Source organism: Anabrus simplex, chromosome 6 (assembly GCF_040414725.1).
Source record: "Anabrus simplex isolate iqAnaSimp1 chromosome 6, ASM4041472v1, whole genome shotgun sequence".
Lineage (NCBI taxonomy): Eukaryota > Metazoa > Arthropoda > Insecta > Orthoptera > Tettigoniidae > Anabrus > Anabrus simplex.
This window is the reverse complement of record NC_090270.1, coordinates 195016108-196169540: the sequence shown is the minus strand read 5'-3', so window position 1 is coordinate 196169540 and position 1153433 is coordinate 195016108. Positions and strand designations below refer to the sequence as shown.

At 40.5% G+C, this 1153433-nt stretch overlaps 1 protein-coding gene across 1 annotated transcript; it reads left to right on the top strand.

Annotated features, from left to right (window-relative positions):
* The first annotated feature begins 494505 nt into the window (after window positions 1-494505).
* On the top strand, window positions 494506-1119259 carry LOC136875930 (QRFP-like peptide receptor). Its single transcript, XM_068228260.1, has 7 exons — window positions 494506-494850; window positions 977335-977456; window positions 1067387-1067510; window positions 1109611-1109816; window positions 1113116-1113236; window positions 1118652-1118812; window positions 1119115-1119259. Exons 1-7 carry the CDS (start codon window positions 494506-494508, stop codon window positions 1119257-1119259), a joined length of 1224 nt encoding a protein of 407 aa, XP_068084361.1.
* Window positions 1119260-1153433: the final 34174 nt, after the last annotated feature.

Sequence of the window (1153433 nt, the reverse complement as noted above, 5' to 3'; positions counted from 1 at the left end):
CGTGTTTCAAATCCCGGTCACTCCATGTGAGATTTGTGCAGGACAAAGGGGAGTCAGGATAGGTTTTTCTCCGGGTACTCGGGTTTTCCCTGTCATCTTTCATTCCAGCGATACTCTCCATTAACATTTCATTTCATCTGTCAGTCATTTATCATTGCCCCGGAGGAGTGCGGCAGGCTTCGGTAGCCGGAACATTCCATTTCTGACCCACTCGAATGACTGGAAACAGGCAGCGGATTTTCATTTTTCATATCCTCCTACGGTTAGTAAGAAGTATACATTGGTCAGTTACATTTCTTTATCACAGGTACACAGGGTTCTACATCTTCACGCCAGTGTGATCTATCACGGTTTCTTACAACACACAAACATGGCCAGATTACAAGTAAGGGATTCAGGATCTTTCATGTTATATCGTGATATTACAGTGTTTAAAAAACATTATCAGCAACTCTGCCATTTGAACCGTCGGATGATATACCAAGCAAGAAACATTTATAGGAAGTTGAAAGCCTATTGATATTACAGTAATTTGCAAATTAAATTTTGTTGCTGTCCTTGATATTTATTACATTGAAACAATACATGATTTATAGTGCCAATGTAATCACCACAATTACACAAGTTGAATGTATACAGATATCCGCCAAGCTTCCATATCAAAGAGATGTTCATGTTGCGATTGAAGCTGGGCCTCCAAAGTCTTCAGTATATCAGGATATAGTATATCTGAGCAAACATGTGTGTAGTAGCCATAAAGAAAAAGAAACTATAACAGGATTTGAAGTAAGAGCATGCCGTGGGGTGTTTACCTTCTTGGTGAGCGCGACAGTTGTTGACGTGTGTCGGTGATCAGCGGTGGTATTTCAATCGTACAAGACTATGATGGAATATTTTGTCCGACTCGTTAGCTGAACGGTCAGCGTACTGGCCTTCGGTTCAGAGGGTCCCGGGTTCGATTCCCGGCCGGGTCGGGGATTTTAACCTTAATTGGTTGATTCCAATGGCCCGGGGGCTGGGAGTATGTGTTGTCTTCATCATCATTTCATCCTCATTACGACGCGCAGGTCGCCTACAGGAGTCAAATAGATAGACCTGCATCTGGCGAGCCGAACCCGTCTTGGGATATCCCGGCACTAAAAGCCATACGACATTTCATTTCATGGAATATTTTAGGAAGTTTGTTACCTTATTTTAGGTAATTTCCCAAATGATGACCAATGTTATCTTTCAGTTCCTTTTTGGTGAGACTTTGATTATGCCTACTCGGTTTCATACACTGAACACTTTCCGTAGCCTGAAATTAATTACAGAGAACAGGGATTCTCGTACGATCTGCGAAGTTTACAACCGGGAATATTCCTTGAAATCGTGTTTGAACTTGAAGGGTTGACTGATTAACGTATATGAATCTATATATATAAAATAAGAGTTTTGTATGTACATTGCTCAGAATTTGAAAAGAATGGTATTTCTGCATCGGGCATGTCCATAGTAACCAGGAAATGCACTTTTTACTTTTCCGTAATTTCTGTCTGTCTGTCTGTCTGTCTGTCTGTCTGTCTGTCTGTCTGTCTGTCTGTCTGTCTGTCTGTCTGTCTGTCTGTCTGTCTGTCTGTCTGTATGTACACGCATCACTAGAAAACGGCCAAATAGAATTTAATGAAAATCGTTATGCAAAGTCGGGGAATAAGTCGCTACAATCAAGGCTATAAATAATTTTATTCACGCTGATAAAAATGGTAGTTTAGGGGAAGGCCTAAAATTTAATTTTTAAATACTTACGTTATTAGTGGTCCTATTTCATTGAAAATTGGTATGCAAAGTCAGAGAATGAGCCACTAAAATTTGAGCTATAAGTAATTTTATTTACGCTGAGTGAAATGGTAGTTTAGGGGAAGGCCTAAATTTAATTCTCAAATATTTATATTATTGTCGTATCGATAAATACTACATAACCAAAGTTATAGAGAATTAAATTTCTGACCATTTACGTCTTATACATTTTTACCGTACCGCTATAATAACACAGATATTCATGAATTTGTATTTTTGTTCTTAAGTCCATATTAATGCCGAGCCACGATAAAATTGGTTAACAGAATTTAATGAAAATCGGTATATAGAGTAGGGGAATAAGAAACTACAGTCTAAGCTATAAACAATTTTATTCATCCTGGATGAAATTGTAGTTTAGGGGAAGGCGCCTAAAATGTAATTAAATGCCAATGTTATTGGTCCTATCAAAAAGTACTATATAAAAAAGTTATAGAGAATACAATTTCCGATCATTTATCTTTTATTCAGTTTTACTGTACCGACTATGATAAGAGTGGTATTTCAGAGTGGGAATAAAACGAAAAGTGAAGGCCTATAATATCGAAAGTGCATAACATTGATCAACAATAACATTACATTGACCATTGTTTATTGTGATGTTCTTTGTCCCTTATGCTGCCTCTCAACTTCGATAGATGGGATTACTGCTGCGTACCGAGTATAACAGCCTGACTGAATATTGGCGGGAAATAGCCGGGGAGTTAGAAAACTTTCTTCTTTAGCATGCCAATCCTCTGGTTCATACATTTTCTGATACAGCTGGTACGTAACACACTGGATAATCATAGTATTTCAGCTATTCGATCCCTACTCTGACGCGCTGTTTGGAATGAGCAGTGTGCATACTTAAGGCAGAGCCTCACTTAGTGGTAGTAGTAGTAGTAGTATGGCCTGGTCTAGAATAACAATTTAGGCCTTTTCCAAATTATAGCACCACAATATTCACTAAACTCAAAATTCAACTCTGAAAAGAGACGTTTCTTTCTCTTCACTTTTAGATATTCTACATTCAATTTATTTCAAACTAGCAGTGAAGAGAGGGTGTCTCTTCTGGCTTGGAGGAAAAATTTGCCTTCAAGTCAGATAGATTTTTCCGCCGCCAGTGTAGTGAATTGATATTTTCCGACTCATCGGGTACTCCTAGGAAACAGAATAGTAACTGGGCATAGTTTTTGCCCTGGGAGTCTCCACTATTCAACCCTCTCCCCGCCGAAGAAAGCCGAAGAGTGTTCCCGGATCACGGCTGTCTGCGGTTTGGTCATTCCAAGTTTGGAACTTTGGACTGTTAGATAGGAAGCATAGTCCTGTTCGTTAAAAGTGAGAAAATGTGTGGTGTTTCATTTGAACGAGTATTTTGTTATACGAAAGCATTGCTTTTAATCACGCCATTCTTATTGACGTCATTGTATGTTCATTTCAGTTGGGAAAACCACTAAGACAGTCTTTCTGAGGATGTAAAAAGGCATTATAATGAAAACATCCCAACCTGATTGTGACTGATGGTATGAAATTGGGTCTACCATTACAGTGAAAATTCCAGTCTTCATATGAGAAAAGATGTTCGGTGACCTCCAGTTGCGTTTCTAGGGTAACGTTAAGAGCTATACAATTTAAGACAATATTGCTCACAACGTGTACACTACCTAACCTAGAATTCTGTATAAAATGTAGCATTCCGTAGCGAAGCACGGGTACATCAGCTAGTCATAAATAAACGTACGTTGTATTTGACACACAAACCAGAACGGTACACAGTTCACAAGCGCCTCTTTCGATAAACACTCACGCACAGCCTTGTCTTGTATCCACGGCCTCTCGAATTCCAAATTTATCTTCATATTGCGATCTTTCATACTTTCAAAACCATCTCTACCGGGAGAATTGGCCGTGCGGTTAGGGGCGCGCGGCTGTGAGCTTGCATCCGGGAGATAGTGGGTTCGAATCCCACTGTCGGCATCCATGAAGATGGTTTTCCGTGGTTTCCCATTTTCAAACCAGGCAAATGCTGGGGAGGTACCTTAATTACGGCCAAAGCTGCTTCTTTCCAACTCCTAGGCCTTTTCTATCCCATCGTCGCCATAAGACCTATCTGTGTCGGTGCGACGTATAGCCACCAGAAAAAAACACACACCTCTCAAATATATTTGCCTACTAATGTCATTCCACGCTATCTCTCCACTGACAACTCGGAACATACCACTAAGTCAAGCAACTCGTCTCCTTTCTCCCTAGTCTTCCCAGCCCAAACTTAGCAAAATTTTCGGAAATCACCCAGAACAAATCGAGCTGCTCTTCTGTGGATTTTGTATAGATCTCGAATCAAGTAAACCTGTTGAGGGACCTACACACTTGAACCATACTCTACTTGGGGACTTACCAGAGACATATATGCCCTCTCCTTTAGATCCTTACTACTCCGAAAACTCTGAAACACTCCTCTTACCTCAATCACAAGAAAACAAAGCAGACTTTCACTGTATATCAGTTGTAACTGTGTTTTGAAGATAACCTACCAACACGAACAATCTGCTTCATCCTCTTAGAGTTTTTTATTTCTTTATTAGCCGAGGCACCTGAACTAAAACTCACTGTGGTGCAGTTCATTCTCATATTACCATGGCTACAGAGTATTTATAGAGTAAATTAATAAACTCCAGTAAAATAAGTTTGTCATATCAAATTAGTTAATAATAATTTTGGCACATGAATAGATCTAAGTACTACATATCACGCATGTTACGTTAGTATCATAAAATATTAATATATCCTATAAATATAATCATATGTATATGTTTTGTTTTATAATTGAATTGTTTCATAATGATACACTGTAAGAGTAAACAAGCAGACAAACAAACTGCTAAAGGTACAAGAAGGAAAATGTAACAGCCAGTTTCGAAATTTATTAAATCTACATTTTTTCCACTTAAGATAATTTTTTAACCTTTTTGAACATGTGTATTGAAGAGGCGTTCTTTATATCTACCGGCAGTTTGTTGTAGAGACGAACAGAATAATGCAATATGGAATTACTTCCATACTTGTTTGAATGGATAACAGTGCAGTGGATATTATTAGCATTTCTTGTATTATAATTGTGAATCACTGAATTTGTTTTACATGATATATTTGAGTGCGCCAAATTACGAATAATTTTATATATCATACCCAATGAAGATTTCTGTCGTAGGCTATCAAGTGAGAGAACATTGTTCAGTAGGAAAAAATGAAATGGCGTGTGGCTTTTAGTGCCGGGAGTGTCCGAGGACATGTTCGGCTCGCCAGGTGCAGGTCTTTCGATTTGACTTCCGTAGGCGACCTTCGCGTCGTGATGAGGATGAAATGATGATGAAGACAACACATACACCCAGCGCCCGTGCCAGCGAAATTAACCAATGATGGTTAAAATTCCTGACCCTCCCGGGAATCGAACCAGGGACCCCTGTGACCAAAGGCCAGCACGCTAACCATTTAGCCATGGAGTTCTGTAGGAGTTAGCAGAGGCAATTTAAAAAGTATTTTAGTGCTCTTTTATGCAGTAGAACAACTCCAGGGAATAATTCGTTAGTACAACATGCCCATATATGGATCATACAAGTAATATGGCTCTCAATTAGCGCTTGGAAAACACTTTGCAATAAATCATGAGAAACTTTGTATTTCAGTCTATTTAGAATACCAGTAGCTGGGATCAGTTTGTCACAGGTAGATGAATATTCTGAATATTAAATAATAATAATAATAATAATAATAATAATAATAATAATAATAATAATAATAATTGTACCGGGCGGTACACCTCCACGCCGCTAGTTCAAATATTGCGCCAGTTGCAACTCCTCTACAGGAGAAAGTCTGAACTTTAAAAAACTGTATTAACTCAACAGTTTCTCCGAAGATGGCTCGGTGGGAATTTTGATGTGTTTTTGTTTGTAATTGATCAAGAAGTGTGGACGTTCTCTACCAGATGTCTCTACTAAAAACTATGATTACACACTCTAGTGCGAAGGAATGAACTTTCTTGAAGAAATTTTGTATTCTTAAGTTTTGTCTTTACTACATTTTGTTCTTTTATTTTTTGGGTTGGCAATATTAATCTTTCTGTCCGCCAGTTTTGAATTCAGCCAATCCCGAATTTATTTAATTAATTTTTGACCAATAGTGTATGTCTTCTTCGATATGGATATGTAGCTCTAAGCTATCCAATAAAGTTGAGGGGGTGTGTCTATTCATTCTTGAAAGGTCTCGAATTTTCCACGAGGGTATAAAAACTGCTGATTTTCTTGTCTCGGGGCCACTTCAGTAACATCTAACTTAGTGTGTGGATATGTAGCAGGGGGCGGTAAGCGCCTCTTTCTTCAAGCAGCAGCTCTTCAACAAGGTAATGGCCTGTTAACATCTTTATTTGTCGCTAGCTCAGCAGTTTAACTCTCGGGGAGGGTTCCAAACCTTTTAATATGTAACCTACCACTTTAAAATGTAAATTCCTCTTCTGTCTAGGTAAACTCTACAAATATCTTTTACTGTAAAGCAAGGATAGAGAGTGCTTTACCCTCTCGAACTCCCCTTCATTTTGAAATTGAGGTGACCACGTTTTTATAACCGTTTCTTCTCTTCCTTAATGTAATAAAGTTTTCTCATACGGGTCACCTCCCTAGCTTGGGACTAGCCCCTGTGTATCGGCCTAGAGCCACTTAGGTTTTTAAAGGTGTATTTTGGAGTGCAAGTTTACGCCTCCAGTTCCTTCTGTACTTTGGGCCAGTAACTCATCCTGATGTTTTGTTTCCTTCATGCAAAGGCCCTGTAGGTTGGGTATTAGATACCCCTGTTTCACTGTATGTCTGCCTTGAGGGAATTTAGGAGTAAGGGTTGTTGTGGCCTTTGATAAGGCTTGTAATATTGAGAGCAGGTCCGCTCTTTTTGGTATTTTGGAAGGCTTAACATTGTAGTTAGGAGCAAGTGCTCCTTGGCATGATGGGGTTTTCTGTCCCTTTGTTTAATTCTGTACCTTGGTAAAGTTGGGCTAATAGCTCAAGGATTGTCATTGTGGGGCTCGAAGCCCAGATTTTGTAATTATCCCCTAACACTTGTAATTTATTTGTACCTGATTTTGGCTTGTTGTTGACTTGTTAAGTTTTCAAATTATATGTCACCACTGTTAAGTTTTGAAAATATAACCTTTGTTGAAATTTTAATTCATTTTTCGAACTTGTAGTTAGACCCATTCCAGCCCGCACCTTATTTCACCTCTGCTGATCCACCAAAACTCCGTAATAATAATAATAATAATAATAATAATAATAATAATAATAATAATAATAATAATAATAATAATAATAATAATAATAATAATAATAATAATAATAATAATAATTTATAAACTAATAATACTAAGTAACCTTCCGTGTTTAATAAAAGCATATTCTCGGTCGTATCAATGTTAAAACAGGTAGCCTGTACTTCGCTGAAATTGCATAAAGAGTGATCTTACCCTGTGCGGAGCATATACGTTTGAATCAGCTGACGGGACATTTGGCAAAAACATGGCGGAGCCAATCAAAATGAAGCACTCGTTGGCCACGCTGTACAGATACAGTCCCTGTACGCATGACGTGCGCAAGACACTGCAAACGAGCCTCTAGTACTATCTGCGCACCTTTTCTGGATAGATTTACACCCTAGTGCTGAATTGGTCGACCTCGGTAATCTTCGAGATTGGTACTGGCAACCTTTGAAAAACAAACTATGAATCGCTTATATATCGCTGTGCGACATGTGGCGTACACTTTACGTACTAGTACTGTTGTTATTTACACAGCAAAACCAAACTATAGAATTCACTCTAGGAATAAGATTCGCATCGAGAAATGTTATACAATGTGTGTGTGACACAGTTGTTGGCTGAAGACAACAAAGGTTTAGCAAAATTCATATCGATCGATCATATTATCGATTCAATTCAGATTTCATTTCCATTCAGTTGGCAGTACTACTGGAATCGGAATTGCTCCCTCCTTACTCCTCAAACCCGTACACAAATCTATCGATAAAAAGTGCGCAGATAGTACTCTAAGAGCATTTGAACTTCATAAGAACGTGCGCCGTCTTGTTTCTCCTATCGCTGATAGGACAGCCGTCTGCTGAGTTGAATCCACGAGAGCTGCACGGCTTCCTTAGCATAGCCCTGGCATTGCTTCCACTTACTTAAAGCAGACGACTCCTCACTTATCGACCTCTCTTGGTCAACTCTTGTTCTTTTCCAACCCCGACGGTATTAAAGCATTTGAAGTCTAGGGAGATATTAATTTTCACGCCCTTCATGGCCCTTCCTCTTACATGGAAAAAACACTTATTTTTCGAAGTGTCGGATCTCTTACATATTTCCCTCTGATTAGTGTTAAGTAGAGGATGGTTGCCCAGTTGCCTTTTCTCTTTAAACAATAATCACCACCAATACAACTGCTGAAACATATAGCCTATTTTAAAAATAACCATATGAGGCGTATACGGATGTATTGCTGACCTCTGCCCACCACGATAACTCCGTAACAATTATTATTATTATTATTATTATTATTATTATTATTATTATTATGATTATTATTATTATTATTATTTTCATTTGTATATTTAGTCTTAAGGTTTCTTATTTTGGTATTTGTTTTACGTCGCACGCACCCAGATATGTCATATGTCGATGAAGGGATAGGGAGAGCCTAGGAGTGGGAAGGAATCGGCCGTGGCCTTAATTAAGGTACAGCACCAGCATTTGCCTTCTGTGAAAATGGGAAAACACGGAAAACCATTTTCAGGGCTGCCGACAGTTGGGTTTGAACCCACTATCTCCCGGATGAAAGCTCACAGCCGCGCGCCCCTAACTTTTAATATTCTAAGTTGGAAGGTCTCCATATGTTATATGAGAAATTTGTTTTGTACAAGCGGATTGGTAAACAGTGCTATTTGCAACTTGGAACATTTCTGTGAGTCATGTGGAACAGCCCAGAGTCGATGACTTGGCCTTGTTGTTGTCTTGGGACCCGGAAGAGGTTCGGGGCATGGTATGGCAAGAGGATCTTCCACTCGTGACTGGGTGGTCAGGACCAATCTAGACGTATCATGTGAGAGTAGGGGGGAGCTGACGTCTATTTAGGCATATGAGAAAACGACGGAGCAGACTCGACTGAAAACAGCGGAGGACTTGATTTTAAAATCTTTGGTGGAACATGAGGGAAGATGTAACTTTTGTGAAACATGCTTGTCTTAAAATCTTTGGTGAAACCTAGAGGGGATGTAATTTTGGTGGAATGGAAATTGACTTCGAATTTTGTGAAACAAGGTTTGCCTTAAAACGTGTGAGGAATGTGGTTGACGTGAAATTTTTGGGAATGTGATGTGCGGTAATGGCCTACAAACTGTGGAGTGCTTAGGCACTTGGTATTTAATCACTTGTGGCGGCTTGGTGTCTTATAAGTTGGTGAGAGCTATGGGGTACTGTATTTCAGACTTTCCATATTTTATGTTCTGGAACAACAAGCGTGTTTTGCTCCAGTAAATATATCTATAAACCAAGTGTTAGAGCCAGTGGACACAGTATTATAAAGCTACAGTATCTGTGCAATATAACATGTGCCAATTATGAGAATATGCCAGTTGTGTTCATACACAGAGATAGTGAAGGGCATTTATTTACATACATACAGCATGTTCGTAAAAAAAGAACACATTGAAAGATTAGAGATAGGAAGTTCGTGTTCACAGGACATGTTCATTAGTATGTTCTGCAGAAACGACTAGAATTTAAATCACCTAGGTTCAGCATGTGTCCTGTTGCCTAGTAGGAACTGGGTCCTCCATGGGCACTGATAACTTGTTCCATGTGTGATGTCATCGACGCGTATAAGGCGCGGATGGCGTTCTGGAATATAGTCATTCATGCTGCATTCACCTGGTTTCACAGTTCGTCTTCGGTGGTTGACATTTGGTCACAGCGCCGCATCCGTCGTTTAACTATATCCCACATATTTTCGATTGGCGACAAGTCCGGGATCAGGCGGGTCAGGGCAACAGTCTGACATCTTGTGACAACAAGAAGACACATGTTCCTGCAGCAACATATGGCCGTGCATTGACATGCTGAAATATGGCGTCTGGGGTGTCGTGCAGAAAGGGTATGGCTACGGGTCGCAGGATGTCATTCACGTAGGACAACCTAGTCACAGTGTCCCGGACACGCACCAACTGTGATTTAAGGTTGTACCCAATAGCACCCCACACCATAAGGCCTTGGGTTGGCGCTGTGTTTCGTGTGTGGATGCAGTCATTGTGATGCCTCTCCCCTGTCTGCGTCAAACCAAAATTCGGCCATAATTTTCAAAGAAACATGACTTGGATTCGTCCGAAAACAAATCTGCTGCCATTCCTGTCTCCAGTGACGTCGTTCCATACGCCATTGCAGACTAGCATGTTTATGCACATTAGCCAAAGATAGGCGGAGAAGTGGACGACGCGCTGTAAACCTAGAAAGTAATAAACGGCGACGGACTGTCACTCCTGATAGTGTACGATGTGTTACACTGTTCAAATGTTGTGCGCGAACCGAGGAGGACGCTGATCGGTTCTGCAATGCCATTTGGATGAGGTGTCGATTTGCTCGCGGTTGTCTGTCGGATGAGACCAGACCCATCTCGTCGCGTTCACCGGCCTTCTGTGAACCATTCTGTACACACCCGTTGCACTGCCGACACACTTCGTCCCACACCAGCGGAAATTTCCCGGATGGATGCATCACGTTCTCTCATGCTAATAATGCGCCCACTTTCAAACTCACTCATTTGACGGTACGGTCCTCACATACATCTGCAAGGCATCCTGCAGGTTTGCTCAAGTCACACTGATACATTACCTTCGGTTTAGAGAGACAACGAGAGCCGCAGGCACATTTTACCAGTCGGTGGTGGTGCGCAGATATAGCAATCTGGGCTTTAAACCTAAGGACCGACATGTTTCAAATGCTAATCATTTCTTGAGAACATATTAACGCACATGTCCTGTGAATATGAACTTCCTATCTAGTCTTTCAAGGTGTTCTGGTTTTAATGACAAAAACAGTGGGAAACAAAAAGCGAGGACCAAGCTGCCATTTGCTGCCAGTCCGTTGAACAAAGCATGGTAGCATGGTCCTCGCTTTTTGTTTCCCACTGTTGTTGTTGTTGTTGTATACATGGAGTCATCCGGCAGTACTTTGTGAGTGTATTTTGTGTGTATTTTATACACATTCACTCGAGCAACACACGCTATTGTTCCAGAATATACATTATGGAATATCTGAAATACAGTACCCCAGAGCTCTCACCAACATATAAGACACCAATGGATTAAATAAGAAGTGCCTAAGCACTCCACAGTTTGTAGGTCAGTACCACATATCACATTAAAAAAAATCACGTCAACCATGTTCCACACAAGTTTTAAGGTGCTCATGCAGAATTTTATTTTACAATCAGTGGAGTTATTTATGAACCTACGTGCAGTTCCTACCTATTTAGTCGTTTTCAAAAATTTAGGTAAGGCCTGAAACAGATGTTCAAGTACGCAGCTCTATATACACGACCTGGGATAGAGAGTTATCATGCTTTATTAAAATTTGAATGATTCATTCTGGTGAACTCTGGCGTCCATACTACGGATATTTCGATTAATTATTTTTATTAGTTTACTTTATTCCAATTATTTTATAACATTATTATTGTTATCTGCATATATTACAAGTTTACAAGTCGTTTAATGATCTTTATGGTGTTTCTTCATTTTTATTTCGATTCATTAGTTAGCGGATGCCAGCAGGAGAAGGTCCGTCAGTTAATCTGAATTTAACGGTGGTTGGATACGTCAAGATGACCACACGCATGAATGAGAGTCATCTGCTGGAAGGACATGAACAGTGGAGGCTGTGGTGACATTTGTTTCCTTTTTCTTTGGTTCAGGTTACAGCTCACTACTAATCAAAGAGAGGAGAGAACGGCAGACTTACAGGGAAGGAAAAAAGACTGAACGCTTCAGACATGAAGTTACAGTGAATCATTGTAGGTGATTAATCATCCACAAGAAGTCGCTGTTCCGCCAAACTGACTTTAATTAACGCTTGAAATACTGAACGCTGCATGCTATAACCGTTGTGAAAAAACATGTCAATACTGAAAGAATTCTAGACTAGAAAAACTAACACGTAATAATTCAACGTTCTGTTTCTTCTGAATGAACTTGTTAATTCCCTTCCCTATTGCAGCATTTAGTTTCGTTATCCTGGTGTAATATGAATCCCTGCTTCTTTCGGCTGTATTCAAGGCAACTATTTCAGACATACTTCTTCGTAATTTTTAAATAAAATATTACCATATATTTTCATGATTTGAACACTCAGTATTGCATTACGTCGAGTGGAATTCCTCAACACTGTCTTAATCTTTGCGGTACCGAGCTAGCTGGCCATGCGGTTAGGGACGCGCAGCTGTGAGCTTACGTTCTGGAGATAATGGGTTCGAACCCCACTGTAGGCAGCCCTGCAGATGATTTTCCGTGGTTTCCCATTTTCACACCAGGTAACTGCTAGGGCCAACTGAAAATTAAGTAAATAAATAAATAAATAAATAAATAAATAAATAAATAAATAAATAAATAAATAAATAAATAAATAAATAAATAAATAAATAAATAAATAAATAAATAAATAAATCTAACGAATGCGACCTGTGCATCGTGATGAGGATGAAATTATGATGAAGACGACACATACAGCCAGCCCCCGTGCTAGCTGAGTTAACGAATGATGGTTAACATTCCGGACCCTGCCAGAAATCGATCCCGGGACCCCTGTGACTAAAGGCCTGCCGTGGTACAGTTCACACGTATCATAGAGTTTAAAAGAGAGCGCTCCCTTGGCCATTCACGCGGCGATTTAGTTGGCCAGCGACGACCGTGTGATCGATAGATGATCGATCAGATTGCCGGTCGAAAGGGCTTTCCTTGTCCCAGCAGTCAAGCAGGTAGTCTCTGGAGCAATCTTCCTCAATTATGAATTGCTAATTTTTGTGACAATATGACTGACGGAGAGGGGGTAGCTGTCACCGTTACAAATGCAATTTAGTGAAGTTAAAAGAAGAAAGAAGAGTCTCAAAAAATTTTGGCAGTAAAGATGGTTCGAAAATAGGAATCAGTCCAGTCAAGTTGCTGTTTTCGAGGACCCTAAGGATTTTATAACTCATCGGAGAATATCCGACATCAATTTTCGCCACCTTATCAGTTTTGTGGAGCCCCTCATAAACAAACAAGACACTAATTGTATGAGGCCATCAATCAATGCTGCGTTTTGCTCACTCATGATAGACGACTATAACCAAAGCTTTTACCGACACTGCAATACACAACGAGCACAAACACCACCTGTACCGCAACACACTCGTATAACAATGGTGTCTGCTGCGGAGTACACGTGACTAGGGCTGCGGTGCGCATGTGCAGACACCTAATTATATTAGGGACACTGGCGGCGCCACCGGAAACTGATGTCCCGCTTGGACGAGCCCGACAACCGCTCGGGACGCCAACAGCGTCTCGGGACACCCGCCGGGCATTGCTTCAAATGTTGCGTATGATACTAGGACACCGGTGACGCCACCTGGTTGTGACCCATTCACCCTCCCTACCCGCTTTTTCCACAAACAGTTCCACTCAAGCTGGATGAAAGGATTTGCTCATTTAATAGGTAAGCAAGTGAATACAGATGACTTAACAGCCCACGTTGAAAAATACCCGGTAATCTGGAACAATGCGACCGACGAGTACAGTGATATAACTGCCAAAATAAATGTGTGGAACGAAATTATGGTGTATTTCCTACCAGATTTTGAGGACAAGTATGTTGCTAACAAGAACATTTTAGGAATATTTAATTTCGCAAACAGCATTCAGACTTGAGCGCAGCGAATTTCAATTCTGAATTTTATTTTTTTGAATGGCGTTTCATTCAGCAATCAGAAAAATCACGTTATAAGCGCAATTAGCAAAAATAGGTCCTCACTTGTTGACGACCTCTTTTAAAACGATTTCTGGTGGCGACACCAGTTTCTAGTGAACTTCTGCGTTGGCAATACCTTCAGGGAACTAGTGTCGCCATTGGTGTCACCACCGGTGTCCTAGTGTAATAGGGGCTTAAAATAGGTCGCACGATAACATTGCTTGATAGGTACCACACACACCATATTTCTGGGAATCCCGTCGCCCAGCGATCCCCAGATCGATCGGCAATGCGGTGGATCGACTGAAAATTTCCGTTAGTCAAACCATCGCCGGGTGATCGCGAGATTACGGGCAATGTGATCGAAACGGTTATGTACACGAGACGGAATTCGTACACTATAAACATATTAAGGAACTTTCCGTGCCGTACGACACATAAAAAGTACTGCGATTAGCCTATATTGCACCCATAAGCGAATTGTACAAGGATCGCTGTCATTTAAAATGTTAACATCAGGCACTTGGCCTAATCTTTTGGATTATTTTTTAAGCAGTCCAGTCTATCACAGATATGCAAGTGAAGTTTAAAAATTAGATGAGTGGTTGTAACACTCAGATTGATGTTTCAATAATTTATTTGTTTAATCATGAGGTGTTTGAATAAGACAATGGTTATGTAGGAAATGAAGGGTGATGTTCATGGCTGTTTTGTTTTCTTCGAATTATTTCCTTATGTGATACACTTGGTTAGTGCAGTCCATGATTATTTTAAAGTTGGGTATTTTTACCAAATGAGCCACATGTGATAAATATTTGATAACCCCTATGAGTCAGTGGATTGATGACGTAACTAATTATTTTATTATGATTCAACTATTTTAATTTAGTTTGAGAGATATTTCTCTACGTAATACCATTCGGTATTTCAAGAAGGTGGTCTTTCTGACCAGAGTTTTAAACTGAGTCATGTTATCAACTTGAAGACAGTGTCGACATAGTCTGCAATATTTTAATCAATGTGTTTGACCTTCAGTCAGTTTATTAGGCAGATTATGGTGTTTTGTAAGGCAGATCTTCAATCTTTAATTTTCTCAGTCTCATTTATTTCATTTGTTTACATTTATTTTTTTTCACCAGTCTAGTTCACTTACATTCCTTTTGGCACTTTGCATTTTATTCAATAAATCAGTCTTTTATTTAAATTTTAATTCAGTCTTTGGGTACCGTCATTTTAGTTAGTTTACCCCCATCTTTTCATTTCCTCACTCCTTGATCGTCGGGTGGCCTCTCTTCGGGGATAGCGGACGGTCACGACTGAGGAAGAAGAGTCTACATGCAGCGGTGAGTATGATTTACATGTCATTTATTACAGGAGCAGCCGGCGCACAGAAGAAGGAAGAGTTCACCGCAGTTGTTGCCTTGAAAAGGGCACAATATGTAACTTATAGCTGAAAGTTTCAAAGCATTACAGAATGTCGAGCTATTTCGTGCTTAAATGGGAAAATAAGAGCGAGGATATACGTATATTTACAACAAACTTACCGACATGGCTTGTCGTTGTATAGCTCTGAATATATGGATAAATCGCTGTGCTCCAAGGTGGCCAAAGCTAGCAAGATGTTCATCACTGTAGTACAGTTTAGTTAGTCTGTTGACAAATGCCATAGAGTTCATACAGTGACAGGGAACAAAATCAGTAGATAATCTTTACTCAGCTATTTCATTCGAAACGCTAACCAGACATTTCCAGGCTTGGACCTATGGAGGGACAACGAATTAAGTGCTTACATAACAAAAGAGCTGTGTTCCTGATTATGTTCACAATTTATTTCTTTACTCCAGTTTATAGGGGACGATATTGAAATATCAGACAATGGGAACTCTGTGACGACAAGATGTTATTGAGCTCTATAGGGACGCAATACATTTCTCCCTGTGCCGAGATGAAGGGCTCATACCAGGCAGACGTGCATATCGACAAACTTACAGCGTGTCATATCGACTATAGAGCATCAACTCGAAAGATCTGCGCCAACTTTCTATGGAGGCCACACGCCATTAATTAAATGTTGTTATTATTACTATTATTATTACAGTTGAAAATGTTTTAACCAAATTTGTAATTCTATCGATTGTAATAGACAGCCTAGTGGTGTATGGATAATTATCTGCCTCTTTCCTGAAAGTGCCAGGTTCGATTCCGGGCTCATCATGGATATTAATCCTCACCTAACTGTCGGGATGTCGTTCATTCAGTCTCCTGCGATCAAATGTGGAGCACTTCGATATAGGAAACAGTAACACTGGCCAAGCAAGCCCAGTGTAATGCAGTCAGCACGTGGACCACATGAAGCTCCAATACTTGGAGGTCTCCTTACTGTGCTTTATATGTTGTTGTAATCAATCAATCAATCAATCAATCAATCAATCAATCAATCAATCAATCAATCAATCAATCAATCAATCAATCAACCAATCAATCAATCAATCAATCAATCAATCAATCAATCAATCAATCAATCAATCAATCAATCAATCAATCAATCAATCAATCAATCTACATTGACATACATTGAAGATATTGCCAATATGGTGCATTTCCTACCAAGTATTTACCAGTCTTTTCTTCAATGACTTCAAAGAACTTGGAAATTTATCGAACAGTCCGCTTGATAAATTATACCAGCCCCTAATTCTTCTTCCAATAAATGTATATTTGCATCAATTTATCCTCTTGAATTCCAACTTTATCTTCATAGTATATTGGAACGTAGCTCACTTAATCTCCTGAGATCAAATTAAGATTAGGAGCATTTCAACATGAAAAGCTATGAAATAAGTCAAGAAAGGACATTGCAGTGTAGCGCCGGCTATATGAAGCTCCGATACTTCGAGGGCTTCTTACAGGGCTGTTCTCCTTGCCGTAAGCGTATGATAGGTGTTTGGTCCACATGTTGTAATACTATTTCTTTTCTATATAGAATTTTTAAATGAAGTAGATTCACAGTAGGCTATGCTCCATTTCACGCTTCCAAACATACAATCAATTAGCCAGCCGGCAACTATCACAACACTAACCACGACCACTACTACTAGTTCGCCTAGTGGCCACGGTCACTGAGGTATCAAGTCTCTATGGTAGGTCACCGTGGTTGGACAATTCGAATCCCGTTGGTGGAAAAAATCACCATCAGAATATTGGTGGGCAAGGTAGAAGAGGTTGTGATATACAGCTGCGAACCACGAGATGGCCAGCCAAAAGCCTGGTTTCAATTCAAAACCTCTCCGCAGTGTTCACATGTATTGACGGAATATGACGCTGTTGATGGTGATTCGCGCGTCGGATGGGGATCTTAAACCTGAGTGATCCCTTCGTGTTATTTGACAGGGGTGGGCTATGTGCCGACAAAGAGTGTCACCCTCTCGCTATGGAAGGTGCGCAATAGATCTAATTGGTTGCAGTGCAAGTTCACCCAGAGATCTCCCCATCGAAACCTAACCTAAACTAACCTAACTACTACTCGTCTTCTCTCTTCTCTTTTCTTTCTTGATAACGTGTGGTGAAATGTCAAGACCAGTAGAAGATTTTTCGACATACTTAGGCCTATTAATCCTTGGCCATCTGCGACGCCTCATTTAAACAAATTCCAACAACAGACCTTACCAGATGAACCTCTTCTACCGAACTGAGTGGCTCAGACGGTTGAGACGCTGGCCTTCTCACCCCAACTTGGCAGGTTCGATCCTGGTTCACTCCGGTGGTATTTGAAGGTGCTCAAATATGTTAGCCTCGTGGCGGTAGATTTACCGGCACGTAAAAGAACTCCTGCGGGATTAAATTCCGGAATCTCGGCGTCTCCGAAAACCGTAAACTTAGTTAGTGGGACGAAAAGCTAATAACATAATCATTGAACCCCTTCTGGCAAATTTCTTTCTGCCACCATCTTCTTTATGATTTCTTTCTTTCTTGAAATATGGACAAAGTTCTGATGAAAATTCGGGTCACCTATTTTTATTATGATGATGATGACGGTGATGATGATGATGATAATAATACAGCATAAACGCCGGTGAACATGGAGCCACTAGCTACCGCCACTGGTGGTTGCCGCAAATTGTGGTCTGTATTTTTGTGAGGTAGTAGTGAATTCCGCGTAGACACGGCGTTCGAAGTGGCTCGACCGGACCTCTCGCTGCGGGAGTGACCTTGTTTCGCTGTTTATTGCTGAATTCGACCACTGGCAATCCCACGGAAACGCAGCCACTGGCATCAGCCACAGCCCTACCCGCTATATCACCTAAATACTTAAAATTATATTACGAAATTCACATCAGCGTTGTAAGTTATCACGTATCAGTCTTTACTCACGTCAATGTAATAGCAAGAGTAATACCGAGCAAGTGGCCACGCGGCTTGGGTTACGTAGCTATCATCTTGCATTCGGGAGTTAGTGGGTTCGAACCCCACTGTCGGCAGCCCTGAAGATTTCCCATTTTCACACCAGTCAAATGCTGGGGCCGCAACTTAAAATTAAGGCCACAGTCGCTTCCTTCTCACTCCTAGCCCTTTCCTATCCCATCGTTGGTGCGATGTGAAGCAAAGTGTAAAAAAATAAAGGCAAGTATTTCTGCAGGAAATGTTGGTAGCTTGCTGTTCAATCTAGTAACTACGATATTAATTTATTGTCCCATTCGTTAGTTGCACTGTGTATGGTTTAGAGGCCTGAGTCTATATTCCTAAACCTCAGCTTTCAAAATGAACAAGACACTAAGAATGATGACCAAAGCACTTAGACTGAAATCTAATGGAAAGCTACGAACCCAACTTCGTATTCCGGCTATTAGATCTCAGATCAACAAAATGACTACATCTAAAATTTTCCTTACCCACTCAACCGACCCTGGCATCCTACTCCTAAAACGGGACGTAAGGACACGAAGCCGAACATACGTTCCAAACATCGCGGCCCTTAACTAACGACCTGTTTTAAATAGGAAATCAGAAATTCTTTTCGGCATTTTCCAAATGTTAAACCTTTGTCTCTCTAACCAAACTCAAAATTAAATCTCTGAAAGGGACCGTTTGTTAAGTAGCGAGATTAACCCCGTCTCCTCCTCAAAACATTCTGACCTCAAAAATGATACAACTTACAATAAGCGAAGAGGGGGGTTTCTTTTCTGACAAGAGGCAAAATACTTCCCCGCAGCCAGATCGACTTGTCCCCCGCCAATGCAGTAAACAGATATATTTTCGACTCATAAGGTATTCTCTGAAACAGATGAGTAGAATGGCATAGGTTTCGCCCTATGACTCTCATTTACTTGCCCTTAACATCACAAAAAACCTGTTGCACCATGGGGTTTGATTTATGTTACTGGCATTGCTACCAATACTTCCCTATCGGAGTCCATTTTGCTATTTAGGCAAGTCTGGAGAAAATGTCTGTCGTAATTTGCCGCAGGAGGTCACCTTTGGTGGCGGCGGTTTGTGGCTCCCAGTGGTCATGTTGTGATCCATAGTGTTACCGTGGTTGGTGGATCAGCAGAGGTGAAAGAAGGTGCCGGGATGAATGGGTCTAACTACGGAGTCAAAGTTAATTTAAAATTTTAACAAAGGTTATATATTTTTTCCTTTTGTAAAAATTACAACAAGTAACAAAATCACAGGTACTAGTAGCAAATGACAAGTCTGGTTAAGACAAGATTGTTGGTACAAACAGAACTTGTGTTTTAAGTCCTCATTTAACAATTCCTGAGCTTCGCACTAATTTTTTACAAGATCATCATATTATGTAAGGGCAGAATATCCCTCAATACGTGGAGCACTAGCTCCGTAATTTACAATGTCAAGCCTCCTAGAGACACTTTTATAATACTTGAAAAGAGCAGACCCGCTCTCAGTTTTTCAAGCCTAGTAATGGCAACACCAAAAATATCTTACACTTTCTGGCCTTCCATGGCGCAGCTTACAAATTGAAACAGGGGTATCTTGTACCCAACCTACAGGGCCTTCGAGTAATAAAAATAACCGCTAAATAAATGGCCCAAACAAAAAGGAAGGAGGCGGATACTTGCACTCCTCTATGTAGCTTCCTAAAACCTAAAAGGCACCAGGGCGATGAAACAGGGGCTATTCCCAAACCATGGGGGTGACTTGTATAAGCATTATTTAAGACATTAAGGAAGAGAAGAAAATCAGTAACCAAAACGTAGTCACCTCAAACCAAAATGAAGGTGAGCTCGAGAGGGTAAATCACTCTCTATCCCCGAATTACAGTTACAGATTTAATTAAGTTTTTACATTAGCCGGCAGAAAATTACATGTTTAGAAGAGTAGGTTACATTGTAAGGGTTTCAGACCTTTCCCGCGGGTTAAACTGCTGAGCTAGCAAGAAATAAAGATGTTAAAAGGCCATTACCTTGCTGAATACCTGCTGCCTGATGAAAGAGGCGCCACCTGCCTCCTGCTTTACATTCACACACTTAGTTAGATGTTGATCAAGTGGCCAAGAGACGTGAAAATCAGCAGTTTATAAACCCTCGGGGAAAGTTCGAGACCTTTCATGAATGATCAAGACACACCCACGGTGTTTATTGGTTAACTTCAAAAGTTACACTCAAAATCGAAGAAGAAATACATGATTGGTCGGAAATTAATTACAGAAATTATGGATTGGCTAATTCAAAACTGGCGGAAGGAAAAGATCAATATTGCCAACCCACAAGTGAACGAACATAATTTAGTAAGGAAAAACTTATGAATACAAAATTTCTTCAAAAACGTTCCTTCACTTCGCACCAGGGTGCACGATCATAGTTTTTTAGCAGAGACATCTATGAGAGAATGTCCACACTTCTTGAAGAACGGAAAACAAAACACGTTGAAATTCACACAGTACTGGCAACTTCATAATCACAAAATTAAGGTAGTGACATATTCTGAGCAAAAGTTTAAGGAGGTTAAGTTTTAAGTTTAGTGTTTCTCATGTAGAGGAGGTTTTCTTGGCGCAAAATTTAAAATTGCGGCGTAGGGGTGTGCCGCCCGGTACACATAGTATCAACGACTCGGTAGCTAGTACGCCTGGCTTAAATGTGATATTGCCAAGATATAAAAAATATGTTTCGGTCACCGATATACTACAGTTCAGTTCAGAACTGGATAATCTAATCCAAGTACCTATGTAGTGGCATTACAAGCAGAAATCACATTCTGATTTCAAGTTTCTGGAACAACAAAGTTCATACGAAATCAATGGCTTCCTACTGCATGTCCCATTGATTCACTACTTTTTCGTAAGCATAATACCCTATTTAGGGAACTATAAGCTTCGCTTTAATCAAGTTCTTCCAAACCATCTTGACGTCGCTGGGACGAGACATCCCAGTGCAGACAGCTGAGAATATCGACGTCGTTCAACAATGGTTGCAAAACAGGAAGCTCTTCGTTCCTCCAGCATTTCCTGAAATGCCACCAACGGTTTCGATCTTCCCCGTGTGATATGGTCAAGATTAATCCGTAACAGGAACATTTCCAGATTATATGCTGACTCCCTGTTCAAATAGAACAAAATACTCTCCCTACAGTCGGTGAAGCAGATCACACAGGAACGTGTTCCACCAGAGCCCATAGGAGACAATTTTGGCTTTATTTTCCTGACTTCAGTATTAGCGGAGTATACAGAGTGTCTCAAATCCTTAGGGTCAAATTCGAACTGGTAATAGTGGGTCCACAACCGATTATATTGAGTTAGGCAACTAATGGTCGGAAATTGTTGGTATTGTTGGAAACTGTGTTATGGATTTACACCGCATAACAACTACGTAGCTCATAGTAATTATTCAAAGTGACGACCGCAGTTTCAATGCACATATTGCAACGGCGTAAGCAGTTCTGTCGCACTCTCGGAAATATCCCTCGTGTCTGTTGTACAGACGTGCACATTAATGGTGTCCCGACATAAACAATCAACACTGTCCCACTCCAGTACTGAAAAGAAGGGGAGAGAGTGAAGGGGTAGTGTTGGAGGCCAATCCAGTACAAAACATGGGGGAAGGGAGTGAAGGGGGTAGTGTCGAAGGGACAATGACTCACCTTCTCGCTTAACGCATTGCTACATGTACTGCATGCAGACAGCCAGCTACAAGACTTCGTTGTCATCGAAATGGACACAGTGGCGGATGTATTGAAATACAGCATTAGGTTACCTACTCGTCCGGCCCCGCGGTGTAAGGGGCAACGCGTCCGGCCGCCTCGGGTTCGATTCCCGGCCGGGTCAGGGGGTTTTAATTGTAAATGATTATATCCCTGGCCTGGGGACTGCGTGTTTGTGTCGTCCTTAACGTTTTTCACATTCAACACTCAACACTTCCGCAATTCTAATTACATGTAGGTTCATCTATTGTGCAAGTAGGGGCAAAAGAACTCTATAGAGCGACGCCCCGAACAAATAGCATTTTAACATAAAAAATTAAAAAGTAACCTACTCTGATAATTACAGTATTAAGAGGTAAAGGAGGTTTTTAACCGAAAAGTATTTTATACTAGTTAGGAATATTTTGTAGCTGCGTTATATCGGGTCTACCAATCCTTCTTCACCTCGTTCTTGCCATAATTCTATCCATCTCCAAACTGTCTTAAAACTGCATGTTACTGCTTGTGCTATTGCTTGCGGGACCATGTGAGCCTCCCACGTGCCAATAATACGTCCTCGATTCACCTGTGTTAAGATAGGAGCCATCTTATTACAATGTTACAGTATAACGCCGGAATACACACACTGTGTATTCAGCACTACCTGTTCACTCTCTTCCCCTCCTTTTCAGTACTGGAATGGCCTTCAACACTATCCCTTTACTCTGTCCCCTCATTTTCAGTACTGGAGTGGGGCAGTGTTGCTTGTTTATGTCGGGACACCATTAATGTGCGTGCGTGTACACTGTAACAGGCAGCGGATGATAAACAGCGTACGCCCTCTGACCGCCAAACAGACGTTGTGACGTTGGTGACGAGTATTAGCTCACCCCAACCATATTTCGAAAACTGCATTTGTGTTTTTTTTTTTAAATTGTGTCATTCTGAATTATTTCTGTCTTGTATTTTACAAGTACCTTCTATGTGGCCTTGCCCAATTTATTTGGTACCATCTCGGTCGTTGTCACCATGATATTATTTTACCTTAACATTTCCTCTCTGTATCCTTATTATCTTGGTCTGGTACGATTCCGCGCCGTATGTTGTAGTTTCTTATTGAGAGCGAGTCTCTGAATTTCTCTCTCTCCGTGCGGTGGGCCATGCTCATTATCGGTGTGGTCCGCCATGAGTAATCCTTGGAGTACGATGGAGGCAAGACGTGTTTCGTTCCCTCTCCTGGGTCGTTTTCCGATCCACCACATAGATAAAGGATAACAGTGTTTCTACATGAGGACTTGTCCTTACTGCTGATCTATCAACTTTGGGAACGTCTTCCTTTTATTATGAATTTATAACTTCAAGTATATCTCAGTTATGTGAGTAACGGATAGTAGTACACTTCTCCAACTCCAACAAAGCAAGTAAGTCTTTTCTTCATTTCTGTCTTGGATCTGCTTCCTGCTGCGTGAAGAATTATGAGTGAAATTCTTTCATCTTGAGTATCGTCGTCGGTCTTGGATTTATTATGTCGTCCAGTTTTTTTAGGTTACCTTAGGTCTTTATGAATTGGGTTTCCAAATTGTATCTAGTTTCATATAGGATCCGTTTGGTGAAAAGGAAGTGTAATTAATTAAAAACCAATTTATTTGATTATACTAATGAGTAATTATGAAAAATCTCTGTGTATAATCTTTAAACTACGCGAGATTTCACTTGGGTACCAGTCTCCTTATTCGTTTTAATTTCTTGTTTACCCCTGTTTCTGCTCATTTAATTTTGTCCATGCTTTGGTATTTTTCCCTTTCCCTTCGTATTTTGGTTGGACCTGTGTGTTATTTGGGTTCTTCTTTTCGGGCTTGGCAAGGACTCTTGGCGTGTTTGTTACCATGGCAACTGGTCACGGTTGTGATTGTGTTTGTTGTTGTTTGGTGGCGTTCGGCTTCTCTTAATTATGCATGTGAATTTTCTTGGGGATTTTTCATTTGTTTTCCATACTTTATGTCATTTTATGTTTTCCCCTTTTATTGATCCTTATATTTTTCTGGCTTTCTGCCGGTTTATGTCTGCTATTTTCTCATCCGCGTTGCATGTACTGGGGGCCGTGTGAAATCTCCGTGGTGTTTAGCCTAGTGTTTTCGGAGTAATGAAAATATTTATAAGTTAAAGGAATGTTGTGAAAAGAAATACTTATTGAAGACGCAATGCATAAAACATGTTAATATTTCACACGTAGTTGGATTGGTTTGAAGTTATACAAAATGTATCAGGTAATTTTATTTTTCCGTCCGGACGGTACGTTAAGTTTTTCCTTCCTAAATTTATTTGTAATCCAGTTTGGGTGGTTTTAATTTTGGACGCTTCCCTGATAGTGATGGCTTTATTCTTTTTTTCTTTAAAATAAATAAATATGTAAGTTATGTTCATTATGAAAAACTTGTCCTCTTTATTGTAGATTAGAAATTTTACTACCGTACCAACATTTATTTTGGTTCATGGTCTCTGGGTAACGGATTGTTCAACTAAGGTTGTGGTAGGCTTTGATGGTAAAGAATTATTTTGCTACTGTCTTTAATTTTTTTGTCCCTGTTTGACTTCTACTGCTGACAGTCGGTAAGGCGGTAGAGTTAATTGGTAGCAGCTCTGTGGTTATTTTATTTGGGTGTTGTGGGATTAATGTAGGTTTGTTGCATCCTCACTTTTGTAATCTGGTCTGTTACCCCCAACAGACCCAACTGTCTGTGCTGATAGTTTATTATTTTGTGTGCCGACTGCTCTTATCTACTGTAGGTTGATTGCACCCTTCCTTAGTTTTATTTTAATGGTACGGTATTATGTTGCTGAAAGACTATCTGAGGCAAAAACAAAACAAATAATGTGATATAAAATTGTAAAAAAGAGTGCAGTGATCTTGTCTAATATCTTATTTGTTTGTTTCATGTATCTGCCATTTGGAGTCCCCTGTTTCATTTCATCTGTATTTTTACTGAGCTGTATGATTATCCAATGTGCTGATTATGATTTTGGAACCCTTCTGGTAACTGTGTGGTGCTCGCAGCCTCTCTGCTTGGATGTTTTCAGGTGACCTGTAAATTTTCTTCCTTATTTTCGGCGGATTTGGTGAGTGATTGCATTTAATTATTTATCCTGGGTTGGTGGAAGTTGTAATTATTGAACAACTTGTAGTTGAGTATGACTTGGTTGACTCAGGGTTACATGTGTACTACCGTTGGCTACATGTGCTGTATTATGTGTACTGGCTGTCAACCTTGTATTTTTACTGCCTTCCTGCGTACTGTGGTTGCGATTTCGGTGTGGATTAATTTGGTTTTATGTGGAAGAGCTTTTCTGATCTTTACTTTTAAGGGGAGTTTGCTTGGTTGCTTGTTGGTGAGTGATAGTGTATCACCTGGGAGCATTTTATTGTGTTATTGGTTCTGGCCTTGCTTTTGGCTCCCAGACTTAATGTTGTTATTTATCATTACTATCATATTTCTGGTATTATGCTTCGGTGGTGTACATGCTAATTGTTAATTTATCTTCTTCTAAATTATATTTTCAACTGCGTTAGCTCTGGTGTGTGATACCGATAAGTTAACCTAACCTCTAAGCATGTCCAATTATGGCTAATTATATGTGTAAACGGTTATGTGCTGAAGTATACGGTGATGTGTTATGCCCTATCATTGTTGTGAACTAAGACCTGGTATTTTGGCGTTGATGGTTGTATGTGCCTTCCATTTAATTGGTGCTGTGTGGATATATTTATTTGCCCTTACTAACTTATGGCTAACCTCTGTTGTTTTCATGCCAGTAAGCGTTCTTGGTTGTTAGTATCTGATAATCTGGTGAGCAACATCATGGTATTTTGAAACTTATCAAGCCTGTAATGCTTCTGTGCACCTTGTTTACTTTGGAAATTGCTTAACCTTACTTGTCTATTATTATTTCTTTAAATTTGGTTTGAGTTACTGTTATCTGAAGCGTAGTTGGCTTTTAGTGTGCCGTTAAATATGCACCCTTGTGAGATCATGTCTGGTTTATTTGACCTGTTACTAGAGACGTGTTTCCATCCTTGTGTGGAATTTGGTATATTGAAACTACCTTTATGATGTGCCTCTATCATTACCGAGCTTCTGTGTGGTTGTGCTTTGGCTGAGTGCTGTGTGTTGTCAGTATGAGTGTCTTTTCATTTCATCATCCCATCCGTGAATGTGTATGTATGCCTGGTCTCGGTTTGTGGTTGGAGTTATCTTTTCTGTCAACTGTTTGTGAGGCAGTTATCAGTTATGGTTGGGCCATGTTGGCCGGTATTAGGTTGGAATAACTAGATGGCCGTGTGCCTGAGCTGTTATAGTTTTAACTGGTTTTTCCCTTCCTGATTATTGGTCGGACGTGTTTAACTATTTCTGGTGTGTCGTGAACCATTTTCCTCGTGTAACCCATCAACTAGCTGAAGTATATTTATCTGGTGTCTGGGCCACTTCAAGTTTTCCTACTCGTGACTTGTCTTGCTGTGTATTAATTAAACTAATTGACCTTTTCTGAACTACTGCTTGGGTTTTCATCCTGCTGTAAACATTACTTGGTAATTTGGTGTTTCTTATGCCTGATTTTTCTCTCCATTTTGGTATCGTCTCACTGCTGTGGTAATTATGTACCTGGAATATGTGTTGTCAAAATTTTGTTAACCTATTGGTATTTTTCTAATTCCTTTGAGTTGTGGCTTCAAGTATTCCCTACCATATCTGCTTGTTGGGTCTTGTGTTGTGTTGTTGATGATCCTCTGCCTGAGGGGTGGTATATGCCCTTTTGAACCTTGATTGGGATGGCTTTGGACATATGTAAGGTGGTTGTGTTGTAACGGTACCGTGGATTGTTTTTGGGGAATTATTCTGGGGTGGCATGGTGACTTCACGGCATGTTGTTGAGGATGGTTTGTGTTCCTTTAATCCCTTTGTGGGGCTGACGCATGTCCGGTGTGGTTTATCATGGTTGGGTTATTTGTTGTGTTGTATTATTTGGTGATGTTGGCACCTTGGTATGGGCAGGGTTCGTGTCTGTCTTTGATTTACCTCCGTGTTCGGTGGATATGGTCATTTCTTCATACATGAAACTACTACTCTCGGAATTAGCTTGTTGTTATAAGAAAGGTGTCTGTTTAGTATGTCCGGGTTCCTTCTTTCCTGTCTTCATGCATTTCCTAATTGATCCGATGTCGCCTAGTGTTTAATATTTTCTCCTGTAAAGCTCATTTTAATTTTATCTGCCACTCTTTGGTATTTTTTTTCTCAGTGGATCTTCTTGTGTCTGTTGACATTGGTGTTTGTCATCTTACCGTGCTATGGGTTTGCTACTCTGGTATGGGACGGATTAGGATTCTCTTAGTCGGTACTGGATTCTTCCTGCTAATAGATTATGGGGTCTATTAGTTGAGAACTGCCTTCTTCATGCTTCTGTGAGCATTTTCCATGGACTTGCCTCGTATTCCGCCACTTATGTTTTATTTGCCTGCTCCCCTGGGAGATAGGGGGAGGCACCTGTTGGCTGTAGAGCGACAGTGTGATCGGAAAGTCACGTATTTATAGACCAGGTAATGCTGAGACCCTATTGGGTAACCGGTAGTGTACGCTGTGTTGGTCAGTGCTCGTTATTTTCCTTTTGGGGTCTTCTGATCTGAGGTTTTAAATTTCCTTTTAATTTGATTGGGTGTCCCTTTGTGGAATGAATTGTGATTGTTTCCATGCAGTAGGTTAGTTACCTGATTCCAGATTGTGTTCCCTCCTGTGATTCTTCTCTCCCTATTTCTGTCCTGTTAATTCCATGTTGCTTATTAGTGTCTAATGAAGTGTCTGTTCGCTTGGTGTTAGTTGGTTGATCTGTTGTTGATGACTAACCTGATTGCGCCCCCTACACCTAATAGTACTAGTGGTCTCCAACCGATCGTGCCTACTTTTCCCTTGCTATGAATTTGTTTATCTTTTAAGCCTTGGATTTTTCATATTTAATACCCTATCTCTGGTACCTTGAAGTATAATTTATTAATGGCCTATTGGTAGCTTGTCCTTATTCTTATACAACTAGGTGATGTATTCTGATGTGGGAAGTTGAACCTGTGTTCGTGAAAAATTTACTTGACGCTCTTGCCTGTGTATTTTGGAAATTGTTAACGATTGTTTCCTCTCTGTGTCGTAATCCGGTATCTGCTAAGTTCTAAGCTTTAAATTTGACCCTGCTTCCTTGGATTTTATCTGTGTAATAACTTCTTCTCCGGGAAATATTTCCCTTGATCTATGTCATATTAACTTACGTTTATCCGGTTGTTGTAAGATGCTGTACTGTTTTAAAGGTGCCTGTAAACTTGGTCGTTCCACTCTGAGTATCTGGTTAGGCCTACCTTGGGATGTTGTCATTTTGGTACTGTGTTTGTGGTATCTTAAGTTGTGATTGATGCTCTTGATTACGAGTTATTGTTTAGTGGTGATCCTAAACCTGGGTATTGGGTTGCTACCGACCCGAGTGATGAATTAATGAGTCCCGTTTGACTTGATGATATGTAACGTTCCTTGTTCCATTGCTGTATTATGGGTACTCCTTGTGCTACTTGTACTTACTCTATTGATTTCCCCCTGAAGTGTGGGCTTCTGGTGTTCTCTGTGTTTTGAGTGGTACGCTTGGGCCCTGACTCAATCAAGTGTAATAATCCGTGTTGATCTAAATTTTGAATTTGGTTATTCTGTAGTTCATTCACCAATTGCGTCTCCTTTGCCCTCCCTTGCGCCTTTGCGTTTCCTTTATCTTTTTAAAACCTAATTGTTCTGCCATGAAACAAGATATTGCGCTCTTTTACCATGGAAACCCGATAGATAGGATTAATATTATGATGATAATCTTGAAGCCTAAAGATGGACGCATGTTGATAGGAACTTTATAATAAAGGAATGAAGATATAAACTATTGGTAATGATCTTCAAGGTATGTGCAGGAACCGTGTGATGATAAATTAAGAAGGGGTGATCCTTCTAACAATATGTGAGAACTTTTGAATGCCTAGCTGGTGATTATACTCTTTTGGTTGTCTATGGTTAACAATTTAGTGTAACTAAGTAATTCAAATCTACTGAACTTTAAAAATGAAAATTAACCTTCATTTGGTATAACAAAAAATCTGGAACTACAAGGATGTGTATTGTAGAACCTTCTTAAAGGATCTCTATTCAAAAGAAAAAAAGATATAGATGTGCGAAAAGTAAAAAAAAGAGGGCTAATGTAAAATATGAACTTATATTTTGGCTACGAGTATGCTGAACATTTGACCTTATTTTACATTGTAAACTGTCTAAGTAATATGAGAATGGTGGTATATTATGCATCTTGCAAGTGTGGTAAAAAAAAAAAAAAATTGGTTCAGTGATCTTTCTCTGGTGTGATTGGTACTACAAAAATTTTCTTGTTCGTTTGATCACTGTATGGTAAGAGCATTATGTGTGGTTTTTGGGGGGAGGCTGTGACGTTGGTGACGAGTATTAGCTCACCCCAACCATATTTCGAAAACTGCATTTGTGTTTTTTTTTAAATTGTGTCATTCTGAATTATTTCTGTCTTGTATTTTACAAGTACCTTCTATGTGGCCTTGCCCAATTTATTTGGTACCATCTCGGTCGTTGTCACCATGATATTATTTTACCTTAACATTTCCTCTCTGTATCCTTATTATCTTGGTCTGGTACGATTCCGCGCCGTATGTTGTAGTTTCTTATTGAGAGCGAGTCTCTGAATTTCTCTCTCTCCGTGCGGTGGGCCATGCTCATTATCGGTGTGGTCCGCCATGAGTAATCCTTGGAGTACGATGGAGGCAAGACGTGTTTCGTTTCCTCTCCTGGGTCGTTTTCCGATCCACCACATAGATAAAGGATAACAGTGTTTCTACATGAGGACTTGTCCTTACTGCTGATCTATCAACTTTGGGAACGTCTTCCTTTTATTATGAATTTATAACTTCAAGTATATCTCAGTTATGTGAGTAACGGATAGTAGTACACTTCTCCAACTCCAACAAAGCAAGTAAGTCTTTTCTTCATTTCTGTCTTGGATCTGCTTCCTGCTGCGTGAAGAATTATGAGTGAAATTCTTTCATCTTGAGTATCGTCGTCGGTCTTGGATTTATTATGTCGTCCAGTTTTTTTAGGTTACCTTAGGTCTTTATGAATTGGGTTTCCAAATTGTATCTAGTTTCATATAGGATCCGTTTGGTGAAAAGGAAGTGTAATTAATTAAAAACCAATTTATTTGATTATACTAATGAGTAATTATGAAAAATCTCTGTGTATAATCTTTAAACTATGCGAGATTTCACTTGGGTACCAGTCTCCTTATTCGTTTTAACTTCTTGTTTACCCCTGTTTCTGCTCATTTAATTTTGTCTATGCTTTGGTATTTTTCCCTTTCCCTTCGTATTTTGGTTGGACCTGTGTGTTATTTGGGTTCTTCTTTTCGGGCTTGGCAAGGACTCTTGGCGTGTTTGTTACCATGGCAACTGGTCACGGTTGTGATTGTGTTTGTTGTTGTTTGGTGGCGTTCGGCTTCTCTTAATTATGCATGTGAATTTTCTTGGGGATTTTTCATTTGTTTTCCATACTTTATGTCATTTTATGTTTTCCCCTTTTATTGAACCTTATATTTTTCTGGCTTTCTGCCGGTTTATGTCTGCTATTTTCTCATCCGCGTTGCATGTACTGGGGGCCGTGTGAAATCTCCGTGGTGTTTAGCCTAGTGTTTTCGGTGTAATGAAAATATTTATAAGTTAAAGGAATGTTGTGAAAAGAAATACTTATTGAAGACGCAATGCATAAAACATGTTAATATTTCACACGTAGTTGGATTGGTTTGAAGTTATACAAAATGTATCAGGTAATTTTATTTTTCCGTCCGGACGGTACGTTAAGTTTTTCCTTCCTAAATTTATTTGTAATCCAGTTTGGGTGGTTTTAATTTTGGACGCTTCCCTGATAGTGATGGCTTTATTCTTTTTTTCTTAAAAATAAATAAATATGTAAGTTATGTTCATTATGAAAAACTTGTCCTCTTTATTGTAGATTAGAAATTTTACTACCGTACCAACATTTATTTTGGTTCATGGTCTCTGGGTAACGGATTGTTCAACTAAGGTTGTGGTAGGCTTTGATGGTAAAGAATTATTTTGCTACTGTCTTTAATTTTCTTGTCCCTGTTTGACTTCTACTGCTGACAGTCGGTAAGGCGGTAGAACGTACTGCACACAACTTAGTTCACAGCACGTGAATCTTGTGCGACGGCACGCATTAACCTGTGCCGCATGCACACCACACACCACTATCCCCGGTGTTAGTTGTCCATTGCATCAGACAGCTTGTGATGTTTCCATGGTGAGGTGTGTTACTTGTGTTACTGCGTAGAGTGCATGACGCGAAATAAGAAACAGAACGTTACTTGTCAGGAGAGTTGGCAGACGTGTATTAAAAGTTCGGTGCGGCAGGATGTAGTGCCCGTAAAGCAGCACGAATATACAGAGAACGCTTTCTCAAGTTTATATCCGTGGATACCAACTTACGAGGGATGTGAGCGTTCACGCCACAGACAGGCGGCCAGGGTTCCCGCCAAAGACATGCCGAAACATCAGACTTTGTGGAGATGGTGTTGGATCATACGTCCGACCATCCTGCAATAAGAACCCGTCAACTGACCAGCGAAACGCACACTTTGATGGATACATTGTGGAGAGTACTGTATGAAAATGTATTACACCCCCATCATAAAAGAAGTGTGCAGGCATTGGGACTAGCGCATTTTGAGCCCGTGTTCACTACTGTCAATGGATTATCCACCGCCGTCCTGTAGTGCCGAACTTAGTACAGTTTGTATTGTTCACGGATGAGGCCTCATTCACTCGTGATGGTGTTCTCAAGAACCGCAACAGCCGTGTCTGGAGTGAGGATAATCCCCACGCCACCCACACCAGTGGCCATCAGCAACGATACTCTGTCAACGTATAGGCGGGTATTGTCCAAGATCACCTAATAGGATCTTATTCCATGCCTCCGCGTTTGACTTGTCTACGTTACCTGGTGTTCCAGCCAGATGTCCTACCACAGTTGCCCGCGAAAGGGTGTGGTTTCAAGACGACGGTGCGCCAGTCCACTCTGATGTTAATGTCCGCGAGCACCTGAACACCATGTAGCCTACCATCTTCGTTGGATTGGAAGGCGCAGTCCTGTTCCATGACCAGCGCGATCGCAGGATCTCACACTTCTGTACATTTCCTCCGGGGCTACGTCAAATCGTTAGTGTACGAAACCCCCATAGAAACGGATGAAGACCTGCTTGCTCGAGTCGAAGCTGCCTGCCTCCTGGTACAAATAACACCATCGATCTTTGAGAGAGTGCAGCAGAACTTCATACGCCATTGCCATGCGTGCATTGAGACTGGCGGTCGTCACTTTGAACAGTTACTATGAGCTACGTTGTTGTTATGCGGTAAAAAATGAAATGGCGTATGGCTTTTAGGGCCGGGAGATCCCAGGACGGGTTCGGCTCGCCAGGTGCAGGTCTTTTGAGTTGACACCCGTAGGCGACCTGCGCGTCGCGATGAGGATGAAATGATGATGACAACACATACACCCTGCCCCCGTGCCAGGGAAATTAACCAATGATGGTTAAAATTCCCGACCCTGCCGGGAATCGAACCCGGGACTCCTGTGACCAAAGGCCAGCACGCTAACCATTTATACATGGAGCCGGACTGTTATGCGGTGAACGCTCTGTATGTCTATAACACAATAAATAAACATTTCTGATCATTGGTTCCCTATCTCAATATAATCAGTTCTGGAAATATTATCACCTGTTTCAATTTGACCCAAAAGTTTTGAGACACCCTGCATATCAAATTTTTTCCTTAACATAGTTTTTCTTTTTTGTGCTGTTTTTTGTTCTTTGAAGTGCGATTGCGTATCATATATTTAAATAATAATAATAATAATAATAATAATAATAATAATAATAATAATAATAGTAATTTCGTGTGGCTATTTCTAACCGAGTGTAGCCCTTGTAAGGCAGATTCTCCGATGAGCGTGGGTGGCATCTGCCATGTGTAGGTAACTGCGTGTTATTGTGGTGGAGGATAGTGTTATGTGTGGTGTGAGAGTTGTAGGGATGTTGGGGACAGCACAGACACCCAGCCTCAGAGCCATTGGAATTAACCAATGACGGTTTAATATCCCCGACCTGGCCGGGAATCGAACCCGGGACCCGGAACCCGAAGCCAGTACGCCGACCATTAAGCTGACGAGTCCGACGTAATAATAATATTAATCATCATCATCATCATCAAGGAACTTTCTTGTCCGACTCCTTGGTTGAAATGTCACCATTGGGGCCTTAAGTTCAGAGGGTCCGGAATTCGATTCCCGACCAGATAGGGGATTTTAATCGTGTCTGATTAATTCTTCTGGCTCTGAGACAGGGTGTGTATGTCCCAACACTCTCCTTTTTATGTTCACACAACACACCGCACAACCAAGGCCTAACTACCACAGAAACACCCCATAGTGTATAAATCCATCCACATAGGGCTGACGTCATGAAGGGCATCCGGCCTTAAAACAGGGCCAAATCCATATATGTGTGACACAGTCTACAACTGCGACCCAACATGTGTGGGAAAAGGCGTTGGAAGAAGAAGACATATACTTTCTTCAGCTTATCTCAGATATTTCTGGGATCGCTGGAGTCAACCAGGTTAATTTCAGTTTGGTTGGGTTTGAAGGGCGGATGTCCTTCCTGGTGATAACCCTCTAGGTATCTATAGGTATTTGGCGTTGTTCGTAAATGAAGAGGCGTGTGTTAAGAAGAATACGAACACCCAGTTCCAAAGCGAGATCAATTAAACAGATGCCGCTATAATACCCGGTTCAGATGGGAATCAAACTAGTGTCCCATAGAACTGAAGGCCGTTACGCTGACCATTTTTATTCTCCAATGATATGTGAATAAATCTTTAACAGCTGTATACTTTGAATTATTTAAAGTACTGAGTGGTATATTCGATCAGTTTTAGGTTAATCACCGAGGGCTGGACGCACAGTTAAGAACTGTATTACATTCTGTTCTGATGTTGCGAACTGTAGAAAGCTTTGATCTCCCACTCCTACAAAAGCTTCATGATCCGAGAAGGAAATAGCTTTACATTTTTAGTAGCGGCTTTCTCAAATAGGACGTTAGTAATGGTTACAGTGTAGAAACTACTAGAACAGACTAGCAAGGCACAGAGGAATCAATTTAGGAACTCCTGAAATCTCTTAACCTCAACCGCTGCATAATTCTTGCCGTGTAATCGCATACACTAAGGTTAAAACCTCCCTCTTTCTCCCCTCTTAATACTGAAGGTAGTGATTTATAGTCATATTTTAACTGTTGGGTTCGATTCAGTGTTGCTAACCATGCAGTTTAGCGACCCTACTTGCCGATGCGATGTCTTACAGTGACTGTTAATCTTGCAGGTTGGAATTATGTAGTCACAATTTTTTCGTGACTTGCAAGATTTAACGTACTGACATTGCCGTATTGTGAAAATCACTACTGTTACATTTGAGAGAATAAGTAGGCTTTTCTTTTTCTGTAGGATTGTAAATCTGTTTTGGTAATACTAGGTAAGTAGAATTGTGGCATTTTCGAAGAATGCATTTAGTAACGTAGTTGGTACTAAATGACGAACGCAGCAGTTTATTAATACGGTTTTATTTCGTCCAATTCGCATGTATAACATTCAGTTAAGATGAATAAGAAGCAAGACAAATCTCCATGAACTCCTCCGAAAAGGAAAGCAACGTTACTTCTATGAAGATCAATACAGTTGAAATGAAAGGAAATTTAGTTATCAACCTAACCTAACCTAACCTAACCTAACCTAACCTTGTCTTGCTACGACTTTAGTACGGTTTGCAAACTTAGCCTTTGTGTATTCTTATTGACTTACGGATTATGTACATGTAATATATTTGCTTGTGTGTATTATTACAGCGTGGTTTCGCTTCAGTCTGTAAAGTAATAACAGATTTCAAGAAGGAAGCTGAATTGTTTACATCAGGCAAACACCGAAGAATACGTGTATAGTAATACGTATATCAAAATAAAGGTAGAAATATATAACTTTGAATTGAGTGAGGATGAGAGTGTGTTTATTTACTTAATTTCTCATTTAGCTTCAAAACCGACTTAATTATGAATAACTTGATTTCTCATTTACTTGGGAGCCTTCATTATTGATGCTTATTCATGATAGTTCATTATGGTTATGTCAGGTGATTTCAATATGTAACTAGTTAAGTTGGCCGGAGTGACGGGCCATAAATAAAAACGAGAATAGGAAAGAGATATTTGCTACGTATAGCTGTAGACTGAATTCTCGCCGTGCGGTGAGGAGCGAGCAGCTGTGAGCTCGCATCCGGGAGATAGTGAGTTCGAACCCCACTGTCGGCAGCCCTGAAAATGGTTTTCCGTGGTTTCCCGTTTTCACACCAGGCAAATGCTGGGGCTGTAACTTAATTAAGGCCACGGCCGCTTCCTTCCCATTCCTAGGCCTTTCCTGTCCCATCGTCGCCATAAGACATATCTGTGTCGATGCGACGTAAAGCAAATAGCAAAAATAAAGGACTGAATTCTCCACATTTTAGCGCTGTCCATGTCTTCTTGTCTTACTGCAGGCTACCACCACGGGTGTGATGGTGGTGGAGGAGGAGGAGGTGATTGTTATTTTAAGAGCAAGTACATCTTGGCAATCATCTTCTCTCTCTCCACAAGTCTTTGTTATGGTCATAACTGTAGTATACTTACACATTTCCGATGGAAGTAATGTAGCGGAGTTGATGGGATGATCATGATGATTGTATAAAGAGGATATGTTATGACAAAATCATCCTCTCTTAATGTTAATCAAAATGAAAAATAAAGAGTTTCGAAAGGTGAAAATGTCGGCAAAAGACATCTCATTTGTAATATCGCCAGGGTCAGAAGAGTTGACCAAGAGAAGTCAGTCTTCGACACCTGAAAGACGAGAACCCTTGGTAGGGATAGCGATACTCTAACCACATGCCTTCAGACAATTTGGCTGGGTAGCAATCGTCTTGACAGACTAAAACTCTTAAAGAGCCTATTTTATGTGGCACAGTGTCGGACAAATGACAATTAAATTCAACTCCGTGTTGCGGATCTAGTGGTTTTGGAGGGGATCACTAATAGTCAGTCAGCTGTTCAACCATATTTCCGCTCTTGTTGGTGGTGCCGGACGCCGAGTGAGCCCTGCTCCCTACGTTCACTCTATTTCATTGCGCTGCACTTGCGTAAGCCAGTTTCAGAATTTTTTCTTTTAAATTGACAAACTACAGATTTCGAAAAACCGGGGCTGTTATAGCTTCACTATTTACATCTCGTGGCAGATGATATGTAATGGCAACTTCTGGCTCCTTAAGGAAGGCAACGGGAAAATAACTCTCTCCTCATTTCCCTAGTAAGCCTCTTCAGTGACGCCTAGAACATCTATGACAGCTGATGGTGGAGTAGCTGAGGATCAAACCAGCCTTCGGGCTGAGGAAAAGCAATCTCCACACAGGCCATGAAGGCTCTTGCATATGTGGAAGGTAAAGGTCTCCACTACCAGTAATCTCGGCATTTGATGGCGCTCTACGCCCGGCCGCCTTTGTCCCCAGGAATTAATCTGGCACTCATTTTTGTTGTAGGCTAAGGGAACCTCAGGACCATATTATGCACCTCCGGAAGTGGAAATCTCGTTTCTTAAATATTCCGTCTTCCTGACGGAGAACTACGGTCTGAATACTAAACATATGCAATGTGCTGTAGTGTTATAACCATTTGCTTGATAACAGTAGGATAGACTTCAGAATTTTTTCTTTTAAATTGACAAACTACAGATTGCTGTATGATTATGACGTAGAATGAACATGGGCATGTGCTGCAGAATTATATCGATGATGCTATTTTAATGTTACATAAAGCATTTACATTTTATATTGAGATAATGAGTATAGAATTTAACGCTCTGCAAACCTATTTCCTGATATGTACACTATATGAATATATTAGGGTTGTAATACTTCGGTGTAATTTATAATGGAAGTTAAAGTGCTATGATGACCTGTTATAAACGAAAATGCTATTAATTGCTATCACTGCATTCGTTAAACCACGGTTAATTTAAAATTGCACCAAATAATTACTATTTTTAAAGTAGTTGAATATTATTTTGCGGCAGAAAGATTATTACGGTTGAGTTTACGAAATCCTCGTTGAACTAATGAACAATTTCTGTTACTGTTTTTAAGCCCCACTAACTACATTTTTACGGTTTTCGGAGACGATGATTTGCCCGAATTTTGTTCCGGAGTTCTTTTACCTACCAGTAAGTCTACCGACACGAGGCTGACGTATTTGAGCATCTTCAGATACCACTGGACTGAGCCATGATCGAACCTGACAAGTTGGGATCAGAAGGCCAGCACCTCAACCGTCTGAGCCACTCAGCTCGGCCCTCGTCGATCTTTCTCTGCCAAGTTCCATGACAATCAGTCCGGTCCAACCCAGATAGTTCCCACCTGAGTCAATGTTCTTGCTACCAATATTTTATTGTTAAGTCGCAGCTGACACTGACAATGTCGGTTAAAAGGTTTCCTGCGAGTAAATTGCTGCATTACTGATTTACAGTATATATATGAAAGATGTGAATGTTTTATTAATAGCTTCTTTCCTTGTGCGACTTTGATGCACCTCCAGCCACGTTTAACCCGTGAACTAGTAGCATTCATATACAAAGGCAGCCATTCTATACCCCATTCACCATCTGCGTTTGAAATATTGAAATTGCAAAGTGCAATAACTTCAGTCCAAGCTGTGCAATCAATTTGAACTAAGAGTAACGAATCTAATATTACGTGCCAGTTCCATGCGTTACTCTTTCAGAAATAGACACAGCATATAATATAAGTTATAACAAAACATACACAATCATATACACCTAGGTATAACAGAGTCCTGCAATCCATTCTCAACATACACGTCGGTATATACGTATCCTTGAATCTGAAACTCCTGTCTCGGCATATTTACTGATTCATTCACGTACACTCATGTTCATAAAAACCAGAACACCTTGAAAGACTAGAGATAGGATGTTCATATTCACAGGACATGTGCACCAGTATGTTCTGAATAAATGATTAGCATTTCAACGATGTCAGCCTTCAGGTTCAAGGTCCACATTGATATCTCGGCGCACCACCACCGACTGGTAAAATGTGTCTGCGGCTCCCGTTGTCGTTATAAACCGAAGGTAAAGGATCACTGTGACTTAAGCAGCCGTGCAGGATGCCTCGCAGACATATGTAAGAACCGTACCATCAAATGAGTGAGTTTGAAAGAGGGTGCATTATTGGCATGAGAGAACGTGATGCCTCCATCGTGAAATTTCTGCTTGTGTGGGACAAAGTGTGTCGGCAGTGCAATGGGTGTGAACAGAATGGTTCACAGAAGGAACAGGTTAGTGGAAAGGTAGCTTGGACTGACATAAATAGACGAATAATCCATGGAGGATGAATGGGCCATGCCCTAGGGTGACATCTTTTGGGGGACAGTAATTTCTTTCAAATCATGACTTTCTATTTATCAATAAATGACTAAGACATTTATAAATTCAGTTTTCGTGCTCATGTTACAAGTAAATTAGGGTCTTTTTTAGAAGAACGGTCGATCAATTAAGCAAGAAACATCATAATATGAAGATAAAGCTGGAATTCAAGAGAACAGATTGGGGAAAATACGCGTTTAGAGAAAGAGGAATTAGATGTTTGATTAATTTCAAACTACTTCGATGCCGTGTTTGCTTTACTTCGCAACGACACAGATAGGTCTTATGGTGACCATGGGATAGCAAGGGCCTAGGAGTGGGAAGGAATCGGCCATGGCCTAAATTAAGGTACAGGCATTTGTTTGGTGTGAAAATGGGAAAACACGGAAAACTATCTTCAGGGCTGCTGACAGTGGGGTTCGAACACATTATCTCCCGGATGCAAGCTCACAGCTGTGCAACTGCTTTGATATCATTTAAGAAAAGACCAGGTAAACAAACGATAGAGAGTCTGTCACGTGAGAGATAGCCCTAAATGTAGATCAGTGGTGATTGATTGATTGATTGATTGATTGCTTGCTTGCTTGCTTGCTTGCTTGCTTGCTTGATTGATTGATTGATTGATTGATTGATTGATTGATTGATTGATTGATTGATTGATTGATTGATTGATTGATTGATTGATTGATTGATTGATTGATTGATTGATTGATTGATTGAAAAAGTACTCATGGTCCAATATGGGCCATGGCTTAGAGTACGAACTTTTGGGGGCAACACTTTTTTCAAATCATTATTTCTTTATCATACGTTAAGTAAGTAGTTTATAAATTCAACATTCGCGCTTGCGTAACAAGTAAATTAGAGTATTTTTTCCAAAGAATGGACACTTAATTAAACAACATGTTAAATTCAAATATGCACTACTGTTTGACGACAGACCAGACTGTATTGTAGCGTCACGTACATCGCAGACTTTACACTTGTAACTGCCTCATTGTTACCGAGCAGATTCAAGAACTTGCTTTACGTCGCACCGACACAGATAGGTCTTATGGCGGCGATGGGATAGAAAAGGGCTATGAGTGGGCAGAAATCGGCCGTGGCCTTAATTAAGGTACAGCCCCAACATTTGCCTGGTGTGAAAACGGGAAACCACGGAAAACCATGTTCAGGGCTGCTGACAGTAGGGCTCGAACCCACTATCCCCGGATGCAAGCTCAGAGCTACACGCTCCTAACCGCACGGCCAACTCGCCCGGTACCGAGCAGATCATAATACTTCAAAGGCAAGTAACAACTGGTTTACGTACGGTATTCTGATCCGAGAAAATTGTATACCAACATGTGTACGTATGTTTGCTTTTGTAACTGTGCACTCCTGCATCCCACAGTTCAGCCGAATGACCATTTTCGTCGTAACAACCAGTCAAAATATATCCTCGTTCTACACTTCCTAGGAGGTGGTGGTAATAATTGTTTTAAGATGAAGTACAACTAGGTAACCAACCTGCGTGTAATACTAATCAGAAGGAAAAACAAAATGGAATGGATCCGGCAATTCGAAACACGAAGATATTGGCCAAAGAAAGACTAGGGCCACGAAGGGCCTGAAAATGAAAGACTCCCTAGGCCTCGGAAACCTAATACCGTCCGGGTCGGGAAAGAACAAGAATTGACCAAGGGAGGTCAGAGAGGATAGATGAAAGTGAGGAGCCTGGCACAAGTAAGTGAAAGCAAAGTCAGGACTCGGCTAAGGGCCCGTTTGTCACCAACCCACGCTCCTAATTTGGGAACCCCTGGGACCCCTTCTAGTCGCCTATTACGACAGGCGAGGGGATACCGTGCGTGTTATTCTACCGCTCCAACCGACAAGGGGTTACTCTTTCTGGACACAATGTTTCTCATCGTCTGTACATTGAGAATGAACTCTTAATTGAAATCCATAGACTGACGATGTGTTCTAAGCCTTTCATCAGTGTCCTCATGTCGGCAAGTGAAACCAACCACAGCGTTATTGACTTTTAATGTGTTATGTAGTGTACTCCCAATTATTCGTGCGCGGCTTATCCGGTTTGTGGGTTATTCGTGCAACCTTGAAAAGAAGAGAATTTTGTGAACTAGGCTAGCCTTCCGGCAATATGAGTTGTTTTCGAAATAAACTGTTCCATGCTGTGTTTAGAAGTCCATTGTAAAGACATTCAACAGGCGATAAATTTACTCGCTATAGCGGATTATTCTTATATCCAACTTTCAGTAAAAGTTGGAAAAGAAACATTCAAAAACATTAAAATCGGTATGAAACAGAAATTAGTTTGATTTAAAATTTTCGCGGATGTTTTCCGTACAGTGGCTTACTCGTTAGTTTTGGTATTTTCTAATTCCGATACTCTATGAACACGCATGTCCAGTTTCATTCTTAAAAACAGTAATAACATCACTCCAGAGGCTACTCTGGCAAATATTTCATTTGTTTAACTTCAAACAGCGTCACCTAATCTAACGTTACCATGCATGAATTTTGAAAACATATTTCAAGCCTTCTGTAGAGTAACGATAACCTTTTCACTATACAAATTTATGTTGGAAGAACCCTTCCAAAACTTAACCCGGTGTGAGAGCATGACTGAACCTCTGAAACCAATGATGCACACTGCCGCATCTTGAGAAGTATCAAATTCCTTCTAGCCTATTTTTAGTACTAGTATTAACGTTATTTGGCCAAGTCATTATACGACGTTTAATCCCACCTTGGAGTTTCAGCGAGAGTTCACTCGTGCACATAGCGAGAATCGATGCGGAGGGTGATTGATTGTATTCAGTGTTTGGAGTGTATAAATATCGATTTGTAAAAAATAACAAGCCTGAAATGTGCTCGTAATAACGAATGAAACAGTGAAAGGGTTCTCGTTGTATCCAAATGATATTACACTTATCAATATAGGAATTTCCGAGGGACATAAAAAACTGTCAACAGCTGACTTCTTCTGATGCCAAAACATTTTTCATGAAATTGGATTATCGGGGTTTTTCAATTTTTCATACTCGTTCTCCCCTTCATTAGCCCGAATAATCGGAAGTACTCTATGTATCTATTGTTATTAATCTCTTTAACGTATTTAATTGGTATATTGATCATTCATTTCATTCTCTCGATTATTTTCATATACCGGCAATTTCGTGGGGAGGAGTGAGGATGCCATTTTGTTAATGGACCGGGACGGCACAAATGTCATAAACGGCCCTGGGTGGAAACCGAACCCATAACCTTCTGACACTGAGCCCGGTGCTCTCCCATTTGAGCTACGGTGGTTTCGGTCATTTATGGTCTTTTCGCAGTTTCCAACTGGTGATCATTTGGCAATGTTTGTTCTGTGCTTAGCTTCTCTTTGGCATGCACCATGCGACATCAGAAAGTTAATTTCAACGGTACAATCCTAGGACGGGGTCCCCAGAAAGTAGAGATGGTGGCTCTGTGAAAGGTGATGCTCTGTTGTTGTTTCTTCACGATCTATTGTTATGCTCGAAGCTTCACGAGAGTGCCGATGAAGGGTGATGCTCTTTTGTTGTTAGATCACGAGAGTGCCGATAGGAGCGTCGTTAGGTGCTACCAACTGTTGAAGGAAATGCATGTTTGCAATAGGAAGGGGGCGACACCAATTGGTTTGTGCACGTCCTGGCTAGTGACAAAAAACCACTGGTCGAACATGTCAGGGGTGTTTAGCATAAAACTTCTCGAAGGAATACGTTTAATGCCTTTATTCGTGAGTGCTATGACAGATAGGAATACATTTTTTTACAATACCTAGATTTTGACGATTTTCTACAGATATTTTAATATTTTCGTTATTGTTAGAAACATCGCGTTCATGTGCTTGTGCTTTATGACCGATTTGACGTGGAATGTAGCGGTGGTGATGGTGATTATTGTTTTAAGATAAAGTACAACTAAACAACCATCCTCTATATAACACTAATCAGAGAGAAAAATGTGGAAGGGATCCGACACTTCGAAATATGAAGGTATCGGCTAAAGAAGGACAAGGATCACGAAGGGTGTGAAAAAGAAGGACCCCCTAGGCCTGGAGTGCTCTAATGCATCGGGGTCGGAAATGAACAAGAGTTGACCAAAGGAGGCCGGATTGGATAGATGAAAGTGAGGAGCCTAGAAAAAGTAAGAGGAAGCAATGCCAGGGCTCACCTGAGGGCTTCGTAGTCACCAACCCACGCTCCCAATTTAAGGACCTCCGGGGCCTGTTTTAGTCGCCTCTTACGAGGGACAGCGCATACCGTGGGTGTTATTCTACGGTCCCCATCCACAGGGGGATGGAATGTCTCGAATGCAAGTTAATAGCTACCTGAACTCATTTGTTTTATTCTTCTTCTTGCCGGACTGAGTGGCTCAGACGGTTGAGGCGCTGGCCTTCTGAACCCAGCTTGGCAGGTTCGATCCTGGCTTAGTCCGATGGTATTTGGAGGTGCTGAAATACGTCAAGCTCGTGTCGGTAGATTTACTGGCACGTAAAAAGAACTCCTGCGGGAATAAATTCCGACACCCCGGCGTCTCCGAAAACCGTAAAAGCTGTTAATGGGACATAACGCCAATATTATTATTATCATTATTATTATTATTATTATTATTATTATTATTATTATTATTATTATTATTATTGAAAACCTACAACCTGTTTTCCAGTCTTTGACCGGGTCAGTGATGTAATGAATGAACCATATAGGCTATTATTACAATGGGGTCGCCACTCCCAAGGTGATATTAATGAGTGATAAATGCTATGAAATGATAATGGAAAGTGTTGCTGGAATGAAAAATGACGGGGAAAACCGGAGTACCCGGAGAAAAACCTGTCCCGCCTCCGCTTTGTCCAGCACAAATCTCACATGGAGTGACCGGGATTTGAACCACAGTATCCAGCGGTGAGAGGCCGACGCGCTGCCGTCTGAGCCACGGAGGCTCCCCTATTATTATTATTATTATTATTATTATTATTATTATTATTATTATTATTATTATTATTATTATTATTATTATTCAGACGCATGTATACATGACAAGGTATAATAGAATTTTCCGCTTTGAAATGCTCTCCCACTCGGACGAGAATCCGACTCACGGTGCTGGCGGACAATCTGCTTTTGCACTTAGATAAATTTCTCACGTGCTCAACGATTCAACACTGAAGTTTCAGCGAAGTGGCCGGGCAAAATTATTCTAATCAGTGGTTTTGCAAAGAGAGAATATCCTGTTGTGCCCTCCTAAGGATGCGTCTTAGTTATATATATTTCATCGCTCTTATTGGATTAAAACTACAATTGACAGAATATAGAATTCGAATGTTGGTATGGCAGGACGATTTAAAACTGTCAGTCGTAGTGAGAGGGAACATAAGGCCCATAGCCGATGTGAGCCGTTTAGACAGATATCGTATAATCGAATGATGCAAGAATGGACATGGAAAGAAAAACGAGTGCGAGATTCACCTCGCTCCATGCAGTCTGCCTTAAATACACACTCAACAGCGAGCACATATTCGCAATATTCGCATCTCCTCTTCAAACACAATATGCAGCGAGCACGTGAGAAATTTATCCAACTGCAAAAGCAGAATTTCTCGGGAGTTTCGTGTGTCAGATTCTAGTCTAAGTGGAAGGGTATTAAATAGCGGAAATTTACATAACACATTCAGGCACAGAGGCGTCTATATATTTATTAATTCATTAATTAATTAATTTATTTATATACCTTATTTAGCTCGGTGTAGTTAAGCTACGAGGATTTCTCTTACAGTAAACAAAGATTAGATGATAACTGTTTCTTAAAGGGGCCTAATATCTTGATAATAGGCCCCAAATCCAAAATTAACAAATACATTTATAGTAAGTTGGAAATAATTAAAAAAATTACCCTATAAAATAATTACAACTGTATTAGTAATACAATATTAATAATAACAGCAATAATAATAATAATAATAATAATAATAATAATAATAATAATAATAATAATAATAAGTATAAGTATACAGTTCCTGAATTCTGCAAGAAATGCGTTAAAATGCTCTAAAATTATATAGCACAAAGGTATTTATTATGCATCCATGTTATGAAGACTGAAATTGGAGTAAAATAAAGTAATATGATGACAAAGACAGAGATTATGCAACACTTGCATATTGATATAGAAAAATCCATTGTAAAATTTCATGGTACACCATAAAAATCCATTGTAAGATGTCATAGTACACCACAAAAATCCATTGTAAGTTTTCATGGTACGTACACCACAAAAATCCATTGTAAAATTTCATGGTACACCACAAAAATCCATTGTAAGATTTCATGGTACACCACATTTTTCGTTCGAATGGAACCGTCTGCGGGAGGGGGGTGGTGGTTATTGTTTGGAGAGGAAGTACAACTAGGCAAGTATCCTCTAAATAACACTAATCAGAAAGAAAGAGGGAAGGGATCCGTCGCTTCGAAAATTGAAGATATCGGCAAAGAGTGACAAGGGCCACGATGGGCGTGAAAATTAAAGACTCCATAGGCCTCGAATACTTTAATAGCGTCACAAAAGAAGAAGAGTTGAGTAAGGGAGGTCGGACAGGATAGATGAAGGTGAGAAGCCTGGCACATGTAAGTGGAAGTAGTGCGAGGACCCCGCTAAGAGACCCATGGTCATCAACACACGTTCCTAAGTTCAGAACAATGCTGGTGGTGATTATCGTTTTAAGAGGATGTACAACTAGACAACAATTCTCTATATAACACTAATCATAGATAAAAAATGGAAGGGAACTGACACTTCTAAAGATGAAGGTATCCGTCAAAGAAAGACAAGGGCCACGAAGGGCGTGAAAACAACCTAAGATCGTCGGGGTCAGAAAAGGACAAGTGTTGACCAAGGGATGTCGGACAGGATAGATGAAAGTGAGGAGCCTGACACAAGTGGAAGCAATGCCAATACTTAGCTCAGGAACCACGCTCCCAAGTTGAGAGCCCCCTGGGGCTTATTTTAGTCGCCTTTTACGACAAGCAGGATACACCGTGGGTGTAATTCTACCGCTCCCACCTACAGGGGAACTTCTGCGGGACTCTCCAGTCTTTTCTTTTCTTTTAGCGATAAAATGTCGTGTACCTTCGGAAAAAGCGGGCGCTGCTCATGGCATCATTGAGCTAGCGGTGCGTAAATACTGGCTTTGAGAAAAAAATGTCAGGCCGAGAGAGAGACAGGTCCTGTGAGCAATTCATGGTCATCGTGAAAGTCAGAAGGAGACGAAAGTGTAAGCGCTCAAGTTGCCTTTGATCGCTGTTACTTTGACTCGTGGAATTAGAACCACCTTGTCTTTAGAGTGGCCCGTATAATATAATAATTTCGTGTGGCTATTTCTAGCCGAGTGCAGCCCTTGTAAGGCAGACCCTCCGATGAGGGTGGGCGGCATCTCCCATGTGTAGGTAACTGCGTGTTATTGTGGTGGAGGAATGTGTTATGTGTGGTGTGTGAGTTGCAGGAATGTTGGGGACAGCACAAACACCCAGCCCCCGGGTCATTGGAATTAACCAATGAAGGTTAAAATCCCCGACTCGGCCGGGAATCGAACCCGGGACCCTCTGAACCGAAGGCCAGGACGCTGACCATTCAGCCAACGAGTCAGACAGAGTGGCATGTACAGATCACACACTTGACGCAATTTGAGCAGAGGGCAATTGCCTTCATGCGGGTCCGGTCAATGAGTTCAGTTCTAAGTTCCACATCAGAATGATGATAGTGTTTGCCTTCAGATGGAGACGATGAAGTAGTGGACCCGATGCCTTGATAGAGTTGAGGTACTTGGTCGGGTACTGAAGCTCGACGCAACTCTCATCAGTGCTGTTCTTGTCAACCAAGATATGCTTGCGAGACACAGTGACCAAGAGTAAAATGACTTGGTGGTTTATTTCAGCACAGCCTAAATTCACCGTCTCGCCAAAGAAGGAAATCTTCCTAACTCCGGTCGTCATCTCCGCACACCACATCCAACAGTGGCTGACCCATCTGAGGTTGATCCGTATTGCCATTTGAGATGTAGCCTCTGACAGAGTCATCAGCGGAGACTGAAGAGTTGATTTTACATTCGTCCAATGTCTCAGATGATAATATATGTTTGAGGTGATCGACAGCTGTGACTTGTGATAAGGAATGCGATCGACGCATACGTATTTGCTGATGTTTCCTAATACGATACGTTTCCCCATGATTGCCTAGGGACCCACTACGTCCATGACCGTATGGCTGAACCATACTGAGAATCCAAAAGTGATATTTGGCTGATAACAGGAGACCAAAACTATAGCATCACGATGACGTCATCAATAGTTGCTCCCTCATTACCAAACTTTCCTCCTACCGAGCTCGATACCTGAAGTCGCTTAAGTGCGGCCAGTATCCAGTATTCGGGAGATAGTGGGTTCGAACCCCACTGTCGGCAGCCCTGAAGGTGGGTTTCCGTGGTTTCCCATTTTCATACCAGGCAAATTCTGGGGCTGTACCTTAATGAAGGCCACGGCTCCTTCCTTCCCAGTCCTAGACCTTTCCTGTCCCATCGTCGCCATAAGACATATCTGTGTCGGCGCGACGTAAAGCCAATAGGAAAATAAAAATTCCTCCCTCGCTACAAAACTTTCTCCACGTGGAACGACTGACCTGTATTTACTTCTCGCGGAGAACCCAGTCGGGCGGTGTACAAGGCTGCCAACCTGTTCACTTAGGAACCAAGCCCAAGATTAGAGCCGCGAAGCGTGGACAAGACCATTGGTCTGGACTAGTTGGTGTAGGACCTGGACAAGACCACTGGTCTGAATGGGTTATGGTAGGACATGGAAAATATCAATGATATGGGGATAAGCAAAGGAGGTCTTGGGCAGTAAGCTCCCAGGTTAGAGCCGCAAAACGACCTTAGGACTCTATTTTCTGTGGAAACACCAAGTACAAACTTGTATATGCGATGACATGAATATCTGCAATTTGTATGTATTTCAAATTCTCTGTTATCTTTTAATTCTGCTACTTGTTTATAAGATATGTGTTGCACTTATATGAGCCGTGGCTCAGGTGCATTTACGAAAATAAATAAAATAATTCCGAGTTTAATTTTATTGTTTTGTACCTGTTCACAACAATGTGCATGGCATGCTCAAAATGTACTGTACATTCTTGTCACTTGATATGTCGATAACAGATAACAGAGCTAGTTTCATATATTATTTGTCTGGCATTCTGAGAAGCCATGAATGTGTAATGAAATTCTGATTACATCGAGCACACGGATAGAGACGACTACCAAATGTAATTTTGCCTTCAAATGTGTTAAACATCTATTCCGAACGACAAAGAACGAGGACATAATATAACCCGAATCACTGATCCATTTGGACACGCCTACTCTAACACATCAATAAAAGACATCGTAACGAAAAAGGGAAGCACAAAATGTGAGTGATAAGAGATACGAAACGAATAAATCCAGAAGTATGCTATTAACTGTACCACTAGCAATAATTCAGAGTTATGAAGAGGGTGGAATGGAGGAGCCAAGTTTTAAATTCGCGATTCCTGCGTGGCAGAGGAGCTTCGTTGTAGAGTAGGCTAAGGCTAATGCTAAGGCTAATGTTGAAAACAATTCTTAGCACGCAATGTAGAGGCCCCATACTAAAAAAAAACAACTTAAAATTAAGCAATTTCTAACCCTATTTCGTTCCAGCCTGAACCTCCTCCTTAGTCTCTTGACTTCCCTGTTATAATATAGTGGATCCTTACCATTCCTTACCACCTTTAAATGTACAAACTTATTTTCACATTCCTCAACAATTGCTTTAAACCCATCCCAGAGTCTGTTTACATTATTATTTACCATTTTCCAGCGATCATAGTTACTTTTTAAAAACTCCCTCATGCCTGTTTTATCAGCCATATGGTACTGCCTAATAGTCCTAATTTTAATACCTTCCTTTCTTTCACATTCATTTTTAACTACGACAAAAACAGCTTCATGATCATCTATTACTTCGGTTTCTCTATAGAGCTCATCTGGTTTTATCAGCACCACATCCAAAATATTCTTCCCTCTAGTTGGTTCCATCACTTTCTGAATCAGGTGCCCTTCCCATATTAACTCAGTTGCCATTTTTTGTTCATGCTTCCTGTCGTTCGCATTACCTTCCCAATTGACGTTTGGTAAATTGAGATCACCCACTACAATCACGTTCCTTTCCTTATCGTTTCCCACATAGCTGATTAATCAAATAATTCTGAATCAGCGTCAGCGCTACCCTTTCCCGGTCTGTACACTCCAAAGACATCAAGTTGCCTATTACCTTTAGAGATGAGCCTTACACACAGAATTTCATGTTTTTCATCCTTAACTTTTTCGTAGCTTACAAATTCTTCTTTCACGAGAATGAATACTCCCCCTCCTACCATTCCTATCCTATCTCTACGATACACACTCCAGTTCCGTGAGAGTATTTCTCCATCCATTATATCATTTCTCAGCCATGATTCAACTCCTATCACAATATCTGGTAAGTATATATCTATTAAATTACTTAATTGGATTCCTTTGTTTACAATACATCTACAGTTGAGCACTAACATTTTTATGTCATCCTAGTTGATTTCCAGTTCCCGGTTCGCTTAACACCGCTCCCTAGGCCACCCCGTTTCCCTGAATTCTCATACTTTATTACATTTTATTTACCTAAAATTCGTAGCTCATATTCCTGGGATGTTTTCAACATTGAGTCGCTTGCCTGAAGGGACAGGACAGTGGATTTTTCTATGAGCGTCCGTTTCCAATAAATTTACATGCAAATTCGTTTCCATTTTAAGCCATTCATTTAACTAATTAATTAATTAATTAATTTAATGAATATTTAGGATGGTGTCATCTTAATGAGTATTACAACGGGATGAAAATGGTGCGACATGTTATAAATAAATAAATTATCTTCAATGTAGATTAATTTTGTTCAATCATACTTCCTCGCTGACATCTGAACCACACACGTTATTTTGTTCAGTTCTGAAAAACGGAAAATTCGCTGCTCATTGTTGTAATGGACTTGCAGCTGTCTGATGTCCTTGCTGTTCATTTCACAAAGCACATACGTACTGAACAAGGAACAACATAATTTGAGCTAAATGGCGTCATCACTTCCCACTCGGAAAACTAGCACAATCAACCATCTGGCAACGAACGAGAGTAAACCGCTTACAACAGTAAAGTATTCTTAAATTCAAACCGTCATTGTTAGAGAAATGTCCCTCGTGAACAGACGAGATTTTTTCTGAAGACGCGGAGCGAAATTCTCTTAGAAACGTAAAGAATTTCACCTCGTTTTCTTGACACGGTAGGAGCCCAAGAAACAATATTATCATGTCTTTTGACACAGAAATGTTTGTTAGAAGGATGTCTCTTGAAGAATTTGCATGAAGTGTGGCATTGTATACAAGTGAAAAATGGTCAATGACTGGTTCAAAAGAAAAGGGAGTATATGCTTTTGAAATGTGGCATTAGATAATTATGCTGAATGTAAGGTGGGAATATCGGATCACAAATGAAGAGATTCTGAGTTGGTTTGATGAAAGTAAATTAATTTTGCAAAATTTTAAGAAATGATTGAGATAATAATAATTTCGTGTGGCTATTTCTAGCCGAGTGCAGCCCTTGTACGGCAGACCCTCCGATGAGGGTGGGCGGCATCTGCCGTGTATGGGTAACTGCGTGTTATTGTGGTGGAGGATAGTGTTATGTGTGGTGTGTGAGTTGCAGGGACGTTGGGGACAGCACAAACACCCAGCCCCCGGGCCATTGGAATTAACCAATGAAGGTTAAAATCCCCGACCCGGCCGAGAATCGAACCCGGGAACCTCTGAACCGAAGGCCAGTACGCTGACCATTCAGCCAACGAGTCGGAAAAGATTGAGATGCAGGATACAGGACACTTCTTGAAAGATGTAAGATTTATTTTGAGGTAAATGTAGAGAATAAGAATTGTAGAGGTAGAACAACGTGAAATGTTTGCAAAAAATTCAAAATAAATGTAGAATGCAGTAATTGCGTAAAAAATGAAAAGGCCAGGATGGGGTAACGTGAGATAGGCTATACATCGAACTAGCTTATGGACAGATGACGAAAAGCATAAAAAGCTTTTGTTACGAAATAATGAAACGTTGGAATTTCATCCCCCCGGATTTCTTTAACGTATCGGAAACATATTTACCGCATTTAAGCACCCCCCCAAAACAACACTGACTTCAGCCGGGATGGAAGACGCTATCTTGGAAAATGATCTCGAATAACTCCAACTACGCCAGTAACACCACCTCCGTACTTTAATAGGTTACAACTTATTTCTTCCTCGAGCCTAGTACCAATTCGTTACAAATGCATGCACCAGTTGATACAGCACGGTCACTCAGGCTCTCAGGAAATTTAAACGACACTGTTAACTGCGATAGGCCTATTCAAGAAACTTTCGTGAATTAACAAAGGATACGAAGACGAACGAGCTGACGATTTGGCCAGCCGGACTCCAACCTGAATCATCAGCAGATGGCAATTTAAGAGAAGTTACTATCTAGAAGCGAACGGCGTAGCCATGTTCAAGCGCCGGAAGTACATCGGAATGTTGACCGGCAAGGTAGGAGAGGTGGTGGTACACAATTTATATTGAATAGATTTGCGTGATAAAAGCCTGACTTCAACTGAAAACCTGCTCGAAGAATGTATACGGAGTGAGGGCATATAACGCTGTTGATGGTGATTCGTCCTTCAGATTGAGACGTTAAGCCTTGAACAGACCCGCCGGTGTTATTCGACAGGAGTAGGCCATGTGCCGACACCGGTATTCACCTTTTCCCTATATCGTTGTTATCATCCCCACATCTATAAGCACAGGTCGCCCATAGGCGCCAAATAGAAAGATCTGCACCAGACGAGCCGAACATGTTCTTGGACACTCCCGGCACTAATCCATTAAATAAATAAATAAATGAATAAATAAATAAATAAATAAATAAATAAATAAATAAATAAATAAATAAATAAATAAATAAATAAATAAATAAATCAAACTAAACCCAAGGGCGCAGAAAACCCGAAGGGCCATGGCCTATCAAGTGACCACTGTTCCACCCGAAGGCCTGCAGATTACGAGGTGTCGTGTGGTCAACACAACGAATCCCCTTGGCCATTATTCTTGGCTTTCTAGACCTCGGCCGCAATCTCAGTCAGATAGCCCCTCCTCTTCCTCAATTGGAATCACGTACGCTTAGTGGATCTCGAACCAGCTCAAACCCAGGTAAGTATCCCTGACCTGGTCGGGAATCTAACCCGGGGCCTCCGGATAAGAAGCAGACATGTTAACCCTATACCGCGGGACTGGAAAATAAATAAATAAATACATTAATTAATAATTGTTGGCTAGAAGCAGAAAGAGCAGAAAGGAAGTGCCCACCTTATCATAAGTAAACTCCGATGCAGAATGTCTCTTAAGTAACCTCTGATTTGACTGAGGGCAATAGCTCTCCAGGTTTGGATAAAGCTGTTAGTTATTATATTATTATCCCTTAAAGTTATAGAGTGCAAAGAAGAGGCTCTAAAAGCATGCTGGATACATTCGGAAGGACGTGGGTTCAATTTTTCATCAACATTATTGGAAAATTTACCTTTAATCGAGGCGTCTCCGAAAACCGTAAAAGTACTTAGTGGGAGATAAAATCAATAACATTATTTGAGATTTTTAGCACAGAAGAGGCGCATGGCCCTGAGGTTGAACCAGTCTGACAACAAAACTGAGAATCGCGTTTAATTCCCGAGGGCGAAAGTGGCCAGAGAGCTAATCACTCTATTCTATTTAATGCTGAGGTTGCGGGTAGTGAAAGCCTTCACATTATATCCCACCGGGGGTCTTGATGGCCTATGCGGAGATAAATTTGCTTTGCTTAAGAGGTTGTTCTAACAATAAGTGATAAAAGTATAAGTTTTTTTCTTAAATGTAAAGTCCTTCAAAAATTGAATTAGCACATGATACTGTATAAGGTTCTCGCAGCCTTCCCTCAGAAGAAGTTCTTTTTGGTGTATGTCCGCTGGGTTTACATCTACATGAGACATGGTTTATATCGTCGCTGTTCGGGCAAACGGTCATATCTCACAACACTCTTCGTACCGATTATTTTCCTCAAGACTGGTCACGTCTTACAGCCACATATGGATATGCAGTCCATCAAACCAATTTTCGTTGCGTTCTTTTTCCTATGCTTACGTGTAAAGGAAAATTAATAATAACTATTTTTGAAGGTTTTCGGACATGCCGAGGTGCCGAAAATTTTGTCCCGCTGGAGTTCTTTTACGTGCCAGTAAATCTACCGACACGAGGCTGTCGTATTTGAGCACCTTCTAATACCACCGGACTAAGCCAGGTTCGAAACTGCTAAGTTGGGGTCAGAAGGCCAGCGCCTCAACCGTCTGAGCCACTCAGCTCGGCTAAAGGAAAAATGAACCTACCGTACCGCACTCTAGAAATGTATGTTTGCACGACTTATTTACGCACTCCTACAGTGAAATGAAATGGCGTATGGCTTTTAGTGCCGGGACTGACCGAGGACAAGTTTGGCTCGCCGTGTTCAGGTCTCTTGATTTGACTCCCGTAGGTGACCTGCGCGTCGTGATGAGGATGAAATGATGATGAAGATGACACATACACCCAGCCCCCGTGCCAGCGAAATTAACCAATGATATTTAAAATTCCCGACCCTGCCGGGAATCGAACCCGGAACTCCTGCGACCAAAGGCCAGCACGCTGACCACTTAGCCATGAAGCCGGCCTACTCTTACAGTATAATGTACTTACGGTTCATTTTGCTTTATACATTAGCATAAGAAAATTAACACACTGAAATTTTTTCTGATGGATGGCATATCCATATGTGGCCGGGAGACGTGACCAGTCTTACGGCAAATAATGGATAGGAAGAGCATTGTGAGATATAACCTTTTGCTCGAACAGCGACGATATTTTGATATCTGAAATTAATTCTTAAAAAGAATGTGAGGAACATACTATAATACTATGCGCTCATTCTTTAAAGGGGCTGTACCATTCTCCAGCCACTTCAGCCGAGAGTGAAGAATGAGCAAACAAGAACTCGGGGCTTCCGAGTCACCAGTTTGGAACACTAACCGCAAGATATGGACAAACATACATCTGAAAACCGAGATCATATGTATCCAGACCGTCTGCAACTTTGTTCTCTAAGCGCCACAGGCTAAAGCAGAAGTGACTACCATTTCAATACTACATCACATCCGCAAGCCGCGCCATTGTTGACCAAAACTCTGGGTTAGTTCTCTTAGAGGCCTGGTGCAGATCTTTCGAGTTGACACCGTGTAGGCGACCTGGGTGTCTGTCAGGATGGGGCCCTACCTATGCTGAATTCTAATGCTGACGACGGCACACGTATCCAGCCCCCGAGCCATTGAAATTAACCATTGAAAGGTTAAAGTCCCCGCCCCAGCCGGGAATCGAACCCGGGACCCCTGGGCCAAAGGCCAGCACACTAATCATTCAGCCATGGAGCTGGACCGCCTCGTACTGAATCTTCCACGAGGATCTACATTTTTTACTTTAAAATTTAAATATTTTCTTCCGACTCTGAAAAATGTTTTTATGTTCACGAACATTTAATCCAAACCCCATGGCACAACAGCTCCGAAGGGCCTTGGTCTACCAAGTGACCGCTGCTCAGCCTGGAAGCCTGCAGATTGCGAGGTGTCGTGTAGTCAGCACGGCGAATCCTCTCGGTCGTTATTCTTACCTTTCTAGACTGGGGCCGCTATCTCACAGTCAGATAGCTCCTCAGTTGTTATCACGTGACCTGAGTGGACCTCGAACTAGTTCTTAGAATCCTGACCTCACCGGTAATCGAACCGGAAGCCTCCGGGTAAGAGGTAGACACGCTACCCCTACACCTCGGGGCCAGCTCACGAACATATAAAGCAAAGTAAATTAAAACAAACAGAAATGGGCAACACTGCGGAGGCCAAGTCGTAAAACTGCTACAACTGAAGCAGTCAGCTGTTGCTTCGCTGTGCTTTTATCCATGTTTTTCCGTCCATTAAGTGCTCTAAGTTCTAATTTTACGGCGGGTGAACTTCAGTGTGGGAGTGGCCAATCGAAAGCAGAGAGACACATCACGTCACAAAAAGAGACATATAATGCAATCACAGGGTTGCCATTTACGCACCTAAATACATTCATTATTTTATTCAACTCACTGTGATATCTATACCAAATCTCTTATCATAGAGATACAAAATTATCTTGAAACTAGAATTACTCAAGGTGCATGGCGTATAACATTTTCCGTAGCGACTAAGGGCTTTAAAACAACAGTGTAAAGGTAAATTATTTACTTCAAATTATTTACTTCAACAATATATCATATTCAGTAGATTTTTGTATGTTCAGAATTAAGAGATAAATACGTATATGCCGCGAAAAAACATGCAATGGGGCTTGAAATTTCATTCTCTTCAAACCGAAACATAAAAAATTTCTTCTGCGGCGAGATACGTATTTAGCTTAATGAATCGATGTTTACGCTTATCAGCGCGTGCTGAGCTGCCAGGGCTTAGGGTGTTATGTATAGGTGAAGTATTTTTCCTTCACAACTGAAATGAAGTTTCCCCCTCGATTTTGACTATATCGTATTCAAACTGACCAGTGTGAAAAACAGTCATGGACATGGGGAAGGTGATTTGAATCCAACTACCTGCTCTCCTTGAAATGGTTATCCACCTTATTACTTAATAACTCTGGGCAGAGCTCGAAATGGAAATATTCACGAAATAGGACGTCCTATGGACCTCCGTGAATAAGCTGGTGCCAGTGAAGATCAAAGCGATATTAATGATGACTGAAATATTAAAATAAATAAATAAATAAATAAATAAATAAATAAATAAATAAATAAATAAATAAATAAATAAATAAATAAATAAATAAATAAATAAATAAATGCGAATGCAAACTCGTGGCCTCATTCCGAGGTGGTGTGCAGCTCTTTCCAGACACACCCCCATTGGAGATGAGCTTCATGTACCATTTCCAACACATAGCAGCCTTCTTACCACTCTTAAATTTCTGACAGTAGGCCTACCGGGAATCGAAGCCGGGCCCCTGAGAACGGCAGCTAATAACACTGTTACCCTCCGGAGGCGGATATTAAATAAATAAATAATACCGAAATATTTACTTACGATCCAAGAAACAAAAAAGTTCCAACAACTACATGAATAGTAACTACTGTCAGCAACTCTGAATGGAAATGTAATGAAATATCATAGGAATATCGAATTAAAACGAATTGAGCGATGTGTAACCATTTCATACGGAACGGAATGGACAGGTTCCAGAAATTCCCGAACCGGAACAGTGTTCTGGTTCATTTGAAGCCCTAACTCTGGATTCATTTTGGGATGATGTCTCCTCGAGGCAAAAGCTGCTTCTCTCCCACTTCTAGCCCCATTTCTTGAAGTATTTCTTTAGGCCACACTAAAATCTAAAACTTTCGGCGACGATGGAGAAGAGGAGTGCGAGGATTGCGAAGAGAGTGTCCTGTCTCTTTTTTATTTCTACTAGTCTAACGTCACACTAGCACATCGAAGGTATTCGGTGACGCATGGATGTGAAAGGACTAGGATTGAGAAGATAGCGTAAGTGGCCTTAATTAAGGTACAGCCTCCAGCGTTTTTCTGGTGAGAAAATGGGAAACCACGAAAAACCATCTTCAGGACTGCCGATGGTGGAATACGAACACATCATCTCCCGCATGAAAGCCCACAGCTGCGCTACCCCAATACGACCAACTCACTTGGTCCTTTGCCTTACATACAGAGTGCGCAAAACGTCCAATACCCTACACATTATTGTATTTATTTCTATTTTCAAGTACCCATTGTTATCGACTTCGATTGTTGACAGCAGTTGGTGTCAACATATTGAAAGAATGGCTGATAGCCTACTAGTGATTACTCATTTGAGGAAAGTTTGCTGACCGCTGTTTGGTTTCATGAGCGTAAGATTAGTGTCAAATTAATAAAAAGTATGAGGGACGATTCCGTTACGCGGTTTGTGAAAGCAGCACCGACAAAGAAGACCTTGTTAGAGTGGGAAAGGAAAGCCTATTTAACGGGCAATGTTCACGACGCGCCGAGAAGTGGAAGACCGTCCACCAGACTTGAATTTTGTGCTGACGTGGAAAAATCTATCGAACCATCTCCGGTCATATCCATATGGAAACCTGCGTCAGAGTAGGGGATATCGGTATCAACTATGAGGAAGCACATCAAAGTGGATCTAAAAAACAGGTGTTGGCGTCCATTGAGTGTCTATGAGTTATCAGATGATGATTTAGAGAGATGAGTTGATACTTGTGGTCGAATGCTGCAACATTTCCAAACAATAGCTCAGAAGGTAGAAGTCATGCTTTCACTGGCGAACGTGCGCTCTTATTGTGGCAATGTTTACTTTTGGGAAAAAGAAAATGCACATTCTTTTCAAAAATCGAGTTAAACCTACCTCACGTCATGATCTGGGCCGGAATGACACAAACTCATCTGTTTTGCCCATACTTTTGACCGTTCTGTTAATCAGAACATTTCCCTCCAGATGATTATCCCTCAGATGCAAAATGCAGGAATCCTAGAAGTTGTTTGGTTTCAACACGATGGGGCGCCGGCTCACTTCGCAGTGGCTGTTCGACAACGTCTGAACGCAGTCTTTGGGAGTCGCTGGATCGGTTGAGGGTCGGACAATGATCCAGTTTCTCTTCCATGGCCACCAAGGAGCCCTGATCTAACAACACCCGATAACGTACTTGCTTAATACGAGCATCAGAACATGGTGGCGTGTTCAGCTATGCAGAGACGATGGAGGGACACATAGGGACGTTTTAGATTCCTAAGATGTAAGATGTAAGTAGAAATAAATAATGAGTATATGTACAAGAGAGAGAGAGAGAGAGAGAGAGAGAGAGAGAGAGAGAACGAATCCGCAAGGGACAAGGGGTACTGTACGGTAACAGCATCAAACAGATAATAATTTTCGCACTATTTATCTTAGGATAAAATGGTCTTGTACCTTGTATATATGTGTGTGTGTGTGCGTTGTGTTTTTGAATTTTGAATTTCCCCTGTTGTAGGCCTACATCTAACCCCGATCCGTACAAATGATGATTTACCATTGCTTTTAGATACGAAACAGGAATACCAAAACGAAGGAAGAAATTCGCTGAAAATTTTATGACAGATCCTCGCGCACCGAAGAGTAACCTAATCACTTCCCAGCAACTGGCGGATATGTGATAATTTAATTAATTTCAGAGCTGCTGGCGTGATTCGAGCACGCCATCTCTGAATGCAAGCTTACGACGACAAGGCACAGACCATGCGACCACTTGCTCGGTTCCCAATTATTCAGCGATACTCAGTAACAGGTAATAATGGCGTGTGGCATCCGGAGAGGCCTGGTGTAGGTCTTTCTATTTGAGGCCCGTTAGCGACCTGCGCGTCGTGATGAGAAGGAAATGATGATGAAGACGGCACATACACCTAGTCCCCGAGCCAGGGTAATCAACCAATTATGGTTAAAATTCCCGACCCCGCCGGGAATCGAACCCGGGATTCCTGTGACCAAAGGCCAGCACGCTAACGATTTAGCCATGGGTCCGGAAACAGTAACAGTTTATGAGGCATAATTTGAACATCGTCCTCTGACTTGTAAAATGTCGCATGTCGAAGTCTTGTTTCATCAAGGGAGTGGATATCATCCTGACTCGAGCTCTGTAGAATATGCTAATGTAATATACCACATAATAGGCCAGAAAGCTATTGTTTTTGAAACGTTGAGGAAACTACTTCGTGAACGAGACTTTACTCCAGCTGAACTACCCACGGGAACTCCATGTCCTCAGCATCTGTCACCAGAAATTTCCTCGTCATTTGACAAATCGTTCTCGCTGTCATCCTGTAGATTTATGATGATCGGATCAATGACTGTGTCCAGCACCACATCCCTTTCGTAAACTTCCTCTTAAAGCTTCTCAGCATGTGAAACAAAGCCACCCAGTCCTCTATTGTCGCTTTATCCATTTCATCCTCCATTCCATTTAGAATGTCAGACTGTTTGAAAGTTTTGTTTCTCTCCCTCACAGCACTTTTAACGTTATCCCAAATCAATTCCATAGGATTATGGGCCTACTGAGAGTGGAAGTGTGGTAGGCATGTCAGTTTTATACACATAGACGTCTTTACCATTGCTACTGATTTCACAAGACAAAGGAGTTCAGCTTTCGTAAGACTGCTATCATGAATATTCTTAGCTGATAACCACAATACAACTGCATCCTCTATTGTTTTCATTGTAGGAATTTATAGTTGTACTATGTATTGCGTTCCATAATCAAGTATCTCAAAACGTATCTTTAAAATCCGTAGTATATATTCCTATCCATATGATAATTGTCGCTAGCTGAGTTCGTCTTTGGCTTCAAAACTAATTTGTATTATTGAAGAAAACCAGTGTGACTGGAACCAACGTGGCAAACAAGAATCCATCCACCTTTTCCCAATGAGACTTTTGATGATGCTTAATGCTTTTTGTTTAAAGGGGCCTAACATCTAAGGTCATCAGCCCATTGGGACTTTTAAAACCCCCTTGTAACCTCCGTATTTTCCCATATTTTCGCCCGTGGATGACGTAGATCAAATAAAATACGTGTGACGAACTTAGCACCTTATTAGTAGATTATGTCTTATCAAAAACGGTACTCTAGCTGAATATCTCCCCTTTTATATTAAAAAGTACCTCCCGTCGTCGCCCTTGTTATACTTGGAATCCATATATTTGAGTATCCACCCACAACATATTCACCATGTAAAATGTATATATTTCTGTGCATCGGCCTGTAACTTTTCAGTGTCATACAGGGTGTCCAAGAAAAATACCGACAACGCCTAGTATGTTGCGCGGGAAGGGAAACTCATCGGTTTTCAAGAGGGAACCCATATCCAGAAACGCAATGCTTCGATGCTGTAGCGCTTCGAAGTGTGAGATGGGTGTGCGTTCCACAGGTATTCAATAAACCCAACATGAGTAGCACATCGGACTCATTAAAAAACGAGGTTCGAACTGTGTACCTCCTACGTTATTGCAGAGCCTACATGCGCGGTTCTGAGCCTCACGCCCATGACTCAATACGTTGTCTCTGAAGGATTTCAATCGCTCCGTGGACTCCAGCAGTAAGGTCCTCCACTGACGTTACAGGAGTGTCATACACCATTCCCTTTATACTACCTACGTGGAACTGTTCGGGTTCTCTTAGCCGTCTCTCGATGGGCACGATCGGGGAATGATGTGGGGTACGTCCGTTTGGAAAAAGTTCCGCATACAATCTTGCGGCAGCTCTACCATTGCAGTCGGCTTTGCCGTATGCAAGCACCATGTCGCTCATTTTCTCAACTGTGTACTGGTACATGTCGCACTGCTGTTAACAATGTTACTGCACTGGCAGACTCCAGTACAATGCGCATCAAGGACTATACGGAGGAATGCAGCGCATGCGTAAGAATGTTAATAGGCTGAAGTTGTCCATACGCAGTACACAAATGGCTAAAGGTTTGCATACCTTCCGTATTAAGACACCAAATCGGAACGAACTGCCACAACCGGTCTCACATGTCGACGCTCTCCAGCGCCCAATCCGTGAATTTCCGGACAGAGGCTCCTTCTTGAAACCGATCAGTCCACCATCCCACACAACATACTAAACCTTGTCGGTGATTTTGGGGGACACGCTGTATTATATTCTCTTTTTTACATCACCTTCAAGAACAACTATACTTATAACGTCCTTATAGAAGCCGTCAGCTGCATTTATTACTGTACTTCTTTTTTTTTGCTAGTTGTTTTACGTCGCACCGACACAGAGAGGTCTTACGGCGAGGATGGGACAGGAAAAGCCTAGGAATGGGAAGAAATCGGCCGTGGCCTTAATTAAGGTACAGCCCCAGTATTTTCCTGGTGTGAAAATAGGACACCACGGAATACCATTCTCAGGGCTGCCGACACTAGGGTTCGAACCCACTATCTCCCGGATGCGAGCTCACAGTATTTCTTTTGATTCGCTTACGTGGTGGTTCAAATGATAGGTGTCCGACAACATTACATTTCCTAACGATGCGCTGTACAGTTCGTATGTTAACGTTATAAGTTTCCGACACACACTATCACACTTCAGACACACCTTACCAAGGGGGCTTATTTTCTGCTTCTTTTAGAAAATATCCTTGAATGTTATTATTTTCTGACCTTGACTACGTTTTACCTCCTGTCTGTTTGCCATTCTGAGAGTTTAGGCAGCAAAAAAGTAAACCAGAAAGTGGCGAGAAAGGAACAGAAGTATAAATTGAAGTCACATATAGTTATACGGTGCAAGAAAAGCACTATACATGAGGCAATCGTATTAATAAGCCAGCCTCACAAAACCTATTGGAAAACATAAACAGAGGTAGAAACATGCTAACAACAGTAGAAAGATACTGTCCGACTCCTTGGTGGAATTGTTAGCGTAAACGCCTTCGCTTCAGATGACCCCGTGTTCGATTCCCGACCATACCGGAGATTTAAACCTTAATTGATTAATTCGCCTGGCTCGAGCGCTGGGGAGTTTTTAACGTCCCAAACATTCCTACAAGTCGCACCCACACACAATTCTATACAAACAAACCAAACCCCATGGCACTACAACCCTTGAAGGGCCTTGACCTACTAAGCGACCACTGCACAGCCCGAACACCTGCAGATCACGAGGTGACGCGTGGTCAGCACGACGAATACTATCGGCCGTCATTCTTGGCTCTCGAGATGGGGCCGCTATCTCACCGTCAGATAGCTCCTCAATTGTAGTAACGTAGACTGAGTGGACCTCGAACCAGACCTCAGATCTAGGTAAAAGTCCCTGGCCTGGCCGGGAATCGAACTCGGGGCCTCTGGGTAAGAGGAGCGCAAGCTACCCCTACACCACAGGGCCGGCACAATTCTATCCTCCACTAAAATAACAGGCAGTTTTCCATACACGGTATAAGATGTTCACCCTCGTGGGAGGCTCTGCCTTACAACGGCCGTGCCAAACTAGAGATAGCCACACGAAATTATTTATATTTGGCAACACTAAATGTATCAGATGGAAGAGAACGCTGCTGTCTCAAGAAACGACAGCAAGGTAAGTAGAGTATATAAACATTCTAGCGTAGTGAAGTTAATGGTTTCGCCTTATGGGTGCAATATACAACCTGTGATAATACAGTTCTGTGAATGAAGTCAGAAGGTCGAACGGGCAGCACTGGCGACACACAACTCTGCACCTGCGTTGCAGCAGGTTTTGACCACCTGCTCCCAGCGTTGTTCAGTTTAGCATCGTGTGTGTGCCGTGTAATACCTGTTTGACAGAGTGCGTGTTTAGTTCTTTGGTTCTGAACTGCGAACAGGAACATGAACGACCAAAATATCAATGTACAGATTTGATTTAAGCTTGACAAGACACCGAAAGAAATGCATACGATGCTGGTACGTGTTTATGAAGATCAATCACTGTCCTTGAAGTGTGTGTACGAGTGGTTCGGCCGTTTTCGAGGAGGCCGGGAAAGTGTTTCTGACAAACCCCGTAGCGGAAGACCGGCGACCACCGTCAGTGAAGAAAACACTGAGAAGAGGACGTTAATCACGAACGATTGGCGATTAACTGTGCGCATGATAGCGGATGAACTGCAATTAACCGTGAATCAGTGCGACATATCGTTAACCAGAATTTAGGGAAGAGGTAGACGTGTTCTCGTCTTGTGCCACATCACTTCACTGACGATCAGAAGCACGCACGTTTAGAGGCTTCACAGGATTTTGTCGAAACGGCGGATGCGACATCAAATTTCCTGAACTGTATCGTCACTGAGGATGAAACCTGATGTCTCAGGTACGAACCTGAAATGAAACGGCAAAGCATGGAATGGCGTTCTCCAGGATCCCCTCGTCGGAAAAAGGTCAGAGCCTAAAAGTCATGCATCAAACTCGCTTTGAAAGGAAAGAGATTTGACGATATTCCTGGCATACAACGAAACGTGACGAGACTTTTGAACACCATCCCAAAGGAAGCCTTCTTGCAAAGTTTCAAGGACATGTATCGCCGATCTCAGCAGTGCATATTAATGGGAAGGGACTATTTTGAAGGACAGTAAGGTCACTGCCGTGCATTGTTTACCTATGTTGATAGTACAGGACTATTCACCGAACTTTATTGTCAGAGGTTGTATACAACAGAACAAAGTAAAAAGATTCAAAAAGTAACTCGCAGTGCCACCGCTATTCCCGCATGTTGTTGACTGGTTTAAGCGATCAGATAGGGGACGACAGAAGGAAGCTGATCGGAGGGCAGCCGCCATAAGATTAGAAAACTCCTAGAGCTGTAGTAAACAAAATAGTAAAAATGACCAAATCTAGAATCCTCCTTAGTCAGTCTACCGACCCAAGCATCCTACTCTACAACGGGTCGTAAGAACCAAGAAGCCGAACACTCGTTTCAAACACCGCAGCCCTTGGCTAAATCATGACCTGTTTTAACTGGTACCTCCCATTCTCTCGGCCTATTCTAAATTTTAAATACACTTTTATTAATCAACTCATAATTCCTTTCAAAGGCCCACTTCTTATGAAGATGAGTTTTCCCCCTTCCATAATTTTAGTTTCAAAATCAACTGATACTGCTTGAATTTCAAAATTCTGGCGATCAGGGACGGGGGTCTCTTCTCTGACATGGGGGGAAAATACCACTTCAGTGACAGATCCCTTTCTTACTCGCCAGTGTAGTACAAAGGGAGATTTTCCGACTCATCGGTATTTCTCGGACACTTATGAATAAAAGGGCATAGTTTTCTCTCTCGGAATCTCATCTACTCGCTGTCAAAAGAAAACGTCGCTGAGGTGTCAGGGTTGCCAGATACCTGATATCAAAATATGGGACAGATGTGCGGTGAGAATATCAGCTAGGCTCGTATTCCGTAAGGTGTAAATTTCGTTTGAGAATTACAAACATATATACACTAGCAAATGTACCCGTGTTTCGCTACGGTATTCTACATTGTATCCGAATGTCGAAGTAAATACTGTACATGCAGTAAATATGATTGATTTAAAACTGCATTTCTCTTAGCGTTGTCCGAGAAAGAGCATGGTCAGGTCCCCATACGTTTTTTTCCAATGTAAAGTGTTTGTTATGGATTTGTGATCATAACGGCAAGCTCACTTGCCTACTGCGCGGTCACAATCGATTTGGGGAGATTTCGTTACAATGGCAGGCCCTACCCTAGTCCCAGACTGATTACAGTTGAGATTTTATTATAAAGGCGGGAACTTCCCAACTACCAGTCGAAATTGAGTTGTGCCGTTATCATTATTATGTCAGGCCTCTTTTCGTACTGCCAGCCAGCTTATTGCCAGTCACACCAATTTGGTGAGTTTGCATCAAAATAGCAGGCCACTGTGCCTAATGCCAGTCACATTTTAGATTGGTACATTTGTTTATAATGGCGAGCACCCTTGCGTACAGCAAAACACAATCGGATAGCTCCCTTGCCTTCTGCACGTCAAAGCGAGAAGTGAATCATTCATTACAATGGTAGGCCTTCCTTACGAATGCCAGTTACACAGGAGATGGAGAAGGACCCCATTCCTACTGCCAGTCAAAGTTGGTGTGAGGAGTACTGATTACAATAGCAGACACACCCTTTCTCGGTCGCTACAAATCGATGTCAGTGAATATATATAGATCGACATACGAAAGTATATGTTTGTTTACAATATCTCAGCCCTTCATTTACAGATTAACTGCTGCTAACGTTACGTCATATCGACAAAGGAGTGTACCATAAGACGCCGGATTTAGCCGCCTAAATGGCTGGTCCTATGATATCTCATCTATTCATGGGTCAGATTGAGTTAGAAATGTTGAATAGGGTAACATTTGTGTAAGATTATCTCACATTGCATTACGTTTCGGATAATTATGTGACAGCTACATACATAGCACTTGCCTCACATATGGCTACTGGGTGGGCCAATTTTCATGTAGAGTTTGATGATTGTAACTTTCCTATAAGTGATTGAAAGTATGAATTATGCATTGTAAAGCCCAAATTTACTTAATATAGAGAAATAGAGAAAAATCAAACGTAAAGGGGATACAGGTACGACAAAAAGTCATAATACCAGGGTTGTAGATCACTCCAAATTGAACAGAGATTGTACCATTCGTTATGTGATAAAACTTCCCGAAGGTCTGCACCATCATTAAAATTGCCTCCATATTTCGAAAGTCTTCGGGGATAAAAAGTGAAAAATTCAAAGATCTTGGAAGTTTTTCGTCCGTTACAGAAAAAACGTATAGTTTTGCAAAATGTCAATTTTCTTGTTCGTCTGGGAGATTATGCCGCAATCTGGATTTTGGGCGAGGAGCGTAAAAATTAGGACTTTCAGGAAACTAAACCAAAAAATATGCAGATGTCATTATTATCCCTTAATCGGGCAGCTGTACGAAAAGTTCGCCAAAATAGTCAATGTACAGGCACACAGTCGTTACGATTTTATTTATATAGATAGATAAGGAATCTACTCCAGGTACAACACTTTTGGGCTATGTCGGCTGGACTTAACATGCAAAACCGACCGTCCATGATATCTCCCTTTTTAATCATCCTCCATCGAAATTATTTACATGAGAAAAAAAGGTTTAGAAATTAATTTCCATTAAGGCAAGTAGATTTCCATTAGGTTTGGTTGTTTATATTTTGTGGGAGTGCAAAATCACGGTTTTGGTTTCGTATAAACCCCCAGCCTGTTCAGGGATTTAGAAACAATACTTGCCCCAAAACTTACCCAAGGACAGGTGGATTCTAAATATCAAGTTTGGTGGAATTATATCAAGTAGTTTCCAATTTATAGACTAACAGACAAACAAACAGACAGACAGACAAGACAGACACCAAAGCTAAAAATATGCAGATGGTCATTATTACACCTGAAACGGATAACTGTACGGAAATTTTGCCTAAACAGTCAATGTACAGATACACTCTAGAAGTGCTGACCTTTATTTCGAGAGTTACTGCTTTGAAACTGTACGACATATCCACAAACGGACTTCACCATCAGACTCCTCTTTCAGTGTTATACATGGTTAGACCTATGCCATCTTCTGGTATCTCTTATGTTTATGGGTTAGATTGAGTTACACTCATTGAATGGAGTGAAATTTTGTACAGTTTTTACATACTACTTTTTATTTTTGATACTCATGTGACTGCTAGAATCATGCAATTTGTCTCTAACATCCCCACTGTCTATGTCAATGTGCGTGCCGAATGTCATGATTCTATCTTTCCTGTAAGTATGCCAAATGGTAACATATAAGCTACGTGTAAAAGTACAAAATTAACTTGAAATCGAGAAAAATGGCTCTATTGAACGTATAAGGGATATAAATACGACAAAAAGTCATAGGACCAAAGTTGTAGATCTCTCCAAAACGAAAGGAGATTGTGATTTCTGATTTGTGATACGACTTACCGATTAGCCACTAATTATCCCGAAACGAAAGTCTGCACCGTCGTTAAAATTTCATCCATGTTTCGATCTTTTCCGTGGCCAAAACTTAAACATTTGCATAGCATAGAATAATTCCTTAAAGGAAAGAGTGTCAGGCTTTCAAGATTAGCACTCGCATACATACGGAGTAATTAAGGAAGAAAATCGTGCAGTTAAGAAACTTGAAATTAATAGAGAATGGATTATAACTGAGGACAGCCGGATGACGACAAATATGTAAATACCAAGTGAATGTACTGGAAAAATCAAATTCCCCTCAATAAATTATGCTGGTGTGAGTTATGAATATAAGAAAGTGGTAACAGAGGAGAAATTTAGGCGCAGGGATTCTTAGATAAACAGATAAATAGATGAATAATGGTGTTATTACTTAAGCTATTACTTAAGCTATTCGAGGACGGTTATAACCTCCTACGATATTCTTTCAATAGCCCACAGAATGGCCGATTGACGCCTCTTTTCTTTCTACCTAAGGAACAACCAGGAATGATGAGGAAAATGGCAATACGTTAATTCCCTGCTGGCAAACGGTCAGAGACGTTGCCATGGTAACCTGTAGGTTCGTTGTCGGTCTGTCGGTCATTCAATGCAGAGCATGATACCCGCAGAAAATGGTAAATTTCTCCGTCATGTGAAGAGTAAGGTAAATTATGAACATAATGGTAGTGGTTTATAATGAAGAGACGTTTCACATACGGTACACGTAGTTTACAGAAAATCAATAGTATAAGCCTTAATGTAGGAAACCGTTCTGGTTTTCCTATAAACTACCGCCTATTCAAAGATTTAAAAATGATATGCATATCGAAACCTACCTCGGGATGAGTATACTCTAAATAAGATTGGTTGAGATCTATTCAGATATTTCGCCGTGATCTTGGAACAAACGGACAAACAAACAAACATACACGAAAAATAGAAAACACAGATTCGATCTTGAGTTGACCTAAAGCGGATAAATATCTTAAAAATTGGCAAAACAAACGAAATTACAGACAGCAGACCCCCTACAACTTTATTTATATAGATATATCTGAACTAACATTTTGTACCAAATCATTCAGTTTTAATATTCTATTCCTATGAACAGCTGCTACGTGCTTCTGTTATTCTTAGCAATTTTACAAAAATCTTAGCACGACACTGAAGACAAATTTACAGAAATGAGCAACTCACAGGCCAATAAAACATCAGTGTCTCACGTCTGATTTCATATTCATGTGAGAGACCACCCTCTCGAAAAAGAAGATGTAGCAGATATGCTCAAACAAAATGAAACGATTTTCACAAATTTTGATATTTTATGTTTCCCAGCGAACTCTCTTAACAGAGAAGAAAGTAAAAAAGTGAATAAATCTGGCCCCATTGGAAGAAATGAAACCGTTGATATTCATCAGGGTTCAAAATATGATGAAATTAGGGACAATTGCCGTCCTGGAGTGGAACTGTCCGGGACGAGGGACATTTAGCATTAAGGTGGAACTTTAGGCAACCCCTGAATTAACAACTTAATAATCACTGCGATAGGTGAAGAAGTTAACTGGTTACCATTCTTGTTGTCCCTGTGGATGGGGGCGGTATAATAGGTCCACGGTATACTTGTTTGCCGTAAGGGGTAACTAAAATGGGTAACATTTATGGCTTTCAGAATAGGAGCGTGATTGGCGACCACGGGTACCTAAGCTTAGCGCAGCGTTGTTTCCGCTCATTTGCCCCAAGCTTATCACTGTAGTCTTTCCTATCTGATTTCTACTGGTCAACTTTTGTTCCCTTCTAATCGTGACTGTATTGTTTCCCTTTATTTTAACGATACCCTCATCTTGAAAGGATTGAAATTTTTTCAGTTTTTCCCCTGGTTAGAATTATGAGGGGACTGGGTTGCCTAATTTTACGTACTTCCCTTTAAAATAATAAACACCAATATGAGCAGGTGACCATGCGATATTGTATCTTATAACAATCAACACAATAACCACCACCGTCGTCAATTAATTTAACATGACCACTAAGCAATATTTCCACGTCAGCGATGCTCCAAATAATATAAATGGTCTAGGACTAGGTCATGTTTGTTCGGTTGAAAATGCTCTGAACTACAGGTCTGGCACCACGGGTGACTTGTGTGCACTGTACGGTTGTGCTAGCAATAGTGCCACCACAGTTCAATGATAAGAACATGCGGTGGGAAATTGGAAGGTTGTAGGTATGGATCAAACTGGGGTCCGGTTCACCATTTTTGTTCTGTACTTTACATGTCGTGTCCGCCTCTGTAGTGTAGTGGTTAGTGTGATTAGCTGCCACCTCCGGAGGCCCAGTTCGATTCTCGGCTCTGCCACGAAATTTGAAAAGTGGTAAGAGGGCTGGAACGGGGTCCATTCAGCCTCGGAAGATCAACTGAGTAGAGGTGGGTTCGATTCCCACCTCAGCTATCCTGGAAGTGGTTTTCCGTGGTTTCCCACTTCTTCTCCAGGCGAATGCCGGGATGGTACCTAACTTAAGACCACGGCCGCTTCCTTGCCTATCCTTTCCAATCTTCCCATCACCCCCGTTGTATCCCGCGACTCATAGTCTGAAGCTCCAGGACACTGCCCTTGAGGCAGTAGAGGTGGGATCCCTCGTTGAGTCCGAGGGAAAAACCGACCCTGGAGGGTAAAGAGTAAGAAGAAGACTTTACACGTCCTCGATATGTGCACTGAACACGACCTAATATTTCGAGTACGACGTGGTCGTCAAAACTAAATGTTCATTGGTTGGTTAGTTAGTTAGCCTAGTTTGTTCGTTCGTTGGTTTGTTTGTTTTGTTTGTTGGTGAAGGCTAATCTCGGGAACAAAACAACAAACGATCTCAGTAATTCTTTACCGAGTAGAAAGCGTATTTCCACTCAATTGTTATAACCTACATTCTGTTAGCTTATCAGAGAAGCATGTACTTAATAGTTGAGAAAGTCGGAATAATTGTGCATCCACAATGCTTAAAATATGCCAAGTTAGAACGCCTCACACCATGATGGAGCTACTATCAGCCTGCATGGTGCCTTGTTGACAACTGGGACCAATAGCTACATGGGAATTGCGCTATATCCGAATCCTATTATAAGCTCGAAACAAATGGAACAGAGATTTATCGGACCAAGCTATGCCGCGCCCAATTCCAGCTAGCCGCCGTGAATCACGATCGTTTACTCTGTATGACAATGTCTTCCAGGAGGTATTCCCGATACACACGTGACTCCGTCGATTGTCCGGTTCCATAGCTAGCGTGCTGGCTTTTGGTCACAGGGGTCCCGGGTTCGATTCCCGGCAGGGTCGGGAATTCTAACCATCATTGATTAATTTCCCTGGCAGAGGGGCTGGGTTTATGTGTTGTCTTCAACATCATTTCATCCTCATCACGACGCGCAGGTCGCCTACGGGTGTCAAATCAAAAGACCTGCACCTGGCGAGCCGAACCCGTCCTGGGATCTCCCGCCATTTCATTTCACCGTCGATCAAGGAATGTTAAATTCCACACTTAAATTCGCCTGGCCCGCACACTATCATGTCCCGTTCGAAAGACGATAATTCACGTCGCTTTGCCAGAACCAACACGTAGTGTGTTTACGCTCACTCTCCAGATGTCAGTTCACACCGCATATAGGTCTGAGCACTTCCAAGATGTCACGATATGGCGGCGCCACCGACCACGAAATTAATACCGCTACCCATCACATTTTGCATAGCCCGCCCGGTGGCCACGAACCGGAAGATGTCAAATCTAAATGGTCTGACACCGGTTTGAGTCCCGCTGGCCGAAAAAAGTGTCATTATCAGATTGTTGGCCGGCAGGGTAGGAGAGGTGGTGGTATACAATTATTTCTCATCATTAGATTGCGTGCCAAAAGCCTGGATTCAATTCCAAACTCGACTGCAGTGCTCGTATGGAGTGAAGGTACAAGAAGTTGCTGACAGTGATTCGTCCGTGAAATGTAATCATTACTGATCTGCATTTAGTGCAGTCGGCCAGGTGGTAGATTCCCTATCTGTTGTTTTCCTAGCCTTTCCTTAAATGATGCAAAGAACTTCGAAATTAATCGAACATCTCCTTTGGTAACTGATTCCAATCCCTAACTTCCCTTCCCTACAAATGAACCAAACCAAACCAAACCAAACCAAACCAAACCCCATGGCACTACAGCCCTTGAAGGGCCTTGGCCTACCAAGCGACCGCTGCTCAGCCCGAAGGCCTGCAGATTACGAGGTATCGTGTGGTCAGCACGACGAATCCTCTCGCCCGTTATTCCTGGATTTCTAGACCGGGGCCGCCATCTCACCGTCAGATAGCTCCTCAATTCTAATCACGTAGGCTGAATGGACCTCGAACCAGCCCTCAGGTTCAGGTAAAAATCCCTGACCTGGCCGGGAATCGAACCCGGGGCCTCCGGGTAAGAGGCAGGCACGCTACCCCTACACCACGGGGCCGGCCTACAAATGAACATTTGCCCCAATTTGTCTTCTTGAATTCCAACTTTATCTTCATATTTTGATCCTTCCTACCTTTCAAAACATCACTCACACTTTTTCGTCTACTAATGTCATTCCACACCATCTCTGCCCTGACTGCTCGGAACATACCACTTAGTCGAGCAGCTCGTCTCCTTTCTCCCAAGTCTTCCCAGCCCAAGTTCGCCACATTTTTGAAACGCTACTCTTTTACCGGAAATCACCTGGAACAAATCGAACTGCTTTTCTTTGGATTTTTCCAGTTCATGAATCGGTAATCCTGTTGAGTGCCCCATACTCTGGAACCATACTCTAGTTGGGGTCTCACCACAGATTTATATGCCCCTTCCTTTACATCTTTACTACAACCCCTTCCCTCATAACCATAACCATGTGCAGAGAAATGCACCCTTTATTTACACTCATATTTATGTGATTTCCCCAATGAAAATCTTTCCTTACATTAACACCTAGGTGTTCGGCTCCATGGCTAAATGATTAGCGTGCTGGCCTTTGGTCCCAGGGGTCTCGGGTTCGATTCCTGGTAGGGTCGGGAATTTTAACCACCATTGGTTAAATTTTCTGGCACGGGGACTGGGTGTATGTGTCGTCTTCATTATCATTTCATCCTCATCATGACGCGCAGGTCGCCTACGGGTGTCAAATCGAAAGACCTGCACCTCGCGAGCCGAACATATCCTCGGCACTCCCGGCACTAAAAGCCATACGCCATTCTTTTTAACCTAGGTACTTACAATGATCCCCAAAAGGAGCTTTCACCCTATCAACGAAGTAATTATAACTGAGAGGACCTTTCCTATTTGTGAAACTCACAACCTGACTTTTAACCACGTTTATCATCATACCATTGCCTTCTGTCCATCTCACAATATTATCGAGGTCATTTTTCAGTTTCTCATAATCTTGTAACTTACAATAATTATACAGAATAACATCATCTGCATCGTTTATGTATATAAGAAAATATAGAGGTCCAATAATACTGCCTTAGGAAGTCCCCATCTTAATTATTACAGGGTATGAGGGATGGGGACGTCAAACAATGAGCAGATTCCTTGGCGCTATTCGACAAGAGTGAGCTGTGTGGCGGCAACGGGCTTTACTCTTTCTTTCATTACTATTTTCTTTTTACAATTTGTATTACGTCACACCGACACAAATATGTGTTATGGCGATGACAGGATAGGAAAGGGCTAGGAGTGGGAAGGAAGCGGCCGTGGCCTTAATTAACATACAGCTCCAGCATTTGCCTGGTTTGAAAATGGGAAACCACAGACAGTGGACTGCCGACAGTGGGGTTCGAACCCACTATCTCCCGAATACTGCATACTGGCCGCACTTAAGCGACTGCAGCTCCCGAGCTCGGTATTTTCCTACCTTTTATATCACGTAGTTCATTTCATATTAACTTCCTTGAATATGTTGTCGTCAGGAAGGGTATCCATTCGTAAAAATTTGCTAGGAAGATTCAACTCACTTCATACCCGACCCCAGAGGAACAGGATGACTTTTGGCATGTCGGTGTATATCTTACACGATAGATCGCATTTAAGCTTCACTTCTGCTTCATTCTCAGATTTCAGTAAACCAAATGTATTCCTCATCTTCTGTTCATTCTATATATTCATTTGTTCCTTCCTTCATACATAATTTATTGTCTGTATCCCACAGATAATCTGGATTGGTTATCCGCTTGACTCTCGGGATAGACAAAAGGTATATTTGTAAGGAAGGGATGAATGGGTAAATTAAATTAAAGTTTCTCCCCTTTGCTTGTATTCTATCCTGATCTTGTGAGGGGATGTTGATATTGAGCCAGAAAGTGGGAAGCCGCAGCTCGCTGAAGATTGACTTTGAAAATGGAGGTAGACTCTCCGTAGCTATAGGACAACAAAGGAAACTGCTAACCACAACAGGCTCAAGCTTGTGGTGTATGTAGCTCGCGTTCTATCTGTAAGCAATGTTGGGATAATAATAATAATAATAATAATAATAATAATAATACTAATAATAATAATAGGGTCTAATAATAATATCACAGATATTTTCATGTATTTAAGAAATTGTGTTACGAGAAACTTCTATTACGCTCTCTCACAAGACGCTTACAGACACTTGAAGTGCACCTGCGCTGTGAGTCGAGTGTATTGTTTCTACATTGGTTGTTCCCCCTCCTGACCCTTCTCCTTCCCTTCTAAAACGTAGTCTTGGTGGCTGGTTGTATCCAGCGTTAGATTCTCACTAATTATTTGTCGCTCTCTTGAGCAACTACTGGGAGGTTCCTTTCGAACCCAAGGCTTCTGGGCTGCGAACATCGGAGCGTAAGTCGTGAGTGAATGTTGTATGTGTGTGTATTGAGGGAGAGGATAATGCTTGTGGCCGTGAATGGATGTGTAAGTGGATTTGAGTTGTGCTTCTGTGTGTGCTGTGCTGTTTGGATGGGCCGAGTTCGTAGTCCAGGGGCCTATGCCCAGTTGAAGGCCGTTTCTTTTTCTTTAATGTTAACGTTTAATATTACTTTCTAGTACTACTTGTTTCCATTATATTTTCTGGGGAAAATGGATCTTCTGTTCTCTCTTGTATGTAAGAGGCCAATAGGAGTTTATTGGTTTACTTTTGAAAGAGTGCTTCAGTTATAATGTTGTACATACGTTGTTATCAGTGAATAAAAGACGGATGGATTTACAGATGGAAAGCTCCCTAACCTCGGTCCACCTGGCTTCCTCTCTGAGCATGTTCCTATTTTCCTAGGCCCTAATGCTAGCACCTTCTCAATAATAATAATAATAATAATAATAATAATAATAATAATAATAATAATAATAATAATAATAATAATAATAATAATAATAATAATAATCGTAATAGCGTGACATCTAAGGCAACTAGCATAGAAGTTCACAAGAAATACATTGAAACATTTGTATGGGAGTGTTGGACTGCATGGGTCAGAAAGCTGGACTCTCATGGAGAGGGATAAAAACAAAATCCAGGCCTTCGAAATGTGGTGCTGGCGCTACATGCTAAAAGTACCCTGGACCAGTAGGGTAAACAATGAAGTAGTGCTGAAAAGTTTGAATGAAAAATACCAGCTGCTAAAAAAGGTTAGAAAGTAGAAGGAATAGATTCGTAGGTCTCCTGTTTGGACATTCAACCCGGTGCACCAATCTGATGAAGGGTAGGATGGAGGCTAAAAAGGAGAAGAGGAAGGTGAAGAAAATAATTTATGACGGACGTCAAGGACGACCGTACAAAACTGTAATTAAGTTAGCACTGGAGAGAAAACCTCTATTGTGAGGATGACAATGCTGCCCACCAACCATGAAAGGTTGAGGAGATAAGAAGAAGACGCGTGAATAGGAAAATATCGCGCTGTGCTTATTTTTAGAAGATATGCAATAGACGAACTACAGAGTACCGAGGAAAGTGGTATTGACCATATTGATGGATAAAGGGATCAAGGGTAGGATATTACAGTCAGTCAGAGGTATTTATGCTGAGAATCAGGCCACTGTCAGAACTGGTTGTAGAATGAATTCTTGTTTCGAAGTAGTTACAGAGAAAATGCTGTAATCTTGAAACCTTATTGGTATTTTACTTGGGTCATTTACTAAAAGGTATGTTACAATGGCACGGAGGGATTCTGTTGTGTGGAAATCTAGTAAGTAGTTGGAGCTACCCAGATGATTCGGTCATAATGACAGACTATGTTGAAAACTAGCAACCTTATACCTTAAAGCTGGATTTATGTTTTTATTTTGTTTACAATTAGCTTTACGTCGCACCGCATAGACGTCATGTTTTATGGGGCAGGAAAGGGCTAGGAGAGTGAAGGAAGCAACCGGGACGTTAATTAAGGTACAGTCCCGGCATTTGCCTTGTGTGAAAATGGGAAAACACGGAAACCATCTTCAGGGCTGCCAACAGTGGGGCTCGAACCCACTTTCTCCCGAATGCAAGCTCACAGCTGCGTGCCCCTAAACGCACGGCCAATTCCCTCGGTGGAGCTGGAAAAGGGGTGTAGTTGAGTATATATATTAACATTCCCAAGAACAACGTGATGTCAATAGGGAGGAAATCTCAGAGTACTGAATGTCAAAAACTGAATCAGGTAGATCATTTCAAATACTCAGTATCTGGTTCCTCACCAGGTGGTAGAATAGTAAGCGAAATTGAATAACTGAGCATACTAGTTGCAATCAAAAGTAGGTATTCTCTAGGTTCTCAGGCGAAATTATTTTCTAAAGGAATTATGCTAGGTAGACTTCAGATTATCTTATTCATAAATTGAAAGTAAAAGAGATGAAGGTAGTGATAATGATTGCTGGTACAAACAGATGGAAACTGTTGTAGAAAGAAGATGAAGGGCTATCGCTTCGATGGTGGGGATCACGTGAGGCAAATGGAGGCGAATAGTTTATCTAAAACGATAATGGGATAGACCATTGAAGGTAAGAGAAGCAAAGTTAGACGAAGGTGACGATCATTAGACTGGGTTTCTTAAGATTTAAAGACAGGAGGTGTGGAACTAAATGAGACCACGGAGTTAAAAGTAAATAGAGGATTGCGGAGACGGACAGTTAGTTCACAGAGGCTTACAGACTGCAGAACGGCGGACAAAACATTCTATAACAAAGTAGTGTGTAAATAATAATAATAATAATAATAATAATAATAATAATAATAATAATAATAATAATAATAATAATAATAATAATAATAATAATAATAATAATAATAATAAAATAATAATAATAATAATAATAATAATAATAATAATAATAATAATAATAATAATAATTCCGACTCCGTGGCAAAATGATTCAGCGTTGAGGCCTTCGGTTCAGAGGGTCCCGGGTTCAATTTCAGTCGGGGATTTTAATCCTTACACGTCACTAAAGACTCGTCTACACTGAAGCATTGCACCTTCCACCACTAATACACAGCCCTTACTATCATCCAGGCACCCTTGCCATTCGAACCGATTTGGTCACAAAGAAGTGAGTAGTATAGTTCCAAAACGTGCCTTCTCCATTTTCACAAATTTTTCAGGAGAGAGGAAAAGCTGTTTCAATATGATGCTGACATATTAATGATACATGTCTTATACCACCGATACCGATATGAATTGTAGAACCAGGAAATGTTAAATCTATTTACTTTAGAGAAACCTGTTATTAAATATGTAAAGTTTAAATATGGATAAGGCACCTTTTGGAATTGTACATGGTGGATGACTGTTTTTGGAACAAACATGGTTGGATAAGGCAGTTTATGGAACAAAAACGTCAAATATGCAGAAAGCATGTTTTGGAACTAACAAGGAAAAATGGCATTTCCTGGAATAAACTTTGGTGGTGTAGACTGGTTTTGGAAACTACATAGTGAAGGTTACATTGAGTTAAAAGATTAAATTTTCAAGGTTAATTTATAATGTTAAAAAGATTAAATTGCCAAGGTTAATTTACTAGGTACATGTTAAACGTATTACCCTTTATTACATAAAAACTTGAAAGTTAACGTAAATTACAAATATAAAGCAGTATCAAGAGGTACTGAGAATAGAGTACAGATTGGATAAACCTAGACTCTCAGTTCATTGTTCTCAAAACAGTCTTCTTGATGTTCGCACTGTTGGTCAGCTTCAACATCATCTGCAAGGGAGTTATTCAAAACTTCTACATACAAAGACAGTTCATTCAAGTTCTTCCAATCTTCACCGTAATGACTTTTCAACAAATTGTCAACATCTCTAAGTTTGGCCGGTTTTAGAGCATTTCCTTTATGTATTAGAAGTGGATGGATGTCATTAATTGCTTTGTTCTTCTGAGTTACGGATTGTGGTTTGTTAAGGTCACTCCGATAAAAAAACTTCTCCTCTTACCAAAGTATTTGTTCTCCTTTTGTTTCTACTAATGATGAACCTTTTTGAAGCATTAAACTGAAAATGCCATTTTACCGGTGACTTAAGGACCTCTTCGACAGCTTCTTTCCAATTAAAGTTTGGGCACTCAGATCCAAGTTTAAACACGGTACAGTAATTAGAGTAAATGTCCCTATACTCCTGAGGTGAAATAATTGTGTCCTTCTTGCGGATTTCTTTTTCAAAAAATGCGAACACTCTATCAGAGGGCATAAAGGAGTGGCCAGGAACAGGAAAGATAAGCTTAACTTGACCGACATTTGCTGGTGCATTATCAAGTAACCACTTTGATACCATTCCGATGATAATGCTGTTTTTATTCTGGCCCCCACAGCCATCTGTAAAGAGGCGCACTGTCTTACTACTAGGACTTATAGCTTATTAAGGGAATGGAAAACAGCACTCGCAATTTCGTTGGAGCATTTTGGGTATTCATGTTCACACCAGGTGTATGAAAAGACGTTGTCCTTACCAAGCCTTTCTTGTAACGAACCTTCGACAACTGTAAAATTGTACATATAAAGTTGTCGGGACTAGTATGCTCTCTGATCAGGTACTTTAGGTAGTACCTGATACTTTTGGCAATCATACGAGAGGACTAAAGTGTCTTCAGTTGTCTTTTTCCCAAGCATTTGTAAAAATGCTTTAGCTTGAAGGCTATGAACACGTTTTTGAGTCATAAGGTTTTGTTTTTCAATTGCACTTGTTGCACGTTGCAATTGTTCCTTAAATCTTAAGCAGCGTGAGCATGCATCCACTGCTGGAGCTCCGAACCCAATATTTTAATTCATATTAATATGATTCCTGAAAAAGGATTTTGTGACTTTTAAGGTTACATCTCCATCATTTTCACATTTGGAGTTGTAAAGTCTCCACAACTTATTTATATTTAAGTCGCTAACCAAGTATTGTCTTTGTGACTTACCCCTCCAATAGTGCTTTTCTATTACTTGAATTTGGCCCATAAATTTCCCAATTGCCTCTCTTTTACTGGTATACTTTTTAGTGATCTCTATATAAACTCTCAGAGCTCAATTACTGCCAAACTATACGTTGAAAATGTAAAATCAGTAAAGTGGATAAGGCACCATTTGGAACAAACTATCAATAATGGTATAATGGAAAGCAATGGGAGTAGACTACTTTTGGAATGAAATGGAGAAGGCATCTTTTGGAAGTAACTTTTGGTGGAGAAGATTGCTTCTGGAACAAACTTTCATTTCCTTATTAGTTTTTGAATAGGAGAAGATTTTTTTGGAACCCATTCCTGGTTTTAAACGACGCACTTTAGAATGTACAACAAAATGGCGTCATTAACTAAATTTCCGATTTTTGTGGAGAAGGCAGATTTTGAAACTATACTACTCAAGTATTGACCATGTACTGAGCCACATGTTGTTCTAGTTGTGCTTCGGCAGCTAAGATGTGTTCCTCCTCATCGTTTGATAGAGATTTTATATGATATAATTCCAATTTAAGTACGTGGTAGTTTGCTCGTAAAGAGAATGTATTATTTAGAATTCATCCACTCAACCAAATATGTAGAGAAATTTCATCTTGTCTATAATGGTTTAAGACTACAATCAGACGAGCCTTTTGGTTAAATAACATTTACATTCGATTGTATCAAAGACGAGATGAATTTATCTTCATTCATTATCATTCAACATTTGAACAAAACTGTCGCAAACTCTCATCAGAATGAGGTGCTAGGTATTAGGCTAAGCAAATGGAATATCAATTTGCATGCGCAGCGCTAGAACTGGACCAGAGGTTGGTGCCAACGTCAATGTGAAGTGCTGTGCTGTGCTGTGCTGTGCTGTGCTGTGCTCTGTTATAACCACTTCGTTTCGACAATGTGTCTCATTTTAGAGTTCAGTTCAGGACTAAGGACCGTACTAAGGGCAGTGCATGATGTGAATGAGGACCAAAGCCCATTCGAGCTGGTAAAAACTAAACACACCGGGCGAGTTGGCCGTGCGCGTAGAGGCGCGTGGCTGTGAGCTTGCATCCGGGAGATAGTAGATTCGAATCCCACTATCGGCAGCCCTGAAGATGGTTTTCCGTGGTTTCCCATTTTCACACCGGGCAAATATTGGAGCTGTACCTTAATTAAGGCCACGCCCGCTTCCTTCCAACTCCTAGGCTTCCCTATCCCATCGTCGCCATAAGACCTATCTATGTCGGTGCGACGTAAAGCCCCTAGCAAAAAAAACTAAACACTCGTGGCACAAGTGCCCCTTTCAGCCCTTAGCCCAGAATTAAAATTCCTGGATTGCCCGCCTGGTTACCATGATCGTTAAAGTGTCCAAGTCTCTATGGTCCAACCAAACCGTGTTTGGCCGGTTCGAGTCCCGTTTGTGGAACAATTTTCACCATCAGAATGTTGGCCGGCAGGGTGGAAGATGTAGTGGTATGACATTTTTAAATTTCTCATCACTAGATAGAATGCCACTGATTCAATTCCAAACCTCCCCACAGTGTTCAGTAGACTAAGGGCATATGACGCTGATAAAGGTGATTCTTCCGCAGGATGGAGGCGTTAAGCGTTGGTGTTATTCGATAAGAGTAGGCTAAGTGCCGACACTGGGCTTCTCCTCCTCCCTAGATCATTATCACCACCACCCCACAACCAGACATGCAGGTCGCCCGTGGGCATCAAATAGAAAGACGTGCACCAGGTGAACTGAGCATTCCTCGGACACTCCCAGCACTAAATGCCATACGCTAAATAAATAAATAAATAAATAAATAAATAAATCACTGGACTAGTCTGGAATCGAACCAAAATCTTAATGGTACAAGGCACTATGAGAGAGGCAGTGGAAGACGAAAGCTTCTACCGTCCAACCTCAGTATTCAGAGATAGATTGAGTGGATAGCTCTATGCTCGACTGAGTTCGCCCCCAGCCTCTTCCCGAAATTAACATGGTACTCTTTTCTGGTGTCGGTTGGGGAACCCAAGAACCACGTCGCTCTTCATAAGAGAAGTCTCTTAGTTTCCTGTTGTCTTCCTCACAGTGATCGAAAATGTTATTACGTCTCAATCTCGTCAACCCCACTGCAGTGCGGACACAAATAAAACTTACCGGTGATACTTTCACACCATTCAACACTGTGATCGGCTGAATACAGAATGAGATAGGCCTGCTAGCATCAGTTATGCATCTACAATAATAATAATAATAATAATAATAATAATAATAATAATAATAATAATAATAATAATAATAATAATAATAATAATAATAATTCTTTTCCTGCCGCTTTTCCCACACCTGTGGGGTCGCGTGTGCGAACTGCGTCGCACATGAGGATTTGGCCCTGTTTTACGGCCGGATGCCCTTCCTGACGCCAACCCTCTATGGAGGGATGTAAGCACTATTGCGTGTTTCTGTGGTGGTTGGTAGTGTAGTGTGTTGTCTGAATATGATGAGGAGAGTGTTGGGACGGACATATACACCCAGTCCCCGAGCCAGAAGAATTAATCAGAAGCGATTAAAATCCCCGACCCGGCCGGGAATCGAACCCGGGACCCTCAGAACCGAAGGCCAGTACGCTGACCATTCAGCCAACGAGTCGGACAATAATAATAATAATAATAATAATAATAATAATAATAATAATAATAATAATAATAATAATAATAATTTCGTGTGGCTATTTCTAGCCGAGTGCAGCCCTTGTAAGGCAGACCCTCCGATGAGGGAAACTCGTGTCCTCATCCCGAGGTGGTGCAGCTCTTTTCAGGCACACCCCCATTGGAGGTGAGCTGCATGTACCATTTCAACCACATACCAGCCCTCCTGCCATTCTTAAATTTCTGGCAGTGCCGGGAATCGAACCCGGGCCCCCGAGGACGGCAGCTAATAACACTAACCGTTACGCTACGGGGGCGGACATAATAATAATAATAATAATAATAATAATAATAATAATAATAATAATAATAATAATAATAATAATAATAATAATAATGGATTAACGGAATAAATGATATTCGAGAAAGAGTGATTTTTTTCCTATTCATCTCTCGTCTCACCGCCATAGACAGATCCTTCAGTGTCAAAGGGATAGGCAAGCGCTAGGATTGGGATGGAAGCGACCGTGGCATTAAACCAGATATAACCCCAAAATTTTTGGTGTGAAAATGGGAAACCACGGAAAGTGTTCAGAGCTGCTAACAGTGCCGTTTTTACCTACTCTCTCCCGAATGTAAATCGACAGCTACATGACAATAATTTGCTTTACGTCGCACCGACACAGACGATAGCAACGATGGGATAGGAAAGACCTAGGAGTGGGAAGGAAGCGGCCGTGGCCTTAAGTAAGGTACAGCCCCAGCATGTGCCTGGTGTGAAAATGGGAAACCACGGAAAACCACCCTCAGGGCTGCCGACAGTTGGATTCGAACCCACTACCTCCCTGATGCAAGCTCACAGCTTGGAGGCCCTTACCGCATGGACAACTCGCCCGGCGACAGTTGCACGACGCAAACAGCGTATTGAACTCACTCGGTGAAAAGAGTGAGAACTGACGCAATGTGGGCCGAAGAGCGAAGAACTGCATTCTCTATCATGATGAAGAAGGAGTGTTGGAGACTGACATGTCCTAAGCGGCCAAAACTAAATGTTAACAAATTTACGGTATTTGGATATAGCGAGGTGCCAGAATTTTGTCCCGAATGAGTTCTTTAATGCACCAGTGTATCTACCAGCCGTAGGCTGTCGAAAATTAGCAGCTTAAAATATCACCTGAGTCCGCGTTAGCATTATTAGCGTTATTAGCTGCTACACCCGGAGGCCCGGGTTCGAATCCCGGCTCTGCCACGAAATTAAAAAAGTCGTACGAAGGCTGGAACAGCGTCCACTCAGCCTAGGGATGTCAACTGAGTAGAGGAGGATTCGATTCCCACCTCAGTCACCCTCGAAGTGGTTTTCCGTACTTTCCCATTTCTCCTCCAGGCAAATGCCGGGATGGTACCTAGCATAAGGTCACAGTCGGTCCTTCCCTCTTCCTTGCCTATCCTTTCGCTCTTCCTATCCCTCGACAAGGCACCTGTTCAGCATAGCAGGTGAGGCCGCCTGAGTGAGGTACTGGTTCTTCTCACCAGTTGTATCCCCCGACCCAAAGCCTCGCTTTCCAGGACACTGCTCTTGAGGCGGTAGAGGTGGGATCCCTCCTTGAGTCCGAAGGAAAAACCGACTCTGGTGGGTAAACCGACTCTGGTGGGTAAACCGACTCTGGAGGGTACACAGATTAAGAAAGAAGAAAGAAAAACATCACCTGAGCGAGCAGACCGAACCCACTAAATTTGGCTCAGAAAGTTAGCATTAATAATAATAATAATAATAATAATAATAATAATCCAGTTTGATGTTGTCTACGACCACAATCGATTATAAGGCACTCCGGAATTCTGTAGTAGTTCCGTATTGACTTACAAACTCTTCGTTTCATTTCTTACGAATTTTAATTTTTCGGGTCCACCTTTCAATACTTAATAGACTAACACTCGCAATGTGAGATATAACTTCATTCATGTTATGTTTGGTGCATGTTTTCACCTATTGTGTTCATCATTAGGCGGATGCATTTAACAAAATATTGGAAAATATCTTGAAATCAAATGAATGAATGAATGAATTAATTAACTAATAGCTCACCGGGTGAGTTGGCCGTGCGGTTAGGAGCGCGCAGCTGTGAGCTTGCATCTGGGAGATAGTGGGTTCGTGCCCCACTGTCGGCAGCCTTGAAGATGGTTTCCCGTGGTTTCCCATTTTCACACCAGGCGAATGCTGGGGCTGTTCCTTAATTAAAGCCACAGCCGATCTTTCCCACTCCTAGGCTTTTCCTATCCCATCGTCGCCGTAAGACCTATCTGTTTCGGTGCGACGTAATGCAAATTCTAAAATAAAAAAACAATCGGTCGAAACATGTACCAAACATAACATGACTAAACTTATATCTTAAATTGTGATTGTAGGAGTTTCCTCAGAAAGGCATCATATACTTTCCAGTTAATCTAGTAACACGGTTCTCTTCTGGAGCGTCGGCCTACAGGATATTTTCCTCCATAACACGCTGATGCCAGCCTTACGCTGGTCATAGTTTGTTAAAACTTAACAGAAATACTCACTGTCAATTTTGCCAACAGACAACATTGTCAACAAACGTTGGTGCTTTCCAGTTTTACTATTATCATCATTATTACCAATCCAGGGGAAGTTCAATGTTCGAAATACACAACTTCACGGCAGTCAAACCAGCAGACCTATTTGAGCGCACTCAGTTTTTTCCATCAGTTCCAGTAAATAACTATTTAGAAATCCAAAATATTTTGCTGCTGATGATGATGCTTGTTGTTTTAAGGGGCCTAACATCGAAGGTCATCGGCCCCCAAAATATTTTATGATAAGGAAGATAGAAATTCATTTATAAACGAAATAATTATACATCAGTAAGGAAGTATAAAATTCTACTGGCTGTAGTACCCAGCCGTGCCCGATTGGTTTTTGAATGTTTACTTTTAAGATTAGTATTAATAGTTATGTGAGAAGTGAATTTTTATAGAATTCCTTTTAGGGATATTGATTTTTAACATCTATTATGAAGCTTTAGAGTTATTTAGATGTGTTTGATTTCAAGTTTTCTATTATTTAATCATCAACAAAACTTTATCCTTGTGGAAGCTCGAATTAACTGGGAAGTATTTGATCCTTTCAAAAATTGAATAAGGGGTAACTACTTGTATGTATTAGTCGCGCTATAGATATGAGCCACACGATCTCAACTCTCTTTAAGACTGTCACCAATCAGCCTTGTGACTCCAAAAGTAGTGGTTTAAACACTAATCTCGGTCATTTTAGACTATTTACTATCAAACCCCATTCTTGCTCTCGTCTCAATGGAGGCTGAACGTGAAACAGTATTTAGAGCGTCAAAATTCATCTCAGTGACACATAAACATTGGATTAGACTTTAATCGGTTATTTTCTATTATTTTCAAATGCCATCTCCTCCCATTCCCCACCTCCAGCGGGGGTTGGTATGTTTTATCTCCATAGTATTATTCTTCCAGATGGTAAGTCATATGTGTACCAAGATTCGTTGAGAGCTGTTCTGGAACATACCGAGCTCGATAGCTGCAGTCGCTTAAGTGCGGACAGTATCCAGTATTCGGGAGATAGTAGGTTCGAACCCCACTGTCGGCAGCCCTGAAAATTGTTTTCCGTGGTTTCCCATTTTCACACCAGGCAAATGCTGGGGCTGTACCTTAATTAAGGCCTTGGTCGCTTCCTTCCCACTCCTATCCCTTCCTTGTCCCATCGTCGCCATAAGACCTATCTGTGTCGGTGCGACGTAAAGCAACTAGCAAAAAAAAGAAAAGTTCTGGAACATACCCACATACAACCGTATGTAAGACTTAACCATCCAGATTATCACAGTTCAACTCGGCGACCTTGTAAACGATGGTATTCGACATTAATATCAGTCATTTTCGTTTATTTTCGTATTTCACCACCTCCGCTAGGAGTGCTAGGGGTGTTTTACACAACAGTATTTTTTAGATAGTAAGAAACATGTGCATCAATCTTGTATGAGGGCTGTGTTGGAAGAAACACTTATACATCTGTAATTTCTGTCGTTTTGGTCAATTTCCTTTCCATTCCTTCTCATCTCCATGCCGATGGAGCTGAAGATGGACTTCAGCGACGTCCGGAGTGTCACTATTCTTCTTAGCGTCCACGAAAACTATGGATTCGACTCTATTTTCGATTATTTTTAAATCTCAGCCCCTCCCACCCCACCCCTAGGAGTGCTAGGGTTACCATACCACCTTGCAGTTTGTCTCCTGGAAGTAAGTCGTAAGTGTGCCATGTTTGTTTGAAATCTCTCCCGTACTTCAGAGGTCGTTTTTAATTATAATTACATTTCGCCCCCTTCTTTAGGGCTTCTAGGCGTGCCTTGTCCCCCACAGTATTTTTTCCAGATAGCCGATAATATGTTTACCAAGTTTAGTTGATACATATGCTGGAACAACATATAAACATCCATAATATATGGCCGTTTGAATATTTTTATTCCTTCGTCCCTTCTCTCGCCCCTGTCGACTGGAGCTTTACTTGGACTTACGACATCCGCTGTGTTACTATTCATCTCTGCGACACCGAAAACTATGGATTCGACACTATTTTCGATTATTTTATGTGTCACTCCCCTCTCGCTCCCCACCCCAGAGGGTGCTGAATATGGACTTCAGAAAACCCGGTGTGTAACTATTCATCTCAGTGACCCCGAAAACTGTGGATTCAAAACTATTTTCGACTATTGTACTGTATACCTCTCCCTTTCATCGACCGGTACCTGTAAGGGATAAAAAGTTCGGAGTGTCGCTATTCATTTCAATGGCCCCGAGAACAATGTATTCGACACTATTTTCAATTATTTTTATATCTCACTCCCCCTCGTCCCCAGCCCAAAGGGGGCTGAAATTGGACTTTAAAAAATACACAGTGTCACTATTCATCTCAGTGATCCCGAAAACTATGGATTCAAAACTTTTTACAATTATTTGTATATCTCACTCCCCCTCGCCCCAACCCTAAACGGGGCTGAAATCGGACTTTAACAAATCCGAAGTGTCGCTATTCATCTCAGCGACCCAGAGAACTGTGGATTCTGCACTATTTTTTATTATATTTACCTCACTCCCACCCTAGCCCCCACTTCAAATGGGGCTGAACTTGGATTTTAAAAAATCCGGAATTACACTATTCATCTCAGCGACCCCGAGAACAATGGATTCTATACTATTTTCGATTATTTTTATATCTCACTCCTCTCGTCCCCAGCCTAAAGAGGGATGAAATAGGACTTTCAAATATCCGGAGTGTCACTATTCATCGCAGTGACCCCGAATATGGATTCGATGCTACTATCGATTATTTTTATAAATCAGCCACTCGGCCCCCTCCCTACTCGTATTTAAGGGTGCTTGTGGTGTCTTTGCCCCACGAAGTTTGTCTTCTGATACTAAGTCACAAGTGTACCAAGTTTGATTGAAATCGCTCCAGTGGTTTAGGAGATGTAATACATAAATATCCACATACAATGACATTGGTGTATATAGATCTATAGATAGATTACATAGACTCGCCTTTGCTCGTTGGGAACCTCCAGTTGCTCTTCGTTAAGAGTGGGTAATAACTCGTGTCATTCCACTCTTGATATTCTGTATGTTTCACAGTTTCTTAAATATTTTACACATCTAATAGAGAGGTACACTCTTCAAACTGGGCAGACCTATCAAAGTTGGTCCTATATATTGAAAGTACGTCTCGATCACGGCATGTTGGATTGCTATTTTCAAATAACAGCCACGGTCATTCATGAAGCTCCTAGCAAGGGATGGTACTTTATAAACCATGGTGACGTGTTGCCATCCTCCTATATACAGCACTAGCTGTTACCCGCAGCTTTGCTCGCGTGGATTTCGTATTTTGATAAAAGTAATCATTCCTCGCTACTGCACTAAGAGATTTTCTGAAACTTCCTAAGGCACAAAGACTTATCGGAAAAGTGAGGTTCATTTACCCCAGTAACGTTTTGAAAACCGCATGTGGCATTGGATCTTGTGACATGGAACTGTCCATGTGAGAACCAGCCCACTCTCAAGTCAAAAAATAATACATTCTGTTAGGAAATTCCAAATAACAATTTCCATGTCTGTAACATCAGTTTTATAACTTTCCCCATAAAAATAATTCAACCCAGTCTTCATTTTCTTCACACCCCTCCTCCCATTCCTTAAGTGTATCTTCCGAAAAAAGAATATGCGTGTGTATTTTCAAAGAAGATTCCAGTACCAATTTTCACGCCTATAACCTTCATTTTTTGAGATATACGTATCCTCATAAAAATAATTCAACTTCTTTTTCAGTTCTTTTCACGCACCCCTTTAAGTGGATTTTCCTAAAACAAAAGAATATATCTTTCGTTTTCTAACGGAGATTCCAACTACCAATCAACCCTGCGACCTTCAGTTTTGAGATAGGCTACAGTTACCCTCAATTTTTCACATCTAATACGCAGCTATATTCTTCAAACTGGGCAGACCTTTCAAAGTTGGTCTTATGACATGAAAGTACAGTACATCTCCATCGCCGCATATTGGGATGCTATTTCCAAAGTACAGGCACGGTTATGATCCTCCTAGCAAGAAATGTACTTTATAAAGCTTGGTGGCGTGTTCCCATCCTCCTATGTACAGCATTTCTCACCGGACTATCATGATATAGCGTAAACTGTCCGGCTCCATGGCTTAAATGATTAGCCATTTGATCACAGGGGTCCCGTGTTCGATACCCGACAGGGTCGAGAATTCTAACCATCATTGGTTAATTTCGCTGGCACTGGAGCTGGGTGTATGTGTTGTCGTCATCATCATTGCATCCTCATCACGACGCGCAGGTCGCCTACGGGAGCAAAATCATAAGACCTGCACCTGGCGAGCCAAATGTGTCTTCGGACACTCCCGGCACTAAAAGCCATACGCCATTTCATTTCATTTAGCGTAAACTGCTGTCGCCTAGCGACAGTCTGTCGATCAAGTCGATCCGATCTTGGTGCGGGTTTGTAATTAAATTAATTACATAAAATTACTCATTATAAAAATACTACCCCTCGGATTTCGTTCAAATGAATTCCTAAACCCTCCCACGAGTAATAAGAAAACATTGTGACATTTCGGTCTAGTAGGTTTTGAGTCCATTTGTGACATACAAACAAACATTCATTTATATGTATATACTAGAACATATAACTCCGTTGAAGAGTAGAGCAGTTAGGTACGTAGATTATAGATATAGCATATAATAATTTTATCGTAATAGTTCTATTAATCTGCACGATTTTTTGTTTTTCTTTCGAGAGTCAATATTAATATTCATTTCAGGAGTTGGACATATGGAGGGACTGAGGATAACTGCCGTGCTGACCTCTTTGGGGCGGGTGCCAATGTTTCCTCGATAGCATGTCCGAGAAGTTCAATTTCTTGCAATAATATTTATAACACACTTTTCAGGCCATTCTTTTTTCTGTTCAACTTCTCAATTAGGCCTACTCACAAATAATTGTATTAAATTTTTATTCATCATATTTCCGGACAGGTTATTCTTTGTTTGTGCTTTTAGTGCACGTTTTTTCAATTATACTATAATCAATTTTGTAAACTGCATGTATCGAAAATTAAGATTAAAATAATCAATACCATCTCCCGGCTCTATGATTTCCTAAATTATGGGAGGTGTGTATTACCTTATCTTAAATCTCCCGTTAACACTATGGTTGTGAGCTTTTCAATAACCCATCAGTGTAAATACATTTAGCCTTCTTTATTTGATTGAATAGTAAAAAATTCTGCAGTTAAAAACAGTGATAATGAATTTTATTTAGCGAATATCATAGGGATATACAAAATTATCCATACATAGATTTTATTATCATCCATTGATACCAACAATTTACAATTGAAACTCTTCACATCAACTGAACATGCGTCATTTTGTCGACTCACCGCACGTTTCTTCTTTCTTGTCAGATAGTGCGTAGAACTTCTCCACCATGCCTCCTTGACCTAACGCAGGAAGCTTTCGCAGAGGTGATGGCTCCTCCCCGCCATCACCCGTGGCGACCATCCAGTAAGTCGATGCGCTTTGTCGCCCCCGGAATCCTTTCGGACGCGCACCTCATCCCGCGTATTTGTTAATATCTCCGAAGTTTCAGTCGTTTCCGACACTCGGGACTGAATCCCCAAACAGAGAAAACCCCTGTTCTGAGGAGCAGTACCTCATGTCGAGTTCGACTGTCACCCCCACGATATTAACAAGTACAGTGGGGTAGTACCAACTGCGATCGCAGCAGGCTTCCCCGTAGTGATGGCCCCTCCCCGCCATCACCCGTGGCAACCATCCAGAGAGTCAGCACGCTTGATTGCCCCCGGAATCCTTACGGACGCGTGCTGGGTGAACGGGGAATAGCGACAACTTTTCTTATCCTTCTTATGTGAACTGAATGCGGACTGCACAGTAAGCGACCTGTTCAACAATAGTATGTTTCTGTCGTGTCTTATTGTTGACTGTGCACCGAATGTGTTGCGATTATGGAGCAGAATGAAGGCTTCTCCCTATTCCATTATTACCTACCAGAACTTAAAATTATCGGTATATTACACTAAGGAATAGGGTCGTAAGAAAATAGAAATCAGTTTCTCTCGTATATTATATTGTTTCCTTCCGGAGGATTGTTGAATTGGGCTGTGAAACTTCTGCCCTCGCATTCTGTTCTGGACACTTTTTCCTTTAAGGATATCAAATACTGTAGTAATGTTTCTACCTCAGTCCTGGAGATGGTGCATCACGCTCAATGATCAGTGACTACTATGTGTCGCATGTATGAGAAGCTGCCACTTTCTCATATATTAATACGTTTTTGTGACAATAATGAGATTATACGTTTCCTTAGAAACAAATCCGACATGTCAAGCTTCCAAAAACTGAACCGTAATATCATTTCCAGTTATTCAGAGAACTTCCTTCGTGATATACAGGCCGTATCGAGGCTTTCATCCACTCGAGAGTCCACATGCATGTCCCATAAATTGTAAATACTACCTTACATTGCAATATAAAATCTTCCCCCACAAGCTACATCTCACATTAATATAACAGTTAACCTCTTTTAACTCTCCATCACATACTTTCACAATTTCTGTGAAGCTTTTACAAGAACATGAAAGCCCCAGGACTCTTAACTTAGAGCGTGGGTTGGCGACCAGGGGGCCGTTTGATATATTACACAACTCTAAATCACAAAATAAATATAAATCTGGAGTATACAAATTCAAATGTAACAACTGCAGCTCCTCGTGCATCAGTCAAACTGGACGCAACTTTAATATCAGATACTCCGAACATATCAACGCCATTAAATACAACAGATTCTCTGTTATAGGACAACACATACGAGACTCCAAACATAATTTCACCAATATTGAAAAAGACATAAAAATACTTAAAATCATTAACAAACGTCCCCTTCTAAACACTACTGAAAATCGTTTTATTCACCTTGATCAATACTTCAACCCTAATTTCAATTTAAACGACATATATGAAAAACCCAATATTCTTTTCGACTTCCTAATCCTTCTTCTCAAAAATGCTAAATTTCTAAACACGAATTATAATTTCCCATGCCTTACACAGTTCCTACCCACGTTTTCTACCTCCAATAATCCATCTTCCTAACCCACTCCAAACTACCCCTCCTTTATTTCCCTATCCTATATTTTCCCATTTTCTTTTAACGTCCAGTTCTGTTAATCTTCTCTTATCTACTAATCCTCCTCTTTATTACCTTATCCTGTCTTTTCCTTTCACCTCTCCTCTCGAAAAAATATATTTTCCGAATTGAACTCTATACTATACTAGCTGACTACCCGGCGTAGCCCGGTTGGTTTAGGATGTTTACTTTTAAGATTAGTATCACCAGTTAGTTAAGTTAAAGTGAATTTTTATAGAATTCCTTTCTGGGATATGGATTTTTACCATCTATTATATAGTTTTAGAGCTATTTAGATGTGTTTGATTTCAAGTTTTAAATGATTTCATTTTTGGATAAAATTTTATCCTTGTGGAAGCTCAAATTGATTGGGAAGTATTTGATCCTTTTAAAAAGATAATAGGTGATAACTTCATGTGTTTATCAGTCACGGTATAGATATGATCTACACGATTTCAACTGTCATTGAGACTCTCACCAATCAGCCTTGAGACCCCAAACGCAGTGGATTCAACACTAATCTCGGTCATTTTATACTATACACTACAAAACTCCTTTCAGTGCACCGTCCCAATGGAGGCTGAACGTCGACTTAAACGATATTCAGGGAGTCACAACAATGAATTCGACATTAATATCGGTTATTTTATATTATTTTTTAAATTTTTGACGGTTATTTTTACATTCATTTTCACCTCTTCACAACCTCCATACCAATTGCGGTGAAGTATGACTTATCCATCCAGAGTGTCACAGTTCAACTCAATGAACTCGTAAACATTAATATCAGTCATTTTCGTGTATCTTTATATTTTGCCACCTCCACGAGGAGTGCTACTGGTGTTTTACCCAATAGTATTTTTTTTCAGATAGTAAGTCATATGTGTACCAATTTTGTATGAGGGTTATGCTGGAACGACGCCCGGAGTATCAATATTCGTCTCACTACTCCACACTATTTTCGATTATTTTTACATCTCAGCCCTTCCCACCCCACCCCTAGCGTGCTAGGTCTACCATACCTCCTCGCAGTTTGTCTCACGACAGTAAGTCATAAATGTACCAAGTTTGGCTGAAATCTCTCCCGTAGTCCAGAAAACTATGGATTCAACACTAATATCGGTCGTTTTTAGTTATAATTATATTTCGCCCCCATCCCTAGGGCTTCTAGGGGTGTCTTTCCCCTGCAATATTTTTTACAGATAGTGTGATTTATTAAATAAATTTAGTATTGAACCAAGTTTAGTTGACACCTATGCTGGAACATGCATACAAACACCCAAAATCTCGGTCATTTGCATTCTTTTCTTCACCCCTTCTCACAACCTTGCTTACTGGGGCTCAACTTGGACTTAAACGACATCCGGAGTGTCACTATTCATTTCAGCCATCCAGAAAAGTATGGATTCGTCACTATTTTCGATTAATTTTATGTCTCACTCAATCCCCCCCCCCCCCAGGTCGCTGAACTCACTTCAATAGGGAACACTACAAAATTCTTATCTCTTAATGCTGAACATGGACTTTTAAAAATCCGGAGTATCACTATACATCTCAGCGACGCCGAGCACTATAGATTCGTCACTATTTCCGATTAATTTTATATCTCATTATCCCTCGCCCCCACCCCAAAGGGTGATGAACTTTGAATTTAAAAAATTCCGGAGTGCCACTATTCATCTCAGCGACCCCGGAAACTATGGATTCGACTTATATTTTCTATTACTATAATTATTATATCTCACTCCCGCCTCGTCCCCCCACTTAGGGAGCTGAATATGAACTTTGAAAAATCCGGAGTGTCACTATTCATCTCAGCGACCCCGAAAAGTATGGATTCGATACTATTTCCGATTATTTTTTTTATCTCACTCTCCCCTCGTCCCCAACCTCAAAGGGTGATGAACTTGGACTTTAAAAAATTCGGAGCGTCACTATACATTTCAGCGACCCCGAAAATTGTGGATTGAGCACTATTACCGATTATTTTTATATCTCATTACCCATCGCCCCCCCTCCAAAAGGGTAATGAACTTGGACTTACAAAAATTCCGGAGTGTCACTATTCATCTCAGTGACCCCGAAACTATGGATTCGACTTGTATTTTCTATTGTTAATATGTGTATATCTCCCTCCCCCTCACCCCCTCCGCTAAGGGTGCTGAATTTGGACTTAAAAAATCCCGAGTATCACTATTCATCTCAGCGACCCCTTAAACTATGGATTCGGCACTATTTCCGATTATTTTTATATATCATTCCCCCCTCGTTCCTACCAGCCCAGAGGGTGATGAACTTGGACTTCAACAAATTCCGGTGTATCACTATTCATCTCAGCCACCCTGAAAATGATGAATTCGGCTCTATTTTCTATTCTTCTTATTATTAATATTATTATCATTATTTCTCACCCCCCCTCTCGCTCCCGCCCCGAAGGGGACTGAAATTGGACTTTAAAATCCGGAGTGTCACTATTTATCTCAGCGACCCCGAAAGCTATGATTTCAACACTATTTTCGATTATTTTTTAACTCGTCCCCCAAGGCGCCCCACTTAAAGGGTGCTTGTGGTGTCTTTCCCCCAAGAGGTTTTTCCCCTGATACTAAGTCATAAGTGTACCAAGTTTGGTTGAAATCGCTCGAGTGGTATAGGAGGAGATGAAATAAATACATACATACCTATATACCCACCTATAGACCTATAGATTACAATGTAGACTCGCCTTTGCTCGTTGGGAACCCCTAGTTGCTCTTCGTTAGGAGGGGGGGGGGTGATAAATCTTGTCATTCCATTGTTGATATTCCATATTTTTAAAAATTTCTTAAATATTACACACGTCTAAAACACAGCTACATTCTTCAAAATGGGCAGACCTATCAATGTTGGTACTATGACATGAAAGTACATATCGATCACGGCATGTTGGATTGCTATTTCAAAATAATAGGCATAAGAATGCACCTCCTATCAAGAAATGTACTTTGTAAGTCAATGCGGCGTGTTTTCATCTTCCTATATACTGCAAATATTATCCTCATCACGACGTGCAGGTCGCCTACGGGAGTGAAATCACAAGACCTGCACGTGGCGAGCCGAACATGTCCTCGGGCACTCCCGGCACTAAAAACCATACGCCATTTCATTTAGCGGACTATCATGGTATAACGTAAGCTGCTGTCGCCTAGCGACAATCTGTCCATCAAGTCGATCCAATCTTGGTGCGGCTTTGCAATTTAATAAAATTACATAAAATTACTCAAAATTACTCATAATAGTCCGACTCGTTGTCTGAATGGTCAGCGTACTGGCCTTCGGTTCAGAGGGTCCCGGGTTCGATTCCCGGCCGGGTCGGGGATTTTAACCTTAATTGGTTAATTCCAATGGCTCGGGGGCTGGGTGTTTGTGCTGTCCCCAACATCCCTGCAACTCACACACCACACATAACACTATCCTCCACCACAATAACACGCAGTTACGTACACATGGCAGATGCCGCCCACCCTCGTCGGAGGGTCTGCCTTACAAGGGCTGCACCCGGCTAGAAATAGCCACACGAAATTATTATTACTCATAATAATAAAACTACCTGTCCTATTTCGTTCAAACCACTTCATAATCCCTCTCAGATGTAATAAGAACAAACTGTGAAAATTTCAGCGAAATCGGTCCAGTAGTTTTTGAGTCTATTAATTACAAATATACCAACATCCAATTTTATATATATAGATTTGATGAACAATTTTAAATCATCTAATTGTCTTATGCAGCATCTTCAAGTTATGTCCAGATGTTATTTATTTCTCTTTATTAAGTTATTACTCAGTTTTAAAGAAAAGAGTGACTTCTATAATATGTTTTTCATAAAGAAAAATGTGGTTTAATTTAATTTTAATACAATAAATTTTGTGGTGCATCTGTAATTCTGTATATCGATATTTATACAAATTAGGAATGGAAATGTTGACTTTTTTCTAGAACAGTTCCGGTTGTTTCTATTTAGGTAAAGTATTAGGCTATGTTCCAAATAACAGTTCCAAAAATCAGTCCAGGGTTTAGGAGGTGGGGCAATTACAAAATATCAACAAGCCTAGTGTTTGTGTACGCTAATTCGAAAATGGTTTCCTCACCGCACTTTTCATACTTATTGCTGGTTTTAATTGGATGCGCTTTTGGAATAGTTTAACCTAAACAAAATAAACTGGTACATATTTGTATCCAGAGGGAACTAGCAGCAATATGAGTATTATAGCAGAAAGTGGGAGGAAATAGCTGATGACGTGATGACTTAAAGAGACTTGCTAGGCGAAGCTGAATCTGTGGACCAAGAAATATGTATTGAATTACATAAGACTTTTGTATAATTACTTTTACACATCTAACTGTATTTATATTTTTTAAAAATAATTGTTACGTCCAGTACAGCACAGAGCCATAAACCGCGGTAAAGAAATACTAGTGCGATTCAAGTGGTTAAACGCAGTGAGAATTAAAACGATTAAATAACAGTCAGTTTCATGCATACTTACCGCGTATTCGATGCCTGTCGAATTGTGGATTGAGACGCGCGCCTCTTATGCAGTCAATTCATAATTCGCGGGTTCCCTTCCCTGGTCCCTTCGTGCCGTTACTATTCATTGCACCCAATTCGAATCGAACTAGCACTCATGTTCTCCCGCAGTCGGAACAATCAGCCAACCAGTGGAATGTGTGAGGACCTAGGACAATCCTGCTGGAGTGCAGGCGATTTTGTTATTTCGGAAAGTCGGTTGCGTCGTACTGTTCATTTAAAGAACAGTTCCAAAATAACTGTTGTGTTATTTATTGCCAATCTTTGATATGAATAGCGTTATAATTTTGTCTTCATATTTCGTATTTATCTCTGATTAGTTATACAAAAGTGGAACAAAGTATATGTTTAGTTCAATTTTTCTGTCTGTTGTGGGTATTTATCTGAAAATCACGGGAAAAACGCTCGTTATAATTTCTCGAAACTCGGTGTTACAGTTCAAGAATATTTGAAGAGTGTCCTGATCTATATATTATGTGATTAGTGTACTGTGCAGCACTTACGGAAACCTTAACAAGAAATGTCAAATTTATTCCGTAACATTAGCTGTATCGAAACAAATCTACATTAAAACTTCCTATATTTTATGTTTTATGAAATTTTACCTGGCGAATGATAATAATAAAAATAATATATATTTTATTTGCTTTACGTCACACCGACACAGATAAGTCTTATGGCGACGATGTGACAGGAAAGGCCTAGGAATGGGAAGGAAGCGGCCGTGGTCTTTATTAAGGTACAGCCCCAGCATTGGCTGATGTGAAAATGGCAAACCACGGGAAACCATCTTCAGGGCTGCCGACAGTGGGGTTCGAACACACTATCTCCGCATGCGAGCTCACAGCTGCGCGCTCCTAACCGCACGGCCAACTCGCTCGATGATGATAATAATAATAATAATAATAATAATAATAATAATAATAATAATAATAATAATAACAATAATAAGGATATTCGCAGTTAATACATTTCTCATAAACTTTTAAATATCTCTGGAAATTTTAGTTCTATCTAACAAGTGTACACAATGTCCGGCTCCATGGCTAAATGGTAAACGTGCTGGCCTTTGGTCACAGGGGACCTGGGTTCGATTCCCGGCAGGGTCGGGAATTTTAACCATAATTGGTTTATTCCGCTGGCACGGAGGTTGGGTGTAAAAGTCGTCTTCAACCTCATCGCGACGCGCAGGTCGCCTACGGGAGTCAAATCAAAAGTCTTGTACGTGGCGAGCCGAATTTGTCCTCGTACACTCCCGGCACTAACAGCCATACGCAATTTCATTTCAGTGTACACAACAACATTTATAGAACATTTATTTTGCTGGGGCTGTACCTTAATTAAGGCCACGGCCGCTTCCTTCCAACTCCTCCTTTCCTATCCCATCGTCGCCATAAGACCTATCTGTGTCGGTGCGACGTAAAACTCCTAGCAAAAAAAAATTAGAACATTTATTTTGAAATCTTGTATGACTGATACATGTTTCCGTATAAGCTATAATAATGGCAATTATTTTTTCTACGTCCATTGACGGAGAGCTCTTAGGTACGTTGAAATATTGTTCACCCGTAACAATAACAAACTACCTGGGAATCGTGGGGGTGGTTGTGATTACTTTTATAAGCTGGAAACTCCGGTTGCTCATCATCCCTTAAAAGCAGAAAGATAAAGAGGAGTACTATGGACATAATGAGAAAAGCAAGTGGAACGATCACTTGAAGAACGAGGGGAAAAAACGAATCATAAAGGAGAGGATTGGAAGCCCAGGCCTCCAGTGCTTTAATATCACTGAGCCGTAAGAAAATAAAACATGACGTAAATTTATCGACAACTAGATGATGTGCCTGTGCTTCGCTGCGGAATTTGACGTTGTATACAGAATTGTAGGAGAAGTAGTATACATGTTATGGGTAAGATTTTATTAAATTGTATGGGTCTTCGCGTTACCCGGGAAACACGACGGGGAGGTCGTCATATGTCGTTTCTCATGTGAAGTCTAGACTGGGGAGTTTTCATGGTAATGACAGGCCCCTTGCCTACTGCCGGTCACAATCGAGCTGGAGAGTTTTCATTATAATGCCAGACACTTATTCTCTCCCTGCCTTCTTACATCCTCAAAGAGAATGTACATGTGGTTATTCCAAAGTTTAAAAGGGTTTTCAGGTTGTCAGAACACCAACATAACACCCATATTAACGCAATATAGCAGTCCTTCAGATATGCGTCTGCGTAAGTACAAATTCAAAGGGAAAAACTATTTGTGATTAATATTAATGTTTTATTATTGCAATAGATATGGGTTACTTAAAATTCTTTATACATTACATGCATTTACTTTAATTCTTCTGAATAAACTACATTTTAGGCCCATTTCCAGATGGTATTAAAATGAAATTTTTTGCACTTCCTGATCTACACAACCCAACACACAACTGATCGTAAGAGAAACAATCCTCTCTCAAATCCACCCCAACATATTTTCCTACGATTTGCTTCACATTTTATTGACTTTTACGGCCCCTTTAAAATGCAGCGACCGGGCGAGTTGATCGTGCGCGTAGAGGCGCGCGGCTGTGAGCTTGCATCCGGGAGATAGTAGGTTCGAATCCCACTATCGGCAGCCCTGAAAATGTTTTCCGTGGTTTCCCATTTTCACACCAGGCAAATGCTGGGGCTGTACCTTAATTAAGGCCACGGCCGCTTCCTTCCAACTCCTAGGCCTTTCCTATCCCATCGTCGCCATAAAACCTATCTGTGTTGGCCCCTAGCAAAAAAAATATATATATGCAGTGTGATAGTAAATAGCTTATATTTTAACCAATGATTCCAGCGTTATGCGTGCCAAATTTCAGCAAGGTCCGTCAAGTACAGTAGTTTTTACGTGAAAGAAACCAAGAGTAAAGCATTCGCCTTAACACAGACAATCTTGTTCTCGAAAATATGTCCGCCTCTGCGGTGCAGTCGTTAGTGTGATTAGCTGCCACCCCCGGAGGCCCGGACTCAATTCCCGGAGTCCACTCAGCCTCGGGAGGTCAAATTAGTATCGGGGTGTTCGATTTCCACCTCGGCCATTCTCGATGTGGTTTCCCGTGGTTTCCCACTTCTCCTCCAAGGAAATGCAGAGATGGTACCTAACTTAAGGCTACGGCCGCTTCCTTCCATCTTCCTTGTCTATCACTTCCAATCTTCCCATTCCCCCACAAGGCCCCTGTTCAGCATAGCAAGTGAGGCCGCCTGGGCGAGGTACTCTTCCCCGACCCAAAGTCTACCGCTCCAGGAAAATGGATGGTTGGCTTTTACCTCAGACTCAGCGAGAGATCGATTTCTACCGCCTAAACATTACTGCCTACTGGCCATGGGTACGTATTGCAAGGCGCAAGTATACTTGCACGACCGTAGGTCGGTAATGTCTTTGAGTTTGAGTCAGAGGTACTCCTGAAGACTGTGGTAATGTGATGGGGAGGGCCCACGTAAAATAAACGGTGGTTGGTTCGCGTGGATGTTGACGGGGTGGAAGGAGTACCTTTGGCTGTAGGGCTGTTTTGTCTTATGTTATGTAAAAGAAAACAAGGCATCACTGGGATATGTGTTTAATTGACTGTACAGTTGAAGGTGTGCCATAAAACTACCTCTGTCTATAATATTTATCCATTTACACAGGTGAAAAGTAATTTGTTGCCTAATGGCAACAGTATGCAGTAGAGGGTTAAGGGTCCCAGACGTACGTCTTGCTCAGACTTTCTAAACATTTCCTTCCGCTACATAGCCCACTTAAAAGATAGCGTGATATATAAATTCGCTTTACGTCGCACCAACTTTGATAGGTCTTTTTTTTTTTTTTTTGCTAGGGGCTTTACGTCGCACCGACACAGATAGGTCTTATGGCGACGACAGGCTAGGAAAAGGTTAGGAGTGGGAAGGAAGCGGTCGTGGCCTTGATTAGGGTACAGCCGCAGCATATGATACAGTAGGTGTGAAAATGGGAAACCACGGAAAACCATCTTCTGGGCTGCCGACAGTGTGATTCAAACCCACTATCTCCGAATGCAGGCTGACAGCTACATGCCCCAAACCACGCAGCCACTCGCTCGGTGCGTGACAGTAAGTAGTTTATACAGGATGGTCTGAAAAAAACGTGAGCCGGGTACATGAGCGTTACAGCGTTGGTCATACTGATAGGTAATTTGAAAAAAAAAAACATGCCATCTCGCACCGTTGTAATTTTATCAGCTGCTGAAGTTAGCCAATCAGATCGCTTCGCGGGTGACTATAAATGGGGTTTGCAAGGGGTGTTGCAAAATCTGCACGTGGCTTATGACCCACGGTGTGTTAGTGTTTGATGCTCATTTCTCGCATGACTCTCGAGCCCAACCAAGCCACGTGCAGATTTAGCAAACCGCCTTGTAATCCCCATTTGAATTCACCCGCGAAGCGAACTGATTGCCTAACTTCAACAGATGATAGAATGACCTATATCTGTATTACCAACGCTGTAACGCTCATATATCCGGCTCACGTTGTTTCCGACCACCTGGTAGGTTAACCGAAGGTATCAGCATTAAGCTTGCTAAATTTGAGTTCCACCAATCAAGTAGTTTTTACGTGAAAAAAGAAAAGGTGCTGGCAACCAGACACACATTCACATTTATTCCTTCCGCCATTTATTATTCAATCAGAGTTCTCATGGGAACCCTTTGATATTCGGGTACGATACATAGCCTCTGCTAACCAGAATGATATTATACGTAGGTCGAGTCATAAGTCATGACAACTATTTTTTTTCTCGCGAACAGGAGACAACACGGAAAATCTAAGATATGCATTTGGACACGAATGGTATGTACTTGCGTATGATGCCATTAGATGGTGTATGTAAACAATAGTGTTGGTCTAAGCATGCCCCCAAGTTCAGTGTGAGAGTGAGAGCGTCACAAAATGGAAGTCAACAAGAAGGAGCAACGATCGTATATTAAAACAACAGTTCTCCGCGCCAGAAATGCACGCCAATACCATGCAAAGCTGCGGGAAGCATTACGTGTGCATGCCATGCCCTATAGAACAGTTATTATTATGCAAGTTGCTTTACGTCGCGCCGACGGGACGGGAAATGGCTAGGAGTGGGAAGGAAGCGGCCGTGGCCTTAATTAAGGTACAGCCCCGGCGTTTGCCTGGTGTGAAAATGGGAAACCACGGAAAACTATCTTCAGGGTGCCGACAGTGGGGTTCGAACCAACTATCTCCCGAATACTGGATACTAGCCGCACTTAAGCGACTGCAGCTATCGAGTTCGGTCTATAGAACAGTGGCGAGGTGGGTGGAGACGTTTAAACGGGGTAGAGTATCAACTGCCGATTTGCCTCGCCCAGGCCGTCCAGTGTCCATGGACAAAGTGGTCACCTTGGGTGATTATTTCGAAGGTCTGTAACCAGTGGAGACCTGTCCTTTGAACGTAGTCTTCTGTATTTGCTGTCTATACCATAATAAAAGAATGCTTACCAATGGCCTGTGTTCTGTCACTTTCCTACGAGAATCTCCTGAAGTCAGAATTTGTCTTCAGGCACTATGCGTAAGTACATTCCCTATATTTCCGAATGCATATCTTAGGTTTTTCCGTGTTGTCTCCTCTTCGCGAGAAATAAAAAATAGTTGCCATGACTTATGACTCGACCCTCGTATTTCGAATGGTGAAAGAAATTTCAAAATTGGTCCTTACATACAAACTCGCAGCCTCTTTCTCTCTCTCTTTAAATACACGTATTGGTACAGATAACATTACACTGGCTGACTACTGTGCATTGTCACTTGCGTTGCCACTCATCTCCGCTAGACGGCATTAATGCCACAATTATACAGAAACTATCCCGTCAACGACAAACGCGTCAGCTAGTCTAGACATAATATTGATGGGTAAAATCAAATACGATGCATTTGATAACTTTTAAAAATCGGAACTTGTATTCAAAACCATGCTGTCAAATGGTCCACAGTGTCAAAACAAAATTGTGAAGTTCTAGGAGAGGAACTGAGTTGTCATATTTCCACATCAGTCTCTTAGCACAGGGCAGCGCAAATTGTAGCTTCCACGGAAGTCCCAGTCTTATCCACGGCTGTGACAATATGAACGCTGCTGTGGTATGGGTAGTGCTGAGTAATGTCATTTGGAACGCGACCAGTGCGTCTGAATGTTATGAAATAAATAAATAAATAAATAAATAAATAAATAAATAAATAAATAAATAAATAAATAAATAAATAAATAAATAAATAATGATGGTTCTACGTCCCACTAATTTTGACGATTTTTGGAGAAGCCGAGGTGCCGGAATTTTGACCCTCAGGAGTTCTTGTATGTGCTAGTATATCTACCGACATGAGGCTGACTTATTTGAACACCTTCAAATACCACCGGACTGAGCCAAGATTGAACCTGCCAAGTTCGGGTCAGAAGGCAGGCATCTCAACCGACTGAGCCACTCAGCCCGGCAATTGTTGTGAAAGTTGTTGCTCATAGGGTCAGTTATGCTACAGTAACACTGTATGACCCAGTGATTAAGGCAATGGCAAACTACCTCACTTCTCATCTTGCCTAGTACGCCTCATTTCGGCGCTGCCACTGATTTTTGCGGTTTCCCTATAATCGCATAACTTTTGGAAGTGTTATTTGTGGATTCAACCAGCGTCTGGACTGATGATCTTAAAATCATTTGCTTCCTATAATTGCCATACAAGTTGAATTAAAGCATAAGTTGACGTTTAATAAGGAATAGAGGCCGATGATCTAGATGTTAGGACCCTTTTAACAACAAGCATCATCATCATTAATAAGGGATATAATTATTCCGTATACATGACTAGTCGTGGGACCCTCGTTGAGGTAAAAATGTGGCAGTATGTGTATTCATTTCACTTCATTATTTTCCGGCTCCACGGCTAAGTGGTTAGCGTGCTGGCCTTTGGTCACAGGGGTCCCGGGATCGATTCCCGGCAGGGTCTGGAATCTTTACCATAACTGGTTAATTCCCCTGGCACGGGACTTGGATGTATGTGCCGTCTTGATCATCATTCCACCCTCATCACGACGCGCAAGTCGCCTACGGGAGTCAAATTAAAAGATCTGCACCAGGTTTCCCCGGAGGCCACACGGCATTTAATTTCATTACCTCAATATTCATTTAACTTCAACGGTTACTTTTACCCCCACGCACTCAATGAGGGATCCCACCTGAGGCAGTGTCGTCGTGTGAGAATTTGAGTAGGGGAATACAAGTGGGGAGGAGGGCCAGCACATCGCCCAGGCGGCCTCATTTGCTATGCTGAACAGGGGCCTTGTGGGGGGATGGGAAGATTGGAGATACCATCCCGGCATTTGCCTGGAGAAGTGGGAAACCATGGAACAACACTTCTAGGATGGCTGGGGTGGGAATCGAACACCCTCTATTCAGTTGACCTTCCGAGGCTGAGTTGACCCCGTTCCAGTCATCGTAGCACTTTTCAATTTCGTGGCAAAGCAGGGAATCGAACCCGGGCCTTCGGGGGTGGCAGATAGTTACACTAACCACTACACTACAGATGCGGACTCTATCTATATATGATGAAATAATCAAGCATACTCCAGCAGTTACTCCAAGGCGAAATATTAAATTTATTTGTCGTACTTCCAAGTAGATGGAGTACATTGGAAACTACCTATCGAATGTAATATAATTTATTCGTAACAACACTAAAATGAAATGGCGTATGGCTTTTAGTGCCGGGAGTGTCCGAAGACTGAAACAACACTTAAAGGATCTTATCTAATGTAACCAAGTTTTAATACACATTTAAAGAGATTTCACCATCGTACTGCGTGCTTTCCTTTCAGATGTTTTTTTTTTTTTTTTAATAAAGGCCAGTCAGCATTGCTCCGTATGCAGTGCAGCCTATAGGCTTATTGCCTTATTGCACTACCCTGTTTGGAGTTAACACCAGCCCATTATTCACATATTCTTAAAGCATACATTCCCACTAGTGAGTCTCTGCTTATTTCCTTAGGTTCAATGGTTGTCTTCCTAAATATGTTGTATCTCAGCAAATAGAAAAGGCTAAAGGTACATAATAACAGAATAATGGTTAATATGACATGTCAGGACAATAATGCAGTCGTAGCCGTCAGCTTGTATTCGGAAGATGGTGGTTGCGAACCCCACTTTCGGCAGCTCTGAAGATGGTTTTCCGTGGTTTCCATCTTCACACCAAATAAATGTTGGGGCTGTACCTTAATTAAAGCCAAGGTCGCTTCCTTCTCACTCCTAGCCCTTTCCTATCCCATCGTCGCCATAAGACCTATCTCTGTTGGCGCGAAGTAAAGAAAATCGTAAAAAAATCAAATAATGAAATTCCTTAAATGCCGTCGCATATTCGTGTTTCCTGTACTTGTTACCTACGGCAATATTAAAGGTTTTTAAACATGTAGTGTTATAGTGTATTTACACGAACATTAAAGAGAATACATAGTTGTCAGAATAAGCTGAAGAATGATGGTATGTCAAAATGTTCAGGATTCATACGTAGCGCGTGCCTTGGCCACCTGGTTAGTGGTTCATTCGAATAGTGCGGCTTGAATATGGCAAATGAAACATGTTTGAAGACTTTCCATTTTCTTTAGAACTAGGCTACTTGTCGGAGTTTTAAAATAATTACAGCCCTGAAATGAGATGTCTACGACTAACTAGGAGTAGAAAACAATGCAGTTTTATTAAAAGAGACAATGTTAGTACCGTCATCTCCTGCGGGACAATATTCCGGCACCTCGGCGACTCCGAAAACCGTGAAATTAGTTACTGGGTTGCAAAGCCAATAACTTTATTATTTTGAAAGGTTTCCCTTCCCTTGTTTAATTTATGATAAAACGCTTAACACAAAATAATCATGCAAAATTTCCGGTTGTTTTCCTGTGGCCATAGTATGGCTGAAATTTTTCAAATGGTGGCAATACATAAATGGCATAGCCTATCTTTGAAGTTGTGCTATGCAAGAAATGAGAATAATTTTTAAAATGTTATACCTTCGTAATGAGCAAGGAACAACATTTGTTACGGAGGTTTTAGCTTTGAACAGTCGTATATTTTAAAATGCCAGGCATTTTGGAATATTTTGAGTGTCTGAAGACAAGATTTAAACAGAAGATGTCCGTCAAACGTTAGACATTTATTCAATCTGTGTGTGCACCATTAGCAGTAAACTGGGCACAATGCACGGTTACTTTTGCCGTTTTGAAACAAGATTCCTTCAAGATGTCTTCAACAAAAATAGAATTATTTAACTATCCAGTGTCTGAAATGGCAGTATAACTAGTCAAATTCTCAGGTTATAAAAAATAAAGGAAACATATTCACGTGAATAATAAGCCGAAAGTTTATTTCGAGAGCAACGATCACGTTCGAATGGATCTAGAACCTCTTAACTACGGTATCATAAAAGACGTCAGTGGTTTATGATAAAAGTTCATTGATTCAGAGCATAACACCTATTTATTCATGCAGACACACATTAAATGGCACTATCTTATGGATGTTGAATAAGGAGTCCTACCTTTACTGGGATGCAGATGAGTATGAGTAGCAGGTCTGCGGAGGCGAGGCTGGATAGGAACACGTTGGTGGTGCTCTTCATGCGACGATACCGGCAAATAGTGAAGATGATGAGAGAATTGCCCACAATACCCAGCACCATTGTGAGGCCATACACAACGAGTGTTGGGAGAAGTTCAGCCCAATTGAACTCGTACAAAGAATCGTCATAGTCGTATATTGGGATGTACTCATCGGAGGAGATATTGTACTGAATTTCACCACTACCACTGTCATCTTCCTCCCCCACTTCCTCTGCTTTGACGTACAACAATAGAACACACGTCACTAACACGCTCGATGCCATCCTTACGTTGGCCATTGTTTATCAAATTTCACTGTGCGGAAATACTGAAAATTTTACTGGCACCGTTGTATTTCAAGTTATCAGAACACGAGTACAGCACAGGTCGATCCTTTCCCTATTATTACTTGCCGTTCGATGATCTGAACACCACTAATTTATCCTCACGCACAAATAATATGACGAAATTGCAAATTTAATCATAACATTGATACTACTGAAGTATCAGTGCGGGTGGGTTACCAAGAGTTCCAATTGAATATTAGTTTGTCATAAATATTGTGAGAGTAGAAAAGCTGTTCATAAGATGATTTTATATTTTCTGCTGATCTACTGGTCATTGGATATGAACAGGATATGCGTACATTCACGCAATGTATTTCATTATGGCAAGGCAAAAAAATGGTCTCTCTAGTGTAACACTGTAATTGTAATTTGTTAACTAAGTTACTACAGAGTATAACTTGATACAAAGTTATTAACTGGGGCTGCACTATTCACAATATTACACTAAACTGCATGTAAGAAAATATCTACTCGTAAATTTCATCTTCTATTAATCCCACATATCCTTTACTTTTTTTTTCACGATGAATTGTTTCTATAAATGGTTTTGGCACTGACAGTCAGATTATTACAGTATTATAAAAGCAGAATAAACCTGACATCTCTACGGAAATAATTATCTTTGTATAATAAATTATCACCCTATATTTGTTCAAATAAAAGAACGGTCAAATGGTCTTTATGCGAAGAGTGGGTAAATCTATTCCTGTACAGAGAAATGAAACTCTTCTAACAATAAGAGCGAATGCAAACGTGTTCCACACGCAGGAAGGAAACCTGTTTGAACGAAAGGGAGAGAGATCGCAGCGCTCGTGAACTGACCAGCGTATTAGAAAACCAGAGCGTGCGGCCCGCTTGGCTGTAGCGACCCAACTGACGAACGCAGTTGAGGTGGGCGGGATGCGCGCGTAGCAGCAAGTAGAGGGGCGAGAAGACAAGCTCACAACTAACAGCTGAGTCTCCGGACCACTATATCACTATACTGATAACATCGGAAACCGCACGCTAACTTTCATCAGTTGAATTACAAATCATTTCACCCATTGAACAAGGAGGGTATTATTCATGTCACAAGTAAGACACGTATGATATATCTTACAACTCAAGACTCAAGAAATTTGATCAGGGCCCAGGAAATCGCTCTGATCAAGATGACTTTATTCTATTTGCTTTACGTCACACCGCCACAGATGGGCCTTATGGCGACGATGGGATAGTTCAGTTTAGTAATGTTTTATTTTACCTGGCAAGATTAAGTCCTTCAACCCTTCTGTCCCATCTAATCAGTCACTGAAATATACATATTTACTTTACTTTACAATAATTATATTAAATACAATTTAAATTAATAATAAAAGAATGATGAGTGATGAGATTAAATAAAGATGAAATAAATTAGATATAATTAAAAGAAAAATCTTAAAACTAATATCCTACAGGTAAAAAAGAAGTACATGACATTTAATAACATTTAAAAAAAAACCGGTTATGAATTTTAAACTAATCCTCAACAAGCGCAACCATTACAATAGAATACTTGTGTTAACACCGATATTTACAATAAGATAGAAAAGGTGAAAAACTAGAAAAGCAGCTACAATTGATACGATCTCTGGGGATATACTAAAGATAATGGGTTGGGATATAGTACCATACCTGAAGTACTTATTTGATTATTGTTTGTATGAAGGAGCTATACCAAATGAATGGAGAGTTGCTATAGTAGCCCCTATGTATAAAGGAAAGGTTGATAGACATAAAGATGAAAATTACAGGCCAGTCAGTTTGATACGCATTGCATGTAAGCTTTGGGAAAGCATTTTTTCCGACTATATTAGACATGTTTGCGAAATCAATAATTAGTTCAGGTTTAGGAAAGTTTATTCCACTAAAGCTCAACTTGTAGGATTCCAGAAAGATATAGCAGATTCCTTGGATTCAGGAGGTGAAATGGACTGTATCGCGATTGACCTGTCTAAAGCATTTGATAGGGTGGATCAAGGGAGACTACTGGCAAAAATGGACTAGACAAAAGAGTGACTGAATGGGTTGCTATATTTCTAGAAAATAGATCTCAGAGATTTAGAGTAGGCGACGTTTTATCTGACCCTGTAATAATTAAGAGGGGAATTTTTCAAGGCAGCATAATTGGACCTTTACAGTATAGCTGAATCAAACTACTCTATGATATGAGTAAAGAAGTGGAATCAGGGATAAAGCTTTTTGTGGATGATGTTATTCTGTATAGTGTAATAAATAAGTTACAAGATTGTGAGCAACTGCAAAATGAACTCGATAATGTTGTGAGATGGACAGTAGGCAATGGTATGATGATAAACGGGTTTGAAAGTAATGTTGTGAGATTCACAAATAGGAAATGTACTCTTAATTTTAATTACTGCGTTGATGGGGTGAAAGTTCCTTTTGGGGATCATTGTAAGTACCTACAGTGAGGATCATTAATATCCATACAGGTGGATTTATATGAAAGAAAATATTTTATCAGAATTAATTATACAAGAGAAAGTAATTAATTAATGAACACTTGTTTATTAACATCTCAACTTAAACAAAATCCGACTCGTTGGTTGAATGGTCAGCGTACTGCCCTTCGGTTCAGAGGGTCCAGGGTTCGATTTCCGGCCGGGTCGGGGATTTTCATCTTCATTGGTGAATTCCAATGGCTCGGGGGCTGGGTATTTGTGCTGTCCCCAACATCCATGCAACTCACACACCGCACATAACACTATCCTCCACCACAATAACACGCAGTTACCTACACGTGGCAGATGCCGCCTACCCTCATCGGAGGGTCTGCCTTACAAGGGCTGCACTCGGTTAGAAATAGCCACACGAAATTATTATAACTTAAACAAGTACATAGAGAAAATCAACACAAAATGACTTCTTATAAAATAAAAAAATACAACTCATTGGAATATCATGCTTATATAGGAAATAAGTATTCATGCAAGAACAAACGTATGTTGTTTCTGTAAGTAACACCTCCACCAAATCTTTTCTTGATACTTGGAATGCATTCCTTTGTTATGGATGACTTGCTTGAGCCGTTTTGGCATGGAATGTACCAATTTCCTTGTTATTTCGGAACCAATTGTGCCCCATTCCTGTAGAAAAAGTTCCTTTAACCTTTGTTTGATGGTAATGTCATGCTTCCGTACTCTTGTCCCCAGAACGTTCCACAAATGCTCGATTGATTGGAGGTCTGGGGACTGAGCTGGGAGTTTCAGGGTGTGTGGTACATGATAGGGCAGACAGAGACGGTCAATTTCCGCTGTATATTTGGGATCATTATCTTGCTGGAAATAGAAATTGTCCCCAATTCCCAATTTGTCGGCACTCTTCTGCAAATTTTCCTTCAGTGGAAATGTGGTATTACAGAAAAATGCTGAAGGTGAGATGGATGGATCGAATCACGAATGAAGATTTACTGAATTGAATTGATGACAGGAGATCGATTTGGCTAAATTTGAAGAGAAGAAGAGATAATAAAAATGGCGTAGGCTATGGCTTTTACTGCCGGGATGTGTCCGAGATCTTCGGCTTGCCAGGTGCAGGTCTTTTGATCTGACTCCCGTAGGGGACCTGCGCGTCGTGATGAAGACGACATATACACCCCGTGCCGGGGAAATTAATCAATTACGGTTAAAATTCACGACTCCATGGGAAATCGAACGCGGGACCCCTGTGACAAAATGCCAGCACGCTAACATTTAGTCATGGAGCCGGACAGAAGAAGAGATAGAATGATAGGACACATCTTAAGACACCCAGGACTTGTTCATTTGGTATTTTGAAGGAAGTGTAGACAGTAAGAACGATAGGGGTATACCAAGGTATGAATATGATAAGCAGATTAGAGCAGATGTAGGATGCAATAGTTACGTAAAAGTGAAAAGGTTAGCACAGGATAGGGTGGCATGGAGAACTGAATCAAACTACTCTACGACCTGATGACTCAAACAACAACATGTTCAGGTAACCAAATCTGTCCATAATTCCAGAATTTTCCGACACCTGCAGCTACCATGGAGCCCTATACCATTGTTCCACCTCTTTCATGCTTCGCGGTAGCCTGGATATTCTTGATGTCGAGATCAGTATTAGGCTTTCTCGAGATCAATACTCGCCCATCATTGTGATATATATTAAATCTGTCCATAATTCCAGAATTTTCCGACACCTGCAGCTACCATGGAGCCCCATACCATTGTTCCACCTCTTTCATGCTTCACGGTAGCCTGGATATTCTTGATGTCGAGATCAGTATTAGGCTTTCTCGAGATCAATACTCGCCCATCATTGTGAAATATATTAAATCTGTCCATAATTCCAGAATTTTCCGACACCTGCAGCTACCATGGAGCCCCATACCATTGTTCCACCTCTTTCATGCTTCACGGTAGCCTGGATATTCTTGACGTCGAGATCAGTATTAGGCTTTCTCGAGATCAATACTCGCCCATCATTGTGAAATATATTAAATTTACTTCCGTCACTAAAAACTCCGTCCCAAAAATCATTATCTTTTACTACATACTCATTGGTAAACTGCAATCTGGCTACTTGAATTTTCTTTCTAATGTAGGTTTTTTCCTGGCAACACTAGCTTTATACTACGCGCGATGAAGGATTCTCCTGATGGTTCTATTTTTGAGTTGTGGGATTGTCATGCGTCCACGACCTTGCCCAATCATCCTTGTGAACTAGTCAGTCTCATTGTAGCGATTCCACAAGCGATGAATAACTGTCGGAGAGACATTGAGATCCACAGCAATACGAAGAAAAATCCAACCTTCCTGGATCAAAGTGACGGCCCTTGCGACTTGAACCTCGCTAAGATGTCTCATGGAATGTGCTGGTTTACGTACAACGTGCTCAAATGACCGCAGCAGTCTTTATACCTCACAACGACACACGGACGCACCACTATTCACTTTGTTTGGAGGGGTCACCTGACATTTTAATGCATGGTTACGCCTACAGATAGAGTATAACTCCGATTTGACATACCCTGAGTAGCTAAGGTCTCAAGGTGTGCTGTACGACCATTGGATCCTCATCTACCAAATTAACGTTCACATACCAGACGTTACAAAACATGTTCCCCTAATTTTTTTGGAACTGTGTATTTTGTATTCAGTTGTTGACACATTTGTCATCACTGTCATCAGTTCATGCAGGTCATCTATACTTTACTAAAAATGAGATGGTATCTGATTTGTTTGTTCCGGAAAGGCTCGAAAACTACTCGACCGACTGACCTGAAATTTGGTAAGGATATAACTAGAAATTCTGAATCGCGAAAGGAATTTTGATATATTTCGCACAATCAGATATTTATCGTTGCTGCATATTAATATTCATACATTCTACACACGATTGATGATAAATTAATCCTTTCTTACTCAAGTTCTTTTGTACGAACAAGAAATGTAATTCTTTCCGAAGAAAGGGATTCAAACCCCCAATATTGAGGAGTGAAGGAGCACCACCTTGCGTGCCGCGCTATACAGCTGTCTTAGCCGCCCAAAGCATGACAACGTAAAATAATATTACCGTATTCATCATGTTGCGTCAAACGTACAGTTGTTACAAGATACACAAGTACTGCCTTGGGAGAAAATAGTTTTGTTGTTATCATTTTGAGGTTACCTGATTGAAAATTTGAGTAAAGGAGGTTCGACTGTATATGATCTCATCACTTAGTATGTTCATGTTTATACTTTTCGACCCCTTATGCTGTTTCCGAGATCATGTAAGTGCAGGTGTATTTTCCAGTGTTGGTTATTTTTTCTGGTAGGTTTCTTGTCGAATATAGCTCCTGGTTCCACGAATTTAACTTTATTATCTGGAATATCAAAAGAACCGCGCTAGACTTCAAAATAGATCGTAAAAATGAAGACTGTGTAACGGAACTGAAGAGGAATGTATATTTTTCATGTTTTATGGCCAAGAATGTTGCAATCTCGCTGTTTCTTTTGTAGCAAGCAGATCGCTGACTCACCTTACCCTTCAGCCCTGTATAGAAACACGTGTCCGATCACTCACACGCTTTGATACAATCTGCGGACGTGATAACCTTCACTGCTACACCTGAAGCAGGTAAAGGCTTTACCTTTTGTTCGGATTTAAATGTCTCTTTGCCTTTCATTTTACCTTGCATCTTTCTTTCTTTCTTCCCTACGTTACTTCTTTTTGTCTTTATATAGACACCTAATTTATTATTGCTTTGATTTCCATTCAAAACTATGTTGTGAAATAAATCATTAAGTGAAATACCAAGAAATAAAACCAAGAGTCATTTTTAGTATATATATAAGACGTTTCTGAAGAGTTCTGGAGCGTGGAAGTGAAACAAGGACGATAACTAGCTCAGAAATAAAGAGCTTAGAAGCTTTTGAAACGTGGGGTTACAGAAGAACACTGAAGGTGAGATGGATAGATGGAATCATGAATGACGAGATACTAAATCGAATTGGTGATAGGAGATCGTTGTGCTAAATTTGACGAGAAGAAAAGATTAGAATGATAGGACACATCTTAAGACACCCAGAACTTATTCAGTTTAAATAAATTAATGAAAGAATTGCGCACAAGTGTGCATAAAGAACTACAGAAGTGAAGAAGCTATGCTAGATAGATAGGCAGTCACCAGCGGGATACAGGAGAGCGTATCTACACGACGCCACAGAAGATGATTACCGCAGCAGTAGTCGAAACGTCTGGGAGAAGCGAGAGGAGTGGACCACGGCATAATAGCCCGGAAGATTTTTATTATATTGACACCGGCCGTGAAAGCCTTCATTCTTTAATATGGAGGGAGTTTTACACCACAAATGCAATTGTTGAACATTGTTTAGTTTAATAGTAAACATCTGGGGACTGATACTATTATAATAGTTACGTTACTTAGCTTATAAATGATTTTTTTTTCTTTTTTTAAATTTTGCTTTACACTACATATACATATATAGGTCTTATGCGACGATGGGACAGGAAAGGTCTAGGAGTGAAAAGGAAGCGTAAGGTATAGCATCAGCATTTGCCTGATATAAAAATGGGAAACCACGGGAAACCATCTTCAGGGCTGCCGAGAGTGGGGTTCGAAGCCGCTATCTCCCGGATGCAACTTCACAGCTGCGCGACCCTAACCGCACTGCCAACTCGCTCGATATGTAGATGAATTAACGGGTAGCACATGCCATTAGGACTAACATAATCGACACCTCATCCGGCCCGGATAAAATACTAGTGTGTGGTGTCAAGAAAAAGTAAAGTTGCTCAGAATAGTCACAGTGATTTCCCTCAACGATCGAAGTCCCGACGTCCTTATGGCGGCAATAACAATGATAATAAAAGCTGAGATGAAAATTATCGTTCTTACTTTAGGTCCATTATCATATATTGAATGATTAGAACATATACTTGTTGAGAGTTTACGGCGTTATATATACTTGGCGATTTGTTTTACGTCGCTCCGACACAGTTAGGTCGTACGGCAGCGATGGGAGAAAGGAAAGGGCTAAGGCAGGGAAGGTCGAAACCGTGTCCTTAATTTTAGATACAGGCTCAGCATAGTCCCGGTGTGAAAATCAGTGACCACGAAGGCAAGTTGACATCTACGTGACCAAAAACGTGTAGCCACCTCGATTTTATTGACGTTCGCGATCATAAATCGAGTAATCGACCTACCATAGCATCTAGTGAGTGGATAGTTATTTCAATTATTATTTTCTGTTTCTAACGTTTTGAAATTTAAGGATTTGTAGGAAACTACGTGTCCGCCTCTGTGGTGTAGAAGTGAGTGTGATTAGCTGTCACCTCTAGATGCCCAGGTTCGATTTTCGGCTCTTCCAAGAAATTTGAAAAGAGGTACGAAGGCTGGAACGGAAGCCACTCAGCCTCGTGAGGTCAACGAGTAGAGGGATGTTCGATTCCCACCTCAGCCATCCTCGAAGTGGCTTTCCGTGGTTTTCCACTTCTCCTCCAGGCAAATGCCGGGATAGTACCTATCTGAAAGACATGGCCACTTCCTTACCTCTTCCTTGTCTATCCCTTCCAATCTTCCCAAGCCCCGCAAAGCCCCTCTTCAGTTTAAGAGATGAGGCCGCCTGGGCGAGCTACTGGTCTTCCTTCTCAGTTATACCCCCGACCCAAAGTCTCACGCTCCAGGTCACTGTCCTTTAGGCGGTAGAGGTAGGATCCCTTGCTGTGTTCGAGGGAGAAAACAACCCTGCAGGGTAAACGGATTGAGGAAGAAAGAAAGAAAGAAAGAATGAAGGAAAGAAAGAAAGAAAACTACGAAAACCCAGACTTTTTAATCTGAAAACGAAACCCGACCGTACGCACGTCTTTTGCCAACGAAAAATAAAAAGGAAGGATGGCAGCCCTGCTTATATCTGATTGAGAGACAGGCAACACAAATAATAATTGGCTGTTAGTGGCGGGAGGGTTCAAGGACTTGTTCGGCTCGCCAGCTGCAGGTCTTTAGATTTGACTCCCGTAGGCGACCTGCGCGTCATGATGAGGATAAAATGATGATGAAGATGACCCATACACCTAGCCCCCGAGCCAGAGAAATTAACCAATGATGGTTAAAATTCCAGACCCTGCCGGGAATCGAACCCGGGACCCCTGTGACCAAAGGCCAGCATGCTAACCATTTAGCCATCGAGCCGGACATGCAACACAAGTATAACAATTACAAATTAAAAGCAAACTTAATTAAATATAACGAATATAGAACTGCTCTACGACCTGCATTGTATGACCTATCTACAGACTTTATAATAGACGAACGTCCATATGATGGAGTTAAAAAGGAGTTGAAAGGCTTCCTAAACCTATGTTTCACTGGTAACACCGTAATCGTTGCCAAGAGCAGACATGTTGCCATAACTCTCATAAATACCGCATTCGGCACTTTAATCAGATTGGATTAACCCTCAATATATCAAAATCAGTAGCCATACTGTAAATGTGGAACGTTTATAGAACATCGTTTTCGTCCTGCATTACGCAGGAAAGAGCCCCTTTTAAAAACGGATCCGAACGTTGTCCTGCACGACAATGACCGCTGTCGGAGTGCTGCTCCAATGAAGGAATATTTGGCATGATGGAGGTCCTGGAGCATCCTGCCTATTTACTGGACATGATTCGCTGTGACTTTGATCTGTTCCGCAAACCAAAGTACTCATCCCGAGAAAAGCGTTTCCATACACGAGACGCCATACTTAGATTATCTCAAATGTAAAAGGTTAGAGGATTTAAAATATAATGAAGCGGTAGGGAGCCCCGACGCAGAGGTCCACGGCGGCACTACTACTTGTCCCTGCACTTTCCACTCATCTGTCAACAGATGCGAAATGTTGCTGGGGATTACAGTGAAGACTTGCAGGGGCATGGTGGTTCTGCAGTGAAGCATTCCGTACATACACATATGTTGCCACTACTTCCTTTCCATCCCTCGTACACGCATGCATACTCAGAAAGCGTGATAGCCAAGTTGCATAACCACTAGCTTTCCACTGAGGTGGCTGCGGCTCGAATCCGGGATAAGGTATGTGAAATTTTTGGAATATAAAGTCACGTCCCTGTGCTTTAGATTCCGTGAAAATCTATAGGTCCCATGGCTATGATCAAGATATCAGTAGACAAGTAAAACTTGAAACTTGCTAGCTTGCTTGCTTATACTCGAGAAACAACCACACTCCGCATTTCCTTGTGGTGCCCCTCTAGTGGTAACGAGGTGTTCTTTGATAGATGATGGTAAAACTATTGAGGATTCGATGAACTTTAAACAGGGGACTCAACACATATACTGTACATAAAATATGCATTGGAACCTTACGAGTAGTTAGGTTTTCATGTGGGAGGTTTCCAACCTCCTATACCTACAACCGCCAGTCTGGAATACTTGGGACTCTGCTGTCAAGATTACCATTCCTTACCTGAATTTTTTTAAAGAATTTAGGTGAAGTTATTCTACCTCACCCATCCCCTAAGAATAGAATTTTCTGGCAGCACTGATCGGTCAGCTAAAGCATTTTTCTTTTAGCGGCTAACCCTCAAATCTAGATTACCAGCCATTAGGTGACCCATACACTCACATTATTTCCTATATAAAATCGACGCGTATTTAAATGGTACAGTCAGCACCCACGAATGAACGGCGCGTGGAAAAAACTGTCTTCTCCCATATACAGTAAATAACTCACCAGTGAATTTAGCATATGATAACGCGGCGCGTTCCGTTTCCGAGGGGAAGACCGTGTGTGTATGGACGAAAACTGTCATTTGGCATGTCATTTAGACTGGTACATTGCCATGTACAAATTTTCACCGTGACTAAGTCGTTCCTCTTCTGACTAGTATTTTGTGCATCTAGAGTCGAAATAAGCGTACTAACGACATGGACGAGAGGAGAAAAGTGTATATCGTTGTTTGTGGCGTAATTGGAACTTTGAGGGACTTTTCATCAGACTGACAATAGAGTCTGAAAGAGTTTCATGCTCTCGAGTAAACAATAGATCGAAATACCACAAGCTTGGTACTGGTACACACTGGTCTTCACTAGAAGAAAAACTTTTCTTAAACTTCTCGCAATTTTTTAAGATCCTCCCTGAAAGAGCCCATCATCGATTTAATTTCCTTGGAAACAAAGTCACGATCAACGTTTGGGTCAACTTACGGTAAAAGTCAATCAGAACGTCATATGCCATATTCTTTAAGACGTATGTTCATATATTCCTTCGATTTCACCTTCCACAAAGCCGGATGAAACCCATAAATCTAAAAAAATTCAGTCAATGGTACCCTGTTAACATGACGAATCCCGGCCATTCATCAACTTCATAGCACAAGTTAACATAAACACGTGGTGTGGCGTGGCATGTGGCTACTTGGCGTCTGCTCTCGCAGCACGCGCCATTAAAGGGCATTGTGTGTTAAAATATCCCTCCGCGTTCTGTCTTGGCGCGAGATGATGGCCACTAATAGGCACAACTTTCAGCGTGAATCGAAACAAGCCGAGAATTGAGCAAATAATTTGTCTCTGTTGACATTGATATTTTGCTCTCTAAATTGTATTCCCTCCATTTCTCGGACAGTGCCCTCCTTTGGTTTCATTCCTACATTCATGGCCATCGGCAGTGTGTTACAGATAGGATAAACAAATCAACTTGGCGGTCGGTGCATTGTGGTGTGCCCCAAGGGTCGGTGTGAGGACCCCTTTTTCTTCTATTTACATTAATGATGTCTCCCATAACCTATCGCACAGCAAATACCGTATTTACGCTGATAATTTACAAATGTAACTCCATACATCTCGAGATTTAATATTTTTGCCCATAGACAAAATAAATCAGTACCTAACATATTTTTCTTCGTGGTCATTGAGATGTAGTCTTACGTTAAACTCAGAAAATACGGAAGCCATCATCCTTGGGTTCCTACAATTACTCGCGAAAATCAATCGACCAGAAATTTCATATATAACATGCCATTCATGTCACCAGTAAAAGTCCTAGGCGTTACTTTCGATGATGACATGTCATGGAAAACGCATATTACGAACACCATTCGGAAAACATTATCTGAATTGCATATGATGCGCATCTATAAATAATTCTTCCCTGAATAACTAAAAAATGCAAGTAGAAGCTCTAGTTTTTCCTCATTTTGACTATTGTGACGCGATTTATAGAGATGCTGGGTACAAGCTATTGAGCAGATTACAGCGTGGTCAAAATAAATATGTTGGATACGTCTGTAACCTATGGTAATTCGACCATGTAACTCCTATCTTGGCCTCGACTAGAAATCCGTCGTATTGTGCATGCCCTATGCATTTCCATAAAATCCTTCATTCTTCACAACCATGTTATCTTTCTTCATATTTCAACTATCTCTCATATTATCGCAGTCTTAATACTGGACCTACTAATAATTCCATCCTTACTTTACCTACCCATAGGACTACCATCTACGATAATTCTTTCACAGTAATAGGGAACATGCATGATCCGGGGTTTTAATTAAAAATATGCTAATCTGATACAAAATTGCATGCAGAATTCAAAAATGTGATCAGAATGTACAAATAATAACTCCAAACATGATAAAAATCTACGAAAATGTCACGTCACGCAAGTACGCGATCTCATTGGCCTGACGTCATCGTACAGGTTGACTGAATTAGCAGACGAAATAACACGCAGTGTGCTGTGAGAAGCAGGATACACTTCGCGTATTTCTACTTTACGTTGGTGTCTAGTATGGTTAAATTCGAGGTCTATACATTGGATAATAATCTGAGTGGTATATTTTAGACTTAAAATGAATCCTGTGCAGACAGTGAGACAGAAAACTTATAAATGGTGTAGAGTTCCGATGTGCAATAGCACATCGCATACCATCCCAAACAAATTGTTTATAAACGTTCCAAAGACGCTAAAACTAGGGAGAAATGGATTTTGGCGAGCTGGAGAAATGCTGGTGATATATCGGAAAAGTCTACAGTTTATTTTTTTGAAAATTTTAACGTAAGATGAATTTGTTTGAATTTTCAAATCACTTTTCCATGTCAGCTGTTCTAGTGGTAAAACCTTAAATTTTAATGTATGATGCTTTATTTAAATGCTTCAATTACATCTTGGAATATGAAAGTAATAAACGGTGCATTAAATAATGCTGATTATTAAAGTATTCTCCAAACCTAACCTATGTTTTGGGTGATCCATGTCAAGATAATAAATCAAAGGGGTTATGAACCATTTTGACAGCTCTAATTCTACCAATATATCTTGGCATGGGAGAGTTATGTATGTCTTTATTGAAGAGCTTAATTGGTAAAGAAATTCAGGCTATATCTAAATACCCTATAATGTAGCAAAGAATAGGCGTGTACATCATGAAAGGAAACGACGTGAATTTAACAAATGTATAACTCTACACAAAACCAATGCTTGTCTGTTGGAGTCTTATAAGTTAACAATGCTCAATTATAATAATTATCATAATATTAATGAAATAAATAACATAATTGCACACAGGTGAAAATAGTGATGTAGGTGTTTAAAATATAATCCAACTTAGCCTAAGTTTTAGGTTATACAAGCCAAGTCAAAAAACCGAAGGGTAAAAATACCGCGCGAGTTGGCCGTGCGGTTAGGAGCGCGCAGCTGTGAGCTCGCATCCGGGAGATAGTGGGTTTTGAACCCCACTGCCGGCAGCCCTGAAGATGGTTTTCCGTGGTTTCCCATTTTCACACCAGGCAAATGTTGAGGCTGTACCTAAGGCCACGGCCGCTTTGTTCCCATTCCTAGGCCTTTCCTGTCCCATCGTCGCCATTATGTGACGGTGTGACGTAAAGCAAACAGAAAAAAAAATTAAAGTCACAGCACCCAAAGACATTCCTGTATTGAACGACTAAAATGTCACCAGGACACTTTTCTTTCCTGATATGCTCAGCTTGTTAAAAGCCAAATGTAATTAATGTTATTGGCTTCACGCCCCGCTAGCTACTTCTACGATTTTCGGAGACGCCGATGTGCAGGAATTTAGTCCTGCAGGAGTTATTTTACGTGCCATTAAATCTACCGACACGAGGCTGACGTATTTGAGCACCTTCAACTACCACCGGACTGAACCAGGATCGAACCTGCCAAGTTGGGGTCAGAAGGCCAGCACCTCAACAGTCTGAACCACTCAGCCCGACTTGTGAAAACTAGATGAAGTCATATTTACCTTTATCATGTTTAACTTTTTCCCTCCACAAAGATATTTAATTCTCTTTCATGGGCCCCGGAAGTGGGTAGGCCAGTTGTCCCAACCATAAATATATATTTTTTGGGGAATGATAGATTATAGCCCTATAGTACTATGATCTTTCTTTCTTTCCTTCTTTCTTTCTTTCTTAATCAGTTTATCCTTCAGGGTTGGTTTTCTCTCGGACTCAGCGAGGGATTTCACCTCTACCACTTCAAGGGCAGTGTCCTGGAACGTGAGACTTTGAGTATGGTGATGCAGCTGGTGAGGAGGGCCATTACCTCGCCCAGGAGGCCTCACCTGTTATGCTCAACAGGGGCCTTGTTGGAGGATGGGAGGATCGGAAGGGATAGACAAGGAAGAGGGAAGGAAACGGCCGTGGCCTTAGGTGCCTGGAGGAGAAGTAGGAAAATACGAAAAACTACTTCGAGGATGGCTGAGGTGGGATTCGAAACCCTTCTACTCAGTTGACCTCCCGAGGCTGAGTAGACCCCGTTCCAGCCCTCGTACTATTTGTTTTCAACTTTCATGGCAGAGCCGGGAATCGAAACCGGGCCTCCGGGAATGGCACACATTAACCACTACACCACAGAAGCGGACTAGTACTATAATGCTACCTATATGTTTATGTTAGTGCTGAAATCCGATTTCTTACTTTACTAATGCTGAAAGCCCGAAAATGTAATGTTATTCTTTAATAGGGGAATCAGTCTAGAAGGAAATGTTGAAAGTGATGTGATATCTATCCAGATTCAGTTGTTATCCTAATACTATGGGCTACAGTACATTGCACGTATATAAAAGATGCCACTTACAAACTTGCTTTTTATCCGCGAAATTCTGCGGCCACAAAAGTCACTATTTTTCAAGAATGATGACATCTACACATGATAGATTGTCTGATTGTGCTGTTTTGAACCTTTCTTCTGTCATTCTGAAGTTATTCGCGATCATGAATAATAAACAGTCGGCTTTAGCAACGGCTGATGCACAACGGCTGGTAGAGCTCCATGCGATACGGGATCGTGACGTCACAGCGCGCCGCTTACGTCAGAGGCCGTTTCACTCGCCTTGCGGAAAGGCACTATTAAATATTTTTTTAATGGTAGAAAACAAGGCAACATACCACAATGTAATACGTTTACGTACTATTTCATTGGTGTACTTTTCAAAAAAAATATTTTTGAAAATGATGCATGTTCCCAATTGTCTGCCGTGAGTGTGACCTCCTTCCCGAAAGTATCAGAGGGTTAAGCGCTATTCGCACTTTCATTGAAGCACTTTGGAGACATTTATGCACCAGTAACGATCATCTGTAAAGTTGATGCTGCTACTCACTTTTATCAATCAATCAATCAATCAATCAATCAATCAATCAATCAATCAATCAATCAATCAATCAATCAATCAATCAATCACTACTGATCTGCATTTATTGTAGTCGCCCGGGTGGCAGATTCCCTATCTGTTGTTTTCCTAGGCTTTTCTTGAATAATTGCAAAGAAATTGGGAATTTGTTGAACATCTCTCTTGGTAAGTTACTCCAGTATTGCGGCGTCGTTCAGCAACTGCCAGAGAACTGCAACAAGACCTCAGGAGGATCACTGTAGTCACGGTGTCTGACCAGACAGTAAGGAACAGGTTAAGCGAAGTGTCCTTACGACCCAGACTTCCTGTTCGAGTGCAGCAACATCGCGCAACTCGCCTTCTGTTTTCCGTAACCAAGTCAACTGGCAACTTCGCCAATGGAGACCTGCGTTGTTCACAGACGAGTCCAAATTTCCTCTGACACAGCGTGATGGACGTCAAGGTGTATGGAGACGCCGTGGTGAGCAGTACATGCCAAATGTTGTCCAGGAAAGCAACCGATTCGGACAAGGTTCTGTGACACTGAGGGTTGGCATCAGTATTGATGGCAGTACGGATCTTGTCGTCGTCCGTGGTAATCTTACCGCTGCGGGGTACATCGAGAATGTACTGCTACAACATGTGTTGGTTGCTGCGTACGGTGTTGGCCATGAATTCGTACTCATGCACGGCAATGCCAGGGCTCATGTAGCGCGCATCACCAGAGTTGTGTTGCGAGAACTGGACATTAAAGAGATGAAAAGGCCAGCAGTGAGTCCTTAATTCCATCGGGCATGTGTGGGATAGGCTTGACAGAAATGTTCGTGGGCGTCCTGTTCCACTACAGACTCTACAAGACCTCGAACAGGCTCTTATTGAAGAATGGGACCTGATACCGCTACGTGACCTTCGCCGACTTACACGGAACATGCCACGTAAGTGCCAAGCTGTGATAAATGCTCGTGGGGAACTTACACCATACTGAAGCTCTCCGACTGTGATAAAAATCCACCCTGGAGGACTGTTATCACTTCTTTTTGCCCCTCTTTGGACAATTCTATTTGTGTTCTGAAAATGAACGCGAATACACCGATGTTCTTTTGTATACTTCAACGGTAAGGAATAAAGGTGTATTCTTTTGTGGAGCATGACATACGTTCAAAAACATGTTCCCCTATTTTTTTGAACTGTGTATTTTATATGTTTAGTCTTAAAACCATTCAAATATGTAACTATTTCGACACCTGTCATATTAAGACAATATAGTTCGTTTTTCTTTTTATACGGCCCAAGTAACACATATTAGCAGTTTTTTTTTTTGCATGTGGCTTTACGTTGCACCGACACTGATAGATCTAATGGCGACGAAGGGATAGGAAAGGGATAGGAGTGGAAAAGAAGCGGTCGTGGACTTAATTAATGTAGAGCCCCAGCATTTGCCTGGTATGAAAATGGGAAACCAGGGAAAAGCATCTTCAGGTCTGCCGACAGTGGGGTTCGAACCCACTGTCTCCCGAGGTGTCATCGCGATTGCGAACAGTCTCGATTGCGGAAATAGAATATTTGGGAAGAGTGCCAGCTCGTTCCAAGGTTTTCCACTTTTAGATGGGTCTTCATTGCGGACAGTCTCGATTGCGGACACCCCATTAATAGTCTCGATGTGGTCCGATTGTAGACTCTATTTCTTACAGATAAGCCTTTGTGAAATAAAGCTTCTCTATTGTACTTTGTTACTGGTGCAACTGCGTAAAGGTTCATTGTTAGCACCAACCGGGACTGCGTGGCCTTTTTTTTCTTTCTTTTAGAACACCTCGTTTATTTTCAATGTAAGCTTGTCGTGTGGCTCCTCACATGAAGTTAATAGGAAGGGTCGGAAGACACATGGACGCCATGAACCCGCACGGTTAATCGTACTCGGTCTTTAAAGTCATGAAGCCTTAGTCCCATAATTAGCTTTATTTGGCTTTGTCAGAATAACTGTTTACACTTTTTAAGAAGCTTTTTATGTTTACCATTCATTATTTACGTATTGATTTTGGCTTATAATTATTCATTTATAAAATTCGTCATAATTTCAAATACATACTGTTAAGAGTACACTTTTATTACAACATACTTTTTTTTAATGAAGACGGGCGGAAGAGGGATGGAAAGGAAAATATCTTGAAATGAGCTGATACCCTTCCCAAATGTTGTGTGTCCGCAATCGTGAATATTAATGAGGTGTCCGCAATCAACATACAACCTCTCCCGAATGCAAGCTCACAGCTACGCGCCCCTAACCGCACTGCCAGCTCGCTCGGTATTTTTTTTTTGTAGACAATTGGTTTATTCTGAGAAGGAATTTATAACGAATCATCGCACAAACACATTCTTTGACTGTCTCCAAAATACAGATATGGGTCGAAGTGATATTTTGTACGAAAGACACGGAAGTAACAACAAACGGTACTGTCCAGCATAATACTCTTCTCAATTTCTCTAGGTGTTAGTAGAAACAAGCTGCTAGGTTGTGGCGCGCACAAAAGTTCGAGCAAAGCTCGGACTAGTTCGAATTCTGACGACATCTGTTCGAGCTTTCTGGCCGGGCTCAAGCCCATCACTAGGGGATAGTCAAGGAAATGACACTCGCTCGGAACATCCAGCCTTCAGCTGACCTTGGGGATACCCCACCAGCCTCGAGCGAACATTTGGAAACACGGACAAAACCTGACAAGCAAGATGTGAACAAATCGGATATGAAACTAAACATGAATACCCCCTCCTTTCCCCTTACTTCTAAGGGACAATTTCCGGATTTATTAAATTTGCCCTGAATATAGTTTTCGATGGTTTCAAATTTTCACAACAGGCTAGGGCTGTATCTTAATTAAGCCCACCCTGGATTCCTTCCCACTCCTAGCCCTTTCCTATCCCGTCGTCCACATAAGACCTATCTGTATCGATGCGACGTAATGCAAGTTATAAAAATGGAAAACTTATGTTACCTCAGATTGCTTGTAGAGGAGAAACACAGAAGGTACGCTTCGGCTTAATAAAGGCTAGTTTCAGTAGCCTGGCAGTTCTGCATTCGGGAGGCAAAGGGCCTGTTTCCCACCGCCGGTTGGTCCTAAGAATGGTTTTCCGTAGTTTTCCATTCTCCTGCACTTAGTCGAATGCCGGAAAGATCCTTATATAGGCCACGATCGCTTTCCCCTCACCTTTCTCAACACGTCAAAACACCGCAAAAAATTCCCTGGCTTGAGAGAGGGCTACGCTCTAATAAATCAGCCGTACCCCACCAGAGAACAGAATGAAAACTCTTAGTATAGTAGTAGTACTAGTAGTAGTAGTAGTAGAGGAGAGATGTTCAAGATTTTTAATGATTTGAGTGTGAAAGTGTGCCTTAATGGTTGCAGGATACATTTTAAAAAATTGGCTGGATTCTAGGAGAGTTTGCAACGTACGAAATGTTCAGCATCTGAGTTTTTACTATGCCATTTCAAGGCTTTTAATAGCCTGCTACATCACAATTGGCAAGTGCTCAACTTAGATTATTGTATTGGTGAGTTACTAGACTCTGATAGTGTTTGCGCACTGCCACTCATTCAAGAACTGTAGTCCTTAAAACACGGGTGTCGAAGCTTGCCCGCCGTAAGCGCAGTGCCCGTGCTAGAAATAAGTACCTGTGCACGCAGGCGCAAGTGGTGTCGTCCCATTTGCGATCACTCAGGTAGAATACAAAACTAGTTTATTTTTGACGGGTGAAGCATTGTCCCATTTGCGATCACTCTTATCAGTGACATACAGTCAGGTTGCTGTGAGGGAATTCCCTGCTGTAGGACTGCTACAGGAAGACATCCCTCAAATAACTAGCGAAACTACATACTAGGATTCTTACGAATCGTATGTTGAAAGTCATTAAATTGCTTAGGTTTACCGTTTGCGACTGATGTGTTAAAACCGGGACTGGCAGAGAATAAAAAGGACTCAAATGAACCTTTTATTTAGAGTTACCAGATGGTTGTGGGTGTAAAGGAGGTTAAATGAATTTTAAGAAGTAGGTCAAAAGATAGGCGTATTAAAACCGTTGAATTTTACACTTTCCAATTTCAAAACAAAGGCTTTTGCTGTAACACTTTGCTTCTTCGACAGTGCTACCTTTTTTTTTAAATCAATTATATCTCATTTCAAACTTAGCAGTTAACTTACACTTTCTTATACAGTAGGGCACACTAGTAAATTACTGCTTAAATACTGCTCAAAATATTTGACTACTTTCATCTATCTGTATGTATGCCTACCCCTTAGTCTCTTTTCTTGATACCGGGTCGGGGATGAGATGAGATTAATTTATACGGCATGTTTCTATGACAGGATGCCCTTCCTGACGCCAACCTCAGTTGAGGAGCTAATGAAGATGAAATGTGTTATGGTGAATGAAATTGGGTAAGGGGTGGGGGGATTCAGCTCTGGCCTGTGGTTAGGAACTGTACCGGCACTTGCCTGGAAGTGAAAATATTAAACCACACAAAACCATTCTGAGAACAGCCGACGATGGGGTTCGAACCCACGCCTTTTCCGAATGCAGAGCGTCATAGCGCGTTAAAACGCGCAGCCACTCAGCCTACTTTCACCTATATAAGTAAAATGATAATTTTTGTCTTTACGTTCGGATTAGATGCACAGGATTCCAGAACTTAATATTAAGAAAATGTTTCGATTAAATTAAGTTGAAGAAATTATAATTCTATAATGATAGCGCGAAAAGATGTACATTCGGGAAATAGTGGGTTCGAACCACATTGTCGGCACCCCTGAAGATGGTTTTCCGTGGTTTCCTATTTTCACAACAATCAAGTGTACCTTAATTAAGGCTACGGCCGCTTCCTTCCCACTCCTAGCCCTTTCTTATCCCATTGTCATCATAAGACCTATCTGTGTCGGTGCGACGTAAAGCCAGCGATAAAAAGAAAAACACCCGTGTCACCATACATCCCTGACTTTTCCGTAAATTTCTGTAAGGGTATCCATAATATAAAGCACAAGGCTTGCCTTTCTTCGTCTCAATGACCTACATATCGTAAGTAAGCACGCAGATAACAACAAAAGCTACATCAACGATGGATGTCTACAGCTGGAATAATTACAGTATGTTAAAAACTATAGACTAATATTACCTCAAAAAACCTTCAAGAGAGAGGGGACGGGTTGGGAGAATCCTTATCACACGGTTGCATGGAGTGCGCCCCAATTAGCAGTCCCCCTGCTGCATGGACGTTGGAAAACCCTGATAGGTTGCTGATAATTTTACAGTGATCGTAAATGGGACACGAACTGGTCTTTCTTGACATTCTTTTTTTTCCACTGTAATAGGAGTGATCTCAAATGGGACAAGTTTTGCTGTGAACGCAAATGGGACTGATCGCAAATGGGACACAACCGCGCAAGTCACTTCCCCTCAGTCGGCTTGCACTTCCCCACGTTACTGACTCAGGGCTGTGCACGTCTACTCGTGATACGCTTCAGTTACCTGGTTTGGTCTACAAGTAATGGTTGAAACATTCATTTGCATACGCTGTGGCATGAGGATTGACAGTAATTTGTTAAGGTGTGTTTGTGAGTTCTGTATCAACATGGCTGCTACTTTTATAATAGCCTATTTTATTTTGTTTAAGTGTATGTAACACAACGTTTTGTTACAGAAGCGATGTAGTAGTGGCATAGTATTCGGCATTGTTCTGCTTTTTAATTGTTCATACGAGAGTTGAGGCACCTAAAAATAAGTGTCTTTTATTCTGTACTTCATTGCCTAATATAACCTTCAAAGGAATTATTAATTAATTAATTTTTAATTAAGGCATTAAGGTGATTACAAAGCGTGGTGTTTCACGCATTGTGTACAAACGCCATGTTGAACATGTTTAATTTATGTACGTACTTATATGAAATAATATATACATGTACTGTGCGGTGTAACATAGTTACGAAAGTTTACTGCACACCTCCCCTCCAGGCTTACGCTATCTGATAACGTCCTGGGCTAGCGCTCGTAGCAGCTGTTTCTGCTGCTCGAAAAGTTGTCAGTCTGATCGTGAGCTCGATATGCCTGCTTTAAAATGAACAGCTTACGCCCAGTACGTGCTCAAAAGCATAGTCGCACCAAGTTGGTAAGTTATCATCTGTAAAAATCCTTACCTCTGATTCCACTTGTTTACTCATGTCATTTATATATATAAGAAAACATAAAGGTCCAATAATACTGCCTTGAGGAATTCCCCTCTTAATTATGGGCGACTTCAATCATACATTCAATGGAGAAATTCAGTTATTTTGACACTATCTCGCTTTATCGGTAATTAATTTTTACTGCTTACTGATTTACATACGTTATTTAGGGACGTTGATATACAATATTAAACGTACTTTTTCGGGATCGGAAATTATGATGTTTTTTCTAAAAATATATTAAAATGAAAAATTTAATTTTTAAGAAATTGATATATTTGTTACAGAAGAGAGAGAGAGAGAGAGAGAGAGAGAGAGAGAGAGAGAGAGAGAGAGAGAGAGAGTGTGTGTGGAGTTAATGGGTGTTGTTTCTAAGATCTGTAATAGTTTGGAAAATTAAAAAAAACCTACCTGTTTTCCAGTCATTGACCGGGCCAGGGAGGATAGGAATTGTGCCGGCTGCCGAAGCCTGTCGCACTCCTTTGGGGCAATGATTAATGACTGAGAGATGAAATTAAATGAAATCGGATAGTGTTGCTGGAATGGAAGATGACAGGGAAACCGTAGTACACGGAGAAAAACCTGCCCCGCTTCCGCTTTATCCAGCACAAATCTCACATGGAGTGACTGGGATTTGAATGAATCAGTCAATACTGATCTGCATTTAGGGCAGTCACCCAAGTGACAGATTCCCTGTCTGTTGTTTTCCTAGACTATTCTTAAATGATTTCAAAGATATTGGAAATTTATTGAACATCTCCCTTGGTAAGTTATTCCAATCCCTAAATCTCCCTTCCTATAAATGAATATTAGACCCAGTTTGTCTTCTTGAATTCCAACTTTATCTTTATATTGTGATCTTTTCTACTTTTAAATACGCCACTCAAACTTATTCGTCTACTAATGTCATTCCACGCCATCTCTCCGCTGACAGCTCGGAACATACCACTTAGTCGAGCAGCTCATCTACTTTCTCCCAGTTCTTCCCAGCCCAAACTTTGCAACATATTTGTAACGCTACTCTTTTGTCAGAAATCATCCAGAACAAATCGAGCTGATTTTCTTTAAATTTTTTCTAGTTCTTGAATCAGGTAATCCTGGTGAGGGTCCCATACACTGGAATCATACTCTAGTTGGAGTCTTACCAGAGATTTATATGTCCTCTCCTTTACATCCTTACAACAACCCCGAAATACCCCATGACCATGTGCAGAGATCTGTACCCTTTATTTACAATCCCATTTATGTGATTACCACAATGAAAATCTTTCCTTATATTAACACCTAGATACTTACAATGATCCCCGAAAGGAACTTTCACCCCATCAACGCAGTAATTAAAACTGAGAGGTCTTTTCCTATTTATGAAGCTCACAACCTGACTTTTAACCCCGTTTATCAACAATCCATTGCATGCTCTCCATTTCACAACATTATCGAGGTCACGTTGCAGTTCCTCACAATATTGTAAGTTATTTATTACTCTATACAGAATAACATCATCTGTAAAAATCCTTACCTCTGATTCCACTTGTTTACTCATGTCATTTATATATATAAGAAAACATAAAGGTCCAATAATACTGCCTTGAGGAATTCCCCTCTTAATTATTACAGGGTCAGACAAAAGCTTCGCCTACTCTAATTCTCTGAGATCTATTTTATAGAAATACAGCAACCCAATTCAGTCACTCTTTTGTCTAGTCCAATTGCACTCAATTCTGCCAGTAGTCTCCCATGATCCACTATATCAAATGCTTTAGGCGGGTCAATCGCGATACAGTCTATTTGACCTCCGGAATCCAAGATATCTGCTATACCTTGCTGGAATCCTACAAGTTGAGCTTCAGTGGAATAACATTTCCTAAAACCGAACTGCCTTCTATCGAACCAGTTATTACTTTCGCAAACATGCCTAATATAATCAGAAAGACTGCCTTCCCAAAGCTTACATACAACGCATGTCAAACTTGCTGGCCTGTAATTTTCAGCTTTATGTCTATCATCCTTTCCTTTATACACAGGGGCTACTATAGCAACTCTCCATTCATTTGGTACAGCTCCTTCAACCAAACAATAATTAAATAAGTACTATATCCCAACCCATTGTCTTTAGTATATCCTCAGGAATCTTATCAATTCCAGCCGCTATTCTAGTTTTCAACTTTTGTATCTTATTGGAAAATTCATTGTTATCATATGTAAATTTTAATACTTCTTTATCGTTAGTGTCCTCCTCTATCTGGACATTATCCTTGTAACCAACAATCTTTACATACTGCTGACTGAATACTTCTGCCTTTTGAAGATCCTCACATACACACTCCCCTTGTTCATTCATTATTCCTGGAATGTCCTTCTTGGAACCTGTTTTTGCCTTAAAATACCTATGCATACCCTCCCATTTTTCACTAAAATTTGTATGACTGCCAATTATGCTTGCCATTATGTTATCCTTAGCTGCCTTCTTTGCTAGATTCAATTTCCTATTAAGTTCCTTCAATTTCTCCTTACTTCCACAGCCATTTCTAACTCTATTTCTTTCCAGGCTGCACCTCCTTCTTACTCTTTATTTCTCTATTATAATAAGGCGGGTCTTTACCATTCCTTACCTCCCTTAAAGGTACAAACCTGTTTTCGCATTCCTCAACATTTTTTAAAACCCATCCCAGAGTCTGTTTACATTTTTGTTTACCTTTTTACACCGATCATAGTTACTTTTCAGAAATTGCCTCATGCCTGCTTTATCAGCCATTTGATACTGCCTAATAGTCATACTTTCAAGACCTTCCTTTCTATCACATTTATTTTTAACTACGACAAAAACAGCTTCATGATCACTACGTCTTTTTCGTAGCTTACAAATTCTTCTTTGACCAGAATGAATACTCCCCCTCCCACCATTCCTATCCTATCTCTACGATACACACTCCAGTTCCGTGAGAAAATTTCTCCATTCATTATATCATTTCTCAGCTATGATTGAACTCCTATTACAATATCTGGTAAATATATGTCTATTAAATTAATTCTATTCCTTGCTTTACAATACTTCTACATTTCAACACTAAACGGAACCCAGCGGTGAGAGGCCAACGCGCTGCCACCTGAGCCTCGGAATGAACAACGACTATAGGGGCTAGAACAGGCGTAAAATAACGGCAATTATGATACAGCAATTTGCATAGTTATCATATAATCTAGATGCTTAGCCCTAATTCTAATATTTTATAAAGTGCATACATTATTTGTGTGTAAGTCATTTTGAGTGTTTGGAATTTTGTGTGTCTATAATTCTATCATTGCATCCCTTTGCCAAATTATGGTATAAATTAATAGTATATCAGTAGTATAGGAATTACAGGTGTCTAGTGATGGCTGTAGTAGTGGACATAGTAGCACCCTTGTGACGTCACAGCTCTTGGTGGCAGGTTTTTATATCAAGTTAGCTGTGCATGAGACCATTTGACAATGCACCAGCTCACTCTACTATCCATGTCATCCTGTCAACTTCAAAGAGCTATTTCGTACAAACCTCGAGATATTCTTTACCTCGTTGATTTACAATGCATCACACTGTAGGCTATAATACAGCAAGGATATTAAAAAGAATTCCTTTGTTTCCTCAATAACATTTCTCGAACAGAGATGCTCCAAACTGAGACGATGTTATGTCACGGATAATGAAGAGACCTTTAAAGAGGCACTGTTCAAGATTTCGAGGAAGAGATGAATCTGTCAGAAACAGTATTTCTACCATTCTATTTCCATTATATCTCGCTTACTTTTAAAACGAGTCAGAATGACTTGAGATGTTGCTTCTCTTGTAACTTAAAGTAAAGAAATGCAAAATGAAACTGTCGTGGAAGAATACGTCACAGCTTTTGTGTATTATTAGTTATGTTCATTAAACAAAGAGAGAAATTTTCAAAAATACTAGTACTGTATATCTCTTGCCACTTATAACTGGCATTGTTTCAAAACAGAACAATAGAATAGAATAGAATAGAATAGAATAGAATAGAATAGAATAGATTTATTTATTATCAACAGGTTATTTCCCCAATTAAAGATGATTCAATAAAATATAATATACAGCAAATACACCTTAAGTAAATAACACTAATTTCCTAAAATAAAAACCAAATTCAAACTAAATCTAGAGACCATTTTATATGCATATTTACAAAACCTTAAATAAATAAATAAATAAATAAATAAATAAATAAATAAATAAATAAATAAATAAATAAATAAATAAATAAATAAAACTCAATCTTCTTAAATAATTGACATTATTAAACTACATCTAGTAACATTTACATATTTATATATCTTACATATAGGGCCTTACATTCGTGAGGTCATTAGGGCATATCTCATTTTAGACGGGGGTGAGTGAAAAAGGTCCACTGATTCACCCACCTCATTCAGTGATGTTAGTGCCCTCACAAGCCATGATTTAGCCCGAGCCACAGTTCTCACTTTAGGCAGATGAAAAATATACCTTTGCCTAGTATTGCGACGAGGAACATGTAATGGAATCAGCTCCAGTAATGTTGAGCAATCCACTCTGTTCGTCAGACACTTCACGGAACCCTTTCTCAGTTAAACTCAGCTATATTAATTCCTAGGAACTCGAATCTAAAATAGAGTTACAGGTATTTTATAACTTCTCTTAACATTGAGACGATGATTTCTGTATTAAAATTGCAATAAGTCATAACTTTAGAAATATGTCTGGCTCATTGGCTGGCCTTCAGTTTAGAGGACTACGAGTTCGATTCCAGGCTAAGCTGAGGTTTATAACCGTAAGTGGTTAATTTCTCTAAATCGGAGGTTGGGTGTTAGTATTCATCTTTGTATGCATTTACATACAGCACATCACACTACAAATCACTACAGAAACACACAATGTTAAATACATCCCTCCATACAGGGTTGGCATTAGGAAAGGCAACCGGCCATCAATTGGGCTAAATCCATATAATTTGTTGACTCTAGGCAATTGGAAATAAATTCGGAATAAGAAGAATATTAACTATGGAAACCAAATGGAAGATTTGACGGAGTAAACGAGGGCATTTTATTTCATACAGAGCATTATCATCTCATTTACGTAGCGTTTTCATATTTCCTTCTTTTTGGTATTTCTATGTTATTTGTTGAAACAATTTGTAAAAGCCACCTATAATTGGAGCGTGTCTCTGTTGGTGGCACATTTATTAAATAAATAAATAAATAAATAAATAAATAAATAAATAAATAAATAAATATCGTGATCATATCAACGTGACCTGCAGTTTTACACATTAATGTGACTTTTCATTCCAATGTACAATATGCACGGGCTGAGATGCGAACCGTGGCCACCTCTGTTGAGAAGCCGGTGACAAACACCCTCGGAAATCATGCCCAAAGTTTTAGGCCCTTAAGAAGGATTCTTACAATACGTTTTACATCGCACCGACACAGATAGGTCTTATGCCGACGATGGAATAGGAAAGGGCAAGGAGTGGGAAGGAAGTAACCTTGACCTTAATTAAGGTGCATCCCCAGCATTCGCCTAGTGTGAAAACGGGAAACCACGTAAAACTATCTTCAGTGCAGCCGACAGTGGAATTCAAACCCACTATCTCCCGAATGCAAGCTCACAGCGGCCAACTCGCTCGGTAAAATAGGTATTTACTAACAATCTTTCTCATATTTATTTTATTACTGCCTCTCAGCAGGGCTTCTAGATTTTTTTTACAAGTCGCTTTACGTTGCACCGGCACAGGTAGGTCTTATGGCGACGATGGGACAGGAAGAGGTTAGGAGCGGGAAGGAAAAGGCCGTGGCCTTAATTAAGGTACAGCCCGAGCATTTGCCTGGTGTGAAAATGGAAAACCACGGAAAACCATCTTCAGGGCTGTCGACAGTGGGGTTCGAACCTACTATCTCCGGAATACTGGATACTGACCGCACTCAAGCGACTGCAGCTATCGAGCTCGGTAGAATATTTTTATAATAATTATTAGTGCATTATCCAAATATAAGGGGTGTTACGTTTATGTAGGCCAGAAACATGTTACTTGTGAGTTAGAACTCAGAATGTGAAATGAAACCTGACGGGATCTTTAGTTATGAGTTTGGGAATAGCAGGAATAGTACCACGGCACCAGTAAGGAGACCATCTTAGGTCGGGCCCTATCCTCACAGACGCTCTCCATCGATGTCAACTCAAAATACTACACCAAGTCTCTCTGGAGGCCCTACGCCATTAGAATATTTCTCAACGGAGTGACTATCAGGGATCTAACTTTATGATGACGTGATCCTGGTCACACTATCCTATATAGATAGATAGATAGAAAGATGATTTATTTTACCTGGAAACGTCAAGAACACTTGTTTCTGTCTTACACTTAGCCAGTAAATAGGCCTAATAGTAGTGTAACATCTGAAATTAATTCATACCCAACTTCAATATCTACTATTCACAAAAATATATAGTATACATTATAGATGCATTACATATTATGTATTGTACAAAATAAATGAACATTTTGAAGTGATACCTGTGTAGAAATTAATATAAATAATAATAAGAAAAATAATACGCGGAACTTTTATAAGATATTTAAGGAATAATTATTGAACTATTAGGCACCGAATCTTTATTTCAAACTACGATGGAACCGTTGAAATAAGTATTAGCATAAAGACAATTGCAAACTTCTCGCAAATTATTATAAAGATCTGCTACAATGTGAGCCATCGCCTTTCTTTTGGAAAACTCCAACCTAATACGGATTCAGTACCACTCAGGTTAGAAGTCAAACAACTAATCAGTGAGCTGTATGTATGTATGTTCAGTCTTCAGCCCTAAGGCTGGTTGGATCCTCAACAGCTCTGCCATCAGCTGTCATAGATTGCCTAGGCATCACTGAAGAGGAGTACTAGGGAATTGAGGAGTGAGGTAGTTTCCCGTTGCTTTCCTCATCGAGCCAGAAGTTGCTATTACATATCAGTCTGCCAAGCCCACTGAAATGCATGCACCAACCGACCCTATGAGCCACATTTTCACACAATTCATAGCAGGGACTGGCTGCAGAAGGAATGGCATTACTAGCATCGCTCATACCTCAGTCACTTTCATATGGTCAAAGCCAAGGATAAGACAGAGACAGATCAATGAAAGTAACAAAACTGCTCTAGCCCATACCAGAAGACATAGCGCACTGTTAACACTAGGTACTGCCAGCAAGGAGCGAAGAAATAATAAAGCACCACAAGAAGATGGTATAACAGCTGAAATGTGGAAAATAGGTGGTGATAGCCTAGCTCAGCAAATTGACACCATTATTGAGGATTACAGAAATAGTTCCTCATGATTGGAAGAGTGTCTTAATACACCGCTAGGATAAGGAAAGGGATAAATCTGATGTTAATAACTACAAAGGGATATCACTGTTACTAGTTGCTTACAACATTCTCGCCAAAGCACTGCTCACAAGACTTGAGAAGCAAACAAACCACTTAATAGGCAAATATCGGGCAGGTCTCAGAAAAGGAATTTAACGTGTAGAACATAATTTTAATCTCAAAACCATCTTACGAATACGTAAAACCAGACAAACTGACACAGTTTTCTTAGATTTCAAGAATGAATGTTATTCTTTAGATAGACAAACACTTTTTGATATGCTGGAAGAGTTTAGAGTAGATAAGAAAACAATTTTATCAGACACTGTCTGATACCATCTCGAAAGTTATGTTCTTAGGTGAAATTTCTGAACCTTGATATTATTTTCAATCTTGTGTTAGAGAAAGGGAAACAAAATGTATTAATACCGGCGAGCTAATTAAAGATAAAATTCATATAAAATGTTTGGCTTTCGCAGATGATTTGGTAATTATATCCAACAATAGGCAAGAAGCAATTCAGTCCCTGGAAAAACTTCATGTAATTGCATGTAAAACTGGATTCTAAATTTCATATGAGAAAACCCCATACATGGAAGGATCTCCTCGATACATAGACAAACAATATCTGGTAACTCAGTTTGGCAAAATCCCTGAAGTAAAATATAATATTTTGGTTTAAAGCTTAGAAAACCGAGATAACAGTCAAATTTGTATTCACCAACATTGTCTCGATTAATGGGTATTATCTCAGTTCAAACTTTTTCCGCGGAAAGGTTGCCCGGTAACATTGGAAGTACGATAATAGTCTTTCAGGATGGCAGCGCCTAGATGACTGGAATATTTAACTGAAAGATAAAATCACAGCGGCGAGGAATATGACCAAGATTATGCAATAAAACGTCCTAGGCGGATAAAAAGAACGGGCTACATACGGTACTTTGAAGACTACGATGACTCTAATTTTGAAACACATGGGGGATCTAAGATGAATTCCTGATTACGGCTTGTGTCTTGAACGGTACATGATTGGGTATGATATTTTAAAAATGAAGAACTAAGGAATATTGCCTCACTTTTTGAGTGAAATATACAATAGGGCCTATGTAGCCGGGTTGAGTGGCTCTGACGACTGAGACACTGGTATTCTGACACCAACTTGGCAGGTTCGATCCTGGCTCGGCCCGGTTGTATTTGAAGCTGCTCAAATACGTCAGCCTCACGTTGGTGGATTACTGCCACGTAAAAGAACTCCCTCGGGTCTAAATTCCGGTACCTGGGCGTCTCCGAAAACCGTAACAGTAATTAGTGGGACCTAAAACCAATATTATTATTATTAAAATATATAAGTCCGCCTCTGTGGTGTAGTGGTTAGCGTGATTAGCTGCCACCCCCGGAGGCCCGGGTTCGATTCCCGGCTCTGCCACGAAATTTGAAAAGTGGTATGAGGGCTGGAACGGGGTCCACTCAGCCTCGGGAGGTCAACTGAGTAGAGGTGGGTTGGATTCCCACCTCAGCCATCCTGGAAGTGGTTTTCCGTGGTTTCCCACTTCTCCTCCAGGCGAATGCCGGGATGGTACCTAACATAAGGCCACGGCCGCTTCCTTCCCTCTTCCTAGCCTATCCCTTCCAATCTTTCCGTCCCTCCACAAGGCCCCTGTTCAGCATAGCAGGTGAGGCCGCCTGGGCGAGGTACTGGTCATTCTCCCCAGTTGTATCCCCGACCAAGAGTCTGAAGCTCCAGGACACTGCCCTTGAGGCGGTAGAGGTGGGATCCTTCGCTGTGTCCGCGGGAAAAGCCGACCCTGGAGGGTAAACAGATGATGATGATGATGAAAATACATAAGCTATATTCTCTCTTATTATCTATGACTTAATGCTTTTTGCCACCAAATTCAATAACGATTAATTCTCTTGGAACGTCATATTAGACTTCTTTCTTCGCTTCTGTACAATAGCGGGCATAATTTATGATAAATTATTTGCGAACACAGAATTTAATTAAAAAGTTGTGTACATTTCGATAATTGCGGCTGCGCGTAGTCATTTGTTTCCCATGCATCAGTATTAAAAAAATAAGGTTCAAATTCAGATTGAAACGAAAACTTAGTTTTGGTAAACCGTTGTAGGAAATTCTGTGGGGAATACAGAAGTTAGCATTATCTGAGTTATGGATTTTTTTTTTTTTTTTTTTTTTTTGCTAGTTGCTTTACGTCGCACCGATATAACAGCAAAAGTAACTGACGTTGGTGAATACAGTTCTTAGGGTAAATCATCCAATCAACTGGATTAAATTGCGAAGCAAACTGAGAGAGAATTTTGACATAACAAAAAGCCTATAGATTCACATGGAATAGGCGCAATAAAACATAACTATCTCGGAAGGCTAAATTAAAACGCTATAATACTGTAGTCAAGCCTAAAGCATTATCGGAATCAGAAATGTTGATCATTGGAGACAAATCACTAACTAAAAATGTAGGAAAACAAGAAAGGAAAATTCTTACGAAAATCTTTGGCCCAGTATGCGTAGAAGGAGTGTGAGTGAAAAGGACGTCTCCTGAATTATACCAGCATTTAGAGAAAATACGAGATACTAATGCGAAAAGACGACTGCAGTTTTATGTCCATGTTCAAGGAATGGACAATGAAAGACTTACTAAGCAGATATTTCAAGAATCAAGAATAATTGGATGATCTAAATTGAGAAAGACCTTAAAAATCAGCATAACAGGTGAAATTATGTGGGACAGACCTAGCTTTAGAACGTTGCTGAAGAAACAGCATTTTGTTGAAAATCCCAAGATGAGAACCACGGAAGGAAGAACTGAAGAAAAAGCAGCGAGAGGATGAAGAGAAGGAAGCAAATTCATCTGCTAAATAAGTTCAATCGCACTCGTTAGTTGGGTACAACATTGTAAAAAAATAAATTAATAATTTGATCTGATCTACACCCCCAATTATAAAAAAGGCAATATACGAGAGAATAAGAATTGAAGATATCTGAGAAGAATTTTACACGACGGAGGCAATGATAAACCAGACCTGCACACAAAACCAGGAGCTCCGTCACTTTGTAACGTCGCTGCCATTCCATGTAGAAATGTAAACATCACTTTTCCATGGACCGGACGGACAACTGTGCGTGTAGTTTATGTGAAAGTATCTGTGAAAGATACCATATCTTAACTTGTACAAATCGGAAGATATAAGCGATAAACTTCTGCACAAAGTAACAATCAATATTCGTAGTTTAGATTGTGTACAATTTATGTACATTTTATGGCCACTTTGGCTGCAATAAATTCTTCTTCTTCTTCTTCTTCTTAATAATAATAATAATAATAATAATAATAATAATAACGACGAGCTGCTGCCATACTTCGACCTCATCCCATGGAGATATTTGCGGGTGCTCGTTTACATTTCTGTGTTTTCTATATATTTCTTATCTCTTGCGGGAGAAGATTCCATTCACGGCTGGCCACAACAGCGAAGGAGTTGCTGTAGATGATGATTGGCAATAGCGAGTAGTGTCGTGTTCAGAGCTCTGGTATTCTCCTCATTATGTTCCGAAATTCTGTGAAATAAGTCATACAGGTAGGTAGATAGGGTATATAAGTTAATGGCTCGGTGCATTTTAGCCAGAAGACATAACGTGCGCCTGTATTCAAGGCGTAGTCATCCGAAGTCTAAGTAAGATTGGGCAAAGTATTCAAAGAATTTCAAATTACACGTAGAACGTGTTCAAGTGTTTCACACTCGAGGAAAATACATCAGTAAAATCAAAGCTATCTCAGTACTCTCCATGAAGGCCCTCGGAGGAGTAAAAGATAAAGGCTTTTAAGACAAACATAAAAACATTTAGAATTTGTTTTACGTCGCGCCAATGGGATAAGAAAGGCCAGGAAGTGGGAAGGAATCGACCATGGCCTTAATCAAGGTACAGCCCCAGCATTTGTCTGGTATGAAAATGGGAAATCACGGAAAACCATCTTCAGGTGTGCTGACAGTGGAGTTCGAACCCACTATTTCCCGTATGCAAGCTGATAGTTACGTGACCCAATTCATGCGACCACTTGCTCGGGAACGAATAATTTTTTGGCATTATATGGGATAGATTGGTTAGAAAGGTCCGGCCGCCTTTGCCCACAAGTACTCATTTTTGCAGTACGCTGGATGGATCTCAGGGCCATGTGCTACTCCAGAAGCGGAGATGTCACGTCTTAAATTTTTCGACTTCCTAACGGGGAATAGATCCCACGTCGTTCTAGGTGAAACGAGTACGCCGTTATTGTCTCAAGTAGGCATCCTCTAAAACATATACCAGGTGGCTCACGGACGCCGTACTTTCTACTTATAAATGTCCCGCATGCATAAGTGGAATGTCTACACGTGTATAAATAAATAAGTTATTAGATTTCTTTACTGCATCTTTTTTTTTGCTAGGGGCTTTACGTCGCACCGACACAGATAGGTCTTATGGCGACGATGGGATAGGAAAGGCATAGGAGGTGGAAGGAAGCGGCCGTGGCCTTAATTAAGGTACAGCCCCAGCATTTGCCTGGTGTGAAAATGGGAAACCACGAAAAACCATCCTCAGGGCTGCCGATAGTGGGATTCGAACCTACTATCTCCCGGATGCAAGCTCACAGCCGCGCGCCTCTACGCGCATGGCCAACTCGCCCGGTACTACTGCATCTTTGGCGTGTCTACAAACAGTAGCGGCGGTTAGGGGGTGGGGTGAGGAGGGACAGTCACTCCCACCCGCACTTTGTAGAGTAAATATGACATTAATTCCATTTTAGCTAGCTGGAACTAGGAATTATAAAAAAAAAAAGCTATTTGTACAAGCCTTGTTGTCTACGGCAAGTAGTGGAGACGTTGCATGTGCTGTGAGGAAGGGTAGTAGGGGTACAAATTTTTGCTGAGGTCGTGGCCACGGACTAATAATTCACCCGCTTGCCGCGCGCATTCGTCAGTCTGGCAGTCTCTTTAGTGTCTGTTAGTTTCTTAGTGTGTATTCAAATACTAAATGATTATTAACTGCATAATCATGCCGTACATCTATGTAATTGTACAAGGCGATCTGGCCGTGGGGTTACGGGCGCGCAGTTGTGAGCTTTTACTCGGGAGATAATGGTTTCGAATCCCACTGTCGACACCACTGAAGATGGCTTTGCGTGGTATCCCATTTTCATACCAGGCACACGCTGAGGCTGTACCTTAATTAAGACCACGGTTGCTTCCTTCCCATAAGTTCTATCTGTGTCGGTGCGACATAAAGTCAATTGTAAAAACAGATATATTTAATTGTAATTGTAATTTCAACGCGAGAAAATACCAACTTTACATTTCATCATCATCATCATCATCATCTGTTTACCCTCCAGGGTCGGCTTTCCCCTCGGATACAGCGAGGGATCCCACCCCTACCGCCTCAAGGGCAGTGTCCTGGAGCTTCAGACTCTTGGTCTGGAATACAGCTGGAGAGAATGACCAGTACCTTGCCCAGGCGGCCTCACCTGCTATGCTGAACAGGGGCCTTGTGGAGGGATGGGTAGATTGGAAGGGATAGGCAAGGAAGAGGGAAGGAAGCGGCCGTGGCCTTATGTTAGGTACCATCCCGGCATTCGCCTGGAGGAGAAGTGGGAAACCACGGAAAACCACTTCCAGGATGGCTGAGGTGGGAATCGAACCCACCTCTACTCAGTTGACTTCCCGAGGCTGAGTGGACCCCGTTCCACCCCTCATACCACTTTTCAAATTTCGTGGCAGAGCCGGGAATCGAACCCGGGCCTCCGGAGGTGGCAGCTAATCACGCTAACCACTACACCACAGAGGCGGACACAACTTTACATTTACCGGACTAAATTATTTCGTTTGTATTATGCTTTTTTTATAAGTAAATGTAATTAATCAGCCCCGTGGATTAGGCTTATTCGTAATAATAGTTTTCTTGAGATTTTGATTCAATGCTGTATAATAAAATTTTCACCAGGTCTCACAAATATACTACGGGCCATTTACTTAATAAATAACACAAAGAAATAACATAGGAACGTTGGTATTACCTCCTGTTGCAATACGATTACAACTGAATATATATATATTTACAATTGGCTTTACATCGCACCGACATAGATAGGATTTATGGCGACGATGAGGCAGAAAAGGGCTGCGCGTTGAAAGGAAGCGACCGTGGCCTTAAAAAAGGTACTGCCCCAGCACTTGCCTGGTGTGAAAATGGGAAACCACGGACAACCATCTTCAGGGCTGCTGACAGTGGGATTCGAAACTACAATCTTCCGAGTGCAAACTCAGAGCTGCATTCCCGTAACCCCACCGCCACCTCGCCCGGTATAATTACATAGAAGTACGGCATGATTATGCAATTAAAATAATTTAGTATTTGAATACTCACTAAGAAACTAACATACACTAAAGAGACTGCCAGACTGAAGAATGCGCGCGACAAGTGGGTGAATTATAACTCAGTGGCCACGACCTCGGCAAAAATTTGTACCCCTACTATCCTTCCTCACAGCACATGCAACGTCTCCACTACTTGCCGTAGCGCTATACAGTAAAGGAAAGATTTAGCATATAAGACAACAAAGCTTGTATAAATAGCTTGTTTTAAAATAATTCCTAGTTCCAGCTGGCTAAAATGGAATAAATTGCATATTTACTCTACAAAGTGCGGGTGGGAGCGACTGTCCCTCCTCACCCCACCCCCTAACCGCCGCTACTGTTTGTAGACACGCCAAAGATGCAATAGTACCGGGCGAGTTGGCCATGCGCGTAGAGGCGCGCGGCTGTGAGCTTGCATCCGGGAGATAGTAGGTTCGAATCCCACTATCGGCAGCCCTGAAGATGGTTTTCCGTGGTTTCCCATTTTCACACCAGGCAAATGTTGGGGCTGTACCTTAATTAAGGCCACGGCCGCTTCCTTCCACCTCCTATGCCTTTCCTATCCCATCGTCGCCATAAGACCTATCTGTGTCGGTGCGACGTAAAGCCCCTAGCAAAAAAAATGCAGTAAATGAAATCTAATAACTTATTTATTTATACACGTGTAGACATTCCACTCGATGGAAGAGTTGCATGTATGAAACAAAAACTAATACTGTTCGGTGAAGTACGTATGTAGAAGGCATACGTCTGTTTGGAGCTTCTGTAGCATTCCGACCAGATTGTTCAGATTAAAATAATGTCTGTGTATTCACCGCTGCTGATCACACTAGCTACTGCCGACATGCAGACAGCAAATATAGTGCGGCTGTAGCATACACCAGCCTAGAACTAAGCGGTCGAAAACGATGTTTACTAATGCAAGGGGTGCATTCGACCGACAACGCTGAGTAACATGCTGCGAGTGTGACTCTGTTTGTTATCTCTTCATATTCTGACGTAACCTGCCCGCTGGCAGTAGTTCCCCTGTTAAAATCAGTTGGTAGACACCCGATACATCACTTGTGCATGCGGGACATTTATAAGTAGAAAGTACGGCGTCCGTGAGCCACCTGGTACATACCGAGTATTAATTGTTATGCATCGAGCGGCTATGCGTGAAAAAGGTTTTCAAATTAAAGTTGCGACCATATAGTTCGAAGTTCCTAAATGAGATTTTATCAACGGTCGCTCGGAGTGTTTTCCCATCAGTGAGTGGTCAGTGTCTGCCTCTGTTGTATAGTGGTTAGCGTGATTAGCTGTCACTCCCGGAGGCCGGGTTCGATTTCCGGCTCTGCCACGAAATTTGAAAAGTGGTGCGGGGGCTGGAACGGGATACACTCAACCTCGGGAAGTCAACTGAGTAGAGGAGGGTTCGATTTCCACATCAGCCATCCTCGAAGTGGTTTTCCGTGGTTTCTCACTTCTCCTCCAGGCAAATGCCGGAATGGTACCTAACTTACGGCCACAGCCGTTTCCTTCCCTCTTCCTTGTCTATCCCTTCCAATCTTCCCATATTCCCACAAGGCTTCTATTCAGGATAGCAGACGAGGCCGCCTGAGCGAGGTACTGGTCCTCCTTCCCTGTTGTATGCCCTGAACAAAAGTTCACGCTCCAGGACACTGCCCTCGAGGTGGTAAAGGTGGGATCCCTCACTGTGTCCGAGGGAAAAACCAACCCTGGAGGGTAAACCGATTAAGAAAGATAGGAGAAAGAAGAGAGTTCAGTAAATAAAGTACTAAACTTTTAAAACAGTGTACAAGACAAAGAACGATGGATGGTACAACACATTTCATATTTAAAACCATCTTAGAAGAGATGATTTAGTCAATATAAATCAATATTTGGTACAGTTACGTAATATGGTGCGGGTGTGCGTAATCAGATTATTCAGAAGTAGAATCATTCAGTGCAATATTTTCCTTGTTTTCTTCAAAATTAACTTACCGTATTTGTAGTTTGCGGATCGAAGATACGCATCAAGCGGCTTACACAAAACTGTAGCGGTTAACTGGTTGATGCTCAGAGCTACGAAACATGTAATTATGCAACAAGTTAAGCTCCACTGTGTGAGATTTTGTTGTTTTCAACAAAAAACCACCAAAAAATTTTAGGTTTTCAGTACCTATTACTATTTTATTAAATAAAAATTTCACAGAAACGTGCAGACAAATAAGTATCGAACTCATAAATCAAATAGTGGAAAAGGAGGGAAGTGGAAGTATCATTCTTACCTGACGAGGAATCGAACCGATATCCTTCCATGTATACCTTTACCACCTGTGCTAGCACACCTACTTTAAGGTCTTAGTGGATGACTTATAATTAATTATTTACTTAATGAAAGCTTATGACCCTGCTGTAAACTGCGTGGTAAAATTAAGTTAATTAAATCCAAACAGGCAACTGTATACATACAGTATGATAAAGTAAAAAACAAACGTGCACTTATGATAACGCACTGCAAGCTCTATAGCAATACCTCGTTCTACATACCTGTGATATATGGGACATGTCTACTTTCTATCTCCTCCAGCTGTTCCATGGACAATAACGCAAGTATTTTTTGCCTTCTGGTTGTCATCATGCGAGATTAAGAGTTCCGAGTACACCACACCAGAAACAGTGTATCCAACATAGGTTACTAATCAGCTTGTCAGCTAATATTCGAGGACATTAAAACGGTATGCGTTGTCGCTTAATCGGATGTTACAGAACGCCGCTTACACTTTGCGAATTAATTCCTTGAATGAGGCGGATAGACGGTAATGCATAACTTGTAACCCCGCAATATGATAGTGGCGCTTAAGTTTTTCTTTGTTATATCTGTTTAAATTCAAACAGAGCACCGTGAATATTCGAACAATTAAACCGACTCTTTAGTATTCAGTTTTTTGAAAATTGTCGCTTAGCCGGTTCATGCATAACACCGTCCAATTACAAGATTAAGACATCAGCCCAAGCTTCACTGCAACAGAGAGGTTTCACACACCAGCAGTAAGTACTTTTTGAGTTACGACCATAGAGCTCGAAGATGCTAAATGCAATTACATCAACGATTGCTCAGAGTGTTTTTCCTTCAATGAGAGTTCAGTTCCAGAAAATATATATACGTCCACTCCACTTTAATATGTACTAGAACTGTGTGCAAGACAGAGAATCATGGATGATACAACAAATTTCATCTTGGAACGACTTGCTCATCGCAGACTAGAATAAAACATAAACATAAATGAGAAAATAATGGTAATAAAAAATGGTACAAAGATCTTTCCAAGATAGTAACTTATCCGTACCGAGTTTGGTTGAGAGCTCGTAAGAGGCGGGTTTCAGTAATTAAAAACTATTGTCTACCATGAGAGGACTCAAGTTAAAAGAAATTGATGTTTTGTTTCTAATGTTAAAATAATATATTCTCATTCGATGAGCAATTCAAATTGTTCTTAGTATTTCGAAGGGTAAACTACCATGAGCAAGTAGTCATTGAAAGGTGCAGAATATATGGCGGTTGGGGGTGGGGCTTAGGATACCGGGCAAGTGGCTGAGCGGTTTGGTTCATGTAGCTGTCATTTTGCATTCGAAAGTTAGTGGGTTCGAACCCCACTGACGGCAGGTCTGCAGATGGTTTTCCGTGGTTTCCCATTTTCACACCAGGCGAATGCTGGAGTTGTAGCTTAATTAGGGCCAAGGTCGCTTCCTTCCCACTCCTAGCTCTTTCCTACCCCAATGTCGCCGTAAGACCTATCGGTGTCGGTGCGACGTAAAGCAAATTGTAAAATACAAACCAAAAATATACTTGGGATACATAAGCAACATCACTTTCCTGCTCTTTGGCTAAATGGCCAGTATACTAGCTTTCGTTTCAGAGGGCCCGGGGTTCGATTCCCGCCCGGACAGAACATTTTCACTGCGTACCTGAAGTTGATTCCTCTATTGATTGTCATATTTGCTCACTCTATCCGTGAGTGGAGTATAGAATTCTCAAAACAATTTACCTGCGCATTTGATGATACTTGTTGTTTAAAGGGACCTAACACCTAAGGGCATCGGCCCACCCTGCGCATTTAACACAGGCTCTAGAACTGTCTATGTCTTTTAAAGCGACAGCGTGTTTAAATGTTGCGTAGAAACTCCTTGTCAAGGTATTATACAATTAAAAATATAACATATCCGCCTATTTGGTGCAGTGGTTATTGTGATTAGATGCCTCTTCCGGAGGCCCGGGTTCGATTCCTGTAGGGTCGGGAATTTTAACCATAATTGTTTAATTCGGCTGGCAAGGAGGCTGGGTTTATGTGTCATCTTCAACATCATTTCATCCTCATCACGAACGCAAGGGTCGCCTACGGGTGTTAAATCAAAAGACCTGCATCTGACCAGTCTATCATGTACTTGGGTATCCCCGGCGCTCAAGAAATAAATATTAATAAGCAATTATCGTTGTATCGTTCATATTTAATCATTTCTATCAGGCTGACACTCATTTTATCCTGAATTGATTGCCAAGAGAGGTAAATGTCTACATGGAACATAGGCACGATTTGGAATATCCCGTTAACACAGAGATGAGTTGGAATTATCCACTTGGCAGACTTGGACAGAACGAAGTTGTTATCACAGCTATCCATTTGAACGCCTCGCGTGTGTGGAAATTTCGCTGTACGCCTCAACCACCGTTAGCCGGTTCGTGCTCGTGGGATGAAAAGAAAAATCATCACCTGGATGCTGGTCGGTAGGGAGAGGTGGTCGTTTACAATATTCCTGTTCACTAGATTGCGTGCCAAAAGCCTGAATCTCCATAGTGATCATATGGAATGAGGGCACATGACACTGTTGAAGGTGATTTGTCCGTCAGTTGGGAACTTTAAGACTTGAGCAGACCCTTTGATGCTATTCGGCAGGACCAGGCTATGTCTCGAAACCACGTTTCACCCTCTTTCTACCTCATCATCATCATCATCATCATCATCATCATCATCATCATCATCATCGTCACATCCGGAAATGCAGTTAATCCATGGGACTCAGATAGAAAGACCTACACTATACTGCTAATAATAAGAGTTGGTGTCTGACATTTCTTAGAGGGAGGTCCGTTTACTGCCTGCCGAGGCAGGATAAAGGGAGTGGCTGTGTGGTTGCCATGAAAACGAGGGTGGGGCGACTGCGGTTGCCATGGAGATAACACTTCAGGGCAGCTCGTCTTGCTGGGAGTTGCCAAACCTGTCACTGTCACTGATAAGAACCTGATTGTTTGTATAAGAGTGATCGCAAATGGGACGACACCGCCTGGCCAGGTAGTCTACAACAGATCACAGCGGCCAGAATGAAGGAGGGAACAAGTGAGCCGGAAGCGAGGGGTAAGAGCATGTAGAAAGGAATGCAGGAATGTGGCAACATCGTGAAATGGCACGTGCAGTGCTCCTCCCTCCAACCTTACCTGTCAGACGCCAATTCTTATTATTAGCAGTATAGACCTATTCAAAGACCACCCAATATCAATACCATCCACAAGAAAGCACCAGAGAAATAATAGTGTTGGTGTTAAGAAAGTCATCCAGCCGTAAAACCGGGCCGGATCCATACAAAATGTCGACCGCAGATAACTGGAAATGGACAGGAAAAAGAAGATGTTTACGTAGTTAAAATACGATAAAATATATTTGGCGTCTGACTCTCAGAGAGGCCTTGTACACGCCTTTCGAACACCTGGAATCGAGGAACATTTTCTGGCGTACGCGGAGCCACGAAATAACTCCTTCCCTTTCCCTGTGTGTCCGGTATCGATATCCATTTCACCAAAATAGTATGGTGTACCCTCCTGGTGGACATGAATGTTGTTGTCAACTCTCTTTGGTCTGATACCGTTGCTGGCTGGTTAGAGTCCCATTGGTGCAAATATTGTTCACCTTCGGAATGTTGGCCGGCATTTTTTGAAAAATGACCACACCGGATGTGGTTATAAGGGCTTAGGTGAAACTCTGCATTGAATCACATTAGCGCTCGTAGTGGTAGAAAAAGGCAAGCTACTAATCTAATCGACCGGATAACGATGATTAAGAAAAGAATTTTAATTTTGAGGAATAAATAAAGAATATATTCTCATACTTCATTACATTTCAATCAATCAGTCACTACTGATCTGCATTTAGGGCAGTCGCTCAGGTGGCAGACTCCCTATCTGTTGTTTTCCTAGCCTTTTCTTAAATGATCGCAAATAAATTGGAAATTTATTGAACATTTCCCTTGGTAAGTTATTCCAATTCCTAACTCCCCTTCCTATAAACGAGTATTTGCCCCAATTTGTCCTCTTAAATTCCAGCTTTATCTTCATACTGTATTCTGATCTTTCCTACTTTCAAAGACACCACTCAAACTTATTCGTCTACTGATGTCATTCCACACCATCTCTCAACTGACAGCTCGAAACATTTCACTTAATCGAGCAGCTCGTCTCCTTTCTCCGAGTTCTTCCCAGCCCAAACATTGCATCATTTTTGTAACGCTACTCTTCTGTCGGAAATCACCCAGAACAAATCGAGCTGCTTTTTTTTTTTTTTTTGGATTTCTTCCAGTTCTTGAATCAAGTAATCCTGGTGAGGGTCCCATACACTGGAGTCATACTCTAGTTGGGGTCTTACCAGAGACTTATAAGCCCTCTCCTTTACATCCTTACTACAGCCCCTAAATACCCTCATAACCATGTGCAGAGATCTGTACCCTTCATTAACAGTCATATTTATGTGATTACCCCAATGAAGATCTTTCCTTATTATAACACCTAGGTACATACAATGATCCCCAAAAGGAACTTTCACCCCATAAACGCAGTAATTAAAACTGAGAGAACTTTTCCTATTTCATTCACAGAAAATTCGTAGCTCATATCCCTAGGATATTTTCAACATTGAGTTAATTGCCTAAATGGATTTGGCCTTAACTTTCATTTTTGAATTTCCAATACATATTTAGGTAATTCATTGTTGGGTTGTGCCAAGTATTGTATCCCTCTGAAGTAAATATCCCTAAGCTTGCTGGGTCCTAAACAACACCATCAACGGTTGTACGATAAGAGGGAAACGGCAATAACCAATGGTGGCGCCATAGTAAAGCGTGCAAGGCATGATGAGGAGTGAGAGAGTTCACCATTGATTTCTTCATGGCAGGTTATTGATAATAATATTAAACTCATGTATATGTTAAATCGTCGGCCCGAATGCAGTTTGGATCTTCAACTGATTCACCGTCGGCTGCCACTTGGGAGTTATACCATGGAAATGTTCATAATGTTATTTGTTTTACGTCACACTAACTACTTTTACGGTTTTCGGAGACGCCGAGGTGCCGAAATTTACTCCAACGGGAGTTATTTTACGTGCCATTAAATCTACCGACACGAGTCTGACATATTTGAGCACTTTAACATACCACCCGACTGAGCCAGAATCGAACCTACAAGCTGGGGTCAGAAGGCAAGCGCCTTAACCGTCTGAGCCACTCAGCCCGGCAATGAGAAGTGACGTATTTTCCCGTTGTTTTCTTCACTGAGCCAAAAGGTGCTAAACATATCAGATTGGCGGGCCCACTGAAATGCATATCCCAACCGACCCAATGCGCAATAATCTCATACCATTTATCACAGGGACTGGCTCTGTTGCGAACTGTGTACCCAGCATTGCTCATGCCTCAGTCTTTTGCATATTGTCAAGGCAACGGATGAGGCAGAAATATGAGGGTAATAAACAACGTGCTCAAGCCCAGACCATAAGATACATTGTATTTGGTACACTGTTTCACTGAGGTGTATATGAACATGTTCAGTTGATTTGGTGTATTCTCTTGCAGTTCGTTGTACTGTAATTATAAGAATAGGCATTATTGGTTGATTTAAAATTGATGTGGGTTCTACCTGCGTATGTATATGTTTACATCACAAAGCAAGATTTCCCATGTCTTAAGATCTAACAACATTCAGTTACACATAAAACATCGTCATTATACAACCTTCTTTTAACACATACACTGAAAAATTCTCAATAATCGCTGATGAAGGGAGTGGTGGCTCCCGAAACTTGTACGAGTTGAAATAATTGTACAAAATTAGGAACTTGATAATATATTGACAGGATGGACCAAAATATTATCCGTAGTATATTTATATGAACTTAATCAATAAGGCCAACGACCGTAGCCGTGTTGAAACACCGGATCTCGTGAGATCTCCGAAGTTCAGCAACATTGGGCGTGGTCAGGAGTTGGATGGGTTGCCACGCGCTGTTGGTGGGGGTAAGGGAATGGAGGAGAGGAAAGGAACTGGCCACCCTACCGCACGTAAACTCCGGCTCAGGAACACCTCTGCGGAGGTTCGGACCTGCCTTCGGGCAGAACAACCCTTACCTTACCTAGTCAATAAGGACCAACTAAGAACCGAAAATGATCAAATTAGTCGAATATGAATTTTGAGGACGTTAAAATATTATTCGTTCTGTATCGTAATCCATAAAAATTTCTAACGAGGGAATACATACATGTGTTACACTCGGATTCGGTTTAAATTTGGTAGGAATATTCGAGGGAGGCAGTAGAATGCTAAGGTGAAAACTGCATGTGCCCAGCGCAAGTTTAAACGCCAAAATTGAACAAATAAATAGTCGTAAAATTAGAAGTGCCGTGGGAGTATCGGGGTGTGGCGGAGAGGTAGGGAGGAGCGAAGCAGCGGACGTGAACCAACGGGGCTGCATCGAGCTGCGCCAGCAGCCAGGCAGCTATAGTTTGCGCGTTCCCCTTAACTTCCCGATCAGATCTGCAAAACGTAAATATGAAAACAGTATGGTGTACCCTCCTGGTGGACATGAATGTTGTTGTCAACTCTCTTTGGTCTGATACCGTTGCTAGCTGATTAGAGTCCCATTGGTGCAAATATTGTTCACCTTCAGAATGTTTGAAAAATTCTAATGAGTAACAAGAACTCGGGCGTGAATTTTTCAAACCTTATTGGCATCGTTGTTGAAACGTCGTCCTTTGTATACTTGTTTCATGTGCTGTTTTAATATTTACGTTTTGCACATCTGAACGGGAAGTTAAGGGGAATGCGCTAACTATACGCTGTCTGGCTGCTGGCGCAGCTCGACGCAGCCCGGTTGGTTCACGTCCGCTGCTTCGCTCCTCCCTACCTCTCCGCCACACCCCGATACTCCCGCAGCACTTCTAATTTTACGACTATTTATTTGTTCAATTTTGGCGTTTAAACTTGCGCTGGGCACATGTAGGCTTCACCTTAGCATTCTACGGCTTCCCACGAATATTCCTACCAAATTTCAATCGAATCTGAGTGTAACACATGTATGTGTTCCCTCGTAAGTATTCTGTTTTGTAGAACTTAAAGTTATGGTAAGTATTTTATGCACCAAACCCAAATGACACATGTGTATTGAAAATTAACTACCCAAGAAATATCTCTGATAATTTGTTACTTCCTTTCGTTCGTGATGGTACTCAAGGACTTAGAAATTTTCAGTAAGTCACGTTTTGTATCGGGAACATGTACTTGAACAGTACAGAGTTATATTAGGCATTGCCTATCACTGAAACAGCCAGCAGAAGAAGATCAGATTTCCCATTCGGACATTCTTTAATTTTTACCTCTTTGTCAGAGTTAGAAGGGAAGACGAAGCAAAGTTAAAAATGACTCTGTACAGCCCTAGGATTTGTCCGATGCGGAAATGGAAAACCAAGGAAAACTATCTTCAGGGCTGCTGAGAGTAGGGTTCGAACCCACTACCTCTTTCCTGTTCCAATCTCATAGAAAACGTACAACAGTACTTCGACGACCACCAAGACAGGGGGAAAATGAATCGAGGGTTATCAAATCTATATAATCCAACATTAGAACCTAACGGGTTGGAATTGAAGTCTTTCTCTGTCCCACTAATGTAAGCTGTACCTTAATTAAGGACACGGCCGCTTCCTTCCTAATCCTAGTACTCTCCTGTCCCATCATCACTATAAGACCTGTCTGTATCGGTGTGAAGTAGAACAAACTGTGAAGTCTACGGAGCTCACCAAGCGTACTAAGAACTCAGTTTTCTATAACAACGTTCGTATGGACTTTGTTTTCCAAACCACCAATTTTAGAGGAAATAACTTCTTTCTGTGTTGTGGTGCGTGCTTTATCCGAAAACGAAACCAAAGGGTAATCTATTAGTCGCATAATCTTACAAAGAGAAGTTCTTGTATTACTTGTAGTACTTATATTACTTCAAATTAAATCTCTTATAAAATACCCATGTGCATTTTCTCCATAGTTCAAACATTTTGGGAGAAAATAATGCTTTTGCCGTGTTAAATAAGCGCCGGCCCCGCGGTATAGAGGTAGCGTACCTGCCTCTTTCCCGGAGGTCTCGGGTTGGATTCCCGGTCAAATCACGGATTTTTACTTGGATATGAGGGGTGTTTTGAGGTCCACTCAGCCTCAATTGAGGAGCTGTCTGACTGTGAGAGAGCGGCCCCGGTCTAGAAAGCCAAGAAAAACGTCCGAGAGGATTCGTCATGCTGACCACATGATACCTCATAATCTGCAGGCCTTCGTGATGAACAGCGGTCGCTTCGTAGACCATAGCACTTCAGGGCTGTTGCGGCATGTGGTTAGGGTTATGGTGTTAAAGAAGCATTTGGAGTGTGTGGCCCAGGACGCTCACACATTGTGCACGGTGCATCTGGGAGGTGAAAGGATTTGGCGGAAGCCAAAGGCAGTGAAAAGAAATGTTGAGCATATCAAAGGAAATGCATGTGTGGGAACCTAATCTGTTATAAGAAAAGGTGGCATTTTCTGGCTACGGTGTTGGAGACGTTAATTGATGCAGGAACCTAGTGAAATTTGACGGAGAGCGTGATAAGGGATAAGCTACAATTGGACTGTCCATGTTGACGACAGTGCACAGATCTAATTAAGTCTGAATTCTACATGGACGGAGTCACGTGAACTGGTAGTCTAATGTAAATAGAGGAGAGAATCCAATGATACAAAACTCCAACTGGTGTTCTCAAAATGAAGAGAAAGTGTTCATTGAAATTGTGCAGCCAGTCTCGTGATTTAGGGAATACCTAGGTTGGATTTTCTGCCCGCAAAGGGATTTCATTCTGGGCTGAGGTGGGATTCACTCAACTTCGTGAGACCTCGTGAGGAGCTGTTAGATATGAGAGGCAGCGGACTCGGTCACGAAAGCCAAGCTACATGGCTGAAGACGTGGTCATGCTTATCACGTGACACACCAGTGCCTGCAGGCCATCTGGATGAGGGGGCAAGTCGGGGACCTAGTGAAATATTGTAGTAAGTATTTATTTTATTCGTTACCAGTTATAAAAATTGCCTCGTCTCGCGGTTGTGCTCTTTCCTTTTCCAATCTCGTAGAAAACGAGCTCAGCGTACAACAGAACTTTGACGACCACCAAGACAAAGAGGAAATAGATCGCGGGATATTAAGCCCATACAATTCTACATTAGAACCTAACGGATTGGAATTAAATGTGTACACAAGTAGAATATCTCTGTCTCGTAAAGGAGGTCCATTGCGGCCTGGTAACAGGGACGGCTTGTACTTACACTGTCAAAACCTCGATTTTTAGGCAAAGTACGAATTAAGGGTAAGCGACATTCTCCCTCTTATATACCGTTCCTATTCCTGCAGACTCATTATTGCCTAAAGTGGAGCTCGATTACTCTGATGGCATAAACTTGCTCGGAACTGAGGGAGTTAAGGGTGTGGAAGGAATAGCTTCTGTGCTCCTCCAGTAAAGTAGAACCGGGCCTCTCCTTCGCTACTCATCAAACTGAAAACACAAGACACGAAGCAGAGCGGCAATTTGTTTGTTTGTTTTTAGTTTATTTACGACTTTCAGCCTGGTGATAACCATACAACCAGCATAGCTGAAACACAATAAAATACACCGAAAATTAACAAAGCAGATGCATATATGAACTCTTGTTTTTGATGAGGTACGATGACAAATTTTCATCGGGTGTGTTATAAACAGAGGCCTGTGTTCCTCAGAAATGTCTGGATAGCGCAGTACGTTGAGGCACGTTTTGTAGCGAGCAAGGTTGATAGACTGGTTGGTAGTGGCTCATGTAATTCGACTATTGCCTTTAGAAGTGTTTGTTGCTGAGAAGTAAATCGGTTGCACTGAAAAAATATACAGTATGTTCTGCATTCTCCTATGACTCTGTTACATGTACAATACGGAATGTCGGCAACATGCATACGATATAGTAGACTGCGGAAGCTACCACGGTTGAATTTGATTCTGATGATGGATGTAATGTATCGCCTGTTAGAATTCCAGTTAGAAAACCAGGGCTTCGACAGTTTGTTGTAGATAGTGTTCCTGTAATTTAGAAAAGCATCACGGTACGGATTTTATTTTATGAAGTGAAGACTTTCTATCTGCATCTTAAAAATCTATTAGAACATTCTCTATATACCAGATGGGTAAAATAAAGCCGGTCCGGAAAATATTTACAATAGAACTGACGCGGGAATGACCCTTATTAATGAATATCACAGAAGATGCTAGAAATGGCCTCGTCTGAAGAAATGAAAACCCGAGGTTCCAAAAGTCTTGACTCCACTTCACTAAAAAACCAGCGGCAGAAATCAACACGCGAAGGTCTGTCTGGAAGCTTTACGCAAGCACAACAGAAAATTTGTAAGGATACAGATGCAGAACATCTTTGATATTGTTTTGACACGACGACCTGTACCAATAATAGGCGTTGGGATTACGTCGGACGTCGTTCCAGGTTTTCCTTCACTCTAGTAATGTTTTCTGGTGTTCGAAGTGTTTACGGATAGATACGGTTTTTATTCGCTAAAGAGCCCGTTTCATTCCCTTCTGCCACTAAGTTTTGCATTGCAGACTTTGCTGGAGGTTTTGCCAAAACATTCCTCTTGCTCAAACAGTTCCGCACAGGTTTCCCATGAATCGTGCTTCGTATAATACTCGACAATGAACATGCGCAGTTTTATCGTGAGCATCACTTTGTGTTGCATTCAACTGGTCACTAAACACGTCAGCTCCTCTCAATCACATAGAGCGACGTACTCGGAGATGCGCAGGCGCAGACATGTGACAGCAACCGATTGGAGCATCGAAATCACGGTTTCCAGCATTTACTGTGATGGAAAGTTCTACTGTTCATTAACAATGGTCATTTCCACGTCAGTCTTACAAATATTTTCCTGACCAGTTTTATTTTGCCCACCCTGAGACGGCCATTTCACTGGAGAACACCATTCCACGACGAAATTCCAATGTCTATCCATCGCAAACCCTAGGGTGGTTTAACATGCCATATTATTATTATTGACAGGATAATCCACAGCCTGTTTCCAGTCATTCGACCGGGTCAGGAATGAAATGAATCAAGCCCCATCTAGCGGTGAGGATAGCAACTGTGCCGGCTTCCGAAACCTGTCGCACTCCTCTGGGGCAATGATTAATGAATGACAGATGAAATGAAATGATATTGGAGAGTGTTTCTGGAATGAATTATGACAGGGAAAACCGGAGTATCCGGAGTAAAACCTGTCCTGCCTCCGCTTTGTCCAGCACAAATCTCACATGGAGTAACCTGGATTTGAACCACGGAACCCAACGGTGAGAGGCCGGTGCGCTGCCACCTGAGTCACGGACGCTCTCATTGGCATAGGCAAATTGGATAAAAGCTCCTTTTCCTATTGGTGGTGAGGATTCATTTCGTAAGATCGCCGAAGTTTCAAGCTGCACATCTGCTGAATAAGAACAGGAGAACCCCAGCGCAGCGCACATATTTACCAGATGTTTGGATCCATATTTTCGGTAAAATTAGGTACCAATTCCAATCAGAAGGGAGGAAACAAAGGATCGAGGTCGTACAGCAGCTATCAGAGCATGAGGAAATGACACACACTTCTTCTTCCATGCTTCAAGGAGGTCACGCTTGTGTTTGAGAACAACGGTCTCAAAAAATAGCTGTACTGACTCCAGGATGACAGAATCAATATTGTTGAAGAAATCATCCGAGGGGGATACTCACTGGTGTCATACACTTGTGTGCGGATATCTTCCACGATGATTTCTGCTGCTGCCCTCGCAACTCTTAACCGCTCTTGCTGCGCATCGCCTTTTTGTTCCTTGTACCAATGAGCATACAAAATTTTATGGTCGGTGTTTTTGAAGCAGACGAGTGTCCCTCTGTTGGAGTCCATCTCCACCAACACAATGACATCGCCAAAACGTTCTTGGAGGTGAGGTTTCACTGTTCTGACATCAGGGATACAATCACCCTTAATTTGCTGCAGAAGGTGTGATAAATAAAACTGGCATTCAACACTGTTTTCCACTAGATAATCGTACACACACTCCCTCGCTTCTTCAGTATTACTGGATAGACGATACTCTCTCTTATTCCCAGTAGCAGGTGGTAATCTAAACTGGCTCCCATAGCACAATCTGTGGTACGTCCCGTCTGCAGCAACCAGGACGTCAATGGCGAGGAGGCGCTCCTCAGTATCCCTTCCCCAATCGTCACCTCGGCGTTTAGCTTCATCTAAAACAGTTTGCCTCATGCCCAACTTCTGAACTGTATGGACCGCATTCCTTCTTGCCAGGGATAGTTTGCTTTGTTGCTGGAGAAATTCTTCAGTGATAGCATCACCAAAAAATAAACGCAAATCCCTCTCAAGGTAGCAGCCAGTTTACTTGATAATCTCATCGATGAAGTCTTCGTTTGGGAAGGAGAATCCCCTCCTCTATGAACTGAGGCTTCAACGTTACACACAGCTGTATATCTCTTCCTGCACGCATCATGAACGCTGACTTGGCTGCAATTTTGTAGGTAATTTTTATTTTCTGTGAGACCACGTTTTTGACTCAGTTCAATTAGTGTTCGAATTCCTTGTTCTTTGATGATCACAACAGGATCTGTGTCGAGGTCCTCATGACACACGAAACACACGCCCGGACGGATAGACATTTTGCAACACACTGACGGTTGCCCTGGAAGGGCCGGGTGCGGGTAAGGAGGTCAAGGGAGGGGACGATGAAAACACTTGGGGAATTTTCTTTGAGGCGGGAGCATCTGCGAGGTGCTATGTCCTCTCTCTGTCGCCTGTCTGTCTTTCTCACACCAGTACGAACGATTAGAACTGGTTCTACTACGCGTCCTAAAATAGCCTTCCTTGCAAGATTAGCAGATCTTCACGATCCAAAAGGAATGTTATTGCCACGGGGTCCTTCATTTGTCTGCAACTGTTCCCAATTGTTTCCGTAACAAAAAAGAATGTAAAATTATGAAGTCATTAGTTACATGGATTGTACAGTCTACCTGTCATGTTTCAAATGAAGTTTTAACAATAACTGTTTGATAAATAGAACCATAAAAAGACATGAGAATAGTTTTTTTGCATTTCCCCCCAAAACCCACTTATGACTGTTTTTAGTTATCTGCCGTTTTTTGAGAGAACCGCTGGGCCTACAGGTCTGGTCTCAAATGAGAGATAATTAAATTTCCTACAACTTCATTTAATACAATATTTGACGTAGGATGCGTACATTGGAAGATATTTCACAAAATAAGTGACCATTTCGAAAGAAAATAACTTTTTGGAATAAATGGCCCATTTTCGAAGAACTGTATCTTGGGAACCATTGGCTGTATAGAGCTCGCCATGGTCTGAAATTATACTAAATTTAGTCTACTTTAAAAGTATGTCGAGTGATTATACTGATCAGAACCTTCCTTCACTGAGATATTGAGCAAAACCTGAAAAATTTCCGAAAATTTCATGGTTTCTTTGGGCACACCGCCGCTCACACAACACCTTGGAAATAGCAAATCTGGGCTTTTAATATTAGTTTAGGTCCTAACAACATATAAAAAATTCAGAACGATCGGACCGTTTGCTAGAACGACCCCCATTTCATGTTTAACTTGACTGGACTATAATGCGCTATGTGCTTGTGTGCCCACTGGACGAAAAGACCAGCGTGGGCACCACTGAGATATGCTATCGTTCTGTAGAACGAGACAGTTTACTGAGCATGTAGCCTCCCCTTTAATAGCAAGACTGTCGGCTGGCTGAGACTGAAACCGTTTCCATCTAACCAACATGGACTTCGTGTCTTAAGTACATGTCGCTAGTAAGTAGATGGCGACCAAGTTAAGTCCAGGCAACGTTCATCTAACAGTTGCTCCCTTGGTGGCCAGCATGTCGTCTTCCGATGTGAGCATCATTTCTCTCCGTTGCAAACTGTGGTCTGGGGGATAAAGTGAGCTAGGGACTGTGGTGCAATAGTACTTTGAAATGACTGCTAACGCTGATTACATCGTAACTCAGCAGAAAGTTAAAATTGTATTACTCGCTGAGTCAGACATTGTTTAAGACTGAGTAGTTAATTTGGAATGCAATATAAGTTCATGTCTAATTTCACGTACAGTCTGATACAAAGAAATTCCTAGACCAGTGTGGTTTACTGCAGCCTTTTTTCTCCAGTATCCCTTTTGAGATTCTACAATATACCACAATGTTCAGTAAGCTAAACCTAATGAAGAGCGAAGTATGAGATGCAGTAATTAACTTTCTTTGTGCAGTGAAGGTGGCGCGTAATTAGCTCGGTGGTTTAACTACTCGCCTACAATTCGGACAGTGTTAGTTCGAATCCCGGTGACCACGGGTGTTCGGGGTTCGATCCAAAAACAAAATTACTTGCTGTCAGAAACATCAATTTTTTGGCCATAAAGCCATGCTCAAAATTATAATTGCCGGATCGCGCGGCTTAAATGGTACAGCACTGGCTATCTGAGCCGAAATTAATGGGTTCGAACCCAGTTCAATCGGTGGTAGTTGGATGTGCTAAAATACATCAGACTTGTGGTGGATTTCTCGCCTCGTGTAAGATCGCCTGCGGGACAAAATGTCGGCATCTGTGTGTCCAAAAGCCATTAAAGTATTTAGCGAGATCTAAAACCAATGGCATTATTATTATTATTATTATTGTACCGGGAGGTACACCTCTACTCTGTTTATTTAAAAGTTGCGCCAGTTGAAACACCTCTTCTGGAGGAAGGTTGAACTTTATCTATTCTATTAATTCTCTACTTTCTCAGAAGATGTCACCACGTGGAAAATTTTGAGTTTTTGAACTGTGTCACTTTTGATGTGTTTTTGTTTCGCTTGAAGTAAGAAGTGGGAACTTTCTCTTCTAGAGGACACTACTGAAGAATTACAATAGTGCAACCTTGTGCGAAATCAAAGAACTATTTTGTTGGAGAAATTTTTATTTCAAAAGTTTGTTTCTTGTTAAATTTCTTTCTGTTATTGTTTAAGTTGGCTGTATACCCCTCTTTTTCCCCTTAGTTTGGATCTAGCCAATCCCGAATTTCTTTAATTAATTTTCCACCAATAATGTGTTTCTTTTTCCTCTATGTAGGGGTTTCTTTTCCCGAACCAATAAAGATTTTGTGGGAGGGTGTTTTATTTCCCCTAACGCCTAGAATCTTCCGCGAGAGGATATAAACTGCTGATTTTGGGGTCTCCGGGCCACTTCTGTTCCATCTTTCAGTGTATTAAGTACATAGCAGGAGGCGGGAAGCGCCTCTTTCCTCGGCAGCGATCTACTACCAGGTAATGGCCTATTAATATCTTCTTTTCTTGCTAGGTCGGCAGTTTAACTCTCGCGGCGGGTTCGAAGCGTTTTCCATCATGTAACCTTTTCCTAAAATGTAACTACTCTTTTCTTCTTTTTCTTGTAAAGTTACATATTGGGATAGAGAGTGCTAACCCTCTCGAGCTCCCACTCACATTTGTTTTGAGGTGAACTTATTTTCTCAAACTTTTCTTCGTTTATGTAATGTAAAGTGTTCTTCTCTAAGTCACCTCTGTAGTATGGGATTAGCCCTTGCGTTAGTGGCCCAGAGCCAGATTAGGTTTTAAAAGCAAAGTGTATTAGGAGTGCAAGTTCGCCTCCTCTCAAGTTGTATTTTAGAGGTCATGTATTAATCTTTTCTCACCTAATAGACCTCAGTAGGTTGGGTATTTTACCCCTGTGTATATGTCCTTTGAGGACAACTTGAAAGTTGAGTTTGGTGTGGCCTGGGAGAGGCTTAACTTTAAGAGCGAGTGGCTCTTTTCTAAAACTGAGAGTTGTATGCCTCGAGGAGGCTTTGCTGTGTAATTTGGAGCTAGGGCTCCAGGGTTTGAGTGGGGTCTTCTGCCCCTTTTGTTAAAATTGGTATATCGTAAGGTTGAGCTAGTTGCTCAAGAATTGTGTTTTCAGGGCTCGAAGCCCAAATTCTTTAATCCCTGTAATTGTACATTTCAAGTTGTATTTCGGCTACTAAGTACCTGTTCTATTTGTTGTTACCTAATTTTGAAAAGAAAATATAACCTTGTTAAATTTTAAAATTTAATTTCTCTTTAGTAGCTTGAGACCTATTCACCACCCAGCACCTTCTTTCATGCTTAACTACCACAAAAACTCGGTAACAAGTGGTAGCAGAGCGTGGTTGAATGGGTCTCAATTTAGCCCCTTTTGACGGCTAAACATTGCTTTGATTCGAACTCTAACAATTTTCTCAGTTGCTGGAATTTTTTGAGTTTTTCAAAATTGTTCTGTCATCATGCCCGGCCCTCGCGATGTTCTCCTCCTTAACTACTTGCGCAAAGAGGAGTTGATATATGAGTTAACTATCAGAAACGTTCAATCTGGAGGCACGGTTGCAATAGACACTAACAAGCTTAGAGAGTCCCTTGATTTGCCCATTTCCATCCCCAATTTGGGAGAGAAAGAAATTGACGACTCTCTTTCCACGATTGTCGAGAATATTACTGGGCTAGCATCGGTAGTCAGCTTTTTTGATGAAAACGATCCATCTCCTAATCAAATTAAGCGTGTGCAAGGCAGGCTGTATCACTTTGCAAATAGAGTTAATGATCTATTGTCTCTAAAGGTGAATGACGTTCAGAGGAAGCAAGCTAATACGCTCCTTGAAACTATTTCTGAATTGTCTAATAAGGTCACTCAATTGCTAACCGGCGAAGCTCCTCCCAAAACTGATCAACCCGCCACGGTGAATGTAGGTAACGAGGAAGAGCCTCCTCAGGGAGAAGTCAATAGGATAACCGTTGCTGCTCAAACTATCTCTGCCCCATCGAACAACGAATCTGAACGCCGTGCGTCATTGAGTAACATCCGCTCTGAATTAACTTCCTTGCCCTTGAAACCTTTAACGACTATGACACCTGGGTTCAGCAGCTTGCCTCATCCATTGGCAATGTTGCTTAGAGGTATCTCTAAGTTTTCCGTCAACACCACCAGTGACGTAATTTCATTTTTAAGATTTCTAGTGGAATTTCAGGATCATGCCCTTGTGTTTTCTCTTTCCCCATGTCAAATTTTGCAAATTATCTATCCTTATGCTATTGGTGTTCTATCTGACAAAATAGTTAGAGCCATTGCCGAGCAATCTTCTATTGAGGATTTCCACGCCCATTTGCTAGCTAACTTCATCCCGGCTAGGGCCAGGTCCTCCCTTATTCAGAAATACTATTATCGGGTACAGCGCTTGGATGAAAACCTGGCAGACTTCATCCAAGATATTAAGTTTTATACTAGGGTGTTTGCTCTCCACTTCCCTGAGGATCAGATCGTGCAAGCTATTGTTGAAGGGATTTCACCACCCTACAGGTCATATTTGTGTTTCGCGGCGTGCCCGCAAACCTTCTCTGAACTGGAAGCATTAGCCGTCTCTGCGGAAGGAGTTAGGTATGCCGATTCCTTGCGTGTGGCGAAAGAACCCCCGCCTTCCTTTAGTAACACTCGGCCTCCACCTCGCCGACCAGTCAATCCCCGTAAATGTTATGCTTGTGGGTCGCCTGACCATCTGCGGAATAAGTGTCCTCTGATCAAGTCAAGTGGGACAAGGAATGGAGTAGGGTCATCACAAGGCTGTTTTAAGTGTGGGGCCTTCTCACATATCGCCAAGAATTGCCCAAACTCAAATAGCACCCCCTCCTGCTCAACTTCTGGTGCAAATTCCAGCTATTCCAATAATAAAAAGTGACTAGTGGCGTCGGCTGAGCCGACTAATCAATCTTCCCGAGACTTAGCCCCTAGTAAACAGGTTGTAAATGCAGAGAACGACCAGCCTTCAAATTCATCTTTTGAATGCCCTAAAGAGTGTCTTAGGATTGCGGCGGATACCCCCGCACCTGTTCCTTTTCTTAAGATTGAGTTAAATAACGAGCCTATAACAGCTCTCTTAGATTCAGGCAGTGTTTGTTCCATTATTTCGGCTGATTGGTATTCTAAATTGAAATCTGTTTGTAAACTCCCTGACTATGTCTCTTCTCCTGTTCAATATGTTTCGGCTAATTCATCTCCATTAGAAATTCTAGGTTCCATACATGTCAAAATTCGGGTTTTTAAGTTCACATGGAAGATCAAATTGTTTGTGGCCAAGCGTTTGTCTTGCCCCATCATATTGGGAGCGGACTTCATTTCTCACACTGGTCTTGTGCTCGATCTCCAGAGTAGGTCGTGCATATTCAAATTTGCGTCCAATTGTAGAATTCCCTTGTTAAAGTGTAATTCTGTATCATGTTCATCTATTTCGCCTACCCAGGATGAGATGTTGTTAGACCTTAGACATCTACCTGAGGAGCAGGCTGATAGTATTCGGAAACTGTGTCAGTCGTTTCCCGAGGTGTTCTCTGATACTCTTGGTGTTACTGACCTTATTGAATACAAAATTGACGTCACGGATTCAATTCCTGTCCGTTTTCCACCGTATAGGCTATCTCCACCTAAAATGAAGGCTCTGAAAGAAATCATCGATCAGATGTTGAAGGATGGGATTATTAGGCCCTCTAAGTCAGCGTATTCTTCGCCTATTTTTCTAGTCCCGAAACCCCAAGGAGGCTTCAGGCCTGTCATTGATTACAGGGCTCTCAATCGGAAGGTGGTGTTGCAATCTGTGCCCCTTCCCGACCTTCATTCTTGCTTTTCATGGTTTCGTAAGGCCAAGTTCTTCACCATCTTGGACTTGAATCAGGCCTATAATCAAATTCCCCTTGCCGAAGAGTCTAAACATCTTACAGCGTTTGCCACGGACTGGAATTTATATGAATACAACCGCGTGCCTTTCGGGCTCCCCACGGGGGCAGCTGTGCTCACTAGGCTACTAGATAGGGTCTTTTCCGACATCAAATTTGAGTACTTATATCACTACTTGGATGATGTCGTCGTATTTTCCGAAACCTTTGAAGAACATCTAGATCATTTGCGAGAAGTTCTCAATCGCCTTCGTAAGGCTGGGTTAACTGTTAAGTTGTCCAAGGTTGCCTTTGCTAAGCCCTCTATGTCATTCCTAGGGCATATTGTGTCACCTGATGGTGTAGCAGTCGATCATTCTAGAACACAGGCCATCCGTGATTTTAAACCTCCTAAGGACATCAAAGGTATCGCTAGATTCATTGGTATGGTGAATTTCTTCAGGAAGTTTATTCCTAACTTCGCTAATAGAGCGGCGCCCTTAAACCTTCTTCGTAGGAAAGGCATCAAATTCGAGTGGGGACCTTCTCAACAAGCCGCTTTCGAAGATCTTAAATTAGCTCTCTGTAATGCCCCTGTACTTGCTATGCCTGATTTCTCGAAGAAATTCATCGTCCAAACGGACGCGTCGTCGTCAGCTGTAGCTGCAGTCCTTCTTCAAGAGACTGAACTAGGGAGGCGTCCCATCGCCTATGCATCTAGGACTCTATCGGTTCAAGAAGCCAAGTATTCCATCTATGAGCTCGAAGGGTTGGCAGTCTTATTCGCCTTAGAAAAGTTCCGTCTCTATCTGGAACATGTCAAATTCGACCTGGAGACAGATAATCAAGCCTTAAGCTGGGTCTTAGGTAGGCCGCCTCGTACTGGTCGTATAGCCCGTTGGGCCATCCGTATTTCTGCCTTCCAATTTGATGTACGACATATCAGAGGTACCGAAAATGTTGTTGCTGATGGACTCAGCCGTATGTTTCATAACGACGTCGAGACCCACGAACCGGTCGATAGTTCATCACCTTCCGAGTCCATACTATCTGGTGTTAATGCCATCTTAACAGGTGCTCCCATGCTTTTTAGGGATATTGAGAAATACCAACGTGAAGATCCGACGCTGGCTCCTATAATGGAAACCCTTTCTTCTGGGGAACATGTTGTCCCTTATGTTCTGAGGAATGGTGTTCTATGTTGCCCTTCGAGGCATGATAAGTTGATGAAAGTTGTTGTTCCAGCGGTTCTTGTACCTATGATCTTCAAATACTATCATGAGACCCCATTGGGGGGGCATCTTGGAATCTTTAAAACTCGTGAAAAGATTCGTGAAATGTTCATATGGAAAGGTATGGACGGTGAAATTCGAGAACTTGTAAAAGCTTGTAAATCTTGTTTGATCAGTAAACCCACCATGTCCACTAAAGTAGGCCTTTTGTCTTCTCATCAAGCGTCGCGCCCCATGGAACGCCTGTATATCGATTATGTGGGACCCTTCCCCCAGTCAAAGGGTAATGCCAACAAGTTCATCTTTGTGTGTGTAGATGGTTTTACAAGATTTTCCTGGTTATTTCCGACTAAGCTGGCTACCGCTCAGTCCACCATTACTTGCCTAAATTCTATTTTTGCTTCTTTTGGTCCGTGCCAATACATTGTATCTGATAATGCTAAAGCTTTTACATCAAATCTGTTTCGTAAATTCTGTTTTGACTTGTCCATCTCTCATGTAACTACATCTGCTTATTACCCTCAACCATCTCTGGCTGAACGGGTTAACCGCAATCTCAGGTCCGCACTTATTGCCTATCATCATGAAGATCATTCTAGGTGGGACACGTCCCTGCACTGGTTAGCTTTTGCTTTGAATTCGGCGGTTCATGAATCTCACAAATTTACTCCAGCTTCTTTGATGTTTAAGTTCGTTCCCAACACGCCGCTCTCTAACCTCTGGTCTCTGAATGACATTCTGCCCGAGACAATAGATCCGGACAACATTAAAGATCTTTGGAAGAAGGCTAAAGCTAATCTTAAAGTGTCTCATGAAAAGGTTAGGGAAAGGTATGATCGTGGACGGAGACCCACCACTTTGAAGGTAGGTGACCAGGTTATGGTCAAAAATTTTGTTCCCGCGGGCAAGCTTGCCCCCAGATTTCATGGGCCTTGTATCATTCTCGATTTTCTTACGCCGGTTACCTTATTGCTAAGTAATCCAACCACCGAGAGGATATTTAGAGTTCACCTGTCCCAGGTGAAACCGGTGTAATTTCTGTGTTAACTTGCTCCATATTATTTTGAAAGGATATGAAGGTTATATTTTTTTTTGAGTTTCACTTTTAAGGCATTCTGCCCCTTCTGTAATATTTTGGTTTTAGATGTAAGCCTTATGTAAAACCTGCCCCGACCCGTTAAACTGCCATCCTGTTCTTGCCATGGCCATTACCACGCTCCCGTCTCCTGCTCCACTCTACACAGTGGCTTAATGAATACCATGAATATCTGCTCGCCGCTGGCCCCTCACTCTCTCTACAAGCCTGTACCCTCAAAGAAAATAATGGTCCAACACAATTCTGCCGCCTAGCTTTAATGTTTCAGCGCCCCCGCAGCCGCGCAGCGCCGTGCAGCGACTGGGGAGGGGGATGGGCCCCCTCCTCTCCAGCGAGGACGACATGTGCACGGCGAGCCGGAGCTCACCTCCCGGCCAAGGCTGATGTGCGGCGCACGACCTGCTACATGCCCGCAGCCTGTATCTGTTCACCGCGGGCGCGGCGTACTTCAACACCTCTGCTCCCCTCATAGTGCGGGCGAGCGGTATCTCAGGGTACTTGAGGGGTCCGAGCGGCCTCCGTTGGACGCAAGCTGCAACGGCCGGTCTGGCCATCCGACTCAATCTACATCAACTACATGGACAGTCACCATAAGCAATAATTACATTTGGGAATTTAACAACAATATTTGGTGGACATTGCAAAATTTTTCTTCACCTTTAAGTATTAAAAGTTTATCTTCAGAAATACAAATTCTACAAACATAAAAACTTTACTGCACCGGCAACAACAAAATTTTGAAATTGCAACCAACCAAATTACTAAAATCTTATAAATGCTTCCGCAATTAATCTTAATATCAACATCAAAACTTGGACCTTATTTTGGAAACAAAGCTTATGTTCTTCTGTGTTACCCCTTGGAGGAACTTTTGGGGGGGGAGGTCTGTACCGGGAGGTACACCTCTACTCTGTTTATTTAAAAGTTGCGCCAGTTGAAACACCTCTTCTGGAGGAAGGTTGAACTTTATCTATTCTATTAATTCTCTACTTTCTCAGAAGATGTCACCACGTGGAAAATTTTGAGTTTTTGAACTGTGTCACTTTTGATGTGTTTTTGTTTCGCTTGAAGTAAGAAGTGGGAACTTTCTCTTCTAGAGGACACTACTGAAGAATTACAATAGTGCAACCTTGTGCGAAATCAAAGAACTATTTTGTTGGAGAAATTTTTATTTCAAAAGTTTGTTTCTTGTTAAATTTCTTTCTGTTATTGTTTAAGTTGGCTGTATACCCCTCTTTTTCCCCTTAGTTTGGATCTAGCCAATCCCGAATTTCTTTAATTAATTTTCCACCAATAATGTGTTTCTTTTTCCTCTATGTAGGGGTTTCTTTTCCCGAACCAATAAAGATTTTGTGGGAGGGTGTTTTATTTCCCCTAACGCCTAGAATCTTCCGCGAGAGGATATAAACTGCTGATTTTGGGGTCTCCGGGCCACTTCTGTTCCATCTTTCAGTGTATTAAGTACATAGCAGGAGGCGGGAAGCGCCTCTTTCCTCGGCAGCGATCTACTACCAGGTAATGGCCTATTAATATCTTCTTTTCTTGCTAGGTCGGCAGTTTAACTCTCGCGGCGGGTTCGAAGCGTTTTCCATCATGTAACCTTTTCCTAAAATGTAACTACTCTTTTCTTCTTTTTCTTGTAAAGTTACATATTGGGATAGAGAGTGCTAACCCTCTCGAGCTCCCACTCACATTTGTTTTGAGGTGAACTTATTTTCTCAAACTTTTCTTCGTTTATGTAATGTAAAGTGTTCTTCTCTAAGTCACCTCTGTAGTATGGGATTAGCCCTTGCGTTAGTGGCCCAGAGCCAGATTAGGTTTTAAAAGCAAAGTGTATTAGGAGTGCAAGTTCGCCTCCTCTCAAGTTGTATTTTAGAGGTCATGTATTAATCTTTTCTCACCTAATAGACCTCAGTAGGTTGGGTATTTTACCCCTGTGTATATGTCCTTTGAGGACAACTTGAAAGTTGAGTTTGGTGTGGCCTGGGAGAGGCTTAACTTTAAGAGCGAGTGGCTCTTTTCTAAAACTGAGAGTTGTATGCCTCGAGGAGGCTTTGCTGTGTAATTTGGAGCTAGGGCTCCAGGGTTTGAGTGGGGTCTTCTGCCCCTTTTGTTAAAATTGGTATATCGTAAGGTTGAGCTAGTTGCTCAAGAATTGTGTTTTCAGGGCTCGAAGCCCAAATTCTTTAATCCCTGTAATTGTACATTTCAAGTTGTATTTCGGCTACTAAGTACCTGTTCTATTTGTTGTTACCTAATTTTGAAAAGAAAATATAACCTTGTTAAATTTTAAAATTTAATTTCTCTTTAGTAGCTTGAGACCTATTCACCACCCAGCACCTTCTTTCATGCTTAACTACCACAAAAACTCGGTAACAATTATTATTATTATTATTATTATTATTATTATTATTATTATTATATATAATTCGCTGGGGCCAACAAGGACCACGTTAAGTCTTGTTGCAATTGACACAACTTGGCCTTCTTTAGAGCCCAAATTTCCCTCATTCTTTGTGAGTGGGCCTGCTTGCGCTCCTCTGTCCAAGGGGCACCGTGTCTTCTCTTCGGTTGCTCGTCTCGGTTTAGCCCGTTCGTCAATATTTTCTTGCGGAAGAGATCTCTGTTAAGGGCGTCTTCAGCTGAGATATGTAGTAATTGCAGGTCTTCTTTGGTATTTCTAAACCAGGGAATTGTGGTTTTGGGGTTTGAATCAAAAAAGTGAAAGATTTCTTTAGTTAACTTTCTTCCGTCCATTCTTTTCAGATGACCGTAAAATCGTGCCCGTCTTTTTCTGATTGTGTCAGTAATTTTCTCTATTTTGCTGTAGACTTCCTTGTTGGATCTCTTTTGATGGATTCCATTTCTGTACTTTGATCCTAAGATTCCTCTCACAATTTTGCGTTCTCTTTTCTCCAGTTCTTCAAGGAGTCCTTTGTTGGCATTTAGAGATAGGGTTTCGGCTGCATATAGAACTACTGGCTTCAGAACTGTTTCATAGTGACGTATCTTGGTGTTTTGGGAACGGCATTTTTTGTTGTAGATTGTGCGGGATGTTCGGTAGGCTATTTCCAGTTTCCGTACTCGCTCCTGAAGTGCTTCTTTGTCCAGTCCATTTTTCATCATGATCTCACCCAGGTATTTGAATTTGTCTACTCGGGTGATGTCCCCGTACTTTGTATGGAGTTTTGGTGGAGCCTCTTTGATGTTAGTCATTACTTCTGTTTTCTCAAACGATATCTGCAAACCAGTTTGTTCGGCAATTTCCTTTAAAATTTCAACTTGAGCTCTAGCGGTTTCTATGTCGTTTGAGAGAACAGCAATATCATCGGCAAATGCTAAGCAGTCTGTTACGATCCCCTTGGATTTGGTTCCTATTCTCAATGGACTGTAGTTGGCTTCCTGTAATCTCACCCGCCAGGTTCTGATGATCTTTTCAAGAACACAGTTGAAGAGTATCGGGGATAGCCCATCACCTTGTCGGACTCCTGTTTTGATGTCAAAGGAATGTGAGAGACATCCGTGGAACTTCACGTTGGATTTTGTATCGGTCAGGGTGGCTCTAATTAATGCCAGCAGTTTCAAATCGACTCCAAATTCATTTAAGATGTTTAGCAGGACTTCCCGGTCAATGGAGTCGTACGCTTTCTTAAAGTCCACAAAGACAGACACATACTGCTTGGACCTTAGTGTACAATATCTGATGATCGTTTTGAGATTTTGGATCTGTTCAGCTGTTGAGCGACCTTTTCTGAACCCTCCTTGGTATTCACCTATTTTATGTTCGACTTGTGCTTCCAAACGCTCCAGAATGGCAAGTGATAGAATTTTGTAAGTCACGGGTAGCAAAGATATTCCTCTGTAGTTGTTAATGTTCTTCATGCTGCCTTTTTTTGTGTAATGGATGGATCAAAGCTATTTTCCAATCTTCGGGTAGGGTCCCCTTGTTCCAAATTTCTTCTATTTGCTTTTGCAAGATATCAAGTGATTCCTCTGGGGCATATTTCCATAGTTCTGCTACTAATGAGTCTTCCCCCGGCGCTTTGTTAGTTTTGAGACGGGCAATGTGGCGCTTGATTTCATCTCTGTCGGGTGGTCTGGAATCTGGGTACCTGAGTAAGGGTTCCTTGGTCTCAATGGCGCTTTGCGGTTTAGAACAATTAAGTAAATTCTTGAAGTAATCTGCCAGAATGCTGCAATTTTCTTCATTTGACGTCGCCAGTGTGCCGTCGTTTCGCTCAAAGCATAGAGATGGTGGTTTATAGCCAGTGAGTTTGCGTTTGAAGGCTCTGTAGTATTCCCTGCTTTCATTCTTCCTAAAGTTTTGTTCTATCTTTTCAATGAGAGATTTTTCGTATTTACGTTTCTCAGTTCTGAACACCCTAGCTGCTTGGGCACGTCGGGTTTTGTAGGTTTCCCAATCATTTTCTGATTTTGTATAGTAGTACTGTTTCCACGCATCGAGTCTTTCTTGGATAACTGATTCGCAGGTACTATTCCACCAGGCATGCTTTTTGCTTCTCTTGATTTCTGCAACGTCTTTGGCGGCCTCAACAAGGAAACGTTTGGCGTTGTTAAAGTCACAGTCATTTGGTCTAGCCTTCTCCTGGAACTCCTCGACCATTTGCCGAAGTTTATCATTGTCGAAGCGTGTGATCTGTTTGGTTGTCTTCCTTGTGTTTGCGGGAATTGGTTTGAATTTGATAAGAGACATATAATGATCTGAGGCCACATTGATGCCTTTCTTTACCTTGACATTCATAATCTCAGGGCTGTTTCTCCTGGAGACTGCAACATGATCAATTTGGAACTCTCCGAGAGCTTGGACGGGAGAACGCCAAGTCATTTGCTTTCTGGGTAGATGGCGAAAAAGGGTCGACATGACCTGCAGGTTGTTTTTTTCGCAAATGGACACCAGTCTTTTGCCGTTGGGATTGGTTCTTTTGTGAGCAGGGTAATTTCCTATAACTTTCTTGTACTTCTGTTCACGACCTAGTTGGGCATTGAAGTCACCCAAAAGAAGCTTGACATGGTGTTTGGGGATTTTGTTTAATTTTTCATCCAGTAGGTCCCAGAAATTATCAACTTCGTCTGGATCAGACTTGTTCTTATCGTTTGTAGGAGCATGTGCGTTAACTAGGGCATAGGTTTTGTTCGCACATTTAATTGTAAGTAAAGACAACTATCATTCACAGGTTCGAAATTTGCAACCGATTTAAGGATCTTGGTTCTAACAGCAAACGCAGTTCCAAGCATCACAGCTCCATTGAGGATTCCTCTTTGCGCTTTGCTCTTGAAAAATCGGTAGCCTTCGGATTCAAAAATCTCTTCATCTGGGTACCTTGTTCCCTGTAGGGCCATTATGGATATCTGATTTTCGTGAAGAGCTTTGGTGAGGGTTTACAGCTTGCCAGTTTGTGTAAGTGAATTTATGTTGAAAGTTGCTAGAAAGGTTTTAGATTTTGGCCTGAGGTTTTGACTCTTCGGGGTACACCGAGACGCTCCGACTCGTCTCTTGAATGATGTCGAGTCTCCCCCAGAATCCGAACGAGACTCGTGCGCCGTGGCATTCACGACGAGGGATTTATCCGAAAGATTTACTCCCTGCGGTATATTTTAATGTTGTGCCATCATGCTTTTTGACTTGACTTTGCTTTGGACGGGTACCCATCCTTTTACAACTAGGGTTGTTAGCCCTAGAGGTTGCCTCAAGATGTTTTCTGGCTTCTGGTCATTTACCAGTCTTCGCCGTAACCCTGGCAAGGGACCAGTTTTTTTTCACGGTGGTATTTTATTTCCCTACTACCCTCTGACTCTGCTGGCGGCAGAGCCAGCGAGCTTCCCCAATTCCAATGGGACGCGCCCGATGGAGGTAACCAGTAAATCCCCACACGGGTATTATTATTATTATTATTATTATTATTATTATTATTATTATTATTATTATTAACCCGTTTGGTTGCCACGACGGGAAAGGGAAAACAGAAATTAGAATGGATGGCTTCAGTGACCCCAAGAATACGTAAGATAAGCAGTCCAGAGGAGAATTCAAACACTCATCGTAATTCAATGGAAATAATGAACTTTTATGAACTGAATCGTAAGGCAAGATGATTGAAATTTTATTATAATCGAAGCAATTGTAATGATCGTGGGCTGTAACATGTAGGTCCTCTACTCGATTTATTGTGTTTCATGGTGTGGGTTAATGTAGCTACGCCGTTGTTCGTGAACCATGGACAATGGTGGAGTGGATTAGTTAGAATAGGAGTGCGCATCTTGGAAATATTCCGAATCATTGCTCTCTTTGTGCTCCGGTGTGTAGGACTACACAATTCAACGGTGGTCCCTAACTCGTTAGAAGAGAGATTCTCACTGGGGATATGATGTGTTCATATAGTAGGGTTACTTCACAAACAAATTAACGAGCACGCTCGCAATGTGTTAACCAAGCCTATCGGAATAATAGGGTCGCACTTCCATTTAATAGGCTAGGAATTCCTTGGAAAAATTTTGGCAAACGTAGTGGAACTCGATGGGGAGCCATAAACATTAATGTGGCTTATGGAAGAAAGGAAGTAAAACCAGCTGAGTGAGCGTCAATGATGTGTTAAGATTCATTGGTATTCGGTGAACGATTGATGTGACGAAAATCGTTTCAGGATATTCACCATGAGAGGGTGCAGGTGAGGATAAAGTAGACAAATGTTATGAAACTCTAAGCGACATCGTAGTCAGGTTCAACATCAATGAGCGATTTCAGTGGGAGAATTGTAAATAGAACTGAAGGATGTAAGAAGGTTATGAGTAAATTTAGGGAATATACGAAAGCTAATAGGAATGAGAACTATTTATTGGACTTATCTGCTTCATTAACCAAACTATTATTCTCCGCTACACATGGGAAGGTAGGGGCACCTGATCCATAATGGACTCCAACAAAACCGACTTTGAATTCAAGAAATCTGTTAGGAATATGCGGATATTACGAGGATTTTTCGATGATGCAGACCACTGTTTAACCTGCTGTGAACTAAGTATTACTAGGCCTACGACAGAGAAGGTGAAATCTGTTTGCAGACGAATAAAGTTTGAGGATCTACAGGGTAAGGAAGCTAGAGAGAAATGCATGAATATAATAGGTAAAAAGTTCCAAAGAATAGAAATTAAATAGGTTGAGGACATAGATAAGGTTAGATGGTAGAGATGGAATACGTTCGAACGACTGTGTGTAAAGACTGGAAAAAGCGAACATCTTGGCGGGATGATGATACCAGGGCAGGCGTACTAAGAAGGGCTCTAAACAAGAACTGATGCGGATATTTCATGAAATCGTTGCGTATAGCCATTCATACCATTTTACCCAAAGCAGTGTTTAACCCATGAATACATAAGGAGGTATAATTTTAAATCTAGAGAAATAACTTACGTGTGATCTCAAGGTTGGTATTACTGATATACTTTCATCGCTTTATTTCCAAGATGGTTCACATAACAGGGCAAAACTACATCGTTAACCCACTGATTACTCAGAGAAATGAGATGATTCTGGTCTAGACCATTCTAAGGTAAAATACATACTATTGGTAATACGACTTACTACTACGTAAACAAATTTCGTAAAAAATTCAAGAATGATACATTGGAATTCATCTTTGTTCTTGTAGAGTCTTCTCATGGAGATGTACTTGGTGCTTTACATACTTTCTCCGCTGAATGTTGCGTTGTAACAACTGGCAGGTATATTCGTATGGAAGGGAATACTGTATGAGTCATTTTTTGTTTTCGTTTCGTACAACAAATGTTCAAAATATCCCCCTCCCGGTCCGTAACCAGTGTTAGCAAGTCAGTGGTTTTGTAGCCAAAAAATCTTCCTAGATGGCAGCCTTCTTCGATCGTAGGTCTCGAAGCAGATGTATATAGGGTGTTGTTGCTGGAAGTAACAACTGTAGCCTTAGCTCTTCCACATAAAATCCCTCTCTGCATAGCTCTTACACGAGTCGGGAAGGAGAATATTTGGAGAGGCACAGAGCCCGTTTCAAGTAGTTTGCCTTCATTTTCTCGATTTTATCTAACTGTTTCATACTCAAATGTTTCCAAGTGTTTCCCAAGCCATATGTTGCTATAGGGCTGATTTTTAGATGTATGAGTTTTATGGCTGTTTCTAAGGACAAGTTTCTCAGATGCTTAATGTCAGATATTGCTTTCATAGATGCATTATGAACAAGGGATCTTCTTGGAATTACCTAATGAGGAGCACGAAGTGATTGACAATACTCATGAGAAAGGCATCCTGGAGTGCATACGTAGCTAATGAACTGGTATTTCTGTTTCCTAGAAAATAGAATACTCTCTGGCTTGTTGTTTTGAGACCACTTCTGCAGCGTATTTTCAACATGCCTAAACCGAAGTGTTCAGAGAGTGTGAAATTAAGGCAGTTTGTTACGGAATTTGGAGAGCAGACTTTTAGTAGTGATGGCGTTATTTTATATTTTATACTATATTTTATGTTATATTATAAAATGTGTGAAGTGTAGGTATGTGGTCAGAAACGTTTTAATGTGCAACAACACTGCGCTACAACTAAACATCAGAAGTGTTTAATAAAGTCTTCCTCGGCAGACAATAGGCAGCGTTTACTTTTTGAAAGGGCCTCATATGTATGCAGCTACTGCTCCGTCCGACGACAGATCGGAATTCTGTAAGGATCCCTGCAGGATTATGGTCACTTCAAATATTCCCTTGAAAAGTATGAACAGTACCAGCTTCAGGTCCTTCATAGAAAAGTATATCAGTGAACGTATTCCCAATGAATCAACTTCGAGAAAATTTTATATCTCCAGTCTGTATGAAGATGTTTTAAAGAAGACACGATCTGAAGTCCTCAACCACAAAATAATGGTTTTCAAAGGACGAAACAACTGATGTAAATGGGAGGTAAGTAGCTAACGTAATAATTTGCATTCTGATAGATGACAAGCCCGGTAATGTGTTTCTCCTGACGTGTGTGGTTTTAGCGAAAGTAGATCATTCCTCCATTGTAGTGCTGTTTGATGATGCTATGAAGTTACTGTGGCCAGATTTGGTAAAAGTAAACAACATACTTACTACTTCTTGTAACTGATGCCACCCCGTACATGAAGAAGGCAACCAAATGACTAAATCTAATTTATCCGAAAATAGCTCACATAACGTAACTTGCTCCTGCTTTGCATAGAGTGGCCAAAAAGTTTCGGATCAACTACACTGCAGTGGATAAGTTAATAGCAAATGGCAAGAAAATATTCCTGAAGGCTCCCCTTCGAGTTCAAAAGGTGAAAGAAACTGCTCCTACTCTGCCTCTTCCACCTCAGCCTGTCCTTTCTCGTTGGGGAACTTAGTCGACGCTGTTCAATATTACTACAGCAATTATAATTCCTTCAAGTCGGTTGTTCAGGAATTTGATTCTTGCGATTCATCATCGGTCAGAATTGTGCAAACTTTGTTTACTTCTACCAGCTTGGTTGGAAATTTGGCGTGCATATAATCGAATTTCGGTGTGATACCATGAGCATTTACTCTTCTTGAAAGTGTGGGGCTTCCACTAAGTGACAAGTCGGATATTGTGAAAAACATTGAGCGTGATTTAAAGAATGGAAGGATGAAATCGCTGAATAAAAATCCGGAAAACTGCAAAATGAAGGTTATTCTATGCTTTGTAAGATAATTGGCATTCTATGTGAACACCATAAACATTTGTGGATTTTCAGGAGCAGTTTTCTCCGGAGGACATACTCTTGTTCTGTGTATGTATGTATGTATGTATGTATGTATGTATGTATGTACGCGCATCACGAGAAAACGGATGAAGAGAATTAAATGAAAATCAGTATGTAAAGTATCTGTATGTCACTACAATCTAGGCCATAATTAATTTTATTCACGCTAAGTTAAATGGTAATTTAGAGGAAGATCTCGAATGTTATTCTCAAATATTTATGTTATTAGTGGTCCCATCAATAAATAATACATAACTAAAGTTATACAAAATTAAATTTCCGATCATTTATGTCTTATATATTCTTACTCTACATAAATATTCATGAATTTTGATTTTTGTTGTTAGGTCCATATCAACGCCGAGCCACGATAAAATGGGTGAACAGGATTTACGGAAATCGGTATGTAAAGTCGGGGAGTGAGGAACTACAACCTACGCTATAAATAATTTTATTCACCCTGGTTGAAATGGTAGTTCAGGGGAAGACGCCTAAAATGTAATTTATTATTACCTATGTTATTGGTCCTGTCGAAAAGTACTACATAACAAAAGTTATAAAGTATACAATTTCCGATCATTTGTGTCTTATTCAGTTTTACCTTACCGACTATGATTAGAGTGGTGGTGGTGGTGGTAGTAGTGGTGATGATTGTGGTGGTAATTCTTTTAAGAGGAAATGCAACTCGGTAACCATCCTCTATATAACACTAATCACAGAAAAAAATGGAAAGGGTCCGACGCTTCGAAATATGAAGGTATCGGCCTGAGAAAGGCCACGAAGGTTGTGAAAATGAAAGACTCCCTAGGCCTCCATACGTAATACTGGCAGAGTCAGAAAAAGACAAAAGTTAACGAAGGGAGGTCGGATAGGATAGACGAAAGTGAGGAGCCTGGTACAATGCCAAGACTCAGCTAATGGTCCCGTGGTTGTTAACCCACCCAAGTTCAGAGCTCCGGGAGCCACATGTAGTCGCGTCCTACGACAGGCAGTGGATACTATGGGTGTTATTCTACCGCCCCCACCCACTGGCGGATGACTATAATAATATAATTCATGAATTTAGATTAATTTACACTCTTGTTGCTTCGTCCATGTCAACGCCGAGTATTACTGACATGAAAATTGTGTTCACTCGTGTTAACTGGCGATGGATTTGTCATAGTTGTCTTAAGGTGTAAACACGCATGGCCATCGGTCCAGGAAAATCGTGATTATAAAAATGAGAAAGTAATTGTAAAGGAACGATCTCTTGAATAATAAGAAAAGAGAACTCACTTTACATTAGATGCCCTAATATCACAAAGTCTGAAGAAAATAAATGTGAAAGCCTACAATACAGAAAGTTTCTAAAATTGATCAACAATAACACTACATCGACCATTGTTTGTTATGATGTGCGCTGTGTCTTCTGCTGCCACTCATCTCCGATTGATGGGACTACTGTTGCGTACAGAGTATATGAGCCTTCATGAATATTGGTGGGTAGTAGCTGGAGAGTTAAATAACTCTCTTCTTTAGCATGCCATTTCTCTCGTTCATAAATTTTCTGATAGTACTGGCATGAAACTGGTTCATTATAGTAATCAAGCTATTCGATCCCTACTATGAGGCACTGACTGGAATGATCAGTGTGCACACTTAACGGAATAATGGCAGAGGAGTGTTCACGGGCTGTCTGCGGCCTGGTCATCCCAGCAGGTCGGCAGCGTACTACAGTTCGTTAAAGGTGAGTATGTGCGATTTTTCATTTGATCAGTATTTCATGTGATAGCATTGCTTTTAATCGCAACATTCCTACTGACGTCATTGTAATGCCCTATGTTGACTTCATTTCGGAAAACCACAAATACAGTCCTTCTGAGGATGTAAAGAAGCAGGTGGGGAGCGAGTGTCTGCCATTATATTGAAAACTGCCCAACTCGATACTGACCGGCAGTAGGCAAGTGGGCATACCATCATAATGAAAACTCCCCGAATTGATTGTGATTGAGAGTCGGCAAGAGGGCCTTCCATTACACTGAAAAATTCCCTAACTCGGTTTCTCACATGAGAAAAGACGTATTGTGACTTCACCGCCGCCTTTCTAGGGTAACGTTAAGAGCTATGCAATTTAATACAATATTGCTGACAATGTGTTCACTACTTAACCTATTGTCGCGGTCACCAAATTAGGCGGGTGAGGAAATTGCGCTGTCGTCAAATATGGGAACGGCGAAGCTACAGATGGTCGAGAGTCGCTTACCCCTGGGCACGAATTGGCAACGCTGATCGTGCAGTGCTGTCAAACTGAAGCCCATCCGCTCCAGGCCAACTTAGCCGAGTCATTCCCTATCAAGCAGCTGTTGAGCTCGCATCGTAAGTGCAGTTAAAGATGGATAGTGAATGTGAATTGATTTGGGCTCAAGTCAGGAGAGACGTGGCAGAGAGGAACAAGACATTCAAAATAAAGGGCGTAGAAAAACTCACGTCAGAAGCTATCGACCGTGTGACTGCTGCAGATTTGGAAAAGTGCTTCAATCGCGCGGAAGATGTTCAAACAGACGATTGGGCCAAGGAAATAGTAAGGGACGAAAGAAAGGAGCCATTCATCATCAGTGTAAAAGACGACTCGACAGATAGTGAGATGAGTGATGACAGTGACTAAGATTGCCTAGAAGCCAGAAACCGATTCTTACTTCATTGTAAATTAATGTAAACCTATTCTTTAAAGTAGTTCTTTTCCTATATTACTCGGTACAATATGCAGCATTCAAATATGTATAATGTAATAAAACTGATACGGATTAGTATTTACGGGGTCCTGCAGTCTATGCTGGTGCGCGTGCCCCGAACTGCCTCAGCTAGCGACATTTACATGATCGCTTTCCGGGCGATTTTCCAGGAAAATTACAAGACTCACGGAAATATGATTCAAATAACAAATATAAGTCAAGCGATTTTTTACATTTTTCCCGCAGACAAAATTTTATTGGCTGGAGAAATAAAAACTTGGCCGCTTACTGAAATTTTCAGTACATGATTCTACGGATTTAAACTTACTCGTTCAAGATTTTATTTTTCATAATTATTTAAAGTGGTTTATATGGAAAATAGTTATACCACTGGAATCATCAGTCTTTCCTGAAGCTTGTAGTATAATTTGTCTCGAAACATTGTATGAAGTAACATCAGAAGCTTGAGAGAGAACAACTTGCCTCGCGCTCCGAAATGATGTGTTCAGTTAGACATTTCTTCGCCAGTTGCTACATAACCTTGGCAACAGCGTAATTTCTCTGATCCGCCTGATTTCGTGGCCGTGACAATAGAATTCTGTATCCAGTGTAGAATTCCGTACCGAAGTACGGGTACATTTAGCTAGTCTATCTATCTATTTACTGGTATATATATATATAAAATAAGAGGTTTTTCTGTACATTCCTCAGAATTTAAAAAGAAATATATTTCTGTGTTGGTCGTGTCCACAGTGACAAGGAAATGCATTTTTTAATTTTCCCTCACTTCTGTCTATCTGTCTGTCTGTCCGTTTGTTTGTATGTATGTATGTATGTACGTATGTATGTATGTATGTATGTATGTATGTATGTATGTATGTATGTATGTATGTATGTATGCATGTATGTATGTATGTATGTACGTATGTATGTACAGGCATTACGAGAACATGACTGAAGAGAATTTAATGAAGTCGGCATGTAAATTCGGGGAATGATGCGCTACAGTCTAGCCAATAAATAATTGTATTCACGGTGAGTGAAATGGTAGTTTAAGTGAAGAGCTAAAATTTAATTCTCAATTATTTATGTTAATAATAGTCCTGTTGATAAATAATACAAAACTAAAGTTATACAGAATTAAATTTCCGATCGTTTATATCTTCTACATTTTTAGCAGACAGGCTATGATAGAGATATTCGTTAATTTCGATTTTTGTTGCTAAGTCCATAACAACGACGAACCACGGGAAAATGGGTGAACAGATTTGAATGAAAATCGCTATGTAAATTCTGGGAACAGGATGCTGCAGTCTAGGTTATACATTTTTATTCATGGTGGATATGAAATGGCGTATGGCTTTTAGTGCCGGGAGTGTCCGAAGACATGTTCGGCTCGCCAGGTGCAGATCTTTCGAGTTGACTCCCGTAGGCGACCTGCGCGTCGTGATGGGGATGAAATGATGATGAAGACAACACATACACCCAGCTCCCGTGACATTGGAATTAACCAATTAAGGTTAAAATCCCCGACCCGGCCGGGAATCGAACCCGGGACCCTCTGAACCGAAGGCCAGTACGCTGACCGTTCAGCCAACGAGTCGGACATTCATGGTGGATGAAATGGTAGTTTAGGTGAAGGTGCCTATCGAAAAGTATTACACATCGTAACAAAAGTTGTAGAGAATGCAACTTATAGAGAATACAAGTTCCAGTCATTTATGTCCTATAGAGTTTTACCGGACCGACTATGATAAGAGAATAATGAATTTAGACCTTTGTTGCTTAGTCAACGCCAAGCATTGTTAGCATGGAATTACTGTTTAATCGTGTTAACTAGCGACGGTTTTTGTCATGATTGTCCTAAGGTGTAAAACCGTGTGGTCATCGTTCCGTAATCGACAAGGAAAAATGTGAAGATGATTATAAAAATGTTAAAAAATGTAAAGGAACGATTACTTGAAGAACAAGACAAGAGGGAGTCATGAAAGAAGGAAGGACTGCCTTTACATTAGATGATCAGATATCCCAGACTGAAAAAAACTACGAAATGTGAAGGCCTGCAGTATCTAAAGTTCATGAAACTGATCAACAATAAGATTACATTGACCACTGTTGTGATGTCGTTTGTCTTTTCTGCTACCACTCATCTCCGATAAGTGGGATTACTAAGTAAAACAGCATGTCTGAATATTGTTGGAAAGTAGCTGAGGAGTTAGATAACTTTGCACATTCTATATGATTTCCCCATCCGGGTACTGCAGCTGGTTCAATAATAAGAAAAATCCGCAAAGTGTTCCTGATGTGAAAAAACGCCGTATGTGAAAGAGGAAGTGTACCTTCATCATAATCACCAGTCAATCACCTCTAATCTGCATTTAGGGCATTCGCCAAGGTGGTAGACCTTTACTGGCGTTAAATGGGGCAATCTGGAGGGTGAAGAGACCAACACATTAACCAGGATTTGTAGCTCGCATTGTGGCCATGATTGTTAGTCTCTATTGTCAGACACCGTGGTTAGACGGCTCGAGACTCCGTTGGTGGAATAATGTTTCACCATCAAAATGTTGGCCAGACAGGTAGGGGAGGTGGTGATACACAATTTATAATCACTAGAATGAGTGTCAAAAGCCTAGATTTAATTCCAACCTCTCCGCAGGTTTCATATGGAGTGAGGGCGTAAATGGCGATATTGATGGTGATTCGTCCATTGGATGGGGACGTTAAACCCCCTCACCAAAATTTATCTGACGCATGAAAAGCAGTTCTTGAAAATTGCATTCGGAGAGATAAAAAATGGAACGGTGATTGGGGATTATGAAAGAGTTATTTACAAACTCACAAAAACATGAAAGCTATTTATTCCATTTGGAATCATATGCCCCGAGAGGTTTGTCCTTGAGCACGCCCTGTGTTGTTATGTGAGAGGAGTAGGCTACGTGCCGATACCAGGTTTAAACCTGTTCCAACCTCATTGTTTTTTTGCTACTTGCTTTACGTCACACCGACACAGATAGGTCTTATGGCGACGATGGGACAGGAAAGGGCTAGGAGTGGGAAGGAAGCGGCCGTGGCCTTAATTAAGGTACAGCCCCAGCATTTGCCTGGTGTGAAAATGGGAAACCACGGAAAACCATTTTCAGGGCTGCCGACAGTGGGGTTCGAACAACTTCATTGTTATCATCACCATCTCACACCTGGATGTGCAAGTCACTCATGGGTACCAAATGAGCCGAACATGTCCTCGGACATTCCCGGTACTAAAAGCCAATCGCAAAATAAATAAATAAATAAATAAATAAATAAATAAATAAATAAATAAATAAATAAATAAATAAATAAATAAATAAATAAATAAATAAATAAATAAATAAATAACCCTGATTTGTATCATTTAGATTCATACCGATGGTCAAATTTCCCTTTGTTGACACTCCGCCGTGTTGAAACCACGTCGTGAATCGTTCCTCAAGTAGAAAGTGGGTTTGGAATAGAACTGCACAAAGAATATACACCAGTAAATCCTTGGGTCAGAAATCACATCGGTCTGTCTATTAACGAGTGGCGAGAGGGCATATAAATGACGACAAACTTTTCTGCAGTGCGCTCTGTGCTCGGCAGATCCCTGGGCAACAAACTCTGCAGGCGCTGCTGCGGAGAGAAAGGAACTCTTGCTTATGTCCTAGCATCCTGCGAACACGGAAAACTTCTGCGAAGCACTCGACGCCATCAAAATAAATCGTTCATAGCCAAAGAACCAAAGAAGAAGGCCTTTAACGTCCACGAACAAGTTGACGGATTGGCCAAGAATGACAGTTCTCGTCGTATCAACGTGATATCCTTCAGAGAACTCAGCCCCAAAGGCTTTACCCTACTGTACGGTCCAAACACCACAAAGACTAACCAGAAGAGGTAAACCTAGAGAAACAAGAGATCTATGAAGCCACAATCCCTATTCCCAATCAAAATGCAGTCTTCAAGAGATTGAAGTAATGGGACTAATGTTAGGAGCACGCGGCACCACACCTCGACACTTCGCCGACACATGGAAGCGTTTACAGCTACCCAAGGAAGACATCACGAAATAGCACTTCGAGGTTCCATTAGGCTTGTGAGGCACCACATATTCAGTACATAATGTCGTTACTGATAAGAACTTCGCAAATTGTGTAATTTATTTTAATTCTTTGTAGTCTCCATCATATGTGATCCATATGACCTTGTCATTCATGGCAGCCTGTAATACAGGCTTTTTTAGTTTTAAAATAATAAACAATTCAAAAAATATAAAATGCTAAATATTTGATATAATGTTTCGTACGAGTTAGAGCAGGTAATTCATCGGTCCTGTAATGTCCTGTAGCTCTTCCAGTAAATAAAAAAAAAAAACCACTTTCGATGAATATAGGCTATATAAATATATGTATACAAGAAGAAGTGGGAGTTCGTTGCATAGAATATGTAGATAGCGTGCTGCTGATGGATGGTCCTGTAATGCGGTCACCCAAGATTCCACATCATGTATTCGCTCCCCACTAAACAACAATATTTCCTGAGGAATAAAACATACAATCAATTTTCTTCTTTAAACAGTATGTCAGTAAATGTATATCGTGTGTTACGTGTTTTCAACTTTTCAAAATGAAAAACCGAAAGACGTATAAAGTGTTTTAAATTTACTGGAGGAACTAGAGGACATTACAGGGCCGAGAAATTACCTGCTCTAACTCGTACGAAACATTATATCAAGTATTTGAGTATTTTGTATCTTTTTTGTACTGTTTATTTAGCACAATTCTGTCAGAAATATGAAAGATCTAGAGAAAAGGGTGAGCCCCTATGTACATGTAAAATTTTACCTAGACTTAGTACTAATTAAATAAGAAGTAATAATTAGAGGCATTACTAGATTGAATCCCTTACCGCAGAAAATATGTGTATTGCAAGGTGTTCCTCTAACCCCATTGTTGTTCATATTTGCAACTACAGGCATCACTCCATCACTCCGGCTGCTCCATGGCTAAATGGTTAGCGTGCTGGCCTTTGGTCACAGGGGTCCCGGGTTCGATTCCCGGCAGGGTCGGGAGTTTTAACCATAATTGGTTAAATTCGCTGGCACGGGGGCTGGGTGTATGTGTCGTCTTCATCATCATTTCATCCCCATCACGACGCGCAGGTCGCCTACGGGGGTCAAATCAAAAGACCTGCATCTGGCGAGCCGAACTTGTCCTAGGGCACTCCCGGCACTAAAAGCCATACACCATTCATTCATTCATTCATTCACTGATGCCAAAGAATGTGGGATATTCCACGTTAGAGAAACAATGCTAAAATCAGTGATTAATATTAGATTTGATGTCGAAAGTCACAATTCAGACATCAGGTAATGCGTTTTCGCTCCATGTGAACGTTGCTAGGAAAGCTATAAGTGACATTATGCACCACCTCACGACATCCGTCCAGCTCATTCGCCTGAATCATTATATAGCCTCGAAAATATTTGGGTACATCTAAATGGTGATGATTAGAATAGAGAAATTAAAGGCTATCTTCTTGAAAAGACATGTATACAAACTCGTAAGAGTGGAAGAACATTGAATAACTTACACCTGTGCCTGCCGACCACACTAACATACAGTATGTGGCACTTCCGCAATAACTGCGGCTGAAGAATAGCATTTCGGAGGTGTGCTAGACTAGTGACCGCATGAACAATAGTGAATGGACCCTAGGTGGGTGCAGAATAAGGCGTGTAATGAAAGGGATTTCTATGCAGCTGGTAATTTGATAGGCTTAAGGCAATGGGGTGTTTGCGAATATGTTTACCTCTTTATCGTACAAGGATTTTAAAGTTGCTGATCTGGAAACTCCAATTAAATGTTTATTACATAACTAATTAACAGCGGCGTCTTCTGGCATCAAGACGTGGGCTACCACCAGACTTAGGTTACCTATCTCCGATTATTGGTTTAGTGAACGCCAAGCCGTAAGCGTTTTGAACTGCAGCCAATAGCCAAAGGAGAAGTCTGCTGTGTAGTCAAGGCTGCTTTACAAGCTGCCGTACTGTGCTGGCCTCTGCTAGTGCCAATAATCAACACCTGATCAGTGGAGATAGTAGCCTAAGGTTTAGCAAATTAAAGTCCGGGTTTGTGGTGAAATAGATAGAATGCTTGCCTTTGGTCCGATGCGCCCTGTTCAATACACAGAATCAATCCCCTCGTACTCAATTACCCTGGCTTGGGGACTGGATGTTTATCACATACACAGATGACATGCACCATTATTGTTATTATTATTAAATTAAAATCTTGAATTTTACAGGATTGCCAGCAGTCGTATCCATTGTTCACTGATTTACTAACTTCCTCGGGAGAATAGTGGTGGTGTCCGACCCATGATCACAGGCCCCATTCCAACCAACCACAGAGAAAAGTAAACATGAAAGGTTGCATTTCATTTTAGCAGATCTACCTATAAAAATAAAAATAAATTACTCTTATAAGAGAAGCCTGGCAGTGTCTTTCTACAAGGATGTAGAAGCAAAAAGGGAGTGAAATACCAGCACTGTGTTATCTATATAAAGTCAGGAGTATAAGGTGATGAAGTACACGCACATTCATAAAAAACAGAAAACCTTCAAAGACTAGAGATAGGACGTTCATATTTACAGGACATGTTAATTAGTATGTTCTTTAGAAACGATTAGCATTTCAGTCACCTAGATTCACCATGTGTCCTGTTGCTTAGTTGGCACTGGGTCCTCCATGGGCACTGATAACTTGTTCCATGTGTGATGGCATCGACGCGTATAAGGCACGAATTGCGTCCTCGGGTATAGCCATCCGCGTTGCATTCACGTGGTTCCACAGTTCATCTTTGGAGGTTGGCATTGGGTCACAGCACTGCACCGTCGTTTCACCATATCCAACACATTTTCGATTGGCGACAAGTCCGGTGATCTGGTGGGCCAGGGCAATAGTCTGACAACTTGTGACAACAAGAAGGCACGTATTCGTGCAGCAATATGTGGTCGCGCATTGTCCTGCTGAAATATGGCATCTCCGGTGTCGTGCAGAAAGGGTATGGGTACGGGTCGCAGGATGTCATTCACGAAGGGCAAACTGTTCACAGTGCCCTGGACACGCTCCAACTGTGATTTGAGGTTACACCCAATAGCCTCCACACCATAAGGCCTTGAGTTGGCGCTGTATGTCTTGTGTGAATGCAGTCAGTGTGATGCCTCTTTCCCTGTCTGACCGAGCTCGATACCTGCAGTCGTTTAAGTGCGGCCAGTATCCAGTATTCGGGAGATAGTAGGTTCGATCCCCACTGTCGGCAGCCCTGAAGATGGTTTTCCGTGGTTTCCCATTTTCACACCAGGCAAATGCTGGGGCTGTACCTTAAATAAGGCCACGGCCGCTTCCTTCCCGGTCCTAGCCCTTTCCTGTCCCATCGTCGCCATAAGACATATCTGTGTCGGTGCGACGTAAAGCCAATAGCAAAAAAAAAAAAATTCCCTGTCTGCGGCGAACCAAAACGCGGCCTTCATTTACAAACAAACAGAACATGGAATCGTCCGAAAACACTACCTGCTGCCATTCCTATCCCAAGCAAAGTCGTTCCATACACCATTGCAGTCTAGCATGTTTATGCGCATTAGGCAAAGGTAGGCGGAAGTGCACGACGCGCCGGTAACCCAGACCGTAATGAACGGCGACGAACTGTCACTCCTGATAGTGTACGGTGTGTTACATTGTTCCAGCGTGGCGCCAGAGCCAAGGAGGACGGAGATCTGTCCTGCATGGCATTCGGATGAGCTGTCGATCTTCTTGGAGGGTAGTCTGGGTGTTGCGGCCAGACCCATCTCGTCGTGTTCTACGCCCTTCTGTGAACCATTCTTACACACCCGTTGCACAGCCGACACACTTCGTCCCACACGAGCAGCAATTTCCAGGATGGAAGCATCACGTTCTTCTTCTTCCTCTTCTTCTTTTCTACCGCTTTTCCCACACCTGTGTGGTCGCGGGTGCGAACTGTGTCGCACATATGGATTCGGTCCTGTTTTACGACCGGATGCTCTTCCTGACGCCAACCCTTTATGGAGGGATGTAATCAGAATCACTATTGCCTGTTTCTGTGGTGGTTGGTAGCGTAGTGTGTTGTGTGAATATGAAGAGGAAAGTGTTGGGACAAACACAAATACCCAGTCCCCGAGTCAGAAGAATTAATCGGAGGCGATTAAAACCACCGACCCGGCCTGGAATCGAATCCGGGACCCTCTGAACCGAAGGCCTCAACGCTAATCATTCAGCCAATGAGTCGGACGGAAGCATCACGTTCTCTCATGTCAATAATGTGCCCTCTTTCAAACTCACTCATTTGACGGTACGGTTCTCGCATACGTCTGCGAGGCATCCTGCAGATAAACGCAACGGCATCGATTGATAATGTTTAGAAAGCAACATTAATAAGTTCAGCAGAATTCTGTCAGAGTGGTAGTGTTTTATCACGTATCAGGTAGCAACGGATCGTTACTGACACCTGCCAAAGTGAGATGTAATCATGATAAATTGCTCACATTTGTGCAGATTTATAGCTCCATAATATATTCTGTGTGAATCCCTCATATTACATAGGAGTATAATGTTGAAACAAATGCCTCGAAGCTGAAGGGTGAATGGTATTTGTGAAGGATAATATTTACAACAGATAAACCGGACAGTCTACAACATCACTAAATAATCTCTATATGTAAACAAATATTTCTTTGTCTGTCTCATTGAACTCAAAAACTACTGGACCGATTTAGCTGAAAATTTCACAAATTGTTCTTGTTACTCCTGAGAGGGTTTAAGAAGATGTTTGAACGAAATCCGATAGGTACCTTTTTATGATGAGTAATTTTATGTATTTAACTTATTTGCTAAGTGCGCCAAGATTTGGATCGACTTTAATGGACAGATTGTCACTAGGCGAAAGCGACTTACTTTGTAACACGATAGTTTGGTAAGAAATGCTGTACATATGAGGATTGGAACACGCCTCCTTATTTTATGAAGTACCTCTCCATGTCTCCTGAACCACTGGAGAAATTTCAACCAATCTTGGTACACTTATGACTTATTATCTGGAGACAAACCCTGTGGGGATAAGCCACCCTAGTACTCCTAGGGGTTGGAATAGGGAGGGGGTGGCATATAAAACATTGAAAATAGTGTAGAATCCATGGCTCTTCGTGGTTGTTGAGATGAATTGTGACACTCTGAATGCCGCTTAAGTCCAAGTTCAACCTCTATCAGCATAGAAGTTGAGAATGGGTGAACAAGAATATGTCCAAAAAAAACCGATATTTGTGTTGATTCTACTGTTTTCTGGGCCCCTAGCCTGACTGGTGACAATCCCAGTGACAGTTGGAATCGTGCATATCAAATCCATTGCACGAGGCGTAAATACGTACAATTAAAACTTACTTTTGTTATTTGTTTGAAAGGATCAACTACTTTCCTGCCAATCTGGGCTGTCCCAAGGAATATTTTAATGCGAAATTATAAACTCAAATTAAAACTTAAAATTAAACACATAATAATAACTCTAAATTTAGAAAATATTTAATAAATTATCACTTAACATCACTGTAAATAAATCTACAAAAAATTAGTAAGAACAGTTAATGCAAATCCTAAAATTGAACATTCAAAGAAAGTGCCCGAACAGTACTGGGTACTAAAGCTAGTTATTAACACAATAATTAAGAAACGAGCCCGTGAAGAGAATATGATGATAGTTTCAGGTACGAGTCTTTACCTACCAGTAGAATAACTAACACTGGTACAAGCAAGGATTTTTTTCGTAATATCAGAAGCCATTTCTTATCAGCTGAGACTTAGTTAATTTATAACAGTTAGGTTCTTCAATCTTCAATAAATTTACAAAATATTTGAAAAATAAACGTATGGTAACAGTATTATAGGCCCTACTTAGAAAAGAAGCAACTTAATTAAATTCTTTTTCAAGTATAAAATAACAGTCATAAATAAAAAATGTAAGGATGACGTAAAATACAGACTACCGAGTGAGTTGGACGTGCGGTTAGGGTCACGCTGCTGTGAGATTGCATTCGGAAGATTGTGGGTTTGAATCGCCCTGTCGGCAGCACTGAATATTGTTTTCCGAGGTTTCCCATTTTTACACCAGGCGAATTCTCGGGCTGTACCTTAATTGAAGATACGGCCAATACCTTCCCAGTCCTAGTCCTTTCCCATCCGTACGTCGCCGAAACACTTTGATGTGTTAGTGCGACGTTAAACCAGTAGCAACAAATAAAATGCAGCCTAGTACAACTAAGGAAAGCTTTCCTTAAGGAAAGAAATTTGCTCACTTTAATGATATAGTAGATAAGACCTTTTTGTAGAATGTGGCAAGATGGAAGTATCATATGGAAAATAACCAGCACAGACAAAACAGAAAAGAAGCTTCAGAAATGTAGTGTTGTAGAAGAAGGTTGAAAATGAGATGATGATGATGATGATGATGATGATAATAATAATAATAATAATAATAATAATAATAATAATAATAATGGTGTTAAAACCCGCTAACTACCTTTACGGTTTCGGGAGACGTCGAAGTGACGGAATGTTGTCCCATTATAATACGTTCACATGCCATAAATGTACCGAAACGAGGTTGGGGAAATTGAGCAGCTTTAAATTCCATCCAACCTAGCCGGGATCGAACCCGTTTACTCAGCCACTAAACCCAATACACATAGACTGGACTACAAATGAATTCATATTGAATTAAGAGTGTGAAAGGAGAACGCTTTGGTTAAATTTGACCAGAAGAAGATTTAGATTGGTGTAACATATCTGACGGCAAGCAGGATATATTCGGCTAGTTTTAGTGGGGAGAGTAAGATTAACTAGGCCAAAGCATGGATATGATAAAGATATTAGTGTAGATATGGGATAAAGTGGTTACGTAGAAAAGAAAAGATTTGCACAGAATAGGGTGGAATGTCCAGCTGCATCAAATCCATTCATGCACTGGTGACGCAACTAGCAACAACAAACCGACAACAAGACTATGAAAAGGTCTGGGTATCGACAGGTAAATTCAAATTAATTTATTATTTACTGTCAGATGATCCTTTGAAGAGCCTTGTCAACGTTAAAAAGCCGAATACTCTCGTGCGTCCACCATCGTAATAAAAACAGTTCACGGCTAAGGATTGAGGGGGTGGGTCTGTCCGTTGTCTTTCTTCATTCATACCAGGGGCGTGTTCCACGAACGAACTTTGCAACTTTTTAACTTTGCACTTTTCAATTCTTTCAAAGTGCAAAGTCTTTTTGTTTCACCATGATCTAGGTTGTACTTTTGAATTTATTTGCAAAGTGAAAAGTCTGTGCGAATGAGTGATCCGATCAAGTTTATTCCATGAGCTAACTGTATAGGCCTAATACTCTATGATTTTTATACTTTATTTTTTGCAGCGAACTTGACGGTATGATTGCGGTACCGTTAGTTTTAAAGTTTTTATCATGCGAAAGAAAGGTTATTACAAGAAGCTGCCAGTGATGGAAGTTATCAAGGAGAAACGGGACATCTTTATTGGCAGTTTTAAAAATAACTTCTCAAATTATGACACGCATCAATATTAACGAGAGCACCGCCAACACATCGACACACAGAGGAAAATTCACCCTTCATTAGAAATCCCGTCGCTATATTAAACGTTTCATCAGGCCAACGTACTGTGTTAGGAAATATTACATTTACTATAACATCTACGACTATGGTAACCGTTCTGCAAATAATTGATTTTGATGCCCCATGCATTGCTGCTACACCGTGTAGCTGGGCACCATTTACTAACCAATGTAAGCATGTAAGAATTTGTTCTTTTTCGCAAAGGAATTGACTTCCTTTTGTTGCATGTTTCAATAAATGACTGATCATTTCAAGAATATAGTCAGCCTGTGTTGGGGTAATACGAAATCACTCGCGAAGTGAGGTTATGAAAATTAATCCTGTCTTTGCACGTTCTCTTGTTGGATTTTTCATCAATGTCCTCTCTTGATGCTAACAAAAGCTCTCGTTGTAACGTGTTTGTATCACTAAAGCAAATTCTACGCCGAGAAACTCGTGTACATAACAGATGAAAAGAGAATCATCTCTGTGCAAGATTTGCACTTTGCATTTCTGTGCCAATGGAGGAACATAACAGGCTTGAAAAGTGAAAAGATTCCTAACTTTTCACTTTTCAATTTTCACTTTGCAAACTAAATCTGAAAAGTGATGGTGGAACAAAATCTGAACTGAAAAGTGCAAAGTGCAGAGCGCAAAGTGAAAAGTTGCGAAGTTCGTTCGTGGAAAAGGCCCCAGGTGTATGCATAAGTTTTACTGGGTTTTGTGGTAAAGAAACACGTAATTTTCAAGGGAAATTCATTTTTTGTTTATTAAAAATATTGGCCATCAGGTTCTACACGCTTCGCCCATCTTTCAGACAAATTATGAATATCACGCCACCAGAAAAAGTACTTGTCGTTTGCGGCAAACCATTCGTCGAGCCATTTTCCAACTTCCTCGCAATTGCTGAAGTGCTGCTCTGCGAGCGTGTGCCCCATTGATGCGAAGAAGTAGTAGTGACACAGCGCCAGGTCCGGGGAAGGATGCGTGTGGAAGGATGCCCCATCCATGCGATTTCAAGGTATCTGGTTTTGCTGTGCGAGACGACAAATTGTCGTGTAACAAAATCACTTTGCCATATCTTCCGTCCCATGCCGGTCGTCTTTTGATCAATGCGTGATTCAAATTAATCTTTTGCTGGCGACGGCGTTGTGCATTAACGGTTTCGCCGGGCTTCAATAGTTAACTATACACAATACCGCTCTGATCCCACCAGACACAAAGCATGGTCTTCCTGCCGAAGCGATTTAGATTTGGTGTTGAAAGGTCGGCTTCGCCAGGTGACAGCCACGATTTTCTCCGCTTCGTATTTTCAAAATAAATCCATTTTTCCTCACCCGTCACAATTCGGTAGATAAATTATTTTCTTTCATGGCGTTGAAGCAGCATTTTATAACTGACTTTGGTATTTTCCATCTGCCGTTCATTCAAATCGTGTGGGACCCATTCACCGAGTTTACTGATCTCCATTGATCGTAAACGTCTGCTTTGTTTCTTGTGACATATTTAATACTTGTGCCAGTAACTGCTGAGTTTGAGGTGGGTCACCATCCAGTAACTCCTGCAATTGCTCGTCTTCGCACTTTTGTGGTCTACCAGAGCGCACACTGCCTTTCACATTGAAATCACCAGGTTTAAATTATCGAAACCATGTCTTATATGTTCTAATCAATGGAGCGTGTTCACCCTATGTTTCTACCAGCAAACGATGATTTTCCACAGCCGTTCTCTTTTGATTAAATAAGAAAAGCAATGCCTGGCGCAAATGTTCTTTTTCAGGCACAAACGTTGACATGATCACTGAACGATACAACACAGACCCTAGTGTTTGGCGGACTCAACTTGTGTGTGTTGGTAGGGTAATATCAGACAAAAACAAAATGACGTATGTGTCAAATTCATACCCTGGGTACTGTTCGCCTTCGCCATCTCTTAGTGTGGTAGTGATTACTGTTATAAAAGGAAGTACAACTAGGCAACCATTATCTATATAACACTAATCAGAGAGAAAGATTGAAGGGATTCGACACTTCGATAAATGAAGGTATCGGCCAAAGAAAGACAAGGACAATGAAGGGCGTGAATAGCCTTCAGAAAACTAATAGCGTCGGGGTCGGAAAAGAATACGAGTTGAACAAGGGAGGTCGGATAGGACGCCTGAAAGTGAGGAACCTGGCATTAGTAAGTGGAAGCAATGCCAGGACTCATCTAAGGACTCCGTGGTCGTGAACACACGCTCTAATGTTCAGAGCCCCTGAAGCCCCTATTAGTCGCCTCTTACGACAGGAAGGGATACAGTGGGTGTTTTTCTACCGCCCCCATCCACAGAGGGTTGCCATCTCTTAGTGAAGGCGGAAAAGACTTATGCATACACCTGGTATGTAGTAGGAATATGTTTGGTATTTTATAAAGCTAACAATACTAGTTGCATGTGATTGCGATGTGTGGGTGTTCTCTCCCACACTAGATGGTCGTCTTTGATTGTTTGGAGTGGGTCTGGGGGAGGGGTACTCTGTTCATTGCCTTCGTCCATTCATATGTAGTATGAATATTCAAGAGGAGGTATCCTGAACTGTATAACGTGGTTAAGGTCTAGGAAATGCATCAGGAGGCTAAAGTTGTATAATATTTACTGAGTATGTAGCATTTACGGTATTTCAAACATTATTGTAAAATTTTACTAATTGGAAAATTTTTGATATTTTGTAGATGACTTTGCTGGTGAGACCTGGTGTTTACAGAGCACTATGTCTACTGGTATGGGCTAGAACAATTTCTTTCACTTTAATTGTCGTGTCTCAATTTCATCCTTGGCTTTGCCAATAGGAAAGTGAGTGAGGTATGCCATTCCTTATGCAGCCAGCCCTGCTGTGAATGGTGTGAAAATGTTGCTCATAGTGTCGATTGGTGCACACATTTCAGTGGGCTTGTCAGACTGATATGTAACAGCAACTTCTGGCTGAGTGAGGAAAGCAAAGGGAAACTACTTCACTCCTCATTTCCCTAGAACGCCACTCAGTGACGCCTAGGCCATCTATGACAGCTGATGCGGAGCTGTTGAGGATCAAACCAGCCTTCGGGATGAATACTCAACGCACATAAAATATGCATCAAATATAACTTCATGTAATAATAATAATAATCGTATGGCCTCAGCTACCGTGTGCAGACATTTCGATTTGACGCCATCTGGCTGTCTGCTCGTCAATTTGGACGTTCCGTTTTACTCTAGGTCCGCTAGATAGCAGACAGAGTAAACCGGATCTCTCTTGGGCGTCTATGGCTTAGATTTAATTAATTTTGTCGGGTAAATACCAAATGTATCACCAGAGATCTTTTACATGCCGACATCGTACGACATGGAGTGTCGAATGGACTTTTTTCCGCCCTTCAAAAATCCGACTACCTCTGCCGGGTTTGAACCCGCTATCTGGGGATTCGGAGGCCGACACTCTACCACGGATCATTTAGATTACAGTAAACGAATACTGTCTCTTCAGTTGTTGGTCATGCGCGACTGGATGGAAAGAGTACTAATTCATTCATTCATTCATAAAAACAGTTAACTCACTCGTCTCAAGTGTGGTGAAATCGGGTTGGACTGCGGAGGATTGTCACATTGTCAGCTCTATCGAGTCAGATCAATAAATTTTGCATAATAGTTATTTATAGCAACTTGGTGCGTAAAGTGGACTTTTTTTTTGCGTGAGTGGAAATGAGTATGTCACCGTAACATTATCACTGTAGGACGCTCTATGGATCATAGGTAGTACTGGATTCTAGGATCGTGATTTCGAACCTGCAAGGGCGAATTCGAATGGGTTTTGTGAGGCAGTGTTGCAAAATCTGCACTTGGCTTAAAACTGGCTTGTGGGCACCAATCGAAGAAAAAAATTCGCCCGAGGAGTGATTTGAACACGGACCTCCGAGCCAGCACGATCGCGCCAAGCAAGTGTGCTACGGTGACACAGAACGAAACCAACAGTGTGTTTGTGTTTGATGCTAATTTATCGGCATAGTTCTCAAGCCGGTCTTAAGTCACGCGCATATTTAGCAACTTCGCCTCGTAAAGCCCGTTAGAATTCGTCCGCAAGCTGAGAAAATGACAATGGCGCAAGTTTTGAATTATTTTTCAGTATCATTCATCCGGCCGCCTCTGTGGTGTAGTGGTTAGCGTGATTAGCTGCCACCCCCGGAGGCCCGGGTTCGATTCCCGGCTCTGCCACGAAATTTGAAAAGTGGTACGAGGGCTGGAACGGGGTCGACTCAGCCTCGGGAGGTCAACTGAGTAGAGGTGGGTTCGATTCCCACCTCAGCCATCCTCGAAGTGGTTTTCCGTGGTTTCCCACTTCTCCTCCAGGCGAATGCCGGGATGGTACCTAACTTAAGGCCACGGCCGCTTCCTTCCCTCTTCCTTGCCTATCCCTTCCAATCTTCCCATCCCTCCACAAGGCCCCTGTTCAGCATAGCAGGTGAGGCCGCCTGGGCGAGGTACTGGTCATACTCCCCAGTTGTATCCCCCGACCAAGAGTCTGAAGCTCCAGGACACTGCCCTTGAGGCGGTAGAGGTGGGATCCCTCGCTAAGTCCGAGGGAAAAACCGAACCTGGAGGGTAAACAGATGATGATGATGATGATCATTCATCCGATTAACGTTGCTTTCCTATATAATTGTTTAGATTTTTGTGCATCTAATTTCATCATTCATTACTGTGAAAATACTGTTAATTTACAGTGGAAAACTTTCAGAAATTACTTCAAATTTTTGAAGTTACGAATACCTGTAGGAACTGTAAAAACACGATACATAACTGCAGAAAGGAAAATAAGTTAGGGTACTTTATGCATATTGCGAAAATGTGACGAATTCTTGCAAAACCGCTAAAAATGTACTCGCGACAACTTGCAATTGAGAGATAAATCGTAGATGTATTTGTGTGACCAACTTTTGACCCACAGGTATGGAACGTTATAGAGTCAAAGTCAGTAATAAGTAAGGGCGACAATAATTATAATTTTAGTTTCATGTTCCGTTTTTATACTTGTTCGGTTTTGTTAATGTTTTTACGTATTGTAGGTTTTCTCATTAGTAGAATTTCAGTTCATTGATATGTACTCCGTTCGGTTTTGTTAATGTTTTTACGTATTGTAGGTTTTCTCATTAGTAGAATTTCAGTTCATTGATATGTACTCCTTTGAATTAGGTTGTTTGTTCGTTTGTTTGTCTGCCTGTTTGTTGGCTTACTTTTGTCTGAAATAGGTACATCCCTAATTGCCTATATACTGCATATATTAATTGCATGTGGGTTGAATGAGAACGTTCATTCATCCATTCATGAAACTCTATCCCAATTTGGTGGTAATCCGTGGCTGGGAGAGGATTCTTCTTAGTTATTTTTATTAATTAATCCATTCATTCATTCAAGTCATTCAAATGGATGTCGTAATTGTAGGATTACATTAAAATATGTGTAACAATACATGCAATAAATTCTATTCTTAAAGTATGTGTATTTGTGTGACAATACGGATTGAAAATCTCTGCCAAATCGTAACTGTGACATTTATATCATGGCGAGTTCCCTGGATTCCCTTTTTACCTTGCCCCAAATAGCTACATCAACACACACCAGTGCAGGCAGCATATTCAAAGAGATGATATATTACATATACTTCGTATGAGACAATGACCACGTGGATGTTTATGTCACTATCCCAAGCTCCATACATAAAACAACAATCTCAACAAGGGCAATAACCTCGAAAATTCTCCAGTCATGAAGCCATATTTGACTTGGTTACGAAAGTATCGATTCCACTTTCCTTTAGATTTAGTGCGTATTTATGGAAGATGAGATAGTGAGTGTAAGTCATTCAATTTAATGTCGAAAATACGATAAAATGAGAGTAATAGCAACTCCAAACATGGCCATATCTGTCATAAATCTCTACATTTTTGAAATAATGTTAACTATCACTTTAAATAAATTTGAAGCTGATGAGATGGAATGTTCTATCTAACGTTCCAATACTGATGCCCCAGTCGGGCTCATATTCAGAGTGGTGGGTGTAGATTTGTTGCCCTCCTCTCTATTACACGCATGAATGTCTCGTGTGATGAGATATGTGCTATGTAATGTGGTCAGTATGGCACGGCTTGAAAGAGTGTATAACTGGGAGTGTATTAAACGTAGCAGCTAGGTACATGCGTAAATGATGAGAAAAGTGTGGCAACATGAGGACTGATGCTGAAGGGTGGATTTGTTGATGTGACACCGCCATCAGCAAGAAGAAAAATCACAATAAAGTTAGACAGGAAGCTATATAAAATCGGAACAGGAGAGGAGCTAAGTTTCAAATGCTTCACAAAACAGTAGAAACTCGTTAATACGGATTAGCTGGGGCGATAAGTTGACCGGATTAAGGGAAATCCGGATTAATTGAAATGATCCACAAGATCAGTAGAAACAGCTTTAAAACTCCGTTTAGAGCAGCAAAACACTTCTATTATGGTACATTTAAAGTGCATAGACCTAGACCTGTTATGGCGTCTTGGGAATCTGAGAGGCCAATCTCATTTTGCTGAAAATGTTGCGTAACTTTACCAGTATTTCCGTAGCAGCTTGAATGTCAGTTCCTCTGAATGCCAATGCATTAAAATGAACTCGTATAAATCAGTTGTACAAGAGAATCATATTGGTGTTTGCTGTGTAAACTTACTCATTCATTTCACATTTTTATTTTAAGCAAATATCAACGGTGCACTTTCGTTCTTAATATCAGAGACAGTCTGGTTTGTAATTTTGTACTCAGGACATTAGGCATGGACCTTTTTCAAATTCATCTAATTACTGCTAATTATTCGTGAATAGAAAGACACTTGTGTTTCTGGTTCTGCTGAGGAGAGTGCTTATTGAATGACAATGATAGCCTAACACGTTAAAATTGCGTTTAAGGCAACAGCTTAATAACTGATTGCAGTGTGTAGCCTATCCACAACAATGGGCAAACAACCTTAACCACCACGGAGCTATGTGATGTATGCGATTGTTGACTTCTAACTACTTTCAAAATGTTATATTCTCCGTTTTCTAAGGAATTCCATTTTCTTGTTTTTTCTGCGAATCCGACTTATCAGGGTACTGATAAACGAGGTTTTACTGTACTAGTGTTAATACACTGCCTGACAAAACAAATTAGAAGCACCCAGAAGAAATGGTCGGATATCAATGTAACTTAGTACACGTACACACCATCGCTGGGTATATAAATGATCAGAATTGCAATTGTCTGTGGTGGGTAGCCACCAGAGTGCATTAGTGTTGTTCGTTTTTAGTGTTATTACCAGGCCTGGTAAGGCATTGTAACTTACCCGTGTGGGAGGGTGAGCGTGTTCAGCGTCAGATGTTGAGTGATCACAGTAAGAGGTCCGGCTCTATTGCTAAACGGTTAGCGTGCTGGCCTTTGGTCATAGGGGTCCCGGGTTCGATTCCCGGCTGGGTCGGGAATTTTAACCATCATTGGTTAATTTCGCTGGCACGGGGGCTGGATGTATGTGTCGTCTCCATCATCATTTCATCGTCATCCCGACACGCAGGTCGTCTAGAGAGTCAAATAAAAAGACCAGCACCTGGCGAGCTGAACATGTCTTCGGACACTCTCGGCAATAAAAGCCATACGCCATTTCATTTCACACTGTGGATATAACATTACACAAACTGCAAAATTATAACACTGCAGAGCGATATTCTTGACCTATAACCCCACATGAATAAACGCTCACACTAAGTTTTCTGCACTAACTGAGGACTTTTCACTTAAAAATGCAGTCAATAACGACTCAGTCTGATATATATATATCTGAGTAAACATGCGGCCAACGTTAAATATTTCAGGAATTCGCATGTAACTTAACCAACTCACCGTGGAAAACCTCCCCCTAACGATCAGCTGATTACTTTCCCGCGCTTGCTACAGTACGGCCTGTACTTCACGAAGGCAGTGGCAGAATGCAATACTTTCCACAAACGATTACTATGCATCCGAAAACATTCAGAAATCGAAACTTGCATTCGAAACCAAGTTCTCGAATCTTACATAACTCGAGTAACTGTAATGTAAGTAAACTATGGACTTCAGGAACAATTCTGTGTCCAGTAAGCTCTTTAATAAAGGCTAGTCTTGTACGGTGTATGTATTATTTGACGAACATAAAAGGAACTTTAAACTGCAGCTGTTTTATATACACTGACTGACAGAGCAAATGCAACACCAAGGAGGAGTGTTTCGAAAGGGATGAAAGTTGGGGAAAAAACAGAGTCGGCACGGAAGAATAATTGATGTTTATTTCAAACCGATATGCAGGTTACACAATGCGCACGGCATCGACTCAGTAGGATGTAGGACCACCGCGAGCGGCGATGCACGCAGAAACACGTCGAGGTACAGAGTCAATAAGAGTGCGGATGGTGTCCTGAGGGATGGTTCTCCATTCTCTGTCAACCATTTGCCACAGTTGGTCGTCCGTACGAGCCTGGGGCAGAGTTTGCAAACGTCGTCCAATGAGATCCCACACGTGTTCGATTGGTGAGAGATCCGGAGAGTACGCTGGCCACGGAAGCATCTGTACACCTCGTAGAGCCTGTTGGGAGATGCGAGCAGTGTGTGGGCGGGCATTATCCTGCTGAAACAGAGCATTGGGCAGCCCCTGAAGGTACGGGAGTGCCACCGGCCGCAGCACATGCTGCACGTAGCGGTGGGCATTTAACGTGCCTTGAATACGCACTAGAGGTGACGTGGAATCATATGCAATAGTGCCCCAAACCATGATGCCGCGTTGTCTAGCGGTAGGGCGCTCCACAGTTACTGCCGGATTTGACCTTTCTCCACGCGGACGCCACACGCGTCTGCGGTGACTATCACTGACAGAACAGAAGCGTGACTCATCGGAGAACACGACGTTCCGCCATTCCCTCATCCAAGTCGCTCTAGCCCGGCACCATGCCAGGCCTGCACGTCTATGCTGTGGAGTCAATGGTAGTCTTCTGAGCGGACGCCGGGAGTGCAGGCCTCCTTCAACCAATCGACGGGAAATTGTTCTGGTCGATATTGGAACAGCCAGGGTGTCTTGCACATGCTGAAGAATGGCGGTTGACGTGGCGTGCGGGGCTGCCACCGCTTGGCGGCGGATGCGCCGATCCTCGCGTGCTGACGTCACTCGGGCTGCGCCTGGACCCCTCGCACGTGCCACATGTTCCTGTGCCAACCATCTTCGCCACAGGCGCTGCACCGTGGACACATCCCTATGGGTATCGGCTGCGATTTGACTAAGCGACCAACCTGCCCTTCTCAGCCCGATCACCATACCCCTCGTAAAGTCGTCTGTCTGCTGGAAATGCCTCCGTTGACGGCGGCCTGGGATTATTAGCTATACACGTGTCCTGTGGCACACGACAACACGTTCTACAATGACTGTCTGCTGAGAAATCACGGTACGAAGTGGGCCATTCGCCAACGCCGTGTCCCATTTATCGTTCGCTACGTGCGCAGCACAGCGGCGCATTTCACATCATGAGCATACCTCAGTGACGTCCGTCTACCCTGCAATTGGCATAAAGTTCTGACCACTCCTTCTTGGTGTTGCATTTGCTCTGTCAGTCAGTGTAAATTTGATACCATGGTATTGGTTGTTGTCAAGATGTCCGACTCTACGGTGTATTTTCATTCATGGGTTAATTAACATTTTTTTCACCGAGAGAGTGGCGGCGTGGGTCGGGGCACAGAGCTGTCAGTTTGCATTCGGGAGAGAGTGGGTTCGAAACCTACTGTCGGCAGCCCTGAAGATGGTTTTCCGTGGTTTCCCATTCTCACACAAGAAAAATGTTGCGGCTGAACTTCTATTAAGGCCACAGCCACTTCCTTCCCGCTCCTGACCGTTTCCTATCCCATCGTCGCAATAAAACTTATGTGTGTCGGTGTTATTTCTCCTTATAGGAAATATAAAGAAAGCAAACAATTGATTGTGAGTGATTTTCTTTCAGGTAGTCACCCATAACCATCATTACAACTTGATATTGGCATATAACCTCAATATACAGTATTCGAGAACTTCTCGTTGTTCCGTCTAAGAGAAGCTTTCATACATCTTAGATATATACTACCGGACGAGTTGGCCGTGGGGTTAAGGGCGCGCAGCTGTGAGCTTGCATCCGGGGTATAATGGGTTAAAGCCCCACTCTCGGCAGCTCTGAAGATGTTTTTCCGTCGTTTTCCATTTTCACACCAGGCAAATGCTGGGGCTGTACCTGTACGGTCACTTCCTTACCATGCCTAGGCCTCTCCCATCCCATCGTCGCCATAAGATTTATCTGCGTCGGTGCGACGTTAAGCCACTCATAAAATAAAAAATGATATATACTTGTATGATATGAATTACTCTCCTTACCCCCTCAAACCCAGTCAATATTACAGAGGTAGTTCTGAGTTACGTCCGGAGATGGCGCTACTATCCTCGCTGTTCTCGGATATTGCATAAAGAGAGACCAATGTGGTCTTCTTTTGGGATTATCATTAGTGAATACCTGGAGCGAAATTATTCAAATACTATTATCAGGATTCGAGATACCTTGAGAACTTTTAAGTATCGAATTCTTCGACATTTTGGTCTCAAATACTCCCATCACTACACGTGGATCTCGTAGCACTTTGATACATTCGGATCATTTAACTACGTAGTCGTCGTGTAGGTATTTGAGGTCGGTAGATGCAGAATGGGTCTCAGCCCATAACAGGCCATGGCTGGTCCGTGGCCCAACAGCTTTGCACTCTGACCGGCCAACCGAGCAGAGGAGGGGTGGCCACGGCTCTACCGTGGCTCTATGCCGCTGCATTCGGGAGAAGGGACAGGGCTGAACCTCACGGCTGGCCCCAACCGTCGGCTGTTCTGAGAATGGTTTTCCGTGGTTTTACATTCTCCAGCACTAAGGTGAATGCCTGGACAGTTCCTAGAATAGGCCACGGCCGCCAAACCCCTCACCTTCCCCGAGCATCTCCTTCACCGCAATAAATCTCTCGGCCTGAGAGACGACGTCGCCATCTAAGAGGGCCGCCTTCCCCTTCAGGGGAGGAATGAAAACATTTAAGTATTAGTAGGTATTTGACTTGCTGTAAAATTCACGAACTAAGTTACGTTCAGAATTATTATAGGTGTCACGAAAGTATATTTAATTACAATTGCGTTTCCATATACCATATAATGTACTAAACAAATTCACGTGGAATTTTTGGCTCAAATTTTCTATTTTTCGTTATCTCTTTCCTTTCAATTGACATGTAAGGTACTGGGAGGACACTCTCTACTCTATCATGACATCTTTCTATAAACGAATCTAGATCTTGTACTGGATGTCATATATTTAAGCTACCAGCTATGTGAGAACTCAAATCACCCAATTTTTCCAAGTTTATTGACGCAGTTAATCCCCATCACACGAACTTCAGCCCCCAGTGATGAGTACAGCAGCTAGTCCATGTTTAAAAAACTACATAAATGATGGTGATAGGAGATGATCGATATGCTACAGTGTCAAGTTCAAGCGGTACATCACAAATGACATGTTACGGCTAATCGAGGGCAGCTCACCGCATAAACTTGGTAGTCCACACGCAGACCATCCCAGACATCAGCCAGACACCGGTCACGCCCTCCCCAGGTGCATTATAATATCGGTATAAAGTGATGAGAAATCGGAGACAACGGCTCCGTATCCAGTCAAATATTTAGAAACTTATTTCAGTGGAGGGTATCTGCAATCATTTATCGATGTGTTGATTTTTTTGTCTAAACTGCGCCTATTCAGAATACACATCTTTAAAGCACCCATACTTACGGGGTGAGAGTTGGAACATATAAATCATTATTGAGTGTTACATATAACAAGATTTAACAGCTTCATTTTTGAACAAAAACTCACATTCACTATAAAATCAAGTATAGAATATTTGAGAATAGCTTAAATATTGTATTTAAGTGGTCTACCTATTCAATACATATATAATTATTGATGTTATGCTATACAGAGTAATACATGAGACACGGGGTTGTTATCAACACCAAAAAGTCCTCGAAGAACTTGTGGGATGGAGGGAGGAGAACGGTGTACTGATTAACGGGGTGAAAAGTCAGGGTGTAAGTTTCACCAAGAATGAAAGTACACTCGGTTTTAATCACTGTGCTAGTGGTTGAGGTAATGTGTTGGAAATAAGGATTACATATTGCACCATCCCGCGTCCAGGTTGACTACACGAGTTTCCAGACTAGCTCTTGATAATACTTTCATCTGCCGAATATTCTTGGGTTGTGAGTTCCGCGTGAGAAAGAAACACCGACGGCCTACGGTAAATACCAACCTACGTAATGAACGTCTTCAACACGCTATTAGTCGGTTACCGTATATTTTTGATACCAAAATTTATCGCAAAAATCAGATTATCGTGGCTTGCCAAGAACACCGTACATGATGTCATCATGATCGCAATGAAAATTAATCATTCCAAGCTTATATCTAGTACTTACTCTAAGCAGACATTGAAAGAATCCAATATTACTCTACTCAACTTTTATTCATAAATTGATTTATGGATGAATTGGAATAAACGTTGATTACCTTGAAAATCATTTATACAGTATAGCAGGTTTCCTATTCAATCAGTTTCTCAATAAATATATTGATGTTGTCTTGAAGAAATAGGTTTGGGAAAACCTCTGATAAATAAATAAAATAATGAACTTAGGCCTTATTCATCTGAATCATAATCTTAGCCTCTCGAAAAATTGTATTATAACTAAGTAGTTTCCAAGGAATTCAAATGAAAGGAAAAATAATTAAATTACATAATAAGTAAAATTACTCAACATAATTGAAAAAGTTGGATAATTGCAATAATTATAATTATTATAATGTTTGTAATGAATGAATTATCTGGATGCATCCGAAAGTTCTAAGTAAAATAAACTATATTCCTACTATATACAATTCAAATTAAAGTTCAATTGGAAAATGAGGAAAACGCAAAGAAAATGGCCAATAATTAATGACTCAATTAATTAATTAATTAATTAAGATCTGGAATCTCTGAAAATTAAGTTAAGTTGCTTCTCGAAACCATCAAGATTCAATTGCCTGAATTAAATTCGCATACAATTACAGAAATGTATATCACTCGGTTGAAAACAGTTCATCTCAATGTCCACGCACAGTAGAAAAATCGTGTGAAAAGATTACTGTCTGATTCTTAGGTATCTACTCTATTCGAAGTTTCAATTTGTTCAATGGTTCATATTTTGTACCAATTAGCCTCCATATAAGCAAAACTAAGTCCACTTTAAGTCGTAAGCATTTTCAAATTATTTCCATCGTAAGGATTACATTGCTAAATTATTCAATTATTCCTTTAATTCATGGTTAAATTTCAGCTAAAGTGCGTATATGACTTACCATAATATTTCCAAGTATATCACGATTAATAATCCAACGAAATACCATGTATGGAAAAACTGACACATAGGAAGACTCTATCCTCATCTAAAATCCACATATGAAAGTCTAAGTTACCAGTGATGACTAGTATTGCTCCAAGAGAAAATAAATAAATCGTAAGCTGACTTGCCGTAAGTGAGAATATATGAAAACAGTCGTAGTTATGTCAGTGAAGGTCTAAATGTTTATGTAAGTGATCTCTCGGCTCTTCGAAGATCCTACTTATTCAATTAATTCTTTAGTGATGGCATTAAGATCGTATTCTAAACTGTATCATATATATATTAGGGAATAAAATAGCAATCAGAAACAGTACGTTTCACCTCCGACACCTTAGCATGTGCAACCCACACATACTACCATTTCTCGAAGAAATACTATGACCGACACCTTAAATAACAGTAACTATCACCATCAAAATACACTAGCAATTCATATGCTAACTATATTCATTATTTAACACTTCCATTATCGCGTAGCATTTATAATTGAAGCACTCATTCCATCAAAACACAACATATGTACTATCACCTGTACATATATATATTCATTACCATTACTGTCATAGTATCAAATAAATAGTACACTGTAACCTTAAAATTGTGCCATCAAATTTCCTTGTAATACTCCCTAAATACGATCTTTACGCTTGCTATTAGTCAAAACCATCATGCATATAAATATTAGGTTCCTCATAATACTCTAATATTTCACTGACAACAAATTATGAAAAAAAATATCAATCACTTCTCCACTCTCATATTGACAGATTTACGAACGGCATTTCACTGGTACTTTAACGCCTATGTTTGGAATTTACGGTAACTTTGGATGAATACCTATTTCCTTGTGAACACACACACGTATATTAATTACGCACACAAAATGTTACTACATATATTATACATTAACCCAAAGAATAAGGTTTTCTACTTACGATACGACTTAAATGGGGACTTATCTTTGCTTATTGGATCTGGCTTCCATCTCGCTGTTGATCGTCATGGGATGGTAGGTCTTGCTCCCTGGTTCGGCTTAAGTAACAAGGAATCATCTCGTCATCACAGCTGACTACTATCCTCCTGGATCATCCATCTCGTCAAGCGTTACCATAGCCAGAGTAGTCCTCGCCTCAGCTTCTTAGAACATCATGACGGCCTCCATTGCATCAAGGACAGAATAATACAAGGCATTAGTGGATTTATACATGGTAATCTGCTTAGTAATGCTAATGTGGTCAGTATATTTGTTTTCTGTTCCGCTTAATTTGCCTATAAGACTCTAAATATCGTCTTGTTTCAAACTGCCTTGCTCGCCGAAACGTTATGAATTTTATGTGCGTTAAGGATTGCACTCTGTTCCGTCTACTTCAGTTCTCTTGATGTTATGCAGTATCGGGCAAATAAAATGTTCCGAGCCCAACCGTGACGTAGTGAAGCTCCAACTTGACGTTTCTTATCAGCTGGTCTTTTATCTCACGTATATGTCAAATACAGCTGGTGTTCGGCGGGTTATCGTTGACTTGATCTTATCTCTAACAGTAGACTAAACTCTCCAATTATTACTGGGTTTCTTTACGCGATTCCGTCTTTCTTGGTGTAGTGCTCAATTAAGAATCCTTTCTCTAATGGAAGATTTTTTTTCAATAATGGATTTAAATAATCCGCTCTCGTCATTCTTTCGCACTGCCTTCTAAAAAAAAAAATTCCTTCTGTGATTGCCGGTTGAATTTATCATCTCTTCAGTTCATACAGCTGTTAATTGTTTTTATTCTGACCCGCTAATAGCCGAAGCGCCATTTTTGTTCCAAATATAGTAACTATAGAACGGTGAAATGGCACAATATGTCTTCATGTAAAGTTATGAGTGCATTTAGGGGTTGTAGTATAGACGTAAAGGAGAGGACGTATAAGTCAATATTAACCATTGTCTAGTCGCGCGAACATTATTACGTTACTAGTCGCGTACGGAGGTAACCTCCGGGTAAAAAATGCGCGTCATTTTTGTCCTTTGAGATGTTGTTTTCGCATGCCCGTTTGCAGTATTCTTCGGTATAATTAAAAGAAAGCCTTTTAAGTACTTATAGGTTATTTTTACACAGTTTGTTTGATCTAAAAGCAGAAGACCGTAGACCTTAACATTGTCGAATGATCTTATGATATTAAATTCGTGAGACTTGCCATTACCTACGACGATCACATCATATGATATATGAAATAATATTTTTAAAATATCTTTAGAAGAACAAAATAACAAGGTCATCGCCCTCCAAAATAAAAAATGCACTAAAATATAAGGTAATTCACTTAAACGCACACGGAGAAAACGTCCAGGCGATGTCACTCGTCAAAACAATGATCCCACATTCGCACACAGGATGCACGCAGGCGCCGAAATGCTGACAGGACGAGTCCAAATGAACAAGGAGAAATTTATGGGGATGGGGAGACCCACAATTCAACTGGGAAGTTCTGTACCGTGCAAAATGTAATCGGCCCGGAGGAAATCTCCGTGAGCGACTAATTAAGGGTTAAGATCCCAGTTACAATGTAGTACCAGTGTAACAGCACGATTTGTTCTGGGCAATTGAGGGAGGTTTCAGAAAACATAACATCTTCAAAATTATCAATTTTTAGATATTGATGTATCCTTATGTTTTATCACCAGGTTGATTCATGGGCGTAGTCGAAATTTAGCTTAACTTAACATCTGGTGACGTAAAAGGTGGGTGAATTTATGGAGTTGTCACAAAACTTAACATCTACTGGCAACGGGTTTTTACAAAAGTAAACATCTTCATTGCACCTACTGAAACTTGATATCTCTACATGGTGTCTCAAACCTTTTGGATCAAATTGAAACATGTGATATTGGGTCCACAACTGATTATGTTTAGATAAGGGACCAATGGTCGGAAATGCATATTTATTGTGTTATGGACATACACTGCGTACACCACATAACAACAACGTAGATCATAGTAATTGTTGAAAGTAACGATCGCCAGTCTCAATGCATGTATTGCAATGGCGCAAGCAGTTCTGCCGCACTCTCGCAAAGATCTTTGGTATCTGTTGTACACTGGAAGAGGCAGCGGGTGGTAAACACACCTCACCACTAAACAGACATACTATACACAAGTTAGCTCATAGCACGTGTGTCATGTGACGATCGCATGCATCGCACCGGCGCATTAACCTGTACCGCACGCACATCATTATCCCTGATGGTGTCAGTTATACATTGCGTCAGACAGCGTGTGATATGCCCATGGTGAGGTGTGTTAATGTGTACAGTGCATGACGCGTAGTCAAAGATGGAACGTTACTCGTCACGAGAGTTGGCAGACATACGTTTAATGTACGGTGCGGCAGGATGTAGTGTCGTTAGGGAGCATGATTGTACGCAGAACGCTTTGCCAACAGACGTCATCCTAATTGGAAGAAGTTTGTCTCCGTGGACACCAACTTACGAGAGACGGCAGAGTTCCCGCCAAAGACATGTCCGAACACCAGACCTTGAGAAGATGGTGTTGGATCGTGTGGCCGAAGACCCAGCAATAAGCAGGCGTCGACTTACCTGTGAAAGGTACTCTTCGAAGGAGACACTGTGGAGAGTACTGACGGAACGAGTATTACAACCCTATTACGGTATATAGAACGTGTTCAAGCATTGAGACCAACGGATTTTCAGCCCCGCGTTCAATTCTGTCGATGGATTATCCACCACAGTGGTGTAGTGCCGAACTTTGTACAGTTTGTGTTGTTCACGGATGAGGCCTCATTCTCCCATGGTGGCATTTTCAACAGCCGCAACAGCCATGTCTAGAGTGAGGATAACCTCCACGCCACCCACATCGGTGGCCACCAGCAACGACTCTCTCTCACCGTATGGCCGGGTTCAAGATCACCCAAAAGGACCTTATTTGATGCATCCACATTTGATTGGTCTACGTTACCTGGTGTTCCTGCCAGATGTGCTGCCACAGTTTTTGGAGATTCTACCCCTTGTTGTCAGCAATAGGATGTGTTTTCAACACGACGGTGCACCAGCCAACTTCGATGTTAATGTCCCCGAGCACATGGAAGCGGAGGTCATGTCCCATGGCCAGCGCGATCGCCGGATCTCACACTTCTGGACATTTTCCTCTGGGATTACTGAAGTCATTGGTGTATGAAACCTTCGTAGAAACAGATGAAAACCTACTTGCAAGGGTCCAAACTGCCTGTCTTCTGGTACTACAAACACCAGGAATTTTTTAGAGAGTGCGGGGAACTTCACACGCCATTGCCATGCATGCATTGAGACTGGCGGTCGTCACTTTGAACAATTACTATGAGCTACGTTGTTGTTACGCGGTGTACGCTATGTATGTCCACAACGCAATAAATATGAATTCCCGACCTCTGGATCCCTATCTCAATATAATCGGTTGTGGTTCTACTAGCATCCGTTTCAGTTTCACACAAAAGGTTTGAGACAGCCTGCCTGTATATTTAAAAGGAAATCGCATTTGCATTGACCTGAACTAGAAGGCAATTGGAAGAAGGAAAAGAGCCTAGTCCTACCCCTTCTGTTTTCAAGAAGATTCTCCATTTCTTTCCATCCGAGGCCTCCAGACCATACCTTTGGAAATATTGAGAAAGAGTATCGAAGAGTAGACACGATCACTTTAGCATCAGAATATCATGCGATATTAGAAAAACATGGGAAGTGCCTAATTCTTGGTAGAGACTGGCAAATATTTGATTTTAAATCTAAATTCAGCTAATTTTGAAGATGAATCTTCCATTCAAATTTACTGGCATCATTGAAAACAACATACACAGGGTCCAGTATTGAATTTGAAGATCTTAAACCGAGATTAAGTAATGCAAAGGCCAGTGATACAGCTGTAAAACTTTCATTTATAAATCACGTTAGTGAAAAAGGGAGTGCTGACGTAAAGAAGTTACTCAAGTACTTCGTTGTGTCTTCACAAGGAGCATTAACATTTGATGAAGACGTGTGCCCGGATTGTCAGAAGAACGGTGAGGATAAAACAGCGTAACTTTTGTGAAACTTCTTGTGAGTTGATAATGTGTTTACCAGTGAAGTGCTCTGTTGTCTTTAGGACTTTATTATTAACAATATTTTTGGACAATTAATCAATAATACAACTGAACAAAGGCATATAAATGCCTGATATTTATTATTCTTCTTTTCACTCCACAATATTTTTTAAATGTCTAACGATAGGATATTTTTTCTTTGAAACACCCCGAGCACCTGATAGCGGAGGTCCTGTCTCATGGCCAGCGTGATCGCCGGATCTCACACTTCTGGACATTTTCCTCTGGAGTTACTCAAGAAGTATAAGAAGCTGATAATAGAAGTGTGCAGATGTTGACTTTTGTAAACATTTGTTATTTTCAGGGTTAATTGAGTGACAGTATACCGAACATCTGGTGACATGTGAGGGGGAGCTCCGTCGTGTTGATACCACATGGTTACACGCTCACCCAGGGGAACATCCTCTAGCAGCAATGGTAGTTGGTCTTCTTGAAGAAACTGTAGGTACCGAACTCCTGTCAAATGATCCTCAAAGGAATATGGTCCAATTAGGTGACCACCCAGCATACCACGTCAGACATTTACTCCCCATCGTGCCTGAAATGCTGCCTGCCTTACCCAATGGGGGTTTTCAACACTCCATTTTCAACACTGCATAATATTATGACGATTTACAGAGCCATTATTATGAAATCGTTCTCCTTCCGAAAAAATCATGTGAGATACAAACGCTGGATCATTTGCCACTTGCGTCAGTACCCACGCACAGAAATCAACACGAGTTTCGAAATCTCGTCCCTGGAGTAAAGCTGGGAGCGGAGCGAGTAATACCGATGAGTAATCCGGTTGTAGTCCATCTCTGTGGTGGAGTGGTTAGTGTGATTGGCTGCCATCCCCGGAAGCCCGGGTTTGATTCCCGGCTCTGCCACGAAATTTGAAAAGTGGCACGAGGGCTGGAACGGGGTCCACTCAGCCTAGGGAGGTCAACTGAGTAGATAGGGGTTCGATTCCCTCCTCAGCCATCCTCGAAGTGGTTTTCAGTAGTTTCCCATTTATTTCTCCTCCGGGCAAATGCCGGGATGTAGGCCCCTACCTAATGTAAGGCCACGGCCGCTTCCTTCCCTCTTCCTTGCCTGTCGCTTCCTATCTTCCCACCTCTCCACAAGGCCCCTGTTCAGCATAGCAGGTGAGGCCGCCTGGGCGAGGTACTGGCCATCCTTCCCAGTTGTATCCCAGACCCAAACCCTCGTGCTCCAGGACACTGCCCTTGAGGCGGTAGAGGTGGGATTCCTCGCTGAGTCCGAGGGAAAAACCGACCCTGTAGGGTAAACAGATTAAGAAAGGAAGGAGGATATTTTTTTCTAATGATAAACATTAGTAAATTAGCCAAATAACATTGGAAATCCAATAAACGTTCACGCAAATATACCTTTTTTCATTATATTACCTTTGAATTGAAACTAAAAGGGCATGTTTCGGGCTGTCAGTGAGGAGATGGCAAGGAATGAGTTTAATTGATAAATAAGTTCGGGTGGGCTTTTTAAGAAGTTGGAAAGATCAAAGTGAAGATAAAATTGGATTTCGAAGGTCAATAATTGAGCCAAGTACTCGTTCATTCGATTCATTATCAAGAAATACATGAGAACGCACTATAACTGCCCTTTATAAAAGTATTACGCTACTCTCGGCAGTAATTTCCCCAAAATGAAGTTTTGGCCTCACTGTGGATGTGCTGTGAGGATGTGAAAATGGAGCTCAGAAGCAAAACTCTATGCGTATGTGTAAGAGATTTTTTCTCCAGTGTAAACTTTCTTTCCTTTTATAATTTTTTCAATTTTCTTTACGTCGCACCAACGCAGATAGGTTTTATGGCGACGATGGCATAGGAAAGGCCTAGGAGTGGGAAGGAAGTGGCAGTGGCTTTAATTAAGGTAAAGCACTAGCATTCGCGTGGTGTGAAAATGGGAAACCATGGAAAACCATCTTCAGGGCTGCCGACAGTGGTGCTCGATCCCACTATCTCCCAGATGCAAGGTCATAGTTGCGCGCCCCTAACCGCGAGGCAAATTCGCCCGGTAGACCTTGTATTTAGGAGCCAAGTACGTGTCTTGACACTAGGTAACATCAATTTATACGAAATAGTAAAGTACACGCATATTATCTTACTGAATAAATTCTGGCCCTTTGAAGATCATTATGCACCTGGTTCACTTGTCTTCTGATATTATTATGTAACAGAGTCCTTCACATTGCTTATAACCGGGCGACTTGGTCGTGCTGTAAGGGGCGCGTGGCTTTAAGCTTGCATCCGGGAGATAGTGGGTTCAAATCCCACTGTCGGCAGCGCTGAAGATGGTTTACCATGGTTTCCCATATTCACACCAGGCAAATGCTGTACTTTAATTAAGGCCACGCCCCTTCCTTCCAACTCCTAGGCCTTTCCTATCCCGTCGTCGCTATAAGACCTACTGTATATGTGTCGGTGCAACGTAAAGACACTAGCAAAAAATATATATATATATATATTGCTTATATACGTATGTCGTTCAAACCTTTCCTGAAAACTTGCAAATTGTACGTAAAGCAAACCGCACGTCTACCATCAGTATTATATAAACCAAAAAGTGTCTCACTCGGCCTCCGAGACAAAGTGTTACTAATAAATAAATTAATTAATTAATTAATCCATGCATTTCATTTTTACTCGGACTGTGATATTTAACATCTTTCTACCTAGAAGATTATATAAAGGACTGAGAACACATAAACTTGTGTTTCTACATCAGAAAGCCAGATAATTCTTCATAAAATTGTTTTAATTTCTGCTACTTTTGAATTTATGTAGCTCAAACATATCATTAATGGGTGTTTTAATAAAACTCCTAGTTGATATCTGTACAAGCACAATTCTAATTAAATATTGAATTAATATTTTATTCATTTTGTTGGTTTATGTTTTAATCAGTGCCTTCTTAGCATCCGTGCCATGTGCGCTACCAATAAACTGAATGTCAATTACCTTTCTCCCTTCACTCACTCTTCTACTCGCAAGCCGCACACACATTCATACCCGCATGCGACTGGATACACGTCAAGTCTATAATTCTTCACTTTCCAACTTCAATTCTGTTTTCTTATCAAATGCTTTTTATCAAATGTGTTTAAGCGTTGACGACAATGTATGGTGCCCGGAAGTGTCTCTGCGCATTTAAATATTCGCATCAGCTATTCTGAGCATACTCTCTTCCGGAGAACGGGTGGCTTATCTCCCAGGCACAGCCTCCAGCATTCTTTGCACAAAATATTTCACTCAGGGGAGAAGTGACAGTTCGTGTCATCTTAAAGGAAGTAATACAATTAGACATATTGCTGCTAAGTAGAAACTAAATCCTAACATTATTAAGCAAGACTGTAAGTCTGGTTAACCGCTAACAGCACTGTTGAATCGATAATATTCAAGCAGGCACCAACTATGATCTGTTGATGAGGCAGCCATTATCTGACGCAATGATGTACTTGCCTCCCACCAAATCACAAAGAAAATTCAGATCACTTCAAATATCACTGTTTAAAATCGCGGTAATATAATGTATGTTCTATTCAATACTACCGATAACACAGTATTAAGCATTTTTCCAATAACATGTGGAGATTCGGTGTAATAACCTGAATTGTGTAACAGGCAGCACTGGCAAAATACAGAAAATTTCCGCTTATTTGGACTAACGAAAGGGAGAACTTGCACGAAAAATGTTAATAACACGGATATTACAATTCAATGAAAAAAAATATTGTCAACGAAGCGGGGTGTAATAACTAGGAAGAGTTAACGTGAAAAAATTCTTACTAAACGTTTTACATTTTTAAGGTCTGTCACTACTATAATTTTATTATCATTAAAATCACACGTATACCATCAGCGTAGTGAATACTTTAAATTATATGTTAAATGCTTATCACCACATTAATCCCGAGCACGTTTCGAGAGCATCAATTCTTTCTTCTTCAGTGGTTATACGAATTGCACAAATGTCTTGGATCTATTACGTATAACATTTTAATATACACCGTTATATGCTTACAAATATATTTATAACTTGTAAGGGAACGCATTCTAACATCTCCTAGTTCAACTACAATCTGTGTTACTAATCAAACAATAAATTTTCTTCTACTTACAATCCAGCCTTGTCAAAATACCAACATATACTCATTGTGCTCAAATAGGTGTAAATTTCACCTAAACCTATTAAAACCTTCCACTCAGAGTTTGCGTCTTCTACCAAATACAGCTTCCTCCTATGTTATCATTTGTCCTTGAGCCAACACCAACTAGATATATCTCTATCCTCTCACTATTAAAATGTCAGCCAGCTGTAAGTAGAAGAAAGTGTTTTGTTTGATTAGTAACACAGATTGTAGTTTAACTAAGAGATGTTAGAATGAGTTGCTTTACAGGTTATAAGTAAATTTGTAACCACATGACCGTGTATATTACAATGCTACAGATAATAGGTGTAAGATTTTTGGGCAATTTGTATAACCGCTGAAGAAGAGAGAGGCCTTAATCTTGCCAGGTAAAATAAAACATTACTAAACTAAACTAAACTAAACTAAACTAATTGATGCTCTCGAAACATGTACGGAATGTAATGTGGTAATGAACATTTAACATAAGTATTGACTAGGCTGATGGTATATGTATGTGTTATTTGAATGATAATAAACTTGTAGTCCATGCGGATCAATTATAAATATTTAACCAATAGGTTTAACATAATTTATAAACTACTGTAATTGTTAAGCAAAATATCCTAAAGTTTGTTTTATTCTCAAAATTGTGGGCAGTTTTCTGATAATCCATAATCAGACAACAGCTTAACAGGCGACTCTTCTTACTCCATTTCTCCTAAAACTTCCAGTTTTTACTTACATTAGTTAAGTAGTTTTATTACGTTATTATTCCATGACGAGAAAACAATGAAGACAGTGCAGACTGATAAATAATGGAAAATGGAACTTGAATTCAATTTTCATAGAGACATTAGACTGGTAACAATGGATACTAGTATATATTCTATTGTCAAATGATGCAGCATTTATTACTCTTATAAACGTCACATTCCTTAACAGTTTAACTTACAGCAAGCCTAGTTACAGTTTAGGTTGAATGAATGACACAAATCCGACAATCCGAATACGTCAAGAATTTGCTGTAGATACATTGAGACGTACAAGTGGTGGTACTCTGTGAGGTTACGTAGCAAGGCTTCCACCATTCATCACTTATTTGATTAAGGCTAATTTGCTTGGCCAAGTAGCATTTTATTTAGTTCTTCTTCCGGATTGAACCGTATTGTTGTTTTCTGTACATTCCGTGCAGTTTGCTGACGTTTTGAATACACTGCAGTATTCTTTGTCAAAGTGACAGCAATACCCCTACTCGATCCGAAGTAATGTCTCCCAGACAGCAATCACCCACTGATTACCTGGGATCGAGTAAGGCTATTTCACTCGCTTTGACAAAGAATACTGCAGTGTATTCGAAACGTAAGCAAACTGCATGGAATGCACAGAAAACAACACGGTTCAGCCCGGAAGAAGATCTAAATAACTCTACACACAGTGGAAGCTTCACCTCGAAATAGCATTTTAGCTATCCTCACAATGTGGAATAATCAAAATATACTTTTCTTTATGGTATAATATTAAAAGTGTTTTCTACGATACATTCCTTTGAGAGACCCCTTGTCCTTTGGAAAACTGTAGATATAGGAGAGGATACGGTACTAATTACCGTGACGCTATTACGCCTGCAACGAAGTTGAGGATACTTCGCGGTTCTTTGTAATATGAACATAATCGTCAATGTTGCTTGGTTTATGATAGTGTACTCTGTAAATAAAAACGAAGTGGCGTCCGTTTGTCTATCTGTCTGCATTCCAAAACATCATCACATTTAAAACGCCCATGTCATCTTTCAAAATACTGAACTAAAAATGTAGTATTTGCGAAAAATCGCGTAATAGCGTTTAGAAAGGTCGCCACTTCTACCGTGGTTCGGCACAAAATCCTCTAGTTATGATTTATTTCTCTGAAAATTACGGACAATTTTCTGATGTTCCTTAATCATAATGATGGATTGTCTGTGTTGTACGATATTTTATGCATTTTCTCCCCTTCATTAGATGGTGTATATTTCTTTCTCTTTCGATCACGCCTAAATTACTGGACTATTTGAGCTGAAATTTGGTTTGGATATTGCTCAGATATTCAGTTCAAATACCAGCCTATTCTTATTTTGCAATAATTCACTTTTTCTAAATAGAGGTCATTCATTTCTAGGTATTTACTGAACTTACTCATGTTTCTGCGCCAGAAATAACCGTCAAATAATTAATCCTATCAGAAAATAAAGCCCAGCATGTGTAGTTGAAATTTAATTTCTAAACAAAGAATTAGATGTATTGTTCTTTTTCGAATAAATTACTACATTTACGTATTATATTACTTCTCCTGGAGCCTCTAGACTAATAGTAATAAATAGCATTACATTGTCCGTTATTAGTTTAAGTGCAGCATATTGTCTACATTGCTTCAACTCATCTCCAGGAGATAGCATTACTAATGAATAAAACTAACCTGTTAATAACAGCTAGTATAGCATAAGAGATAGGCCTACATTAATTACATCCACTAACATTAAGCTTTCGATATTCCTGTTCTAATTCAATACGCATTACGTATTGGAGGATTTGTTCCTGCTGTATGCTGAAGCAGTGTTCCTCGACCTGAGAATCGCAGCCCCTGGATAGCCTCAGTATAGTGAAGATGGGGTGGTGAAAATTCTTATACAAGAATTCCAGAATAAATCTATACATACGATATTATCTTACAACCGTTTGATTTTGTAGTAGAATGTGTATATTTAGTTTTACCTAGACCAACATACTGTATTTCCCTTACTTATATCAACATCGTAAAGTAAAGTATGGTATATAACGTCACTTTTATCATTTTTAAATACATTTAACTTGTAGTGTTAGCTCAGTTTTAATTTTGATAAAGCACAGCTGAATACTTCAGGGGGATGCATGAATATCGTGTAACAGAAAGAGTGTCGCTCCATTAAAAATGGTTGTGAAACAATGTGCTAAAGAATGTTACGGCATTTAGCTCTCAATGAAAACTTTTCTGAATCAGGATTCCTTATCTAAGTTTGATATTCTCTAATTGTCAAACCTGAATGTGTTTAACCCAATAATTTAAGAAGCTATTCATGGAGTAATCATCTTTATTCAGAAGTCTGTCTCTTGAGCCTTCATGAATTTGAAGCATTTCTTACGTCTTACTGAGGTGCAGTTGTACTAAAAAGTTTAATTTCAAATATTCATTAATTTGATCAGTAGTTAAAAATATCTGTAGTAAGAGAACATACACTTCTGCACTTGCTTTCATTACATGCAAGAATGTGAATTTAATTGTAAGTTAATTAAGGCATTGCGTGAACTTTCTCTTGAAGGGCATGGATTAGCCCTGCCTAAGTCGTTAATTACGTGTAGGCACGTATATCGTCATACCGTTCAGTGGAATGCGATTAGTAAGTGAAACAATTGCAGATTTTTTGTATCAGCTCATAATAACAGTTTTTTTAGAGAAGTAAGAGAGAAAGAGAGAGACAGAAATAATATAAACTCTCCAATTAGGGGCTCCCAAAAGATCAATGTAAAACACCTCATTCAATTATTTTGAAAAATAATTGTATATAAATAATAAAGTAGAACGTGTTAATTGAAAGGAATATGATTTAAACCCATTTAATATTGAGATGTGGCTATGAATCGTATCATTAATTAATTGGGTGTTAAAGTTACTGTTCAAAGTGGGGAATATAAATTACGTCTGATTATTGAGAAGGATAATTTTAAAATAATAGGGGATGATAGAACATTGATTCACGTATTTTACATTTTCTCACGAATTCAGAAGTTTTCTTGTCCTCCTATCCCGACAGAAAATCATCATTCGCCATCAATTACAATACGTCACGCTTTTACTGACATCGCTAAAAATCGGAGGCAGCGATGTTGAGGCATTAATTACAGAAAACTTTACAATTTGCTTTGCGTCACACCAACGCAGATTGTTCTTATGGCAACGATGGGATAGGAAATGGTAGGTGCGAGACGGAATCGTTCATGATCTAGCCCCAGCATTTGCCTGGTGTGCAAATTGTAAACCATCTTCAGGGATGCTGACGGTGGGGTTTGAACCCACTATCTCTTGAATGCAACTTCACAGCTACGCGACTCTAACCGCAAGGCCAACTGTAGTTAGCTATCAGACAATTTTATATCATGGATCATATGTTTGCCCTATGAATGGTGTCTATAAATGCTTCCAGTAGATGCTTGTATGACGTCCTAATGAAGCTGTCAAACAGGACACAAACAACCCATAAGATATATCCTTCCCTGTTTAACGTCAAACAATCCTCTGATTAGATGATCTCTCGAGGTCATCCAGAAGAAATCCACACCGTAAGGACATCTTCATGCGTCTATTGTTGGCAAAAGCAATCTTTCTGAGGAATCGAAATGTGCTGAATGACAGTGAGTATGACACAATGTCCACCCTGTCTCTCGCAGACCGAAAATATGGCCCTTCTCAAATTTCTTTAATTGTTCGTAATGATTATTCTAGCGTCTTTTAGGCATGCATGCTGCAAATGTTTGAAGCGTGACAAGTATCGACCATGGTACATTATTAGCATGCCTATGAGGATTGTTCATATAAGTGGTACGAAGAGCTCATTTAGGACATTATTTCACGTGCCGATGGCGAAGCGTTAGTCGTTTTCATGCCATCCAATCATGTAGTGATTACCAAGTTTTCGGGTGAACAAATCTTTGTGTTAATCAATGAACTATTGGTAGAGACAGATGTATAAACCTCTTTAATAAACGCCCGACACGCAATGATTCATTGTGAGTTACATCCCCACGAAAGAGACGACAGTAAATATATACTAATTATAGATATCGAAACAGGCTTTTTGTATCTTTGGAAAATAAGAACTAGTTTGTGCGTTGTAGAAATAACATATTAGCTACCAGACGTTGAGAAACCCTTTGAAATATATCAAAGCAGCTTACATAGTGATCTTAGAAACAATTAGCAATAAAATCATTCTCACAGTGAAAGGGAGTAAATCATTGTACTCGTCAACAATATTTCCTTCCTGTTCGGAATTAGAATCTTTCGGATGTGAGGTAGGCCTATGTTACAAAACTGAATGCGATATTTCACCACTGTGTTTCAACTCATTCTTTCAAACTTGCCGGGGATGGTTGGTAATCACGCTTCAAAACAAAAATATAAAATATTTGAAAGATTTCCAATGAAGCAAATGAAATGTGTTCATATCTTCCGTAATGTTCGACCTCTTTGAAGTGGAATGCCTAGTACAAAGCATCATTGATTTTCCGACATGCGATTTAATTTCACGCAAATAATTCGCACATCCTATCAGACAACACGTCAGATCAGAAAGCACGTTCATACTTCAATCAATGGATACGTAATACATCCATTACAGATCAGTATTCAATGGCAGAATTATCTTTCATCAGACCTACACACGTCCAAGGCTAATCGGTCAAGACATATTCATCTCCGGAATATTGCATGGGCATAACGCCCAGTCACTTCGATTATTCATCCGCAAATCCCGATATTAGAAGCAGATTACTTGCTTATGTACTTTTAATAATATTCCTATGTGTATGCGTTATTGATTTCCAGTAAATTTAACCTTGTCACTGTAAGGTGGAAGCTGAAAAGTCTTTTAAACCCTATTTTGGGCTTTTGTCAAACCTTTTCGGTAAATGATTTTAGTGTGCGTTTGTGATTTATTTTAATTTTAAACGTTTTTATTTGAACTTGTAATTTTTAAATGTTCTAAACAGTCCTTTCTTAGTTAAAATGAGGACTTTCAGGAAACTAAACCAAAAAATTATGCAAATGGTTGTTATGATTACCCCTTAAACGCGTAGCTGTGCGAACATTTCGCCAAAATAGTCAATGTACAGGCACACAGTCGTTAGAATTTTACTTATATAGGTTGATAAGGAATCTTCTCCACGAACAACACCTTTTGGTCTATGTCTGCTGGACTAACCCTACAAAACCGACCATTCATGATATCTCCCTTATTAATCCTTCTGTCGAAAAAATACACACGGAAGAAAGTTTTAGAAATGGATTTCCAACAAATTTGGTCGATTTCCAGTCAGGTTGGTCATGTACTGTATACAGGATGAAGCGGAATTCGCGCCCTCGGGCGTCGCAGCGCGACTCCTCACATGCCAGCAATAAGAAAATTTATCTTACAAAATGTCATCTTGCGAGTATATCCGGCAGAAAAACGACGTTGAAGATTAGCAATCTGGCAACACTGTAACCATACGTAGGGTAACTACCTCTGTCAGCAGCAGTTAGTCGTATTGTACAGTTGGTGCAATGGATAGAGTTTTGGGTTAGCATGCGAAGGTCGAGTGGTCGATCCTGGTTGAGGCGTATTTTTTTATTTCGTAAATGTAGTCCAGGTGGCATCTTAATCGTCAACAGCGATTGCAGCGGGTCCTCTAGAAACCATTTGCACTTACATACTACGATCCTAGAAATAGACGAATAATCGTTTTCATTGGTCAGCTTTGAAAGGCGCCCTTTCCACGTCGTGGGCGTGAATTTATTCGCACCACTTCATCTACTAGATGTGAAACCTGTTTTCATTGTACCCTCCTCCAATGGTCCCATAGATTAGTCATCATCATCATCATCATCATCATCTGTTTACCCTCCAGGGTCGGCTTTTCCCTCGGACACAGCGAGGGATCCCACCTCTACCGCCTCAAGGGCAGTGTCCTGGAGCTTCAGACTCTTGGTCGGGGATACAACTGGGGAGAATGGCCAGTACCTCGCCCAGGCGGCCTCACCTGCTATGCTGAACAGGGGCCTTGTGGAGGGATGGGAAGATTGGAAGAGATAGGCAAGGAAGAGGGAAGGAAGCGGCCTTGGCCTTATGTTAGGTACCATCCCGGCATTTGCCTGGAGGAGAAGTGGGAAACCACGGAAAACCACTTCCAGGATGGCTGAGGTGGGAATCGAACCCACCTCTACTCAGTTGACCTCCCGAGGCTGAGTGGACCCCGTTCCAGCCCTCATACCACTTTTCAATCGAACCCGGGCCTCCGGGGGTGGCAGCTAATCACGCTAACCACTACACCACAGAGGCGGACCCCATAGATTAGTACCAACTATTATTCTTGCCTCGATTAGGTCCATTACATTTCGTTAGGGCCTTACGTTACCAGTAGGCCTAGCAACGTGCTCAGCGAGTTATGTCCAAACTCGGTTACAATTTGTAAGTGTTATCACCATGGTCCCAATAATTCTGCCTTTCAACATTGCGTGTTGCGTCTGGTAACCGCATGCTGTTTTTTTTTTATTTTATTTTTTTGCTATGGGCTTTACGTCGCACCGACACAGAGAGGTCTTATGACGACGATGGGATGGGAAGGGCCTAGGAGTTGGAAGGAAGCGGCCGTGGCCTTAATTAAGGTACAGCCCCAGCATTTGCCTGGTGTGAAAATGGGAAACCACGGAAAACCATCTTCAGGGCTGGCGATAGTGGGATTCGAACCTACTATCTCCCGGATGCAAGTTCACAGCCGCGCGCCTCTACACGCACGGCCAACTCGCCCGGTGCATGCTGTTTAGTACGTATCTCAATGTATTATCATCATCATCATCATCATCATCGGTTTACCCTCCAGGTCCGGCTTTTCCCTCGGACTCAGCGAGGGATCCCACCTCTACCGTCTCAAGGGCAGTGTCCTGGAGCTTCAGACTCTCGGTCGGGGGATACAACTGGGGAGTATGACCAGTACCTCGCCCAGGCGGCCTCACCTGCTATGGTGAACAGGGGCCTGGGGATGGGAAGATTGGAAGGGATAGGCAAGGATGAGGGAAGGAAGCGGCCGTGGCCTTAAGTTAGGAACCATCCCGGCATTCGCCTGGAGGTGAAGTGGGAAACCACGGAAAACCACTTCGAGGATGGCTGAGGTGGGAATCGAACCCACCTCTACTTAGTTGACCTCCCGAGGCTGAGTGGACCCCGTTACAGCCCTCGTACCACTTTTCAAATTTCGTGGCAGAGCCGGGAATCGAACCCGGACCTCCGGGGGTGGCAGCTAATCACGCTAACCACTACACCACAGAGGCGGCTTCAATGTATTATTATTATTATTATTATTATTATTATTATTATTATTATTATGTTGTAAATGTAGGATACATGTGACCTCAGAAACGATGTCTTACTGTATTACAGTAGGTAATTTCAGATGGAAATCATCAAATAAAAAATGCGCCTCAACCCAGGATCCAACCATCGACCTCCTGCATGCCAACCAAAAACTCTACCCACTGCACCAACTGTACAACACGACGACAACGTGCTGACAGTGGTAGTTATCCTACATATGGTTACAGTGTTGCCAGATTGCTACTCTTTAACGTCCGTTTTCTACCGGATATACTCGCAAGATGAAATTTTGTAAGAGACATTTTTTTATTGCTGGCATGTGAGGAGTCGCGCTGCGACGCCCGAGTGCGCGAATTACGCTTCACCTGTATATTGTGGAAGAGTAAATTCACCATTTCGGTTCCCTACAAACCGCCAGTCCATTCCATGAACAGGGAATTTTATTGACCTTTAAAATCTACCTTTGGAAAGGTGGATGCTAAATATAAAGTTTGGTTCAAATATCTTCAATTGTTTTCAAGTTGTAAGAAATGCGCTCAACACCTGCCCGTTCTTAAATTAAGTCCGGTTAATGATATCCCCCTTATAAAGCATCTTACCGAAATGATGCACATGAGAAAAAAGGTTTAAAAATTAATTTCTATTATGGCAGGTAGATTTCTATTAAGTTTGGTTGTGTATATTTTGTGGGAGTGCAAAATCACGGTTTCGGTTTCGTATAAACCCCCCAGTCATTTCATGGATTTAGAAACAATATTTGCCCTGAAACCTACCCAAGGACAGGTGGATTCTAAATATGAATTTTGGTGGAAATATATCCAGTAGTTTCCAAGTTGTCCGCCTCTGTGGTGTAGTGGTTAGCGTGATTAGCTGCCACCCCCGGAGGCCCGGGTTCGATTCCCGGCTCTGCAACGAAATTTGAAAAGTGGTACGAGGGCTGGAACGGGGTCCACTCAGCCTCGGGAGGTCAACTGAGTAGAGGTGGGTTCGATTCCCACCTCAGCCATCCTGGAAGTGGTTTTCCGTGGTTTCCCACTTCTCCTCCAGGCGAATGCCGGGATGGTACCTAACTTAAGGCCACGGCCGCTTCCTTCCCTCTTCCTTGCCTATCCCTTCCAATCTTCCCGTCCCTCCACAAGGCCCCTGTTCAGCATAGCAGGTGAGGCCGCCTGGGCGAGGTACTGGTCATTCTCCCCAGTTGTATCCCCGACCAAGAGTCTGAAGCTCCAGGACACTGCCCTTGAGGCGTTAGAGGTGGGATCCCTCGCTAAGTCCGAGGGAAAAACCGAACCTGGAGGGTAAACAGATGATGATGATGATGATGATGATGATGATGATGAGTTTCCAAGTTATAGACAAACAGACAAACAGAAATACAGTCACCAAAGCTAAAAATATGCAGATGCTCATTATTACACCTGAAACGGATAACTGTACAGAAATGTCGCCAAAATAGTCAATGTACAGACACACTCTAGAAGTGCAAATCTTTATTTCGAGAGTTACTGCTTTGAAACTCTGCGACATATCTGCAAACGGACCTCACCATCAGACGCCTCTTTCAGTGTTCTACATGGTTGGTCCCATGACATCTTCTCGTATCTCCTATATTTATGGGTTAGGTTGAGTTAGAATCATTGGGTGTGAAATTTTGTACAGTTTTCGCATACTACTTTATATTTGTGATACTCATGTGACAGAATCATAAAAGTTGGCTATCACATTGCCACTGGTCTTGCCAATATGCGTGCCGAATTTCATGATTCTATCTTTCCTATAAGTGTTCCAAATTAATGTTAACATATACGTGTGAAAGTACAAAATTAACTTGAAATCGAGAAATACAGCTCTATTTAACGTATAAGGAATAGAAATACGATAAAAAGTCGTAGGACCAAAGTTGTAGATCTCTCCAAAATGAAAAGCGATTGTGCTTTCTGATTTGTGATAAGACTCACAGATTAGCCACCAATTATCCCGAAACGAAGGTGTGCACCGTCGTTAAAATTGCATCCATATTTCGATATTTTCCGGGGCCGAAAGTTATACATTTGCATAGCTTAGAATATTTCCTCAAAGGAAAGAGTTTCAAGCTTTCGGGATTAGCCCTCGCACACATACGGTGTAATTAAGGAAGAAAATTATTCAGTAAAGAAAGTTGAAATTAATAGAAAATCGATTAAAACTGAGGACAGCCGGATGACGACAAATATGTAATACCAAGTGAATGTATTGGAAAATCAAATGCCCCTCAATAAATTATGCTGGTGTGAGTAATGGATATAAGAAAGAGGTAACAGAGGAGAAATTTAGGCGCAGACATTCTTAGGTCAACAGATAAGTTGACTAATGGTGTTATTACTTAAGCTATTCGAGGACGGTTATAAACTCCAACGATATTCCGCCAATATCCCGAAGAATGGCCGATTGACGCCCTCTATTGCCTTCTACCCAAGGAACAACCATGAATTTAAAGGTATGATGAGGAAAATGGCAATACGTTACTTCCCTGCTGGCAAGCAGTCAAAGACGTTGCCATGGTAACCTGTATGTTCGTTGTCGGTCTGTCGGTCAACGCAGACCATGATACCCGCAAAAAATAATAAATTTCTCCGTCATTTGAATAGTAAGTTGGGTTTTCCTATAAACGCCCGTCTAATCTAAGAGATTAAAGTGAAATGAATATAGAAACCTTCCTCGCGGTGAGTATACTCCAAATATGAAGTTTGGTTGAAATCTATCCAGCCGTTTTGCCGTGATGGTGGAACATACAAACAAGCAGACACGGAAAGTAAAAAAAAAACCGATTCGGTCTTGAGTTCACCTAAAACGGATAAATAGCTGAAAAATTGGCAAAACAAACGAAATTACAGACAGCGGACCCCCTACAACTATATTTATAAGATACAGGTTGTTGGTTGTGCAGTTTGTGAAATTTATCTGGCGAATGGAGTGGTTGAAGTTGGGTTAATATTTATGCCAGTGTCTTATTTATGAGTTCAGGATTGTTTCTTGTACGATATTAATCGATATCGGATGTGGTTAGATGCAAATCTATAGTTGCAACATGAACAGTTCTATAATGAAAAGTAGTATCAAAATGCATCATTAAGAACTGTTACATCTGATTAGAATATTATAATATAGTCAAACAAAATCTTTATTTCACAGTATCCAGGACATGCTTACTTTTTTACTTTTCAAGCGAAAAACTGCTCAGTAAACGGCTAGTTGATAAAATACGTAATCAGATGGATTGTAGCCACATTATCTGATGTAGTATGTATTTTAGTGAGTAAATCGCCTTTAGTTCTAGAAAATTGTTCAAGTAACGCAAGGAAGTGATGGAGGCGTCCGAGATGGCTGTTGTTTTGTTTAGCTGGCACAGGCGATGAATAGTCAAGACACGCTCAGAGTCGTACTCGGATCTCTCTGGAGGGTCTTCCTGTGACTTAGGCAAGCTGTCTGGGGCTCACGCTACCAAAGTCAATTCAAGTCTACGACTCCCAAGTGACATTCTCGGCTAACACAGCTCCATCGTCGTTTCTATGTTCCTTATACTTTCGTATTCCTTTCTTAAGAGGGAGATGGAATGATTTTACCACGCATGTAATTACGAAATGGGGAAGATATCTTGAGGAACATATTGTACACTTTATACTGTTCAGGGAAACATCCTCTTCTTAGAAATTTTCAACATGGATTCAGGGAAGATTTGTGAACTCTTACTGCTCTAGCTGTTAGCTGCTCTCGAATGAATTCAAAAGCTGAGTATTTAAAATTTTGTTCTTATTACTCCTGAGAGGGTTTAGGAACTCGTTTAAACGAAATCTATTGGTAGATTGTATGATGAATAATCTTATGTATTTAATTCAATTACAAATCTGCACGAAGATTTGGATTGACCTTAATGGACAGCGACTCACTTTGTATCATGATAGTCCGGCACTAAATGCTTTATGGAATGCGTCGCCGTGTTTTATGAAGTACCTCTCTTGGTCGGAAGTTCATAACCGTGGCTGAAAAAAGAGGAAGGGAGCACGCAAGTATGTTTTGTGAAGTACCTTTTCACATCTCCTCCTAAACCACAGGAGCAATTTCAGCCAAACTTGGTATACTTACGACTTACTATCTGGAGACAAACAACTTGGGGGTAAACCACCCCTAGCACCCCTAGGGGTAGGAGTGAGTAGGGGTGGTGTATAAAAACAATGGAAAATAGTGTTAGAATTCATAGTTTCCGGGGTCGCTGAGAGGCTCCGGGTTCGATTCCCGTCAGGGTTTTTTACCTCCATCTGAGGGCTGGTTCGAGGTCCACTCAGCCTACGTGATTACAACTGAGGAGCTATCTGACGGTGAGATATCGACCCCGGTCTATAAATAACGACCAAGAGGATCCATCGTGCTGACCACGCGACACCTCGTAATCTCTAGGCCTCTGGGCTGAGCAGCGGTCGCTTGGTAGGCTGTTTCCTTTCGGGTCTCTTGCACCATGGGGTTTCTTTGTATATAGTTGTCATTTTTAGTGCCTTATCTCATAACTGCAAACAGTATAAGCATTGTCGTAATTCTGGGGTGGCAAGGGGTGGCAGCTTCCACCCCAATATTTTGATGGAAATCAACTTTTCGTAATATTAAAAATATAGAAATACATAATTTACAAGAAGACCTTAACTTTTTCGTTATATTTAATTTAGCTCAATGAAACAAACGTATCGTTACAAAATTGCATAGGCTACCCATATGATATTGATAGAAATGTACTTTATAATTGTTCTATTTTACTTTCTCCTCCCAGTTATAATTACAATGTCACTAATAAGTTCCGAAAAAGTGCTGACAGGTAGGTGCCGAACGCGTCAAACTGCAGGCTGTGGCTCTACACGACTGTCTCGATGATCAGATGTTCAGATTACCTACTTACTGTACGTGTATATTCCGAGCGGTGGAGACACTGGTTACAGTATAGTGTTTGTCTCCTACATCTCATGTGGTTTTATTTAACTGCTGTTGTGATTTGCTCGATTCTCTAATATATTAATAGCTAGATAGTAAGGAAACTCTCTAATGTATTTCTTTTCTTAGGTTTAAATTGTGTCAGTTTGCTTAATGTGTAATGCAATATTAAGACAATTCTTTTTTTATGTAGAAACATTTTTCATATTTGACTAACACTATTAATTTTATTTCTAAATGAATACGTATAGGCCTATAATATTTCTTAGAAAACTTTGAAGCCACTGTGTCGGCTCTACAAGAAATGTCACTGACTGACTCTCCCAGTGGTAGACAAGTCAACGCTCTGTTAAAAAAATCATGCAGGATATGAAATTTTTATATGATTTGCTTTTATTCAGAATAGTTCTAAAGCAATGTAACACATTATCGAAGATCCTACAGTCCAGAAGTGCAACCTCTGAAGTTGTAAAATAAGTGAACAACAGGACAGTTGATGTTTTAGAATTGAAGAATATTTTACTCAATATTGTTCATCACTGCACAGAGGTAGCAGAGAAATATCGATTTAGAGCAGTAGAGTTGCCAAGGAAAGGCAACAATCCAGCGAAAATTGGCGGTGGAAATATAGTTCCTTTTGAGATAGTGCAACAGTACTACTCAGTTGCAATGCTGCTTTCTGTTACTGACGTACTAAGAGATAGAGATCAGGCTTCAAGAAAATAACTTGAATGTCTCAACCGTTTAAGTCAATGTCTGAATGAAGCGAAGTAGACGTGGCTAGAGTAAAATATGTTTGTAAATTTTACAGTTTGGACATGAAACTCCTTATGTCCGAATTCCAGTGTTTTGTTTTACAAAATGGAAGAATTAATAAAACAAATATATCCAAGAAGGAGCTTCTGTTTTTAGTGGAGAAGTGTTTGAAAAGAGTCTTCAGTCTCATTTATGAACTTTCCCATTTTTAATACAATGAGTTCAGCAACCTGTGAGAGGTATTTCTTTTGCTTGCGGAGTTTAAAAACATACTGCAGGAACACGATTACACAGGAAAGGTTATCGTCTTTGGGCTTTTGGCTATCAAAAGTAATACTGATCAGTACTGATGTTTCCTTTTCAAAAGTAATTAATGGTTTTGAATTAAATAGAAAGAGAAGACTTGTCTTTTTTGTAAAAATATGTTGTGATCAGGTTATGTAAAATTAAATAAACTTTGTCAGCTCGATTCTTACTTTCACAGGTAAAACTTGGCCACGTAAAAAGTAAATTTGAACTATGTCTAATTTTTAAATGCTTGTGAATTTTCTTTACAGACGTTTTATTATTAAACTAGCAATTACACGTGGTTTCGGTCGCGTGGATTTCGTAATATGTTAAAAGTAATCATCCTTCGCTACTGAACTAAGATATTATCTGAAAATTCCTAACGTACAAAAACTCAGCAAAAATTGAGTTCCATATAGGCCTACCGCAGAAACTCTTTGTAAACCACGAATGTGGTATTGCATTTTGGGGCTAAGATGACCATGCGACATTAAACTGTACATATGATAAACAGTCTTCTCTCAAGTCGAAAAAATAAACTAACATATTTCTTTATTTTTAAAAGAGATTAAAAATATCAATTTCCACGTCTGTAATATCTTCAGTTTTTGATACATAAGTATTCCCATAAAAATAATTCAACCCCATTATCTGTTCCTCTCGTACCCCCATCCCCATCTAAATGGATTTTCCTTAAACAAAGAAATACATGTTAACTTATTTTTTGAGGAGATTCCAAACACCAGTTTCCACGTCTGTAATATCTTCAATTTCAGGGATATATGTATCCTTAGAAACAGAATTCAACTCCTTTACTATTTTCATCCCCCGCCTTAAGTCGATTTTCCGCAAACAAGGAAATAGGTGTTTCTTCATTTTTAAAGGAGATTCCAAATACCAATATTCACGTATGTAACATCTTCAGATTTTTAAATATAAGTACCCTCATATAAAGAATTGAACCAATTGTTCAACTCATTCACCCCATATTAAGTGGATTTTCTGAAAACAAAAGAATACGTGTCTCTTTACTTTGAAAGAAGATTCTAAAAACACATGTCATGTCAGTAACATGTTTGATTTTTGAGATATAAGTATCCTCATAAAAAGATTTCAACTCCTTTTTACCCCCCCCCCAAATAAGTTGATTCACCCCCAAAATGTGTGTTTGTTTATTTGAAAGTAGATCCCAAATATCAGTTTTCACGTCTGTAACCTTCAGTTATTGTGATATAAGTATTCCCATAAAAAGGGTTCAAATACTTTCGCTACCTTTCACCCTCCCCCTTAAGAAAATTTTCCGAAAACAAAAAATGAGTGTTTCTTTTCTATGAAGAAGCTTCCAAATACCAATTAACACGACCGTAACATCTTTAGATTTTGAGATATAGACTATGTATTGCACAAATAAGACGAATGTTTTATCATTTCCCATTATTCTCTCATTTTTATCAACGCAGCATCGCTCTATTACACATGTGCTAAATGATCTCACAAATTCATCCTGTCGTTCTCATAAGCACAATTCAACATTCACTGGATGTGCATGACATGGTCCTCAAGACTCTATTCTTTCACCCCATAATTGTTACTATCAGGGATGTTATTTCATACTTGTTTTCATATATCCATATTCCATAACTCACCGTACATTTCAACATTTAAAACCCAAGCTGGTCAGCAACGATTCCTCACTTAAACCTGAACTTAACACCATGATTGCCTGCCAATATTTTACTATCCAATTCTAACTATGCTCCAAAAGAAATCGCGTATTCAAATCGTTCATCAGCACAACAAGAAATCCATAAACTCATCGTGTGACTGACATTACACTTTAGACCTAAATATTCATATAATTCATTACAACAACAACGATACATAAATAGCTTGCTGAATTATACCACCTCAGGAGTCAAAAGGGGTGAATGTTCAAAATAAGTATACCAGGAGTATATCTAAGATATGTAACATTCTACAGATGTGAAAATTAGTATTTGGTATATCCTGTAAAATTTTAGAAACACTCACAATTTGTTTTCGAAAAATTCACTTAAGGGAACTGAAAAGGGGTGCATTTTTAAAAATGAGCATATCTACAGTTTATATCAAAACTTTAACATGTTTCTGACGTAAAAATTGGTATTATTAATTTTTAAAAATAAGTAAACACGCACTTTTTGTTTCCGGAAAAACCACTTAATATTTTTATTAGGATACTGATATCTCAAAAGCTGAAGATGTTACAGACGTGAAAATTTGCATTTGGAATCTTAGTTAAAAATAAATAAGCACGTATTTTTCCGAAAAATTTACTCAAGGTTGCGTTGAAAAGAAGTGAAATAGGGATTAAAGTACTTTTATTATGATACTGTAACGGACTCTTCACTTCACCGGCAACTACTGTTATGTACCTCGCCACGCACATAACCTTTCTCTACTATTAATAAGGACTTACCCTCATCATGATATAAACCGCATTTTCTCTTCAACTGGAACTTGCATACTTATGTGAATTTGCGCACATCATACCTTGCACGAACTCTGCTCTATCCACCTTTACGATCTACGATAAACTAACTTAATTTTGGCCGCCTGACGTCATGTGACATCGCCTGCTCTGTCACGCATGATCCACTAACCTCTGGAATCTTCCATACATATTTCTCATTATTCCACACTATAAATACCCGGCCTTCCTCTGAATGTGTTGAGATGGACTTTGGCCTGTGTGGAGGGAGGAACTTTTAACGTCATTTCCGTCCTTAGCGACATGTGCCCTGGACTCTCCATTTTCGGGCAGAACTACTTGGTTCAAGATGAGGTATGACAAACTGATAATGTCCTTATTGTAAATACTTCTATGTTGCATTTGGAGCTATTTTCTTTGCACATTCTAACTGGGAGCAGTGCATTTTCAGGCCGAGATTTCACTTGTATTTTCAATATCTAAGCCTCTATTGACTAACTAGTGAGAATTTTCTTTCCAAGTGTGCGTGTGGTATATCGGCAACTCTGCGACTCCTATACACACTTGTGCTTAATCAGTGCTTCGCCATTTATGTTTTTGTATACTTTGAAACTGTTTAATTATAGTATACAGTGACTTACGCCGGTATGACAACGTTCATTTGTGCCTATTCGGGTGATAATTGGAAGAGGTGGCAATTTTCATATTACATTTAGACTTTTGCTTGGAAGACTTCATGCTGGTATACTCCAATCTTGTAACTGTGTACATCCTTTTCTTATTCTCATTGTTCAACATTTCTCTTTATACCGTATTCATCCCTTTCTTGTCTATCCCTTTCCTCTCCTGGCCTATTCTCTTATTTGCTTTCATTCTCTTGGATATTTTATTCTTGGTGTAACAAATTTGTATTACATGTGGTTGGGAAAATTCCGTATTTGTACAGACTTCTATTCATCTAATATTGTAAGAGCTTGATTTAATTCTTCTAATATATCTATTTCCAAATTTTATCTTGGTTTCTCATCTATTTTCACCCGTCATGTCCCTTATTTCTCCTGCCATTTTCTTTTAATTTTTTTAATATTATCTAGCATAATTTCCACTGCGCCATCTGTGGTTATTCTGGAATGCTTATTGGAGAACTTTTTTTTTTACCACGGCCTCCATTCTCAATTTGGCGTTTTACTCGCTGCGTAATATTACTGCCTACCTTTTGCAAGTACTCGGTGTCACCGATACTTTGGATTTCCCTCGGCAGGATTTATAAATAAATATATATATATATATGCATATACCCCCATAAAAGGGTTACAATACTTACCTATATAAATGAAATCGTAACGACCGTGTGTCTGCACATTGACTATTTCGCAAAGTTTTCGTACATATATCCATTTCAGGTGTAATAATGATCATATGCATATATTTCAACTTTAGTTTCCTGAAAGTCCTAATTTTTACCCCTCTCCCCAAAATCAAGATGGCCGCACAATCTTCCAGACGAGGTAGAAAATTAAAATTTGGAAGTCTGTAACCGACGGAGAAAGTCCAAGATGTTTAAATTTTTCACTTTTCCCCCGGAGGATATCGAAATATGGAGGCAATTTTAATGACGGTGCAGACCTTCGTTTCGATGCATTTCGTGGATAAACGGTAAGTCGTATCACAAAAGGATGACATAATCGAACTCAGCATGGAGAGATCTACAACATTTGACCTGAGGCATTTTGTCGTATCTTCATCTCTTACACATTATAAAGAGCAGCATTTCTCGATTTTACGTATTTTTACACGTATTTTTTATACTTAGGCAAACTTACAGGATATTCACACAATGCATGGCCATGTGCGGGATAAATTTCATTATTCTAGCTTACACATAAGTATGCAAAAAATAATTTAAAATGTAAAAAAATGCACCCAAATTTTGCAAGGATTCTAACAAAATCTAATCAATCTAACCCATAAATATGGGAGATACGAAAAAATGCTATAGGACCAGCCATATAGAACGATAAAATGGACGTCTGATGGTGCACTCCGTTTGTCGATATGATGTACCGTTTAGGAGCAGTAAATCTCTAAATGAAGTCTGCACTGAAAGCGTGCCCATGCTTACCTGTCATCTATATATGTATATCGATCGTACCAAACCGACTTCAATTTATTAATGTATATTATATTTCACCCCCTTCCCGAGGGTCATAAGGGGCGTCTTTCCCCCACAGTATTTTTTCAGAAAGTAGGTAATATATGTACACGACACCTAAAAGTATGGATTTGACACTATTTTCTATTATTTGTATAAATCAGTACCCCCTCACCTCCACTCCAAAGGAGGTTCAATTTGGACTTTAAGAAAATCCGGAGTATCACTATTTATCTCAGCGACCCCAAAAAGTGTGGATTCGACACTATTTTCGATTATTTTGATATATCACACCCCTTGTCCCCCAGCCCAAAGGGGGCTGATCTTGGACTTTAAAAAGTTCCGGAGTGTCACAAATCATCTCAGTGACCCCGAAAAGTATGGATTCGACGCTATTTTCTAATATTTTTATACGTCACCCCCCTTTGCCGCCCGCCCCTAAGGGTATTTGGAGTGTCTTACCCCCCTCCTCCCACGCGGTTTGTCTCCTGATACTAAGTCATAAGTGTACCAAGTTTGGTGTAAATCGCCCTAGTGATTTAGGAGGAGATGTAATACATACACACATACATACAATAACATTTATATATACACTGACTGACAGAGCAAATGCAACACCAAGAAGGAGTGGTCAGAACTTTATGCCAATTGCAGGGTAGACTGACGTCACTGAGGTATGCTCATGATGTGAAATGCGCCGCTGTGCTGCGCACGTAGCGAACGATAAATGGGACACGGCGTTGGCGAATGGCCCACTTCGTACCGTGATTTCTCAGCCGACAGTCATTGTAGAACGTGTTGTCATGTGCCACAGGACACGTGTATAGCTAAGAATGCCAGGCCGCCGTCAACGGAGGCATTTCCAGCAGACAGACGACTTTACGAGGGGTATGGTGATCGGGCTGAGAAGGGCAGGTTGGTCGCTTCGTCAAATCGCAGCCGATACCCATAGGGATGTATCCACGGTGCAGCGCCTGTGGCGAAGATGGTTGGCGCAGGGACATGTGGCACGTGCGAGGGGTCCAGGCGCAGCCCGAGTGACGTCAGCACGCGAGGATCGGCGCATCCGCCGTCAAGCGGTGGCAGCCCCGCATGCCACGTTAACCGCCATTCTTCAGCATGTGCAAGACACCCTGGCTGTTCCAATATCGACCAGAACAATTTCCCGTCGATTGGTTGAAGGAGGCCTGCACTCCCGGCGTCCGCTCAGAAGACTACCATTGACTCCACAGCATAGACGTGCACGCCTGGCATGGTGCCGGGCTAGAGCGACTTGGATGAGGGAATGGTGGAACGTCGTGTTCTCCGATGAGTCACGCTTCTGTTCTGTCAGTGATAGTCACCGCAGACGAGTGTAGCGTCGGCGTGGAGAAAGGTCAAATCCGGCAGTAACTGTGGAGCGCCCTACCGCTAGACAACGCTGCATCATGGTTTGGGGCGCTATTGCGTATGATTCCACGTCACCTCTAGTGCGTATTCAAGGCACGTTAAATGCCCACCGCTACGTGCAGCATGTGCTGCGGCCGGTGGCACTCCCGTACCTTCAGGGGCTGCCCAATGCTCTGTTTCAGCAGGATAATGCCCGCCCACACACTGCTCGCATCTCCCAACAGGTTCTACGAGGTGTGCAGATGCTTCCGTGGCCAGCGTACTTTCCGGATCTCTCACCAATCGAACACGTGTGGGATCTCATTGGACGCCGTTTGCAAACTCTGCCCCAGCCTCGTACGGACGACCAACTGTGGCAAATGGTTGACAATGAATGCAGAACCATCCCTCAGGACACCATCCGCACTCTTATTGACTCTGTACCTCGACGTGTTTCTGCGTGCATCGCCGCTCGCGGTGGTCCTACATCCTACTGAGTCGATGCCGTGCGCATTGTGTAACCTGTATATCGGTTTGAAATAAACATTCGTCCGTGCCGTCTCTGTTTTCTCCCCAACTTTCATCCCTTTCGAACCACTCCTTCTTGGTGTTGCATTTGCTCTGTCAGTCAGTGTATATAGGCCTATATATATATAGATTGTATCACTTCCAATTTATACATTATTTAAACCGTAAGTTTTAACAATAACACATTGTGGTAATAGATGAACTCATTTGTACACTTGCTTACGCGACTTGTTCAAGTAGTGTATACTACGAAATAAACCCTAAAAATTATTTTCTCTCTCCTGAAAAATTACTGATTTGCTGGTTACATCCTTACTCCGAGGAGGTCTTCAATTATGTTAAAACATACAGCGTATTTAGTATTTCGCTATATCTATACGGATACACTACTCTCTCATCTCTTTCTTGGTACAGGCCTGAGCAAAATGTAGCTTCCACCGAAGTCTCAGTCTCAGTTATTGCTGTGACAGCATGAAAGATTCTGAGGTATGGATGGTGCTCAGTGATGTCATTCGGAGTACGACTAGTTCGTCTGGATGTTAAGGAAGGTGATGCTCATATGTGCTATTGTGTAGCAGTACCACTTTACGGCCCTGTGACGAAAGGAAAGGCAAACTACCTTAGTCCTCATCATGCCTTGTTCACCTCAACACGGTGCCTCCATTGATTTTTACAGTTTCCCCATACCCACCTAACATTTGATGGTGCCTTTGATGATCCTTAAGGGCTAACCCTGAAGGACTTGATAAGCAACCCTCATTGTGAACATACACCACGTAGTTCGGAGCGTACCGGTAGCTGGTGGCACCGAAGAACCACGAGTGCAATGGTAATTCCAGGCTTTCACAAAACTGATCAAGGTATGAATGCACATTAGACTCCAATGATCAATAAAAATATTCTAACCGAGCTCGATAGCTGCAGTCGCTTAAGTGCGGCCAGTATCCAGTATTCGGCAAATGCTGGGGCTGTACCTTAATTAAGGCCACGGCCGCTTCCTTCCCACTCCCAGCCCTTCCCGGTCCCATCGTCGCCATAAGACCTATCTGTGTCGGTGCGACGTAAAGCAACTAGCAAAAAAAAAAATATATATATTCTATTCTAAATTAATTACACTTTCTTCACATTTGCAGTTACTTGATTATAACATAATATTTCTATGCGGCTATTGCAGCCAGGCGCAGCCTTTTAAGGCAGACCCTTCGATTAGAATGGGTTGTGCCGGCCGTTTATGGGAAGCTACCTGTTATTCTGGTGAAGAATTGCATTATATATGCAGTGTGAGTTAAGGGAATTTTGGAAAGAAACACAAACAACCAGACCCGAGACAAGGGAATTAATCGACAAGATTAAAATTCCACAACCGAGCCGAGTATCGAACTTGGGACCCTGAAGCCCTCACTCATGCGTGGATCTGGACTATAACTTCACTGATATCTATGATTATTTCGGTAAAATCTGTCCACCTCATACTGTATTGTTATTCAGGTTTACGATACGAAGCCGTAATGGACGAATGAACACTGACTTCCAGGTGCTCTATGTCCGCTGCCTACATAAAGGTCAAGAACTAATAATAAATATTGTTTGCCTTGCGTCTCACTATTTTTTACAGTTTTCGGAGACGCTGAGGTGCCGGAATTTAGTCCCGCAGGAGGTATTTTATGTGCCAGTGAATCTACCGACACGAGTCTCACGTATTTGAGCACCTTCAAACACCACCGGACTGATCTAGGATCGAACCTGCCAAGTTGGCGTCAGAAGCTCAGCGCCTCAACCATCTGAGCCACTCAGCCCGGCCAAGGTCAAGAACCACTTTTATATTTTGAACCAGTAATTGCCCATGAACGTGTTAGATGTGCACCAGAATACACAATATATTGTACAACGTTCATTTTTCTTAAAAAAAGTTAGTCGTTACTCTCTTACCTCAATCATTTTGCTCATGTCAGGCATTGCATTTGGTAAATCATATTTTATTAGTGTGATTACCTACCATCCCTGGAGGCCCGGGTTCGATTTCCGGCACTGCCACGAAATTTGCTTTTTTGCTAGTGGCTTTACGTCGCACCGACACGGATAGGTTTTATGGCGACGATGGGATAGGAAAGGCCTAGGAGTTGGAAGAAAGCGGCCGTGGCCATAATTAAGTACAGCCCTGGTGTGAAAATGGGAAACCACGGAAAGCCATATTCATGGCTGCCGACAGTGGGATTCCAGCCCGCTATCTCCCCAATGCAAGCTCACAGCCACGCGCTACTAACCTCACGGCCAACTCACCCAGTCACCAAATTTGAAAAGTGGTACGAGGGCTGGAATGGGGTCCACTCAGCCTCGGGAGGTCAACTTAGTAGAGGGCGTTACGATTCCCACGCCAGCCATTCTCGCAGTGGTTTTCCGTCGTTTACCACTTCTCGTCCACTTCCCTCTTCTTCCCATCCCCGCATAAGGCATCTGTTCAGCATAGCAGGTGAGGCCGCCTGGGCGAGGTGTGGTCCTCCTGCCCAATTATATCCCCCCAACCAAACGTCCCACGCTCCAGGACACTGCCCTTGAGGCGGTAGAGGTGGGATCTCTCGTTGAGTCCGAGAGAGAAACCAACCATGGAGGGTAAAGGGTTTAAGAAAGAAAGAAAATCACATTTTAAATACAATGATGTGATGCACACAAATGACGCGAGAATGACTGTTGTACAAAGAGGTTAAAGAATGGCAGGAGGGTACTCAGAACGAGGAGACAAAGGAATGGGCTTTAAATATGAAGCATACGTATTATTATTATTATTATTATTATTATTATTATTATTATTATTATTATTATTATTATTATTTGCAAGCGAATGGACCACTAAGGATCACACTGCAACTTCATTTCTTTCTCTTCGTGCGGAGTTTTCTCTGTGTCCAATACTCCTTCATGCGTTCGCTGGCCTGCTTCCGTTGTTCATCCGCCCAGGCTCTTTCGGTCTTCCTAGTTCTTCCTGCAGCTTGAACACCTTACAAATTCTTCAGTGTGTTCCTAAACGTATTCCTTTCTAACAGCTGGTCTTCCAAGATGCTTAACCTTTCCATATCCTTCTTCGTTTCCTTAATCCATGCTGTAGTGGTCTTTTTTCTCCAGAAGTAATCAGATATCTGTTTGGTAAGTCTGTTTGCGTTCATTCTGTATAGATGTCCAAGAAACGCCAGCTTCCTTTTCTTCATGGTCTCTGAGATTCTTTCCACCTTCTGGTAAACTTCTTTGTTACTCCGAAGTTTCCATCCGCTTTCAGTTTGGACAGCTCCCATAATTTTTCTGAGGATTCTTAGTTCCAAAACCTCTAGCTTCTCCAGCTTGTAGTTCATGGACAGTCATTCTGTTTTGACCACGGTGTTGTAATGTTTTAATTTGGAATTCCAAGATAAGCACTTCTTATTGTTATGCTCTCTCCATTTTTGAGATCTGATCTTCCACTGAAGCTTTTTCTAGTCCATTCTCCTGTATCGTCTCACCAAGGTACTTGAAGTTCTTGACCCTTTCTATCCGTCCTATCTCTGTTTCCAGGAATTTTGGTCCATCATTGATGTTCGTCATGAATTTGGTCTTTTCTGCTGAGATCCTCAGTCCTGTTTGGCTGGCGATTCTTTCCAAGAGGTTAATCTGGATGGTTGCGATCTCTGGACTTTCTGATAGTATAGCAAAGTCATCAGCAAAAGCCGTGTTTCCGTGCTTACAGAGGAATGGGCAGTGCCTGGGTTTAATGGGCAAACAAGCAATATTGAAAGTGTTAGTTTAACTAACAAAATTCAAGAAATTTTATATCTTTCTTCTCTAATAGACTTCGATTTCATCACAAGTTAACAATACTTAGACGAACTAGGTTGCTCGAAAAACCTTACCACTTTGATAAAATACTGGAGCTCATCAGCTCGAGAGAACAAAATAAGAGCTAAAAAGCTCTGACACTGGTACAACATGAGCCTATTAGCTCCAGGTACAATTATCAAAGGATTGATCTCCCATGTACATGAACATGACCATGATAAGGTCGAGTTGATTCGTTCTCAATTCAAATAGAGGCGAGCCTTAAAATTTGAGAAAGAGACCACGTCTCCATTATTACACTTCCGAACATGGGTCAAAACCCATTTTACAATGCTTTGACAAGTACATCGTTTATTGATACAGTCTTTAAAATTATATTATTGCTAACAAATTCACCTATTAGGTTGAAGAACACGGGTCTAGTTTACTTACTAAGGTTATCCTTCAAGAAACGTATATACAGAGGCAAAGGGCCTACACTACTTGGCCTCAGCAAAACCAATTTAGAAACAAATTTAGAAAAGGAAATATTTACAATAGGCCAATAACTAATCAAAAAATAGGCAGACATCGTGCACTCCAGAATGAAAGAGTCGTAACCTAAGTGGGCTTATGGCCCGATGAAGCAAAGGCTACCCGCATACTACTGGGTGACCAAGTGAAAGAAACATTTAAAGTCGAAAAACGTAAGTTCAAGTTTAGAGTTAAAAGAACTTTGTCACCAAACTAAATTTGAATGGGAGAATTACGAGGTTACGCATTCGTGCTCACTTACATTATACCAATTTCTCATAAGGGAAATAATTATTTCAGTCCGGAAACCAGACGTTTTACTACAATGAGAAAAGAAAGTCCTAACGGTTACATTTAAATGAACGCTGCGAAAATATTCCCTACACTTCACGTGCAGTTAAGTACACTTACATAAGTTTATTCCACCATACCTTATTAGCTGAGACTTCCTTTACGCCGAAACTCCCAACTCCACCGATTGCTGAGGGTAACCCTCTCTCAATCAATCAATACTGATCTGCATTTAGGGCAGTCGCCCAGGTGGAAAATTTCCTATCTGTTGCTTTCCCAGCCTTTTCTTAAATGATTTCAAAGAAACTGGAAATTTATTGAACGTCTCCCTTGGTAAGTTATTCCAATTCCTAACTCCCCTTCCTATAAATGAATATTTGCCCCAGTTTGTCCTCTTGAATTCCAACTTTATCTTCATATTGTGATCATTCCTACTTTTAAAGACGCCACTCAAACTTATTCGTCTACTAATGTAATTCCACGCCATCTCTCCGCTGACAGCTCGGAACATACCACTTAGTCGAGCAGCTCTTCTTCTTTCTCTCAGTTCTTCCCAACCCAAACTTTGCAACATTTTTGTAACGCTACTCTTTTGTCGGAAATCACCCAGAACAAATCGAGCTGCTCTTCTTTGGATTTTTTCCAGTTCTTGAATCAGGTAATCCTGGTGAGGGTCCCATACACTGGAACCATACTCTAGTTGGGGTCTTACCAGATACTTATATGCCCTCTCCTTTACATCCTTACTACAACCCGAAAACACCCTCATAACCATGTGCAGAGATCTGTACCCTTTATTTACAATCCCATTTATGTGATTACCCCAATGAAGATCTTTCCTTATATGAACACCTAGATACTTACAATGATCCCCTAAAGGAACTTTCACCCTATCAACGCAGTAATTAAAACTGAGAGGACTTTTCCTATTTGTGAAACTCATAACCTGACTTTTAAGCCCATTTATCAACATACCATTGCCTGCTGTCCATCTCACAACATTATCGAGGTCACGTTGCAGGACTCACAATCTCGTAACTTATTTATCACTCTATAGAGAATAACATCATCCGCAAAAAGCCTTACCTCCGATTCCACTCCTTTACTCATATCATTTATATATATAATAAAATATAAAGGTCCGATAATACTACCTTGAGGAATTCCTCTCTTAATTATTACAGGGTCAGATAAAGCTTCACCTACTCTAATTCTCTGAGATCTATTTTCTAGAAATATAGCAACCCATTCAATCACTCTTTTGTCTAGTCCAATTGCACTCATTTTTGCCAGTAGTCTTCCATGATCCACCCAATCAAATGCTTTAGACAGGTCAATCGCGATACAGTCCATTTGACCTCCAGAATCCAAAATATCTGCTATATCTTGCTGGAATCCTACAAGTTGAGCTTGAGTGGAATAACCTTTCCTAAAATCGAACTGCCTTCTATCGAACCAGTTCTTAATTTCACAAACATGTCTAATATAGTCAGAAAGAATGCCTTCCCAAAGCTTACATACAACGCATGTCAAACTTACTGGCCTGTAATTTTCAGCTTTATGTCTATCACCCTTTCCTTTATACACAGGGGCTACAATAGCAACTCTCCATTCATCTGTTATAGCTCCTCCGACCAAACAATAATCAAATAAGTACTTCAGATATGGTACTATATCCCAACCCATTGCCTTTAGTATATCCCCAGAAATCTGATCAATTCCAGCCGCTTTTCTAGTTTTCAACTTTGGTATCTTACTGTAAATGTCACTGTTATCATATGTAAATTTTATTACTTCTTTGGCCTTAGTCTCCCCCTCTATCTCGACATTATCCTTGTAACCAACAATCTTTACATACTGCTGACTGAATACTTCTGCCTTTTGAAGATCCTCACATACACACTCCCCTTGTTCATTCATTATTCCTGGAATGTCCTTCTTGGAACCCGTTTCTGCCTTAAAATACCTAAACATACCCTTCCATTTTTCACTAAAATTTGTATGACTGCCAATTATGCTTGCCATCATGTTATCCTCAGCTGCCTTCTTTGCTAGATTCAATTTTCTAGTTCCTTCAGTTTCTCCTTACTTCCACAGTCATTTCTAACTCTATTTCTTTCCAGTCTGCACCTCCTTCTTAATCTCTTTATTTCTCTATTATAATAAGGTGGATCTTTACCATTCCTTACCAACCTTAAAGGTACAAACCTGTTTTCGCATTCCTCAACAATTTCTGTAAACCCGTCCCAGAGTGTGTTTACCGTTTTCCACCGATCATAGTTACTTTTTAGGAACTGCCTCATGCCTGCTTTATCAGTCCTAATAGTCCTACTTTTAAGACCTTCCTTTCTATCACATTTATTTTTAACGACCACAAAAACAGCTTCATGATCACTAATACCATCTATTACTTCAGTTTCCCTATAGAGCTCATCTGGTTTTATCAGCATCACATCCAGGATATTTTTCCCTCTGGTTGGTTCCATCACTTTCTGAATCAGCTGTCCTTCCCATATTAACTTATTTGCCATTTGTTGGTCATGCTTTCTGTCGTTCGCATTTCCTTCCCAATTGACATTTGGCAAATTCAGATCTCCCGCTACAATCACATTTCTTTCCATGTCGTTTCCCACATAGGTGACTATCCTATCAAATAATTCCGAATTCGCGTCAGTGCTACCCTTTCCCGATCTGTACACTCCATATATATCAAGTTGCCTATTATCTTTGGAAATGAGCCTTGCACCTAGAATTTAATGTGTCTCATCTTTAACTTTTTCGTAGCTTACAAATACTTCTTTCACCAGAATGAACACTCCCCCTCCCACCCTTCCTATCCTATCTCTACGATACACACTCCAGTGCCATGAGAAAATTTCTGCATCCATTATATCATTTCTCAGCCATGATTCAACTCCAATTACAATATCTGGTAAATATATATCTGTTAAATTACTTAATTCTATTCCTTTCTTTACAATACTTCTACAGTTCAACACTAACAATTTTATGTCATCCGTACTTGATTTCCAGTTCCCTGTTCCCTTATCACCGCTCCCTAGGCCATCCCGTTTCCCTGAATGTACCTCCCTATTACCCTTCCAAACAAATTTCCTAGCTTATACGTACCACTGCGGTTTAAATGAAGGCCATCTGAGCGCAGATCCCTATCTCCTACCCACCCATTAGGATCTAGAAATTTCACTCCCAGTTTCCCACATACCCACTCCATAGTCTCATTTAAATCCCCAATCACCCTCCAGTCAGTATCCCTTCTACATAGTATTCCACTAATAACAATCTCCGCTTTCTTAAACTTCACCCGTGCTGCATTTACAAGATCCCACACATCTCCAACTATGTTGGTACTTATATCAGCTTGCCTTACATTGTTGGTACCAACGTGAAACACTACCACCTTCTCCTTCCCCCCTCCCTCTCTTCTACTTTCCTCAACATCTGCCTCAACCTAATTCCTGGATAACACTCTACCGTGGTACCCTTTCCTCCACACACTTTCCCCACGTGTCTAACGATGGAATCCCCCATGACCAGAGCCTCAACCCTACCCACCTCCTTTGATCCCCTCCCCTCCTGGTCAGTCTATCTTTTCTGACAGCTGCAGAAGCTACTTCCTTCTCCCTTTTCTCCTTCCCATGAGCCTGTTCCACCTGTCTTTTCCTATCCTCTACTCTACATTTCCCATTCCTACCTTTTCCCTTCCTCCTACTTCCACACATCTCACCAACAGTTCCCTGTCCCTCATCTCCCTCTGTTGTTCTACCTGGAGTGACTCGTACCGATTTCGCACAGACACCTGTCCTGAATTCTGATCCTGAATGGTGCCCTTAGCCTGCAATCTCCTTCCCCTTAGAACATTAGACCACCTGTCTTCTACAGTTCCCCCCTTTCCTTCCCCTCCCTCTTGTACACCTACTGTAACCAGTACATTGTTTGAGGGAGTCCTATCTTCCTTCCTGTCTTCTGTGAGAATCCTAATTATCTCCCTCAAACTTTCCAACTCCTCCCTCATACCCCTCAATGCCTCGCCACACCCACAGTTCGTACACTCGCGCTCCTTAGCCATTCTTTACGGGGAAAAAAGAAGAAAACTTATTTGCAAAAAATATATAAATGAACGGAGGGATATATTGTCTAGGATAGTACTCAAAGATCACACGACTGTAAGGTAATTTATATACGACTACACTACAATACTACTTAGTCGTAGTAACTGCTGTTAATTACTGAATACACAAGAACTACACAATTCCAAACTGCAATTAAGCCTATCCTAATTACAAAAACAGTATTTTAGTAAGAGTTTCTACGGATACCTCTACTACATCAGTACTACACAAATATTTTACAATAATAAAATAAGCACACTAAATTCTAATTGGATATTACTCGTATACTACTGTACAGTACAGTACACTACAGTAATTTTTAAACTACTTTCAGACGTATCCTAATTACGATACCGGTACCGTATGTCACTACTAAGCACAAACAGAAATGAAATTTGCAAGAACTACTGTACTTAAAAATTACCAACGAAGCTAAATGCTTAGACAAATTATTATTAGTATTACGGTCTAATAGATACACACGAAAGATAAAGCGAATATAGCAGGCAAGATACGGCACTATCTAAATGTACCGGTACTGTATCTATACTACAATGTATCTACACTACACTACACTGCGTTTGGTTAAATGCTTAAGTATCGAAAGGATTGCCGTACACGAAGAAAAACACGAATATAACTGGCAAGATTCTATCTAATATATTACACCTTATCTTCACTACAATTCTACTGAAATGTGGTTATGTGATTATTACAGCTGGTGGATTACTATTATTTTCCCTACTCCACGGGACGGAGAATAAAAATGTCCTGAATTAGGCCTACTGAAAAATACGAGGTTGTCTACAATAATTTCTCAAATATTTCTATCAAAACTACTCCTACTACTCCAGGGACTTGAATTGGTTTGAAATTTTAAGCTGAATAAAATAAATTATTTCATGCCAAAAGCAATACCTTATACAATTTGGTTTCATTTTATATGAAAATAAGGCATTGCGAATTACACCCATTTATTATTAAATTCATAAATATTTTCTTCATCCTTTTTTAAATCCTAGTCAGTGGGTAAATTTTAAGTGTTAAATTTATTTAATTTCTTCTCGTGCCATTAGGGACCAACAACCTAGGAGTTAGGCCCTTAAAATAAAAAACATCATCACCATCATCATCAATAAGTCATTGTACCATTCTATCTACTGTAAATCGCAGTTAAGGTACAGGAAATATTTAAGTTATCTGTGAATTTTCCTTGCCTTGTGGCTATTATTGCCCTACTTTATCCTTAAGTGAAAATTATGTACATTTCGGGTGAATTTCTAAGTGGCTGCGTTGTAATTACTGTATGCTAGCGATATATAAGGGAAAATTTTAAGCTTTCCGGATATTTCACATTAATTCCTATGTCACTGCTATTAATAACTATGCTACGTTACTCCTATGTTTTTTAATTGTCAATTATTTATTTCTTGTTTCAATGTACCCGCCATTTTTATTACTCTTATGTTATCGTGAGTTTTGCTTTATGAAAGTTCTTGTTTCGACATAACTCCTAGTAATAATCGATTTCCACGTATTTTTTGTTTTATTTTTGTTGTGTTTTTGTTGTAATGTAATTTTTGTTTTAATTTCTTTACTATTTTAAGTAATCCTTGCCCCCAGGATATCTCACAGTTGCTAAGTATTTAATAATAATAAAAGTAATAATAGCAATAATTGTACGGGGGGTACAGTGTCTTTCTTTGAGTATTCCATGAGCTGTTCTCTACTATGTCCATCTCTGCTAAATACTCTGAACTTGGAGGTAATGCAATCGTTTTTATTCATCAATGTTTAGATGACTCCTGTTGAGGGAGAAACCCTAATGAATCCTGAAAGGTTGTATATTTATGTTAGTAAACTTCATGGCATGCTGTTATTATTTTTGTTATGAAGTTGCACATACTTTTTCTACCACATCCCCCTATTCTAATAGCCTACCTTGAGCTAGAATTCAATATTTTAGACCAACCTGAGTCTCCCTTGGCTAATGGAAGCCGCCCAATCTGATCCCTGGATTATAACATCCAGATATTTCGGCCTCTCTCTCTCTCTCTCTCTCTCGCAGTAGCCGTTGCTACGCACAAAATTCTCAAACTGAAGACCCCACCCTACCTATATAATGCATTTAAATCTATGGAATCAGTACATAACAGAGATAATAGGTTTACAAAAACTACCCTACAAATTCCCCTTCATCGTACCACTAAATTTAACAAATCTTTTGTTTGCACTGCATCCCGTATCTTCAATGTCTTTAATCTTCACCGTTTCGCAAATGACAGGAACTGCACCCAACTAAAGCAGTCCTTAACATCTATCTTCCTGGAGGAGTACGCAAGGTATTCTTGTGTCTAATAATAAGAAATATGTATATTTCTAAGAAAATTGTTTCTGTTTTTGTATTCCTGAGATTCTTGTAGCCTAAAATATTAAAATCGAATGATATGCTTTATTACTTCTTATATGATTTATGTTTTAATTTTATTGGAATTGGTATCTGTATTTTAATTTTTAAGTTTAATGTTTAATTTAATATTTTAATATTATAAAATGTAGTTAGTATATTCATAAACTTGTATTGTGTTATAAGTAGACGCTACATAAAGGGGCTTTTCAGCCTCAGTGGCATGTATATCATCATTATCAATAAATTCAAATTCAAATTCTCTATATATATAAGCTGTGGTATTTTCACCCTCAGTGGCTTACATTGTTGTTGTGACTGTGTGCGCGTCGTGACTTAGTGCTATTTATTTAGTGATGTTTAGTGCTTGTTGGTAGCAATTGGGAGTAGTGATATTTATTTAAATTTTCTAACAACTAATTGAATATAAAAAACCAAAACACATATTCAAAAGAATAAAAGCGTACTTAATAATAAAATAAACACTTATAAAATTAGTGATAAGAAATTAATGTTTAAAGAAGACAAAAATGCCACTATCTCCCATAAAATGAGCAACGAGGTGTACTCGTCATCTACAAAGTAGAATGAGGGAGCTGGTACTCGGAAGTTTTAGGCTATTGCGAAGATCGGCCAGGTCCGCGCGCTTTATAAGAATGTGTAATACGGTCAGATGACAGCCGCAAGTACACTTGGGGGGAGGGGATTTTTGTCCTCCCTTTGGTAAGTAGGAGTGCGAAGACGACATAATACCACTGCTTCTCTCCAAGAAACTCGAAGGGAAGTCTTCCATACTTCCGTAGCTCCTTTTATGAAGTAGAAGAGTGGCCACACTAACTCTCCATTGGACATTGCCAAATGTCTCAGCTGACATCGATCCTTGTAAGGCAACAGGGGAGTGTGACCGCCTTCTTGGCAGCCCTATAAGCTAGCTCGTTTCGCGCTACAAGAACCACACAAACATGGTGCTAGTGCTAACCTTTCTACACCCTGCTAGCAGGTCCTGGATCCGCTGCACCAGAGGTTGCCGCGAGAAATATTAAAATGAAACCAGCGGTAAGTGCCGACTCACTGCTGAAACGCATTTATATTTAAAATCAGACCGCAGAGAGATTTGTTGGTAGAATCACATATTGCTTCAAAGTAGTTACACGGGTTATACAAGACTGCAGTCTTTTACCTTAGTTTTTCACTGAATACGCGGATCATTCACTGAAAGGTACAGAGTGGCCGAGAAGGATTTGGCTGGATGGAAATTCAGTAAGCAGTCTGCTCTACGTCCATTGAGGTCACGCAAAAGTACTGGGAAGGTGTGAATATAGTGAGAGAATGTGGTTGTCACAGAACCTCATGAAAGTACTAGAGCTGTGGCACACACGTTCAAGTGCATAGCATTATTGAACTTAATTTGCATTAAGACCCATTCAGACAGCATATGCACAGTGCCTGTAACTAGATGACATGTCCGTGAACATAAGCACGAATTACGCTGTTTCATCAATGTATTATATATTGTCCCATATTGGTTTTGCTGAGCAGGTTACACTATTTGAGCGATCAAATTTAATGTAACATTCGCTGCATACAGCGCAGACCATTGTGCGTACATCTCGTGCAGCAACAGCAATTATCTCTCCAGAAGTATGAACAACAGTGAAAGAGGGCATAACAAGAGAACTATAACTGTGTGAGGACAAAGAGGAAGGTTATTGAGCACAGTTTTCTGATGAATCGCGCGAAAATATTCATACATATTATGATCTTCCTTTCACTCCCGAGAACCAGGTGGCTCGATGGAGTTGGAGACATCTACGGGAAGTGAGTTACAGGAATTAGAAAGTACTGGTATGAGGTAGGAATAACTGGCGGAAAATAACGGAAGAGGTCACGGTTCACAAACGTCTGTAGAGTCGCAAAATGAGAGGACAATTTTAGAAAGTGACAATATATTCTTCATCTTGTACAAATACTTGTAAGTTTGCTGGAGAGATAGTGAGATATGATGTCGTAGTTTAGGAATTAAAGTTGTTAAATCAAGAATTACGACCGTCTAGGTTGTGAAAGAAATATTGATGTGACTTGCTACAAATCCCACCAGACCGCTTTGTCACTTCGCGTCTGACATTTTGCTCTCAGGTCTCTTCCACAGCAGGAAAGGAGAAAAATTTATGTCCCTGAGGTATTTGTGGAGAATCTCTAGAGTTGCGAGAAGGTTTGCAACGAGACAGGTGGATCCAATAACTTCTCACACTTCTAGTTTATGACTGTAGCAATGATGTTTGTGACCTACGCAACCTGCAGCACAGTAATGTACGTTAAGTAGCCTACCAGAATAGGACAGTAACCTTCCTCGCACCACCTAATGTACTAAATTAAGCTTTCGTATTCAGGTTAAACTTACTCCGCGAGTTCATAAATATACAATCGGTTTGTCATTACAGTGAAATATGAATTTAATGCTTTTCATTCAACCTATCAATAAAGAACTATCGGGCATAACATGTTCCTCGGGTGCTTTAACAGGAAACCACGTCCGGCTCCGTGGCTAAATGGTTAGCGTGTCGACCTTTGGTCACAGGGGTCCCGGGTTCGATTCTCGACAGGGTCGGGAATTTTAACCATCATTGGTTAATTTCTCTGGCACGGGGGCTGGGTGTATGTGTTGTCTTCATCACCATTTCATCCTCATCACGACCTGCAGGTCGCCTACGTGCATCAAATCAAAAGACCTGCACCTGGCGAGCCGAACATGTCCTCGGACACTCCCGGCACTAAAAGTCATACGCCATTTCATTTACAGGGAACATTATGCCTTGGGACTGGCGATGTAGGTTTGATTATGTACAATAACGTCGTATGGAAATTATAATAAGGAAAGGATACCCAATTACAGAAAAACAACGAATCATACGAAAATTCGTATATTACTGTTGTGGTAGTAATATAATGGAATATTATATCACGTAGAGGAATGGAAAACTATGGCATATACGATTGGAGCAAGTGAACTAATCCATTCTACGACTAATACGAAGTCTGTATAAATTAGAATAAATATAATTAAGGAAATACGTCTGAAAGCAATTACTCGATATTCGTTCCAGAAAATAAATTGCTATGTTCTAACACAGCGCAAAATTCGCCACCTGTAAGGAATCATTTTATACTGATTTATGGGAATGAGGTTAATTTTCCAGAGAATAAAGCTTAGATTGTATCACAGATATTCCTTGATAGTTGAAGTTCCATAATATTCGTTTGTCCAGTCTATCCGTTAAGAGTTTTGGTATCCAAAATGGCGTCAACACATAAAACCTTATACCCATATATGACATAATTGTAACCAGTTTTATGAAATTTTGACCTCTACGATCCGTCCGATTCATGGGATTGAGGTTCATTTTTCAGAGAATAAGTCACTATATTGCATCATAGAGCAAAATTTAGGGGAGTACCGACGAAGAGTTTACTCCTGTACCTCTGTATGAGGTTTGACTATACTTCTTGCTTTTCTAAGTTCCACGATTGTCGCGTGTCCATTATAATCCTTTACAGATTTGGAGTACATAATGTCGTCATCACACACACAAAAAAAAAAATCTACCCGCATATAACATATTATGATCTATACGACCCATTCGAGTGCCTCGTGAGCCTTGGTGCTCATTTTGGGAAATAATAATTTCGTGTGGCTATTTCTAGCCGAGTGCAGCCCTTGTAAGGCAGACCCTTCGATGAGGGTGGGCGACATCTGCCATGTGTAGGTAACTGCGTGTAATTGTAGTTGAGGATAGTGTTATATGTGGTGTGTGAGTTACAGGGATTTTGGGGACAGCACAAACACCCAGCCCGCGGGGCAATTGAATTAACCAATTAAGGTTAAAATCCCCGACTCGGCCGGGAGTCGAACCCGGGACCCTCTGAACCGAAGGCCAGTACGCTGAACATTCAGCCAATGAGTCGGACAGTTTGGGACTGATCAGTGGAGACCTGCAGATTTGGATAACGAACGAACACACTTATTGTTGACTAGCTGTGATACACGCCGTTGACGGAACAATCATATAGCATGTGCTACTTCCCGCTAATGCTCAGACAGGCTTATTTACTCGGGACGCAGCAGTAAACCCATCTATCGGAGATGAGTGGCAGTAGAAGAGACGAAGCACGTCATGACAAACAATGGCCAATGTAATGTTACTGTTGGTCAGTCTTATGAGCTTTCGATATTGTAGGCCTCTCTGACATTAGGGCATCTAATGTAAAGTGAGTATTTCCTTCTTTAATGACTTCCTCTTGCCTTATCATTCAGGAAATTGTCCCTTCACGGGTTTTGTAATTTTTATAATCATATTAACAATTTTCCTTGTCGATTAGGGCCGATGACGTCGCGATTTTATACCTTCAGACAATTATGGCAAAAACAATAGTCAGGTAACACGATTGAGCAATATTTCCATGTCATCATTGCTCGGCGTTGATATGGACTATGCAACAACAGTCTAAATTCATGAAATCTATCATCCTAATCGTTATCGTAAAGCTTCGTAAGAAAGAAATGACTGGAACTTCTATTCTCTATAACTTTTGTTTGGGACAAATGGCATAGGTACTTAAAAGGTAAATTTTAAGCACATTTAGAGTGAATAAAAATTATATATAGCCTAGACTGTAGTACCTTATACCCAGAATTTACATACTGATTTTCATTCAATTCTGTTCATCCATTTTCTCGTGGTTCGGCGTTGATGTGGACTTATCAAAAATCGAAATTCATGAATATCACTCTTATCATAGCCGGTACGGTAAAAATGTGTAATGATTGTAAATTTAATTCTATATAACATGAGTTATGTTGTATTTATCAATAAGGCCAATAATAACATAAACATTCGAGAATTACGTTTTAGGCCTTCCCCTAAACTACCATTTCACTGAGTGCGAATAAAATTATTTATAACTTACATTGTAGTGCCTCATTCCTTGACTGTACATACCGATTTTCATCAAATTCTTTTCAACCATTTTCTCGTGATGCCCGTACATACACACTACATACATACCGAAAGACAGAGATGACGGATAATTAAAAAGTGCATGTCCTTGCTACTGTGCATACGTCCCATGCAGAAATACAATTATTTTTAAATTCTGAGGAATGTACAGACAAAACTTTTTTTAATATATAGATATTTAGATATATGAAAAACCTACAACCTGTTTTCCAGTCATTGACCGGGTCCGGGATGGAATGAATGAAGCCCCCATCTTGCGGCGAGGATGGGAATTGTGCTGGCTGCCGAGACCTGTCGCACTCCTCTGGGGCAATGATTAATGACTGGCAGATGAAATGAAGTAATAAAGGAGAGTGTTGCTGGAATGAAAGATGACAGGGAAAACCGGAGTACTCGGAGATAAACCTGTTCTGTTTCCCCTTTGTCCAGCACAAATCTCACATGGAGTGACCGGCATTTGAACCACGGAACCCAGCGGTGAGAGACCGACGCGCTTCCGCCTGGGCCACGGAGGCTTCTTTATAGATATTTATCGATTTAAAATATTTTGACACGAACAGACGACAATTTCATGTGTGTCATCTAGTACGACACTTTACACAAAATCATTCAAAAGTAAAGGTCAAAATTAACCAGCGGGAAGGGTGTTGTGTTATGTAAAGAAATAATGAAATCTTACAGGATATGGTCACCTGGAGATTGTCACAGAAGTTTGACCAGCGTGTCTTACAACAACCACCGGATATTTTCCGGACAGAGTTGCTCAGATCGAAGAGAACTGACTTTCTAAAAAGTAGGTAGAGTGTTCGATACTGGCTTTTTCCGGTTGTATTTGATGGTGCTGACGGATCACCTCTTCATAGTAATTTAATTTCCATTTTCCTAGCGCATCTTGGAACATAATTCCATTAGTCTTATGCCTCACTAACTACTTTCACCGTTTTCGAAGATGGCGAGTTACAAGTGTTCCACTACATTCTGATAAATAATCTGACACGAAGCTGACGTATTATGGCAAGTATGTAAAGAGGACGGATGTATCTCAGTGACGTGATGATAATACGTTCAGGTGTTTCCGTGCTTGCATATGGATACAGGCTGCACCTCGAGTTCGTTCACGGGTTCTGGGTAGCTGAGGGAATTTATGCACGTGTCTAACCATCATATCCAAGAAACGTTCAATAGAACTTAGGTCCAGGAACCTGATGGGCCACGGTGAAAATGTTATAGTAGTTCGAATTTCTGCTGCTGTAGCTTGTGTGCCTTCATAGAGTCACTGCTGTCATGTTCGTTGTGCCAGATATATCTCGGCCAACATGTGTCTACTCGTACGCAGATAAAATTATCCAGGCCCTCTCGACCGGTGACAATTGTTGATATCCTGCTCGTAACCATTGAAAAAGCATGTTTTGCAAGTGAACACTTCAGGACACTGCACCTCATAGACTAAACGTCAACTAAACTCTACTGGGCTTCGCGCACAGGAGGTGAATTGTGAATTATCTTGACCAATTAAGTGGCGAGGGCTGTATGAACAAACGACTGGTCTGAAATCGGTAACATGTACGTACTTATCAGGCTCCATTCAATATCTCTAGTATCAATACGAATGACCCATTCTTTTGTGGTGTTACGGTTTCCATTTTCTCTAGTACATTTCACTTATTTTGGTTTTTCCAGATTTTATTCAGTAGAATACTATCTGCCGATTTAACATTAATGGAACGCATTTGTTCAGCACTAATCTTCTCCAGGTTAGCAAATTCTACCCGAATAGAATTACCAACATCCTAAAGAGGTTATCAAAATTCGGGCGGTAAATTAATATACTTGGTTGATATAACTGGTTTTAAACGCGTACGATCTGTTTCCTTTCCATTTAAAAACTGCACACAATTTCCGAGGATTTCAATCAATACACACTGTTTTAACTGAATTTATATTCAAAATTTCAATTTTTACATTAGATGTCTTTACCGTCCACTCCTTCAAAGACCTTCTGTACCGAGATGGCTCTGTTTTGGAGGAGAAAAGGGTTGAAAAATTCCGTGAAGAGAAGAAAAACTTCTAAGAAAATGATGATGTTAGGCTACCACTTTTGGTTGAGTATGATGGACTTCGACGGATTAGGATTCTTTAGGAGATCATAAAGGCCTAAACTCAACGGAAAGGTCTTTCTCAATATTAGCACTTGTTGTCTGAAATCTTCATTTGTTTTTCGAAAATTATTCATCCTGAAACTTACAGTATATATCCTTATGTAGAATATCAATTGCAAATTTATGGCTTCATCACTGGTACTATTGTTAGCATCAGTGTTGATACACCATTTCTTCATTTTGGATTTGCGAACGTTTACGTTTTTATTCCCGCTCTTGCAAGCGCATTTGACGTTCCTTCAACTGAAATCATATCACTTGTTTCAGTAGACGAAATGCCGGTATACTATAAAACTGTCCGAAGCATGAGAATCGGTATCTGTTGTAATGCACACCCCTTTAGTATTTCTTCCCAAAGTTTCTCTGAAAATTGCCCCTTTTGAAATATCTTCTACATATTCATGGAATTCTTCTGTTCTATGCTTGGCAACACAATGCATCTGTTGGAACCTACCAGAATTATAACATCTTTCAGACATGACTGAATTTATACTGGGTGAATCAATCGCTATCTTTCCTATTTTATAAACAAATAAATGCCATTTAGTATTACACAATTTTGGAAATAGTACACTTTTCGTGCTAAAAAGGCAGTCATCACAACTCTCAATGCAATCTCAAGGCGAGGTTAGTCTAAATCCACAGTGCTTCCAATTCCGCAGTAACTGAAATATAACTTTGCTGTTGCTTAGCCCCGGTTTCAGAAGGTCTGCTCGGCTTATTAAACCTTGTCTTCTGATGGTAAAACTAAAAAATTGTGTAGTGGAGACCTTTGGTGGTAGAATCAAGAAACATCAGTAGGTATTTATTCCTGTCCATCAGGCGACCTTGATCGTAAAGGCGTCAAGTCCTTATGGTCTGGCCCCCAGGTTAGCCTGTTCTATGTTTTCCACCATCAGAACGTTGACTTGCAGGGTAGGTGATGTGGTGTACAATATATGATGACTACATTTCGTGCCAATACGCTACATTGAAGCCCATACCTCTTCCCAGTGTTCAGATAACACTATTCATGGTGATTCGTCCGTCGGATGGCGAAGATAAGCCTTGAACACACTCCTTGCTTTTATTCGACAGGAATGAGCTCTGTGCTGAGACTGAGTTTAACCCTCTCTCAACCACTTTGTCATCAATTTCATCATCATCATACCAAGACGTGACGCGCAGATGAAGTGAAATAATAATGGAGAGTGTTGCTAGAATGAAAGATGACAGGGAAAACCGGAGAAGAACCTGTCCCGCCTCCGCTTTGTCCAGCACAATTCTCACATGGAGTGACCGGGATTTGAACCACGGAACCCAGCGGTGAGAAGCCGACGCGCTGCCGCCTGAGCCACGGAGGATTATTTATAGATACACATCGATTTAAAATATTTTGACATGAACAGACGATAATTTCGTTGTCATTTTAGAAAGATTTGCATCAGGCGAGCTGAACACGTCCTTGGACACTCCCGCACTCAAAGTCGTACGGTAAATAAAACAAATGAGCACTTATCCTGCTAACTGTGTTTGATGATGGCGGTCGTGGTGATTGTTGTTTTCAGACGAAGTATAACTGGGCAACCGCCCTCTATTTACACTAATCAGAGGGAAAAATGGAAGTGTTCCTTCAAAAAATGAAAGACAAGGGCCACGAAGGGAGTGAAAATGAGACTACCTAGGTTTCGCAAACCTAATACCCTCGGCGTCGGTAAAGAACAAGAGTTGACCAAGGCAGGTGGGATAGAAAAGATGAAAGTGAGGAGCCTAACGTGAGTAAGTGGAGTAATGCCAGGACTCAACTAAGTGTCCCGTGGTCGCCAACCCACACTCCATAGTTACGAGCCCCTGGGGCCCCGTTTAGTCGCCTCTTACGATAGGCAGGGGATACCGTGGGTGTAGTTCTACCACTCCCACCCCCCAGGGGGATTAGTGCATTTGGAATACAGTCTTCCTCAGGGTGAGTTCTTCTACAATAATTGCTACTTATTTCGTGAAGTATTATTTGCAGTGTTATTGACAAGGGAATCATGGACTACTGCGGAATTTGTCACACCTCACTTCGAATTTAACCGAAGTATTGCTACAATTACGTGAATTACTTTAAAAATAGTACTTAATAAATTTGGTACTAAATAGATTCTGTACAACACAATTAAAATAATGTATAAGCATTATTTTGATGCGGTCTAGGAAGCCAAGTATAACGGCCGAGTAAACTCGTCGTGCTGACCACGTACGACCTCGTAATCTGAATGTATTCGGGCTGAGCAGCGGTCACTTGATAAGCCGAGGTCCTTCGGGGCTGTTGTACCAAGGGGTTTGTTTGATTATTATTTTGATATTCATTCTCAAACTACGCCAGATCTCCAATTTCGCCTTAATATTGGAGGGAAGATGACTCGAATCACTGACGTGATGGAGCGAGTGGCAAGTGTACGCGGGCAGGACGTGATGAAGTTGACACCATGGAAGTCAGGAATGGATGTTGGCAGACCATCTGCTAGATGGAGTGATGATACCCAACACCGCGCAGGAAGGTAGTGGGTTCTCACTACCCAGAAAATCGAAATGGAACGGAAAGATGTCTATGTTCAAGAGTTGATCGAAACGGTTCGACAAGAAGAAATGTGGATTTAGACAATGTCCCCAATATTGACAAATGTTCCTAAGTCTCTTGCTCACTTTGTGACCATTAGATACACCTCATTTAGTGAGAAAATTTGTTTCTTGCGGTATAAATTACTGTAGCCTTGAAGGTTTTGTGCGAGTTGTTTCAACATTGTTAATATTGACTTCCTCTAAACACAACGATATTTATACGGCAGTCTTCACAGTTCACTTCAAGGATCCTACTTACATAACCCTGATGATATTTCTACAGGTTCAGTAGGCACCTTAAGTCGACAATTACATGGTAGAGAAAGTGTTCATTGTTCTACGAACCCTTACCCCCCCCCCACAAATTATTTTCCTCTCTCCCGAAAAATTAGATCCTTATTCCGGGGATGTCTTCAGATGAGTCCAGCTTAATGTACTGTTTTCAGGATTGCAACATTGTAACTAGGAAACCTCCCGGGAATAAGAATGTAAAATGTTGAAAAGTTAGATCTCAGTGGAAATAGAATGTACCATCATGTTTCTATGCTGTGGTGTAAGGAAGGAACATGAGTCAAGATGGTGGACAGTGCTTCTGTTCGTTCCTCACCAGGTGTAAAAAGCTACAAACGAAATCACACCTTTAAAAAGATATTTTCTTGAAATTTGTATTGTTGATGTTGTTATTTTTCATTGCTTGCTATTAATTGTGTTCCAAGTGTATGTACAGTACTTACCTTCTGTTATATACAAGCCTAAGACATACTTTCAGATTATTTTCCATTGTACCATTTCCAATGCATACATTAAAAACCTTAAGTTATAAAAATACCATATTGTTGTTAATAGATTAACTCATTTGTACATTTGCACAAGCAATTGATTCAAGTAGTGTATACCATGAAATAAATCCCAACCATTAATTTCCCCTCTCCCACAAAATTATATCCTTCTTCCGGGGAGGTCTTCATATGAGTCCAGTTGAAGGTACTGTTTTGAAGATTGCTCATATTAAAATTGACTTAATCAACAGCACTTTTCAAATTGAATTCTTCTTTATAGGATACATTTTACTATGTAATCTGTGGAAAAAATAATTATCTCCACTGCTTCAAAGAAATATGTTCGAAAATATCCATGTATAACACTTGCTGAATCCCATTTTGTGGTCTGTTGATTTATTATAATTATTTTATTTTGTAACTGCCATGATTAAGTAGGGTTCCAACTAACTCGAAGTGTACTCCATTATACAGTACTACTACAACTAAAATGTTTTTAATCTTCCCCTGAAGGGGGAGGCGGGCCTCTTAGACGGTGACGCTGTCTCTCAAGCCGGAAGATTTGTTACGGTGAAGGAGATGTGCAGAGAAGGTGAGAGGGTTGGAGGCCTCGGACTATACTAGGAATACTATCACTACTTAGAAACTATGAAATCACTATCTAATAAAATGATACAAGAGCTTATCACATTATGGGAATATGAAACAAAATCTTAGACGTAGAACAGAAAATGAGTGTAGGGGAAAGTTAATGACAGTAAGTATGCATACAAAATTTTACTGCCCGTACAAATAAAACAAAAACCGTAGCCTGTTTCCAGCGATTCGACCATGTCAGGATTGAAATGAATGAAGCTCCCATCTGGCGGCGAGGATAGGAATTGTGACGGCTGCCGAAGCTGTCGCACTTCTCTGGGGCAATGATTAATGCCTGACAGATGAAACGAAATGATATTGGAGAGGTTTGCTGGAATGAACCATGACAGGGAAAACCGCGGTACCCGGGAAAAGACCTGTACCATCTCCGCTTTGTCCAGCACAAGTCTCACATGGAGTGAGGTGGATTTCAACCACGGAACCCAGTGGTGAGAGGTCGGCGCACTGCCGCCTGAACTACAGAAACTTTCTGACCGTACAAATGATTCCTCAAAATTAACACAGTGTTGTGCGGCCTATTATCATTATAAACGGTGGTGGAAACTACTGATATATTTCTCTGTATTCTGTTTTCTAGGCCTAATGAAGTCCAAAACTGGGACAAGAATTTCGGTATTGTTCACTGAGCTCCAGCCGATACGCTGTGACAGTTGTATTCTACAAACCTTTGATCTTCTTTCCAGAAATTTGATCTTTACACATTGTTTTCTTTGTAATTAAAATTTTGTTGAAGAAATTCGCATTTAAATTTTGCTGGGTAATTTACATATTTCATTTATATAAACAACATTATGTAGACTTCAGGGTTTTTCCTTCGACAAAAGTAAGTTACATTTTTAAAATACGTAGCATGATCAACAATGACTGAGACTAACGTTTTTCACAGGTGTTTATTACTCCATTTCAATGTTTACATGATATTTTTCAGAATAATCCCCTCCTACTTCAATGCACTTTTTATAGCTTCTCTGCCAGTCCTTGAACACATGCTTCAGACCATTCTTTCTCAGGTCCTAGAGAATTGCCTCTCTTTTCTTGATCACTGCCACATGCAGTTTTCCGCTCTCACTACTGTTACAGCAGCATACTAAACGTTAGTATTGGCTACACTGAGGAAGTACATTACAAAGAAACGACCAGAGCTTTCTGGGACTGGGTGGCGACTTCATCATGACATTGCACGGCCTCACACCGCAAATCAAGTCATGCAGTTTCTGGCTCGATTCAACATTGCCTGTATACCGCATCCACCTTATAGCCCTGATCTTGCACCCTGTGATTTTTTTAATTCCCATTACTAAAGGCAAAGCTTATTGGCATTCGATTTGAGAACTCTGAACTAGTGTTCAAGAAAATTGAGGCGATTCTCAAGGACCTGACAAAGAATGGCCTGCAGCATGTGTTAAAGGACTGCCAGAGACGCTTTAAAACGTGTATTGAAGTGGGTGGGGACTACATTGATAAAGATCATGTAAACATTGAAATGGAGTAATAAACATCTGTGAAAAAATCAGTTTCGGTCTTTGTTGATCAGCCCTCGTATATATTAGTACTGAAAAATGTTTATGTGAAAAGAAACGAATAATATTTTCTGAAATACTATGGAGTTACTAGATCATGTTCTTTATATCTTTAAATCATCATGTACTTAGTAGTTCAGCTATAGTAGTTTGAGTGTAAACCGCATTTAACAACAACAATTAATATGAAGACTTGATAAAATAACACAGGCAACTACTAGGCTTTCTTAACAATTCGAACTTCACTTGATCAATAGCAATACATTTTCGTTAAGTTCGTAAACATTTGCTAAGAAGTAATGGCGTGCGGCCTCCAGACAGATCTGGTGCAGGTCATCCAAGTTGACGCCTTATAGGCGACCTGCGCGTCTATAAGAATGGGGCACTACCTATTATGGATTCTAATGAGGACAGCATACACACATACCCAGCCCCCGAACTATCAAAAATAACCAATGAGGGCTGAAATCGCCGATCCGGTCTGGAATCGAACTCGAGGCCCCATGGACCAAAGGCCAGCACGCTAACTATTTAGCCATGGAGCCGGACAAAGTTTTGCTTAAGTAGAATTCACAGTTCTTGGGATCTGAAAATATGTATTTTGCTACGTTTAATGTAACGAAATGTGTATTTTCACATCTAATCGAATTAAAAACGTTCTGTAGGTTCTCTTCAGAGTCAGCCCAAAAGAAAGTTTACGTCTGAATATTATAGTTTGATAACAGAAATAGATATTGCGAATATCCTCGTAAACCCAATGTGGAACCACTCACGTAATAAGGTGAACGTGAACGTGCAGAGAATTATTCAAGTCCTCACTGTAAGCCGACGACAATCTGATTATGACTGCCAAGTCAAGTGACCTGCAGTAACAACAAAGAGGAAGAGGTGCTTCTGTGTTAAAGGGGAAGTAAAATTAAATATTAACTTATCTTTTTTATAAGCGTACGTAAGGAAAGAATATAACATAATTTTAAGGAATGAGAAGTAGTAATAAAAAAGGGAAGGGATATAAAAGGTGTTATAATGAAGGACTCCTTTACAACTAGAAGATATAATAACCTCAAAATTGAGAAATATGTAAAAGTTGATCGAGAGAAATTAAATTTATATAATGTAGTCTCGTGTGAGGACTCCGAAATAAATATGTGGAGGCAATGTGGGACATGAATCGCGGGATTTCTTAGATAACATACATGGAAATTTGAAAGTGATAGCCGCAGGATGATGTAGGACTGGGAGATGTGAACAAAAGATGTTTCGGGAAAGCATGTGGGAGGTTCGTGAAAGTCATGATACTGAAATACACTGCGTGGCCAAAATTCACGAGAAGGAGTGTTCCTTTAGGTAATGTGCCGTGTATGACCCCTGAGCGTTGCGGCTTGCTGCGCGGTAGCTGAGCAGTTTGTCGCAGACACCAGTGTCGTGAAGATGGCAACACGTCGCGAGTTAACCGTCTTCGAACGTGGGATGATCGTCGGCGCATGGCGCATGGATCATAGCATTGCGGAAATTACACGCGAATTCGGGTTTCCGAGGTCAACAGTGTCGAGGGTGGATCTTTAACATCGCAGAGAGAATGTTATTACCCGCGTAAACCGCCGCGCGGTAAGGCCACAGGTGTATAACGAATGGACATCACGTCACCTCCGCAAAACCGTACTTGGCACTCGACGGACTACTGTGATTCAGATCACCGCCAAGTTGAATTTTTGGGAGTGAGGAATCCATTTCTGCCAGGATTGTAAGAAGGCTACTGCACCGCAAAGGCTTCACCAGCCGACGACCAACTCGTGCTCATTTGCTGACACCTCGACACAGAGCTCAACGACGTGCGAGAGCCCGCGAACATCGGCAATGGACCATGGAACAGTGGTGACGTGTGGTATGGCCCGATGAATCCCAGTTCCAGTTGTATCGAGGTGATGGGCGCGTGAGAGTGTGGCGTATGTCCCATGAAGCTATAGATCCTGCGTGTCAACAAGATTGTTTCCAGGAGGGAGGTGGCTCATTTCTGGTCTGGGCGGCGTTCTCATGGTCGCAACTAAGCCACATTGTCCGGCTGCAGGGAGCGCTGACAGGTGTAAGTTTTGTGGACATTCTTGCAGAGCATCTGCATCCCTTTCTGGCACCAGAGTACCCTGATTGAAATGCCACGTTTCGACAGTACTAAACGCCATGTCAGCGTTCTGTGGTGGCATGCAGGTGGTTGGATGAGCACTCCAGTAAAGTTACGACCATGGCTTGGCCCTCCAGATCCCCTGATCTTAATCCAGTCGAGCATTTGTGGGTTGCTGTCGATGCTGGTGTACGCTCCATGAACTATGCACCAACTACACAAGACCAATTGTGGGTAGCAGTGAAAGATCCATGGGTCCAGATCTTTCCAGAATAATTCCAACACCTTGTAGAGTTGATGTTTCGCCGCACATCTGCCGTTTTGAGGGCTCGCGTAGGAGCAACTGGTCATTAACATCACATTCAGTGTCTTCCTATGACTTTTCGCCACTCAGTGTATAATGCACTCCTCGCATATAATATTAGAAGAGACATGGTGGGATGGTCTGTGTTTACAATAGCAAAGATGAACCTCGCTATCACACTGAAGAGGATATATCACGAACAGAGGATTGGTAATATGATAACATACTACTACAACCCGCTTGGTGGCCATGATCGTTGAAGCATGATGGTCTGAAACTGTCGATAGCTGGTTCGCATCCAGTTTACCATCATGATGGTGCCTGGTAGGGTAGGGCAGGTAGGATATAGAATTTTGAATCCCTAAATGGCGTGACAAAGCCTGGATTCAATTCCAGCCTCTCCACTGTTTTCATGTGGAATGAAGGCATATGACCCTCTTGATGGTGAGTCGTCAATCGGACGGGGTGTTAAGTCTTCAGCAGACCCCTTAGTGTTATTCGTCGAGAGTAGGCTATGTTCCGACACCGTATTCCACCCTCTCCACACTGTATCACTATCTCACATCCAGACATGCAGGAAGCCCATGGGCGTCAAATAGAAAACCTGTACCAGGCGAGTCCAACATGTCCTCGTACACTCCCGGCTCTAAAAGCCATACGCTAAATAAATAAATAAATAAATAAATAAATAAATAAATAAATAAATAAATAAATAAATAAATAAATAAATAAATAAATAAATAAATAAATAAATAAATAAGTGAATAAATAAATAAATAAATAAATATTGAATTTTCATGACCGCATTGTAATCGAAAGAGACTTCAAATTATAATCGTTCACTTTATAATACTATTTTGCATAATTCAATTCAATTCGGCTCAATTCCTTCCTAAATTTGGCTCACAAAAGTAAACCTTTAAGCGCTGTCTGTGATATCATTAGGTATGATTTTCCGAGCTCGATAGCTGCAGTCGCTTAAGTTCAGCCAGTATCTAGTATTCGGGAGATAGTAGGTTCGAATCCCACTGTCGGCAGCCCTGAAAATGGTTTTCCGTGGTTTCCCATTTTCACACCAGGCAAATGCCGGGGCTGTGCCTTAATTAAGGCCACGGCCGCTTCCTTCCCACTCTTAACCCTTTCCTGTCCCATCGTCACCGTAAGAATTATCTGTGTCGGTGCGACGTAAGGCAACTAGCTAGGTATTATTTTCTGGTCTGCGTATGTATGCTGTTGAGCATCCGAGATTGCAGAGTAATTAAATTAGCTATTTTACTCTTTGTTGACGAGAAAATCACTACGCATATGTATGATTACACTTTTGTCAACCATACGTTCAACACAGAGTGTGAACATCTACTGTAGATATTGCTTTAATATCTCGACTTCGATATTTCATTTGTGTTGGTTCTACGTGCAGCAAAAAGACTCGTATACAGACAGCGATGGACTTTTATGAATAACGTGACCAGTAACACAATACTTTCAGTGCAAATCCTTCAATAGATACGCTCTACAAAATAATTATAGCCACAGGCAACGCAGAACTAGTGAAAAATTTGGGCTAATGAGCAATTATTGATAATATACAAATCACAGCGTGATAAAGCAATAGTTATCAATAGTCACAGAATTTTAGTTGCAACACTGAAGATAAATCCATGGCAGAAGTTGATTGTTTGATCACCCACAATATATGCTACCTTTACGATTAACAACTAAATTGTGAACACATGATGACAATATTCCAGCTCTATTCAACAAAATAGTAGTATTAACTAACGGTAACAGTCCAGTAAAAACCTCGGGACAATTCAGTAAACAATAACAGCCAGTAACGCAAAAGGTAAAAACTTCCGCTGGCTGGATCGGTACAAACGTGACGAACTCAAAAATAATTTACTCAAACTGGAATTCAGCTGCATGAAAGCCATCACTCCTCTCTCCGTTTCCCAGTATGTCCTACCCAGCGCAAAAACACAGGATTTAGTTATTTAAAATAAAACGATCAGGAGATAGACGATAAGAAGTAATATTTACTATAGACTTAACAATACACAGGGGCTGCCCGGATGAGGCTTGGTTCAAATCCTCTTCGGGAAGTCAAAAAATTGAAGAAACGAGATTTCCACTTTAGGAGTTGCACATTTCCCTGAGTTTCACTCAGCCTACACCAAAAATGAGTACCAGGTTCATTCCTGGGGACAAAGGCGGCCGGGCGTAGAGCTAACCATTCTACCCCATGAAGTGCCGAGGTTACGGATAATGGAAGCCTTTATCTTCCACCCCTCCAAGGGCCTTCATGGCCTGTACGAAGATGACTTTGCTTAATAATACAGGTACAGAGTAAGTCAATTGGAAACATTACGCCAGATATTAATATTTTTGTATTCAGTGCATCTTAAAGTTTCATGAAATTCCACACCATCGTTCTCGCATGATTCCGTAAAAAACGAACGAACCAACATCATTGTGAAACTGACATTCGTCATCACTTGTTTGACGTATAAACCAAGTATCAAGTAAATATTCGAAAAATACAGACAGAAATACTATTTAGGTAATGTTCTTTGAGAAGTGTTACGTGTCACTCACAGAATATTTGTTGATGGTTGCCCATTTGTATTTCCTCTTAAAATAAATGTCTCCACCACCACTCAGAGAACATTTTTGGATTAAATTATAGAGATCCTTAATCTCTTGTTTCCAGTTTGTAAGTGGAGCCTAATCTGAAGAGAAAGAGCTTTAAAATGCCTCTATGCATTAATTCGCGATTTCCGTATCTGTTAGAACTCCGAAGGAGAATAATTGCTTCTGAAATTCTGTTTAGAGACTCTCAATATATCAGGCTCCTTTAGTACTTCATGGCCTAGCTCTTGCATACATTATCATACAAACAGCTGACGCTCCTGTAAAGAAGGTGGGGAAGGTTTACCAGCATTAGCATGCAAATAGTAGGTCTAGCCGACGCCATACCTTAGCTAGAGGGCGTGTCGAACAGACAATATCACAACATCGCAGAGAAAGGTTGATTAAAGTAGTCAGCTACCGCTAGTCAGTGCGTTCCCCCGAGGTTAACGACTACATAAGATATTAACTAGCAGCTTACCCCCTTTTCATTTTATCACCTTCTATTTCCTCATAACATGTTTTCATTTTCCTGTATCTTATGAAACATAATTATCAGTACTTTGTCTTACGACACTTGTCAGTTAGTCACCACTGATCTGCACTTAGGGCCCAGGTGGAAGATTATCTATCGGTTATTTAACTATACCTTTCTTAAATTGCTTCAAAATATATCGAAAATTTCCATTGGAAAATTATTCTAATCCTTATGTCCTAATCATGTAAACTAATATTTGCCCCAATTTATCTTCTTGAATTCCAGCTTTATCTTCATATCAAGATATTTCTTACTTTAAAAAAAAGATCCACTCAAAATTTTTCGAATGCTGATGTCAGTCCACGTCATCTCTTCGCTGACAGCTCATAACAGGCGCTTAGCCAATCTGCTCGTCTCCTAATTCTCACGTCTTTCAGGCCCAAAGTTTGCAAAATTTTCACAACGCTACTAGCTTTCGGAAATGCCCAGAGCTAAGCGTGCTGATTTCCTTAGGACTTTTTTTCATATCTCGAATCAACCAATCATGGTGAGGGTCCCGTACACTGGGAGCATACTCTAAGTGGGATCTTACTGGTGAATTGTACGTCCTCTCTTTTACATCCTTTACAACAGACCCTAAATTTACTCATAAGCATAAAATAGTGTAGCAAATATTTAGTTGCTTACCTGCACACTTGATTGTATGTACTTGAAAGAACCAATTATTTTACTACTAAGTGATCGACTTTGTCAAGGACAATAAAATATTCGCTTGTATCATATATTCACTTGCTCTCGTCAATGGCCGTGTCAAACTCCTTGAAGTCATTATATACCGAGCTCGATAGCTGCAGTCGCTTAAGTGCGGTCAGTATCCAGTATTCGGGAGATAGTAGGTTCGAACCCCACTGTCGACAGCTCTGAAAATTGTTTTCCGTGGTTTCCCATTTTCACACCAGGCAAATGCTGGGGCTGTACCTTAATTAAGGCCACGGCCGCTCCCTTCCCGCTCCTAGCCCTTTCCCGTACCATCGTCGCCATAAGACCTATCTGTGTCGGTGCAACGTAAAGCAACTAGCAAAAAAAAAGGTCATTTTAGATCAATGACCTTATACTGGGGCCTTCTGGTGATGTTTTTTATTTAAAGGGCCCTAACAGCTACTTCATCGCCCCCTGGAGCCTTCTTTTGCTATATATGTTTGCTCGAATTCTGTAACAGAAAACACCCGTTCTCTTATTCAATTCTTTGCTAAATTTAATCGTGAAATCTGCTTTATTTCACTTAATAAGTACTTGAAATTCACTACATTTGAATATCTTTGCCTCCATTTTATTGTTCATCTCTTTTTATCCCTCTCCTCTTTATATCAAATTAACTTTCAGTAATGTGCATTGTTTGTAACTCTCCAATCTTTCAAGTTTTCATTTACTTACTATATCAGTGTGTTCTAGGACTCCTGTCTATTTTTTTCTCAAATCCTAATTACACCAGCAAGCTGTATTGAGTCAAGACTTGTACCTTGAGTTACTAATGCTCCTCCAAATTAGCATCCATCAAAATTATAAAGAGTAAAGGTGACCATAGATATGATAGCCCTAACTCAATATAATAATTAACAGATCAAAGCCTTCAGTATTCATTTTATTAATTAATTAATTAATTAATTAATTAATTAATTAATTAATTTATTTATTTATTTATTTATTTATTTATTTATTTATATGGCGTATGGCTTTCAGTGCTAGGAGTGTCCGAGGACATGTTCGGCTCAACTCATGCAGGTCTTTCTATTTGGCGCTCGTGGGCTACCTGGACGACTGCGTGAGAGATGATGATGATGATGATGATGATGATGATGATGATGATGATGATAATCAGTGTTAGGAAATAGACTACACCTGCCGGATAACGACAAGAGGTCTGTTCAGCCCCTAACGTCTCCATCCGTCGGACAAATCAACGTCATATTCCCTTACTCTATATGAACGCTGAGGAGAGGTTCGGGATTGAATCCGGGCTTTGGCTCGCAATCTAGTGACTACAAATTGTGTACCGCCACCCATCCTACTCTGCGGGCCAATATTCTGAGAGTAAAAACTTTTTCTACCGATGGGACTGGAAGTGGGTAGCCAAGGTGTCGGATAATATAGACTTGACGTCATGACTAACATGGCCACCAGTGGGTGCTTTCAGTATTGATATGGAGTAAGAAATGAATTTAATTATATGCCCATGGCAGATTCAATTATTTTCCTATGTGATCGACTTTCTCAATCACTATACTACTGTGTGTGGTTTAACGATATCAGCATTATTCTATCCTGTACTACTTATTCTACTCTATTCCGTAAATTGAAGTCATGTAACCTGAGGCCTATTTTTTTCGTGCTATTGTAAACATTATACAGAAATTAGACTTTGGCGAGGAAGCTATATCAACATTGTGTCGAGTATGTGTATTCATTTTTTATCAGTTTTGTCGGAGGGGATGTGGTTTAGGTATAGGATCCTTACAGTACATGAATACAAGCAATCAGGACTAGACCACCACGGGCTGCAATTGCAAACTTTGTCTGCAAATTTCAACTTTGAAAAAACGAGCTCATTGTTATTAGGATGAATAATTATTTAGTGGCCGTCGGAAGACTGTAAGTTCTTTCCCTGGCTGTAAGAAACAGTTCGCATGATTCTAATCATTATTGCGGATGTCCATTGTAAGCCCATGCTCCTGTGCCTCATCATTGTGAAGCAATTCACTGATCGGCACGGTATCGTGAGGAGCACCCCAAGCAGGGCACGGAGAAAACTCCTTAACGGTGACATTATATGCCACGTCTTGCCTGGTCGTTTGAGGCAGGAATACACACAAAACCAGCTCTCACTGTAAGCTGCGAGTCATTTGGACCGAGCCCTTTTATCTGCAAAACTGTCTGGCTTAGTATTGCCAAGCCACTATAACAACACAATGGGCTGCGAAATTCCGCGGTGTTTGTAACTTGCCAAAACTTTCTACTGTGTACGACCATGTAGTAGTTGAGACAGTGAGTGAGGGAGTGGGCTATGCCATAATTAGATGGAACTGAGATATTTTCAGTTTTGCGTTTGCCCTAATACCGAGAAAATTGTCTCTGCCAACATCTATGTTATTGTTTACCATCTCCAGTATACATTTCAAACTCTTTAGGGAAAATATTTATAGGGTGTATTTCAATCTTTTAACCATCTACGTAGGCCCTTTTCACCTGTAAACCAACAAAGTAATCTTGTATTACAATAGATTCATCTGCTCTGTAATTTTAGCTGCTTTTCTTCCCCATTTTTGTCACAAAATTGTATTTACTCCAACTAATTACGATATCACATGGAAAAAAGCATCATTCCATCTTTCCGTCCGTCTATCCACTTTCCTGTCAGTCTAATTCAGTACTTACTAAAAACTTACCTTCTTTACCCGATTACAATAAATCTCTTGATCTTCACGAAATGTATTTAGATATTCAATCAAATCAAATATTGAACTAATGCTATAGTAAACAAAATATTTCAATACATTCAGAGATCGGGGTCTTCCTCGACATGTTCACCTGTACTTGAGTCGTTCGGCTGGAGTGCGTGGGATATAGGACGGTGATTCTGCGGTATATATGGTAGAAGAGACATACATCCTTATTTAGCTGAAAATTTTTATTCCTATAGGACGGGAATTTTTCGCAAAATATGTGAAAGATAAAAGCCTTCTTCTTGAAATGTCATTCATTCTTTTCTTTGAGTGTATGCTACTGCATTCTTGTCGACTGAACAGTTCAATTGCACACTTTGTGCATTATAATCTCCAGTTGTATGGAGCACACAGAATATATATCATCCTTTTTAGTTTATACGAGTATAAGTTTGTGGTACATACACCACCTCACATTAGCTGCCACTGATTTGCATGCTGTACTTACATCCAACACTTTACTACTTTGCAGGATCTACCTTGTTCTTTTCATCACTGATATAACATAATCCTAAATTTCTACACACTTAAGCCTTTTCTATTCCACTTATCGTCATTTCTAATTCTTTCTTCACAGCTACTCACTGTTGTTTCTCCTTCACCGTCCGTTTTGCTGCTCACAACTAACACGTTCTTGATAACAGACGCAGCTATTGGTCAGCTTGCACAGCCATCAGGCAGCCTGCATGATGAATTCTTCTGTCTGCTTGGCTTAGGTCACTGTCTCGCCGTATAAACGTGAGATAAGCAATTCGCTTAAAAGTAAGTTTTGAAAAAAAACGGAGGGAAGAACCCTACGGAATTACTTGATATTAGCTCTATGCACACTGGTAGACCAATATATGCCCTACACGAGGATACCAACAACGCAAATTTACCAATTTCTCGGAATAATCTCTCACTCACTGCCTCAATTGTAGATAAATTTCAGTGTTCTAGTTACAAAAAACTAAAGCCTATTGCTCACGGTAAAATGTTTCGTAAAATTTGTTGTACAATTACTTTTATAACAATTTGGTGAAAACAAGTTGTGTTGTTCACGGTAAAATTATTTTATAAAATCCGTGGAAGCATCAGGATGGCCCTCTATGAACTCGCTTCTGAACTAAGATGTGCATGTGCTGCCATCTATCGATAAACTTTTAAACAAAGAATCAGCTGTTCAACTTGAAGTGTGTTTGTTTGAGAGGATGGCTCCAACAAACAAAGCGAAACTTGCTGCTTAAGCTGCAGTTATATGTTGTACAGTGGTAAAAAGAAAGAAAGGAAATGCCAGGAAATGCTGAACTCTGCATTGGATCAAAAGAAGAGAAGAAGGTAGAGGATTGCTGTCCTTGGTCGAAAATTAGTTGAGGTTAGAAGACCAGCTTTCATATAGGAATTCGGTGATGTGTTTTCTGCCTCTCTTCTTTCATTTCTATTGTGGTAAAGTGGCTTCTTACTTCTTACAAACAAGAATATTTCTGGCATTCATCCAGTAAAACACTAATAGCTACATTAGTCTACCCGGATCCTGCCATTTTAGAAAGAAGTGTTTGTTTACAATCGAGCTTCACAATCTTCTCACGATGTAGCGCCAGAATCATCGTGATGTCAGCTTCGGTGATTGGTTCGTTTCGTAAAATTAATTTTACGGAATAGAACATTTCCTATTTTATGAAAAGTTTTATCAAAGGATTTACAAAACTTGAATTTGACCGTGAGCAAAAGAAATTTTTTAAAATTAAATTATTGTACAATAAATTTGACAGAAAATTTTACCGTGAGCAACAGGCATAAGTATGACAAATACATAACTATCGTCTGCAGGACGTGTAAAGAGAGTTTGGCAGGTAACGACTTACTGCAAGTGAACTTACAGTTATCGCTCTAGAAACATAAACAAAAATAATGACAGAATTAATTATCGCATTTTCTCCTAAATCAGTAGAATGACGGTCCAGAAAAATCTGTGTTAAAATGTTAACGTTTATTTTTCATTTTTCCTCTCGCTAATATTGCAATATTTTTCACGAACCAAAGACGTTAAATTTCGTACCCGAAAAATATCGTTCTTACTGTGGTGTAGGTTTTGTGGTTTATTTATAGGAAACACACATTCACGTACGGAGGTTACAGCAGGAAACAAGAAGCAGAGTGAGTAGTGTGTGATGAAGGGGCACTGGAAAGGTACGAGTGAGGTGAACAGTCGGGACATTTCTTCGGAATGGCAGCTAAGATCCTCGACAAACACTCGTTCTCCAGAGCCTCGGTTTTTTAAATTTCTGATTTAGGGTATCTATAACTATCGTAAATACCACTAACTATTCCAAAGTATTGTAGAACCTTTTTACTGCCATTTAGGGGAAAAATTCCTCCCAATAGAAGACTTACATTGTGGCCCTCTTCATGCTACGCATAACGCCCAAATAGAGTGGCTATTGTTGCTCTACAGTCATAAAGCGTAGTAAGTAAACTGATTTTCGATTGACTAACATATCCGGAAATGAACTAGACTTATTATCCTCACTGAATAATGGGGCAAACGGTATTGACTATCGCATTCGACGGACCGGTGATGGCACAGGATGGTTGTATGCCTGTACCATTTCAAGAAGGCATTTGTACAGCGTTGACAGGACTGAGATGAATCTTCATTAACGATAATTTACTATATAAACAAATATTTCTCAGTAGTGGAATAACGTGGGAGGGTCGAATGCCTGGCTAAGAAACTGTTCAAACACCGCAGTAAGCTTCATTTGAAGTTCGGTACCATGCAGTACCTTTACACTGGAGGAGAAAAATATGTACCATCCAAAAACAATCTCATAGCGCTAGAGCCCTGATGGGCCTTGGTCTGCCAACCAATCGCTGTACAGCCCATAGACATGCAGATTACTAGGGAATGGGTGGTCAGCGCAGTGAATATCTTCTACCGTTATTCTTTCTTCCTATGCTGGGGCCGCTAACTCACTGTCAACTAGTACGTCATTTGTTTTCGCGGATACTGAGTGGAACTCGAGCCAAGCCTCAGATCCAGGAAAAATCCTGACCTGGACTGTACTCGAACTCAGAGCCTCGGGATGAGAGAAAGGCTCGTCACCTCTGGACCACGGGGACGGCGGTAGGTACCTCAACTTGCTATAAATGTACTAATTAGCCTTACGGTCAAGGAACGCAATATTTGCGTCCTACTAGTAAGTTCTTACGGTCTGGAAACCCTGGCTCTGAGAAAATGGATACTTACAAAGTACAATGCAAGCCTGCATGCTATACAGAGACAGATCCAAACCAAACCAAACCAAACCAAACCAAACCAAACCAAACCAAACCAAACATCATGGCCATGGCCTATCAAGCAACCGCTGCTCAGCTCGAAGGGCTGCAGATTACCAGGTGTCGTGTAGTCAGCACGAGGAATCCTCTGGGCCGTTATTCCTGGCTTGCTAAACCGGGGCAAGGGGCTGCCTGGTCGATGCGGTAAAGGCGTGCTCAGTTCACCCGGAAGGACGCGGGTTCGATTACTCGTCAGGAAAAGCATACATTTCAGAAACGAGGTTTCCATTTCCGTGGGTGCACATGGACGCAAGGTCCACTCAACATACATAAATATGAGTACCAAGTTAATTCCTCTGGTTTAAGACAGCCGGGCGAAGAGCTAACCAGTCTACTCCAACAAGTGCCGATGTTATGCATAGTGGAAGCCTTTGCCTTCGATCCCTCCAAGGCCCTTCATTTCCTGTACGAAGATGACTTTTCTTTGCTTCACTAGACCGGGAACACTATCTCACCGTCGGGTAGCTCCTCAATTCTAATCACGTAGTCTGAGTGGACCTCGAACCAGCCCTCAGATCCAGGTAAAAGTCCCTTACCTGGCCGCGAATCGACCGCCGGGACTCCATGTAAGAGGCAACTATGATACCCGTACATCGCGGAGCCGGCGTGGAGAGACAGGTGCTTGGCATCCGTTTCTTTTTTCTTTTTTTTTTTTGCTAGTTGCTTTACGTCGCACCGACACAGACAGGTCTTATGGCGACGATGGGACAAGGAAGGGCTAGGAGTGGGAAGTAATTGGCCGTGGCCTTAATTAAGGTACAGCCCCAGCATTTGCTTGGTGTGAAAATGGGAAACCACGCATCAGTTTCTGATACGGGAATTATTCATTAGATACGCGAAAACGAACTCGGGTCATTTTTATTGAACATACAGTGTACTTTCCTTCACAGTTAAAGTGTGTATTATCGAAAATGAGCAACGCAATGTCCGTCTCTCTGGTGTAGTGGTTAGTGTGATTAGCTGCCACCCCCGGAAGCTCGGGTTCGATTTCCGGCTTTACCACGAAATTTTAAAAGTGGTGCGAAGACTGGAACGGGGTCCACTCAGCCTCAGGAGATCAACTGAGTAGAAGGGGGTTCGATTCCCACCTCAGGCATCCTCGAAGTGGTTTTCCTCCTCCAAGCAAATTTCGGGGTGATACCTAACTTTAGGTCATGGCCGCTTCCTTCCCTCTTTCTTGTCCATCTCTTACGATCTTCTCATCCCTTCCCACAACAAGGTCAATATTCAGCGTAGCAGGTGAGGTGGGGTGGGCTAGGTTTAGGTCCTCCCCCTGTTATGTCCTCGACTACATGCCAGGAGACTGCCCTTGAGATGGTAGAGGTGAGATCTCTCGCTGAGTCCGAGGAAAAACCAACCCTGTCGAGTGAACGTATTAAGAAAGGAAGATAAGCCTTTAGATCCATAATATCTCTTTATATTATTTTCCAAATTACAAAACTAATAATTCCTCTCGCTACGAAAATGATGTGTAATTAATTCTCTGACACAGTCGTGCATATGAAGAGCTGTCAACGCCGATATGAGGTGTCTGACACCGCTGCTGTTGTCGACAGGAAAAGAAAACAATGGATATGAAATACGTTGCATGGTGTTCTCTTACATTCCTCCGCCCTACTATTAAAACAAGTATGTCGTCGTTGCGCCTGCGAAAACAGCTACGTGATAATATTTTGGAAGAAATACTAACCCGAAACACATATGCTATGAAAAGCGAGAATTTCTTGATAGCATTCGCACTGTCTTGATCCTTAGAATACAGAACCTTGCCGGACAAAGTTGTAAGCTGAAATTTTTAACATAAGTTAATGTAATATATTACAATAATCAATAATTACCTTTATTAGTCCATTTATCGTCCAGGTTTGGATTTTCTCTCATACTCAGCGGGAGATCCCTCCTCTACCGCCTCAAGGGCAGTGTCCTGGAGTGTGATAATTTGGGTCGGAGGTACAACTGGTATGCATAACAGGGGGCCTTGTGGGGGTTGGGGAGATTGGAAGGGATAGTTAAGAAGGAAGGAAGGAAGGAAGGAAGGAAGGAAGGAAGGGGCCGTGACCCTAAGTTAGGTACCATCCCGGCATTTTTCTGGAGAAGAAGTAGGAAACCACCGAAAACCACTTCGAGGATGGGTGAGGTGGTGATCGAACCCCGCTCTACTCAGCTGACATCCCGACGCTGAGTGGACCCCGCTCCAGCCCTCGTTCCACTTTTCAAATTTCGGGGCAAAGTCGGGAATCGAACCTGGCCTCCGGGGGTGACAGCTAACCACACTAACCATTACACCGCAGAGGCAGACCTCTAGCGCTAAGTACTGCTTATGAGTACTCAAGAAGGTTACACATATCGACGAGATTCCATTTGCTATCAACGAAAAGTGAATTAATAGACATTCGACGATGAAATAAAAAACTGAACTAAACTAAAAAGTCGAGAAGAAGTGAGCGCGCAGTTGTGATCAAGGTTATTCTGTAAAAGAAGGTTGAGTTCTCTGATTATTGTACATATAATATGTATATGGCGAGATGTTAACTGAGAAAAGCCACTTGATATAAGAATACAATAAATGCCTTTACACGAATGAAGTATTGGGCATTAACTTCGGCGCTTTAGAAAGGAAAGTTTTGAAGGAATTCTTGTACTTAATCAAGTTTCCAGAAGAACCGCTGTAGTGGATTATACTCGCATATTTTGTGAATTTCCTTTGAGCACGGTAGAAGCAGCCTGGCACTTGAGAAGAAGTCGGCTCCTCACTGTATTAGAGTTACGCCTTGATTGCTTGTGAAGTTCGGTAACCACACTTGTAAACACGAGCTCCGATAAAAATAACAATTCACTCCAGCACATCAAAGGATCCTTTCTTCTTCTGACAGTCAGTTAAGAAAGACGAGTAAAAGAAGAGCTCTGATAATATTAAAGAATGTCATGTACACTCAACTGCACCAAACTTGGCCGCTAGCTAAAATCTAAGAATCCGCCACAATATAGATCCATCTATCAGGGTAAACCTGTACAGTAATGGCCATGAAACAAGGGACGTAACTTTAGAGCCTGCACGGCCTGCAATGCAGGCAGGCCCGGGCCTTTAAGGGACCCCGAAAATTCTTTGAAAGAAAAGGAAGCTTAACACACTCGCTACCAAGCGCGTAGATCAGGGCCTCTCAAACGCCCAAAATCTCACGCGTGCAGAGCGCAAGACCTCCGTGCACTGTGCATCGGTGCCGCTCGGTATAGCTCGGATCAACGCTTCGTCTCTGGGCTACTCGGCTAAGCTCGGGTCTACTCGGCTATACTCGGCAATACTCGGCTCAACTCAGCCCGGATCTGGAGCGCTACGGCGCAAGTGGGGCAGAGGGAGACAGGCGGAGCGAGAGAGGCGTGAGGAAAGAGAGAGTAAGCGCTATTGCTCAAAATCGAGGAGTGGGGGATCTGCACTCTGGTCAACCAAGCCAAGTCGTCTTTTGCACCGTGCACAGTGCATGCACCACGCGCATGCACCCTGAGAGGCCCTGGCGTAGATATTACGTGCCACCTTCCTCTCGAAAATCGCCGCGCTCATTCTTTTAAAATAATCTTATTTTGCTAATCGGTGTTCCTACGGATCTGGACAGGGCGGTTTTGAAAAATCAGTCAAGGGAGTTTCATTTATACAGTTTGTACGTTAAAGAATTACCACTTGGTTGCGTCTAGCAGCGGTTTATTGTGTTTGAGTGTAACACCAATGCCTGCCTTTACCAGTCAATCAATCACTACTGATCTGCATTTAGGGCAGTCGCCCAGATGGCAGATTCCCTATCTGTTGTTTTCCTAGCCTTTTCTTAAATGATCACAAAGAAATTTGAAAATTATTTCCCTTGGTAAGTTATTCCAATCCCTAACTCCCCTTCCTATAAACGAATATTTGCCCCAATTTGTCCTCTTGAATTCCAACTTTATCTTCATATTGTGTTCTTTCCTACTTTTAAAGACACCACTCAAACTTATTGGTCTACTGATGTCCTACCACGCCATCTCTCCTCTGACAGCTCGGAACATACCATTTAATCGAGCAGCTCGTCTCCTTTCTCCCAAATCTTCCCAGCCCAAACTTTGCAACATATTTGTAACGCTACTCTTTTGTTGGAAATCACCCTGAACAAATCGAGCTGCTTTTCTTAGGATTTTTTTCCAGTTCTTGAATCAAGTAATCCTGATGAGGGTCCCGTACACTGGAACCATACTCTAGTTGGGGTCTTACCAGAGACTTATATGCCCTCTCCTTTACATCCTTACTTAACCCCTAAATACCCTCATAACCATGTGCAGAGATCTGTACCCTTTATTAACAATCATATTTATGTGATTACCCCATCTTTCGCAACATCGCGATACGTTCCTTACAAAAAATCCTGCACCGAATTATGTTCAAATAATTATAGCAATTGATTCAGCTAGAAAATAATACTTTCTTGATGTGTAGCGCACATTATTATTGCTCATTTTGTTGAATATTCAACTTTTGTCACACATTTATTCGACAACAGTGTATAACACCAATAAGAAGTTGGTGTACTATCGGTCAACTCAGTTTCAAAAGAACGCTCTGCCCGAAGTTATTATTAGACTAGACTTATCAGTTGTGTGGTTGGAAAGTTTTCGTACTTTATATGAACTTTTTCATCCCTTTCTCAATTTGTTTACCCTCCAGGGTTGTTTATTTTCCCTCGGACTCAGCGAGAGATCCCACTTTTATCAACTCTAGGTCAGTGTACTGAAGCGCGAGACTTTCGGTCAGGGGATACAACTGGTGAGGAAGACCAGTATCTCGCCCAGGTGGCATCAATTGCTATGCTGAACAGCGGCCTTGTGGTGGGATGGGAAGTTCGGAAGGGATAGACAAAGACGTGGGAAGGAAGCGGCCGTGGCATTAAGTTAGGTACCATTCCAGCATTTGCCTGGAGGAGAAGTGGGAAACCACGGAAAACCACTTCGAGGATGGCTGAGGAGGGAATCGTACTCTCCTCCACTCAGTCGACCTCCCGAAGCTGAGTGAACCCGGGTTCTAGCCCTCGTACCAAATTTCAAATTTCATGGCACGGCCGGGAATCGAATCTCGAGCCTCTCAGGGTGGCAGCTAATCACGCTAACCACTACACCACAGAGGCCTGGGTTCAATTTCCGGCTCTCCTACGAAATTTGAAACGTGGTACGAGGGCTGGAACGGGGTCCACTCTGCCTCCGGACGTCAACTGAGTAGAAGGGGATTCGATTCCCATCTCAGCCATCCTCGAAGTGGTTTTCGGTCTATTTCCACTTCTCCTCCAGGCAAATGCCGGATGGTACCGTACCTAGGGTCACGGCCGCTTCCTTCCTTGTCTATCCCTTCCAATCATCTCATCCCCGCATAAGGCCTCTGTTCAGCATAGCAGGTGAGGCCGCCTTGGCGAGGTTCTGGTTTTCCTCCCCAGTTGTATTGCCGATCCAATGTCTCACGCTCCAGGGCACTGTACTTGAGGTGGTAGAGGTGGGATACCTGGCTATGTCCGAGCGAAAAACCAACCCTGGAGGGTAAATAGAATAAGAAATGTTACTGAAAAGAAAATAATTAGTAAAGTACAAAGATCTAAGTGGTACATGGTTGGCAGTTCTGTAGCTTAGCAGTTAAGCCACGGAAGAAGTCAAATAAAACCTTCTTATTCTTCTTATTCTTCTTAATCTGAATATCCCACCGTAGTGGGTTAACAACTGCTGACGATATTTTTACTGCGGCCGGATGACATATTTTTACACGGAATGCGAACCACCCTGTGAGCTTGTCTAGTGACTCGTATTAAGTCCTTGGGCTTCAATAATTATTGCATGTAGTCTGTGAGGAACGGAAGCCGTGAGACGAGCAATATACTGCTCGCTCTTGTCAACCTCCTCCCAAGCATCAAAGGATACTGTCATCTTGGGTTCTTGGAATGGGGTGAGGCCAGTTCTTTCTCATGAAGCGCTTTGTCTCAGGCCACATGTTTTCGATTGGGCTGAGATTCGGGACGCAAGGGGGCCAGTTAATTTCACCCTGTTCGGCAAACCATCTTTGTACCATCGCTGATGTATATATTGCAACCGTACAGCTACAGTCGGAGAACACCGAGACACCTCAGGTGTGCTCAGTTCATAAATTAGACGCCCATATAACAAATCGAAGGATGTGGCATGCATAGGAAATATGACTGAATTGTGGCATATAACAAATAAAATACAGAAGAAAATTAATATATGGCATGGTTTATTAATCACAAAATACTCTCAAATTGTCATCCTCCTAACTTGTGATGATGTGAATGATCGTTAACGAATTAAAAATGTATCTCTTGAAGTACAAAAGAAATAATCAAATGGGGTGGTACATGATTTCATACCCTATCTTGTCCTAGCAAATCGTAATTACATATTCATTTAATATTTTGATCAGATAGACAGCTTCCGTTTGATTTATTGAAAGTTCTGGATTCAGACGATCAGCTCTGAAATATTAAAAGAAAAAAAATTGAATTAACTTTTGCTCAAAACCCCATTAAGCTTCCACTTATCGATTCAAAATTTACGATTCTTTACAATTACATAATTTGATGCTTCAATTTCAGTTTAAAACTGAGTCGGCTCAATGAAATAATAATCTGTTCCATTACCAGTCGCTTACTGGATTAACAAAATTAAATAGATAAATTACTGAAGTCTGAAAATGCAATACGCATTTAAAATGGTCTGCCTAACTCAAACTCAATTTCTTCAATGCCATATCACAACTACTAAATGCAAATAACGAAGACATTAACATCATCCGCATCGTGTAACAATATCTGAGACAAAAACAAATCAACTCCAAAACACCATAACCATACAATAATACAAAAATACACTACTATTTACACCCTATTTTACATTATCTACACATGTGGCTACATAAAGACGATCATATTGTCGGAGTATTACTAAATAATTTGATCATATAGTCGGAGTGTCATTGTATAAGTTTATCATAGCTGAAGGTATCGTGAAATTTCTAAAGTTTAATCCGATGACCTGGATGAAAATCCTCGAATATTCTGGAAATCTCGAGTTCAGGCAAAGTCTCGAATGGTGTTCTAGAACCCTTGTAAATTATCGTGAACATTAAAGTCGTGAATTATAGAAAACTCGGAATAAATCTAATTAAGATTACCTCTTCGAAAACTTACACAAATTCAAACATATGTAGGCTCCATATCCTAAATCACGCAAATATCTATCATAATCCACTATCAACTTATCACTTGCCTCAATAACTATATGGCGTGATTCTACTCTCGAAGAATTACTTCGCTTATTCATTACAAAATCACTTCTCTCGAAGACTAAATTATGACATTAACCGTAGCAAAATCTCCAATAACGATTCCTACTATACAATTATACATTTGTGATCCACCCCGGGATATCACAAACTCACTCTAACATCACATAACAAGTTCTACGCGTGTATAATTCTCGAAGATTCAATCCACCTACCGGTTCTCATATCTGGATTCAACTATCTTTGTTCCGCAGGATTATCTACACGGGTTCTGATCTAAAATAACGGAATCATTTCTCTTTTAAGACTTTAAGTTCCAATATTTTACGATTATACACCCTATAAATACCATGCACGGTTATATCTCATCTCTGTACGATGACTGTACATCCAGAAACATCTAATCTACATAAACGAATGCTCTAACATTATTCCCACCAATCGTGGCTATAATGAAGCTGAAAGATACACTCCTAGAATTGTCACTACCTGACACACTTACTATACCACATAAGCCGTATACGCCGTTCCAATATCACGTTATTATCTGACAAGAATAAATATGAAGATCTTCTACTGTCATTATAATATGGTAAAGTACTACAACAACATAACTAAAATATACCGCCAGACCATTTACTAATTACTACTTCGTAACTACACTTCTACCAAACAGATTATCTTAGACAATTGTGTCGACTTAGCTTTAAGGCGTCTTCACGATGTCGAATAACTGGTCGTCATCTGGAATAATATAGTCATAGGTGCCTTCCTCTCATCCTGTTGCCTGTCAGCTGGTCACATGGTTTTAAGCTTCCATTTCAGCACCAACACATATAGTAGTATGTGACAAAACCATGATGATATACATCACTATTCTCTTGAATTTCAGGCTGAAACTATTACAAGAAAGATTAGTAAATTTGCCACACAACACTTCCTGTAAATATCGTTTAAATATTACACACGGTAAGCAGCTCAACTTAACTTGACGTCCGCTATGTTACGTACGTTGACAAGAATAATATTCTGGGTAGTATATTTGAATGGTCCAACTACGTTAATACAATCCAACTTCCACAATTCAATCTTTAATTATCGCCGTCCGCTCTCGAACCAAGGACTTAGCCCAACAGCGTGTCAAACTCCACTGAAGTCCGGCGACTGGCATACACACTAACCCAATAACCTACTTCTCCTCACAGCTGACCGGCTGGACTCCTTGATACTCCACGCACGCGCGTTCGAGCCGGAACTCTAGTCAAATTAGCAATAATAATAATTTACCACACTGGTTTCATTTGTAAACTAATGTTCAGGAGCGTTGTTATCATTATTATTATAATCGTTATTTTTGACATACACATTAATTTTCTATCATGCTATTCTGATAGTATCACAAATCGTTCATATGGTTTGTTATGACCGGTGTGAAACTCAGTTTCTCGAATGCTAGCGATGCGCGCTCTGTTTTTCTTTCATTATTTTCTTCTCTTTTCTTTCTTCTTTTCTTTCTTGGGCGGTTACTCCTAGTCGTCGACATTCAAATACAGTTTTATAGCTTCAACCATTAATTCGAAAATTATTATGCTCACAGGTGAATTCATTGAGACTCCAAAGAGTACTAGTTCGAAGATATGCCACTCCATCCACATATTCAAGCCATCCAGCCTATTGAAACTACGTCGACAAAATTTTATTCTATGAATAAAATTTTCCAAATAGATAACACGTGGCAGTTTCCAATCATGTCTTACTGTTAGAATAATTGAGGGAGCTCACACCTATAGTGTTTATCAGGCTAAGGTCTCTAAATATGATTTGTCTTATTCTTTGCACCTCTATCCTCTACTGAGGTATTTCTAGTGTATGTGTCTGGTGGTTTGCCTTCCATGACAGCTTTCCGATGTTTCTGATATTCCAATCCCTCTGCGCCTTCGACTCTGTCAGGATTTACATCTTGGTTGGTAATTGCTTGCTTCCATTTCTCCTTTTGTTCCTTTTCCTTTCGCAATTCATCCAAGTATTTCCTACTTTCTTGATAACGGTCTTCCATCTCTTCTCTGAAATTCCGCGATCCTTGTCGAAAATATCTAGGTCGATCGTAAGGCCTATTTCTTCGATTTTCCCATTGCTGACTAGGTATTCTGGTATTATTCCTATACCTAGTGTTTCTGCTATCATCTCTTCCTCTATCTCGAAATCTTCTGCGATCATTTCTCCTATCTTGAAATTGTCTCTGACGATCGCGAATTTCCTGGGGTTGATAATCTCTTTTTTTTCTCGTATCCTGTAAGTCAACATGTTGTTCACCAGCAGCGTCCATAACATTAATTTGAGGATTATTGGTTTTAGGTAGTCTGGATACTATTTGACTATTAGTCGTATAATCCAGCTGTCTGAGAATGGCCTCTGCTTGAACTGCAGTGTTAACGTTCGCGGCAATTAGAATACGTTGAACATCGGGAGGAAATTGTTTTGCAAGTGCTTGCAGCAACGCAGTTTCTTCCAATGGCTGATCTAACTCCTTCATGCGTCGTAATTGCAAGGAAAAATAATCTGCGTATCTAGTGGGTCCAGAACTTGTATATTTCCTCGAATATAGATCAAGCTGTAGGTGTTGTTGAAGTTCAACTCCCCAGTACCGTTGTAAAAATAAGCGTTTGAAGCTATCAAAGTCGTCAAATAAGTACCGGAACGCGTAAAACCAATTAAGAACGTCACCCTCTAAGAATTTCTCTACTGTTCTCATGTGTCTTTCGGGCGAAATTTTATTATCCTTCATGTATTCCTCTAAGTTATGAATAAAAATTTTAGGAGAAATTTCTTGGCGGCCATCAAATTTTCTGGGCTTATCCTCACTCATTCGGATAATATTTATAACCTGCTGATTTGCCGGTGTTGACTTATCGGATGGGTTTAACGTCTGACCTGTAGTATTGCCTAAATTAGGTTGCTCCTGCTGACATTCATTCATAACTACTTCCGAATCGACCATCCCTTCCTGGATAACATCTTCTACGTGATTCTGCCTATCTTGTAAGGATTGTACTAAAGCTCGAGTACTGCGATCCTGAAGTTTGATCATGCTGACTTCCTTCTCTGACTTCTTTATGACGTCTGTATTTTCCTCAACTTTCAGATTGCTAAGTTTAATGTCTTCACCTAAATTAATAATCTGTTCTAAAATATCGGTTTTATCGTTTTCTCCCCTTGTCTTAACATCCACGATTAACTGTGTTAACTCCGCGATGTCAGCTTGATTTCCACGCACATCTTTTCGAATGCCACTAATGTCTGCCTCTATTTGTGTTTGAACTACTTTAAGGTCCTCTGTCAACTCTTGTTTAACTCCCTGAGTTTTCTCGTCAATGTCCTTTTTCATAGAATCCATTTCATTCCTCACAGATTCCATAGTAGTTTTAATTATCGCCACGTCACTGTGCAAAGCTGTTACTTTTCCTGTAATTATCTTATTTTTTCCTGCAACTGCGTGGTCAAGTTTCCAACCTTTTCGAGAGTTTTCTTTTGGTTTTCTCGACATTCCAAAACAATGTTGTCAATCCTACATTGTGTTTCCACAATTTTAGCCGTTAATTCATCTCGTCCTTTCTTGGATTCTTCCCGAAGTACTGTCCCTACTATATTTATTCGTTGCTCTAACTGCTCCAGATTTTTCTTACTTTCTTCTCTTATTTGTTCCAAATTTCGCTCCGCAGTTTTCTTACTTTCTTCCCTTATTTGTTCTAAATGCACCGCAGTTTTCTTACTTTCTTCATTAATTCTTTGCCCTAACAGTTCCAAGTTTCTCGTCTGCTCTTCCAATGCTTTCTTAGTATCTTTACTTTCTTCATTAATTCTTTGCCCTAACAGTTCTAAGTTTCTCGTCTGCTCTTCCAATGCTTTCTTATTATCTTCCAATGCCGAAATAAAATCATTTCGTCCTCTCCTAGACTCTTCTCGCATGTCCTCTAACATAGCTCGCCATGCCTCAAAATCCATGATAATCCTATCACTTGTCAACTGACCTACGCTAACAGACGTCAAGATTTCGAGTCCGCCACCTATGACTATATTATTGAAATTATAGCATCAATTATGTACTTTAACCAGATCTTTCATTACTGTAAGCCTCAAAATCGGTTAAATATAAAGCTAATTGCCAAATACGCAATATTTGCTAGGACCCTACCTATCCAGGATGACACAGTCACTAATAAGTATAAATTCATGCCAAAGTATGCCACATAATGCCACAGTTAAATGAAATAAAATTAGACCATCCGAAATTCGGATAAATTAGGCTTATCTCACGTCCTATGCATGGGAAAGCTATGATCGAGCCCCACACTGGGCGCCATTAATGCAACCGTACAGCTACAGTCGGAGAACACCGAGACACCTCAGGTGTGCTCAGTTCATAAATTAGACGCCCATATAACAAATCGAAGGATGCGGCATGCATAGGAAATATGACTGAATTGTGGCATATAACAAATAAAATACAGAAGAAAATTAATATATGGCATGGTTTATTAATCACAAAATACTCTCAAATTGTCATCCTCCTAACTTGTGATGATGTGAATGATCGTTAACGAATTAAAAATGTATCTCTTGAAGTACAAAAGAAATAATCAAATGGGGTGGTACATGATTTCATACCCTATCTTGTCCTAGCAAATCGTAATTACATATTCATTTAATATTTTGATCAGATAGACAGCTTCCGTTTGATTTATTGAAAGTTCTGGATTCAGACGATCAGCTCTGAAATATTAAAAGAAAAAAAATTGAATTAACTTTTGCTCAAAACCCCATTAAGCTTCCACTTATCGATTCAAAATTTACGATTCTTTACAATTACATAATTTGATGCTTCAATTTCAGTTTAAAACTGAGTCGGCTCAATGAAATAATAATCTGTTCCATTACCAGTCGCTTACTGGATTAACAAAATTAAATAGATAAGTTACTGAAGTCTGAAAATGCAATACGCATTTAAAATGGTCTGCCTAACTCAAATTCAATTTCTTCAATGCCATATCACAACTACTAAATGCAAATAACGAAGACATTAACATCATCCGCATCGTGTAACAATATCTGAGACAAAAACAAATCAACTCCAAAACACCATAACCATACAATAATACAAAAATACACTACTATTTACACCCTATTTTACATTATCTACACATGTGGCTACATAAAGACGATCATATTGTCGGAGTATTACTAAATAATTTGATCATATAGTCGGAGTGTCATTGTATAAGTTTATCATAGCTGAAGGTATCGTGAAATTTCTAAAGTTTAATCCGATGACCTGGATGAAAATCCTCGAATATTCTGGAAATCTCGAGTTCAGGCAAAGTCTCGAATGGTGTTCTAGAACCCTTGTAAATTATCGTGAACATTAAAGTCGTGAATTATAGAAAACTCGGAATAAATCTAATTAAGATTACCTCTTCGAAAACTTACACAAATTCAAACATATGTAGGCTCCATATCCTAAATCACGCAAATATCTATCATAATCCACTATCAACTTATCACTTGCCTCAATAACTATATGGCGTGATTCTACTCTCGAAGAATTACTTCGCTTATTCATTACAAAATCACTTCTCTCGAAGACTAAATTATGACATTAACCGTAGCAAAATCTCCAATAACGATTCCTACTATACAATTATACATTTGTGATCCACCCCGGGATATCACAAACTCAATCTAACATCACATAACAAGTTCTACGCGTGTATAATTCTCGAAGATTCAATCCACCTACCGGTTCTCATATCTGGATTCAACTATCTTTGTTCCGCAGGATTATCTACACGGGTTCTGATCCAAAATAACGGAATCATTTCTCTTTTAAGACTTTAAGTTCCAATATTTTACGATTATACACCCTATAAATACCATGCACGGTTATATCTCATCTCTGTACGATGACTGTACATCCAGAAACATCTATTCTACATAAACGAATGCTCTAACATTATTCCCACCAATCGTGGCTATAATGAAGCTGAAAGATACATTCCGAGAATTGTCACTACCTGACACACTTACTATACCACATAAGCCGTATACGCCGTTCCAATATCACGTTATTATCTGACAAGAATAAATATGAAGATCTTCTACTGTCATTATAATATGGTAAAGTACTACAACAACATAACTAAAATATACCGCCAGACCATTTACTAATTACTACTACGTAACTACACTTCTACCAAACAGATTATCTTAGACAATTGTGTCGACTTAGCTTTAAGGCGTCTTCACGATGTCGAATAACTGGTCGTCATCTGGAATAATATAGTCATAGGTGCCTTCCTCTCATCCTGTTGCCTGTCAGCTGGTCACATGGTTTTAAGCTTCCATTTCAGCACCAACACATATAGTAGTATGTGACAAAACCATGATGATATACATTACTATTCTCTTGAATTTCAGGCTGAAACTATTACAAGAAAGATTAGTAAATTTGCCACACAACACTTCCTGTAAATATCGTTTAAATATTACACACGGTAAGCAGCTCAACTTAACTTGACGTCCGCTATGTTACGTACGTTGACAAGAATAATATTCTGAGTAGTATATTTGAATGGTCCAACTACGTTAATACAATCCAACTTCCACAATTCAATCTTTAATTATCGCCGTCCGCTCTCGAACCAAGGACTTATCCCAACAGCGTGTCAAACTCCACTGAAGTCCGGCGACTGGCATACACACTAACCCAATAACCTACTTCTCTTCACAGCTGACCGGATGGACTCCTTGATACTCCACGCACGCGCGTTCGAGCCGGAACTCTAGTCAAATTAGCAATAATAATAATTTACCACACTGGTTTCATTTGTAAACTAATGTTCAGGAGCGTTGTTATCATTATTATTATAATCGTTATTTTTGACATACACATTAATTTTCTATCATGCTATTCTGATAGTATCACAAATCGTTCATATGGTTTGTTATGACCGGTGTGAAACTCAGTTTCTCGAATGCTAGCGATGCGCGCTCTGTTTTTCTTTCATTTCTTTTCTTTTCTTTTCTTTCTTCTTTCTTTCTTGGGCGGTTACTCCTAGTCGTTGACATCCAAATACAGTTTTATAGCTTCAACCATTAATTCGAAAATTATTATGCTCACAGGTGAATTCATTGAGACTCCAAAGAGTACTAGTTCGAAGATATGCCACTCCATCCACATATTCAAGCCATCCAGCCTATTGAAACTGTCACAATATGTATAAGAGATTGGTCCATTTGAAACTCTGTCAGGATACAGTTGCCGCACTGACTGGTCCATAATACCACTCATGATATGAATGTATTGGGCTGCAGCTAGCCGACCTTGTATTCTGTGAATCATTCCAAGCCCTCCAGATCCACCCCCATACTGCTAATGACACACGACCACTACGGGCAGGCTCGTATCGTGTACGTGTTTGGCCATCTGTGCACTGCTACGAACATAAGGCTCTTATTCTCCTCCCAGAACCTCTTCGTTCCTTCACTCCTCATCCCTATCTGATACCTACATTTAGCTGGTTTCTGTTCAAACGTCTTTATGTTGACAATTCGGTTTCTGAAATCCTTTCTGTTGTCAGTCACTTCTGCTGTAAGTGTAATTTCCTCTGCATCCCTCCTCACCCTTTCCACTCACTCCATTGCAGCCTTCAATCCTACGATGTACTTAAGATCTTCGTCAATTGGTTCTCATCATTTCTCGTCCGGCTCCATGGCTAAATGGTTAGGATGCAGGCCTTTGGTCACAGGGGTCCAGGGTTCGATTCCCGGTAGGGCCGGGAATTTTAATCATTATTAATCATTATCGCTGGCATGGGGATTGGGGTTATGTGTCGTCTTCGTCATAATTTCATCCTCATCACGACGTGCAGGTCGCCTACGAGCGTCAAATAAAAAGACCTGCACCTGGCGAACCGAACATGTCCTCAGACACTCCCGTCACTAAACGTCATACACCATTTCATTTCATTTAATTTTGTCATTCTCAATAATACCAATCATTGTTTTATCACTGATACAATGATTTTTCCAGTGTGACAATGCATGTCCTTGTTATTTTCTTTTACCATGTCCCATCAGCATCTCAGCGGACCTAGAATTTTTCTTAAGATTTTCCTTTCTTTTTTCCGAGTTCCTGCAATTCCCTTCTCTTATTGTTTCAGACACTCCGAGCCACACAGACTCTCTGGTTTTTGTACCTACTGTGCTCTATTGTCTGAGTTTACCTTGTATTATTATTTTGTTTATACAATTTGAATGTTTTGATTGAATTTTTCAATTGAATTGTAGAATTTCGGACGTCGCCCTCATATACCAGCTTCATTATTTTGAACGTCCGACTCGTTGGCTGAATGGTCAGCGTACTGGCCTTCGGTTCAGAGGGTCCGGGGTTCGATTCCCGGCCCGGTCGAGGATTTAACCTTAATTGGTTAATTCCATTGGCCCGGGGGCTGGGTGTTTGTGCTGTCCCCAACATCCCTGCAACTCACACACCTCACATAACACTATCCTCCACCACAATAACACGCAGTTACCTACACATGGCAGGTGCCACCCACCCTCATCGGAGGGTCTGCCTTACAAGGGCTGCACTCGACTAGAAATAGCCACACGAAATTATTATTATTATTTTGAACAAATTATAATTGAGACTAGCTGTTATATCTGTTGTTGACGGGTTGGTGTTTGTATTATTGAAGAATCAAAATCTTTTCGGCAGTAAAGCCATCTAGCGAAGTTTAATGAAATAATAAGAGACAGAGCACACCTTGACAAAGATAGTTAATAATTATGAAGTTGTTTGAATCAGCTGTCCATAGACTGGTTTAATGCAGCACTCCATGCCATCCTATCCTGTGCTAAACTTTTCATTTCTACGTAACTAATACATCCTACATCTGCTCTAATCTTTTTGTCATATTGATACCTTGGTGTATCCCAACCGTTCTTACCCGCCTACACATCCCTAAAAAACTAATTAATCAAATCTAGGGTATTTTAAGATGTGCCCTATTGTTATTTTCTTCTTCTCGTCAAATTTAGCCAAGTAGGTCTCCTCTCACCAGTTCGATTCAGTATCTCTTCATTCGGGATTCGATCTACCCAACTCACCTTCAGCATTCTTGTATAACACTACACTTCAATAGCTTCAATTCTACTTTTTTCTGAGCTAGTTACCGTCCATTTTTCACTTCCATTCAATGCCACTCTTCAGGCGAAAGTCTTCAAAAACATTTTTCTAATTCCTATACCAATGTTCGAATTGAACCAATTTCTCATCTTAAGAAAGGTCTTCCTTGCTTGTGTTAGTCTGCATTTTATGACCTCCTTACTACCGCCATAGTAATTTTATACCAATATAACAATACTCATCTACTTCCTTTATGACTTCATTTTCTAATCTAATGTTTCCTACACCACCTGACTTTATTCAAACACACTCCATTAGTTTTGTTTTGAAATTATTTACTTTCATCTTGTACTCCTTACTGAAGTTTCCGTCCATACCATACAGCAATGTATCCATATCTTGTTCAGACTCAGATCAAATAACAATATCATCGACAAATCTCAGGGTTTTATTTCCTCTCCTTCAATTGTGATTCCCTTTCCAAATTCCTCTTTGTTTTTCTTTACCGCCTCTTATATAATTATAAACATTGATATCTTATTGATTAGTTTTAGGGGCTTCAAACAATGTATATAGATAAAATCGTGGAAATCTCCATTTTTATTCCTCGTACGGTAAAACGCATGATAATATGTGAAAGTATATTTTGCATTACTGTTTTTATAAAAGTCGTCTTTTGATACAGCTAAATAATATGAATGGAGAACTGAATACTTCCTGTTTGCCTCCCTTATTATTGATACACTACAATATTTTCATCAGATAAGAGATATCCAGATTGTGAAATTCGATTAAATCAGTTTCCCGTGACGCAACAACCAATATATGAAGCTTGTTTTGAATGAAGTAGATAGTTTTTGAGATTTCTTTGACCGAAATAAGGTGGATCCTGTCAATACTCTCACTATCTACAAGTGGCAAAATTTGCCGAAACAGTACAAATACACACTCTCCCTGGCTCATATTATTCACGAACTTGTTGAAAGCTAGGAGCACATTCCATCTGCCTTCGGGATAGTGAACGAAATATCTAAATGTAGCGGATATAATCCTTCAGAGAGGAGATGATTCTGAAGTTCACTAGCCTATTTCAGTAGATCCAAAGGAAGCAGGCGACCGAGTCGGAAGATAGCAAGCGGGGCTGGTTGCGTAGCAACACTAACATGGGGAAATTGAACGACGATAAGCTGGTGTAGCTAATTCCGATTAGTGACAATATCCGAGCCATCTCGTGTCATTACGCTTCTCATTAGTAGAATTAACAAGGAGTGGCATGCATGCGTTTAGACAGGCGAGTTACATTCAGTTTGTAAGGTGTTTTGGTGTCGGCTCGCGAACGGAGTATCACCTGCAATGAAAAGTGCAGTGATATTCAAGACATTATAATCTCCATGTAGCTCACGTTATTTCCCCTCCCCTGATCACTACCTTAAGAAATTATTTTCTTAAAGACAGAAGCATGCAGTAACTTACCAACTAGTAAAACTATACATTACATTTAATGCTATTGAAACATGAAAGCAGTTTCTTAAGATTTGTCACTATCTCTATAGGATCATGTGTTCGATTATAAATAGTTACCTCCATGTATTTTAGGCCAATATTTTAAACTCATAATTCATCTTGTGTCTACTTATTTACAATAAGAGTCATGGTTTAAAATGTATACAAAATTTAACGTCCGTCTGGATGTATGTATTGGTGTCCGTTTATAATTGAAAAACCACTGAAGGAAGTTTTGTGCGTTTTTCGCTGTTACCTAGAAGATTTTTCAAGGGTGGTTTCATGTATTAAACATAGAAATGAAATGGCGTATGGCTTTTAGTGCCGGGAAATTTTAGGACGGGTTCGGCTCGCCAGGTGCAGGTCTTTTGATTTGACTCCCGTAGGTGACCTGCGCGTCGTGATGAGGATGAAATGATGATGAAGTCAACACACACACCCGACCCCCGTGCCAGGGAAATAAACCAATCGTTGTTAAAAGTCCCGAACCTGCCTGGAATCGAAGCCATGACCCCTGTGACCAAAGGCCAGCACGCTAACCATTTAGCCATGGAGCCGGACTATTAAACATAGGAGAATATTGAAGGGAAGACGATCAGTACCTGCTTATATGAAAGAACTCGAAGAAAATGATGATGACACGCGAGCATTATATCGGTTTACGCTGCCTAAACCATTAAAGGTAACAACAAACTGCATGGGTAAGAATTGGAGAGAATACAATGTTTTACAAAAAAAATTGGGACCACGTATCTATCTATAATTGTTCGACCACAATTAATGTTTTTATATCTGTTAACAATAGAAATCCCGCGCCTGGTACGGAAATAGCATTGTTTAATTCGATAACCTCTAGAGATATATTTTTTACGGACTTTCATAGTTGCCTTGAAGATCTCCCGAGAAAAGATTCCGCGCTTAAAACATTGAACTGCAATAAAAGCAAGTCGAGCAGTAACGATTTCTGGGAGACATCTCGAAGAGTATGACGCCAGGCAAAAACATTCATCGACTTACGCTGGATACACCATTAAATATATCCATAAACAGTACAGATAAGGACTGTGGAGAATAAAACTTTCTACAAAAAAAGTCCAGAATATCACATGCCTGTCTTTAAAGATTCTATCACAGTTTTGATATTTTAAACGATTAATCGTATTTTAGGTACGGGAAGAAAATTCAATTACTCTAGAACCACTAGGGAGATTTTTATTCCGACGGGGAAGATTTCCGTGTATTAAATATTGAACTGTCATAAAATAAAACTGAGCATTAATGATGTCTAAGCAAATGACGGCAGGCGAAAAATACCTCAGCTTAGGCTGTCTAAACAGTTCAAGATATACATCAGCTACATGAATAAGAATTGTAGTGCATAAGAAGTTCTACACAAAAGTCCCGAGGGCCACATACCCATCTCCACAAGCTCGCTCACAATAACAGCTTTTACATTTGTTAATAGTAGATTTTTTTTTACACTCTGCTTTATGTCACAGAGACACAGATGGGTCTAATAGCGACGATGGGATTGGAAAAGCATTTGCTTGACGTTAAAATGAGAAACCGCGGAAAAACATCTTCAGGGCTGCCGACAGTGGGGCTGGAACCCACTAGCTCCCTTAATGCAAGCTCACAGCTGCGCGCTCCTCACCACACAGGCACTTGCTAGGTGTTTAGAGCAGAAACCCTGGGCTACGTATGGGAAGAGAGTTCCTACAACTCAGGGCCTGCCTGGCCGAGGCGGTAAAGGCGTGCTCGGTTCGCCCGGAAGGACGTGGGTTCGAATGCCAGTCAGGAAGTCGTAAAATTTAAGAAACGATATTTGCACTTCCGGAGGTGCACATGGCCCTGAGGTTCACTCAGCCTATACCAAAAATGAGTACCAGGTTAATTCCTGGGGGCAAAGGCGGTCGGGCGTAGAATTAACCACTCTACCCCATCACGTGCCGAGGTTGCGGATAGTGGAAGCCTTTCCTTTCCACCCCTCCAAGGACCTTCATGGCCTGTACGGAGATGACCTTGCTTTGTTCCTAAAAATCAGTTTAACCTACTTAAACCTTGTATATAAGAGTTATATATATATATATATAATACTAGTTTTGTCTGTACATTGCTCAGAATTTGAAACGTATGGTATTTCTGTATCGGTCATGTCTACAGAAGCAAGGAAATGCACTTATTACTTTTCCGTAATTTCTGTCTGTCTGTATGTTGATACACGCATCACGAAAAAACGGCTGAAGAGTATTTAATAAAAATCGTTATATAAAGTCGGGGGATGAGCCACTAGAATCTAAGTTATAATATCATTTTATTCACGCTGAGTAAAATGGTACTTTAGGGTAACGCCTAAATTTTAATTCTCAAAAATTTATATTATTTGTGGTCCTATCAATTAATACTACATCACTGAAGTTATATAGAATTTAATTTCCGATCATTTATGTCTTATACATTTTTTTACCGTACCGGCTATGATAACACAGATATTCGTGAATTTGAATTTTTGTTGCTAAGTCTATATCAACGCCAAGCCACGACAAAATGTGTTAACAGAATTTAATGAAAATCGATATATCGAGTCGGGGATTAAGAAAATACAGTCTAAGCTACACACAATTGTATTCACCCTAGATGAAAGTGTAGTGTAGGGGAAGGCGCCTAAAATTTAATTTTTAAATACGTATGTCATCGGTCCTATCTGTAACGGTTCAAATCTCGTTACAAGATGATATGTGTATTTTTATTATTGTATGACTGTATCTGTATTTTATTATTATTATTATTATTATTATTATTATTATTATTATTATTATTATTATATCAGTATTATTATTATTTTATCTGTGATATTGTACTATTATTGTAATTATCCGTTTTATTCAATTTTGCAATTGCCTGTTGCTTGCAAGATTGCACTTAGATGTATACATATATACGTATGTGTAGTATAACACTCAATACCTGTACAGTGAGAATTGTTGTATATATCAGAGATCGGATGTGACGTTGGTGCATTGTGCAATATTGTTGGCGATTCTGCCAAGTCATCGCCACTCCATGGCTATGTCATCGTATTTATTTAGAATATGCGCGCACGGTGTCATCGCCGCGGGGCTATTTCACCACTGTGCGTAATATCTGTCGCGTAGGTGGGAGTATGTCATTGTTATTTCTGGAGATTACGTAGTTGTGTCAACCAGCGTCTATATAAGGTAGCTCCATATTGTAGCGTCAGTCATTAGTTATACGGATGCAGTACAGTGAACAAGTCTACTAGATCAAGAGGCCTTAGTTGGCCAGTGAACGAGAGATGGTGAAGACTCAGTGAGCCATTATTGGTCATTGAGAGAGTGAGACCAAATGGTTGGTCCGTCACTTAGTGGAAGACGTGGACGCAAGGCTTACCAAGGAGTCAGAGAGGGCAACCCTGGACCTGCCAAGAGGTCATACCATATTGACTTACAAAGAAGTCAGATGATATGGAGAAGAAGCAGTCGCAAGGATGTATCACCACGTTAGGCGTGACACATCTACAGTAAACACCAGAGCAATGGATTACGTCGTAATTACACTCAAAGTGTTGAAGGTACAGTCAAGTGAATCAGTGAGGGAAATATTTCGTATAAATTGTTAAATGTCCGGTCAAGAAGAATTCAAATTCATGCCTAGTTTCTTTCAGTTGCAATGTCATAATTTCATATTCTCATCTGTTTTATCGCAACAAGACTCACTATTTTTTTGATATATTATTTAAAGAATATATATTGTTCTATCAAACGAATTCATAGTTTCATTTCATTGACAGTAAAATATCTTAACCTCAAAATTAATGGGGAAACCGAACGCCAATCTCCTTTTCCCAGAACTTACATGGTATGTTGTCAAAAGTAAGCTTATTACCCCACACCCTAGAGATGGTCAAGAGTCTCATTCTATTATTGCTGTACTGAGTGACAGCTGGCGCCCTTCAAATAACGCATGTGTAAGTAAGCAGGTAACAAGTAAGTGTGAGTACAAGGTTCGACGAGTGTGTATTTTATTTAATGAATGTTAATTTTCAGATTTTTCAATATAAATTCAGATTAATATGTTTGTAAATTAGTCAGACAGTTAGAACATAGTCTCAATGTGTCGACGCAACGTGGGACTCGAATAAATTCAGAATCTGTTCTGAATGACAGCATATCATAGGTTCATTTTGGGAGGAGTGTGCGCATTTAAGCCAACGGAAATTATTACCGGTAAATGTCAAGAGTGTAATTTTGTGATATATATTTGTATTTTGGGGATATGTCAAGGGATTTGAAGAGGGAAATTAATTTGAGATCGCGTACTATCACTAGTGAACCAAAGATGGACAAGGAAGACAATAACAAGTCATGTGACGACGAGGTCATTGCTTCTGCGGACATCCAAGGTGAAATTCAGAGTAGGGAGCAGGTGAATACGATGGAAGGTTCTGGGATAATTCAGGAAAGTGCAGAAATTGAGAAGCACACTGAAACTCAAAAAGAAATCGCGGGGGGAATGAACCAAGATATTCTAAATTTGTTGATGGCCAGATTTACCGAGCTCAGTAATGAAAATAAGCAGCTCAGTGAAAAGAATAGTGAAAATAGTAAGGTAGAGATGAAAGAGATGAAAGAATTTTTTAGTACTAATAATGAAAATTGTAATAAACAGATTAACTCTCTAAATAGTAAAATGGAACAAATAATTAGTAGTAACGAAAATAGTAAAAAAGAGATAAGTAGTAAAATTGAAGAATTGATTAATGGTAACAGTGCGATTAATGATAAAATAGATGGGCTAAGTGAATCACTTAATTCTAAAATAGATACTAAGATAGTAGAGGTAACTAGTCAAATATCTAAGTTAGAAGATAAGGTAAATAAAGAGTGTGTTGACCTTAGAGGTGAAATGGAGTTGAATCGGAGCGATCTTCATACTCAAATTGAACATGTCAAAGGAACTTGTACAGAGAATATCAAAGAGTTAAGTAATAAGATTTCTAGTAATCAGGAAGAAATTCACGAGATCATAGATAAAAGACTAGACAAGATCCATAATGCAGTGGGCCAAGATATGAGGGAATGTGTCAGTAAGGTAGAAACGTTTGAAAAAGAGCTTGGGCAGGTCAGAGAACTAAAGAATAAACAAGAAACTTTGTCGCAGAAGGTTACAGAGAAAGAGGAAAAATTACAGGAAGAATTAAGAATAATGAAAGAGAATGCGGAGAGAGTGGCGGAAGAAAAAGTTTTGAATTGCCAGAAGGTACTACGGCAAGAAATGAGAGAAGGTCAGATTACCAGAGAAATAATCGTAACGAGTGGTTTGTACAATAGGGACCAAGATTTGCCTAAGTTTACTGGAAAACAATTTAATCCTATGGAATTTGTAACATTAGTTGAGAAAAGGTTTGCAAATAAGTTGAGGGATAATATTATCGAATGGGAAGACGTGTTAGAGATCTTGTCTAAGTCCTTCATCGGTGAAAGTAAAACCTGGTTTCAAGTGTACCGTAATAACATGTCTAATTTGGAAGAATTTAAAGAGAAGTTCATTAATAAGTTTTGGGATGAGAATGTCCAGGGTCGCGAGAGAGAACGGATTATGTTTGGTAAATATAGACACCAGGAGGGTGTGTCTATGACAGAATACTTTCTGGCACACGTGCTTATCTGGAAAAATCTTAATAGTATTGGTTCAGAAGTTGATATCGTAAGGATTATGTTAAAACATTATTCTGATAGGATTAGGGAAGCTGCGTGTATGCAGAAAGTCAGTACTATCAAAGAAATGGAGGTATTGCTAGATAGTTTTGAGGCTCTGAATAGTAGCATAGGTGGCAATCGACCACAAAGTAGAAATGTAGAGGGAGCGGGAAACAGGTCAGATAATTATCAGAGGAGAGTAAACAATTATGATCAGACGAGGGCTAATAGGAATTTTAATAGTGATAGAGGTCAGCAGAGTTACCCGAGACAATCCGACAATGGGAGGCGTGGGGATTTGAGTCATAGAGATGAAAATAGGCCTAACACGAGTGTTATTCAGGATCCATCATTGAGCCAGCGCAATTTAAACTCTCAGCGGACTGCATAAACAGGTCACGTGAACAGTCCGAAGGTAAAAGTTGTCAAAAACAGGTAGGTAGTGTAGATAATTGTGTAGTAAAAGTAGATTTAAGAGAACAACGTGATTGTGACCTAAGTAGTGATAAGTCAAATGTTTTAAGTGATGACGTAGTCATAGGTAATAAAGTAAGAAATAGTAGTATTAATTTAGATATAAGGAGTGATTTGTTAAGCGATGTAAGTAGTTATAATACTGAGGATATAAGTAGTGAGGTAGTGACTCCGACGATAGAAATTATTATATGGAGAAGAAAAGTGAAGGTATTATTAGACTCTGGTAGTGAAAGGTCATGTATTAGCTCCAAGCTTTACGAGGAAATTCTGAAAGAAAGTCAGAATATAACAGAGATTCCTGTGAGGCAAACCTTCATTATAACAGCGGTGGGTAGCAAGTCACAGAGAGTAAATAAAATGATAGCGGTACCTATTACGATTGAAAATGAATGTAACTTTCAACCATGCCTGGTTGTGCCAAATCTGGTGTATTCAGTTATTTTAGGAGCTGACTGGCTTACAAATCATGGAGCTAGATTAGACTTTGATTCGGGTAGTGTGTGTTTGTCCTGGGGGAAAACTAGCAAACAAGTATGTGTGAATTATGAAGGGTCTGAGGTAAGTGTTGATAACGTGTGTTCTGGTAAAGGTATTAGGGAGGTGAGTGAAGGTGTTCCTAGTGAGAGGAGATGTTTTGACGTGTGTCACTTGTCTATACGACAGGATCCAAGGGATAGTCTGTATGAGACAGTGGCGAGAAGTAATTTGAGTGAATTACAGGAGGAGCAGTTGTGTTCGATGTTAGGTGAGCATCGAGATGTATTTAGTGATAAGCCAGGAAGAACACATGTATATGAACACAAGTTTGTTGTACATGATCATTCATCATTCGTAGGACCCAAGTACCCCATTCCACTTAAATATGCTAGTGCTGTCGAAGAACAGATAAACATTATGCTGGATTACGGAATAATTGAACCATCTTGTAGCCATAGTATTAATCCTTTAATTATCGTTGCCAAGAAGGATGGGTCAGTCAGGCTGTGTATTGACGCCAGGCTTATGAATCAGAGGATTGAGGCAGACCAACAGAGGCCTGAAACAGTGGAAGAGCTCATTCAGCGTTTTGAAGGGAAAACATGGTTTTCTATCATGGATTTGTCTTCTTCATTTTGGCAAATTCCCCTCAGAAGAGAGGATAGACCTCTCACAGCTTTCGCATATAAGAACTGTTTGTATCAATTTGCAAGAGTCCCGTTTGGTACAAAAACGTCTTCGGCAGCGTTGATTCGTGCTATGTCTAGAGTTTTAGGTCGGGATACAGGGGATTTTGTTACCATGTACATTGATGACGTAGTAATAGCATCTCACACTTTTGAAGAACACATGGAACATTTGAACATAGTCTTACAGAAAGTTAGAGAGGGAGGCTTCACATTAAAACTGGAAAAGTCAACATTTTGCACACAACAGATTACATTTTTGGGGCACACTGTATCTGCACAGGGGGTAAAACCAGAACAAACGAGATTAGAGAAGATTAACAACACGAGCACTCCACGTAATAGTAAACAGTTAAAATCATTTTTAGGGGTTTGTAATTATTTTAGACGTTTTGTCATCCAATATGCAGCGTTGTTAGAGCCATTCAGAGGCTTATTGAAAGGTGGAGCTAAATGGAAGTGGACAGTTGAACATGATGAGGCATTTCTTAGGCTGAAGGAAGGTTTTAATGATGCCGTTATGTTAAAATACCCTATGCCTAATCGCGAGTTTGTACTCATGACCGATGCGTCAGAAAAGGGCATTTCCGGATGTTTGTGTCAGAGGGATGACGAAGGAAATTTGGGTATTGTTTCTTTGGCGAGTCGGGGACTCAGCTTGACTGAAAAAAGGTATACCATCACGGAAATTGAGTTCTTGGCTATTATCTATTCATTAAGCAAATTTAGGATGTATGTATTAGGGAATAAGTTTGAGATATGGACAGATCATCAGGCATTAGTATTTATTAAAACATGTAAGTTAACAAGTAATAGAATGACAAGGTGGATTTTAGCTATCAGTGAATATGACTTCACTATTAGACATATTAAAGGTAAAGATAATGTCTTAGCCGATTTCCTCAGTAGGAATTTATCAGGCAATACTGAGTCAAGGTATGTAGATATACGAGAAGGCATACTGGTATGTGTGGGTAATGTGACGGACAACATGACAGAACGAGATCGATTACGTCATCTCATGGTGGAACAGGAGAGGGACGATGAGATGAATGTTATCCTGACCTGGTTAAGAGATAAGGAGGCAGATGCTCTTGTGAAGAAAGGTAAACATGAATACAAACTAAGTAGTGGTTTCCTGTCAAGGAAGTGTCATTCTGGGGAATTTAAAGTTTGTGTACCAAAGGCATTACAGGAAGACATGATTTGGTTTTATCACAAAGAACTCGGTCATTTTGGGGCAAACAAGGTTCTTTATGCTATTCAAGGGAATTTTGTGTGGAAGAATATGGGAAGGAGTATTAGGAAATTACTTGCGACCTGTGATCTATGTCAACGTAGTAAGCATCCTAACAGGACGTTAGAGGGTCCACGGCAAGCAGTCATTGTAGACAAGCCAGGCCAACTTATATGCGTAGATCTGTTCGGGCAACTAGTAAAATCTCGGTATGGATACCGGTATGTGTTCGTTTTGATTGATGCCTTCAGCAAATATGTCAAAATGTATCCCCTGAGAAAAGCTACGGGAAGGGGTTGCCTAAAGCAGGTTATTGACAGATATATTCCTGAGTTTGGATGTCCACTCAGAATATTATCAGATCACGGCAGTCAGTTCAGTTCAAAGATATGGACTACCAAGTTGAATGAACTGGGTGTTAAGGCCATATATTCGTCTATTCGATACCCACAAGGTAATATGGTCGAGCGGGTCATGAGAGAGATCGGGAGAATATTCAGAGCATACGTACATGATAAGCACAGTTCGTGGTTTTCACGACTGGGTGATGTAGAACGATGGTGTAACACTACGTTACACGAGTCTACGGGATGTACGCCGTATGAAATTCATTTTGGTAGGAAGCCAACCGATCATATTGCAAGTATGCTAGGCTTAAACTTGGGAGAGGGAAAATCTAAGGATTACTATATCCAGCTGGCTAGGGAAAATTTAATCAAAGCAGGCAATAAACGCATTCGCCAGCAGAAAAGGGCAAAATTGGACGAATTCAGTTTGGGTGACAAGGTGCTACTTAGAGTTCCATTCCCATCATCTGCAGAGGCGGGAAATATGTCTAAATTCTTTCTTTTGTATCAGGGGTATTTCACTATTGTGAGCCGTATCGGGAAGTGTGCATATTCCTTAAAAGATCAGGAAGGGAAGATTGTCGGTACTTATAACATTAAGAACTTAAAGAAGTATTTCACGTGAGATTTGTTGAGATAAGATTAAGATGATTAATTTTTGTAAGAAACTGGCAATATAAAACTAACATCTGCGATATGCGTGTGAACCAAGTGTCGTATTGGTGTATTGGAAGAATAAGTGCTACATTGTCATGTACTGTGTGACAATAAAACGGAGAACAGGACATTGGACAGTTATCTGAGATAACAATATGCGAGAAAAGTTCTCATATAAGTGAATTTTCACAAAACGTTTTGATATGTTTAAAAAAAAGAAGAAGAATGTAGTGTAATCATTTAAAATTATTTGTGTGTGTTAAATTAAGGGCTATGCTCTTGTGAATTGTATGAGAATGGGACACTGAACAGTTATCTACGATGGCAATGTGCGAGAAAAATTCTCATATATGTGATGTATCATAAAATGTATGGATGCTGAAAAAGAAAATTATTGTTGTATACTCATTCAAAGTGTTTATATGTGTCAGTGTTATATATATATATATTATGTTGTTCATAAATCAATCGATTCTTTGTTCTTCGATTTATTTATGAGGGAGGCGAATTGTAACGGTTCAAATCTCGTTACAAGATGATATGTGTATTTTTATTATTGTATGACTGTATCTGTATTTTATTATTATTATTATTATTATTATTATTATTATTATGTCAGTATTATTATTATTTTATCTGTGATATTGTACTATTATTGTAATTATCCGTTTTATTCAATTTTGCAATTGCCTGTTGCTTGCAAGATTGCACTTAGATGTATACATATATACGTATGTGTAGTATAACACTCAATACCTGTACAGTGAGAATTGTTGTATATATCAGAGATCGGATGTGACGTTGGTGCATTGTGCAATATTGTTGGCGATTCTGCCAAGTCATCGCCACTCCATGGCTATGTCATCGTATTTATTTAGAATATGCGCGCACGGTGTCATCGCCGCGGGGCTATTTCACCACTGTGCGTAATATCTGTCGCGTAGGTGGGAGTATGTCATTGTTATTTCTGGAGATTACGTAGTTGTGTCAACCAGCGTCTATATAAGGTAGCTCCATATTGTAGCGTCAGTCATTAGTTATACGGATGCAGTACAGTGAACAAGTCTACTAGATCAAGAGGCCTTAGTTGGCCAGTGAACGAGAGATGGTGAAGACTCAGTGAGCCATTATTGGTCATTGAGAGAGTGAGACCAAATGGTTGGTCCGTCACTTAGTGGAAGACGTGGACGCAAGGCTTACCAAGGAGTCAGAGAGGGCAACCCTGGACCTGCCAAGAGGTCATACCATATTGACTTACAAAGAAGTCAGATGATATGGAGAAGAAGCAGTCGCAAGGATGTATCACCACGTTAGGCGTGACACATCTACAGTAAACACCAGAGCAATGGATTACGTCGTAATTACACTCAAAGTGTTGAAGGTACAGTCAAGTGAATCAGTGAGGGAAATATTTCGTATAAATTGTTAAATGTCCGGTCAAGAAGAATTCAAATTCATGCCTAGTTTCTTTCAGTTGCAATGTCATAATTTCATGTTCTCATCTGTTTTATCGCAACAAGACTCACTATTTTTTTGATATATTATTTAAAGAATATATATTGTTCTATCAAACGAATTCATAGTTTCATTTCATTGACAGTAAAATATCTTAACCTCAAAATTAATGGGGAAACCGAACGCCAATCTCCTTTTCCCAGAACTTACATGGTATGTTGTCAAAAGTAAGCTTATTACCCCACACCCTAGAGATGGTCAAGAGTCTCATTCTATTATTGCTGTACTGAGTGACAGCTGGCGCCCTTCAAATAACGCATGTGTAAGTAAGCAGGTAACAAGTAAGTGTGAGTACAAGGTTCGACGAGTGTGTATTTTATTTAATGAATGTTAATTTTCAGATTTTTCAATATAAATTCAGATTAATATGTTTGTAAATTAGTCAGACAGTTAGAACATAGTCTCATATCGAAAAGCACTACGTAACAAAAGTTATGGAGAATACAATTCCCGATCATTTATGTTTTATTCAGTTTTACCGTACCGACTATGATAAGAGTGGTATTTCAGAGTCGGAAGAAAACTAAATGTGAAGGCCTACAATATCGAAAGCGTATAACATTGATCAACAATAACATTGCATTGACAATTTTTCGTTGTGATGTTCTTCGTCTCTTATGCTGCCGCTCAACTCCGATAGATAGGATTACTGCTGCGTACCGAGTATAACAGCCTGCCTAAATATCGGTTGGAAATAGCTGGGGAGTTCGAAAACTTTCTTCTTTAGCATGCCATTCCTCTGGTTCATACATTTTCTGTTACGTAACACACTGGTTCATCAAAGTATTCCAGCTATTCGATCCCTACTCTGCTGACGCGCTGTTTTGAATGAGCAGTGTGCACACTTACGGCAGAACCTCACTTAGAGTAGTAGTAGTAGTAGTAATAGTAGTAGTAGTAGTAGTAGTAGGAGTAGTAGTAGTAGTAGTAGTAGTAGTATGACCTGGCCTAGAATTACAATTTAGGCCTATTCCAAATTATAGCACTGCATTTCACTAAATAACTCAAAATTCAACCCTGAAAAGAGTAGTTTCTTAAGAAAAGCTTCTTCCTATTCACTTTTATTATGTTCTAAATTCATTTTATTCCAAATTAGCAGTGAATATGGGGTTTCCCCTCTGGCTTGGAAGAAACATTTGCCTGCAAGTCAGATATATTTTAATGCCACCAGTGTAGAGAATTGAGAATTTGGAACTCATCGGGTACTCCTAGGAAACAGATTAGTAAAAGGGCATAACCCTGGGACTCTCCATTATTAGACCCCTCTCGCCGCCGAAAAAAGACGAAGTGTTCACGGATCGGCTGTTAGATCGGCAGAGTAGTACTGTCCGTTAAAAGTGAGAAAATGTGTGATTTTTCGTTTGATCGAGTATTCCTTGTGAAAGCATTGCCTTTAATCACGCCGTTCCTACTGACGTCATTGGAATGACCAATGTTCTTTTCAGTTGGAAAAAACATTAAGACAGTCTTTCTGAAGATGTAAAACGGCTGGTGAAGAGTGAGTGGCTGCCGTTATAATAAAAACTCGCCAACCTGATTGTGACTGAAGGTAGGCAAGTGGGCCTACCATTACAATGAAAACTCCCTAAGCCAGTCTTCATATGAGAAAAGATGTTTGGTGACTTCCCCGTCGCGTTCTAGGGTAACGTTAAGAGCTGTGCAGTTTAATACAATCTTGCTCACAACGTGTACACTACCTAACCTAGAATTCTGCATACAATGCACAATTCCGTAGTGAAGCACGGCTACGTCAGCTAGTTTAGTATAAAAATGTTCTATGAAGGATTCCACTAGGCCACACGTGTATTCAGAAGCTCGAAGCCATGTGAACCAAATTTGTTTGCATATATCCGTTTCAAAACAATGATGGGGACAGAATAATTGCTTCCATGCAAGTTAAGTGAGGGCATAAGGTATTGTTAATAAGCTGCCAGTAATATCATTCGAACTTTTCATATTTTAGGAAATATAATAGTTCATCTCTGAGTGAAAAGTAAACGCAAACAAAAACAGCTATGCATATTTAACAAAAGAGAACATTGTTTAGTATATCTCCCAGAAGGTGTCATCTCACCTCTGACGGCCAAGGTTTACCCAAGTTTTATTCAAATCCATTTCACTGCAATAGCTGAAACTGGTACTATTTTTGTTCCCCTTAGCGATGCGTTCACATAACTCAAGGGACACTGATCCTTCAATTCGCAGAACCTGGTCGACAGGGGGAGGAGCCACGAATAAAATCTAGTGTATGTTATACATAATATACATGGTGGTATATCTCGAATAAAGATGATCAGAAAAATCTTAGGACCAAAATGCAAAATGAAATTAGGATGAAAATATCACATAAAATCTATAAAGTTAGAGAAAAAGTCACAAATTCCAACAGAAAACGGCGATTAAAATGTTATGGCCACTTATATGGAGTTCATATAACAGCATGACAGAAAATTTTCAACTTCGCCTTATCAATGTAAAGTCACAATAATTGGCTAAAAGAATTCCGTGAAACTCTAAATAAAATTGCTATTCATTAGGAAACCATTCAAGATAAAATACAATTCAGAACTTTAATTCACAAAAAATCTGTAAAGTCCACCCGACTAAATACAGGATGGACTGAAAAACGTAGAAAAGGAACACAGCGAGAGGGTCGAGAAATATTGGGACTAGAAGAAAAAACACAAACAAGTGTTAATATGTTCATACGCGCTCGTTAGTTGGGCATAACAAATAAAAATATTTTTAGAGATACAAGAAGTATATACTTCTAACAGTAAGTGCCATTGGGTAATTTTGATGAATGAAATTTATCTAGGATCTAGAAAAGCGCATGCCAAGTTATAAAGCATCAACATACCGGTTGTCAAGATCAATGAAACACCTATAGCACTGAAAGACTCCGTTAAGAACCTTGGAATAATTTTTAATAAGTATTTAAGTTGGTCAGAGCACGTAACAAAAATTTGTCAACGTGTATTCGGTTCATTACACTCACTATACAAACTGAGAGATTTTCTACCTGTCAAAACCAGGAAACTGCTCATTCAAGGACTAATACTAGCAATATTTGATTATGGTGATGTAGTCTATAATAACATAAGTTGTTCACTTGGTTCTAAACTTCAACGGGCGCATAATGCCTGCATTCGATTCATTCTAAATGTTCCGCTCCATTCCCACATCAGCCCATTCCTCCATCAGCTGTCCTGGTTAAGATTATGTGATAGACGTAAGTACCATGCTGTTTCTCTTCTTCACAAAATACTGCGAACAGGTAAACCACATTATCTGAGAATAGATTTCAACTAACTCTCTCCCTCAGGCAGAACACCCTCAAGGTCATCAGTACAAACCCTGCTGTCCATCCCCACTCATCACAGTAGTACGTATAACAAGTCATTTGTACCGGGGACCATACGTTCCTGGAATTCTCTCCCGGCTGAAATTAGAGACATAAGCAACCTAAAGCTATTCAGAAGAATGTGCTGGAAATTTTACCTACACTCAGATTGATTTACTCTTAGAAGTACCCTTAAATAAAATGTCAATGTAAGGTTAGAAACATTATAGTTTATATTTTTCGAGATATAGCTTTAATAATAGTAAATGTTATAAATTAATTTTAAAATGTTAAAATTATTTTTATGATGCTTTACATTTCATACAAATTACATTTCACATTAACTTTAAATTATAATTAACTTATTTTTTAAGTAGTTATAATGTTCAGTATATTATGTTTATGCAGGTGCATAATTATATGGTTTGGCATAATAGCAGGCTTCATAGCCTGAGCCCCTCCATGTACAGAAAGACATAAATAAATAAATAAATAAATAAATAAATAAATAAATAAATAAATAAATAAATAAATAAATAAATAAATAAATAAATAAATAAATATTTCTCATAACGTGTAGTGTCCTTGGAAAATAAATATTTAATGCATCCGTACCCTCATAAATGGCGTCCTTACCTCAACCTAATGGTGTTAGTTTGCTAGTTAAATAATAAAGAGAGCTTTGTTGGTGGTTAAGTGTCAGACAGGGACAGCTGCCCCTAACCTTGCCAGTATAAATTACCATCTATATATCTTCCTGTCTGTCTGTATGTCTATCTACTGTATCTATCTACTTATGCTACTGACAGAGCCTACCAAGCCGGACAGACGTGTTTTTTACTGCATCTACAATGATTTCCAGAGAACCATTCTGATACTTCTCAAGTTGTTCAATGCTTGATTTGGATGTCGCGGCTACAGTACGACATCACTTCCATAACAGATGGGAGATTCATGTTGCTGGGCCAACTGAGGGTGTCCTGGGTGTTCCCACTAGTAAACCCTGCCTGCATTATCTCGGGTACAAAAGAAGTACATCCAAAGATGATGACTCAGACTCCAGGCTGGGTGTTGGGCATGCGGTCAACAAGTAAACAATGTAAAATAGTAAAATTATATGGAGATATTAAAATACGAGCGCGCGCATTTGACGACGAATTGGAGAGGAAAACAGTCGATAAGTTACGGAACGTGAACTCAAGACGTATCAATGGAAAGGAAGTTGAACTTGTCGGAATACTCATAGATGAGGTGGTTTTGGCACGTGCATCCAGCACAGGAAGATGGGATTCCTAAGAGAATATGACAGGCAGGACAAGAAAGGAAGGGACAGCTAGGAAGATCGAAATGAGCATGGGAGGTTTCTGTGAGAGGAGAGGGCTTGATATGAGTAGGGAAAGTAATCTGGTGAGAGATCGTCTGAAGTAGAAACGTGCCGTAAAACCTTTGCATGAAGGATGAAGATCAATTATGTAATATAAAGCGTGTTTTTATAAGAAGCCTTTATACTTATACTTTAATTTGGCCATTCCCTGTTCAGCACTATTTTAAATAAATAAATAAATAAATAAATAAATAAATAAATAAATAAATAAATAAATACATTCAATGATAAGAAATGAATAAATAAATATAATATTCAATGGGTAGAAGAAACAAGAAAGGACACGAAGGAAATTGGCATCAATCCAAAAAGAAATCTTGAATAGAGATAAGTTTTGAGCAAAAATAGATAAATTCAAGAGGTTCCAAGAAAAGTAAAATGAAAAGGCTAAGTATGTGTGGTCAGAGAAAAGGAAGAGGAACCACAGCTTAATGATGAAGAAGTTCTTGGAGAAGTAAAAAGGCCTAACCAACAAGTCAATTGATTACCGTGGTCCAAAGAAGGCCAAAATCGAAGAAATGAAAAGAAATATAATGCTAAAGAGACAGAGTGGTCTAACTGCAATCTGCTTGATATATCCCCAATAACAGAAGATATAATAAAACTTAAATCAATAATCCTACGTTAATCGACTACATTACTCAAACTTACTACAAAACAAAGCCTTAGATAGAACACACGTATAAACTAGAAAGGACAAATGTTCTCATAATTCAATTTAGATAAATAAATTATTCACATCATGTGTGAGAAAACCCTGGATCACTTGATAAGCGAGCACCTAACACCGCGTAATTTAGAAGGTGGCACAAAAGTACAGTAGGTGCTATGATGGTTGCTTTTCATCTTAACATTTATCCCGCTTAATTGCAGGTTCTGAACAATTTCTTTCCACTTGATGTGCTCTTGTGCATGTCCAGGAGAGACTTTCACCACATCATGTCCTCCCGCAGAGTGTCGAGCCAGCGCTCCTTTGGTTGCCCTCGTGGTCTGCGGCCCTCGGAACTTGAGTTTATTGCCCTTCTCGCAACTGAAGAACCATTTCTGCGTAGCACGTGGCCATGCGATCGCAGACGATTCTCTCTCATTTGCTCAGGGACTGGGGCCATCCGAACATTTCTGACGTGGTCCAGTCTAATGTGCCCCATTGGACAGCGAAGCATATTCATCTCCATGACATACCGCTGTTGTTGGTGTCTCCTTGTGACTGACCATCACTTGGTGCTACGGTTCAAATGATGGTTCTATAGATTTTGGATTTCAGATACATTGGCACCCTCGATCAAATAGGACTCCTGTGACTTAGCGCCACTTCATCCAGGCAGCGTTAATTCTGCTTCGAACGTCTGGGAACATGTCCCCATCCGATTGGATAAGTGAACCTAGATATTTAAATTAAGTGCTATAACGATTATTATTTAAATACTGATAACAATTTATACAATACGTACATTACACTGCAGTATATACATAATGCATTAAAATATTTGTCTTTTAATTACATTTCATTCGTCTTTGCTTTCCTGTTACTTGTTTTAAGATGCACCGACTCAAATAGTTCTCTCGGTGGTAACGGGATGGGACACAGTCAAGACTGAGAAGGAAGTGACCGTGGCATTCATTAAGGCACAGCTCCAGTACTTGCCTAGTGTGAAAATGGTAAACCACGTAAAAACCATCTTCAGGGTGCCCGATATATTTGAGGTTTGACCCACCAACTCCCGAATGTTCTATGTGGTAATGGTAAGACATTTTATATTTGAACATTTGTTTTATTGAATACGTTAATCGGAATCCTGAGTTCCAACCAGGTGGTGATGTCTCACATCATGGCTTAATCTTTGAATATCATCATTGTACACTAAAGGCTAAGCCTTGTCGCTGCCACCATTCTCCTCTCAGTCCTGCTGTTCTCTTCACGCCCTTTTAGTCTTCACATCCCATCAAATTTCTCACATTCTCGAAGTATCTCTTCCTTGGTCTACCTTGGTTTCCTTCAGAGGCGTTTACTAGGAAGTCATTATGTCTCAAAATTTGACCTACAAGTTTCATCTTCCTTATTTCCATATCCATTACCAGTCTCCATTCCGCATTGATTTCCTTTAGAACTTCTCGATTGATCTTTTTCTTTCAGTCCAGCATGTCCTCGTTGTTTTCCTCCAAATAGACGTTTCAGTTACTTCCAATGAATCTCTTTGCTTTTCTCTAATAGTCCAGCTCTCACAACAGTAAAGTAGTTCACTTCAGAAAAGAGGATTTTACAGAAGTATTTCTTGTTTCTAAATGTATATGGGTATTTGTTACGACTTCTTTTATTATGAAAGTCCTGTCTAGCAAGAGCTATTCTTCTTTTGATGTCCTTGGTGCATGTATTGTCTTAAGTTATAATGCTTCCTATGTAACAGAAATGTTGCACTTGTTTGTAATTTCCTGTTCTTATGTTTGTATTAACTTACCTGCCATTCTTGCTCACAACTAACATTTTGGTTTTTCTCACTATTGATTTTAAGTTTATAATGTTTTAATTTATTCTATTTAATTCCTGATCAGAGTCTGCTACTGTGGAAATATCATCAGGAAATCTAATACTGTGGAGTATTTTCCCATTTATCTTTATTCCTTTCATTTGAAACGCATATTGCTTCTTCAATAAACAAATTGTATGGTGAGAGTGGTCTCCCCTGTTTCACCCCCTTTCCCAATTTTTGCCATTCTTGTACATCCATTCACCATAATATTTGTAAACTGATTCTTGTAAATTTTCCAGATGACCCTCCTATCTTTCCAGTCAATTCCTACTTTCTTCGTACATTAACAATAGTTCCAAATTTATCATGTCACAAGCTTTTTCCAAAACGATGAATGCTATGAACACTTTTCTGTTCATTTCTAACCTTCTTTCCATCATCATTCATAATGAAAGGATTGATTCTCTCCTTACTTTGCCTTGTCTAAAACCAAACTGATCATCATTTTTGAACATACAATGTCACATTTTCTAATGGCAGTACGTGTTTGGGCTATTGATCTTATTCTCAGGACGCCGTCTCCCTACGAACGTTGACGTGAAACAGCAGTTCGAAAGATTATAATGGAAGTTAGTGCATACCAGCGGCGCAGATCTTTAAGCTAGGAATTTCTCCGTCTTCCCACAGATTGTTTTCCTTCAGATTTCCCCTCGATGATGAGTTGAAGAAGTCCATATCGTTCACTTCTCTCATGATGTGTCCGATGTACCTCAGCTTTCGATCCTTGATAGTTGTTAGAAGATCTTTTTTCTGATTTAACAAGTTCACGACTTTCTCATTGGCCCTCCTTTCTACCCATGATATTCTGTACATTTCGAAATCTACAATCCGCCTCTCCAGCAGAGGGCTAAGCGTCCAGCCTTCAAAACCATACAGAAGGGCGGGGAAACCTTAGCATCGCAACATTTGAACTCCAAGCTGGAAGTTGAGATCTGTACTGCTGAATAGGGCCCTAACACTGTTGAAGAAATTTTTGGCTTGCCTAGTCCTGGATAAGATTTCATTCATGGGATCGCAATGCTCATTCACTATAGTATTATTGATATAGCTAATATATCTCATTAAAAATGATCAGTGCGCCATATCATTAATGTCTGTCATATTATTGCAATGTTAGCACGTTACGCAGTTGGATGGCGAATATAAATTATATTTCGATTTTAAAACTTGAAAACACAATGGATTCTTTTGTAGTGATTTAAGGTCACAGTAATTGAGATGTGTTTTCAGCGACGATATGGTACGGAAGGACTAAATCTGGGAGGGAAACAGCAGTGACCTTAACTGAGATACTGCCATAGAACGTATGTGGAATAAATACGGAACAGCACGGAAGAACATTTTCAGAGATGCCGACAGGAGGTTTCGAACCTACCATCTCCTGAATCCAAGCCAACAGCTACTCAGTCCTTATAATGGAGACATCTCGCTCGGTAAAAGCTACAAAATAACTTTTGGTAAGTAAATGTCACACTTTTAACAACATACAAGAAAATTAATATGACACACACAAAATACAAGACATATATTTAATAAAGTACATATCCCAACACAAAGTGGTGATTTGACTGAAAATTTCTAAGGTCCCCACGTAGGCTGATCGAGAAGAAAGAGCATATGAATTTTTTTTTTTTTTTCGCTATTTGCTTTACGTCGCACCGACACAGATAGGTCTTATGGCGACGAGGGGATAGGAAAGGTCTAGGAATGGGAAGGAAGCGGCCGTGGCCTTAATTAAGGTACAGCCCCAGCATTTTCCTGGTGTGAAAATGGGAAAGCACGGTAACCATCTTCAGGGCTGCCCGTGGGGTTCGAACCCACTATCTCCCGGACGCGAGCTCACAGCTGCACACCCCTAACCGCACGGCCAACTCGCCCGGTAAAGATCATATGATCATATATATATTTCCTAATTAGATTATTAGAAACATCTGTACCAAATTGCAGCTCTCTAGCTTCGTGGTAAGTGGAATTAGGGATGAATTAGTAAGAGAGACCGGGCATTTGAGGCGACTTTCATAAATAACTATTCAAGTTGATAGATTTGGTGCAGTTTGCTTCGGGGTGCCATATTTGTTCCTCAGATCCTAATTTTAGAAGATTGTAACTAACTATACATACATACATACTGAATCATTTAAGGTCCATATTTCATGGGTTCAATACATACATACATGCATACATACATAATTACTCGTCCTTCTGCCTTTCTAATTTACCTTTGAGGTAAGCCTACATCCAAATACTTGTTGAGGATTACTTAACTCACATTAATTAGTAGATTACAGTCAGAGCCTAACATGCCACCTATAGTCCAATAAACTTTACTTGTTCAAGTTGTGATCGTATCAAAGAGAAGCTCTTATCGAATTCCCGTCTGTCCAGCATGCGAGGAGATAATTTGGCGGAGAATAGGTAAACCTTCGACTTCACCAATGAAAAGATGCAATTCACCCAGTATACGTACTGTTCCGTGTGTTGTAAAATCGATACTTCTACACGTATAACAGCAGTGCAAGGAAATTGAGCGCTATTCAAAGTCAAATTTATTCATTAGCTCATGTCAAGTAACTCATAAATAGGTAGGATGGGCTGATTGAAGGTATTTTTCTTTAGCAGGCGGGATGGATTGTGCGCATGTGGCTGAGTTATTGTATGCCAAGTGACAAAGAACAGACGTAAATGTCAGTAAATCAATTAATATAAGGTATACCTTTATGCATTTGAAATGTAAAATTGAGGAGGGTGACGCACTGGCCTACGAAGAAGGACCGTCATTATTGAAGTTACGTGAAAACGAAAAATAGGTACGATGAGTGTCGAAGTTGTCACAATTCATGACAAAATTGGAAAAACATCCTCTTTGATTCTTGTTCAGGGGACTTACCAAGACACAGGAACATAAATTTGGTAAATATAACAGTTGTGCAAAAAGGCATTTCAGCTCCCTTCACAATTCTTGTTATGACATTGACAGAACTGCAGTATTGTTCTAGAATGTGATCTATGGATTGACTGAATTAACTAAATCAGCACGATGTACTATTAAGTTTGTGTCAGAAATCCTACGTAATGAAGGTAAAAAAACAAGAGCTAGATAAAGACCAAATTGATCCTCCTCTCGGATATATCTCCCTCATTACGGTAAGCAAACTGCGGGTTAGAGAATGAAAGGGGAGTGTTATTCGTGAAGGGTGAAGCTGCCAGAAATCCAGTCAATAGCAATTTGAGAACGGATTCTTCCTGGGTCGCAGTCGATCATTAATTAGAGCGCGTGTGTTCAGAGTCGGCTGAATAGGTTGCCGCCTAAGGGCTGCTACCGCTATTCTTAACGTTCACCATCTCACCTCAGTCTTCTGATAACAGGATATAGGCCAGTGATGCTCCAGAATGCACTTTTCAAATACGGAGGATGCATATTTTCATACTTGTACTGTAAGTACAAGCTGTTGTAAAGTATTTCTGTAAATATAAATATCAATGAATTTCGATAAAGAAACTGAAGAGTGAGAAAAGCTGTAACAGAAATGTTAATGACAAATTAAGGCGTATGAATAATCATGTGTGGAAGAACACCATAATGAAAGGAGAATCACAAGTGCTCGTATTGGAGATGAAATGAGAATAGATAGTATTTTGAAGAGTATGACGCAATGATTAGATAATTAATATAATTAATAATAATGTATTAATTACAATTGATATATATTTAATTAAACTAGTAATCTAATATACCCTGTCCGACTCATTCAATGAATGGTCAGCGTTGAGGTCTTCCGTTCAAAGGGTCCCGGGTTCGATTCCCGGCTGGGTCGGGGATTTTAATCCTTTCTTATTAATTTTTCTCGCCCGGGGATTGGGTGTTTGTGTTTGTCCCAACAATCTGCTCTTCATATTCAGACAACACATTACACTACCAACCACTACAGAAAAAACGCAATAGTGATTGCATGCCTCCATATGGGGGGGTTGGTGTCAGGAAGGGCATCCGGTCGTAAAACAGGACCAGATCCACATGTGCGACACAGTTCGCACCCACGACCCCACATGTGTGGGGAAAGCGGTAGAAAAAGAAGAAGAATAAGCAATCTAATATAACCCGAATATCATCAAATACAAAGTCTTGCTTTAAAGAAGAAAAAGGTCATCCAGCTCTCTACCAGGTGGTAGTGTCCCGAGAATGGATGTGACATTACCACGCAGTAGAGCTATTCTGATGCGCTGAATAACATAAGCAGTTAATCGCGTATCGCCGGAAATCCGAGCAATCCGTTGGCCAACCATTTTGTTAAAATTGAGGCCCTCATTACCACAGATACCACTCGATTCAATGGCTACTAGCACGAAGAAGAATGTGTCTAACAAATCGCTGTATTTTCTTCTTTTAGCATTCTCCCTATTCGCGGCTGCACCTCCAGCACTCAGTGACGAAAGGGAAAGATTGGACTGGGCGAATGTGTCCGCACAGATAAAATCCTACAAGAGAGATTTACCTCTTTTCCATAAACAGGTGCCATTTCGTCTGGCCTTTTATCGTCTGAAAGGCAGCATTCAGTGGTCTCTGGTATAGAAGCAAATCAGAGCCCGCAAGATGACATCGTTTATAATGGAGTGGCGTATGTGTTTGCCTTTACTTTCTGAACAGGAAAGGCCAAGGAGGCCACGTCGACCAGCATAGGCACCACAAACTACAGTAAATATCGACGAGGCGCACATATGGATGCTCCCAAATGTAACCCCACAGCGATACGGAAACTCCCACTGGAAAGATGAAGACCAAGAGAAGGCGAAGGAGCCATGCACCAGATTAAGGAGAAGAAGCAGCGAGGGGACGGGCTTTGCCTTAAAGACTACTAAACGAGTGGAGATTACTGATACGAGGAGAATCCCAGGCAGCTTGAGTACTTCTTTTGCCAACATCAATGGGAACTACGCCGAATAAGCTCAACCACCGAGATGTGCTCTCTTGTACGGCATCTTCAGGGTCCTGGCATTTACCAGGTATAAGGACAAGATGCCTGCCTGCTGTCATTTCTTGATGGATACAGTACTTTTGCATCCATCTCTTGGCACAGGCCAGAGTAAAGTGTAGCTTCCACCGCAGTCCTAGTCAACATCCATGGCTGTGACAATATGGAAGTTGTTGGGGTATGGGTAGTGCTGAGTAATGACATTCAGAGCATGACTGGTGCATCTGAGTGTTATGAAAGGTGCTGCTCATAGGGTCAGTCGTGCTGCAATAGTACTTTCTGACCCAGTGAGGAAAGCAATGGCAAACTACCTCACTCCTCATCTTGCCTAGTATGCCTCATTTTGGTGCTGCCATTGGTTTTTGGAGTTTTCCTTATAACTGCATAACCTTTGGTGATGCTATTTGAGGATCCAACCAGCCTCTGGGCTGATGACCTAACAGACAGAAGGACAAGATGAAGGGAACCCTGGAAAGACGCTAAAAATGACAGAATCGCCAAATCCACAGTGAACCACGAATTGTATCTCCCCCTCCTCAAAGAACTTGATATATGTGTGGCGCTCCTATTGAGCTCATTGAAATTTACTGTAATTAATTGTGGGTGTTTCCTGTCTATCTCGGCCATTGATATGTTATAATAAATGTGTTCTTTCCATGTTCGTCACTTATGGCTCCAGGGCAAGGAATTCTTTCCCTCCTGGGGCGTCCCTCCGTTCTTGCCTCTTTTCGTATCTCGATCTTCTGTCATGCCCCGCTCGCGTGCGCTTACCCCCTCCCGGCAAGACGGTGCGCCGCGCCGGGCGATGGACATTCTCACTCAGCTGCTGCACTTGGAGCAGAGCACTTCTCTTACATCGAACCAAGGACCGTGAGGGGGGCATGGGAGGTAAGATCTACAGGTTTTCTAAATGTTGGTAGGATGATGGGAGGAACTAAGAATCGGATATGTAAAGTCATGTATCTGGCGGTTTTAGTTTGTGAACTGCTAACAGAAGGCTTGGTCTAAAGATATTATTGAGTAATGAACTTGAACCTAAGTGTTCTAGCCCTTAAATTCTATGTTTCTTGTATCATAAGCTATTGGTGGCCACTGAGCCTACGTTATCGATGTTTTCGTTTGTAATCAAAGTAGGAGCTAAAGAATGAGCTCACGGAAATGTTATGTAAGGTGCCAGAATGTTCTGGACGTTTAGTTCGAGAAGCGATGTCTTATGTTTGCAATAGTACCCTAATGGGACGTTAACTTTATGTTCACTTTTAGATGATGTTTCTTACACGAGGTAGCTGGTGAACTGTAATGATATGTTCGAATCTGGTACCAAGTCGAATAGTTTATGTTCATGTTAGACCTCTTGTAGGAGGAGAGGATTACTTTTCTGTTTTACATAGGGCTTTACGGTTAGTATATTATTCAATAACAGGTGAATTTAATTCTACATCATTTCACCCTTTAAATGATGAGGGGTGAATTATGTGAAAGAGAATATTAGTGTTGGTTATGATAGTGATTTTAGGGGGGTGTATATTAAGTTGGGTTATATTTCCATCACCTTCTACTTACAGATGAATGATGGAAACGGGTCAAAACCCTCCATTTAACAATGTTAGTACTCAAGCGCTTCCGAATATGTTTGTTCTTAATTATGTGTAAAATAAATGTTCTAGTCAAGCTGTTTAAAACTTTGTCTTGACATTGTACCTCTGGGTTGGTCCTTACGTTCATCAATCCAGATCCCTGGCCCGCTCTGCTTTGAGTCGCCCTGCCGGTAGTGTCACGGTACACACAGCACGACGAATGCCGAGGCCACCAGAATCAACAAGAAGGGAAGCCACCATGCATTGCCACTCAGGGAGTAATTGAGGATGGTATCGCGAGGCCAGTTTTTAACACAAATTCAAATTCCTCCAATAGAGGGGTCTCACGTCAAGACGAAGAGCGGCGCAGGAAGTACATCAATCGCGGGATCGTAAACAAAGCGCGGAGCAAGGAGAAGGCTGAATGTGGCGAAATCATGGAAAGACGTGAAATAAACAACTTGAGTTTCGTCGTCTTTTCAGTCAACATCCTTCACAGAGTCTTAATAATATTATTGTTTTACGTCACACTAACTACTTTTTCGCTTTTCAGAGACACCAAGGTGCCGGAATTTTGTCCCACGGGAATTCTTCTACGTGCCAGTAAATCTACCGACACGAGGTTGACTTATTTGAGCACCTTCAAATACCACCGGACTGAGCCAGAATCGAACCTGCCATGTTGGGGTCAGAATGTCAGCGCCTCAACCGTCTGAGCCACTCAGCACGGCCATACAGAGGTTTTAGGGGATAGCGCTGCACCAAGCAGACAAGTATAGGATGTTAAAAGACGAATTCTAGGGGCAGAAGCATTAACATTCTCGTACAGTATCTCAACTTGTTCCCGATGACCGCCAAGAAAACCCACTTCGCAATTAGAATTTTTTTTTTTTGCTAGGGGCTTTACGTCGCACAGACACAGATAGGTCTTATGGCGACGATGGGATAGGAAAGGCCTAGGAGTTGGAAGGAAGCGGCCGTGGCCTTAATTAAGGTACAGCCCCAGCATTTGCCTGGTGTGAAAATGGGAAACCACGGAAAACCATCTTCAGGGCTGCCGATAGTGGGATTCGAACCTACTATCTCCCGGATGCAAGCTCACAGCCGCGCGCCTCTACGCGCACGGCCAACTCGCCCGGTAATTAGAAAATTAAGATGTAGACCAAAGTTTGAAGCTTGTATGTGAATGTTACTGAGAGATGAAAAGACGAAATCAAGTTCATCAGCAATGGTATCATAATCCAAATACCAAATATCTAACTCGGTATTAATGGAGTTGACAATCGACTGAAGAGTAACTGCAGAAAGAGCAGGACCGTGTGGATCACCTTGTTGAACTCCACATTTCTTCACCAAGGAAAAGGTCACTATGCTGAGAGTAGCACTGACAGACATACGGATAGATGGAAAGAAACTCATTTTTCACTGCCAACAACATAACATCTCGATGCAACTCGTTGAAAGCATTGAAAAAAGTCTAACGACAGCTTTCGAACACTAATCAGGAAGCGAGTAATAGATACGTGCGGCATGGACAGCAGCTTCAGCTCCATTAGGAACACACACTCCAAGTTGGTGGGGAGATAAGAAGACAATAGCTGGTGTTTGGATTCTCCAGCATAAGATTTTCGCAGGCGGTACCAAACGGTAGCAATAGGGCGAATGCCACCATATTTCTTCTTCAAAAAAGTGAGTGATACACTTAAAAATAGTGGGCGAACCTCAAAAGCGACTCTGCTAGAAATTATGAGGTCAAGTAAACCACGAAAAGATCTTATGAGTTGTTCCTTAGAATCATGCTCTTGAGATTGAAGAAGGTCTTTCAGGTCCTAAGGATGAAGGCCATCCAGTCCACCAGCAGATCCAGAAGGAAATGAAGAGATGGCTGTAAAAGTTCTGTGGTCGTCACTCCAGGAACAAAAGTTGATGAATTCGGAGGATTCGGAAGAACGACTGGACCTAAGTGGGCAGGATATATCTCACGAAGTGCTTCCAATACAGGTGCATCAGGCGTGGTGACAGGGTCATCAGAAATAAGCGACCGAACTGCTCCACGAACGTCACCATCGGCAAGTTTGTTATCCACGGTCTGGACATTGACTGAGCTGGGAGAAAAATAGGCCATCGGGAAGCGTCTATCTTGAACACAAAATGAAACATTTATAAAACGATATGAAAGAGAAAGTAAATACTTAAACATACTAAAATTTTACAAGAACATATTATAATTAATCAAAGATGGGAAATCTGAGTACGAACACAGGAAAATATATTCTGAGCTTTCCAACTGGTTGTAAACCACACATCAGTCGGTTAATCTCAATTATTATGAAGATCAAAATGAACTCGTTGATTCATTGAGTTAATATGGTTGCAGCAAATAAGTAGACCTATATTGATGATAGATAGGGAGAAGTTGTTTGGTATTCTGAACTACTATAAAATAAGAATTTTTTCTTCAATAAATTTCACATTTTTTTCTTTTAATTGCTGTTTTCTAGAATTCACTGTACTGTAGCGAAGAGAGAACACGGAATAGTTATTTTTATACTAGAACAAACTGAATGAGTAAATGATATGGGGTAGATCGCGACAAAATTTAGGAAGTATCCAAGAGGTACTGTTAGAAGATTAACAAAACAAACTAGAGCAAACTCTGACAGAAAAACTGTAGGAGAAGTTTCTAATTTGCAACACCATGAAGAAATGGGTCATTCGTGTAGATATTAGTAACATGTAATAGTGCAAGCTAAGTATGTAGACGATACCGGTGTCAGGCCCATTGCGTTGTTCATAGGGCCTTACCCTCTGGATAGGTTATGAACTAACTACCTCCTGTATGTGAAGTCAAGTAGAGCTTAATTTACATGTAACTTGTGAGATGCTGCGACGTAAAGTATTCGCTTGTGAAATAGGCTTCGTCGACGGGTACGAGGATATCAACTATTGACACTGGTTGAAGGGTTCCGGATAACTGGCCTGGAGTGGGTAAACTATGCTGCCTGTAGCTGCAGATGCTGGCCGGCATGCATCTACTGTACATCACATATGGTATCAGAGATGAAATTAAGGGACACGGTAGATAGTGGCTTTGAGTCCCACTGTCGGCAGCGCTTAAGATGGTTTTCCGTGGTTTCCCATTTTTACACCAGGCAAATGCTGGGGCTGAACAGTAATTAACCGTTAATTAGTCGCTCACGGAGATTCCCTCCGGGCCAATTACATTTTGCACGGTACTGAACCTCCCAGTTGAACTGTGGGTCTCCCCATCTCTATACCTTTCTCCTTGTTCATTTGGACTCATCCTGTCAGCTTTTGTGTGCGAGTGTGAGATCATTGTTTTGACGAGTGACATCGCCTGGACGTTTCCTCCGTGTGCGATTAAGTAAAATACCTTAAATGTTAGTGCATACTTTTTGTTTTGGAGGTCGGTGACCTTGTTGTCTTGTTTTTCTAAACTTATTTTAGAAAAATATTATTTCATACTTCATATGGTGTGATCGTCGTAGGTAATGGCGAGTCTCGCGAATTTAATATCATACGATATTCTGCTATTCGAATATTCTGCTTTTAGATCAAACAAACTGTGTAAAAAGTACTTAAAATAGTTCTTTTTAATTATACCGAAGAATATTGCAAACGAACATACCAAAACAACATCTCATAGGACGAAAATGACGCGCATTTTTAACCCCGGAGGTTACCTCCGTGCGCGACTAGTAACGTAATAATTTTCGCGCGACTAGACAAGGGTTAAGACCACAGCCGCTTCCTCGCCATTCCTAGGCCTTTCCTATCCCATCGTCGCTATAAGACGTATCTGTGTCGGTGCGACGTAAAGCTTTTTCCAAAAGGAAAGGGACACGTTCTCGGAGACTTCGGATAGGACGAACTGGACTGACAAGAGTGCGAGAGGATTGCCACGTTATTCGCATCTCCCGGACAGATCCACGAATAAGAGCAGTGGAAAATGGAACTACTGCGGTACCGCGCGTTACGCAACAAACAATTTGGCAGTCGTTTGCGTGCAACTGACTTACAATCGCGTGTTCCTGAAGCAAGTGTTCCACTGAATGCAAAACGTCAACGTGACAAGCTTTCCTGGTGTCGGGAACGGTTCCGTTAGGCCGACAAATGGCATTGTGTCGTCTTCATTGATGAATCGTGCTCTTGTCTTTGCCACAATGGCTGTCACTATTGCGCCCGATGTGTCCGACGGCTTACCGCACTGTGGGGGCATAACTATGTTATTGCCGAGAGGCACACCGGGCCATCCCTAGGTATTATAGTCTGGAGAGCTACTGGTTGTCGTGTAAAATCGCCATTAGTGATTGTTCAGTGGTTGTCCCTCAGATGGCGACCGTTGCAAATAGAATTTTTTAGTAGGACAGTACCTGCCTTCATATTGTAGGTTTCTACAGGGAAGCTCTCCAAGGCATTACATATTTAGTGACCCATCAGGTCCCTGAACCTATGGAACTCGTGTGGGACATGATGGGTAGACTCCTGGCAAACTCCCCTCGATCACCTGGAGCTAGGGATGCATTCATCCTTGTGGTGCAACAAACTTGGAAAACAAGTCTACAGGACATGATTCAGGGCCTTATTGACTAGAAAGCGCGACAGATTCAGCAATATATTACAGCTCGATATACTGACCTGAGTCCATATGAACGCACAGATTCACCTGTACGTATTATTATCTCTTCACTGTCTCACACGTGCTTACCGTGCATATGGTGTTGCATGGTGTTGTATTTTCCATTTACTCTTGCGTAGAAGGATGTTAAGAATTCAGATCTATATTATAGAAGAACAAGATTTTTGGTCAGACGACTACCGAATTATCAACACAAAATCAAACAGAGGAAATGCAGGAGTTGGTTTAATAATGAATAAGAAAATAGGGCAGCGGGTAAGCTTCTACGACCAGCATAGTGAAAGAATTATTGTCGTCAAGATAGACACCAAACCAATGCCCACCACAATAGTGCAGGTCTATATGCCTACTAGTTCAGCGGAAGATGAAGAAATCGAAAGAATATATGAGGAGATAGAAGATGTAATACAATATGTAAAAGGTGACGAGAATCTAATTGTGGTGGGAGACTGGAATGCAGTGGTAGGCCAAGGAAGAGAAGGTAGTACAGTAGGAGAATTTGGATTGGGACGAAGGAACGAAAGAGGAAGTCGTCTGGTTGAATTCTGCACTGATCATAATTTTGTCCTTGCCAATACTTGGTTCAAACACCACAAACGACGGCTGTATACGTGGACGAGACCTGGAGACACTGGAAGGTATCAAATAGACTTCATTATGATTAGGCAGAGATTCAGAAACCAGGTGTTGGATTGCAAAACTTTCCCAGGAGCAGACGTGGACTCTGACCACAACTTGTTGGTCATGAAATGCCATCTGAAGTTGAAGAAACTGAAGAAAGGAAAGAATGCAAAAAGATGGGATTTAGACAAGTTGAAAGAAAAGAATGTGAGGGATTGTTTCAAGGAACATGTTGCACAAGGACTAAATGAAAAGGCTGAAGGAAACACTATAGAGGAAGAGTGGAGAGTCATGAAAAATGAAGTCAGTAGGGCTGCTGAAGAAATGTTAGGAAGGAAGAAAAGATCAACTAAGAATCAGTGGATAACTCAGGAGATACTAGACCTGATTGATGAACGACAAAAATACAAGAATGCTAGAAATGAAGAGGGCAGAAAAGAATACAGGCTATTAAAGAATGAAGTGGATAGAAAGTGCAAGGCAGCTAAGGAAGAATGGATGAAGGAGAAATGCAAGGATGTCGAAGGCTGTATGGTCCTGGGAAAGGTAGATGCTGCATGCAGGAAAATCAAGGAAACCTTTGGAGAAAGGAAATCTAGGTGTATGAATATTAAGAACTCAGATGGAAAACCACTTCTAGGGAAAGAAGACAAAGAAGAAAGATGGCAGGAGCATATCCAACAGTTGTATCAAGGTAAAGATGTAGATAATTTGGTTCTGGAACATGAAGAGGCTGTTGATGCTGATGAAAAGGGAGACCCAATTTTGAGGTCTGAGTTTGACAGAGCTGTGAGTGACCTCAATAGAAACAAGGCACCTGGAATTGATGACATTCCCTCTGAATTACTGACTGCCTTAGGAGAAACCAGCATGGCAAGGTTATTTCATTTAGTGTGCAAAATGTATGAGACAGGAGAAGTCCCATCCGATTTTCAGCAGAATGTTGTTATACCTATTCCCAAGAAAGCCGGTGCTGACAGGTGTGAAAACTACCGCACCATTAGTTTAGTATCTCATGCCTGCAAAATTTTAACACGTATTATTTACAGAAGAATGGAAAAACAAGTTGAAGCTGAGTTGGGAGAAGATCAATTTGGCTTCAGAAGAAATGTAGGAACACGTGAAGCTATCCTGACTTTACGTCTGATCTTAGAGGATCGAATCAAGAAGGACAAGCCCACGTACATGGCATTCGTAGATCTAGAAAAGGCATTCGATAATGTTGATTGGACCAAGCTATTTATGATTCTGAAGATGATAGGGATCAGATACCGAGAACGAAGAATTATCTACAATCTGTATAAAAATCAGTCTGCAGTGATAAGAATCGAGGGCTTTGAAAAAGAAGCAGCAATCCAGAAAGGAGTGAGGCAAGGCTGCAGTTTGTCCCCTCTCCTTTTCAATGTTTACATAGAACAGGCAGTAAAGGAAATCAAAGAGGAATTTGGAAAGGGAATCTCAGTCCAAGGAGAGGAAATCAAAACCTTGAGATTTGCCGATGATATTGTTATTTTATCTGAGACTGCAGAAGATCTCGAGAAGTTGCTGAATGGTATGGATGAAGTCTTGGGTAAGGAGTACAAGATGAAAATAATTAAGTCCAAAACGAAAGTAATGGAGTGCAGTCGAACGAAGGCAGGTGATGCAGGAAATATTAGATTAGGAAATGAAGTCTTAAAGGAAGTAGATGAATATTGTTACTTGGGTAGTAAAATAACTAACGATGGCAGAAGTAAGGAGGACATAAAATGCAGACTAGCACAAGCAAGGAAGAGCTTTCTTAAGAAAAGAAATTTTCTCACTTCAAACATTGATATCGGAATTAGAAAGATGTTTTTGAAGACTTTCGTGTGGAGCGTGGCATTGTATGGAAGTGAAGCATGGACGATAACTGGCTCAGAAAGAAAGAGAATAGAAGCTTTTGAAATGTGGTGTTACAGAAGAATGCTGAAGGTGAGATGGATAGATCGAATCACGAATGAAGAGATGCTGAATCAAATTGGTGAGAGGAGATCGATTTGGCTAAATTTGACGAGAAGAAGAGATAGAATGATAGGACACATCTTAAGACACCCAGGACTTGTTCAGTTGGTTTTTGAAGGAAGTGTAGGGGGTAAGAACGGTATTGGTAGACCAAGATATGAATATGACAAGCAGATTAGAGCAGATATAGGATGCAATAGTTACGTAGAAATGAAAAGGTTAGCACAGGATAGGGTGGCATGGAGCGCTGCATCAAACCAGTCTATGGACTGATGACTCAAACAACATTATAGTCTATCAATCTGGGATTCATTTAGCTTTCAACAAGATTTCCTGGCCGAATACAAGTAACTATCCTGTTCAATGTAGTGTTCAGGTTGTGAAATTTTAAACCTTCCCTTCAACTCTTCCACACCTGTGTAGAGATTATTCTGCTCTTTCTATTAGAAAGACGAGTCAGAAGACACCGTTAGAAACATGAAAAGGAATTTTAAAATAAATGAGAAGTACAGAAAATAGTTGGTTGCAAAATGGAAAGTAAATGTTTACAAGATTTCAGAATATAAGTTAACAGGTCTGAATTACATTCGTTTAAAGTGCTACTAATTGTATCATTGGTAACGTACTAAATATTATGCATTTATGAAAGTTGCTTCTATTATATAAGGGAGTCACAAAGAAGAAAGAGTAAGAAGAGTAAAGAATAAAGGACAGACAATGTTACAAAAAATTAAGGAACCTAGGAGAGGGATATTCCTCAAGGCAGTATTATTGGACCTTTATGTTTTCTTATATATATATCAATGATATGTGTAAAGAAGTGGAATCAGAGATAAGGCTTTTCGCAGATGATGTTGTTCTGTACAGAGTAATAAATAAGTTACGAGATTGTGAGCAACTGGAAACTGACCTCAATAATGTTGTGAGATGGACAGTAGGCAATGGTATGATGATAAACGGGAATAAAAGTCAGGTTGTGAGTTTCACAAATAGGAAAAGTCCTCTCAGTTTTAATTACTGCGTTGATGGGGTGAAAGTTCCCTTTGGGGAACATTGTAAATACCTAGGTATTAATATAAGGAAAGACCTTCGTTGGGGTAATCACATAAAAATGATTGTAAATAAAGCGTACAGATCTCTGCACATGGTTATGAGATTATTTAGGGGTTGTAGTGATGATATAAAGGAGAGAGCATTTTTGTCTCTGGTGAGACACCAACTAGAGTATGGTTCCAGTGTATGGGACCCTCACCAAGATTACTTGATTCAGGAACTTGGAAAAATCCAAAGAAAAGCAGCTCGATTTGTTCTGGGCCATTTCCGACAAAAGAGTAGCGTTACAAAAAATGATGCAAAGTTTCGGGCTGGGAAGACTTGGGAGAAAGGAGACGAGCTGCTCGACTAAATGGTATGTTCTGAGATGTCAGTGGAGAGATGGCGTGGGACGACATCAGTAGACGAATAAGTTTGGATGGTGTCTTTAAAAGTAGGAAAGATCACGATATGAAGATAAAGTTGGAAATCAAGAGGAGAAATTGGCGCAAATATTTCTTTATAGAAAGGGGAGTTAGGTATTGGAATAACTTACCAAGGGAGATGTTCAATAAATTTCCAATTTCCTTGCAATCATTTAAGGAAAGGCTAGGAAAACAACAGATAGGGAATCTGCCACCTGGGCGACTGCCCTAAATGCAGATCAGTAGTGATTGATTGATTGATTGATTGATTGATTGATTGATTGATTGATTGATTGATTGATTGATTGATTGATTGATTGATTGATTGATTGATTGATTGATTGATTGATTGATTGATTGATTGATTGATTGATTGATTGATTGATTGATTGATTGATTGATTGATTGTCGTAATCAGAAGAAGGATAGGAAAAGGAAAGATATAGTCATAATTATAGCAAGAGCGAAACGTACATAAATTATTCAAGAGGGAAGTTGCACAGAGTAATTTTAATGAGAGTCAATGAGTAATAATGTATTCCTCTTCCCAACAATAGGCACCTCCAAAATACTCATATTGTTTGTAAGTGGAAATTTTAGAATGTAGTCTGTTCTATTATCTTATATTCAGAACTTGAACTTGATATTAAATTTTCGTTGAAACATTCTATCCGTAATCATTCATTTCGTCTAAGAACATTGTTACTTAGTATATCTGCCTCTTAGAGTGAGAAGAGGGATTAGAAAAAGTGAACAAGATACTTAGAAGGTAATGTTCAAGCCGGGAGCCACACCCATCAGCTGTTTTATCTCATCTCGTGCCAGACGACTTCTCTTAAAATAGAGTGAGATCGTATACAGGAACGCAAGCAGCTTTTTCCACACGAGAGGAATCAGTTGGAAAATAATTCTGTGTACAGCTGTCAGGAAATCTAACAGTTTCATTCAACATTTGGTACTTTAATTATATTCCATTATACCGGTAAACAAGCATGATACAGAAATGTACATTGGTATTATGCCTGACCTTTAGGAGTTCGAATCTGAGATCACACTAGTGGAAGCTCAATTAATTACGAATGGGGCTGGAAGAAATGGAATACGGATTTCATATCGCAATAATCGTGAGCTATATACATGTAAGCCCATTTGGCGACTAATGAATAACTACTACTAAAATGTGTTCATTCCTTCCCTGAAGGGGGAGGCGGGCCTCCTAGAAGTAACGCCATCTTTCAGGCCAAGATATTTATATTGGAGAAGGAGCTGTGCGGAGAAGGTGAGAGAGTTGGCGGCCGTGGCCTATACTAGGACCTGTCCCGATATTCGCCTTAGTGCAGGAGAATGGACAACCACGGAAATCCATTCTAGGACAGTCGACGATGGGGAACAGCCGCTGACCGTCTCCAGAATGCAGAAGGGTAGAGCCACGACCACTCTGTGCTCGGTTGGCCGGTCGGAGCACAGACCTGTCGGACCACGGATCAGCCGTAGCCACTCTGCACCCGCTACATTATGATATACATTCGTGAAAAACTAAGAAACATTTGTGATCGTAGCTGTAAAGTCGATAATAATAATAATAATAATAATAATAATAATAATAATAATAATAATAATAATAATAATAATAATAATAATAATAATATGACATCAACTACGTAGTTACAGACCTCCTGAGTGCTGGCATCTAGACAGCCTGCCGAGCAATTTTGATATTCTCATTGTGCTGCTATCTATCAACAAAAGCGGAAATCTACTGGACTTTTCCGATAGCTGAGTTAATCTAATTTTGCTGGAAGACATTGAGTGTGCCACCGGAGATATATTTAAAGAACAACTGTGATATGAAGTGTCAAGTTTTGACAATAATGATGATCAAAGGGAAACCCAAATTTAAATTTTCGGTAAAGTGGAAATTAATTTGGATCTGATTGTCAGTAGGGTACGCAGTATTCTCAATCGCTCATTTCATTGAAGTATGAGTTTAAAGTGGCTAATTTTGAGTTACTTTCAAACAAGTAATTGGCATGTTTAACCTCGAGTTCGGGGGAAGTCTTGAAAATGTTTAAATTTAATTGATATCTTTTTACGAAAATACCACATATTTTCCCTCTAGTGTAATTAAACTCTCCGGCAGATCATCATTATTATCACCATCATCATTTAAAGCACTAGGTTTCTCCTGGATGACAAATAAATTATCTGCGTATGATTAGCCTTCGATATTTTTGGAAATTAAATCATGAACAATAACTTGCATCTAGACGCTCATTCAGTGAATTACGGTGTATTTTACATATTCAGAAGGTTCCTAATTTAAAAAAAATAACCAGCGAAAATTAGAATTTTGGATTTTGAAAATATTCGTACGATGAAATATGTAAGGTATTATGACAATGCTCCTTTCACGATGCAGTTCCTAAATGGAGTTGGGTACTGAGTAACGTAAACCAGGTAAAATAAACTAGTGATCGCCCAGTATTGTTCTCAAGGTTAGAAGAAAAATACTTGACAGACAGTAACGGAGGAAAGTAAGAAGGTTGTCCCAGAAGAGAATTGTATAATGATTGAAGCACAGAAAAAGAGTTGTATTGGAGAATAAATACTCTAAGACTGTTCTGAAGAAGCTACGAATTAATTCTCAGATGTACTTTAGATGAGGAGAACATTCCGTACAACTTCCTTAGTTTGACGTTTATTCAGAATAGTATGTAGCAAAAGGCCGCTGAATATGGTTTTACCAGTGCAGGGTGTAAATTCAGAAGGTATGGGAGGAAGAAAATAATAATTATTGTTTTAAATTTCGTGTGAAGAACACCATTGTATTGAAGAACAAAACGTCATATCAGATTCTATTATTCGTTCATCATGCAACTTGTTAGTTTTGAAATGAGATATAAAAATGCACACTCAACTCTCTACAGACCACGAAGGCCCTCGGAAGCTCGCAACCCCGGAACTGTTTAACAACTTGCTTTAGGTCGCGCCGATACAGATAGGTCTTGTGGCGATGGCCTTGATTAAGGTACAGCTCCAGTATTTGCCTGGTATGAAACCTCGGTCCTAAGTGGAATGGAGACGTTAGCTGTATGCTCAGCCAATTCTTGACTTCAAGAAGTAATCTGCACCTCCTTTCAGGAGGCGGCTGAGTGAAAATCAGACACATGAGCCTTTCCAGAACTAGAAGTCTCTTTCTATATTTGTAAATTCCTAACGGCATATCAAACTCATGTTCTCTCCATTGAACCGAGTACGCGTTTGCTATCTAGAATAGGCAGCTTTTGAATTTGTATATCTACTCTTCTCTGTTTCTTCCTTGTTTGTTTGTTTGTAGACTATTTGCTATCATCTCCACTTCCTCAGATATATTTCCATTGATATCCTTCTTATTCGCCATCAGTTCACCTTTACACAAGTAGACTGCGAAACTAGATCTGTAGTCGCGAGAACTTGGATGACGTTATACTAATATACACTACTTTTGTGTATAAAACAAGAATCACAGAATTTAACCACGAGCACATGGCATCGTCTTTTTCTCCTTCTTTATATGTTTACCCTCCAGGGTCGGTTTTCCCTCGGACTCAGCGAGGGATCCCAGCTCCTACCGCCTCAAGGGCAGTGTCCTGGAGTTTCAGACTCAGGGTAGGGAAATCCAACTGGGGAGGATGACCAGTACCTCGCCAAGGGGGCCTCACCTGCTATGCTGAACAGGGGCCTTGCGGGGGGAAGGGAAGATTGTAAGGGATAGACAAGGAAGAGGAAAGGAAGCGACCGTGGCCTTAAGTTAGATACCATCCCGGTATTTGCTTGAAGGAGAAGTGGGAAACCACGGAAAACCACTTCCAGGATGGCTGAGGTGGAATCGAACCCACCTCTACTCAGCTGTCCTACCGAGGCTGAGTGGACCCAGTTCCAGCCCTCGTACCACTTTTTGAATTTCGTGGCAGAGCCGGGAATCGAACCCGGGCCTCCGGAGGTGGCAGCTAATCACACTACCACTACACCACAGAGGCGGACGCACATGGTATCCTGATTTGAATTATTTCACTCACTCAATACTGTACAGACTTTAGAAAACTCACGCTGCTTCTCTTAAAAATATTATCCGTCCCATGTAAACAGGTCACAGATTTTCAGTCCGACTCGTTGGCTAAACGGTCAACGTACTGGCCTTCGGTTCAGAGGGTCCCGGGTTCGATTCCCGGCCGGGTCGGGGATTTTAACCTTAATTGGTTAATTCCATTGGCACGGGGGCTGGGTGTATGTGTTGTCTTCATCATCATTTCATCCTCATCACGACGCGCAGGTCGCCTACGGGAGTCAACTAGAAAGACCTGCACCTGGCGAGCCGAACCCGTCCTGGGATATCCCGGCACTAAAAGCCATACGACATTTCATTTCACAGATTTTCAAATGCACATGTCCTTGAATACGTTGTACAGGCCGTCAAGAGATAACATACTGTCTCTCCATGGAAGAATGATGTAGAATGATCTTCAATAATGCATATTATCTCATAAAACAAGATGTATCAGACTCGACCAGACTACCAAGATTACCAAAATCAGCAGCAACGAAAGACTACCTAGATATCAAGGGCTACGACAAAAGGAGCAACGACAAGATTCACAGACTATCGTTACCAGATAGGAGGATAAGTCGATAGATGCCTATCCTTTTCCTGCATCATCTTATATTGCCTCATTCTAGTTGCTACGGAACCATATGTTCCGGTATTTCATAACACGAATGCAAGGTTCGTTCATTCCCATGAGAAAACTTAAATGAAATGGCGTATGGCTTTTAGTGCCGGGAGTGTCCGAGGACAAGTTCGGCTCGCCATATGCAAGTCTTTTGGTTTGACACCCCTAGGCGACCTGCACGTCGTGATGAGGATGAAATGATGATGAAGGCGACACATAAACCCAGCCCCCGTGCCAGCAAAATGAACCAATTATGGTTAAATTTCCCGACCCTGCCGGGAATCGAACCCGGGACCCCTGTGACCAAAGGCCAGAACGACCAACATTTATCCATGGAACCGGACATGAGATAACTAATGATTAATTATTAAGAGTAATGGTTAAAAAACGACTCCGACAGGGCAGTATTATTGGACCTTCATAGTTTCTTATACAGTAGGCCTATATACAGTATAAATTATATGAGTAAAGATATGGTAACACAGATAAGGATATTTTCGGATGATGTTATACTTTATAGAGTTTTAAAGGAGTTGCAGGATTGTGAGCGACTGTGAGGAGGACAACAGACACTGGCATGAATGTAAATGGAATGAAAAGTCAAGTTATAAGTTTCATCAAGAGGAAAATTCCTCTCAGTTTTAATTATTGTGTTGATGGGGTGATGGTATCTCATGGAGAATAATGTACGTACTTAGGTGTTAATGTAAGAAATGATCTTCATTGGGGTAATCATATTACCGAGGTAGTTAAGAAAGGTTACAGTTCACTTCACACAGTTATAAGAGTATTTAGAGGCAATAATAATATTAAAAATAATAATAATAATAATAATAATAATAATAATAATAATAATAATAATAATAATAATAATAATTTCGTGTGGCTATTTCTAGCCGAGTGCAGCCCTTGTAAGGCAGACCCTCTGATGTGGGTGGGCGGCATCTGCCATGTACTGGTAACTGCGTGTTATTGTGGTGGAGGATAGTGTTATGTGTGGTCTGTGAGTTGTAAGGATGTGGGGAACAGCACGAACACCCAGCCCACGGGCCATTGGAATTAACCAATGAAGGTTAAAATCCCCGACCCGGCCGGGAGTCGAAACCGGGACCCTCTGAACCGACGGCCATTACGCTTTCCATTCAGCCAACGAGTCGGACTATTTAGAGATTATAGTAAGGGAGTAAAGGAGAGGGTGCAGTTAGAGTATGGCTCCAGCGTATGAGACTATTTGATATGAGAACTGGAAAAAATTCAAAGGAAAACAGCATGTAGTGTTACTACAGTGTTGCAAACTTTAGGCTGGCAAGACTTGAGAGTAAGGAGACGAAATGCTCGACTATGTGGTATGCTTCGAGCTGTCGATGGTGAGTTGGTGTGGAATGACATCGGTAGAAGAATTAAGTTTGATTGGAGCTTTCAAAAATAGGAAATATCATGAAGATAAAGTTGGAATTCAAGAGGACAGATTGGGGCAAATATTTATTATAGGATGAGCAGTGGGGGACTGGAATAAATTATCAAGGGAAATGTTCGATAAATATCCAAGTTGGTTGAATATATTTAAGAAAAAGCTAGGTAAACTATTGTAAGTAAATGTAAATTCATAGGGACTCTGCCACCTGGGCAAACGCCCTAAATGCAGATCATGGATGACTGATGATTGATGATGACTCTTATGAGTGAGCTTGAGACTTTACTTTCTCAAGTACAGTGCAATATACAGTATAAGATACAATATCTAATATGGAGACCTTACAGGATAATGTACAGTACACATTAATATACGAATAATTAATTATTCAATAAGTGTATAAATATATGTAATATCACTGTAGATAACGCTCATTTGATGTACAATTCCCTGTGCCTCTATATCTACCGTATTCAAATTAATATAATTTTACGGAAGGGGAATGAATCTTTGTGCGTGACTTAAATTGATTTCTTTTCTTTCATATTTGAATGTTTGGGGTCTTATTTCACATTTTAGTTTCCTTTAACTTTCTTGGTAGGGAAGAAAAATGCCCACATATTCAATGAGTAACATAAACAGTTCGCAGTTTCTTTCTCTTGAAAGTATACCATAAAAACGAGTAAGATAAAGGCATGTATTAGATCATGTCGGTGCTATTCAACTTTTCTTCTATTCAAGAAGCTCTTGTGCAGACAATATATGTTAACAAAAAACGTGAATTATTATTCACTGGTGTCTGAAGCGCTGAAATTAAGTTATACAATAACAAAGCAGGGGAGATAAAGAAATGAATTACATACAGATAGTGGTTCACAGCTGTGGAAAAGTAAAATATGAAAATTAGCTAAATACTAAATAGGAATGAAGGAAATGACCGACATTACACCTAAGATTCTGTGGAACGAAGAGGTGTAGGAACGTGCGGGCATGAATGGGTGGAGAGAGAAAAGATTGAATTTTAATGTAAAACTCTAAAATGTGAAATGTTATACCTTTCCCTTATTTCTCTTTTCAGAATTTATTGTTCAACAATAACACATAATCAGGTACAATAAGGAGGTGAGCTAGATGGCTCAAACGTTACATTATTACCAAGAGAACTACAGCTTCAATCAATTACAAGTAAGGAGACGGGGCTCCAAAATTTACAACATTAGAAAGAGCGTATTTGTTCCACACAATCACCCAGGAGACCCCTCTCCAAAATTTATAAGATTAATATTTACATTAGGTAAAATTACAACCAGATTCGACAGTGTATATTGCATTTAAATAGCAAATTAAATAAAAATAGTTAACAGAGGGAATAAGTGCCCATTCTACCTGGCGAACACTTGCTCCTTGAAATACACTTGAAGATTCATAAAAACCAATGTGGGCTTATGGCCCAATGTTACAGAGGCCAAGCCAAATACTACGGAGGTGACTAGATGGAGAGAAAATTTTAAATTACAAAAGGAAGAAATAGATTTTAAATTTTACGAAATCATAATCACCACAATACCAAGTAGAAGGGGAATAAAAGAGGATTCACACTCTGTATTCCCTTAGTTGAACTACGGTCTTTAGACTTGTTTGAAAATTTACATAGAGAGATTTCTGCGGCTATTACAAGATTAAAAGATGTCTGCCACTACCTTGATCTGGAGGGCCTTCCGGAGATGTGCAAGGCTAGCCCCCTGCCTCCTCTATGAACACACTCTATTTGGCTGGAGTGATCGAAAGTCAACCTGGCCCAAAAGGTCCCAGTTTTTATAGCGGAAAGGAAGGTTCCAGAATTCTCTGGGCCGAAGCCCTGCAAACACCCACAATTTTAATTGGTTACAAAATTAAGTACCGAAATTCCTTATTGGTCGAAAATTTTGAAGAAGAAGGAGGAAGGGATAGCAGTGCTAGTAACCTAAGAGCACAAGAAATTTACAACATTTCAATTCTGAAAACCTCGAAATTACAAATTTCTTTGAAAATTAATTGTTCATCTTCCCACCAGAGGGGGCACATAAGTAGACAGTAGAGACACCTAACGAGAAACGTTCGAAATTCTTGTGGTAGACAACTCACTGTGAGTACAGCAGGTGGCCTTCTGAAAGGCGCTCACTTTAAATGAAGTGGAATTATTATTATTATTATTATTATTATTATTATTATTATTATTATTATTATTATTATTATTATTATTATTATTATTATTATTATTATTATTATTATTATTATTATTATTATTATTGCTTGTGCGTTTTGAAACTCAGTATCCATTTATATTTTAGAAATGAGGGTTAGTTTCCGAAGAGGCAGCGGTTGATCGTAGAAATAGGAAAGAAATTAAGTTATATGTATCTTCGTAACAGACTCTGCAAATGTTTACTCTTATTTATTTATTTATTTATTTATTTATTTATTTATTTATTTGTTTATTTATTTATTTATTTATTTATTTATTTATTTATTTATTTATTTATTTATTTATTTATTTCAAAGCAAATCCTATCGTTCATTAGGTTTCAGCGAAACAGCTTGGTTTAAATTAGAACTTGTTCGGATGTTTAAGGCCAGACATCCTTCTTGTCCAACGTATTGGTTCTAGTGAAAATTTCATCCTACGTCACCGAATTTCGAACCTAGAATACTGGAGTTGGGAGTCTAGTGATCAGATTACTGCGTCAGCACACTTCCGTGCGTGCTACCAGTGATGTAAGAAAGGCACTGGCACCGTGCTTTGACACCGGTGCCAGAGACGGAACGATAGGCACGGTGCCACGATTTAAATTGAACCGGTGCCAGTGGCACTGCCATATAAATAAATCTGTGAAAGTTTTACAAGAATAAAGAGGTTTGTGACGTGAATATTGATCTTATTTATACCGTTAGCAAGGACAAGACCCATCAATCAAGTCTGCTTTTACATGAGTACATCGAACAGTATGGCGGGCACTGGCGGCTGGCACTATTGCTGAACGAAGCACTATTGTGTGTGGCAACGTGACTGTCTCGTGCCAACGGCACGGAACATACAGGCCAGTGCCTCTCAGATCCGTGCCGGTGTCAGTGGCAGTGCCAGGACAGATCGCTTATACAGTACCTACTGTCACCCCGTCCTACCAAGTGCTGCCGGACCGTGCCACGCTATGCTTTATTCTCTTTCGTTATATTATCGATTGTCTTGAATTCCATGTCAATGGCAGATAGACGAAAATCTAGCCGTTTGTGGAGCTATATCACTCCAGATGATAAAAACCAGTACATAGCAGTGTGAGATATTTGTAAATCTTGTATATCGTTCAAATCGACGATAACATGTTTAAAATGGCATATGCTTCATCGTACCTGAAAGACCCCTTAATAGCTAGGCATGCAGATCAGTTAAAATGGTGGTTGGGAAGAAAGCTTCAGTATCCCAACATTTACAATTTACTGTTCGGAAGTTGTGTGTTGCAGCAACATTCGCGCCTGCCGAAGGTGTGTTTTCGAAAGCTGGTCAAATTTTCACTAACAGACTATCAGCGAATAAAGTGAAAAAAAAATACTTTTCTTGGATGTGAATGGAAACATTTGAGAGTTATTTTGTAGTATTTTGCATGTAAGTATTAATATAAATTACCATATGTCTATATGTAGTTCTTTTTTTAAATACATGAAACATAAACGTTTTTATACGAGTCCAATGAATAAGTAGTCATCGTGGCACTAACAGTGCCGCGGTACCGGTGTTTTGGCACGGTGACGCGCTTGGCACTGGCACTGTGCACACCAGTGTCAGCAGAGGCACTGGAATTTGCATCACTAATCGTAGAAATAGGAAAGAAATTAAGTTATATGTATCTTCGTAACAGACTCTGCAAATTTTTACTCTTATTTATTTATTTATTTATTTATTTATTTATTTATTTATTTATTTATTTATTTATTTATTTCAAAGCAAATCCTATCGTTCATAAGGTTTCAGCGAAACAGCTTGGTTTAAATTAGAACTTGTTCGGATGTTTAAGGGCAGACATCCTTCTTGTCCAACGTATTGGTTGTAGTGAAAATTTCATCCTACGTCACCGAATTTCGAACCTAGAATACTGGAGTTGGGAGTCTAGTGATCAGATTACTGCGTCAGCACATTTCCATGCGTGCTACAGACGGGACTGAAAATATAAGAAAAATAAAGTATCATGGAATGATGTAGCGAAATATTTTAATAATTTATATTGGGGTTAATACCCCACTGTCGACAGCCCTGAAGATGGCTTTCCGTCGTGTCACATGTTATATCAGGCAAATGCGGGGACTGTACATTATTATAAGGTCATGGTCGCCCTTTCCTATCGTCCCTATAAGACCTATCTGTTTTGTGCGACGTAAAATAATTCTACATTGGGGTCGTCGATGAATTTAATTTGCAGATTTATATTTCCAATGCGGGTCATTCAGGATTTCATTATTATTAAAGTCCATTCATGTCTCGATGACTTTTATCTTCTTTTACAGCAATCGGTGTGAGCATTAATAGGAAGTTCATCGATGCCTATACGTTCAAAACTTATTTCATACCAGCATGTATAATAGTAACACATTCTTGAAACACAGCTATTAGATACGACGCAGAGGAAATCGCATCAGCTGCATAATTAATCAGACGAAATCAGTATGCCAGGATATATAATGGAAAATGCATTGCTAACGATAATATATTGCACGTAAATTTGAGGATATTTGCAAATTAAGGGTGTATTACTCATAGAACTTGGATAAATTATTTGACATTTCTCAGTTCTATTCAACACTTCTCTTTCCTATTCAAATCTGGCTACTTTTGAAAAGTAGTTAGTAACATTTTTACAAATTATATTAGAACTTAGGAAAACTTCAACCTCGCAGTAAAATAACATTCGAAATTGATATACACTTGCCTTGTTTATAAGTGTTACATAGATGTGAGTTCTAGAACTTAATTCGCACTGTTAACTTTTAACTGAAGTGGGGCCATTAAGCTTATCAGGTGTTTACAAAGAACTAATATCATGATAAAAATTCTGCAATTTTCATATTCGCCTAACGGTATCAGGTACAGCCTTAGATGAGGGACTGAGGGTGGTGAAAGTACGGTAGTATTGATTGTGTGCAAGGTAGTTGGCCGCTGTAAAATGAGGAACATGGGTCGTGCCGGAGCAAGTTACACTTCGAAATGTAAATTACAAGTGGTGTGTTACGCTAAAGAATATGGCAATAGGGAAGCGGAAAGGTAGTTTGATATTGGTGCGGCGTTGGATTTTAATTAAAGATGCACTTTAAAAAGTCACAGAATCGGCAGGCATTTCCCAGGGAAAAAGCTCAATAACCACAAGTGGAGAACGATCTTATGGAGTAAGTACGTAAAACACAAGCAGATGGATTTTCTATTTCAGTTGAAATGCTACAGTTTGAAGGACGAAAAATTGCAATGCTCGATGGTCCCTGTTGGTAATTTAATGAGGTCTACCTGGTTTCGGTTTAGCTGCGGTTGTTCCTTCACGTTTCCACTTCACAATCACATCACCAACAGTCGACCTCGGCCGTTTTAAAAGGGCTGAAATGTTCCTGATGTATTTGTTACTCAGGTGACATCCAATGACTAGTCCACGTTCGAAGTCACTGAGCTCTCCTGACCGACTCATTACGGTCTTACTGCTTTTCTACTGACTACACAAAACTCCTTGCCTCCTTTTATATTGGTAGATCTACCTCTCATGACATATAGGGTTCAATTCCGCATTAGATAGGGGTGTCCGGATACCTTCAATCAAGTAGTGTATATACACAATTTGAGTGAATAACCACACATCATTAGGGTGGGAGTTCCATTTGAACGATTTTAGTAGTTACCGCACTTGGTATAGGTCCTACATGAATTTGGGGTTGATCACTAAATAAAATTTTCCTTCCAATTTTTACAGACTTGGAGTTGCATGCTTGTATTACGAGTTGTAGATATCGTGTGTAGTATATGCAAGTATGGTGAAACATTTTTATTCTATGATAGGAAGACGGTATACGCATGAAATAGACTTAGTGTCGATATAATAGTAAAAATGTTCAGTTTTTCTGGTAGTAATATCCCGTTTAGTTGATATATTCTATACTGAGCAATTCAGCAGCACCATTTCGAAATTTAATTTCTTCTATTCTTTTCCTGAGTTTGCAGTTTCACTTTCATTTATTTATCGAGTTGTTTGTTAGAAATATAACCAGTTGAATAAAGTGTATGTTAAGATGTGCAAAATAAAAACTGTTTTATAGGATTCGACCGAATTATTGATCAATCAAAAAATTAGCTGAAAAATTCTGGCAATAATTTCCACGCCAGGTTTAATTAATTAAGAGTGAACAAAGAAATAGAAACATACAACTTCACGTTGTTTACCGTTAATTTCTCTCTATACCTGAGACCTTGGATCTCCTGGGGAGTTGTCTCCTATGCTTCTCCTTATTGACGTAACTGAAGTGCAACATGACTCCACATCTGCCGTAATTAATGCTGTAGACATCTCGCAAATACTCGCCACGTTACACATCACAGTTGATAAACAGCTCCTTGAGACGGAAAGAAGAATAATTGATAACGGGAATTCATCACACTGAGGGGAGCATCTGCACCCTGACGAGTAACAGTGAAAAATACCAAGCAGTCAAGTCCTCTAACCCACTCCTGTACTAACTGATTACTAGCGAAGAGTGAACAAATCTCTAGGAATCACTAAGGGAATCTAGCCGTTAAAACGGAGGATCCATCTTGGAATTTATAATCTTCATTTGCGTCTTCATGCACGTGTAGCTCACTCTTAATGACACGTCTCAAAAGCCACGCAGTTCCTCTGTAAGAAAAAAACAAAGACATTCGTCTATTAATAAAGATTCACAAGAATGTTCTCGAATATGTAACTACGTTAGGCATGAAACGTTTTTGGCTATTTGCTTTACGTCGCAAATGGGATGGGGAAGGCCTGGGAGTGGGGAGGAAGCGGCCGTGTCATTAATTGATGTACAGCCCCAGCATGTATCTGGTGTGAAAATGGGAAACCACGGAAAACCATCTTCAGGGCTGCCGACAGTGGGATTCGAACCCACTATCTCCCGCATGATAATTAGGGTCCGTATTTTATATAATATGGAAGTACGAAATATGTAGTAGTACTAATGCACTAAATTTAGAATAATTATCATATATTCCCATTAGTAGTGGGATTTATTAAAAAAATAAATCATCCGTTCTTCGATGAGCTTGACAATAAAGGTCCGGAATACATAACTTACAGTATATGTAACAAGCATTAGCAGCTTCATGTTAGATATTAATCCCGTATTGACTATAAAATCAAGTAGCGAATATTTATGATTAACTTAAATATTATATTTAAGTGGTCCGTGTATGCAATACATATATAATTTATTACATCTAGTACACGTTTCGCCTCCTAAGGGACATCATCAGCTGGAATAAATACAATACAATAACTACAATCAATACAATATCTACAATGGTACGGAATGGCGTATGGCTTTTGGTTCCGGGAGTGTCCGAGGACAAGTTCGACTCGCCAAATGCAGGTCTTTTGATTTGACACCGTTAGGCGACCTGCGCGTCATGATGAGCATGAAATGATGATGAAGACGACACATACAACCAGTCCCCGTGCCAGGAAAATTAACAAGTTATGGTTAAAATTACCGACCCTGTCGGGAATCAAACCCGGGACCCTTGAGACCAAAGGCCAGCACGCTAAACATTTAGCCATGGCGCCGGACAATATCTACAACAAAATATCAGAATATAAAAATTACATTATTTAATAATGACACATCTCAAAAGCCACGCAGTTCCTCTGTAAGAAAAAAACAAAGAAATTCGTCTAATAATAAGGTCCGGAATACATAAATTACAGTATATTCTCGCATGAGAGGCTTGATAATATAAGTTTTGTATTCTGATATATTATTGTAGTTTATTCTACCTGATGACGTCACTTAGGGGACGACACATGTACTAGATGTAATAATCTATATAAATAAAATCGTAACGACCGTGTGTCTGTACATTGATTATTTTGGCAAAATTTCCGTACAGTTATCCGTTTCAGGTGTAATAATGACCATCTGCATCATTTTTAGCTTTGGTGTCTGTTTGTCTGTTTGTCTGTCCTTCTATAACTTGAAAACTACTGGATATATTTCCACCAAACTTCATATTTAGAATCCACCTGTCCTTGGGTAGGTTTTAGCGCAAATATCGTTTCTAAATCCCTGAGCTAATTGGGGGTTTATACGAAACCGAAACTGTGATTTTGCACTCCCTCAAAGTATACACAACCGAACTTAATGGAAATCTACCTGCCTTAATGAAAATTAATTTCTAAAACTTTTTTTCTCATGTGCATCATTTCGATAACAGGATTTAATAACGGAGATATCATTAACAGACCGTTTTCCGGTACAAATCCCAGCGGACTTAACGCAAGAGCGGGTGCGTGTAAAGCGTATTTCTTACAACTTGAAAACTACTGAAGATATTTGAACCAAACTTTATATATAGCATCCATCTGTCCAACGGTAGGTTTCCTTGGTGTCTGTTTGTTTGTTTGTTTATTTGTTTGTTTGTTTGTTTGTTTGTTCGTTTTTCTGTTTGTCTTTCTGTAACTTGAAAGCTACTGGATATATTTCCACCAAACTTCATATTTAGAATCTACCTGTCCTTGGGTAGGTTTTAGGGCAAATATTGTTTCTAAATCCCTGAACTAATTGGGGGTTTATACGAAACCGAAACTGTGATTTTGCACTCCATCAAAATATACACAACCAAACTTAATGGAAATCTACCTGCCTTAATGGAAATTAATTTCTAAACTTTTTCTTCTCATATGCAGCATTCGATACCAGGATTAATAACGGAGATATCATTAACGGACCGTTTCTCTGTACAAGTCCCACCGGACTTAACGCAAGAGCGGGTGCGCGTAAAGCGTATTTCTTACAACTTGAAAACTACTGAGTTATTTGAAGCAAATTTTATATTTAGCATCCTCCCTTCCAAGGGTACGTTTTAAGGTTTATACCATTTCAAATTCCCTGAATGGACTGGGGTTTTATAGGGGACCGAAATGGTGATTTTTACTCTCCCACAATATATAAAGTACAAGACCAACCTGACTGGAAATCGATCAAACTGTTTGGAAATCCACTTCTAATTTCTTTATCTCATGTGCATTTTTCAACGGGAGGAATAATAAGGGAGATAACATGAAAGGTCGGATTTCAGGCTAATTCTAGCGGACATAGCCCAAAAGGTGTTATACGATGAGCAGATTCATTATCTATCTAGATAAATCATATCGTAACGACCGTGTGTCTGTGAATTGACTATTTTGGAGAATTTTTCGTACAGCTTTCCGTTTAAGGGGTAATAATGACCACCTGCATATTTTTTAGCTATAGTTTCCCGGAAGTCCTATATCCCCCCCCCCCTTAGCCCAAAATCAAGATTTCCTCACAATCTGCCACACGAGCTGAAAAATTGAAATTAAACAAATTTATACGTTTTAGCCAGTAACCTACGAAAAATTTCCAAGATCTTTAAATATTTCACTTTTTATGCCGAATAATATCGAAATATAGGCAATTTAATGACGGTGAAGGCCTTCGTTTTGAGGTATTTCGCAGCTAAACGGTAAGTCCTATCACAAAACGGATGGCACGATCTCCGTTCAATTTCGAGTGATCTACAACTTTGTTTCTGTGATATTTTGTCGTATATCTCTCTCTCTCTCCCTTACAGGGTAGATTTGGCTGTATATTTCGATGGTTCGTAAATTTTGTGCTTTTTACATGTGTATTACTTAGTTTGACACACTTACAGGAAAGGTAGGGTCATCGAATTTGGCACGCACATTGACACAACCAATGGCTATATGCGAACCCAATTTCATGATTCTAGCTTACACATAAGTATGTGAAAAAGAATGTAAAATGATGAAAATGTACCCAAATTTCACCCCATTCAAGTGTCGTAACTCAGTCGAACCCATAAATATGTGAGATACGATAAAATGTTTTAACACCAAACATGTAGAGCGATAAAAGGGACGTCTGAGGGTGCAAACCGTTTGTTGGTATGATGTACCGTTTACGAGCAGTAACTCTCGAAATGAAGGTTTGCAATTTCAAACGTGCCCATGCTTATCTGTCATCTATAGAGTAAGTCGGGGAGAGATGGCGCACATTTTGTAATGATCGTGCAGCAAGTCTTCGCCAACATTTCGATTAGCTTATTTTTATGCTAGACGTCATTCCTTATATCTCTCCTCACTGCCTTTTGAATGAAATTATCTGAATGTAAGTAGATTACAGAAAGAGATCGTTTATTAGAAAGTGTGTCACCTGCGCCATCTCCCCCGTAGTGTCCGGGTGAGATGGTGTTATGTAATTTATTTGCTAAGGAGAGTAGAAATTAAGAAGTAAACTATGATTATACGTTTAATACATTTATTTACCTAATTTACATTCACTTGTCTATTATTTCTTGGTCATTAATAAATCAATTAATTATTTAAACTTCAAGATGTATCCCTCAGTCCTTTTAGGGTACGTTTTTGCTTACTCTCTCTCGTCCACAATCATTACACAAGTTCTCATACACTGAACACAATTCATGCAGCCACTTGTTGCAGACGGAGCACTTTATCCAATCTTCCTTCTTTTTTTTTTGTCAAATAATAGTTCTCCCAGCACTCCATACACTTGTTGTAATCATCGGATATTACATTATTTTGCCCATCTTGAATCATTCTGGCTGCTTCATTGGAATGAGGTTTTTCTCCTTTCCTACTCTTTCCCGTTGTGGCAGTGGTTGCAATTTTCCTTTGCACATTGTTCTTTTCGTTCACTGAGATTTCTCTTTTGTTGGAGATGTTACGCTTTAAAGTTTCATTAAAGGCATTCGATTAGGCTGTAGCTGCTTCCTCTTCTCCATAATTAGTATAACTTTACACGATTTTAAAAAAATGCATATAGGCTATATAATATATTTTATATTTTATTAACAAACTGATCGGAGGAAGGAAACACATTTTATACCTAAATGGAAGTTCAAAGAATACCGCGCCATCTCTCCCGGAAATGTAGCGCGCCATCTCACCCGAAATTTGGGGAGAGATGGCGCACCCCTGCTCCAGGAACTGCGTTGGCCCAACATGGCGTATATCACAGCAGCATAGTCGTTGACTAACCTAGTCACCCGCCTGTGCCAATGCAAAGTTAATTTAGCTTGAACAACCTAGTCAGTGGGCTTTTATATCATGCCGTAGCAAAACTTTGAAGGTAGAGAAGACGTACTTGCCAGAAACATCCATGATTTCAGGCGAAATCACTCGCACCATGTGACATCCAACAGATAGCTTTTGTTCTCATGTACACACTGTACACACGAGAAGCAGTGGTCGAGCGATCTAGCGGGCGATTGCCGCACTAGCCTACCTTGCGCCATCTCACCCGCTGCGCCATCTCTCCCGGAATGACTATATAAATATAATCGCAACGACCGTCCGTCTATACATTGGCTATCTTGGTGGAATTTCCGTACAGTTATCCGTTTCAGTTGTAATAATGACCATCTGCATATTTCTTAACTTTGGTATCTGTCGGTTTGATTGTATGAGTTTTTAGAACTTGAAAACTACTGAATATATTTCTACCAAACTTGATATTTAGAATCCGCCTGTCCTTGTGTAGGTTTTAGGGCCAATATTATTTCTGAATACCTAAATTTACTGGGGGTTTATCCGAAACCGGAACCATGATGTTGCACTTCCTCAAAATATGCACATCCGAAATTAATCGAAATCTACAATCCTTAATGGAAATCCATTTCTAAAACTTTTGTTCTCATGTGAATTTTTCGACAGGAGGATTAATAAGTGAGATATCATGAACGATTGGTTTTGCAGGTTAAGTCCAGCGGACGTAGCCAATTTGTGTCGTACGTAGAGCAGATCCCTTATCTATCTCTATAAATAAAATCGTAGCGACTGTGTCTGTGCCTGTACATTGACTATTTTGGTGAAATTTTCGTACAGATACCCTTTTGAGGGGTAATAATGATCGTCTGCATATTTTTTGGTTTAATTTTCTGAAAGTCATAATTTTTACCCCCTCACCCAAAATCCAGATTGCAGCATAATCTGCCAGACAAGCAAGAAAATTGAAATTTGGCAAAATTATACGCTTCAGCCTGTAACGAACGAAAAACTTCACAGATCTTTAATTTTTTTCATTTTTTATCCCCGAAGAATATCGAAATATGGAAGCAATTTTAATGATGATGCAGACCTTCGTTTCGATGTATTTCGTGGGATAACGAGAAGTCCTATCACATAACGAATGGCACAATCTTCGTTGAATTAGGAGTGATCTTCAACCTCGGTCTTATGACTTTTTGTCGTATCTGTATCGCTTATACGTTAGATTCGTCTCTATTTCTCGATTTTAAGTAAATTTGGACTCTTTACCTATATAATTCATACTTTCAATCACTTACAGGAAAGATAGTATGATCAAACTCTATACGAACATTGACCCACCCAGTACCCATATGTGAGCCAAATGGTATGTCACATAATTATCCGAAAAGTAATGCAATGTAAGATAATCTTACACAAATTTCAACTTATTCAACGTTTCTGACTCAATCTGACCCATGAATAGATGAGTTGCGAGAAAATATCATAGGACCAGCCATTTTGATAGCTAAATACTACGCCTTACGGTACAATCCTTTGTAAATATGACGTACCGTTTAGCAGCAGTTAATCTGTAAATGAACGTCTGCAATATTGTAAACATGCATATACATTCGTTTGTCCATCTATATATATTCATTGATGTCGATTTGTAGCGATCGAGAAAGGGTGTGTCTGCTATTGTAATCAGTACTCCCTACACCGACTTTGACTGCTGGCAGTAGGAATGGGGTCCTTCTCCAACTCCTGTGTAACTGGCATTAGTAAGGAGGGCCTACCATTTTAATTAATAATTCACTTCTCGATTTGTCTTGCAGAAGGCAAAGGATCATGCAGTTTTGTTCGAAAGTTCCCTACCCTATTGTGTTTGGCTCTAGGCCAGTGTGCCCGCCGTTATAAACAAATGTTCCAATCTAAAATTTGACTAGCATTAGGCATAGTAGCCTGCTATTTTCATGGAAACGCACTAATTCTGTGTGACTGGCAGTAAGCTGGCTGGCGGCAGTAAAAAGGGCCTGTCATTATATTGATAACTGCACAACTCAATTTTGACTGGTGGTAGGAAAGTTGCCTGCTATTATAATAAAAACTCCTCAACTGTAATCTGTCTGAAAGTAGGAAATGGGTCTGCCATTGTAACTAAAACACCCCAAATCGATTGTGACCGCGCAGTAGGCAATGGGGCCTGCAATTATAATGTAAACTTGCCAATTCGATTGTGACTGGCAATAGGCAAGTGAGCCTGCCGTTATCATCACAACTCCGCAACCCTCACTTTACATTGGAAACAACGTATGGGGACCTTCCCATGCTATTTCTCGGATAAGGCTAAGAGACATGCAATTTTAAAACAATCTCATTTACTGCACGCACAGTCTTTCCGTCGATATCCGTATACAATGTAGAATACCGCAGCGAAGCACGGGTACATTTGCTAGTAAATTATATATGTATTGAAGAGGCGGACCATTTAAATATAATATTTAAGTTAAACTTAAATATTCGCAACTTGATTAACTTCTGTCTGTCTGTTAGGTCATCAGCCCAGAGGCTGGTTGGATCCTCAAATAGCACCACCAAAGGTTATGCGGTTATAAGGAAACAGCAAAAACCAATGGCAGCACCAAAATGAGGCGTACTAGGCAAGACGAGGAGTGAGGTAGTTTGCCATTGCTTTCCTCACTGGGTCAGAAAGTGCTATTGCAGCACGACTGACCCTATGAGCAACACCTTTCATAACACTCAGATGCACTAGTCGTGCTCTGAATGCCATTACTCAGCACCACCCATACCCCAGCAGCTTCCATATTGTCACAGCCATGGATGAGACTGGGACTTCGGTGAAAGCTACACTTTACTCTGGCCTGTGCCAAGAGATTGATTAACTTATAGTATGTTTATTATATTAATGAAATTATACCTTTCCTCGAAAATTCGTCGTAAGGAGGTAACAATTTCAAGCATAAATGAAACTGTGTATTTTGAAGGATAGAGGCTGATTTGCACAAAATAGCACGACTGAATACAATGATACGTAGAGCTATTTCCATACCAATGAACACAACGGATTTAAATAAAGAGATGCAAATCATTAAAGAAATCGCGAAAGAAAACAACCATCCACCAGGCACAGTAGAAAAACTATTAAATAAACATAAGAAAAGTCACCGGGAAAGCACCACACATGACAAAGGAAACTACGTGGTTTTCAACTATGTTAACAGTAACACATACAAAGTAGCTAACATTTTCAAGAAACTAGGTTTAAAAGTAGCCTTTTGAACGAATAACACACTACAGAGACACATCAGCAGGTGCAACCTAAACAAAAGGGACCCTTTCTCAAAGTCAGGAGTATATGAATTCAAGTGCCAAGAACCTAACTGCAACGCCACATATATAGGTCAAACAAAACGCAATTTCCATACAAGATACAAAGAACACAAAAACGCGATCAGATTTAATCGGCATTCAGCCTTCGGGGAGCACATATACGACTGTTCACACCATTTCACAGACATCAACACTGATCTAAAAATTTTACACTTCGAAAATAAAAGTAAATCTTTGAATATTACAGAAGCAATAGAAATTTACGTCGCAAAAAATGCTGATGCAAATAACCTGAATGGGCATACACATTTAAATATTTCCCCCCTATTCGCTCTACTCACATAATATCTGACAACACCTACTCATTAAATTGCTTTTGTAATAATAATAATAATAATAATAATAACGTTCCTTACGTTATTCACCTAAATTATTAATTTGCGTTCATCCATATTACATAAAAGTACTTTTAACATGAATTAGGTCAATAACCTCTCTCCCCTCTCCAATGTTGATGGAAGGTTCCACAGCGCTCCAGCCGCTCCGCCCTACTTCTCCCTCCCCTCTCTACTGTGCAGTAAACTCGATTTAATCATCCAATAGGAGAGATCCACATCGCTCTACAAGGCCCCTCCCATTCTTGCCCTCCCCTCTCCACGCGCAGCATGCCTCACCAAAAATTTTCCATGACCACAGTCCTGAAATAGTGTTTGGTGACAACGGACTTAACATCGGCAGTCTAGATAAGTACGTAAGTTTTCATTATATTTATACTTGTATATATTTTATTTTGTCATTACTGTTTCATGTTATCACTAAACTCTCTTTCATTGAGAAGTTTACGCTACGTAAACAACACTGTACATCTATAAGCTTGTTTTTAAGTGATTTAATAGAATCTGAGGATGTTCTTGTAGAACGAAACATGTCATTCTTTGTACGTTAGTGTGTATTTTACAAGTATGTTTATAGTGTTATAATTTACATTGTATTTTCTGTGTGTTTGACAGACTGAAAAGCCTTTGTTACATTTAAACCACGTGGTCATCAGCTGCAGTTGACCAAGAAGATAATGAAGCTGATTATCGACATGAGAAGAAAAACGTGAAGGAGCGGTGACTCGAATTAAAAGAGGAAAATAATAATAAATATGAATATTTTAAGATTTTTAGTGAACTAATTTGGCCAAAAGAGATAAATGAAAATCCACGTTTGTTTCCAGTCATTCGACCGGGTCAGGAATGGAATGAATAATGCCCCATTTTACCGGCGAGAATAGGAATTGTGCCGGCTGCCGAAGCCTGTCGCGCTCCCCTGGGGAAATTATTAACAACTAAAACATGAAATGATATTGGAGAGTGTTGCTGAAATGAAAGGTGACAGTGAAAACCTGAGTACCCGGAGAAAAACCTGTCCCACCTCTGCTTTGTCCAGCACAAATATCACAATGGAGTAATCGGGATTAGAACCACGGAAACTAGCGTTGATAGGCCGGCGTGCTGGCACTGAGTTGCGGAGGCATTTTGTCCAAAACAGAAAGAAAACCAAATGTGACGATGTGCATTTGTTTTACGTCGCGCTGACCCACGTAGGTCTTATGGCGACGATGGGATAGGGAAGACCTAGGAATGGGAAGGAAGCGGCCGTGGCCTTAATTAAAGTACAGCCCCAACATTTGCCTCGTGTGAAAATGGAAAACCACGGAAAACCATCCGACTGTGGGATTCGAACCCACTATCTCCCGGATGCGAGCTCACAGCTGCACGCCCCTATCCGAACGGTCAACTCGCCCGGTGTGACGATGTGCTAGGACACTTAAAAAGAATAACAGTACCTGACTGATTACTGCTGTTAGTTGAAGAGTGTCTGTTCTGCTGCCTCCTATCTCCTGTGCAATTGCACGAAATCTAACCAATAAATAATTTATACAATATAGGGGCCAGTTTCTAGCTGCTTGAATTCCAGATAATATACCCGTTTATTAAAACAGAAAGTGATCGTTTACGTTACGAGTGAGATGTTTAACGGAATGTCGAAACGAGTAACGTACTTTTTTTATTACAAATCGTCTCTGATTGCTTGAATTTCGCTTCACAGTAACGTAGACACGGATAGTCAGGGAGATCATGAATCAAGGAACACCGAACTTGATTTACTTGACTTATATCCTGTGACCCCTTTCGGAACAAAGTGCTGCAACAAAAGTCCTCCATTGGTTCCGTCTCCTGGCAATCAGCTGTAAGTCTGCCCAGGATTTGCTTTCCTCCCTCATCTCTTCCTCCACATTTCTCCTCCAGGCCATCCTTAGTCTTCCTCTTTTTCTTGCTCCTTCTCACTTAATCCCAAGATAGCAAGTTGGTAGTTCATCCTCTCTGCCCAGATCTGTTTTAGTCTTCCTGTTTGCCGCAATGTTCGTACATTCCAAAATCCAACTTTCGTGACCTTTTTCATGCCAAAAATCGTCATCTGTTTTTCCGTCGGGTTTCTCTTTGTTGCAGTTTCAGTAATAATGTTTTCTCGGAGATGCGGGTTATTGGCCTACAGTCCCCAAAGCACAAGTGGGAGGTTGACCCCTTAGCGTCTGTGCCCGCCCTCTGATTACTTCACGATTTGGTGTTCGTCGCTACTCCCTGCTCATATTGCTGTCAATCTAGATTTCAACAGGGTGTAACAAGAGTCCCTCCTCCTTTCTCAACCGGGCTTGGGACCGACTATGGCAGAGTTCACCGAATTTGAACTTGTTGAGTTGTTTCTCTACCTGATGGCAGCACCGTTATTCCATAATCATCTACACACAAAATGGCGTTAATCCATTTCTAAAATATATATATATTACATATACCACAGTACATTATTTATCACACTTCGTATTATCTCCTGTAGTCCAGGTTCAGAGTACCATGTCTACGACTCCGTAGTTTAGTGGATTGTCCGCTGCTTTCAAATAAGACTAATGTTTAGGTTTTACTAGCTGGCGTACCCGTGATTCGCTACGTAATCTACAATGGATACGTAATTCTAGATGAAGTCGTGTACACGTTGTGAATAAGATTTTATTATAATACATAATAACATAGGTGTTTCAAATTACCTTTTTGGCGCTTTGCCCTAAAACACCATTTCATCTAGCGTGAATAAAGTTATTTAAAGCCTCGACTGTAGAGATTTATTCAGGGACTTTACATGCCGATTTTCATTAAATTCCTTCACCCATTTTCTCGTGGCTCGGCATTAATATGGACTTAGCAAAAACAAAAAAAAAATCATGAATATCTCTGTTATCATAGCCGGCACGGTAAAATGTGTAAGACATAAATTATCGGAAATTGAATTCTATATAACTTTAGTTATGTAGTATTTATCTATAGGACCAATAGCACAGAGTTTTGAGTATTGAATTTAACACCTTTCTACTAAATGATCATTTCACTCAGCGTGAACAAAATTATGGATAGCCTGGATTGTAGTGCCTTGTTGTTCGACATTGCATACCGATTTTCATTATATTGTCTTCGGCTATTTACCCTGATGCCCGTGCAGACAGACAGACAGACAGACAGACAGACAGACAGACAGACAGACAGACAGACAGACAGACAGACAGACGGGGAATGAAAATTACAAAGTTCATTTCCTTGTTACTGTGAACACATTCGATACAAAAATACCTTTTTTTTTATTCTGAGAAATGTACAGACAAAACTGTTATTTTATACACCGGTGTATATTGAACCCATGACCTTTGTGCCCTAAGAACATTATGCATTAGTCGACAATCAATTAAAAGTTGGATTCTTGATAGCATGGATTTGACACGTGACGAGGGGGTGATTACCTTCGGTCCCACGCTCTGGGGTACGTGACGTCAGCCACACGTGTCAACGGCGGAAGAATCTCAAGTCATTTTATGAACTATTTCAAAGCGCGTGTACATGGCGTGACCCAAGCCAAGTCAAAAAAATATAGTGCCTATCAAGGGAGGTCAATCATTTCGCAAATCGAACCCGTAAAAATTTTAAATGTCCATGAACACTACCGCCAGAAATGTAGCAAGCATGTAGTCACTTTCAAAACTCTTGAAATTACAGTTTAGGTAAGCCAGAAAATTTATAGAAATTTTCTTGGCGGCAAAGGGAGATATCCGAAGAGAGGGGGTAACTGCTATAAATATGAAGGGACGCCATGACGAAGTCTCCTTCTACGGCATTTTTGATACAAAGCGGACGAAAAATTGTTGAGCTGCTCTGCGAAATCAAACCAACGAAAGTAGACGGAGTTCAACTGCAGATTTCAGCCAGTGTGGCTAGGTCTTGTCTCCATGAGGAGATAGTTTTCTTGAGTGAAATAATTGTACCAGATAGGACGGTCAAAGTACTGAATAAATTCTAATGTGATTAAGTAATTCGTGTGCGGAAATAATTATAGTCTATCGTGTGCGCTCAGCAAACAAGTGAAGGGTATTTTCTTTTTTTATGCTTTATTCCAGGAAACCTGAAGATATATAAAAATGGTTTGTAAAGCCATGAATGTAAAAATGGCTAAATAAAATGCCAGGGTCGCAGGTGAGCCCTATGACGAACACTGGCGTGACGACATGAGGTAGGTGACTTTCCATCTTACTACCTCTTATATCTTGTCTCATGGTCTCTAAAAGTGTATTTGAATGGGGATATACGACGCAGTGGTCACCCCTACTAAGTTTGTAAATGTGAGAATACGACTAAAAGAGTCATTTGTTTTATTTCCCACTTGGATAAATTTTTGAAGTCTTGCGAGTGCCGTATTATGTCGTAAAAGTTATTGAATAGGGTTTCGAAGTGATATCACGTCCAATGTAGATCGTCATCCGTGTGAGTGTACTGCCTATATTTTGTGATGCCAAATTAAGATGTTCATTCGACGTAAATTTTTCCTGTCTGCAATTTGACGTTAATAATAATAATCCATGGTTACTCATTTTCAATCGAGTGGAAGCGCGCTGTCGGGTGAGAACCTAGGGTGATGAATTTGGTCACGGAGAGAAACGTTTTTCTATGCCCATTTTAAACTGTGTCTGACTGACAATAAAAGATCTAGTAGAATGTTTCAGTCATTTTTTTTGTAAAAATCAAATTATTAAATACGATCTCATTTATGCGGTTATTCGTGAGTAATGCATTGTGCCATATTAGACGTCGAGATTTCTAGTGAGGATTTTATTCCAGTTCTTGGTCGATGATAATTGTGGAGCTGGGAAACAGAGGTTAGTTTGGTTGATATGAGATTTGTGAATCAGGTTGGACCTGTCATTGAAGCCGGGACATGGAGGCCCGAGGAATGTTTTATATGAGTTGAGATGAGATGTGCGAATCAGGTTAGAGTCCTGTCATTGAAGCCGGGACATGATAGCCCGAGGAATATTTTATAATGTTGAGAATGGAAAGAAATTCATAGAAATCCATAGCGGTATTAATTGGCGACGCGTATAATTAGTGTGGGCATCTTGAAGCATAATCTGTGCATTTTGTTGGTTAGAATATCGTATTTGTTTAATTATGTCGGCAGAGTTTAAAGGGAGCATTTTGAGAAGTCAGTCAGGTAGAACGAACCGGGTGTTTCATGTAACTGCCAAGCGAACTTGGGGGGTGAGAGGCCTCAACTGTGATAACGGGACAGGCGTGGAATTGAGATTGTACTATATTCTCGGCCAGGGAAAATGTTAAAATGCCGGATTTAGTTGAAATTCATAGCCGGTAATGATCTGAGTATTGTGAGATACTGTAATTGGGGACGTAATGAACATTTGAAATCACGAACTTCGAGTATAAGGAACAGAGTAACCAAATTCAGGGTTGTCCAAAATATAGAGCGATGGTGGTGATGATCGGTTTGTCTGTGTGGGGTGTGCAAAATTCATAAATGGTATGACAAGATATGACATCGTAATTATATGGCGAGTTGTTTGGTTTGTACGTAGATTATGAGGATATCCAAGTGTTAATAACGGTTAGGACTAGATTAGATTTTAAAAGTGTGAGATCAGGAGACAAGATATATAACTGGATATGAATTATGTAACAATTCTTTTCCAGCCAGACAAACATCGCAATACTGAATTTACATCACAGCTGCGTAGGAATTTGTGAAGAAACCAGAGTCCGCGGAGATAAAATTTACTGATCTTTAACATTTCGTTAAATCATTTAAATTTATTTAATTATTAAATTCAGTGAAACCGCATTTTGAAATAGCTTTAATCAAGCGAATAACTTGGAGATGCATTCTGGAAATTTTAGTTTGTTTTTCTGGGGGAATATTAAAATATAAAGTAACGATTAAAGGGACATATCCGAAGGAAATGGATTTTACTGCCACAAAGTTTGTGAGCATTGCTATTGTTGTAATTATTGAACTTTGATTGATTGAGCAGTGAATGTGCTGGGGATAGTAAAGTGGAAACTTTGGGCATCAACCGACGTAACTTAATTGTGTTTAGCCTTCAGCCTATAAACTTGGATGGTCAGGGGGTCATCAACCTCAGTGACTTAGATTAGGGCCATATGCCATTGTAGCATCATTCCCTTGCGGTCATCATCCACAATGACTTTAAAGTAACTTAGAAGATTAGATGTCGGTCCATGGCATAGACGCAGGTCACATCGATTCAATTAAGGGTCCATGCCGTAGAACCACTGTGTGGCACACACCGATTAGACGGCCTTAATTATACCCAGAATCCAGAGTTCGTGTTACGAGGGCTGGACCATAACGAATCACTATGATGGTACATGTGGTCTCACATGGAAGCCGAATTTAAGGATTTCCAGACTTTCCTTTCTTAAATGATTAATAATTGAGACAATGGTTTCTAGTATGAATGCCCGTCAGGAAGTTACTTTAAAGTCTCACACCAGTGTTCTGACGTTTATGTAAAAATGATTGTGGTGTCCAGTGGATACAATTGACTTCTATGATACCATTGATATATCAGAATGCTTCAGAATTTTTCTGAATAAATAGGAATCTTTTAAACAGACCTTTCATTCCAGTAGATAGATTAGAATTACTGAACCCTACCTTTACCTCAGCAAGTGACGAAGAACCCGATACGACCCAAGAGACAGATCTCATGAACTTTGCTGATAGGTAAGAAAGGTAGGTATCCCTCAATATGGACCTAAAGGGTTCAATATATTACAACATAACCCCACGTATACACCTATTATATTTTTCATAGCAAGACACGAACAAAAAGACAAGAAAACGTTAATGCATCAATCGAATATGGATGATCAGCGCGACGACGTGGTTACCGTAATACAGGTTAGGCCCTATGACAAAGATAGAATTACTACATAAACATTTTTATACTATTTATATATATTTATATATGCTATGTTACTCACAATAATTTCTTTTCCAGACGGATTAAGAGTCTGACTCGTTGATGTCGTTTTACGTTGCGGCTTTAGCACAATTGGCAACTCCTTCAGCGAAGCAGAAGCAGTAGTGCGAAACTTAGGCGAACAGATGTCATCAAGTGGTTTAAGGAGATCTTTTCGATTGATGCTATATATTCCTCATTTTCCATCGTGTCTGGGTGCAAGGTAAGCAAAACAATGGCATTTATGAAAGTATATCAATATTATAATCCTGGAGGTTGTGTGTAGTTTCCCGAATGCGAAAGAAGTAGAGAATGTGATGGCAAGTAAGGTGACTATATAAAACACATTTTTTAATTATTAGGCCTATGTTATTTCTTTAAGCTCGTGCAAACAGGCACGAGCTCCAGCATGACAAATCCTCTCGCCATTATTCTTGGCTTCCTAGCCTCTTCAGTGGCACGCCCGAGAATTTCTCGGGTATTGCACGCCTGCCCATAACGTCACCGCCCGAGAAATTCTCGTTTAGCTGCAGTGTTCATTTCGCGATCGCCCAATAATTTCTCGGGTACTGTATTCTCTTTGGAAAATGTTTTCCAGCATTCTCAACAGATGGCGGAAAGATTTCCAGCTGTATTCATGAAACTTCTGGCCTAAAATATGTCTTATCTTCTCTATTTTACATATACAATCTCTGGCCAGCTGACGAGGTAAACAGAAATGGCGAGCGCGAAACGGTAGAGAAGTTTGTCTGAAGACAAAATAAGGAACTACATCAAAGATAAATCTCTAATTAACATTAGTATTTCTGATAGTAGTGATACTAATGCTATTGATTCTTCAGATGATGACCTTCTTAGTAATTCTAGGGAAAGTGGAGAAGATATTACGTCAGAAGCTAAGGTGATGGTAGATGTTGAATATACATTTGTGTGGAAAAAGTGTAAACCTGGAGATAGTGTGCGACCTAATATAATTCCATTTACGGGAAATCCTGGTGTGAGGGTTGGATTATTACAGAGGTGAGTGCGATTGACTGTTTTGAAAGTGGTTATAATATATAACGGATGAAGTTGTAAATTTGACAGTGAACGAAAAAGTTCATTGGCCTTATGCTAAAAGTGCATTGAAAAACGTGTAAATAAATCTCCGCATGCAAGGGCAGAGTTTTGAAGAAAACTCTTACATAATTTTGAAATGTATTGCGTTAGTATTGTTGATGGGAATAATACAAAAGCCTGTAATAAAAAATGTATTGCTCACAGGACAGTATTCTCAGAACACCAATATTTTATGAAACCATATCACAGGCCTACTGTAAAAAGTGTAAATAGAGTGTAAAGTAAAATGTTATTAACCTTGAATGATATATGAATGTGTTCCCTTAATAATTGTTACTCATTCCTTGCTTCATAAAAATAAATCATTTCTTCCAAGAAACCTCACTTTTCTGGTACATGAGGATTGCCAAAATCCGCCACTGAAGGGGCTAGACCGGAGATATACACTTAAGAAAATGGAAATTGCAACACCATGAAGGCATTGGTCGTTTGTGTTGATTTTCAAGTTATGGAACGATGCCATGTAAGTATGTAAACGATCAACGTTTCAGATCCATTGGATTGTTGCTACAGGCCTCCCCACGTGATTGGTCGTGGAGGAAACAACTTCTGTATACGGACTCTGGAGTAGCGTAGTTGACTTTCAGTCTGTGCAGTGAAGTGTTCCCTGTCAAACATGCCTCGACGACAGAGAAGAGCACGGTATCAACAACTGTCGCAGTTTGAGAGGGCTCGGATAATTGGGCTGTGTGAGGCTGGATTATCGCTAAGGACTGTCGCTGCGCGTGTTGACCGACAGGCATCTACAGTACAACGTGTATGACAGCAGTGGTCAAATGAAGGTACCCACACTCGTAGACCTGGCACAGGCCCAGCGCGACGGACAACTGTGAAAGAGGATCGCCGCATCATTCGGATGGCCCGGATGGAACCCCATGCAACAGCAGCGCAAATTCGCGCAGCTGTGGCACCCCACGTTACACAACAGACAGTTGGTAATCGCCTGCGTGCAGCTGGCTTACGAAGTCGTGTCCCTGCAGAAGGTGTTCCATTGACCCCACAACAGCGACGTGTAAGGCTGGCCTGGTGTAGAGAACGACGTGGGTCGACGAATGGCATAGGGTCGTCTCTAGTGATGAACCGCGCTTCTGTCTTGCCCGCAGTGATCGCCGGAATTGTGTGCGCCGACGTACCGGCGAGAGGGACCGCCCAGATCTTATTGTTGAGAGGCACACAGGGCCAACGCCAAGCATTATGATCTGGGGAGCTATCGGCTTTAATGTGAAATCACAATTAGTGCTTGCTGAGGGCACTATGACTGCTCGACAGTACGTTGATAGGATACTCAATCCAGTGGTTGTCCCTATGATGGCGAACATTGCTAATGGGATGTTTCAGCAGGACAATGCCCGGGTTCACACTGCACGCATCTCCAGAGAAGCTCTCCACGACATCACAACCTTAGAATTGCCCGCCAGATCCCCGGACCTCAGTCCTATTGAGCATGTTTGGGACATGATGGGTCGACAACCGGCCAACCGTCCTCAGCCACCCAAAATTCTGGAACAACTGACCCGTGCAGTGCAGCAAGCATGGGCCACAATTCCTTGGGAAGCGATCCAGGGCCTTATTGACTCCATGCCTCGACGAATTCATCAATGTATTGCAGCTCGTGGTGAGCACATCCTGTATTGATTGTTGTCCAAACGTGCGGACATAGGGACCTGAAAGTCTAATCATCGAATCACAACTAAACACTCGTCCTGCATGTTCAATTGCAGCAATGTGGCACCACTTCATTTGGGTGTTGCAATTTCCATTTTCTTCAGTGTATATGTCACGGGGAGAATTTGTACCAATTCTAGGCAGGGTTTGTAGACTGGATATCCTGTTATTTCCTCGTAAAATCATGGGACATTCTGCATGTTCACGGGGAAAAAACTGAGGGCTACTTCAGTTCTGTATTGTCATTTATCGTTGGTGGACATGACTAGGAATTTTAATGAAACCTTGCTGTTTGTACTAAAACAAGAGTTGCTGCTGTTTGTGTTAAACCTTCGGTTCAGAGATAATGGTGACTTTAGCCCAAAAGTAGAAAGAAATTCTCATTATTCTGAAAATAGGAATGAGATCAAATGTGTCCTCATTCCAATTTACATTGTTCGAAGAGGGCTTACGGCACACCTGTTGCAGGTATATGTATACGAAATAGTAAAAGGTAAATATCCTACTAACAAAACATTATACGGGATGGTCCACACCATGGGTACGGTCACGGTACGGTATCGCTACAGTCACGGTCCACTAAGATTTCATTGAACTGTTTTCATGGGAACTGTACATACCAGTACGAGCATGTGCAAGCAAAAATTTTTTCAAAGGATATATATGACTGGAGTGTGATCGTACTGTTCCATGACTGAACCGGCGTTGTGAATACACCAGGTGCAAGGATCGAGCAGAGCGCGCTTAGTGTCCGAGCTTTTCAGCCTCCACCCCAGATTCCAGTCTACAGTGCGGTATACATTGAAGTTCAGTACTTTTCTAAATTTCTAGATTTTTAAAGAACACGTTGCATATTCGAATTCGTTTTGTGTGTTGTATGGAAAAGTGACACCCTTCCCCAATATTAAACAGCTGTAGGGCCTGCAGTTCACTGGGAATTTTGAGTTTGTACAAAATAAAAATTGAATATAGACATACATACATACATACATACATACATACATACATACATACATACATACATACACACACACATACATTATCATTATAGACTGTTATGCCTTTCAGCGTTCAGTCTGCAAGCCTCTGAGAATTTACTAAACGTCGCCACAATCCTCGATTTGCAACTAGTGTTGTGGCCTCATTTAGTTCTACACCTATTATCTGTAAATAATTAGAAACAGAGTCTAACCATCGTCGTCTTGGTCTCCCTCTACTTCTCTTACCCTCCATAACAGAGTCCATTATTCTCCTAGGTAACCTATCCTCCTCCATTCGCCTCACATGACCCCACCACCGAAGCCGGTTTATGCGTACAGCTTCATCCATCGAGTTCGTTCCTAAATTAGCCTTTATCTCCTCATTCCGAGTTCCCTCCTGCCATTGTTCCCACCTGTTTGTACCAGCAATCATTCTTGCTACTTTCATGTCTGTTACTTCTAACTTATGAATAAGATATCCTGAGTCCACCCAGCTTTCACTCTCGTAAAGCAAAGTTGGTCTGAAAACAGACCGATGTAAAGATAGTTTCGTCTGGGAGCTGACTTCCTTCTTACAGAATACTGCTGATCGCAACTGCGAGCTCACTGCATTAGCTTTACTACACCTTGATTCAACCTCTCTTACTATATTACCATCCTGGGAAAACACACAACCTAAATACTTGAAATTATCGACCTGTTCTAGCTTTGTATCACCAATCTGACATTCAATTCTGTTGAATTTCTTACCTACTGACATCAATTTAGTCTTTGAGAGGCTAATTTTCATACCATACTCATTGCACCGATTTTCAAGTTCCAAGATGTTAGACTGCAGACTTTTGGCACAGTCTGCCATTAAGACCAAGTCATCAGCATAGGCCAAACTGCTTACTACATTTCCACCTAACTGAATCCCTCCTTGCCATTCTATACCTTTCAGCATATGATCCATGTAAACTACAAACAGCAAAGGTGAAAGATTACAGCCTTGTCTAACTCCTGTAAGTACCCTGAACCAAGAACTCATTCTACCATCAATTCTCACTGAAGCCCAATTGTCAACATAAATGCCTTTGATTGATTTTAATAATCTACCTTTAAGTCCATAGTCCCCCAGCATAGCGAACATCTTTCCCATCGGTACCCTGTCAAATGCTTTCTCTAGATCTACGAAACATAAACACAACTGCCTATTCCTCTCGTAGCATTTTTCAATTACCTGGCGCATACTGAAAATCTGATCCTGACAGCCTCTCTGTGGTCTGAAACCACATTGGTTTTCATCCAAATTTCTCTCAACGACTGATCGCACCCTCCTTTCCAAGATGCCAGTGAATACTTTGCCTGGTATACTAATCAATGAGATACCTCGATAGTTATTGCAATCCTTCCTGTTCCCTTGCTTATAGATACGTGCAATTACTGCTTTTGTCCAATCTGAAGGCACCTTACCAACACTCCACGCTAATTTTACTACCCTATGAAGCCATTTCATCCCTGCCTTCCCACTATACTTCACCATTTCAGGTCTAATTTCATCTATTCCTGCTGCCTTATGACAATGGAGTTTATTTACTATCCATTCCACTTCCTCAAGCATAATTTCACCAACATCATTTTCCTCTTCCCCATGAGCTTGGCTGTTTGCAACACCACCATGATGATTTCCTTTTACATTGAGAAGATGTTCAAAATATTCCCTCCACCTCTCCAGTGATTCCCTGGGATCTATTATGAGTTCACCTGAATTACTCAAAACACTGTTCATTTCCTTTTTCCCTCCCTTCCTAAGATTATTTATTACTGTCCAGAAAGGTTTCCCTGCTGCTTGACCTAGCCTTTCCAGGTTATTACCAAAATCTTCCCATCACTTCTTTTTGGATTCAACAACTATTTGTTTCGCTCTGTTTCTTTCATCTACGTACCAATCCCTGTCTGCCTCGGCCCTTGTTTGGAGCCATTTCTGATAAGCCTTCTTTTTACGTTTACAAGCTGCTCTCACTTCATCATTCCACCAAGATGTTCGCCTTTTCCCATCTTTACACACAGTTGTTCCTAGGCATTCCCTTTCTGTTTCTACTACAGCATCCCTGTATGCCACCCATTCACTTTCTATATCCTGAACCTGCTTACTGTCTACTGTTCGAAGCTTCTCACTAATCATATCCATGTACTTCTGTCTAATTTCCTCGTCCTGGAGATTTTCTACCCTTATTCGTTTGAGGACAGATTTCACTTTCTCTACCCTAGGCCTAGAGATACTTAGTTCACTACAGATCAGATAGTGGTCTGTATCATCGAAAAATCCCCGAAAAACTCGTACATTCCTAAAAGATTTCCTGAATTCAAAGTCTGTTAAGATATAGTCTATTATGGATCTGGTACTCCTAGCCTCCCATGTGTAGCGGTGAATAGCCTTATGCTTGAAGAATGTATTCGTAACAGCTAAACCCATACTAGCACAGAAGTCCAGCAAACGCTTCCCATTCCCATTAGCTTCCATATCTTCCCCACATTTACCAATCACCCTTTCGTATCCTTCAGTCCTATTCCCAACTCTCGCATTGAAATCGCCCATTAGCACTATTCTATCCTTGCTGTTGACCCTGACCACGATGTCACTCAATGCTTCATAAAACTTGTCAACTTCATCCTCATCTGCACCCTCACATGGCGAATACACGGACACAATTCTTGTCCTAATTCCTCCCACTGACAAATCTACCCACATCATTCGCTCATTTACGTGCCTAACCGAAACTATGTTGCGTGCAATGGTATTCCTGATAAAGAGCCCTACCCCAGACTCTTCCCTTCCCTTTCTAACACCCGTCAAGTACACTTTATAATCTCCTATCTCTTCCTCGTTATCTCCCCTTACCCGAATATCACTTACTCCTAGCAGATCCAGATGCATCCTCTTTGCTGACTCAACCAGTTCTACCTTCTTTCTTCCATAAGCCCCATTAATGTTGATAGCTCCCCATCGAATTCCATTTAGTTCATCAAGTTGTTTCCAAGGAGTCCCTCGCCTGTCAAATGGGAGTGGGACTCCATTACTCCCATAGGTCCGAGGCTTGCTTAAAGTGTTCTGAGCTCGGTAAATTCATGAAGCAGGATGCTGCCCTACTTGCACATAGTCCAAGTGAGGATCTCTCCTCTAACGGGTTATGGACCACCGGTGACTTGTATAGTCCTAGCCGCCTGAGCACAAGGAGGGCCACGACTCAGAATATGTCCGAGATGCCCACTCCGATTCCATAGCAACTGGTATCCCGACTCTCAGGACCACTTACTAGGCCACTCAGCCGTTGCCCATGGTTCACGAACTAGGACGTGACTACAGTAACCCACAAACATGAACCATGAATATAGTCAATATAAATAAAATAATGGCTCATTTAAGATTAATGCACGTGTGAAATATTCTGTTACACCGAACACGCAATCAGCTTCTGCTCGATGGCTCGATAAATTTGTACAAATAGTTTAAAACATACATGGATATTGGTATAATATTCCCCAAAGCAACATGAAGTGTTTTCAATAAACAATAATACATTCAACACTTTTCGGCTTCTTGACGACCTTGAATTTGAATGAATTCCTTACAGCTAACAATAGATTCTCACAGTTCACTCGTCCTCTTCATTTTCTTTTAGGCCATACGTGGACTGAATTTGAGAGTCTTTGCTGTACGTTTCCTCGTACCTTTTCTTCGTTACTATCCCCTTGCCTGTTCTTGGAAACGTCTGAACTCCGTGATTTGTTATCTAAATCTAATTCTGTCCATTATATTTTCTTCATTCTGCTCAATTTGGTCAAATTCATTTTCTCTTCCTAATATCATGTTTACTTTCAAAAGCACAAAAATTCGATTCGTCAGACGATTTCTGTCCTTCCAGGTTAGGTACACATAGAAGTATACTCCTCTCTTCCACATAAGTTTAACCGTTCTTCTATATTCTGGTACAATTCCGTTTTAGGACTCAGTATCCTCTCTAATTTTCATCTTTTAACCCGGAAATTTCCAGGGCATCATTAATTGTTCCCTTTGTAAAAATATCTCCCATCCTGCCTTTCAGTTAATCGTTAATTCAAATAATAATTTTCTTGCAGGTTCATAGGGGCATATTTGCAGAACTTATTTCGACAGTTGATCAAGGAACTGATCCTCTACCGAGAAAATAACAGAGTATTTAGAAATGATTATTTGGAGATGTTAATGCACGTAAAATATATGGGAAGAACTGAGAAAAGTAGAAACATCATTCTAGTGGCCGGTTTTGACATTGGTAAGTAGAGCCGACAACATTTTTGATATTATACTATAGACAGTTTTCTCTGGTTTGTATGAAAATGAAAACGTCAGAGTTCAACCTTCCATATTCTGCGAAACTGATACAGTAGCAGTCAAAATCACATTCGAATGAAACGAAATGTCACCTGGAACCCAAACGTCTGCCCTAAAAGCTCAGTGACTTTGCTTCCATAAACACTTGCATCATATTATATACCAGGAGAATCACCTACACCCTTTCTTTCTCGAACGTAGGCAGCAGAATGGGAATTAAATGTCAGTTAGTCCTATCATGAGTAAAATTTTACAGTAATTTTATGTATATGTAGCCTGATACAGGATTCCTTGCACGATATATGCACGCTGTACCCTTTTGTGTAGAACACCCGCTAATCATATTTATGAAATACTACTGTACTGTAAAAAAACCTACATCTTCCCTGCAGTTGTCTTAGGTTTGCAAGGGTTTGGATTCGATTGCCGGCCGGGACGAAGAGTTTAACTGCATTATGGTTAATTCCTTTGTTTCGGGAACCAGGATATTCCTGATCGTCTTAATACACTTCTATTTGTATGCACACAACATAACACAATATTAACCACCACAAAACAGGCTATTGTGGATACATCCCTCCACAAGAAGGGCATCCGGCCGTAAACTGAACAAAATCCATCCCAATTGCGGACGCCAATAAATTGAGATTAAGGTAAGGAAGATGAATTTTTATTTATTTACTAATTATATATATATAGAACGAATCAGCGACTTCACTCAATTACGGGTTGCCACAATGGACAAAGTAAAGCTTATCAGGATACAGAATGTTTTTATCACACAAAAAATATAGCGATGATACGGATTTTTTAGGTTATGGATGTCCGAACAGGAGAGATTTTAGGATGTGTATAGATCCACGTATGGTGGTGGTAACTATTGTTTCGATGCTGTTCATAGGCAGGCCAAACGTCTTCCAGAATTCTACGAACAAGGCAGGTATTTTGCCACGAGCACCACTCATTAGGCCGATAATCTCTACTTCATTCAGCTGGTATTTATTTTTGTAGAACGGAATGGTGGGCGCGTAAACTTTCTGCTTTTCAAGATGAACTTCAGTAAACTGGCCGCTATGGTGCTCGAATCGGATGGTCGGATCGATAATGAAGCCTTTCTTGTCGTTATCTTTAAAGGCAAGTATGTCAATTCGTCTTGTACTCCCTGTCGTAGACAAACCGTGGACTTCTACATATACGCGGAAGTTTTTGCTACGGAGTTCCTCTGCAATCAGAGATCTTATCTTGTGGTGACGTGAGTTTCTCAGTACCTCGCCGTAGGGGCAAGAACTCAGAGCGTGAGCCAGTGTTTCTTTCTCTCTGACGCATCTGCGACAGAGGTTTCCGTCCTGAGTTCAGCCCGGAATAGTTCGTACTGCAGAAACATTTGATATCATCTTGATTGCCTCTCGCCATTCGCCACAAGAAAGACCCTGGTGATGTCTAATCCAATTATTGGCCGGAGTGTATTCTTTATACAACTCTACACCGATCCCCTTCTGAGGCAAAGAGTACCAAGTTGCCATTTCACGACTTCTTACTTCTTGGCGGATTTTTCTTGGATTTGAAAGGTCACTGCCTTTATTGGAGATTCGGTTAATATCAGTGATGTTGAGGGCCTGTAGACAATGCGTCGTTTCGGATGTCACATCACGCATCTTAAAACGTAGCTAATGCTGGCTCGGCGAAGAGCGTTGCACGCGCTTATTTATTGCAGATGTACTTCCCAGCTTACTTTGAAAAGTCCCAGGCCTTTGAATCTTAAATCAGAATACAGAGCACTATCGGATGTATCCGTGGGTAATTGCAAAATTTCCTTTAGGGAGCTCTTTACCATCTTGTCGGCGTTTTTCAGGAAGCTAAGCGGTACTTATCTAATTTATTTATTTATGTATTTATTAATTTATATAATTTTTTGGGGCGGTTTCAAGTACTGTGTAAGTAGAATTTCGGCCATTTTCCATGGTGGTGTTAAACTTGTGACCAGTACTGTATTACATTCTCCGTCGAGCTTGGAACGTCCTGTTGTTATATGCACAGGATGCTGACGTTTCGATTTCACAGCGATCACTGTGAAATACGTGTTAGTTGACCCCAAATATATTCTGCTGTTTTACCGTTTTAAACAACATTTCCATTCGACCTGACAGTCGCTAAATGAATATTTTTGTAATTACGTGAGTCCATTGAGGTTTTATTCTGAGGATTTTAAAACGACTATGCTTCCAAGAGTTCAACAGAATGAAATCCTATTGTGAACTTTGTGAGTTATAATGAGTTCGTTGTACCAGATTCGTCCTTCATAAGCCACTGAGATCAGAAGGTAACATCTGTGTATTACCTGCTCTTGCCACAGCATCAAAGCACCAAATAGAAATTAAATTCAACAGATATACTTCTCATTTAATTTGCTTTCCCTAGCACGGTAATATTTTGATAATATCTCGCTCTTACATGGATAAATCTCAGCTGAGTGTACCCTTAATGGAAGTGAATAGAGGATTTAAACAGCTAATAACTTCTCCATGCGAGGCATTTATTCCTTTAATACACAGTAGGTACTTCACTGTCCGGAGCATCCTGCTTGCTAAGTCATTGCATTTTATCCTTGATGCTGCCGTTGTTACTGCTAATTCGTTGTTGCTACGTTTTTGACATCACACTAACACACAGGTCTTCTCCTAATCAAGCATAGAAACGTATCAGTCAAGGACTAAATATAGTACCAGCATTTGCCTGGTATGAAAATGGGAAACCACGGAAAACCAGGTTTGCACAGGGTGAAATTTGAAGCCACTATTTCCCGAATATACGGTTACGGCTACGCCTTCCAAACACAGGCTTTTGGCACGCAATCCAGTGGTTAGTAATTGTATATAACCATCCCCCCAACCCTGATAGCCAATATTTTGATGGTGAATTTTTTCCACCAATGGGATTCGTACCGACTAATGACAGTTTCAGACTTTAAAATCTCTATACTTTAACGATCATTGCCATAAGATGTGCCTTAATTCTAAGTGTTAGTTTTATAAATTGAGATAGAACTGTAGTATGTTGGTTGTTCTTTACTAGAGGTGTTTTACAAGTATTTTACGTGAAGCTGACAATAATCTTCTTCCAGAATTCACCGATGAAGACATTGCAACACATTCCCTTCTGCTGTTCTTCAGCGGCTCAGGGAAAACGTCTTCTGCTCTCACGTTTGCTCTATATGAGCTGGCATTGAACCTAGACATTCAAGTCCGACTTAGAACCGAAATTGACTCGGTCCTGAAAAAACACAATGGTGGATTTACTTATGAAGCCGTGCAGGAGATGCCATTCCTAGATATGATGTTGAATGGTAAGTTAAATTCAGGAGCAGACTTACATTTCAAATTTTCAGAACACCTTAAACGATAAAATGAATATTCTAAACCTCTAATATGCTGCTAGAAAATACTATAATATACTGGCGTAGATTTTCAAGGCTAGGCAACAATCACTCAACCCTAGTACCATTGTTTGTCGGTAGATCGATAGGTGAGTGGCTACCTCATCCACCGCTGTCGACATAACGTCAGGTCTCCATTACAAGCAATAAGTGATAGAAAAATGTTCCGGATATTTCCTTTACTTCGGTGTAGGTTCTCGTGCCCACGTTAGAAATCTCTTAAATCTAGGACCGTTGTTTGTTGGTAGATCTACAGAAGCGGGGCTGTGTCATCCACCGCTCTCGATATAACGTCAGGTCTCCGTTACAAGCAATAAGTGCTAGAAAAGTGTTGCGAATATTTCCATTAAATGGCAGCATAATTTTGGATATACTCTCATCTCGAATCGTTTAGCGTTATGGTAGTAAATGTGCCTATTTACTGTGCTTTTTTTTGCGTAAAATGGAGGCCGTAATTCGCACTTTATTCGAAGCAGGATAGTCATTTTTCAGGAGTTTGATGGGGGATGTAAATTCAATCGGAAATTTTGCCAGAAAATTACGGTATATTTAGTGTACTAATATACCTTACAGGTAGAAATGAAAGTTGTATAAAATTTGAAGCTTCACTTGTTCATTGCAGGGGCTTAACTGACTGATCACATGGCAGTAAGTTACAGCTGCAGTGTTCGTGAATGCGTACCAGGATGATTATGAGGCCAAAAGAGTGGCCAGTCGTGACTACAGCAAAGATTTTTTGCCTTCAACTATGGGAATGTGGAGAAAACGACTGCTGACAACGGGAAACATCCAGGAAGGGAAAGCTCCTGCAAGGTATCGCAGTAGCATCGACCGAGTGACTTTCGCTCTCCTGATATTACAACCAATGACTGTTGATTGTTAGGTATATGAAGGAAAAAGTTTACTCTCCGAAACCGCAAGGCATCGACAGGCCAAAAATAATTCGGAAGAACTTCATGTTATTTCATAAGTTATAGCTAGGTAAAGAGTTATCCACCAGCCCCATTAGATACCGTATGCAACCCATCTAACACTGCCAGTCTTAAAGATCAATAGGCGTAAATTGCTCTGCAGCTTTCTACGTGTCAGCAACGTACGAAGTAAAACGAGCCGAACTCGTATAGGAAAACGAACAGAAGCAATTAATTGAAATAAAAATCGTATGGCTTTTAGTGCCGGGATATCCCAGGACGGGTTCGGCTAGCGAGGTGCAGGTCTTTCTATTTGACGTCTGTAGGCGACCTGCGCATCGTGATGAGGATGAAATGGTGATGAAGACAACGCATATACCCAGCCCCCGTGCTATTGAAATTAACCAATTAAGGTTAAAATCCGCGACCCAGCCGGGAATCGAACCCGGGACCCTCTGAACCGAAGGCCAGTACGCTGACCGTTCAGCCAACGAGTCGGACAGCAATTAATTAACGAGCCAATATGAAAGGACAATTCCACCAACATGCTGCTTACTGCAAGTTGTTGTATACAAGTGCCGCTAATGAATTTTTTTTACAGTTTGTTTTACGTCACACCTACACAAATAGGTCTTACGATGACGATGAGATGGGAAAGGCCTAGGAGTGGGACAGCTCCAGCATTTATCTGGTGTAAAAATGGGAAACCACGGAAAACTATCGTCAGGGCTGCCGACAGTGGGATTCGAACCCACTATCTCCCGGATGTGAGCTCACAGCTGTGGCGCCTCTAACCGCACGGCCAACTCGCCCGGTCTAATAAAATCAAGAAGTAGGTTATGGAAAGCTATCTGTTGTGGTGGAACCGAAATGAACGCTACAAAAGATAAATAAGAGGTGTAACATGATAATTAAATATTAGTCCGCTTCCTGCCAATAAGGCGTGTGCCGCCATCTCACTAATACTTGAAAATGGACCCACGGCTCGAATGCTGCTCTATGCAGATATTTCTGAAGGTATTGACTCTTCACTGTAGATGTGTACTTCACTGTATCTACTTTGAGACCAAGTTGAAGGGGAATACAAGAGGGTCACCACTCTTTATCCCCTAAGTTAGATTAAGGTCTGACACCAGATTAAAAATTCAGACATTAAGAAAGAATTTTCAAACCTTCCCCTCGAGTTACCTCTCTGAGACTATTTCCTGAAAAGTTACTTCTCAAGGTTTAAATATTGAATCGTGTACTGGAAGCGAGCGTTATTGTTTTTGCTAATATGCTCTAGTGACGTACTTCAGCGTTCAATACGTCGATTTATTGAACATCTATGGAGACACATGGCAGGAGATTTTAAAATCGCAACGTCTAATTCTGATAGAAGAAAACTGATAGCCAATTCATTCCGGATCATTCAACTATATCTGTGTCTAACTCGACAACCCGGTAAGAAACTTCCCATAACTTCTGGTCATAATAATGATGTTCTTTTAGAAGCTATTCGGTATGCCCCTCATATCGGAACACAGATCCTTGCATAATATATCTACATCAGCCGATCATATTTTAGGTGAATATTTGCTAACGATAAATTTCATGCGCTCCGTCTACAATATTAAATCACAAATTTCACGATCCGATGTCGATGCTTGGGGAATATTTTACCAATGTATCACGGAATGGGCTGTAAGTAGGGTAAATCTGTAAGACGTGCTATTGTACAATTTTGTTAGTTGTTAATAAAGAAAGTATTAGCAGTATTAACTCCAATTATTCATGAATATTTTTCCTACGGGGATACTGTGGATTACAGAGGTATAAGAGGGTGCGGACATGAATGGGTGGATAGAGAAAAGATCAAATTTTAATTTAAAACTCTAAAATTTGATATTTTATTTCTTTCCTTGTTTTTTCTTTTCAGATTCTAAACTTTGTTATACAATAACAAATAATCAGGTACAAAAGAGGTGAATTGGACAGCTCAAACTCTTACATAATTACCAAGAGCACTAATGCTCCAATCAATTACAAGTAAGGAGACCTGGCTCCAAAATTTACATTATTAGAAAGAGCATCTTTGCTCCACATAATTACTCTCTGGGAGATTACTCTCCAAACTTTACAAAAGCCTCTCAAGTGCACAATTTAACTTTCACATTAGGTAAACAATCACCAGTTTCCACTGCCTTACTCGCTCGACCGTCTATATTGCATTAAATTGGAAATAGAATAAGAATAGTTAACAGGGGCAATAAGTGCCCATTCTACGTGGCCTTAGTAAAAAGAAAAGGTTAAAGTTATTGGCCGGAAATCAAAACGTTAGGAGGCGAACTCTTGCAGTCCTTGAAATACACTTGGCAATACTTAAGGCCCTTTCTGGGCTTATGGTCCGATGTTACAGAGGCTAAGCCTATACAAAGGAGGTGACTATAGGTAGAGAAAGTATTACGTTACAAATAAGAGATAAAATTTGTTTACGAAATCATAGTCACCTCAAGACCAAGTTGAAGGGGAATAAACGAGGGTCACCACTCTTTATTCCCTAGGTTAGATTAAGGTCTTGCACCAGATTGAAAATTTACATAAAAACCAAACCCCATGGCACTACAGCCCTTGAAGGGCCTTGGCCTACCAAGCGACCGCTGCTCAGCCCGAAGACCTGCAGATTACGAGGTGTCGTGTGGTCAGCATGACGAATCCTCTCGGCCGTTATTCTTGGCTTTCTAGACCGGGGCCGCTATCTCACCGGCAGATAGCTCCTCAATTCTAATCACGTAGGCTGAGTGGACCTCGAACCAGCCTTCAGGTCTAGATAAAAATCCCTGACCTGGCCGGGAATCGAACCCGGGGCCTCCGGGTGAGAGGCAGGCACCCTACCCCTATTCCACGGGCCCGGGTGAAAATTTACATATTAAAAATAATTTTGAAACCTTCCCCGCGAGTTACCTCTCTGAGACTATTAAATGATTAAAAGATGGCTGCCATTACCTTGAGCTGGGGGCCATCCTGAGATGTGCAAGGCGTATCCCATGCCTCCTCTATGAACACACTCTACTGCTGGACTGGAGAGATCTAAAGACAACATGGCCTAAAAGGTCCCAGCTTTTATAGCGGAGAGGAAGGTTCCAGAATTCTCTGGACCGAAGCCCTGAACACACCCCCATATCTCATTAGATAATCAAATACTGTATCAAAAATTCCTGATTGGTAGAACATTTAAAAGAAGGAGAAAGTGATGGCAGTGCTAATAACCTAGGAACACAAAAAAATTACAACACTCCAGTACTGAAAACCTCAAAATTACAATTTTTTTAGAAAATTAATTGTTCATCTTCCCACCAGAGGGAGCACCTACATCGATAGTAGATATATCTCACGCTAAACGCTCAAACTTCCTACACTAGGTGTTTTAATGTTCAAATTATAGATGGCTTTCTAAAAGGCGCTAGTTTCAACTCCAATTATTCATGAATATTTTAAAAATTAATTCCTTTATAAAACTCATGTTTTGAAAATTTCAAAAGGGCAGTTAACTATTTTTCATTTGAGGTGAAACACAATATAATGTTGAAAAATAAGTATCGTATTTTTGAAGGAGCGGAGTTATAAAATTGGACTATTTGGGAAAATACAAATCATTTATCAAACAATCTTTTCCGTCTGCAATTTTGGTGTGATACACGATCCCACGACTAACATAGGCCTATATATATGAGCGGCATGCACGTCGCATGAGGTATTGCAAATTTGTAATGCGCACCGACTGAAATTAACTACCTGCACCAGGATTAATCATACATTAAAGCTGTTAGATTGTGTGGAACTTTAAATATGTATTGTATGTATTGACATTTTGTGAAAAAATGTGGTACGTAGCTTCATAGAGAGTGATTCAGTCAGTCTAAATGAATATTGGATGGCTGTAGCATCCGATTTATGTCCTTAAAAGGGAAACCTCTAGAAAAGTCACGTATTGTCACGTTGCCTGAATATGTAGAAACTGCTAAATTTAAAGGAACCATAAGATTATACATGAGTTAGAGTTTTGTGACTAAGGTTTATAGAAACTGCAACAGTCCTAGTTAGGTTTCTCCAACATTCCGCAAAGGAAATATAGCATGATAGCAATTATTTGTGTTCAGTCATACTGTATCAATAATAATATTACTGGTTTGACGTCCCTCTAACTACTTTTACGGTTTTCGGAGACGCCGAGGTATCCGAATTTGGTCCCGAAAAAGTTCCTTTACGTGTCAGTAAATCTACCGGCACGAGGTTGACGTATCTGAGCATTTTCAAATACCACCGGTCTAAGCCAGGATTGAACCTGCCAAGTTGGTGTCAGAAGGCCAGCGTCTCAACCGTCTGAGTCACTCAGCCCGGCTAAAACTGTAACAATATCATTGAAAAGTAGGATGGGTCAGAGGAATAATCGAGAGCAGACTGCATAGAACTACACCAACACTGTTGTGATTCCGATTTATGCCGAAGTACACCTTAACCCAAATAGCGTTGTAGGCTAAGACAAAAGGTTTTAGATACAGAGGAACATAAACACATGCATTAGTTCTTCCGAAATTTCCAGAAAACTCTGAACATTTACTACTTCATCATTATCTTATTATTATTATTCTTATTCCTTGTTTTCCCACATCCTGGTGGAGTTGTCGTGATCCTAAGGATTGGGCAGGCTGAGGAAGGGGGTTCGGTTCGGGAGCTATAACTAAACAATGCCAAGTCCAACTTTCCAACGCACACAACTCCCCTTCATCTGTACTATCTTAAAATTTAGCACACTGTACAAATACACTACAAAGGAAACTTGCTTTCCTACTAACTTATATACAGCTCTTAGTTTAAGGTAGACTCCTTCAAGTCCTTGTCTACCCAATTTCTCCACAGTCTTTACTTCAGTAATGCTAAGCTTTTGAATACTTGGTGAGAACTTAGCTTGTGTTCGAGGGCTTCTTCTTCCGCCTGCTTCCGTCTTCCCTCTTGATTTCTTCTCTCTTCGCAACGCCGTAGTCGCCTTGCACGCCGTGACGATCGGTTGAAGGGAGGTGCAAATCCAAACCCGGCACCTCCAAACTACATCGTTATTCAGTCTAGCCAAATTCCCTTCGCTGCTGACTGCTAATTTGCGTCTACAGTAGTCTCTCTCTGCTTTGCGCATCCCTCACAATGTCTGATTGATTTGCCCGGCCACATACAACTTATTTTGCGGCTAACTGCACTGTTTCTCCCTGCTATGGCTCACAGCCACACACACACTACTTGCACGGTACTTGGATAGATTCTCTCCAGTCTCTCGAAGGACTTTTGCCTATATTCCCAGTTCGAGGCTTCTAGAACATTTACCCCTCTATTCTTTCAGAGATCTGTTGTGTTCAAGTCTGATTGGCTCACGTGTTCCTCCCACTAGATGATGGTGGAGTGTCATAGATTCTACTCGAAACAAGTGGCTTTCTACTGTGTCAAAATCTACGCGATATTTCCTTTACACTGTCGCCGTGTTGTCGGCTATTTCACAATGTTACACATGCACTGACTTCGCGTTGCACCAACTTGCTTCATGTTAAACTGATATGAAATCTTATGCTTTGAATACTTCGAATTTTTCACTTAATAAAATTATGACTCAAACATTCGAAGCACTATAATTTCTTGCCACTGCAATATGTTCATATAAACTCTAGACCGATACTCCCAATGCCTAGTCTCGGAGGTCGCGAATTCGATGCTCGCTCGAGTCCGTTCACTCGTCATTGAGACATGAAATGGACACGTCGTGACACGCGGTCCTGAGAGGGTTACGGGTATCAGCCGTGTCGTATATATGGACTTGATCGTGCTTTGTGGGATATTTAACTAATAACATCAAAACCGAGAAAGTTGGCCGTGTGGTTAGGGTCGCGCAGCTGTGGGCTTTCATTCGCGGTATAGTGGGATAAAAACCCAACTGTTAGCAGCCCTGAAGATGGTTTTCGGTGGTTTCCAATTTTGACATCAGGCAAATGCTGGGGCTGTACTATTTGATAATTCGTTTCCAAGTGTTAATTTTATATCAGGCTCAAGTGACCTATACAGACTGAGCTCATCAAGTTCCGAATCATTTTTTGAGCAAGATAACTTTGTCAATTAAAATCTTTAATTAGAAGGTACATGCCGGTAGGTTTATTCACATATTTACATCAGTTACTTTAAATTTAAATCGGTTGAATTCGATCAATTAAATGACTTAACAGATAGACGATATGTATATTTGATTTCGTTGAAACATGTGGCGATTTACAATTACTTGAATCCAATAATACGAAACTAATACTAGAAATATTTGGGTCAAGAAAGTGGAGTATAAATGCAAATACTGTATGAGTGCTTGCAAACTGCCCGTTGTGAAGAAAAGTAACCTTATCTTCTCGAAAGTAAACATTTTCTCCGCCAACCCGAGTGCTCCATCGTGACTTTTTGTCATTATACGTATGCTACACTCTGTATACAGGCTATATACATTGTTATGTAAATACAGTATGTACATAGTTCCTTAAGTCGAGATACATAGTGCTACGTATTTACAATATTATTAATTAATATTATTATATTATTACGTATTTACGAGTTACATTGTGGGAAATAACAGAGTGTAATTGGTTTTCTATTCTAAATGAGAGTCGAATGTCGACTAAATGGAACGCGGAGCCCAGCAGGCAGTGAATCAGTTCACTGTCAGGAGGCTACTAAACACATTCCTGAAACCAACACTTCAGGATACCCTGCTTCGTATTGGGATCCGAAGCAAGGGAATGGAGAATGGTCACTAAATGAACGCTAACAAAGATGCACTAGCGGAAAACTTCTATTTTCATAGTAGTATTGGAGTCAGACCTCCACTGAATAGCGGAAATTTGACTTCTCCGATGAGTTCTGCTTCATCGATTATTGTAGAGGGACGATGGTTTATCAGGTAAGAAATAGCGCAGAACAACCACCATACAATCATTTATGGATGGGTGAATTCTGGAGGCCACAATATTATAGTCTTAGGAAATTTTACGTAGCTTTATTTGAGCCTCTTCATTCATATGGAAGGGATCATTCATCGATTTGGTTATGAATATGTCCTAGCTGATCAGGGCTGAAATTGCCGGACGGTTATAAGTTACAAGTTTTACAGAGGCAGACTAATTTCCTGGGCTGGAACCCAACTGTGCACGTTTGTGACTACAGCGATCGTCGTGTTCACTGTATGGATTTTCCGTCATGCACCCTCTAGCAGCTGTGGGATCCATCTTACTGAGTCGCTTCCAGCCCGTGCAATTGCTGCACGTGCTGACCGCTGTGGTTGAAATAGATACTGTTAACCGGTGGAAAAAATAATGTAACTCGACTGTGTATAACAAGTGGTCAGTTCCATCTGACACTCTGGACAAGGTCCTGCTGCATGGTAGGAGGAACGTCAACACCTGTCAAAATGTGGCCACTTGATAGACTACACCTTTGTATTAATGTCAGATTAACAAATGTCGGACTTCTCGATCTGGATCGCAACGCTCCCCTTAACAATATTGCTTCCAAGACTGGTTCTATTATTAAATTGGAGCCTACTTACCGATTTGGCGAGGATCGAATGTTTGAATCTTGTATTCGAAGGACGCTGGTAATCAACATGAATAGCTTGTAGAGGTGTAATCGATGTTAAGTAATAATAATAATAATAATAATAATAATAATAATAATAATAATAATAATAATAATAATAATAATAATAAACGATATACATAAAATCCTTAAAGACCGTGTGTCTGCATTTTGACTATTTTAGCGAAATTTTCGTACAGTTATCCGTCTCAGATGTAATAATGACCATATGCATATTTTTTTTTGGATTTGGTGTCTGTTTGTGTGTCTGTTTGTATGTTTGTTTATCTGCTTGTTTGTCTATAACTTGAAAACTACTGCAGAAATTTCTACCAAACTTTATATATAGAATCCAACTGTCATTGGGTAGGTTTTAGGGGCAATATTATTTCTAAATACCTGAAATGACTAGGGCTTTATGCGAAACCGAAATCGTGATTTGGCTATTTCGCTAAATACAGTATACACAACCAAACTTACTGGAAATCTACAGTACTTGCCTTAACTGACAACAATTTCTCAAACTTTCTTCTCATGTGCATTATTTCGATAGGAGGATTAATAAGTGAGATATCATGTACGGTCCGTTTTGCAGGCTACGTCCAGCGGATATAGCCCAAAAGGTGTTGTATGTAGAGCAGATTCCTTGTCTGTACAAATAAAATCGTAAAGACCGTGTGTCTGTACATTGACTATTTCGGAGAAATTTTCGAACACTTATCCGTTTCAAGTGTAATAATGACTTTCTGCATACTTTTTAGCTTTAGTTTCCTGAAAGTCTTCATTTTAATCCCATCTGCCCCTAAGCAAGATTGAGGCACAATCTGCCAGACGAGCTAGAAAACTGAAATTTGGGAAAATTTTATGTCTTAACCTGTAATCGACGGAAAGCCTCCAAGATCTTTAAATATTTCATTTCTTACCCCCCAAAGTTTCGGAATATTGAGGCAAACTTAATGTCGGTGCAAACCTTTGTTTTGAGGTGTTTCGCGGCTATACGTTAAGTCGTATCACAAAACGGATGGCAAAATCTCGGTTCAATTTGGTGTGATCTACAACTTTTTTCCTATGGCATTTTGTCGTGTGTCTATTCTTTACATGTTAGATTTGTCTCTATTTCTCGTTTATACCTACATTTTGCTCTTTGTACGCGTATAATTCGTAGTTGGAATCACTTATACGAAAAGTAGAATCATCTATTTCTACACGAACATTGACCCAGCAAGTATCCATACGTGAGCCATATTCTATGTTTGTAGCTGTCACATCAGTACCAAGAAGTAATGCACTGTGAGAAAACCTTACCCAAATTCCACCCTATTCAACGATTCTAACTCAATTCTTCAGTAAATAGATGAGACGGGAGAAAATATCTGGTACGATCCGCTGGTCGATAATTATGCTATTTGTTTTCCGTCGCACCTAAATAGATAGGTCATGTGGCGAAGATGGGACAGGAAAGGCCTAGGAGTGGGAAGGAAGCGGCCGTGGCCTTGACTAAGGCACAGCCCCAGCATTTGCCTGGTTGAGTGTTATTTTTCGTCGATACTTCAAGTACTTTTTCACCAAGTGGTGATAGTTCTATTTTAATTCCGTGCGTTTGCTTTGCCAGATGAAGTTCTTCGCTTCCAATTCCCGTCTGCGTCCTTCCTTTCCTTTTATTCTACGGGGTCTTTTCTTTTTCAGATGATTAGACTTGTTCAGTTTTGGTAAATTATGTTTTTGATGTTTAATTCTGGTTTGTTGTTTAACTTCTTGTGGCTCTTTATGGTAAGTGTCCTTTCACCTTCTATGGCATTAGAAACAGCGTGTTGTTATTCACTCTTTACAACTTGTCCGTCCTCCTTTTTTATTTGTGTTTTACTGGTTTAAAATACGCTTGTTATCAATCTTCGTTTAAGATTCTTATTTTTGTGTACCTCCCTCGGAACACCTGAGTATCCACACTCTTCTTTGATCTGCTTGTATGATATCTCCATATGACTCTTCTCATTACCTTCGTATTATCAAGCATTAAAATGTGAACGCAATCAACACTGATGCGTCGTTAGCAGTGCTCACCTATTCTTTGGAATACTGAAGTGGAGTCATACCGCACTTGGCGAAATTAATCACAAAGCTCGCGTTGTAGATACAGGGTACCGGATCCAGCACCCAAAGAGTTTATGTGAAAGCACCTAATAAAGGAAAGTAGTAGGAGAGGTGACTCACGTTTCCAACTTCCACCATAGGTAAATTACTCTACTGAGGTGGAATCTCCATTACGAAGTGGGCTACATAAAGCACAATGTAAAGTCAACGTGACCGTGACCGAGAACTTTTGTCAGGCAGACAGGTCGGAGAAGAAAATGCAAAGCCGCGAAAGTGGAAATGCCGACAGTTCCCTGAAGGATGTTCAGCCTCCATGGAACAGCCAGATATTAACTTTTATGAATCATGTAAGTCGTTCCAGTGAAACTTCCAGTGAAATAAATGGATTAATGATGACCATGCAATACAAAGTGTTAGCGACAAAGAACTGCCAAAAATACATCACAAAAACCAAAACCTATAAAACGATCTCTGCAGATTTTGTAACGTGGGCAGAGAATATATAGAGCGCATCAGTAGTGATAGCTCTACACAATCCACTGCTGAGTACACCCAGCGAAATGGCATGTACGCATGTATTAGGTTAATATTGAAATTCATTCTACATGATCCATTACAGCAGTAATATTACATGTAAATACATTTTCTTAATCTATGTTCTATAAGTATTGTCCCGATGTTTCTTTATATAACTGTAAGATGGGTTATGTAGAAATAATACTAAGCTATTATCAACTTACATAAAATTTCGTCCCTTACACCAGTTATTAATTTTAAACATTTGTATTTGTATTTACTCCTTTTGAATTTCTGTTCAGTTTCCTTCCTTCAGTAATACTCCGATTAACATGTCTCTTTCTTAATTTATTATTGTACATTCCAAAATTATATGGTTTATAGTTTGCTCACCTGTAGACAAGGACAGATTGGATTGTGCATAATTGTGATTCTGTATAAATACCACTTGATATGACCATGTCCTGTTAGCATTGTTAAATATGCATCATTTTAAATCTAACTGTAGTTTCAGTTTGTCATATATGTTGGGAAAAAACTGCCTTTAATGGTTTGATTCCATTGATTTTGCCACTTCACTATACTGAAATCCCTTAGATCACTGTACACTATTGCTTTCGGTGCATGCTTTAGCACTCCACGATGTTTTCGCTAATCGCGGCCTCTTTCGCTAGTTGGTCAGCAAATTCATTTCCCTGGTGCCCTGTGTGTGACTTTATCCAGTTCAATTTAAATATCCACTTATGCATCTCAAGAATTTTAAAGCTTTTCTTAAGTTCTTCTTTTGAATATGGGTATTCCTTCATATTCTTGAGCAGTTCTAACGTTATTCGGCTATTGGTGTATATGGTAATTGCTCTTTCATCAATATTCACGGATGATATTTGTTCTAGGGCTCTTAGTACTGCAAGTTGTTCTGCCTGATTGTTAGTTTTTTTATTTAACTTATATTTCAAGGTGTTAAACAATGTGTTATCTTTAATTATTGCTATACCGGAACCTGTTCCTTGCTCACTTTTACTCCCCTCAGTGTATGTATTTATTTGTGTTTGTATTGCACCCATGTATATAAAGGGTGCATATGTATGTATGTAAGAAATTTTCATGCATGAAATCATCTATGCGTATCTAGATGATAATTCTCCACGCTATTTATTATTTTCAGTACTTGGCTTTTAACATCATGTCCCCATACATTGCAGTACGGATGGCAATGTAATGTACACACAGTACGTCATAGAATGTACAATTCCTCATTATTATTGTTTGAGGCCGTCAGTTTTCACAAGCAGAAATAAAGGCCGGGCTGGTGGCTATTGTGTCGCATGTCGATATCCAGACAACAGTGAAGACGCCCAAAGAAATCGTAAAGCGACATTTTGGATTCTCAGTGTCAGTGAAAGTAGGAGTGTGGTTGGACATCGTCAGGAGAAACTGATGATATTCGACAAATGTTCAAACTTTGTGATTGTACTTCGTCGCTAGAAACAGATAATTTGTTACAGTTGTCTTTGCGTACGGACTTAATCGGGAAAAGATGATGGCCCATCATAATATTCTGCCTGCATGGTTGGACTTCGTCAGGAGAAACTGATAGATTGTAACACTAGACCTAACATTGTGTTTGGACTTCATCAGCAGAAACTGGTGATTTAAAACAAAAGTCCTTAGTTAGTTGTTAGACTTCGTCAGGAAAAGCGGCTGATTTACCAACAATAGTTCTAACTTCGTGGTTGGATTTTATCTGAAGGAACGGTTGATTCACAACAATAGATATAAATTTATGGTTGAACTTAGAAGGAACTGACGATTCACAAAAATAGCTCCATCTTTATGGCCTGACTGAGTCAGGAGAATCTGATGACTCACAAACATAGTTGTAACGTACCGGTACAGGTTTGATTTCGATAAGAGAAGCTGATGGTACACAAGGTAAGTCCTAATATGGTGGCTGGACTTTGTATAGAGAAGTTGATGATTAGGTCCAATTATTAGGTCTAATAGCTGTAACTCAGTAGATGTAATGTCCGGCTCCATGGCTAAATGATTAGCATGCTGGCCTTTAGTCACAAGGGGTCCCAGGTTCGATTCCAGGCAGAGACGGGAATTTAACCATCATTGCTTAATTTCTCTGGCACGGGGGCTGGGTGTATGTGTTGTCTTCATCATCATTTCATCCTCATCACGACGCGCAGGTCGCGTACGGGAGTCAAATCGAAAGACCTGCACCTGGCGAGCCGAACATGTCTTCGTACACTCCCGGCACTAAAATCCATACGCCAGGAAGCATTTTCTAATCTGAACTCCCGAGTGAATATAAAATGAGAAAAGTCCTTGTACATAATATAATTATTTAACTTTTATTGAAATTTGTGGTATGTCTGTATGTAAATTGTAATTGGAGTTATATCTTTACTAATCTTATGACGTTATTGCGTGGAAGAGATTTATACATACCGAGCGAGTTGGTCGTGCCGTTAGGGTCGCGCAGCTGTGAGTTTGCATTCGGAAGATAGTGGGTTCAAGCCATACTTCCGGCAGCCTTGCAGGTGGTTTTCCGTGGTTTCCCATTTTACACCAGACAAATGCTGGAGCTTCACCTTAATTAAGGCCACGGTCGCTTCCTTCCCAGTTCTAGCCCTTTCCTCTCCAATCATCACCATAAGACTTTTCTGTGTCGGTGCGATGTAAAGCAGATAGTTAAAAAGTATTTACTCCATGTATTCTTGCACACATTTTACCGGACTAGGAACATAACTAGAAATGGACGATTTGCAAGGATTCGAACTCGTAGCATCACTAGATTCCGGGGAGTCACATTCTATCGAACTCAGACCCGGAACTTCGCTTGCGATGGGCGAAAGGTTCTGGTAAACGGAATCACTTGCGTCGCTTTCAGTCACTACGATTAGTTTTCTATCAAATCAAACAGATATATTCCCATTTCCTTTTCTCTTTCGAGCCAATTTCTGCGTACAAGGAAAACCCCTTCTCGCGGAAATACCACATTACAAACTCCGCTAATTTTATAGGGTTTAAAACGTCATCCTCCGAAGAACTCATTTTCAATGTATCCTTTTAAAGCACCCTGAAAACATTTATGTTATTGCTGGATGCGGTGAAATATCCCACATCTGACCAGCGCGTGTGGCTCTGCTTATCACCAGCCTTGAGTATATCGGGCTTGAGGGCTGTCCACTCCAACCAACATATACATGTACGATACTCGCGATACATCCCATTGATCTATATGAGAGATTCACCACATGATTTCAGAGACTTGCAAGTACATCTGGAGGCTGTTTTTCCGCCCTTATAGTCATCTTATAGTGCAATGATTCTGTCAACATGGTTTCAAGATGGGTTTCAACCTGTCTTACCTGTTACTTCCCTTGTTAGTAGCAAATTAAAAAAATTCCTCTAACTTATAAAAATTGTAAAATTTGCAGCCCAATTTCCTAGTTTCTGGAATTATTCCCTCCAGTTAAGTATTAGCATCCAAACTAAATAATCTGATCATTCCACATCTCCTCAAAGATAAACACAAATTATTAGTCGAAAATTATATATGTACTCACGGAAAGATACAATTGAAGTGGACACTTAAATCACCACAAAACAGGTCACTTATGTAACGAACACGTTGTTTATAATACATTTCGAAAGTGAAGATAGAGCTCGAATAACGGCGTTTATCTTTTATTAGTATTGGTGCAAACGTTGAAAGGATAGCAACTATATATGTAATACAATTTTAATGTTCAAAGCGTTAGAGTGGCTCAGATAATAGAGCGTTGGTTTTCTGAAAATAATTTGGGAGGTGCGACCCCGACCCAATAAGGTTAATTTTAAGTGTTCAAATAGTCAGTAGATTTATTATAATATGATAGTTCTTCTGTGGAGGAAATTTCCAACACCTTGATTTCTAGGGAGACGTACAGCCAATAAAATTATTATATTCAAAATAATGTATGTAAACCGCCTTCTTGGCTGAATATTTAGCGTGGCCTTCGGTTCAGAGAATCCCGGGTTCTATTCCCAGATAGGTCGAGGCGTTTAATAGCTTCGGGTGCGGGGACTGGGTGTGTATATTTGCCTCAGTATGCATCTCTTCATATACCCACAACACACCCCAATACCAATCATTACAGAATCACACAGTTCTGAAGCACATCCCTTCAAATTGTTTTACCGGGCGAGTTGGTCGTGCGGTTAGGGGCGCGCAGCTGTGAGCTTGAATCCGGGGGATAGTGGGCTCAAACCCGACTGTCGGCAGCCCTGAAGATGGTTTTCCGTCGTTTCCCATTTTCACACCAGGTGAATGCTGGGGCTGACCATTAATTAAGGCCACGGCCGCTTCCTTCCCAGTCCTAGCCCTTTCCTATCCCATCGTCGCCATAAGACCTATCTGTGTCCGTGCGACGTATAGCAAGAAAAATGGCGTAAGAAGAGAAATGCATATAGTACAGATAAAAGACTGTTCCTATATCAAGATTCTTAGGTTGGTCAAGTAGGAATGTAAATCGCTTCTCCGTATATCATCCAAGTGAGCAACGTGAAAGTATGTTATAAGAGCGTAAATGCCGAAGTAGTTTTCTATATCTAATAATATTGTTATATGTCCTAAAAAACTACTTTTTTTCCGAAGTGATAGGAAAGTGACATTGTGTGGGTGAAGAGCACAAGAGTGGAAATATTGCCTTACGCAAACAGTAATGTAAAATATTACATGGTGGGAATTTTGAGTCAATTTTCTAGAAAATGGAATGTAAACAAGGATGATATGGAAAGCAGAGGCATATAAGGTACCAATTTGCATAGGACATCGCACCAATATCATTCCTACCAGAATGAAATAAAAAGAAGATGGCTAAACTTTCACTCTCATAATCACGAAGTGGCAACTCCTCAATCTACTTTGACTTATACTAATTAAAGAAAGAAAAACATGTGTGCAAAATTCTCTATAATTTATTGACGAGAGAGGGTGATAATGATAATAACGTTATTATTTTTACGCCCCTCTGACTAATTTTACGATTTTCAGTGATACTGAGGTGCCGGAATTTTGTCCTCCAGGAGATAATTTATGTGCTAATAAACCTATCGACATAAGGCTGTTGTATTTGAGAACCTTCAAATACTACCGGACTGAAGAAGATCGAACACGCCAACTTCAACTCAGAACGCCACACTACTGCTTGAGCCCCTCAGCCATGCTAAAGGAAGTGGAACAGTCAAAATGCCTGTTTGATAATGTCTGTGTCATCTAAATTGTAACTATTGATAATTTAGTTTCTGCTAATAAAGTACAAATTGGTATGCCAGTATATTTAAAATTCATATCGAATTATGATATATCCTAATCACAAACTACATAATTCTACTAGGCAGGGATTCCAATAGTGGTGACCAGTTATAAACATGTATGGATGTACATATAGAAATAGATGTTTAATTCCTTAATGTTCTTCTTTCAAGTAGTTTTTGTGGTTCCCTAGGGTTAGAACTTCGTGTAGATTTGATCCAGTTTTTCCGGCCATAAGTCCTTCCTCATAGACAAAGATGGTTAAGGAAATCAGAAGTTGATACTTTTCATTTAGGGCATTCGGCCACAGTAATTACATAGGTCTGTCTCTACACAATCCTGTACGTCTGTATGATACTATGCTCTATTGCAATCATCCATTTGTTCACTGTGTACATTTTCTTCATATCAAAATTCTCTTCGTGATAGAGAAACGTGTCACCTACGAGGAGAATGTTCATCACGCCGGGAAATCACATGAAGGCCTAATACTCGTAAAACGTAAAAACTCAGACTATTTCAGTCACATAATCTGAAGTGAAGAATGGCACCAGATATAATCTATCAGAGCCAAGAAGGAAGGAGGAAACCGTGATAATGGGCGGAGAAGATAATCCTTGGAGCGGAATCTCCGAGAGTGGCTTGATATTCACTGTGCAGCAACCCCGATAAGAGAAGGGCAAAATAGAAATAACTGCTGCATTCACTGAAATTCTGTGAAAAAGCATAATAAGAAGGAGAGGAGGAAGTAGAGGAGTAACAATTTAAGAATAGGTTTTTGGGTACGTAATACGTAGGCAAGTCAATAATTATCAGCAATTTTGCTCTAATTGTCTTTACGTTGGCTCTGTGGCGTTGTATACTCACCAGCCGCTAGATGGCACTATTTTCAACGTCTGTGAAAGTGTACACAGTTATTAGATCAGTACATCTTGCGCTGTTGCGACGTTAAGTTGGCCACTCCATCTCTGTTTGCACCAAGGAAGAACAACGTTCCGTAATCCGTTGTTGTGGTCAGAAAGTGTACCAGGAGGGGAAATTCACAGAAGGCTTTCAGCACAATACAGGGACAATGTTTTGCCACAGCAAAGTATCCACCAACGGATTGGACAGTTCATACGGGGTCGCACGAGCGTGAAGGATGAGGACAGATCCGGCCGTTCATCTGCAGTCGTAACTGATGCCAATATTGAACAATTACGTGATATGATCCTGAATAACAGACAAATGACTGTTGATGACGTGGCAAACCATATGCAGATTAGCCACGGTTCTTCATATGAAATCATCCATAACAGGCTTAACTTCTACAAAATCTGTTCGAGATGGGTTCAAAAACAATTCAATGAAGAGCAGAAACACAATCGTGTGAGAATCCGTCAGCACCTACTGGACGATCATGCTAACGAAGGTGAAACGGATCATCAGTGGAGATGAAACATGGGTTCCCTACTTCGAATCTCTTTAGATGATCCTTTTCGAGGTGTTGGAGTATCCTGCGTACAGTCCTGATCTCGCTCTGTCGGATTACCATCTGTTTGGTCCATTTAAAATTGCTCTAAGAGGCCGTCGATTCAGCTCTGATCAACAGGTGAAGGAAGCGGTGTTTACGTGGCTTGGTGTACAATCAAAAACCTTTTTATCAGAAGGTTTCAGAAATCTTGTGAAACGGTGGACCATGTGCATTGAAAACCAGGGCGACTATATTAAAATTTATGTCAATAAAAAGTGTGTACTTTTTGTATTAAATTAAAAAAATGATTCCAGACACTTATTGACATGCCCTCGTACTTATAAACCATACCATGAATTCAGGGTTTACGAGAAGATCTTCATAGATATTTCAGTTTTTTCAATCAGTAAGGGGATCACTCGAAACTTCCTGTTTCCCATTACATAACATCTCTTCGCCTGATTTGTGGATACCTCTTCAATATTGTTCATGACCACTTGTTTTGAAATCTACCTTGGAAACATGTTTATTCTTCTATGTTTTTTTTTGATGATGCAAATTATTCACCTCATATATTCCTTGTGAGACGACGACAGAGCATGTTATCAGTATCTGTTGCTATTCTTCATTGTTTTCCTAACATTATTTGCGAGTGGGACACTGTTCAAAAATGTACACTGACTGACAGAGCAAATGCAACACCAAGAAGGAGTGGTCAGAACTTTATGCCAATTGCAGGGTAGACTGACATCACTGAGGTATGCTCATGATGTGAAATGCGCCGCTGTGCTGCGCACGTAGCGAACGATAAATGGGACACGGCGTTGGCGAATGGCCCACTTCGTACCGTGATTTCTCAGCCGACAGTCATTGTAGAACGTGTTGTCGTGTGCCACAGGACACGTGTATAGCTAAGAATGCCAGGCCGCCGTCAACGGAGGCATTTCCAGCAGACAGACGACTTTACGAGGGGTATGGTGATCGGGCTTAGAAGGGCAGGTTGGTCGCTTCGTCAAATCGCAGCCGATACCCATAGGGATGTGTCCACGGTGCAGCGCCTGTGGCGAAGATGGTTAGCGCAGGGACATGTGGCACGTGCGAGGGGTCCAGGCGCAGCCCGAGTGACGTCAGCACGCGAGGATCGCCATCCGCCGCCAAGCGGTGGCAGCCCCGCACGCCACGTCAACCGCCATTCTTCAGCATGTGCAAGACACCCTGGCTGTTCCAATATCGACCAGAACAACTTCCCGTCGATTGGTTGAAGGAGGCCTGCACTCCCGGCGTCCGCTCAGAAGACTACCATTGACTCCACAGCATAGACGTGCACGCCTGGCATGGTGCCGGGCTAGAGCGACTTGGATGAGGAAATGGCGGAACGTCGTGTTCTCCGATGAGGCACGCTTCTGTTCTGTCAGTGATAGTCACCGCAGACGAGTGAGGCGTCGGCGTGGAGAAAGGTCAAATCCGGCAGTAACTGTGGAGCGCCCTACCGCTAGACAACGCGGCATCATGGTTTGGGGCTCTATTGCGTATGATTCCACGTCACCTCTAGTGCGTATTCAAGGCACGTTAAATGCCCACCGCTACGTGCAGCATGTGCTGCGGCCGGTGGCACTCCGTACCTCCAGGGGCTGCCCAATGCTCTGTTTCAGCAGGATAATGCCCGCCCACACACTGCTTGCATCTCCCAACAGGCTCTACGAGGTGTACAGATGCTTCCGTGGCCAGCGTACTCTCCGGATCTCTCACCAATCGAACACGTGTGGGATCTCATTGGACGCCGTTTGCAAACTCTGCCCCAGCCTCGTACGGACGACCAACTGTGGCAAATGGTTGACAGAGAATGGAGAACCATCCCTCAGGACACCATCCGCACTCTTATTGACTCTGTACCTCGACGTGTTTCTGCGTGCATCGCCGCTCGCAGTGGTCCTACTGAGACGATATTAAATAATGTGAGCCTCCCCCTTATAAACATTTTGAACTGGCCTGTGAGCCCTAGAATATCTGTGTCAATTGAATGCTCGACTTCCCGTTTTAAGCTAATGTATGCCGCGCGCCGTTCTCCTAGCTCTGTTTGGCCGCGCATGCGCAGGCCTACTACCAGGCAAAACTGGCCTCCTCCTCGCTTGCTTGCCGACGCGAGAGGCAGTTCGCTTCAGTCCGCCATGTCGAACTGGTGTGGTTTTGTGTCCGGCGTCATGGAGTCGTGGTGTACCTGGAATCCTCCGTAATCTTCACGTTAACGGGGATTTTCCCCGTATGAACTAGTTGAAGACCTCCTGCCTTTTCTTTTGAGCGTTTTTTTTGGGGATTTATTTTTCGTCTGGATACTTCACAACGAGGTCTGGATGCCAGCGGTGTGACTGTATTTTCTTCGTCAACAATGTCAGGTTAAAATTCCTCTCATTTCTTCATCACCAAAGGTATGTACCAGTGTTTGAAATCATTCTAAACGTCGACCAGAAGAGAATTTTGATACTTTCGGAGATTTCTGGAAAAGTAAAAATAATAATAATAATAAATATTTGGACTTCGTCGTTAAATTAATATCAATTCGTGTGTGTGGTATCGGAAATCTGAAAAACAGTTTCGGCAACTAATCACAGTAATGTGGAAGGTTCACCATGAACTAAATTGGAATTATTAATTTAAAATTTTACTGATCTACTTTTGGCACTTAAATTGTAACCTTTTGTAAACCAAGGTACAGTCCCCAAGGTACCGAGCTTTACCTTTCTTCGGATTTCTGTTTGCTTTCCTGTGTTTTGTTTTCTAATTTGTTTGGTATGTTTTCTCCCCCCCCCCCTTCTGGGGTTTTTGGGGTGAATTATTTTTCTCTAGCCTGGTTTCCTCCGTGTTTTAGGAGGCGTTGCTTTGTTTAGTGGTTACCTTGGCAACGGTTCGTGTGGGTATTGTTGTCGGGTTAAGAGTTGTCTGGCGTGTTGAGCCTGTGTGGATCTTGAATTAAGAATTATATATATTTCGGGGTTGAGTGTATCGTTTACTGTTTAAATTAATTTATTTATTTTCTCCTCCTTTTATGTTGTGTTACCATTTCCTTGCCCCGCGTGAGGAGGTATTTTAACGTAAAATTCTGTTTGTCTTGGAAACTGTCCTTGGTGGAAACTGAACGATTTCAAATTTGGTAATTATGAGAAGCGACCGCGTTGAAGATCCATTTTATGGAATAATTGTTAACTTAATACTTTTTTAAATTTATTTAACTATCCGTGATCGATCACATTTAATTTAAAGGTAACATTTATGTAAGAAAGTCTATTGGTTTTCCGTTGTTTTCTGATCACATTTAATTAGGTACGGAGGTCACCCTTTCTTTCTTGTTGTTTTCATCAAGTTCTCTATTTATTATCTGTTAAAGAGTATTTATTTTTCATTAATTGTTATTTAGTAATGAATTAATTTTCTTTTAAACCCCACCTGGGTATATTCTAATTTATTTTACTTATTGTTAATTTCCTTTTCCATTTTTCAACCTTACGTTGATTTTATTTACATTTTGGCATTACGTTTTAAAAATAAACTTAGGCTTTATCATCTTAATGACTTGGTTTGTTACCTACCTTTTGCCCTTCCATTAATTTTTTTTTTCAACTTAATTGAAGTGTCGGTTTTCATTCGCCACGTTCGGTGGAGCACTGCCACCGTTTTTCTTGTGCATTTATTTCCACGGCCTTTAAGTCGTCTTCCTACGCTGTTTCCGGTAAGTTTTTCCATGGTTTCTTGTTTTTTTAATATTGTGACGGTACTTTGTTGTTGCTCTTCTTGTGCCCATCTTCTCCCTCGTGTTCGCTATTTCTCCCTTTTTGGGGCGGACACGCTAACAACCTTCTCACCAGGGTCTCTCTCTCTCTCTCTTCTCTCTCTCTCTCTCTCTCTCTCTCTCTCTCTTCTCCTCTCTTCTTCTCTCACCCTGGTGGGTAAGGTTATTCACCTCATCACCCCTAGGTGGTACCGGGGTCCTAGAGGGTGGTGATCGGTGAGAGTGGTAGCAGAGCGGTGGTTGTTTGTTGTTCCACTGTTGTTGCTCTGCTGCCTAATCTCTGTTGTTTCTGCCTTGCGCAACCTAACTTTCCTCCCCTCCTACCCTTGCTTGGTGCAGTGCTGTGGCGAATGTTGGTGGATGGAAACCAAAAATTGAAAAACTAAAAGTGTTATTGTCAATAACTATTGTAAAAGGGAGTGCAAGGATCTTGTGTAATTTTTTGATTATTTTGTTCCATGTTTGCTACCATGGCGCGTGCCGTTACGAACCCCTCCTTCCTGCGTCGTGCCGAATTGGAGTACGAGTTATCCATTCGTGGCCTTGAACCTGCCCGTACTGTTGCTGAGTGCGCTGCCTTGCTATCAGCCAACTCCCAGGTCCCCATTAATGTATTTTCTATTGACAGGAGTCGAGTGGGTGAGTACCTTAACCTGATCTGTGACAATCTTAACGAAATTAATATTATTCGCGAAGAGTTTATTGAATTGCCTCCGTCCAAAGCCCAAGTAAACCGGCTGAGGGCCAGAGCTGACCACTACTCGGGTCGAATTCTGGATTTATTATCTATTAAGCCTGATTCTGTTTTTGTGTCAGAATGTGCTAGATTGTTAACGGTGGTTTCTGGCATCACCTCTGATCTAGATTTGCTGTTGATTAACAGAGATATGGAGAATTGTTCTATTTCTACTGGACTTAACCCTACTGTACCCACCCCGAGTGTCCCTTCCCACCAAATTGCGTCCTCGACCCATGCCCAAGGTCAGTGCTGTGTGACTGCTCCTTTACTGGAAACCTTAGTCTCTAAGCTAAATTCGGCGTCATCGCCTAACTGTTTAAAGGAAGTCTTTCGGGGAGTGAAGTCCTTTTCTGTAAATTCTATCGATGAGTGTATTCGATTCCTTCGGTTTCTGGTGGAGTTAACCGAGACTGGTAATGTGTACTCAGTCGATGATTTGGGGATTTTCCGCGCCCTCTTCCCTCATTGTGAAGGGATTCTAAAGAGAGAAATTTCTGAAGCTATCTCTAAGAATTTATCGATTAGTACCTTTCATGAACTTGTCCTTTCCAAATTTATTCCCTCTCTTGCTCTCCAAAGTCTTGTGCCCCAACACTGTTTCCGGACTCAGTTCCTGCATGAGAACTTGCTAACTTATGTGCTGGATCTGCGATTCTTTTGCAAGGTTTTTAGAATTTCTGTGCCAGAATGTGAAATGGTCTCTAGAATTTTAAAAGGAATATCTCCTGCGTACCGCTCCTATCTTTCCTTAACCCGTTGCCCTACTACCTTTCAAGAATTGGAAGAGGCCTGTTCCTTTGCTGAAGATGTCAAACATGGGGATGCCTCCAGACCTGTGAATTTCCCTCCCCCTACTACTACCAATTGTCCCGTCCTTCCGTCAACACCTAAGGTAGTGAATGCCCGTAAATGTTACAACTGTGGGTCCCGAAATCATCTAAGAAATTCCTGCCCTGACGTTAGACGTGGTCCAGGCGCTTGCTATTCCTGTGGCTCTAGACAGCATGTTAAAAGAAATTGCCCCTTGGTAGACAGAAATGGTACTCAATGACTAGAAAGGGAAAGGGCAAAGTCTGCCAATTCTAAGTTTGTAAACCCTGAATCTCGTAAGAAACCGGTGTGTCCCCCTAGGTGCAATAGTATTTCTGCTCATGCCCCCTCCTCTGGCACGTGCACATTTGTCGAAGTCAACAATGAACCCGTAGATGCCCTTCTTGATACTGGAAGCGCAGTATGCTTGATGAATTATGCCTGGTATTGTCAAAAGAAATCCTCGTGTAAACTTCCGGAAATAAAACCCACTAACTTAAGATGCGTTTCGGCTATTTGTCAGTTCTTAAATATTTTGGGGACTGTGAAGGTCAAGTTGAGGATTGAGAATTTCACTTGGAAGATCAAGTGTTTGGTGACATCCAATTTATCATGTAACATTATTCTGGGTACCAATTTTCTATCTTGGGCTGGTGTCGTTTTGGATCCTCAGTGTCGAAATTTCTTTTTTAAATTTTCTCCTGACCTGAAATTTGAATTGATTAACGTTCCCTTGAAAATGCCTAAAGTTTTGTGTGTGGGTTACCCTGAGTCAGATGAGTCTAGTGACATCGATCGGCTTGACCTGAATCATTTAGGAGATGCCGAAGCACAGCAAAGTCGTGATCTTTGCAGGGAATTTCCCGATGTGTTCACTAGCAAGTTAGGCTTGACCAACGTACTCGAGTATGACATTGAGTTGTCGGACCTGCAGCCTGTTCGATCCCCTCCTTATCGCCTTTCCCCACCTCGTATGTTGGAATTAAAGAAAATCATTGAGCAAATGGAAAGAGACGGAGTGATCAGACCTTCGACTTCCCCGTATGCGTCCCCTGTGTTCTTGGTACCCAAACCTTCTGGTGGTTATCGTGCTGTGATTGACTATAGGTCTCTAAATAGTAAGATTGTACTCCAATCTATTCCCCTACCCGACCTTCATACTTGTTTTGGATGGTTCTCAGGTGCGAAATTTTTCACTGTCCTGGATTTGAACCAGGCTTATTACCAAGTGCCTTTATCGAAGAGATCAATTCCCCTCACTGCCTTCATCACCGACTGGAACTTGTATGAGTTCCTCAGACTTCCGTTCGGGCTAAGCTGTGGAGCAGCTGTGTTGTCAAGGTTGTTAAATTCCATTCTCTCTGACATTAAGTTCAGCTATGTCTTTAATTACCTGGACGATTTATTAATTTATTCGAATACCTTCGAGGAACATATGGTGCACGTTAGGGAAGTATTGCTACGGTTAAGGAAAGCCGGCCTTACAGTGAAGTTATCAAAGGTAGCTTTCGCCAGACCCAACATGTCTTTCTTGGGACATGTAGTTTCTTCTGAAGGCGTTTCCATAGATCATTCCAGAACTCAAGCCATTAGGGATTTTCCACCTCCCAAAGATGTCAAGGGCGTTGCTCGATTCATTGGTATGGTCAATTTCTTTAGGAAATTCATCCCTAACTTTGCTGAAGTGGCTGCCCCGTTGAACGACCTTAGGAAAAAGAATGTAAAATTTACTTGGGGTAAAGCCCAGGAGGAAGCTTTTAATTCATTGAAGGTCGCACTGATTAATGCACCCTTTGTTAGCTATTCCCGATTTCGAGAAACGTTTCATTGTCCAAACTGATGCCTCTGGGCGTGCTATTGCTGGCGTTCTGTTACAAGAACATGAAGATGGGCGTAGGCCCGTGGCCTACGTATCTAGGGTCCTCAATGATCTGGAGTCTAAGTACTCCATTTATGAACTAGAGTGTCTAGCTGTGCTGTTTGCTCTGGAAAAATTTCGATCATTCATTGAACACGTCAACTTTGATCTGGAAACCGACAATCAGGCTCTTTCTTGGGTGTTGAACCGACCCAAAAGGACCGGTAGGATAACTAGATGGGCATTACGGATCTCATCCTTTAATTTCAATGTTCGCCACATTCGTGGGTCTGAGAACGTCATCGCCGATGGCTTGAGCAGGATGTTTGAAGGTCATCCTTGTGCGGAAGCCAACCCATGTGTCGATGAGCTTGCTGTCAATACCGTTGGAGTTAGTGCCATCCTCACCGACTCCCCATTGCTATATCAAGAAATTGGAGATCATCAAAAAACTGATCCGGATCTGAAAAGGATCATTGATACAATCAGTAGCGGGATCGAAGTGAAACCTTACTCCTTATCTAAGGGTGTTCTCTGTTGTAAGGGTCGCAAGGACCATAATTCCAAAATTGTCGTTCCTAAGGTTCTGGTACCGGTCATTTTCAAGTATTACCACTGTTCACCCCTTGGCGGTCATCTAGGAAATTTCAAAACTCGTTTGAAAATCAGGCAATTCTTTGTTTGGAAGAAAATGGATAGTGATATCAGGAACATGGTCAAATCTTGTAAATCTTGCGCCATCAGCAAACCTAATTTGAATAACCGGGTGGGATTAATGTCTTCATCACAAGCTTCGCGCCCCATGGAACGACTGTTCATAGATTTCGTAGGACCCCTCCCCCGATCTTCCTTGGGAAACACCCACATTTTTGTCTGTATTGATGCCTTCTCCCGGTTCTGTTGGATCTTTCCCACCAGGTCCACTAATTCACGTACCTCTATCTCCTGTCTAAATTCCATCTTTGCATCCTTTGGCCCACCTAAGTTCTTAGTATCTGACAACGCTAGTTCTTTCACCAGTAACTCCTTCAAAAGGTATCTGTTTGAGTTGGGCATTTCACATGTCACCACTATTCCATACTATCCAAATCCTTCTTATGCAGAGAGGTTGAATCGGAACTTAAAATCTGCGTTGATAGCGTATCATCATGACAACCAGTCCAAATGGGACTCCTGTCTGCATTTGTTGGCACATGCTTTCAATTCCGCTACTCATGAGTCCCATGGTAAGACGCCTATGTCTTTAATGTTTGGCTATACTCCGTACTCCCCTATGTCTGACCTGCTATGTATTGAGGATCTTCTCCCAGACCTATCTAGGCCTAATGATGTTCAAAAGATCTGGAACGAAGCAAAAAGGAATCTAGCTGTGTCATACGAAAAGGTCAAAAGGCAGTACAATAAAGGTAGGAAACCGTCAAAATTCAATGTTGGTGATCTCGTGTATGTTAAGTGCTACCCAATGAGTAAAGCTGTGAATAAGTTTTTGGCAAAACTTGCCCCTAGGTACCAAGGCCCGTGCACGGTATTGGAGTTCTTGTCTCCCGTTTCAATTTTGGTAAGTGACCCTGTAGCAAAACGTATTAGGCGCGTTCATGTTTCTCAAATTAAACCAGGTTGATCTGGCAAATCGTACCGCATCTTCCGCTGGATGGACGCACCTTTGGTAACTGACCTGTATCGTTAGTGAATTTAGCACGCATACTGTGGGATGGCGAGCGAGTCAATCTGGTCCTTTCTGTGCCTCGTGTTGGTGACTCTAATTTAGTACTTCTCGTATATTACTGTTTCTAGGTGTGGATTCTTGTAGTTAGAAATTGTCTTTCCTTAATTGTCTTGTGATGGTGGTATTAATTAATACCATTGGAATTGATATACTCGTTATCTAACCTTATGCTTATGTGGTGCGCTAACGAAGTTCCTTTGGGGAAATCTGATGACATCTAACTTAAATTGTGCTTTGTTGTCCCTCTGTTTTCTCTAGGCTTATGTAATTTCAAAGATCTGATTCTTCTGTGGCTCCGCATCAGATTCCTTCCGCTGAACCCTTCGATCATCTTGTGACTTAATCATTGCTGAGCTATGGTGTGCCTGGGATGGAATGTAAGGGAGTGTGTCTGGTGCCTGAGTGTTTACCATTTTGTCATCCTTTCATAGTGTGCGTGTGTCTGAAGATGTGTGGTGCTTAGTCATGATTGGGTTGCTATTTGTGCCTTTTTAGTATTGTACGATTTCTGATTGTGGTGTGTTTCGATCTATTGGTGTCGGAAAAGTTCCCTGCTTGCCTTCTGCATGGACTCCGTGTCTTAAAGGTGTTTCTGTTCCGGATACTGATGTTTGTATTCATCCACACTCCTACTTTTGGGCACTCTTCGCGGCTGTTCTAAAGGTGGTTTTCTATGCGTGAACCCTCTATATTATTTTTCCTGTAATGGGTTTTTGGGCTGAATTTATCTTCCTAACCTTTTGGTTTTGGGGTTATGTAGAAAATCTGTCTCCGATTTTTCCTGTGGGCGTTCGGTTGGTGCACTCCTGCCAGCATTATGGTTGTATCTCCTGTGTTGTAACTTGGTAATGTTGTTGTGAGTTGTTTGGATCCTTTTGAAATGTGGACCGTTAGGAACGTTGTGTAATTTTCCTTATCTACCGGTTGGCGTGTGGAGTTTTCGGTGGTACTGTCGGACTTCCTTCCTGAGGATATTTCTCCTTTTGTGCTTCTGTGGGATGGACCTAGTCCTTAATCTGTACCTGGTTTGCTGTTGTAATTTCTGCTTTGTATTGTGCTGTTAGGTTGTGGTCTGTGAGCACGCGTTGAGGATAGTTATCCTTTACCTCTCTATTGATAACCCGTGCTGCTAGCTTGCCATTATTTAGGTAATCGTGTTTTGGATTACGTTGTTTGGCTGTCAAGACACCTTGGTTGGGATGTGATTTGTCCTTTAATTTACCTCTGTGTCACGGTACATTTGGTTGTTGGTTTGGTATCCACTACTCCGAAGAAGCACACCTTAGGGTGGGCCATTCTTAGTTATCTCTTGGCTCTGGGATTTTCGACTTGTTCTTCCTCACGCAGAATTAGGTTCGTGGTTACTATTCTGTACCACGTTGCCCGGTGCATTTATTTTGGGTAGTTGTACCTTGATGTGGCCGTTGTGGATGACTGACTGATCGCGATTTTTCCATCTGGTAACCTATAGGAGTCTCCCGATTGCCCATCGATGCTACTCTTGCCTGTCTTACCTCTCGGTAACTCGAGTGGTTTCTGCGTCCCTTCTCTCTGATGGTTTTCCGTTGGTCTGTTCAAAAATTAGTTTTCTATGCTTGAGTCCTTACCTGTGTTTTGTTGGTGATCCTGGATAAGTTGCCGATCCCAGTGTGGTTTGTATTTTGCTCAACCCCTCGTTCTTGACCCTTGGACTGATTGATGAGTTCGCCACTCTGTGGTTGTGTGTGTGTCACTCCAATATCTAAAAGTGTAATTTGATAGGTCATTCATGTGTCCTCTTAGTTTAACATCTGGTATTCTAAACCATATGTTCCAAGGACGTCTATTCTTTGGAGTGGTCCTGTACCTTTACTTATATATTTTTCTTGTGGGTGATTTGTGCTTGAGTAATATTACTGATTTCCCTTCCGTTATGTTCTTGATCCTTAGGGATATCTGTCTTTGTCCTAGTTGGTATTATGTGCTGGATTGTACCCTATATTTCTATGTGTTCTTGTTCATTGTTTCTCTACGTGTCATGGCTAAGTGTCCTTCGTGGCAGTGTAACATGGTATATTTTATGTAGTTTCCCTTTGATTTCTTAATTGTCGTTGTATGGACCCTTCGTTTCCTTTGGTACTATATTGGACCAAGTGGAGAGCTCTGGGCTTCAGCTAGTTTGTTGGTAACTAGCCTATGTAAAGTTAATTGGCGGATCTATGGATCCTGTAACTGAATACTCACCTACTTTAATTTCCTGATTTGTTTTTTGTTCCTCCCTCTTCTTGTGGTTTTGCCCCCATTCGGGTTTTCCGGTGCGTTTCATTTCCCCTGTAGTCTCCCTTTGCAACACAAGATCATGCGTTTCCTTAATATCAAAGGAGACTTGTAAAGGTATTCGTGCATTAAAATTAATTTACCACCGTGCTTGAGAAAATAACCTGGATGCGTGGACTTATAATCATGTGGTTTTGTTTAATTTTGGTCAGTATATCTGTGATTAGTGTGAGAGTTGCCAAACCTCTAGGTGAACTGCGTCATGTGTCATAAACTGTATCATTGTGTGATGCATAGAAAACATGTGTATTAGGTGAACCTGAAACTTTGGTGAACTCTGGTCATTGTGCTCTCTATTTGATGACAAACATTACTCTGGTGATTTTCCGAGTGCTCGGTTAACATTTCTGGACACTGATGTTGATCGCACCCCGCCAATTATTTCTAAAAACTATGTGATATGGAACTGTGTCTTGGACTATTAATCTGGTCATGTGAACTCCTAACTAAAATTAGTTAATCTTGGTGGTCGTTTTCTGTTGGACTACTCCGCCAAATTTAGTGTATGTGTGACCACCTCATCATTGATGGCATGTGCATGAGGTTTTGTCGTCGATTCGGGGCGGGAGGGCTGAGACGATATTAAATAATGTGAGCCTCCCCCTTATAAACATTTTGAACTGGCCTGTGAGCCCTAGAATATCTGTGTCAATTGAATGCTCGACTTCCCGTTTTAAGCTAATGTATGCCGCGCGCCGTTCTCCTAGCTCTGTTTGGCCGCGCATGCGCAGGCCTACTACCAGGCAAAACTGGCCTCCTCCTCGCTTGCTTGCCGACGCGAGAGGCAGTTCGCTTCAGTCCGCCATGTCGAACTGGTGTGGTTTTGTGTCCGGCGTCATGGAGTCGTGGTGTACCTGGAATCCTCCGTAATCTTCACGTTAACGGGGATTTTCCCCGTATGAACTAGTTGAAGACCTCCTGCCTTTTCTTTTGAGCGTTTTTTTTTTGGGATTTATTTTTCGTCTGGATACTTCACAACGAGGTCTGGATGCCAGCGGTGTGACTGTATTTTCTTCGTCAACAATGTCAGGTTAAAATTCCTCTCATTTCTTCATCACCAAAGGTATGTACCAGTGTTTGAAATCATTCTAAACGTCGACCAGAAGAGAATTTTGATACTTTCGGAGATTTCTGGAAAAGTAAAAATAATAATAATAATAAATATTTGGACTTCGTCGTTAAATTAATATCAATTCGTGTGTGTGGTATCGGAAATCTGAAAAACAGTTTCGGCAACTAATCACAGTAATGTGGAAGGTTCACCATGAACTAAATTGGAATTATTAATTTAAAATTTTACTGATCTACTTTTGGCACTTAAATTGTAACCTTTTTGTAAACCAAGGTACAGTCCCCAAGGTACCGAGCTTTACCTTTCTTCGGATTTCTGTTTGCTTTCCTGTGTTTTGTTTTCTAATTTGTTTGGTATGTTTTCTCCCCCCCCCCTTCTGGGGTTTTTGGGGTGAATTATTTTTCTCTAGCCTGGTTTCCTCCGTGTTTTAGGAGGCGTTGCTTTGTTTAGTGGTTACCTTGGCAACGGTTCGTGTGGGTATTGTTGTCGGGTTAAGAGTTGTCTGGCGTGTTGAGCCTGTGTGGATCTTGAATTAAGAATTATATATATTTCGGGGTTGAGTGTATCGTTTACTGTTTAAATTAATTTATTTATTTTCTCCTCCTTTTATGTTGTGTTACCATTTCCTTGCCCCACGTGAGGAGGTATTTTAACGTAAAATTCTGTTTGTCTTGGAAACTGTCCTTGGTGGAAACTGAACGATTTCAAATTTGGTAATTATGAGAAGCGACCGCGTTGAAGATCCATTTTATGGAATAATTGTTAACTTAATACTTTTTTAAATTTATTTAACTATCCGTGATCGATCACATTTAATTTAAAGGTAACATTTATGTAAGAAAGTCTATTGGTTTTCCGTTGTTTTCTGATCACATTTAATTAGGTACGGAGGTCACCCTTTCTTTCTTGTTGTTTTCATCAAGTTCTCTATTTATTATCTGTTAAAGAGTATTTATTTTTCATTAATTGTTATTTAGTAATGAATTAATTTTCTTTTAAACCCCACCTGGGTATATTCTAATTTATTTTACTTATTGTTAATTTCCTTTTCCATTTTTCAACCTTACGTTGATTTTATTTACATTTTGGCATTACGTTTTAAAAATAAACTTAGGCTTTATCATCTTAATGACTTGGTTTGTTACCTACCTTTTGCCCTTCCATTAATTTTTTTTTTCAACTTAATTGAAGTGTCGGTTTTCATTCGCCACGTTCGGTGGAGCACTGCCACCGTTTTTCTTGTGCATTTATTTCCACGGCCTTTAAGTCGTCTTCCTACGCTGTTTCCGGTAAGTTTTTCCATGGTTTCTTGTTTTTTTAATATTGTGACGGTACTTTGTTGTTGCTCTTCTTGTGCCCATCTTCTCCCTCGTGTTCGCTATTTCTCCCTTTTTGGGGCGGACACGCTAACAACCTTCTCACCAGGGTCTCTCTCTCTCTCTCTTCTCTCTCTCTCTCTCTCTCTCTTCTCCTCTCTTCTTCTCTCACCCTGGTGGGTAAGGTTATTCACCTCATCACCCCTAGGTGGTACCGGGGTCCTAGAGGGTGGTGATCGGTGAGACTACATCCTACTGAGTCGATGGCGTGCGCATTGTGTAACCTGCATATCGGTTTGAAATAAACATCAATTATTCGTCCGTGCCGTCTCTGTTTTTTCCCCAACTTTCATCCCTTTCGAACCACTCCTTCTTGGTGTTGCATTTGCTCTGTCAGTCAGTGTATATTCTTCTCCATGCGTTTCAAATGTACTTTCAGAGTATTAAAACAATTTCTTGTTTCCTAATATACACAAGCTATTCATTTGATTTCTGGATGCTTCTTTCTTATTTGATTTTTAATATTTATAGTCTCACTAAACAGTGATTTTATGTTTATATTTGGAAACTAATATTTCTTAAGCTTTATGGAGCAAAATATAATGCTAATGGTTTCCTGTCGAAAATATTTAACCTTAATCATCAATCACCGAGTGTCAAGGCAACCGATTGTTTGCAATACATTGTATTCACTTTTAGACTGAATTTCTCGTGTTAAATTCTACCGTAGCAACCGAGCAACCGATGTTCATTATCTATCTATACAAAGTCTTCGTAATCTTCACGTCATTTCCGTGTGCCAGTGTATTACTGTCTGCTACAGTATCGATTGAATTATTCTTGTATATTTCTGATTCTAATTCTTATTTTAATTTTCTGATTCTTGGTCTAATTCAAAGGGTTTCCATAATTTGAAAATAACATGTAGCATCCACCAGGATTGAACACCAGAAGAACGCATGGCTAGGTTCGAATTGGACTGGAAAGTGTATATGCTGGGCTCTTATTTCTGAGCGTATTGGATGCCGAGTGGCATTAGAAGGCGAGCGAGCTTCTTCCTCGCAGAATACATCACAGCGCGTTGCCAATACTGCAGAGTCTCCTAAGATTCATAACCTATTGAAGGGCATGAAAACAGAAAGGCTTTTGGTTACAATGCTGTAGATTATGTCAGCTGTGTAGTTATGAAACTTAGGGGACTCATCTTTTTATAAAGCACCCAAAAATTATAGACTGAATACGAAGTGAGATGTTCTTGTTATTTTCCAATTTCTTCAGAAATTAGTTAATATTTTGGAAGGTAAATTGAGTGAAAAAAAGGGCCCTGTTCATTACTTTAACACAGATGTAAAAACTGCCCTCAATGATCATTGTATATCAATATTTGAACCAGTTGAGATTTTCATGGTATAATCTTGTATATCATCTAAGGAATAATTTGACACCAGATGGTTACTTTATAATCAAACAAATAGGGAGAGAAATTTTTGTCTCAAATTTGGCTTCCTTGTAAAAACTTTGTACATCAACAAACATGGCCTATATCAGTAATGTGAGTGTGTCATCTTGATCGATGTTAACTCTGAATGAAAGCAGGAAGAGAAGGATTAATCAACTGAACTGTAAGGACAACATACACACACGATTGAGGAATAGTGGAAAGAAGCTATACATCAACATCAGGGCGTATAGTAGAAGACAAGCAACGTCCAACGCAAGTAAGGGAAGAAAGTTGTATATCACGTACCCAGTTTTTTAAGTAACATTCGCGTAACGTGCTTTTCATAACAATATGTCAGATAATACATTTACTTTTTAACGAACTAGTTTATTATTGAAACGTTTATTTCCTTTTAGGCCCGGATGTTTTAAGGAAACGTGAATAAAATCAATTTTATATGGATTCGCCATTTATAAAACGTTGAGAGTAATGTTTGCAGGTATTATGGTAGGTGTTTGAATTTTATAATGTGTTATAGTTAGAACATAGGAAGCATACGTGTTGTGCAAACAAAATAAAAAATTATTTTAATTTGCATATTGTACAAATGACTTCTGTTTTTGCAGAATTTATTAGATTGTTAAAATATCTCATGGCTTCCTCACTGTGATAAAATATGTATTATTTTTGTGTTTCAAGGCCATTTGAATTAAAACAGTACACACGTTCCTTTCCTGATGCAGTAATTTTTGCAAAACAATGTACATTTCGAGTTGTCATATATTTAAAACACAAAAGTATTACAAAACTCATAATGTTATATACATCGCTCTATCTGGTTACATACAAGTTTCTTCCATGGAGTACAGTATGCTATTTTTCTCACTGTGATCCTTCTATGATACCATTTGCAGGCAAGTATATTATTTAACTAAGAAGGAGAAAGTGTAAGTTCTATTTACAGAAAGAATGTAAACCAAGACCTCCGTTATATAAAGAACTACTTGTTTTTCTCATTACTGCAACGTTTCCAAATCTGATATACAACTTTCTTTGAGGGCAAGATTCATATGCTTTTAGGCTTGGGTTTGACCAGAAATTAACTTCATCAGTTTAGCGTAGACAATTTTGCGTGGACAGAAAATAGACACCGTAGTAACCGGGCAACCAGTGTTCGTCATCTATCTGTACTAAGTCTTCGTCGTCTTCACGTCATTTCCGTGTGCCAGAACTCAGACTTGTTACAAATCTCAAGATATTCTATACAAATTATACAGTTTCAATCATATCTGCGATCTTAGACTCTGGGTAACGATGAATTTTCCAGGAAAATTTATTAAATACCATTTCAGCACTATAATAACATAGGCTACTAATTATCTTTTACTATGTGTATTCAGGAATTTTCTGGTTACCCTCAGTGGAGGACGGACGATTTCTTTCTAATAAATGTTACCAACCAGTAGGTGCAAATTGCGCCGTGTTTCGAAGGAGTTTTCACTATCTTTGGCTGGTAGTCGTCTAGGTCACAGCAAAGCTCCTTACACACGGTAACGTTACCAATGGCAGCAGAATTTCTCTCATTATACGTATATTAAGGATATTTATGTTCTTGAAATTATGCGCTAAATCAGCAGCCATTTCGTAGGACGTAGGTCTTGATACGTGGGACTTTCTTGTGACATAGCATGGGAATATTGTCTGCTGGATCAGCTGCGATATTGTTGGACATAGATCTTGATGAGTAGGGCTTTATTGTGACACAGCATGGGAATATTGTGTGCTGGATCAGCTACCACATGGATGGACATAGATCTTGATGAGTGCGGTTTTATTGTGACACAGCATGGGAATATTGTGTGCTGGATCAGCTACCACATTGTTGGACATAGATCTTGATGAGTGCGGCTTTATTGTGACACAGCATAGGAATATTGTCTGCTGGATCAGCTACCACATTGTTGGACATAGATCTTAATGAGTGCGGCTTTATTGTGACACAGCATGGGAATATTGTGTGCTGGATCAGCTACCACATTGTTGGACATAGACCTTGATGAGTGCGGCTTTATTGTGACACAGCATGGGAATATTGTGTGCTGGATCAGCTACCACATTGTTGGACATAGACCTTGATGCTACAGATTTCTTTCTATTTTTCAGAATTCTTTTATCTTCCCTGTGGGTGGAATGAAAGGATGCATGCCGTGAGAGGCTACTAAGAGGGGAACAAACAAAGAATCCGTTCTCGCTCTCTCGTCTTCTGAGCCCTAGAAACATATCCGTGATTTTTTATTTGCTTCTAAAACTGACCTCATTTGACGAGCAGTACCTTAAACCGTGTCGTCTCAAAACTCACGAGTCTCAAAACTCACGAGTCCCAAAACTCACGAATTCCAGGAAGAGGATTAGTAAGAACAGGTTTCTCTACCTGGGCCAGTCTCAAAACTCACGAGCAGGGCTAGTTCTTCTTTGAATGGATAAATGTCCACCCTATTAGGGATGGGATAATGGAATACGCTTAATAATGGAAATACTTCCATCCCATTATTTAAATTATCGAATGAGTTTCAAATATCATTAAGTTATATCGCACAGAATAATCGGACGCGTCATGAATAATTTTTTTTCGGTGTAGTTGTATCGGGTAGACAATCTATTGAAATAAGCGAATAGATGAACTCTTACGAAAAATAGGAGTGGGCCATTTTTCCAAATGAATCTCCAAGCGTTGAAACTAAATGAGTGGATTAACTTTCTTGGTCTTTAATATCTCTAAATAAAATTCCTTATTCAAGTAAATGCCGCCTTCTGGGCGCATAAAGGAACTAAGTCACAGTATTACCAACAGACAGTTTCTTTTAACTAGCAGCGGGCAATATACCTACTTTAATTTTATGTTGTCCGACTGCATGGATAAATTGATAGCATGCTGGCCTTTGCTCCAAGGGGTGTAGGTTGTCTCTCGGGTTCGATTTCTGGTCGAGTCGGAGATTTTAACTTTCATTAGTTAATTCTTATGGCTCGGGGACTGGGTGTTCGTGCCGTCTTCAGCATTAGACTTCATCTTCCGTAGGGCCTCATCTTCACAGACGTGCAGGTCGCCCATACGGCGTCAACTCTAAAAACCTGCACCAGACCTCCCCGGAGGCCACACGTCATTATTATAAATTTATGTGAGAGGTAAACAGCGCATTACTGTATATTAGCTTTAAGACAACAGCAAAATATAATAATAATAATAATAATAATAATAATAATAATAATAATAATAATAATAATAATAATAATAATAATAATAATAATAATAATAATAATACACCTCGGTCTCGATCATTCATCAGCCATTATTTTTCCCCTGGGTGTTGGGGTGGCAGAATAACATCTACAGTATCCCCTGCCTATCGTAAGGGAAGCGTGGGTCACGGCGCACCTCATCCCTCCTGCGGTCATCCCAAGCACCTGCTGTCCGGAGTCGTGAATTTTGAGACTCATTAGAATGTTTACTTTAGCTATCAGTTTGTAGTCGTGAGTTCTGATACTATTTGTAACTAATTTTAGCCCTGAGTTTTGGAACTCGTGAGTTTTGAGACGTAACCCCTTAAACAGCGGAGAGAATCCTCATCCTTATCTTTATCTTCACCGTAGTCATCGTCGACGTTACCGTCATTATTGCTACCAATGTTTATAATGTATACTAGTGGACCCGTGCGCTGCATAGCATTCCTTATCAACAGGTCAGATAACTCATCTTGATATGCCTGTTGTAGACATATTGTTTTACCTGCCCATTTCAAAACTGTATGGACATTTTATACCGATAATATAGTTTATGGATTTTCCAAAAAAAAATGTTTATTTTTAAAGAAGATTCCAAATACCAATTTTAACGTCTGTAACATCATCAGTTGAACGATCCCGCCCGTATATGTGTCTTACCCTACAGTTTTCTTTCCCAAACAGTAAGTCATAATATGTGTACCATACCGATTGGGAACGAACTTTGACTTAAACGGCATTCAGAGTGTCACAGTTCCTCTCAGCTACCCCCAAAGACTACGAATTTGTCACTAATATCGTCATTTTCGGACTTTTAAGTTTCACCCCCTTCCTTTAGGGGTGCTAGGGGTTTCTTTTCCCTACAGTAATTTTTCCAGATAATAGCAGAAATAAGTTTTAAGGAACACATCATAATCTTCACATACTGTTAGGTAGGCAACCCGCTGATCGGACTTGTCATACGGTTTGCTTGTCTTCCCCTATTTTATTTTTCACCCCTTTGTGCCGAACTATCAATCAGATTTCGTTCAAACCACTTCATAATACCACTCAGATATAATAAGAACAAACTGTGAACATTTCAGCGAAATTGTTCCAGTAGTTTCTGAGTCTATTAGCTTCAAACATACCAAAATCCAATTCTATATATAATATAGATTCAAAGAATTTACTAAAATAGATTTGGAAAATCCATCCATCCGTTCTACTGGACCGATTTGCTTCATTTCTATTTTATTCTCTCCGGAATTACCTGCCGGTGAATCATGAGACATTGATAGGTCTCTAAGTTCAGCCAACTTTGAGTAATTAGAAAATCAAATCATTAAATGACCTCTCGAATAATTGCAGGCGAAAGCTTACCCTAACCCGCAATACATTCTGAACCTAGTGCCTTGCTAAGCGACTCACATTTTCATTAATATTCTGATATATGTGATTTTCATTCTTCGTAATGGCATTGCAAGCAGCCATGTTTGATTACTACCTGTGAAACCAGAGAGTAATTATACACTTCCTTTGATGATGGAAGATTACTATTCTCTGCTAGAATATGATATTCTTTGATTCTCTGACCTTATCTATCTTCTGAATATACTCAACAGATGGTAGAACATTCCTAATAACCTACACGCTGCTAAGAGAAAACAGTCTACCTACGTGCAGAGGGGAAGGTATCAAGTAGACTAGCCTTTTATATGACTATCAATGCAGCGCAGGGAAAAACAATTGAAAAAGTGGGTGTCTACTTACATGAACCTGTATTCGGCCACGGCCAATTTTATGTTACATTATTTCGGCCTAGATCATTTGAAAAATTCGGATACGGCTGAATGGTCGAAGCACAGAGAATATTTTATGGTAATAAGTGTTATTAACTATATTACCGGTTTAAATGTTTATAAGACTATTGAAATGGGCAGGCAGAACAATATGAATACTATAGGCATATCAAGACGAGTCCATTTTTAATCATTTAAGTTATTATTATCATCACTAACTGCATTATTATCCTGAGTAATATCTGTTTGTTCACTTACCATGTCAGTTGTCTCAGAATTTGTGGTTATGTTTGTGTTCACATGTCCACCGCACTGCTTCCTCACTCGTTTCAAGTTTGAAGGATTTGCGCTACTATGTTGAACAGACTGCTAAAGTGTGATGATCCTCTTCTGTAGAAATGTAGGGCAGCGCTTCCAATATCCCTCTCTCCTATCCATGAATTACCATAATAGAATAGTAAGTCCAGATCTTCCCAAATTCTGTCAAAGTACGAATTAATTGCATTAATGTAGCCTATCTGTAATCTTCATCACGTCTGTGTATCATTTCACATAAGCACCTACAAATTCATCCTTCACCGAAGTAGCCGGATAATAATAATGATAACAATAATAATAATAATAATAATAATAATAATAATAATAATAATAATAATAATAATAATAATAATAATAATAATTGTTACGGGGATACCGGTGGAGCAGAAGGAGGTTAAAGAAGATGTGGGCATGAGTCGGTGTAACTACAATATCAAAACTTGAGTTAAAATAGAAGGTTATAATTCTTTTCCGAAAACGAACTTAACAATTTTTAATAACAATATTACAGGTACAAACAGCAAGCCTTAAGCAAGATTTGGAACAATCCAAGATTCTGGACCATAACATTTTGAGTTTTAAGCCCCGAGTTTTACAAGTTTACAAATGGAAGAAGAATTATTTATTTAAGGGCAGAAATCCCCTAATTCAAAGAGCGCTCGCTCCCAAAATTACAACATCTAGCCTTCAAGAGGCATTCGTTACAACATTTTAAAAAAGAGCTAACAGGCTGTCACTTTCTCAAGCCTATTCAAGGTAACAGTACGTCAATCTCTGGTCTTTCAAATCACCATTTACAAATGGGACTTATTATTCCAGGGGTATTAAATACCCAACCTACCGTGTCTTCGTGGGATAAGAATAACAGGTTAAATTAATGGCCCGGACACAAAATGAATGGAGGCGTATACTTGCACTCCTAGATATGAACGCTTAAAACGTAAAGGGCACTAGGCCGATGAAACAGGGGCTATTCCCAAACTACTGAGGTGACTCGTATAGAAATTACTTTAACACATTGTAGAAGGAAAAGCCGTTACAAAACGTAGTCACCTCGATAGGGTACATCACTCTCTATCCCCGATTTACAGTTAAAGACTTTATGAAACTTTTACATTAGCCGGAAGAAATTTACACTTTATAAACTTAGGTTACATGGTTAAAGATTCGGACCTTCCCCTTGGAATAATCTGCGGAGCTAGCTACAACAAAAAAGATGTAATTATGTGGCAATGCCTAGTAGCAGTTCTAGCTGCCGACGAAAAGGCCGCCCACCTCCTGTTTAACACACACACACTCAGATAGATGACGATCAATTGGCCAAGAAACGTGAAAAGCTGCAGTTTATAAACCCTCAGGGAAGGTTCGAGATCATTCAAGAAGAATCAGGACACACCCTCTTAATTTTATTGGTGAAATTCAAAAGTAACACTCAAAATCGAACAAGAAGCCTGTGATAGGTGGAAAATTAATTACAGAAATTAGGGATTGGCTAGATTCAAAACTGGTGGAAATCAATAGGAAATATTGCCAACCTAAAAATAAATGAACATCATTCAGTTACAAAAACCTAGAAATACAAAACTTCTTTAAATTATAACTTCTTACACCTCGCACCAGGGTGCATGATCATAGTTTTTTTGGTAGTGTCATATATGGAAGAATGTCCAATCTTCTTGAATAGCAAACAAAACTAGTAGAAATTCAATCAGTTCAGGAAACTTCACATTAACAAAATTACATCATATTTTTGAGGTGACATCTTCTGAGTAAATTTCTAAGTTAGTGTAGTTTCAGTTTCACTGTTTTACCAATAGAGCAGTTCATTTAGGCGCAGAATTTGAATGCGCGGGGTTGGGATGTACCGCCCGGTACAATAATAATAATAATAATAATAATAATAATAATAATAATAATAATAATAATAATAATAATAATAATCTGCAAAGAATCCGAGCCATAGGAATGTAAAATTTCACTACGAAATTCCCCCATGAATTGACCGTGATAGTTCCAAGAATCCACAAACTTTATCTGACGACTTAGTCGTCTAGTGGAACATAACTTGGGAAAATTCGGTTCTCGACACGTACATCTCAAGGATAATGTGATAAATTTGAAATTAAATTACCTACTTGTTACTATCAGTCCGCCGAATGATCAGGGTAGTGGCTTTCGGTTCTGTGGGCCCCAGGTTCTATTTCCGGCCTAGCCTGTCCGGTTAATTCCTTAGACTCGGGAACAGAGTGTTTCTGATGATGTTGATTTACACGGAACCCACCATACTACCAACCGCCGCAGATACACGCACTATTCGAATACATTCATCCACACAGCTTTGCGCCAGAAAGGGTATCCTGTCACAATCAATCAATCAATCAGTCAATCAATCAATCAATCAATCAATCAATCAATCAATCAATCAATCAATCAATCAATCAATCAATCAATCAATCAATCAATCAATCAATCAATCAATCAATCAATCAATCAATCAATCAACTGCATTCAGGGGTGGCGCCCAGGTAGCAGATTACCTATCGGTTGTTTACCTAGTATTTTCTTAAGGGGAGTCGTGACAAGTGATTTTTTTCCAAAGGATCGAATTGTCAATTTTAACCTTAACCCCCCCCCCCCAATTCTTCATTTTTCAAATCCCGTTTTCAGTGTTTCCCTAACGTCATTTTAATGATCTAAATTCCGGATTTAAAGGTTGCGTTTTGGTGTATATAGAGCAAGCCCACAGCCATTTTTCTCACGCTGTCGGACAAAGTTAGCTTCAAAGGTCTTGCGGACTACCATTTCAATAATAGCGCAGGGATATATTTAGCTTGTAGTAGGCCTACATTGTACGTAAGAGGAGGAAGACATCTCAGGAAGTAATTTACAGTCCAGGACAGTTTTAAACAGGTATGTTTCTTAAAACATTCAATTGATTTTTGTCTACCTTAACACTTTTTCAGCTCTTTGCGAAAATGCTCCTTGCAACATAGTTCTTTTCGTATTCACCTGAAATTTTCAGAGAAAGTTTGAGTATGTACATTAATTAAAAGTAGTTCTGCATTTTATTAGGAGTTCAATTTTACCACCCGACCCGGTGGTGTATGGGTAACTGTCTGCCTGTTATCCGGAGGCCCCGGGTTCGATTCCCCGCCAGGTCAGCGATTTTTATCTGGACCTGAGGGCTGATTCCAGGTCCACTCAGCCTACATGATTAGAATTGAGAAGCTATCTGACGGAGAGATAGCGGCCCTGATCTAGGAATCCGGGAATAACGGCCGAGGGGATTCGTCGTGCTGACGACACGACACCTCGTAATCTGCAGACCTTCGGGCTGAGCAGTGGTCACTTGGTAGACCAATACCCTTCGAGGGCTGTAGTGCCATGGGGTTGAAGTGAAGACTGTCGATTTCACCGCTCTAAAGCATGTTCTCAAACGGTGATCAGGGTTCGTGGATTAAAATCGGGGTTGACCGTGGCAAAAATGTCATCGAGGATTACGTGAAGCCTGTGGCCGTACAGGACGGTTACAATATGGGTCAAGGTGTTCCATGCGGGTCTGAATAAGATCTTGGAATACCCTCCGTACTCACCAGACATGAGTCCCTGTGACTTCGACCTGTTTCGGAGGTTGAAGGAACCTCTCCGAGGCCGCTGATTTCCTGACGTGGCATCTGTACTCCACGAAGGAGGACGCTCCGTCGCTGTCATCAACAGAGGACGCCTTGCCAACGGTCTCAACGGCTTCCCGACATTTAGCAAAAGATAATAGACTTTGCGCATGACTACATTGAAGGAGTGTAATGCAATTGTACTTATTAGTTCTTTGAATATACCGAGCTCGATAGCTGCAGTCGCTTAAGTGCGGCCAGTATCCAGTATTCGAACCCCACTGTCGGCAGCCCTGAAAATGGTTTTCCGTGGTTTCCCATTTTCACACCAGGCAAATGCTGGGGCTGTACCTTAATTAAGGCCACGGCCGCTTCCTTCCCACTCCTAGCCCTTTCCTGTCCCATCGTCGCCGTAAGACCTATCTGTGTCGGTGCGACGTAAAAAAACAACTAGTACTTTGAATATTGCGTTCTATCAACATTGCCTCTACTTATTTTACAGGCCTCGTAACTTAACTTTAGCTTTCTACATCCCGCAAAGTGTGGTTCTTTATAAATAGGGATAGTGAGGGCGATACCTAGTTATGAAATGCTCACAAAGTCATTTAAGTGACAGCGGTAACAGAATACCTCGCAAAAATTCAGCCTGAATATGGCTTCTTGCCATCTGATTAATTGTAACATTTGCCCTTGTACACGAAAGAAAGTGGTTCACGTTCATTGCCTTGTAAATATTACGAAATGCATTTTATCATTCCTTACTGTTGGAAGACCGCCTGTCTGTTTATAAAGAGAATAGAGCCGACCGCGTGGGTCGGGATGCCTGAGCACTTTCTGAATGTTTTCAATAGGAGCAGGAAAACACTGAATACACTCGCTTCTCAACTAGTTGTTGTAGCTGCTTCGTGCGTCTCCTACTCCGCCTCCACTGCTCTTCCACTTATCAGTCTCGGAAATATGATGACGATATGTACGGGATCTCGTCCATATATTTCAGATTCAATACATGTTGCTCCCGGGGCACTCCCTGTACGACCGTGCATTAAAGAGATATACTGCCGGGCTGAGTCACTCACACGGTTAAGGCACTGCCCTTCTAACCCCAACTTGGCAGGTTCGATCCTGGCTCAGTCCGGTGGTATTTGAAGGTGCTCAAATACGACAGCCTCGTGTCGGTAGATTTGCTGGCACGTAAAAGAACTCCTGCGGGACTAAATTCCGGCACCTCGGCGTCTCCGAAGACCGTAAAAGTAGTTAGTGGGACGTAAAGCAAATAACATTAATTATTAAAGAGATATACTCCCTTCGTAAGAGCTCTATACTCAAGAATATGTCTAGGTAAAGTATGCATTGTTATTCATGTTTTCTTGACTCTATTGTCAGTTTAAAACATACTTTACCCTTGCTGAAGCTGGTCACGAGGTGTAGGAGTAGCATGCCTGCCTCTTTCCCGGAGGTTCCCACTTAGCCTACGTGAGGAGCTATCTGACGGTGAGATGGCGGACCCGGTCAAGAAGTGAAGATTTACCAGCCGAAAGGATTCGTCGTGCTGCGTCGGGCATGCGCAGATATGATATGGGAGTGGTCAGCTGGCGCTGTTGCCGATGTATAGTGTGCTTTTGACGGGCACGACGATCTGTGCACGTTAAATGGCGTAGAAGTGCAGAGGACCAAGGTTATTGTAATGAAGGAGGCGGAGCTACTCAGATGACTGTTGCGCCAAGGAATATGTGTGTACGTATGTATGTTTTTATAATGAAATTCATTCTACATGCTCCATTACAGCAGTAATATTAGATGTAAGTATATTTTCTTATTCTATGTTCTATAAATATTGTACCTATCTTTCTTGTCATAGTTATAAGATGGGATATGCACAAATAATGCTAAGCTATTATTTAGATATAGTTTTGTCTCTTACACTAATTATGAATATTCTAAAAATTACTTGTATTTATATAATATATATAACAAAAATGCTACTTGTTCGGGGCGTCGACCAATGTCGATCTTTTGCCCCTACTGGCACCATATTGTATGAAAATGCGTGTAATTGGAATGGCGGTAGTGTGGAATGTTGTGTGTGAGGAAAGGAAGATTAAGGCCATCACAAACACCCAGTCCCCAGGCCAGGGATATTAATCATTACAATTAAGAATCCCTGACCCGACCGGGGATCGAACCAGGGGCCACCGGGTGACAGGCAGACGCACTGCCCCTAAACCGCGGGGCCGGACTTTCTTTGTATTTACTTATAAGTTTATTTTGTTTCACTGGCCTGGTTTCTTCGTTCATTATTGCTCCGATTAACCTGTTTCTTTCTTGCTATCCATTGTTATTAACAATCTCTCACCTTAAACAAATTCTCATATTTCTTCTAGTTTAACAAAGCTATCTTCTATAGAGTCTTCAATATCCCAGTACAAACTTACAGTGCAGAATTCCTTTTTCTCACTCATTATTGCAACGGGAACTCTATCTTCTTTTGAAAGCTTCTTAGTGAGTAACGCGTCAATGTTGTGTCTCGTAATTGTAATGGCTGCTCTATTTTTCTGCTTCTATTCCGAAAGGTCTATTTTAGTATACGTATGGTTCTTGGATGAATACTATGTCAATAGCTTCTTTTTTCAATCATTTTCATGAAATTATTTGTTGCAGTTCTGGAATGCTGGAGGTTAATTTGTAAGCAACGAATTATTCATAAATATTTTATTATTTTTGACTGGTAGACTGAATATCAATAAATAATCTGTTTCTTCTATAGTTTCCTAACACTGCTTGGAGACTTAGACGTTCCTTACTTAATGAAGAGTGTTTTTCATTTCTCTTTTCCTTCTTCTTGTATTTATTAAAAATGATATAATTGATGCACTTATATAATTGTGTATATTCATTTATACGTGTGAATTATGTAAACAAGAAAGCAAGCAAATTCACTTGTTGGTGGCATAGAATGGAAATGTTTAATATAACTCTACGTTGTGCTTTGAAAAGCAAGTGAGTTGAAATAATATTTTATGTATTCCTGTGTTGATATCCAGGTACCTCCTTTTGGTTTACTATTCGCAGTTCGGGTGGTCCGGTTGAAATCTGTCATGTTCCACCCAGGTAGCAGTTCGCCTCAGTTCATCTCTTGCGCATGGACCAATTCTGTTTCCAATCTCAGATCACGTAGGCAGCAGCCATCCATTAAGTACCGCCAGTCGCTTCAGCGCTGACAGCTGTCCCGGGCGACGTGAATGCAAACGTCCTCAAAACATATGAAATAAGCAAATTCATTCTAAATAAAAATTTACTTCGGTACTGGTGGTGACATGAATGTACATAAAGTTGTTCGTTCTGTTATTAACGCGATATGCTAATACATATCAGTCTGTGTTACTATGAGTCTTCATTTTTAGTGTACTTCCCCGGCATACATTGTACAAATACAAGCAGTACAATGCATTGATTTTATGTTCCGTAATCACCATCACCAATTACGGGCTATAAGACAGTATTTATATGTAACATATGTTAAGTGTGCAGTGAAATACTGTATGTTAAAAAATTAATTTATACAGAAACACACAGCAATATACACATCTCTATTTGCTACGAGAATCCAAAAGTGAAATACATGTCAACTCCCACAAGCGTCTCAATGTTAAAATATCACCTAATGTATATAAGAATTCGTATGTTACGTTTTTGTTTGTTTAATTTTTACTTCTAAATAGGGTTTTTATGTAGATATATGGAGTGGGGTAATGAAATAATGCACTCGTATATTGAAATTTTAAAGAATAATACGCCACGAAGCCTAGCTCAGGCGGCAGTGCGCCGGCCTCTCACCGCTGGGTTCCGTAGTTCAAATCCCGGTCACTCGATGCGAAATTTGTGCTAGACAAAGCGGAGGCGGGATAGATCATTCCATTCCTGACCCAGTGGAATGACTGGAAACAGGCTGTGGATTTTCATTTATTTTCAGTACACCACATTAAGGCCTTGTAACACGTACCGAGCTCCGTATGTCTTTCAAACTGACTGATTGTTTCAGATTTCGTATCGTTGGCAGGGAATCATAAAAGTTCCTGCTACAGGGTATTTCTTTTACGTATGAACTGCATTAAAATGTTAAATTCTCTTTTGTGACTTGCGAACAACGATGCAAAATGCCCATTGTAGGCCCCTATAGAATCACGCTGCGCGATTGGAAGAGCTTGAAAGTATTATTATTATTATTATTATTATTATTATTATTATTATTATTATTATTATTATTATTATTATGTTTAAGTAAAATTTGTTCGCCTTTTAGTGTTCCATCACCTCCACTTTGTCCGAAGCGGATCCTGGGTCGTGATATTTGAAGTCAATCTTTTTCGAAAACGAAAGCGTAGTGACCTAAACCCTTCTACACGAGTTACTGTAGAGTGTCCCCCAGGTACATCGAAGCTTATTGAAATAGGTTGGACGTACGATCTGGCCTCTCCATGTAAGTCTTCGAAAATTCGAAATATGATGTTTAAGAAAAAATGCGATAGATTCCATAGGCAGCATTTCTGATGAAAGGACCGGAAGAAACTACCGTGTACACCATCTGTATCCGCAAGATACTTGAATACTGAGGCCACACTGCCAAAGTAAAACGATGACAACTTAGAAATGATTACTGTGGCAGGGACGCGACAATTGGACAAGGCCAAGAAGACGCTGTCCATTGTGATGATCCAATCGGATCAATGTCACTTAACCCCGAAATCTACGCTCTCCTCCACGACACCGAACGGAGAGTAAAATACATCGTAGGAGAGGAGTAATCACAATTTTCAGGAATGAGGAAAACTACGATAAGATGATGACCGGTCACCATCACGTAGTTGGAATAATTAGTATAGTAATAAAACATTTGCTATCCTATGCGAACTGCGAGCTGAAGAGATGACTGGCTGATAAGTATATTCCTTCATCAGACGTCAATATTCTGGAAGTACCGCTGCACAATATCGTGACCTAAGCTGGTACAGCATCTATATATAAATATATATAAGAAGAGTTTTGTCTGTACGTTGCTCAGAATTTAAAAAGGATGATATTTAAGATATGTATCAGTCATGTCCACAGTAACAAGGAAATGCACTTTTTAATTTTCCGTAATTTCTGTCTGTCTGTCTGTCTGTCTGTCTGTCTGTCTGTCTGTCTGTCTGTCTGTCTGTCTGTCTGTCTGTCTGTCTGTCTGTCTGTCTGTCTGTCTGTCTGTCTGTCTGTCTGTCTGTCTGTATGTACACGCATCACGAGAAAACGGCTGACGAGAATTTAATGAAAATCGGTATGCAAAGTCGGGGAGTAAGCCGTTACAATTTAGGCTATAAATAATAGTATTCACGCTTAGTGAAATGGTAGTTTAGGGGAAGGCCTAAAATTGAATTCTCAAATATTTATGTTATTAGTGGTCGTATTTTAATGAAAATCGGCATGTAAAGTCGGGGAATAAGTTTCTACAATCTAGGCTATACAAATTGTATTCACGCTGAGAAAAATGCTAGTTTAGGGGAAGGCCTAAAATTTCATTCTCAAATATTTATGTTATTGTTGGTCCTATCTTAATGAAAATCGGTATGCAAAGTCAAGGAGTAAGTCGCTATAATCTAGGTCATAAATAATTGTATTCCCGCTGAGTCAAACGGTAGTTTAGGGGAAGGCTTAAAATTTAATTCTCAAATATTTCTTATTGGAGGTGTGATCGATAAATACTGCATAACTAAGGTTGTATAGTATTAAATTTCCTATCATTCATGTCTTATACATTGTTAGCGTACCGGCTATGATCACAAAGATATTCATGAATTTTTATTTTTGTTACTAAGTCCATATCAGCGCCGGGTCACGAGAAAATGGGTAAACAGAATTTAATGAAAATTGGTATGTAAAGTCGGAGAATAAGGACAGTCTACGATATAAAATATTTTACAAATCACAGAGTCGAAAGAAAACTAAATGTGAAGGTTTACAATATAGACAGCTCATAACATTGATCAACAATAACATTACATTGTCCATTGTTTGTTGTGATGTGATTTGTGTTTGCCACTCATATCCGATAGATAGAATTACTGCTGCGTACCGAGTAATTTTTATTTGCTTTACGTCGCATCGACACAGACAGTTCTTATGGCGACGATGGGATAGGAAAGGGCTAGGAGCGTGAAGGAAGCATCCTTGGCCTTAATTAAGGTACAGCCCCAGCATTTGACTGGTGTGAAAGTGGGAAACCACGGAATACCATCTTCAGCACTGCCAACAGTAGGGTTGGAATCTACTATCTCCCGGATGCAAGCCCACAGCCGCACACCCCTAACCACACGGTCAACTCGCCCAGTCGTACAGAGTGTGATAGCCTGTCTTTTTTTGATGGGTAGTAGCTGGGGAGTTAGATAACTTTCTTCCTTAGCATACTATTTACCTGGTTCATAAATTTTGTGATACTAGTACTGGGACGTAACACACTGGTTCATCATAGCATTCGAGCTATTCAATCCTTACACTGAGGCACTGATTGGAATGAGCAGTGTGCATATTTAACGGAATAATGGCAGAAGAGTGTTCACGGCAGTCTGCGGCCTGGTCATTCCAGCTCTGGAACTTTGGACTGTTAGATTGGCACCATAGTACTCTTCGTTAAAAGTGATAACATATGTGGATTTTCAATTGATCGAGTATTTTATATAACAGCATTGCTTTTAATCGCTACATTCCTACTGACGTTTTTGTAATGACCTATGTTGACTTCAGTTGAGAAAACTACAAAGTCAGTCTTTCTGAGAATCCCGTAGCGAAGCACGGGTACATCAGCTAGTTTAATAATAAAACAATAATGATATTTCATCAGGGTACGATGACCTTGAGATGATCGGCCCTTGAATGCAATAACCATTATCATCCATTCTATAAACTTTGATTTGATTTAATTTACTTTGAGTGACAGGTAGAGAATACAAAACGGAATGAAGTGTATTTTTCCATCTATTTAAAATGTGTACTTTCTCTAGACCATAGTATAGTAAGTAAAGTCAAATCAAGGTATAGTAAAGCTAATAAAGCGAGCTCCCATCTGAGTGAACGGTATTTTGTAAGGAAGAAGTAAGCTCTCCAATAAAACTGGCTCCACATCGCTCTGGTTTCAGACCGAGACTGAAAGCTGAGTGGATTCGTGTTATCTCATTCGTAAGTTGGATGCAACAGTAGTGAAAGTAACGAGTATGATTCTTGGTACAAACAGGTGAGAGCAGTAGTGAGAGAGTACTCACCGTGAGGAGATAGACTAATTGAAATATGAGAATGAACTTTGGAGGTAGTTTTTCTTGTTTTAAAAAGTACAAATGGGCAACCATCCTCTCTAACACTAATCAGAGGGAAATACAGAAGCCTGACGCTTCGAAAAATGAAGGCATCGGGAAACGAATGGGAAGGGCCGCGTATTGCATGAAACGAATGACTCCCTAGGCCTTGAAAAACACAGTACCTCCAGGTTCGGAAAGGAACAAGAGTTAACCATGGGAGGTCGGATAGGAATGATGAAAGTGTGGAGCCTGACGCAAGAAACAATGTCAGACTCAGCTAGAGGAACTGTATTCACTAAGTCACTCTCTCATGTTGAGAGCCCCTGAGTCCCGTTCCAGCAACTTCTTACAGCGAACAGGGGATGTATTCTATCACCCCTTTCCACACAGGGTATAAGAATGAAGATGAAGATATGCATATGGACTGACGTAAGTTCGTAGTTGGGTCAAATAAGACGAATGGAGGAGGATAGGTTACCTAGGAGTATAATGGACTGGGACACAGAGGGCAAGGAAGAGGAAAACCGTGACGATGATGGTTTGATTCATTAGTTAAATATATGAAGGTAAGAAATATAGAGTTAAAGGAGGTCACAGAAGTAACTGAAAATGAAACGTTGTGGAGGCAGAGTGAAGGCTGGAAGACGTAGCAATCGATAGTGAAATTATATGTGAAGAATTGATTGATTGATTGATTGATTGATTGATTGATTGATTGATTGATTGATTGATTGATTGATTGATTGATTGATTGATTGATTGATTGATTGATTGATTGATTGATTGATTGATTGATTGATTGATTGATTGATTGATTGATTGATTGATTGATTGATTGATTGATTGATTGATTGATTGATTGATTGATTGATTGATTGATTGATTGATTGATTGATTGATTGATTCATTCATTCATTCATACACCCAGCTGAGTTGTTCAGTAGCACTGATATTCTGAGCCCAGGTTGACGAGGTCTATTTCAACTCAGTCCGGTGATACTTGAAATTGCTCAAATACTTCAGTCTCCTGTCTATAGATCTACTGGCACGTAAAATAACTCATTTGGGACAAAACCCCGGTATTGTGGTGTCTCTGAAAACCGTAAAAGCAGTCAGTGAGACGCAAAATATCTAACACCATTAAATTTAATCATACTCAATTTTCGTCATTGCTTGAGGAAGTTTGCTTGATTATATTTCCCCTTAAAGCAAACGTTACCACCAAGATCACTTGTACGGCTTTTTGTGTCTAATACTTCTTTTGCTCCTATTCCAATGATCTTATTTCAGGCATAAGTGGAGTGTATGTGGAATGTAATTCAGCATTTAATTACTAAATGGGGAAAGTGCGCCAAGTAGTGGGTATGGCAATTAATTTCGAAGATTTATGAAATAAAGATATCGTTTTTTATCATAGATGACGTGAAATTGAATCACTCCAGGGTTTAAATGGCCATTGGATTAGGTTATATTCGAAATTCATGTCTTTTTATAAAGAAGGAGTCAGTTTAGAGACTTAATTTCCTAGTGAAGTCGATTTGGCTGCACAGAAGCAAGAACTGGGCAGAACTGTAATAATTTATTCAGAAGCTTGAAGAAAGCGACATGAAATTAACGAGAACAATTACTAGTACAATCAGTCGAGAACAATGGCACAGATGTAGTTATAAAGAACAATAACATTGGAGTGAACAATTAAGTTGAAGTTGAGTATAACCATGGGCTTCAATATTCAGTTAACGCGAGAGTACAGAAAAGAGTAGGTTCTTTATATTACACGATGATTGTATGACAGGAAAAAAACGAGGGAGTCCTAGAAAGTCGCGTCCAGTAACATTTTATCCCAGTTAAGAAACGCATCGTTGACGTTGGACTAATGTTACTGATTTTCACGTCCCACCAATTTCTGCGGGTTAAATTTAAGGAGAGACGACGCCTGAATTTTGAAATTGCCGTGTCTTTTTCCACATACATTCACAATAGATTGTTCACTGTGTGAGATGCTATTCTGCATTTTTATTGAAACCGTAACCGTCTAGCCAGTTTTTATTATTCTTCCTTATTACACCAGGGAGAGCCTCCGCGGCTAGGACGGCAGCGCGCCGGCCTCTCACTGCTGAGTTACGTGGTTCATATCCCGGACACTCCATGTGAAATTTGTGCTGGACAAAGCGGGAACTCCGGTTTTCCCTGCCACCTTTCATTCCAGAAACACTCTCTAATATCATTTCATTTCAACTGTCAGTCATTAACCATTGCCCCAGAGGAGTACGACATGCTTCGGCGGTCGGCACAATTCGTATACTCGCCGCTAGATGGCGGCTTCATTCATTTCATTCCTGACCTGGTTGAATGACTGGAAACAAGCTGTGGATTTTCATTACTGCACAGAAGTACATTGACAAACACTCAGACAGCTATCGCTTAGAAGAAATGTACATTAGTTTTATGACGACAGAACCTTCATTGCCTGGAATAGGTTATTTCTATTTTAAATATATTAATATTTAAACTTGTTCAATTTTCTCCAAGAATGCCACTTAGTGAGATTTTAGTTAGAACATAATACGCATATCAAAGAAAGCTTCCAGGGAAAGTTACACGACGTAACGCGGTAAGTGGGTGCTACGTTTCATTAGAATCCTGGGAATAGTTCTCGAAAACATGTAGAATAGAATGGAATACTCCCATCTCCTAGTTCCTAGTTCCGGATCGCCCGAAACCGGGGAGAGAGAATTCGTTCATTGCAATTCATTAAATTCGATAAAACCACTCTGCTTCTTAAAATTATTTGACTATTACTACTAATTCTTCTTCTTCTTCTTCTTTATCTGTTACCCTCCAGGGGCGGTTTTTCTCTCGGACTCACCGAGGGATCCCACCTCTACCGCCTCAAGGGCAATGTCCTGGAGCTTCAAACTCTGGGTCGGGGGATACAACTGGGGAGGATGACCAGTACCTCGCTCAGGCGGCCTTATCTGCTATGCTGAAGAGGGGCCTTGCGGGGGGACGGGAAGATTGGAAGGGATAGACAAGGAATAGGGAAGGAAGCGGCCTTGGCCTTAAGTTAGGTACAATCCCGGCATTTGCCTGGAGGGGAAGTGGGAAACCATAGAAAACCACTTACAGGATGGCTGAGGTGGGAATCGAACCCACCTCTACTCATTTGACCTCCCGAGGTTGAGTGAACTCCGTTCCAGGCCTCGTACCACTTTTCAAATTTCGTGGCAGAGCCGGGAATTGAACCGGGGCCTTCGGGGGTGGCAGCTAAACACACTAACCACTACACCACAGAGGCGGACGACTATTAATACACTAAATATAATTTATTTTGTGGTAGACGTTAACAATGTTATACAGTCTAGGGCAACATGTATCTTCCCCTTCCTTAGCTTATTTAGTGCTTACTTTTATGACACAAGTCTTATGGAGTTATCCTACAAGTACAGTATATAATGACTGAAGCGAATGAGCGGATGACTGCATGAATTGGTAAATGGATGGTTTCATGGTTGAATTGTGGTCGTGCGTGAATGATAGAATAACACCGTTCTCACCTGGTCATGGATAGGAAAACATGTACCCAGGCTATGAAAATTGTAGAGCTTAGTAGCACAAGGAAAAAGAAGTGGACCAACAGCAGAGGTACAGATGATCATGAAGAAGAACAAGAAATCAGTTATGGACGACTCCCAAACTTCCCTCCCAGCAAACTACCAAGCTGAACTCTCTCCTTCACTCAGTTACGACAAGTCCGGTTCCATGGCTAAGTGGTTAGCGTGCTGGTCTTTGGTCACAGGGGTTACGGGTTAGATTCCCGATAGAGTCGGGAATTTTAACTATAATTGGTTAATTCCACAGGCACGGCGATTGGGTGTATGTGCCGTCTTAATCAACATTTCATCCCCATTACGACGCGCAGGGCGCCTGATGGTGTCAAATAGAAAGACTTGCATCAGGCCTCTCCGGAGGCCACACGCCATTATAGTTACAACAAATCTATTAATCTGAACTATGTGGTTTTATTTTACCTTATTGAACACTCTACCAAACCTTGCCATCATAAACTACCCTATTTACAATTTAATCTTATTGAAATGAAAATGATGTTACTATATTCATAAGAGACGATTATCAAACATCCGAAAAGAAACTGAACAATGGATGCAAACAAGCAGCCACTGCCTTCTATTATACGAATCTAAGCACACCTAGCGAATAAATAAATATTACAGCCATTTTGAACCTGCAACATAGCAGATCAACGGCAAAAATCCTTCTGAATGCTGATCATTGGAAATTACATTTTGGCAGATTCGATCCTGGGTCACTACGGTTACGTCAGCTTCGTGCCGGTTGATTTATTTAGTGGGACGTAAAAAGCAATAAAGTTATCATGAAATTAAATTTGATGAACAGGGAGTGGAGCTCCTGTATTACCTAGAATTTTACTCTAAATAACTCATTAAAAATTTTATTTCAGGAAACAACAACTGAAATTATATTCTCCAGGGAGAGATTTCTCTTACACGGACATTTGAAAGTAACGCATGTTTTTCTAAATTGTCTGCCGTCAACTCTTACATTAAGATTAGTTTGCTTGTGCCCTTCTCCTTGTGTTAGTGCCCGACCTCCCTTGGCCAACTCCTGTTCTTTTCCGACCCCGACGGTATTAGGTTTCTCAGGGCTAGGGTGTCTTTCATTTTCACGCCCTTCGTGGCCCGTTGTCTTTCTTTGGACTATACCTTCATTTTTCGAAGTGTCGGATCCCTTCCATTTTTTCTCTCTGGTTAGTGTTATATAGAGGATGGTTGCCTATTTGTACTTCCTCTTAAAGCAATAACCACCACCCATAGTGTGTTTAAATAACCAAATTCGGCAATATTTAAAACAGTGTATTGTGCTTGACGTGATCCTTATCACGTGATGAATTCTAGGTAAGACTTGTAGAGTCAAGAAATGATTTTCTGCAGTCAGTTGATCGAGATAAGTGGAGTACACGGTTTTGCACCACCTAGAGTGACTTGCGGTAGATTGTGTTTAAACTAAGTTTACGTCGCTTGGCAATAATAATGTGTGCTTTGCTGTCGACTGAACCGGTCATAAATTCAAGACTTCTAAGTGTTTTAAACAGACATGAAGCTAGTTCATTACTGCCTCGGCCACTAATACCCTCGTGCCACAATTATATCAGTCCCTTGCTGTTATCACCAACATGGACACACAGACTGTAGCATGAAAGCTGAGGGGAATAAAACATCTGACATTGGGTTAGAGAAGGCAGTGAGAGAACTTGTTCAAAATCAGTCGAACACACAGATCCGTCACTAGTAGGAAGCTGAGATGATATAGTATCTTGTTTCATTACTTCTCTTGTTTTCTCAGCTTGTCTGCGGTGTAGTTCTAAAGTGGTTGTTGCTGTTCTGTCATCAGATTTCGCTAAAATCTCTGTTGATAATAAGTCACATTTGGAGCAAGTAACAGTGCGTGGTCGATGGAATGAAATTTGTGGATTTTTTTGTATAAAGGTTTGGTAGTAATACAGTACTTATAAGTAATCTTCGATTCTGGACATAATTCTTTAAAGGCACTGTACAGCCTGCTGATATTCAGATCTTGCCTCAATTACTCCTCGTTACTTTTTCTTCTCCCATAATGACCCTCATCCCTTGGAAGCGTTAACATGCTCAATAACAAGATCCACATCTGGTGGTGTGAACTTACTTTTTGGGCCTCATTACCTCACTTTTCTGTGGATATTACTTCACCTTTAATTTTTGGCTGACACTAGTATTTCGATTCTACGTTTATTTATTGCAAAAACACGCAAAAAGCTCTTCCTGCACACTTGTAGAACGTCACCCTTTTCATCTGCAAATAAAAAACAAATATACACTGACTGACAGAGCAAATGCAACACCAAGGAGGAGTGGTTCGAAAGGGATGAAAGTTGGGGAAAAAACAGAGACGGCACGGACGAATAACTGATGTTTATTTCAAACCGATATGCAGGTTACACAATGCGCACGGCATCGACTTAGTAGGATGTAGGACCACCGTGAGCGGCGATACACGCAGAAACTCGTCGAGGTACAGAGTCAATAAGAGTGCGGATGGTGTCCTGAGGGATGGTTCTCCATTCTCTGTGAACCATTTGCCACAGTTGGTCGTCCGTACGAGGCTGGGGCAGAGTTTGCAAACGGCGTCCAATGAGATCCCACACGTGTTCGATTGGTGAGAGATCCGGAGAGTACGCTGGCCATGGAAGCATCTGTACACCTCGTAGAGCCTGTTGGGAGATGCGAGCAGTGTGTGGGCGGGCATTATCCTGCTGAAACAGAGCATTGGGCAGCCCCTGAAGGTACGGCAGTGCCACCGGCCGCAGCACATGCTGCACGTAGCGGTGGCCATTTAACGTGCCTTGAATACGCACTAGAGGTGACGTGGAATCATACGCAATAGCGCCCCAAACCATGATGCCGCGTTGTCTAGCGGTAGGGCGCTCCACAGTTACTGCCGGATTTGACCTTTCTCCACGCCGACGCCACACTCGTCTGCGGTGACTATCACTGACAGAACAGAAGCGTGACTCATCGGAGAACACGACGTTCCGCCATTCCCTCATCCAAGTCGCTCTAGCCCGGCACCATGCCAGGCGTGCACGTCTATGCTGTGGAGTCAATGGTAGTCTTCTGAGCGGACGCCGGGAGTGCAGGCCTCCTTCAACCAATCGACGGGAAATTGTTCTGGTCGATATTGGAACAGCCAGGGTGTCTTGCACATGCTGAAGAATGGCGGTTGACGTGGCGTGCGGGGCTGCCACCGCTTGGCGGCGGATGCGCCGATCCTCGCGTGCTGACGTCACTCGGGCTGCGCCTGGACCTCTCGCACGTGCCACATGTCCCTGCGCCAACCATCTTCGCCACAGGCGCTGCACCGTGGACACATCCCTATGGGTATCGGCTGCGATTTGACGAAGCGACCAACCTGCCCTTCTCAGCCCGATCACCATACCCCTCGTAAAGTCGTCTGTCTGCTGGAAATGCCTCCGTTGACGGCGGCCTGGCATTCTTAGCTATACACGTGTCCTGTGGCACACGACAACACGTTCTACAATGACTGTCGGCTGAGAAATCACGGTACGAAGTGGGCCATTCGCCAACGCCGTGTCCCATTTATCGTTCGCTACGTGCGCAGCACAGCGGCGCATTTCACATCATGAGCATACCTCAGTGACGTCAGTCTACCCTGCAATTGGCATAAAGTTCTGACCACTCCTTCTCGGTGTTGCATTTGCTCTGTCAGTCAGTGTATTTTTTAGTTAGCGTTACAGACTTAGGCCCAATTTCAATGTCCAAGCTTTCAAAGAACAATTACAGATAATAGGCCCACTATTAAATATTAGAAATAAATACTTCGTACATACCTCTTCATTAGGTTCAGTTTTTCCTTCCACCAACATGTTTTTACTATTCACTTATGCTTTTCCTTCACTTCTACGGTGTTTTCTTTCATCCCGAAGTGATCCCCCCTATTTTCACCTTTTCGTTTGTTTGTGTCACTGTTTAATTCCATCGTTCTTACAATGTACTATCACAAATTAAAACTCACGACAAACACAAGGCACAGTCGCAACAGGCTTTACTCAAAAGAATTAGGTTATAATTCACAGTGATGTTGTTGTCATGACTCTAAGAATCAACAGTAAAAGCTTGGTGGCACACAGCCCGTAATAGCTTCACCAGCGGCCCGGCACATAGGCCTACCCCTTATGTTATCTCTCGGGCCTTGTATCCACTCCAATCATGGTCATAGCAGTTAGCCCGATTTCTAGATTGTTGGCAATTGCACATAGCTCGATTTTTCGGGTCTAAACAATTTTTCCTTGTTGGCACTTAGCCCGTTATTGATGGCCAGTCTTCAATTACACTACATGACGATGTCATACAGATAGAAGGTAATCAATATCATGGAGGAAATGAAAGGAGCATTATGCGACAAAAGGCCTACAGAAAATACCCAGTGAAATTATTTCTGAAGTATTTGGAAATAATGCATGAGAAATTGCTACATTTCCCGTACAAGAAACTACAACGTGAAGGAGTTAATAACGTACGTCGAAAATGTCTTTCAGACGTTCCAGTGTCCAAGACAGAAGATTACCTCCAGTTAAGAACCTTGAAAAGTGAACTGTGTCTTATTATTAATGACATTTGAGGTAATATTATAGTGTTCTCTACCTCTTGAGAAAAAATCTGAAACACATTTAGAAAAATGAATCGGTGTACCTGGATGGGACTACTGACTTCTCTTTTAGACATTTCACATAGTTATATGCATTCACTTTCCTGCAAAATTAAATTCCGGTCATATTCAGCACATTCTTCTTCTCTTTAATCTGCTTACCCTCCAGGGTCGGTTTTTTCCGCGGACTCAGCGAGGGATCCCACGTCTACCGCCTCAAGGGCAGTGTCCTGGATCTTCAGACTCTGGGTCGGGGGATACAACTGGAGAGGATGCCCAGTACCTCGCCCAGGCGGCCTCAGCTGCTATGCTGAACAGGGGCCTTGCGGGGGGACGGGAGGATGGGAAGGGATAGATAAGGAAGAGGGAAGGAAGCGACCGTGGCCTTATGTTAGGTATCATCCCGGCATTTGCCTGGAGGAGAAGAGGGAAACCATGGAAAACCACTTCCAGGATGGCTGAAGTGGGAATCGAACCCACCTGCACTCAGTTGACCTCCCGAGGCTGAGTGGACCCCGTTCCAGCCCTCGAACCACATTTCAATTTAGTGGCAGAGCCGGGAATTGAACCCGGGCCTCCGGGGGTGGCAGCTAATCACACTAACCACTACACCGCAGAGGCGGACCATATTCAGCACATTATCAACCGAAAAGGAATACACAGGGTGGACCACGTAATTGGAGACCGTGAAATATCTCAAAAACCAAGCGTTGTATAAAAAACTGTCTGGAAAATTATTAAGGGGGAAATAACATGCTATTTGTCTTGTTTTATTTAGAGAACGTTTGGATGGTCATTTGATGGTCCCGTGACGTTTTTTTATGGAAACCAACTTTTCTTATTTTGTTTCCGCCTTCCTCTTAGGCATGTTATTTTCAGGAATATCTCTGGAGTATAAAAATATGGGTTGCTAATTATGAGGTGGCAGTTGATAATGATATTACAGCAGTATGGGTAAAACAGTGGTAATAATGGGAATTCAGATTCCACCTTGCACAAGTTTTGTGTCGAAGTTAAAAAAAAATGGTACTGAGACATCAAATACAGACAAGGACATATCACGGGAAGAATGTTTACGCATATTTAGAAGCTTGTATACCTCGTCTCTAAGGACGTGAGTGACTGTTTTGCATTTGAACTATAAGAAGTTAAACAGAGTTGAAACAAAGCTGTAGTTTGTGATTATAACATGGTAGATACTTCGTATCCGAGGAAGCTCGTTTCTCTCCCGTAATCTGGGCTAAAAGGTCAGCAGCTACCGCAAACTCAACCATTGCCCGTGAATCGTTTCATAGAATGTGCAAATGCCATAATTTAATGTGCACATATTGAAGTATTAAAACTGGCTAATGTAATGAATTCCCTTCTTACTGGTCATCGGCGAACAACAATCGTCCTAAAGAATAACGGATACTTGCGAGTTTGAAGTCTAGGTTCGACTTCTTTGAGGAAGGACACCTGTTTTTAAAGATAACTCGCAGCGACTATGTAAGTATAACTTATATATGCGTAAACCCATTCAATTTATAGTTAATTGGAGCTTACTGATCGTAAAATGGGACATAAAACATGCACAGAACTAGTACCAACAAAGAAAAATGAATTTACTGATCCTTACACGTGGCAATATTATTTCACCAATCAAATAAATAAATAAATGCAGGGGAAACTCTAACGCTTCATAGAAAAGGCAACCTGGAAAATATCCTAAAAGGAGAGCGAAAAATCATGAGGAAAATTTTAGGACCAAGACACACGGGAGAAGGGTACCGCCTCCAAACCCGGAAATCCACAGAAAAATGATCTAATATTGCGGCAGACCTCAGGAAAAGAAGGCTGAAATTTTATGGACATTTTACAAGGCTTCCAGAAAATAGACTAACCCACCAAGTTCCTGAAAGAGTTGATAAACTGAAGAATTTCCCTTGGATACAACAAACAAAAGTGGACATGAAGAACGCACAAATTCAACCTGAAGACATTTTGAATCGAAATATATATAGAAAGAAAATTGACAAGTGGGAAGTTACTCCAGTGAATGAAGTACCAAAAAGAGCAGGTACCAAGTGGACGGAAGAACGGAAAAGGATCTTTAGTCAACAGATGAAAGCATCCTGGATCCTCCGCAAACGAAATCATAAATAAAGCTTCGTGTGTTCCAAAAGGGACCATTCACGTATAATAATATTATTAATAATAATAATAATAATAATAATAATAATAATAATAATAATAGCCGTGTAAATCTCGTAAGGGCTCTGGCCTCCTCCAATGCAGGGGCAGTGCTCAGTTTAACTCGTCAAGAGAGCAGGTCCTGTGGAGCATTAACATTGGTTATTTCCTAGCTTGTTTCGTGTAAACGTATTATTACATTCTTGACACTTACACAGTTTTTCCCCAGGGAGGGTTGAGATTCGTTCTTTGTGAAAGCGTATGCCTGCACATTTCGTTCTTGCATGACTCCGCCACATACTGTGTTACAAAGTGGGTTATCGGTTGTAGGTTAGCAGACGATGACAGATAACTGAAGTCAAAATACGGTCTCGTATTCAGGATCAGAATGAAATTCGACATAACACAATGCAGACCCTGACATCCTGTTAAATGTAACGTGTGAGGTCAGAGATGGCTGGAGAAACATTGGGTATATGCTACACCTGAGTTCTGACACGACAAGGTGTTCAAAATGGGGCTGCATACGTTCGAATTTTAGCATAATGAAATTATGTACTCACATTCGGACTTACAGCTGCTATCACAATCAGCTAAGATAGTGCAACGGTAACAATATCACCATATATTCAAGAAATTGGTTTTATGTGGTTCATATAAAGATAGGAAGTAATTTAATTTCTATGAATCATATATTTCGTTCGTTCGTTCGTTCGTTATCTGTTTAACCTCCAGGGTCGGCTTTTCCCTCAGACTCAGCGAGGGATCCCACCTCTACCGCCTCAAGGGCAGTGTCCTAGAGCCTCAGACTCTAGGTCGGGGGATACAACTGGGGAGGATAACCAGTACCTCGCCCAGGTGGCCTCACCTGCTATGCTAAACATGGGCCTTGCGGGGGGATGGGATGATAGGGATAGACAAGGAAGAGGTAAGGAAGCGGCCGTGGCCTTAAGTTAGGTACCATTCCGCCATTTGTCTGGAGGAGAAGTGGGAAACCACGGAAAACCACTTCCAGGATGGCTGAGGTGGGATTCGAACCTACCTCTACTCATTTGACCTCCCGAGGCTGAGTGGACCCCGTTCCAGCCTCCGTACCACATTTCAAATTTCGTGGCAGAGCCGGGAATCGAACCCGGATCTTCGGGGGTGGCAGCTAATCACACTAACCACTACACCACAGAAGCGGACATATTTCGTTAATTATCATATTGTATTAATAGATACCAAATGCACTTGATTAAAAGTGAAATTCAATTGTTGTGTTGACATGAAATTAAATTTGACTGTTTTAACTTGAATATCTTAATCGCTGTAGCGACATTGTAACGAAAACCCAAGGGGACAGTCCTGTATAGATGATAATGATGCTTGTTGCTTGAAGGGGAATAACATCTAGGTCATCGGCCCACAGTTTTGTGTAGTTTGAACAGGCGGCGTGATAAATTAGTGAAATCTTCACTGGTCTGGAATAAACTTAAATTGGAACAGAACAGCGCTGTGGAAGAAGAGGACTCCTCATCTCTGCAGATGGTCGCCAGCAGCTGAGCAGTTATCACCTGGACATAATGAAAGCTGGCTGATGTGGAAATCCCTAAACAGACTACGATCAAGAGTGGGAAGATCCAGGGATAACTTGAATAAATGGGGGGTTCAGCACAAGTGATACAAGATATGAATTTGGACAAGATCAAATAAATAAATAAATAAATAAATAAATAAATAAATAAATAAATAAATAAATAAATAAATAAATAAATAAATTAATTAAATAAATAAATAATAAATAGATAAATAAATGCAAGTCAATCTCCTAGAAAAGACAGCCAACATGACAGGCTTGAGAATCTCTGCCGAGAAAACAAAATTTTTGACGAATATAAAAAGTGCCCCAAAGATTTTAGTAACGGATATTCGTCAAATAGAAAAGGTAAAGAAATTCAAATATTTGGGTGAGACAATTCAAGAAAATGGTTTAGAAAAATCTACTATAGAGGAGAGGATACAAAAGATGGAAAGAGCGTACGGTAAAACTAAGAATAATTATAACAAAAAGTGCTTATCAACAACAGCACTACAACTACAACACAGCAGTGAAACCAGAATGCCTTTATGCCAGCGAATGTCTAGCACTGAACTACACGCTCGATAAATTAGAAATAGAAAGAAGAATTATAAGGAAAATATTAGGTCCTCTAAGAATTGCAGAGTTTGGGAAATTAAGAAGTAACAATAAAATTTACCAGAACATAGAAAACATATCAGAAACAATAAGAAAAAGGAGATTGATATTTCTTGGACACATTTACAGAATGGATGACAATAGACTAACTAAACGAATCTTCAAGTACCTTTGGGAAAAGAAATCAACTACCACCTGGATTCAAGAAGTCAAGAAAGTCCTGGAAAGGAACAACATACGAGAAGAAGAATTATTGGAAAGAAAGATTTTTAGGAAGAAAATCTTACAAATGGAAGGATTCCAAGGGAGGAAGGAAAAGAAAACAGGCACAAAGTGGACTGAAGACAGGAACAAGAAGCATAGTGAAGCAATGAAAGAATACTGGAAGAAAAGGAAAGAACTAAGGAGGAAGAATTGAAATTGTAACGTGGTCCTTAGAAGGCCGCAACGCAAGAAGAAGAAATAAATAAATGTAAATAAATAAATAAATAAATAAATAAATAAATAAATAAATAAATAAATAAATAAATAAATAAATCTCGCACAGAGAATGTTTTCTTACATCCGAGTGCATTGAACATTGCGAAATTCTGGGCATGTGTGATATGATTTCACATGTAATGTTTTGTGTACATAACTGACGTGTTCATTACTGTAAATTTGTATGTTTTCGACTCGAGTATAATAATAACTGGTCTAATCGAAACAGACTTTCAACGTATTATTTCGTGTTACGTACATGTAGTACGTGTTGAAGAGATGTTAAGTACAGAACAAAAATGGCCAGCCGAACACCAGTGGGATCCGAACCCACAACCTCCCGATTTCGCGTCGGTTGCTCTACCAATTGAGCTATGGTGGCCTAGGCCATCTTTGCTCTGTTTGAAAGGATCTGAGCTACAGGTTTGGCACTGCTGCTAGCACACTGTAGAGTGCGTTTAAGTCGCCCGTTGTGGGGCATGTCAATGAATATTGAATTTTCACGACGGCAATAACTAGTCTCTCACCGAGGTGACCGCACTTTCAATCCTGGTCGATGCATTTCGGTGTTTGAAATGAAAATTAACCTCCATGTGGTTCGAATTACACGTAAAACCGGAGGTTCTGTCACAGCAACGGATAAATACAAGTTTGCTCGCATTGCGTTTAGAACAAAATTAGACGTATCCCCATCACCAATATTATCATGGCCAGAAAAGAAAAAGTAATCAATCTGATTGTCTTAAAGTACAGAGTTAGTTAGAATTCGAACTCCAGCCTTCTGTATTATGACAGAAGAATCTAGTGCTAAACAGGAAGTAATTCTCTATATACACAACACAATGTTGGGAGTCTGATGGACGAAAGCTTGCCTATAATATTTCCATCAATATTTGTTCTCATTGTTATTCACTCTATATAATGTATGCACGATCAGTAACCAGTAAATTACTCTCCTAATTTTGATTAATCGTTGTATCGCTAATATCCTCCCTGGTGTAGTTATATAGGCCTTGTTCAGTTGTGTAGTGACCAAACGAATATTGTTAGCAAGAGTTACAACAGCCTGAGGGCAGTAAGTGAAATCATATTGTAGAGCAAGCAGGAGAAACTAACTCAAGTCATCATGCAGGGCAACCATGCACGTAATAATACGGATCTGAGCGTATCCATCATATCTTGATATGAATTGCAGAAACCACTGATACGGAGATTAATTAGCCCGGCAGGAGAAACTATGTAATGAAGCATGCTATCACTATCAGCTAAGACAGTGCAACGACAAAATTCTCACCATTCAAGTAACGGGTTTTATGTGGTTCATGGGGACAGGAAGCATTTTAATTTGTATGAATTATAGCATAGTGTTAACACAGACTGTCAAATGTCATCATCATCATCATCATCATCATCATCATCTATTTACCTCCCAGGTTCGGTTTTTCCGTCGGACTTAGCGAGGGATCCCACCTCTAACGCCTCAAGGGCACTGTCCTGGAGCTTCAGACTCTTGATCAGGGGATACAACTGGGGAGTATGACCAGTACCTCGCCCAGGCGGCCTCATCTGCTATGCTGAACAGGGGCCTTGTGGAGGGATGGGAAGATTGGAAGGGATAGGCAAAGTGGAGGAGAAGTGGGAAACCACGGAAAACCACTTCCAGGATGGCTGAGGTGGGAATCGAACCCACCTCTACTCAGTTGACCTGCCGAGGCTGAGTGGACCCCGTTCTAGCCCTCGTACCACTTTTCAAATTTCGTGGCAGAGCCGGGAATCGAACCCGGGCCTCCGGGGGTGGCAGCTAATCACGCTAACCACTACACCACAGAGGCGGACACTGTCAAATGTGCTTCATTTAATATGTATGCATTATTTATTTATTTATTTATTTATTTATTTATTTATTTATTTATTTATTTATTTATTTATTTATTTATTTATTTATTTATTTATTTATTTATTTCGACTTTTCCCAATCGGAGATTCCCCAGAGGACAAAGTATACGAAAAGCCAAGATGAATGTTAAAAGTAATTATGAGTTGGTTAGCACATTTGACATACTGCACGTTGTTACATTAAAAGGTTTGGGAGTTATGCTCTTCAAGATTTGGATGGAATATTTCAAGGCAATCACTGCAATATCTCTTACTAATGCATGATTGAGATTAAATGACGAAATAAGAGAGGAATGGGCCCACTAGTGCCAACCATTGATTCTATGACTTCGATATCATCCACCTGGTATTCTATTTGATAGAATGGGATGGTTGGTGCATTTCTTTTGTTTTCTTTTCCTCATGTACCTCATTGGATTGTGCTTTGGATGTCTAAAATCTGATCGTCGGATCTGTTATAAATCCCTTTCGGTGGTCATCAAAGGCTATCATGTCAATTCGACGGGTGCTGCCTGCAATAGAAAGACCGTGAACGTTCTCGAAGACTGTAAAGATGTTACTTAACGCTTGAACAATGGCAGATCGTATTTTAACTTGAATAACTTAGTCGGCGCGGGGTAATCGAAAGTATCCATTCCGAAAATTTCGGTGCACTGTAGAAATAAAGGTAATTACAGTTCATTATATTTATTTCGTAATTTTTACTACTCATTTGCATATACATTATTTTTTGTTTTGTTATTTAATTTGAGAAAAGTCACATAAGCCACGCCAGTTCATAGCTAAGTGGGGAAGGAAGTAAAGTAGGTGCCTGTCAAAAAATAATTGCATTAAAAATGTGAGCCATTGATGTTTGAGTACATGTCATGGCAGTGCGTCATAAACCTTCATATAATAGTTCCACAGAAAGAGAGTGACAAAAGGAAGGATACCCAGGAGGATGCACGAAATAGAGATAACAGGAAAACCAAGTGACAGGTGGATAAGAGAAGTAAAAGAGTGTGTACAGAGAAGAGAAGAAAAGAGGAATGGGCAAGGGTGAATAGGGAGAAGTGGTGGGAAGGTAAGAGGGGATGGAGAGGCAGACCTGGCCAACACCTGGAAACTGCATGTGATGATGATGACTCTGATGATTAAATTAAGAGCGAGCTTTTAGTTGCTGAAATGAAATTGTTAAACTGTCAGGTAAATTTCATAACGGTGGATATTGAGTCCTCTGCCCCCTTCACTTTCGAGAAAGTGTTTCTTTTTTTCTTTTTTTCTTTTTTGTAACGTATTCTTTCTAACTCGCAACGCACTATTCATATCTACATCTCTCATGCTCTAACTACGTTGCTATAATTTTCTGCCGTAGCATACCTAAGTTCAAATTCGTGCAACAAAATTGCCCGTAACTTACGCAGTCCCAACAAATTGCATACAACACTGTGACGTGTCTTACGACAACTGAAGCTACACGTTTTGTGACGTAAAGATGGCCTGTTGTGGTGATCTTCAACGGGTACTACTTACGATTCTTTCATATACAACCATTATCCTCGTTAATGACTGGCAGACATTTGGTGACTAAGTGATAATGTTAGCGGAGTCTGTTTCTCCTCAGTGAACCCAGTACGATGCGTCCATTTCTCTCATTCTCTTATAGTGGTGATGCAGCAGCATACTGACGTTTGTATGTCTACGCAAGATGGAGTCAGCTCAGCTTTGCAACATTTGAGTGTCATTGAGGAGTGGTATTTGCAACAAATGCTGCTTGTAATCTGCTGCGTTTTAGTACTGTGTAGATTTGGATCATTAAATTCAAATTGGACAAATAATATTTAACAATCAATTATCTCACATTTAGATTTCTGGTCAACAGCATGATCACACGATCGTATAAGAAAAATGGCAATAACACATTCTTCGGAAATCAGTAGATGGCGCGGACCTGCATCGTTCGATGTACTGCTCGTTAATGAGGATAGTGCACAATTAACAATAGGAGGCAGACTGGAAGAGAGAACATTACACATTCTCATCATTCATTTCCCAACGCCATGATAACATCATTGACCTCTGTTAATCGAACCTCATTCTGTAACGCCAGTGATCGGGGATGAACGCAACGCTCAATTTAATTTTCGATGACGCGAGGTTGTGAAAGGGCTAGGATTAGGAGGGTAGCTGCCGTGGCCTTAATTTAATTGTACATTTCACAGAAAGACAGGTTTTGACTGCAAATCAAATCCACACTTAACCATGCCACAACTTTACTCCAGTCCTGAAATCCCAACAAGTAGCTGCCTCAAGACTCAACAGTTTAGTTTATGAAACGTTATTTTCATGCATTCGAACCTCACTGTCGGCAGCCCTGAAGATGGTTTTCCATTTTCACACCAGGTAAAAATTGTAAATTTCATTTTCATAATACAAATGAAACTGAACGCGATGCATACCAGTGGAAGGCTCAATGCATTGAACTTGGGGATGGCGTGGCATGGCATTCTATACGGTCAAGTTCTCCACGACTGATGGCTATTCCACATACAGGCGATCGCATTGGATTCTTTGCATTGTTATGACCGCTTGCAACATTATTGCAGCTCTTATTTTATTATCTTGCTGTTTGTTTTACGTCGCACCGACACAGATAGGTCTTATGGCGACGATGGGAGAGGAAGAGCCTAGGAGTGGGAAGGAAGCGGCCGTGGCCTTAATTAAGGTACAGCCCCAGCATTTTCCAGGTGTGAAAATGCGAAACCACGGAAAATCATCTTGAGGGCTGCCGACAGTGGGATTCGAACCCACTATCTACCGGATGCAAGCTCATAGCTACGCGCGCCTAACCGCACGGCCAACTCGCCCGGTGCAGCTCTTATTAATGCCTACGGTGTTAATATTCAGGAAGCTACAGAGCTTTCTGATATAGAGGAAATCATGAACATACAAATTAGGACAACTTTTGATGTAATTTAGGAGGGAAAATGCGAAATTATTCAGGAAGAGGAAGCCGTTTTCGTTGATTCAGGAGACGAAGATGGTGTTGAGGAGGGGACAACATCACCGACAAAACGCAAACACGGTGATGAGTTTAACGAAGATAACATATCTTGTGATAGCCGAGGAATACTCTGTAAGTCAGTGGAAGATTATGATTCCGAAACATTGTTGGACACGTATCAGAAAATAAAGGAACTAGGATCTATGTACGCTGTTCGGAAGTATAAAAAGACTCGGAAACAAATTTATGAATCGTGAACCACGTTGAACACAATGGAGAAATTAGGAAATGTGCAATGGTTTGAGCTTATGTGAAAGAAGAGTTTACCAAGGCAACGATGCGTTATTTACACGTCACAAAATCGGACATTAAGCGTTGGATTGGTGAGGGTAGAGAGTTTTATTGCCCCAAAAACTCTATCCGGAGCAACTCCTGCTTGACAAACCTTATAAGGCGTTTGAAAATTCGGTTCCGAAAAGTAACCAAAGTAGTAAAACGTTTAAAACTGGCGAAAAAGTACGACATGAAGTAACTAAAAAGTTTTTAACATTCATTAATGAATTTCGAAAAGAGGAAGGGATCCCGAATGGCAATATCTGAAATTCGGACCAGTCCCAATTCGGCTACGAAATGGCAACACAGAGAAGTTGTGATTTTCGTGTTGTGAAAGACGTTCTTTCTACGCTCGTCTGCCGAAATAGTTTTACGCATTCCCACGCAGTGCAATTTCCAAAACCGGAGAAACAGGACATTTGTTCTTGATCGTTTTCCAAGAAATTAATGCAAAGTTTGGACCAAGGTGCAAGAAAGTAAGTTATCAAAGCCTAAATGGATGCCTTTAAATATTTCGTCATTGATTGTTCTTCTTCCGGAAAAATGGGGAAAGGGCATGTACGTGACTGGTTCGAAAATGTTTTCCATCCGCAACTGCAGAAAGATGGAAGAAATCTTCTCGTAGATCCATTCAGTGGCCAGGGCAAAAATGCACAACTTGAATCTCTGACGAACAATTATGTACACATTTAATATATACCGAAAGGAACTACGTATCTTTGCCAGCCCTGTGATTTTGGATACTTCCGACAACTAAAATGTTTAGTCCGTCGAATGGAAAACATTTGCCGAGTAAAGAATTTACACGGACAGTCAAAATTAAAACCCTAAAACAGACTTTTCATTACAACTAGTATAATGTTAGCGCATAACCAATTACAAGCTGATTGTTTTGAACTAATACTGAAATATGCTTCGAAAATGGGTGGCTATTCCATTATTGACAATATATCACAATTTTATACTGTCTCGCAAACTAATTTTCGTGGTTTGAACATTTTTTAAATTCTTCGTTCATAAGGTGCACGCATTGTTTTCTTGTGTTTTGTTATTCACATTTTGTGTTAGATTTTCACTATGATGCCATGAACAATGAACCAACGCCAAACTGTGTTAGGATAAAATTATTTCTTGAACAGTTCGAATGTCATGTTGATGCAGATGATATTTTATTTATGTACTATTTGTATGTTAAGTAGTGATTTGTAAACCATTTATATTTTCATTAATTCCATAATTAATCATACTGTAAATAAACTATCCCAACTAACGTCAGTCTATACCCGCCACCCCGTGTACACAATGGTAGGTAGCCATGTATAGTGGGGGAGAGTGGAGAACCGAACGAGTGGAGAGCGAAGGCGAGGCTGTGAGCGCTGACGTGTGCCGGCATGTACTGTACAATTCAGAGCCCGCACCGCCAACTTGGAGGTCCCAAATGCCGTCCGACTTCGTACTGTTCCCTCGTTAGTCCGTTTCATGTCCATGGTTGGTTTTTCCCTCGGACTCAGCCTCTACCACCTTTAGGGCAGTGTCCTGGAACGTGAGACATTTGGTCGGGGATGCAAGGGGGAAGGAGGACCAGATGGCCTCATCTGCTATGCTCAACAGGGGCCTTATGGATAATGGGAAGATTGGAAGGGATAGGCAAGGAAGAGGGAAGGAAGCGATCGTGGCCTTAAGTTTTGCCTGGAGAAAAAGTAGGAAACCACGGAAAATCACATCAAGGATGGCTGAGGTGGGAGTCGAAATCCCCTCTACTCAGTTGACCTCCCGTGACTAAGTGAGCCCGTCCAGTCCTCGTACCTCTTTTTAAAATTGCTTGGCATAGCCGGGAATCGAACTCTGGCCTCCCGGGGTGGCAACTAATCAACACTAACCACTACACCACTAAGGAGGTCCTAGGTGGAACTAATTGCTGAACCAAATTTTGGCAATGATTTGTTTCTGTACCTGCATTAGAAACATTTCAAAATATTTGTTGCTCACACAACAACTATACCTTTGCTGGCGAGATGTACAGTAGTGTTTTAAGTGCATTATGTTTTCTGGTATGGGCTAGAATAAATTTGTTACTTCCATTGATCTGCCCCAGTTTCATCCTTGGCTTTGACAATATGAAAGTGACTGAGGTATGAGCGATACTAGTAAATGGCCTATCCTTTTCTTATGCAGCCAATCCCTGTTATGAATGGTGTGAAAATATCGCTAATAGTGTCGTTTGGTGCATGCATTTTAGTGCGCTTGGCAGACTGATATGTAATAATAACTTCTGGCTCGGTGAGGAATGCAACGGGAAACTACCTCACTCCTCATTTCCCTAGTGTGCCTCTTCAGTGACATCTAGGCTATCTATGATAGCTGTTGGTGGAGCTGCGGAGGATCAAACCACTCTTCGGGGTGAATACCCAACATACATACATACATACATACATACATACATACATACATACATACATACATACATACATACATACATACATACACATTTGTTGCTTTCCAAACTTGTCGTAATTGAAAAGGAACTTCGATTGTAATGATGTCATGTGGCATTTAAAGTCCGAAAGGTCACATAATCCTGGTTCCGTGAATCATTTCTAAATACTTTGTTTTACTATAGCTGAGAACATTTCAGAAATACGAGGGCGAAAATTTGTCAATTTCTACAAATATATAATAACGCAATCCAGATCTCCTAAATGATCTATATAGACTAAAGTATCAAATTACTGTATATTAGTCCATACCGAAGTGAATTAACTCGAAATACGAATATAGGCCTACATATATAACATTTTGTGTGAACCTAGAATCTGTTCTATGAACGCATATAAATCCAGGCACTCCTTCACTCCATATGAGTTAACTTACATTACTTTTTATTCAATGTATGGCTGAAATATAACGTTTTAGGAAGCCTTAACGTTTTATTTTCATTAGCTACGATTAGAGTAGCTTATCAAATTCATTCGTTGCCTCAAGCGTTCGCTCCATACAACCTCACTTAAGATAAGCTGCAGAACTTTTGCTTAACATTTATAATCATGAACTTTTATAGCCGTCGGTTAGAGCACAAAAGAAATATATTTTATTCTAGCACTTAACTTACAACTGTTTGCTTTTATTCCATTCACACAACTAAAATTTCTTTACTCAACTGTAGTTTTGAGAACACTTTCTGTGCAGTAGTTTAAGGAATACATTGTACAAAAGAGATGAAAGTTAGAAAATTGTTTTCAAGACACTGATAACGTAAATCTTCCTACTCTTGTTCATTTAGAAGCAAAAGAATGACCTTTGTTGCTTTGTTACGTAAACAAGCCAGTATGATGTTTTAATAATAATGTTATTGTTTCTACGTCCCGCTAATAACATTTTGACGGTTTTCGGAGACGCCAAGGTGCCGGAGTTTTGTCCCGCACGAGTTCTTTTACGTGCCAGTAAGTACACCGACACGAGGCTGATGTATTATAGCACCTTCAGCTACCACCAGATTGAACCGGGATCGAACCCTCCAAGTAGGGTTCAGTTGGCCAGAGCCTCAAATATCTAAGCCTCTCAGCCCGGCAGTATGATGTTTTACTTCACGATGTATAATGTTGTCGTAGTAGTCATAGTTCCACTTTTCAGTGGAATCCAAATCACATGGGTGTGACTATAATTTCAAATTTTAAATCCTTTGGCTGTGATGTGAACCGTGGACGCACGTGTTGGTGGTACATAGTTAACACACTATACGTTTACGCGCAAGGACACCCTGCTCAGTAGCTTTGTAACTTACATATACTGAAATTAATGTATTTGATGATAAATAAAAAAATATATTAGGTGAGACGTAATGATGGATGGAAAAGAATATCGCTATTTCGATTGCAGAATAATCAGTAATGATAGAACCAAAAAGGACGTGAAATGTAGTTCAGCTTAAATAAGGGACGTTAATGAGACAAACTTACCCTAAACATAAATATGCACGTCAGAGAGAGATTCCTGGGCTGAATGGTTACCGCCCAGATCTTTGGTCCAGTAGGTTACTGGTTTAATTTCCGGCCGGGTTAATTCCTCTTGGAGTTTGTATCTGTACAAACACACTCGTTTTATATACCACAACACAATAAATAAAAAGAAACGCCACATAAACACGCAATGATGGATACATCCTTCCATATAGGTTTGGAGCGGGAAGATCACCTGGACGTAATAACAGTCCACATGTTCACACGTGAAACTTTGGCATCAGGAAGGGCACCCGGACGTAAAAACAGTCAACGTGTCCACACGTGCAACTTTGGCATCAGGAAGGGCACCTGAACGTAAATCAGTCCACGTGTCCACACGTGCAACTTTGGCATCAAGAATGACTCCCGGACGTAATAACAGTCCACATGACCCCACTGCAACTTTGGCATCAGGAAGGACACCCGGACGTAAAAACAGTCCACGTGTCCACATGAGCAACTTTGGCATAAAGAACGACACCTGGACGTAATAACAGTCCACATGGCCAAACGTGCAACTTTGGCATCAAGAATGACACCTGGACGTAATAACCGTCCACGAGTCCACATGTGCAACTTAGGCATCGGGAAGGGCACCTACGTGTCCACACGTGCAACTTCGACATCAGGAAGGACACCCGGACGTAAAAACTGTCCACGAATGTACACATGTGACATGGTGTAAAAAAAACGGCAGGGTATGTAGATATGGCATATCTATGAACACATGCGTGTAACACTGCACGGAAGTGAAATGTGAGCAATAGCTAGTTTAGTAATAAGTAGAAATTGAATGAAGTGTTACAGAAACATACGGTATTCAAGGCGAGACGGGTAGAATGAATGACCAACGTACAGATATTGAACCAACTTGGTCGAACTTCAATAATGAACACTAACATGTGTCGGAATGCATGAATAATGTCTACCAGGAGCAATTCTGTCTTTGACGAGCTGAAATTCAACGGAGTGGATATTTCGCATTTAATCCTCCGGTGGGCGCGCCTTTTGATGTCTCGTGAGTGGGCGCGGTGCAGCTTTTAAACCGCAACCGTAAATACCATTTTATTTCTATAATTTTGTGGAATAGACTGTCAAATGAAATAAAAGCAACTTCCAATGACGTTCTTGACTCATTGGATGAATGAAGAAGACTAGAAAATATTGTGAATAAACAGTTACAGAACTTCCGAATAAATTTACAAGAAATTGGAACGAACTTGTCATGGTGTTCTTAAAATATTCAAGGAATAAATTCCAAACATACCAAATTTAGTCTTAAGTAAAGGTCTATTCTTGTTAAGCAGAATCAAATTTCATTTCTTGGCTTTTAATATATCGTTCTCTATATGCGATTTTCTATTTTACGCAATAAAAATATCACACGAGAACACTTTTACGTATTTCTAAAACCATTTTATTATCACTACGAAACTTATCCTGTCAGAAGAAGGAAAAAAAACATTCAGTGCCTCTCTGAGAATACAAAACGATCGCTCTCAAAACCATCTACATAGAATTTATACATGTTTCACATCAGAGATCTAATGGTGCTGTTCCTTGACGCCATATTGGAAGTCTGTGTGTCCGTACGTCCGTTGCTATGTTAACCAGGATAAGCATATGCACGTTACACGTCCATGGACACGAAACATAAATATAATAACGTAATACTTTCGGCTCAATGTAAACCTTCAAAACACGAGTATTGAAGGTTTTATCATAATTAGGATACCTGTCCTACGACAAATATTACACACGACGCATGTTGGTTGTTGTCGAGAATAATTCTTACACATAATGTTTCCCAACGTCTTTTCTGATGTTCGTATGCTGCCCATGAATATGACATATTCCAGGTTTTGGTGCTTCCAGATCTTGCGATCTCATGTTCTATATTTCAAAATGTAATTTAATATCTTTTCGAAGGTGGGCCACACCCTGTCCACAACTATAACCAAATGAAGCTCTATTAACGATAATAATATAACGAATGTTAAATACGTACAGATATCGAATACTTTCTTTCTTACAGTCTTCTTTACGTCGCACTGACACAGGTAGGTATTAAGGCGACGATGGGATAGAGAATGGCTAGGAGTGGGGAAGGAAGCCACTATGATCTCAATTAAGGTACAGCCCGAGCATTTACCTGGTAAGGTAAAGTGAGGGTGTATTCTGCCCGCAGGCAGGTCCGAACCTCCGCAGAGATGTGCCTGGCCGGAGTTTACGTACGGTAGGGTGGCCAGTACCTTTCCGCTCCTCCACTTCCTTACCCCCACCAACAGCGCGTGGTAACCTATCCAAATCTTGACCACACTCCATGTTGCTTAACTTCGGAGATCTCACGGGATTCGGTGTTTCAACACAGCTACGGCCTGGTGTGAATATGGGAAACCACGGAATTCCATCTTCAGGGCTACCAACAGTGCGGTTCGAACCCACTATCTCCCGAATAAAAGCTAACAGCTACGTGACTCAAACCACGTAGCCACTTACTCGGTATATCGAAACTGTATGTGACTGTTTGTGTGGCAACAGTTAAACAGCAGACGCGTCAACTCTAGTAAACAGCTCTGCTAAGACTAAACAGATTGTGACAAAAGTTTCCTCGAACCCACTATCCCCCGAATACTGGATACTGGCCGCACTTAAGCGACTGCAGCTATCGAGCTCACTCCCATTCTGATTTCGAAGGAATCTGATAGTTCACCCATGAATTTAATTTTCGAAAACGTATTTTTGATATTAAGTTTATTTAGTAATGTTTATTTCTTTTTTGTTTTCAGGGCATAAAGCAAAAGAAAATTAGCTACAACGGTATTTTTTTTTTTGCTGGTGGCTTCACGTCGCACCAACACAGATAGGTCTTATGGCGACGATGGGATAGGAAAGGCCTAGAAGTTGGAAAGAAGAGCCCGTGGCCTTAATTAAGGTAGGCCCTACAGCCCTAGCATTTGCCTGGTGTGAATATGGGAAACCACGGAATTCCATCTTCAGGGCTGCCGACAGTGGGATTCGAACCCACTGTCTCCAGGATGCAAGCTCACAGCCGCGCGCCCTTAACCGCACGGCCAACTCGCCCGGTCAACGCTAAATTAGGCCTATGTAAAACATTCCGCGATTTACGCCCGATGGCCATGATCGCTAAGGCATCAAAAGTATATATGGTCTGACACCGTGGTTAGCCGGTTCGAACCCCGTTGTTCAAAAGATGTTTCACCATCAGAATGTTGGGCAGCAGGGGAGGCGGTGGTATAGCCTACAATTTCTAATCACTAGATTGCGTGCCAAATCTGGATTCAGTTCCAAACCTCACCGCAGTGCTCATGTGGTGTGAGGGCATAAGACGCTGTTGATGGTGATTCATCCGTGGGATGGGGATGTCAAGTCTTGAGCAAATTCCTTGGTGATATTCGAGAGAAGTAGGCTATGTTTCGGCACCGGGTTTCTCCCACTCCCATTCTACTATCATACAAACACCAAGCATTTCATCTCACTTTTTTTTTGCTAGTTGCTTTACGTCGCACCGACACAGATAGGTCTTATAGCGACGATGGGACAGGGAAGGGCTAGGAGTGGGAACGAAGCGGCCGTGGCCTTAATTAAGGTACATCCTCAGCATTTGCCTGGTGTGAAAATGGGAAACCGCGGACAAACATTTTCAGGGCTGCCGACAGTGGAATTCGAACCTACTATCTCCCGAATACTGGATACCGGCCGCACTTAAACGACTGCAGCTATCGAGCTCGGTTTTCATCTCACTAACTCCTCTGATGAGATTGATGTGTCGTCGCCATAAGACCTATCTGTGTCGGTGCGACGTAAATAAAAAAATTAAGATTGATATCAGGAAGGATATACGGTAGTAAATCTTGCTACGAAAATTCATCCCACTTCATACACGAGCTGGTGATTAATCGGGACAAGGGTTGGACATACATTCCGCAATTTACAGTGCATAGCATTATTTTTATATATGGTGTCCGAATTATTTTGATTATACCCTAAATTTGTTTATGTAATAAGTAACTATACTTACTGTCAAAATTAAAAAAAAAAAATATTTAAAGCAACACCGGTAAGTTTGTCCTAAAATATGGAGGTATAAAACAACTTTATTGTCTCTTTCCATAAATAACCGTTAGTCATATTAAAAGGAATACACACGTTTTTAAAAATATGTTAATATTAATACATGTTTTATGAACATTACATATTTCTCTGATATGTACTATATCTTCTTCTTTATCTGTTTACCTTCCAGGATCGGTTTTTCCCTCGGACTCAGCGAGGGATCCCACCTCTACCGCCTCAAAGGCTGTGTCCTGGAGCTTCAGACACTGGGTCGGGGGATACAACTGGAGAGGATGTCCAATACTTCCTCTGATGAAATTGATATGTCGTCACCATAAGACCTATCTGTGTCGGTGCGACGTAAAGCAAACAGCAAAAAGAATATTGATGTCAGGAAGGACATACGGTAGTAAAACTCGCTACGAAAAATCATATCGCTTCATACCGAACCCGGTGAAGAATCAGGACAAGGGTACCAGTACCTCGCCCAGGCGGCCTCACCTGTTATGCTGAACAGGGGCCTTGTAGAGGGATGGGAATATTGGAAGGGACAGGGAAGGAAGAGGGAAGGAAACGGCCGTGACCTTAAGTTAGGTACCATGCCGCATTTGCCTGGAGAAGTGGGAAACCACGGAAAACCAGTTCTAGGATGGCTGAGGTGGGAATCGAACCCACCACTACTGAGGTCTTACGGCGACGATGGGATAGGAAAGGCCTAGGAGTTGGAAGGAAGCGGCCGTGGCCTTAATTAAGGTACAGCCCCAGCATTTGCCTGGTGTGAAAATGGGAAACCTTGGAAAACCATCTTCAGGGCTGCCGACAGTGGGATTCGAACCCACGATCTTCCAGATGCAAGCTCACAGCCACGCGCCTCTACGCGCACGGCCAACTCGCCCGGTCTCACCATTTTGAATGGGAACGTAGTGATTATGAGAAGTAGCGGAAGGCAAACTCATAAGTATGAAATATAGATTAGAAATGAAATGGCGTACGGCTTTTAGTGCCGGGAGTGTCCGAGGACATGTTCGGCTCGCCAAGTGCAGGTATTTTGATTTGACGTCTGTAGACGACCTGCGCGTCGTGATGGAGATGAAATGATGATGAAGGCAATATATGCACACAGTCCCTGTTTCAGTGGAATTAACCAATGATGGTTAAACTTTCCAAACCTGCCGGGAAATGAACCGGGAACCTCTATGACTGAAGGCCTGCACGTTAACCATTTAGCCATGAACCCTATAGGTTAGAGTGGATGATGGATGCAATGGGATTGAGTATGACATCACAGGTTAAAATATCACGGTCCGCTGTAAGAATCCACTGTATGTTATGACGACGGAAACAAGGACAACATTTTTACTGATGTGGCTGTAACCTGACATTACAGTTTATCAACATTCATTTTCGACTTTGTATTCCAAGTGTGAATATTTCAGCAAAATAAAGGTAAGGCCCACCAAACGCGTAAAAATCAAAGACACCGAGCTCGATAGCTGCAGTCGCTTAAGTGCGGCCAGTATCCAGTATTCGGGAGATAGTAGGTTCGAGCCCCACTGTCGGCAGCCCTGAAAATTGTTTTCCGTGGTTTCCCATTTTCACACCAGGCAAATGCTGGGGCTGTACCTTAATTTTTGTTTGCTAGTTGCTTTACGTCGCACCGACACAGATAGGTCTTATGGCGACGATGGAATAGGAAAGGCCTAGGAGTTGGAAGGAAGCAGCCGTGGCCTTAATTAAGGTACAGCCCCAGCATTTGCCTGGTGTGAAAATGGGAAACCACGGAAAACCATATTCAGGGCTGCCGATAGTGGGATTCGAACCTACTATCTCCCGGATGCAAGCTCACAGCCGCGCGCCTCTACGCGCACGGCCAACTCGCCCGGTGAGAGAAAATTTCGGCACCTTGGCGTCTCTGAAAACCGTCAAAGTGAGGTCGACTTCAATCAGCCAGCAGATGTAGACGCGGAGAAGCGAGCCATCTATGAACCAAGCATCAGCTACTTCAAAGAATAATACAACATCTACAGGTTAAGGGTTGTAGGACTTTTCTTCGCAGTAAGAGGAACCATAAATATCAAAATTCTTCGTTGAGTTTATCAAATGTGTGGGCATTCCCAAGAATCTATGTTATGATTTAGCCGTCTTGGCCATTAAAGGCTCCGTCCAAATTGTTAGATATCCCGTTTAGAGTACTGCATACGAGAATGATTAACTCCAGAAAACTCTCCATTTTTAAACATGCATTCAATATTTAAGTGTAATGGTATACTTTTTCAGATTTAGGTAGCCTATCATTGTAGGAAGTACAAATAAATAGAAATATTAACAGGTACGATGCCCTCTCTCAGACCAATAGACGTGTTGTGGTGTTTCGAGGCGCGGAGAAGGGCAGAGGGAGGCAACCGTGGCCTGTAAAAGGAATTGTCCCGGTATTTATTTGCCTTAGTGAGGAGAATGGAAAAACACGGAAAATCATTCTCAGTACAGCCGTCGGTGGGGACCAGTCCTTCCGCCTCACGAATGTAAGGCTGTTGAGCCATAATTGTTAAGCCGTAGAAACTCTGCCTGGTGTATATTTTCATTTTTGTATCTACCTTTACACATCGCCACACGTCGTATTTTTTTAAATATCTTTATTTAAAAAGTTTTGTTTTTTAATTGACTTTACGTCGCACTGACACAGATAGGTCTTATCGTTACGATGGGTTTGGAAAAGGCTGGGAGTAAGAAGGAAGGGGCCGTAACCTTAGGCCTAATTAAAGTACAGTCCCAGCATTTGCCTGCTGTAAAAATACTAAACCACGGAAATCTATCTTCAGGGCTTCCAATCCACTATCTCCGGAATGTAAGCCCGCAACTGCGTGACCCTAACCTCATGGCCAACTCGCTCGGTACTTTGTCTTCTGTGTATGAGTATGTAGGTACTGTATATTTATTTCACGTCCAGCTCCTTTGCTGAACTGCCGTCTTCAAGGTAATATGTTCAAGGGGCCGTGGGTTCGACTGCGGGCCACCTCCACATAGGGCTGGGTTCAGGTAGGGCACCCGATCGTAAAACATGTGACATAATTTGCATTCAAATCCCACCAGGATATGGGAAATGTGGAGGGGGGGGGGGTGAAAAGAAAACGAAGAATAGGTATGAGAAGAGGTGTCCGCCTCTGAGGTGTAGTGGTTAGTGTGATAAACTGCAACCTCCGGAGGCCCGGGTTCGATTCCCGGCTCTGCCACGATTTTTTAGCAATTTTCTTAACGTCGCACCGACACAGATATATCTTATGGTGACGATGAGTTGGGAAAGGCCTAGGATTGGGAAGGAAGTAGCCGTGGCCTTAATTAAGATACAGCCTGGTGTGAAAATGGGAAACCACAGAAAACCATCTTTAGGATTACCGACAGTGGGATTCGAACCCACTATCTCCCGGATGCAAGCTCACAGCTGCCCGACTCTAACCGTACGGTCAACTCGCCCGGTGCCACGAAATTTAAAAAGCGATGCGAAGACTTGAATGGGATCCACTCATTCTCTGGAAATCATCTGAGTAGAGGGGGTTCGATTCCCATCTCAGTCATCCTCGAAGTGGTTTTCCGTGGTTTCCCACTTCTCCTACATGTAAATGGCGAGATGGTACCTAACTTAAGGCCACGGCCGCTTCCTTCCCTCTTCCTTGTCTATCCCTTCCAATCTTCCCATCACACCCCACAAGGCCCCTGTTCGTTATAACAGGCGAAGCCGCCTGGGTGAGGTACTTGCCCTCCTCCCCACTTGTATCCCCGACCCAAAGTTTCGCGCTCTAGGACATTGCGCTTGAGGCTGTACAGGTGGGGTCCCTCGCTGAGTCCGAGGGGAAAACCAACCTTGGAGGGTAAATGGATTAAGAGAGAAAGAAAGAAAGAAAGAAAGAAAGAAAGAAATGAAATGGCGTATGACTTTTAGTGCCGGGAGTGTTCGAGGACAAGTTCGGCTCGCCAGATGCAGGTCTTCTTATTTGACACCCGTAGGCGACCTGCGTGTCGTGATGAGGATGAAATGATGATGAACACGACACATACACCCAGCCCTAGTACCAGCGAATTTAACCAATTAGGCCTAAGGTTAAAATTCCCGACCCTGCCGGGAATCGAACCCGGGACCCCTGTGACCAATGGCCAGCACACTAACCATTTAGCCATGGAGCCGGACATAAAGAAAGAAAGAGAGAGAATAAGAAGACTTTTTTCATTAGTTCTTGCATTTTTGTTTCCACTAGTCCTGAATCTCATGCCGTGTGAAACCAACTCCTTCTGGATCTGACAGGCGATAATTTCGATGTGCAACCACAGAAAATGTACGACAATGTGTCTTTCTCTGCTGTGATCACCGTTGTAGCGTGCAATCAGGCTACTACTACTACTATTCTTGCTCACCATGCTTGAGATTGTCATGTCTCTTCTTCGTCTGAACTTTGCAGCCAGTACGTGCAGGGTAGGAGCGAGTCTATGAGTCCGGCTTGCCGTGCGTCAAATACTTTTTCGAGTGAGTGGAACATAGCTGTCAAATGGTTATGAGTTATTAGTGTTCGCTGTGTTTTGTGTGTGTTAGTGAAATTCTGTATTCTCGTTGAGGTCTTATCAAGTCATGTTCTGATGAAATTAACGTAGTGAAAGAAGCATGGTTTCAGATTACTCGATTTAATTGCAGAAGTGAACAGCGTTGTTTGGTTGTCACTTGGCTAATCATCAAAGGTAAGGTATGTATCGATACGTACAGTGTTATATCGCTTCCTCGCCTCCATTTTAATTTAATTTTGTTCCCTTAACTGCAGCGAGTATAATGCTACTAACGTCCACACAAAGTCAAGCGCGGTATGCTGCTAATAAACCATCCGTATAATTCCTAACATAAGATTCATTCGTACGTTACCAACAGTGGAGGTAGTTGAGTATTATCTATTGTCAAGGCAGCGTATATTCTAACTGTGCTGTTGTACCTTCATCTTTAACATACCGCTTTATTATGATCGAGTAATAAATATTCTGTATGGCTGTTGCTAGCCTGATGCAGCCCTAGTAAAGCAGACCTTCCGACAAAGGTGTGCCGTTCTTTAATCTTTGGCAGTAATGGGAACCGAATCCGGCGGCTAATAGCGCCGACCGTTACGGCACGGAGGCAGACTGTGTATGAGTGTGAATATCGCATTACAGTCGAGCAAGACCACAATCGCTTCGCTCTTTAATATTACCATTAAACCATTTAAGATATGCCACGCAATTGTACCTGTATGAATATAAGGTGTGCTTCGTTCTAGTTTGCAATTTCTTCTCGATTGTTCTTTTTTTTGTATCTATCAATGTGTTTTATTAATATCATCGCGCGTGTAAGTAAGAGGGTGCTTTGATGTTTCTCAGAACAAGTTCATTCTTCATATCACCGAGATATACATGATTTCTCTCCCTGTGGCTGGGGGCGTAGAACAATTCCACGATATCTCCTGCCTGTCAAAATGAGGTGGCTAAAAGGGAGAAACCTAGAGGATATCCGTTTGGGAGCGTTGGTTTGTGACCATGGGTCCCAAGATAAATCTGACATTGCTTTCGCTTTTCGTTTTTATCCTTCCTCTTGGATCTTTCTTGAGTTACTTGCTGTTCTCTTTCGACTCCAATTGTATTAGGTTTCTGAGTTCTGGAATGCACTTTAATTTTATTGCGAACATTCTTCATAGAGTCGAAAATCGTTCATTTTCCCCTCTGGTTAACGTTAATAATATATATGGTTGTCTTGTTGACTCTACCTGGCACTCTCGTCGTGACACTCATGAGTGAGTATCGTGACCCAAGGGCTCTGTTGCTTTTCCTGTAAGCTGATGCCATTCTGTGCGATCTTGTGCGAACAATTGCCTTATTTTATTTCCCCATAAAACAATAATCACCACCACCACTACCATATTCTGTTTCTATGCAGATCTGCACAAGTCGTACATTATTATTATTATTATTATTATTATTATTATTATTATTATTATTATTATTATTATTATTACTTAAATTAAACCCCCTTCGTCCATTTCATTAATCTTGAAGTGTACTATTGAGCAAGTGCCTGCCCAGTTTGAGTCACATAGGTATCGGCTTGTATTCGAGAGGTAGGGGGATGGAACCCCACTGTCAGCAGTCCCGAAGATGGTTTTCCGTGGTTTCCCATTTTCACACCAGGTAAATGCCGTGGCTGTACCCTAATTAAGGCCACGGCCGCTTCCTTCCAACTCCTAGGCCTTTCCCGTCCCATCGTCGCCACAAGACCTATCTGTGTCGGTGCGACGTAAAGCAAATAGTAATTCCATTCACTTACTTTCGGCTTGAGACGCTTCAAAAATTCTGTATTGCATATACTTTAACTCCTGTACATTCTGCACCGGATAAATGCATGTATTTATTCTCGTACATATAGTACTGTACATTGCATACCGTAGTTCCACAAACTATCCGTAACACGAGGTGATGATGATGGTGGTGGTGATTATTGTTTTAAGAGGAAGTACAACTAGGCAACCATTCTCTTTACAACACGAAACAGAGAGAAAAAATGGAAAGGATCAGACACTTCAAAAAAGTAATGCATCGGCCAAAGAAAGACAACGACCACACACAATGTGAAAATGAGACCCCTAGTCCTCGAAATCTCTAACAGCACCGGTGTCGGAAAAGAACAAGAGTTGACCAAGGGAGGTTGGACAGGATAGATGAAATTGAGGAGCCTGGTGCAAGTGGAAGCAATGCCAGGATTCACCTAAGGGCACAGAGGTCGCTAACCCACACTCCCAAGCTGAGAGCCCCTGGGGACCCCAGCACGGCATTTCTAACTGGTCTTGAACTTTACATAATTTCGTCAAAGTCTTGTGGGACTTTCGGAAGCTGAAACGAAAGCTGGTTTAAGTGTTTTATTAATTTTAAAAATTCACTGTCTGGTAGAATTTGTTTTCCTTTCCAATAACCTCAAAAGCAAAGCAAATATTAGGGGCATTTTTAAGTTCACAACATGTAGCAATTGATGAAGATGATTTTCCACAGAATGCATATTGTTTAAGGCATCAACTTCCAAGGCTGCTTTCATCACGGAGGTGATTCTCTTCCTGTTACGAAATGACACTCTGTGTGTGAATTCACGAGAGTATAAGTTTGATTCCAGACCTCAAATATTGTTTACAGAAAATCATAACGATAATTTATTGAATCTTTATCCTAATAGGTGGAATTCTCCCTTCCTATCAGCTACTTCTTGATGCAAGCGTTGATGCGAGCCTTATTAGCTTCGTTATTCGAGTTCGCTGATCTCTTGTCTGCATCGACATATGTAATTCTTTTATACACTGGTTTCTTTTTTCGTACGCCTTAGTTATTCAAACATTACTTTTGTATCAAAATAATATCCCTCTTTGTCGTGTCGTTCCTCATTACTGTGTGACGTGACATGTTATTTTCTGTTTCATTATATTCTTCCAATTTTAACGATCCTGGGTAGCATTGAAATATTACAGCACGGGCTCAACTCCATTCCGCCAAAAGTAGTCAAGCATCCTCTGTTTTCTGATATTCGGTGCAGCCTGTGACCTATAGGTTCCCCAAAGAACGAATCTTTTTTTAAGCCCAGCATAACCACAAACCTGATACTGTACTCTATACTCGCAATTTATACTGTAGTTCGAGCTTCAGACTTTTGTCTGACTTCATTCTTGCCTCCCATATATAAGTTGTGGTATCAAATCCCAGAAGTTTGGATCAGTAGTTAAAGAAGCTAAGTTGATAAAAAATCTTGAATGTAGTATATTCACGTTTACGAACCAATTATGTGTAAAATTTCAATCTTCATTTAATAAGAATCGTTCAAGTTAAAAAGTTAATATTCACATACTATTAACATAAGAATGAATGAATGGGTTCGAACCACACTGTCCGCAGCCCTGAAGATGGTCTTCCGTGGTTTCCCATTTTCATACCAGGAAAATTCTGGAGATGAACCTTAATTAAGTCCACGGCTGCTTCCTTCCCACTCCCAGCCCTTTTCTGTCCCTTCGTCGTTATAAAACCTATCTGTGTTTTGGTGCGACGTAAAGCAACTTCTTGTAAAAAAAAAAAAAAAAAAAAAAAGAAAGAAAAGGAGATGTCGTCCCCCCTCTGGTAAACTAACGAATCTGCAAATTGTCAAAAAATTAGGAGAGTTAAAAGAAGTTTTGATTACTCTATCATTCTATCTCCTCTTCCGGTCATATTTCGCGAAATCTTTCTCCTCTCACCAATTAGATTCAGTATATTTTTATTCGTGAATCGACCTACACATCTCATCTTCAGCATTCTTCTGTAGGACCGATGACATGGATGGTAGGTCCCTTTAATCAGCAGGAATAATAATAATAATTGTTCTGCGACACCACATTTCAAAAGCTTCTATTCTCTCTTTATTCTGAGCCTATCATTGTCCATGTGTCACTTCCTTACGCCCCGGATGAAAATCCTCAAAATCATCATTCTAATTCCTGTATCGAAATATGCAAGTCTTTTCTTAGGAAAGGCCTTCTTTTTTTGTGCTAGTCAGCAAGATTTATGGATAATGAGTATATCTATTGCTTTCCAGGATTTTAGGCGTGGATGGATATCGACGTTCCACTCACTGTAACCTACCATGAGAGTGATTCTGTAACATTTTTTACTCCACTTACTGCATATCCTCATTTAGATACAACACACGACACTATAAACCTTCATAGAAATACAGTACATCCCTCCATGTAGGATGTTAAGAATATGAAAGATTATATTCGACTGTTAGTCGTCGATACTTCCCAATAAGCGATCACGGTCTAATAGCCTAGAATAAAACCTAAATGTAAAAGCCATTAAAACCTTCATCATGACAATATTATCTTTATTTGTTATCGAACTGAGCATCCGGCAAGTGACTCGTATTACAGCGGTACATAAAATCGTCTTTGTGTCTGTACACACCTAATCTTAATCTAACAATTGGCTTTTGTGTTGGGCAAGGCACGCAATGGCCTATGTCGGTCTCGTGTGTCTGTTACAGTATCACGAGAAAATGTCTGAGTTAAATTCCATGAAACCTGGTATTTAAGAATAGGAGCGATTAGAACCTTCGCTATTCATTTTGCGGGGAGGGTTAAATGGAAAGGGACAGAAAGGAAGGCATATATAAAATAAATTCAGTGACATGGACGTGGACTTTCTGGCATGGTAACGTCAAACACCGCATCCATCGGTTATAGCATCCGTAACATTCACATCCATTGTCGATTTGGGTCGATCGAGCGTAACACAGGTAGTCGGTAAATCGGTGCTGTGCTCACATCTCTGTACTCCCTTTGCCTTTCAACATTAGTGAACGACACATATTTTTCATTCCCCTTGACATCAACTGTGTTAATTACACCACTTCGACATACACTACATTGCCATTAATGACCAGATTTTCCCTGAAAGGGAAGTAGACTGACTCCATGCGTCACTCAGGCTTGTCGTGGGCCTATGTAAGGTAGTTAGCGCTCAATAGAACTGCTTACTTCTTGCAGCGATCGAAACGAACGTACGACAAGAGTTCAGCAAGGCTCATAGTGGCATGGTTACTAACTAGTGCCCACTAATTCAATCATTCCATGAGGTATTTGTCAAGTTCCAGATACCACGTTCAACAGTGAGTAATTTAGTGGTGAAATGCAGGCCATGGAGTAATAAAAAATCACCTCGACCAGAAAAGCCAAAAACTTAACACATAGGAATCATAGATATTTTTGATGTGTGTTGAAGACAACCCGATAAGCTTTGTTAGAAACCGTGGCCACAGACTTTCGACTGACATTTGGAAGTGATGCGAGTTCTCGCAACATTCTACGGAAGGGTGTTTGCACTTGGATTCCATGGGTGAATTGCGGCATGTAAAAGAAAGATAATTTAACTGAACGCTTACCTCCGATTGCAGAGGTAAAAAAACACGTCTCCTTTGTTTCTAGAACAGTGGAAGACCATCATGTGGAGTGAAAAATCACGCTAAAGGTTAAGACAGTCCGGTGGACGTGTATGGACTGGTGAACATTACTTACCCGAGTGCATTGCTCTCACTGTAAAATTAGGTGGTAAGAGGGATTATGGCGTGGGCCTGTCTTTCTTGGTTTGTTCTTGGTCCACTGCTTTTAAATGTATTTCCTCGAACCGAAGCCAGTCAGACAATATTGGACAATCCTATGGTACCCATTAATAATTTTGACCAGATTTTTTTAAATTTTCAGCTTAAAGCGAAAGCTATTACCAAGAAATTTGTCGAAATGGGAGTGGTCCAAAGTCTTTAATCTGTATCCAATTGATCATTTCTGGTCCATTCATCTCTCTCAGCATACATTTCCTTGATTTCTTGATTCACTCGTATCGGTCTGAGTACGTTTCTTCAATTTATATCTGGATGAATCGGCCACTCTAATGCGGTATTATGCTAATTATCCATTAAAACTTGTTTGCATGATCACAACATTCACACCAAAACTTATAGTTAAATATCACGGCTCTTCAAAGAAAATGGGTCTATTAAGTACACTAACGCCGTCTGTTGAACTGAATTAGGTAACAGCATGTAATCACGGCACCTTTGGAAACTTGACCATGCACCAGAAATTTTACTGCAATTATCTGCTGTACATAGACTGCGCAGCTAACCCCCTTCTTGTAGTGAGTAATGTGCCCAATATATTCACATCTAGATGAATGAAATCCATTAGTAACTTCCTATCGTTGGCTACGCTACTTCCGGTCAGCTCGACTTCCTGCCGGAGTCATTTAAATTTTTGATTTCGTTGTGTACAGTAACATCAGACTTAGCAAACCTGGTGACGCTTTCAGTTTTGCTTTTCTAGTCGTTATTGCTGATAGAATTGATAAGACGTAACCCTACTGTTAGTTTAGCATTCTTTTAATTACCTTTATTCCATAATTGTGTGTCGAATTTCATATGTATACGTTCTTCAAAACAGTAACACGGGAATTAATACTCAACGATGTTGTAGTTACTAACCTCACTCAAATTATTCTTATTCTTCTTTATCTGTTCACCCTCCAGGGTTGGTTTTTCCCTCGGACTCTGCGAGGGATCCCACCTCTACCGCCTCAAGGGCAGTGTCCTGGAGCTTCAGACTCTGGGTCGGGGATACAACTGGGGAGGATGCCAAGTATCTCTCTCAGGCGGCCTCACCTGCTGTCCTGAGCATGGGCCTTGTGGGGGAATGGGCAAATTGCAAGGGATAGACAAGGAAAAGGGAAGCAGGCGGCCGTGGCCTTAAGTTAGGCACCATCCCGGCATTTGCCTGAAGGAGAAGTGGGAAACCATGGAAAACCACTTCGAGGACGGCTGAGGTGGGAATCGAACTCCACTCTACTCAGTAGACCTCCCGAGGCTGAGTGGACCCCGTTCCAACCCTCGTACTACTTTTCAAATTTCGTGGCAGAGCCGGGAATCGAACCCGGACCTCCAGGGGTGGCAGCTAATCACACTAACCACTATACCACAGAGGCGGACTCACTCAACTTGTAAAATAAAAATAAAAACGTACCATTAGGAACTTTTTTCTGTGCATGTAAAACGTCTAGTAGGCCTACATAAGCCTGTCTTACATATTCGACATTACTATCTATAAAGTAATTGGAAATTCCACATGGACTATTAATATATTTTATGAATAAAAGTCACATTTTCCAGGTTTTATACGGCATTCGAGAGGAATCAAAACAGGTATGTTAGTATTTCCTTAAAGACCATATTGAGTGCAGTTGTAGCTCGGAGTTGCACTTTGACGTCTATGGATCTGCATACTCTTCAGAAAGCTACATACAATTGTCCAGAACGAATCGCTATCAACAGTCATGTGCCCTCATCCTATATGAGCACTGCGGAGAGATTTGGAATTTAATCCAGGTTTTCGGCACGCATTCTAGTGATTATAAATTGTATGACACCCCACCTCCTCTACCCTGCAGGCCAACATTCTGATGGTGAAAATATTTTTCAATGACCAGGACTCGAACCGGCTAATCACAGTGTCAGACCAAATAGAATTGACGTGTTAACGACCATGGCTGCTTTATTTCGTGGTTATCGATAGAGATAAACCCCAGAACAAGAAAAGAAATCATTCATTTCACTGAAGGATAGTATTTTTCACCGAACAGATCAGATATGATGGTCAACATTGCATTCTTATTGTAACCCATAACGTGTATCAGTTTTAGGGCCGGTATTAGAATGAGGGTTTAAACCGAAGATTGAGTTAAACTGTAACTTGAGTTTAAGCCGATGTTGAGCCTTATAAGGGCCGGCCTAAGTTATTCTGAGGTGAGGAAGAAAATATACGATCTTGGTGGCAGTGACTTGCAAGAAAAGATGACTATCGATAATGTTTTGCAGTGACTTGCAAGAAAAGATGACTATCTATAACGTTTTGTTTACTTCTTGTAGGTAAAATGGCGGATTAAAGCAAGACACGTTGTCCTAATTTTAGCTGTAAGGAAATAGAATTGCTTGTGCAATTAGTGCATAAATATTTATGTAGTCTATGAAACAGTGGCTTTATGAATTCCTCAGAAATCTCCCATTTTAATAAACATACTACGGGAGGCATAAAACCGCAATGCTATTAGTTGCTGACTGAGGGGTTCTACAGCATGATTTCTGAAATAGAATGAAGTCACTTTATTTTCAAAAATTTACTCATTTGACATTCAAACAGTTCACAAAGTCATTTTTACATTCTTACCTTTTCGTTGCATGTTTTATTCGAACACCAATTTGCTGAAATAGGGTTATGACAGTCTGTTTTGTAAGCCTAAACCTATTTAAAAAGATTTTTAATTCCATATATGAGAGTGACGCCCCCTTGCTCGGAAAACTCGTAGTGCCCGTGATCGTTCAATAATTTGAACCACTTCTTCGTCATCGCTTAGTATTTCTTCAAACAACTCAAAAATATCTTCGAAATCCATTCATTCTGCCATGTTGTAAGGTTATGTATTCTTAAAGTTCAGTTTAAATGGTAGATGAGTGGCAGTAAAATTAATCTCTAGTTAAGCTTAAGATTAAGTTGTATAATACACGACTAACAGATAAAGCGAAGTTTAAACTGAACCAACAGTTTAAACCTCTATTATAATACCGGCCCTAAGTCTCTCAAATATATCTGTGGAAGGCAACAGAAACCAGGATGCACGCAGTTCGATATCATGCAAATAGATAGACCTGTGTAACTACGGCATCCTGGCGAATATGCGACAACGACTTCTCTGATAGACCAGTTAAAACATTCTCGTTTTCTCAATATTGCTGTGAATGACGGACATAATTAGGGATTTCATATAAAGAGAGATTACCAGATGGTTTAGTCCGATTCGTTGGCTGAATGGTCAGCGTAATGGCCTTCGGTTAAGAGGGTCCTGGGTTCGATTCCCAGCGGGGTCGTGGATTTTAACCTTCATTCGTTAATTACAATGACCCGGGGGCGTGATGTTTGTGCTGTCCCCAACATCCCTGCAACTTACACACAACACATAACACTATCCTCCACCACAATAACACGCAGTTACCTACACGTGGCAGATGCCGCCCACCCTCGTCGGAGGGTCTGCCTTACAAGGGCTGCACTCGGCTAGAAAGACCCACACGAAATTATATTAAAAAACTAGATGGTTACACTGCGCCATTTGGTCGAGTCAATATGTCTATAAACTGGTTTTTAAATTATATACAGAATGGTCGGAAAGAACATGAGCCGGGTTCATAAGCGTCATAAGGTTGGTCATGCTGATAAATAATTAGAAGGAAATAACTCGATGTCTCGTGCCGTCGCAATTTTATCAGCTACTGAAATTAGCCAATCAGATTGCTCCGCGGGCGAATTCAAATGGGCTCTACAAAGTGGTGTTGCTAAATCTGCACCTGACTTAAGATAGACTTGAGAGCCATGCTGAGGAATCAGCATCAGACACAAACACACCGTGGGTTTAAGCCGCTGGCACCGTAGCTGTAGCGCAATCCTGTCAGTTCGGAGGTCCGTATTCAAATTACTCCTCTGGCAAAGTTTTTTTCCTGCGATTCGTGCTCATAAATCGGTATTAAGCCTTCTGCAGATTTAGCAACACCGCCTCGCAAAGCTCATATGTTTTCGCCCGCGAAGCGATTTGATTGGCTGAGTTCATCAGCTGATAAAATGACGACGGTGCGAGATATCGAATGATTTGTTTCAAATTATTTATGAGCAAAACCCTGACGCTGTTTCCGACCACCCTGTAGACTCTTTGATGGATGACGTGAACTGTTTAAAATAGATTCTCTCAGGGATGACGTCGACTGTTTGAATCGTGGACCCTGAACTGATTATAAAGTATTGATCGTGATATTATTTAAAGAAAAATACAAAAGTCAACATAGTGTAAAATAAAACATTGTACGCTACTTGGACGAAAGTGTTTCACGTATTTGTTTCAAAATTCAGGTCTTGGCTGATGGTTCGGCCGTAAGCAACTGAACTCATAACATAAAACATTACCGATACGTTCGGCCATTGCAACGTAGATAACTACTAGACTGACCCCGTCGAAATTACACTGATCGGTTTTTGAAAAGCAAACAAGTTTGTAGCGTTAGAAATAATTTATAATTTATTATTTCTAAATAATAAATAACGGATCTCATGTTCATTTCATTTAGGTCTATTTATAAAGCATGTATTTATTGATAATAGTATGACTTTGATCACTCTTTTCAGATTCAAATGATTGAAGGGACGCACTCGAAAAATTGCAACGTAGCCCTACAAGTGGCCATGAATAAATACTGGCTTTAGTACAGATACCAACACAGCCCGCCTGGTGGCCATGATCGTTAAGGCGCTTAAGTCTAAACGGTCCAACACCGAGGTTAGCCGGTTCGAGTCCCGTTGGTCGAAAAAATTTTCACCATCAGAATGTTGGCCGGCAGGGTAGGGGAGGTGGTGGTACACAATTTCTAATCACTAGATTGCGTGCCAAAAGCCTGGATTAAATTCCAAACCTCTCCGCAGTGCTCATATGGAGTGAGGGCATATGACACTGTTGATGGTGATTCGTCCGTCGGATGGAGACGTTAAGCCTTGAGCAGACCCCTTGGTGCTATTCGACAGGAGTAGGCTATGTGCCGGCACCGGGTTTCACCCTCTCCCTACTATCATATATCACGTCATTCATTTCATCTCTCATTAACTCCTCTGATGAGGTTGACGTCAGGAAGGGCATCCGGTCATAAAAAAACCGCCACGACAAATTCATCTCACCTCATACCCGACCCCGTAGGGAAACGGGACAAGGGTTGGACAAACAAGTACAGATACCAACACGATCTATAACCTTGTGCGTTATTCGCCATATACATAACAAGCGTCACGAATAGTAATTTTGTAACACAGCTGAACGTCTCCTCGGACCCCTCCAGGGTTAAAAGCCATTATTCTAAATAAATTTAAAAAAATAACCCCGAAACGTTAGGATTACTTGAGGTAACAGTATCAAGGGATTGTGTGACGTCGGGGTCACTAGATCGAAGTTACAAGTTTAAAAATAAATTTTTAGCTTTCATTCATTACCCTGATGGGGTAGGGCTGGCCTCCTTGGGAGTAACGCCCTCTCTCAGGTGTGATAGTAAATATATCACTCCCTCGCATTATATGTAGAAGTGAGAGATATTATTGTCAGTATTCGATTTATTATTATTATTATTATTATTATTATTATTATTATTACCTGCATTTCAATTGTATATTTTTTCATTAATATTTGTAAGCTGGGAGGTCTCCATATATGGTAGGTATGAGTAATTTTTGTACAACGGCTGGGAAAACATTGCTATGTTGAAGTTGGAAACTTTGCATGAGTCATGTATATATCCCTGTCTGATGAGATGAGCTTGTTGTTGTACTCGGAAAGTTCTATGACTCATGTGAAACACCCTAGAGTTTGTTTTTGTCTTGGGACCAGGAGGAAGTTCACGGTGTGATCTTGACCAGAGGATCTACCATGATTGGCTGACCAGGATCAATCTTGGCGTATCATGGGAGAGGAAGGGGAATGCTGATGTCTATTTAGCATGTGATCAAACAGCGGGAACCACACACACTGTACGGGAATGAAGTACTGCGGACACACGATATGGGAGTGAAACTGGATATACGGTACTGGAGTGACACTGCTGCACTATACTGGACTGGAGCGTTGTCTGTGCTTACTCACTGATTATTGTATCGCTTTGTGGCGGCCTGGTATTATATGTTGCTGAATGCTGGGAGGTGCTATATCTCAGACTTTCCATGATTTATGTTCAGGAACGACAAGCGTGTGTTTCTCAAATGTATACATCTTTAAAACAAGTGTTAAAGTCTGTGAACACAGTATTACAAGGTACAGTATCTGTGTGATGTTATAAGTGCCGATTATGAGAATCGGCAAGTCATGTTGATACAGAGACAGTGAAGGGTTCTTATCTGCATATATGTACATTGTTCAACGAACTCATCACTCGCGCATTCGCTGTATATAACACTCGTATCGCACATACATGAAGCAGAATGCAGGCAAGAAATAGCAGTTTGATCACCCACTGTGTTGTTGAACAGTTCCGTGGACTGGTATACGGAGACTCGGGCTTAGGTTGATACACACACCTCACTGTTCAAATATCGTCAGATTTGACTAAATCTGGTTCGAGTCTATCCAGACTCGTTAATTTATGAATCCCTCTCTGTTCGTTCTACAATCATTCTCGTTCTCAGACCAAACGAACGGAGTAGAAGTGGAGATGTATAATCGACGGAATTAACTCACGAGGGAACACATACATGTGTTACACTCGGATTCGGTTGAAATTTAGTATGAATATTCGTGGGAGGCAGTAGAATGCTAAAGTGAAAACTGCATGTGCCCAGCGTAAGTTTAAACGCCAAAAATGAACAAATAAATACTCGTAAATTAGAAGTGCCCCGGGAGTATAGGGGTGTGGTGGAGAGGTAGAGAGGAGCGAAGCAGCGGACGTGAACCAACCGGGCTGCGTCGAGCTGCGCCAGCAGCCAGGCAGCGTATAGTTAGCGCGTTCCCCTTAACTTCCCGATCAGATGTGCAAAACGTAAATATGAAAAAGCACATGAAACAAGTGTACATAGGACGATGTTTGAACAACGATGCCAATAATGTTTGAAAAATTGACGCCTGAGTTCTTGTTACTCGTTGTAATTTAATTATGATTAAATCTCTCTCTCGTCGTCGGGCTGAGTGGCTTAGACGATTTAGGCGCTGGCCTTCTGACCCCAACTTGGCAGGTTCGATCCTGGCTCAGTCCGGTGGTATTTAAAGGTGCTCAAACACGTCAGTCTCATGTCGTTATATTTACCGGCACGTAAAAGAACGTCTGCGGGACTACCTCGGCGTCTTCAAAAAAAACCCGTAAAAGTAGTTAGTGGGACGTAGCACCAATATCATTATTATCTCTTCTCCTCAAATTGCACTAAATCATTCTCCTTTCACCAACTTGATACTTAAGTATCTCTAACTGTTGTAATAATATTTGTAAGAAAACCATTTGAACAGCTGTTTCCGATCGAATTGTCCAATGTAGGAATCCTCCTACTTGTCCTAAATTTAAGACTGATTTTCTGGTCTGTAATAAAATATCACACAACATAATCACAGTCTGCCGAGCAGTGAGGCTCACTGAGATGGTAAAATGCTGGCTTTCTGAACCAGAGTTGACAGGTTCAGTCCCGACTCATTCCGGTGATATTTAAAGGTGCTCAAATACACAATCACAGAACACTTGCGGGACAATATTCCGGTGTCTCGCCGCCTTGGAAAATGGTAAGAGTAGTAATAAATACCTTCTTCTTCTGCTACCTCTTTTCCCACACTCTGGTAGGGTCGCGGCTACAAACTGTCGCACAAATAGATTTGACCCTGTTTTACGTCCGGATTCACTTCCTGACGTCAACCCTATGTGAAGGGATATATTCACTATTGCGTGTTTCCATGATGGTTGATAGTGTGGTGTGTTGTATTTGTATGAAGAGAGTATCGGGGCAAACACAAATACCCAGTCCCCGCATCAGAGCAATTAACCATATGCGATTAAAATCTCCGGCCCTGTCGGAATCGAACCTGAAACCGTCTTCTGAACCGAAGGTCACTATGTTAATCATTCAGTCAAGGGGTCCAATTTAGACGTACAACTTATTATTATTATTATTATTATTATTATTATTATTATTATTATCATCCCATTTAGCTGTCACTAAAATGTTTTAATGTGGTTAAGAATTTTTCCAAGTGAACACAGGATTGATACGTATGTCATTTTTCATTCACTTTATTTTCGGTTCGTGTCAAATGCTGACACTAATACATAGACTACAAGAATGTCAATTATTATCTCTCTCTTAACATGTTATTGATCATCTTTTGTATCTCCAAACTTAGCGAACTGGCTGCGCCATTCGGGTCACGTAGTTCCGAGCTTGCATTGGGAAAATGGTGGGTTCGAACCAGACTGTCAGCAGCCCTGAAGATTTTTTTCTTTTTCTTTTCGTGTTTACACGTTTCCAAGCCAGGCAATACCTTATACCTTAATTAAGACAACGGTCGCTTCCTTCCGGGTCCTAGTTCTGTCCTACCCCATCTTCGCCATAGGACCTGTCTTGTGTCGATGCGATATAAAACCAGGGACGCGCAGCTGTGTGCTCGCATCCGGGAGATAGTGGGTTCGAACTCTACTGTCGGCAGCCCTGAAAATGGTTTTCCATGGTTTCCCATTTTCATACCAGGCAAATGCTGTGGCTGTACCTTAATTAAGGCCACGGCCGCTTCCTTCCCATTCCTAGCCCTTTCCTGTCCCATCGTCGCCATAAGACCAATCTGTGTCGGTGCGACGTTAAGCAAATAGCAAAAAAAGAAATGAATGTACACCCATGGCTCTGTGTTTAATGGCAATATGAAAAATGCATGTGTTTACCCCGACAAACAGCTACTGTGAAAGAAAAAGTTCAAAAATGAATTATTTGTAAGTAAAGGATTAAATACTTACATGAGCATCTTTATATTCAAGGTTGTGTAATGATACAACGAACTTAGTCTTATTTTACAAGATTAAGAGGAAATTGTGTTGTCATTATTTAATATTTAAATTGATTCAATTTGGGGAAGTAAAAGCTGCTTGACTTCAAGATAAATATGTATTATTTTTAAGCTGCTGGTATGAACTTCTGCTAAGCTGTGTGTGCGAAGATGTAATCGGCTGTGTTGCAAATGGAAGGAAGGGCCTGTTGTCTAGTGCATGCTATTCTGTAGACCACAGATTAGGGCAGGGACAAATTAAGTTTAGTCGGCTAGACGACGAGGTAGTCACCAGGGAAACGTCAGTAGGTGGCGTCTGCTTGACTGGAAGTACATGGGCGAGAGGACTAGCGTTGCCTTGAACTTACTATTAGTTGTCTCATGTGAGATTCAGATTACGAATTTTGCCGGGCTGAGTGGCTCAGACGGTTAAGGCGCTGGCCTTCTGCCCGTTCGCACGTCCACGACAGATTACAAAATGGCGCCGACCGAAGGTATGGGCCATGTAATCTATTGCAATCAAGGAATAGTCACCTGTTGTGATGTTATAGAGGGCCATATACGTCATGGAATGGTCAAGTATTCGAGTAAAACGGACAGTGGACGGTCTACAGTATTGTTTTCAAAAAAATAGAAAAAACTTGATTATTAAAAAACTTCATCTTGAATTTTCACGACAACGAGAGCGGACGCAATCATCGTCAGCGGAATAATTCTTGAGCAGAAGCAAAGGATCGCGCATAAGAAAAGAAATATCTCAACGATTGAATAAGAATAAAGAATAAGTTTTCGTCAAGATTCAAAAGCAGTTCAGACGAAAATAGACGTACTGAAGTCGTTACATACGAAATTGCGGATACGTCGAAGAGCTACGAAGAAAAATATAAAAATAAATAAAATTAAGGATTAAAGACGTCAGAGAAGAATAGCATAAATGGCTGTATACTGCAATATAATCTTCAACTTTGAGACTGACAAGAAGATGATCAAGATGATGTGCTAAATTAACATGATGGACCGACCTGGGAACAATTCATCTTACCATACGACCAGGCAATGACGAGGAAGGCGACGGGTAACCATCCGACCGAGCCATGACGAAGGAAGGCAACGGGAATCCGGATAGTACTTCCAGAACGAAGGAGCGGATGACGTTCCAGATGTCTAACCCGTGACCGAACCGAAGACCCTACTACATCCATTTGGGAACGGAACAGCTGGACCAGGGACAACCATGAGCGAGCTAAGTCATTCATAATATTTTGTCGCATAATTTTTGGTTTGCCTACACATGTACCTTAGGTATGTGCCGATGGGCTAATTGTAGACCGATAAATATGGCAATGCAAGTGAGGATTACCAACGATGTGTGAGATAATTAAGTTCGTAGTTACGATTTAGTAAATTAGCAATAGTTCATGCTATATCGACCAGAATACTTGTAGGAAGCGTGAGGTTTGAAGAGAAATGTGAAACAGCTGATTGAAATGACATACTGGGAGATTATAGAGATTTCATTGAAGTAATGCTTAAAGTTGACGTCACGAATGGTTGTGCGCGGTGTAGAAAGAAACAAATGGAATTACGCATTGTTTGGTTCATAGAAAGGGCATTGAACTCGTCCGTAGGTTATGAGAAGCTCTTACTTGTAAATATTATTAAGAAACTGTGTGGTATTTTAACGTAATCGTGAAGTTGGGAACGCGATATATTATTATGGAGGCTACGGTGTTAATATTAAATGGATGTTGTAATAAGAATATGATTATGGTAATTGGATGAAAGTTTCGAGTTATATATATATAGTGATATGAGATGGTTTTACGCGATGCAGGACCATCGTGTACCTGCAAGATAAGTCATGCCACACTACAAGTTTATTTTATGATTTATTTGCGTAAGAGTGCCCACACCGCTGGAGCTACACAAGCCAAGGTACGAAATGGATTTACTAGTATAGATGTATGCTCGTGACGTAATCGTATGTCAGTGTAGATGATTTATAATGAACATCAGAATACTACGATACTTTGAATAGTTGTAGTTAACCAGATGCATTTCGACACACCAATGTATATGAGATAATGTTTTCTAAACCTCGCGGCATAGCGCTTCATAGTAACTGCATAAGAGAAAAGTAGCTTGCATTGTAGTTGAATGTTATTGGAATATAACTAAAGAAAGGGACATTGAACCTAAAAGGACATGTGTAAGACAGCCAAAGATTATGTTGAAATTAGATAGATAGCTAGATCGATTAATATCCTCCGTTAGAACGTATATTTCTGTAACGAACTTCAGCTAGGGAAAGGCTAGAGTAGGAGCCGCATTTACCAGGCACTAGGAAAGAATGCCTTAGTTCGTAAGTAGTTATCCACGCACAACGAGATCGTTGCAACAAAATCATGACTTCGGATTTCACTCAAAAAATATCTTGATTCCTTAGAACTATTTTCGATTTCCTTTGATTTATTCAGGCTTAATTTACATGTATGTTAATTTAGTCAGACTTAACTTATTAGTGTATTCGAGATGCATTTCGGTTGGATATTGTATCCAAGTGAGACTGGTATAATCAGACTAAAGAAAGTGAACTATCGGAACTAGTTAATTGTGTCGATGTTATACTTACATTCCAATTCCGAGGTGGACCTCAGATGTGTCCAGTGATCTATTGTAAATGTGTAAATATTTAGCTTCTACTTCACAAAGGAACTGATCATTTTAATATTTTAAAGTACTGAATATTATTTTTCATTTTATTTTGCGAGCCAGCGCTGACTCATTCTCCATACGTATTTTCAGTCAATTTTAAGTAATGCGTTGCATAATATGAAAATTTAATAACTTAATATTTTATTAATAAATATCTTGTTATTTTCTATAATTGCTGGTGTCATGAATTCTTTAATTACTGACTAGTTTGTAAGTTAATTAATAGCTAAGAAGGTACCGTGTAATTAAGTGTTCATTTAGCCATGGTAAGTTCTCTCGAGGTTAATACTCGGAAAAGGTTGTCGACGATGATTATTATTATGTCGTGAGTATCGATAGGTGTCACCCGTGAGTTGGGATTCTCTTGAACTCACGTTAAGCGAATTCTACAGTAAGATTACATGTCTTACTTGCCATAAGAAAACCCTGAGATATCCGCTGAGCGACTCCATTTCGTCAAAGTAGGCTGCCCAACGACGAGTAAAAAAATGGAGGTATCGGGTAAAGAATATTATCCGTCTGCGGTTACAACATGTATGTTGGGTATTCAGCCTGAAGGCTGGTTTTATCCTCCACAGCTCCACCAATAACTACCATAGATATCCTGGGTGTCTATGAAGAGGCATACTAGGGAAATGAGGAGTGAGCTAGTTTCCCGTTGCGTTCCTCACCGGACCAGAAGTTGCTATTACACATCAGTCAATAGGTATTAAATGACTAAACTTTCAGTCCGTTCGGAACTGTCCATCATAATCATCATCATCATTATCATCATCATCATCATCATCATCATCATCATCATAATCAGTATGAGGTATGATCCCCACGGGCACGAATACACTCTTGTATTCGGTGTGGCATGGAAGCAAACACTCTCCGAATGCCATCTTGAGGGATTTCTTGCCATGGCTTAAACACATGCTGTGTCAGTTCATGAAGACTGCTGCCTGGAAGATGATATGACCCTATACGTCTTCCGATCACATTCCAGACATGGGTGACAAATCAGGGGACCGGGCAGGCAAGTTAAGGACTCCTCAAGTTGTTTCTGGTGTGAACTTCAGTGTGGGCTCTTGCATTATCCTGCTGGATATGCCATTTGGTACCCTAACGTAGCCACACATATGCATACGAGATGCTGTCAGTTGGTAAAATTATTTTTTATTTACATATATTCACAAATTAACACACACACAACCCTAATAACAGTATCACAACAAAACAATTCACTTCAAGAATATCAACAAAGCCAACTGCCAACACTTAAATATGGAGATTACAACTTTGAAACACAGTTGTAAACAGATGACTGCATATTTCAATGTGGAGACTGCAAATATTTCATGTCAGCCTGGGATATATACTTGCTCTACTAAACAACAACTAAGAGTAACTAACTTCACCGTCAAGATCGTCTCTTTATATAGGTGCTTGGCCAGGCTTCTAGAAAGTTACATTGTAAAATATATCTTCGTGAAAATTCTAGAGTGCTTTGACGGTTTTCAGGAAGGGTTTTGATACTAAATTAGAAGGGGAACCGATTGAAATTTATGTACATTTTCATTTAAACTTCATCAACAACATTCTAACCAATTGATTATAAATAAATATCGATACCACACCTCTAAATACTCTTCTGTAATCTGTGAGGAAATACCAAATCAAAAACCAAATCCATGGCGCCACAGCCCCTAAGGGCCTTGGCTAACTGAGCGACCGCTGCACAGCCCGAAGACCTACAGACTACGAGGTGTCCTGTGATCAGCACAACGGATCCTCTCGGCCGTTATTCTTGGCTTTCTAGACCGGGGCCGTTATCTCGCCGTCAGATAGCTCCTCAATTTTAATCACGCGGGCTGAGTGGACCTCGGACCAGCCATCAGTGGCACAGTGACCTGGCCGGGAATCGAGCCCAGGGCCTCCGGGTAACAGCCAGGCCCACTAACCCTACACCGTGGGGCTGGCAGTCAGGACATATGGATAACTTATTTACATCACGGGAAAGATTCACCGAGTTTGTAATAGAGAGTTCATAGGAAAATTGTCAAAATGCAGAAACTTATAAATTATGAAACTCTGGAAATACGGCGTCGAAATTTTAAATAATGAGAACAACCTAGATGTTAGGCTTTATGAAGTGCTCGTGAGATAGCGAAGCGGTAGGGTATTTGTCCTTTCACTGCCTTATCAGCAAGCTCCAAACCGACGGAATATGCCCAAGAGAATTGGGTTACGGGGTAAAGAACACACATTGTAGAGTTTCTTTAAGTTGTGTTTGTCTGTGACAAGAGGTCTGGAGTGGTTTCCGTAGTTCCTTTCTCGTAATGGAGAAGTGTGTAAACTCTCCGAACAGTTCTTGTTAAGGATGGTAACAGTATATAACAAAAGAGAAAAAACTCCATTGACCTTAAACAGAGCAAATAATAGAATATTACATGATCATTGTGAGGCTGACTTTTAATGACTGCATTTCTATTTCTTTTGTACGAGATGAGCCCTGAAAAAGCATTGTTTTTCATTCGAGAAAGCGGCGTTTTCTAGAAGCAGAGAAAATAGCTGTTGACATGAATGTTCTTTAAGGGAAACTTCTAGTTCAGTACCAACACAGACAGGACTTTTTAATACTATTCTGTTAATTTTTTTCATTGGTTGTCGAAAAAAATTGAAATTATTCTTTGACAAATTTGATTAAATTTAACGAACAACTGTTATTAGGCCTATTATTATTTCTTTTCTTACAACTTGCTTTGCGTCGCACCGTCATGGATAGGTATTACGGCGACTATAGGAAAGGCCTGAGAGTGGGAAAGAATCGGCCGTGGCTTTAAGGTACAACTCCTGAATTTGCCTGGTGTGAAAATGAGAAACCACGTGAAACCGGCCAACTCTCCCGATATTATTATTATTATTATTATTATTATTATTATTATTATTATTATTATTATTAATCCAACTAAGGAGCGCGTTTTGAACTCATTTAGCGCAATGTTTCTTCTTTCCTTCCTCTTCATTCGTTCACTGTGTTCGTTTTTGCGTTCTTCTGCCATCCTGTATGTTTCCTTTTACTTTTCTCTGGAAATGTATGTTTGCTTACTAAGCTTCTGAATTTTGTTGTACCTTGATTTTTTTTCGTTAATGCCAATTTCTTGTAGATCTTCGTTTAATTCTACTAACCAATTCAAGGATAGTGTTAAGTTTAGAAGTTCTTTGTCAGCCTGTGAGGTAGAATTCTAATCGCCTTTTTCTAACTGTGTCTGTGATTTTTTTTCTATAGTTTTGTTAAATTTCCTGTGGTTGCCTTTTCATCCAAAAGCTGTTTTCATATTTTGGACCTAGGATCTTTCTGAGAATATTCTGTTCTTGTTTACCCATGCCCTTTATTTGTGACCTGTAGCCGTTATCAGGGTTTCGGATGCATAAAGTACCTTAATAACTTCAGAGATTATTTCCTGCATGATGTGCTGTATCGTTCCCTTGTTTAGCCTCGAAATTATAATTTTAATGATTGTGAACGTAATCGAATCTTTGAAGTTACGGAAGAAGATCCTGTGTATACGCGATGAGCGATGACGGTCAAACGTAATCATGGAAAGATGTATAGTTCCAGCTTTATACCTTTGAAAATTATTAAGTAGCAAGCCTATCTCTAGGCCATCCATCAAACAGTATTACTCGTGCAGTATCCTCATTAACAAATAATACATCAAGCGATCCAGGTCCGCATCATCTACTCAGTTCTAAAGATTGTCTTGTCAGCTTTTGCCTAGAAGCTCATGTGATCATTCGGTTGTTAACCAAAAATCAAAATTGACACGGTGGACTACACGTAGCAGTTGTTTCAAATATATCTCTATAAGCTCCTCAGTGACACTAAGTTATTACAACTCTCACTCCACATGCGGTAAACATGCAGACGTCAGAATGCTGCTGCATCACTCTTATTTGAGAATGAGACAACTAAAGTGCTGTAAAGAAACAAGTTTCTCTACAACACTAAAATTTTTGCTCGCTGTTACCAGGGTCCTGGCGATTGTTAACATGGAGTGGTGGTGGTGATGATTGTTTTAAGTGGAAGTACAACTAGGCAACCGTCCTGTGTATAACCTAATCAGAGATAAAGTATGTAAGAGAAGGTAGGAAGACAAGGGCCACAAAGGGCGTGAAAATGAAAGACTCCCTAGGCCTCGAGTGCTTTAATACCGTCGGGGTCGGAAAAGAACAAGAGCTGACCAAGTGAGGTCGGATAGGATGGGTGAAATTGAGAAACCTGACACAACTAACTGGAAGCAATGCCAGGATATAGTTAAGGGTCCCGTGGTCGCCAATACACGCTCCAAAGTTCAGAGACCATGGGGGCCCTATTAGTCGCCTCTTAAGACAGGCAGGGGACACCGTGGGTGTTATTCTACTACCTCGACCTACAGGGGGATGTTAACAAGGATATTGCGCCTATAATACAGGATATATAGATTTTGATGAGATGAAGAAAGTATATGCTATTGCAAGGCAATTCATAAGGCGAATGAGGAAGGTTTTCGGTCCTTTAGGCGTCAATAGAATACTTACCTACCGGGCGAGTTGGCCGTGCGCGTAGAGGCGCGCGGCTGTGAGCTTGCATCCGGGAGATAGTAGGTTCGAATCCCACTATCGGCAGCCCTGAAAATGGTTTTCCGTGGTTTCCCATTTTCACACCAGGCAAATGCTGGGGCTGTACCTTAATTAAGGCCGCGGCCGCTTCCTTCCAACTCCTAGGCCTTTCCTATCCCATCGTCGCCATAAGACCTATCTGAGTCGGTGCGACGTAAAGCCCCTAGCAAAAAAAAAAATACTGCGTGGAGACTCTCTTCTAAGGAGCGATCAGTTCGTCAACTTCTTTCAGGGGTACATGGGTAACAACTCCACACTCTAATTAATCGAAATAAGGTTGGCCAGACTGGTAAAAAATAATTATTGAATAAAAAAGTGAAATAATACAAAATTGAAGCAAAGCAAAATAATTAAATAAGTGAATAAAAGCCAAAATCGAGTTGGGTTCCAATAATTCCCTAACACAAATTCACACAACTACAACGCACAATTCTCAAATGATTCCTATACCAACTTTGAATTCATTTATCAATAATTGTGATAAGTAAATAATTAAAATCTTTATAAGTAATAATTGAATTAATCTTAACTCTGCGTTGTTAAGTGAGCTGAATAATCGATGTGTTTAACACTGAGCAGTTCATTACTTTATCTTCAAAGTTACTTATTAATAGTTGAAAATAAAAAATGAAAGAATCAAAAAATTAAAACTGCTCCCAAACAAAACACACAAATCATTCGAACACACGCTGGATAGGGAGTGACTGCTCCTTCTTATTATGTATGACATTAGTATTTTATCTGGCCTCAAACAGCCTTATCAGTTATCCTCGACCATTTGGTCCACAGGAAAGGTTACACAAGCTTACAATTGCAGTTTAAGTTTCAAATACTTGAATATGAGCACACTAATATACACGGATCATTATAGGTCAATTACCTCTACTACTCTTTCTTTCGACCGCCTGCACAGACCTTCCTGACATCTTATAGGCTAATATTGAACATGTTTCGCTGTAATATTCCATGTCAATCCTATGAATCTGTGATTATTCTGATTTCCCTCTGAATTACCTCAAACAACCGATAAATTATATATTTATGACCTAACATTGCTATTTAAATTCTACACATGTCTGTTCAGCGATTGTTTTGTTGCATTTTCTTTACTTAAATAATGTAAGCGAAATGTTATTTTTAAGAGCAAACCAAGTTGTCTTCCTCGGCTTTTATTAGTGACACTGTGGGTACTTCCACCTTGATTAAAGACGGTTCATTACAACTGAAGCAACAGCTAAGCCCTATTTGTCCTATTTCCTACAATATAAATAAACACGCCTGAAGGAAATGACATCCTAAGTTATACTTGCAATATTCACTATTCCTTCTATTGGCTTAATCTAGTCACTTCAAATATCAAATTTCCACGCTTATTGACAAGAATATTGGTAATACAAAGTCCTATGAAAATATTATTATTATTATTATTATTATTATTATTATTATTATTATTATTATTATTATTATTATTATTATTATTATTATTATTATTATTATTATTATTAAAATTCCCTTATAAAACATGTAAAACAAATGAGCCCGAAATTAACATTACTTCGCAACAGAGGTTATTACACTGGGATTACATAAATAAGTTAATATTATCTTGTGACCTGCCACTGTGATTTACGTGCGGGTGCGGTGAATATCTGGTCATTTCGTCATTCGTTTGAGCATGTTACCTGTGGACCTTAATTTTTCTCTAATCACTAGCATCGTATTCTTATGGTCCCTTCATTCCATTATCATATTCGTTGTGTCTGTCTGTTAGGTCATCAGGCCAGAGGCGGGTTGGATCCTCAAATAGCACCACCAAAGGTTATGCAGCTACAGGAAAACTACAAAAATCAATGGCAGTACCAAAATGAGGCGTACTAGGCAAGATGAGGAGTGAGGTAGTTTGCCGTTGCTTTCCTCAGTGGGCAGGACAGTGCTATTTAAGCACAACTAACCCTATGAGCAACACCTTTCATAACAATCAGACGCTCTAGTCGTGCTCAGCACCACCCGTACCCCAGCAGGTCCCATATTGCCACAGTCATGGATGAAACTGGGACCTACCGAGCTCGATAGCTGCAGTCGCTTAAGTGCGGCCAGTATCCAGTATTCGGGAGATAGTAGGTTCGAACCCCACTGTCGGCAGCCCTGAAAATGGTTTTCCGTGGTTTCCCATTTTCACACCAGGCAAATGCTGGGGTTGTACCTTAATTAAGGCCACGGCCGCTTCGTTCCCACTCCTAGCCCTTCCCTGTCCCATCGTCGCCATAAGACCTATCTGTGTCGGTGCGACGTAAAGCAACAAAAAAAAAAAAAAGAACAAACTGGGACCTAGGTGGAAAAGTACTGCATCCATCTAGAAATGACAACAGGCACCATAGTCGTCGTATATTCTTGTTGTCCCTTGTTTTCATCTCCCATCATGTGGATTCTCTTTCATTTCTTTCCCATAATTACTGGACGACGTAAGCTCTCATTTCCGAAGCATATGCCATTCTTCATTATGTTCTACATTATATGACTCAGTATTTCTCGCCGGTACAGCGACATGAACTTTCTTGCTTTGTTTAGGGGATATCATTTTATTATTTCTGGATGGATTTGCAAGTTCCTCATTTATCACATTTCTTCTTCTGACCATCTAACATTATCTATACCCCGGTCAGCATCTCGACGGTCGAGTCTCCGTCTTACATAAATGGCCCACAAGATTTACTGCAACCATTATAAGAAAAACTCCCGATTATTGTATTACAATTAAGATTCAGTAATAGATCCCTTAGCTGAATTAATATTATTATAACCAACATATTTTGACTTTTAATCACGAGATTCGTGCATATTGAAATATTCTGGTCATTAATAATCACTTCGATAGAATAATGTTATTATTATTATTATTATTATTATTATTATTATTATTATTATTATTATTATTATATAGAATTTCCAGAATTAATTATTTATTCCTTTAGTAATTGACAAAGTTTATCCCAAAAAGAATATTAAAGATTTTCTATTTATAAAGATTTAATGTCTGCCCACCACTTCAAATCAAGCATTTTCTTGAAACTACCGTACGTGAAATACATTTAAGAGGCCACCTGGGCGAGGTACTGGTCTTCCTCCCCAGATGTATCAACCCGAGCTAATGTCTTACGTTCCAGGGCACTGCCCATGAGGTTGTAGAGATGGGATCTCTCACTTAGTACGAGGGAAAAACCAACCCTGGAGGGTAAGCGGATTAAGAAAGAAATACATTTAATGTTAGGGTAATCTTGGCTCTTCTACAAAAATGCTTAAGATTTAACACATTCACCATCATCGGATGACAACTTGACAAAGAACCTACTTAATATTTACAATATATACAAAAGAAAAAAAGGTTTCCGTAGCTCAGGCGACAGCGCATCGGCCTTTCACCGTTAGGTTCCGTGGTTCGAATCCCGGTCACTCCATGTGAGATTTGTGCTGGACAAAGTGGAGGTGGGACAGGTTTTTCTCCGGTTACTCCGGTTTCCCCTGTCATCTTTCATTCCTGCAACACTCTCCAATATAATTTCGTTTCATTTCTGTCAATAATCATTGCCCCAGAGTAGTGCGACGTCACTGAGGATGAAACCTGGTGTCTCAGGTACGCCCCTGAAACGAAACGGCAAAGCATGGAATGGCGTTCTCCGAGATACCCTCGTCGGAAAAAGGTCAGAGCCGAAAAGTCACGCATCAAAATTATGATTGTCACCTCTTTCGATAGTCGAGGCATTACCCACAAGGAATTTCTACCTGAGGGAACGACGTTGAATGCTGCACGGTACATGAAACGTCTACGCAGGGTACGACCTCAGTACGCACAACAAGGTTCATGTTATTTGTCCATGATAACGCCCGCCCACACACAGCCAATATCGTCAAACAGTTCATGGCAAAAAAGGCGGTGGCGCGACTTGAACATCCCCCATACTCGCCAGATCTCAATCTTTTAGACTTCTTCCTATTCCCACTACTCAAACTCTCTTTGAAGGGAAAGTGATTGTACGATATTCCCGAAATCCATCGAAACGTGACGAGGCTTTTTAACACCAACCCAGAGGAAGCCTCGTTGCAAAGTTTCCAAGATATGTATCGCCGATCTCAGAAGTCCATAGTTATGGGAGGGGTACTATTTCGAAAGACAGTAAGATCACTGTCGTGCATTGTTCATCTATGTTGATAGTACAGGACTATTCACCGAACATTTTTGTCACGGGTTGTAGTATGCAAGTGTCCTCTTACATCTTGCTGTGTTGATCTGCATTCTGGCACCTGTCAATAACGCGTCACATTAACAAAGGCATGCGGAGATAAAATAAATCTGCGCGCAATTGATCAGACTGAACGAAGTGCACGTAACGCGGAGTAACTAAGTCGAGTGTGTGCGGCTTTATTGCTTTGTTTTTTGGATCTACTTTTAAAAACTGGGGTAATCTTCCCCAATGGGGGTAGATGGTGTGGGGGTGCTGTGGAGAGCTGCCGTTTCTATAACTGGTGTCCTTAGTTTATGAAATTAGTGCGGTAATGTTATCATATCCTACCACACACTTGATTAATAATCTCTCGGCTTGTTGAGAACTAATTGTATATGCGCCGGCACTGTCCTAGGTGGTGCTTTGCCCAACATCTGTTTATAGTCCCAACAGTTAATTTATCCTACGCGCAGATTACCTTTTGAACAATCTAGGTCACTATTCCTTGAATAAAGTTCACTAAAATCAAGATATAAATGCTTACTGTTCGTAGGACTCGAATTTACCTGTAAGTATCTTCAAAGTTTAGGAATGAACTAAATATTTTGGCGGGGGATTTTGGTGATTAAAATGGAAAATTATAATTGGCTGTGCCATTTTTATCTAGATGAAACTATTCTCACTTGAAGGAGGTTGGGTTGACGCTAATTTTTCTATCGTTTTCCGATTCATGTTCTGTCTTTACTACTTCGCGGGTTTTCGAAATTTCTGGAAATCTACCGATTCCAGTGAGTGAAGAGAAAGCTTCCCACTCCGGGTTTATTGTTTCCGGTGAGTTCACACATTAGAATATAATTATTTAATGGTCGAAATAGAACGTGCTCTTCTAGAATTTCCTGTGTGGACTGTCAAATTCTGCTCAGATGAATCAGCAGGGAAATTACTTTGCACTGTTCAATCCTTATATCAAATATATTGGATTATCAATTAATATATTGGATTATCAATTTATATATTGGATTATCAATTGTGCTAGGTCTTTCACGGGATATGGGTGCAAAATTTAGCAATTCAAAACGTCATTTTCGACCTCAAAAATATTATTTCTCCTCTTATAATTCCTTTCAAGGAACAAGAATAATATGTAAGTAGGATACTTGATGAGATTGTAGGGGAACGGGATTTTTCCTTCAAGGAAGTATCCAATACACATATCAAATTTAAGTTCAAATAATGTTAAATTAAAAGAATCGTATATTTGCATAACTGCGACAAGTACCTTGAAATTTTACTCGAATGCCTTGATTTACTCTTTCCGCACACATAGCAGATGACGGTACATTTATCCTTAATTATTCTATGCTGATAAAATTAGAATCGTGAGGGGCAATATATAGGCATTGTGTACTGAATTCAAATGGCGTGGAATATGCGCGTGACATTCTTGGATTTATCACATTGTGACGTACCCGCTCTTGCACCACGGATTGGCGACAATATGTGACGTGCCTGGTCACCTAAATTTTAATATAAATAAATACTTGCTCATTTCCCTCTCCATAAACAATATCCCTTGGGCGCCAGCCATTGAACTTATGGCTTGAAGACAATAATTAAGAGTTAATAATAAGAAGAAGAAGTAATGAGACCTTAACTACTCTGAGGTGGGGTGACAGGACATTAACCATTAAGTACACACTAACTAGGAAACTAAGGATCATTAATAAGAATTTATGAAAGTACCAATTAAAATAACTATTTATTAGGATGATAAACGTGATGGCGTATTTGCGAAAAATGAACGGAAACAAAAGAGAAACTGAATAAAATAAAATGTAATAAAATGAACTGTTACGCGGAGACTTCCAGTAATTGATGCCATTAGATCACCATTTGTAGATTCTGGTATCTGGACACGTTCGATATAGGAGCTCCTAGATGATCCTCTCGTACTGCCGTTGTCATCTCTCGTAAGTACCAGTCCTATTTCCGGTTCGTGCCTTGCCCACTAATTGGACAACGACTTTCCTCACCTTAACACTTCCTATAATACTTATTACATTATGTGGTAATAACCCCTAATTTCAATATCAAAACCACTTTTGGTTATGTTCATGGAGAGAATACGTTTGTATTCTGCCGTATTATAGAAATGTAGCGTAAAAACATTTCCTGTCCTAGACAAATCAAAACCGATCTCCCATTAACTTTCTCTCTCGTCATTGAGTTAACCAGTTCTCAATGAGAGTAACTTCGAGTAGTGCTCTAATCAGATGCAAAGTGAACTTGTAAACTAAACGGAGAACCTCCTCTTGTTATCTGCCCTGTCTTCTCTCGTATAATAAGAACGATGAGAAAGACCTCCTTCCTATATAATCGTGACCATCAGACGCTAAGTCGTACAGCCGCTAAGATGTTAGAATGTTCTCGTACTAAGACCTTCTGACGTAAAGACACTCTCGATGTTAAGATGTTGAAAAAATGAAATGGCGTATGGCTTTTAGTGCCGGTAGTTTCCGAGGACATCTTCGGATCGCCAGGTGCAGGTCTTCCTATTTGATTCCCGTAGGCGACCTGCGCGTCGTGATGAAGATGAAATGATGATGAAGACAACACATAAATACACCCAGCCCCAAGCCAGCGAAATTAACCAATGATGGTTAAAATTCCAGACCCTACGGGGAATCAAACCCGGCATCCCTGTGACCAAAGGCCAGCACGCTAACCATTTAGCCATGGAGGCGGATATAAAGATGTTCAGCTTAAGACGCTCTCAAGCTCTTGTCGTTGATGTCTATAGGCTCCAAAATCCCCCTCCATCTACCATATCCAGTAAGATATGATTTTCTATCCATCTCAGTATATCCATCATCTTAATTCGTAACGTTAATTCACATAGATTGAAAATTCGTGGGCTTTCAAAGCGTCATTTAACAAAGTTCGAAAAGTAGGAGTTAACAAGTTCTAACTGTCTCTTCAGAATATGGAAGGGACTAAGCAATTTCGCAACCTCGATGATGTCCATTTTCTGGTGAAGGCCTAATATTAGCGTGGCGTGTCCTATCACCTGACCTCGGGCTACTGGAAATTTACTGCAAACTAATAATACAGCTGATGTTGTAAAACCTTACTCAAGACTCAGCTCGTTCAGAATTCGTTATTGTCGTGATACAAAAAATGAGATGACAATGTGAAATACTAAAAACCCTGTATACACAGTTCAAAAGCAATAGGGGAAGATGTTTTGAAACGTCTGGTAGGTGAACGTTAATTTGATAGATGGGATTCCAGTGGTCATACAGCATACCTTGAGACCTTAGCTACTCAGTGTATGTCAAATCGAAGTTATACTCCATCTGTAGGCGTAGTCATACACTAAACTGTCAGGTGACCCCTAAAAACAAAGTGAATAGCGGTGCGTGCGTGTTTCGCTGTGAGGTACACAGACTACTGCGGTCATCTGAGCACGTTGTACGTCAACCAGCACATCCCATGAGACATCTGAACGAGGTTCAAGTCGCAAGAGTCGTCACTTTGATCCCGAAAGGATGGGCTTTTCGTCGTGTTACTGTGGATCATTAAGTCTCTCCGTCAGTTATTCACCGTTTGTGGAATCACTGCAGTGAGGAAGGCCAGTACACAAGAAGGGTTGGACAAGGTCGTGGACGCATGACAACCGCAGAAGATGACCGAAATCTGACCATCTGTGCGTTGCGGCTTCGTTCAGCAACTGCCAGAGAACTGCAACAAGACCTCAGGAGGGTCACTTCAGTCACGGTGCCTGACTAGACAGTAAGGAACAGGTTAAAAGAAGTGTCCTTACGACCCAGACGTCCTGTTTGCGAGGCCCGCTTAACGCAGCAACATCGCGCAGCTCACCTTCTGTTTGCCCGTAGCCACGTCAAGTGGCAACTTCACCAGTGGAGACTTGTGTTGTTCACAGATGAATCCAGCGTGATGGACGTCAACGTGTATGGAGACGCCGTGGGGAGCAATACCTGGCAAATGTTGTCCAAGAAGGCGACTGATTCGGACAAGGTTCTGCGATGGTGTGGTGTGGCATTAGTATTGATGGCCGTACGGATCTTGTCATCGCCCGTGGTAATCTTACCACTGCGGGGTACATCGAGCAGATACTGCTACAGCATGTGTTGGTTGCTGCATCCGGTATTGGCCCTGACTTCGTACTCATGCATGACAATGCCAGGGCTCATGTAGCACGCATTACGAGAGCTGTCTTGCGAGAACTGGAAACGGCGCTCAGTAATGTTGGTAACCGCTCGCCCTTACTCGGGCGTGAGAATGTAGTGTCGTACGCTTCTCGTACGGTCCTGCCGGCCTCGGCAGCGGACGAAGTAGAGATGTGACGATGGATGGTGATGGGAACCCGATCCCTTGTGAAGGCACGCCCGGCCGGGTGAGAGCCCGTGCTCGGCGGCCTATGAAATTTTAGTTGGCGGCCACTCGGCCGGCCAACGGAGCAAAGCAAGTCTGTGTCCCGCAGGCCGAACTCGTCGGCGGCGGGCTACGACGCTCGGTTTCGGCTCTCGAGCCAGCCAGCTCCCTGGTTGATCCTACCAGTAGTCATATGCTTGTCTCACAGATTAAGCCATGCATGTCTCAGTGCAAGCCAAATTAAGGTGAAACCGCGAATGGCTCATTAAATCAGTTATGGTTCCTTATATCGTACCACTTTACTTGGATAACTGTGGTAATTCTAGAGCTAATACATGCAAACAGAGTCCCTACCCGAAGTGGAAGGGACGCTTTTATTAGATCAAAATCAATTGGTCGGCTCTTCTGGTCCTCGTACCGGCGACGCATCATTCAAATGTCTGCCTTATCAACTGTCGATGGTAGGTTCTGCGCCTACCATGGTTGTAACGGGTAGCGGGAAATCAGGGTTCGGTTCCGGAGAGGAAGCCTGAGAAACGGCTACCACATCCAAGGAAGGCAGCAGGCGCGCAAATTACCCACTCCCGGCACGGGGAGGTAGTGACGAAAAATAACGATACGGGACTCATCCGAGGCCCCGTAATCTGAATGAGTACACTTTAAATCCTTTAACGAGTATCCATTGGAGGGCAAGTCTGGTGACAGCAGCCGCGGAAATTCCAGCTCCAATAGCGTATATTAAAGTTGTTGCGGTTGAAAAGCTCGTAGTTGGACTTGTGTCCCACGCTGTCGGTTCATCGCTCGTCGGTGTCTAACTGGCATGGTTCGTGGGACGTCCTGCCGGTGGTGGCGAGTCGAAAGCGCGCGGCCGCCGTGGTTATCCGCGTGCGGTTCCTGCACGCCGTAGGCGGACCCCGATGAAATCCTATTCATTGAGTGTCGAGGTGGTCCGGCACGTTTACTTTGAACAAATTAGAGTGCTTAAAGCAGGCCGGCTGCGCCTGAATACTGTGTGCAAGGAATAATGGAATAGGACCTCGGTTCTATTTTTCTATTAATAGGGACAGGCGGGGGCATTCGTATTGCGACGTTAGAGGTGAAATTCTTGGATCGTCGCAAGACGGACCGAAGCGAAAGCATTCGCCAAGTATGTTTTCATTAATCAAGAACGAAAGTTACAGGTTCGAAGGCGATCAGATACCGCCCTAATCCTAAGCATAAACGATGCCAGCTAGCGATCCGCCAAAGTTCCTGCGATGACTCGGCGGGCAGCTCCTGGGAAACCAAAGCTTTTGTGTTCCGGGGGAAGTATGGTTGCAAAATTGAAACTTAAAGGAATTGACGGAAGGGCACCACAATAGATGGAATGGCCAGGAGTGAGTCTCGACCTTAATCCCATCGAGCATGTGTGGGATAGGCTCTACAGAAGTGTTCGTAGGCGTCCTGTTCCAACACAGACTCTCCAAGACCTCGAACAGGCTCTCAATGAAGATTGGGACCTGATACCGCAACGTGACCTCCGTCCACTTATACGGAGCATGACACGTAGTTGCCAAGTGTGATAAATGCTCTAGGAGGAGATACACCATACTTGAGCTCTCCAACTGTGATAAAAATCCACCCTGGAGGACTGTCATCACTTAGTTTCCGCCCCTATTTTGACCTTTCCGTTTGTGTTCTGAAAATGAACGTGAATCCATCGATGTTCCTTTGTATACTTCAACGGTAAGGAATAAAGGATTAGTTGGTAATATACCTAGGAGTGAGGTAGGCCTATTGTTTTGTGGAGCATGGCATAAGTTCAAAAACCTGTCCTCCTAATTTTTTAAACTCTGTATAAGCATAGTAATTTAGAATGACCTACCAGAATTAAATATATACATCTTTCGAATTAATTCCACAGTTTGATAACTTTACAGTATGTACATGCTGTGATGTTCAAAACTTCACATCTTATTCATTTAAGGTTGTGAATGTCATTCTGCGGCTGGAAATCTATGTTCTCCAATGTACGTTCTACTAGAACAATTCAATGACGAATTTATACAAAATACTATATACTCGAAACATCTCCAAGAAAAAATATTTTTAAATAAGAAATTAATGAGTGGCCTGCTGAAAATGGCAAAATAATGAAGGAAAGTTGAAAAGAACGGTCTAATAATGAAACGGTAACAAATAATGGCCAGAAAAAATACTTACCAAGTACACATTTCCGTAATCCAATGACCATGATCAGGGTCTCTATAATAGTAAACATATTCGTGATGTACCTACCAGTTAAAAAATAAGTGTTTTAAGTCCCGGCTTCCCTTTACCGTGATGCTTGGTGACGGACGTGAGTGAGTGAGGCTTCACAGTAATCAAGAGATTTGAAGGTGTTATACAGCAGTGAAAGTGACAAAATTTTGCGGAAGTGTTACATTTGTATATACCAATCAATATACACACACGTTTTGTTGGCATTGATCTTCTTTTTCTTCCAAATTTTCATTGTAAAGGAAATGGGTCGCCGAAACAACGGAGTTGGAAGCCCAGCCATTACCAGTGCTGCCAACGTAGACCGCCTCGTAAAGTGTGCGCTCGACGACTTCATTAAATCGGACAGCTTCCTTGAAAAAATTGTGCAGGCCATTTCGACCCGCATAACAGAAGTGGTCATAAAAGAACTTGAAAAAAGTTTAAAATTGAATATCAAAGCGTTGTCAGAGTTAACTGAAAAACTTGATAAGAAGGAGGCGGAAATCCGAAAACTGAAGGAGGATATGGACGCTAAGTGTGATTCATTGGAGCAATATAGCAGGAGAAATAATGTAAGAATTTTCGCCATTCCTGAAAGTTCGAACGAAAACTGCGATGAACTAGTGATCAACGTGTGCAAAGCAGTAGTCCAGGAAAAACACGACCTATCCTAGTGAAATTTGTGTCTTATCGCTCACGGCGGGACGTCTTCACGAAGAAAAGGAAACTGAAAGGATCATCTACAATAATCCGTGAAGATCTTACGGCTATCAGAATGTCCATTTTGAAGACAGCAATCCAGCATTTTGGACTTACAAACACTTGGACTGATTCAGGAGACACCATAATCAAGAAGGCGGACGGGATGAAATTAAGAGTTTGCCAGTTAAAGGAACTGCCTATGGCATAAGTTTTCTGTTGCAGTGCTGCTTTATCACTTGACAATATGAGCCTACCCCCATCCTTTACCGTAATTCACAGCCGAGAAGCTATCTTTCTATTTAGTTTAAGAAACTCTATCTATCTATCTATCTATCTATCTATCTATCTATCTATCTATCTATCTATCTATCTATCTATCTATATATCTATCCATTTACCGTATTAATTGATCTAAATATCTATCAATATCAACACTACGTAGAATAAGCTCCTACTCGAGTTATTCTGTACGCCTAATCTGCTGCTGCACGTTATTATTATTATTATTATTATTATTATTATTATTATTATTATTATTATTATTATTATTATTATAGACAATTTAGCTATCTAAAATGCGTAAATTGCTGATTATTCATTGGATTTATTCGCATGCTGTGTTCTACTTCTAGTTAGTTTTCATTTTAGCAATTAGCAATGCATACCACTAACAGCAGAAATCCCTCTGACCATAGCAATACTTTTCCTTGTCACACTTCCCCTTCCCCACCCATCCCTTCAACCTGTCTACCTGCTAGTCCATTGACCCAAACCCCACCACTTGAAGCTACAACACATATTCTCCAGTCAGCCCTAAATAGACATAAAAGCGCACTTCACATATGTCACCTCAATGCCCAGAGTTTACTTTCTCAAACTCGTATAGATGAAGTAAAAGCGATTTTCATTTCACTGTCCTTTGATATCATCTTATGAAGTGAAAGTTGGTTGAAAGTCAAACATCAGGCTAAGAATCTGGAATTACCTGGCTACTGCCTTCTGAGGAATGACAGACTTGGCAAAGGGGGAGGTGGGGTCTGTGCTTTTGTCTCTTCGCGCTTGAAACCTCAAATTATCTGTCAGTCGCCTCAACAGTACGAGCGTAAACCTGAGTACATGTTCATAGAGATACAGGTCGCTAATGTGAAATGCTTGGTAGGTGTCGTACACAAACCGCCTAAAGCTCGCCGTCTGAATGACTTAGAGACGGATATTAACAGACTGTTAGCTATGTACGAACATTTTATAATGATGGGAGATTTCAATACAAACCTTCTAGATCCAGATTCCTCCGAAGCCACCCATCTATTGAATACGTTTCAGGCATGCAGCATGGCGGTCCTCCCACTTTCTCCCACTCACCACACTAAAACTTCACACACATTACTGGACCTAATAGTAACGAACAACCCTGACAGAGTATTACGTCACGGCCAGACATCTGCTCCAGGACTGTCAGCCCATAACATCATATTTATGTCTTACGCACTTCAATGCCCCAAACATAAACCTAAGTACGTGACTTACCGAGACTATAGCCGTATTAACAACGAAGAATTATTGGAAGACGCTTTTTCGATGCCTTGGCGGGAGATAACTCATAACACTAATATTGACGACATGGTCACCACTTTCAATAACACGATACTATATATGACAAACATGCCCATATACGAGCAGCACGCGTCTATAAAAGACTCTCCCCGTGGCTAAATGATGATATTAGAGCAATGATGGCTAAGCGCAGGGCCTCTCAAATGCCCAAAAACTCACGCGAGCAAATCGAGGCGCAAGAGCTCCGTGCACTGTGCATCGATCCCGCTCGGCTTGGCTCGGACCAACGCTTCGTCTCTGGGCTACTCGGCTAAGCTCGGCTAAGCGCGGCTCTACTCGGCGCAACTCAACTCGGATTTGGAGCGCTACGAAGTGTGGAAGAGGGAGACAGGGGGAGCGAGCGATACAGGCGCGAGGAAAGAGAGAGACAGCGCTATTGCTCCAAGTAGAGGAGTGGGGTCTGTACTCTGATCAACCAAGCGAAGTCGTCTTTTGAACCGTGCACAGTGCATGCACCAAGCGCATGCACCCTGAAAGGCCCTGGCTAAGCGGGATTCAGCTCATAGGAAATATAAACATTACCCGATAGAGGAAAACTTTATCTATTACAAACGACTACGTAATAAAACGACTCAGACAGTAAGAAACGCTCGACTACGGTACGCCCATGACCTTATAAAACCTGACGTAGGACCCGCTACTTTATGGAAGTCAATCCGCCATTTTGGACTAAATAAACCGGACAAGGTAGACGTTTTGGAAGTTTCTCTTGATGAATTGAATAATCACTTCGTATCCTCCCATGTACAATTAAACGAAGAAGCAAAAGAAAATCTTTTGTGTGCAAATTACAACACACCACCCGTAGGCAGAGACAAATTTTATTTTAGTTATGCCTCACCCTTTCAAGTGAAAGCGGCTATCATGCAAATTAAAACTAAATCCACAGGGGTGGACAATATATGTATTATAATGCTAAAGAAAATTATCGACGCTATTATTCCAGTATTGACATTCATATAAAATTTCTCCCTTCAAAATCGTGTATTTCCAACTGTCTGAAAAATGGTCCTGGTGCATCCTTTACCGAAGACAAAATCTCCTAGACTAAACAGTGACTACAGACGTATAAATATACTCTCAGTAGTAGCCAAGGGATTCGAACACATTGTGCGTAATCAAATCACCAACTGTCTCAACGACCACGACATATTAGACCCACACCAGTCAGTTTTCCGACGCAATCACAGTACATGTACTGCCTTACTAAGCATGCCTGACGATATAAGACAGGCTATTGAGGAGCAAAAACTGACTATCCTAGTATATTGGACTTCAGGAAAGCATTTGACTCTGTAGACCATGAGTTCATCCTATGCAAACTTTATCACCTAGGGTTCTCCTACAGTACTCTGAGATGGTTGGGAGCTTATTTACACGAACGTCAACAACGTGTCATCAATCAAGGTACATTTTCTTCGTGGCAATATGTGAAAAGAGGTGTCCCACAAGGGTCAACCCTTGCTCCTTTGCTATTTTCTGTTTATATCAACGACCTAGCTAAACAGCTGACACATTGTAAACGTCACATCTATGCTGACGACGTACAATTGTACATCCATGCAAAACCAACAGACGTTTCGACAGCAATCGAGCAAATTAACATGGATCTAGAGGCCATAAGTAAATTGTCTTCCCAGCATGGACTTATATTGAACACAGAAAAGTCCTAAACTATAGTAAATGCCCACCCAAGACTTATTTCCAGTAATTACCGCATGTCCATCCCTGACGTACAATTTCAAATGAAGCTTTGCCCTTTTGCAAGAGCGTAAACAATCTCGGAGTAATCACTGATCAGCACCTCTCGTGGACGGATCAGATAATATCTGTGAGTAGACAAGTTTTTGCTACGTTGCACACATTAAACAATTTCAAATTTACTTTTCCGTTCAGTTTAACGAAGAAACTAGTTGAAACCCTCGTTCTTCCAATATTCGATTATTGTGACGTAGTTTACAAAGATGTGAAAACCGAGCTTCGAGATAAACTACAACGTGCACAGAATGCCTGTGTAAGATTTATATGTAATCTGAAATTTTCAGATCATGTTACCCAGTCTTACGTCAACCTCGGATGGCTACGAATTGAAGACAGACGCAAGCTGCAAACCCTGACTTCATTGCACCGAATCCTTACCTTACAATCGCCATCTTACCTGTATGAACTATTTCATAACCTTTCTGAACACCATGATAAAAACACCAGAGCACTGAGCTCGACATTGCTCGCTATTCCTAAGCATAAATCCTCAACCTACAACAATTCCTTCACTGTGGTGGCTAGCCGTGAATGGAACTTCCTTCCGCAGGAGGTCAGAGGGATATCAAACCATGGAAGATTTAAAAGTACGTGTTCAAAATATCTCTGTGAAACGAGCTCGTAGTGCGACAGTCTTCTTCTTCTTCTTCTTCTTCTTCTTCTTCTTCTTCTTCTTCTTCTTCTTCTTCTTCTTCGTTTTCTGATCCTCACGGTTCTTCTTCTTATTATTATTAGACTATTATTATTATTATTATTATTATTATTATTATTATTATTATTATTGAAACTGTAATTCGTTGTATGTTTTATGTTAATTTCTTCGTAGGAAGCAAAATGTTTATTTATATTGTGTATTATAATAGTTATTTTTATGTACAGCAGGATAGCATAGTACCATAGTAATTTGTTTGTCTCTTTTTTCATTTATTCAGTATTTTATATATTTGATTGTTATTTATGTATTTCACTGGTTAAGTGTAAGGCAGGGACACGTGACCCTAACTTTGCCAGTTAAAATAAACCATATCTATCTATGTTATTTACCAGTACAATGGAGACTATTGTTCACTGCGCACTTATTTACTGGTAATTAGATATACACTTCACACGAATGTATTCTGGCAGAATAATAACCTCGGACAAGAACTGTAGGTAGAAGTTTGTGAAATATAGTTAAATGTATCGTGTCCGTGTACATAATGTTAAGAATTCATGTTACAATATCGTTCTGTAAAATGCCTCACAATTTTCACTTTCACGAGTTCGAATATTAATGCTTTTACTATTTCGAAAGTATAAATAAGCAATGAGAGCGTGTACTCGCAACATATAAAGGTTAAAGTTCCAGTACTGACATTTCAACAGTCAAGTCAACAGTATCGTAGGTGTAATGCATTTCTATGCAGATTTAGTAGCTTGCTGCCAACACCCAAGTGAATTCTCTGATTTGAATAAAATTAGATTGCACTCAACTTCATTACACGTATTTGCACCTTACAAAGTTTTAAAGCGAAAAACTGGATATAATTTTTAACCTTCTCTGTATTTTCCATATTCTAAATGAAAAAGCCAGTATAATGTATAGTGATCCATCATAGCATTGATAACCACAATGAGAGAATTTTAAATTAATGGATTTCTGGGCGGTGGTGATATAGATCTTGAATGTGAAAATGCAGGAATTAAGGAAATGTTAAGAATTTGACACATGAAAATAAATCTGGGAGGAAATATGTTGATCTACTTGATAAAATTGTGAATGGTGGACCACAGCATATAAATATTTACACATGAAATAAGTCACCTAAGGTTATCACCACAAACTTCGGAGATGCTACACAATTTTCTCACGAGTTCGAACATTAATGCTTTTACTAAAAGTGAAAAGAAATCGAAATGCAGAGAAAAGTTCTGGTAAAAGCATCGTCAATTCATGTTACAAAGGAAAGATCTTATATACGACTGTGGATAAAGTAGAAAATGATTTGACAAGAGTTGGGGTGAATGAATCTAAATGATCCGATATAGATTGTGCGGAATTAGCATCTCTTACAATTTAAACAATGAACTCTATGGTTAATATGAAGACGAAGGAAAACAAAAAAAAAATTCATGGACATAGTCCAGAAAGCACATGAAAAATCATACAACATTTCTAAACCTACTGATAAGGGATGTATGTTTGGTAATTTTGTATAGAAACGGAATACTTATGTAGTGACGTAGCGGCTCAACTAGCCCCATAGTTTTATGACGTAAGTGACGATTCGGTGTCACTAAATACCTCATATAATAGTTGCATTACTGAAGTAATTAGAATTGGGTGCCAGCCTTCAATCTTACGGCCTAAAGACAAAAAGAATACCCGCTGTGGGTGGAGGACGCAGACGAAGAATAAACCCAAGGTATCCCCTGCCTGTCGTAATAGGGTACTGATAGGAGTGACCAAGGAATGATTGAATTCGAACCATGAAACTACTTGTGATTAGTACCATCACGTTGGTAAAACCATGGGTCGTCTTTACTTGTGAGTTGTACCACTATGTTACGAACACAATAGGTTTGTGATTAGTAGCAGCAGAGAGCCGTTCACTGTGGGTTTCCAGTACCTGTGATTAGTACCACTAAATGCGCAACATCACGAACTTACGTGCTTGTATTTGTACCATTATGTGAGAAACAACACTGATCTGCGCGTTGCCTGTAATTAGTACCACTATATGAGCGACAACATTGGTCTGCGTTGCCTGTAATTAGTACCACTATATGAGCGACAACATTGGTCTGCGTTGCCTGTAATTAGTACCACTATATGAGCGACAACATTGGTCTGCGTTGCCTGTAATTAGTACCACTATATGAGCGACAACATTGGTCTGCGTTGCCTGTAATTAGTACCACTATATGAGCGACAACATTGGTCTGCGTTGCCTGTAATTGGTACCACTATATGAGCGGCAACATTGGTCTGCGTTGCCTGTAATTAGTACCACTATATGAGCGGCAACATTGGTCTGCGTTGCCTGTAATTAGTACCACTATATGAGCGACAACATTGGTCTGCGTTGCCTGTAATTAGTACCACTATATGAGCGACAACATTGGTCTGGGCGTTGCCTGTAATTAGTACCACTATATGAGCGACAACATTGGTCTGGGCGTTGCCTGTAATTAGTACCACTATATGAGCGACAACATTGGTCTGCGTTGCCTGTAATTAGTACCACTATATGAGAGACAACATTGGTCTGCGTTGCCTGTAATTAGTACCACTATATGAGCGACAACATTGGTCTGCGTTGCCTGTAATTAGTACCACTATATGAGAGACAACATTGGTCTGCGTTGCCTGTAATTAGTACCACTATATGAGCGACAACATTGGTCTGCGTTGCCGGTGATTTGTACCCACTGTGTGAGGAACACCACGGGATAGTACGAAACCCTGTTGTTAGTACAGCTATATGAGGAACACAATGGTTCGCGTTGCCTACGAATGGCGCCATTATGTGAGATAAACCATAGGTCTGCGTTACCTGTGCAACGTACAATACTTGTGAGTAGTACCATACTGTTTGGAACACCGTGAGTTTACGCTAATTTCGATTAGTACTGCAACTTGAGTCCGCCTCTGTGGTGTAGTGGTTAGCGTGATTAGCTGCCACCCCCGGAGGCCTGGGTTCGATTCCCGGCTCTGCCACGAAATTTGAAAAGTGGTATGAGGGCTGGAACGGGGTCCACTCGGCCTCGGGAGGTCAACTGAGTAGAGGTGGGTTCGATTCCTATCTCAGCCATCCTCGAAGTGGTTTTCCGTGGTTTCCCACTTCTCCTCTAGGCGAATGCCGGGATGGTACCTAATATAAGGCCACGGCCGCTTCCTTCCCTCTTCCTTGCCTATCCCTTCCAATCTTCCCATCCCTCCACCAGGCCCCTGTTCAGCATAGCAGGCGATGCCGCCTGGGCGAGGTACTGGTCATTCTCCCCAGTTGTATCCCCGACCAAGAGTCTGAAGCTCCAGGACACTGCCCTTGAGGCGGTAGAGGTGGGATCCCTCGCTGTGTCCGAGGGAAAAGCCGACCCTGGAGGGTAAACAGATGATGATGATGATGATGATGATGACTGCAACTTGAAAAATACCGTGGTTCTACTTCACTAGCGATAAGTACCGTTGCGAGGGTCCGTTGACCTGGATTTTGAACCCCTTTAGACAACAAGCATCATCGACTCAGGACTGTGCTTTGGAAGTAGTCCCTTGGTCGGTAATACTATTATTATGATATAGTTTCTGGGAAGGTGAGACCTTATGAGTCGGATCCACTGATTGTTTGAAATTCATATTCATCCATTCATTCTTCATCAACACGTTTCGAATTCTGGTGAGTGGATGAATTTTGTATTTTAAAATTGTCATTCATTTCGTCTCATTTCGTACAGTTCGGGGGCGATGACCTAGATGTTAGGCCCCTTTAAACAACAAACATCATCATCATCGTAATCATCACAATTTTAAATAAAATATATAGGCTCTTGAATGTCCCAGGGAGGAGGTAGCAAGACACTAATCATTAATTAGACTCTCCAGAGAAACAATGAAATTTAATGGGAATCAATTAAATTTGGAATTAAATTAACGGTTTATTGTAATTCAATTGATGGCAACGTTTTCAGGAGAACTGAGCTTGTAGATTAAATTGTAGATACATTAAAATTAATTATTTATTCCTCGCAGACTTGCAGAAATTTGACTCATTTGCTCACCATTTGAAGATTTGTGCACGTTAGCTCGTTCCTTGGTCCAGCGATCTCGGTCATCTCTCGTCGTAGATTTGCCTCATCTGCCGCATGGTACCAATCCTACCTAAGCCACATGCATCACCCACTAATTGGGTGATGGCTTCCAATCTAATCACTCCCTATCATGCTCAGTCTCATAAATGGGAGATGAGCCCTGATGAATGAAGAAAGACCACCATGGGTTAAAATTACGGACAGAATACCTAATGGTAATTCTTCCAATTTACGGAAATGTATTCATATAAGTTATATACTGTATATAACTCAAGCCCATCTAGCTTTAAGACTGGGGACACTACCGTCTTACTAATAAACGGTGTATAACTTTTATACAAGGTTTATACACCGTTTATGTGAAATTCGTTACTAATAAAACGTGTATAAGCCTCCTGTGTATACATCTTTTATAGTTATTCACTGAATTGTTTATACAGACCAGGACCCTTGTATAAGCGCTGTATAGCAGCGAGTAGCGGAAAAAGAAACGAGTGAGCAGTTTATTTTCGTGGTATTTATTGTCTACAGTAATATAATTGTGGTGAAATATTCGACTTAGGGCCGGTTCTACCACCTACTGGTAAAGTAGCGCGTAATTTGCCCTCCGCGTAAAAGGATGTTTCCGTCCGACCACTCCCAGGTAGCGCTATCGGCAGCATAAATCGTCGTTACCCGGCGCGTAATTTCTCGACCACTTCGAGAGCCCGATAAGACTTTACCTGCCGGGCAAGTTCTGAGAGTTGAACATTATTAGCTGTATTTCTGGTGATATGCAACTCAAATTAGCTTAGTATACTGAAGAAAGCAGTATACTGTAACAGTGATCATATTGTATTGCAGGATTTTGAACATTAATGCTTCCCTTTAGTTGCAACGGTCACACCAGCCTCTCGCATCGGTAGCGCAGGGAACACATTTTATACGTCAAGCTTTCGTAAAGAAACTCTAAACGGATGTAAAATCAAAATCTATTTGGAAATAATTTCAAATGGGCTTTAATTTTCTACTTTTTCAGTTTTCGGACACGAGATATATATTAATGTATGTATCCTACCTAACCCAAGCGTTTCCGTAGCGTAGTGGTTAACACGTACGTTTCGTAATACGAAGTGTGGAGGTTCGAGTCTTTATTATGACGAATCTTTTTAATTTCCATTATTAGCGTTGTGTTAATCTGTATGCCTCTTTTCATACGTTCTTATCACAATATTATGTCTACTAGGAAAATTGCTTTATATGTATGCTACCTATAGCAAGTGATGTTACGATTAATAGCATATAGGACTGTCGCCCAGGTAGCAGATTTCCTATTAGTTCTTTACATAGGCTTGTAAATTATTTCGAAGAAATTGGAAACTATTCCATTCCCGAATTCCTCTTCCTATGAATGGATATTTATCCCGATTAGTTCCTTACATTTACAGTACCTTCCAACTTTATCTTCATAAAGTTAAAAATTAAAATGAAATGCTTTATCAATAAATGGAAGCATATGGAACTAAACGAGGTCACAGAACTGGTTGCAAATAGAGCATCGCGGAGATACTTAATCAATTCACAGAAGCCTGCAGATAGAATGCTCAAAGGCAATAAGTCCGTAAAGAAGATGTGTGTATATACGTATATGGAAGCGCGTAAATGAGAGTTAAGAACAACGGCAGAGAACGAAAATACACTTTAAAATGTAAATTATAAATACGATGAAAACCTGCGTACCTTCTATTACGGAGCGAGCGACTTGACCAGTCTACTACGAGAATACCTTTCAAAAACTCTGCCTTGCATGGCAGGTTGTAACTGGCGTAAGAAAATGCAATCTCGAGATTTTAATCCCAATTAGGTATTGATATTGAAGATCATAGATTAAAATCACGAAAGCTTGACATGAATCGTTGTCCATAACTCTTAAGACTCCCCTTATTAGGCTTTTTGGTGATAATCAGCAGACGCAAGCACAGGGAAATAAGACAATCGAAATGGGTTTCATGCATCTGACGATAGATAGCACCACACTCGAAAGCGAGAAATCGCTGAAAATCAGTCTAGCCAACTTCGTATATCGGTGTCTAGCTCCGTGTAGCTACCTAGCGCTTGCGCGGAGGTGGTTGGACGCAAGCCAAAGTACCAGCCGATTTACACCTCCAGGTAGTTTACCTCCCGGGCAGCTGCCAGCCACTTTACCAGCAGATGGTAGAACCGGCCCTTATCCATTTAACATTGATAACACATTGAAAGAATGGATGATAACGTTGATGATCTTCACGATATTTTAAACAAAGAAGACATACACCATTCAGAGTTTCTGGAGGCTAGACATCTTCGTAAAGTAAAACATTTTAAAGAGACGGAATGACAATGAATAACTATAAAAGAAATGATGGTTGGGCGTATTTTTGTGTAATAATGTGTTACTGCTTAATGTACTTTTGATATTGCGGGTTTATTATACACTATCTGCCCCTACAAAGATTTTTCTCAAATTTGAGTACCTATAAAAGGGGGCATATTCCTCGAGATAAAAATTGGCATAACTTGAAAACCATACGTAATATGATTTCCATACTTTGTAGTTGAATACGCAGAAATGTTATGTACAAATGCCTAATAGAAACGTTTTGATCAAAACTTTATTTTAAGCTACAAAACAGTTTTTCCTTTCTCCTGAAAAAAAAAGGATTTTGGAACGTGTACTCCTTTCAACTCGCCGATTCAATTACAATTGCTTACGTTTTCCGTACTACCCCAGTTAGGAGCTTTTTATCTTTTCTTAAGCTTTTCCATTTCTCTTTTTGGCGTTCATTACACAAGCAAGCTGAAGAAATGTTGATATAAGTATAAGTCAAGTTCCAGCTGTCTCACGGAATGACAATGAATAACTATAAAAGAAATGATGGTTGGGCGTATGTTTGTGTAATAACGTGTTACTGCTTAATATATTGAAATTGCGAGTTTATTATACATTATCTGCCTCTACAAAGATCTTAGATCTTTCTCAAATTTGAGTATAAAAAGGGACATATTCCTTGACATAAAAATGGTGTAACTTGAAAACCGTACGTAATATGATTTCCATACTTTGTAGTTGAATACGCAGAAATATGATGTGTAAATGCCTAATAGAAACTTTTTTGATCAAACCTTTCTTTTACCTACAAAACAGGTTTTCCTTTCTCCTGAAAAGTAAGGATTTTGGAACGTGTACCCTTTTCAACTCGCCTATTCAATTACAATTGCTTACGTTTTCCGTACTATCTCGGTTAGGAGCTACTTATCTTTTCTTTAGCTTTTCCATTTCTTTTTTTGGCGTTCATTACACAAGCAAGCTGAAGACATGTTGATATCAGTATAAGCCAATTTCCAGCTGTCTCACTTAGTGTTGCCACTGCCTTTTCGATATGCCGTGCTACTGTGCGACTTTCCGGAAAGTTTTGCTCGTAGATAACCAGCAGAAGCGATCACAAAGGTGGCGAACGTGCGAAATACGTCAGTGAACTGCAGGAAGAGATTCCTACGCCTTGGAACGAGTGTATACGTGCTGTATAGTAATACAATGCGTATACGTCGTTTATTAGTAAGAAAAATGTAAAACGCTTATACAGGGTTTATTCACTGTATTACTATACAAGAGTTAAACAACTGTGTAAGGAATTTTTATTAGTAAGACGGCTAGAGTTTATTGTCACAATACTAACGTACTTCCTGGTCTCAGTGTAAACACCCGAAATCAATGAGAAAACACGTTTTGTATATGAGAACTCGTACAAATAAGTGTGGAGTCTCATTAGAATCAGGATTAAAGACACTATCAGAATATACGTCATCTAGATTTGTAGATTCTAATTACTCTCTCTTGAGGTCGTGTCATATGATCCAATCAGATATTATGTCTGTCCCCTCGTCTTTCTTCAGCTCCTCCTGGCGACTATGGTTATAGATTGAGTCATCCTATTGGGTTATATTTCCCGCTCTTGGTAGCACCATAACGCCAATTTAATGAGAAAAGCGGTATCCAATTCAAAATGACAAGTCCTAACAAAGTGGTAACAGTTGACATCGTTGAACGGATGACGTCTTTTCCAATGAATGTGGACTAAAATAGAATGGACTGCGTCCTGTAGATGGTGCAAACGGGCGGAAAATTTTTACAAGGTATATTCGTACATGATGTCGCAAGACATCAGACTATACTGAAATTCAAGTTAAGAGCTTAGGAAAAGTATCCTTCCGCATGTGAGCACGTCCCCTGTTCCCCCTTCCCGTCTCGTCCGCGTTCTCCATCTCCGCCACAACCAGCTTATCATTAACGCCGTGCGTCCATCTGACAAGTACAGTACTTCATTCTGAAATAGTGAGGCATCAAACGAAATCACTGCCTTTCACATAGCTGTACTTTGATTACGTACCATACCTATTTATTGCTCCATTGACCATATAAAACCTACAGGTTACTGACGAATTCCGAGGCAAGAGAAGCAAGAATTATTTTTGTTTCATAATGCGATTTGTGTGAGGCACATGGAGACTTACAACATACGTATACGATTCCGCTCTCTTGCAACGACTGTCAGTGGCAGTTTCTCATAGCTAAAAAAGCTGAAAAACCCACCGGTGAGTGGGATTGCAAAATACAATGCTTCCAGGAATGTTGTAAATATTGTAGTCTCGTCATTCGGAAGGTAAAAACGAACTCATGATCCTCTCATGACAACATTTCTGTAGGTAGAGTGCGGTTGCGAATATAAAGTAAAGTGCACATTATTATTATTATTATTATTATTATTATTATTATTATTATTATTATTATTATCATCGAATACGCCAAAGATCCTATTCCCACACCGTGTTAAGGCCCTTCCTGTTTTATTTACGGCGAGTGCTGAGCTGACACATCTTTCTTTCCCTGGAGACTTGGATTTTCCATTCCAAGCGAGCGGCGTAAACGCCGATCAGCTGCGCGGACTTTTTCACGTCTTCCACAGTCCACAGTGGATTCTAATCTCGTAGGCTACTGTAAACGTTTAAAACAATTTGGTTTAGATTTTCTACTTTATTTTCCTCTACTTTTGTTAGCTTTAAAGTATTTCACAGGGAACTCAAGCGTCACAGCATCACACACGTCTTGTTCACAGCTGGCAGCCATTATGAATACTGAACAGTGAACACGCTGTTGCAGCCAGTATTGCCAACAGTTTTCTTGGATCCATCTTCAACGTCCCACCTATTATGCGAACTTATCAACAGTGGAATGAACTCGAACAAACTTACTAAGTACACAGTGCAATAAGATACCAATATCATATTGAATTATTATTATTTTGCTACATACACCACTGAGAACAATAACTATTCACAGCCATCTACGTATGAAATATAAGAGTTGGTAACGAATCCGAATAACATACAACCTGTGATACATTTTCCATATTTATACAGGGCAAAAATTTTAATTCATCAAGTCAGTTCACCAGAATATCTAACCAAACTGAAGGAAGCTCCTGACTTCAGGAACAAGTAACAAACCTAGGGAACTATTTGGCGCTGCGGAAGCCTTTTCACCGACCAGAAGTCTGACTAACATCAAAGGGACCGCTAAGGTCTTAAGTTGACTCTCAGTATAGCAAGGACTTGTTCAGCTCTAGTTTCTAGCGCCGTAATGCAGTCTGATGGGATGATTGTGAAAAATAAACAAAAATAAATTATATAAATATAAAATGACCTAGCGCAATAATGTATTCACATATACCAAATTAATCGCACATTATAACGAATTCATGAGCTGTCTGTGACGACCAATATGTCACAATGTTATTTATACTTCCGATAATCGCTGTTGGCAGAGCTTTTGAGGATTAAACCAGCCTTCAGGATGAATACTCAACATGCATACAATCGTGGGTTGCACATCAAATCCGTACCTGCACGTTTGTTACAAAAGATTAAGGGACAATTCTGAACAATTCAGTACGTGCGTAGGATACAATATAAATACAAGTGAAAATTGATTCAAAATTGAGTTCACTTTTTTGCAATTGCCTTTGCGTTGCATCGACAAAGGTAGGTCTTATGGCGACGATAGGATAGGAAAAGCCTCGGAGTGGGAAGGAAGCAGCCGTGACCTTAATTAAGATACAGCCCCAGCATTTTCCTGGTGTGAAAATGGGAAACCACGGAAAACCATCTTCAGGGCTGCCGACAGTGGGGTTCGAACCCACCATCTCCCGGATGCAAGCTCACAATTGCACGCCCATAACCATACAGCCAACTCGCCCAGTAAAATTGAATTCAAAAAGTGGCGTTCATCTAAGGGGAGAATATCTAACAACTGTCGTGAAATTGTTCTTAAGTATTTGGATTGATACCTTACTGATAACGCGCAATTTTCAATGGATGGTTTAGTACATTCAGAGCTAATAACTTGCAACTTCGAAATGTTGACTCCAAAACATGTAAACAGGTTAACTCTAAATTTTGGCAACAGTCCTCTTGCTCGTAAAAATAATCCAATAATATCTCAGTTCGATATGCCATCTTTTTCTCGCATGTGTTTATACGCAAGGCTCGTAATTCCACTTGGATTCTGCAGATGGGTAAAATCGTAATAATAATGTTATTTATTTTATTTCCCACTAACTATTTCTACGGCTTTTGAAGACGCCGAGATACCGGAATTTTGTCCCTATTTGTCTATTTCAATGATGAGGAAGCTCATCAAAGTAGCCAGTAAGGCTTCTAACGAATTCGGTCCGGCTGAGGGGTGGTAATAAAGAAAAGATCTATGAAGTGTGAATTCTCCCCAGTGACGAAAATTTTTGTCTGTTTTAGGGTACAAGATCTCAATCATGCTTGAAATGTTGAAAAATTATGCAAAAGGCTTTGTCCGGGCTATGAATAATTCCAAGGTGTTTCATGCTAAGATGTACATATTGTTCTATTCCTCCCACTCACACTTATGGCGAGTGACTGAATTTTTAGGGAACATCCAATGCGGTGTATTCAATCTTGCTGGTGCGAATGTGAAAATAAAGCCGGAACACCGATGAAAAAGAGACAATTAATTTGAAATAAAACTATGAAGCAGAAAGGTCGTATTATAACTATGTAATTTCATTAGAAGCGTAGCTTCTAAACACTTTTCCCAAATAATAATAATAATAATAATAATAATAATAATAATAATAATAATAATAATAATAATAATAATAATAATAATAATAATAATAACAGTGTAAAAACGATGTGACAGAGATTGGATAACAGAAGATATAATACAAGACAGAGCGTCTTTCATAAGATTGATACAAAATTTCAAGGGTTTCCAGAAGAAGGAAAAGAGGAAAGGTAATAATAACACCTGGACACAAGAGATGAGGAAATACCAAAGTGAAAGGATAAAGAACTATTGGAAGTGGAGAAAAGAAGGAATAAAAGGAATGCACAGGATTACTTTCCGTGGTCCTTAGATTGCCAAAACTGAAGAAATAATAATGATAATAATAATAATGTTATGTCCCACTAACCGTATATGTATGGTTTTGGGATACGCCGAGGTTGTGGAGTTTTGTCCCACAGGTGTCCTTTAAACGTGCGAGTAACCTAGCGACCTAAGTCAGACGTATTTGAGCACTTTCAAACACCACTGCACTGAGCCAGGATTGAACCAGCCAAGTTGGATCCAGAAGGCCAGCACTCTACTCAGCTCCTCAAATCTATTAGTTGCGTTGAGTATGTATTCCCTGTTTCCGTTGTGATTAATAAGCCCGGTGTATGCACTTCTCAGCGATCCAGTGTCCGATATTCCTGAGACCTTCAAAGATGTTTTTCAGAGAACCTGCAGTGACTGATCTAATCTTGTGATGTCAGCTGTTGTGGATGTGATCATCCTCATGACAAAAGTCACTCATTAGGGAGGGTTTTACACCAGTTCCATTCACGAAAACTGAATACTGGACTCCCATCAGGGACACATCTCACCGCAACCATTCCAACTCATTTCAATTATGTTCGTTCACTGCAATGACGAACAACCACATTTATTCGACTTACAATTATTATATTTGTGCAATTAATCAAAGAGAACTATGGCTTTACATTTATGTGAGGACTGTTTCCACATTTCGAACTCTCCAAGATGTAGTTCTGTCCTCGGTTTAACCTCAAGCCGTTAAGAATCACAGTTCAAACTTGGTTTTCGTAAATAAATGTTAATCTCAAGAATTAAGTTCCTAGTGCCTTATAGATCAGGATTGGGGATTGATTGTAATTGTGCGCGTATATTAATATGCTGTAAATAAGCCTTCCAATCAGTTTTATTAATCCAAGACCACGTACTTTCCTCAACGAATAACACATAGGAAAATCAATGATTCCTTTCACAGGATCTTACCAACATATGCCAAGAATGACTTTTCAATCTTGGAAAGAGGAGCTCTTTCCAAAGAGTAAATTAGACTGGCTCAAGGCGTTTAATTTCCCATTATACAAATTATACAACAGTTTCTTTTTAGAATCACCAGTAAAACTATGAAAAACATAATTATTGCAATACTTTCAACGGTCCAATTTACACACTCTCGGGCAGTTCAAATTACATGGCGTACAACGATTTAACAAAAACGTAAAAGTAATATGCATATGATTTAAAATTTATGAATGAAGCTATGTTAAAATATTACTAGATATTTCATCAGTACTTGTAAAAGCTCAAATCTCCGTGGCTCAGTGTGCAGCGCAGCATCCTCTTACCGCTCGGTTCCGTGGTTCAAATCCCGGGCACTCCATGTGAGATTTGTGCTGGACAAAGCGGAGGCGGGACAGGTTTTTTACGGGTAGTCCGGTTTTTCCTATCATCTTTCATTCCAGCTCTCCAATATCATTTCATCCGTCATTCATTAATCAGTGCCCCAGAGGAGTGCGACAGGCTTCGGCAGCCGGCACAATTCGTATCCCCACCGCTGGATGGGGGCTTCATTAATTACATTGCTGACCCGTTCGAATGACTGGAAACAGGCTGTGGATGTTCATCTCATACTTGTAAAAGCTAAACACACTCTTGGGTGAAATAATTACTTCACAGTACACTTACTTGTCATTGCATAAGGTTAAGAGGAATATGAGTATTAAGATTGTTTTCATATTTCCCCTTCAACCTTAAGTCCATTAGCAAAATAACCTTCAGGAAGAAAATTGTCTTGCGGACCTCCCGCTGTAACAGATGCGGTGGTCCCCATCGCCACTCTGTATGCACGGTACCCAGGGATCATGCGAAGTGCGCGAACTGCGAATATAGTCACGCAGCCTCCTTTCCTGGTTGTCCCTTTTTGAAAAAAGGCAATACGAGCACATTACAGACGTTCACGTCACCTACACCCTCACACACCACACCCCTCTATTAAGTCACCATGTCCCCCCCCCCCCAAGAAACCTGGACCCTCTAATCATGAACACCATGCCCCGTCAAGTCAAGATAATCCCTCAATACTCAACTCACTCCTTATCAAGTTACTCGCGTCCCTCAACCCGCCCTCCATGCCCACCAGACAGCTAACAGTTAACTAATCCCACCAAGCACCTCAGCAACCCCCACCCAGAATTACTCCTCTCCCAGTCAACTGCAACAAGTTCACTCCAAAAGTACCCCCCCCCCCAATGTCCGAAGCACTAAACATTAACGTACGCTACCCTGAAGTGCAGCAACATTGACCATGGTCAACGTTTGGATGGGTGACCGCAAGTTGAAATTCTAGCCCTGAACATGCCTTGCCTACTCATCACACCTTCCCTAACATACATCATCCTCTCCTTCTTCGTCCTGCACTGCATTTATTTATTTATTTTCACTTCATGACAGTTAAGTAACATTGGGCGTGGTCACCACTTGGATGCTAAAGGAAACAGTCCTTGCAGTGAGGTGTGTGGCCACTTCCCCGATCCCTGCTCCACTCCATTCTTCTGATTTTCTTGGACTCACTTGCCTGGTTTCCAAGGACTCCTTCCTAAATCCGCCCCCAGGGCGTAGGGCACATTCTGTCTAGTTATGAATGAAAAGGAAGCCGGCCGACACAACAACCAGTCAAGCACCGGAAAGAAGATCTACATTGTTCAGCTTAGCACTCAAAGTCAAAAACGAGGCTGATAGGCTAGAAAACTCACGGTACAGGCCCCGCCTGTACTAATGAGACGGGACGGTCCTGCTGCTGCTGCTGACCTTACCTCAGACGGGGCTGACCAAACTTCCAAATACCAAAATTATTATCGGTCCAAATTACACGGACTTCTCCTACCTCTTCATGACATGAAAGTGGTTGTTTGGTGTGCAGTTAATGGACGAAGAATAGTTGGACCCACGTTTTTTATGAAACACTGGCGTACGGAACGATACCTGGACACTATTTTCCATCCCTTCTTTAATATATTGACTGAACGAAGAGAGACTCTTCGCCTGTATTCATAAGGACGCTGCTATGGCCTGAGGGATTGGAAAACGAAATTAGGAGAGTGATAAGTAAAATAACAGAAGATAAATTACGACACGTGCCAAACGGAATTAAAGTACATGATAAGTTAGATGGCCCGGAAGGACGTGAGTTCGAATCCCCGTCAGGATGTCGTAACATTTAAGAAACGAGATTTCCATTTTCGGCGGTGCATATGGCTCTGAGGTTCACTTAGCCTACACCAAAAATGAGTACCAGGTTAATTCCTGGGGGCAAAGGCGGCCGGGCGTAGAGCTAACCACTCTACCCCATCACGTGCCGAGGTTAACAATGGTGGAAGTCTTTACCTTCCACTCCTCCAAGGGCCTTCATGGCCTGTACGGAGGTGACTTTGCTTTGCTTTTTGATAAGTTAGATGTCAAGTTCTTCAGGAAATAAAATATTATTTCCATGAGATTTCTGATATAAACTCCTATACATTTAATTCCCTTTAAATTATTTAAATATTTTATTCCTTTTAACTGCACTCAATTGAATAATGAAAATATATTGTTATTGTGTTCGTGTAGTCTAACTGAATCACTGATGAGTTTACCCAATCGATGTAAAAGTATGTAAAATTATTTCTAATATCTTGTCATCCAGTGCAAACTGTGTCATGCAAAGGTACGCCATTCAGCACAAAATATAACATGCAAGCCTGAGGCCACATATAAACTAGTAGCTCGCTTTCGTTGCAGTTCAATGGCCAACGCACCGCATTTTCTATTAATTGGATCTACAGTCATGTGGATGTACATAGACTGAGTTTAGAATACCATTACGTGATTGGATAATTCATTTCAATTTGCAAAACCTTAATCTATGTTTTCACTTTTAACATTGATGCTAATTGTACCAAGTGGTAGAGCTGCCCCTATTTTTTCTGATAATATGCAACCAGTTAGGAGTCGTAGGCCTCTTAGTCCTATCTTACGCAATAAACTACAGCAATTTAATGTATAGTTAGCACGATATAGACTTCCTCGCACAATGCAAAAACGGTGCAAGGGGCAGTGAGGCCCATCTTAAAACCACTGTACCATTTTATGTAGAGGAGAGTCCAATACTTTGGTCATTTTTACGAAATGTTACTGTACTATACAAACCATAGCCACTCCTATAGCTATCGGTAGAGAATTGCGCAGCTGATTGGTCAAGAGGCCATTTTTTAATAGAAAAGGGCGGTCGCGGTATCATAGAAAACGTGATAGGTTAGGTTCAATTACAGACATGCTAATTAACCGCCATTGTGTATACTCTCATCACATAGAAATTGATAGAAACGTGTTTTTCACAGTATTTTATCTAAGGCACGCAAATGCTCTACAGAAGATGTGATAGATTACGCCATGTAATTACTGCCGTTGTAGGTTAGTCATTATCCTTGAACTCTATAGATAGGCGGTTCGATCCCGGCTGCGGTCGGTGGTATTTAAGGTATTTAAGAGTCAAGTAAATATTATTCATTTGCAGCGCAACAAAGATCTCCTGCTAGCCACATTTCTACAGTCGGACATCTCTGGAAATATATAACAACTGAAGGGAATTTAAGCAATTCTTCTTCTCCTTCGTATTATTTTTTGATACGTTATGCCCAACTAAGGAGGGCGTGTGAACTTATTTAGCACAACGTCTCTTCTTGTCATCCCAAAATCTCTTCATCCTTTCGCTGTGCTCCTTTCTGCGTTCTTCCGTCCATCCTGTAGCTAGTATTTTAGGTTGATCAGCAAATTTGTGTTTGTTTATGAGATTTCTGAATTTTTTTCTATCTTGCATGATTTCTTCATTTATACACATTTCCTGAAGATCCTTGTTTATTTTTGGTAAGCTATTTGTTGTGATTTTTTAGAGATACAGCTAGATTTAGTATTTTCTTTGTTAGCCAATTGTTATCCATCATGATCAGGTTAACATAAAATTTTAATCTTCTTTTTCTAATGGTGTCTGTAATTATTTCCTGTCACTTAATAGATTTCCTGTGATTTACTTTTCGTCCAAATGCCATTTTCGCATTTAGGTCCTAGAATTTTCCTGAACATTTTCCTCTCTTGTTTTTCGATATTTTTTATTTGTGATCTGCCACCAATTATCAGAGTTTCTGATGCATAAAGGGCTTCTGGTTTGACAACTGTGTTAGAGTGTCGTAATTTTGCGTTTTGAAATATAGATATTTTGTTGTATCTGTTCCAGACAATTTTGTATGATTTTTGTAATTTTGTAATTCATTCTTTGTTTGCTTGCTGTTTGGTTGTATAATTTCGCCTAGGGTTGGCTTAAAGCATAGAATAATAGCCAAGAAACATCTTGAGGCAACCTCTAATGCTCCATAACTTAGTTGTATCCCTGAGACCGACTTCAATCTATCTCCACACTTTTTTCAACTTATTAGCATGAAGGAAATGTCAGTTGACAATACAATTACCCCAGTCCCTAGTACAAGTACTAGTTCATCCCGGTCGTCAAGTTCTGGGGGACCGAGAACATCACGCGGGAATGAATCGGGGCTTCCGAAATCTCTTCCACCGTATTATTATTATTATTATTATTATTATTATTATTATTATGCTATAATGAAATGTAGGCCTACTCTATGCCCGATACATGAATGCAACAGAGGAAAATCTTAACATGAATTAACGTAGCGCCTTAAGTCAATTAATTATTTAACAGCATTTAAAGCTGTTAATGCAAGTACGCAGTAAGAGATCTGTCGATCCTGAGACTTGGTTGTTGGCGAATGCTTGATCTCTCTCTCTCTCTCTCTCTCTCTCTCTCTCTCTCTCTTGCGCCCCTCTACTGGCTGTTACTCGCGCATCCCGCCCACCTCAACTCCGGTCGACAGTTCGGTTGCTACAGCCAAGCTGTCTGCACGCCCTGTGTTAGTTACGGTGGTAAGTTCGCAGCCAACGCGATCTTCCTCGTATAAATAAGTTTCCTTTTGCGAATGTGAAATATTTTAATATGATATCATAAATCTCTTTATCTATATTATTTGAAGCTACAAAAGCCGTGTTGAAAATAATTTCCAATATCTTACTGTACTGTAAATCTCCGCAAGATTTATACAATTAAAAAAAAAACGCGGGTACTTGAGACATATATAAAAATCTTACAACCAGCTTAGTATTGGGGATTTAATGCTATAATTTATGTAACGGTATGTCATTAGAAGGGTAAGGCAAATTTCTCATACAAGAATTGTACCCTGTCGATTAAATTTAACAAACTAGTGGGTGAGATGGCGATCACATTATGGCAACACAAATGTACGATTTTGTAGATTGAATACATCCCTGAGTAAGAGAAACTTTTATATAAAGCAGCAGTTTCCATATTGACAGACGCGGACAACGTGTAGTTGCTTAGTATCAATAATTTATCAGACTACATGAAAAACGCTAATAAAAGGACCTTAGGAATGGAATTTGTGCTTAGTGCAATTAACTACCGCGCTGACCATTCGTACTACAAAACAAATGAGATTGCAGGATAGAAAGAAGTAATTTTGTAGAAAAATGAACAATAATGAGAAATATTAATGCGTTTAAATTGTCCGATATATTCCGACCTATAAATTAAATATATGATTGTTAAGATACAAATATCAGAATTTTTTAAAAATGTTTTATCACTAACCATGACAGAGTATCTCAATGTAGTGTCAGTTTCTGTAAAATAGTCGACCAATTCAGGATGGCATCGAGCGTGTTAATGACGTTTGCCCTGTTGCTTTACGTCCACGCAGAGGAGGTGGTAGAGGAAAATTATGGTGGTAGCGGTGAAACTCAGTACAATATCTCCTCTGATGAGTACATCCCAATATACGACTATGACGATTCCTTGAATGTGTTTAACTGGGCTGAACTTCTTCCAACACTGCTCGTGTATGGCCTCACCATGGTGCTAGGTATTGTGGGGAATTCTCTCATCATCTTCACTATCTGCCGGTATCGTCGCATGAAGAGCACCACCAACGTGTTCCTATCCAGCCTCGCCTCAGCGGACCTGCTGCTCATACTCATCTGCATCCCAGTAAAGGTAGGAATTAAAAGAAATTAACTAGGCTCTGTACCAGGTATGTCGTCAGTGTGACTGTTCTTTTATGAACTTTCACTTTCCTTTTCAATTATTAAACAGACTAGCTGTTTCAAAAATTAAGTTCCCAGAAGGAGGCTATAATCTAATTTTATCGACTGCAAAGGTTAAAAATATTTAAGCTTTAATATGTCACCGAACTCCGCGGTTCAATCAGTTAGTTGCAGTCCTGTTTCCAGGATAGCAGGTTCAATCCTGGATGAAATAATGAGATTTTATGTAATGCCGTCCTACTGCAGCACAGGTATTTGAATGTGATCTAGGCAGCACACTGTGATCTGACGAACAGCAGTAAAATATTTATAAGGAAGAAAGGTAGGTGACAGATAAAGCTAGCGTTCTATAGGATTTTGCAATTGCCATTTGCTCTTGCTCTGGCAGGTTAAAGAACTTCGGTCGGATAACATTCTGCGATATCTGTCAAAATTAATAGCAAATGAAGGGATTTCGACATAATAATAATAATAATAATAATAATAATAATAATAATAATAATAATAATAATAATAATAATAGGCGCGACTTCTTGGCTGAATGGTCAGCATTGTATGTAGGCTTTGGTTCAGAGGGTCCCGGGTTCGATTCCCGGCCGGTTCGGGGATTTTTATCGCGTCTGATTAATTCTTATAGCTCAGGGACTGGGTGTTTATGTTTGTCCCAACAATCATCTCTTCATATTCAGACAACCCACCACACTACCAACCACCGCAGAAACACGCAATAGTGATTATATCCCTCCGTGTAGCCTACGGTTGGCGCGTCAGGAGGGGTATCCGACCATAAAACACGGCCAGAACTAAAAGTGTAACACAGTTTGCACCCACGATCCCACTGATGTGGGGAAAAGCGGTAGAAGAAGAAGAACAAGAATATCATGATGATTATGATAATCATAATCATAATCATTGACAAGGTGTCTAAAACTGTAAAAAGTAATTAAAAATTTAAAAAATCGGGTTTATAAATGAGCTGTTTGATCCAGTTAAATCACTGTCAGGTTATACTTATAATAAATCTAAAGCTAGCGTCTACAGGAGTTTGCAATTGACTTTAAGAACACAGAGAGAGAGAGAGAGAGAGAGAGAGATTTATATTAGTTATACACCGAGACCAAACGTATCAAGTTTTATGATCTATGGAACCTCAGTGTGCACTGATAATTATCATCAGTTTGTAGTTTTAAGAGACTATGGATATCGTGATCTTAGCCACGAAACTTTCAGTTTTACATAGGACCCAAGCCATAGGGACGTGACATTTTATTTTTAAATTCTCACTTACATAAGCCAGGATTGGTGATAAGCCACTGATAAAGCCACTCAACTATTTAGGCCTCGTAATTATTATTCCAGTCATTAGTATTACTATTATTTTCTTGGAACTTGATAGTTTCTAATTTAAGATGGCACAACGACAGGATTGGGATGATAGCAGACGTGGCCTTAATTAAGGTACAGACCCAGCATTTGCCTGGTGGGAAACCACAGAAAACCATTTTAAATATTGCTGACGGTAGGATTCGAACCCACCATCTCCCGAATGCAAGCATATAGCTACGCTATCCACACCGCATGGCCAACGCGCTCGGGTCGTGAATATTTTAACGCAAGGAATACAATTTATTACCTCTAATATGTTTGTCTGTTAGACCAGAGGCTTGTTGGATCTTGAAATAAGTGACCGTCAACAAAGGTTAAGCGGCTATAGGGAAGCCGCCAACACCGATGGCAGCTACAAACCAAAGGTACTAGGTAAGATAAGAAGCGAGGTAGCTTACCATTGGCTTCCACTATATACGACCGAAGAAATCTGCAATTAATATTAAATCGGACTGAGTGGCTCAGACGGTAGAGTGCTGGCCTTCTGATCCCAAGTTACCGGGTTCCATCCCAGCATAGCCCCGCTTATCTGATGATGCCCAGACGCATCATCTGTGTGTCGGAAGATTTACTGGTACGTAAAAGAATTGTGGAACAGAATTCCGACACCTAGATGTCTTCGAAGAAGTTAAATGTCGTTACTTGGATGTAAAACAAATGCTTTTATTATAATACAATTAATATTTAGATATAATAACTCATAATTAACGAGGTGAAACAGATCATTATAAGTTATACTCGTATTTTTTATTTATTAATGTTTATGTCTCTGCTGACAAGATATAGTGTTTACAGTACACTATGTCTTCTGGTATGAGCTAGAATATATTTGTTACTTTCATTGACCTGTCTCAGTCTTATCCTTGGTTTTGCCAATATGAAAGAGGTTGGGGTATGAGTGATGGTAGTAATGCTATTCCTTATGCAGCCAGTCCCTGCTATGAATTGTGTGAAAATGTCGCTTATAGGGTCGGTTGGTGCACGTATATCAGTGGGCTTGGCAGACTGATATGCAGTAGCAACTTCTGGTTCAGTAAGGAAAGCAGCGGGAACCTACCTAACTCCTTATTTCCCTAAAACGCCTCTTCAGTGACACCTATGCCATCTATGACAGCTTATGTTGGAGCTGTTGAGGATCCTACCAACCTTTGGGCACATAGCCTAAGTACACACTAATTTTTAGAGTTTTATACATCTTGTCAATGAATACAGTAACATAGGAAGTAGCAGTACTTCCATTTTTACCTCATGGCCTGATATGCATCTTACGAACTGATTCGCATTATGATCCTTTTCTGCAGGATGGAAAGTTAGGGACACATTCAGACAAGGGACAGCAATAAATTGTCGAGTAAGATGTTATAATTAAATCGAGAACTCAAAAAACTCGCCTAACACGCATTTTGTGAAATAATAACATAGTACAGTACAGTACAGTGGAATCAAATAATAATAATAGTTTTACATTCACTAACTATTTTTACAGTTTTCGGCGACATGAAAGTTCCAGAATATTGTTCGTCAGGAATTCTTTAACATGCCGGTAAATATATCAACACGATGCTCATGTATTTGAGCACCTTCAAAAATCACTGGACTGAGCCGTGATTGAACTCACCAAATTGGGTTCAGAAGGTCTGCTATCTACTGCCTGGGCCACTCAGCCCTGTGCAGCATGTAATCCAATTAATGATGCATGAAATACAGGATGTCAGGAAGAATTTTGTGAATTTGTAAACAAACGGTATGATAATGTTATTGTAATAGACCTGTGTGTGTGTGTGTGAGAGAGAGAGAGAGAGAGAGAGTGAATAAATCCTGATTATCGTGAGGTCAGCACGTTTGTATGTGACCCAGTTTTATGACCAGATGCCCTTCCTGATACAATCCCTATATGGTGGGCTGTAATTACTATTGTGTGTTTATGTGGTAGTTAGTAGCGTGGTGTCGTCTGTGTACATGAAGAGAAGTGTATTGAGACGAACACAAACGCTCAGTCCCCCAACGGGAGGAATTAGCCATATGCAGTTAAAATCCACGATCTGGTCGGGGAATAGAACCCGCGGCCCTCCAAACCGAAGAATAGTACGACGACTTGTACCACCAGCTGTTATGAGATGATAATTAATAATAAGCAATGCTGTTTAGATAATGACAATTCTGAAATTGAACACGGATTCATGGAGAGGAGTACTGAAATTTAGATTCCGGTTCTTGAGAAAGGCGTTGTTGTATTCATTGCAGTCTTGTTATATGAAACCGTTTTTACTCCAGCGTTCTTAAATGTTGTAGTTGACCTTTATGTAATGTGGATAACATTGAGAAGCGATAAGAAGACCGAGTTATCACTTACCGAATTTAAAATTTTGTATAAAAATTCATATCATCTTTCTGAGTAGTAATTCCTAATAAGGTATCATGAAGAGTTACGTGCCTGTTGTTTCCAGGTGTACGAATCTGTGAAAGATTTTTCGAACATGTTCTTTGCTTTCAATTTGAGTTTTCTATTTTCTTTTTTTGCTAGTGGCTTTACGTCGCACCGACACAGATAGGTCTTATGGCGACGATGGGATAGGAAAGTCCTAGGAGTTGGAAGGAAGCGGCCGTGGCCTTAACTAATGTACAGCCCCAGCATTTGCCTGGTGTGAAAATGGAAAACCACGGAAAACCATCTTCAGGTCTGCCGACAGTGGGATTCGAATCCACTATCTCCCGGATGCAAGCTCACAGCCGCGCGCCTCTACGCGCACGGCCTACTCGCCCGGTATTTGAGTTTTCTAGCTTCGATTCCAAATTTGGCTCGCTTATTCAAATTCTGGCCGTACAATTGCATTGTATAAATGAATACAGGTACTCATTTTAGTGAAAGACTTATTCTCATCAGAAATTCTAAACTTCAGTAACTCCCGCAAATTATTTGTTAAATTGGTGCACGTTGGAACAATTTCTTCTTCTTCTTCTTCTTATTCTTCTTCTTCTTCTTCTTCTTCTTCTTAAGACGCCGTCTCCGAGCGGAGGTTGGCGATCCACGTAACTAGCTCTGATCTTGACAGCGCAGAATGGAATGCCATTTCTGAAGTACATCAGTGCCATCTTCGAAGGTCTTTCAGCCATGAATTTCTTTTTCTCCCAACAGATCTCTTCCCCTGTATCTTCCCTTCGATAATAAGCTGTAATAACTGATACCTCTCACTTCTCATGGTATGTCCTAGGTATTGCGTTTTCCTCTGTTTGATGGTGATCAGTAATTCTTTTTGCTTTTTCATCCGACGAAGGACCTCGGCATTTGAAATTTTCATTACCCAGGATATCCGCAAGAGACGGCGAAACAGTAACATTTCGAAGGCATCAATACATTTTTCTATGATTGGATCCAGAGTCCAGCTTTCACATCCATATAGGAGAACAGAAAATATATAGCAGCGGATCATACGAATTCGTAGTTGGAGACTGAGAGCTGACCTCACAAAGAATTTCTTCATGGTAATGAATTGTTTCCTGGTCTGCACAATTCTAGCTATTATCTCCCGTTTGGAGTTACTCGTACATTGGTCATCCAAGATTGTATCCAGATATTTGAGAGAAGACACTTGCTCAACTATTTTTTCTTTTATTGTGAGATTTGTCAGAATTGTCTTCTTAGAGAACACCATCAGTTTCGTTTTTGAGGGGTTAACATATAATCCAAACCCTTCATTGTGCTGAACTAAGGGCAGGCATGTCATCAGCTATGACAACAGTATCATCTTCATATCTGATGTTGTTGATGATTTTTCCGTTTATTTTGATCCCATCATAGTCTTCCAATGTTTCTTTAAAGATTGCCTCTGAGTAAATGTTAAACAACAGAGGTGACAGTACACAACCCTGGCGGACGCCCTTCCTGATCGAAATAGTTTCTGAAGTTCCTTGATCAGTTTTGACATTTGCAAACTGATTCCAGTACAGGTTACTGATTATACGTAAGTCACCGGAGTCAATACCTGTTGATCTCAAGAATATTATAGAGTGGTATGCCAGCAGTCGTGGGATGGCAGTTTTTAACGGCAATAGTCAGTGGCGCCACCGTACTGTGACGTCTCCGAAGTGCCCAGGCAAGATGCAGGTGTGATCTGACATTTCGAGATTGATTGCGAACACCGTCTCTGCTGGTCGTGGCAAGGCGACGTGTATTAATTATCGTCTTACGAACGGGGCATGATAGTGGGGGCCAGACTGATGGAATATTACGTTGTGGAAGTGGTGTGTACAATTAACATTCCTCGATCGGCGGTGTCACGTGTGTATCGGGAATAACTCATGAAGGGCATTACCACCCACCGTAAACAGCGCAGTGTCTGACCACGAATGCTTAACGATCGCGATTAGAGATGTCTGGCTAGAAATTTTAGTGGTAAGAGATAAGCCACACGGTCACAAATGACATCCACGTTCAATACAGGCGATGCAAGAGGCATATCCAGCAGTTAAGTGTAGGGTCCTTTAACGTCAGTGGGACATGGGAACAGAAGACCTACTAGAGTGTCATGTTAATACCACAACACCGGGCACAACGCCTCACATGGGCGCGTGATGTTGCTAATTGGATTGTGGAAGACTGGCGATATGTAGTTTGGTCCAACGAGTCACTGTTCCAGTCGTTTCGAGCTGATTGTAGGGTTCGGACATGGCACAGGTCCCATGAACTGGGGCCGATTTGTCAACGAAGCTCTATAAAGGTGCAATATGGCTTCACGTTGCATGGGCTTGATCCGCTGATCTACCTGAACAGGCCGTTGACCAGTCACGGCTTCGTTTAACTTCTTGGTGACCACTTGCAGCCTTCACAGACTTTGCGTAACCCTACAACGATGACATATTCCAGCAGGATAATGCATCGTGTCATCGGACCCAAGTTATCCAGTGCTGGTTCAAGGAGCGATCTGGAGAGTTTCAACGACTGCTGTAGCTATGTCGTTCACCTGATATGAATCCTTCGAGCATTTACGGGACGTGGTGGTCAGGTCCATTCGTACCCGAGACCCTGCGCCTAAAATTAGAAGGAAGCTGTGGGTAGTTATCCAAACAGCATGGGTCAGAATCTCTCCGCAAGTGAGACAATAATGTTGCACTTGGCAGACCAAGATGAAGGACTACACAATTCTAGACCCCAATTCCTTGACTTTTGGCATGTGAGTGTATCTAGGACAATGTGGTGATGTAGCGTACCTTTTGTATATGGGACTAATTCTTTTAATATAGCCGCCTGTAATGTATATTGAGGAAATAAAGTTATACTGTTATTGCTGTGACTGTATGGTATTAATACATTTCTAAGCTTCCATGTTCTCGTATGGAAGCTCATTAATGGATATTTAAAATGATACTTCAAGAACACACTTTTCCTAGGTTTCCAAAACGAAGATTTATGGCCAGATTAGTAGACGTTATTGTCTACTTTATCATCTCGAGAGGGACTTTTCAAGTTGCATAAACTACGACGTGTCTTATCAGTTGGGTTAATCGCACCCTATTTGATTGTTCGAATTACTACGGGGTACTGTAGAACGATGTTTCATTTCTTCAATTTAAAAAGTTGCTTCAAAAATGAAGTAGGTTCGAATCCCACTATCGGCAGCCTTGAAGATGGTTTTCCGTGGTTTCCGATTTTCACACCAGGCAAATGCTGGGGCTGTACCTTAATTAAGGCCACGGCCGCTTCCTTCCAACTCCTAGGCCTTTCCTATCCCATCGTCGCCATAAGACCTATCTGTGTCGGTGCGACGAAAAGCCCCTAGCAAAAAAAAATGAAGTATGAACAACTCGCTGAGTGAGTCGCGTTGTTGAATACAAATCTAAGTCATGATCAGTTCTCATCTTGCACATACTCTAAATAGCTCTTAAAGAGCTATTTGCAGTAGAATAAGCTATTACGGACAGATGCAATGGGCTTACGCATGGCCATTCGATTAATGAAGTGATTGACGTTCAAAATGATCACCTCCTTCGTTAACGCAAATCTCAGCACGGCAGAGGTGAGCCATTCTTGCTTGCTGCAACGTATGTGGTGGAACATGCCTGCACTTTACTCCAAAAATTACTATGTGCTGTTTAACGTTCCCTACGTATGAAGTCCAATCGTTCTTCGGAGTCGAACGTGTGTAGTTACTTGGTTGAATGGGTGTGTCGTAATTCTGACAATAAGTGCAGTGCGCTTCATTCGTTGTAGCCGTTTGTCATATTAAAGTTTTACGTTGTTATTCCTTTTTGATGAATGCTTTCTTTTAAAAGCGAAAAGTGTCTTTTGGACTTAAGGAAGTTAAACCATAATAAGTTAAACCTTAATTACGAATGCCTTTAGGAGAATAGAAATGAAAAGCTTGTAGCTAGATTTGAACTCCGAATCTGTCGATAAAATCGCATGCTGACTGCGGTTAATACTATGTCGCCACTCCAGGCGACGAAGAACAGCTATCCTACCTCTGTACTAATGAAATAATCCACGCTATCGTTTTGAAACTGATCTTGTATGTTACAAGTTCTGAACTCGAATGTGCAGACAAGTTTACTTTGCTGCAAACACAACATTATGGTAAATAATCATGTATCTCTTAAGCCCAGATAACTGCAATCATTCTGTACGCGTAGAGTATGTACGTATTACTTAGATAAATGAGACCAGCATAATATTTTTGGTGGTATTCACAATGAACTTGTCCGTAGTCAGTGTTTACGTGGCTGTTATTATTATGTCTGTTTATTATAACTTCCTTAGAAGATTATCTGAGACCTCAGAAAAGTCAAGTCTTCGTGAAAGTGCCTAGAGGAGTACGACATGAAAATTTAAAAAAGGCATTGACTCAGTAAGGTTTCGAACCCTCACTGCTCAATGTAGCTTATCCATGTACACCTAACATGCCTATTTCCGCGCAGCTTCTTCCTGTGCGAACATCCAGCTCTTACAACTCTATATTCACGAGGAAAGCGAAAGTTCTCGCTTCGTGAAGTTACTGATGTGTTATAGCCTTAGGGTCCAGATTTATGACTTTATTGAATGCTGTGATGATAGTAATTACATGGCGTAAGCTATCACTGTACAGCTTCTTCTTGTCATTGATTATAAAATACTGTGAAAAACACGTTTCTATGAATTTCGATATGATGAGACTGTACAAAATGGCGATGAATTGACATGTCTGTAATTGGTCCTGACCTATCGTGTTTTGTTTACAGGGTGTTAGGGATATACGTGCAGATATTTCTTGTAGCAATAGAGAACGGTGTGACTAACTACTATATATCAAACTTTTAGTAATCCTCGGAAGTTAATTTCGTGAGCAAAGGGATACGATGTTTTTAGAATAGGCAATAAGCCTCCTTCTTGTGAATGAATAGCTTTCCTTCGATAACAGGCAAGTTACGCGCCATACCTGCTACTGTTTTCTGTTAAGTTTAAAGGCAAATGTACTACAACAACAGCTGAATACAACCGATAGAATTCTACGAGATGTTACGTAACATTCTTGCCTAACTGGTTTTATCTTTAAGAGCAGCTGAACTACGATAACAGCTGAAGAGTGCCCCTAGGGTATGCCATGATACGTAACATTCTCGCCAGACTGGGTTTGTGCTTGTTAGTATTTTGTTTTCGTCTTAGGGGCTTCATACATCCCTGGTCCTCGGTTTCCGGCCCTGAAGATGTACCGAATTGTCGGCGTAAATGCTGGTTCTTTTACTGTAGCGTTCTTCAAGAGATTGGGACATCTGCAGTCATCAGCCCCCTGCCCTAGTGACTATAGAAATGACCTGAAAACCTGTGTCGTTGCAGGGTCTGTACGAGCGTGTGAAATAATTATTCGATTGTAGGGTTGGTGTACGATCTCCGTTTTGAATTGTATAGAGAACAAGGAATAATGCAAAATCGTGTTGAGGTGTACGTAATCAAATTTCCTTACGTTAACGAAATAATGCATGGGACAGGATGTCCAAATTACTAGTATCGGAACTGAATACAGTCCATCTCGGTAGTGTAGTGGTTAGTGTGATTAGCTGCCACCCCTGGAGGCCCGGTTTCTATTCCTGGCTCTGCCGCGAAATTTGACAAGTGGTACGAGGGCTGGAATGGGGTTCAATCAGGGCCAGGAGGTCAACTGAATACAGGTAGGTTCGATTCTCACCTCAGCCATCCTGAAAGTGGTTTTCCGTGGTTTTCCGCTTCTCCTCCAGGCAAATGCCGGGATGTACCTAACTTAAGGCTAGGGCCGCTTCTTTCCCTCTTCTTTGTCTATCCCCTCCAATATTCCCATCCCCCGCAAGGCCCCTGTTCAGAATAGCAGGTGAGGCCCCCTGGGCAAGGTACTGGTCATCCTTCTCAGTTGTATCCTCGACCCAGAGTCTAAAGCTCCAGAACACTGTCCTTGAGGCGGTAGAGGTGGGATTCCTCGCTGAGTCCGAGGGAAAAACCGACACTGGAGTGTAAACAGATAAAGAAGAAGAGGGAATTGAATTATCGTATCGCATTGAACGTTTTGTTTTAAACTAATAGTGAGCATGCTACAAAATTAAGTAAATTAAACGTACCCACCTTTCGTGCTTCCCGCCGGGCTGAGTGGCTCAGACGGCTGAGGCTATTTGTCTCCTACTTCACAGGTTCTATTCTGGCCCAGTCCGGTGGTATTTGAAGGTGGTCAAATACGTCAGCCTCGTGTCGATAGATTTACTGGCACGTAAAGAGAACTCCTGCGGGACTAAATTCCGGCACCTCGTTGTCTCCGAAAACCGTAAAAGTAGTCAGTGGGACGTGAAGCAAATAACATTGTCATTGTTATTATTATTATCAAGTTATTAAAAGCTGAAAGACAGGGAAGAAAATAGTAAAATGTGCGTGGTTTAGGAGGAAACAAGATGAAATATACGTCACACGTGGCAACATCGGTCGCAGTAGTTAACTGCAGAATAATATGCGTAAGACGAGAACTAGGTAAAGCTTTTGGGGATGAGTCAGCTATAACCTCGTATTGTGGTAAGCGCGAGATCATGAAGTGTGACGAACAGGTTTTGTGTACAAACATCAACCATGCGTATCAACAAGTACGAGAAACGTAAACAAGGTTACACGTTACAGACATGTAGCTATTAACCTGACAACAGGCCGACGGCCGCTTTCATGAGTATCGATACTAGACGAGTTATCGCATTATAGTCCGGGTCCATGGCTAAATGGTTAGCGTGCTGGCCTTTGGTCACAGGGGTCCCGGGATCGATTCCCGGCGGGGTCGGGAATTTTAACCATGATTGGTTAATTTCGCTGGCACGGGGGCTAGGTGTATGTAACGTCTTCAACATTATTTTTCATCCTCATCACGACGCGCAGGTCGCCTAAGGGTGTCAAATCAAAAGACCTGCAGTTGGCGAGCCGAACTTGTCTTCGGACGCTCCCGGCACTAAAAGCCATACGCCATTTCATTTCATCACATTATAGACAATTCACAGATGTCGAACTTATATAAGAGGATTCCGCCACGAGTACATCCTATGCTAATAACAAATCACAGCAGATTACGCTATCGCCTTTTAAGACGATGTCAGCAGAATACAGTTGGGAAAAGACTTAAGGCCTTAGTAGTAGTAGTAGTAGTAGTAGTAGTAGTAGTAGTAGTAGTAGTAGTAGTAGTAGTAGAAAAAGAAGACGGTAACGGGAGCCACATAGTCAAGCAGGTCATAGCCAAACAAGACTTACGTTAGTGACACAAACATAAGAGTGGCATGGTCGTAAGAACTACAGTCATAATAGTAACACGCTGTTTTAGAAAAGAATGAACTAACATACAGAAGGGGTGCGGTAATTCCAGGTGGAGGTAACAAGAGTATCTCGAATAGAAAAACACGGATTTACGGAAGTACACGAAAAAGCCTGTGTGCACGAAAAATTAACTTATGCTAAATATTACAGCACAGTAGTTTATAAAACAAAACATATAGACTGATTTACACTAAACGAAATTTTAAGCTGTCTTTTGTAAATTAAGAAAACGCACTGGAGAATCTACTTAAGTTAAAAGTTATAGTTCCTGAATATAAAAAAATGCATTTATTGAATTTTTAAAATGTGATGATGATGATGATGATGATGATGATGATGATGATGATGATGATGATTGCTGTTTTAACATCATCGACCCTTAAAAATGTAAAGTGTATTCTGTTTTAACTCATAGTGAATTAGAAAGCAAAGTATATACTGCGCGAACACACGTAATGAACCAAAACCACGTGCGGGGTAAGATTGAAGAACTGGCGAACTGGGTACATGGTCAGTGTCTAGCGTTTTAACAAGGACGTCTTCCGTGTGTTGTGTTCACCTTTCACTACGTACAAGGCACTCGCGTACTGAAACTTTCGATTTATAAATTTGGTTACTGGTACTTCAACTTTTATGCTCGGAATTTCTACCGGACATAGTCCTGGAGCTTGACAATTTTGAAACTAACTAATTGTTTATGAATTACGTTAAAAGCTCAGTTCCATTTCAACCAACGAATATGTCCATACAAGTCCGAATAACACAGTCGTTACATTTATAAGAAAAGCTTTTTTTCTTGCTAATGGCTTTATGTCGCACCGTTACAGATAGGTCTTTTTGTGACGATGGGGAAGGAAAAGCGTGGGAGTAGGAAGGGAGTAGCCGTGGCCTTAATTAAGGTACAGCCCCAGCATTTGCCTCGTATGAAAATGGGAAACCACGGAAAACCATCTTCAGGGCTGCCGACAGGGGGATTCGAACCCACTATCCCCCGGATGTAAGCTCACAGCCGCGCGTCCCTAACTGCTCGGCCAACTCGTCAGGTAGGAAAAGGTTTCTTCGAGTACAAAATAACACTCGGCGGCGACATGAGAAGGTACAACAGTGGATACGTCGGTAAGGATTACGTGTACTTCTCACGGAGTACCCTAGCACGGTTTTCGAGTACAGGAAGTGGTCTGGCATGTGCTTTAACCACCCCTGCTTGCCTGGCGGCTAGGGGAAGGCATAGCGACATGTGTTGGCCTTCGATAACAAACAGCTTCAACAATCCCCGTTCTCTGATACTGTACTGTACTGTAGTACACGAGGGCAGTATGACATAACCGGCGTTTCCTACTACAGCCGTTCAAAACAGATTAGGTCCTGAAAGATTTGGCTCATTTATGGGGAAACTAACAGGCAAGGTAAAAATTACATAGCATATATTCTGAGATGTACTTTTTTTTACTCTGTATACCGTGATCATTTTCTATCAAAAGAAAATGGATTCTTGAACCAATCAGGTGCGGATTTCTCTACCGACAGATAAAGTATTGGCTATGGTTTCTGCAGTACAGTAACATTTCGTAAAAGTGACTGGAGTATTGAACTCCGCTCTAAATAGAATTTTACAGTGTTTTTGAGATCAGCCTCACTTACAGCATCTTACACAGTTGTTGCATTGTGCGGGAAAATCTATATCGGGCTAACTGCACATAAAATAGCTGTAAGATGTTGCTCGTAGCATATGTTCGGGAAAAATAGGGGCAGCTGTGCCACCCGGTATGTTTACAGCAAAAATAAACGATTAAGGTGAGCATATTGCAGGGTAATAATTGGCATTACTTTCGGAACGTAGTGCAACTAATTTCTCTGATGGCAAATGTAGTTCAATTCAGTTGTCGTTGAACGTTAACACATGCATAAAAGTACTTGCACACGAAATCAGGCGAAAACCGTAAGTTTGAAATAATATTTAATCTGGGCAATAAAATGACACTCAGTAGGAACATATTATAGATGCACCGCTAACAAATCTGAGATGTTCGAATGTACAGTTTATGAATACGTAAATAACCCATTTAAGTATTGCACGATCAGTAGCCTTCTCACCATTCTAATGTGAGTAATAATTTGAAAGAAAAAGCAAACAGATTTATCTCAGTCTCCTACCTTAATTATAAGCCGTCGAAAGCCTCCCGTTAACTGTATTGTGCGTAGATTCTTGGTTCAGTTGTGACGTCTTGCTTGGAGGTAGCGTGAACTGACTTGTGCTGCTGCGGTCGAACTGGGGTTGGCTCGACGGATCAACATCGCCAGAGCAGGTAAGAGAAATGGTAAACACGGAACGAAAGTTGCTGTCTGGCTCACGGGTAATATTCTGCACCACGTGGGATTGTCGGTTTCATGGACGCTCGTTCCCAGTTGTAAACAGGGGACATCGGCAGTAAATTACTTCACGCGACACTCTAGTGTACGTATGTACATTAACACAAGATGTAAGAATCCACCCCAAAGAAAATTATTGCAAAAATGGCTTCTCATTCATCAGTGGCGGCTGATGATAGTATCTGGAGCTGGGTGTTGTACCAAAATTTTCAATGTCAGAAGGCCAGCGTCTCCCAGCCCGACACGGATTAGATTCATCGAAGAGATGTCATACTAATCAGTTACATAAAGACAATATGATGAACTTTTCGGGCCATACATCGAGGTCATCAATCCATGCTAAATATTACGATTTTTTTATATTTTCAATGCATAATTCCGGTTAAAATTCTAGCTTGAAGCGTTCATTATGAAGGTCATTTCACGTTGACTGTTCCTTATCCACACTTTCTCAAGTAGCTAGTAAACAGGAGAGATCACGAGTGATAAAATCAGGCACGTTATCGATCGTCTAGCTATAATTTGTATGGAAAGTAGAGCCAATAGAAGACAATATCTGGCGTTGTAAGGTGGGTGTCCTTCTGATTCCAAGAAAGCGGGTTCAATCACAACAACTCCTTGTCTCTACCTTCAAACATGTTAAAGTTCTTCTACAGGATGAAATTTAAATTCACTGCAATTGAAGGCGTTCACAGTTAAATGTTAAACATAGTGTCTTTCTTCTTGCTTGTCCAAAAAAACGGATCCCAGTATATTGCGCTGCATGGTTTGTTTATGATTCACAACAATCACAGTTTTCCAGTAGAATTATTGTACTAACTTTGACTACTACATTTTCTCCTGGTGCCGTCTGCGCAGAAAATGTTGATAACCACTTCCTATACCAGGTCTGCCCATGTCCAAGTTTCCCTTCTATCTTGCCCGGTATCATCAGCTGTATCATCAGATGTGCCCGTAACAAGCTGCTTTCCTCAATTACACGCGGGCATGATATTTACACTCAATATAGCCACAACTTTGTCGATAGGAGCTCATGACGTGGAAAAACATAATGTACTGGGCAACAGGAAGGCTTAATTTACCATCTAAACCAGGGCCTCTCAAACGCCCAAAATCCCACCCGTGCAAATCGAGGCGCAAGAGCTCCGTGCACAGTGCATCGGTCCCGCTCGGCTCGGCTCGGACTAACGCTTCGTCTCTGAGCTATTCGGCTAAGCTCGACTCAACTCGGCTCGGATTTGGAGCACTACGGACCAAATGAGGAAGAGAGAGACAGCGCTATTGCTCCAAATCGAGGAGTGGGGTTCTGCACTCTGATCAACCAAGCGAAGTCGTCTTTTGCACCGTGCACCTTGAGAGGCCCTGATCTAAACGCTAGGCTACCCCAAGAAACTTGAGCATCCACAACAGAATACATACAGAAACGGACATTTGGAATAGTAAAGTGTTATTATCCCTTATTAGCCTATTCTAGTAAAAATATTTTTGTGTTTTTCTGACATGAACTGCAGGGGAATGCTTGTTTAGTGTCTAATAAATTAGAGAGTGCGTAATTATGAGCATACAAATAAAAAAACTTAAGCACTATAGCCTATACTGTATTATTATAAATATTTCCTAGGGAACCGTAATAGCCGAATTGCATCACCACTGGTTCCTCATCTAGGTGACGGTAGTTCGAATCCCAAATAATGCATCACGTAAAACTACAAGCTAGCCTGTTTCTACTACATGTTCTAAACCAGTCGTATCATGTGACGAAAAAGTTCAAAGACTGAACGTCTAGTTCCATGTAGTGGTATCTCTTTTTACTTTTTGCTTAATATCACACTAAGTATGCCTTTGCTGGCAGGACCTAGTGTTTACAGTGCACTATGTCTTCTGGTATAGGCTAGAGCAATTTTGTTACATTCATAGATCTGTCTCTGTCTTATCCTTGGCTTTGACAATATGAAAGTGACTGAGGTATGAGTGATGCTAGTAACGCCATTCCTTATGCAGCCAGTCCCTGCTATGAATGGTGTGAAAATGTTGCTCATAGGGTCGGTTGGTGTATGCATTTCAGTGGGCATGGCAGACTGATATGTAATAGCAACTCTGGCTCGGTGAGGAAAGCAACGGGAAACTACCTCACTCCTCATTTCCCTAGTACGCCTCTTCAGTGATGCCTAGGCCATCTATGACAGCTGACGGCAGAACTGTTGAGGATCCCACCAGCGGCATCGCTGACGGACTGAACATACAACACACTAAGTAATGCAAATATGTGCCAACGTTAGTTTATGACTGAGCTGTGACTGCGAAGGAAGCGGCCGTACTATTAAGGTTCAGTACCGATTACTGCCTTGAAAGCCACCTACAGGTCTGCCGACTATGGGATTCCAACCCAACACCTTTTGAATGCAAGGTAACAGCTCCACAAACCGTATCACCTAGTCAACTCACCCAGTTGCGATAGTTATTTTCTTCTTTGGCGTTTTCTTTGCCATGTTTAACTAAACTTCGCAGTGTAATCTGATTTAAGGTGACTTTCCCTTTAACTAATTTGTCGCTGCGTCATCCACCTAAATTCTGTAGAATATTGGATTTCTCAGTTTAGAAGGGAGCATTAGATCACGATGACATCCACCCTCGGTTTGTTGGATGACTCCTAATTTTCAAAGCACGTATAATGTACAAGAGGCAAATCGTCTCACATTATGCTATTAACTGTTGGCGGAAATAACTGAACGTGTTGCACGGTATCCATCTCTCTTCTTTACTGCGTAGTCTGTCTCAATGGCAAATGAGTATTTGGAGTACCCTACATTATTACTAGTAGTGAATATTCGAAATTAATAAATTACAGAGAACAATTAAATTATTAGTTAGAGGAGCTCAGAATATTGTATTATCCGCTATCAGCCAAATTCGCTATTAGTAAGCTACGAGGGTTGAGTCATAAGTCATGGCAACTATTTATTTCTCGCGATCAGGAGACAACACCGAAAATCTAAGATATGCATAGTGCCTGAAGACAAATTCTGACTTCAGGAGATTCTCGTAGGAAAGTGACAGAACACAGGCCATTGGTAAACATTGTTTTATTATGGTATGGACAGCAAATACACAAGACTTCGTACAAAGGATTGGTTACTTTCTTTTTTTTGCTATTTTTTTTGCTTTACGTCGCAGCGACACAGATATGTCTTATGGCGACGATGGGATAGGAATGGCCTAGGAATTGGAAGGAAGCGGCCGTCACCTTAATTAAGGTACAGCCCCGGCATTTGCCTGGTGTGAAAATGGGAAACCATGGAAAACCATCTTCAGGGCTGCCGACAGTGGGGCTCGAACCCACTACCTCCCGATTACTGGATACTGGCCGCACTTAAGCGACTGCAGCTATCGAGCTCGGTAGGACTGGTTACAGAACTTTGAAATAATCACCCAAGGTGTCAACTTTGTCCATGGACACTGGACTGTCTGGGCGAAGCAAATCGGCAGTTGATACTCTAGCCGGTTTGAACGTCTCCACCCACCTCACCACTTTTCTATATGGCATGGCATGCACACCTAATGCTTCCCGCAGCTCTGCATGGCATTGACGTGTATTTCTACCGCGGAGAACTCCTATTTTAATATACGATCGTTGCTCCTGCTTGTTGACTTCCATTTTGTGACGCTCTCACTCACGCACTGAACTTGAAGGCATGCTTAATCCCACATTGTTGTTTACGTACACCATCTAGTGGCATCGTACGCAAGTACGTTTCCAAATTCATATCTTAGATTTTCCGTGTTGTCTCCTGTTCACGAGAGATAAAATTGTTGCCATGACTTATGACTCGGCCTACATATTAGGAGAATGGATTATTGACCTGGTCTCATGATTTCGCTCCCAGCCGTCCAGGTAGATACATATTCCTTCCCATTCCAAACAGACTGTCAGCACTGATACGGCTGGAATGGTTAAAAGTGATGGGTATCATGACGTTTCGAGTGCTCTGATGATTTTCAAGAGGAACAAAAAGGAATTAATAAAACGTACTTTATCCAGTGGGAACATTTGAAAGGTACATTTAAAGTAATTCATATGAGGAGGAATGCATAGAAAATAGCACATAAAGGAGTATCTATAATAGGAATGCTTTAAGGAATATATATACCAAATACTACACTAGCATCAGTTCATCTTCATTTCGGGAGAGGCGGGCTGAGCGGCTCACATGGTTGAAGCGCTGGCTTTCTGAGCCCAACCTGGCAGGTTCGATCCTTGCTCAGTTCGGTGGTATTTTGAAGTGCTCAATTACGTTAGCCTCATGTAGGTAGAGTTACTGGCACGTAAAAACTCCTGCGGGACAAAATTTCGGATACACCGTGGGTGTACAATGCCTATGATTAGTAGGCCTACCACTATGTGGGACCGGGCAATTTGGCCGTGCGGTTAGCGGTGCGCAGCTGTGAGCTCGCATCCGGAAGATAGTGGGTTCGAACCCACTGTCGGCAGCCTTGAAGATGGTTTTCCGTGGTTTCCCATTTTCACACCAGGTAAATGCTGGTGCTGTACCTTAATTAAGGCCACGGCCGCTTCCTTCCCACTCCTAGGCCTTTCATATCCCATCGTCGCCGTAAGACCTATCTGTGTCGGTGCGACGTAAAGCAACTAGTAAAAACCTACTAGCTTAGCCTTGATCATCTCATTCAGACTACCCTCCAGATATGGTTCCCACCTCTTTCTATCAGCGACCATTCTCGCTACATTCGTGTCTGTTACTTCTAACTTATGAATTCTCACCCCCGTACACTGAAGTTGGTTTGAAAATAGACCGGTGTATAGACTTTCGTCCTGGAGCCGGCTTCTTTCTCCCCTAATACTGTTGATCTCAAGTGCGAGCTGTCTGCATACGCTTTGCTGCATGAATTCAATTTCGCTCACTACACCGCCATCCTGGGAGAATGCACACCCTAAACACTTCTTCCAGTTTTGTATTCCGAACCTAAACTACAGTTTTCTTAAGTTTATTCTCTACTGATATCAGTTTAGTCTTGGGAAAGCTTATTTTCATATCATACTCACTGCAACTATTTCCAGGTTCTCAGATATTGCACCCTTTCAGGACGGTCTGCATAATGACCACGTCGTAGCCTGAGGCCAAACTTCTCACAACATTTCCACCTAACTGAAACTCACCCTGTCACTTTATACTTTTCAGTAAATAATCCACTTGAACTATGAACAACAAAGGTGAAAAGATTACAGCCTTACCTAACCACCAGTAGCGGCGATTAGGGGGCGATAGTCCCCGCCCCCACACTTTTTGGAGAAAAATATATTTTAGCTACGTGACTTTTTTACGTTTCTACAGACTGAAGAACCTAATCATCTGAAATTAGAAGTTATAAAAAATACAATTTGTATAGTCCCTATTGATTTTTTCGAGCTAATTCCTTCATTTAATTTCTTTAATTATTAAGAAAAATACTAAGTGGAAATACGCACAAAATGTTATTCGGCGCGGTTAACTGATTAATACAGCCCAGCAGCGCGTAGTATATGCTGTAAGGAAGGGTAGCAGGGATATGTTGTTGCCGCGGTTGTGGGCACAGAGGTATAATTTACCTGCTTGCTGCACGCATTCGTTAGTCTAGCAGTCTCACTCTGTGTCAATGTCTCCGTTCAGTTCTGTCTAGTGTCTGTTCCTTTGTGAGTGTGTAGTCAAGTACTAAATGACTTTTTAATTGTACAGTGTAATCACGCCGAAATTCTATTTAGTAATACATGTGTAATTATTGTTCTTTTGGTGAACGTTTCATTGTATGTTACTATTATTACCGCACTAAATTTTGTAGACTCAACCTTTACGTCTCTATCGAAATTCGCCCAGACAGCATTTAAAAACTTACTATTTTGTAGCTTTGTCCCCCGCCCCCCGCTCTCAGCTATACCCCTTAAACCCGGGTACTTTTTGCTGTCTATAAATTCTTGTGCCCCACCCCCCGTCTCCAACACTTCCAACTCCCAATCGATGCTACTGCTAACCACTGTAAATACCTTGAACAAGAACTCATTCAACCATGAATTCTCACTGTATCCAAATTGTCATTGCTTTTAATAAGGCTACCTACCCTTAATCCAACAATTCCTCAGTACGGCTAAAACCTTATCCTCTGGTACTCTGCTATACGTTTTTTCAACGAAACTTAACAGTCTATTCTTCTCCTAGTATTTTTCAATTACCTGATGCATACAAAATTTCTGATCCACTTCGTGGTTCTGAAACGTCACTGAGTTTTATCCAACTTTCTCTCAACCATTCATCACATCTTCCCTTCCAAAATGCCAGCGAACACCTTACCTGGTATACTGATCAATGAAATACTTTGATAGTGTTTGCAATCCTTCCTGTTCCTTGCTTATGGATATGTGCAATTATAGCTTTCATGCAATCAGAACGTGCCTTACTAGCATTTAATATTATTCTATGAAGCCATTTCATCCCTGCTTTCCCACTACATTGCACCTTGTCAAGTGTAATTTCACCTATTCCTGCTGCTTATGACAGTGGAGTTTATTTACAATCCTTCCCACATCCCTAAGAGTAATCTTCCTTCTCCGCTTGATGTCGGTTGTTTGCGGCGTCAACATAAAGATTTATTTTACCATTGAAAATTTTTTCAAATATTCCTTCCACCTGTCCAGTGATTCCCTTTCCACTCCGTTTTTAAGATACTTTATTGTTGTTCAGAAGGATTTTTCTACCGCTTGACCTAACCCTTCCAGATATTACCAAAATCTTCCAATTGCTTCTTGGATTCAAACATTATTTTTGTTTCGCTCTGTTTCTTTCATTTACGAATAATTCTGTCTGCATCAGTCCTTGTTTAGAGCCATTTCTGATACGCCTTCGTTTGTACGTTTACAAGCTGCCTTCACTTCCCACCTTTACACAAAGTAGTGATGTAGTAGCTGTATAGTATTTGGTATTATTCTGCTTCATAATTGAATGGATGAAAACCATAAAGGTATAAGTGACTTTTTTAAAATAATGAGTTGAGTGTAGGATGTAACTCCGGGAGGATGTATCATTTCACCAACAAAGAGATACAAGTGATAGCGGTAATATTCTGCGCTCTGGTGATGGGTGGTATAACTACAAATAGCATGCATTATATGAGTGGTGACGAAGTTTAAATGCCTTTTTCTCTGAATGATCAAAATGCTACTTATACCGTTATAGTTTTCATCCATTCAATTATTAAACATGTTAAGCCCCTAAGAAGTAAATGGCTATTGCTTTGTACTCCATTGCTTATGGCAACCTTTAAAGTAATTATTTATTTTTCTGGTACACAGTGTTTAGATTGCTGGACGCATTTTATACAATCACCGTATTGAACACATGTAATTATGTATGTCCTTCTGTGAATAAATATTTACATGTATTGTACGGAGTACCATAGTTACGAACGTGTAATGTACACCCTTCCAAGCCTGCGCTATCTGATAACGTCCTGAGCTAGCGCTCGTGACAGTTGTTTCTCGTGTACGCATAGCTGTCAGTCAGCTCGTGAGCTTGACATGCCTGGTCTACGTGCCTGCCATCCCTGAACAGCGGAGAACATGAGTAAACTGCAGAGACTGCAGCGCCGCGTGAAGAAGCTAGTTAACTCTCACTTCCCCTCCCATCGAATAATGTTACATTTCTATTGAGATAATAATCAAAGAAACATGATCTGTCTCCGGAAATCCACCTTTGCCTCTATAGACGTTGATACTTCCTAACTTCTATCACTTGTTTACGTTCAGCTTGAAGAGGAGGAATTGCTCTCTTACCGCCTATCATCCGGACCTCTGCCTTCTAGAATTTTTGGCGCTCCAAAAATCTGTGAAACTCGCTGTTAGAAGAGATCGAGAACAAATTTCAGTTGTACATAAGGAAAAATGTAATTTAAAACAACTACTCTATATATCTGTGAGTGTGTTGAGGAATGAGTGAACGACAGACAGGTATAGTGAAAGGAAGTATATAAGCTCATGAATGCTAGTTGTTTTACGTCGCACCGACACAGATAGGTCTTACGGCGACGATGGGACAGGAAAGGGCTAGGAGTGGAAAGGAAGCGGCCGTGGCCTTAATGAAGGTACAGCCCCAGCATTTGCCTGGTGCGAAAATGGGAAACCACGGAAAACCATTTTCAGGGCTGCCGAAGCTCATGAATGAGAGAACGCGTGGGTAATGAGCTGACTGTCCAAAGAGAGAACGAATGAACAGTGAAAAATTACGTATGCGTGTATATTTTACACATCATTTTGTAAAACATGTAAATATTACGAATAATGTCCAGTTTTTGCATTGTCTAGGGAACATTTCATATGAAAGTTACACAGAACTCACCCTTTTTCACTATACCTTCCGTATTTCAGTTCAGTATTATAATATGATAATACTTTACGTAACAGAATGCCAAGAGAAATCTCGTCTAAGAGGAAATTGCCTTTGCCATTTTTTCCCAAACGATATAGACAGAAATAATTAATCAATTTTAACTCAGTGAGCATTCAAATATTTCTATTATCAAGGAATACTGTTCTGGTAATCTCATTACTCATGGGAATTTTATATTTATTGGATATTTATTTATTCCTGCATATCATTCTTCACAGAACTTACTTTCGAGTCAATATTCCAAACACCAGCTTGTTAATTTTACAAAAATTAAAATTATTCACCGGTATATTTGTGTACACTTAATTAAGTATAATAGATATGCATTTTATTATGCATTTCCAATGTAACATTTACTCCAGACATATCAAATCTCGCTCTATTGGCTGAACAGAGGTAAAATAATTCATCACAAATGATTTATTTCCATCCGCTACTTCGTAATTTACATTAACATCTCTTGAAATTCTGTTACTGTTATTTTTGTTGTTAATTTGTCTAGAACATTCTGGATCATCAGCCTCGGTCGAGCCTATCAGTTAGATTATGGCATGAAACCATTCGCACGTACATCTCATTAAGATGCTATGACGACTACGTCCAAGGAAGATGGGCAGCAAATATCGGACTTCTGCGTGGCCAGCGTGACAGCATTCCTAACCATATCGATTGACTTTCTTGACCGGTCTTGCTGCCTTTCACATCACACAGACGCTCACCACGCCTCACGAGGCTGAGTTAAAAAAAATTCAGCCTTCAATGTAGAAGTGACATATTTGAGTAAGCCGGAAATCAAACCAGCGAATACTTGCTACCTCACCGAGCTCGATAGCTGCAGTCGCTTAAGTGCGGCCAGTATCCAGTATTCGGGAGATGGTAGGTTCGAATCCCACTGTCGGCAGCCCTGAAAATGGTTTTTCGTGGTTTCCCATTTTCACACCAGGCAAATGCCGGGGCTGTACCTTAATTAAGGCCACGGCCGCTTCCTTCCCACTCCTAGCCCTTCCCTGTACCATCGTCGCCGTAAGACCTATCTGTGTCGGTGCGACGTAAAGCAACTAGCACAAAAAAAAAAAAAAAACTTGCTACCTCGCTACAACATGGGGCTGGCTTGACTATGTTGGGTTAAAAATTGAAGGGTTACAGTAATAAATATATTTAAATACTTTTTGTACCAATCCAAATGTATTGTCACCTTTGGCTCATTGGCTGAATCGTCAATGTCTTGGTCCTCAGTTCAAAGGGCCCCCAGTTCCATTCTTGGCCGGGCCGAATATTTTACATTTCACTTCATCTATATGCAATACACGACACTACCAACCACCATATTAAAGCGCAACAGTGAATGCATCACTCCACTTAAGTTTGGTGTCTGGATGTTGAAGATGATGATGATGATGATGATGATGATGATAATTATATATGCCAATAACCCATTAAGAATACGCAAAGTACTAACAGGCGTGCATCTTCTTTCCTCTGTGCCCATATTTCTTTCATTATTTTACTGCGGGCTTCCTTTCTGTCTTAAGGCGAGATTGTTCCATTCTTCTTCTTCTTCGGTTAACTTGCCATTTGTGAATTTTGGATCTGAAGATTGCCCTGTTTTGGACATCTGCTGGTGTAATTCCTGTCTGTTTCGAATCGATTTTTGATTTCGCTCATCCATTTCATTGCGTCTGTTTTATTATTACTCCTGTTTTCACAGAAATCGGCTATTTGTTTGGTAAGTCTGTCTGGATGCATTCATTTATTATGTCCATATGATTATAGCCTGCGTTTTCTAATGTCACTGTGAATATTTGTGTAGTGTTTGATTTCCAGTCTGCCTCGTATAGTCTGTTGGTGAGTTTTGGGCCTAGAATATTTCTAATGATTTTGCGTTCCTTTTTCTAATTGATTTCAGTGTCTGCTTTCCTGTTCAAAATTAGCGTCTCTGATCCATGAAGACATTCTGGTTTAATGAAATTGTAATGTCTTAGTTTTGTGTGCATGGAGATGCATTTTCTTGGTTATAGTTATTTTGGGTTAGTCGATGTGCGGTTTCCATCTTTTGGCAACTAATTTCATTGGCTTTTGTTTCGAGTCCATTTTCCTGAATTTTTTCACCAAGATACTTAAATTGTGATGCTCGTTTAATTTTTCCACATTCTGTCTCCATGAATTCTGGTGCATGTTTCTTGCAGGTCATGCATTCTGTCTTTTCAATATATATATATATTATTATTATTATTATTATTATTATTATTATTATTATTATTATTATTATTATTATTATTACATCTCAGTTTCATTTAGTCGCTTATTTCTAATATTAGGGTGCCCATTGTCACCGGTTTTTCACTAAGGCGACCATGCCTCGAGCTCGGCCAATGCGTGCCATGACACATCCCTGTGGTTCAGATTCTACGTACTGTAAAATTGAAAGTCGGTGGCTATGATCACAATATCAACAGTCGCGTAGGACAACACCTTTGGTTGCTTCCACCCCGATTTCACGGGGTCAGCCTCGGCCGGGGTAGCCTGTTTTGAGGGAAATCGAATGTCCTGGTACTCTGTGCAGTTGTAAGATTTTTTAAAACCTTTTCGGTGAATTCGTGTACAGAACGTACTTCAAGCTATCAGATGTATCCCACCAACAGGTGAGTCGCCGAGCGGTTAGTGAAATCACCTGATGGCTAACAAGAGTAGGCCCTACTAAAAACGAAAGGGATTGAAGATGGTAATTTATAGGCGTTAGGTAAGTTAGTTGTTAAGAGTTGAAACTCATATGGTTTCCTACATATGTGCGTATATTAAAGTGATGATGTACAAAGAATATACACATAAAATTGAAGTCTGTCACGTAATGTGACGTGCTGTTACTGGCCTTCTTCAGAACGGCTACGCCAAATAAATGCAAGTGGACTCTAAAACATTATAGTATCACTGAAATGCTAAAGCGATGTAAAAACAGAGTATCGTGGAGTCTCACGGAGGTTCCTCAAGCTTCAAGTTTCCAACTACGATAAACCCAGAAGAACTAGGGCTTACGTCGAGAATCGAAGTATGAATGATGAATAACAAGTGTTAGCAACACCCTCCAAACTTGATCTACTAAGAAATATTCTAAGTAGCGACACCACTTCTGGAATCGATCGCGATTTACTGTCGTGATCGGAATGCAAGTCTGTTCAAGATAATGACTAATGCAATAAGGCGCTTGTTCCTTCGTTTATATTCACATTTATAGAAACTAGCAATTATTATGAGAATATCCCCTACTCATAGCAAAGGATTTTCTGGCTCTCAATTGGCTCTATCACCTCGCCCATGTATCGTAACTCCCACTCTTGCGCACGTAGAAATTCTCATTTTCATAAACATGACTACTCGTCTCTTAATGTTTATCTTCACAACCTAACTACTGCCTTTCTAATACTCATCATAAACATGACTCTCCGCCTCGTAATACTTGATTTGGGTTGCATATTAAAGTTATAGGACACTTCAAACTACCGTTTAACTTGCTTTTTCAAACATTGGAACGTGACTATTTAGAGTGCCTGCATGACTTACTCTTAAGACAGTCTGTCCTCACAGGACTCTGCTTTTACTTTATTTCTTTGTGCTGATCAGAGAAGCAATGGTACCCTTCGTTCTTCGAATAAGGCTTGCACATCCCTGTCCACATGTGGCCGGGCATTGTCCTGCTGAAATGTGGTATGTGGAGTTGGCTGAAGGAAGGAGGAGTATTTGGTGCTCTAGAACCTCCGCCATGAACCGATTACTGTTCAGATTTCCCTTAATACATAGGAGGCGAGATCGGTTGTTGTACTCAATGGCGTCCCAAACAATTACGCTTGGTATTTGTCCGCTATGCCGCTCAACAAGGCAGAAAGCCAGATTGTGCCATTTTAGATTGTATGGAGCCTACCAAAAAGGCCGGGAGATGGCCGAAAGAGAAGGACACACTTCTTTGCAAATGGCGTGACACTGAGTTGAAAATTAATCCACCTAAGTTAGTTAAAACAGATTTATTTTCACTCCAGGTGTAAGAATTTTCAACCTGAAAATTAAGCTCTTGTGTTGATTGATACTAATTAATGACATTAGAACAGACAAACTATAGCATAGAGGTATTAAAAATTGTTATAAAAATATTTTGTTCAAATCTGAAATAAGTGGTGGTTATTAAAATATTTGCTGTATGTTTTTCAGTGTTTGTAAATGGCGTTGTTATAAAACCTAAGTCCTACTTGGACCCAATGCAACTTATAATGGTTTGATAATGAGAAAACATGACATGGGTACAAGTAGCCCACACATGAGTGTTATTTGGACCAAATTTTTAAAACGTAACCGTGTACCTTGTGTTCAATACATACAATTAAAACTAACTCTCAAGCTTTAAAATAGCATCTGCAGTTATATAAAATAAAAGTTGTGAGGCCCATTTTTAATTTTCAATTGACTAATAAAGCAAAAAAGTGGAAAGAAACTTGAAAATTGGGTCCATGTAACCCGTGTTGACTGTACTTAAAAATTAAATTGTAGGCATCTTCCCCTAAAGTACCATTTCATCAAGCGTGAATAAAGCTAGTTATCGCCTAGACTGGAGTGCTTTTTCCCCTACTTTACATAACGATTTTCATAAAATTCTGTTCGTTCATTTTATCGTGGCTCGGCCCTGATATGGACTTGGCAATCGAAATGGATATTCATGAATCTCTCTGTCATTATAGCCGGTACGGTAAAAATGTATAAGGCATAAATGATCGGAAATTTAATTCTATATAAGTTTAGTAGTTGAATTATCGATTGAGGCACTAAGAACATCGATTTTAGAGAACTTAATTTTAGGCCTTCCCCTAAACTATCGTTTTATCCGGCGCGAGTAAAATTAATTTATAGCCTAGATTGTATTGCCTTATTCCCAGACTTCAAATATCGGTTTTCATTAAATTATCTTCAGCCACTTTTTCTTGATGCGCGGACGTACAGACAGAGAGACATGACAAAAGATTGTAAAGTGCATTTCCTTGTTACTGTGGACACGACTGATACAGAAATGCGATTTTTTTTAAATTCTGAGGAATATACAGACAAAATGCTTATTTTATATAGGCCTAGAGATGGATCAGAGTATTCCAACTACCCTTAAACAGGCCTAGAGATCCTTAATTTAATTTCATCGTACATGGTGTTTTATATGAAATAAAGAACATTAATGTATTTATGTCAATTACTGGTGAATAACTTCATTACATTGGCGCCGGCAGTTATTTTACTGATTCACATCTGTTACTGTGTACCTTGACCATTGCACATTTGGAAAAATATTAGAAATTATATATTAACTAGTTTCCATTGAATGAGTAAATTGCTCATTACCATGTTATAAACACACAATTACCTATATAAATATTTGCGATTGACTTTATGAATACACGGCAAACATTTCACAGTTGTGTTCGGAATTAACAGTACTATTTAAAACTCTTCTGTAGAGAGATATTCTCACTTAGAGGAGTATGTGTATTCCTCCTCCTATTCGCTGGTGCCAGAAGAAAGAATATTAAAGTCAGGCAGTCCCGGCCTCTTCCAAATTACCTGGAGACGGCATTTACTGTGTATCTGGCCCAGTTTTACGACGGGATGCTTTTGCTGGCTCCAACCCTCTATAGAGTGACATATTCAGTATTGCGTATTTGTGAGTAGGTTTGTAGTGTAATGCGTTGTATGTAAATGAAGTTGTGTATTAAGATTACCATAAGCACCCATCCCCAAGATAGAGTAATCGACCAGACGCAGTTAAAATCGCTGGCCTGGCCGAGAACAGAACCCGGGGGCCTCTGAATCAGAGGCCATTACGATGACCATTAAACTAAGGAGCCAGACTTCTCAGGGAGACAAGAATGAAGACCGGAAATTGAACTGAGTCCAAGTCCTCTCTCATTACTCTGTCTGATGCTGCTTCCAGGTCATCCTCTGTGATTGCATTCGTTTGTTTCATCTAGAAAAGCATCTAGCTTCTAGGCTGAATGGTCAGCGTAGTGGCCGTCGATTTAGATAGTCACGGGTTGGATTCCTGGCCGGGTCAGGAATTTTAATCTTTACCCTTATCGCTCTAATTTGTTTAGCTGGTCACATACCCCTACTCGTATTTATTTTTCTGGAAATGTATGTATAAACTGTTATCTGTTCTTAAGGCTAAAACAACTTTGAAATCGCTCAATAATTTTCTGTTCGGAAACTGTCTGGCTCCATGGATAAATAGATAGCGTGCTGGCCTTTGGTCACAGGAGTCCCAAATTCGAATACCGGCAGGGTCGAGAATTTTAACGAGCATTGGTTAATTCCGCCGGCACGGGGAATGTCTGTATATGCCGTATTCATCATCATTTCATACTCATCACGACGCGCAGGTCGCTTACAGGCGCCAAATCAAAAGAGCAGTACTTGGCAAGCCGGACATGTCCTCGGACACTCCCGTCACTAAAAGCCATACACCATTTCATTTCATTGTCCAGAAGTTTGTAAAAAGACAAGTGCTTGTGGAATGCACAGTAAATTTTGTGGATGTAAAAGAATATGCCTATCAGTGTCATGCATATCTTGTATGCGACTAAAATTATTATAAGGTTACTGTTGTCACAGTGAAACTCATACTCTTGATCTTTACTTATTATAAAGTTTTACCTCAACTTTACTTTCTCCACCTGGCTGCAGTACACATATTCGTGAATCATTTGCCTGTGTTTTAATAGCTCACTTTCTTAAAAAAATGTTTGAAACTGATAAGGACATAGGCGAAACTTTGTTCTTATGGGTATCCCACAAATCATCTTCCAACTGCTGATGCATTAATTGCACACACTGTACGCTGTAATACTCGTCTTAATCTTATGTGTAGATCGTTCTGCTAGAAAGGCTTCACATTCAGAATATAGGAAGTTTACCCATCCACCAATTTTTTTCGAAACTCGTTAATAACATCAGTAATTAGTGACAATTATTGTGAAATTAGAAACAATTATTGTGACTTAACTATCCGTTTGCTTTAGCTGAATGACCACGGTAGTGGCCTTCATTCAGGGACACCCCAGGTTAGATCCACGAAAAAACTCATGTCGGTCAAGCAGGTTTTCCTGCGGATTAAATTGTTTGGTACTTTGTTTAGATGTGAGATCCCACGCATGCTTTTCTCCACGGCCCGTTGCGTCACATGCAGTCTGTTGGCATTATGTTGAAATAGCACGAGTGTTTCCGGACTTTAAGGAGTGACTGAGAGGATACAGTCATTGAATGCCTCCCTTTTCAGCTTGATTTGGTGTACCTTCACTTTTCAGGAGGAAACCAAGCTTCTCAAAATCAGTTTCATTTAAATTCACTATACTCGTTACTTCTGCTCCGTATCGGGCGAGTTGGCCGTGCGGTTAGGGGCGCGCGGCTGTGAGCTTGAATCCGGGAGATAGTGGGCTCGAATCCCACTGTTGGCAGCCCTGAAGATGGTTTTCCGTGATTTCCCCATTTTACATCAGGCAAATGCTGTGGCTGTACATTAATTAAGGCCATAGCCGCTTACTTCCAACTCCTAATCCTTTCCTATCCCATCGTCGCCATAAGACCTATCTGCGTCGGTGCGACGTGCGACATAAAGCCACTAGCAAAAAAAACTTCTGCTCCGTGATCTTCTCTTCTTCCCAAGATTGATCTTGTTTCCGAAATACGCATATTCTTCTCGTAATCACTGTAATTTAGACTATTTGTGAGATACTCAACCTTGACAAAATTGGCAGTACTGCACTGCATAATTTGAAAAACTGCAGGAGAGTTAGCGTGAATAATTAAAGGCGCTTAATGAGTTACTGTTTCCCCTTCTACTACCGCCTACAAGATACAGTATTATTTATCGGCATAAATAGGCTATCTGATCAAACGTGTCTGCACAGTTTCACACATATCTCCGGGTTTCATGTACATTTTTGTCCTTTGTGCGTAAGGAAGTGCTATGATATCTCACCACCACCACCACCACAACCTATCTGAAATTAGCGGTACAAAATGTGTAATGCGACGTTACTAGCAACCGTGCAGGCTATGTTTTATAGCTGGGGGTTCATTTGAAATTAGGATTACAGTATGTGTGATTCGATGTTGACCCCGTTGATGGATGACCAGGACTGAGAGACATATGACATATTTATGATCATTGTCTTTTCCTAAAACGCAATTTGACACCATTTCGTTTTCTACCTGTCTCATCTTTTCTGTGGCAATATAAACGTGATTGAGGTATGAGTATTAACAGCAACACCATTCTCTATACCAAGCGATTCCAACTGAGGTGCTCCCACGGCCCCGGCCGGCCCCGGCAGCAGCCCCGGTGCTGTGCTATAGCACTGTTCAGGTGGTGGGGGAAGGAGGGGAAGTGACAGAGGCAAAACCACAAGTCGTCAAGTCAGCGCGCAGCTTTTGAAAACGATATTATTTATGACAGTTCCGTGAGCACATAAACACACAATTTATTCTGTACATACTTTGCGTTTGCCTTAATGTACATTTAGCGTTTAAGTCGATCGCTGACATCGTTTTGCGGCAACTAATTTACCAATAATGGGTACAATCGATTTGGCAGTAGAAATTCTAAGTACAGCCTCTAAGTCCGCATCAGACATAGAAGTCCTAGTTCTCCATTTATTTAAATTCAGAATTGAAAACATCTGTTTTTGTTTTTCTTTTCGGCAATTTTCAGACCAACAATAGCCCATAACGTGCTCGAACTGCGCCTTCTAAAGTATTGGGTTCAAGTATCTGTGGGACAGGGAGATAAAATAATTAAAATAGTTATCTTTGTGGGTTCCTTTTTGCAATAGGTCTTATGGCGATGATGGGATAGGAAAAGGCCCTGAATGGGAAGGAAGCGGCCGTGGCCTTAATTAAGGAACAGCCCCAGCATTTTCTTGGTCTGAAAATGGGAAACCACGGAAATCCATCTTCAGCGCTGCCGACAGTGGGGTTCGAACCCACTATCTTCCGGATGCAAGTTCACAGCTGAGCGCCCCTAACCACGCCGCCAACACGCCCGGTGTTTTTTTCTTAGCAGCACATCTAAGTCTAATTCTAAACAGTTCTTAATAATACAAAACCAAAAACGAAAACAAATCTCCTAAACTGCATGTAAAACAATTCCTAATGAGTAAGTTATTACGTATCTCTGAAGAACTTAGCAATTCCAATTTTAACTTAGCAATTTGTTCGGTTCTTGCTGCGCCAACAATGTCATCATAGGTGGAAACATGTTTATTCTGGTAGTGTCGTCGCACGGTTGAAGACTGTACACTTAAAATGACATGACAAATTAAACACTGAGCTTTCCCTTCGGTATTGAGAACAAAATGTGAATCCACCCATGAAGGATTAAACGACATTTTTAACGAAGGTGAAACCAACTGCTCCACTGTCTGTTCTATCGAATAGATTCCACTGAGAATGACACACACATAGAGGGAATGTGAATGAATGTACTGTCTCTTACGCACACGTGCACCGACCACTGCGCGGTGTTCGTGGGGAAGGAGGGGAACGGTGCTGCTGAGTGCAGCGCTGGTGCGCCCCAGCGCTAAGTGCTGCAGTTGGAAAGGCCTGCTCTATACCATCAGTTCTAGTAATGAATGGCTTGCAGGTTTGCTCGTAGGGTCTGTTGGTGTATGAGGTTCACTGGCCTTGGCAGATTGATGTGAAACGAATCCTTTTGGTTCAGTGATGATAGTAACGGGAAACCTCTCACTCGCTATTTCCCGAATACACCTCTACAGTAACACCTAGGCTATACAAGTCAGTTCAGGGTGGATCTCTTGAGGATATAACCAGCCTCCGAGCTTAGGATTCCAACATACAGAATATTGCATGCATCAAGTTCTGACACAGGATCTTTAGCAGACGAGATATTCTATGCAAGGCGTTAGTTACTAAATACTGCTTCGTCTGTAATGGTTAGGAATCCACGCTTGTTAACGACGAAGCGCACATTAATTTCACTTCTGCCAGGCAAGTTGCTGGCAACTAACTGCTTCTATTATAAGCAATCCTACTCTCGGAAATTGCAAGCCTCTGTGAGTGTAAATCGTTTTCTATTAAGACATGAATATTTTGTAAACCTGCTGGATATTGACGGTTACGTTATGAACTTAATCCTTCTTGCATTGGGCTCCTACTGTATTGCTCTCATTTTCATCCACAACTCTGAAAGTTGTGAATCTATTTAATGTATATAGATGCGGGTAGTGTTAGATATATATTTATTGAAATGAATTAATAAAGTAGTCCAATTAAAATCATATATCCAATTCTAAACATACACACTAATCCAGGGCCATCCAGCTGTTGCGCTCCGAGAGCGCGCCCGCGCTCGGGGAGCACTGGGCAGTCAGACTAGGGCTCCTTCCCCTACCACCACTACAGTGTGGCAGCGAGGAGACCTCAGACAGACGGACGATGTTCGGACCGCGCTGACTAGATACGTACGTACAGTCGTGCGTCCCACGGCTTTTGTGGGTTTGTTGACATCATATTGATAGGCCTGTTTTACCATAACAAATATACCGCATGTACAAATCGAAAGGTACTCCGATGTATGGAATATGCAGGAAACAAAATCAAGTGTTAAGTAAAAAATACAGTAATGTGATTTATTCAAAACTGAAATTTGAACATATCTGAGAGGAAAATTCAACAAAATTGTACCAATATGAACAGAGAGTACAGACCATGAGTGACTTTTGCTCCGTCGTTTTTACGAGCTTTTTACTTTTGGAGCAAACAATCTTCTCCAAATTGAGTATAACTACAATATTTCTGCACACAGCTATTCTTAAACAATTATGCAAGTTTCTATCGCTCATCGTTGCACGATGTTTACTTTTCGTAAGCTTAAGAACCAAAAAGAAACGCTCACAAATGTACGTTGGGCCGGACATTGACAGAACTTGACATGCATGTTTATACAAAAGGGGGTATTCTTCTTGCGGAAAGCCGCTGTAAAATTCTTCTAAACTTCGTGACATTAGAAAGCGGTCTTCAAGATGAACATTGCACTGCAGTTCAAGCAACTCTAATTGAAATATCTGGGGAGCACTGTCTGCACTAAGAGAAAATGGTCGAACAAATACATCTAACATCGCTTGGAGTTCATTTAATTCTTAAAATTTCTTTTCAAACTCTTCTTGTAATTGGCGAAATACCTGCAAGTACTCATCAAAGTCGACACCTTATTCTACTGTTTCAAGCAATGGAAAATATTCTGTGTTCCTTCCACGCAACTGGTTTTCCCACAAAATCAATTTTCTTTTGAACACTTAAATTTTTTCCACCAAATCTCAGATATTGTGCTTTTTGCCCTGAAGCGAAGTGTTTAAAGTATTCAGGTGGGCAGTAAAGTCACTTAAAAAGGCCAAGTCCGCCACCCACTTAGGATCACGCAGAGGAACTTCGGGCCGCCCTTTCATGTCACAAAAGGTATCTACTGCATTCCGCAAGCAAAAAACTCGATGAAGCACCTTCACCTTGCTCAGCCATCTTACTTTTGCATGGTACGGGGTATCCGGATACTCCATTTCGATGTCATCCAAGAACTCATGATTTTTTTTTTTTTTTTTTTTTTTTGCTATTTGCTTTGCATCGCACTGACACAGATAGGTCTTACGGCGATGATGGGACAAGAAAGATCCAGGAATGGGAAGCAAACGGCCGCGGCCTTAATTAAGTTATTAAGGTACAGCCCCAGCATTTGCCTGGTATGAAAATGGGAAACAACGGAAACCATCTTCAGGGCTGCCGACAGTGGGGTTCGAACCCACTATCTCCCGATTGCGAGCTCACAGCTGCGAGCCCCTAACCGCACAGCCAACTCGCCCGGTACTCTTTGAATTGACGGTGCGTGAGTCCATGAGAACGAGGAAAGTTTACCATTCGCACAACTGTTCCCATTACGCCTTTAAGCTTGGCGACATTTGCACAGATTGCCTCCGTGTATCAAGCACTGGATAGCCGCCATTAGGGTACTACCACCCTCAGCCATTTTTAATTTTACATAGCTGAGGAACCCCGTGCGTAGACCATGTAAATCAGGAGCTCCATCCGTCGTTACACTCGTCAACCGCTCCCATTTTAATCCCGTTGACTCACAAACACCCTCCACTGCTTGGAAAATATCGAAACCGGTAGTGGTGTCTTTGAGAGCTACCAAATCTAGGAAATCCTCGGTGACCCGAAGATCGTCATCCACCCCTCGAATGAAAATAACGAGCTGAGCTGTGTCCGCATTGTCGGTTGATTCGTCGAGGGCGATGAAAACGGATAAAAAATTTGCTGCCTTCTCCATTAATTGCTGTTCCATATCAACGACCATATCGTCTATTCTGCGAGCCACAATTTGAGGAGAAAGAGAGATTTTGTCAAATTTCTCAACTAGCTCCATAGGACAAAGAGATGCCGCCGCGTCTATTAGACACTCCTTGATTAAATTCCCTTCCGTGAAGGGTTTCGCAGCTTCGGCAATTCGCGGCGAACATTTGTGGCTTGCTCGTAAATTGGGTCCACCAACCTCACTCCCCTCACTCTCTTGTCAACAAAAATACTGCAAGTCACAATGTTAGTGTTCTTCTGATATTAATTCAATCATTTCTTCATTCCCGTTTGTAAACAAGCATTTTAAAATTAAAACAATAATACTTACAGAATAGAGCTTCTTGAAATTTTCTTTCAATTCTTCCAACTTCGATTGGCGATTGGCGTCTGTCAAATCACCGTAAGCATCCATGTGGTTGGCGCTGTAGAGCCGTTTCAAATTGTGTTTTTTTAAACACATTAAATCTCGGTGCCACACTATAAATTTGGCGTGCCCTTTATAACCTGTACAAAAAAATGAAATATCTCATTCTGCTTTAAAGGCTGCTGCTTCACCACTCCTTTTTTATATGTTCCGTCATCATGACAACTGCGAATCTGCTTTAGTTACACGCTGTCAGCAAAGCGCTTCGGCGCGGCTCGCTCAGCCAGCCAAGCTCCTCCCACCACCACCGAAACTACCTTTCCCCAGAGCGCTCGAAGCACTGCCTTAGAGCGCGGCCAGAGCGCTAGCGCTCGGGGAGCGCTGTTTGGATGGCCCTGCACTAATCTGATCCCTTAACGCTTTCCATATTCCTTTTTTACTGTCGTAAAATCTCTCCGTGGTGGTAGGCTTACTAGAGTAAATAAAATAAGGGTAATTTAAGTCAGGAATATTTAATCAGGTTATAATTTCTTGAAGTGGAATATCTTAATCTTGTTTATGATTACAAGCGCCAAAGTAGTCATGTCAAAACTTCTCCGTGTGCTTCCCGAACCCGATGGTATTGGGCCTGTGATGCATAGAGAGATTTCAATTTCTTCATTTCTTCTTTTTCAGTGAGATATTATCGTAGCTCCAGTACGAAACATGCCGAGGAAACAGTTCGGTGTAAGCGTGCTTGTGGTGAGATTGAAACACTTCATGTCCTTCGCCGCTGCTCTATATTAATCAGCAAAACGTTATCTTTAAAGTGCAGTCAAAATAGATTGTCCCAGTCCTCTTTTGTACAATATCCATAAGTTACTGTGAACGTTCCTTCCCATAAAATTATTTCTTTCCATTCTTCTTTACGTCGCACCGACACAGGTCTCTGGCGACGATGGGATAGGAAAAAGACTGACAATGGAATGGAAGCGACTGTGGCCTTAAAGTATGGCCAGGTGTGAAAATGGAAAATCGCAGAAAACCATCTTCTGGGCTACCAGCAGTGGGCTTCGAATCCACTATCTCCCGAATGGAAGCTCACAAATTCCTTATTTTTATTCTGGTGAATTTTACTCTGATATCTCCAATTATCTTATTTCATCATGACGTTATCAATATCTAGCTTTGTTATCCTTCTTTGACGGGACTGAATGAATATCCACTCATTACATGAGGTATATACATTTAGAGCATTCCATGCAGGTGTTCAAGCAGGAAGAATAGCATTCTGTGTTCTGCTTTGTAGTGCACAATAAAAAGTGTATTGTGCCAAATTGCAAGTTCAATCACTGTCGCCTTCAACTCAACGAATAATCAAGGGTTTACACGAATGTCAACGAGCAGACTCAGCACCGAGCTGCAAGAAGACCAATCACTCGCGACAAAACACAAACCCCGCAGGAAACATTAATTTGTCCAGTTATTCGAAGGGTAAACGAAAAAGTGTACTGGATAAAGATCTTTTAAATTAAGTAGCTGTATACAGAAAAGCAATAGTATATTAAGTAGCTAATTTGCTTATCAAGTAAAACCTGTCCAGTGAGCGATTTTGATATGACGTGTATATTCAAATCTGCACCTTGTTGAATGGTCTCTCCATGTAACTATTTTTTCGAAATATATTCAGCCGTTTCCGCATGCCAGTGGAACAGACAGACAGATATGAAAACTGAAACCACAGATACGGTTTTGATTTGACATGTAATGGATAAAAATACTCCCCCACTCCAACCCGAATTAAAAACAAACGAGTGCACAGGCCAGCGGACCCCTTTAGTTATATCTACAATGTAGCAGCTGGAGATAGGCTATGTGTTATAGGTCTATATGCAGACTAAAACCCCATGGTGCAACAGCTCCAAAGGGCCATGGCCTACCAAGCGACCGCTGCTCAACCCGAAGGCCTACAGATTACGAGAGTCGTGTCGTGAGCGCGACGAGTCCAGACCGGGGCCACTATCTCGCTATGGCAAAGATAAACTGGTACAAAGAAATCACCACTTATGATAAGTCTGAAAGGAATGGAACACTTACTCCGATTAGTGCAGCCGTACGCTGAGCACTCTCTTGAAGGCGAGAATCTCAATTTTCACTATTTTATTATATAGAGTGGTGATGGTGCTGGTGATTATTGTTTTAAGAGGAAGTACAGCTAGGCAGCTATCCTCTATATAACACTAATCAGAAAGAAAAATGGAAGGGATGCAGCACTTCGAAAAATAAAGGTATCGGTCAAAGAACGACAAGGGCTACTAACGGCGTGAAAATGAGACTCCCTAGACTCTTAATACCGCCGAGGTCGGCAAAGAACAAGAGTTGACCAAGGGAGGTCCGATAGGATAGATGAAAGTAAGGAGCCTGGCACAAGTAATTGGAAGCAATGCCAGGACTCAGCTAAGGGTCACGTCTTCGCCAACCCACGCTCCAAAGTCCAGAGCCCCTGGGGTCTCTTTCAGTCGCCTCTTACGACAGGCAGTGGTTGCCTTCGGTGTTATTCTGCCGCCCCTATCCACAGGGGACTTAAAATAATACTAACATATTACTAAAATCTAACGACATAATTTCTAACCCCATTTGGAGTGATTTATTCACTTTTGCGTATTTCTGTGGTGGTTAGTGCTGTGAAGGGTTGTGTGTATATAATAATACTAATACAAGCCTTCGCGTTTCCAAGACAGTAAATTAGGTGGACATTGCTTGTGACAGAAAAGTGAGAAAGAAAAGACCAGTATAGGAAGACCAAAATGTGAATGGGCAAGATGTGGAGGAACAGAAACTCGACTCTGACAGAATGAAATGGCGAGCGCTTCTACACCACACCCGCAAAACTGGAGCTGGAAAATAATAATAATGTATGTATGTTTAGTCCTCAGCCCGAAGGCTGGTTGGATCCTCAACAGCTCCGCCATCAGCTGTCATAGATGGCCTAGGCATCACTGAAGAGGCGTACTAGGGAAATGAGGAGCGAGGTATTATCCCGTTGCTTTCCTCACCGAGCCAGAAGTTGCTATTACATATCAGTCTGTCAAGCCCACTGAAATACCTGCACCAACCAACTCTATGAGCAACATTTTCACACCATTCATAACAGGGACTGGCTGCATAAGGAATGACATTACTAGCATCGCTCATACCTCAGTCACTTTCATTTTGTCAAAGCCAAGGATAAGACTGAGACAGATCAATGAAAGTAACAAAATTGCTCCAGCCCGTACCAGAAGACATACTGCACTGTAAACACTAGGTCCTACCAGCAAAGGCACATAATAATAATAATAATAATAATAATAATAATAATAATAATAAATGTATAGTAAACGTGAAAAACGTGAAATACTCGCGACAAACCGCGAGTCCACGACGGACAACTAAGGTATGTAGATCACAGCGAGGAGACGTCATACCAGACGGCGCATGCGCGTCGCACACATGAGCGGCAGAGGAGCAGCGGGTGGCCCTGAAAGAACTGGCGAGCGCTTTGGTCAATCAGAATGCTACATTTTTCTTTAATAATTTACCAATATAGGGCAAGGTATGTTTATGCTTTTGGAGACATTCTGCATACCTACAGGCCAAAAGATTTCGTCAGAATACTTTACGATCTCAATCGATTCAGCCGTTCTCTCAAATTTGCTGTCACAAAATCAGCATAGTGTTTAAAATATATCGAAGATTCCTTGTCTCACGCCATGCTGAGTTGTTGGGACGGTACTGTGCAAAATCGTAATTGAACGAATGGGCAATGCATTACAAACACCCCAAACCCCATGGCACTACAGCCCTTGAAGAGCCTTAGCCTACCAAGCGACCGCTGCTCAGCCCGAAGACCTGCAGATTACGAGGTGTCGTGTGGTCAGCACGACGAATACCCTCGGCCGTTATTCTTGGCTTTCAAGACCGGGGCCGCTATCTCACCGTGAGATAGCTCCTCAATTCTAATCACGTAGGCTGTGTGGACCTCGAACCAGCCCTCAGGACCAGGTAAAAATCCCTGACCTTGCCGGGAATCGAACCCGGGGCCTCCAGGTAAGAGGCAGACACCTACCCCTACACCACGGGGCCGGCGCAGTGCATTTCAATTAGAGCTAATTTGAGCTAGAACTTGCAGTTACCATTACATTGTAATGGTGAACTGGTAGTTAAAATTAAAATACAGTTGTAATGGCATGTATTAGCTATTTTAACTGTAATTGTTAATGCTAATCGTAATTAACCAACAATTCATTGTGAACAACAAAACTAATAAATCAGCACCCTGAAACGCCGTCATTTTTAGGAACTCTGCCATGTCTAAACGCAAAGAAAGCCGTTATATAGGACGAGTTTTGTGCAACGGATGCAATCATCAACCATGAATGGATACGAGGAGGATACGACCTGCGGCACCAACGAGACGTTTCGTGCATGGTTTTCACTTCAAGCTCTGTGATGTGAAACAGTATCATGAGCCGGGCGAAGGCTGCGTGTACAGATGATGTACTGGACCATGTGAGAGATACCAAGCTCTGACATGCAAAATGCAAACTGAATTCCTAAAAAAAAAAAAAAAAAAAAAAGTGTTAAATATTGATTTATACATTGCACATTGTGCATAATTATAATTTCATTCATAAATCAGAAAAACATTACCAGTAAATTCTTACAATGTGTTCAGGTTATTTAAAATTGTTAGCCTCCGACCTCCAAAACTTTAAGTGTTCGTCGGTAATTATTGCATACGGTAAATACTTTTAACACCCCTTTCACAATACTTGTACGACATGAGTAGCAAGCTACGAGATATTTGTTTACCGCTCGAATAACAAGGCAAATTAATGTTTTATTTGGGGTTTGTATTTTGTTACGAGTAATAATTGGTTTACTCGCGGCTCGTTGCTGATTCTGCTGCTAATGAGATTTTAACGAATAATTCATGAGGCAAATACGTGCTGGAAGTTTACCTCCATTAGCAAATATTTAAAAGAATAACATTAATTCGGTTTTATTCTTAACAAATAACATTCCATTGAAGCAGAAACGAAAGAAAACAGTAAATAAGTGACAAATCGTTGATTAAACCTCTAATGAAACCACTTCTAATAATGGTCACCACTGGGTACGGATTGCTACTATCGGTCACGGAAATACTAAAGTTCTCCGTCTCCAAGATCTTATCTTCGATCATTACAATATATAATGTTCCCACAGTCCAAAATTTTCTCGAAATTGTAGTCAAAATCGTATTAACATCACCCCAATCATAGCTTAGCAACTTAACGTGCACAGAACTACTACATAACTAATAATGTTAGTTTTGCTTTACGTCCCATTGACTTCTTTTATGGTTTTCGGAGACACCGAGGTGCCGATATTTCGTCCCACAGGAGTCCTCCTTCGTCCCAGTAAATCTACCGACACGAGACGTATTTGAGCACCACTGGCCTGAGCCACGATCGGATCTGCCATGTTGGGGTCAGCGCCTCAACTGTCTGAGCCACTCAACCTGGCAATTACATGGCTATGAGTACTATTTGCTTACGTACTTCCCAAGTGTTACCTTTCATTGCTTTTACAATAAAAACTCTGTTCTGGCTCATTCATATACCTTAAATAAGAACATTGCTTTCTGGAACATTCGCGAATTATACAAAGGCTTCCAACTTCAAGGATTATAGGTTATTCTCGAAGGGCTATTTGATATACTGAAATACGGGAATATTGATCTTAATTCGGAACATTCTAGAAAATTCTGGGATATGGTAGTTAAAATTAAAATGGTTTTCCGTGGTTTCCCATTTTCACACCAGGTAAATGCTGGGGCTGTACCTTCATTAAGGCCACGGCCGCTTCCTTCCCACTCTTAGCCCTTTCCTGTCCCGTCGTCGCCATAAGACCTATCTGTGTCGGTGCGACGTAAAGCAACTAGCAAAAAAAAGTTATTACGCAGCTTCTAGCATTATTTTCTATAATAATACAACGAAATCTCCAAAATATATCTAGGGAGAATATGGAGATCAAGATGTATTTATTCTTTTTTTTCTTTACAATTTCCCTTACGTCACTTCGACACTGATAGGTCCCATGGCAACGATGGGAGAGGAAAGGGCTAGGAGTGGGAAGGTAGTGGCCGTGGCATTAATTAAGGTACAGCCCTAGCACTTGCCTGGTGTGAAAATGGGAAATCACAAAATCATCTTCAGGGTTGCCGACAGTAGGATTCGAACCCATTATCTTCCGAGGGCAAGCTCACAGTTGCGCGCCTCTAACCCCACGGCCAACTTTCTCGGTATATTTGGACTGTTTAGCGAATAACTAGACAAATAACTGAGTAATAATAATTAATGATAATCTGTGCGTCGAAATCGAATATTCATAACGAATACTGTACAGAGAAGGAGTGGAGATATGCTGTTTTATGTCCACATTTTAACCCTAAGGGTCACTGTTTTCTGATGTGTGCGCTGCGCTGTTGGCTTCATAATAACAACATTTTTATTTTTTGAGACAACTGAAGCATGGTATTAGATATAAACATGTTTGAACGCGTTGCTGTTGTGCATTGGTATAAAAGATACGTGATCCTTGTTGGGACAAAACATACTGCAGCGATAGGACGCTGTCGATTTGTTGAAGTTCCTGACATTCTTATACCGGATTGGTCAGTGAAACCACCAGATAAAATATTAGTCAATATAATCCTCATCTTGCCCAGTACGCGATATTGTGAAGACACCATCGGATTTTAAGGTTTCTCTCATTTCTTTGATAACTTCTTGGGTAACCTTGAGTTGTTCTGTGTCTCCTTTGTCTGTATAATACATGCATTGGCCAATTTTGTTTGCAAATGTTAGTTGGAAAGTCGAGCCTGTTGAACTTGATTCTTTGAAGGTGTCAATAGAAAGCAGCATTATTCTTTTTCTAGCTCCAGCAGTGACTTTTCTCAATAAATGTTCTGTGGTTCTGAGTGCGGCCATTGCGGCCAGCTGCACCGGCCGCTTTATTGCTATCAGAGTATTTTAGGGGCACTTAAAAGGGCCATTGGACCTCCCAGGCAAGCCTGGTCATACAGGAAAGGATGGGAATCAGGAAAGGGTTAAACTCTAAAGTATAATGTTGCATTACCAAACGACTTTAATTTTAATGAACTCTCTTCTGACTTAATATTTATTACAACAGCCAGTAAGTGCCCCCACCATAATTTAGCCTTCCTTTTAGAACACCAACATAATTTGTTAGCAGCAGTCATTGCGTCCTGTGTTGCATAAGCAGTAAGAAAATTAGAACCAACAATTTGGTCATAAATATCGGTTAAATTGTCAATTTTAGGAATTTCATCCCGAAATACACGCATATAAATGTTCAAACATGCTTCACCTTTGTCACGTAAGTTGTAAACACACATGTTCAACCTCCAACCTTGTAGTACACCTGATTCGTCAGGCTTATACAACAAGAATGCATGATAGCCAACGCCATTAGCATAACTATCAATATTAATTACACTTTTCTTAACGATAGGTCGAGGAGACCTATACATACCAGCTTCATTGTTATACTGCCTTCTGCACTCTTCTCCATCTTTAGTTGGATAGTGTATTTTCCTAAGTATTCCTATTTCATTCAGGCTGCATTGAGAAATGTAATAGAAAAGACAAGACTCCTAGTACACTTGGATCACTTACAAGAAAAGTATTTGGGCTCGAACAAACATATCTGTATGAAATTTTGATTACAGGACCATTACGAACCGCTCAATGTGCTGGCGAGTGTCTTCTTTCTGCAAGACTTTGCAAAGGTTTTGTATATGTCACTGCAGATATCATTATAATAGCCAAACCAAATGCCGATATCTTAACTATAAATGCAAGTGAGGACTTTCAATAAAATGCTCAAAGCTATATGAATGACTAAAACATCCACAATGAACAAAAGCAAGTTGATCACAGGTCATAAATGCAAATTCCATGGGCACGTCAATAACACTTTTGAAGTTGTTGACAGGTTCACCAGGCATAATGAAGCATTGGTCTATATACGTCCGCAAATATTTGATTGTAAATGGCAGAATACAACTTTGTGATAAAGAATCTGTCGTGCAAGTTAGGCTGCATGTTACTAGAACGTAGTGTAAGAAAGTCTGTTATTCTCTTGACGTGTATTATATATTGCCTGAAGGACGCCCAGAGGCTGTGCATGTTTTGAATTTTTAGGTGGAATGTTTCTTAAATGTCCATCTTTTCCTCGAGAGGCTTCCAGTAGTACTTGTTCATCCTTATGTCCAGATCAGGAGTCACAAAGTAGTACGGTAGTGATTTTGTGGATTCAAAACTGACAGAAAAAGAGTCTTCACATGCTTCGTCATCTTCTCGCTCACACTTGCATATAGGAAGACATTTGGAGGGCACCGTTTTTCTGTTTCCCGTGACACATGCGGTCCAAAATTTCCGTTTGGTTATTCAAAGCATAAACAGAGTGTGTCTGCCAATCGTCCGTCCATTGATATAGCAACATCGATCGCGCAGCTGTGTGTTGCACTGTTCACCGATTACAACGTCGAGACAGTGCTTTTTTCACCCTTTCATGGGAAGCGTTCTTTCGATAGAAAGCGCATAAGTGAACTGACTCTGATCGCAGTTTCCTACAGAACCCATTTGGATGTTTTCTGTCGTGATATGCGCATTGACTTCCGCAACAAATGTTTGAGCCCTTTGAATCGCCTCTTCTTCGTCGTGCTCGATAATTCCCAGTGACGGTGTAAAGTTTGTACACCCGATATTTTGGTCTGCTTCCAATGCCCAATGTTGTAAATGCCAATAATGAACGGAAGAACAACATTCTCGCGCTTCGTCAAACTTCGCCATTACACGCTGCTTGTGGCATTGAACTGTACGGTAAGATTTCCTTTCAAAACTGTATTGCCTCCTCTTTTCTATCTCCGGTAGTCCAGTACGTGTTTAATATTGTTCTTAGCCTTCAGTTTAAGGCAACGTTTCAGGAGTTTGTTGTATGTGTTGAAACCTCTGACGTGATAATCATTGTATAAGTTCTCTAGTGTGTTGTAGGCAAACACCGAGATGACCCTTCTGACTTTCTGCTTCTTATCAGGAGAAGGTTGGAATTCACTTTCACTGCTTCCATCAGATCTTCTTGAACGTGCCTTATCACTGCCGCTTTCAGGGAGGTGTTCGTCATTATCACCACTAACATCATAATTATGTTTTAGTAGTACAGTTCGCCGTAACTTCATTTCAACCAATCGTAATACATTAACAGGGTTGATAACATATCGCCGACCCATCTCACGCTTCACTACACAAATAAGGTCACAAACTGCAACCTCACATACACACTGCACCGTCTCTTCTGATCTTGACTGGCGTAGCGGCCGCAAAGTTCGAACGTGGCATGTCATACAGAGGTCTCTAGTTCACAACTGCAGAGGTTTGCAGAAAAACGAATATCACCAGCGCACGAAAGGGCCTTGAATTGATCCCTCATGGGATTGTGAGGTAAATGCGTCTTTTCGAGCCCAAATACTTTCCTTGTTAGTGAAATGCATAAAACAGCAGTGGGCGGAGTCATTTCGGTGAAAATGTTATAAATAATTTGGCCTATGACGAAAGCTTGGTCTTAACGGCAGTCTGTGCTGAAATCCTAAAATGTATTATCTCAGAGCATGAAAAGTGTAGCGAATATGATATGAAAAACTAGCTATGTCCAAGACAAAAGTAACGTTAGCGGGGAATAAATCTAAAGGGACCGAATATCATTTCGGGAGCACAGAACTGGAACAGATGGATCATTTCAAGTATTTATGATGTTTATATTGAGGAGCTACGTGACGGAGAGATAGCGGCCCCGGTCTGAAAAGCAAAGGCCGGGGGGGATTCTTCGTGCTAATGATACGACACCTACATAATCTACAGGCTTTCGGGTTGAGCAGCGGTCGCTTGGTAGGCCAAGGCCCGTTAGGGCTGGAGTACCATGGGTTAGAGGTTATGATGTCTATACATTCCTTAATGAAGATCTATGTATGTTCTTGTTTCTGTGATTTGAATGGAGGATTGCCGCTGTATTATTTTTCGGAGTCCGACATTGCACTGCATTGAATGCGTCTATGTAAAGTACTGTCGAATAATGCCTATGAATAGCCTTAAGGAATGGTTATTTTTTTTGAGTATAAGTAGTGGAGCAACAGGGGTTCTAAAACAATGGGTGCTGAATCAGCGCTGCGTCACCATTTTCCCACGAGGTCACTGACACCTGGCAAAGCTTCTAGCATACATACATACATACATACATACATACATACATACTATCCCAGCGGATTTTGCATAAGAGAGCAAACCTAACCTCACAGTCCCCAACTTGGAGGGGCCTAACCTCACTTTTACGGTTAGATGCCCTTTCAGACGCTATTTTGAGTAGCAGGGCAATGGGGATTCACGCGACGCCATCTTGAGCAGTAGGGCAATGGGGATTCGCGTAAGAGAGCAAGCCTCTCATGGAGGGGCCTAACCTCACTTTTACGGCCAGATGTCCTTCCCGACGCCATCTTGAGTGGTAGGACAATGGGAATTCGCGTATTTTCCCGACGGCATCTTGAGTAGTAGGGCAATGAGGATTCGCATAAGAGAGAACTCCTAACCTCATGTAGGGGCCTAACGTAGAGCCTCGATTTTCCGGTCAGGTGCCTTACCGGGCGCCATTTAGGAGGGCCTAACTACACCATCGTCATCTGTGGTCTAGTTTTAGGTCAAATACCATTCCCAGCGCCATTTTGATCCTCCCACCAGAGGGGGCACATATGGCCTAACCAATTTTTTCCCAGATGCCCTTCCCGACGCCATCTTGGAGGGGCCTTACTGCACATGGCCCAGTTTTACGGTCATATTCCCTTCCCGTCGCCATTTTGGAGGGGCCTAACTACATAGTCGCTATCTTGGGCCCAGTTTTTTTGCTAGTTGCTTTACGTCGCACCGACACAGATAGGTCTTATGGCGACGATGGGACAGGAAAGGCCTAGGAGTTGGAAGGAAGCATCCGTGGCCTTAATTAAGGTACAGGCCCACCATTTGCCTGGTTTGAAAATGGAAAACCACGAAAAACCATCATCAGGGCTGCCGACAGTGGGGTTCGAACTCACTATCTCCCGGATGCGAGCTCACAGCTGTGCGCTCCTAACCGCACGGGCAACTAACCCGGTGGGCCAAGTTTTACAGTAGTTGGCCTCCCCATCTCCATTTTGGAGGGGCCTAACTGCACTGTCGCTTCTCGGCGAAGTTTTATGGTGAGATGCCCTTCTCGTCGCCATTTTGGATAGGCCTAACTACACATGGTTCAGTTTTATGGACAGATGCCCTTCCCTTCGCCATTTTGGAGGGACGTAACTACACAGCCGCCATATTGGACTCAGTTTTCCGGTCAGATGGCCTTTCCCCCTCATAGACGACCTTTTGGAGGGGCCTAACTACACTGCCGCCATCTTCGGATCAGTTTTACGGGTAGATGCCCTTTCTGTCACAATTTTTGGAGAGGCCTAACTGCACAGTCGCCATCTTCAGTCCAGTTTCACGGACAGATTCCTTTTTCTCCCCACAGAGGCCATTTTGTAGGGGCCTAACTACACAGTCGCCAGCTTTGGCCCAGGTTTACTGTCAGATGTCCTTTCCTCCTCCTCGTTATCTGGCCTTGTCCCCCCTTGGAGTAGTGACAGAACTGTGTTGTATTAAATAAGAGAGCCAGCGAGTGTACTTTTGTGAGTGGCAATAGCCAAGGGGAGCTGCCTTAACAATAAAGAGTGCCGAACTCGGACTTCACATAAGAAGCGACATACGGCGAACTCCCCTCCGAGTATCTCGGGTAACGTTAAGAGCTATGTTATTTAATAAAATCTTACTCGCAACGTGTACGCTAAATCACCTAGAATTCTGTATAAAATGTAGCATTCCTTAGCAAACCATGGGTGTTTAAATAAATGTATTGGTAGCCAGGCTGACTGGCTCAGTCGGTTGAGGCACTGGCCTTCTCACCTCAATTTGGCAGATTCGATCCTAGCTCAGTCCGGTGGTATTTGGAGGCGCTCAAATAAGTCTGTAAATTTATTGGCACTTAAGAGAACTCCTGCGGGACTAAATTCCAGCACCTTGGCGTTTCCAAAAACCGTGAAAAAGTAGTTTGTGGGACGTAAAGCCAATAACGTTATTTATTATGCTTTCATTCATTCACCACCTTAGGACCACATGAAACTGTTTTCTTCTTGTTGTTTTCCCAAAACGTCTTCGTCCCTTCTCGGTGTTGTTTTCTTCCATCCATTTACTGCCTATTTTATTCTTGGCTTTCTCTGGTATTTTACTAAAATATTGTTTTCCTAAATTCTTTTCTATTTTCAACTTCTTTTTTTATGTTGAAGAGTTCCAAATAATTTTCCGCTTCTTTTAAAAATGCTGGCTTGGTTTATTTATTCTCATAGTGTTCAAAAATTTATTTTGTCAATAATCTGCCTTCGTCCATTCTGAACAGGTGACCAAAGAATCTTAGTCCGTCTTTTTCTGATAACTTGTATAAATCTTGTTACGGTCTCAATTGTTATATGCCATTCTGCAAACTAGGTCCCATATTTTTCTTTAGGATTCTCTCTTCTTCTTATACTTCTTCTTCTATCTGAAAAGCAATTCAAACACTCTCGTGCATATAAATTTGCTAGAAGGATTACAGTTTTGTAGTGTCGCAATTTAGCATTCCTGTGTCCTGACTTTTTGTAGTATATATTCATCGTTGCATGATAAGCTTTTCTATTTTGTGAAATCGATTATTGTTATTATTGGATTTTACTTGCTTTTCATTACTTAAAAGTGGTTGCCATTGAACTGTTACATTACAGAGTGACGCCTGTCTTATTTTATAGCTTTTTGCAATTTGTGCTAGGTTCCGAATACGAGGTTTACTTGGAAGTGTGCCAAGTATGGATGAAATGCTATATGTAGTACTTGTAAAGCGCAGAATAGTCTCAGATAAATGCACTGAATATTTTACCACTTCGGGTCATCGAGTGATCATTCTCTGCTCTCCTGGCGGTTGTTTTAATCTACTCACTAAGGGAAGGTGAATGCACGAGAATGAAAGGGAGACATCGTTTTGATACTGAAATGACAGTCTTGGAGACATCTGGTGGACAAATATTCAATTAGTATGAAACAAGTTATGCCTTTGCTGCCAAGATGTAGTGTTTACAGTGCGCTATGTCTTCTGGTATGGGCTAGAATAAAATTGTTACTTTCATTGACCTGTCTCAGTCTCTTCCTTGGCTTTGACAATATGAAAGTGGCTGAGGTATGAGTGACGCTAGTAATGCCATTCCTTATGCAGCCAGTCCCTGCTCTGAATGGTTTGAAAATGTTGCTCATAACGTCGGTTGGTGCAGGCAATTCAGTGGGCTTGGCAGATTGATGTGCAATCGCAACTTCTGGCTCAGTGAGGAAAGCAACGGGAAACTACCTCACTCCTCATTTCCCTAGTACGCCTCTTCAGTGACACCTAGGCCATCTACAGCTAATGGTTAACCTGTTGAGGATCCAACCAGCCTTCGAGCTGAATACCCAACATACATGAAACAAGTTGAAGGTTTTTCTAGCGCTCTATCCTCGTGAACCGATTTTACATGAAGGGATTCGCATCTACGTCACCTGCCGATTTCCAAAGAATGTGTTTGCTACTTTTCCTTATACGCTCATGTGATCATATTGTTGTAAACTAGAAATCTAAATGGACTACAAGCAGCAGAGCTCTTCTGTGGCCCTGAGATATTGCAACCCTCACTCAACGTGCAGTAAACATACACTGACTGACAGAGCAAATGCAACACCAAGAAGGAGTGGTTCGAAAGGGATGAAAGTTGGGGAAAAAACAGAGACGGCACGGACGAATAATTGATGTTTATTTCAAACCGATATGCAGGTTACACAATGCGCACGGCATCGACTCAATAGGATGTAGGACCACCGCGAGCGGTGATGCACGCAGAAACACGTCGAGGTACAGAGTCAATAAGAGTGCGGATGGTGTCCTGAGGGATGGTTCTCCATTCTCTGTCAACCATTTGCCACAGTTGGTCGTCCGTACGAGGCTGGGGCAGAGTTTGCAAACGGCGTCCAATGAGATCCCACACGTGTTCGATTGGTGAGAGATCCGGAGAGTACGCTGGCCACGGAAGCATCTGTACACCTCGTAGAGCCTGTTGGGAGATGCGAGAAGTGTGTGGACGGGCATTATCCTGCTGAAACAGAGCATTGGGCAGCCCCTGAAGGTACGGGAGTGCCACCGGCCGCAGCACATGCTGCACGTAGCGGTGGGCATTTAACGTGCCTTGAATACGCACTAGAGCTGACGTGGAATCATACGCAATAGCGCCCCAAACCATGATGCCGCGTTGTCTAACGGTAGGGCGCTCCACAGTTACTGCCGGATTTGACCTTTCTCCACGCCGACGCCACACTCGTCTGCGGTGACTATCACTGACAGAACAGAAGCGTGACTCATCGGAGAACACGACGTTCGGCCATTCCCTCATCCAAGTCGCTCTAGCCCGGCACCATGCCAGGCGTGCACGTCTATGCTGTGGTGTCAATGGTAGTCTTCTGAGCGGACGCCGGGAGTGCAGGCCTCCTTCAACCAATCGACGGGAAATTGTTCTGGTCGATATTGGAACAGCCAGGGTGTCTTGCACATGCTGAAGAATGGCGGTTGACGTGGCGTGCGGGGCTGCCACCGCTTGGCGGCGGATGCGCCGATCCTCGCGTGCTGACGTCACTCGGGCTGCGCCTGGACCCCTCGCACGTGCCACATGTCCCTGCGCCAACCATCTTCGCCACAGGCGCTGCACCGTGGACACATCCCTATGGGTATCGGCTGCGATTTGACGAAGCGACCAACCTGCCCTTCTCAGCCCAATCACCATACCCCTCGTAAAGTCGTCTGTCTGCTGGAAATGCCGCCGTTGACGGCGGCCTGGCATTCTTAGCTATACACGTGTCCTGTGGCACACGACAACACGTTCTACAATGACTGTCGGCTGAGAAATCACGGTACGAAGTGGTCCATTCGCCAACGCTGTGTCCCATTTATCGTTCGGTACGTGCGCAGCACAGCGGCGCATTTCACATCATGAGCATACCTCAGTGACGTCAGTCTACCCTGCAATTGGCATAAAGTTCTGACCACTCCTTCTTGGTGTTGCATTTGCTCTGTCAGTCAGTGTACTTCAGACCCCTGTGGGTGGGGGACGCAGACGAAGAATACACCCACGGTATCCCCTGCCTGTCGTAAGAGGCGACTAAAAGGGGCAAAAGGGGCTCTCAACTTGGGAGCATGGGTTGGCGACCACGGTGCCCTTAGCTGAGATCTGGCATTGCTTCCACTTACTTGTGCCAGGCTCCTCACTTTCATCTATTCTATCCGACCTCCCTTGGTCAACTCTTGTTCTTTTCCGACCCCGATGGTGTTAGACCATTCGAGGCCTAGGAGTCTTTCATTTTCACGCCCTTTGTGGGCCTTGCCTTTCTTCGTCTGTTACTTCATTTTCGACGTGACTGATCCCTTCTTATTTCTTCCTTTATCTCTGTCTACCCCCTGTGGGTGGGGATGCATACGAAGAATACACCCACGGTATTCCCTGCCTGTTGTGAGAGGCGACTAAAAGGGGCGACCAAGGGATGATTGTATTAGAAACATGAAACTACTTTTGATTAGTACCATTATGCGGGGAACACCATGGGTTGCCTCTATTTGCGAGTAGTACCACTATATTAGGTACGAAATAGGTTTGTGATTAGTAGCAGCAGGGAGTGGAGTCACTGTGGGTTTCCAGTATCCGTGAGTCGTGTGAGCAACACCAGGGGTCTGGACGTTGCCTGTGATTAGTACCACTATGTGAGCGGCACCGTGGGTCTGCTTTCCCTGCGCTTAGTACCCACTATGTGAGGAACACCATCGGTTTGCGTTGCCTATGTGTGGCGCCATTATGTGAGAAACACCATAGGTCTGCGTTACCTGTACGACGTTCAATACTTGTGAGTAGTACCATCATGTGTGGAACACCGTGAGTCTACGCTACTTTTGATTAATACCCCAATAAGATAAATACCATGGTTCTCCTTTACTAGCGATAAGTACGATTATGTGGCGCGGCTGACCTGTATTTTAGACCCCTTTATGCAACAAGCATCCTCGATTCAGGATTGTGCTTTAGAAGTGGTCTCTTGCTTAGTAATACTATTTTTATGGTAGTTTTTGGGTAGGATACACTGATTGTTTAAAATTCATATCCATGCATTCATCATTCTTCATGCCATTTTTTATTTTGGTCAGTGGATGATTTAAAACTTTTAATTTGTCATTTCATTTCGTACCATCAGGGGCCGATGACCTAGATGTTAGTCCCCTTAAAACAACAAACATCATCATCATCATCATCATCATCATCATCATCATCATCATCATTTACTTCAGAATGTTTAGCCTATCTAACAACCGTATGGCTGCATGACTTGGCCTTCAGTCATCGGAGCTCCAGGTTCGGTTCCCGGGTGGCCAGTTATATTAATCTTAAGAGGGGGATGATTGTGAAAATGCAGTAGTATGTTATTTAATTAAAAACCAATGCTTAATATTAACATATTTAAATGTGACCTAGCACAGCTATTTGAAGAAAGTCAATCTACAGTTTTTGACAGAAAAATAAGTTATGCAATGAATGTTAACAATATCAATTGTTAATAACTATACAGTAACATTAAACAATTAAGGAACACACAATTTCTCAACCAATAGGCACACTGTCATGAAACTTAGCTAAATCAATCTTAGAGGTTCAGTTTACAACTTGGACTAATATTAATATTACTGTTCCTCTGATTAAAGTTTTATGATTTTTTTGGTACGGACTGTTTTTAATGTAAATTTTTTCAAGTATTTTACCACATATCACTTGTAATACACCCCTCATTTTCCTTTAGTCCATTTCAAGCAGGTTGGCTATTTGAAAGTTGTATCTTAAATTATCATGGAGTTATTTGTTCCTAAAAAAAAAAAAAAAAAAAAAAAAAAAAAAAAAAAAAAAAAAAAAATCTATTAGAAACAGGTTTAAAGTTTACTTTGATAGACTTTGCAACTTTTCACACAAAAATAAAAATTGTATGGATTTTTAAAACCTTCCTGTGCCATCATCAGGGTCTTCCTCATCTTCTTTTCCTCTCTTTTGTGATCTTGTAAACTGCCTGTGAACTTTGGATGCTTTTGTCAATGCTGCATCAGCCCGATAAACCTACTCCTTGTCCAATACTCTCGAAGTTTTAAAAGTGTTCATCCCTGCATTGACCCATAAAAGCTCTAAAACCTTCACTTTTCCTTCATTGCCATTATTATAATATAGAACTTTTGGGGCATCGCAGCCAAATTTTTGTTCAAATTTTCATTGCAGTTCTGCGTACCTCCATGCAAGCATTTTTCTAAAAACGTTGGATGTGCAGTATCTCTGTACACAGGCTTTATTTAATTTAAAACTACAGAAAGTAAGCAATGCTTGTGGTCATATGTCTCACAAGCCACCTTAGCTTTCAAATATCCACACCATATGACACTGCCTCTGGGGCACAACATATGTTGTGGATGCTCATTGGTGGATAGCTTATGGAAATATGAGGCCCAAACTGCTCTTTTCATAGAATTTTCTCTGATTGCTTTTCGATAATAAACTTCCAGAGTGTCTATTCCCTTGCCTGAAAGCCTACCTTTTCCACCCAACGTTTTTCCATCCTCTAGTTCTTGCCACTTCCTTCTTTTTATCATTTCCCTCAATATACTGCCTAAACACACACTACATTTTAATAAAGAGTTAATTCTTGAGCACAAAATGCTCATATTTATCAGTCTAAACCCAGAAGTATCTTGTTCACAAGAGTTATCAGATTGGGACAGCAAGTTTGAAAATTTCTTCTTCCTAGAAGCAATCTCAACAAGAGAACTTCCAGATGTATTCTGGGTTGTCTTTCCTTTAGTAAATCGCTTCCCGGCAAACTTGTGCTTCTTCCTTGGTAAACGGGGCATAATTGTGGATAATATAGGCACAATTCGCTGAAAACTGTCGCATTCACCCTGTATAAATAGTAATAATGTTTTCACACGAAGTACTACTTCCAAAAAGGACAAACTAACCTCCAAGACATGTTTACATTGTTTATTCATAAAATAAGTGCCAGTATCGCCATCTGTGGATGACTCCTATAACTTCAACAAAGACATTGGAATACTGGAGCATATGCATGTTAGAGATACAGCAATACTGAAGTATGTAAGTTTTGGATTGAAAGGAAGTTGGACGGTAAGCAAGTTGAGGAGTTATTCAACTCTGCAGGCGCTGATGTATTATTTTATTGCGGCAAAAATAATTGTCACAGAGTCATAAAAACTTTGTAACATATTGCCAATAGGTGGTAAATTGATATAGTCATATTAATTAAAAAACTTTTTTTTTGCATAAATTCACCATCATCCCCCCCGTTGTGGTTAATTACCTCGGCTAGGGAACTGAATACTTGTGGTGCCCTGACCATTCCTGAATTCACATGCCACACACAACACTATCCTCCCCCACACTAGGAGTTTACTATGTATGGCAGATGCCGTCCACCCTCGTTGAAATGTCTATCTTAGAAGGAATTCACCAAGAGAGCAATAGACTTATTAAATTATTATTATTATTATTATTATTATTATTATCATTATTATTATTATTATTATTATTATTATCATCTAATAAGAAAAAGTATCATTATATTTTTCGCAGCAGTGATAAGAAGAAGTATAGAAACAGTTTTCAACAGACGATCCTTTTTTCTTTTTCTTTTTTTGTGAAGTAGGTATATAACAAGGTAAATGATTTATTTTCCTACTTCTGAGCAAGAAAGTTTGGTAGCTTGTGCAATTTCTGTCTTGTGGCACTCACTTTGTTCCAGTGTGTGCAAGTGACAGCAGTCTCCTTGAAAAGAATGGCTCGCTTCGGAATAAGAATGAAAGTTTGGGAGCGCGTAGCAGGCTAACATGGATTAAATGCGATCTCTTGTTAACAGTGCACTTCACTCAATATAACCAGAACCGGCAGCAAGACAGGCTCTTCAAAGAGGAACAAAGACTCTTCCGGCGTTTCCCTCTCAGTTCATAGTATGAAGATTGTTTGAGTTTTGTGAGAAATGTTTAAGTACGGCAAACTAGAGTATATCGGTATCCAGTTTGCGAATTTTCTACGATTCTTAAATTTCTTAACCCTTAAATGCGCAATTTATTATTTATTTTTAATATTATAGCTTTTCATTCCAAACGTAAAACATTATTATCAGGAAAATACTTTTTAAAATGAAAGAAAATGAAAATGAAAACCTACAGCCTGTTTTCCAGTCATTGACCGGGTCAGGGATGAAATGAATGAAGCAGATATAGGCTATTAGTACGATGGGGTCGCCACTCCCAAAGTGATTTATTAATGACTGATAGATGCTATGAAATGAGAATGGAGAGTGTTGCTGGAATGAAAGATGACAGGGAAAACCGGAGTACCCGGAGATAAACCTGTCTCGCCTCCGCTTTTTCCAGCACAAATCTCACATGGAGTGACCGGAATTTGAACCACGGTATCCAGCGGTGAGAGGCCGACGCGCTGCCGTCTGAGCCGCGGAGGCTCTACTTTTTAAAATATTTGCCAAATATTTATTTATTTATTTATTTATTTATTTATTTATTTATTTATTTATTTATTTATTTATTTATTTATTTAATCATTTTGATCAGTCAAAATTTTAAGTTTTGAATGTTTTACACTCCGGTAAATACAAAACTGCACGATTACTGTAGCTACTGCCACACTTCAGTCTCAGGGGTGTCCTTTTTCACTATTTATCTGAGGTAAACAACATTATAGGGGCCGATGACCTAGATGTGTTAGGCCCCTTTTAACAAGCATAATCATCATCATCATCATCATCATCATCATCATCATCAACATTTTCTTTGTTTTACCTTAATTGTTTAAAGTTTACACTTCACTCCAGCTGATTAACAAGAAACACTATAAAATAAAAGATCGTTCATTCTTTAATACACTAGTGACTCCTACCGAGTTCGTCTGCAAGGTAGAAATAAATGCATACTTCTTATAAAATCGTAAATCAAATGCAACAAATAAGTAAATTCCCCTTTACACACATGTAATGCTGTCCATTTAAGAGTTAAAACATTTGTTAACGTTTCAAGTTATCAACCGTGAGATGTAAATGTCACTATTGTGGCTTTTTATTGCGTGACTTCCTTCACGATGTACTGTTTGTACGAGAGCTGCGTCATTGCCGACTGCTGCAATCATCTATCGAGAATTTGAAGAAACACACATTTTGCAGTCTTTCTCCTAGGGAAAGAACTATAATTTCATGAGAAATCCTGTACCACCCAGTCAAGCGATGTATGTCAAGCAATGTGAGATTGGTGAGAAATATCTGGATAAACTATGAAATGATAACATTTTAAATCCTATTTCTAGATCGAGCCAGTCAGTTGTTCAGTGATAATCCAACAGTGAGTGACCTGTTGCTACAGCTATTGGCAAGAAACAGAAGGATGGAATTTACGTCAATGGCTGCGAAACGAAATGATTTTCATCTTGGAATTCATTGCATTGATCGTAACAGACCTTTTTATATTAACCAAGAAGTGCTGATGTTCTTTCTTATTAACTTGTTTTTTCAGATGTGATGAATTATGAAATACATAAATGAGCAATAAATCCTAGCACTGGCATGTAATAATACCTGTTATGGCTCAGCACTCAAAAGTTGCTAGTGGGTTTACGTCGCACCGACGCAGATAGGCCTTATGGCGACGATGGGATAGGAAAGATCTAGGAGTTGGAAGGAAGCGGCCGTGGCCTTAATTAAGGCCGAGCATTTGCCTGGGTGTGAAAATGGGAAACCACAGAAAACCAACTTCAGGGTTGCCGACAGTGGGATTCGAACCCACTGTGTCCCGGATGCAAGCTCACAGCCACGTGCCGCTGACCGAGCACTCAAAGGGCTAAATATAATTTGAATATAAGAAAACTATCTTGGCTTCAGAACACAGCTCCTCTTGAAATTGGTTATGCAGGCTTTCAATAATGGTGAAAATAATAATTGCGGCACAGTCATGAACCTTACAGACCTGTGAGAATACATTTCTAGTTTCGAAATCATACGAATATAATTAAAGTTGTCACATGTAACTGGTTGTTATATTTTTAAAAATATTTCTTGAAAGAGGATATGATTTGAATTGATAGAAATTGCTGTTACGGGCTCGCAGCTGTGAGATGTATCCGTGAGATAGTGGGTTCGAACCCCACTCTTGGCAGCCCTGAAGGTGGTTTCCCGTTTTCACACCAGGAAAATGCTGGGGCTGTACTTTAATTAAGGCCACGGCCACTTTCTTCCCACTCCTAGGCCTTTCGTATTCCGTCGTCACCATAAAACCTTTCTGTGTCAGTGCAACGTAAAACAAATTGTAGAAAATAACTGATAGAAAAGCTTACTCGGTGTCAGAGCACTGTGTTCCTTGAAAATTGCCTTATAAGCCTCAATAATGATGTCAATAATAATATTTGCGAGAATTACAGATATTTAAGACATTTTAAAATTCATTTCAATTGATCGATGATTTATTTATCCTCGCAAGATTAAGCCCAGGTAAACTTCTTTAACAACGACCAGGTTGACAAACTACTTACAGCAAGTTGTTTACAATAACAATGCCTAGTTGACGGTGTATATTAGCTTTCATCTGCGGTTCCGTCCGCGCCGACCAAGTTTTCCGAACCTAAGCGATTGTGTCCCTTCAGTAAAGTAAAATTTCCTCAAGTGGAAGGAAAAAGTTTACTAGTTTCAGCTATTTAAGTGAAATTGATTTGAACAAATCTTGGATAAACCTTGACTCCCAGCGGTTTGCTGAAATCTTCCTGAGAGAGAGAAACAATACTAATAATACTGTTCGTTTTACGTCCCACTAACTACAATTTTTAGGATTTTGGAGACTCCGTGGGACCGTAAATAAGGAGATAAATTACTTCATGATGATTTGTGAGAGAGAGGCACTAAGGGAGCACTTTGAAGGACCATGTCGACAATATACTGCCAAGCTCACCCCTACAAATCATTGAAGTGAGTTATCGTTACTTAAGTTCTTTAATACGTGAAATATATCTTATTTATCCATTTATTGCCTGATATGTTTGTTTTATTTCCAATTAGTTATCAAACGAGCTCATTAGATGGTTTAGAGAGAACGGCAGGGCTGCGATTAATTTATTGTTGTTCTGCGTCTGGGATAATGAACGTGTTCCCCCTACGCAGATGACTAATCAGCTTAAAATTTGAGAACTTTTAAGTAGGAATAATTCACATTAAGTATTGAGCTCGGTTTTCCCTTAGAATACATCAAATGGACTTCTACGTAAAGTTCGTCTCATTAGTAGTTCTAAAATTATTGCGTAATAGGCCCATGGAATAAACGAATATATTGTCCTTCCTTTAGCAACTGATATGTACGGCAGTGTAGAATTTTTAAGTTGGACTCTGGAATTATTTTTAACTTTTGAGTTTCGGACGGAGTATTAAATTTTCAGGTTTAAAATCATTTAAGAAAGTACTAGACAAACTGATATGGAATCTGTTACCTGAGTGACAGACCTACATGTAGAATAGTGGTCATTGATTGATTGATTGATTGATTGATTGATTGATTGATTGATTGATTGATTGATTGATTGATTGATTGATTGATTGATTGATTGATTGATTGACAGTAATAAACCTACATCTCGCTGCTTTCATGCCATGCACTTCTAATTTATGAAAACGAAACTTTCCTGGGTCCACCCAGGGTTAACTCCCGTACATTTCTGTAAACAAACTGGAGTAAAGACAATTTCTTCCGGGAGGTAACGTCTTGCAGGATACCGTTGATCTCACCTGCGAGTTCATTCCATTTGCTTTGCTGCAGGTTGATTCAGTCACACTTGCGATATTACCATCTTGGGATAACAGTTTCAAAGTTTTCACCTTCGTCATGAGCGTCCATTTTTTTTAATTTTTAAATATTCATCTGTGACTTGTCAGTTATAATGTCGTATTTTCCTCGTCATAGAAGCATTGCCATTCGCTGATTTGTTTTCTTTAATTCAATGACTAATAGAACATAGATAAATATTGCAGTGGCAGCTGGTGCAGAAAATCAGTTGTGTGCTGTAACCCATCCCCACTCCGAATAATAAAAATGTTTAGAAACATAGCGGTATGCGGTTTCAAGTGGCTCTCCACTGAGTTTTCCACACTGAACAAATACGCAAACAACCCCAATATATATACACATTCCTCATAAAAATCTATATAATTAAACAAACAATAACACCTGCAATGGCAAAATATTCACGAACTCAAACCCTTGGTGTGAGAGCGCAAAAACAGATCTTCCCAATGTTACCAAAATCATTGAAATAAAACCAGCAACGTCGTAATGAAAAATTACATGTTATGGTTTTATAGTGACATTTATAAACTAGACATTTTAAATTAAATCCCAATATCATGTCCATGTTTTGACAACATAAAGATTACAATTTTTTTAGTTCATCGATTTACAAATGTGGCTATGGAATAGGCAAGTTGGGAGAATTCTATCCTCTTTGCTATTAAAAGACCTGGCAGGAACAGTTCTACAGTATTTTGTTTTCCCGTTCGCTTTGACCGATCCCCTCTTAAATACTACCGCTGAGTCAAGAGGGTGCCACTGCCATGTTCTCATTTCGATCGTAATGCAAGTGTGACTAGTTCTGCATCTCCGTGGTCGAACGTACAATCGCTGTGAAGTGATGTCTTGGCGGTCTTGGCTGTTGTTTCCACAGGCTATCGGAAGAGTTGGGCACACACGCGCAAAAGGCAGAGTTCCTGCTTTCTGGCAAAAAGCTTACAAATTCTCGCTGAGCTGTGTTTTTTTTTTTTTTTTTTTTTTTTTTTTTTTTTTTTTTTTTTTTTTTTTTTTTAAATAATCTTTTATTTTTCACAAATAACAAGATACAGTATCAACATACAAAAGTAACACATCAAGCAAAGCACTGAATCTCTTATTACAGTATAATGTGCACTAGTCACAAGTCCTTCTGTCCGGATTGTTCTAGAGAGTAGTCATTTCAACTGAGAAAAAAAAAAAACCATCGGCACAAAACACATTGCGTGAAAAACACTGCACTATCCACTACACGACCATTCGACTGTTATAATGAAACACTCTCGAGTTCCTTAACTTGATGTTTCTCTCTCGATGGCACACGTTTCAGTAATGTTCGTTTGGCATCTTTTAGAAGATGAATGAACGTGTTAAGGGAGCACTGTTCGTTTGTCTGGACAAAATAAAGATACCCCATGACAAGCCAGGTTTGCGCAAATTTCAAGTGCTGCGTACCGAAATCGAGCTCTAAGGCTGCTCTGTAAGCTGCATTAGGATTTGTCGATCCTGTCATCTGTCTTATCACAGAACAAAACCATTTCCAGATAACTTTGACATTTCCACAGGTAGTAAGTTTATGCCTCTGTGTGTCCACCTCCAGACATTTGTTACAAAGTGGGGATTGGGTGATGTTGTGACGGAATTTTTTATCTTCTGTGGGAATAATTTCGTTTATAGCTTTATATGCGGCTACTTTCCAGTCAGTTGGTATAAGAGGATCTTTGAAATTTCTCCAGATTTCATTCCATTTCCGATTTGGGTACTTCTCCGTGATCTGGGGTTGTGTGTCGTTCTTCTGTAATAGATGATTGTATATTACTCGTGTAGGAGGAACGTTGTTTCCTGTCACTCGTACCGTATCTATCGCTTGCAGCGCTCTTCTAAAACATCGAGTCGGCATTAAATACTTCGGGTTTTGCTGATGTATATTCCAAAAGTAAGTATTATGAGCAGCTTCTACTCCCGTCTTCGCAATCATTATCTCTCGCATTAAAAGCGCTTGGCATTTTTCGCCGACTGCTATGAGACCCAGTCCTCCTTGCGCTACGGATTTTCTCACTTGTGACCTTGCTACACGAAACATATATCCGCGCCACAAATAATAACTAATACAGAGTTCAATTCGCTGGCTTATTTTTACCGGCATGGGTAGAATTTGTGCCACATACCACAATTTAGACAAGGCATACAAGTTTATATGCCATACCTTTTGGATGATGTTCAGGTTTCGACTCAAACTGATTGACAATGTGGCGCGTACCCTCGAAACTATGGTTGACCAGTTTATATCAATATTTTGGGACATATTAGGGGTAAACACTAATCCCAAAATCTTAATTCTATCTTTAATTGGTATGGACGCAATTGTCATCTCTTGTGACCAGCTACCAAGCGGTAGTATCTCGGATTTTTGATAACTGACTTGGGCATTAGAGGCTTTCTCGTAAGTTGTTATTATACTCTTCAACTGTGGGGCAACGGTTGGTGTCTGCAGTAATATTGTGACGTCGTCAGCATAGGCTGCAACCGTGAACAGGCTCTGGGGGTTGGGAATCGTGCACAGTACAAAGTGGACTGCCCGAATAAAGGGCTCAATACTTAAAGCAAAAAGAGTCATTGAGAGGGGACATCCTTGTCGTACCGATGTCTTAATTGGAATTGGTCTGGAAAAGAGTCCATTAAGAAGGATTCGAGAATGCGCCGAACTATACAGGTTTCGAATAAGATTGCATATTGCGGTTGGGAGACCCAAGCGTTGCAGCACTGCTAACAAGTACCCATGATGCACTCTGTCGAAAGCTTTTCGGAAGTCCAGGTTTAGAATCGCGCCCATTTCAGTTGGTTCTGCTTCAAAGTGTAACACTGCATTCCTTACTGCCTGTAGGATGTGGGTAATTTTCCTTTCGGGTATAGCACATGTTTGCCCTTCTTTGATGATGTTATTAAGGTAGGGACGTATTCTTTTCGCCAGTATTTTCATGAAGATTTTGTAATCGGTGTTGAGGAGTGTTATCGGGCGGAAATCCGATACAGTTCGTGGTGCGGCGACTTTGGGTATAAGGATTATAATGCCTTCATTAATGCCTGTGCAATCGTGTAGATTGGCGAACAATAGTTGCATTAGTGTTAAAAGGGGTGTTTTCAGGATGTTCCAGTACTTTTTGTAGAAAAGGTAAGTCAGACCATCAGGGCCGGGAGCTGATCTCTTACTGGCCGATCGTAGGGCCTCGAATAGTTCACTTTCTTCAATTGGACGGAGGAGCTGTTGCCTATCATTATCATTGAGTTGTTGATCGACGAAAGACAGAATGTTCGTTTGATCTAGCGGGGAATTCTCACAGTCCCGGAACGTTTCGCGGAAGTATTTCTCAGTTTCATTTAGACAGTCTTTAGTAGATAAGAGCCGTCTGTTGTCGTCTGTATGAAGAGTAGATATTACTTTGCTCTTCCCGTTCCTTTTTTCATGGGCTACATGATAAAGCTGAGCTTTTTCTTCTGCTAAGGGTGAATTAGAACACGAACGAACTAAGGAACCCTGTAGGATGTTCTCCTGAATAGCTGTTATTCTTCGTTTAACTGCGGCTATGTAACTGTTTACGTTGTAACCTGCCTGTTGACGCTCCAGAAGGTCAGTTAGTATAGTGTAGTAAGAGTGCAGAGTTTTCCGTCTGTTACGTGCTTTTTCTGCTCCATGTTTCTTAAAGAAGGATTGAATCGCCGGTTTAACCTTATGCAACCACTTGTGTACAGTTAAAGGTCCCTGTTGGGTGAGACGACTGAGCATATTTGACCACATCTGTTGAAAGCTCTCGTTCACTTGCTCGTCATCAAGCAACGCATTATTGAGTTTCCAATATCCCTTCCCGATAACAGGTATTCTCCTAGTGGTACGAATCTTCAGTAGGACAGCGTGATGATCACTGAAGGGTAATATTTTAACACTGATGTCATGTATATGCGGTGCTAGGTCTCTGTTAACGTAAAATCTATCAATTCTAGAAGCCGCTGTTCCTCGGAAAAATGTAAATTGTACGAAATTGCCATGTTTACTTTCCCATCCATCACGAAGCTCTAAGGCCTGACATATCCTTTCAAGTGCAGGAGAAGGGTTGAATTCTCCTCTCTGGTCTTTGGCGTGTAAAACACAATTAAAATCCCCACCGAAAATTAAGTCCTTGTAGTTATGTCGTAAATAGAATGGTAAGTGTGTGGTCAGAAATTCCTCTCGCTCGTGACGACGATGTGTTCCAGAGTGCAGGTAGATGTTTATGTACAGTGTGTTATCTTCTGTTAATATCGACGTGATCCTCCCACTAGGGTGTGTTTCACAAAGTTTAATGTGTAATCCAGATCGGTATATAATTGCAGTACCTCTCGAGTCTTCCCCAGGATTGGCAATATACTGGTAATTATTCCCCAGGTAAGGCAAAGTAAAGACGTTAACTTCTTGTAGAAAGAGGATATCGATGTCATAATCTCTAATAAATTCTTGTAAGAGGACCTGTTTGCTGCGACTTCTCAGGCAATTTACATTAAGTGATGCTACGGTATGAAGAAGTAGAATGCTAAAGGAAAAGAACACAGCGCCAATCATAATGATGTGTTTGAAGATGGAGACGAGTGCTTAAGTTATTTATTCGGAACATGTTTGAGAATTTTAGTGACTTTCTTTTTGCCAGTGTCATCTACCGGCCGCTTTAACCTAGGATCCCGTTGGCTAACTGGAGGTAGTTTTGTTTCCGTAATTTCCATTTCTTCCACCGACGGGGGTCCCTCATGTTCGAAGGTCGGTGATATATTATGCTCTTCCCTACTTTGCATATTACTGTCTTTGACGGATGTTGGCGGTGGCAATACATCTCCGCCCTCTGGTTCCATATCCGGAGTTATTGGAGGGGGTAACTGGTTATGATTTGTTTCTTGGGGTAGCTGTGCTGGTCGTACGGCATCTGACTCGAGCGTAGTTAGCCTTTCCGGTTGCGGTATTTGATGACTATTATCAGAATTGTCGTTCTCAGTTATCTGATCCCCCACCTGTTGACCTAATAACTCTGTCTCCCTGTGCGTCACAGAAGTGGCCGGCATAGTGTTCTGGTGATCATGTTGTGTTTCCTGTGTAGCTTCATGTAAGTCACTAGGTGATGAACTGTGTAAGTTGTCTTCAGGAGTCAACTGCGTAGCTTGCAGCGGACTGCGCTGTGTCGGCAGTTTCCCACTGGCCAAGGTCGCCCAGGTGGGACTAGCAGGCTGTTCGCTTAGCTGGACAGGTTGTTTACGTCGTGGGCATTGACCCCGTAAGTGTCCCACTGCATTACAAGACGAGCACGTAGTAGGCTGATTTTCGTAACTGATCAGGGCTTTATGCCCACCAATATCTAAGTAAGACGGTATATGTTGCTTTAACATTAGTCGAATTGCTCGTACACCATTATGAACCTTGTACCGGAAACCTGAGCTCCACGTTTCATCCTGAATCGAAAAAATTGTCCCATATTTACTAATTTGTTCTACAATTATTCTATGAGGTACCTCCATCGGAAGATTAAAGATTCTCACCAACTTTGTACCAAGACCCGCAGAATCAATAGTCACTTTGCTACGGAACCCATTACTGTGTAAGAAGGAGTGCTCACCTGCATAATCCTGTAGCAGTTTTTCAGTTGTTTCCTGCTTCTTGCATTTTATGTACACTTGCCGCGATATACCATTAAGCTGGATCATCTCGATGTCACTTTCTTCTAGGTGCAAGGTGTCAAAAATCCAGTCATGCACTTCGTATGGGGCTGGTCGGGGCGTGTCTCTGTCGGTGAAGTTGATCACAATCGTATTCTGCCTTTCCACTATCATGATGATCTTTTAACTATGAACACATAGATATCTTGAACAACCCTATCTGTCACCACTGTCAAGAGTTTATCAGATAGTCACTTATACACAAGTAAAAACAGACTCGTTAGACCGTACACTCAGTTCGAGAGCTCACTAGCTGCCCTGACTTGCACGCACGCTGGTCCAAGCAGAACTGTGTTCGCACAGCCCAGCACAGCCACCCGGCGTGGAGCGCACTACTAGTTACCTGGTTGTGAGGGGAGTTGAATAATTTCCTATTCTTTGACTGACGTCTTCTTCAATACACTGTATTTGATTGCAGATAATTGCAGTAATTTATTTTTCAAATAGGCAATGTGCTGCAGCACTTCAGCACACACCGGGCGAGTTGGCTGTGCGCGTAGAGGCGCGCGGCTGTGAGCTTGCATCCGAGAGATAGTAGGTTCGAATCCCACTATCGGCAGCCCTGAAAATGGTTTTCCGTGGTTTCCCACTTTCACACCAGGCAAATGCTGGGGCTGTACCTTAATTAAGGCCGCGGCCGCTTCCTTCCAACTCCTAGGCCTTTCCTATCCCATCGTCGCCATAAGACCTATCTGTGTCGGTGCGACGTAAAGCCCCTAGCAAAAACAAAAAACAAAACTTCAGCACATAAAGTACGGCCGCCCCTGAAATATTGATACGAGTAATATTGAAAAGTCTATAGCGTAATATTCTATCCAGCAAATGGTAAATGATAACTAATTATAGAGAACAGATTACTGAGGAGAACAATGGACTCTACTATGGATGGCAATAGTGGTAGAGGGAGACCAAAGTGAAGGTGGGCAGACTTTGTTTTCAATGGTTTAATAATGAAATGAAATGAAATGGTGTATGTCTTTTATTGCCAGGAGTGTCTGAGGACATGTTCGGCTCGCCAGGAAAAGATCTTTTGATTCGACGTCCGTAGGCGACCTGCGCTTCATAATGAGGATGAAATGATGATGAAGACGGCACATACACCCATCCTCTGTATCAGCGAAATTAACCAATGATGATTAAAATTCCCGACCCTGTCTGAATCGAACCCGGGAACCCTGCGATCAGAGGCCAACATGCTAACCATTTAGCCATGGAACCGGACGGTTTAATAGTAAGAGGTACGAAATGAAATGACACCACATACATAGCTATATATATAGAGCGTTCCAACCTTAAATTGCAGTACAGCAGTAATGGGATAATTCCGTCTCTTTCCTTCTCCATGTTTTGCGGGTAGCGCTGTCCTACTCTAATGCAGCGGGTTTGCCAAATATCCGTGAATCAGAATGTTATCGGTTAAAATGGGTGAATATTGTGTTATGTACAGAATTTCAAGGCGCATTTGATGCCGTTAACAAAAAAAAATGTAAAAAAAATGATTTAGTGTGAAAATGGTAATATAACGGAAAGTTTCGCCAAATGCAAAATCTTCATTGCATAGAACTTATCATGCCATAACTCCTAGTTTATATTCATTATTTTCCTAATTTTTTCACTGCTGGTAAAGAAACATTTCAGCTCGATGTAGATAAGTTTATTTTTAAATTTAAGTAATAACAAAATGCATTATATGCGTTTATTTTCAGTCATGTTCAGGGAATTTTATGTGTAGGCACGAAAAAGTCAGTCGCTGGCCAGCGTCGTTCCTATTGAATTTGCATGGGGGGGTCAAAGCGAGGCAAATGGTCTTCAGATATGAAAGTTATTTTTAAAACAATCCCGAAGTTCCTATCTTGCTTAGTTATTAATTTCTGAAAGGAAGAATATCTCCTTGAATTTTGGTTTCACGCGTGACTCGGCTGGCTGTCTGTCTGGCTGGCTGAAGTACCGATAGTGATCTCCCAAATATGCGCTTTTAACATTTCCAGACAGCCGCATGCAGTGCAGTGCTCATTTCGTCAGTAGTATGTATAATAGTGATTAAATACATATCAGTGACATATGTACAATTCTTGAGGGAAAGTGTATTTCGTTTGTGTGGTTCGTGAGTTCGTACTCGTGCGTGGGATCTAATTTCGAAGAAAATGTGCAGAAGGATCATGGCGTGGTTAAGGTATGTATTCACGTTTGAAACTGCGATTTAGGTCAAAATAATCAATATTTGGCTTTTGATGTCAAATGAAAGCCTGGAATTTCTAGTTTCCAAATATGTAAGTATCATTGACCTGAGACATACAGAAAGGCCGTAAATTGCATTTAAATGGACCATTGCGTTCATGATTTCTCTGCTCCGAGGGCGTGGTCAGGTGCTAACATTCACTAGCTTTCCATACTCAAGCAGATTTTTCTACATAATTGCATTTCAATACATTGCACTGGTGTTTCCCCATGTAGTACCTTTGTGAACCAAAAGATAGCATTGGTTGTCATATGATATATCTCTGGAGAAGGAATGTTGAATCTTCCATAAATGATGTGCAATCCAACTATGAATGCCATGTGCTGTGTCATTTGTGTTTATATCGAGTAACTAACTTCTGCTAAGTGAATAATGGGTAGTAATAGACATAGTGGCTATAAAAGAAAGCGCCGTTGCTATGGAAATAAGTATACAATGAATAAACGTAATATTACTGAGACAGTAGTCCAAAATGAGAACAATAAAAATAAACTTCCCAATGTCAGTAGTGCTTCTGAGTCTAAAACTTTCTACTTCGCATTATGACAGTAATTTTGGTGATTCTCAAGGTAGTTTTAACGTTATATTTAGTGTGGAATGTGTAGAAAAAATGTTATCTTTGCTGGTATGTCCCGTCTGTATGAAATGTGGATCAATATCGCTGAAAAACTTCTGTAAACAAATTGGCCTTTTTTTGTTAGTTTGGTGTGTAGTAGTAGTAGTGATTTTCAATCTGAACCTCAGTGTACATCAAGGAGAATTGGTCACATTCCTGAAACTAATAGAAGAATTGTGTATTGGATGCGCTTCAATGGTTGTGGGCAAAGTGAAGCAAGAAAATTTTCATATATTTTGAATTTACCTTCACCGCCCGCACCTGCAGTATATACTGAACATGTCAAGGTTCTGGCTGAAGTTACCACTGAAAGTATCTGAGGAAGAAAACGATTCAAAGAGGACAAAATACTACAATAAGAGGGACCTGCTTATGCATCAAACCAAACCAAACTCACTGGCACTACAGCCCTTGAATGGCGTTGGCCTACCAAGCGACCGCTGTTCAGCCGGAAGGCCTGCGGATTTCGAGGTGTCGTGTGGTTAGCATGAAGCATCATCTCTGCCGTTATTCTTGGCTTTCTAGACCGGGACCGCTATCTCACCGTCAGATAGCTCCTCAATTCTAATCACGTAGGCTGAGTGGATCTCGAATCAGCCCTCAGGTCCAGGTAAAATTCCCTGATCTGGCCGGGAATCGAACTCGGGGCCTCCGGGTAAGAGGTAGCCACACTACCCCCACACGACTGGGCCGGACCTTATGCGTCAGGAGGGTTTTAATTAGCCAAAGTAAGTAATTTCAATCCCGAAATAAACTTCCAAGATTCAAGTTCAATTTTCCACACAGTGAATTTCTCCAGAGTTTTCATATTTCAAAAAATCATAACGTCATCAAATTTTAAGTTATAGAATACATTGATATGTCAAATTCAAGCTTATTAAAAGTAGAATGTTTTGAACTAAACATAATAATAAATAATACTATAATAAAAAGGTACCAAATAAAAAAACAAATCTAAATATTCTAAAATTTTGACCGCCATGAAAAATATATTATAAAAAATATGATATCAATAAATTCTTAAATTCTGTTTAGTTCATCACATTATATGCATTATTAGGATGAATTATGCGCAAAAATAATTGGAATTGAACTATTTTCCAGAAAGCTATGATTTTTGGAAATTTATGCAAAATTTTGGAGTTTTTGTCAATTATTTAGGAAACGGTACCTTAAGTGTGAAATTTTTATAGTGTAAATATCTTCCGTAAATGCAAGTATTTCATTGTAAAAATTTCAAAAACATTGATAAAGTAGTACAGATTTTGGTCCGAAACGTGAATACATACCTTAAAGCAAAGCAAACGCTCTTCGAATATGGAAGTTATTTTTAAATCATGCCTCAAGTCCCTATCTCGTTATCTCTTAATTTATGACAGGGAGAACGTCTCGTTTGTTTACGTTTCAGGAGTGACTCGGCTGGCTGAGCTTTTAAATATACTGGCAGCCGTGTGCAGTGGTGTTCATTTAATCAGTATTATAACATTGATTAAATAAAGATCAGTGATATATACATAATATTTAACGGCGTGTGGCCTCCGAAGAGGCCGAGTGCAGGTCTTTCCAGTGTTGACGCCGCATAGGCGACCTGCGCGTCTATAAGAATGGGGCCCCTACCTGTGATGAATTCTAATGCTGAAGACGGCACACACACACCCAGCCCCCGAGCCATTGGAATTAACCAATGAAGGTTAAAATCCCCTACCCGGCCGGGAATCGAACCCGGGGCCCTTTGGACCAAAGGCCAGCACGCTAACCATTTAGCCATGGATCCGGACAAGATCAATGATAAATGTATAGTTCTTGAGGACAAGTGGTTTGTGTTTGTGTAGTTGTCAGTTCGTGCTCGTATGTATAGTTCTTAGTTCGAAGTAAAAGCGCAGAAGGATGTATAATGGATCGTCAAATTAAAAAGAAACGTTCCGCAGGTAAACTCAGGGGAAAAGAACGCAATATTATAATGAGTGTCCTGGATTATTTTTTAAAGACTATGAATATGAGCACCGCAATCAGTGAAACAGCTAAAGCTACAGGTTGTTCCGAAAGAACAATCTGCGCTATAAGGAAGGAACACACACATGGTCCTTTGCGAACTCTCGGGGGGAAAAAAAAGAGAAGGACGACAGAAAAATTAAATGTGATGAAATTGTTAGAAGTGGATGCGTCGGGCGGTTCACTCTCTTTTATTTGCTAACATACCACCGACAATGACCGCGATTTTGAGTCGCGTAAATGGAGAAGATTCTTTGCCACGATTTTCCAAAACTACGTTGTATCGTTTCTTACATGATATAGGCTTCCGTTATTTATGACGGGGTAATAAAGCAGCTTTCACTGAAACCGATTAAATTATTAATTGGAGGCACGGATATCTCAGGGAGATAAAACGTTTGAGGGCACAAAATAAGCCTATAATTTACACAGATGAATCGTGGGTAAATATTGGGCAGACAGTGACAAAAGAATGGAAGGATACGACAGTGAAAAGTGCACGGCAGGCCGCTTCTGAAGGGGTGAGTTCGGGACTTACGCCACCGAAGAGCCGAGGACCGTGATTTGCCTTAGTCCACACGGGTAATGAACATGGTTTTGTTCCAAATGCTGAACTAAAATTTTTATGCCATAAAAACATAAGACAATTGGGCAAATTACGTGAACGAAGTAAAGAAAAATGAAAGAGTTTTGTGGAAAGCAAACGAATTACAGGACGATGTCGAATATGAAAAGTTTTTAATACGACTCTCTTCATCGTCCGGATCATCCTCAAGTTCATCTCCCGAACCCGTTTCATCCAAAGCGGGAACATCAGGCCTTGCAGAAATGATAGAAGGTGTACATCCAATGTCTGAGAGCAACGCCAGTGATTAAGGTTTGTTGTATTTATTTTACCAACCTACAAATATTAATTTATGAACGAATGAACTTAAAATTACAAAATTACAAACGAAAAGTGTGGAACTGTGACGCCCTGTTTGAGTCACACTCGAGCGTGATCTTCACGAGTCGATTTCGCAACAGCGCGCTCCATCTACGCTGTACTGCAATTTAAGGTTGGAACGCTCTATAGACACTTTTGGTGGCTTAGTGTACATTCACAGAGGCTTGCAGACTGAAAGCTGGAGACTAAACATATTATATGAACATTGGTCCGGAAACGCTTCATTTCCATTTAGCACTCATTTTCTATCATTCTACATTAATCATGGGAAACACGTAGAATGTACCTGAATACTACATAAAACTCTTTCTCACATGAAATGTTCAAAATGCACTCCGTTAACGTGGATACTTGTACATGCATCAACCCGCCATCGTAATGAATCGCGGATGCGCTGATGTGATGCACCCAACTTATCTTAGGCTACGTTATTAAAATTATTACTGCGTGCCTTGTTATTTTCAACGTGACACATGTCTCATTTCCACATTTTGACGTATTCTCTGCTTCACGACCAATTACCAAATGTGTAGCATGGACGTATTATGAATCCTCTTTCAATCTGTTCTTTTCTCGCCGACTGCTCATTTCACCAGCTATCTATGAAACTGCCTGCACCAAAGGCTTGTTTCCTATCCTTTTCATAGATTCCGCATTTGGACTTTTTGAGGAAAGAGTTTAACGATAATTCCACCCTTATTGTTTGCTAGAGTTTATGACAAGTAGTGCACTTCTACTGGCCCCTTATACTGTACTTTGATGACATCTATCAATTATCTAATGAATCCGCTCGGGGAAACTTCGTAAATGCTTGTCCGTATTAGACATCGCATCCAGCATCGGCCTCTACTTTTCCGAATAGGTGGTGACATAGACGCATTTATGGGATTCCCTGTGTGTCATAACAGACGACCAGAAACGATTCCCCAGGGCTGCATACTTCAAAACGAGGTGCCAACCACGCAGACCCTAGCTGGCATGGCATTCCTTCCACCCATTTGTCCCAGGACTGTCACTTCGTCTTCTCTACATGACCTCCCTCGGTCAATATTTCTTCTCCTCCATCCCAGAGAGTTCTAGGTTTGCGAAGCCCAGGGGGTCTTTCATTTCGACGCCTGTCGTGGCTTTCTCCTTTCCTTTCCTTCGCTCCTCGTAAAGTCCGACCTCTTCATTATTCTATTTGATTAAAGCCAAGGTGAGGGGGGTATTTACCTACTTGTACTTCTCCTTAAAATAATATCGGGCGAGTTGGCCGTGCGGTTAGAGGCGCGCGGCTATGAGCTTGTATCCGGGAGATAGTGGGTTTCAATCCCACTGTCAGCAGCCCTGAAAATGGTTTTCCGTGGTTTTCCACTTTTATACCACGGCCGCTTCCTTCCCACTCCTAGGCCTTTCCCATCCCATCGTCACCTTAATATCTATCTGTATCGGTGCGACGTAAAGCCACTAATAATAATAATAATAATAATAATAATAATAATACGGACGACGATGGGGGGAAGTGAACTGATCTCTTATGGACATAGTGAAACGACGAATCAAACGAGATTGTCCTGCAGAACACTCCTTCTACAACAAAAAATTAGAGAACACAGCCTGGGTGGCTTACACAGGTGCACAAGGACCTAGCAGAAGTACGTGTCAAGGAGGAAGAGATACAGGACAGAACAACATTTAGAAAAAAATAGGCCGGGCTGAGTGGCTCAGACGGTTGAGATGCTGGCCTTCTAACTCCAACTTCTAAGGTTCTTCTGGCTCAGTTCAGTGGTATTTGAAGATGCTCAAATACGTCAGCCTCGCGTCGTTAGATTGACTGGCATGTAAGGGAGCTCTTGCGGGACCAAATTCCGGCACCTCGGCATCTCCGAAAACCGTAAATGTAGTTACTTAGACGTAAAGCTATTATTATTATTATTATTATTATTATTATTATTATTATTGTTGTAGAAAAAAGATTGCAGAAGTGCGGGATGCACCCGAAAATCCACTGGCCAAGCCAAGGAATATATCGGTCGAAGAGCGAGAAAGGAGAAGCCAAAGACTTAAAGATATTTGGTGAGAGTGCAAAGAATAGGAGCAAAAGTCTGCGTCACAGAAGGGTAGGTAGATTGTGTAAACGTGGCCCACAGATGACTATGTCGATGAATGATTGAATGAATGATAATATATTTATTGTTATTACCTCAATCTCTCTAATTCGGATTATAGCATCTTTAATCTGTAAGCTTCTGTGCTTCTCTGAAGTTAAAGACTAAGGATATTAAAAAGTAATATTTGTCATTTCATTCTGACAGAATAGCCAACGTTATTAGATTTAAATTCTGGTTTCTCCTCTCGAGAGGTACAGTTCTTCTGCGACTTTTATTACTAACCAAGTTACAAATTCTTTCGTGAAGTCATTTTATTGTTATTTGCAGTGTTCCCTATTATGCCGATGTGAGTCATTTCGGAACTTTGAAGCTCTACAAACAGTTAAAATGGAGTTAATATAATTTTATGTCTCTTATGGGCAATGCTTCCAGTTATTCTGAAGTTCCCTGCTAGAGGAATCTCTCTCCGGCAATTATATCAAGATCAGAACGAGTTTTAAGAACAAAGTTAAACGATAACTGCATATTAAGAATGGAAGGGACACTGTTCTTCAAATTACGGGACTGAAATAAATTCAGCAAGATATTTACATTTATTAATTCTTTCTTATGGACGTGTATATCATTTTTACCACGGTACTTAAAATTTCAACACACGTGATGTGTTCCTAACCACATTCATACCAATGTGTATGCATAAGTTTTTGTTGGTTTTGTGGGAAAGAAAACGTGTAATTTCCAAGAGAAGTTCAATTCTTTATTTATTTATTTAAAATACTGGTCATCGGTTTCTACACACTTAGTTCATCTTTTAGGTAAATCATTCGTACCATGCAAGAAAATCAGCTGTCTTTTGGGGCAAACAATTCGTCGAGCCATTTTTCAAATTCCTCGAAATATCTGAAGTGCTGCTCTGCGAGCGCCCCCGTTGATGCGCAGAGGTAAGAATAATTTCGTGTAGCTATTTCTAGCCGAGTGTAGCACTTGTAAGGCAGACCCTCCGATGAGGGAGGACGGCATCTACCATGTGTAGGTAACTACATCTTATTATGGTGAAGGATAGTGTTATGTGTGGTGTGTGAGTTGCAGGGATGTTGGGAACAGCACAGACACCCAGCCTCCGAGTCACTGGATTTAACCAATGAAGGTTAAAATTCCAGACCCTGTTGGGAATAAAACCCGAGACCCTCTGGACCAAACTCAAGCACGCTAACCATTGAGCCATGGATAGGGACATGCGAAGAGTTGCTAGTCAGATGGCGCCAGGTCGGGGCAGTACGGTGGGTGAAAAGCTGTCGGATCCAAGTGATTTCAAAGTGTCTTCCACTGGTTTTTCTGTGTGAGGCGGCGCAGTGTCGTGTAAAAAAATATTTTGCCATGTCTTGTGACCCATTCCGGTCGTCTTTTGATTAATATGTAATTTAAATTAATCATTTGTTGGCGATAGTGATGTGCATTAAAGGTTTCACAGGGCTTCAAGTCAAGAGTCATCACACCTTCGTGGTCTACCAGAGCGCGCACTGACTTTCACATTGAAATCACCATGTTTAAGTTGTCAAAACCATGCCTCACATGTTCTAGTCGATGGAGCGTGTTCACCGCATGTTTCTACCAGCATTCAATGACTTTCCACGGCCTGTTTCTTTTGATTAAATAAGAAAAGCAATGCGTGCCGCAAATGTTGTTTTTCAGGCACAAACGTCGACATGTTCACAACACAGGCGCTAGTGTTTGGCGGACTCAGCCTGTGTGTGTTGGTAGGTTAATGTCAGACGGACAAATTGACGTATGTGTCAAATTAATACGCTGCATACTGTTCGCTGGCGCCATCTCTTAGTGAAATCGGAAAAGACTTATGCATACACCTGGTATACAGGGTCGGTTTTTCCCTCGGAATGAACGAGGGATCCCGCATCTACCGCCTCAAGGGCAGTGTCCTGGAGCTTCAGACTCTGGGTCAGGGAATACAAATGGGGAGGATGACCAGTACCTCGCCCAGGCGGCCTCACCTGCTATGCTGAACAGAAGCCTTGTGGAGGGGGTGGGAAGATTGGAAGGTATAGACAAGGAAGAGAGAAGGAAGCGGCTGTAACATTAATTTAGGGACCATCCCGGCATTTGCCTGGAGGGGAAGTGGGAAACCACGGAAAACCACTTCGAGGATGGCTGAGGTGGGTGTCGAACCCACCTCTACTCAGTTGACCTCCCGAGGCTGAATGGACCCCGTTCCAGCCCTCGTGCCACTTTTCAAATTTCGTGGCAGAGCCGGGAATCGAACCCGGGCCTCCGGGGGTGGCAGCTAATACACTAACCACTACACCACAGAGGCGGACCACCTGGTTTAATGTACCTATATTACTTCGACATTTATTTCCGGCTCCATAGCTATATGTTTAGCATACTAGCCTTTGGTACAGAGATCCGGGTTCGTTTCCTGGCCGGGTCGGGTATTTTAACATTCATTGGTTAATTCCGATAGCTTGAGGGCTGGGTGTGTGTGACGCCTTCATCATTAGAATTAATCGAAAGTAGGGCCTCACCTTCATAGACAGGCAGGTTGCCTATACGGCGTCAACTTGAAAGACCTGCACCAGGCCACTTTGGAGGCCACACGCCATTAAATTACTTTAATTAATGCTAACATTTTTTCATCCAAACAATAATGACCACCAATTAATACATCAACTCGACAGTTCATTCTTTCAGATAAAATTGTTAGGGCAGTCAAATATATCACATTCAACTGGAAATGCAGGTTTCTTCCTGGTGTGTCTCCCTACCAACGTTGAAACAAAACGCTATATTCTTATTTAACTGTAAACTGTATTTGTAGCAGGGACCATCGTCTAATGCCAACCAACTGAATCACTCAAATGGAGATTCCTTTACTGATATATTGTTTGTCCATACATCCTTAATTCGTAAGAAAAAAGTCACCTCTTTCTTCGAAAATAATGTTACAATTTAATTTGGACTTTTCAAAAAACCCTTAAGCCAGTGGAAGACATGCAGTAGCTAACCGCTTTTGAAGGAGAGCATACCACTGGATAAGAAATACAGACTTGACCGTTCACGTTATGTCGGACCAAAAATCTGCGAACAATATTGAGACTTTTAAACATTAAGAAAATGATCATATAAAGAGGCTTTAAGATCAAGATTATGTAAATACTTTCCTAAGTAATGACACTCACAGAAAAAAAGTCGTTACATTTATAGTATAATTTTAGTGAACTGTCAGACTCTCTGGTTACATGGTCAGAGTTGCGTCTTTCGTTTCGGGAGAGTCCGGGTTCGATTTCCGGCCGGGTCGGGGATATGAACCACACGTGGTTAATTCCTCTGACTGGTGGCTGGATGATCGTATTTTTTTCAACACCATCCTCTTCACACACAACACACCACACTACCACCCACCAAAGTTGTGCAAAGTAATGAATACATCCTTCCACGTACAGTTGGCGTCACGAAGGCTATCTGGCCGTAAATAAGGCTAGGTCCGCAAGTGTGCCAAAGTTCACTCCTTTGGGCCCCCAAGCTGTGAGAAAAGCGTTAGTAGTTGAAGATGAAGAAGGAGAAGGAGAAGAATATTATTTTGCGTCAATTTCGAGGCCCATAATTCACTTATGCTTAGAGATAGAAACATGAATGTGATTTTATTTTCACACTTAAATTATAGGTTTGTAAAAGATATGTAAGTCATCTGATTTATTCGCTGCAATAGTCATTAGATATTGTTTTTATTTTTTTCCACAACTTAACAGAATATCTGAATACATCGATGCTTTTAGTTTCGGCAGTTGAATTAATTTGCGTTGTCAACTTCGTGGAGCCTAAAAATTATACACGAATAAAAAGTAATAAAGAATTACTATGGAGGGTTTGAGTTCCCGTAAGCAATTCACAGCCACAGAACAAGTGGGTAGGAATGCAAAGCATGTTCAACTGAAGCGCGCAGATCGTAAAGAGTTGTGTAAGTTCAGGCAACGGTTTCGCAAACTCTGGAAATTAATTCACTTGCGCACAATTACAGGAAGACCTCCAAAACTTTTGTGAACGCTGTATGCATCCTGCTTAGAACAGGAAGTAGTAGTGACTTTCAGAACATTTCCTAACGCGAGAGAATGAGTCAAATTTTATAAATATGCCTTCAGATCACTATACTACATATGTAAACTCCTAAGGCATGCATCGTTCTATTCCATGAAAAGAAATTAAGATCTTCTCAATAGTATTTCTGTAAACAGTTGAGTGTCGGGGAAAAATACGAAATTGAACATTTAATACAATGAAGACTGTTGAGCAGAAATTAATAGCCTATTTCTAAGCTTAGACTGCAAATGGTCTTTCTTCTTGTTATGTCCCTCTCTCAATGTTGTTCACTCCTCGAAGAAAATATTTTGCAATACCATGAGACAACATTTCGGCCTGGTGGAACTTTGCTGTCTCAATTGTTATATGCAGACTACAGGCTTATTCTTTTTGTCAAAGAAAATGTCCGCTGAACTCTTTTGTGAGCAAGTTATGATCGATTACACTGTTATAGACATCCAAATCCGTAATACTGACGTCAAATTTCAAGTGCTTATCTATTAATCAGTTCAGTGCTTCAGTATTCAATAAAACGAGTTCCTCGCTTTTCAGCTATTAGATCATGTATATGATATTGAATATATCCCGCCGGGCTAAGTGGTTCAGATGGTACAAGCGCTGGCTTTCTGAGTTGTCTGGTTGTCTGATTCGATCTGGGAAGTCCGGTAATATTTGAAGGTGCTCAGTAACACAGCCTCGTGTTGTCATGTGAACTAAGTGTGAGCCAAATTCTTGCAGCATGACGCCTCCGAGAACAGTAAAAGTAGTTGGTGGGACGTGAAGGTGTTCTTCTTACTGCTATTATTATTATTATTATTATTATTATTATTATTATTATTATTCCTGTACCGGGAGGTACACCCGCCCCGTTCATTTAAATCAAGGGCCTGAAAAATGCTATCTGCCATCCTAAAGTTACAACTACTAATACAGGAAGTTTCGACTTTACAGATGTCTCTACCATAAAACTTATGGTATGCTCTCTGGTGTGAAGAGGGAATATTAAGATTACAAAGTAATTTGTTATTTTAAGGTTTACTAAACTGAATTGTTTATTCCTTGTTTTTAGTATGTTAAAGTTTACAACACTTCTATCTCTGTCCACCAACTTCAAATATTGACCAATAGGAAATTTTGTATATGTATTTTTCCACCAATAGCTTATATGTTGTATCTATTTAATCACCCAATAAAAATCTGGGTTGTGTCGAGCCTTAGCCCAGAGCTTTATAGAGCTTTCTTCTCGGGTATAGAGCTGGCACATTTGTCGACCAGGTTGTCTTATTCATCTCTCCAGTCTAGTGTGTGGGTTTATTACGGAGGCGAGGAGGCACGTCCGTCGCCGAGTACTTCATCAGCTCAAGGTAATGGCAGTCCGGATTTTATTGAGTAATAGTCTTTGAAAGCCAGCTCGAGGGGAATGTTTCCGATCTTTCACTATGTAACTTTATTTTTTTTAAATGTAAATTCCAAGTTCAAATGTAAATTTCTAACTAGTTTAAGGAACTTAAACGTAATCAGCGAATAGAGAGTGATCCACCCTCTCGTGTTCCCTACCAAATTGATTTGGAGGTGACTATGATTTTGTTACCTTTTTCAGTTGTAGTACTTGTAATTTAAATATTCTCTCCATCTAGTCACCACAGTAGTATAGGCTTAGCCTCTGTAACTTCGGGCCATAAGCCCAAATAGGGTTTTAAACTCTTATTTCGATGTTCGAGGAACGCAAATGTCCGCCTCCTCTCCATTTTGATTTTTGGGCCAGTAACTTAACCTGTTGTTTTACGCAAAGGCTTGATAGAATGGGTACTCGATACCCCTGTGTCATGTCTTTTATGTAAAAAGGTAGACTGTTGAGCATACAACACAGTGCATACTGTTGGAATTTGTAAAATGTAGGCTGAGCCTTTGATAGGCTTGGGAATTTCTGGAAATATAATCCTTTGGAAGGCTGTAGCGTTGTAATGTTTGGGGAGTAGTCTCCTAGAAATTTTTTGGAGCAAAAGATGCTCTTGAAACATTGGTTTTTTTTGAAAACTGTGTCTTCTTGCGAAGTAAAAGAATTTTTGAAAGAATACGCAGCACACATGGAGAGTGTGTAGTTAGGATCTTCAAGCTCAAGGTTGTTAATCAATTGTTTAATTAATTGTTATTCAATATTCCAAAATTTTTACTCTATATTATGAACTTTTGTACCTGAATTATAAAGTTATTTTTGAAAAGAAACCAAAGATAATCGAGAAAAGAAATATACTCTAATGATAAAGTTTTGACTTAGACAGACGCATTCATGCCCGCACCTTCTTTCACCTCTGTCCACCGCGATATTCCTGTAATAATAATTATTATTAATATTTAAACATATCCCATACAGGTGTACACTATGGGGTTAGTCAAAAACTGTATATTTTTATTTCAGTTGTGTTATTATTTGCTCGTTAGGATACAGCTGTAAAAAGTGAATTCATAAAATAATTCCTTATTTAGGAATTTAAAACGCCCGTTCGTAATATATTGTAACCACGATCTCCTGATCTTCAAATGTTGAGCTTTACTTTACATAAAATAGTGAAGATTGTTTCCTCATCTGGTGATTTTTATTAGAACAGTGGATACCACTTTCGAATTCTACAGTACTTTTCGTCTTCTTAAATTATTTTGGCATGACGTCTATACATTCCAAATTTAGTGTAATGAAATAATATGCTCAAATTTGGGCTTATAGGTTACGAGCTAAAGATTCGATGCGAATAGGTTTCAGATGTCGATGTGGGGTTTCATGTAAAACTGGATGTCCCGTAGCTGTGATTACAACAATATTAGTCACGTAAAACAAAAAGCTTGCTTCAAATGTTAGATCATTTTTTTTTTTTTTAGCTGTTAAACTAGTCGTTGATGGGTTAGTAATTGTACAGTTATAAATATATATATTGTAACTCCATGATCCCTTCGGCTGTAATAAGCCTAGAGGAGAGGAGAAGCTGCAGAAGTTGCACAATAATACTATTGTTAAATAGTTTTAGGGGCTAACTGTAGAGCATTGTAGTCCATATACTTGAGTGAGTCAAACGTGACCCGGATGACCGTGATTCCCCTTGACCCGTGGCACATAAGTCCATTTTCTGCCTTGGTGTGCCAAGGCGACTGCTAACCACCTAGAAGGTGATCAGTTGTTGGAATAATACGAGGTCACCACAACGGCAAATACAGTCGATCTGTTTGGCTTTTGTCACCGGTTCCCCTCTCTCATGTGGTATTGCTCATCAGTTTTCCCCTCGAAGCTGACTGAACCCAATGCCATGCTATAGTCCAGAATTGATCTCTTGGACTTTGGGGTAAGAGATAGGCACACAATCTATACATCGTAGGGTTAAGCCTTTCCCTGTAACTAAGCTACTAATCACTTAACTTAAATTCCAAGTTTTATGGAATTCCACCCCACCGTCTTTCCGCGATACTATAATACACAAACAAGCAAAAACTAAAGGGATCTAAGCGTTAGTAACTTCTTTCCCTGTCCCAGGCCAATATTCAAAAAGACAGATGGATGATATATTTAATATATATGCTATTATTATTCAAATTAAGCTCTGGTAATTGAATCTATTTTACGTTCAACCTCGTATTTTCGTATCCGCTGGTATGAGAAAATAATTATTTATCCAAATAAAGTCAACTCAAGCTATAATGAGCCACTACGAACCTAAATATTTGGTTAACTGTAGCCAGAAATCTTCTCCCAGGAAGAATTAAGTAGACATGCGACACAAAAATTGATTATATTGAAAATTCTGTAGAAACAATATTTACTGTAGAAACAGTTGTGTTAATGAAATATACTGTATATAGTTCAATAAGGAAAAATAATTTTCATGCACTGTACTTACGGTTATTGAGCCTTAAAGAAGTCTGTTATATGCAGCTGCTTACTGTACACTGTTTTAATTAAAACCTTCTTCGAAGACAAAGGAAGGGGATACAGGCAGAAGGATACAGCTCTATTTCTTCCCTTTCCGGTGGCCCAGATATGTCTTTTATTGTCAATACACTGACAAGGGCAGAATTTATGAGACGGATGACAGAGAAGGTTTGTCTTTTCCCAACGAAAAGTTGTCTTGTTCGGAGATTAGGTTTTTTTGCTATTTGATTTACGTCGCACCGACACAGATAGGTCTTATGGCGACGATGGGACAGGAAGTGCCTAGGAGTGGGAAGGAAGCGGACGTAGCCTTAATTAAGGTACAGCCCCAGCATATGCCTGCTATGAAAATGGGAAAGCAGCGAAAACCATCTTCAGGGTGCCGACAGTGGGGTTCGAAACCACTATCCCCGGATGCAAGCTCACAGCTGCGTGAACCTAACCACACGGCCAACTCGCCCGGTCGGAGATTAGTAGGGCGGGTCTCTCGCCTCGTCTTGTGGAGCTTAATCTGTTTTTAAATTTAGCAAATGTAGGAAGACGAAAATGTTCTATAAATAAAATGTGTGTAGACAGGAGAACAACATTTTATAGTGCAATTATCAGTATAACATCCATTTCTTTATTTGTAATGTTTGTGTTCACTACAACCGAATTGGTAGTTCACTATAAGTTAAACTTTTAGTATTATACTATAATGTATGTGAATCGGAATCAAACGTTCAGGTCAGCTGTAGTCGAATGTTTATTATAACAAAGTTTACTATATAGGGAGTTGACTGTACATTCATTAGTAGAAGATTCATATCCTATTCTTCTATATCTTCCTCCCCTTTTTTGTCCTTCAATTATGGTGCCTGTTGATTCTTCTAACGGTATTGTCTGCACTAAATAACCAAGTAACCGGCAAGTAAATACATAAATAAATATCAAGATACAATCATATAATTGATGCCTTTGTCACGGTTATCACCATTGAGACAAAACTGTGGTTCCAATTAATAAAAATGTAGTCATAACTATGAATATGCCAACCATATGGTTATAGGAGGATACTTCGCACATCAGCTACACGCAACTCTTGGCCAGTATGTCCCAAACCCCTACAATGAAGTTTCGAGAAGCCTGACACTTTGGTAAAATGGAAGGTCTGTTTTGTGCCATTGTGTTGCTCATTTGTCTTTGCCAGTGTATTGTGTTTCTGTACCTATACGACAATGAACATTGATAACTGATGGTAGAACACTAGCTATTCTCTCTTCCTCCATTTATTGCAGTCGTCAAGCAATGAGGCACTTAGAGCAGAAAACGGAACTAAACCAGGTCATTAGTTGCCAAGAGTACAAGAACAATGGAACACTACCGTCATAGACAACCAAAATAAATCAGGCAAGTTACCAATCAAAATATCGTTTAGAGGACTCTTGAATTAAAAGATACCAATAACCTCGGGTAATTATTTGAAATGACATTCTGTGCGCCGTTATTTCTTCTGGACTAAACAATGGCACCTTCCTCCTGATGAACGAAAAGAACCTGGCCGTGATAAAAGTAAAATTTATGTTTACAACGTGTAATCAAGAAGGAAATGAAGGATATTATATAAAATCGTTGGAATGAATGTGATATAATTATTTAATGTAACTTATTTCAAGTTACTGGGTTGCTATTAAAGTATATGATTATATGATTAAATGGATCATACTTCTATTAATAGTAATGTAATAATAATAATCATTATATTCTTAATCATAATGGCTAACATGTCACTTGACAGGTGAAGATTTAAAAGTCGTTTAAAGGCTATACGTATGCATAGCACATTGCCCTTGAGACAGATGGCATCCGAAGTAATTCGTGTTAACCGCCAAAGATGTCACTGTCATATGTGGCTAAATTGATGTCAACATAAATTTGAGAAATATATTTACTGTAAATATATCCACATTATACATCACAGGATCAATTTTTACTTTTCATAAGATCGAAAGTATTCCATTCCATAATTTTCATTATGTAGCATTTGTGTGTAGGGTCTGTATTAATGGAGTATTATTATTATTATTATTATTATTATTATTATTATTATTATTATTATTATTATTATCATCGGAAGATATTGGGTTCGAACCCCGCTCTCGGCAGTCCTGAAGATGGTTTTCCGTGGTTTCCCATTTTCACACCAGGAAAATGCTGGGGCTGTACTTTAATTAAGGCCACGACCCTTCCTTCCCATTCCTGGGCCTTTCCTATCCCATTGTCGTTGTAAGACCTACCTGTGTCGGTGCGACGTAAAGCAAATAAAAATTATTATTATTATTATTATTATTATTATTATTATTATTATTATTATTATTATTATTATTATTATTATTATCATCGGAAGATATTGGGTTCGAACCCCGCTCTCGGCAGTCCTGAAGATGGTTTTCCGTGGTTTCCCATTTTCACACCAGGAAAATGCTGGGGCTGTACTTTAATTAAGGCCACGACCCTTCCTTCCCATTCCTGGGCCTTTCCTATCCCATTGTCGTCGTAAGACCTACCTGTGTCGGTGCGACGTAAAGCAAATAAAAATTATTATTATTATTATTATTATTATTATTATTATTATTATTATTATTATTATTATTATTATTATTATTATTATTATTTCTTTCCTGGCCATTGTTCGTATTACATAGGGTCAGTATTTACGTGGAATTGGATTAAATTCATCTTTATGGTCGTGCGCCCTTTCTAACGCCAACCTTATATTGCATGATGTATTCTCTGTGGTTGTTATTAATGTGATATACTATATGCAAATGAAGACGTGTATTAAATCTATCACAAACTCCCACGAACTATTACGATTATAATAACGAGTTTCCGTATTTTCCTTGAACACTGGCTAATTCTGTTTCACTGACCGGCCTTTTGACTTAATGATAGTTTTTCATCTGCATGGAGAATGGCGAGAATATTCTTCTCAGTTGTAAAAATATACTAATAAATACATTGAAATGAGGCCACTGCATTTCCCAAACAACACTACTCTCTCGGATGACCAGATATTTTCACCAGAGTGACTTAAACAGTACAGCAGCAACATCTCCATTAATACTGGTCCTATCCACAAATTCTACAAAATGAAAGTTATGGCATATAATATTTTCTATCTTATGCATAGTAAAAATTGATCCTGTGATGAACAATGCGGAAATATTTACAGTAAACATATTTTTCAAGTTATATTTATATCAATTCAGTCACATACGACAGCGACGTCTTTAGCGATATATGCGACTTACTTTGCAATGTCATCTGCCTCAAGGGTAGTGTACCGAGCTCGATAGCTGCAGTCGCTTAAGTGCGGCCAGTATCCAGTATTCGGGAGATAGTAGGTTCAAACCCCACTGTCGGCAGCCCTGAAAATGGATTTCCGTGGTTTCCCATTTTCACACCAGGCAAATGCTGGGGCTGTATCTTAATTAAGTCCACAGCCGCTTCCTTCCCACTCCTAGGCCTTTCCCGTCCCATCGTCGCCATAAGACCTATCTGTGTCGGTGCGACGTAAAGCAAGTAGCAAAAAAAAAAAAAAAAAAAAAAAAAAGAAAAGGTAGTGTACTGTGATTCCGTATCTGTACTGGATATATATAAAAATGAATGTTTCCTTGTGTGTCCTTTATAGACTCAAAAACTACCGAACTCATTTCGTTGGAAATTCCACAATTCATTCTTATTACTCATGAGAAGGTTTAGGAAATAGTTTGAACGAAATCCGATTTGTAGTTCGGCGTATGGGTTGAGAAGGGGTGAAAAAGAAAATAAAGGAAGGCAAGCAAACCGCAAGACAAGCCTGATCAGCGGGTTGCCTAACCAACAGTATGTGGAGAATATGACGTGTTTCTTAAAGTTTTCTTCCTCTTCTTGTTCTCCTTTTCTTCTATATATAATGGCATAAGGGGTGAAAAAAGAGCTGAATGTGTGTACGTTCCAGTATAGCTCTCAACCAAACTCAACCAAATTACTGTAGCGGCAATAAACCCCTAGCATCCTTAAGGGAAGGGGATCAAATATACAAATCTGAAAATGACCGATATTAGTGACGAATCCATAGTCTTTGGGGTAGCTGAACTGAACTGTGACACTCTCGATGGCTTTTAAGTCGAAGTTCATTTCTAATCGCTATGAGGGTTAGAAGAAATGAATAAGAATGTCCAAAATGACCGATATTATGGATGTACGTGTGTGTGATCCAGCAAGGCTCTCAACAAAATATGGTACGCATTAGACCTACTGTTTGGGAATGAAAACTTTCGGTTAAGACACACTTATGGGCTGGGGAGGAAAGGAGTGAAAACATCGAATGTTAAATTTGAGAACGATGTATGTTAATAAATACAGTTTTATTCCACTTTTAAGTAAACTGTTTAGAAAAATCGAACGCGGTTGAATTAATAAACGGAGGCGAAGTAGCGTGCACCTGCTAGTAGCCTGTATATACGACTTCTAAATCTGTACCTGTCAAGTGACATATTAGCCAAGCGGTAAAGCTAAGATACTATGGACTTCGAGATTGGTGGTTCAAATCGACCCCATCGCCAGGAATTTATAAGAGGTAAGTTAAAATTCGTGTAAAATGCAAATATATATGATGTAAATAAATGAAGGATAAGAGGAAACATGTGGTGTGAAGGCGGCAGGAGGAGACTGGAGGGAATCTACTCGAATACGAGCCACATCTTTATTGTTCATGAGCGTGTTTACTTTCGTGTATTTTCTTTCTTCATCCGCAGATCGTTCCATGATATCACATTTCCATGACCTGTTCATTTACTGTAACCAAACCAGCTCATTCGCAAAACCACGCATTCCGAGCTAGGGGATTCGTAACGCTGTATCTCATCAATGTTCAAATAGCTGATTAATAAACCCTTATTCTCAGTAGTCACTAAATGTAGAAAGATGATTTTTTAAATATGATATCTCGTGTATTTTGCATACACTGATCTAGAATAGCTTTAAAATGAGTGCTAGGAAAAGTTATGATTATTTTCAAATATTCCTAATTTTATTTTTCTGCTGATATTTTATTGTAAAAAATAAATCATTCAAGTAATGTCAACCTAAGTATATCCGTACTACCACAACAACATTACAAAAATTTGGTAAACATTTCATGGAAATGCACCCAGTAGTTTATGAGAAAAGGGAGCATTTGTTTCGGAAAGGATGATTTTGAGTAAGTTGCACATAAACGTTTAAGTTTCGGTAAAGCTCACCTACTGCAGAATAGAAGTTTTAAAATCTTCCTGGCTGGTATTTTCCATCCTTTTATATACCCTGCTCCTCCAATGCCAACCTCTTTCTACGTGCCCTTGCTTCCTTGGCCACTTTTGCAACGGCTGTCTCAGCCTTCACAACACGTAACTTGTCCAAGTCTCTCACACTTCTCGTGGTATTTATTCCGATGTGAGTTCCCATGTCCTTCAAAAACTTTAATCTTGCGTAATAACCATCGTTAAATGTCATAAAACCGTCAAGCATAACAAATTCTAAGGTTGAGAAATCAACGAACACATTTAAGTACCTTGGACCAGAGTCCTGCAGAGAGGCCCAGCCCATGAGCTGCATCAGCAGTAGACTGCAATGGGCTTTGAAAAGCTCGAACATGCGAAGCCCGTGACGTCATCTCACGGGCCGGTCTGGGCCAGCGCTATGTCATTCGTACGCGGTGAGCCAAGGACAGCGCTGTGGTAATGGCCTGACTGCTTCAATGTGTACAGTGTACTGAGTGTCAGCGGAGTGCGTTGCATTACGGTCGAGTGGAGCCAATCAAATTCGCTGTGGTTTTCAGTTTGACTTCTCCGTCTATCCTGTTATCGGAAACGAATGTGGACTGTAGTTCCAAAAGAAAAGAAACCGTGGCAAAAATCGTGAATTAAAAAAGAAGCAACAAACGAACTAAAAACCGCACTATACAAGACTTCTGAACCGGATCCTAAACTTAAAAGTCGTATTTGGTTGGTATTCAAGCCTGCAGTTGACGGTGATGGGAAAGACGTTAATTTTGTGTACTGTACGATCTGCGGTGAACTTTATGTACACATTAGCAGTTACCCGCGGCTTCTCGCGTGGATTTCGTAATTTGATAAAAGTAATCGTTCCTCGGTACTGTACTAAGACATTATCTGAAAATCCCTGAAGTATAAAACCTCACTGAAAAACTGAGTTTCATTTACCCCAGAAACTCTTTGTAAACAAAGTTTGTGGTATTGCCTTTTGGGGCTGAGATGACCTTGCGACATAGAACTGTACACGTGAGAACGTCTTCTCTGAAGTAAGAAAAAGTTCTTTATTTTTAAAGGAGATTACAAATACATATTTCCACATCCGTAACATCTTCAGGTTTTGAAATATAAGTATCCGCATAAAAATAATTCAAGCCCTTTATCAGCCCTTCCTCCACCCTCACCTACGTGGATTTTCCGAAAAAAAAGAGAGACATTTCTCTTTATTTTTAAAAGAGATTATAAATACCACTTCACGTCTGTAACATGTTACGTTTTTTAGGTATATTGTAGATATGCTCTGGGATCATGTGTACAAATTTTGGTTGGCAGCTATGCCCAAACGTACACGTATGATCGTTCTGCTGTAGAATCCTGGAGCTGGCGTTGCCATGGTTACGGCAGTTCATTTCCTTATCCGATTCCTAGAGCAGGGGTGGTGTGGTGCCAATATCTTCATAACGGTCGGTTTTAGGGCCTTAAAACATGGTTTTCTGGCCCGTAGGGCTTACCGAGATTTGTTCTTTGGGTCAAAGGGCTTAAAATGAGCTTAGTCTAGTCCTTGCACGACAAATTCGATATTTCGCCTATATTAGCCTATTATTTTTATATCTCCCCCGTTGCCCCCAACCTCGAATTGTTTTGAAAATAAAATACAGCCCATGCCCCTCAGGGATAATGCATATTTACATTAGTAAAAGGATTTTTAGAATAGGTCCAGTAGTTTCTGATTTACCCTCCAGATATACACAAAGTAACAAAATTCGCGCTCTCTCTTTATTACATTAGTGTATATTAAAGGAGTCGGACTGATTTTGTTTTTTTATGATTAGATAAAAACATTAAGATAAACGACGTGTGCTTGAAAGACGAGCATTCTAATATTTCCGTGTTATCAGACTCCACCTGCCAAAGTACTGAAGTGTTCTTCGTGGACTGACGTTCCTGATGCTCCTAATCCAACAGATGAGCTAGAAAGATATTTAAAGCAAAATTGTGGAATGGAAGAAGAGAGATATAGCGTCCTATTGGAGAACAAATGGACAAAACTATCTAAAATTTCACCAGATCACGCGCTGGCCTTTGGTCACAGTGGTCCCGGGTTCGATTCCCTGCAGGGTCGGAACTTTTAACCATCATTGGTTAATTTCTCTGGCACGGGGGCTGGGTATATGTGTCGTCTTCATCATCATTTCATCCTCATCACGACGCGCAGGTTGCCTACGGGTGTCAAATCGAAAGACCTGCACCTGGCGAGCCGAACATATCCTCGGACACTCCCGGCACTATGTTGATGCTCTTCTTTTCATTCACAGTAATTCCATTCCACCACATTAACAATGACCAATAAACTACGCACACTAAGTAAAAGCAATGTTCAGGTTTGTTTTTGTTGTTGGCATATTGAACGTCATTTCTGTTTATATTTTATTTTGAGGTAAAAGCGAATGAAGTCCTATGAATATGCTTCGTGTTATTTAGATTCATTTTCAGTTAACTTGATGTCAATTGCAAACGAATATTAGTTTGTAATAAAGTTTCTGTTTGTTTTCAATTATTATTATTATTATTATTATTATTATTATTATTATTATTATTATTATTATTATTATTATTATTATTATTACGGTGCAGGAAAAATCTCTACCGTTTAATTTCAAAATACGATTAGCCTACTTTAAAATAGGTTATTAGCGTACGGTTATTCGTAGAGTGAATGATCCGAATAGTAGTATGACGTGAACATTTCGTTGTGCACGGCGAACGTGTTATTGTGGAGAAGTACTCAAGGTTATTCTACTGAGCCCGCCCAGTGCGGTGGACTGCGGTGGGCTGTAGGAGACCACTGCTGTGGGTCAGTACGCTGCCGCGTCAGAAGAGAACGGCACTGCACGGGCTGGGCTGCTGGAGCCCGTGGGTTTGAAGTGCTGCGCGGTGGGCCAGGCTGCAGGACTCTGCCTTGGACGACACAATATTGTTGAACGAATTGTTTCAACTTTGTATTTTGCCTTTGATACTCCTTTTCAGCAAGTCTGGGTGGGAAAGATCTTGATATAATTGTTTTATTGCACTCATAACGGCATTTGGTGTGGTATTCTTATGTGTTAAACAATCGAGTGTGCCCTCGTCTTTTACTTTATAATACCTACACCATTTATTTGAACAGAAAAAATGACAGGGTTCTGCATCGGCTGAAATTTCATGAAGCTAAATGGCTCTGACTGCTTTCCTCATGCCCTATAAATCTATGGTACTTTGAATAACCGTGCCATAGTACTGTGTTACCTGATCTATAAGCTTGGTCGTCAGTTGACGCTATATTGTCAAACCATCCGATGATTTGGTGCTACCTACTCTCGCGCTTATTCACCTAAGTCACATGCCCATTCTCTTTTGTGCATGGTTTACGCATTCCAGCTTATTTATCCGTACCTCACCATAAGGTTTCTACTATTTTGTAGATCTTTGAGTCACCATCATCAAATCAATTCACCAAGATCTCCTATAGACGTTCGAAAATTTACATATTAATTAATTCACCACTGAAACAGTGCTGCATCTTCCGATTGCAGATCAGACAGTGTGACCAACAAATTAAACATATATGTATCTTCAAAACACGCCAAACCATGGTCTTCTAGAGTGAATAGCCCCTGAGGTATGCGTAAATTTGTGGTACATTGGACAAAACGTGTCTTGAAATAGAAGTGCACCGTGTGTAGAATGTGGAAGGCGCGCGATCAACCTGAGTTTGACCGAGGGGCCCGGAGGCTCGGCACAAGCATTTCGGAAACTACGCGACTTGTCGGGTGTTCGAGGAGCGCTGTGGTGAGTGTATTCAACAAGTGGGAGAAACCAAGGTGAAACCACGTCCAAACGTCGAGGGGTTGGGCGTCCACCCCTCATTAGAGATGTTGGACGTCGCAGGCTGGGCAGACTGGTAAAACGGGGCAGGCGGCGAACTGTGGCGGACATCAGACATTAATGCTGGATAGAGTATCAGTGTGTCTGAACACACAGTGCACCGAACACTCCTATGGATGAACCTCCGCAGCGGACGACCCATGCATGCGCAAATGTTAACACCACAACATCGGTGACTACGAATGAAATGCGCACGTTACCATCGTCACTGGACGTTGGCTCAGAGCGTTGCATGTTCCGATGAATCCCGATACTTTCTTCATCATGCCGATGGGAGGGTGCTAATCCATCGTCTTCCAGGGGAACAGCTCATTGACATCTGTGCTGTGGGACGGAGACAAGATGGCGGTAGCTCAATAATGCTCTGGGGAGCATTCACGTGGGTATCCATGGGTCCAATGGAGCTCGTGTAAGGCACCATGGCGGCCGAGAAGTATCCCACACCCCCTCATGACTATTATGTGTTCCAACCGCAGTGGTATTTTTTAAAAAGATAATGCGCCATATCACAAGGCCAGGAATGTAGTGGTGTTGCTCGAGGAACACAGTGGCGAGTCGTAATTGATGTGCAGGCCCCAAACTAGCCAGATATTAACCCTATCGAACACATCTGTGATGTGATTGAACGTGGCGTCGGAGCTCATCGCCACCCTCCCCGGAATTTACGGTAATTAGGTGACTTGTGTGTGCAGATGTGGAGCCAACTCCCTCCAGTGAATTACGAAGGCCTCATTGCTTCCATTCGAAGTCGCATTCCCGCTGTTATCCGTGCCAAAGGTGGACATATCGGCTGTTAAGTACGTGGTCATAATGTTCTGGCTGATCAGTGTATATTTCATAACTTTAGTTTTGTAGAATTTGTGGATATGACCAGTATTAATGGAGCTGTTAAGAATTTCTAGACCATCTCCCACTTTTGTACTACACTAGTGTCCAAAGGTTAAGCATAATTACAAAACGAGGCCATACAGCCTGATAGGAATGTCAGACGGTTTGATGAACAAACGGAATCTGACTCTCACACCATATGTCACACAACTTGTCCAAAAAACAGTGTCAGAAAGGTTCTGATAGCTAAGTTACACCTTTGACAACAACTAACAACACTTGGCAATACCTTCCACAGCAAAATATGCCATTAATAGAGTGTATGGCTACCCCTAACGGCCACACATGCTTCGCAGCGACGTGGCATGGTCCAAGAGCTCTTGTGGCAGTCAATCTTATTCCTCCGAAAGGGCAATGCGAAGGTCTTGGAGGGTCCTTGGTGGAGGCTGACGGAATGCAATTCACCTCCCCAATGCATCCCAGACATGTTTTATAGGATTCAGATCCGCAGACCTCGCTAGCTAGTCCATGCGATGAATGTCTTCCCCAGCCAGAAATTCATCCACCAGAGCAGCGCGGTGCGGTCGGGCGTTATCGTCCATTAAGAGGAAGTATGAACCAACCGCACCTCTGAAGAGTCGAACACGAGGTCTCAGTACTTCATCCCTGTATCTCGGAGCGTTAACAGTGTTCCTCGGACAACCCATGAAGATGTGCAGGTCCGTACGGCCATTCCACATGATGCCGTCCTACACCATGACGCCATCATCACCATACTGGTCCCATTCCACGATATTCCTGTGGTTGTATTGGCTACCCGGTTATCTCCAGATTAATTTGCGACGGGAATTCGTTCTGAAAACTGAAGCGGGATTCATCTGTGACAATCATATGCCTCCATTAATTAATGGTCCAGTTTCGATGTTGGCGACTCCACAGTAAATGGGTCCGTCTCTGTGCTGGAGTGAGCGGAACGCACACCGCTGGCCGTCGGGCAAACAGTCCTGGTATTCTGAACCTCCGATACACAGTTTTCCGGGAAACGGCAACCCCTGAGACGGCTGCAAACTCCGCAGACAATTGTCTTACAGGTGCACTCCGATTTCGTCGGGTGGTTACCTTTGGTCGACCTGGTACTGGCCTACGACTAACATCTCATGTGTCTCAAAATCGTCTCCAAAGCCTGGAAATGACACTTTGTGGCACATTCAAGGATACGGCGACTTGGGTCTGTGTCTAGCCTGCTTTCAGGCGACCGAGTATTCTACCCTGCGAAACGGGCTCCAAACGGTGTCGCTGTGCCATTATGTCGTAACGTTCACCACGAGGCTACACTACACTCTGCACACTATAACAGCGCAAATACGACTGAGGGAATATGGAGCGCAGGCTCTAGCTGTGTTAACCTTGCGGTTAAGCCGCTAGTGAAAGCAGGGAACACTCCTTTCCTATACAGAACGAACACGTAAGGTTGGTAGGTGCATATGTCGTGCGATTTGCGGTCTATTTCCTGTTGCCCTGCTTACTCGTAACTTATTCTTAACTTTTTGACACTAGGGTATTTCTGTTGCTCTGATGAAAATATCTGTGCAGGCTGGAGAGTAGTCGTGTTCGGGAAGCTAGTAAAGCTGGATATAATTTCAGTGAAAGGAGGGCGCAACTAATTTTCTGCAAGTTTCCTCCGGATGTAAGTACTCAATGCCTTTACTTGTGTACTCTTACAACTGACAAGAATATCCTCGCCAATCTCCAAGCATATGAGGCTGAGCTTTTCAGTCATAATAAAAGAAGAAACTAGCAGTGAAAGAGAATTAGTCAGTGTTTAAATAAAATAAGAAAAATCATTGTTATAATCGTATGACTTCAGCTACAGGATGCAAATATTTTAATTTGACGCCATCTGGCTGTCTGCTTGTCAATTTAGACGTTACGTTTTCACCCTAGACCTACTAGATGGCAGAGTACACTAAATCTATCTTGAGCGCCTATGGCTAATTTTTTATTAATTTAGTCGGGTAAACCGCAAACCCCATATGTGTCACCAGAAATCTTTTAAATGCCGACATCATATGGCACAAAGTGTTACTCGGACGCTTTTCCGCCCTTCAAAAAATCAACTACCTCTACCGGTTTTGAATCTGATATCTTGCAATCTGCAGGCCGATAATCTACCACTGCTCTACGGAGGCAGCTGAAAGAAAACTGAAGAATGAGTATAATTACCGAAAGAAAAAGATATGGCAGCTAGTAAAGCTGGATATAATTTCTGTGAAAGGAGGGCGCAACTAATTTTATGCAAGTTTCCTCCGGATGTCAGTATTCAATTACATAAACACTTCTCTCTAGCTATGTAAGTAACCCCACACTGTACCAAACGTCATAAGACTTCCAAAGTCTAATTATTTCACTAATGGGGCCGATTATCTAGAAGTTAGGTCTATTTAAATAAGAACATTAATCATATTTCACTAAAGTCGATTAATCTGCACGTCTGTTAAACCATACTGAAAGAGAGAACTGGATATTCTTGTTTGTGTAACTTAAGAAAAACGAACAGGGTACACGAGTTATTTCCGTAATTATCATTCGGCCATGTTTCTGTCACCACAACAGAAATCCTGGCCCCTAAGAAAGCTTGACTTAGCTATGCGGTTTGGGTCACATAACATTCGGGAAATAGTGTTCGGACACCACTCTTGGCAATCCTGAAGATGCTTGTCCGAGGTTTCCTACTTTAACACGAGCCAAATGCTGGAGCTGTACCTTACGTAAGATCATGGACGCTTCCTGTCCTGTCCTAGACCTACCCCATAATCACCTTGAGACCTGTTTGAGTCAGTGCGACCTAAAAACGATAACTACCTAAGCACGAGCGGTCCCTGTGCGAGCGTTCAGCGGGCAGGTATCAGCAGGCGTAATAGATCAGATCAAGCCAGAAGAGTGTTCAAACACAAATTCATCCTTGCTGATACAACCAATGATGATGTAGAAGCATTTCGCTATTATTCCCTGTCCACTTCCGTAGCGTAACGGTTAATGTTATTAGCTGCCGTCCTCGGAGGTCCGGGTTCGTTTCCTGGTACTGTTGGAAATGGAAGAATGACAGAAGGGCTGGCATGTGGTTAACAATGGTACATGTTGCTCACCTTCATTGTAGGTGTCCCTGAAAAACACTACCTCGGGACGAGGACACGAATTTACTTACTTATCTACTTACTATTATTTCCTTGCCGAGTCATTCAGTTTCACAAAAGTACGGAGTACACTGGGTACACATCTGGCTAACATGGATTAAATGCGATCTCTTGTTAACAGTGCACTTCACTCAATATAACCAGAACCGGCAGCTAGACAGGCTCTTACAAAACAAATAAAGACTCTTCCTACGTCTTCCTTTCAGTTCATAGTATGAAGATTGTTTGAGTTTTGTGAGAAATGTTTAAGTACGACAAACTACGATACTGTACAGTATATCGCCATCTAATTTTCGACTTTTCTATGATTCTTAAATATCTTAAACTTTAAATGCACAATTTATTATTTCTTTTTAGTACTATAGTTTTTAATACCAAACAAAATACATTATCAGAAAAGTATTTTTTTAAAATATTTATTTATTTATTTATTTATTTATTTATTTATTTGTTTATTTATTTATTTTGATCCGTCAAAATTATAAGTTTTGAATGTTTTACGTACCCGTAAATTTAAAACTGATTATATAGCTATGAAAATGAATTACCAATATTATATAATGATGAAAAGGAAATTAAATCTGAATATTTTACTCCTTCTTGTACGACTTAGAACACGTGACGCATACAGTATTTATAAGATTAAAAATGGTAATTGTGCACTCCTTGCAATAGACAAGACAAGAAATATACTTTAAAGTTATGAAAACTATTTCATCAGGCCTACCTGTTGATAATAATAAATTGTGTTTGGTACCTGTAATAATGACATGTAGATGAGATATTGTCAACAGAATATCAATTGACATTTGTCGTAGAGAGAAGTGAGTTTCATGTTATAATACTGATGACATAGTTGACATGCAAATACAGGTCCAGATCCACATGTCAGTTTTCAAGCCGCAGTACCATGCCCGACCATGCTATGTGCATATTTAGCAACACTGCTTCGTAAAGCCCATTTGAATTTCCCCGCGAAGCGATCTGATTGGCTAACATCAACAGCTGATAAATAACAACGGCGTGAGATATCGAGGTATTTTTTTCAAACGCTCTAACGCTCATAGACTCTGTTCACGTTGTTTCCTACCACTGTGTATATATAATCTACAGGGTGATCACAAAGTCCCATTACCCCCTATGTATTACATAGATGGTAATGAATTGCTGTGTCTTATTGTTGTGGGATCATGGCAGAGGACAACTTGAGGTTGTGTGACTATTCGTTATTATTTATTCCAGGGTGTCTGTATGTACACCATCGTTTTCATAACAGAGAATGATTCTCCTCCATGTACGATGTGAAATTCTCCTCAACATTGCTGACGTTATGGTAGTAAATGCACGTTGAACAGCATCCTTAGGTTCGTAAACTGTCTCGTCACGTGTGGCAGGAACCTCCTGTTTAATGAATCCCCATAATGCATTATCGCAGGATGAGAGATTGGGACTTCGGGGTGGCTATACCAAAGGCGCAAGCAAATGGACAGAACCACGTCCAATCCATTTATCAGGCAATACCTCATTGATATAATTTGTAACGGCAATAGCATACAGTGAAATCATGCTGAATATCTCTCGTTGACTTTCCTGTATGCGGTCGTTCGTGAGCCCACGTGCTTATTACTATCCGTTCCTCCATGGTGTAAGTGGACTCATCCGCCATGATTTAGATGTATATAAACATCTGCAACAATAAGGAACAACAATTCATTAACATCAGTGTAATACATAGGAAACACGATCTCTGTAATACACAGGAGGTAATGGGACTTTGTGATCACCCTGTATTTCACGTCGCACCAACACTTACAGGTCTTATGGCGACGATGGGATAGGAAAGGGTCGGGAGAGGCATGGAAGTGACCGTGGCCTTAATTAAGGTACAGCTCCAGCATTTGCCTGGTGTAAAAATGGGAAACCACGAAAAATGATCTTCAGAGCTGCCGATAGTGAGGTTCAAACCCACTATCTCCCGAATGCAAGCTGATAGCTACGTGACCCAAACCGCGCAGCCACGTACTCGGTTTCGGCTTATATCTCCATTTGCATGTGGAATCTCTGTATGGAAAGTGACAAGAGTCATAAAACTCTGGGATAAGAGCATTTGAACAGCAGGTAACGGGGACAGAACTGGTAGCCAGTAAGTGCGAGTTGGCCTGATAGTGTCAGAGATGACTCGCATGGTGGTGTTAAGCTACAGATAGACTTTCTTGATATGTCAAAGCCATACTGAATTGCAGTACTATGGCTATCGAGTGGACAAGACCAGGGGCAGAACGTTGCAGTGTGTCTTCTTCTCAGACACCTCATGAAGTACCAAATAGCATAAACACTAAAATAATATAAAATTGATGTTGTGTGTTGAACTTACTTTATGAGATACCAAGATTCTAATGTCATCACCCAGAAGTTCTTCAACGTAACGGAAGTCTATTAGCCGGGATCGTTGCTTTAAAACACCACCACTGACCACAGCCGGAACTGAAACTTCTGTCTTGGAAACAAGGCAATGACCGCGCAGTTACGACCGCCTATGCAATAAGGGTGTAAGACTTTCAGTAACTGTGATTTAGCCTCACTCCTGCGTGTTTCATGATGACATATCAGTTCAGTGAAGTGTGAAACAACTAAACTGATCCATTATTAACTAACACTGCAGCGTAATGACCCATGGTCATTTTCATGTTTAATGTTGCGTACATTATCACAGCACCAAACTGTTTTACATTCTATATTTCATGGTATTCGAGGACTAAGCCTTCGCTTGAGTGGTCATCGTAGCAGTCTTCGGTTCAGAGGATTCCGTGTTTGATTCCCACCAGGGCCGGGGATAACAACCGCCTGTGGTTGATTCGTCTGCCTACGGTATTCGGTGTTTGTCTGAATACACACCTCTTGATGTAGAAACACTTATAATTACCAAAGAAACACGCGATAGTTAATTAATACATCTCTACACACAGAAAGGGCTTCCGGTCGTCAAACAGGGTCAAGTCCATATGTATAACACACAGTTCTACGAAGGTGTGGGAAACGCTGTGGAAGAGCGACTCTATTTGGCTAAAGTGGCACTCCTGAGATTGTGTTGTAAATTTGGTATGTTAGTCCTTCGGTAGAAAATGATGTCGTGTGGCCTCTGGGTTGGCGTAGTGCGGGTCATTTGACTTGACCTCCATGGGTGACTTTCGGGTCTATGATAATGAAGTCGACCTAGTCTAATGTTGAAGACGATTCAAACATCCAGAGTTATTAACTATTGAAGATTAAAATCTCAAACCTTGCCGGGAATCGAGTTCAGGACTCCTTGGATCAGTTAGCCATGGCGCCTAACAGTCCTTCGGTGATCCATGATTTCTTAGTGAGCACAGGAGATAAATATCATTCTTGTCGTGGAAGTGGTTGTATTTTAGAAACGTTCCTTAATTTCTTCATGGTATTTCCTCCTTTGAAACGCATAGCCATTCCTATACAGGTCATTAAGGCCCTTCGAGAAATGTAAGGTCAAAGATTCCACTATCCGCAGCTTCGGTACTGACTAGGAAAGAGTGGTTAGGAAGCCGTAAAACAAGTTCCGAGCTAGAACTTGCCACAAAGGTAAGATGTACTTATTTTTATAATGCTGTGGTGTACTGAAAGATTTTTTGTACACACGAAAATAGAACCATATAATTGTTCTAAGTTTATCGCAGGAACTTCACGGCATAATTATTGAAGGTGATGATTGCTTTTTTTTTCCACTATCGACTCTTTAGCATAATTAAGCTATCGTTTTACAAGCTCGATGTTGCGGAATCGAATAGTAGCACAGTTGGTTAGCGTTTTTTTAAATAGAGATACCTGTGTTGGTAAAATAAACCGAAACATTTACAGAAACCTTCTCTGGGCACTTAATTCTTAAATAGAACTTTTGATTCTAATGTCTGAGACCGAGCGCGTATCAGACAGTGTTCACACTCTGGTTCTTGACCTCTTGAGATCCCAGCCACACAAATGGTACTGTGCAGTAAAATCACGTTTCGTAAATGTGTGATATATCCAACGGTGAGATAATAGTTAAGAACAAGGTAATGGGAGTGATCCAAAAAGCAAATATGGTGAGAAACGTTCAAAATTACTTATCAGTGAGGGAGAATATTTTCATTCCAAGAACTGAAAGAAGGTTTCTAATGATTTTAGTAGTAATCTAGAGCTAATAGTGCTTGTTCTGAATAGAGGATACTGAAATCTGTTACACATTCTGATTTTTGTAATTAATTTCATTAATTTAATTAATTAACTCAGGTGTATAAATAAATGATTTTCTGCATTCCGTACTTGAGCTGTTTTATTTGACACTTTTGTTAGTGGTACTCAAAATGCAAATAGTTCGCAATGGTAATGAATTTATTCTTTTTTTTTACTAGTGGCTTTACGTCGCATAGACACAGATACGTCTTATGGCGACCATGGGATAGGAGAGGCCTAGGAGTTGGAAGGAAGCGGCCGTGGCATTAATTCAGGTACAGCCCCAGCATTTGCCTGGTGTGAAAGAGGGAAACCACGAAAAACCATCTTCAAGGTTGCCGACAGTGGGATTCGAACCACTATCCCCCGTATGCAAGCTCACAGTTGCGCGCCCCTAACCACACGGCGAACTCGCCCGGTGGATTTATTCTATTTTTCTGATTTGCTTTACGTCGCACCTTTACAGAGAGGTCTTATGGCGATGGTGGAACAGGAAAGGGCTAGGAGTCGGAAGGAAGCGGCCGTGGCCTTAATTATGGCACAGCCCCAGTATTTACCTGGTGTGAAAATGGAAAACCACGGAAAACCATCGTCAGGGCTGTCGGCAGTGGTGTTCGAACGCACTACGGTATCTCTCGGATGGAAGCTCACAGCTGCACGCCCCTAACCGCACGGTCAACTCGCCCGGTAATGGTTTATGTAAGGTGAACTAAAGATGGGGAAGGGAGGTTCATGTGTTTGAAAAAATAAAATAATAATATTGGTTACAAAGAAACGTAACTCTAGCTTAATTATCTGTATTTTTACATGTGAAATGAAAGATGAATATAACACATGAAATCAGAACGTCTCATTTCAGAAAATCAAATTAATAATGTCTGAGTTAGATTTTACTGGCATCGAACGAGTTGACCATTCGGATAGGGTAGCGTAGCAGTGAATTTGCATTTTCGGGAGAGGTTGGTTCGAATGCCACAGCCGACAACACTGAAGATGATTGTCCATGGTTTCCCATTTTCACACATGGCATATGCTGGGGGGTCTGCGTTAATTATGGGCAAGGCTACTATCTTTCCAAACATACTACTTTTTCATCCTTTCGTCACGGAAAACTTTTGTGTAAGTGCGACGTTAAACAACTAGCTAAAATAATAATAATAATTGTACCGGGCGGTACACCTCTACACCGTTTATTTAAAAGTTGCGCCAGTTGAAACTCCTCTTCTGGAGGAAGGTTGAACTTTATCTATTCTATTAATTCTTTACTTTCTCAGAAGATGTCACCACGTGGAAAATTTTGAGTTTTTGAACTGTGTCACTTTTGATGTGTTTTTGTTTCGCTTGAAGTAAGAAGTGTGAACTTTCTCTTCTAGAGGACACTACTGAAGATCAACAATAGTGCGACCTAGTGCGGAGTTAAAGAACTATTTTGTTGGAGAAATTTTTATTTCAAGAGTTTGTTCTTTGTTAAATTTCCTTCTGTCATTGTTTAAGTTGGCTGTATACCCCTCTTTTTCCCCTTAGTTTGGATCTAGCCAATCCCGAATTTCTTTAATTAATTTTCCACCAATAAGGTGTTTCTTTTTCCTCTATGTAGGGGTTTCTTTTCCCGAACCAATAAAGATTTTGTGGGAGGGTGTTTTCTTTCCCCTAACGCCTAGAATCTTCCACGAGAGGATATAAACTGCTGATTTTGGGGTCTCCGGGCCACTTCTGTTCCATCTTTCAGTGTATTAAGTACATAGCAGGAGGCGGGAAGCGCCCCTTTCTTCTTCAGCCGTTCAACACCAGGTAATGGCCTATTAATAACTTCTTTTGTTGCTAGGTCGGCAGTTTAACACTCGCGGCGGGTTCGAAGCATTTCCATCATGTAACCTTTTCCTAAAATGTAATTACTCTTTTCATCTTTTTCTTGTAAAGCTACATATTGGGATAGAGAGTGCTAACCCTCTCGAGCTCCCACTCACATTTGTTTTGAGGTGAACTTATTTTCTCAAACTATTCTTCGTTTATGTAATGTAAAGTGTTCTTCTCTAAGTCACCTCTGTAGTATGGGATTAGCCCTTGCGTTAGCGGCCCAGAGCCAGATTAGGTTTAAAAAAAACAAAGTGTATTAGGAGTGCAAGATCGCCTCCTCTCAAATTGTTATTTTAGAGGTCATGTAATCAACCTTCTTTTCATGTAATAGACCTCTGTAGGTTGGGTATTTTACCCCTGTGAATACGTCCTTAGAGGACAGCTTAAAGGTAGAGTTTGGTGTGGCCTTTGAGAGGCTTAAATTTTAAGAGCGGATCGCTCTTTTGAATATGGAGTGTCATATGCCTCGTGGAGGCTTTTCTGTGTAATTCGGAGCCAGGGGCTCCTAGGGATGAATGGGGTTTTCTGCCCCTCTGTTAAAACTTGTGTTTGTGGTAAAACTGAGCTGATCGCAGAAGTCAGGGCGTGAAGCCCAAAACCTGTAAATATTGTATCTCCCCTTGTTTTGCTACATTGTACCTGCCATATCTGTTATTGCTTTGTTTTGAAAAGAAAATATAACCTTGTTAAATTTTAAAATTTAATTTCTCTTTAGTAGCTTGAGACCTATTCACCACCCAGCACCTTCTTTCATGCTTAACTACCACAAAAACACGGTAACAAGTGGTAGCAGAGCGTGGTTGAATGGGTCTCAATTTAGCCCCTTTTGACGGCTAAACATTGCTTTGATTCGCACTCTAACAATTTTCTCAGTTGCTGGAATTTTTTGAGTTTTTCAAAATTGTTCTGTCATCATGCCCGGCCCTCGCGATGTTCTCCTCCTTAACTACTTGCGCAAAGAGGAGTTGATATATGAGTTAACTATCAGAAACGTTCAATCTGGAGGCACGGTTGCGATAGACACTAACAAGCTTAGAGAGTCCCTTGATTTGCCCATTTCCATCCCCAATTTGGGAGAGAAAGAAATTGATGACTCTCTTTCCACGATTGTCGAGAATATTACTGGGCTAGCATCGGTAGTCAGTTTTTTTGATGAAAACGATCCATCTCCTAATCAAATTAAGCGTGTGCAAGGCAGGCTGTATCACTTTGCAAATAGAGTTAATGATCTGTTGTCTCTAAAGGTGAATGACGTTCAGAGGAAGCAAGCTAATACGCTCCTTGAAACTATTTCTGAATTGTCTAATAAGGTCACTCAATTGCTAACCGGCGAAGCTCCTCCCAAAACTGATCAACCCGCCACGGTGAATGTAGGTAACGAGGAAGAGCCTCCTCAGGGAGAAGTCAATAGGATAACCGTTGCTGCTCAAACTATCTCTGCCCCATCGAACAACGAATCTGAACGCCGTGCGTCATTGAGTAACATCCGCTCTGAATTAACTTCTTTGCCATTGAAACCTTTAACGACTATGTCACCTGGGTTCAGCAGCTTGCCTCATCCATTGGCAATGTTGCTTAGAGGTATCTCTAAGTTTTCCGTCAACACCACCAGTGACGTAATTTCATTTTTAAGATTTCTAGTGGAATTTCAGGATCATGCCCTTGTGTTTTCTCTTTCCCCATGTCAAATTTTGCAAATTATCTATCCTTATGCTATTGGTGTTCTATCTGACAAAATAGTTAGAGCCATCGCTGAGCAATCTTCTATTGAGGATTTCCATGCCCATTTGGTAGCTAACTTCATCCCGGCTAGGGCCAGGTCCTCCCTTATTCAGAAATACTATTATCGGGTACAGCGCTTGGATGAAAACCTGGCAGACTTCATCCAAGATATTAAGTTTTATACTAGGGTGTTTGCTCTCCACTTCCCTGAGGATCAGATCGTGCAAGCTATTGTCGAAGGGATTTCACCACCCTACAGGTCATATTTGTGTTTCGCGGCGTGCCCGCAAACCTTCTCTGAACTGGAAGCATTAGCCGTCTCTGCGGAAGGAGTTAGGTATGCCGATTCCTTGCGTATGGCGAAAGAACCCCCGCCTTCCTTTAGTAACACTCGGCCTCCACCTCGCCGACCAGTCAATCCCCGTAAATGTTATGCTTGTGGGTCGCCTGACCATCTGCGGAATAAGTGTCCTCTGATCAAGTCAAGTGGGACAAGGAATGGAGCAGAGTCATCACAAGGCTGTTTTAAGTGTGGGGCCTTCTCACATATCGCCAAGAATTGCCCAAACTCAAATAGCACCCCCTCCTGCTCAACTTCTGGTGCAAATTCCAGCTATGCCAATAATAAAAAGTGACTAGTGGCGTCGGCTGAGCCGACTAATCCATCTTCCCGAGACTCAGCCCCTAGTAAACAGGTTGTAAATGCAGAGAACGACCAGCCTTCAAATTCATCTTTTGAATGCCCTAAAGAGTGTCTTAGGATTGCGGCGGATACCCCCGCACCTGTTCCTTTTCTTAAGATTGAGTTAAATAACGAGCCTATAACAGCTCTCTTAGATTCAGGCAGTGTTTGTTCCATTATTTCGGCTGATTGGTATTCTAAATTGAAATCTGTTTGTAAACTCCCTGACTATGTCTCTTCTCCTGTTCAATACGTTTCGGCTAATTCATCTCCATTAGAAATTCTAGGTTCCTTACTGGTCAAAATTCGTGTTTTTAAGTTTACATGGAAAGTTAAATTGTTTGTGGCCAAGCAATTGTCTTGCCCTATTATATTGGGAGCTGACTTTATTTCTCACACTGGTCTTGTGCTCGATCTCCAGAGTAGGTCGTGCACATTCAAATTTGCGTCCAATTGTAGAATTCCCTTGTTAAAGTGTAATTCTGTATCCTGTTCATCTATTTCGCCTACCCAGGATGAGATGTTGTTAGACCTTAGACATCTACCTGAGGAGCAGGCTGATAGTATTCGCAAACTGTGTCAGTCGTTTCCCGAGGTGTTCTCTGATACTCTTGGTGTTACTGACCTTATTGAATACAAAATTGAGGTTACGGATTCGATTCCTGTCCGTTTTCCACCGTATAGGCTATCTCCACCTAAAATGAAGGCTCTGAAAGAAATCATCGATCAGATGTTGAAGGATGGTATTATTAGGCCCTCTAAGTCAGCGTATTCTTCGCCTATTTTTCTAGTCCCGAAACCCCAAGGAGGCTTCAGGCCTGTCATTGATTACAGGGCTCTCAATCGGAAGGTGGTGTTGCAATCTGTGCCCCTTCCCGACCTTCATTCTTGCTTTTCATGGTTTCGTAAGGCCAAGTTCTTCACCATCTTGGACTTGAATCAGGCCTATAATCAAATTCCCCTTGCCGAAGAGTCTAAACATCTTACAGCGTTTGCTACGGACTGGAATTTATACGAATACAACCGCGTGCCTTTCGGGCTCCCCACCGGAGCAGCTGTGCTCACTAGGCTACTAGATAGGGTCTTCTCCGACATCAAATTTGAGTACTTATATCACTACTTGGATGATGTCGTCGTATTTTCCGAGACTTTTGAAGAGCATCTAGATCATCTGCGAGAAGTTCTGAATCGCCTTCGTAAGGCTGGGTTAACTGTTAAGTTGTCCAAGGTTGCCTTTGCTAAGCCCTCAATGTCATTCCTGGGGCATATTGTGTCACCCGATGGGGTAACTGTCGATCATTCTAGAACACAGGCCATCCGTGATTTTAAACCTCCCAAGGACATTAAAGGTATCGCCAGGTACATTGGCATGGTGAATTTCTTCAGGAAGTTCATTCCTAATTTTGCTAATAGAGCGGCGCCCTTAAACCTTCTTCGTAGGAAAGGCATCAAATTCGAGTGGGGACCTTCTCAACAAGCCGCTTTTGAAGATCTGAAATTAGCTCTCTGTAATGCCCCTGTACTTGCTATGCCTGACTTCTCGAAGAAATTCATCGTCCAAACCGACGCATCGTCGTCAGCAGTAGCTGCAGTTCTTCTTCAAGAGACTGAACTAGGGAGGCGACCCATCGCCTATGCGTCTAGGACATTGTCAGCTCAAGAAGCAAAATACTCCATATATGAGCTTGAAGGCTTGGCAGTCTTATTCGCCTTAGAAAAGTTCCGTCTCTATCTGGAACACGTCAAATTCGATCTGGAGACAGATAATCAAGCCTTAAGCTGGGTCTTAGGTAGGCCGCGTCGTACTGGTCGTATAGCCCGTTGGGCCATCCGTATTTCTGCCTTCCAATTCGATGTACGGCATATCAGAGGTACTGAAAATGTTGTTGCCGATGGACTCAGCCGTATGTTTCATAACGACGTCGAGACCCACGAACCGGTCGATAGTTCATCACCTTCCGAGTCCATACTATCTGGTGTTAATGCCATCTTAACAGATGCTCCCATGCTTTTTAGGGATATTGAGAAATACCAACGTGAAGATCCGACGCTGGCTCCGATAATGGAAACCCTTTCTTCTGGGGAACATGCTGTCCCTTATGTTCTGAGGAATGGTGTTCTATGTTGCCCTTCGAGGCATGATAAGTTGATGAAAGTTGTTGTTCCAGCGGTTCTTGTACCTATGATCTTCAAGTATTATCATGAGACCCCAAGAGGAGGGCATCTTGGAATCTTTAAAACCCGTGAAAAGATTCGTGAAATGTTCATCTGGAAAGGTATGGACGGTGAAATCCGTGAACTTGTAAAAGCTTGTAAATCTTGTTTGCTCAGTAAACCAACCATGTCCACCAAGGTAGGCCTCTTGTCTTCGCATCAAGCATCGCGCCCCATGGAACGCCTATATATTGATTATGTAGGACCCTTCCCCCAGTCAAAGGGAAATGCCAACAAATTCATCTTTGTATGTGTAGATGGTTTTACAAGATTTTCGTGGTTATTTCCGACTAAGCTGGCTACCGCTCAGTCTACAATTACTTGCTTAAATTCTATTTTTGCTTCTTTTGGTCCGTGCCAATATATTGTATCTGATAATGCTAAGGCTTTTACATCTAATTTATTTCGTAAATTCTGTTTTGACTTATCTATCTCTCATGTAACTACTTCTGCTTATTACCCTCAACCATCTCTGGCTGAACGGCTTAACCGTAATCTCAGGTCCGCACTTATTGCCTATCATCATGAAGATCATTCCAGGTGGGACACGTCCCTGCATTGGTTAGCTTTTGCTTTGAATTCGGCGGTTCATGAATCTCACAAGTTTACTCCAGCTTCTTTGATGTTCATGTTTGTTCCCAACTCGCCGCTCTCTAACCTCTGGTCTCTGAATGACATTCTGCCCGAGACAATAGATCCGGACAACATTAAAGATCTTTGGAAGAAGGCTAAAGCTAATCTTAAAGTGTCTCATGAAAAGGTTATGGAAAGGTATGATCGTGGACGGAGACCCACCCCTTTAAAGGTAGGTGACCAAGTAATGGTCAAAAATTTTGTTCCCGCGGGCAAGCTTGCCCCCAGATTTCATGGGCCTTGTATAATTCTCGATTTCCTCACCCCGGTTACGTTGTTATTAAGCAATCCAGCCACCGAGAGGATATTTAGGGTTCACCTGTCACAGGTGAAACCAGTGTAAATTTTGTGTCAACTTGCTTCATATAATTTGAAAGGAATATGAAGGTTATATTTTTTTTTGAGTTCAACTTTTAAGGCATTCTGCTCCTTCTATTTTATTTTATATGTAAGCATTTCTTGTAAACCTCCCCGATTGTTAAACTGCCATCCTGTCCTTGCCACGGCCATTACCACGCTCCCGTCTCCTGCTCCAACACACACAGTGGCTTAACTTAGGCCATGGATATTTGCACGCCGCTGGCCCCTCAACCTCTCCACAAGCCTGTACCCTCAAAGAAGATGATGGTCCAACACAATTCTGCCGCCGAGTTTTTATGTTTCAGTGCCCCCGCAGCCGCGCAGCGCCGTGCAGCAACTGGGGAGGGGGATGGGCCCCCTCCTCTCCAGCGAGGACGACATGTGCACGGCGAGCCGGAGCTCTCCTCCCGGCCAAGGCTGATGTGCGGCGCACAACCTGCTACTTGCCCGCAGCCTGTATATGTTCACCGCGGGCGCGGCGTACTTCAACACCTCTGCTCCCCTCATAGTGCGGGCGAGCGGTATCTCAGGGTACTTGAGGGGTCCGAGCGGCCTCCGTTGGACGCAAGCTGCAACGGCCGGTCTGGCCATCCGACTCAATCTACATCAACTACATGGACAGTCACCTTAAGCAATAATTACATTTGGGAATTTAACAACAATATTTGGTGGACATTGCAAATTTTTCCTTCACTTTTAAGTATTAAAAGCTTATCTTCAGAAATTCAACTTCTATAAACATAAAGACTTTACTTCACCTGCAACAACAAAATTTTGGAACCGACTTAAGAAATTTCTCAAATACTTCTGCAAGTTATCTTAATCTCAACATCAAACCTTGGAACCTATTTCAAACAAAAGTTTATGTTCTTCTGTGTTACCCCTTGGAGGAACTTTTGGGGGGGGAGGTCTGTACCGGGCGGTACACCTCTACACCGTTTATTTAAAAGTTGCGCCAGTTGAAACTCCTCTTCTGGAGGAAGGTTGAACTTTATCTATTCTATTAATTCTTTACTTTCTCAGAAGATGTCACCACGTGGAAAATTTTGAGTTTTTGAACTGTGTCACTTTTGATGTGTTTTTGTTTCGCTTGAAGTAAGAAGTGTGAACTTTCTCTTCTAGAGGACACTACTGAAGATCAACAATAGTGCGACCTAGTGCGGAGTTAAAGAACTATTTTGTTGGAGAAATTTTTATTTCAAGAGTTTGTTCTTTGTTAAATTTCCTTCTGTCATTGTTTAAGTTGGCTGTATACCCCTCTTTTTCCCCTTAGTTTGGATCTAGCCAATCCCGAATTTCTTTAATTAATTTTCCACCAATAAGGTGTTTCTTTTTCCTCTATGTAGGGGTTTCTTTTCCCGAACCAATAAAGATTTTGTGGGAGGGTGTTTTCTTTCCCCTAACGCCTAGAATCTTCCACGAGAGGATATAAACTGCTGATTTTGGGGTCTCCGGGCCACTTCTGTTCCATCTTTCAGTGTATTAAGTACATAGCAGGAGGCGGGAAGCGCCCCTTTCTTCTTCAGCCGTTCAACACCAGGTAATGGCCTATTAATAACTTCTTTTGTTGCTAGGTCGGCAGTTTAACACTCGCGGCGGGTTCGAAGCATTTCCATCATGTAACCTTTTCCTAAAATGTAATTACTCTTTTCATCTTTTTCTTGTAAAGCTACATATTGGGATAGAGAGTGCTAACCCTCTCGAGCTCCCACTCACATTTGTTTTGAGGTGAACTTATTTTCTCAAACTATTCTTCGTTTATGTAATGTAAAGTGTTCTTCTCTAAGTCACCTCTGTAGTATGGGATTAGCCCTTGCGTTAGCGGCCCAGAGCCAGATTAGGTTTAAAAAAAACAAAGTGTATTAGGAGTGCAAGATCGCCTCCTCTCAAATTGTTATTTTAGAGGTCATGTAATCAACCTTCTTTTCATGTAATAGACCTCTGTAGGTTGGGTATTTTACCCCTGTGAATACGTCCTTAGAGGACAGCTTAAAGGTAGAGTTTGGTGTGGCCTTTGAGAGGCTTAAATTTTAAGAGCGGATCGCTCTTTTGAATATGGAGTGTCATATGCCTCGTGGAGGCTTTTCTGTGTAATTCGGAGCCAGGGGCTCCTAGGGATGAATGGGGTTTTCTGCCCCTCTGTTAAAACTTGTGTTTGTGGTAAAACTGAGCTGATCGCAGAAGTCAGGGCGTGAAGCCCAAAACCTGTAAATATTGTATCTCCCCTTGTTTTGCTACATTGTACCTGCCATATCTGTTATTGCTTTGTTTTGAAAAGAAAATATAACCTTGTTAAATTTTAAAATTTAATTTCTCTTTAGTAGCTTGAGACCTATTCACCACCCAGCACCTTCTTTCATGCTTAACTACCACAAAAACACGGTAACAATAATAATAATAATAATAATAATAATAATAATAATAATAATAATAATAATAATAATAATAAGTAGTGGTACAAACCAAGTGGACTGGCCAAGGGAAGATAATACTGTATCGTCTGTTTAATTGTTATTACACCGAGCTCGATAGCTGCAGTCGCTTAAGTGCGGCCAGTGTCCAGTATTCGGGAGATAGTAGGTTCGAACCCCACTGTCGGCAGCCCTGAAAATGGTTTTCCGTGGTTTCCCATTTTCACACCAGGCAAATGTTGGGGCTGTACCTTAATTAAGGCCACGGCCGCTTCCTTCCCACTCCTAGCCCTTCCCTGTCCCATCGTCGCCATAAGACCTATCTGTGTCGGTGCGACGTAAAACAACTAGCAAAAAAAAAAAAAATTGTTATTACATTCAGAGACGTTAAAAAACAACGTGTTGTTTTCCTTCAATACCATACTCGACGATATATAACAGTATTCGTCCAACTTAGGATTTTCTCATGTTCATAAACTTTCTTAACGCAATAAAAAAAGCTTAGGTTATTTTTTTCAGTTTCTAAAAAAAATTGTATAGTTATTGGATTAATGTCCTACTAACTACTTTTACGGTTTTCTAAGACACCGAGGTGCCGGAATTTAATCCCGCAGGAGTTCTTTTACGTCTACCGATACGAGGCTGACATATTAGAACACTTTCACACACCACTGCGCTGAGCCAAGATCAAACCTGCCAAGTTCAGTTCCGAAGGCTAGAAGGCTAGCGCCTCAACAGTCTGAGCCACGTCGCTCGGCTGTTTCTTCTAAGTTCACAAGTTTTTTATTCTCAAAACAGAAGTAATAAAGATTCAATTACTTTGCTTTGTCATCGACACTCTTATTTCTTTTATAAATATATACACCCCTCTCCCATCTACGCTTTGTTTTTCAAAGGAAGTTGTTAACCAAAGGGATAAATCATATTGTATTTACGAAACATGACTCCACTCAACAGGACCATCTGCGTGGCTGGGATCGCAACAAGGAAGGAGTTACGGTGTGTACACGTTTTTGCGCCAATGAACTCTACCTAGCGCAGCAACCCCAGAGCCGCTCTCAGCCATTACAACTGAAATGAAATGAAATGTATTATGGATTTTAGTGCCGGGATATCCCAGGATGGGTTCGGCTCGCCAGGTGAAGGTCTTTCTATTTGACACCCGTAGGCGACCTGCGCGTCGTGATGAGGATGAAATGATGATGAAGACAACACATGCACCCAGCCCCCGTGTCATTGGAATTAACCAATTAAGGTTAAAATCCCCGACCCAGCTGGGAATCGAACCCGGGACCCTCTGAACCGAAGGCCAGTACGCTGACCGTTCAGCCAACGAGTCGGACGTTACAACTGAAAGATGAAGTAGAAATGCTGTTTCAAAAGATTGATTGTGTAACGTATGAATTAATGATATATCTGAATTGTTAACAGTTCAAATCTTCCTTCTAGGTGCAGAAATTTCCACAGTGTTTCATTATCAAAACTGGTGTCGATATCTCCGATATTCATTCCACGAGAAAAAGTAGCACAATGTTTGTGAGCCCCGTAATACCATTTAAGAATGTGAAATAAGAAAACCGATACCTTCAATGCATTAGACGTTATTTCATTGAAATATCCTAGATGAATAACCCTGAGTACTGCCATCCAGCAAGAAGACGCATGCTAATAACCTGAAATGATCCACCTGTTCCAGTTTTGTATTTTCTGCCAGACATTATAACCTGTTAAATTTTTCCTTATTTATAACACGTTTTTATTCAAAATGATGTACGCATCTTCAAGCTCCAAGGAGAAGAATAAACGTGACAACATCGCTGCTAGTTTGGAACAGCGACTTGGTGGGAACAGGTTGTTTACGGGGTCACATACAATACAAAGCTAGTCGGTGATTAATGCTTCAAACATATGAACTATACGCCAAAATATATCGTCTAGCGCCCAAAGAATTGATTGAGACCTATTAAAAGGACAACAATTTAAAGCGAAAATCAAACGGAACCATAAATATTGATACAAGTTACATTGGATATCATAGCATGGTTGATCATGGGTTAACTTTATATATTTATCCACTTTCTAACCATGACATCAATCACCAGAAGAGGAAACGTGTTTCTATTTAACACATTCATGAAATTTTATCTCGTTCTAAATACATGAATTATACTGCTCCTTTTAATCTTGTTGGTTTCATTGCCAATCCTTCCCGAGTCTCCAGCCTGCCGGCGTCCCATACATACATACAAATCTTCTTCATTTTGTAGAGTATTGATTCCAGTTCCATCTCGCGGATTTATCCAGTCCACTGACACTAATAAGAATTTTTCCATTAGAAGATTCTGCTCTCCTTTGAACATTTTGTGGTTTCATAATAATGATTATTTTTCAGGTACAATGTTCTCAGTCTTCGCTATGTATAAGGCAGATGGTAGACAGTTATATTGGATTAATTCCACCGATTACACGTTCTACCTACCTGTTTTCAGAATGCTACTTTCTGCTCTAGAAACAGTGACCATGTAGGTGAATATATAAGAGAACTACCTTAAGCCTTCTTTCATCGTATGGTAGTAGCCTACTATTTACGATGTAACAGACTTGCATCTCAATTGTTGCCGTGCTTGGTTTCGATGAAACGATCGACAGCGTAACTAACTCAATTAATTCGCGATGGACTTGTACTATACTTCGTGGTCGTCCAGGGGTAACTTCCAAAACCCCAGAAAATACACCCTTCTGAAATCATTGCTAAAAAATGTTCCTTAGAAAACCAAAAAGTCTTTTCTTAAACCCAATATTCTTACTCCACCGTCATTCGCTTACTGTAGTGGTGTCACGGGTTCGACCTGTGTTTCATATGCAACCTTCACCTTGTTCTACGGCTGAATGATCTTCCTGACACCAACTCTTGGTAGAGCAATGCTAATGCGCGTTTTTGTGTTAGCTGGTCGTGTTGTGTGTTGTAACGTCTATGAGGAAGAGAGTATTGGGAAAATATGAAATCTCAGCCGCCATTTCAGAGGAATTAACCGTAAGTGACTGAAAACACTGATCATGCCAGGAATCGAACTCGGGGCTCTCTCAAGCGAAGGCTAGTACGTTAACCATTCAGCTAAGAAGCCGGAGTTTGTAAATCAAATATCAACAGAGATAAATTAGACTTTGTTTTTTATTTTCTACAAACGCCTACCCGGTAGTACGTTCAAAGATTGGGAAATTACATTTAATTAAAATTATTAGATTTATCTTTACTCAAAGAGTCAGAAATATGTAATGAACATTAAGTGCCGAATGAATTCGTAAAACAATATGCAAGGAGGGAGGATTATGGTTAGGCAGTCGATAGCGTAAAATTCCTAACGTTCGAACGAGTAGAAAGACGTGGAAATTGTATAGTAAAAGTTGTGTGTTTTGAGAGAAAGTATGAAAATCAGTAAATAGCAGGCGGAAACACAGTTAGCGATACTTCGCTTCTGCAGGAACCAGAAGCAGGTAAACCATCTGGCGATGTGTAAGCAATTAGAATCAGACACATGCTTAAAAACAGAGGGAGAGATGGGACAAAGAGTTTGCATGCATTGACGTAAAAGTAATATCTGTAAAGTGGCTCGTTTTGGAGCCCTGAAAATTTCGATGTCATTGTCACTTGCTCCTCACGAGGCACCCTTGATTCAAAACCTAGTCAATAAACCTTTGCAAATGAAATGCTACGTACGTGAGATTTGTATTCCACGTTAAACTGGAATTTTCACAACCAGGTCTATGATTGAGATATCAACAGTCAGATAAGTCTACACGCCTCATTACTGCTTTCTAGACTGACTGACTTAAACATTTTTTTCATGTGTGTAGGTTAAATGTTTCTATTTGGGACTCTGATATTCACGCAGCCTAGTTACGGAGATCGTAAATTGCTTAGAGATCTCTTAACCACACTGTCATTCAGTCCTCATCTGTCGTCAAATCCAGTGGTTGTAGAAATGAGAGATATGTTATTCCTGTTGACAACAGTCATTCTTCGCATTAGTATGTACTGTAACTACAACACACCAATATCGGATATTCTACACCATTGTTTCCCGCAGTTCATTTTTTAGAGAACGCCAAACTACTTATTCAGTTTCCAGACAATTTAAATAATCCCTGCTACTTAAAACCTTCCAGTAAATGATCCATGTATACTATAAGCAACAAAGATGAAAGATTCCAGCCTTTTCTAAGAGGTTACTGCAATACGTACTATCAAGTATTCATTCTAACATAGTTCTAAATGCAACCCGAATGTCAACGTCAATGCCTGTAATAAAGCTACAGGCGGGAAACATTGCAGAAGGGTACTCGGAATGAGGTGATAAAGGCTAAATTAGAAATAAACTCGATGGATGAAGATGTGCGTAAAAATCACCTTCCTTGGTTGAGGTCATGTGAGACTCTTGGAGGACATTTTACCTAGGAGAATAACGGACTCGACCGTGGAGGGGAAGAGAAGTAGAGGGAGATCAAGACGGCGATGCCTAGTCCCATATTTTAATGATTTATTTGTAAGAGTTGAGGAGCTAAACCAATCCACAGCATTATTTGCAAATAGACAATGTGGAGGTGCATAGTTATTTAACTGAGGCTTGCAGACTGACACTGTTGACATTATTCTAGATCATGGCACCCAACCAATAAGCATGTAGCATGGATGGTGTATGTGATACTGCATTCCTTAAAAGAGTCGCGTTGATTTAGAGATACGGTGGCAATAAGTCCAAGCCTGACGTCCAGCACGCAACCGAATGCCTTCATTGAGTAGCATTCAAGTCGAATTGGCCCATGAATCACGCAGTCGGTGATGCCATATTTCGCTTTCCAGATTGACAGTCACGCTGTGAGGGCTTATGTTAAGCCATAACATGATTGACCGAGCTCGATAGCTGCATTCGCTTAAGTGCGGCCAGTATCCAGTATTCGGGAGATAGTAGGTTCGAACCCCACTGTCGGCAGCCCTGAAAATGGTTTTCCGTGGTTTCCCATTTTCACACCAGGCAAATGCTGGGGCTGTACCTTAATTAAGGCCACGGCCGCTTCCTTCCCACTCCTAGCCCTTTCCCGTCCCATCGTCGCCGTAGGACCTATCTGTGTCGGTGCGACGTAAAGCAACTAGCAAAAAAAAACAGTAATAATAATAATAATAATAATAATAATAATAATAATATGATTGAAATGCGTTGTAAAAATTTTTGTCACACGCTCCCCTTCCAATTATACATTAGTACTGTTGTACAATAAATACGTAATTTAACATCAACTTCCTAACAAAAATAACGTTATATTATATCATCCAGTGTAAAACTCATATATACGTAGTCTATCATATATTTTAAGTAAAATTTTGAGTTTTTCTCAATTCCATTTATTTATTTATTTATTTATATATTTATATACATATTTATTTATTTATTTATTTATTTATTTATTTATTTATTTATTTATTTATTTATTTCCTGGCTTAGTGGCTCAGGCGGTTGAGGCACTGGTCTTCTGACCCCAACTTGGAAGATTTGATCCTGGTTCAGTCCGGTGATATTTGGAGGTGTTAAAATGCGCCAGCTTCTTATCGGTAGAATCACTGCCACGTAAATAACTCCAGCGTGGAAACGTTCAGGCCCTTCGGTGTCTCCAAAAACCCGTAAAAAAGGTAGTAAGTTGAACGTAAAACAATAACATTATTTTAAAAGACTGGTAGACGTGAAATTATGTCCCTCGTCAACACCATAAACCGTATGATTAAACAACTAGTTTCTGCGTCACATCTATCTTCGAAGAGGGGTACCTATTCTCATAAACAAGAATAAACGTAGTTCAATATGCAATATACTGATAATTTGGTAATTAATTGTCTCTGAGTGGGTAAGAGAGAGACTGAATTTTATTTATTTATTTATTTATTTATTTATTTTTTATCTATTTATTTATTTATTTATTTATTTATTTATTTATTTATTTATTTATTTATTTATTTATTTATTTATTTATTTATTTATTTATTTATTTCTCATCATCATCTGTTTACCCTCCAGGTTCGGTTTTTCCCTCGGACTGAGCGAGGGATCCCACCTCTACCGCCTCAACGGCAGTGTCTTGGAGCTTCAGACTCTTGGTCGGGGGATACAACTGGGGAGTATGACCAATACCTCGCCCAGGCGGCCTCACCTGCTATGCTGAACAGGGGCCTTGTGGAAGGATGGGGAGATAGGAAGGGATAGACAAGGAAGAGGGAAGGAGGCGGCCGTGGCCTTAAGTTAGGTACCATCCCGGCATTCGCCTGGAGGAGAAGTGGGAAACCACGGAAAACCACTTCCAGGATGTCTGAGGTGGGAATCGAACCCACCTCTACTCAGTTGACCTCCCTAGGCTGAGTGGACCCCGTTCCAGCCCTCGTACCAGTTTTCAAATTTCGTGGCAGAGCCGGGAATCGAACCCGGGCCTCCGGGGGTGGCAGCTAATCACACTAACCACTACACCACAGAGGCGGACTTATTTATTTATTTATTTATTTATTATTAAATTCATTTATTTAGCTTATCTCGTTAAGTGCTGGGAGTGTCTCAAGACATGTTCGTTTCGCCTGGGCCTATAATTAAACAGGTATCCTCAGCCGTATTGTCCTTAACATTAAAATCAAAGTTAAAGTGGTAGACTAGACATTAGGTTAAACTTAAAATACAACATGAAGTGGCTTATAACATTAAAATAACTATCACATGAACACGCTCATTTGCATAAAATGAGCACTTGAGTGCGATTGATATTTGTATTGTCATTAAAACTTCATAGTGGGTTCTTGTTCTTGTTGGTCGTGTTTCACAGTTGATACTTGAAAGCACTCAGGTGCAATTGTATATGTTTATCTAAAACTTGTATCTTCTTAGGACAGGAAATACTACTGTTGATTAAGGTCGTAATTATGGCAATTTAAAATCGTGAACTTGTGAGTCATAGTAGCTGGGTTTGTTTGTACGCATCTTAAAGACGGAGCAGTATTAAATGGCTAGAGTAGAAGAGGGGTCTTCAAGAGGAAGTTCTTCCTGTGGCTGGATATGTTTCAATGCAAAAGGAAGTCCCGTTATGGTGAGAGAGTAGTCCACTTTTGTTCGCTTTGCTGCTGACTGCTTACGAGCTGCAGTGTGTTGATCTGGCCGTAGCCGAGGCTGCGCGTTGGATTCTAAGTTTAGCCTAATGTCTACCAGTTTAATTTTAATGTTAAGGGAAAAACTGCTGAGGATGCCTATTATATTATAGGCGAAATATATCCCGTTATTTAAACATGTAACTTCGATTTTGATTTTTAATAAGTCACAAAGTGTATTGAGAATTTTGCATTTCTATGAGACAATTCTTTCATGAGTTTATACACATATTTTCACCTTTTTAAGTATGAGCCATTGTAGATATCCGAACATCCCAGGTTTTACCCTCCCAATATTATTAAAATACAAAAACTGGTATGGCCTATTTCCTTACCAGAAAAAATCCATACTTTAAGAATTAATTTCTAACTTCCTGGTGTGGTTTATTCATACAACAACAAAATGTGCATCTCCAGTTTACTGAACGTGTATTGGTCCGAGTGTATGGATTTACTTGAGAAGTGGGGCTTGAATTTTCCTAAATTACAGGTCGGGAAACTTTGTTCTAAAGCATTTGAATACAGCACTGCCTGTGTTTCCTCAGAGCTATTGCCCAATTGGCAAACTTTATATGAAGTTACTACAATAGCCCATTTTGGCTAAAATAGGGTCCGTAATAAGACAGAACACGTAATTTGAATATTGATGAATGTGAAATTTCTGAATGAACTCACTAGCGCAATCAGTGGTTATTCCTCTGTTACTAACCGAGCGAGTTCGATATCGGGTGAGTTCAATGGGTTCTGAGGTTACATATATACATACATACATACATACATACATACATACATACATACATACATACATACATACATACATACATATACTCTGTATTTGCCATATAAATATTCATTCGACTATCTGTTACGCCTTTCAGCGTTCAATCTGAAGGCCTCTGTGAAATAACTAGGCGCCTCCACAATCGTAAAACTTTGCCGCAGCGGTTGATGCACTACCTCTTTTATATACACATCGCTAGGAATACGTTATTTTGAAACCGTCTGACACTACCGCTGTCTAAAAGCAACTGTTTTGCCCAGCAGTAGGGACCACCATTTGCTTCCTTCTTTGATGATTTTCCAGTTCTGGATGCGGCTGTTAAGTGCTCATAGGAGTACTTAGAATTGTCCGACTCGTTGGCTGAATGGTCAGCGTACTGACCTTCGGTTCAGAGGGTCCCGTGTTCGATTCCCGGTCGGGTCGGGGATTTTAATCGCTTCTGATTAATTCTTCTGGCTTGGGGACTGGGTGTTTGTGTCCGTCCCAACACTCTCCTCCTCATATTCACACAACACACTACACTACCAACCACCACAGACACACGCAATAGTGATTACATCCCTCCATATAGGGTTGGCGTCAGGAAGGGCATCCGGCCGTAAAACAGGGCCAAATCACATGTGCGACATAGATCGCACCCGCGACCCCACAGGTGTGGGAAAAGCGGTAGGAAAAGAAGAAGAAGAGGAGTACTTAGAATTTATTTGAAACTGATTGCCGTGAAAGCTATTGGAACTTTTTATAAATAAGTTTAAAGATGACCAGTTATGTATACTTCTTTAGCCATAACATTTTCGGAGTTTTAAATCTTATTTAGTATTTCTTTTGAATTCATTGGTTTTATGATTAGATGTACCCTTGGCATTTCTGAATTTTGGAAACAAAGCCATGACTGCGTTATCATGTAAGAAAATATGAACTAACAAGTGTTGAATGTAAAATTTGGGCCACGTATTGCAATGAGAAAATTGAAAGGAAGATGAGAGGAGTAAAACCTAAAATTGTTGCTACCACGGCTAGAAAATGACTTTTAATCTCTGGACCGCTTAAGCACTGGCACAACTAAGTTGATTTGGTATTGATTAAACTTTGGCTGGAACGCAATGCGCACACTTCTCCGACGGAAAAAAATATTCATGAGAATAATAAATGTTCTTATACGTACCTTCGGGCCAGCCCCGTGGTGTAGGGGTAACGTGCCTGCCTCTCGCCGGGAAGTCCCGCGTTCGATTCCCGGCCAGGTCAGGGATTTTTATCTCGACCTGAGGGCTGGTTCGAGGTCCACTCAGCCTACGTGATTAGAACTGAGGAGCTTTCTGACGGTGAGATGCCGCCCTGATCTCGAAAGCCCAAAATAACGGCCGAGAGGATGCGTCGTGCTGACCACACAGCCCCTCATAATCTGCAGGCCTTCGGGCTGAGCAGCGGTAGCTGGGCAGGATAGAGCCCTTTCAAGGGCGTTAAGTGCCGCGGGTAGGGGGGCGAGTTATACGTACCTTCAAGGGAGCCTCCGTGCCTCAGACGGTAGCGCGCCGGCCTTTAACCACTGGCTTCCGTGGTTCAAAGCCTAGTCACTCCATGTGAGATTTCTGCTGGACAAAGAGGATACTCGACAGGTTTTTCTCTTAGTACTCCGGTATTCCCTTACTCCGGTATTCCCTATCACTTTTCATTCCAGCATCACTCTCCAATATCAATTAATTTCATCTGTCAGTCATCAATCATTGCCCCAGAGGAGTACGACAGACTTCGGCAGCCGGCACAATTCCTATCATCGCCGCTAGAAGGGGCTTCATTCATTCTATTCCTGACCCGGTTGAATGACTGGGAACAGGCCGTAAAGTTTCATTTTTCATACCTTTCTTCAAATTTATTACTAATCAGTGTGATTATAAAACTCTATTAAATACTCGGAACCACGGTATGTTTCACATATTGTCCATTCATTCATTTATTTAGCTTCCATAGACTGTACAATTACATATTTTGAAATATGCCAACAGTATAGGAGTTGTCAAGTGATTTCCTAATACTAACAATAATATATGCACAACAATGAACATTTTGAAAAAGAAGAAAAACAGAAACACCAAATACCTCAATGTTAGGACAGTAGAAATGTTTTGAAGGTTATCTTGCTGAACTTCAACAAAGCGATCTCAGAAATATGTTGGACTAGGAGAACGTATCCGTCGTTGAAGGGACGACACTTGGTGAAGACACTTACTTCGTTGACGTGTAGTTTTAAACAGCAAACTTCACACACTCTGGTGTCCAGTCTGATGTAGCAAGACCTGCCATGAACCGGCCAAATAACCGCCTAACAGTGCTCAGCCGGTGGGTACATTGAAACGCATACTTTAACATATAAAGTCCGAGCTTCATAGAAAACTATTGGAGTTATGAGGAAAATATATGTGGATTTTATTGTGGAAAACTGAATTCCATGTGCTCATGCTGGGCTTTGAAGGTAGTCATTTTCCACATTTACCCGAAATTAATTTAATATGGTTGGAATTTCAAATTCTTATTGTATTTTAAAATTATAAACGAAAATATAACCGAAGTAGTCAAATTTTCATTTCATTTCTCCCAAATTCTTAATTAACTTTGGAGCTAATCCTTGACCTACCATAAGACCTACCTGTGTCGGTGTGACGAAAAGCAAATAGCAAAAGAAAAATAATTGATGTGCTGAAGTATAATATTTGTACCTTGTCCACGAGTAAGCTGGCAAAACACCGACTATCATTATGTCGGCTCTTGACTTCATATTAATAAGCTTAAGTCATTACTATTCTCCAGTAAACATGGCTTCAGGTCTGGGAGTAAGCTACTACATAATTGTTTGCAAAATTTCCCCCCAAATAATGTATTTTCCGGACCATCTTTTATAATATTATTTGCTTTAGGTCCCACTAACTGGTTTTTGGAGACGATATTTAAAAATAAAATGCTCCTACAGCATAACAGATCCCTCTAAGAAGTCCGTTTTAATATGTCGTGAAATTCCACCCAGCGGTTTAGATGTGATGTCGTTTCGGATGATAGGCACTCAGACGTAAATTCATGTCTATCTATACAGATGGTAAAGGTAACATGAAATAGGATTGGCGCAGTATCCACCATTCGAGGAGTTTCAAATGGTGCCCAATCTCACGTTCACTGAGGTAATGCTCAAGCTCGAAAATGTCATCCAATCTCTCCCTGGGTGTAGTAAATATAAGGTTTAGATTCGAATCCATGTAGGTAACAAACGTGCCTTACTACGAGCACTGAATTCACCAGCTTCTGGTTATTGGGAGGGCGACGGTGGAAGAACAAAGATAATTTTGATCTTAATGACTCTCTATCTTGGAAATAAAATCACACCCTGATTTCGTTTAGTCTGATCAAACACTTATACTATTATAACCCGTTTTTCTTATTAGCATATCACTTTGTCAGAGGTAGAAAACACAGTTTGTTTCATTGTTGGCAGCAGTGATGACAATCATTTCCAGGATAGTTACTTTTTAAACATATTTCAACATCAGCAAGGGTCATCTTTAATATGCAATTGTTTTCCCATGTTTTATATCGTATGACTTCTGGGTCATTCCCTTACTTATGGATTTTTCATTGTAAACCGATTAAGACTGATGAAACTAATTGTTAAGGAAAGAATAACGCACTCACCGTATTTCCCTCTGTAGGCTTAGGCTTCTTATTCCTTGACACTCAAGACATAGCGAATTTTGTTTAGTACATCTACATTTATTTTTATATGCGATAAATAATTTATTTGTCCGATAGAACAACATTAAGCATTCACACCAAATTAATTCGTGCTTCGAAACTTTCTGTCATGAGACATTGCCACTTATTTGTTCACTCTAAGCTGGTTGAGGGTTTGGTTGGACCAAAACTTTATTCTGGCACCCGAATTAACTTTTTTCTTATGGAATCTAATACCGGCCGGACTACTTAATTCAGTGCGGTAAATGTTCACTTATTTTTAATTATGATATATGCGAGTCAATTTGCTTGCGAGACATAGGCTCCCGGGTTCAATTCTCGGCTAGGGCATATCACCTCACTGGCATAATTTCTCTGACTGGGGTTCTGGGTGTTTGTTCCAACACACTCGTATACATTTATCACACTACACTACGAACCACTATAGACACACGCAATGCTGAATACATTCCTCTACACGGTCCGGCTCCGTGTTTAAGTGGTTAGCGTGCTGGCCTTTGGCCACAGGGGTCCCGGGTTCGATTCCCGGCAGGGTCGGGAATTTTAACCATAATTGGTTAATTCCGCTGGCACGGGGGCTGGGTGTATGTGTCGTCTTCGTCATCATTTCATCCTCATGATGACGCGCAGGTTGCCCACGGAAGTCAAATCAAAAGACCTGCATCCCGCGAGCCGAACTTGTCCTCGGACACTCCCGGCACTAAAGCCATCCACCATTTTTTCCTCCACACGAGGTTGGCGTCAGGAAGAGCATCTGATCGCAAAATACGGCCAAATCCACGTGTTCGACTCAGTTCACACCCACGTTCCCACTAGGATGTCCAAAAATTTGTAGTTAAAGTAATAATAATAATAATAATAATCATCATCATCATCATCTGTTTACCCTCCAGGGTCGGCTTCTCCCTCGGACACAGCGAGAGATCCCACCTCTACCGCCTCAAGGGCAGTGTCCTGGAGCTTCAGACTCTTGGTCGGGGATACAACTGGGGAGAATGACCAGTACCTCGCCCAGGCGGCCTCACCTGCTATGCTGAACAGGGGCCTTGTGGAGGGATGGGAAGATGGGAAGGGATAGGCAAGGAAGAGGGAAGGAAGCGGCCGTGGCCTTAAGTTAGGTACCATCCCGGCATTCGCCTGGAGGAGAAGTGGGAAACCACGGAAAACCACTTCCAGGATGGCTGAGGTGGGAATCGAACCCACCTCTACTCAGTTGACCTCCCGAGGCTGAGTGGACCCCGTTCCAGCCCTCATACCACTTTTCAAATTTCGTGGCAGAGCCGGGAATCGAACCCGGGCCTCCGGGGGTGGCAGCTAATCACGCTAACCACTACACCACAGAGGCGGACAATAATAATAATAATAATAATAATAATAATAATAATAATAATAATAATAATAATAATTAATATACACGATAGTTTCTTTCGGGATATTCCACCCTATCTGCCTCTGTGATGTAGTACTTAGTGTGATTGGCTCCCAACCCGAGGGCCCGGGTTCGATTCGCGACTCTACCACGAAATTTGAAAAAGTGGTACGATGACTGGAATGGGGTCCACTCAGCCTCGGGAGGTCAGCTGAGTAGATGGGGCTCGATTCCCACCTCAGCCATCCTCGAAGTGGTTTTCCGTGGTTTCCCACTTCTCCAGGCACATGTCGGGATGGTACCTAACTTAAGGGCACGGCCACTTCCTTCCCTCTTTCTTGTCTATCCGTTCCAATCTTCCAATCCCCCACAAGACCCCTGTTCATCATAGCTGGTGAGGCCGCCTGGGTGAAGTACTGGTTCTCCTTCCCAGTTGTTCCCCGACCCAAAGTCTCACACTCCAGGACACTGCCCTTAAGGCGGTAGAGGTGGGATCCCTCGCTGAGCCTGAGGGAAGAACCAATCCTGGAGATTAAACGGATTAGAAAAGAAAAATATTCCAACCTGCCCTCGGTTCATCTTTTGGAAAAGTACTGCAGTCAGTGCACGGAAACCTAGCGGAGTTTCCGTGCGTGTTACGAGTAACGCGCTACGGCTATGAGCCAATACTCTGAATAAGAAAGACGAGTGGGTTCGAACCCTATCCTCGGGTTTCCTTAGAATTTTTCCCTATAATTTCCCTATTTTCACGTCGAGGCAAATACCGGAAGAGTTCCTATTCATAGGCCGCAGCCGATCCCTTCCTCCTCCTCACCCAGTCATTCATTTAATCTCCATTTTCTCCTCAACTGAGGCTGGCGTCATGAAAGGCATCAGGCCGTCAAGCGACATCCCATACAATTTCGTCTCATCTCATCTTCAACCCCGTATCAGCAGAGGGGTTTAAGACGTAGGCATACTTCAGGGATACCGGGAATGGAAGTGTGTCCGAATCCTCTAGACCTTGCCAACGGTGACTGAGACCACATTTATCAGAACTAATCGGTTTCCTAAGTTCCTCACAGTTCTGATAGGGAAATCCTGGATAGATTCCGTCAGAGAAGAGATCGTGTTTCCTCAGAACGATCATTGTTGTTTAAATATATCTTCGTTGGGACTTCACCTGTTAATTGTTACGTGCAATAATATGCAATTATTAAATTTATATCTTTAATTATCAGTGCTCATAGAATGAGTGTTCCATGCATGATACAAGAGCGACAATTTTCTTGTAAATTGTACAATATAATGTTATAATGCCATACAATCTTTTGTTTCAGGTGAGTTCGGCTTCCACCGGTAGTTGACTGTTTCATGACTACCGACGTAATGAAATATTTTTATCCTTGGGAACGGTAAGTTGAGTAGTTTAGTAAAAAAAGAACTGCTCTGTAAACGATAATAAGATCAACGTAAGTATAATTACCCAAGAACGAGTAACTAATCTATTAAACAATCCAAATGAGTTAATATTAAAATACTCTGGTGACTTAAAACTGGTAGAGTATTTCACTAAACCTGTTATCACATGCATTCTCTACGTTACTTAAACGTTCCACTACATGTTGATATTCAATATTTATGTACGATGCTGATTGTGATTGGAAATCACATGTTCGTTTTCCATGAATTAACATTAGTTTGTATTCATAACATTTTTCGTGTCCGCTGATTTCTATAACAAAGCTGTCAGTGTTGTTCCTTACTGTCAAGTCCAGCAGTGTGTGTGAAGTTTGGTGAGCGGAAGAGGAAGAGAGTGGTAGCATCGTCATACTGCATATCGGAAGAGTATTCAGTGGACGAGCGGTTTCGGAGGTAGATCTAGAAGGTTTGAGTTCAAGTCGCCCATAATCATAAAATGTTAGTAGAAAAGTAATGGTCCGTCATTTAGATGGCCTTATTTGGACGGTCCCTACACAACATCAGCCACACATTTGTTGGCGGATACCTCTATCTCTGTGAACATGTACTGAGATATTCACTCATACCGTTCAGGTTAATGATGGACAAGTTGAGGTCTCAAGTGAGAGGATACGAGAGCACAGACCCCTCCTCAACCTTTGCCGACCCCGTAAATTCTCAGAAGGCAGTAATTACGTAATTTCGAGTTCCTTGCGTAATGTTTGCTTTTTAATCAGCTTCTATTCCACAGGATAATATCAAAGGAAAATGGAATGAAAATTGCTTTTAGTTCATGTACACGAGTTTGATAAATTAAACTCTGAATATTACGGTGACATATTATATGGAGAGAGCTTTTGTGCTCATTTATGGTGTGTGTGTGTGGAGAGTGGAGAGTGTTTGTGGTAGCTTCATGGAATAAGGAACAGTTCAACCGACTGGCAAGTCATTTGGTTGATGGAAGAGTTCGGGAAGGGGAAGTGTGACAACGAAAACGATTACTTTGTTCAGAGGAATTTTAGCTGACTCTGTTATGCATTACCAATTTCGTGAAATGAAACTAACTATCGCAAGGAGAAGCGCTGAATGCGACTACTTCACATGAATAATCAGTAATTTATGAAATTAACTCTTACATAAGTTTACTTTTACACACAGCATATATGAAACATCGTGTTATAGTCAGACATATTTATTCAACGACAGCATACAAAGCAAAGAGAAAAGAGGAAGCATATACACAGAACTCACTGCAAAGAGGAATCACATATACAGAACTCACTGCGAAGAGGAAGCACATACACAGAACTCACTGCAAAGAGGAAACACATACACAGAACTCACTGCAAAGAGGAAACACATACACAGAACTCACTGCAAAGAGGAAGCATGTACACAGAACTCATTGCAGAGAGGAAGCATGTACACAGAACTCATTGCAAAGAGGAAACACATACACAGAACTCACTGCAAAGAGGAAACACATACACAGAACTCACTGCGAAGAGGAAGCATATACACAGAACTCACTGCAAAGAGGAAGCACATACACAGAACTCACTGCAAAGAGGAAACACATACACAGAACTCACTGCGAAGAGGAAACACATACACAGAACTCACTGCGAAGAGGAAGCATATACACAGAACTCATTGCAGAGAGGAAGCATGTACACAGAACTCATTACAAAGAGGAAACACATACACAGAACTCACTGCAAAGAGGAAACACATACACAGAACTCACTGCGAAGAGGAAGCACATACACAGAACTCACTGCAAAGAGGAAGCACATACACAGAACTCATTGCAGAGAGGAAGCATGTACACAGAACTCATTGCAAAGAGGAAACACATACACAGAACTCACTGCAAAGAGGAAACACATACACAGAACTCACTGCAAAGAGGAAACACATACACAGAACTCACTGCAAAGAGGAAACACATACACAGAACTCACTGCGAAGAGGAAGCATATACACAGAACTCACTGCAAAGAGGAAGCACATACACAGAACTCACTGCAAAGAGGAAACACATACACAGAACTCACTGCGAAGAGGAAACACATACACAGAACTCACTGCGAAGAGGAAGCAAACACACAGAACTCACTGCAAAGAGGAAACACATACACAGAACTCACTGCGAAGAGGAAGCACATACACAGAACTCATTGCAAAGAGGAAACACGTACACAGAACTCATTGCAAAGAGGAAACACATACACAGAACTCATTGCAAAGAGGAAACACATACACAGAACTCACTGCAAAGAGGAAACACATACACAGAACTCACTGCAAAGAGGAAGCACATACACAGAACTCACTGCAAAGAGGAAACACATACACAGAACTCACTGCGAAGAGGAAACACATACACAGAACTCACTGCAAAGAGGAAGCACATACACAGAACTCACTGCAAAGAGGAAACACATACACAGAACTCATTGCAAAGAGGAAACACATACACAGAACTCACTGCAAAGAGGAAGCACGTACACAGAACTCACTGCAGAGAGGAAGCATGTACACAGAACTCATTACAAAGAGGAAGCAAACACACAGAACTGACTGCGAAGAGGAAACAAACACACAGAACTCACTGCAAAGAGGAAACACATACACAGAACTCACTGCGAAGTGGAAGCATGTACACAGAACTCATTGCAGAGAGGAAGCATGTACACAGAACTCATTACAAAGAGGAAGCAAACACACAGAACTCACTGCAAAGTGGAAGCATGTACACAGAACTCATTGCAGAGAGGAAGCATGTACACAGAACTCATTACAAAGAGGAAGCAAACACACAGAACTCACTGCGAAGAGGAAACACATACACAGAACTCACTGCGAAGTGGAAGCATGTACACAGAACTCACTGCGAAGTGGAAGCATGTACACAGAACTCATTGCAAAGAGGAAGCATATGCACAGAACTCACTGCAAAGTGGAAGCATGTACACAGAACTCATTGCAGAGAGGAAGCATGTACACAGAACTCATTACAAAGAGGAAGCATATACACAGAACTCACTGCAAAGTGGAAGCATATACACAGCACTATCATCATCAGTTCTTTACATCGTCCCCACCCTGGTCGATCTCCAATGGAACGACCAGTTGAACAGGTCAGCTGACAATAGTCCCGTCTGCCTTCCGGAGGATGAGTACCCGCACCTTCCCGTCTCTACCTGGTCTGGTCTCGATGATCAACGCCCTCTGCCACGCGTGCCTTGGTCGCACATCTTCTTTTAGTCAAATTGTCTCCCATCCGGCACTCTACTGGTCGTTTTTAGGACGCTGTACCTCATGGTAGCTTCTTAATTCTAGAAGGGGCTCTTTCTTCCATCTTCTTAGGAAATCACTTTGTATCTTCCACTTGTGCCCGGAACAGTAGGCAAGGATGTCAAGCGTTCACCATTAAAGGAATATGACTCGGCGGTAGTATGTCGGAGCTGTCTTGTGTGATGGGTCTTGAGTTAATCGTTGCCTCCACTTCTACCAGCAGTGTCATCAGGATCTCCGGGTCAACCAGGGACTTCCCCAGCACCTTCCTGAGGCAATTATTTGTCGTTCTAACCATTCTTTCCCCCGACGGCCCCCGGTGGAATGAACTTCCAGGTGATGTTATTACGCGAAAGGTGGTTGTTTGTTAAGAGGTGACACAGATTTTACTGAGCTCTGATAGCTCCTTGTAACTGCCTAGAAAGTTATTTCATTGTTGGAATATATGGTGTGGGGAAATCCTCGTCGCCAGAGAAACGTCTACAGGCTATGATGAATGTATCTGTGTTCATGTCTGTTAGAAGCTCGAGGTTAATAGAGCCCTTATTGTTGCGCAAGTAAACAGAACGATGTATGATTTCTGCAACTATACCTTCACGTGTAGTGGATCTGCAAAGTCCACCTCCGTGAGGGCGAATTGTTTAGTAATTTACATACGATACAGTGGCAAGGGAGGCTTGACTCTACGTCCACAATGATTCTTCAATATCTAGCATGGCAGACACGCATAGAGGATTTTCTTGATAGCTTGGCGAGCCAAAATTCGGATAGGATAATTCTCACCCCCACGTGGTACAACCAGATGTGAGTCTGTCGTGAAAATAACTTCGTAAAAGGATGGTTTCCATCAAGAAGGAGAGGATGCTTCTGTTGGAGTATTAGCTCTTTCAGTGAAGTTGCCTCCTTAAACATATAAGATCATCTTGCTGGGAGGGCTTGTAGCGTGCAATCTTCGATTTTGTAGAAACGTCAGTTTTCTTCTTGATGCAGACGTGCTGTTTCCAATTCATGAGCTGTCAGACCTCTGTTGAGGTTTTCACCATATCTCAAATTAATTATGAAGCTGAAAATCCATGCCATAACGTGCAGATATTTTCAGTTTGAACTGAATTTTTCTGCATCAGTGGGAGGTGTTCCCAGATATTGACATCCCTCTTTGTTTGAACTAGTATATATTGTATGCCCTCCGTACTTCTGTTATTGTTACTCATTCTACTGCTCAAGTAACCATATTCATATACAGTACTTCCTTTGACTTTATTGCCCGGCTCCATGGCTAAATGGTTACAGTGTTGGTCTTTGGTCGAGGGGGTCCTTTGAGGGTCTGGGATTTTAACCTGCTTTGATTAATTCCGATAATTCAGTGTCTGGGTGTGTATGCTGTCTTCATCATTAAAATTCATTATAGGAAGGGTCCCATCTTCATAGACGCGCAGTTCGCCTATACGGCGTAAACTCGAGGGACTTGCACCAGATCTCTTCGGAGGCCACACGCCATTATAATAATAAGACTTAATTTCCTAAACCAATATTTCATGTATGTCCTTACTTTCTTAAACTGTTTTTCGTTATATAATCAATGAAGCTGAAGAATGTATGATTTTTATTTTCAAATTAAATGTAATGAACGGTGATAATCTAAATACAAAATTGTAATTTCCTGTGTTACGTTGCTTATTTTATAGATGGATTTATATTTCTCTCCAGAATCGCTTCAATAGTTTCAAGATATTCTTAAGTGACGACATAACAATATTCTCAGTCTGTTCTTTCGTATTTGTCGGTTCGTACATGATTGGTCATCAATCTTCTGAACTCCTGTGAAGAGAGATTGCCTAATAATATGTTGTCGTCCGGCTCCATGGCTAAATGGTTAGCGTTCTGGAATTTGGTGACGGGGACTGGGACACCCCCGGCACTAAAAGCCATACGCCATTCCATTCCAATGTGATGTCTTCCTCTAGTACATGTTGTGACATGGCCTATTCCAGTAAATCATGTAATCTGTTAGGCTCTAGTACCTCACACTGTAAGTAACGTAACATGTTCCAGGAATATGCACTACCTCTTTTATATACACATCGCTAGGAATACGTTATTTTGAAACTGTTTTGCCCAGGACTAGTGACCACCATTTTCTTCCTTCGTTGATGATTTTTCAGTTCTGGATGCGGCTGTTAAGTGCTCATAGGAGTACTTAGAATTGTCCGACTCGTTGACTGAATGGTCAGCGTACTGAACTTCGGTTCAGAGGGTCCCGGGTTCGATTCCCGGCCGGGTCGGGGATTTTAATCGCTTCTGATTAATTCTTCTGGCTCGGGGACTGGGTGTATATGTCCGTCCCAACACTCTCCTCATCATATTCAGACAACATACTACACTACCAACCACCACAGAAACACGCAATAGTGCTTACATCCCTCCATAGAGGGTTGACGTCAGGAAGGGCATCCGGCCGTAAAACTGGGCCAAATCCACATGTGCGACGCATTTCGCACCCGCGACCCCACAGGTGTGGGAAAAGCGGCAGAAAAAGAAGAAGAAGAGAGAAAATCCACAAGGGATAGCTACTCTAATAGCATCAAATTCATAGTAATGTGCCAATGCCATTCCAGTTTTCACACTGTTTGTCTTAGGATGAAGTGAGCTTACATATTTTTTAATCTTGGAATTGCCCTGTTTTACAACTATCCCCGACCACGAAAACTTTATTTTTCTGTTCACATACCGTATAAATGATTATTTTCCGTTGACAATGAATTAGGTAAAACATCTAAACAAATATATTTTAAAAGCGAAACGGGAATATCAAAACGAATTAAGAAATTAACTGATAATTTTGTGACAGATCCCCGCGCACCGAAGAGCAATCTAATCTCCACCCAACAACTGGCGGGTATGTGATGCTTTTCTTCAAAGTACTTTAAACAGGGTTCGTAGTGTCTCTTCTTTTCAGAATCAACTTGTTTACTCTGTGAACTGTTACTCTCAGACCTTATTGTTGGATCAGTAACAACGCCGATGTTTCTCTTCCTGCCAATCGCGACAGTGTCTGCACGGTTACTGGATCCATCGCAGTGCACTTCTTCAAAACTTCAAACGTGCCAGATTTTTTGAGAAGTTCTGCAATATTGCTCCTGACACTATGGTGCCTGTTATTTTTCAATAGTTCCTCTTTCGGGCAGAAACCAAGAACATGAGGGAGGGTTTCTCTCTCGCTGCAGTGACACCACATTCAGGGCTGCCGATAGTGGGTTTTCTTGGCACAAGAACTGTATATTCTAACTTAAAACAAAACTATATGGGCTAGAGAATAGTTGAAGACTGCTACTTCGTATATCAAAATTCAAAGCATGCTTATCTCTCTTACTTTCTGTCTCTTCTTCCTCTTGGCTCTTGACCTCTTCCCAATCAATCAATCAATCAATCAATCAATCAATCAATCAATCAATCAATCAATCAATCAATCAATCAATCAATCAATCAATCAATCAATCAATCAATCAATCAATCAATCAATCAATCAATCAATCAATCAATCAATCAATCAATCAATCAATCAATCAATCAATCAATCAATCAATCAATCAATCAATCAATCAATCAATCAATCAATCAATCAATCAATCAATCAATCAATCAATCAATCAATCAATCAATCAATCAATCAATCAATCAATCAATCAATCAATCAATCAATCAATCAATCAATCAATCAATCAATCAATCAATCAATCAATCAATCAATCAATCAATGCATTTAGGGCAGACGCCTAGTGGCAGATTCCCCATCAATTGTTTACATAGCCTGTTCTTAAAATTTTCAAGAAACTTCGATATTTATCGAACATTTTCCTTGATTAATTATTCTAATCGCTAACTCCCCGCCCTATAAATGAATGTATGTCCCAATTTGTGCTGTTGAACTCCGATTTTTTCATATTATGATATGCTTAGTTGCAAAAGGCTTACTCAAGCTTATTCGTCTAATATAATTCCACGCCATTCCACTGACAACTACCCAGCTCGATACCTGCAGTCGCTTAAGTGCGGTCAGTATCCAGTATTCGGAAGATACTAGGTTCGAACCTCACTGTCGGCAGCCCTGAAGATGGTTTTCCGTGGTTTCCCATTTTCACACCGGGCTGTACCTTAATTAACGCCACGGCCGCTTCCTTCCCAGTCCTAGCCCTTTTCTGCCCCATCGTCGCCATAAGACATATCTGTGTCAGTGCGACGTGAAGCCAATAGAAAAAAAAACACTGACAACTCGGAACATACTGCACCACTGCACCTAGTCCTCTTACTCCCAAGTCTTACCAGGCCAAATTTTTCAACATTTTTGTCACACTATTCCTTTGTCGGAAATCACCCAGAACAAAACGTGCTGCTTTCCTTCGGATCTTTTCCGTTTCTCATATGAAGTAGTCCTTGTGTGGGTCAGATGCACTGGAACCAAACCGTAATTGGGGTTTTACTACAGACGTACACTCTCCTGCCTTTACATTCTGCTACAATCCCTAAATACCCTCATAACAATGTGATGAAGAGTTCTGCATCCTTCCGTTACAACCTCGTTATATTAACGCCTAAGTACTTACAGAGTTCCCCCATGAGGTTCTATCACCCAATCAACACCGTAATTAATACTCAGAGGACTTTTCCTCTTGTTGGAACTTAAAACACTGTTTGTCATTGCTATCCATTTCACAACTTTGTCTGGGCCATTTTGTAGTCACTCACAATCCTGTAACATATTTACTACTCTACACACTCTAACATCATCCGCACTTTTTTCCCTGCTATTTGCTTTATGTCGCACCGACACAGAAGGGTCTTATGGCGACGAAGGGATAGGAAAGGCCTAGGAGTGGTAAGGAAGCAACCGTGGCCTTAATTAATGTACAGCCCCAGAATTTTCCTGGTGTGAAAATGTAATCAAGGTAATCAAGATCATGAAAGAAATGTACGAGGGATGTGTCAGTTTCTTCATGAAGGGAAACTAACAGAAAAGATAAACGTCAAGTCTGGAGTGAGACAGGGGTGTGTTCTTTCTCCCATTCTGTTCCTGCTGGTCCTAGACAGTGTGATGAAGAAGGTAATAGGAGGACGGAAGAGGGGGGATGAGAGACAGGCTTGAAGATCTTGACTTCGCAGATGACATTTGTCTTATGGCACAGCGTACCGGGACATAGAAGATAAACTGAGTAGATTGCAGAAGGAACGGTAACGTGCAGGTCTCATGATCAACACAAACAAGACTAAAGAGATGAGGATTAATTCGGATGTCATGACCAGCATGACAGTAAATGGAAAGGAAATTGAGCGAGTTGAGTCCTTCCTATACCTTGGAAGTATAGTTACAATGGATGGGGGAGCAGAGGAAGATGTTCGAAGCCGTATACGGAAGGCAAATGGTGCGTTCGTCCAGCTCTACCCCGTGTGGAAAAATAGAAACATCTCCAGGAAGACTAAGCTTCGCCTCGTGAACAGCAATGTAAAGTCGATTCTTCTGTACGGCTGTTGAAACATGGAAAGTTACAAAACAGATCAATAACCAGCTACAGGTGTTCATTAATAGATGTCTGCGTCGCATAACAAATGTGAGGTGGCCGGACATAATCTCGAATGAAGATCTTTGGACCATGGCCAATCAGCGGCCGATTGACATCCAGATCAAGGAGAGGAAATGGCGCTGGATCGGGCACACACTAAGGAAGCCGGATGGAGCTGTTGAGAGGGCGGCGCTGGACTGGAACCATCAAGGCTCCACATAGCGAAGTCGGCCCAAGAAGACCCGGAAGAGGACGATTGAGACAAGACCTGGAGCGAAGTGAAGAGAATGGCCAGGAACCGTACTGTGTGGAAATATTTCGCCAAGGCCCTATGCTCCAGAGGGAGCAACAGGAAATAAGTCAAGTAAGTCAAGTAAGTAAATGTAAAACCACGGAAACCCATCTTCAGGGCTGCCGACAGGGGGGTTCGAACCCACTGTCTCCCGGATGCAAGTTCACAGCTGAGCGCCCGTAACCGCACGGCCAACTCGGCCGGTCATCCGCAAATAGGCTTATCTGTGATTCCAGTTCTTTACTAAAATCATTTATATATTCTGCACTTGATTAGAATTCGGTAGTTTTACGACCAGATGCCCTTTCTGTCATCAACCCTACGTTGAGTACTCTATTCACTATTGCATAAGTTATTTCTACAGCGACTGGTAGTGAAGTAAGTTGTATGTAAATGAGAAGAAATATATCACGAGGAAAGCAATCACCCTGCCCCAAATCAGAGGAATTAACTGAACGCAGTTACAATCCACGGCCCGGCGGAAAATTAACCCAAGGTCAACCGAAGATGAGTACACTGATCATTCAGCCATTCTGTAAGTATTTTATAAAAAGCAACCGGGCGAGAGTTGGCCGTGCGGTAAGGGGCACGCAGCTGTGAGCTTGCAACCGGGAGATAGTGGGTTCGAACCCCATTGCCGGCAGCCCTGAAGATGGGTTTCCGTGGTTTTCCATTTTCACAACTGGGGCTATACATTAATTAAGGCCACGGCTGCTTCCTTTCCACTCCTAGGCCTTTCCTATCCCATCGTTGCCATAGGACCTCACCGTGGCGGCGCGATGTAAAGCAAATATGTAAAGAAAATAATAAAAATAAACAAACAAAAACAAACCCTTGGCACAAAAGCTTATTAAGGTTCTTAGTATACCAAGACGACTGCTGTCTAACTAGATGACCTGCAGATACTGGAGTGCCTCCTGCTCAGCGTGCCAACACCCTCAGACGCAACACTTGGCTATCTTGACCGAATCCACTGCCTCTCTAGTCAGTCTCACGAAGCTGAGTGAACCCTGTTCCCAGCCCTTGATTCAGGTTTAAAATCGCTGGACTTGTCGGGATCAAACTCGGGGCCTTTGGGTAAGAAGCCAGCATGCTACTCCTACAACACTAAAACCACTCCGCGTCAAGAATAGTTTGTTTACATGGAGTGGGGGCATGGTAGCCCAGCGACATCTTCATTGCTACCTAGCCAAGTTTCGGACGTCGTTCTACGCACATGAGATTTAAGGACTGAATTATCATATCTTCTTGAAATTGCGTGTCCTGTGGCTATGATCAATAATCCGGTAAAAAAAATACGAGCTTTCTTGCCTTCTGTTTAGATCGAGCGTAACTGATCTTTCGCTTGAAAGGACCTTAGGATTATGACTTCTTTACTTTTTGTAATAAAATGAATTTCCTGTGTCATGAAAAGAAGGAATTTTGCTAAAAATTGAAAAAGGCACTAATTCTGTTTAGATTTTTTTAAAAGTCGCTCCAAAATGAAATTCCCAAGATCGTATTTCAGTCGTATATAAAAGATGCATCCACGTTAATTTCTTGAGTCTTGTCAAACATTCGAACATCTCAATCAGTGAAATTTTATAGAGTATTCTGGATGTTTGTAAAACTCTCTAGAGACTTCTAGGACAGTTTTGAACTTTTCAAACTTAAAAGAAGTGTCCAGAAATTTCTAGAACAACCACTTTTTTAAAAGTTTATAGCTATATAAGCATGTGATTTTTCTGAATAATTGTGTAATGTAGTAAAACACTTGAATAACTGAAGAAGTCATTACATCACCTATCTTAAGTAATAGCAAATGGAATTCCCGAGCAATACTAGCTCCTCTGTCATTTATTATTTTACTAGAGAGAAGAACCTCACTACGCAATATTTGCATACTTATCTCTCACAGTTCGGGAGACCATTGGTTTACTGGCCAAATGTACAATACAAATGATTGTTATCAGAAGCTATGCAGTACCTTACACGGTCATGAAAAAGATTAAGTAGTGTGTAAAGGTTTAAGAATCAAGAACCTTCAAGATTGTAAATTCCGAGAAAAAATTATTGTGCAGAACTGGCAGTCAACTGTCTTCAATATCTTCACAACATCTGTAAAAATTTTTTTAAAAAAGGATAACCTACCGCTTAGATGTATTCTGACTAACAAAAAACAAATTACTTTACATTATACTATTATTATGCTAAATATCAATTATTAGCTGTTACGGCTGAATACAACTATTGGTACGTATTGATATGTAAATTTGTAGTTTTGTGATTCTTTCTAATTTTACGTGTTATTCTATAACAATAGATTGTTAATTGCCTCAAAACTACGTGTTATACAGTTATATCAATATAATTACAATATATCACTGCTAAAAAAGTATTGTTACCTTATACATGTAACTTATCTGTATATGGTCTTTTTTATTGACTTTTGAGCAAAAGTTCATTCACCCATGGAGCAGGAACATGGAGTGGATCTAGCTGTATCAGAGTGAATAGTTAAAATTGCAGGGGTGAGTGCAGAGGTTTCATAAAAGGAACGAAAACTAATATGGCAGCGTGGGAACAGTTCCGAGTAAGTGCGTGAAGTGCGATTGTAGAACGTTCCTCATCTTAGAGGACCCTCGTTGTAAGAGGATGAAGGCAGTAAAGTAACTGCAGACAGAAGGGCGAAAGAATATCGAATAAGAGTCTCGGCATAAAATTCTCATGATGGAGGCAAGTACGAAAGAAAATCTGAGAGCAGCGGCAGAGAAAAGTAGCTTTATCTGACAATAGAGGTAGCGGAAGGAAGGATTTTTGCACAGAAAATCTCATTACTTCAGAACAGTGATGAGGGTCTTGGGGATAGAGTTCCTGTTGTCACACAATGAGTCCACATCTTCGCAAGACGAAATAAAAAAGGAGAGAATTTCAACTCTCATACCCCAACCAAGTAAATAGATCTGTATTTTATGAGAAATACTAAGAATGTAACGTTTTTAAAATGTCCCCACACCAGTCATAATATGATGATGTTGTTGTGGAATACGTTATGTCTATGGTCATTTTGTCTTTGTCATCGAATGGCAACTTCGGTTCCGTGACTAAATGGTTAGCGTGCTGGCCTTTGGTCACAGGGAACCCGGGTTCGATTCCCGGCAAAGTCTGGAATTTTAACCATAATTGGTTAATTCCCCTGGCACGGAGTCTGAGCGTATGTGTCGTCTTCATTATCATATCATCCTCCTCACGACACGCAGGTCGCCTACGGGAGTCAAATCAAAAGACCTGCATCTGGCGAACCAAACTTGTCCTCGGACACTCCCGGCACTTAAAGTCACACGCCATTTCATTTCACTTACCACAATACGACCACCGCTGCACGTGGAACAGAACTAGGCTTCATGTAGATATATGGAAATCCACAGCCTGTTTGCAGTCATTCGACCGGGTCAGGAATGTAATGAATGAAGCCCCCCATCTAGCGGTGGTGCTGCCGCTTGAGCCACGGAGGCTCTTCATGTATATTGTTAGTTACTGATTTCAGGGTACTGTCCTTCTAAGGTGATTAGTAACTTACTCATAGTGGTAATTTACAACTTGGTTCGCTTTTGTGGAGAGGCGTAGGACGTTTCTACCCACCAAACCTACTTCAGAAATGCGTGCTAGGTCAATTCCTAGTGGCAATTGTGGCCTGGCACAAAGCTAACCACACTTTTCTACTTTCAAACCAACCATCCATCTTCGAAGTCGGTAAAGTGTAGTGTTATTGATATCACCGAAATCTTTACAGGTTGCCTAGTTCGGAATAACAGTTGCTTGTTTACTGGAAACCGATGGAGAGTTTAACTTACGGAGGTTGCGTAAAACATCCGCGTCTGACTAGAAAAATGACCTATAACTGTCATAAAGTGTAAAATTTAATTCTAAAAAAGAATTTATTATATATGTTCCACCTACCTAATACTTCAAATCTACCTTTAACGATTAAAAAGTCACCGGGCGAGTTGGCCGTGCGGTTAGGATCGCGCAGCTATAAGCCTGAATCTGAGACATAGAGAATTCGAACCCCACTGTCGGCATACCTGAAGGTGATTTTCCGTGGTTTCCCATTTTCACACCGGATAAATGCTGGTGCAGTACCTTAATTAACGCCACGGTTATCCGACTCGTTGGCTGAACGGTCAGCGTACTGGCCTTCGGTTCAGAGGGTTCCGGGTTCGATTCCCGGCCGGGTCGGGGGATTTTAACCTTAATAGGTTAATTCCAATGGCACGGGGGCTGGGTTTAGGTGTTGTCTTCATCATCATTTCATCCTCATCACGACGCGCAGGTCGCCTACGGCAGTCAAATAGAAAGACCTGCACCTGGCGAGTCGAACCCTTCCTGGGATATCCTGGCACTAAAAGCCATATGACATTTCAACGCCACCGTCATTTCATTCCCATCCCAACCGTTTCATTTCCCATCGTCGCCGTAAGACCTATGTGTGTCGGTGCAACGTAAAGCAAATTGTAAAAAAAAAAGTCATACTTAAAATTAGAACATGTTTAGGCGTTCTTGTGGCCATCCTCAGCTACATTCTATTAAATATTTTAATCATTAAGTATTTTAATCATATTACATATCCTATTGTCCTACTGAACACCTTAGAAAAAATGCCCCTTGGTAAAATCTAGTGGAACTAGAAACGGAGCAGCAGGTCCGTCGCAAGGTTGTTTCAAGTGCGGATTGTTCTCCCATCTAGCTAAGAACTGCTCTTCACGTAACAGCACACCGTTCTGTTCAAATTCTTGTGCTGCCCTTAATAACCCAGTCGATAGGAAGTGACTAGTGTCATCGGCCCCCGTTAAATTTGGCAACGAATCCCTCAAGGAAGAGACTTCCTCTAAATTTTTATTTGAAGGCCCTACGGAATGCCTTAAAATTGATTCCGAGTCTCCAGGATTCGTGCCATATCTTAAAATAGAAGTGAATAACGAACCCGCACAGCGTTGCTAGATTCAAGGAGCGTTAGCTCCATTATTTCCGAGGTGTGGTACCTTAAATTGAAAGCTTGCTGTAAATTTCCAGACTATTGTTTGTCTTCTATTAAATGTGTTTCGGCAAATTCGCCAACATTGGAAATTTCAGGCTTCATTTTTCTAAAGTTAGAATCTCAAAATTTACGTGGAAAATTAAGTTATTTGTAGCTGAACAATTGTCTTGCCCAGTAATATTGGGGGTCGATTTTATGTCTCATTACGGTCTTGTGCTCGATCTTCAAAGCAAGTCGTGCACATTCAAGTTCTTTAGTAGCATTAATATTCCTATTATGAAATGTAATTATGTGTCATTTTTATCTATTTCGCCTACCCAGAGTGAGATGTCATCAGATCTTAGGCATCTACCTGAGGCCCGGGCTGAGAGTAATCGAAAGTTGTGTCACTCTTTTCCGGATTAATTTTCGGATACCCTTGGTGTCACTGACCTCATTGAGTACAAGATTGAGCTAACCGATTCTACTCGAGTTAGGTTTCCTCATTATACGCTATCTACACCTAAAATTAAAGCTCTTACGGAAATTATTTATCAGATGTTGAAAGATGGTACTATTTGTCCTTCCAAGTCGGCGTATTCATCGCCCGTTTTTCTTTTACCGAAATCCCAAGGTGGTATCAGGCCTGTCATTTGAACCGTAAGGTCGTATTACAATCTGTGCCACTTCCTGATCTTCATTCTTGCTTTACATGGTTTCGCAAGGCTAAGTTCTTTACCATCTTAGATCTTAACCAGGCATATAATCAAATACCTGTGGCAGAAGAATATAATTATCTAACGGCTTTCACCACTGATTAGAATTGGTATGAATACAACCGCACGCCTTTCGGGCTCCACAACGGCGCGGCTGTCCTTACTAGACTTCCGGTCAGGGTCTTCGCCGACATCAAATTTGAATATTTTTATAATTATCTCGACGATGTTGTGTTTTCGGAGACCTTCGAGAACACTTATATCACGCGGAGGAAGTCCTAAATCGAATTCGTAAGGCTGGGTTGACTGTAAAATGATCTAAGATAGTTTTGTAAGCCTTGTATGTCATTCGCAGGGCATATTTTGTCGCCCGATGGGGTTTCTATCGACCATTCCAGAACGCAGGCTATTCGTGACTTGAAGCCTTATAAGGAATCAAAGGGATCGCTAGGTTCATAGGCAAGGTGATTTCCTGAGGAAATTTATTCCTAACTTCGCTAGGGCGGGCTCCTGAACCTACTTCGTAGGATAGGTGTCGAATTCGAATGGGGTCCGTCGCAGCAAGCTGCTTTTGAAGACCTTAAATAGGTTTCTTTTAACGCCGCAGTATTAGCCATGCCCGATTTCTCTAAGAAAGTCATAGTCCAAATAGATGCCTCTTCATTTGTAGTTGCTGTGCTGGTCTTCTTCAAGAAACGGAACTCGGAAGGTGGCCTATCGCCTATGCGCCTAGGACTTTATCGGCTCAGAAGCCATGTACTCCATCTATGAATTAGAAGGTTTGGCAGTCCTTTTGGTCCTGGAAAAGTTCCGCCTTTATCTGGAGCATGTCAAATTTGAATTGGAGGTAGACAATCAAGCCTTAAGTTGTGTCTTACCTAGGTCTCGTCGTACTGGGCGTATCGCCCGATGGGATATCAGAATTTCAGCCTTTCAGTTTGATATGCGACACATTAGAAGATCAGAAAATGTAGTCGCAGATGGACTAAGCCGTATGTTGTCTAATGATGTTGAGACCAGTGAACAGGAAGATAGGTCTTCTCTTCCCGTGCTCATACCTTCTGGTATTAGTGCCTCTTTCATTGATGCCCCTATGTTATTTGGTGATGTCAAGAAATATCAAAAGGAAGATCCAGTGCTGGATCCTATAATAGAAACCACTTCTGGGGAAAACTTGTCCCTTATGTGTTGAGGAACGGGGTTTTGTGTTGCCCTCCGAGGCACGATCAGAAGATGAAAGTAGTTGGTCCAGCTGTTCTTGTGCGAATGATCTTCAAATACTACGGAGGTTGAGTCATAAGCCATGGCAACGTTTTTTCGCGTACAAGAGACAACACAGAAAATCTAAGATATGCATTTGTAAACTTACGGTATGTACTTGCGTATGATGCCACTAGATGGTGTATGTAAACAACAGTGTGGGTCTAAGCATGCCCCCAAGTTCAGTGTGTGAGTGAAAGAGTCACAAAGTGGAAGTCAAGAAGCAGGAGCAGCGATCGTATATTAAAATAGCAGTTCTGCGCGACAGAAATGCACGCCGATGCCATGCAGATCTGCGGGAAGTATTAGGTGTGTGACTATGATCTAATACCCAAAGTCAAGAACCTATTACATGGACAACGGTTTGCTAACAAAGAGGACATCGTAACAGCATTTCGGAGAGAGGTATCAAACGTTAGCTATACACATGCAGCGAATAGTATTCAGCGCCTGCCCCACCGCTGGCAACACAAAATGGAAACCATGGGTTATTATTTCGCAGGGCTGTAACCGGTGGAGACCTGTCCTTTGTACGTAGTCTTGTGTATTTGCTGTCCATACCATAATAAAACAATGTTTACCAATGGCCTGTGTTCTGTTACCTTCCTACGAGAATCTCGTGAAGTCAGAATTTGTCTTCAGGCACTATACATAGTACATGCCCTACATTTCCAAATGTATACCTTAGATTGTCCATGTTGCCATGACTTATGACTCGACCCTCGTATCATGAAACGCCATTGGGGGGGATTTTAGGCATCTTCAAAACAAGAGAGAAAATCAGAGAAATATTCAGTTGGAAGAGTATGGACGGCGAAATCAGAGAAATGGTTAAAGCATGTAAATCCTGCCTCCTTAGTAAGGCCACCTTGTCTACTAAGCTAGGGCTAGGTATTGTCTTCTCATCAAGCGTCTCGCCCAATGGAGCGTTTGTACATAGACTACGTCGGACCCTTCCTTCAATCGAAGGGGAACGGGAATAACTTCATCATTGTATGTGTAGACGGTTTCACTACATTTTCATGGTTATTTCCGAATAAGCTGGCTACCGCTCAGTCTACCATTTCTTGTCTTGATACTATCTTTGCTTCTTTCGGCCCCTGTCAATATATAGTTTCTGATCATGCAAAGGCTTTCATATCTAATTCCGAAAATTATGTTGTGATTTGTCCATACCCCACGTAACTACGTGCGCGTCATACTCTCAGCCATCTCTAGCTGAGCTGGTCAATCGTAATCTTCGATCTGCTTTGATAGCTTTTCATCATGAAGTTCATTCCAGGTGGGATACTTCTCTGCATTGGTTATCCTTTGCTCTATATTCGGCCGTTCATGAGTCCGGCCTCTCTCATGTTTAAGTTTGTTCCCAACACCGCGCTATGTAATCTTTGGTGCCTCGACGATATATTGCCAGAGACAATAGATTTGGATAATATTGGGGACCTGCGGAGGAAGGCTAAAAGTAACCTTAAGGCTTCTCATGAGTAGGTTAGAGAGAGATATGGTCGTGGACGTAGACCGACCAACTTAAAGGTCGGAGCTCAGGTTAAGGTTAAGAATTTCGTACCTGCAGGCAAGCTTGACCCAGATTTCATGGGCCAAGTATTATTTTGGATTTCTTAACACCAGTCACTCTTTTGGTCAGAAATCCAGCCACTGAGAGGATATTTAGAGTTCAACTTTTTCAGATAAAACATGTATGAAAGTCTTCGTTTTTCAGTATAGGCTGCTAAGTCAGGGCAGTGAGAAAATGTTAGATTTCTTTCCGTAACAGCTCAGTAACTTAAAATTCTTTACTTAAATTTGGTATGGGGAGGCGTTCTGCCCCGCCCATATCCATTTTTGGTATTACCTTGTTGTGGAATATTATCCTGTACAACCTTCCTCTCTAGTAAGGTTTATTTTTTCCCTTTACCCATTAGCCATTACCTTTTCGCCTCCTCCGAAACGAAGCCGCAATTCACACACTCATCCTCAATGCCGCCCGCCTCATCTGAACATGCCGAAAAATAAACCAAGTCTTGCTCTCCATGAAAATAATCTCTGTCGCCAAGTAAATGACTGTTTCAGGGCCCTCTCTGCCATCTGCAGCCGTCTCGCAACATTGGGCGAGTGATGCTGGTGTGGTGCAAGGGCCCTCCCTGCTCTGGCCTAGTCTCCTTCATAACGGCGTGCTGTAGCACCATCCTTTTCGGAAGGGGCTGAGGTACGGTAACATTACCGTCTACAGTACTCCACCTTGAAGCAGTGCCTCAATATCGGACCTGTGGCGACCTTCACTATGGCTACCTACCTTCTCAGAGTAGCGGGAGAGGTGTATCTGAGGGTACTTAGGGGGTCCGCAGGACCCCACCCTTGTATCGGCAGTGGCGGCCGCTCTTGCCGTCAAACTTGAGCTGTACATGCCGGACTTCTACGATTCAAGGCAGACTTCAAGACTTATTTTCGACATAATTTCTTCATAATGAACTTTTAGCAATAAAATTTCTCTCTAAAATCCAACTTCACATTTTTCTAACAAGCAAAACTTCAAAGGGTCATAGCGAGGAAGGACTTTGGGGGTGGGGTCTGTACCGGAAGGTACATCCGCCCTGTTCATTCAAATGCAGCGCCTTGGAGAATGCCATCTACAAGCTTAAACCCGCAACAACTAATACAAGTAGTTTGGACATTTCCCTACAGATGTATCTACTAAAAACTTATGTTATTCTCTCTGGTGTGAAGATTGACTATTAAAATTGTAAAGTAATTTCATATTTTAAGGTTTACTAAACTGAATTAATTATTCTTTGTTTTTTCTGTGTTAAAGTTTGCAATACTTCTATATCTTCCCGCCAACTGAAGGCTTGGGACAATAGATAATTTTGTATATTTATTTTTTAGCCAATCAATTATGTCTTGTATTTATTTAATTAATCAAAATGGGGGGTGTGTCGGGCCTTAGCCCAGAGTTTTCTGGAACATTCCCCTCGGGTATAAAAGCTGGCACATTTTCAGACCAAGTTGTCTTATTGATTCCTTCCAGTCGACAGAGTGTGTGTTAATAAAGGAGGCGCGTGTGCCTCGTCCATCAGCTCAAGGTAATGGCACTCCTGATTTACCTAAGTAATAGTATTTGAAAGCTAGCTCGAGAGGAAGCTTTCCAATCTTTAACAATATAACTTTAATTTTCTAAAATGTAAATTCCAAATTCTAATGTAAATTTCAAACCAGCCGAAGGGACTGTACCGAAATCAGGGAGTAGAGAGTGAGCTACCCTCTCGTGTTCCCTATCAACTTGATGTTGACGTGACTATGATTTTGTAACCGTTTACTGTTTGTAATTTTTAACTTAAATATTTTCTTCATCTAGCCACCTCAGTAGTATTGGTTTAGCCTCTGTACCTTCGGGGCATAAGCCCAAATAGGGTTTTAAGCCTTTTATTGCAAATTTCAAGGACAGCAAGTGTCCGCCTGCACACGATTTTGATTTTTGGGCCTGGTAGAATGGATATTGCATACCCCTGTGAAATTCGATTTCATTCCTTTTATTTAAGATGTTAGACTCTTGAGCATATAAGACAGTGAATACTGTTGGATTTTGTTAAATGTAGGTTGTGTCTTTGACATGCCTGGTAGATTTGAAACTTTGGAAATAGATACCTAAAGGTAAATTTATACAGCAGGAAATTTCTTACTAGCGGTGTAAAGGAATTGGGAGATCCGTCACCTTGACAAGTGTTTTAAAGGAGCAGAAGTGCTCAGGTGAAAACTGTAATTGTCAGTTTCAAGCTCAACCTGTAAAATTGTGATCTAAATATTCTAGACCTCTCCAAAGCCATTGGTTCAAGCCTACGGGATAAACCCTGTAAATAACTGTTAATTACTTGGCAAGCTACTAAGACTGTATTATTAGCTTAGCGAATTGTTCTGTTAAAATTTAACATGTAGAAAGAAAGGCAAAAAAGAAAGGGATACTTAAGGAAATAAATAAAACTGCTAATTTTGAAGCTTTAAATTAATCTTCTGATCATCTTGTATCGACCCATTCATGCCCGCACCATCTTTCACCTCTGTGATCCACACAAACGCGGTAATAATAATAATAATAATAATAATAATAATAATAATAATAATAATAATAATAATAATAATAATGGTGCATGGCATCTGTATAGGCTTGGTGGTGACCTAATGAGGATAAAAAGAATGGCAAAGGCGTGATAAACATTCAGTCCCCAAGCCAGGGGAATTAAGAGTACGAGGGGATTGATTCTGAGAATTGAAACGGGACCATCGGAACAAAGGCAAGCATTCCATCAATTTCGCCATAAAGCCGGATTTCAATTTGCTAAACATTACGCTACCAACTCCAGTGATCACGTGCTAATTTTTAACAGTAGCAGAGGCCATGGCAGTAGCTTTTGAAACAGCACTGACAACATAACACGCTACTTCGTTGGCTATTGGCTGCAGCTAAGAACGCTTAGGGCTTGACATTCACTAATCCAACTATCGAAAAGGGGTAAGCAACGTCTAGTGGTAGCCCACGTCTTGTTCCCAGCATACGCCACTGGTAACGAGTACATCTTTCCTGACCAAAAGGTGTTGATTTTGGAGTAGGTTCAACGGGAAGTAAAGAACTCTTAATTTAATCTAATCATATGTGAAATGGTAAAACTGTCAAGATTTCAATGAATGAGGGAATGGGTAGGACGATAAAGAGAGGACAACATAAAGCAAAAATAATTAATATATTTAGGCTTCGCGCACCTAATAACGTACGCACATATGCAGCAACCAACACAATCTGTAGCAATATCTGCTCGATGTACCCCGCAGCGATAAGATTACCACGTACGACGACAAGATCCGTACGGCCATCAATACTGCCGCCACCTCACATCATAACAGGACATTGTCCGAATCGGTCGCCTTCCTGGACAACATTTGGCTTATACTGCTCACCATGGCGTCTCCATACACGCTGACGTCAATCGCGTTGTGTCAGGGGATATTTGGACTCGTCTGTGAACAACACAGGTCCCATTGGTGAAGTTGCCGGTTGATGTGGGAACGGGCAAACAGAAGGCGAGCTGCGCGATGTTGCTACGTTAAACGGGGCACTCGAACACGTCTGGGTCGTAAGGACACTTCTCTTAACCTGTTCCTTACTGTCTGGTCAGATACCGTGATTCCAGTGACCCTCCTGAGGTCTTGTTGCAGTTCTCTGGCAGTTGCTGAACGACGCAGCAACGCACAGAATGTCGGATCTCGGTCATCCTGTAGGATTGTCATGCGTCCACGACCTTGTCCAATCCTCCTTGTGATTTGTCTCATTATAGTGATTCCACAAGCGGTGAATAACTGACGGAGAGACATTTCGATCCACAGCAACACGACGGGAATTTCATCCTTCCTGGATCAAAGTGACGACCCTTGCGACTTGAACCTCGTCAAGATGTCTCATGGGATGTGCTGGTTGACGTACAAAGTGCTCAAATATTCACTTTGTTTTGAGGGTTCACCTGACAGTTTAATGCGTGGCTGGGCCTACAGATGGAGTATTACTTCGATTTGACATATCCTGAGTAGCTAAGGTGCTAAGGTATGCTGTGCGACCATTGGAACCCCATCTACCAAATTAACGTTCACATAACAGACGTTCCAAAATGTTCCCCAATTTTTTGTGAACTGTGTAGTAGAGTTTGAAGAAAGAAATGTGGTTACTCAATGATGAGTCTCCGGTGACCGTGGATTGCTTACATCAAAATAATCGACCAACATTCTTGAACATTCTCCGAAAGCTCGTCAGTAGAGCACATTTCCATCCTATATAATAACTTGGGCTTTTGTGCCAGTCAACAGGTAAAGTATTTGGCTTGGTAATCATTTTAAACAGATACGTGTAAATTGCATTTTAGTTACAAGTAAAACATGAAATTAGTCAAATCCGTTCTTTGAAATATTGGTACGAAACTTAATAATCGAATAGCTTCACCTACCCTATCCTTTTTGTCCATTCACCATTTAAACTCTGTGTGTTAATTTCAATATTTTGTTTTACTGTGCCGGATGAAATCAGATCGTTTTATAGGATGACAAAGTAAGCACCTTGATTGTTTATTTCAACAGCACATGCCATTCAGCTTCCTCTGGATTAAGAACACCTTAACCATTCGTTCAGGGAGGATGGAGAGGTAGTCATGTACAGGAAATAATTCATTACAATTTCATATCTTTGGGACAGAAGACCTCTAAACTTGAAAATGCAATAATCGTCATCATAATCATCGTCTTATAGCATTTGCCCTGATTATTTCCAGACAATACTTCCAGGTACAAAATTTTTAATTTGGCAACACATATTTCTAGTTCCCTGAAAAGGAGCGGCTCGACTGGCCAACCGAGAGGAGAAGGGGTGGCCACGGCTCTACCGTGGCTCTACGCCTCTGAATTCGGGAGACGGTCAGGGGCTGAGCCCCACCGTCGACTGTCTTAAGAATGGTCTTCTGTGGTTTTCCACTCTCCTGCACTAAGACGAATGCCAGGAAAGTTCCCAGTATAGGTCACGGTCACCAAACCTTTCATATTCTCCGCACATCTCCTTCGCCGGTACAAATCTCCTGTTTGAAGTGCTGTTTGACACAGTAAAATATATTTGGGAAATATGATCTCAAAACTTCAAAATGTGATCATCATCATACAGCATTTGTCATGAATAGTTCCAGACAAAGTCTTTCAGGTACAATAACTTAGCAACACATATTTCCAGTTTCCTTTAGAGTATCAGTTCGACCGCAGCCGATAAACTGATTCTGTTACGCTTTTCATCCCATTATTCGCAGTCTTAGGAATATCTGCCATGCCTCAAACAGCCTTTAATTAAAAAAATATTTTCTTCCACATTCATAGCGAGGCTTAGTCCTATCTCTCCGGCAGAAAAGAATGCTGAAGGGAAAACGATGTAAGGAAGTTGCACTTATTCAAAGATCTACGACGGATGAGTTGGAAAGCATGTCAGAAACTGTTTCCTTAGGCAGCTCCCAAAACCCTTCCAACGCATTGGCAGGGATGAATTAACTGCAAACAAGACTATTTTTAGGTGGTGAACTTAAATTCTTTACCTATTCTTCGGGCAACTTTTGAACTTTAATGGAGAAGTTTGTATATTATATTGTTTTTATGTAATACATTTTTGTTTTCTTAGTTATAACATGCTTGAAATATCACGTATAGTGACATCTTTACGATAGTACTGTTCTTGTTTTTAAACAGCTATTACAGCGTAGCTGAGAGAGTACTCTTACACAGACTGTAGAGTTAAAACAAATAGACGGTTGGCGTGACTCTCTTCAATTGGACTTGAGAGTTCGTATTACCGGTGATTTTGTCCTCTAATAGTATATGAGTCGTTCTTTGAGCGTTGGGAATATCAAGCCATCCAGTTACACCGGTCGTTCGTATATCTTGTAAAAATCACGCTTTAAAGTTGCGCTAAATGGCAGATCCTTATAAAAGCAGGACTGGTACAGAAATAATTAATTGCTTTTCCGTGCATGAAAAGGCATTTTGAAGCGACAACTTCCATAAAAGTGAGGCTACATTCATACATACCTTAACGAAACTAAACCATGTGCTCGCATTTCGGATTATAACTATGGAATTCACTCCGAATGCCTGAGGTATCCTTTGATTGGAAATTTAAGTCACGAGAGAATATATAACAGCCAGGAGAGTTTCAGTTAAACGCGTGGCGGTATGGGTAGCTTTAAAAGAAGTAACGTTTGTGAGGGTACATGATTAGGTCAGTGACTAATAACTCCGAAACCTAGGACGTAACCCGTAACAGTTACGGGTTGATCCGATGATTATTTGGTACCCTGTTGGCGATTTAAATCATTGGACATTCTTACTAAAGATGAGGTTGGCAATCGAATGTTCGAGAAACTGAACTTTAACACGCAGACAACTTAATCTGCGGTTACGTTGAAACCATACTTAGTTTTCAAGTTCCTGTTTTCTTGCTTTTTAACAATATAATATAAACTTTGGCATTATGAAGCCAGTAACCGAGCCAAAACAATGTATTGGTAACACGTAATCCCACAAGATTTTGTCTGATATCTTCATAATTTCCTTGACATAATATCCTTTAATATGCGTTTAATTTTTTTAATTTTTAAAAATATTGATCTTTTATTTTGGGAAATAAATGTCACTTTCGTAAATATTTCTTCCCATTGAGCCCTGCATATTTGTTGGATTGAAACTGCATTGGCGCTGGGATTATTTTGGAGGAAATATAGTGTCGCTTCATATCATGAGGAATTTCTTAGTTACAAGACCATTGAAGATTTAAATATACATGAACACATCCATACCACAAACTGCGGAACAAGGAATACAGTAAAACACTTTATTTTATTAGCATCACGGGACCGTAGGCCTACTCAGTCCGCCTGCTGAGTTGTAACCCAGTTTTCTCTTTGCACTTTCTCTTCGATTTCCACACCTATTTGTTATTCAGGAGCATTGCTCACACTAGTACTAATATTACTACTAATTTCACTGAACATTGCAAAGAAAGAGTCCCTACACAAATCACAAATGCAACTCACTCTGCCATCTCTTGAGGAAAAGTAGAATTACGTAGTAAAATGAGACAACGGAACAGTTCCGTGGTCCGGCGTTTGGTCCACCGAGACGAAGCACGGAACGGTTCCGTGGCTCGGGCCCAATGAGTTAAATCACGTAGTTGATATATTACTCTGTACCTTGCCAATCCGACCATGTGACTACAACGAACAGCAACCATCTTTGAGACAAGAAGACTTCATGAGTGTAGGCCCACAACACTGTAGTTCTGGCATCATCTTGGCAAGGGTACAATAAGTAGACAGACTGTTGATAGATGTACACCACCAGGTGGTCTATATGGAGAAGCATTTAAGCTGGAATCGTTCTGTGTGAACGTGGGCTCATTTGAGTACCATTATTCCACTTTGTTCGTATTATAATCAGTAAATATTTTAAATAATGAATTACTAAATTCCATAGCCTCCGTGGCTCAAGTGGCAGTGCGCCGGCCTCTCACCACTAGGTTCCGTGATTCAAATCCCGGTCACCTCATGTAAGATTTGTGCTAGTGAAAGAGGACGTGGGACAGGATTTTCTCCGAGTACTCCAGTTTTCCCTGTCATCTTTCATTCCAGCAACAATTTCCAATATTTAACTTCATCCGTCAATCATTAATAATTGTCCCAGAACAGTATAATAGATTTCAGTAGTCGGCACAGTTCCTATATTCGCCGCTGGATGGGGGTATCGATCATTCCATTCCTGACCCGGTTGAAACTGGAAACAGGCTTTGAATATTCAATAATGAAATTCCCTGTGTCAAATGTCAATATCTAGAAGGTAAATGCAGTGAAATAATCGAAGGCTGCATCAAGATTTTCTTTCGGTGAAACACAAGGCTGGATATTTTGCAATCTTCTGGGCTACGCGGACGAAAAATACAATCAATCAATCAATCAATCAATCAATCAATCAATCAATCAATCAATCAATCAATACTGATCTGCATTTAGGGCAGTCGCTCAGGTGGCAGATTCCCTATCTGTTGTTTTCCTATCCTTCCTGTCGTAAGAGGCGACTAAAACAAGACGACCAAGGGACACAGAATTTTGAATCATGAGATTACCTGTGATTAGTACCATCACGCGAAAGACACCGAGAGTCTATTTTTCTTGCGATTAGTACCACTATTTGAGGAATACCAATGGTCTGTGGGTGTATCACAAAGGGTTTACAGTACTCGTGTATAGTAACCGCCACTATATCGGAGCCTTTCTTCTATCCAGGTTCGGCTGGGATGTTTCAACATCTGATTGTGGACATCATGAGTCTGCGTTTCGTGTGGTGACCGGTCTGGGCGTTGCCTGTGATCAGTACCACTATGTCCGGCTCCACGGCTAAATGGTTAGCGTGCTGGCCTTTGGTCACAGGGGTCCCGGGTTCGATTCCCGGCAGGGTCGGGAAATTTATCCATCATTGGTTAATTTCGTTGGCACGGGGATTGGGTGTACATGTTGTCTTCATCATCATTTCATCCTCATCACGACGCACAGGCCGCCTAAGGGTGTCAAATCAGTGGACCTGCACCTGGCGAGCCGAACATGTCCTCGGACAATCCCGGCACTAAAAGTCATACGCTATTTCTGTACCTCTATATCAGCGACGCGATATGCCTGCGTTGGCTGTGATTAGTACCCACTACGTGAGGAACACCACGTGATAGTGATAGTACGGTACCCTGTGATTAGTACTGCTTTGTGGGGAACACAATGAGTTTGCGTCGTCTGAGTTGTGCCACTGTGTGAGAAACACCATAGGTGTACGTTACCTGTGCGTAGTATTACGAAGTGTGGAACACCTTGAGTCTACGTTACTTGTGATTAGTACCGCTACATGTGAACTACCGTTGTTCAACTTTACTAATGATAAGTACCAGAAGCCTGGTTGATTTCGAACTGTTGTACAACGGCCCGTACACTCCTGTGTGGGTTATTACGAGGTGGGTCCAGAACAGCCTCCTCACTCTCAAAAGATGTTACGGTCTTCTATCAGACAGGTTGTACTGAAGTACCCTTGTTGTTCGTAAATGTTCTTCAACACTGCGGAAAATGGTGTCGCCTGTCCGGGTACCTTTCGTTGGTGATACCGACGTAGTGCTTGTAACGAATTCTCCCTTGCATCTTCCATGACTAAGTGGTCAGCGTTCTGGCCTTTGTTCACAAAGGTCTCGAATTCGATTTCCGGCAGGGTCGGGAATTTTAACCAAAATTGGTTAATTTTGCTGGCACGGGGGCAGGATGTATGTATCGTCAGCGTCATCATTTCATCCTCGTCACGGCGCGCAGGTCGCCTAAGGGAGTCAAATCAAACGAACTGCACCTGGGGAGCCGAACACGTCCTGGGACACTCCGGGCACTAAAAGCCATATGCCACTTCATTTCGCTTACATCCCCGTAGATAAGAAGAATGCCAATGTATTCGTCAGGGGAATACATGACGGTATTTCATTCCGACCATATAGCAATGCAGTGTGCGCAGTGCAGAAAAACAATAAATATAATAATTAGGGCTAGGATTTTCATGATGGAGCATATATTTTTAATAAGTTCCTTAAATAAATGCTTGTTATGAAAAAAGTAATCGAATGACAGTACTTTGTTAAATCATATGTGTGCACCGCTATGCCACAGCTAGTTAAATTAGTAGCTTCAACCAAACAGATTTTGAAAATGTTCACTACCAATCACGTCTCGTTGCATCACTCTGGCGGGTGTAGATTACGTAACAAAATAATAGGCAACCCCTACTTTACTAATCAGCTTGTGTGGTGGCAAGCCGAAAGGATGTAAAGAATTTAGAGATTGTGTTGGGTAATGAACATAATCTTCGCCATCAACTGCTGTGTAAGCTGAGTAATAATGTACTTAAACCTGGGAGCTAAAGGGTGTGTCTGTGATGAAAGGCAGACAGGTAAGCTATTAAAACACTTTATGGCAGATTATATGCGATGCGGCAACATTAAGTAGTCCCGGAAAAGACCTTGTCTCTCTTTGTTCTTCTTTCCATCATATCGGAAGTCTTGTAATCAGTGCCCAAAGTGAGATTAACTGATACCTAATGTCATCAATCCTGGCTTTCCCTGTCAAAATGTTTAAGCTATTTAAAGATATTTTTATTTTCTGATCTTTATCCCAATTATCAAGGATCTACATTAATTTAGATTAAGCCAATGTTATAGCCGGACAATTACCTTAGGAGAACCCGTGATTTTCTGCGGAGGTTTGTACTATGTTATTTTGTGAGAAGACGATAACAAACACTCATATCCCGAACTATGGAAATTAACCAGACGATGTTTAACTCACCAGCCAGACCGGAAATCGAACCGAGGCCCTCTGAAACGAAGACCACGACGCCGTTCATTCATCCAGGGATCAAGAATTCAAACTGTTAAAACCAGAGTGGTTTTGTTTTATATTTTAAAGAACTCCATCTTTGTAGGATCACGTCTTTGTGATGATATAGCAGCGATCTACCGAGTACGTTGGCTGCGCCGTACGGGCCGAGTAGCTGTGAGATTGTATTCGGGAGATGGTGGGTTCAAATTCATCACTTAATCAAGCCGCGCCATTTCCTTCCCACTCCTATCCCCTTCCTACCCTATCGCCGCGGAGAACCCATCTGAATTAGTGCGATGTTAAACCACAAGCCAAGAGCATGGCTTCAGCGATTGGAATTTTTCCTGCACCTTATTTGTAACCCAAAAATGTATTTGTTGCCAGTTTAATTTGACAAAATGTTTTGCAAAGGATAAAAATTAAACGTTTCGTTCGACACCGTCGAGGTGATTATTACAGGGGTCATCAAAGTCATTAACTAATCATTTGCGCCGCTGAGCACAGTCACCTTGGTTTCAAACCCATCACCGTCGTCAACATTTATCAAAGACATATCATCATCCTCATCATCCTGGCGCTCATTTAATACATCTGCTTCAGACTTGGCTTTACATTCGTCCACTCACTCAAGACACTCCCTTTCGGCAGAAGTCTTCACTGGGTTTAAACTGTGCCTTCTTTGCTATCGATAAACTGCAACAAATTTAATTTTCATGCTGATTTTGGTGCGATGCTCGCTGGTTTTTCAGGTTGAGATTTTGTTTTCTTTTGTTGCATTATAAAATACGTATATGCACTCTATATGAGGATGAAACGGAGAAAAAATCATCATCGACAACAGGCATCGGTGGTTTTCAGTTTCTCAGCTCATCTCCGTGTCACTGTTTCCCCAAATTTTGCTGACACAAATTTATAATGTCGAGAAGGCCCACTTGTCTCTCGGACAGTTGATCCTGCTCGAGTTTTGATATCGCTACATAACATCTAAAGGTTAAGCTCGATCATGAAGAAAGGTGTGCTGGGCGAATGACTTCGTCAGTGGAGTCCCACTAAGGTTGCTGTGGTTCGAATTCCGAACAGTGCACATGGGTTTCTTGAAATGAAAGGTGGGTATGATCAAGATATCAACAGTCATGTGAAACTAGAAGCTTCCTTAGCTTATGTTAGGTGAAGGTAGCTGATAAGCCGGTATATGTGTTAGATTTTATTGACCTCATTGCACCATTCTACCTACTGCTCATAAGGCAACTTAATGTAATGTAATTGTAGAGCGTAGTAGGGGAATGCGCGTCTGAAAAAACAGGATGATATTTTTTTTCTTAAGAGGGTACTGTTTCTACTCTTTAAAAATTGTTGTTTCTGCTTGGATTTATGTGTTATTTTCTCTGAATTGGTTTATCTTAAGATAGATCTGGGCACATTTCAGTTAATCTCACCTTACATAACTTATTTTCTACAGTTCTTGTAGCCTATATGCGTTTGGTAAATTAACTCGATATAAATCTAAATTTACGTCGAAGCAGTCATTTATTTATTCCTCTACAGTATTTTTCAAGCTCCTTTACGTCGCAGCCACGCAGACTGTTTTTATGGTGTCCACGGGATAGGAAAGGACTAGCAGTGGGAAGGAAGTAGCAGTGGTCTAAAGTAAGGCACAGCCCCAACATTAACCTGGTGTGAAAATGGGAAACCACGGAATAACATTTTATGGCTGCCGACAGTGGTGTTCGAACACACTATCTCCCGAATGCAAGCTCACAGCTTCGCGCCCCTAACCGCACGGCCAGCGGTAGTCATTTATTAATCGATGGGGTGCTGGCGAAAGCAGTCGGACAGACACTTAGGATGTTGTTTCAAATATTATTACCAACAGGAAAGACAGATCACACCAGGATTCTTTCGCTAGTTGTCGATTTTGATTTTTTTTTTTTTTTTGTTACGATTGTTACGATTTACATTGTCATGCATACACAGTTATGTCAACTTCCCAAGTACTGCACAGTTCTTTTAGAAAGAAGGTGTTGGTAGTGGGGGAGCTGAGATTCAAAATTCTGCAGAGTGATTCATTCATGTTTAGGAGAATGGAGAATATGTATAATTTTTGTATTAGTTGTCATATAACATCTTTAAATGGTCTTTAAATGTAGGATAGTTATTCAGTAGCATTTGTGTGTTTCATGAAACTAAAAATTATGTCAATTATTTATTTCTCTCTAAGAAGCACACATTTAGAATTTGGTAGTTAAACACTGGAAATATGGTAACTGTCACAGAAGAGCATTACACTCATTGCACGAGGGCTGGTCGCTGAAAGAGCATTCATCTACAGGCTGACAGTTATTGATTAAAGATGGGACAAGGAATATTGACTAGTTACAATATTCTCAACCATTGTTATTCATAACAGATTGCGGACATAAATCTTGAACGGACCGTTGTCCCGAAGACAAATGAGCAAACTTGGAATGTTTTCTATCCAGGAGGCTCCTCTTGTGGAGTCACTTATTGAATCTCTCCTATCTGAACTTGGCACAGTTTTATTGAATATCTGACTTAAAGGAGAAGCGATACCGCTAAGATTCTATTCATATTGGTTTATACTGATAGACTTTTGTAACTCTAGAGACCTACCCGGTAATTCTAGAAATTTAGTTTTGTAAATATTGGTCTGCATAATATCATTACTTCTCACTAATTATACCGGTGAACGATACGTACCGAAACTAATAAGGGGACCTCTACAGTATGGCTCTATGGTAGACAGAGATTTTTTTATTTTTAGAATTGGCTCTTCGTCGCACCTACACAGATAGGTCTCATGGCGTCGTTGGGACAGGAAGGGCCTATGAATGGAAAGGTAGCGGCCGTGGCCTTAATTAAGGTACAGTCCCAGCAGTTGCCTGGTGTGTAAGTGGGAAACCACGGAAAATCATATTCAGGGCTGCCAACAGTGGAGCTCGAACCCACTATCTCCCGGATAGAAGCTGACAGTTGCGCGCCCCTAACCGCACGGCGAACTCGCCCGGTGGACACAGATTTTGTCGAGCATTCACGAAGTTTACCTACATGCGTACAAAATCAATACCAATTTAGAAATTATCTGCAATGCGCTTTAATTCTTGAGATTTTAGTTTGTTTCCGATTACCACTAAGCTATGAATATCTGACTTAAAGGAGAAGCGATACCGCTAAGATTCTATTCATATTGGTTTATACTGATAGACTTTTGTAACTCTAGAGACCTATCCGGTAATTCTAGAAATGAGAGCCGGTTTACATGGGGCCATTTTGCGGCCCTGGCCACTTTTAGGAATTCCTGAAAGAAAATAGGTGCAATTGCGCAGAGCCACATTAGTGACCTCGGTAGGTGTTGGTTTCAAGGGAGTGGCTCACCCTAGCTACCGATCGCGTTATCAAGCGTCTGTGGCGGTAGTAGCAGACCATTGGGGCATTTACAAGGCGCCACAGCCACAGGACACAACAATCATTTAATAATTGTTCCAGTCGAAAATGTTATTGTTTTTAGTTCCTACTAACTACTTCTGGAGGTTTTCGGAGAATCCGAGATGCCGGAACGTTGTTCTTTTACGTGCCAATAAATCTACCGACACGAGGTTGACGGATTAGAGCACCTTTAAATACCACCGAACTGAGCAGGATCGAATCTGCCACGTTGTAGTCAAAAGGCCACCGCCTGCACGGTCTGAGCCACTCAGCACGGCTGTTCTTACCAGTGCCAGTCTGTTGGGCAGTGCCAGAATTATATCGCAAATAAAAGAAGCCACGCTGTAGTGGATTGTACGGAGATGAAATTATACCCTCACTAATTGATAGAAGACTCATTATACGCAACTATAAACGAAATAGTATGAGGCTATTTCTTCTTCGGTAGAGAATTATGCAGGTAATTGAAATGGACTTCATGATCCCCCTTAGCTGTGGGTGCAACCAAACCCCATTGCGCAACATCCCTGAAGGGCCGTCGCCTACCAATTGACCGTTGCACAGCCCAGAGGCCTGCAGATTACGAGGTGTCGTGTGGTCAGCACGACGAACTCTCTCGTCCGTTATTCTTGGCTTTCTGGGTCAGATGCTATGAATGTAGTGACCTTCTACTCCGCGAATTTTCCGAGTGTGAAAATGCGAAAACACGGAAATCATTTCTAGGACTGCCGGTGATGGAATTCGAATCCATTATTTTTCAGATCTCTTCTATCGGACTCGTGCTTTGGTTCCTGTTCAAAATGTTGACGTTTGGCATACTGAGTATAACGTTACTGTGGCTTCCGAAGGCCTCCTATAATACCAAATTCTTAGTTCAGGGTTTCCAATAACTGCCTCGGCATTGAAAGGGACTGTACATACAATATTTACTTTTAAACTTTACTCTTAATAGTGTTCTTCACTTCTCTCTGTAAACATAGCCTAGGCCTACATTAACTATGTAACTTCAATTCAGTATGTTGTAGGTGTGGTAATTAGAAGACTTGAAAATTCCATAGTGTTTTAAATTTCCTTCACCATAATCAGTCTCTCCACATTATTCCTCGCTTACCCTTCACTGAGCTGCCTTTTATTTCCGCCTTTATAAGTCTGATACCTTGTTGCATAATCACGACCGGTTTTGTCTACGCTTCTTTCTCTACAACGTCCAAAGCGCGAATTTCCCACAATCCTCATTCAAGAACATATTTGCTTCGACTGAAGTAAACCAGGATAGCGTGGCCGACGTTCGCCACACTAGCGACCGTCATTTGTTACTGCAATGGTCAGTGACTATGGTGGTGCTGGCTACTAAGTGTGGCCTCGTGTAAACCGGCTCTAAGCTAGCTCTCGGACAAGAATGGTCAAGGCGCTCTCTTTGTAATATAAAGTGCACAAATCCGAATTCCTTTAAAGTTATTTCTTACGGTACTTTGATTTTGAAACTAGATTTTACTCTCTACTGTTGTGTTAACTGTGTGTCCATTTTCTTACGTCTTTTTATTGAGGTTTTATTTCATTCTGATGTTTCATCGTAACATTACATTCTCTGAGTAGCATGTACCAAATGCGTTTTCCTAAAGGGCAGATTTGAAATATAAGGGTATAAATTTCACATTAAACTTCCTTTCAAATGAATGAAACAAATATCATTGTCAGAGTAAAGTAAATCTCTGATAACGAAACTAGCAATATTTTTGTTTACATTTGACCAACAAAAGTTATCTTCTTTCTGAAATTTATATTTGTCCCATAATTTACTGATTTACATGAAAGGGTCGCACTGACAGACCAAGTCAATAGAGGGCGTCCTTGACGAAGCTTTACCGACAATCACAATTTTGCACCGTCAAGCATAAATATGTTAACATGAAATAGAAGATAATTAAAACACTAAAATTCTAAAACACTGTTAAAAATGTCGAAGTATGTATTGTACCAGGAAGGCATAGACCCTGGCATATACGAGTTACAAATTTTATTTATGAGCGTACAGTTAAGTTCCGATGCATGAACATCTGTGTGAGAGAGGGTTCTCGTTCTCACTGCGCTGCGTGAGAGAGAGCGCAATTCGAGCAAGGTCAAATGACGTCACCACTGCCTGTAGCTTCCCTCCCCTACAGAATTCTCTCGAAAATTACTTTATGAATTTTTAACGCCTGGACCAATTAACGAGAGACCACCGCTGAATTGTAGCAAATATTCTGGAAGGGAAACCCTGCAAATTTGAGATCAATCCGTCCAATGGTTTCCGAGATATAATAAGTTAACGTTTGGAAGGAATTATCACCCCTTCATCACCTGATTCCGAGCGCTGCTCGCAGACCAGTATAAATAGGTCAGTGAACCAAGGTTATAGCCAATGTGCCGTAAGTGTGTGTGTGTGTTTTCTGCATTTATGAAGGACAGTATGCTCCGTCGCGATTCGCGAGGACATAGTAGTGGTCACACTCGAACGCTGTGAAGATGGTGCGAAGACGTCGTAAGTAAAGTTTCTGCCACGCCGCGACGAAGGAAATATTCTAAAAGTTTCTCCAACTAAATTCTCGTTAGATAATACTTAGAAGTGTATTAACTGAGTGAAGCTTTAATAGGAAGTGTGAATTGAAGTGTCAAGTATTTCATTTATCAATATACAACATCGTGAACTTTGTCAATTTCACGTAATTCTGAACTGTATCTTTGAACTGTGACGATATTCTCAGTAATTGCATGTGGTGAACTAAAATTCTAATTTGAGACCACTTCAATCGTTCTGAGACGTACTTCACGTACAATAATACAATCTTGAACTGTGTTAGACATTATTTCACTAGACATTCGTCCAATAACCGGGCTAGAAGTAACTATTTTTCTTGTGCACTTTCTCGATCTTTCGATCGCCACTGCGTGAAACTCAGTGGACATTAAGGAATTTTAATGACAATATTAAGTATTACAGACTCGTGGGCTGCAAACCCAGCCATAAAATTGTCTTAATTTATGAACAGTATTATTTCAGAGACTGTCGTAGAGACTGTTGTTAATATTTTTCAAGTGCTAATAGACTATGAGTATTACTCTACGGTCGAACCTCAGACATAATTATTGACAATTATCAATTGTGACAGTGTTAAATCTTAATTCCATAAACTGTGTGTATATGAAAACTGTGTTTTCCGTAGTGAAAACAATTGTAAGTCTTCACTCCGCTAACCTGACTTACAAATCGTACGGTAGCATGGACTCTGAATTTTAAGTCACACATTCAACACCGTAAATTAATATGAGAATAGAACTGTGCATTACAACTTGTGTCGGTGTATTATATTAATATTAGTGATAATTGAGAGCTCTATAGTGCCAATTGAACTTTCCGTGTTCCGACATTACCTCAAAGAACAACGGAAATCTTGGTAAAGTGCTGTGAGATTCTGCTGCATTGAACGTCGCTTCCAACGTGGGATTTACGTGGTTTATTCAGTTATGTTAACCATCGAGGGACGTCGACGAGGGAGATTAATGTGGTATCTTCACTGAACGTCGCTAGTGCTGAGTTCGAGCCTTGGATGCACGCTGCGGAATGTTCCAGGCACCAAGTCGCAGTACAGCACAACACCAACACTTATAAGCAGATTCCAGGTGATCTTCTCATATTCTGAGTGAGTAATCCTACTGACTGACTTTTAACAAAGCACTCAGTTAATTACAGTGCTCCAACGAGTGCTCCGTGTGAATTTCAGCTTGTAATTTGCAATAATTTGAGGAAGGTTCATATCTTGATTTTCAACTTAAATTCCCTTTTAAAACCATTCATGAATTAATTTCACATAGACGAACTTTAGGATTTGCAAATGCACTACTTTATTTTTCAAGTTAAATGAACTGTAGAGACATACAGCAAGTGATCGAATATTTTCATTTAAACTATCAACTTATTCATGACAGTGTGTGTTCATTGTATGTTCAAAATATTAGAAAGACTGTAGGTCTGCACCGTAAGTGATGAACTTGATGAAATTCAAGGTGCAAAGTGATATTTTTGTATTTGAATTCATATTAGATGAACTGTAGGGTGTATATGGTCTATAAAAAAGTGATATTTATTTTGGACATTTTCAAGCAAGTAGTCGTCTCAGAAGATAATTGATCTTTTGTTTTGCATATTTTGGAAAATATTGGCTGGAAATTTGAGTTTGAAATTCCAATTGCAGGGTGATTTTGCTATGAATATTTTAACAAATTCTATCAAAAGAATTTTTACCATCTATTATTCGCCCTGCGATTATATCCATCTCTGTACCTGCTCCAATAAGAAACCGAACACTACCTGGCCCCACAACCATTTCCTGGTAGAGTATACCATGAGTACCTCCAGATAAGAATGATGCCGTATTAAAAAATATGTAAAAGTGTTAATTTAGTGACATTTATGTCAGAGTAGGAAACTACAGAGAGGAAAAAGAACCAGACGAGGGAAATATATCTAATATTAACGAGGAACAAGCAAGAATAAAATTAAAGGTTTTTCGAGTATGTATGTATTTATGTATGTCACAAACCTGCTGGTGTGTTCAAGGAGGAAGTTTTCTCGTTACTCAGTGAGTAGTAGTGTGAATTCTGGTGAATACGTGTCTTCACATAGGGATCCCGAAAAATACATGAATCTAGTATGCGTAAACAATAAAAACTACTTTTAAAATCTTTTCAGCTACATTAAATTATGGGCTTGCCTTCTAGTTTTAAATGCTTACAGCTGAAGGTATCGTCTTATTCAATATTATGTCAATACTTGTAAAGAAGTACGTGAGTATTCCTTGTTTAAGAAATAAAACGATTATTTGTAAAAGAAATATTCACCCCATCCAAACTGTGAAATATGTGTACATGTAAGTACTGCGTCAATTTATGGAGTGTGTGACATGTGATAGCAAAGTGACACTGTCAAGGTCTTGTCACTACGACAGTTGCGGTTCGAATCCCAACAATGAAATTGATCCTATATTGTAAAATCACATGCCCGTGGTTTGTATTTCATGTAAAGCTGGTGGTCCGGCGGCTATGATAATGTTAAGTCACCTAAACCCATAAGCCTTTTTAGTACAAAGCAAAGCAAACTCATCTCCTTACAGGCCATCAAGGCTCTTGGGGGTGTGGAAGGTAAAAGCTTCCACTATACATAATCTCGGCACTTGATGGGGTAGAGTGGTTAGCTCTACGCCCAGCCACCTTTGCCCCCAGCAATTAACCTAGTACAGTACTTATTTTTATGTAGGATAGGTGAACCTCAGCACCATATGCACCTCAGGAAGTGGAAATCTCGTTTCTTAGAGTTTTCGACCTCCTGACGGGGAATCGAACCCACATCCTTCCAGGTGAACCGAGCACGCCTTTACCGCAGCCCCCCGTTTTAGTACAAATAACATCAAATTATACATATAACTGTGTACCCTTCACTGCATACTTCACTTCGCATTATGACTACGAGAATAATAAAAAGACCGGTAACTGATTAGTAGCAACGGGAGTTCCCCCATTCTTCCACATTTTTCGTGATAAATATAAGCATTATTCAGTTGTTGTACTTTATACCTACAAGTAGAAAAGCCATGCAGTTTAGCCTACGACATACGCTATTGTCACAAATGTCACGGATGTATCACCACAAATCTGCAGCATTGTGCTGTACAATTGATCATTTGCTTTGTCATCTCCAGACTAAACCACATGTCACGGGTGTCAGAGCATGTCTGTCTGAGGTGGGGCGGGAGTGGCAGAAGTGTAACGTTAAGGTCTTAGTACACTTCGTGAATTACCAGGGAAAGGAAATTACTACATAAATTCCTTTACCTCATATTCAAGGATGCATTTTGTTAGCTGTTAATGTAGAATACGATTTTTGGAGGGATTACTTGGTCAGAAGAGAAACACGGGCATTATCAACAGCCGTGAACCGCAAGAAAGTACATTGCAGTGATCATAGTTACCACAAAGAATTGTTAAATACGACATCAGAATGTGGAAAGCAAGCCTACTTATATACTGAGGGGCCAAAAGTCACGGGAAGGGGTGTCCTATTAGAAAATATGCCGTGTATGACCCCTGAGCGTTGCGACTAGCTGCGGGGTAGCCGAACAGTCTGCCACAGACACCAGTGTCGTGAAGATAGCAACATGTCGCGAGTTAAACGACTTTGAACGTGAGATGATTATCGGCGCACGGCGCATGGGTCATAGCATTGCGAAGATTACACACGAATTCGGGTTTCCTAGGTCAACAATGTCGAGGATGGATCTTCAATATCGCATCTTCAATACCACCGCACGGGAAGACCCCAAGTGTTTAAAAGGGATGATACACCTGGAATGTGTGCATTTTGTAAATTACACTATATCTATGGAACCATGGTAGGGATTTGAACTAAACTTTGTACACTTACAGTACAAAAGCTGGGCTTCTATTAGACAATTACATTTTTAAAATTTGTTGCATGAAAGTGTAATCAAATTTGCAGATTATTTAAAAAATATTCCTTGAATGTTACAAAAACATTTCTTGAAAACTACCAATGTTATTGGCATAAACTATTTTTTCCTTAAAGACAACACTAAATTACCCAGGATAGACCTCTATGAACTTAGTGGAATAATAAGTTACCCTTTTATAGGTTTTTTTTTTGCTAGTTGCTTTACGTCGCACCGACACAGATAGGTATTACGGCGACGATGGGACAGGAAAGGGCTAGGAGTTAGAAGGAAGCGGCCGTGGCCTTAATTAAGGTACAGCCCCAGCATTTACCTGGTGTGAAAATGGGAAACCACGGAAAACTATTTTCACGGCTGCCGACAGTGGGGTTCGAACCTACTATCTCCCGAATACTGGATACTGGCCGCACTTAAGCGACTGCAGCTATCGAGCTCGGTTATAGGTATTTCATTTGAATATTTTAAATAATTAATAATTTCACGTGATGTTTTGTATGTACTGAGCATATTTTTCAAAGAAATTCAACAATTGAGGTTCATCCTCTATAACTTGGTCCCAACAACGGGAATTCCAAATTTCATGCATTTTAGACCATTATTTCTGGAGTTATTGCGTTTTTTGTGTGAAAAATTAAACCTTTGGGAAAATGGCTCTAGACATTTTATATACATTTCGACTGACACATAACATTAGAAGGCACGTGCTGCATATTTAGCACCCTCCATTTCCATGTTCTTGCCAGGTTCTTCCATCCTCAGCCTCATCCTTTTACTTTTATTACCGTCGTTAAAAGAAGACACACCTTCAGCAGCTGCAGTTTTCACAAATATCCTCACTGAGTTTGAGTTTCTAGGGCAAACATCCCATACTTTGTTATTAAGGGACGCATTAGCATTTTGAGTCCGACCTTTCAGACAACTCCTTAGGAAGTCAATAGCAGCAAGGTCTGGGAATATTGGCTTACTGGCCTTCATCACAGCCATTGGAATTGTGTGAGAGTGCTTATATTCCTTCTCAGTTCCATTTGCCTGGGCTTGATGCCACCCACACCATGATCCTGAACATTTCGGACAACAATGATGTTGAGGGTCAATGCTAGCAGAGACTTCATGGTACCATATAGCCTTCCTCACGTCTTCCAAGTTGTCGTCATTTTTCCTTATGGCATTGCCATAATAACCCTGCAACATGTCGATGTTAGCATCAGTGAGACGACCCACACCACCAACACCCTTACCATCTTCTAACTCTTTGACAGCCACCTTATTCCTCTTCTTCTTTTGTCTGAGTCTTACAAACTTGACACGATTCAAACAAAACCTCGTGGTTGGGTTTCAGGCACAGAATAACAAAGCAATACAAGCCCAGACTATCATTTCCGGTTCAAAGCCATTTTTGTCCAAACTCATATTCCCAAAACAGCGAAAATTGGTGGAACGCACAAATGCCACGCCCACACAGCTGACAATTCAGTACATGCATGGATTCAAATTGAAATATCTCGGTCAAAATTGGAAATTTCACTTTTAAACTTCAGATTTGGGTAAGCAAATGTGCATTCTTTCATTCGAGATCGAAAAAATTAAAAATTCACATTTGTGTATCAGCCCCCTTAATGAACGGATATCACGTCACCTCCGCAGAACCATACGCGGCTCTCGACGAGCTACTGTGCGTCAGATCACCACCCAGTTGAATGTTGGGAATCAGGAACTAATTTCTTCCAGGACTATAAGGAGGCAACTGCACTGCACAGGCTTCACCAGCCGACGACCAACTCGTGCCCCTTTGCTGACACCTCGACATAGAGCTCAACGACGTGCTTGGGTTCGCGAATATCGGCAATGGGCCGTGGAACAGAGGCGGCGTGTGATATGGTCCGATGAATCCCGGTTCCAGCTGTATCGAGCTTATGGGCGAGTGAGAGTGTCGCGTATGTCCCATGAAGCTAAGGATATGCGAGTCAGTAGGGTTTTGTCCAGGTGGGAGGTGGCTGGGTTATGGTCTGGACGGCGGCGTTGCCATGGTCGCAATTACACCCTATCGTCCAGCTGCAGGGAGCGCTGACAGGTGCACGTTATGTGGACATTTCTTCAAATGATCTGCATCTCTTTCTGGCCCTAGAGTACCCTGGTTACCCTGATGGAGATACTATATTTCAAGAGGACTATTTCCCATGTCACCGCTCTGTGATGGCACGCAGGTGGTTGGAGGAGCACTCCAGTGAAGTTACGACCATGGCTTGGCCCTCCAGATCCCCCGATTTTAATTCAATCGAGCATTTATGGAATGCTACCAATGTTGTTGTACGCTCCACGAATCCCGCTCCAACTTCACAAGATCAATTGTTGTTAACAATGCAAGATGCGTGGGTTCAAATCCCTCCAGAACGATTCCAAAACCTTGTAGAGTCGATGCCGTTTTAAGGGATCGCGGAAGAGCAACTTATTATTACACTGAAGAAAATGGAAATTGCAACACCCAGAAAGAGTGGTGCTACATTGCTGCAATTGAACATCCAGGACGATTGTTCGGTTTTGATTCGATGATTACACTTTCAGGTCCCTCTAACCGCAAGTTTGGACAACAATGAATACAGGATGTGCCCACCACGAGCTGCAATACATTGATGAATTCGTCGAGGCATGGAGTCAATAAGGCCCTAGATCGTTTCCTGAGGATTTGTGGGCCATGCTTGCTGCACTGCACGCGTCAGTTGTTCCAGAGTTGTGGGTGGCTGAGGACGGTTGGCCAGTTGTCGACCCATCATGTCACACACATGCTCAATAGGACTGAGGTTCGGGGATCTGGCGGGCCATTCTAAGGTTGTGATGTCGTGGAGAGCTTCTCTGGAGATGCGTGCAGTGTGAACCCTGGCATTGTCCTGCTGAAACATCCCATTAGCAATGTTCGCCATTATAGGGGCAACTACTGGATTGAGTACCCTATCAGCGTACTGTCGAGCAGTCATAGTGCCCTCAACAAGCACTAATTGTAATTTCACATTAAAGCCAATAGCTCTCCAGACCATTATGTTTGGTGTTGGCCCTGTGTGCCTCTCAACAATAAGATCAGGGCGGCCCCTCTCCCCGGTGCGTTGGCGCTCACGATTCCGGCGATCACTGCAGGCAAGAAAGAAGCGCAATTCATCACTAAAGACGACCTTATGCCACTCGTCGACCCACGTCGATCTTTCTCGACACCAGGCCAGCCTTACACGTCGCTGTTGAGGCGTCAATGGAATACCTTCTGCAGGGACACGGGCTCGTAAGCCAGCTGCACGTAGGCGATTAACAACTGTTTGTTGTGTAACGTGGGCTGCCACAGCTGCTCAAATTTGTGGTGCTGTTGCATGGGGTTCCATCCGGGCCATCGGAATGATGCCGCGATAATCTCTCACAGTTGTCTGTCGCGCTGGGCCTGTGCCAGGTCTACGAGTGTGGGTACCTTCACTTGACCACTGCTGCCATACACGTTGTACCGTAGATGCCTGTCGGCCAACACGTCCAGCGACAGTCCTTAGCGATAATCCAGCCTCACACAGCCCAATTATCCGAGCTCTCTCAAACAGAGACAGTTGTTGATAGCGTACTCTTCTCTGTCGTCGAGGCATGTTTGACAGGGAACACTTCACTGCACAGACTGAAAGTCAACTACGGTACACCAGAGTCCGTATACAGAAGTTGTTTCCTCCACGACCAATCACGTGGGGAGGCATGTAGCAATAATCCAATGGATCTGAAACGTTGATCGTTTACATACCTACATGGCATCGTTCCATATCTTGAAAATCAACACAAACGACCAATGCCTTCATGGTGTTGCAATTTCCATTTTCTTAAGTGTAACATCTATTCAGTCTCTTCTCATGACGTTTGGTCACTCAGTGTATGTTGCATGCTTTGTGAATTTATACGTGCATTTTAAACGCTATTTAGGCAAATAATGACTCACTATTAGAATATAATTGTAATAATTATAAAGAAATTTTAAATATAAAAAATTAAGTTCCGAGAAGGAAATCATAATGTAATGTCATCGATTGCAAATGTTGAAAACTTTCAAGCTTTTTTGGGCCTTTACAATCGTGGAACAACCAGAGTTTGGCCCATTGTGGCAGTGGGCTAATCAGTTGAACTGCCACATGCCTCCAGGTCGCCGCAGGCTTGTGATCCCTTGAGCCTCAAACACAAGCCTCTTATGCAGGACAATGCAGTGACGGTGCATTAAGGGAAGTTATGAGCGATGCTAATACCAACATTCATTTAGCAGCCAGATCCGTGCTGAATGCTGTGAAAATGCTGCTCATACGGTCGGTTGGAGTGAGCATTTCAGTGATGTTGACAAAATATGCGATAGCAACCACTGGCTCAGTGAAGAAGGCAATGGGAAATTACTTAATTCCTCATTTTACTAGTACGCCTCTTCAGTGATACCTGTTTATAATAAAAGCTGAGCCTGTTGTGAATCTAACTAGCCTATGGTCTGAAGACTCAACATACTTACAGTGTCCATTATTACAGGGATTAAAAATGGTATATTAAAATAAAGTGCTATTTTAAGATTGATTAAATCAATCAGTCATCATTGATGCGTATTTAAGGTTGTCACCCATGTGACAGATCCCCTATCGGTTGTTTACCTAGTTATTTCTAAAAAAGATTACAACGAACTTGAAAATGTATCTAACTTTTATCTTGGTAATCTATTTCTGTCCCTAATTCATCTCCCTATACATAAATACTTGCCCCATTAAAAGTTATTCCATTCCATCTCTCCACTGACTGCTCGGAGCATCCCGCTTAGTCGGGCAGCTTGTTTCCTTACTCCTAAGTCTTCACAGCCCTAAGTTTGCAACATCTTCCTAACTCTATCGTTTCCTCGACAATCACCCAAAACAAATAATTGTGTTTCGTTTGGATCCTTTCCAGTTCTCGAATCAGGTAAATCTTGCGTAGGACCCATACAATGGAGCCATACTCTATTACTGGGGTCTTACCAGAGACTTATACGCCCTCTCCTTTAGAGAGATTGCTGCCTAACATTGGAAGAAAGTACAACATTTACTATAACTACATATAAATGATCGTTTTACATATTCGAAGCCCTTCCATGCTTTTTAGGTCCAGTGTAATAGACTATAAACGAAAAACTCATCATGTTTAACGTTTCGTCGTACAATCTAGTAGTCTATAGTTCCAGAACCATATTTGGGCCGGTGAGCATGACAACGACATGAAAGTTTTAAAATAGAAGTACCTACCGGGCGATTAGGGGCGCGCAGCTGTGAGCTTGCATCCGGGATGTAGTGGGTTCGAGCCCCAGTGTCGGCAGCCCTGAAATTAGTTTTCCGGTTTTTCCGAGTTTCACACCAGGCAAATGCTGGAGCTACGGCCGTATTTTCCTCGTTCCTATCCCATCGTTGCCATAAGACCTATCTGTGTCGCTGCGACGTGAAGCAAGTTGTAAAAAACAAAAAAGTGAAGAACACGTGCGATGACTGTGTTCTCTGTCTCACTGTGGAGGGGAAAGTCCATTGTGCCCAGCAAGAACAGTCTTACATCGATATACCATCATTACATTTGAGAGACCGTGGGTTCGAATCCCACTGAGGGCATCACTGAAGATGGAGTTTCGTGGTATCCCACTTTCACACCAGATTAATGCTTGGGGTGTACATTAAGGCCCCGGCCGCTACCTTCATAACCTAGGCCTTTCCTACCCTTGCGTCGCACAAAACATTCGATATGATAGTGCAACTTTAACCAATAACAATAAAAGTAGCGCCACCATCTTGGTGTATTGGTGTATCCGAGTGGCAAACAATAATGAGTGTATTTCTGAGCTTCACCGTATGAGATGTAGTTTGATTCGCGTCACTACCAGCTTGCATTTGGGAGATAGTGGGTTCGAACCCCACTGTCGGCAGCTCTGAAGATGCTTTTCTGTGGTTTTCCATTTTACACCAGGCAAATGCTGTGTCGGTGCGATGTAAACCAAAATTGGAAAAAATAATACGTGTATGTGGCAAAGTAATTAAACTAGAGAACATTTCAGAAAATTCTGGTGCAAAGAATAGCAAAGATCTTTTCTCACGCAAAATGTTACCACATACAGATAATAAATGGCTTTATTAATATCGTAAATATGTTTGAGTGAATACGGTTTATCATAATTCCGAAGTCACCATTGTTGAATGTCAAAAGGCTCATCGGGAGCGTTTCGATTTTAAGGCGGCCGAGCCTCGTTAGATGAGTTGCGGGCTACTGGAGCCCTAGCCGAGCATATCTACTGACTCGTGGTCAGAAATGATTTCGAATTCGTGAACGCGGATGCTGATCAGTGACGAATAAACTTCGGTGCGCCTGTCACACCCCCACCCCCCTCGCCCCTATCTCCCCACGTCCCAGTGTGGAATTAAAAACAGATTTAACCCATAAAATTAACACCAATATCGTTTCATATTTATCAAGTCTGGTAGCACACAAATATTCAATATTCGCCTTGTCTTTAAAGTACGTAAACGTTTATAATTAAGAAATAAAATGTTGTCCTATCAAAAAAATGTCAAACCATACTGAGTAGATGTTTTCTATTGTGACAATGCCCATCATGCGGTACGTCTTCTATGTGAAAACTTGCGGCCCTAATCTTGGCAAGCCCCATTCGAATATTTAAAATAATTTACCTCCTGTAATTACTGCGAGGTCTATTATGAACGTCTGATAAACCCATTACAGTAAGTGTTAGTAAGGAAATCCTCTTACCTTGAGTGATTAGTAATAGATCCCACGTTTTATAATGCGGTTATTTGTACATGAAAATTTCAGTTTCAATCAATAATTCATTTCGTTTGAGCCTGGCTAAGACGCTTGGACGGTACATCGTTCGCTTTCCGAGCCCAAGTTAGGCGGGATCTATTTCACCTCAAATCGATAATATGGTATTTAAGGTGCTTGCGTCTGTGATTTGTCATTACGCAAGATAATTCCTACGGGGCCAAATTCTTAACACTTTCGCGTCTCCTAAAACTATAAGTGTTTTGTGAGACATCAAACAAAAACATTATATTATTATTATTATTATTATTATTATTATTATTATTATTATTATTATTATTATTATTATTATTATTAGTATGAATTATGAATAATAATAACAATAATAATAATAATAATAATAATAATATAATAATAATAATAATTCAAATTCCGTTTGAAATGGGTTTGGATTCTTTATATCCAACGTGTAGTGCATCAAACACTCAGACATGCGAGGCGTTGCAGTATTGCGATCTGGTTTGGTTTTCATTGACATGCAAAATATAAATTTGCATAATTTGGGTATTTTCAACCGAAACATATAAGACGCTAGAGTTAGTGATATTTTTCCACGAATGGTCATTTTAAAAGGTAATTTATGAGATGATGAATTGAAATAGCGTATGGCTTTTAGTGCCGGGATGTATCCGATGACTTCGGCTCGCCAGGTGCAGGTCTTTTGATTTGACTCCCGTAGGCGACTTGCGCGCCGTGATGAGGATGAAATGATGATGAAGACGGCACATACACTCAGTCCCCGTGCCAGGGGAATTCACCAATTATGGTTAAAATTCCCGATCCTGCTAGGGAATCGAACCCAAGACTCCTGTGACCAAAGCCCAGCACGCTAACAATTTAGCCATGGAGTCGGACTATTCATGAGAGGATATATCATGGTAATACCCCATCGTGCTTATTAGAGAGCATACCCGTTGTTTACATCATTGTAATTTTTATTTTTTGTAAAACATACAATCCGAACGAGGTGGACGTTACAATGGAATTAACTTTTATTTGCAATGATTTTACATGAAACACATATCCTTATTCATTGTAGTGATAATTACAACACACACCTCCACTTCTTCGTTATACAGATAATTCAGCTCAAATCTTGTTGCCATGTTCGAAAATGTATTAGTCAAAACATTCACAAGAAGTTATTGAGGGATTTACGTGTAAGCCACTTTCATATAAAACAATACAGAGTTAACATAATAAAGAGTTGCCACCGTTATAATATCAAAGTACCTAAGATATATTGGTCCATGTTACGTATTCAGACGTCTTGTCTACGCTAATCAGAAAAGGCAACACAAGAAGTGTTCGGACTGCTGGAATGTAATTGAGCAGGCAAGAATGGCTTGGACAGTATGCATTTATAATTCTTCCTGTTCCTCCAGGGTTTTTTAAAAATACAAAATTCATTTGAGCTTCAATACACTTATACGTTCTTCAAGTCGGAGTCAATAAAGCGTTTCATAACTTTCTGAAGAACTGTGCCAATAAATGATGCATTATCAACAATAGGATCGCTTCGCCCTCTCTCTTCGGTATGCCGTCAGGCACAATCATACAAATACAAATCATACAATCATTACACCATTCTGTATCTCCAAAATCTGCACAAACAAACAATTTCTACTTGACATTACGATGTCTACTTTGAGTAGATTTCTATTTTCAATTTTATAAATTTCGTGGGCTTGAATCATCTTGAAGCCAATCTTCGGCACAAAAATCAGAATTAAAAAACACTATTACATCAGTTTCATGAAAGGAATCGTTTGACTCAAGACTGATAGTCTAACCCTCTGATCCAACCCCAATCACCAACACGTCCAACTGATTATATGGATTTAAGGTATTTTGGTTCATTCCAACTCATTGGCTACATGGTCAGCGTTGAAGCCTTTGGTCCAGGGGGTCACGGATTCGATTTCCGGCCGGATCGGAGACTTTAATAAATTGATTATTTCTTGTGGCCCGGGGACTGGGTATTTGTGTTTGTCCCAACATTTTCCTCTTCACATTCAGACAACACACTACTCTACCAACCACCACGCAATAGTAATTACATCCCTCCATATAGGGTTGGTGTCAGGAAGGGCATTTGGCAGTAAAACAGGGCCAAATCTACCTTCCTATATATATATATATATATGTGTGTGTGTGTGTGTGTGTGTGTGTGTGTGTGTGTGTGTGTGTGTGTGTGTGTGTGTGACACTGTTCGCACCCGCGACTTCACAGGTCTGCGAAAAGCGGTAGAGAAAGAAGAAGAAGGTATTTTGGTTCAGATGTGTAGTAAGGAAAAAAACTGCTTCGAGATGTTCTGGTGAAAATAAACACAGCATTCTCATATCACGTACAGTGTATTACTAATATCACTACTGTACAGCTGTATATTTAGGTTCATCTGCACACCAACGGAGATGTATTTACAGTTTGTCAATTTGCAAGAAAGCTTTTCGTTAACTTCACGGTAATCTCTAAATTGCCGTCATATTATAAAGTCTAACTTTAAATCAGGTGGAAGTGTTGATAAGACAATACTTTTTCGAAGAACTATCATCTAGCATCGTTGTTGTCACTTAATTCTTAACGGGATACGAATCATTTCTTCAATCTGAGATGGTTACATTATACTTCTTCGCATTCACCAGATACGAGAAAGAGGCGTGAATTATTGAAACTGATATTGTTAAATACATTACGCTAATAAAATATGTATTCTAACAACTATTAGAATTTTTGCCGTCTTACAATTTACTAACATAATTTAGGTAGTTTTCATGTCCACCAGGCACTGTTTCACTACATCAAAGAACATTTTTTTTTGCCAGGGGCTTTACGTCGCACCGACACAGATAGGTCTTATGGCGACGATGGGATAGGAAAGGCCTAAGAGTTGGAAGGAAGCGGCCGTGGCCTTAATTAAGGTACAGCCCCAGCATTGGCCCGGTGTGAAAATGGGAAACCACGGAAAACCATCTTCAGAGCTGCCGATAGTGGGATTCGAACCTACTATCTCCCGGATGCAAGCTCACAGCCGCGCGCCTCTACGCGCACGGCCAACTCGCTCGGTGAACATACTTCTAGCATAAACTTCTTGTAGTCTTATGTAGCTGCTGATATCTTAATAATATCGACGTCACGTCCAGTTTACATGGAATTCGAAATATTTTAAAGATACCAGTGCCTTGCCCGGGATCAAACCGCTGCTGCACTGGGGAGAAGGCAGTGGTAATTAAAATCTCTTCAGTGATGCTTGCGCGCGACAGAATCGCAACTTAAATCTCGCCCTATCCTTGATGAAGCTATCCCAAGATAATTTCACAGCAATGTCTATCACTAAACTAACCAAAAGTTTGTACTTTCTGAACACTCCTTTTTACCAAATGGTACTGTTTTTGAACTGATAGAGCAGGCGAAACAGCAATTATTATTATCAATAATAATTATGTTATTGATTTTGCGTCCCAAAATCATTTTTACTGTTTTCCTATACGCTGAGGAACCAGAATTTTGTTCCGCAGGAGTTTCTACGTGGTGGTAAATCTACCAACACTGATTTGACGTAGGCCCTTCAAAAACCACCGAACTGAGCCAGGATCGAACCTGACAACTTGGGCTCAGAAAGCCAGCGCCTAACAGTCCGAACTAATCAACCCGCAGCTATTATTAATTATATTCTTGAGTGCTGATGTGAGACAGTAATCAAGGCAAGAAGGAAGAAGCAGCTTATGCTAGTACTGACACAAGCAGATGACTTCCTGCCTACTGATTTCCTTGAGCAGTCTGTCACAAGGCGAGAATGAATATAGACGAGTCTGTAATCTGTTTAAAGATTCAATGGTTCAGATGTGAACAGAGAAAACCTTTCACTATCCAGTACAAGAGCACTCTTACAGAGGACTTTTCAATTCTCAGAGCTCAGCTTAAAGCGCAATAAGAATGAAACCAGTTCAACAGGAAAATATATTCACTTGGTCTAAAATCATGAAATAACTCACGAAAAGTGACATGCTCCGCCTTTTACAGTACATTCCTCCGGTATATCACTGAACTTTAACAGTGTGAAAGCATTGAAGAGATACGGTCCCTCTCTCAGAATGTGAACAAGAGTGATGATTATACAATTGTTTATGGGCAGAAAATAATATTAAATTAACTGTATCTTAGATTTTTAATTAAATTTTCTCTGTATGAAAGCGAAAGCCCTGACTGATCACTTATTCTTACAATTATCAGGAAGCTAGAAGGCCGAAATATAGCACAAGTGTTTCTTATTAAGATGTTTTCCTTTCAAGTGGCTTTACGTCGCACCTACACAGATAGGTTTTGTGGTGACGATGGGATAGGAAAGGATTAGGAGTTGGAAGGAAGCAGCCGTGGTCTTAATTAAAGTCAATTAAAGTTCCTGGCGTAAAAATGGGAAACCATGAAGAAATATTTTCAGGGCTGCCGACAGTAGGGTTTGAACTCACTATCTCCCAAATGCAAGCTCACAGTTACGCGCCCCTAACCACACGGCAAACTCATTCGGGTAATTAAATTACGGAAATTTGAGTTCCCTTATTCTGGTTTGAAAGCACGTAAGTGCGCTGTTTCCTATCGACACGTATAGCAAAAAGATATGGACCGGTAAATAATTTTACAGGAATAAGATAGAAGCGCTGGAAATCTGAGTCTACAGAGCCGAGCGGGCCCAAGACTTCGGTTTTTGAGGAGATCAGATACGGGTATAGTCTCATGGAGACTACCAACAGAGCATGTTTAAGATGCGTCAGCCATATATCAAGAAGGAAGGAAGCCAGGAGAAGATAGATGATGGTAGAAGGGAAGGTACCAGGTGGGGAAACCTCAAGAGCGAGCATCTACGAAATGCGCTGATCGGATAGAGACACGTGGTGGAAAGTCCTTATTCGAGGCAACACAGCTGGTTAAAGGCATATCATCATGGTGGAAGCTCCCTGACATATCACCACACCCTGTGTCCGGCTCCTTGGTTAAATGGTTAGCATGCTGACCTTTGATCACGGGAGCCCTGTGCTCAATTTCCAGCAGACTCGGGAATTTTAACCAAAATTGGTTTATTTCACTGACACTGGGGCTGGATGTATATGTCGTCTTCATCATCATTTCATCCTTATCACGACGCGCAGGTCGCCTATAGATGTCAAATCAAAAGACCTGCATCTGGCTGCCGAACTAGTCCTCGGACACTCCCGACACTAAAAGCCATGCGCCATTTCATTTTATTTACCACACCCTGTCAAGGAAATAAACCGAAAGAAAGAATTAGAGATAAGTTTGATTAGAATGATAATTTAAGGAAGATCACCATCGTTTAAGAATAAAAAATAAATGTTTCATTTCCTAACGTTGGAGATATAATTGGCATTTTATTTCACTTAATATCAAGCGCGATCAGAACATTTCCGTTCGAGAGCCGTATAGTCCTGAATGGGGATGTCAATCAGGCAAAATCTCCGTGAGCATTGAGGCACTCAACACAACGACGCACCAGGTTGAAAATCCCCGTGTGGTAAAACACCATGTCCTGTTGCGCGAAGAAGTCCGTAACCGGCTGTTATACATCCTCGTCCGAGAGGAAGTGTCGACCCTTCATGACCTTTTTGAGGGGACCGAAGGAGTGATAATCACATGGGGAGGGATCAGGACTATAGGATGGGTGCACCATTATCTCCCACTTGAGTTGTTGTTACTGTTGTTGGATGACGCTGGCCTCCCTGATCGACCGGCGTCTTGTATCGAAATGCGACCCGTTAGATGCATCATTCCACAACGGTAGTTTTCGACGCACATGCTGCCTCATACACAGTCTTCATTCTCCGATGGATGTCCACCGGTGTTTGTCCTTGGGTAGCCAAGAACAGAATAACAGCACGTTGGTCCTGTTTGGACGCATTTGGTAATAACGTCGTCATAGTTCACGCGGCCGCATCTAACGCACGCACCTCAGTACGACACGACTACTACCTAATACCTTTCCCTACATGTCCGTGCTTATATACAAACATCGGAGTCGCGCTACGTTGCATGCCCGCTGCTGCAACGCCCTTAAACGGAAACATTTTGATCACGCCTTGTAGCAAAATGTTAAATGGTTTTAAGAACATAATGTGTTTGTTACTGACGCATAAAATCGATTTCTTCTGAACATGTACGATACCACAACTTACTTCACTTTCTTTCCAATCCTCTTTGTGAAACTCATTGTTATTCTTGATTACACGCTTACTGTGCAGTGTGGGAATGAATGTGCGTTGTCACGTCTATCACGGCTCAGACAGTTCCAGTGGTTCTTGGGTATTCCTTGCCTTAATTGTGTTCAAAACAGCCTTGTAATTGCTGCGTAAGCTTCATTAAATTTTGCTGATCAAATATATCACTACTGTGTGCTACAGAGAGGTAAATTAGCTCGAGTTTGCTAGATAGATGTTAAAGTGTTTCGCTCATTACTCACTCTCCTGCTTTAGTCTACCGGTAGTTTTCATGTGCAGTGACTGAGAAAATACCTGAGGGATTATGAAGATTAGCTTGGCTCCATAAATAAACCTGGAAGACGTGATAAATTAAAAGTGTATATTCCGCGGCTCACAAGCTTAAGGGAGAATATAAAACTAACGAGTGCTAAAAAGTCTTCCGCACACTTAGTGAAACAGGGATGTTCACGCAGTTAGCGCTATAATGTATTTTACGAGAGCAATGTCGAATCATATCTCAAATTTTTTCATCTCGATGAGAAGTTCAATCATCTCATGGGCATCTCTTTTTGTTCTTCTTGTGCCGTCTCCTCACCATTGTTCTATGATCAGCTGTATTTGTCATTCACCGAAGATGTGGACGAAACATATAGCGTTTTACCAGGGTTAAGACTTCACATGACTTCTTGGAATGACGGAGGACTTTTTGTAATACGGTCTGGTCTGGTCTGCTGGTAGGAGCATCCACATTGTGCCATACATTCACATTTCAAAGGCCGGCAGTCGGTTTATTAGCGAACTCTTTTGTTTTCATCCTCAAACAACGTGAAGTAGCACTGGTAGCCCATAACACTTGACGATGTGAATGAGTCCTGATCGCAGTCCTACTTATACACATATATTCCACTGGGTTAGCCAATATCCTAGGTACTTCTAATGTTACACCCTTTCCAACCGGGATGATAAGAGCTTTAGCAATTTTCCTCTCGTTGATTCCATGAATTTTGCGTTATGAATGCTTATTTTAATTCCAAATTCTGGATTATTTCGTGGGTGCCATTCAAAAGAAGTAACTGGATTGAAGCTGGAATACATGTGACCGAAAGAGACACGAGTGATGTTGTCACTGTCGGGAATAGAAATTTCAAAAGACGTGGTAGGCTGTTCAAGGTACAAATGCAAGAGTCATTTACTTAGAACATCTGTCTGGAATTTTAATGCTAAATAATTAACAGTTACAAATTTTCGCATTGTTCAACTTAGACATGTAAATGCTCATTTGCACACTTTTCAGCAATTATCAAAAAATTATTGAACAACGATATGAGCAGTAATTATAAAATTTGCAATATCATTTGTTTTTACAGGAGGCCCTGTACTGCGGCCTCAAGTTTGGGACCCTTCATAGCCGTCTCAATCCTTTATTGTGTCTAGTTTCCGCCCGCGCCTTTACCTTCTTGCTAATCATATATCAGAATATTGCATCATGAATGATGAGACATTGATAGGTCTCTAAGGTCTTTAAGTTCTGCCAACGTTGAGTAATCATAAAATCAAATCATTAAATGATTACTCCAATAATTGCAGGCGAAAGCTTACCCTAACCCGCAATACATTTTGAACATACCAGATTGCTAAGCGACTAACACTTTCATCGATATTCTGATACACGTTATTTTCATCCTTAGTAATGTAACTGCAAGCAGCCATGTTTGATTATTACCTGTCAAGCCAGAGAGTATACCTTCCTCTGATCACGGAAGAATACTATTCCCTGCTAGACACTCTGTGATTCTCTAACTTTTCCCAGCTTCTGAATATATTCGACAGATGGAATAGCGTGCCTAATAACTTACATGCTGCTAAGAGAAAAAAAGTCTACGAACAAACGGACCCCCATCATGACAATATGCCTTAGACATTTCCTGGGAACACCTATCCAAGGATAACCTAGATACACTAGAAAGTGTATCTTTAAAAAGTTCTCTGCCTAGCAAAAAGCGATCCTTCGAGACTGACCTAGGACTTCACAAGAAAACCTTTCTATATAGAAGAACAGCGATTAAAAATACCACTGCCTTCCACAACACAATACAAAGCTTTACATCAAGAACAGCGTGATAAAAAAATAGAATATATGGACAGTGTTTTTTACTAAACAGACGGCGTGATGACGCAAGAATGGATGAATTCTGACTACGATCTGCACTTCTTATCAAATGTTCATAAAATCATTGACTACATGAAGACGTGTTACCTCAACTAATTATAAAGAATGCCGTGGAGTAGCATGGGCCCTCTAGTTATAAATAAAGATTTTCACCTACATATCAGTGTCATTTAATTCGTTTCAATAGATGTATATTCCATGCATCATATTTTCATGAAAACTGTTCCTTCTTTTAACGGGCCGCTAATTTGACTTCACTCTTACCGAGTACACAAAATTTTGTCCACGATATCTAGTACACTTTACGTGTATTCAGTACAATAACAGCACTGATATGTAATATTTGAGGTGGCAAAGTTCTCTGTGGCAAACGTATTTTTAAATGGAACACTACTCTATTTTACCGTATGTTTCTGCTTACAGTATAAGCCACTCTGTTCCCATTCGTGCCATTAAAGAGAGCTCCCTTTTGCGGTTGGTGAAGACTTTCTCACGCTCTGATAAGGCATTTCCGTATCTCACTAACCTCAGACAGAGCGACGCATTACTCCGTAAGTAAGCAATTAGCAGCTCTTATTAGATTTCAAGGCTTGGTTGATCCGCGGCAGCTTTACTGAGGAGACAACGTTAGAAGCTTCCCAGATGAATGAGGTCGTACAGGACCATCCATTTAACTGTGCACAAGCAGCACATTGTTTTTCTTGAAAGCAACCACGATGAAGCTTTCACTCACCTGTCGCATTTCAGTAAACATATATATATATATTTTTTTTTTTCGTTGATAGTTGCTTTAAGTCGCAACGACACAGATAGGTCTTATGGCGACGATGGGACAGGGAAGGGCTAGGAGTGGGAAGGAAGCGGCCGTGACCTTAATTAAGGTACAGCCCCAGCATTTGCCTGGTGTGAAAATGGGAAACCACGGAAAACCATTTTCAGGGCTGCCGACAGTGGGGTTCGAACCTACTATCTTCCGAATACTGGATACTGGCCGCACTAAAGCGACTACAGCTATCGAGCTAGGCAAAACATATATTAAAATCAATTCTAGCTGAAAAAACTAGACGATCAGTAATGGAGCTTTAGAGGGTATTATACCATATCTTGGAGCTGCCACGGGGTATCAGACGTAGTGTGTTCGTTCTTGGTCACGGTAGCGGTCTTTTGGAGGGCGGGCAGTAGTCTTGGCACTCCATCCTTTAAAATAGTTGGCTGGTGGAGGACTTGATATCAGTACAGTACAATTTATATTTTTAGGAATGTTAGAATAGGTTTACACAAGCCTCCTAGATGGCACCATTTCAGAAGGCTTCCATCGCAATAGCTGACCGCATACGGTGATTATCATCACTTATCTGGAGTTCGTTATTGGAAGATGGCATAACAACCTGAGATCACTGATGTTGAAACTCAGTAGCAAACAATGTTATGACTTCAGTCCTTGCCTCGGAACGTCAGTCAGTGAGCTGAACCTTACCAAAACCAAAGTTGTGTAGTATTCAGATCAAAAATGCAGTTAGAAAATATCCGTGAATGAATACATCTAGTGTCTCGGCCAGCTTGTAAATGCAAAGGGTTAAACAAAAACGGAAATCTTTCGATGCTTCAAGTTAGGTTGGTAATATTTGGGATGAACTAACCAATTTTCTAAACACACATGCCTGTAAATCTGAAGACCGTTTCTGAACAGTGTATTCTCCCTTTCTTGGTTATGGCTGTGAAACCTTTACACTGGATGAGTTTACAAGAGGGGAATTCAGAATAGTCCCAAGAAGTATGGAAAGTTCAAAGTTGTTTTTTGTGGTGGTTTTTGTAGTAGTGGTAACATTATTTTTAAGCGGAAGCACCAGTGGGTAGTCATTCTCTCTTAACACTAGAGTAATCAGAGGGGAAAAAAAGGTCGGAAATTCCTAGAATACAATATCGGAAAGGGGAAAGGAAAGGCCACGAAGAGTCTAAAAATCAAAGTCTCCCTCGCAAATCATATATTGTACCATCGCGGCCGGAAGAGAGCTGAATTGACCGGGGAAAGTCGGACCTGAAAGGAGTCTGTAAGGAAACTGGCACATCTAAGCAGAAGCTAAACCAAGCTCAGATAGGGTTTCCGTGGTCACCAACCCACGATCCCAATTTATTATTATTATTATTATTATTATTATTATTATTAATTATTATTATCATCATCATTATTATTATTATTACTAACATTTTTATTGATGTCACATTCCACTAACTACCTTCACGGCTTTCGGATTTACGTAGGTGCCAGATTTTTTCCTGCAGGAGTTCTTTAACGTACCAGTAAATCTACAGACATGAGCCTGTCGTATTTGAGCACCTTCACGTACCCCCGGACTTATCGAGGATCGAACCTGCCAACTTGGTTTGAGAAGGCCAGCGATCTGAGCTACTTAGCAAGACTCCCAATTTGAGATACCTAGGGGTTCCACTTTAGGACGCCTCTTAAAGGGATACCGTGGATGTATGATATAATATTATAATATATCATATCATATCATATCATATCATATCATATCATATCATATCATATCATATGTCCGGCTCCATGGCTAAATGGTTAGCGTGCTGGCCTTTGGTCACAGGGGTCCCGAGTTCGATTCCCGGCAGGGTCGGGAATTTTAACCTTAATTAGTTAATTTCGCTGGCACGGGGGCTGGGTGTATGTGTCGTCTTCATCATCATTTCATCCTCATCACGACGCGCAGGTCACCTATGGGTGTCAAATCGAAAGACCTACATCTGGCGAACCGAACTTGTCCTCGGACAATTCCGGCACTAAAAGCCATACGCCATTTCCATTTTTCCATGTTATATTATTATATCATCTCTACCAATAGGGGGTAAAACTGACCTTCACACGGAGAAATAGTGAGAGGGTAGATGATGTCAAATCGGCCATATAGGTTAATAACGTCCTTGGGAGAACACCTACACTGAAATTGTTGCTTGCATCAAGAACGCGAGATACATAAAGCTGGTACTGAAGTGAATCCTATACCAAAAATGAGTACCAGGTTAATTCCTGGGGGCAAAGGCGGCCGGTTGTAAAGCTAACCACTCTACACCATCACGTGCCGAGGTTTACAATGGTGGAAGCCTTTACCTTCCACTCCTCCAAGGGCCTTCATGGCCTGTACGGAGGTGACTTTGCTTTGCTTTGGTAATGAAGTAAAGTCCAAGGGACGAGCTGATACAGAGGAAGATAAACGGGTCAATGTGAAAAAGATATTTGCAAAATTGCTGGAGTTCACTGGCAAAGAACCGGCCCTAACCGTTCCACCTGGAAAGAACTAGAAATGAACGACTTGGGACTTAAGACTATGAGAGACCACATCGCTTCAATAGAATTTGTTGTTGATGATGATGATGATGGTGATGATGATCTGAGTTATATCCTATTCATCAAACTGTATTGTTCCAACACGATGCTTAGGTTACACCAAGCAAGAAAGGAACACGGCAATACAGTATGCTCTAATGTTCATTTGATTTATGATGCGGACTATTTGGCTCACGGGCAGAAAGCGACTCTAAACACTCATATCCTGAAATTTGTCTGTGTCAGTCTTTACAAACAACGTAGATTTCTCGCATATATTTTATATTTTCGGCACATGCACCTGTTTTACTTCTAGAAATAGAAGTGATTAATTATGTTGCGTTGGTAACGGAACACCATATAATTTTTAAGCAAGAATCTGTAAACGTATCGTGACTTGATTCACAGGAAGAGAAGTGGGGGTGAAGGGAACAGAAAGCACACCTAAACATACTGTATAAACCTCAACGATCTCTGTGGATATAATACTTCCCAGCTACATTATTTAATATCGTGCCTTAGTGCCATATACTCTTAATGGTATGCTGGATATTTAAATCTCGCTTTATAATACGCCTCTTTATCTGCAATTCGATAAAGTAATTTTTTAGTAAAGCGTATCTAATGTCCTTCCTTCCTTCCTTCCTTCCTTCCTTCCTTCTTTACTTTCCGAAATGATGAAAACACTGTAGTTCTTGTTCTTCCCGGAATCTTTACTTTCGACGGTTTTTAAGGATATCGGTTACATCCCCTTCACCAATGACTGCGAAGTTACATGTTTGAGGTGCGTGTGTAATATGGATCCTCCAGAAGGGGAGAATATTTATGATGCACGTTTCATTTGTTCCTGTATTACTTCCTGTATCACAGTAATTCACCACTTCACAATTGTTCTACCCACAGTTCATATTTGATTTAATAAATTTTAAGGTGCATTTTCATAAAACTGTTTGTAAAAATGCCCTACAAGCGGACGAGGCATGTTCAACAGAGTGTTGCAAATTAGACAAACAGAACACTTTTCATCACTGTGCCCTGTAATATACGATCTCAGTACAGTGTCGCAAATTAGACAGGCAAACAGCCTCCCATCACTGTGCGTTACAATATGTGCCTGAGACAGATTTCTGCTCTAAATGTCCTCTCACAGATGGAACACACGAGCACCAGTGTACGGACCTGCTTACAAGCTGAATGCTAGTATAGTCGTCCCCAATATGATCAGCAAACGCACTTAGGCCATCTATCTCTCTCGCCACTTAAAAGCCATCTCACACGTGAGACATTGGAATAGCCTTCTTTCATTATGATTATGAATGTGTCTCCTAAGAAAAACGACCGCTTAAATGCACTCCCACAAATAGAACAACCAGTTGTCCTACTCCCGCTATGTGTAACGCTACGTGACCCAAGAGAGGATTTAACCTAAAGGAACTGCAAAGGAGTTTTGTAAGAGGTCCCACAAACAGAACGGAAGTCGATCCCCACTATGACTGGTAGTGAGTACCTGACGATGATTATCTGACATTGTACATTTTTACTCTATGGAATTTAATTACCTATGTAACCTAATCATTGTGAATTATTGTGTGTATGGCCACTGGCTGCAATAAATTATTTAAAAATGCCCTTTTGATCACCAACATCGCGCCACCAGGGGGAAGGCATCTGATTAACCGATCATAAGGTGAATCCATTTATCTTGAGTGGAAAGTTACAATATTAGGTCTGCGACACAATTGCGCATCACATGTGCCAGTCTCGCCACAGTCATAGTATAAGATGAGAGGTGAAAGGCTGTTTCATACTAGTAGTGTATTTAACTATTCATGATTCGTGTACATATGTCCTCTGATAATATAGCACTCATACATACAGACTTTGATTGGCGAAGAGTTGCGGCATGCCGCAATCTTGCATTATCCGTCCACGACGTTGGTATGCATGCCAAACGGGATGCAAAACACAGTGATGTGATACAACTGCCTTACTTGAATCGTCAGAATGAAATTCATTAAAAAATATAAACAGATGCGATAAATTGAAGAATATAACTAAAAATAATTAAATTAGCCTCAGCGAATTTTTAAGATTTATTGTGCATTATTTGTCCTCCGTACCGCTAGATTAAATATATATCAGTCATTACGTTGTATGAAAACACTTTTGAATACTTTTTCACTGTGAGCTAATGAGGACTGTCAACTGTTATTTTACTCCGCGAACCTGAAGTGTCCGATAAAATACTTTGTTGTTACTGTGATTAATTGAATTTGATTGTACGATGCCCTTATGCACGAGGAAAGAGTTCACATCCTATGGATTATTTCCAGAATTGATGTTAAACTTCAATTAAAATAAATCACGATGAAATCAACTGATACCACCCTCTTTACGATTATTCAGCTTCTATTAAACAGCTGCTGTTCTGTTTGGACAATGGCTTCTCCCCCACCCCCCACCCTCCCCCACCCCCAATGATAACCGGACAGAGCATTGCCCTTCTGTACTGTCATTGTAAGGTCAGAAATCAGCCTATCCAAGAATATGTCGTCGCTGTACGTACATAACGAGTAGCCAATCGGAGGATTTAGAATGAATATTTTCGCTCGGCCATGTTGAGTGGCTGAACTTGGCGGGTTCAATAGCGGTTCATTCACGTTGTATTTGTAGGTGCACAAGTACGGCAGCCTCGTGCGTGTAGATTCACTGGCACGCAAGAGAACTCTCTCCGCCTGATACTGTTTCTTGATAAATGCAGGGATTTCTCACCTCTCCTTTGGCACAGGGTAGAACAGAATGTAGCTTTCAGTGAAGTCATTCTCATTTGTGGCTATGACTATGGAATCTGATGAGGCACTGTATGTGTGGTGCTGAGTAACGGCATTCAGAGCACGACTACAGCCTTACATTGTTATGAAAGGTGCTACTCCTTGGATCAGTTGTGCTGCAATAGCATTTGTTGGCACAGTGAGGAAAGCAACTGCAAACTATATCGCTCCCCATCATGCCTAGTTCACCTAATTATGGCGCCGTCATTGGTTTCTGTGGTCACATAACCGTTGAAGTTGCTACTTGAAGATACAACGAGCCTCCAGGCTGGAGAAAAGAATTCCCCCTTGGCGCCTTCGAAAACCGTAAATATAGCTAGTAGGAAGTAGAAATTCTTCTTAATATTTCAGTGTATCTGCTGTTCTCGCCCCATGTATGTATCTCCAAACTCAGCTCAATCGCTTGGATTGTTATGTACAGTGTATGCGTACCTAGTCTTATTATAAATTCATTCTTTTGCATTTAACTATCGAAGTTTACATTCGTTAAATTGTCTGTTGGCAGTACAATTGAGAGATATTTATTGCAGCTGTATGATAGGCTTTGTGAATGAGTGAGTGAGTGAATGAATGAATGAATGAGTGAATGAATAAACGAACAAATAAATAACATTCGGTAACGCAATCTCTGCAGTGTTGACGGACGTTACAGTTAGAGTGAAGCTGTGAAGAAATAGGAGGAAAGCTCACCCCAGCACCATGTGGGTTAAAGGATAGGTAGAGAGAGAGAGAGAGAGAGAGAGAGAGAGAGAGAGAGAGAGAAAGAGAAATGCATTTAATTTTAACAAATTTCTCTAATAATTTTAAATGGCCTTAATATTGCAATGGGTTTCTGTAATTTTGCTAAGTGTTTATCATAAATCAGCGTATAATTATCATGGCATTTGGGATAGTAATATTTTTCACAAGTTGCTTTACGTTGCACCGACACAGACAGGTCTTATGGCGACGATGGGATAGGAAAGGGCTAGGAGTGGGAAGTGGCCGTGGCCTTAATTAAGGTACAGCCTGTTGTGAAATTGGGAAAACACGGAAAACCATATTCAGTGCTGCCGACAGTAGGATTTGAACCCACTACCTCCCGAATACTGGATACTAGCCGCACTTAGAGACTACAACTATCGAGCTCGGTATATATGTATTTTGTAGTTTAATGTATTTGTAGCTGGCTGTCTGATCTGATCTAGCTCTCAGGGAAAAAGATATCTAATATAGTCAGGTGTTTTTCTTTCAAGGAAATAATTTAAAAATCGGTATTATGTAGAAATGATAGGGGATACCGTGTGTGGTATTCTACCGTGGAATACAAGTCGCCACTCAGCTTCCTAAATATTAAAATTACTACATATCCCCAGGTCCAGCCCCCCCCCCCCTCGCCACAACAACCACAAACTATCCTATTGATGCCCTTGTGTGGACTTCATGCTCCAGTTAAATGTACCCCACCTAGCATAATTATATCGTGGAAAGCGTCTCCATTTAGTACATAAATATTAGAAATGAAGGGTAGATTATTTGAAAAACTTGCCTTAACTAATAAAAACCGTTAGTTCTTGCATACGGCGAAAGGGAGTGTGCAAATACACTGTTTAAGACAATCAGAATTCAGCATGGAGATATAACAATCAACTACCTGGGCTCTTTTCTAATAACAGGAAATTTTCAGGCTGGTTTACATCAAGGTACTTCGTATTTAAATTTAAATTACGTATTAGCGTGACATTAGCTGAATACGTTGTGAAACCAATAGGACTGCATTTAGATTTATAAACACCAAGTAATTATTCACTCACATATTGAGAACCAATTTTCTGTGCTCTGCATTGGCTGTTTGTTATCGTAACATTATCAAAATTACTTGCCATTCTGCTTCAGTGAGCAGGAATATCAGTTCAATTTCAGTCTTGTATTTTATCGCCAAATAACAGGCGATCGTTTATGCATCGCATTCGATATCGCTCTTCAGAGGCTCCTCGAGAGTAATTTAGTAAACTTCAGATCTGACATTAAACTGCCGCATTTTTTAAACAAGTTTTTTTATGATTGACAAATGACACGTAAGGGAATCGTACAACATTTATGAAACAGAAAATTGTTATGACATATTGACAAATTTGTGAAATCTAACCTTATTGTCACATTTGTTTCACCAGTTGAATTTTATGACCCAGGGCCCTGATGATTTACAGAAAGCTACTTCCCTGGCAGTTTCCAAAACTAAAATAAACACGTAATACAGGCTTTATAATGTATAATGACTGTGACAATTAACCATGGTTGTTTTATTTAATTGGTACTTCGTTTGTATGCTTTTGTTAAATTCACTAGCTGATACTAAAGTAACATAAACTGCAGACTACATTTTTTGTTTCTGTCCTCAGTTGTCTTGGTAAAGAAATACGTAAATATAGCCAATGGGGCAATTTGTTGGTGTCCCTGAAAATTATTTACGTTAGAATACGCATTAACATGTTCCACGCTCTTTAGCATCACCTATGACGGGGTATTCTTGTCAACACATTTCAGTGACAAGAATGGCTTTCCCCTTCAGAGCAGTGCACCCTCTTATATTAAAAAAAAAGATGTTCACCAATGAACCTCACAATTTCAGCAAGGGTAATGAGAATTTTTACTCTTGGGTTCAGGGTTTATGGGATATTTTTGCCATAATTATCTCCTTAATTAATCTTATCCTCGTATCGTGTAACCTCGTGTCTTCCAGGATTATACCGATAACATCTTGATAACTCCACTTCAAGAATACATTTACAGATATTTCAAAGTTTAATCCTCTGGTAAAAGAGAGGTTTAGCAACGTATAGATGATTACTGTTTGCATATTGTTCATACACTTCTGATTTATCATTATTGGATAAAAATTATATATCTTGCTGGTCGTGTTACTGACTGATGAAAGATTTCATTTGTTACAGATTCAGCAGCCTTTTTTCAAGGAAACAAAAATTAATAACATTCTCTTCTAAAGTAAAGATTACACACCGGGTGTGTCAGCTGCGCATGACGTTTCTTCTTTAGGCATCTTAACGAACGTCAGTGGGGTGATGGTCGATTTTCCTTTGTCGTGTACCAAGCTACAGTCGCTTTTAAAGTCATCACTGCACGACTTTTGCAAAAACTTGTATGTGACAGGTATTTACACAATACATCAAACTGTCATACGGTTATGTAAAATGTACGTGCCAGTTATAAGCTTTCGACTGGTTATGAAATTATCGCTAAAAGCGATGGCATACTGATGGAAAACGTGCGTGGGTTTGTGAAGTGGCACGTAATTTTACACCAAGTAAGATTTCTGATAAACTGGAGGCAACATCACCGTTGTGTAGTGGACTAACCACAGACGTTTTGACGCCTGTTGCGTTGGTAGATGGCTTCGAATCCCACGAGCGATAAATATTTTTTCATATTTTAAATTTTGAGGATCAAATAAGAGGCCATTCGTCCCACAATCGACCAATCGCATGCATGATGTATGTGTAGTGGCCTGAAACTTTGTGTAGCCTAGCAGTCCTGGTCATTTCTTCACTATGTATTCAGCAGATCGGGTACCAGGAAAGATTTCCACACAGGCAACAACCAAACGCAAATACGTTTAGGAGGGTGGAGCAACGTTTGAATATAACATCGTCACCTTCCCGAATAGGTCCTGTAAGAGAGGATCCAGTTACGTGCGGTGAAACTCCTGAGATGGTTTTGGACACTTTCCGGGAGAATACTCACACGAGTACCCGGGCAGTAGCACAACAGGCCAACACCAGCCAGTCGTCTGTTGTAAGGATATTGCATTCCAGTTTTTTCGTCCGTATCACCTGCAACTACATCAAGAAGTCCACTGACGAGATTTCGAAACACGTGTTGATTTCTGTGCGTGGATACTAACGCAAGTGACAAATGATCCAGCGTTTGTATCTCACATTTTATTTTTGGACGATGCACGATTTCATAATAATGGCTCTGTGGATGCACTACTGGTGTGTTGAAAACCCCACTGGGTACGGCAGGCAGCATTTCAGGCACAATGGGGAGTAAATGTCTGGCGTGGTATACTAGGTGATCACCTAATTGGACCATATTTATTTGAGGATCATTTGACAGGATCCCGGCACCTACAGTTTTTTCAATAACTACCATTGCTGCTAGGTCCCTGGATGAGCGTTTAACTATGTGGTATCAACACGACGGAGCTCCTCCTCACATGTCACCAGATATTCCCAACTACCTGAATGTTACACATCCCGGTCGATGGATATGAAGTGGAGGACCTGTCACCTGGACTATTAGATCGCCCGATTTGAGGCCACTCGACTTCTTCCTATGTGGCTATTTGAAGGATATAGTGTACGCTCAGCAGCCGGAAAATCCTGAAAGCCTTCGAACCCTTATTACGGAAGCATGTGAATCCGTAACACCTACAATGCTACAAAGAGCCCGACTGGCAGTTCAACGGCGTGCTAAAACGTGCATTACTGCAGAAGGCCATCTATTCTAACACTTACTGCGCAAACAGGCTGTAGCTCAGTCAAGCGGATTCAAATCTCCAACCCAACCATTCTATCCTCGTCCAGTCCTGCTTATAAAACATCCACATAAACAGCCCTAATGGCTTAAAACAGTGTCTAAATAAATAAATAAATAAATAAATAAATAAATAAATAAATAAATAAATAAATAAATAAATAAATAAATAAATACTCCGCCTCCGTGGTGTAGTGGTTAGTGTGATTAGCTGCCACCTCCGGAAGCCCGGTTTCGATTCCCGGCTCTGCCACGAAATTTGAAGAGTGACACGAGGCCTGGAACCAGGTCTACTCAGACTCGGGAGGTCACCTGAGAAGAAGTGGGTTCGATTCCCACATCGGCCATCCTGGAAGTGGTTTCCTGTGGTTTCCCACTTATTCTCCAGGCAAATGCCAGGATGGTACCTTACTCAGGCCACAACCACTTCCTTCCCCCTTCCTTGTCTATCCCTTCCAATCTTCCCATCCCTCATCTCTGTTCAGCATAGCAGGTGAGGATGCCTGGGAGAGGTACTGGTCATCCTCTACAGTTGTATCCTCCAAACCAATGTCTCACGCTCCAGGACACTGCCCTCGAGGTGGTAGAGGTGGGATTTCTCGCTGAGTCCGAGGGAAGAAACGAAACCTGTATTGTATACAGAATAATAAATAAATAAATAAATAAATAAATAAATAAATAAATAAATAAATAAATAAATAAATAAAAAGTTAAATACATTAATTAATTAATTAACACACGATGTGAGGGCATTCGGGTACATTGGCTCTATGGATGATCCTCGAAGTACAAAATGCGAATAAAGTTTACAGGCTTATGTGGGATTCGAACACACGTACCAAGCGCAGCTATATTAACAGCACCGTACTTAACCTATGGCACCACGGCGCCTCTAGCGCGTAGGTTTCGAGAAAGCTTACTAGACTGACTACTACTTCCGGTTCACAAATGCACACACTTTTTCTATCAGTATGCCATCGATTTTAGCGTTTATTTCATACTCTACTGAAAGCTCGTAATTGACACGTAGTTTTTACATAACCGTATGACAGTTTGACACATTGTGTAAATGCCCGTCGCATGCGGTACATGTTTTCTGCTATTTGCTTTATGTCGCACGGACACAGATAGGTCTGATGACGACGACGGGATAGGAAAGGTCTAGGAAGTGGAAGGAAGCGACCGTGGCCTTAATTAAGGTACAGTCCCAGAATTTGCCTGGTGTGAAAATGGGAAATCACGGAAAAACATTTTCAGGGCTGCCGACAGTGGGATTCGAACCCACTATCTCCCGAATACTGGATACTGGCCGTACTTAAGCGACTGCAGCTATACAGCTCGGTAAGCAGAGTTGTTAGCCATTCAGCCATTTAACTAGCAATTTCTTCAATGTTGTGTAACTTACTTCCAGTAGTTTCCTTCGACCTATGGGCAGGATATCTTCCACTGCGATTATCATATAAAAACGCGTTTTTACATTCTTTCATAAGCAGCGCGCCTCTCACTTCGAAACTTACATAGCCATTTGTCAATCGATCGAGATATTGTCATGTAACCTAAGCTTGAAGGCATCTAGTAATACGGGAGAGCCTTGATAGTAACAGGTTGATCATAATACATCATATTTAATAATTAATCAAGCATAAGGGCTGGTCTACGTAATGTTTCATAATACCTATTAGTAATACATTATACGCAGAGAAAAATGTAGGCCCTACGTCACACCCAGTTCAGAAGTTTTCTCAAATACATTTTAAAAAACTCATATTATTACATTTATTGGCTCGCTTTTGAACCTCTTTCTAGAGAAGAATCCGGCAATTTGATCTCTTAAAATCCATAGCAAATGAGGGGGCATATGCTTCATATTCTTACACCTGTAATATTTTTATAATCACCGAGTAAGTTGGCAGTACGGTTAGGGTCGCGTAACTGTGGGCTTGCATTCGGGAGCCAGTGGGTTCAAACCCCACTGTCGGCAGCCCTGGAGATGGTTTTCCGTGGTTTCCCTTTTCCACACCAGGCACATGCTAGGGGTGTACCTTAATTAAGGCCACGGCCGCTTCCTTCCCACTCCTAGCCCTTCCCTGTCCCATCGCCGCCATAAGACCTATCTGTGTCCATGCGACGTAAAGCAAAGCTATTAAAATAAATGATAATTTATACTGTATCTGTAACTGCCTTCAGAGAGTAAAGTACTCTTCTCAGAAAAGTTCACATATTCGTGTTTTCGTATTTCATAGGGCATTGCAATTTTATTTCTACTTCAACCTTCATGAAACACTCACCAAATTGAGATGTATGATTTTCAAAACAGCTTGGCTATTAATTCAAAGAAGTGAACGGTTCCCCTTTATTCATTAAATTTGATTTTAAATGCTTTATGCGTAGGAAATTTTTACCGTGTTAAATTGGATATACAAGATCGTCTGCAATTTTCTTGTTCTTGAATACGATCTTACTATCGTACATTCTCTGTTATTGAATATTAGTAAATTATATTGATTGATAATAATCTGCTTTAAGCTCAATAACTCTTTTAAAAGCAATAAATGAATTAGTGTAGAAAGTTCGGTCCGCGTACAGACACGCGAGAAGTTTGCACTGCCTTTGACATCATGCGCTACATTACAACACACAGCTATCGACAAGAACATAAAATAGGAATGACTCTACGGTTCCTTGACGTAAGTAGAAGTATTATTAAGTTAAGACGTCAGGGTCTGTTATGCACTACCACTCACGTAGCTAGCTCGAGGGAGTGAATGAGAATATTTTCAACAACGTCAGCTTCCTTTGCATGACTGCTGAAACAAAAATGGTCTTGGTTATGTCTTTTATTTGCGGAACTGATCTATTCATTAACTAGTTATATCGCAGTCATTAGTCCCACAATTTGCTGAGGGCCCCTCAAGCTTGGCAATCTACTTACTCGTGTGGCTATAAGCGATTCATTTGGAACCGTTGTAGGAAAACACGATGTAAAGTGAAGTAAATCATTCCTCACTATAATATAATGGCGCAGGGCCTTCTGAGAGGCCTCGTGCGGGCTTTTTCTTGTATATGGCCTATTAGGTAACCTGCATGTCTGTGAAGATTAGGGCCCTACCTTGGATGATTTATTATGCTGAATACGCCACACACATCCAGCCCCGAGCCGTTGGAATTAGCCAATTAAGGTTAAAATCTCCGAGCCGGTCGGGAATCGAACCCGGGACTCTCTGAACCGAAGGCCAGCGCGCTAAACATTTAGCCATGGAGTCAGACATCCCTCACTAGCCTTATGCAAGTATTGTGTTGCCAAACTACGTAAGACATTTGAAGTAAATCAATTAAACTTCGAATTGGGCACCACTTCCTGCTTCCTGCTAATTTATGAGTATGGAATAATTTCAATTGCTTGAAAATGATAATTAAAAGTAAATACAAACTATTGGTAAATAAATTGAAATCGCTAAGAAAATAATTCCATAATTGAAGCAAAAACCCTTAGTGGACATATAATTTAAGTCGGTGGTGCGGTCTAGTGGCTGCGTGTCTGTCTCTCACATGCAGGCCCCGTGTTTGATTGCTGGCTAAGTAGGGGAATTTAACCTCGATATGAGGGCTGATTCAGGTCCAACCAGCGTACGTGTTTAAATTTTAGGGGCTGTCAGAGGGTGAGATGGCGACCCCGATATAGACAGCTAAGATTAATGGCAGTGTGTCAAGTCATAATCTGCTAGCCTTCGAGCTGAGTTGCAGTCGCTTCATAGGCAAAGGCGCATCAGGGCAGTAGTGCCATACTTCTTTTAATATAATCACCTGAATGTGAGATATTCTAGACTTCCACCCTCTTCGCTTATGAAGAAGTCAGGCACTCTGTTCTGCCATGTCGATGTAATGCATAATGATAGGGAATGGTTACGCGATACAGAATGATCTGTCTGTGTGATCAACTCCTCCTCCATGTGCCACTATGTACCACTTCTAGTCTGACAAATTTGAATTTGTCTCTTTTCTTTCATGAATATCGAGAACCACATTGAACGGGTACACAGGCACAACGTTTGCTGCTAAGCTAAGTATATTATTATCCTTGCACATGACCCTTTGTACTCAGCAGTTTCGAATTCAAAATAAACCCTTTCCTCTCATTCAGAAGTACCTACTAGGGCAATATAATGTCCTATTGCCTCGGATTGTAGCTTTAGCCTAGATTTATCGCTCTACTTTAGCTTTAGTAGCAAAGGAAAACTGGTAAAATTTGTCGAAGAAATTACAAGGTGGCATTACGTGGAGGTGAAACAAAAGTACCAAGGCTATGGGAAGGGCCTGCTACCTGTTCCTCTAATATCTCCAAGATTTCGTTTAGTTTTAATGACTTCCCATGTTTAATATGAATTTCTTTGAATCCTACTGTCCTATATATAGGACATAAAGGCTAAAATTATAATCAGAAATAACTACATTTTGACACAAAGGGATGCTGCATTGACATGTTAACTGGGTACAAATACAGTAACATAATAGGATGATTATATTATAGTAAATAATATTTACAAATGGCATCTCACGGTTGAGCAGATCTTGCTGTCTCCTAATCAGTGAATAATGTTCATAAAATTATTGGTACTACATCACTGGAACTCTTTCAAATTACAACAAAAACCTTTACAAGTATACTGTGCCAACTGCCACAAGCAAGAGAGTACTTCAACTAGATTAAGACTCCAATACGTATGCTGTAATATTTGTAGGACAGTATACCCGTGTGGGTTAAGGTGTTCTGGCATTTTTACAGAGCTATACTACCGTGTCTAGAAAAATTCAGTGGTCGAGATAGCAGGATGAAAAGAATTGTGCTTGCAAAGAAACTGCCTACAGTGCCCCCCCCCCCCTTTATGAACCTAACTAAATTCATTATTGCATTTCACACCCCGAGTAATGGCTGTGTCTGCCGACTTTGTGACGTGCCCTGTTCTCGTTATCACTTAATGACCTGTTTCAACAAAACACAATCTCTCAGTGAATTTGCTAAAGCCTGGTGAAAGATTTGTGAATGATGTACATGTAATGCTTGTGTAGATTTCGCATCATATTATATATGCACGTTGTGCTTAATAAATTTTTTTTTTAATTCATTGTTCGTTATAATGTTATTCTCCCGAAGGTAATTTTGTAAAATAATGAAACTTGAAACTGAGACTCGTAAATAAATGCTATAACTTCTTTTTTAACACAAATCGTACGCTCGATATTCTTGAAATGATTTGCTTTACACTTACGTTGATGAAGAATGTATGAATTAATTGCTGATCAGTCTTACTTAACACGTGCAGATTCACATTCGCTTTCCAGCGATACCTCATTCCTAAACAAAGAATTCAAACACCGTGGGATTAGACAGAACACTACTCTATTCGAGGCATACTCATATTTTGTAAAAACGGGGAGAAATCAAAGCCTGCTCTGCACAGGACATGGAGGACATTGGAGGAGTGTAAGATAAAGCCACTATAATGGTTATCTCTGCGCCCGGCCGCCTTTGCTCCCAGGAATTAACCTGGTTACTTATTTCTGGTGCAGGATGAGCTAACCTCAGGATCATGAGCCGTTCCAGATGTGGAAATCTCGTTTCATAAGTTTTGTTGACGGGAAATCGCACCCATGACCTTTCGGATGAACTGAGCACGCTTTTACCGCCTTGTTGGGGGAGAATATTCCCTCTTTCTCTTCTGATTACAGCTAAGAGGAGTTTATTATCTACATGTGCATCACCTTAAAACAACAATCACTATTACCGCCACCATCTCCATCACCTCCAACCCCAACTTGCGTTAACATAATGACAGACAGATAGGCGTATGGTTTATTTTAACTGGCAAAGTTAGGAACACGTGTACCTGTTTTTTTTAATATTATGAATTATTTGAAACTGGTAAGTCCCGATGGTACTAGGTCGAATGTTACTTAGTTTTTATCGCTGAAGTTGTGAATGGTGTGATAGCATATTGGCAATTAGGCGTATACCTATTACAGCCCAAACAAACTTTTCTTTTTACAATTATTGGCTTTACGTCATACAGACACAGATAGGTCTTATGACGATGATGGGACAGGAAAAGGGTGGTAAGGAAGTGGCCGTGGCCTTCATTAAGGTACAGTACCATCATTTGCCTGGTGTGAAAATGGAAAACCACGGAAAACCATCTTCATGGCTGCCGAGAGTGGGGTTTGAATCCACTATCTCCAGGATGCAAGCTCACAGCTGCGCGCCCCTAACCGCACGGCCAACTCACCTGGTACAAACCTAATTAGAAAGGAATGCACTACGGAGTACATATCAATGAACAGAAATACTACTAATCAGAAAACATACATGACGTAGAGACCGCTAACAAAACCCAACAAATATAAAAACAGATCACGATAGTAAAATTGAGGAACTGGATACAATAACAGCTTAAGTCTACTTATTGTATAAACATCATATTCAACATTCTTGAACCCTCTGTTATCCAACAAGCTATGTCTTAGTTCTGTACGTAGCTTCTATAGGTAAGGAGATGACAGAAATTAAATGTTGTTGCAAGGTACGAGAGCGTAAGAAAAAATCTCGCGTGCTAGTGAGATGATGCACGGCACACATTTAGTCTAATTTTTCACATTGTAATGAATCAGATGTGTCTATTGATGAACAGGAGGTGGATGAATGTTTTACACCTAGGTGTAGGGGAAAGAAAAGGAAGAGAAAATACCGGTAACTGGAAGAGAAATGTTATAAAACGTGTTTCTAATAGTACAGTACCTACTACAAAAGCGTATACATTTTCAACCCAGAAATATGTGAGGCTTCATTACAATAATGGCACTGTATCTGGGTCTAAGACATACTTTTGCAACTTTCAGCCATTTGTTTTCATAATTAAAAAGTTTAACGTACTGTCTTACAGTAATTTACAATTACGTAATCCTACATAAGCCAGGAGTGAAACATAAAGGAGGGGTGATACACTATCCTTAGCTAAGTACTTTAAACCTGAAAATGTAGAGTGGTATGAAGAGGTCTTGTGTGAGAGCCGTGAATCAGAAAGTGATTCCGATTGAAAAAATGCATGAGTGAAATGAATAATTAAACTGAATGAAAAGCACGTTAATTAATTCAATGTATCATCCAAATCTATTTTCCAATCATAGTTGATCCATATTCAGCTGATGTAATTACTCAGAACCTGCGTTTGTATAGTATTTAGGAGTTCCGTGCAATAACAGCGTATACTAAGAAAATTTAACTCATTTTATCCTTGTATCCATTCAAGATATTTGAGCACAAACTTTAGAATGTCTGATCTGATTATTAAATATTATGCTGATGTATCATATTAAGTTACCTTATATTTGTATTTATGCTTTAGATATTCAGATTTTAAATTTTTACTTCCTGTTTCCCAAAACTACTTAAATCCACTAACCCTGTTATTGCATCTAGGTCCTCAATTATAATATTGTCGAACTCATTATTGGCTTTGACTCTATACTGTTCCATACCTGTGAGTCAAAATTTGTGTTATGCACATACATGGTTACAAAACCTCGTTATTATCACCCCATGCATAGTTTAATTTTCCTATTCAAATATGACCAATTTTAAACTGTTTATTCAATGTGCGAGTAAATAAAGAATCTCTCTCTTCCAACTTCGGTTGTCCGATGCGGAAGAGACGAGACTTGGTTCATCCTAAAATATTAGCATGCATTTCTCTATGTGTAGTTTAAATGTCTTTTAATATAATTTTAGCCACGCGTACTCGTGCTGATTCCACTGTTTTCAGTTTGTTACTCGCCAAGTCCCCAGTTATTCGCACCTACAACTGATGTACCATTCCCTCATTCACCACCATCATCTTCTCGCACAAGCTTTTTACAATAATTTCCATAATTTCCCTGGCATTGTCCAATCACTGTTCATTATTTTGACAGTATTATAATATTCAGATCCTCTTTCCATTGTATTTATCTCTTCCGTTTCCAAATATTTAACCCATAATGCTCTTGTACTTTCACACTGTCTCAAGAAATGTGCATTTCTTAACTCCTTCTCACACAATAAATATGGTATTCGCAACTTCTTTACATGCCTATTTTTATAAACTACCATCAGCCACCACATCATTCCCCGTAATCACTTGTGGTTAATTTATCATGTGTTATTCTCATGCCAGGATCTATATTCATGTATTCCTCGAGAGTTGTCCTTTTATTACCTCAGCTCTTAGAATTTGTATTTCTATAAGTGCTACTCTCTGTGCCATTTTCCTACATACATTCCTTTCTTTTATTTTTTGTTCCAGTAATTCCCCATCCCAATTTCTTTAGTAATTTCTTTAAGTTGCCCATCCAGTACCCGTCCTCATTTGGTGTCGGTAAGCTAAATCTAGAATTTCTCCCCTCCTCCCCTTTTTAACCAAAAACAATATTTTATTACTCTCCTAATCATATCTAATTTTATGCTAATGCGTGATAGCAGATTGACTGTCGTTATGTCCTCATCAAGGCAGTCCTGGTTCGAAATATGGTCAAACCCATCTGGGATATTTGAAATAAAATAAGTCCCATGGCTAAGATCACGATATCAACTGCCTAGTAAAACTGCAAAATTGTCTTTTATTGTCGAAGTTATCGTGTAAATGTGCTGTACTGTATGGAGCCTACGTGTAGAATGATAATAAGGGTAACTTCGGGGGATGGTGATTTCGAACCCCAATTTTGCGTAGTACCACAGTAACATGTACCGAGCGAGATGACTATGTGGTCTGGGCTACTTAGCTCTGAGCTTGCAAGCGTGAGATAGTAGATTCGAACCCCACTGTCGGCAGGTTTGAAGATTGTATTCCGTGGTTTTCATTTTCACACCAGGCAAATTCTGTAGCTGTAATTTCAATAAAGTAATGGCCGCTTCCATACCAGTAGGCCTACTAGCCCTGTCCCATCCTGTCTGTTTGTGCGAACAAAATAAAAAACAAATAGAAGGGTAAAAGAACGGGGACTAAGGGGATTGGTTTATATGAAGGTAATTGAATGACAGCTATATTAAGACAAATACAAATTCGTGCGGACCAAGGAATTCGAGTGATAGAGGTGTCAAGCGGAGAGTGGAATGTAGGGAAATGAGCCTATACCAAAATAGTTCTTCTAGGATTAGTGAGTTCTTACAGCACAAGGAAATTTTAGTCAAATAATCACTCGTGGGCTACAATAGCGGCAAAATTAAAAAAAATGGTTCTGAGATAAATGAGTGTGATGGACCGCAGAAAAAAATTATATTATTCTGCAACGCTGGCACAACTTACAATGTGTCACTATTGATGAACAGAATGCTCTGAGCGACCACCGCGCCCAAGGTGAAAACTGAGAAGTGCGAGTATCGCAGCCAATATATATTTAGAAACGCAGATAATGAAACAGATGCACTTATGCCGTTTGTTGTTGGAATAATCAACTCCAATAGATGGCGCTGGTGCTGCTAGACGAAGACCAATCTGCAATGCTGCACATTGCATTAACTCCAATCTTTTTTTTAATTTGTGCCACTATTGCAATCCACGAGCGATATGTTGATATGACTCTCATTGGAACACCGTCTTGAAGCTGGGATTGCTTTATTATCAAAATCACCGGCGCGCAGCTGTGAGCTTGCATCCGGGAGATAGTGAGCTAGAATCCCACTGTCGGCAGCCCTGGATACGGTTTTCCGTGGTTTCCCCATTTTCACGCCAGGCAAATGCTTTGACTGTACCTTAATTAAGGCCACGGCTGCTTCGTTGCCACTCCTAGGCCTTTCCTAACCCATCTTCGCCATAATACACATCTGTGTCAGTGCGAAGTAAAGCAAATTGTAAATTAAAAAAAAGGCAAAACCTAGTATATCCTCTCACGCATTAGTATATTAAGACGTCTGCGATATCAATCATCATGTGCTTGGATTGAAAGACTCAGTTCGGTACTTCTTCACTCGAGGTAAGCGAGTAGATAGACGACTAAATCATATCTCTCTGAGAGTATAGAACTGTTATGTACACCACCATCACAGCCATGCGTTCACTAGCATCGTTCCGCCTCGCATTTGCAGAAAAATAAATGTAGCAGTCCGTTAAATAGAAAGGCAAGGCATCTTAGAATCCAATGTGATATGATCTATGTATAGGGTAAGAGCAGGACATTGTGAAGTATGAAAGACAGTCGGAACCGTAATTGGGAAGGAAGGACAGTCTTGCGCTTCCTTTTACCTGATCTAGGAAAAATTATGTCCTCTCTCCTTCGTAGATCGGTGGCTTGTATCAAGATTGTATTGAACAGGTGGACCACCACAAATATATTCTTCTAAACAATTTTATCCAAAAGGGTATTTAGGGATCTTTAATGAAACTAACTCAAGACAAATCGCCTTCCAGACTTCAACGTTCATGACGGAGACTAAAAGTAGGCAAAAGATTTATCAATGAAACACACAAACTCCCACAAGTCTAATTATGTTGTACATGACAGGAGTCAGCAAGCCAATAGCAGGCTTATCAGAAAACGTGGAAACTGAGCTTATATACAACAATAGGAAATGATTAAACAGACTCAACTTAGTGTAGTCAACTACAGAAGTGACATTATTTACGGTCATGATAAGCACTGTCACATACACGTCACGCAATAGCTGTTTGTTTACCGATACACTTAAGAGTACACACACACAATTATCAATACGATCGCTAAACATTATACTCTATAGGATTAATAAATAATCTGCAGGTCAATGACTCCTGAAATTGTAACCTACAGATACCCACGCTATTATTTTTTTTATTTCATTCTACGAATGCACACTCAAACAATGATACGTATATATTATCGATTTATGTCCTTTAATATTCAGTATGCAATTCTCAGTGACTTATCTAAATATCTCCACAATCTTCTATTTGCACTTAAAACAGTGATATCCAATTCCACACCACGTATCTTCAAATAATTAAGAAGTGAGTCTAATCGTCGTTGTTCTGGTCTCTCCCTGCATGGCAAAATCAGGTATTCTCTTAGGTAACCTGTTCTTTTGTATTCGACTGAAATGACCCCGCATTTGAAAGCCAGGCTACCAATTTAACAAGGTGACTTTGCTTGCGGGCAAACTTATTTTCTTCTAGAAACATATTTACATTCTGATACTTATCTCGTGTTCATTTAATTACATTTGTTTTATTTTCATTTCTGTTCATTTTGCAGACCTCCCCAAACGTCCTGATAAATAGTCCTATACTGTTTTGATGGTCATCCTTTCCTGGGAAAAGGGCTATATTATCAGCAAATGAAATCTTAACATGGTGGATAACTTACTGTTTACCTCTGTGCCCATGTTTATTAGCCTCCATGAATTGTTTTATGTCCTCTTCTATATATATTGAACCGGATGGTTGAAAGAACACATCCTTGTCACGCTCCTTTATACATTTTAACTTCTACTCTCTCCTTGCTTGTGATTTCTCTCTGGTTTCTGTACAAATTATATGATATTCTCCGATCTCTCTAATCCGCCTGTAGATTGTGAAGGACATTGAACATGATGTTCCAATTTACGTTAACGAAAGTTTTCTCCACATAAATGAAAGAAAATCAGACCAGTTTATTTACTTTCAGACACATTTCTATTATGAACTGGAGGCTTAGAGTGGCATGCATGTACTGAGCAGTGCAGTGCGATAAATTTGACTGATGCGACTATAAGGAAGGAGTTATTGATTTAGATGGAGGTAACTTTTGTGGTCAGTGATTTTACCTGTTCTTCATTCGCAGCCAACTATGCAAGTTAAATTCTACTCTGTTCATTTTGTGACCTCTGAAAATGTAAGCTTTGTCAAATATAACTTCTCTATCTTACAGATTACAATTCTTTCTAGAGCTAGATGTTTTTCGCTTTGCCTATATGCGTGAATCATTCTCATTGAAAAATATTTTCCACTAGCACTCAACACGCCGATGACCTGGATTTTGGACTCCATTAGACTGCAAGCATCATCGATTCAGGATTGTGCTTCAAAAGCTGTCCCTTGGTCAGTAATACTATTGTTTAATGCTAGTTTATGGAAATGTGGGGCATTACGAGTCGGATCCACATATTATTTTAAATTCATATCCATCCATTAATTCTTCGTCATCATGTTTTGAATTCTGGTCAGTAGATGATTTTGCCCTTTTAAATTGTCGTTACATTTCGTCTCATTTCGTACCATTAGGGGCCGATGACCTAGATGTTCGGCCCCTTTGAACAACAAGCATTATTATCATTACCAGTAGTCAACACTGTACGTTCGAGCAAAGAAGCGTTTTGTGGGTTTCTTTCATTGATAGCATCAACATTAAACTTCAAAAAGGGTTTGTTTTCACGTAAACATGCCACGGAACAAAATAAAAAGTTGGGAAGCACAACCCTGAAAGTTTCGTACCCAGTAATAGTTTCACTACAGAACAAATTACAACACACAGCATATACTTATTGTATGTATGATATCTCCCTAATAGAGATCCAATCTAAAATATCAACAGGAAATATACTGCCACCAAAAAATGGTGTATTTATACCTCGTGGGGGCATTATATAATTTAACATTTTAATGTAATAAATTATCTTGGTATTGTAACAGATCACATGGAATTTTGTTTCGGTGAGTTTCATTGATCCAATAAATAATTTATTGCATTGAGTACTGATAAGACCATGCATGACGAGCTCATATGATATTGTATTTTAACGAACCAATTGTTTTGTTTTACCGTAAGTCCATTTAAACCAGGTAAATGCCGTACAAATCTAGAGTGAAATGGCCTGCTTTCTGCGACGCTAATTCCAATTTAATAAGATATACGTTTCAGTGTTGAGAGTCAATAGGTATATACACTGATTTAATTTGAAGTTAAAGTGATCATTGGGAATCGTCATTGTGGAGTTTTATTATTATTATTTAGAGTTCCTTGTTTCGTAATTACAGTCACTAACTGTAGTAAAATTTAGTGAGGATGGGATGCAGATATAGACGTGTATAAGCAGTTCACGTGGAAGCAATTCAAAGATTTGTTTACCATAATCTTCAAGAGAATCGCACAAGAAACTTCTTGAAGAGTGTTCTCGCATGTATATTTGCACACAAGACAATTGGAGACAGCAAATGAAACGGAATCATCTGCCTTAGGGCAATGTACAGTATTGTAGATGTAATATAACAAGAAATGCTAAACATTTTCTCTCTGTCCTCACAGTTTCAGAAAATGTTGGAAATGCGGTACTTCCCTTCATATTACATACTTCAAATTCTATTCATAATCAATATCTTTTAATTTTTGTCTATGTTTAGCTTTTACGGGAGCGATTTCACATTCACCTTTGCTGTTTGATACATTGTTTTTGAAACTGGACTTCTTGAGGCTCTCTGAGGAATTTAGGAAGAGGATTGTCAAGATAATACAAGATGTCACAATATTTTGCTTCCCATTTTCCAGGCAGAATTATTTTCTAGCCGTGTCTCCATAGAAGTTGGAGAACTTATTTGGTGTAGTTTTGCTAAGAAACTAGTTACAAAATAAAGTTTTTCATACTTATTAAGTTATAAGTGAAATTGTTTTTCTCTGGAAACCTCCACGTTTCTAAAAGCAAGGGTAAGAATCCTTTCATATCGACTAACTTACCGGAACAGCTCGATTATTTACTTCTCCAGCTTTGCAATAAATGTAAGGCTGCCTAGGGAGAAGTTTGTAGTTGTGCACTCAGTTATTTGAATATGCACTCAACAGCACAAAACTTAGCTGTCGCAGATGACTTTATAAAAATCCTCTTAATCGAAATAGGATGAAAATATTGTCCCCTCAATTATACAGTGTCTACGGTGAGTATATGATAAAGACAGCACTTGACGATTGGGTTGGAGGCATCTCAATTTGTGGGAGAAAAATGAACAATTTGTGATTTGCTGATGACACTACCCTGCTTGCCAGCTCTGAGGAAGAGCTTTCAGGTATGCTAACAAGAGCGTTGAGTATGACTGGAGCTCAACTTCAGTAAGTCCGAACTCATGGTGATTGATAGAGCAACACAAGTCGACCTCGCACGTCGTTTGAAAGAGCTGGAGGTAGTGCACGGCTTCATATACCTTAGGTCAAGCATCGTGATTCAAGAGCGAAATGCCTTTGGAGCCAGTTTGTCTCCCCGCTCTTGAGGAACGAGAGCAGCTTAGCGAGCAAATAGGGGAAAAAGTAGGGGAAATGCATGACGTAGTACGCACTGAACGTCAGTGGCGTAAAGGTATAGCACATATTTCTGGACAGGTTAGATTGCGGTACGATACGCTCGAACTCACGTGAGATGGCTAGTGTATTCCCGCCTTTATCCTCACACCAAGACGTTCAAGCCTAGTCGGTAAATGTTAACTTTACTATGGAAGAGAGTTCAGCATAGCCTGTGTCATCGACGCCAACAAGTTTCAGACCTTCTTGGGAAGAAGAATACTTGATACTTCAAGAAAATAACACACAAAATGTTTAATATGTAATAAAATTTTGAATCGCATCAAAGATTTAATCTGCAGCGCCGTTGTTCTTTATGCCATTCCAACAAGTGTGATAGATATGAAGGCCTGGAAAGCATAGCGTTACTAGATAAACTTCAAAATAACACATTTGAGGATTTACGTACATTTCATATTACCATACTCAGCTCTATCTATTTTATAATGTTTGATAATTCCTCAGAGATGATTTATTTATGTACCGGTATTTCATTGCTGTTGTTGATATGGTAACATTTCTGAGCGGCAAGTACAGTACAGTACCGCCACGGTATGCAACCCGCCTGTCCGCTGCTCTCTTGTCACGTGACTGACAGCCGTCCGGAGCGGAGCAAGTACGTGGTGACGTGTGCCTTAGGTCAACAGTCAGTAATACGAGAAGTTCCGAGAAAGAGATGAGAAGGATTTTGCTAGGACGAGTCACTGTGATGAAATTAACGAAGACATGGAAGAACAGAGGAATTACTAATAATGCAAAGATCCATCGCGTTGAATGCCTTGTATTCTCAAATTTCTCATATGGCCGCGAGGCCTGGACCGTAAAGGCTTTAGACAGAAAGAGAATCGATACCATTGAAATCTGGTGCTGACGTAGAATGCCTTGGACGGCAAGAAAAACTAATGCGTCCGTTGTTCAGGAGCTGAAGATTTTAAAACTAATTTCTCCTCGTATCCATGACAGAATACTTCAGTTCTTTGGACACATTGCAAGACGACCTGGAGAAAATCGAGAGAAGTTGATAATGTAAGGGAAAGTTGAGGGCATTAGTGTACGGGGAATGACTGTAAGCAGATGGATGGGATAAATGAAGACCATCACTGGTTTAACTTTCCAATGCGCCCAGAGAAAAACCCAAGACCGTCCAGGATGGTGACGCTACAGCAGAGATGTGACGAGAAAAGACAAAACGAGTTGGGTCACGAACAGAGAAATGAGTAAATCGATTAGTGATGATGTTCGTGCATGTGGCAGGATTCCATGTATCATCCGTTCGGCCACCGGCTACCCACAATTTAAGATCATCCTTGCGTTTAGGGAATGTATAAAGTTGAATATTTGTTTATCGGCCAATTTTTGTGTGGTTGAATGAGCATAATGCATGATGAAGGCAGTATTACGCATTTTATACTTTGATTTATACATCTGTAGTTTCGCAAACGTGCTTGAAACGATTAGCGTTATAAAAACATGGAAGATTTACAGTTGGAATCATTTCTAGACAACACGTGCACCAACAGAGTTCAATACTTCGTTCTAAAGAGTAAGGACCAATATATCAATATAAATGAAATTTTAACGACCGCGTGTCCGTACAATGACAATTTTGGTGAAATTTCCCTACAGTTATCCGTTTCAGGTGTAACAATGACCATCTGCATATTTTTACCGTTGGTTTCTGTTTGTCTGTTTGTTGGTCTGTCTGATATATTTCTACCAAACTTGATATTCAGAATCCACCTGTCCTTGGAGAGGTTTAAGGCCAATATTATTTCTGAATACCTAAATCTACTAGGCGACATAGCCCAAAGGATGCTGTACTTGGAGCAGGTTCCTGATCTATACAAATAAAATCGTAACAACCGTGTGTCTGTACATTGACTATTTTGGTGAAATTTTCGTACAGCTATCCATTTACGGGATAATAATGACCATTTGCATACTTTTGACTTCATTTTCCTGAAAGTCCTAATTTTTATCCCTCTCTTCCAAAATCAAGATTGCGGCACAATCTGCCAGAGGAGATAGAAAATTGTAATTCGGCAATATTATACGTCTTAACCTGTAATCGACGGAAAACTTCCAAAATCTTTAAATTTTTCATTTACACCGATGAATTTCGAAATATAGAGGCAATTTTAATGACGGTGCAGACCTTCGTTTCGAGGTATTTCGTGGCTAAACGGTACGTCCTGTCACAGGATGGATGGCACAATCTCGTTCTAACTTGGAATGATCTACAACTTCGGTCCTATGAAGTTTTGTCGCATCTCTATCCCGTATTCGTTAGATTTGTCTATTTCTCGACTGTAAGTAAATTTTGCACTTTTTACATGCATATTGTGCCACACCAAGTTTGCCTTGGTGACGCACTTCTTAAAACATACCACATTCTTTGACCGCTATCGATATTTTTGTCGATGTATCCCCTGGACGTGACGTATGACTTGTTTTCTCCTTGACAGAGAGCGCTTCCGGCCATCTCGGCCGAAGTGTCTCCGAGCAGTCTTGTGCTCACTTTCTTTGGAATAAGATCGTTAGACGGTGAAGCCAACATGGCGGTCTATAAAACAATGTGCATCTTGAGATGTGAAATATTTTACTTGTGTCGTTTACTTTTTCTGCCGTGGATTTATCCACTCAATTGCCCGACTCTTCCTTTGAGTTGCTATTTCGTGACTACCTAAAGGCACTGCACTCGGCCCGATTATTCAAGTAATTTTCATTTCTTGGCTTGCAATGGTTGCGTGGGCATATTAGTTATATATTTTTCTGCTAATTTCACGTTTCATTTTACTGTAGGTTTCCTTTGATTTTTGTGTGCTCTATTTTTCGTGTCATATAAACCTGTGAGTATGGAGGATGATATTGGTCTGTTGTGTGATTGTTTTGCGTGCATGTGATATGATGCTTGAGACCTACTACTTTTTATCATTCTTCGATTTCTTTCATGGTCGAGCTCTGGATGTGTGATGCTGTGTTTTGACGCTATGACTGGTATTCATGTTCGTCCATAGCGAGGCGATATGGATACGTTGCGGGCGTGCTGTTTATGATGATGTTGCGGTGATTTAAGTTGGGATATGTCTTGCCTCGACGCGGTGATCCTTTATCATTCTTACGCATCTTGTATTGAGCTCATGAGTCCATGAAAGCACATGTCTTGCTATGCGGATTACTGTATATTCGTTATGTGTCTGGACATACTGATTATTCTGATCTACGTACATTTCTCCTGGGTCTCTATGGTGCGTGTGCATTGTGGTTGTGCTGTCTGTCTGCCTGATTAATAGTATTCTCCGTTTCTCACAGTGTTATTTCTATTTTTATTTACATTTTCTTTATTTTCATTATTTGGGCTATTTGCTGGCCTAATTATTTAGTAACGTTTGTTGTGTTCCTTTGAATGTGTCTTCTTTCATTGTTAGATTTTTTACTCGCCTTGTAACTATGGCAACCATCTTTTATCTTTCTTTTGTTCTTTGAGATGCTGCGTATTCGAGATGGGGGATTGTTGTGATGAATCGCGTCTCTGGTGATGCTCGTTCTTATACGCGGAGATATTTGAGTTGTGATCTGGATGTATCTAATGTTTTTGATGCGTGTGAAGTTCCTTTAATGCATGTGCGTTTTATTATTTCACTGTGGGGAGCGACGCGTCATATGCCACGCATACGATATAAGGTGGGGCAATCCAACCGTACGTTTGGAGATGTTTGGGGTTGTAAGAGGCGAATGTGGCCATGTTTGATGAGCCTCTTGGTATCAATTGGATGTATGAGATAGACACCTGACGCAAACCTCAGTGAGTAACATTTGTTCCTATTCATTTTCTTTTCATCTATCTTGTTTTGTCTTAGGCTATGTTTATCAATAAACCTCCATATTTTTGACCCTATTCTTTCATTTACTGGGAAGGGTTATGGGTTCTTTCCATTCCTGTTCCTCCCCTTACTCTTATTAGGCTCGAGTTCAGCTCCAGGCTGTTTTAGTCTGTTCCAGCCCGTTCACGGCCTTTTAAAGAGGTAAGTAGGTAAGTATCCACGGACCTGTCGGTGTATGTACGTGAGAGTGTGTATGCGTATGTGCGTGTGTGTCTTAGGTAGCAGAGTGTGTGTGTGTGTGTGTGTGTGTGTGTGTGTGTGTGTGTGTGTGTGTGTGTGTGTGTGTGTGTGTGTGTGTGTGTGTGTGTCCGTGAATGTCCTCGGAAGCAGAGAAAGTGTGTGTGTATCCCCTGTATGTGTAGGTGTGTGCGGGTGAATATTCATACTTTCAATCAATTATAGGAAAGATAGAATCACCAAATTCTACACGAAGATTGGCCCACCCAGAAGCTATATGTGAGCGAAATGCTATGATTTTAGTTGTCACATAATTATCCGAAAAGTAGTGCACTGTGAGACAATCTTAACAAAATTTCACCGTATTCATAGTTTCTAACTGAATCTGACCCATGAACAGATGAGATACGAGAAAATATCATAGGACAAGCCATTTAGACCGTTAAATACGGTGTCTTATTGTACAATCTGTTTGCCCATGTGACGTACTGTTTAGCATAATTTAATCTGTAAATGAAGGCCTACAATAATGTGAACATCCATAATATGCACTTTATATTATACTTTCGTATGTCGATCTATATAATATTCATTGATGTCAATTTGTAGCGATTGAGAAAAGGTGTGTCTGCCATTGTAATCAGCACTCCCCACATCTACTTTGACTGGCAGTAAAATTGGGTCCTTCTCCAACTCCTGTGTAACTGGCATTTGTAAGGAGGGCATAACATTGTAACGAGTAATCCCATTCTAGATTTGACTTGCAGAAGGCAAGGAAGCATGCAATTTTGTTCAAAACTTCCCTACCTGATAGTGATTGGATGTAGGCAAGGGTGCGCGCCATTATAAACAAATGTTCCCATATAAAATATGACTGGCATTAGGCATAGTGGCCTGCTATTTTAATGGAATCTCACCTATTCGGTGTGACTGGCAGTAATCTGGCTGGCAGTAGAAAAAGGGGCCTGTCATTTTAATTATAACAGCACAACAAAATTTTGACTGGCAGTAGGGAGGTTTTCTGCCATTATAATGACTCCTCAACTGTAATATGTCTGCAAGTAGGAAAAGGGTGTCTGCCATTGTAACGAAAAGTCCCCAAATCGGTTGTAACCGTGTAGTAGGAAATGGAGCCTACTATTATAATGTATACTTTCCAACTCGATTGTGAATGACAGTAGGCAAGTGAATCTGCCGTTATCAATGGCAACTCCGTAACTCACACTTTACACTGGAAACAACGTATGATGACCTCCCAATGCTGTTTCTCGAATAACGCTAAGGGACATACAATTTAAGAAAGTCTTATTCACTGCATGTACAGTAATTTACTTTGATATCCATATGCAATGTACAGTAGAATACCATAGCTGAACACGGGTATATTTGCTAGTTCAGCAATAAATGTTTCCTCGGCATGCAGTAGTCATCCGTCAACCCGACAGAACCCACTTCGAATTACTTTTGATGTGATATATACCTGCATGCACATTATCCGCTGCGGAAGGCTCTGGTGAATCGGTCGCTCGGTGCGGATTTTTGACGACAGAGAAGTGAGGAGGATATGGGAAGCAAGTCTAGTCAAGAGAAGACCCAGATGGTGTTCGGGTGACCAGTTGATAGAAGGGAATGCCAACTAGTTTGACAGAAGACAGTTTGGGTTTAGGAGAGGTTATTCGACTGAAGCTCAGCTTATAGGATTTCAGCCAGATATAGCAGATATCCTGGATTCAGGAGGCCAAATGGAATGTATTGCGATTGACCTATCTAAGGCATTTGATATGGTAGATCATGGAAGACTACTGGCAAAAATTAGTGCAATTGTACTAGAAAAAAGAGTGACCGGATTGGTGGCTACATTTCTAGAAAATAGAACTCAGAGGCGAAGCTTTATCTGACCCTGTAATATTTAAGAGAGGAATTCCACAAGGCAGTATTATTGGACCTTTATGTTTTCTTATACTGTATATATCAGTGATATGTGTAAAAAAGTGGAATCAGAGATAAGGCCGTTTGTAGATGATGTTATTCTGTACAGAGTAATAAATAAGTTACAAGACTGTGAGTGGCTGGTGGGTGAACTCGATAGTGTTGTGAGGTGGACGGTGGGCAATGGTATGATGATAAACGGGGTTAAAAGTCAGGTTGTAAGTTTCACAAATAAGAAAAGTCCTCTCAGAAGACCTGGAGCTGGTGGACGGACTGGTGACTGGCTCGTATTGGCACATTATAGAGGCGAGCTGTAGTGCATGTGACCAGAAGTCACCTCCACTGACCGCACCAAATAGGTACCGTAGACCTAGGTATACCTTTCAAACTACTGAACGGAGAACATACCTAACTTCTTGGAGGATTCAAAACAGCTGATGGGGCCCACTGAACTAAAATAATAGCAAATAGCTTTATTTATTGCAGGAATTGGGGACTTTTGATTAACATTTTGCTCATTTCAACATTTTAAACATTAAAATATAATAATAATTTCGTGTGGCTGTTTCCAGCTGGATGCAGCCCTCGTAAGGTAGATCCTCCGTTGAGGGTGTGCGGCATCTGCCATTTGTAGGTAACTGCATGTTATTGTGGTGGAGGATAGTGTTATGTGTGGTGTGTGAGTTGCAGGGATGTTGGGGACAACACAAACACCCAGCCCCCAACTCACTGGAATTAATCAATTAAGGTTAAAATCCCCGACCCGGCAAGGAATCGAACCCGAGACCCATTGAACCGAAGGACAGTACGCTGACCATTCAGCCAACGAGTCGGACACCATTAAAATGAAACTAGCATATTCAATTTAGGAAGGTAATTTCTTTGTCTTTCAGTGAAATTGCAGTAGATCCCAAATACTTCTTCTTCTGCTTAATCTTTTTACCCTCCACGGTCGGTTTTTCCCTCGGAATCAGCGAGGGATCCCAGCTTCAGTTTCTGGGTCGGAGATACAACTAGGGAGGATGACCAGTACGTCGCCCAGGCAGCCTCACTTGCTATGCTGAACAGGGGCCTTGCGGGGGGATGGGAAGATGTGAAGGGATGGACAAGGGAGAGGGAAGGAAGCGGCCGTGGCCTTAAGTTAGGTACCATCCCGGTATTTGCCTGGAGGAGAAGTGGGAAACAACGGAAATCCACTTCCAGGATGGTCGAGGTAGGAATCAAACCCACCTCTATTCAGTTGACCTCCCGAGGCTTAGTGGACACCGTTCCAGCCCTCGTACCACTTTTCAAATTTCGTGGCAGAGCCGGGAATCGAACCCGGGCCTCCGAGGGGTGGCAGCTAATCACACTAACCACTACACCACAGAGGCGGACAATGCCAAATACCCGTGAAAATATTTTAAAATTGTTATTAGTGACTTAAGCCCACTAGGGAGCGCTTATGACTAGTTCTTTTTGGATGCTCGCTTTCGTTCCCAATATCTCTTGAGTCCTACTAATAATTCTTTTTTTACCAAGCTCGATAGCTGCAGTTACTTATGTGCGGCCAGTGTCCAGTATTCGGGAGATAGTGGATTCGAACCCCACTGTCGGCAGTCCTGAAGACGGTTTCCCGTGGTTTCCCTATTTTCAAACCAGGTAAATGCTGGGGTTGTACCTTAATTAAGGCCACGGCCGTTTCCTTACCACTCCTAGACCTTTCCTGTCCTATCGTCGCCATAACACCTATCAGTGTCGGTGCGACGTAGAGCAACTTGTAAAAAAAATCGTTTATTCTCCCTTTCCTGTGAAAGTGGTTTGCGAGATTTAACAACCTTTGGTAGATGAGATCACGATTTTACCATTTTTAAAAAAATGTCGCTATCTGAGTCATTAGTATCAAATATCCCGTTGGAAGCTAAGCCTTTTTTAACTTTACTGAGTCACGTGCTTCGTGTCTTGTAGCTTTTGATAAGTGAGATTATCTTCGTAAGCCTGCTGTTGCCCATTCTCAAAAGGCGCCCGTAAAACGTCAGGCGCCTACGTCGCATGCTAATGTTAGCCGTTTCCAACCGTTGGTACAGTTCGGAATAGTTATATTTGTTAAATTTTCAGATGCTCTTCCTGTGCTGAACAATGTTCCTTGAGACGTTTAGAAAATAAAAATGATATATTTTATATGCTCGTAATTCAGCAGGCAAGGAATTCCATGTTTGGCATGCGGATACAACAAAGGGACTGTTTGGTCATTCGGTTACTAGGAATTCACGAAAGCAAGCAAGCAAGCAAGCAAGCAAGCAAACGTGTAATTTCATATGTCTATTGATACCGTGATCATAGCTACGGGAGTTCCAGTTTACGTCGATTTGTATAAAGAGACCTGATATGAACTTCCATTCTAAACATCTTACATATATTGGCCGATATTCGAACCACGTATGCTTTAGTGATAATCCAGCGGCAAGGAGTTTTGGGTATATGGGCTACATGTATACTTGCGCAGGTAATGGATCTCACGAGGAGTATTCTCGGGTTTCGGAGTCAGTATGCGATGTACGTAGTAACCTGGTAACAGAGTGGAGATTCCGATGCACTTTTATAAGTTTTCATGCAAAATTTGGAGAATACTGAGGAGTTAAAGTAGATCAAGGATAGTCTAACTCGTGCATTTTGGGTTTGTTGAAATTCGTCGGACAGTGATATGCTTAGATTGCTGTAAATTATGTCACAGTGATCATAAATGGTCTTAATAAGACTTTTTGCTGTTTATTTTCTTACATATGGTGGAAATAATTCTCTGAAATACACTGACTGACAGAGCAAATGCAACACCAAGAAGGAGTGGTCAGAACTTTATGCCGGGCGAGTTGGCCGTGCGCGTAGAGGCGCGCGGCTGCGAGCTTGCATCCGGGAGATAGTAGGTTCGAATCCCACTATCGGCAGCCCTGAAGATGGTTTTCCGTGGTTTCCCATTTTCACACCAGGCAAATGCTGGGGCTGTACCTTAATTAAGGCCACGGCCGCTTCCTTCCAACTCCTAGGCCTTTCCTATCCCATCGTCGCCATAAGACCTATCTGTGTCGGTGCGACGTAAAGCACCTAGCAAAAAAAAGAACTTTATGCCAATTGCAGGGTAGACTGACGTCACTGAGGTATGCTCATGATGTGAAATGCGCCGCTGTGCTGCGCACGTAGCGAACGATAAATGGGACACGGCGTTGGCGAATGGCCCACTTCGTACCGTGATTTCTCAGCCGACAGTCATTGTACAACGTGTTGTCGTGTGCCACAGGACACGTGTATAGCTAAGAATGCCAGGCCGCCGTCAACGGAGGCATTTTCAGCAGACAGACGACTTTACGAGGGGTATGGTGATCGGGCTGAGAAGGGCAGGTTGGTCGCTTCGTCAAATCGCAGCCGATACCCATAGGGATGTGTCCACGGTGCAGCGCCTGTGGCGAAGATGGTTGGCGCAGGGACATGTGGCGCGTGCGAGGGGTCCAGGCGCAGCCCGAGTGACGTCAGCACGCGAGGATCGGCGCATCCGCCGCCAAGCGGTGGCAGCCCCGCACGGCCCCGCACGCCACGTCAACCGCCATTCTTCAGCATGTGCAAGACACCCTGGCTGTTCCAATATCGACCAGAACAATTTCCCGTCGATTGGTTGAAGGAGGCCTGCACTCCCGTCGTCCGCTCAGAAGACTACCATTGACTCCACAGCATAGACGTGCACGCCTGGCATGGTGCCGGGCTAGAGCGACTTGGATGAGGGAATGGCGGAACGTCGTGTTCTCCGATGAGTCACGCTTCTGTTCTGTCAGTGATAGTCACCGCAGACGAGTGTGGCGTCGGCGTGGAGAAAGGTCAAATCCGGCAGTAACTGTGGAGCGCCCTACCGCTAGACAACGCGGCATCATGGTTTGGGGCACTATTGCGTATGATTCCACGTCACCTCTAGTGCGTATTCAAGGCACGTTAAATGCCCACCGCTACGTGCAGCATGTGCTGCGGCCGGTGGCACTCCCGTACCTTCAGGGGCTGCCCAATGCTCTGTTTCAGCAGGATAATGCCCGCCCACACACTGCTCGCATCTCCCAACAGGCTCTACGAGGTGTACAGATGCTTCCGTGGCCAGCGTACTCTCCGGACCTCTCACCAATCGAACACGTGTGGGATCTCATTGGACGCCGTTTGCAAACTCTGCCCCAGCCTCGTACGGACGACCAACTGTGGCAAATGGTTGACAGAGAATGGAGAACCATCCCTCAGGACACCATCCGCACTCTTATTGACTCTGTACCTCGACGTGTTTCTGCGTGCATCGCCGCTCGCGGTGGTCCTACATCCTACTGAGTCGATGCCGTGCGCATTGTGTAACCTGCATATCGGTTTGAAATAAACATTAATTATTCGTCCGTGCCGTCTCTGTTTTTTCCCCAACTTTCATCCCTTTCGAACCACTCCTTCTTGGTGTTGCATTTGCTCTGTCAGTCAGTGTATTTTCATAAGCGAAGAATATATAAATTTGGAGGCCACGTCAACACATCCCACCGCTGTTGGCTTAATGCTGCATATATATGGTTAACCTCGCCTCAGAGAAATGAAAAGTATAATTTTCTTTCCACTCGTTTATTTTCTCTGAAAATGGTTTTAAAGGTCTGTTGTTTTGTTGTCACGCCTGTAGTAATCGGTCTAGTCGTGAAGTGTTGTTTCAAAACGTCCAGAGGTAAATCAGTGTATTTATTTCTACTCGTAAATAACATAAGCTGAAACTCTTTATGAATATATATATTGTTGATGTATTGTTGGTTTGCCTTATGTAAATGTATAGACTTAGTGTTTCTAATAATTTGGGTAGCTTAACTGTACATGGACACCGACTAGAGGGTACGATATTGTTTGTAATTAACCGTGTTTAGTAAAAGTTTGAAAACGTTCTCTCTGGTTTCCATTTACCAAAAATTATAGTATAGAGATTTTTCAAATCAAAACTCCAAGAAACAACATGAAATTACCTTGTCATTGTTAACAATTGTTGCATTAATTGCACTTGAAGCAAATCACATATGTCTAAGGAAGCACGAAGTTTCTTCAGTAATTGTAATTGTAGAGTGTCGGCCTCCGGATCCCAAGATAGCGGGTTCAAACCCAGCAGACGTAGTCGGATTTTTGAAGGGCGGAAAAAAGTCCATTCGACACTCCATGTCGTACGATGTCGGCATGTACAAGATCTCTGGTGATACATTTGGTATTTACCCGACAAAATTAATTAAATCTCAGCCATAGACGCCCAAGAGAGATCCGGTTTACTCTATCTGCCATCTAGCGTACCTAGAGTAAAAGGGAACGTCGAAATTGACGAGCAGACAGCCAGATGGCGTCAAATTGAAATGTCTGCACACGGTAGCTGAGGTCATACGATTATTATTATTATTATTATTATTATTATTATTATTATATTATTATTATTATAAGGCCTAAACAAAGAATAGTACAGCTGAACGTTGTACTGTGAACCCTTATTATTACACGTAATGAACCGTAAACTCTTTGTAACGGAAGGAAATGGTTCCAACTGTAAGAACAAATTGCCTAGCACACTTAAGCACTTAAGCACACCTTGGCTAGACAGCAACGGATAAAAAATCCTCTCTTCACGATCGTCATACATGGAATCCCAGTCGTCTTCCTCCGTTATGAGAAAGTGGCGCAATATAGCTGCCGTGATACATCAGGCGGAACAGCTTTTTCAAACAAACTTATTTCAGTTCGCTAACCACTTCCTGCGCATCGGATGCTTGAAAACTTCTTACGTTTAGCTCTCATCACGTCTTGTAGTAAAATATTGCATTTGCTTCGAAATACTTTCATATAGTCGTTCCTGTTCACGGCAAAGCGAATCCTCTTAGAACTCAGCAACATGTAAAACCTTGAACGAACAATACACCAATAGTCCGTCTTGAATTCGACGCTTACCAAAATTCCTGATATTCAAAACTCAGCTTAACTCAAAACATTTTGTTTCATATCAGTTTGAATCAGGTATATTTCGTCTGGATTAATTATTTCCCTATGACGTACCGTACGATTTGCATTGTACCTGGAAATCTTGTCGAACATATTATTCGTCAAGAAGCAGACTCAAAAATAGATATTCAAGAATATAAGGAAATTAAGTGCATTACATACGGTATACAGTAACTTTTAAGTATATATCCACGCAGAAAATTTGAATTTATAGTAAATTAATTCTGCTATAGAATTGTTACATGCAACGTTGGCGTAAATTGTAACTGAAATATAAGTGCTAAGTTCTAAATATATTACGGTCAAAGTGTACAGTAAACATCATAAACTGAGCCTTGCCGTGCTCGGGAAGTCACTAATTAAATATTTTGCCTTAATGTTACATTATATTCAGTACTAAGACCAAACCTTTGTTTAATACTAAATATTTTTAATATTCAAGCTTGATTACCCTGCATTCTGTCAACATGTATTTATTTTGCAAATAAAATTAAAAATTTTTAGAAGTACCTCGAGGCGTGTTTGTTTGTCGATAACTTGATTTGTGTATATCGTGTGTAGTTCAGACAAAGTTGTAACGGCAACCGTTATTGGCGAAATAACACCCATCGCTCCACATAACGTGTTAAATTAAGTCAGGGCTATCACAGTGTATTTACATAACTCTTCCGAAGTAATCAATGATGCACTGAAAATCTGCACCGTTTTTGGTTGAGGCGAACTTCGTATGGATGCCTCTTCCTCTGTTTCAAAATGCTTTGTACTGTATATCAAAGAACTTCTGAAAACGCCCAGTACATCAGATGTTCTTCTGTGACCTGCAGACATTTTATACAATATAATACTTCCGACACGAACCACCGATCACACTCAGAGTGTTGATGATGATGATGATGATATATGTACCATGTATCTTCATTCGAAACCGCACTTACTTACCATGCGTTGAATTTCTCTCAAAATAACGAACAACATTCTGTACCACTTCCTCGTTCTTAGGTACTGGTCTCTGTGTTGATTGTTGGACGTAAAATGTTCCATCGGTCAGTAGCATCATCATCGTATGCTTAAAAATGTTTTCTGAAGAGTAATGGACTCACCTCATCGCCGATATCTCCGAGAAATGGAAATTCGCCGCACGCACATAACCTACATCTCCTCAACTACTGCCATCAGCTGTGTATTGCCAACTAACTGCTCTCTGTTGTCAGCTGATACTGCGATGACGTCACGCTACACAGCTGTATCAACTGGCGCATGTTTTCGTAATATTTAAAATTCTTCCAGAAGGTGCTGGTTCCTCCTCCCCCAATTTCTTCCACTTTGCAATATCGTATATAATCCCGGCTTCGCTCTTATCCAAATGAGATGGACTTCAGGCCTATGTAGAGGGTGGAGCGACGAGTGTTCTCTTTTTCTTATGAAGCTGTGTACATAATTCTTCTTCTCCTGCTCCGGTATCATGCACTTGGATCTGAGGTATGACTGACATTTTTATTTTAAAATCTGGCAAATGAGAACTTTTATTTACTTTATGCCTATGGGGAACATATTTCCAAGCAAAAACTCCATCTTTCTTCACCGGTCTACGTATGATGAGTAAGGCTTTAAGCTTTCTGAGGTGGTATGTTTGATTTCCGTTGCCTTTGAGTACTCTCCGTCTGTAAGCATGAGCTATGTTTTGATCCATTCACTTGTTTTCCCGTTTTGTACCATTTAAGGTTAAGTGAGACTCGTTGAACAGCCATATCCGATAACTGGAACGTTCGATAACATTGCTAATATTTAATCCCACTTGCCTATAGAAAGTCAGCGGATGCAGTTTTCTGTTCATGTTCTTTCGTTCCTGAAATCCGTCTTTTCTACGTGTGTAACCAAGAACTTCATTTTTGAAGTGTTCTATGGATATTTTCACTAGTGACGTTTTCTTCTGCTTGATGTTTAAAATCATGTAAAGTGTTGTGGCTATTTGAAGGTTACTTTACTACTCGAACTTTGGACAGCTATCTGTCTCTGTTATCCCATCCCCCTTTCCATTTTTTAATTTTATATTTGTCTTTTTTATATAATGTATGGGTGATGGTTGGGAAACATCAATATTTCTAAGCAGTAGATTGCTTTTAAATTTGTAACGTTTGGTATTGTTCCTTTTAAATGGATGTTGTTGTCAAAGCTGTCAGTGCTCTTTTCTCTTGCCTTGCCAATCCTGGTTTCGAGCCCTACCCGAATTCCTAAGCATAACATTTATTTATTTTACTCCTCATTTGATTCCGACATAGATTTCAAGTCTTAATCTTGGTATTCCTAGTTATTGCTTCCACTGCTTTGTTCTTAATTTCTATTTGAGTTGTCATCGGAGTGTACATTATTATTATTATTATTATTATTATTATTATTATTATTATTATTATTATTATTATTATTATTATTATTATTATTATTATTATTATTATTATTATTATTACCACGGCCTCTTATTCCCCCTCATTAAGCCTACAACATGGTAACAGAGCATTAGAGAAGATAACCGGCTCATAGAGTATCTCTCTCGGTAAGTCTGCGTAATGCAGCAGCATTAAAGGAACTAGCACCAGCAAGCATGTCACCAGAAACTGAAGCTCTACTGATTACTGTACGTAGTAATTTTATACAACAAAATAGTAATGGAACTAACTGAACGAGTTCATAGCTCTTGTATTTTAAGTTTCTACAACATGAAGGGCATTCATGATGAATCTCAATCTCAACTCGTTACGCCTTTGAATTGGGCAACTGTTTAGCGTGGTCTGCATGGCTCAAATCGTTACACCTTTCATATTGGCCCTTGAATTTATATGAAACACTTCGTGCTCCCTCCTATTTGAATGGTTGTCCATATTCTCTGACCTGCCAGCGCTAATGGGCCCCCTGGTATTGCTAGAAATGAGCGTCAGCTATTTATCAAAATTCAAATATCGTGTTCGAGCTCCTTCACAAACGTTTGAGCCCTCAACCATATCGTGTACCAGTGGTTCTCAAAGAGATAGCCGCAGAGATTCCCTAGGAATGCCGCGAAACTACCAAGCCTTTGTGGTATTCTTGGTAATCTATACATTAAGAAAGTTTACTAAAAACAGCTTTTGTGCAATCCATCCGGTCGTTATACTGGAACAATTTGCTTCATTCCTTTTTTCTCTCCCGAATTACCTACTAGTGGTTTTACGTCGCGCCGACACAGATATGTCTTATGGTGACGATGGGATAGGAAAGGCCGAGGAGTTGGAAGGCAGCGGCCGTGGCCTTAATTAAGGTACAGCCCCAGCATTTTCCTGGTGTGAAAATGGGAAACCACGGAAAACCATCTTTAGGGCAGCCGACAGTGGAATTCGAACCCACTATCTCCCGGATGCAAGCTCTTAGCCGCGTACCTCTAACCGCACGGCCAACTCGCTCGGCCCCGAATTACCTGCCGATGAATCATCAGACATTGATAGGTCACTAAGTTCAGACAACTCTGAATAATCCTAAAATAAAGTCACTAAATAACCACTCCAATAATCAGGATAAGGCTTACCCTAAACCGTAATACATTCTGTACTTAGCGGGTTGCTAAGTGACTAACACTTTCATTAGTATTCTGATATACGGTCTGTGATTTTCATCCTTAGTAATGTTATTGCATCCAGCCATGGTTGATTACTACCTTCAAGCCAGAGTGTATCACTTCCTCTCGCCACGGAGGAAGGAGGAGCTAAAGTTGGTGGTTGCTCACACAAATGCATAATTTGTGGTAAATTAAAGACAACACACGCATTTTCCCCTTCAACAGATGGATGTATCAGTTTTCTCATTCCTCTTGTTTCCCTCTGTGCTGTTTTCACAGCATTTATCTTCATGTAGCCGGTTCACTCTCACTTTTGTTGTCTGTTAGACATGGTCTATGACTTGACTTAAACTCTCCTCGTCTAAATCAGAAACGTATTTACCTTTTAGTCCGCCCCTTAGGAGTTCTAAACAGTCAAGAGTCAACGAACTTCATATTTTAGTACTGCAGGTTTTACTTCTGATTTTCGTGCAGTAGTTGCCGCAGACTTTCCTACCTCACCATCATCCTTCACAAGCTTTTCACAGTAACACGTCCATGTTTCCTGAGTTCTATCTATTTTTCCAGCGTCCTTTCATCTTCCTTCAATATATTACCAATTTAAGAAGATAAATTCTCAAATAATTGCATAAAATGACTAAATCAATATAGAAGGATGAATGAACGAAGTAATTATCCTGTTTGGTAATCAATGAGGCTTTAATAGGTGAACTTCTGTGACTTCGGGAGGTGGATGGTATGAAATTAAATGTAACATTTCAAAGTTCTATGTAATGGTACGTACAGTATCACTCATCAGAATACTGAAACCTAGAACTGCACCCACTGACGGCTGAGCAATATAGTAAGAAGTAAGAAGCTGTCGACTTTGACATTTATCGAGTAAGCGCCAAGAAGTTAAAAGCATCTGTCAGTAGCTGACACAAAGAATGATATTTTAAGAGAACCTTGAGCTTTACCATCACAACGATTCGTGTTCTATTTTTAAGATTACTTGAACTCTGTACTTGGGGGGTATGCACACGTACCATACGTAGTTCAAGACGGTGAGAAATTCTGCTTTCAGTAAATTAAAAGTGGGCTGGAAATGCTATTTTATAATTTGATTAATGCTATTTTCATATTGCTGGTTATTTTAAGCAATCGAATATCCATTTTACCTCTCACCGCTTGGAATCATTGAATTTATCAGATCTATCTGCCATCATGAACTTCAATTTCCATAGCAGAAAAAATATCATATTCTGAGAAACTTAAAGCAACTGAAGATCTGATGATGGGCGAATCACTAACAAGGGAGAGTATATTGTCGATGGAAGTCGAGATGAAACTCATAGTATAGAACAGCGACAGGATCAAAGTAACATGAGCAAAATACTGCGTTTCGGAACAATCCTTACTCCTCGAACAAGGACGAGACATCTGGAGAGAGCGCAGATACAAATTCAGGGCTGAGCCACTCTGTAGGAAGGCTGCAGTGTCTGTTATGTCTGTCTTTTATAGTTACCGTATGGAATAGCGAGACGTCCCAAACCTATGTTTTTATACACTCATGTTCATAAATACCAGGACACCTTGAAATACTACAGATAGGAAGTTCATATTCACAGGACCTGTGCGCTAGTATGTTCTGAAGAAATTATTAGCATTTGAACTACGTCGGCCCTCAGGTTCAAGGTCCACATCGATATATCACCGCACCACTACCGACTGTGGACCTTGAACTCTTGCGTTATATGTAAATATGTGGATGGATACGTAAATTATTTTCAAGTATCAAGTTTCAAGATTGTTTGTGAGGTAAGTCTTACTTAATTCGACGGTTACGGCCCTTCGAAGAAGGAGGTTGTCGAGGAATTAAAGGGGATGGAATATTAAATGTTGGGAAACGAAATCTTCTTGAGAAGAGACTAAAACAAGAGCTGACCAAGAGAGGTGATATAGCAAAATAAATGAAGCACACCATATGCAGTTTGCAAGTGGTGAGTCTCTTAGCTGGTTTAATAAAGAAGATAATATAGACTCTCACGTGGGAGTCTTTCTCTATTTCATTCCGATTTCACACTAAAAAGTGCACACGATATCAGTTCTATTGTTTAGACATCAGCTGTTTTCGAAAATCTGATCAAACGTTTAGAAATTCGGTGTATAGTATGTTCTTACCTCGTCATCTCTAGGACACATCAGAACCTTCAAATTGTCGTAGAAAAGTATCTGAATTGCTGTGAACAGGCTTCGTATTTGTGTACGAGTAGGCTTTATTCAGTCAACCGCGTGCACGAGTTACTACGGCGATGCAGATGGGAGGTATTGGACCATTCTGTTCAGATACATCTCTCGATATTCGTCCTTTTGGATTATTGTGGATGCATCTAAGTGGAAAATTATTAGAACCCAACAATGATTTTCAAGCGAGCAATAGTATCCTGATATTACTGCCCTAAATGCAGATCAGTAGTGATTGATTGATTGACATAGTTGGCGTCTTGGGAACGAATTGGTTAGAACGGGGTGTTGGGGGAAAATATTCGTTTATAGGAAGGGGAGTTAGGGATTGGAATAATTTACCAAGGGAGATGTTCAATAAATGTCCAATTTCTTTGCAATCATATTTAAGAAAAGGCTAGCAAAACAACAGATAGGGAATCTGCCACCTGGGCGACTGCCCTAAATGCAGATCAGTAGTGATTGATTTGATTTGACTGGTAAAATGTGCCTGCGGTTCTTGTCGACGCTTTAAACTGAAGGTAATGGATCGGTGTGACTTGATCAGACGTGCAAGGAGCCTCGCAGACGTGTGCGAGAACCGTACCGTGAAATGGGTGAGTTTGAAAGACGGCGCATTATTGGCATGAGAGAACGTGATGTATCCATCCAGGAAATTGTTGCTCGTGTGGGACGAAGTATGTTGGCAGTGCAACGGGTGTGTACAGAATAGTTCACAGAAGGCCGTAGAACGTGACTAGATGGACCTGGTCGCACCACCCAGAACACCCCCCCGAGAAGATCGACACATCATCCGAATGGCATTGCAGGAGAGGTCTGTGTCCTCCTCGGCTCTGGCGCAGCAGCGAAACAGTGTAACACATATTATCAGGAGTGACAGTCCGTCGCCGTTTATTACGGTCTTGGCTACCGTCGCATCGTCCACTTCTCCGCCTACCTTTGACTAATGTTCATAAACATGCTAGGCTACAATGGTGTATGGAACGACGTCGCTGCGAACAGGAATGGCAGCAGATAGTGTTTTCGGATGATTGCAGGTTCTGTTTGTTTGAAAATGATGGCCACATTTTGGTTCGCCGCAGACACAGTGAGAGGCATCACATTGACTGCATTCGCGCAAGACATACAGCGCCAACTTAAGGCCTTATGGTGTGGGGTGCTATTGGGTACAACTACAAATTACAGTTGGTGCGTGTCCAGGGCACTGTGACCAGTTTGACCTACGTGAATAACATCCTGCGACCCATAGCCATACCTTTTCTGCACGACACTCCAGACGCCATATTTCAGCGGGACAGTGCACGACCACATGTTTCTGCACGAACACATGCCTTCTTGGTTTCAAAGGATGTCAAGACAGTTGCTCAGGCTGGGCCGATCACCGGACTTGTCGCCAATCGAAAATGTGTGGGATATGGTGAAACGACGGGTGCGGCGCTGTGACCCAGTGCCAACCACCAAAGATGAACTGTGGAACCAGGTGAATGCAGCATGAATGTCTATACCCCAGGACGCCATTCGCGCCTTATACGCGTCGATGCCATCACGCATTGAACAAGTTATCAGTGCCCATGGATGACCCAATGCCTACTAGGCAACAGGACACATGCTGAACCTAGGTTACTGAAACGCTAATCGTTTCTGAAGAACATGCTAATGAACATGTCCTGAATGCGTTCCCTGCCACGTAAGATTGAAACAATTTTGGATGACAAATCAGTTGCAATATATTGTATAAGTTTCTTGTGTACATGTGTCAATTTTTTTTATCTGTATTTACTTACTCTATTTGATAGTTGATTGTATACATTATAGAAGACCCAACACCATCTTCCAATCGCTGCCTCACGAACTACGGGTAGTTGCGAAACTTTATACCTTGCACCTACCGCCCTGGAACCATGAACGTCCTAAACTCCAACGGGAACTGAAGAACACGAAGCACGGGAATTAAATACGGTACAGATCAACCTCAACCTCCGATAGCACCGTAATTATGGTGTTTCGCTTAGAATATACATTGCCCCTTTAAATTGTACATGGTTCAATCATGGAACTTTCCTGAAGCACCCATACAGGACTGGCGTCGTCAATTTTCCCTACTGTTCCTGCAATAACCAGCCGATGAAATCAAAACAAAACACCATGGCGCAACAGCCCCATAGAGCCATGGCCTACCTATGATCAGCCGATAGATGACATTAACCACATACTCTTCAATTGCTTATTGTACTGAGCTTAAGAAATCTCGTTAGACAGCATCAACTGAACGGCAAATCCTCTTGATTATTCAAAGCCTTATTTTCACATCAGTGAAAATCTGTATGCCTCTATACTGTAGTAAAATACTTTGGAGTATGAATTAAATTAACGTCAATTCATTACATAAGAAGACAGCTCAATAACGTAACAAGGTAACAGGACTTCTCTTTGCCTAAATATACGCATCACTACCTTGCAAGTGGAAACCATGGCACGGAGTCAATAAGCATTCCTCTTGCACATAATACTTTATTTCTCCAATTATTCGTTTTTGCGGTACAACAACACTTCTATCCGTTTATGGAAGAAATTACAGTCAAATTTCTGACGTCGGGATAGGACGCCTCACATAAAATTCACCGCCGAGTCCTAATTGTCTTCCACCTAGATGTTTCTACTGTGTTCCGTATGGATGAAACTCAGTCGATGCCATGTCTGAACAGTCATTTATGGTCCAGTACCTTCCAGAGCCAGGCCATCGTTTACCACAATTTTATATTTATTGAAATTTGTAATAGTTTGTCTTCATTCATAATTTGAAGTACGTAATTGCTTCGTGCACATTGTAATGTCAAAATGATCTACTGCCATGGAGTATGATAAAGCTTAAGATACTGCTCTTAAAATGTTTCTGGAGCAATGAGTTCCTTATTTATAAGGTATAAGCTAATTATCTGTCAGTAGTAGAATATTGCATGCTGATAGTGTAAATCTATTTACATAATGTAATAACAGCAAGCATTCATCGTGAAATAGGACGCGAAAGAAACATTGTGAAATGGATGGGAGTGTCTTAATGCCGTTAAGACTTTGATCCTTCCGTTTAATGCACACGTAAATGAAGAATAAATGAACTGAAAATGTATGGTCATAAGTCAGTGAAGAATAAAGAACTTTAATTACAATGTCTAGAAGTTCATTACTGTGATTATTCAAATCGTAGAATGTGGGCAGTTGATCTGCAGGTGACAACGTCCTTGTCCTCGTGTGAATAACATGGGTATTCTTTCAAGTAGCAATGTTAAATTGTATTACTACATAAACAGTTCAGAAAATACGACTACTTTATGGTTGGAAATACATTATAGACGATGCAAATCACTTCATAAAACACTGAATTTTAATTTTATAATGACATTTACTTATTATTTTGCTTGCTGCAAACATAGCACTAAAGTAGATTTGTGGCGAGGAAGGAAAGAGCTCTGCGTGGTGTAAAATTGAGGAAACTGTGGAAATCCACCTTCAGGATGACTACGCCTGAGTTAGAATCCACTCTTGTCACATTGTAATTTTACAATTATTCGGCCTGTTGTACTATGTAGCCAATTCACTCGGAGAATTTCACTTTTCTACAATCATAAACTAATCAATTCGTAGCATACGCCAAGTGTTAATTAACAAGTGGCACTGAAACTATTCAACGTACATGTACAAAAATAAAGAGAAAAGCCCTTGAAAAAAAAACAAGAGGAGAAGAAGTAATAAACAACATCAAGGATTGATAAGGGAAAACGAGCCTTTGAAAGAGAGAAATGTTCGTTTACGCCAAGAAAATCCCAATTGAATTAAGGAAGAGGTTTGACAAGTATTTTTTTGTGCAGTTTTGTGTCTTATTGTGTCAAAACATGGACTATAAAAAAGAAAAAGAAAGAAGAGGAGGGCTTGGAGAAAAATGAAATATGGTAGTGGTTAGAGTGAGGGAAGTGAAATGAACAGGTAGAATGAAAAATCGGGATGTGGGTACTTAGGATGGTAGGAAGGGAGAGGAATTTAATAAGGACGATTAAGAAAAGGCATATCTTGTGTTGGTCACACGCTACGAAGGAATGGTCTATTACACACGATCACGAAGCGAGAGACAGAAAGAAGGAGATGATGTAAAAGAGCTGGATTGCTAACAGATGTGAAGAAATGAAGAATTACCAACAAATGAAGGAAGATGCTCAGGAGCGAGATAAATGGCGGACGTCCAGTTTATTAAGTCTGAGGACAGATTTACAGAGGAAGGATCAAATTAAGGAAATAGTGCGGAAACCTGGAGTTGAATTTGAATTAAAGGAGACTTAATACTGTCCATGTTAATTTCTAAAAAATCTTTTCCCAGATACATAAAGTAGATTTTAAAAATACGGAACACTATTGTAAAACCAATATTAAGTTCTAAATTGTCAATTCTCAATTAAACAGTTAGATATTTAGTAAATTAATTTTAGTAACAAACAGGAACATGTTGTTTCATCTAGTGATTATAAATACAGCATGTATAATATTTGATAAATTCTATGACGCTATAATCTAGTTTGGCATAATAGCCTGAGCCTCGCCATAGAAGAAACACAATACAAAATAATACCTACACCTGGCGAGTCGAAGTCCTCGGACACATCCCGGCACTAAAAGCCATACGCCATTTCATTTCATATAAAATTATAAATAAAAATATAAAATAAATACATATAATTGTACCACGTACAGAAGTATATATGGCCAAAAGGAATCGAATGGTTTCTACACAAACACACCTGGCATTTTGTAAAATATACAGTAAATAATGCCAGCAAGTGAGAAGAAAATGCATTAAGAATGTACGGCAAATTATTCATATTCAATCATTTTAGTAGTCCTTAAATACACGTAAATATGATTTTGCATTTATTTAGATACCGGAATTCAAATTGTCTATAAATTATATCTTAAACTATTTTTCACTTTACTTGCCTCATAGGACCACTTGAATCGTTCCATGTTCACTTTCCCTTTGAAGGTTGTAGCCTACTGTTTGTATCTTGTGATTTGTCTACTATTATTTTATTCATTGTTATCATAATTTTTTCTATTGGTCTGAAATCTCTACAGCCCTTCTATGTGTTATTTCTGCTGAAAAACTTTGAGTTTTAAGAAGGGTGTTAATTTTATTTTTGTTTTTTACATCTGCTATATCGAGTCCAGCTGCCTTGAGATCTTGTTTGATTTCGTGAACCCATTATCTTCATGTCTTCTTTCCAAGATCTCATCACTAGTCGTCGCAAAATTCTATTTCCTGGCAGTTGCAAGATGTGAAAGAAATAAGAGATTTTCTTCCTCGTTGTGCTAGTAATAGGGTCAGTTACTGAATAGACAGTTTCACTCTGAAGGATTCTTGCGACCCCTTCGAGCTAGTTTTTTTATTTATGCAAGTTCTGAGGATTCTTCTTTCATTTCTGAGAAGTCGATCAGTTATTTCGCTTTTAATTTGGAACAGGGTTTCACAAGCGTAAGTGCTGCATCTTAGTGTCTACCGACTGGCATTTCTCATTATACGGTTGCCAGGTTAAAAATTGGGCTTTTTACTATGTGTTATAAAAGAGCGTATACTTAAGTGCAATAATTAAGGAAATGTGACTTTCAGCTAGGTGACCCGTGGTCGCCAACCCATGCTATCAAGTGGTGAGTCCACAAAGTTAGTCCTTTTAGTCGCTTGTTATGACAGAAAAGTGATATCGTGGGTGTATTGTACCGATATCCCCTCCCCCTTAAGTGGGAGTCTCACTGTGCTCGTTAGGTAAATGAGTACTGATCGAAGTAATCCAAGGAACACTCACTAAACTCTGCAGTTGCAATCAGTCCTGGATGTTTGGTGGAAAATTTACACGAAGAAGAAACCACTTGGGGTACATTGTACATCTTTATTTATAGTTCTACTCAAACCTCCGTGACAACCAAATGACCTTTCGTCGAAAGAAGAGGAACAGGAAATGAATCCAACTGTACTACTACTGTTCTCTGGTTCTATTGAGAACAATGCCTTAGTGCGTGAGTAATAATGTAAATTACATAAATTTAACGACATAGATGGATGGTCACGTCTTGTTAGCTCACTCGATTCCCACAATCTCTGGAGCTAAAATATTGGTAGCAACTACAACTTCATTCTCAAAAGGACCACTTCGTGGCACTATTGTGTTGGGCTCAGTTGGTCGTTCAGGAACAATAGAGGAGAATTAAATGGGCTGCCTTCTCAGATGTGGCTAGATGGAGTGACTCAAACTGCTTCAGGAGCAGATTGCCTACCCAGAGGTGGAATCGACCAGTTCAAAAACTCCGAACTGTTCCAAGGGGTGATATTTCAAGAGCAGTGTGGTGGGAAAATCTAGGAATTTGATTAATTTTACTTCACTGACATCACTTTCAAAAAGCGAATTAAGTTTCAACCTTCATATAACTATATTTTATGGACCAAGCAGACGTTTTTTAGTTATATCAATGTTATTGTTGTATTAAGGGAATAGGACATTGCGTGCACAATACTATTTGACTTAAAGGTTAATTCCAGATGACTTTCAAAGGAGATAAGTATAAGCAACCATAGTACTTTTACTTACATACCGTAGCATCTATATGGTTTAAGTACTTAAAAATTTATGCTTTACACATGAAAACTGTAAACAATTTTTTGATGCACTCGCCTGTTAGGAATTAAATCAGTACTTTTTCTTTTGCTCTTGATATTAATAAATACTGACCTCATTCAGGATATAACTTTACGGACACAAATCTTCCCTCGTTATATTTTCCTTTTCTAAGAAATTTTGTCACTGTAGATTGTGAAGATCCGTTCTTTTGTGTTTGAAATTCTCTCTTTCTTTCCATCATCCAAAGTTTTAAATGCTGATAATTTTGTTCCAAGCTTACTGACTAGCGTTGAACATACGTCATACCTACGTTACATCTATGCGCTAAAATAGTAAGTTAATGTTATTAGCCTTTACGTCCCACTAACTACTATGAGGATTTTTGGAGACACCGAGGTGCCGGAATTTGGTCCCGCAGGAGTTCATTACACGAGACTGACGTATTTGAGCACCTTCAAATACCGCCGAATTGAGCCAGGTCCGAACCTGGTCCACCGTCTGAGCAACTCGGCCCGGTGCGCTAAGAAATAACTGGGAAGGTTGGTTATAATATTATTACTTCATGCTTTCGTCGATCCACAGAAATTCCCATCCTGTGATCAATTGTCATAACTGATACTTTTCGCAACGACTGGCGTATATCTCTTTCCGAAAATCATTTAAGGTGAAGATATACCTACATTGTTATAACAGACTGTTTCTGAAATTACTTCACTGTAAGGCATAACTATTAGCGTCATTAACATTAGACATTTGCCGAGATTAAATAAAAATATCTCTGAATGTGGATCGATCTTCATTATCTGGAAAGTCGACTGTAAATGTATACACACACTAGTAGCTAACTCATTCTTTCTTTTTTATTTTCTTCTTCACAGAATCTGCGATTTGTGATCAATGTCAGTCTAATAAACAGTATACGAACACAATTTGAGTGAGAAATTTAGGCAAATTACAGTATAAAAGAATATGCGGAGCAAGCTTGAAGTTTTAGTTGACTGCTGATATGATGATCAGAGCCAAAAGACCTCCCATAGCATGTAGAAACTTAGTGATTAAGAAATGACTTTATTCAAAGAACCCCACGTGCATTGGCTTGATTTCGAACCGGAGCTACCTTGATAAGAAGCCAGTGACAGTGCTACATGGCCATTTTACTTCATAAATCGGAGAGAAAACTATACCGAGCAAGTGTTTACGTGGTTTGGGTCACATAGCTATAAACTTGCATTGGGGGGATAGTAGGTTCGAACCCCATTGTCGGCAGGCCTGAAGATAGTTTTCCCTAGTTTCCCATTTTCACACCAGGCTGTATATTACGCCCACGGTCACTTCCTTCTCACTCTAAGCCCTTTCCTATCCCATCGTCACCATAAGACATATCTATGCCAGTACGACGTAAAGCAGATTGTAAATAATAATAATAATAATAATAATAATAATAATAATAATAATAATAATAATAATAATAATAATAATATTTAAAAATACATTTATACTTGCTTTTTGTTGACTTTTAGTCCCATGTTTTTGGCTGATGGTCTGCGTCGGGGCCTTCGTTTCAGAGGGTCCCGGGTGAGATTCCCGCCCGGATCGGGAATTTGCCTTCACCTGATTAATTGCTCTCACTCGGGGAGTGAGTGCTTGAGTTTGTTCCAATACACTTCTTTCAATACTCACAAAACACACAGCACTATTAAAACCTCCAGATACACAAAATATTGAGTACATCCCTTCAAAAAAGTTGACGTCCGATAGGGCATCTGGCCGTAAGAGGTGGTAAAATTAATATTCGGAACGCAGGTCGGCTGCCATGACCTCGTACTGTTACTGTCTTTAAAATAATCCATAGCCTGTTTCCAGTCATTTGACTGTGTCACGGCGAGGATAGAAATTTTGCCGGCTGCCGAAGTCTGTCGCACTCCTCTGGGGCAGTGATTAATGAATGACAGATGAAGTGAAATGACATTGGAGAGTGTTGCTGGAATGAAATATGACAGGGAAAACCGGAGTACACGAAAAGAAAAAAAAAACAGTCCCGCCTCCGCTTTATCCAGTACAAATCTCACATGGAGTGACCGGGATTTGAACCACGGAACCCAGCGGTGAGAGGCTGGCGCGCTACCACCTGAACCACGGAGGCTTCTCACTGTCGTAAAATATGAAAGTATTTTTACTTATTTCTTATAACTGTTTGTTTACAGGAATAGCGCTTATACTGTATTTACTGGATCACTGTGCTAACTTCAAGGGGTCTTCTTGGTCCTAGAGTATGTAGACAATAAAGGAAATCTGTAGCACATAGGCTTACAGCGCATCAAGGATCTTGGTGTGCGAAGACGACTGCTGTTCTACCACATGACCCGCAGGAATTGGAATGCACGGGGTCAGCGTGACGACATGCTCAGCCATATTTCTTGATTTTCGTGACCGAATCCACCGCGTCCTGTAACAGAGAGTTCTTCAGTCTCAGGAAGCTGTAAATTAAAATCCAGGGACCGGGCAAGATTCGATTCTTCCACTTTCCGATAAGAGGCAGGCACACTACCCTTACACCACGGGCCTGACCAAAGAAAATTCCCTTATCCAAACCTGGACACTGGCAATCTAGTCAACACCCTTAGCCAAGCCAACGACCTCTGATAAGGCACCGTGAGCAGGAGTTAAATTGGGGTAGACTGGCCAGTTCCTTTGCACTTCTCTAGTTAAAAGCACGTGGCTACCCATCCAAGCATTGACTACATCTAAAGATATCTCAGGGGATCAGGAGTTTCAGCATGGCTACGTCTTTGGCTACGCCACTGTGAAAAGTCAGTAAATCAGTTAACATTTTTCTTCCCCCTTCTATCTCTCACACATTTTGTCAACAAACAAGTTTCATGGAGGTGCCGAAAGCTCTAATTTCGAACATTCCCTTCAATACCACTTTTAAAAGTTTGTATGGGGCTGTTAGGACACTGGCTCAATTTAAGATTTGGATGGATTTTCTGAAAGCCAAATGCCCCTTCATGTAGTCGCGTGCTAGTCCTATTGAAAATCACAACTGAAGTCACTCGCTTTCGAAATCGCAACACTGGGGTTGGAAGACCAGAGGCAAGGCCATCACAGCGTTAAAGCATCCTTCCTATTTTGAAACATCTGAATACAATATACTTCATCATTCCACTACTGTACAGAAAGCTGCTGAACCTTGATCTAAATTAAAACATACTCGATATTTTTAAGGAATATACATTCAAATCGTTTCTAGTTTACCATTTCCTCACACAAAGTTGGCGACGGATGATGGAATAATTATTTCCATTTTGCACTTCCCACATCAGGCCGACGTCCAACTCATATCGGAGGATTCGCGGCCAGGATATTCGTCTCCCAGCACGTCCAAGTTACCCCTCTATGTCGCCTGATATGATAAAGTGATATTTTCAAATAGGTATATTATTATTGTTCTAAGTACTGCTTGAGTAATTTTTAGAACATCGCTCTCCACTGTGGTCTATGAACTAGTATAGTAGATTCACACTCACCGGATCGACATTTGTGTCTGTGCTTAGTCAAGTAAATAAGCTTCATTTTGAAAGGTGCGAACTCCTAGACGGCAAGAATATTCTCGATTTGGAATGCATGTCATTCTGTAGTTGGTTCTCCTACTGTACCTGTCCCGGGCATCGACAGGGTACTGCTCCACAAATATGTCACGAATGGAGATCGTATGGATGAAGAAATTCGGAGAATCAAACCCGAGCATCGAAGTCCGATCCTCCCTACTTTTCTTCAGAGCATTCGCTACGCTCGAGAGCATATGGGTCATGAATCTGTCCGGTAAAAATTAAGTGGGCAAGTAACATAAATATCTTGAAAGTAGGGCTCTATAGTAAGAGAAATATATTAATCTAAGAAATGGTAAGAATGGATTTCTAACAAATTCAAAACACAATTTTTATTCACTGAGAGATCATTGGTGAAAAACTTTATGCCCACGAAATATGCCACATAAATGCCTGTGTGGCCATTTTTAAGACGTGTTGCACTTAACCTATCGCATGGGTAATGCCATTTAATGTCTTTGTTCACTCTTGAATCGCATTCTGGTATTTCCAAGCCGAAATCACTGAATACTGCCCCAAAACACCCGCAACCACAAGTAAATTAACTTTGGGCAGGCATCGAAATATAGATATCCCAGACGGACATAAAAAATTCCCTTCCTCACAATGTCACGTCGTGTAGTAGCGGTTATTGCCGCTCGTGGTTGGGTTACGGTATTGATTTGCCTACGTTATGCACGTCGTACTGAAGTGCAAGAGTTATGTCACCTGTGTATGATGGGTACTCTATCAACTAAATCTGGTTGTGACGACTCATGTCGTCCTTGGTGTCGCTATATCAGTGTATATCCACACCATCAGCGATCTCGAAACTCGATCGCACAGAAAGTTGAACACTTGTATGTTCATTGCTGACGCTATTTTAGTTACCCGAAAATGTCATTGGATATTTTCAAAACTACCACCTGAAGTTTCTTCAGATGTTTATAAAACCTCGCGCCATATCATTTAGTTTTAAGACACGCTCTGCTCTTGCACCATATCTTCAAGTTTTTAGTCTAACCGGCAGATTTCCCTCCACGCACTCTACTCACAAGTCGGACGGGATATGCGACGTAGTCGCCGAAGTGGTAGGGACGGAGCGGTGCGGAGCGGAGCAGTTGTTGCGACGTCATCACCCGGTTTTACCGAGTGAATGCACTGTAGTGGCACGTTTCAACACGTTATTGGTATGACACTGTAAACATATTTCACTCTTCTATTCAATGCCCTTTTCTCACAACACAACTGTTTTGCTGAACACAGCAATGTTGTTTTCTGCTGGGAAAGCCGACCTGATCATTTCCTCCTTGTGATGCCTCTTGATATGTCACCAACCGTCGTGTAAATTCGGCCGAAAAATTTGCATTTTTCTTATGTTTTATCATCAGTAATTTCAAAGAAATACCATGCATCAGACGGTTTTCGTGGCATTTGTGCTACAAATTTCTGTAAAAATTTCTTTAAATTCCTTCAAATATTCTAAAAACATTAATACCATCCAAGTATGATATTAATTATTAAACTAACACCGCAACTATTATCTAACATACTTTACATTATCTACAAAATACAACAAGCGGAGGAAGCAAATTTGATAAGCACAGATTAAATGCAGGTACCGTACTCTTAAACATGAGTCGCGCACTACACTGCTCTGGTCCTGCGCGAGTACTTGCAGTTGTGAGCGGAGGGTATCGTTGGTGCACTCTACCGTTACAACCGGTATTACTGGCTCCACTCCCAGCTCTAAGTCGTCGTAGAAGTGTACAATGGTGCGGAACGCGTTCACTCTTGTCTGTTTTACCATGAAACGCTGTTAAAAATTACCGTACAAAGATATTTCATAGCAGAGTATCAGAAAGATCTGTCATAGATAAATACTAGCAAAGCATGGAATGATTTATTTCTGGGAAGATGTTTCATGGCATGCCGAGAGAAAGGACAGGGGTGCCTTCTTGTAGCAGACTACGTTGTGGAAGCCATAAGATGAAGGTATCCACGAAGTCCAAATAATTCTACAACTGGAGCAAGTTTGAAGCTGGATGTTCCGCAGTCTGCGGTGTGGAAAAAGATATATGATGATGACTGAGGAGTAAGGGGGTACGAGTTGCAACTGGCTCGGGCGCTGAGTAATGGTGACAAGCAGAGGTTTAAGTTCTGTATGGAATCCACATTAACCGTACGTAAACAAATATTCATCTTATTCCAATGTTCGTTTTGGAAATAAATTACGTAAAATAATTATGCACACAGAGTTATTTAATGTTACATTCAGGTAACTAGTTATATAACATGTATGTGTGTTGTTTCTCTTGCATGAGGCAAATCACATGCGCTCTTACTTAACTAGACATGGGTATGTATTTATAACCACAATTTTAGCCAGTATTTGCTTACCTTTAATTTAATCTCTCGTGTGTAAATAACGAGAAATATGAAATTTGTCATCCTGTGTTTATCTTCTTTTATTTTCCAAGGGGAATTCGAGAGAGTTCCCTCGTAGCGTAAAAATTTATGTAGATTTTACTAAGAGAAACGCATGAACTACAAGTGAAGTGGAATGTAAGTTATAGGAAATTGAGCAAAGAGAAATTCAGTCAGCAGTCAAATGATATGAAAGACTACTTTAGTGATCAAATGCAAGGTTTATTATAGTGATGAGCAAATGTTCCATATAACTTACTGAAATAATTTAATTCCAAATATATTTATCTCCTAGAGTGGATCTGTGATATGTGTTTTAAATCCTTCCAGCCTGTTATGCGCACTTTAAGAAACTATACATGTAGCTAAAATACCGCATTATGACTCAAAAATAGACCATAATGCACATATAGATAGTCAAATAAGTGCCCGACAAAGGTTTTAATTTTCTTGCAAATATCGGATACAAAGAATGATTCTTAGTGCCACAGTGCCTCCCTTATCAATAATTTTTAGGGGACTTAGAATGCCATATCTCACAAAAGTTAGAATTGCTTAATGTACGCCGCTATATTTTTGAAATAATTTTTATGTTAATTGGAAAGGAAGTAGACGCTGCTTCTAGAAGGGGTGAAGTAATTGGAGTATTTGGGAAATGTTGGTGACTTAAAGTGGAAACTGTACTGACAAATTAAGAAGCTGCGTTTCTAAGACATAAAGCGAGGACTGTTTAAAGGATAAAATATTTTCCGACGGTCAGGTGCATCCCAGTTGAATTGAATTGTCAAGTGTTTTATGTGGAGTGAAGTGCCTTATGGTTCTGAAACGTGGAAAATTGAATATATAAGCGAGAAGTACTTCGAAAGCTCTGAAAATTGGTTGTAAAGAAAGTGAAATGGACAGATGTAATACTTTTTTAGTGTATGGTTTGCAAGTGCCAGGAGTATCCAGGGGCATGTGCGGCTCGTCAGTATTGTAGCTGCTTTTCCCAGTATGAGGGTCTTGTCTACGTGTAAGTATGATTGTACGGGCTAGGAATGGGACGGAAGTGGCCGTGGCCTTGAGGAATGTCTAGAGATGAAATGGGAAGCTACAGAAAACTATTTCGGGATGAACGACTGGGGGTTTGAACCGACCTGTCTCGCGAGTACAGAGCTAGCAACAATAACTTGCCGTGCTGCAATGCACTGAGCTAACTTGATGGATGTCAGGCAAAATGAGGAATGAAAATGTACTGGGGAGGACAAGAGAGGATAACACGTTGAGTGCCGAGCCGATTGTAGCACACTATTCCACTGGTGCCAAAGCAATTGTACGCGTTGTAGACTGTTTATATAATCTTGGGATGTATTTATATGATGTACTAAGTAAATTTTATCTCACCATACCATGGTCATGCGTGACGCCATATGGTGTCACATCAATTTTTAGGAAAGATAAAATATAGCGTGACGCCATATGGTGTCACAGAATTTTTTGACATGGAATGTTCAGTACGAATTTCCAATACGGGATATTTATTTCCTAATTCAAATTAACGCAATATTTATGAAAACCTAGTAAAATGCAAAACAAGTACTTATATTGCATTACATATTGTTGTGAACAGTTTTCTGATAACTCTAAACAATGAAAATATGCGTCTCGGCATGCCCGAGTTCTTGTTACTCGTTGTAATTTTTCAAACCTTATTGGCATCGTTGTTCAAACATCGTCCTTTGTACACTTGTTTCATGTGCTGTTTTCATATTTACGTTTTGCACATCTGATCGGGAAGTTAAGGGAGACGCGCTAACTGTACGCTACCTGGCTGCTGGCGCAGCTCGACGCAGCCCGGTTGGTTCACGTCCGATGCTTCGCTCCTCCCTACCTCTCCGCCACACCCCGATACTCCCGTGGTACTTCTAATTTTATGACTATTTATTTGCTCAATTTTGGCGTTTAAACTTGCGCTGGGTACAAGCAGTTTTCACCTTGGCATTCTACTGCCTCCCCCGAATATTCCTACGAAATTTCAACCGAATGCGAGTGTAACACATGTATGTGTTCCCTCGTAAGATTATTACCAATATCTTCCATTTTTTATATTTTTGCACAACTATATAAACTGAGTGATAATACGTACGTAAACGAGGAATAAACAAAGCCTGGCGCGCTTTCGCCTGTGACAAAGACCACTGGCCAGTCAGTGGCTTCGGAAGAATACTGTGGCGCCACATGGTGGCATACAGTAAAAATACATAGCTGGAATAGACCCTGAAGTTCGCCCTTCACGTAGTACCAATTTTACGCGCATAGATGTCACAGCTGATTATCTACGGCGCATCGCCTGAAACTCAACTGTGCCGCCATATGGCGTCACGCCAACTCTGATTTCAAGAACGGTGTGCCGCCATATGGCGTCACGCCATCTCAAATTTGTAGACCACCGTGACGCCATATGGCGGCACGTGGCACCCAACGTGATAATAACCAGTAGAGGATGATTAGAAAGAGGAAATCACCATTGAAGGAATTGTCTACAGCAGAAGATCAGTTAGGGAGAGAGGAACAGCAAGGAAAAGTGTTTGAATTTTAACAAATTTGAAGGAAGAAAGGAAGGAATGGAGGAATATGTTCAAGATGGAGGAAAATGAGGACATCAAATTCAACCTCTTTAAGGACAAATTTACCGATTTAAATATTCGTGCATTTTCCTGAGGGAGCATACGTTAAATGCCATAAGTTGTTGTGATTCTCAAAGGATCACTAAGGTATTGCGAGTACTAAACGTTCGACCAGCGCTTATAACGGTAGTGTTTACGGTAGACACAAGAGTCTCTGTACCATACATTTGTATTTGCGGAAGAGAGGAGGAAGGAGTGGTCGTGGAGGAGGATCGTTGCTAATGTTCGCAGATTGTGACTATTCATTGCCCTACATGTATAACATGGGTGATATGCGAGTAACAATATTATTGGTACCAGACAATCCTTAGATCTGCTGATAAACGTCACAGAAGCAGTTATGAAAAAATAACTACCTTTCTGTCCAGAAAATTTAAGAGTCAGTATAAGAATTAGCCAGTTTTATACAGAAGGCGTCTGCAGAGCTAAGTGTCAAACACTACTTAAGATATGATGACAAAATCGATCTAGTCCACATTCAGGAAACGCACGCAAAACCAAATGCTCAGCTGAGATAGAGGATATAAGTCTGGCTTTGAGCTACTGGGGGCTACCTACGACAGGGTTCATGGAGTAACAACGTATCTTGGAACTGATATATTAAATGTGAGTTTTATCTCAGCAAACATTGCCAAACAATCCACGAAGATGTTACTAGGATTGGTGACGTTACTATAGTGAATGTTTACAAGACCCCTGGCATCATTTGCTCTGCTCCCATACTGAACACTTGCAGCATCCATCAGTCTGTCGGGCAATTTTAATAACCACCACGAACTACTCACGCATAGAGGTTAAAACGGAAGGATATCGATCGGATCGAAGAATACAATCTTCACCTTATTTTCGATGCACATTTCGTTCTGGAGCTTGGAGGGCCGATCACTATTCTCATCTGTTTTATTTCAAACGACAGTAATTGCCAGCCACTCCCAGTATCAAGGAACTTCTCCGAGCACTTATGCTCAGTCGACACCACTCATTTCCCTATTGTTATAATCACAGTAATTTCCGTAACAGGATTCTAAGCGAAACACAGTACACGCGCATGATCTAACAGCCCAAAAACTGGTTCTGTCACTGTGATGTTACAAGCAGTTTGTTGGAATTTTAGTAAGAAAAATAAAGAAATGTTTCCTCGAGTGTCCGGAAGGAATACATAACCCGCCTGGGTACAGGCATAACAGAAACTGTGATAGTAATTCTGTGAAAACAACGAACACGAAATAGCTGATGAATTCTCCACAAACTTGATGCAGCAAAACATGTAAAAAGGACGGAAACCGTTGAATCTCTAGAATTCTATACGTCTACAATCAAGCAATTCCAATAATACAGCTGTAATCCCCAACCAAATAGCAGCTAATTCATCCCTACCTCCCGAACTCTTCAATTATATACACATACGATCGCTGTTACAAGAAGGCTGAAAGTGCTTAATGGAGACGCCAAAACGGATACCGAGTACGATGAACTATTCAATCTTGAAATAGCAACAGTAGCCCTGAAAGAAACGGAAGATCTGGGATTTGATAACATGCGTGAAGAATTCCTCAAATATTGTGACGGGTTTTCCAAGAAATGGCTTGATGAGTTCTTTACGGAGATACTCCAATCTTGCGACATTTCACATGAGCTACAAATTTAAGTAATCATTGCCGTCCTTAAACCCGGTGAACCAAATGATTATCCACTCAGTATAATTTACAAATTTCGAGATAGAATGCTTGACAGCAGAATTATTCTTAAAATATTCGTAAATATACTCTTTAAACAGGCAGGATTCGGTCCTTATCACAGTAGCCCAGATCAAGTACTATCACTAAAAACTATTATCGAAGCCGGTTTCCAGAAGCAACAGAAGACGACGTTAATAATATTCGTTGATCTAACATCAGCCTACGATAGTGTGCAGAGGAAGGTTTAATGCAGAAATTCTTCCGACTCATCCCGTGAAAACGAGTCAGTCGGTAACGAAAGTTTTCTGGTATTGCTAGGTAATCAGACGACCAAACCAGTGAAGTTCAACAGCGATCTATTGCAGTACAGTGATGCACACTTGCCCCTCTACTGTTCAGTCTGCAAATAGTGTACATACTTGAAACCATTTCAGGGAAGTTTTTATATGCTGACTGACGACTGCGCGTTTACTTTAAGCCATAGAGATGTAGTTTTATATTTACGAAAGTGGAGAATACAACCATGTGCTGCGAAGGCAGAAGTATCTACATATCGGTATCACTTAAACAATAAGCTGGACACTAGAGATCTGCGAGTATATTTGGAAGACTTCTTTATCACAGGAAGTAGCCAAAACATTGAGGTCGCCTTTCACTATCAGCTACAGATAACATCCACTGAAAACAACTGCTAAAATTAGAACAAGGAATAACATTTTTGCAGGAACTCTGTGGTACAATGTGAGGTTCCTCAGCTTAAACACACGGGACTTCTCTTGGTTTGGTTTACCCAGTGGTCGAGTACTGAGTACTGTGCTGTGGTTTGGTTGAACAGTATGCACATGAAATTGCTTGACACGCATGATAACAGGAAAGATTAGACCCACTCCACATATAAAAAGTATAAAAATATGTACCACCACCTCATTCTGTATACACGATAAAGTTCCTTCTACCAAGTGAAAAAGGCTTTTTCCCCGTTATTCTCCACCCAGAACTGCAAGCGAATCCATTTAAAATGGATTTACGCCTACAACGTACGAAAGGAAGAGAAAGAGAAAGAAAGGGACTGTGGCGTCCTTCCTATAATTAATTAATTTCGTGTGGCTATTTCTAGCCGGGTGCAACCCCTGTAAGGCAGACCTTCCGATGAGGGTGGGCGGCATCTGCCATATGCAGGTAACTGCGTGTTATTGTGGTGGAGGATAGTGTTATGTGTGGTGTGTGAGTTACAGAGATGTTCGGGACAGCACAAACACCCAGCCCACGAGCCACTGGAATTAACCAATGAAGGTTAAAATCCCCGACGTGGCCGGGAATCGAACCCGGGACCCCCTGAAGCAAAGGTCAGCACGCCATCTATTTAGCCAATCAAAGTCAGTGAGCATTTCAGTTTCAAATGCACAAAAATTCGGCGCTCTCGTTCGCCCTTCCTTTTCCATATCGCTGGTACGGATAACCTAACCTTAACTACCCTAACGAAACAGAAGAATTAATCTTAGAAATAAAGGTCTGTAAGATATGAAAAAAATACTACAATGATGCTGACAAGCGGAAAAATGATTATAAACATTTTTTATACAAGTGTAAAATAATTTAAGTAATATTCGTCCTAGAAATAAAAAGACAGCTGACAGATCAAGACAATATGTAAACAATTGGGAACTGGATAAATTAGACACACATGACTGTGGAAAATATCACCGCCTTCTGGATGAATTAAAGACAGTTTACTGTCGAACTCATTACTGCCTTGTGGATTACTTCCGAGGGGAATAATAGCGAGAAAAACGAGCGTGAAGAAACCTCGGTTTCGAAGCCAAGGATTATCAATGATGCAACAGGTAAATGTCGATACCATGGTAAGGGTTTCACCATGGTATCGTGACGGTGGTGGTGGTGGTGGTGGTGGTGGTGGTGGTGGTGATTATTGTTTTAAGAGGAAGTACAACTAGGCAACCATCCTCTATTTAACACTAATTAGAGGGAAAAATGGAGGGGATCCGACACTTCGAAAAATGAAGGTATCGGTCAAAGAAAGACGAGGGCCACGAACGGCGTGAAAATGAAAGACTCCCTAGCCCTCGCAAAACCTAATAGCGTCGGGGTCGGAAAAGAACAAGACTTGACCAAGTGAGGTCGAATAGGATAGATGAAAGTGAGGAACCTGGCACAAGTAAGTGGAAGCAATTCCAGGACTCAGCTACGGGTTCCGTGGTCGCCAACCCACGCTCCAAAGTTCAGAGCCCCTGGGGCCCCTTTTAGTCGCTTCTTACGACAGGCAGGGGATACCGTGGATGTTATTCTACCGCCCCCACCCACAGGGGCAGTATCGTTACGCCTGGTATTTAAACGGAATGGTGCACCCAGGCAGTAGACGTGGATTAGATAACTAAAATGAAATTTAGAATACGGAATGTAATTTCCGCACATTGAAGAAAACATCACATTTAGTATTCAGATGAGAATATTAAACATCATACGATCAGTTATTCATTTACCGAGCTCGATAGCTGCAGTCGCTTAAGTGCGGCCAGTATCCAGTAATCGGGAGATAGTGGGTTCTAGCCCCACTGTCGGCAGCCTGAAGATGGTTTTCCGTGGTTTTCCATTTTCACACCAGGCAAATGCCTGGGCTGTACCTTAATTAAGGCCACGGCCGCTTCCTTCCACTTCCTAGGCCTTTCCTCTCACATCGTCGCCATAAGACATATCTGTGTCGGTGCGACGTAAAACAAAATAGCAAAATATATATTTAAAAAAATTTCATTTCTCACTCTCTACTTAAATGTCAGAATATTGCTCAACTTGTCACTTTCTCTCGCTGCATTCACCACGTTTCACATTCATCAAACAGTAGGAAATCTGAGAGAGCTCAGCTCTTTTGAAATACACGTGGTGAATGAGAGACGGACATGATTTATTACCGTACCAACCCCGTGTCCAGTAAATCAGTTATTACCGACGTGCGAACAGCCCTACGTAATGCAATTTATTACAGCATTGCTAGCGTGTTATATCCTAGCATTTTAACTGCATGTTGAGAAATGTATTCGATATAGTGACAGTGAAAACAGATACGTAACATTTCACATTGAAAACACGGTATGTAATATTCCTCGGTTAGAAACTGAGTTTATCACCAACGCTTACTTTATGGCTTCTTATATCTTTCTGTGTTCACCAACAGCCAATTCATTGAAATATCTATCACCTACATACGGTACTGGCAGGTTATATATATGGCAGAGAATGTTGTAGCTACCAATTTCCATCTCACACGAATGGAGTCAGTTTGAACTCGTATGAAATGACCGAACGAGTTGACTACACGATTCGCGCCATATGACTGTAATATTTCATTCGGGAGATGTTGAGCTCAAAACCCACCGTTAACAGCCTTGCAGATCATTTTTCGTGTTCCCATTTTGACACCAGGCAAATGTCGGAGCTGTATATTAATTACGGCAACCGCCGATACTTTTCAACCCTAGCCATTTCCTATCCTTGTATCACTGAAAATAATTTGTGTTAGTGCGACGTTAAACCACTCGCAAGGGAATGCTGTCCATCACAGGAATGATTGCTGGTTTTCATCAGTATCATGGGAGATTTAGAACAAATTAAATCAGTTACAGGATAAATTACGGGGTATGTGAGATATTTTGTACAAATATAAAAGACGACCTACACATTATATTTTTTACTATTTGCTTTACGTCGCACCGACACAGATAGGTCTTATGGTAACGATGGGATAGGAAAGGCCTAGGAGTGCGAAGGAAGCGACCGTAGCCCCAGCATTTTCCTGGAATGAAAATGGAAAACCACGGAAAGCCAACTTCAGGGCTGTCGACAGTATGGTTCGAACCCGCTTACTCCCAAATGCAAGCTCACAGCGGCGCGCCCCTAACCGCATTGCCAATTCACTCGGTATAACTGCGACTCTGAGAAGCAGTCAATCAAGACTGCTTTCTGCAGTCCCACAAGTGTTAGAAAGAAGATCTGTAACCAGAAACATCACAGTAAATTATTTGTTTTTGTAATTCGGATATTAAATTGTAAGTATTTGTATATATAGATATCATATGATATACATATTTAATAAATACTGCACTCCTACACAGTTTCTGGCAGACATGTTTACTATCACCTGTTCATTTCTTTTCTGTTCACGACTTAGCATTTTATTCTCGGTTTCACCAATGATTGTGAAGTTTTGTTTTGCTCTCATGCTAGGACTGCTGATAAGCATTATGTCAAACAGTTGAGTAGATTGGAACGAAACTCTATACAGGGAATCGAGAGTTTCATACAAAATGCTTAGAACACCTTGTTCAGAAACCTCTTATATTTAGTGTGCGTAAAGTGTGTTTCCTATCCTGTGTGATGGTGCGCTTGTGGTATATGATGCTATAATCAATTAGGTTTGCTTTAAGATGTGAAATCGGCTGTGCTTTATTTGTTCGGCTCCATTCGCTTGGAAGTTAAGGCGGACATCTTTACGATGAGTGAGAGTACAATTTTACCCTTTTCAGCTGAATTATTTGAGTTTCTCAAACCAGTCTTAATTTGTTAACATGGGAGATGTTATATTTTCCATCTCACACGAATGAAGACAGTTTGAACTCGTATGAAATGACCGAATGCTGATTTAAATCTACAGCAGGAATTCTCAAATGAGAAAGTTGGTCTATGATGAGATGAATTAGTGGAGAAGTATTCGGTAGATAGTGGGTTCGAACCCTTCTGTCGGCAACCCTGAAGATGCTTCTCCGTAGTTTCCCATTCTCACATCAGGCAAGTGTTGGGACCGTACCTTAAGGCCAGGGCCGCTTCCTTTCGACTCGTACGCCTTTCCTATCCCATCGTAGCCATAAGGCATGCCTGTGTCGGTGCGACATAAAGCAACTTGTAAAAAGAAAGAAAACACGCTCGACTGCTCTTGTACCATCACATAACTGTTTATTATTATTGTTACCGTGTTTTTGTGGTAGTTATGCGTGAAAGAAGGTGCGGGTGTGAACGGGTCTCGAACTACGAAAGTAAAATTAATTTAAAATTTAACAAGGTTATATTTTCTTTTCAAAAACAAAGAAATAACAAGCATGGCAGTTACAAAGTAGCAAGTCAAAGGGTAGTTACAATATTTACAGGATTTGGGCTTCGAGCCCTGAAAACACAATGCTTGGGCAATCAGCTCAGTTTTACCCCAAACACAAGTTTCAACAGAGGGGCAGAAAACCCCATTCATGCCTAGGAGCCCTAGCTCCAAATTACACTGAAAAGCCTCCACGAGGCATACAACACTCAATTTACAAAAAGAGCCACTCGCTCTCAACTTTAAGCCTCTCAAAGGCCACACCGAACTCCACCTTCAAGTTGTCCTCACTGGACATAGACACAGGGGTAAAATACCCAACCTACTGAGGTCTATTAAATGAAAAGGGGTAATTACATGACCTCTAAAATAACAATTTGAGAGGAGGCGATCTGCACTCCTAATACACTTGTTTTTAAAACCTAATCCGGCTCTAGGCCACTAATGCAAGGGCTAATCCCATACTACAGAGGTGACTTTAGAAAAGAACAATTTGTTTTACGTTAACGAAGAATAGGTTGAGAAAATAAGTTCACCTCAAAACAATATGATTGGGAGCTCGAGAGGGTTAAGCACTCTCTATCCCGATATGCAGTTTAAAAGATAGGATAGATACCAGTTTCTTTACATTTTACGGAAGGTTACATAATGGAAAAACTTCGGACCCGCCCCGAGAGTTAAACTGCTGAGCTAGCAAAGAAAGAAGTTATTAATCGGCCATTACCTTGTTGTTGACCGCTGCCGAAGAAAGAGGCGCTTCCCGCCCCCTGCTAGGTACTTTACACACAGAAAGATGGAACAGAAGTGGCGCAGAGACCCTAAAATCAGCAGTTTATATACTCTCGCGGAAGGTTCTAGGTGTTAGGGGAATGAAAACACCCTCCCACAAACTTTTTATTGGGTAGGATACAGCAACATATTCAAGTTGGGGGAAGATACCTATGATTGGTCAGAAATTAATAACGGAAATTCGGGATTGGTTAAATGCAAACAAGGGGAAAGAGAGGGGTATACAGCCAACTTAAACAATAACAGAAAGAAATTTAACAAAGAACAAACTTTTGAAATAAAATTTTCTCCAAAGAACAGTTATTTTTCTTCGCACTTGGGTGCACTATTGTAGTTCCTCAGTAGTGTCCTCTAGAAGAGAAAGTTCACACTTCTTACTTCAAGCAGAACAAAAACACATCAAAAATGACACAGTTCTAAAACTCCGAAATTTACAGGTAGTGACATCTTCTGTGAAAGTAGAAAATTAATACCGTCAATAAAGTTCAGACTTCCTCCAGCAGAGGAGTTTCAACTGGCGCACATTTTAAATTAGCGGCGTGGAGGTGTACCGCCCGGTACAGACCTCCCCCCCCCCAAAAGTTCCTCCAGGGGTTACACATGAAATCTGTTTGAGACAAGGTCCAAGTTATGATGTAGATATGAAGATTAATTGCTGAAGAATTTATAAGATTTTCGTAATGAGGTTTGATTCAGTTTCAAAATTTTTGTTGTAACTGGAGAAGTACAGTTTTTATGTTTGTAGAAGTTGAATTCAGAAGGAAAACTTTAGTTTTTAAAGTTGTGGAAAATTTTCTAAGTCCACCAAAAATTGCCGTAGAATACCCAAGAAAGGGTAGTAAAGTTGATCTGGAATGTCCATATAGTTGATGTTGATTAAGTTGGATGGCCAGACCGGCCATTGCAGCTTGCGTCCAGAGGAGGCCGCCCGGACCCGTCAAGTACCCTGAGATACCGCTCGCCCGCACCTTGAGGGGAGCAGTGGTGTTGAAACACGCCGCGCCCGCGGTGAACATATACAGGCTGCGGGCAAGTAGCAGGTCGTGCGCCGCACATCAGCCTTGGCAGGGAGGAGAGCTCCGGCTCGCCGTGCACAAGTCGTCCTCGCTGGGGTCGAGGGGGCCCTTCCTCGAGCCCAGGCGCGGCACGGCGCCACGCGGCTGCGGGGGCACTGAAACATTAAAACTAGGCGGCAGAATTGTTGGACCATCATCTTTTTTTTTTTGAGGGCACAGGCTTGGTGGAGAAGTTGAGGGGCCAGCGGCGTGCAGATATCCATGGCATTTAATATACGCAAGCCACAGTGTGTATAGCAGGAGACGGGAGCGTGGTAATGGCCGTGGTAAGGACAGAAGGGCAGTTTAACGGATCGGGGAAGGTTTTACAAAAGCTTACATATAAAACAAAATATAATAGGAGGAGCAGAATGCCTTAAAAGTGAAACTCAAAAAAAAAATATAACCTTCATATTCCTTTCAAATTATATGAAGCAAGTTAACACAGAAATTACACCGGTTTCACCTGGGACAGGTGAACCCTAAATATCCTCTCGGTGGCTGGATTGCTTACTAACAATGTAACCGGCGTAAGAAAATCGAGAATGATACAAGGCCCATGAAATCTGGGGGCAAGCTTGCCCGCGGGAACAAAGTTCTTGACCATAACTTTGTCACCTACCTTCAAAGGGGTGGGTCTCCGTCCACGATCATACCTTTCCCTAACCTTTTCATGAGACACTTTAAGATTGGCTTTAGCCTTCTTCCAAAGATCTTTAATGTTGTCCGGATCTATTGTCTCGGGTAGAATGTCACTCAGAGACCAGAGGTTAGAGAGCGGCGTGTTGGGAACAAACTTGAACATCAACGAGGCTGGAGTAAATTTATGTGATTCATGAACCGCCGAATTCAAAGCAAAAGCTAACCAATGCAAGGACGTGTCCCACCTGGAATGATCTTCATGATGATAGGCAATAAGCGCGGACCTGAGATTACGGTTAACCCGTTCAGCCAGCGATGGTTGAGGGTAATAAGCAGAAGTAGTTACATGAGAAATAGACAAGTCAAAACAGAATTTACGAAAAAGGTTTGATGTGAACGCCTTAGCATTATCAGACACAACATATTGGCACGGACCGAAAGAAGCAAAAATAGAATTTAGGCAAGTAATGGTGGACTGAGCGGTAGCCAGCTTAGTCGGAAATAACCAGGAAAATCTTGTAAAACCATCTACACATACAAAGATGAATTTGTTGGCATTTCCCTTCGACTGGGGGAAGGGTCCTACATAATCGATATACAGGCGTTCCATGGGGCGCGACGCTTGATGCGAAGACAGAAGGCCTACCTTGGTGGACATGGTGGGTTTACTAAGCAAACAAGATTTACACGCTTTTACAAGTTCACGGATTTCACCGTCCATACCCTTCCAGATGAACATTTCACGAATCTTTTCACGAGTTTTAAATATTCCCAGATGCCCCCCCAATGGGATCTCATGATAGTATTTGAAGATCATAGGCACAAGAACAGCTGGAACGACAACCTTCATCATCTTGTCATGCCTCGAAGGGCAACATAAAACACCATTCCTCAGAACATAAGGGACGACATGTTCCCCAGAAGAAAGGGTTTCCATTATCGGAGCCAGCGTCGGATCTTCACGTTGGTATTTCTCAATATCCCTAAAAAGCATGGGAGCATCTGTTAAGATGGCATTAACACCAGATAGTATGGACTCGGGAGGTGATGAACTGTCGACCGGTTCATGGGTCTCGACGTCGTTAGAAAACATACGGCTGAGTCCATCAGCAACAACATTTTCGGTACCTCTGATATGCCTGACATCGAATTGGAAGGCAGAAATACGGATGGCCCAACGGGCTATACGACCAGTACGACGCGGCCTACCTAAGACCCAGCTGAAAGCTTGATTATCTGTCTCCAGGTCGAATTTGACGTGTTCCAGATAGAGACGGAACTTTTCTAAGGCGAATAAGACTGCCAAACCTTCGAGCTCATAGATGGAATACTTGGCTTCTTGAGCCGATAGAGTCCTAGATGCATAGGCGATGGGTCGCCTCCCTAGTTCAGTCTCTTGAAGAAGGACTGCCGCAACAGCTGACAACGACGCGTCGGTTTGGACGATGAATTTCTTCGAGAAATCAGGCATAGCAAGTACAGGGGCATTGCAGAGAGCTAATTTAAGATCTTCAAAAGCGGCTTGTTGAGAAGGTCCCCACTCGAATTTGATGCCTTTCCTACGAAGAAGGTTTAAGGGCGCCGCTCTATTAGCGAAGTTAGGAATAAACTTCCTGAAGAAATTCACCATACCAATAAACCTGGCGATACCTTTAATGTCCTTGGGAGGTTTAAAATCACGGATGGCCTGTGTTCTAGAATGATCGACTGCTACACCATCAGGTGATACAATATGCCCTAGGAATGACATAGAGGGCTTAGCAAAGGCGACCTTGGACAACTTAACGGTTAACCCAGCCTTACGAAGGCGATTGAGAACTTCTCGCAGATGATCTAGATGTTCTTCAAAAGTCTCTGAAAATACGACGACATCATCCAAGTAGTGATATAAGTACTCAAATTTGATGTCGGAGAAGACCCTATCTAGTAGCCTAGTGAGTACAGCTGCTCCCGTGGGGAGCCCGAAAGGCACGCGTTTGTATTCGTATAAGTTCCAGTCCGTGGCAAACGCTGTAAGATGTTTAGACTCTTCGGCAAGGGGAATTTGATTATAGGCCTGATTCAAGTCCAAGATAGTAAAGAACTTGGCCTTACGAAACCATGAAAAGCAAGAATGAAGGTCAGGAAGGGGCACAGATTGCAACACCACCTTCCGATTGAGAGCCCTATAATCAGTGACAGGCCTGAAGCCTCCTTGGGGTTTCGGGACTAGAAAAATAGGCGAAGAATACGCCGACTTAGAGGGCCTAATAATACCATCCTTCAACATTTGATCGATGATTTATTTCAATGCCTTCATTTTAGGTGGAGATAGCCTATATGGTGGAAAACGGACAGGAATCGAATCCGTGACCTCAATTTTGTATTCAATAAGGTCAGTAACACCAAGAGTATCAGAAAACACCTCTGGAAATGACTGACATAATTTACGAATACTATCAGCCTGCTCCTCAGGTAGATGCCTAAGGTCTAACAACATCTCATCCTGGGTAGGCGAAATAGATGAACATGACACAGAATTACACTTTAACAAGGGAATTTTACATTTGGACGCAAATTTGAATGTGCACGACTTACTCTGAAGATCGAGCACAAGACCAGTGTGAGAAATGAAGTCCGCTCCCAGTATGATGGGGCAAGACAAGTGCTTAGCCACAAACAGTTTGGTTTTCCATGTAAATTTAAAAATACGAATTTTGACCAGTAAGGAACCTAGAATTTCTAATGGGGATGAATTAGCCGAAACATATTGAACAGGAGAGGAGACATAGTCAGGTAGTTTACAAACAGACTTAAATTTTGAATACCATTGGTCCGAAATAATTGAACAAACACTACCTGAATCTAACAGAGCGGATATAGGCTCGTTATTTAACTCAACCTTAAGAAAAGGAATAGGTGCGGGGGTATCCGCCGCAATCCTAAGACATTCTTTAGGGCATTCAAAAGATGAATTTGAAGACTGCTCGTTCCCTGAATTTACAACCTGTTTACCAGAGGCTGAGTCCCGGGAAGATGGATTAGTCGACTCAGCCGAAGCCACTAGTCACTTTTTATTATTGGCATAGGTGGAATTTGCACCAGAAGTTGAGCAGGAGGAGGTGCTATTTGAGTTTGGGCAATTCTTGGCGATATGTGAGAAAGCCCCACATTTAAAACAGCCTTGTGATGAACCAGCCCCATTCCTTGTCCCACTCGACTTGATCAGTGGACACTTATTGCGCAGGTGGTCAGGCGACCCACAAGCATAACATTTACGAGGGGTGACTGATCGGCGAGGTGGAGGCCGAGTATTACTAAAGGAAGGCGGGGGTTCTTTCGCTACACGCAAAGAATCGGCGTATCTAACTCCTTCTGCTGAGACGGCCAATGCTTCAAGTTCAGAGAAAGTTTGCGGGCACGCCGCGAAACACAAATATGACCTATAGGGAGGTGAAATTCCCTCTACAATAGCCTGTACAATCTGATCCTCCGGAAAGTGAAGAGCAAACACCCTAGTATAGAATTTAATATCTTGGATGAAGTCAGCCAGGTTTTCATCCAAACGCTGTACACGATAATAGTACTTCTGAATCAGAGATGACCTCGCGCGGGCGGGAATAAAATTTGCAGGCAGATGTGCATGAAAATCTTCAATAGATGACTGTTCGGCTATGGCTCTTACTATTTTGTCAGAGAGAATACCAATTGCATAAGGATAGATAATTTGCAAAATTTGACATGGAGAAAGAGAAAACACAAGGGCATGATCCTGAAATTCAACTAGAAATCTTAAAAATGAAATTACGTCACTGGTGGTGTTAACGGAAAATTTAGAGATACCTCTGAGCAACATTGCCAATGGGTGAGGCAAGCTACTGAACCCGGGTGACATAGTAGGCAAAGGTTTCAATGGCAAGGAAGTTAATTCCGAACGGATGTTACTCAACGATGCACGGCGTTCAGATTCGTTGTCCAATGGGGCAGGGATAGTTTGAGCAGCAACGGTTATCCTATTGACTTCTCCCTTGGGAGGTGCTTCCTCACTACCTGCATTCACTGTGGTGGGTAGGTCGCTTTTGGGAGGAACTTCCCCAGTTAACAATTGAGTGACCTTGCTAGATAATTCAGACATATTTTCAAGCAGCGTACTAGCTTCCTTTTTCTGAACGTCATTCAACTTTATAGACAACAGATCGTTAACTCTATTTGAAAAATGAAACAGCCTAGCTTGCACACGCTTAATTTGATTGGGAGAAGGATCATTTTCATAAAAAAACTAACTACAGAAGCTAGCCCAGTAATATTCTCCGTGATCGTGGAAAGAGAGTCGTCAATTTCTTTCTCTCCCAAATTGGGGATGGAAATGGGCAAATCTAAGGACTCTCTAAGCTTGTTTGTGTCTACTGCAACCGTGCCCCCAGATTGTACATTTCTGATAGTTAACTCATAGATCAACTCCTCCTTGCGCAAATAGTTAAGATGGAGAACATCGCGAGGTCCGGGCATGATGACAGAACAATTTTGAAAAACTCCAAAAAAAATTCCAGCAACTGAGAAAATTGTTAGAGTTCGGAACAAAACAATGTTTAGCCGTCAAAAGGGGCTAAATTGAGACCCATTCAACCACGCTCTGCTACCACTTGTTACCGTGTTTTTGTGGTAGTTATGCGTGAAAGAAGGTGCGGGTGTGAACGGGTCTCGAACTACGAAAGTAAAATTAATTTTAAATTTAACAAGGTTATATTTTCTTTTCAAAAACAAAGAAATAACAAGCATGGCAGTTACAAAGTAGCAAGTCAAAGGGTAGTTACAATATTTACAGGATTTGGGCTTCGAGCCCTGAAAACACAATGCTTGGGCAATCAGCTCAGTTTTACCCCAAACACAAGTTTCAACAGAGGGGCAGAAAACCCCATTCATGCCTAGGAGCCCTAGCTCCAAATTACACTGAAAAGCCTCCACGAGGCATACAACACTCAATTTACAAAAAGAGCCACTCGCTCTCAACTTTAAGCCTCTCAAAGGCCACACCGAACTCCACCTTCAAGTTGTCCTCACTGGACATAGACACAGGGGTAAAATACCCAACCTACTGAGGTCTATTAAATGAAAAGGGGTAATTACATGACCTCTAAAATAACAATTTGAGAGGAGGCGATCTGCACTCCTAATGCACTTGTTTTTAAAACCTAATCCGGCTCTAGGCCACTAATGCAAGGGCTAATCCCATACTACAGAGGTGACTTTAGAAAAGAACAATTTGTTTTACGTTAACGAAGAATAGGTTGAGAAAATAAGTTCACCTCAAAACAATATGATTGGGAGCTCGAGAGGGTTAAGCACTCTCTATCCCGATATGCAGTTTAAAAGATAGGATAGATACCAGTTTCTTTACATTTTACGGAAGGTTACATAATGGAAAAACTTCGGACCCGCCCCGAGAGTTAAACTGCTGAGCTAGCAAAGAAAGAAGTTATTAATCGGCCATTACCTTGTTGTTGACCGCTGCCGAAGAAAGAGGCGCTTCCCGCCCCCTGCTAGGTACTTTACACACAGAAAGATGGAACAGAAGTGGCGCAGAGACCCTAAAATCAGCAGTTTATATACTCTCGCGGAAGGTTCTAGGTGTTAGGGGAATGAAAACACCCTCCCACAAACTTTTTATTGGGTAGGATACAGCAACATATTCAAGTTGGGGGAAGATACCTATGATTGGTCAGAAATTAATAACGGAAATTCGGGATTGGTTAAATGCAAACAAGGGGAAAGAGAGGGGTATACAGCCAACTTAAACAATAACAGAAAGAAATTTAACAAAGAACAAACTTTTGAAATAAAATTTTCTCCAAAGAACAGTTATTTTTCTTCGCACTAGGGTGCACTATTGTAGTTCTTCAGTAGTGTCCTCTAGAAGAGAAAGTTCACACTTCTTACTTCAAGCAGAACAAAAACACATCAAAAATGACACAGTTCTAAAACTCCGAAATTTACAGGTAGTGACATCTTCTGTGAAAGTAGAAAATTAATACCGTCAATAAAGTTCAGACTTCCTCCAGCAGAGGAGTTTCAACTGGCGCACATTTTAAATTAGCGGCGTGGAGGTGTACCGCCCGGTACAATTATTATTATTATTATTATTATTATTATTATTATTATTATTATTATTATTATTATTATTATTATTCCGGTCATTCGTTGGTTGACTGGTTTGAAGCAGCCCTCCTTGCCATTCTGTATTGTGTTCTGTGTGCCTACCGCATCCTACAGCTGCTTCAATCAGATGGTCATAGTCACGCCTCGGGCAACTCGTAAAATTCTTACTTACTACGCAAACTGATTAAATCGTGAATGTCTCAAGACGGATTCTATCAATCCCTTTGTTCTTCTGGTCAAATTTCGCAAAATTATTCTCCTGTCATCAAGCCGGTCAGTATCTCTTCATTTGTCATCCAATCTACCTTCTCACTTCAGCATTCTTTTGTAAGGGGCGAAGTAAGTGGGTAAATTCAGATCTGGCTTCTCATGAAGATGACCACGGCTCGATCCTAACCAATGCATATGAAGTTTCTGAATAAAACATCACGCCCCTCTCTTTCAGATTTCACGTACAGTTGGAGTTCCTGTGACTATGTCCACGATATCAACATTCACGTAAAACTTCAAGCTTGCTTTGCTTTCATATGTTACACCACATTTAAAGTTAATCTTTTATTTTATTGTCCAGGTTTCACCTCCATTCAGTGTCACATTTCATGAAAACGTCTTCCATACTACGATACTGACTACCGTACTGTTATTTTTGAGTGATGTAGTCTCCTTCAGTACCAGTCGCTCATTATTTTTGGCTTTATCCTGCATCACAAATTGGTGATAGCTTAATCATCAATGTATTCAAAACGGCTTCATTATAGAGCGCTTTGTTGATGAATAACTGTTAACCTGATTTCCGTTCTATTAATATGTTTCATTCCACTGCAACGCCCTCTATCTGCGCAATAAACACACACAGCTTACAAGTTGCGTATGGCTCATATTCAATTAATGCCAGAAAACTTAATCGCTGGATTAGCTGAGCTTAAGGGTTATTCTGGCTGATATGTGTAACATGGTTACGGTAACTCATCGCAGTAGTAATTCTGGGTTTTAAATCATTTATGGCTTATGTAGTTTGAAATACAGTTAATCAACCTCTCTGTTACATGGCAGCACAGTGATAAAGTAGCCTCACGTATTAATGGTAATCAGTTCGCAAGTGACACGTTTCCCAAAGTTACAAATTGTTAAAATCTGGCTTTTGGTCAAATACATAAATGGTCGGTTATTATGCATAATTTAGTTACTACTTGAGGTTACACCCACCTAAATCATAAATTAACCCTCTTCAACGTACAGAATGCTATTGTAGCGCTGTACTGGAGACGACACTGCGTTGTGAGTGTCCCATAAAGGAGAGCAGCAGTTCAACTTGCAGAAATGTTGGGTGTTCGACCACGTTCGTAGATATTGACAGAACACTAAACCAATACTCCTTGATCACAGTAGACTGCTCATCCCTGAAAATTATAATGTGAACTAGCTTCAGTACCGTCGTTGAGAAGACAATCATATAGCATATCGTCGTTGCCTGGACAAAACCTCCTATGTGATAATATTTTTGGAGATATACTGACCCGCAGTACATATATTATGAAGAACGAGAATGCCTTGACAATACTCACACAATATTGCACCTTAGATGACAGAACCTTGACGGCCGAAGTTCTAAGCAAAAATATTTCACATAGGAGGTTTTTCTCCGGCAACGACGATATGCAGAGTTATCTAATTCCCCAGATACTTTCCGCCAGTATTCAGGTATTCTGTTTTACTGAGGACGCAACAGTAATCCCATCGGATATGAATGGCAGCCAAATCACATCAATCACATCCCAACAACGTTATTCTTGATCAGTTTTATGAGATTTCGATATTGTAGGCCATCACATTCCGTTATCATCCAACTCTGGGATATTAAGTGTAGCATCTGGTGTAAAGGTTCCTTCTTTCATTTTTTTAAATGCTATTTGTTCGGTTCGTCGACCTATAGAGATCTTTTCTTCCTACTTGCACCATATGATATGAAACTACGTGTAATTGGAATTGCGGGAGTGAAGAGTGTTGAATGTGAGGAGAGGAACGTTAAAGACGACACAAGCACCCAGGACCCAGGCCAGGGATATTAATCATTTACAAGTGTAAATCCCTTACTCGGCCGGGAATCGAACCTCTAGCCGCCGAGGCTGGACTCCTTCTTTTATTACTCCCTGTTCTTTTATTCTTTAAGAGATCATTCGTTTACTAATATTTCTCATTTCATTAAATAATCATCTTAACATTTTTTCTTGTCGATACGGACAAGCCCACGCGCTTTTACACCTTAAGAAAATCATGACAAAAACCATCGCCACTTAATTAACAGCAAAAATCGAAATTCGAAATTCATAAATAAGGCCTATCTCTGATATCATAGCCGGTAGAGCAAAAATGTATAAGACATAAATGATCGGAAATGTAATTCTATATAACTCTAACTATCCAGTAATTATCGATAGAACCTCTAATAGCATAAATATTTGAGAATTAAATTTTACACCTTTCTCTAAACTACCATTTCACTCACCGTGAATAAAATTATTTATAGCCTAGATTGGATTGCCTCATTCCCCGAGTTTACATATCAAAATTCATTAAATTCTCCTCAGACATTTTCCCGCGACGCATTTAAAATGTAAAAGTGCATTTTCTTGCTACTGCGGACACGACTGATACAGAAAAACCATTCTTTTGTAATACTGAGAAATTTACAGACAAAACTCTTAGTTTATATATATTGATATTATAGGATTGAAGGCAGAGAGATCACGGGGCCCACGAGAAGTGACAATGCCAGCGCAATGGCGACAGTATGGGTGGGGCCAGCAGCGAGCAAATGTCCCCCACTACTGGTCAAATATTGAGCCTCCTGATAAGGAAACCCCCCCCCCCCATGGCACTACAGCCCTTGAAGGGCCATGGCCTACCAAGCGACCGCTGCTCAGCCCGAAGGCCTGCAGATTACGAGGTGTCGTGGGGTCAGCACGTCGAATCCTCTCGGCCGTTATTCTTGGTTTTCTAGACCGGGGCCGCTATCTCACCGTCAGATAGCTCTTCAATTCTAATCACGTAGGCTGAGTGGACCTCGAACCAGCCCGCAGGTCCAGGTAAAAATCCCTGATAAGGAAACTCCTTATAAAAAACTGAGAGTCAAGTAAAAATGTAGAACGATGTGAAAGTGCGAGAATCTTCCGCTGGCCTGTTATTTATAACCTGACGGGGCGTCAATGAGTAACAATATGACTCGATTACGTGAAGTGTGGTGAATTGTAATGTGAAATACTGGAGACGACATTGCGCTTTGAGGGGCCGTGATGGAGAGGAGGAGTTTGACTTGCTAGAAGGCTGTGTGCTCGACCACGTTCGTGAGTACGAACTGTGTGAAGTGAAAAATTGCATATAGTGCTGTAATGTATTTAAACAAAGTTAGTCAATACTGCAGTAAATATGAACAGTGATTTTAGTCTTTAAAACCAGTCCACTACCACATTAATAAAACTCTATTAAGTCATTTTCCAAAATACAATTGTAGTTGCTCAAATGGAAGAGCACTGATTTTTGCTTTCTGAGCCCGGTTCAGGCGTGTAACTTGAAGGTTCTCATATAAGCGAGCCTTGTGTCGGTAGATATAGTGTCACTTGGGAAAACTCTCGTCGTTCAAAATTACATCAACCACGGAGTCTCCGAAGACCATAATAGTAGAATAGAATAGAAATTATCACCATAATAATAGTCAGTAGGACGTCAAAACATTATAATACCGGGCGAGTTGGCCGTGCGCGTAGAGGCGCGCGGCTGTGAGCTTGCATCCGGGAGATAGTAGGTTCGAATCCCACTATCGGCAGCCCTGAAAATGGTTTTCCGTGGTTTCCCATTTTCACACCAGGCAAATGCTGGGGCTGTACCTTAATTAAGGCCACGGCCGCTTCCTTCCAACTCCTAGGCCTTTCCTATCCCATCGTCGCCATAAGACCTATCTGTGTCGGTGCGACGTAAAGCCCCTAGCAAAAAAAAAACATTATAATGAATAATTGAATCGGTGAGATCAAGAAGGGATAGATTCCACTTTTTTCACAAAATGAGCTGAAATAGCCATGATGTTCTTCGTTTTAAAACGCACATGTTGAGATGAAAACGGAAAACATTCCACCAATCATCATGCGCCACTAACCCGGTAAATATCGCTACCATCACTACCTTGTCGAAAGAATTGGAGCAAACTCATTCATTTTATACTACACGTTCCACTCATACGTAATGTTGGTTGCATATGCAGCAAAGCGCGTCTTGCTCCGTCTTGAGTTTGAATAAAGCACGCATCTAGTATCCAGGTTAGTGTATATACAGTAGTCGTCACTTTCTCTACTTAGCCTACTCATTCGTGTACGTACCGCTCTGGAACACAAAAGTTCCGGGAAACGAGCAACAAACTTACGGATGAAGGGCTTGCTTTGTCGACAGAGCTTCATGTTTTTGTTCATAACTCAGAAAGTATTGGAGATATTAACAGACGTTTAGCACTGTTATGAAGAAAAATGTTTAGTTGTAAAAACAAAAGTGAAAACTCGCATTTTTGGTCAGTCAAATATGTCGTTCCTCCCTAAAAACTCAGTGATAGACGCAAAAGAGAGTTTCGATTTACTCTACCAGTAGGCCTAGAGTAAAACGGAACGTCAAAATTGACGAGCAAGCAGCCAAATGGCTTGAAATTAAAATGTCTGCACACGGTAGCTGAGGCCATACGGTTACTATTGTACCATAAGTAAAACTATTCCATAGATTTAAATGCCGTTTGATCTCCGACTGTGCTGTTATCTATTCTGGACTAACTGAACTACATTATATCCAACAAGGATTACCTTCTGGCAACAGATATCACTAAATGCAATTTTCTAGTGCAGCCTTGCGCTGGTAGACTGTAACTATTAACCGGAATATTTGTGTTTGGACGTTTGGTAACCTAATCCACATTCAGTCGTTTTGAAGTTACCATCACTGTCATTAATCTGAACCACCCAACAAAAGGATTGGTATAAAAATCTTATCCGCTAATCAAAAATATAAATACACAATTTTCTCTGTAATTATCTGCCAGCCTCCTATAAAAGCTGGGAGATTTTTGATCCTGCAGTCTTGCTGCAATGTATCTTTGCGTGCTCTACGTGACTGGGAAGATCTCCCTCGCGAGATGCTGGGGTGGGGGCTGGCGTGAGATGGCAGCTTAAACAACGTAATGGCAGAATGTTAATTATGTGAATTCAATCAATCAGTACCAATCAATCAATACTCATTTGCATTTAGGGCAGTCACCCAGGTGGCAGATTCCCTTTCCTTTTTCTATCCTTTTCTTAAATTATTGCAAAGAAATTGGAAATGTATTGAACATCTCCCTTGGTAAGTTATTCCTGACCCTAACTCCCCTTCCTATAAACGAATATTTTCCCCAATTTGTCCTCTTGAATTCCAACTTTATCTTCATATTGTAATATTTCCTACTTTTAAAGCCACCATTCAAACTACGTCTACTAATGCCATTCCACGCCATCTCTTCACTGACAGCTCGGAACATACCACTTAGTCGAGTAGCTCGTTTCCTTTCTCCCAAGTCTTCCCAGCACAAACGTTCTAATATTTTTGTAAAGTTACTCTTTTGTCAGAAATCTCCCAGGACAAATCGAGCTGCCTTTCTTTGGATTTTATCCATTTCTTGAATCAGGTAATCCTGGTGAGGACCCCATACACTGCAACCATACTCTAGTTGGGGTCTTACTAGAGACTTATATGCCCTATCCTTTACATCCTTACTACAACCGAAAAATTTCCCTCATAACCACGTGCAGCGATTTTCACCATTTAGGCTACTTACAACCCCATTTATGTGATTAGCCCAAAGATCCTTCCTTATATTAACACCTAGATACTTACAATGATACCTTTAAGGAACCTTCAACTACACAAACTCAGTAACTGAAACTGAGAGGACTTTTCTTATGTGTGAAATTCACAACCTAATTTTTACCCCGGTTTATAATCATAACACTGCGTATTGTCCATCTCACAACATTATCGAGATCATATTTCAATTTCTCAAAACCTTGTGACTTATTTATTACTCTATACAGAATAAGATCATCCCTAAAATACCTTGTCTGTGATCCCACTTCTATACTCATATCATATATATGTATATAAGAAAACAAACGCTCAATAGTACTGCCTTGAGGAATTCTCCTCTTCATTATTACAGGGTCAAATATAGCTTCGCATACTCTAACACCCTGAGTTCTATTTTCTAAAAATATAGCCACCCATTCAGTTACTCTTTTGTCTAGTCCAATTGCACTCATCTTTACCAGTAGTCTCCCATGATCTACCCTTTCAAATGCCTTATAGGTCAATCGACATATAGTCCATTTGACCTCCTGAATCTAAGATAACTGCTATACCTTGTTGGAATCCTACAAGTTCGGCGTCGGTGAAATAACCTTTCCTAAACACGAACTGCCTTCTAACGAACCTGTTATTAATTTCGGAAACATGTCTGATACAATCAGAAAGTGCTTTCCCAAAGCGTACATGCAATGCATGTCAAACTGACTGGCCTGTAATTTTCAGCTTTATATCTATCACCCTTTCCTTTATACACAGTGGCTACTATAGCAACTCTCTATTCATTTTGTATAGCTCATTCATGCAAACAATAATCAAATACAGTAAGCACATCAATATGTTACCATATCCCAACCCATTGTAATTAGTATATCCCCAGTAATCTGACCAATTCCAGCTGTTTTTCTAGTTTTCAATTTTTGTATCTTCCTGTAAATGTCGTTGTTATCATAGGTAAATTTGAATAATCATTAGTATTAGTCACCTCCTCTGTCTGAACATTATCCTTATAACCAACAATCTTTACATACTGCTGACTGAAAACTTCTGCCTTTTGAAGATCCTCCCATACATACTCCCCTTGTTCATTAATGATTCCTCGAATGTCCTCCTTGGAACCTTTTCCTGCCTTAGAGTACCCATACATACCCTTCCACATTTCGCTAAACTTTGTATGACTGCGAATTATGCTTGTCATCATGTTGTCCTTAGCTGACTTCTTTGCTAGATTCAGTTTCCTAGTAAGTTCCTTCAATTTCTCCTTTCATACACAGCCATATCTAACTCTATCTCTCCCTTTCCAACTTGCGCTTCCTTCTTAGTCTCTTTATTTATATGTTATAATATAGTGGGTCTTTACAGTTCCTTACCATCTTTAAGGCTGCAAACCTGTTTTCACTTTCCTCAACAATTGCTTTGAACCCATCCCAGAGTCTGTTTACATCTTTATTTACAGTTTTCCACCTTTCATAGTTACTTTTTAGAAACTCCCTCATGCCTATTTTATCAGCCATATGGTACTGCCTAACAGTTCTACTTTTAAGACCTTCCTTTCTACCACATTTATTTTAACTACGACAGAAACAGACTTGATAACTAATACTATCTATTACTTCGGTTTCTCTATAGATCTCATCTAGTTTTACCAGCACCACATCCAATATTCATTTCTCTAGCTGGTTCCATCGCTTTCTGAATCATCAATCTTTCCCATATTAACTTATTTGCCATTTGTTGGCCATGCGTCCTGTCGTTAGCATTTCCTTCCCAATTAACATTTGAAAAATTGAGATCAACTGCTACAATCATGTTCCTTTCCGTATCATTTCCCACATAACTGATTATCTTATCAACTAATTCCGTATCAGCATCATCACTACCCTTCCCGGTCTGTACACTCCAAATACATCATGTTGCCTTTATCTTTACAGATAAGCCTTACACCTAGAATTTCATGTTTGTCATCTTTGATTTTTTCGTAGCACACAAATTCTTCCATCACCACATTGAATACTCCCCCTCCTACCATATCTCCACGATGCACATTCCAGTTCCGAGAGAATATTTCTGCATATATTGTATCATTTCTCAGCCATGATTCAACTCCTTTTACTGCTAAGTATATATTCCATTTAACTACATAATTCTATTCCTTTCCTTACAGTCTTCTACAGTTCAACACTAATATTTTTATGTCATCGCTATTTGACTTCCAGGTCCCTGTACCCTTACCACCCCGTTTCCCTGAATGTACCTCCCTATAACCCTGCTAAACAAATTTCCTGCCTTATATGTGCCACTGCGGTTTGTGCGAAGGCCATATGAGCGCATATCCCTTCCTCCTGCCTATCCATTAGGATCTAGAAATCTCATTCCAAGTTTCCCCACATACTCACTCCATAGTATCATTTAAATCCCTAATCACCTTCCAGTCAGTATCCCTCCTACACAATGTTCCACTGATAATAATCTCCGCTTCCTTAAATTTCGCCCGTGCTGCATTTACCAGATCTCACACACCCCCAACTAGATTGGTATTTATACGTGATTGCCTTACGTTATTGGTACCAGCGTGAAACACTGCCACATTCTTCTTTCCCTCCTTCTCTTTTAATTTCAACCACATCTTTCATAACCTAATTCGGATAACACTCTACCCTTGATCCCTTTCCTCCACACACTGTCCTTACATGTCTAACGATGGAATCCCCAATGAACAGAGCCTCAACCCTACCCACCTCATTTGATCCCTTTCCCTCCTGGTCAACCCTATATTTTCTGACGACTTTTCTCCCTCCCATGACCCTGTTCCACCTGCTTTTTCTTATCCTCTACCCTCATTTCCCTTTCCTACCGTTTCCTTTCCTCCTACTTCTATATTTCTCAGAAACAGTTCCCCGTTCCTCATCTTCCCTCTGTTGTTCTACCTGCAGTGACTCATATCGATTTCTCAGACCTACTTGTTCTGAATTCTGAACCAAATTTGAGGCCTGAGCCTGCAATGTCCTTCCCCTTAAAACATTAAAAACCTGCTTTCTACAATCCTCCCCCCTTTAATTCCCATTCCTCTTTTACACCTACTTTGTCCTATACATTGTTTGAGGGAGGCCTGTTTTCGCTCCTGTATTCTGAAAGAATCCTAATTATCTCCCTCAATCTTTCTAACTCCCCCGCTCATACTCCTTAATGCCTGGCCACACACACAGTTCCTTCAACTGCACTTCTTAGCCATTCTTTACGGAATAATGAAAATAATAGAAAGAAGAAAATAACTTATTCTGTGCAAAAAAGAAAGGGAAGTTATATTGTCTAGTATAGTTCACAAAGATCACACGACAATAAGGTAATTAATATACTACTGCGCTACAATACTAGTTAGTTGTACTATATCTTTAACCTACAACACCCTAACAAGATGAAAACTGCTGTTATTTACTGAATACCGAGAGGAACACACAAGAATTACACAATTCTAAAATTCAGTTAAGCCTTTTGCTGCTGATGATGAAAGGGATGGTTACGGGAAACGCTGGCTTGACGGAAGTTTATCCCGCAGGAATTCTTTTACTACTTGCTATGCAACGATACAGCGCTGTCATGTTGCAGAACCCATCAAATCCCCGACCTCAGTCAAAATTCTACCTGTGGAAGCATAAGGTCAAGGAATAATCAACTATGCCAGTGAGGTTGTGTCTTTGACATAGTTATTCCAGATGTACAAACTGATCAAAATATGCCCAGATATTCACGTTCTTAACAAATGTAAGGAATCAGACCCGCTAAGAGAGAGAAACATTTTATGAAGTATTCTTTCTTCGATATCTGTCACACCTGAATGTTAAGGTATTAAATTCTCTTCCGTGTTTTGTTAATGAAAACAAGAAATTAAATGCATTTCCTCTTCAAACATCCAATATCCACCACTTTCTGTTTCCCTTTAAAGCGATCGCTATTTGGATCTTCATGAATTCATACCCGATAGCCCAGTCAAGCATGAGGGAAACTTCTCAACTCTCTTTTCTTCTCTGAGGTCCTAACAGCCAAGGAAGCCACGCATTTCATTGCGGTTCACTGCCCAGTAGCGTAGTGCTTCTACTACCTTGTACCTGGAAAGCACTCTACCCTGGTTCCAATAACGTCGAACAATGAGTAGTTTAATGACGTTTTTGTATATTTTTATCAATTATTTCATGAATGTGTCCTGTTTTATGGTAACATCCATACTTTTGTTATTATTATTTTCTGATTTTATTCTAATTGGGTCATTCATTTTTGGTTTACACGGATGAAGTCTCCTAATGGAATAGAGCCTAATTATCAACCTACTGATCTTAATTTTCTTAGACTCATAATTGAGAAAAGGGAACAGAAACTACAACAATCGAGGAAAATGAAAATCTATTGAACAAGGAAGAAAGCTCAACAAATGCTGATTCCGCGTATTCCTAAGTGACCCTTTAGTATAGAAAGTGAAGAAGAAGAAGAAGAATATGAAGAAGAAGAAGAAGAAGAAGAAGAATCAACATTAGCTGTTATCTACCATGAACTCATAATGAACTGGAAAATTCGTTCACCCCCCCCCCCCCTTCCTGAAATCAATGATGCCACAACTCCACGTATTCCTCGCCCTTTCACTATCATCTGTGATTGTAGTTTGGTTACATCGATATAAATTAATATTTGTACATTATGAGGTCTGTAATGTTCAATGAAAATTATCGTTAGAAAACTTTCGCTCAGTCAGAAAGTACCTTACAAAATATCATGCTAATCCTATTTCTGTCCGGCTCCTTGGTAAGCGTAGTCACTTTTGATTCAGAGGATCCCGGGTTCGATTCCCTCCCGGGTCGGAGATTTTAAACTTAAATAGTTCTTTTCTCCCGCTTGGGGTACTGTTTCCAACATCCGTGTAACTCACACAACACTATCCTCCACCTCGAAAAACACACGGCAAATGCCGCCCGTCCTCGTAGGAGGATCTGCCTTACAAGGGCTACGCCAGGCTATAAATAGCCACACGAAATTATATTATCCTATTACTTGATGGAGTTTTTATTCAATACAAGGTGGTCATTTGGGCAAGCCTATAGTTTTATAGTTCCATGTGACTATTGATATCGTGATCACCGGGATGAATGGCTCAGAAGGAATCAGCGCTGACCTTGTGAGCGTATGTGTGTGGGTTCGATCTCGGTGCAGTTCTATGATATTTGGGTGAGATCCAGTAAGTCAGCATCGTATCGGTAGATTTGCTAGCACGTACAGAAACTCCTGTAGTACAGAATTCAAGGATTTCATAATCTGGGTCCGCACTGTACTTACAAGCGGTGCAGAGAATTGCGTGAAATAAACCAGGTCATGATTCGCAGCCTGAGGCACGAACATCTCACAAACATTTCCAGCACAGAGTTAAAAGTGTGCTTTTTTATTTCTTTATGTTTTATGTATTATTTTAATATTATAAAATTCTTATTAACTGCAATAAATATTTCATTCGTAACAACGTATATACTAAAAGCATGTAAGCTCTTACAGCCTTTTCAATCGCCCCAGTGTAGCAGTGGGCTTATCAGTTGGACTGCTACAGCTTTCCAAGACGGTGGTGGCTATTGCACCGTTGAGACACCAGTACAAGCCTCCTACGCAGTGACATTGCCCTAGGGAAAGCATGTGGCTTCACTTGTATAAATGTCTGCATTTGGCCTTTAAATCAAAAATTAAGTTCCCAGAAGGAAACAATTTAATCTAATCGATTGCTAATATTAAAAACATTCAAGCTTTTTAGGCCTTTACAATCGTGAAATTACCAGCGTTTCGCTGCACTGTAGCAGTGGGTTCATCAGTTGATTGCTACACCTTTACAAGACGCAGGTGGTTAGTGCGCCGTTGAGACACTAATACAAGCCTCCTATGTAAGACAATGCGGTCACGGTGCACTAGAGGAAGCATGTGCATCCACTTGTTTAAATACACCATTATTGAAGGTTACTACGTTGATAAAGTACCTACATTATATATATTTAATTCTTTACAAAGAATTATATTGAAAAGAGAATTATTGTGGAATTCTTCGAGACACTTATTTAATATAACAAATATTCAATTTCTTAAGGATTTTAAAATGGTATGCTTCGGTAACTGTCCAGCATTACATTTTCTATTCAATAATTTACACAAAGAGAGAGTATCATACACGCTTTACGCCTTGTCAGAAAGTTTTATTACCAACGGGCGTTAAAACTGAGGAGTAGGATAAACGCTTGTTAATTTCCAGAATATATGCTTTAACGGCAATTTTTGTACTTCATCAATTAACACGATTTGTTTGATATCTGAAGGACACCAGACAACAGAGCCATATTCCAGCTTCAATACCTATGTTAGTTGTTTCGATACATTGTTTTAAATATAAATTAATTGTATGCTTTGATTAGAAAGAGTGAATTACCGAGAACATCTGTCTGTAATTTCAAACGAGATAATTAAATGTAATTAAACAAATATAACGCATTGACTGCAAAATCAGACGTTAACGGGTGGATAAAAATGTCTGTCAGCTACAAATGGTACATTTAAACGCAATTGCTGATCAATTTTAGCACCAAAGACAATAAAACTCCATTTCAATTTGTCTCTGTCCTGGTCTATTAATTAGTTCCATATCTTTTAAACTCAACATCATTAACTCTAGTTTAGCCATCTTGCATGGTGGATTGCAATAAAATAATAATAATAATAATAATAATAATAATAATAATACGTCCCAGTAACTACTTTTACGGACTTAGGAGAAGCCGAAGTGCCGGAATTTAGTCCAGAAGGAGATCGTTTACCTGGCAGTAAATCTACCAAGACAAGGCTCACGTATTTTAGCATCTTCAAATACCAGTGGACTGAGTCAAATCGAATCTGCCAGGTTGTGGTCAGAAGGCCAGCGCTTCAGCCGTCAATCTTTATTTCAGCTCTGATATGTTTTCAAAGTTGGTGGAATCTTTCCTTCCTGCTGTGAACTGAGTAAAATAGTAAGATTAATATATAAACAACATTTTCACTATTAATTACAAAACTTTATTGCCTTAAAATATAAAATACAAGTTACAGAGACATATTTAAATTTCAGAAAAGACATCAATTCTTCACCGTTTAGTCTTTGCAGAGTTTCTTAGTCCTTACTGCCATCATCGTCAGTCTGACTAGTAGTAGCTGGTGAGACTAATCTCGAGACTAGATCAGGCATTGCTTCTCGCGAGAAATTTCATGAGATCTCGGGAGCGTTGTCCCCGCATTGTGTGACGAGCAGCGTGCCATATACCTACAGACAGTCGGAGCAGAATGTTGTTTGTGCCGAGTATGCGAATAGCCAACCATGGGCCTTCTCCATTCCGTAAATACGTGTCAACTAGCAATTAGGTCATTCATTTCTTTCATTACTACCGAGGTCAATTTCGACGCAGTATAACATAATTATAAAGGAAACGCACTCTGGCATTGTATGCAAATTGATTTCTAATCCGGAAATGAGACTTGCATCCTTTACTGTTGCAAGTAAATCTGAAAGCTCATCTTAACTACTGGCAATCAGTGTGGTGTCTTCAGCAAAACGCAAGTTGTTGATTTTTCGTCCAGCAATTGAGATACCACCAGACCAACCATCAAGCGCACCCCTCATGAGGTGCTCGGCACAGATATTGTATAGCTGGGGAGACCATACACAGCCTCATTACTGAGAATGTCTGAGGTATCACCATCCACCCTTACGGTCGCCAAGTTACTGTCATAAAAACCTTTCAGCAATGATATGAGATGTGCTGGAACACCGAATTCATCTAATACTTTCCATAGTTTGTCCCACCCAACACTGTCAAAAGCTTTTGTGTAATCTACAAAGCAGATAAAAACAGGAACAAAAAACTCACGACATTTTTCAATTATTTTCCTCGTGATCAGAATTTGCTCTCGTGTAAAATACTACAGTCTGATAAATATTGACAAATTATAGCACATAATTGTGGAGTTAGACTAGATAAGAGGATGACAATTGAGGTAGGTAGTTTCCGCGGTTTCACATTTTCACACTAGGCAAGTGCTGGGGCTGTACCTTAATTAAAGCCACGGCACCTTCCTTCCAACCCCTGAGCCTTTCCTATCCCATCGTCGCCGTAGGACCTTATCTGTGTTGGTGCGACGTAAAGCAAAAGACAAAAAGGGTTGTAGTGGGGTATTTAACTTCACCAATGAAGACTACAGATGGTTCTGCTGTTGGGAGTACTTCTTACATGACAGTAGGATGTGGTTTAAGTCGGCTATTTCTCCAAGGTCTTCTGGTCAGTGAGGGGAGTCCAATAATTTTATCCTGTCGAGATGACTCGGATAACATCCACTACCCAGACACATTAATGATGACAGGTGTCTTCGTGTTAGTATACATTTCTTGAACCAGATTTGCGCTTGAATGGTGGGCTGAAATTTACCATAGTGCCTTTCTCTTGCAAGCTGTGACGGTTTCCAGTACTGTGAACATGCCCTATAGGCATGTTGCTTGATTGTGGGTAGGAAATCAGAATATGGTAACTCTTTGTAGAGGCGGTGTCCACATGCTGTGTCTTCTTTCGCTAACTGGCCTACTCTCCCGTTCATCGTTATACCAGCGTGACCTTTAATCCACAGGAGATGTACTTCCTGAGCTGCTTTCTGGGCGGTATAGATTAAGTTCAAAATGTCTAATATATACTAATAAGTAGACCGAGCTCGATAGCTGCAGTCGCTTAAGTGCGGCCAGTATCCAGTATTCGGGAGATAGTAGGTTCGAACCCCACTGTCGGCAGCCCTGAAGATGGTGTTCCGTGGTTTCCCATTTTCACACCAGGCAAATGCTGGGGCTGTACCTTAATTAAGGCCATGGCCGCTTCCTTCCCACTCCCAGACCTTCCCTGTCCCATCGTCGCCATAAGACCTATCTGTGTCGGTGCGACATAAAGCAAACTAACAAAAAACAAATAAGTAGATAGATTCAAACGTGAATTTTGTAGATTCAAAAGGGCACATTGTGAATCAGAAATTATTAGAATCTTAGGGAAGTTACGAATTCCATAGGTAATGGCTAAGTGAATAGCTAAAATTTCTGCAGTAACGATAGAAGTCTTTTCAGTTAAGGAGTACTTTCTTTACAGCTGAGATGCAACACAGAAGAATGCATAATCCACGCTTATTGAGGTCTTGGATCCATCAGTATAGATATGAATGTAATTGATCCATGTGGTATTGAGAAAAGGAGGTATCTTTTTTTTATTGGTGGAAACACTGTTAGTAATGGAGCATGGCAAGGAAAATATGCAAGATGTAAATAAAAGAAGTGCTTACTTTTGTTGAAATACCGGGAGTCTTTCAGACTGAAATATGAGGGGAATCATGTGTTGGAAATTTTTGAAGCTTTTATATAATAATGTAGTCCGATGTTTTTGACCGATGCTATTTCTGTCGATTGCCATTCGTAGTAGTCTTAATTTGCTTATCAGTTTATTGGTTCTACGGGGAGGGGTTAAAAGCCTACATTCCGAGACCCCACAGCGTACGGCGGCCCTCCTAGACGGTACCGCCGTCTCTCAGGCCACGAATATTTTTTTTTTTTTTTGCTAGTTGCTTTACGTCGCACCGACACAGATAGGTCTTATAGCGACGATGGGATAGGAAAGGGCTAGGAGTGGGAAGGAAGCGGCCGTGGCCTTAATTAAGGTACAGCCCCAACATTTGCCTGGTGTGAAAATGGGAAACCACGGAAAACCATCTTCAGGGCTGCCGACAGTGGGGTTCGAATCTACTATCTCCCGAATACTGGATACTGGCCGCACTTAAGCGACTGCAGCTATCGAGCTCGGTACGAAGATTTCTAATTGTGATGTGATTTGCGGAGAAGGGGAGGTGAGTATGGCCGTGGTTATAAAGGAATTGTGCCGGCATTTGCCTTAGTGTAGGAGAACAGAAAACCACGGAAAACTACTCTCAGAACAGCCGATGTTGGGGACTAGCTCCTCTCCGTTTCCCAAATACAGAGCTGTAAAACAACGGTAGAGCCTTGGCCACCGGTAAGCCGAAACTCACCCTGGTCGATCGGTCGGAAGGCAGAGTTCTGGAGCCACGGTCTACCGACTCTGATTACACCGACGCAGCCCTACTGTCAATTGATTTGTTTTGAATTGACTAATTTGATTAGAAAAAGCTTTCTTCATTGAAATGTAAAACTTCAAGTATTTAACCGTGCATAAATCTGAGTTGCACGTATTTGACCACAACAATCGTGTTTCTAACCATCTGAAATAACTCCTTTAAGATGGCAGTTCTAATTCGACATTAGTACTATGCTGTCTTCTTGTAATGAAGCAGAACTCCTCTGGATGTTAGTTTAGTCCTTTACCTATCGTCAACTATGATAGGATGGGTAAAAATGTTTATCTGTCATTAAAATATCGAATTCCTCAACTAGGAATTGGGGTTTTGATTAAGAAACTCTGATCCAAAAAGAAAGAAGAGTTTAGATGTTTATGCCCCAAGATTATTGAAATAAGTGTCCACCTCCATAGCAGAATGGTTAGCGCTGTTGATTGACATTCTCGGTGGCCCGAGTTCGATACCCGGAACTGCCAAAATTTAAGATTGGCAGAAAGGCGGCTGGTTTAAATGGTACATACAGTTCATCTCCACTGGAGTTAGTCTTGGAAACTGCTGAACCACCTCGAGTAGAGGACACGAATGTATTTAATTGAAATAAGTAAATAAATAAGGCCTAAGTGGTACTTGTTAAACCATTTTTTGCTAGTTTCTTTACGTCGCACCGACACAGAGAGGTCTTATGGCAACGATGGGACAGGAAAGGCCTGTAAATGGGAAGAAAACGGCTGTGGCCTTAATTAAGGTACAGCCCCAGCATTTGCCTGGTGTGAAAATCGGAAATCGCGAAAATTCATCTTCAGGGCTGCCGACAGTAGGGTTCGAACCCATTGTCTCCCGGATGCGAGCTCACACCTGTGCGCTCCTAACAGCACGGCCAACTCTCTCGGTGTGTTAAACGATTAACACAGCCAGTGTTGGTAGGATAATCTACTCTTTGTTACATATTTCAGTTTTAACTGAGGTGCTGAGCAGAGTGTAAACAAGAAACGAATAGAATAACAAGGTTCATTTCAACATGTTGTTTTACAAAAACTATTGTTTGCATTTTACATCTCATATTAATGTTGAAACTGAAATGCCAGAAACATCGAGTGTAAATAACATTCCTTGGTTTAAAAAGCACGTTCTTCTCAAATACATACACATGGTTTCCGACAGCAGCTCAGTTGCAGAATTTGTAAACATGCTGGACAGGTTTATATTATCAGTTCATTCCCGATCACAATGAGGACTTCAGCTTCCTGAACGGTTCTTTGTGCACACTGAATTCGTGGAGAACTCGTCAACACTTGTGTGCTCACAATAGACTTCATTCAGAGGGTTTTATCTTAACGTGCACAATTAGTGTGTTCACACTTTGATATTAAAGAGCAATTGACTTCAGTTGACTAGTATGATATCAAAGGGGCTCTGTGAATTATTATTGTAGGTATTGCACTTCAATATATACCGGGTGATCCAACATCCCCTTAAATTTACGGAGGTAGGTAACCCAACTAACGCGCACATCATAGTGATCCGGAAAACATTAGTACCTGCTCCTTTATGGCCTTACTACAACTATACCGTTTATATCATGCTTGCGAATATGGTAGAAATCATTAGCGGCAGTGCTATTTCTATTATTTAAACTACACAAAAAACATCTTGCAAAAGCCCCGAGGGGCCTTGGTCTACCTAGCGACCGCTGCTCAGCCCGGAGGCCTGCAGATTATGAGATGTCATGTGGTCAGCACGACGAATCCTCTCGGCCGTTATTCTTGGATTTCTTGACCGGGAAGAATCCGAAATGTAAACTACACAGAGGAAAAATACTTATAAAATTTTTCCAGAGCCTATACATGTGCATTGCGTAGCAAGCTCCATTTTATTTCACTTGAGTGTCAAAAGAATATCATAATACAGTGGATTTTTTAAATGAATCTCATGCTTGGTTTATTTTTTTCTTGCTCTCAGTTTTCTTTTTTTTTTTATTGTTTACTTTGAAAAATAAGTGGAAGTGTGTTTAGCAAACACGAGGCAATCAATTTGACCAAGCTCATACGAAGCGATTTGGCTCTGAAGAATTATTTTCTTTTATTTTCGTACTTTCATACAGATCTCGGTCTGAAAAGATGTCAACTCCCCCCACGAAAACATATGCACCGAGCTCGATAGCTGCAATCGCTTAAGTACGGCCAGTATCCAGTAATCGGGAGATAGTGAGTTCGAACCCCACTGTCGACAGCCCTGAAGATGGTTTTTCGTGGTTTCCCATTTTCACACCAGGCAAATGCTTGGGATGTACCTTAATTAAGGCCACGGCCACACCCTACATAGGCTAATGTATACGCGGTACATTCCGGACAAAAAATTTCACACAATGCTTGAAAATAATAAACAGTGCATTTTACGTGCTAAAGTCCTGTCATGTTACTGATACACTTCAGTTTACATTGCGTATCTTACACACACAGTAAAACTTAGTCACCTGTAGAAATAATTTTGTTTCATAATAATACTAATGTACAGGTAAATCAGGCCCATAGCGTGTAGTTGGTAGTATGAAGAGATGTGCTGCGTGTACATCAAGGGTTTGCACTGTATCGATTCAAACACAAACGCCCAGTCCCCAGACAGCAGGAATTAACTAACGCGGCTAAAATCCCCGATCCGTTCAAGAATCGAACCCGCTACCCTCTGAACCAAAAGCTGTGACGTTAACTATTCAGGCAAGGAGCCGTACTGTAGATACATTTAATATTTGTATTATTTTCAGTACCAGTACATCTGTTTTGATCCTAACCAAAGGGTTGTATATATTTATATGTATTCAGATATCAATCTGTGTTCACCGAAAGGCACAGAATGGATCGGAAGTCATTTCAAAATTGTTGACGTTTCGAAAAAATGTGCCGATCAACTTAAACATTTAAAGACCACGTAACTAGGTTATTTTAATCATGCAGTTTATCTGGACACCGAGCGAGTTGGCCGTGTGTTTAGGTGCGCGCAGCTGTGAGCTTGCATTCGGGAGATAGTGGGTTCGAACCACACTGTCGGCAGCCCTGAAGTTGGTTTTCCGTGATTTCCTATTTTCGCTCCAGGCAAATGCCGGAACTATACCTTATGCCCACAACCGATTACTTTCCACTCACCAGCCCTTTCCTATCCCATCGTTGACATAATACCTATGTGTCGGTACGATATAAAGCAACTTTTAAACTAAGTATCTGGACAGGGTCTATCCCGTCCGCCCCCCCCCCCCAATTAATACAGATTTGCTATAGTTTACTGTACGCTGTATTTGTAGCACTTTTCCCCTCATTTAGTAGCTACCAACGAGCTTCCTTTAATTTTCGTAGCTTCATGTTAAAAGTTAATTACGACATCAGGAAAATGTTGATCCCTTGAATTCTAAAGGACATCACCGGTTTGGTGAAAATATTGAACTTTTTGCTTGGTGTTTATAAGCAGGAAGCACCATAATGTCTATTAATAACATTGCGCTGCTTCTCCTACTCAACTTTTCACTCCAGGTGTTTGATAACGAGAACGCTTGGAGTCTCAACTACTAAAGTTTACTTCTCATTATTTTAAGTGCAATTACCTTTAGTCTAGAAACACCTCTCCTGTGTTCTCTCCTTCGTATCACATTTTTGTTTTTTGCTTTCCGTTTCATCAGTATTTTTAAAGAGATGACATTTCCACACGCTGTTTCATACTTAAAGAACACTTTCTCTCCGTTAAGAAACCCTTGGTCAAATTCATCATCGCTTACCAAAAAATAAAAAAACGAAACTATTATTGTAAGCGGTGATGAATTTATGTCAATCAGCCTGGGCCTCTTACCATTCGGCATCTGATAACCCTACCTTTATCCACATTAACAAGTGGTTTTCGATGTCCCATAGAGAATGCCGAGTTTTGTTCTTCGCGTCGTGAAGCTTAACTTTAGCTTCTTCTCGCCCTTGTACCCTATTGTAATGTGCCAAAGGTCCTAAATCTAGGGAATGGAGGGGAATATTCAAATTTATTGTGGACATGTTTAACCGCAAGGCCTTAAAATGTAAGTACATAAACTTTGGTTTAGATTGGTGGCAGGGCAGGAATTTGTATAAGGGATGGATAGACAGACATAAGTCCGGCTCTATGGCTAAATGTTTATCGTGCTGGCCTTTGGTCATTGGGGTCCCGGGTTCGATTCCCGACAGGGTCGGGAATTTTAACCATACTTGGTTAATTTCTCTGGCACTGGGACTGGGTGTATGTGTCGTCTTCATCATCATTTCATCCTCATTACGACGCGCAGGTCGCCTACAGGAGTCAAATCAAAAGACCTGCACCAGGCTTCTCCGGAGGCCACACGGCATGACAGACAGACGGACAGACAGACAGACAGACAGACAGACAGACAGACAGACAGACAGACAGACAGACAGACAGAAGTTCTGCTATATATATATATATATACATACATACACACACATACGTTATATACAGAATGTCCTAGGAGAAATGGTCAATATTCAAGGATAAAACAGGAACGATGATTTGAAGCAAAACCTTCATATCGACATACTCCCTGTTACGAATGGCTTTCGTGAAGGAACACATTTAATGTGCATTTGCTTTTGGGTTAGTGGCGCGCAGGTATGTGTCTTATCCACCCAAACCCTTCCACGTTTTAGTTTATCACAACCTAACTCGTCCCTTTCAACCCCTTTGTTCGCTGTCCCTTTCTACCATTAAACTAGCCCGTTGAACGCGCTGTTGTCCAGGGTGTGTTGTGAGTGATGCAGTGCGAGGGATTGAAAGTGTGTCAGAGAGAAGAATAGGTTCTTGTACACGCGCTGGTGAAACTGCCACACATCTATACTAATGAAGAATATGAAGATTTTGTGTATGTTTACAGCTTCTGCAATGGCACTGCTCCTGCTGCTGTTGAGGAATACTGTCGGACACGTCGAATCCCTGATCGTAGTGTTTACCAGAGTTTTCAGCTCATTGCGTGAGACAGGTATTCTTCCAAGTTCGCATTATTATTCTGAACTTGCTGGACAACAACCTGTGCAGCAACAGCAACACAATGTTGAAATGGTGCAGCGTAGTCGTACTACCAGTTCGGCCCCGCGGTGTAGGGGGCAACGCGTCCGCCTGTCACCCGGCGGCCCCGGGTTAGATTCGCGGCTGGGTCAGGGGTTTTTGATTGTAAGTGATTAATATCCCTGGCCTGGGGATTGGGTGTTTGTGTCGTCCATAACGTTCCTTTCCACACATTCAACACTCTACACTTCCTCCATTCCACTTACACGTAGTTTCATATCACATGGTGCAAGTAGGGACAAAAGATCTCTATAGGTCGACGCCCCGAACAAATAGCATTTAACAAAACAAAAAAGGAGTCCTACTACCAGCACACGGCGAGTTTCTGTACGTACCAATGTCCCATGAACACGTTTATGGTGAACATTATATGTGGAAAACTTGTATCCATTTCAAAACGTCATGACCTGCTCCTCACCGCATTTGTATAGGGTGGAGTCGCAGGCGAGACGAGATCAATTTATATGGCATGGTTTTACGGCTGGATGTCCCTTCTAACACCAACCTCAGTTGAGGAGCTGACGAAATGAATGGTGGTGAATGAAACTGGGTGAGGAGGCGGAAGGTATCGGCTGTGGTATATGAATAGGAACTGCCCCAGCATTCGCCTGGAAGTGAAAATGGGAAACCAGAGAAAACCATTATCTGGACAGCCGATGGTGGGGCTAGAAGCCACGCGTCTCCTAAATTCAGAACTTGGCTCCATAGACGTAGCGCGTTAACACATGCGCCCACGCCACTTGGTGCTACTGTATGTATATATACAGGAGTGTCCGATGAGGAATGGTCAGTATTCAGGGATATGCCACGAATGATCATTAAAGCTTGTATGTTAGCAAGTCTCGGTTCTTTCACGTAAAAACTACTTGACTGATGGATTTCAAATATGGCAAGCCTAAAGCTGATACCATTCTTTAAAACATAGACTATTTATTGTCGCTCTATCATGTATGTTGGCTATGTAGTGGCTATGTAGTCTGAAGGAAGTCCGAGGAAAATGTACGCTTGGTACCCTTACAATTGAAAACGCTGCCTAAACGGTTCGTCCTATTGAACATCAAGTGTACTTGAAATTCGACTCCCCAGAAAACTGTTCATGTGAATCTTCTTCATGTATCTAATAGTTTTCTAGAAAAAAATTGCTGTGCTTTGGCGCATGCTTTATTCTTGGTCTCTTTGTCTTGGTTTCTTTTGCGTAAAACCTTCTTCATAGGTCATGCTCAAATTTGGCAAGCATACAGCTGGAACCGTTGGTTAACATACAGGCTACTTGCTATTGCAGTTTATCTTAACGGGGCCGTGCAGGGAAATAACACGTGAGCAAATTATAGGAAAATGTATGACTGGGAGCTTTGATGAACCAAACTGAGTCGTAAACTCAGTCTACCGTCTCGATATGAAAGACAGGGGACCTCCTAGAAAACGATTACAACGTATGATCATCAATAATATGAAAACTGTCTAATTGGGACCAGAATTTTACAAGGTGAGGATTGTTGATGAGTAGGGCATGACTACAGAGAGCCATAGTAACTGGCTTCCCAGCAAAGCGGCTGCGGTTGTACGTCCCACTTACGCCATGCCTCAGTGATTTAGATTCCACGTTACACTGGAAGGCATATGCCTGTGATCACGAAGTAACTGTCATGTAAAACTACAAGCAAAGTGATGGTGATAGATCAGTGACAGCCCACTCGGTGGGAACGTGGAATATATCCACGGTAATCCCCCCCTGTTGGACTGAAATTTGTGAACAATTTCTGGTGACTGTGATGCCTTTACTGTGTCTGATGTTATTTCCCATTACTTATTGCAACCTCTTAGTCTTAACCTATCCATCCGACATCTCTCGGATAACTCCTGCTTCCTCCCGACCCAGAAAAGAGGGGAAAAGGCCTAGGGAGTATTCATTTTAGTGTTCGTATACTCCGTGGAACTTCATTTCCTTTTATAGATACCCTCATTTTTAGCAGCTTCGGAATATTTCCATTTCTTCCTCTCATTATATTAGGGGCGATCAAAAAGTTTCCGTTAGACGGTCGTAGAGTCCTGTATCGCGATGACGATCAGGAAAAATCACCGTGAGCATGGAGGCACTCATCCCACCATGTACTGCTGCGTGAAGAAGTCCGTAACCGCCTGTTATACATCCTCGTCCGAGATGAAGCGTCGGTCTTTCAAGGGCTTTTTGAGGGGACCGAAGGCGTGATAATCCCATGGGGAGAGATCAGGAATATAGGTCTCATCCACCAGCTTCTTGCTGCTGTCTGTATGGATGAGGCTGGCCTCCCGGATTGACCGGCGACTTGTGTCGAAACGCGACCCGCACAGAACTTGGTGCACGATTCCTCAATAGTGGTTTTCGACAGACATGCTGCACCAAACACAGTCTTTATTCTCCGACGGATGCCCACTGGTGTTTGTCCTCCGGCAGCCAAGAATAGCAAAACAACACGTTGGTCCTGTTTGGACGCATTTGGTAATAACGCCACGATAGTTCACGTGGACGCATTTAACGCACGCACCTCGGCACGACACGATTGCCACACTAATCCTTTGCCTACTTGTCAATGCCTGTATACGTGCATCGGAGTCGCGCTACGTTGCATGTCCACTGCAGCAAAGCCCTCGACCGGAAACGTTTGATTACGCCTTATATTAACAGTGGCTGGTAGCATAGTCGTACGTCCTCTGAAAACATAATAACCACCACCACCACCACTACTATCATCACCACCAAGAAAGATCCACGGAACGTACCTTGGTGTTCAGGAAAGCGCCAAGGGGGAATATTTGTCCTTCTAAAGAATGCTGTCTCACTTATGCTTAAAAAAAGATGTGAGTAAGGAATATGATCATTTCAGACGTAACTGTACAGTAAACTGAGCCTATCAATTACTATTGCACTGTTTCTTATATAAAACCTCTCCTAGCTTAAAAGTAGATTTATTTAAATCAGGTAGGAGCGTCTCCCGATAAGATTTAATGTGACTTTTAAGAGCATGGCTCATATACTTCGATAGCTTGGCCTAAATATACCTTCTATTTTCCGCCCCAGAGCGTCCACCAAACTGACTGAAGTTATGACGACGTGAAACCTCTCAACTCGATCGTAAAATAGATATTACTGCCGTCTTTGAAGAAGGAGAGTATAACCAGCTATTGAGAAATGAAACTGTAACAGTTTTAAGAAGAATTGCGATAGGGTTAGCTGGAGATGAAGCTTACGAAATTCTTAAAGAATCTGACAATTACAATTTTTTTGCTAGTGGCTTTACGTCGCACCGACACAGATAGGTCTTATGGTGACGAAGCGGTAGGAAATGCCTAGGAGTTGGAAGGAAGCGGCCGTGTCCTTAATCAAAGTACAGTCCCAACATTTGCCTGGTGTGGAAATGGGAAACCACGGAAAACAATCTTCAGGGCTGCCGATAGTGGGATTCGAGCCCACTATCTCCCCGATGCAATCTCACAGCCACGCGCCCTAACCGCACGGCCAACATGCCCTGTAAATTACAATTTATTGTATGAATTTATACGTGTGTATAAAATGTGAACGTGTAAGACAATATTGTGAGAAAACAAATGCCTATGTGTTATACATCAAAAGAAAGATCTCCATCTGAGGATTACTAGAAAAATATAATTTGTTTCAGTAGATCATTTATTTGCGTAAAATAGTCATTTATTTGAAAGTTGTCTCCGCTGATTTTTTATGCCAGCCCAATAGATGGCTCTGTGAAAGTTATCTATGCAGATATTTCTATGTTGGTCCGATAGATGGGTCTGTAAAGTCAAGTTGTTACCAGAATACCAGTTGTTAGTTGTTTCTCCAAGTTGGTTCTAATAGGCGAGAAGAAGAAAGAAATCTATCTCAGGACATTCTGTATTTCAAAAAGTCCTTTGTTTTGCTACATGCATTTAATTATTCAATGCTAGAATGTAGGTACCGTAATGACACAGGCAGAACCTGACCATATCGTCACCTCACCGGCAAAACCTCTTCTTCCACAATGTCCTTCCTGTTCATTATTCTCCGTAAGACCGGTCACGCCTCCCAGCTACATATGAATATGCAGTCGATCGGAACAATTTTTGTTGTGTTCCTTTTCGTACGTGAGTGTGTAAAGGAAAATGTACCTTACTGTACCGTATTGTAGGGATGTATGTTTGTATGACGTATTTACGTACTCCTACAGTATAATGTATTTAAGGTTTATTTTCCTTTAGCCGTCAGCATAGCAAAACGAACATAATGCAAATTGTTCTGATGGACTGTGTATCCATACGTCGCTGAGAGGCGAGACCAGTCTTAAGGAAAATAATGGATAGGAAGAGCATTGTGAATAAGAGGTTTTGCCGATGCAGCGACGATATGCGACATATTGTCGTCTGCGGGCGGAACAAAAGGCACGGCTTAAAATGTCTTTAATGTCAGGGGAGAACATTTTCATGCAATTATACTGATTCCGACAATTCAGCAACGGTTTTATAGGAAATTGAAAACATAATAAAGAGATAATACTTCGAAGGTATTGGTATGTATGAGAACAGAGCATGTTTGACATCGTGGCATTTACGTTTACTTACCGGAAAAAATAAGAACACCTCACGTCTGCTGTTTTTGTAATTGTAGTGGATTAGAAATTTGGCCACTCCACTTTTAAGTGCTCATGATCAACTAAACGAAGACGACCAAGAGAATACCAACAAAGCATTTTAGAAGTACAAAGAAGGCTTTCACACGCAAAGTGTTCCCTAAAATACACATATGTCCACATCATGCTGTTGATATCCTCAGATCCGTTTATCGTTTCTCTCTGAAAGATGCCTAAGAAGAAAGCCACGCAGTTTGATAACGAGGTTCTGTTTCGGGCACAGGATTTTCGTTCTGCCGGAGACACCAGTAAGGCGACTATATTTAAGCAGTCACTTATACGTCACTCTTTACTTCATATTCAGGTATCGCTAACAATAAACCATTACAGAAATCTAATAATAATAAAAATAATAATAATAATAATAATAATAATAATAATAATAATAATGAATGTATTTACCCTGAACGTACACAATTATTCTTATCTCTGCCAGTAGGAGCTCTAGTCAGTCCAGACTAGGCCTAAGTGGTTTAATTCCCGTAAAATTCTTTATTCTCTAAGTTAAATATTGGTATCTGACCGTTGACCCGTTGACGTTCTTAATGATATTCAATATGTGTTACAATATGATTGATCATTAGTTAAAACGTCCCATTCCTTACAACAAAACACACAAGCAGTATTTTAAATTCCATTAGCAACCATTCTCCTCCTCCTCCTCCTCCTCCTTACTTCTTACCCCTTGGTGGTAAAATGTCGTATAGCTTTTAGTGCCGGGATATCTCAGGACGGGTTCACCCCTTGGTGGTGATTACCTGCAATACAGTCCTTATTCAGGTCTTGCGATCGTCCTTTGGCTGGACTGCGGTTTGAAATCTGTTGCTAGTTGTTTGCGAAATTCTGTAGTGACCAGCGAGAAAGAATTCCGCGTCTGACTCTCTTACCATCTTATTTGCCCCCTATCATCAAGCTTTCGAATTGTCTCTTCTTACTAACTGGCCAGTATAAGGTAAGATCCTCTCATTGATGCTATCGTGCATCCGCTTCTAAATTCCCATTCTTGATGATGGATGCGTTTGTACGTTTTTAGTCCCATGAAAAACGTAATAGTCTGCTATATCACTATATTTACATGGCATCGAATTTCTTCCTTTGTTAACCTCACAATAGTCATCTTTACCGTCTTAATTCTACGGTAGATCTCAGATATTGAACTTCAAGAATTTGATATTCGCGATCCTAAGGCCACAATCTTGTCCTGCAAATCACAACGACTAACTATCAGTATTGTTGTGATGTTGTCATTAGTTCGGTCTGCTAAAAAAGCTTTGGTCTTGCTTTCATTTATACATAAGCCCAAAGCTTCACTCCCTTTCTTCAGAAGTTTGACGACATGTTAAACCATTCAGCTGGAAGTAATTCATATAAATGGAATAGGGAAAGGCAAAAGCATATTCCCGTGTAGCAGAACAATTTGTTCTCCTTTGTTACGACATTTCATTGTGTGAGATATGTTCTGTTCTATTCAACCATTAGCAAGCAACTTTCTTGTAATTGTGTAAATAAATGGAAATGTATAGACAAATGTAAAGTTTGCGCTCTGCTCGCGTTTTCAATTAATTATGTGCCATTTATGTTGTTGTTTAATCAAGACTTAGAGCGAATAGCTACTCTTCACGTCTCGTACTATGACTTAATTTAACTTCTACGATAAATGTAATCGTCACTGAGGAAATGTATGTGAAGAATTCATAAGGTGTTAACTTTTACTCGAGGAAGAGATGTTCATATGCGTTTTCTTAATATTTGCCAGAAAGTTACGTTATATTACGTTTATTTAGCGTATGGCTTTACAGATACAATACATACATGCTTTTGGAAAGCGAAGTATACTACACGTGACCCCCGGGTGGTACTAAGCGAGCAAGAGCGAACAGGCGACCAGACACATTTCTTTCCTCTCAAGATACAATATTTTACGTTACATACTTGATGTTGTCAGAAACATATGCCCTCAAAAATGTCTTCTACAACTGTCATCAATATAGAATCCATCTCCATCCGGGTGGTTAGGGGGCTTCAAAACACCATCTGGAGCCAGCAAACGCATAATAATATTACAGTCATTTTGGAACTATAATATAATAATTTCGTGTGGCTCTTGCTAGCCGAGTGCAGCCCTGTAGGGCAGATCCTCCGATAAGGGTGGGCGGCACCTGCCATGTGTAGATAACTGCGTGTTATTGTGGTTATTATTATTATTTATCGTATGATGAATGTATGTAGGATAAATGTGCGTAGTCATAAGTCCGTACAATACTACAACTCCAGGTCTAATATTTTAACCCAATCAACTGCTTCATCCGATGTGTGGTGAAAGTCCATTAGCTTTCCTTTGAAAGCTCGAATTGGGCAGTCAGCAACAATGTGGTGAATTGACTGAGAACGGGCACCACACTCACAATCTGCAAAGCTTGTCCAACCCCATTTGCACAATAGATAACCACATCTGCCTTGTCCAGTTCTTATCTGACTGATGATTCTCCACTGTCGCCTTGGAAGATCAAATCCTTGTACACGTTTAGAACGATTCTGAACTAGATGTTTGTTGACTACTGAAGACTGATCCCACTGGGCTTTCCATGAACTGTTAACATGAAAAGAGGTTCCTTCAAGATCTATTGCTGTACGCCAGGGTGGTTTCTTTTATTTCAGTCATTGATGTTCAGTGTTTGTAATATCTTGGTGGACGGGTAGCTGGGGGTTCCGCTGAATGTTTTTCCAAACCCTTAGGAAAGCTTCTGATCGTCTTAGGACTGGAGGTGGAATGTTGCTGAGAACAGGAACCCATGGCGTGTTCGTGCTCCGAATGCATCCCGTGATTATGCGCATTGCCTGATTGAGTAGTACATCAATCTTCTTAGTGTGAACACTATTGATCCAAGAGGGGCAGCATTATTTAGCAACAGAATATGATAAGGCTAAAGCTGTTGATCATAGAACATGAGTATTGGCTCCCCATGATGTACCAGGAAGTTTCTGAAGAATATTATTTCTAGTTTTAACTTTAGCAGCTACATTTGAGAGATGTTGCTTGAAAGTCAAAGTTTTATCAAGTGTTATTCCCAAGTATTTTGGTGTACTGAAGAACGGCAACATACGACCTCGGATTTTTTTTGATGGTTTGTAATTAGACTGTCTGTTGCGTAAGTGGAATGTAGATATAACTGATTTTTTAGGATTTAGGTGTAAGCCCCATTTCTTGAAGTATACATCCAAGGTTTCCATATCAGTGGCTAAAGTAGTTTCAGCGTCATAAAGGTTGGAGCACTGAGTCCCCAAACAAATGTCATCGGCATAAATGAATTTTCTTGATGATGTGTCTGGGAAGTCGTATACGTATAGACTGAAAAGAAGGGGAGCCAAGACTGATCCTTGAGGTAAACTACCGCTTAATTTAAGCACTCTACTTCTGTCATTATCAGCGTAGATATGGAAGTACCTATTACTAAGGATATTGCTAAGTAAAGCCGTAAGTTTACGACATGTGATAACACTCAAAATTTTTAGGAGTCCTTCTCGCCAGACAGTATCATAGGCAGCTGATAGATCCAAAAAGTCAGCCACGCTTACTGATTTCCTCTCATATCCATTTTCGATATCCGTGTTAAGAGACAGTACTTGATCATTACAAATTCTTGCAGGTCTAAATCCTGCTTGCTTTATAGGAATGTAGCTGTTGATTGTTTCATAAATTTTATTGTACATCAGTCGCTCAAGGAGTTTATATGTGACACTTAGAAGTGCTGTTGGACGGTAGCTTTCCGCTTTAGATGGATCTTTATTTGGTTTCAGTACGGCTATTATCTTTGTTTTCTTCATGAAAGGTGGAATGTTTCAAGTTTGCAGAATATTACTGAAGTTGGTTAACCATTTTATTGTGGCTGTTCCGCAATGAGCCGAAAATTCAGGATAAATTCCATCAAATCCTGAAGCTTTTCCAAGTTTCATACTTTTTATTTCGGCTTTAGTTTCCCCTTCTTTGAATGGAGTAGAGAATTCAGAAGACTGCGGCGCTGCTCTTTCCTTGGTGTTCAACTTTAATTTGATATCATTTTTGGTTCGCTTGTCTTTTGTGTTTTTCGAATCTGATATTAGTTGATTAGCAAAATCATTCAGATTGATGGCTGTTTTTGATCTTTTAGTTGAAGAATTTGAAGAGTCCAGTTTCCTAATTATAGACCAGGCCTTCATGCTAGAATGGGTGTAATCTAGGGATTCTAATGTTTCATCCCAGATCCTTCTTCGACTCTCATCCAAGGATTGGAGGAGACCAGCTGCATTGTCAGAATTAGGATGTTCTTCATATTCTCTTAGTAATTCATCACTCTTTGAACTCCAGCCAGGGATGTACGCCATACGATATCCTCTAGGGATGCATCGTCTGCTTGTACCTTTTATAACCCCTAGAAATCTGCTGTAGTTGTTGTATGTTGGTTTGATCCATCTTGTATTGGAGTCTGTTTGCTTTGCAAATTCAGTCCAGTTGGCTTTCTTGAAGTTCCACTTCGGTTTAGGATGTGATCGAACAACAGCTATAGACATCCCAACCTCCAAGAGAACAGGCCTGTGTTGACTATGTGGGAAATCGTTGAGCACTGTACGTCGAAAGTGATTGTGTGAATTATGAAGCCGATTTGTGAAACAAAGATCTGCGGTGTAGCCTCGAGACCAGCGAGCTGAATGAACGATAAGCAGGTCCTTAGCATCAAAAATCAGATTCAAATTTTCATTTTCCATCCAGTCCACTAGAAATTCACCATTAGAGTCATCCATGTTATATCCCCAAAGATGATGATGATGACTGTTGAAATCTCTCTCTTTTTTTTTTTTTTTTTTTTTTTTTTTTTTGCTATTGGCTTTACGTCGCACCGACACAGATATGTATTACGGTGACGATTGGACAGGGAATTGCTAGGACTGTAAAGGAAGCGGCCGTGGCCTTAATTAAGGCCTGGTGTGAAAATGGGAAACCATGGAAAACCATCTTCAGGGCTGCCGATAGTGGGGTTCGAACACACTATGTCCCGAATCCTGGATACTGTGCGCACTTAAGCGACTGCAGCTATCGAGCTCGGTACTGTTGAAATCACCGAGATATATACTAGGATACTGCAGAGAAGGTATAGGAGGATTAGGCCAAGTAATATCTGGTGGCTTTTACACATTAACTACTATAAAATTTTCAATGTTAACTGTAGTAGTAAAAATTTCATTTTTTACAGTTCACTGATAGTAATTGCTAATTTGTTATATAATTCCTGACATAAGTTGCAAGGCCGTAATTTTGATGGTAGTTAGACGGTATCAATTTAAAGCGTGGAATTTTCCCCTACTCTGTAACTGTAGTTCGCCTGCTGTGTGTGTTTCTTCAACCACGATAACATCAACTTCATATTTCAGTGCAATCCTGGAAAGATACTCACATTTCGCTCGACTAATCTCTTCGATATTCAAATCACAAATGCGCAGCGATGGTCCAATTCTATGAAATTGAGGGTCCTGAAAAGAGCACATATCTCCTTGTTCGCTCTTTAACCGAGAGGTCGTTTCCGACAGTTCAGTCCCATCTTATCACTGTTGCTTTCTTAGCACCACCCGGGGGACACGTCTAGGGCAGTGTGGTGGTTAAACCTACAGACGTGAAGCAACGTAGACCCCCATTGTGCTGTAGGATAGTGTTATGCGTGGTGTGTAAGTTGCAGGGATGTTGGGGGCATCACAAACACCCAGCCCCGAGCCATTCGAATTAACCAATGAAGTTTAAAATCCCCCACCCTGTCGGAGATCGAACCGGGATCCTCTGAACCGAAGGCCAGTATGCTGACCATTCAGCCAACGAGTCGGACATTTTGGAACTGTTTCATAGGGAAGAAGGGAAATAGTTACTACCGCAGTGAAATGAACCCTCATTTTGTAAAATGGCTTAGGGAAATGTTCCATTTTGCCACGTAAATCCATTGTCGTTATTGATACGGTCCCACACCAAACAACGATACAACCGTGAATAAAAAACCGAGTAAATGGCAGAAAAAAGCATATTATATCTTCCCTTGTGGAGAGGAATATTTCACCTCCATCCTATCTTTAACGATACGAAAACACCTCAAAATCTGAGTTAACTGATCACCGTACAGAGCATTTTAGATAAGCGGAAAGGAAATTCGGAATACTGAGAAAGCAACTTCGGCCAGTTGCCGACCTCGTTTGGTTGCCAGTTGCCTGTTACGAACTAAATGCGATGAAGCAAATCTGGGTTTATATCAAGGCAAAAGTGTCGGGAATTAATATGTCTAATGCTGTAGAGAAGGGAAGAAGAATGAAACCCATTAAGAATCTTTGCTCTTAATCCATACGATCTGTAACTCCCGAGCTGTGGAAGAAATGTATATCATTCTTCGAAAATTGAAAATCATTACTGGGACAGGGATGGACTTCTCGATGAAATTCCTTCTGTGGAGCCGCGGTTGTCTTTATGCTGAAACATGTCAGTGACAACCCAGTTTCTGATCGGCAAGGTTCTATGCGACCATTGTTCGTCTGTCAGCAACAAACACATGTACTATATTTTAATGCATGCAAGAACTTATCTGATAACAGTGGAGTTATTTTTACGTTAGGTTATGAACTGCGGATTATATACATTCGAAGAAATAAAGGTAACTGATTCACTATACTAACCCATTAGAACCCGAATTACATTTACCAAATATTTAACTTTTATCGAATACGTTTCAGTATGATTTCAAGTACAGAAATGTTAACAACTTTTCAAAATGATGCAGTTTGTACCGGGAGGTTCACCTCAACTCCGCTCATTAAAATGTAGCGCCTTAAAGAACAATACGTGAAACTGCTACTGCATGAAGTTGGGACATTAAGAGAGATGTCACTACTGAATAAGTGAGAAGTTGTCATTTCTAAGTTTCCTAAACAGATTGGATTTGATTTGTTTTTGTTTTTTTGTTTTTTTTGTTTTTTTGTTTTTGTTTTTGTTTTTTTGTTTTTTGTTTTTGTTTTTGTTCTTGTTTATGTTTTTTTGTTTTTGTTTTGTTTTTGTTTTGGTGTACATCAGGAAGTTTGAACTTTTCTCCACAGGTGTGTCTACAAAACTGAGGTCACGCACTCTGGTGCAAGGTGGATTAATTTGTTAATGAAAGAAATTTTGTGTTTATGGGTTTTCTCATGTATTTTTTATATATTTCAAGGTTTGTAACACTTCCTTCTCTTCCCGCCAGTTTTGGTGTCTGGCCAATCAAAATTTTTCTGCGATTATTTTTAAGCCTATCACAGGCTTCTTGTTGGTTTTTGGGTGTAATTTTTGATTCTGCCAATAAAATTTAGACTGCGTGTCCGGATTAGTCTAGAACCCTCTAGAACCGTCCCCTCGCGTATATAAGCTGCGGCCTTTCAGGCTACCTTGTCTTTTCAACACCGAAAATCTGAGTGTGTGCATTAAGACCGGAGGCGGGGCGTATCACTCTTCGCCAGGCAGTACATCAGCGAAGGTAATGGCCACCTGTCACATTTCTCTGTAGCTACCTTCGCAGATTTGCACGACGGGAAGGTTCAAAATTCTGACTATGTAACCACCTGTTTCTAAAATTTAAACTTTATTTCGGCTAATGTAAAATTTCATAAAAATCATAAACTGTAAATCGGGGATAGAGAGTGAGTTACCCTCTCGAGCTCCCCGTCAACTTATTTTGAGGTGACTATGATTTTGTAACCTTTTCTCTTTTCTGTAAGGCGTTAAATTAACCTCCATTCTAGTCACATCAGGAGCTTGGGATCAGCCTCTGCATCATCGGGCCGAGAGCCCAATTAGGGTTTTAATTTTCTTGCAGTGCAAGTGTACGCCTCCATTCATTTTGTGTTCGGACCAGTAATTTAACCTGTTCTTCTTTCCGCGAAGACCCAGTAGTTTGGGTAATAGAGACCGGAAGGTGTTAGATTTTGTGTAATATTGCCTTAAGTAGGCTGTAGGAAATTGGGAGCGTAGTCTCCTTGGCTAATGTTGGAGAGCATGTAAGCTCTTTTCTGAGATTGTGAATTCCCTGTAATAGTGAGCTGTGCCTCTGGGAGGCTATAGATTTGTAACCTTTGGAGCCAAGTGCCCTTGAAGTAGGGAGATTTTATCCTTGTAAATTTGTAAACTAGGGGCTTGAAGCCCAAAATTTTTAAATTCCCTATTCTGGAGTTCTCTATTTTAATATACAAACTTGTCATTGTTAGTAATACTAAGTGAAAAGTTGTTAAGTTTGTTTTTTGAAAAGAAATATAACCTATGTTAAAGTTTTAACTTAATCTTTGGTATAGTAGATAGACTCATTCCCACCAGCACTTTCTTTCACCTCTTCCTGCTCCACGGAATCTCCGTAACACAGTTAATAGCGATATCTACTGTCGCATAGATATTAAAAAGAATTTTTAATATGCTTTACGTCGCACTGACACAGAGAGGTCTTATGGCGACGATGGGATAGGAAAGGCCTAATAGTGCGAAGGAAGCGGCCGTGGTCTTAATTAAGGTACATCCCTAGCATTTGCCTGGTGCGAAAATGGGGAAACTACAGAAAACCATCTTCAGGCCCTAACCGCACGACCAACTCGCCCGGTAAACTAAATCTAAGATCATAGTATTACACTATTTATTGGTAAACCCGCATATTAAACTAGCCAAGTAACCTCTATGTGTGCTCTTTTCTTCTAGTCGTCTGTATAATTTATGAAATAAAATGCTCCTTCCTTCAACGACCGCCTTTCACCATACATTAAGAAGATGAGAGCAACAATAATTGATATTTAGTGGGAATTTTACAGTACTGACGCGATGAGGAAAGGGAGTAGACTTGAGACATGAGTTCACCAGGTTTCCATGATGCAGTCCGTATCAATAAGAAATTCGTCCGATGAAACTAACTATACTCTTTATCAAAGTATTTGACATCATCTCGTTATGACTAAGGAGATCTATTAATTGAATTACTACCAAGGGAATCGAATTCAATGTACAGGCTGTGTATCTGCAAGCGAGCATACAGGAGATGCTTGTTTCGAACTTCACACCAGGCGAATACTGGGGCTGTTCCTTTCACGGCATGACTACTTCCCAGTCCTAGCACTTTACTACCTCATCGTCATCAGTGAGTCACCGTCCCAGTTAGAGTGGTATTAAACTACTATCACCAAAAGAGTTAGCTGCGCGTTTCGGGTCACCGAGTTGCGGGCTTGCATTCGGGAGAATGTGGGTTCGAAACTTTCCTTTGACATCCTTGAAGATATATTTAAATTGTTTCCCATGTCCACGCCACGTTAATGCCGAGACTATATCGTATTACAAAGCTACGGCCTACCCCCTCCAACTCCAGCCTTTTCTGATCCGTAAGATTTCTTAAAACTTCGCATGTGCTAGTACAATTTTAAACCACCAGCAGAAAGAAGTAAAAAGAAAATAATTGACTAACGAATTCAAATGTTTGGCTTTCTTCTTAATAATAATATTTTAGTAAATATTTTGTAATACTTCAGATTTGTATTACAAATAAATTAACTTTCCTCTGTTTTCCTTTTTTTTTACATTTTGCTTTACCTCGCACCAACACAGATATATCTTATGGGGACGATGGGATAGGAAATGCCTAGGAGTTGGAAGGAACTGGCCGTGGCCTTAATTAAGGTAACGCCCCAGCATTCGCCTGGTGTAAAAATGAGAAACCATGGAAAAACACCTTCGAACCCACTATCTTCCGGATTCAGGCTCACAGTTGCGTGCCCCTAACCATACGGCCAACTCACCCGGTTCTTCTCATTTTCTCCGTTTTTAACTTCAAATGTTGTCATTTTTTCTCCAATATTTCTCTAAGTTTCAGAAGTATTGAGTATACTTTTACACAAACTCTCGGATAGCGAGTATGGAATTATGATTATGAAACGTTAGACACGATGTCCCACCGTATTAATAGACATCATTTATTTCCACTTAATGGGGATCTATGATTTTAAACTTCTGTTATGCATAATTTTGCTTATCATTTGTCTGCTATTAAACTAGTTTTCACTAATAGCTGAAATAGAACCTGTTAGTAATACGTATTATTTGCATTAGTTCCCTTGCTATATAGTGTAATCACATTATAGACATTCATTTGAATCATCAAATAGCAGAGCAGATACGATTACATTTTGTGAGCATAAAAGATATTTGTCAGCCTGCAAAATATGAAGCACGTATGTACGTGGGAGGTACGGAGATTACTGTTCGAATTTCAAAGGAATGTGTACTGATGCGTTAATGCTCAGTCGACCTTTAAAACAGTGGTAAAGCTTCGCAATATCAAATGTGCTCTGGTGCATGATGCAGACGCAAAGTTAATTCGGGATAGAGGAAGAAGAAAATTACTAGTTCACAACTGAAATGCTGATGGAATAGTTTTCAAATTGTTGTAGGGGTGAAACACTATATTTTTAATAATTACAGTTAATAATAATAATAATAATAATAATAATAATAATTGTTACGGAGTTATCTGTGGTGGTTAGAGGTGAAAGAAGGTGCGGGCGGGAATAGGTCTCAACTACAGAATTAAAGTTAATTTAAAACTTTAACAAAGGTTATATTTTATTTTCCAAAATCAACAAATGACAACAAAAAACAAAAGTGTAACAGGTACCAAGTAGCAGATCAACAATTTAAGAATTTACAGATTACAGTCGTTACAAGCTTTGGGCTTCTAGCCCCAAGTTTAATTCCTGAGCTCTTAGCTCACAACCACCATACCTGAAGGGCAGAAAACCCCTAAGTACGGGGAGCACTTGCTCCTAATTACAATGTTAAGAGAAAAGGAGCAGACCCGCTCTCAATTTTACAAGCCTATCAAAGGCTACAACAAACTTCATTCCTAACTGCCCTCAAGGCACATATACAGTGAAACAGGGGTATCTTGTACCCAACCTACAGGGCCTTCACATGAAGAAAACAAACTCTGGGTTAATTAAAAGACCCAAAAAACCAAATTGACTGGAGGCGTGGCCTGCACTCCTACATGAAACTTCTTAAAACCTAGGTGGCACTCGGCCAGTTATACAGGGGCTAATACCATACTAGGGAGGTGAATCGTAGAAGAATAATTTATTACACTAAGAAGAGAAGAAAATCGGGTATGAAAACGTAGTCACCTCAAAACAACTTGAGTGGGAGCTTGAGAGGGTTAAGCACTCTCTATCCCAAATTGCGGTTAATTTACATGAATATAGTAAGGTTTACATTGAAAAGGATTCGAACCTTCCCCCGCGGGTTAAAACTGCTGAGCTAGCAAGAAATAAAGATGTTAACAGGCCATTACCTTGTTGATGAACTGCTGCCCGAAGAAAGAGGCGCTTCCCGCCCCCTGCTACATAATCACACACTAAGCAAGTTGTCGATGAAGTGGCCCGGAGACAAGAAAATCAGCAGTTTTTATACCCTCGTGGAAAATTCGAGACCTTTCAAGAATGAATAGACACACCCCTTCAACTTTATTGGTAGACTAGGAATTACACTTGGAAACCTGAGGAAGAAAGCTATGATTGGAGGAAAATTAATTACAGAAATTACTGATTGGTTAAATTCAAAACTGGCGGAAAGAGAAGGGTTATACTGCCAACCCAAAAAATGAATGAAAGAAATTTAACAAAGAACGAACTTATGAATACCAAATTTCTTCAAAAAACAGTTCCTTCACTTCGCACTAGGGTGCATAATTATAGTTCTTAGGCAGTGACATCTAGAAGAGGACGTCCACACTTCTTGCTAGATAGTAAACAAAAACACGTCGGAATAGACCAGTTCAGAAAATTTCAAAATTACACCATTTACCGTAGTGACATCTTTTAAGAAAGAGTAGAATTAGTTCAGTTTTCAAGGTTCCAAACTTCTCCTGTAGAGGAGTTTAAATTGGCGCAATATTTGAACTAGCGGCGTGGAGGTGTACCGCCCGGTACAATAATAATAATAATAATAATAATAATAATAATAATAATAATAATAATAATAATAATAATAATAATGTTTGTTTTAAGTCCAAGTAACCACCCTGTTGCGGCTTTCAGAGGCTCTAAAGTATCGGGATTTTGTCCCGCAGGAATTCTTCTGCGTGCCACAAAATCTACTATCACGAGGCAGAGATATTTGAGCACCTTCAAATTCCACCGGCCTGATGTGGGACCGAACCCGCCGATTTGAGCTCTACCACCTGAGTTACTAAGCCCGGCTTACAGTTAACACATATTTCAGAATCTGAAATGGAAAGCTGTTTGAGTGATTGATATTGCAAAATTTGGGAATGTATGAGTAAAGGATTCGTAATACAGAACTGAAAATGCATTTCATGGTTCAATTCGCTACATTCGAACTTCCTCTCTCTGTGTAATAACGTCCAAAATAAATTAAAATTTAGAAGGTGAGTTTGACTGGGTCGGTGATATCGTGACCCTAAATCGAAGCTTATTTGTACAACCACACAAGGAAACAGATTTTTTATTAGCACAGAGTTGTAAATATTTTCTCACGGTGCTTGTGCACATTTAGAGCAAGAAGGTAAATGTTTTATAGATAATGTTGAGCCACAGTTACGCAGTAGTGGTACTTACTATGGCTTCAGTAATTGCCTATGGCCTCCGAAGAGGCCTGGTGTAGTCTTTCGAGTCGACTCCATATACGCGACCTGAACGTCTGTGAGGATAGGGCCTAACCTATGATGAATGTTAATTATGAATACGGCACACACACACCCCCCCAGCCCCCGGGCCATTGGAATATACCAATGAAGGTTGAAACCCCGACACTGCCGGGAATCGTACCCGAGATCCCTTGAGCCAACCACTTAATCATGGAGCCGGACATAGATTCAGAAGAAGAGAAAGTCCCTGCACGTCCAGCCCAAGGTAAGATACCTGAACGAGGGGAATCACGCTACCAAAGAAACATGAATTACTCCAACGTGAAATGGAGAAAAATATCAGGTGCATTTTAAAATTATTTTTTTCTGAATAATACAATCTTAACAAGTTTAATAAACTATGAATAACCTTGAAACAAAGTAAAGCAAAGTAAAATAAAGATAAAACTAATTAAAACCCAAAAATTTCCATTAAAATAAAATTAAAACCAAAGCCAACGAGAATTAAGACAAATAAGTTCTCCTTAATGGGGTATTAAAAACGTTAATTAACGAGCTCGTAGAATGCAAAAATGATTTACAGTTAAGAAATAAATAGGCGCATTTTAAATAAGTTTAGGGAAAATAACTTTTAAAATAGAAAGTTAGTTAGTTACTTTTGCTATTATTATATTTCATACTAGCTTTTATAAGAAACAAAAGAACTTGGAACATGACCACATTCAAGTTAAGTTGCAAGAAAATGAAATTTAATTTAAACAACAAAATCGGAAGTAAAATACACTATCCATTCTAGTCGGAAAGAAATAATGCAAATAAAATTCATAACCACAATAAGCATCTAAACTCCCATGAGATGAATAAGGCACACAAGACTAAGACGCGACACGCCCACACACCAATATGGAAATTAACAAATAATCGGCAGTACACCAGGCAGTACACGCCTCCCAAAGACAAGAAAGGGGCAACAATACATTACGTAATCAACAATGGTAGATACGCCCAAGATCCTATTTTTGACATGACGATAGTATGAATTATACAATAACGTAGAATTACTTCACGCATAAGGTTTTTGTGAAAAGTTAAAATGGTTTAAATTAATAAATTAGTGCGACGAATTGGACTTAGTTGAAATAGACCGATCACCCGAGGTACACTCAAGTTAAGTCAAAAAATGAAGGAAGGACTACTAGTTTAAATTCAATGCCTAAAAGAAAAAGGAAATACTAATAAATATTGTTCCCAACAATTCGTAAAGAAAACTGATACTAACTGTACCGGGCGGTACACCTCCACGCCGCTAATTCAAACCTTGCGCCAGTTGAAACTCCCCTACTGGAAGAAGTCTGAACTTTGTCTTATGTGTTAATTTTCAAGTTATCCTGAAGATGTCACTACTTGGAGATTTTGAAGTTTCTGAACTGTGTTGTTTTCGACGTATTTTTGTTTTGCTTGTAGTAAGAAGTGTGAACATTCTCTTCTAGAGGACACTACTGAAGAACTACAACGGCACACCCTAGTGCGAAGTGAAAGAACAGTTTTTTTTTTGGAGAAAATTTAATTTCAAAAGTTTGTTCTTTGCTAAATTTCTTTCAGTCATTGTTTAAGTTGGCAATATTAACCCTTTCTTTCCCCTTGTTTTGAATTTAGCCAATCCCGAATTTCTTTAATTAATTTTCCACCAATAATGTGTTTCTTCTTCATCTTGTGTAGGGGTTTTCTTTATCCACCAATAAAATGTTTGTGGGCGGGTGTTTTCCTTCCTGAAACGCCTCGAAATTTCTGCGAGAGTATATAAACTGCTGATTTTAGGGTCTCCGGGCCACTTCAGTACCATCTTTCAGTGTGTAAAGTACATAGCAGGGGACGGGTAGCGCCTCTTTCTTCGGGCAGCAGTTCAACAACCAGGTAATGGCCGATTAATAACTTATTTTCTTGCTAGCTCAGCAGTTTAACTCTCGGGGCGGGTCCGAAGCTTTTCCACCATGTAACTTTCCCTAAAATGTAACGAATCTTTGTATTTATTCTATCTTTTAAGCTTCATATTGGGATAGAGAGTGCTTAACCCTCTCGAGCTCCCTCTCATATTGCATTGAGGTGAACTTATTTTCACAACCGTTTCTTCCTTAACGTAATGTAAATTGTTTCCTTCTAAAAGTCACCTCTTTAGTATGGGATTAGCCCTTGCATTAACGGCCTAGTGCCAAGTAGGTTTTAAACAAAGTGTATTAGGAGCGCAAGTTCGCCTCCTCTCAAATTGGTATTTTAGAGGCCAGGTAATTAAATTTTCTCACTTAATAGGCCTCAGTAGGTTGGGTATCTTTACTCCTGTGTTTATTTCATTAGAGGAAAACTTGAAGGTGGAGTTTGGTGTGGCCTTTGATAGGCTTAACCTTTGAGAGCAGATCGCTCTTTTGAAGTTTGTTTCTGCGCGCCTCGAGGAGGCTTTATGATGTAATGGGGAGCAAGTGCTCCTGGGCTTGATTGGGGTCTTCTGCCCCTTTGTTGAATTCTGTATATCGTAAAGTTGGGCTAATTGCTCAAGAATTGTGTGTCTGGCTCTCGGAGCCCCAAATCCTGTAATTGTACATTCTCGATTAGTGGTTTTGCTACTCTGTACCTGCCATTATTGTTATTTCTTGTTTTTGCTAAGAAAATATAACCTTGTTAAATTTTAAATTCACTTTAATTTCGTAGCCTGAGACCTGTTCACCCCCCGCACCTTCTTTCACCTCTAACTACCACGGAAAACTCCGTAACACTAACCAAACCCCAAAGAATATAATTAGCGAAAACTTCAAGAAATACAGATAAAAACAAGTAATCCAACAAAAATGTAATACTAATAATAATTAACAATTATTATTACAGAATCTAAACCTATAATTTACAAGGTTGTTAGCCCATTATAAGGGTGCGGGAATAATTTTAAATTGCCAAAAATACCTTCAGGAATCTAGGTGGAGAACATCAATTTTACGTATAGCCTATAATTCAAACAGCACACAATAACCTATCTTCTGGCCGAGGAGGCCATCCTTGGTTGTCTTAATCAGTTTGAGAATAGTGCCATGTTGCTAAAATCCATGAAGTCCACACGTAGCACTAATTTAAATTAATGCAATAATGAATTAAGTAAAACATCAGATGTATTTATCATGTAAATCTTAGCACTACAACATTAAATTCATAGGAAATAATGTTAAATATAGTCATAACAATCACTTGGGAAATCGATCACACACTCCTTCAAGTAATTATCCAGTATCTAAGCTGAATTTCTCCCCAAAACCCATGGTTGAGATGTCGGTCTGATCTACGGGAGACATGAAATCCATGCTCGTCAACAGTCCAACTCGTAGTGACAAGTCGCATACCGTGGGAACGCTACCAATCGCGTTCCTGCCCAAAACTCATGTAATCTTTCGCGCGCAATATAAATATTCCACACCACAGATCAGAGGGATATTAAAATGTTCATTTTTCAAGGACAATTGCTTTAAAAAGTAATATCAGTCTCAGTGGAATGCATAAATGAAATGCATGGTTTGAAACTTTTCCATGAATTAGGTATTGAGACCTAAATGACACAGATTTCTAGTGCATGTTAATAAAGTAGTCCATATAAAGATAAGCTGCCACTATCATGGCTCAACCTATGCATCAGATGCGCCTATTGTTTCCTCGAACATATGCAACCTCCTAGGAATCAAATGTCCCTTAGTCGTATCATTATTAACATCCTCGTCCGACTCGTTGGCTGAACAGTCAGTGTACTGGCCTTCGGTTCAGAGGGTCCCGGGTTCGATTCCCGGCCGGGTCGGGGATTTTAACCTTAATTGGTTAATTCCTACGGCGCGGGGGCTGGGTGTATGTGTTGTCTTCATCATCATTTCATCCTCATCACGACGCGCAGGTCGCCTACGGGTGTCAAATAGAAAGACCTGCACCTTGGCAAGGCGAACCCGTCCTGGGATATCCCGGTACTGAAAGCCATACGACATTTCATTGACATCCTACAGCAATTTTGTATGCTGATATAGGATTCGTCGCACAATGCGAATGCCGTACAAGAGACAATAAGCCCATATTAAGAACACTGTACCATTTTATGTAGAGCGGAGTCCACTTTTATAATAATGTTTATGAAATATTAATGTACTGGGCAAACTACCTCGAACACTATGCCTGTCGCTGGAGTATTACGTACATGATTGGTCCAAATAGTGATTAATTTTGAAAGAAAATGAGAAGACGTGGTGCCTATTCATCACCATATTGTACAGCCTCATATCTACTTGACTCATTTTCACAATCAGAGTTAATGGTTGGTGGCAGCAACATATCTAAAACTTCTTTATCAAAAGATGTCTTGCTTGCAGTGTGTAATTATTCCATTGAAATGTATGGGTCAGATACAATGAAAAGCCTATTCAGAGCATCTTGAGTAGTCTCTTCTCGGCACATTTTTCATGTGAAACGTTCGCTATATCTTTTGAACTCTTTATTGCTGGCTTCTTGTTCTTTTTCACTTAATTGTCAAATGGAGGCCAAAGTCCTCAATAAATAGTTCAGCCACATCCAAAGTTCTAAATTTGTCAGTTGCTCTGATGTGCTCACTAGATAGCGTTTGCAGTATAACTTTAAATGTGTTTGTTATCACAACATTAACCCCTGTAATCCATGATGATTTTTATGGATCAGAAAAGAAACGCTTGGCGGTGTTGCCATCATTACTGCTTCTAAATCGAGGCTTAGGTTTGTGAATGTGTAGGCCCATTTCATTTTTTAACTCCTTTTGTATCTTCTTTTTGTTGTCTCAGCAACTATTTGTTTACATTTTAGCCCCGCGCTTGCCACTTTTCCAGAGAAATGAAAGGTGTACAATACATTCTGAAAACCCTGCCACCTTTTTTGAAATCAGAGATAAATTAGGATAGCCCCTTATTTAAATCCGAAGTTAGACTTTACGTACATTTAGTGTATTTGTTTAACAAATTTATTCAAGACGCACAAATTATCTTCTACTTCTTTCTTCCGAGAATGCCTTATTACATCATACAGGGTCCGCCTTGTCAAAAAATGTCAGAACAGCCAGATCTTGAAGAAGAAATAAAGAACATAGTACTGTTACCTAATTATTAAAAATAATTGACTGAACAGGCCTTAAAGAAAGTATTATACAGCAGAATTATGCAAATATTAGCAAATGTTTATTAATATTCTCACAATATGCCTAACTTGATTATCACAGAAAGTTAAAAATGTAACTAAGACGTGCCCTGAAACTGGCCGAAAAATCTAGTTCATAGTTACATTCCTAACGAAATACACACTTTGAATATTTAATATTTTAATACTTTCGACGTATTTTCCTTCAATAAACAACTTAAGCACTGTGTAATATTAAACTGCATACTTGATGGTGACGATTTCGTTGTTGTTACTATTTCGTAGGTGAACACTGAACGTATGTTAACAACTTGAAAACACAGCATTCTCTCCTTTTATAAATGAGGGGCATGAGTGTGACATGCCATTTCAGACCTACGCAGCGAGGAGTACAGTACCTGTTGCATCATTTCCTTATCTTGATACGTTGCACGTGTTCTTATTTAAAAAGGAAAGTTTTACTGATAATTCCAGGATTTGAATGTTGTGCTCTTTGCCAGCTTTTCCTCGCAATGGCCCCGGTGTGCGTCGGTAGCGAATTCAACTTCAAGGTAAATTATGTATGTGGTATGGGATGTGTGATCATAATTGCTATTGGTCTTCGGTACTGGGGATCACATGGAATGAAACAAATTCGTGAAAATTTCTGCTAGCGCAGGATCTGAACTTCCGATCATGGAACACACCATTGGACGCCAAGGCCACGGATGAGTTTGTTGCCACTTATTTTATGCCGTAATATTTCAGTATCAAACCAGTTCTGATCAATACCTAGCACGGTTTTATGCGATCATTCATTAATGCACTCTTATCGCTAGTTCGTTACATATAATTATATGTTTATGCCTGTTGTTTAAAGGGGCCTAACATCGAAGGTCATCGGCCCCAGTTACATATTACTGAACGACAGGGAAGAATTTTTCACGTTATGTTATAAAGTGCGGGTTGCATAAATACGAAGATATAGACGCGGCATATACACCCGGTGATAATATTAGTAAGAAGATGAATAATACCGAAAATTAAGTTCTCAGAAGGACGCCACCATAATTTAAATTCATCGATTGCAAATGTTAAGAATATTGAATTTCTTCAGAACTTTTTATTCCTGAAATTGCCAGTTTTCGCCCCAGTCTCGACAGTTGGATTGTTATACCTTTTCAAGACACTGGTGGCTGGAGTCCTGTTGAGACACCACTGCAAGCCTCCTTTCTAGAACAATGCAGTGACGGTGCGCTAGGGAAAGTATGTTTTTAATATTTGATATCGAGGAAATTAAGTTCTTTTCGTTTCACGTACGTCGCTTCAGGTTTCCTATTTGATGATATTATTTATATTATAATTGTCTTCCTCATTTCTGACTTCTTAGCGTTTCAACCTATGGTCGTCGAGGACACGAGTTAAAATTCGGGTATGGTTGAGGAAAGGGTAACGGTCTATCCCTTCCGTTCAAGGACTGGGACTATGTGTGCTGAGCACGATACCCCTAAAAGACATAAAATCAGCCCCCAAAATTACAGGGCAAGAAACGTGTTTAGCCACAAACAATTTTATGTTCCAGGTGAATTTAGAAATACGAATTTTAGCAAAGATGAAACCCAAAATTTTTAAAGGAAAAGAGTTAGCCGAAACGCATTGGACAGAAGACAAACAGTAGTCAGGAAACTTATAGACAGTCTTTTAGAATACCATTCGGTCGAAATTATAGAACACACGCTCCCTGAGTCTAATAGAACAGTGACAGGTTCACTATTCACTTCAATTTTAAGAAATAGTACTAGTGCGGGGGCCTCGGCCGCAATTCTGAGGCATTCCTTAGGGCTTTCAAACGATAGATTAGAAGAACCTTTACCTTTACCAGAACTTTCGCCGGGTTCAACAGGGGCTGAGCATTGGGAAGATGAACATACTGACTCAGCCGAAGATACTAGTCACTTCTCATTATTGGAGTTCGCGGAGATTGCTCCAGAAGTTGAGCAGGAGGGGGTGCTATTGACAGTGCAATTCTTGGCGAGGTGAGTAAATGAACCACATTTGAAACATCCTTGTGATGACCCTACTCCATTCTTTGTCCCACTCGATTTTATTAATGGGCACTTGTTGCGCAAATGTTCCGTTGACCCACAAGCATAGCATTTGCGGGTGGTGAAAGTTCGGCTAGGTGGGGACCGAAAACTATCAGAAGACGGAGGGGACTCCTTCGCAATTCTTAAGGTGTCGGCATACCTCACTCCTTCAGCTGAGACGCCATAGCCTCTAATTCTGCCAAAGTTTGGGGACGAGACGCAAAACATAAATCAGATCTATAAGATGGAGAGATACCTTGAACAATAGTTTGCATTATTTGGTCTTCAGAAAAATGCAGAGTGAACACTCGGTTATTAAACTTGATATCTTGGATCAAGTCCGCAAGAGTTTCGTCCAGACGTTGTACCCTAAAATAGAATTTTTGGATCACTTATAACATTTCTCTAGCCGGAATGAAATTTGCCAACAGGTGGGCCTGGAAGTCTTCTATGGATGATCTATCAGCTATAGCCTTGACTGTCTTGTCCGATAGGACGCCTACGGAATATGGGTACATAATTTGAAGAATTTGAGAGTGAGAGAGGGAAAACACTAGTGCGTGATCTTGAAATTCAACTAAGAACCTTAGAAAATAGATTACGTCGTTAGTGGAGTTTACTGAAAATTTTGAAATTCCCTTCAGCAACATAGCCAATGGATGGGGCAAACTACTGAACCCAGATGACATAATTGGTGACGGCATAGAGGATTGAGTGGTCTCAAACACGGTATTGTTCAAAGCAAAAGGTGGAATTTCCTTAGGATGACAAGACTCAGTATCCAATGGGGCAGAAGTTTGTTGAGTAGCCACAGATTTTCTACTTTCTATCACTTTGGAGGGATCCCCCTCACTTGCTATGTTTATCACAGTGACTTGGTCGGTTTTGAGAACAGCTGCCCCAGTCAACAACTGACTAACCCTATTTAACATTCCTGAAAGATGTTCAACAAAATTGCTAGCCTCCTTAGACTGACCTTCTTTTAATTTTAGAGACAATAGGACACTAGCCCTGTTATAAAAATTAAACAGTCTAGCCTGTACTCTCTTAAGCTGATTAGCTGATGGATCGCTGACTTAAAAAAACTCACTACAGATGCTAGCTCGGTGGTGTTGTCAGTGATGGTGGATAGAGCCTCATCAATTTCCTTTTCCCCAAAGACTGGGATACAAATAGGCAATTCTAGGGAATCTTTAAGTTTGGCAATATCTGCCACAACCGTGCGTCCAGATTGGACCTTCCTAATGAGTAACTCATAGATCAGTTCCTCCTTGCGCAAGTACCCTGGAGCGAGGACTTCGCGAGGGCTAGATATGATGATTGAAAACGACAAATTTAGAAAAAATGCCAGCGACAGAGAAAATTCTTAGAATTCGGAACGGATTCGATGTTTAGCCGTCAAAAGGGGCTTAACCACGCTCTGCTATCCACTTGTTGCCGTGTTTTGGTGGATCACAGAATGAGGTGAAAGAAGGTGCGGGTGTTGAATGGGTCTAACTACGATATCAGAAATTTGAATTAAGATTTTAAATAAAGGTTATATTTCTTTCAAAGAAACTTAACAAATTTTCACTAGGTGAAATAACAATGAAATCTCAGGTACAAAAGAACAATCTAGAACAAGATTTGGAAAATCCAAAATTAGTGAACATTTACAGATTTGGGGCTTCAAGTCCTTAGTTACAAATTCTAAGATACCGGATCCAGTTTACAAACTTGCGAAAACCGAGCTCGATAGCTGCAGTCACTTAAGTGCGGCCAGTATCCTGTATTCGGGAGACAGTGCGTTCGAACCCCACTGTTGGCAGCCCTGAAGATGGTTTTCCGTGGTTTCCCATTTTCAAATCAGGCAAATGTTGGGGCTGTACCTTAATTAAGGCCACGGCCGTTTCCTTTCCATTCCTAGCCTTTTCCTGTCCCATCGTCGCCGTAAGACATATCTGTGTCGGTGCGACGAGAAGCCAATAGCAAAATAAAAAGAAAGAATTGCGAAATCTCAATGTTTCGACAAGCACGGAATATCCCAATTTAAGAGCACTTGCTCCAACATTTTACAATATTTAGCCTTCTAGAGGCACCCCTCACTATAACAAAAACTGATTAGAAAAGAGCTTATTGCTCTCAATTTCTTACAGTCTACTCAAGGCAACATTACATCAATATTTTACACTCTCTCGCCTCTCAAGGCACGATTTACAATGGAAATAGTTTTACACAGGGGTATCTAGTACCGAACCTAAAGTACCTTCGTGGAAAAGGAATAACAGATTGAATTAATGGCCCGAACTCGAAATGAATGGAGGCGTATCCTTACACTCCTCAATGAAAAATAAAATCCTTACAGGGCTCTCGGCCCAGTGATACGGGGGCTACTCCCCAACTACTGAGGTGACGCGAATGAAAGTTACTTTAAGTCATTACAGAAAATAAGAAAAACAGTTAAATCCTAGTCACCTCGAACCAAGTTGAAGGGGAACTCGAGAGGGTAACGCACTCTCTATCACCGAATTACAGTTAAAGATTTTATGAAATTTTTACATTAGCCGAACGAAAATTTACATTTAAGAAAAGTTTAGTTACATAGTTAGAGATTCGGAACTACCAGTCGGATAAATTGCGGAGACAGCCACAGAAAACTAAGTCTGTTGGTCATTACCTGGCTGATGTTCTGCCTGCCGAAGAGTGAGGCGGGGCGCCTTAAAATACACATATTCAGCGAGACGTTGATCAGTAAGACAAGGCAGCCAGAGCAGCCGCAGTTTATATACCCGCAGGGAAGGTTCGAGAGGATTCTGGACTAATCGGGACACACCCTCTCAATTTTATTGCTAGACACAAATGTTACACCCAAACAGCCAAAAGGAAGCCTGTGATAGGCTGAAAAATAATTACAGAAAATTCCAATTGGCTAACTTCAAAACTGGCGGACTGAGAAATAAGTATTACAAACCTCCGAATATATCAGAAAAATAAATGAAAATTAATTTACTAAAGAAAACCCGTGAACACAAAATTTCTTTCAATAACAACTTCCTTTACCTTGCACCAGGGTGCATGACCATAGTTCATTGTAGTGATATCTGTGGAAAAGCATCCAAACTTCTTGATGTATAGCAAAACAAAACCAAAATATCCAATCAATTTAGGAAACTTCACAATAACACAATCACTTAAAACTTCAGTAGTGACATCTTCTGATTAAAGTTCCAACTTCCTGTAGTAGCAATTGCACGTTTTGGTCGATAGAGGAGTTCATAAAGGCGCTCCTTTTGAATGTGCGGAGGTGAGGTGTACCTCCTGGTGCACAGACCAATCAATCAATCAATCAATCAATCAATTAGGGCAGTCGCCCAGGTGGCAGATTCCCTATCTGTTGTTTTCGTAGCCTTTTCTTAAATGATTTCAATGACATTGGAAATTTATTGAAGAACTTGGTAAGTTATTCCAGTCCCTAACTCCCCTTCCTATAAATGAATATTTGCCCCAGTTTGTCCTCGTGAATTCCAACTTTATCTTCATATTGTGATCTTTCCTACTTTTATGAACGCCACTGAAACTTATTCGTCTATTAATGTCATTCCACGCCATCTCTCCGCTGACAGCTCGGTACATACCAATTAGTCGAGCAGCTCGTCTCCTTTCTCCCATTCTTCCCAGTCCGAACATTGCAACATTTTTGTAACGCTACTTTTTTGTCGGAAATAACCCAGAACAAAACGAGCTGCTTTTCTTTGGACTTTTTTCAGTTCTTGAATCAGGTAATCCTGGTGAAGGTCCCATAAACTGGAACCATACTCTAGTTGGGGTCCTACCAGAAACTTACATGCCCTCTCCTTTACATCCTTACTACAACCCCTAAACACCCTCATAACCATGTGCAGAGATCTGTACCCTTTATTTACAATCCCATTTATGTGATTACCCCAATGAAGATCTTTCCTTATATTAACACCTAGATACTTACAATGATCCCCAAAAGGAACCTTCACCCCCATCAACGCAGTAATTAAAACTGAGAGGACTTTTCCTATTTGTGAAACTCACAACCTGACTTTTAACCCCGTTTATCAACATACCATTGCCTGCTGTCCATCTCACAACATTATCGAGGTCACGTTGCAGTTGCTCACAATCTTGTACCTTATTTATTACTCTATGCAGAATAACATCATCCGCAAAAGGCCTTACCTCTTATTCCACTCCTTTACTCATATCATTTATATACAGGGTTATTCACCTAACATGTTACACGGAAATAACGTCTAAACCATTAAAGATATCAGCATTCTGTTTTCATATTCGTAAATGTTACTCAGGGTCTTGTAATTTTTTATTTTATTTTTTTGCTAGGGGCTTTACGTAGCACCGACACAGATAGGTCTTATGGCGAATTGTCTTGTAAAATAACGTGCTACATAGTCTCATAGGGTGATTAACAACCGAGATATTGATACTAACTCCATATTTTTAAATGGAACGGCACAGATTCATACAGCTGATTTAAAAGTTCATCTGCGTATAAGTTCAAATATGTAAGTATTTTCAAAATCGGACAATTACTTTTTCAGATATAAGTAAGAACAGCATGTGCTGTTTTGCATGCCGCATTAGACGGCGAGAAGTCGAGCAAGGACATATTGAGGCGCAAGCAGTTTCCTGGGACTGAGTTCAGCCACAAAATGGGAACTAGGCGTGTAAGCACCTCGTACACACGTGATGGGTTTGTAAAGTGTGTATGACAGGCGAACACATGACAGGACAGAAAGGGTTGATGTGTTTAAAACGAATAAAATAAGTACTTTGCCTTGAAAGGAGCTATAATTGTCACTGGTTTTAGTGTACAGTTCATACTACTGTATGAGTTGATAATTAAACGTAATACAAAACACCGGAAGAGCTCCTTCTAGAAAAGCAAATGTTCAGAGCTGATCGTAGTGAGATGGCAGCAACACTATTATTTATGTTTTATTTTACACGCATTAATCTCCGCAGAGCTCCAGCGCGAATGTAGTAGCGTGCTTTCGGGAGAGCATAGGTTCGAGTCCTGCCTCGCCCAACCTGACATTGATTTTCTTGGTGTCCCATGTTCAACACCAGGCAAATACCGGATAGGTACCTTTGTGATAGGCCACGGCCGACTTTCCTTCCAAATCCTTCCCATTCCCATCCGTCAGAAAAAACGCTAAACTGAGCGCAACTTATTACATGTCAAAACAATACAACTTTAATCTCCCTTCCCCGTTGTGTGTTCGCCAGTCATACAATAACGTTGCACACCCAGGGTATGTTCCGGTACATCACATTATGTTTACAGTACATGCCAGGTATCCGCTCTGTGGCTGGAATCAAGGCCAGGAAACAACTTGCGCCTTAATATGTCCTTGGCCGACTTCACGCCGTCTGATGCAGCATGCAAAATCGCGCATACTGTTCTTACTTATATCTCAAAAAGTAATTGTCCGATTTTGAAAATACTTACATATTTGAACTTGTACACAGATTAACGTTTAAATCAGCTGTACAAATTTGTGCCATTCTATTTAAAATATGGAGTTAGTATCAATATATCGGTTATTAATCATCCTATGAGACTAAGTAGCACGTTATTTTACAAGACCCTGCGTACCATTTACGAATATGAAAACAGAATGCTGATATCTTTAATGGTTTAGAAGTTATTTTTGTGTAACATGTGAGGTGAATAACCCTGTATATAATAAAACATGAAGGTCAAATAATACTGCCTTGAGGAATTCCCCTCTTAATTATTACAGGATCAGATAAAGCTACGCCTACTCTAATTTATTCTCGGAGATCTATTTTCTAGAAATATAGCAACCCATTTAGTCACTCTTTGTCTAATCCAATTGCACTCATTTTTACCAGTAGGCTCCCATGATCCACCCTGCCAAATGCTTTGGACAGGTCAATCGCGATTCAGTCCATTTTGACCTCCTGAATCCAAGATATCTGCTATATCTTGCTGGAATCCTGCAAACTGAGCTTCAGTGGAATAACATTTCCTAAAACCGAACTGCCGTCTATCGAACCAGTTATTAATTTCGCGAACATGTCTAATATAATCACAAAGAATGCCTTCCCAAACCTTACATACAATGCATGTCAAACTTACTGGCTTGTAATTTTCAGCTTTAGGTCTATCACCCTTTCCTTTATACACAGGGGCTACTGTAGCAACTCTCCAATCATCTGGTATATCTCCTTTGACCAAACAATAATCAAATAAGTACTTCAGATATGGTACTATATCCTAACCCATTGTCTTTAGTATATCCCCAGAAATCTGACCAATTCCACCCGCTTTTCTAGTTTTCAACTTTTGTATCTTATAGTAAATGTCATTGTTATCACATGCAAATTTTAATACTTCTTTACCATTAGTCTCCTCCTCTATCTGGACATTGAGAACACAATACTACAATACTACTTAATCGTACTCTATTTTTATCCTACAGCCCCTAACAGGATAAAAACTGCTGTTAATTACTGAATACCGAAAGGAATACACAAGAACTACACAATTCCAAACTTCAATTAAGCCAGTTAAACTTATTTTCACATTCCTGAACAATTGCTTTAAACCCATCCCAGAGTCTGTTTACATTTTTATTTACCGTTTTCCACCGACCATAGTTACTTTTTAGAAACTGCCTCATGCCTGCTTCATCAGCCATATGGTACTGCCTAATAGTCCTACTTTTAAGACCTTCCTTTCTATCACATTTATTTTATTCTCACTTCCTAGGCCACCCCGTTTCCCTGAATGTACCTCCCTATTACCCTTCCAAACAAATTTCCTAACTTATACGTACCACTGTGGTCTAAGTGAAGGCCATCTGAGCACAGATCCCAATCTCCTACCCACCCATTAGGATCTAGAAATTTCTCACCCAGTTTCCCACATACCCACTCCATAGTCTCATTTAAATCCCCAATCACCCTCCTACACAGTATTCCACTAATAACAATCTCCGATTCCTTAAACTTCACCCGTGCTGCATTTACCAGATCCCACACATCTAAAACTATGTTGGTACTTATATCAGCTTGCCTTACGTTGTTGGTACTACTGTGAAACACTACCACCTTCTCCTTCCCCTCCTCCCTCTCTTCGACTTTCCTCAACATTTGCCTCAACCTAATTCCTGGATAACACTCTACCCTGGTTCCCTTCCTCCACACAGTTTCCCCACGTGTCTAGCGATGGAATCCCCCAGAATTCAGGACAGGTATCTGTGCGAAATCGGTACGAGTCACTCCAGGTAGAACAACAGAGGGAAGATGAGGGACAGGTAACGGTTGCTGAAATGTGTGGAAGTAGAAGGAAGGCAAAAAGTAGGAAAGGGAAATGTAGAGTAGAGGATAGGAAAAGACAGGTGGAACAGGGTCATGGGAAGGAGAAAAGGGAGGATGGTGTAGCTTCTGCAGCTATCAGGAAAGAGCTGACCAGGAGGGGAGTGGATCAAACGAGGTGGGTAGGGTGGAGGCTCTGTGGATCCGTGGTAGAGTGTCGGCCTCCGGATCCCAAGATAGCGGGTTCAAACCTGGCAGAGGCAGTCGGATTTTTGAAGGGCGGAAAAAAGTCCATTCGATACTCCATGTCGTACGATGTCGGCATGTAAAAGATCTCTGGTGATACATTTGGTATTTACCAGACAAAATTAAATCTCAGTCATAGACGCCCAAGAGAGATCCGGTTTACTCTGTCTGCCATCTAACGGACCTAGAGTAAAACGGAAAGTCGAAATTGACGAGCAGACAGCCAGATGGCGTCAAATCGAAATGTCTGCACACGGTAGCTGAGGCCATACGATTATTATTATTAAAATAGAGAAATAAAGAGACTAACAAGGAGGTGCAGACTGAAAAGAAATAGAGTTAGAAATCCCTGTGGAAGTAAGGATAAATTGATGGAACTTCCTAGAAGATTGAATCTAGCAAAGAAGGCAACTAAGGATAACATGATGGCAAGCACTAGGAACAGGCACACAAAATAATAATAATAATAATAATAATAATAATAATAATAATAATAATAATAATAATTGTTACCGGGTTTTTGTGGTAGTTAAGCATGAAAGAAGGTGCTGGGTGGTGAATAGGTCTCAAGCTACTCAAGAGAAATTAAATTTTAAAATTTAACAAGGTTATATTTTCTTTTCAAAATTAGGTAACAACAAATAGAACAGGTACTTAGTAGCCGAAATACAACTTGAAATGTACAATTACAGGGATTAAAGAATTTGGGCTTCGAGCCCTGAAAACACAATTCTTGAGCAACTAGCTCAACTTTACGATATACCAATTTCAACAAAAGGGGCAGAAGACCCCAATCAAACCCTGGAGCCCTTGCTCCAAATTACACAGCAAAGCCTCCTCGAGGCATACAACTCTCAGTCTTAGAAAAGAGCCACTCGCTCTTAAAGTTAAGCCTCTCCCAGGCCACACCAAACTCAACTTTCAAGTTGTCCTCAAAGGACATATACACAGGGGTAAAATACCCAACCTACTGAGGTCTATTAGGTGAGAAAAGATTAATACATGACCTCAAAATACAACTTGAGAGGAGGCGAACTTGCACTCCTAATACACTTTGCTTAAGACCTACTTGGCACTAGGCCGTTAATACAAGGGCTAATCCCATACTACAGAGGTGACTTAATGGCAATTTACATTACATTACGGGAGAATTGGTTGAGAAAAATAAGTTCACCTCCAGACGATGTGAGTGGGAACTCGAGAGGGTTAGCACTCTCTATCCCATAATGTAGCTTTACAAGAGAATAGAAGAAAAGAGTAGTTACATTTTAGGAAAAGGTTACATGATGGAAAACGCTTCGAACCCGCCGCGAGAGTTAAACTGCCGACCTAGCAAGAAAAGAAGATATTAATAGGCCATTACCTGGTAGTAGATCGCTGCCGAGGAAAGAGGCGCTTCCCGCCTCCTGCTATGTACTTAATACACTGAAAGATGGAACAGAAGTGGCCCGGAGACCCCAAAATCAGCAGTTTATAACCTCTCGCGGAAGATTCTAGGCGTTAGGGGAAATAAAACACCCTCCCTCAAAGTTTTTATTGGTTCGGGAAAAGAAACCCCTACATAGAGGAAAAGAAACACATTATTGGTGGAAAATTAATTAAAGAAATTCGGGATTGGCTAGATCCAAAATAAGGGGAAAAAGAGGGGTATACAGCCAACTTAAACCATGACAGAAAGAAATTTAACAAAGAACAAACTCTTGAAATAAAAATTTCTCCAACAAAATAGTTCTTTGATTTCGCACTAGGTCGCACTATTGTTGATCTTCAGTAGTGTCCTCTAGAAGAGAAAGTTCACACTTCTTACTTCAAGCGAAACAAAAACACATCAAAAGTGACACCGTTCAAAAACTCAACATTTTCCATGTGGTGACATCTTCTGAGAAAGTAGAGAATTAATAGAATAGATAAAGTTCAACCTTCCTCCAGAAGAGGAGTTTCAACTGGCGCAACTTTTAAATAAACGGTGTAGAGGTGTACCGCCCGGTACAGACCTCCCCCCCCAAAAGTTCCTCCAGGGGTGACACATGAAATCAGTTTGAAACAAGGTCCAAGAAATGATGTTGATACGAAGGTAGATAGCAGAAGCATTTACAAGATTTCTTAATTCAGTTTCAAAATGTTGTTGTTGCAGGTGAATGAAAAGTCTTTATGTTTGTAGAATTTGAATTTGTGAAGATAAACTTTTAATACTTAAAGGTGAAGAAAAATTTGGCAATGTCCACCAAATATTGTAGTTGAATTCCCAAGTATAGTTATTGCTTATGGTGACTGTCCATATAGCTGATGTAGATTAAGAAGGATGGCCAGACCGGCCGTTGCAGCTTGCGTCCAAGGGAGGCCGCTCGGACCCCTTAAGTACCCTGAGATACCGCTCGCCCGCACTATGAGGGGAGCAGAGGTGTTGAAGTACGCCGCGCCCGCGGTGAACAGATACAGGCTGCGGGCATGTAGCAGGTCGTGCGCCGCACATCAGCCTTGGCCGGGAGGTGAGCTCCGGCTCGCCGTGCACATGTCGTCCTCGCTGGAGAGGAGGGGGCCCATCCCCCTCCCCAGTCGCTGCACGGCGCTGCGCGGCTGCGGGGGCGCTGAAACATTAAAGCTAGGCGGCAGAATTGTGTTGGACTATCATCTTCTTTGAGGGTACAGGCTTGTGGAGAGGTTGAGGGGCCAGCGGCGTGTAGATATCCATGGCATTTACTATTATGAAGCCACAGTGTAAGGTGAAGCAGGAGACGGGAGCGTGGTAATGGCCGTGGCAAGAACAGGATGGCAGTTTAACGGGTCGGGGCAGGTTTTACACAAGGCTTACATCTAAAACCAAAATATTACAGAAGGGGCAGAATGCCTTAAAGTGAAACTCAAAAAAAAAAAAATATAACCTTCATATCCTTTCAAAATAATATGAAGCAAGTTAACACAGAAATTACACCGGTTTCACCTGGGACAGGTGAACTCTAAATATCCTCTCGGTGGCTGGATTACTTAGCAATAAGGTAACCGGCGTAAGAAAATCGAGAATGATACAAGGCCCATGAAATCTGGGGGCAAGCTTGCCCGCGGGAACAAAATTTTTGACCATAACCTGGTCACCTACCTTCAAAGTGGTGGGTCTCCGTCCACGATCATACCTTTCCCTAACCTTTTCATGAGACACTTTAAGATTGGCTTTAGCCTTCTTCCAAAGGTCTTTAATGTTATCCGGATCTATTGTCTCGGGTAGAATGTCATTCAAAGACCAGAGGTTAGAGATCGGCGAGTTGGGAACAAACTTGAACATCAAGGAAGCTGGAGTAAACTTGTGAGATTCATGAACCGCCGAATTCAAAGCAAAAGCTATCCAATGCAGGGACGTGTCCCACCTGGAAGGATCTTCATGATGATAGGCAATGAGTGCGGACCTGAGATTACGGTTAACCCGTTCAGCCAGAGATGGTTGAGGATAATAAGCAGATGTAGTTACATGAGAGATGGACAAGTCAAAACAGAATTTACGAAACAGATTTGATGTAAAAGCTTTAGCATTATCAGATACAATGTATTGGCACGGACCAAAAGAAGCAAAAATAGAATTTAGGCAAGTAATGGTGGACTGAGCGGTAGCCAGCTTAGTCGGAAATAACCAGGAAAATCTTGTAAAACCATCTACACACACAAGGATGAACTTGTTGGCATTACCCTTTGACTGGGGGAAGGGTCCCACATAATCGATATACAGGCGTTCCATGGGGCGCGACGCTTGATGAGAAGACAAAAGGCCTACTTTAGTGGACATGGTGGGTTTACTGATCAAACAAGATTTACAAGCTTTTACAAGTTCCCGAATTTCACCGTCCATACCTTTCCATATGAACATTTCACGAATCTTTTCACGAGTTTTAAAGATACCCAGGTGCCCCCCCAATGGGGTCTCATGATAGTATTTGAAGATCATAGGTACAAGAACCGCTGGAACAACAACTTTCATCAACTTATCATGCCTCGAAGGGCAACATAGAACACCATTCCTTAGAACATAAGGGACAGCATGTTCCCCAGAAGAAAGGGTTTCCATTATCGGAGCCAGCGTCGGATCTTCACGTTGGTATTTCTCAATATCCCTAAAAAGCATGGGAGCATCTGTTAAGATGGCATTAACACCAGATAATATGGACTCGGAAGGTGATGAACTGTCGACCGGTTCGTGGGTCTCTACGTCGTTATGAAACATACGGCTGAGTCCATCGGCAACAACATTTTCAGTACCTCTGATATGCCGTACATCGAATTGGAAGGCAGAAATACGGATGGCCCAACGGGCTATACGACCTGTACGACGCGGCCTACCTAAGACCCAGCTTAAGGCTTGATTATCTGTCTCCAGATCGAATTTGACGTGTTCCAGATAGAGACGGAACTTTTCTAAGGCGAATAAGACTGCCAAACCTTCAAGCTCATATATGGAGTACTTTGCTTCTTGAGCTGACAATGTCCTAGACGCATAGGCGATGGGTCGCCTCCCGAGTTCAGTCTCTTGAAGAAGAACTGCAGCTACTGCTGACGACGATGCGTCGGTTTGGACGATGAATTTCTTCGAGAAATCAGGCATAGCAAGTACAGGGGCATTACAGAGAGCTAATTTCAGATCTTCAAAAGCGGCTTGTTGAGAAGGTCCCCACTCGAATTTGATGCCTTTCCTACGAAGAAGGTTTAAGGGCGCCGCTCTATTAGCAAAATTAGGAATGAACTTCCTGAAGAAATTCACCATGCCAATGAACCTGGCGATACCTTTAATGTCCTTGGGAGGTTTAAAATCACGGATGGCCTGTGTTCTAGAATGATCGACTGCTACACCATCAGGTGACACAATATGCCCTAGGAATGACATAGAGGGCTTAGCAAAGGCAACCTTGGACAACTTAACAGTTAACCCAGCCTTACGAAGGCGATTGAGAACTTCTCGCAAATGATCTAGATGTTCTTCAAAGGTTTCGGAAAATACGACGACATCATCCAAGTAGTGACATAAGTACTCAAATTTGATGTCGGAGAAGACCCTATCTAGTAGCCTAGTGAGCACAGCTGCCCCCGTGGGGAGCCCGAAAGGCACGCGGTTGTATTCATATAAATTCCAGTCCGTGGCAAACGCTGTAAGATGTTTAGACTCTTCGGCAAGGGGAATTTGATTATAGGCCTGATTCAAGTCCAAGATGGTGAAGAACTTGGCCTTACGAAACCATGAAAAGCAAGAATGAAGGTCGGGAAGGGGCACAGATTGCAACACCACCTTCCGATTGAGAGCCCTGTAATCAATGACAGGCCTGAAGCCTCCTTGAGGTTTCGGTACTAGAAAAATAGGCGAAGAATACGCTGACTTAGAGGGCCTAATAATACCATCCTTCAACATCTGATCGATGATTTCTTTCAGAGCCTTCATTTTAGGTGGAGATAGCCTATACGGTGGAAAACGGACAGGAATAGAATCCGTGACCTCAATTTTGTATTCAATAAGGTCAGTAACACCAAGAGTATCAGAGAACACCTCGGGAAACGACTGACACAATTTCCGAATACTATCAGCCTGCTCCTCAGGTAGATGTCTAAGGTCTAACAACATCTCATCCTGGGTAGGCGAAATAGATGAACATGATACAGAATTACACTTTAACAAGGGAATTCTACAATTGGACGCAAATTTGAATGTGCACGACCTACTCTGGAGATCGAGCACAAGACCAGTGTGAGAAATGAAGTCCGCTCCCAATATGATGGGGCAAGACAAATGCTTGGCCACAAACAATTTGATTTTCCATGTAAATTTAAAAACACGAATTTTGACATGTAAGGAACCTAGAATTTCTAATGGAGATGAATTAGCCGAAACATATTTAACAGGAGATGAGTCAAGGTCAGGGAGTTTACAAACAGATTTCAATTTAGAATACCAATCAGCCGAAATAATGGAACAAACACTGCCTGAATCTAAGAGAGCTGTTATAGGCTCGTTATTTAACTCAATCTTAAGAAAAGGAACAGGTGCGGGGGTATCCGCCGCAATCCTAAGACACTCTCTGGGGCATTCAAAAAAAGAATTTGAAGATTGCTCATTCCCTGAATTCTCGACCCTTTTGCCCGGGGCTGAGCCTTGGAAAGCAGAATTAGTCGACTCAGCCGAAGCCGCTAGTCACTTTTTATTATTGGCATGGGTGGAATTTGCACCAGAGCAGGAGGGGGTGCTATTTGAGTTTGGGCAATTCTTGGCGATATGTGAGAAAGCCCCACATTTAAAGCAGCCTTGTGATGACCCTGCTCCATTCCTTGTCCCACTTGACTTGATCAGAGGACACTTATTCCGCAGATGGTCAGGCGACCCGCAAGCATAACATTTACGGGGATTGACTGGTCGGCGAGGTGGAGGCCGAGTGTTACTAAAGGAAGGCGGGGGTTCTTTCGCGACACGCAAAGAATCGGCGTATCTAACTCCTTCCGCTGAGACTGCCAATGCTTCAAGTTCCGAGAACGTTTGCGGGCACGCCGCGAAACACAAATATGACCTATAGGATGGTGAAATACCTTCCACAATAGCTTGTACAATTTGATCCTCAGGGAAGTGAAGAGCAAACACCCTAGTATAAAACTTAATATCTTGGATGAAGTCAGCCAAGTTTTCATCCAAGCGCTGTACACGGTAATAGTACTTCTGAATCAGGGAGGACCTGGCCCTAGCCGGGATGAAGTTAGCTAGCAAATGGGCATGGAAATCCTCAATAGATGATTGCTCGGCAATGGCTCTTACGATTTTATCAGAGAGAATACCAATAGCATACGGATAGATAATTTGCAAAATTTGACATGGCGAAAGAGAAAAAACAAGAGCATGATCCTGAAATTCCACTAGAAATCTTAAAAATGAAATACGTCACTGGTGGTATTAACGGAAAACTTGGATATACCTCTGAGCAACATTGCCAATGGATGAGGCAAGCTGCTAAACCCGGGCGACATAGTAGGTAAAGGTTTCAATGGCAAGGAAGTTAATTCAGCACGTACATTGTTCAACGATGTGCGGCGTTCAGACTCGTTGTCCAATGGGGCAGAGATAGTTTGAGCAGCAACGGTTATCCTATTGCCTTCTCCCTTAGCAGGTTCTTCCTCACTACTTACATTCACAACGGTGGGCTGATCAGATTTGGGAGGAACTTCCCCAGTTAACAATTGAGTGACTTTACTAGACAATTCAGAGATAGTTTCAAGGAGCGTATTAGCTTGCTTCCTCTGAACGTCATTCACCTTCAGAGACAACAGATCATTAACTCTATTTGAAAAGTGATATAGCCTGCCTTGCACACGCTTAATTTGATTAGGAGACGGATCGTTTTCATCAAAAAAGCTGACTACAGATGCTAGCCCAGTAATATTCTCGACGATCGTGGAAAGAGACTCATCAATTTCTTTCTCTCCCAAATTGGGGATGGAAATGGGCAAATCAAGGGACTCTCTAAGCTTGTTGGTGTCGATTGCAACCGTGCCTCCAGATTGCACATTTCTGATAGTTAACTCGTATATCAACTCCTCTTTGCGCAAATAGTTAAGGAGGAGAACATCGCGAGGGCCGGGCATGATGACAGAACAATTTTGAAAAACTCAAAAAATTCCAGCAACTGAGACAATTATTAGAGTTCGAATCAAAGCAATGTTTAGCCGTCAAAAGGGGCTAAATTGAGACCCATTCAACCACGCTCTGCTACCACTTGGTACCGGGTTTTTGTGGTAGTTAAGCATGAAAGAAGGTGCTGGGTGGTGAATAGGTCTCAAGCTACTCAAGAGAAATTAAATTTTAAAATTTAACAAGGTTATATTTTCTTTTCAAAATTAGGTAACAACAAATAGAACAGGTACTTAGTAGCCGAAATACAACTTGAAATGTACAATTACAGGGATTAAAGAATTTGGGCTTCGAGCCCTGAAAACACAATTCTTGAGCAACTAGCTCAACTTTACGATATACCAATTTCAACAAAAGGGGCAGAAGACCCCAATCAAACCCTGGAGCCCTTGCTCCAAATTACACAGCAAAGCCTCCTCGAGGCATACAACTCTCAGTCTTAGAAAAGAGCCACTCGCTCTTAAAGTTAAGCCTCTCCCAGGCCACACCAAACTCAACTTTCAAGTTGTCCTCAAAGGACATATACACAGGGGTAAAATACCCAACCTACTGAGGTCTATTAGGTGAGAAAAGATTAATACATGACCTCAAAATACAACTTGAGAGGAGGCGAACTTGCACTCCTAATACACTTTGCTTAAGACCTACTTGGCACTAGGCCGTTAATACAAGGGCTAATCCCATACTACAGAGGTGACTTAATGGCAATTTACATTACATTACGGGAGAATTGGTTGAGAAAAATAAGTTCACCTCCAGACGATGTGAGTGGGAACTCGAGAGGGTTAGCACTCTCTATCCCATAATGTAGCTTTACAAGAGAATAGAAGAAAAGAGTAGTTACATTTTAGGAAAAGGTTACATGATGGAAAACGCTTCGAACCCGCCGCGAGAGTTAAACTGCCGACCTAGCAAGAAAAGAAGATATTAATAGGCCATTACCTGGTAGTAGATCGCTGCCGAGGAAAGAGGCGCTTCCCGCCTCCTGCTATGTACTTAATACACTGAAAGATGGAACAGAAGTGGCCCGGAGACCCCAAAATCAGCAGTTTATAACCTCTCGCGGAAGATTCTAGGCGTTAGGGGAAATAAAACACCCTCCCTCAAAGTTTTTATTGGTTCGGGAAAAGAAACCCCTACATAGAGGAAAAGAAACACATTATTGGTGGAAAATTAATTAAAGAAATTCGGGATTGGCTAGATCCAAAATAAGGGGAAAAAGAGGGGTATACAGCCAACTTAAACCATGACAGAAAGAAATTTAACAAAGAACAAACTCTTGAAATAAAAATTTCTCCAACAAAATAGTTCTTTGATTTCGCACTAGGTCGCACTATTGTTGATCTTCAGTAGTGTCCTCTAGAAGAGAAAGTTCACACTTCTTACTTCAAGCGAAACAAAAACACATCAAAAGTGACACCGTTCAAAAACTCAACATTTTCCATGTGGTGACATCTTCTGAGAAAGTAGAGAATTAATAGAATAGATAAAGTTCAACCTTCCTCCAGAAGAGGAGTTTCAACTGGCGCAACTTTTAAATAAACGGTGTAGAGGTGTACCGCCCGGTACAATAATAATAATAATAATAATAATAATAATAATAATAATGTCCGCCTCCGTAGCGTAACGGTTATTAGTGTTATTAGTGTTATTAGCTGCCGTCATCGGAGGCCTGGGTTCGATTCCCGGTACTGCCAGAAATTTAAGAATGGTAGGAGGGCTGGTATATGGTTCAAATGGTACACGCAGCTCACCTCCAATGGGGGTGTGCCTGAAAAGAGCTGCACCACCTCGGGATGAGGACACGAGTATACTTTATTATTATTATTATTATTATTATTATTATTATTATTATTATTATTATTATTATTATTATTATTATTATTATTATTATTATTATTATTATACAAACTAATTTCTCCTTCCTGATCAAGACATAAGTAGATTTGCGAGGCTTAGAGAACCTTTCATTTTGTTTCCTTTAATTGCTTCAGCCAAATTCGTCAGTCATCAGGACATGATAACTTTGGACTACTGTGCATGAAGATGATTTGTTCTATGTTTATCTCCATTACCCCCATAATCATCTAGATATAAGTTCCCCTTTATTCACACTATAGTATATGAAAACGACAATAATATATTTTTTTTAGTTCCCAAACTGAATGGTTTAGTAAATTCCACACCTCCTGCTTTCAAATCGAGTAAACGTCGAGAGAAAGGGAACAAAGAAGATATTAAAAACCAAACCAAACCCCATGATACAACAGCCCCGAAACCGCATGGCCTGCCAAGCGACTGTTGCTCAGCCCGATGGCCTGCAGATTATGAGGTGTCGTGTGGTCATCATGACGAATCCTCTCGGCCGTAATTCTTGCCTTTCTAGACCTGGACCGCCATCTCACTTTCAGATGGCTCCTCAATTTTAATCACGGAGGCTGAGTGTATCTCGATCCAGCTCTCAGATACAGGTAAAAGTCCAAGACCTAGCCGTAAATCGAACCCGGGGCCTGCAGGTAAGATGCAGTCACGCTACCCTTACACCGCGAGGCCGGGCCAAAGAAGGTATGAGGTACAATTAAATGAAAACGAAGATAATGAGCCAACAGCGAGATCATGTTGAGATCTCCGAAGTTAAGCAACAGCGGGCGTGGTCAAAAATTATATGGTTAGCCACGTAGTGTTGGCTAGTGGCTGAACAGAAAGGAACTGCCTACGCTACCGCAAGACAACTCAGGCTCAGGATGCCTGGTCGTTGGCACTTGGTTTGTGTGGGGACACTAGTTAGGTGCCAACGTCCGACACTTTTTTGGAAGATAATGAACTAATAGAATAAAATCTGTAACAGTCAAGAGACATTTACCCATTACTCAGCTATCTATGACGTAATACAACGTTATCTTGTTTAAGAACGGAAGTCAAATCTTCAACGATCTTTTACATAACTTTTGGCGAAATGTAACAAGAGTACACCTAGTATGGTACGCATCGATATTCCTTCCTAGTGTTTTGAACAAACGAAAGAAGATAAAGCAGCTGTAGTGATAGATTGCACATTTCGCTTCGTTCTACTGGTAAGTGCACTTTAATGGCTATGTCCATCCGTACCGCTGACTGGGAAAAAAAGAGCACTGATTTCTCCGTAATGGCTTTCTGATTCACGTACTGTGTCCATTAGTTCAACACGCAGCTTTCTCTCATAACATAGGAAATAGTCCACTACTTTCTAAAAGTGAAACAGGAACCATATCTTTCTTTCTAAAATACGTTTCTCATAGGTTTGACATATGCTGCAGTTTTTGCTATCCTTATTCATATGAATGAAAAATGTTATCTGTTAATCTCTTCTCTACTGAATGAAAGTGAATTACTTCATAGCCTGGCCTGTTAAGAGGCTGCGTATTTTATGGGTCAAAATTTGCTCGTTTTAATTGTAATGTTTACTACTGTGTGAATCATGTGGCCTTGTACGTCCCTGTGTAGATAGTAGCTGAACGGAAGGTATAAGCATAGTCAAGGTACCAGACTAACGAATGATTAATCGAAACATGATAGCAACTTTTGAAAGTCTGATAATTGACTGATTATTGTCTGATATGTCGCTCATTAAATTCAATAACGTCATCACTCAAAAACGGCCTGTTTTGAGTTATCCATGGTATTATCACTTGTAGTGGTAAGCTAGCTGTAGGCTCAGTCTATAGTACTGTAAGCCGCAGTGGAAATACATAGATTATGTGTGAAATTATATATCACGATGCTGGATTGATTATGTTAAACTAGTAGTATTTCTTGTAATATTTTCTCTCCATGGAATTGTTTGTTGTACTCTTCTTGTTTTAGTTGTTGTGCAATTACGTTTTAACTTTACTTCATTATCACACTAATGTAAGTGACAATTGCCACCGGTTTATTCCCCAATTGCGATGTATTTGATAATGATAATAATAATAATAATAATAATAATAATACACTGAAGAAGGAGTGGTGCTACATTGCTGCAATTGAACATGCAGGACGAGTGTTCGGTTGTGATTCGATGATTACAGTTTCAGGTCCCTCTGACCGCAAGTTTGAACAACAATCAATACATGATATCCCCACAACGAGCTGCCATACATTGATGAATTCGTCGAGGCATGGAGTCAATAAGGCCCTGGATCGCTTCTTGAGGAATTATGGCCCATGCTTGCTGCACTTCACGGGTCAGTTGTTCCAGAGTTGTGGGTGGCTGAGGAAGGTTGCCCAGTTGCCGACCCATCATGTCCCACACATGCTCAATAGAACTGAGGTCCGGGTATCTGGCGGGCTATTCTAAGGTTGTGATGTCGTGGAGAGCTTCTCTGGAGATGCGTGCAGTGTGAACCCGGGCATTGTCCTGCTGAAACATCCCATTAGAAATGTTCGGCATCATAGGGACAACTACTGGATTGAGTACCCTATCAATGTACTGTCGAGCAGTCATAGTGCCCTCAACAGGCATTAATTGTGATTTCACATTAAAGCCAATAGCTCTCCAGACCATAATGCTTGGTGTTGGCCCTGTGTGCCTCTCGACAATAAGATCTGGGCGGCCCCTCTCCCGGGTACGTCGGTGCACACGATTCCGGCGATCACTGCGGGCAAGACAGAAGCGCGATTCATCAATAAAGACGACCCTATGCCATTCGTCGATCCATGTCGATCTTTCTCGATACCAGGCCAGCCTTACACGTCGCTGTTGTGGGGTCAATGGAACGCCTTCTGCAGGGACACGGGCTCGTAAACCAGCTGCATGCAGGCGATTACCAACTGTTTGTTGTGTAACGTGGGGTGCCAAAGCTGCTCGAATGTGCACTGCTGTTGCATGGGGTTCCATCCGGGCCATCCGAATGATGCGACGATCCTCTCTCACAGTTGTCTGTCGCGCTGGGCCTGTACCAGGTCTACTTTCATTTGACTACTGCTGCCATACACGTTGTAGTGTAGATGCCTGTCGGCCAACACGTGCAGCGGCAGTCCTTAGCGGTAATGCAGCCTCACACAGCCCAATTATCCGAGCCTTCTCAAACGGCGACAGTTCTTGATAGCGTGCTCTTCTCTGTCGTCGAGGCATGTTTGACGGGGAACACTTCACTGCACAGACTGCAAGTCAAGTACGCTACACCAGAGTCCGTATACTGGAGTTGATTCCTCCGCGACCAATCACTTGGGGAGTCCTGTAGCAACAATCCAATGGGTCTGAAACTTTGATCGTTTACATACCTACATGGCATCATTCATATCTTGAAAATCAACACAAACGACCAATGCCTTCATGGTGTTGCAATTTCCATTTTCTTAAGTGTATATTGTTGTATTAGTTCTTGCATGCACTTTCAACTAACATATCTCACTCGGAACAGGCTGTTTTTGAGTTATGACGTTGTATTAATTGAGCAATATAGTGTTACAGAATAATTCTGGAGATCAGGTGGATAAATCAGATTACAAATAAAGAGATACTGAATTAAGTTGGTGACAGGAAAACGATCTGGCGAAACTTGACCAAAGGACACATCTTTACACATCCCAGGACTTATTCAGTTAGTTTCTAATGGAAGTGTAGATGGTAAGACCAGTAGGGGTAGGACAAGGAATGAATCTGACAAACGGGTTATAGTACACAGAGGATGTAGTATTTACGTAAAAGTGAAAAGCATAGCATAAAATAAGGCGTTATAGAAAACTTCATCAAACCAGTGTATGGAATGATGATTCAAACAATATTATACAGTAGATTAAACTCGTGAAAAAATAATTAGCCTTTCAATTTCAGCGTATTTGTGAATATCTATATATGTCACCCTAGGTTGTGTTGAGGGAACCTGTCGAGGATGTTAACCTAGGCATCAGGATCAATGGCGGTGTCATTAATAACACCCGCTTTACCGATGGTACGGTTATGTTAGCTAGCAGCGTTATTGACCTTCACATTATTATTATTATTATTATTATTATTATTATTATTATTATTATTATTATTACTATGTCCGGCTCCATGGCTAAACGGTTAGCGTGCTGGCCTTTGGTTACAGGGGTTCCGGGTTCGATTCCCGGCAGGGTCAGGAATTTTAACCATAATTGGTTAATTTCGCTGATACGGGGGCTGGGCGAATGTGCTTTCTTCATCATCATTTCATCCCCATCACGACGTGCAGGTCACCTACGGGAGTCAAATCAAAAGATCTGGCGAGCCGAACTTGTCCTCGGACACTCCCGGCCATACGCCATTTCATTTCATGAGGTAAATAAAATATAATATATCGGGCAAAAGATTATACCTCACAATATTTCTTGTGGTTCAAGTTTGTGGGTTACTGTAGTCACGTCCTAGTTCGTAAACCATGGGCAACGGTTGAGTGGCCTAGTAAGTGATCCTGAGAGTCGGGATACCAGTTGCTATGGAATGGGAGTGGTCATCTTGGACATATTCTGAGTCCTGGTCCTCCTTGTGCTCAGGCGGCTAGGACTATACAATCCACCGGTGGTCTATAACCCGTTAGAGGAGAGATCCTCACTTGGACTATGTGCAAGTAGGGCAGCATCCTGCTTCATGAATTTACCGAGCTCAGAACATTTTAAGCAAGCCTCGGACCTATGGGAGTAACGGAGTCCCACTCCCATTTGATAGGCGAGGAACTCCTTGGAAACAACTTGGCGAACGAAATGGAATTCGATGGGGAGATATCAATATTAATGGGGCTTATGGAAGTTAGAAAGTAGACCTGGCTGCGTCAGCAAAGAGGATGCATCTGGACGTGCTAGGAGTAAGTGATATTCGGGTAAGGGGAGATAACGAGGAAGAGATAGGAGAATATAAAGTGTACTTGACGGGTGTTAGAAAGGGAAGGGCAGAATCTGGGGTAGGGCTCTTTATCAGGAATACCATTGCGCGCAACATAATTTCTGTTAGGCATGTAAATGAGCGAATCATGTGGGTAGATTTGTCATTTGGAGGAATTAGGACTAGAATTGTGTCCATGTATTCACCATGTGACGGTGCAGATGAGGATGAAGTTGACAAGTTTTATGAAGCATTGAGTGACATCGTGGTCAGGGTCAACAGCAAGGATAGAATAGTGCTAATGGGCGATTTCAATGTGAGAGTTGGGAATGGAACTGAAGGATACGAAAGGGTGATTGGTAAATGTGGGGAAGATATGGAAGCTAATGGGAATGGGAACCGTTTGCTGGACTTCTGTGCTAGTATGGGTTTAGCTGTTACGAATACATTCTTCAAGCATAAGGCTAATCACCGCTACATATGGGAGGCTAGGGGTACCAGATCCATAATAGACTATATCTTAACAGACTTCGAATACAGGAAATCTGTTAGGAATGTACGAGTTTTCCGGGATTTTTCGATGATACAGACCACTATTTGAACTGTAGTGAACTAATTATCTCTAGGCCTAGGGTAGAGAAAGTGAAATCTGTCTGCAAACGAATAAGGGTAGAAAATCTCCAGGACGAGGAAATTAGACAGAAGAACATGGATATGATTAGTGAGAAGCTTCGAACAGAAGACAGTAAGCAGGTTCAGGATATAGAAAGTGAATGGGTGACATTCAGGGATGCTGTAGTAGAAACAGCAAGGGAATGCCTAGGAACAACTGTGTGTAAAGATGGGAAAAGGCGAACATCTTGGTGGAATGATGAAGTGAGAGCAGCTTGTAAACGTAAAAAAAAAAGGCTTATCAGAAATGGCTAAAAACAAGGGCCGAGGCAGACAAGGATTTGTATGTAGATGAAAGAAACAGAGCAAAACAAATAGTTGTTGAATCTAAAAGGAAGTCATGGGAAGATTTTGGTAACAGCCTGTAAAGGCTAGGTCAAGCAGCAGGGAAACCGTTCTGGACAGTAATAAAGAAAGGAAGGGAGGGAAAAAGGAAATGAACAGTGTTTTGAGTAATTCAGGTGAACTCATAATAAATCCCAGGGAATCACTGGAGAGGTGAAGGGAATATTTTGAACATCTTCTCAATGCAAAAGGAAATCATCTTGGTGGTGTTGTGAACAGCCAAGCTCATGGGGAGGAGGAAAATGATGTTGGTGAAAGTATGCTTGAGAAAGTGGAAAGCATGGTAAATAAACTCCTTTGTCATAAGTCAGCAGGAATAGATGAAATTAGACATGAAATGGTGAAGTATAGTGGGAAGGCAGGGATAAAATGGCTTGATAGACTAGTAAATTTAGCATGGAGTGTTGGTAAGGTACCTTCAGATTTGGCAAAAGCAGTAATTGCACCTATCTATAAGCAAGGAAACAGGAAGGATTGCAACAACTATCGAGATATCTCATTGATTAGTATACCAGGCAAAGTATTCACTGGCATCTTGGAAGGGAGGGTGCGATCAGTCGTTGAGAGGAAGTTGGATGAAAATCAGTGTGGTTTCAGACCACAGAGAGGCTGTCAGGATCAGATTTTCAGTATGCGCCAGGTAATTGAAAAATGCTACGACAGGAATAGGCAGTTGTGTTTATGTTTCGTAGATCTAGAGAAAGCATATGGCAGGGTACCGAGGGAAAAGATGTTCGCCATACTGGGGGACTATGGAATTAAAGGTAGATTATTAAAAGCAATCAAATGCATTTATGTTGACAATTGGGCTTCAGTGATAATTGATGGTAGAATGAGTTCTTGGTTCAGGGTGCTTACAGGGGTTAGACAAGGTTGCAATCTTTCACCTTGCTGTTCGTATTTTACAAGGATCATCTGCTGAAAGGTATGAAATGGCAGGGAGGGATTCAGTTAGGTGGAAATGTAGTAAGCAGTCTGGTCTATGCTGACGACTTAGTCTTAATGGCAGATTGTGCCTAAAGCCTGCAGTCTAATATCTTGGAACCTGAAAATAGGTGCAATGAGTATGGTATGAAAATTAGCCTCTCGAAGACTAAATTGAAGTCAGTCGGTAAGAAATTCAGCAGAACTGAATGTCATATTGGTGATACAAAGCTAGAACTGGTCGATAATTTCAAGTATTTAGGATGTGTGTTCTCCCAGGATGGTAATATAGTAAGTGAGATTGAATCAAGGCGTCGTAAAGCTAATGCAGTGAGCTCGCAGTTGCGATCAACAGTATTCTGTAAGAAGCAAGTGAGCTCCCAGACAAAACTATCTTTACATCGGTCAGTTTTCACACCAACTTAGCTTTACGGGAGCGAAAGCTGGGTGGACTCAGGATATCTTATTCATAAGTTAGAAGTAACAGACATGAAAGTAGCAAGAATGATTGCTGGTACAAACAGGTGGGAACAATGGCAGGAGGGTACTCGGAATGAGGAGATAAAGGCTAATTTAGGAATGAACTCGATGGATGAAGCTGTACGCATAAACCGGATTCGGGGGGTCATGTGAGGCGAATGGAGGAGGATAGGTTACCTAGGAGAATAATGAACTCTGCTGTGGAGGGTAAGAGAAGTAGAGGTAGACCAAGACGACGATGGTTAGACTCGGTTTCTAACGATTTAAAGATAAGAGGTATAGAACTAAATGAGGCCACAACACTAGTTGCAAATCGAGGATTGTGGCGACGTTTAGTAAATTCACAGAGGCTTGCAGACTGAACGCTGAAAGGCATAACAATCTATGATGATAATTTATGTATGTATGTATATTATTATTATTTTTATTATTATTATTATTATTATTATTATTATTATTATCATCATCATCATCATCATAAGTATCTGTGCAGAATTTGGTCTGTTCATGATACTGGCAAATCCAAGCTGAATGCGTTTTTGAAAACACCAAAGCAGGCCTCTCCTGACCATTTACAACACACTTGTTTAGCAAGTGTCATCCTTGAAATACCTTACGATTCTAGCGAACGAGCATTGGTTATTCCAAGTATCAAATGTTATCTACGATCGGTAAGGCCAAAATATAACAGGTCTGTGTTGCGATACTTTCCTTTCCCTGTCCTTTCTGAATGATTTCGAAGGCTGAACACTCACACGTTTTGGTGGAGAGGTGGATTGAAGCTTTAGAAATAGACAGAAGAATTCTCCGAATATCCTGAGTAGAAAGGAAGACCAGTGAGATAGTCCTCAATTTGTTACATAAGGAAAAGGAGCTTCTAATAACCATCAAAGAGCGATAGTTCAGATACATCGGACCCATCAGGGAAGGTGAGCGCTATTAACTTCTCCGATTCATCATCGAGGGGAAAATTTAAGGATGAAGAGTTTTGGGGAGACGTAGAATTTCCTGGCTAGGCTAGGCTTGAGGCGTTAATATGGACCAACTTCTGTTGAAATATATCGCGAGGACGAAGAAGAGAGAACGCGTACGCTTGTCTACGTATGTCACGATAATTGTAAGTAGCAGACAGCTAGCTAAGGGGTGACCAGGTGCTTTCTCTCTTTGTTTCAGGAATATAATCCATCACGAGCTGAAAATGTTTTTAGTAATGTATATATATATTGGGCAGTTCTCAACATCCCATAAGTCTTTCCGTAATAAGGAATTCGTCGCAAACCTATCGTCAATATCAACAGGTTGTTGGCTTCATAATATCCAGCTATATCTTGCATACCTTAACCATCACACATACAGTAGTTTACCTCACGTATACTTTATAGCTTTCTCTCTTAATCATATCAATAGTTTCATAAGCAAAGTGATTTGTCCATGCTAAGATGAATTAATGTGTTCTGAAACGAGATATTCTGTTATTGCTAGAAATTCGCAACACTTTCCTTGTTGAATTAAATGCATATTGCTACTGTCTAGGAGTAGCACCCTATTGCATGATGACTTGAACCACCTGAAGTATTAACATTATTTATAAAATTGTTTGTAGTTTCATGTTTGTGTTGGTACACGTTTTCATCAGAATTTACGCCTGTATTACAAAGGATATCTTGACTTAAGTAGGTTAATGAGTACATTACATTGTAGAGGATGAAACTCCAGATCGTTGTAACTTTGATTCCTGTAAGGGAAATGCAGCATACTGACAGGCCACGATAGAATGGTAACACCATGTTCGTAATGACAATGGTAATTGTTTTTGAACAGGTAGAATCACAAAAGTTGTCACCCTATCGTAGCATTTATATTTAGCAGTGTATTACACTACTTGTAAAGAATAATTCAAGTTATATCCTATAAATCTTGTGAATTTCCGTAAGACTGTGTTACAATTCGTATGTTACACTGCTTTTAATGGAAAATATTCAGTTATATCCTATGTACCTTCCGTGAATGCCTTGTAATTCGTACGTTGGACTACTTATAAGTGTAAGTCGTCATATTTTGAAAATGTCCTAGTAAATCCTATTCATTCTGCCCAAATAAGGAATTTTGTCATATTTGAATATGTTCATACCTCGTTTCTTCTTCTTCGTCTTCTTCTTGATTCTAATGTGGCTACTTTGGACCACGCTTGTTCAACTGTTGGAATTTGATCTTTGCCCAATACTCTCCCATTTTCTGCCGCTGTAACTCCTCTCTTTCGTCTGTCTGTCCAGGGGTACCTTTCTTCCGGGATTTTTCCTGAAATCCGTGGACTTCATACCTCTATTATATGCATATATATTGGAATGAATACAAACACTCAGTGAAAACAAACCTTTGCAACAGTAAATAATTTTAACGAAAGACATTTTTTGGATACTCAATACAGGACGGCATTGCAAACATGTCATACTCAAGGTGGCCCTGGTCATATGCCAAAACGGCTACGTGATAATTAAACATCTTAATAAGGAGTAATGGGAAACCTCGCATGGAGAAGGGCCTCTTCAAAGATTTCTGGTATTTGCGATGGTAGATTTCTTGCTCGGTTGCGTTGCCTCATTTAGTTCCAGACTTGTTTGATCGGATGGCCGCTCCATTCGTTGCACGTGGTGTTCTTGCAGGAATCTCCGAGCGATATTATCAACATGCGCTCTAGCATTGTCATACATGAAAACTGCGTTTTCTCCCAGTTACCTCAAGTGAGAAATCACATGTGGTATTGAGACATACTCAATGTACCGTCGACCATTTCAAGATCCATTGCTAATAATCAGGAGATCTGTTTTCACGTCAAGACTTACCAGCATGCCTGCCAACACCCTAACAGATCCACCTTCATAAGCAAACGTAGCTTGTACAGCTGTCTGAAGACGTAATTCAGCACCAGCTTTCATCCACTTCTGCTACATCCTGGTGTGATCGTAAGTACAAACTGTGTCACACGTGTAGACCTGGCCTTGTTTCTATGGCTGGATGCCCATCCTGGCACAACCCTAGGTGGAGGGTTCTAATCACTACTTCATAATGCTATGGAGGTTAGTAGTGTGATATGTGAATATGAAGAAATGTATATTGAGATAGAGGCACATACTCAGTCCCCGAGTCAAAAGAAATAATCTATCGCTACTGAAATATATGGTTTGATATTAAACCCAGTTCTCTCTGGACTAAGGTCTACGATACTGAACATTCAGCCAAGGTTCTGGACCGAACATCATCTAGTAACTTTTAAATAATTTATTTTGTAACAGGCCATACAGTAATTTAATAATAAACCGGCCGAGTTGACCGTGGGGTTAGGAGCGCACAGCTATGAGCTTGTATCTGAGAGGTAGTGGGTTCGACCCCACCGTCGACAGCCCTGAAGATGTTTCTTCGTAGTTTCCCATTTTCACATCAGGGAAATGCTTGGTTTGTACCTTAATTAAGGCCACTCCTAGGTATTTCCTCTCCCATCGTCGTCATAATACCTATCTGTGTCTGTGCGACGTGAAGCAAATTGTGAAAAAAAGGCAATAATAATAATAATAATAATAATAATAATAATAATAATAATGTTCTTGGTGTTTACGTCCCACTAACTTCTTTTACGGTTTTTGGAGACGCCGAGGTGCCAAAATTTAGTGCTAAGTGAGTTCTTTTACATGCTAGTAAATCTACGAGGCTGATGTATTTGAGCGCCTTCAAATACCACCAGACTGAACCAGGATCGAATCTGCCAAGTTGGGGTCAGAAGGCCAGCACCTCAACCGTCTGAGCCACTCAGCCCTGCTAATATAGTAATTTAATAGAAAACTGTTAACTGAAAAATCCAAGAGAGAGGCATTTGAAAATATTTAGGGTAGCAGAATAAATTGTAACAGTTTTGATTTTAACTAAGTGGTTGTAACATTGGTTTGTGAACGATGTTTCCAGTAAACTGCTCATTGCATAATACTGGAAATGAAGGTACACCGAACATTTCTGTCACAGTCGCGGTAATGGCGACCTGATAATAATTTGAATGAAAGCATCGAAAGTTGTAAATCTGTCGTTCCCACGTCCATTACCAAGTTTGTACTTTAATCAGAGGGTATTCGCTGCACCACTGAGAGCAATTAGTAATGATACTTGCTCCTAACTGTGTGAACTTTGACATGCAAACTAGTTCACACTCTGGGGAACGGTTATAATTACCAGAGGTGACTCATGCTAATCCTGTGCGCCGTGATTTCATGAGACAATTGATATCACTAATGAGTAAACTATGGTGGATTAAGTATTTATGCCAATTTCTATATAAAATATGTATACCGCCTTTGCGAGGATATTTATGGGCAATTTTCTATCTTTCTGTCTTTCTTTTTCTCTCCTGGAAGTCTGCTTTTGTTTTTGCTATTTTTCTTTATATCGCACCGACACACATAGGTTTTATGGTGACGATGGGATAGGAAAGGGCTAGGAATTGGAATGAAGCGGCCGTGACCCTCACTGAGGTACAGCCCCAGCATTTTTCTGCTGTGAAAATGGGAAACTACGGAAACCTAGAAGTCTGAATGTGCATTCGCTCAAAAAAGGAATGATCACATGGTATTGTACGTTCGTGGCACTTAATATTTTATCAGACTAAATTAATTATTAAAATAGAGGCTGCCTGGTTGGAGACGGTGAAGGCGTGCTCGGTTCTCCGGAAGGATGTTGGTTCGACTCTCGTCAGCAAGACGAATTTAAAAAAAAAAAAAAACTAGATTTCCACTTCCGGAGGTGCACATGGCCGTGAGGTTCACTCAGCCTACACCAAAAATGAGCACTAGGTTAATTCGTGGGTCAAAGATGGCCTGTCGTAGAGCTAACCACTCTACCCCATCAAGTGCCGAGGCTTCGGCAGCCGGCACAATTCCTATCATTGCCGCTAGACGAGAGCTTCGTTCATTCCAATCCTGAATCGATCAAATGACTGGAAACAGGCTGTGCATTTTCACTTTAATTAGGTTCTCCTTTGTATACGTTTTTTTTAAGTAGAAATGTTATGCCCTAAATTAATGCCATTATTGAACAGGGATCTGAACATGTTGAAAAGTGACAATGAAACCTATATTAGTACTAATAATAATTTCGTGTGGCTATTTCTAGCCCAGTGCAGCCCTTGTAAGGCAGACCCTCCGACGAGGGTGGGCGGCATCTGCCATGTATAGGTAACTGCGTGTTACTGTGGTGGAGGATACTGTTATGTGTGGTGTGTGTGTTGCAGGGATGTTGGGGACAGCACAAACACCCAGCCCCCGGGCCATTGGAATTAACCAATGAAGGTTAAAATCCCCGACCCGGCCAGGAATCGAACCGGGGGCCCTATGAACCGAAGGCCAGTTCGCTGACCATACAGCCAACGAGTCGGACATAATAGTACTGATACCGCAAAATGCGATGATTTTAATGCAGTAGTATGTTTTCCCGGTTGATTTTTGTTAACTCTCTTCATCTTCTTGGCTTTCTCCCTCACAAATTAGACTTAAAAGTTGGATGCGTCGTAATTATTCCTCGCTATTTAAATACCAAACCTTGTTGTGCAACGATATCGGCTGTGCTGAAGCTAGACAACATTTGTCGTTCACGAAGAATTACATCCATCAGCGTACTCTTGGGTAAGTTAGATCAATATACAGTACGTCAGAGGACACCTTCCATGTTCAACTATACACTAAACTCTTTATAAAGTAATTTTGTAATACCTATTCTGATTTTATACAGTTGACATGTGATGTGGGAAGTGTATATTTTATAAGAGACAGTACATTAACATTAATGAACGTAGGTATTCGTTGCTTATTGTATTTTTAACAAAATATAACTGCATTAAAACCACTTATATTTTACGAATGCCCTTGCTGCCAAGATGTAGTGTTTACAGTGCACTATGTCTTCTGGTATGGGCTAGAATAAATTTGTTACTTTCATTTGCCTGTCTCAATCTCATCCTTGGTTTTGACAAAATGAAAGTGACCGAGGTATGAGCGATGCTAGTAATACCGTTCCTTATGCAGCCAGTCCCTGTTATGAATGGTGCGAAAATGTCGCTCATAGAGTCGGTTGGTGCATGCATTTCAATGGGCTTGGCAGACTGATATGTAATAGTAGCTTGGCTCAGTGAGAAAGCAACGGGAAACTACCTCACTCATCATTTCCCTAGTATGCCTCTTCAGTGACGCCTAGGCTATCTATGACCGCTGTTAGCGGAACTGTGCAGGATCAAACCAGTCTTCGGGCTGAATACCCAACATATATTTTACGAAACAAAACAAAGCTGAGCTATCCACAATAGCAGGACACTTCTACAGTGCAGACCATCAAATCCTCTTTGAGAAGGCGAGGGCCATGGGGCCTGTAAAAGCTTTCTATACTCGAATTGTGAGGGAAGCCATAGAGAAAGAACTGCGCCCAAATAACTTCAATAGAGAAGACGGCTTGAAGTTATCAAAGAATCGGAGACCTGTACTCCAGAAATACATGCATAACACCACCATGGTACAGCGCGACGATCCCTGAGTCCAGTTAGTAGAGGGCCGTGGATACTGGATAATATTTCTGTGCTCACTGTCAGAAGCAGACATTTACATGCGCTGATGAAGGCCAATATAATTTAGCGGGAAGCTCGGCATTGTTTAGTCTCGTAAAATATAAGTGGCTTTGACCCAGTTATAGTATTTTTTTTCTTGTTTCGTTGCGGCTCCTTTGAGCACGTGGTTCCTAACACTGGTGACCTTTCTTCTTAGCGTAGTATTTTTTCATATTTACGCTGTGGGTTGCTTTCCTTTCCTGAGTGAACTTCACTCCCACTACAGGACGCAATGTTTTAGCTGTCAGTGACTGGAGAGTCTCGGATGTTCTGATCAGCTTTCTAAAATCCGTGGGGTCAATTTTTAAAAATTCTAGACCTTTTCGAACCAATTTCATCCATTTAACGTTCGTCCCCTTCCCTCTAGGAAAGGTGTTGAAGATTCTTGAGGTCAGTGTCTTCCTGTAACTACGTTCTGACTATGTGACCGTAGATGATAAGTCTCCTCTTTTTCATAGCCGATGTTATGCTCTCTAAATGTTGGTAAGGCTCGTTGTTATGCCTGATTCTGTATTCACATCCCTCTTTAATGGGGCCTATGATTTTTCTCAGGATCTTCCGTTCTTTCATTTCCAAATTCCTGAGCTGTCTCCTTTTTGACCATGCTCAAGCATTCTGAGGCATACGGTAATGAAGGTCTTACTACGGTTTTATTTATTTATATATTAATTTAGTACATTAACATATTTGTCTTACATTTTAATTACTTTTCAAATAGCAATTTCGCCTGTTGAAGACAGGCTTTCATACTAGTTAAAAGATACATTGTTAAGTGAACCTTAGGAGTACTTTGAAAGGGAATAAGTTTAAGCTATGATTCCTTTTAAAGACGGGGAATTTGCCTAGGATAATCACAGCACTAATGTAGCCACTGTTCGGTTGAAGCTTATCCATCCTCACTCTCCTCGCTGCACTTAGAACACAGAGATTGCTGAGCAGCTGCGTGCAGATGCTCGGAAGTACATCTCGGAGAATGGAACGTTGTGGCCACTGCGATTAGTGAAATAGAATTCTTCTTACTAATGTTATCGTTGTTCAGTTCCTTGGCTGAATTGCCATGCGTACTGGCCTCCGGTTCATAGATCTCCAGCTTCGATTCCTAGCTGAGCTGGGGGTTTGCACTGCAGATGCACGGGGACTACATAATTGTGATTTTGTTAATAAACACTTTTTCTTTACTCACAATATACCACACTTCGACTAACACTGAAGCACTATAGTGAAAGTATTCATTCACGTAAAATTGGCGTAAGGAAGGGCTTCTATCCGTAAAACTGGTCCAAATTCAATTCATGTGCCATTTCCAATAAATTGCTTAGAAGAAGAGGAATTTTGTTACCGATATTGGGTTTAGGTCCCACTAAATACCTTTGTGGTTTTCGGAGAGGCGCAGGTGCCGATAATGTACTCCCACAGGAGTTCGTTTACTTGGCCCCACGACGTCTATTTCCAAATACCACTGGATTTAGCCACGATCGAATCCTCCACCTTTGGTTCTGAAAACCGGTGCATCAAGCAAGTTGGCCGTGCGGTTAGGGGCGCACAGCTGGTTATTTGCATTCGAAGAACAGTGGATTCGAATCCCACTCTCTGCAGCCCTGAGTATGGCTTTCCATGGTTTCCCATTTTCACACCAGGCAAATGCTGGGGCTGTACCAATAATTAAGGGTACGTCCTCTTCCTTCCCTATCCCACCGTTGCCGTAAAACCTATCTGTGTCGGTGCAATGTAAAGCAAATTAGAGAAAATAAATGAAAACCGGTGCTCTACCTTCTAAGCCACTCTTTCCCTCATAATTCTTGTTACACTGACGATGCTATTCATTTTTCTCCAGACATAAGTGGGAGAGTGTGATACTAACCTGTCCTACCAGAATGATGAACGTTCTGCAAAGTGTATCTCGTTTGTGGTAAGCAGACGGCAATCAGCTAATAGCAAGCAGCTTCATTAACTTGTTGACATCTCGAGTAAATGACTAGGGCGTGTGTTTGAAATGATAAGGGCTGGACACTGTACGACACTTTATTACCCTTACTCTCGCCTACTTTCACAAGTAATTGCGCTATGAACTCCGCTGAAGGAGACTGAATTTGGAATTACGTTCTGTTTTCTAACAGTATGTTTTGATGTACTCACAAACCCGATTACGTCAATTTAAAGCCTATTGGCGAGTTCATATTAATATTCTTCATAAGTAAACGAGCTAACGTTACGATAACTACATGTCCGTAATAGGTGATAATTATTTTTAGTCACAGGAATGATTTTTTGTATGGATGAAGATGTTTGCTCTGTTTGGCTTCGGGAACTGCCTGTGAGAAACCAGTAATATGTGTTCTTTGTGTTGTTTACTTCCTTGAACTTGGTTATGTACTCTTTGGAAATGGAGGACTCGGGGAGTGTGTAAAAAGAAAATGGTGTGATTGTTTGAGGTTTGCAGATGTCTGGAGAATTAAATCTCGTGTGAAAGTATGTTCTGTGTTTAGAACTGTGTTTACATGTATAGATGACGTTCTGTAGTTTTTTAATGTTGGTGCAAGGATCTGTGACACGGGTAGTGCGCGAGTGTCTAACCCAACATTTAATTTGGTGACCCCGACGTAATAAGTATAACTGTACGTGCCACAATGGAGAATTTTTGTAAGAAACGGAAACCTGTGAGGATATCATTCACGAAAACCTCCCGACTTTTACTAGATGAGCTAAATAAAGACGCGATAAATGACGAAGATGTTAGGTTAGTGTCCGTAAAATTGGAACGGTTATTTCAAGAACTTTCGATGTTAGATGAGCAAATACTGGACTTGGTTTTGCAAGAAGAAGGCAGTGATAAGAAATATGAAGATGAGTATGCCAGTATTGAAGAATATAGGGATAAAATGGACGCTGTGAGATTCAAAATAGAAGCACACACTCAGAGGTTAGGTGTAACCCAAGAAAATGATAGGTTTGAGATGGCATGTTCTGTTGAGTCACATAAAAAGAAGATGAAATTACCAAAAATAGAGTTGGTTAAATTTAGCGGTGACATAAAGGACTGGCTTTCCTTTTGGAGTCAGTTTCGCAGAATTCATGAAGATGAAGACATAGCAGCAGAAGACAAATTCCAGTACCTGATCCAGGCGACAGTTCCAGGAACAAGAGCACGAGATCCACCGACTGCAGAAAACTATCAGAAGGCAGTGGACGGACTGACTGAAAGATTTGGTAAGAAGGAGTTGCTGACAGAGTTCTACATCAGAGAGCTCCTAGGTTTGGTCATAAAAAATGCCACCAGTGTGAAAGGTAAGGAAAATACTTTACAACTGTACGATAAACTTGAGTGTTACTTAAGAGCGCTGGAATCCATTGAAGTGACTTTTGACAAGCATGCGGCAATTTTGTTTCCACTTGTTGAATCAAGCATTCCAGAGGAGCTCTTGAGAATCTGGATGAGGAGTAGTTCAAGTGTGACTCAGGCAAGTGATTACAGTGAAAAATTGAAGATGTTGCTAGAATTTCTAAAGGCTGAGGTGGAAGGAGAGGAGAGGATAATGTTAGCTAAAACTGGGTTTAAATTGACTCATAGATCAGGTAAAACCTCCAATGAAAGAAAAGATTCAGAAGATGAAAGTGTACCTACTGCATATAATCTGTTGACTAGTGAAAAACAGAATACACGATCAAATATTTGTGTATTTTGTGAGAAGTTTCATGAGAGTAAGGAGTGTTTTAAAGCCCAAAGGATGTCTCTTAGGGAAAAGACAGACATGTTAAAATCTAAACGGGCTTGTTTCGCATGTTTAAAACCCGGACACAGGTATGTAAGGTGTAAATCCTCACTAAAATGTTTGATCTGTGGGAAAAAACATTATCCGATAATGTGTTCTGATCTGCCTAGAAATAACGAGAAACCAATATTGTCAGAAGAAAATAGGAGGGAAAACACGAGTGTCGTTGGTGCAAACCACTCTTGTTCTCCAAACGTCCTGTTGCAGACTCTAATGGTAGTTATCACAGCTAAGGGTGGTCAACGTGTGTTAAGGGCGATAATAGATACTGGATCCCAGCGTTCCTATATTCTAAAGAAGACTGCTCTGGAAATGGCTTGTTCTTGTGTTGGATCTGTGAATCTCATACAAGTTCTGTTTGGGGGAATCTCGTCGCAAAGAACACATATTACTGGTTTCTCACACTGCCTACCTGATGTAGTTTACCTTGCAGGACATGGGATGCAATCTATCCATTAGAAAATCTAGAAATTTTGTAACAACCTCGCACGGATTCGAAGGCACATAACATCAGCAAGGAATCAGCCAACATTGTATCCAGTTATCAAAATGGATATTTATACTATTTTTTCTTCTGTAATATGTCACAAACATTACACTGAAAACTGGAATGTAAGTCCGTTTATTTAATTATAAAATTATATTATAAATATCTACAATTCGGCACTTTCCTCATACTCCTGTAGGAATGAGTAACGAGTCTATTCCTGCGTCCAAGGCTGTCTAGCCATTACATCCTCTTTTACTTAGTAAAGGCATTATAAATATTCGAATCCATTGCTTAAGACTTACCGGTGGTACCGAAGATGCCATTGCGATTATCTTCCCGGTATGTGACTTTCTTTACACGTTCTCTATCTTCTACTACTCTGAAGGGGTGAAACGAAGTTTCGCCGCCGAATCGCATCATTTACCAGAGTTTCAAAAACTCCCCAATTTTTCACGTCTATACCCCTACGCTCCGAATAATATTGATCTTCCCCGTTGCCTGCTACCTTTGTTTACTTCTTCCTTCACTATATTCTCCTTCCTTATACCGTTTTCAAACCTACGGTTATCATAAAATTAGCACTACGGTTTCATTCCTCCTCCTTGTAGATTCAGTAAGAACTACAGGAACTCCCATCCCATTCCAAGGTCGAGAAAGCACAATTTTGTTTTCATAGTTGAAATCGACTCCCAATTTTGGAACACGATGTTGTACTTCTCCTCTGGATTTTCAACGCGCGCTTCGTAGTGCCTCTTCCTTTCTGCATCAAACTCTTCTGCTTGTATATTTCCTTAAAACTTCACAGCTGGATCGATAACGAAGCCCACGTTCTTCTTTATGTCTATTGCTATGATGTCGGCACCGTTATTGGAGTCCTCAGATAAAATTCGCGGTAGGCCTACTTATTCAGATACTTCCAACGTGCTCGACTGTTTTGACAACTAGAAATACAGCTTTGAGCCCTTTGGTACCTATTATTTGTCAATAGATCCTCTTTATGGAATAAATCACTGACGACAACGGGGATCTTGGCTTCTACCAGGGATACCGCAGATTGCGAGGACGTTAAAATATTTGTATTGCATTGGTCCATTCAGATAAGGTAAGATCCCTTTTTCGTTTAAGACATTCCATTTGATTCTGACCATTCCAAGTTTATCGCGAAATGCTTGGTAAATTCATGTTATAATAATATCTCCATAACTAGCAATAGTACAAGGAGTTATGTCCAGCTGACCAGGCAATAGCATTGTCTCCTAATTCAAGTGCGGTATGCGGCAAAAGACACAAGATTTAAATTATTGCTCATCTGTTTTCCGCGTTTCCCTAGCAAATAATATTTTTAACTGTAATCGTTTGACATAATATTGCGAATTCAGTGTTGTGATGATTTCTGCAGTTACTGTTCTCACAACGGAGGAGAACGTGTGGAACGTTATTTCCGGTCATACGGAGTGCGGCGACAGAATTGGCCGAGTTTGCTTCACGTTAAACAGCGATTTATTGAAGAGGAACCAAATACCAGAACTATGTTAGCTGCAGTTTTCATGTTCCATCATACGGGATCAGCCTTATGCCAACGAAAGGGGACAACAGGGCTTCCAAAAACCGCCAGCACAAGTGAGAATCATCGACGAGTTCTCCAACAGGTGTTTTAGTCTCGCACCGCCGGAAAGCCACTTACCCTGCTGCAATGGCACTTTTCAGATCACCTAATTTCTCTTGGAACTCCGTTCTCGTACTTTTCCTGCTGCCCGGATCTCCCGGCACCAAATGCCTACATACAGGATAATGTTGAAAGGATCTGTTTTCAAGCCAGCTGACCCTCCTACAAGCATTCCCGAATTACACAAGGAGATAAGGTATTTTTTGTGCCCTTACAGCAACCTTTATTCATCAACATAATAAATAAAATCTTCAGAAATATCACGAAAATTGCGAGCTAAGTGATGGTACGTATTTTGAACACATACGGTACAAAATCAATAAAATAACACTACAGTGTCGTTTGCTTTGCCGCATACGGTAAGAGTCCATTATGAGGAGAACGAATACTGGGCGAGTTGGCCGTGCGGTTAGGGGCGTGCAGCTATGACCTTGCATCCGGGAGATATTGGGTTCGAACCGCACCGTCGGCAGCCCTGAAGTTGGTTGTCCGTGGTTTCCCATGTTCACACCAGGTAAATGCTAGGGCTGTACTTTAATTAAGTCCACGGCCACTTCCATTCCACTGCTAGGCTTTTTCTATCCCATCGTCACCATAAGACCTAACTGGTCGGTGCAACGTAAAGCAAATTGTATTATTATTATTATTATTATTATTATTATTATTATTATTATTATTATTATTATTAAAAAACGAATGGCGAACATAAAGATATGATACATTATCCTGCTGATTTTTCCTACTGTCGTTAGGTCCTCATTTGGCAGCAGGTGGTCACTGTTGATTGGCTAGCAGCCGTCACCGTTCGATGCTGTGGTTTGACGAACGTGTGGCTGTAACCCATGAGAACAAACCACTGACTAGCATGAAACCACTACCACCTTGCACTGTGCCTCGTAAACTTCCATGATCCGACGATATTCGAGGAATAAAGCAAAGAATGAATATCAGGATCCAATATCACATCTAAGTCGAGATATCCTAGCAGATATCTTCCTTATAAAGTCTTTCTATGTGAATCTTTCCGCGGTTATCGTCTTCGCTCCCCCCATTGAATGACAGATTTTATACAATTTTCATGAAAGCATCGTTCATAGAATATGTTTGTTATAACGACGAAACCAACTATAGCAGGGCCTCTCAAATGCCCAAAATCTCACACGTGCAAGTCGAGGCGCAAGAGCTCCGTGCACTGTGCATCGTTCCCGCTCGGCTCGACTTGGACCAACGCTTCTTCTCTGGGCTACTCGGCTAAGCTCGGCTCTACTCGGCGCAACTCAGCTCGGATTTGGAGCGCTACGTAGCAAGTGTGGAAGAGGGAGACAGGGGGAGCGAGCGAGATAGGCGTGAGGAAAGAGAGAGTAAGCCAGGCGCATGCACTCTGAGTGGCCCTGAACTATAGTATTTATTTTCCAACACTAGTCACTCCCGTTAAAGGACTTCCTCAAGTATCTAATATAAAGAGATTAAGCTCGGATGTGATTTATTTTGTACATGTGTTCATTACTCAGCTCACTCTGTCTGCCAAGCTCACTGAAATGCACGCACCAGCGGACCTTACAAGCGACATTTTTACACAATTCCTAACAGGAAGTGGCTGCATTATGAATGGAGTTACTAGCATCGCTCATACCTCAGTGCCTTTCACACTGTCAAATCCGAGGATGAGACTGGGACGGATCAATGAAAGTACGGTAACAAATTCGTTCTAGTTCATACCACGAGGGCAAGTGAACTCTAAACCTAAGTCTCGCCATTGAGGGCCTAAGTATTAACAATAGGCTAATAATTTATTTTTACTCTTGTGCCCAATGCATTTTCTGACGTGTTCCAAAATGGCGTCATAGTGGAGGTATGGACCACACAAGCCAGAATTATATGAAGTGAACTATAATTTTAAAAGTTCACAGGAGGCCAAGACCGAGTAAAGAGCGCACAATTTAAAATGCTGTGAGTAGAGAACATAAAAATATCAAGAGGATTTTTTGAAAAGAAACAAGTAAATATTAATATATTATTATTACACTAACTAATCTGCCGAGATACTGGACGGACACGAAACATTTCAGCTGCGTCATAAAAGAAAGATATTAGTCAAGTTAAACGAAATACTCAAATATTACTCGATCTAAAGAAGAAGACACGGCATAAGACACAGTGTTCAGCGCAAAGAAAGGGATTGTGGCGTGAAATCTGTCTGCAAACGAATAGGGGTAGAAAATCTCCAGGACGAGAAAATTAGACAGAACTACATGGATGTAATTAGTGAGAAGTTACGAAAAGTGGACAGCAAGCAGGTTCAGGATATAGAACGAATGGGTGTCATACAGGGATGCTGTAGTAGCAACAGCAAGGGAATGCCTAGGAACAACTGTGAGTAAAGATGGGAAGAGGCGAACATCTTGGTGGAATGGTAAAGTGAGAGCAGCTTGTAAACGTAAAAATAAGGTTTATCAGAAATGCCTCCAAACAAGCGCTGCTGAAGACAGAATTTTACGTGGGTGAAAGAAACAGAGCGAAGTAAATAGTTGTTGAATTCAAAAAGAAGTCGTGGAAAAATTTTGGTATTAACCTGGAAAGGCTAGTTCAAGCTGCAGGGAACCCTTTCTGGACAGTAATAAAGAACCTTAGGTAGGGAGAAGGGAGAAAATATGAAATCAACAGTGTTTTGGGTAATTTAGTTGAATTCATAACAAATCCCAGGTAATCACTTGACAGGTGGAGGGAATACCTTGGAAATCTTCTCAACGTAGAAGGGAATCTTCCTGGTGGTTTCGCGAACAGCCGAACTCATTGGGAGGAGGAAAATGAGGTTGGTGAAATTACGCTTAGGGAATTGGAAAGGATGGTAAATAGACAAACTTTTTCATAAAGCAGCAAGAATAGATGTAATTAGACCTGAAATTGTGAAGTATATTGGAAATGTAGGGATACAATGGCTTCATAGAATATTAAGATTAGCATGGAGGTTTGGTAAGGTACCTTCAGATTGGAAAAAGCAGTAATTGCACCTATCTATAAGCAAGTAAACAGGAAGGATTGCAACAATTATCGAGGTATCTGATTGATCCTATACCAAACAAAGTATTCACTAGCATCTTGGTGCGATTAGTCGTTGAGAGAAAGTTGGATGAAAGCCAGTGTGGTTCAAGACCACAGAGGAGCTGTCAGCATCAGGTTTTCAGTATGCACCAGGTAACTGAAAAATTCTGCGAGAGGAATAGACAGTTGTGTTTATGTTTTGTAGATCTAGAGAAAACATATGACAGGTTACCGAGGGATAAGATGTTCGCCATACTGGAGGACTATGGAATTAAGTGTAGATTATTAAAATCTATTCAAGGCATTTATGTTGACAATTGGGCTGCAGTGAGAATTGACGGTAGAATGAGTTCTTGCTTCATGGTACTTACGGGAGTTAGACAAGGCTGTAATCTTTCTCCTTTATTGCTTGTGGTTTACATGGATCATCTGGCTTGGAGGGATTCAGTTAGGTGGAAATGTAGTAAGCAGTCTGGCCTACGCTGACGACTTGGTCTTAATGGCAGATTGTGCCGAAAACCTGCAGTGTAATATCTTGGAACTTGAAAATAGGTGCAATGAGTATGGTTTAAAATTAGCTTTTCCAAAACTAAATTGATGTCGGTAGGTAATAAATTCAACAGAATTGAATGTCAGATTGGTGATACAAAGCTGGAACAGGCAGATAATTTCAAGTATTTAGGATGTGTGTTCTCCCAAGATGGTAATATAGTAAGTAAGATTGAATCAAGGTGCAAGTAAAGGTAATGCAGTGAGCTCGCTGTTGCGATCAACAGTATTCTGTAAGAAGGAAGTCAGCTCCCGGATAAAACTATCCTTACTTCAGTCTGTTTTAAGACCAGCTTTTACGAGGAAGTACAACTAGGCAACCATCCTCTATATAACACTAATCAGAGAGAAAAAATGGACGGGGTCCGACACTTAGAAAAAGGAAGGTATCGGCCAAAGGAAGACAAGGGCCACGAAGGGAATGAAAATGAAAGACTCCCTAGGCCTCCATGTGTAATACCGATGGAGTCTGAAAAGAACACATCAGAGAGTTTCAGTGTTCGATTCCACGCTTTACGGGAGCGAAAACTGGGTGGACTCGGGATATCTTATTCATAAGTTAGAAGTGGCAGACACAAAAGTAGCGAGAATGATTGCTGGTACAAAGAGGGGGGAACAATGGCAAGAGGTTAGTCGGAATCATGAGATAAAGCCTAAGTTAGGATTGAACTCAATGGATGAAGCTGTACGCATAAACCAGCTTCTGTGGTGGGGCCATGTGGAGCGAATGGTGGAGGATAGGTTACATAGGAGTATACTGGACTCTGTTTTGGAGTTTAATAGAAGTAGAGGGAGACAAAGGCGACGATGGTTAGACTCAGTTTCTAACGATTTAAAGATAAGAGGTATAGAACTAAATGAGGCCACAGCACTAGTTGCAAATAGAGGATTGTGGCGACGTATAGTAAATTCACAGAGGCTTGCAGAGTGAACGCTGGAAGGCATAACGTTCTATAATGATGAGATATGTATAAATATTATCAAGAGCAGTTTTCCTATAAAACAAACTGTAAAATTGTTGCATCAAGTTTTACGTGCGAGGACCCGTCTGAATCCTACTCCTGACGACTTGTTTGTGAATAATTTATAGCTAAAATCTTCTCGCACGAATCGTAAATACAGAGTTTTTTGAAAATCCGCCAATCTGATCTCTCATGATGATGCAACAAAAGACAAAATTTAAATTATTCTGACGTTGGCTAGTATGTGTCCTATCCTGTATGAAAATCAATTTTTTTCCCATGGCACTACAGCTCTTGAAGGGGCTTGGCCTGCCAAGCTACCGCTGCTCAGCCCGAAGGCCTGCAGATTACGAGGTGTCGTGTGGTCAGCACGACGAATCCTCTCGGCCGTTATTCTTGGATTTCTAGACCGGCGCCGCTATCTCACCGTCAGATAGCTCCTCAATTCTAATCACGTAGGCTGAGTGGACCTCGAACCAGCCCTCAGGTCCAGGTAAAAATCCCTGACCTGGCCGGGAATCGAACCCGAGGCCTCCGGGTAAGAGGCAGGCACGCTATCCCTACACCACGGGGCCGGCAAATCAAGCATTAGCTTATTAAAATATTAGAGACAGAAAAAAATATATTGTATATAGTATATAGAAGATAAATTATGACTGTGCGCATGTGGATAAATCCGGAGGAAGTTCATCAGACTTACTTAGTAACCTGAATCGAATGACTCCAGCTTCCTTTCGACAGCCGTTGACAGTAGCGGCGATTAGGGGTTGGTGGGGTGGGGCATTCTCCCCTCCCCCACTTTGCAGAGACAATTATTTTATTCCATTTTAGCTACCTAAAACTAGGAACTATAAAGAAATGCAATTTATACAAACCCTGTTATCTTATCACTTAATTCTTTCGTTTAGTTTTTAAATATTACAAATTACTTAGTTGAAATACGCACAAAATGTTATTCGACGCAGCTAACCGATTCGTACAGCGCCACAGCAAGTATTAGAGACTCGCGCAGCAACGTGTAGAAGCGCGATTAGTATCTGATGGCGCACTAATGCCCGGTTTCTGGAATGGTGAGATATCTATCCGACAGCTATTGATTTGTTACAGCTGTCGAATCGATAAATCTTCGCTGCGTTGCACAGCGAAATAGCAGCTAACTTATCGAACTGTCAACTATTGGCTCGTTGATCAAGTTTCGTAACTACTCACTAGATGCCTCCGCTAGTACTACCTTGTTTTTATGCATAATATGAGCAGAATCCAATAGGCAGTGATTCACAGTCTTGGCTATTATCCAGCTGTCCCAGTCATCATCACAAATACAGATACGGTACATTTCGCTGAATAATATTGCTAAATTCTGCAGAGGGTAACATCATGGATAGCAAAAGGGCAAAAAACTTCACTGAACAAGACAAAAATATATTGTTAGATATTGTAGAGCAGTTCATAAGTGTTATAGGGAACAAAAGGACTGATGCAACGAGTGTGAAAGAAAAGAATACAGCTTGGGAGGAGATAACCAAATTGTACAATGCTAATTGTCAATCAGGACCCAGGCTCCCGAAACAGCTGCACTATTTGTACGACACATTGAAGAGGAAGGCTCGGCAGCATATTGCAGATGATAAGGTAAGATTTTTCAATAAAAATATTTCTATCTATTCCTACTATATTGTAGGTTAGGCTATCCATATAAACCTTACAATAGAAATGCCTACAAGTGAGTTCGCTACGCGGTTTGTCACGTAGCTGCCAGCTTGCATTCGGGGGATAGTGGGTTTGAACCCAGCTGTCAGCAGCACTGATGATGGTTTCCCATTTTCACATCAGTTGCTTCCTTACCAGTCGTAGTTTTTTTATCCCATCATTGGCATAAGAATTATCTGGCACTGTGATGTAAAACAAATAGCAAAACAGGAAGATGAAGAAAGAAAGAAATTCCTAGGCTTAGGGTCATTTCCTCCAAATGAGTTTAAACGTGCATTTATTTGAAACTGCTGCAGTTTAGCATTTCTGGTTGGTGATTATTGTTTTAAGAGGAAGTACAGCTGGACAACCATCCTCCCAAAACTACTTAATTCTGAGTTTAAACTAAACCCATTTTCCCCCAGTTTGTATTAATGTATCTGGGAATTTCCTAGTAAAAAGTTTACCATAGATTTGAATAACAAGCTGCTGAACTATTTACTCAAACACTACACTTTTTAATACAGCTGAAAAACAGTAGGCCTATTGGCATTAGAAAATGAAATAATTAATTGAAATTATTGATGATAGACTGATATTGATGAAGATAGGCTAATGATTCAATGTACAACTTAGGTTAAGAAAGCATATCTCCTGTTACTGATGACCAGTTTGAAGTCACTAACACACTGCACAATTTTCCTCAGGGAATTAACAATCTCCCAAATATGGCAGAAAATGATATCAAGCAAACTATCCTATCCACCAGTATTTTTATGATTTGTTGGTGAACCAATGAAGGAAAAAATTAAAGTTAACATAAAAGAAGCATCTGTTTTCGTACTTACCTGTTAATACCTCCAAATCCCTCTCTTAACTCATGACATGAGGTTTAGCAGTCCACTTGAGAATTTCAGCTGAATGTAGGGAGCTAACCAAGGCCACTTAATATTCCTGAAGGGTGAGAAGTGTGTTGACACAGATAAGAAGGTAACATAAACAACAGCTCTCAGCAAGATTTTTAATTAAAGAGGCCCAGATGTTTTATGTTTCTTGGGAGTCACATATTTCATTGAAACTATCAGCTGGTTGTTTCCAAGCTTGTTCTTTGTCTTTGAAAGATAAATGCTTCCTCTTAAAACAGTAATCACCACCACCACTTTGAAAGGTACACAGACTATTTTCTCAAATTCTAAAATAGCTATCTTTGCACTAACTAAAGAAAACAATAAGTTAATTTCTATGTGATTAAAATCTTACTTCTGTTCCCTGGAGGAAATAATAATAATAATAATAATAAAAGATCTACTAATCTTATCATGCAGTCAAACTGATATTATTAAAAACAGTAACATGACAATAAGAAAATGAAATGCAAGTGCAGTGGTTTCATTTGAATAAGAGCTAGAACTTGTTTTGTCCAAATTTAGGCAACTATTCTTAAGATACATACAAGGTACTGAGTAGGCCTATATGTTTATGACACAGGAAGGTATGAAAACGTTTCATGGCAGCTAGTAATTGAATACTACAATAATTATCAGTTATGAATCTTTAATATTAATTATTGTTAATATACCAGTAATGAAATAATAATGCAACATGTGGATAACAACTGTAAATATTACATAATTAGGAATAGGTTAGTCTATATGCAAGGCTAGAATAAAATAATACCTCTCTTCCATTTTTATCCTCAGTGGTCTGTCTGTTGGATAGGAGGTTTGCTGGTTTGCTTAGCTATTATGTGAATTACTTTAGGATTCAATGAGATTTATTGCTTTATGATTATTGGTAAACATGCATGTATTTATTATTTCAGGTGGAGCATTACAAAACAGGAGGTAGAACATTTACTCCAAAAACAGACAATATAGATGAGAGATTCATTGCAATGGTGAAACCTCAGCTTGAGCCTCTGCGGAATTGTTACGATTCATGTGCTGAATATCTTGGAGGTATCTAATTTAATCTTCATCTGTTATCTTCCTTTCTGTCATATAATTTATTAATTTATTTTGTTAGAATGAGTACTATAACTTAACTATGACCTTTTTATTTTATATTAATAAATACTATTATATTTTTCAGATGTTGTACTAGATGTGATTAATCCATCAGATGATCATCTGCAAAAGGCACCAGAAGTGGTCATCCAAACAGCCCTTGAAGTTGAGATTCAAAAGTCACCAGGAGTCGTCCCCCAAACAGCCCCTATAGTCCATAAGGTACCAGAAGTTGTCACCCAGGCAGTCCCTGATGTCCATAGGGCACCAGAAGTGGTCACCCCAACGCCCACATGCAGTCGATCAGCTGCAATAAACAGTGACCAATGTAATGGTAATGGTAATGTTATAAGAAGGAAGAGGGCAGCAGAGTGCATGGCAGACAGAGTAATAAAAAGAAAAAATATTAAAGACAAATATGACCATGAAATTCATGAAAAAAAATTGAAAATAATGACTACTGAGGAGGCAGTAAAGGCAAGGGAGGAGGAAACCAGTATTTTAGTGTTGGACCATATGAAAAGATGCCATAAACTAATTGAAAATAAACTTGAAATAGAACTGGAGAGTGCAAGATTGGAACGACAAGTGAAATTAAACCAGTTAGAGAATATTCAGATAGAAAATGAACTTAAAACCTTAGAACTTAAAATAAAGCAAGCACAGTATGATCAATTAAAGTGCAACATTGATATTTAGAAGCAAGGAAACAACGTAAAATTTTTTTTTTCTACTATTGTGTGTTATATTGTTCATTAAAATGTAGTGTTGTACAATTTCATTTATTAAATCATATTTCATTCTTACCTGAAGAAGGTGGTAACCAGTGTTCTTCTCACAGCATTTCCGGACCCATTGTCTGGCAGAGGTGGGTCAATGTTATTTTCTTCAGGAATAGCTTCAATGTCAAACTCTTGTCCATGTTCATCTATTGCTAGGTTATGTAAAACAGCAGTAGCCACAATTACAGCAAGTGCTGTTTCCAATTTAATCCTCAGGCCTAAAGATAAACAAGGAAATCTCCTTTTCCAGACACCAAATGTATGTTCCACTGATACTCTTGTTCTAATATGAGCATGATTATATCTCACTTCACCTTCAGTATTAGGATTGAGAAATGGGGTCATGAGATATGGACGACATGGGTAAGCACTGTCACCAAGTAAAGTGCCATCAAACTCCTGAGCTTCAAACCTAGCCCTGATATGGGAACTGTTGAAGACTGTACTGTCATGAACAGACCCAGGAAATCGTGCGACAATATCCCTAATCTTCAATAAATGGTCACAGACAACTTGGACATTAATGGAAAAGAATCCCTTTCTGTTTCTATAAAGTTCACCCATATCTTTGCTCGGTGATTGAGCTGGAATGTGACTTCCATCAACACAGCCTAATACATTAGGGAATCCACTCATAGAAAAGAAGCCTTCCTTTACCCTTAACAGTTCGTTCCTTGATTCTGGCATTCGTACGTAATTAGGCCTCAAACTGGCAATCTCGTGAGTTACCTTCTTAATTACTCTACAAACTGTGCTTTTATGGACACGAATGCAATCACCGACAAGAATCTGATAAGAACCAGTAGCATAAAAACGTATTGTTATTAATATTTGTTCAAGAGGGGAAATTGAAAAACTTCTGTTTGACACAGGATGCAAATTATTGCCTATAACCTCAACCAAATGCATGACAGTATCCTTCTGTAATCTGAATCTGTCTTTGAATTCGCTTTCACTGTATATCGTCATAACATTAGGCCGACGATGATATAATCGTGGTCGTTCTAAAATGTTGACAGCTTCTATAATTTCTTCGTCGGAAGAAGATGAGAAAGCCATGTAAAACGTTAACACAATATTAGCTGCCGATACCTTCGCCGATATTGAAGTACTGCGCAACTGCCAACCAAGTTAACAAATAGATATCTCACGCTCAGGGCCCTCTAAGTTAGCAGGAGATTTATCGAATCGATAGATGTAGCTGACGTTCGTGCAACGCCAAAACACGAGTTATCCATTCGATACCGCTATAGGTTCGATATCTCACGTTCCAGAAACCGGGCATAAATGAGTCGCGTATGCAGAGAAGTTCATGTGCTGCAGGATGGCAGAGGGGAGGATCGTTCATTTCATTAGTTGCTACCGAAGTGTTCGCGTCAGCTCCAGGCGATTATGTTGATGTAACAAGGCTTCATTTCGCTCCCAATAGCTCAGCAGTAGAACCCCCTCCACTGCCTTTTTTCCCCCCGTACTTTCCCCTTCAAACTCGGGGCGTCGTGCAAGTTTGTACCATCAGATAATAACCACAGTTCTAGCACGTGCTGTGAGGAAGGAGAACAGGGGTGTATTTTTGGCCAGGACATGGGCAATTTGATATGATTCACCCACTTGCCGCGCACATCCGTCAGTCTGGTAGCCAGTCAGCAAATGTATCTATATAGTGTCTTTTACTGTCTTACTGTGTAGTCAAGTACTAAACGGCTCGTTATTGTATAATCTTGTCGTACTTCGGTTTAATTGTAATGCATGTCTAATTGTTCGTTTGATGAAAGTTTATTGTATAGTATTGAATCAAAATATCGAAAAACTATTATTGCCACAATTAACTCTTTAACTGTCAGCCTTTATTTCTCTGCCGAAATTCGCTCAGAGAGCATAAAACTTACCATATTGTACTTATTATTTTTCAAATGTTGTTGTCTATCCCTGACTATATCTCCTATATCTCCCAGAGCCCCGTTATTTTTACCCCCCCCCCCACCCCTTACTTCTAATTCCCAACCGCCGCTACTGGCCGTTGAAACTCAACATTTCTCGCTGGGAACTGAAAATATCATTAACTGCTCGCATCACCAGTTTGATGAGTGATTAACACTTGCGGTAGCTATGATGCCATATTGTTAAAATTGTAATACAATAGTGAAGTTTTGTATGGAAACTACGCGAGTTATCTATGCAGTGATGAATAGTCACATGGAATAGAGTACGTATTATATTCCCGTGTACTCTGTGACATTAATTAATAACGTTGGCTCAACTCATCTAGTCTCTCCATCACTGAATATACAAATCAGTGCTGTAGAGTGATGGATACCAGATAATGAGGTGGTTGTAGAATAAGTCTCATAAATATTATAAATTACTCATCCACAGCATTCAGTTGGTTGAATAGGAGCTTAACTAGAGCCTTACACATGTTAAACAACATGCGGTGTGAGAGCAATTTTGCTTGCTTTGGTAACCACCTGAGACCCCCAGTACAAGGCAGAGTGCCGCTCGATGGAATTTCACTTACTTTAGTAATATCATCCCTTATGTAAACATGCCAGGAAGTGGATGCGTAGTATTAAATGGGTATATCAGGGTTTCTTTCCATTCGAAAGCGTTAAAGTTTAATGTCATTTATGCCATGGAAGATTGTTACAAAATCACTGAATATCTTTCAAATTTCATATTTTATATTATGTATTGTTCAACGGGTGTTTTTGCTCACTTGGAAATTTTAATTTTTTTGTATTCCTTGTATTCCTTTTTCCTTAATCTGTTTACCGTCCGGGGTTGATTTCCCCCTCGGACTCAGCCCTTAAGGGCAGTGTCCTGGGGCGTGAGACTTTGGGTCGGGGATACAACTGAGGAGGAGGACCATTACCTCTCCCAGGTGGCCTCACCTGCTATGCTGATGAGGGGCCTTGTGAGAGGGATGAGAAGATCGGAATGGATAGACAGGAAAGAGGGAAGGAAGTGGCCGTGGCCTTAAGATAGTTACCGTCCCTGCATTTGCCTGGAGGAGAAGTGGGAAACCACGGAAAACCCCTTCCAGGATGGATGAAGAGGGAATCGAACCCCCCTCTACTCAATTGACCTACTGAGGGTGAGTGTACCCCGTTCCAGCCCTTGTACCACTTTTCAAATTTCGTGGCAAAGCCGGTAATCGAACCCGAGCCCCCGGGGGTGGCAGCTAATCACACTAACCACTACACCGCAGAGGCGGACAATAAGGTATTTAAACATTAAAATACAATATTCTAAAAACTACATTTATGAACTATGCACACTGGTAAGTGTGTATTTAATTTTTATCTATTAATGTAGGGTGCACTTTTTACGAATTCTCATCTGTAGGATGAATGTCAATGTCAAACCAAAATTGTTTCAATGGGTGTGGGATACAAGCTGACATAGAAATGAAACAATCCAAAACCCTTGACTGAAATTTTATGAAATGACGGCAGCTGCTTTTCCGACGTTCATAGCTTCTGTAGCTTTCAGAAATGAAATTCTTAAGATTTATGACTGGCTGTCCTCTCGGAGAGCAAGGCTGCGGTTAAAGAGCTCCAAGGTTGTCTCGAATACAACGATCTGTTGAGATAGAGATGGCGAATGCGCCACGGAGATCCTTAACCTGCTTATCGAGGAATACGGTTTAAAAAAATCGTCGTTGACACTAGAAATTCTTCCTCCATTTTTTCTGTAGGTTGGTAACAGGGCAGATCAAAATACACGCCCAGTAGGCAGTCATTCTCTTGTGTCTAAACACTGAGTATTCGAAGCCATTGAAGTGGTGGCTTCTGAAATCGTGAGTCAAAAGATAATATTCTCATCACTTCTTCTTTTTCTACCATTTTTCCCGCTCCTGTGGGATCGCAGGTGCGAAATGTATCGCTCGTGTGGATTTGGTCCAGTTTTGCACCGAATGCCCTTCCTGACGCCAACTTTACGTGGGGGTATGTAATCACTATTGTGTATTACTGTGATGGTTTGTATTGTGGTGTGTTGCCTGAATACCCATAGGTGAGTGCTGGGACAAACATAAACCGCCGATCCCCGAGTCAGATGAATTAATCACACGAGATTAAAATCCGCGATCAGACCGGGAATCGAACCCCGGACCCTGTGAGCCAAAGGCCTCAACGCTGACTATTCACCTAATACATAGGACGGAATATTCTCATCACTGACGGCTACAAATTCCGAATAAGGCGTGGAGGTAAATATGGTTAGTTCTGATGGCACTGTGTGAAGAAAACGCGGTGCAGTAAAATAAGAGTGAAAAGTGAATCAGGCTATAACGCTGGGTTACAAAAATTATAACAATCTCGAGAAAGATGGAAACTTAGCCATCAAATTTCATAGTCAGTCCTAAGTCTGGTAAATTGGGAAGGGAAATGTTTGCGTGGTTCACTTCACATATGTTTGGTGACGCAAGTTCACAGCATCTCACTTGGGGGAAGAAAGTGAAAGTGACGACGTTTACCGACTCCGGTGAAAAATACGAATATAAGAAACAAATTGCTGATCTTCCGTAACATAAAATGAATGCATAGTAAACTTGTACGATTCTGTCTTACGAAGTAGTTGAATGACGCGTTCTTCACCCGGGGGTTTTTCAATCTATCTATCTATCTATCTTTCTTAAATTCTTTACCTTCCAGGATTGGCTACCCCTCGAATTCAGTGAGAGATCCCACCTCTACCGCCTCAAGGGCAGTGACCTAGAGCGTGAGACTCTGGGCCGGGGATACAACTGGGAAGGAGGACAAGAACCTCGCCCAGGTGGCCTCACCTGTTATGTTGAACAAGGGCTTTGCGGGGGGGGGGGGAGATCGGAAGGGTTAGATAAGAAAAAGGAGAGGAAGCGGCCGTGGCCTTTTAGGTACCATCGCGGCATTTTGCCTGGAAGTGGGAAACCAAGGAAAACCACTTCGACGATGCCTGAGTTGGGAATCGAACCCCCTCTACTCATTTGGCCTCCCGAGGCTCAGTGGACCAAGTTCCAGCCCTCGTACCACTTTTCAAATTTCGTGGCAGAGCTGGGAGCGAACCCGGACCTCCAGGGGTGGCAGCTGATCACACTAACCCCTACACCACAGAGGCAGTCGGGTCTTTCTTATGAATATAAATTATCACGTATTAGATATAAGAAAAAATAAGAGAAAATCTTGCTAGATCCTTAGAATGTCCAGTAAGACACCATAAGAAGGTATGGATGATTCACTTTTTGAGTTTTTGTACCCCGAAAAACCACTATTAGGTCAATAGGTACACTATCCAGCGGTATATTTTAAGTACTAAAAAAAAAAACATGGCGCAATAGTCCCGAACCGCTGGTCAGCCCGAAGGCCTGCAGATTACGCGGTGTCGTGTGGTCGGCACGACGAATTCTACTCGGGCATTATTCTTGGCTTTCTAGACCGGTATTTTAAAGTAATGGATTAGAAAAATGTTTTGACATACACAACACAAAGAAAGCCACGACAAGGGACACGAATGCTACCAAGCAGCATACCAAAATCTTCAGCATTCCACGACCTAACTTGACTACACAGCGGTTTTGTAGAATCAGTCGAAATAATAATTTGTTCATAGAGGAATTGCCACTTGGTTGCATCTATCCGCAGTTTGTTGTATTTAGTGTAGCATAGCACAGCAGTCAAATATACTTGCCCTTGCCGTCTCTGGCAACACCGCGGAACGTTCCTCAGAAGGGCGTGCACCAACTTATTTTCAAATAATGACAGCTACGAAAACTGACACAAAATATCAGATTTTACTTAGAAAAACTTTCTGGATGTGTGGTGCGCCTGAGATAGTATTACGCACAATTTTTGCAGAACATTTAACTTTTGTTTTTTGTTATTCCACAACAATGTATAATGCTAGTAAGAAGTTGTAGTAACAATCAATCAGCTCACTTTCCATGGAGCACATTTTGCGCGAAGTTAATAATAGACATCAGTTGTGAGGTTTGGTATTTTTCAAAATTATTTGAACTGTTTTTGATTTAATTTCTTCGTACAATTTTCTGTGCTTTAGTCGAATAAATTATTAGAACTGAGATAATTATTGGCACCGGTTACAGAGTAAAGTTTTAATTGAAAAAATTAAACCAATTCAAGTTAAGTACGAACATCGAAGTTGTTCATGTTTGGCAGTTCAGCAACATAGCCGTTAAAAACGGAGGCTGTTAAATAAAATATAATGTAAAACGTATGAATAAAATTAATGTACATTTAATTACAGGAGATACAAGTAATGCAATGTATTGTCAAGTTACATGAAAACAGGGATTATTCGTCGTTGTAAAATTATTAAGAAATATTTTTAATAAGTTTCATGCCCGTCAATGCCGACATATAAATATTATGTGCTAGAAAACTGAATCTTCATGAGGCTCATTATAGTTCAAGTTGCATTATGATACATGTTTTCTACCAATCAGTGTTCAGATTATATTTTATTTAACTGTAAAAGTAGTTAGTGGGACGTAAAGCAAATAAATGACAAAATGACAAAAACGTAATCCCGACTCACTACTAGCTTAGTAGGAACGAAGAAAACTAAGCGTGTAGTTTTACGTGGTTGTTAGCCAACTGACCCTCCGTTTAACGTGGCGTGCGCAACATCAGAACGTGACAATTCGATTCAAAAATCATACTTCCACTGACCGGAATTTCAATCACGGTCGGCAGTGTCATTGACGCTAGTGGTGGTTGTGATTATGAAGGTATGAAGGTATGAAGGTATCAGCCAAAGAAAGACATGGATCATGAAGGACGTGAAAACGAAATACTAGGATCGAAGCGAGGAAGAGCTGATCACAGGACGTCGGATAGGATAGATGAACGTGAGGAGCCTGGCACACGTAAGTGGAAGCAATACAAGGCTCAGCTAGGGGCCCCATGGTCGTCAACCCACGCTTCCAAGTTCAGAGCGTATGGGGGCCAATTTCGTCGCCTCTTACGACAGGCAGGGCTACCGTGGGTATTATTCTACACACACACACACAGGAGGAAATGACAATGACACTAGGCTAACCCACTCCCACAGTTGAATGATCAAGTAACGGCAATAGTAGGAAAAAATTCATATTGGAGAGGAAACGCTTAAGTAAGGAATGAACGCGTTGGCTGATGTGCTTTTCAATCGGTTTCAGTAGTGACCAAAGGATTATGAACAAAGGGTACTGTATGTATGTTGGGTATTCAGCTCGAAGGCTGGTTTGATCCTTCACAGCTCCACCAACAGCTCTCATAGATAGCCTAGGCGTCACTGAAAAGGCATACTGGTTGAACTAGTGACGTGCTCTGTAAGTGAGATTAACACGTGTAGGAACCTAACCTCACCCTTACAAAACGCTAACCTAACCTTACACACAGGCTCCTTACCGTCTCTTCTTAGAAGAGTCCATGCAATTTATGAACGAGGTACCGTATGGTTAACAACCAACAATGTGGGCATGTGTTCTAAACAGAAATATAGGTTGTATGCATTCAATATTGGCGGGAGTGCCGCCATCCTGCTCCCGTGTGCTACCTAGCGGTGGTGCGATGAACACAGTGAATGAGTGAACTGTTTATCATTTTTATGGTACCTTGCTAAATCGCGATCAGAGTGTATTCCGACACTTCTTCTTTCCTCCGCTAGCCATTAGAGCGGTCTGCAATCTCCATCACGCATGCGCACTAGGTATTCCCCCCCCCCCACTAACTCCCACGCTCCACCCTACTACTACTACTACTCAACAAAAGACGAAGATGAGGTGCGTTCATCGCCACTTTCCGCAATGAAGGTGGCCATGCCTGTCTCTCACCTACTCCCAAAGAAGCCGGCAATATTTTTGGTCGAGGACCGGGAAAGCAATCTCTCTCTCTCTCTCTTCCTCTATTTTTAGTAGGGGCCGAGAGGTGGCCCTGAGGGAGGGAGGCGAGGACCCAGCCCACTCTCCCAAAAATTCCTCGGTCCCTAACCTAACCCATGAGGTTAGGTTAGCGTCCGTGGTTGCAGGTTATGTTAAGATGTCATCGTGACGTCATAACTTCATCTACGTGAGGTTAAGCCAGCACGTAGGTATGGTTTAATATCATAGTGGCGTCACTGATTAGGGGTCAATGACTTTGCCTCCACCAGGCAAAAATGCTGACTCAGCAGCAAAAATTTTAATTTTCCCGCCAAAAGCGTGGGGAAATGCTGATGCAGCGCCCATTGTTTTAGAACACACTTTACTATACTACTAGTGTGGGAAGGTTACTTTCGTTTACTTCGCCTTTTTAACCATTTTAGAAAGGGGTAACCTTGGATCAGATCAACAGAACGAGCTGGTCATTACTGTAACTGTTCCTTCCGCCTTACTACAATAATTTTGTTATAATTGTTTTACGTCATGTTACATGTCCTAGAAACCCGTCCTGTTTGAATTCCTGAAGTGTGCGTTGACTTCTAGTCATTATTAGAAACAACTCTTTACAATTAAATCAGTTTGTCGTTAGAAATCAGTTGTATGTTTGAAATACTTTGGCACTGTATTGAAGTACAAAACGTCACTTTTGGGATCATTGAGTTGAGTGCCATGTATTAATATGGGGCTTTCGCGCTACCCATTAACATCCATGTAAATAACACCACTCCTCATGAGTAAACCGCACTCTTCAGGCTTTAATTCACCACTATTTACCCATTGAATGGACTAATTGCAGTGATGTGTTCTCCACAGCTCAAAGGGCTTGTTTAGTTCAATTACTTTTAGAGCTACAATGCCATATTGCTGGTTTTCTTCTGTGACAAAGGAATTCAATCTTCATCTTTCCGTAAATGTTTCCAGACAGAATTTATTGATATTGCTAAAGTCCTTTACGAATGTTCGTAAGCTTTCCATATTTTAACACTCGTTTGCCTTTTACAGAGTTTCGTTTTTAGCATTAAAGGAAGGGGGACGACATTACAGGGAGAATTGGCATAAAAGTAGGTAAGATTTGAACTTGAATATCTTACTCCATCAGTCTTCGAGATCACTACACCAACCATTGTTACAGTTTAAAAGGGACTACAGTTTACGCAAGTATCTCATATTTAATGAACCACAGTACCCGAATTATTTACGAAGACATCATCGATAGTCCAGCAGCAATTATGTGGAAGTAACATCATCGATTATTGCGTCACAACAAGGTGCAGCAACAAATATTCTGTCGGAAAACTCACCGTAGAATATCATCGAGGAATTTACTGTAGTTTATTCATAGAAGTTTGCTGAATGGCCGAGAAAAGACAAACAATCAATTATGAATAAATACGAGGATTTCAATATTTACCCGTATAACAGGAATATTGACGTAAACGATGTAATATACTCTACAAGTCCTTATTTTGAAGTAGCCCATACAAGGATGAAGGCACTGCAATGTAATGTGTATGGGTCGTTGGAGCGACTTTAGAAACCTTGGATAGCAGTTATCATGAACGAACACCGATCAGCTGGGTCAGTCTCGTAAGGCACAAAGCTGATGCATTAGAAGAGGCTATGTTTCTTCAAAACCAAAATACTAACGTTCAAGAGCAGTTCCTTCTTTTTGCGAAGATCTGTTAGGTGTTAAAACTAATGATATTTTATCGTGTACAGTTTGTATGTATGTACCTGTTTGTTTGTTTGTTTGTTTGTTTGTTTCTTTGTTTCTTTGTTTTTTGGTTTGTTTGTTTGTTAATCACGTGTCCAGACCTCTCTCAATGATGAGGCCAGTCAGTTTCAACACCATACAGTCTTGTCATGAGAGGGCTAGATAAATTATTGTAATATAAATGGAATATTGTACTGGATACCAGGGAAATGGGCCATTCTATTTCCAGAAACACCTGACCAATTAAACATTCCTTTGTTTACCGTGTCACGCACGTATCGAGAATATCATGTACCCGCAAGCCACTACTGACAGCGCAGCGAGCTGGCACGGATAATTCTGTGACCAACAGCGTGTGGTTACAGTATTCTACAAAATGGAGCTCAGTGACAAATCCTGTAGTGGACGTAGGTGAATAAACTTGCATCACAATCAAAGGAAAGAGGTTATTCAAGCAAGCTTGAAGTTTTACGTGACGGTTTATATCGTAAGTTTTGCCAGAGGACCTCTTATAATACGTGGAATCATATTCACGGTAAAATTTAATTTCAAATCCCCCATGTGCATCGGCTATACTTCCAACCGTGGCTGCCTTGAAGGGAAGGCAGTGACGAAATTACTCGGCTGTCGTGCCTCACTGAAGGTGTTAATAACCAGACAGGTGTTCAGTTAAATTATAATCTTTCACCAGCTAACAGTATGCGGTTCATTTCTTCAAGTACTAACTTTTTTTTTTGCTTTACGTCGCACCGACACAGACATGTCTTATGGCGACGAAAGGATGGGAAAGATGTAGGAAGTGGAAGGAAGCGGCCGTGGCCTTAATTAAGGTACAGCCCGGGCATTTGCCTGCTGTGAAAATGGGAAACCACGGAAAAACATCTTCGGAGCTGCCGACAGTGGGGCTCGAACCCACGATCTCCCGATTACTGGATACTGGCCGCACTTCAGCGACTGCAGCTATCGAGCTCGGTCAAGTACTACCTAAAGCCGAAGGTTCTACCATCAGAAACTTACCGCAATCCTCTGTTTGAACACATCTTCTCTAATCACTGCTGCCTTGAGTGGTGAACGAAAACCAATGATTTCTCGAAATCATATCATTCATTGATAAAAGTACTTGATGCTTACCCAGTTCTCAGGGAATCGCTCGTTGGCTTTCGTGGGATATGGTAGACCTGCATTCTTCGACAATGGCATAGCGCCTCATTTTAGTTCACGAAAGAGGCAACGGGTCTTCGAGGCCAAAATGAATGTAACCTCAACCTTATGAATCATGGTTGTTTATGGCTAATGGTAGAGACTGCTGTCTAGCAACATACCATGCAGGCTGTTGGTGGATAAGGCAAAGATTAATGCAGAGTGGAATTGTGTGGTAATGAAACATGGGCAGTGATTCATGAAATCGAGTAGTAATCGTCGTAATTTGCTAGTATGAAAGAATGTTAAATGTAAAATGGATGGAAATCATACTGCCTGTTTCCTCGGACAAAATTAATCTATGATGATCCGATTAATACACACGCACAGTCACACTTGACAATGAATGACAACAACGCACTAACTAGCGGCTATTTACATAAGTCTTTTCCTCAAAGCAGGTCTGCGGCTGGGAATTCTTTACCGGACACTGGCGATCGTCTATAATCTTACTTCACGGGTCTGATCTTTCACTTCGCTTTGCACGCACCAACGTTACTTCACCCAGCAGCTCGGTAAAGAGAGATTCGGACGCACGTGTGTTGGCTATCACAACACAAGACTGCTGTTCACTTGGCTTGACTCCAGACAAGACTAATAACTTGTTCAATAAACTCACTTGACAGCTCCACACACTCAGCTACTCAACACATATCAGTAGACAAGACAACTACACAACGCAGCTCAACACCAACCACTAAACAACAACAATAACTGCTCTAAAACTCCACCACGACGACGCTGTCACTATGACAACCAACATTACTCTCCAACACACTAATTCAGTTCGTGACACCCGCTGTGGGTGGGGGACGCAGATGAAGAATACACTCACGGTATCCTCTGCCTGTCGTAAGAGGTGACTAAAAGGGCCCCCGGGGCTCTCAACTTGGGAGCGTGGGTTAGCAACCACGGGACCCTTAGCTGAGTCAGGGCATTGCTTTCACTTCTTTGTGCCAGGTTCCTCACTTTCATCTATCCTGTCCGACCTCCCTTGGTCATCTCTTGTTATTTTCCGACCCCGACGATATTACAGTATTCGGGGCCTAATTTGTCTTTCATTTTCACGCCCTTCGTGGCCCTTGCCATTCTTTGTCTATTACTTAATTTTTCGAAGTGACGGATCCCTTCTTTTTTCTCCCTCTCTCTACCCCCTGTGGGTAGGGGACGCAGACGAAGAATGCAACCACGGTATTCCCTGCCTGTCGTAAGAGGCGACTAAAAGGGGTAACGAAGGGTTGATTGAATTAGAACCAGGAAACTACTTGTTATTAGTGCCATCACGCGGGGAAAACCATGGGTCGCCTTTACTTGCGAGTAGTACTACTATGTTAGGTACAAAATAGGTTTGTGATTAGTGGCAGCAGAGAGTGGTTTACTATGGGTTTCCAGTACCCGTGATTAGTACCACTATATGTGGAACATTACGGGCTTGCCTTACCTGTGATATGTACCATTATGTGAGAATGGGCTTTGCCTGTGATTTGTACCCACTATTTGAGGAACACCACGGGATTGTACGAGTCCCTGTGATTGGTACACCTATGTGGAATGCATAATGGGTTTTCGTTGCCTACGAATGGCGCCATTATGTGAGAAACACCATAGGTCTGCGTTACTTGTGCGACGTACAATACTTGTGATTGGTATCATACTGTTTGGAACACCGTGATTTTAAGCTAGTTTTGATTAGTACCACAACTTGAGAAATGCCATAGTTCTACTTTAGTAGCGATAAGTACCATTATGAGGGACTGCTGATCTGGATTTTGATTTTCAACCCCTTTAGACTACAAGCCTCATCGATTCATGATTTTTCTTTGGAAGCAGTCCCTTGCTCAGTAATATAGTTTCTGGGAAGGTGAGGCATTGCGGGTTCGATCCACTGATTGTTTTAAATTCATATTAATTAATTAATTAATTAATTAATTAATTAATTCATTCATTCATTCATTCATTCATTCATTCATTCATTCATTCATTCATTCATTCATTCTTCATCATCACGTTTTGAATTCTGGTCAATGGATGAATTTTGTACTTGAAATTGTCATTGTATTTCGTCTCATTTCGTACTGTTAGGGGCCGTTGACCTAGTTGTTGGCCTCCTTTAAAAAGCAAGCATCTTCCAAGCATCTTCTTTATCACCAGTTCGTGGTGAGTCTGCTTTCATGTACCTTATAATGAGGTTCTAGTATCTTCGTGGTGCGGCAAATGTACGAGTATTATAGTTCTAACTTACAGGGAATCCACGGAAATACCAGACGGAAAAACAACAAAATGATAGTCTATCATGTGCCCTTAGGCTGGCCGGGAGGTCCCCTGCATGACTCACTCATTCCTTTCTTTGTTTCTTTCTATTTCTCTTTCTTTCTTTCTTTCTTTCTTTCTTTTTCGCTTTCTTTCTAAGGGCCTTCCAGACGGCTGGCAGTCGCATTAGCACGTAACAATACCTTGTCAAACAAATTGTGGGAAGAGATCGATTTGTAACAATTTAATTTAGAAGAAGAGAGATCGATAGGTCTCATGACTAGACATTTAATTTCGGAAGAAATTATGTGGGGTAAGAACAATAAAATGAGTGCTGGAGGTAAACGTAAATTATGATAAATAGGTTAGAGAAGATATATGAAGCAATCGTTGCATAGAGATGATGACGTTATAAAAGGATATGGTAGCTCGAAGTCCTTTCATTAGGCTGATGACCAAAAATGTTCATGGAAATTTATTTCGTGGGGAAATAAGAATGACAATAATTCAATCTTCACATTTTTTAAAATGTATTTTTGTGTATTCCACCATTTCCTAAAATGTTGAGACTACTGGTTTCTTGACTGCTTATGAGTGAAACTGGCTTGAAATTCCAACGCAGACCTTTCTCTCTAGCCGCAACTACGTATTGATGGAGCGCGATTTATGTAGCCGGTTTAGATTTGGAAATCCCAGTATTTATCAACTTCATGAGTTGTGTGCAATATAATATGTTACATGACTCAGCCTAGTGAAAAGACAGTGTTGCGAGTAATTCGAATCGCAGAAGATACGACAAATTCCCCACCTCCATTGTTCCCATGAATATGTATGGAGTTTCTGATTACTCTTACGAATAGCTTGTATACTATATAGAGTATGCATAACAACATCCATATCTGTTACATGATTACTAAGGAAGAAAAAAAGAAAGGGAAGAAGAAGGCGATAATTATTCATCGTCGTTTTCAAATCTCTGTGACTTCTGTCTCTTTGTTGCGACTGACGCACCGAGGTAATCAGACATAGAGTGCTTCTAGTGCCGTGAGTAAGGACCGTCTTAATTTTCTCGGGCTATTTATTACACGTACTATGTAACAACTCATGAAGTTTCTTAAGATACCAACAAGTTTCATAACCTAACATGCGAAGAAAACCTTTACCAAGAACTCTCTTAATCCCGGAAAGAAACAGTGGTAACAGAAACATGAAAGTGTTTACTGTAAGTTCAAGTGGGGAAAGGAGGGAGTGGCTGTTGCTAGCTAAGTAGCATAGGCAGTAAATATGTATTTTCGTTCCACTGACGACCTTCAAATTGTTTTTGGAGACGCTGTGGTGCCGGAATGTTGTCCCGCAAGAGTTCGTTTACGTATCATCACATCGACCGAAATGATGCTGACGTATTTGAACACCTAAAAATTTCACCAGACTGAGCTGGGATCGAACCCGCCAACTTCAGCTCAGAAGGCCAGTGCTCTTCCATCTGAGTTACTCAGACCAATGCATAATCAGTAACTCTTCGTAATAATACAAATATGCCAGCTACAGTTGAACCAGTTTACGATGAGTAATAACCCAACAATACTAGATTTTAATAACTCTCATTCAAAACACGTCTGCTCTAGTAAATGGCTCTTGTTCGTTAGCAATGGCTGTCACGGGAAAGATACATTACAATATTTGTACTCATTTCATAGCAATGAGTATAGACTAGATATATTTGCAACTACATACACAACCATAGTAAAACAATGTAAACAAATAACTTAATTGTTTTCTGTTCTAAGTTAAAATCCCACTTTGCTGATTCCTATTGTTAAGCTCATAACTTTAGTTAATATTCTAGTTTCTAGTTATACCATCTACCTCATCATCATTATTATCTTCGATAACATCACTACCATCATGTATAATTACAGTAGTAATGCAGCTTTAAAGCAGTTCGTAAATCATTTTAATTGTAATATTTTAAATACCTTGGTATAATATGTGCATATGTAACTGAATATTTGTAATACTGTGTTACTGAGGAAAAGTGTATTTTTTATTTCATTTATGACTTTATTTTACAAGGACTTTCAAAAGAGGTATTATAAATTTAATTTAATACTTGTTTTTATCAAATGTAATAGTATATGTATATGTGTTTCACATCATTAGCTTTGTACCTGTCTGAAGCACAAAAAATAAATAAATAAATAAATAAATAAATAAATAAATAAAAAAGAAATATATCTGTTACAAAATTCAGTCCATTGTAGCCACGATATGTGAGCCATATTGAAACGCTAGCCCTTGGAATTCTAAAGAAATCATTGTGTATCTAATAATATGGCCAGGGGCAGGAGAGAGAAGTCACATCCCCGTGGTTCCAACTTCACGTAAAACTGGAGGTCCTGTGGCTGCGATTCTCATATCAACAGTCACGTACAGCTTCAAGCTTGATTCATTAGTTTTGTATGGTATTACCACGGCGTCCGCCTCCGTGGTGTAGTGGTTAGTGTGATTAGCTGCCACCCCCGGAGGTCCGGGTTCGATTCCCGGCTCTGCCACGAAATTAAAAAAAGTGGTACGAAGGCTGGAACGGGGTCCACTCAGCCTCGGGAGGTCAACTAAGTAGAGGTGGGTTCGATTCCCACCTTAGCCATCCTGGAAGTGGTTTTCCGTGGTTTCCCACTTCTCCTCCAGGCGAATGCCGGGATGGTACCTAACTTAAGGCCACGGACCCTTCCTTTCCTCTTCCTTGCCTATCCCTTCCAATCTTCCCATCCCTCCACAAGGCCCCTGTTCAGTATAGCAGGTGAGGCCGCCTGGGCGAGGTACTGATCATTCTCCCCAGTTGTATCCCCGACCAAGTGTCTGAAGCTCCAGGACACTGCCCTTGAGGCGGTAGAGGTAGGATCCCTCGCTGAGTCCGAGGGAAAAGCCGAAACTGGAGGGTAAACAGATGATGATGATTACCACGGCATCATTATATTATTTCTCTTAGCGGGACTGAATAAAAATAAATTATGCATTTTATTAGACACCGAATCTCGCTGCGGAGTGTGAGTTCAAACTCCAATAAGTGTTCATGGTAAATACATTACTCGCCTTTCCATTACTTAGCGTATATGGAGACTATTCAAGAGCTGCCGGTTGTCCCTCATTACTGCACAAGATAAACAACCACACCCTACACTGTCGGCGACGACTAACCTCTGAGGAACATAAAGGGAAAGGAAAGCGCTAATAACGACCCTCCTGTGGTTTTAAAGGAAATTCGTGGTATAAATAAAAAATCGCTTAACAACATGAAAAATGATATGTTGATTTATTTATGCGAATGAAACTGGTAATTTGTTGACGTTTTAATGGGCTTCATCATGGGTTAGTGTTCGAAATTATGGACGCCTATTACATAGTGGTTACAGAGATAGCCAAGGCATTTTACTGACTTCATGTTTTGGTAAGTAAGTTGTTTTACTGGTCTTAGAAGAGGAACGCGATAGCCGATGTCTTCTTGTTTCCAACATATATACACAATTCAAAGAAATAGGGGAACACAATTTTTAACGTCTTCTATATGAACATTAATTTGGTACATGGGATTCCAATGGTCGTATAGCATACCTTGAGACATTAGCTACTCAGGGTATGTCAAATCGAAGTTATACTCTATATGTAGGCGTAGCCTTGCATTAAAATGTCAGGTGACACCTCAAAACAAAGTGAATAGCGGTGCGTCTGTGTGTCGTTGTCAGGTACACAGACTACTGCGGCCATGTGAGCATGTTGTACGTCAACCAGCACATTCCATGAGACATCTTAATGAGGTTCAAGTCGCAAGGGCCGTCACTTTGATACACGAAGGATGGACTGTTGCTGTGGATCTCAATGTCTCTCCGTCACTTATTCAACGTTTCTGGAATCACTACAATGAGAGAGGCTAGTTCACAAGGAGGTTTGGACAACGTCGTGGACGCATGACAACCCCACAGGATGACCCATATCTATCTGTGTGTTGCGGCGTCGTTCAGCAACTGCCAGCAGACTGCAACAAGACCTCAGGAGAGTTACTGGAGTCACGGTGTCCGACCAGGCGGTAAGGCTCAGGTTAAGAGAAGTGTCCTTTCGACCCAGACATCTTCTTCGAGTGCCCCGTTTAACGCAGGAACTTCGCGCAGCTCGCCTTCTGTTTGCCCGTACACACGTCAACTGGCAACTTCGCCTGTGGAGAACTTTGTTGTTCACAAACGAGTCCAGATATACCCTGACAGAGCGTGATGGCCGTCAACGTGTATGGAGACGCCGTGGTGAGCAGTACATGCCAAATGTTGTCCAGGAAGGCGACTGATTCTGACAAGGTTCTGTGATGGTGTGGTGTAGCATCAGTATTGATGGCCGTACCGATCTTGTCGTCATCCGTGGTAATCTCACCGCTGCGGGGTACGTCGAGCAGATACTGCTACAGCATGTGTTGTTTGCTGCATACGGTGTTGGCCCTGAAATCGTACTCATGCAGGACCATGCCAGGGCTCATGTAGCGCATCACCAGAGCTGACTAGCGAGAACTGGACGCTCAGGAGATGGAATGGCCAGCAGTGAGTCCCGACCTTAATCTCATCGAGCATATGTGGGATAGGCTTGACAAACGTGCTCGTGGGCGTCCTGTTCCACCACAGATACTTCAAGACCTGGAACAGGCTCTCATTGAAGAATGGGACCTGATACCGCAACGTGACCTCCGTTGACTTATAGGAAGCATGCCACGTGGGTGCGAAGCTGTGATAAATGCTCGAGGAGGATATACACCATACTGAAGCTCTCCATCTGTGATGAAAATTCCCCCTGTAGGACGGTTATCCCTTTGTTTTCGCCCTCCTTTGCACATATCCGTTTGTTTTTCTGCTCTACTGACTGAACTATCATTTAGCAGAAGTTTTATCTGTAGAGACACGATGTCCCTAATGTCAGTTTGCTAGCGATTTCTAATATTCACACATTCTAACTATCAAGGAGAATATTTTTGTTTTGATGTTTGAAATTTAATCTGCCTTCCGTTGTTTTGCCGTTATCATCCCTGTGATTAAAATTGATGCGCCTAAGATATCAAGTGATATCAAAGTCCCATCCTCCAATCAGAGCATCTGTTATTAAATTCCTTCGGAAAATATCTACTCGTACCCTATACAAGAAGAGAGTTTTTTTTAAAACTAACGTCTTGCTGCAGTGAATTATTGAGTATTTTGCATGAAGGAGAGATCTCCTGGGAGGAGATGCTGGGGACAGGGGTGGGGGGACTGGCGATTCGCCATGAGAGGGCTACTTTAAAAGGTATGGCAGAACTTTAAATATGCGATCTCTCTGCGTGTGAAAACAGGAAAGATTCATGCATACCCCTTTATTATGTAGCTGCTGGGTCGTTCCGGCTTTCTTAAATTTTAATGCAGGTTTCCCTTTTTTCAAACATTAAATAAATATAGGTTTCTATTGCCTGTTATAGGACTTAAAGGTTACTCCCCTAAAGGAAACTTTTTAAAACGTAAGGAAGCACGAGTGGATACCCTCTTTCCTTCTTAATTTCGCTTTTGGTGACTTAAGTTTTTAGACCTTATAAATTTACTTCCATGTTTTCGGCTTTTAGAGATTGTTTTTTACTTATTCACCTCGTAGCATGGCTTAGCATCTGTGTTATAGGGCCTTATGTCCACTTAGATGTTTTTCGGATAAAAGTTTTTGGAGTACTTGGAGTTTCAACCTCCATTCTCATTTGGCCCTCGGGCTTTAAACTTTTCTTCACTTATTTACTTTGTAGCATGGCGAGAGCCACGTCAAAGTGTGATGCTGGTGATTATTACTGTTTCAATATGAAGTATTGGATACGAAATAAAGGATTACTTTTATTCACAGTTGTTGAAACAATGGTCTTTGGGACAGTAGCAAACTGTTTTTCCTGAAGCGTTTCAATTTATCGTTCTATATACAACAATTCTCGCTGCACAATTAGGGTTCACTCACAATAGTTTCTTGAACTGTACCAACTGAGTGAAATTTGTAATTAAATATGTATTCTAATTCTTCTCAAGTTTTCTTATTTTTTCCGTCACATTATAATTAACAGTTCCGTATATCGAGTACTAACCTGTATGAGTGTGGTATCTGCACTGGTGTGTGACTTAGAAGGTTATTGGCTGTAACATTATAAGGGAAGGAATCGTGATAGATATTGATCTGCAACTGACCTGCGAAAAAGGAAGAGCAGAAACAGTTAAAAATTTCGCAGATGAATGAGCTAACATCTCTTCTTATTCAGCCTAACAGACTGATTGCGTACTTCAGTTATAGCAAGCTCAAATGCTACCAGAACGTATATCTTTTTTTTTTTTTTTTTTTTTTTTTTTGCTAGGGGCTTTACGTCGCACCGACACAGATAGGTCTTATGGCGACGATGGGATAGGAAAGGCCTGGGAGTTGGAAGGAAGCGGCCGTGGCCTTAATTAAGGTACAGCCCCAGCATTTGCCTGGTGTGAAAATGGGAAACCACGGAAAACCATCTTCAGGGCTGCCGATAGTGGGATTCGAACCTACTATCTCCCGGATGCAAGCTCACAGCCGCACGCCTCTACGTGCACGGCCAACTCGCCCGGTAGAACGTATATCATACGAGCGTGGAAGTTTTTTGACAGATGGTGTAACATCAACAGGTTCTACAGGTAGGAACGAAGCCTGTCAGGGCAACTACAGACTTCTGTCCGAAGATAAAATTTTACTTGCTTCCAAACGTTTTATTCAGTAAACTGCATTATAGGATACAGTGGGGTCTTGGAAACTCATCACTTGGTAACTCGACATTCCGTATAATTCGTCATCAACCGGTGATATTACAGTAGTTTATTACTTTTATTTTATTTAGCATTGGCAGATGAATCATTAAATTTAGGTTAAGAGCGTATTCTCATTCAGTTTCTGAGGCTTCGGATAATGCATGTGCTTACGAGCGATGTTTGCGACATAAAAAATGTCTACATAACAAGTAATTACGTTTCTGAGTGTCCTTCAGACCTTCTTAGAGCTTAAAATTAGCATAAAATGTATATTTCTGTGAATAATATGAGGTAATGGAAACCATGTATGCCAGAGCGAATTTGTGTTACCTCCTAATTTCAAGAACCCTTGTTGAGATCAGTATTACGTCTTATGAATAATCCATCCAAGTCGATAAACTCGTCATTTTCGCAAATAGTCAGCCTCTCAGTCCACATTGTGATGGGTTTGCGGAACTCCTCTACGAAAGCTAGTACTGTAAAATGAAATGGCGTATGGCTTTTAGTGCCGGGAGTGTCCGAGGACAAGTTCGGCAAGCCAGATGCAGGTCTTTCGATTTGGCACCCGTAGGTGACCTGCGCGTCGTGATGAGGATGAAATGATGATGAAGACGACACATACACCCAGCCCCCGTGCCAGCAAAATTAACCAATTAAGGTTAAAATTCCCGACCCTGCCGGGAATCGAACCCGGGAGCCCTGTGACCAACGGCCAACACGCTAACCATTTATCCATGGATCCGGACGCTAGTACTGTATTTAATTCGTTTAAAGCATATTTTGACTCAAAAAAGGTTATCCCCACGCCCCCTGTGGTTTGGGGGACGCAGACAGGGTCGTAAAAGGCGACTAAAAGGAGCGACCAAGGTATGTTGAGTTTTGAACTATGAGATTACCTGTGATTAGTACCATCACGCGAGAACACCATGAGTCGGGTTTTCTTGCGATTAGTACCACTATATGAGGAATACCACGGGTCTATGGGGGGATCATTGTGGGTTTACAGTACCCGTATATAGTATCTGCCACTATGACGGAGGCACCCCTCTGTCCAGGTACGGTTGGAACACCCCGAGGAGGTAAAAAGAGACTATCGTCGTTGGGGTGTTCCGGTATCTGCTTGTGGACAACATGGCTCTGCGTTTCGAGGTACATCACGGGTCTGGGCGTTGTCTGTGATTAGTACCCGCTATGCGAGGTACACCTCGGGATAGTATGAGCCCCTGTGATTAGTATCACTATTCGAGGAACACCATGGGTATGCGTTGCCTATGACTGGCGCCATTATGTGAGAAACACCATAGGTCTACGTTACCTGTGCGTAGTACGTTACGTGAGAGTAGGGCCACAATATGAGGAACACCGTGGGTCAACGTTACTTGTGATTAGAACCGCTACATGAGAAATAATATGCTTCTGCTCTACTAGTGATAAGTACCATTATGAGAGGCCGTTGCCCAGGATTTTGGACTCCTTTAGACAACAAGCCTCATCGATTCAGGATTGTGCTTTGGAAGCAGCCCCTTGGTCAGTATATAAATTGTTTTAAGGTAGACTGGGCGAGTTGGCCGTGCGGTTTGGGGCGCGCAGCCGTGAGCTTGCCCCCGAAAGATAGTAGGTTCGAACCCCACTGTCGGTAGTCCTGAAAATGGTTTTACGTGCTTTCCCATTTTCACACCACGCGAATGCTGGGGCTGTACCTTAACTGGGTCCACGGCCGCTTCCTTCCCACTCCTAGGCCTTTCCTATCCCCTCGTCGTCATAAGACCTATCTGTGTCGGTGCGACGTAAAGCAAATAGCAAGAAAATGTTTTAAGACGGTTTCTGGGAAGTTGGGATTCACTGAATGTTGAAGTTCATAATCATTGTTAATCGTCGTCTTTTAGAATTATAGTTAGTGGATTGATTTTGGAATTGTCTTTAACTTTGAATACTGTGAGTCGGGTTCGATGATTATTTTCAATTTATATTCATCCATTCATTCTTCATCAACAAGTTTTGAATTCTGGTCAGTGGATGAATTTTTGAACTTTAAATTGTCATTATATTTCGTCTCATTTTGTACTATTGGGGGCCGATGACATAAATATTAGGCCCCTTTAAACAACAAGCATCATCATCATCATCATCATCATCATCATCATCAATGTTATCACCTCTATTTTACATTTGAACGGCTGCCTGAAATAAATTACTACAGTTATTCGCTGTTTTGATAAATAGTATTCGCTAGAAAACATTGCCTTACCTGCCTTGATTCATGTGTTGCAAATGTCATGCAAATGTACAGTATTCAGTACGTTGAGGTCTAATGCTCTTTTTTTCTCATTTTTTCGACTTAGTCATTAATATGCATTAATATGAAATAACTGCATTCGTGAACAAGCTTGCAATGTTATTCTAGGCAGCCCTTACATTGCTGGTGTCATTATTATTATTATTAGTATTCCGGTGATTCTGTGCGGCGCAGAGGTGAAAGAATGTGCGGGCTTGAATGTGTGGATATACAAAAGTCGAGGGATTAATTTAAAATAAAATTTGAGCTATATTTCTCCCTCCCCCCCTTTTTTCTTAACTTTACACTTTGCTAAGGAAATAACAATATACAGGTACAAGATGTAGCTGATGAGATTGAGTAACAATATTAGAAAATTAACAACCTGAGCTTGAAGCTCCCTATTTACAACTTTAACGAGAGCACCATTGCTCCCTTCACTACATACACAAGGAGACGCAGCAGCCAATTTTACACCAGTAGGGCGAGCGTCTTTGCCCTACACACTTACTTCCTAGAAGGTATATCTCCAAAATTTTAACATTCCAGGTCTATGAAAGGCACTGATTCCATTTAACAAAAGAAGACAGTAGACACTTTCTTCTATGCTCTACACACAGTCCGATTTGCCTGAAAATGAAGTGAATGAAGTACCCATTCTACGTGGCCTCTGGTAAAAACAAGGTTAAAATTACTGGCCAGAATGTTATGAGGCGGACACTTGCACTCCTTGAAATTCACATGGAAATAGTTAAAACGCAGTGTGGGCTTATGGCCCGACGTCACAGAGGCTAAACCCACACTATGGAGGTGACTAGATGGAGAAAAATATTTAAGTTACGGAATTAGAGAAAGATTTTAAGGGTTACAAAATCGTAGTCACTTGGACACCAAGTTCAAGGGGAATACAAGATAGTATCACTCTTTATTCCCTGTTTAGACTAGAGATCTCAGTCTTACTTGAAATTTACATTTAAAGTTTGAAATTTGCATTTGAGGAAATAACGTTTATATTACTAAAAATTTGCAACCTTCCCCTCGAACTACCTTTCAGAGACTATTACATGTTTATAAATGGTCTGCCATTACCTTGAACTGATGGGCCTTCCGAAGATGGACGAGGCAGCCTTCCCACACCCCCCTCTGCCTCCGTTACGTACACACTCTAAACTGGAACGTTCACAAAGACAACGTGGCCCGAAATGTCCCAGCCTTTATAGCGGAGAGGAAGGTTCCAGATTTCTCTGGGTCGAAACCCTGGCACACCCCCAATTTTCATTGAACAATCAAATAAATAGCAAACACAGTGATTGGTTACTTAAATAAATGTACAAATATTTTATTGGTTAACATATTGAGTTAGCGGGAAGAGATAGAAGTGTTGATAACTTTAGAATACCAAAACAATTGATTAAACATTTCAGTTTAGAAAACCTTGACACACAAAATTACTTCAAAAATTAATTGTTCATTCCCGCACCCGAGGGTGCATTCAAATTGATAGTAGAGACATCTGTCAAAAATTATGCGAACTTCTTCCACTAGCAGTTTCAAGGTTTTTGGAATAGATGACCTTCTACAAGGCGCTAGTTTTAAATGCACGGGATGGGTGAACCTCCGGTACAATTGCTATTACTATTATTACTTCAGTTTACCGCGGTCGGTTAATTCAGAATATTTCCAAAGCTTGGTTAGCCAGCGTACCATAGTAAATGCTCTATAAAACTACATTGTACATTTCTGAGAACGTATTTGAAATGTACAACATACCTATGTGTGTAATATAGATTTTTTTGAAGTTCATTATACACGGATTTAAATGCTGAATTCATAGTGTGTAAAATTTCAGTATTTGACGGACAGGAACTTGCCTGAATAATTAACCGTCAACCGTGAACGATACAGCAACGTACCTATTCGTATCTCTAGTAGTACGAGGTTTTGGAATTTATCCGCGCTAATTAGAGATGATGCTTAGCTAGTCGAACGTCCCTTGAGTGATGTGGCCTATGTCTGCCTACTTGGCAAGGTGTTAGGAGACAAAGTGTTGAATAAGTTGCCAAGTGGTTTCTAGACATCTCACGCGTTCTCGCAGAACTAAGTGGGGAACCTCATGTCAACCTGGAGACAGACGTGGGACACAGCCTGTCCATGTGGTAATAATATATTTACCATTCACTGTCTTCAAGACATCTACGGAACATAGTCGACTTTATATGTTCTCTGTAAAGTTTTTTAAGGCGCAATGCCAAATAAATAACTCTGTTTCTAGAAGGACACAATGTCCAAATGCTCGAATAATTGAAAAGACCTGAAATTTAAAAGTGATTCGAAAAAGTGATTCGATACTGTGCCCTTTATGGTTTTACCGAGGATTGTTTACCAATTATGCATGTTATCGCAGGAGGTATTCTAGTGGATGTTATGTAACTTAAAGTTTCTAGTATTAGGATGATTATGACTATGGTTTCGTGGATACAGATTGCTCTATTCTTACATTGTTAAATAATCAACGTGTAGTGTCTTTTCTCTCGAGAACTGTCAGAGATATATGTATTAGTATATGCTATACATGCATATGTTAACTATCAACTAAAGCGTATAAGGAAACCTTTCCAACTGTAAATCTCCGATCGGAATGAGATTTGGTACAACGAGTTCAGTAGGAATGCTTTCTTCATCCATATCAAAATTAGATGCGCGGTATTATATTTAGCTCCTGTTTTGGGGGCGTCGAAGTTTGCTCATTTAAGCACCACGTAGACACTAGTGAGCGGCGGGAAGCAGGTAGAGGTGGGAAAGTCGAGGTTAGTTGTGGGAAAGTTTTGTGTATGCGAGAGAAAAATAGTGAGAGCGTGATACATGAATTGACCGATTGTCCCGCCTCTACCTGCTTTTCGCCACTCACTCCTGCTAGGCGATGCTTAATTGAGCAAACTTGGACACACCTAATTAGGTGCCAAATATACGACTGGCATCTAATTTTGATATGGCCTAATAAAGGATTCATACTCAAAGTCTTTGTAGCAAATCTCAGTCATATCAGAGACTTACAGATGGAAGGGTTTACTTGTGATATAAAATTGATGCTCAAGTTTAGTAAGTGTAGTTAGTTTCTTCCTTACTAATTTCCTTCACTACATTTTAAAATGTATAACACTCACTAAAGTGACTACAGAATTGAAACATAGCATTTACAAACATTCTGTAAATGTATAACATGTGGTTAAACAAATTATGACAATTTCAGCTGATAATAAGAACATTACATAAAGTATAAAAATAAAACAGAAAACAACCTCTGAGGTTAGAATGCCAAACTAATCATCCCCAATGGTTGAGACCAATTTCAAATTGGTCCAGCGATTTTCTGTTTGCGGCCCTCTTCTGTCACCTGCCTTCCTTGGAAACAGAAGTGCTTTACTTGAATTTGAACTACTTGCAAAGCTCCAGATAGTTCTGTACCGAACTTTGACAGATAAGACGGCCGCCATATTGGCTATGATTAACCCTGACAGTAACACGTCTATAAATATCGCTTTAGTTACACCGCACGTCTCGAAGACGTGCCACACAATGCCTATTATTTAAAGTTACGTTTCAGAAGACGTTATGCTCTAGAAATAGTTCGCACCAATTGCAAGTTATATTGAATTCGATTATTTCAATTTATAAGGAAATGGAACGACTGAAAAAGTAAAAAATGTTGTTTCAGCTAGCATATCTATATTACCATCTGATATTGAACAATTTAAGAACTTTCGTTGTAAGAAGTGACTACCATAAAAAGTTTGAATTTGATATAGGCAAACGAGAAAAAATGCGCTAGATGGCGTTCATTCGAACGACACGTCAGAAAGTCGTATGGTGTAACTGTCAGGGTTAGGTCGCATTCCTTGTTTGCAATGCTTTCAATGTTATTAGTCAAAAATACTTAAACAAGTTATACGTAATATTAAATCTCGATAGCTGCAGTCGCTTAAGCGCGGCCAGTATCCAGTAATCGGGATATAGTGGGTTCGAGTCCCACTGTCGGCAGACTTGAAGATGGTTTTCCGTGGTTTCCCATTTTCACACCAGGCAAATGCCGGGGCTGTACCATAATTAAGGCCACGGCCGCTTCCTTCCAATTCCTAGGCCTTTCCTATCCCATCATCGCCATAAGACCTATCTGTGTCAGTGCGACGTAAAGCAAATAGCGAAAATATATATATAATTTGAAGCTTAAATATATAAAAATGTTCAGCATCTCTTTCAGTATCCCCTTGAGTAACAAAACAAGCTATTAAGAAAAGGATCTGTAATAAAAGGATGAACATATATTCACAAAGGACATACAGTACAGACAAATTTATTTACTAATCACTCCAGTACACAATGAATTCTCTGACGTCTATTGAGACAGATGGTTAAATTCACGAGGGAAATCTTCGTGTTGGACCAGACAGATTGCAATGATTGAGATATCCTAAATGTATTGCCAATAATCATTTTTCCTTAAAATTAACGAAAGTTTTTGAAGTATACGAATTGTTCTGTTTTAATGTTACATAAACTACTTCACACAGATTTTGACAACATTAACCAATGTTACGATATGCGAACGTATTTTCTAACATATATTGTTCCAGAAACGCTAGTATAGATGATTTTGAAGCACTTCAAACTTCAAAATATGCGCCGCGCGCCAAACGAGCAGCCGGCTACAGCGAACAAGTGGCGAGTGACGTAGGAGCCAGCTCCAACTCGCCAAGGCTAAGTACGTCATTCATAGAACCTTCCATACATTCTACTCTTAACAACTCCTGCACTAATTATGGTACGAATATGAGAGTAACATCACAATACCTCATTTTAATACCTCCAATACTACCAAGTTTCATTAAAATCCACCACGGATTAAGAAAGTTTTTGAGAGTAATGGAACAGCTGCAGTCTCCGCGATTCCAGTATAAAATAGACGCAAAAATTGCACACAAATCAGCCTTGCCCCACAGTCGAGCCTATACGGTTGGCTGCTCGTTGTTGCCAGTGCTACAATACGTCGAAGTTATAGAGTCGAAGTCTTCGATATTCTGCAAAATTCTTGTTCTATTTCTCTGTCTATGCACTTAGCCGTGTAGTTAGCGAGTGCGATACTTTGAACATTGTCAAGTGACTAAAATCTTGTGTATCAGAACTTACAATTCTTACGTTCATAAACTGTGCATCGATATTTAGAATTTTCACGAATAAAATTTTGTAATACAAGTAACTTTCCTAATTTGACAATGCTAGTCTTCGTGTGAAATAGTTTTCACATTATTTGCGAACTCAGGACATTGTGTGAATGAAACCGATTTTCACGATTCATAAATTGAGCTAACAATATTGTTGCACGTTTTTAAACATAATCTTGCGAGTGAACGGGACTAATTTCGCTCTCTAGTTTGCATTCTAACAGTGTTGTATATAAATGTAAAGGTGTGTGTGAACGGGACTAACTTCGCTCTCTAGTTTGCATTCTAACAGTGTTGTATATAAATGTAAAGGTGTGTGTGAACGGGACTAATTTCACACGTTAGGCATTTTAGTTCTAACACCCAGTTGAAGTAATTGTCATTTAACTCCGTGTGAATAATATTCCTGTTGGATCTAGCAGTGTTCATTTCAATGAATAAACTTTGCAAATAACTGTAAATATAATTAAAGTGATCTTTAAATCCCAGAGGACCCGACGTGTGTTCGTGTCTTCAATTCTCCAAACATGTACATCACTAATTACCTTTGTGTTTGTGTGCTTAATTTCACAAGAGCAAGTGAGATTTGATTCGATTAACATTCGGCTGCAAATATCTGCTAGAAGCCGCCTGTCCCTCTAAGAAGATGTGTTGTCGCCGGTAGCACGAACGGATATCGGATGCGACTATTTAGCAGGCTAGAGTCTCGTTCGTTATCGGAATTAACCAGACAAATCGCTCAACCAACTAAGAACGGTCTTCGATTTTTCCTCTCAAGTTAGAGACTAGTGCAGTTCACTTTAAAGAAGTGTCTCGTGTTCGATTCAATTGACATTCAACAAGAAATATCAGCATTTCTGTAATCCCTTCATGGGAACAGTGCAAACTAATTTTAAATTTCATCTCTTTACTCGTCCATCCTACAAGTCCAGGGGACTTATACATGTGCTCTGCTGCATTATTCACGTGAACCAAACCTGCAACTTGAAATCCGAGACTTTCCAGAATATCTAGAACTTCAAGACCGTCCGGAACAGCTCTCGTGGTTCCATGAAGCCAAGAAGTGTTCCATGGTGAGAACGGGAGGAGCAGCGGTTCGAGGTGATATAATCTAGACTTTTTTATAAATCAGCAGTTAAAAATGGACATGTACTTCATTCTAAGTAAAACCCTCTCACTCTCTGTACCAGCTACAATTCAATGTACCGTACACGCCTTGCGTTCATCTCATACACTTCAAGCTATAAAGTACGGGCATTTTCTGTTAGAATATACACGGTGTAACAATAAAGTAGGCCAAAATTTCAGGACAAATTCCTCACACGCAGAAGAAAATGCTTCATATGGACAAGGGTCCACAAACGCTTTTCTTCTATGTTAGAACTCATTCTCTACAACTTACCATAGCACATCATTCGTGCGAAATACACAGGAACCTAATGTACCAGCATACCAGATGAAACTCTTTCTTACATGGAATGTTCAAAGTTCCCTCCGTTAGCATTCATACAAGAGCCAACGCTCCGTAGCAATGTGCCCCGGATGCACTGATGTATCCTCACTTCACTGTTAATGTCCGTCAGCTTCTAAATAGCATATTCCATGACAGATGGACAGGAAGAACTGGACCAATTTCCTGGCCTCCACGGTCTCCGGACCTCATCCCACTAGACTTTTATTTGTGGGGGCATCTACGCAGGTTAGAACTTGGCTCAGTCTGGTGGTAAGTGCTCAAATACGTCAGTTTCGTGTCGGTAGATTTACTGCCACGTAAAATAACTCCTCCGTGTCAAAATTTCGGCACATTGGCGTCTCCGAAAACTGTCAATAGTAGTTTTTGAGACGTACAACTAATAACTGTATGGAAAATGGAAATGAAATGAATTTGCTTTGAATGCACTTGGCAATGGCTTCAGACTTTTAGCTGGAAGAACTTTTTAAAGACTAAGGGCTATGAACAATAGACAGTCGCAATGTGTCAGTAGTGTTACTGGCACGGCATAATACCACTTTTTAGTGCAAAATTTCTTTGGCACACTGCAACAAATTAACGGTCGTTAAACATTTTTTTAAGGATTATTCCAACTAATATTACAGTAAGACACCATTACAGATAATGGAGAGACTTGTGTAATGAAGTTCCCTTTAAGAAAATTTCCCTCAACTTCAGATCTAAAGTACTTCACTACGACAGCCAAGTCCATTCACGGGGTGTAAGTGGCCGTTGCTATTGTGATTGCTCGTACGTAGGCTATGTTTGCACAGCAGGCTCCTCAATGTGAGATTAGAAAAGTAATTAAAGTTGTGAAGGGGTGTGCTGCTTGTCAAGGCAGCGTACACCAACCTTCTAATAACAGTCTCGGAAAAAGTGTGTTTGGAAAGAACACGGCCATCTTGTGAGCAGTCTAACACAGTATCGACTGAAGCAGTTAAATACCTCCGGACTCTGATTAATTACTGCTACTAGTAGTAGTAGTTCATAAATGGCACATACGGCGTAGAACAAATACGTACTAGGTGTTGTACAGATATGAAATGAATTTGTCAAGAATTGCGTATAATTTCTTATAACAAACACTTAGGTTTGCTTATTTTTTCCCTTTGAATAGGTAAACAACTTTTGAAACTTAACTTACACTCTCTCTTCTAAATTATTTCATGGGAATCACAATTGAAAATTTCCTTAAATTCACAATTTATTTTCCATTTGGCGATGCACCGAATACTGAGCTAAAGACCTAGTTTCTTATGATTAACTACTGTTTCGGCAAATAAAGACATATTTTGTCAAACGTTTGACTCTGCGACATTGATCGTCATTGAGAAAGCTAACCGTATTGGAAACTAAGTACGTTTAAATTTAAGGAGAACGGAGGCGTCAGAGTGAATTGGTGATATTCTGGGTGCGAGTACAGTCAGTTTCTATAGTGATAGTTTCCCCTTTTATATTACCTACATCGTAATTATTTAACTACCGGACGAGTTGGCCGTGCTTTTAGAGGCGCGGAGCTGTGAGCTTGCATCCGGGAGATAGTGGGTTCGAATCCCACTGTCGGCAGCTCTCAATATGTTTTTTTCGTGGTTTCCCGTAGTGCCTATATGATTTCAATGATTCCTAGGCTAACAGTTAGTTGTTCTTCAGAAGACCACTTGATTTTTAAGATATAAGTTCTGTTCCACAGTCAACAGGCTTCTCGTAATATCCCTAGGCAATCAGTATGAATGAAACTGTGCTTCTACGGAGTTACTAACATCTAGACGTGGTCCCACATGCTAGTCGTTGGTTTTTAATTATTATTACTTGCATGAAGCAGTATCCAGTATTCGGGAGATCGTGGGTTCGAGCCCTACTGTCGGCAGCCCTGAAGATGGTTTTCCGCTGTTTCCCATTTTCACACCAGGCAAATGCTGGGGCTGTACTTTAATTAAGGCCACGGCCGCTTCCTTCCCACTCCTAGCCGCTTGCTGCCTCATCGTCGCCATAAGACCTATCTGTGTCGGCGCGACGTAAAGCAAATAACAAAAAAAATATATAAAAAAACCTTGTATGAAGGTTCAGTCTTCAGCTTGAAGGCTGGTTGGATCCTCAACAGATCCATCATTAGCTGTCACAGTTGGCCTAGGCATCACTGCTGACGTGTACTAGGGAATTCAGGAGTGATGTGGTTTCCCGTTGCTTTCCTCACTAAGCCAGGCGTTGCTATTACAGTACTTATGTCTGCCAAGTCCACTTTTAAAAAAATTAATTTCATGTGGCTATTTCTAGCCGGGTGCAGCCCTTGTAAGGCAGACCCTCCGATGAGGCTGGGTGGCATCTGCCATGTGTAGGTAATTGCGTGTTATTGTGTTGGAGGATAGTGTTATGTGTGCTGTGTGAGTTGCAGTGATGTTGGGGACAGCACAAACACCCAGTCCCCGGGTCATTGGAATTAATCAATGAAGGTTAAAATCCCCTACCCGGCCGGGAATCGAACCCGGGATCCTCTGAACTGAAGGCCAGTATGCTGACCATTCAGCCAACGAGTCGGACGCCAAGTGCACCGAGCGATATTTTCACACCATTCATAACAGTGACTGTCTGCATAAGGAATGGCATCATTAGCATCACTCATGCCTTAGTCACTTTCATATGGTCAAAGACTATGACAGATCAATGAAAGTAACAAACCACCCACACCAGGAGACATGGTGCACTGTAGATACTAGGTCTTGCCAGCAAAGGCATCTATTATCACCTGCTCATCGTACATACAAATGTGAGTGAATTAACTTCGTGGTGCTGTAAGAATCAGCCGTGTGGTACCTTTCTCTGTAGGTCTCTCTAATTAAAATTATTACCGATGAGTTCATTTATAGAAATTATGCTAGCGGTGCCAGCGTTCCTAAATAACACGCGCCCATCAGGAAATAAGTCCGTAGTTGGTAACCATTGTATCTTCTTGTCAGCAAGTTGATAAAAGTAGATCACTTCCGTTGTTTTTGACATATTTCGAACATTAGCATTTTTACCCTACTTCAAGAGAAATTTAATATGACTACTTATTTTCACCTTGAATTTATGGGAAGTAACCCGACTCCATTCACACGGGTAATACGGCATGTTAAACTGGTACTTAAAGTTGAACAGAAAATAGACATGATGAAATGTCGTATGGCTTTTAGTGCCGGGATATCCCAGGACGGGTTTGGCTCTCCAGGTGCAGGTCTTTCTATTTGACGCCCGAAGGCGACCAGCGCGTCGTGATGAGGATGAAATGATGATGAAGACGACACATACACCCAGCCCCCGTGCCATTGGAATTAACCAATTAAGGTTAAAATCCACGACCCGGACGGGAATTGAACCCGGGACCCTCTGCACCGAAGGCCAGTACGCTGACCGTTCAGCCAACGAGTCGGACAATAGACATGATGAGAACGGTTTTTGAACCTGTACCACTCTACTACCTTGCACAAAGTCGTACAAAATTGTTCGTGCATCTCAGTTGCTTTGGTGCTTTAGTTTCTCTGGCCGTTGGCGTGGCACTGTAACTGAAGACGCCACAAACCATGCTGTCAGTGATATCTCCCTTATTATCTACTCAAAGTTAAAATTACTCTTTTGTATTTCATCTACACCCACCTTGAAGTGACCCTGAAGTGATATGCACAGAGTGTCTCGAGCCACTATAAGTCTCATTTCCTAATATATATATCCGTTATTAACCTTGGTACCATAAACATGTATATGGTATAAACGATGGAAAATTGATTTTTCTACAACAATGTTTTATGTGATTTTTGATAGATCGAATATTAAAGGATATATCTGAGAATTACCGCTTTGATTCTTCCTATAAAGCTCTACTCCATGCGATAATACTGAAGTAACATGCGCTTTTACACAATCTTGAATTAGTAGATTTCAAACACGGAATTCCTAGTTTTCCAGATTTAGGAACGCGAACAGGTAGACGGACACCAAATGTTTAAAATCGATTCGGATAATCAGCATTACGTACGAGACGAATAAGTACGTAGAAATGTTCATAAATTAATATTGTGCAGACACGTGATTCTTACGATTTTTTAAATTTATTGACTATATTATTAAGCCCTACTACCTTTAGCCAACAGCGCGTGTGCGACCTGTCCAAGTGGTTGCAACGTCCGTTGGCGCAGGTACACCAGTAGATTAAGAAAGTAGCAGACGTGTCCTCTGCACAATATTTTAAACGCTTGTTATTTCCAAAATGTCAGTTAGTAGCGTTAACGTTTAACTCAAAGATGTGGAGCTTCATGTTTCAAATATGGTGAGCAACTGTAGGGGTAAAACCCATATTAAGACTTCTTCAGGAGTATGGTAGCTGAGTGACATTACCACTTGATTCACGCTAAGGTGTCCACTATTAGAACACACGTAAGGATGGAACCAGTCAGTTAATTTGCTTGAGCTAGTTCAATTGATACCGTTCATTGCCTTGGGTAGTTCAAATGAACGAGGTAGTTCATGAGCTGATGTCATAGAAACAGCTCTCCCGGCACTTCGTTCAAATGAACAAGGTGGTTCATTTGTGCTGTGTTCATGGAAACAGCTCTCGTGGGACTTCGTTCAAAAGAACGAAGTCGTTCACATGAACGAGGAGGTTTATTATGTGCTATCTTGTCAACAACACTATTGGCGCGATCTAATACGTAAACTTTAAAATAGATGTGCTTGCTTAGGGCTTCGTCCTCCTTTAATATGAATGACAAACCATAAATTAGCCCTCAACCGCAAAACAGCTCTTACGCTTTTTAAAGCTAGGGGTGTATGAATCAGCTGTTTAAAATAAGGCTGAAACAGGGTTGTAAGTTGTCACCAGTACCGTCCCTACTCTTTATAAATGATATCTTTCAATCAAAAGGTTTTGAGGCAGGGGTTTACCCAAGTCTTGAGAATCAGGATATTCCGGGCCTCATTTTTGCTGACGACATCCTTCTGCTCACTTTGACACCCAATAGTATGCAGAGTAGTATAAATGTAGTGGTAAAGTACTGTCAAGAGTGGAATTTAAAAATTAATGCACAGAAAACCAAGGTAATGGTGTGCAAAAAAGGATATAAATTGTCAAAGAATGAAAAATGGTGGATGGGCGAGACGAGGTTAGAAGTGGTCAAGAAAGTGGAATACTTGGGCCTGATATTAAGTAGAAATGGGAAATGGACAGAGCAAATAAAAAGATCAAAACTAAAAGGTATGAGTGCATTGTCAGCCATTAGCATACTGGAGAAGAAGATGCCCAACACAGACTACAGAGTGTATAAAAATGTTTTTAATGCAGTAGTTAAATCTAGAGTGTTGTATGGAGCGGAAATTTGGGGAGTTAAAGAGAGGGTTGATTCACTTGATACAATTACGAGTAGATTTGGTAAAATAATTATGGGTCTGCCCATTTGTACAGCTAACTGTGGAGTGAGAATGATGTGCAAATATATAAGTCTGCGAGTGGATTTTATCAAAAAGATAAGAAAGTATTGGCTGAGAATGAAGCTACGAGAAGGGGGTGAAGTTTTACAGATAGCATATCAACATCAAATGAAACATCAGAACCAAGGTTACTGGGTGGATGGGGTACGGAACATTTTGGAAACGATAGGGATGGGATATTACTGGAAAAGAGGCTGTATAGAGAAGGTAAGAATATGTAAAAAAATAGTTTTAAGATTTAAGGATATTGAAAAACAAGACATTGATGTACAATGTAGAAGCAAAAGGTCATTAGAAGAATTTTGTAATGTAAGTGGGAGAATGAGGATGAATGTAGAGATTATAACAAAAAGGGAATGAGGGGCATAATATGGTGGTTAATGGGGATACGTAAAAATAAAGCATACAGACGAAACAGAGATGAAAATAAATGTTTACTATGTTCTGAAGAATTGGGATGGGCACACCTTATAAAAGATTGTTCAATGACTAAGAAAATACGAGGAAAATTTATAGATGAGGAGGATGTAAAGAAAATTGAGAACGAAAATCAGCTGTATACAATTGTAAAGTTATTGAACAGAGAATGGATTCACCCGGGTAGAATTACAAATTTTTTTATCATTATTAGGGGAATGTGGAGCAGGAAACTAAGGGAAGGAAAGGATGTGATACATGTCAGCCAAGAATCGAATTGTACCTAAGGTAACCTAGACAATATAACTCCGTTAAAGTCTAGAGCCATTAGGTACATACGCTTAAGGTATAGTATGAAACTACCTTGTTGGAGTAGTTCTATTAGTTTTCTGTATTGCCGAATAATAATTTTCGGTTTATCCCTTTTCTTAATAGCCTGCAAAGGCAATATTGAGATTTTTTGAGGTCTTGTTTATATCTGAAAAGATATCACTATGCATAGATATTTCGGTCTTTCTTTTAAAATGTCATATATTAACGTAACGCTAACATCCAGGTTACATTATTCTTTCTCTGTTCAATCTCTAATCGTCTGTTTGATATGTATATTCATAGTATGTACCAATTATTAATACAATTCACAATAGTTATCTCAAGTTACTCCTTCTAATTTTGTATACTGCATGTATCACAAATTATGAAACGGTTACAATAAATAATACCCTCTCCCTAATCTATGGTTTTCGAGATTAAGGGAGACGGGTATCTTTGACTTTGACTTTGAATCAGCTGTTTGGGAGAGTAGAAGCAATTTACCGGCTTTATCCATGGGAACACATTTCTCTAAAATGATAATTGTCCTTTTTAGCTTTTAAGTAGCTGGGGAAGACGAACCCTGGGGAAATGTCTTGTTAGTAGGAAATGTTCCTGAATAGCTAACTAATATTACAATGTTAGATGTAAGTCTTTTCAGGTGTTTACTCTAGAAAACAAGCGTTTATCCTTAGGCCTGACACTAGATTCATCACCCGCTGACGGTAAGATGTAAGCAGGTGAATTTATCAGAAACCCATTAATTTTTATATGCTCTAAATTCCTCATCGAGAAATATTATGCATTAATATTACAATGTATTAAGGGGAGTCATGATTGAAATTATGAACTATAATTTTCTGTCCATCACAGCATAATTTCAACCACTATTTCATACTATACCATATAGGGAATATATCCATGGATTAAATACATGAAGCAACTTACCTGCTTACTCGTCCATAAAATAAATTACACCTGAGTGCTGCAACCAGCGAATGGGCGTTTCGGGTTCCTGTGACGAGAGTATAATTGGACAGGGATACTACTCTAATAATTTTAATTTTGGAAATGAGGAACTCAGTGATTATTTAGCTAATTAATTGACAAAGCATAGTCAATTCGTAAATATTGAACAATTATTCTTTATAATATGCCACACTTGTGGTGCAAAGATAAAATGCCATAAACGGCTTACATTTATAATTTACAAGGATAGAAATAAAACGATGTCGCCGTGCTGACGGATGGATGAATGAACCAATTAGAAAGTCCTTCGGTGAACATCACCATTTGACCTACAAAATAAAAACGTGGTGCTAGGATTAGGGACGTTTCGCAGAAATTAATTTACTATTAATGTTACCTCACATTTGGGGAGATATTCACATATAAACAGAAGCACTGAACTCTATAAAGGACAACTAAAATAAAACCGAACACTGAAGCTACTTGTTGCCCGATTTCACATAAAAATCATAGGGATGTGAACTCATATCCTCTGGGTAAACTTCATACTTACTAGACAATCTAATAATCAAGAACGAATCCACTAGTACACAAAGATATCACATATACAAATACACACCAATATGGACAAGCAAGTGGAAAAATAAGAGAGAAAAACATCGTTGTCACAAATGACTCTCGGTCTGAAAGAAAGAATCCATTACAGCCCACGGCTTTTAAAAATGGCCGACACTTCCTGGGGTGCAGTATTTGTGCCAATGACCTGGCTGTCTAGTCGACGAAGGTCCCCCACCGCACAAAAAATCGTAAACAAGGCTATCATTGACCTCGTTACCACTGCGTTCTGGACTCGACATCACAAATGGGCTTCCATTTTCGTCTTCTCTCGACAAACATATGAGCCTCGACACAACTTCTTACGACAAGTAAGGAACCAATTCTCATTCTACACATCTGGCTCTTTTAGCAGACCATCTCGGGGTCTAATTCATTTCATTCACAGTACTATACCGTACTATATCTCATAAAATCACGACCCTCTATACATATGGCGTAACCTGACACCCTCCAGACCCATGGTTCGAGTCCATCTCTTTGGCAGTGTGAAAATTAGTCAGAGATTTTGATGGCATTGCTTACAACGTGGTTTTAATTTCTCAACAGAATTTAATCAAATGAAAACATGCAAATAAATCATGCCCAGGCAGCATGCAAATACTACGTTACACATATCTTTCTATCCTTCCTGATAAGAGAGAGTGATAAGCTTTCCAAGATGGTCCTTACTTACAACAACATTAAACCTGAAGACGAAACACTAGGGAATATTCTGATCTAAAACTAAAATAAACCACTTTAAGTAACTCCTAGCTCTCTTCTCACCCATACAATAATATAACGTACCCTACTATTCCCTATATAATAAATTCTGTACATAAAAAAGGATTAATGATTCTAAAGCCATATTGATAAATAGCCTGATGGGCTATGATCAAGTCGTATTCTAATTGCCAAGAGGGCTCAACTACTAATATTTACATACTTAATTACTAAATTTCTGCGTAACTGTCGATAATCCTACCACATGCTTACAAGCTTGGTTCACTTATCTCATATTCGGTGATCTTCTCCTCCCTCCTTCAGAGCTCGGCTCTGTCCTTTCAGCCAGTCGTGGTGACGACGTCGTCCTGAATCGATCCTCCTGTTCCCATCAGCGTAGGTAGCTCCATTCTGAAGGTGTCTTCCGAAGTCCAGCTTGAAGATTTCTTGCACTCGGCCTCGAACTCGTTGCGACACTTACTGAAATGAGATGTTTAGTTAATAACCCGCACAGCACAGCCGTTATACAGACGCCCCTTCGTGCATACACTAGGCAAATTTGAAACGTACTGACTTTAAGACGTCATTTAATATAATGTTAAAAATGAAACCCGCACTGGGGTGTGTCTGGACTTATTTCTACATGAGTTCATAGCCTATTCGTTGAGTTAAACTGATTATTCTGACTCAACTACACACGTGCGTTTTTCTGACACAGAAATAATTTCACTTCGCAGATTACACTCTACTGACAGTGTAAATCCTACTACGAGCTAACTCGTACCACACCTACGGCGAAGTCTATGCCATAGGCAAAGTTTCAAATCAAATAATTACACGCTCATGACCACACTATGGCGAATCAAATCTAATCTCACTAGAAAACTATTACTCACATATCTACAGTTCAAATGAAATTATCGCAACACTCCATAAGTAATCTTAGTCTTTGTGCTAGACAATGGTTTATGGCGCGATAACACAGATAGACTCGCGACACGCACCAGCAGCAATCTTACCGTCGAATGAACTGCCTTCATCCCCATCTCACTTCTCTTATAAGGAGCAAAAAGTGGGGCAGCCACTAAACAGCTTCCCTCGGAGCTCTGATTAATGCGAAGTTATCAATCTCGTTACTTATTAATGGCGTTAAACACATGATTAGCTTCCAAAAATTATGGAGATAATTTTCATCATTTTATGATCCTGGAAAACCCTCAGGTAGAGGAGATATCACTCGATTCCCGTGACGTGGTGAACCTGACTATTTCCGCTTTAAATATTATTAGGGTGGTATGGTACTTCCAAAAATAAATTCTTATCTCTCTTTCCTTCTCCAACATATCTTCCGTTTCACTCATGCATGGTCACATCCTGCCTAGGGAACCACCTCCAAGCTCCCGCGTTCTATACTGCATCACGCCCTTATATTTGTCGTCATGTTGCGCAATATTACAACTGCGTTAAATATCGCATATTAAGTAATGAACAGAATGGTTCAATACATCTCATTAGACATCATTACACATGGGGAAGGACAGATAGTGACCGAGAATAAGAATCGTCTCACAGGAAAAGGGGTTGAGCAGCTATTATTTCTGAACAGTACTATCTGTACTGCTTAACGTACCCACATTTACTGTTACAATTCCCAGGGACATCAAGGTGCGGGAATTCTGTCCCGCAGGAGTAATTTTATGTGCCGGTAAATCTTCTGACAGGAGGCTGTAGTATTTGGGCACCTTGAAATGTATGTGCGTTTGCTATGTGGTATGAACAGTTTCTTATTTTGGTTGTTTATTATTCTACGCCGATACATTAATCTTAAGATAATCTATGTGTAGTCTCGTGTCTGTTACCATGTGAGAGCATGGTTTTGCTACTCCGCTGCAATTCGTGTGATTTCGTTGTGCCTCATGTTGTTGACATCGTTTATTTTGTGTGTATACAGAGTATTTATTTACCAATGTCTGTGTACGGTATTATTCCCATAACTGTCGTGTATGATAGAACGCTTACAGTACGTAAGAGCCGGACTGTGAACACGTTTTATTTTTTTCGTAATGAAATTCCGAGTTGTGGCATATTTACCTACCTCGTATACGGTATCGTTCGTTGATATTATGCGGGATATTATTTTTCTAAAACGTAAACCCGCGATATTTTCACACAATTGTGTGTATCGTGGACCGTATCTTGCATAGGATCGGACTCGAAGCAAGATGCGCTCAGTTAAATAGCTAGCAAGCAAGTAGGTACGACATTCTGTGAACTTGGAAATTGATTGCCGTTTTTTGGAGCGCTTAGCACGAGCAGAAAACACCTGAACAATGCCCAGCGCCTCTGCCAGCCTGCCTAAGTGGAGAAATCTTATCTACGAGAGACGGAGAGACTGTTAAGCTTTCTAAATGTGTATAACTCCTCCTCCTCCGCCAGTTGAGAAGAGTGAGAGGATATGTGCTCTCATGTGACCATGAACACGACACACCATTGGCCATTCGCGTGCGAGCTTATTTTGTCGTTCAAATAAACGAGGTAATTCATTTGTGCTGTCTTCTTGGAAACAGCTCTCGTCGCACTTCGTTTAAAAGAACAAAGTCATTCAGATGAACGAGATAGTTTATTATGAACTATCCTGGCAAGAGCACTAGCGACGCAAAGAGGTAATTGTCCGTGCCGCGCGAGAGCTAGTACGTAAATTTTACAATGGATGGTGCTTGCTTACGTCTTCGTCCTCCTTTAACATGCTGTACGCTCGAGTGAAAGGCCTGTACAAAATATTTGAACGAACTCGTACTAGTTCAAATAAACAAGTCGTTCAAATAAACTTGTTAGTTCATGAACGACCCACGCCCTTCTGTTTCCTATAGCAGGTAAGGATTGAACTCCCGCTGTTATAAGCACGACATCAATACCAAAACCAAACCTCATGATGAAACAGCCCGAAGGGCCATAGCTTACCAAACGTCCGCTGCTCAGCCCGAAGGCCTGCATATTACGAGGTGTCATGTGGTCAGCACGACGAATCCTCTCAACCGTCATTTTTGGCTTTCTAGACCGGGACCGCCATATCACTGTAAAATAGCTCCTCAATTGTAACCACACAGGCTGAGTGGACCTCGAATCCAGCCCTCAGATCGAAGTAAAAATCCCTGGTCTGGCCGGAATCGAATCCAGGGCCTCTGTGTAAGAGGCAGACATGCAACCACTACACCGCGGGCCCGCCACGACAGTAATAGTAAAGTAAAATTACAAGCTATCATGTTAGTTTCTTTTATATCCAATCTCCGACCATCAATCTATCCAAAGCCGTTCTATACTTCAAACTTTTTATTGATAATCTGTCGATATTCGCATATCTCAGGTGTTTTTGTCAAAATACTCGCACTGCCCGTCCCTACTAAGCGTCTCGAATTTCATTAACCTTCTGTGACAATCTCTTCTTTACGCGTCATTTCTCCCAAATAAGGTGCTTCACTCAAGGGGTGCGTTGACTTATTACCTCATTTCCTTCATAATCTGAACATTTATTATCAACATATTTCTTTCCCCAGTAATCTAAAGAACCTATTAGGTTTCCAGGTTGCAACGCTGTTCTTGATGTCACTGTAACGTATTATTTAGAAGATACGCCGTTTTGATGAGATTCTGTGTAAAAGATCGTCACTTAACCTCTGATAAGAGGAAACCTGATCTTCAGCACAAATATTCAATGAATCCGTGAAAGTATAGAAACATTACCATACTGTCCATCACAAAGAATAACACAATCACAATAGTGCTATGCTATTTTGCTTTACGTCGCACCGACACAGATAGGTCTTATGGCGACGATGGGATAGGAAAGGCCTAGGAATGGGAAGGAAGCGGCCGTGGCCTTAATTAAGGTACAGCCCCAGCATTTGCCTGGTGTGAAAATGGGAAACCACGGGAAACCATCTTCAGGGCTGCCGACAGTGGGGTTCGAACCCACTATCTCCCGATTACTGTATACTGGCCGCACTTAAGCGACTGCAGCTATCGAGCTCGGTAATAGTGCACTGACGTACTGTAGACCCTCGGAAAATCGATCGGGTAATAGTGTGCCAATCATAGGATGAAAATGAGACATCACCACAGAAATGTCAGGCTCCATGGCTAAATTGTTAACTTGCTGGCCTTTGGTCCAAGAGGTACCGGGTTAGATTCTGGGCCGGGTCGGTGATTTTAACTTTAACTAGTTAATTCTGATGGTTCGTGGGCTGGGTGTGTGCGTTCTCGTCGGCATTATATACTTCTCCCGGTTTCTGTGGCATCATAGATCTTGCAGATAGTCATGCTGCATTCGATCTAATGCCCTCTCCACATCCAGGAACTCCATGTGCACGGTATTCCGCCTTTGAGCTTGCTCCGGTATCAAACGTGGGGTATACATTGCATCTATGACACTGCATCCCTTGACAAAGCAGCACTGATATGGGCATGAAATGACAATAAATCTTAAGCCGGCTGTCCTACACTTGGTCTTCACAATATTATATAGAAGTCGAATATGTCTAGGAGTCATGTGGACAGTGATATCTCCTCTCCCTTTCTGGACTGACACAGTCGTCTGCAAATATGAATGGTAGTTATTGGCTATACTTTGATTGTAAAAAGTAGCAAGAAATAATGCTGCACGCCCTTCAAGCACCTTTCAGATTTCAGCCATTATATACGTAGTACAGGGTTATTCAGCTAAGATTTCCACCACAAATATCTTCTGATCCTTTAAATATATAGACATTCTGATTTCATATTCCTAAATTGTATTGAGCGGCTCATAATATGTTGTCCTATTCGTCTCCATCATGTACGTAACCGAAAAACCAGTAGCATTAAAAAAATGGAAATACACTCATTTTACCATCCAATTCCTTGGGAATGGTCAGCGTTGAGGCCTTCGCTTCAGAGGGTCTTGGGTTCGATTCCCGGCCCGGTCGGGGATTTTAATCGCTTGTGATTACTTCTTCTAATTAATTCTAGTGATCACAACTCTCCAGATAGGGTTGCGTCAGGAAGGGCAATCGGCCGTAAACAGGGCCAAATCCACATGTGCTACACAGTTCGCACCCACGACACCACAAGTTGTGATAAAAGTGGTAGTAGAAGAAGAAGAAGAAGAAGAAGAAGATGATACTCATTTTACCCGATAGAACAACTGAAAATAGAGTGATAAGTTCAATGTTGTGCTTATTTTCCAAATCCGACGAGTTCTTTTGGAGATATTGAAGAGTTTCATATGTGCAGGAGCTAGACAAAAGAAAACATACGCCCTTTCTTACCATAAGGACTTTCAAGTCCAACCCTTATGAAACCATTTGTAATACGGTGATGGCACTTGGGATGTGTCTGACCGAAGGAACTTGCTTATTTCACTTCTAAGATCAAGTAGAAGTCCTCCTAGTCTCAAAATTACACAAGATGGCACCGAGTTCTGCAGTTGTAAGATGCATAATCGCTCAAATAAAGAATGAGTGCATGGTGTTGTATGTTCCCCACATTTGGCATTTTATCTAACTTGATGTTAATTATTATCAAAATATAATATTGATCTCTCGTACGAATACAAACACAGTCGATGTCCATGAGAACAAACATGATATCCATAGCTTCAATTGTTTCCGAAAAAAGTGTACCTGCGAGGAATTTATAATACCGTGCACTCGTACGATTTTTGAGCGACTTAACAGTGGTAACTTCTGTTGCAATAATAAGAAAAACTATTATAAAATCTGTGGCAATAAAATGTTTAATATATAAAATATATTTTCACCAGTAGTTGAAATCAGTATACCATAAATTTTATGTTGTAATGGTGGTCAGCTTAGGATATAATATGGTAAAATGGTCTGTAATGATACTCCATATGATTATACATCTAGTTATTTGAGTGTTATACTTCAGCAGTTGTGATTATAATATGCATGATGTGAGAAAATTGAATGCTCAGTGAGACCCATGATTATTTATTTATTTATTTATTTATTTATTTATTTATTTTTTATTCATATTTAATTAATTATTAAAATACCATACACTACATTTAATTTAGCTTATTACTAACAATTCATTTCAAACAGGTCCTAAGTTACATCTATGGCGGGAAGGACGGTTGAATTCCTAATGGTAGTAAAATACTATTTAATTCAATTCTATGGGATAGTCTACTATGGAAGGAAGCTCAGAAAAAAAGGACATGAAGAAGAATACTCCATAGATAATAAATAAGATTATTCCAAATCGTGAACCTTTTTTTTACTGGAAGGGAGTGGAGGCCTTGACAGGTCCTATTTCATTGTCATCATTTTCAATAAAGTACTCCAGACGCTACTTTCTCCTGTAGAATTGTACTGATCGTGTTGTGTTTGTTTTCCGTCTCTTGAGTGAATGTGGTTTATAAATTAGGCATGTTGAAGAAGCCTTCATGAATTTCAAGGCAATTAGGTCAAGGTTACCACACTACATGCGACTTAAAACAACTTGTAGATATATATTGAATGGATGCTCTGTGTTGATCAGAAACTGAGTTGACAATGAAATGTTCTGGTATAATGTCAGTTGCAACATACATTTCCTTAGTCTTCTTCTTCTTCTGCTTAATCTGTTTACCCTCCAGGGTCGGTTTTTCCCTCGGACTCAGCGAGGGATCCCACCTCTACCGCCACAAGGGCAGTGTCCTGGAGTTTCAGACTTTGGGTCGGGGGATACAACTGGGGAGAATGACCAGTACCTCGCCCAGGCGGCCTCACCTGCTATGCTGAACAGGGGCCTTGTGGAGGGATGGGGCGATTGGATGGGACAGGCAAGGAAGAGGGAAGGAAGCGGCCGTGGCCTTAAGTTAGGTACCATCCCGGCATTTGCCTGGAGGAGAAGTGGGAAACCACGGAAAACCACTTCCAGGATGGCTGAGATGGGAATCGAACCCACCTCTACTCAGTTGACCTCCCGAGGCTGAGTGAACCCCGTTCCAGCCCTCGTACCACTTTTCAAATTTCGTGGCAGAGCCGGGAATCGAACCCGGACCTCCGGGGGTGGCAGCTAATCACGCTAACCACTACACCACAGAGGCGGACACATTTCCTTAGTCACCATAGTTTATATCGAGCGATGTGTTGTGTGTTCGAAGGTTCAAACTCGGTGCTGACAAAATCTTTTCATGCATTTATTTTAATCCCATGTGAGCCGCAATAGTGAATACCAATAGTAATATTATGGTCACATATCACATGCGATATACAATTTACTACGATGTAATATGAGATCATGTGTAATCGCCCACGATCTGCATGCGGATTGTTCTGAATTGCGTATTTCAACGTGTTGTTCATCACTGAAAGCTGGGGTAACAACTGGGGGGAAGGATCTGGTGAATACGGTGGATGTGAAAGACACTCAAAATGCAGGACCGTGGTTCTATGTTTCTATGTTTCTATCCCTGGTGTAAAGGTAATGTGAATTAAGCACATAGTTCCAGGCTTGGCGAAAAATTTCAATCTGCGCAAAAACTGATTTACTGATGAGTTCAACTGAGGAGCTAATTTAATATGAATGAGAGGGAGTGAGAGAGAACCTCTCGATAAATTTAAGCATGACGTATGAGGAAGTTGTCACTCAGACCATGTGCCAATCCATTATCTCCAGACAGTGGAAATTTTGGTAAGAGGTTTGATTTGATGAGTGTACCGTGAGAAATGTAGGAAGTACTATCGCAGTATTTTCATTCAGTAAGTGCATAATGTTGACGATGAAAAACTCAACATCAGATCCTTGAACAATGATGTTGAAAGTGACTTAAGAATTCCTCCATGGGCGTGGACTGAACAAACAGAAATCCCGTATTCAAATAGATGATCCGAGGTTTATATTTGAAGATTTATCAGTGATAGTTTCTGTGCTCTCTTTCAAGCGCCAAGAAATATTGATATAAATACTTATCTCAGATGGAGATAAAATAATTGGATTGGGGATAAACTAGATCGCGAGAAAGTTTCTCACATGTATTTACTGCAATGTGTGCCTAAGAGCACTGAGATGCCACTGGGTTAATATTCATCTTCATTATCAACTTTTTTACCGGCTAGTTAACTCTTCTGATCTCAAGTTGGTGGGTTCGATCCTGGCTGTCCAATGGTATTTGAAGGCTCTCAAATACGTCAGCCACTTGTAAGTTGCCTTTCCGGCACGTAAAAGTACTTGTACAGGACAAAATTCCGGCATGTCATTGTCTTTAAACCTCGTAAAATTAGTTAATGGCGTATTATTATTATTATTATTATTATTATTATTATTATTATTATTATTATTATTAAATTTCCTTATTTTTTGCTTACATATCAAATTACATTTATTTCCGGTTGATGTAGCAGTCAGCTAGACTTTGTTTATATTTACCCGAAATGCCCTTGGTACGTTACATGATTATAAGTGGGACTGAGTGCTTATACTCAACATTCGTCATAGGAAAATACTGAAATATGCACCCATGTTCATAAAAAACCAGAACACCTTTAAAGACTAGAGGTAGGAAGTTCATATTCACATGACATGTTCATTAGTATGTTCTGCAGGAACGATTAGCATATCAGTCACCTAGGTTCAGCATGTGTCCTGTTGCCTACTAGGCACTTGGTCCTCCATGGGCACTGATAACTTGTTCCATGCGTGATGGCATGGACGCGTATAAGGTGCGAATGGCATCCTGGGGTACAGCCATTTATGCTGCATTCACCTGGTTCCACAGTTCATCTTTGGGGGTTGGCATTGGGTCACAGTGCTGCATCCATCGTTTCACCATATCCCACACAATTTTGGTTAGCGAATAGTCTGGTGATCGGGCGGGCCAGGGCAACAATCCGACATGCTGTAACAACAAGAAGGTACGTGTTCGTGCAGCAACATGTGGTCGCTCATTGTCCTGCTGAAATATGGCATCTGGAGTGTCGTGCAGAAAGGGTACGGCTACGGGTCGCAGGATGTCATTCGCGTAGGTCAAACTGGTCACAGTGCCCTGGGCACGCACCAACTGTGATTTGTGGCTGTACCCAATAGCACCCCACTCTATGAGGCCTTGAGCTGGCGCTGTATGTCTTGTGCGAATGCAGTCAATATGACGCGTCTCCCCCTGTCTGCGGAGAACCATAATGCGGCCATCATTTTCAAACAAACAGAACCTGGATTTGTCCGAAAACACTATATGCTGCCATTCCTGTCCCCAGTGACGTCGTTCCGTACACCATTGCAGTCTAGCATGCTTATGTACATTAGTCAAAAGTAGGCTTAGAAGTGGACGACGCGTCGGTAACTCAGACCGTAATAAATGGCGACGGGCTATCACTCCTCATATTGTATGATGTGTTACACGGTTCCACTGTTGCGCCAAGGAGGACGCAGATCTGTCATACAATGTCATTCGGATTAAGTGTCGATCTTCTCGGGGGATGGTCTGGGTGGTACGACCAGACTCATCTCGTCGTGTTCTGCGGCCTTCTATGAACCATTCTGTACACACTCGTTGTACTGCCGACACACTTCGTCCCACACGAGTAGCGATTTCCCGAATGGATGCACCACGTCCTCTCATTCCAATAATGCGTCCTCTTTCAAACTCACTCATTTGACGGTACGGTTCTCGCATACGTCTTCGAGGTATCCTGCATGTCTGCTCAAGTCACACTGATCTATTACCTTCGGTTTATAGCGACAACGAGAGCCGCAGTCACATTTTATTAGTCGATGGTGGTGCGCCGAGATATCGATGTGGACGTTGAACCTGAGAGCCGACACGGTTCAAATGCTAATAATTTCTCCATATATACTAATACACATGTCCTGCGAATATGAACTTCCTATCTTTAGTCTTTCAGGGTGTTCAGGTTGTTACAATCACGAGTGTGGTTTAGTTAGATGGGTCATTATCATTTCACCACTCACCCCTGCTGGCGTAATAAGCAGTTGACCTGCCTGGCAAGCCTGTGAGGCGGGTTGCATGTCCCGTAAAGTGCCCTCGCTTTTTGTGCTGTGATTTGACTCATCCAGGCAAGTATTCTTCTATTGAAATGTTCGTAACCCGTTTCGCAATTGTTAGCATGTTAATCAACCCTAGAGGCGCATTAAACACGATCTTTTCTGGACCCTCAGAAAGCCTTTGATCGCGTATGGCTAGCACTGTGAGAGTAAAAGGAAGTATGCGAGTACAGGATTGATCGAGTGAATGAATGCATGAATGAATGAATGAATGAATGAATGATTATTAAGTACTGTATATATGAACAAAATGAACGAGTAGTAGGAATTTATATATACCGCATATCTATCGCAGTACTATTTAATTCTTTTGTAAACTATGTAAATATCTGAAGGTAGGTCTAGGTAACATTTTATATGTACATGGGAGCTCACCCTTTTTCTAATAGACCTTCAATATTTCTGAACAGAATTATGGTAAATAAATAATACGAATACTAGCATGGCTTGTCAATTGGATCAGCTGCTTCATGCAGACCCAAGGAGCTACGTTCAGGGCGCCGCAGGAGCATCCAGTGACTTTCCCATCAACGTCAGCGCAGTCTCATCTCTTGTTCGCTTTTGATGGACACTGTAACAGCAGACCTGCACCGTTCTTTAATATGGACGCTTCTCTACGCTGAGACGCAAGTTGATCTGTAACGGGCAAGCCAAGAATGGGGCGGTCGGCTGACGCAATATGGCCTGCACCTCAGTAAGATGAATATATGTCAGCAGATCCATAAACAATCGGAACTATTCAGGTAGACGGTGAGGAACTGCCGCGAGCGATAATATTCAAATACCTTGGATCCGCGATCTCTGATGAGGACCGACTTGTCGAGGAGGTCAGTGCAAGGATAACCCCAGCCTGGATGAAATGGTGAGGTCGCTGGATGAAACATAATCTCAAATCTGTCGTAATGTCATCCGACCTGTTGCACTGTATGGTTGTAAATGTCGGCCGATTACGACTAAAATACAGCGTCGACTGGGCATTATTGAGACGAATCTGGTGATGTGGACAGCTGGCGTCATTCAAGTGGATCTCATCTCCCCAACTATCAAGGAAAGATTTGGCACTACACCGATTCAAGACAAAATGTTTGAGAGCGAGAGTCGTGTACGAGAGTTTATATTATAACATAATTAATATAATTCATTATTATGTGTAATGAAATTTTCCTGAAAATCTACTGTACAGGAAAGTGTCATCTTTCGTATACTTTTGAGTCTGGAAAGAAGATAATTCCGTCACAGTGTGGAATAAAATGAATTACGTTATTATTATTACTATTATTATTATTATTATTATTATTATTATTATTATTATTATTATTATTATTATTATTATTATTATTATTATTATTATTATTATTATTATTATAGTAGGATGGTAAGGTCTGTTGGGGGTCCAAGGGGTCTTAGGAGTATGGACTCCAACCAGATGTGTATGTTACTGACGTTTCGAACTCAAAATAGTACCCATTGCCAATGCAAATGACAAAGTGATGAGTGCTGATCATTAACTATATTACACTCCCTTCACTTCTTATGTAATTAATTCCACTAATAGCTTACGGGAGTCATAAAATCAGTGGTATATGGCCCTTGATCGACAGGCCAGATATAATTTTCCGTGAATATTGTGCAGCTGAGGCAAGTTCTAAGTTGTTTATTTTGTTGTAATTAATGAATTATGAACGTCTGATCAATCATTATTTTATTAATTCTCAGTCTGAGCTGAACTGTGAAACAAGCAGATACTCAGATCAGTATACTTGTTATAAAAGAGTGAACGTGGAAACGAATGATCAGTTTCGCAGAGAAGAAAGGAGGAATTACTTAACCTGAAAATTGTGTGGCCCCACTCGCGATAAGGACGTTGCCATTTGTTCATTTGTTTTTTTCCTTAACTAAAAAAAAAATGGTCAGTTAGTCCAACGACCATCAGTCCGGTGACATCAAGGTAACTTCTCTCCTTCGATCTGTGGGATGTAAATGGACATATGTAACGTATGTACCGTCCAGACCATATATGATTACATCAGAAGAATTTCTTTGAAATTATATAGGCCTAAGCATTTACAACGAATCTGAGTATCTTCTTTATTAGCTCAGTTTAATACTTCCGTCACTGTATCGAATGTTTATTTCTTTGTTTTGCTGTATACGAGAATTCAAGAAATTCTTTTGTTTCGTGCAAGGTAGGCGACAAATTGCAAGGAAATAGGCTATGGCGAACTTACGTGAGTGTGATGACGTTCATTTTGATGCGACTAGTATTAATATTTAGGTAAAACGTACTAAGATTCACTCCACGTAGCGCTCTGGATATTTTTGCTATTAGTCCAAGAAAATATTGAGGTACTAGCAGATATACCCGTGCATCGCTACGGTATTCTACATTGTATACGGATAAAAAGTAAATTACTGTACAAGTACTCAATAAGAATTTTTTAAATTGCATGTCTCTTAGCGTTATCCAGAAACAGCAGGGGGAGGTTCCCATACGTTGCTTCGAATGTAAAGTGCGAGTTGCGAAGTTGTGATGATAACGGCAGGCTCACTTGCCTACTACCATTCATAATCAAGTAGGTAAATTTTCATTACAATGGGAGCCCCATTACCTAATGCGCGGCCAAAGTCGATTTGGGGAGTTTTCGTTACAATGGGAGGTTCTCTTTTCTACTTCCGGATAGATTAAAGTTGAGGAGATTTTATTATAATGGCAGGCACCTTCCCCACTGCAAGTCAAAATTGAGTTGTGCTGTTATCATTATAGTGACAGGCTCCTCTCCTTAATGACATTCACACCGAGTTGGTGAGTTTTCACTATAATAGCAAGGCCACTATGCCTAATACTAGTCACATTTTAAATAGCTACATTTGTTTATAATGGCGGGCACACATGCCTACTCGATTAGGGGAGATTTGAACAAAATTTCATGCTCCCTTGACTTCTCCCAAGTCAAATCGAGAAGGAAGTTATTAATTACAATGTTAGTCCCCCCCTTACTAACGCTAGTAACAAAGGAGTTGGATAAGGATCGCATTCCTACTCCCAGTCAAGGTCGATGTGGAGAGTAATGATTACCATAGCAGACGTCCTCCTGCTGAGAGTCACTATCGATGTAAAATATTAATTATAATGCAAACACACCATTTCCACATCGGTACAAATCGACTTCAATGAATATACAGTATACATATTGACACACGAAGTATATGCATGTTTACAATATTGCAAACCTTCATTTATAGATTAACTGCTGCTGAATGGTACATCATATCGACAAACGAATTGTACCATTCAGCCGTCTAAATGGTTGGTCTTAAGATATTTTCTCCTGTCTCATCTATTTATGGATAAAATTTAGTTACAAAGCTTGAATAGGGTGAAACTTGGGTAAGGTTTTCTCACAGTACATTATTCACGGGTACGTGACAGCTACGACCATAGAATTTCGCTCACGTACGGATACTGGGTGGACCGATGTCCGTGCAGAATTAGATGATTCTAGATTTTGTATAAGTGATTCGAACTATGAATTATACGTATACAAAGAGTAAAATGTAGGTATAATCGGTAAAAAGAGACAAATCTAACATATGAAATGTCGTATGGTTTTTAGTGCCGGGATATCCCAGGACAGGTTCGGCTCGCCACGTGCAGGTCTTTCTATTTGACTCCCGTTGGTGACCTTCGCGTCGTGATGATGAAATGATGATGAAGACAACACATACACCCTGCCCCCGTGCCGTTGGAATTAACGAATTAAGATTTAAATCCCCGACACGGCCGGGAATCGAACCCGAGACCCAATGAACCGAAGGCCAGTACGCTGACCGTTCAGCCAACGAGTCGGACAATCTAACATATAATGAATAGAGATACGACGAAACATCACAGGACCAAAATTGTAGATCACTCCAAATTGAACGGAGATTGTGCCGTCAGTTTTGTGATACGACTTAACGTTTAGCTAACAAATACCTGAAGAAGAACGTCTGCACAGTCATTAAAATTGCGTCCATATTTCGATATTTTTCTGGGGGTTAAAGGTGGAAAAACTTGAACATCTTGGAGTTTTTCCTTCGAGCTACAGGCAAAAAGCTATAATTTCGCCTAATTTCAATTTTCTACCTCATCAGGCAGATTGTACCGCCATCTTGATTTGGGTGAAGGGGGTTGAAAATTCGGAAATTCCTGTAAAACTTTTAAGCAAAAGAAACCTATAGGTTGTCGCTTTGGATAAATTATACGACTGGGTTCTTAAACTGAGCCCAAAATTTGAAGCCCCCAGCGTGCCCCATTCAGGGAATTTTGAGAATTTTCCATATTCCTACGGATCCTGGGGTTTCAAATTTCTGAGACTTCTCGAAGTACCTCATTAATTCACGTCTATTTTTATTTTTATACCTTTATATAGATGGCTCCAGACCGACTTGCTTTTCTATATATATGACACATAAGCATGAGCACGTTTAAGAGTGCAGATCTCCACTTCGCGATTCACTACTCATAAACGGTACATATCAACTAACGCCAGCAGACGCGCCCTTTTTCCTTTTACATGTTTGATTTTAAAACATTTTCTCGTGTCTGCCATATTTATGAGTTAATTTGAGTTCGAACATTTGAATAGGGTGAAATTTGGTCCACATATGGCTTTCTATTGTGTCAATGTGCGTCCCAAAATTGATAACTCTATCTTTCCCATAAGTGTGTCAAACAATGAAATATACGTGTAAAAATCACCAAATTTACGAACACTCCAGAAATACAGCCAAATCTAACGTATAAGGGAAAGAGATGCGAGAAAAAGTCACAGGACCAAAGTTGCAGATCACTTCAAATTGAACGAAGATCGTGCCATCCGTTTTGTGATACGACTTGCAGTTAGCCGCGAAATACCTCTAAACAAAGGTCTGCACGGACATTAAAATTGCTTCAATATTCCGAAATTTTTCGGGGGTAAAAATTGAAATATTTAAAATCTTGGAAGCATTCCGTCGATTACAGACTAAGACATATAATTTTGACAAATTTCAATTTTCTAGCTCGTCTGGCAGACTGTGCCTCAATCTTGCTTTGACGGAGGGGTTAAAATTGAGGACTTTCAAGAAACTAAAGCAAACAAATACGCAGATGGTCATTATTACACTGTAACTGTACGAAATTTTCGCAAAAATAGTCAATTTACAGACACACAGTCGTTACGATTTTATTTTTATACATAAAAAATCTGCTCTACGTACACCTTTTGGGCTATGTCCGCTGTACATAGCCTGCAAAACCGTTCATGAAATCTCCATTATTAATCCTCCTATAGAAAAAAAAAAGCACATCAGAAAAATGTTTCCGATATGAATTTCCATCAAGGTTGGTCGATTTCCAGTCAGGTGAGTCTTGTCTGTATTGTGGGAGAGTAAAATCACTATTTCAGTTCCCAATAAACCAAGAGTAAGTTCTGGGAATTCGAAATGGTATGGACCTCAAAACCTACCTTTGGACAGGTGGATGCTAAATATAAAGGTTTGGTTGACATATCTAGTAGTTTTCAAGTCATGAGAAATAGGTCTTACACGCACCCGCTCTTGAATGAAGCCCGGTGGGACTTTTACCGAAAAAGGGTTCGTTAATATTATCTCCCTATTTAATCCCCGTATCGAAATGATGCATATGAGAATAAAAGGTTTAGAAATTGATTTCCATTATGGCAGGTAGATATCCATTAAGTTTGGTTGTGTATATTTTGTGGGAGTGCAAAATCACGGTTTCGGTTTCATATAAACTCCCAGTCTGTTCAGGGATTTAGAAACAATATTTGTCCTCAAACCTACCCAATTATAGGTGGATTGTAAATATGGAGTTTGGTGGAAATATATACTGTAGTTTTCAAGTCATAGAAAGACAGACAGACAAACAGACAAACACACAGACACCAAAGCTAAAAAATACTGTATGCAGATTGTCATTATTACACTTGAAGCGGATAACAGTACGGAAATTTCGTCAAAATAGTAAATGTACAGACACGCGGTCGTTATAATTTTATTTATATAGATATATAACGGGGCCGAGGCGGTAAAGGCGTGCTTGGTTCGCCCGTAAGGACGTGGGTTCGAATTCCCGTCAGGAAGTCGTAAAATTTAAGAAACGAGATTTTCACTCTCAGAGGTGCACATGGCCCTGAGGTTCACACATCCTACACCAAAAATGAGTACTAGGTTAATTCCTGGGGGAAAGGCGGCCGGGCGTAGAGCTAACCACTCTACCCCATCAAATGCCGAGATTACGAATAGTGGAAGCCATTTCCTTCCACCACTCCAAGGGCCTGTACGGAGATGACTTTGCTTTGCTTTGCTTTTAGATGAAAATGAAAATGAATGAAAACCTACATCCTGTTTTCCAGTCATTGACCGGGTCAGGGGTGTGATGAATGAAGCAGATATAGGCTATTAGTACGATGGGGTCACCACTCCCAAAGTGATTTATTAATGAAGGATAGATGTTATGAAATGAGAATGGAGAGTGTTGCTGGAATGAAAGATGACAGGGAAAACCGGAGTACCCGGAGAAAAACCTGTCTCGCCTCCGCTTTGTCCAGCACAAATCTCACATGGTGTGACCGGGATTTGAACCACGGTATCCAGCGGTGAGAGGCCGACGCGCTGCCGTCTGAGCCACGGAGGCTACTTTGCTTTTAGATGTATAACGGAATTTACACCTGACAGCATGCCGTTTAATATCTTTCACACCGGGCGAGTTGTCCGTGCGGTTAGGAGCGCGCAACTGTGAGCTCGCATCCGGGAGATACTGGGTTCGAATCCCACTGTCGGCAGCCCTGAAGATAGTTTTCCGTGGTTTCCCATTTTCGCACGAGGCAAATGCTGGGGCTGTATCTTAATTAAGGCCACGGCCTTCCCATTCTTAGGCCTTGACTATCCTGTGTCGGTGCGATTTAAGGCAAATAGCAAAACAAAAAAAATCTTTACACCCTGGATATAGTGCTCGGAGGTATACGAACCATGAATTAGGCAAATGATCCTGCAATATTATTGACAGAGAGCTGACGTTTACTCGTCATTTACGGTGCATAAAATAATTTAAAAGTATTCTTGTTCCTGTGTTTTTTTTTTTCAGTAATATAATTTACAGAGATGTATTCTTGCATTCTCTTATACAATGATCTCGTGAGACCAAAACTAGAACATTCAAAGTTTTTATAGAGCCCAAAATGGGAACTCACCGTGTATCTGTCCTGTATGCGTGGGAGACGTGGACCCTAAACGAGCGTGACGAGAACTTTCTACGGATATGGGAAAGAAAGATCTTGAGGAAGATCTTCGGCGCAATTCACAATCAAGGAGAGTGGCACATCAGGACCAACGAAGAAGTGTATGCCCTGTACGGGGACCTCGAGATAGTCGCAGAGGCCAAAAAGGAGGAGACTGCAATATCTCGGGCACATCGTAAGGACCGAGCACCAAAGATGATCTTTGACCAACATCCTGGCGGCAAACGAAGACGGGGAAGACCAAGGTCAAGATGGCTGGACAACGTCTCGAGAGATCTAGAGTTGCTAGGGATCCAGGGCTGGAGAGAAAGGAGTGGGCGAGTGCTATTGGAGAGGCCAGCGCTCTTCATAGGCTGTAGCGCCAGGAGAGTGAGTGAATGAGTGTGTGGAAACGCTGCGTTTGTTTTACATGGAATATAGATTCCTCAAAATTTAGCTGTACCAGAGTTACACCGGATACCAATAGTTCTAAATCTACGAATGGTGCAGAGTCCTTTCACAACAGTACAAAAAAAGTGGGGATTTTGCCTTCCACATCAATACATGTTCTAAAAGAGGTGATCAAAGATCCGCAGAGTCAGGCGTTCAGTTTAATGTGTTCACAGTTTCCTGACAGGAAAAGGCAAGAAAAGAAATCTGCTAGTGAAACTGAAACTATTACATTTTAGGGAAGACAAATGTATTACATTAAGTTTAACTAGATTTGAAATCATCCAATGCTTCCTTCTTTTGTTGAGGGAGCTAACCGCGCCGTTAGATTCGCGTAGCTCTGATCTCGCATTCGGAAGACCGTGGGTACGAGTCCTACCGTCGGCAGGCCACAAGATGGTTTTCCGTGGTTTTCTATGTTAAGATAAATAATATTATTGTTTTACGTCCCACTAACTACTTTTATGGTATTCGAAAGTTTTCCACTTTTACGTCAGATAAATTCCTGTCCCCAATCCTTGCCCTGTACCATCGTTGCGTCGCCAAAAAATTTGGATGTGTTATTGCGACATTGAAATGAAATTTCGTGTGGCTTTTAGTGCCGGGATATCCCAAGTTGGGTTCGGCTCGCCATCTGCAGGGATTTCTATTTGACCCCCGTAGGCGACCTGCGCCACATGATGAGGATGAAATGATGATGAAGACAACACATACACCCAGCCCCCGTTCCATTGGAATTAACCAATTAAGGTTAAAATCCCCGACCCGACCTGGAATCGAACCCGGGACCCTCTGAACCGAAGGCCAGTACGCAAACCGTTCAGCCAACAAGTCGGACATTTTGACGTTAAACCACTAGCAACGTAAGAGGCTTCCTTTCTTGTCACTTCAGTAAAAACACATTTTCACAACAACACTTCTGAAAACAAAGAAATTACCGGTAAATAGTTTGAGTTTTGAAATGTGGTGAACAAAGAAGCTGAGCTATCTAAAATCAACACAATCCCATACATCGTTGCCGCATCTTGCATTAGAGCATTAGAAAGTGGTAAGAAAATTGTCCGTACCTCCTTAGTTTGTCCAAGTGATTACCTTCATTTTCTCAGTTATTATCTCTACTGGCAAGTACATTTTGCTCCAATGCTAATCACTGAAATATCTCGTAAATTCACTTTTGGTACATCCCCCGTATTTATGCATTTGCCGAATAATCCGACAATTCGTTCTCCCTTAATGGAACCTTGAAAACCACTTTTCGAGATGTTCAGAAATGCGTTTAAAATCATCCCTTGTTTTTAAATGGACCTGTAAGTTAATTCCCTCATAAGCACATTGTATCATTGAAGTAGTTTGAGAAGTCTGTAGAATTCCATTTGTTGAACTTCAAGGAAAATGGGAGAGCTTCAACAACCGCTGTGAAGTTTTATTCTCTCTCCCATCCCACAGTCTCTCTCGGAACATCTCTTGATGGTCTTAGAGAAGTTCATCTCTCTCTCCAGATTGATATTCCTTTTAAACTAGTGAGATTTGGAAAAAATAAAATGAAGGGAAGTATTTTCATTTATTATTTCGTAGAACAAAATAAATTCAATCATACTTATGAGAGTAACCGTATCTTCAGTACAGCAAAGTTCGGTAAAAGTCGTCATTCAAAGTCAAACTGAAAAGTGAAAATAAAATTAAAATATTCATTTTCAGTGAGCTTAGGTACAATTACGGGAAGTTGTCCAGTTCACAGAAGTATAGATCATTAAGATGCTGTGATTTGGTCAGCAACGTGGCCTGTCAGTTATTACAGTAGAACCTCGGCTCTGCTACAGCCTTCAGGTGATGTTTAAATGATCTTTCTAGATTTCATTGATTAATCATATCATTTTCCGTTCCTCACGTCACCTGTGGGTTCACTTTGAATCTGTCTAATTTTTACGAGTTTCGAAGAATTACACATTATTACAGTTCATTAAGCAGTCCTTCGAAACACTTCTTGTATAATCCAGTCGAATCATATTCGTAAAAACCATGATGAAGTTCCTTTTGGAGGAGGGGAATGTAAAGGGTTCTACAATTCGTAAGCCCAAAACTAAGAGAGAGAGAGAGAGAGAGGGGCAAAATGTACAGTCACTCGAAAAGAGAATGAGCGCGAGGTATTGCATAATTCCCCCCCCCCCCCCCCCCACAAGTACACTTCTGTCAGAAACAGTTGGATATGTTTCCTGTAGATATCCACAGGGTTATTATTATTATTATTATTATTATTATTATTATTATTATTATTATTAACAAACGCAATTGAAAAATCCTGATGGCAATGGTCACAACAACAACAACAACAACAACAAGAGAACCAACAAAAGTACAACAAGCACTTCCACGAAAAGAAAACATTACAAGAAATACTTCTAGTTTAATATTCTAAGCCGGCCCCGTGGTGTAGGAGTAGCGTTCGTGCCTTTTACACGGAGGCCCCGGGTTCGATTCCTGGCCAGGTCAGGGATTTTTACCTGGATCTGAGGGCTGGTTTGGGGTCCACTCAGCTTTCGTGAGCTGACCACATGACACCTCGTAATCTGCAGGCCTTCAAGCTGAGCAGCGGTCGCTTGGTAGGCAAAGGGCCTTCCGGGCTCTAGTGCCATGGGGTTGGTTGGTTGGTTGGTTGGTTGGTTGGTTGGTTGGTTGGTTGGTTGGTTGGTTGGTTGGTTGGTTGGTTTTCTAAATATAGTATCATCATATACAAACTCACACATAACTTAAGTATTTCCAGTGTTTAACATTATGGCTTACAATATTATACGTTGAGCTTACTACCAGCGGAACATTACAAGCGATAAATAATGTAAATTTAAAATCGAACTACCCAGCAACACCACTGCAAAAACTAGAGTAAAACCAGCAACTCCATGAAAAGAAAATACGACAATAAATATACTAGTTTAACGTGCTAAATCCAGCAGCTTAATTTACAATTTACAATTTCACACACAACTTAAACATTTCCAGTGCTAAACACTATGGCTTGCAATACTATGGGTTGAGCTTACCACTAGCTTAACACTACAAGTGATGATAAAGTAAACTTACAACATATCTACCCATCAACAACAAATACCAAGAAGGAGTGGTCAGAACTTTATGCCAATTGCAGGGTAGACTGACGTCACTGAGGTATGCTCATGATGTGAAATGCGCCGCTGTGCTGCGCACGTAGCGAACGATAAATGGGACACGGCGTTGGCGAATGGCCCACTTCGTACCGTGATTTCTCAGCCGACAGTCATTGTAGAACGTGTTGTCGTGTGCCACAGGACACGTGTATAGCTAAGAATGCCAGGCCGCCGTCAATGGAGGCATTTCCAGCAGACAGACGACTTTACGAGGGGTATGGTGATCGGGCTGAGAAGGGCAGGTTGGTCGCTTCGTCAAATCGCAGCCGATACCCATAGGGATGTGTCCACGGTGCAGCGCCTGTGGCAAAGATGGTTGGCGCAGGGACATGTGGCACGTGCGAGGAGTCCAGGCGCAGCCCGAGTGACGTCAGCCGCCAAGCGGTGGCAGCCCCGCACGCCACGTCAACCGCCATTCTTCAGCATGTGCAAGACACCCTGGCTGTTCCAATATCGACCAGAACAATTTCCCATCGATTGGTTGAAGGAGGCCTGCACTCCCGGCGTCCGCTCAGAAGACTTCCATTGACTCCACAGCATAGACGTGCACGCCTGGCATGGTGCCGGGCTAGAGCGACTTGGATGAGGGAATGGCGGAACGTCGTGTTCTCCGATGAGTCACGCTTCTGTTCTGTCAGTGATAGTCACCGCAGACGAGTGTGGCGTCGGCGTGGAGAAAGGTCAAATCCGGCAGTAACTGTGGAGCGCCCTACCGCTAGACAACGCGGCATCATGGTTTGGGGCGCTATTGCGTATGATTCTACGTCACCTCTAGTGCGTATTCAAGGCACGTTAAATGCCCACCGCTACGTGCAGCATGTGCTGCGGCCGGTGGCACTCCCGTACCTTCAGGGGCTGCCCAATGCTCTGTTTCAGCAGGATAATGCCCGCCCACACACTGCTCGCATCTCCCAACAGGCTCTACGAGGTGTACAGATGCTTCCGTGGCCAGCGTACTCTCCGGATCTCTCACCAATCGAACACGTGTGGGATCTCATTGGACGCCGTTTGCAAACTCTGCCCCAGCCTCGTACGGACGACCAACTGTGGCAAATGGTTGACAGAGAATGGAGAACCATCCCTCAGGACACCATCCGCACTCTTATTGACTCTGTACCTCGACGTGTTTCTGCGTGCATCGCCGCTCGCGGTGGTCCTACATCCTACTGAGTCGATGCCGTGCGCATTGTGTAACCTGCATATCGGTTTGAAATAAACATCAATTATTCGTCCGTGCCGTCTCTGTTTTTTCCCCAACTTTCATCCCTTTCGAACCACTCCTTCTTGGTGTTGCATTTGCTCTGTCAGTCAGTGTACAAAAACATGAGTACATCAAGCAATTCCATGGAAAGAGAATAACACTCCAAATACTACTAGTTTAAATTCTAAAACAAGAATAAAATCACAAATTCAGTGTCCGTAATTTACAAATTTAAATTTTCACTTTGCAGTAGCACCGTTGATCTTCTTAAATGATTGATGCCGGAAGGAAATCTATCAAAAACTGCTGCAGGTAATTTATTCCAATCCCTTACGGTCCTCTTTACGAAGGAAAATTTACCCACATCTGTATGCTGGTTTCTGGTCCTAATTTTATGCTTGTGATCATTTCTGAACAAGTACGAGGGAGTTTCCAACCTATTCCTAATAGTACTCCAGGCAGCCCTTGCCGTATAGCTCTTATAAAGACCACACATGCGAGCTCTTGTTCTTCTACATTCCAGACTTCCCCAATTAATGGTATTCTTCCTATTCCTGGTTACGAAACGTATCGCTCTTCTTTGAACATTTTCTAAGGAATTTATTAAAATCACCCTGTACGGATACCAACACGCATATCCATATTCAAGAATCGGTCTTGCCAAACATTTATACGCTTTACTTTTTTTTTTACCAGAATTAGTTTTCTTGAGATTCCGCATAAAAAACAATACGATCTCCAGGATATCTCAACTACATTTTCCACTTGCTTTTACCAGTTTAAGTCTTTTCTAATAGTAACACCTAAGTATTTACAAGTATCAACTTCAACAACACTTTCCCCTGCAAGTTCGTATTCCCTCTTTTCTGTCACTTTTTTTTTTTTTTTTTTTTTTTTTACTGAAACACAATTTCTTGCTTTTTCTGTTGTGGATTTTAATTCGATTTTCAAGCGCCATTTTTCTGTCGTATCTAAATCCCGTTGAAGCAATAGTTCATCCTCCTATGTCTCTATCTCCCAGTATATGACGCAATCATCGGCAAAGAAGCGCACTTAATGGAATCAGGCATATCATTCATGAAAAGTATGAAAAGTATTGGCCCAATAACGCTACCCTGAGCCACACCAGACGTAACGTTTATTGGAGAAGGTAGCATTTCTCCCAGGCGCACACTCTGGGTTCTTCCATTGAGGAGTTCTCGTATCCATTTCGTAACTCCCATGTCAATGCCCGTACGCGCTAACTTGTTAAGGAGGATGTCATGTGGCACAAGATCGAATGCCTTAGCAAAATCCTTTATTACTGCAACAGTCCTTCATCTATTGTCGAGCGTGCCCTATATATCTTGACATACGGATCAGAGCTGGCGCAGGAGAAGCCATCCCTAAAAAAATGCTGTCCCTTGAATATCATTCCAGATGAGTCCCATTTTAACCTCAAATAATCTACTATTAATTGCTCCATTTGTTTGCATACGATTGACATCAAACTTACCGGTCTGTGTATATTCAAGTCACATTGGCCGATGTCCAATCTTCTGGAACCTTCGTATTGTTTAGTGATATATTAAAGATTCTTATTAAATATGGTACGATAACTTAACTCCCGAGTTTAAATGCCTCTTCGGAAATAGAATCTGGCACACAAGATTTATTTTTTCTGAATTTAGGAAGATCGTTACGCAATAATGAAGCTTTAATTTGGAAATCATTATCAGTTTTCGGAAAACCGTCCCTGACGCTATATTGTAGACCTGTGTCATTTGTTCTTGATAAGGACTACTCCGTTATGCTATGTCAACGCCGACGTATTTACTTACCGTCAACACGATCCAGCATCTTGGAAGGTCAAAGCTTCTCAATTTGAGTCGACCGTGAAAGCCTATACCAGTAAATGTGTGATTGTTTTAGTTCTTGTAAGTAATTCCTTTGACTGATAAGGCAGAAATGTACGATTTTTCATCATAATTATTGCATACTGTCTTACCTACAAACATGGCAAGAAATGATGAAAATGCTTGTCTTTCCAGACTGAAAAGTGAAGCTCATCTATTTATTTCTACTATAATAATTATTTTGTCAACTGAAACTTTCCTTTAAATTCGGACACCTATTTTGTAATATTGTTCTACATTATGGTTATGCCTTGTATGATGTGTAAACATGAGACGGTTCTGGCATGCACTAGAATGGCCATGAAAGCTGATCCGATCCGATGTTATCAGAGCTAACATTGCTGCCTTTCATTAAACACTCTGTCACATATAAATAATCCTTTACCCTGACATGAATCAACAGCATTTACAGCTACTTCCTGACCGGTTTAATTGAGTTAATAGGAATTCGAAACCTGATCAGTTTGTTAATAGTGCAAACTATAAATAAAACCATGATAAACTGTGTACAGCATGATATGTTGTGATCGAGAAAAGCTCAGGAAACTCATCAGATGTTCCGCTCAATTTATCTTCATTATACGTGGTTGTCACCCTGTTCCCGTAGTCCAGGATCAACGTGGCAGTGTCACGTTCGCGTGACGAGGTGATAAGTTGAGAGGTCTGCGATTTGACAGACACAATCAATCTGCACACTGTCCTCGTTAGGGTGCAAGATATCATTCAATCTCCACGTCACTGGAGAAAACATTATCCCTTGCAGTAGCACAGAAATTTTGAATGATGTATAATAATTCGCCATTAATGGACTGTAATTAATAAAATACTAATTGTGGGGAAATGCTTTCCAATCCATTACCCTCAAAACAGAGATTCTTAAATTTCTTCCTATTGTTTTTTAACATTTTCAAAATTTCCTTCGCAACTTGTTTTAAACTGCCTGTGATTTACTCAATATATTGGTATGAGTGCTTCCCAAGGTCAAGCGCCGGTTTTTTGAGCCAAGTTAATAGTTTCGTTCCTACCTGAGTAATGAGGAATTTATTTGTGCTCTATACGTGGGCTGTGAGCTTGCATCTGGGAGATAGTGGGTTCGAACCCCACTGTCGGCATCCCTGAAGATGGTTTTCCGTGGTTTCCCATTTTCACACCAGGCAAATAATTCTGGCTGTTCCTTAATTAAGGCCACGGCCGGTTCCTTCCAACTCCCAGGCCTTTCCTATGGCATCGTCGCCATAAGACTTATCTATGTCGGTGCGACGTAAAGCCACTAGCAAAAAACATATATACAGCTCTATACGTCAGCCTTCCTGTCGTTAAACGTGAAGGTCGTTAAATTTTCTTTAAAAACCCGTAATAATAGCCAGTGGGAGGTAAATAAAATAATATTTTTTATCATCATCATAGACATTTACTCGCAAGTATAACGACTCTATTCAGAGTGCACCAGCGTGCTGGACAATCGGGATTCAAACGGTTACAAGGACCAATTCTAGAACCACAAGCTTTTCACAATGACCGAGCGAGTTGGTCATGAGGTTAGGGTCGCACAGCTGTGAGCTTGCATTCGGGAGATAGTGTTTTCGAATCCCACCGTCGGCAGCCGTGGAGATGGTTTTCCGTGATTTTCCCTTTTTAATACCAGGCAAATGCTGGTGTTGTACTTACCTTATAAGGTCACGACTGCTACCTTCCCATTCCTAGTCCTTTCCCATCCCTCTCTCATCGAAAATCTTCGGATGTGTTAATGCGACCTTAAACAAGTAGCAAACAAATCATAATGTGCCCATCTACCAAGCCTCCTTATTGTACATTCTGGCGATCACAGCTGATTTACCGGTTCACACCTTCGATAATGTATTACTTCTTCCGAGCTGCCAATGTCAGTTTCATGTATCTTCATAGTATATTCAGAATGCCCTTGCTCCGTTTTCGCTGTCTTCCTGCTTAAAATGTCGATTATTGAAGTGAATAGCTAAGTACCCGGTCCACTAACTTGATGTATAATATTCATTGCCTCAATGCTGGTGGTACTGGCTCCTCTCAAGACACTTATTCTAATTCTTATTTTCTTCGTATTCTTGTTCTCTCGATAACACTCGATGTGCAATGCAAGACCTGATATCTAAAAGAACTCTACGTGAAATTTATGCAGTAATATATCGTCGCTGCCGGGACAAAACCTCCTATGTGAAATATTTTAGTTTAGAACATTGGCCGGTAAAGTTCTGTCAGCTAAGGTGCAATATTGTGTGAATGTTGTCAAGGCATTTTCGCTCTTCATAACGTATGTGCTGCGGGTCAGTATATCTCCAAAAATTTTATCACATAGGAAGTTTTGTCCCGGCAACGACGATATGTTAGAAGTTTGTGTAATAAATAAAAAATTCCTTAATGGCGTGCTCTTCACAGTTTTGGAGGTTGAGGTGTGTGTTTTTGTTGTTGTTGTTTGTATCAAATTTTGATTAGAGCAAACAATGAAGCTTGCAAATTGGTGTAACTGTTGTTATCGTGACGATACCTCAAATTTTGTCGAGACGTTTGACGTGCAGGAATGTTTCCTTTCATCTCCGAAACCCTAAGCACAATGGGCGGGAATTGGATCGTGGACACACTGGTGAGGAACTAGTCTCTATGTCACTCGGCTACCTTGCGCCTTATTGTTCCCTTGAAAACAGCATCGCCCTCCAGTGTAATATACCAGGGAGTTGGGTAGTTGAAGCACACTATAGTTATTCATTCACAAAGCACAACTATACTGAAAACTTATAACTTGTACTGTGTCAACACACGACTAATTTTCAATGTGGGATAGTATCCTGAATATTTGTGGTGCAAATGTAAATAACTTCCATTGGTGTAAAATGCTTATTTATAACTTTATTCACTTTCTCACAAAATGTTTTGTAGATTCATTATGGATGCCAGTGGCAACGAATAGTAACAAAAGGGAAAATTTCATATTCAAATATTGATGAAGCATATTTCAACTCGGTTGCATATTGTTCATAATTTAATACACCCAGTTTAAGTACAAGTATGAAGGATGAGTTCTCCACCTAATCAATACTTTATTTTACATAGTGTCAATTATTAACATAAAAACAGTACCGGTTTCGACCCGTAAATAGGTTATCTTCGGCTGCTAGAGAACTTACTTAATAGCGACTGTACAGAATAAACCCTACTAAAATTAAAATTAAACAAGAATGCCATTAAATAAACATGATACCACTATTCTAAAATTACTTAATGTTAACATATATACATATGGTACAGTTTTGGGGTTAAGGGTGTTATTTTCAAATATTACATATATTGAGGCTGGAATCGGATACAGTTCTTAGAGTTGATCAAGAATCACTGGTATTCAGATGCCAGGTTATCTGTATTTGTCTTAAGAATTTGCCAGTATTATCAGGCTTATATTTCGTGAATATATAGTCTGCAGATATTATAATCGCACATTCCTACTGAACCATACTCGTGCTATTATAATAATAATAATAATAAAGAGTACATTACTCATGAACATAGACGTGAGAGAAAACTTGATTTTGTAATGATGAAATATATGTGTTTATTTCTAACTATATTTACAATAAGGCCTACTATGTTGCTATATTATTCATCTTGAACGAGTTATGCTATTAATCTTGAGTTTACATCAGTTAGCTGTTGAACGTCGCACTAACACAAATCTTTCGGCGTAGCGAGAATGATAAGGAATAGGAATGTGAAGTTATTGGTAATGACATTATTTCAAGAACTATTTGCTTAGTGAATATGTGACAGCTCAAAATCATTATCACCTGAGTGGTGGCTTAAGGTTACAGGACCAGTGCAAGGTAATGTTTTATGAGAAATATAAATATAGCGTTGAACGTTTGACGTTCCTTCATTTAATTTATACCTGAATATAACATTATGTGCCTTTGCTGGTACTGTGTCTTTATAGCATAGGATACATTAAAAGTGTTATTTTCATGGACTGCCTTCCTATCCATGCCTTTGAAACTAAGAAAGAGCGGATGACCTAGATGTTAGGCACCTTTAAATAACAATACGCATCATCATAATCATATGAAATTGAGTGATGGGAGAGCGATAATAGTAACATCGTTCCTTATGCAGCCAGTCTGTGTTAGCAATGGTGTGAAAATGTTGCTTATGGTGTTAATTTGTGCATGCGTTTCAGTAGGCATGGCAGACTGGAATATAATAGCAACGTCTGGCTCGGTCAGGAAAGCAACGAGAAATGTCCTCACTCCTCTTTTCTCCAGTATGACCCTTCAGTGACACCTGACCATCTACGACAGCTGATGGTGGAACTGTTTGAGGATCAAACCAGCCTTCAGGCTGAAGAGTCAACATAGCTCTCTAGAATGACTGTTGAATATTCTAACACCTGCACCATCTAGGCTTGCTTTTGATAATAATCATATAGAAACTAATTAAATAATAATAGTAATAATAATAATAATAATAATAATAATAATAATAATAATAATAATAATAATAATAATAATAATAATTGTACCGGAGGTACACCCGCCCCGTGCATTTTAAAATAAGTGACTTTTAGTAGACTATCTATAGCATAAACCTGGAAACTCATTTCGGTAGTAGTTTGAACATTCACCGGCAGATGTCTCTACTATCAACTTATGTGCTCCCTCTGATGAGAGGATGGAAAATTAATTTTCAAGAGAAGTCTTGTAAACATTGGTTTCCTAAACTGTGTTGTTTGTAGATTGTTTTGGTGTTCTGAAGCTATCAGCACATCTATCTCTTCCCGCCAGATTAAAATGGTGTCCAATAGGAAATTTTGTACATTTATTTAAGTAACCAATCAGGGTTTTTGATATTTATTTGATTATCCAATGGAAATTGTGAGTGTGTCAGGACTTCGGCCCAGAGAAATCTGGACCTTGCTCTCGGCTATGAAAGCTGGAACTTTTCAGGCCATATTGTCTTTTGATCGCTCCAGTCCAGCAGTAGAGTGTGTTAGTTGTGGAGACAGGGTAGGGCTTGCCTCGTCCATCTACGGAAGGTCCACCAGCTCAAGGTAATGGCAGACACATCTTAAGTATGTAATAGTCTCAGAAAGTTAACTCAAGGGGAAGGTTTTAAAATTCTTTATCTAATCCGACCATGTAAATTCTACAACTGGTTTAAGATCTTAATTTAATTTAAGGAATAAAGAGTGGGAATCCTCTTCAACTTGGTCTTGGGGTGACTATGTTTTCGTAAACTTTAAATGTATCTTTTCCTTATCATTTAAATTTCCTCTTCATCTAGTCACCTCCGTAGTGTTGGCTTAGCCTCTGGAACTTAGGGCCATCGGCACAAATAGGTCTTTAGGTATTTTTCAAGTGTATTTCAGAGGAGTGCAAGAGTTCGCTTCCTAACATTTTGACTTTCGGCCAGTAACTTTAACCGTTTCTTTTGTTAACTAAGGTCGTGTAGAATGGGTACTTGTTACCCCTGTTAAAGTTAACTTCCATTATTCATTTCCTTTTAAATGTATCTGTTGAGTTCTGTTTGGATTTGGTGAAATGTGGATTGTGCCTTTAAGAGGCCTGAAGATGTAAAACTTTGGAGAATAGTCTCCTAGAGTGTAATTGAGAGTAATTGAGTAATTGAGAATAGTCCTACTGTTGTAAATTTTGGAGCTCAGTCTCCTTGAAGAGTTATCGAGGGAGCAGTAGTGCTCTTGTTGAAGTTGTAACTGGGAAGCCTCAAGCTCAGGTTGTTAAATCATGTTGTCGAATTGTTCTAGGAGTTTCTAAAGTTGTTTCTCGAGCTCACGACCTAAATTTTTGTACCTGACTATTTGTTATTCCTTAGCAAAGTGTAAAAACCGAAGAGAAAAGAAAAAACTAGGAAAGGTTATCGCAAATTTTAAAATGTTAAATTACTATTTAATCTTTTCTCTATCCACCCATTCATGCCTGCACTTTCTTTCGCCTCTCTGTTCCATAAAAGTAATAATAATAATAATAATAATAATAATAATAATAATAATAATAATAATAATAATAATAATAATAATAATAATATAAATATAATGGAGCCTCCGTGACTCAGGCGGCAGCGCACCGGCCTCTCACCGCTGAGTTCCGTGGTTCAAACCCGTTCACACAATGTGAGTTTTGTGCTGGACAAAGCGGAGGCGGGAAAGGTTTTTTTCCGGGTACTCCGGTTTTCACTGTCATCATTCATTTCAGCAACACTCTCCAGTATCATTTCATTTCATCTGTCATTCATTAATCATTGCCCCAGGGGAGTGCGACAGGTTTCGGCAGCCGGCACAACTCCTATCCTCGCTGCTAGATGGGGGTTCATTCATTATATTCCTGACCCGGTCGAATGACTGGAAACAGGCTGTGGACTTTCAATTTTTTTTAATAAAATAATAATAATAATAATAATAATAATAATAATAATAATAATAATAATAATATGATTTCAGCTTCCTAATTTAGGAAGTGCTATCCGATCTGTCTGCTTACTGCACCGTTCGCGCGTCAAGGATGGATGGCGTACAAGGAAACTCCAGCTAGGGTCGGCGATTATCTCAGGGTAATCATCGAAGTATTTTAACGTGTGTCCAAGAAAAAAAGACCCGACTCGAAACTAAATATTTCGTTGACTAAGGAAAACATTGATTGACGTCTCCATCAAACGAGTCGTTAAGAGACCAGACATTTCATTATGCATTATTTAAACCAAAATTATATATTATACTAAGTAGCTATGAATGACATCTCAAATATACCTTACTTACTATCATCCAATTAATGGGAGGGTGAAAAGGGGGTGAATTTTTAAAATGAGTGAATCTATATCTCCAAACTTTTAAAGTTTGCAGATGTAAAAATTGGTATTTAGAACCTTCATTAAAAATAAAGGAACACGTATTTTTTTGTTTTCGGGAAATCGCAATCGGAGGAGTGAAAAGGGGCTAAAAAGTGGTTGAATGCCTTTAATGAGGCTACTTATATATCAGAAACTGAAGATATTACAGACCTGAAAATTGGTGTTTGGGATCTCCGTTCAAAATAAAGAAACACGTAATTTTTGTTTCTGGAAAATCCAATTTAGGGGGGGGGGAGTGAAAAGGGAGTAATATTTTAAAATGAGTGTATCTATCTCAACATTTTTAAAGGTTATAGATGTGAAAATTGGTATTTAGAATCTTCTTTAAAAATAAATAAACACACGTATTTCTTCGTTTTTGGAAAATACAAATATTGGGGGGTAAAAAGGGGGGAGGGTAAATTTTTTAAAATGAGTGTGTATACATCTCAAAACTTTAAAATTTACAGATGTAAAAATTGGTAGTTAGAATCTCCTCTAAAAATAAAGGAAAACGTATTTTTTGTTTCCTGTAAATCCCAATAGGAGGGGTGTAAAAGGGTGAAAAATGGGTTGAACGCCTTTAATGAGGATACATATATCTCAGAAACGAAAGATATTACAGAACTGAAAATTTGTATATGGGATCTCCTTTAAAAATAAAGAAACACGTATTTTTTAGTTTTGGAAAATCCAACTAATGGCGGTTAAACAGGAGTGACAAATTGGGTGAATTTTTGAAAGACTATATCTACAGAATATCTTGAAAACGTAAAATGTTACAGACGTAAAAAGTGGGTGTTTGTAATCTCCTGTAAATCTAAAGAAACATAGGTGATTTGTGTTTGGAAACTCCACTTAAGGGGAACTCAAAAGGGGTGAAATTTTAAAATGAGAATTTTTAGTTTATCTCAAAAAACTTAACATGTTACAGAAGTGAAAAATGGTATTTTTTCATCTCTATTAAACATAAAGAAACGTGTATTTTTAGCTTTCGGAAATACCACTTGGGTGGAGGGGGGGGGGAATAGTGACTGAAAATGGTGTTGAATTCTTTTAATTAGGCTACTGATATCTCAAAAATGAAGATGTTACAGACGTGAAATTTGATATTTGCAATCTGCTTTAAAAATAAAAAAACACGTATTCTCGGAAAATCCAATGAAGGGAGGGGGGGTGAAAGAATTCAAAAATTAATTGAATTAATTGAATGAGAATACATACATCTAATAAAAACTAAAGTTGTTACAGACGTGAAAATTCGTATTTGGATCTCCTTTAAAAACAAAGAAAAACGCGTTTTGGGGGGAAACCATCTTGGAGGGCGGGAGTGTAAAGGAGTTGAATTCCTTTCATGAGGACACATAAATCAAAAACTGAAGAAGTTAGAGTCGTGATAATTGGTATTTAGAAGATCTTTTACTATTAAAGAAACAAGTATTTTTTGCGGGAAAAATCACTTAGGGGTGGGGAGTAGTGTGAAATGAAGTGAAAAAAGTAAATTATTTTGATGGGGATACTTATTTCTCAAAACTGAAGGTAATAGACGTGAACATTGGTGTTTGAAATCTCCTTTAAACATAAAGAAACAAGCCTTCTTTTAATTTTTTTTGGAGGGGGGGGGGTGGCGGTGAATAAACGTAACGGCGTAGGGGTGTAGAAGGAGGTGAGACCAATTGATTTTACTGTTCTTAATGTACTTATAAGGATCCTCGGCAGCGCGCCGGCCTCTCACAGCTGGGTTCCGTAGTTAAAATCCCGTTCACTCCATGTGACATTCGTGCTGGACAAAACGGAGGTGGGACAGGTTTTTCTCCGGATACTCCGGTTTTCCTGTCATCATCCATTCCAGCAACACATAATAATAATAATAATAATAATAATAATAATAATAATAATGTTCCGGACCGTCGTCAAATGTGCGGACCGCGCTGGAAACGGCTCCTGGACGGGTAATGACTAAGAATGCAATCCGGCCGCGGGTTCAGTGCCTTCTAGGCACCCAATATGACACCACGCCGGATCTCCTGAAGGATTTTATCCATATTAAAAATGATTATAGGAAAAGATTTACGGACCCAACTGACCAGGAGGAATACCTGAGCCTAGCCCGGGAAGTACGAAATCGATTGCTGGAAAAGAAGATTGAAAATGGGAGGAAATATGCCGTAATCTAATAGAAAACGAGTCAGATCGGGAATTTTGGTGGGTTCTCGCAGAAAACGAGTCAGACCGCGAATTTCGGCGGATTATATATCTAAAACAATAAGCATTCAATTATAAATTCCAGTATAATACCGTAGCGAAGCACGGGTATCTTGCTAGTTTATTCATAAAAGGAAAATACGATGGACAAAATGTGTATATATGGATTGAAGATCCAAAATTAATCAATTAGCTCAGTAATACAAACTTGAACCGCTCATACAAAATTATTATTCGTTGCATGTCTCCTTAATATCAGAATTGAAATGGATATCTGCTTCACTTTCATAATCGCAGTACACACTGGCTAAAACCTCGGTTCGTTGCTTTCTGTTTTGTGATACGACTTACCGATTAGCCACCAATTATCCCGAAACAAAGGTCTGCACCGTCGTTAAAATTGCATCCATATTTCGATACTTTTCGGGGCCAAAGCTTATACATTTGCTTAGCTTAAAATATTTCCTTTAAAAAAGAGTGTGTCCAGCTTTCGGGATTAGCACTATCATACATACGGAGTAATTAAGGAAGAAAATAATACAATAAAGAAAGTTGAAATTAATAGAAATTGGATTATAACTGAGGTCTTCTTGCAAGCTTACCTTCTAGTGACCACTGCGGCCAGCACGCATGCACACTGGAGACATTCATGCCAAGTCGTTCTGCAATAGCGCGGAAGGAAAGTTCATCTTCACGCAGTCCTATTATACGGCCTCGTTCAATGTCGGGCTCCGGACGTTCCCGTGGCACCGCCGAGCGGGAGGACCGACGTTTTCGGCGTATGGCTGTGGCGCAGCGGACTGCGTCTGCAGCAGCAATTCGAGCGGCAGTTGGCACCACAGTGACGCAACGAACTGTTCGAAATCGGTTACTTGAAGGAAAGCTCCGAGCCAGACGTCCTGCGTCGTGCATTCCACTTACCCTAAACCACCGCCGTCTGTGACTTCAGTGGTTTCAAGCGAGACTTCATTGGAGGATGAAGTGGAGGTCCGTTGTGTTTCTGATGAAAGCCGGTTGTGCGTTGGAGCCAGCGATGTGTGTTACTTAGGAGGCCAGGTGAGCGCCTGCATTCCGTCTGTCTGCGGCATCGACACACTGGACCTACACCGGACGTTCTGGTCTGGGAAGCAATTTCCTATGATAGCAGGAGCACTCTCATGGTTATCCGACGAACCCTGACTGCAGATTTGTACGTCCGTCTGGTGATTCGACCTGTTGTGCTGCCATTCATGAACAGCATTCCCGGAAGTGTTTTTCGACAACACGCCCCCATGCCGCTGTTGTAACCCAACGTGCTCTACAGAGTATGGACATGTTTCCTTTGGCCTGCTCGATCCCCCGATCTGTCCCCACTCGAGCGCGTATGGGATATCATTGGACGACAACTTCAGTGTCATCCACAGCTGGTATTAACCGTCCCTGTATTGATCGACCAAGTGCAACAAACATCGAAATCCATCCCACAAGCTGACATCCGGCACCTCTACGACACAATTCATGTACGTTTGCATGCCTGCATTCTACAGGCATGCGATTACACCGGTTATTAATGGACCGGCACGGCATATTTGCGATGGCTATTCTAGGGCATATATTAACATGTATTCTTATACCTTTAATCACTTAAATATGTTAGCTCTGTCGGCAGCCCTGAAAATGGTTTTCCGTGGTTTCCCATTTTCACACCAGGCAGGTGCTGGGGCTGTGCCTTAATTAAGGCCACGGCCGCTTCCTTCCCACTCCTAGCCCTTTCCTGTCCCATCGTCGCCATAAGACGTATCTATGTCGGTGCGACGTAAAGCTACTAGCAAAAAAAGAATGTTAGCTCGACAAATATACTGGCAAAATTTCCGTATTCTACATTCCCTACTTCATGGTGTTTGGATATTTTTCCACCAGTGTATTATGGCAGTTTACAAGCAAAGGTTCCACAGGATTTATTCAATATATTTCACTCTTAGCAGTAAATCAAACCTATGCTCGGATCTCACAAGTATTACAAGGAAATACTCTACTTATAATGTTACGAAGGCCGATTTAAACATGGATAAGTTTAGGAAGCAAGAAGATTTTGCATTACGAATTTGGCCTCTTCAGTGAAATCATAGCTTGAGATAAATGTTTGTTGTTCAAGGCTTTGCAGCCTTTCATCTTTAACTTCATAAAGCACCTACGTCGGTACACATACAGTATTCTACTCATTGTTCCAAGGCAGTATAAACACACACGCGCACACAGTATTTCAACAGGGCCGATGACCTTCGATGTTAGGCCCCTTTAAACAACAAGCATCATCATCAGTATTTCAACACACTGCTCGATACTCTGGCACATCAAATCCTCGTGAGACACTAGTGACAGCCAGCATTGCTGTCGTCCCAGCCATACGACTGGTCTCCAACGTTGACTGGCTGTTCGCGACTAGCCTCCTTTTTACAGCTTGGTCGACGAGTACCGGAATATTCGTGATATGGCTGGAGAGGAAAGTTTCTAGTTTTCCGTTCCAGAAAGTGCACGGGGGAAACAGATTAAGAAAGCAATACAAGAGAGGCCGGCCATGCCCTCAGACTCCAAGTTGACTCAATGGGTCCTTCCAGGAAATACCGAAGCGGGTTACGACAGGGCTGACTGCTTGGAATGAGTTGTTAGCATAATGGGAGGCAGCAGAGAAATGCCGACCATCACGACTAATGCGTATTGCTGGATTGATATATCTTTAAAAATTATAAGAAGCAGCTAGTTCATCTTTATATATATAATTTGGAAGAATAATATTCCGTCGAATAATCATAGGCGTTGATAAAGATAGGAATGTTAACTCGCAACGTTCACCCAAATTCAACTAAGGGAATGTATGGTTACGTAGCTTGAATAATAATTTATCAGGTGGGAATTCCCGCGGTCGTTCTGCTTGATCTCAGTTCTATTTTTACTAAACGGTGTGAGTGAAGGGAGTATTGCATTGTTGCAAAACTTTGACATCTGCGTTTTGACAGATCTTGACGTTTCATGATTTCACGAAAGTACGTTTCATTATATTCATTATATTAACTGTGAGTGAAGAAGTGATGGGGGCTTCTTTCGATGTATTTGTGTCGCAGAACGTCTAAAACGATATTGTATTATTTGTACCATTTGAATCTGGATAAAACTTGCGAGTTAGAGAGTTGGTTTCTGTAATAATTAATTTATGTTATTGTCTTTACGTCCCACTAACTACTTTAATGGTTTTCGGAGACGCCGATATGCCGGAATTTAGTCCCGCTGGAATTCTCTTACGTGCCAGTAAATCTACCGACACGAACCTGACGTATTTGAGCACCTTCAAATACCACCGGACTGAGCCAGGATCGAACCTGCCAAGTTGGAGTCAGAAGGCCAGCACCTCAACCACCTGAGCCACTCAGTCCGGCGGTTTCTGTTATAAATGGATGACATTTTTCGTAATCACTTTGTACTTTCCACAGGACCTTCTTCGCTCATTAGTATAGTATGGCCTGGTGCAGGTCTTTTTCTAGTAGACGGCCTATTAGGCGACCTGCAAGTCTGTGAAGATGAGGGCCCTACCTAGGATGATTTCTAATGTTGAATACGGCTCACACACCCAGCCCCCGAGCCATTGGAATTAACCAATAAAGTTTAAAATCCCCGACCCGGCCGGGAATCGAACCCCGGACCCTCTGAACAGAAGATCAGTACGCTGACCATTCAGCCAACGAGTCGGACAGTCTGATTATTGTTTTAAGCGCATTAAGAACTGCATAATTTCCCCTTCTAACAAAAATTCCGAAGAGAACTAGAATAGTCAAAATAATGATTTAGTCAGTAACAAGTAACTGGAAACCATTCCTAATTGAAATATGGCCGTGCGGTCACCATACATAGTTGTGACTGTAAGTCCGTACCGAAAATAACAACATTCGGGAAATGGAAAGCAGGTTGTGTATTCTTTTATGGAGCAATTGTTTCTTCTTGCTTAACTGTTAGAACACTCGCCGTTTATTTAAAACTAGTGTGTTATAAATATTGGCAGTATCAAAATAACTGTATAATGGATGTCAATAACTTCATCGGTCACATATGATAACTTACAGAGTTCCAAGCTATTTCAGTAACTACTTGGTAATTAACTAAATGTTTACATTACTAATTAGTTAACTGACCATCTACCATGCTCAATTAGTTAGCGGTTATGGGGGCTCAAAGTCTACCAGAGTTTGCCTCTTGTCTGAACCTGAACCTAACTAGGCGTAAAGTTTCCCTTTAAGGACGAAAGTCCTGAGGGCTTCATAATAATGTTGTCATTCACCTCTCACACAAACAATTCTACTCTAATTTATGTAAAGATATTATCACACCTTGTATATAACTTCCTGCTTAATAGTACCGAAATACGTATCAGTATCTATTGGCTAGTTTTTCCTCAACTAGGTCTATAAATTGAATCCCGATAATTAGAACACTTCTTTTTCTATTTTCTGTGTTTAGTGTGCTTCATAATATAATAATAATAATAATAATAATAATAATAATAATAATAATAATGTCGGCTTCTGTGGTGTAACGGTTAGTGTGATGATCTGCAACCCCCGGAGGCCCGGGTTCGATTCCCGGCTCTGCCACGAAATTTGAAAAGTGGTACAAGGGCTGGAACGGGGCCCCTCAGCGTCTGGAGGTTAACTGAGTAGAAGAGAGTTCGATTCCCACCTCAGCCATCCTCGAAGTGGTTTCACCTGGTTTTTCACTTCTTCTCCAGGCAAATGACGGGATGGTACCTAACTTAACGCCAGGGCCGCTTCCTTCCCTCTTCCTTGTCTATCCTTTCCAATCTTCCCATCCCCCACAAGGCCCCTGTTGAGCATAGCAGGTGACGTCGACTGGGCGAGGTCCTGGTCCTCCTCCCTGGTTGTACCCCTCGACCCAAAATCTCACGCTTCCGGACACTGCCCTTGAAGCGGTAGAGGTAGGATCCCTCGCTGAGGCCGAAGAAAAAACCTTTCATGATCGATAAGGCGTTAAGTCTTCAACCGCGGTTAGCCGGTTCGAGTTCTGGTGGTGGATCCAAACCCTGAGAATGTTGGCCAGTAGAGTGTATACAATTTATAATATATAAAATGCATGCCATAAGCATGGACTCAATTTCAGTAAAATGAAATAGCGTATGGCTTTTAGTGCCGGTAGTGTCCGAGGACTAGTTCGGATCGCCAGGCGCAGGTCTTTTGATTTGATTCCCGTAGGCGACCTGCGCGTCGTGATGAGGATGAAATGATGATGAAGACAACACATACACCCACCCCCAGTGCCAGGTAAATTAACCGATGATGGTTAAAATTCCCGACCCTGCCGGGAATCGAACGCGGTACCCCTGTAATCAAAGGCCAGCACGCTAACCATTTAGCTATGGAGTCGGACTTCATAGAAGCCTTGCTAGTGGCTTTACGTCGCACCAACATAGATAGGTCTTATGACGACGATGGTAGAGGAAAGGCCTAGGAGTTGGAAGGAAACGGCCGTGGCCTTAATTTACAGCCCCAGCATTTGCCTGGTGTGAAAATGGGAAACGATGGAAAACCATCTTCAGGACTGCCGACAGTGGGGTTGGAACCCACTATCTCCCGGATGCGAGCTCACAGCTGCGCACTCTTTACCGCACGGCCAACTCGTCCGGTAAACCTAAGCCTTGAGCAAACCCCTTCCTCTTATTCGAGAGGACTAGGCTTCGTGCCGACATTGGGCTTCACACACTCCCTCCCTCATCACCCTTATCTGACATCCAGACGCTTCATAAGCGTCGAATAAAACTACCTGCACCAGGTGACCCATACACCTCCTCTGACACGCCTGGTACTGATATCATGCGATTAATACAAATAAGTCACTACATGTACATTTCGGACAGTAATGATTAATTTATAACATCCCTTTAGGATTGTTGCCGGCCCCGTGGTGTAGGGGTAGTGTGCCTGCCTCTCGCCCGGAGGCCCCGGGTTCGATTCCCGGCCAGGTCAGGGATTTTTACCTGGACCTGAGGGCTGGTTCGAGGTCCACTCAGCCTACGTGATTAGAATTGAGGAGCTATCTGACGGTGAGATAGCGGCCCTGGTCTAGAAAGCCAAGAATAACGGCCGAGAGGATTCGTCCTGCTGACCACACGACACCCCGTAATCTTCAGGCCTTCGGGTTGAGCAGAGGTCGCTTGGTAGGCCAAGGCCCTTCAACGGCTGTAGTGCCATGGGGTTTGGTTTGGTTTTCTCTTTAGGATTGTTAGTCTATTACTATAATTCAAACCAAACCAAATCCCATGACTCTACAGACTTGATGGACCTTGGCCCTTCAACGGCTGTAGTGCCATGGGGTTTGGTTTGGTTTTCTCTTTAGGATTGTTAGTCTATTACTATAATTTAAACCAAACCAAATCCCATGACTCTACAGACTTGATGGACCTTGGCCCACCAAGGGATCACTCCTCAGCCCGAAGGCCTGCGGGTTACCAGATGACGCGTAATCAGCGCGACGAATCCTCTCGGTCGTTATTCTTGGCTTTCTAGAACCAGCCACTGTCCGACCATCAGGTAATTTACCAATAATTGTAATTGTAGTCTGAGCGGACCGTGAACCAGCTCTCAGATCCATGGAAAAATCCCTGTCCAGACTGAGAATCGAACCCGGAGCCAACGGATGTGAGGCAGGTACGTACCCCTAGACCATAGGGATGGCAATAATAATACTTCCAATTAACCACTTCTACGGTTTTTGGGGATGCCGAGGTGCTCTGTAGGAGTTCTTCACGTTACGGTAAATCTACCGAAACGAACCTGACTTATATGAGCACTTCTAAATACCACCGACCTGAGCCTGTATTGAACCCGCTAGCTTGAGCTCAGAAGGCCAGCCAGCGTTCCACCAAGTGTTACTCTAAGTGTTACACCAAGTGTTATTCTAAGAGTCAATTAGCTTCCTCACAACTATAAATTTGCAACAAGAAAAAAACGTGATCTCTCCTAGGTTACATCAAAAGCTGACAACTTGTTAGCACTTAGAATGAGCAGACGAGTTTAAAAGATCCACGACACAAAGTCCACTCTCTTTCTTCAGGACCAGTGACTTTTCAGACTCCAATTGAGCTGTGTACACGTGTAGACATCTCTTCTTTATTTTCAACAGCATATCCCAGTCAACTTCCTCAAACTATAGAATGCCCATTAGACAAAACATCCCAAACATGTCTTTATATTCGAGATGGTGAGAGAGTTTTAGTAGGGAAAAGTCTCAGGGATAAAAACTGATGTCAAAGGCTCTTTCGATAATGAAGAACAAAGGTAACGTCTGTTGAAGTTTAAAAATGGATGAAAGACAACATGGCTTAGCAATTACGAAGTTATTGCACTCTCTTTCAGTTTGTAGTGAATTTCGTAAAGAATAACATGTTGATAGGAAATTGAAGGTCACTATTAATTTTTAAAACTGTCGCTCATATTGTGGACTGGCTTATTTCAGATTTTGACAGCTGTCAAGATGACAGCTGCCACCTTGACGGGTCCTAACCACATGGGCGCGGAATTCGAAAAAGTGAACGTCGCTAACCTCACTGCTAGCATCTTGACAGAGCCTAACCTCACTGCTGCCATTTTAACCACGTGGGGGCGCGGAATTTGAAATCGACGTGCTTACCTCTACTCCCTCATTATAACCGAAGCAGTTATTTCTAATTTCTAATTTCTAATTTCTAACTCTTGTCATCCAAAGAGCAAAGTGAGTCTACTTTATGATATATCATCTTATATATATATAATTTAACTCTCATGTTGGCAGCACCTTTTGTAATAGCACATTCTGACTCACTAGGGGAGCCCGCCAAGTGTAACAATCCGATTTCCCAGAAACGTCGTTCAGTGAAAGAGGGGTCGAAATAAGCGAACACATGTTTCGGTTTATACGTAAACACGTGATCATTTCCAAGGAAATGACTGTCAAAGTTTCCGATGTGCTTTATGTGCCTTTTAGTGCGCAATGAGTTCAACAGTTCACGCTTTGCTCTCGTCCTGTGCAGTTGTCTACTGACTATGTACATGACGCGCTGCTAGTGAGTGATACCTCGCTCGACTTGAGCAACTTGAATATAAAAAGTTAAATACGGCGTACCTTGCATTGATATTAGTTTCTTTAAAGCTTAGTGTCTGACTGTGCTTAATAGAGAAGAGGAAGCTTTCTTCCTTTAAAGCAAAATGTGGCAGCCACATCAGATGGCTCTAGTGATTTGTTGACGGGCCCGAGTGATTTTGTTCAGGATTTTCTTCAAGTGTGTTATTCAGGGGAATAGCATATTGAATACGAGTGATCCACAGTTACAAGAACCAGTTTTGCGCAAGCGTGGCTTTCATGATATGAGTGATGATCATTGGAACGACAGTATTAGTGCCCAAAACCGCCATCACAATTAGTTAACTATGGATCTTAAGAAGTGCTTCCCCAACGCAATTGCATTGAACCTACTTCGACCGTGCATCAAGCTGTCCACTCAGCCATGCTTTCAGCTCCACCTCTACCGGGACAACTTCAGCCTCCAGTACTTTCTACTGACAGTTGTTGTTACTACAGTTCTCAGGATATGCGTCCTTTTGCTAAACATCAGTCTCCTGTATCAGGTGAGATACCTCAAAACCTCGGTCGCTTATATCATATGGCTGTGGGAAAACTCATTCGCTCTTTAATGCCACACATTCGTTCAGATATAACCAATATCATAAATCAGGTCCGTATCCGTGTCCAAATAAAATTTACAACTTCACATAGTGCTAATAAACTTGCAAAGTGTCAGTCATAGTCTCTAAAAAATTTTATTCCCATACCCTTTAACTGTCAAAAGTGGCCTTTTACGTGGAGTTGACACGTCTATTTCTAAGAACAACGTACAATCAGAAATAAAATCTGATGTTAATATTTTGAAAGTTCGCAGTTTTCAACGGAAAAATGTTCCTGGCGGGCAGACTGAGTTTATTCCCAGGCAGTTACTATGAATTCTATTTCAAGCCCTTACTCTACCACAGTATGTTTACATTTACAACACGCGTGTTGCTGTGGAATCATATATGCAGAAAGTCATTCAGTGTTATTATTGTTATAGTTATGGACATGTTTTCAAGACCTGTAAGGGAAACAGACGCTGTGCATCGTGTGGAGGTCATCATTGCACTCAACAATGTCCTTCACCGGATCCCCCAAATGCATATATTGTTCAGGTCCCCAAAGTTCTGACGATCGTAACTGTATCGAGTATCAAAGACAGAGTTGTATTAAGTCTAATATGGCCCATCTTAACTATTGAACAGGCCTTGGAGGTAGAAAATTCTAGTACATATGTTAACATTGCTAGCCAGAATATTCCACTATCTAATGCGGATTAGGCCCAAGGATTTCCACCCATATCATCACAATCTGTTCGCTCTCATCAACCTGTTTCTACTTCTTCAAAGAAGAATTACGCCTTTACCCGTTCGAGTTCCATACTCCCCGACATTTCAACGTACAGCTATTCGACCACCACGACAACCAGTTCATAAACCTTGGAAGACCTTTTATAATGGACAACGCACTCCCGTTGGTTCACCGATAGCATTTAATCCTTACAAACCAGTTCTTTCAGCACCAAGTATTGCAATTGGGAATGAATTTGTTGCGTTTTATCAGCATTTTTCGACTGCTATTATATCGATTGATTCCGGACTTACTCCTAATAACATTTGCGGGGTAATTACAACTATTTTATTGCAGGAACATAACGGCGGTCCACCGTAACGGACAATATGTGATTCAGTGGAACTGTCATTCAATTCAATCAAACAAATACAGTCTACAAGCAGTATTACAAGAATGATGTGTGTCAGTCTGTGCGGTACAAGAAATTTCGGTACATTCATAAACTGACTTTCAGCTACCTGAATATAAATTCCTCTGCACTTCCCGTGTAGACGGATATGGCGGAGTTGGTATTCTTATTAAACAACCTCTAACGTATGATTCTATAGCTCTTGATCTATCGGACTGGAGTTTAGAAGCATGTTCCGTTCAAATTACTCTTAATAGTGCATCACTTGCCATCGTGTTTGTCAACCCCCCTCCCGGATGCTAGTACCGCCAAGCAGGATTTTTCTAAACTTTCATCTCAATTCCCGCATCCTGATTTGGTCTTGGGTGACTTCAACGCTCATCATACCAGCTGGAGATGCGTCTTATGCGATTTTATTGCTACTTATTTGTTAGAAGACCTCTATGAAGGGAATTTCGTTTTCTTGAATGATGGATCATCCACTCGTGTGACGCTCCCGTCTCAGGCACCTTCTGTCATTTGTTCTCTCTCTTCTCTCAGTTCCATTCGCAATGGATATTGAACGGAAACCCCTAGATGACACTTTCGGTTCTGATCATTTTCCGTTGTTGTTATATTTTAAAAGCACGCCTCTCCCATCACTCAATAGCTTCCCAACTACCGCTGGAACACTCGGAAAATAAACTGGAAAGATTATCGTGAATGCCTATCGGAAATAGTGGACGTTCCCACCGAAAAGAGCGACCTAGATGAAGAATATACTTCCTTTTGTGATTGTTTGAGACTTGCTGCAAGTCTTACGATCCCACAAAATAAACACTTCTTTTCCTGGAGGAAAACCGAAGGCTACTTCGTTGTGGGATGCAGAGTGCCAGGCTGTAGTAAATGAGAGACATAAAGCTCTCCGCACTTACAAAACTGCTTCAACTGAAGCTAATTTTCTTCTCGTCCGTCAAGCTCAAGCTAGAGCCAAGCAGTTGTTGAAATACAAAAAACATCCGAGCTGGAGGCAATTTTGTAGAACTATTTCTCCATCAACACCTGCTCCTACCGTGTGGAATAATATCAAACGTCTTCGAGGATCTTTCACCTTATATCATCCTAAAACAGCGTGCTCTCTACCACTAAAGGAATAACTTTTAGACAAGATCCCTCCTCCTTCAGTCAACCCGTCATTCCCAGCTTTTCACGGTACATCCGACCATGATCTCTTACAGCCGTTTAACATGTACGAACTGTTCAATGCCCTGAAAACAAGCTCAAATAACCCTCCAGGCCCTTATAATGTACATTATCCAATGATTTTGCAAATGCCCACAGTTGGACACCAAAGGCTTTTGAACTTACTGAACAGAATGTGGACAGAGCGTCTCTATCCACATTTATCCAAGCAAATCCGTCTGGTCCCTACCCTGAAACCTGGTAGGAACCCTCGTTTACCATCTTCCTATCGAACACTCTCAACTATTGTCCTGCATATTGAAGACATTACAATGAATGATAAAACATCGAGTGGAATGGTGGCTGGAACATCATCGCCTACAGTCGGACCGTCAAATAGGCTTCAGACGAGGGAAAGGAACCATAGACATCCTAGTTCATCTAATTAAAGATATCCAATTGGGCATGACAAACAAGAGTTATGTACTTATGCTTTACACAGACCTCACTGCAGCGTATGACAGTGTTATTCTACCAGTCTTAGCATGGAAGGTGTGTGCTCTTGGATTCTATGAATCTTGTGTTAAAAACCTACAATCTCCACTGTGCGATCGGTAGTGCGTCATGACACACGATAGTAAGACAATTAGCCCCCGATTCACCTCCATTGGCTTGCCTCAAGGCTCTACTTCGGCACCTCTCTTATTTAATGTATATACAGCAAATTTCTCGTGGATATTCCACCCTACAGTGTGCACTCTGCAGAATGGTGATGATGTCTGCTTCTACACGGAGGGAAGAACTATTGATCGACGCCAAGAAGAACTGACGGATGCATTCAAAATTTTTAAAGTATGGTTCAACGAACATGGGCTCAGCATTTCGCCAGGTAAATTGGCTGTCTCCATCTACTCCCGACGCAAAGTCCCGTATTTACACTCGATGACACTGTATACGTTATATTTTCACTTATCAGAAAGTTATATGGTATTTAGGTATGCTAATTGATCATAAACTGTCGTGATCCAACCATATTAGCCACGTCGTCCGAAAGTGTGAACTTGGTATGGATATCGTGCGAGTGATTAACGGCACAGGATGGGGCTCTGATCCTCAAACTGCACTTTTGCTCTTTAAGGCACTGATTCGGCCTCACTTAGAAAACAGCAGCATATGTTTTGGATCGTCCTCTGCTACACTTTTGGCTAAACTTGATAAATGCCAGTATGGGGCGCTTCGGATATGTATTGGGGCGATGATTTCTACTGCAACCAATGCTTTGTTAGTGGAAACCTTGGAACCTACACTCAGCGTACGCAGGCACTACCTCACTGCTAAGTATCTTCTTAAATTTTACCAATTAAGGGATTATGACGGCGATTACGCGACTGGCAACAGTGGTACAAACATCAAGACAATGGCGGAAAAAACTCACTCCGATTCTGGTTGAAGAAGTGTGGGTCATAAATGGTTTCATGAAAATTATGAATACGTTCCCCATCCTGCCTAATTTCTACACGGCTTATGAGAGTACCATCAAACATTTGGGACGTTAAGTTGAATATTCACTTCCTATCTGATGCAATCGACAACGATCTGATGCTACAATAGTTTTTACTCTATCAGACCGACATATGCCAAATATACACAGATGACTCCAAATCCGTGAATTCAGACGGTTGTACTTTCGTAGATATAACAATTAATAGAAGTGCACAGTTTAAATTGCCTGGTGTAGCCCCTGTATACACTGCGGAGCTAACTGCTATACTAGCTGCGTTACAATGTGCGATAACAGTCCACTATTATAATCCTATCAGATTCAAAAGCATCACCGGAGAAGTTGAAATTATCAACCAAATTGCGAATAACACTTCACTGATTTATGAAATCATAGACACAACCCGTCGCCTACAACTTGCAGGTAAATCTGTGACACTGACTTGGATAAAGGCTCAGATAGGTCTTCTTGGTAACGAGCGTGCAGATAAGTTGGTTAAGCCGGCTTCAATTAGTGGCAGACTGAAATACAGTACAATTCCCTCGGCTGATTATATACCTCTCCTGAAGAGAAGATAGTTCTCGGCTTGGAATGATGAGTGGCAGATCTCATCACGAACACGAGGTAACCACTATTACCAAGTACACCCCTTGGTTCCTTCTGCTCATTGTTACAAGAAATGTTCCTGTTCCAGGATGTTTATAGTTACTATAGCTCGTCTCAAGCTAAGTCATGAAGGATCCCCGCATCACCGTACACTAGTTCTATAGTCGACTCTTTGTCCCTACTGCCGGACACTTCAAGGAGACATGAATCATATTATTTTCAGTTGCATCCACCATTTTGACCAGTCTACTATTCTACTCAAGAAACTCGTTTCGCTGGATTACTCATTACCAACAAGACTCACATCTCTACTGGCTGGATCAAACAAGAAAGTGTATGAACTTTTATGTGTGTTTCTACAAGACCTAGAGTTATCAATTTGTCTCCTCTAAGTGAGTGTCATTGTGTTTTATTTGTCTTGTGTATGTTTTCAGTTTTACCTTAAAAGGAAGGACCCAATTACTCTTATAATATTGCAAGAATTTGACGCTCTTGTATTTTCATTTTGTAACATATAGTCTCCGCTGAATGGGCTCAGTCTGGTAACCAAATAAATCAAAGAGCCAAAAGAATTTCAACTTAGCGGTGGCGCAGCGGCTGTCGGTGCGACTTCACGCTTTTGTGCCCCGTGTTCAAATCCCAATGAATTGTTGTTTTCTTGTTTCGTTTTATCTACTTTTGGAACTCACTATAACTACTATAACTATTAATTCGACATTCCATATATTTATATGTATATGTATATTTATATTTATATTTATATTTATATTTATATTTATATTTATATTTATATTTATATTTATATTTATATTTATATTTATATTTATATTTATATTTATATTTATATTTATATTTATATTTATATTTATATTTATATTTATATTTATATTTATATTTATATTTATATTTATATTTATATTTATATTTATATTTTGTCCAATTTACGTTTATCATTATCATATAAAGAAGAGCTATTTCAAAAATCATGATTTAGCGTAGCTTAATAATATACCGTAAGTGCCACCCGTCAAGATAAAACTTGAAAAAGACAACCAACGTGCAGAAATTCCTCGCAGAATAGGTATGAATTGGACTGCATTCCGAAAACTAAGATTCATCCTCACCAGCAAGGATGTTTCAATTAACCTGAAGACCAAGGCTTATAATACGTGCGTGCTGCCAGTTACTACTTACGGTCTGGAAACGATGACTGACGAAGGAAAGTGCTCGCAAGCTTCAGCGAAGACGAGCCATGGAGTGACAGATGCTAGGGATCAGCCTTAGGGATAAGATCCGTTCAGAGGACATCAGGAAAATAACTAATGTAACAGACATTCTAGAGAGAGTAGCAAGACTAAAATGGCAATGGGTAGGACACGTAGCTCGACAAGACTACAACAGATGGACCTCTAGGATTGTTCACTGGAGACCATGGGAACACAAGAGAGGCATTGGAAGACCCCAGAACAGATGGCTCGACGACATAAAGCTGTTGGCTGGAACACGCTGGTTCCAAGTGGCTCAAGACCGAAGACGATGGAAGCATATGGAAGAGGCCTATATCCAGCAGTGGATTGAAATAGGCTAGTAAAGAAGAATAAGAAGAAGTGCCACCCGTAGGTATCTTAAAGGCCGACTGTTGTGGAACCCCTCGTTTGCCATCGATAAGCTTACATTTGTAGTTACATCCACGTGAGGAAGTTAGTTTCATCTTCAAATTTGTTAGTATTTCATCTTTTTGGCAGTATGAATAGTGTTACCATTTCTTGGATTAAAATGAATTTTATATTTCGAATTGTTCATTAACGTAAAATTGCATATTTGTTTACGCTATTAGAATAACAAATTTAATAATGGAAAATTCTGATGGACATCAAATGCATACTTGGTTACAAGATGGCATTGTATTGATTCGCACACTCATTTGGAGATTTGCTGTCGTTGTAAATACATCATGGTCAATTGTATAGAATAGCAAAGTTACCAAATAATGAAAAAGAAAGAATTGATTCGGATTCCGTAAAAACGTGCAAAAGTAAGAGTTGAAACGAGAGAAGTGAATGATGAAGGAATGAAATAAATGGATAGAAGAGAGCGTATTGGCGTTTTTTAATTTATTTTTAAATGCTAATTGTTCGGGGCGTCGACCCATGTGGATCTTTTGCCCCTACTGGCACCATATTGTATGAACCTGCGTGGAATTGGAATGGCGGAGGTGTGGAATGTTGTGTGTTAGGAAAGAAGAGTAAGGACGTCACAAACACCCAGTCCCCAGGCCAGAGATATAAATCATTACAATTAAAAAACCCTGACCTGCCGGGAACCGAACCCGGGGCCACCGGGTGACAGGCGAACGCGTTGCCTCCTACACCGCGGTGCTGGACGTAATAGGCATTACTATGAGAAATTCAAACAGCGAAAACAATTTAATAAGTAAGTCTATGAAAATCTCAAAACCCTGCGGCCGTTACAATAGTGACAGCCTACCGCCAATTTTTTTTTCTCACTGCTATGTTACTGAGAACCTGTATTTATTAGAGCAATGTTAAACCTTGCAGCCAGTCCCTGCTGTGAATGGTGTGAAAATTTTTCTCATAGGGTCCGATTGGTGCATGCATTTAATTGGGCTTGGCAGACTGATATGTAATAGCAATTTCTGGCTCGGTGAGAAAAGCAACGGGAAACTACATCACTCTTAATTTCCCTAGTACGCCTCTTCAGTGATGCCTAGGCCATATATGACAGCTGATGGCAGACCTGTTAAGGATCCAACCAGCCTTAGGGCTGAAAACTACACACGCATACAATGTTGAACCTACAGCAAACATAAGTAGTCCCTGGAGATACAATAGAAACTAAGAGCATTTTTACAATGAAAAATGCCAATTTTTTGTCATACTCTCTTTTGATAAGATGTTTATTCCTTTTTTGAAAATCATGAAGATAGAAAGATGAGTAGCTAATAAAGTGTGGTATAAAATCACCAAGTGATTAATGGCACGGAGAGTTGCGGAGGATTTTTATTTTTTTTATTTTTTTTATTTCCAGCCATAATGCATGCAAATGTGTCTTCTTTGGTAACACCTGTGGGTGGGGGACGCAGACATAGAATACGCCCACGGTATCCCTTGCATGTCGTAAGAGGCGACTAAAACGGGCGACCAAGGGATGATTGCATTAGAACCATGAAACTACTTGTGATTAGTACCACCACGCAGGGAACACCATGGGTCACTTTTACTTGTGAGTAGCACCACTGTTTAGGTACCAAATAGGTTTGTGATTAGTAGCACGCTGGAGCACCGAGCGGTCATCCCTCCACTTAGAGCGCACTGTCGGCTTTTACAGTACCTGTGATTAGTACCACTATATGAGCGACACCATGGGTGAGCAACACCATGGTTATGGCTTGCCTATGATTAGTACCCACTATATGAGGAACACCACGGGATAGTACGAGTCCCTGTGGTCAGTACACTTATGTGATGATCACCATAGGTTTGCGTTGCTTATAAATGGCACCGCAATGTGCGAAACACCACAGCGCCAATTTCACTACCTGTGAGTAGTACAAAAATATGTGGAATACCGCGAGTCTACGCTACTTTTGATTAGTACCGTGCCATGACAAATACCATGGTTCTATTTTCCTGGTGATAAGTACCATTATGAGGGGCCGATGACTTGGATTTTGGATCCCTTTAGGCTGCAAGCCTCATCGATTCAGTATTATGCTATAGAAGAAGTCCCTTGGTCAGTAATACTATTGTTTCACGTCAGTTTCTGTGAATGTGAGACATTGCAGGTCGTATCCACTGATTGTTTTAAATTCATATCCATTCATGCATTCTTCGTCCTTACGTTTTAAATTTCGCTCAGTGGAGGATTTTGAACTTTTAATTTGTCATTACATTTCGTCTCACTTCGTACCATTAGGGACCGATGACCTAGATGTTAGGCCCCTCGTTTAAACAACAAGCATGATCATCGACTTTGGTATATACACAGTAGACTAACGAGAGAAACAAGTTCATGATTGGAAATGTGAAATACGGGGTGAAAGAAGAAGTGTGTGTGCTGCACAATTTTAATACTATTTTAATTACATCACCTGTTTTAATTTTTACGCGCATTCGTTTGGGGAAGCAAATGACTTATGAAAAAAAAAATCTGCTGGAAGGTATTCGTGGTTCGTGGTTCTGTACGAACACATATACTGAAAATGATGGCGGCGAACTGTTCTATAGGGAGACAATTATACATCATAATTAGCATTGTTGCTCGTGGTTATAAAGTTTGCAGAATGCTCGTGTACACTATAACATTTAGTTATGTTATAGTATAATCATTTTTACTCCTCAGATGTATGGCAGATAACCATTTAAAATTACAATTAAAATGTCTCTATGTGGTCAGTAATCCAACCCGATGTTCCGAGTACAGATAGGTATCTAAGTTCAGTCTACTTCGAATAATTCTAAAATCAAATCATTAAATGATTACTCCAATAGTTGCAGGCGAAGGCTTGTCCTAGTCCGCAATACATTCTGTATTTAGCGGGTTGCACACAGTTTGGGAGCAATATCTTTACGTAAAGATAATCGGCGAAGCTAAATGATTAAAAATTACAGGTAACTATAGGCACTCAGTTCATGGTCGCTGAGATGACTGTAGGCCACGCTGACCACACAGCCATGGAGCCGCATATGATGGTCATATGAATCGTGTAGTTTCAAAACCCCCTATCTCCAATTTTCACGAAAATGGAGATAAAGATTGATTTGATTTTGCTGTGGGCATGTCCACCGCTGTATACTATTAGTACGCATCAAATCCCGCTCTAACAGTTCGAAATTCAATGTCAAAGTACGGGGTTATTTTCATATTCCGCCATCTCCAACGCCTTGCGCTCGGCGATAGATAACATAACCCGCCATCTCCGCCGGCCAATAGGAAGGCAATACGTAACCATGTGTTAGGGGCGCGAGGAGCTCTTGGCGCGACAGTGAGGAAGCATTTGTGTTGACACAGTGTCGTGTATTGTCTATTACTAATGGATTCACCTCATAAATGTATTGAGAAGTGTAGCCCTGGCAAGGGTAGAAAGAAATTACGTAACGAACAGCAGTGGAAATGCAAGGAAGCAAAAATATCAAGGTATGTTTTCTTATAGTAACATTATGTTATTACGTTCCTCTCTTGTGAGCATAATTGTAGAACTGTATCAGAAATTGCACTTTTAGAATAAGCTTTAGAAAACATGTATTGCTGCATGAAGTCGGCGCGCGGTGTTGTGCCGGATCGGTCGTTCTCCTCTCACAAAATGGCCGCAGTTCGAATCTCGGCCAGTGCACGTTCGATTCCCGAAAGCCCGTACCATTGTGGCTTTGTGCAGCTTCTGATATTACCTTCTATGGTCACATTGAGAAGCAAACTTCCCTTTCTTTTTCGATGCAGGCCATGCGTAAATACCTATGATATTTTAGTAAACATACACATTCTCGTAAGTGAAAAGGGTGTTTATTACACAGGTACTCGTCGGCTGGACCTCCTGTCACACCAATGTGCGGCCACAAATCCAAGGCCTACCAGTGCGGAGATATTTCTTTGTTGGATGTGAAGAAGTTTCATTCGGTATTCTACTCTACAGCATCAAAACTGCAGCAGGATAGTTTCATTATTAAGCATGTTTCTTGCATACCAGTGACGAGACGCAGGCCGGGTAACAATATCAGATCCGGAAAAGCTCACACATTCAAGTACACTATTCGGAAACGGGATGGAACGATGGTACCAGTTTGCCGAGAAGCATTTATGGGAGCTCTCCTATTGAAGAAGGACAGAATTCAAGGGGTACTAAAGCGTCATTTTGAATCTGGGGGAATGCCTGTGGAGAGAAGAGGGGGAGACAGAAGAAGCTATGCCAGTAAACCAAAACGTGAGGCCATCTGTAAATTTATTGAATCGTTTCGTGCTAAAGAGCCGCACTACTGCCGTACCAAGTCAGCGGCACGTATGTACCTGCCATGTGAACTAAATATCAAAGAAATGTGGAGACAATACAATACCACTGTTGAACCTGAATTGCAGGCAAAGCACGCCTTCTTTAGGAATATCTTGAATCGTAACTATAATATTGGTTTCGGAAGTCCGAAGACTGATGTTTGCTCAACTTGCTCACAACTAGACGAGGAACTAAAAAATTGCACATCAGAACATGCAAAAGTTGCCCTGCAGACCAAGAAACGAGTCCACAAGTTAAAATACAGTGCATTCTACGAGTATTTAAGAGAAGAAGATGAGTCTATTCAGTCTGTTTCCTTTGATTGTCAGAAGAACATGCTATTGCCCAAGCTAAATGACCAAAGTGCTTACTTCAGCAGGCAAATAAATGTGTACAACTTCACTGTAGTGTTTGGAAGCTCTAAGACGTCACTGACGCACGAAAATGTGATGATCTATTCATGGAATGAAGCTGACTTTCGTAGAGGTGCTAATGAAATTGCAAGTTGTTTGTTTCATGCTCTTAACAGCATTGATCTGTCACAAAAAAAAACTGTACGCCTATTTGCAGACGGATGCGGTGGACAAAATAAAAACAGTATTCTTGTGGGTATGGTTAGTAAGTGGCTTCTATATGCACCAGTGACTGTGAAAGAAGTTGAAATTTACTTTCCTGTAGTTGGTCATTCGTTTTTACCACCCGACAGGGTGTTTGCACGTATAGAGAAAGTTGTTCGAAAAAGAGAAGTTATCCTTAAGCCAGAGGTATACAACAATATTTTCAGTGAACATGGGAAGCTTCTCCAGCCTGGTTGTGAAGTACCAATATTTGACTGGAAGACTGCTGTTCGAGATGTGTTGAAACCTGTCGGCTCGTGGCATTTTCAGTTCAGTCCTGCGAAAAGAATTTTTCTAAAACGGAAGAAAAGCAATATATTGGTACAAGGGGAAGTTGCTTACCGTTGTACATTTGGCCAGCCAAAGAGTGTGTTAAAGAGAGGCAAAACCTTTTCTGGACTGGTTCCACAGTTAATCGAAAAAGGCAATGTTCCATTAAACAATGCAAAAGTGAAGGATGTGTGCAGATTGGTTGAGAAACATTATGGGGCTAGATGGAGGGAGCTTGCAGATCTCCAGTTTTATGTTTCGCTGGAAACACGACAGGCTGAACATCGTTGCAGTATGACAGAAGAGCAAGAAGAAGAAGAAGAAGAATACTGTGAACCAAGAGATGATTCCGTATCCTTGTTTTATTAGATTGCAATAATATGATTATGTTTTTATTCTTCAGAGACAAAAACATTCCATATTCTCAATGAACATTTAAACATTTTATACTGTATTTCATGTTTTCAATTCGTTTTCCATCTCATTGTGCTACACAGATGTTAGTAAGTGAAGTAAACATAGTATCTTTGAGCATTAGACACTAAGAGTATGTTTGCAATATCCATGTTTACTTTCAAACCCCGCCATGTCCACCTGTGACTTTCAAAACCCCCTATGTTCAAGATAAATATTGCCCTAGTACAAAAATGTAGAGATGAAACTGCATACATTTTGTGTATTTTGTTCAATATGAGCTAATTAAAGTAAAAGTAAAGAAAATGTTAAAAAGGAGTGTAAAATGCAGTCATGGCAGTTTTTTGCCCTTCCTGAAAAATTGATTTTTTTGGAGATAGGGGTTTTTGAAACTACACGACTCATATGGTAACGCAATATAGAATCGCTTTTCAAGATTAATGGAACTAGCTTTCGTGTACACGCCCGGTACGTCAATTACGTTGCTGTTAGCAACTTTTCTGTTAGGAATCTAAGAAGCGACCATCTTAGACGAGACGTTGAAAACCACATTCAAACCATTCGGTTTCTGTTATCTAGGTCTCTCTCATCCCGAATGGCTGTGAAACTGCATGGCATTTTAAGCAATATTTAGCATTTATTATCATTATTGTCTTGTGATTCAGCTTATGACATGATGTCATTTGCCATTTGTATTTATCGTGGACATACTTCACACATAAAATCTACATATTGAAGAAAATTCTAAAATAGCTATTGCCAGTTCGTCCGGCCGTTCTGCTGGACCAATATGCTCCGGATTTTTATTCAGGCATTGATAGGTATCTAATTCAGTCAACTTCAATCGAATCACTGAATGACCATTCCAATTGCAGGCGAAGCCATGCCCTAGCCCGCAATACGATCCGTACTTAGCGGGTTGCATGCAGTTAAGGAGCAATATTTTTTACGTAAATGCACTATATCGGCGAAGTCAATGAAATGGAAATGGCGCATGGGTTTTAGTGCCGGGAGTGTCCGAGGACATGTTCGGCTTGCCAGGTGCAGGTCTTTCGATTTGACTCCCTTAGGCGACCTGCGCGTCATGATGAGGATGATATGATGATGAAGACGACAGATACACCCAGCCCCGTGCCAGAGAAATTAACCAATGATGTTTAAAATTCCCGACCCTGCCGGAAATCGAACCTGTGGCCCCTGTGACCAAAAGCCAGCACGCTAACCATTTAGCCATGGAACCAAGCGGCGAAGTCAATAATTAAAAATGACAGGCGACTATAGGCAGACTTGCAATTTCAACTAAATATGGTACACATATGACATCCTATCTGGAAAAAAATATGTTTGCAGGGAGTGGCATGTAAGGAGATGATCGAAGAAGACCAATATTACCGCCAAACCCATACTTTTCTGGGTCGCTGGGATGAACAATGACACTCGGGATGCCGTTTTAAGTCTCCATCGGTATGGCGGATGGGAAGAGGTGTAAAAGAAAGTGTCAAAAATTACAGAGTTTATTGGTGTATTTATATATGTTCCAGCATAGCTCTCAACCAAACGTTCGGTTCCATGGTTAAATATTTAGCGTGCTGGCTTTTGTTACAGGGGTCCCGGGTTCGATTCCCGGCAAGGTCTGGAATTTTAATCATAACTGGTTAATTCCTCTGGCACGGGAACTGGGTGTATGTGTAGTCTTCATCACCATTTCATCCTCATCACGACGTGCTAGCCACCTACGAGAGGCGAAGCAAAGTCTTCGGACACATCCCGACACTAAAAGCCATACACCGTTTCATTTCACAACCAAACTTGGAACACAGAGGACTTATCATCTGTGGAAAATTACTGTGGGGTAAGCACCCCTAGTACCCATACGGGTGGGGGTGGGGGACAGCTCGAAAGTGACATGTAAAAATCGTCAAAAACCACAAATATTAGTGCCTAATCTATACTTTCATGGTTGTTGAGATGAATTTTGATACTGTGGATGCCATTTAAGTCTAATTTAAACCTCCATTGGCATGGGGATTAAAAGGGATGAAAAAGAAAATGCTTAACATGAACGAGATCAGTGCTGAATCCACAGTTTTCATATTCGCTGGCTGATTGGTGAAAGTCCCATTTGCAGTTGGAATGGTGCACATCATATCTATATCTTATTTGATAGTATCCAGACAATATGGGTTGCTAGAAGGACAAAGTTCCATGTGATTTAATATAATCTACAGTAAACTTAAACTTCAAATTAAGCACAAAATAGTTACGTAAAATATCAACCAGCGTCACAATAAAGACGTCTGTAAATATTCATTTCACACATAATTGACAGGTAATACAAATTCTAAATGTAAACATCCTCAAAAGTACATGGGCAGCGCATAGAGCAACTTAAAATTAAGACAAGTTATCCTGAGCATTCATCCTCTAGCGTAGTTATTAAAAAGTAAGAAATCCCTGCCTTAGATTCCCAACAAAGCCGGTGCAGACAAGTGTGAAAACTTCAGCACAATTAGTTCAGTATCTCAGGCCTAGAAATTTTTAACACGTGTCATTTACACAAGAATGGAAAGCCACGTTGAAACTGAGTTACTAGAAGATCTATAAATGGCTTCAGAAGAAATGCACGAACACGTGAAGCAATCCTGAAGCAGCGTCTGATCTTCGAGGTTCGAATTAAGAAGGACAAGCCCACGTACATGGCGTTCGTAGATCAAGAAAAGACATTCGATAATTTTGATTGGACCAAACAATTTGAGATTCTGAAGGTGATCGCAATGAGATACAGAGAACGAAGAATTGTCTACAATCAGTATAAAAATCAATCTGCAGTGATAATACTGTAATCGAGGGCTTTGAAAAAGAAGCAGCAATGCAAAAAGAAGCGAGACAATGCTGCAATTTGTCCCCCTCTCCTTTTCACTGTTTGTATAGGACAGCCAGTAAAGGAAAGCAAAGAGAAATTTTGAAAGGGAATCACAGTCCAAGGAGAGGAAATCAAAGCCCTGAGATTTGCCGATGATATTTTATACGAAACTGCAGAAGATCTGGAGAAATTGCTGAATGGTGTGGACGTGGTCTTCAGTAAGGAGTACAAGATGAAAATAAATAAGTCCAAATCAAGAGTAATAGAGTGCAGTCGAACGAAGACCGATGATGCAGATAATATTAGATTAGGATGTGACGTCTTAAAGAAAGTAGATGAATATTGTTACTTGGGTAGTAAAATAGCTAACGATGGCAGAAGTAAGGACATAAAATGCAGACTAGCACAAACAAGGAAGACCTTTCTTAAGAAGAGAAATTTGCTGAGTTCTAACATTGATATAGGAATTAGAAGGATGTTTACAAACTTCCTTCTGGAGTGCTGCATTGTATGGAAGTGGAACATGGACGATAACTAGCGCAGAAAGAAAGACAACAGGAGCTTTTGAAATGTGGTTGTTACAGAAAAATGCTAAAGATGAGATGAATAGATCGAATCGCGAATGAAGCGATACTGAATCGAATTGGAAGGAGGAGATGATTTGGTTGAATTTGACGAGAAGGAGATTACAGGACATATCTTCAGATACCGAGGACTTGTTCAGTTGGTTTTCGAGGGAAGTGTAGGGGGAGAAAACGGTAAGATAGACCAAGGTATGAATATTAAAAGCAGATTAGAGCAGATGTAGGGTGCAACAGTTACGTAGAAGTAAAGTTTAACACCGGGTAGGGTGGCATGGATGGCTGCATCGAACCAGTATACGGACTGATTACTCAAACAACAAACAGAAGGAAGCTAACAAGCTTGTTATTTTAGTTGCCTGTTTATAACGTGATCTTAGCCAGGAAACCTCCAATTTAACACCGAGGTGACTTTTCATTTCAAATATCCCACATGTGCTGGCCGGAATTCTATACATCGGATCTTCTGTTAGCAACCAGATCTGTGGCCTCGTTTTGTTCTCGTATTGTCAAATAATTACAAACTCCTTGTCAATTACCTTCGTCATCTTAATCTCCCTTTACTTCTCTTACCTTCGATGACTGAGTCCACTATTCTTCTAAGTAACTTATTCTATTTCTTTTATCATACATGACCGCACCACCGAATCCCTTTATCAGACTGGCCTTACAGGAGTGGACTTAGTATTTATGTTATTCGTAAGTTGGAAATAATGGGCATGAAAGTAGCGATAATGATCGCAGATACCAACAGCTGGGAACTGCGGCCATATTCTTTACCTCCAGGCTATTACGCTCCTTTATCCCAAGAAGACGAAACACTTCATACCCTTAAAATGTAGGCAGCCACCAGTGCTGGATAAAACCTTTGACAGGAAAGGGAGCTTCATTTCTGGTCCTATTCTCTTTCTCGCTGGCCTTCTAATTTCACTACATGTGAACTAAGCTTAGTTTTACGATCGGATTCCCCTTCTGATTCCAAAGCAATTGAAGGGATGTATTCATTAATTTCTACAGTGATTGGTAGTGTGATGCTTGTATATGAAGATGTGCATTAAGAAGAAAAACAATCAGTCTGTCCCCGAGCTATACGAATTAATCAGATGTGGCTAAATACTCTGTCGCTTCTGGGACTCGAACTCAGGGTGTTTTGAACGGAAAACTACGCTGAGCACAACGCCAAAGAGTCAAACATAAGTTCAGCATTGGTAAATTGTCAAAATCGGGACATCATTAATACCAAGAATCATAGGGATTTACCTGAGAGCCCTTGGCACTATATGTACGCGAAATTATACTTTGTTTAAACTAGTTCCCCTTTAATAGTAATAATAAGATGAAAATTCACGTAATAATGGTAGTAAAACTATATGAAATTGACTCGGAATATACATTTTAATTTACTAAAATGGTAGTTGAGTAAATATAGTAGCTTAAAATTTCACCATCGTAGTATTCTTTCTTGAAACAATATCATTCACTTCAGTTAGTGGACGCAAGTTTCATTTAACTTTCTGAACCATGTAGACATACACGTCCTATACTCTTCCTTTTCCTTCTCCTATAATTTAGCCTCCAACAAAATAAATTAACTTAGATCTTCATTGTCAAAAGAGAGAGTATATTTTCCTTCAGTGTTTATCACTAAGGCGTAAAGGCAGTGGGATAAAAAAGAAGAAGAAGAAGTGAAGCCTGCACGTATACATGGTACAATTGAAACACGTCAAGCTGTCCACTTTATGACTGACTAGCCAACGGACGTGAAGACGGTAAATGTGCTGCGGTACGTGACTCACGCGAGAAACGACCCAATGTGGAAACAGTGGAAGAATATGCCCGTGTATCTATAATGGACAATCCTAACTCTTATAGAAGAACTGAAAATTCTCTGCAACATATTTTACTATCTAAGTACAAATTTTGTATGCCACGAGCAAAGGGTTCCATTTCCATTTACTACGTGATTTGTTTATTTGGACATCTAAAATGGGTTTGTCAGTCTCTTGGAAATGATATTCGGATATTTCCCCATTGTGAGTACCGGTACCATATTAGCCATTGTTCAGGTATGTTTTTATCAATTATTAAGGTATCCTGAGTCCGCTGAACATGGCTTCAGGTAGTATTTTCAAACGAACGTCATCGAGGCCACAATTTAAACAGGCACTTCTGTGAAATGAAACCGTGTTTATACCAAGAAGTCTAATTACTCAATCAAATCATCGTTTTGAATTTAAACGTCTCCATTTCTCTATTAATCTTTGCTTTGCCATGAATATACACAAATCACAGGGGCAGTCGCTGAGAAAGGCTGGTACTGATTTACGAGAAAAGTGCTTTTCATATGTCCAGTTGTATGTAGCCTGTTCGAGAATTATCGAACAATGGAATCTCGCCTTCTTCATTTTCATTCTTTGAAATTGTTCATTCCATGGCCTAATGGGGTACGACAGGCCTTCTTGAGAATGACGCCCTCTCTGAGGCTAGTCAAATCTCATAATTTTTGCACCTTATGGAATAACATCCAACGTTGTTTACCGAAATGTATTACAGACGAAACGAGTTCCATTCAACCCCATACTTCTAAATTATAATTTTCATTTTGAAATGCAGCTACCCAACGACTCATGGTTTCGTCCGCCAGTATGGAAGGAGACCTACCAAAAACACAACTCCCAGTGAGAAATGATACACACAGTAGTCGTATTTTCTCAAGTAGCGCTGAGAACCATGCTTTTAAATTTTTTTAAAAAACTTCAGTAAAAAGGGGGTCCGCTAAAAGTAAAACTCTTCAGGCTTAGGCAAGGGGACCTGCCGAAAATAAAACTCCCCATGACAAGTGAAACAGTCAACGCTTCAGTGTTTCATCGATTTCTATCTCAGCAAAAACTCTTAGTTTTTGTTCAAATATAAAACATAGGCAATCTCCCGTGTGACGGACGGCCATCCAGCTAGCACAGCATGAAGAGATGCTACCCTCACCAGTATCTCCTTGCAACTGTAACCACGCTGAAAAGTTCCATGAAATCCCGATACTATATTTACTCAGAAAACAGGATGTTTACAACGTGCAACTATATATAACTTGCATTTGCAACACTGGCGGACCATTTATAAACAGAATTACCATTACTCATCAGCCCCTGCCATTTTCCTTCGCAGTCTACCAGGCTACTACACATGACTATCTTATAAGTCAGAGTTTTAAAACTGTATAAATGTTACATATAAATTATGCATTGGTGGTTGACATTAATTAAACTTATACAACTCAGGACAACATTCCGGCACCTCGGCGTCTTCAAGTAGGAGCAGTTAGTGGGACGTAAAGTAAGATTATTATTATCGAAACAGACTTTCAACGTATTAGGTCGTGTTACGTACATGTAGTACGTTTTGAAGAGATGTTAAGTACAGAATAAAAATGGCCAGCCGGACACCAGTGGGATCCAAACCCACAACCTCCCGATTTCGCGTCGGTTGCTCTACCAATTGAGCTATGGTGGCCTAGGCCATCTTTGTTCTGTTTGAAAGTCTGTTTCGATTACAATGCGGTCGTGAAAATTCAATATTCATTGACATGTCCCACAACGGGCGACTTAAACGCACTCTACAGTGTGCTAGCAGCAGTGCCAGACCTGTAGCTCAGATCCTTTCAAACAGAACAAAGATGGCCTAGGCCACCATAGCTCAATTGGTAAAGCAACCGACGCGAAATCGGGAGGTTGTGGGTTCGGATCCCACTGGTGTCCGCCTGGCCATTTTTGTTCTGTACTTAACATCTCTTCAAGACGTACTACATGTACGTAACACGACCTAATACGTTGAAAGTCTGTTTCGATTACAATGCGGTCGTGAAAATTCAATATTCATTAAGATGATGATTATTATTATTATTATTATTATTATTATTATTATTATTATTATTATTATTATTATTATTATTATTGGAGAACCCGTGACATCTACAACAAGAAGTGCATGTCCATACATACAAATATCAAACATTATAATACGGTGATTAAACTTGAAATGCTGTATGCAAGTGAAATCTTGGTTCTTAATAATAAAGGTGATCTGGAAAACATCTTGAAGGAGGAAAGGAAGATCTTGAGGAAAATTCTGGGTCCAGATAAAAAAGGTAGAAGGGTATAGGCTCAAATCACGCAAAGCTACGGAAAGACTGTCTAACCTTGCCGCAGACGTCAGGAAACAAAGACTGAAATTCTATGGACACGTTCACAGACTATCGTCTTCAAGGCTAACCCACAAGATTTTGACATACACCGAAAAACTAAAGAACGTACCATGGATACAAGATGTCAAAAATGATCTGGAAAAGGCCCAGATAGAACCATCAGAAATATTGGACAGAAACATTTACCGTCACAAGATACATAGATGGGTAGTAAAGCCAGAGAATGAAGTCCCTAAAAGATCGGGGACTAAGTGGTCAGAAGAAAGAAAACAGGCACACAGCGAAAGAATGAAAGCAATATGGTCTGTTAGAAAGGCGAATCATAAATGTAATGCGTGATCCAACAGCGTCCATACGCAAATAATTAATAATTTATTATTATTATTATTATTATTATTATTATTATTATTATTATTATTATCATTATTATTATTATTATTATTACAACTCGAATATTATATGCAAATAATCAAAGTGAATGTTACATATTGAATGTTGTGCAATTACAAAGGTAACACTTGATTTCTATTCGCTTTACGTCGCATCGACACAGATAGGTCTTATTGCGACGATGGGAAGGGAAGGGCCTAGGAGTGGGAAGGAAGTGGCCGTGGCCTTGATTATGGTACAGTCCCAGCATTTGCCTGGTGTGAAAATGGGAAACCACGGAAAACCATCTTCAGGGCTGCCGACAGTGGGGCTCGAACCCACTATCTCCCGAATACTGGATACTGGCCGCACTGCAGCTATCGAGCTCGGTCACACTTGATTACAAACACGTACATCAGAGAAAAATGTATGGTCGTCACGAAATTAATCTTGATTTGATAATTACCATGGTAAAAGATTTGTGAGAGTTAAGCAGGTTCTTAGTTTTAATGTTAGTTAGAAAACTAGTTTAAATAAAATACTTATGGTTGTTTTCCCAAGAAATACACTGAAATAATTACGTTATTCTTAGAAATTAAATGACTCTAAAGACAGTAATTAAATTTTAGAACAACATTTTGTCAACACGCGTACTTAACCCGCAACTTACATACCTTGCAGAAATCGTACAGCAAGGAAGTAATATACGGGGTAAAGTTAGTGCCTGTTAGAACATATCTCACACCCCGGAGAGCTTTCTCCAAGACTTAATGAAAATATCTCTCATGAAATATTAATGATTTTCTCCATTCCTAGCATTCCTTCTCCGAACGTAACTATCATACAGCTATCTCGGTCTTATTACATAGAAGATTCATTTTTTATGGCTGAATACGTCTCTTTGTCACAGGAAGAAAGGAATTCTAACAATCTGCAGTGCCGTTCCAACGTTGTTTTTAAAATACTACCAACAAAATCGTACTTGTACATCTTCAAGCATCACCATCATAGTTCAAGTGGCTATAGAAAGTCATACGCAGGGAAGTGCACTGTGAGAGAGGTGATTTAAGGGGAAATTTGAAGAATGTTTGCGATTTGTTCTAGCATAATAAAATAGCTCAGTCCATGCTCTACCATAAAATAATAAATTAGTATCCAATCCGACGTAGATAATGCTAATAAAAGCCATAACAGGACAGTACTGAGGTGTGGACATGTTTGTATCTTTTTAAGTATTTTTTTCTCAGTTTCATATTTTACTACTTGTTTCTGTGTACAAAATGCTCCTCATGACAGAGTTTTCCCCACAACCTATACGAAATTTATTTGTAAGCTGTCTTATACGTCAGAAATAACATTTGCTATTGATTTTTGTATCCAGTATGTATAACAACCTTACTATTCACATCTAATTAGGGCCATGCCTTTCAAAATGATAAAATTCAAATGTTAAGAAATGATCGGTGGAAAGCGGTCCAGAACATGCTTCCCTCTAGTTAGTTTCATCACTTTTTGAATCAGCTCTCTTTCCAACATTAACTTATTTGCCATTTGTTGGTCATACTTACTGTCGTTCGCATTACCTTCCCAATTAACATTTAGTAAATTGAGATTACCCGTTACTATCACGTTCCTTTCCTTATCGTTTCCCGCATAGCTGATTATCTTATCAAATAATTCTGAATCAGTGTCAGTGCTACCGTTTCCTGGTCTGTACACTCCAAAGATATCAAGTTGCCTATTATCTTTAGAGATGAGCCTTACCCCTAGAATTTTGTGTTTGTCATCTTTAACTATTTTGTAGCTTACAAATTCTTCTTTCACCAGAATGAATACTCCTCCTCGTACCATTCCTATCCTATCTCTACGATACACACTCCAGTTCCGTGAGAAAATTTTTGCATTCTATTATATAATTTCTCAGTCATGATTCAACTCCCATTGCAATATCTGGTAAGTATATATCTATTAAATTGCTTAATTCTATTCCTTTCATTACAATACTTCTATAGTTCAACACTAACATGTTTATATTATCCATACTTGACATCTAGATCCCTGTACCTTTATCACCGCTAAGTAGATCACATCGTTTCTCTGAACGTACCTTCCTATATCCCTTCTAAATAAATTTCCTAACTTATACGTACCACTGCGGTTTAAGTGAAGGCCATCTGAGAGCAGATTCCTATATCCTACCCACCCATTAGGATCTAGAAATCTCACCCCCAGTTTTCTACGTACCCACTCTATAGTATCATTCAAATCTCCAACCATCTTCCAATCAGTATCCCTCTTACACAGAATTCCAACGATAACAATCTCTGATTCTTTAAACTCCATCCGTGCTGCATTTACCAGATCCCACACACCCCTAGTCTGTTGGTACTTACACTTGCTTGCCTTACATTGCTGGTACCAACGTGAAACACTACCATATTCTCCTTTCCCTCCTCCTTCTCTTATACTTTTCTCAACATCTGCCTTAACTTAATTCCTGAATAACACCCTATCATGGTTCCCTTTCCCCGCATATCTAACAATGGAATCCCCCATGACCAGATCCTCAACCTTACCCAGCTCATTTGATCCCCTCCCATCCTGGCCAGCCCTGCCTTTCCTGACAGCTGCAGACGGTACTTCCTCTTCCTGTTCTCCCTCCCATGACCCTGTTCAACCTATCTTTTCCTACCCTCTACTCCACATTCCCCTTCCTATCGTTTCCTTTGCTCCTAGTTTCCCACATAGCAGCAACACTTCTTTGTTTCTCATCTTCCCTCTGTTGTTCTACCTTCAGTGACTCTTACCGATTTCTCACAGACACCTGTCCTGAATTCTGCTCCTGAATAGAGTCCTTAGCCTGCAATCTCCTTCCTCTTAAAACATTATACCACCTGTCTTCTACAGTTCCCTCTTTCCTTTACATCCGTCTTTTATATCTACTGTATCCTGTACATTGTTTGAGGGAAGCTTACTTTCCTTCCTGTCCTCTGAGAGAATCCAAATTATCTCCCTCAAACTCGCCGACTCTTCCCTCATACTCCTTAATGCCTAGCCACACACACAGTTCCCACACTTGCACTCAATTGCCATTCTTTACGGAAAATTGAACATAAAGTAAAAAATAAAATCCTTATTCTGTGCTCAAGAATGAAAGGAAAGAAATATTGTCTAAGTTAGTACAGAAAGTTCACACGACGATAAGGTAATTAGTATACTACTACACTACAATACTACTTAGTCTTACTATATTTTTATCCTACAACATACTAACAGGATGAAAACTGCCGTTAATTACTGAATACCGAAGGGAATACAAAGGAATTACACAATATTCTAAACCGCAGTTAGGCCTATCCTAATTACAACAATAGTAAGAGGGTTTCTAGAGATAGGCCTACATTTACTACACAAATATTTTACAGTAATTGAATAAGCACGCTCGTTTCTAACAAGATACTACCATACACTACAATAACTTTAAACTACGTTCAGACGTATCCTAATTGCACTAGGTTATTACTGAGCACAAATAGAAATTATAGTTGCAATGAAAGTTTGAAATTCGATTTTATCCTACTATTGTCTAATAGAAATGGAAACTCCCGTTTGGTTAAATAATGAAGTGTCGAAAAAGGGTTACCTTGCACAAAGGTACACACGAATATATTGGCAACATACTACTGTATCTAATATACCGTATTTACACTACAGTTCTCAACTGAATTGTGGTTATGTGATTACTAGAGCTGGACGGAGAAAAAGGTGTCATTCAATGCAGAAAAATAAGAGATTGTCTGCAAATAATTTCTCAAAGAACTTCCGTCAAAACAACGCCGGGACCTGAATTGCAATTATTGTGATATGGGAATTTCATTATTATTAGCTAACCGCTCTTAAACACTGAATGATCGAGTGGGAGACGAATGAATAGAGGACACTTGAACTACCTACTCAGAACTACAAATGATCAGAATACAGGGATCAGCTGATTTTTATTTATATTTTCTTGACTACACTATACCTTTTGTTCACGACTGTAGCCAACAATGCAATATTTGAACACTAAGAGTGGCAATAGATAAACAATACAACTGTTGTTCACTATTTCGCCAGTGAAATACTCTATATTCTGTTTAAATCCTTTCTTTAAGCAAAATTTACAACAGTATCACATTATTTAAAGAAATTATTTCCTTCGTGATAGGTGGAACAGTTGAACTGCTATTTGAAGTACCCTGTGTACTGTCTGCACTATTATAACCACTGCGGAAGTTGCAACTCTCTTGAATATCCCATCTTTGTAAGTATTCTATCAGCAAATCTACTGATATTTAAATATAATATTTTTTATTATATTACTTCTTTCACGCAATCCCAACCTACAACTTGTAATCTAGCGAACGCCTACGGAGCTACTCAGTGTAAAAATGTAAATAAATATCTCTAATCTCAATTACTATAAACAAACACTAAACAGCAATATTTGTAGAACTAAATGTATCACACACACACACACACACACAAACACACAATTAGCTAAATTTCTACAAGTATTAACTACTTCATCACTAAGATAATACAGAGCTCTTGGAACAGCCAACCACTTGCTAGCGCATCCAACAACAGAATTCCAATATTTCCAGTAATGGAACTGAAATAATCTTTACGGAATTACAAAATTTATAACGAACTTTACTTGTACATCATAATGTACTTTTTCAAAATCTGCTTTTATTTCTTACAAATTGTTTCACGAGGAAGGCTTTCTATTGCATGTCAAAAAGTTGTATAAAAATAAGAAGAACTTAAAAACCAAATGACCTAAATCAATGGCATTTAGTAAACAGCTCAGTAGTAAAGGTCTATGTACGTGACATAAATTTCATTACACCAGCTTGAGGACTGTAGAAATTAGAAATTTCAGTCATACCTCCCTTTGATAAAACTAAGTAAAATACCTCGTCCAGATCGGTGAATTCTACCAAAAGTAGGTCCATTACAGTGTACCTCTCAAAATCAGTCTCTGTTTGTGTTTCGAACATTTCGTGTAATATGTACTTATCAGTTTGCACGACAGCTCCAGAATTCATAATCTACAATCTATTGTTGAGTTTTTCGTGCTATAGGCTGGTATAATTTCCCTGATTTAAGACCGTATGACCAATAATAATCTTATCTCAACTGGCACGTAGAAATGCTGGATTTTGACCGTAAAGACATTTGAAAGTAATAGGGAGAAGTACAGTACTTGAAATATACAGAAGATTGTGGGAATAATTTGGACGGGGCACGGACCAACGCTTTTATCCTCAAGGAGTTCAAATTATGATCAGCCAAGCATTCATAAGAGTCTTTAGCTAGATTCCACGATTAATGGAAAATAATCCGGCCTATCGAAGCTGTCACACTATAGTCTCATAAATAACCACCTCGTCAGAGACAGGCTGTAGGTGTGATATTACTGACTGGGATGTCACTGCGTAGGAATATTCTCCGGGTATATTATTTGCCATTAAGTTAAACTGACATATCTGTAACAGGGGTTTATTTTTGTTTTCAATTTATTACAGAGCTTCTAAGTCGTTCCTAATGAAACCCTTCTTACTGTAACCATGATTTGATGCAGCAGAAGTTAAAGGCATGCATGAAAAATAAATATCTTTGTGCTTCATGCAAGATAAACCTCAGGAAAGTTGATTCAAAGTCATTTCACGAACTTGAGAGACCCGAACATAATTTCCGCGTAGAGTATTACCCCGTTCAATCCCATTGCCCTATGTAGACGACACCTGTTTAATCCGATGTTTAAAATAATGACTAGATATTCATTTCCTAATTTGTTATTGAATCTGTGATATTTGTATCACGAAATACGTGCTCCATCAAGAATGCGCACATTAATCGTAAGATTGTCATCGTCAGTTTGTCAACTCATTGTTCTCTTCGAACTCTTTCCCATAATTATCCATACCTCCAGCAGTAAAACTTTCAGTTGTGCTCAGATTTACTTAGCAGCTTTTCTTCTCAATTTTCAGAAAAATAGTTTTTAAAATCATTTGTACTTCACAACCAAGATAAGAGTCCTGAATATAGACAATGGGTTATTAACAGACACGTACATAAACTGCTATATTAAATTCCAGCAGCGTAGTTGTGGTGAAGCGTGCCTGACTCAGACCGGAGTTCGATTCCTGACCAGTCCAGTGATTGTAATTCTGGACTGGGGCTGTAACGCGTTACCTCAATCTCGTGAGATCAAGTGATGGACTTCCTGATAACTGAGGTGGCCGAGAAAGCAATGCAATGCGATTGAGAATGTAATCATGCTGACCAAGTGGCACTCCAGTATCTGCAGGCCTGATGTCTGAGCAGCAGTAGTCTTAGCAAATCAAGGTTGTAATGGGCTGTTGCAGCACGGGCTTCTTGCTTTTGTTGCAAGAGAATATACGATAATTCCTATCATTGGTTATATTTAACCAAGTCCAATGTATCGTATTATATTTTTCATTTTCAACAACGTATACCAGAATGACTAAAAATACGAAAATGTAAACACATTTTAATCTATTTACTTAGATCCAGTGATGTGAGCCTCCCTCTAAAGTGCGCACTGTATCTTACTAGAGGCAATGTACACAACTGTATTGCAATTATTCAGTTGGCATATTATGTCTCTGAACTTGCCATTTTATACGCGGAGACGACTGGAATGTCAAGGTTGAACGGTGGAAACATACAGCACGAAGTCAGGTTCAGAGGGTACTCTAACCTGGACTCTCCTTAATTTATTTCAAGAGTTGTCTTACGGCGCGTCGGCATAAATAGGTATTATAACGACGATGGGATACGAAAGGGGTAGGAGTGGGAAGGAAGCGACCGTGACCTTAATTCAGGCACAGCCCTAGTATTCGCATGGTGTGAAAATACGATACCGCGGAAAACCATCGTCAGGGCTGCCGACAGTGGGGTTCTAACCCACTATCTCCAGAGAACTGGATACTGGCCGCACTTAAGCAACTGTCAATCACTTCTTGTAGACAAAGAAATTAGTTTAGTTATTCTTAGTAAGGAGCCACCAATAGCATCTTTTCCATTTCTTGTTCTTATCGTCCGGCTGTATGGCTAAATGATTAGCGTGCTGGCCTTTGGTGACAGCGGTTCAGGGTTCGTTTCCCGGCAGGGTTGGGAATTTTAACCATCATTTTTTTAAATGCTATTTGTTCGGAGCGTTGACCCATGTGGATCTTTTGCCCCTGCTGGCACCATATTTTATGAACCTGCGTGTAATTGGAATGGAGGTAGTGTGGAATGTTGTGTGTGAGGAAAGGAAGGTTAAGGACGTCAAAAACACCCATTCCCAAGGCCAGGGATATTAATCATTACAATTAAAAAAAACCTGACCCAGCCGGGAATTGAACTCGGGGCCGCCGAGTGACAGGCGGACGCGTTGCCCCCTACACCTCGCGGCAGGACACCATCATTGGTTAATTTCGCTGGCACGGGGGCTGGGTGTATTTGTCGTCATCATCATCATTTCATCCTCATCACGGCGCGCAGGTCGCCTATGCATGTTAAATCGAAAGACGCACCTGGCGAGCCAAACATTTCCTCTGACTCTCCCGGCACAAAAATCCAAACGCCATTTAATTTTATGTTGATTACATATACTAGTACATCATTACACAGGACTCGTCCATAATATTACTTGATGATGAACTTTGAGTGTAAAGCAGAAAGGCGTAGACTTAATAGGTTCATCTCCAACGACTGTATCGCAACCATTTCCCTCGTGACTGTCTTGTCAGTTTCTCTTCAATTCCCGCTTCCTCTCCGATTCGTTGCTCCTCTTCCTTTGACTTCAAAGACACGTGCCTTCCTCGAGAAAATCTTAATAGAGCGTAAAGTGAGGTTACAGGTGAAAAGAGAAAAGAGAGGAGAAAAGAGAGCGACTTTCTGACTAGCTAGATCGTATCTACGAATATTTGAGTGTAAAATACGCTAATCTGGCTGCCTCTTCTTCCTATGTTTCAATTTACGCGAGTGCTGTGAAGTTGCTTTCTTATTTCTTCTCTTCTTGATAAGTTTTGTAATTACAGGAAGCATACTTTCAGTGGCACAATTTCCACAATCGAGAGAACTACTAAAATCTTATTACTTGCGTTTCTGATCTCGCGGTAACTTCCTTTTACTTGTTTGAAATATAGGATAAAACTAACGGTATGTACTGAATCACCACCTGATTCATTTTACTTGTTGAAATTAGGTTAAGATTAACAATATGTAGTGAATCACCACATGATTCCTTTTACTTGTTTGAAATATAAGTTAAAACTAACGATATGTACTGAATCACCACCTGATTCCTTTTACTTGTTGAAATTAGGTTAAGATTAACAATATGTACTGAATCACCACCTGATTTCTTTTACTTGTTGAAATTAGGTTAAGATTAACAATATGCAGTGAATCACCACCTGATTCCTTTTACTTGTTTGAAATATAAGTTAAAACTAACGATATGTACTGAATCACCACCTGATTCCTTTTACTTGTTTGAAATATAAGTTAAAACTAACAATATGTACTGAATCACCACCTGATTCCTTTTACTTGTTTGAAATATATGTTAAAACTAACAATATGTACTGAATCACCACCTGATTCCTTTTACTTGTTTGAAATATATGTTAAAACTAACAATATGTACTGAATCACCACCTGATTCCTTTTACTTGTTTGAAATATAAGTTAAAACTAACGATATATACTGAATCACCATCTGATTTCTCTTAGTTGTTTGAAATATAGGTTAAAACTAACGATATGTACTGAATCACCACATGATTCCTTTTACTTGTTTGAAATATATGTTAAAACTAACAATATGTACTGAATCACCACCTGATTCCTTTTCATTTTTGAAATATAGGTTAAAACTAACGATATGTACTGAATCACCACATGATTCCTTTTACTTGTTTGAAATATATGTTAAAACTAAAGGTATGTACTGAATCACCACCTGATTCCTTTTACTTGTTTGAAATATAGGTCAAAACTAACGATATGTAATGAATCACCACCTGATTCCATTTACTTGTTTGAAATATAGGTCAAAACTAACGATATGTATTGAATAACCACCTGATTCCTTTTACTTGTTTGAAATATAGGTCAAAACTAACGATATGTACTGAATCACCACCTGATTCCATTTAGTTGTTTGAAATATAGGTTAAAACTAACGATATGTACTGAATCACCACATGATTCCTTTTCGTTTTTGAAATATAGGTTAAAACTAACGATATGTATTGAATCACCACCTGATTCCTTTTACTTGTTGAAATTAGGTTAAAACTAACGATATGTACTGAATCACAACATGATTCCTTTTACTTGTTTGAAATATATGTTAAAACTAACGATATGTATTGAATCACCACCTGATTCCTTTTACTTGTTGAAATATAGGTTAAGATTAACAATATGTAGTGAATCATCACATGATTCCTTTTACTTGTTTGAAATATAAGTTAAAACTAACAATATGTACTGAATCACCACCTAATTCCGTTTCCTTGTTGAAATATATGTTAAAACTAACGGTATGTACTGAATCACCACCTGATTCCTTTTACTTGTTTGAAATATAGGTTAATACTAACAATATGTACTGAATCACCACATGATTCCTTTTACTTGTTTGAAATATATGTTAAAACTAACAATATGTACTGAATCATCACATGATTCCTTTTACTTGTTTGAAATATATGTTAAAACTAACGATATGTATTGAATCACCACCTGATTCCTTTTACTTGTTGAAATATAGGTTAAAACTAACGATATGTACTGAATCACCACATGATTCCTTTTACTTGTTTGAAATATAAGTTAAAACTAACAATATGTACTGAATCACCACCTAATTCCGTTTCCTTGTTGAAATATATGTTAAAACTAACGGTATGTACTGAATCACCACCTGATTCCTTTTACTTGTTTGAAATATAGGTTAAAACTAACAATATGTACTGAATCACCACCTGATTCCTTTTACTTGTTGAAATATAGGTTACAACTATCGGTATGTACTGAATCACCACCTGATTCCTTGGCTGAATTATTACCTTGATAGCTTTTGGCTCAAATCACACCGGATTCTGTTCCCGGACAGGCAGTGGATGTTACCTCTGTAAGATTAATTCCCCTCACTTGAGGACTGGATATTTGTGTTTGTTTCTTTGTCCGCCAACAGAACTACACTACCAACATTCATAGAATTAAGTAATTGTAAAAAGAAAAGAACATCTGCATTCCACATAGGGTTGTCGTATGTAAGGACATCCAGTCGTAAAACTAGATCAAGTCTAAATGTGCAGTGCAGATTGAGTGCGAGAAGAGCACAAGAAGGTAATAATACTACATAAATCTTTATCCATTATTCTTTAGTCTTGAGTAATTTAGCGCTATGACGCCGACTAGCGATCGTTACCAACCACCATTCAGGAACCGTCTGCAGTGTATTATCCGTGTTAATAAGTGGAAGTCGATGTGTAGGGATGTACACATGGTGTCAGCAGAGATGCTTGCCTCAAATAACTTGTGAATCATTAAATATATCATGAACCTGTTTTCGCATTTAGTGATGTTACCACGGGGCTCGTAGTACTTCCGCAGAGAATATCACCTGAAATAACGGGACAAATGTTGTTTTCTTCATTGAAACTGCACCACTCCTAGTATTAGAGTGCTGGATATTGTGAATTCAAGAGAGAGATTATTTTCAAAATACAGTAAGTAGTTCTCGATAAAATATCTTATAGAATGCTTCATTCTCCAGGCGTGGGTCTGCCTCGAACGACTGGCTATCTGGGGGCCAAGGAGCGCGCTACATACAGGATGTATCCCTGATGATGTTACTAACTTTCAGAGATGATGGAGGACGGGAAATGGATCAATTTGAGATAAGGAGCCGTAGACCGGAAATGTTCGAGTCAAAATTTATTTGTTTAACGTCCATCCGTTCTTAACAGAGGCCGGGGTGTCACAATTTCGTCCCGCAATAGTTCTTTAACGTGCTGGAAACCAACCACATGGGGTTGTTACCTTTAAAAAACATTAAAAGCCACCGAACACAGTCAGGTTTGAACTCGTTAAATCTCGTTGGGATTAGTAGACCAACTCCACATCCATTATACCACTGCGGCTAGCAGTCAAAAGTTAAAGCAAAACTTGTTCTGGTACCTGCGACTGTACTGTGCATTACGTGTGTAAAGATTAAAGTATGGAAGACAATCCCGACGAGCAGAAAAATCTAGGATAATTCAACGACTCCAATGCAGACGGCATACTGTGTACTGAAGTGATCGGTGTGCGATGTCTGTACTGTACACTTCAGTGTGTGTTTACGGGTTGAAGTGGTACGTTAATCAGCCCTATCCAAATGGAGTTGTGCCCGGTTACGTAACTTGTAGATATGGTGTTCGTGTATGGGCAAGAAAATGGAAGCAACAGAGAAACCGAACGGTTGTACAGGACAAAATATCCCCGTAGGAGACATCCGAATCACACTGTGTTTCCACGACTGCTCCGACGATTAAGTGAAAGAGGGCAATTGGTACCACAGTACAATGACCGATGAGGACGACGAATTATACGGACTCCCGACTTAGAAGATGCAGTGCTTGTGGATGAGGCGCCTGCAATCGGCACTCGAGCAGTTGCACGTGAAATTAATGTTTTGCATATATGACTGTGTGGCTAGTATTACGTGAAATACAGCTACACCGCTACCATCAACAGAAAGTGCAGGCTTTGAGTCCTGCTGACTTTGCATCTAGGGTCGTGTTCAGCTAACGGGTCCTGCAGCGCCTTGCAATCAATCCTCACATTCCTGCGTATGTGCTTTCCACAGATGAAGCCTGTTTTACCAGAGACGCAATGCTAAATAATCACAATAGTCATGTTTTGGGCCATGAGAATCCTCACGCTACAGTTGTGAAGAGCCATCAGCACAAACGTTCAGTCGACGTGTGGGCAGGCATAGTCAATTATTACGTAGTAGACCAGCCTGAATGCAGAAGTGTAGGCAGTGGTGCTCAGAGATGTACTACCCACGTTCCTGGAACACATCCCACTTGCCCTGCGTCAACGGATGTAGTTCCAATATGATGAAGCCCCACCTCACTTTGGACCGAGTATTCCTGAACACCTGGATCAGACATTCCCTGCAAAGTAAACAGGAAGAGGAGGTCCTGTTTCATGGCCGGCTCGTTCACCTGATCTCACCCCACTTGATTTATTCTTGTGGAGCCATGTGAAATGCCTTGTGTATGAGACACCTGTCGAGTATGAAGAGAATCTTTCGGCAAGAATTCTCGCTACCCTGCGACGCTTTCCAGACGACACCGGGTATATTCAAATGGGTGCGACATAACTTTGTGCGACGATGCCGTGCCTGCATTGACGCAGAGGGGCGCAATTTTGAACAATTGTTGCAAATGGAGCAGTTTGCAAAACTTGTGCAGGTAAAAGGACTTAAATGAGAATATGTTTTCTTGAAGTTTGTCTCGATCGTTTCCGGAATTTGGTTCCTTAACCTCAAACGGATCCATTTGGCGTCATCGATTATCACAAAAGTTTATAGCATCAGCACGGAAAAACCCTGTATAAATTCTGAGACCGTTTGACATACGGTGGTCCATCTTCTTCTGACAACTACGTATTTACACTAACGTGCATGTAAACATACTATGATAAAACGTCTTCCTCTTTCCCTATTATTAATTATGGGTCACTGTTCCTAACCTGCCTCTTACTGTTGAGTGAGGCGTCCTCGCGTAATACTCTGCCACACAGGCCCTTCATATCTTGTTCGACCTCCCTCTTTCTAATCCTCCCACCACCTACGGGCTGATTACACTCCTCCCCACATAGCCCTCCTACGATGACGCTCTGAATTAAAAACAATATTGTCGTAGGTAAGAGGTAATGGAAATGTATTTAAGCGACGACTTCCGAGAGACATCATTATCCCGGCAGGCACCCATCGCCTTGTTTTTTTAGCCATTCCTTCCGTTTATTCATGTTTTCTGTACTAACATACTCTGAGTGGGCAAAAGTCACGGGAAGGGGTGTGCCATTAGCATTTGTACCGTGTATGACCCCTGAGCGTTGCCACTAGCTGCGGCATAGCTGAGCAGTCTGCCACAGACAGCAGTGTCGTGAAAATGAAAATACGTCGCGAGTTAATTGACTTTGGACGTGGGATGATCATCGGCGCACGGCGTGGGGTCGTAGCATTGGGGAGATCACACGCGAATTCGGGTTTCCGAGGTCAACAGTGTCGAGGGTAGATCTTCAATATCGCAGAGAGAATGTTACCACTCGCGTAAACCGCCACACGGGAGAACCACAGGTGTCTAAAAAACGGACATCACGTCACCTGTGCAGAACCATACTGGGCGCTCGACGGGCTACTATGAGTCGCATCACCACCCAGTTGAATATTGGGAGTCAGGTACCCATTTCTACCAGGGCTGTAAAGAGACAACTGCACCGCATAGGCTTCACCAGCCAACGACCAACTCACCTCGATAAAGAGCTCAATGTCGTGCATGGGCCCGCGAACATCGGCAATGGACCATGGAACAGTAATGGCGTGTGGTATGGTCCAATGAATCCCGGTACGAATTGTATCTAGCTGACGGGCACGTGAGAGTGTGGCGTATGCCCCATGAAGCTATGGTTCCTGCGTGTCAACAAGGTTGTGTCCAGGCGGGAGGCGGCTGAGTTCTTGACTCAAGTCTTGCCATATCTCAGAAAAGGCCATATTGCCTAGATGGCATGAGAAACAATGGGGACTATCTTTAGTTTTAAAGCGCACAGGCTCTTTTTAATGATAATTGGTCGAGTGTGTTAATAGCCCATATGGCTTTTCCTTCTGTTATCACTCCATTTACAACGCGGTGAGTAAATGCTTTGCCTGTCACTTGGAAGGTAGCCCCTAGGTACGGTATTTGAAGTGATTGACCATGTCAATGTTTTTTGAACGCATATAAAGGTTTTCGCGTTGGATCGACGTTCACCCTTCCTGGATTTCATAGTTTTCGATTTTTCCTCCGCCTGGTCCAAATTCCCATTTCTTCTATCTCTGGTCCCCCTTATAATTTCGTGTGGCTATTTCTAGCAGAGTGCAGCCCTTGTAAGGCAGACCCTCCGATGTGGGTGGGCGGCATCTGCCATGTGTAGGTAACTGCGTGTTATTGTGGTGGAGGGTAGTGTTATGTGTGGTGTGTGAGTTGCAGGGATGTTGGGGACAGAACAAACACCCAGCCCCCGGGCCATTTGAATTAACCAATGAAGGTTAAAATCCCAGACCCGGCCGGGAATCGAACCCGAGACCCTCTGAACAGAAGGCCAGGACTCTGACCATTCAGCCACCGAGTCGGACAGACAGGGGGTAGCATGTATTTATTCTAATCCCGCAACCACAATGGATCTTATATTAACTGGACGCGGACTGCACTGTAAACGACCTTTTCAACACTAATAAGCATCTGTATTGTCTTAATGTTGACAATGGAGCACCGAAAGTTTTGTGACTTCCCGTGTAGGCTTCCCCGAATATCATTGTTTCCAACAAGACCTTAGTATTAGGCTACTCTGAGGATAAAATCGTAAGAACCAACGACTAAATGTTGCTCTTATATTGTTTTCTCTCCTTAAGCATTCCATCCGTGATATACTGTATGAATTATTTAAGAATATCTTACTGCATCTGACTCACAATAACATCATGCTCAAAGAGCCATGGTTACAATATGTCACAAGTAAAAGTTTCGTTTCCCACACAGCAATATATTCAGTGGCGGTAATAGGTTCTGCGTTTTCATAGAAACAGTTCCAACGTCTCAGGCTTGGTGAAAGCCAGAAACTGAACCGTAATTATTTTCAGTTATTCAGAGTCTTGTCTTCGTTATGTACAGGCTATAGTGCGGCTTTCACTACAGATATTTGTCACGTACAATCAAAATACTCCCCAATAACTATAGGATATCTTCCCATCTTGTAATTTCAAGCAATCGTACAGCACATAACCACAGAAGGGTTTGAGAAACCCGATTGGAATACAACGTTGCACACCTTTCTTATTTTTACAAGTGGAAATTAGGTACATCCACATAAGTTAGGTTCTGACTTGTTATGAGTCTTTCCATTATTTTTGTTGCAAGGGGTATTCCAATAAAACAAACAAATACAGGCCAGGGTCCCAGAAACCTCGAAGTAGCATTCACGGTTGAATTTTCCTCATGCGTGAGTAATTTCCTCCTGCTGTATTTGCTCATCGGTAATGTGTTGTCTTCGAATACTTACGTGTGTCTTGTTTATGATAGATATAGCGTATCTGTGCGATGTTTGAAATGACTTGTCACCTATATAAATAAAATCATAACGACTGAGTGTCTTTACATTGATTACTTCAGCGAAATTTTCTTGTGGTTGTCTGTTTCATGTGTAAAAGGCCTAATCACCATATTTTTAGCTTTGGTGTACGTTTGTCTGTTTGTCTGTTTGTCTCCTGTCTTAAAACTGTAAACTTCTGGGTATCCACTAGGACAAATTCCCTGCCAGTCGCATTATGCGTTTCTTCACCTAAACCTCAGGTAGAACAAGTAGGTTGAATGAGAGAAGGTAGTGGTTTTTGAAACCTGCCGTATTTTGAGCAAAGTGCTGAATAGTGAGTAATTTGAAGAATTCATAACGGGAGAAAACCAGAGGATGCATATTATTTCACTACTCTTCGATACTATTCCCATCTAATGTTATTGAACACTGAGGAAATATGAGAATGACAGGATGACGAAGATGATAATGATTATTATGAACATCGTCATCTACATACATAAAATCATAATGCTCACGTGTCTGTACAGGCATCATATAAACAAAATTTCCTTACAATTCTTTGTTTCATACATGATGCCGATCATCCAAACTATTTTTCCCTTTGGTGTCACCCTGTCTGCCTGATTATCCTTCAGTTTTCATTCCTACTAGTAGAAAACTGCTGGACATATTTCAATCAAGCTACGTATTTGCATTATACTCATTCAGGATTGTGTTATCAGGTTCATTAGAAGTCAAGGTATCACTTGGCGTTAGGGTTCATAGAAAGATTATTCCCTAAAATCTTCGTTAAATTAGTTACATAAAAAGACTGTATATAACAAACGTTTAAGAATATGTCATTTCCCTTATTTTATTCCGTATATATATGTATTCATCTTAAGACGGATAGTAACGGATATGCTTCCGAAAATTGGATTTTTTGTCCAAATTCCGTGGAATACTTGGTGCATGTCACTTCAAGGTAGGTTAACGGGAAGAACTAACGACCCACTTCTATAGAGCAGATAATAAGGGAGGTATTATCAACAATGGGTCTCACGAGCCCTCAGTCACAGCACCACGGCAGTTATGAGAGAAACAACAATTTGTTACTGAGAAGCAGGAAGAATTTCCCACAACTTCGGCCCCGGAACTGTGAAGTAAAGACTGAAATTGTCCACATCCTGTCTCGACTTTGTTTAGCTTTATCGTACTTCACATTGCCGCCACGTACTTTTGGAAGAAAAGTGCAGTTTAATATGCCGTATTAAACGTGTGAATACTGGCATGTAACTTGGCATAAATCCATGAAGGAAGCGTAATCTATTACAAGTGCTCGTGCGGAGAACGGGTACAAATGCTAGTAATCAAATAAGACATGAAATATAGAGTACAGATTTTATGAAACACATATTTATGTGTGCAATAACAGTCAAAACTAGCATATGACATCGTAAAGAATGCGATATCAGAAAGTAAAATATGTGGCACAATGTCCTCCTTCTAAATTCATATTGTTAGTGTGTTTCTTAATTTTGATAGCCTCATTGATTTTCCTTCGGAGATCTTAGTCCTGTTATCGCGGTTTTGCGCGGGCATTGTTTAGAATTTTTAGAACACTCCCAGCCCCTATATCTCAACAACATAATTGTTGCAGATTTCGTAGTCTTGAACTTAAAAGGCGTAATGTTTACAAAGACCGAAAATATGGTTTTACATGAGAGTTGAGATATTTCAAGAGGAAACACGTTCGACTTTTTAATGTACAACACCCCCTTTCATACTACGAGATTTGGAATTATTTATTTTCATTTGAGTAATTTTAAGATTAGTACATTATAATTACTCAGGGATCACTTTTCGAACACCTGACGCCTTGCATGAAGCAATCTGTCTGTATCATTAAAAAATCAGTCGATAGATGTATAGACTCGCACTCATTACGCAGTGTGGCTATCTGGAAATTATGCACTGAAAAACGCTTCAAATGCTATGTTTTATATAAGAAGAATTTGAGCGCCGTAAGTAACTACAGTACTGTTTTGGTTTTAAGTTTCACTTTGCCATAATTTTAAAGAACATATACTTATGAAGTTGAAAACGAAACAAGAGTCGGCATCGCAAGGAGTGTGCTTTGGAATTAAAACATTAATGTGCAACCGTCAAAACAGATTTGAAATTTGTTGGCGTGTCGTGAAATGTTGTGTGGGATGTAACAATAATGTACAACCAAACTTTTAGGAAACATTCCTCGCACGTAGATGTAGAATAAATGTTATATGAACTCATTTTCTATATCCTTTCGTAGTACGTTAACTATGGGAAACATACAGGAACAGAACGTACCACCATAACAATGAAATTTAACTGAAATGTTCAAAATTGTGATGGGATAATCGATTAGGTTTAATAATCGTATAACCTCCATACGATTATTTAAATAATCGAAAAATACTCGAATGAGTTTCAAGTATCATTCAGTTGTAGTGATGGCATAATCGAATACTTTTAATATTCGAATAACCTCCATCCGAATATTTAGATAATCGAACAAAATAATCGAATGAGTTTCAAATATCATTCAGATGTATCACATACAATATTCGGATACGTCATTAATCAATTTTTCGGTGTAAGTGTACATGGATACTCTATTTAAATAAGCGAACAGATGAACAGATGAACTCTTACGCCTTTTTCTAGAAGTATCTCCAAACGTTGAAACTAAATGAGTTAATTAACTGTCTTAGTAACATCACTTTTCATTCGATTATTTTGAAAGCATTCACTATTCAATTGCTTAATTCATTCCATTGAAGTTCCGAATGAATAACTGAAGAAATAATTGAATGGAAAACCACTATTCGATTGCTTCATTCATTCGAATGGAGTTTCGAATGAATAATCGAAGAAGTAATCGGATGAAAAAATGTTCACTATTCGATTGCCTCATTCGTTCGAATGAATAATCGAAAATAATCGAATGGGAAATGTAATCCAATAATCGAACAAAATGTAATAATCGAATAACCTATTATTTTGTGTTCGATTATCCCACCACTAGTTCAAAATGTATCAAGGCATCCGGAATTCAATGCAAAGGCTGGTTGGTGCATCTATCAATCCTAACGCACGACATTTTAAACATTTTGTGTAAGAGTGAGTTTCATGTGGTATGCCGATATTTTCTGTTCCTCTGTGTTTCCCATGATCAACGTACTGGGTAGAGTTGTAGCAAATGTGATCTATTATAGAAATAAAGCGTTTCCGGGCCCATGGACAAATAATATATTTTCTCCTTCTACGTGTGAGGAATGTTACAACCTGTATTTTACCGGTAGTGCTTTCCGGTGCCGAAGGGTGGACGCTAAAGGCTTCGGCAATGAACTGACTATAGGCCTTTGGAATGTCGATGGATCATGGAACGTTTAAGACCCCTTATATAAACCACATCGCCAATATGGAGACAGTAGCGGCGATTAGGGGGCGACGGGTACAGCCTCCCACCCCCACTTTGTGGAAAAAAATTTATTCCATTTTTGCCACCTGACATTTTTTGGTTTCGACAGACTAAAGAACTTAAGAGTTATTAAAAATCACCTGAAACTGGAAATTATAAATCAATTGTATAATCTCTACGTTTTTTGAGCTAATTCCTTCCTTTAATTTCTTTAATTATTAAGAAAAATACTTAGCGGAAATACGCACGAAATGTCCTTTGTTGCGTCCGCAGCAGTGTGTATGTAGTATGTGCTGTGAGGAAGGGTAGCTGGGGTATATTTTTGTCAAGGTCATGAACATAGGTATGATTCACCCGCTTGCTGTGCGCATTCGTCAGTGTGGCAGTCTCACTCAGTCAACATGTGTGTTTAGTTCTATCTAGTGTCTGTTACTTTGTTCGTGTATTGTCAAATACTAAATGATTTTTAATTGTGTAATTACAAGTGTAAGTTTTGTTCCTTTGTTGAGTTTTATTGTATAGTACAATTATTACCGCACTTAATTTGGTATCTGTATCGAAATTCGCTCCGACAGTATTAAAAATATCTTACAATTTTTCAGCTATTGTTTGAAATTATTATGTCATCCTTCCCTGCTATAGGCTATAGCCCTTAAACCCGGGTTCGTTTTATTGTTTATACGTCTACATTTTATGCCCCTCCCCCCACCAGTTCTAACTCCCAATCGCCGCTTCTTGTATGGAGACACTCCATCGAGCCTGTATGGAGATACTCCATCGAGCCTGGTAATCATGTGAAGAGTTAACCCTCACAAAACCCAGCAAAGCAAACTGTTTTGATAAAATCATCCAAAATAAAAATACAGCTTCATACATCTATACATATATAATAAGAGTTGTGTCTGTACATTGCTCAGAATTTAAAAAGAATGGTATTTCTGTATCGGTCAGGTCTACAAAAATAAGGAAATGCACTTTATATTTTTCCGTAATTTCTGTCTTGTGTCTATATCTATGTATGTATGTAAGTGCATCACGAGAAAACGGCTGAAGAGAATGCAATGAAAATCGCTATATAAAGTCGGGGAATGATCCACTACAATCTAGGCTATAAATAATTTCCTTCACGCTGAGTAAAATGGTAGTTTAGGGGAAGACGGGAAATTTAATTCTACCAGCCAAGTTGACCGTGCGGTCAGGAGCGCTCAGCTGTGATCTCATATCCGGGAGATAGTGGGTTCGAACCCCACTGTCGGCAGCCTTGAAGATGCATTTCCGTGGTTTCCCATTTTCACACCAGGCAAGTGCTTGGGCTGTACCTTAATTAAGGCCACGGCCGCTTCCTTCTCATTCCTAGGCCTTTCCTTCTCATTCCTAAGCATTTTCTGTCCCATCGTCGCCATAAGACCTATCTGTGTCGGTGCGACGCAAAGCAACTAGCAACAAAAAATTATAATTCTCAAATATTTATGATATTAATGGTCCTATCAATAAATACAACGTAACTAACGTTATACAGAATTAAATTTCCGATTATTTATGTATTATACATTTTTACCGTACCGGCCATTATAACAGAGATATTCATGTTCGTTTTTTGTTGCTAAGTCCGTATCAACACCGAGCCACGAGAAAATGGGTAAACAGAATTTAATTAATATCTGTATATAGAGTCGGGGAATAAGAAACTACAGTCTAAGCTATAAGACATTTTATTCACCCTGGACGAAGTTATAGTTTAGGGGAAGGCGCCTAAAATATAATTTTTAAATACCTATATTATTGGTCCTACCGGAAAGTAGTACACAACAAAAGTTATAGAGAATACAATTTCCGATCATGTATATTTTATTCAGTTTTACCGTACCGACTGTTATAAGAGTGGTATTTCAGAGACCGAAGAATACTAAATGTAAAGGCATATAATATTGAAAGCTCATAAAATTGATGAACAATAACATTACATTAACCATTGTTTGTAGTGATACTTTTTGTCTTTTATACTGCCACTCATCTCCGATAGATGGGATTACTGGTGCGTACCGAGTATAACAGCCTACGTGAATATTCAGGGGAAATAGGTGGGGAGTAGGATAACTTTCTTCTTTAACACCCTATTCCTCTGGTTCATATATTTTCTGTTACTGATGGTACGTAACACACTGGTTCATCATAGTATTCCAGTATTCCCTATTCTTTCGCGCTGATTGGAATGATCAGTGTGCACACTTAACGCAATAATGGCAGAGGCTCACTTATAACCTGGTCTAGAATTGCAATTTCGGCCTATTCCAAATTATAGCACCAGATCTCACTAAATAACCCAGAATTCAACCCTGAAAAGAGCCGTTTCGTAAGAAAAGCTTCTTCCTCTTCACTTTTATTAATTTCTACATTCATTTTATTTCAAATTAGCAGTTAAGAGAAGGTTTCTCCTCCGGCTTGGACGAAAAGTTTTCCTCCAAGTCAGATAGTTTTTACCCCCACCAGTGTAGTGAATTGAAATTTTCCGACTCACCGGATACTCCTACTAAACAGATGAGTAAAACGGCATAGTTTTTATCCTGGGACTCTACACTACTCGCCCACCCCCCTCCCCCAAATTAAAGTGTGTTCACCGCTCACGGCTTTCTGCGGCCTGGCCATTCCAGCTCTGGAACTTTGGACTGTTAGATCGGCAGCGTAGTACTGTTCATTAAAAGATAGAAAATATGTGGTTTTTCATAGGATCGAGTATTTCATATGATAGCATTGCTTTTAATCACGCCATTCCTACTAGCGTCATTGTAATGACCTATGCTGATTTCAGTTGCCAAAACCACTAAGACAGTCTTTCTGAGGGTGTAAAAAGGAAAGTGGAGAGTGAGTGTCTGGTATTATAAAGAAAACTCCCCCAGCTTGATTGTGACTGATGGTAGGCAAGAGGGCCTACCCTTACAATGAAAATTCCCTAACTTAGTCTTCACATAAGAAAAGACGTTTGGTGACTTCCCCGCCGCATTTCTAGGCTAACGTTAAGAACTACGTAATTTAATACAATCTTACCCACAACGTGTACACTATCTAACCAAGAATTCTGTATACAATGTAGAAATTCGTAGCGAAGCACGGGTACATCAGCTAGTCCGATCATAAAAGACAAAATAGAAGAGAAATGAGGACGTGGGTAAAGATGATTATCGTGGACGCGGAACCTCCCAGAGTGGTTCGACATCCCGAAAGAGGGAACAGAAATTAAGAAAACGTGATCCTTGGAGGTCACCAACCTTCTGTTATAAGATGGCCCCAGAAGTAGAAGTAATATACGCATTTTAACATAGTATGGTATTAAATAAATTATATAAATGTAGGATAAAGATTTGGCAGTTTCGCTTTACGTTCTCACGTAAGGGTTGTTTGCATAGAATTCTGATACGGGTGTTGAGTTCGTGTGCATGTCCATTTGAATCCAAGCTCTACTTACAAATGTGCGTATGTACAGCAGTCCCCCTCTTCAATTTCTGATTGACATTCCGGATTAGGCCGTCTGTAATGAAATACAGTACAGTGAATTGTCCACACTGACAAGACTAACGATGATTTACCCTGTCGGCGTCACGTCGTCCCAGAGCGAGAGCAATTGGCAGTGACGTCTGTAAGCAGCTCGTAGGGTTCGTGAATGGAATTAATTGAATTAGAGAACAACACGATCAGCTCACTACTCTCCATGCAATTGAACTGTACTCTCTATGAAATTACCCAACTGTAGAAGGAACTGTCACGGTTAACTATGTACGTAAATTACTTCCAGAATTATAGTTATGCCACACGCTTGGATATTTAAACATATGAAAATAAAATAATACTAGATGAAACCCGTCAAGACACGATAATCAGTGGGGTAAATATTTATTGAAGGATTTCTTTATAAAAGTTACCTTTTTTACAATTTTCTGTACTTCGCACCAACACCGGTAGGCCTTTCGGCGACGATGGGATTGGAAATGGCTAGAAGTGGAAAGGAAGTGAGCATGGATATAATTAAGGTACAGCTCCAGCATTCTCCTCGTATTAAAATGGGAAACCATGGAAAACCATTTTCAGGGCTGTCCACAATATGGTTCGACACTATGCAAGCTAATAGCTACGTGACCTAGAACATGCAGCCATTTCCTCGGTGCGTTCCTTGGAACTATGTGATGTTTTGAATATCACAGCATGTACATAAAATTATAAAACTGTGGAATTATTTATAAATATGCATACATTTAATTTGTGGTAGGTCATTCTAAATTATTATGCTTATCTAAAGGGGTGTTTAGCCATCCATTTCACATTAACAACTCATTTCTTTGTATCATGGCAATAATGAATTCTGAACGAACCGATTCTTGAGTAATGTATTACAACATTGCCCGTATTAATAGCTCGCAGTAAATTCCCAGTAGCCCGAGATCAGGCGACCAGACATGGTGTGGTAATTTGAGCTCTTTACCAGGAAAAAGGCGTCATCAATATTGAGGGATTTGCTTAGCCCCCTCCATATTCTAAAGAGTCAGTTATAATTTGTTAACTCCTACGTTTTTGAAGTTCGCTACATGATGCTTTGATTACCCGCGAAATTTCAACCTACGTGAATGAACGTTACGAAACAAGTTGATAGATAAACAGCGATGGATAGAAGAAAGGACGGAACATCAGATTGTACTGAACCTTGTGATATGGTAGATGGAGGGAGATTTTGGAGCCTACATACATCAACGGCAAGAGCACGAGAGCGTCCTTATTGGGAAGAAATTATTTACTGCTGAACATCTTCGCATCAAGAGCGTCTTTACATCGGAGGATGCCTGAACGTCTGAAAGTGTTAACTTAGTGCACTTCGCATCTGAGTAGAGCACTACTCAAAGTTACTCTCATTGAGACCTGGTTATCTCAATAACAAGAGATAAAGTCAACGAGAGACCGGTTTTGACTTGTCTAGAACAAGATATATCTTTGTCATATATTTAGTTACCCTACAATTCTCTAATACGGAATAATACAAGTGTATTCTCTCCATGAACGTAACTCACGGTGGTTTCGATATTGAAATTAGGGCTCATTGCCACTTTATGCATTGAGTATTAGAGGAGGTGTTGAAGTCAGGAAAGTCGTAGTCCAATTAGTGGGCAATGCACGAATGAGAAATAGGAATGGCACCTACTACGAGAGATGACTACTGCAGAACGATAGGATCATCAAACAGCTTCTACGTATACTGTACATCATCGAAAGTGTCCAGATACCAGAATCTACGAATGGTGAGCTAACGGCATAAATTACTGCAAGTCTCCGCGTAACAGTTCACTTTATTAAATTTTATTTCATTCAGTTTTCTTTTGTGTCCATAACTTCAGTATTCGTAAATACGCCGTCACGTTTATCATCCTAATGAATCGTTATTTTAATTGGTACTTTAATACATTCTTATTAATCATCCTTAATGTCCAAGTTAGTGTGTACTTAATGGTTTCGGTTCTGTCACCCCACCTCTGGGAGTATTTAGAGTCGCATTACCTAGTACTATTAATTATCAACTATCGTCTTCAAGCTATACATCTGAAGGCTGGCGCCCATGGGATGTTGGTTATGGAGAGAGAAATGAACGAGTATTTATTTATATTAAAATTGAGGTGACACGGCATATCATATATTTTCGCACATCTGTGGGAAAGAGTGGGTATATCACAACTACAGCAACTTAAAAGTATCGTTCTCTTGACATTACAACATTTAACAGGCCATTGCTGAAAACCGGCTGAGGCAAATAGAGACCTTCAGGTCACTTGAGGTTTATTGATCGCGATACCAAATGCCAAGCGAATTGGCAATTGATACCTCTTGAAAGAAAAGAAAAGAAAAGAAAAGAAAAGAAAAGAAAAGAAAAGAAAAGAAAAGAAAAGAAAAGAAAAGAAAAGAAAAGAAAAGAAAAGAAAAGAAAAGAAAAGAAAAGAAAAGAAAAGAAGTCAGTTCGAAAGATTAGAGATTTTTAACCAGCTTCATCTCCACTTATTATTTCCAAATCTAAACGATTTGCGTACATACTCCTTACAATTATTAAGGAGCGTATGAAGAGGAATATGTTGAGTCAAACCATTAATTCCAAGGAAGTCAATAATTATGTAGGAAATTCAAGTAGCAAACTTTATTAATCGGTTGACGCTAGTGAATGGTTTTAAACTTCCGGGCATAATCCCAACAACTTTCAAATGAACTAAGAACAGCAACTTTCGTCAAAAATAAGACATCTTTCGCACAAGTGGACGTTTTGATATAAATTTCAATCACGATGTCATCATGTGCTCAAATTCTAGCTGGTAGTTCAATAGCATTTGATACGTCACCATCTACAGAACGTAAGCGGTCAAAGAGCAGATTATCTGATACAATTAAAATTATTTGTTTGGCAATAAGCATGTGGCAAAACAGGAAAAACATTTTTGAAATCTCCCTCAAAAACAATAATTTTGGCACCAGAATGGAATGTCGTTACTTATGATATATTTTAGAAGTCGATTCACACACATTAATGAATGGCTGTGAGTCATTGGGACTTTATCCCATATTCAGCTGTGCCAGCTGCATTTGGAATTATTTTCAGTCCAGACACCGAGCTCTCATTTAAATTTAGAGGCATTTTGAATGTACAGTAATGTGCGCGTTTCAACCGCCGAGCAGCAAAACAGCAGCTATTCCTGTCAGCGTTACTAATACAACATGAAGATCTAAAGTGAAGTACTTTTTATTATATATCCTAAGCCATTTCTATTGCACCCGGCACCATCGATGAAAATGCATTCCTGACATTTGTGTTGCTTTGTTGGAGCTCATCAGTGATTTCTTTAATTAATTATTGAAAGTTGTTCTTGGTTTGTTATGCGAACCATGTCGGCCAAACCAACTTTGAAAATTAGCACAAAGGATCGACTCGCTTCGTTAACTACCGGAATGGGAGAAGTTCACAGCCTCAGTGTTAAAATAACAATATGCAAAAGAAAGTTAAAATTTCACCGAAATTACTCAAGCTAACAAATATTACGAGAGATGGCACGGAGAAGGAATCGTTTAAATTCATACGAAATCACTGGAAGCTAGTAAATACACTGATAACTACAGAATAGACACTAAAATAGCTTCTTCTCGGCCAAGTGATTCGCTACAACACAGGAAGAAGCCGAAGTACAGCTGACCAGGAAGATGTCTGACTGCGCATGCGTACATAAACCCTTCCACCTCACATATTGTGCCACATGCCTCAGAGCTCTCACGACTCTTCTTTATGTGACCCAATGAAAATTCCCATGTCGACAAATCTAACACCAGTTATCTTAGGTTTGACAGTAGTGTTTAAAGCCCGGAATATTGTAAAAGATGGTAGGATTTCTTTGGAAAAATATCCTCTGATCAATCACATGCCTACTCGGCAGTATCTCTGGAAAAATGAATTAACCTTGTTCATATCTTAGAATAAGTTTCGTTCTTACTCGAATAGGTCACTCGTCATCTTTAAAAATCTTCACCCCTTTAATTGCTTACATATCATTTATTTCATCTAATGCCAACGCTCCAGCTTTAAAAAATTGTCATTGCATGCGAATTTTTATTACCCCAAATACATTTGACATAATTTTTAAAAGCCTCGAAATATGCATGCAATAGTAGGCAATTTATCATTACTGTATTTTCTCTCACTTACACTACGGTACCGCGGCAAGAAATACCACTGTAGGTGCTCTTCACTTTCAGCTTCAAGCTTAGAATTCTTTAGCATATTAGCCAAACACCAGTCACTAGGATTAGCAGCATATTTCTATCTTACTAATCCAAAAGTAACGAAAGCTCTAAGGTCAGTATCTAACTTATCGTATAACTGCCCTAAAATCAGGTTATCTCTATCTATTGAGCGGATCAAGACAAAGCCAGAGAATTGACGAACCTTTGTATGGCATTCCATTGCTTTGAATTAAAATTCATATTGTAAACAAACGTCATGATTGAAATGTAAAATCATTTTAGAATATGGAGTAATTTTCCACGTCATCAGATGAATTATTATTCGAAATTCGCGAAGTAAGGTAACGTCTTAAAAGAACTAAATAACATTAAACATGTATAACAAACAAAACATAATTAAATATCAAAGGAGTATAAATTCAAATATTAAGTTTATGCTGGAATAAAAGTGGACATAAGAATAGATTTCTAAAGTATTTGTGAGTGAGGAGCTTGTGGAGGCCTTGCTTGGACCGAAGATAAAAGCCATAGTCATAATAATAATAATTGAATTTACATGTGGAGAAAATAGATGACATACATTGCAAGAGCAGAAAGAAAACTACTGAATGAACGATTACTGAATATATCAAGTTGAAAAGGATATTGAGATAACAAATTACCAAATATAATTGTATTAATTCAAATATTTCATCTCGAGACGGGAAATGTACATATTCAACATATTTTAAACTGTGAAATTCTATTGACAACCGATTTTCTCAAGTTTCAGATATTACTAATAAACAAATGTGGATATTCTTACTTCAAGATGTACATCAAATACATTATAATGTCTGAGTGAAAGGAGACGGACATCTGCATGTGATGATGGTGGACGTACAGTATCAGTTATGAACGGACATTTCAATTATGACGGGAGTATGGTTTGCACCACACGCAGACAAGCGGTTACTTTATATATATTTTTATGTAGATTTTCTCACCGTATAATTAGATTCATCAGTATGTTTGTTTATTTTTATTTAATTAAATGAATATTTAAAATTCATTTGAGTCAACCTAACATAATTATTTATTCGTGCCCCGTATTATTATCAAATTTTGTACCAGCTACTTCGGGAAAAGTATTTTGTTTTACTGACTTATGAACTTAAAACCCTGAAGTGACCTCATATTCGGTGAATTACAATGAACCTAACCTGAGTTAATATAATATTACGAAATGACAGGCCCCGAGTCGGGTACACTATGTCCCTTTAACAGCTCATTCCGTGCAAATCTTGATTTTGTCAGTTCGATGGCCTTACTGTACTTAGGATCTGAAGGAAGAAATCTTTGAATAAGTTTCTTAGCGCTTGGTTTTGGTAATGTTGCTTCAATCAAGAACTGAAACCAATCCTTGTCACTTATAATAGTATCACCATTTATCTTGCAAAACTGTACCCAGAATCAAAACTAATTTCTAACTTTCCCACCAAATACTTTCACTTCTAATGTAGGAGCTGTAGGTTTATCCCCATCGAATAAAAGGAAGTATTAGCTTCAATATTGTCACGAATGACACTCACAGATTCAATAACAAATATGCTCTCATACCCGCATTTTTCTGCAATCCATTCCTCCCTATACATCTCAACTGCTTCGTACTATTTCTCGTCTTCTCTGAAGTCGTCTGCTGAAAACAATAGACCTCGTCTATTTTCTTTTATTACGAACAGAGAGATTGCTTCATTGTCAGATATATTAAATGCTATAGCAACGTCGTCGTTTACAAGTGGACCTGCCGCTCTCTCTTTGATTTCTCCATATTCATTCTTCAGTCCTGTCGCAGCTGACAAATATTACAGCTTCTTGAACAAAATAATAATAAATTCGGCACCAAAAAACACTGAACTGTTCACTTTACAGCGCTTCACATAACGTAGTTATATACAGAGAAATACAAGACATCAAATGATCATACGTATGTCTCCTGGTTATGGCCATTCATCAACGGTTCCTAATTTCAGAAGGCAACCAGCCATAAGAAGTAGCCTGTTCGGTTGCTAGGTAACACTGTCTGACCATCCATCCATACCTTACATCACTGCCTGCACGGTTGTTATGGCTACACATACGTGACACATTCTCTAGTGTCACGTTGCAAATTTTTCGGATTTCTTCCAGCCATAAGACATATTTATGTCAAAAAAACAAAGAATTGTTCCGTGTTTTTCTAGCATTCATCCAACACTGCCAGATTTCCAACAGTGTTTGTGTTGTCCAATACATGCAGCGGTGGTGTCTCGATACCAGTCTATTTTTCAATTGAACAACCCTAGTAACAACATTGAACAATGGGAATTGTCTATCCAGAACGAATACCGGAAGAGCGAATATGGTATGGGACATTATCTTGAGAAACCTTGTGAAACCTAAGTGAGAAACTATTGAAGCACATTCAGCGGGAGGCCGACGCGACGGTACTATTAGAACTTTCCTTTTGGTCTGCGATGAGATATCATGGATTCCGTTTCTTCAGGAGTATCTACCTAGCCCTCTATTACATTCTTGACTGCCACTTTAACCTCGTTAAAGTACAGCATTCAACATCTGCTCATTACTTTCCTTGATTTTAATCTTTCTTAGAATCATCCGAGACGTTACAGTATAACAGCAATCGTTCAAGAACGTAATGTTGTGGATAAACCAAAGGTCGCATGACCTCTTTCCAACAAACATTAAAAGTTTAATCAAAGCGATAATAAAACAATGGAAAAAGGAAGTAATTAAACTTCTTAAGCAGTAAAACTGTAGCAAACTCCCACCTTTTACATCTCAGAGACTAGGTACTTTACGAAAGGAATTTACGTTTAAGAGTCTTTCACCGTATCCTGCAAAATTTATTACTGTTATGGGTAGCTAATAGGTAGAAAATAATATGAACATTAATCGCGGTGAATTGTATCTGTTGGATTAACATTCATATACAGTGTTATATCAGTTAGTATCTGACGCCTGCAAGATGTTAACACGTATTATGTACAGCAGAATGGAAAGAAAGACAAGTTGAAACTGAGTTGGGAGAAGACCAAATTGGTTTCATAATAAATGTAGGTACACGTGAAGCAATCCTGACTTTACGTCTGACCTTACAGGATTGAATTAAGGACGACAAGCCCACATAAATGGCGTTCGTAGATCTTGAAAAGGCATTTGATAATGGTGATTGGACTAAGCTATTTGAGATTCTCAAGTTGACCGGGATCATATACCGAGAACGAAGAATTATGTATATCTGTATAAAAAACAGTCTGCAGGGATAAGGATTGAGGAATTTGAAAAAAAAGCACCAACCCATAAAAGGAGTGAGGCAAGTTTGAAATTTGTTCTGCCTACTTTTCAATGTTTATATAGAACAGCCATTAAAGGAAATCAAAGATGAAATTGTGAAGGAAATCACAATCCAAGGAGAGGAAATCAAAATCCTGAGATTCGCTGATGATATGTTATTTTATCTGAGACTGCAGAAGATCTGGATAAATTGCTGTATGGTATGGACACTCTTGGGTACATGATGAAAATAAATAAGTACAAAACAAAAGTAAGGGAGTGCAGTCGAACGAAGTCAGGTGATAGAGGAAATATTAAATTAGAAAATGAAGTCTTAAAGGGAGTAGACGAATATTGTTACTAGGGCAATAAAATAACTAACGATGTCAGAAGTAAAGCGGACATAAAATGCAGACTAGCACAAGTAAAGAAGGCCTTTCTGAAGAAAAGGAATTTTCTCACTTTGAACTTTGATATAGGAATTAAAAAGATGCTTTTGAAGATTTTCGTCTGGAGCGTGGCATTGTATGGAAAAGAAACATGGACGATAACTAGCTCAGAAAGAAAGAGGATAGAAGCTTTCGAAATGTGGTGTAACAGAAGAATGCTGAAGGTGAGATGGATGGATGGAATCACGAATGAAGAGATGTGAATCGAATTGGTGAGAGGAGATCGATTTGGCTACATTTGACCAGAAGAAGAGGTCGAATGATAGGACACATCTTACGACACCCAGAACTTGTTCAGATGGCTTTTGAGGGAAGTAGGGAAGTGTAGGCGGTAAGAACGGTAGGTGCAGACCAAGGTATGAATATGACGATCAGATTAGAGCAGATGTATAATGCCGCAGTTACGTACAAAATGTAAAGGTTAGCGCAGGATAGGGTGGCTTGGAGTGCTGCGTCAAACGAGTCTTTCTACTGAAGACTCACACAACAACATAAATTATATCGGTTAATCAGTCTCCGGGCTGAGTAGCTCAGATGATTGAGGCGCTGGCCTTCTGACCCCAACTTGGCAGGTTCGATCCTGGCTCAGTCCGGTGATACTTGAAGGTGCTCAAATACGTCAGCCTCGTGTCGATAGATTTACTGATACATATAATAACTCCTGAGGGACTGAATTCCGGCACCTCGGCGTCTCCAAAACCATAAAAGGCGTTAGTGGAACGTAAAGCAAATAACACTAATTATCATTATTATTATTAGTAGTAGTACTATCAATTCATCAGTCCCCACTGATCTGCATATATGGCTGTCACTTTGGCGGCAGTTTCCCTATCAGTTATTTGCATAGTCAGTTTTGAGTATTTTCAAAGCAGATGGAATTTCATCGGATATCACTCTTAGTAAATTTTTCCCATCCTTAATTCCTCTTCCTATAAACAAACATGCACTCAAACTTATCCTCATGAATTCCAATTTTAGTTTCACTTTATGATCGTTCGTACTTTCATAAGCTCCATTCAAGCTTATTCGTATGTTAATGTCATTCTACGCCTTCTCTCCACTGACAGCTCGAAGCATACTCCTTAGTCGAGGGGCTCGTCTTCTTGGTCCCAAATCTTTCGAGCTTGAAGTTAGCAAAATTTTGTAACACTCCTGTTATGTGGGGAATCGTCCAGAAAGCATCGTTCTGTTTTCTCTGGATTTTTTCCAGTTCTCGGATGAATTAATCCTGGCGAGGATCCCATACCTTGGGACCATAATCTAATCTGGAGCTTACCAATCTCCTTCACGTCGCTACTACAACTACTAAATACCCTCATAACTGGGGTCAGGATTAAAGGTACCAAAAACAGTTAAAATAGGCAGGCATAAAGGCAGTAAAATATCTAAAATAGGCACGGAAATAGGCAACATTGTATAAATAACCAATCAGATAGGCATTAAAAATTACTTATAATGTAATAGTACACCCACTGATTACAGAAGGAATTTACAACTAACAAATTTTCAACACTTTCAAGCAACAATCGTGTTTTATTGTCATGGAGAACGTTAGTGTATTATAAGAAGGATGTCTCAACATCACATGGAGTGATGGGACAAAACTTGAATAAAGCCAGTTGATTTGGTTTTAGATCTAATGCTTCACCTAGCTCACCCCCACAATGGATAATTTTACTATCTCTTTCCACCCTGGATTTCATTGCATAACCCTATCAGACTTCTTCTCATACCGGCTACCAAACCTGATGTTTTTTATGAATACTCCCACTAACTTCTTTCACAATCCTAATGGATTACAGAAAAAGCATGGCACTCCTCTCCAACTCTGTGATGTCTCCCGATAGCTTGCTGAAATCACCCTTAAGAACACCTAATTTGATCGAAACGATGGGAAGGACATGGCTTTCTCGGATCCTTTAATACAGACGGTACCCTCAGCGTCCATGGCCTGAATTATGTAATGTTGCAAAAAGGAAATGAAAAACAGCTTTCAACAGTACATAGGTAAGGTAAGGATGTATTCTGCCCGAAAGCAGGTCCGAACCTCCGCAGAGGTGTCCTGAGCCGGAGTTTACGTGCGGTAGGGTGGCCAGTTCCTTTCCGCTCCTCCATTCCCTTACCCCCCACCAACAGCGCTTGGCAACCCATCCAAATCTTGAGCACGCCAAATGTTGCTTAACTTCGGAGATCTCATGGGATCCGGTGTTTCAACACGGCTACGGCCGTTGGATCAACGATACATAAATGTCCATAATTTCTACAAAGAAATGCGATCGTAGTCCTCAATCACAAGATAAGGAAAGGGAAAAATGAATTTACTATTTACCTCAAGATTCGAAGAAAATTTCCCTTCCATCGATAGCGAAGTTGGAATCTCCAGTTACCCACTGCTTCAGCCAGTAGCACTTTGAAGAAGTGTGTTCGGCAATGCCGAAAGAAGTATCTTCAAAGTAGATCTCAACACGATCTCAAAACAAAGTGTCCAGCAACTTGCAGCGAGAGGGAGTTAGGGAATATGGGTGTATAGAACATAATTCGACATTGATTGGTTCTCGTGTATTATCATAGATGTGGGAAGGGTGGAATGTTTCGAGGTTAAATTGTTCCTTGTTTGTTCTGAAGTAAATTTCCCGAACGATATTTCTGTAGACTTCCAAGAATTCTCCTCATTGTCAGTGGGGTAAATAGGTGTTGGGAAACGGAAAAATAATTCTGTCGACCACACCAGCTAGAATACAATGCATTGAAAGGAAAATGGTTTCGTCAGAATGCGTTAAATAGGCAATTATCTATATAAATAAAATCGTAACTACCGTGGGTCTGTACATTGACCATTTTGGCGAAATTTTCATTAAGTTATCCGTTTCAGGAGTAATAATGGCCATCTACATATTTTTTCACCTTTGATGAGATACTTCAACCAGACTTCATATTTAGCAACCACCTGTCCAAAGATAGATTTTTAGGTCAATACCATGTCAAATTCCCGGAAATGACTCGGGGTTTATAGGAAATCGGAACAGTGATTTTACTCTCCCACAATATATACCAGACCTACCTGACTGGAAATCGACCACCTTGATGAAAATCCTTTTTAAAACATTTTTTTCCTCATGTGTCTTTTCTCGATCTCGAAATGTTGAGGCAATTTTAATATTGGTCCAGAGCTTCTTTTCAAGGCATTTCGTGGCTAAACGGTAAGTTGTATCACAAAACGGGTGGCACAATCTTCATTCAATTTGGAGTGATCTACAACTTTCGTCCTATGATGTTTTGTCGTATCTCTATTCCTTATACATTAGATTTGTCTCTATTTCTCGATTGTACGTGTGAGCAAACCTTATCCAAATTTCACCCTACTCAACGTTTCTAACTCAATCTTACCCATAAATAGATGAAATAGGAGAAAATATCTTTAGACCAGACATTTAGGCCGCTAAATGAGGCGTCTTAAGGTACAATTCGTTTATCGATATGACACATTGTTTGGCAGCAGTTATTCTGTAAATTAAGGGTTGCAATATTTTTAACATGCATTTACTTCGTATGTCGATCTACATATATTCATTGAAGTCGATTTGTAGTGATGTAGAAAGAGTGTGCCTGCCATTATAATTAATATTTTACAAATCGATAGTGAATCTCAGCAGGAGGGCGTCTGCTATTGTAATCATTACCCTCCATATTGACTTTGAATGGCAGTAGGAATAGGAACCTTCTCCAACGCCTGTTTAACTGGCATTAGTACGGGGGGAACTACGATTGTAATGAATAATTTCCTTTTCAATTTGACTGGCAGAATCAAGGGAGCATGCAATTTTGTTCGAAACTCCCTTAACCGATTGTGTTTGGGAGTTGGCGAGTGTGCCCGCCAATATAAACACATTTATCCATCTATCTCTATTTTTTTTTTTTTTGCTACTTGCTTTACGTCGCTCCGACACGGATGGGTCTTATGGCGACGATGGGAAAGGAAAGGCCTAGGAATGGGAAGGAAGCGGCCGTAGCCTTAATTAAGGTACAGCCCCAGCATTTGCCTGGTGTGAAAATGGGAAACCACTGAAAACCATCTTCAGGGCTGCCGACAGTGGGGTTCGAACCCACTATCTCCCGGATGCGAGCTCACAGCTGCGCGCTCCTAACCGCACGGCCAACTAGCCCGGAAATTTATCCATCTAAAATGTGACTGGCATTAGGCCTGCTATTATCATGAAGCTCACCAACACGGTGTGACTGACATTAAGAAAAGGGACCTGACTTTATAATGATAACAGCACAACTCAATTTTGACTGGCAGTAGGGAAGGTGCCTGCCATTATAATAACACTCCTCAACTTTAATCTGTCCGGAAGTAGGAAAGGGGGTCTGCCATTGTAACGAATTCTCTCCAAATCGATTGTGACCGTGCAGTGGGTAATGGGGCCTGCACTTTACATTGGAAACAGCGTTTGGGAACCTCTCTCTGCTGTTTCTGGATAACGCTAAGACACATGAAATTTTAAAAAATCTAATTCACTGCATGTACAGTAATTTGCTTTGACATCCGTATACAATGCAAAATACCGTAGTGAAGCAGGGTACAATTGCTAGTATTCCATATACGGACGAACCCGTGAAATATGTGTTTGTAGACACAATAAAACTAACAAATTGCTGCTTCAAAGAGCCTACAACGGATTTATATCTTTAAAGCCTACATTTCTGTTCGCAGGAATCAAGTAGGCAAAATATCATTCCTACACGTAACCACATGAAGAGATCTGTAAAATTCATTGACTATCTCGTTAATGTGATTACATTATGTTGGTAAAATTATGACCTGTAGCTTAAATGACGGACTCCATACATACACATTTCCTGTCAGTGCACTTTCCTTCAGAATTAGAAGTATAAAGTACGAACATAGAGAGAACATAACGTCACAAAATGGGAATTCTCCTCATCAACCTCCTCAAAGGACCCTGCTTCAACAAGCTACTAAAGTATGAAACACCCACGCCGCACACTGTATTTCAAAGAGCCAGTATCAGACACAATTAAAATCCCACGCACCGCACGACAACATTATACAGAAATGCCCTCTAACCTCAATATTTCAAATGAACAAAATATTTCTAGTAAGCTTATTAAAGGCTGCATTCAGAACTAGTACAACAGGCTGCAAAGGTTAGCAAATTCAACCTCAACAAAGACGTATTCTCTAGTCTAAATCAAGAGTTTATGAACTCAAATATCATGAAACAAACAAAACGCAATTCCCACCATGGTTGCAAAGGACACAAAAATTCAGTAAAATGTAATCGGCTTTCAGCCTTCCCAAAACACGCATATGATAGCTCCCACTATTTCATAGACATCAACAGAGAGCTTAAATTCTTATATGGAAAATAAAAGCAAGTTGTTAAACATTTATAGTAGAAAAACGAAATACATTTCGTAAAATAGCCAGCCAAACCAATCTCAATGATCACACACACTTGAAAAGATTCCACATATTTGCCATAATAAAAGATTTGAAATTTCGGTAAAACAACAATTCATACTTTTTAGCTCATAATTAATCTTACTAGAGGTTATTCTGATGCAAAATAGTCTGGAATGTGTATTATATTCATCTGTATTGAATTATTTGAATTTAGGCAGCGCCCTGTCAAAGGGGACCGTATTGTAGGCTATTTTATATAATTAAATATTAATTCGTACTAAGAACTATCTAAGTCATTGCTGCACATGAAATTCTTCGAAAAATCGTTATCATGCATTCATTTTCTAATAAACGTAAATACAGATTGGCTATAGTGACGTTCCACCTCTCTCTAGCAGGGTTGCTTCACCTTTCCGCCCTCCGAACCTCCTTGACGGACAGGTCTGTGCAAGAAGGCTTCTATCCAGGCCAACTACCTGAAATCAGTCCTGACTCGAGCACTTGATAATAGACGTGTTGAATCATAGCTGTATGTAAGTTAAGCATAGAAATACTTTCTCAGATCTATCGGAGAATCATATCTATAAAAATAAAATTGTAACGACCGTGTACCTGTACATTGATTATTTTGGCGAAATTTCCGTACTGTTATCCGTTTCAGGTGTAATAATGACCATCTGCATAATTTTTAGCTTTGGTGTCTGTTTGTCTGTTTGTTTCTCTGTCTGTTTGTCTGTCCTTCTATAACTTGAAAACTACTGGATATATTCCCACCAAACTTCATATTTAGAATCCACCTGTCCTTGGGTAGGTTTTAGCGCAAATATCGTTTCTAAATCCCTGAACTGAGTGGGGATTTTTACGAAACCGAAACCGTGATTTTGCACTCCCTCAAAGTATACACAACCGAACTTAATGGAAATCTACCTCCCTTAATGAAAAATAATTTCTAAATCTTTTTTCTCATGTGCATCATTTCGATAACAGGATTTAATAAGGGAGATATCATTAACGGACCGTTTCTCGGTACAAATCTCAGCGGACTTAACGCAAGAACGGGTGCGCGTAAAGCGTATTTCTTACAACTTGAAAACTACTGAAGATATTTGAACCAAACTTTACATATATAGCATCCATCTGTCCAAGGGTAGGTTTCCTTGGTGTCTGTTAGTTTGTTTGTTTGTCTGTTTGTCTTTCTATAACTTGAAAACTACTGGATATACAGTATTTCCACCAAACTTCATATTTAGAATCCACCTGTCCTTGGGTAGGTTTTAGGGCAAATAATGTTTCTAAATCCCTGAACTAATTGGGGGTTTATACGAAACCGAAACTGTGATTTTGCACTCCCTCAAAATATACACAACCAAACTTAATGGAAATCCACCTGCCTTAATGGAAATTAATTTCTAAACTTTTTCCTCATGTGCATCATTTCGATACCAGGATTAATAACGGAGATATCATTAACGGACCGTTTTTCGGTACAAGTCCCACCGGACTTAACGCAAGAGCGGGTGCGCGTAAAGCGTATTTCTTACAACTTGAAAACTACTGAGATATTTGAACCAAACTCTATATTTAGCATCCACCCCTCCAAGGGTAAGTTTTAAGGTTTAAAACCATTTCAAATTCCCTGAATGGACTGGGGTTTTATAGGGGACCGAAATGGTGATTTTTACTCTCCCACAATATATAAAGTACAAGACCAACCTGACTGGAAATCGATCAAACTGTTTGGAAATCCAATTCTAATTTATTTTTCTCATGTGCATTTTTTAACGGGAGGATTAATAAGGGAGATAACATGAAAGGTCGGTTTTCAGGCTAAGTCTAGCAGACATAGCCCAAAAGGTGTTATACGAGGAGCAGATTCATTATCTATCTAGATAAATTATATCGTAACGACCGTGTGTCTGTGCATTGACTATTTTGGCGAAATTTTCGTACAGCTTTCCGTTTAAGGGGTAATAATGACCACCTGAATATTTTTTAGCTATAGTTTCCTGGAAGTCCTAAATTCCCCCCCCCCCCCTTCTTCGCCCAAAATCAAGATTGCCTCACAATCTGCCACACGAGCTGAACAATTAAAATTAAGCAAATTTATACGTTTTAGCCGGTAACCTACGGAAATCTTCCAAGAAATTGAAATATTTCACTTTTGATGCCGAATAATATTGAAATATAGGCAATTTAATGACGGTGCAGACCTTCGTTTCGAGGTATTTCGCGGCTAAACGGAAAGTCCTACCACAAAACGGATGGCACGATCTCCGTTCAATTTCGAGTGATCTACAACTTTGGTCCTGTGATATTTTGTCGTCTCTCTCTCTCTCTCTCCCTTATAGGGTAGATTTGGCTGTATATTTCGATGGTTCGTAAATTTTTTGCTTTTTACACGTGTATTAGTTTGATACACTTATAGGAAAGGTAGAGTCATCTAATTTGGCACGCACATTGACACGACCAATGGCTATATGCGGACCCAATTTCATGATTCTAGCTTTCACATAAGTATGTGAAAAATAATGTAAAATGATGAAAATGAACCCAAATTTCACCCCCCTTCAAATATCGTAACTCAGTCGAACCCACAAATATGTGAGGTACGAGAAAATGTTTTAACACCAAGCATGTAGAGCGATAAAAGGGACGTCTGAGGGTGCAAACCGTTTGTTGGTATGATGTACCGTTTAGGAGCAGTAAATCTCGAAATGAAGGTTTGCACTTTCAAACGTGCCCATGCTTATCTGTCATCTATATAAATATAATCGCAACGACCGTCTGCCTATACATTGGCTATTTTGGCGGAATTTCTGTACAGTTATCCGTTTCAGTTGTAATAATGACCATCTGCATATTTCTTAACTTTGGTTTCTCGGTTTGATTGTATGAGTTTTTATAACTTGAAAACTACTGAATATATTTCTACCAAACCTGTCCTTGTGTAGGTTTTAGGGCCAATATTATTTCTGAATACCTAAATTTACTGGGGGTTTATCCGAAACCGGAACCATGATTTTGCACTTCCTCAAAATATGCACATCCGAAATTAATCGAAATCTACAATCCTTAATGCAAATCCATTTCTAAAACTTTTGTTCTCATGTGAATTTTTTTTTTGCTATGGGCTTTACGTCGCACCGACACAGATAGGTCTTATGGCGACGATGGGATGGGAAAGGCCTAGGAGTTGGAAGGAAGCGGCCGTGGCCTTAATTAAGGTACAGCCCCAGCATTTGCCTGGTGTGAAAATGGGAAACCACGGAAAACCATCTTCAGGGCTGCCGATAGTGGGATTCGAACCTACTATCTCCCGAATGCAAGCTCACGGCCGCGCGCCTCTACGCGCACGGCCAACTCGCCCGGTATGTGAATTTTTCCACAGGAGAATTAATAAGTGAGATATCATGAACGGTTGGATTTGCAGGTTAAGACCAGCGGACGTAGCCAAAATGTGTTGTACGTGGAGCAGATTCCTTATCTATCTCTATAAATCGTAACGACTGTGTGTGCCTGTACATTGACTATTTTGGTGACATTTTCGTACAGATACCCGTCTGAGGGGTAATAATGATCGTCTGCATATTTTTTCGTTTAATTTCCTGAAAGTCATAATTTTTACCCTCTCACCCAAAATCCAGATTGCAGCATAATATGCCAGACAAGCCAGAAAATTGAAATTTGGAAAAATTATACGTTTCAGTCTGTAACGAACGAAAAACTTCACAGATCTTGATTTTTTCATTTTTTATCCGCGAACAATATCGAAATATGGAAGCAATTTTAATGAAGGTGCAGACCTTCGTTTCGAAGTATTTCGTGGGATAAACGGGAAGTCCTATCACATAACGGATGGCACAATCTTCGTTGAATTAGGAGTGATCTTCAACCTTGGTCTTATGACTTTTTGTCGTATCTGTATCGCTTATACGTTAGATTCGTCTCTATTTCTCGATTTTAAGTAAATTTGGACTCTTTACCTATATAATTCATACTTTCAATCACTTACAGAAAAGGTAGTATGATCAAACTCTACACGAACATTGGCCCACCCAGTACCCATATGTGAGCCAAATGCTATGTCACATAATTATCAGAAAAGAAATGCATTGTAAGACAATCTTACACAAATTTCAACCTATTCAACGTTTCTGACTCAATCCGACCCATGAATATATGAGATGCGAGAAAATATCATAGGACCAACCATTTAGATCGCTAAATACTGCTCCTTACAGTACAATACTTTGTCAGTATGACGTACCGTTTAGCAGCAGTTAATCTGTAAATGAAGGTCTGCAATATGGTAAACATGCATATACTTTCGTATGTCCATCTATACATATACATTGATGTCGATTTGTAGCGACCGAGAAAGGGTGTGTCTGCTATTGTAATCAGTACTCCCTACACCGACTTTGACTGCTGGCAGTAGGAATGGGGTCCTTCCCCAACTCCTGTGTAACTGGCATTAGTAAGGAGGGCCTACCATTTTAATGAATAATTCACTTCTCGATTACTCCTGCAGAAGGCCAGGGATCATGCAGTTTTGTTCGAAAGTACCCTACCCTATTGTGTTTGGCTCTAGGCCAGGGTTTCCGCCATTATACACAAGTGTTCCAATCTAAAATTTGACCAGCATTAGGCATAGTGGCCTGCTATTTTCATGGAAACTCACTAATTCTGCGTGACTGGCAGTAAGCTGGCTGGCAGCAGTAAAAAGGGCCTGTCATTATAATGATAACTGCACAACTCAATTTTGACTGGTGGTAGGGAAGTTGCCTGCTATTATAATAAAAACTCTAACTGTAATCTGTCTGAAAGTAGGAAATGGGTCTGTCATTGTAACTAAAACTCCCCAAATCGATTGTGACCGCGCAGTAGGCAATGGGGCCTGCAATTATAACGTAAACTAGCCAACTCGATTGTGAATGGCAGTAGACAAGTGAGCCTGCCGTTATCATCACAACTCCGCAACCCTCACTTTAACATTGGAAACAACATATGGGGACCTCCCCATGCTATTTCTCGGATAAGGCTGAGAGACATGCAATTTTAAAACAATCTCATTTACTGCACGCACAGTATTCACGTCGATATCCGTATACAATGTAGAATACCGTAGCGAAGCACGGGTACATTTGCTAGTAATACATATAATTTTCAAACTTGTTCAAACTATCACGCATTGACAATCATCGGCAAGTTCGTGCAAAGTAAAGAATATTGTGCATATACATACGGCAAAAGGATAAACAACAAACAATAAAATGGGGTAAAATAAAAGAACATCAGCAAACGGCACATGTAGTTTTTAAAACCTTCATATCTCTTCCGGCTGAGCTCGCAACCTAGTACATATATATTGTACCGGTTACGACCTGTACATAAGTATTTTTTGAGCATAAGTTACGTTTTTTACCACGCGTAATGTTCCGAGCGCGCCTGGTTTGTTTACCGGCAGCGAGGACCAGCTAGCGAGTGTATGACGACTGTGAGCTGTGACGTAGCCACAGGGGCTAGCTAGACCACCCGCTCGTCTCAACACGTGTTACCAGCCTTGACTGGTATTTTCTGGATTCCACGTCACTTGTTCTAGAGAGTTCGATGGAGAAAATTTTGAAATTTCTATAATCATGATGCTAGCGAATCGAGCGATATGTCATCTTGTTTGGGATCACCTAAACGTCCCAATGCTCGAGTTTCAAGCAAATCCATCGAAAGACTCGGGAGATATACAATCAAACCGTAATATGACGTAGACATCCCGGACTGAATAAAAGGAGGACCTACTGTAGCCTATTCACACAGTCTCAGCTGAGTAGTCAGTGGGGACACTCTTGCTGCTACTATCATCGTGGAACTCTGTCATTATACAAGTGTGGGAAGACGATTCTTCCAAGTACTATAAAGTGGACTCTTAAGACTTCGAGTGTTGTAGAAAATTTTCTAAGTCTTCGTAATTGAACTTAGAATATTTACAAGTGTTAATTAAATGGACTTGTATTATTTACCTGCCTACGAGATTGGAATTTTTCTAAGTGTTCGTGAAATGGACTTGTATCATTTACATGGGTTCGAAACCAGAATTCTTCTAAGTGTTAATTAAATGGACTTGTATTATTCACGTGCCTTCGAGATAAGAATTTTTCTAAATGTTCGTGAAATGGACTTGTATTGTTTACATGGGTTCGAGACCAGAATTCTTCTAAGTGTTCATTGAATGGACTTGTATTATTTTCATGTGTTCGAGACCAGAACTTTTCTACGTGATCATTGAATGGACTTGTATTATTTACGAGTATTCGAGATTGGAATTTTTCTAAGTGTTCGTGAAATGGACTTGTATTATTTACGTGGAATATTTGCGACTGTTGAGGAACTCATCCTTCTAATAGACAGTGATTGATTATCATTGCTAGTGATGAACTTTAACTTTCCAACGGCTTTAAACGAAGTTAGGATTTCACTTACATTTACTCAAAGACTTGTACATTTGCCAGTGTTGGTTTAAAAGACTTATAAATTTCGTCAGTGAATTTATTTATGTGGAAGGACTTGTGTTTTCGTCTGTGGTCACTCAAAGACTTTATGAATTTCACCAGTGATTAACTTTAAATATATTCAAACTTCCAAGTGAATGGACTTGTGTTTTCATTCGAGTTTAGGCAAAGACTTGCACCTTCGCCAGTAATGAACTTTGAGTTTAACTATAATTTCACAAGAAGGGACTTGTATTTTTCGTTGCCAGAAGTTATTCAGGGACGAGGATTTTCCTAGTGATGAACTCTAAATTATTAATACCACTCATATCGTTTTAGGAGTGTTGGAAGTCTTGATGTACAATTATCAAGAACTCTGCTTATAAGTTGATCATCCAAGGTTTTTATGGACTCAGTGCTACTAGTGACCTTGGGAACATCAATCCTCTCAGTCTCATTGGGCTGAGGTTGTACATGCCTATCTACAACATCGCCTGGATCACCGGGGTTCAACCCGGGCCTCAGAGTTCGAGATATCTCTACTTGCCGTCAATCCAGACAGTCCAGCTGCCTCTGTCTGGAGTATCTGGAGTCCCTGGAATCCCTGGAGTCTTCTGGAACGTGCTTCAACCAGCTTGGCTTGGTGAGCCGGAGAACCTGAGCCATACTATTGGAATACGAGGAAGACAATCCATTTCTACTTAGAGGTGATGTGCAAATTCATGACTTATTTGAATAAACTCTTGTGCAATCAGAGTCAAAGTTTTTTCTGTAGATAGGACCCTACCTCCTGTACCGAGCCCTAGCTACAATTAATCCAGTTTTTCGCCCTGAGAACTATAGTCATGCTACTTTTAAATTTAATCTGAGAGTCGGGCTCTTTTACTGGTACAATATATATACACATGTTCAAAATTTATCTGTTAGAATCTGAGTATTATTTTGTACAATCAAGCATGTCATTCTGTTACTAATATGTATTTTACAGGAATGGTGGATGTATATATGTTCAGTCCTCATCCCGAAGGCTGGTTGGATCCTCAAAAGCTCCCCATCAGCTGTCATAAATGGCCTGGTGTACTGCGGAAGTGGGGAGTAATGTAGTTTCCCGCTGTTTTCCTACCTGAGCCAGAAGATTATATTACATATCACTATGCCAAGTCCACTGAAATGCATGCACCAACCGACCCTATGAGCAACATTTTCACACCACTGATGGCAATGGCATTACCGGCATCGCTAGTACCTCCATCACTTTCATTTTGTCAAAGCCAAGAACACTATTAAGACAGATCAATGAAAGTAACAAAATTGTTCTAGACCACACCAGAAAACACAGTGCACTCTAAATATTAGGTCTCCCCAGCAAATACATATAGTGCTCGAAGTGTTAACATTTCGTGCTTCTACAGAGCGGAAAAGCTTAAAAGTTTTATCATAAATTTCAGACATTCTGTTTTTTCTTTATTTCTGCTTGTGTACTCAAAATGTATAATTTTGTAAATGTAATGTTAATTTAAATAATTGTTGTTTCTCTTCACAGGTTGCGAAGCTGTTCTCCTATTCGTGGACGATGGGTGAGTTTCTTTGCAAGGTAGTGCACTACATGCAGAGTGTATCCGCCATCTGCTCCGTGCTAACCCTCACCGCTATGAGTCTCGAGCGGTGAGTAGCTAGTAGTAAATTGATATAGTTGTTGATTATATTCAAGTGTCTTAAACATGGTCGTAACTGTTTAAACAGAATGTTTTCTTTTTATTGCTACCTGTTCGTCATGCGTCATGACATTTAATCTCCTCAAACGGGAGTTGTCATTGTATTTAACTACAGTCAAGTAATACGAGAGGATTTGATTGTAGGCAGAATATTTTTCATACTGCATCTACCAGGATAGTTTAACGTAGATCTTCCTAATTGTAGGACTGAAAATATTCTGTTGTAATGATAGCCATTAATTAAATTTGAAGATCATTGGCAATGAAATCATTAGTGCCTAAAGTGCCTTTACCGCAGAGGAGAATTCATATGAGGTTTTCATATTGATCCATGAAAATATGTTTTATACTTGCCTTCATAGTTCTGCTTGTTTACCCCCGTACAGATCTCGGTGAATTTTGCCTAAGATTCCGAAAAATTGTATTCTGTAAACACATACACACACTATAGTTAGTACAACTTAACAACATCGTATCTCTCACTTAGGTGTGAGACAATATTCAGTTACGCACAAACCAGAAGAAAAACTGCATTCTGTAATTGCGTATTATATAATATTTTGCAAAATACAATCAGTCACCACAGTTAGACAGCTTGAAATAACTTATTATTAATTCTGAGCCTACGTTCAGTTACAACGGGCAAGTTGGCCGTGCGGTTAGGAGCACACAGCTGTGAGCTCGCATCCGGAAGATAGTAGGTTCGAATCCTAATGTCGGCAGCCCTTTAGATAGTTTTCCGTGGTTTCCCATTTTCACACCAGGTAAATGCTGGGGCTGTACCTTCATTAAAGCCACGGCCGCTTCCTTCCCATTCCGAGGCCTGTCCCATCATCGCCATAAGACCTATCTGTGTCGGTGCGACGTAGAGCAAACAGCAAGAAAAACTTTCACTTACGCAACAAAACAGAATGAAGCATTGTAGCAACGAATTTGACATGCTTAATACGTTGAAATCTAAAATTATGGCGTTGAGAATTACAATCACGTTCTAATAAGACACTTCTCATTCAGCAGCTAATTAATAATTACTCACTATCATAAAATTGTGAATTACCGAGCTCGATAGCTGCAGTCGCTTAAGTGCGGCCAGTATCCAGTATTCGGTAGATAGTAGGTTCGAACCCCACTGTCGGCAGCCCTGAAAATGGTTTTCCGTGGTTACTCATTTTCACACCAGGCAAATGCTGGGGCTGTACCTTAATTAAGGCCACGGCCGCTTCCTTCCCACTCCTAGCCCTTTCCTCTCCCATCGTCGCCATAAGACCTATCTGTGTCGGTGCGACGTAAAGCAACTAGCAAAAAAAATGTGAAGAATTTTGGTCTGTATTTGATGATGAATATATAAGTTAATCAAATTAATTATTATTTTGTTCAACAGTAGGTACAGTAATGATTCATTATATAATTTTTTACGCCCGATTAACTAATTTTATGGTTCTTGGGCTTCGAGGTGCTGGAATTTAGTTTCTGAGGATCACTTTTTCGTATAATAAATATTTGCTGGCTGATTTGAGTACCTTCAAATACCTCGGGACTGAGATAGGATGGAACCTAACCATTAGAGCTCCTAAATTCAGCGCCCTACCATCTGCGTCACTCACAGAGGAACAGTTTGTACTGGTTGAATAATCAAACAAAGTATCCTTAACAATAACAGCATTCATGTTACCGTCAAGTCAACGATGTGTTATAATTAACTGCTGACAAATAGTTGAGTAGCTTCGAACACTTAACTGATGACCATGTAGAACGACCTTGCGTGTGTACTGTGCAAATGCAAATATACCCACAGCTCTGTGTTAACGTTACATAAAACACTTTATACCGAAATCTGGATTTTGACAACACAAACAGAATTTCACGCTTTACGAACCTCTTTTACTAATACGTGCAGTATTAAATACATCAGGGTATTGAACCGAGGAGTAACGATTTCTTCGAATCAACTCCAATAAAATGACGCCACGCACTAACTTCATCGGCTTAAGCTGCTTAAATCGGTTAACTATATCCACACGTTATATGGGTACGAACTGCACAGCATAAGAAGTAATGCAAAACATTTCGCGAAACCATATACCTGTCCTGAAAAGTTCGGGCACAATAAGAGATTCTATGTTGTTTTTTCAACATCCTGCGCTAGCTATTGGAATAGCAATCCACAACGCGACAATTGTTCAATGGATTTTTATGCGGTTTTCGCTGTTGTCTGGAGAATTTTCGGAAAAGTGTTATCATGTATTAAACAAAAAACTGTGTTGAAAGGAACCCGAATAGTAAAGATTTCTGGGAATCACTAGGAGAAAATGACGCCATGAGAACACTTCATCGGTTTACGCTGCCTGAACCGTTAAGGATGTCTACAAGCTGTCTACAAAACGTTCTCAGAGATCACATATTTTTCATATAGTCTTCCACTATACCAGCTGTTAAGTTTCTTAACAATACTGCTCCTCGCAAGGTACGGGAAATACATTCGTGAGGCTTAACTTAATACTGCCTGAAGCTTCATAACTGAAAGACCGCTTGACACATTTTCTCGGCCCAGACAGCTTAAATTGTTAGATGTATTCACAAACCAAACGCACTAGTATTGTGGATCATAAAGGGTTCTTGAAAATTTCCGTGCGGCCACATCTTCGTAAGGTAGCCCACAATAACAGCTTTTATATTTGTTAAGAGTAGAAATCCTGCTCTAGGTGTGGGGAGAGCATTTCTGAGACTCGGATTAACTTTGCTTAAGTTGTTGAAGCTATCCTCAAACCACGTACGCAAGAACTACAGATTATAATGTCCTACGAAAAATTCAACGAGACCGCGTTATTGAAATGAAGCTCTGGCCTACTTCGCACATGTGAACCAAATTAGTTTGCAAATCCAAACAATGATAGAGGAAGAAAGAGTATTTCCATACCAGCAGAGACAAGAAAAAGTTAATATTAATAAAGTGCTCCATCTCCTATGTTTTGGAAAATACAGTATAAGAAAGTAATTCGTCACTGAGTGACAAATAAATAAACACAAAAACAGGTGCGTATATTTAACATTCGTCAGTTTTGAAATCTCCCAGGTATCATATGACCTATGACAGTCAAGGTTTGTCCAGTGTTTAATCAAACCCACTTTCCTGCAACAGCTAAAACTGGTACACTTCTCCGTTAAACTTAGTGGCTTCTTACGTAACTATAAGGACACAATCACTTGGATTCAAAAAATCTGGTAGACGCGGGCTGAGCCGCGGATGAAAGCTAGTATGTATATAGATAGGAGTACTGAGTTTCATCGAAGAATACGCATATAGCTATTTGATTACGACATTTTTCTGAATTGTGGATGTATGCTCCTTTTGTTTGGAAGACTGGCAAGTTATCCGTTTTTGTTTTTTGTTGGACAAATCATCCACCAAAGCACAGAAATGCATACAACCTTTGACAATAAAGTTCGGTGAATGAAGTCAGAACGGTCGATCCGGTAACATTGGCGACACGCAACGCTTCACCTGCGTAGCAGCAGCTTTTGACCACCTGCTCCCAACGTTGTTCACTTTAGCATTGTGTGTGTGCCGTGTAAGACCTGTTTGACATAGTGCGTGTTTAGTGCGTTGATTCTGAACTGCGAACAGGAACATGAACAACCAAAAGATCAATGCACAGTTTTGTTTTAAGCTTGGCAAGACAGCGCATGAGATGCTGGTACGTGTTTATGAAGATCAAGCACTGTCCTTGAAGTGTGTGTACGAGTGGTTCGCGCGTTTTCGAGGAGGCCGGGAAAGTGTTTCTGATAACCCCCGTAGCGGAAGACCGGCGACCGCCGTTAGTGACGAAAACATTGAGAATTAAAGGACATTAATCACGAACGATCGGTGAATATCTGTGCGTATGATAGCAGATGAACTGCAGATTAACCGTGAATCCGTGTGACAAATCGTTACCCAGAAGTTAGGGAAGAGGGAAACGTGTTCTCGTCTTGTATGTCTTGTGCAACTTGAACATCTCCCATACTCGCCAGATCTCAATCTTCCAGACTTCTTCCTATTCCCACGACAAAACTCACTTTGAAAAGAAAGAGATTTGACGATCTTCCTGACATCCAACGAAACGTGACGAGGCTTTTGAACACCATCCCAAAGTTTCCAGGACATGTATCGCCGATCTCAGACGTGCATAGTTATGGGAGGGGACTAATTCGAAGGACAGTAAGGTCACCGTCGTGAACTGTTCATCTGTGTTGATAGTACAGGACTATTCACTGAACATTTTTGTCACAGGTTGTATAACATTTTTTATCTACAAAAATTTAATTCTGAGGCCATCTTCACACTGAGATACTCAAAAGAAACTGTAGTAGCCTGAATACCAGGAGACTGGTGACTAGCTACCCAAGTTGCCCGCTCTCTATGAAGTCTCGAATGATGGCCGTGTGATATATTCGCGAATGTATGAGAACCATGTTTGAATAGAAAAACTACCCAGTAGCGGATCAATTAACTTCAATGATAAAATTTACCACTCCATATTGCTATCGGCATGTAGTGATACATATGGTTTTTCAGTGCTATTGAAACTGGATATGCTGGAAGTAACATTGAAGAGGAATATTTCATGTATGGATTACAAATCGAGGACTATTACCAGATGACGTAAATGACTGACTTCCCTCACTACTTCGTCAGTGACGAAGCCTTTCCATTGTCGCCATTATTCACTGCGACTATAACCTCCAAAGAATACTTTATAATATTAAAAGGACTTTTTAACTATACACTACGCAGAGGATGAGAAACGGTGGAATACGCTTTCGGAATTATGGCCAAAAAATGTCGAGTGCTGAACACTTATTCACTGCCGATCTACAGGAAGGGTGATTGATATCACAAACGCCGTTTGCATTCTTCACAACTTTTTGTATAAATTAGGAGGTCTTTCATAAATTCCACAACCATTCAACAGTTATGAAACTCACACTAATACCGCGAGAACTTGAACTACATGCCCGGGGTACTCCTAACGAAGTGAGAAAATATTTAGCCAAATATTTTCTCACTCCTCGTGTTTCTATTCCGTGCCAGTGGAAATGTTGTACATAAACTCACTCTACTTTCATTATATTGATTTTCTTTTACGTAATTCAATGCATTTCCACTTCATTTATTAGGAATGGTTGTGGAATAAAGCACTGAACTAAAACTGACACTATTGTTTCACTTTCTGTTTCTTGTGTACACCCTTTGTAAAAAGAAAAACATCGTATGCTTACCTGTGAGTTGAACGTCTTTGGCCACCTCACTACAAGCTCTGTTAGTGACATCTCGTCTTAATTTTCCTTTCATTTTGTAACTAAATACTTGTTCTCCCATTTTGATCGAGTCGTACTACTCAAGAGACTGCAGTAGCGACGAGACCAGCCAGCATACTGCGTCGGTTCGGTCTTCCGGTCTCTCCGACTCCAGTTGCGCCTTGTGAATATTGCCATTGAAATACACAAGCGGCGTTGCCTGCTCATCCTGGGTTTTTTTGGTATCCAAGCTACTCCGGCTTAGTTTTACTTCCTCCGTGTGAAAAGAGCATAAGGGCACACCCTGGGCTCAGCATTTTATTAAGACTAATCTTACAGTCAGCGTATTCACTTATAAGGGCTTGAGGAGCATATTCCCCTCTGATTTGAGTCACATTTTCTTTCTTTTTTATGGACCTCTTATGGGATCGAAACTGGATATTTAACTTAGCCCGTGCGCACTGAATTTAAATATATACATTTCGTATGCCTTCTGAGTTTCATCGAAACCGGGCAAGTGGTTTAATAGTTACGGCGGATCAGATAGACATAATGCAGAGAGAAACGAAAACCAGCCTTTAAATATTATTATTATTCATTCAGTCATTCATATAATTTTTTCCCTTATGGACAGTGTTTTTACTCGCATATCTCATGATGACACAATTTTCACTTCTTTCCCTTCTTTCTCTTCTCTTCCCAAAACCTCTTCATCCTTAGGATGTGCTCCTATTTCCTTTGTTCTGTCCAAACTTTTCCTGTCTTCTTTTTCTCATTTACTATAAATTTTGTATTCCTAATTTTGTTTCTGAATTATTTTCTGTCTCCTATCATTTGCCTGTTGATTCCCATCTGCCTTAAGTCTTCCTCTGTTTCATATTACCGAATTGTTTTCTTGCTAGAACGGTTTATTACATCAAAGATTTCTTTTGTAAGTCTGTTGTTGTCCATTCCCTATATGTGCCCATAGAAAGTTAGTCTGCATTTCCTGATCATGTCTGTGAGTTTGTCAGTGTGCTGGTACAGCTCTTCGGTAGATCGTTTCATCCATATGCCATCTCCGTGTATTGGTCTAAATATATTTCTAAGAATTTTACGTTCTATATTTTCTGTCTCTATGATGCCATATGCTCCAGTTGTGGTCGTTTCTGACGCACATAATACTGTACTTCTGGCAATACGACTGTTTTGTAGTGTCCAGTATTCTTCTTCTTCTTCTTCTTCTTCTTATTATTATTATTATTATTATTATTATTATTATTATTATTATTATTATCAGTGACACGTTGTACTAACATAACACAGAAGTAAACTGATGGATAAAAACTCGAGAGTATACGTTTTTGTACGATATTATTATCACGCAAATATTGCATGTAATATTCATGACAATCCTCGTAATTATACTCCCTGTTACCTTGAGGTATTATGAGGAAAGTGGTAGTGAATTATTCACAATAACCACAGGTGAAGTAACCTGATCTACACTCATGGAAGTTCATTTTAGAGCAGTAGTGTTTCGTTGGCATGTAACCCTATTTCCGTACCTCAAAGCCAGTCACCCCCTGTTCCACCCCATCCTCTCCCTTTCTCTCTCTCTCTGCTAGCAACTGAATGATTGAATTTACTAAATAGTTTAACAACCGGAAATTGCCATACATGAAAGATGTTCCACCGCAAGAGAGCTCCACCTGTAAATACGATATTTACTTTCTACCTATCAATTAAAGATTCATAGAGGACTTATGTTCTCATACATTTACACTTTCATTAACTTTTATAATTTGGGTTGGAGATAGTCCTGCAGTTGGAATAATCTAATTATGTATCTGCGAAAAAGCACTCACTTGCTCATCGCGATATGCCAGGAACCACCTAATTGATGTGACAGAAGTTTAGCATGGAGACTTAATCTTAAGTGATAAGTAACAGCTAAGAGAACTTATTGAAATATTCAACTTGTAATTAAGGTAATAAAAGCGTTAAAAATAGGTGTGGCCTGCTACGATAGTTCATTTTTACCCCATTCGATAATGTTGATAGGTCAAGGCTGCTATAATAAATCTTATGTCGCTTATAACACTGGCTGCTGAAATAGTTAAATTTAGTTTCGCTTTGTGCTGTCTGAAATATAGAGAATACGCCGAAAAAAAGAGAAATCATGAATGTATTATCCTGGTATATCTCAAGGTATCCTAAGAATCAAGGAATTTCTCCTTTTAACTTTAATATCAAGTAGAACCCCGTGCGTAGAACGGGCAAATCCGCTAGTAAATAATACAAATTTAGTCTATGGCATTGTAAACAACCGTAATAATAATAATAAATCAAAACTCTGTAGCACATGTTGCCCTCTAGAAGTTTTGACCTGACGAAATTGGACTTTCGCAGGGTCTGCGTAAAAACATCTTCAGCCATACTGCATAACTTCCTTGTTGGTGTTCACAGTACCACACACAGTGTCAGACGGATCCTCGATTGATCCTACGATGCGGAGTGCGTTCTGTTGCAGCCCTTTGTAAAAGATTAAATTCATTAGAAGGCCCTGTAACCGAACCCGCTGCTCCGGAGAAATTGCAGACACGGTATCTCATAACCATGGGGTTGGCATTACAAACAAAATATGAGTAAAATGCAAATGGTTAATTAATTTATTAAATATTGGAAAAGAACTGCCTAGTTATGCAGTTTTTTCCTGTATTTAATTTGAATATAGAATATATTTCGATGATTACGCATTGTTGGTGTCGGGCTCTGACTAGTAGGTGCCTTAGTCGTTGGGTCTCGGCACTCGGACTCGAATACCGGTTACCTGGCGGGTTGGACGATTGTAATTGTGAATGGTTCATTTGTTTGGCTCGTGGACTGGGTATTTATGTTGTCCCTAAAATTTCCTACCACTCACACATTACAGTATTCTTCAACACAGTAATATGCAGTTTTGGAAGGTGGAGCCCACCCCCATCACAGTATTATTCCTTACAGGGGATGCATCAGGCTATAACAGTCACTTGAAATTATGATTATTATGCATCGTTTGTCCTGCACTGTAGTCTAGATATCAGTAATGTAGCTTCCTACTCAGTTTATTTTCGGTTAAAATTGTCTTAATAAGGACTGTTTTCTAGGTTTGGAATGGGGAGAAATAAGCTTCTGAAACACAACAATGAAAGAAAGTGTGATGCAATTTTGTCCCTCAATCTGTAAATGTGTATCCGGTGATCCCGTATTCCATGGTAACTGGTTGCCGGGACCGTACATGGTTCTTCCAGACAACGCGAGATTATTTCCTAAATCCAGTCCTAGTTAATTGTAATTACACATGTTATAAAGCATACTGAACTGGCTCTGAAGCCTACTATTTGAGACATCCTCAGCAATATAACGAAAAATTAGAGCAGAACATTAACCAAAAGCGTCGTCATTAATAATATATTTGTGGAAAGACATCAATATTTTCAATTCCTGGTCATAAAAGGCGTGTGCGCAACCCCGATGTCAAAGGAGAGTAATTACTATTGGATGAAAGGTATAGTACTCACTCTAGTTCCTGTTTTCTCCCTTCAGTTTCTGGCGTAGACTGAGTGAACCTCAAGGCCATGTAGTGTATCACTCAAGTGGAAAACTCGCTTCTTAAGTTTTTCTACTTTCTTCTGGGATACACACCCAAGTCTTTTCAGATAAACCTAGCACGCGTTTACCGCCTCTGCGAGGCAGTCCCACTTTCTGAATTCATACTATGTAAACAATGTTTTTGATTTTCTCAAAGGAAAACCCTCCTCCACATATACTTACTTGTGTTCCGGATCCGACACTGTCAGGACGTGTGTAAGTAAATTTAATAACCACAATGTGTTTCATTTAACCACTGTCGAATGCACTGAGAAGACAGAACGTGAACTTTTAACTTCTTGTGCTATACAACAATTTCGTAGAAGACGATGTGCAGTCTCGCAGTTCAATGGTTTCAGAGTAAGAGTCATGAAAATGATGAATTCATTGTGTTAATGGCGAGTAGAGGATAATAGAATTTATTTGAAAAGATTTATATCTGCCATGAGTCGGCGACAAGAATATAAGATTAGTGTTCAATTTCAGGAGAGATGTAGTATGTTCGTAAAATTGCAAGGCTCATCGTACCGCAGTGATTTGGGAACGTCCCAAGCAGTTTCCTAGCTCCGTATCCTCCTCCCACATGCACTTCAGATGTTTCCGCTCTTTTGTATTATATGTTATAAGAATGCAGTTTCTTGACCTACTGAGCGATATCCTACCTTTGGAGAACAGTCGTTCTCATCTGGTCCAATATGACTTTCCTCAATAAAGGTCGCCATCAAGATGCTGTATACAACGACCAACTTTATGAACATTTTGAAGAATATTCCATAGTCACTGAGAATAAGTTAACAGTTTGAGAGTAGAAAGAGTAGAAAGAGAATAAGGGCAAAGGCCACTAGCGAATAATATAATAATAATAATAATAATAATAATAATAATAATAATAATAATAATAATAATAATAATAATAATAATAATAATAATAATAATAATAATAATAATAATAATAATAAGATGGCTTAAACCAGCGCGTGCAGGCATGCATTTTTATTTCAAAATATTTATGCTGTCTCTGTGGCAAATTTGACTTTTTGTTTCACCCTACCAGATGGTGGAGAAACAGATCTCCGTTGGGCGGTCTGCACATGAATTTTAATTAGGTCCGGTAAACATCTAATGTGTCACCAGAGATCTTTTACATGCTGACATCTACGATATAGAGTGCCAGATGGACCTTTTTCCACTCTTCAAATAGCCCCCTCGAGTTTCAACACAGAATGTTAAGATCCGGAGGGCAACAATTTGCCATTTATCCACAGAGGTATTTCACAAATTCCGAGGCAATAAAGATATTATACAACACCTTTGCAAGAGGTCGGCTAGAATATGCATCACTCATTTGGAGTCCCATATTTAAACTAAGTCGAAATGGTGCAAAACAAATTTCTGAAATACCTTACGTACAAAATAACTAATAATTACATTAAATTTCATTCTTATGATGACTTAATGAAACAACTTGGCTATAAGTCCCTAGCAAACAGACGAGTAATTGCACTTCTTTTATTTCTGTACGAATTATTAATAGTCTCATTAGCCCTAACTTGCTCCCTCTGTTCAACTTGTCTGTCTCTAATCCATCTACACGCCCAAAACATATTACCTTTTACTTATCAAGATCAGTAACCCAACAACAAAGTAATTCAGTGTTAAACTTAATGAAAATATTTAATAAATATAACAATGAGTAGAGAATAGGTGTATTTGCAACTACATACTCATCCATAGTAAAATAATGTAAACAAAGGCCAAATGCAGGCATTTATACAAGTAGAGGCACATGCTTCCCCTAGTGCATCGTCACTGCATTGTCCTACATAAGAGGTTTGCAGTGGTGTCTCAACGACGCACTAGCCACCAGCGTCTTGGAAAGGTGTAGCAATCCAACTGATGAGCCCACTGCTACACTGGGGCGAAACGCTGGTAATTTCACGGCTTAGAAAAGCCTATAGAGCTTAAATGTTTTTAAATAACTTAACTGTTTCCTGTTTAAATGAAACTCCCACGTTGCTCACTCTTATTGTTAAGTTGCCCGGTTCCATGGCAAAATGGTTAGCGGAGTTCGATTCCCGGCAGTGTCGGGAATTTTAACCATCATTGGTTAATTTCCCTGGCACGATGGCTGGGTGTATGTCTTGTCTTCATCATCATTTACCTTCATTACGACGCGCAGGTCGCCTACGGGAGTCAAATCAAAGGACCTGCACCTGGCGAGCCGAACCCATCCTGGGATCTCCCGGCACTAAGAGCCATACGCCATTTCATTTCATTGTTAAGTTCATAGTTTTAGTTCAATTTCTAGTTCATCGTAATACTATCTCATCATCATCTTCCATAACATCACTACCATCTTCTATAAATACAGTACAGTGCTAGTACAAGTTTAAAACCGTTAATAAATAATTTTGTGTTAATATTTTAAATACATTGTTACATTATGTGCACGTATAAATGAATATTTGTAATGATATGCTACTAAAGAAAAGTGTATTGTTATTTCATAAATGACTGCATTTCAAATGAATTTTCATAGGAGATAATATAATTTTAAATTCATATTAGTTTTTATTTAATCCAATAGTATATGTGTTCTACATCATTAGGTTTATACCTGTCTGAGGCACAATAAGTAAATCATTAAATGATTTTAATAATTAAATGCAATCATTGTGTTTAATTCCAGATCGAATACCATATAACGAAATTATTGAGGAAGGGATTAATATAACCTCACCGTTCATTACAGAATTTTCAATGTCGAATATGAGTAGCCTTTGAGGAAAGTGGCAAGTATCTTTTGAAAATGCCACAGAGTCGACTTCTTATACTTTCAGTAGTTTGTGTAGTTCCATTTCTCAACAATAAGATTCTCTAATTCAAAGGTGGGCACAATTCGACTCACTAAGCAAGGCTCCAGCTCAGACAGGTAAAGGAGCAGAGTATACGCTCTGCTTGAAGGGCTTTGGATTGAAACTAAAGAAGGAGCGCCTATCTAAAAGATTTAAACTTTTAACAGTTTTGTTGTGCCCCATGTCTCGTTCTATTCAGTGCATTACGTAATGGTGAGGAAAGAAAATGAGTTATTTTGTTTATAAACAATTGTGCTGAGTAAATACGTTTAATTTCATTCATTTAATTAGGTTATGCGTAGGAAAAAAATATTTAGGCATGTAATAACTAAATACCCCTTTGACTACTACTTGTACTGCAGGACAACGTACGGGGTTTGTAAATAAAGTAGTGGTAACGTAGTCCAGACACTCGCAGGAGATCGGGCATGCGCAAATAGGATATTCGAGTGGTCAGGTGGCGCTGTTGTCGATGTGTGGTGTGCATTTTACGGGCATCCAGTAGGGAGTGTTGTTGCTGTGTGGCGTTGAAGTGAAGAGTGTCGATTTCACCGCTCTAAAGCGTGTTTTGAAAAGATGATCTGAGTTCGTGGATTAAAATCGAGGTTGCCCGTGGCAAAAATGCACCAGAATGTTACCGAGGATTACGTGAAGCCTGTGGCGAGTATGCATTACCGTATAGGACGGTTGCACATAGGGTCGAAGTGTTTCGTTCAGGTCCGAATGAGACTGTGGATTTGCATCGTACACTCTCCGTACTCACGAGACATGAGTCGTTGCGACTTCGAGCTGTTCCAGAAGTTGAATAATAATAATGTTATTTGCATTACGTCCCACTAACTACATTTACGGTTTTCCGAGACGCCGAGGTGCCGGAATTTAGTGCCTCGGTATTCTTTTACGTGCCAGTAAGTCTACTGACACGAGGCTGACGTATTTCAGCACCTTCAAATAACATCAGACTGAGCCGGGATCAAACCTCTCAAGTTGCAGTCAGAAGGCCATCGCCTCAACAGTATGAGCCACTCAGCCCGGTTTCCGAAGTGAAAGGAACCCCTCCGAGGCCGCCGATGTCCTGGCGAAGCATCTTTTATCCACGCAGTAGGGCTCTCCGTCGCTGTCATTAACAGACAACACCTTCATATAGATGTTGATTCCCATAGTGAACCTGAAATACTTGTCCCAAATTAGTAAATTTACAATACCAATATAAATTGTAACCAGGAATGAGTTAGCTTGAAAATGTATAATGTCCAATAACGGACCATTTATATTGGTATAGGGAACACCTTGCCACTGGTCCTCTACGGCTTTCGGGCATTTGGCAAAAGGTGATAGACTTTGCGGGTTACTGCATTGAAGGAATTTAATACAATTGTACTTGTTGTTTTTAATCTACTAGTTTCTACCAATATTGCTACTCATTTATTTACAGCCCTCATAAAGACTTATTCACGAATTCAACATAAACAATGTACGACAAACGAACTGTATGATTGTATTATGTAAACTTAATATACTCGGTCAGGTACATTGCTGTGGCTTTGCTTGCGCCATGACTCCGCATATCGGTATCTAGTCTTTACAGCACAAACTATTAGAAGTGAGTTGCTCTCGGTTCTTCCCGCGCTCATGCCGTCAGCTCAAGAAGCGGGGCTCTCTCATTGCCTACCTATGCTCTAAAAAACTTACCCATTTTTTTCAATGCGGCTACACTGGTGTATTTCAAACACCTTCGGAGTACTGCTTCAAAGAAGGATTGATAGAAGAGTGTTTGCGTGAGAAATGCGACCAACCTGGTTTCATAAAATGTGCACACTGCAAGATGTGTGTGCATGGAGCACGCTTTTATTCTTGACTTGCATAATTTTTTTGTCTGGTGTCTAATCGGATCAGAAAACTCTCATCTATTTGTTTCATAATAAGGTTATATAGGAGAACGGCATCGTTTATTTGATTGGAATATATTGGGTAGTTTAAAATTATAGGCATGAGAGAACTCCACTGAGAATGTGTCAGTCGTCTTTCCGAGATGGCACCCCAGTACTAGACCCAAGTTAACAGACGTACTCATGTCTACATAATGAGAATATAGGCAAAAATAAAATATATTTCAATTTTGGAAACAGAAAAACATAGTACAATATTACAATAAACGTCCTATATTTGTACAACCTATGAATATCTGAATAAATGCACATTTACTGACAAGAAAATCTACAAACTCATCATATAAAGTTGAAAATTTCAAAACATTATCACTTGCAGTTTCAGACGAGAGTGTACCTACGCGGTGAAAAACTGAAAACGCAGAAATCACTGCCTAAGTTCCTAGTGGCATGGTCTTATTATGAACTAATATAAGATAATGCTCCTAAAATACTTCTCTTTGAGCTACTAGGATGACATTTTCACACAATATAAAGACAATATCATTAATTTAGAAATCGTAATTTCCAATTTTCAGTTTTAACATCTGAATGATTTAAACACCGCTTAAAGTTGCTTATAACGTGGCCCTGTTAATACACCAACATATATAAGGTATTTTTAAATGATTGCTATTGCGTTACAAGATTAAAATTTCACACAATGTAAAGAAACTTTCACTCATTCAGAAAAAATGTATTAAATTTCGAGTTTTTTACACTTCATTATTTATATCCCCCTTAAAGGGGCTTCTGGAACAAGGCAGTTTATATTTTATGTATATCAGTACCAGTTTACAGTTCATTCTGCATATTTGGAGTCCTACAGTATGTCACAATAGGGGTGCGGTTATTGGAGGAAAAAATACATTTAGTGTAAATTTCGTTTATTTGGGTAATATTGAACATCATGCGTTCTTGTTCCTAGCACTGTCATACTGTGGACAGTTATGTTTTCTGTTACTGTTGTTATATCGTGAATTTTGGCAGTATTGAATATTCCTAGGCATATGTAGATCTATGTTACCATTTCCCCGTGGTTTCGTTTATGCTGTCAAGAATGCCTGTTGTTATAATACAAATGTTTGGAAGTAAATTATTAGAAAGGGAATAAACGTTTTAAGCCTTTCTTATTTTAAATGTCCCTCATAGTAAATTATTCTAGAAGTTCGGTTTTTGTGTGTTCATTACATATACTCGTTTTCCCGCTCCGTACGGTTCTTCAAATGATCCTTTGTGTAATGAATTTTCCTTATCACACAGCGTTATTAATTGGTCTAATGAGCAAACAACGCAAAACTCTCTGTATGGATTCGTCACAGACACATTAGCAGTGTCGTGCAGCAAGGTAACACTGAGCTCCACCCTTACAAGGAAAGTCACTGGTTGGATAGTTACATGTTGATTTAACATGCAATCGGCCAGATTGAAAAAATTATAGAGCGTTAATTCTTTTTGTTGTTGTTGTTTTTATTATGATTATCTATTTCGAAATTACCTTGATTCGGCACATTGCATGGAATTAGTCCAGGTTTATGCATGGATACCTTCTTCTAACTCCAGCCCTATGCGAAGGGATGTATTCTCACTATTGCGTATTTCTGTGATGGTTTGTAGTGTGATGTGATGGCCGGGAGTTCAACCAGGGCTCAGTGAACCTAATTCTAGCACGCTGACCATTCAGTAGAATAAGAATGTTTCTGTCTACCTCTAGAGTGTGTTTACTGAAAATATTGGATTTAAGACGTGCAATCAGTAGAGCCCGGATTATTAGGTATTGACACGTTAGAATGCAAACTTAAGCCAGTAACAAGTATACCCTACGCTGTATAACGGCTGTGCTATGAGATTTACATAGATATTAGGGATACAGTCTATAGAACTCCTTGAATTTATGCTACTCTTCCTACATTATGGTACAACGGGCTGCATGACACTTCCTACAAACCAAATTACATTGCATTCTAACCTATTAAAAAAACCCATGGCACTACAGCCCTTGAAGGGCCATCGCCTACCAAGCGACCGCTGCTCAGCCCGAAGGCCTGCAGATTACGAGTTGTCGTGGGGTCAGCACGACGAATCCTCTCGGCCGTTATTCTTGGTTTTCTAGACCGGGGCCGCTATCTCACCGTCAGATAGCTCCTCAATTCTAATCACGTAGGCTGAGTGGACCTCGAACCAGCCCTCAGGTCCAGGTAAAAATCCCTGACCTGGCCGGGAATCGAACCCGGGGCCTCCGGGTAAGAGGCAGGCACGCTACCCCTACACCACGGGGCCGGCTACATTCTAACCTATTACCACCTACAAATCCGAGGTATAGTAAAACACTATCACTTTATTCTATTCCATAGCTGCAGGACTTTCACCTTCACGTAGAATGATAACTATAAGGTTATCTAGTTGAATTATTGCGCTTAAATCTACCTTACGAATCCTCCATCGATTTCTTATTAAAATACTCCTCGGATTTGTCATTATTTTACTTGTGGAAACCACATCTTAGAAAAATAAAATTAATTTACTTTTTTGGGCTTGTTATACAAATCCATACTTTACTTACTGAGCATAGAGTAATTGTCAACCATTTGAACCCATGGCAGTGCATTCATGCGTTTCAACGTAACATTTTCTGGTATTAATATATGCAATTTATATACAAGAATATAAAGTTAATTAAAAGAGCTAACAGCTTGCATTCCGAATATAGTGGGCTTGAACCCCACTGTCGGCAGCCCTGAATATGGTTTTCTGTGGTTTCCCATTTACACACCAGACAAATGTTGCGGCTGTACCTTGATTGAGACCACCTACCTACTCTTATCCCTTTCCCATCCCATCGTCATAAGACATAATTATCTGTGTTTGTGCTACGCAAAGAAAATTGTAAACATATATATAACAGCAATATGTTTGAAAGTAATGAAGTATTTAGGCTTTTCCAAAAGTAAATTTACCAGCAAGCCTTCTATAAAGCTCGTTTAAAATAAATCCCCTCGGGCGTTATTCTTTGCTTTCTAGACAGCGTCCTCTGTCTTACCGTCAAATAGTTCCCCAATAGTTGAGTGGACCTCGAACCAGCCCTTACATTAGATCGAGGTAATATCCCTGACCTGACCGGGAAATGAAACCGGAGCCTCCGGACAACAAGCAGACATACTACCCGCTACCAATGGACTATATACGAAGGCTGTATATAGAGTGGTGGCAATATTTATAGAACGCAGTATTTAATGAACTAACAAGTACAACTTATTGCATTATATTCCTTGAATGTAGTCACCCGCAAAAGTAGTATAATTGGACAGTTCGGCGGCCACCTCCACCTCAGGCTCCCAGTGGCCACCTCCACCTCCACCTCAGCCAGAGGCCTCCCAGTGGCCACCTCCACCTCCACCTCAGCCAGAGGCCTCCCAGATGCCTCCTCCACCTCCCGCGGGAAATTTGAATTTGTAAACAAAGCCACGTGCTTTTTGACAGCTGTCATCGACAACAACGCATCGCAAACCTCAGTACTGCCATCTTGACGGGCCTAAACCTCAATAGTGCCAACTTAACCTAACTAGCGCGAGGTAAACAAAGCCACGTGCTTTTTGACAACCACGTGCTTTTTGACAGATTTGTAAACAAAGCCACGTGCTTTTTGACAGCTGTCATCGACAACAACGCATCGCTAACCTCAGTACTGCCATCTTGACGGGCCTAAACCTCAGTGGTACCAACGTAACCTAACTAGCATGAGGTAAACAAAGCCACGTGCTTTTTGACAGCCACGTGCTTTTTGACAGACAACAACGCATCGCTAACCTCAGTACTGCCATCTTGACGGACCTAAACCTTAGTGGTACCAACTTAACCTAACTAGCGCGAGGTAAACAAAGCCACGTGCTTTTTGACAGCCACGTGTTTTTTGACAGCTGTCATCCGCCATCTTTGAGCACCGTGCTGCCCTCTTTCGTCACCTGTCATCGGCAGTGCCGCCATCTTGACGGGTCTAAACCTTAGTGCTACCAACTTAACCTACCTAGCGCGAGATAAACAAATCCACGTGCAGCTGTCATCCACCATCTTTGAGCATCGTGCTGCCCTCTTTAGCTACTTACCTTTGAAATGTGGTACGTTATCCGCCATCTTGCATCCGAAACCTCAGTGCTGCGCTCTATGTAGTGGCGGCAAATTCCATGTGCTCTTGTTTGGAAACAAAGCCACGTGCAGCTGTCATCCACCATCTTTAATCACCGTGCTGCCCTCTTTAGCTACTTACCTTTGACAGTTGTCATCCGCCATCTTGCATCGCCAACCTCAGTGCCGCACTCTATGTAGTGACGGCAAATTCCACGTGCTCTTGTTTGGAAACAAATTCACGTGCTATTTTTCTGACAGCTGTCATCCGCCATCTTTGAGCACCGTGCTGCCCTCTTTAGCTACTTACCTTTGAAATGTGGTACGTCACAGCTGTCATCCGCCATCTTTAATCCAGAGAGAACAGTGCTGCAATCTATGTGGTGGCGGCAAATTCCACGTGCTTTACAAATCAACATGCTTTTTTGACAGCTGTCAACCGCCATCTTTAATCACCGTGCTGCCATCTATGTGGTGGCGGTAAATTCCACATGCTTTACAAACCTATATGCTTTTCTGACAGCTGTCATCCGCCATCTTTAATACAGAGAGAACAGTGCTGCCCTCTATGTGGTGGCGGCAAATTCCACGTGCTCTTGTTTGGAAACAAAGCCATGTGCAGCTGTCATCCGCCATCTTTGAGCACCGTGCTCCGAGCAATTTCGTCAGTTGTCATCCGCCATCTTTAATCTACAGAACACCGTGCTGCCCTCTTTATGGCTACTACTTTAAGCACGTAGTAGCGGGCAATTTGAAAAGTTCTGTTAGCTATCATCCGCCATCTTTAATCACCGTGCTGCCATCTTTAGCTAGATACCTTTGAAATGTGGCGGCGGATAATTTGAAAAATGCTTTTTGACAGCAGCTATCTTTGAGCACCGTGCTACCCTCTATGTGGTGGCGGCAAATTCTACATGCTTTACAAACCCACGCGCTTTTTTTTTGACAGCCATCTTTAAGCAACAGAGTACAGTGTTGCCCTCTTTGTTGTGGCGGCAAATTCCACGTGCTCTTGTTTGGAAACAAAGCCACATGCTCTTTTGACAGCTGTCACCCGCCATCTTTAACCAACAGAGCACTATGCTGCGGGCAATTTCGTTAGCTGTCATCCGACATCTTTAATCAACAGAGCACCGTGCTGCCCTCATGCGGGGTAATTTCGTTAGCTGCCATCCGCCATCTTTAAACACCGTGCTGCCCTCTTTATGACTACTACCTTAAGCACGTAGTAGCGGGCAATTTCGTTAGCTGTCATCCGCTATCTTTGAGCACCGTGCTGCTCTCTGTAGTAGCGGGTAATTTGAAAAGTTCTGTTAGCTGTCATCCGCCATCTTTGAGCACCGTGCTGCCATCTATGTGGTGGCGGCAAATTCCACATGCTTTACAAACTCACGCGCAGCTGTCATCCACCATCTTACATCGCAAACCTCAGTGCTACACTCTATGTGGTAGCGGATAATTTTAAAAAGAAAAATTCTACAGCAGCCATCTCTCGACGCTAATTGCACAAGATGGTAGCTATACATGACTCCTTAAAGGTGCTCATGCAAGATGATCGCTATACATAGACGCCCTTCGGATGCTTGCGCAAGATGGCGGTTATACAAGGCTCCTTATGAGGGATGCTTGCGCGAGATGGTGTTTGCTCTTATGAGGCGGCTCAAGGATCCATGGCTAGAGACGCCCTAAGGATGCTTGCGCAAGATGGCGGATGCAAGATGGCGGCTATACATAGCTCCTTATGAGACAGCCAGTACAACATGTGATCAGAACATTGATTGATGTGTTCAGAACACTGTACTCGATACAACATGTGATTAAAACATTGTGTGGTGTGTTCAGAACACTAATCGAACGCTGTATTAGGGGATACCTTTGTTTAGATTGAAACATAACAAGACTAGAATTGAACACTGCACATTGATTGATGTGTTCAGAACACAAAATAAGTAGAATCGAACACTGTACTCGATGTCGTTAACTCCAACATGTGATTAAAACATTGGCTGGTGTGTTCAGAACACTACATAAGTAGAATCGAACGCTGTATTAGGGGATACCTTTGTTTAGATTGAAACATAACAAGACTAGAATTGAACACTGCACTCGATGTCGGAAGATCAGATTGAAACATAACAAGACTAGAATTGAACACTGTACATTGATTGATGTGTTCAGAACACAAAATAAGTAGAATCGAACACTGTACTCGATGTCGTTAACTTCAACATGTGATTAAAACATTGTCTGGTGTGTTCAGAACACTACATAAGTAGAATCGAACGCTGTATTAGGGGATACCTTTGTTCTAAGAAGATCAGATTGAAACATAACAAGACTAGAATTGAACACTGCACTCGATGTTGTTACATGTGATCAGAACAATGATTGATGTGTTCAGATCACTAAACAAGTAGAACCGAACACTGTACAACATGTTAGGGGGATACCTTTGTTTAGATTGAAACATAACAAGACTAGAATTGAACACTGCACTCGATGTCGTTACATGTGATCAGAACAATGATTGATGTGTTCAGATCACGAAACAAGTAGAACCGAACACTGTACAACATGTTAGGGGATACCTTTGTTTAGATTGAAACTAACAAGACTAGAATCGAACACTGCACTCGATGTCGTTACATGTGACCCGATACAACATGTTAGGGGATACCTTTATCCTAAGAACCGAACACTGTACAACATGTTAGGGGGTACCTTTGTTTAGATTGAAACTAACAAGACTAGAATCGAACACTGCACTCGATGTCGTTACATGTGATCCGATACAACATGTTAGGGGATACCTTTGTTTAGATTGAAACATAGCAAGCCTAGAATCGAACATTGTTTGATGTGTTCAGTACAACTTCAATGATTAACATACACACTGTGCACATATCGCATAGCTAAAAACACACTGTGCACATATCGCATACCTAACACTTCAAATGATTTGCTTAGTACGAAAATAAAAATAAAAAATCTATACCGCGTAGCTAACTCGTTCATCACACTGCTAAGACGCTTAGTAATTGTGAATACACTCATACGAAAATCAAGAAAGCACACTGCGTAGCCAACTCGCTCGGCACGAAAAAAAATCTATACCGCGTAGCTAACTCGTTCATCACACTGCTAAGACGCTTAGTAATTGTGAATACACTCATACGAAAATCAAGAAAGCACACTGCGTAGCCAACTCGCTCGGCTCACTCGCTTAGTAATTGCAACACACACGGATAAGAATGTTCCGAGATACTCACATGTTTTTTAAGGGGGGGTGAAAGATCATAAATTATATGTACACACATGTTGTCTCCTCCAAGTTGTAAGATGAAATAGACGCAGTACTGCGAGTTTCCACTCTAGCTGGCGAACGGAAGTAGCATGATATCTCAGCAAAAAATAAAAATACGCGTGAGCTTGCAAGTCAGACACAATGATGGATACCGCGATTCAAATCCTGGTAACTTATGCCGTCGGGAAGGGCATCCGGCTAGATCATGTAATGATGATCGCACAGGTCCCACGCCTAGCATTTACAGCTTCCAGTTCGAACCCGCTATCATCCGAAGTAGCGAGAATGATTGAAGAGTGTTTTAGTGTGATTCATTTGTTGGATGGAGGCGTTAAGCTGCCTTCTTCGGTAGGAGTAGGCTATGTCGGGATATCGATTTAAAATCGTAGTCAGGAAGGGCAGCCGGTCGTAAAACTATGGTGTGAGGCGGGGTGTGCAAAAAAGCTAGCAATAAGTAAGGGCTGTTGATGGGGACGTTAAACCTTGTGCAGACTCCTTCGAAAATTATTTTTTGAGTACAAGTGTGTTGATGCTGATTCATTTGTCGGATGGAGGCAATAAGCCTTGTGCAGGCTTCTTCAGTGGAGTAGGCTATGTATCGGTACCGGGATATCTAGTTATAAAACCCGATACAACAAATTTATCGCGTATACTGCGATTTAAAATCCTAGTCAGGAAGGGCAGCCGGTCGTATAAAACTATGGTGTGAGGCGGGGTGTGCAAAAAAGCCAGCATTAAGTAAGGGCTGTTGATAGGAGGCGTTAAACCATGTGCATGCTCCTTCACCAGGAGAAGCCTACATGCCGGTACCGTGCAGGTTCTTTCGATAGGAGTAGGCACTGTGTGTGTTTTAACCTCTCCGTACAATCATGATATTTTACGTTAGGAACTTACATAGGCTAAATGCTACACATTCCGTGGCAGAGCCGGGAATCGAACTCGGACCTCCGAGGGTAGCAGCTAACTACTACACTACAGAGGAGGACTATTTCAGAATATTTTACAACCTTAATTAGTACTGTGTTTTAAGAGCTTGAATGGTACTCAGCTAAGAAGACGTTCGCGAGTTACAAGCCGCTTATCAGTGTCCTCGTTCAAGGCCGAGCCGGAAGATACGTGTACAATTTCAGCTAACACACGCATTCCGCTGCTCACTCTGCGCTGATACGACTTCATGGACAGTAGAACAAACCTATAGCCTACAGTATGCATGCCTCTCACCCGGTAGTCTCGGGTTCGATTCTCTTGGGAATAAAAATGTGTTTAAATCGCAAGAATTTGTTGAGTTGTCCTTTGCACACTCTTGCCTTCGCGATGCGTGTTCGATAATTGTTTTCAACCGGTTGCCCTTCCTGACGTCAAAGAACTCGGATTAAGAATCTGTCGAGAATCGGGGGTTTTACAGCTAGATTTTAAATCACGAACTATTGTTTTACTGCTGGATGCCCTTCCTGACTAAGATTTTAAATCGCAAGAATTTGTTTTAAGACTCAAGTCTTGTTATGTTTCTTTTCGTAATCTGCAAGTCTAAACAAGCATATCGCTGCACACTCTTGCCTTCGCGATGCGTGTTCGATAATTGTTTTCAACCGGTTGCCCTTCCTGACGTCAAAGAACTCGGATTAAGAATCTGTCGAGAATCGGGGGTTTTACTGCTAGATTTTAAATCACGAACTATTGTTTACTGCTGGATGCCCTTCCTGACTAAGATTTTAAATCGCAAGAATTTGTTTTAAGACTCAAGTCTTGTTATGTTTCTTTTCGTAATCTGCAAGTCTAAACAAGCATATCGCTGCACACTCTTGCCTTCGCGATGCGTGTTCGATAATTGTTTTCAACCGGTAGCCCTTCCTGACGTCAAAGAACTCGGATTAGGAATCTGTCGAGAATCGGGGGTTTTACAGCTAGATTTTAAATCACGAACTATTGTTTTACTGCTGGATGCCCTTCCTGACTAAGATTTTAAATCGCAAGAATTTGTTTTAAGACTCAAGTCTTGTTATGTTTCTTTTCGTAATCTGCAAGTCTAAACAAGCATATCGCTGCACACTCTTGCCTTCGCGATGCGTGTTCGATAATTGTTTTCAACCGGTTGCCCTTCCTGACGTCAAAGAACTCGGATTAAGAATCTGTCGAGAATCGAGGATTTACAGCTAGATGCTCGCCGGATACCCTTCCCGACGGCATAAGTTACCAGGATTTGAATCGCGGTATCCATCATTGTGTCTGACTTGCAAGCTCACGCGTATTTTTATTTTTTGCTGAGATATCATGCTACTTCCGTTCGCCAGCTAGAGTGGAAACTCGCAGTACTGCGTCTATTTCATCTTACAACTTGGAGGAGACAACATGTGTGTACATATAATTTATGATCTTTCACCCCCCCTTAAAAAACATGTGAGTATCTCGGAACATTCTTATCCGTGTGTGTTGCAATTACTAAGCGAGTGAGCCGAGCGAGTTGGCTACGCAGTGTGCTTTCTTGATTTTCGTATGAGTGTATTCACAATTACTAAGCGTCTTAGCAGTGTGATGAACGAGTTAGCTACGCGGTATAGATTTTTTTTCGTGCCGAGCGAGTTGGCTACGCAGTGTGCTTTCTTGATTTTCGTATGAGTGTATTCACAATTACTAAGCGTCTTAGCAGTGTGATGAACGAGTTAGCTACGCGGTATAGATTTTTTATTTTTATTTTCGTACTAAGCAAATCATTTGAAGTGTTAGGTATGCGATATGTGCACAGTGTGTTTTTAGCTATGCGATATGTGCACAGTGTGTATGTTAATCATTGAAGTTGTACTGAACACATCAAACAATGTTCGATTCTAGGCTTGCTATGTTTCAATCTAAACAAAGGTATCCCCTAACATGTTGTATCGGATCACATGTAACGACATCGAGTGCAGTGTTCGATTCTAGTCTTGTTAGTTTCAATCTAAACAAAGGTACCCCCTAACATGTTGTACAGTGTTCGGTTCTTAGGATAAAGGTATCCCCTAACATGTTGTATCGGGTCACATGTAACGACATCGAGTGCAGTGTTCGATTCTAGTCTTGTTAGTTTCAATCTAAACAAAGGTATCCCCTAACATGTTGTACAGTGTTCGGTTCTACTTGTTTCGTGATCTGAACACATCAATCATTGTTCTGATCACATGTAACGACATCGAGTGCAGTGTTCAATTCTAGTCTTGTTATGTTTCAATCTAAACAAAGGTATCCCCCTAACATGTTGTACAGTGTTCGGTTCTACTTGTTTAGTGATCTGAACACATCAATCATTGTTCTGATCACATGTAACGACATCGAGTGCAGTGTTCAATTCTAGTCTTGTTATGTTTCAATCTGATCTTCTTAGAACAAAGGTATCCCCTAATACAGCGTTCGATTCTACTTATGTAGTGTTCTGAACACACCAGACAATGTTTTAATCACATGTTGAAGTTAACGACATCGAGTACAGTGTTCGATTCTACTTATTTTGTGTTCTGAACACATCAATCAATGTACAGTGTTCAATTCTAGTCTTGTTATGTTTCAATCTGATCTTCCGACATCGAGTGCAGTGTTCAATTCTAGTCTTGTTATGTTTCAATCTAAACAAAGGTATCCCCTAATACAGCGTTCGATTCTACTTATGTAGTGTTCTGAACACACCAGCCAATGTTTTAATCACATGTTGAAGTTAACGACATCGAGTACAGTGTTCGATTCTACTTATTTTGTGTTCTGAACACATCAATCAATGTGCAGTGTTCAATTCTAGTCTTGTTATGTTTCAATCTAAACAAAGGTATCCCCTAATACAGCGTTCGATTAGTGTTCTGAACACACCACACAATGTTTTAATCACATGTTGTATCGAGTACAGTGTTCTGAACACATCAATCAATGTTCTGATCACATGTTGTACTGGCTGTCTCATAAGGAGCTATGTATAGCCGCCATCTTGCATCCGCCATCTTGCGCAAGCATCCTTAGGGCGTCTCTAGCCATGGATCCTTGAGCCGCCTCATAAGAGCAAACACCATCTCGCGCAAGCATCCCTCATAAGGAGCCTTGTATAACCGCCATCTTGCGCAAGCATCCGAAGGGCGTCTATGTATAGCGATCATCTTGCATGAGCACCTTTAAGGAGTCATGTATAGCTACCATCTTGTGCAATTAACGTCGAGAGATGGCTGCTGTAGAATTTTTCTTTTTAAAATTATCCGCTACCACATAGAGTGTAGCACTGAGGTTTGCGATGTAAGATGGTGGATGACAGCTGCGCGTGAGTTTGTAAAGCATGTGGAATTTGCCGCCACCACATAGATGGCAGCACGGTGCTCAAAGATGGCGGATGACAGCTAACAGAACTTTTCAAATTACCCGCTACTACAGAGAGCAGCACGGTGCTCAAAGATAGCGGATGACAGCTAACGAAATTGCCCGCTACTACGTGCTTAAGGTAGTAGTCATAAAGAGGGCAGCACGGTGTTTAAAGATGGCGGATGGCAGCTAACGAAATTACCCCGCATGAGGGCAGCACGGTGCTCTGTTGATTAAAGATGTCGGATGACAGCTAACGAAATTGCCCGCAGCATAGTGCTCTGTTGGTTAAAGATGGCGGGTGACAGCTGTCAAAAGAGCATGTGGCTTTGTTTCCAAACAAGAGCACGTGGAATTTGCCGCCACAACAAAGAGGGCAGCACTGTACTCTGTTGCTTAAAGATGGCTGTCAAAAAAAAAGCGCGTGGGTTTGTAAAGCATGTAGAATTTGCCGCCACCACATAGAGGGTAGCACGGTGCTCAAAGATAGCTGCTGTCAAAAAGCATTTTTCAAATTATCCGCCGCCACATTTCAAAGGTATCTAGCTAAAGATGGCAGCACGGTGATTAAAGATGGCGGATGATAGCTAACAGAACTTTTCAAATTGCCCGCTACTACGTGCTTAAGGTAGTAGCCATAAAGAGGGCAGCACGGTGTTCTGTAGATTATAGATGGCGGATGACAACTGACGAAATTGCTCGGAGCACGGTGCTCAAAGATGGCGGATGACAGCTGCACATGGCTTTGTTTCCAAACAAGAGCACGTGGAATTTGCCGCCACCACATAGAGGGCAGCACTGTTCTCTCTGGATTAAAGATGGCGGATGACAGCTGTCAGAAAAGCATATAGGTTTGTAAAGCATGTGGAATTTACCGCCACCACATAGATGGCAGCACGGTGATTAAAGATGGCGGTTGACAGCTGTCAAAAAAGCATGTTGATTTGTAAAGCACGTGGAATTTGCCGCCACCACATAGATTGCAGCACTGTTCTCTCTGGATTAAAGATGGTGGATGACAGCTGTGACGTACCACATTTCAAAGGTAAGTAGCTAAAGAGGGCAGCACGGTGCTCAAAGATGGCGGATGACAGCTGTCAGAAAAATAGCACGTGAATTTGTTTCCAAACAAGAGCACGTGGAATTTGCCGCCACTACATAGAGTGCGGCACTGAGGTTGGCGATGCAAGATGGCGGATGACAACTGTCAAAGGTAAGTAGCTAAAGAGGGCAGCACGGTGATTAAAGATGGTAGATGACAGCTGCACGTGGCTTTTTTTCCAAACAAGAGCACATGGAATTTGCCGCCACTACATAGAGCGCAGCACTGAGGTTTCGGATGCAAGATGGCGGATAACGTACCACATTTCAAAGGTAAGTAGCTAAAGAGGGCAGCACGATGCTCAAAGATGGTGGATGACAGCTGCACGTGGATTTGTTTATCTCGCGCTAGGTAGGTTAAGTTGGTAGCACTAAGGTTTAGACCCGTCAAGATGGCGGCACTGCCGATGACAGGTGACGAAAGAGGGCAGCACGGTGCTCAAAGATGGCGGATGACAGCTGTCAAAAAACACGTGGCTGTCAAAAAGCACGTGGCTTTGTTTACCTCGCGCTAGTTAGGTTAAGTTGGTACCACTAAGGTTTAGGTCCGTCAAGATGGCAGTACTGAGGTTAGCGATGCGTTGTTGTCTGTCAAAAAGCACGTGGCTGTCAAAAAGCACGTGGCTTTGTTTACCTCATGCTAGTTAGGTTAAGTTGGTACTATTAAGGTTTAGGCCCGTCAAGATGGCAGTACTGAGGTTAGCGATGCGTTGTTGTCGATGACAGCTGTCAAAAAGCACGTGGCTTTGTTTACAAATCTGTCAAAAAGCACGTGGTTGTCAAAAAGCACGTGGCTTTGTTTACCTCGCGCTAGTTAGGTTAAGTTGGCACTATTGAGGTTTAGGCCCGTCAAGATGGCAGTACTGAGGTTTGCGATGCGTTGTTGTCGATGACAGCTGTCAAAAAGCACGTGGCTTTGTTTACAAATTCAAATTTCCCGCGGGAGGTGGAGGAGGCATCTGGGAGGCCTCTGGCTGAGGTGGAGGTGGAGGTGGCCACTGGGAGGCCTCTGGCTGAGGTGGAGGTGGAGGTGGCCACTGGGAGCCTGAGGTGGAGGTGGCCGCCGAACTGTCCAATTATACTACTCGCAAAGTATATTTTCTTTTGCCAAATGTTGGGAAGCCGTAGCGGACCGTTGGCAAGGTGTTCTCTGTTGATGACAGCGACGGGCGTCCTACTGCACGGAGTACTGATGCCACGTCAGGAAATCGGCGGCCTCGGAGTGCTTCCCTCAATTTCGGAAGTTCAAGAAAATATTTATTACATGGGCGCGTTATCGCTTAATTCACTAAAATATAAAATTTATGGTTGCTAAGGTAATTTCAGTAAAACATAAAACCAAACCAAGTCTCATGGCGCTACAGCTCTGACGGTCCTTGGCCTACCAAGCGATCGTAGCACAGCCCGAACGCCACCGGAATACGAGGACTCGTGGTCAACGTGACGAATCTTTGCACAAGGTTACTTGGTATACCTAGAGATTTACTACCCCGAGGCCACCATAAAAGCATAGTTTATGAGTTGGTGTGACGTCAGTGAGGTGGCAGAAATTGCAAAATAGTGAAAATGGTAAAAAACTGAATACGTGAATATTCTTATTTTAGTAGACTAACATAACGAAAGCGAAAACCTCGTAAGTCTAATATTGTTCTGATAGCGAGATATTTGGACCTAAGTTTGAAAACTTCGTATGTCAAGCTGCTTAATCACAAAAACAAACTGAATTATACTATCCTCAAGCGACTAGGCAGTAAACATGTACATCTTAGTAAGCAGAATTTAGCGTGAGCATTTATAATGATATAATGTTTTAGCTTTAGTTATCATTAATAGGCCTACTTATTTAATAAGACAGATCAAGTACTGAAAAATCAATACTGTCAAATTACCTGTTGCGTTCTTCTAAATTAAGTACTATTTTGAAGTAAAAATGAGATTACTTCCACATTTCATGCAACATGAGTTATACTAGAGCCTCTGGAAATGTATTGAAATATGACGAAAACCTCGTAACTTTCAATTGCGAAAGTATGAAAATCTTGAATGGCAAGTAATACGCGTATAAAGTAAACATTTTCCAAGTTGTCACTACATATGTCTCTCTGAGGTGTTATATAACAGAATTAAGAATAAACATATTCAGGAAGACTCAGAAACCTATAGAAAAGCATTTGTTTGCTTTTCCTGAAAAAATAGTTTAATGGGACATGCAACGTTTACGTTCTTGGATGGCGATAATTGTTTTCTATAAAACTTCAAGCATTATTTTAAAAATTCTCCCAGCTGGCATGTAGCATACGGAATAACGAAACATTCCAATATAAACAACTGTATGTGTACTACATATTTCATCTGCTGTACGCGTATAAATCCTTTATATTAATACTTTATTTAAATATTTGGCTTCTGTCCTTTTGAACGTTCATTTACTAAGTGAATTACCTCATTTAAAACAATATTCCTCATGCACAATCTCATCCCCTCTAAAATCCTCATCTTGCAATCTAGAAACCATTTTTCACAAGCAGATAGTTCTTGTATAATGAATCAGCTAAGAGCTTCCTATCTTTCGTATGTACTGTAATTGATGATGGAGTCCCAGAAGCTACGTTCTTAATTGAATTAATGTGGCGGAGATGTAATGGCTACATTCAGATGACTAGATTGAGATTTTCAGAGCTATATATACTCTTAACTCCTTCCGTCCTTTTACATTATGCATCTCAATAATTTCCCGCTAATTTATTAGTCTGTATCTGGAAGAACAAGTTCCTTCATAATTAGGAGATCACTATGCATTACTGTCTGGTTTACCACAATAACAAATTGAGGTTTAATAATTTCATAACAGTAAGTCTGATTCGGGTTAAAAATTACAAAACCTAGCATCGCTATTAATCGTTTACTTTTCAATAAAACTATTATATATTTGTTTTGATTATATCTCTGTTACCGAATTGAGAACTAACAAATACAGAAAATGCAGCTGCATGATTTAATTTTATTCCTCTGAATTGCATGACCTTTTCGCCCTATAATGTGAGGCCGAATCGAGTAAGCCTTTTAGTCTGTTATACAATACTATGATCATAAAGAATAAACTTATACTCCTGAATTATAATTTAATTCCCTGGGCCTTCCACAAAATATTATCTTCCTACCCCTGGTACTAACACAAACTTAATAGTACTACTTGCTTCCATATTCCTGACCCTGTAACAAATCCCCTAATTGTTTTGAGGAAAGATAGACGTATATTCTGCAACACTATCTCAATTTTCTGTGCCCCTGGTCTTCCAAGGACGAAAACTTCGGCAAGAATCATATCCGTGCTCTTCTGACCAGCACTGCTATAGATTCTGTGATATCCCGGCCAACGAACGAAGGGTTTCTGAAACGCAAAGCATCATTCTACACATGTCGATGTTGTCCATATTTCCCGTAAACCTGGAGATCTAGTATCCAGTGTCAATAGTCCTTTTGGAGAAGACAACACTCTCCGTAGGAATAACCTTCATTTATACAAATTAAGTTTTTGTAGCATAAGGAAAGTGTAATAATTTTATTGCATATTTTAGAAAATCTAACGATTATAAAATCATGTTCTGCTGCTACTAACAGAAGGAAAATATTATTTTGTGGTTAAGAAATGTGCAAAGAAGTTAGCAACGTCCTTTGGCGGAATTCAGAAAAATGCGATGTGGCAGGCGATATAGTAAGCGATACGATATTCGATGCGATACCAATGCGACATGGTTCATGGGGATACCTATTAAGTAAACTGAATTGAAAAAGCATGTGCACACTGGTTCGACAGCAACACGCAAACAACGTACATGGGGTGCCGAATCGCACGAGGGTACATGGAGTTCTGGTCTTCTAGAATCAGAGTCGCGTTTTTCACCGGGTGGCCGACATGGCGGGAAGAGAGAAAATGCGTCCATGATTTTATTCATCAGACTTAGTGAAGCCAAAGTCTGCAAAGTTACTCCAGGTCGGATTTCACTAGTTTGGGATGAATTGAAATTGCGACCGAATCCGTGGATATAGATGTGAGACGCATGGTTTATAGTAATAAATTAATATATTAAATATAAAGTTAGGTATCTGTAGCCGAAGTCGCCAACCTAATCTTTTCTTTTAATTCAAGATCGAAGAGGTATGTATAAATTTAAAATTCGATGTATTATTGCACGTACCGAGTATGTGATTGAGGGAATGCTCTCGACTTCTATACTGTGTTTACTACCCAATATGTTCTCTAATTTTGCCTTCTACGCTGCTGATATATATATGCCACATATTTTCTTCACTTGAGCTTATGGTTACAACTGAGCCAAAGAAAATTATCCCTGCCTTGTAATGTGTAGCGTATCGTATTGCTCAATTGGGAATGAAACTTGAGCCATGTCTGCATGGCAAATTCATAAATGTAACTATCCTGTTATTGCTAATGGCCTCTTCCGGCCTCACCTTGAATGACTTAACTATTTCCATGGTTGTACTAGAGAGGGCAGCTCCCTCGATGGTGAACACGGATGATCGATCTTTCCGACGAGATACTAATTTTATCTCCTTGACTCGAATCTTTGTTTTGGTTTAGAGATAAGGTAAAAATGGACACCACGCAGATCGGAGTAGCGTTTTTGACTTACAGAAAGGGTTTTAAATGATTCAAACTTAGCCTATACTACCATCCTTCTTCTTACTTTGCTGGTTAATATATTCCAGGTATTGTAATTCTTTCATATTACTATTTGTTCGACTGTTCTTTCGTAATATTTGCTCTATTATTCATAGCTGATTGATATGCGTCTTTTCGCTCCGCAGTATCAATGGGATGCATATTTTCTAGTGGTTATTGTGATTATGATATGTTGATACTTGGGTCTCATATTACTTCTTTCCATGTGCACTGCATTCTAATGTAATTCTCCATCTAATGACTGTTTGCCCTTCGTGTCGGCGCAAGCTTGCACTCGTGACGTACCTGATGGGTTTGTGTATGACTACTGATTTCTCTGATCCCACAGCTAAATTTCTTTGTGTTGTGCACGCGACTTCTGATATTAATGAGACCTCGTTTGTGACCTTGGAGTCATGCTATATGAAATTGAGTTCGCCCTTTAACTGGGGATGGTGCGCATATTGGTTGCCGATTCCGGCTGTGTCTGAATGTGTCCACGTATGTTGGTATGAGAGGGGAGTGAAAGAATGACGTATCGGTCAGCTCAATTTACATTTTAATCTTGTTTCTGTATCTTTTTTCTTGCATTTTGGTACGGTGCCTTTTCTTTTGCCTTTGCACCTGTCTTGGCTGCTCGTTTACCCATGGGGCCGCCATGTTAATTTTTCTTATATTTAGGCTATGCGCATGTCTGGGATTTTTCCTTTAGTTATTTATATTGTTTCCTTGGTCCAGAGATGTTTCTCTTTGAGCCATGCTGATATCATTCATATTTTATTTTTTCCTGCTCGGGGTTTCTTTCTCCTTGATGTGTGGGAGTTTGATGATCTATGATGACTGTTGGTATGAGAGTGGAGTTGAAACGATGTGTGTGAAAGATGATACGATATTCAACTCGTGGAAAGAACGATCTGCTAGATCTGTGACACTAATATTAGTACTGGCATACTCAATAATGATATTGTATTTAACTGAGTGAGCTCGCCGAAAGTTCAATTTTATCTTAGGGTTTGATAACATCATGCTGACATAACAATGTCATGCCATCAACTGAACCAAGTCTACTCATGTATGTACCCGTTGTTATCCTTTTAATTGATTTCCTTTATTCTCTCCTTCTACCTTTATATTACGATATTAATAAACCCTCATTACGTGTACTTGAATTGTATTACTTGTAGAATTAGTCTCTTACTATTTTCAATTGGTAATGAGGCTCCTTTCCAGTTCAAGTCTATTTTCTTTGGCCTTTCCTAGTCGCGATCTGCGCCTCAAATTTCTCACGGTATTTATTTGTGCTGGGAATGTTTACGCGATGGGAGGGGGTGTGGCTCAAACTATTGCTCAGTAAATATCCCGTCTTGGTATAATAATGGTGTTGTGTCGTATCGTACCACATCATTGTGCACTTTGCCGAAGAGAAAATGTTCTTTATTGATATTTATATGCAAGTTCGCTGGTATCAAAAATTCAATCGCGAAACGCCTGACGACAGTATACCCGCTGCACAGCTGCGTTACGCACGTCATCGAAATACTCCTGCTCAATACGTCAACTACCAGACCCGCTGTGGGATACGTCCGTTCGTGTTTGTGGACTTGTCTTCCATGTGTATGAGAATGGCAACTAAAAACGTTGCACCGAAACACGTCGAACCATGGGTATGTTTTGAGGCTTAAAAGACGGAAGAACGTGTTTATGTTTATGTTACGTAGATGTGGACCCATATAAAGCATATGGCAATGTACCAAGGAAAAAATGTTAGTCGCATTGAGGGATTATGTTATTAGGAGTAGGTCAGAGGAAGTCAAAGACATCTAATCGAAAACCGAGCTGCAGTGAGAATTAAGAGTGGAGTACGTTCTCGGTTCATAGCAGCTGCAGGCGGTGAGGCGGATAGGTAAGTTCCTTATTAACTGGCATAACAAATATACTTGGACAGAATATTCACTTAGAAACGATGTGATTTTCTTTTTCGTTTGACAACATTTCTTGCCGAATATGTATAAAGTGATGCAAACATGAGTTTAAGTTGACTAGAAACATACAGAGTTAGTACCGTGGTATTTAGAGATGACATATTAAATTCCAGTAAGATTTCAGTATCAAGACACAATGTGTGGCTAGAAGCAAAATTTACTGGTTCTCTTACAAAAAGAATAAAATAATTAACCCCTGGCTCTCATGTGAGAGGAGAGGTATGTATGTTAAATCCTTGTACCGTTTTTCTACGGGGTTGCGTACGAAAAGAGATGAATCTTCGTAGCAAGATTTCATGACTGGAGTTAATGAGATGAATAACGTGATAATATTGATAGTAAGAAGGGAGAGGGTGAAATCAGTCCAGCACATAGCCTACTTCGGAATTTAATTCAGGCTTCTAGCATGCAATCTAGTGGTAAGAAGTTGTATACCACCACATCTCCTACCCTGCCGGCCAACATTCTGATGGCGAATTTTTTTCGACTAATGGTACTCGAACCGGCTAACCATGGTCTCCGAACATATAGACATAATGCCTTAACGGTCATGGCCACTAGGTGGGCTATTATTATTATTAGTATTATTATATTTATATATATATATTGCGAATGAGCCCATTAGGACTACGCAAAGTACTTAGGGACAGGCATTTGCCTTTCTTTGTGCCCACACTTCCTTCATTCGTTTGCTGTGTGCTTCTTTTCTCTCTTGAGACCATGTGGTTCCGGTCTTCTTCTTTGGTTTTTCCTCTTAGTCAACTTGCCACTTATGAACTTTGGTTCTGAAGATAACCCGGCTTTGGATGTCTTCAGGTGTAATTCCTGCCAGTTTGAGATCTGTTTTAATTTCGCCAATCCATTTTATTGTGTCCGTTTTGGCTTTACTTCGGTTTTCATAAAAATTCAACTATTTGCTTGGTAAGTCTATCTGGGTTCATCCTTTTTATGTGCCCAAAGAATCTTAATCTGCGTTTTCTGATGTCCCTGTGAATGTTAGAAAATTGTTTGATTTCCTGTTTCCCTCTAAGGCGGTACTGTTCATCTACGAGTTTTGGGCCTAAAATTTTTCTAATGATCTTGCGTTCCTTTTTCTGAATATTTTCTAGATCAGTTTTCCTGTTCAAAATTAGTGTCTCTGATCCATAGAGGCATTCTGGTTTTATAACTGTCTTATAGTGTCTTAGTTTTGCATGCTTGGAAAGACACTTTTTGTTATAGATATTTTGGGTGAGTCTAGACGCAGTTTCCATTTTTTGGCATCTAACTTCATTGGCTTTTGTTTCCATTCCATTCTCCTGAATTATTTCACCGAGATATTTGAATTACTGGACCCGTTTTATTTTGCCATATTTTGTCTCCATGAATTTAGGGGCTTTTTGCTGCAGGTCATGTATTCAGTTTTTTCAAACGATATTTGGAGGCCGACCTTTTCCGCTGTTTCTTTCAGGAATTCGATCTGGTTTATGGCTGTTGAAACGTCACGAGTTACGATTGCCAGATCGTCCGCAAATGCCAGGCAGTCTACTGCTAATTTACCCCTACCAAGAGTGATTGGTTGGTCAATCTTGAGGACAGACTTCTGTTTGCGCCATTCCTGTATTACCTTTTCAAGTACGCAGTTGAAGAGTAGTGGAAAGAGCCCATCTCCCTGTCTTACTCCTGTTTTGATCGGAAAAGGGTCTGAGATTTCCCCCATGAATTTAACCTTACATTTTGTGTATGTCAATGTCTCTTTTGCAATTGCGAGTGTTTTCCGGTCTAGACCCTGTTCTTTTAATATCTGAAACAGTGATTGACGATCAACTGAATCATAGGCCTTTTTGAAATCAACAAAAGTACAAACTACATTTTTGCTACAAATTCTCTGAAGCCTTAGGATTAACTTTAGGTTCAAAATTTGCTCTGGACATGAATGGCCTGGTCTGAAACCTGCTTGATATTCTCCAATTTTTGGTTCTAGTTGCTGTTGGGCTCTATCGAGAAGGCACTGAGATAAAATTTTGTAGGCAACAGATACCAATGAGATTCCTCTGTAGTTATTTACGTCGGTTCTGTCTCCTTTCTTATGTAAAGGATGAATTAGTGCACTTTTCCAATCTTCTGGAATTTGTTCTGTTTCCCAAATCTCTTGGATGATACCGGTGAATTCTTTTATAGTATTTGGGCCTGCTGATTTGGGAATTTCTGCCATGATCCCATCCTCACCTGCAGCTTTATTCATTTTAAGTCGTTTTATCTGTCTGGTAATTTCTTCTTCATCCGGTGGTACTGAATTTGGGTTTGTGAAGTCAGGTTCCTGCGGTGGAAATCTTTGTGTTGGCTCTGGGCAGTTAAACAGTTCTTCAAAATACCTTGCAAGTTCGGTGCAGTTTTCTTGATTGTTCAGTGCAAAATGCCCATTTACTTTCTTAAAGCAAAGGTTTTGTGGCTGATACCCTGTTAGCTTTGTTTTGAAGTTCTTATAGAAATTTCGTGTGTGTTTTTTTCGAAGTCCTTTTCAATTTCTAGTAGTTGATCTTTCTCGAATTTCCTTTTGGTCTGTCGGATTAATTTCGCTGCCTCTTTCCTGACTGCCAAAAACATTTTGTGATTCTTATCGGTCTTTTTGCTGTTCCACTTATTGTATGCATTCTGCCGGGATTGAATGGCTTGTTCACAGTTTGCGTTCCACCAAGGGTGTTTTTTTTTTCTTTTCTGCAGAGGAATCAGTGTTTGTGCTGTTTCAAATAGTTTGGTCTTGAGTTGCTGCCAATTGCTGGACTGCTTTTTCTCTAATTCTTCAGTGAGAGATGGCTGGATCCTACTAGTATCAAATTTCGGAATTATTTGCTTCCTTCTTCTGAACCTTTGGGGTATCAACTGTAGTTTGACTCTTGTCAGATACTGGTCTGAGTCTATGTTTGCACCCTTCCTTACTTGGACATTCATAATTTCTCTGTGGTTTGGGTACGAAATTGCCACGTGGTCAATTTGAAACTCGCCCAAGAGGGAGTTGGGTAATCTTCCTGTCATTTGTTTAGAAGGATTCTTCCTGAAGTGAGTAGACATGACTTTAAGGTTGAATGCCCTGCAGGATTCGACTAATCACTGTCCATTTTGGTTCGTCCATTTATGTGCTGGGAATTTTCCAACTGTTTTACTGTATTTCCTTTCCTTGCCTAGCTGAGCGTTGAAATCTCCTAACAGAATTTTGATGTGGTTTTGAGGAATTTTTGATGCTGTTTCTTGTAGTATTTCCCAGGATTTGTCTACCTTCTCGCGATCTGTTTTATTGTCTTCATTGACTGGCATATGTGCATTGATCAGTGTGTATGATTTGTTTGCACACTTTAGGGTGATTGTCATTAGCCTATTGTTAACACATTTCACACCTGTTACTGAGTTAAGTATGCTCTTCTTGACTGCAAAAGCAACTCCTAAATGGAGTGTGTTTTTGAGAATCCGTTTGTCTGTTTTACTTTTGAAGAGTCTGTAGTTCCCGAAATCCATTGCGTGTTCGTCAGTCAGCCTCGTTTCTTGGAGTGGCAGTATTTCTATTTTTTGATCATTTAGAGTTTGCTCTAGTTCGTACAACTTCCCTGCCCGCAAGAGAGAATTTATGTTCAGTGTTCCGAAAAATGTTTTGCTGTTTGGGCGAAGTTGGCCAGAGGTCTCCGACTCCCTCTGTTTGCGTGTCCAGCCAGACTCCCCAGAATGCGATAGTCTGGTTGTGCTGCTAATGTCAGCAGTGGATTGGTTACCACCTGGGGTACAAATTTGTTTTCTGCCACGTCTCATGGTACTTTATCATCCAATTATTGGACCGTAGTCCAGTTTCATAGGACTGGAGTGGATAGTTCCAGAACATACATTTCCAGGCGCACCTCTGGTGAACAGACGCTGACCACTTTGCCGCTTGCTGCAAGTCAGACGCGAAGTGGATTTCAGTCAGTTCTTCCGCCCTCTCCGCCATAGGGATGAATCCTCTTATGCCGTCGAGGCCGTTGACCACTTTCCTTGTTCCCGCAGTTGATCCGCGGGTGCTTATTTGGCTACGCCTTATTCGCACCTGCCCTGCATATCTACAGGAACTTTCCCTATCAGTCATTGGGACGCGTCGTGTCGGGGTTGAGGGCCCCCACCCCAGTGTCTTACATAGAGTTATGCCTAACTCCTACTCAGTTCAGAGATAGACCCGCACGCAAGCTGAACGGGTTTTTATTATTATTATTATTATTATTATTATTATTATTATTATTATTATTATTATTATTACAAATATTGAGATTCTGGTACTCTTTTCCGTCTAACATTATTTGAGCACTTAGAAGCTTACTCTATCTGTTTTATGAGTGACCGGATTTATAACGTGATGGAAAAAATAAACTCTATTAATAAGTAGGTGGATATCATATGGTGCCAGTAATAGCTGTGTTATCGCACCCTCAGCTGTCGAGCGACATGACACACTTCCCTCTTTATGTTCGGCTCTGTATTGACTTTCAGTTTAATGTTCCATCATGATATTAAAGTTACACACCCGACGTGAGAGAGTCTGCCTCGATTACAGCGTATCGAACAGTACTATGATATTTGAGAATATTGTTTACACTTCTGCGTACTTCAATGGAATTCTGGCAACAATAATTTAGAAACGAAAAGCTCAATTTTTCGGACATCGACTGAGGCACAGTAAATTTTTGGTAATCAGATATGAAGGTGTCCGCCTCTGTAGTGTAGTGGTTAGTGTGATTAGCTGCCACCCCCCGGAGGCCCGGATTCGATTGCCGGCACCGCCACGAAATTTGAGAAGTGGTGTGAGGGCCGGAACGTCGTTCACTCAGCCTCAGGAGGTCAACTGAGTAGAGATGGGTTCGATTCCCACCTCAGCAATCTTGGAAGTGATTTTCCGCGGTTTCCCACTTCTTTTTCAGTCATATGCCGAGGTGGTACCTAACTTTCGCCCACGGCCACTTCCTTCCCTCTTCCTTGTCTATCCCTTGCAATCTTCCCATCCTTCCGCAAGGCTCCTGTTCAGCATAGTAGGTTGGACCACCTGGGTGAGGTACTGGTCATCCTCCCCAGTTGTATCCCCCGACCCAGAGTCTGAATCTCCAGGACTCTGCTCTTGAAGCGGTAGAGTTGGGATCCCACGCTGAGTCCGAGGGAAAAACCGACCCCGGAGGGTAAACAGATAAAGGAGCAGAAGAAGATATGAAGATAAAATTGTCGGGAAAAGAAAAGGGGAAGGTCAAGGAAATAATAATAATAATAATAATAATAATAATAATAATAATAATAATAATAATAATAATAATAATAATGGGAGAATGAGAAAGGGGGTCAAAGGTCTCAGCATAGGAAATTTGGGAAGCAAAGTCAAGGTGAAGTGTTTAGCCTTTGTTGGTGATCTAGCAAGCATTACTAAGACCAAAGCTTTTTTTTTTTCTATGGGCTTTACGTCGCACCGACACAGATAGGTCTTATGGCGACGATGGAATAGGAAAGGCCTATGAGTTGGAAGGAAGCGGCCGTGGCCTTAATTAACGTACAGCCCCAGCATTTGCCTGGTGTGAAAATGGGAAACCACGGAAAACCATTTTCAGAGCTGCCGATAGTGGGATTCGAACCTACTATCTCGCGGATGCAAGCTCACAGCCGCGCGCCTCTACACGCAAGGCCAACTCGCCCGGTAAAGACCAAAGCAATGTCGAGGTGAAGTGTTTAGCCTTTGCTGATGATCTAGCAAGCATTACTGATACCAGAGATGAAACCAGATACGCCGTACAGAAATTACACAATATAGTATCAAAAGCAGGCCTCCAGGTATCATACAGAAAGATACCAGTACATAGAAAATGTACATCAAAATAGCAAAAACAAACTCTGCTAGAGATGGAAAACGGCACGATTTCACAGGTTTCCTCCTTCAAATACCTTGGAAAATCATACTGCCATCGAGACCAGAGAGTAGGGCCAAGAGCCACTAAACTCCATAAGGCGTACAGACTAACGTGGAATTACTACAACGAGAGGATCATATCGCGTAATGCAAAATTACCACATTACAAGACAGTTGTTTTGCCGGAAGCTGTATGCGCCTCCTTTGGAGGTCACTCTAAAATTATAGTTGAAGAACAAGAACGAAAAACGTATGCTCCCACGAGATAAAATGGAATGTGGAACAACGGCATCTATTCATTAACTGACAGGTTCACTGATGCCGTACGCAAGATAGTTCTGAAATTCTATGGCCATACCTATAGAATGGACAGCGACAGAGTCACCAAAAGATTGTTTCAAGTAATCAACTCAAAGAAGGTGAAAATAAACCGGCTAGAAGAAACTAAGGCGGACCTTCAAGAAACAAATATCATGGCCGACATCAGAAATGATCATGGAGCCTTTAGGCAAGCACAAATTCGTGGAGAAACGAAAAAAGAAAACTGGTAGTAAGTTGTCCACTGAACGCAAGATACAACACAGTGCATTCATGAAAAGATTTTGGAAGGATAAGAAGGCGAAAACCATCAGGCCAACGAACAAATTCAAACGCGCTCTTTGAATGGACATAACGAAGAAATAATAGTAATAATGATAATAATGTAACAATTGAGCCCTTATGTGGTGAAATTGGGCGTCGTAATGGGACACTAATAGTAATCATGCGCAACCAATATCAATCAAACGACGGCATCCTAAGAAACCTGATTATCCTCACTATAAATATGTACATCTTAAATATATTCGGATCTGAATTATTGTCAAAATAGGATGTTATCAAATAACTCTAATAATACATATAGCGTTGGCCCATAACCATGTAAATATCATATCATAAATCCGGCGAAACGTAAGATTCATATCTCATAAAGGTAGATGACCGGTTTATTTAAATTCTTTTGCATTGTTGTGGAGGCGCAATATTACATCGTTGATGAGAAGAAGTTGACGGTAACGGTGGGGTTACTCTTTAACAGTGGCGTACTTTAAACAATGATAACAACATGTGCGTGAAATTTAATTCAATTTACAAATAATTATCATAGCGTTTAGTCCATGTGAAGAGTTTAAATAAATCTTTACATTACATTAAATCAATGAATTATAATAATATTCAAAAAAATATTTGAATATCTTACATGAAATGACTTGAAGTACCGTTAGAAAATCATGGCTTAATTGTATTAATAAAATATACGACTTGAAACACAAATATATGATGTATGATTTGGTGAATTATAGTTTCCTTCGACAGCGGTTCTAAAGAAAAATCCTCACGTCATTATCAGTACTCGCTTTCAGATTGTTTTCAATTAAAACAAATATAAATTAATATTACATCAATGGCAGCAACATCCAGATATTAATTAAAATATGAAAGAAATTTTCCCTTTAACAAATCACGTAATTCAATGTAAATATCATGAAATTATAAGAATTAATTTTTAAGATATGATAGGCAAATATGACATATGAAAGTAATCAAGGAATTATACCCCAACATGCGAATAGAAATAACAATAACGTGGCATTGGATCGTTCCTAGAATGGATAAAATACATTCCCAAAATGCACTTCATTTTCATAGTCACACTGGATCGATGATTCTGTATCACTCCCAACACGAATAGCTGTAATAAATCATTATGCACATGTACAATACTACAATTAAGATGCTGGTCACAGGATCTGGTCAGGTTCCCGTAGAATGTACCTAGAAAAAATAACGAGAGCAGAACTTGACATACGGCTTCTGATATCTATTTGATTCATACCGAAGATCGCTATATTCCATCCCCTTTATATATATTCATTACTGTTAACGACTTACTCAGTTTCATATGCGAACATTCTATATTCAACCAAATTTCTCTGTATCTCAATAAATACGTAGACTCATAATAAACATGTAGCTTCACAATAACACGTAGCTAACACTGTTTTAACTCCTCCTGTAATAAATTACCGTACTATTCTACCATAATTCTGCTGCACTACACTAAAATAAAATTCTGGCTCTACACAGCAATACAGATAAAATATCAATTGATTTTACGATGAATAACTATCATCTCGAAGATCCTAATTAGTCTGACCAATGTAACACCATTAGAATTAACATATATTTACGAATGACTTCCAGAAAATTCAATTCTGTGAACTGAAGTACAATTAAATTATTGAAATCTCGCATGGCTTTAGGTTATTGAATGAAGATTCAGATCCCTGATTACTTTGATTTCACTCGATGACACAATATCAATTTCATATTTCTAAATATTATACATGTTTTGCTCATTATTACACAGAAAAAATACATACAGAAATTCAACACCTGGAAAATAATACTTATTAGTAAATAATGAAGCAAGGTCTGGTAATGTGTTATAATCCATCCTGGACGTTTTCTTTACGCCTCACATGTCTACTCTATCTTGATGTTACGCTCACAAATTAAGAATACTTTCGCGTTCATCGCGCATTGAAAAATAATATCACATAAGCCTAGCACATGTAAATTAGATATTAGTTGAAGTAAAACACGCGCGGTCGAGAAATTGTTTCAAATGCAGTATTCAAAGAATCACAGTTAATATTTCTTTCTTTAATATTAGAATTCTGGTAAACCGACCGTACGAGAGTTCGCGACTCTTTCTGTCGTATACACAGTGACGATATGTGTACAGAACACGGCGGTTATGAATGTAAGTAATGCTCGGCGATCCCGTGCGGTCTCAATCACATCCAAAGCAAGAGTGAGTAGTAGCAACACTTGGCAGTATAATCTTGCCGCGTTCTTACAATTCCAGTCATGTCATATCTTGAATTCTGAGTTTCCATAAGCAGTTACTTAGCTGCCAATGTGGTAATATTATAATAAATTATGATGTGAATTATGAGGTGTTATTCCGTCTTCATAGATTCTATTAATTACTTCATTTTAATAAAATTGTCATATTGACATGTTGTCATTACGTCGTATTCAAAGATTATATTGCTATAAATTAGGTTCTCCATAAATCAAAGATTGTTTATTCCAAGTCCATATGACGAAAATGTAATTTACGCCAATATGATGTATATAATTAGCAAATTTCCATCCTATACTAATCGACAAGCACGATCAGTCAGTTATTCATTCCGTTGTGTTCTCATCCTTTGAGGTGATTCTATGAACAGAGGCAACATGCATATTAAGGACATACTTTGTCATAATTTGTCGTCTTACTATTTAATTGTAGAGATTACCAATCAGCTAAGGCTCAGGATAACATGCTCATTTCTCTCGGTCTTTATATTCAGTGTGTGAAATCAGATGCTTGTATGATCAGTTATACGTATAAAAATCGTATAGAAATAACTAAACAGTTTTCATTAACAGATACGTGAACATTTACCCAGTCTCATAGTCAGCGTATTATTATTATCATTTATTATTATTATTATTATTATTATTATTATTATTATTATTATTATTATTATTATTATTATTATTATTATTATTATTATTATTAGTGTCACCAAGAGTGTTTTCGACGTGCGGTTAGTTGCTTGCAGCTGTCAGCTTGATTCGGCAAATAATGGGCTCGACCCGCACTGTTGGCAACCCTCTGAAAAGTGTTTTCTGAGCGCAGTTTCGCATTTTCACACCAGGAAAATGCTGCGGCTGTACCTTAATTAAGGCCACGTCTGATCGCTTCCCATTTCTAGCCCTTTGCTACCTCATCGTCACCATAAGACCTATCCGTATCGGTGCGACGTAAAGCAACTTATAATACTTTGTATACCGGGTGGTACAGCTGCCCCTATTTTTTCCACAACATGTGCAACCAGCTAGGAGTAAAATGTATCTCAGTCCTATTTTACACAACATCTTATAGCAATTTTATGTGCAGTTAGCCGGATCTGGACTTTCGCGCACCATGCAAAAACGATATAAGGGACAGTAAGTGAGGCCCATCACAAAAACACTGCACCAATTTATGTAGAGCGGAGTCCAATATTCCCGTCATTTTTACGAAATGTTACTGTACTGTACAAACCATAGCCACTCCTACAGCTGTCGGTAGAGAAATGTGCACCTGATTGGCTCATGAGGCCATTTTCTTTTGAAAGAAATGGGTGGTCACCGTATCACAGAGAAGGTAATAGGTTAGGTCCAATTACAGACATGTCAATTCACCACCATTTTATATAGTCTCATCATATCGAAATTGATAGAAACGTGTTTTTCACATTATTTCATAATCTATGGCACTCAAATGCTGTACAGCAGATGTGATATCTTAAGCCATGTAATTACTACCGTTACAGCGTTCAATAAAGTCATAAAACTGGACCGTAAGGCTAACACATCAGTAAATTTTCGAAGCGAGGACTTTCGCTCCCGCATGAATACTGAGTTGTAAGTGCTCGACGTTCACGCAGGAAGTAGAAGCGGGAATTAGGTATGGTAGATGTATGTGGATAAGCTACATGGAGCAGTAAGGATTCGAAACCTTTCTGAGTCGAGCGTATTTAAATTTTCATTTCGTACCCTTCTAGCTATCCTTTACGAAGACTTGACTTTTCTGAAGTCTCTAATCTTCTTCTAGGGAAGTTATAATAAAAATACATAATAATTATCGCCACCCCCCACCGGAGGCCCGAGTTCGATTCCCGGCTCTGCCACGAAATTTGAAAAGTGGTACGAGGGCTGGAATGGGGTCCACCCAGCCTCGGGAGGTCAAATGAGTATAGGTGGGCTCGATTCCCACCTCATCCATCCTGTAAGTGGTTTTCCGTGGTTTTTCACTTCTCCTCCAGGCAAATGCCGGGATGGTACCTAACTTAAGGTCATAGCCGCTTCCTTCCCTCTTTCTTGTCTATCGCTTCCAATCTTCCCATCACTTCCACCAGACACCTGTTCAGTATAGAAGGTGAGGCCACCTGGGCGAGGTACTGGACATTCTCCCCAGTTGTATCTTAGACCCAATGTGTCAAGCTCCAAGACAGTGCCCTTGAGGCGGTAGAGAAGGGATCCCTCGCTCAGTCCGAAGGAAAAGGCGACCCTGGAGGGTAAACAGATTAAGAAGAAGTTGTGTGTGGATAAGCTACATGGAGTAGTGAGGGTTCGAAACCTTCCTGAGTCGAGCCTTTTTTAATTTTCATTTCGTACCTTTCTAGTCATCCTTTACGAAGATTTGACTTTTCCCAAGTCTCTGATCATCTTCTAAGGAAGTTATGATAAACAGACACAATAATTATCGCTACGTAAGCACCGACTACGGACTACTTCATCGTGAATACCACCTGACATAATATGCTGGACTCATTGAACCGAGTAATAGCTTCATACTCTACGCGTAGGGAATGGTTGCAACCATCTGGGCTTAAGAGGGACATGATTCCTTAGCATACTGTGGTGTTTGCAGCAAGGAAAACCTATCTACACATGTCAGAACTTGTAACATAAAGATCAGTTTCGAATCAATAGCGTAGATTATTCCATTTGTACAGAGATACGAGATACGAGACCTACTCTTCGTCGCCTTGAGTGGCTACATGGTACTAATCGCAGCCAGCATGTGATTTTTCAGATTCATAGTCCGAATCAAGCTACGAGTTTTTCATTTCAATTTTTGTACTCTTAAGTCATTTGTAGTTCGCCTCTGTGGTGTAGTGGTTAGTGTGATTAGCTGCCACCCCCGGAGGCCCGGGTTCGATTGCCGGCTCTGCCACGAAATTTGAAAAGTGGTACGAGGGCTGGAACGGGGTCCACTCAGCCTCGGGAGGTCAAATGAGTAGAGGTGGGTTCGATTCCCACCTCAGCCATCCTGGAAGTGGATTCCCACTTCTCCTCCAGGCAAATGCCGGGATGGTACCTAACTTAAGGCCACGGCCGCTTCCTTCCCTTCCTTATCTATCCAATCCAATCTTCCTATCCCCTACAAGGCCCTTCTTCAGCATAGCAGGTGAGGTCGCCTGGGTGAGTTCCTGGTCATACTCCCCCGTTTCATCCCCCGACCCAGAGTCTGATGCTCCAGTACACTGCCCTTGAGGCGGAAGAGGTGGGATCCCTCGCTGAGTCCGAGGGAAAAACCGACCCTGGAGGGCAAACAGATTAAGAAGAAGAATAAGTCTTTTGCAGCGGGTCCTCCAGAAACCATTTGCACTTACATACTACGATCCTAGTAATGGACGAGCAATCGTTTTTGTTACGGAGTTATCCGTGGTAGGCGGAGGTGAAAGAAGGTGCGGGCTGGAATAGGTCTCAACTACAAAATTACAGTTAATTTAAAACTTTAACTAAGGTTATATTTTCTTTTCAAAATCAACGAATAACAGAGTATAACAGGTACTGCCACCTTCATGCCGGGCTCAGCTCGGCCGGTGAGCGAGGATCTCACAGGGTAGATCGTTCGCTTATCGGCTGCGCGAAATATTTTAGGTGCAGGGATAGATGAAGAACTAGTGGCAAATGAAAGAAAGGCTAAATAGGGTTTATACATTTATTAAAACTACTGCTCTTTAAATTTAACAAAAAATTTACAAAATCTAGGAAATCTTGAGTAAGTTTTCTTCCATTATGACGTTACTAACATGGACACATCTTCGATTAATGGATCAACGGAAACCTGAATCTGCAAGTATAACGTAAAATTTCTAGTTAAAATTCAATTAAATGATAAATAATAGTTGTTTTAATATTATTTCCTTCAATAATAATTCAATTATTTGAAAATTAAAATTTATCCTTTCAATGGATTTCATTAGAATCGTATTGGAAAATGATCATTTTCTCTCCATTATAAAAATTAAAATAAAATTTTTCTTCTATAAATTTATGATAATATCGTCTTCCTTAGACTTTAAACTTATTAATCAACTCATTTACATAATTATTTAGTGACTAATTCTCACATAATAATTTTACATTTGACCCCATGTCAACCTACATTTCACTCGTTATCTCGTAGTAATGGGTTATATTACATTTACAATTTCCGTTAGTTGAATTCAATCCACTGATATGGCCTTTACTTATTTGATCTCATTCGCTAGTTAAGACCCTATTCCTCCTTAAAGACTAATAAAATTCATTAAAGATTCATATTCTGTTAATCAGTAAACTAATGAAGTCGGCGTAAAATCAGCCAAAAATCACGCGAAAAGCGAAGAGCATCATCACAAATATGGACAATAAAAATCACACTAGGCAAAATATAGACGAATAACACACACTACATTCACACTAAGGTACACGGGGAAATTATAGACATATTTACGCGAATGCTAGCCTTTGATTATTATTTTTCAAGTTTACTCAGACTCAGGAAATACCATTACGATGACAATATCATGAAAATTCCTCTCGTCAACTTGAGATGTGATAGAGCATAGATTGTCACTTCACTGAGGAATCTGATCATACGACGATGTTCAAGGGAGTATTACGAATAGAAATCATCTAAAATTATCGGTTAAGAATGCCTATAACACAAGTCAAAATCAACAACACGCGCACGCGGTTCATGAGCTATCGTACTTATTTTTATTCTCCTATCGTAATTATAACTCTCAATTAATCTGCGCTCACACTGAGGAAGTTGTGTCAGATAACACATTTTCTTTTCAAATTGACTTAACAATGGATGCACAAATTATCCTCTAAAATTATAATGTCCATCCACAAGTCAATTAATTATAATAGCACAGCAAAATATACAAGTGTATCTTTCGGATACTGCCATCATCCAGGCCTATATTTAAACAAATTGAGCACATCTAAATCTTGTTCAATAATAAATATCATTATGCTCATGACCTTAGAAATTCCTTTAACCGGTAATGAAGTTGATTTCATTTTATTATTATTATTCATGGCCATGCAAGATCACACATGCGGAAGCTACTGTATGATAAGATCTAGATGACTCTAACGCACTCAAATTCAACAACATGTCGTACAATTGAAGAATGAAATCTCACGTAATGAAATTTACGAAATTACTGTCCCATTTGATTTTAATTCAAATGTAAAATCATTTAAACCATTCTAGTGTAACGTTGGGGTCAAGTTAAATTTATCTCACCTGCCACAACGAACTCGGGACAGTTGAAATGTCTCTCGATGACATTCACTCCAAAACAGACTAACAGATTCCAAACACACATACAACATCACAAACTGCCGTCACCAAAGAAAGAAGAAATAGAAATGTCTAACTATGACTAACTAATAGAAATTATTAAACAAATAAGTAGAGGCTATATCATTACAACTTTACATTTACAGAAAGAAAGAAGAATAACAATGTTTAAATATTACTTGAGTGACTGTCGATGGTTGAACTAGGCTGATGACCTAGTGCATTACCACATCTTGTCCCATCGAATCTGGTCTCGTTCGCGTCTGAGGTGCCTCACATGTTACTCGTTCATTGAGGACATATTAGCGCGCAGGAAACGACAGCATTCTTGTTGTAGAAAGACTGGCACCTTGACTTGCGCTCGAACCAACAGTCTCCTCTGTAGAAGTTCCTCGTGAGAGCTGAAACTAATAAAAATGTCTTAGACAAGTCCAGGACACACACCGACGATTTACGAGATGGATGGAATGACTTAACTTTTATTTTCTCCCTTTAACTGTAGGCAAAATTTCAAGAATGCCTGAATTGCTATCTGTTATGCGTTGGAGGCTTTAAATGAAATGAAGTTCTCCAGTGAAGCAAAGTACGTCTTGTCTCGTCCGCAGCTGTAGTCAGAATAATCCCCCCAGTCGTTGATTTCAGAGGTAGAAACCCAGGGTAAAATTTCCTTAGGAAATACCATAATTTCGTCTTCTTAAGATAGAGGTGTGTCCTTTAATTGCATTTGATTGGTTATCTCCTTACATTTTCACGAAGATTATCATCTGATTGGCTGCCATAGTTCCACGTCACATAACCTTGCCAGTATCGATCGGCTGAAAGACACATATTTCGCCTGGCCACGTGGTACGCACGGCTGGTTGAAGGTCGGTCGGCTAACAGTATTTCCGCTTGTCTCCCTTGCTCGCAGTCAGCTGGAATTCCCGTCCACCTGGCGACTAGCTCTCGCCGACACGAAGTGATGAAATTCACTTCCTGGCATACGAAATAATGTTCCAACTTAATGCAGGAATGAAATATTCTCCCTTAATAAAATTTTTACCATTTTTAAAGGGGACAGTACCAAGTAGCAGATCAACAAATTAACAAATTACAGTTCCTTACAAGATTTGGGCTTCGAGCCCCAAGTTTAATTACTGAGCTCTCAGCTCACAACCACAATTGCTAAAGGGCAGAAAACCCCTAAATGCATGGAGCCCTTGCTCCCAACGTTTAACTCAAGCCTCCCAGAGGCACCTTTCACACACAAGAAAGAGCAGATCAGCTCTCAAAGTCTTCAAGCCTATTTAAGAGGCCATAAACTGACTTTATACTAACTGCCCTCAAGGCACACATATAATGGCACAGGGGTACCTCGTACCCAATCTACTGGACCTTCACAAGAAGAAAACAAAATATCAGGTTAAGTTACTGGCCCAAAGTACAGAAGGGATTGGAGGCGTGAACTTGCACTTCTAAACACACTTTTAAAACCTAAGTGGCTCTAGGTCGAAACACAGGGGCTAATCCCAAGCTAAGAAGGTGACCCGTATGAGAAAACTTTAATATATTAAGGAAAAGAAGAAACGGTTATGAAAACGTACTCACCTCAATTTCAAAATGAAGGGGAGTTCGAGAGGGAAAAGCACTCTATCCCCGCTTTACAGTGAAAGAGATTTGTAGATTTTACATAGACAGAAAAGGAATTTACATTTTAAAAAGGTAGGTTACATACTAAAGGTTTCTAACCCTCCCCGAGAGTTAAACTGCTGAGCTAGCAAAAAATGAAGATGTTAAAAGGCCTTGTTGAAGAGCTGCTGCTTGAAGAAAGAGGCGCTACCCGCCCCCTGCTACATATCCACACACTGAGTTAGATGTTATACTAGTGGCCCCGAGACAAGAAAAACAGCAGTTTTATACCCTCGTGGAAAATTCGAGGCCTTTCAGGAATGAGTAGACACACCCTCTCATTTTTATTGGATAGCTTAGAGCAACATATCCATATCGAAGAAGAAAGCAATGATTGGAGGAAAATTAATTACAGAAATTAGTGATTGGTTAAATTCAAAACAGGCGGAAAGAAAGGATCAATGTTGCCAACCCACAAACCACAGAACAAAATTTAGAAAAAACAAAACTTAGGAATACAAAATTTCTTCAAGAAGGTACATTCCTTTACACCAGAGTGCATGATCATAGTTTTTTGTAGAGACATCTGGTAGAGAACGTCCACACTTCTTGATCAATGACCAACAAACACACATCAAAATTCACACAGAGCCATCTTCGGAGAAACCGTTGAGTTAATACAGTTTTTTTAAGTTCAGGCTTTCTCCTGTAGAGGAGTTTCAATTGGCGCAATATTTGAACAAGCGGCGTGGAGGTGTACCACCCGGTACAGTTTTCATTGGTCAGCTTTGAAAGACGCCCTTTACACATCGCGGGCGTGAATTTATTCGCTGTTGACAATTCAGATACCAGATACCATACCACCTAAACTACATTTACGAAATAAAAACATACGCCTCAACTGAGGATCCACCCCTCGACCTCCTGCATGCTAACCCAAATCTCTATCAGCTGCACCAACTGTACAGCACATTCCACGTTGATGCTCTGAAGGAGAAACATCCTCAGAGAGCCAAGCCCGAGCGCGCTCCCATTCTAGCCGCCAGCTCGCCTACCTTCCGACTGATGTTCTGTCTGCGGTGCAACAGTACCGCGCTTCGACGCTAGGAGCGCTTCACCGGCCTGCCTGCCATCGCGAGCCCTGGCTCGCTCCAGTCATCAGCCGCCGAGTCGTCTACCGCGGTTCACAGCGCGGTCCGCCCAATTGAATATACTCCGTTGGCCGGCTTTCTGCGGTCTGCCGTTTTACAACCGGCTCTTTGACTGTCCACAAGTCCAGCCCAGCCAGCTGTCAGCCTGCTAGCCCCATAGGGCTAATCATCAATATCTAAGCAATTTGTCTGGCGCTTGGTGTGTGCCTGTTCGTGCCTTGCCCCGGCGCGATCCGTACAACTACACCTGGCACGACTGGTACCACCCGAGTGCACACTAGCCTGGTCCTCTTCGGAGTTTGACCCTAACTAGTGCTAGCTGCTGACATCAAACCAAGTCCCCCACCTTTCTTTCTTCCTTTTCTCTCTCTATACTTCACAGATATGGACAACCCTGGTGGACCGAGGAGCTGGGGTCCATATCATGATTTTAACCTCCCCCCTCACCGTCGAATTTAATAAGTCCCCCCCGCCACAAAGACGTCTACCTGGTAGTCCCCCCTCCCCCTGACACTTCTTCAGCCAGTTTAAGGAAGACCGAGCTGGATAGCTGCAGTCGCTTAAGTGCGGCCAGTATCCAGTAATCGGGAGATAGTGGGTTCGAGCCCCACTGTCGGCAGCCCTGAAAATGGTTTTCCGTGGTTTCCCATTTTCACACCAGGCAAATGCCGGGGCTGTACCTTAATTAAGGCCACGGACGCTTCCTTCCACTTCCTAGGCCTTTCCTATCCCATCGTCGCCATAAGACATATCTCTGTCGGTGCGACGTAAAGCAAATAGCAAAAAAGGAAGTTTAAGGAAGCATCGGCAACAAACTGCCTCTGCCCTCCTCCCCTCTACTAAATTTATTCACCTAGTCGGTGAAAATGTCCACTCTCACTTAATTTTCATACTTCCAACCGCCCAGAAAGCCCTGTCAACCCTTTCTAATCACCTCTTTCAAAATTTCATCCCCTTCACACCCTCTGATAAATTACCCCAACTCCCCCAGGAATTTTTGGATGCTATGGAAGAGGACTACGGCGCAGAGATGTCTCTGGAAGGAGAAGAAGAAGACAACTCTGAGAACGACGTACCTGAAGAAGAAGAAGAAGAAGAAGAACACCCCTTCGAACAACCCTTCCATTACACCTCCAAAAATACCCCTTTATCCTATCTCAGCCAAGAGCAGCTTCCTCATTATACCCGTCACAAACCCAGGACCCACCCCTCTTCTCAGAAAATCCACCATTGAGTCAATAAATCCACTCATCGGTAAACACATAGCAGTAATCGAGGAGACCCACAACAACCACCTCCTCATTACCCCTTTCAAAGACAGATCCATCCCAATCATCCTCAGGTCGCTTCAACATCTGGACATTCCCCCACTCATTCAGATCAACCCAGCCAAAACTTCCCGTCACAAAGCAACCTTGAACCATAGTACTCAAGCCCCAACCACCGACAATACTCCAACTCAAACTGACCACATTCCCAGCATTTCCCAGGAAGCTCAAACCGATCCCCACCCCCTCCCCCCTCCACCCTTCATCGCCTATTCCTCCAACCATCACCCCTCCGTCGTCAATCACTACCAGTAACCTAACCACTACTGCCACCCAGACTCGCCGAAGAAGAAGGAAGAAACGGACACCTACTCCGAAGTCTACTTCGCGCCCCAAACCAGCCACCCTACCAAACCCCTCCCCTGGTCCCCACCCCTCCCTGGTCATACAGTGCTACAACTGCCTCCAGCTACATCACACTGCTGCGACGTGCAATAATTCAACCAGGTGTAATAGGTGTGGCGGTTCTCACCGTCACACTGACTGCAAGGTGCCTCGTGACCAGGCGAGGTGTTTCAACTGCAAAGGAAACCATGCCACCTCCTTCCCCGGGTGCCCCTTCATCAAGAGAGCCATCAGGGCACACTACAGGCGCGCAAGGCACTTAACTAACAACAGTGTTCCACCACCACATCTCAACCACTCCACTCCTCCGCCGCTCCTCTCACCTGCCCGCCCTACCATCCAAGACACCTCCCCCCTCCTTCAACTACTTCTCAGTCTTCTTGCCCCGCATACTGCTCCACCTTTCCCTGCCATGCCCTCCCGACAGCTAATTGTTCCCTAACTCACCATGCATTATTGCCTTGCCTCTTTTCCTAAACTTGCGAATTTTTTCTTCTTCTCGCCGCACAAAGTCTCCCAGCCTTGCCCACTAGCACTAGCCTAATTAGATAACTATCAGAAAAGCGAAGAGGGAGTTTTCACTTTCTAACTGGCGAACTTGTTCGTCACGGCAGAGCAGATTTCCCCCCGCTATGTGTGATGCGAGTCTTCGCACTTTCGCTGAAACCGACGAGTAGAGGGGTCTACTGTTCGCCCCGGGACTGTCGAGTAGGGTTGGGCAGACCGGAACATTCACTTGTTCCGCAACATAAGGAGCTTGAGGCGGAGTGTTTCGGTACAGACTGCCGGGACACGGGACACAAGACACAGGACTGTAACTGTGTCCTAGAGAGAACTTCGAGAGGCAACAGGACATGCTCCGCTTCAGCTGGAATGTGCCTGAACCGAACGTGCTGTGCCAAGGCCGCACTAGATAGATTAGTTGGCCTTGGTTGTGTCTGCCTGTCGATACCGACTGTGTGCCGCCCTGTGCTGGAGTGTCAACATTTCTTCATCCAGTTATATCTTTAATTCCAAAGCGATGACCCGTATTGTTCTTGCCCTTAAAAGTTTCCTTAAAGTCCAAATTAATTTTTAACGCCAATCCCCGAGAAAGTGTTGAGGGACATTTTCCAGATATTGAAGAAAGTAAATGGAAGTTGAGAGGGAAGGAATTCGAAGTGCAGAGAGCATAACAGCACGAAAGTACATCAATGTTTTCATCCAGTTATATTTTTAATTCCAAAGCGACGAACCATATTTTTCTTGGGCTTAACAGTTTCCTTAAAGTCCAAATTAATTTTTAACGTCAATTCCCGAGAAAGGTTGAGGGAAATTTTCGAGATATTGAAGAAAGTAAATGGAAGTTGAGGGGGAAGGAATTCGAAGTGCAGAGAGCATAACAGCACGAAAGTACATCAATGTTTTCATCCAGTTATGTTTTTAATTCCAAAGCGACGACCCATATTTTTCTTGGGCTTAAAAGTTTCCTGTAAGTCGAAATTAATTTTTAACGTCAATCCCCGAGAAAGTGTTGAGGGTAATTTTCGAGATATTGAAGAAAGTAAATGGAAGTTGAGAGGGAAAGAATTCGAAGTGCAGAGAGCATAACAGCACGAAAGTACAACAATGTATTCATCCAGTTATATTTTTATTTCCAAAGCGACGACCCATTTTTTTCTTGGACTTAAAAAGTTTCCTTAAAGTCCAAATTAATTTTTAACGTCAATCCCCAAGAAGGTGTTGAGGGAAATTTTCGAGATATTAATTGCTCACTAATTACTCACAAAACAGGCCAATACATTCAACTGGTGAAAATATTCTTGAATTGGTTACTTTTAAACACCTGCACTGTCATTGTAACCGTGTTATGTGTATTTTATATTGACCGGAAAAATCTTAACCTAAAATCAGCCTTTAAACGTGATTATTGGGAGCGAATTTCAGTGTTCCGACTGTTCGTACACGTTCCCTGCAGCTTTATGCTGGACCATGGCCATAACTGCACACAGGCACACTCCACACAGCACGTTCCGTACAGGCACATTCCCAGTTCCCACTGGCGCGGAGCATGTAATGTTGCCTACCGAAGTTCTCTCTACACTGCGCAGTTACAGTCCCGCGTACCGTGCGCCTGCTGCACAGTTCAGCTAGTAGGCGAAGGGCAGTGCATAGTGGCGCTTATGACAAGACAGCGAGTCAGTGTCTCCGGCTCGCTTAAGAATGTTTCGGAACAATTGACACTCGGTGTTCTGGAACAGCGGAACATAACTGTGCACCGGCACAGTGTGCCGAAACAGGGACATAGTGCCCAACCCTACTCTCGAGTAATAGCTCTCAAAAAAAGAAACAAAAACAACTGTACAGCACTACTAATGTGTGCTGACGGAGATTGTTACTCTGCATGTGGTTACAGTGATGCCTGATTACCACTCTTCAACGTCCTTTTTCTGCCGGATATAGTCTCAGGACGAACTTTTGTGAGAGACTTTTTTTATTGCTGGCATGTGAGGAGTAGCGCTGCTACGCCCGAGTGCGCAAATTTCGGTTCACACTGTATACCATATATACTTGGCCTTATTCCGTTATAGGTAAGAGGTTCAAGACTGCCTTGTTACTGAAAGCTGTAAAAACAGAAGTATCAGAGAGAGAGAAAGATAAATTATTTGCAGTCTTGTCATAAAGGGAACCGTAATTAGAGCAAAACAAATATCCGGAATAGTCTATGACGGTTTATTGCAAGTAAATCACACTCTCACACAGCCACTGTCGTGGTGAGAGTAGCTGAAGTTTCAGACATTCCCTGTTTAATAATAACCTGCGGTATTTAACTGTCAGCCGAGCAGGTTTCGTTTCGCCTGGAGGATCGTAAAACTCATTTTGTTTAATAAATCATTACATGTCATGTAGCCGGTTTTGAACAGAAATACAGCTCTAACATTGCAATAAGAGCAAAGTTCCGAATACCTAAAGTGGTTGTTTCGTATTCCCTTCATTAATAATAATAATAATAATAATAATAATAATAATAATAATAATAAATGTTGGTTCGTAGAGAGAAGGATGCGTGAAGGGTGAATGGGAGGACAAAACTAAAATTAAAGTTCAAGAAAACCTGTTAAAATATGAGAATTTTTTATTTTTTCCCTCCAGCAGAAAAATCGTTAAATATCACAATAATACTTTAATAGACAATATCGAAGTCGAGCGGGAATTTCCAGGCAACAACAACAATAACAACAAAATTCCAAGGCGAAGTAATGTTACAAAGTCTGAATATTCAAACATCAAATGAGAGCTCATCGGTTTCTATAACAAAGGGAATTCGAAAGCTCTGAGAATAATAATTGCAATTATTGCAAAAAAAAGAGCACAATAGCTCAGAGTAATCTTCACCACACGACCACAGAAGCTCATACACTTACAGGAGAATAAATTTTACATGCCGTTACATAAGGGGTTAATTTACTAGTACAGTTCAGAAAAGGGCATTTCCATTACCCGTCAAGAAGGAAGCCGTCGCTTCGGATTCGGTTTACCTGGTTGGTCTCGGACCCAGTAGTTTCATTTACTAAATTTACAAGGCAAGAGTCACAAATCCAGAAGTCCATTTAACAAAATGTTATAAAGGTCGCGTACCCAGGAATGCAATTTACATAATTCCTTCAAAAGGGCCAAGATATTAGGTCTACATTACCAAGATAAAAAGCAATAGGACACTCGTTAATACACTTAAAGGGAATACATATCTGTAGTAAACCGGAGAAGGAGGCCCAAGCTACAGGGCCACAAAAGGGAAGAAAGAATAATAAAAGTTAAATTCTACAAAGGGCCGAAAACAAAATGGAGGCGAAATACCAGCACTCCAGAGACAATATATAATTACCTAATTGAGCATATGGCTCCAAGAATCAGAGACTAGTCCATACTACCAGGAGACAAAGTAATGGAAAAACGAAAAGCCGAAAAGAGGACATAAATTTTAACGGTTAGAAGAAAAACTTATTTACCAGACTTTAATTTGAGAGGAGGGTTAACCAGGGTACGGGGGTACGAGCGCATTTCACAAAGACCCATCAGGAAAAAATTCGAATTCCGAAGACAGAGAATGGAAGCCTACATAGAAGTTACCAAGAAATATACTACATAAAAAATTCAAGGTACTGGGAAAATGAAAATTGGATATTAAAAGGCGGTCGTAAAAATCTTCCCTAAGTACACATGCAGGTAAATCACATATTTGGTATTCTGCCGACCTTGTCAGCCCATTCTCATGCTAGCTGAGCTCCCATCTCATACGATATCCCTTTCAGGGGGACACTCTTCTCAGATACTCAACGCAAGTTACACTACCGCCAGACAAGGGCAAGAATACAGAAAAAACGTCCTTAAATACTTTAAGAATCGAACATACGAGAAAGACAAGAAAGAGAAGACAGATTTTGAGAGATGAACAATAAGACCTGAGGACACTTTAGTAACAGGGGTGGCAACATAAACAAAACATATACCGTATACTACATGATCAAACTCACAAAAACAAAATTTATTCATGTTAGTTAAAGTCCTTGAATATAAGACGGTGTGTGTGTTGCACCCGTAGAGACATCTGTTCCTTAAAGTTACAACTTCTTCCATCAGCTAGTTCAGAAATTTTGAAATATGGAACAAAACAGTAGAGCAGGCGGACGACTTGAATAGCAGGAAAGGCCTTACTCATGGTTTAATAATAATAATAATTTTGATTATTTTATTAATACTATTACTATTGTTAATATTTTTATCATATTGTTGTCACCTTTTATGCATCATTTAAATGTAGTACTAGTTATTATTAATTGTGTTACATGTTAGGACTGGTTAAGTGTAAGAAAGGGAGCGCATCAGTAACTTTGCCAGGCTAAATAAAACTTATTATCTTATCTCATCATCATCATCATCATCATCATAATCACTGTGATGTGATGGTAGAGTGACATCGTAACGGGCTCCTCACAGAGAGCAATTAATGTTAGCAGTTTTGTGCTGCAAAGTACCAAATATGGATCCTCAATTAACAAATCATTTTCCTAATCTAACCTTTTCTGCAACACATGACTTCATTCAACTATATTTTGTTGGCCTTATTTTGGATTTATTTACTGTTATCTTGTTCTCCTCCTCCAAGACGGTGTTCATAACATTCAAGAATTTATCCAGATCCTCTGCAGGTTCAGATAAAATAACATCTGCAAATTTCGTAATTTTGATTTCTCCCGCTTGAACTGTGATTCCTTTACCAAATTCATCTTTGATTTCCTTTACAGCCTGCTTTTTATACAAACACTGAAAAGGAAGTGAAAAGGTTACGTTTTGTCAACATTTGTAATAAAGGCTATTGGAAACTTTTGCAATGCTATTCAAGTGGCAACTTTGCTCTATAATGGCTCGTAAACTCCAGAAAATTGCCCATTCACAATACTGGACGTCAAAGCAGTAAGGAAACCTGGTAGGCAGTATCGAAGAGTTAGTCCCAAGTTTAATGTGTGAATAATTCTTTCGGGATGGGATGTTAAGGGGCTGCCTGGCCGAGGTGGTAAAGGCGTGCTTGGTTCGCCCGGAAGGACGTGGGTTCGAATCTCCGTCAGGAAGTCGTAAAATTTAAGAAATATGAATTCCACTTCCGGAGGTGCCTACAACAGAAATGAGTACCAGGTTAATTTCTGGGGGCAAAGGCGGCCGGCCGTAGAGCTAACCACTCTATCCCATCAAGTGCAGCGGTTAACAATGGTTCCTATGGAAGTATTCACTAACGTACTTCCAGTTTGTCTAGAAATTAAAATGATCATTGGAACTATCTTCAAAGACTCCTGTATTGTATTCACTAAGTGGCAATGTACCGTACGCGTCCACATCCAATGGCCTGCACAGGTGCGCGAGAATTGCTCGCATATTTATAGACTCGCTGCCCCACCTCGATTATATTTCGCTCTCTGTGCCTTCCATAACTTTCAGCATTTGTGAGATTATGCTACTTATCTTCGTCTTGACACGCCTTGTCGTTTGCTGTCCGTCATTTATACCACCCATCCCAATTGCTCTGCTTATGCCTCGCCATTGTGAAGTTATTATCTTCATTCACGAAGTTTTTCATTTTAATTCAAGTCACATTGGTTTTACTGTGTTGACACTCCTGGGATTAGCCATCTGGTATCCACCGAAAGTAAACATTTTCGTTGCTACCGTAACCATCATGTTAACATCATGAACTCTTCCTCCACCGTTTCCGGCCATGGGCACCATTTAAGCTCTTCGTACTTCCTTCCCATTTTCACATCAGTCAATATACCAAATTTTCTTCTTCATCTTCTTTCTAAAATCTTTCCTTCCATGATTCTTTCCTCTACCGAGTGAATTAGCCGTGCGGTTAGGGTCACACAGCTGTGAGCTTGCGTTCGGGAGGTAGTGGGTTCGAAACCCACTGTCGGCAACCCTGAAGATGAGTTTCTGTGGTTACCCATTTTCACACCAGGGAATTGCTGGGGCTGTCACTAAATTAAGCCCACGGCTGTTTTCTTTCTACTCCCAGCCCTTTCCTTTACATTCGTCGACACATGACCTATCTCTGTCGGTGTGACTTAAATATATTGTAAAAAAACGTTTTTTGTAGGCAATATTCCCGCAGAAGTCCTCCGATCCAATTTGCTTTTCTTTCCCTTATTGCCCTGTTGAAGGTTCGTTCCTGCTTCACTCCTCTCGGTACTTAAACGTTGTCACCCTCTCGGACCACTTGATGCGCAGCATCCTTCTCCACAGCCACATTTCAAATCTTCGTATTTAATTTCTTTCTTTTGGTTAGTCCACGTTTCAGACCCATTTAGAACCACACCATAGACGAAACATTTGGCGAAACGCTTCCGTAATGTTAGGCTGATATGTTTTGCTGTTAACAGCTCTTTTGCCTTTGTAAAGGCTTCCTTTCCGTATGCTATCCTACTTTAACTCTCCTCCATACAATTTTCGTTGCTGCTGATCATGTTTCGAAAGTATTTAAATAAATATACTTTTTGAGTTTTTCACCCCAACATTCATGCTTTATCGTTATTTATATGTCCATAATCCCTTTGCGCTGTATTTACCAGAGTGCCTCGGGGCAATTAGCTGACGACGACATAAAATTACCGCGTGTATGCACTGTACAAACATACTGATAGTTCTGTTTAAAAGTTACTTGATGTACGTTAGACCGAATATGACATTCTGACAACACAAACACAATTGAATGCTCTGGAAACCTATCGTACTAACAAGTAGATAGATAGATAGATAGATAGATAGATAAAACCCATCTCGAAATTACAGCTCGTGGCCCTCTCTCACACTTAACCACACCCATATTATCTATATAAATAAAGTCGTAACAACTGTGTGTCTGTACATAGACTATTTTGGCGAAATTTCCCTACAGTTATCCGTTTGAGGTGAATCGCGTACTTTCAAGGAGGTATAACGATAGTATCTGCACGACCATGGGTAGTATAAACACGGAAATACCCAACAGAAGGTCGTAGCAACACGTGGAACATACTAGGGCCCACCAATGTCAGGTGGATAAAGAATAAAGAATTTACTACTAAGTAAAAGAAGTTAATACTGACTAAAATAAACAACAGGCTTAAGTTAAACAGGAACTTTAATAATAGGAAAGAAAAGGTTCACACAAATCAAATAATAAGTCCTGCATACAAGACACAGGGAAGATCAAATTAAATGAGGAAACTTTGGACATCGAGTTAGATTCAAATTAAAATCAAAAGAAAATGCTTTCACTATTCAAAACGTAGGATAAATCTGGAATATATTTCAGGGTCAATTAGGAAACGTAGTACTTAGAGAAAATTCCCACCCCAAAATCTTGGTTTGATTACACTATGATAGTAGAGTAGAAAAATGCTTTTCTATGACTACTTCAGAAGTTCATCAACATAAATCAGAAAACCCAAGTTACAGATCCCCAAAAAGCACCAAGAGCAGGTCAGGCGAGCGTAATTAAAATAAAACATAGAGGAGAAATTTGAAATAAAAGCCACCAAGTAAACTAATTATTTAGTTTAAAATGTTAATACTTTAGAACACCAAGAACCGCAGAAATACGAAGCACAAACTCCGATTCACATACACAACCAGAACAAAAACACTCAACTCACGTCATATGTCCACCAGCAACAGTCGTATCAGACGTCAAATGTCAAAATATACTAATTACATTCACCAACCAAGGGTTGTGAATGTAACCAAGGTAACCGGTCACATGACCAAGAAAATGGCTACCCTTACAAGGTAATCAACCAAAGCTAGAACCAGTCATTTGAAAACAATTTTTCTACTCGTACATTCTCCCATTTTCACACAATGCTTCGTATAGTAAGATATTAAAGATTTTCCAGACAGGATTAATGCATAATACCTCCTTTTAAACGAAGGTATATTAGAAGTATGGAGACGAACTTGTCACAAAATAATTGAATACATTATTTTCGTATTAAAAGAACATCTCTACAGTGGTTAACAACCCAAAATCATTGTATGAATAATTACATAAAAGCCCCACGGAAGTTTATAACCTATTCACAATAAAGATAACCAGAAATTCAGTCTCTTTGGTTAATTGAATTTTTCACTAACAGTGATAATTGAATTTTACTTAGTACAATTTAGGTGTAGATATAACCGACGACACGGAACAGTTCGCTGATAATTACTGTTATCACCTCCATATACTTCCAGGATCAAAACGAAGATTGTAGTTACTTACAGTTTCCCAAGTTGACAAATAAAATACATCAAAACCGACTGGTGACTATCACCACACGGCGATAGAATTACCCCGGATCAAAAGGGTACATTTTCCTCCTTTTTTCCTCTGCTAAAACGTAATTTAAAGATCCAACAGCAAGAGCCAGATTTTTCTTCTTCTATCCTCCATTCAGAAAAAAAAACAGATGACGACCGAAAATATTGTCGTTGTGTACAGGAAGAATGCAGTACAAGTTAAGTTGGGTACATGCTACAGGAGGGCTGCACAATATATGTCAGGAAGTTCACTGGAGGCTACTGCCTGCGGGGGGCACCAGTACTACTAGCGCTTTGCAGAATGATAATGTGGCTTATTTTAAATGCCCTTAAACTGTCCAATTTCCGTCAGAGCCTCCCCCTCCAAAAGATCAACATAGGGCTGGGCTCAGCAACAGACAATAGTGGCGGAAAATCTTCAAATTTTTAGTGAGATTTAAGGTTCCTACTTAGCGTTTGTAGAAGGAACGAAGATGCAGGTTGGAATAAGAGCACAGAGAAACCCATGTAGACCGGAATCTTCCACAGTTAGAAAATTGTTCGGTATTCATCGGAGTTCAATAGGTAAATGTTGTAACCATGAACACACATATCTTGATACTAGATACACAATTTTGAAAGTTTTCTCCTCATAAAATGATACCAAATCCCATACTAAATCGTTCTATCCAAAGAAAGCAAGGTTACCTCTTTTTTTAAATGATACAGATAAATGCATACGTTAATCAAACCTTTGGGGCTTATACTGTAGAGAAAGGCATGATTCTCTTGTAATTTCTAACTAATTTATCGAAACAAATTTAATTAGTGAAAAAAGGAATCAACGCATAAAGATACGCTACACGGAAATGTTAAATCCCCAAACACAGGAATATAAACCATGATTAATAAAAATAGAATATCAGGTTCGTCTCAAGATAAATTCAAAGCATAAACAGAATCACCCCAGTAAATCATACATAGACCAAGGATAGGTCTCAAACAAATTCAATTAAATATAAAACCAAGAAAATAAAAATGTACCTTGAACATAATAGCATCGGAACTACCAATCAGTGAGTTAAATAGTTAATATTTCAAAATCATTGTTGTACAACCAACACTACAGAAGCATTACCAAAACTTAGATCAACATCTCACGGGTTCTATACATCACCAACAGGAAGATGAAAGAGAAAAGGATACAACTCAACCAACAGAAGAAAAACACCGAAAGCACAGAATTCAAATCAATGCCAATTCCACGACTATAAGATAAACAATTTTCAAAGCAAGGGAAACTTTCACCCGATCTGTTGGAGAGCTATTCGAATAAAGATGGTAGGGTTGCGCATAGTCCGTCGTCGACAACAGATCAGTCAAGCAATACCAAGCAAGAATAGTTTACAGATCAACACCCAACACTCGTCAGAGCATAATAAACTCCATGGAATTAACAGGACGTAAGTCGTGCCCCAACTTAAACTTCGGGAGGGAATACAATCCGGAATTAAATAACCAACCTATTACAAGGCATCACTAAGTAATTAATTCCCCAATGGCACATCCAATCACATTCAAAGGCAAAGGTAAGACCTCAGATTAGATAACCAAGAACGAAGATAAAGGGCGATCACCTACACCGCGTACACTTCCGGTTGTCTTTTACTGAATCACTGAGGGAAAGAGAACGCCAGAGGGTGGCACATAACATAAATAGAACCATACAATAGAACGAAGCAAACACAAGATTACGTCGGATTAGCTGGTAACGCAGAGAAACGTGAGATGAAGCAACCAGGTACACGAAACCAAGAAGAATTCAATAACAAGACAAGGTAATTCACTATGAGTTGCAGATACACCCCTTAATTCATTCCAAAATCTACTGAGACACAGAGGTATAATTAAAGGTAACACACGCCCATACCAAAGTACCATAGCTACTAAATACTTGACACGATACCCAAGGAACGACCACTGACAAGACACACGGGTTAACTCATTAGAGTTTAAAAGACAAACATCTTCCACACCATGATCTTCAGCTATAAATCCATCGCAATAAACATTACATTAGAATTACTCCCCCAAAACTGATCATAAATCAATGTTCTCAACCACACCGATTAGGTCCAAGAAGATACATGCTTCGGGAAAGATCCATTAGCAAAACCAAAACAACACTGACAACCAGTAGATTAGGTAAATTACATTACACCAGCAGCGATCTGCAACTCAAGAATGAAACAAACCCTAGACACCACTAAGGTTGAGAGTTCAAGAAATTCAACAACAATGCTCAGGCAGTGCACAACTCAATTCCATTGCACTAAGAAAAGATAATAGAATTCCAATATAGTTTCCACCTAATAAGTAATACCAGATAAATGAGATTAGGGATAGTTTCACGCTTAGAACAAACCCAGAAGCAGTTGACAAGGCTAACCAAGGAGAGAACATAAGGTCGTTGAGCTATAGATAAGTACAAGTATGTAGGAAATGAAGCTCGATTAAGACACAGAGTCCATGCACTAGGCAAGCGAACTATTATCTCCACCACTAACTAACCATACAACATCAAAGCCAATAACCACTCCAAAATAAACGACATAGAACGTAACTCGAATCACTACCAATCCCCCCCCCCCACACACACACACACACAATGAAAAGATGACAGATGGAAATCATTCACGTAGTAAACACACATCATTCATATCAGCACAATTACTCTTTAGGATAGCAATGATCAAGTCACATCCAGGACATGATTTGTTAGGTTAAAATTTTCCACTTAGTAGATAGAAACTATCCGCGAAGCACAATTAGCAAGATAAACACGATAAATTACCAAAATAGTAATTCAGTAGTACACCACACAAGCATTATTTTCAAGTAAACAAAGATGATAATTTGGGAAATAACTCAAGAACACTGAAATAGATAAGATTACCGGAAATTCACAGGTTACAAGTATTCAATCAGAAAATCATCCAAGAAATTACCAAATGAACCATCTACAAATACTAAACACAAGGCAAATAATCAATTCACTCACCAATCAGTAGTATGCGAAACAAGTTCAATTAAGGGTGTTAATTCTCCACTAACGTTACACTTAAGAAAAGGTTTCAAGAAGAAAAATCACCAATTAACCCGGTTTAATTTGGGAAAGGTGAACACGCCTAATACGTTTAGCAATCGGATCACTGACTAAGACAGATACTGGAGTTAGGAACTGCAATAAGGTACAGGGACCTTGATACCTGGGGGCAAGTTTTGCAGGAAACTTATGGACAGCCTTGCTGATGGGATAACACTTTACATAGACCTGATCACCAACTTTCAATTTTGATGACCTTCTGCCTTTATTATACCTATTTTTAACTTTTTCATAAGACACAGCCAAATTTTTCTTCGCTTCATCCCAAATCTTTTGGACATCTTTAGGTTTAGACAACTCAGGCAACAGATCTTCAATAGACAACAGATTGGACATAGGAGAATATGGAGTATAACAGAACATAAGGTCCATAGGTGTCTTTCCATGAGATTCATGAGTAGCACAGTTAAAGGCGTGGGCCAGCCAATGCAAACAAGAATCCCATTTGCATTGGTTGTCGTGATGATATGCAATCAGAGCCGACCTTAAGCTTCTATTTAACCTTTCAGCATATGAAGGATTCGGATAATACGGTGTGGTAGTCACGTGAGAGATGCACAATTCAAATAGATATTTCCTGAACGAATTACTAGTGAAGGAACTAGCATTGTCCGACACCAGAAACTTGGGAGGACCGAAGGATGACAAGATGGAATTTAGGCAGTTAATAGAAGTACGGGAGTTGGTGGACCGGGTAGGGAATATCCATCAAAATCTAGAGAAAGCATCAATACATACGAAGATGTGGGTGTTTCCTAGAGAAGAGCGGGTAAAGGGTCCTACGTAGTCTATAAATAACCGTTCCATGGGGCGAGAGGCTTGGGACGATGACAGTAATCCAATTTTGTTGGTCAAGTTAGGCTTACTAATGCCACAAGATTGGCAAGATTTTATCATCGTTCTAATGTCTTGATCCATTTTCTTCCAAATGAAAAACTGTCGAATCTTTTTCCTGGTTTTGTAAGTACCTACATGGCCACCAATTGGCGAAGAGTGATAGTACTTAAATATGATGGGTACAAGAATCTTTGGAACCACGATTTTTAGATTACGGTCCTTCCGACCCTTACAACAAAGGACACCTTTAGACAGAGAATAGGGTTTTACTTCCGTACCATCATTAATTGCGTCTATGATCTTCTTCAATTCAGGATCCGACTTCTGATAATCTTCGAACTCATGATACAATAGAGGAAAATCTGAAAGGATTGCGCCGACACCAACAGCATTGACCTCAAGTTTCCCCACATTTGGGTTCAATTCAGACTCGACATTCCCTTCGAACATTCTACTTAAACAATCTACAATGACATTCTCCGACCCTCTAATAAGTCGAACGTTGAACTTGAAAGAAGAAATACGGAGCGCCCACCTGGTTATCCTTCCGGTTCTTTTTGGCCTATTTAGTAGCCAAGAAAGAGCCTGATTGTCAGTTTCCAACTCGAAATTCACATGTTCAATGAACGGTCTAAATTTTTCAAGAGCAAAAAAGACTGCAAGACATTCTAGTTCATAGACGGAATACTTGCTTTCCTAATTATTAAGAGTTCTAGATACGTAGGCAATAGCTCTACGTTCACCATCATACTCCTGCAAGAGTACCCGAGCAATAGCTTTATTGGAAGCATCGATTTGCACAACAAATCCCTTGTTAAAATCAGGAATTGCCAATACTGGAGCATTGGTCAAGGCAGCTTTCAGAGAATCGAAGGCTACTTGTTGGGCATTACCCCAGGTGAACTTCACATCCCTGCGCCTAAGATAATTCAAGGGAGCAGCAATTTCTGCAAAGTTTGGAATAAATTTCCGAAAAAAATGACCATACCAATGAAGCGAGCAACACCTTTAACGTCCCTAGGAGGTTTGAAGTCCCTGATAGCCTGAGTTCTGGAATGAACAATAGAAACACCTTCAGAAGCAACTACATGTCCTAGGAAGGACATGCTGGGTCTGGCGAATGCAACCTTTGATAACTTCACTGTCAGTCCGGCCTTCTTTAGCCGTTGCAAGACTTCCCTGACGTGTACCATATGTTCCTCAAAGGTATTCGAGAAAATTACCAAGTCGTCCAAAAAATTAAACACGAACTTGAATTTAATGTCCGAGAGAACGGAATTTAGCAGTCTCGACAACACAGCTGCTCCACATCTCAAACCGAACGGGAGCCTCAGGAACTCATACAGGTTCCAGTCGGTTATAAAAAAGTAAGAGGAATGGATCTCTTGGATAAAGGCACTTGATAGTATGCTTGGTTCAAATCAAGAACGGTGAAAAATTTCGCCCCAGAAAACCATCCGAAACAAGTGTGGAGATCTGGCAAAGGGATAGATTGGAGTACTATCTTACTGTTCAGGACTCGATAGTCTATCACAGCACGATAACCGCCAGAGGGCTTAGGCACTAAGAACACCGGAGACGCATATGGAGAGGTGGAAGGTCTCATAACTCCATCCTTTTCCATCTGTTCCACAATCTTCTTCAATTCCAGCATACGTGGTGGAGATAGACGATACGAAGGAGATCTAACCGGTTGATGGTCTAACAACTCAATGTCATATTCTAGGACATCAGTCAACCCTAATTTGCTTGTTAAGACTTCCGGAAATTCTTTACAGAGATTACGCACTTGTTCAGCTTCAGTTTCCTCTAGATGTCCCAGATCAATGCAATTCAGATCACTATCCTCGTCAGGAGACGGGTAACCTACACACGAAGCAATAGGTATCTTCAACGGAGCATCAACCAAGCAAACTTAATGTCAGCAGAAAATTTAAAAAAGAAATTCCTACTCTGTAAGTCTAACACTCCCCCCACACTAGTCAGAAAATCCGAACCAAGAATGACATTGCAAGACAAGTTGGGTGTTACCAAACATTTGACCTTCCAGGTAAATCCACCAAACCTCAACTTAACCTTCACTGAACCTAAGATTTTCAAAAACTGGGAATTAGCAGTGACGCATTTGACATTAGTAGATTCCAGTTCCGGCAATTTACATGAAGATTTAATTCTATAGTACCATGTCGAATTAATTAGGCACACCACACTTCCGGTATCAAGTAAGGCATTTACCGGTTCATTATTGATTTCTACGGGAGTACAAGTACTTTGAGAGGGAACATGAACAGAAATCTTGTTAATTGGTCTGGACAAATAATTTCTCCAGAAGTCCTAGGATTTTCAACACTAGGCCTGTTACATTCCAACTCGATGTCCTCTAGTCATTGATTACTATTCTGAACTGACAAAGGACAGATTTTCTTGACATGTTGTTTGGATCCACAGGAATAGCAACCGCCAGAATAACTTTTAACAACTGGACAAGTGTTCCTCAAATGACCCCTAGTTCCACAGTTGAAACATTTGCGAACATTTCCATCCTTAGCAACTGAAGAGACAACAGGATTCCCTTGTCTAACAGGCGGAGGAAGGTTGACAGGTCTGGTAGAATCACCATGTTTGACATCCTCAGCTAATGAGCATGCCTCTTCCAGTTCTCGAAAATTGGTGGGACATCGGGTCAACGAGAGGTAGGACCGATACGAGGGTGATATGCTACCATCTCACTTTCCTGAACAGAGATCATAAATACTTTGCAGTAAAATCTTAAGTCCAAAACATAAGTTAATAAATTTTCATGTAGAAACTGGATTCTGAAACAGTGTTGAGGAATTAAGCTCTGGAGAGCAAGAGATTGAATGAACTTCCCTAGTACTAGCTCATGGAAAGCATTGATGGATAGGTTCCGTGATATAGCTTCCGAGATCTCTCTTTTCAAAATCCCTTCACAGTGAAGAAAAAGAGCACGAAAAATAACTAAATCGTCCACAGAGTAAACATTAGCTGACTCTGTCAACTCCACAAGAAATCTTAAAAACCTGATGCTTTCTTCAATAGAATTAACTGAAAAATTGTTTACTCCTTTAAAAATCTCCTTCAAACAATTAGGAGATGACGCAGAATTAACTCGGTTTAACAAGTTTTCTAGAACAGAAGGTGTGATACCACAGTTACATTGGTTATGAAGAGAGGATACCATAGTAGTTGGAGAAGGTTCAGACGTAGGCATGATGGAGTTAACTTTCTCAGAAATTTTCCATATTATTAAAATCTTTGTTGATCAACAAAATGTCAAGTTCGGCTGAAATGCCCGAAACAATAGTTATTAACTTAATACATTCTGACATAATTTCGTCTTCAGGTTTGACAGCAAGAATGTCCTGAATGCGCCCCAGATAGTGATGAGCTCTGGCTTTCAACCTGTTCACTTGAGTTCTTGAGGGAGGTAATTCAGAAAATTCTTCCCTAATAACGTTAATTTCTTGCAACGAGTCACATATCACACTTAAAAATTCCCCACATTTAGTTCGATCAACAATGGACAGATTAATAGGAACATGAACATTCGCTGTCAGTAAGGCAGCACACTCTCCTATGGTACCAGGTACCTCTAAATTACGGATCGACAGTTCATATATCAACTCAGCCTTTCGAAGTTGATAGGGAAAAATCACCATACGAGACATAGTTTGTGGGTAAGGAACACTGAAACAAGATTACACCTAATACACACTTCCTTCGCTAAATTATTTCCAACAAGAGAATAGGCGGATCAACACCCCAATGAAAGGTTATGAGCAACGCATAAGAGCCTTTAGACACCGAGAAAACGATTAGAGATGCAGTAATCCTAACTTCGCAGGTAATTTGGGTAGGTAAAACCCGTAGAATCATCAAACACAAGGCAAAAAGACACAGATACACACCAAGACAAATAACAGTGTGAGATGTTTTCACTATTCTTCATGTAAATAAAATTCTCAGTTACAGGACTGAGAAGTTACTAAGAAAAAATCAAATAAAATAACTCACCGTTTGTCAGCCCTACTATTAGATCAAGGCAAATTTCCAGCAGCAAGCTAGTATACCAAGTTCCCAAGCCAAAGAATTAGGAATTCATAACCCTCAGATACCTCACACTCCAGCAATGGGCTCCCACCAGATGATAAAATGAACATGAAACAGAAATAAATTAGCATTAACACAATTCAAATCTTGCCTTCCTCTTTACAATTGAGTACCTCTAAAACGTACCTTGTTATTATTTTAGTCAGTTTTCAACAATTTTGAAGATAGGTAAAAATGACCTCCAACAGATACCAAAAGGGAAATAGAATCACAGAGAAAATTAAAATTCAAACCAAACAAAAGAACCACACGAACTGATACCAAAAACACTATCGCATACTTTCAAGGAGGTATATCACGATAGTATTTGCACGACCATGGGTAGTATAAACACGGAAATACCCAATAGAAGGTCGTAGCAACACGTGGAACATACTAGGGCCCACCAAGGTCAGGTGGATAAAGAATAAAGAATTTACTACTAAGTAAAAGAAGTTAATACTGACTAAAATAAAACAACAGGCTTAAGTTAAACAGGAACTTTAATAATAGGTAAGAAAAGGTTGACACACATCAAATAATAAGTCCTGCATATAAGACACAGGGAAGATCAAATTAAATTAGGAAACTTTGACACATCGAGTTAGATTCAAATTAAAATCAAAAGAAACTGCTTTCACTATTCAAAACGTAGGATAAATCTGGAATATATTTCAGGGTCAATTAGGCAACGTAGTACTTAGAGAAAATTCCCACCCCAAAATCTTGTTTTGATTACACCATGATAGTAGAGTAGAAAAATGCTTTTCTATGACTACTTCAGAAGTTCATCAACATAAATCAGAAAACCCAAGTTACAGATCCCCAAAAAGCACCAAGAGCAGATCAGGCGAGCGTAATTAAAATAAAACATAGAGGAGAAATTAGATATAAAAGCCACCAAGTAAACTAATTATTTAGTTTAAAATGTTAATACTTTAGAACACCAAGAACCGCAGAAATACGAAGCACAAACTCCGATTCACATACACAACCAGAACAAAAACACTCAACTCACGTCATATGTCCACCAGCAACAGTCGTATCAGACGTCAAATATCAAAATATAATAATTACATTCACCAACCAACGGTTGTGAATGTAACCAAGGTAACCGGTCACATGACCAAGAAAATGGCTACCCTTACAAGGTAATCAACCAAAGCTAGAACCAGTCATTTGAAAACAATTTTTCTACTCGTACATTCTCCCATTTTCACACAATGCTTCGTATAGTAAGATATTAAAGATTTTCCAGACAGGATTAATGCATAATACCTCCTTTTAAACTAAGGTATAGTAGAAGTACGGAGACGAACTTGTCACAAAATCATTGAATGCATTAATTTTCGTATTAAAAGAACATCTCTACAGTGGTTAACAACCCAAAATCATTGTATGAATAATTACATAAAAGCCCCACGGAAGTTTATAACCTATTCACAATAAAGATAACCAGAAATTCAGTCTCTTTGGTTAATTGAATTTTTCACTAACAGTGATAATTGAATTTTACTTAGTACAATTTAGGTGTAGATATAACCGACGACACGGAACAGTTCGCTGATAATTACTGTTATCACATCCATATACTTCCAGGATCAAAACGAAGATTGTAGTTACATACAGTTTCCCAAGTTGACAAATAAAATACATCAAAACCGACTGGTGACTATCACCACACGGCGATAGAATTACCCCGGATCAAAAGGGTACATTTTCCTCCTTTTTCCCTCTGCTAAAACGTAATTTAAAGATCCAACAGCAAGAGCCAGATTTTTATTCTTCTATCCTCCATTCAGGAAAAAGACAGATGACGACCGAAAATATTGTCGTTGTGTACAGGAAGAATGCAGTACAAGTTAAGTTGGGTACATGCTACAAGAGAGCAGCACAATACATGTCAGGAAGTTAACTGGAGGCTACTGCCTGCGGGAGGCACCAGTATTACTAGCGCTTTGCAGAATGATAATGTGGCTTATTTTAAATGTCCTTAAACTGTCCAATTTCCGTCAGAGGTGTAACAATGACAATCTGCATATTTGTTTTAGTTTTGTGTTTGTTTGTTTGTTTGTTTGTTTGTTTGTTTGTTTGTTTGTCTATAGCTTGAAAACTACGGGATATATTTCTACCAAACTTCATATTCATATTCCACCTGTCCTTGAGTAGGTTTTAGGGCCAATATTGTTTCTAAATCCCTGAAATTTCTGGGGGTTTATACGAAATCAAAACTGTGATTTTGCACTCCCGTAAGATACACACAACCAAATATAATGCAAACCTACCTGCCTTGATGGAAATCAATTTCTAAACCTTTTTTCTCATATGCATCATTTCGATACGAGGATTAATAAGAGAGATATCTTTAAGGGACCGTTTCTCGGAACGAGTCCCAACGGACTTGACTCAAGAGCGGGTGCGTGTAAAGCTTATTTCTTATAACTTGAAAACTACTGGAGATATTTCAACCAAACTTCATATTTAGCATCCACCTGTCCATAGGTAAGTTTTTAGGTTGATACCATGTCAAATTCCGGGAATGGACTGGGGGTTTATAGGGAACCTAAACAGTGATTTTACTCTCCCACTATATATACAAGACTAACCTGACTGGAAATGGACCAACCTTGATTGAAATCCATTTCTAAAACATTTCCTCATAAGCATTTTTTCGACAGGAGGATTAATATGGGAGACATCATTAACGGACGGTTTTTCAGTACAAGTCCCACTGGCCTTAACTCAAAAGCACGTGCAAATAAAGGGTATATCTTATAACTTGAAAACCACTCGAGATATGTCAACAAAACTTCATATTTAGCATCCACCTGTCCAAAGGTTTTTAGGTCCATTCCATTTCAAATTTCCAGAATGAACTGGGGCTTGATAGGCAACCGAATTAGTGTACTCTCCCACAATATATACAAGTCCAACCCGACCGGAAATCGACCAACCTTGATGGAAATCCATTTCTAAAACTTTTTTCTCAGGTGCATTCTTTCAATAGGAGGATTAATAAGGGAGATATCATGAATAGTCGGTTTTGCAGGCTAAGTCCAGCGAACATAGCCCAAAAGGTGTTGTGCGTACAGCAAATTCCTTTCGTATATAAGTAAAATCGTGACGACCGTGTGTCCGTACATTGACTATTTTGGCGTAATTTTTGTACAGTTATCCGTTTTAGGTGTAATAATGACCATCCGCATATTTATTAGCTTTAGTTTCCTAAAGGTGCACATTCTTACAACCCCCTCCCCCTCTCCAAAAGCAAGATTGAGGGACAATCTGCCAGAATAGCTAAAACATTGAAATTTTGCATAAATATATGTCTTAGCCTGTAATTGACGGGAAGCTTCCAAGATCTTAAAATATTTCATTTTTTACCCCAAAAACTATCGGAATATTGGGGCTATTTTCATGTCGGTGCAGACCTTTGTTTCGACGCATTTCGCGGCTAACAGTAAGTCGTATCACAAAATGGAAGGCACAATCCCTGTTCCATTTCGAGTGATCTCCAACTTTGGTCCGATGATGTTTCGTCGTATCTGTATTCCGTATCTGTTAAATTTGTCTCTATTTCTCGATTATACCAACATTTTAATCTTTTTTCACGTATAATTCGTAGTTCGAATCACTTAGGTCTATATGAAAGATATAATCATCTAAATTTACACGAACATTGGCCCAGCCATTATCCATAAAAAAACCAAATCCCATGGCACTACAGCCCTTGAAGGGCCTTGGCCTACCAAGCGATCGGTGCTCAGCCCGAAGGCCTGCAGATTACGAGGTGTCGTGTGGTCAGCACGACGAATCCTCTCGGCCGTTATTCTTGGCTTTCTAGACCGAGCCATTATCCATACGTGAACCAAATTATATGTTTCTAGCTGTCACATTAGTACCCAAAAGTAATGCACTGTGGGAAAACCTTACCGAAATTTCACCCTATTCAACGCTTTGGACTCAATTTTACCCATAAGTAGATGATACAGAAGAAAATATCTTAAGACCAGCCATTTATACTGCTAAATGATGTGGCCTATGGTACAATCCGTTTGTTGATATGATGTATCGTTTAGCTGCAGTTAATCTGTAAATGAAGGTATGCAATATAGTAAACATGCATATACTTCGTTTGTTTATCTATATATATTCACTGAAGTAGATTTTAGCGATGTGGAAACGATGTCTTTTCCATTATAATTAATATTTTATATCGATATTGACTCTCACCAAGAGAGCGTCTACTACTGTAATCATTAATCTCCAAATCGACTTTGACTGACAGTAGGAATGGAATCATTCTCCAACTCCTTTGTAACTAGCATTAGTAAGGAGAGACCACCATTGTAATTAATCATTTCCTACTCGATTTGACTGGCAGAAGTTAAGGGAGCATGCAATTTTGTTCAAAACTTCCCTAACGGATAGTGTTTGATAGTAGCAAGTGTTCCCGCCATTATAAACAAATTTACCCATCTACAATGTGACTGGCATTAGGCATAGTGGTAATAGCTATCACAATTAAAACTCACCAACTCGGTGTGCCAGTCATTAAGAAAAGGGGCCTGTCATTATAATGATGACAGTACAACTCAGTATTAACTTGCAGTAGGGAAGGTGCCTGCTATTATAATGACAACTTGTCAACTGTAATCTGTCTGGAAGTAGGAAAGGGCGCCTGCCATTGTAGCGAAAACTTCCTAAGTCGATTGTGGCCGCGCAGTAAATAATGGGATCCCCCATTATAATGAAAACTAATCTACTCGATTGTGAATGGCGGTAGGCAAGTGAGCCTGCCGTTATCATCACAACTCCGCAACTTGCACTTTACATTGGAAACAACTTATGGGAACCTCCCCTTGTTTGTTTCTGGATAACGCCGAGAGACATGCGATTAAAAAGTCTTATTCACTGCATTTACAGTAATTTACTTTGATATACCTATACCTTACAATGTAGAATACCGTAGCGAAGCACGGATACAATTGCTAGTTACTTATTAATGCTATGAAACTGACAAACTTAAAATAGTAAGAACTACAAATAATACTATCGTTTCCGACAAAAATATGAATATGTATATATATATATACAAAAATAGAACCTTAGTGACTCAGGTGGCAGCCCGCCGGCCTTTAACCGTTTGATTCCGTGGTACAAATCCCGGTCACTCCATGTGAAATTTGTGTTGGCCAAAGCGAAGGCGGGCAGGTTATTCTACGCCTACTCCGGTTTTCCCTGTCATCCTTCATTCCGGCAACACTCTCCAATATCATTTAATTTCATCCGTCACCCTTAATCACTGCCCCAGAGGAGTGTGACCGACTTCGGCAGCCGTCACAATTCCTATCCCCACCGCTAGATGGCGCTTCATTCATTCCATCCCTGACCCGGTGAAATGACTGCAAACAGGCTGTGGATTTTCGTGTTCACACACAAAAACGGAACTGCTTAAATAATGCCGATTAGGAAATATTTGATCCGTAAAAAGGTTTCTTGTTGTCTTTACTGTCTTCTTTTATGTTTCCAGCGAAGTTCATCAAGATATTTGCTTTCTCTACTACTTTATTTATGGCATCGATAGCTACTAGACGATCGGTCATTTACGGAAATGTTCTTTAAGCAGCCATACGATATACGTACATTGAACCTGAACTCACATTCCTTTAAGATTCAACGAAATTTTGGGCAGTGACGGTTGGTGGTCGTCCTATTAATCAAGTAATGTGGAACCATTCAGTTAAAATTTTCCCCCGATTAGTTTCATTCAATTATTTGAATGGCTATAAAATTATTGTTTTATAGAAAACTAGTGTTTATGATTATACTCTACTTATCATTTTATAAAAATGCAATTATTTTTGAGCACAGGAAGCGTTCATTTTATTTATTTATTTTCTTACATAATGCGCTCCTTTGTTTCTTTCAAGACAGTTTATTATGATATTATAAGAATATGTTACTTTTCTTTATTAAAACTCACCTATCATTATTCAAATTTTCTTCGGATTGTGAAGGATATTCATTTACAAGTTTTGTAAATGGAAGCACTGTCTCTGTCTTTTTATTTTTATATGTCATTTGTCCCATTTAATTTCTCTCCCATTTCCATAATTATATTAAGAAAAAGTATGTTATAATATTTCAGAAAAAGAGTAGGTCCTAGGTCTTTAAATGAAACGACCTTCCTTCATCTTAATTTCTTCGTTCAAATTTTATATCCGTGCATATTTTAGTGAAAGGTATATTAATTCTTCTTTTGACAGTGCTTCCAAGAGTATCATAGTAGTTTAATTTAATAGGGCCTATATTTTCGAATAAAGCGTCATTCTTTCCTACAATGGTTGAGCACGATACCATTTGATAATGAAGTCATGATCGATACTGCTAACATTTCAGCCAGTCTTCGCACTCAAGAATTACAAAGGAAGTGGAGAATTTGACCCTAAACGAGTTGACATACACAGTAAGTCTGTTGCCGTGAAGGAGCCGTGTGGTTCCTGTCCTCATTCCCCTCTCTTCGTTGTCTAGCCAGGGGGATGTGTGGGCAGGTGAGGAAGCAAGTATCTTCCCCTCCACGTGTATTTCGTTCATGCTCCACCTCCCCTCACTCTTCAGATGTGTGCATGTGTTACGCATCTAATGGATATAACCACTGAGAGATTGTGTGTGTAAGCAGGTACTGGGTGGTTCTGAGGGCTGTACTGATTTCTTGCCTGAAATGAATGTTTCTGGCCACAAGATACTAAAGATCGGTAGTGTACATACGTTATGAATATATGACTCTAACACAAGCCCAGAATGGGACATCTAGTGAAGAGGAATGTACGAATTTGGAAAACACGGAAACGAAATAAAAATAGTTAAAGGACAAGGAAGAGAGCTATGTACCTAAATCCTTAATGCCACTTGGTATGATAGTGCTGTGCCCAGCATACAGTGAGCCATCTAGTGTCGAATGAACATACCACCTCCTATTACTAATGGCTAAATTAAACCTTCATTATTGGAGACGTTTCCCCTTGAACACTCGAGATTCTATTCTGAAGACACTGATCAAAGTTCTCTGCGAAACGTAAAGAATTTCACCTGATTTTCTTGACACGGCATAAGCCCTGTATCATGTCTACAATTACGGGCCGGGAAAGTATCAATGGTACATTGCAGGTGTTTCTGAAATAATTCTTCAAATTATTCATGTAAGGAGGTATACGTCAATTTCCGAACTGCTGGGGTCCACCTCTGGTCATCCAAAGAAATTTACAAGGGAGCTGTGGGATGTCTAATCGTGACTGCTGTATTATATTAACGGGACGTGACCCCATCCACTCTCCTTCTAGTAAGTATCTGCTGAATTCTTCGAATTCTCTTGTTATATGTTTTCCGTCTGGACAATAGTTACCTGGATGATTCCCTCACCCCAGAACAGATTTACACCAACAGCATTTTAAAATTATCAAAATATCACGCATTTACATTGAAATACAGGCTTAGAACGTTTTACTCAACATGGTAACCAATTCTAATTCTCAAAATAATTGAAAAGAAATAAATTTCATTTTGGTAATCTCTTGCCCGAGCAACTATTATATTTACGGAAGTGGGACAACCCAGTTTAATCCCCCTGTGGTTGGGGGTGGTAGAATACATCCAACAGTACCCACAGTCCTTAGTCAGAGGCGACTGAAATGGGAACCGCAGGAGATTATCCTGGTGACCATGAGCCCACTAGCTGAGCCTGGCATTGCTTCAGCTTCTAACAGGTTCCTCACTTTCACTTTTCCTATCCGACCTTCCTTGGTCGACTCTTGCTCTCTTCTAGCCTCATCGATGTTAGGTTTTCAAGGCCTAACGATTCTTTCATATCACGTCCGTCGCGGCCCTTCCGTTTCTCTCTCCGATACCTTCATTCTTTGAAGGGTTCCATTTTCCTCTGATTAGTGACAATATAGGACGGTTGCCCAGTTTTACTTTCTCTTAATACAATAATTGTCATCACCACTATCAGCCTACTTTAATAGTTACAAGGGAGCTTCCCTCTGTTTCTCATTGGTGGGAGTGTCGACCTCCAGACCACAACATCGCGGGTTTAAACCCGGCTGAAGTAGTCGTGTTCTTAAATGGAGGAAAAGATGTCCATTTGATACTCCGCATCGTACGATGTCCACATGTAAAAGACGTCTGATGACAACGTTTGGAGTTCGTCTGACAGCTCAGTGATATGTCAACCGGCTGGATTCTGGTTCCTCTGTCATATGTAAGAATTATCGAACGTCGAAATTGGTATTCAGGCAGTCTAAATGGCGTCAGATCATAATGCATGCACATGGTGGTCATACGTATACAATTATTATTATCATCATCATTATCACCATCATTATGAAAGAGAGCTTAGTTAAAGATAGGTCTTATGTATCTTAGGCGAAAATGTTGTTGAACGAGGGAAAACAAATCTCCTAATCTCTTCTGGAATATTATACAGTAGAACTTGGTTATACCGACTTCCAAACTACCTGAAAAATTGTCGTTATAAACGAGTGCCGTAGTAACCGAGATTCTTATTATCAGCGTAGTGAGATGGAAAAAGAAAAATACAGTAGCATAAACTTAATTAGGCTTCATCCACGTCGCTCCATTCAGGTTTTAGTAGCCGATTAATTTTCGAACCATTCTGTTCAAATGCTGCAACACTTTTATCCTTGCTCTTCCAAATCGTTTGGACCGTAGAATTAACAAGGATAAACTTACAACACATGTCCAGCTTTTTCAGTTCCTTTCTCAATTTGGTGAATCACTTGAACTTTTTATTCCAACGTTAAACTTTTCTTTTGGTTGTCATACTGCGTTAAAATGCGAGCACTTGGAGGAATCTTCCAGTCGAAACTGATCGCACGCAGATACTGTTATACCGCAAAAATTCGGGCGGGTTACAATGTGGTTGGGAATTTGCCTGCATTCCCGAGGTCTATGACAAAAGGGACGGGAAGAAAATTTGCCAGGTTGCCAGATTTCAACAAAATATTTTATAAAATGCCTTAGTTCTTAGAAACTCGTATTACAAACTGAGGTTGTAAATGACGCTGTATGCGAGGTAGACGCATATACGTTTGTCGTATTATGCAAGGCTGAAAAACACATTTCTTATGAGCAATATGTCCGTACCACAGAAAGCATGACGTTATAGACCAGTTGTCGCTAAAACCGATGTCGTTATAACAAAGTTCAAACTGTGGTATGAAATATTTCATATTACATAAAGTTAATACGTAGAAATATGGACTTATGAGTCAATAAGATGCTTAATACATTTATGTAAAATATGCCAACAAATTCAAGACAACTGGATCTCATTTAACGTTTGTCATCTTGTGACACCACGATAGAAATGGCTTCTTTCCTTGTGCCCGTACAGATAAGCTTTCTGTCTCAACGCCCCAGTTAAATTTATGTACACCCACGTTGTATGAGATACCGACGCGACGCTTTACTGCAGCGATATAATCAGAGAAAATTAATCCATGCAGCGTTGACGCTGGTGTTATAACATTGTAAACAGTCATAAACTAGGCTCACATTGTTACATTACATCAGTTGTTGAGAAATTGCCAATCATATGTGCCACAAAGTACACTCCAATCTTGTTTCTGTTGTTATTGCATTGATAAGACGCCAGGGATCATCGTGATCATCGACCCCGTCAAATATTTGTGTCTACAGTCGAGAGCACGGATTCCTGAGAATGCCTGTAGTCAACAATAGTGTTCTTATCTGATTTTGGTAGAATCTCCTTAATATTTTTTTACTACACCAATTCCTTGATGACCCACTCTCTTACTGGTTTGAAGTGAATCCTGCCAGTCAAGCCCTAATCTCTCAACAGAGGTCAGGTCCAGGTGAGAAGTGAAAGGTGGCGATTAAAGAAAGTGAATGTGAGTGGTTGAAAAGCACTGCATTTTAAAGTGAGTCTACACCAGACCATTGAAAACAGTACTTTGAAGAGGCTCGAAAGCACGTGGTGGTGCGAGATTGATCGTGGAAGTGGCGAGCACTACTGTATAGTCATATTACTTACATAGAATTTATGTTTGTAAGTTTGAATAATTGTCTTAGCCGGCTCTGTGCTGTAGGAGTAGCGTGCCTGCCTCTTACCCGAGGGCCCCGGGTTCGATTCCCGGCTAGGTGAGGGATTTTTACCTGGATCTGAGGGCTGGTTCGAGGTCCACTCAGCCTACGTGATTAGAATTGAGGAGCTATATGACGGTGAGATAGCGGGTCCGGTTTAGAAATCCAAGAATAACGGCCGAGAGGATTCTTCGTGCTGACCACACGACACCTCGTAATCTACAGGTCTTCGGGCTGAGCAGCTGTCGCTTGGCAGGTCATATTAACATAGTAAAAATATTCTATTTGTCGTACAAGGACAAGACAAAGCTCATTTTAAGCCTCACGACGTGTAGAACAAAACTCGGTATGGACCTGCGGGCCCCAGAAACTATATTTCAAGGGCTTAAAATAAACCGTTTGGAGATATTGGCATCACACTACCCCGCTCTAGGAATAGGATGAAGAAATGACCAGCAGTAACCATGGCAACGTCAGCTCAAGGATTCTGCAGCAGGATACAGGCCTGGTGTTTCGATGTAGACGCATGCGTAAATGTAGGCAAGGATAAGGAGAGATTTTTCTACACATATAACTGTCTCGAAAAAAAAGCACTTTGGGGGCAAGCCATGCCTAGCGGTTTTGGTCCGGAGGGGGTGGCATATATAAATATAATCGAGATGAACAGTGACTCTCCGCATGTCGTTTAATTGCAAGTTCAGTCCCCATCCTTATGGAGGTGAGAAGGGCTGAAAAAATCCGAAATGGCCCAGTTTATGGATTTATGTGCGTGCACTCCTCTGAGTGGGAGTGAAAAGTGGATGAAGTATAAAAGTAATAGAAAACGACCAATATTAAAGTAGAATCCATAGTTTTCTGGGTTGCTGAGATGAATATTGACACTCCAGATATCGTTTAAGTCCAAGTTCACTCGCATTGGCACGGGGGGCGAGGTGAGAATGGTTAAAAAAGAAAATATGGAAATTAACCGAGATTATGGATGAATGTATATTCCAGCATAGCTTTCAAACAAACAAACAAACAAACAAACAAACAAACAAACAAAAATGACTGTGGAGGCAGGACTCTCCTAACACTGTGACTCTTTGGATGCCATTTAAGTCACAGTTCAGGCCCAGTCAGATTGGAGGTTGAGAAGGGTTGAAAATTGTCCAAAATGACCAATATTATGGATGTATGTGTTATATTCCAGTATAGATCTCAACAAAAATTGGTGCACTCACGAGTTACTACAGACTACTATGTGGAAAAATAATTACGTGGGGCAAGACACCCCTAGCACTCCTGGTGGAGGGGATGATACAAAAAATGATCGAAAACGAAGTTTATTACTGTCGAATCCATAGTTTTCGGGATCGCTTAGATGAATACTGACACTCCGGATGTCTTTAAGTTGAAGGTCACACTCCATCGCAGCTCTCATCCAAACTCTCTACGTATACGAGTTACTATCTCGAAAAGATACTGTAGGGGTAAGACACTCCTGCGGGAGGGGGTGACTTGTAAAATAATCGAAAACAGCCGATATTAGTGTCCGGGGTCACTGAGATGAATAGTGACACTCCGAATGTCGTTTTAATCAAAGTTCACCACCCATCGGCATGGTGATTTAGAATGGGTGATAAAGAAAATGCCCAAATTCACCTAGATTAATGTTGTTTACACAGTTTCCGGTGTCGTTCAGCTGATTGGTGACAGTCCCAGTGACAGTTGGAATCTTTTACATTATATCTGTAATGTGACGCGTGAATACGTTACGGTACGTTATAACTTTTATTATCGTTTGAAGGGATCAAGTACTTCACAGAAAATCTGGGCTGCCACAAGGAAATACTTTAAGGCAAGCAAAACAACTTCAAGCTGCAACGTAAAATTATACACACAACAATATTTCTAAATTTACAAATTTACAACAGAGTTCATAAACAATCAATGAACGTCACAATTAAGAAAACTAAAAAAACTACTTGAAACAAGTAATACAAATCCTAAAAGTAAAAGGCGTGAAAGAGAAAATTACCAGAACTGTAGATGTACGTGTGTACAAAATCTTCCAGAATAGCCGTAACCACACTTGTACAAATACGAATTACTATCTCGAAAATATACTGGAGGAGTAAAACACCTTCTAGCAAACTTAAGGGAGGGAATGACGTACGTGAATAATCGAAAGTGACCAATATTAGCGTCGAATCCGTACTTTCCGTGGTCGATGAGTTGTATTGGGGCACTCTGAATGCCGTTTAAGTACCTGTTCAGCTGCGTAGGCGTGGCGAAAAGTGGTGATGAAGAAAGTGTCCAAACTTACTGAGGTTAGTTTGATTAACGAGAAAGAAAATAATCTATAAGACTTGAAATTAAACACAAAAATTACTTCTAAACTACAAAATAGTTCTTAATCAGGCAACGCCACAATAACGAAATCTACAAAAATCCTCTTTACACATAATTAACAGCTAATGAAATATCTAAAGGAAACAATAAAATGCCCGGGCAGCTCCGGGTAATATATATAGTCACATATACTTTTAACTTCGACGAAAATAGCTTCGTGGTCGTCAATATCATATATTACTTCGGTTTCTCTATTGAGCTCATCTGGTTTTACCAGCACCACGTCCAGAATATTCTTCCCTCTAGTTGGTTCCATCATTTTCTGAATCAGCTGTCCTTCCCATATTAATTTATGTGCCATTTATTGGTCATGCTTCCTGTCGTTCTCATTACCTTCCCAATTGACATTCGGTAAATTGAGATCTCCCACTACAATCGCGTTCCTTTCCATATCGTTTCCCATGAAGCTGATTATCTTATCTAATAATTCTGAATCAGCGCCAGCGCTACCCTTTCCCGGTCTGTACCCTCCAAAGACGTAAAGTTGAGGGACGTAATCACTATTACGTATTTCTGTGGTGGTTGGTAGCGTGGTGTATTGTCGGAATATGAAGAGGAAAGTGTTGGGACAAACACAAACAACCAGTCCCCGTTCCAGAAGAATTAATCACACGCAATTAACATCCCCGACCCGGCCGGAAATAGAACCTCGGACCCGCTGGACCGAGGACCTCCATCGGACACTTACAATAAGGATATATATATAACATTATGAAATTAAGACTTAGATCTTTACAGTTAGCTGAAATTGCCTTATATTTTATTTTTTGCTGGCTATGCTTTATTTCTGTACACTAATGAAATTATCCATAAAAGTTCTTAAGATCCGTTATTTTTTCTGAAGTCCTGCTGTAATTACCGGTAGGATGTAGTAAATGAAATAATGCATGAAAATTAAGTCTAACAAGCGTATTGAATATGAAAGGTATTTCTACTCAAATGGAAACAAAACGACGCCATGATACTATGATGTACAGCAACAATGGTAAATGAAACATAATACCGTCTTATCTTGCATAAATGGAATCACCAGAAAATCATATATATACAAATGAGGAATAATAAAATAACGCCCTCCACATCTAGGTCTGAAAAAAGAAAACAAACGAATCACAAGATGCATGCACATGCAGGACACAAAGAATCGATATGCAAATTGAAGATACATTTACTATTTCACAAAAATAAATAATTTTTTAAATCTAAACTCATAAACATGCTTCAGATGATCTGAGATTCTCCCTGATCTGTTCGGCTCGGATTTCCTGTAAAGGAATCGTTCTACCTCTGCACACATAGCATGTAATGAGATAATTTACATGCTCAGTCAAATAGTACCATATGGATATCTTCCATACTACATCCAATATTTCATAGTAATAGGGGCATGTTATGATAACATAGCCTCAATGAGGACGTTGTACTGCTCGTACATTCCTTTCAAAGATACACATACTATTGCATCACGGCTTTATCCTACGCGGCATGATATTATCGACATGTGGCTGGCTTCGAATATTCATCATTCACACGGTACATCATGAAATTAATCTCGATTACTCTATTACGTCGCTTACTGCTCACGCAGCTCTTACGCAATATCCATTAAAATATTGCACCATTTCTATCATTTCAATTATTCTATTACCTCAACTAATTTTACGAACATTCTATGCCTATTCTCCTATTGCCTCAAGTCGTAATCCCATATAAACCACAAATCATTTTAAGAATTGCATCCCGTACCTTGCAATGCGTACACAAAAACTATCTACATAGACTATCACTACATCTACCTTGATTTAATTCATGAGCGGTATCTCGTAACTATTCATTGACTGGTTTAAAAATAACCTCAAAGTGTGTTTCAAGGGTAGGAATAACGCCAACAAAAGAGTGTTAAATATAGAGGCATCTATAAATTGCATACAAGGTATTCTCTAAAATATTTCTGAATAGAGTAGAAACATCACTTGATAATCAACTGGGTGAGTATCAAGCTACATTTCGAAAAGGTAGATCTTGTTCAGAACAAATATTTAACTTAAAATCCATAATTTTCCATAGGATATTGAATTCAAAGACGTTGCTGTGATTTTGTACATTTTTAAAAAGGCTTTTGACTCGGTTAATAGAGAAACCATACATGAAACAATTCTTGAATTTGGAGTGAAAACTAAATTTGCGAACCTAATACGTGAAACACTTACTGACACAATTTCAAAGGTGAAATTTATGGCTGAGATATCAAAACCTATTAAGATAAATACAGGGGTATGGTAATGTGACGGTTTTTAACTCCTTCTATTCAACTGTGCTCTATAGAAAATTGTTAGAATTTGGAATGTAAAGCTTAAAGAATATAAACATTTTGCCGGTAACTCTGGGGAGAAAAGAAGGAATTGCTTAGCATTTTCAGACGATTTTGCTATATTGTCAGAAAACCTGACAAGTGCTACAACACAAATCATTCTCTTGGAATAAAATAGCCAACAAGACAGGTTTGAGAATCTCCGTAGAAATAAAACATTCTTACAAACAACCAAGAACGCTGCAAAATTTTTGGCAACAGATATTGGTCCAGTGGAACGAGTAACGAAATTCAAATATTTGGGAGAAATAATTCAAGAAAATGTTTTAGAGAAATTTGCAGTAGAATAAAGGATACACAAGATGGAAAGAACGTATGGTATCACAAGGAATTTTTATAACAAAAGTGTATATCTAAAAATCTCAAAATAAGGCACTACACTACAGTGCTGAAACCGGAATGTTTACATGCAAGTGAATGCCTGGTACTAAACTATCCCTTTATAGCTTGGTGGGACACATGTGGAACACTTCCGTATTTCCTTTATAGACTCTTTGGGATCTATCTGAAACACATGAAGCTGGTGCTGCTATCTACTGGAAGACTTGTATAATGATGATACATGGAAGTTATATACGAACATTCACTGTAGATCGTGGTGGCAGTGCCTAACCTCTGATTCACCAGAGTATGGCGGCTACACAAGTCTGTTTTGGAACAAATTGGTTATTATCTGGCGTTCATCATGGATGAAGTGAGTATATTCAATATCACTGTGTTGAATAATGTTTCTGAAGTAAAATGAACCAGAGTTTGATAATCAAGTGTTATATAAATAATTTCAATGGCAGTTTTTTCAAGTGTTCCTTATGTGGAACACTGACCTCAATGTGAATGGACTTCTTTCCCTAACCTCAAAATTCGTAATATAATTGAGCAAATATTATCGCTAAACTTCTTCATTTAGTAAACATATGTTAATTTTGCTGATATATTTATACATACAAATCAAGTAGTATTTATACTCATTCATAAATGTAAGAAATAAGTACTATAGTGAATTGGTAGACGAAAACAGGTGCTAACTTGATGATGTTTACTTTCTGAACTTGCGATGTTTCCCAATGTATTTTATTTTAAAAATGCCATTGAATTATTTTATTAAGTAATTAAGAATAGTATTCAGGCAATTATATTTTAAGAAATTTATACAAATTGCTTGCCTTCCAGAGATTGCGGGACGAAGACATTTTGCACTACCTGCATGGCTTACCAGATGATCAAACTTCTTCTGATGTCGAAGGAGATGATTGGGACGATTCTGAAGATAATGAAACCATATCAAGTGGCAATTCTTCCCTGTTGCATGCAAGGGGTTCTATTGTGTCATTGATGGCTATTCATCCAGGGAAGAAAAGGGGAGTCAAATCTCAGTTTATGGTACGAGAAAAGCTTGGTCATGTAGGGGTTCCTGAAGAAGTTCGACTCCGAGAAAAGCTTGGTCATGTAGGGGTTCCTGAAGAAGTTCGACTCCAAAATCTGGGCAACCATGTTCCCAAGCAATCTGAGACAAGAAGGAGGTACTGAATGTGCAGCACAAAAGAGAAACAGAAGAAAACTAAAATATTATGCAAAGCCTGCTATGTGCCCTTGTGTGCCAGCCCATGCCTTGCACATTTTCATAATCAGTAAGATGCCTCACTATCAAGGACCAGGTGTATTTTCAACTTTGCTACCTTATTACTAAGAAGAAAAGTGCTTTGTAACTTGCAGTTGTAAACTCTGTATTTCTAGTATAAGGGTATTTTATAGCAAAGTTCCATTGCTAGAATAATTTTGCTTCATATCTTTGTTTGGAAATTGAAGTCAGTTTTATTTGATGGTACTTAGTATTTTGTGATTTTCTTTCTTATTTTACAGCTTCCTTTACGGGTAATAAATTCATTTTAAAAGTATGATATGTTATATTGTTTATTTGAAAACTATTCCCAAAATATTTAGAACTCGTAAAATACAACCACGCCTATGTCACGTTTGGTGGGACATATGTGTCCCACTTCGAATACTTGTTGGAATTGACCATCCAAAATTTTGAAAAGCATGTTTTGTCAAAGAGGACCTTCTAAGGAACTAAAAACTGCAAAAAATATTTCATTACACCTATCATAGAATATTGACCTTTAAAGGGCTATAGATTAGATGAATCTGAGTAACTAGAAAGGGGAACCATGAGAAAAATATTAGGCCCTGTGAAAACAACAGAAGTATGGAAATTAAGATCTAATGGTGAAATATGCAGACACATAGAAAATATAACAGAAACCATAAAAAGTGCAATTTTTGGACATATTTACAGAATAGGTGATTCCAGATCAACAAAAAGGATTTTCAAGTACCTTTGGCACAAAAAGGCAACAAGGAAGATTTAGAAAGAAATAATACAATAGAAAAAAAATATGGACAGAGAGATTTTTAGAAAGAGGGTAGTAAGTATGGAAGGATTCCAAGGAAGATTGAACAAGAAACCTTGTGCGAAGTGGTCCGAGGACAGAAAGAAACAGCATAGCGAAAGGTTGAAAGAATATTGGAAGGAACGGAAGAGAAAATAACAAAGTACGAAGAATTGAACTGAAATTGGCACGTGGTCCTTAGCAGGTCTCATCGGAAAAAATAAGAATTTCAAAGTGAATATTAATCCCCCTACACCGGTCATGGTATACTCCCAAAATCAACAGGAAATTACATTTAAGTGACATTGGGTTGAAATGAAGCCGGTGGAATGCCTACGACACATTCAGGTTATCATTTGGTTAAATACTTTACTTCATGGAAAGTTACATATTAATACCACTTTATTTTTAAAGGTTTATTCTCCCCAGTATTTAAAAATCATCCAGATGAAGTTCACGCCAGAAAATTCATAAATGCATTTATTTCTGGAAGATCTCTTCCACATTTCTGTTCATCTCATCTTGTTTTGCCTATGCTGACATAAAAGGAAGAAAAATGAAATGCTAACTCTACGTTCCTGAAAAGAGAAACGAAACTTAAAAAATAAAGTAATAACACTTTTAGTGTTGTAGATTTCATCTTCCTGGATTGGGCGTTGATGACCGTCCTGTATTGATTTAACTGCCTATGGTGAAATTATTTGGATCCGTCTTTAAAACATACATTCCTCTTCTCTCGCTGAAGCACCGAAGTTCGAGAACTTTCATTACAATCATATTTCACAACCTAATAACTGACTGACCCCATGGCACTAGAGCTATGCCTACAAAGCGACCGCTGCTCATCCCGAATGCCCGCAGATCACGGGGTGCCGCGTGGTCAGCACGACGAATCCTCTCGGCCGTTATTCTTGGCTTTCTAGACCGGGGCCGCTATCTCGCCGTCAGATACCTCCTCAATTCTAATCACGAAGGCTGAGTGGACCTCGAACCAGCTCTCAGATCCTGGTAAAAATCCCTGACCTGGCTGAAAATCGAACCCGGGGCTTCCGCGTAAGACGCAAGCACGCTACCCCTACACCAAGAGGCAGGCTACTTAATAATAATAATAATAATAATAATAATAATAATAATAATAATAATAATAATAATAATAATAATATGAATTCAGAAGCGGTACGTACGAACAACCAAATTTATCCAACTATTATTTCACACACGTATAGATTTATAAATTTTTATATTCTCTATTAATATCACAACACAATATCATTCTCAGAATTCGTAACTGCACTAAACAGTTCGGCTCGTATGACGCGCGTCAGTGACGCCCGTATAACAGTGGACTCAATCTTCACCACAGGTGGTAACAAGACCGTCCAATCAGTAGAATAGGCTCAGTTCAAATGACAACGAAAGAATGACAATTAATCAAATGACACATCCATTGATTGGATTCCATACTACCTCAACGTCATTGTGGTATTCTTCTTACAAATTGCTTCAAATGCTTTGCATTGGCATAATAATCTTCATCTTGGTATTGGGCCAACAGCCGTAGTCGTGTTGAAACATCGGATCCCGTGAGATCTCCGAATTTAAGCAACATTGGGCGTGGTCAAGATTTGGATGGGTTGCCACGCGCTGTTGGTGAGGGGTAAGGGAATGGAGAAGCGGAAAGGAACTGGCCATCCTACCGTACGTAAACTCCGGCTCAGGCACACCTCTGCGGAGGTTCGGACCTGCCTTCGGGCAGAATACAACCTTACCCCTTGCTATTGGAATTTCCTGAATAATACTCTGAAATACATTGGTCCTTACAAAGATGACTTTAAATAAGGAACAAACGTGTCTTGAAACGCTTCCATACCTGACGTTGAATAATGATCCCATGCTGTACCATACCTTCTTGTCGTTAACAGGCAATACATTCCCACTCATACGAATATTCAGAAACTTCCACGAAAATCCTCAGCCAGTTTTCAATCGTTCGACCAGGACAGGAATGGAATGAACGAAGCCCCCGTCTAGCGACGAGGATAGAAACTGTGCCGACTTCCGAAGCCTGTCGCACTCCTCTAGGGCAATGATTAATGACTGACGGGTGAAATGAAATGATTAGAAGTAACAAGGAAACCTGGAGTACCCGGAGAAGACTATCCTGCCTACGGTTTGTCCAGCACAAATCTTGTATGGAGTTGCCGGGATTTGAATAACTGAACCCAGCACTGAGAGACCGGCGCTCTGCCACCTGAGCCACGGAGGCTAGGAACTTCCATAAGATTCATTATTTAAGTGGTGAGTTTAAATCGTATCCCCCGCACTTCGCTAAAATTTTATTCACATATAAGCCCTTCAAATAAATACATCTGAATTTGACTAGATATAATTCCAAAAACTATACTTATTATTATCACTTACTCCTCGATCAACTCTTCATAAAAGCATTAAATATGTATCATTTAAACTTTTTAAATCTTATTCATTTTTTCTTTTTAGATGTTCAGATAAAACATTGTTTTATTTCCTTAACTACTTTTGTGAATTTCGGATACGCCGAAGAGCTAGAATGTTGTCGCACAGAAAGCCGACAAGTCTACCCGCAAACGGCTGGCGTATTTGACAATCTCCAAATACCACCAAAATCTAACCCACCAACTTGATCTCAAAAGTAGCCTGGCTTTAAGTGTTCGCTTATAACATATTGTATACAGTATATGAAATAAAGTTTTAACTCCTCATACTCCATGAACACCAAACTTCATCCTCAGGGTGTCCACAAGGTTTCTGGCTGACTCTGACATTAGTTACACTTACTGTTACTAGGCTCCTCATCATATTTCCTATCCAAAATTCCGTGTTCAAATTTTGCAAGGGATGGCATGTCTCTCATCTCCAAGGTCTTCGTGGCTCTTTCCCTTTTCTGTCGATAATACTTCGAAATGCCTTTGCTGGCAGGACCTAGTGCTTACAGTGCACTATGTCTTCTGGTATAGCTAGAGCAATTTTGTTACTTTCATTGATCTGTCTCTGTCTTATCCTTGGCTTTGACAATATGAAAGTGACTGAGGTATGAGCGATGCTAGTAATGCCATTCCTTGAGCACCAGTCCCTGCAATGAATGGTGTGAAAACGTTGCTCATAGGGTCGGTTGATGCATGCATTTCTGTGGGCTTGGCAGACTGATATGTAATAGCAACTTCTGGCTCGGTCAGGAAAGGAACGGGAAACTACCTCACTCCTCATTTCCCTAGTACGCCTCTTCAGTGATGCCTAGGCCATCTATGACAGCTGATGGCAGAGCTTTGGAGGATCCAACCAGCCTTAGGGCTGAAGATTGAACATACATACAATACTTCGAAGTGTTTGATCTTTTCAAATTTTCTCTCTGTTATTGTTAAGAGGGTAATTGCCCATATGACTTCCTTTTAAATCAATAATCACCAAAACCACAAAACGAAATGTTTCGCTTGCTATTAAGTATGTTAGCATGAATTTAGTTTTCTTGTTGTTTTCTTTTAGAATTTTGTTTGTGTGTGGATCGCAAGTGAATCTGGATGATAAATCGCGAAGATTGAATGCTGCTCCTTTATATTTCCACTCTTACAGATAATTAAACCATCCAAATTTTGGATCCTACAGAAATAACGTTTTGGACAATGACTATCAGTTTAAAATGACTTGCACGGGGGATGTCAGTTGTATTGCTTTCAGCAACCTGTTCTTTTCAAAAGTGGGGGATGGATTTGTCGACTTCTGTTACCCATCTGCAGAAAGTCTAAGGATACACCCGCAGGAATAGAAAGAGAGAAAGAAAACAACTTATTGTTACTTGAAACCCAACCCTAATCTGTATTTAAGATACTTTTAATAGTGTCCGCCTTTCAAGAGCACATTCGCAATTTTGAAACAAAAGAGTGTATGTTGAAATCTATAACGGATTTGCTATACGAACTAACTTTATTGTTACAGGTACTATGCCATAGTGCATCCAATGCGTGCAAAATATATTTGCACTATAAGCCAGGCTCGTAAGATCATCTGCGCTATCTGGGCAGCGTCCTTCCTGCTAGCAGTCCCTATGCTCTTCGTACAGGTAAGGAGTTACTGTATTTCTTCCCAGTGATATTCTGTACATTTAGGACATGCCTTTCCTTCACAAATAAATAGAAACTGTCCAGTTACCGATGTTATAATGTGATGTTATTTGCACACTTTTATTAGTGAATATTTATTATGATTTCTTTGAAAACTGTCATGTTTTGTTAGAGGGAGGAATGGTATTCTGCAGTTCCCTGTTTGAACTGTGATAAATTATGTAAATCATGGAGCCTTATTTCACCATTGTTTTGCCAGTTAATGGTATGAGCGTTCAAAGGGCCAAGCCGGGAATTATCATCCCTGAATATTGATATCTGGTTCGGATGGAATCAGTATATATACAAAGAACGTAAAGTTAATTTTAGTATTGACCGTGACTCCCTTACAGATAGTTCTGAGAAATAATCAAAGAACTTCGTATCAATCTAAAAGTTCAAAGAGTTACTCTATAACGTGCTTATATAATCTTGATTGCATGAGTGAGTACCAAGTAAACATTGCAGAGCTGATATTTGTTGGGGTGTCTGGTTGTGTTACTTAATATACTTATGTTTCCTTTCCTTGTTTGAAAATTATGATGCAAGGTGCGTTACATATTGATAAGACCACAATGTCTTGAGGTATACCGGTGTAATAAACAATCCTGACACTAAACCGGCTACACACTATAAACAAGAACACTTGAAATTTATAATTGTCACAATATTTGTTAATTCTGAACGTCAAAACCATAATATGCATAATAACAGTGCCAACTACTGTTGAAAAATTATAAGTTCACTTCGCCAGAATGCCGTATATATGAGCCTTTTTACAATACGGTCAGTCGTACCATCCACAAGTCCTAAAATCTTGTTCCATGCAGAATTACAAATATATTAATTCTTTGACATTGTGAAAAATGGTCTTCAAACAGTTTTGATCGTCTATGGCTTTCCTATGGCCTAAGGGGAAAGAACCGATTGTCTTCCTCGATAACTGAATCCCTTCCATACACCAGAGACATTTCCCATGCTGTCTCTTAGTGAATGCCTGCTCTTCCTTCCTGAGTACATTGTAGTAGCATGACCAAACATCAGGACGATGCAAATTTAATATTCTTTCATCACTGGAAGATCAAACATAGTCATTCTTACTTCCCACTTATATGATCTATCTTTTCCTTATGCTCTTAGTCATACGAGGCATCTTCTTTTTCTTTTCTTGTATTTAAAAATATTACTCTGACTGACCATCCTGGATGATGTAGACTTGGACACCGATATGAGATCATGTGAGAGTCATCCCAGCATTAGCCGTAAGCTGCCTAATAACTTGCTATTATTTTATGTAGGTGACAGCTTTCATGGGATTCTATGCGGCTTCCTTTTCCTCATGTTTTTCTTTAACAGCAGAAAAATGTAAGCCATTTGTCACTTTCTTCAATTTATCCCTCTTGTTTATATGCTGTAATCATTCCCTGCTAGAAGTAGGCCAGCTATGACTTTCGATACATTTAAATTTCAGTTATAGCCTTTTTACACACAAAGTGCACAAGGTAGCTCACGCTACTGAAGTAGAAACAACATTCTTAAGAAGGAAAGGCGATAATCTTATCATATGCAACAGTAGTCGGTACTCCAAGTATGTATATTCTCTTACTGAATTTTACCAGTAAAAAATTAATGTGACAATGCTGTATATTTTTAAAATGTCTTGTGTTCCTATTTACACTTAATAACCGTTTTCATGCTAGGATTGTTTATTACGTCAGTACATCGCAAAAACATAGAGGTGTTATCAGTATGCAACGCACCTTAATTCCGTTAATATTCTTCGTTCTTTTGCAGAGGACTTTTGTTCCATTATACTGTGATTTATTATGTTTGCATTGTACTGCCACTAGTGGACATCTATTCGTTAGAAATAACTAATATTTACACAACAAATACAGACGCCAAAGAACAGCAGTTACCAGAGGAAACTCATACACAGAGTAAATACAAGGCTGAAAACACACATGCACATTTTGTTTCTAATGTTTATTCAATAATTAAAATGTGCATATTTGAGCAAGTCGGCATTTATCTTCCACCATACATTGAAAATCTCATAGAGATTTTAAAGATATTTTAACGTTAAATTTGTTAGAAGGGAATATATCCATGAAACTAAATTTGTGGGGAAAATTAAAAGAAAACCTATTCACATCGAAACCAAATAATGTTTTAATCAGATCTAGTATGTACTACACAGAACTGTTCAAGATATAATAGCTTCATGAAAAACACATTTAATAAATCTACTACCTTCAGAGTAAAAATATTCCAAAATGTATCGAATTATGCCCTCTTAAAAATAAATCTAATCAAAGAACTGAGAACAACACAAAATCGTTTCACTTTAACTTCAAACTCTTGATTATTGTTGGGAATAATGTTCATAGTATTTGTTCCTGTTCTTGGCTCTCCACCCCTTCTGGATGTTTCTCTATTGACTTACGTTCTTTTCAGGCACCGGCCATTCTTTTACACTCTTCACAGAGAGCCTTATGTTCGTCTATGATTTACAGAATAGCCTTGTTTGTGTCTTTAATTTTGGCCTTAACAATTTAAATGCAGTGTTTGTAGAGGTAGGATTAGGACAGGCTACGTATTCAACAAACCGCCTTGATGTTCACCTCAGTGCCAAGATATGTTACACTACCCCGTTGCTTTGCATGGAATCTGTGCATATTCCAGGAATATCTGAATTATAATGATATACGCTGCTTATTCCAAAAACCACTTGTCATCCCTTGATTTGTTTGTTTTTGCAGTTTCTTGCGATACGAGGCATTTCTTGCAACGCAGAGGCCACCTGTCTTAAATGTAAAACATTCTTAAATGTTTCCAATTCATCACGGGTGAATTTACATTTTGAACTGCTTGTAATGATTATTTCAGCTAACCAATCATTCAATCAATCATCAATGTTGCTCTTTCAGCGCAAAGCAACCTAATCTTAGTATTATTTTGATGTAGGTGTCAGCTTCCACTGTCTTCCATGGGACTTCTTTTTACTTTCAATGTTTTCCTCAACAGCAGGAAAATTTTAACTTGTGAATTGTGCAAAACCTATCATTTAGGCTCATTTTTACTCATTGCTAAATCTCTAAGTAGATGTTATTTTTCTCTTTAATGGGTATAAATGCCAGTTTTGTACCCATTGAACATGACGCCTAGAAGCTAGCAAGTCTTCAGCCACATAAATATTGATGAATATCCAATTGTGAGATGAGGCAGGTGTTTATAAGATTGGCAGTACGTGGTTTTCACTATATTATTTGTAGCAACACGTGTGAATATAAAAGATGTGGACATACGTGTGAGCACTATCACTTAGAACTCTGCAGCAAAAGAACGAAAATCAAAGACTAAAATTGCGCACCTTCACCTTGTTTTGCATAGTGTATTCTACCTACCTTTCTTTCTTATGGCTATTTGGCTGCAATAAAAGTAATATAATAAATATGTCTTCTTAACACAGACACACTTATCTCCAAACATTCAAGGGGCAATACAAGATCGAAAATAGCTTATATTTTCAGTTTTAACATAAACATGTTCATTTTATGTAGTAACAAGTAAAATTCACAATCCTGAAATAAGTGACAAACTGCGAGGCTGAAAATTTTCTGTGAGCATGACATTTACAATCACGATAAAGACATAATTGACACTGTTCTGAAGTTTCTCCAACTCTACGAACAAGTTCCCTAGCCGGCTGTGAACGAAACCTTTCCTCCGTCTCTGATTGACTTTCAGACTCTATGACCCGGCTGAATTTCTTCGCATTTACCGTTGTATTTATTACATTGCGTTCAAAAGTTCGTTCGCTTATATCGTAAATTCCATCTCGGAACGCCTGACCCACAAAATTATTTTATATCCAGAGAATTTTGATTTTCTACTTAATCTAACCTTGATAAAGAACGACGTTTGGTGTTACGTAGCGAACGACATACTTAATCTGATCTTCTTTTTCTGCCACTTTCCCACACCTGTGAGGTAGCGGGTGCGAACTGTGTTGCATATGTGGATTTGGCCCTGTTTTACGGCCGGATGCCTTTCCTGACGCCAACCATATGTGAACCGATGTAATCACTATTGAGTGTTTTTGTAGTGGTTGTTATTGAAATGTGTTGCATGAATATGATGAGAAAAGCTTTGGGAAAAACACAAACACCCAATCCCCGAGCCAGAAGAATTAATCAGACGCGATTAAAATACCCGACCCGGTCGGGAATCGAACCCGAGACACTCTGAACTGAAGGCCTCAACGCTGAACATTCAACAAAGGAGTCGAACATAATCTGATCTGACGAATCTAATCCCGGTAGAAAATGACGCTTAGCTTTCATTCGCAGTTGGTATGCTCTAAACAGGCCTACCGAGTCTGGTACTGGCGTTAAGTGACAAACTATGTACGCCGGGCAGGTCTTTGGAACTGGTAGTAGAAGGTTTCATAAGATTTTCAAATGACAGAGAACGTCATTCTTTAGCTAGATTTATCAAAACGTGAACTAAGACTGCGAGCAATTCACAAAGGTCTTGCCATTTCGCGATAGCAACACCTTTTTCAGTTACAAGCTGATCAACGTAAGACTATGGCCCTTAGACAATAGCAAACTAATCTTCCAGAAGAACATAAAGAAGAAATAAATAAATTCAGAACGTGCTTCAGACCAAAACCGAAGAACATTTCGTTCTCAGCTATGCCAGAGTTCAAAGAGTGGTTGTGCTTTCCATTACGGCCCACTTTTTGATTATGGTAAGGAGTCAGACGTTGGACCAATGAATGAAGTCTGTACTTCCCGTAAAGCTACAAAGTGGAAAGACGAGATAAAAGGACCATATTGTTGGCTATATCCCGTAAAACCACCCACAGAATAATTGTTGAAATGGAAGCGTCTACTGTCTAAAACATTTCTTAGTGCGGATCGGGGATATAATTCCGCCACTTCTTGTACAAACTATGAATTACTTACAAATTATCTGTTCTATAACATATAGTAACTCTTATCTTTTATTGATAGGTTAGAGACTGTCTAACCTGGTGCAAGTTCAACCATGTTTGCTAGCTGACATTCATTTTTTCTCATACTAGCATATGCCTGCGGCTTTGCCAGCGTTTATTAATTCAACCGTTAGATGTTTCTAAACTAATCATTTAAAAGCAAATTAAACCATTATACTTATTAACTCACATCGTTTTGACGTAAGTTTCATGAAATACAGTATTTTAATTTTATTATATTGTTACCTTCAACGCTTAAGATACCGGGTTGATGGATGGAACAAATAATATTAAAACCATGTAAAAGACCATGTTATATAATACAAAATATATTGTTTCCTTATAGAGCTTCGGAATAGAGTATATTAATGTCCTTCCATTTGGAGGTATGATGTATACTGCATTGTGTTTGCCTTTCGAACTCTTGAACAATCCACGTACAGTTGAAAATGGCAAAAGCACCGTTTTCGAAGATGGAGTCCTACAACTTTAAGTGATTATCCTCTGTCAAAATTTCAGATCTCTGTGTGTCGTAGATTTGACTGGGCTTCGCACACATACACACAAACACTTCCGTACGGGCTGGTGGCTCCTCGTGTCGCGGACCGAAAATGGCTTCCTACTCAATGGACTTACAGTCGGAGGTATACTACTTCTTCCACGGCATACTCAGTCATGATGGTGGCTTCAATAATATTCGTCATCAGTTTCAGAGCCGTGTTCATTGCAACGAGAAAGATTCATATTCCTGAGAAGGATAATCGGTGCCACAATCGTCCACCCCAAGATGTTCGAGGGTGCTCCAGGTGACTCCAAAATGTTCAAAATCTGTATCGTGTAGTTGACAGCCTCATCTGTATGACATGTCGTGTCAATTGACGTTTCAATTTATAGAAAACCGGATAATTCTTGTGAGTGTTGCTTGTTGATGACGTTGACAGCTTCATGTCTTGGTGCAAGAATTGCTCTTAGACACAACCATGCGTCTTAGTTGAAAACTTGTGCCCACCTATGACACACATTTTAGATCGTTGTTTGGCGTTGATTTGGCTGGGCATCGCACACATGAACACAGACAGAAAGACAGAGAAATAGACAGACATCATGGATTGAAGGAAAATTGCTTCCTATTCCACGGACTTAAAATGCCATCTTGATTGATACATGTATTATTCCTTGTTTTTTATTATCGTCTATCTTGTGTCCTATCTGTTTCCTCTAAATGTATACATGTCCAACCCTTGTCCCCTTTCTCTACGGGGTTTGGGTAAGAAGTGAGATTAATCTTCGTAGTGAGTTATTACGACCGGATGACTTTCATGACGTCAACCTAATCAGATAAGTTAATGTGATGAAATGAATGACATGATATATGATAGTAATGAAGAGGATGACCGAGCTCGATAGCTGCAGTCGCTTAAGTGCGGCCAGTATCCAGTATTCGGGAGACAGTAGGTTCGAACCCCACTGTCGGCAGCCCTGAAGATGGTTTTCCGTGGTTTCCCATTTTCACACCAGGCAAATGCTGGGGCTGTACCTTAATTAAGGCCACGGACGCTTCCTTCCCACTCCTAGCCCCGTCCTGTCCCATCGTCGCCACAAGACCTATCTGTGTCGGTGCGACGTAAAGCAAGTAGCAAAAAAAAAAAAAATGAAGAGGATGAAACCCGGCGCCGGCACATAGCCCACTCCTCTCGAATAGCTCAAGACTTTACGTCCCGATCCTACGGACGAATCACCATCAACAGCGTCATATGCCCTCACACCATATAAGACCAAAAACGGCTTCCTACGCCATGGACGTAAAATGGTTCCTTGAATTGTGTTCTCTACCTACCTTATGTACGTTGCCTAGCGACAGTCACTCTATACATTTAATCTTAGTGACAGCACGTTGGATTGTCATATCCCAATGCACGTTTTCCGATGGTTTTTCGTTTCTAACTCACCAACGAAAGCGAAAATGAAAATTGCGGCTTTGAGGTGCATTTGGACCTTCTTCCATCTACCTATGTTCAAAATTTCAGATCTCTGCGTGGTGTAGATTTTGCTGGGCATCGCGCATAGACACACAGACAGACATACAGACAGACAGACAGACAGACAGACAGACAGACAGACAGACAGACAGACAGACAGACACTTCCTTTTATTATCATAGATTTTCACAAGTCCTGATAGATCGCCCTTTGATACCAAAAGGAGACGTAAGAATGAACCCGCATAAGCCATTTCAAAACTTGTAACCTCAAACGGATACTATTTATTTATTTATTTATTTATTTATTTATTTATTTATTTATTTATTTATTTATTTATGTATTTATTTATTTATTTATTTATTCACGATAGCAACTTCGTTCTCAGTTACAGGCTGATCAACATAGTATTAATTCCCAAAATTTAGGCATGTAAGTGAAGATCCAAAACGTCTACCCTGAAACAAAATTTATTTATTTATTTATTTATTTATTTTTATTTATTTATTTATTTATTTATTTATTTATTTAACTTATTTATTTATGTATGTATGTATGTATTTATTTATTTATTTATTTATTTATTTATTTATTTATTTATTTATTTATTTATTTATTTATTTATTTATTTATTTATTTATTTATTTATTTATTTATTTATTTATTTAATTATTTATTTATTTATTTATTTATTTATTTATTTATTTATTTATTTATTTATTTATTTGACTTTTTGTAATTTAAGGAACATTACATGCTCAGTGTCATAACAATACTTACATACATCTCCATTATAGACCATTGTGCCTTTCATCGTTCAGTGTAAGGCCTCAATCCTCTATTTTAATAAGCTTTGTGCCCTCGTTTAATTCAATACCTATTATCTTTAAATTTTTAGAAACTGAATCTAACCATCGTCAGCCTGGTTCACCTCTCTTTCTCTTACCCACCATAACCATTCCGCTTCATTCATGGAGTTTATTCTTTATTTAGCAGTCATCTCCTCACTTTGAGTACCCTCCTGTCATTGTTCCCCCTGTTTGTACCAGATATAATTTCATTCCTGTTACTTCTTACTTATAAAAACGTAAGATATCCTGAGTCTACTCAGCTTTTACTCCCGTTCAACAAAGTTGGTTCTGAAAACTGACTGGTACAAAGGCAGTATTTTCCGGGACAGTATTTGTTACATTATCATTACGTAATAAAAATAATAATACAAATACAGTAGTATTACGTGTACGTGTAGAAAAATTCATTCACATCTAGACACAACCCCTCATTCTCTCTAATCTGCAGAAAATGAGTTCCTATATCACGACCACATACCTGGTCTGCTGTTAAACTGCTCTCTCGAGCCATGTAATCACGAGCCATGAAGCCATCTCTCTGCTTCCCTCAATTCTAGTGCTAATTTTCACACCTCATGACCCTAATCACCAAATAATGACAGAGATGCTCCCATAGTGCTATTTACTCGGAGAAGAAAGGTAGCGGTAGCTTTATAACGTTCCTCAGGAGTAATTACCGCAATAGTTGTCCTTTTCGAATTTCTCTTTCATCTCTATACTGGGTTATTCACCTTAAATACTACACAAAAACAACTTATAATCCATTGAAGATATCCATATTATTTCACGTTCTTAAACTGTATTAAGAGGCTCGTAAAACAGAGTGCTCTGTTTTCTCACGGGATTTAACGGATATATTGGCACCACTTCATTCGGTTGATTTTTACTGTAGCAAACCGATGTTTAATCAAACCGAGTGAGTTGGCAGTGCGGTTAGGGACGCTCAGCTGTGAGCTTGCATTCGTGAGATACTGAGTTCGAACCGCACTGTCGGCAGCCCTCAAGATGGATTTCCGTGGTTCCCATTCTCACACCAGGCAAATGCTGAGTATGTACCTTAATTAAGGCCACGGCCGCTTCCTTCGCCACTCCTAGCCGTTTCCCGTCCCATCATCACCATAAAAACCTATCTCTGCCGGTGCGACGTAAAGCCAATTGTAAAAAAGGACGTGTTTAATCAATGGTAGTTTTATCCTTTCGCTCAATGCTTAGATCGAGATCATTCGGATTTTGATTACCCATCGACACTCACGAAACAACAGCCTATCGACACATCTCCAAGCGTGTTTGTTCATGCAACGATGTAACAAAAAATTCTGCGTTTGCTTTTATTTGTTTTGAGAGATACAATCAATCAGTCAATCAATCAATACTGATCTGCATTTAGGGCAGTCGCCCAGGTGGCAGATTCCCTATCTGTTGCTTTCCTAGCCTTTTCCGAAATGATTTCAGAGAAATTGGAAATTTATTGAACATCTCCCTTGGTAAGTTATTCCAATCCCTAACTCCCCTTCCTATTAATGAATATTTGCCCCAGTTTGTCCTCTTGAATTCCAACTTTATCTTCATATTGTGATCTTTCCTACTTCTATAGACGCCATTCAAACTTATTCGTCTACTAATGTCATTCCACGCCATCTCTCCGCTGACAGCTCGGAACATACCACTTAGTCGAGCAGCTCTTCTTCTTTCTCTCAATTCTTCCCAACCCAAACATTGCAACATTTTTGTAACGCTACTCTTTTGTCGGAAATCACCCAGAACAAATCGAGCTGCTTTTCTTTGGATTTTTTCCAGTTCTTGAATCAGGTAATCCTGGTGAGGGTCCCATACACTGGAACCATACTCTAGTTGGGGTCTTACCAGAGACTTATATGCACTCTCCTTTACATCCTTACTACAACCCCTAAACACCCTCATAACCATGTGCAGAGATCGGTACCCTTTATTTACAATCCCATTTATGTGATTACCCCAGTGAAGATCTTTCCTTATATTAACACCTAGATACTTACAATGATCCCCAAAAGGAACTTTCACCCCATCAACGCAGTAATTAAAACTGAGAGGACTTTTCCTATTTGTGAAACTCACAACCTGACTTTTAGCCCCGTTTATCAACATACCATTTCCTGCTGTCCATCTCACAATATTTTCGAGGTCACGTTGCAGTTGCTCACAATCTTGTAACTTATTTATCACTCTATAGAGAATAACATCATCCGCAAAAAGCTTTACCTCCGATTCCACTCCTTTACTCATATCATTTATATATATAACAAAATATAAAGGTCCGATAACACTGCCCTGAGGAACTCCCCTCTCAACTATTACAGGGTCAGACAAAGCTTCACCTACTCTAACTCTCTGAGATCTATTTTCTAGAAATATAGCAACCCATTCAGTCACTCTTTTGTCTAGTCCAATTGCACTCATTTTTGCCAGTAGTCTCCCATGATCCACCCTATCAAATGCTTTAGACATGTCAATCGCGATACAGTCCATTTGACCTCCAGAATCCAAGATATCTGCTATATCTTGCTGGAATCCTACAAGTTGAGCTTCAGTGGAATAACCTTTCCTAAAACCGAATTGCCTTCTATCGAACCAGTTATTAATTTCACAAACATGTCTAATATAATCAGAAAGAATGCCTTCCCAAAGCTTACATACAATGCATGTCAAACTTACTGGCCTGTAATTTTCAGCTTTATGTCTATCACCCTTTCCTTTATACACAGGGGCTACTATAGCAACTCTCCATTCATCTGGTATAGCTCCTTCGGCCAAACAATAATCAAATAAGTACTTCAGATATGGTACTATATCCCAACCCATTGTCTTTAGTATATCCCCAGAAATCTGATCAATTCCAGCCGCTTTTCTAGTTTTCAACTTTTGTATCTTATTGTAAATGTCATTGTTATCATATGTAAATTTTATTACTTCTTTGACCTCAGTCTCTTCCTCTATCTCGACATTATCCTTGTAACCAACAATCTTTACATACTGCTGACTGAATACTTCTGCCTTTTCAAGATCCTCACATACACACTCCCCTTGTTCATTAATTATTCCTGGAATGTCCTTCTTGGAACCTGTTTCTGCCTTAAAATACCTATACATACCCTTCCATTTTTCGCTAAAATTTGTATGACTGCCAATTATGCTTGCCATCATGTTATCCTTAGCTGCCTTCTTTGCTAGATTCAATTTTCTAGTAAGTTCCTTCAATTTCTCCTTACTTCCACAGCCATTTCTAACTATATTTCTTTCCAGTCTGCACCTCCTTCTTAGTCTCTTTATTTCTCTATTATAATAAGGTGGGTCTTTACCATTCCTTACCACCCTTAAAGGTACAAACCCGTTTTCGCATTCCTCAACATTTTCTTTAAACCCATCCCAGAGTCTGTTTACATTTTTATTTACCGTTTTCCACCGATCATAGTTACTTTTTAGAAACTGCCTCATACCTGCTTTATCAGCCATATGGTACTGCCTAACAGTCCTACTTTTAAGACCTTCCTTTCTATCACATTTATTTTTAACTACCACAAAAACAGCTTCATGATCACTAATACCATCTATTACTTCAGTTTCCTTATAGAGCTCATCTGGTTTTATCAGCACCACATCCAAAATATTTTTCCCTCTGGTTGGTTCCATCACTTTCTGAATCAGCTGTCCTTCCCATATTAACTTATTTGCCATTTGTTGGCCATGCTTCCTGTCGTTCGCATTTCCTTCCCAATTGACATCTGGCAAATTCAGATCTCCTGCTACAATCACATTTCTTTCCATGTCGTTTCCCACATAGCTGACTATCCTATCAAATAATTCCGAATCCGCATCAGTGCTACCCTTTCCCGATCTGTACACTCCAAATATATCAAGTTGCCTATTATCTTTAGAAATGAGCCTTACACCTAGAATTTCATGTGTCTCATCTTTTATACGTCTCTAGCCTATGGGACACTGTGTAATACCATTCAGATGAAACTTAACGCATACTGCATACACGAAATTAAACTAAATCTTACAAAGTTTTCATATTCTTATTTATTTATTTATTTATTTATTTATTTATTTATTTATTTATTTATTTATTTATTTATTTTCTTTCTTTCTTTCTTTCTTTCTTTCTTTCTTTCTTTCTTTCTTTCAAACTGATTACCCTCCAGGGTTAGCTTTTCCCTCGGACTCAGTGAGGATCCCACCTCTACCGCCTCAAGGGCAGTGTCCTGGAGCGTGACACATTGGGTCGAGAATACAACTGGGGAGGATGACCAGTACCTCGCCCAGGCGGCCTCACCTGCTATGCTGAACAGGGGACTTGCGGGGGGATGGGGAGATTGGAAGGGATAGACAAGGAAGAGGGAAGGAAACGGCCGTGGCCTTAACTTAGGTACCATCCCGGCATTTGCCTGGAGGAGAAGTGGGAAACCACGGAAAACCACTTCCAGGATGGCTGAGGTGGGAATCGAACCCACCTCTACTCGATTGACCTCCCGAGGGTGAGTGAACCGCGTTCCAGCCCTCGTACCACTTTTCAAATTTTGTGGCAGAGTCGGGAATCGAACCCGGGCCTCCGGGGGATGGCAGCTAATCACACTAACCAGTACACCACAGAGGCGGACTATTTATTTTATTTTATTTATTTATTTATTTATTTATTTATTTATTTATTTATTTATTTATTTATTTATTTATTTATTTATTTATTTATTTATTTATTTATTTATTTATTTATTTATTTATTTATTTATTTATTTATTCTCCCACCTTCAAGGTAGTACCCACGGTACATCCCAGTTCATTCGTCCATAACCATATTCCATGTTTAACATCTTGGACTTATAAGAGATCCTTCAACCCCGTACATCAAACGGTTTCGGAGGATGAATATTTTTCTTTCAAACGTAGTCCCACTAAACATATAAACGTTGAAAGGGCAACTATTATGTAAAATTTCACCTTTGTTCGGCGAACAGTTCTGAATGAATGAATATTTTGGTCTTGACGTTTAAGCCTGTTTCGTAACCTAATGGATCGAATGTTTTCAAACCTTTTCTCAGTGAGCACCTCGACACAGAAGAGCAAATGTCGTGCGAAATTTGAAATTACTACGATTGCAGATTTTGGCGACACCGTGATCAGTAGGGAAAGGATTTTAAGGTGAAATGTATGGTCAGAAAAAGGGAAGAAAAGGTTCTGAAAATACATACAAAAAGGTGCAAGGAAGGTGTTGATGAAATCACTTTATTAAGGTTTAAACCAGTTACATAAAGTTTCTTTATCCTATACTAGGTTCTAATCTAGTATATATATATTGAACCCATGACCTTTGTGCCCTAAGAACATTATGCATTATATAACAATTAAATTAAAAGTTGGATTCTTAATAGCATGGATTTGACACGTGACGAGGGGGTGATTACCTTCGGTCCCACGCTCTGGGGTACGTGACGTCAACCACACGTGTCGACGGCGGAAGAATCTCAATTCATTTTTATGAACTATTTCAAAGCGCGTGTACACGGCGTGACCACGCCAAGTCAAAAAAATATAGTGCCTATCAAAGGAGGTCAATCATCTCACAAATCGAACCCGTAAAATTTTTAAATGTCCATGAACACTACCATCAGAAATGTAGCAAGCATGTAGTCACTTTCAAAACTCTTGAAATTACAGTTTAGGTAAGTCAGAAAATTTATAAAATTTTTCTTGGCGGCAAAGGGAGAGACCTGAAGAGAGGGGGTAACTGCTATAAATATGAAGGGACGCCATGACGAACCTTCCTTCTCCGGCATTTGTGATACAAAGCGGACGAAAAATTGTTGAGCTGCTCTGCTAAATCAAACCAACGAAAGTAGACTGAGTTCGACTGCAGATTTTAGCCAGTGTGGCTAAGTCTTGACTCCATGGGGAGATAGTTTTCTTGAGAGAAATAAGTGTATCAGATAGGACGGTCAAAGTACTGAAATATTCTAATGTGATTAAGTAATTCGTGTGCGGGAATAATTATAATCCATCGTGTGCGCTCCGCAAACAAGTGAAGGGTATTTCTTTTTTTTTTATGCTTTATTCCAGGAAACCTGAAGAAACATAATGAGATGTACAGCCATGAATGTAAAGATGGCTAAATAAATGCCAGGGTCACAGGTGAGCCCTAAGACGAATACTGGCGTGGACATGAGGTAGGTGGCTTTCCATCTTACTACCTCTTATATCTTGTCTCGTGATTTCTTGTATTTGAATGGGGATTTACGACGCAGGGGTCACCCCTACTAAGTTTTGTAAATGTGAGGGTACGACTAAAAGAGTCATTTGTTTTATTTTCCACTTGGATAAAATTTTGAAGTCTTGCGAGTGCCATATAATGTTGTAAAAGGTTATTGAATAAGGTTCTGAAGTGATATCACGTCCAATGTAGATCGTCATCCGTGTGAGTGTACTGCCTGTATTTTGTGATGTCAATGTAAGATGTTCATTCGATGTAAAATTCTTCTGTCTGCAATTTTGACGTTAATAATAATAATCCATGGTCACTCATTTTCAATCGAGTGGAAGAGCGCTGTCGGGTGAGAGCCTAGGGTGATGAATTTGGTCACGGAGAGAAACGTTCTTTTTTTTCAATGCCCATTTTAAACTGTGTCTGACTGACAATAAAAAGATCTAGTAGAATGTTTCAGTCATTTCTCGAAAAATCAAGTTATTAAATACGATATCATTTATGCGAAGTTATTCATGATTAATGCATTGTGCGATATTAGACGTCGGTATTTCTAGTGAGGATTTTATTCCAGTTCTTTGTCAATGATAATTGTGGAGCTGTGAAATAGAGGTCAGTTTTGTGAATCAGGTTGGACCTGTCATTGAAGCCGGGACACTGAAGCCCGAGGAGTGTATTATATGAGTTGAGATGAGATGTGCGAATCAGGTTAGAGTCCTGTCATTGAAGCCGGGATATGATAGCCCGGGGAATATTTATAATGTTGGGAATGGAAAGAAATTCATAGAAATCCATAGCGGTATAATTGGCGACGCGTATAATTAGTGTGGGCATCTGGAAGCATAATCTGTGCATTTTGTTGGTTAGAATATCGTATTTGTTTAATCATGTCGGCAGAGTTTAAAGGGAGCATTTTGAGAAGTCAGTCAGGTAGAACGAACCGGGTGGTTTATGTAACTGCCAAGCGAGCATGGGGTGAGAGACCTAAGCGGACAGCGGGGATAATAACGGGAATAGGAGTGGAGTTGAGATTGTACTGTATTCTCGGCCAGGGGATATGTTAAAATGCTGGATTTAGTTGAAATTTCATAGCCGGTAATGATCTAAGTATTGTGAAGTACTGTAATTGGGGACGTAATGAACATTCGAAACCATGAACTTTGAGTATAAGGAACAGAGTAACCCAATTTCAAGGTTGTCCAAAATATAGAGCGATGGTCGTGATGATCGATTTGTCTGCGAGGGGTGTGCAAAATTCATAATGGTAATGACGAGATATGACATCGTAATTATATGGCGAGTTGTTTGGTTTGTACGTAGATTATTAGGATATCCAAGTGTTAATAACGGTTAGGATTAGATTAGATTTTTAAGCACGATACGAGATGAGATATATAGCTGGACCTGAATGATGTAACAAATTCTTTTCCAGCCAGATAAACATCGCAATATTGAATTTACATCACAGCTGCGTAGAAAGTTGTGAAGAAACCAGAGTCCGTGGAGATAAAATTTACTGTTCTTTAACATTTCGATAAATCATTTAAATTTATTAAATTATTAAATTCAGTGAAACCGCATTTTGAAATAACTTTAATCAAGCGAATAACTTGGAGATGCATTCTGGAAATTTTAGTTTGTTTTTCTGGGGAATATTAACATGTAAAGTAACGATTAAGGGGACATATCCGAAGGAAATGGATTTTACTGCCACAAAGTTTGTGAGCATTGTTGTTGTTGTAATTATTGAACTTTGATTGATTGAGCAGTGAATGTGCTGGGGATAGTAAAGTGGAAACTTTGGTCATCAACCGATGTAACTTAATTGTGTTTAGCCTTCAGCCTAGAAACTTGGAGGGTCAGGGGGTCATCAACCTCAGTGACTTAGATTAGGGCCATATGCCATTGTAGCATCATTTCCTTGCGGTCATCATCCACAATGACTTTAAAGTAACTTAGAAGATTAGATGTCGGTCCATGACATAGACGCAGGTCACATCGATTCAATTAAGGGTCCATGCCGTAGAACCACTGTGTGGCACACACCGATTGGACGGCCTTAATTATAACCAGAGTCCAGAATTCGTGTTACGAGGGCTGGACCATAACGAATCACTATGATGGTACATGTGGTCTCACATGGAAGCCGAATTTAAGGATTTCCAGACTTTCCTTTCTTAAATGATTAATAATTGAGATAATGGTTTCTAGTAAGATTGCCCATCAGGCAGTTACGTTAAAGTCTCACACCAGTGTTCTGACATTTATGTAAAAATGATTGTGGTGTCCAGTGGACACAATTGACTATGACATCGTTGACATAGTAAATTACTTCATTTCCCTGAATAAATAGGAATATTTTAAATAGACCTTTCATTCCAGTAGATAGATTAGAATTAACGAACCCTACCTTTACCTCAGCAAGTGACGAAGAACCCGAAACGACCCAAGAGACAGATCTCATGAGCGTTGCTGATAGGTAAGGAAGGTAGGTATCCCTCAATAAGGACCTAAAGGGTTCAGTAAAATGGCTTTCAACGTGGTGGCTTCAGTCACTTAAGAGAGGGCCTAAGTACAATCGAGAGAAGAACTACAAGTTAAATTGGTTGACATCAGTGAAACGATGACCAATTGTATGATTGTTATACGTTGGTCGACCAGTAAAATGTCGCACCAACGTTGGGGCATAAGTCACGATAACGATGAGGGAACATAAGTCACGATAACGATAAGGATATTTTGAAAAAAATCGTGTACTAGGGGAAAAGAGAAATAATGTTGAGGCTATGCCACATTATGGATGATAAAATCGTGCGCCAGAGTTGATAGTGAACTCGAAGAAATAGATAAACGCCCGATGAGTAAGGCTAGGAGATACCACTATGAGAATAATTTATCTACTGAATGAAAGGTATAACTTAAGTGTGCTAGTGTAATTTCCCAAATTTTTGAATACTGGTTTGAGTGTTTTGGCTGATCACTTTGATCGAGTGAACATTGCAGTTCACGTTTTATTAAATAAATTTTTTTTAGAGAATGTTGCATTAACAGTGTGATGTGTTAGATAGGAGGATGTTGTGATGTTTATCGTTGTAGTCTTATTATACGCCGTTGAAGTCTCGGGCTCACCGATGACCTATCGTTTCTGTTAAATACAGTATGTTTATGCAGGAGGGAGAATTGGCCCAAGGCCAGGTGGCCCAAATGATCAAGGACTTAATGGAGAGGATGGAAAATAATAAGAAGGACTTTATGGAGAGAATGGATGCCGATAGGAAGGTTGCGGAAGCCGATAGAAAGGACTTAAATGAGAATATTAAATCTGTGAGTGTAAGGTTGGAAACAGTGGACAATAAATTAGATAGTGCAGATGTAGAATTAAAAGGTATGAAGGAGGTCGTACAGGACACGCAGGATAGTTGTAAAGAAGCTAGTGGGGATATTAGGAAGGACATTGGTGATTTAAATGTGAAGGTGGAGCAGAACACCAAAGCACAGGTTGACTTTAAACATGAAATAAATCAGCAGTTCATAGAAACTCGCGAGCTACATCGTGTTCTCAGTGAAAATCAGGACATAATTAGAGGAGACCTCGATAGGCACGTCAACGAAAGTAGGGAACTACATAAGCAGTTGATGTCAGATCAAGCTGAGCTTAGGGCCGATCTGAAGACAGAGGTAGAGAAGTTCAACATCATGCGTGAAGACGATAAGTCAAAGGTCTTCACAGCAATGAATGAACATAAGGAAATGTTGTGTAAAGAGATAGCCGTCGTAAATGACAAAGTAGACCAGGTAGCCGAAGACGTCAAGGCAACTGTAGACCAGCGTATTGAGGCCATTGACTTTAAATTAATCCAGATGAATAAAGAGGATATGAGAAAATTAGGTACAACTCAGGAAGAAACGGCTAGGAGTATTGAGGAGGTACAAGCAGATATTGAGGAACTAGGAAAGGATTTAGGCGATACAAGGGTAGACCTATCGAAACAACTTAAAGATACCCAAGATAAGGTCATAACACTGAGCGATGAGTTGACATCTGTTCATGAGGCTCTTAAGGGGGAAGTTAGTGCCCGGAAATTGGAACTGGATGGGTTAGTGAACAATATCGTAGGAGTCCAGGCCAAGATAGAGGAAGTGGTTAGTAAATCTCGCCGCACCTCAGATATGTCGTTCAGTTGCCCTAGCAACGCTAGTAGTCCCATACATCCTGCAGGGAACGGACACTTTGACAATTCTACCCATTCTCAGGGGCAAAACGTCACTAATGTTATAAACATGATTCGTCTTAAGGAAGATCAGCCTAAGAAATTCGATGGCAGTGGTACCCAGACGCCAAAGGGTTTTCTTAGAGAACTTAGAGAGTATATTCGCGATAATAGGATACCCGAAGAGAGGCAACTAAGGACTGTGGAACGGTACCTAGACGGAGTTGCGTCGCTGTGGTTCAAAGGTTTCCGATATAGCTTTGACACGTTCGAGGAATTTCAGACCGCATTTTTGGGCAAATTTTGGAATTCTGAGATTCAGCAGAACCTAAGGCTAGAGTTATATAGTCGCCGGTATAACACAGCAGGACCGCCGAAATTTTCGCTTTACTTTACCGAACAATTAGTTAAGTTCAAGGAACTGGAATCAGCCCCAAGTCAGCAAGAACTGGTTCAGGCTATCCAGAAACAGTTCCCAGCGGATATCCAGAGAATATTAATTGCTGCGAAGGTCGAAACCCCGATGCAGGCAGAATTGATATTGCGACAGCTGGACCAGACCCATTCGCATCAATCAGCCCCGCGAATAGTCAGGCATTCAGAGCCCCAGGTGAATGTCGTAAGTCACAGCCAGGAGAGCGCGCCAGATAGGGAAGTTTCACGAGCACCGAGATATGAGAATGAGGGGCGGCGGTTCGACACCAGGCCATACCAAGGTAGGAAGAACTGGGAACAGCCCAGATACCATCACGAAGAGTGGGACAGACGCCGAGAACAATGGAGAAGAAACCAGGGTCGATACCAGGGGAACTCAGACCTAAGACGAAGGAACCCACGCGGGAATGAAGGCAACAGAAGAGGGGACGGTTACGAAAATTCCAGACGTTCTGACCGTTGGCACGGGCCTGAAGAGAGAAGGAGAGAAGGGGACCAGTATTTGAGAGAGCTGAGGTCAGGTACCGGACAGGACAAATGGAAGGACAGCATCCAACGAAGGGAAGTCAACACTGACTGTGTAGGAGCTCAAGACATGTCCCATACTGGAGCTATCCGAAAAACCTACCACCAGGATAGGGAATTAAACCCTAACGCGCCTCATTTCGACGAAAGTCTGAACTCGTCAAATGAGCGGAAAAAAAAACTCCAAATTTCCAGTAGTGGTTACGAGACAGGATTCCCACACACAGCCTGAATATGTTTCTCGCGACGGCTGGATAGTAGCCCAGATTGACTCCTGGATTATACAACCAGATGAATTAGTGGAAGACCACCTCAGACAGGAGGTTAGGAAAATAAGAGAGCTACCAATCATTAATGTCAGGATATGCAACTTTAAGGTGAGCTGTTTATTGGATACAGGCGCCAGCATCAGCTTAATTTCACAAAATTTCTTTAACGAATTGTCTACTCGGAAGAAATTGCCAGAAATTCCTGTAGCAAATATCAAAATTAGAGGAGTCATTCCCGACAAAACTGCCATTTGTAAAACGCAGACATTTTTGGATTTGCAGATAGGAGACATGACATTTTCGCATCCTTTTGTCATAATTTCAAAGCTGCACTATAATGTTATTCTGGGGGCAGACTTCATTTGTGAAAGTAATGCCGTCATCGATTTAGGAAGGAGAGAGGTGAAATTTAGGAAGGATGACGGACCGGAATTAGTAGCTCTAAACGAAGAATCATTGGGTCAGACTGGGAGAAGAATGTGTGAGGAAGAAGTCCATTTCACTACCGTTTCTAAGGAGACAGAAGAGGAGATAGAACAGGGAATAGAAGAGGTCAACCAGGAAGAGTGGGATGTCCTCGAGACTGAATTGGGAAAGGCTGTAGAAGATTTAATAAATCAGAAAGTATCAGAATGCCCAGGGACGGCGGAAGAGAAGATGAAGTTGAGGGAACTACTTCTCAAATATCAGGATGTATTCGATTCAAAGCCAGGATGCATTCCAAATTTCAAATATGTGTTGGCTGTAAACAGTTGGGAGCCGTTCAAACGTAGGCCGTATCCCATTCCGGAGAAACATCGCCAGGAGGCTGGAAAAATTATTAAAGAGATGGAAGAAAGTGGGTTGATTTCCAAGGCAAATACTCCATTCGTTAATTCCTTGGTTACCGTTCAGAAACCCGACGGGTCCCTGAGGGTATGCTTGGATGCAAGGGTCGTAAACGACAGACTAATCCCTGAAAATGATAGAGCTCCTCCCATCAAAGAAGTTATTAGGAGGTTTAGGGGCAAGCGCCGCTTCACTAATATTGATCTGACCTCGTCGTATCATCATATAATGCTCGATGAGAAGTCAAGATTGTTTACTGGATTCCTGTATGACCAGCACACGTATGTTTTTAACCGTCTCGCGTTTGGGATAAAAAACGCCGGTGCAGCTCTCATACGCGCCCTAGATCGCAACCTCACCGAACAGGTTAAGGCCATAACTACGCGCTATGTCGATGACATATTGCTTTCGTCGAAGGATTTCGAGGAAAATCTTCATCATCTCGAGTTGCTACTCGAAAATCTCAGGGTGGCTGGTTTTAAGATCAACTTGAAAAAATCAAATTTCGGACAGGAGGAAGTTCTCTTCTTAGGACACATCATTGATGGTGAAGGAGTACGCCCTAACCCAGTGAAATTGCAGGCAATCGACAACTTTCCAAGGCCTATCAAGGTGAAGAACGTCCGACAGTTCTTGGGTATGAGTCAATTTTTCAGTGATCACTGTCCAAATTATACGGAGGTTGTGGCTCCATTGCAAGATTTGCTAGTAAAGAACAATCGATGGAAATGGTCTAGGGAACATGATATTTCTTTTCGGGATACTAAGGAGATGTTAGCTAGAAGTGTGAAGCTAGGGTACCCGAATTTCGATAAGGCCTTTATCTTGCAAACTGACGCTTCCACCGTAGGGATTGGTGCAGTTTTATACCAAGAGGAAGGAGAAGAACCCAAGAAGAAGAACTACTTGGCATTCTTTAGCCGTAAACTTAGGAAACACGAGCTAAAATACAGTGTCACTGAATTAGAAATGCTTGCAATTGTTCAATCACTACAGCACTGGAGAAAGATGATTTTTGGATTCCCTATAACCATTAGGACGGATCACAAGGCCTTGACCTTTGTGATGAAGACGGTAGTTGCTAGCGAGAGAGTAGCTAGGTGGGCACTGTTCATCCAGCAGTTTGATCTGACCATCGAGCACTGTTCAGGAATGTCAAATGTCCTGGCGGATGCCCTAAGTCGAAACCCAAACGATAACGAACATGAGGTGAACTTCGTGGAGTTAACTGACGAAGATAGAACCTTTCTAAATGAGCTGACACGATTACCAGAATGTCAACGACAGGACCAGTTCTGTGGCAGGTTAATTTCGTTGTTGAAGGGAGAACTTCCACATGACGACCCAGGACGTGGAGAAGTTGAGAAGCTAGCTGAGAGCTATTTGTTTGTCGACAACACCTTGTTGAAATTCATAGACAAGGATCACACTAAATCTCGAATTGTGGTACCACCACCACTTAGGAAGGGTCTTATATGGCATGCCCATAGGATAACCGGTCATGGTGGGATTGACAAGGTCACCGCCACCCTTCAGGAAACGTTCACTTGGGTTCATCTACGAGAAGACGTGAGAAGCCTTGTAATTACATGCGACACATGCCAGAGGGTTAAGGCGAACCCGTACCTCATTCGACAGGCGCCGATACCTCTCTTACCAGCTAAACCTCGTGAATTGTTCGCGATGGATATTTACGGAGTCCTTCCCAAGTCACGTAGAGGGAATAGATACATCTTGGTAACCGTGGACGTATTCTCTAAGTTCACATCGTTATGTCCATTACAGAAAGCAAACACTAAATTGGTATTAAGAGCTATAAATAGGACCATAATTCCAGCTATGGGGAAGCCCATGTTTTTGTTAACGGACCACGGTACACAATTTACCTCAGCTCAATTTAAACAGGAGTTGCAAAGGCTTGAAATTCGACATATTCTTAGTTCAGTTCGCCATCCTGAGGGAAACCCGTCAGAGCGAATTATGCAGGTCATCGCGAAGTTCTGTCGGATCTTCTGTGCTCAAGAGCATTGGAAATGGATGGATGTGTTACCTATCATAGAAGATTGCGTGAATAACACAATCCACGAATCTATAGGATGCGTCCCAAATGTGGTTCACTCCGATATTTATCCTTTGAGACCATGGCACGCAGTGGTGAAGTGTCCGAGCGACCCACGGCCGACTCAAGCGATGCGCATTGAAGAGACAGCTAGGCATCTTCGTCAGCAAGCTGACCGACGTTTGAGACGCGTCAAAAATAAGAGATTTCATCGGCCCTTGAAAGAAGGCGAATATGTGCTTGTTCGTAAACCCGCTCTTTCAAAACCTGAGGACAAGTATTACGCGAAGTTTGCACCGTTGTATATGGGTCCATTTAAAGTCATCCAGAGTTTCCGAAATAATTCCTATAAAATCCAGTCGTTAGATGGACGCTCTGAGGCTATTTTCAATGCAGCCAACTTGAAGGTTTATCGCAAACCTGAAGATATGGCGGACCAGGAAGTTAACCTCATTGAATCAGTGGTGGATCAGGATGTGGAACCGCTCGAAGAAAAGCAGGATGACACACTGAAACGATGTAGGGAATGCAGGCAAGTCCCAGACTCTGTGATATTGAGAGCATTTGAGGAGTACTGGAATCTTACAGAGAAAATCTCGATAGAACAGGGAGAATTTGAGGAAGGTTCTGAGGAAGAAGACTTTGACAGCGAGGAAGACTTTGACGGCGAGGAAGGGATAAATAGCTCAGTCGAAAATTCAGTGAACTACCGGGAAGCTGGAGGCATCAACTAATATCCGTACACCAGAAGATGACCAACTGCATAAGAGAGAGGAAAGGAATTTACATTCAAAGGTCATGTTTCATCAGACGTCAAAATTAGAAATTTCGCCATCTGGAGTATTTAAAGGAAATTCCTTGTCACTGCGCGAAAGGAATTCGTGTCTTGGGGGAAATATGAACCCATGACCTTTGTGCCCTAAGAACATTATGCATTATATAACAATTAAATTAAAAGTTGGATTCTTGATAGCATGGATTTGACACGTGACGAGGGGGTGATTACCTTCGGTCCCACGCTCTGGGGTACGTGACGTCAACCACACGTGTCGACGGCGGAAGAATCTCAATTCATTTTTATGAACTATTTCAAAGCGCGTGTACACGGCGTGACCACGCCAAGTCAAAAAAATATAGTGCCTATCAAAGGAGGTCAATCATCTCACAAATCGAACCCGTAAAATTTTTAAATGTCCATGAACACTACCATCAGAAATGTAGCAAGCATGTAGTCACTTTCAAAACTCTTGAAATTACAGTTTAGGTAAGTCAGAAAATTTATAAAATTTTTCTTGGCGGCAAAGGGAGAGACCTGAAGAGAGGGGGTAACTGCTATAAATATGAAGGGACGCCATGACGAACCTTCCTTCTCCGGCATTTGTGATACAAAGCGGACGAAAAATTGTTGAGCTGCTCTGCTAAATCAAACCAACGAAAGTAGACTGAGTTCGACTGCAGATTTTAGCCAGTGTGGCTAAGTCTTGACTCCATGGGGAGATAGTTTTCTTGAGAGAAATAAGTGTATCAGATAGGACGGTCAAAGTACTGAAATATTCTAATGTGATTAAGTAATTCGTGTGCGGGAATAATTATAATCCATCGTGTGCGCTCCGCAAACAAGTGAAGGGTATTTCTTTTTTTTTTATGCTTTATTCCAGGAAACCTGAAGAAACATAATGAGATGTACAGCCATGAATGTAAAGATGGCTAAATAAATGCCAGGGTCACAGGTGAGCCCTAAGACGAATACTGGCGTGGACATGAGGTAGGTGGCTTTCCATCTTACTACCTCTTATATCTTGTCTCGTGATTTCTTGTATTTGAATGGGGATTTACGACGCAGGGGTCACCCCTACTAAGTTTTGTAAATGTGAGGGTACGACTAAAAGAGTCATTTGTTTTATTTTCCACTTGGATAAAATTTTGAAGTCTTGCGAGTGCCATATAATGTTGTAAAAGGTTATTGAATAAGGTTCTGAAGTGATATCACGTCCAATGTAGATCGTCATCCGTGTGAGTGTACTGCCTGTATTTTGTGATGTCAATGTAAGATGTTCATTCGATGTAAAATTCTTCTGTCTGCAATTTTGACGTTAATAATAATAATCCATGGTCACTCATTTTCAATCGAGTGGAAGAGCGCTGTCGGGTGAGAGCCTAGGGTGATGAATTTGGTCACGGAGAGAAACGTTCTTTTTTTTCAATGCCCATTTTAAACTGTGTCTGACTGACAATAAAAAGATCTAGTAGAATGTTTCAGTCATTTCTCGAAAAATCAAGTTATTAAATACGATATCATTTATGCGAAGTTATTCATGATTAATGCATTGTGCGATATTAGACGTCGGTATTTCTAGTGAGGATTTTATTCCAGTTCTTTGTCAATGATAATTGTGGAGCTGGGAAATAGAGGTCAGTTTTGTGAATCAGGTTGGACCTGTCATTGAAGCCGGGACACTGAAGCCCGAGGAGTGTATTATATGAGTTGAGATGAGATGTGCGAATCAGGTTAGAGTCCTGTCATTGAAGCCGGGATATGATAGCCCGGGGAATATTTATAATGTTGGGAATGGAAAGAAATTCATAGAAATCCATAGCGGTATAATTGGCGACGCGTATAATTAGTGTGGGCATCTGGAAGCATAATCTGTGCATTTTGTTGGTTAGAATATCGTATTTGTTTAATCATGTCGGCAGAGTTTAAAGGGAGCATTTTGAGAAGTCAGTCAGGTAGAACGAACCGGGTGGTTTATGTAACTGCCAAGCGAGCATGGGGTGAGAGACCTAAGCGGACAGCGGGGATAATAACGGGAATAGGAGTGGAGTTGAGATTGTACTGTATTCTCGGCCAGGGGATATGTTAAAATGCTGGATTTAGTTGAAATTTCATAGCCGGTAATGATCTAAGTATTGTGAAGTACTGTAATTGGGGACGTAATGAACATTCGAAACCATGAACTTTGAGTATAAGGAACAGAGTAACCCAATTTCAAGGTTGTCCAAAATATAGAGCGATGGTCGTGATGATCGATTTGTCTGCGAGGGGTGTGCAAAATTCATAATGGTAATGACGAGATATGACATCGTAATTATATGGCGAGTTGTTTGGTTTGTACGTAGATTATTAGGATATCCAAGTGTTAATAACGGTTAGGATTAGATTAGATTTTTAAGCACGATACGAGATGAGATATATAGCTGGACCTGAATGATGTAACAAATTCTTTTCCAGCCAGATAAACATCGCAATATTGAATTTACATCACAGCTGCGTAGAAAGTTGTGAAGAAACCAGAGTCCGCGGAGATAAAATTTACTGTTCTTTAACATTTCGATAAATCATTTAAATTTATTAAATTATTAAATTCAGTGAAACCGCATTTTGAAATAACTTTAATCAAGCGAATAACTTGGAGATGCATTCTGGAAATTTTAGTTTGTTTTTCTGGGGAATATTAACATGTAAAGTAACGATTAAGGGGACATATCCGAAGGAAATGGATTTTACTGCCACAAAGTTTGTGAGCATTGTTGTTGTTGTAATTATTGAACTTTGATTGATTGAGCAGTGAATGTGCTGGGGATAGTAAAGTGGAAACTTTGGTCATCAACCGATGTAACTTAATTGTGTTTAGCCTTCAGCCTAGAAACTTGGAGGGTCAGGGGGTCATCAACCTCAGTGACTTAGATTAGGGCCATATGCCATTGTAGCATCATTTCCTTGCGGTCATCATCCACAATGACTTTAAAGTAACTTAGAAGATTAGATGTCGGTCCATGACATAGATGCAGGTCACATCGATTCAATTAAGGGTCCATGCCGTAGAACCACTGTGTGGCACACACCGATTGGACGGCCTTTTTAACCAGAGTCCAGAATTCGTGTTACGAGGGCTGGACCATAACGAATCACTATGATGGTACATGTGGTCTCACATGGAAGCCGAATTTAAGGATTTCCAGACTTTCCTTTCTTAAATGATTAATAATTGAGATAATGGTTTCTAGTAAGATTGCCCATCAGGCAGTTACGTTAAAGTCTCACACCAGTGTTCTGACATTTATGTAAAAATGATTGTGGTGTCCAGTGGACACAATTGACTATGACATCGTTGACATAGTAAATTACTTCATTTCCCTGAATAAATAGGAATATTTTAAATAGACCTTTCATTCCAGTAGATAGATTAGAATTAATGAACCCTACCTTTACCTCAGCAAGTGACGAAGAACCCGAAACGACCCAAGAGACAGATCTCATGAGCGTTGCTGATAGGTAAGGAAGGTAGGTATCCCTCAATAAGGACCTAAAGGGTTCAATATATATATATATATATATATATACAATGTTATTTCTGTATCGGTCATGTCCACAGTAACAAGGAAATGCAATTTTTTACTTTTCCGTAATGTCTGTCTGTCTGTCTGTCTGTCTGTCTGTCTGTCTGTCTGTCTGTCTGTCTGTCTGTCTGTCTGTCTGTCTGTCTGTCTGTCTGTCTGTCTGTCTGTCTGTCTGTCTGTCTGTCTGTCTGTCTGTCTGTCTGTCTGTCTGTCTGTCTGTCTGTCTGTCTGTCTGTCTGTCTGTCTGTACACGCATCACTAGAAAACTGCTGCAGAGAATTTAATAAAAATCGGTATGCAAAGTCGGAGAATAAGTCACTACAATCTAGGCCATAAATAATTTTATTCACGGTGATTGAAATGGTAGTTTAGGAGAAGGCCTAGAATTTAAGTCTCAAATATTTTTATTAGTGGTGGTATCTTAATGAAAATTGGTATGCGAAGTCGAGGAACAAGTCGCTACAATCTAGGCTATAAATAAGTTTATTCACGCTGAGTGAAATGGTAGTTTAGGGGAAGGCCAAAAATGTTATTCTTAAATATTAACGTTATTAGTGGTCCTGTCTCATTGAAAATTTGTATGCAACGTCGGAGAACAAGCCACTAAAATCTAGACTATACATAATTTTATTCACGCTGAGTGAAATGGTACTTTGCGGGAAGGCCTAAAATTTAATTCCCAAATATTTATATTATTAGTGGTCGTATCGATAAATACTACATAACGAAAGTCATATAGAATTAAATTTCCGGCCATTTATGTCTTATACATTTTTACCGTACCAGATATGATAACACAGATATTCATGAATTTGTCTTTTTTTGTTGTTGTTGCTAAGTCCATACCAACACCGAGCCACGAAAAAATGGCTCAACGGAATTTAATGAAAATCGGTGTATAGAGACGGCGAATAAGAAACTACAGTCGAAGCTATAAACAATTTTATTCAGACTGGACCGAGCTCTATAGCTGCAGTCACTTAAGTGCGGCCAGTATCCAGTATTCTGGAGACAGTAGGTTCGAACCCCACTGTCAGCAGCCCTGAAAATGTTTTTCCGTGGTTTCCCATTTTCACACCAGGCAAATGCTGGGGCTGTACCTTAATTAAGGCCACGGCCGCTTCCTTCCCACTCCTAGCCCTTGCCTGTCCCATCGTCGCCGTAAGACCTATCTGTGTCGGTGCGACGTAAAACAACTAGCAAAAAATTCAAACTGGATTAAATTGTAGTTTAGGGGAAAGCGCCTAAAATTTAATTAGTAAATACCTATGTTATTGGTCCTATCGAAAAGTACTACATAACAAAAGTCACAGAGAATACAATTTCCGATCATGTATATTTTATTCATTTTTACCGTACCGACTATGATACGAGTGGTATTTCAGAGTCGGAAGAAAACTAAATGTGAAGGCCTACAATATCGAAAGCGCATAACATTGATGAACAATAACATTACATTGACCATTGTTAGTGGCGGTGTTCTTTATCCCTTATGCTGCCTCTCAACTCCGATAGATGGGATTACTGCTGCGTACCGAATATAATAGCCTGACTGATTACTGGCGGAAAATAGCCGGGGAGTTTGAAAACTTTCTTCTTTCGCATGCCATTCCTCTGGTTCATATATTTTCTGATACAGCTGATACGTAACACACCGGTTCATCATAGTATTCCAGCTGTTCGATCCCCACTCTGACGCGCTGTTTTGAATGAGCAATGTGCATGTTTAAGGCAGAGGCTCACTTAATATTAGTAGTAGTATGGCCTGGTCTAGAATAACATTTTAGGCCTATTCCAAATTATAGCACCACAATTCACTATATGACTCAAAATTCAACCCTAAAAAGAGCCGTTTCTTACGAAAGGCTTCTTCCTCTTAACTTTTATTAAATTCTACATTCATTTTCTTCCAAATTAGCAGTAAAGAGGTGGTTCCTTCTCTGGCTTGGAGGAGAAATTTGCCTCCAAGTCAGATAGATTTTTCCGCCGCCAGTGTAGTGAATTAATATTTACCGACTCATCGTGTACTCCTAGGAAATAGATTAATAAACGGGCATGATTTTTGCCCTGGGAGTATCCACTATTTGACCTCCTCCCCGCCCAAAAACAGACGAAGAGTGTTCACGGATCACGGCTGTCTGCGGCTTGGTCATTCCAGCTTTGAAACTTTAGACTGTAATATCGGAAGCTTAGACCTGTTCGTTAAAAGTCAGAAAATGTGTGGTTTGTGATTTGATCGAGTATTTCATATCAAAGCATTGCTTTTAATTGCGCCATTCCTACTGACATCATTGTAATGTTTGTTCATATGAGTTGGGAAAACCAGTAAGACAGTCTTTCTGAGGATGTAAAAAGGCAGGTGGAGAGCGAGTGTCTACCATTAAAATGAAAGCTTCTCAACCTTATTGTGACTGATGGTATGCAAGCGAGTCTACCATTACCGTGAAAATTCCCTAACTCAGTCTTCATATGAGAAAAGATGTTTGGTGACTTCGCCGTCGCGTTTCTAGAGTAACGTTAAGAGCTTTGCAATTTAATACAGTCTTGCTCACAACGTGTACACTACCCTCCTAACCTAGAATTCTGTATACAATGTAGAATTCCGTAGCGAAGCACGGGTACATCAGCTAGTAATTAATAAACTTGTTATATTGTATTCACACAACATTCCCATGTTTTTGACAGTAAGTCACTGGCGTTTTAAGCTCAGTTGATCCTTAAAGGATCCATAACAGTAGAACATCAGAGGATGCATAATATTTCACTCAGACTGGATATTAATACGTGTATGATGATGATGATGATGATGATGATGATGATGATGATAATTGTACCGGGAGGTACACCTCAACGCCTCGCATTCAAATAAGCGCCCTAATGAACTCCTCTATTGATCAAAAGGTGAAACTGATAACGCAACAAGTTGGAACTTTACTCAGAGGATGTCACCACTGAAGAAATTAAGTAATTTTGTAATTGTGAAGTTTCCTAAACTGACTGAATTTCTCCTTGTTTAGTTTGCTATACACCAAGAAGTTTGGACATTTGTCCACAGATGACACTACCAAGAAACTATGATCATGCACCCTGGTGCAAGGTGAAAGAACTTATAACTTAAAAGAAATTTTGTATTTCTAGGTTGTCCATAAGTGATCTATGGTCATTTATTTTTGGATTGGCAACACTTCTCTTTCCGCTAGTTTTGAATCCGACCAATCATAAATTTAGGTAATTAATTTTCCACCAATCCCACATTTCTTGTTCATTTTGAATCTGCCAATAAAAATTAAGAGGCTGTGTCCTGATTAGTCTTGACTGATCTCGAACCTTCCCTGAGGGTATATAAACTGCGGCTTTTCATGTTTCCTTGTCGATTGATCATCGCCTATCTGTGTGTTTGTGTGTGTTAAGGCAGGAGGCGGGGCCACCTCTTTCTTCAGTCAGCAGAACATCTATAAGGTAATGGCCACATAACTTCATTCTCCCTTGCTATCTCCGCAGCTTTATTCGAGGGGAAGGTCCGAATCTTTAACAATGTAACATTATTTTCTAAAATGTAACTTTCTTTCGGCTAATGTAAAAACTTTATAAAATTTTAACTGTAAATCGGGGGGTAGAGTGTGACTAACCCTCTCTAGCTCCCCTGCATCTTGGTTTGAGATGACTTCGTTTTAGCAACCTTTTTTCTCTGTAATGAATTAAAGTTATTTCCATTCTAGCCACCTCAGTAGTTTGGGACTAGCCCCAGTTTCATCGGCCAAGAGCCATTTAGGATTTCATATTTCATTATCTGGAGCGCAGTGTTCGCCTCCATTCAGTTTGTGTTCGGGCCGTTCATTTAACCTGTTCTATTTCGCAAAAGCCCTGTAGGTTGGGTACTAGATACTGCCCCCTTCTTACCTGGCTACTCAGCCGGAGAACGAGAGTCTCAGTCGCAGACCGTTCGTTTTCTGTCTATGCAAAAAAATTTAAGGGCAGGGATAGCTTAAGGACTAGCGACAATAAAAATAAAAACTAAATAAGGTTTCAAACATTTATTAAAACTAGCACTCTTCACAAAACTCAAATTTGAACAAAATCTTGTGTTTTGTATTTTTAATTTTTTTTTAAAAACATCTTCTCCGCCGGTCTGTCTCGATAATATGGAATTTCTTCCCCCAACATAAATTGACGTAGCGTTTTTCATCAATATCACCTTCATAGAAATTTTTTTAACAATGTAGCGTTTACAATAAATGACTTCGTGAGTTTCATCCACGGGCATGACCCTTTCTTATTCATTTTTTTCTAGTACATCAGACCCTATTCTATCTTATTTTGAAATAAAATTCACTAAAGATTTACATCTCCGTAAAATATGATCAACGCAAAATCACAAAAAATTGATCAGAACACACGCAGTAGACAAGAGATCAAGTCAGAATGTCGTCAAGAAAAATATCCCAATTCCCAAAATAATGGCAAATCACACATACCACATTCACACTAGGATACACGGTAACATTAAATAATATTTACAACAAATACTAGTCCTTGATTATTATTTTTAAATTTTAAACTAAATCATGGAAGATTTCAGATGACGGTATCGGCTAAAGAAATACCATTGCGACGAAATGGAATGTAATGACGTCAGGATATCACTTCAGTAATGAAACTAAGCTCAACAACGATGTTCATGAGAATGTTAGAGATAGATATCATCTGAAATATCATATAGAATGGCATTAACGCAGATTAAAAATAAATGGTCGCGTCTATGGTTCATGAGTTGCGACACTATTATTATCCTCCTAATATCATGGCTATCAGTTAATACGTGCTCCACTCGAAGAAATTATGTTCAACAACATATTCTCTCCACATTAGACTCAATTAATGTATCCATAAATCAAACACCAAGTAATTATTGATCCATTCCCAAGTCCATAAATATATCAAATATAATAACTGTAATAAATACAATTAAAGTAACAAATGCAATAAATGATCCGTCAGGATTCGGCCTATTCTAGGCTCACATTGCCTATTTAGAGCACACATTAATGTCACACAAAAGCAAATAATATTTATACTCATGACTTTATTTTATCTTTTAACCCGAGGTGAAGTTAAATTATTATTATTATTATTATTATTATTATTATTATTATTATTATTATTATTATTATTATTATTATTATTATTGTTATTATTATTATTATTATTATTATTATTAACCGTGCGTGGTCACATATCCGCGTATACTAAAGCTCGATAAAATATCAGATGACTCTAACATGTTTGAAATGCATCCAAAATATCGCAATATCGTCGAGGAAAATCTGACGTAAAGAAACATACTAATAATCTGCCCACATGACTTCAAATAAATTATAATTTCAAATTAAATCATTATTATTGGAGAGGTCTATTGTTTTAATACACTACTGTACTGCTGAATTGGGACAATCAGAATAAATCTCGAAGACATCCACACTGCACTGACTATCTAATAGAGTCCAATACACATTCACACACAATATCAAACTACCTTGCACCATGGAAAGAAGAAATGAAATATCTAACTACTGCAATACTAAGAGAAACCTATGCAAATGAATAAGGAAGAGTCTGCATTCTGTGTACAAAGATTGACAGATATAATTTATAATATGGTACTTAAGTGAATGTTGAAGCTGGATTTTGGCTGATGACCTTAGACATGGGATAGGTCACCCACCATCGAACTCCGTCCTCTCAATATCCGAAGTCGACTCACATTTTAGAACATCATTGCAGCTGCGAGGACGAACATGGAATAACAATGGACTTCCTTTGGCTGGTGTGCTGGCATCTTGAATTTATCTCGTTCTCCACGTATTCTTCCTCTTCTGTTTTCCGGAATAGAATAAGCTGAAACTAACAAACAAGTCTTAAAATGTGTCCAGTAAACACACGCGATGAGAAATGTTATGAATTAATACGTTTCTTCTCCAATAATCTTATAAATTCGTAGACCAAAATTTTTAATAAATCTGAACTGCCGAATAATCGAACCCAGGGAGGTCTGTAAATTGAGCGTCGGCGTATTTTCCAAGTAGAAGCACGTCCAGAAGAAGCAGTCAGAATCAGACGCAGAACAAGACGAGAATGAACAGTTCCTTCGGGAAACACCACATTATAATTGTCTTGAGACAAGAGTGTGTCGCCGTAAACGTTTCTGATTGGTCAATAGCTTGCACTCGAGCGGGTGTTATAATTTTATTGGAGGTACAGTTAGATGTAGAACGACGTTGACTTTATCGATCGGCTAACCTTGGATTCTCCCCCGCCGGTCACGTGGCATACAGCTGGCTGTCAGGCACATAAAAAAAATCCAGCTCTCTTCTCTTGCTTCGGAAATTCCGGTTTCGAGCCGCTCACCTCTCGGTGATACTGAACTGGGGAAATTTTCACCCTGGCTGATGAAATAATATTTTAACACACTGAGATATTAAAATATTCCTTCTTTTACCAATTTTGAAGGGGACAATACCCCTGTATAAAATTATTTTCTATTTGTAAATTGTGCCTTGAGAGGCCAGGGATTGTAAGTTTTGATGTTGCCTTGAGTAGGCTGGTAGAAACTGAGAGCCTGTAAGCTCTTTCAAAGTTTTGAAATTGTGAAGGGTGCATCTGGAAGGCTAGATATTGTATTTTGGGAGCAAGTGCTCTTGAATTAGGGGATTTCTGCTCTTGAGTAAATGATTCCTGGTTTAAATTAAAGTATCCGGTATCTCTGGAGTTGTAAAAACTACGGGCTTGAAGCCCAGAATATTTAAAGTTCACTGATCTTGAATTTTTCTAGTGTTGTTTTTAAGATTGCTTTTGTACCTGATACGTTCTTACTTGTTGATTTTTGAAATTCTAAAGAAATATAACCTCTGCTGAAGTTTCAAATTAATTTTGATCTTATAGATAGACCCATTCACCCCTGCACCTTCTTTAACCTCTTTCTGCTCCACGGGTAACCCCGGCTCAATAATAATAATGATAATGATGATAATAATAAGAGAAGAAGAAGAAGAATATAGGGGGCCTTTATAAGAATCTTGCCATGGCACGATCCTCACCGAACTCATGCAATGACCGCTACTTTTCAGATCCTGAAGCGCAGGCATGTGTCAGCGTTGTTCGCTTAGGTTGCGACTTCGAAGTTTGATGTTCTTTATATGTTTGCTGTACTGGATGTGCTGATTTGTTGTTTCTTTGATGCTTGTCATCGATTTCAATATTACTCCACAAACGGCACATCGAAGAATTATGCCATCAGTTTCAATAAAATGTATCTTGAATTCTTTTGAAAGCGCATGCAACTTCTCCTCCTTAACCATCGACATGATTTTGTGTTGTGAAAAATACGTTCTTGGCTGGATGGTAAAACACTAACATGGTTAACAACAGAGTACACAGTCGATAAGTGGAGCCGTTAGATTCATGCTAGTACGAACTGAATGTAGTTTAAACTGTTGCAACGTCATTGTTTAAATTGTAATTGGATATCACAGCTTCAGGCTGGCCCCTCTTGCTGAGGTTGGTAATTGTTGCTGGAATATGAATTATGGGTAGTTATTTTTATATTCTATTCTAATATGTATTTAGACTATTTTTGATTTCTGATTAAACAAAATTTTTAAAAACTGTTCAATAAGAGAAAGAATCTGTCTAATTTTTATAAAACACGGGTGAAAGTGGAGAAAAAGGTGCTGAAATATTGTGTTTATTTCACTTCATTTGATGTCCCCAAATACATAAATTGACTTAGAAAATAGCTAAATGTTTGGAAATCTGTTGCACCTCTAAATCTCTTCATTAGTGATCAGTCAGTGTGTCAGTGTATATTCGCTTATATAACGTGGTGAGCCACCGCGGCTTCGTACGGAGGCAATTCTTAATTTACAGGCCTTATAAAATGTACTTGTAGACAACATTAATCGTTTTACTTCAGATCAGTGCGGCGTTCCTTCAAGGTCTTTCCGACCGACAGCCTATTAGCTCGCTCCTTCGTCCCCCATGCGGTGCTTAAATCATGCCAATACTTGTGCCAGGCTCCTCACCTTTAGCTTTCATAGCCAGCCTCTCTTGGTAAACTCATGTTTTCTTCCAACCCCGACGTATTAGCCTAAAGAGTCTTTGTCTTACAATTTGTTTTCCGTCGCATAGATACAGATAGCTTTTATGGCGGGAACGAAGCGACCACCTCAGCATTTGCCTGATGTGAAAATGGGAAGCAACGAAAAAGCATCTTCAGGTCTGCCGACAGTGGTGATCGAACCCCAGCCCCTCTATCTCCAGAATGCAAGCTGACAGCCACTTACTTGCTCGGTTCATTCACTTTCACGCCATGGCTCTTCCCTTTAATTTGCCGATACCTTCACTCTTCGATGTGTTAGACCTCCCTTTTCCCTCCTGACTGATGTTAATAGAGGATGGCTGCCTAGTTGAATTTCCCCTTAAAACAATAATCACCACCATCACTTCCATCACTTGCCTAGTGGAACAAGAACCATTTCAATGAAACTGAATATGTGAATTGAAGGGTCAGAAGCGGTAGTGTTGTAGAATGTTGAGAAATGGAAGTGAAAATCGATGTGAGATGTTTTATTAAATCTAGCACTGGAACGGATCATTGGACATGTAAATAAACCTCTTTGTCTGGATGTAGTAGTGAGCGGTAGTCATAAATGGAGAGCCTACGCAGACGACATGCTTGTAATGAGCCAAGATAAGAAAGATGACTATAGCTATCACGTAACTCGCAGCTAACTACAGTTCAACGAAAATAGGATTACGTACATGTGCATGTCAGCTAGGCAATATTATTTGCTTCCAACCACTGTATGGATTCGAGTGCTTTGGAACATCGTTCATCACGCATAACAAAGTAGAATTCGACGTAATAGCTAGGGTTCTGTGAAGAGAGATGTGTCTCCTTAGCCTGTGAAATAGACAGAGATCTAAATACCTATGGCTCCGAAGCATGAACAGCCAGGAAAGCTCGGATGCTTTCGAAAGGAAGGTGACGCTACGAATTCTTCGGCCTACCAAAGATAAAGGAGAGCGCAGGCATATGAGAACGGAGATATACAGTATATTGTGATTGGCGGATATTGCATCACAAATATCAATCAATCACTCAGTCAGTAGTGGCTGATCTGGATTTAAGATAGTCGCTCAGGTTAGTTGTATACCCAGTCTTTTCTTAAATCATTTCAAAGAATTCGGAAGCTTATCGAATTATTCCAATCCCTAATTCCTCCTCCTATAAACGAATATTTGCCCCAGTTTACCCTCCTCGCTTCCAAGCTTATCTTCATATTGTGATCCTTCCTACTTTTTAAAGCACCACTCTAATTTATTCGTCTATTAATGGCATTCAACGCCACTGAGAGCTTCGAACATCATATTACTTAATAGAGCTCGTCTCCTTTCTCCCAAGGATTCCCGGCCCAAAATTTGCAACATTTTCATAACTCTACCCAGGACAAATCGAGCTCCTTTTCGTTGGATTTCCCCAGTTCTCCAATCAAGGAATTCCGGCGAGGGTCCCATACACTGGAAACACTCTAATTTTACGGTGGAGAGGTGCTGGGAGAGCGAGGATAGAGATGAACATCAATTTTTTAAAAATGTTGGTGTCAAGCAACATAGTCGACTTTTAGCATTTGTAGACACAAAGAAGCATTCATAGGGCAGGTCATACAATGAGAATATCAGGAAAGTTAATACCTAGAGATGTGGTGGTGGGAATACCACAAATAACCTCGTCTCTTTTGTAGACCAAGGCTGCGACGTGGGATGGGCTGGAAAAAGGCCTTAGTCAGTTGAGTGTAGTGGGAGATTGGAAGAGAGAAGCTCCAAAAGGCAAATCGTTAAGGCAGCGCGTAGTCTTCAGTGTCGTTGATATCTGAATGATGATGATGATGATGATGATGATGATGATGATGATGATGATCCTCCTGAAGCTCAACGAGATTGCCAAAATTAAAGTTATGCAAAGACTCCTAATGTTGAGTTCGACTGTACCACAGTTGTTCTGTGCTCTTCGGACAAATCAAATTTTATGCACAAAAATGAGTGTATACACCTACGACCGGATTCATGAGTGCCAACTTCAATAAAGGTTTCTCATTTCCAGTCTTCTATAAGCTCCTTTGATCGCCAGGCTGTTTCTATCAGTGTTAAGGATACAGCTCCATTATGAAGTTACGCTTTATAGATCTCAAAGCGGTAGGCAACTCTTTTTCCCCAACAGGATCACTAACTAATCTGCCGTAAAACCCTAGATTCTGCTTTGATGAGTTGAAAAGCCTGGAACTTGTAGACAAAGCTCTCCAGGGTCTTAAATCCTCCTTTATCGTCCCCACGTGCAGGAGCGCCGCTCCTTGCGTAGAAACGTGTACAGGCCTCTTGACTGGCTATTCCGGTTCACAGCATATTGTATTTATATCGCAGAGAACACGTGGACCACTTGGAGGCAAAGAATGCAGTGTAAGTCATTCCAATCTATAGATCTGAACTAGAAAGGAAAGAACGTATGTGGCCAAGCATATACAGCATCTAGTGTGGCAGAAAATTTTGTCACGCTTTCTCAAGTTTAATTTGCATGAGCACAAAATCAAGATCTATTGAGAGATTCTTTCGAATGGGCTTTAGCGCTCTTGTTTTCAAACAGCAGTTATTGGCCGTCAAATAATCGGTATTAATATTTCCCATATATAGTGTTCAAGGCGCTGCCTTTTGCACTGTAAGACCAAGAAAGTACATAGGATAGACATGAAACTCAATGATATATTTCGGTGTCAAGCAAGATGGCGGACGTGTAGCACTTAGCAGTAATCACAGATAGTGCGACTTTAGGCGATGACGTTTTATTGTGCGGCGATTTAACTTCCAGCGTTATGACACATATCTCCTGTCGGTTCCATCAACTCCTATTCCCCTCCTGCTACAACCTCTCCAATTAACAATTTGCATTACGTCGCACCGACACAGTTAGGTCACATGGTGACGATGGGATAGTAAACGGCTAGGAGTGGGAAGGAAGCAGCCGTGGACTTAATTAAGATACAGCTCCAGCAATTGCCTGGTATGTAAATGGGAAACCACGGAAAACCATCTTCATGGCTGCCGACAGTGGGATTCAAACCCACTATCTCCCGGATGTGAGCTCTCAGCTGGGCGCCCCTAACCGCACGGCCAACTCGCTCGGTGCCACCTCTCCTGCACCACCTAATCCAGCGATTACAGTGTACTTTCACCCTAATACATTACAACTCATATATTTTTAATTTCAATTATCTGATGCCCCTTCTTTGCATGGCATAACCATACACCATAAAGTAGCTTTACATTAATATGAACGATTGAAACATGAATATAAAATTCATATTATGTGAAATAATACATCCCGTTCAAATCAATATAGCAGAACACCACACACATCAATATCCTATATTATCATTTAGAATTTCACCAGCCTAAAATATACTTCATGGATAATCAATATCCAAGTAACAGCTTACAGTCAGTTCCTATAGGATCAACCATACGTTCCTGTCCTCAACTTCACGTTTCATTTCTTGATAGCTAAAGAAATGCACGAATGATAACAATCAGTTTCTAGCCCCTTCAGGTGTACTCAGGCGGGAAATACAGGATTTTAGTAGGAGTGGTAAAGTTAAAGAACAAAATAAGGAGAAAAACCTATATTAATTAAGCATCAACAACTCCAAAGAAAATATGACCTTAGGTGTATGCAGTTTAGTTCAGTACTCACGTTCGCATTTAGTAACTACATCTTCACTGATGAAAACTTGTCACAAAACCCATAGTGGATCATTTAATAGAAGCCTACCACTGAAATAGACATACTTTCATTGTAATCGTATATACTATTACATTGAAAGATTCACAATATTGCAATCGAAATATTTTGTATTATTACAAGAACTCCAGTCCGCCTCTGTGGTGTAGTTGTTAGTGTGATTAGCTGCCACATCCGGAGGCCCGGGTTCGATTCTCGGCTCTGCCACGAAATTTGAAAAGTGGTACGAGGGCTGGAACGGGGTTCAATCAGCCTCGGGAGGTCAACTGAGTAGAGGTGGGTTCGATTCCCACCTCAGCCATCCTGGAAGTGGTTTTCCGTGGTTTTCCACTTCTCCAGGAAAATGCCGAGATGGTACCTAGCTTAAGGCCGCGGCCGCTTCCTTTCCTCTTCCTTGTCTATCTCTTCCATAGCAGATGAGCCCACCTGTGTGAGATACTGGTCATACTCACCAGTTGTATTCCCTGACCCACAGTCTGAAGCTCCAGGGCACTGCCCTTGAAGCGATAGATGTGGGATCCCACGCTGAGTCCGAGGGAAAATCGAGCCTGGAGGGTAAACAGAAGAATAATAATAATAAGAAGAAGAAGACGAAGAAGAGTTTCAGCATCTGCAAAAGATAGCAGCATAAATGGACATGTAACTGCATATTACAACTGTACCAAGTATTCAAGAAATGTCGCGACACCACCACATATACCGGGTGGTACAGCTGCCCCTATTCACTCAGTTTTATGCAACCCGCAGATTATAGCCTAACCTAAAAAGACCTTGACTAATCACTACAATGTCTGGTCTTAGTACGCTTTTTATATCCGTGTCAACCAAATCAGGATTAATGATAAAATACCGAATGATGGTAAAGAATCGTTAAAATTCTGTACCACAGAAACGTCATGTACAGAGAATATGGTGGCTGAATGGGTATAAGTAGTATAGCCAGAACAGCGGTGAATGACAACTCGTGACAGCCGAGCGTGGTAAAAGTTACAGGCGCAAACCGGTGCTCGTTAGTTGGAGGTTTGTAACGTGCTACTGCCATAACCTCTCCATCGACGTTCTACGAGTTTCTGCAAACTTCGTCGCATGTACATCTCCACATACTCTACAATTTTATGTTTCTACAAGACTATAATGCTATTATTATTGTCTGCTCTTGTTATCAATACTTCTTCCTATCATCGGAATTACCTTACTTTGCTCACCTGTCGTTACCCTCCGACATTTCTCGACACACTGGCTGCTGTCTTTCTGTCTGCCTCGCACCTACTACGTCATCTGCCACGTCACATGATCTTTCTCGAATGAACTGGTCTTCGCTTCCGGGCGTGTATATATTGGACTGCTTGGCCCGTCTTCGGCAGACTGGCATCATCTTCTGTAAATAGTGTGTGTGTGTGTGTGTGTGCGTGTGTGTGTGTGTGTGTGGAGGGACTACGGACCTCGCACGGCTTGCCGTGTGCTGCGCCATTTTCTTCCCTACCAGCTGATGGAGTTATTCTGAAAGGACTTTGGTGAGCTAAACATATCATTTACTAAACTTGTTTTGGAAACTTTAATACTCGGCCTGTTCCGGCATTTTGAGTGATGGCATGCTATGAAAACTTTCAAGGCCTTGGTTTAGAGTCTAACTACTTGCCACCTTCAAAACTGATTAATTGATTTTTCGTGCTGAACACTTGGTGATGTGGACTGAGCCTAAACATCGTCAAACAGAACTTTCACAACCTTAGACGATTCTGAAAAAAATCTATTGGCAGATCAAACATTCTCCAGCATTACGTAGTCGGAGTTTCCTTTCTTTTCATCCTCACTTATCCTTATTGTACTGATCCTCCTTTTTACCCTACCCTTTTCTCTTTTATTAGGTGTATATGCTTTTTATATTAGGGCGCCCTGGAGGCGTATTCGTTTTTTGTGTGTGTGTGTGTGTGTGTGTGTGGCCAAATATTTCTTGATCTTCATGGTAAAAGTGTACTTGTTCCCTCCAAATTTGATCAGATAATAATATTAATAATTATCCTTTCAGGTGATTGTGTGTGTGACACCTCTCTTTTCAAAATAATAATAATAATAATAATAATTGAGAAAACTGGTTTTGTGATCTAGTTCCATTATATGGTCGAGATTCACGCTGACACAGTGTTCTATGTAACGATTTTTGTAATTTTGTCCAAACTTATCTGTGGGTTAGTCCCCTTTCGAAAACGTTTCCTCTAAAACGGGGACCCGAGCTATTTTGTCTTTGTAATCAATGCCTGGGATTTTTGCTCGGAATATATCTTCTTGGTTAACAAGGTGTATATTGTGATAAACGTTTTTCACCAATTTTATTGACCAAAAAAAAGAGTTGTTCTTTCAAAGGTTTTGAAACTCTACATAAGAAATATATCATCTGAGATGATTATCTGTATAACTTTGGAAAAACTGTTAAAGCACGGACCTTGCATGGCAGTTCCTTTTTAATCTCTTGTATATATATTGGATAATTTTATTCTGTAGGTTTAGCTTAATTATCCCTTTGATACTTTCCTAATATGTCCAGGGTATATTTGAGGATCTATTTTCTCCAAAAATGTTAGTGTGTACTGTATTCTCGTTAAAGTGGCTGTTTCCAATACACTTGGTCATCTAAATTTTTTGTAACGTGGTGTTCTTTTTTTATTTTTGGTATCTACCACGGTAAACCTCTCCTACTATCCCCCCCCCCCCCCCACAGTACTGCTTCCGCTCACTCTGCTCCTTTCTTGTTTGATGTGATCGACTCCTCGGTGCAGTGTTGCCTATGCACAGACATCGTTTGGTAGTTTTTTCTTTCAACTGCGATGAAAAGACTAGTTTTGGAGAAAGTTCTCAAGATATCTTAACTATGTTGCACAATACGTCACAGGTTCGAGTCCGGTGTAGGACAGATATTCTTATTTCGTTGTTAATGCTCGTGTGAGACACATTGTAGAAGACAAATCTAAATCAAAATCAGTTCTCAAATTGCTGGTGCTCTGCTATGTTTGTTTTTGACTAGCTCTTAAAAGAACTATTTGCAATAAAGTAAGCTATTACCGACAGAGGTGCAATGTGTATGGCCATTCGATTAATGAAGTAAATGTTTAAAATGACCACATCCTTCGTTGCCGCAGATCTGAGCACTGGGGAGGAGAGACATTTTGCTTGCTGCAACATATGTGGTGGAATCTGCCTGCAGGCTTCAGTGATGAGTACCATATTCATATAATAATTCCGTGAATACATAATGTTTACTTTTTCGCTAACCGTACAGTAGGTGTTCGCACTTTGCTGCAAAGATTACGATGTGCTGTTTCATATGAAACAAGGTAGGGTCATACTCAGCAACAAAATTCCAGTCGTATTTGAATGAGTAGGAAATCATATCTACTATTACTTTCATAACACAGTTGAATGAATTTGAAAGTAACTTTCATAATTAAATTACTACCACTGATGGTTTACATCTTGTTCCAGGTCCATTTGGAGGTAGGAGAACGTGTCAAGGCGTACTGGTGCGTTGCAGACTCTGAAAACCTTCCTCTGTGGCGGTTCCACGAGCTCTACATGCTGCTTCTCATCCTTGTGGTACCCACGGGTATCATGGTGATGGCATACAGCGCCATCTGCTGGGAAGTGTGGCGTGTCATGCAACGTCGATATGACATGACAAGTGGACAGGCGTGAGTTACTTTTAGTACCTCATTGCTTACAGTGTGTCTTACTCGTAAATTGAAAAAGCTGATATGAAGGCAGCGAGTATGACTGGCGGTACGAACAGGTTGGAACAGTGGGAGGTACTCGGAATGAGGGAAAGAGTTTGAAATGAACTCGATGGATGAAACCGTTGATATAATCGACTTCGGTGCTAGGAGCATGAGATATTAATGGATATGTATAGGTTACCCAGCAGAATAATGGACTTAAGAATAGAGGGTAAGAAAAGCAGAGGGGAAACGGGTAGAGTTATAGATACACTGCGTTTGAATTATTTAATGGTAAAAGGTATGGAACTAAACGTAGCCGTAGAACTCGTTGCAAATAGAATGTACAAGCTCTAATTCACAGGGGCTGAAGGACTTAAGGATTTCATGCCTTACAGTGTATTGGATGCGGAAAATCTTTGTTTTCTAAATTAAAGGAGTGTTAGAGGGTACAAATACAAGTATTGAGAACTTAGGAACCACAGGTCTACGATGATTAGTTTCAGTGCCACGCATACTTAAAGATTTAAGATCGCCTGCCAACCTCCAGGTGCTCGAGCGTAAATGTGACCCACTGCTTGCTTTTTGTTTACATTTTAGCCGCAAGCATTGAAAAGGGACAAACCTACAGTACCTCAGGACAGATGTTCGAAATGTCTCCCTCCAACTTGGCGGCACAGTTCACATCGACGCAATAATAATTCGCGTATTCTTTGGAAATTCGCACCGTTTATCGGACATACCAATGATCCGCGCAACAACAACACAAGGAAGACTGAAGAAAGTACGTACGGACGGCAGCTCAGCGAAACCAGAATTAACGCGCGACCGTCTGGCAGATAGGCAGCCGAAACTGATCACCGATGACATATAGTTACTATGATCACAATACTTATATTTGCATCTAGAAACACTCCTTTAATTCACGAAACAAAGTTTTTTCGCACCCTGCAAAATAAAGGTTTCACTTCGGCGTTGTAAACCATGTTACTTTCATTTCTCTGTCTGAGACTCATCCTGACAGATGTGAGCGATGCTAGTAATGCCACTCTGTATGCAGCCAGTCCCTGTTATAAATGCGTCTCATAAAGTCAGTTAGTGTACACAATTCAGTGAGCTTGGCGGATTGATATGTAACAGCACCTGCTGGCTCGATGAGCAAAGCAACGTGAAACTACGCCACTCCTCATTTCCCTACTACGTCTCTACAGGCTACCCACGACGGCTAATGTGTTGATGAACCAACTAGCCTTCAGTTTCATCATATGCGTGTAGGTTTAGTGATTCATTATGTGTTCTTCAAGAATGGCTACACATCTGGTCGTCTTCAAAGGTTTACCTCACCGCAAGTGTTCATTTGTGATTCTGTTTGAGTAAATGTTTGCTATCAGAGCAATGAGTTGTTCTTCATTCGCTACTCACGGTGGAAGTTAAGAAACTGTTTCTATAATTTCATGAAATCTGTTGATGATTACGTCCCCCCCCCCCCCCTGTAGTCTATTCCAATCTCCTGCAGATCACCTTCCTACTCAAGGGCAGATTTTTTCGCCTCTCCCACAGGTACGTTATCTGTCGTTCTCCCGAAGACAACATTTCCCATTAGTAGCTAATATAACATTGTAGATGTGAACTTGGCATTGCATTCTCTTTCTAACGATTTCAATAACATTGTGCTTTCCCAAATTCCAAGTAGAACAGGTTAGCAGTGATGGATGTCAGATGACGCACATTAGTTGTCACTTTATCGTTGTTTTAGATGGAGTATTGGCTCTGATGGATATCAGATGCCATGTTTTTCCCAACGGAGCACTGATTTTGATGGATATCATGTGAATTGTTTCCGGCAGAGCACTGGTTCTGGTGGATACTTGTCATTATATTGTTGTTTTCTGACGAAGCACTGATTCGGATGGATATCAGGTGAAGTGACCTACTTGTCATTCCATTGTTGTTTCCGCCGAATCACTGATTCAGCTGGATATCAGGTGAAGTGAACTACTTGTCATTCTGCTGTTTCGGACGGAGCCCTGATTCTGATGGACATCAGGTGAAATGTCCTACTTCTCATTCTATTGTTGTTTACGACGGAGCACTGATTCTGTTGGATATCAGGTGAAGTGTCCTACTTTAATTCTATTTTTGTTTCTGACGGAGCACTGGTTCTGACGGATATCAGATGACTTGTTCTATTTGCCACTCCAGTGTTGTTTCAGACGGAGTAGTGGCTCTTATGAATACCAGGGCAAATACCGCTTACCACACACTTCTATTTCAGACAGTTCCTGATGGACGAAACAAGATCCATCTCGAGCCCCTTGTTATGTTTCAGACCAATAGGAATTCTTTGTAGTTTTCTCTAGTTATCATTTGTACTGTTTAACTTGCCACACCGTGTTTTATTTCAAAACTGCATTCCAAATTTCATAACATTCCAGATGTTGTAGTGACGTGTTCCACATGTAATTCTCTTGTTCTGCTTCAGATTGAATACAGTTACTAAGTTATGTCCCACTGTGGGTGGGACCAGTCGTATACATCCATGGTATCCCTTGCCTCTCGTATTAGGTGACTAAAAGATTGAACAGGGGTTCTCAAATCGGAATAATTAGTGGGAGACCATGGTTCCCTTAGCTGGGTCTGACATTGCTTCCATTTACTTTTGTTAGGCTCCTCGCTTTCACTGTTCGTGTCGAACTCCCTGGGTCAACTCTTGTTCTCTTCCTATTCAAAGGCAGATAGTTTTCACCCCACCCACCGGTACATTTTTCGTTGTTCTCTTGTTGGATGTTCATTCCATTAGTAGCTAATTTTGCGCGTGTGAACTACAGTGACTTCGATGTCATAATATCAATATCAAAAACATTGTACTTTTCCGATTAGAAAAGGGACCTTTCCCTCCCTTTTGCTGCTACCTTCATTCTTTGAAGTGTCGGGCATCTTACGCATTCCCTCTGATCAGTGTTAGAGGATGACTGCCTAGCTGTGCTTTCTCTTAAAACAAGCCACCATCACCACCTCCTGTTTACCACGTATGACTATCCTGTTCTCTTTCGGACTAATACTTGCAAACACCACTTGAGATGTTCCAATTTTTTTCTTCTCTATCGTGATAAGCACACTGTTAAATGATGTAGTATAGCCTATTTGTGCTAGTTTTGGAGGGAAAGGACGTACCAGTGGGTTTCATGTAAACTGTTTAACTGTAGGTCTGCATTGCCAAAATATTAAATACAAGTGGCTGAGATATAATTTGCTATTTTCCTGTTTTTCTTTTTTAGCCTGAATTCAGGGCCTGATGGATATCCAATGAGGTACAGCAAACGATCCACTTGCCTCCGAGAGTCTCTCAATAAAGTGAACACGCTCAAGGCAGAGGAGGAGAACAGCACTGTCAAGCAGGTGAGTGAGCATTACAGATTATCTCTATACAGTAAAACGCTAACGTGTATATTTCAGAAAACTCAAGATATTAAACCAGAGGAAATTAAAAGGTGCGGTTTGTACCAAAATCTTCTAAATCGTCTCAATAGTACAGGAAAAATCTTGCATTTCTTGAAAATTCAACGTAAATATATTTCTTTTCAAGCTGAAATACTTCCCTTGCGCGCGCAGGAATCTTTGGCTTTTGCCATTCAAATATGGCCGCGGCACTTTTTAATAAGGAACTATTTTACCTATACAACTAGAAGCGCTGATAGCGTAACGGTTAAGGCAACGAATCCCAGGTAAAATAAAAAGCTATACATCTCAGCTCCGAATGGAAGGACATTTAATATAGTTCATTTCGAAGCTCTATAAGGGAACATGAGTTTGGGTTTTTATACAGTATGTTTTTTATATATTGTTTTAATATTATTTGTACCATCCACTAACCCGGTATCTCAAGCATTGAAAGTAACAATATAATTAAAAATAATGTAATTGTTTTGCTATTAAATAAATGATTTTAAAAACCTTACGGTTGAATTAATAAACGCAGGTGAAGCTGCGGGTACATGTTAGTTCCTAAAGAATTAACTAACATGAACTGTGCTAATATGTCGGGATATTGATAAATTTTCCTTTATCTGTAATCAAACAATTATCATCACAAAATTGGAGTAGCACGGTGTACCTTTTACTATAAAGCACGAGTTAACATGGCAGTTCTGCATGGATGCAGGAGAAAAATTAACTTGAATTACATCATCGTAGATTCATGAATGGGTGTCTGCGGTCAATTCAATTAAAGATAAATACGATACTTGCCTCATGGAACCAAGGGCTGTATTTACATGGGCTTATACATAGTCAGACACTATCTGGCTCTCTGGCTGAAGGATCTGCGTTTCGGTTTGTATTCTCGGCTGGGTCGGATATTTTAGCTTCATGTAGTCAGTTCTACCACCTCCGGGACTGGGTATTTTTGCTTGTCTCAATACATTCCCCTTCAACACCCAACCATCCACCACAGAAGCACGCAGTAGTGAATATAGCGTGGTGTCAGGAAAGGCATCTGGACGTAAACCCACATCCAGTGCCAAACCGATCCTAGACGTTTCATTAAGGCTGAATTTGTAGCAAGGCCTGAGATTGCGCCCTAGAGTCTATCTGACAGGCTGAACCAAATGAGATACCTTTAAACCCCTAAGTGTGACAGATACGATCTAATCGTAGCACTAATTTCGCTAATATATATATATATTTTTTTTTTTTGGTATACGACAAAGGAAGCTATGTCAAGACTAAATAACAGGTTAGATACTTTTTTTCTTGTTTTGTAGAAAATGAAATAAGAAAATTGAATATTCTCTGAAACACTATCAATGGCAAATGCAACTGAGCAATGGAGTCTATTGGTACCCATTGTGAGGAGGAAGTAGAGAATATGACTAAAAGGTACATAATGCATCCCTGTTTTGTTGAAATCGCATATAAACTGAAAAGCAACTTTCAGCTTAAAAGCGTGTATTTTTTTTTTTCAGAAATAAATGCTTCTTTAAAATTGTTCAAAAGTGTAAAAATATTTGAAATATAAATTTACAGTTTCAAGGCAGATTAGGTTATGTCCAATATATACAGATGCAGAGGTAAAATAGCTTGGCTATTTCTGTTGGGGAATATGCAAGATCAGCTTTCACGCAAAACATTAAGGAACTTGTCGACCTTCTGCGGTGGAGATTTATTTAGACGTTTCATTTTTATGCTGGCTTTTAAGGGGGAATATATAGAATTACGGATAAAAATGAATGCACGTTCCAATTACTATTTCCTTCATAGAATGCCTTCAAGATGGATAATAATCTCCTCTAATTCAAAAGATATGTCTCTTTCTAAATGCCAATCGGTCATATATTTGTAGCTCATTTTCTGTAACCATTTTTTGGCGTAAATTTCATCATGATACTAAAACTGATTAAGATATTGTGCTACTGATCACAACTTACTGCAAACTTTTGTACAAGTCGCGTTTTGGTTCCTGAGGAATAACAGTTTTGAATTTTACCACATATAAGCGAGTGAAAAGTTACCTCCTCCTTTACGAGTGCTTAAATGAGGGAGATAGAGTGAGAGATTCCAATCAGTACAATTACAGCAACGTCCCTATGGGGTCCACAATTCAAGACGTTTCCAGTAGTTTGAGACCGGATGTCCCTCCAGCCGCGCAATAATGGACGTTATGAATATCGCACCGAAGTTGATGGGATTCGAACCCACGACACAGAGATGAGGGTAGAGTACCAAGACCACTGCGCCAACTGGCCAACATTTATTTATTTATTTATTTATTTATTTATTTATTTATTTATTTATTTATTTATTTATTTATTTATCATGTAAAATTAAAGTGGTGTTCTGTGGGGCTGAGAATGTAGAGCACTTGTCTTCTGAGCTCGTATTTACGGGTTCGGTAACAGTTCTGTCCGGCGGTATTCGAAAGTGTTGAAATACGTCAGCTTCTTGTCGGTTAATTTACTGGCATGGGAAACGGACTATAATGAAACAAAATTCCATCACTTTTATCGTTTCCGAAACTTATTAGTGGGACAAAAACCAATAATATTAGCATTGAATTAAAGTGGTTCCGAAGGCTATGACTGGTTATTCTCTCGAATTTGAGGGGCATGGAAATCGAGTAGCGCAGTTTCTGATTTGTTGCAAAGTCATTTACAGTTCGAATTCCGACCAAAGGATGAGGGATCTTTAAATTGAATATTCTCAACCCTGTCGTTCACATTCCACTTAAAACTAGGGATTATGTGGCTATTATTACAATATCAGCTTTGCATCGGAATTCAAATTAATCTCGGAGTAAGGATTGTCATCTAGTTCTCTGTGACTACGTATCTCACACTAAGACGTAGTACAGCTCATTGTCCTGAATTCAAAGTATAAGAATTGCAACTTTCTGCATTGCCGAATCAGCCAACCGAATACGCTTCTTATTTATATCCTGAAATTATAAATGAGAGTAGAAGAAATGTCGCATACATCGCGCCGTGGAATGTATTCAAATATCTGGAAAATATTTCACCGTCAGAAATGTATTTCTTTCTTTCTTTAGGACATTTTATTTTAGCTAAGTCTAAGGTAAATGCAAATCAGAGCTTATGACATTGTGAGAGAAATTCTAATTTAAACATAGAATATTTAGATGTTCCCCGTCATTTAAAAATGCTTTAAAATTAATAATATCGCGCGATGTAATATGGTGTTGCGAACTGGTTCAGTTTATGTCACTTAAAAATGACTTCTGAGTTATGGTCAACGCTTTCATTACAGGCGTTCAAGAATTACAGTGGTGTATCAGAGTACAATGATCTACAAATACAGAACAAAATATAACCGAATAAATAGATTACTTTTCTGTCCCAATTGCAAGTAAAGGAATCGAGTTAGTCACCAGAATTTATATGAGAAAAACACTCGAGAACGCAAAGCAGATAACTGAGACGGTCCGTTATCATAAACATATTAAGGGCCACAGCTAATGAGAAACTCCCACATTTACTTCGAAAACAGTTGGGTGTTATAACGTACCCGTTTTGCAGTAAGAATCAGCCTCCCGTACAGTGCAATAAAGGCCTGTGTCTAGGGAAAGCAACAGAGCATGCTTGCAATATTTGCGCGACTATAGGTACCTTGATCATAGCTTTTACATAGAATCCAATCCGCAGAGATGTGATATTTCGTTTCAAAATTTCCTCTTTCGTTGACAGAGAATCGAACCGTGGGTACCTTAGCAAAATGCTAATCACAATGCCACTTTGGTATCACACCCCTTTTTAAGATTATGGTTGCCTACTTACCATAGATAATAATAATAATACTTGTTTTATGTGCCAATAACTACATTTTCATGGTTTACGGAGACAGAAGGACAGCGTTATACCATCCAAGCTACACATTCTGGCACTCACTGTAGATATTGGATTGTCACATGTTAGGTGTCAGGATATCCACATCTGCATTCCTCGACTTATTTAAATTGGCACCTGGGAAATACGGATCTTTCTAAATTTAGTAAGTTACCTTAATGTCTCACACACCGCTTAAATCTGACAGGAATCACTGTGGGCTGAAGATAATAATCCAAATAGTGGAAACCTTTATAGCTAATGAATTTGTTATACCTTAGCTTTTGAAACCTACCACGTACATACATACAGAAACAAAATACAAAACCATCTCAATACAGCCATGAAGGAAGGTGGAGGCTTCTACTATCCCCGTCTTTTTCCCCAGGAATTAACCTCATACTCATTTCTGGGGAGAACTGACTGATACAAATACACATTTCTCTTGAAATTCTCTTCACGCGCGGCTATTAAGGGACTTCACAACCTCACGAATCGATGAATATTTTTTTGTTTGTCAGAGATGGCGAAAATTATCCAACTTCTCGTTACAAAATATTTTTCAATGTGGGAAAGATAATACATCTCTAAAACGAAGTATAAATGTGTCATGGAAGACGGAAGGTAGTAATAATAATAATGTTATTGGTTTTACGTCCCACTTACTACTATTGATGATTTTAGGAGACACCGAGGTACCGGAATTTTGTCCCGCAGGAGTTCTTTTACGTGCCAGTACTGCTACCGACACGAGGCTGAAATATTTGAGGACCTTCAAATACCAACGGACTGAGCCAGGATCGAACCTGCCAAGAAAGGGTCAGAAGGCCAGCGCCTCAATCGTCTGAGCCACTCAGCCCGGAAGGAACTGAAACAGCATCGGGTCCTTTTTCCAAATCTCCCTGTGGGTGGGGGCAGTAGAATAACACCCACGGTATCCCCCTGCCTGTCGTAAGAGGCGATTTAAAGGAGCCTCAGGGGATCTGAACTTTGGAGCGTGGGTTGGCGACCACGAGGTCCTCAGCTGAGTCCTGGCATTGCTTCCACTTACTTGTGCCAGGCTCCTCACTTTCATCTATTCTATCCGACCTCCCTTGGTCAACTCTTGTTCTTTTCCGACCCCGACGCTATTAGGTTTGCGAGGGCTAGGGAGTCTTTCATTTTCACGCCCTTTGTGGCTCTTGTCTTTCTTTGACCGATATCTTCATTTTTCGAAGTGTCGGATCCCGTCTATTTTTCCCTCTGATTAGTGTATATAGGGGATGGTTGCCTAGTTGTACTTCCTCTTAAAACAATAATCACCACCACCACCACCACCACCTTTTTCCAAATCATCCGCTCGGTCTCGATACTTCCAAATGTACGAAATATCGAACCCAACTAATTTAATAATAGAATATATGTTCTGGTTTCCTTCGACAGTATTTAGCTAACAACTAAAGACTTTTTAGAAATCGCTCTCTTATTTGCTTCCCAGGTGATAAAGATGCTCGTAGCTGTGGTAGTGCTGTTTGTGCTCTGCTGGGCCCCGCTCTTAATCTATAACGTCATCAAAGCTTACGGAGTTATTCCTAGCAATGCTCCAGGTCCTGTGAAACATATGGGAACTGCCTTCCACCTCATGGCCTATTTTAACAGGTATGTAAATATTGTGACTTTCAAATCATTCTGCTTACACACCTTCTTATGCTAATACTCTTTGACATTTTTTAATACCAGCGAACTCGCTCTTCTCTCTCTCTCTCTCGTGAATGTAGTCACTTTTGAAGAACATATGTTGAATCACCACGGTATACAAATACGAACATCCCGAATTTTGCCGCCTTAACGTAACCCGTAACCCCTTTAATCCCTGCTCATTAATCCATATGGAGAACGGTTACTTTCTGAACCCTCCCTCAGGTCTGGGTGTTTGCTCTAAAAATGTACTTTTATTTCAGCTGCATCAATCCACTGGTGTACGGCTTCATGTCGAAGAATTTTCGTGAAAGCTTCTACAAAGCGTTGTGTCGGTGTTGTTACCGTGGAGGATTCAAGGACCGGTACCCATCATTATCGCAGACAAGAACAACGTCTGTAAGGTAAGTAGATCTGTGTTTACTGAGGACTTACTTGGTCAAAAGTGGCACAAGGGCAGCGTTATAAACACGCGTGTACTCCATCACGACAGTTTCTATAAATAATTGTTAATTATACATTCAGATCTTGAAACGTAACTCTACTTATATATTACATAATTCGTGCATCTATTCGTGCACTTTAAATACGGTTTGGGAAATAAAATTATATATTAGAATACTAATAAATACATTGTAAGGAGTTATGTAATGTTAATAAAACAATAAGAGCCTATCTTAACCCATTTATACTTTAGATACTTCTAAATCAGAGGATTTCATTCTCACTCATGGATAAAAGTTCAATGTGCTCCCACGAAAAAATCCCTAAATGATAGGTTCCCGGTATTTTAATTGATTACAAACCATTCTTTTAAATACACATCGTAAATAAATAAGAAGAGATTGTGAAATTAAATACATTATTTTGTATAAGTAAACACATCACAAGAAATTTTGTGTCTGTATAAAATATAATACAATGATAATAAAATAACAAAGGATTCCCTGTCTGTATGCGTTTCGTAAAACGCTAAATTTTAGCATTAGTATCAAATTAATAAACAAGAATGAAAAATGTTCGAACTTAATTCTAGAATTCAGACATTGCGAAGCATCAGCATTTCAATGGGATGGGTGTGCCTACATGGCTTGACAGTTTTCTCATGTGTCGTAATCTAGGTGAAACCTTCAGGTGAGTCGCGGCTCCAGATAGGCCTATACAAATTTAACATTCTTCTTACTTATTTCCATATTTCATTTTTTCCTAATTATTCCCTGAAGGCTGCTCGCGCACTCCACTAAAAGTATCAGGATCGTCGCCATAAGACCTATCAGTGTCAGTGCGACGTAAAGCAACTAGCAAAAAAAAATGTATATATATATATATATATATATATATATATATATATATCAGGCGTACCTTTAGGGGTACGGGTACCACAGACTGATAACCACTGATCTAATATAATGAAGTCGATTAAAAATATTATAAATAGTATGTATTTATAAAAACAGAAATGCACATAGATGCGATCCAATAAAAGACATAACACGGAAAGGTAAAATTGTGGCGATAGGTATTGACTGGCTGAATTTTCCTACATTTGTACAATACCGAGTTGTTGCCATGAGTTAAATAAACCATAGAGGATTTTTATCTGGGTAATTGAGGTTTTTCTGCACTTCATCATTAAAAAGGACGGAACGAGTTGACCGTGCTGTTAGGGGCGCTCAGATGCGAGCTTTCATTCGGGAGATTCTGGCTTTGAACCCCACTGTCGGCAGCCCTGAAGAAGGTTTGGGATGATTTCTCATTGTCACGCCTGCGTTGGGTGCAACTTAATTAAGGCCACGGCCGTTTCCTGCCAACTCCTAACCCTTTCATGTCCCATCGTCGCCGTAAGATCTGTCTGTTCAGTGTGATGTAAAGCAACTGACTGACTGACTGACTGACTGACTGACTGACTGACTGACTGACTGACTGACTGACTGACTGACTGACTGACTGACTGACTGACTGACTGACTGACTGACTGACTGACTGACTGACTGACTGACTGACTGACTGACTGACTGACTGACTGACTGACTGACTGACTGACTGACTGACTGACTGACTGACTGACTGACTGACTGACTGACTGACTGACTGACTGACTGACTGACTGACTGACTGACTGACTGACTGACTGACTGACTGACTGACTGACTGACTGACTGACTGACTGACTGACTGACTGACTGACTGACTGACTGACTGACTGACTGACTGACTGACTGACTGACTGACTGACTGACTGACTGACTGACTGACTGACTGACTGACTGACTGACTGACTGACTGACTGACTGACTGACTGACTGACTGACTGACTGACTGACTGACTGACTGACTGACTGACTGACTGACTGACTGACTGACTGACTGACTGACTGACTGACTGACTGACTGACTGACTGACTGACTGACTGACTGACTGACTGACTGACTGACTGACTGACTGACTGACTGACTGACTGACTGACTGACTGACTGACTGACTGACTGACTGACTGACTGACTGACTGACTGACTGACTGACTGACTGACTGACTGACTGACTGACTGACTGACTGACTGACTGACTGACTGACTGACTGACTGACTGACTGACTGACTGACTGACTGACTGACTGACTGACTGACTGACTGACTGACTGACTGACTGACTGACTGACTGACTGACTGACTGACTGACTGACTGACTGACTGACTGACTGACTGACTGACTGACTGACTGACTGACTGACTGACTGACTGACTGACTGACTGACTGACTGACTGACTGACTGACTGACTGACTGACTGACTGACTGACTGACTGACTGACTGACTGACTGACTGACTGACTGACTGACTGACTGACTGACTGACTGACTGACTGGCTGGCTGGCTGGCTGGCTGACTGACTGACTGACTGACTGACTGACTGACTGACTGGCTGGCTGGCTGGCTGGCTGGCTGGCTGACTGACTGACTGACTGACTGACTGACTGACTGACTGACTGACTGACATTAAATTTAGGGGATACATTTATGTTAGAGTGTAGGTGCTCACTAAGAGAGGAATTTCGTAAATTCCTTCGCTAAGGGTGTGAAAAGGGGGAGGTGAGTTGTTTAAATGAGCATTTCTATATTCTAAAACTTGACAGTTTAGAGACTTGAAAATAGTTATTTGGAATATCCATTAAATGTATAGAAACACGTATTTTTCCTTTTTCTGAAAATCATTTTATGGGGGTGAAAAGAGGTAAAAAACGGGTTCAATTATTTTTATGAGGATGCTTACCTATTAAAAACTGAAGATATTACAGACATGAAGATTGGTATTTGGATTCTCCTTTAAAAATAAAGAAACGTGTACTTTTTCGTTTTCGGAAAATACACTTAAGGGGGTAAAAAGAAGTGAAAAGGGGATGATTTTAAATATTCCCAATATATTCCATATGATTAGATACAAGTTTGATGATTTGATAAACCTGGGGTGGACACAGGGAATCGAAGAGAAGCAACAATATTGTGGTCTGGTTAATAAATTTACAGTATATCTGGAAAACAGAAGATGTTACAGACGTGAAAATTGCTACTTACAATCTTTAAAATTAAAGTTAGAATTATATTTATGTTTTCTAAAAATTCACATAACGGGCCAGGGAACAAAAAGTGGAAAACGAGCTGCATTGTTTTTATGAGGGTACTTATATCTCAAAAACTGGAGATGTTACAGAAGATAAAATTGGTATTTGGAATCGCTTTTAAAAACAAAGCAAATAACATTATTATCATTATTATGATTAGAATTGTTAGGATCTGCCCAGGAGAAGAAAAAGAAGAATGAGCAGCTATAAAACGGATATATTTCTATCCTTTGGCACGTGCTCAGTTTCATACTGTCGCCGATCTGTCTGTTTAATTTCTGCTTTGGCTTTGACAATTTGAAAGTAACTGTGATACATCAGCGATGCTTGCAAAGTTACTCATTGTGCAGCCAGTCCCTGTAAAGAATGGTTTGAATGACCTTAGCAGGCTGATGTATGTGAGTAAGTGAGGAAAGCAGTGGTAATCTACCTCACTCCTCATTTCCCAGGTACCCCTCTCCAGTGTAACCCGGGCTTCCTGTAACGGCTGATGGTGGTGGAAATGCTCGTGATTAAAGCACCCTATGTGTCGAGAATACGCACATACATACCATACACACCATACATATACCAGTAGTGAAGTTTTTGAAACATCCTTCATTTTACAGAATTGCTGTTAAGGGTAAATATTCTCAATATATTCCATATGATTAGATACAAGTTTGATGATTTGATAAACCTGGGGTAGACACAGGGAATCGAAGAGAAGTAACAATATTGTGGTCTGGTTAATAAAACATGCTCCCAGTGCTTTCGCCCATAGATACACATGAAGAGCTCTCTTTCTAGGGACATCCATTACCTCTCAGGGAGTACTTAAATATGCATGTAGAGATGGTCGATAAATCACAGCCTAGTACTTTGTCACCGATATATCAGATACCCTGACACAGAAGTATCTGTGACAAAATATCGTTTAAGTTGCGTAGGTACTTGGATCATGTTCACAGGGCTATGGTATCTGCTGTAGCTCAAGGTCTATATCCGTTTTTTATCTATCAGTTACCTACGGCGATATTGAAGATGTTATATAATACATTTTATCATACCGGTAGTGTATTTATGAGCAGAGTAGATAGAATATTATATGTAGCAACTCCTATGTCAACAGCTAGCTCATGTTTCATAGGTAGCGCGAATCGAAGAAGTCAGCCCTCAGCTCGCAAATGAAGCATGTTCGAAAACATCATATTTTTTTCGAGAATTACTTCTCACGGTGTTTTATTTATAATGTTTATATATTTAAGGCTATGTGTACAAAATAGTGCGGTACCGTTTAAGAAAGCTAAGTTAGTACCACAGTCTAATACATAAAGTCGCGAAGCTGTAATAAGAGGAAGGTTCATCCACTTGATAGCTGGAGCGACACTAGCACCTCTAGCGGCGAGGTAGAGGCAACTTGCTAGCAGACAACAGGGAACGTTTACCCCTACAGTCTAAAATAGTCATAACTTCCGAACCATTCATGCAAATAATTTCCTGACCAGGTTATTGTAATCCTTACGAAATAGTGCAGGAGGTCAAACAAGTTATTTCGATGAGGAGTTCGAGGATAATATCGAAATATTTATTTAATCTTAAGCAGTGATGTTTTTTTACCGCGGACTATAACATAAAATCGCTTCTAGAGGGCAGCCGGTTCGAAATAGGTATATACCATCCCGGACTTTTTTGTAGAGGCTTTTATGCTCTACAATTCGTACGCTTACACTTGGGGGTCTATCGTTGACCGTTCAGGCAGCGTATGCCAAGAAAGCAAGTAACCGACCATTATAGAGCGCTGGCCTTCTTAGCCCAACTTGGCAGGTTCGATGTCAGTCGGTCGGTCGCTTCCTTGGCATATGCTGCGTGAACCGTCAACGATAGACCCCAAGTGTAAGCGTACGAATTGTAGAGCATAGAAAACTCTACAAAAAAGTCCGCGATGGTATATACTTACTTCGAACCGGCTGCCCTCTAGAAGCGATCTTAATAGTCCACGGTAAAGAAAAATAACTCCTTAAGATTAAATAAATATTTCTATATTATCCTCGAACTCCTCATCGAAATAACTTGTTTGACCTTCTCCACTATTTCATAAGGATTACAATAACTTTGTCATGACATTATTTGCATGAATGGTTCAGAAGTTATGACCATTTTAGACTGTAATGGTAATACGTTCCCTGTTGTCTGCTAGCAAGTTGCCTCTACCTCACCGCTTGGAGAGCTATAGTCGCATCGGATGAAAAATCATCAGAGTTTCGCGACTGTATATATTAGACTGTGTTAGTACCATGACCTCAGAAAATAGTAACACCTTGAAACAGTAATGTAAGTCCGATTATTAGCCTCTTGGTACCATTGCTGGAAGTGAGAACAAAATTTCCAAATCTTTAACCGTTCAAGAGTTATTTGAGGTGGACAACATCGCTGAATAACCCTGCATGTGGGAGGAATCTTCGTACTAAGTTCATACATTTATTACTTTTAGTCATTTTGTTTTTAAACCTACATTAAGTACTGTCAATAATTGGCGTCCCGGAGACAAGACACTGGTAATCACATTCCGCTTGTTAATTTAATGCGCATCATGTTACCAACCTTTTCAATGTACATTATTAAAACTTCAAATTATAAATGTGAATATTATTTTTCCCACTTCTAATGTCCCGAACCTCCGAAAAATACTACCCGACATTGTTATCTTATCAACTAGAAGCATGTCCAATAATGGCCGCCCGCGACCAAGGAGTGACCGTGATAATCCTATGCTCATGCTTCCTGTGACTGAATCACAGATAAAAGTCACAGATAGTTTTGTGTCACAGATACGCTGGTCACAGATATTATGAAATACCACTTATGCTCATCTCTATATGCACGGTCATTAAAGCGAGGTGACCTAATATGTCATCCACTCCCTCACTTCCGTCTCGTTTATCTTCGTATCCCTCTCTATTTCCTCCTCGCCTACCATCACTCTACCGATAACTAATCAGAGACTCTTGAAGGGCCAAAACACATGACCCATTACAAGTACTGTCCATTAGGTGATCAAAGCCATACGCTGTTGTTCTGTTTCAGGTGTCACGAGATGAACAGCTTCACGGCACGTAATGGACACAAGGCACACTGGGCATCTTGGAGGAACAACGAGTCTCACATATCAGACGGCGAGACCATCATCTTCAGCTAGAGGTGTGATATTATTATTATTATTATTATTATTATTATTATTATTATTATTATTATTATTATTATTATTATTATTATTATTATTATTATTTCGTTATGCCCATTCATAGAGCACGTCGCAACTTGTACATTGGCTTGATGACTTTCGCCTTCTTATTATTGCAAAATCTCGTCATGAACTCACTGTGTTGTCTCTTCCATTCTTTGACCAATTTGTACCAGTCCTGCTGCTAGTTTTGACCACAGATGTGTATTTATTTACTGCGGTCCTGAAGAGTTCGCGACTTTCCATGTATTTCCTGATTTTCAATTCATTCAGGTTCCATATTGTTTCATCCATCCAATTTATTCCCCTGTTTTGGGAGTTTATTACATTGAATAACATTTTTTGAGTCTATTATTATCCATCCTAAATTGTGTCCAAAAAAATGTTAAACGTTTCCTCCGTACAGTACTGATGAATCTGTCTGTGTAACTATAGAGGTCTGCAGTTCGCCTTTTGATCCAAATCCTATTTTCTTGCATGGGAACAAAAATTCGTCTACGAATTTTATGTTTCCATTTTTCAATATCTGCAATTTTAGAATGACCTCTTAAAGCTAATGTTTCTGATGCATGTAAAGCTTCGGGTAGAATGACTGTTTTGTAATGTTGCAATTTAGTATTACGTGACATTAATCGTTTATTGTAGTGATCCCATGTCAGTCTAAATGCCCTCTGAAGTTTTGAGGCCCTTTCTGAATTGGCCAAATTGTCTAAACCCGAAGGAAGAATTATTTCTCTCCTCCAAGACATTTCAAAAATGTGCCGTTTCAATTTTATCTTTCTTGCATTTTTGTTGAAAATTCTGCATATATTTGTTGTTGTTTTTTCGAGTGATATTCGAAGGCCTCCCTGGGATGCTATTCTGCGTTATGTCCCTTTAGCATACCTAGTTTCTCCTTGTTCTTTGTGATGATAGCTATGTCATCTGCGAAAGCCAAGTATTTCAATTTGATTTTGTTCCCACCATTTCCGATGGCTATGCCTGAGATTTTCTTTTCCCACTCTCTGATGACTTTATCTAAAACCAAGTGTACTGTACCTCAAAAGGGTTAGAAATTTCTCACAAAAATTTCACATTAGATGTTGTGTTTGTGAGGGTCTGACGTATTAGTTCTCTGGTTTTCCTGAACACTCGAAGTTCTTCTAGCGTCTCGAACAAGGTTTGTCTCTCCACAGAGTCATACAATTTCTTCAGGTCCACGAAGGTGACTGTAGTGTTGTTGCTTTTGCAGATCTTCAGAATCATCTTCAGATCCATATTATTATTATGAACGTGGAATATATTTTTCAGATGAAATATTTGGTCAAAAGCTGCACAAAATTCCAGTTTTTCAGTCAAGCCTTTTCTATTTAGTGACGTACACTCCATGGCGTACAGGGCTCTGAGCGGATGATTGTTGTGCAGTTTTCAACTTCAAATTGCGTGACAGGTGCCGCTGGTTGTATGTTTTTACGTCAGTCGATAGGCCAGTTCTAGCGCGTTCACTCTCGTGAAAGGGGTTGCTTCCTCTGACAAGTTGGGTTCACTGCAGTCGCCACTTGCTTGATTTTACCCAGTTCTAAGGATATTTCTCTACTAGCCGCTTTGATATTGACAAGATAGGCCTACGTCGGCTTCTCTAGTGACACATTTAGTCCAACCTTGGCCGCCTGTCTTCTGGGACAATTGACCTGGACCGCTGCTATTTCCAGAGACTCAGCAGTCTGCGCCAGGTCGTCTGCAAACACCAGATAATTTACTGTCAGACCTTCCCTCTTGTTGCCCAGGTAGATCTTATTCTAGACATCCAAGGTAACCAGTTCTTTGCACTATTGTCTCGCAACTATTTCAAGGATGGATTTGAAGAAGAGGGAGGAATGTCTACCAACTTGAATGGCCTGTTTTGGTCTCGAAGGTTTCCGAGGTCTCACTTCTAGAGTATGTGTTAGTCAGGGTTTATAGAATTCGGGGGTTGCTGTCTACTCGTAGTTCCTCGAAAATTTTACCAACCGTTTCTCTGTCCACGGAATCATAGGCCTTCCCAAAACCAGCAGAAGTGACACCACCTCGCAGCTTCTAATCTTGGAATAAGCTAGTACTGTCTTGAGATCGAGTCTTCTCTCAGCACAGGATCGAGTCTTTCTGAAGACTCTCTGGTATTCCCCCAGTTGATTGTCTAATTAATTTTCTTTCCTTGTTGGTAAGGCCTTAAACACAATCCTGTACCTTGCTAGAAGGACAGGAATCCATCTACTGTTGTTGACCTATTTAAGATATTCTTTCTTGTGAAGTGGATGGATCAAAGCTAACGTCCAGTCAGATGGCACCTTCTCCGTTTCCCGAATGTTCTGATCTTATTGAGCTTCTCGATCAGCCTTGATCAGCACTCATCCAGATTCCCGTCAACTAAGAGCCAATAACACAAACACATTTTTTATGTATCTCTTTAATTTTTACGTTCATCAACCTCTCACCTTTAGAATGAAATCAGTGACTCTGTAGATATTGCCTTCCCTTGTCAGTAATCGTTTCTTTCCCTTAATTCTTCACACCTTTTTAGTCATTCGAACGATATTGGTACCGGTGGCCACCGCATTTCATCCTTCCAATCTTTCAGGCCTATGTGGTTCTCTATTGCTCTCACAGATAGTGACCCATGTAAACATGGAACCGCTATTAGAGCCAGGAACATCGATACTCAAGTTACTAGAACTGTTTCTGCCTGATTCCATTGCAGGATTCCCTAAAGGTGGCAGCTATTGATGACGATTAGATCCATACAGCCATTCAAATACGATCTAAGTTAAATGTTTCGCTTATCACATATGCAGAAAAAGAGCGCTCCCCATTACGGAAGTCAGTAAAATGAAAGTAATTTCATTACATTAAGGTAAATGGATGTTAAATGCAATGAAAAAGTATATTGCTAATTTTATTGTACCTTACATTTGTTGTTGAAACAATCCGAGAGATTTATCTAATATTCAAAATTTAACTGTACTCACCTTCTAAACGTGTCGTCGTAAATTTCACTCTAACATTATTATTGCTAGAGGAACTTGCTTTCAGTCTCGACCTCCCCTTATAAGGCTGTCTTCAAATCTGTCCTTGTTCAGCCACCTAATCAAATTATATGTGCAAATGTACAAGCAACACGTATTTTGTTTGAATACACTCTCCTTTGATCCATGATCAGGTAGAGAATGCCATCGAGGTAGTCACAGCAGTATAATTACAACTAGGAAATTATATTACTCGTGTGTGATCACAGTACTCCCCTTTGTTGCTTAAGTTTAATAATGAATTTCTGAGTTGATTCCTCAAATGCAAGTATATCATAAATGCGTGATACAGGAGATAGAAAATTATGACTGTGCAAATAGAAGAGATACTGGTTTAAACGTAATTTTAAAGGAGCAATTTGCACTACTTAGACTATAATTCTGGACGTTAGAGGTAAACTATCGTGACATTTCACTAACTTTACAAGAAAGCAGAAAGAAGCTGCTGGAGCGCACATTTTGCTACCTTTGAGGCAGGTAGAATCGACAGTTCTGACCATGGTAAACTATCGTGACAATACGTTAAGGAGTGTGGTGGACGGCATAAGGCTGAACTGTTCTTCGAGTATGATCACTTACTATTGTTTATCGGGTGGTTCTCCTTGCACATAAGACTGTATCACATAGCTCATCTGTCCGTGAGTGGGACAGATGCGTGTTCATCCACTTACGAAATAAAATCCAGTCGGGCAATTCATTCATTCATTCATTCATTCATTGTAAGCTTAGGATAACATTGTTCAGACTAGTGACACAAATTAACACTTGCAATAATAATAATAATAATAATAATAATAATAATAATAATAATAATAATAATAATAATAATAATAATCTTATGGCCTCAGCTACCGTGTGCAGACATTTCGATTTGACGCCATCTGGCTGTCAGCTCGTCAATTTCGACGTTCCGTTTTACTCTAGGTCCGCTAGATGACAGACAGATTAAACCGGATCTCTCTTGGGCGTCTATGACTGAGATTTAATTAATGTTGTCGGGTAAATACCAAATGTATCACCAGAGATCTTTAACATGCCGACATCGTACGACATGGAGTGTCGAATGGACTTTTTTCCGCCCTTCAAAAATTGGACTACCTCTGCCGAGTTTGAACCCGCTATCTTGGGATTCGGAGGCCGACACTCTACCACGGGTCCACAGAGGCAGCTAACACTTGCACTAACACGAATGAATAGCGGTAAGGTACTATACAACAGTGTTAACGTCTATGACAAAAAAATTAAAAATAAAACTCTTTGAAACTACAATTATTTAGAGATCGGGTGTAAATAGTCAGTAGGTGTAATTGTAATACGCTAGCGGAAATGGAAAGTGTTACAGCATGAAGTGCCACTCTGATATTTATTAAACTTTGTAGAGGTGTTCATCACATAACAGGTGTTAAATGATTAAACGTTCATTCCATTCGGAACTGTCCACCATAAGCATCATCGGTATGAGGTATGACCCCCACGGGGACTGATACCCTCTTGTATTCGGCGTGGAATGGAAGCAAACAGTCTCCGAATGTCATCTTGAGGGATTTCTTATCATGCCTGAAACACATGCTGCGTCAGTTCATGAAGATTGCTGGCTGCAGCTAGTATGACCATATACGTCTTCCCATCACATCTCAGACATGCTCTATGAGTTACAAATCGAAGGACCGGGCAGGCCAATCAAGGATCCGTGATTTGGAGTGTGGGCTCTTGCATTATCCTGCAGAAATAATGCTGGTACCCTCGACATGAAGGGTGTGACAACAAGGGGTTTATCATTCTTGTCACATACTGGTGAGCATTTAGTCTCCATTAAATAAGTACCGTACCAAATCCGTCCTGTTGTCATATCCAACAGCTCTTCACACCATGAGTTGGAGGGGTATACGCCACGATAATCGCGGCTTCCCATGACCTTTCACCAGGTCATCTACGGACATGTTCATGTCGTTCTGACTGCCACAACAGCAGCGAGACTCATTGCTGAAACACCACAGAATGCCACTCAACGAGCCAGTTTACTCTGGCTATACACCACGAAAGTCTCCGTTGCCTGTGATTTGGTGTTTGCGGTAAACAACGCATGGCAACTCGAGATCTCAACCCAGCTTCCAGTAATCTCTTCCCTACGGTTCGTGGTGACACACTGCCTATAACCTCTGCCCGGATTACAACTGTTGTCGTCCGTCTGTTCGTCGGAGCCTGTCGACGAATCCTATGACCTTCTCATGGTGTAGTCCTTCTGGCTCTTCGTGCCACACAGTTGTCCTGAGTCCATCTCGTCACTACTCATTCTGCAGTCATTTCACTACAGCCAACTGCCTGCGCAATCTGCCGGTATGATTCACTCGTATTCCTTATGCCGGTAATTCTACCTTTCACAAAGTCCGAAAGATGGCGATAAGCTGCCCATGCACGTCCTGTAGGCATGCTGTGTTGCGAACTCTACCTTAAAAGAGATGGCAAAATTAAACCCACTCACCAGCCATTTTTAACAATGATGTTTTCCTGTTATAACACGGGTCATATCTCACAGGCATGGTAATAATGCTTTATCAGTTTGGTGGCATTCGTTCAAGGGGTTCGTGGTGTAACACTTTCCATTTCCACTAGTGTATTTAAGTTAGTAATAGAACCATGTGACCTTGCCGCGATGGGGAGGCTTGCGTGTCCCAATGATGCAGATAGCCGAGCCGCAGGTGCAACCATATCGGATGGGTATCTGTTGAGAGACCAGACTAACGAATGGTTCATCGAAAGGGGGGTAGCAGCCTTTCGGTAGTTGCAAGGGCGGCAGTCTAGATGATTGACTGATACGGCCTTGTAATAATACTCAACATGGCTTAGCTGTGTTGATACTGCTACACGGCTGAAAGCAACGGGAAACTACAGCCGTAACCACCTCCCGAGGACATGCAGCTCTCTCTGTATGAAAGATGTACTGATGATGGCTTCCTCCCGGGTAAAATTTTCCGGAGGTAAACTAGTCCCCCATTCGGATCTCCGGGTGGGGACTACACGAGAGGGGGCGATCATCAGGAAGATGGATACTGACATTCTGCGAGTCGGAGCGTGGAATGTTAGGAGTTTGAATCGTTGTGGAAAGTTAGAGAATCTGAAAAGGGAGATGGATAGGCTAAAGTTAGATGTAGTTGGTATAAGTGAAGTACGTTGGCAGGAAGAACAGGATTTTTGGTCAGGCGACTACCGAATTATCAACACGAAATCAAACAGGGGTAATGCAGGAGTTGGTTTAATAATGAATAAGAAAATAGGGCAGCGGATAAGCTACTACGACCAGCATAGTGAAAGAATTATTGTCGCCAAGATAGACACCAAACCAATGCCCACCACAATAGTGCAGGTCTATATGCCTACTAGTTCAGCGGATGATGAAGAAATTGAAAGAATATATGAGGAGATAGAAGATTTAATACAATATGTCAAAGGTGACGAGAATCTAATTGTGATGGGAGACTGGAATGCAGTGGTAGGCCAAGGAAGAGAAGGTAGCACAGTAGGAGAATTTGGATTGGGACAAAGGAACGAAAGAGGAAGTCGGCTGGTTGAATTCTGCACTGACCATAATTTAGTCCTTGCCAATACTTGGTTCAAACACCACAAACGACGGCTGTATACGTGGACGAGACCTGGAGACACTGGAAGGTATCAAATAGACTTCATTATGATTAGGCAGAGATTCAGAAACCAGGTGTTGGATTGCAAAACTTTCCCAGGAGCAGATGTGGACTCTGACCACAACTTGTTGGTCATGAAATGCCATCTGAAGTTGAAGAAATTGAAGAAAGGAAAGAATGCAAAAAGATGGGGTCTAGACAAGTTGAAAGAAAAGAGTGTGATGGATCGTTTCAAGGAACATGTTGCACAAGGACTAAATGAAAAGGCCGAAAGAAACACAGTAGAGGAAGAGTGGAGAGTCATGAAAAATGAAGTCAGTAGGGCTGCTGAAAAAATGTTAGGAAGGAAGAAAAGATCAACTAAGAATCAGTGGATAACTCAGGAGATACTAGACCTGATTGATGAACGACGAAAATACAAGAATGTTACAAATGAAGAGGGCAGAAAAGAATACAGGCGATTAAAGAATCAAGTGGATAGAAAGTGCAAGGTAGCTAAGGAAGAATGGCTGAAGGAGAAGTGCAAGGATGTCGAAGGCTGTATGGTCCTGGGAAAGGTAGATGCTGCATACAGGAAAATCAAGGAAACCTTTGGAGAAAGGAAATCTAGGTGCATGAATATTAAGAGCTCAGATGGAAAGCCACTTCTAGGGAAAGAAGACAAAGCAGAAAGATGGCAGGAGCATATCCAACAGTTGTATCAAGGTAACGATGTAGATAATTTCGTTCTGGAACATGAAGAGGCTGTTGATGCTGATGAAATGGGAGACCCAATTTTGAGGTCAGAGTTTGACAGAGCTGTGAGTGACCTAAATAGGAACAAGGCACCTGGAATTGATGATATTCCCTCTGAATTACTGACTGCCTTAGGAGAAACCAGCATGGTAAGGTTATTTCATTTAGTGTGCAAGATGTATGAGACAGGAGAAGTCCCATCCGATTTTCGGCAGAATGTTGTTATACCTATTCCCAAGAAAGCCGGTGCTGACAGGTGTGAAAACTACCGCACTATTAGTTTAGTATCTCATGCCTGCAAAATTTTAACACGTATTATTTACAGAAGAATGGAAAAACAAGTTGAAGCTGAGTTGGGGGAAGATCAATTTGGCTTCAGAAGAAATGTAGGAACACGTGAAACAATCCTGACTTTACGTCTGATCTTAGAGGATCGAATCAAGAAGGACAAGCCCACGTACATGGCATTTGTAGATCTAGAAAAGGCATTCGATAATGTTGATTGGACCAGGCTATTTATGATTCTGAAGATGATAGGGATCAGATACCGAGAACGAAGAATTATCTACAACCTGTATAAAAATCAGTCTGCAGTGATAAGAATCGAGGGCTTTGAAAAAGAAGCAGCAATCCAGAAAGGAGTGAGGCAAGGCTGCAGTTTGTCCCCTCTCCTTTTCAATGTTTACATAGAACAGGCAGTAAAGGAAATCAAAGAGAAATTTGGAAAGGGAATCACAGTCCAAGGAGAGGAAATCAAAACCTTGAGATTTGCCGATGATATTGTTATTTTATCTGAGACTGCAGAAGATCTCGAGAAGTTGCTGAATGGTATGGATGAAGTCTTAGGTAAGGAGTACAAGATGAAAATAAATAAGTCCAAAACAAAAGTAATGGAGTGCAGTCGAACGAAGGCAGGTGATATAGGAAATATTAGATTAGGAAACGAAGTCTTAAAGGAAGTAGATGAATATTGTTACTTGGGTAGTAAAATAACCAACGATGGCAGAAGTAAGGAGGACATAAAATGCAGACTAGCACAAGCAAGGAACAGCTTTCTTAAGAAAAGAAATTTGCTCACTTCAAACATTGATATCGGAATTAGAAAGATGTTTTTGAAGACTTTTGTGTGGAGCGTGGCATTGTATGGAAGTGAAACATGGACGATAACTAGCTCAGAAAGAAAGAGAATAGAAGCTTTTGAAATGTGGTGTTATAGAAGAATGCTGAAGGTGAGATGGATAGATCGAATCACGAATGAAGAGATACTGAATCGAATTGGTGAGAGGAGATCGATTTGGCTAAATTTGACGAGAAGAAGAGATAGAATGATAGGACACACCTTAAGACACCCAGGACTTGTTCAGTTGGTTTTTGAAGGAAGTGTAGGTGGCAAGAACGGTAGGGGTAGACCAAGGTATGAATATGACAAACAGATTAGAGCAGATGTAGGATGCAATAGTTACGTAGAAATGAAAAGGTTAGCACAGGATAGGGTGGCATGGAGAGCTGCATCAAACCAGTCTATGGACTGATGACTCAAACAACAACAACAATAGATAAATTAATGGCAACAATGTCAAGCATGTATCAAAATAATTTGGATTTCACTGAATGATAACTCCCTCCCCTGTTCCTGTCTATCCCGAACTAGGGGATGGGAGTATTCTATTATCATAGCTTATTTTCATTCCTGAAAAACATACATGTGTCCATAACACGATACGAACAAAACAAGTCATATACGTTAAAATCCTCGAAGTCGTCGTTTTTGTATTTACGATAGTTTACTTCTGACGTCCAAAGTCTATTCTCCTCCTGGGTAACCTGCCCTCGTCCATTCGCCTGCAGTCAATCCAAATTCTACAATGACTATATTAATTTAAAGAATGAAGTAAAAGCCAATTAAAGCTTTGTATATTGCAATACTCAGTTTAGTGATAATTCTTTTTGTTCTTTCAGTGAACGATGACGAATGCTGACGAAGAATTCTCAATGGAAGATAAAGGAAATGCTATAGCAGTGATATCGTGATCTTTACTACTGCATTATGTGAAGATCTTCATCAGAGTACAACTAAAACATTCCATCCACAAACGAAGAACAGAAAGGATGAAGATGAATAAACTGGTTTAGATTAACGAGCTGCCACAATATGGACAGTGGCGTGTAAATAAAAGACGGAGTTTATTTGCAAGTAAAGTCCGGAATTTTTGGAATGGGATACTTTAGAACAGTCATGCCCATGGAGATCACTTCGCACTGAGGCTTCTTCATAGCGCGCGAATAGGGCAGGGGGCATATACTGCAGTGACTGTGCAGTAGAGTTTTGTGACGCTACACAGGTTGAGCTGAAGAGATGGAAAACGTTCCTTTAACCTTGTATTATAGATGTGGATGCAGCCGATAGGCTCGAAATGACAGGGTCAAGAAGGTTAATTTAGGAGATAGACTTGGAAAAACAAGCATTTCCCTCACAAATAGGGTGCAAGGTCAAGGTGATTGATATATGGTCTTGTCATCACTAGGGCCCGGATGTTGATGCAGTAATAGGTTAGAATGCAAACTTACTGAAGCGAGTAAGAAGTAGTGTATACCCGCACGACGGTAGTGCTATGAGGTTTTCATAAACATTAGGGGTTCAGCCCATTAGAACCCCTAGAATTAATGTTACTTCCACTACATTACGTTAGAGCTGCCTAGTCGACATTTCCTACTAACAAAATTACTTAGTAGGAAATCTCGTCTAGCCCGCTGTAACGTAATGTAGTGGGAGTGACATAAATTCTAGGGGCTCTAATGACCAAACCCGTAATGTTTATGCAAACCTAATAGCATTACTGCCTTGCGGATAGACTCTACTTATTACTCGCTTCAGTAAGTTTGCATTCTAACCTATTACTACATAAACGTCCGGGCCCTAGTCATCACCAAAAGGAAATAGATGGACACAGCTGCTATCGAATGGTGCTTGTAGTTTAAAGGGACGTAACGCTAAAAACTAACAAAGACATAAATTATACGCTGGAATGTCTGAAAAACCGAAACAGAAAAGCACGCTGTATTATGGGAAACTAGAAGCCCGCAGAATGAACGCGAAAAACTGAGACAAACTGAAACTAAATTCCCAAAACGTCAGAATATTTCGTAAAATAAGAAAATAAACAAACGTAAGCGAACGTTGAGGCGTACAGTGCACCGTAAAATAATTAACTTCAAATTAATCCTTTCGTCCAGGACTTTAAGCATTTGACTAGTCGCAGATCTATAACACCAGCCATGGTATGAACCAACGAAACCCTTCTACTTCAAGCCTTAAGAAAATTCAAGTTGCTTAGGATTTATAAATACTACTATTGGTTTGATTGTTCAACGCACACTCATATGTAGAATAGTTCATGGGTAAGTTTTCAGTGTCCACCCACCCCGCACTATCAGTAAAGAGAATCTGCCTTCCACTCTGGCTCATTTCCTGACTAGTCCCGAGATTTTCATCCTATTGAAGGCTGGAACAGGGTTGATTTTTTCCAAAGAGGTCGACTGAGGATCTTCCTTAATTGAGAACCATCAGACCCGGTGAAAACGAGCAGCAAACTGAGAAAGTCATCACAATATCCACGTGATATTCCAAAATCTGCAGGCCATTCGAATGGCCATAGTCATTTTAATAGACCATCGCCATAAACGAACCACATAGGTTGTTGACTGGCTAAAGTTATTGTTGTTTAAATATATTTATCCTGCTGAACTACAGAAAAAAGATTACATTTGGTACGAATGAGTTTGGCATATTTAGCCAACTTCACACTTTCTTTACAATTAGCTTTACATCGCACCGACACATATCGGTCTTATGGCAATTATGGGACAGTAAAGGGCTAGAAGTAGTAAGGAATCAACCGTGGTTTTGAATAAGGTGGATCCCTAGAATTTACATGCTGTGAAAATGGGGAAAATGGAAAACCATCTTCAGAGCTGCCGACAATAGACTTAGAACCGACTATCTCACGAATGCAGGCTGCTTGATGCAGACCACGCAGCAACTCGCTCGGTTTTTTAACAATTTTAAAATATTTTAGTAATAAACCTGCCTGATACATTTATAGGTCTTGCTATCACCAGTCGGAAATATATCACACCACCAATAACACGTGCCAACGAAACTCTTCTACTTCTACACTTCAGAAATATCATTATAACTTGAATACGTCAGTATTTATACCCTTATTGCTTATCTTAGTCTATACCTTGGCGTTCTATTAACTTTTGTGGTCTGAATTTAATGTGATTTTGGTCCAGTTTTATGGTCATATGCCCTTCCCAAGCCTTGCCCTATGTGGAGAGATGCATTCACTTTTGCGCGTTTCTATGCCATGCGATGTGTTGTAAGTATATGAAGGAAAGCGTAAGCTTTTAAGGCGAACACGAACACACAGTCTCCGGGGGTTAACCATATACAGTTAAAATCCCCGGCTTGACCATTCTGCCAAGAAGCCAGAGAGATATCCCTATTGGGTACGAAATTTGTATAGCATATCTTCCGAATGCTAATTAATGCAGATTGCAACGCACAATCATTATCCCCCCTCTACCGAGCGAGTCGGCCGTACGCTTAGAGGCGCGCAGCTTGTATTCGGGGGATAGTGGGTTCGAACCCCACTGTCGGCAGCCTTGAAGATGGTTTTCCGCGGTTTCCCATTTTCATCATAATAATCGTATTGGCTTTACATCGCACTACCTACTTTTACGGTTTTTCGGAGACTCCGAGATGCCGGAATTTTGTCCCGGAGAACTTATTTTACGTGCCAGTAAATCTACCAACACTAGGCTGACGTATCTGAGCATCTTCAAATACCACCGGACTGAGCCACGATCGAACCTGTCAAGTTGGGGTCAGAAGGCCAGCCCCTCAACCCTCTAAGCCACTCAGCCCGGTGGTTTCCCATGTTCACACCAGGCAAATGCTGAGGCTGTACCTTAACTAAGGCCACGGCCACTTCCTTCTCATAGGACCTATCTGTACAGCAACTTAAAAAATAAACGATCCTCTCTCATTGCCCCCGCCCCGTCTTCTAACCTTGAGAATTTCATGTGGTGACAATGAGGTCTCTTGGTGATATTGCATTGCTTTCACTTACTTGTATCTTTTTTATTTCCTATCTGGCATCCCTTGCTCAATTTACTTGTTTTTCTTTCGAACCTGGCAGTATTAGGTTTCCGAGACCTCAGGAGTTTTGATTTTTTACACTCTTCGTGGTCTTTCCCGTTTTTATATTACCTTCATTTTCCGTACACCTTTGGACTTATTCCTCGGATTAGATCTAAGGGGGAATGGCTGTAAATCAATAATCTTCACCTTTTCTTTAGATGGGGAAAGTAATCACGTCGTTTAATCAAGTTATTGGTTTCGGAGTCAAAATATTAGAAATCGATACAACAGTGTCCGGCAAAACAGAAGATAATGAAATTATAAACATGCTCTGAACATCAAACAGTACTAAATGTCGATAGAAACCTGACATTGCAACGACAATTGATGCAGCAAGGTACGGTTACAGTCCACACTGCGAGGGGCTTCAGTTGCACTTGTGTAATGAAACATACTGGTGATTATTTAAAATACTGTCAGATTATTTTATTTTATTTTATTTTATTTTATTTTATTTTATTTTATTTTATTTTATTTTATTTTATTTTATTTTATTTTATTTTCAATTTTCAAATTTCATTTTTCAATTTTCAATTTTTAACTTTTAACTTTTAACTTTTAACTTTTAACTTTTAACTTTTAACTTTTAACTTTTAACTTTTAACTTTTAACTTTTAACTTTTAACTTTTAACTTTTAACTTTTAACTTTTAACTTTTTAATTTTAGTTTATATTTTTGAGCCGGGAAAGTCCGAGGATATATTCGGCTCGCCTCGTGCAGGTCTTTCTATTTGACTCCTATGGGTGACCTGCACATTTAGATATGGGGTGATCATGGTAATGTGGCAGGTAGAGGGTCAAACGCAGTGTTGGCACGTAGTCTACTCCTGTCGAAAAATACCGAGGGGTCTGATCGAAGCTTTACGTCCCCATCCGACGGATGAATCTTAATCAGCAGAGTCATATGCCCTCACACCTTATGAAAACTGCGGTGAGGTTTGGAATTAAATTCAGGCTTTCAGCAGACAATCTAGTAATTATAAATTGTATACAACCAACTCACCTACACTTCTTTTCCTTCTTGTTTCGTATAGGCCGACTAAGGACCACGATATTAAATTACTGCATTTGGGATGTGTTTTCCCTGTAATTGCGCGTCCTCTGGCTGTGTTGTTCCATCCTTTCCTTTGTCCAGAGGGTACCTGCCTTCCTTCTTGGAGGTTTGCCCTAGAATCTCATTTCTTTAAGCATCCTCCTGAGAGATGTCTGGTCTTTTAAATCTCCTTCTGTTCCTTCCTGTTCCTGCAGTTCTTTGCTTACTTCCATCAACCATGGTGATTAGTCTTCCTCTTTTGGCAGTAGGCTAAACGAAAAGCTGGAGGGTTAACCCAGGATGTTGCATCCTGTAGACGTGTCTGCAAAATGTTAGGCGTCTCTTCCTGGCCACGTCCGTAATATTTTTTACAGTATTTGTAGATCTCTTGGTTGGGTCGCCTTTTGTATACGTTATTATTATTATTATTATTATTATTATTATTATTATTATTATTATTATTATTATTATTATTATTATTATTATTATTATTGCCGAAAAGCAACATTACCAATAACGATGATAACCGGAAAAAATATTTAACGTTCGCTGGTCAATAACGTTCTGCTTGTATTTATCGGTCCACAGGTTATCAGGGGTTTACCAGAGGAGGGACGTGAAACTATACATCTAAGTAGTATCGAAAACAGTTGATAGATTGTGCATTAGTGCATCAACAGAGTCGACACTGTAGTTGAGAGTGGCGGTTACAGAGGCAGAAGTCTCGACTCTTCGCGACTCCGTTCGTAACCGATCCCTGATTAGTGGTACTGAAACATCCCCCATTTCACCCGATATGAGTGCTTATGATTGTGATTTCAACACAAGAATTTAAGGATTCTTTTCGAGGAATAATATGGTACAGGAGAAGCCATCATCTGCATCGTAGGATCACTGTGGAACTTCGACCGATATTGTCACAGTGAGTGTGGATGACTCCTTCCCCAAATACGGAAGAAGGTGGTAAGACAAGGGAGAGTACAGTATTATTACCGTCAATATGTCCACCTCCGTATCGTAATGGTTAGTGTTATTAGCTGCCGTCTTCTGGGGCTCGGGTTTGATTCCCGTTACTGCCAGAAATTTAAGAATTGCAGGAGGGCTGGTACATGGTTAAAATATAAATGCATCTCACCTCCATAAGGGTATGCCTAAAAGGAGCTGCACCACCTCGCGACGAAGACACGAGTTTACTTCACCGTCAATATATAGTAAGAAATTATGATACCACATACAAGATAAATGAGAATAAGAAAGGTATATGAAGTATACACCGACGATAAAAGTCATTGCACGAACACTTACATTTTTCGTGCGCTAGAAGTTTACGACGTCGAGTGTACTTACTGTAGCTTTAACCAGTTCCTTCACACTAGATGTGGCGGGCCACAGTGACATTGTAGCAAATGGACTAAAATCTACATTTCTCCCCACTAGCATGCCATACATTCCACCGGGGAACTATATAATGATGATAATGGTTTCACGTCCCATTAACTACATTTACGGTTCTCAGAGAGGCTAAGGGGCCGCAATTTTATCTTGCACGAGTTCTTTACGTGCCGATAAATTTTCCTGCAAGAAGCGTTCTTGTTCGATCACCTTCAAATACTACCGGACTGAGCTGGGTTCAAAACCCCCACTTCGGGATCAGAAGACCAGTGTTTCCTCCGTCTGAAGATCTTATCCCGACCAAGAAACCCCATCCGTGCAGGGGTTGGTTTCCCACCTCGTGACACCCGACTGTAACCTACTGGGAGATTTCAAAATCGTCCAGTGGATATTTTTCACTTCCAAGGATGTTCCAGTCTCACGCACTATAATTTGAGTCTCACTTGCTTTGGTGTACGTGCATGCTCTTGACTGATTTTGAGGAAGCTCTTTCTTGATTTAAGTCGAAGTCGTGTGGGTTCATGACCACATGGGGGATGGGTCTAAGATGTTGGTGCCATGGTCTTCTCCTTCCGGGAGACCATCATCATCATCATCATCATGTCCGACTCGTTGGCTGAACGGTCAGCATACTGGCCTTCGGTTCAGAGGGACCCGGGTTCGATTCCCGGCCGGGTCGGGGATTTTAACCTTAATTGGTTAATTCCAATGGCACGGGGGCTGGGTGTATGTGTTGTCTTCATCATCATTTCATCCTCATAACGACGCGAAGGTCGCCTACGGGAGTCAAATAGAAAGACCTCCACCTGGCGAGCCGAACCCTTCCTGGGATATCCCGGCACTAAAAGCCATACGACATTTCATTTCATTTTTTATCATCATCATCATCATCAGCAGCATCATAATCTTCTTCTTCTTCTTCTTCTTCTTCTTCTTAATCTGTTTACCCTCTAGGGTTGGTTTTTCTCTCGGACTCAGAGAGGTATCCCACCTCTACCGCCTCAAGGGCAGTGTCCTGGAGCGTGAGACATTGGCTCGGGGATACAACTGGTGAGAATTGCCAGTACCTCGCCCAGGTGGCTCCACCTGCTATGCTGAATAGGAGCCTTGGTGGGAGATGGGAAGATTGGAAGGGATAAACAAGGAAGAGGGAATGAAGCGGCCGTGGCCTTAAGTTAGGTACCATGCCAGCATTTGCCTGGAGGAGAAGTGGGAAACCACGGAAAACCACTTCCAGGGTGGCTGAGGTGGGAATCGAATCCACTTCTGCTCAGTTGACCTGCCGAGGCTGAGTGGGCCCCGTTCCAGCCCTCGTACCACTTCTTCAAGTTTCGTGGCAGAGCCGGGAATCGAACCCGGGCCTTCGGGGGTGACAGCTAATCACACTAGCCACTACACCACAGAGGCGGACCCGGGAGATGATGTTGCTCCAACATAACTGGTGCTTCCTCTTCCAATAAAGTGAGGTACACATTATAGTGATGCTCTCATCGTTCATTATCCAACCTACGTACATATTTTCCTAATAATCTTCACTAAAACACTGTTATATACTGACCATTTTACCCCCGAATCCGTTTGTGTGAGAATGTGCTTATACTACGTGTACTGTACGTTCAAACATGTCTGATAAGGTTAGGTATGTACCAGCATAACTATTGAGATCAATTTCGTTTATTAAAATTGGTTATAGGCAGTTATAACCGGAACATTGTACACATACCATGTATTGTAAATATGTTGACTTTAGAAATTAATATATTGAGTGTATAACAATTGTGAATAAATAAGTACTTTTTAAACACTGTAAAACAGACTGTTTGTTTGTCATTTAATATATCATGCATAGTCACCCTACGGTTTATACTTATTACCCTAGAATTAAAGTAGAACTGGTAAAGAAATAATGCTATATGGAAAGCTTTTTCTGTAGATAATATATGCGCCAAAGCATTAATTGATATAAGGATATTTTTGCCAAAATCTTCGTTGGAGCACGTTATGATACGAAGTGAAAGTTCGTCAGTTATTAAACGGGGAAGAAAACAACTAAATGCTGTGGAGATGGAGGATTATAACGAACAACCCGGACAAAAGAGGAAAGAATACAGCTAAGTTTTAAAGGAGACGGACGAGAAAAGGAAACTACTGGATATAATATATAAGTCATTACCGTACATTGAAAAATTCAAGGAAAATATCTGTGACGAAATTAGAACGAAAGACCGAGGAAGGAGAAAAGTATTAAAAGCCAAATGGGTTTTGGCAGTTATGCAGGAGTGAATGGGGCAGTAGAAGAGAAGAACCTCTGGTTGTAGCCGCAAGGCGTAGCCTGTAGGATATTTCTTTCTTTCTTTCTTTCTTTCTGTCTTTCTTTCCAAAAATTGATCCTAAAATTTGTGGGCGGCAGAGGAGAAAGAGCAAGCCTCACAAACACGGAAGTGTCCCCATCCGTTAGGTATAAGTTACTGTACATAATAAAATCTACGTATGGTACATACATACAATTTTACACATTATCATTACTATATACTTGTACACACAACTCCTGTGAATGATCCCATTGACATTATTTTTAATTATAATGAGTTTTATTGGAACAAGATAACTTACGAATTTTGGCTGTTACTGTTGTGGCTCTTTCTTAAATTTCGTGGCGAATAACAACGGGTTTATTAGTTTGAATTAATTACTTTGCCAAATTGACAAACTATTGTTTTCAGACCTGTTTGGTGGAGTGAATTTAGTTTGATGAAACCATAAATTTTGGTGCATCACGAAATGAATACTTGATGGTCTCATATCAGTAGTTGAAGTAACAAAGGACCATTCGAACGTGTCGAGACACTTCATTCAGGATTGCAGAATTCCAGATTTATTAAAATTTAAAATTTATTATTTAGGCTAATAATCATTTATGAAACTAACAAGATACAGGGCACGGTTAATCAAGAGGAACTGTATCTATATTGACTTTTTATAGCTTTCTACAAAACAAATAAAATGAGAGAAGCATTATGCAAAACTAAGCCTCTATACTCAATCCACAGAGCTGTTCAAGAATAGAAACACTCGTTTAATTCCCCTTGTGTAGTCTACTATACATTCAAACTAAATGGTGGTGTATCGGAGCATACCTTAGAGTGATTTCCTTACGCACCGTTAGTTTTCTACAACTTCCATTCGCAAATAATGGTATTCAGCACTTAAAGTTAACCAACTGTAGTAGAGAAAATCAGAGTTAGGTCCGCTACAGACTATGTAGGCCTCTGAAGGAGTATAAGTTAAAATATTCGACAATTTTTCACAATTGAAACCAAGAGATATATAACTTCCAGTGTTAGAGTATGCCAATTTGTCCTTCAGAAATTAACTTGGTAATAATTAATTCATATCCTCATCTCGAGGTAATGGAACTCTCTTCAGGCACACACTCAATGTACCAACTTATTCGTCAGCTCTCTTCCCTCTCATCTCCAAAGGAACAACGAGGAGCGACCAGCAGACCTCAGGTGACTGCTAACACTCCGCTCCACCGTGCCGTCTCCAATCACCAAGCTGATAAGGATGTTCAGTTTAGCTAGCAAGCCGCGGTGTCCCCCGATATTTCCATCCTCGATTTTGGGACCTTCTAATTAAACGTTACAGCTGATTTTTTATGCAGGATGTTCTTACACAGTATTCATTCAGTCAACGAAATTTCAGGTAAGTTGCGATGTTATGTTACTGAAGCTTTCTTTGTGAATGAAGATTGCTTCTCCTACGAACAATTGCACGTCGCTTTCTCCTGAATGCTGAACCACGTGGAAGTTCTTCGAAGACGGAATAGTAAGCTATGTGTGTTACATTGTTGAATCCAAGACTGATTACGGGGCGAGTGGACGGGAAATTCCCCCCTCCCCTGTGTAATAACTAACTTCTTCCCCGACCTCCTTCTTCTTGTACCATTATCCTCACTGGATGTCGGCTGTCATCAGGGCGATCTGGTTCTTGTCCTCAGCGACTCGTAGAAGAGTGGGGATACCGAGCCCATACCACTCTTGTAGATTCCGTAGCAGAGATATTCTTCTTCTTCCCCTACTTCTCCTTCCTGAAGGAGTCCATATTTATCATTTCGAACGATATGGCTAAAGTACTCGTCTTTCTTCTTTCCGATGTTGTGCATAACCTCTAGCTCATTGTTCAGGCGTTGGAGTACTTCATTGTTACGTATTCTGTCAACACGTGATATTCTGACAGGGGTCGGTAGCACCACATCTGAAAGGAATCGAACTTTCTCGGTAGTGGTGCAAGTCTCGGCACCATAATGTAAAACAGAAAATAGCCTACATAATACCGAAGTAAATGGGGACGGAGATTGACCTTAAAGTCCCTGTTACTGAGAAGTTTGCTCGTTATCTTGAATGCAGTCCTTGCCTGTTCAATCCGGGATCTACTTTCAACAGCATTGTTTCAAATGTGATTAAGTACGCTGGCGAAATACATAAAGCGTTGGACTTGCTCCCGTGATCTGCCAGCTATTGTCAGGTTAACATGTCAATGTTTGCTTATGACCATTACTTTGGTGTTTAAACGCCAACCTGCTGCAGCACTGTGTTCGATCACAGAGTTTGGTCATGTCTGCAGATCTTCAGCGCGTATTGCAAGCAGAATAGTACCATCTGCATATCGCAGGTTATGTTCTTGTGATCCCATTAACAACGATACCCTCCTGTTTTCCTTCTAGTACTTCAGAAAATACCCTTCCAGAGTAAATATTGAAGAGGAGTAGAGATAGAATACAGCGTTTCCTCTCTCCTTGCTTTATCTGTGCTATCAACGTTAACTGATGCGGTCTGGTTCCAATACGGGTATGCAATAATTCGGATATCTCCACCATCCATGCCAATACCACGTATGATATGCAGCAATGTTCTATGTTTCACATGGTCGAAAGCATCTTTGTACCAAAACCTGCATCCCCAGCAATGCCTTTCTTGTGCCAAATCCATTACGAAAACCAAACTGGGTTCTACCTATATAGGATTCACATTTCCTGTATATTCTTGCTTGTGTTACTTTTAGGAAGATCTGGGAACATGGTTCATTAGTTTTATGATACTGTAATTATCAGGATATCCAGTGATTGGACTTCTTGAAGAATTTTTAATATTCCTACAGATATATGATCAGGTTCAGGTGCTTTTCAATTTTTTGCCGTTCTTGGGAGCATATTCTACTTCCTGGCGAATTATTAATGGCCCTTCGTAAATATCACAAACATAAGGAAATGATCCCCTGTTATCATGGAAAAGATCAGTCACATAGACTTTCCATCTCTTCAGTTTGTCTTCATGTGCAATGATAACCTTCTCTTGATCGTTATGTAACAGTCCACTTGCCCTCCTGGTATGTAGCCCTGCAGCTTCTTTATAGTTATCCCAGTTATTGTTCTGTACCATCTTGTGTTGGTCCATCAAATCAGGGATTTCTTCAGTCATCCTTTTGCTTTTTCTAACTCGTTTGCTTTGCATTAGATGACGATTTCCTGTATCCAGTGCAGTTGTTTTGAATCGACTCCAAGTGGTTTCAATGTCCTTCGGCTTTTCAGTCTGGTTGTAGAGCTGTTTACCTAGGTCTTTCAGTACTGTTCTCCTAATATTTGCGTCTTGGAGTTCAGCAGTATCAAAATTAGGACTGACAAATGTGTATGATCTTTTATTAATGTCAGCTTAATTTTAGTGACCATTGGATTAAGATCCGATGAATCATCAGCACCAGCATAAATCCTCACTAACTTAATGCAGTTTCTGAATCTCTTTTTTTAATCAAAATGGTAATCAATATGACTCCACACAATCCTTGACTCAGTTTCAATATTTGATTTGTTCTGTTGACAAAATTGAACAAATATGTCCCCGCGATCATTTCTCTCACCCAAGCCATAAATACAAATTAGGTCCTCTCACACACACACACACACACCTTTCTCCACTTTTAGTCAAATTATTGTATGTTGTGATTGCAAAAGAGCCTCCGTGGCTCAGACGGCAGCCTCTCATCGCTGGATACCGTGGTTCAAATCCTCTCTCGCCGTTAAGTTTGATCCTTTTCCTACCCCTCCCACAGGGGATTCAATATTGGTGTGACCTCAATAAAATATATTTACCATACAGGGATGTTTAACCATGACTTCGTGAGTAATCACTACTAAATTTTGAAATAAAACGAACGGAACGAAGTTTTGTTGCTCTAAAATACGAATTTACAATTTTCTTGTTTCTTGTTTCTTAGGTAAGTTATAAAACTTCCTTTCATTGTCGTCCTTCTTTGTGACGAATATTTTGTCGTTGAGTTCACTTAACCGTCATCGTATCTTGCCCAAGAAGGCGACTTCAGTTCACGCTGAGGTCAGTAATGCTAGTAAAGGGTGATAACATGACTACATCTCCCACCTCAAAAATTCTTGTGGTATAAAAGTCTGACACCTCAGCGTCTATAGCCTCTATAGAAACATTAAGCGAACACCATATTTACACATCCATTCAACGTTCTCTATTATTATGAGGGCATAAACCGGAAAAAATTGAAGGAAATATGTGTTTTCTTTTTCATATACACTGACTGACAGAGCAAATGCAACACCAAGAAGGAGTGGTCAGAACTTTATGCCAATTGCAGGGTAGACTGACGTCACTGAGGTATGCTCATGATGTGAAATGCGCCGCTGTGCTGCGCACGTAGCGAACGATAAATGGGACACGGCGTTGGCGAATGGCCCACTTCGTACCGTGATTTCTCAGCCGACAGTCATTGTAGAACGTGTTGTCGTGTGCCACAGGACACGTGTATAGCTAAGAATGCCAGGCCGCCGTCAACGGAGGCATTTCCAGCAGACAGACGACTTTACGAGGGGTATGGTGATCGGGCTGAGAAGGGCAGGTTGGTCGCTTCGTCAAATCGCAGCCGATACCCATAGGGATGTGTCCACGGTGCAGCGCCTGTGGCGAAGATGGTTGGCGCAGGGACATGTGGCACGTGCGAGGGGTCCAGGCGCAGCCCGAGTGACGTCAGCACGCGAGGATCGGCGCATCCGCCGCCAAGCGGTGGCAGCCCCGCACGCCACGTCAACCGCCATTCTTCAGCATGTGCAAGACACCCTGGCTGTTCCAATATCGACCAGAACAATTTCCCGTCGATTGGTTGAAGGAGGCCTGCACTCCCGGCGTCCGCTCAGAAGACTACCATTGACTTCACAGCATAGACGTGCACGCCTGGCATGGTGCCGGGCTAGAGCGACTTGGATGAGGGAATGGCGGAACGTCGTGTTCTCTGATGAGTCACGCATCTGTTCTGTCAGTGATAGTCACCGCAGACGAGTGTGGCGTCGGCGTGGAGAAAGGTCAAATCCGGCAGTAACTGTGGAGCGCCCTACCGCTAGACAACGCGGCATCATGGTTTGGGGCGCTATTGCGTATGATTCCACGTCACCTCTAGTGCGTATTCAAGGCACGTTAAATGCCCACCGCTACGTGCAGCATGTGCTGCGGCCGGTGGCACTCCCGTACCTTCAGGGGCTCCCCAATGCTCTGTTTCAGCAGGATAATGCCCACCCACACACTGCTCGCATCTCCCAACAGGCTCTACGAGGTGTACAGATGCTTCCGTGGCCAGCGTACTCTCCGGATCTCTTACCAATCGAACACGTGTGGGATCTGATTGGACGCCGTTTGCAAACTCTGCCCCAGCCTCGTACGGACGACCAACTGTGGCAAATGGTTGACAGAGAATGGAGAACCATCCCTCAGGACACCATCCGCACTCTTATTGACTCTGTACCTCGACGTGTTTCTGCGTGCATCGCCGCTCGCGGTGGTCCTACATCCTACTGAGTCGATGCCGTGCGCATTGTGTAACCTGCATATCGGTTTGAAATACACATCAATTATTCGTCCGTGCCGTCTCTGTTTTTTTCCCCAACTTTCATCCCTTTCGAACCACTCCTTCTTGGTGTTGCATTTGCTCTGTCAGTCAGTGTAATTTATTTCGAAGGGTCTAATGCAATTCTGTGTGAAATTTCAGACGAAAAATTATTTTTCACATTGTTTTGACAGTTTGAACCTGACTGGGCCAGTGGCTTTGCGGTTTTGGTCACGTTTCTGTCAGCTTCCATTTTGGGAGATAGTGGCTTTCGAATCCCACTGTGGGCAGCCCTGAATGGTTTTTCGTGTTTCCCATTTTCCCACCATACAAATGTTGAGGCTGTACCTTAATTAAGGCCACGGTCGCTTTCTTCCCATTCCTAGCCCTTTCTTTCACCATTTTCGCCATAACAACTGCCCGTATCGCGGCGACGTATGCCAAAAGACATCTGTACATTGGTCACTTCGGCGCTTCGACTTAAGTGTACGGATTAAGTAAAAATAAATACTGTAATTTTGATCACGTTTAGTTTATGAATTATTTCAAGTATCTTTCTCATGATTTTGTACAAATTATTTTATATTTTCTGATATTTATGGCAAAAATGCAAATTACTTAACAAGGTATAATTATAAAATAAGGTTAAGATGCAAAACGTCTACTTCTCACTTACGGAGAATCTGACGCAAGATAAGACCCCGGAACAGATAGAACTATTGTATAGAGTGGGTACATGCCGGGTGAGTCAGCCGCGCCTGATTTTTCTGCTTTTAGGCATCCCAAGGAACGTCAGTGGGGTGATGGTCGAGTTTCCTTTGCCTTATACCAAGCTACACTCGCCTTTAAAGCACTTACTGCGTTTTATTATTATTTAGCGTATGACATTAAAAATAAGAAACACACAATCACAAATTAAATATACAGTACACTATGTAGGTTACAATTTCACCATCAAGTTCTGCAAATAGTCTATACAAGAAGGATTTGGGTCAAGAAAGTCTTTTGGGCTACTCTGATAAGCACTCAGGGGGCACTGTTCCACTATGTGATGAACTGTTTGCTTAGGGGCACCGCAGCTACATTCCGGGGAGGGAAGTTTGCCCCATTTATAGAGGAAGTGAATGCACTTTCCATGGCCTGTCCTGGTACGATTGAGGGTTGTTCAGGTTTTGCGAGGTAGGTCAAATCCTTTTGGTATACTTGTTATACAGGGTAAGTTCTGATACTCAGCTGGAGCCATAGGAGTCCATTCTTGAAACGAATCCTGCTGCAGGCTGAATTTGTCAACCAGGATTTTGGCAGTCCTTATTGGTGGATTTCTGGAGCGAAGTCTGTTGTTCAAGGCCTGTGGTGCCCCTGCTAAGGTAGTTGGAAAATATTTTCCATTGCCGAACTGAACGTCAGCATTTGACAGCCAGATAATCCTAGTGATTTCCTGGCTTAAAACTCATCACAATGACTTACTGCGTTATAACTGCTCGACTTTTACAAAAACATGCATGCGACAGGTATTTACCCAATACATTAAGCTGTCATACGGTTATGTAAAATGTAAGTGTCAATTATAAGTTTTTGATTGGTTATGCAATTATCGCTAAAAGGGATGACATACTGATAGAAAATGTGCGTGAGTTTGTGAAGCGGGACACCAAGTAAGCTTTCTGATAAACTAGAGGCAACATTCACTCTAATATAGTGGACTAGCCACAGACGTATTGACGCATATTGCGTTGGTAGGTGGGATCGAATCCCACGAGCGATAAATATTTTTATTCACATTTTAAACTTTGAGGATCAAGTAAGAGGCCATTCGTGCTTCATTCGACCAATATCATGCATGTTGAATGTGTAGTGGCCTGACTTGCTGTAGCCTAGCGGTCCTGGTCATTTCTTCGCTATGTATTCAGCAGATGAATATGTTGACATGCTCCTCATCTACGGCGAAGCAAGACAGAACGCACAGCAAGCACAGCGCCTGTACCAGGAAAGATTTCCACACAGACAACAACCAAACGGAAATATGTTTAGGAGGATGGAGCGACGTTTGCGAATAACTTCGTCAGTTTCACGAACAGGTCCTGTCGGAGAGGCACCAGTTACGTTTGGTGAAACTGATGAGATGTTTTTGTTACACTTTCCAGGAGAATTCTCGCACAAGTACCCGGGCAGTAGCACAACAGGCCAACATCAGCCAGTCGTATTTTGTAAGGATATTGCATTCCAGTTGTTCCGTCCGTTTCACCTGCAACTACATCAAGAACTCCACGGACGAGATTTCGAAGCTCATGTTAATTTCTGTGCATGGATACTGACGCAAGTTGCAAATGATCCATCGTTTGTATCTCACATTTTATTTTCGGACAACGCACGATGTCATAATAATGGCTCTGTGAACCGTCATAATGTGCACTACTGGATTGTTGAAAATCCCCGCTGGGAAAGGCAGACAGCATTTCAGACACGATGGGGAGTAAATGTCTGGTGTGGTATACTGGATGATCACCTAATTGGACTATATCTCTTTGAGGATCATTTGACGGGAGACTGGTACCTACAATTCCTTCAAGACCAACTACCATTGCTGCTAGACGATGAACCCCTGGGTGAGCGTGTAACCATGTGGTATCAACACGACGGAACTCCTCCTCACATGCCAGCAGATGTTCGCAACTACCTGAATGTTACACATCCCCGTTAATGGATAGGAATGGGAGGACCTGTCACCTGGACTATTAGATCCCCCGATTTGACGCCACTGGAATTCTTCCAAGGGGGCTATCTGAAGGATGTAGTGTACGCTCAGCAGCCGAAAAATCCTAAAAGTCTTCGAAACCTTATTAGCGTAACACCTGTAATGCTACAAAGAACCCGAATGGCAGTTCAACGGCGTGCTGAAACGCGCATTACTGCAGAAGGCCATCTATTCGAACACTTACTGCTCTAACAGGTTGTTGCTCAGTCAAGCAGATTCAAACCCCCAACCATTCTCTCCCCGTCAAGCCCTGCTTATAAAATATCGACATAAGCAGCCGTAATGGCCTAGAATAGTGCCAATATTTATTAATTAATTAACCCACGACGTGAGGGCATTCGGATTACATTGGCTCTGTGGATGATTTTTGAAGTACAAAATGCGAATAAAATTTACCGGCTCAAGTAGGATTCGAACCCACCTACCAAACGCAGCTGTATTAACAGCACCCCACTTAACCTATGACACCACGAAGACTCCACCGACTAGGTTTCCAGAAAGCCTACTAGATGGACTACTACTTCCGCTTCACAAATGCACAGACGTTTTCTATCAGTATGTCATCGGTTTTAGCGTTCATTTCATAGTCTACTGAAAGCTCATAATTGGCACGTACTTTTTACATAACCGTATGATAGTTTGATGCATTGTGCAAATGCCTGTCGCATACGGTACATGTTTTCGCAAAGGTAGTGGTGCAGTGAGTGATTAAAGGCGATTGTTGCTTGGTATACGGCAAAGGAGAGTAGACCATAACGACACCAGTGACGTTCGATGGGATGCCTAACAGCATAAAACGTCAGGCGTGGCTGACTCACCCGGTATAAACCATTCATAGTTACCATTTTCAACTCGGATCTCGTAGAGCCATTTCATGCCCCCACTACAATGTTTCCAACCCTCATTATAATTGTAGTAATTGTAGTAATTAAAATATCCGTTGCATACTGCGCAGTAATTATCTGAGTAATTAACGCTGCTTGAGGAACTATCTTCGCCATTGCCAGCACGCCGAATTCTGATTTGTATCTTTCGATTTGAATGATTCTTTTCATTTTTTAACTTCCTTAGATTTTATCGGTGATGCTGTGAAGTTACGATGGCGTATTCTTGTGCTCTTCATCCTCCTCTTTTTCCAGTTGTGGTCTTAATATCGGAACAGGAGACAGTTCCTGGATGGAGAAAGTGAGTGTTGTTAATGGAGGTGAAGCTTCATGTTCCTGTAATATTGTAGGGTATACTGGCATTATTCTCTAAAGTGATATCTTCTCCAAATTGTACATGATTTGAACCATTTTCATTCAGCACAAGGTTACGTTCAAAAATATCGTCTTGGAAGATATCGGGATTGAACGGATCTATGCCACATTTTCGAAATCCGTGGGTGAAATTTCCTTAAGTTGCTGGTTTTTCCCAGGCTAGCTTTAGAAGGTTTCCATATTATCTTTAGTGACCCCTTTCCCCGGGTGAATGCGAACAAATTTCCTGGTAGCCTGATTGTAAAAATGTTTGAAGCTCCTGAAATAAGAAACATCAAGAGGCCGACAGCGGCGGAAGGCACAGCATCTCTATTCCTAAAGCTGACACCTTATCAAGCAAATCTGGATCCTCACAGTGAGTTAAGTATCTATCAATTATCAACAGTATCCTGCCCTGTTGTTTGTAACGGTTTAGGTAGTCAATTACTCCAAACTTCTACTTTATCAATCTCCAACCTTCGTTTTTTCAATGTTTTATTTATCATAATATTACAAACATTATTACAATGAAATCGCATTACAAGAAGACTATAAATATCCTAATACATCAAATTGTCGTCATTTATTATGTCAATGTTTGCTTATATTGACGGGTAACTCATGTTCGACTCGTTGGCTGAATGTTCAGCGTACCGGTACTAGCCTTCGGTTCAGAGGGTCCCGGGTTCGATACCCGGCCGGGTCGGGGATTTTAATCTCCTCTGATTAAGGGGGGAGACCTAGCTTAACACGGGGAAAATAGGCCAATATTCATTCGATTGTTATAAATGCTACAAACGTT

Excerpts from the sequence above, each read along its gene's own strand:
- LOC136875930 (XM_068228260.1), top strand. The coding sequence starts at position 494,506 with ATGGCATCGAGCGTGTTAATGACGTTTGCCCTGTTGCTTTACGTCCAC. Across the intron at positions 1,067,511-1,109,610 it reads TCCCTATGCTCTTCGTACAG|GTCCATTTGGAGGTAGGAGA; the intron begins GTAAGGAGTTAC and ends ATCTTGTTCCAG. Across the intron at positions 1,118,813-1,119,114 it reads CTCATGGCCTATTTTAACAG|CTGCATCAATCCACTGGTGT; the intron begins GTATGTAAATAT and ends CTTTTATTTCAG.